We start from the raw sequence: 1,092,500 nt of genomic DNA, 5'->3' as shown, positions 1-1,092,500 counted from the left end.
GTTGTCATGGACAGAACATTTTATGCCATGGCTTCCCAACCAAATTAATGTATTTACCTCGTCAGTCACCAAGCTATAGCTACATAGGATTGTCTTCTGTTAGACATCTATTAGTCTGTATGTAACGCTACAACACTTGCTCCCGACTGCCTACCCATTCCCCACAAGTCATGTGTGTTTAAGGCAACCAAAACAACATACTCCTGGTGCCTCATGATTGTAAACACCTCTCCTGCAACTGCTACAGTGCAATGAGCGCCCCCAGTGGTCCACAAGTCATGTGTGTTTAAGGCAACCGAAACAACATACTCCTGGTGCCTCATGATTGTAAACACCTCTCCTGCAACTGCTACAGCGCAATGAGCGCCCCCAGTGGTGAAAGTTCACCAAATTTGGTATACATGTCAAGGGACCTATGAAGAGTTGTTTTGTAAAGTTTGATCAAGTTTGACCAATCAGAAGCCGAGATATAAATTGTTGCCTGAAAACAGCGCCCCCAGTGGCAAAAGTTCACAAAATTTGGCACATATGTCAGGTGACCTGTTAAGAGTGTGCGTATCAAGTTTGATCAAGATTGAGAAAATAGAAGAAGAGATATTGATTTTTGAAGAATAAATTTTTTGGTTTCTCCCATGTCAGTAGGTGGCGCTATGCTGCACATGAGCGATTATGAGTTGGAAAAATAAGTGTCTACAACAGCAACGTACTATCACAAGGTAGTGGTGTGAAGGAGAAGCATTATGGAATTATTTACCAAAAACCTGTTTTGGAGCAATTGCGTTGGCCAAAAACAGCGCCCCCCATGGACGAAAATTCCCAAAATGAGGTGTACATGACATGGGAGGTAGTAAGAGGGTGGCCGTGAAGTTTGACCAAATTTGAGGAAAGATTGGATTTTTTGCCCAAAAATAGCGCCCCCAGTGGCGAAATATAACAGAAATTGGGTAACATGTCAGATGCCCAATGAGTGATTTGCGTGTGAAGTATGAGCAGTTTTGAGCAATTTGAAGATATGTTATGAATTTTTAAGCATGTAAAATTTTGCATTGAAAATTGATTGACGTATAACTTCTGAACGGTTTATTCTACGTGAAACGTATTTAGGAACTTTTGTCAGCCATGTCTGTAGATGATGTGTATCAATTTTGGTGACATTCCTATGAACGGTCTAGGAGGAGTTGCGCCGTTTTCGTGGCCATGCATTTCGCACAAAAGTGAAATTACCTCACTTCCTGTTGGGCGTGGCTAATGCATTGGCATTACATTTTTGTCCGGCATAGTGAGATACATATGCGTACCAAATGGCATGCCACTACTACAAACTACATGGCAACCAGGCACCTTAAGGCGGGAGGCCAAAATCACAATGAGTTAGGGGGCGCTATAGAGGCCCTGAGGCCCGCCTGGATCTGGGCTTCTGGTTCTCAGTAGCGGTGGGAGTCTAAGAAAAAGGAGCCAAATTTCGTGCGATGTCGACCATGGCAAGCGCCCCAAAAAGGGTCTTGTAAAGAGTTTGCTTGCCAAGTTTGACAAATCAGAAGCTGCAATATCATTTCTGCCATAACCCGCACCCCCAGGGGCGAAAGTGCACAAAATTTGGCGTACATGTCAGGTGAGCTATGAAGAGTTTGCGTATGAAGTTTGATGACAATTGAGTAAACAGAAGATGAGATATAGATTTTTGAAGAATAAATTTTTTGGTTTTTCCCATGTCAGTAGGTGGCGCTATGCTGTACATGAGTGATTATGAGATGGAAAAATAAGTGTCCACAACAGCAACGCACTATCACAAGGTAGTGGTGTAAAGGAAAAGCATTATGGAATAATTTACCAAAAACCCGTTTTGGAGAAATTGCGTCAGCCAAAAACAGCGCCCCCCATGGACGAAAATTCCCAAAATGTGGTATACATGACATGGGAGGTAGTAAGAGGGTGGCCGTGAAGTTTGACCAAATTTGAGGAAAGATTGGATTTTTTGCCCAAAAATAGCGCCCCCAGTGGCGAAATATCACAGAAATTGGGTAACATGTCAGAAGCCCAATGAGTGATTAGCGTGTGAAGTATGAGCAGTGTTGAGCAATTAGAAGATTTGTTATGAATTTTTTAGCATGTAAAATTTTGAAGTGAAAATTGATAGACGTATAACTTCTGAACGGTTTATCCTACGTGAAACGTATTTAGTAACTTTTGTCAGCCATGTCTGTAGATGATGTGTATCAATTTTGGTGACATTCCTATGAACGGTCTAGGAGGAGTTGCGCCGTCTTCGTGGCCATGCATTTCACACAAAAGTGAAATTACCTCACTTCCTGTTGGGCGTGGCTAATGCATTGGCATTACATTTTTGTCCGGCTTAGTGAGATACATATGCATACCAAATGGCATGCCACTACTACAAACTATATGGCAACCAGGCACCTTAATGCGGGAGGCCAAAATTACAACGACTTAGGGGGCGCTATAGAGGCCCTGAGCCCCGGCCAAGTGTGGGCTTTTGGTTCTGAGTAGCGGTGGCAATTCTCGGAAGTGGCGCCAAATTTCGCGCGTTTTCGCCCATGGCAAGCGCCCCGAAAATGGCCCAACAGCGGAGAAAAATAAAGAATAAGAATAGAACTCTTACAAGAACAATAGGGCCTTCGCCCTATAGGGCTCGGGCCCTAATTAAAGCCGCAAGCGGCCTCGACGGGCCCTCGCGCCAGCGGCCAAGGGGGGCGGGGGCATGCGTCCCCGCGAAATACCTTCCACAGCTTCTTTGGCAAGAGACATTACTCCCACAATGGTGACAAAGCACAGAATTGGACACAGAGTACACGGTGCGCTGAGATGTTGTCATGGACAGAACATTGTGTGCCATGGCTTCCCAACCAAATTAATGTATTTACCTCATCAGTCACCAAGCTATAGCTACATAGGATTGTCTTCTGTTAGACATCTATTAGTCTGTATGTAACGCTACAACACTTGCTCCCGACTGCCTACCCATTCCCCACAAGTCATGTGTGTTTAAGGCAACCAAAACAACATACTCCTGGTGCCTCATGATTGTAAACACCTCTCCTGCAACTGCTACAGTGCAATGAGCGCCCCCAGTGGTCCACAAGTCATGTGTGTTTAAGGCAACCAAAACAACATACTCCTGGTGCCTCATGATTGTAAACACCTCTCCTGCAACTGCTACAGTGCAATGAGCGCCCCCAGTGGTCCACAAGTCATGTGTGTTTAAGGCAACCAAAACAACATACTCCTGGTGCCTCATGATTGTAAACACCTCTCCTGCAACTGCTACAGCGCAATGAGCGCCCCCAGTGGTGAAAGTTCACCAAATTTGGTATACATGTCAAGGGACCTATGAAGAGTTGTTTTGTAAAGGTTGATCAAGTTTGACCAATCAGAAGCCGAGATAAAAATTGTTGCCTGAAAACAGCGCCCCCAGTGGCAAAAGTTCACAAAATTTGGCACATATGTCAGGTGACCTGTTAAGAGTGTGCGTATCAAGTTTGATCAAGATTGAGAAAATAGAAGATGAGATATTGATTTTTGAAGAATAAATTTTTTGGTTTCTCCCATGTCAGTAGGTGGCGCTATGCTACAACACTTGCTCCCGACTGCCTACCCATTCCCCACAAGTCATGTGTGTTTAAGGCAACCAAAACAACATACTCCTGGTGCCTCATGATTGTAAACACCTGTCCTGCAACTGCTACAGCGCAATGAGCGCCCCCAGTGGTGAAAGTTCACCAAATTTGGTATCCATGTCAAGGGACCTATGAAGAGTTGTTTTGTAAAGTTTGATCAAGTTTGACCAATCAGAAGCCGAGATATAAATTGTTGCCTGAAAACAGCGCCCCCAGTGGCAAAAGTTCACAAAATTTGGCACATATGTCAGGTGACCTGTTAAGAGTGTGCGTATCAAGTTTGATCAAGATTGAGAAAATAGAAGATGAGATATTGATTTTTGAAGAATAAATTTTTTGGTTTCTCCCATGTCAGTAGGTGGCGCTATGCTGCACATGAGCGATTATGAGTTGGAAAAATAAGTGTCTACAACAGCAACGTACTATTACAAGGTAGTGGTGTGAAGGAGAAGCATTATGGAATTATTTACCAAAAACCTGTTTTGGAGCAATTGCGTTGGCCCAAAACAGCGCCCCCCATGGACGAAAATTCCCAAAATGAGGTGTACATGACATGGGAGGTAGTAAGAGGGTGGCCGTGAAGTTTGACCAAATTTGAGGAAAGATTGGATTTTTTGCCCCAAAATAGCGCCCCCAGTGGCGAAATATCACAGAAATTGGGTAACATGTCAGAAGCCCAATGAGTGATTTGCGTGTGAAGTATGAGCAGTTTTGAGCAATTTGAAGATATGTTATGAATTTTTAAGCATGTAAAATTTTGCATTGAAAATTGACTGACGTATAACTTCTGAACGGTTTATTCTACGTGAAACCTATTTAGGAACTTTTGTCAGCCATGTCTGTAGATGATGTATATCAATTTTGGTGACATTCCTATGAACGGTCTAGGAGGAGTTGCGCCGTCTTCGTGGCCATGCATTTCGCACAAAAGTGAAATTACCTTACTTCCTGTTGGGCGTGGCTAATGCATTGGCATTACATTTTTGTCCGGCTTAGTGAGATACATATGCGTACCAAATGGCATGCCACTACTACAAACTACATGGCAACCAGGCACCTTAATGCGGGAGGCCAAAATCACAATGAGTTAGGGGGCGCTATAGAGGCCCTGAGGCCCGCCTGGATCTGGGCTTCTGGTTCTCAGTAGCGGTGGGAGTCTAAGAAAAAGGAGCCAAATTTCGTGCGATGTCGACCATGGCAAGCGCCCCAAAAAGGGTCTTGTAAAGAGTTTGCTTGCCAAGTTTGACAAATCAGAAGCTGCAATATCATTTCTGCCATAACCCGCACCCCCAGGGGCGAAAGTGCACAAAATTTGGCGTACATGTCAGGTGAGCTATGAAGAGTTTGCGTATGAAGTTTGATGACAATTGAGTAAACAGAAGATGAGATATAGATTTTTGAAGAATAAATTTTTTGGTTTTTCCCATGTCAGTAGGTGGCGCTATGCTGTACATGAGTGATTATGAGATGGAAAAATAAGTGTCCACAACAGCAACGCACTATCACAAGGTAGTGGTGTAAAGGAAAAGCATTATGGAATAATTTACCAAAAACCCGTTTTGGAGAAATTGCGTCGGCCAAAAACAGCGCCCCCCATGGACGAAAATTCCGAAAATGTGGTATACATGACATGGGAGGTAGTAAGAGGGTGGCCGTGAAGTTTGACCAAATTTGAGGAAAGATTGGATTTTTTGCCCAAAAACAGCGCCCCCAGTGGCGAAATATCACAGAAATTGGGTAACATGTCAGAAGCCCAATGAGTGATTAGCTTGTGAAGTATGAGCAGTGTTGAGCAATTAGAAGATTTGTTATGAATTTTTTAGCATGTAAAATTTTGAAGTGAAAATTGATTGACGTATAACTTCTGAACGGTTTATCCTACATGAAACGTATTTAGTAACTTTTGTCAGCCATGTCTGTAGATGATGTGTATCAATTTTGGTGACATTCCTATGAACGGTCTAGGAGGAGTTGCGCCGTCTTCGTGGCCATGCATTTCACACAAAAGTGAAATTACCTCACTTCCTGTTGGGCGTGGCTAATGCATTGGCATTACATTTTTGTCCGGCTTAGTGAGATACATATGCATATCAAATGGCATGCCACTACTACAAACTATATGGCAACCAGCCACCTTAAAGCGGGATGCCAAAATCACAACGACTTAGGGGGCGCTATAGAGGCCCTGAGCCCCGGCCAAGTGTGGGCTTTTGGTTCTGAGTAGCGGTGGCAATTCTCGGAAGTGGCGCCAAATTTCGCGCGTTTTCGCCCATGGCAAGCGCCCCGAAAATGGCCCAACAGCGGAGAAAAATAAAGAAGAAGAATAATTAAAGCCGCAAGCGGCCTCGACGGGCCCTCGCGCCAGCGGCCAAGGGGGGCGGGGGCATGCGTCCCCGCGAAATACCTTCCACAGCTTCTTTGGCAAGAGACATTACTCCCACAATGGTGACAAAGCACAGAATTGGACACAGAGTACACGGTGCGCTGAGATGTTGTCATGGACAGAACATTTTATGCCATGGCTTCCCAACCAAATTAATGTATTTACCTCATCAGTCACCAAGCTATAGCTACATAGGATTGTCTTCTGTTAGACATCTATTAGTCTGTATGTAACGCTACAACACTTGCTCCCGACTGCCTACCCATTCCCCACAAGTCATGTGTGTTTAAGGCAACCAAAACAACATACTCCTGGTGCCTCATGATTGTAAACACCTGTCCTGCAACTGCTACAGCGCAATGAGCGCCCCCAGTGGTGAAAGTTCACCAAATTTGGTATCCATGTCAAGGGACCTATGAAGAGTTGTTTTGTAAAGTTTGATCAAGTTTGACCAATCAGAAGCCGAGATATAAATTGTTGCCTGAAAACAGCGCCCCCAGTGGCAAAAGTTCACAAAATTTGGCACATATGTCAGGTGACCTGTTAAGAGTGTGCGTATCAAGTTTGATCAAGATTGAGAAAATAGAAGATGAGATATTGATTTTTGAAGAATAAATTTTTTGGTTTCTCCCATGTCAGTAGGTGGCGCTATGCTGCACATGAGCGATTATGAGTTGGAAAAATAAGTGTCTACAACAGCAACGTACTATTACAAGGTAGTGGTGTGAAGGAGAAGCATTATGGAATTATTTACCAAAAACCTGTTTTGGAGCAATTGCGTTGGCCCAAAACAGCGCCCCCCATGGACGAAAATTCCCAAAATGAGGTGTACATGACATGGGAGGTAGTAAGAGGGTGGCCGTGAAGTTTGACCAAATTTGAGGAAAGATTGGATTTTTTGCCCCAAAATAGCGCCCCCAGTGGCGAAATATCACAGAAATTGGGTAACATGTCAGAAGCCCAATGAGTGATTTGCGTGTGAAGTATGAGCAGTTTTGAGCAATTTGAAGATATGTTATGAATTTTTAAGCATGTAAAATTTTGCATTGAAAATTGACTGACGTATAACTTCTGAACGGTTTATTCTACGTGAAACCTATTTAGGAACTTTTGTCAGCCATGTCTGTAGATGATGTATATCAATTTTGGTGACATTCCTATGAACGGTCTAGGAGGAGTTGCGCCGTTTTCGTGGCCATGCATTTCGCACAAAAGTGAAATTACCTTACTTCCTGTTGGGCGTGGCTAATGCATTGGCATTACATTTTTGTCCGGCTTAGTGAGATACATATGCGTACCAAATGGCATGCCACTACTACAAACTACATGGCAACCAGGCACCTTAATGCGGGAGGCCAAAATCACAATGAGTTAGGGGGCGCTATAGAGGCCCTGAGGCCCGCCTGGATCTGGGCTTCTGGTTCTCAGTAGCGGTGGGAGTCTAAGAAAAAGGAGCCAAATTTCGTGCGATGTCGACCATGGCAAGCGCCCCAAAAAGGGTCTTGTAAAGAGTTTGCTTGCCAAGTTTGACAAATCAGAAGCTGCAATATCATTTCTGCCATAACCCGCACCCCCAGGGGCGAAAGTGCACAAAATTTGGCGTACATGTCAGGTGAGCTATGAAGAGTTTGCGTATGAAGTTTGATGACAATTGAGTAAACAGAAGATGAGATATAGATTTTTGAAGAATAAATTTTTTGGTTTTTCCCATGTCAGTAGGTGGCGCTATGCTGTACATGAGTGATTATGAGATGGAAAAATAAGTGTCCACAACAGCAACGCACTATCACAAGGTAGTGGTGTAAAGGAAAAGCATTATGGAATAATTTACCAAAAACCCGTTTTGGAGAAATTGCGTCGGCCAAAAACAGCGCCCCCCATGGACGAAAATTCCGAAAATGTGGTATACATGACATGGGAGGTAGTAAGAGGGTGGCCGTGAAGTTTGACCAAATTTGAGGAAAGATTGGATTTTTTGCCCAAAAACAGCGCCCCCAGTGGCGAAATATCACAGAAATTGGGTAACATGTCAGAAGCCCAATGAGTGATTAGTTTGTGAAGTATGAGCAGTGTTGAGCAATTAGAAGATTTGTTATGAATTTTTTAGCATGTAAAATTTTGAAGTGAAAATTGATTGACGTATAACTTCTGAACGGTTTATCCTACGTGAAACGTATTTAGTAACTTTTGTCAGCCATGTCTGTAGATGATGTGTATCAATTTTGGTGACATTCCTATGAACGGTCTAGGAGGAGTTGCGCCGTCTTCGTGGCCATGCATTTCACACAAAAGTGAAATTACCTCACTTCCTGTTGGGCGTGGCTAATGCATTGGCATTACATTTTTGTCCGGCTTAGTGAGATACATATGCATATCAAATGGCATGCCACTACTACAAACTATATGGCAACCAGCCACCTTAAAGCGGGATGCCAAAATCACAACGACTTAGGGGGCGCTATAGAGGCCCTGAGCCCCGGCCAAGTGTGGGCTTTTGGTTCTGAGTAGCGGTGGCAATTCTCGGAAGTGGCGCCAAATTTCGCGCGTTTTCGCCCATGGCAAGCGCCCCGAAAATGGCCCAACAGCGGAGAAAAATAAAGAAGAAGAATAATTAAAGCCGCAAGCGGCCTCGACGGGCCCTCGCGCCAGCGGCCAAGGGGGGCGGGGGCATGCGTCCCCGCGAAATACCTTCCACAGCTTCTTTGGCAAGAGACATTACTCCCACAATGGTGACAAAGCACAGAATTGGACACAGAGTACACGGTGCGCTGAGATGTTGTCATGGACAGAACATTTTATGCCATGGCTTCCCAACCAAATTAATGTATTTACCTCATCAGTCACCAAGCTATAGCTACATAGGATTGTCTTCTGTTAGACATCTATTAGTCTGTATGTAACGCTACAACACTTGCTCCCGACTGCCTACCCATTCCCCACAAGTCATGTGTGTTTAAGGCAACCAAAACAACATACTCCTGGTGCCTCATGATTGTAAACACCTCTCCTGCAACTGCTACAGCGCAATGAGCGCCCCCAGTGGTCCACAAGTCATGTGTGTTTAAGGCAACCAAAACAACATACTCCTGGTGCCTCATGATTGTAAACACCTCTCCTGCAACTGCTACAGCGCAATGAGCGCCCCCAGTGGTCCACAAGTCATGTGTGTTTAAGGCAACCAAAACAACATACTCCTGGTGCCTCATGATTGTAAACACCTCTCCTGCAACTGCTACAGCGCAATGAGCGCCCCCAGTGGTGAAAGTTCACCAAATTTGGTATACATGTCAAGGGACCTATGAAGAGTTGTTTTGTAAAGTTTGATCAAGTTTGACCAATCAGAAGCCGAGATATAAATTGTTGCCTGAAAACAGCGCCCCCAGTGGCAAAAGATCACAAAATTTGGCACATATGTCAGGTGACCTGTTAAGAGTGTGCCTATCAAGTTTGATCAAGATTGAGAAAATAGAAGATGAGATATTGATTTTTGAAGAATAAATTTTTTGGTTTCACCCATGTCAGTAGGTGGCGCTATGCTGCACATGAGCGATTATGAGTTGGAAAAATAAGTGTCTACAACAGCAACGTACTATCACAAGGTAGTGGTGTGAAGGAGAAGCATTATGGAATTATTTACCAAAAACCTGTTTCGGAGCAATTGCGTTGGCCAAAAACAGCGCCCCCCATGGACGAAAATTCCCAAAATGTGGTGTACATGACATGGGAGGTAGTAAGAGGGTGGCTGTGAAGTTTGACCAAATTTGAGGAAAGATTGGAGTTTTTGCCCAAAAATAGCGCCCCCAGTGGCGAAATATCACAGAAATTGGGTAACATGTCAGATGCCCAATGAGTGATTTGTGTGTGAAGTATGAGCAGTTTTGAGCAATTTGAAGATATGTTATGAATTTTTAAGCATGTCAAATTTTGCATTGAAAATTGATTGACGTATAACTTCTGAACGGTTTATTCTACGTGAAACGTATTTAGGAACTTTTGTCAGCCGTTTCTGTAGATGATGTGTATCAATTTTGGTGACATTCCTATGAACGGTCTAGGAGGAGTTGCGCCGTCTTCGTGGCCATGCATTTCGCACAAAAGTGAAATTACCTCACTTCCTGTTGGGCGTGGCTAATGCATTGGCAATACATTTTTGTCCTGCTTAGTGAGATACATATGCGTACCAAATTGCATGCCACTAGTACAAACTATATGGCAACCAGGCACCTTAATGCGGGAGGCCAAAATCACAACCACTTAGGGGGCGCTATGGAGGCCCTGAGGCCCGGCCAAGTTTGGGCTTCTGGTTCTGAGTAGCGGTGGCAATTCTCGGAACTGGTGCCAAATTACGTGCGTTTTCGCCCATGGCAAGCGCCCCGAAAATGGCCCAACAGCGGAGAAAAATAAAGAAGAAGAAGAAGAAGAAGACGGAAGAAGAAGAAGAAGAAGAAGAAGACGGAAGAATAATAATAGTGAACTCTTACAAGAACAATAGGGCCTTCGCCCATAGGGCTCCGGCCCTAATAATAGTGAACTCTTACAAGAACAATAGGGCCTTCGCCCTATAGGGCTCGGGCCCTAATTAAAGCCGCAAGCGGCCTCGACGGGCCCTCGCGCCAGCGGCCAAGGGGGGCGGGGGCATGCGTCCCTGCGAAAAACCTTCCACAGCTTCTTCGGCAAGAGACATTACTCCCACAATGGCGACAAAGCACAGAAATGGACACAGAGTACACGGTGCGCTGAGATGTTGTCATGGACAGAACATTTTATGCCATGGCTTCCCAACCAAATTAATGTATTTACCTCATCAGTCACCAAGCTATAGCTACATAGGATTGTCTTCTGTTAGACATCTATTAGTCTGTATGTAACGCTACAACACTTGCTCCCGACTGCCTACCCATCCCCCACAAGTCATGTGTGTTAAAGGCAACCAAAACAACATACTCCTGGTGCCTCATGATTGTAAACACCTCTCCTGCAACTGCTACAGCGCAATGAGCGCCCCCAGTGGTGAAAGTTCACCAAATTTGGTAGACATGTCAAGGGACCTATGAAGAGTTGTTGTGTCAAGTTTGATCAAGTTTGACCTATCAGAAGCCGAGATATAAATTGTTGCCTGAAAACAGCGCCCCCAGTGGCAAAAGGTCACAAAATTTGGGAGATATGTCAGGTGACCTGTTAAGAGTGTGCGTATCAAGTTTGATCAAGATTGACTAAATAGAAGATGAGATATTGATTTTTGAAGAATAAATGTTTTGGTTTTTCCCATGTCAGTAGGTGGCGCTATGCTGTACATGAGCGATTATGAGTTGGAAAAATAAGTATCTACAACAGCAACGTACTATCACAAGGTAGTGGTGTGAAGGAAAAGCATTATGGAATTATTTACCAAAAACCCGTTTTGGAGCAATTGCGTCGGCCAAAAACAGCGCCCCCCATGGACGAAAATTCCCAAAATGTGGTATACATGACATGGGAGGTAGTAAGAGGGTAGCCGTGAAGTTTGACCAAATTTGAGGAAAGATTGGATTTTTTGCCCAAAAATAGCGCCCCCAGTGGCGAAATATCACAGAAATTGGGTAGCATGTCAGAAGCCCAATGAGTGATTTGTGTGTGAAGTATGAGCAGTTTTGAGCAATTAGAAGATTTGTTATGAATTTTTAAGCATGTAAAATTTTGCATTGAAAATTGATTGACGTATAACTTCTGAACGGCTTATCCTACGTGAAACGTATTTAGGAACTTTTGTCAGCCATGTCTGTAGATGATGTCTATCAATTTTGGTGACATTCCTATGAACGGCCTAGGAGGAGTTGCGCCGTCTTCGTGGCCATGCATTTCGCACAAAAGTAAAATTACCTCACTTCCTGTTGGGCGTGGCTAATGCATTGGCATTACATTTTTGTCCGGCTTAGTGAGACACATATGCGTACCAAATGGCATGCCACTACTACAAACTACATGGCAACCAGGCACCTTTATGCGGGAGGCCAAAATCACAACGACTTAGGGGGCGCTATAGAGGCCTTGAGGCCCGCCTGGATCTGGGCTTCTGGTTCTCAGTAGCGGTGGCAGTCTTAGAAAAAGGAGCCAAATTTCGTGCGTTGTCGACCATGGCAAGCGCCCCAATAAGGGTCTTGGAAAGAGTTTGCTTGCCAAGTTTGACAAATCAGAAGCTGCAATATCATTTGTGCCATAACCAGCACCCCCAGGGGCGAAAGTGCACAAAATTTGGCGTATATGTCAGGTGAGCTATGAAGAGTTTGCGTATGAAGTTTGATGACAATTGAGTAAATAGAAGAGGAGATATAGATTTTTGAAGAATAAATTTTTTGGTTTTTCCCATGTCAGTAGGTGGCGCTATGCTGTACATGAGCGATTATGAGTTGGAAAAATAAGTGTCTACAACAGCAACGTACTATCACAAGGTAGTGGTGTGAAGGGAAAGCATTATGGAATTATTGACCAAAAACCCGTTTTGGAGCAATTGCGTCGGCCAAAAACAGCGCCCCCCATGGACGAAAATTCCCAAAATGTGGTACACATGACATGGGGGGTAGTAAGAGGGTGGCCGTGAAGTTTGACCAAATTTGAGGAAAGATTGGATTTTTTGCCCAAAAATAGCGCCCCCAGTGGCGAAAAATCACAGAAATTGGGTAACATGTCAGAAGCCCAATGATTGATTTGCGTGTGAAGTATGAGCAGTTTTGAGCTATCAGAAGATTTGTTATGAATTTTTAAGCATGTAAAATTTTGCATCGAAAATTGATTGACGTATAACTTCTGAACAGTTTATCCTACGTGAAACGTATTTAGTAACTTTTGTCAGCCATGTCTGTAGATGATGTGTATCAATTTTGGTGACATTCCTATGAACGGTCTAGGAGGAGTTGCGCCGTCTTCGTGGCCATGCATTTCGCACAAAAGTGAAATTCCCTCACTTCCTGTTGGGCGTGGCTAATGCATTGGCATTACATTTTTGTCCGGATTAGTGAGATACATAAGCGTACCAAATGGCATGCCACTACTACAAACTACATGGCACCCAGGCACCTTAATGCGGGAGGCCAAAATCACAACGACTTAGGGGGCGCTATAGAGGCCCTGAGCCCCAGCCAAGTTTGGGCTTTTGGTTCTGAGTAGCGGTGGCAATTCTCGGAACTGGTGCCAAATTTCGTGCGTTTTCGCCCATGGCAAGTGCCCCGAAAATGGCCCAACAGCGGAGAAAAATAAAGAAGAAGACGGAAGAAGAATAATTAAAGCCGCAAGCGGCCTCGATGGGCCCTCGCGCCAGCGGCCAAGGGGGGCGGGGGCATGCGTCCCCGCGAAAGACCTTCCACAGCTTCTTCGGCAAGAGACATTACTCCCACAATGGCGACAAAGCACAGAAATGGACACAGAGTACACGGTGGGCTGAGATGTTCTCATGGACAGAACATTTTATGCCATGGCTTCCCAACCAAATTAATGTATTTACCTCATCAGTCACCAAGCTATAGGTACATAGGATTGTGTTCTGTTAGACATCTATTAGTCTGTATTTAACGCTACAACACTTGCTCCCGACTGCCTACCCATTCCCCACAAGTCATGAGTGTTTAAGGCAACCAAAACAACATACTCCTGGTGCCTCATGATTGTAAACACCTGTCCTGCAACTGCTACAGCGCAATGAGCGCCCCCAGTGGTGAAAGTTCACCAAATTTGGTTTACATGTCAAGGGGCCTATGAAGAGTTGTTGTGTCAAGTTTGATCAAGTTTGACCAATCAGAAGCCGAGATATAAATTGTTGCCTGAAAACAGCGCCCCCAGTGGCAAAAGTTCACAAAATTTGGCACATATGTCAGGTGACCTGTTAAGAGTGTGCGTATCAAGTTTGATCAAGATTGAGTAAATCGAAGATGAGATATTGATTTTTGAAGAATAAATTTTTTGGTTTTTCCCATGTCAGTAGGTGGCGCTATGCTGTACATGAGCAATTATGAGTTGGAAAAATAAGTGTGTACAACAGCAACGTACTATCACAAGGTAGTGGTGTGAAGGAAAAGCATTATGGAATTATTAACCCAAAACCCGTTTTGGAGCAATTGCGTCGGCCAAAAACAGCGCCCCCCATGGACGAAATTTCCCAAAATGTGGTATACATGACATGGGAGGTAGTAAGAGGGTGGCCGTGAAGTTTGACGAAATTTGAGGAAAGATTGGATTTTTTGCCGAAAAATAGCGCCCCCAGTGGCGAAATATCACAGAAATTGGGTAACATGTCAGAAGCCCAATGAGTGACTTGCCTGTGAAGTATGAGCAGTTTTGAGCAATTAGAAGATTTGTTATGAATTTTTAAGCATGTAAAATTTTGCAGTGAAAATTGATTGACGTATAACTTCTGAACGGTTTATGCTACGTGAAACGTATTTAGAAACTTTTGTCAGCCATGGGTGTAGATCATGTGTATCAATTTTGGTGCCATTCCTATGAACGGTCTAGGAGGAGTTGCGCCGTGTTCGTGGCCATGCATTTCGCACAAAAGTGAAATTACCTCACTTCCTGCTGGGCGTGGCTAATGCATTGGCATTACATTGTTGTCCGGCTTAGTGAGATACATATGCCTACCAAATGGCATGCCACTACTACAAACTACATGGCAACCAGGCACCTTATTGCGGGAGTCCAAAATCACAACGAGTTAGGGGGCGCTATAGAGGCCCTGAGGCCCGCCTGGATCTGGGCTTCTGGTTCTCAGTAGCGGTGGCAGTCTAAGAAAAAGGAGCCAAATTTCGTGCGTTGTCGACCATGGCACGCGCCCCAATAAGGGTCTTGTAAAGAGTTCGCTTGCCAAGTCTGACAAATCAGAAGCTGCAATATCATTTCTGCCATAACCAGCACTCCCAGGGGCGAAAGTGCACAAAATTTGGCATACATGTCAGGTGAGCTATGAAGAGTTTGTGTATGAAGTTTGATGACAATTGAGTAAATAGAAGATGAGATATAGATTTTTGAAGAATAAATTTTTTGGTTTTTCCCATGTCAGTAGGTGGCGCTATGCTGTACATGAGCGATTATGAGTTGGAAAAGAAAGTGTCTACAACAGCAACGCACTATCACAAGGTAGTGGTGTGAAGGAAAAGCATTATGGAATTATTTACCAAAAACCCGTTTTGGAGCAATTGCGTCGGCCAAAAACAGCGCCCCCCATGGACGAAAATTCCGAAAATGTGGTATACATGACATGGGAGGTAGTAAGAGGGTGGCCGTGAAGTTTGACCAAATTTGAGGAAAGATTGGATTTTTTGCCCAAAAACAGCGCCCCCAGTGGCGAAATATCACAGAAATTGGGTAACATGTCAGAAGCCCAATGAGTGATTAGCTTGTGAAGTATGAGCAGTGTTGAGCAATTAGAAGATTTGTTATGAATTTTTTAGCATGTAAAATTTTGAAGTGAAAATTGATTGACGTATAACTTCTGAACGGTTTATCCTACGTGAAACGTATTTAGTAACTTTTGTCAGCCATGTCTGTAGATGATGTGTATCAATTTTGGTGACATTCCTATGAACGGTCTAGGAGGAGTTGCGCCGTCTTCGTCGCCATGCATTTCACACAAAAGTGAAATTACCTCACTTCCTGTTGGGCGTGGCTAATGCATTGGCATTACATTTTTGTCCGGCGTAGTGAGATACATATGCATATCAAATGGCATGCCACTACTACAAACTATATGGCAACCAGGCACCTTAAAGCGGGATGCCAAAATCACAACGACTTAGGGGGCGCTATAGAGGCCCTGAGCCCCGGCCAAGTGTGGGCTTTTGGTTCTGAGTAGCGGTGGCAATTCTCGGAAGTGGCGCCAAATTTCGCGCGTTTTCGCCCATGGCAAGCGCCCCGAAAATGGCCCAACAGCGGAGAAAAATAAAGAAGAAGAATAATTAAAGCCGCAAGCGGCCTCGACGGGCCCTCGCGCCAGCGGCCAAGGGGGGCGGGGGCATGCGTCCCCGCGAAGTAACTTCCACAGCTTCTTCGGCAAGAGACATTACTCCCACAATGGCGACAAAGCACAGAATTGGACACATGGTAACAATAGGGTCTCGCACTGTACGGTGCTCGGGGGGCACTATAGAGGCCCTGAGGCCCGCCTGGATCTGGGCTTCTGGTTCTCAGTAGCGGTGGCAGTCTAAGAAAAAGGAGCCAAATTTCGTGCGTTGTCGACCATGGCAAGCGCCCCAATAAGGGTATTGTAAAGAGTTTGCTTGGCAAGTTTGACAAATAAGAAGCTGCAATATCATTTTTGCCATAACCAGCACCCCCAGGGGCGAAAGTGCACAAAATTTGGCGTAGACGTCAGGTGAGCTATGAAGAGTTTGCGTATGAAGTTTGATGACAATTGAGTAAATAGAAGATGAGATATAGATTTTTGAAGAATAAATTTTTTGGTTTTTCCCATGTCAGTCGGTGGCGCTATGCTGTACATGAGCGATTATGAGTTGGAAAAATAAGTGTCTACAACAGCAACGTACTATCACAAGGAAGTGGTGTGAAGGAAAAGCATTATGGAATTATTTACCAAAAACCCGTTTTGGAGCAATTGCGTCGGCCAAAAACAGCGCCCCCCATGGACGAAAATTTCCAAAACGTGGTATACATGACATGGGAGGCAGTAAGAGGGTGGCCATGAAGTTTGACCAAAATTGAGGAAAGATTGGAATTTTTGCCCAAAAATAGTGCCCCCAGTGGCGAAATATCACAGAAATTGGGTAACATGTCAGAAGCCCAATGAGTGATTTGCGTGTGAAGTATGAGCAGTTTTGAGCAATCAGAAGATTTGTTATGAATTTTTAGGCATGTAAAATTTTGCATCGAAAATTGACTGACGTATAACTTCTGAACGGTTAATCCTATGTGAAACGTATTTAGTAAGTTTTGTCAGCCATGTCTGTAGACGATGTGTATCACTTTTGGTGACATTCCTATGAACGGTCTAGGAGGAGTTGCGCCGTCTTCGTGGCCATGCATTTCGCACAAAAGTGAAATTACCTCACTTCCTGTTGGGCGTGGCTAATGCATTGGCAATACATTTTTGTCCGGCTTAGTGAGATACATATGCGTACCAAATTGCATGCCACTAGTACAAACTATATGGCAACCAGGCACCTTAATGCGGGAGGCCAAAATCACAACCACTTAGGGGGCGCTATGGAGGCCCTGAGGCCCGGCCAAGTTTGGGCTTCTGGTTCTGAGTAGCGGTGGCAATTCTCGGAACTGGTGCCAAATTACGTGCGTTTTCGCCCATGGCAAGCGCCCCGAAAATGGCCCAACAGCGGAGAAAAATAAAGAAGAAGAAGAAGAAGAAGACGGAAGAAGAAGAAGAAGAAGAAGACGGAAGAATAATAATAGTGAACTCTTACAAGAACAATAGGGCCTTCGCCCATAGGGCTCCGGCCCTAATAATAGTGAACTCTTACAAGAACAATAGGGCCTTCGCCCTATAGGGCTCGGGCCCTAATTAAAGCCGCAAGCGGCCTCGACGGGCCCTCGCGCCAGCGGCCAAGGGGGGCGGGGGCATGCGTCCCTGCGAAAAACCTTCCACAGCTTCTTCGGCAAGAGACATTACTCCCACAATGGCGACAAAGCACAGAAATGGACACAGAGTACACGGTGCGCTGAGATGTTGTCATGGACAGAACATTTTATGCCATGGCTTCCCAACCAAATTAATGTATTTACCTCATCAGTCACCAAGCTATAGCTACATAGGATTGTCTTCTGTTAGACATCTATTAGTCTGTATGTAACGCTACAACACTTGCTCCCGACTGCCTACCCATCCCCCACAAGTCATGTGTGTTAAAGGCAACCAAAACAACATACTCCTGGTGCCTCATGATTGTAAACACCTCTCCTGCAACTGCTACAGCGCAATGAGCGCCCCCAGTGGTGAAAGTTCACCAAATTTGGTAGACATGTCAAGGGACCTATGAAGAGTTGTTGTGTCAAGTTTGATCAAGTTTGACCTATCAGAAGCCGAGATATAAATTGTTGCCTGAAAACAGCGCCCCCAGTGGCAAAAGGTCACAAAATTTGGGAGATATGTCAGGTGACCTGTTAAGAGTGTGCGTATCAAGTTTGATCAAGATTGAGTAAATAGAAGATGAGATATTGATTTTTGAAGAATAAATGTTTTGGTTTTTCCCATGTCAGTAGGTGGCGCTATGCTGTACATGAGCGATTATGAGTTGGAAAAATAAGTATCTACAACAGCAACGTACTATCACAAGGTAGTGGTGTGAAGGAAAAGCATTATGGAATTATTTACCAAAAACCCGTTTTGGAGCAATTGCGTCGGCCAAAAACAGCGCCCCCCATGGACGAAAATTCCCAAAATGTGGTATACATGACATGGGAGGTAGTAAGAGGGTAGCCGTGAAGTTTGACCAAATTTGAGGAAAGATTGGATTTTTTGCCCAAAAATAGCGCCCCCAGTGGCGAAATATCACAGAAATTGGGTAGCATGTCAGAAGCCCAATGAGTGATTTGTGTGTGAAGTATGAGCAGTTTTGAGCAATTAGAAGATTTGTTATGAATTTTTAAGCATGTAAAATTTTGCATTGAAAATTGATTGACGTATAACTTCTGAACGGCTTATCCTACGTGAAACGTATTTAGGAACTTTTGTCAGCCATGTCTGTAGATGATGTCTATCAATTTTGGTGACATTCCTATGAACGGCCTAGGAGGAGTTGCGCCGTCTTCGTGGCCATGCATTTCGCACAAAAGTAAAATTACCTCACTTCCTGTTGGGCGTGGCTAATGCATTGGCATTACATTTTTGTCCGGCTTAGTGAGACACATATGCGTACCAAATGGCATGCCACTACTACAAACTACATGGCAACCAGGCACCTTTATGCGGGAGGCCAAAATCACAACGACTTAGGGGGCGCTATAGAGGCCTTGAGGCCCGCCTGGATCTGGGCTTCTGGTTCTCAGTAGCGGTGGCAGTCTTAGAAAAAGGAGCCAAATTTCGTGCGTTGTCGACCATGGCAAGCGCCCCAATAAGGGTCTTGGAAAGAGTTTGCTTGCCAAGTTTGACAAATCAGAAGCTGCAATATCATTTGTGCCATAACCAGCACCCCCAGGGGCGAAAGTGCACAAAATTTGGCGTATATGTCAGGTGAGCTATGAAGAGTTTGCGTATGAAGTTTGATGACAATTGAGTAAATAGAAGAGGAGATATAGATTTTTGAAGAATAAATTTTTTGGTTTTTCCCATGTCAGTAGGTGGCGCTATGCTGTACATGAGCGATTATGAGTTGGAAAAATAAGTGTCTACAACAGCAACGTACTATCACAAGGTAGTGGTGTGAAGGGAAAGCATTATGGAATTATTGACCAAAAACCCGTTTTGGAGCAATTGCGTCGGCCAAAAACAGCGCCCCCCATGGACGAAAATTCCCAAAATGTGGTACACATGACATGGGGGGTAGTAAGAGGGTGGCCGTGAAGTTTGACCAAATTTGAGGAAAGATTGGATTTTTTGCCCAAAAATAGCGCCCCCAGTGGCGAAAAATCACAGAAATTGGGTAACATGTCAGAAGCCCAATGATTGATTTGCGTGTGAAGTATGAGCAGTTTTGAGCTATCAGAAGATTTGTTATGAATTTTTAAGCATGTAAAATTTTGCATCGAAAATTGATTGACGTATAACTTCTGAACAGTTTATCCTACGTGAAACGTATTTAGTAACTTTTGTCAGCCATGTCTGTAGATGATGTGTATCAATTTTGGTGACATTCCTATGAACGGTCTAGGAGGAGTTGCGCCGTCTTCGTGGCCATGCATTTCGCACAAAAGTGAAATTCCCTCACTTCCTGTTGGGCGTGGCTAATGCATTGGCATTACATTTTTGTCCGGATTAGTGAGATACATAAGCGTACCAAATGGCATGCCACTACTACAAACTACATGGCACCCAGGCACCTTAATGCGGGAGGCCAAAATCACAACGACTTAGGGGGCGCTATAGAGGCCCTGAGCCCCAGCCAAGTTTGGGCTTTTGGTTCTGAGTAGCGGTGGCAATTCTCGGAACTGGTGCCAAATTTCGTGCGTTTTCGCCCATGGCAAGTGCCCCGAAAATGGCCCAACAGCGGAGAAAAATAAAGAAGAAGACGGAAGAAGAATAATTAAAGCCGCAAGCGGCCTCGATGGGCCCTCGCGCCAGCGGCCAAGGGGGGCGGGGGCATGCGTCCCCGCGAAAGACCTTCCACAGCTTCTTCGGCAAGAGACATTACTCCCACAATGGCGACAAAGCACAGAAATGGACACAGAGTACACGGTGGGCTGAGATGTTCTCATGGACAGAACATTTTATGCCATGGCTTCCCAACCAAATTAATGTATTTACCTCATCAGTCACCAAGCTATAGGTACATAGGATTGTGTTCTGTTAGACATCTATTAGTCTGTATGTAACGCTACAACACTTGCTCCCGACTGCCTACCCATTCCCCACAAGTCATGAGTGTTTAAGGCAACCAAAACAACATACTCCTGGTGCCTCATGATTGTAAACACCTGTCCTGCAACTGCTACAGCGCAATGAGCGCCCCCAGTGGTGAAAGTTCACCAAATTTGGTTTACATGTCAAGGGGCCTATGAAGAGTTGTTGTGTCAAGTTTGATCAAGTTTGACCTATCAGAAGCCGAGATATAAATTGTTGCCTGAAAACAGCGCCCCCAGTGGCAAAAGTTCACAAAATTTGGCACATATGTCAGGTGACCTGTTAAGAGTGTGCGTATCAAGTTTGATCAAGATTGAGTAAATCGAAGATGAGATATTGATTTTTGAAGAATAAATTTTTTGGTTTTTCCCATGTCAGTAGGTGGCGCTATGCTGTACATGAGCGATTATGAGTTGGAAAAATAAGTGTGTACAACAGCAACGTACTATCACAAGGTAGTGGTGTGAAGGAAAAGCATTATGGAATTATTAACCCAAAACCCGTTTTGGAGCAATTGCGTCGGCCAAAAACAGCGCCCCCCATGGACGAAAATTCCCAAAATGTGGTATACATGACATGGGAGGTAGTAAGAGGGTGGCCGTGAAGTTTGACGAAATTTGAGGAAAGATTGGATTTTTTGCCGAAAAATAGCGCCCCCAGTGGCGAAATATCACAGAAATTGGGTAACATGTCAGAAGCCCAATGAGTGATTTGCCTGTGAAGTATGAGCAGTTTTGAGCAATTAGAAGATTTGTTATGAATTTTTAAGCATGTAAAATTTTGCAGTGAAAATTGATTGACGTATAACTTCTGAACGGTTTATGCTACGTGAAACGTATTTAGAAACTTTTGTCAGCCATGGGTGTAGATCATGTGTATCAATTTTGGTGCCATTCCTATGAACGGTCTAGGAGGAGTTGCGCCGTGTTCGTGGCCATGCATTTCGCACAAAAGTGAAATTACCTCACTTCCTGCTAGGCGTGGCTAATGCATTGGCATTACATTGTTGTCCGGCTTAGTGAGATACATATGCGTACCAAATGGCATGCCACTACTACAAACTACATGGCAACCAGGCACCTTATTGCGGGAGTCCAAAATCACAACGAGTTAGGGGGCGCTATAGAGGCCCTGAGGCCCGCCTGGATCTGGGCTTCTGGTTCTCAGTAGCGGTGGCAGTCTAAGAAAAAGGAGCCAAATTTCGTGCGTTGTCGACCATGGCAAGCGCCCCAATAAGGGTCTTGTAAAGAGTTCGCTTGCCAAGTCTGACAAATCAGAAGCTGCAATATCATTTCTGCCATAACCAGCACCCCCAGGGGCGAAAGTGCACAAAATTTGGCATACATGTCAGGTGAGCTATGAAGAGTTTGTGTATGAAGTTTGATGACAATTGAGTAAATAGAAGATGAGATATAGATTTTTGAAGAATAAATTTTTTGGTTTTTCCCATGTCAGTAGGTGGCGCTATGCTGTACATGAGCGATTATGAGTTGGAAAAGAAAGTGTCTACAACAGCAACGCACTATCACAAGGTAGTGGTGTGAAGGAAAAGCATTATGGAATTATTTACCAAAAACCCGTTTTGGAGCAATTGCGTCGGCCAAAAACAGCGCCCCCCATGGACGAAAATTCCCAAAATGTGGTATACATGACATGGGAGGTAGTAAGAGGGTTGCCGTGAAGTTTGACCAAATTTGAGGAAAGATTGGATTTTTTGCCCAAAAATAGCGCCCCCAGTGGCGAAATATCACAGAAATTGGGTACCATGTCAGAAGCCCAATCAGTGATGTGTGTGTGAAGTATGAGCAGTTTTGAGCAATCAGAAGACTTGTTATGAATTTTTAAGCATGTAAAATTTTGCATCGAAAATTGATTGACGTATAACTTCTGAACGGTTAATCCTACGTGAAACGTATTTAGTAACTTTTGTCAGCCATGTCTGTAGATGATGTATATCAATTTTGGTGACATTCCTATGAACGGTCTAGGAGGAGTTGCGCCGTCTTCGTGGCCATGCATTTCGCACAAAAGTGAAATTACCTCACTTCCTGTTGGGCGTGGCTAATGCATTGGCATTAGATTTTTGTCCGGCTTAGTGAGATACATATGCGTACCAAATGGCATGCCACTACTACAAACTACATGGCAACCAGGCACCTTAATGCGGGAGGCCAAAATCACAACGACTTAGGGGGCGCTATAGAGGCCCTGAGCCCCGGCCAAGTTTGGGCTTTTGGGTCTGAGTAGCGGTGGCAATTCTCGGAACTGGTGCCAAATTTCGTGCGTTTTCGCCCATGGCAAGTGCCCCGAAAATGGCCCAACAGCGGAGAAAAATAAAGAAGACGGAAGAATAATAATAGTGAACTCTTACAAGAACAATAGGGCCTTCGCCCATAGGGCTCGGGCCCTAATAATAGTGAACTCTTACAAGAACAATAGGGCCTTCGCCCTATAGGGCTCGGGCCCTAATTAAAGCCACAAGCGGCCTCGACGGGCCCTCGCGCCAGCGGCCAAGGGGGGCGGGGGCATGCGTCCCCGCGAAAGACCTTCCACAGCTTCTTCGGCAAGAGACATTACTCCCACAATGGCGACAAAGCACAGAAATGGACACATGGCAACAATAGGGTCTCGCACTGTACGGTGCTCGGGGGGCGCTATAGAGGCCTTGAGGCCCGCCTGGATCTGGACTTCTGGTTCTCAGTAGCGGTGGCAGTCTAAGAAAAAGGAGCCAAATTTCGTGCGTTGTCGACCATGGCAAGCGCCCCAATAAGGGTCTTGTAAAGAGTTTGCTTGCCAAGTGTGACAAATCAGAAGCTGCAATATCATTTTAGCCATAACCAGCACCCCCAGGGGTGAAAGTGCACAAAATTTGGCGTATATGTCAGGTGAGCTATGAAGAGTTTGCGTATGAAGTTTGATGACAATTGAGTAAATAGAAGATGAGATATAGATTTTTGAAGAATAAATTTTTTGGTTTTTCCCATGTCAGTAGGTGGCGCTATGCTGTACATGAGCGATTATGAGGTGGAAAAATAAGTGTCTACAACAGCAACGTACTATCACAAGGTAGTGGTGTGAAGGAAAAGCATTATGGAATTATTTACCAAAAACCCGTTTTGGAGCAATTGCTTCGGCCAAAAACAGCGCCCCCCATGGACGAAAATTCCCAAAATGTGGTATACATGACATGGGAGGTCGTAAGAGGGTGGCCGTGAAGTTTGACCAAATTTGAGGAAAGATTGGATTTCTTGCCCAAAAATAGCGCCCCCAGTGGCGAAATATCACAGAAATTGGGTAAAATGTCAGAAGCCCAATGAGTGATTTGCGTGTGAAGTATGAGCAGTTTTGAGCAATCAGAAGATTTGTTATGAATTTTTAAGCATGTAAAATTTTGTAACGAAAATTGATTGACGTATAACTTCTGAACGGTTAATCCTACGTGAAACGTATTTAGTAGCTTTTGTCAGCCATGTCTGTAGATGATGTCTATCAATTTTGGTGACATTCCTATGAACGGTCTAGGAGGAGTTGCGCCGTCTTCGTGGCCATGCATTTCGAACAAAAGTGAAATTACCTCACTTCCTGTTGGGCGTGGCTAATGCATTGGCATTACATTTTTGTCCGGCTTAGTGAGATACATATGCGTACCAAATGGGATGCCACCACTACAAACTACACGGCACCCAGGCACCTTAAAGCGGGAGGCCAAAATCACAACGACTTAGGGGGCGCTATAGAGGCCCTGAGCCCCGGCCAAGTTTGGGCTTTTGGTTCTGAGTAGCGGTGGCAATTCTCGGAACTGGGGCCAAATTTGGTGCGTTTTCGCCCATGGCAAGCGCCCCGAAAATGGCCCAACAGCGGAGAAAAATAAAGAAGAAGAAGAAGAAGAAGACGGAAGAATAATAATAGTGAACTCTTACAAGAACAATAGGGCCTTCGCCCTATAGGGCTCGGGCCCTAATAATAATAGTGAACTCTTACAAGAACAATAGGGCCTTCGCCCTATAGGGCTCGGGCCCTAATTAAAGCCGGAAGCGGCCTCGACGGGCCCTCGCGCCAGCGGCCAAGGGGGGCGGGGGCATGCATCCCCGCGAAATTCCTTCCACAGCTTCCTCGGCAAGAGACATTACTCCCACAATGGCGACAAAGCACAGAATTGGACACATGGCAACAATAGGGTCTCGCACTGTACGGTGCTCGGGGCCTAATAATAATAGCGAAAGTGCACAAAATTTGGGGTATAAGTCAGGTGAGCTATGAAGAGTTTGCGAATGAAGTTCGATGACAATTGAGTAAATAGAAGATGAGATTTAGATTTTTGAAGAATAAATTTTTGGTTTTTCCCATGTCAGTAGGTGGCGCTATGCTGTACATGAGCGATTATGAGTTGGAGAAATAAGTGTCTACAACAGCAACGTACTATCACAAGGTAGTGGTGTGAAGGAAAAGCATTATGGAATTATTTCCCAAAAACCCGTTTTGGAGCAATTGCGTCGGCCAAAAACAGCGCCCCCCATGGACGAAAATTCCCAAAATGTGGTATACATGACATGGGAGGTAGTAAGAGGGTGGCCATGAAGTTTGACCAAATTTGAGGAAAGATTGGATTTTTTGCCCAAAAAAGCGCCCCCAGTGGCGAAAGTGCACAAAATTTGGCGTATATGTCAGGTGAGCTATGAAGAGTTTGCGTATGAAGTTTGATGACAATTGAGTAAATAGAAGATGAGATATAGATTTTTGAAGAATAAATTTTTTGGTTTTGCCCATGTCAGTAGGTGGCGCTATGCTGTACATGAGCGATGATGAGATGGAAAAATAAGTGTCTACAACAGCAACGTACTATCACAAGGTAGTGGTGTGAAGGAAAAGCATTATGCAATTATTAACCAAAAACCCGTTTTGGAGCAAATGCGTCGGCCAAAAACAGCGCCCCCCATGGACGAAATTTTCCAAAATGTGGTATACATGACATGGGAGGTAGAAAGAGGGTGGCCATGAAGTTTGACCAAATTTGAGGAAAGATTGGAATTTTTGCCCAAAAATAGCGCCCCCAGTGGCGAAATAGCACAGAAATTGGGTCACATGTCAGAAGCCCAATGAGTGATTTGCGTGTGAAGTATGAGCAGTTTTGAGCAATCAGAAGATTTGTTATGAATTTTTAAGCATGTAAAATTTTGCATCGAAAATTGATTGACGTATAACTTCTGAACGGCTTATCCTACGTGAAACGTATTTAGTAACTTTTGTCAGCCATGTCTGTAGATGATGTGTATCAATTTTGGTGACATTCCTTTGAACGGTCCAGGAGGAGTTGCGCCGTCTTCGTGGCCATGCATTTCGCACAAAAGTGAAATTACCTCACTTCCTGTTGGGCGTGGCTAATGCATTGGCATTACATTTTTGTCCGGCTTAGTGAGAGACATAAGCGTACCAAATGGCATGCCACCACTACAAACTACAAGGCACCCAGGCACCTTAATGCGGGAGGCCAAAATCACAACGACTTAGGGGGCGCTATAGAGGCCCTGAGCCCCGGCCAAGTTTGGGCTTCTGGTTCTGAGTAGCGGTGGCAATTCTCGGAACTGGCGCCAAATTTTGTGCGTTTTCGCCCATGGCAAGTGCCCCGAAAATGGCCCAACAGCGGTGAAAAATAAAGAAGAAGAAGAAGACGGAAGAAGAAGAAGAAGGAGACGGAAGAATAATCATAGTGAACTCTTACAAGAACAATAGGGCCTTCGCCCATAGGGCTCGGGCCCTAATAATAGTGAACTCTTACAAGAACAATAGGGAAAAAAATAATAATAATAATAGTGAACTCTTACAAGAACAATAGGGCCTTCGCCCTATAGGGCTCGGGCCCTAATTAAAGCCGCAAGCGGCCTCGACGGGCCCTCGCGCCAGCGGCCAAGGGGGGCGGGGGCATGCGTCCCCGCGAAATACCTTCCACAGCTTCTTCGGCAAGAGACATTACTCCCACAATGGCGACAAAGCACAGAATTGGACACATGGCAACAATAGGGTCTCGCACTTCGTGCGTTGTCGACCATGGCAAGCGTCTCAATAAGGGTCTTGAAAAGAGTTTGCTTGCCAAATTTGACAAATCAGAAGCTGCAATATTATTTTTGCCATAATCAGCACCCCCAGGGGCGAAAGTGCACAAAATTTGGCCTATATGTCAGGTGAGCTATGAAGAGTTTGCGTATGAAGTTTGATGACAATTGAGTAAATAGAAGATGAGATATAGATTTTTGAAGAATAAATTTTTTGGTTTTTCCCATGTCAGTAGGTGGCGCTATGCTGTACATGAGCGATTATGAGTTGGAAAAATAAGTGTCTACAACAGCAACGTACTATCACAATGTAGTGGTGTGAAGGAAAAGCATTATGGAATTATTTACCAAAAACCCGTTTTGCAGCAATTGCGTCGGCCAAAAACAGCGCCCCCCATGGACGAAAATTCCCAAAATGTGGTATACATGACATGGGAGGTAGTAAGAGGGTGGCCGTGAAGTTTGACCAAATTTGAGGAAAGATTGGATTTTTTGCCCAAAAATAGCGCCCCCAGTGGCGAAATATCACAGAAATTGGGTAACATGTCAGAAGCCCAATGAGTGATTTGCATGTGAAGTAAGAGCAGTTTTGAGCAATTAGAAGATTTGTTATGAATTTTTAAGCATGTAAAATTTTGAAGTGAAAATTGATTGACGTATAACTTCTGAACGGTTTATGCTACGTGAAACGTATTTAGTAACTTTTGTCAGCCCTGTCTGTAGATGATGTGTATCAATTTTGGTGACATTCCTATGAACGGTCTAGGAGGAGTTGCGCCGTCTTCGTGGCCATGCATTTCGCACAAAAGTGAAATTACCTCACTTCCTGTTGGGCGTGGCTAATGCATTGGCATTACACTTTTGTCCGGCTAAGTGAGATACATATGCGTACCAAATGGCATGCCACTACTACAAACTACATGGCAACCAGGCACCTTAATGCGGGAGGCCAAAATCACAACGAGTTAGGGGGCGCTATAGAGGCCCTGAGGCCCGCCTGGATCTGGGCTTCTGGTTCTGAGTAGCGGTGGCAGTCTAAGAAGAAGGAGCCAAATTTCGTGCATTGTCGACCATGGCAAGCGCCCCAATAAGGGTCTTGTAAAGAGTTTGCTTGCCAAGTTTGACAAATCAGAAGCTGCAATATCATTTCTGCCATAACCAGCACCCCCAGGGGCGAAAGTGCACAAAATTTGGCGTACATGTCTGGTGAGCTATGAAGAGTTTGCCTATGAAGTTTGATGACAATTGAGTAAATAGAAGATGAGATATAGATTTTTGAAGAATAAACTTTTTGGTTTTTCCCATGTCAGTAGGTGGCGCTATGCTGTACATGAGCGATTATGAGTTGGAAAAATAAGTGTCTACAACAGCAACACACTATCAGAAGGTAGTGGTGTGAAGGAAAAGCATTATGGAATTATTTACCAAAAACCCGTTTTGGAGCAATTGCGTCGTCCAAAAACAGCGCCCCCCATGGACGAAAATTCCCAAAATGTGGTATACATGGCATGGGAGGTAGTAAGAGGGTGGCCGTGAAGTTTGACCAAATTTGAGGAAAGATTGGATTTTTTGCCCAAAAATAGCGCCCCCAGTGGCGAAATATCACAGATATTGGGTAACATGTCAGAAGCCCAATGAGTGATTTGCCTGTGAAGTATGAGCAGTTTTGAGCAATTAGAAGATTTGTTATGAATTTTTAAGCATGTAAAATTTTGCATTGTAAATTTATTGACGTATAACTTCTGAACGGTTTATGCTACGTGAAACGTATTTAGTAACTTTTGTCAGCCATGTATGTAGATGAAGTGTATCAATTTTGGCGACATTCCTATGAACGGTCTAGGAGGAGTTGCGCCGTCTTCGTGGCCATGCATTTCGCACAAAAGTGAAATTACCTCACTTCCTGTTGGGCGTGGCTAATGCATTGGCATTACATTTTTGTCCGGCTTAGTGAGATACATATGCGTACCAAGTGGCATGCCACTACTACAAACTACATGGCAACCAGGCACCTTAATGCGGGAGACCAAAATCACAACGACTTAGGGGGCGCTATAGAGGGCCTGAGCCCCGGCCAAGTTTGGGCTTTTGGGTCTGAGTAGCGGTGGCAATTCTCGGAACTGGTGCCAAATTTCGTGCGTTTTCGCCCATGGCAAGCGCCCCGAAAATGGCCCAACAGCGGAGAAAAATAAAGAAGAAGAAGAAGACGGAAGAATAATAATAGTGAACTCTTACAAGAACAATAGGGCCTTCGGCCATAGGGCTCGGGCCCTAATTAAAGCCGCAAGCGGCCTCGACGGGCCCTCGCGCCAGCGGCCAAGGGGGGCGGGGGCATGCGTCCCTGCGAAAAACCTTCCACAGCATCTGCGGCAAGAGACATTACTCCCACAATGGCGACAAAGCACAGAATTGGACACATGGCAACAATAGGGTCTCGCACTTCGTGCGTTGTCGACCATGGCAAGCGCCTCAATAAGGGTCTTGAAAAGAGTTTGCTTGCCAAGTTTGACAAATCAGAAGCTGCAATATCATTTTTGCCATAATCAGCACCCCCAGGGGCGAAAGTGCACAAAATTTGGCGTATATGTCAGGTGAGCTATGAAGAGTTTGCGTATGAAGTTTGATGACAATTGAGTAAATAGAAGATGAGATATAGATTTTTGAAGAATAAATTTTTTGGTTTTTCCCATGTCAGTAGGTGGCGCTATGCTGTACATGAGCGATTATGAGTTGGAAAAATAAGTGTCTACAACAGCAACGTACAATCACAAGGTAGTGGTGTGAAGGAAAAGCATTATGGAATTATTTACCAAAAACACGTTTTGGAGCAATTGCGTGGGCCAAAAATAGCACCCCCCATGGACGAAAATTCCCAAAATGTGGTATACATGACATGGTAGGTAGTAAGAGGGTGGCCGTGAAGTTTGACCAAATTTGAGGAAAGATTGGATTTTTTGCCCAAAAATAGCGCCCCCAGTGGCGAAACATCACAGAAATTGGGTCACATGTTAGAAGCCCAATGAGAGATTTGCTTGTGAAGTATGAGCAGTGTTGAGCAATTAGAAGATTTGTTATGAATTTTTAAGCATGTAAAATTCTGCATTGAAAACTGATTGACGTATAACTTCTGAAGGGTTTACCCTACGTGAAACCTATTTAGTAACTTTTGTCAGCCATGTCTGTAGATGATGAGTATCAATTTTGGTGACGTTCCTATGAACGGTCTAGGAGGAGTTGCGCCGTCTTCGTGGCCATGCATTTCGCACAAAAGTGAAATTACCTCACTTCCTGTAGGGCGTGGCTAATGCATTGGCAATACATTTTTGTCCGGCTTGGTGAGATACATATGCGTACCAAAGGGCATGCCACTACTATAAACTACATGGCAACCAGGCACCTTAATGCGAGAGGCAAAAATCACAACACGTTAGGGGGCGCTATAGAGGCCCTGAGGCCCGCCTGGATCTGGGCTTCTGGTTCTCAGTAGCGGTGGCAGTCTAAGAAAAAGGAGCCAAATTTCGAGCGTTGTCGACCATGGCAAGCGCCCCAATAAGGGTCTTGTAAAGAGTTTGCTTGCCAAGGTTGACAAATCAGAAGCTGCAATATCATTTCTGCCATAACCAGCACCCCCAGTGGCGAAAGTGCACAAAATTTGGCGTATATGTCAGGAGAGCTATGAAGAGTTTGCGTATGAAGTTTGATGACAATTGAGTAAATAGAAGATGAGATATAGATTTTTGAAGAATAAATTTTTTGGTTTTTCCCATGTCAGTAGGTGGCGCTATGCTGTACATGAGCGATTATGAGTTGGAAAAATAAGTGTCTACAACAGCAACGTACTATCACAAGGTAGTGGTGTGAAGGAAAAGCATTATGGAATTATTCACCAAAAACCCATTTTGGAGAAATTGCGTCGGCCAAAAACAGCGCCCCCCATGGACGAAAATTCCCAAAATGTGGTATACATGACATGGGAGGTAGTAAGAGGGTGGCCGTGAAGTTTGACCAAATTTGAGGAAAGATTGGATTTTTTGCCCAAAAATAGCGACCCCAGTGGCGAAATATCACAGAAATTGGGTAACATGTCAGAAGCCCAATGATTGATTAGCGTGTGAAGTATGAGCAGTTTTGAGCAATTAGAAGATTTGTTATGAATTTTTTAGCATGTAAAATTTTGAAGTGAAAATTGATTGACGTATAACTTCTGAACGGTTTATCCCACGTGAAATGTATTTAGTAACTTTGGTCAGCCATGTCTGTAGATGATGTGTATCAATTTTGGTGACATTCCTATGAACGGTCTAGGAGGAGTTGCGCCGTCTTCGTGGCCATGCATTTCGCACAAAAGTGAAATTACCTCACTTCCTGTTTGGCGTGGCTAATGCATTGGCATTACATTTTTGTCCGGCTTAGTGAGATACATATGCGTACCAAATGGCATGCCACTACTACAAACTATATGGCAACCAGGCACCTTAATGCGGGAGGCCAAAATCACAACGACTTAGGGGGCGCTATAGAGGCCCTGAGCCCCGGCCAAGTTTGGGCTTTTGGTTCTGAGTAGCGGTGGCAATTCTCGGAAGTGGTGCCAAATTTCGTGCGTTTTCGCCATGGCAAGCGCCCCGAAAATGGCCCAACAGCGGAGAAAAATAAAGAAGAAGAAGAAGAAGAGAAGAAGAAGACGGATTAATAATAATAGTGAACTCTTACAAGAACAATAGGGCCTTCGCCCATAGGGCTCGGGCCCTAATTAAAGCCGCAAGCGGCCTCGACGGGCCCTCGCGCCAGCGGCCAAGGGGGGCGGGGGCATGCGTCCCCGCGAAATAACTTCCACAGCTTCTTCGGCAAGAGACATTACTCCCACAATGGCGACAAAGCACAGAATTGGACACATGGTAACAAAAGGGTCTCGCACTGTACGGTGCTCGGGGGGCGCTATAGAGGCCCTGAGGCCCGCCTGGATCTGGGCTTCTGGTTCTCAGTAGCCGTGGCAGTCTAAGAAAAAGGAGCCAAATTTCGTGCGTTGTCGACCATGGCAAGCACCCCAATAAGGGTCTTGAAAAGACTTTGCTTGCCAAGTATGACAAATCAGAAGCTGCAATATCATTTTTGCCATAACCAGCACCCCCAGGGGCGAAAGTGCACAAAATTTGGCATATATGTCAGGTGAGCTATGAAGAGTTTGCGTATGAAGTTTGATGACAATTGAGTAAATAGAAGATGAGATATAGATTTTTGCAGAATAAATTTTTTGGTTTTTCCCATGTCAGTAGGTGGCGCTATGCTGTACATGAGCGATTATGAGATGGAAAAATGAGTGTCTACAACAGCAACGTACCATCACAAGGTAGTGGTGTGAAGGAAAAGCATAATGGAATTATTTACCAAAAACCCGTTTTGGAGCAATTGCGTCGGCCAAAAACAGCGCCCCCCATGGACGAAAATTCCCAAAATGTGGTATACATGACATGGGAGGTAGTAAGAGGGTGGCCGTGAAGTTTGACCAAATTTGAGGAAAGATTGGATTTTTTGCCCAAAAATAGCGCCCCCAGTGGCGAAAGTGCACAAAATTTGGCGTATATGTCAGGTGAGCTATGAAGAGTTTGCGTATGAAGTTTGATGACAATTGACTAAATAGAAGATGAGATATAGATTTTTGAAGAATAAATTTTTTGGTTTTTCCCATGTCAGTAGGTGGCGCTATGCTGTACATGAGCGATTATGAGTTGGAAAAATAAGTGTCTACAACAGCAACGTACTATCACAAGGTAGTGGTGTGAAGGAAAAAGCATTATGGAATAATTTAACAAAAACCCGTTTTGGAGCAATTGCGTCGGCCAAAAACAGCGCCCCCCATGGACTAAAATTTCCAAAATGTGGTATACATGACATCGGAGGTAGTAAGAGGGTGGCCGTGAAGGTTAACCAAATTTGAGGAAAGATTGGAATTTTTGCCCAAAAATAGCGCCCCCAGTGGCGAAATATCACAGAAATTGGGTAACATGTCAGAAACCCAATGAGAGATTTGCCTGTGAAGTATGAGCAGATTTGACCCATCAGAAGATTTGTTATGAATTTTTAAGCATGTTAAATTTTGCATCGAAAATTGATTGACGTATAACTTCTGAAGGGTTTATCCTACGTGAAACCTATTTAGTAACTTTTGTCAGCCATGTCTGTAGATGATGTGTATCAAATTTGGTGACATTCCTAAGAACGGTCTAGGAGGAGTTGCGCCGTCTTCGTGGCCATGCATTTCGCACATAAGTGAAATTACCTCACTTCCTGTTGGGCGTGGCTAATGCATTGGCATTACATTTTTGTCCGGCTTAGTGAGATACATATGGGTACCAAATGGCATGCCACTACTACAAACCACATGGCACCCAGGCACCTTAATGCGGGAGGCCAAAATCACAACGACTTAGGGGGCGCTATAGAGGCCCTGAGCCCCGGCCAAGTTTGGGCTTCTGGTTCTCAGTAGCGGTGGCAATTCTCGGAAGTGGTGCCAAATTTCGTGCGTTTTCGCCCATGGCAAGCGCCCCGAAAATGGCCCAACAGCGGAGAAAAATAAAGAAGAAGAAGAAGAAGAAGAAGAAGAAGAAGACGGAAGAATAATAATAGTGAACTCTTACAAGAACAATAGGGCCTTCGCCCATAGGGCTCGGGCCCTAATTAAAGCCTCAAGCGGCCTCGACGGGCCCTCGCGCCAGCGGCCAAGTGGGGCGGGGGCATGCGTCCCTGCGAAATACCTTCCACAGCTTCTTCGGCAAGAGACATTACCACAAGGTAGTGGTGTGAAGGAAAAGCATTACGGAATTATTTACCAAAAACCCGTGTTGGAGCAACTGCGTCGGCCAAAAACAGCGCCCCCCATGGACGAAAATTCCCAAAATGTGGTATACATGACATGGGAGGTAGTAAGAGGGTGGCCGTGAAGTTTGACCAAATTTGAGGAAAGATTGGATTTTTTGCCCAAAAATAGCGCCCCCAGTGGCGAAATATCACAGAAATCGGGTAACATGTCAGAAGCCCAAGGCGAGATTTGCGTGTGAAGTATGAGCAGTTTTGAGCAATTAGAAGATTTGTTATGAATTTTTAAGCATGTAAAATTATGCACTGAAAATTGATTGACGTATAACTTCTGAACGGTTTATGCTACGTGAAACGTATTTAGAAACTTTTGTCCGCCATGTCTGTAGATCATGGGTATCAATTTTGGTGACATTCCTATGAACGGTCAAGGAGGAGTTGCGCCGTGTTCGTGGCCATGCATTTCGCACAAAAGTGAAATTACCTCACTTCCTGTTGGGCGTGGCTAATGCATTGGCATTACATTTTTGTCCGGCTTAGTGAGATACATATGCGTACCCAATGGCATGCCACTACTACAAACTCCATGGCAACCAGGCACCTTAATGCGGGAGGCCAAAATCACAACGAGTTAGGGGGCGCTAAAGAGGCCCTGAGGCCTGCCTGGATCTGGCCTTCTGGTTCTCAGTAGCGGTGGCAGTCTAAGAAAAAGGAGCCAAATTTCGTGCGTTGTCGACCATGGCAAGCGCCCCAATAAGGGTCTTGTAAAGAGTTTGCTTGCCAAGTTTGAGAGATCAGAAGCTGCAATATCATTTTTGCCATAACCAGCACCCCCAGTGGCGAAAGTGCACAAAGTTTGGTGGAGATGTCAGGTGAGCTATGAAGAGTTTGAGTATGAAGTTTGATGACAATTGAGTAAATAGAAGATGAGATATAGATTTTTGAAGAATAAATTTTTTGGTTTTTCCCATGTCAGTATGTGGCGCTATGCTGTACATGAGCGATTATGAGTTGGAAAAATAAGTGTCCACAACAGCAACGTATTATCACAAGGAAGTGGTGTGAAGGAAAAGCATTATGGAATTATTTACCAAAAACCCGTTTTGGAGCAATTGCGTGGGCCAAAAACAGCGCCCCCCATGGACGAAAATTCCCAAAATGTGGTATACATGACATGGGAGGTAGTAAGAGGGTGGCCGTGAAGTTTGACCAAATTTGAGGAAAGATTGGATTTTTTGCCCAAAAATAGCGCCCCCAGTGGCGAAACATCACAGAAATTGGGTCACATGTCAGAAGCCCAAGGAGTGATTTGCGTGTGAAGTATGAGCAGTGTTGAGCAATTAGAAGATTTGTTATGAATTTTTAAGCATGTAAAATTCTGCATTGAAAAATGATTGATGTATAACTTCTGAACGGTTTACGCTACGTGAAACGTATTGAGCAACTTTTGTCAGCCATGGCCGTAGATGATGTGTATCAATTTTGGTGACGTTCCTATGAACGGTCTAGGAGGAGTTGCGCCGTCTTCGTGGCCATGCATTTCGCACAAAAGTGAAATTACCTCACTTCCTGTAGGGAGTGGCTGATGCATTGGCATTACATTTTTGTCCGGCTTGGTGAGATACATATGCGTACCAAAGGGCATGCCACTACTACAAACTACATGGCAACCAGGCACCTTAATGCGAGAGGGAAAAATCACAACACGTTAGGGGGCGCTATAGAGGCCCGCCTGGATCTGAGCTTCTGGTTCTCAGTAGCGGTGGCAGTCTAAGAAAAAGGAGCCAAATTTCGAGCGTTGTCGACCATGGCAAGCGCCCCAATAAGGGTCTTGAAAAGAGTTTGCTTGCCAAGGTTGACAAATCAGAAGCTGCAATATCATTTCTGCCATAACCAGCACCCCCAGGGGCGAAAGTGCACAAAATTTGGCGTATATGTCAGGTGAGCTATGAAGAGTTTGCGTATGAAGTGTGATATAAATTGAGTAAATAGAAGATGAGATATAGATTTTTGAAGAATAAATTTTTTGGTTTTTCCAATGTCAGTAGGTGGCGCTATGCTGTACATGAGCGATTATGAGTTGGAAAAATAAGTGTCTACAACAGCAATGTACTATCACAAGGTAGTGGTGTGAAGGAAAAGCATTATGGAATTATTAACCAAAAACCCATTTTGGAGAAATTGCGTCGGCCAAAAACAGCGCCCCCCCATGGACGAAAATTCCCAAAATGTGGTATACATGACATGGGAGGTAGTTAGAGGGTGGCCGTGAAGTTTGACCAAATTTGAGGAAAGATTGGATTTTTTGCCCAGAAATAGCGCCCCCAGTGGCGAAATATCACAGAAATTGGGTAACTTGTCAGAAGCCCAACGAGTGATTAGGGTGTGAAGAATGAGCAGTTTTGAGCAATTAGAAGATTTGTTATGAATATTTTTGCATGTAAAATTTTGAAGTGAAAATTGTTTGACGTATAACTTCTGAACGGTTTATCCTACGTGAAACGTATTTAGGAACTTTTGTCAGCCATGTCTGTAGATGATGTGTATCAATTTTGGTGACATTCCTATGAACGGTCTAGGAGGAGTTGCGCCGTCTTCGTGGCCATGCATTTCGCACAAAAGTGAAATTACCTCACTTCCTGTTGGGCGTGGCTAATGCAATGGCATTACATTTTTGTCCGGCTTAGTGAGATACATATGCGTACCAAATGGCATGCGACTATTACAAACTACATGGCACCCAGGCACCTAAATGCGGGAGGCCAAAATCACAACGACTTAGGGGGCGCTATAGAGGCCCGGAGCCCCGGCCAAGTTTGGGCTTCTGGTTCTGAGTAGCGGTGGCAATTCTCGGAACTGGTGCCAAATTTCGTGCGTTTTCGCCCATGGCAAGCGCCCCGAAAATGGCCCAACAGCGGAGAAAAATAAAGAAGAAGAAGAAGACGGAAGAAGAAGAAGAAGACGGAAGAAGAATAATTAAAGCCGCAAGTGGCCTCGACGGGCCCTCGCGCCAGCGGCCAAGGGGGGCGGGGGCATGCGTCCCCGCGAAATACCTTCCACAGCTTCTTCGGCAAGAGACATTACTCCCACAATGGCGACAAAGCACAGAATCGGACACAGAGTACACGGTGCGCTGAGATGTTGTCATGGACAGAAAATTTTATGCCATGGCTTCCCAACCAAATTAATGTATTTACCTCATCAGTCACCAAGCTATAGCTACATAGGATTGTCTTCTGTTAGACATCTATTAGTCTGTATGTAACGCTACAACACTTGCTCCCGACTGCCTACCCATTCCCCACAAGTCATGTGTGTTTAAGGCAACCAAAACAACATACTCCTGGTGCCTCATGATTGTAAACACCTCTCCTGCAACTGATACAGCGCAATGAGCGCCCCCAGTGGTGAAAGTTCACCAAATTTGGTATACATGTCAAGGGACCTATGAAGAGTTGTTGTGTCAAGTTTGATCAAGTTTGACCAATCAGAAGCCGAGATATAAAATGTTGCCTGAAAACAGCGCCCCCAGTGGCAAAAGTTTACAAAATTTGGGAGATATGTCAGGTGACCTGTTAAGAGTGTGCGTATCAAGTTTGATCAAGATTGAGTAAATAGAAGATGAGATATTGATTTTTGAAGAAAAAATGTTTTGGTTTTTCCCATGTCAGTACGTGGCGCTATGCTGTACATGAGCGATTATGAGTTGGAAAAATAAGTGTTTACAACAGCAACGTACTTTCACAAGGTAGTGGTGTGAAGGAAAAGCATTAAGGAATTATTTACCAAAAACCCGTTTTGGAGCAATTGAGTCGGCCAAAAACAGCGCCCCCCATGGACGAAAATTCCCAAAATGGGGTATACATGACATGGGAGGTAGTAAGAGGGTGGCCGTGAAGTTTGACCAAATTTGAGGAAAGATTGGATTTTTTGCACAAAAATAGCGCCCCCAGTGGCGAAATATCACAGAATTTGGGTAGCATGTCAGAAGCCCAATGAGTGATTAGCGTGTGAAGTATGAGCAGTTTTGAGCAATTAGAAGATTTGTTATGAATTTTTAAGCATGTAAAATTTTGCATTGAAAATTGATTGACGTATAACTTCTGAACGGCTTATCCTACGTGAAACGTATTTAGGAACATTTGTCAGCCATGTCTGTAGATGATGTCTATCAATTTTGGTGACATTCCTATGAACGGCCTAGGAGGAGTTGTGCCGTCTTCGTGGCCATGCATTTCGCACAAAAGTGAAATTACCTCACTTCCTGTTGGGCGTGGCTAATGCATTGGCATTACATTTTTGTCCGGCTTAGAGAGATACATATGCGTACCAAATGGCATGCCACTACTACAAACTACATGGCAACCAGGCACCTTTATGCGGGAGGCCAAAATCACAACGACTTAGGGGGCGCTAAAGAGGCCCTGAGGCCCGCCTGGATCTGGGCTTCTGGTTCTCAGTAGCGGTGGCAGTCTAAGAAAAAGGAGCCAAATTTCGTGCGTTGTCGACCATGGCAAGCGCCCCAAAAAGGGTCTTGTAAAGAGTTTGCTTGCCAAGTTTGACAAATCAGAAGTTGCAATATCATTTTTGCCATAACCAGCACCCCCAGGGGCAAAAGTGCACAAAATTTGGCGTATATGCCAGGTGAGCTATGAAGAGTTTGCGTATGAAGTTTGATGACAATTGAGTAAATAGAAGATGAGATATAGATTTTTGAAGAATAAATTTTTTTGGTTTTTCCCATGTCAGTAGGTGGCGCTATGCTGTACATGGGCGATTATGAGTTGGAAAAATAAGTGACTACAACAGCAACGCACTATCACAAGGTAGTGGTGTGAAGGAAAAGCGTTATGGAATTATTTACCAAAAACCCGTTTTGGAGCAATTGCGTCGGCCAAAAACAGCGCCCCCCATGGACGAAAATTCCCAAAATGTGGTATACATGACATGGGAGGTAGTAAGAGGGTGGCCGTGAAGTTTGACCAAATTTGAGGAAAGATTGGATTTTTTGCCCAAAAATAGCGCCCCCAGTGGCGAAATATCACAGAAATTGGGTAACATGTCCGAAGCCCAATGAGTGATTTGCCTGTGAAGTATGAGCAGTTTTGAGCAATTAGAAGATTTGTTATGAATTTTTAAGCATGTAAAATTTTGCATCGAAAATTGATTGACGTATAACTTCTGAACGGTTTATGCTACGTGAAACGTATTTAGTAACTTTTGTCAGCCATGTCTGTAGATGATGTGTATCAATTTTGGAGACATTCCCATGAACGGTCTAGGAGGAGTTGCGCCGTCTTCGTGGCCATGCATTTCGCACAAAAGTGAAATTACCTCACTTCCTGTTGGGCGTGGCTAATGCATTGGCATTACATTTTTGTCCGGCTTAGTGAGATACATATGCGTACCAAATCGAATGCCACTACTACAAACTACATGGCAACCAGGCACCTTAATGCGGGAGACCAAAATCACAACGACTTAGGGGGCGCTATAGAGGCCCTGAGCCCCGGCCAAGTTTGGGCTTTTGGTTCTGAGTAGCGGTGGCAATTCTCGGAACTGGCGCCAAATTTCGTGCGTTTTCGCCCATGGCAAGTGCCCCGAAAATGGCCCAACAGCGGAGAAAAATAAAGAAGAAGAAGAAGAAGAAGAAGAGGAAGAAGACGGAAGAATAATAATAGTGAACTCTTACAAGAACAATAGGGCCTTCGCCCTATAGGGCTCGGGCCCTAATAATAGTGAACTCTTACAAGAACAATAGGGCCTTCGCCCATAGGGCTCGGGCCCTAATAATAGTGAACTCTTACAAGAACAATAGGGCCTTCGCCCATAGGGCTCGGGCCCTAATAAAAACGGAATGCAATAATGTGGAAGTTTCAAAATTCCATATTTTATTCAGAATAGAACATAGATGACATATCAAATGTTTAAACTGAGAAAATGTATCATTTAAAGAGAGAAATTAGGTGATTTTAAATTTCATGACAACAACACATCTCAAAAAAGTTGGGACAAGGCCATGTTTACCACTGTGAGACATCCCCTTTTCTCTTTACAACAGTCTGTAAATGTCTGGGGACTGAGGAGACAAGTTGCTCAAGTTTAGGGATAGGAATGTTAACCCATTCTTGTCTAATGTAGGATTCTAGTTGCTCAATTGTCTTAGGTCTTTTTTGTCGTATCTTCTGTTTTATGATGCACCAAATGTTTTCTATGGGTGAAAGATCTGGACTGCAGGCTGGCCAGTTCAGTACCCGGTCCCTTCTTCTACGCAGCCATGATGCTGTAATTGATGCAGTATGTGGTTTGGCATTGTCATGTTGGAAAATGCAAGGTCTTCCCTGAAAGAGACGTCGTCTGGATGGGAGCATATGTTGCTCTAGAACCTGGATATACCTTTCAGCATTGATGGTGTCTTTCCAGATGTGTAAGCTGCCCATGCCACACGCACTAATGCAACCCCATACCATCAGAGATGCAGGCTTCTGAACTGAGCGCTGATAACAACTTGGGTCATCCTTCTCCTCTTTAGTCCGAATGACACGGCGTCCCTGATTTCCATAAAGAACTTCAAATTTTGATTCGTCTGACCACAGAACAGTTTTCCACTTTGCCACAGTCCATTTTAAATGAGCCTTGGCCCAGAGAAGACGTCTGCGCTTCTGGATCATGTTTAGATACGGCTTCTTCTTTGAACTATAGAGTTTTAGCTGGCAACGGCGGATGGCACGGTGAATTGTGTTCACAGATAATGTTCTCTGGAAATATTCCTGAGCCCATTTTGTGATTTCCAATACAGAAGCATGCCTGTATGTGATGCAGTGCTGTCTAAGGGCCCGAAGATCACGGGCACCCAGTATGGTTTTCCGGCCTTGACCCTTATGCACAGAGATTCTTCCAGATTCTCTGAATCTTTTGATGATATTATGCACTGTAGATGATGATCTGTTCAAACTCTTTGCAATTTTACACTGTCAAACTCCTTTCTGATATTGCTCCACTATTTGTCGGCGCAGAATTAGGGGGATTGGTGATCCTCTTCCCATCTTTACTTCTGAGAGCCGCTGCCACTCCAAGATGCTCTTTTTATACCCAGTCATGTTAATGACCTATTGCCAGATGACCTAATGAGTTGCAATTTGGTCCTCCAGCTGTTCCTTTTTTGTACCTTTAACTTTTCCAGCCTCTTATTGCCCCGTCCCAACTTTTTTGAGACGTGTTGCTGTCAGGAAATTTCAAACGAGGCAATATTTGGCATAAAATTTCAAAATGTCTCACTTTCGACATTTGATATGTTGTCTATGTTCTATTGTGAATACAATATCAATTTTTGAGATGTGTAAATTATTGCATTCCGTTTTTATTTACAATTTGTACTTTGTCCCAACTTTTTTGGAATCGGGGTTGTATATTGGACAGTAGGCTAATGGGCCAAAAGAACCTGTTATTTCACAGTTTGTGATGCTGCCAACAATCAGCCAGATCAGAGGCAAGAGTATGGGCAAAATTGATGTTTTTTCTTTTAAAATCTGGAAATATCGTAACCAAACAGCCTCCCCTGTTTGAAAGACTACCAGCCGCCACTGCTGTACAGTTACCTCAAATATCATTTTCTTAACCGGAAAAATAACAATAACTCGCTGGCTTGATGACAGCAGCGTTCTCCCTCACTCGCTCCCCAGCCCAAAAAAAAACATTTCCGCTATATCCGCCTTTTGCTCGCTCCTTGACCTCTCACTCTGTACAGTCACTGGTTCCACTGTATTTTTTTTCAGAATTACAAATAATTAAACATGCAATAATAATAACATAGGTACACATGAGAACACTTAATATTACACCAGGCAAACACATAAAATGGTAAATAAAATCAAATAACAGAAACATGCATTTCCTCCTATACCCTATATCTCCATCTACATGGATAATAAAGGAAACTTATCTGTATTTTCTGAAAGGGTTACACAGTGGATATAAAAAGTGTACACACCCTGTTAAAATGATGTAAAAAAAAAATGAGACCCCAATAAATAATTTCAAAACTTTTCCCATCTTTAATGTGACCTATAACCTGTACAATTCAATTGAAAAACAAACAAATCTGTTTGAGGGGAAAAACATTTTTTTAAAAAAGTGTACAATAAGCTGGTTGCATAAGTGTGCACACCCTTAAACTAATACTTTGTTGAAGCACCTTTCGATTTAATTACAGCATTCAGTCTTTTTGGATCAGAGTCTATCAGCCTGCCACATCTAGACTTGGCAATATTTGCCCACTCTTCCTTGCAAAAGCGCTCCAAATCTGTCAGATTGTGAGGGCATGTCTTGTGCACAGCCGTCTTCAGGTCATCTCACAGATTTTCAATTGGATTTAGGTCTGGGCTCTGGCTGGGCCGTTCCAAAACTTTAATTTTCTTCTGGTATAGCCATTCTTTTGTTGATTGTGATGTGTGCTTGGGGTCATTGTCGTGCTGAAAGGTGAAATTCCTCTTCATCTTCAGCTTTCTAGCAGACACCTGAAGGTTTTGGGCCAAAATTGACTGATCTTTAAAACTGTTCATAATTCCCTCCACCTTGACTAAAGCCCCTGTTCCAGCTGATGAAAAACAACCCCAAAACATGATGCTGCCACCACCATGCTTCACCATGGGTATGGTGTTCTTTCAGTGATGGGCAGTGTTGTTTTTGCAGCAAACATCTCATCTCATTATCTCTAGCCGCTTTATCCTTCTACAGGGTCGCAGGCAAGCTGGAGCCTATCCCAGCTGACTACAGGCGAAAGGCGGGGTACACCCTGGACAAGTTGCCAGGTCATCACAGGTCTGACACATAGACACAGACAACCATTCACACTCACATTCACACCTATGGTCAATTTAGAGTCACCAGTTAACCTAACCTGCATGTCTTTGGACTGTGGGGGAAACCAGAGCACCCACGCGGACACGGGGAGAACATGCAAACTCCACACAGAAAGGCCCTCGCCGGCCCCGGGGCTCGAACCCAGGACCTTCTTGATGTGAGGCGACAGCGCTAACCACTACACCACCGTGCCGCCCTGCAGCAAACATACCTTTTGGAATTGTCGCCAAAAAGTTCAACCTTGGTTTGATCAGACCATAACACATTGTGACAGTTTGTATGGGTGGGTGGAGCACAGAAGGACGGCAGGCCAGAACTGAGTTCACAAAACTCTTTTTATTTTCACTTTTCAGTAGTAACTTTGACTCTCCCAGCCATACACGCACGCGCGCACACACACACACAAGTTGTCTGGTTGGGGAGAGAGCTCCCTCTGCTCTTGCTCTCTCTCCTTAAATAGGGCGCGGTCACTGGGGAAGACACACAGACACATAGATTAACATCAGGTGCAGTGATTCTGCCACTTACCTTCCCTGACTCCGCCCTCCGGTCACAGACCAATGCTTGACCACGCCCCCACTGCCATACACATTTTCCCATATGCTTTTGGGAGAGTTGATGTATTTTTTTATTTTTATTTATTTATTTATTTATTTATTTTGCAAAATTTAGCCAGGCCTGGATGTTTTTCTTTGTAAGAAAAGGCTTATGTCTTGCAACCCTGCCCCATAATCCAGACCTATGGAGAATACGGGAGATTGTTGTCACATGTAGTACACAACCACTACTTGCCAGAAATTCCTGCAGCTCCTTCAGTGTTGCTGTAGGCCTCTCGGCAGCCTCCCTGACCAATTTCGTTTTGTCTTTTCCTCAATTTTGGAGGGATGTCCAGTTCTCGGTAATGTCACTCTTGTCCCATATTTGCTCCACTTCTTGATGACAGTCTTCACTGTGCTCCATGGTATATCTAATGCTGTGGAAATGTTTTTGTCCCCTTCTCCTGACTGATACCTTTCAACGAGATCCCTTTGATGCTTTGTAAGCTCTCTGCGAACCCTGGCTTTTGCTGGAGGATGCAACTGAGGAAATGTCAGAACTTTATTTGGGGTTAATCAGAGTCATTTTAATTGATGGCAGGTGTGAACCCAAAATGACTGAATGCTGTAATTAAATCAAAAGGTGCTTCAACAAAGTATTAGTTTAAGGGTGTGCACACTTATGCAACCAGCTTATTGTACATTTTTTATTTTTTATGTTTTTCCCCCCGAACAGATTTGTTTGTTTTTCAGTTGACTTGTACAGGTTATAGGTCACATTAAAGGTGGGAAAAGTTTTGAAATTATTTATTGTGGTCTCATTTTTTTACATCAGAAAAACCGATCGTTTTAACAGGGTGTGTACACTTTTTATATCCACTGTATTCATGAGTGGGAGAGGCTGTGTGTAGCTGTGTAGAAAGGCATGTAACTAAACAATTAGACAATAAAGATGTTAACACTGTTGACCAGAGGTGTGACAGCTTTCACAAATTATTTTTCTAGGGAAAAATGGGTGGGGAACGCAAAGACCAAAGTAATGCTACATGCATTTCCTTGTCCTGACAATGTGTTTGTCTGTGTGTGTCTGTGTGTGTGTGTGTGTGTGTTAACAGGGACCACAATACTGTTCAGATTACGCCATCAGCTTTCACCACATCCCACCTCATAGGATATACGAGCTGGAGCACTACACTCATCACCTGCAACCTTTCGGGTATCAGTACTGGTTTGATCCGGCTGTCTCAGCAAACGTCACGGTGAAACCCTGAGATAAAAAAAAAAAAGATCCATTGATTGAAAATTGGAGCACATTCACAACTTATTTATTACTAACCAGAGTTTATTAATGAGTTCATTGTGATTATTTACGAGCAAGAAACATTTGTAAATCTGCAAAATAAAAGGATGTTTATATTTATTAAAGTTCTTTAAAGTAGCTGTGAAACTTGCCTGTTTTTTGTCTATCAGAACTGAAAAGGTTTGATGTCAGTGAGTGTATAAAGATTTGCGTGATAATAGTCTTGTTGTTTACGCTGTTACCAGAAAACACCCTGATTCTTGTATCAATGCTGGAGCTTATATTAATGTGCATAATCTGAAAGTATCAACAGTTTTATGTTGTTTAAACCCCAAAACAAATAATTTACACAATTTTTTTTATCCATGATCAGAACCATTTCTAGTTTGTGTCTTATTATTTTGCCATGGCCTTAATATCAGTATCCAGTCTGACAGCTTTAAAGCTGCAGTAAGTAACATTTAGCTGTAGGCATTCTATGTCCTGTGGGTGGGGTTGAAACTCCTGAGCCTTCTAGCCCACAAATGTTTGACCAAACTGTATAAATGCATGTTCTAGGAATTTTGGAAAACTGCTAGAATGACTAGTCAGTTATAGTATATTTGACAAGGTTACTGGAGCTGATATTTTATGTAAGCAGGGAATTTGCATACTAGGCCTGTCATGCACCTTTGTTTGTCTAACTTGGTTTAAAACACAGCAAAAGTAAAGATTTTTATCTTGCATTTCTTAATATCAGATCATTATCCAGCAATACTTTTTCTAGACATTTTTACTAATTTCATGCTACTAATTGTCATTCTTTAGGCAGACCATTTTGTTTATTTCTAAAAACAGATACTTAACATATAGCTAAATTAAATGGCAATTGAAGATCCTATTAAACATGAAATTAGTAATGCATAGAAATAGCCCCAAAAACTTATTTCTTGTTTTACAGTAATCTCCGAGTAAATAGACAATGTCAGATAAATTTGACATATGAGATATCTTCAATTCCTAAGATTTTTTTTTTTTTGGTAGTGTAATATCTTGAATAGTTCTTTAGTAGTAAAGGTGTAACCTTGCCATTATCTGTATCTGTTTAGGACTTCAAATATTTATACCTGTATCTGTCCCTAAAAACAACCGTGACTCTGACCAGGCAATTCCTCAGGAAATAAATAAATAAAAGTTATGGGGGAAATAAATAAATAAATAAATAAAAGAATTTCCATTTATTTCCAGCTTGATAATGAGTCCCTTTGTTTTTATACTGTACACGTGCTACTTGACATCATAAATGCTAAATTAAATGGCAATTGAAGATCTTATTAAACTTGAAATTAGTAATGCATAGAAATAGCCCCAAAAAGTGGTTTTTTTTAAAATAAATTCTCGACTCCATATGTGCAACTCCTCGCTCATTTACGCAAGTCTTACTGTTAAAGTTACACAATTTTTTTTTTCAACAGAGAATGCGATATTGCTGAAGGAAACAAGTGTTGTTGGTTTTTGTTGTTGATGTTGTTGTTGTTTTCACTGCAGTTGCAAGGAACAGAAGGCTCAAAATGACAAACTACTGTCTATAAAGGAATAAGAAAGAAAACAAAGTGCATTTCAAAGTAATATATAAACCCATATATGGTTGAATTGATTTAGGGCATTGAACAAAAAAAAGGTAGAAAAAAAATCCTTCACATTGCAAAAAAATTCTTATGGGAGTTGTAAATTTTCATGTGAGAAATTATGGGAAAGAAACTGCTAAAGGGGCAATGACAATTTTGACAAAAAAAAAATCTCAAACCATAAAATCTGTAAAACAAAATTACAGTTCAGAGATTTTTTTTTAATCACTATTTTGTATATTAGCCCAAGTGTACTGAGTTGCTTCTTATGTCTATTGCGAATGGCCTGATTCAGCCCTTACGCTAAAAACACATACAGTGAGGGAAAATAAGCCATTCAGCCACTTTTGTTTTTGGTATTTAATATATGTCTAGTACATTAATCTACTTGAAATTTTCACACATAATGTCTTTTGATTTTGCAATTATAAAATATGAATAGCGACCTGGCGGCACGGTGGTGTAGTGGTTAGCGCTGTCGCCTCACAGCAAGAAGGTCCGGGTTCGAGTCCCGTGGCCGGCGAGGCCCTTTCTGTGTGGAGTTTGCATGTTCTCCCCGTGTCCGCGTGGGTTTCCTCCGGGTGCTCCGGTTTCCCCCACAGTCCAAAGACATGCAGGTTAGGTTAACTGGTGACTCTAAATTGAGCGTAGGTGTGAATGTGAGTGTGAATGGTTGTCTGTGTCTATGTGTCAGCCCTGTGATGACCTGGCGACTTGTCCAGGGTGTACCCCGCCTTTCGCCCATAGTCAACTGGGATAGGCTCCAGCTTGCCTGCGACCCTGTAGAAGGATAAAGCGGCTAGAGATAATGAGATGAGATGAGATGAGATGAGATGAGATGAGATGAGATGAGTACTTTGTTTGCAAAATTTGTGATCATGCATTTCATTATGTTGTGTTGTGAATTCAGGTAAATATATGATCCCAGGCAAAAAATATATATATATATTCCTGAAAGAAAATCACATATGAAAAATAAAACCACATTCCCTGCATGTGATCAGTTACCATCCATCCATCATCTGTAGCCACTCATACTGTGCAGGGTCACAGGTAAGCTGGAGCCTATCCCAGCTGACTATGGGCGAAAGGCGGGGTACACCCTGGACAAGTCGCCAGGTCATCACAGGGCTGACACATAGACACAGACAACCATTCACACCTACGGTGCAAACTCCATACAGAAAGGTCCTCGCCGGCCACGGGGCTCAAACCCAGAACCTTCTTGCTGTGAGGTGTCAGTGCTAACCCACCGTGGAACCCATGATCAGCTACCATGTGAAAATTAATTAATTATGGCAAAACCATGTATTAAAATTTTAAAAAAGTAATTTGATTCTGAAACACATTCAATAAAATTTGCCTATGTATATTTGAGATACAGCCCTGTGATGACCAGGCGACTTGCCCAGGGTGTACCCCGCCCTTCACCCGTAGTCAGCTGGGATAGGCTCCAGCTTGCCTGCGACCCTGTAGAACAGGATAAAGCGGCTAGAGATAATGAGATGAGATGAGATGAGATGAGATGAGATGAGATGAGATATTTGAGATATCAACTATGATAGAAATCATTATTAAATTATCTTGTTTTGTTGCCATATAATTTATCCAATTTTAAGCATTTATATTTTCCAAAGACAATCCAGACAAGTCGTCAGTTTATTTTTGTATAGCACTTTTAACAACAGACATTGCTGCAAAGCAGCTTTACAGAAAAATAAACTAATTTTATCCCTAATAAATTTATTTATCCCTGATGAGCAAGCCTGTGGTGATGGTGGGAAGGAAAAACTCCCTCAGATGACATGAGGAAGAAACCCTGAGAGGAACCAGACTCAAAAGTGAACCCATCCTCATCTGGGTGATAACAGGGTTAGGTTGTCTAACCTGAGTGAACGTGTGTGTGTATGTATGGGGGGGGAGAACAGCAGCCATACATCCCAGTTTACTAAAACACTCTATGCCTGAGGACTCTCCAGATCTACTCCCTTACCTAATAAAAATCTATTAACAAAAGGCTTGACTAAACAGTAATGTTTTCAGCCTAGACTTAAACACCGAGACTGTGTTTGAGTTCCATAACTGTGGGGCTTTGTAAGGAAAGACTCTGCCCCCTGATATAGCCTTCACTATACGAGTACCAACAGATAGCCTGCACCTTTTGATCCAAGTAGGCATGGTGGGTCATGAATGATCAGAAGTTCACTCAAGTACTGTGGCGTGAGACCATTCAGTGCTTTAAGGGTCAATAGTAGTATTTTATAATCGATATGAAATTTGATTGGGAGCCAGTTCAATGTGGATTCACAGATGGTACATCCAGACAGTAAGGCATTACAATAATCCAACCTAGAGATTAAAAAAAAAGCATGCACTAATTTTTCTGCAGCCCTGCGATAACCTGGCGACTTGTCCGGGGTGTACCCCGCCTCTTGCCCATAGTCAGCTGGGATAGGCTCCAGCTTGCCCGCGAGCCTGTAGAACAGGATAAGCAGCTACAGATAATGGATGGATGGATGGATGGATGGATAGTTTTTCTGCATCATGTAATGACATATTTCTTATCTTAGCAATATTTCTGAGATGAAAGAAAGCTATCCTCATAATGTTCTTGATATGAGTTTCAAATGAAAGACTGGAGTCAGTGATGACCCTGAGGTCTTTTACTGCTGCACATGAAGAAACAGAAAGGCCATCCAGAGTTACTACATAATCTGAAAACCACTTCCAGCTGCATGTGCTCCTCGTACAAGTACTTCTGTCTTGTCAGAGTTAAGCAGGAGGATGTTAATAAGCATCCAGTGTCTAATGTCCATTACACATTTGTCAGTTTTATTAAGCTGGTGTCTCTCATCTGGCTTTGGTGTGTCATCAGCATAACAGTGGAAACTCATACCATGCTTATGAATAATATCACCCAGATGTAGCATATATAAAGAAAAAAGCAGTGGACCTAAGACAGAAGCTTGTGGAACACCAAACTTTACCTCAGCGTGTCTAGAAAAATCACCATTTACATCAACAAACTGATAGTGATCAGTTAAATAAGACCTGAGCCAAGAGAGAGTCATTCCCTTAACTCCCACAACATTTTCTAGTCTATCCAGGAGAATGGTATGATTTATGGTGTCAAAGACTGGTCAAGCAGTACAAGCAAGGAAGCACAGCCCTGATCAGAGGTCAATAGTAGGTCATTTACTACTTTAACCAGTGCTGTCTCTGTGCGATGATGAGATCTAAATCCTGACAGGGGTCGAGGTCAGGTTTTTTTTAATCAGGGGTTTGATAACTGCAAGTTTAAAGGATTTAGGTACATAGCCAATTCTAAGGGTGTTAGGGTTCCCCCAGCTGGAACGGTCAACTTCTCGAGACCAATGCCCTCGTGCCACCTGCAGAATTCTGGGACGGAACACCGCAAAAAAACAGAGAACGAGATCGGTTTCACTGCTGTTTATTCACAGTTTTCTCGCCAAAGATGAAATATTACAAACACCTTTTATAACAAATTATAATCTCTCTAAACGGCTATTGTGTCTGTCGAATGTGTGTGTGTGTTTGTGTGTGACCTCAGAGAGGGGTGTGTGTGTGTGTGTGTGTGTGTGTGTGTGTGTGTGTGTGTGTGTGGATATCTTGTGCTAAGTCAGCAAATCACATCTTAATTCCAATTCCTTAATATGTATGTGTGTAAGTGAAAATATATCCTGTATACATTTCAGATGTTCTAACAGATCAACATTTACCTCATGTTCTGATAGAATGTTCCAAAACACGTCTCGAGCAATGTGTCTAGCTTAGACAGAAGGTCACACAGTAACTTACAAGTTACACAGAATTCAATGCCTTCTAGCTGGCATGCTAACTACAATATTAAGAATAAGTATTAAGAATTACTGCCTTCTTGGTCAAGAATAAACATTTACAATTATTTATCCTTACAATATGTGTGTGTGAATGAAACCTTCAATCATAAGCAAAATAATATTCATATCAGCGATTCAGCAATTTCAGCATTTATGCACGTGCGAGATATTTTTACGACAATTCTACTATGTTTAGTCTTAGCAAAGAAGTGTGTGTCTTCTCCACTGGAGGAAGGTCAGGTTACACAGGGATAGTTTAAAATCACTGTTATAATAAAGGATCTTAAAAAGCTCTAAAATATTAAATCATAAAGTCTTAACAATCCTAAATCACGTGTAGCTATAAAACTAACTTAAATCATGGCTTTAAATCTAACAAAGGGAAGACTTGATTATTTTTTAGAAGTGGTTTAATTGCTTCTGATGTTATTTGTTTGAAGAGTCATGTAGGTAGGGGATCTAGTACACAAGTAGAAGATTTTGATGAGGAAAGTAGTGAAGTTAGTTCAGTTTCTCTAAGTAAAACATTCTAATTGCTGATCTAATTCAGGTGTATTGTTAACTAAAGGGTTACTTAAATTGTCTGGCCTTAAATTAGTAGTTAGGATTTTTTTTTGTCTGATGTTTTCAAAAATTAGTCTATTTACTGGGATTAGTGTTGGAAACTTAAAGAAGACAGTAAACTGAACACAATTAATATGAGAGATCATTTGTGGTTTAATAAACTTTTGTTGATTTTATTTTATCTTTCAAATTTCTTTCAAATATCATACAGCCCAACAGACATATAGGCATGGAACATTTAAGAAAAAAGGTCAATATTTGTGCATCGGCTTTAATTTTGTATCTAGTCCAAGAAACCCAACCCTTTCCAAATCCAAATACATAATATTGCTCTTGAGGGATGAACCCAAATTGAACCTCGAGCAGCATGTGTTTGTTTTATTGAGGACACTGATAATACTTTTATGATGAGCAACTACATACACAAATATGATTGTAGATTTGCACAAAAACATATAAAAATTAGATCCTGTTCCTGACAAACACTTAGATAAATATTTGAGAATGATCTCATCTGCAATGCTATTTAAACCTCCTATGATAGGTGTCACTTATTGTAGGTTGCAGGTATGTATGTCTTTACTCTGCCTATGAATATAGCACTAAAGGTCTGAATTAATTTTGGATCAATTCTTGAAAATAATGCTATTTAACATAATTTTTTTACAGACATGGGGATTAAATTTTTCCTGCTCTGCATTGGCATTCTAAATGCAAATGGTAAGCTAAGAAATCAGGATGTTCATCAGTATGTACATGGTTTCTGTGTTAAAAAAAAAAAATTAAAACATTGAGCTAAGTATTGACGGTATATATGAACATTATTTAAACTCATTCTGTTTGAGGGAAGATGATTAAAGATAAATATTACTTATATTGCCAATAACTGTGCTGAATAGCCTATAACATATGCTCTTTATTTTAATATAAGCTTTATTTTATTGTTATAAAATCAGAGATATAGCTAAATAACTCCTAAAATCATATTAGAGTATTGATTGCTGCTGCGAATATATTCACTTAGGACTAAATCTCATGAATAAATTAAAAATTATTCAAAAGGAATATTAATGAACAGACATTCTTTGAGTGCATCGAAACTACATCATAAAAGATTTCAATATAGTCAGCTTGTATATGGTGAGCAGTGACCAGTTGTCCTTAGGATCCCTGGACAACGTTTGGTAGGTACTAACAACTGCATACCGGGAACACCCCACAAGATGTGCCATTTTGGAGATGCTCAGAGCCGGTCATATAACCATCACAATTTGGCCCTTCTCAAAGTCGCTCAGATGTTTACGCTCGCCCATTTTTCCTGATTCCAACACATCAACTTCAAGAACTGATTGTTCTCTTGATGCTTAATATATCCCACCCCTTGACAGGTGACACTGTAATGAGATAATTCAAGGTTATTATATCCACATTCACTGGATATGAGCAATCGCACGCTCTGATTGGCTACTCTATTACTAGGCTATCAGCTCATATACCGTGAGTAGAGAAAAACAAAATGGCAGAGCGTTTTGCTAAACCAACTGAGGATGAAATAAAAACTCTACTCGAAAAAAAACCCTCAATAAAATAAAAAAGCAACAAAATATGGAATGAAAGTATTTGATGGTAAGAACATATCTTTTTTACTTTTCAAGAATTACTATTATTATAGCATTTTTCACAAATTGCTCCTGTCATTTCGCTGGTTTGTTTGTTTACATTCTTCATCTTTAAGCATTAAAATTTGTTGAATTTTTTAGATTGGTTTAAAAGCGGAAAGAAGTTTGAAAATTACATCACTGAAATGTCCAAGGAAGAATTAAATAAATGTCTAAAGCTATTGTATACCTTGGCGTGACAGCAAGACGGCATTTTCTACGAAAAACAAACAAACACGAAAGACAATTCGTGCAGCCATTGATAGGTTTTTAAGAAGTCCGCCAAAGCAGAAATGATTTTGTCGGACGTTTTTTATAAAGTTTTTATTTATCGAATTTGCAAAAAATAAAAATGCTCAGTTTCTCAAAATCCAGTGAATGTGGATAGAATAAAGATGGGTTAAATGCAGAGAGGAATTTCACAAGTGTGTGATGAATAAAGTTGTGCTTTCTTTCTTTCTTTCTAAAACAGTTATTCCACTCAATCTCGTCATACATGGCTTATAGCCAATTTGGCGCTATGCGTCGGCTTTCAGCTCATGTATGACTCAATTCCGTGGAATAATTGTTAATTATTCACTTCACCTGTCAATGGTTTTAATGTTATGCTGATTGGTGTATGTGCTTACCACTCTATCTGACTGTGAAATTCAGCCTGTGAAGATATCACTATAAGTCTGAATGAATTATGGATTATACTATACTTAAAAACTACATAATTTAATATATTTTTTTCCTTGGCATGGGGATTCAGTTTTTCCTACTCTCTGAATTCTGACTCAGAAGTAAAATATGGTTACTTACAATGATGTTACCTTTTTCTTTAGCAGAAACAAAATCTTGGTCTTGCCCTTTGTGTATAACCACAATTAATCTACAATACCAGTAAAAAGTTTGTACATCCCTACTCTACTCATTCATAGGTTTTTCTGTATTTTGATTATGTTCTACATTGTAGAACAATACTGAAGAGGCCAAAATTATGAAATAACACCTGGAACATATATGGAATTATGCGGGAGGCAAAAAAGTGTTTAAAAAAACAAAATGTTTCATATTTTAGATTTTTCAAAGTATCTATCCTTTACCTTGATGATGCTTTGCACACTATTGGTATTATCTTAACCAGGGTGTACCCTGCCTTTCACCCGTAGTCAGCTGGGATAGGCTCCAGCTTGCCTGCGACCCTGTAGAACAGGATAAAGCAGCTACAGATAATGAGATGAGATGAGATGAGATGAGATGAGCTTCATAAGAATGCTTTTCAATTAACAGCTGTGCCTCATCAAAAGTTAATTAGTGGACAAGTTTCTTGCCTCCTTAATGCGTCTGAGATCAAACAGTAAACAGTAAATAATAAAAACACAGTTAACAGCCCTATTCCATCCATAACTGGAGTAATCCATTTTCTGTCAAGAACCGCTCGACTAAGTAAAGAGAAACGACATCCATCATTACTTTAAGACGTGAAGTGACTTCATCTCATCTCATTATCTGTAGCCGCTTTATCCTGTTCTACAGGGTCGCAGGCAAGCTGGAGCCTATCCCAGCTGACTACGGGCGAAAGGCGGGGTACACCCTGGACAAGTCGCCAGGTCATCACAAGGCTGACACATAGACACAGACAACCATTCACACTCACATTCACACCTATGGCCAATTTAGAGTCACCAGTTAACCTAACCTGCATGTCTTTGGACTGTGGGGGAAACCGGAGCACCCGGAGGAAACCCACGCGGACACGGGAAGAACATGCAAACTCCACATAGAAAGGCCCTCGCCGGCCACGGGGCTCGAACCCAGAACCTTCTTGCTGTGAGGCAACAGCGCTAACCACTACACCACCGTGCCACCGTGAAGTGACTTAATTCATAAAAATAAGCAAAGACATTGAATCAGAAGGTATACCCAAACTTTTCACTGGTACTGTATTATATGCACATAACAGTACAAAGTAGCTAACAGTACTTTTTTTACCTCTCTCTCTCTCTCTCTCTCTCTCTCTCTGCAGCAGTCAGTGGTTGCCCATTAGGCCGGGAGTTCATCACTACCTTCATGCCTAATTTTAAGGGTAATGACGGCTCAGCCAGACCCAGGCTTACCATCACAGCCTACGAGGCCTCAGCTCTTGTTACAGTCGAAATCAAGGGGCTCAATTATAGAGAAACACTAAGTATAAACAGAGGTTCTACCAGCTACATCACCCTCCCAGCCAGAGCTGAGATTGGTCAAGCTGGAGTCTCAGCCAAAACAGTGCTGATTACCTCTAATACAGACATCTCAGTGGTGTCCTCTCACATCAAATCATATACTGGAGACAGCAGTGTGATCTTTCCCAATCACCAACTTGGCAAGAGCTATGTTGCCTTCACTCCAGAAGGGCCTTCCTTCAATAAAATTGTGGCTATCGTCAATGGCAAGGACGCCAACACAATTAATATTCTACCATATTCCAACCTCCAGCTTCAAAACAATGTACACTTGCAGCGAGGAATGATGAAGTCTATTAAATTAGGTCCTTATGAAGTTTATCTGCTTCAGAGTATGAAGACCTTAACAGGAACTAAGATTGAGTCTCAGTTCCCTGTAGCCGTCCTGGGAGGACACGAGTGCCTCATAATCACTGGTGCCTGCGAGCATGTCTATGAACAGCTGGTGCCAATAGAGTTGCTCTCTGATGAGTACTTAGTCCCTCCCATGCATGGCTTATATTATGGCCAGGATACAGTACATGTTATTGCAACTGAGGATAATACTGATGTGACAATTTTTCACGGCCCATTACCCCAGAAAAAGTCACTTTCTTCTGGAGAACTTCTTGATGCTTCAGTTACTTTGCCAACTGTAATCCGAAGCAATAAAAAGATAATGGTTATGTTTTCTAGTTCCAACTTCCCCAATGATGAGTTCTTGACTAACATAATTCCTGTATCACAAATGTCCAAAACATGGACTGTTTATGGACAAGATACGTATGACAATTATGCTGTTGTTGTCTCAGAGGAGGACCCCAGTCAATCTATTTTGGGTGTCTTGAAACTGAATCTTTTTCCTGCCAACATGAAGTATAGTTGGGCAATTAAACCAATGGGTAAAACAAAAGGCCCTTTAACCATAACCAGTGAGAAACCACAAGCTGTCTACATTTATGGTGGGAAAAACAGGCATGGTTATGCCACAACAGGAGTGTGCAACGGTAGGTCATAATCTGTATAAGGACAATTTATATTCAAACAAATTAAATTACCTTTGAATGAAAAACACTCAAATTCTAAGCTTTGTCTTTCAGAGCCTTCTCCACCACCACCTCCGCCAAATCCCTGCGAGTCTGTTAAATGCCGTTGGAGACAGAGGTGCGAGAACGGTGTCTGTGTCAATGTTGACACATCAACATGTTGGGCTACCGGGGATCCACACTACAGAACTTTTGATGGGAAACAATACGATTTCCAGGGCACGTGCACCTACACCATGGCTACTACTGTAAAAACTGAGAAAGGCCTTGTCCCCTTCACAGTTTTGGCAAAGAATAATCGCAGGGGGAGTAATTTGGTGTCCTATGTGAGGACAGTATCACTAAATGTGTACAATCATAAAATAGTTGTCAGTAAGACAAGGGGTGTTGTTGAGGTAAGTTGAGCAAATATACAAATGTTAATTGGCTGTTAATTTTTTTTTGAGAAAACATTCATTTTGCTTCTGTACCCTTTTCAGGTGGATGGTGAAATCACTTACTTGCCTGTACATCTTGCTGAAGGAAAGATACAAGTGGTGCAAAGTGGTTGGAATGCCCTCATAACGACAGACTTTGGCTTAGAGGTGAAATATGACTGGAACATGATGCTATACATAACAGTGCCCAGCACTTACTTTGGGTCACTTGGTGGACTTTGTGGAAACTACAATGGAGACTTGGGAGATGAGCTGTTAGACCCCAAGGGAAGGAAACTTGCCACTATCCTGATGTTTGCCAAGAGCTGGAAAGTTTCAGACAATGACTTGTTCTGCCATGATGACTGTCAGGGCAAGTGCCTCCTCTGCTCACCTGAGCTTAAAGAAACATATAGTGCAAACAATTACTGTGGTCTCATGGCAGAACAAAAAGGGCCATTTGCCAAGTGCCACAAGACTGTTGACCCAAGTGCATACTTAGACAATTGTGTGTACGACGTGTGCATCAACAGAGGCATTAGACGTTTACTCTGTGAAAACATGCAGAGCTATGCTGAGGCTTGTATGGCAGCTGGAGTGAAGATCGAAGCCAACTGGAGGATTCTGTCTGAGTGTCGTAAGTGAAGACAGTTCAATTAATTGTGATATTAGATATCTTTAACATATTTGGAAATGCATGCATAGTTTATTAGCTCATCTGGCTGACAGGCGATGAGCTTATGCCATCATGTGTTGTCCATCATCCGTCCGGCATCATGCACATTTCACAAAAATCGCTTCTTCTCTCTCAATTCTTCACCGATTTTTTTTGGACAGGATGATAGGTCTGCCTGGGGTGCATATAGCCATCCATCCATCCATCCATCCATTATCCATAACCGCTTATCCTGTGCAGGGTCGCAGGCAAGTTGGAGTATATCCAACTTTTATCCATATATTTTTTTAAATTATCATATTTATACATATTGTACTACTGTACAGTTATTTATCCACGTACTGCTACCTTGCACACTGTCATAATTTTTGTGTTTAATGTTTGTTTGTTTGTTTTTTATTATGTGCTTAACTGTGCTTCTCTGCATGCCTTTAAATTGCCCCTAGAGGACAAATAAAGTTTTTTGAATTTGAATCCCAGCTGACTATGGGTGAGAGGCGGGGTACACCCTGGACAGGTCAGCAGGTCATCGCAGGGCCGACACATAGAGACAAACAACCATTCACACCTACAGTCAATTTAGAGCCACCAATTAGCCACACCTACAGTCAATTTAGAGCCACCAATTAGCCGAACCTGCATGTCTTTGGACTGTGAAGGAAACCCATGCAGACGTGGGGAGACACATGCAAACTCCACACAGAAAGGCCCCCGTTAGCTACTGGGCTCGAACCCAGAACCTTCTTGTTGTGAGGCGACAGTGCTAACCACTACACCACCGTGCCGCCCAGTGCACATAGCTTCTACCCCAATTTGTATAATTGCAATTAATAATGTTTATATGGAGTAATTAAGCCCTAATGAGCAGTTTCCACACAAATCGCTTCTTCTCCCTCAATTCTTCACCGATTTTGATTCTTTCTGTAATGAAGGTAGAGGTATCTAGGATGCATATAACTTCTACCCAGATTTGTTTCATTACAATTATTAATGAAGATATGGACTAATTAAGTCTTAATGAGCAGTTCAACAAAAATCGTTTCTTCTCGGTCAATTCCTCGCCGTTTAGGATTCTTTCTGGCAAATAGGTCAGTATTCTTAGGGTGGATATCGCTTCTATATATAGCTTATATACAGTGTATATAGGTTGCAACATTTATTGCATAAGGTGGCCCACTTTAGATCGTTCTTTCTGGACTAGATAGGGCCAGAGTGAGCTACGCCGTCACTGACGATCTTGTTTGGTAATTGTTGTAATTTTGAATTTACATCACTGAATTAAATCTCCAAGTCTAATGTTTCCTGACTCTTAAAGGAAGTTAATTTAATCTTGTAAATGTTTCTTTTTCATACATTAACAGCATTGCAATGCCCAGTAAACAGCCACTATGAGCCTTGTGGAACAGCATGCCCTGCCTCCTGTGCAGATCAAGATGCACCAAGCAAATGTGAAAAGCCTTGTTTGGAGGGCTGCCAGTGCAATAAAGGTTTTGTCCTCAGTGGAGACCAGTGTGTGGCATTGGCGCAATGTGGCTGTACCTATAAAAACCGTTATTATATTCCTGGTGTGACATTCTGGGGTGACCAGACCTGCAATCAGAAATGCTCCTGCATATCAGGACAGGTCAAGTGTGTATCCACAAAGTGCAAGAAATCCGAAGAGTGTAAAGTCCAGAATGGTGTGAAAGGTTGCTATCCACTATCCTACGGGCATTGTGTGGGCAGTGGAGATCCACACTATTCAACCTTTGACAGGAGGCGCTTTGATTTCCAAGGTACTTGCACATATTACCTTTCTAAACTGGTCGACACATCTGACAAGGCACTGGTGCCCTTCGAAGTTCTTGTCAAGAATGAAAACAGAGGACTGAATAAGGCTGTTTCCTTCACCAAAACTGTGGAGATCAAAATTTTTGGCTACACTATTATCATGACTAAAGACTATTTTGGTAAAGTGTTGGTAAGTGTTGGTAATCCTGCCTTAGAGCTTTGACCTTGTACACATATAAATGGCTAATTATGTAGTAACTATTTGACAAATAATTTTTTATTCGCGATGACAGTTAAAGTGCATGTACTTGTAGCTCTAATTTAACTGACTAATAGTGTACAGTGGAAAAAAGTAATGCATAATAATCTTTCCATCTTTTTCATAGGTCAACAACCTCTTTGTAAATTTGCCATTTGAGACAGAGGATGGTCAGCTATCCATATTCCACAATGGTTATTTTGGAGTTGTTCAAACAAATTTTGGCATGAAGGTCAAATTTAACTGGCATAGTTACGTTGACATCACTCTCCCCAGCACATACAGTAACCTGGTAGGAGGTCTTTGTGGTAATTGGAATGGAAACACAAATGACGACCTGGCCTTCCCAAACAAAGTCATTACAACAAACCCAACTGCATTTGGAAACAGCTGGAAAGCCAGAAATGATTCTGATTGCTCAGAAGAGTGCAAAGGCCAAAAGTGTCCCAAATGTGATGCTGCTGAAAGGAATAAGGATGTTTTCACAAAACCTTGTAGCCTGATTACAGACACAAATGGCCCATTTAAAGCATGCCATAGCCAAATCAATCCCACCAAGTTCTATGAAGACTGCGTGTATGATCTGTGTATGTACGGTGGTCATTCTACAGCCCTCTGCGGCGCACTTACAGCCTACACGGCTGCATGCCAGGAAGCACTCATCATCGTGGGGAAATGGAGAACTGATCATTTCTGTCGTAAGTTCTTATGAAGTATTATGAGAACATTTTACCTTAATTATGTATTCCAGTTCCTAGCCCTATCCCTTGTTATTTAAATATGGCATTCATTTCAGGTCATCTTGATATCCATTACCCATTCTACTTGGAGGTGACTGTGTGTGTGTGTGTGTGTGTGTGTGTGTGTGTGTGTGTGTGTGTGTGTGATTAACTAGTCTCTGATACTCTTTTCACAGCTGCATCCTGCAAAGCAAATAGCCACTATGATGTGTGTGGTGCTGGATGTCCCCAGACCTGCAACGGCTTCACAGAGCCCATGGCTTGCCAGCGTGCACCCTGCACTGAAGGCTGTGTGTGTGATGATGGATTTGTCCTGAGCAACAGCGAGTGTGTGCCAATGGAGCGATGTGGATGTGCGTATGAAGGCCAGTACTATAACCTGGGCCAAGCCTTTTACCCCAAAGGCAAGTGCAGTGAGAGGTGTGTCTGTGAGGAGCAAGGAAAAGTCACATGCAAAAACGATTTCTCCTGCGGCCCTAATGAGCAATGTGAAATCCGTGACGGGATTCAAGCCTGCTATCCTGATGGAAAAGGATCTTGCTCAATCTCTGGATCTGGGATCTACAACTCATATGATGGAAACCAGATCAGTGTGCAAGGGAACTGTTTGTACAGATTGGTGGAAACAGTCCAGACTGCAGATGTGAAGATAATACCTTTCAGTGTCACAGTGCAGGAAGTATCATCTGACATAGTGGTCACAAGAAGAATCAACATAAATTTAGATGATTATATGATTGCCCTGATTCCTGGACATCCATGGGAAATAAGGGTAATTTGTTTAGCTGTATTTTTATCCATAAGGGGTGATATTATGAAGATGTCCAGATGCCAGCTACATAGATAATATTACGTGAAAATTGCATTACCTTGCATTAAATGATCTGTAAAGTAACAGAGTTGACAGATTGTGGGAACCTGTAATAAATATAATTAACTAATCTTAAATAGATACTTATCGAAAGTCAAACATACATTTGTAGATTTTTGATGAACTCAAACCATTCTCCATTAAGCTTGATGCAAAACAACAACAACCTTCAAGTGGGAAAAATCAAGGCTTCCAGGTGGTGTTGGTTAATATCAGAGAGTTCAAAACATCAACCCAACTCTCAAATATTCCAGATTCACACTGCAAAAAAAAAAAAACATCTTAGAAAGTGGAAACATCTTGAATATAGTCAAATTTCATTGTTAGCTCATGTGATGAGTTTATCCCATCATGTGTTGTCCATCTGTCGTCGTTGTTGACATTTCACGAAAATCGCTTCTTCTCTCTCAATTCTTCATCAATTTTTATTCTTTTTGGCAGAAAGGTAGGTCTGCCTGGGTTGCATATAGCTTCTACCCAGATTTGCATAATTGCAATTAATAATGAAGATATGGAGTAATTAAGCCCTAACGGGCAGTTTCCACCAATTCTCTTCTTCTCCCTCAATTCTTCACCGATTTTTATTCTTTCTATCATGAAGGTGGGGTACTTAGGGTGCATAGAACTTCTACCTAGATTTGCCTTATGACAATTGTTAATGAAGTTATGGACTAATTAAGCCTTAATGAGCAGTTCAACAAAAATCGCTTCTTCTCGGTCAATTCCTCGCCGTTTTGGATTCTTTCTGGCAAATAGGTCGGCATTCCTAGGGTGGATATCGCTTTTATATATAGCTTGTATATAGCTTGTATAGTATGTAGTTTATATAGCTAGCAACATTTATTGCGCAATTTAGATTGTTCCTTCTGGACTAGACGAGGTCGGAATGAGTTATGCCATCACTGACGGTCTCATTTAGTATGTTCTTTTATAAACTTGCAGTAAACATAATGAAAGATTATTATCCCTATTTTGTTTTCATTAAGTTTGAGCTTGATATCTCATTCTATTGGCAGATTATTTTTTTCTTTCTAAAACCCCAATTCCAAACAAAGTTAGGATGCTGTGTAAAATGTAAATCAACACAGAATGCAATGATTTGTAAATGGTTTTCGACCTATATTCAATTGAATACTATACAAAGACAATAAATTTAATGTTCAAACTGATAAACTTTATTGTAGTTTTTTTTTTCATAAATATACACTCATTCTGAATGTGACGCCTGCTACACTTTCCAAAAAATGTTGGGACAATATTCAATCTTCAATATTCAATACTGAAATTAGTGAAAAAAATGTCTATAGTTTAATAATCTTATATTTGGTTTTTATAATCTTATACTAGGAAATAAAAGATAAATATAACTATATTCAAGATACTTCCACTCACGGGTGGCACGATGGTGTTGTGGTTAGCGCTGTCGCCTCACAGCAAGAAGGTCTGGGTTCGAGCCCCGTGGCCGGTGGGGGCCTTTCTGTGCGGAGTTTGCATGTTCTCCACGTGTCTGCGTGGGTTTCCTCCGGGTGCTCCGGTTTCCCCCACAGTCCAAAGACATGCAGGTTAGGTTAACTGGTGACTCTAAATTGACCGTAGGTGTGAATGAGAGTGTGAATGGGTGTCTATGTGTCAGTCCTGTGATGACCTGGCGACTTGTCCAGGGTGTACCCCGCCTTTCGCCCGTAGTCAGCTGGGATAGGCTCCAGCTTGCCTGCGACCCTGTAGAAGGATAAAGCGGCTAGAGATGATGAGATGAGACTTCCACTCACTAAAATGCCATTTTTGCAGTATATGTGTCAGTTGGCTCATCTGCCATTTAATTTGGGGGTAAAAAGAAGACTCTTGGTATATTTTTGAGTTCTAAATACAATTCCGCATCCTCCAAGATTAAACCACAGAGCTGATCAGATATGTATACTGATAGCAAAAGGCCTTTTTGGTGGGTTTAACAGTATAACATCTGAACAACCAGGATTTCTGCATGCCAGGGCACTACCACCTGAACGTTATTTGTCTTTTTACGTGGTAAGAATGGTAAGAATCCCCCTTGGAAATTGTCACTGTATTTTTTTTTTTTTTTTGGCAGGTGGATGATGTTAAAGCTTTTCTCCCAGTAACACTCGAAGAAGGACTGGTGAAGGTCTATCAGGGTGGTGCATTCATTATCTTGGAAACTTCTTTTGGACTGAAGGTGACCTATGACACCGTGTCAATGGCCACAGTTGAACTCCCTTCCACTTACAAAAATGCTGTTCAAGGTCTGTGTGGTAATTATAACGACAAGAAGGCAGATGATTTACTAACACCAGATAGTAAGCAGGCTTCCTCCGCTGAGAAATTTGTGGAAGCATGGCAGATAATTCAGGAAGGAGTGAACTGTCACACAGGGTGTCCACCAGGCTCGACATGCCCAGAGGGTGGAACAGATAAAGACAGTGACTGCAAGATCCTAACTTCGAAGAAAGGCCCATTCTCTAATTGTCATTCCAAAATTCCACCTTTACCATTCTATGATGCATGTGTAAAGGATGTCATATCACAACCAAAGGACAAGACACTTGTTTGCAGACATCTCCAAAACTATGTGGTTCACTGTCAGCAAGCTGGTATCTCCATCAGCAGCTGGAGGAATGCAACCTTCTGCCGTAAGTAGTTGTATGACCCAGAGTAAGACCTTGCAGCTATTTTATTTTGATAGTGACATCACTGGGAGTTTGCCTGTGGCTTAGATAGTAATAGTTTTGCTTGTTAATGGTGGCATGGTGGCACAATGGGTCACCCTACACATTACATTACATTACATTACATTACATTACATACATGGCATTTAGCAGATGCTCTTGTTCAGAGTGACATACAACCTACCCAGAGCAGCCTGGGGAGCAGTTGGGGGTTAGGCGCCTTGCTTAAGGACACTTCAGCCATTCTTGCTGGTCCAGGGACTCAAACCAGCAACCACAAAGCTGCTTCTCTAACCATTAGGCCATGGCTTCCTGTCAGCATTGCTGCTTAACAGCTCCAGTGTCCCCTTTTTGCTCCTGAGTTTGGGTGTTCTCCTCATGTCTCCTGAACATGCAGGTGGCAGGTGGACTACTGACTTTAAACTGCCCCTAGGCATGAATGAGCATGTAAATTTGTGTGTGCATGGTGCCCTGCGATTGGGACTGGTGTCCCAGCTAGGGTGTATTTATTCGCAGTTCATGCCCAGTGGAACACAGGAACTGGAATAGGCTCCCAATCTGCAGTGATCCTGACCAGTATAAATCGCTTACTGAAGATTCAAAAATTGATTCAAAAGAGCCACTGATTCAAAAATTGATTCTCTGAATGAAAGAGAAGCGAATCTTGGTCACGACTGAAAAGAAGATTCACTGATTCAAACGCTGATACATTGAACACAAGAGGAGCAAATCTCAGTCATTACTGAAAAGATTCATTGATGCCACCATTGACCAGTGACCACTGATTCATTGATCTAGTGTTGTTAGCTCATATGGCCAACAGGCGATGAGCTTATGCCATCATGTGTTGTCCGTCATCCACATTTCATGAAAATTAGTTCTTCTCTCTCAGTCCTTCATTGATTTCGATTCTTTCTAGTATGAAGGTAGGGGTACCTGGGGTGCATATAACTTCTACCCAGATTTGATTTCTCACAGGGCCGGAGTGAGTTACACTGTCATTGACGGTCTTGTTAACCCCTTAGCTGCCACCCATAATTAATTGTAACGTGCCCGGCGTATCGGACAAAAATAGGTCAAAATTCGGATACTTTGATAATCTTTCTTTAACTTGTTCAGAACTTTATATTTTTAATATTTGTATAGAAAAATCACAAAAAACACTGCTGTAGAGTAAAAATAACTTTAGTAATCAAAAACAACTTCAAAAACATCCAAAAAAACACCAAGAAAGCAGGTCTTGTCAATGAGAACCTGTCCATAAACATGAATTACTAGTACTTGAAAACACAATGTATGCCAAGGGTCCATGTATTCCAAGTAACTGGGTACCATTTTTATGATGATCTTTGGTATGACCCAACCGTAAATAGAACTTGCGATCGAGGGGCGAATACGCTAACCACTAGGCCAACTCGCAGTAATGTGCCACTGTGAAGTAAAAGTAATGTGCCATGTAAGGTACATAAAAGGAAGTGTTTGTGACGAGTAGCGTACATCATAAGGCACAGCAGTAAAAGATTTCATGACGTACATGACTCGTCCAAGGGTATTGAAGGGGTTAATATTTAATCCAGTTACGTTAATGTTAAGATGAAATGCTTTTCATGGCATGTGCCTAACTTACATGTAAATTCCCTCTCATTCAGTGAATCAGTGTTCACTCATTGATTCTTTTTGGTCAATAAAGAGATTTGCTCCTACTGAATTCGACAAATCAGTGTTGGAGTCAGTGAATTTTCGAAATCGTGCATGATCAAAATTCAGTTGTCTCTTATTCAGTATTTGAATCATTATTTGAGACAGTGAATCCTTTCTGCCATGACTGAGAGTCACTTCTCTCTCATTCAAAGCACCAGTGTTTGAGTCACTGAATCTTCTCGGTCATGACCGACATTCACTTCTATTGCGTTCAGCAAATCAGTGTCTGAGTCACTGAATCTTCTCGGTCATGACCGGCATTCACTTCTATTGTGTTCAACAAATCAGTGTTTGAGTCAGTGAATCTTCTTGGTCATGACCAAATGTTGCTTTTAATGAATACATTTTTCCTTTTCTTCTTTTTCCAGCAATGACCTGTCCTGAAAAAAGTCACTACGAGCTATGTGCGGACACTTGCACATCAACTTGTGCCAGCCTTACCGTGTCACCTAGTTGTTCAGAGTGTCTTGAAGGCTGCCAGTGTGATGAAGGCTTCGTCTTTGATGGAGGAGATTGTAAGCTTCTAGAAGATTGTGGTTGTTTGGTGGAAGGAAGATATTACAAGGTGAATTGCTTTTCAGTTTCTAATCGATTTGTTGGCTTACCTGGCAAATAAATCAGTCAAATATTTAAAATATATGTTCCTGCAGTCTGGGGAATCAGTAGTCCGAAGACAGTGTAAAGAGACATGCACCTGTAAGTCTGGTCAATTCTTATGTCAGTCCACGGACTGTAAGGAAGCGGAGGTCTGTCGCAACCAGGACGGTGTTCCAACATGTGTGTGGGGTAAGTCAGTGTAATCTCATTATTATGCAAAGACTGTCCCTGTGTCCAAAATAACTCACTCGTTCACTACTCCCTACTCACTATCTAGGGAATGAATATATAGAGGACTATATAGTGAGCTCATTGGTAAAATGAAAAAACACTTTCGGACACTACTCCGCCATGCCATTATTTACATCATTACTGTCGCACAATTAAAAGGTGCCAGATCAGGCGGCTGGTGGGTTTTCATTCAAAATAATAAATACATGCGTGTGCTTTTGTGATAAATCCATATTATACTGAGCGTATTTCCCACTTTAATCAATACAAAGTACTTTGTGTCTGTTGCATCTTTCAGTTCTTTTGAATCAAGGCAGAATACTTTCTTTCTTCCTTGCCGCTGCGTTTTATTAAATCAAATTTGAGGCTTTAGATCAATTCTTCGCTCTGGACTCTAACTTTTTTTCTTGTATTTTATCTGTCTTATTCTATTTTAGCTTTTTCTATTCTCTTACTATTTTAATTGCACTTGAATGTCCATTCATAATGTGTTTCTTCCGCTGTCCGTTCACCCCAACACACCTTTTTTTTCAGTGTGACCACAATGCATGATGGGATATATCGCTTGGCTAGTGACCATTGGTTGTACACTACTTTTCACGGTGCATTGTGGGATACTTTGAGTGTACTATATAGGGTGTAATAATTCTCACTACACATTCGGACAGCACTACAAAATGGTGAACTCACTATATAGTCCAGTATATAGTGAGTAGTGAGTGATTTCGGACACAGTGTGTATACAGGGGTGCTTGAAAGTTTGTGAACCCTTTAGAATTTTCTATATTTCTGCATAAATGAGACCTAAAACATCATCAGATTTTCACACAAGTCCTAAAAGTAGATAAAGAGAACCCAGTTAAACAAATGAGACAAAAATATTATACTTGGTCATTTATTTATTGAGGAAAATGATCCAATATTACATATCTGTGAGTGGCAAAAGTATGTGAACCTTTGCTTTCAGTATCTGGTGTGACCCTCCCGTGCAGCAATAACTGCAACTAAACGTTTCCGGTAACTGTTGGTCAGTCCTGCACATCAGCTTGGAGGAATTTTAGCCCATTCCTCCATACAGAACAGCTTCAACTCTGATATATTGGTGGGTTTCCTCACATGAACTGCTCGCTTCAGGTCCTTCCACAACATTTCGATTGGATTAGGGTCAGGACTTTGACTTGGCCATATCAAAACATTAACTTTATTCTTCTTTAACCATTCTTTGCTAGAACAACTTGTGTGCTTAGGGTTGTTGTCTTGCTGCATGACCCACCTTCTCTTGAGATTCAGTTCATGGACAGACGTCCTGATATTTTCCTTTAGAATTTGCTGGTATAATTCAGAATTCATTGTTCCATCAATGATGGCAAGCCATCCTGGCCCAGATGCAGAAAAACAGGCCCAAACCATGATACTACCACCACCATGTTTCACAGATGGGATAAGGTTCTTATGCTGGAATGCAGTGTTTTCCTTTCTCCAAACATAACGCTTCTCATTTAAACCAAAAAGTTCTATTTTGGGCTCATCTGTCCACAAAACATTTTTCCAATAGCCGTCTGGCTTGTCCACATGATCTTTAGCAAACTGCAGATGAGCAGCAATGTTCTTTTTGGAGAGCAGTGGCTTTCTCTTTGCAACCCTGCCATGCACACCATTGTTGTTCAGTGTTCTCCTGATCGTAGACTCATGAACATTAACATTAGCCAATGTGAGAGAGGCCTTCAGTTGCTTAGAAGTTACCCTGAGGTCCTTTGTGACTTCGCTGACTATTACACGCCTTGCTCTTGGAGTGATCTTTGTTGGTCGACCACTCCTGGGGAGGGTAACAGTGGTCTTGAATTTCCTCCATTTGTACACAATCTGTCTGACTGTGGATCGGTGGAGTCCAAACTCTTTAAAGATGGTTTTGTAACATTTCCAGCCTGATGAGCATCAACAACGCTTTTTCTGAGGTCCTCAGAAATCTCCTTTATTCGTGCCATGATACACTTCCACAAACATGTGTTGTGAAGATCAGACTTTGATAGATCCCTGTTCTTTAAATAAAACAGGCTGCCCACTCACACCTGATTGTCATCCCATTGATTGAAAACACCTGACTCTAATTTCACCTTCTAATTAACTGCTAATCCTAGAGGTTCACATACTTTTGCCACCCACAGATATGTAATATTGGATCATTTTCCTCAATAAATAAATGACCAAGTATAATATTTTTGTCTCATTTGTTTAACTGGGCTCTCTATCTACTTTTAGTACTTGTGTGGAAAATCTGATGACGTTTTAGGTCATATTTATGCAGAAATATAGAAAATTCTAAAGGGTTCACAAACTCTCAAACACTACTGTATCAAAGATGTGATTTAAAATAACAACATTGCTTTAATCTATTCAAGATCCCTGCAGCAAGACAACATGCCGTCAAAAAGAAAAATGTGTGGAGAAGAACAAGAAGGCAGTGTGTGTGCCCACTTCAAAGGCCTCATGCCTAGTTACTGGAGATCCTAATTATCAAACTTTCGATGGAAACAAATTCACTTTTCAGGGTACCTGTTCTTATGTGATGGTTAAGACAGCAGGTGCAGACAAAACCCTCACAGAGTTCACCATCATTAACAAGAACAAACTCGGCCACACTAGAATGGGTGCTTACATAAACACAGTCACCATAAAGTTCCACCAGCATGAAATCACCATTGTTCAGCATGACCACAACAAAGTGATAGTGAGTAAAACCCATCATTTTTTCTTATACATTATTATTATTATTTTTATAATTATACATGAATATTATTAACATAGGGGATCAGTCATAATAATAATAATAATAATAATAATAATAATAATAGGCGGCACGGTGGTGTAGTGGTTAGCGCTGTCGCCTCACAGCAAGAAGGTCCTGGGTTCGAGCCCTGGGGCCGGCGAGGGCCTTTCTGTGTGGAGTTTGCATGTTCTCCCCGTGTCCGCGTGGGTTTCCTCCGGGTGCTCCGGTTTCCCCCACAGTCCAAAGACATGCAGGTTAGGTTAACTGGTGACTCTAAATTGACCATAGGTGTGAATGTGAGTGTGAATGGTTGTCTGTATCCATGTGTCAGCCCTGTGATGACCTGGCGACTTGTCCAGGGTGTACCCCGCCTTTCGCCCGTAGTCAGCTGGGATAGGCTCCAGCTTGCCTGCGACCCTGTAGAAGGATAAAGCGGCTAGAGATAATGAGATGAGATGAGATGAGATGAGATAATAATAATAATAATAAGTGTACATATAGAAACTTTCATATCCTTACAATGCAGCTCAAAGTACTGTACTTTACAGTGTAAAGTCAAAACAAAAATAAATCATGGTACACAAAAATCAAATAGTAAAATAGGTAAAAAATAATAGTCATGCTATAAATAAAGCAGTGACAGAAAGAAGGAAAAATGACCATATAAATATAAGAAAATATAATAAAAGTGTGTCAAAATAGAATATAGAAGAAAATTAATGTAAAAACAATATAAAACTCAGACAGTTCATAAAAAATCATTAAGAGGTAAAGTGAAAATATTTTTAGCTGTTCAAAACAAAAATCACTTCACCTCTTTTTAAGTTGAATACATGGAAGACTGGTACTAGATGATAGTAAAAACAATTTGGTGTGTACCCTGGTGAAAAATAAATATGCTAAGTATATTTAACAGTTATTCCATGAAATCGAGTTGTACGAGTTGATAGCCGACGAGGCGCGTAACACCGAGTTGTCTATAAGCCGTGTATGATGAGCTTAAGTGGAATAACTATTTTATTCTATCCACATTCACTCGATTTTGAGAAACAGAGCATTTTTTTTTTTTGCAAATTTGATAAATAAGAACTTTCTACAAAACATCTGACAAAATCATTTCTGCTTCGAATGTAAACAAACCGGCGAAATGACCGGAGCAATTTGTGAAAAATGTGATAATAATTCTTGAAAAATAAAAAAAGGTATGTTCTTCCCATCAAATACTTTTATTCCACAGTTTGTTGCTTTTTTTTTTTGGGGGGGGGGGTTCTGCTTCTTCTTCTTCTTCTTTAGGGTATTTTTTGGTGGTCGGCACCCACTTAAAGGTGCATTACTGCCACCGACTGGGCTGAACTGGTGGGGATGGGGGACTATATTCTTTTAGCTATTTCTGTTTCTTTTAAATTCTTGATAACAATTTTTGGGGGGGGGTTTCGAGTAAAGTTTTTATTTCATCCTCGGTTGATTCAGCAACACACTCTGCCATTTTGTTTTTCTCTTCTTATGGTATATGAGCTGATATCCTAGTAGTAGAGTAGCCAATCAGAGCACATGATTGCTCATATCCAGTGAATTTGGATAGAATAATAAAAATTTACTGAGAGAGTCCTACTAATATGCAAGAAATATGCCATTAATATTTTTATTGCAGTAATAGTATGCTCAGTTATACTTTTGGCTTACTCCAATTAATAAAAAAGTGCATTTTGTAGTGAATTACCATTATACTTTGTTGTTACTTTACTGTACTACTTTGTACATTACATACTCTTACACACTAAAAAATTTATTAGCAGTATACTAAAGGCTGAATTATTTATGGGTTATTTCCAAATGCGGACTGCATGTGTTTTCAAGGCCATGAAAATAAACAACATAAACACCATCACTAATGAAGAGAAAAAATATATATTTTATTCACATAGTTCAGTATTAGAAAAACAAAACAAGAACACGTGTCTTTTTAAAACGAAGTACAAATAAGTTTTATATTCTGTTGATTTTGGAGGCCACTACAACCACAAAATATAAAGGCAAAAATAAAATTGTCTTTCATCTTTAAAAAATTTAGACAATTTTAGTTTCGCCCTTATATTTTATGCTTGTAGTGGCCTCCAAAATCAACAGAATATAAAAGTTATTTGTACTTAGTTTAAAAAAAAATACCTAAAAAAAAAGATTAAATAAAATTGTATCATAAATAAAATAAAATAAAATTATAATTAATTTTGTAAAATTATTATTATTATTATTATTATTATTATTATTATTATTGAATAAAATAAAATTTAAATTATCTAAAGAAAAATCCCTCCCTCTTTTTAACTGGCTAACACACTATTCGTTTATCAGGTATTCAGATATACTGTGTGTATGGATGAAAGTGCTGTGGCATGAAGAGATTAAATAAATCATGTGTAATATGTTTTAATATTCAGTTCTAGTATACCATATCTACTAAAATGCACCAATCATGAATGCAATATGAATATCTAATAATGAAATTCCCTCCTTTGTGGTGCCTAGGTTGATGGGAAAAAATCAGCCTTGCCTGTGGATCTGGACTCTAAGAGTGTCACGATAATTCAATCAGGAAATAAGGGAATCCTGAAGACAGACTTTGGTTTGGAGGTCACATTTGACTGGGCCGCGTTCTTCAACGTGACTGTATCCAGTAGCTACTTTGATAACATCGTGGGCATGTGTGGAACCTACAATGGCAACCGTGAGGATGACTTTGTCACACCAGATGGCGTTGCTGTCAAAGACAACACAGAGTGGGGGCAGTCATGGAGCGTTCCCAGTAATGACCCTGATTGCTGGCACTTCCCGTCATGCTCTGAAGAGGAGAAGCGCCGGTATAGTGGCCCAGAGTTCTGTGGCTTGCTAGGAGACGAAACCGGGCCTTTCGCTAACTGTAACAGTACGATTCAATTAAACCAGCTAAAATACAGGTGTCTCTTTTATGTATGTCTCACTCACGGAAAGCATGCTGACTACTGCAAAGCCTTGACCTCTTATTCAAACATTTGCAAATGGGCAAATACGGCTGTGTCACCAAACTGGAGGAAGATGACTAACTGCTGTAAGTAACTATTTGCGCATGTAGTTAATATGCATACAAATTCACTTGGCTAAGATTTCAGCATGCATCTGAACACTCACTGGAGTCATGACAAATGATATGAATAACAACAAGTATGTTGAACGTGATCGCTCATGAATATTCGTGATGTGATTGCTGTGTTACAGAGCTGGGCAAATAATCAAGAGGAGGACGTCGTGGACTTATGATGGTCATCTGTGATTAAAGAAAAGCAATCGGTGGCATGAAGATATAACTACTGCAAATTTTTTTTATCTAATGTGATCAATCAATCAATCAATCAATCAATCAATCAATCAATCAATCAATCAATCAGTGTTTTTCTTGATATTGCATGCTTGCAAGATTTCAGAAAATAAATCTTACTGCATAACAATGTGAAGCGCTCCCCTCAGCAGTCATATTGATGAGAGCAGGGCTTTGGGGTTCTTTTAAGGTATTTACCAAATGTTTTTTAACCCTGATTACCTCAGTTTTAAATATTATCTTGGATTTCTTTTTAAATCACACACATGAAATGTTTAACCTTCCTATGAAATCACCTTTCTTCAGTTATAGTTTTAATAAAGATTTTTAACCAAATGTGTCTGTATATGTCTCTCTCAGAATGAAATCATTCCCTCTTTCCAGATAAGTAATAAAGTAACACAACACAGGGTTTTAGAAAAATACATCTCAATTATTTACTTAATAAAGAAATGATTATTTCTAATCAAAATAAGAAAATGAAATAAAAATACGAATGTTCTTTTAAACCTTCAAAATAAAAAATCCCTCTTTTTAAGGAAAATACTGTAAAGGCTGTACCATATATAAATGCATAAACAACAATATAAACACTTTTAACCCTCCAAATGATTAACTCAGAAAAGTTCAATTTACCAACTTCAAGGTCGCTTAAACAAACAATTTGTGGGCCGACACACACCTTAATGCACTGTCTACTAAAGCCAGCAACTAAAATTATTATAAAACTAAAATGTACAGTAGCTGGCCTGATGCGGTGCTCGTGTCTGTTGTGGCCCAAAACTTAATGGCCGCTTCACTCATCAGCGAGCAAAACAAAATGGCTGACACCTGAGTTAATGTTCCAGTCCCGTCCTTCCTCCCACAGTCACAGGTGCAGCTCAGCATCAGATCAGCATCTCACCACAGACTCCGTCTGTTTCTCTGTTCCCCTCCCACATTGCCAGAAGAACTCACGAGTAAAGTCCTGGTTGCTCTAAGCTCTGTCTGGGTCTCTTCTCTGTCTTGAGGTGGAAAGCAGCAGATAAACCCCTCAAACAGTTCAACTGATGGAGTCAAATTTTAACACTCTCAGGTCACCGACCCCCACAGGGGACTTTTAGGACTGTTAGTAAACACACATCTAAAGCTCCACGGGTTTTTGTGCTAGAAACATTCAAGTAACACCACTAGAAACCTTGAATCTTCTAGTTTTCAAATATATATATCTTTAAAACAAACTTTATCTTTAGCACTTTTAAAGAGAATAAAAACAAATCTTATGAATTTCAGTACTTCAGCCAGCAGCAGCCTCTTAACAACACACCCATCAGCTATTCACGTTAAGCGCATGGAACATCAGTGTCATCATTCGCTCATTGTGTAGCAAGGGGAGGTGAGAACACGCCCCATTTCACCGGTATAAACAGGTGCACATGTTCACTTGTTTCCATACCAACTGAGAAACTTTGAGGAATGGCCAATGCAAGGAAAATGTCTCACTAGCAGTTGTTGTCATGCTTTTTCAGTTAGCGTATAGGGAGAACTACATTACATTACATTTAGCAGACGCTTTTATCCAAAACGACTTACAATTAGAAAAACAATCAAGCTACAGTAAAACATAGGAAATCAGAGTAAGAAGAAAAGAGTGCATGTTAGATGGTTAGTGGGTTGTTAGGATAGGAGGTGCTCTTTGAAGAGAAAGAATTAGTTGATCAAAATGCGCTGTGTTATTTTTGTCAAGTTTTGAAAACATTTTTCTGTTGCCAAACTATGTTTCACTGATTTACTGATTTACAGTAATTAGTTACCTAAGTCAACATGCCCTGCATAGTCATAGCTTATCTTCATTGCTAACTTTAGATTTATTATAGTCCGTGCATAAGTCTATGCATAAGATTATGAAATGTAGCTTTGGCTTTTAGGGCTTCTTTTCATTGCAGTAACTTTCCAAGCAGAGAGGTGTGGAGGCAGGGAGGTACAGGGGCCAGGGCCAGGGTCTTTGTCTTTGACAAATGGACTAGTGACGGGGGGGGATTACAGGTGAATTACACCTACCTCATCAATATTCATTGGAAAGGGTAACTGGCTTTGGAGAAAACATAGATAGTCTGAAGTTTCTACAATTAGTATTGAAACTACAGAACATTTCTGAATGCTGTTCTTACTTTTATGCAGCCAACACCTATGTTTACAAGGTTCAGACTTCAAAAGTCTTGTGCAGATATATTTATAGTGTGTTTTTTTACAAGGTTTGAAGACTCTGAAAATAGTTTTTTGTAAGGTTGTGTTTGTCTCATCTCGTTATCTCTAGCCACTTTATCCTGTTCTACAGGATCGCAGGCAAGCTGAAGCCTATCCCAGCTGACCACGGGCGAAAGGTAGGGTACACCCTGGACAAGTTCCCAGGTCATCACAGGGCTGACACATAGACCCAGACAACCATTCACACTCACATTCACACCTACGGTCAATTTAGAGTCACCAGTTAACCTAACCTGCATGTCTTTGGACTGTGGGGGAAACCGGAGCACCCAGAAGAAACCCACGTGGACATGGGGAGAACATGCAAACTCCGCACAGAAAGGCCCTCGCCGGCCACGGGGCTCGAACCCAGACCTTCTTGCTGTGAGGCGACAGCGCTAACCACTACACCACCATGCCGCCCCATAATAATAATAATAATAATAATAATAATAATCATCTCGTCTCGTCTTGTCTCGTCTTCTTCCGCTTATCCGGGACGGGGTCGCGGAGGCAGCAGTCTAAGCATGGATGCTCAAACTTCCCTTTCCCCAGACACCTCAGCCAGCTCCTCGGGAAGAACACCGAGGCATTCCCAGGCCAGCCGAGAGACATAGTCCCTCCAGCGTGTCCTGGGTCTTCCCCGGGGCCTCTTCCCGGGGGGACATGCCTGGAACACCTCCCCAGGGAGGCGTCCAGGAGGCATCCGAAAAAGATGCTCTAACCACCTCAGCTGATTCCTCTCGATGTGGAGGAGCAGCGGCTCTACTCAGAGCTCCTCCCGAGTGACTGTGCTTCTCACCCTATCTCTAAGGGAGCGCCCAGCCACCATGCGAAGGAAACTCATTTCTGCCACTTGTATCCGCGATCTTGTTCTTTCGGTCATTACCCAAAGCTAATGACCATAGGTGAGAGTCGGAACGTAGATCGACCGGTAAATTGACAGCTTCGCCTTTTGGCTCGGCTCCTTCTTCACCACGACGGACCGGTAAAGCGACCGCATCACTGCGGAGGCTGCACCGATCCGCCTGTCGATCTCACGCTCCATCCTTCCCTCACTCGTGAACAAGATCCCGAGATACTTAAACTCCTCCACTTGAGGCAGGACTTCTCCACCAACCTGGAGAGGACAAGCCACCCTTTTCCGGTCGAGAACCATGGCCTCTGACTTGGAGGTGCTGATTCTCATCCCAGCTGCTTCACACACGACTGCAAACCGCCCCAGTGCATGCTGAAGGTCCTGGTTTGAAGAAGCCAACAGGACAACATCATCCGCAAAAAGCAGAGATGAAATCCTGTGGTTCCCAAACAGGATTCCTTCCGGCCCCTGGCTGCGCCTAGAAATTCTGTCCAGAAAAATTATGAACAGAACCGGTGACAAAGGGCAGCCCTGCCAGAGTCCAACATGCACTGGGAACAGGTCTGACTTACTGCCGGCAATGCAAACCAGACTCCTGCTCCGTTCGTACAGGGACCGGACAGCCCTTAGCAAAGAGCCCCGAACCCCATACTCCCGAAGCACCCCCCACAGAATACCACGGGGGCCACAGTCGAATGCCTTCTCGAGATCCACAAAGCACATGTGGACTGGTTGGGCAAACTCCCATGAACCCTCGAGCACCCTATGAAGGGTATAGAGCTGTTCCAGTGTTCCGCGACCAGGACAAAAACCGCATTGTTCCTCCTGGATCCGAGGTTCGACTATTGGTCGAATTCTCCTCTCCAGCACCCTGGAGTAAACCTTCCCTGGGAGGCTGAGAAGTGTGATTCCCCTATAATTGGAGCACACTCTCCAGTCCCCTTTCTTAAAAAGAGGGACCACCACCCCAGTCTGCCACTCCAGAGGCACTGTCCCCGACCGGCACGCGATGTTGCAGAGGTGTGTCAACCAAGACAGCCCCACAACATCCAGAGACTTGAGATACTCAGGGCGGATCTTATCCACCCCCGGTGCCTTGCCACCGAGGAGCTTGCAAACCACCTCAGTGACTTCGGCTTGGGTAATGGACGAATCCACCTCTGAGTCATCAGCCTCAGTCTCCTCAGTGGAAGACATGACAGTGGGATTGAGGAGATCCTCAAAGTATTCCTTCCACTGCCCGACAATGTCCCCAGTCGAGGTCAATAGCTCCCCACCCACACTGTAAACAGTGTTGGCAGAGTACTGCTTCCCCCTCCTGAGGCGCCGGACGGTTTGCCAGAATTTCTTCGAGGCCGACCAATAGTCCTTCTCCATGGCCTCCCCGAACTCCTCCCAGTTCTGAGTTTTTGCCTCCACAACTACCCGAGCTGCAGCACGCCTGGCCTGCCGATACCCGTCAGCTGCCTCAGGAGTCCTGGAGGTCAACATGGCCCGATAGGACTCCTTCTTCAGCTTGATGGCATCCCTTATTTCCGGTGTCCACCACCAGGTTCGGGGATTGCCGCCACGACAGGCACCGGAGACCTTGCGGCCACAGCTCCGAACAGCTGCGTCCACAATGGAGGTAGAGAACATGGTCCACTCAGACTCAATGTCCCCCGCCTCCCTCGGAAGCTGGGAAAAGCTCTCCCGGAGGTGGGAGTTAAAGACCTCCCCAACAGAGTGCTCGGCCAGACGTTCCCAGCAGACCCTCACCATACGTTTGGGCCTGCCAGGTCTGTCCAGCTTCCTCCTCCGCCAGTGGATCCAACTCACCACCAGGTGGTGATCAGTTGACAGCTCAGCCCCTCTCTTCACCCGAGTGTCCAAGACATAGGGCCGGAGATCAGATGAAACAACTACAAAGTCGATCATCGACCTCCGACCTAAGGTGTCCTGGTGCCACGTCCACTTATGGACACCTCTATGCTCGAACATGGTGTTCGTTATGGACAAACCGTGATGAGCACAGAAGTCCAATAACAAAACACCACTTGGTTTCAGATCGGGGAGGCCGTTCCTCCCAACCATGCCCCTCCAGGTGTCACTGTCGTCGCCCACATCAGCATTGAAGTCCCCCAGTAGCACAATGGAGTCCCCAGTCTGAGCACCCCTCAGTACCTCTCCCAGGGGACTCCAAGAAGGCCGGATACTCTATCCTGCTATTTGGCCCGTAGGCACAAACAACAGCAAGAGCCCTCTCCCCAATCCGAAGGCACAGAGAGGCGACCCTCTCGTTCACTGGGGTAAACTCCAACACATGGCGGCTGAGCTGGGGAGCTATAAGCAAGCCCACACCAGCCTGCCACCGCTCACCACGGGCGACTCCAGAGAAGTGGAAAGTCCAGCCCCTCTCGAGGAGCTGGGTTCCAGAGCCCAAGCTGTGCGTGGAGGTGAGCCCGACTATCTCTAGCCGGTACCTCTCAACCTCCCGCACAAGCTCAGGCTCTTCCCCCCCCCAGTGAAGTGACATTCTATGTCCCAACAGCCAGCCGCTGTGTCCAGGGATCAGGTCGTCGAGGCCCCTGCCTTTGACTGCCACCCAATCCACACTGCACCAATCCCCTACTGCTACCTCTGTGGGTGGTGAACCCACAGGAGGTCGGGCCCACATCACCTCTTCGGGCTGAGCCTGGCCGGGCCCCATGGGCAAAGGCCCGGCCACCAAGCGCTCGCATACGAGCCCCAACCCCGGGCCTGGCTCCAGGGTGGGGCCCAGGCTGCGTCATACCGGGCGACGTCACGGTCCTTGATTTTTTCTCCATAGGGGTTTTTGGTGAACTGCTCTTGGTCTGGCCTGTCACCTAGGACCTGTCTGCCTTGGGAAACCCTCACAGGGGCATAATGCCCCCGACAACATAGCTCCTAGGATCATTCAAGCACACAATCCCCTCCACCACAATAAGGTGGCAGTTCTAGGAGGGGATAATAATAATAATAATAATAATAATAATAATAATTCATATCTTAAATATCTGTGCATCATGTGGTGTTGCAGCTTCACACCTCGACTGTTTGATCCTCTGCTCAAGTTACTGATCTTTTTTGTTACACCACGTGTCCACATAGTTTTCCTTTTGGTTCTCCAGTTTCCAAAGACAACACACACCGCCTACGCTTAATTGACCCAGGGCGTGAACGAGTGTGTGATTGTGTGTGTGATTGCATTTGTGTACACATAGTGGCCTGTGATGGACAGGAGTTCCATCCAAGCTGCATTCCTGCGTTACACCCAGTGTTCCAGATTCAGCAGTTAATCAAGATGAAAAAGTCAGTTAAGACAACAATCCTGAATGTGGCAGCGGGGGTCAAGCGTCAGTCTGTGACCGGAGGGCGGAGACAGGGAAGGTAAGTGGCAGAATCACTGCACCTGAGGTTGATTAATGTGTGTTTGTGTGTCTTCCCCAGTGACCGCGCCCTATTTAAGGAGAAAGCGAGAGCAGAGGAGAGCTCTCTCCCGAACCAGACACCTGATGTGTGTGTGCGAGTATCTGTCTATGTGTTTCTGAGAGACCACTGAAAAGTGTGTAAAATAAAAGGATTACAAAACTTAGTTCTGTCCTGCCATCTTCTGTGCTCCTCCCACTCTTATGAACTGCCACAGTGGTGCTGAAACCCAGGACATGGAGCGCAGAAGAACAGCCCCATGGAGTCCTCCCCTTTCGCTGACCTGGTCCACGCCCTCGCCACGGCCCAGCAGAGCCAGCACCAGGCGCTAGTCGCCCTCCGGAAGGAGCGAGGCCCTGGTGTTGGCTCAGCAGGAAGATCGACAGGCGTTCCGGCACCTCCTCGCGTCGGTGGAGTCCACCACCTCCACCGCCACGGGCCCTTCCCACCTCACCCTAACAAAGATGGGCCCGCAGGACGACCCCGAGGCCTTCCTCACGCTCTTTGAGCAGGTAGCAGAGACCTCAGGATGGCCGGTGGAACAGCGCATGGCGCGCCTCCTCCCCTTGCTAACGGGTGAGGTGCAGCTGGCCGCACTACAGCTCCCCGCCAACCGCCGGCTGGCCTACGTGGACCTTCGCCGGGCCATCCTCCAGCATGTGGGGTGCACCCCTGAGCAACAGCAACAGCACTTCTGCGCTTTGCGCTTGGAGGAAGTCGGCCGGCCGTTCGCGTTTGGCCAGCAACTCCGGGACACCTGCTGGCGGTGGTTGAGGGCCGACAACTGCGACGCTGAGGGAATCATCGATCAGGTGGTACTTGAGCAGTTCATCGCTTGCCTACCAGCCGGAACCACAGAGTGGGTCCAGTGCCACCACCCGGTGTCGCTGGATCAGGCAATCGAGCTGGCAGAGGACCATTTGGCGGCTGTCCTGACGGCAGGACAGCAGACAACCTCTTCTTCTCTCTCCTCTCTCTCTCTCTCACTCTCCCTCTCCTCCTGTGTCTCATCCTCGCCCCGTTCCACCACCATGGAGGCGGGGGCCGGAGCCACCCCAGCTGGCCTGCCACACCCGCGGTGCCCTCCCATTTCTCCCTTCTGTGTCTGTCTCTCCCCCCCTCAGGTGAGTGAGCCCCAGAGCACCAGTGCAGAGAGGAAGCCCAGGCTGGTATGCTGGCGCTGCAGGGAGCCGGGCCACCTCCAACAGCAGTGCTCGGTAATGGAGGTGGGCACAGTGGTTCAGATCCCCGATGCGCCAGGAGCCGCCCTCGATCGGGCTGGAGCATATCGCATACCGGTGCGTGTCCAAGGGGATACATATCAGGCGTTGGTTTACTCTGGCTGTAATCAGACCTCAATCCACCAAAGCCTGGTGCAAGACGAGGCATTGGGGGGAGCACAATTGGTGAAGGTGTTGTGTGTGCACGGGGATGTTCACAACTACCCTTTAGGGTCCACATTCTTTTTTGAGGAGAAAAATTTAGAGTAAAGGCGGAGGTTAATCCTCATCTTACCCACTTCATAATTTTGGAGACTGATTGGCCGGGATTTGGGGAATTAATGAGTCATTTAGTGAAGAGTGGGTCCTGCTGTAGTTTAGCAGAGGGAGGTCCCGGTGTCGCATTGGCAGGAGCAGCTGTCACAGAGCCATCTACGTCATCTCCGCATCAGAGTGAGGATCCGCCAGCTCCTCCTCTTTCTATTGGGGAATCCCTTGTGGATTTTCCATTAGACCAGTCACGAGACGAAACTCTGCGGCATGCGTTTGACCAAGTGAGAGTAATTGATGGTCAAACGCTCCAGCCAAAAGCCACCCCGTCCTTCCCCTACTTCGCAATTATGAAGGATAGATTATACCAAGTGACACAGGACACTCAGACTAAAGAGCAAGTCACACAGCTTTTGATTCCGAAGAGCCGCCGGGAATTGGTATTCCAGGCGGCTCACTTTAATCCCATGGCTGGACACTTAGGGCAGGATAAGACACTACCCCGAATAATGGCCCAGTTCTATTGGCCAGGGATTCGCGGCGATGTCCGTAGGTGGTGTACGGCGTGCCGTGAATGCCAGTTAGTAAATCCAGCGGCCATTCCAAAAGCGCCTTTGCGCCTTCTCCCATTAATCGAGACCCCGTTCGAAAGAATTGGGATGGATCTCGTTGGGCCATTAGATCGGTCAACACAAGGGTACCGCTTTATTTTAGTTCTGGTGAACTATGCAACGCGATACCCGGAAGCAGTGCCTCTTCGCAATATCTCAGCACGCAGTATTGCGGAAGTGCTCTTCCACATCATCTCCCGAGTTGGAATCCCGAAAGAGATTCTGACTGACCAAGACACCTTGTTTATGTCACGTACACTGAACAAACTGTATGGGTTGTTGGGTATTAAGCCGATCCGCACCAGCGTGTATCACCCACAAACGGAAGGTTTAGTTGAACGGTTCAATCGCACCCTCAAGAATATAATTAAAAAATTCGTAAGTGAGGACGCACATAATTGGGATAAATGGCTCGAACCCTTGTTATTTGCAGTGCGAGGGGTCCCCCAAGCCTCCACTGGGTTCTCCCCATTTGAATTGTTATATGGGCGTAAGCCGCGCGGCATTCTAGATGTGCTGCGAGAAAATTGAGAGGAGGGACCTTCACCAAGTAAAAATGAAATTCAATACATTATTGACCTGCGCGAAAAACTCCACACACTCACGCACCTAACTCAGGAGAATTTGCAGCAGGCCCAAGAACGGCAAACCCGCCTGTATGACAGGGGTACGCGCCTTAGGGAGTTCGCACTGGGAGATAAAGTACTCATACTGTTGCCCACATCAAGCTCCAAATTGACCGCCAAGTGGCAAGGACCCTTTGAGGTCACACAGAGAGTCGGGGACGTTGACTATGAGGTGAGGCGAATGGACAGGGGTGGGGCGCTACAGATTTACCACCTCAATCTGCTCAAACTCTGGAACGAGGAGGTCCCCGTGGCGTTGGTGTCAGTGGTTCCAGAGAAGGCGGAGCTGGGGCCGGAGGTTCAAAAGGGAGCATTGGCATCACGTACCTCTCCGGTCCCCTGTGGAGACCACCTCTCCCCGACCCAACTTGCGGAGGTTGCCCAGTTGCAGACCGAGTTTTCGGACGTGTTCTCACCCCTGCCCGGCCGCACCGACCTCATAGAGCACCACATTGAGACACCCCCGGGGGTGGTAGTGCGTAGCCGCCCTTACAGGCTACCCGAACACAAGAAAAAAGTGGTTCGGGAAGAACTCGAGGCCATGCTCGAAATGGGCATCATCGAGGAGTCCCACAGTGACTGGAGCAGTCCGGTGGTCTTGGTACCCAAGGCTGACGGGTCATGTTGGGGTTCAACCCAGTCTGAAATGGTCAATCGGTCAACTTATTTCTCGGGACCCCCGCCCTCGTACCACCCAGACATCTGGGACGGAACACCGCAAAAAAACAGAGAACCAGAGATCGGTTTAACTGCTGTTTATTCACAGTATTCTCGCCAAAGATGAAAGATTACAAACACCTTTTATAACAAATCATAATCTCTCCAAACGGCTATCGTGTCTGTCAAATGTGTGTGTGTGTGTTTGTATGTGACCTCAGAGAGGGGTGTGTGTGTGTGTCTATGGGAGGGTGTGAGTTAGTGACATCATTTTGATATCTGTGTCTATGTGTGAGCAGGTCACATCTTAATTACATCACTGTTCTGATGGAGTGTTCAGATGTATGCGTGTGTGGTTGACTTGCGAGCAAGTGAGCAGCTTGATCTTGGGGCAGGTCAAATAATCATAACAAGGTCATTGCTTACGTACATACGGAATCTTTCAACAAAGATATGTTATAAGTAAATAAGAACAAACCTAAAGACAGTCATATGAAAAATAAGAATATGTCTGGCAAAGCAAAGAAATGCTACTTCACCAGAGAAAGGTCAAACAGGATTCAGGATTAAACTCATGAAGTCTTAACATTAGAATCATAAGGTCTTAACAACCCTAAATTATATTCTGTAATTATAAAACTAACTTAAAACTATAAAACTAACTTAAATCATTGAATGCATCTTAGATCTAACAATTAAATTTAAATCACTGCCATAGTATATGCAATAATCCAAAAATATAGTCTTAACTCTTTGTTCGGCAATAAGGCTACCATTACATCCAACATTAAAGTGTGTGTGGGTCGATCTGACATCAAAACAGACCTTGGCGTCGTTCAGACACATCTCTGATCAAAAATACACATTTCATATCAAAATAAACAAAATGTTCCCAAACAATGTCCAGCCGAGACAGAAGGTCATTTTAACTGAACCGAAGTTAATCCTTAATTTTGTCACCATTTTAATAAATTACTGCCTTCTTGGTCAAGAATAATACTTATATAAACCTAACAGGTCAGTCCTGTTCTGTGTAGACTACAGAAAAGTCAACGCGGTGTCTAAATTCGACGCGTACCCAATGCCTCATATTGATGAGTTGCTCAATCGACTAGGCACGGCTCACTTTTACTCAACACTGGATTTGACAAAGGGTTATTGGCAGATCCCCTTGACTCCTTTATCCTGAGAAAAAAATGGCCTTTTCCACACCGTTCGGCTTACACCAGTTTGTCACACTTCCTTTTGGGCTGTTTGGGGCGCCCGCTACGTTTCAGCGGCTAATGGATATGGTCCTCCGCCCCCACGCCACCTATGCGGCCGCATACCTCGACGACATCATTATCTATAGTAATGACTGGCCGAGGCACCTACAACACCTGAGGGCCGTCCTTAGGTCGCTGAGGTGAGCGGGTCTCACAGCCAACCCGAAGAAGTGTGCGATTGGGCGGGTGGAAGTACGGTATCTGGGCTTCCACTTGGGCAATGGGCAGGTGCGTCCCCAAATTAACAAGACAGCAGCAATTGCGGCCTGCCTGAGACCCAAGACCAAAAAGGGGGTGAGACAGTTCCTGGGGCTGGCTGGCTACTATTGTAGGTTTATACGTAATTATTCAGACGTCACCAGCCTGCTGACTGATCTGACTAAAAAGGGGGCACCAGATCCAGTCCAGTGGACGGAGCAATGCCAGCGGGCTTTTTCTGAGGTGAAGGCTGCACTGTTTGGGGGGGCCACTGTTACACTCCCCGGACTTTTCTCTCCCCTTTATGTTACAGACGGATGCGTCGGACAGAGGGCTGGGGGCTGTTTTGTCCCAGGAGGTGGAGGGGGAGGACCGCCCTGTGCTGTATATCAGTAGGAAGCTGTCGGTCCGTGAGGGGCGCTACAGCACTATTGAGAAGGAGTGCCTGGCAATCAAGTGGGTGGTCCTCGCCCTCCGTTACTACCTGCTGGGACGCCCTTTCACCCTCTGTTCGGACCATGTGCCCCTCCAGTGGCTCCACCGCATGAAGGATGCCAACATGCGGATCACCCGTTGGTATCTGGCACTCCAACCCTTTAACTTCAAGGTAGAGCCCTGCACTCCCGCGGGAGTCCCGCGGGACTCGCGGGACCCGCCGCAAAGCAGTGCGGCGCGGGACAAATTTTGAAAGCTCATTGCGGGCGCGGGCGGGACCAGAAGTGCACATATGCGCGCACGGGCGGGAGCGCACATATGTGGCGCGGGCAGGAGTGGTGATAAGCTGCAGTCCCGCTAACTAAAAATGTGTTTGAAATAAAATGTATAAATTATTAATTTATGTCTATCATATATAATTTGTGCTGGATATTTTATTTGGCATTAATAAAAACATTTTAAGATGCCTAAATTTGCAGAGAGAGTTAGATTGGCAGAGGAATAGCATCTTAAATTTGCCACTGATCACCCTAATGGGAAATCCTTTGATCACTCTAATGACTCGCAGTTCACACCCAGCTAGCAAGAGAACCATGAGTGAAGTGATTTACAGCTTGCGTTAGTCTACAACTTTAGTCAGAGAAACATGTTACACAGTGACAGTAGGCTTGACTCAATGCTATCCCAGAAATCCTTCCTGTAATATGCAAATTTGGCTGTCCAATCAGAGGTGGCCAAATTTGCATATTACAGGAAGGATTTCTGGGATAGCATTGAGTCAAGTCTACCGTCACTGTGTAACATGTCTCTCTGACTAAAGTTGTAGACTAACTCAAGCAGTAAATCAATTCACTTCTCTTACTAGCTCTGCTTTGCGATTAAAAAAAAAAAAAACACCACACCATTGGTACAAAGCAAGCCCATTCACTTTTTTATGCTAATCAGAGAATTACAATGGCTTCTCATATGATAAAAATGTGATTCGTGATTAAATATTTTAATTGTTTGACAGCACTAAATATTATTATTAGAGACAGTACATGCTGAATTCCGAAACAAGGTAAATAATAACAATGTGAGCTGTAGATATTTATGCTGAAATCCACTCAAAGTAGGGGGCGGGGCACCATCACGCTGTGTCAAGACAAGAACTTTCCTGAGAAATAATGCATCATGCGGGATTTGCGGGCGGGAGCGGGACAAAATATGGCAGGCGCGGGCGGGAGCAGGACTGAAAATCATAATTTTTTTTGTGGGTGCGGGCGGGAGCGGGACTGAAAATCATAATTCTTTGCGGGCGCGGGCAGGAGTGGGACTGCACAATGCGGGTGCGGGCGGGAGCGGGACTGAAAAATCCGACCCGCGCAGACCTCTACTTCAAGGTGATCCACAGGCCGGGGGCACAGATGGTCATGGCGGACTTCGTCTCCCATCGGGGGGGGGTCGGCTGCAGGCCGGACGGCCTGAGTCGGGCGGTGGGGGTATGTGGCAGCGGGGGCGTGGTCAAGCGTCGGTCTGTGACCGGAGGGCGGAGTCAGGGAAGGTAAGTGGCAGAATCACTGCACCTGAGGTTGATTCATGTGTGTTTGTGTATCTTCCCCAGTGACCGCGCCCTATTTAAGGAGAGAGCGAGAGCAGAGGAGAGCTCTCTCCCGAACCAGACACCTGATGTGTGTGTGCGAGTGTCTGTCTATGTGTTTCTGAGAGACCACTGAAAAGTGTGTAAAATAAAAGGATTATGAAACTTAGTTCTGTCCTGCCATCTTCTGTGCTCCTCCCACTCTTACGAACTGCCACACTGAAATTTTCAAATTGAAACTATGGATAGATAGGGGTTTTTTTTCCCTGAATCACACAACATCTTTCCATCTTTGACAAACCCACAGTGACACTGTTTGAACAGGATTGAATTGGTAAGTAATATGTACTGTAAGTACCATCATAGTGCATTTCCCTGCAAAGGAAATCAAATGATTCTGGAGAATTCCTGAAAGATGAAATCACTCGTTAAAGCATACAGTGTGTCTTTTTCATTCATGAATCTTGAATGTTCTAATTCAGCATAAGTTGTAATTTTAATTCAGTTGATTGTCTGGAGCAAATGATGAAGATCTTCAAGAAGGGTCATGTAAAGTAATGCTGCAGATCAGAAATGGCTGAAAAAATAATGAAATGAAATGTTTCAACATAAAAAAATACTATCAACAGTAATCAGTCAGCCATAATAAATGAAACAAAGTCGATATTTGGTGTGAGACGACCCGTTGCTTTAAAAAAATAGTAGTCTGAGGTCCAGTGAGTGCAGTTTTTTAAGGAAATGAGCTGTAGGTTTTACTGAGCATCTTCCAGAACCAGCCACAGTTCTTCTGGACACTTTGTCACACTCGCTTCTTCATTTTGCACCAAACATTTTCTAGTAGCCTTCATGATGTTTTCTTTTTTAATCCAAAAAGTGCGCTCTTATGGAATATGCTGCTCAAATATTTGCAAAAAATTTTTTTCTGTAACATTTAATTTTGTGCCGGAAAAAAATAACAACGAACATTTGGAACTCTAAAATGTTTTCGTAATGTTTTGACTGGATAATGTAGAAGTTATAAAATAGAAATCTATAACAAAATTTGTATGAAAAAAGGGGGACTAAGACTTTTGCACAGGACTGGATAGATAGATAGATAGATAGATAGATAGATAGATAGATAGATAGATAGATAGATAGATAGATTCTTGATGATAAAGGATTATCAAAAAAAAACGTCAAATATAAAAACCAGAAGAACAGGAAGAGTTCAAAGTCCACGATGCTTCCTGTGAAGAGGTCTTGGTGTCTGAGTGGAGACTGCAATCAGCAGTTTTTCAACACCCTCTACTTCTATAGCTAACCATTTTTATTTAAATAACATCAAAATAAATTTTAAAAAATGTGATTTTTCTAAAATGTTAGAAATGAATAATGGAACTATACAGAAAGAGGGTAAAATCTTTATCAGTATTATTATTTATCACTATAATTTGCAGATATTATTATTATTATTATTATTATTATAAAGTGAATGGTTTCTAACAGCTAGTCAGTTAAGTCTGAGTCCTTAAAGAAAATTTCAAGTCGAATACGAGAACAAGACTCCAACCATCTCTGCTACTTTGTTGGACTAACGTTCCTGCTCAACTGCCCCATTTTAGTTAACAGGCTACAGATAAAAAGCTTGGTCATCGCTGTGAAAGAAATTTAGTGAATGAGCATTCCTATTCTCTGGGTTTCTGTGTGTTGAGCTCAAGTGGCCTAGTGTACTGAGAAAAGTTGTTTTCCTCACATGCTGTAATCGCCTTTCTGTGCCCTTGGCTGGTGATAAGCAGGGTGTCTGAGTTCTCCCTAACCACGCATACGCCTGCACATCCCAGAGCACGCCAGGTACAAGCTTTAACAAAGCTTCATAGAAAGTCTCGAGCCAATCACATACAGACGCAAGCAGTAAGCGAATGTCTTTAGAGTATAATAGATAACAGCCACTAAGACACAACTCAGAGTGCGTACTCTCAGCATCACTGAAGTGGTGTCTTCTTCTTCTTCTTCTTCTTTTTCCTTTCCTGTTTTATATCTCTGTTTTATATGATCTACTATAATAAATAACTGAAAAGACAACTGCTAAGCATTCTGAAGTGTTTATTAGAAGTTTCCATTACAATTTGGCGTCCCTGGGTGGGCCCTACATGTCTGATCCTCAGACGACGGGGCACTCTCAAGGCCACGGTGCGGAGCTGAGAACTTGGACGAGAGACCAGACCGTCAGGGCTCACCGAACCAGGAAGTGATAACTTTGCATTCTTGTGTAAAGAAATTAGTGGAAACAGTATTTAAAGTTGTCCTAGCCAAGGAGGACTGGTAAGCTGTGGTACCATCAATATATTTGCAGAAATGGATAAAACACAATTTTGAGGCAATAAACTGCGAGTAGTTTATTGGGTTGTGTAAGAGAATTATCCGCCTAAGTGACAACTGGGTAACGGCTCACCTACTTGAGAGAGTGAAGTAAGGGGGCGTGTTTCGATGGATTCACGTTCAGTGATTCGTAACTGGGAAAGAATTGAATCTTGCTCCCTTTGTTCAGTGTGAACAACCGGCCCATCGTAGGAACGGGATAGTGAGGTTCGATCACGAAGTCGCCAAGACACACCGGTGTGCATGCAAAATATTGATGAATTAACAGAGTACTTTCCTCCTCCAAATTCTGAAATAGAGAAATAGATCTTGTACATATGCATGAGTTGTCTTTGAGGTTGTTGTGCTAAATGATACCTACTTTTAACTTAAGGTAAATGTCAGATAAATTGTTTACTAATAAGACCATACCTAAAGGATTTGTTAGGGTTTTGCTGGGATTCAAACCTGGGTCACTGGTGTGATAATCCAGCAAACCCCCACTAAGCCACCAGGGGAATGACTCAAGTGCAGAGGTGTGAGGCAGAAGTAGAAAAGTATCAAAAGGTTTATTTACAATATTTACAGTCCAAAAGAAATAATCCAAAACGCTCAGAAGAGGAAGGGAAAAATAAAAAATATCCAAAAGTCCAAAGTAAATACAAAAGCCAAAAAACCAGAAAAGAAAAGGCAAAAATACCAACGCTCAGAAGATCCAAAAAACAGTAAATACTAAGTCCAAAAGTCCAAAAAGAAAAGCAAAGTGCAAAACCAAAAAGACAAAGGCAAGGAACACGGTACAAAGGTAACTGGAGCTAAACATAACAGCACAAAGACTCCATGACAAGAGGACTGAACTCAGGGGTATAAATACACAAACTAAAATAGGACACAGGTGACACTAATGAGGACTAGGCGGGGCACAAGACACATGGAAAACAACAAAACATAAAACACAGAAACAGTGGCGGCCTCTAGAGGCCAAAACAAACATGACAAGAAAAGGAAATAACAGCGGCCTCTAGAGGCCAAAACAGTCCCAGTCCTAACAGGACCCCCCCCCCAGAAGTGTCTCCTGACGTTCCCAGGGCGATCCGGATGGGCCGAATGGAAGTCCCGACACAGTTCTTTATCTAAGACGTCCCGAGCGGGAACCCAGCAGCGCTCCTCAGGACCATAGCCCTCCCAGTCCACTAGATATTGAAGCCCGCCGCGGACCCGGCGGGAGTCAAGCAGGCGATGCACAGTGAACACAGTCTGACCCTGGAAGATGCAGGGGGGTTCCTAGGGGCAGGGGCATACGTGGACGTCAGTACGGGCCGCAACAGGGAAACATGGAATGTGGGGTTGATCCTCAGAGTCCGGGGCAACTGGAGCGGGTAGGTGACAGGGTTCACCCTGTGCACCACCTTGAAGGGGCCAATGTAGTGAGGAGCAAGCTTGCGGTTCTCCACCCTCAGCGGAAGGTCCTTAGTGGACAGCCAAACCCGCTGCCCAGGGCGGAAAGCGTGGGCAGGTCTTCTATGGTGGTTGGCCTGAGTCTGGTTGGTTCTGGAGGTCTGGATGAGGGTCTTCCTGACCTTGCTCCAGGTCTTGCGACACCGTCTCACATATTGGTTGACAGAGGGCACCCCCGCATCCTCCTCCTGGTCCGGGAACAGAGGTGGCTGGAACCCAAATTGGCACTGGAATGGCGACGGCTTGGTGGCCGATGACTGCAGGGTGTTGTGGGCGTACTCTGCCCATGGCAGCCAGGTGCTCCACGATGTCGGGTTATCCATAGCCAGGCCTCGCAGGGTGGTTTCCAGGCCCTGGTTGAGCCTCTCCGTCTGGCCATTGGACTGTGGGTGAAACCCAGAGAAGAGGCTGGCAGTGGCTCCGATGACCTTGCAGAACCTGTGCCACACTCGGGAGGAGAACTGGGGCCCTCGGTCTGAGACGATGTCCTGTGGGAGACCAAAGACTCGGAAGACATGATTAAAAATAAGTTTGGCTGTTTCAAGAGCAGAAGGGAATTTGCACAGTGGTATGAAGCGGCAGGCCTTCGAGAATCTGTCGACTATAACCAAAATGACAGTGTTACCTTGAGACTCAGGGAGACCCATGATGAAGTCGACTGCCACGTGGGACCAGGGACACCGGGGAATGGTCAGAGGATGCAGGAGACCCTGGGGATGCTGTCACGGGTTCTTGGTTCTGGTGCAGACCTCACAGGACAGGACAAATGACCTTACTTCCTTCTCCATGTTAGGCCACCAGAAGCATCTTTTCAGGAAGTCCAGGGTCCTCCGAGCTCCCGGGTGGGCGGTGAGAGGGGAAGAGTGACCCCACTGGAGAACCTTGGCCCGGGCTTGATGTGAGACGTACAAGAGGCCCGGTGGCCCCGTCCCAGGACCGGGGTCCTGGCGTTGGGCTCGTCGGACGGCCTCCTCAATACCCCAGCGGACAGGGGCCACAATCCGGGACACAGGGATAATAGGCCCAACTTCACTCTCCCTGTTAGTGGCAGAGAACAGCCTGGACAGTGCGTCAGGTTTGGTGTTCTTGGAGCCGGGGCGGTACGAGAGGGTGAAGTCAAACCGACTGAAAAACAGGGCCCACCTAGCCTGTCGTGGGTTCAGTCTCTTGGCTTGCTGGAGGTACTCCAGGTTCTTGTGGTCAGTCCAAACCAGGAATGGATGTTGCACTCCCTCCAGCCAGTGCCTCCACTCCTCAAGGGCCAGTTTGACCGCTAGCAGTTCTCGATCCCCCACATCGTACCGGGACTCCGCAGGATTCAGGCGGTGGGAGAAGTAAGCGCAGGGGTGCAGCTTTCCTTCCGAACGTTGAGAGAGCACCGCACCAACACCACTATCCGAGGCATCCACCTCCACGATGAATGGTTGGGAGGTGTCCGGGAGGACCAGAATGGGTGCCGTGCAGAAGCGGTCCTTGAGGTCTTTGAACGCCTTTTCCGCCTGAGGAGACCAGACATAAGATCCACCTGTCCCTTTGGTGAGGTCCGACATGGGTGCTGCTACAGAACTAAAGTTCCTGATAAACTTGCGGTAGAAGTTAGCAAATCCTAAGAACCGCTGAACCTCTTTGACGGACTTGGGAGTGGGCCAGTCCCAGATGGCCAGGGTCTTGGCTGGGTCCATTTGGAGTTGGCCTGTCCGTACGATAAAACCCAGAAAGGAGACCTCAGGAACATGAAATTCGTATTTCTGGGCCTTGGCGAACAGATTGTTCTGTAGCAGCCTCTGGAGAACCTGGCGGACATGGTGGCGGTGCTCCTGCACGGTCTTGGAAAAGATAACGATGTCGTCGAGGTAGACAAAAACGTACAGGTTAATCATGTCCCTCAAGACGTTGTTGATTAGGGCCTGAAAAACAGCTGGTGCGTTGGTGAGTCCGAAGGGCATCACCTGGTATTCGTAGTGCCCAGACGGGGTGTTAAAGGCAGTCTTCCACTCGTCTCCCTGTCGGATACGGATGAGGTGGTATGCGTTCCATAGGTCCAACTTGGTGAAGATGGTGGCACCTTGGAGCAGGTCGAATGCTGTGGACATCAGCGGAAGGGGATATCGGTTGCGCACAGTGATCTTGTTCAGGCCCCTGTAGTCAATACATGGTCGGAGCCCCCCATCCTTCTTGCCGACAAAGAAGAAGCCGGCACCAGCAGGTGAGGTGGAGGGTCGAATGAACCCAGAGACCAGGGCGTCTTTGAGGTATTCCTCCATGGCCTTGCATTCTGGCTGAGAGAGGGAAAACAGTCTGCCACGAGGAGGGGTAGTCCCAGGGAGCAAGTCGATGGCACAGTCGTAGGCCCGGTGCGGAGGAAGAATGGCGGCCCTGCTCTTGCTGAAGACCTCCTTGAGATCCCAGTACTCTGTGGGAACTTGAGATAACTCGGTGAGATCAGGGGGCTCGGCAGGAGACACAGGAGAGCTAGAGAGCAGACAAGAGGCATGGCATGCAGGGCCCCATTCCACAACCTGGCTTGTTACCCAGTCTATGCGAGGGTTGTGGCGAGTAAGCCAAGGAAGGCCTAGAATAACTGGGAACTCAGGTGAAGGAATCAGGTGCAGGGATATTTCTTCCTTGTGACCTTGAGACTGGAGGAAGACTGGAGAAGTAACTTGGGTGACTCTTCCATCACCTAACGCTTGGCCATCGAGGGCAGACACAGACAGTGGGACTTCAAGAGGTGCAGTCGGGACATTGATACTTTGGGCGAAGTGAATATCCATAAAGTTCCCAGCCGCCCCTGAGTCTAACAAAGCTTGACAAGAGTGGACAGACTCACCCCAGGAGATGGAGACCGGGATGTAGATTCCTTGGCCAGGGAGTCCGGGAGAGAGGGTAGGCCCCGTCACAACCCTCCCTCAGCTGGATGGGGTGGTCCTTTTCCCGAGAGTTCAGGACATGATGCTCGGAAGTGACCAGGCTTGCCACAGTAGATGCAGCACTTGTCCCTCCTTCTGCGCTCCCTCTCAGATGCGGAGAGGCGAGTACGACCCACTTGCATAGGTTCTGTACAGTCACTGGAGGAGGTAGACGGGCTCCAGGTAGAGGCAGGGAGGCTGAGGACTTGGCAGCGTTCTCTCATCCTGTTGTCCAGACAAGTAGAATGTGAGATGAGAGTTTCAAGGTCACTTGGGCATCCAATAGAGGCCAGGCCATCCTTGATGGGGTCAGACAGACCATGGTGGAAGGCTGACACCAGGGCAGTCTCGTTCCATCCACTTACTGCTGCAAGCATCCGGAACGAGATGGCGTAATCTGTGACGCTTCCTCCTTGCCGGATGGACATGAGCTTTCTGGCTGCGTCTTTACTGATGTCTGCTTGATCGAAGACCCGAAGCATCTCTTCAGTAAACAGTTCAAAATCAGAGCACTTGGGTCCCCGTCTCTGCCAGATAGCTGTTGCCCAAGCTCGTGCCTTACCAGCTAACAAGGTTATCACAAAGGCGATCTTGCGGCGATCCGTAGTGTAGGTGGTAGGCTGGAGCTCAAAGGTGAGTTGGCACTGGGTAAGGAACTCCCGGCACTCACCATGCTTGCCGTCATACCTCTGTGGTGCAGGAAGGCTGGGTTCGTGAGGTGAAGGAGACAGTGTGGCGGGAGGCACTGGAGCAGGAACAGGAGCTGCAGGCAGAGGTGTCAGCTGTGCCAGGGTTTTCCCAATTTGCTGAAGCAGTACCTCGTGGCGAGCAAGGGTCTCACGTTGGCTTGTGAGCGTACGTCCATGAGTGTCCATGGTCGCTCCGAAGCGTGTCAAAGCTGCCATAATTCCCTGAAGGTTGGCCGGGTAGACAGTTGAAGCAGCCTCTGCTGAGTCGGTCATGACAGAGTCTTTCTGTTAGGGTTTTGCTGGGATTCGAACCTGGGTCGCTGGTGTGATAATCCAGCAAACCCCCACTAAGCCACCAGGGGAATGACTCAAGTGCAGAGGCATGAGGCAGAAGTAGAAAAGTATCAAAAGGTTTATTTACAATATTTACAGTCCAAAAGAAATAACCTAAAACGCTCAGAAGAGGAAGGGAAAAATAAAAAATATCCAAAAGTCCAAAGTAAATACAAAAGCCAAAAAACCAGAAAAGAAAAGGCAAAAATACCAATGCTCAGAAGATCCAAAAAACAGTAAATACTAAGTCCAAAAGTCCAAAAAGAAAAGCAAAGTGCAAAACCAAAAAGACAAAGGCAAGGAACACAGTACAAAGGTAACTGGAGCTAAACATAACAGCACAAAGACTCTGTGACAAGAGGACTGAACTCAGGGGTATAAATACACAAACTAAAATAGGACACAGGTGACACTAATGAGGACTAAGCGGGGCACAAGACACATGGAAAACAACAAACATAAAACTCAGAAACAGTGGTGGCCTCTAGAGGCCAAAACAAACATGACAAGAAAAGGAAATAACAGCGGCCTCTAGAGGCCAAAACAGTCCCAGTCCTAACAGGATTATTGTGTCGCATTTTTGGACATAGTCCAACCTATTCTTCTTGTGATCGTAGTAAAAAAAAAAAAACTCAGCCATTGTTGTCATAACCTATTGATATAACAGGGTACAATGGGGAATAGAAACGGTAAGTTAGGGAAAAGAAAAGAAAAAAGCAAGTAAGCCTGAGGCTACATGTGCTATAATAAGAACTGGGTGTTCCTATGACAGCCCAAACATCCAGTTTATGAAAACTTCGTATGGCGAGGATTGTTTGGCACAGTTTGACATATTGGTAAAGGACTTAGGATTCCCTGAGAAGGGCAGTTTTAGTCCCAGGCAGATAGAACAGTTAGAACAAAAGTTGAAACAGAAGGAAAAAGAAGAGTCTGCAGATAATGTTAAGTTCTTAGGGGACTGGAGGGCGTTTTCTGCATGGAAAGAAGAAACACTTAAGAGAGAGTACAAAAGAGAGAAACAACAGGCATGGCTCTCACCCTCTTCTCAGTGTTTGAAATTTCAGATGGACCCTGACCTGGAGTCTGCCCCACCACCCCGACACACACTGCCTCCTCAGCAAGGCGGAGCTTCACTCCCACAAGCGCCTCACCAACAGAAAGGGGGAGAAGTCGAGACAAAGCAAAAAAAAAAAACCTGAGCCTCTGGAATCTCTCCCAGCCTACCAGCCACCTCCAGCATCAGCACCTCCCCTTGCTTCTCCGTCACATACAAGATCCGGTCTTGCATATGGCGATGGAAGAGACACCCTCCTGGACCTGACCACATGCTCACCAGTGGGTCCACAAGGCCGTAACCTGAAGTCTGAAGTCCTTCATCTTCCAGTGGTGGAAGTGGCTGGAGCTGACAGCATACTTCTAGTTCACAGACCCTGGACGGCAGCTGATATCAAGGAAAGCATGGCTTCCTTTCCCAATGTGAGAGAGGTACAGTAGGAGGAAAGAGGTTTGGTAATGATCCTTTGATATTTTGCAAAGAATTCCGGCCGACCACCCATGAACTTCGCCACCTACTCATGGCCAAGATGGGTATAGATTGGAACAAGGTTTCCAGAGAGTGGCCAGAAGCCGACCAGTGGATGGCAATACTGAATATAGAGATACCCTCACTGCTCTCTGTGCTCGTCTGATCAAAGCCCTTCCCTTGAACATAGACATGACTAAGATCAGTATGTGTAAGCAAGAAGATGGTGAAGTGGTGTCAGCATTTCTTGCTCATTTCACTGCCGCGCATGAGAAACACAGTGGCCTGGCCAGGCCCGTGACCCTGGCTGCAGTGGAGGGCACTCCTGAGCCTCACCAAGATCGAGCAGTACGCTGTGCACACAGAAAGGCTGCTGAAAGAGAAGGAGAAGACAAAGTCAACAAAAAGAGACCAAGACCTACACTCCACCATTCTCACTATTCTCCAGACTGCTCAGCCTGGACCTAGAGGAAGAGGTCGCGGTAGGGGCCAAGGCAGGATGGCCTGGGGTGACCCATCCTGGAAAAAAAGCGCAACCTGCTACAACTGCAATCAGAAGGGACACATTGCTCAAGATTGTCTCCACAGTAGCAGCCAGAGGCCCCGTGAGGAGTACAGCAAAGCAGACTGACGGGCGGACTCCAGGAACGGGCCCCGCACAGAGAACAGGAGAGGTAACACACACACACCTGATGATACACATACACATAGACAGGAACATTCACATAAAGTTAAACACATTAGTAGCAGCACCTGCATGCAACAGCAAGACTACACAGAAACGCCCAATACACCAGTCCAGGTAGATACACCTGAAGTTGCATTAAGTTTGTTAAAATACACAACTACTCCCTTCTCTAAACTCCTGTGTATGTCCCTCACTGTCAGTGGTTGAGTTGTAAAATCAATGCAGGGGGGATAGTGAAATTTTTAGTCGCGTGTCAACCCATCGGTCGGTCCATCGGTGGGAAACTGGTTTGCTTTTAGGAGGGTTTGCACACAATGTAGGTCTGTGGACCTTGTTCATTTACCAAACATACAGTATTTTGTGCTGATAAAGTGTGTAGTACACATTGTGTACCCTTTTTGTTGTTGTAAAAAACATAATACACTGGTATTTTACTGTAAAACATGCACAGTGTGGATGTCGTGTCATATTTAGTCAGTCTCCTGGCTGACATACCTACCACATTCTCCATATTAGGGTGAAATGCAGATAACAAATTTGAAGTGTAACTTCATAGTCATGGTAGGCTCCTTTTAAATCATTTGGTAAATAATTTATTAAAACCTCAGCAGGCAATGTAAATGAACAACTGAATCTTTTCATATCAAGTCAATAGAATTTTTATTCAAAGCTGAACATTGGGAACATTGAGTTAAATACAGAGGTAGGTAGGTAACCAATAAGCTAAAACAAGCAACAGTAAATTGTAAATCAGACTAAACTTCCTAAAAGATGTTTGAGGCATTATGCATTTTTTTGTTTTTTCCTTTTTGTTATTATTGTGTTTATTCTTATAACGTTGTAACATTGATTCCCGCTGTTATCTAGGTCACGTGACACCTTAATATTGACGGTTACCAAGGAGCTGCCTTGGATACTTTGATACTTTGCTTTGATACATACCAGCACTTTGATACATACTGGATACAAGCTAGCAAAATGAGTTAAAAGCAGGCATCTTTGGAAAGTTTCTTTGGAAAGGGGAAAAGGCCCATTGAGGAGACAGAAGAAGAGCCTATGACGAAGAAAAAGAAAGCTGCACTTTAGCAGACACTTTGTTGAGTCCTACACCAATCCTGCTCTGCCTTACATGTTGTGACCGGCTCTCTAATGAGGCAATGAAGCCTTCAAAACTGCTAGTGTCATTTATTTTAGCCTTCCTGTCTTGAATAACGCTTTTTATTGCCTGAAGAATAACAAACGAATGTCCAGGCTGATTAAATTAATGGCCTTATACAAGAAATCAAAGCTAACATGAACCTGAGTAAGCTATCGATAGCTGGCTAGACTCTAAACTAACATTTATTATGATAGCTGTGTTGTTATCCGCTGCCCACAAATTAGGCTACATATCGGTAACTTTACAGCATGATAGTGGGCTCACAGAAAGTGTGACTGATATTCGTAACTCTTGACTTACCTCCTGAAATGTTTTTTCTTGCAATCTTAAATCTGAACTTGCTTAGGTCTTGCTGTCCACTCCGCTTGGCCATGATGCTGCAATCCGCTGCTGTCACTGACGCCGAATGAAATAAAAAATAATGGAACCCCAACTGAAAGTCACCTCCTTAAACGCTTCACTTGAGCATGCCCTCTCTCGCGGTAGCTTATTGTATGCTCAGTTTCAGCAAAGCTACGTGGAATGGCACTTCTAATTCCAATGTTAAATAGAAGTAATGTCCACATTTATTGATAAAATTGCTCAAGGGAAGGGAAGGGAAGGGGGATGCCCGTTTTAGAGGGGGGATGATTTTGACCATTTTTTATTCCAGGGGGGATGGCATCCCCCCCATCCCCCCTCAACTCGAGTACAGCTCACTGTATGTGGGCATGTGTTGACTTTTTAGTAGATTCTGGAGCGGGACACTCAGTCATACAACATGGGGTACTTCCAGTAGGCCCACCCCTCTGCTCAAATTCGATTCAGACGATGGGCATCTCAGGACAACCTGTAACCAAAACTTTCTCAGTCAACCTCCTGTCTAAAAGCGAGGGAGGAATAATTACGTCCCACTCATTACTCATCTCACATACTGTACATGTCCAGTAAATTTGTTAGCACGCGATTTAATGTGCAAATTAGGAGTAAATCTCACGTCCACTTCAGATGGACTAACTATTGAAGTAAGTGAAATGTGCGGTGTACAGTATGGTCTTGGAAACCCCCTGTATGTGTATGTCTGGCGGCTCTGCTCAGATCAACTCACACAAACTCCCAAACACCTTGTACGTACAGCTCACACACTTGAACACCTCATCAGTTGGCACAGACTATATGAAAGAGGAAGATTTGCATTGCACAGCACATGTTCACCAAGGGCAAGATGTAGAGTTTGAAAAGACTTGCTTTGCAGACCCCCAAGCACGTGAAAGATTGACCCTCAAAACTACATATTGGTCTAAACATTATTGCGCTGCACAGGTTCATCTTACTCGTTGTCCGAACAGCTGCATCAATGTTCATTGCAGTGTTCTCAAACATGTAATGCATGGCCTCATGTCGGAGGACTCTGAGGTCGGCTGCTGCCAGCATGATTTCTTTGACATCGTTAATTACATACCCCATGTCTCATTAGCAAAGCCACGAGCCGCCCATTGGAAAGATGTGGGGAAATGGGTCAAGAATTGCGCAGCCAATGGCAATGAATGGTCCCAAACAGAGGACCCTAGTGTGTTGTTTTGCCAAAAGCTTGGGTCTACAAACAAAGTCATGCTATGTGTGTGCATGTTGAGTGCAGCGTAATATTAGCCACTGATGACCAGGGTCCTGGGGACCCCAGCCATAGTGGCCTGTTTGTCTCTGTTTCCACAGGCATAACTCCAGCAGAGGTGCACCCCAAATTAGCGGGAGTTCCAAATTCCGTTTGGGCGAAGGGTAAACACGATGTAGGCTTAATAAAGAATGCTGAACCAGTGGTGATCACCCCCAAATCAGATTTCAAGCCTAAACAGACCCAGTACCCACTCAAACCAAAAGCAATCGCAGGTATAAGACCAGTCTTTGATTCGTTGCTGAAGGCAGGTGTAATTGCCCCTTGCCAGGACTCTCCAGTGCGCACTCCTATTTTCCCAGTTAAGAAGGCAAGAAAAACATCCCAGCCTGATGAGTGGAGTTTTGTCCAAGATCTGCAAGCAGTCAATGCTGTGGTTGTTCCATGCGCGCCTGACGTCCCTAATCCATACAACATTTTGGGCCAGGTGCCCGCTGACAGTATGTGTTCCTATTGCAAAGTATTCATTCCGAATTATTCCATCCTGGAAAGCCCAGTGAGAGAGCTCGTGCACGGTTCGTCCCTCACCGCTTCGTCACTTGTCCTATGGACACCAGAGGCTTAAGAAGCATTCCTGGCCCTAAAGAGCGCTCTGCAGACCACACCCACTCTGGGATTACCTGACCCCAATAAACCATTTGTTCAAACTGGAGATGAAAAGAAGGGTTTCATGACCTCTGTTCTTTTGCAGAAGCACGGGGATAGATTAAGACCTGTAGCTTACTTCTCCAGCAAATTGGACCCAGTGGCGGCTGGACTTCCTGTTTGCCTGCGTGCAGTTCCTGCGGCTGAAAAGGCGGTAACTGCTTCCAGAAATATTGTGGGGTATTCTAACCTCACCCTTTTGGTCTCACATACTGTCTCCCTGCTTCTGTTGGAGGAAAAGACGTCACATTTGTCAGCACAGAGATGGTTAATGTATAACACTGTCATACTTGATATGCCTAACATCATTGTGAAACATTGTGCTGTTCTGAATCCTGCCTCTCTTCTCCCTACAGAGGACGATGGAGAGCCACATGACTGTGTCGCTCTCACTAACAATTTTTGTTCCCCCAGGGCAGACTTAAAGAGCGACCCTTTGGAAAATCCAGACATGGTCCTCTATGTGGATGGTTCAGCCTCCAGAGACCCAGAGACAGGAAAGAACAAAGTAGGTTTTGCCATAGTCTCAGATCACGAGGTCCTCAAGGCGTCGTGTCCGCCCTCAAACCTGTCGGCGCAGGCAGCAGAGCTCTGTGCCCTTATCGAGGCATGCAAATTGGCTGCAGGGCAATCTGTCAATATTTTTACGGACAGCAGGTACGCATTTGGCATTGTGCATGATTTTGGCACCATTTGGAAACTCAGAAATTTTCTCACTAGCACAGGATCTCCCATTGCACTTCATAAACTGGTCTCTGAGTTGTTGGATGCTATTCTACTCCCTAGAGCCATTGCTGTTTGTAAGTGTGCTGCCCATACTAACAATACTGATCTTGTGTCTCAAGGAAATGCCAGGGTGGATGCGGCAGCTAAGTGTTCAGCCTCAGCTTCCAGTTCACCCTCTAACCTTGCTTTTCCTCAGGTTTCTACCCCCTGTTTATAGCTAGCAGACCTTCAGAGCACTGCCACCCAGGACGAGAGACGAGTCTGGAAACAGGCCGGCTGTATCTTTGCAAACTTGGTCTGGGTTTGTCCCTCGGGCCATCCCTGTCTACCAAAACACATGTTCCCTTTCAGTGCAAAATTGGCCCATGGTCTCACCCATGTGTCAAACAAAGAGATGGTTCACAAAGGGGTTTTCAAATTATGCTGTGAAATTTTGCAAGCAATGCTTGATATGCGCACAACATAATGCAGGTCAAGGTATCAAACTAACTCAAGCAGCACACCCAATACCAAACAAACTGTTTGATCATCTCCAAATGGACTTCATTGAACTGACACCTAGTGAGGGAAAAGGTACTGCCTGGTAATAGTTGACATGTTTTCAAAATGGGTTGAAGTATTCCCCACAGCTAAACAAGACTCAGAGGCAGTAGTCAAAGCACTCCTGAGAGACATAATTCCTAGGTGGGGGTATACCTAGCAAAATCTCAAGTGACAATGGAACACCCTTTGTTAATGCAGCCCTAAAGAAAATACAGTAGGAGCATTCCTAGGGGTAGACCTGAAACAACATTGTGCCTACCATCCTGCCAGTGTGGGAGCAGTGGAGAGGGAAAATGGGTCCCTTAAAAATAAACTAAGCAAAGCTTGCGCAGAAACAGGGCTAGGATGGACAAACATCCTCCCTGTAGTACTCACACAAATGAGGATGCAAACTAGGCCTAAACATGGGTTAAGCCCATTTGAAATTCTGTTTGGATGAGTACCCAACATGGGGATAGGGCCAGCCCAAGGAACACTGCCGGACATCACACTGTGTGATGATGCAATGTTGAATTACTGTGCAACGTTGTCCTCTGCTTTGAAATCTATCCACAAACAGGTAAAAGAAACGCTTCCTAAGCCCGCTGAGGGACCTCTGCACAATCTACAACCAGGGGATTGGATAGTGCTGAAGGACTTCCGATGAACCAAGTGGAACAAGCCACAGTGGAATGGCCCATTCCAGGTCCTGCTCACGACCCCAACGGTAGTGAAGGTCACAGGCAGAGTGATGTGGATCCACGCTAGCCACTGCAGGAGGGTTCCTGAACTGGCTGAGTAGGAGGAAAAGGGAGGCCTAAGTGACCCGGACGCTGGTAAAGTAAAGGAGGAAGAAAGGCATCACTGCATGGAACAGTGCAAGTATCGCATCAATCATGCACACACCCTCAATAGGGAAGAGTATTTCAGTGTCTAGCCGATAGATAAGTTTTAGGGTTTCGAGTTTCCTCCAAGTCCCGGTGAGGTGGGACGAGGGCTGATAGGGCGTGCCTGCCCTCTGAACACCAATACACATCAAGAAGGGCAAGGGTTAACTCGGAGACATAGTTAACATAAACTGAAGGGGGTAAATCATTATAAGCTAGGTCCAGTCATGGGCCTGAGCATCCTGATCCTGCTGGGGCTCATGGGACGATTCGTGTGGTGGTCGATACAGGGAACCCAGGCTGACACAGAGTCAAAGACAGTTGTTTCAGTGGATGGAAGACTCTGATTCCATCCACCATACCGGTCCTATGCTTAGTGATTGTGATGCTATGATTTCTCCCTGTTTTCTGTCAATGTTGTATGTCTGTGTTTCAGAGGCAGCTGACAAATATTGGTTATCAGATGGTGAAAATAGACCCAGACAACTTGCGTGACTGGCCTCCAAACCCACACGAAGACTATAACCCACCATTTGATGACGTCAGCACAGCTGATATGAAATTAGCCCTAGCTCAAAACACTCTCATTTGTGGTTGTTTTCTGTTCTATTGTTTCCTGATCTATGTATATAGCTTGCTAGCATTAACTTAAGATGTATATGTCTTACAAAACAGCCTTAGCATTATCCCTGTACACTCAATGACGTGTTAAGTCGAATCTCTCTGGGAACTCTTACCACTGAAATTGTGTACATTTCTTTCTTTTAGCAATTATTATCCTGTAGGATAAAAAGGGGGGGAAATGTGAAGGAAATTTAGTGAATGAGCATTCCAATTCTCTGTGTTTCTGTGTGTTGAGCTCAAGTGGCCTAGTGTACTGAGAAAAGTTGTTTTTCCCACATGCTGTAATCGCCTTTCTGTGCCCTTGGCTGGTGATAAGCAGGGTGTCTGAGTTCTTCCTAACCACGCATACGCCTGCACATCCCAGAGCACGCCAGGTGCACGCTTTAACAAAGCTTCATAGAAAGTCTCGAGCCAATCACGTACAGACACGAGCAGTAAGCGAATGCCTTTAGAGTATAATAGATAACAGCCACTAAGACACAACTCAGAGTGCATACTCTCAGGATCACTGAAGTGGTGTCTTCTCTTCTTCTTCTTCTTCTTCTTCTTTTCCCTTTCCAGTTTTATATCTCTGTTTTATGTGATCTACTATAATAAATAACTGAAAAGACAACTGCTAAGCATTCTGAAGTGTTTATTAGAAGTTTCCATTACATCACTCAGCAAGCCTCGCCCACTATCAACAGGGCAAATAACATGAGAGAGGGTTAGCACTAGCTAGTTCATCACTCAGCAAGCAAGCCCCACCCACTATCAACAGAGCAATGAACATAGCGTATCACTTCCTTCTCTGGGTGGAGTCTTACCAAATGGCGATTGAAGTTTGAGGTTGTCCCTGTCATCTCCTCGATAGTTTTTCTACATATGGAACACATAGCAGTGCATTTTTTCCCACTGCACGAGAAGTCTGTATAAGCAAAGCGGACAATCCTAGGGGCGTTCTCTCCAGGCATTTTAGCGCCATTAACATTAGTTTATTCCTGAACATGGTGTATGAACAGGTCAATGTGCATTCTCTTGTACAAAATTAGTATAAAAATTAATGTAGATCTAAATATCTTATGCCAAATTATTATGGCATGTTACAAAAAATAAAGAAAAAAATCCAAGTCCTCATCTCCAATTTACGAATCCAAATGCAGTTAATGCTTAAGTCCAAGTCCGAGTCATCAGTGCTCAAGTCCAAGTCAAGTCACGAGTCCTTAAAGCAGATACGCAGAACCTTTATTTTTAAATAAATTTCTGAGTGGATAGTATCTCCATCCTTGACTCTTGTATGCTGCATAAATGGGAATAAAAAATATGTTTTTTTGAGAGTTAAAATTGACTGCAAAGTTGGCATTCGAGCTGCCCCGCTGAGCCAGCCAGCCCTGAGTGCGTGACGTCACAGCAGGAACTGGTTTTAAGGCAGAGGCCTTTGACAGCTATAGACCAAAGTCAGAATAGAACAGCTTCAACTCTGGGATGTTGGTGGGTTTCCTCACATGAACTGCTCGCTTCAGGTCCTTCCACAACATTTCCATTGGCTTAAGGTCAGGACTTTGACTTGGCCATTCCAAAACATTAACTTTATTCTTCTTTAACCATTCTTTGGTAGAACGACTTGTGTGCTTAGGGTCGTTGTCTTGCTGCATGACCCACCTTCTCTTGAGATTCAGTTCATGGACAGATGTCCTGACATTTTCCTTTAGAATTCGCTAGTATAATTCAGAATTCATTGTTCCATCAATGATGGCAAGCTGTCCTGGCCCAGATGTGGCAAAACAGGCCCAAACCATGATACTACCACCACCATGTTTCACAGATGGGTTAAGGTACTTATGCTGGAATGCCATGTTTTCCTTTCACCCCTTCAGGTCAGACTTGATATACTGGCAGACTGGGCAGTTTCTCCACAATCACATAAGGCTCTGGGCTCCAGTGGCTCTGGAGCTTATGCTTTCCTTTCAGTCCTAGATTCTTGAATAACACCCGGTTCCCGACATTCAGCACCTGGGAGCATACTCTTTTATCATGGGACCTCTTGTTCCGACCCTGTGTCTTATCAGCAGCCTCTGTAGCTAAGTGGTATGCTCTTTTCAGATCCTCTTGTAATCTTGCTACATACTGTGAGTGCAGAACCTCATCATCCGATGACACACCAAAACAGATGTCAACTGGGAGCCTGGCTTCTCTCCCGAACATAAGAAAATAAGGAGAATAGCCCGTGGCATCACATTTGGTGTTATTGTAGGCGTGAACAAGGTGCCCTACATGCTGACTCCACTGATGCATCTTCTCATTACTCAGTGTCCCAAGCATTGACAGAAGTGTTTGGTTAAATCGTTCAGGCTGAGGGTCACCTTGTGGATGATAGGGTGTGGTCCTTGATTTCCGCACACCCATGATTGTCAGTGTCTCCTTAATAAGTTGGCTTTCAAAGTCGCATCCCTGATCTGAGTGGATTCGTGCCGGTAGCCCATAGTGGAGGAAAAACTTATCCACAAGGATCTTAGTGACCGTGAAAGCCTTCTGATTCTTCATTGGGTAGGCTTGTGCATATCTAGTGAAATGGTCTGTTATCACTAGTATGCTATTCATGCCTCTGCTATCTGGCTCTAAACTCAAAAAATCAATACACACCAAGTCCATCGGCCCACTGCTTGTTATCTGGTGTAAAGGGGCTCTCTGAACTGGACTCTTTCGTGTTACACAGGCACCACAATTCTGAATGTATTTCTCTATTTCACCGAACATCTTGGGCCAGTAAAATCGGTTTCTCAGTAACTCTGTTGTCCTCTCTACTCCTAAATGCCCCATATCATCATGCATAGACCTCAGAACAATGGGCACATATTTAGAAGGCAGGATGAGCTGAAGGACCTCTGTTCCTGACGATCTCTTGCTCAATCAGTGTAGCATTCCATTTTGAACATCAGTTTGTTCTGTTCTCATCTCATCAGTTCCACTTCTGGCGGTAAATCCTCATGCTTGGTCCACTTGCCCTGCTTAAGAGCTTTTATGACTGGTCCTATCCAAGTATCCTCACTCCGAGCACATATTAGGTTATCTTGGGTCAACATCTCTAGGACTCCACTATTCAAATGAACCGGAGAGGCATAAGCCTCGGGAAAGCAATCTGGGGAGGCGCCTAGCGAGATGGCATATAGTGGCGACACATCAATATGCTCTGCCCCAGCTTGCTGACAGATGGCTTTCATACCAGGTAAGGGGATGTCCTCCCATTGTTGGGAGTAGTCACTTTCTGGCGGGTTACGGGATAGCAGATCTGCATCAATGTTATGTCTGCCCTGATGGTACTGAATGCTAAAGTCATAGGTCGCTAGGGAAGTGAGCCACCTATGTCTGGTAGCATTCAGCTTTGCAGACAATAACACATATGTCAGGGGGTTATTGTCGGTCCGTACTGTAAATTTGGCTCCATATAAGTAGTTGTGAAACTTGTTTACTACAGACCATTTTAAAGCCAAAAACTCCAGCTGGTGGATTGGATAGTTCAGCTTAGCGGGGGAAAGTTTCCTACTGGCAAAAGCCACTGGTCTAAGGCCTTCAGGATAGGCCTGATACAAGACTGCGCTAAGCCCTCTGAAGCTGGCATCCACATGCAAAATGTATGACTTATTAGGATCCACAAACGCCAACACTGGAGCATTAGTGAGACAGCGGATGATCTTCTGGAATGCCTCTGTGCAAGACTCGTCCCACCACTCCCCAAACGACTCGGACACTTTAAAGTAGTTCTTGTCATTGGTCTTGACTTGCTTATGCTTCTTTTGGGAGGGAGCATATCCCTTGGTCAGCTCTGTCAGTGGTCTTACAATTGCAGAGTAATTCATGATGAATTTTCTGTAATACCCACAGAAACCTAGGAAGGATCACAAACTTTTTAGGTCAGTGGGTTGGGGCCAGGTCTTCACAGCTTCTACCTTTGATGGGTCAGTAGCCACCCCTTCAGCTGAGACAATGTGTCCGAGATACAACACTTGTGGCTGGCAGAACTGGCACTTGTCTAAGGAGACCTTCAGCCCTGCCTCTGAGAGTCTGTCGAGGATGCGGAGGAGACGTTCTTCATGTTCCTCTAATGTTTTCCCGAACACGATTAAATCATCCAAGTAAACCAACACTTGAAGCAAATTCATGTCACCAACTGTCTTTTCCATTAGGCATTGGAAAGTGGCTGGTGCCCCGGTAATCCCTTGTGGCATCTTTTCAAATTGGTAAAAGCCTAATGGAGAAATGAAAGCGGTTTTCTCTTTATCTTCTTCAGCCATTCCAAATTGATAGTAGCCACTCCTTAGATCCAATACCGAGAACCATTTACTGCCTGACAGGCAGTCCAGAGCATCGTCAATACACGGGGTGGTGTACTGGTCGGGCACTGTCCTGCGGTTTAGCGTTCGGTAATCTATACACATCCTAACACTCCCATTCTTTTTCCATGCTATCACGATTGTTGATGCATATGGACTTCTAGATTCCTTGATAATACCTGCTGCTAACAGGTCTTAGATATGTTGCCTTACATCATCTAAATCTGCTGGGGCCAACCGGCGGGACCGTTCACGAAAAGGCCTAGTATCTGTAAGTCGGATATGATGTTCAACGCCATGGGCCAATCCAACATCCCACTCATGCAAAGAAAAAACATTAGCCCTCTCAGCCATTTTTTTGCATAATCTTCTCTTCCAGTGTTCTGGAACTGGTGAATTACCAAAGTTCAACAGTCTGACATCAAACTTCTTTTTAGCTTTTAAACCCTCAGAAACTGAAACAACAGGGTCTATGGGGTGCAGACAGCCCATAACAGTACCCACGGGAATGACAACTTCTCTTTGAGACTCATTCTGTATCTGTACTGAAACACATTTTTCTTGCATTGCAGATTTCGACACTACCATGGGCTGTAGGAGTACTCCAGCAGGCAACGGATCGGTGTTAGACACTTCAACCATAAACACATCATCTGACAGTGGATGTTGCCACTCAACCTGACATTCTGCATGACTGCTGCTACCTGGAGGTATGGTCAATGGACTGGGGCCTAGCCACTGTACACAGCCAACACCCTCTTCAGCCAGGGAGGACAGATCCAGTCGCTCTGGAACACCAATTGCCTTTAGGCCTAATGTCTGATATGGATCAACACCCGTGGTGTCCTGACACAATGCTGCCAATCGTTTAAACAGACTAGCATTTGTCCCCAAAATGACTTGAATCTGGTCTGGGCTTTTTGGGCCAGGACAGATTAACGCTAGTACCGAGATTACCTCAGGAGCACCAGTCACCTCTGCTGGGAATTCCATATTCACCACCACATAGCCCTTATATTGGTAACTGGTATCGCTTAAACCCCATATGGCCAGCCCAGATACTGGCTGGATAGGCACATTATTCAAATGCTTGTTATACCAATCTTCAAAGATTATAGTCACCTGTGAACCGCTGTCCAACAGCGCATCACACAACTGTCCATTTATCTTTATGGACACGAGGGAGGAAGGACCCACCAACCCATTAGGTAGCCCACTTAGAGTCAGCGTTTTGACCGCACTTCGTTTTGAAGTACACACACCGTTGTTTCCCTCTTTATCTCTAGCCATTGGTGCTATCTGACCCCTCCCCTTTAGAGAAGTAATAAGCCACTGAATTACCTTGGCCTGGTTCTCCGCATTCGTACAACTGGCTTTAAAGTGACCATTTTCACCACTCTGATAACAAAGGTTCACTCGATTTTCATCATTACTTTTCTTTGGGACACCCCGGGTGGTGTCTACCGGTAAGGCAGCAGCTGAAACATCTGGAGAGCTACTCTTTTTGAGATCCAATTTCTGCTCAAGTCTCATAACCTGCCTCTTCAACGACGCTAACTCTGGGTCACTTAGGCAGCTGGGCCATAGAAGGTTCACGCTGCATGCTGCACGCTACACGCTACACGTTCACGTGAAGAACCGGACCCTGGGCCATTAAACTTCATGCTTGGATGTTCACGTGTTGCGTCTGTTCTACTTTGACCGAGTAACCAACAATATGGACTCTTCGGATGACGACGATTGCCTCATTCTGCTTTTACTGAGACAGAGGAAGAGAAAAAGGAACAGAATTTGGAGCCGAGAACACTTCCTTCTGAGAGAAACCCGTGGTGAATTTCACCGAACATTCTATAATCTGCTTGACAATCCCGATGAAGAACTATTTTTCAATTATACCATTCAATTATATTTTTTCTGAAGTTTTCCCCTGAAAGCATAGAGTTATCTCCCTAGACCCGTTCTGATTGGCTGGCGCGGCGGTGACCGCATGCATTGACTGGAATTTCCATCTTCACGCCTAGAAAAAAGTGTGCATGTTCATTTCTCGCTTCACGCGTGAAGTGTGCAGCGTGCAGCGTGCAACGTGAACGCCGTTCTATGGCCCAGAGCAAGTCATGCTACGTTTGTCCACTTTTCTTTACACGCGTGTAGCGTGTAGCATGCAGCATGCAGCGTGCAGCGTGAACCTTCTATGGCCCAGCTGCCTTACAGGCTCTGGTGTTGGCACTTTAGTCTTACTCACAGCATTCTCTGTTGTAACTTTGGATGTGGCTACAGCCATAGCGGCAACCATTGACTTAAGTTCTTTGATTTCATTTTTAAGGACCTGGATGTCTTTTGATCCTATATCAAATTCCTTGTCTCTACTGACAGTATGCACTGATGCCTTCAATTTTGACCATGAAGCCTCAATCTCCTCCTCAACACGAATCTCAGACAGCAAGTCTAAAAAGCTAGGTGGATTACTTCTCCTCTCTCTCAGCCTAAGTTGTACCAACATCAGGTCAGAGGCCACAGCCCCCCTAATAAGTTGCTCTAACCTAGCTTTGTTTGCCTCAACTGCCCTAATACCACTCCTTTTAATAACCTTGGTCAGCACCTGCTCTAGCCTTTGAAGAAAGTCGGACAACTTCTCCCCTTGCTTCTGTTGCATAAGACGAAAAGAAAAATAGAGGTCCTCCCCAGTTTCCGCCATTCCAAACGCACTCTGTAGAGCATTTAAACATTCTGCTGGACCCACATTTTCATCAGCCATGCACACTGCTTTAACCACTTCCAAAGCAGGGCCTTTCAAACTTTATATAATCCAATGTCGTTTCTCCTTAGTAGACAAGTCACCCTCCTCCACCACTAATCTAGCCTGCTCAATCCAGTATTCAAATTGCTCTTCACTGGCTGGTGTAGGCAAAACGCCAGAAAACACACGCAGACATCTGTATCCGCTGTTATCCATGGATGGCTTTGCAATCTTTTCCACCATGTCACCTAAAGCATGAATGATTGACTCTGCAGAGGATCCTGTGGTACCTACTACTGCACGTAGATCTTCCATTGACTTCTTTTCAGCATTCAAGAAACTCTGCAGCTTACTACTGAAATCACTGGGCTCTGATGTGCTGCCAAAAAGTGAAATAAGTAACCAAGGATGCTCATGACCAGGAGGTAAGATATCTGGAGGAACATTCGGTGAGTTGACAGACTCTTTGCACTCACAGAGCACCATCCATTTGTTTTGTTCTGCATGATGCTTCCTACCTCTGACCCACACACGACCCAAGCACTTGATGGAGTGTGCCACCTCCTCAATTTCAGCAACATCCAAATCATCATCAATAACAAACATAAAGGCATGGGAATTCTGTAATTCCTCACTTTCACACCATCTCTTAAGTTCTCCAACAAATAAAGAATGATTAGCCATTATAATGAGCATTAACTAATCCAATGATTACTAATCACTAAATTGCTTAACTAACTAAAATCCCAGCGGTGCCTCCATTTATGTAGCGCCCCCAGCCCGCTATAAGGTACTGCAGTGACGCCCTTGGTTCTATGAACTTATAACTCAATGTAGACTCAATGTACAGTGGTGCTTGAAAGTTTGTGAACCCGTTAGAATTTTCTATATTTCTGCATAAATATGACCTAAAACATCATCAGATTTTCACACAAGTCCTAAAAGTAGATAAAGAGAACCTAGTTAAACAAATGAGACAAAAATATTATACGTGGTCTTTTGTTTATTGAGGAAAATGATCCAATATTACAGATCTGTGAGTGGCAAAAGTATGTGAACCTTTGCTTTCAGTATCTGGTGTGACCCCCTTGTGCAGCAATAACTGCAATTAAACATTTCCGGCAAGTGTTGATCAGTCCTGCACACCGGCTTGGAGGAATTTTAGCCCATTCCTCCGTACAGAACAGCTTCAACTCTGGGATGTTGGTGGGTTTCCTCACATGAACTGCTTGCTTCAGGTCCTTCCACAACATTTTGATTGGATTAAGGTCAGGACTTTGACTTGGCCATTCCAAAACATTAACTTTATTCTTCTTTAACCATTCTTTGGTAGAATGACTTGTGTGCTTAGGGTCGTTGTCTTGCTGCATGACCCACCTTCTCTTGAGATTCAGTTCATGGACAGATGTCATGACATTTTCCTTTAGAATTCACTGGTATAATTCAGAATTCATTGTTCCATCAATGATGGCAAGCCGTCCTGGCCCAGATGCAGCAAAACAGGCCCAATCCATGATACTACCACCACCATGTTTCACAGATGGGATAAGGTTCTTATGCTGGAATGCAGTTTTCCTTTCTCCAACCATAACGCTTCTCATTTAAACCAAAAAGTTCTATTTTGGTCTCATCCATCCACAAAACATTTTTCCAATCGCCTTCTGGCTTGTCCACGTGATCTTTAGCAAACTGCAGACGAGCAGCAATGTTCTTTTTGGAGAGCAGTGGCTTTCTCCTTGCAACCCTGCCATGCACACCATTGTTGTTCAGTGTTCTCCTGATGGTGGACTCATGAACATTAACATTAGCCAATGTGAGAGAGGCCTTCAGTTGCTTAGAAGTTACCCTGGGGTCCTTTGTGACCTCACCGACTATTACACGCCTTGCTCTTGGAGTGATCTATGTTGGTCGACCACTCCTGGGGAGGGTAACAATGGTCTTGAATTTCCTCCATTTGTACACAATCTGTCTGACTGTGGATTGGTGGAGTCCAAACTCTTTAGAGATGGTTTTGTAACCTTTTCCAGCCTGATGAGCATCAACAACACTTTTTCTGAGGTCCTCAGAAATCTCCTTTGTTCATGCCATGATACACTTCCACAAACATGTGTTGTGAAGATCAGACTTTGATAGATCCCTGTTCTTTAAATAAAACAGGGTGCTCACTCACACCTGATTGTCATCCCATTGATTGAAAACACCTGACTCTAATTTCACCTTCAAATTAACTGCTAATCCTAGAGGTTCACATACTTTTGCCATTCACAGATCTGTAATATTGGATCATTTTCCTCAATAAATAAATGACCAAGTATAATATTTTTGTCTCATTTGTTTAACTGGGTTCTCTTTATCTACTTTTAGGACTTGTGTGAAAATCTGATGATGTTTTAGGTCATATTTATGCAGAAATATAGAAAATTCTAAAGGGTTCACAAACTTTCAAGCACCACTGTATATAACTCCTAGATTGTATCTCTCTCTATGATGTACTGGATGCAAATACACTATGTTTGACTTAGATGTTCTTGTAGTCTTGTATATAAGCTTTTAACTTATTTATTCAAAAAATGAATTGTCCACACAGTGAATAAAACGTTTAGTGCCTATATTGTAAATGTAATAAGTAAAATTAAAAAACATGAAAATAAACAGAAAAAACACAAATGTAGCCTAAATGAAAATGTATCAATACAGTGGGGCAAAAAAGTATTTAGTCAGCAGTGTTGGGCACGTTACTTTCAAAAAGTAATTAGTTATAGTTACTAGTTACTTTTCCCAAAAAGTAACTGAGTTAGTAACGGAGTTACTTTGTCATAAAAGTAACTAATTACCAGGGAAAGTAATTATTCCGTTACATTTTGTTCCCCCCCCCCCCCCAAAAAAAAACAAAAATCAAATTCAATTAGTGTAATCATAATAAAAGTGAATGTTAAATGTGTTTAATGACTGAAATGGACACTTAACAGAACCAGTTAGTAACATTATCTACACTATATTAATATTTTTGTGGGACAATGTGAGATAAGACATCTATCAAATATAATATATTTTTGCAGTTATTAAAATTATGTTACTAATTACTGGCCACTGACGAGGACAAACGCTTTGTTCCTCGACATAATGTGCATTGCACGTAAACACTCTTGCCTTTTATTTCAAGTAGTGAAAAGTCCTGGCTGTATTTCCAGTGTGAAAGCGCAGTGCTGGGCTGACCGCTCGCCATCGCTGGCTCTTCCGATTGAAAGCGTGCGCAGTAGTGCAGTAGGCGTGGCCTACCTACATATGTTGTCCAAATCTACTCTGATTGGCTGACTATGCCGTTGTCTCGTGTCTCCCCGCCCCACACTAAAGCAGAGTAAAGAAAGGCTGAACGAGCAGCGTGCCAGATGAAAACAGCTTTAATAAAGTAACGCATAGTATTTTATTGTAAGTAACGGGAACGGCGTTATAACGATGTAAAAAGTAATTAGTTAGATTACTCGTTACTAAAAAAAGTAACGCCGTTAGTAACGCCGTTTATTCTAACGCCGTTATTCCCATCACTGTTAGTCAGTCACCAATTGTGCAAGTTCTCCCACTTAAAAAGATGAGAGAGGCCTGTAATTTTCATCATAGGTATACCTCAACTATGAGAGACAGAATTGGGGGAAAGAATCCAGGAAATCACATTGTAGGATTTTTAATGAATTAATTGGTAAATTCCTCTGTAAAATAAGTATTTGGTCACCTACAAACAAGCAAGATTTCTGGCTCTCACAGACCTGTAACTTCTTCTTTAAGAGGCTCCTCTGTCTTCCACTCGTTACCTGTATTAATGGCACCTGTTTGAACTCATTATCAGTATAAAGGACACCTGTCCACAACCTCAAACAGTCACACTCCAAACTCCACTATGGCCAAGACCAAAGAGCTGTCAAAGGACACCAGAAACAAAATTGTAGACCTGCACCAGGCTGGGAAGACTGTTCAGTTCAGTCCCATGCAGATTCGCAAGTGCTGTGGTGTATTGTAAGAGATCAGCTTACATTTCGATTTCATTCATTACATACAGTTTCTACCAGCTTTTTTAGTTTGTATATATTTTCATTGTAAATAAAGTGTAAATATAGTGTTGTCAAGTTTGCTATCTTAGTTCCAGAAATTTCGTTTATTTGAGTGACTGAACTTGAACTTGAGGGGGCTAGTCAGCTAGCAAGAAAGCTGCGCACGGATGCCAAGCATTGTTGATTTAATTTTGGCGAAGCCATTTGCCAGTCTTCCTTTCGAGGAAAAATTAAAATTAAAGAGCAGGGTAGACCAACGCCTCAAATTGACTTGGTGAAAAAGGTAGGGAATAATACTCGTTCCTTTCAGCTCTCCTGGTACGAGAAAGTGAATTGGCTAACAGCAAGTGACCCACATCAACAACAGTAAATAGGCTACTTTAGTAATATGTCATGGATGGGCCAAAAATATAGAATCTATTTAAAATGTTTATGCTGAGTATATTATATTGGAATATATATTTTTCTGGATATGAATTAAACACCGCTACAATTTGGAAAACATTTTTAAACAAAAACACAGCCGAGAACATTTCACACTACAGACCTGGATTAAAAGTGAAGGGTTATCAAAATTGTCAATAAAACATTTCTCAGTCAAAATAAGTAAAATATAGGGAAAGTGTCATTGAATGAAATGTGTGGCACCCAGCTCTACTGCTGAGGTTCCTGACAAAGAGCTGCTTTCAATAATGATCAATTTTTAAACAACATGCCACAATTTTAAAATATAAAATGTTAAAATATACCCCTCTCCCCCAACACCACCATCATGTATATTGGACAGTAGGCTAATGGGCCAAAAGAACCTGTTATTTCACAGTTTGTGATGCTGCCAACAATCAGCCAGATCAGAGGCAAGAGTATGGGCAAAATTGATGTTTTTTCTTTTAAAATCTGGAAATATCATAACCAAACAGCCTCCCCTGTTTGAAAGACTACCAGCCGCCACTGCTGTACAGTTACCTCAAATATCATTTTCTTAACCAGAAAAATAACAATAGCTCACTGGCTTGATGACAGCAGCGTTCTCCCTCACTCGCTCCCCAGCCCAAAAAAAAACATTTCCGCTATATTCGCCTTTTGCTCGCTCCTTGACCTCTCACTCTGTGCAGTCATTGGTTCCACTGTATTTTTTTTCAGAATTACAAATAATTAAACATGCAATAATAATAACATAGGTACACATGAGAACACAATATTACACCAGGCAAACACATAAAATGGTAAATAAAATCAAATAACAGAAACATGCATTTCCTCCTATACCCTATATCTCCACCTACATGGATAATAAAGGAAACTTATCTGTATTTTCTGAAAGGGTTACACAGTGGATATAAAAAGTGTACATGCCCCATTAAAATGATGTAAAAAAAATGAGACCACAATAAATAATTTCAAAACTTTTCCCATCTTTAATGTGACCTATAACCTGTACAATTCAATTGAAAAACAAACAAATCTGTTTGGGGGGAAAAACATTTTTTTTAAAAAGTGTACAATAAGCTGGTTGCATAAGTGTGCACACCCTTAAACTAATACTTTGTTGAAGCACCTTTCGATTTAATTACAGCATTCAGTCTTTTTGGATCAGAGTCTATCAGCCTGCCACATCTAGACTTGGCAATATTTGCCCACTCTTCCTTGCAAAAGCGCTCCAAATCTGTCAGATTGTGAGGGCCTGTCTTGTGCACAGCCGTCTTCAGGTCATCTCACAGATTTTCAATTGGATTTAGGTCTGGGCTCTGGCTGGGCCGTTCCAAAACTTTAATTTTCTTCTGGTGTAGCCATTCTTTTGTTGATTGTGATGTGTGCTTGGGGTCATTGTCGTGCTGAAAGGTGAAATTCCTCTTCATCTTCAGCTTTCTAGCAGACACCTGAAGGTTTTGGGCCAAAATTGACTGATCTTTAAAACTGTTCATAATTCCCTCCACCTTGACTAAAGCCCCTGTTCCAGCTGATGAAAAACAACCCCAAAACATGATGCTGCCACCACCATGCTTCACCATGGGTATGGTGTTCTTTCGGTGATGGGCAGTGTTGTTTTTGCAACAAACATACCTTTTGGAATTGTGGCCAAAAAGTTCAACCTTGGTTTGATCAGACCATAACACATTGTGACAGTTTGTATGGGTGGGTGGAGCACAGAAGGACGGCAGGCCAGAACTGAGGCCCACTTTACATGGGGACGGTCTGAAACAAAAACGCAAAAGTCCATTTTCGTTCTCACTTTTTTCCGCGTCTATACAACCGTTTTCAAGGAGGAAATCTGCGTCTATACGGTGACGCATAAATGTGTGGAATCCAATTGGATGTTGTAATAGAGTGTGCCGAGCGGATGGAGTAGTCAGTCAGAATGATGAGCAAAACAAGGAAAATTCTTGTACAAAAATAGTTTTCTTTTTATTCTTAAGCCGGCAGTTAACACAAACAGGACAAACAAAAAAAAAAAAAACCCACTGATGACAAAACCAAACCAAAAAAAAATTCTAGGACAAAATGCCCACGCAAGCTAGGCTACTCTGGCATTACTCACATAGAGCTCAAGTCACGCGTCCTCTCCCTGCCGAGGCCATCTCCCCAATGAACAGTGCAGCGCATATTTAAAAGACTACGGCACAGTCTTAACACAATTAAAATCAATCAACACATCTAGACAGATTTTAACAGTTCTAAACATTTTCACTGCATGCATTACACTCCTACAACAATGTGCAGACCTTAAATATTACAACAAACACTTACGTAAGATTTTTAGACCATTTCTCTCCGCTCTAATGAGCTGCTTTCCCGCGCATCGCGGAAGAAACCTTGAAAAGCGCTTTCAGACCTGCGTTCTGGTTTGGTCCCGCACCCGGAAGACTACAGCAGGTAAATGGCTACAAACATTTCTGGCTGATGTTAGATAAACTCTAGCAGAAAAGGATTCAGATGTTAAACGTGCGCACTTAATGAATCTTTACACGCTATTGTTTATAGTGAAAACTAATAAATGCTTGCGCTGTTTAAACCTGTGTCGCGTCTTTTACTATGAACACATGGACCAAACATTTCAGGTTTACATATCTAAAAGTTGTAACAAATGTACCCGTAACAAAACATACTTGTAAAGCCCCCATTACCAAACCCACAACAAACATACAACACAGATTGTATTTGGAATGTCTTTGCAACTGTGGTTTAGTCCATTGCACTTGACCATTGAAACATGACCAGCGGGAGGAACCGCTGTTTAGTGACAGACGCATTGCGCTCTGTCACAGATATGCATGCCAGGCGGTGCTGTGAAAGACCTCCGCTATGTCTGCACGCATGCGCAACGTCTTCCGTCTTGTCTGATCTGCACATCTGCGCCGCGAAAACTTTGACTACTCTGGCTATGGTAAGTAAGAAAGTAAGTAAAAAAGTAAGAGCATGCTATACCCGCCTCTGTTCATTAACGGTATATGTGCAGATTCGGTATAGATGTTCGAAGGACTCCTGGACGTTTATTAAAGCTGCCAGAGCAGCTTGAAGGTCCGTTGGATCGATGTAATCAGACATGCTCTTACTTTTTTACTTACTTTCTTACTTCCCGGGCTGGTGTGTACAGTATATGACATATGTATGACGTAAACGCGTACCCGACGTGAGCAGATCCGAGCAGAGTTTGGCGTATTGGGTAGTTTAGACGGATATGCAACGGGGGCCGTTTTTAAACTTATCCACTTTGGAAGGCGTTTTCAATTTTTTCCGTTTTTCAGCCTCGGAAACGCCGTCCCCGTGTAGACGAAAGGCACTTCCGATAAAATATTTAGTCGTTTTTACCCGACAGCGTCCTCGTGTAAACGGGCCCTGAGTTCACAAAACTCTTTTTATTTTCACTTTTCAGTAGTAACTTTGACTCTCCCAGCCATACACGCGCGCGCGCGCGCACACACACACACACACACACACACACACACACAAGTTGTCTGGTTGGGGAGAGAGCTCCCTCTGCTCTCGCTCTCTCTCCTTAAATAGGGCGCGGTCACTGGGGAAGACACACAAACACATTAATTAACATCAGGTGCAGTGATTCTCCCACTTGCCTTCCCTGACTCCGCCCTCCAGTCACAAACTGATGCTTGACCACGCCCCCGCCGCCATACACATTTTCCCATATGCTTTTGGGAGAGTTGATGTATTTTTTTTTTTTTTTTTTTTTTGCAAAATTTAGCCAGGCCTGGATGTTTTTCTTTGTAAGAAAAGGCTTCTGTCTTGTGACCCTGCCCCATAATCCAGACCTATGGAGAATATGGGAGATTGTTGTCACATGTAGTACACAACCAGTACTTGCCAGAAATTCCTGCAGCTCCTTCAGTGTTGCTGTAGGCCTCTTGGCAGCCTCCCTGACCAATTTCGTCTCGTCTTTTCCTCAATTTTGGAGGGATGTCCAGTTCTCGGTAATGTCACTCTTGTCCCATATTTGCTCCACTTCTTGATGACGGTCTACACTGTGCTCCATGGTATATCTAATGCTGTGGAAATGTTTTTGCACCCTTCTCCTGACTGATACCTTTCAACAATGAGATCCCTTTGATGCTTTGTAAGCTCTCTGTGAACCCTGGCTTTTGCTGGAGGATGCAACTGAGGAAATGTCTGAACTTTATTTGGGGTTAATCAGAGTCATTTTAATTGATGGCAGGTGTGAACCCAAAAAGACTGAATGCTGTAATTAAATCAAAAGGTGCTTCAACAAAGTATTAGTTTGAGGGTGTGCACACTTATGCAACCAGCTTATTGTACATTTTTTATTTTTTATGTTTTTCCCCCTGAACAGATTTGTTTGTTTTTCAGTTGACTTGTACAGGTTATAGGTCACATTAAAGGTGGGAAAAGTTTTGAAATTATTTATTGTGGTCTCATTTTTTTACATTAGATAAACCTATCATTTTAACAGGGTGTGTACACTTTTTATATCCACTGTATTCATGAGTGGGAGAGGCTGTGTGTAGCTGTGTAGAAAGGCATGTAAGTAAACAATTAGACAATAAAGATGTTAACACTGTTGACCAGAGGTGTGACAGCTTTCACAAATTATTTTTCTAGGGAAAAATGGGTGGGGAACGCAAAGACCAAAGTCATGCTACATGCATTTCCTTGTCCTGACAATGTGTGTGTCTGTGTTTGTCTGTGTGTGTCTGTGTGTGTGTGTTAACAGGGACCACAATACTGTTCAGATTACGCCATCAGCTTTCACCACATCCCACCTCATAGGATGTACGAGCTGGAGTACTACACTCATCACCTGCGACCTTTCGGGTATCAGTACTGGTTTGATCCGGCTATCTCGGCAAACGTCACGGTGAAACCCTGAGATAAAAAAAAAAAAGATCCATTGATTGAAAATTGGAGCACATTCACAACTTGTTTATTACTAACCAGAGTTTATTAATGAGTTCATTGTGATTATTTACGAGCAATAAACATTTGTAAATCTGCAAAATAAAAGGACGTTTATATTTATTAAAGTTCCTTAAAGTAGCTGTGAAACTTGCCTGTTTTTTGTCTATCAGAACTGAAAAGATTTGATGTCAGTGAGTGTATAAAGATTTGCATGATAATAGTCTTGTTGTTTACGCTGTTACCAGAAAACACCCTGATTCTTATATTAATGCTGGAGCTTATATTAATGTGCATAATCTGAAAGTATCAACAGTTTTAAGTTGTTTAAACCCCAAAACAAATAATTTACACAATTTTTTTATCCATGATCAGAACCATTTCTAGTTTGTGTATTATTATTTTGCCATGGCCTTAATATCAGTATCCAGTCTGACAGCTTTAAAGCTGCAGTAAGTAACATTTAGCTGTAGGCATTCTATGTCCTGTGGGTGGGGTTGAAACTCCTGAGCCTTCTAGCCCACAAATGTTTGACCAAACTGTATAAATGCATGTTCTAGGAATTTTGGAAAACTGCTAGAATGACTAGTCAGTTATAGTATATTTGACAAGGTTACTGGAGCTGATATTTTATGTAAGCAGGGAATTTGCATACTAGGCCTGTCATGCACCTTTGTTTGTCTAACTTGGTTTAAAACACAGCAAAAGTAAAGATTTTTATCTTGCATTTCTTAATATCAGATCATTATCCAGCAATACTTTTTCTAGACATTTTTACTAATTTCATGCTACTAATTGTCATTCTTTAGGCAGACCATTTTGTTTATTTCTAAAAACAGATACTTAACATATAGCTAAATTAAATGGCAATTGAAGATCCTATTAAACATGAAATTAGTAATGCATAGAAATAGCCCCAAAAACTTATTCCTTGTTTTACAGTAATCTCCGAGTAAATAGACAATGTCAGATAAATTTGACATATGAGATATCTTCAATTCCTAAGATTTTTTTTTTTTTTGGTAGTGTAATATCTTGAATAGTTCTTTAGTAGTAAAGGTGTAACCTTGCCATTATCTGTATCTGTTTAGGACTTCAAATATTTATACCTGTATCTGTCCCTAAAAACAACCGTGACTCTGACCAGGCAATTCCTCAGGAAATAAATAAATAAAAGTTATGGGGGAAATAATTAAATAAATAAATAAATAAATAAATAAAAGAATTTCCATTTATTTCCAGCTTGATAATGAGTCCCTTTGTTTTTATACTGTACACGTGCTACTTGACATCATAAATGCTAAATTAAATGGCAATTGAAGATCCTATTAAACATGAAATTAGTAATGCATAGAAATAGCCCCAAAAAGTGGGGTTTTTTAAAAATAAATTCTCGACTCCATATGTGCAACTCCTCGCTCATTTATGCAAGTCTTACTGTTAAAGTTACACAATTTTTTTTTTTCAACAGAGAATGCGATATTGCTGAAGGAAACAAGTGTTGTTGGTTTTTGTTGTTGATGTTGTTGTTGTTTTCACTGCAGTTGCAAGGAACAGAAGGCTCAAAATGACAAACTACTGTCTATAAAGGTATAAGAAAGAAAACAAAGTGCATTTCAAAGTAATATATAAACCCATATATGGTTGAATTGATTTAGGGCATTGAACAAAAAAAAGGTAGAAAAAAAATCCTTCACATTGCAAAAAAATTCTTATGGGAGTTGTAAATTTTCATGTGAGAAATTATGGGAAAGAAACTGCTAGAGGGGCAATGACAATTTTGACAAAATAAAATCTCAAACCATAAAATCTGTAAAACAAAATTACAGTTCAGAGATTTTTTTTTTAATCACTATTTTGTATATTAGCCCAAGTGTACTGAGTTGCTTCTTATGTCTATTGCGAATGGCCTGATTCAGCCCTTACGCTAAAAACACATACAGTGAGGGAAAATAAGCCATTCAGCCACTTTTGTTTTTGGTACTTAATATATGTCTAGTACATTAATCTACTTGAAATTTTCACACATAATGTCTTTTGATTTTGCAATTATAAAATATGAATAGCAACCTGTCCAGGGTGTATCCCGCCTCTCACCCAGTACCAGCTGGGATTGGCTCACAACAGATAAGCAATATACAAAATGAATGAATTAAATATGAATAAAACTGCTTGCATTGCGATGACCTGGAGACTTGTCCAGGGTGTACCCCACCTCTCGCCCATAGTCAGGTGGGATAGGCTCCAGCTTGCCTGTGGCCCTGTACAACGGCTACAGATAATGGATGGATGAATGGATAAAACTGCTTGCATTCCTAAGCATAAAAAGGTATGAAAAAAGTATTTGCACACCACTAATTACCAACATGAGTACTCTGTTTGCGGGGGCGGCACTGTGGTGTAGGGGTTAGCGCTGTTGCCTCACAGCAAGAAGGTCCGGGTTCGAGTCCCGTGGCCGGCGAGGGCCTTTCTGTGTGGAGTTTGCATGTTCTCCCCGTGTCCGCGTGGGTTTCCTCCGGGTGCTCCGGTTTCCCCCACAGTCCAAAGACATGCAGGTTAGGTTAACTGGTGACTCTAAATTGACCGTAGGTGTGAATGTGAGTGTGAATGGTTGTCTGTGTCTATGTGTCAGCCCTGTGATGACCTGGCGACTTGTCCAGGGTGTACCCCGCCTTTCGCCCATAGTCAGCTGGGATAGGCTCCTGCTTGCCTGCAACCCTGTAGAAGGATAAAGCGGCTAGAGATAATGAGATGAGATGAGTACTTTGTTTGCAAAATTTGTGATCATGCATTTCATCATGTTGTGTTGTGAATTCAGGTAAATATATGATCCCAGGCAAAAAAAAAAATATATATATATATATATATATTCCTGAAAGAAAATCGCATATGAAAAATAAAACCACATTCCCTGCATGTGATCAGTTACCATCCATCCATCATCTGTAGCCACTCATACTGTGCAGGGTCACAGGTAAGCTGGAGCCTATCCCAGCTGACTATGGGCGAAAGGCGGGGTACACCCTGGACAAGTCGCCAGGTCATCACAGGGCTGACACATAGACACAGACAACCATTCACACCTACGGTGCAAACTCCATACAGAAAGGTCCTCGCCGGCCACGGGGCTCAAACCCAGAACCTTCTTGCTGTGAGGTGTCAGTGCTAACCCACCGTGCCACCCATGATCAGCTACCATGTGAAAATTAATTAATTATGGCAAAATCACGTATTAAAATTTAAAAAAAGTAATTTGATTCTGAAACACATTCAATAAAATTTGCCTATGTATATTTGAGATACAGCCCTGTGATGACCTGGCGACTTGTCCAGGGTGTACCCCGCCTTTCGCTCGTAGTCAGCTGGGATAGGCTCCAGCTTGCCTGCAACCCTGTAGAACAGGATAAAGCAGCTAGAGATAATGAGATGAGATGAGATATTTGAGATATCAACTATGATAGAAATCATTATTAAATTATCTTGTTTTGTTGCCATATAATTTATCCAATTTTAAGCATTTATATTTTCCAAAGAAAATCCAGACAAGTCAAGTCAGTTTATTTTTGTATAGCACTTTTAACAACAGACATTGCTGCAAAGCAGCTTTACAGAAAAATAAACTAATTTTATCCCTAATAAATTTATTTATCCCTGATGAGCAAGCCTGTGGTGATGGTGGGAAGGAAAAACTCCCTCAGACGACATGAGGAAGAAACCCTGAGAGGAACCAGACTCAAAAGTGAACCCATCCTCATCTGGGTGATAACAGATAGCATGATTATAAATAACTTGCTTCTATAACTATGCCCTATAGAGTCACAAAGTATAACTGTGTAACCAGGAAATTCATTATACACAGTTTTAGCATGAAGTATATTTTGTTGACGTTATCAACTGATCATTGATGGAGACTTGAGTGCAAAACTGTTCATGACAACTGCAGTCCTAAAGTTACCATGGCAACTGTAGTCCTCAGCCATCATAGCAAAACTGTAAGTGTCCAGAGCCATTTTCTAAGTGTGTCTGTCGACTGTCTATATGGGGCCGTCCTCTACAGGAGTGATGAGATGAGACTCCAGCCAGACGTAGGGCATCAGGATGTATCAGGCAAGTCCGAAGAGCAGCATCACTGATGACTCGGGATCAACATGTAACTCGACAGAGAGAGACAAACAGAGGGAAAGATAGAGAGGAGATCACAGGTTGCTAGGTATGCCCAGTGTCACCTAATGGTTAAGAACAGGATACATTTTGCACTGAGTGCAAGCAGGGACTCTGGCAAGACTAACTATGACAGCAGAACTAAAAGGGGAGAGCCAGAAGATAACACGGACATGAGGGAACCCTGGGACATAAAGCAGCAGCCACTACACTATCAACTAACCTGAGTGAACGTGTGTGTGTATGTATGGGGGGGGAGAACATGCCATACATCCCAGTTTACCAAAACACTCTATGCCTGAGGACCCTCCAGATCTACTCCCTTACCTAATAAAAATCTATTAACAAAAGGCTTGACTAAACAGTAATGTTTTCAGCCTAGACTTAAACACCGAGACTGTGTTTGAGTTCCATAACTGTGGGGCTTTGTAAGGAAAGACTCTGGCCCCTGATATAGCCTTCACTATACGAGTACCAACAGATAGCCTGCACCTTTTGATCCAAGTAGGCGTGGTGGGTCATGAATGATCAGAAGTTCACTCAAGTACTGTGGCGTGAGACCATTCAGTGCTTTAAGGGTCAATAGTAGTATTTTATAATCGATATGAAATTTGATTGGGAGCCAGTTCAATGTGGATTCACAGACGGTACATCCAGACAGTAAGGCATTACAATAATCCAACCTAGAGATTAAAAAAAAAGCATGCACTAATTTTTCTGCAGCCCTGCGATAACCTGGCGACTTGTCCGGGGTGTACCCCGCCTCTTGCCCATAGTCAGCTGGGATAGGCTCCAGCTTGCCCGCGAGCCTGTAGAACAGGATAAGCAGCTACAGATAATGGATGGATGGATGGATGGATGGATGGATGGATAGTTTTTCTGCATCATGTAATGACATATTTCTTATCTTAGCAATATTTCTGAGATGAAAGAAAGCTGGCGGCACAGTGGTGTAGTGGTTAGCGCTGTCACCTCACAGCAAGAAGGTCCTGGGTTTGAGCCCCGGGGCCGGCGAGGGCCTTTCTGTGTGGAGTTTGCATGTTCTCCCTGTGTCCGCGTGGGTTTCCTCCGGGTGCTCCGGTTTCCCCCACAGTCCAAAGACATGCAGGTTAGGTTAACTGGTGACTCTAAATTGACCGTAGGTGTGAATGTGAGTGTGAATGGTTGTCTGTTTCTATGTGTCAGCCCTGTGATGACCTGGCGACTTGTCCAGGGTGTACCCCGCCTTTCGCCCGTAGTCAGCTGGGATAGGCTCCGGCTTGCCTGCGACCCTGTAGAAGGATAAAGCGGCTAGAGATAATGAGATGAGATGAGATGAAAGAAAGCTATCCTCATAATGTTCTTGATATGAGCTTCAAATGAAAGACTGGAGTCAGTGATGACCCTGAGGTCTTTTACTGCTGCACATGAAGAAACAGAAAGGCCATCCAGAGTTACTACATAATCTGAAAACCACTTCCAGCTGCATGTGGTCCTTGTACAAGTACTTCTGTCTTGTCAGAGTTAAGCAGGAGGATGTTAATAAGCATCCAGTGTCTAATGTCCATTACATATTTGTCAGTTTTATTAAGCTGGTGTCTCTCATCTGGCTTTGGTGTGTCATCAGCATAACAGTGGAAGCTCATACCATGCTTATGAATAATATCACCCAGAGGTAGCATATATAAAGAAAAAAGCAGTGGACCTAAGACAGAAGCTTGTGGAACACCAAACTTTACCTCAGCGTGTCTAGAAAAATCACCATTTACATCAACAAACTGATAGTGATCAGTTAAATAAGACCTGAGCCAAGAGAGAGTCATTCCCTTGACTCCCACAACATTTTCTAGTCTATCCAGGAGAATGGTATGATTTATGGTGTCAAAGACTGGTCAAGCAGTACAAGCAGGGAAGCACAGGCCTGATCAGAGGTCAATAGTAGGTCATTTACTACTTTAACCAGTGCTGTCTCTGTGCGATGATGAGATCTAAATCCTGACAGGGGTCGAGGTCAGTTTTTTTTTAATCAGGGGTTTGATAACTGCAAGTTTAAAGGATTTAGGTACATAGCCAATTCTAAGGGTGTTAGGGTTCCCCCAGCTGGAATGGTCAACTTCTCGAGACCAATGCCCTCGTGCCACCTGCAGAATTCTGGGACGGAACACCGCAAAAAAACAGAGAACGAGATCGGTTTCACTGCTGTTTATTCACAGTTTTCTCGCCAAAGATGAAATATTACAAACACCTTTTATAACAAATTATAATCTCTCTAAACGGCTATTGTGTCTGTCGAATGTGTGTGTGTGTTTGTGTGTGACCTCAGAGAGGGGTGTGTGTGTGTGTGTGTGTGTGTGTGTGTGTGTGTGTGTGTGTGTGTGGATATCTTGTGCTAAGTCAGCAAATCACATCTTAATTCCAATTCCTTAATATGTATGTGTGTAAGTGAAAATATATCCTGTATACATTTCAGATGTTCTAACAGATCAACATTTACCTCATGTTCTGATAGAATGTTCCAAAACACGTCTCGAGCAATGTGTCTAGCTTAGACAGAAGGTCACACAGTAACTTACAAGTTACACAGAATTCAATGCCTTCTAGCTGGCATTCTAACTACAATATTAAGAATAAGTATTAAGTATTAAGAATTACTGCCTTCTTGGTCAAGAATAAACATTTACAATTATTTATCCTTACAATATGTGTGTGTGAATGAAACCTTCAATCATAAGCAAAATAATATTCATATCAGCGATTCAGCAATTTCAGCATTTATGCACGTGCGAGATATTTTTACGACAATTCTACTATGTTTAGTCTTAGCAAAGAAGTGTGTGTCTTCTCCACTGGAGGAAGGTCAGGTTACACAGGGATAGTTTAAAATCACTGTTATAATAAAGGATCTTAAAAAGCTCTAAAATATTAAATCATAAAGTCTTAACAATCCTAAATCACGTGTAGCTATAAAACTAACTTAAATCATGGCTTTAAATCTAACAAAGGGAAGACTTGATTATTTTTTAGAAGTGGTTTAATTGCTTCTGATGTTATTTGTTTGAAGAGTCGTGTAGGTAGGGGATCTAGTACACAAGTAGAAGATTTTGATGAGGAAAGTAGTGAAGTTAGTTCAGTTTCTCTAAGTAAAACATTCTAATTGCTGATCTAATTCAGGTGTATTGTTAACTAAAGGGTTACTTAAATTGTCTGGCCTTAAATTAGTAGTTAGGATTTTTTTTGTCTGATGTTTTCAAAAATTAGTCTATTTACTGGGATTAGTGTTGGAAACTTAAAGAAGACAGTAAACTGAACACAATTAATATGAGAGATCATTTGTGGTTTAATAAACTTTTGTTGATTTTATTTTATCTTTCAAATTTCTTTCAAATATCATACAGCCCAACAGACATATAGGCATGGAACATTTAAGAAAAAAGGTCAATATTTGTGCATCGGCTTTAATTTTGTATCTAGTCCAAGAAACCCAACCCTTTCCAAATCCAAATACATAAATATTGCTCTTGAGGGATGAACCCAAATTGAACCTCGAGCAGCATGTGTTTGTTTTATTGAGGACACTGATAATACTTTTATGATGAGCAACTACATACACAAATATGATTGTAGATTTGCACAAAAACATATAAAAATTAGATCCTGTTCCTGACAAACACTTAGATAAATATTTGAGAATGATCTCATCTGCAATGCTATTTAAACCTCCTATGATAGGTGTCACTTATTGTAGGTTGCAGGTATGTATGTCTTTACTCTGCCTATGAATATAGCACTAAAGGTCTGAATTAATTTTGGATCAATTCTTGAAAATAATGCTATTTAACATAATTTTTTTACAGACATGGGGATTAAATTTTTCCTGCTCTGCATTGGCATTCTAAATGCAAATGGTAAGCTAAGAAATCAGGATGTTCATCAGTATGTACATGGTTTCTGTGTTAAAAAAAAAAAATTAAAACATTGAGCTAAGTATTGACGGTATATATGAACATTATTTAAACTCATTCTGTTTGAGGGAAGATGATTAAAGATAAATATTACTTATATTGCCAATAACTGTGCTGAATAGCCTATAACATATGCTCTTTATTTTAATATAAGCTTTATTTTATTGTTATAAAATCAGAGATAGAGCTAAATAACTCCTAAAATCATATTAGAGTATTGATTGCTGCTGCGAATATATTCACTTAGGACTAAATCTCATGAATAAATTAAAAATTATTCAAAAGGAATATTAATGAACAGACATTCTTTGAGTGCATCGAAACTACATCATAAAAGATTTCAATATAGTCAGCTTGTATATGGTGAGCAGTGACCAGTTGTCCTTAGGATCCCTGGACAACGTTTGGTAGGTACTAACAACTGCATACCGGGAACACCCCACAAGATGTGCCATTTTGGAGATGCTCAGAGCCGGTCATATAACCATCACAATTTGGCCCTTGTCAAAGTCGCTCAGATGTTTACGCTCGCCCATTTTTCCTGATTCCAACACATCAACTTCAAGAACTGATTATTCTCTTGATGCTTAATATATCCCACCCCTTGACAGGTGACACTGTAATGAGATAATTCAAGGTTATTATATCCACATTCACTGGATATGAGCAATCGCACGCTCTGATTGGCTACTCTATTACTAGGCTATCAGCTCATATACCGTGAGTAGAGAAAAACAAAATGGCAGAGCGTTTTGCTAAACCAACTGAGGATGAAATAAAAACTCTACTCGAAAAAAACCCCTCAATAAAATAAAAAAGCAACAAAATATGGAATGAAAGTATTTGATGGTAAGAACATATCTTTTTTACTTTTCAAGAATTACTATTATTATAGCATTTTTCACAAATTGCTCCTGTCATTTCGCTGGTTTGTTTGTTTACATTCTTCATCTTTAAGCATTAAAATTTGTTGAATTTTTTAGATTGGTTTAAAAGCGGAAAGAAGTTTGAAAATTACATCACTGAAATGTCCAAGGAAGAATTAAATAAATGTCTAAAGCTATTGTATACCTCGGTGTGACATCAAGACGGCATTTTCTATGAAAAACAAACAAACAAACATGAAAGACAATTCGTGCAGCCATTGATAGGTTTTTAAGAAGTCCGCTAAAGCAGAAATGATTTTGTCGGATGTTTTTTATAAAGTTTTTATTTATCGAATTTGCAAAAAATAAAAATGCTCAGTTTCTCAAAATCCAGTGAATGTGGATAGAATAAAGATGGGTTAAATGCAGAGAGGAATTTCACAAGTGTGTGATGAATAAAGTTGTGCTTTCTTTCTTTCTTTCTTTCTTTCTTTCTTTCTAAAACAGTTATTCCACTCAATCTCGTCATACATGGCTTATAGCCAATTTGGCGCTATGCGTCAGCTTTCAGCTCATGTGTGACTCAATTCCGTGGAATAATTGTTAATTATTCACTTCACCTGTCAATGGTTTTAATGTTATGCTGATTGGCGTATGTGCTTACCACTCTATCTGACTGTGAAATTCAGCCTGTGAAGATATCACTATAAGTCTGAATGAATTATGGATTATACTATACTTAAAAACTACATAATTTAATATATTTTTTCCTTGACATGGGGATTCAGTTTTTCCTACTCTCTGAATTCTGATTCAGAAGTAAAATATGGTTACTTACAATGATGTTACCTTTTTCTTTAGCAGAAACAAAATCTTGGTCTTGCCCTTTGTGTATAACCACAATTAATCTACAATACCAGTAAAAAGTTTGTACATCCCTACTCTACTCATTCACAGGTTTTTCTGTATTTTGATTATGTTCTACATTGTGGAACAATACTGAAGAGGCCAAAATTATGAAATAACACCTGGAACATATATGGAATTATGCGGGAGGCAAAAAAGTGTTTAAAAAAAACAAAATGTTTCATATTTTAGATTTTTCAAAGTATCTATCCTTTACCTTGATGATGCTTTGCACACTATTGGTATTATCTTAACCAGGGTGTACCCCGCCTTTCACCCGTAGTCAGCTGGGATAGGCTCCAGCTTGCCTGCGACCCTGTAGAACAGGATAAAGCAGCTACAGATAATGAGATGAGATGAGATGAGATGAGATGAGATGAGATGAGCTTCATAAGAATGCTTTTCAATTAACAGCTGTGCCTCATCAAAAGTTAATTAGTGGACAAGTTTCTTGCCTCCTTAATGCGTCTGAGATCAAACAGTAAACAGTAAATAATAAAAACACAGTTAACAGCCCTATTCCACCCATAACTGGAGTAATCCATTTTCTGTCAAGAACCGCTCGACTAAGTAAAGAGAAACGACATCCATCATTACTTTAAGACGTGAAGTGACTTCATCTCATTATCTCTAGCCGCTTTATCCTGTTCTACAGGGTCGCAGGCAAGCTGGAGCCTATCCCAGCTGACTACGGGCGAAAGGCGGGGTATACCCTGGACAAGTCGCCAGGTCATCACAAGGCTGACACATAGACACAGACAACCATTCACACTCACATTCACACCTACGGCCAATTTAGAGTCACCAGTTAACCTAACCTGCATGTCTTTGGACTGTGGGGAAAACCGGAGCACCCGGAGGAAACCCACGCAGACACGGGGAGAACATGCAAACTCCACATAGAAAGGCCCTCGCCGGCCACGGGGCTCGAACCCAGAACCTTCTTGCTGTGAGGCAACAGCGCTAACCACTACACCACCGTGCCACCGTGAAGTGACTTAATTCATAAAAATAAGCAAAGACATTGAATCAGAAGGTACACCCAAACTTTTCACTGGTACTGTATTATATGCATATAACAGTACAAAGTAGCTAACAGTACTTTTTTTACCTCTCTCTCTCTCTCTCTCTCTCTCTGCAGCAGTCAGTGGTTGCCCATTAGGCCGGGAGTTCATCACTACCTTCATGCCTAATTTTAAGGGTAATGACGGCTCAGCCAGACCCAGGCTTACCATCACAGCCTACGAGGCCTCAGCTCTTGTTACAGTCGAAATCAAGGGGCTCAATTATAGAGAAACACTAAGTATAAACAGAGGTTCTACCAGCTACATCACCCTCCCAGCCAGAGCTGAGATTGGTCAAGCTGGAGTCTCAGCCAAAACAGTGCTGATTACCTCTAATACAGACATCTCAGTGGTGTCCTCTCACATCAAATCATATACTGGAGACAGCAGTGTGATCTTTCCCAATCACCAACTTGGCAAGAGCTATGTTGCCTTCACTCCAGAAGGGCCTTCCTTCAATAAAATTGTGGCTATCGTCAATGGCAAGGACGCCAACACAATTAATATTCTACCATATTCCAACCTCCAGCTTCAAAACAATGTACACTTGCAGCGAGGAATGATGAAGTCTATTAAATTAGGTCCTTATGAAGTTTATCTGCTTCAGAGTATGAAGACCTTAACAGGAACTAAGATTGAGTCTCAGTTCCCTGTAGCCGTCCTGGGAGGACACGAGTGCCTCATAATCACTGGTGCCTGCGAGCATGTCTATGAACAGCTGGTGCCAATAGAGTTGCTCTCTGATGAGTACTTAGTCCCTCCCATGCATGGCTTATATTATGGCCAGGATACAGTACATGTTATTGCAACTGAGGATAATACTGATGTGACAATTTTTCACGGCCCATTACCCCAGAAAAGGTCACTTTCTTCTGGAGAACTTCTTGATGCTTCAGTTACTTTGCCAACTGTAATCCGAAGCAATAAAAAGATAATGGTTATGTTTTCTAGTTCCAACTTCCCCAATGATGAGTTCTTGACTAACATAATTCCTGTATCACAAATGTCCAAAACATGGACTGTTTATGGACAAGATACGTATGACAATTATGCTGTTGTTGTCTCAGAGGAGGACCCCAGTCAATCTATTTTGGGTGTCTTGAAACTGAATCTTTTTCCTGCCAACATGAAATATAGATGGGCAATTAAACCAATGGGTAAAACAAAAGGCCCTTTAACCATAACCAGTGACAAACCACAAGCTGTCTACATTTATGGTGGGAAAAACAGGCATGGTTATGCCACAACAGGAGTGTGCAACGGTAGGTCATAATCTGTATAAGGACAATTTATATTCAAACAAATTAAATTACCTTTGAATGAAAAACACTCAAATTCTAAGCTTTGTCTTTCAGAGCCTTCTCCACCACCACCTCCGCCAAATCCCTGCGAGTCTGTTAAATGCCGTTGGAGACAGAGGTGCGAGAATGGTGTCTGTGTCAATGTTGACACATCAACATGTTGGGCTACCGGGGATCCACACTACAGAACTTTTGATGGGAAACAATACGATTTCCAGGGCACGTGCACCTACACCATGGCTACTACTGTAAAAACTGAGAAAGGCCTTGTCCCCTTCACAGTTTTGGCAAAGAATAATCGCAGGGGGAGTAATTTGGTGTCCTATGTGAGGACAGTATCACTAAATGTGTACAATCATAAAATAGTTGTCAGTAAGACAAGGGGTGTTGTTGAGGTAAGTTGAGCAAATATACAAATGTTAATTGGCTGTTAATTTTTTTTTGAGAAAACATTCATTTTGCTTCTGTACCCTTTTCAGGTGGATGGTGAAATCACTTACTTGCCTATACATCTTGCTGAAGGAAAGATACAAGTGGTGCAAAGTGGTTGGAATGCCCTCATAACGACAGACTTTGGCTTAGAGGTGAAATATGACTGGAACATGATGCTATACATAACAGTGCCCAGCACTTACTTTGGGTCACTTGGTGGACTTTGTGGAAACTACAATGGAGACTTGGGAGATGAGCTGTTAGACCCCAAGGGAAGGAAACTTGCCACTATCCTGATGTTTGCCAAGAGCTGGAAAGTTTCAGACAATGACTTGTTCTGCCATGATGACTGTCAGGGCAAGTGCCTCCTCTGCTCACCTGAGCTTAAAGAAACATATAGTGCAAACAATTACTGTGGTCTCATGGCAGAACAAAAAGGGCCATTTGCCAAGTGCCACAAGACTGTTGACCCAAGTGCATACTTAGACAATTGTGTGTACGACGTGTGCATCAACAAAGGCATTAGACGTTTACTCTGTGAAAACATGCAGAGCTATGCTGAGGCTTGTATGGCAGCTGGAGTGAAGATCAACGCCAACTGGAGGATTCTGTCTGAGTGTCGTAAGTGAAGACAGTTCAATTAATTGTGATATTAGATATCTTTAACATATTTGGAAATGCATGCATAGTTTATTAGCTCATCTGGCTGACAGGTGATGAGCTTATGCCATCATGTGTTGTCCATCATTTGCCCGGTATCATGCACATTTCACGAAAATCACTTCTCCTCTCTCAGTTCTTCACCGATATTTTTTTGGACAGGAAGATAGGTCTGCCTGGGGTGCATATATCCATCCATCCATCCATCCATCCATTATCCATAACCGATAGGATATGGATATCCTTTCTGAAGGAAACCCATGCAGACATGGGGAGACACATGCAAACTCCACACAGAAAGGCCCCCGTTAGCTACTAGGCTCGAACCCAGAACCTTCTTGTTGTGAGGCGACAGTGCTAACCACTACACCACCGTGCCACCCAGTGTATATAGCTTCTAACCCAATTTGTATAATTGCAATTAATAATGTTTATATGGAGTAATTAAGCCCTAATGAGCAGTTTCCACACAAATCGCTTCTTCTCCCTCAATTCTTCACCGATTTTGATTCTTTCTGTAATGAAGGTAGAGGTACCTAGGATGCATATAACTTCTACTGAGATTTGCTTCATTACAATTATTAATGAAGATATGGGCTAATTAAGCCTTAATGAGCAGTTCAACAAAAATTGTTTCTTCTCGGTCAATTCCTCGCCGTTTTGGATTCTTTCTGGCAAATAGGTCAGTATTCTTAGGGTGGATATCGCTTCTATATATAGCTTACAGTGTATATAGATTGCAACATTTATTGCGTAAGGTGGCCCACTTTAGATCGTTCTTTCTGGACTAGATAGGGCCAGAGTGAGCTACGCCGTCACTGACAACCTTGTTTGGTAATTGTTGTAATTTTGGATTTACATCACTGAATTAAATCTCCAAATCTAAATCTGGCAGATAATGTTTCCTGACTCTTAAAGGAAGTTAATTTAATCTTGTAAATGTTTCTTTTTCATACATTAACAGCATTGCAATGCCCAGTAAACAGCCACTATGAGCCTTGTGGAACAGCATGCCCTGCCTCCTGTGCAGATCAAGATGCACCAAGCAAATGTGAAAAGCCTTGTTTGGAGGGCTGCCAGTGCAATAAAGGTTTTGTCCTCAGTGGAGACCAGTGTGTGGCATTGGCGCAATGTGGCTGTACCTATAAAAACCGTTATTATATTCCTGGTGTGACATTCTGGGGTGACCAGACCTGCAATCAGAAATGCTCCTGCATATCAGGACAGGTCAAGTGTGTATCCACAAAGTGCAAGAAATCCGAAGAGTGTAAAGTCCAGAATGGTGTGAAGGGTTGCTATCCACTATCCTATGGGCATTGTGTGGGCAGTGGAGATCCACACTATTTAACCTTTGACAGGAGGCCCTTTGATTTCCAAGGTACTTGCACATATTACCTTTCTAAACTGGTCGACACATCTGACAAGGCACTGGTGCCCTTCGAAGTTCTTGTCAAGAATGAAAACAGAGGACTGAATAAGGCTGTTTCCTTCACCAAAACTGTGGAGATCAAAATTTTTGGCTACACTATTATCATGACTAAAGACTATTTTGGTAAAGTGTTGGTAAGTGTTGGTAATCCTGCCTTAGAGCTTTGACCTTGTACACATATAAATGGCTAATTATGTAGTAACTATTTGACAATTTTTTATTCGCGATGACAGTTAAAGTGCATGTACTTGTAGCTCTAATTTAACTGACTAATAGTGTACAGTGGAAAAAGTAATGCATAATAATCTTTCCATCTTTTTCATAGGTCAACAACCTCTTTGTAAATTTGCCATTTGAGACAGAGGATGGTCAGCTATCCATATTCCACAGTGGTTACTTTGGAGTTGTTCAAACAAATTTTGGCATGAAGGTCAAATTTAACTGGGGTAGTTATGTTGGCATCACTCTCCCCAGCACATACAGTAACCTGGTAGGAGGTCTCTGTGGTAATTGGAATGGAAACACAAATGACGACCTGGCCTTCCCAAACAAAGTCATTACAACAAACCCAACAGCATTTGGAAACAGCTGGAAAGCCAGAAATGATCCTGATTGCTCGGAAGAGTGCAAAGGCCAAAAGTGTCCCAAATGTGATGCTGCTGAAAGGAATAAGGATGTTTTCACAAAACCTTGTAGCCTGATTACAGACACAAATGGCCCATTTAAAGCATGCCATAGCCAAATCAATCCCACCAAGTTCTATGAAGACTGCGTGTATGATCTGTGTATGTACGGTGGTCATTCTACAGCCCTCTGCGGTGCACTTACAGCCTACACGGCTGCATGCCAGGAAGCACTCATCATCGTGGGGAAATGGAGAACTGATCATTTCTGTCGTAAGTTCTAATGAAGTATTATGAGAACATTTTACCTTAATTATGTATTCCAGTTCCCAGCCCTGTCCCTTGTTATTTAAATATGGCATTCATTTCAGGTCATCTTGATATCCATTACCCATTCTACTTGGAGGTGACTGTTTGTGTGTGTGTGTGTGTGTGTGTGTGTGTGTGTGTGTGTGTGTGTGTGTGTGTGTGAGATTAACTAGTCTCTGATACTCTCTTCACAGCTGCATCCTGCAAAGCGAATAGCCACTATGATGTGTGTGGTGCTGGATGTCCCCAGACCTGCAACGGCTTCACAGAGCCCACGGCTTGCCAGCGTGCACCCTGCACTGAAGGCTGTGTGTGTGATGATGGATTTGTCCTGAGCAACAGCGAGTGTGTGCCAATGGAGCGATGTGGATGTGCGTATGAAGGCCAGTACTATAACCTGGGCCAAGCCTTTTACCCCAAAGGCAAGTGCAGTGAGAGGTGTGTCTGTGAGGAGCAAGGAAAAGTCACATGCAAAAACGATTTCTCCTGCGGCCCTAATGAGCAATGTGAAATCCGTGACGGGGTTCAAGGCTGCTATCCTGATGGAAAAGGATCTTGCTCAATCTCTGGATCTGGGATCTACAACTCATATGATGGAAACCAGATCAGTGTGCAAGGGAACTGTTTGTACAGATTGGTGGAAACAGTCCAGACTGCAGATGTGAAGATAATACCTTTCAGTGTCACAGTGCAGGAAGTATCATCTGACATAGTGGTCACAAGAAGAATCAACATAAATTTATATGATTATATGATTGCCCTGATTCCTGGACATCCATGGGAAATAAGGGTAATTTGTTTAGCTGTATTTTTATCCATAAGGGGTGATATTATGAAGATGTCCAGATGCCAGCTACATAGATAATATTACGTGAAAATTGCATTACCTTGCATTAAATGATCTGTAAAGTAACAGAGTTGACAGATTGTGGGAACCTGTAATAAATATAATTAACTAATCTTAAATAGATACTTATCGAAAGTCAAACATACATTTGTAGATTTTTGATGAACTCAAACCATTCTCCATTAAGCTTGATGCAAAACAACAACAACCTTCAAGTGGGAAAAATCAAGGCTTCCAGGTGGTGTTGGTTAATATCAGAGAGTTCAAAACATCAACCCAACTCTCAAATATTCCAGATTCACACTGCAAAAAAAAAAACATCTTAGAAAGTGGAAACATCTTGAATATAGTCAAATTTCATTGTTAGCTCATGTGATGAGTTTATCCCATCATGTGTTGTCCATCGTCCGTCCATCGTTGTCATTCACATTTCACGAAAATCGCTTCTTCTCTCTCAATTCTTCATCGATTTTTATTCTCTTTGGCAGGAAGGTAGGTCTGCCTGGGTTGCACATAGCTTCTACCCAGATTTGCATAATTGCAATTATGGAGTAATTAAGCCCTAACGAGCAGTTTCCACCCAAATCACTTCTTCTCCCTCAATTCTTCACCGATTTTTATTCTTTCTATCATGAAGGTGGGGTACCTAGGGTGCATAGAACTTCTGCCTAGATTTGCCTCATTACAATTATTAATAAAGTTATGGACTATTTAAGCCTTAATGAGCAGTTCAACAAAAATCGCTTCTTCTCGGTCAATTCCTCGCCATTTTGGATTCTTTCTGGCAAATAGGTCGGCATTCCTAGGGTGGATATCGCTTTTATATATAGCTTGTATATAGCTCATACAGTATGTAGTTTATATAGCTAGCAACATTTATTGCACACTTTAGATCATTCTTTCTGGACTAGACGAGGCCGGAATGAGTTACGCCATCACTGACAGTCTCATTTAGTATGTTCTTTTATAAACTTGCAGTAAACAAAATGAAAGATTATTATCCCTATTTTGTTTTATTACGTTTGAGCTTGATATCTCATTCTATTGGCAGATTATTTTTGTTTCTTTCTACAATCCCAATTCCAAACAAAGTTAGGATGCTGTGTAAAATGTAAATCAACACAGAATGCAATGATTTGTAAATGGTTTTCAACCTATATTCAATTGAATACTATACAAAGACAATATATTTAATGTTCAAACTGATAAACTTTATTGTAGGGTTTTTTTTTTTCGTAAATATACACTCATTCTGAATTTGATGCCTGCTACACTTTCCAAAAAATGTTGGGACAATATTCAATCTTCAATATTCAATACTGAAATTAGTGAAAAAATGTCTATAGGTTTAATAATCTTATATTTGGTTTATTATAATCTTATACTAGGAAATAAAAGATAAATTTGACTATATTCAAGATACTTCCACTCACTAAAATGCCATTTTTGCAGTATACGTATGTGTCAGTTGACTCATCTGCCATTTAATTTGGGAAAAGAAGACTCTTGGTGTATTTTTGAGCTATAAATACAACTCCGCATTCTCCAAGATTAAAACACAGAGCTGACCAGATATGTATACTGATAGCAAAAGGCCTTTTTGGTGGGTTTGACAGTATAACTTCTGAATAATCAGTATCTCTGCATGCCAGGGCACTACCACCTGAACGTTATTTGTCTTTTTACGTGGTAAGAATGATAAGAATCCCCCTTGGAAATTGTCGCTGTATTTTTTTTGTTGGCAGGTGGATGATGTTAAAGCTTTTCTCCCAGTAACACTCGAAGAAGGACTGGTGAAGGTCTATCAGGGTGGTGCATTCATTATCTTGGAAACCTCTTTTGGACTGAAGGTGACCTATGACACCGTGTCAATGGCCACAGTTGAACTCCCTTCCACTTACAAAAATGCTGTTCAAGGTCTGTGTGGTAATTATAACGACAAGAAGGCAGATGATTTACTAACACCAGATAGTAAGCAGGCTTCCTCCGCTGAGAAATTTGTGGAAGCATGGCAGATAATTCAGGAAGGAGTGAACTGTCACACAGGGTGTCCACCAGGCTCGACATGCCCAGAGGGTGGAAAAGGAGGCCAAACAGATAAAAACAGTGACTGCAAGATCCTAACTTCGAAGAAAGGCCCATTCTCTAATTGTCATTCCAAAATTCCACCTTTACCATTCTATGATGCGTGTGTAAAGGATGTCATATCACAACCAAAGGACAAGACACTTGTTTGCAGACATCTCCAAAACTATGTGGTTCGCTGTCAGCAAGCTGGTATCTCCATCAGCAGCTGGAGGAATGCAAACTTCTGCCGTAAGTAGTTGTATGACACAGAGTAAGACCTTGCAGCTATTTTATTTTTATAGTGACATCACTGGGAGTTTGCCTGTGGCTTAGATAGTAATAGTTTTGCTTGTTAATGGTGGCGTGGTGGCACAATGGGTCACCCTACATATTATATTACATTACATTACATACATGGCATTTAGCAGATGCTCTTGTCCAGAGCGACATACAACATACCCAGAGCAGCCTGGGGAGCAGTTGGGGGTTAGGTGCCTTGCTTAAGGACACTTCAGCCATTCTTGCTGGTCCAGGGACTCAAACCAGCAACCACAAAGCTGCTTCTCTAACCATTAGGCTATGGCTTCCTGTCAGCATTGCTGCTTAACAGCTCCAGTGTCCACTTTTTGCTCCTGAGTTTGGGTGTTCTCCTCATGTCTCCTGAATATGCAGGTGGAAGGTGGACTGCTGACTCTAAACTGCCCCTAGGCATGAATGAGTGTGTAAATTTGTGTGTGCATGGTGCCCTGCGATTGGCACTGGTGTCCCAGCTAGGGTGTATTTATTCCCAGTTCATGCCCAGTGGAACACAGGAACTGGAATAGGCTCCTGATCTGCAGTGATCCTGACCAGTATAAATCGCTTACTGAAGATTCAAAAATTGATTCAAAAGAGCCACTGATTCAAAAATTGATTCTCTGAATGAAAGAGAAGCGAATCTTGGTCACGACTGAAAAGAAGATTCACTGATTCAAACGCTGATCCTCTGAACACAAGAGGAGCAAATCTCAGTCATTACTGAAAAGATTCATTGATGCCACCATTGACCATTGACCACTGACTCATTGATCTAGTGTTGTTAGTTCATATGGCCAACAGGCGATGAGCTTATGCCATCATGTGTTGTCTGTCATCCACATTTTATGAAAATTAGTTCTTCTCTCTCAGTCCTTCACTGATTTTGATTCTTTCTGGCATGAAGGTAGGGGTACCTAGGGTGCATATAACTTCTACCCAGATTTGATTTCTCACAGGGCCGGAGTGAGTTACACTGTCGTTGACGGTCTCATTAACCCCTTAGCTGCCACCCATAATTAATTGTAATGTGCCCGGCGTATAGGACAAAAATAGGTCAAAATTGGGATATTTTGATAATCTTTCTTTAACTTGTTCAGAACTTTATATTTTTAATATTTGTATAGAAAAATCACAAAAAACACTGCTGTAGAGTAAAAATAACTTTAGTAAGCAAAAACAACTTCAAAAACATCAAAAAAAAAAAAAAACAAGACAGCGGGTCTTGTCAATGAGAACTTGTCCATAAACATGAATTACTAGTACTTGAAAACACAATGTACGCCAAGGGTCCATGTATTCCAAGTAACTGGGTACCATTTTTATGATGGTCTTTGGTATGACCCAACCGTAAATATCGCAATCGAGAGGCGAACACGCTAACTACTAGGCCAACTCGCAGTAATGTGCCACTGTGAAGTAAAAGTAATGTGCCATGTAAGGTACATAAAAGGAAGTATTTGTGACGAGTAGCGTACATCATAAGGCACAGCGGTAAAAGATTTCATGGCGTACATGACTCGTCCAAGGGCATTGAAGGGGTTAATATTTAATCCAGTTACGTTAATGTTAAGATGAAATGCTTTTCATGGCATGTGCCTAACTTGCATGTAAATTCCCTCTCATTCAGTGAATCAGTATTCACTCATTGATTCTTTTTGATCAATAAAGAGATTCGCTCCTACTGAATTCGACAAATCAGTGTTGGAGTCAGTGAATCTTTGAAATCATGCATGATCAAAATTCAGTTGTCTCTTATTTAATATTTGAATCAGTATTCGAGACAGTGAATCCTTTCTGCCATGACTGAGAGTCACTTCTTTCTCATTCAAAGCACCAGTGTTTGAGTCACTGAAGCTTCTTGGTCATGACCGACATTCAATTCTATTGTGTTCAGCAAATCAGTGTCTGAGTCAGTGAATCTTCTTGGTCATGACCAAATGTTGCTTTTAATGAATACATTTTTCCTTTTCTTCTTTTTCCAGCAATGACCTGTCCTGAAAAAAGTCACTACGAGCTATGTGCGGACACTTGCACATCAACTTGTGCCAGCCTTACCGTGTCACCTAGTTGTTCAGAGTGTCTTGAAGGCTGCCAGTGTGATGAAGGCTTCGTCTTTGATGGAGGAGATTGTAAGCTTCTAGAAGATTGTGGTTGTTTGGTGGAAGGAAGATATTACAAGGTGAATTGCTTTTCAGTTTCTAATCGATTTGTTGGCTTACCTGGGAAATAAATCAGTCAAATATTTAAAATATATGTTCCTGCAGTCTGGGGAATCAGTAGTCCGAAGAAAGTGTAAAGAGACATGCACCTGTAAGGCTGGTCAATTCTCATGTCAGTCCACGGACTGTAAGGAAGAGGAGGTCTGTCGCAACCAGGACGGTGTTCCAGCATGTGTGTGGGGTAAGTCAGTGTAATCTCATTATTATGCAAAGACTGTCCCTGTGTCCAAAATAACTCACTCGTTCACTACTCCCTACTCACTATCTAGGGAATGAATATATAGAGGACTATATAGTGAGCTCATTGGTAAAATGAAAAAACACTTTTGGACACTACTCCGCCGTGCCATTATTTACATCATTACTGTCGCACAATTAAAAGGTGCCAGATCAGGCGGCTGGTGGGTTTTCATTCAAAATAATAAATACATGCGTGTGCTTTTGTGATAAATCCATATTATACTGAGCGTATTTCCCACATTAATCAATACAAAGTACTTTGTGTCTGCTGCATCTTTCAGTTCTTTTGAATCAAGGCTGAATACTTTCTTTCTTCCTTGCCGCTGCGTTTTATTAATTCAAATTTGAGGCTTTAGATCAATTCTTCGCTCTGCACTCTAACTTTTATTCTTGTATTTTATCTGTCTTATTCTATTTTAGCTTTTTCTGTTCTCTTACTATTTTAATTGCACTTGAATGTCCATTCATAATGTGTTTCTTCCGCTGTCCGTTCACCCCAACACACCTTTTTTTTCAGTGTGACCGCAATGCATGATGGGATATATCGCTTGGCTAGTGACCATTGGTTGTCCACTACTTTTCACGGTGCACTGTGGGATACTTTGAGTGCACTATATAGGGTGTAATAATTCTCACTATACATTCGGACAGCACTACAAAATGGTGAACTCACTATATAGTCCAGTATATAGTGAGTAGTGAGTGATTTTGGACACAGTCTGTATACAGAGGTGCTTGAAAGTTTGTGAACCCTTTAGAATTTTCTATATTTCTGCATAAATATGACCTAAAACATCATCAGATTTTCACACAAGTCCTAAAAGTAGATAAAGAGAACCCAGTTAAACAAATGAGACAGAAATATTATACTTGGTCATTTATTTATTGAGGAAAATGATCCAATATTACATATCTGTGAGTGGCAAAAGTATGTGAACCTTTCAAAATAATTAGTTTTTCTTTTGTTTCAGGAACGTAATATATTTATGTGAACCTTTGCTTTCAGTATCTGGTGTGACCCCCTTGTGCAGCAATAACTGCAACTAAACGTTTGCGGTAACTGTTGATCAGTCCTGCACACCGGCTTGGAGGAATTTTAGCCCGTTCCTCCGTACAGAACAGCTTCAACTCTGGGATGTTGCTGGGTTTCCTCACATGAATGGCTCGCTTCAGGTCCTTCCACAACATTTCCATTGGATTAAGGTCAGGACTTTGACTTGGCCATTCCAAAACATTAACTTTATTCTTCTTTAACCATTCTTTGGTGGAACGACTTGTGTGCTTAGGGTTGTTGTCTTGCTGCATGACCCACCTTCTCTTGAGATTCAGTTAATGGACTACACTCCCTAACATTTTCCTTTAGAATTCGCTGGTATAATTCAGAATTCATTGTTCCATCAATGATGGCAAGCCATCCTGGCCCAGATTCAGCAAAACAGGCCCAAACCATGATACTACCACCACCATGTTTCACAGATGGGATAAGGTTCTTATGGTGGAATGCAGTGTTTTCCTTTCTCCAAACATAACGCTTCTCATTTAAACCAAAAAGTTCTATTTTGGGCTCATCCATCCACAAAACATTTTTCCAATAGCCTTCTGGCTTGTCCACATGATGTTTAGCAAACTGCAGATGAGCAGCAATGTTCTTTTTGGAGAACAGTGGCTTTCTCCTTGCAACCCTGCCATGCACACCATTGTTGTTCAGTGTTCTCCTGATGGTGGACTCATGAACATTAACATTAGCCAATGTGAGAGAGGCCTTCAGTTGCTTAGAAGTTACCCTGGGGTCCTTTGTGACTTCGCTGACTATTACACGCATTGCTCTTGGAGTGATCTTTGTTGGTCGACCACTCCTGGGGAGGGTAACAATGGTCTTGAATTTCCTCCATTTGTACACAATCTGTCTGACTGTGAATCAGTGGAGTCCAAACTCTTTAGAGATGGTTTTGGAACCTTTTCCAGCCTGATGAGCATCAACAACGCTTTTTCTGAGGTCCTCAGAAATCTCCTTTATTCGTGCCATGATACACTTCCACAAACATGTGTTGTGAAGATCAGGCTTTGATAGATCCCTGTTCTTTAAATAAAACAGGGTGCCCACTCACACCTGATTGTCATCCCATTGATTGAAAACACCTGACTCTAATTTCACCTTCAAATTAACTGTTAATCCTAGAGGTTCACATACTTTTGCCACTCACAGATATGTAATATTGGATTATTTTCCTCAATAAATAAATGACCAAGTATAATATTTTTGTCTCATTTGTTTAACTGGGTTCTCTTTATCCACTTTTAGGACTTGTGTGAAAATCTGATGTTGTTTTAGGTCATGTTTATGTAGAAATATAGAAAATTCTAAAGGGTTCACAAACGTTCAATCACCACTGTGTCAAAGATGTGATTTAAAATAACAACATTGCCTTAATGTATTCAAGATCCCTGCATCAAGACAACATGTCGTCAGAAAGAAAACTGTGTGAAGAAGAACAAGAAGGCAGTGTGTGTGCCCACCTCAAAGGCCTCATGCCTAGTTACTGGAGGTCCTAATTATCAAACTTTCGATGGAAACAAATTTACTTTTAAGGGTACCTGTTCTTACGTGATGGTTAAGACGGCAGGTGCAGACAAAACCCTCACAGAGTTCACCATCATTAACAAGAACAAAATCGACCACACTGGATTGGGTGCTTACATAAACACAGTCACCATAAAGTTCCACCAGCATGAAATCACCATTGTTCAGCATGACTACAACAAAGTGATAGTGAGTAAAACCCATCATTTTTTCTTATACATGATTATTATTATTTTTATTATTATACATGTATATTATTAACATATGGGATCAGTCATAATAATAATAATAATAATAATAATAATAATAATAATAATAAGTGTACATATAGAAACTTTCACATCCTTACAATGCGGCTGAAAGTACTGTACTTTACAGTGTAAAGTCAAGACAAAAATAAATCATGGTACACAAAAATCAAATCGTAAAATAGGTAAAAATAATAGTCATGCTATAAATAAAGCAGTGACAGAAAGAAGGAAAAGTCACCATTTAAATATAAGAAAATATAATAAAAGTGTGTCAAAATAGAATATAGAAGAAAATTAATGTAAAAACAATATAAAAGTCAGACATTTCATAAAAAATTGTTAAGAGGTAAAGTGAAAATATTTTTAGCTGTTCAAAACAAAAATCACTTCACCTCTTTTTAAGTTGAATACATGGAAGACTGGTACTAGATGATTGTAAAAACAATTTGGTGTGTACCCTGGTGAAAAATAAATATGCTAAGTATATTTAACAGTTATTCCACGAAATCGTGTTGTACATGAGTTGATAGCCAATGAGGCGCGTAGCACCGAGTTGTCTATAAGCCGTGTACGATGAGCTTAAGTGGAATAACTATTTTATTCTATCCACATTCACTCGATTTTGAGAAACAGAGCATTTTTATTTTTATTTTTTGCAAATTTGATAAATAAAAACTTTCTACAAAACATCTGACAAAATCATTTCTGCTTCGAATGTAAACAAACCGGTGAAATGACGTGGAACAGGAGCTGTTGGTCGGGGTGGGGGACTATATTCTTTTAGCTATTTCTGTTTCTTTTAAATTCTTGATAACAATTTTGGGGGTTTTGTTTTCGAGTAAAGTTTTTATTTCATCCTCGGTTGATTCAGCAACACACTCCGCCATTTTGTTTTTCTCTTCTCATGGTATATGAGCTGATATCCTAGTAGTAGAGTAGCCAATCAGAGCACACAATTGCTCATATCCAGTGAATTTGGATAGAATAATAAAAACTTACTGAGAGAGTCCTACTAATATACAAGAAATATGCCATTAATATTTTTATTGCAGTAATAGTATGCTCAGTTATACTTTTGGCTTACTCCAATTAATAAAAATGTGCATTTTGTAGTGAATTACCATTATACTTTGTTGTTACTTTACTGTACTACTTTGTACATTACATACTCTTACACACTAAAAAATGTATTAGCAGTATACTAAAGGCTGAATTATTTATGGGGTTATTTCCCAATGCGGACTGCATGTGTTTTCAAGGCCATGAAAATAAACGACATAACACCATCACTAATGAAGAGAAAAAATATATATATTTTATTCACATAGTTCAGTATTAGAAAAACAAAACAAGAACATGTGTCTTTTTAAAACGAAGTACAAATAAGTTTTATATTCTGTTGATTTTGGAGGCCACTACAACCACAAAATATAAAGGCAAAAATAAAATTGTCTTTCATCTTTAAAAAATTTAGACAATTTTAGTTTCGCCCTTATATTTTGTGCTTGTAGTGGCCTCCAAAATCAACAGAATATAAAAGTTATTTGTACTTAGTTTAAAAGAAAATTATCTCAAAAAAGATTAAATAAAATTGTATCATAAATACAATAAAATTAAATTATAATTAATTGTATAAAATTATTATTATTATTATTATTATTATTATATAAATAACATAAAAAATAAAATTAAAAAATAACTTTATCGAAAGAAAAAACCCTGCCTCCTTTTATCTGGGTAACACACTACTCGTAGTAAACTCATCTCATCTCATTATCTCTAGCCGCTTTATCCTTCTACAGGGTCGCAGGCAAGCTGGAGCCTATCCCAGCTGACTACGGGCGAAAGGCGGGGTACACCCTGGACAAGTCGCCAGGTCATCACAGGGCTGACACATAGACACAGACAACCATTCACACTCACATTCACACCTACGGTCAATTTAGAGTCACCAGTTAACCTAACCTGCATGTCTTTGGACTGTGGGGGAAACCGGAGCACCCGGAGGAAACCCACGCGGACATGGGGAGAACATGCAAACTCCACACAGAAAGGCCCTCGCCGGCCCCGGGGCTCGAACCCAGGACCTTCTTGCTGTGAGGCGACAGCGCTAACCACTACACCACCGTGCCGCCCCTCGTAGTAAACTTATTATTATTATTATTATTATTATTGAATAAAATAACATTTAAATTATCTAAAGAAAAATCCCTCCCTTTTTTAACTGGCTAACACACTACTCGTTTATCAGGTATTCAGATATACTGTGTGTATGGATGAAAGTGCTGTGGCATGAAGAGATTAAATAAATCATGTGTAATATGTTTTAATATTCAGTTCTAGTATACCATATCTACTAAAATGCACCAATCATGAATGCAATATGAATATCTAATAATGAAATTCCCTCCTTTGTGGTGCCTAGGTTGATGGGAAAAAATCAGCCTTGCCTGTGGATCTGGACTCTAAGAGTGTCACGATAATTCAATCAGGAAATAAGGGAATCCTGAAGACAGACTTTGGTTTGGAGGTCACATTTGACTGGGCCGCGTTCTTCAACGTGACCGTATCCAGTAGCTACTTTGATAACATCGTGGGCATGTGTGGAACCTACAGTGACAACCGTGAGGATGACTTTGTCACACCAGATGGTGTTGCTGTCAAAGACAACACAGAATGGGGGCAGTCATGGAGCGTTCCCAGTAATGACCCTGATTGCTGGTACTTTCTGTCATGCTCTGAAGAGGAGAAGCGCCGGTATAGTGGCCCGGAGTTCTGTGGCTTGCTAGAAGACGAAACCGGGCCTTTCGCTAACTGTAAGAGTACGATTCAATTAAACCAGCTAAAATACAGGTGTCTCCTTAATGTATGTCTCAATCACGGAAAGCATGCTGACTACTGCAAAGCCTTGACCTCTTATTCAAACATTTGCAAATGGGCAAATACGGCTGTGTCACCAAACTGGAGGAAGATGACTAACTGCTGTAAGTAACTATTTGTGCATGTAGTTAATATGCATACAAATTCACTTGGCTAAGATTTCAGCATGCATCTGAACACTCACTGGAGTCATGACAAATGATATGAATAACAACAAGTATGTTGAACGTGATCGCTCATGAATATTCATGATGTGATTGCTGTGTTACAGAGCTGGGCAAATAATCAAGAGGAGGACGTCGTGGACTTATGATGGTCATCTGTGATTAAAGAAAAGCAATCGGTGGCGTGAAGATATAACTACTGGGAATTTTTTTTATCTAATGTGATCAATCAATCAATCAATTAACGTTTTTCTTGATATTGCATGCTTGCAAGCTTTCAGAAAATAAATCTTACTGCATAACAATGTGAAGCGCTCCCCTCAGCAGTCATATTGATGAGAGCAGGGCTTTGGGGTTCTTTTAAGGTATTTACCAAATGTTTTTTAACCCTGATTAACTCAGTTTTAAATATTATCTTGGATTTCTTTTTAAATCACACACATGAAATGTTTAACCTTCCTATGAAATCACCTTTCTTCAGTTATAGTTTTAATAAAGATTTTTAACCAAATGTGTCTGTATATGTCTCTCTCAGAATGAAATCATTCCCTCTTTCCAGATAAAGTAACACAACACAGGGTTTTAGAAAAATACATCTCAATTATTTACTTAATAAAGAAGTGATTATTTCTAATGAAATAAAAATATGAATGTTCTTTTAACCCTTCAAAATAAAAAATCCCTCTTTTTAAGGAAAATACTGTAAAGGCTGTACCATATATAAATACATAAACAACAATATAAACACTTTTAACCCTCCAAATGATCAACTCAGAAAAGTTCAATTTACCAACTTCAAGGTCGCTTAAACAAACAATTTGTGGGCCAACACACACCTTAATGCACTGTCTACTAAAGCCAGCAACTAAAATTATTATAAAACTAAAATGTACAGTAGCGGGCCTGATGCGGTGCTCGTGTCCGTTGTGGCCCAAAACTTAATGGCCGCTTCACTCATCAGCGAGCAAAACAAAATGGCTGACACCTGAGTTAATGTTCCAGTCCCGTCCTTCCTCCCACAGTCACAGGTGCAGCTCAGCATCAGATCAGCATCTCACCACATACTCCGTCTGTTTCTCTGTTCCCCTCCCACATTGCCAGAAGAACTCACGAGTGAAGTCCTGGTTGCTCTAAGCTCTGTCTGGGTCTCCTCTATGTCTTCAGGTCGAAAGTAGCAGATAAACCCCTCAAACAGTTCAACTGATGGAGTCAAATTTTAACACTCTCAGGTCGCCAACCCCCACAGGGGACTTTTAGGACTGTTAGTAAACACACATCTAAAGCTCCACGAGTTTTTGCGCTAGAAACATTCAAGCAACACCACTAGAAACCTTGAATCTTCTAGTTTACATATATATATATATATATATATATATATATATATATATATATATATATATATACTAAGTAACTTTAAAAACGCACAATGGAATTCAACACGATATCACTTTAGATCCATGCATATATTTGAAATTTATGATATTGTATGTAATGCACACACATCTTGAAACATCGATAAAGGACATTTATTGTCAAACTCAAGAATTAATTCAAAATAAAAAAAATTCAAAGTGACAGTTGGTCCATGTTCGGACCGTCATGCTGGAGATTCTGGGTCTGTGTCGTCCAGGGGTCTCAGCAGCAGTGACTGAGGGGGTCAGGAATCTGTCACGGAGGTGAGCTAGCCTGATGTGCTGATCCTGAACTGGCGTCGTGACTCGAGGCTGACCAGGGCGTGGACGATCCTTGGTGCTCCCTGTCTGTCTGTAACGCTGACTCAAACGGGAAATGGTCGAATGATGAACACCGAAGTGCCGGGCGACCTCTGTCTGTGTATTTCCAGCACGCAACATCCCGATGGCCTGTTCACGTTGATTTTGGCTTAGGCATGGCATCTTCAATAATGACAATTTTCCCATCATTTCCCCCGGGTATTTATAGGCAAGATTGTGTGTGTACAGTGTATGCAAAATTTGTTTGAAAATTAAAGCCTGTCCATGTCATTGACTACCCGAGTCATATTGTACGTTATTGAGTACAACTCCCTTAAATTCTGATTTGAGCACAGATTTGGAACTTATTCAGGCGGAATGAAGTTATTTTTCCATTGTGATGTATTTCTTTTCTTCTTGAGATAAACTCAGCACGAATTCAGCAAGTTTTATCAATGTGCATTTTTAAAGTTACTTAGTGTATATATATATATATATATATATATATATATATATATATATATATATATATATATCTTTAAAACAAACTTTAGCACTTTCTAAAGAGAATAAAAACAAATCTTACGAATTTCAGTACTTCAGCCAGCAGCAGCCTCTTAACGACATACCCATCAGCTATTCACATGTTAAGCGCATGAAACATCAGTGTCGTCATTCGCTCATGGTGTAGCAAGGGGAGGTGAGAACACGCCCCATTTCACCGGTATAAACAGGTGCACATGTTCACTTGTTTCCATACCAACTGAGAAACTTTGAGGAATGGCCAATGCAAGGAAGATGTCTCACTAGCGGTTGTTGTCATGCTTTTTCAGTTAGCGTATAGGGAGAACTACATTACATTACATTTAGCAGACGCTTTTATAAAAAGCGACTTACAATTAGAAAAACAATCAAGCTACAGTAAAACATAGGAAATCAGAGTAAGAAGAAGAGAGTGCATGTTAGATGGTTAGTGGGTTGTTAGGATAGGAGGTGCTCTTTGAATAGAATAGAATAGAATAGAATAGAATAGAATAGAATAGAATAGAATAAACTTTGTCATGAAGAGAAAGAATTAGTTCGAAATGCGCTGTCTTATTTTCGTCAAGTTTTGAAAACATTTTTCAGTTGCCAAACTATGTTTCACTGATTTACTGATTACTGATTTACAGTAATTAGTAACCTAAGTCAACATGCCCTGCATAGTCATAGTTTATCTTCATTGTTAACTTTAGATTTATTATAGTCCGTGCATAGGTCTATGCATAAGATTATGAAATGTAGCTTTGGCTTTTAGGGCTTCTTTTCATTGCAATAACTTTCCAAGCAGAGAGGTGTGGAGGCGGGGAGGTACAGGGGCCAGGGCCAGGGTCTTTGTCTTTGACAAATGGACTAGTGACGGGGGGGATTACAGGTGAATTACACCTACCTCATCAATATTCATTTGAAAGGGCAACTGGCTTTGGAGAAAACATAGATAGTCTGAAGTTTCTACAATTAGTCTTGAAACTACAGAACAAAACTTCAGAAATCTGAATGCTGTTCTTACTTTTATGCAGCCAACACCTATGTTTACAAGGTTCAGACTTCAAAAGTCTTGTGCAAATATATTTATAGTGTGTTTTTTTACAAGGTTTGAAGACTCTGAAAATAGTTTTTTGTAAGGTTGTGTTTGTCTCATCTCGTTATCTCTAGCCACTTTATCCTGTTCTACAGGGTCGCAGGCAAGCTGGAGCCTATCCCAGCTGACTACGGGCGAAAGGCGGGGTACACCCTGGACAAGTCGCCAGGTCATCACAGGGCTGACACATAGACACAGACAACCATTCACACTCACATTCACACCTACGGTCAATTTAGAGTCACCAGTTAACCTAACCTGCATGTCTTTGGACTGTGGGGGAAACCGGAGTACCCGGAAGAAACCCACGCGGACACGGGGAGAACATGCAAACTCCACACAGAAAGGCCCTTGCTGGCCACAGGGCTCGAACCCAGACCTTCTTGCTGTGAGGCCACAGCGCTAACCACTACACCACCGTGCAGCCCCATAATAATAATAATAATAATAATAATAAATCATTCATATCTTAAATATATGTGCATCATGTGGTGTTGCAGCTTCACACCTCTACTGTTTGATCCTCGGCTCAAGTTACTGTTCGTTTTTTGTTCCACCACGTGTCCACAAAGTTTTCCTTTTGGTTCTCCAGTTTCCAAAAGACAACACACACCGGCTACGCTTAATTGACCCAGGGCGTGAACGAGTGTGTGATTGTGTGTGTGATTGCGTATGTGTACACATCGTGGCCTGTGATGGACAGGAGTTCCATCCAAGCTGCATTCCTGTGTTACACCCAGTGTTCCAGATTCAGCAGTTAATCAAGATGAAAAAGTCAGCTAACACGACAATCCTGAAATTTTCAAATTGAAAATATGGATAGATCGGGTTTTTTTTCCTGAATCACACATCTTTCCATCTTTGACAAACCCACAGTGACACTGTTTGAACAGGATTGAATTGGTAAGTAAATATGTACTGTAAGTACCATCATAGTGCATTTCCCTGCAAAGGAAATCAAATGATTCTGGAGAATTCCTGAAAAATGAAATCGCTCATTAAAGCATACAGTGTGTCTTTTTCATTCATGAATCTTGAATGTTCTAATTCAGCATAAGTTGTAATTTTAATTCGGTTGATTGTCTGGAGCAAATGATGAAGATCTTCAAGAAGGGTCATGTAAAGTAATGCTACAGATCAGAAATGGCTGAAAAAACAATGAAATGAAATCTTTCAACATAAAAAAATACTATCAACAGTAATCAGTCAGCCATAATAAATGAAACAAAGTCGATATTTGGTGTGAGACGAACCTTTGCTTTAAAAAAAAAAGTAGTCTGCGGTCCAGTGAGTGCAGTTTTATAAGGAAATGAGCTGTAGGTTTTACTGAGCATCTTCCAGAACCAGCCACAGTTCTTCTGGACACTTTGTCACACTCGCTTCTTCATTTTGCACCAAACATTTTCTAGTAGTCTTCATGATGTTTTCTTTTTTAATCCAAAAAGTGCGCTCTTATGGAATATGCTGCTCAGATATTTGCAAACATTTTTTTTTTCTGTAACATTTAATTTTGTGCTGGAAAAACAACAACAACAACAAACATTTGGAACTCTAAAATGTTTTCGTAATGGTTTGACTGGATAATGTAGAAGTCATAAAATAGAAATCTATAACAAAGTTTGTATGAAAAAAGGGGGACTAAGACTTTTGCACAGGACTGGATAGATAGATAGATAGATAGATAGATAGATAGATAGATAGATAGATAGATAGATAGATAGATAGATTCTCAATGATGATAAAGGATTATCAAAAAAAAACGTCAAGTATAAAAACCAGAAGAACAGGAAGAGTTCAAAGTCCACGATGCTTCCTGTGAAGAGGTCTTGATGTCTGAGTGGAGACTGCAATCAGCAGTTTTTCAACACCCTCTACTTCTATAGCTAACCATTTTTATTTAAATAACATCAAAATAAATTTTAAAAAATGTGATTTTTTAAAAATGTTAGAAATGAATATTTCATGGAACTATACAGAAAGAGGGTAAAATCTTTATCAGTATCAGTAGGAAGATGTATTTATCACTATAATTTGCAGATATTATTATTATTATACAGTGAATGGTTTCTAACAGCTGGTCAGTCAAGTCCGAGTCCTTAAAGAAAATTTCAAGTTGAGTCCGAGAACAAGACTCCACCCATCTCTGCTACTGTGTTGGACTAGCGTTCCTGCTTGACTGCCCCATTTTAGTTAACAGGCTATGGATAAAAAGCTTGTTCATCGCTCTGCAAGCCCCGCCCACTATCACCAGGGCAAATAACATGAGAGAGGGTTAACACTAGCTAGTTCATCACTCAGCAAGTATGCCCCGCCCACTATCAACAGAGCAATGAACATAGCATATCACTTCCTTCTCTGGGTGGAGTCTTACCAAATGACGATTGAAGTTCGAGGTCGTCCCCGTCGTCTCCTCGATACTTCTTCTACATATGAAACACACAGCAGTGCATTTTTTCCCACTGCACGAGAAGTCTGTATAAGCAAAGTGGACAGTCCTAGGGGCGTCTCTCCAGGCATTTTAGCACCATTAACGTTAGTTTATTCCTGATCATGATGTATGAACAGGTGAATGTGCATTCTCTTGTACAAAATTAGTATAAAAATTAATGTAGATCTAAATATCTTATGCCAAATTATTATGGCATGTTACAAAAAATAAAGAAAAAAATCCAAGTCCTCATCTCCAATTTACGAATCCAAATGCAGTTAATGCACGAGTCCGAGTTTGAGTCGTCAGTGCTCAAGTCCAAGTCAAGAGTCCTTAAAGCAGATACGCAGAACCTTTATTTTTAAATAAATTTCCAAGTGGATAGTATCTCCATCCTTGACTCTCATCTCATCTCATCTCATCTCATCTCATCTCATTATCTCTAGCCGCTTTATCCTGTTCTACAGGGTCGAAGGCAAGCTGGAGCCTATCCCAGCTGACTACGGGCAAAATGCGGGGTACACCCTGGACAAGTCACCAGGTCATCACAGGGCCTTAACTCTTGTATGCTCCATAAATGGGAATAAAAAATATATATATTTTTGAGAGTTAAAATCGACCACAAAGTTGGCATTGGAGCCGCCCCGCTGAGCCAGCCAGCCCTGAGTGCGTGACGTCACAGCGGTAACCGCTTTTAAGGCCGAGGCCTTTTACAGCTATAGACCAAAGTCATATAAATAAAAATTTATGGTGAAAGTAAGAAATACCGTTACCGACTTGCTCAACTAAGACTGATTTGACTTCATTGATTGTGGGTTGACTCTCATTACAACAGGATAGGTGTAAGAATATAATCCTGAATACTCCTAAACCTACTCTTGTAAATGCGCGGCCCAAGGGTGACTGTCGTGTAGTGTAGCAGTTTAGGGTTAACTTTAGGCCAGAGATAATACGCGCTGCTCTGTACATTTTGTACTTTTCATATGTTCTGTTCCCGTTTCATATTCTGATTTTGTCTATGTTTTTGTGTGAAACATCTTGTTGAACTGTGCATAACTCCTGTGTGACCTTGATACTGAGTGTGCAAAGCACATTCCATAACTTTCCACTGCTGATACTCCCTACGCAGCGTGTATATAAACGCCCGACGCAGCTGTGCATTAAGGGCACGACTGAGAATAAACCAGATTGATTTAACTCATGTGGTTCGCTCTCTTCTTGTCCTCGGAGATCTCCTGGTAACGCATCTGAACAGCACGCAGCGCAATTTTAACAATTTGGTGACCCCGACGTGATACTCTCAATCAGGTAAGACATGTTTGATTGACTACCTGGTTGGAAGTAGTTCCGTAGTGCCCTAAGGAGGGCTTTGTTTTCCCTGGTTCGAGTCCAGGAAGAGCGCGCTATAGAAATTTAGATAAATATCTGCTGTTTGTTTCTGTTCAGATCTGTTTGCTTTACTGTACGATGGGGGGCTCGTATCCTAAACCTGAGGTCACAGACACCCCGGCGGAATGGATGAATAAGTGTGGTTTAGGCTATTACGTTACGCCGTGGCTGGACAATTTGGCTGGGTGAACGGAGGCAAATCCTCAGATTCCATCGTATCCCCGTGATGGGACGTTTAATCCAGGCTTCCTTGCTTCAGCGCACCGTATGATTTATGAAAGCTTAGGCGATCCGGATTGGGACCGCCCTTATATGCGCGCAGGGTATGATAAATGGTTTGACATGAAGAAGGTATGGGATAAATCAAAGGGTGTTTACACCCCGAGACCTGTTTTAAAGGCTATTCCAAAACCAAGACCAACGCCTGTTACTAAAGAGGCGGCCGTCTCTTTACCCTCGTCGTCCGCCGATTTAGAAGCACAAACTAAAGTTCCACCCGCCCCTGCCGTTTCCAAGAAAGGCAAGGGTCCCAAGGGGAATAATGGGGAAGATCACGACGAGGAAGAGGGGGGCGACGATGACTGGAATGATCCTGATGACGTGGGCCCAGACGCGGGCTCCAGACCATTTCCCCCAGGCAACGTAGCATGTGTCTGGAAAGTGAAGCGCAGTGGGATTGATGTGGAGCCCCCGTCGCCATCAGCCCTTAAAGATATAATTTCCCTGCTCCCTTCGCCCGACAAACCGCTTCTTTTTGTCGACATGTTAATTAAGGCATCCCGTAACTGTCAGTTAACTGGTGCTGACTATAGGTTTATATTACAGAATCAATTAGGGGACTCATATGATGAGGAGCGTTTGCTCGAAATAGTCGATGTGTTGCAACCTAGAAATGACGTCGCTATGAATATAAAGGAAGAAATAGCTCCGGCTCAGGAAGGTGGCCGTCCGCGTCAGCGCACCGTGTCGACATTTTTTTGGAGGGACACACCGAATGCTTTGCAGCTCCTGCGTGAGCAGTTAACTAGGTATTTACTGGCTATGAAACAAGCGAACCGTGATCTGTCGCAGGTTACTAACTGTAAACAGGAAAAGTCAGAAGTGACGTCGGCCTTTTGGAAACGTTTTGGTGAAGTTTGGCAGCACCTGGGTGGGTTAGAATTGGACATGACTCAACCCAATCCAATGTTCCTGTCCACCTTTTTATCTAACTGCCGCCCTGAGGTTCAGAACGTTTTGAAACATCACTTGAGCGATAGGACTCATTTGGTCCTTCGCCAAGCGGGTGAACGGTTGAGGACAATGGAAAGTGATGGGTTGTTAGATTGTAAGACTAATAAAGCATGTTTATCTGTGGCCCCACAGGGCCCCGGGTCGTATCGTCATAATAATGACAAAACACGCACCGGGCCTCGCACATGGTCGGGTGGGAACCGGAAGAAAACAGGCAGGTGCCACTATTGTGGAAAGGAGGGCCACTGGATGAGGGAATGCTATGCGCGGCGGAGGGATGAGCAGAGTAGGACGGGAGAATTAGGGGATGTGTTGCAAGGCCAGAATCCCGGACCTAAGGGCTATCGGCAGAATAACGGACAGGACCAGCGCTATCACGCCCCGCTATAGGGCTGCCCCCAGGGTACGGAATCCACAGCCGTTGCCATGTTAAATCTCTCTTTTAGCTCTCCTCGTAACGCGGAGCTCCCTCTTGTGCCTCTGTGTTTGGCAGGAAGGGAGTATCCGTTTATACTTGATACTGGGGCCACTATGTCCTCAGTAGGGAGGGATTATGAGGGTCCTTTATCTACACGGTTTGTTAGCTCTGTGGGGATAGAAGGGGTTCCTTTTGACTCTAGTTGTACACCACCCTTACCTGTCATCTGCACTCTGGACCCTTCATTGCGTTTTTCACACTCTTTCATTTTTATGCCAGAGTGCCCTTTTAATCTTTTAGGTCGCGACCTCATGAGTCTTCTCGGACTCTCGATCTCCTTTAGCGGCTCACACATGATTGTTGATACTCCGGACGGTGCTCCGCCTGATGTTTTTGCTCTATCCAGTTCTGTGCTGCCACATAACATTCTGAACGCTGCTTGTACGTCCCAAGCTCTTTCCCCTGTTCTCTCTGCTCTTCCTAACACCCTGTGGGCGGATCATAAGGACGATGTGGGCTCTGTGAGCTGCTCTCCGTATGAAGCTGTTATTAAACACTCTACACCTGTTTATGTTAAACAATACCCTCTGTCTCCTAGTAAGCTCGATGGTATTGACAATATTCTACAATCTCTTTTGCAGCAAGGTGTCGTGGTTCCTTGTGTCAGCCCGTATAACACCCCAGTGAACCCGGTCCCAAAACCGGATGGCACATGGCGCCTCACTCAAGATCTACGTAAAATAAATGAACTCATCGTTCCCGTGGCTCCAGTGGTCCCTGACGTTCCTTCTCTTATGTCTTCTATTCCGTGTGACCATGCTTATTTCTCTGTGATTGATTTGTGCTCTGCCTTTTTCAGTGTTCCTGTGGGCCATGAGACTCAGCCCCTGTTTGCTTTCACACACAGGGGAAGACAATACACGTGGACGCGGTTGCCACAGGGTTTCATTGACTCACCGGCGGTCTTCACTGCCGTATTGCGGGACGCGCTGGCTGATCTCTGTCTTCCCCGGGGCTCCACGGTGCTCCAGTACGCGGATGATCTTCTGGTAACGGCGGAGGATCAAGACGCTTGTGCTGCCGCCACATTGTCTCTCCTCACACTCCTGGCGCAGAAGGGTTTCAAGGTCTCCCGCACGAAGTTGCAGTTTTGCCTCACAACTGTTCGCTACTTGGGACATGACCTCTCCCAGGGTTCCAGGAGGCTTAGCCCGGAACGCGTTCAAGTCATTATGGACACTCAGGTACCTGCAACCAAGCACGCTCTCATGGCATTTCTGGGCCTCATCAATTACTGTCGTCAATGGATCCCTGACTGTTCAATCTATGACAAGTGTTTGCGTTCAGCTATAAGTCACTCAGATCCTTTGACTCAGCCCCTGGTCTGGACTGAGGACATGCTAACGGCCTTCAAGGCTCTGAAGCAAGCTTTGTGCTCCGCCCCTGCTCTCGGGCTGCCGAACTATCGTTTGCCGTTTCACCTGTATGTGTGCAATCAGAAGGGGACCGCCTCTGGGGTGCTGGCTCAGGAGCACGGGGGGGGCATGCGACCTTGCGCGTTTCTGTCTAAAACTCTTGACGCTGTGGCACAAGGGCTTCCTGGCTGTCTTAGGGCTGTTGCTGCGTGTGCTCTCATGGTCACGGACGCTGAAAAACTTGTTTTGTCGCATCCGCTCATTTTACACACTTCACATGACGTCGTGTACATTCTGCGGAATCTTAGCACTCAGCATTTGTCTGCTCAGCGTCGCTCTGGCTATGAGTTTATTCTTTTGGCCACAGAGCATCTCACTGTTAAGCCCTCCTCGTCGTTTGATTCTGTCGCCCACGCTCTTCAGCGTCTTCTTAACTCACAGGATGACGATGTTGCGTTTGACTCACATGACTGTCTTTCTAATATCGTTTTTGAGACTAGCATCCGCCCAGACTTACACTCCACCCCTCTTTCCACAGGCGATTCTCTTTTTGTAGATGGTTCCTGTTCCCGCCCTGCGGATGGTGTGTTCCTGTGTGGTTACTCTGTTTGTCGCCTCCCTGATGAAATTGTTGAAGCTCATTCTTTGCCTTTTTCTTCTGCTCAGGCTGCGGAGCTCTATGCTTTGACTCGCGCATGTATTTTGGCTCAAGACACAGACGTTACTATTTACACCGACTCACGCTACGCTTTCGGCGTGGCGCACGACTTCGGCCGCATTTGGGCGTCTCGGGGGTTTACGACAGCCGACGGTAAGCCCATTTCTCATTCTTCACTTGTTACTGATTTAATCACCGCCTGTCTCCTTCCGTGCACGTTGGCCATTGTTAAGACACGCGCGCACACAAGAGGGGACTCATTTGAAGTAAAGGGCAATTCATTCGCTGATCGAGTCGCTAAAGCTGCAGCCGCATCCGGTGTCCTGCCTCCAGGCTTTAATTGTGCTTTAGTTTCTACTGATCGCATGGTTAGCGCTGTCTTACCTGACATAGATCTCATTTCTATCCAGGCCTCGGCCTCTGTGGCAGATACACAGTTCTGGGACGCCCAGGGCGCGACAGAGAAGAGTGGCGTTTTGCTTGACGCACAGGGCCGTCTTTGTTTACCTCGTCACTGTACTCCCTTTCTCGTCCGCGAGTTCCATGGTCCCACTCATCGCGGCCGAAGAGGGGTAGTGGAGGATATGAACAGAACATTCTGCATCAATAATTTGCACACAGACGCACACAACATTCTGGACAAGTGTTTAACGTGCGCCCAGAATAATCTATCTAAACCAGGCGCGGTACATCAGCACCTTCCCATACCCGACACGCCTTTCCAAGAATGGCAGATCGACTTCACTCACATGCCAAAGCAGGGCCCGTTCAAATACCTTTTGGTCATGATTGACAAATTTTCACGGTGGATTGAGGCTTTCCCGTGTAGCAAAGAGAACGCCCGAACAGCAGTGAACAAACTTACACAGGAAATTATCCCACGTTATGGTCTTCCGGTAGGAATTGACTCTGATAAGGGAACGCCGTTCACCTCTAAGGTAACGCAGGAGCTATGTAAAGACCTCAAGATCAATTGGCGTTTTCATATCCCATACCATCCACAGTCCTCTGGCATTGTGGAGCGCGCGAATAGAACAATTAAGGGTAAGTTGCGTAAGGCTATGCAAGACGCAGGCACGAAAAATTGGGTCCAAGTTTTACCGTTGGTCCTCGCTGATATGCGCATGACTGCTCAGGTCGCTCTCGACAATTTATCTCCGTACGAGCTCGTCATGGGACGCCCCTTTCCTGTCCCTTGGCGTAGAGGCATGCAGGTTATAGGAACGGGTGATCTTGAAGTACATCTCAGCGAGTACGCGGTGGGTCTCATGCGGGTGCTGGATGAGTATTGGGCGAGAGTAAATTCCAAAAAGCCTCCCATTCCAGAGGCACACACTCACCCCTTTGAGGTAGGGGACAGAGTTTTAGTAAAGAGATTCGCTAAACTAAACGCTCCCATGGAGGAGTCACCCTACAGTGGGCCCACCGATGTACTCGCTGTAACTCGCACGGCTGTGCTAACGGACCTTTTTCCACAGTGGATCCATGCCAGCAGAATAAAGAAGGCTCCAATGTAATAGAAATCTGTATTGTTGATGCTTAACAGACTTTTGTGTTTCAGAAAGTTGCTGTGACAATAGCTGACGGCCTTTTCAGGGATCCCCTTCCAGCATCTGGAGCAATCCAGTTTCGGCTGATCTACAAAGAGGGGATGGTTGGTGAGTCTTGCAAAGTTCTGGGCTGAAGAGTCTGAAAAGCACGGGAGCCTGTGATATTTTTCGCCGTCTGCACCCTGTGAGCATTAGAGAACAAAGTCAGTGACCAGTATGACTTTCTTCATCATCGTGCTGATCTCAACGCTTGGGGCAGGGTTACCCGCACAAGCAATACACCGGGACCCAAGGGATAACGAGTTTTGGAAATATATAAACTTCACTGTAAAAACATCAATGAATATGAGTATACCTTGTTATGTGTGTTCTTTGTTACCCCATGACAGCAGCGATCCTTTTCCGGTCCGAATAGCCCCATCTAACTACTCTAAGGTTAATATGACATGGCTCAGCCTGTGGCCCTCGTATACTCAAACTAAGGTTTTCCTGACAGACAATACAGACCCAGAGGTAAGGTTGTCAATACACTGGGATACCTCTATGAATTATTCAGTATGCTTTCATCGATATGAAGGTGACGGTACGGAAGTAGACCGAGAGGCGTTCAATCACTGTAGTCTTTCGAACCCAACCGTATGTATCCGGAGAAATTTTTCTTCCCCCTGGCAGAAAGGTCTACCTGGCTGCCGTTGTCAACATATCTTTAACCTGAAACGGGACACGGCGGGACGTACCATGTTTAATTCTGACTACCCGATCTGGCTACCAGATTGGTATTGGGATTGCAACCGGGGTAAGTTGTGGTCTTACCTTCCCTCTCTTCAACGCGGCCTGTGTGCCCTGGTTCAGGTCCAGCATGCATTTACTGTTGTGCCCGTCCCTGAGGTTCTCAATACGGGCCGAAGGCGGCGATCCGTAGACGACGATTTTTTCCCGCCTTCTGAACATCAATTAGAAAGCAAATGGAATAAATTTTGGCAATCGTTGGTCCCACAATACGGTCTAACACAGGTATGGAACCAACTAGAAGTAACTCACTATCGTCTTGCTACCTTTGTTAATGCTACTAACGCCGCTATGGAAGGCATCCGCGTCGAACTAACGGCGTTGCGCTTAATGACAACCCAGAATCGAATGGCTTTAGACATACTTCTCGCTAAAGAGGGCGGTGTTTGTGCAATGATAGGCGACTCTTGCTGTACCTTCGTTCCTAATAAGGACGACGAAAGCTTCGGGGAGATTGCAAAACAATTAAGAAAGATGCGACAGGTAGCTCACGATTTACATATGGACGAGCAAGCTAGCTCGCCCTGGGGATGGGGGTGGTTGCACGTTTTGTTCGGAAATCTGGCTCCTTATATCTCTATGATCATTCCCGTTGTGTTTATTGGCCTTCTGGTGTGCCTGTGTGGCCCGTTTCTTTTCCGTTGTTGCATGGATCGTATATATAATATGATGATCTCGCACACAGGTTATATCCCTGTGTCGGCCAAGACTGGGGTGTGAATAATACTCTGGGCTTGCGTCAGAGTATTAAAGAGGGGATTGTAAGAATATAATCCTGAATACTCCTAAACCTACTCTTGTAAATGCGTGGCCCAAGGGTGACTGTCGTGTAGTGTAGCAGTTTAGGGTTAACTTTAGGCCAGAGATAATACGCGCTGCTCTGTACATTTTGTACTTTTCATATGTTCTGTTCCCGTTTCATATTCTGATTTTGTCTATGTTTTTGTGTGAAACATCTTGTTGAACTGTGCATAACTCCTGTGTGACCTTGATACTGAGTGTGCAAAGCACATTCCATAACTTTCCACTGCTGATACTCCCTACGCAGCGTGTATATAAACGCCCGACGCAGCTGTGCGTTAAGGGCACGACTGAGAATAAACCAGATTGATTTAACTCATGTGGTTCGCTCTCTTCTTGTCCTCGGAGATCTCCTGGTAACGCATCTGAACAGCACGCAGCGCAATTTTAACAATAGGTGTTATAACTTCTGCAACATCCATGTACATGCATGCATTTTCACTGATAAAACGTAAAAGGCTAATTAAATAATCAGATGAACTGAGACAATCACATTCTCATCTCATTATCTCTAGCCACTTTATCCTGTTCTACAGGGTTGCAGGCAAGCTGGAGCCTATCCCAGCTGACTACGGGCGAAAGGCGGGGTACACCCTGGACAAGTCGCCAGGTCATCACAGGGCTGACACATAGACACAGACAACCATTCACACTCACATTCACACCTACGGTCAATTTAGAGTCACCAGTTAACCTAACCTGCATGTCTTTGGACTGTGGGGGAAACCGGAGCACCCAGAGGAAACCCACGCGGACACGGGGAGAACATGCAAACTCCACACAGAAAGGCCCTCGCTGGCCACAGGGCTCGAACCCAGACCTTCTTGCTGTGAGGCCACAGCGCTAACCACTACACCACCGTGCCGCCCCATAATAATAATAATAATAATAAATCATTCATATCTTAAATATCTGTGCATCATGTGGTGTTGCAGCTTCACACCTCTACTGTTTGATCCTCGGCTCAAGTTACTGTTCGTTTTTTGTTCCACCACGTGTCCACAAAGTTTTCCTTTTGGTTCTCCAGTTTCCAAAAGACAACACACACTGGCTACGCTTAATTGACCCAGGGCGTGAACGAGTGTGTGATTGTGTGTGTGATTGCGTGATTGTGTGTGTACACATCGTGGCCTGTGATGGACAGGAGTTCCATCCAAGCTGCATTCCTGTGTTACATCCAGTGTTCCAGATTCAGCAGTTAATCAAGATGAAAAAGTCAGCTAACACGACAATCCTGAAATTTTCAAATTGAAAATATGGATAGATCGGGTTTTTTTCCCTGAATCACACATCTTTCCATCTTTGACAAACCCACAGTGACACTGTTTGAACAGGATTGAATTGGTAAGTAAATATGTACTGTAAGTACCATCATAGTGCATTTCCCTGCAAAGGAAATCAAATGATTCTGGAGAATTCCTGAAAAATGAAATCGCTCATTAAAGCATACAGTGTGTCTTTTTCATTCATGAATCTTGAATGTTCTAATTCAGCATAAGTTGTAATTTTAATTCGGTTGATTGTCTGGAGCAAATGATGAAGATCTTCAAGAAGGGTCATGTAAAGTAATGCTGCAGATCAGAAATGGCTGAAAAAATAATTAAATGAAATGTTTCAACATAAAAAAAATACTATCAACAGTAATCAGTCAGCCATAATAAATGAAACAAAGTCGATATTTGGTGTGAGACGACCCTTTGCTTTAAAAAAAAAAGTAGTCTGCGGTCCAGTGAGTGCAGTTTTATAAGGAAATGAGCTGTAGGTTTTACTGAGCATCTTCCAGAACCAGCCACAGTTCTTCTGGACACTTTGTCACACTCGCGTCTTCATTTTGCACCAAACATTTTCTAGTAGTCTTCATGATGTTTTCTTTTTTAATCCAAAATGTGCGCTCTTATGGAATATGCTGCTCAGATATTTGCAAACATTTGCAAACATTTTTATCTACACCACCGTGCCACCCAAGTTACATGTATTAATCTAAATGCAAGTAAACAACGAGTGTTGTTTTTGTAGTTTTGTATCCAAATGAGAGTCACATCTTACTCATGTTCTCTCTTCTTGAAGGCCTATCTTGTGGCCGATTGTTTTGAAACAATCTGACTTTCAGTTGTTCGTTCAGTTCTCTGTTCATTTGCTTCTTCCACGTCAGGGCAAGATATTGCTGCTGAGGCGAGCATATCCAATGGAGAAATCAGATGACTGGTCCACTCATTCTCCATTTTCTCCATACTGAGTACTCCGCCATTACTGCTCGGCTCAGGCAATTACTAAAACCCGGGACGGAACGTCACCGGTTTTAGCAACAACTGCGGGGAGGTCACTGCCTGAGCAATAATATGTCACATCCCATTCTGTCCCAGGTTTTACCAACAATCCTCAGCTCACACTCCAGGAAGACTGGTGCAACTGAACTTACTTTCCTTTTTTAAAATAATAATAATAAAATAAATACTGGGCAGCACAGTGGTGTAGTGGTTAGCACTGTCGCCTCACAGCAAGAAGGTCCGAATTCAAGCCCCGTGGCCGGCGAGGGCCTTTCTGTGCGGAGTTTGCATGTTCTCCCAGTGTCAACGTGGGTTTCCTCCGGGTGCTCCGGTTTCCCCCACAGTCCAAAGACATGCAGATTAGGTTAACTGGTGACTCTAAATTGACCGTAGGTGTGAATGTGAGTGTGAATGGTTGTCTGTGTCTGTGTGTCAGCCCTGTGATGACCTGGCGACTTGTCCAGGGTGTACCCCGCCTTTCGCCCGTAGTCAGCTGGGATAGGCTCCAGCTTGCCTGCGACCCTGTAGAACAGGATAAAGTGGCTCAAGATAATGAGATGAGATAATAAAATAAATGATGGGCGGCACGGCGGTGTAGTGGTTAGCACTGTCGCCTCACAGCAAAAAGGTCCGGGTTCGAGCCCCGTGGCCGGCGAGGGCCTTTCTGTGTGGAGTTTGCATGTTCTCCCCATGTCCGCGTGGGTTTCCTCCGGGTGCTCCGGTTTCCCCCACAGTCCAAAGACATGCAGGTTAGGTTAACTGGTGACTCTAAATTGACCGTAGGTGTGAATGGTTGTCTGTGTCTATGTGTCAGCCCTGTGATGACCTGGCGACTTGTCCAGGGTGTACCCCGCCTTTCGCCCGTAGTCAGCTGGGATAGGCTCCAGCTTGCCTGCAACCCTGTAGAACAGGATAAAGCGGCTCAAGATAATGAGATGAAAATAAATACTTTCCTTTTCTTGCAGTTTTATTTCATTGCTGGTACTGCACCCTCTTTCAATATGGGCTTATAGCCAACGCTCCTCAACAGATCAGAGGTTTTGTACAAGTCTTCAGTAAAATGTACAGAACAGAGGAGAGACCACTTCATAGGCGCCCAATGTGCCCGTGAACTTCTTGCAAAGCACGTCCAAATCTTTGCAGTTTGAACATTCTTGGGCCATGAATGCAACGTAAATCCACCTTCTGTCGTGTTGCTGCACCCGCCAGAAACACATCTATGTGGCATGGCGATAAATTAACTCAAAATGGAGGATCGGAGTTGCGGTCAGCTCTGTGTTTTAGTATAGTGGAAATGGCGAGGAGTCCAATAGCCTTCCTGCTGTGACGTTACAGACGTCAAGGTCATTCACTCAGACCGCTACCTACAACCCTGATTCCAAAAAAGTTGGGACAAAGTACAAATTGTAAATAAAAACGGAATGCAATAATTTACAAATCTCAAAAACTGATATTGTATTCACAATAGAACATAGACAACGTATCAAATGTCGAAAGTGAGACATTTTGAAATTTCATGCCAAATATTGGCTCATTTGAAATTTCATGACAGCAACGCATCTCAAAAAAGTTGGGACAGGGGCAATAAGAGGCTGGAAAAGTTAAAGGTGCAAAAAAGCAACAGCTGGAGGACCAAATTGCAACTCATTAGGTCAATTGGCAATAGGTCATTAACATGACTGGGTATAAAAAGAGCATCTTGGAGTGGCAGCGGCTCTCAGAAGTAAAGATGGGAAGAGGATCACCAATCCCCCTAATTCTGCGCCGACAAATAGTGGCGCAATATCAAAAAGGAGTTTGACAGTGTAACATTGCAAAGAGTTTGAACATATCATCATCTACAGTGCATAATATCATCAAAAGATCCAGAGAATTTGGAAGGATCTCTGTGCGTAAGGGTCAAGACCGGAAAAACATACTGGGTGCCCGTGATCTTCAGGCCCTTAGACGGCACTGCATCACATACAGGCATGCTTCTGTATTGTAAATCACAAAATGGGCTCAGGAATATTTCCAGAGAACATTATCTGTGAACACAATTCACCGTGCCATCCGCCGTTGCCAGCTAAAACTCAATGGTTCAAAGAAGAAGCCGTATCTAAACACGATCCAGAAACGCAGACGTCTTCTCTGGGTCAAGGCTCATTTAAAATGGACTGTGGCAAAGTGGAAAACTGTTCTGTGGTCAGACGAATCAAAATTTGAAGTTCTTTATGGAAATCAGGGACGCCTTGTCATTCGGACTAAAGAGGAGAAGGACGACCCAAGTTGTTATCAGCGCTCAGTTCAGAAACCTGCATCTCTGATGGTATGGGGTTGCATTAGTGCGTGTGGCATGGGCAGCTTACACATCTGGAAAGACACCATCAATGCTGAAAGGTATATCCAGGTTCTAGAGCAACATATGCTCCCATCCAGACGACGTCTCTTTCAGGGAAGACCTTGCATTTTCCAACATGACAATGCCAAACCACATACTGCATCAATTACAGCATCATGGCTGCGTAGAAGAAGGGTCCAGGTACTGAACTGGCCAGCCTGCAGTCCAGATCTTTCACCCATAGAAAATATTTGGCGCATCTTAAAACGGAAGATACAACAAAAAAGACCTAAGACAGTTGAGCAACTAGAATCCTACATTAGACAAGAATGGGTTAACATTCCTATCCCTGAACTTGAGCAACTTGTCTCCTCAGTCCCCAGACATTTACAGACTGTTGTAAAGAGAAAAGGGGATGTCTCACAGTGGTAAACATGGCCTTGTCCCAACTTTTTTGAGATGTGTTGTTGTCATGAAATTTAAAATCACCTAATTTTTCTCTTTAAATTATACATTTTCTCAGTTTAAACATTTGATATGTCATCTATGTTCTATTCTGAATAAAATATGGAATTTTGAAACTTCCACATCATTGCATTCCATATTTATTTACAATTTGTACTTTGTCCCAACTTTTTTGGAATCGGGGTTGTATATGAATCCCTTTAATTGTAAAAATCACGATATTAGATTTATTGTTAATGCTTAAAACTATTCCTGTGCCATTCTTGAGGTCTCAAGACATTTATAAACAAAAAGTGAGGCCATGGTTCTGCATATATGCTTTAAAATTAGGGCACGAGTTGGACTTGAGTACTACAAGCCTCTGGCTGGTAGAACTATACAGCTTTACAAAATGTCTAAACTTTGTTTTAAATTTGTTATATTTGTCTGACATTCTCCAAATAAATAAATAAATGGCTGGATAATTCGACTTGTGATTAAGAGTTTGTAATGTCCATTATCCGTACTTTCACTGAAGTATAATTTCCCAGTATGTTTTCTACCCCTGTGTCGAGCAGGACACGCCTACTTTATTTTATTACATGATTCCCCCCCCAATCTTAACAATAACCAGCAGCTTGTTCAATGAACAAGGCAAAAAAATAAAAATAAATAAAAAATGGAGCCAAAAATAAGGATTAAATTTAGTTTTTTAAATAAATTTTTAATCATGACATTAAAATGTACAGCGAATCTTTCCACACTGAATGCATGTTTGATAATCACTTATAAAAAACGAGATAAGAGGACATGATGATGTAGCCCGGGTTTCTGGTTGGATTGGGGTTCCGTCCATCGTAGAGTCCAAAGTAGAGGATGGTGTTGGAACTGCTCAGGTCAAGCTGCAATCAAGAATAAAATCAAATTACATTCAATAATAATAATAATAATAAAGTCCAGCCAGATCACAACTTGTTGTGACTCCAAAAGTTGGTATTATTATTATTATTGAGAGTTTTAAAGTCTCAGGTCCAAGTAAATCAAATAGAAATTGTCATTATTTAGCTGTGAGCACCATTAGCCATCAACTCCACCTGTGGTGTGAGATTGATCCTCCAGGGGTCCACCTGCAGTCCGTCACACCAGCCGGCGCGACCGTACAGCCATGTGCCATGTTCGTTAGGCACCGCCCCCTCTCTCACACGTATGGCGCAGCCCAGCGGCAAATCTACAGATAACATTTTAAATGATACTTTTAAATCAGGATCAGGTGATGATACGGTGCAGCCAAAGCATTTCAAACATTCGGTACAACATATATACCACATGGGAATCCAACTGTTTTCAAAAACCACTGCTTACCTTTATCTTTTGCTGAAATTGTTCGTTAAAGTTTTACTCAACCTTCTGTTTAAAAAAAATAACGTTACAATGGTGCTTGAAAGTTTGTGAACCCTTTAGAATTTTCTATATTTCTGCATAAATATGACCTAAAACATCATCAGATTTTCACACAAGTCCTAAAAGTAGATAAAGAGAACCCAGTTAAACAAATGAGACAAAAATATACTTGGTCATTTATTTATTGAGGAAAATGATCCAATATTATATCTGTGAGTGGCAAAAGTATGTGAACCTTTGCTTTCAGTATCTGGTGTGACCCCCTTGTGCAGCAATAACTGCAACTAAACGTTTGCGGTAACTGTTGATCAGTCCTGCACACCGGCTTGGAGGAATTTTAGCCCATTCCTCCGTACAGAACAGCTTCAACTCTGGGATGTTGGTGGGTTTCCTCATATGAACTGCTCGCTTCAGGTCCTTCCACAACAATTCCATTGGATTAAGGTCAGGACTTTGACTTGGCCATTCCAAAACATTCACTTTATTCTTCTTTAACCATTCTTTGGTAGAACGACTTGTGTGCTTAGGGTTGTTGTCTTGCTACATGACCCACCTTCTTTGAGATTCAGTTCATGGACAGACATCCTGACATTTTCCTTTAGAATTCGCTGGTATAATTCAGAATTCATTGTTCCATCAATGATGGCAAGCCGTCCTGGCCCAGATGCAGCAAAACAGGCCCAAACCACGATACTACCACCACCATGTTTCACAGATGGGATAAGGTTCTTATGCTGGAATGCCGTGTTTTCCTTTCTCCAAACATAACGCTTCTCATTTAAACCAAAAAGTTCTATTTTGGTCTCATCTGTCCACAAAACATTTTTCCAATAGCCTTCTGCCTTGTCCACATGATCTTTAGCAAACTGCAGACGAGCAGCAATGTTCTTTTTGGAGAACAGTGGCTTTCTCCTTGCAACCCTGCCATGCACACCATTGTTGTTCAGTGTTCTCCTGATGGTGGACTCATGAACATTAACATCAGCCAATGTGAGAGAGGCCTTCAGTTGCTTAGAAGTTACCCTGGGGTCCTTTGTGACCTCGCCAACTATTACACGCCTTGCTCTTGGAGTGATCTTTGTTGGTCGACCACTCCTGAGGACAGTAACAATGGTCTTGAATTTCCTCCATTTCTACACAATCTGTCTGTGGATTGGTGGAGTCCAAACTCTTTAGAGATGGTTTTGGAACCGTTTCCAGCTTGATGAGCATCAACAACGCTTTTTCTGAGGTCCTCAGAAATCTCCTTTGTTCGTGCCATGATACACTTCCACAAACATGTGTTGTGAAGATCAGACTTTGATAAATCCCTGTTCTTTAAATAAAACAGGGTGCCCACTCACACCTGATTGTCATTCCATTGATTGAAAATACCTGAGTCGAATTTCACCTTCAAATTACCTGCTAATCCTCGAGGTTCACATACTTTTGCCACTCACAGATATGTAATATTGGATAATTTTCCTCAATAAATAAAAGACCAAGTATAATATTTTTGTCTCATTTGTTTAACTGGGTTCTCTTTATCTACTTTTAGGACTTGTGTGAAAATCTGATGATGTTTTAGGTCATATGCAGAAATATAGAAAATTCTAAAGGGTTCACAAACTTTCAAGCACCACTGTATACAAGGGACACACTTCAGCATGGCTGTTCTCCCAGGCGCCCCAATACTAAATAAGAAATGCAAAATTATAATAAATAGAATAATTACAATTATCTACAGTATGAGATACGATATCAAATGATTATAATATACAATAGTGAGTCTTAAAATATACACACTAGTAAGTACAGATATAGGTGACTATTAAAATACACACACACACACACACACTAGTAGGTATAAGGCACTAATTTTTTAAATTTAAAAATCTTGAATGTTTTAATCGAGTCTGAGTTCTGTATGTCTCGGGGGATCAAGTTCCACAGCTCTATACTTGTGTATTTAAATGTGCACTTTAAATAATTTGTTCATTGATTCGGCGGAACGAAATCATCTTTCTGTCTTGTGTCGTAACTGTGGAAATCAGAATGTCACTGTGGCAGCGGGGGCGTGGCCAAGCGTCGGTCTGTGAATGAAGGGCGGAGTCAGGGAAGGTAAGTGGCAGCATCACTGCATCTGACGTGAATTAACCTGTGTTTGTGCGTCTCCCCCAGTGACCACGCCTTTTAAAAGGAGAGAGAGAGCAGAGAAAGGGAGCTCTCCCCCAACCTGGATGCTTGTGTGTGTGTGTGTGTGTGTGTGTGTGTGTGTGTGTGAATAGAAAAGCTGAAAAGCTAAATAAAAAAGAGTTTTGAGAACTCAGTTCTGGCCTGCGGTGCTTCTGTGCTCCACCCACTTAGAACTCTTGCTACAGTGGTGCCGAAACCCAGGACTCTGAGTACGGAAGAGAACAGCCCCATGGAGTCCTCCCCCTTCAAGGACCTGGTCCATGCCCTCGCCACGGCCCAACAGAGCCAGCACCAGGCGCTGGTCGCCCTCTGGAAGGAGCAAGAACAACGGTTCAAAGCCCTGGTGCTGGCGCAGCAGGAAGATCACCAGGCATTCCAGCACCTGGTCGCGTCGGCGGGGTCCGCCCTCACCACCGGCGTGGACCCTCCTCCCCACCTCACCCTAACGAAGATGGGTCCGCAGGATGACCCCGAAGCCTTCCTCGCTCTTTTTGAGCAGGCAGCAGAGGCATTGGGTTGGCCGGTGGAGCAGCGCGCGGCGCGCCTCCTTCCCCCTGCTAATGGGCGAGGCGCAGCTGGCCACGCTACAGCTCCCTGCCGACCTCCGCAGGGCCGTCCTCCAACGTGTGGGGTGCACACTGGAACAGCAGCGGCAGCGGTTCCGTGCACTGCACTTGGAGAAGGTCGGCCGACCGTTCGGGTTTGGCCAGCAGCTCCGGGACGCCTGCCGGCCGACAACCGCAACAAAAAGGGAATCAATCATCGACCTGGTGGCGCTGGAACAATTCATCGCCCGACTTCTGGGAGGAACCACGGGGTGGGTCCAGTGCCATCGCCCGGCGTTGCTGGATCAGGCCATCGAGCTGCCGGAGGACCATATGGCAGCTGTTCCGGCAGCAGGACAGTGTGTCTCCTCTTCTCCCCTCTCTTCTCTCTTTCCCTCTTCCCCTGTTCCTCGTCCTCACCCCATTCCCCCACCGCGGAGGCGGGGGCCGGCTCCACCACAGCTGGCCCACCGCACCGGCGGTGCCCTACTGTTTCCTACTTCCGTGTCTGTGTCTGCCCCCTCCTCAGGTGAGTGAGCGCTGAAACACCGGTGCAGAGGGAGAGCCTGGGCCGGTATGCTGGCGCTGCAGGGAGCTGGGGCACCTCCAGCATCAGTGCTCGGCCATGGAGGTGGGCGCAGTGGTCCGGATCCCCGACACGCCAGGGACCGCCCTCGATCAGGCCGGAGCATATCGCATACTGATGAGTATCCAAGGGGATACGCATCAGGCTTTGGTGGACTCCGGCTGTAATCAGACCTCAATCCACCAAAGCCTGGTGCAAGACGAGGCATTGGGGAGAGCACAATTGGTGAAAGTGTGTGTGCACGGGGATGTTCACAACTACCTTTTAGTGTCAGTCCACATTCTATTTCAAGGGGAGAAATTTAGAGTAAAAGGCGGAGGTTAATCCTCGCCTTACCCACTCGATAATTTTGGGGACTGATTGGCCGGGATTTCAGGAATTAATGACTCATTTAGTGAAGAGTGGGGCCTGCCATAGTTTAGCAGGGGGAGGTCCCGGTGTGGCATTGGCGGGAGCAGCTGTCACAGAGCCGTCTACGTCATCTCCGCATCAGAGTGAGGAGCAGCAGGCTCCTCCTCCTTCTCTCGGGGAACCCCTCGCGGATTTCCCGTTAGAGCAGTCGCGAGACGAGACTCTGTGGCATGCGTTTGACCAAGTGAGAGTAATCGATGGTCAAACGCTCCAGCCAAACGCCACACCATCCTTCCCCTATTTCTCCATTATGAAGGATAGATTATACCGAGTGACACAGGACACTCAGACTAAAGAACTGATAACTCAGCTTTTGATCCCAAAGAGCCGCTGGGAACTTGCATTCCAGGTGGCTCACTTTAATCCCATGGCCGGACACTTGGGGCAGGATAAGACACTAGCCCGGATAATGGCCCGGTTCTATTGGCCAGGGATTTGCGGCGATGTCCGTAGGTGGTGTACGGTGTGCCGCGAATGCCAGTTAGTAAATCCAGCGGCCATTCCAAAAGTGCCTTTGCGCCCTCTGCCATTAATCGAGACCCCATTCGAAAGAATTGGGATGGATCTCATCGGGCCATTAGATCGGTCAACATGAGGATATCGCTTTTAGTTCTGGTGGACTATGCAATGCGATATCCGGAAGCAGTGCCTCTTCGCAATATCTCAGCATGCAGTATTGCGGAAGTGCTCTTCCGTGTCATCTCCCGGGTCGGAATCCCCAAAGAGATTCTGACTGATCAAGACACTACGTTTATGTCACGCACACTGCGCGAACTGTAGGGGTTACTGGGAATTAAGCCTATCCGCACGAGTGTTTATCACCCACAAACAGATAGCTTAGTCAAACGGTTCAATCGCACCCTCAAAAACATAATTAAAAAATTTGTAAGCGAGGACGCATGCAACTGGGATAAATGGCTCAAGCCCCTGTTATTCACAGTGTGAGAGGTCCCACAAGCCTCCACGGGGTTCTCCCCATTCTAATTATTATACGGACGTAAGCTGCATGGCATTCTAGATGTGCTGCGTGAAAATTGGGAGGAGGGACCTTCAACAAGTAAAAATGAAATTCAGTACATTATCGACCTGCGTGCCAAACTCCACACACTCATGCACTTAACTCAGGAGAATTTGTGGCAGGCTCAAGAACGTCAAGTCTGTCTGTACGACAGGAGCACACAACTTGGGGAATTCACACCGGGAGATAAAGTACTTGTGTTGTTGCCCACGTCGAGCTCCAAATTGATCGCCAGGTGGCAAGGACCCTTTGAGGTCACATGGCGAGTCGGGGACATCGACTATGAGGTGAGGCGAACGGACAGGGGTGGGGCATTACAGATTTACCACCTCGATCTGTTAAAACTTTGGAACGAGGAGGTCCCCATGGCATTGGTGTCTGTGGTTCCAGAGAAGGCGGAGCTGGGGCTGGAGGTTCAAGAGGGAAAATTGACATCGCCCCCTGCTCTGGTCCCCTGTGGAGACCACCTCTCTCCGACCCAACTCATGGAGGTCGCCAAGTTGCAGACAATTTTCTGACGCATTCTCACCCCTGCCCGACTGCACCCACCTCATAGAACAACACATTGAGACGCCCCCAGGGGTAGTAGTGCGCAGCCGCCCTTACAGACTGCCTGAACACACACACACAAAAAAAAAAGTGGTTCGGGAAGAACTCGAGGCCATGCTTGAAATGGGCATCATCAAGGAGTCCCACAGTGACTGGAGCAGCCCGGTGGTCTTGGTTCCCAAGGCTGACGGGTCAGTCTGGTTCTGTGTGGACTATAGAAAAGTCAATGCAGTGTCTAAATTCAACGCGTACCCAATGCCTCGTCTTGAGTTGCTCGATCGATCGACTAGGCATGGCTTGTTTTTATTCGACACTGGATTTGACAAAGGGATATTGGCAGATCCCCTTGACTCTGCTATCCTGAGAGAAAACGGCCTTTTCCACACCGTTTGGCTTACACCAGTTCGTCACACTTCCTTTCGGGCTGTTTGGGGCACCCGCTACGTTCCAGCGGCTGATGGATAGGGTCCTCCACCCCCACGCCACCTACGCGGCTGCATACTTGGACGATATAATTATTTATAGTAATGACTGGCCGCAGCACTTAGACCACCTAAGGGCCATCCTTAGGTCGCTGAGGCGAGCGGATCTCACAGCCAACCCAAAGAAGAGTGCGATTGGGCGGGTGGAAGTACGGTGTCTGGGCTTCCACTTGGTCAATGGGCAGGTGCGTCCCCAAATCAATAAGACAGCAGCGATTGTGGCCTGCCCGAGGCCCAAGACCAAAAAGGGGGTGAGACAGTTCCTGGGGCTGGCTGGCTACTATCGTAGGTTTATACCTAATTATTCGGACGTCACCAGCCTGCTGACTGATCTCACTAAAAAGGGGGCTCCAGATCCAGTCCAGTGGACGGAGCAATACCAGCAGGCTTTCCCTGAGGTAAAGGCTGCACTGTGTGGGGGGCCACTGTTACACTCCCCTGACTTTTCTCTCCCCTCTGTTTTGCAGACAGACGTGTCGGACAGAGGGCTGGGGGCTGTATTATCCCAGGAGGTGGAGGGGGAGGACCGTCCAGTGCTGTACATCAGCCGGAAGCTGTCGGTGCACAAGGGCAGGTATAGCACAATAGAAAAGAAATGCCTCGCCATCAAGTGGGCAGTCCTCGCCCTCCACTACTACCTGCTGGGGCGCCCTTTCACCCTCTGTTCGGACCACACGCTCCTGCAGTGGCTCCACCGCATGAAGGATGCCAACACGCGGATCACCCGTTGGTATCTGGCACTCCAGCCATTTAAGTTCGAGGTGGTCCACAGGCCGGGGGCGCAGATGGTTGTGGCGGATTTCCTCTCCCATCAAAGAGGGAGGGGAGTCAGCTGCAGGCCGGACGGCTCCCCGGCCTGAGTCGGGCGGTGGGGGTATGTGGCAGCGGGGGAATGGCCAAGCGTCGGTCTGTGAATGGAGGGCAGAGTCAGGGAAGCTAAGTGGCAGCATCACTGCACCTGACGTGAATTAACCTTTGTTTGTGTGTCTCCCCCAGTGACCGTGCCCTTTAAAAGGAGAGGGCAGAGAAAGGGAGCTCTCCCCCAACCTGGACACTTGTGTGTGTGTGTGTGTGTGTGTGTGTGTGTGTGTGTGTGTGTGTGTGTGTGTGTGTGTGAGAGAGAGAGTGAATAGAAAAGCTGAAAAGCTAAATAAAAGAGTTTTGAGAACTCAGTTCTGGCCTGCCGTGCTTCTGTGCTCCACCCACTTAGAACTCTTGCTACAGTCACATATAGTTTGCATCAATACCCTCGAGATTTCAGAAAACTTAAAGTTACAGCTTTATCTCTGACACTGGAGACTTTTTCCATAAATATTCAATAAATGTAGCTGTCTTCTTACGGAAAAGTCACCATTTTTAACAGTTATTCCACGAAATCGAGTCGTACATAAGCTGATAGCCGATGAGGTGCGTAGCACCGACTCAACTATAATCCATGGACGATGAGATTGAATGGAATAACTGTTTTATTCTATCCACATTCACTGAATTTTGAGAAACAGAGCATTTTTTTTTTGCAAATTCGATAAATAAAAACTTCATACAAAACATCAGACAAAATCATTTCCGCTTAGAATGTAAATAAACCGGCGAAATGACAGGAGCAAATTGTGAAAAATGCTATAATAATAATAATAATTCTTGAAAAATTTTAATTAAAAAAAAAAGATATGTTCTTACCATCAAATACTTTCATTCCATATTTTGTTGCTTTTTTGTATTTTTGGGGGGTTTGTTTTCAAGTAGAGTTCTCGGTTGGTTTACCAACACGCGCCACCATTTTGTTTTTTTGGTGGTTGGCAAACCAACTTAAAAGGTGCATTACCACCAGCGACTGGGCTGGAGTGTGGAACAGGAAATATTGGGTGAAAAATATATTCTTTTAGCTATTTCTGTTTCTTTTAAATACTTGATAAAGCCACCATTTTGTTTTTCTCTACGCACGGTATATGAGCTGATATCCTAGTAGTAGAGTAGCCAATCAGAGCGTGCATTTGCTCATATCCAGTGAATGTGGATAGAATAATAACAATTTTACACTTTTTATACGAAGCGTCTGCTGTACCACTCCCTGTGTTACTAAGTTGTTACCATAGAAACGATAATGTGTTAGAACAAGCGTGTGAATATGAACATGTGATTTGGTAAAATGTTTTAAAAACAAGCTGAATAAATCTGTCTTCAAATTACTGTATATACAGTGCAGTGCAAAAGTCTTAGGCACATGTAAAGAAATGTTGTTGAGCAAAAATGGATTAAAAAAATAATGAAATGAAATGTTTCAACATTAAAAAGAATACTATAAACAGTAATCAGTAAGCCATAATAAATGAAACGGTCAATATTTGGCATGAGACAAACCTTTGCATTAAAAAATAAATAAATAAATAAATAAATAGTAGTCTGCGGTCCAGTGAGTGCAGTTTTATGCGGAAATGAGCTGTAGGTTTTACTGAGCATCTTACAGAACCAGCCACAGTTCTTCAGGACACTTTGTTACACTTGCTTCTTCATTTTGCACCAAATATTTTCCAGTAGCCTTCATTACAGTATGTTTTCTTTTTTAATCTGAAAAGTGCTCTCTTATGGAATATGCTGCTCAGATATTTGCAAACATTTTTTTTTTCCTGTAACATTTAATTTTGTGCTGGAAAAAAACAACGACGAACGTTTGGAACTCTAAAATGTTTTGTAAAGTTTTGACTCGATAATGTAGAAGTCATAAAATAGAAATCTATAACAAAGCTTGGATGAAAAAAATAGGGGGGGCTAAGACTTTTGTACGGTATGTATAGAGTTGTGTGATGGTTTAAAGCACAAAGCTAAACTGGTAGCTATAAGATTGAGTCCAAACATGTCTTTGCTGATCGACTGCACTTGTGGAATAACATTTAGTTTAGTTTTTCTCGGAAGTGTTTGTTTTAAATGAAACTTGCCAGCAGAGTCGAATGTCAGCGAATTGTTGTGGATGCCATTGATGAGGAAGAAGTGCGACGTTACGCAGAATTCGCCGCAATTGTTATCATCGCTACCATGGCCTGTGATCACAGCATACAGCTCCACCTGAAAAATATTACACAAACACACACAAACATAATTACTCACAATTCATATTACCTCCTGACAAGAGGTGTGTGATACGACAATACGATACAGATACTGCAATAAATTATGTTGTTACGATACACAACTCCTGACACAAGAGTGCTGTGTAAATGAAACAAGCACACGTGGCTGTGGTCAGGGCTCAGCAAACTCTTGGATATTTAGTGTATATTCAGTATAACCTTTTTATTATCAGAGCTAATACATTGCAAAGGAATAAAATGTAATTTTTTGTAAGATTTAAAAAAAAAAAAAGCTTAAAGTCAGCTCTGCCACCTTTTTTGTTGAAGGTGGAATGGTGAAGGTGATCTCCTGAAATCTGGAGTTGTAATCCTTGTCGAAGGTTCCACCCTTGTACAGAAACATCAGATTAAAGGGGTAAAGCATCTCAGAGGAGTTTCCTGCAAAACACAAACAAACAAACAAAGTAGCATAACTTTTAAAAGCTAATTTTAATAGTATGAAGTTAGCATTGCAGCATTAGCTATAGTGGTGCTTGAAAGTTTGTGAACCCTTTAGAATTTACTACATTTCTGCATAAATATGACCTAAAACATCATCAGATTTTCACACAAGTCCTAAAAGTAGATAAAGAGAACCCAGTTAAACAAATGAGACAAAAATATTATACTTGGTCATTTATTTATTGAGGAAAATGATCCAATATTACATATCTGTGAGTGGCAAAAGTATGTGAACCTTTGCTTTCAGTATCTGGTGTGACCCCCTTGTGTAGCAATAACTGCAACTAAACGTTTGCGGTAACTGTTGATCAGTCCTGCACACCGGCTTGGAGGAATTTTAGCCCAGAACAGCTTCAACTCTGGGATGTTGGTGAGTTTCCTCACATGAACTGCTCGCTTCAGGTCCTTCCACAACATTTCCATTGGATTAAGGTCAGGACTTTGACTTGGCCATTCCAAAACATTAACTTTATTCGTCTTTAACCATTCTTTGGTAGAACGACTTGCGTGCTTAGGGTCGTAGTCTTGCTGCATGACCCACCTTCTCTTGAGATTCAGTTCATGGACAGATGTCCTGACATTTTCCTTTAGAATTTGCTGGTATAATTCAGAATTCATTGTTCCATCAATGATGGCAAGCCGTCCTGGCCCAGATGCAGCAAAACAGGCCCAAACCATGATGCTACCATCACCATGTCTCACAGATGGGATAAGGTTCTCATGCTGGAATGCAGTGTTTTCCTTTCTCCAAACATAACACTTCTCATTTAAACCAAAAAGTTCTATTTTGGTCTCATCCGTCCACAAAAAAATTTTTCCAATAGCCTTCTGGCTTGTCCACATGATCTTTAGCAAACTGCAGATGAGCAGCAATGTTCTTTTTGGAGAGCAGTGGCTTTCTCCTTGCAACCCTGCCATGCACACCATTGTTGTTCAGTGTTCTCCTGATGATGGACTCATGAACATTAACATTAGCCAATGTGAGAGAGGCCTTCAGTTGCTTAGAAATTACCCTGGGGTCCTTTGTGACCTTGCCGACTATTACATGCCTTGCTCTTGGAGTGACCTTTGTTGGTCGACCACTCCTGGGGAGGGTAATAATGGTCTTGAATTTCCTCCATTTGTACACAATCTGTCTGACTGTGGATTGGTGGAGTCCAAACTCTTTAGAGATGGTTTTGTAACCTTTTCCAGCTTGATGAGCATCAACAACGCTTTTTCTGAGGTCCTCAGAAATCTCCTTTGTTCGTGCCATGATACACTTCCACAAACGTGTTGTGAAGATCAGACTTTGATAGATCCCTGTTCTTTAAATAAAACAGGGTGCCCACTCACACCTGATTGTCATCCCATTGATTGAAAACACCTGACTCTAATTTCACCTTCAAATTACCTGCTAATCCTCGAGGTTCACATACTTTTGCCACTCACAGATATGTAATATTGGATCATTTTCCTCAATAAATAAATGACCAAGTATAATTTTTGTCTCATTTGTTTAACTGGGTTCACTTTATCTACTTTTAGGACTTGTGTGAAAATCTGATGACATTTTAGGTCAAATTTATGCAGAAATATAGAAAATTCTAAAGGGTTCACAAACTTTCAAGCACCACTGTATTATTTTTGATTGTGAGGTCATCCCGAGCTGACCAGAATGGTTGCTGTGGCTGAAGCGCAGGTTGAGGGATGTGATCCAGGGCATGGCCCAGGGCGGCGTCTTCATGACCAGAGAACAGCGCTCGCTGTTCAGCAGAGGGAGGAGCGGAGACACATCCGTCAGCCAGTGGCCCGTTCCTCTGAACACACACATTCATCCAGGACAATTTTACTCACACCTGTGACCCGAGCTGGGATTAAAACTCACAACCTTCTGGTGTCTAACACTGCCTTAGGCAGTTGGTGTGTATGAGTTCAGAGCCGGTGGTTACGAAGAGATCTGTTCAGCTGATTTTAAAAGGAAAAACAGACGGCTTATGAAAACTTTTGTTTTTACTGATTTTTTACATCATTACAAACAACAAGTCGACGTTTATTTATTTTTTTTGACTGCAAGAAAAGAACTGAAGAGTTAACATGGAAAATGATCATGTAAATATGACTGTCTGCTGTCGACGTCATAGTCATATGGCTTATTGTTATCGACTCATACACCACCAGGAGGGAAAGTTGAGGCTTGTAGAAAAAATACAAGTTCCCGAGTTGTAATTCTGACAAAGTCGGAATTATTCACCTCGTCATTACAACATTTCTGAACAGGACCCAAAGGCAGCATTAACCACTGGGTGATGAAGTGATGATTTTTTTTTTTAATGCCATGTCAGCACTGAAGGCTCTCATATGGCAAGAGCATTTCTAAAAAAGGTAATAATTTCTTCATAAAATCAATAATTAAAACAAAGTTACATCAATAAATAAATCAGTAACTAAATGAGACGCTTCAGATGGTCATGTGATAAAAATTCTAAATCTTTTAGTGGTGGCACCTTGTTAAAAACATCATCCTTTGAGAATACTTTGAAAATAAAATCATTCCCTTGTGGCGTTGAGACTGGGACACGAAGTAAAATATGCTTCATTGTCAGAGATCCGACAGCAACGGCATCACGATGGTGGCTCTTTACGCTTTGCATTAACCACTAAGACACGATTTTATTTATATGGATTTTTTATTCATGCCAAAAAAGAATTGAAAATGCATTATGAAATAAATAAGCACAAAAAATGCATAACTAAACCAATCTATTTATTATGAAATTAAATATATATGTTATTTACCAGCTAGGAGGTCCGTACGGTGAAATACCGTGGCCGAGGTCTTGAAAGTACTGAGCGAGGCCCTCTGGGCCGAGGTCAGTATTCAAGGCCGAGGTCACGGTATTTCACCATACGGACCGACCTTAAGCTGGTAAATGATTAATTTTTTTCTTTACCAAATTCTAACAGAAAACGAGAGCGCCCGAAAGGGAAAACCAAGCCGAGCCGCCATTTTGAATCCTCATTCACGGCTGTAATGCAAATGGCTTCCTCCTCGGTATACAAGTGCACTTCCATGGCAGGAAAAAACAAAACATTTTGCCACCTATGTAGTCCCCTATTTATACAAAATTGAGTCATTCAGGATTCAGCCATGTTTTTGCTCGGCGTTAGCAAGTTAGAGGTTTTTAGCTTTCTCCTGAAATGTTTTCTTTTATTTCTTCTTCCTCAGGGTAGTAAAACTCACTTTCGCTGTGAACACTGTCATTATTGCTATCCATGCTGTAAAATTAATGCTATTCTCCTGAGAAATGCTGGCAAAAATTTATAAGATTTTTCATGATCTTCTAAATAAATCTTATTTAAAAAAAAAAAAGATAAATGTTGGCAAAAAATGCTACTATGTTTGTTGTTGTGAATGAGTGAGTCGCCAGAGGTCCGTAACCGGGGTCCGTATCATAGGATACGGGCTCGCTCGCCAGCCAATCAGAGCGCAGGATTTGATGGAAACCGCACCGCGAAAAAAATAATAAATTATTTAATAATATTTATTGATATTTTATATATTTATTTCTTATTTATTAAAAAAAAAAAAATATATATATATATATATATTTATTTTTTTTTTTTTTTTACAATATTATTCTAGGTCTTTTTTTTAAAATAAGAACAGGTTTTACAAAATGAAAAGGATTATAAAAAAAACCTAGAAAAATAAAATTGTAAAAAACAAAAAAATTAAATATATTTTATTATATAATGGGACGGTTCCGCTATGTTACATTTTAGCTGTATTCAGCTGGTGGCGCTGTGATCAGTCCTCCACTTCCGGGTCGTTCCCAGCCAAAACAATACTCACTGTGACATTGGTTTGTATAACGTTTTGCTGAAATAAGATAGAATTAATACATTTTATTGATGTTTAACTGGAATAGACGCTTATAAGATGTTGTCAAACGTACAAATACGTGAATTCTCGCCCATGTCACATCCATTATAGTGCTTAAGTTAGGGCTTGTGGTCTGGGTAACCGCGTCTACTTCACGCGGCCTGTAAGATACATTTGTGCTTATCATGCTTATTGATGGGCCAGTTATCATGAAATCATAATGATGTTTGATTTTTTTTATATTAATCACATACTTGAATAATCAAACATATTTACTCAAAAGAATGCATACAGAGCAAAAGAATGCATACAGAGCAAAAGAATGCATATATTTAAATTTTGATGAGTGCTGATTCTATATTGGTGTCAAAAAGTCCTTCCCACGCCTTACAGTACCTGGTATTCCTAGGCAGTCTCCCACTCAAGTACTAACCAGGCCCAACCTGTATATGGCACATCGGGCGGCGCCGATCTCCGTTTCCATAGCCCTCGGCCTCTCGCCTATTACATAGCTAGGGTTACAGTGGGGGGCTAGTCCTCTGGTAACCACGAGAGTTTAACTCCCCATGCACATCTGAATTGCAGCGTGCCTTGCCAGATGGCGGTAGGTACCATTTTTATGATGGTCTTTGGTATGACCCGAACTCACGATCTCCCAATCGAGAGGCGGACACGCTACCACTAAGCCACTAGTCGGTCTATATTGGTGTATAGTTCATATATTTGGGGATAAGAATTCTGCTAACAGAAATTAACACACATGGCTAAATTGGCTGTTGAACTCATTAATATAACAATAATATGGTTTTTGTGGGCGTTATAGTTATTTGAGGCTCGGCCTGAATGATTTGAAGCCCGACATGGTTCATCTGAAGCCCAAGCGGTAGCAATAATTTATTTATAGATTAGATTCACTTTATTCATCCAACATCGGGGAAATTCACATGTAACAGTAGCAAGAAAATGTCAAACAGATAACAAATAAAACTGAAATAAAAATTAGACAAATTAAGGATTAAATACAGAGGGCTATTTGCATTATCTACCGTGAAAAAGTATAGAAAAAATTGCCTTATTGAGAGGCTCGGAAAAATTGCACATTACAGGTAGACTCTGTATATATACACACATATATACATAAATAATATATAAGTATGCATAAAATGTTTTATTAGGTGTGATTAATGTTTGTGTGTTTTAATATTAATCTGGTTTATAAAAGCCAGCACCTTGTCAGAGGGTAGCGTGTTACACAACTTAACTCTGTATGCTTCAACTGGTACCCATGAACATGTTAATATCCATTCATAGTTTAAATGCCTCCATTGGTGTACACGTGCATACATATGCCTTCAACATTGTACAAGATTCAGCAACTTAAGGCTTTCTGACGGTCACAGATCATATGGAACTAACTGGCAGATGCACAGTCATAAAATGCATTGTGTTTTTCAGGCTCCTCTTCGTAGAGTGCAAGCTGCTGTCTATGATGAACCGCCAAGCAAATTTAAACAATCCTCTCTCTATTTATGGCTACATATCTTTAAAAGTTACAAGATGTTATTAAACTTAAAACAAACCACAGTAAACCCTGAATAAACACTTTACTTTTGTTGGTTTGGGCTGTGCGGCGTCCACCGTTGTTGACATTGTTGAACGACCCAGTGACGCGCGCGCCACCTGTTGACTACTCCGCACAAATCATAGCGGACCCTTCCCATTAACAGATTTTTTTTTTTACGATTTTATTATTCTAGGCCTGGGGTGCCATGGTAATGGCCCGATTGGTCATCACATCCGGCCCGTTGGTTCATGAGACTTTTTTTTTTTTAAATAATAAATTAATAAAAATCGAATGTTGTTTTTTTTTCGTAATGATTTTAAATCTAATGTTTCAATTTGATTCCATTTTCGTGTAATCCATCGGTTCGTTTTTAGCTGCTCTCTGCTTGCTGCAGCACGCGCAGGTGCAATGACCCGGATTTAATGTAGAGTAGGCTAGTTGTTGCTCGTTCACAAGCAACAACAGTCTAAAAAGAGAAAAGTTGATTCTGAGGGTCGCATCTTTCAGGAAAAATGGAGAGAGAAATACTTTTTTATGGGAAGTAGGGGGAAAACCTGTTTGTCTGATTTGTTCGCAACAAGTGGCTGTACCGAAGGAATACAATGTCAAAAGACATTACGAGACCCACGCCGACAAATACAGCCAGTTCACCGGGCAACGCAGGACTGAAAAGCTAAATGAGCTTGCCTCAAACCTTCAAAAACAGCAAGCAGCTTTCTCAAAGTCTCGAGAGACACATGAAGGTTCGTTTTAATATCATACATCAGCTTCAGTTCTCCTTTAAACCCTGGAGAACCCAAGCACCCTTTTCTTCTTTGGAAAATTATGAACTATGCATTAAATGACTCCTATGATTTCACTGAACACAAAAATATCCACTTTTTCAATTTTAACCCTTTATTTCCTAATTTAGGATTTGGGTCAAATTTTACCCATTGGGCTTTTGGGGTGTCATTTAAAAGAATCACAATAACAAACACTGTCAATGCAAACTATTTTAAATTTAGGAAAATAATCAGTCAAACACAGAGCTACATTTAACAGTGTTTTTTGCTTTATTTGTTGCATGTCAGAACTGGATTTCTAATGTACAAACATGCTTTGGCCAACCGAAACAAGAACACAAGGCCAAAATCAAAACTAAGACCATAGGTCTTCGCTTATCCAAAAATCTGTTCTTCTAGAGAGAGGACATCACACTAGACATTGTGGTAGTCTTTGAAACAATTTCTTTTTTTGTTGATGCAGAGAGGGACTGCACATTTTTCACAGTGCATTTCAGTTTTGAGGTCCTTGCACACAGCACATCGGCGTCGATGTTCCTCCTTGACAGGCCAATGGGCAATTTGGTCGAAACGAATATCTGCACTCTGATGAACTCGAACAAATCTTGGTGGTGGCGGGCAGGAGGGGCCAGGAGTTGATGGTCTACCTCGCTGTCTTGCTGCTCCAACTTCAACTAAGCCTTGAGCAACCAAACCCTGAAACTTGCGAAGTTTGAGTACTTTGGATCCAGTGATTCCCTGTGCCTCACAGTCACGCTGGTGAAGAAGCCATGCATTGATCACTGCAACACACAAGAAATGCCAGAAAAGTATCATGTACCAGCGACGGGTCCTGATGGGAAATTTGCAGCGTGCAAGATGCGCATCTAGCATGTCAACTCCTCCCATGGAAGCATTGTACTCCTTGATGATGTTTGGCTGATCAATGTCGGTGTACTCTTTTTTGGACTTGTCCCAGCGCCGAGCTTTTCCCAAAGGCTCTGGTCCAGCATATGTTGACATCAAACTGACTGCTTTCGTGTCTTGCCATTTCAAACAAACAGTGTTGGTGTTGGACTCAATTCGATAATCATAGGATCCACGGCCTTTCTTGGACAGGTCTTTGTCCGTCATCAGGTTGCACATAGACATTCGGTTTTTTCGCACCGTTCCTGTGTAGTAGATTCCCTTTGCCAATAATTTCTCAATGAGGGGCATCGAAGTGAAGAAATTGTCAGCGAAAATCAGGAAATGTACTTTCTCTGGAAGCGATTCGCAAAGCTTCACCACAATGTCTCCACCAATTCCCAACTGACTCTTCCCTTTTTGTTCATTGGCACCACCTTTCCCCTGAAATATGTCAAAGTCGTGCAGGAGGCCAGTGGCACAACAGCGTGCCCACACTTTGAATCCCCACGGATGTGGCTTCCCTTTGATGTATTGCCTTATGCCACCAAATTTCCCCTTGTACGGCACCATCATCTCATCAATGGACTGTTTTTGGCGAGGAGATATAGTCAGACATTGTCTCCGAAAAGAATCCAAAAATGGTCTCAGCTTCCAAAGTCGATCCTTTTTTACTTCTTCACTGGCCATTTCGTTGTCTACAAAGTGGATGACAGAGAGTAGCAGGTTGAATCGGTTGCGACTCATTACGTCTGCCACAGGCCCATAACGAACTTCACTTTCCCAGTACTGACGTACTCCAGACATTTGAACTAATCCCATCCTTAGATACATTCCTAGAACTTGTTCTATTTCCTTTACTGAAGTGTCTACACATTTCCCATGCTTCTGAACACTGTATTGATTGGTATGCTTGACAATATTTTCCAACATATCAAGGGAAATGAACCGTCGAAAGTAAACCAGTGGCGTGTCTATCGTGGCATCCTGGTACGACTCAACCTCTTCACCTTGAAAGCTCACGTCAGGCAACTTAAAGCCTTTCTTCCGCCACCTGTAAGTTTTTGCAACACTCTTTGGCTCCATCTGTGGGCTAGCAGTCTCGGCAAATGGCACATCTTCATCACTGGATGAGTCATTGTCTTGGGCAAAAGATTCACCATCATGGCTTTCATGGGGTTCAAACGATTCATCAGAATTGCCATCACTGTCCAGGTCAGGGCCAAAGTCACTATCATCAGCTTCGAGTTGCTCTAATACTTGTTTTAGAGTGAACTTTCTCTGGTCCTTTCCCTGTGCTGAAAAGGGAGTGGCCATACTCCCTGAAAAGATAATGGGTATTTACTTTATTAGTCTCTGGCCCTGTACTACCTAGGTAACTTAGTAAAATATATCCAAAGACACTTGGTATTGAATGAAATAAATCAATAAAATACAGATCCCTTTATATAGTAATGTATTTACATGCATGGCTACAGGCCTCTATATTTACAGTAGCAAATACACTATACTATATATATATATATATATATATATATATATATATATATATATATATACTATGACACTATTTACCATATATACTCTCTCTCTCTCATATATATATATATATATATATATATATATATATATATATATATTATCATACATTTTTTCAATTTGTCACATTATATTCTACAAATGAATTTATTTCAAGGCTTTAGCCAAATACAGGACTGTCACCATTCTCCATCTACAAAGTGACTCAAAGACCCAAAGGGTCATTTTTGGCCCGTTGTTTTTTGAACTAGCTCAGAGTCTTTAATTTATCCAAAAACAATATAAAAAGTACTTCTAGGCGTTCTCCAGGCTAATACTAAGTAGATTAACAAAAAATACGCAATTTTCCCTACTGATGGTTTGATGTGAAGACGATTTTGTTTGGGTAGGTTTCCAGCTCAACAAAACACCATGTGGCCAGCCATCTTGTCACTACCACTCTGGCTCGTGTCAGTTCAATTTTCATCCAATAGGTGTCTCTATGCAGAGGCCAGAAGTGGCACTCTGGGCTTTTGAGGATAAATTTGACTTTTTTTTTTTTATTTGGTCATTTTGGGTAGCTGCAATTAACAGGGGTCAAATTTGACCCCGTGGGTTCTCCTAATGTTAAATGCGGCTGTTTTCAAAGAGGGGTGTCTCAATATCTTTGTTGTACATTTTATTTAATGTTAGGGGCAGTGAAGGCGAGCTACATCATCGCGTGGGAGATCGCAAAAGTGTCCAAGCCATTTTGGGAGGGTGCATTCGTCAAGGATAAATACGCATCTGTTGGAATCCAATCTTTCTATCAGTCATTGCCACCAGAGTACCCAATTATCACGGCCTTTGCCGGTAAAATACTCTGTATGTTCGGGACAACATATTTATGTGAACAGGCATTTTCAGTAATGAATATTAATAAATCGAAACTGCGTAGTCGTCTGACCCATGGACATCTCAACGATGTCATGAAAATAGCAACTGCCCAGAGTCTGTCCCCCAGTGTCGACAAGCTGGTAAAAAGTAAAAGACTTCTGGCTTCCACATGTAAAATGTAGCTGGTATTTCTCCCCCATGTAACCTTGTGCTGTGTGCTTGAGGGGGAATAAACAGGATGGGTGTGTGGAAATATATGTGGGACTTGACCAGCAAAGTTAATGTGCCATCTGTAGTTTGGTTTTATTGGTATGTTCAGTCATATTTGGCTCTTTTAAACTAATGCTACTGGATATTTAGTCACTTGACCTATTGGTGGAATTATTTACCCTGGCACTTCTTTCTTTTGACTCGTTTAGGCCTACTTGCCAATCGTTTTAATTGGCCTAATTAGGCCTATGCATTGACATGTTTTTGATGTGCAAGATCAATAAATCTGATCTAAGTCATTTACAATTTACACTTGTGTTATTTGTGTCTTAGTCCATTTCTGTAGCATTTTTTTTTATAAATGTAGGCTACTTGCATGCTTAGACTGTCACATTTTCAGAGGGTAAATTGCTTTTGTCTGCCATGTTATTGTGCGCCTCATTTTGAGGCTATAGCTTTACAATTCCTTTTGGGCGTATAGGCCTTCAAAAATCATATAAAATAATGTTCTTTTGTTGAGTTAGTGTCTGGTCTTTTCAGGCCAAAAGTGTAATTCGGCCCCCAAGGTCCCACTTGAAAAAAAATCTGGCCCCATTACCAATTTCACCCTGGCACCCCTGTTCTAGGCCTTGTGTTTTTTTTTTTTTTTAAATAACCTTTTCAGTTTGTAAAACCTGTTCTTATTATAGTATATACACACACATACATTGAGGTTTTTCCCCCAGACAGGACAATCCTCCAATTCTAAAATAATGAAGTGTGTTAAATAAAACCTCCTCGTGTTTGTAAGCGAGCTGAACAAGTGTGTGTGTGTGTGTGTGTGTGTGTGTGTGTGTGTGTGTGTGTGTACCTGCGGAAGGCGGTGATCCAGCGGCCGAGCTCCATGTTACAGTAAGGACTCGAGTGATCACAGCAGATGAACAGCTGGACTGTGTGATCCCAGTGAGCACACGTCTCGTCCCTGCGACCAGGACACGACAATGCCGCGTCCAGCTGCAGCACGTCAAACTGCAACAAGTCTGACAAATGACAGCAAACATCAGCCGGGACCAACACGGTCATAACAGCACATCTGTACAGGGTTTAGATCATGGGGTGCGTCACGTTTTCAGTGGAGGGAGGGTGATGATAAACAGTGTTTCGTTTAGCAATTCCGTCAATATAATTTATAAAAAAAAAAAATTTTTCTAAATTACAAAATTTACAAATCCTGTTTAGAAGGAATAGTTTGGACAAAAATGTAGGAAATTTAAATGTATATTTTTTTTAATTAAATTGGCAAAGTATAGCTAATTAATTAATCAATCAGTACATTAATGACTTTGGTTTTTAGATATATAATCAAGTTACTCAGTATAATCAATACAATTAATGAAAAATACAATTTATGTATAATCATCATCATAAACTTATTTAATAGTCAAGTTGATGAATTTACTTTTTAATTTGATTCATTTTTTCTGGCACAAACAGAACAAACTTGTGACATGCTTTTCTGCTCACCGCAGCTGTAAAAAGTGATTATTTGAGTTCCGGCAGACTTCCTATCACCTGATCTCCGTAACATTTCTGCCTGGACAACTCCTGCTTGATTGATTGATAGCTTTTTGTTTGTTTGTTTGTTTTTCCCCTCATTCTGATGTTTGATATGAAGATGATGTTTTGTTTTTATTTTAAATGCACTGCACTGCTGCCAACTGACCGGCTGATTGACATTGGTGCATACCTAACAACCTGTGTTTTCTCTCTCCTCCCCATCTTCTGCTCCTCAGACCTGCCTGATCCATCCTGATGCCCTACTTCTGGCTGGAGTCTCATTACATCATATCGCTCCTGTGGAGGACGGCCCCATATGGACAGTTGAAAGTCACACTTGGAAGACGCTCTGGACTCTTACAGTAATGCTTTTATGGCTGAGGACTACAGTTGACTTGCTAACTTTAGGACTGCAGTTGTCATGAACAGTTTTGCACTCAAGTTTCCATCAATGAAGAGTTACATCATCAACGAAACTGACTTCATGTTAAAACTGTTAAAAATGTTATAATCACGTGGTCTGTTATCACCCAAATGAGGATGGGTTCCCTTTTGAGTCTGGTTCCTCTCAAGGTTTCTTCCTCATGTCGTCTGAGGGAGTTTTTCCTTGCCACCGTCGCCACAGGCTTGCTCATTGGGGATAGATTAGGAATAAAATTAGCTCGTGTTTAAAGTCATTCAAATTCTGTAAAGCTGCTTTGCAACAATGTCTATTGTTAAAATAATAAACTTGACTTCATAACTGGAACATGGTGTTCCACAAGGATCCATGTTGGGACTTGTGCTTTACTCTTTATAGACCTCTCCTCTCAGACATTGCACGTGACCACCAGAGGAACCATTACATGTACACTGATGACACACAGTTATACATCACTTTTAGAATATCATCTGTTGATGATATGGAATCTTCTAAACAACAAAGTGCATGATATTGATCGCTGGATGTCCTAGAACAAGCTGAAGTTGAACAGAGACAAGACGGAGGTACTTGTAATACCATCTTCACACCGTGCAAGATGAAACGGTATTCTCCTCTGAGCAGACATTTGATGACTGTCTTTCCACAAAGACCCACGTAACATCTTCAAAACATTGCAAAGATCAGAAAGTATCTTACACCTGATGCTACCAAGATCGTCATCCATGCACTAGTTACCTCAAAGCTTGTATGGCCTTCCTTCACGTCGAATTAAGAAGCTGCTGCACGTCTTGTCTCGTTGTCTTCCAAGTTTGATCATGTAACGCCAATCCTTAAGGAGCTTCACTGGCTCCCTGTGGACTATCATGTAAAAGTTTAAAATTCTCATCCTGACCTACTTAATGACACGGCTCCTGACAACCCCAAGAATCTAATTACTTCTTACGAGCTATCACATCCCCTCCGTTCCTCCGGTAGGAATCTCCGAAAGAAACCTTCCTTCAATCTCAAGACCTGTGGAAGTCATGCTTTTTGTATCGCTGCTCCTGAACTGTGGAACAACTTACCAGAAGACATCAAGGACTGGACTGACAACTCAAGACGCATTTGCTTAATCAGGTCTTTGGATTGTAACTTTTTGTCTCCAGCACTATTGAACTCATGGAAATGGCGCTTTATACTGTAGGTCCATCATCATCATCATAACTACATGAATGATCAGGTGTAACATGGAAGGTATGAAACTGCTGTGGATGAAACACTGCTCTGTTATGTTCGGATTCACCGTGAGCTTAAACACACCTTTAGGAAGCTTCACAATGGTCTGAGCTCCTTGCTTTCCTTGCATCAGTGTGTTATTAAAGACTGGAACAACAGCAGCAGGATGTTTCACACGCTCCAGCAAGTCAGTGTTGAAGTTGAACCTGTTGAAGGAAACGGAGAAAAAGTCTCCATAAAGGCGTCGGTCAAGTTTCAGGCTTACAGTATATGTACCTCATCTGGTGCTGTGTGTCAGCCTGCTGGGAGGTGTGGGGATTTTGTTTCATATTTTTGCTTGCAGTGATATGGCTTGCTGTGTTTTATCTAGTGTTTGCTGTGTTTACATTCTGGTTGCTGTGCTCATTTATACTGGTTGCTGTGCTGTGGAAACTATGGGATTGTTGTGTTCACTTATTGGATTGCTGTGAGTATTGAAGTGCTGTGTTTTAATTGACTGCCACCCACACACTGATTCCTCATTGGCGGCTTACTAATGACTCCAAATTGCTTTGTATTAGACCCGCACCTGGACAATTACTACTCATCCTATCCTGACTACGGGAAATTGAAGGGGTTGGGTATAAATAGGTATGCTTGCAGACTTACGGGGGAGTCGGCGGGGATCGGACGCAGCAGCAGACGAGCCGGCACTGGTGGGAACCCGGGAGGCAGGACGAGAGCGGACGAACCGAAGCATCGCGGCCCGGACGAGCTCTATACAACGCCTGCACTATTTTCCCAAAGGAACGTGAGCAATTCCCGTGCGCGCGCGCACTATTACACTTCCTCTGTTTGCATTCGTGTCGTCTCTGATCCCTGCTTTTTGCTCGAGGTGCGACACGGCGGCTGGCTCCCAGACTCGAGACCGGACCACAAGGACCTGACACCGGCATACCTTAAATTCAACGCTCGCTAGCAACAACAAAAAGGGAAGTAAGACTCCTCCTTCCCTACTGTTGTTTCTTGGTGTTGTTGCTGTCGCTGTGCGCTGGTTTCCCGCTGACGTTCCTCTTTGCTGTCCGAGGTTGTGCCGGTTCCGGACGAGCCACTGACGTCATCGGGGATCCCCCTGCCACCTGAGCGTCGGAGTACTGACGTCACGAGGCTGGCTTCCCCACGCACCTGGGATTCCCCCACGACCGGCACCTCGGATCGCGGATTGGACTTCTAAGGCGTGCCACGCGTGCCACAATTGAACTGACGACATTTATTTTTTTGTTTTGTTTACTTACTAGCTTAGGCTATTTTAAAGGACAATTTATATTTATATTTCCATTAATAAAATTGTTGTATTTTTTAAATCTGTTTGTGTTTCTTCTGTGTCCTGGGCATTTGTCTAAATTCAAAAGGGTTTTTCTTAATTAAAAAGGTATTTTGAGGCCGACACTGTGCACTAAGTATTAGCCCCCATTTACTCAATCCATCAATGGATGAGACCATCAAAAGATGATGAATGATGTATGGAGATCCCACCCATGGCTACAGTGTGTGTGTGTGTGTGTGTGTGTTGTGTGTGTGTGTGTGTGTGTGTGTGTGTTGATATGAGTGTATCAGGTACAGCAGTGCTACTGCTGGGTTGAGAAATAATCCACCAACCAACAGCAGATGTGTTAACATAACTAACAAGAACCTCGTAGCTCCAAGATCATAAACTGGGATGAAAAACAGAACTTTACTCAAAAAAACCCCACAGGACTTCCTGTCTGTCTTTCCTCCAATGCGTCAATTTTATTCGTGTTATGAAAAAGCATCGTTTTCACGTGTCCTCTGCATCGCCATTAAAAGGGGTATTGTAAATGTTACAGCTGGACCGTAAATGTTGGCACCTTTGGAACAAGGACCAAATGGATTTTGGATGAAATAAAATAAGTTCATTTTTCAATTTAAAAATTGTTTTGGTTTAGAAAAAAAAAAAACATGAACAACATTCAAGTTATTATCGTACAAATTCTAAGATTCCAGTGTATACAAGTGATCGGACGTTTGAATTGGACAGTTTTACATATACAAACGTATGATGAAAACCTAGTACAAGTAGCAATTTTGAATCAAATCATCACACACAAAAAAAGTGACGCTAATATCATGCAGTGTAACTGGTTTACGTTTCTGTATTTGGAAAGTACAAGAAAAAAAAGATTTTAGGCAAAATGGACATTTAAGTTATTCCATGAAATCGAGTCGTACGTGAGCCAACAGCCGACGAGGTGCGTAGCACTGAGAGATTGAGTGGAATAACTGTTTTATTCTATCCACATTCACTGGATTTTGAGAAGCAGGGCATTTTTATTTTTTGCAAACGCGATAAATAAAAACTTTACACAAAACGTCCGACAAAATCATTTCCGTTTCAAATGTAAACAAACCGGCAAAATGACGAGCAATTTGTGAAAAATGCAAAATACTTTCATTCCATATTTTGGTGCTTTTTTTTTGTATTTTTGGGGGTTTTCTTCTTCAGGGATTTTTTGGTGGTTGGCAAATCAATTTAAAGCTAGAGGACCTTTCGATTTCAAAATCAGTGAAATTTAGTTCCCTCTGAAATGTGGTCATTGTGATACATATTTATTTCTGTAATATCTCACAAAATATCAGGCCATTCTGTGGATAGGAAGTTATTTAATTTGAGGGGATTAAAGCAAATAATGTGCATGAAATCGCTCGCTTCGCGCAGTCGAGCAGACAGAGGAAGTCCGTGTGTGTGTGCGCACGCATGCGCAGATTTACCTTTGAGCGTGCACTGACAGTTCCATCATTCTGTCGCTAAACGAACAGCTGATCACACCGAGGTGCTCGCTGAGCGCCGATATTTATTAGCTTGGTCCTGCGTTTCCTTTCCTTCGTATAGAACATAACATATTTTCTTCTCGCTTCCTTTCCGTTACTGTAGTCGCTCTTTCATGTTTCATTCGCACACTCACGTCCTCCATTTTTCTCTCCTGTTTCAAATTTGTATCCCACAATGCCTTGCGTGAACGGGGAAAGCCCACCACGTGATATGATGCATGATGTAGTATCTTGTATTGGGTCATGGTGAAGCAGGAAAAAATAGTGAAGAATTTAGGGCCACGTGGAGATAAATTCATTAATTGTTCTATTTAAAAAAAAAAAAAACTAATAAAATTGGAAGTCTGTGATTCAAATTCAGTAGCTTTCGGTCCACTAAACAAAAATAATTGGGTGTCGGGAAAATTCTTTTTATGACCTATTGGGGGTGAAAAAAACTCCAAAAAAACTATATTCTTTTAGCTATTTCTATTTCTTTTAAATACTTGATAGCAATTTTGGGGGGTTTTGTTTTCGAGTAGTTTTTATTTCGTCCTCGGTTGGTTCAGCAACACGCTCTGCCATTGTTTTTCTCTACTCACAGTATATGAGCTAATAGCCTAGTAGTAGAGTAGCCAATCAGAGCGCGCGATTGCTCATATCCAGTGAATGTGGATAGAATAAATTAAATTATCTTGACCTCCCAACATTTTGTATTCCAGGTTTATAATTTAGTAATTTTTTTCTAAACCCACATTCGATAAATATCTCGGGCACATTTTCATGTTTGTGTTCGTGACTTCTGTCCTGCTGTTCTGTTGTCCACAGTCACCTGATGTTGTGGAAGGAATTAAAGGCGGTCGCGAGATTGAAAAAACGTGTCCGTTTGTATTGCTGAACTCCTGCGCGTGTGTAGCGTCTCAGAATAATGAATAAAACAGCACAAACTCTCTCACTCTTCCTTAAAACATGGCTTGTTCCGAGTTTCAAAATATCTTCAGAGTCGGAGCGCTTTTGTAATACCGACTAATAAAATAAAGGAAGAGACTGAAAAAGGAGATTGTAAATTGTAAGTTTCTTCTCGCGTTTGTAACTCAAGTGACTCTTATCCTAAAAGGTCCAGGTAATAAATACTGCATAATGTGACACGTTTGCCGATTGCGCTTTATATTTTGTTAAAAATCAGGTGTTTAAAATCAGACAGCTCTAAATTACAAACCTATTCGTGTTCCTTGTGCGTACAGTTGTGCTCATAAGTTTACATACCCTGGCAGAATCTATGATTCTTTGACCATTTTTCAGAGAATATGAATGATAACACAAAAACATCTTTTCCACTCATGCTTAGTGGTTGGGTGAAACCATTTATTGTCAAACGACTGTGTTTTCTCTTTTTAAAATCATAATGACAGCAGAAACTACCCAAATGACCCTGATCAAAAGTTCACATACCCTGGTGATTTTGGCCTGATAACATGCGCAGAAGTTGACACAAATGGATTTGAATGGCTACTAAAGGTAACGTCCTCACCTGTGATCTGTTTGCTTGTAATCAGTGTGTGCGCATAAAAGCTGAGTGAGTTTCTGGGATCCAGACAGACTCTTGCATCTTTCATCCAGCCACTGATGGTTCTGGATTCTGAGTCATGGGGAAAGCAAAAGAATTGTCAATGGATCTACGGGAAAAGGTAGTTGAACTGTATAAAACAGGAAAGGGATACAAAAAGATATCCATGGAACTGATAATGCCAGTCAGCAGTGTTCAAACTGTGATTAACAAATGGAAAATCAGGGGCTCTGTTGAAACCAAACCACGGTCAGGTAGACCAACAAAAATTTACGCCAAACAGCACAGAGACAAGCCTCAAAACTTCTGGAACAAGGTAATTTGGAGTGATGAGACCAAAATTGAACTTTTTGGCCACAACCATAAACGTTACATTTGGAGAGGTGTCAACAAGGCCTATGATGAAAGGAACACCATTCCGACTGTAAAGCACTGAGGTGGATCGCTGATGTTTTGGGGATGTGTGAGCTACAAAGGCACAGGAAACTTGGTCAAAGTTGAAGGAAAGATGAATGCAGCACGTTATCAGCAAATACTGGAGGCAAATTTGCACTCATCAGCCCCGAAGCTGCGCATGAGACGTACTTGGACATTCCAACATGACAACGATCCAAAACACAAGGCCAAGTCGACCGGTCATTGGCTACATTATGTTGATCCTGGGATTGAGATGCTGGCCTCTTCTGCCCCTTGGACCTGCTTGATCCATCCTGGTGCCCTGTGTCTGGTCGGAGTTTTATCGCACCACTCCTGTGAAGGACGGCCCCATGAGGACAGTTGAGGGCTATACCTGTTAAAACTGTTAATATTATAGTCAGGCTGTCTGTTGTTGCCCAAATGAGGATGGGTTCCCTTTTGAGTCTGGTTCCTCTCGAGGTTTCTTCCTCATGTCGTCTGAGGGAGTTTTTCCTTGCCACCGTCACCACAGGCTTGCTCATTGGGGATAGATTAGGGATAAAATTAGCTCATGTTTTAAGTCGTTCAAATTCTGTAAAGCTGCTTTGCGACAATGTTTATTGTTAAAAGCGCTATACAAATAAACTTGATACAGCAGAACAAGGTGAAGGTTCTGGAGTGGCCATCTCAGTCTCCTGACCTCAATATCACTGAGCCACTCTGGGGAGATCTCAAGCGCGCAGTTCATGCAAGACAGCCCAGGAATTTACAGGAACTGGAGGATTTTTGCCAAGAAGAGTGGGCAGCTTTACCATCTGAGAAAATAAAGAGCCTCATCCACAACTACCACAAAAGACTTCAAGCTGTCATTGATGTTAGAGGGGGCAATACACGGTATTAAGAACTGGGGTATGTAAACTTTTGATCAGGGTCATTTGAATGTGTTTTGTTGTCAGTATGATTTAAAAATAGAAAATACAGTTGTTTATCAATAAATGGTTTCACCCAACCACTAATCATGAGTGGGGAAAAAAGGTTTTGTGTTATTCATATTCTCTGAAAAAAGGCAAAAATTCTGCCAGGGTATGTAAACTTATGAGCACAACTGTATATGGAATGTTACTGTGATGGATTTCCAGCCACGGATGAGTTCCAGGACGTTACGTCCTGTAGTGTGTGGACGTACCACTCTGCCTGCCAGGCTATGAACCGGAAAGTGGGATACAGGAACCAGCCCATTTCCGCCAGCATCCCCTGCTGGTCAATCGCAATAAACAGTTTGGGTGCTGGAGTGACCTGGAACGTCACATTCACTGGCTTCCCTGATCTGTTAACACACACACACACACACAGAGATAAGTAATACACGCGTCCAAAACCTCAACACTTTTTTTTTTTTCTCCGAGCACTCGATATCCTCTGACAGGGTCTTACGATAGCGCCTGAGCTACAGCAGGCTCCCAGTGCAGCATCGCAGCAGGAATGTTCAGGGTGGTGTTACACTCATCTCCAGCGCAGTTCATATCCTGGATTGGGTTGCCAGGTAATGCATAAACCAGCACACCGACTGCTTTGGAATCTTCCATGGCTTTAATCTGGGGAGGAAAATCGAGAAATATATTTAACAGTTATTCCACGAAATCGACTCGTACATGAGCCGATAGCCGACGTAGCACCGAGTTTATAAGCCATGTACAACAAGATTGAGCGGAATAACTGTTTTATTCTATCCACATTCACTGGATTTTGAGAAAATGGAGCATTATTTTCATTTTTTGCAAAGTCGATAAATAAAAACTTTACACAAAACGTACGACAAAATAATTTCTGCTTAGAATGTAAACAAACCGGCGAAATGACGGGAGCAATTTGTGAAAAATGCGATAATAATAATAATACTTGAATTTTTAAAATAAAAAAAAGATATGTTCTTACCAGGAGCGGCACGGTGGTGTAGTGGTTAGCGCTGTCGCCTCACAGCAAGAAGGTCCAGGTTCGAGCCCCGTGGCCGGCGAGGGCCTTTCTGTGTGGAGTTTGCATGTTGTCCGCGTGGGTTTCCTCCGGGTGCTCCGGTTTCCCCCACAGTCCAAAGACATGCAGGTTAGGTTAACTGGTGACTCTAAATTGACCGTAGGTGTGAATGTGAATGGTTGTCTGTGTCTATGTGTCAGCCCTGTGATGACCTGGCGACTTGTCCAGGGTGTACCCCGCCTTTTGCCCGTAGTCAGCTGGGATAGGATCCAGCTTGCCTGCGACCCTGTAGAACAGGATAAAGCGGCTACAGATAATGAGATGAGATGTTCTTACCATCAAATACTTTCATTACATAAAATTTTTGTTGCTTTTTTTGGGGGGGGGGGTTTGTTTTCGAATGGAGTTTTTATTTCGTCCTCGGTTGGTTCAGCAACACGCTCTGCCATTCTGTTTTTCTCTACTCACCGTATATGAGCTGATATCCTAGTAGTACAGTAGCCAATTAGAGTGCACGATTGCTCATATCCAGTGAATGTGGATAGAATACATACATACATACATACACACACACACACACACACACAATATATACAAGTCCATGAAATATTGAGACATGTTTTCTAGAATCTTCTGATTGCTCAGAAGGTGCTGATTTATTTTCCAGAACAGCAGCTCAGGCAGTCAGAGTTCGCTGATTGTCCACAACAATAAACGGATTAAAAAAAAATAAATAAAATATGATAAATGGACTCCTTAGCAAACAGGAATGAAACACTTCATAATGGGCGGTTTTGAGAAAATAATTAGCTCCAGTGAAGTAACCGGATGTATCCGTCATCACGCCACCCTGTCACTGATTATCTTCCTATAACAGCATGACACAGAGTGATTTATTCCTTAATCGTTGCCTGTTATAGTAACTGAGAGTGGACAGAGTGATCTGTTTAATGAACAACACAAACAGTAAAACTAATTCTCAAGACATTAAAGCGTAGGGAAAAGCAGTGTATATGTTCTAGGTCAAAAAAAAAAAAATCAACCTAGGTAATTTTTTTTTTGACCTGGGTTAAAATTGAGCCTAGTTCATAATTTCTAACCGAGGTAAAAATTTTGATTATCTAAGACTCTTACTTCTTTTATCTCTCTTTCTTCCATCCACTTCGTCTCTGTGTATACCTACCGAGTAATTCCTCTTGTCTATCCATCTACCTAATCCTATCTGCCTAATTAGCCTTTTTTTTAAACATAGAACAGAACAGAAAAGACTTTTATTGTCATCACACTGTAGGGTACAACAAATTTGTGGAAGCTCGACCCAAAACAGTGCACAGAAACAAATAATAGAATAACTCATCTCATCTCATTATCTCTAGCCACTTTATCCTGTTCTACAGGGTCGCAGGCAAGCTGGAGCCTATCCCAGCTGACTACGGGTGAAAGGCGGGGTACACCCTGGACAAGTCGCCAGGTCATCACAGGGCTGACACATAGACACAGACAACCATTCACACTCACATTCACACCTACGCTCAATTTAGAGTCACCAGTTAACCTAACCTGCATGTCTTTGGACTGTGGGGGAAACCGGAGCACCCGGAGGAAACCCACGCGGACACGGGGAGAACATGCAAACTCCATACAGAAAGGCCCTCGCCGGCCACGGGGCTCGAACCCAGACCTTCTTGCTGTGAGGCGACAGCGCTAACCACTACACCACCGTGCCGCCCCTAATAGAATAACTAAAACCAATAATAAAATAAATAAAAAGAAAAGAACACAACATATAAAAATAGGTGGCATTTTCAAATGTGCAATCTTTTTCCATAATTGACTGGGATTTGAACTCGGAACCTTCTGATTCTTCACCCAACACCTTAACCACAAGACCAGCAACGATTGAAATGGAAAGAGGGATATATATTTTGAGTTTATTAATGAGTCCATTCTTACAGTTTTTCACGATTGCTAAGACACATCTCTTGAAAGCTGCTCTCCTTTTCTCTAAACTGTGAGCACAAAACCCAATTTTCAAGCTACATTCACAAAACCTCAGACTCTTCTTGCAAAACCAAACTTTCACCTCAAAACAGTTCAATCTGTGCTCAAAACTGAACTATGTTGTCAAATCGTGCCCCGAGTCAATCAAAATTAAAAACACTACTGAGCAGTCACTAAACACTGCATAGAAAAATAGAAAACACAATGCTCAGGACATGAAGCTGGAGAAATAAATGTTTATTGTTCACTGTAGGCTAAATGCATGTTGCAAAACAAAAAAACTGTGCATTTAGCACTTGTACAAAAAGACAAAAAACAGAAATCTTGTTTTTACAAGTGCTACATGTAAATGCACAAGCAGAAATCTTGTGCATTTGCCACTTATGTACAGTAAGCCCATGTAAAAATAAAGTACAAAAATATACAAATAAGTGCATTACTCAGCCACAGCGTCATGTCTCTGTACTGGGTCAAGCCACAGGACTTCATCCACATCACAGGCCAGATTTTGTCTGGCCAGGCAACGGGGGGCAAAACCCCTGGCATGCCGTATCCAGGCTTGGCATGCCTCCACACCTATGTCACCACAGGCAAGTTCCATGGCTTGCAGGAGATTTACCCTGGTGTAAGGTTGGCGTTCATATACCTTCCACCGCCATGAGGAGAAGAATTCCTCAATGGGGTTTAGGAAAGGGGAGTACGGTGGAAGGCAAAGATTGATAAAACTTTGGTTCATACTGAACCACTCTCTAACCTGGAGGGCTCTGTGAAAACTCACATTGTCCCAAACAACAACATAGATGGGATGCTCATCCTGCTGCCCTAACAGAGCATCTCGCATGTGATTGAGGAAAATGAGGAGCTGGTGAGTGTTGTAGGGCCCCAGGTTGGCATGATGGTAGACAACCTCATGATTGCTGATGGCAGCACATAATGTCACACTGCCACCACGCTGCCCAGGGACACCAACAATGGCCCGATGGCCAATCACATTACGGCCTCTCCTTCTCCTTTTGGTGAGATTAAACCCAGCTTCATCCATGTAGATGTATTCATGGGGTCTTTCCATTGCATCCAGTTGAAAAACCCTCTGTAGAAATAGATATAGTTTTGTAAGTGATACAGAAAAAGTGATTTAGGCCACTACAGTAAATCACTACTTAGAGTAATCAACATTGGATGTGTCTGGATATATACCAACCTGTACATACTGGAATCTTTGCTCTTTGACTGTCTGAGTTGCGATCAAAGGGCACTCTGTACAGCTGTTTCATGCGCAGTCTGTTGCGCTTGAGGACACGATCAACAGTAGAGAGGCTGACACTGTTGATACCCTCAAAATTTACATGGTCCCACCCCCATGTGGCAGTCTTTCAATTCTACAAAAAGAGAACATGCAGTTACCCAAATAAATAAACTGGAATCACGTATTACTCAAGAGGAACTGTATTCAGCTCTGGCACGCATACCTAACAATAAAGCACCAGGACCGGATGGCTTCCCTGCTGAGTTCTACAAACAATTCTGGTCCATTTTGGCTCCACTATTCATCAGGATGATCAATGAATCAAAAGAAAATTCAAAACTAACAGCTAGCACTACCTCAGCAACAATTTCACTCCTCCTCAAGCCCAATAAGGACCCAACAATTCCATCTAGCTATCGACCAATTTCTCTTCTCAACGTTGACAATAAAATAAATCGCCAAAGCTTTAGCACGTAGGTTAGAAGAGGTCACCCCATCCATTATCCATCCGGACCAAACTGGTTTTATCAAGGGTAGAATCTCAACCTCCAATGCTCGCAGATTATTTAACATTATACATTACTCCTCAACCATACAAGAAAATACCATCATAGCAACTCTAGACGCAGAAAAAGCATTTGACAGGGTCAACTGGAATTTCCTGTTTTCCACATTGGGAAGGTTTGGTTTTGGGGAATCCTTCATTAGTTGGATCAAAATTCTATACACGTCACCTTCAGCCACAGTAATCACCAATGGCCTAACATCATGTAGTTTCACTTTGCACCGGGGGACTAGACAAGGATGCCCACTCTCTCCTTCACTATTTACCAGAGGTGGAAAGTAACGAATTACATTACTCACGTTACTGTACTTGAGTAGCTTTTTTGTATACTTATACTTTTTCAAGTAATTTTTAAAGAGTGTACTTTTACTTAAGTATGTTTTCTTTTAAGTAGTGTACTTTGGTACATTTTACATCACAACCGTTACTGAGTAAAAAAATAAAATAAATAAAAAATAAAAAAAGTCTAAAACGGAGAAGGGGAAATGCGTTCTGGAAATGAATCACAGGAAGGACAGTTGTCGCGCGCGCGATTCTCACACAGACGATGGCGGACATGCACCGGCGCTTTAAGGGGGGGGCTCAAGTCCCTGGGCCACAGCCAATCAGGGGCCTTGTAATATTAATAAAATAATAAACTGTCAGAATCGTGGGCCTACATTAATGTACGGATAGAAATAAGGTTAGAAATAAATGAGCGCACAGTAGCCTGCTGTAAGAGACATGGTGGATGTGGTTCGCGAAACGAACACCCACAACTGTACCAGAATAAAATGGAATGTCACGCACGAAAGCGCGCCAAAGACTGCAGACTACTGAGACACAAATTTAGAGGCTTTGAAAGATGAAGCGTTCACATGTTAGCGGGGCGCATAAAAGGAAAAAAAAGAGAGATGCAGGTAATGATAGAATTGTTGCCTAAAGTCACAGACTTTTTTAAGGTAAGGATCACCAATCTGTTCAGAATATCAGCTACTTATCAGTTATCAGCCTACCAGCAGCTAGGCTATGTGCAGCTAGGCTAGATATGCTATGATCTGTCCAACAGTAAAATAAGTCAGTTGTGATTTGAATACGTGTCGTGTGATTTGAGTTATAATCCTGTTAGTGTAATAGCATATTTCGATGGGGATAATAAAATGTCTAAAACGGCATCTACTGAAGAAATTGATGAAAAGATTGTAGCCTATAATGTTCACAGTTCGGGCAGCAGACAGAGTAAGCATACTGAGGGGAATAGCAATACAAAGCTAGCGCAGATCCACATTTCTCGCTAGCTGTGTTGGGTGTGTTGTTAACCCGTGTGGATTTAAGTGAAATACTTGAGAAGTTCTGTGGTCAAGACAACGTTTTAAGGTAAGGACACTTGAGTATTAATGTTTGCCCGCCGTGGCTTGTTGTTGACGAAAGGCCCACATGATTTTGCCTTATGCAGCTACTGCTAGCGTCATGCTTTGAACTAGGTTAAGCTCATTTGCGCTAAAGGATGGGTTTATTGAAGGACTTTGATGTAGCTAGTTTCTTTTTAAAAAATCGTATGCTCAAAACATTATGCCCGTGTTCATCATGTTTAACTTTTTTCTTGATGGAGTGCGTGAAATATTGTTGCAAGTGGTATTTCATGTCAAAAAGGCAGTTGAATGCACGGTCTTATTCAAGGAGAAGGAAGACTTGCATGATGCTTGAACATAGATCGGTAAAATAGACCCTAGTAGGACTTGGTTTCGTGTATTTCGGTCTGTAGACTTAGGAGTTTGGCCGCTGTCCATGGTGTTTACGTTTCATGTGGCCGCCGAGCCAAGTACCTTGACTTGCAGTGAATGTTTGTCTTCATGCCGCCGAGCTATTTTTATGTATTTTATTTTTTAAAAGGACTTGTCTGTAGGTGTGTGTGTTTTATGTTTACAGCACATAGGTCTACATTATAGCGCACGCGCGCTTGTGTGGTTATCTCTGGCCATGCCCCTGTGTGAAAGTTACACAGTATCACTGTCCTGTCCGTGGTAATAATCACAATTGGCTCTGTAATGATAATGCGCGCGTTCTTCTCTTCCTCTGTGGTCAGATGTGTTGAGCGATGTGAGCGTGAGCTTTGCGCAGCTACGCTGAGCCAAACGTAACCTATCGTAGGCTTCTAGGCTAATTACGCGCTTACACTGTAAATGCTTGACATGTATTGCAAATAAAATAAGGGTGTTTTCCTGGCCAACGGTAAGGGTAGGGTTGACAGGTAGCCTATGAGGGGCCTAGCCCCTGGGCTACAGGTGTTGATAAAGCACCCCTGCGGACATGGAGGAGACCGAGGAACCTGTGGTGGATGACCCTGCAGAAAACGCAATTGCTTCCAGTAATGAAGTGCACCCCTGGCCCTACATACGTGATCACTTCAGCTTCGTAGAGAAAAGGGGTGACAGTTTCATTATGCAATGCAGATTATGTGTGCCCAAGAAGACAACCATTGCGGCATACAAAAATTCGACGTCTAATCTGCGCAAGCATGTTGAGGTAAGTATTGTCATTGGCATCATAATCACGGGCGCAGATAGAGGGTGGGACGGGTGGGATTCGTCCCACCCAGATTTAAATTCACCTCGTTCGGTCCCCCCCACTTATAGGGAGGAAAAAACGTCTATGCTGTCTTTCTTTGCATAAGGCAAACCTCACGGAAAAATCAAAAGACTAATTACCATTCGGTTTATTGAGGTGCACAGCATAGTTGCAACAACTCACATAAAACAAAACAAAGACTGATATTCGGTTGGTTGAGCTGCGCAGACTGCACAGGTTGCGAGCTCGAGCTTGGTTGCTATGGTTACCCACAACAGGTTTGACAGGCATATCGGGGTTGGGGTTGGTTTGCTGGCAGCTTTGTCCCCCCCGGTTTTTTGTCCCCCCCAGTTCAAAAAACGTATCTGCGCCCCTGATCATAATGTTTCCTTTCCATAGTAAAACCGACAATAGGCTGGTTATATTCCAAAAATAGTGGATGGCATTGCTAATGTTGAAGTAGCAACCTGTTGGTACTGTAACATAACGGTAACTAGTCTGTTATTCGGTTGGTTAATCATGCAAGCAAGTTAGCTCGCCAACCTGACATGATCAGTCCTCCTACCATTCTACATCCAACAGGCCAGAAAGGAATACTAAGCAAAACAAATAATGTTTGAATTGAATTGTTCAATAACACACAGTGCACACAGGCAAGCTACGAGATTTCGGTGCAACATTTCACTTTCATATTTCGTGTACAATGCTTTGTGTGTGGTCAGGGCGATGTAAATGACATGACTGTGTGTATTGACCTTTTTTGTTTGTCTCAGTTTTAATGCAGCATTATCCTAAGCATTCAATTTGATACACTTCCTTTAAATAAAACATCTGGGTTGAGATGTACATATATCCTTGTTTCCTCTTCTTTTTCATTTTTGCACAACACAATGGAGGCAGAAAACACCCATTGTTAAAAGTAATGTTTTACTTTTACTCAAAGTACATTTTAAATGATCTACTTTTTACTTTTACTTGAGTAGATTTTTTGTCTGGTAACTTTACTTGTACTTAAGTAAAATTTCATCAGAGTAACAGTACTTGTACTTGAGTATAATATTTTAGTACTCTTTCCACCTCTGCTATTTACCATCTTCATTGAACCTTTAGCTGCCGCCATCCGACAGAACTCCCTCATCAAGGGAGTTCAAACTCCAAATTTACATCACAAAATTAGTCTCTATGCTGATGATATCTTACTTTTCTTACAAAATCTCCCAACATCTGTACACAAAACTATTGAACTGATCAACACATTCTCCAACATTTCTGAATATTCTATCAACTGGAACAAATCTGCAATCCTCCCATTACATTCCAACAGCTGGGATGTGTTGGCCTACTCATCACCTATTCCCCTATGCATCAATCATATCACATACCTGGGGATAAGGGTTTCCCCCAAGCTCTCAGACTTGTTTGGTCTAAATTTCACCCCCCTACTCAATTCAATAACTGATGACCTCCAGCGCTGGATGGACTATCTATCATGGGCAGGATATCAGTTATCAAAATGACAGTTTTGCCCAAAGTTAACTATTTACTTTTAATGATTCCTATTCAGCCTACCCAATCCTGGTTTAAATCACTAGACTCTACAATCATTAAATTCTACTGGAAAAACAAGACACCAAGAATCAAGCTGACCACACTTCAAAAACCTAAAATACTAGGTGGTCTAGAGGCGCCACACTTCTACCACTATGCACTGGCCAACCAGCTTCAATACATTTACAAATGGATACATCCCACCTCACCTGAATTCACCTGGTTAGACCTAGAACAAACCATTTGCAAGGATATTCAGATCTCAGACTTACCTTTCTGCAGCCAGTCAGTCAAAAAGCATCCATCTTTCAAAGCTCCAACCATAGCATCAAGTCTGACAGCCTGGTGGAAGTTTTATGACCTCACTAATTCACCTCTGACACTATCAAATCACACCCCAATCTGGAACAATCCTGATTTCACCATCAATAAAAAAACCACTCAACTTTCTCACACGGATAGGCAAGGGTATCACTCATCTTCATCATATCATCCAAGACAACAGACTGGTCTCTTTTGCCTATTTGGTCCAGAAGCATGGCATTGAGGGTAAACAATTCTTACAGTATCTTCAAATTAAATCAACTATTCAAGCAAAATGGAATATTCAGATACCTAATTTAGACATCCCCCCACAAATCTTGGAACTGATTAACATACCCTCCCCTCAAAAAATCCTTTCCAAAATATACAAAATTATATCACAATCCGAAAAAACTTTAAGCCTTCCATACCACAATTGGGAATCAGACCTGTCCATTACTCCTGATGCCGGCTTCTGGACCCAAATCTGCAAAAACCTCTATCTTCAACTAATACAGTACAAGGTACTCCATAGATTTCACTACACTGCACAGAAACTGGCAAGAATGGGTTTTGGCTCCGACACGTGTTCCCACTGCATGCTAAACACCCCGGACACATACATCCACGCTGTCTGCCATTGCACCCCGATCCATAGGTTCTGGATAAAAGTCACAGATTCACTCACCTCTATCCTTGGCCATCACATCCCAGCAATCCCTTCCCTCTGCATACTAGGAGATACATCTTCAACCAACCTTAACACCACAGACAATACATTTCTTCTAGTAGCACTAACTGTCACCAAGAAAACAATCCTCATGAACTGGAATTCAAAGAACTCAATCCACATTACCCACTGGAAAAACCTGCTAGCAGATTATATATTATTGGACAATCATACCTCTCCCAACTTACTCCACACTCAGAATACACACTCCCCTTGGTCATCTTACCTCATCTTTTTACAGACTTGACCTGGCCCTCTGTGCCTGAGATCCAGTCCCAACGCCACACCCAAATATTCCTCCATAATCGTTAATACTTAGCCATACATATTAGGAAAGGGAGGATGGAAGCTGGAATCTCTTATCTCTGTTTGTTTATGTACTTCATTTATTAATTTTCCCACCACTCCCTCCTCTTCCCACCACTCCCACCCTCCCTCTGCTACCGTCTTCCCTCCCCCACTTCATCTACTCCTGTTATACCTGGGCATCTGGGATGGCGTGGACAGCCCTACCCTGTCTGGCTGTCAGGTGGGACTGGCGTTGGTTGGTGCCATTGGGAGGGTTGATGGGTCAGGGTTCCCCTTCGGGTCAGGGTCCCGAGGTCCTCTCAGCGCCCCGCCCACCCCACGCATGCACTCTGATACCCGCCTATTCTTGGTATTGCGCAGCGCGCCTTATCCTCTTTTAAATGCTCTACACATTAGGAAGCACACACCATTTGCCCACCTTCAACAAGAACAACATGATAGACTAGGGCAGGGGAGGAGTGCATGTGGGAAACCTCTGCAGGTGCTTCGCTGCACTCCTCGCTTCATTTAATGCAAATACATTTTAGAGGAGGCTTATATCTTTGATTATATAGGGTGCGGGGGGCGTGTAGGTGGAGATCTGGGCAGGTTTTCACCCTGCACGCCCTCTTCTTTTAACGCAGTACACTTTAGAGAAGGCACACATTCTTGTCATATACAGTCATATATAGGATAGGTAGGGCGTGTTGTGCGGAGGTTATGGGGGGCTGGTGTCGGTGTGTGGGGGCCCGGAGCCCTGCCTCATGCAGTACCTCCCCCTCCCCTCTGTCGTCCCATCATGACTTAGCTTGGGCAGGGGCGCCTGGCACCATAGCCATGAACAGGTGCTCAGGTAGTCATCGTAATTAACTATTAAATAACTATTATTTTTAGAATCACTATCTATAAAAAAATTTACTAACACAAATGATTAGCAAATAAAATAATACTCCCCCCCCCACCCCACCCTCCTTCATTATGATCCAGCTTCTTTCTCCCTGGCCCGACACTAGACCAGCACTGCTTAATACACTCACACACACACACACACACACACACACACGTACTCACTATCACAAACTCCGCTCCCCCCCCAACATACACACACTGTCCCTCCACCCATAACTCAAGGCCCAAAACCCCTCCAAATCCCCCCCCTACCCTCCTCCATCTCACATGCACATTCATTACCCCTAACCAACCCCACCCAGCCTCCTCTATACAGCAATATAGCTCATTTATCTCTGTCGAATTTGTCTCCATGTGTCCTGTTACATCTCTCTATCAACATATTAGTAGTACTGTCCAGCCTTTGAAACTGTTGTTAATGGTCCGTCAGTGTTTCTGTTATATGTCATGTGTATGTATTAATTTGTTTCATTCTGTCCTTGTTACTTTTGTATTTGTTTGTATTTGTTAGCAAATAAAAAAAATGAAGAAAAAAAAATTAACTGCTAATCCTAGAGGTTCACATACTTTTGAAAAAAAAAAAAAACAGTAGAGAGGCTGACGCTGTTGATACCCTCAAAATTTACATGGTCCCACCCCCATGTGGCAGTCTTTCAATTCTACAAAAAGAGAACATGCAGTTACAAAAAATATACATGGAATACTAGGCCTACAAACAAACAGTTAGACCAACCCTCCATTACAATACTACAGTACATTGGTACAGTGATGTACTGAAACATTTACTTAAAGTATACTGTGGTACAGTATATAGTATGTCATACAGTAATTGCTGTCAACATTTACATACTGTACTATATCAAAAAAGGTAATTACCTGTTCTCGTCTCTAAATCTTCGGATTATGGTGGACACAGTGAATCTACTGATGTTTGGTTGTACCCTTTCTCCAGCCTCCCTCATGCTCATACCATGGACAAGAACATGGTCAATCACAGTAGCTCTGATTTCATCAGATATTACTGTTCTTGGGCAGCACGGTGGTGTAGTGGTTAGCGCTGTTGCCTCACAGCAAGAAGGTCCGGGTTCGAGCCCCGTGGCCGGCGAGGGCCTTTCTGTGTGGAGTTTGCATGTTCTCCCCGTGTCCGCGTGGGTTTCCTCCGGGTGCTCCGGTTTCCCCCACAGTCCAAAGACATGCAGGTTAGGTTAACTGGTGACTCTAAATTGACCATAGGTGTGAGTGTGAATGGTTGTCTGTGTCTATGTGTCAGCCCTGTGATGACCTGGCGACTTGTCCAGGGTGTACCCCGCCTTTCGCCCGTAGTCAGCTGGGATAGGCTCCAGCTTGCCTGCGACCCTGTAGAACAGGATAAAGCGGCAATGAGATGAGATGACTGTTCTTTGTCTTCGCTGACCACCTCGACCGCCTCTCACACGAACTCTTCCTCTCAGATTTCTATCCATTGTAGGGCCTCACGAACCAGTGCTCTCTGAACTGGCTTATATGTTCCCTCACATCATTAGCCAAATGTGTGATCAATTTTGAGTTGTTGTGCTCAAGTGGTGACACCTGTGCTTTAATTGTGTTTGACTTGTCACCTGTGCTCACCATTATGCAGCACGGGTGCATCACAATGAAAACGTGTTGGCAAGTTGTGTCTAAACAGGTGAAAAGTGCTTATGGTTTTGCCAAAAGAGTGACTGATTCAATCAGTGGGTTCAGGCAACTGAGCATTTGGTTCAGACAATAGGGTTTAGTGTTTTAGCAATTGAGAAAAACTGTATTACATCAAGTAATTTAAAATACAATCCGTCCATCCATTTTCTTCCGCTTATCCAAAGTCGGGTCACGGTGGCAACAGGGTATTTCAGGCGTCCCTCTCACCAGCAACGCTTTCCAGTTCCTCCTGGGGGATCCCAAGGTGCTCCCAGACCAGATGAGATCTATAATCTCTCCAGCGTGTTCTGGGTCTACCCCGAGGTCCCCTCCCAGTTGGGCATGCCCAGAAAACCTCCAAAGGAAGGCGCCTGGGAGGCATCGTAATCAGATGCCCAAACCACCTCAGCTGACTCCTTTCAACATGAAGGAGCAGCGGCTCGACTCCGAGATCCTTCTGGATGTCTGAGTTCCTCACCCTGTCTCCAAGGCTGAGCCCAGCCACCCTCTACAGAGAAAGCTCATTTCAGCTGCCTGTATCCGCGATCTCATCCTTTCGGTCACTACCCAAAGCTCATGACCATCGGTGAGGGCTGGAATGTAGATTGACCGGTAAATCGAGAGCTTTGCCTTCCGGCTCAGCTCCCTCTTCACCATGACGGACCAGTACAACACCCACATTACTGCTGACGCCGCTCCAATCCGCCTGTCCATCTCACGCTACAAAATACAATTTACACGCAAATCCTGACCTTAAATATTGTAAGTCTCTCTAATACAAGTAGCAAATTATGAACTGGGTTAAAATTCTAACCTTGGGTTGAAAAACTCCACCTGACCTCCAATTCTGACCTGTAACATATCTAACTGTGTAATAAATACACATCATCATACTGCATAATACTGAGCAACATTACAGAAAATTAAACTCTACAAGGTTAAATAAAAGTGTTTCTTTGCTGCAGTTTGTGCAAAATGATCTCATGACTCATCACGTCTCACCTTCGTGAAAAATGAGCAGCCGCTTTCAGAGACCCAGGCCACGGCTCCAGCAGCTGCAGGAAAGGGCTCACAGCCGTCGCCCGCCCCGACCAGAATGTATGGCACTTTCTCCCAGCTCCCATTCAGCCAGTCGTACCTGGCGTTCAGGCGCTTTGTGATCACTGGAACTTTCCACTCTGAGATATAAGAGGAGATGAGAGGAAAGGAGATGAGATGAGAGGAGATGAGATGAGATAAAAAGAGATGAGAGGAAAGGAGATAAGAAGAGAGGAGATGAGGTAAGAGGAAATGAGATGAGAGGAGAGGAGATAAGAGGAGATCAGAGAAGATGAGATGAGATAAAAAGAGATAAGAAGAGAGGAGATGAGGTAAGAGGAAATGAGATAAGAGGAAATGAGATGAGAGGAGAGGAGATGAGATGAGATAAGAGATCAGAGAAGAGGAGATAAGAAGAGAGGAGATGAGGTAAGAGGAAATGAGATAAGAGGAAATGAGATGAGAGGAGATGAGATGAGATGAGAGAAGATAAGAGAAGATGAGATGAGAGGAAAGGAGATAAGAAGAGAGGAGATGAGGTAAGAGGAAATTAGATAAGAGGAAATGAGATGAGAGGAGATAAGAGGAGATCAGAGAAGATGAGATGAGATAAAAAGAGAGGAGATGAGGTAAGAGGAAATGAGATAAGAGGAAATGAGATGAGAGGAGAGGAGATGAGATGAGAGGAGATCAGAGAAGATGAGATGAGATAAAAAGAGATGAGAGGAAAGGAGATAAGAAGAGAGGAGATGAGGTAAGAGGAAATGAGATAAGAGGAAATGAGATGAGAGGAGATCAGAGAAGATGAGATGAGATAAAAAGAGATAAGAAGAGAGGAGATGAGATAAGAGGAAATGAGATAAGAGGAAATGAGATGAGAGGAGATCAGAGAAGATGAGATGAGATAAAAAGAGATAAGAAGAGAGGAGATGAGGTAAGAGGAAATGAGATAAGAGGAAATGAGATGAGAGGAGATGAGATGAGATGAGATGAGATAAAAAGAGATGAGAGGAAAGGAGATAAGAAGAGAGGAGATGAGGTAAGAGGAAATGAGATAAGAGGAAATGAGAGGAGAGGAGATGAGATGAGATAAAAAGAGATGAGAGGAAAGGAGATAAGAAGAGAGGAGATGAGGTAAGAGGAAATGAGATAAGAGGAAATGAGATGAGATAAGAGGAAAGGAGATGAGATAAGAGGAGAGGAGATTAGAGGAACATACAGCATTACACACAGCTTTCTCCTGAACTGAAATTAATGTCAGTTGGTTAATGATTGTAATTATGCTTGTGTTTGGTTGTGAACGGAGCGTACGCACCTGGGCTAGTGAACACCACTTGCGCCAAACCGCAGTTGTGTCCACCACATCCCCACGAGTAGAGTACTCTGGGTATCCAGTTCCCCAAGGCATAGACAGGAATGGGGGAGAAGTGAAGCCTGGATAAAATTTCCTTTCCCCTGATGACATGAGAAAGGATGTTACAGAACATGAATCATGTCGTCTGGAGGAGTTGAAGACGACAACGACGACTCCATCATGAAACACATTAAATATGTTTCTATTAATCTAAATATTCATCCAGTGCTAATTTGTTAAAATACTTAGCGTCATATTTTCATTCCTCCTGTGAGAAGTTAGTGGGAGTGTCCCACTCTGATGTCACACACGGATGTTGGTATCATTATTATTGCTTCACAGTTATAATGTTGTTTAATAATAAAATCAAAATCCTCAAAAGGATCATAAGGTTTCACCGTTTGCTCCAACAAACAAAACTAGCAAGAGTTTCTCAGCTCATTTGCCATTTTCCAAAGACGTTCAAAACGTCATAGAAACAACACGTCCAGTGTAGACGTAGCGGAGATGCTCGTACAAACGTAGGATTTGGACCATTTCATAGCAGACGACGTGTCTGGTTCTTTTACTGTGTGATAATTAGATATCTTCTTATCCCATGGTGATTTCCTAAAGAGAACAATTTCTACTTATTAATGACCGATATGTACTTTTTGTCCATCTATAGTTACATTTACTGCTCTGGAATGAGGTAGGTTCCTTTTTATCATTTACTTTCCAGCCTTTCTTTTTCCACCTCTCTTGAGACAAAACAAGATCAACTGTGAGCTCCTGCATACTTGCGTATCCCCCCCGCTCTCGCTTATATCAGAATGCAGGCAATCGAAGGAACAGGACACTGATTATTAATATTGACTTCAACAAATAATTAACCCTGAAACAAGTAAGTAAAGAGCAGTGTCTCTACCCAGGGATTTCAAATAGCATCCTGGTAAACTGTCATTTTGAAATCGCATTCTGCTTCTTGAAATCGCGTCAAAATCCACCCTATATACATTCATTCAGTTGGTAAACAGGAAGTCGATGTGCGACAGGCCTGAAAACGGTAAAGACAGTATAGAACCCCAAGCTGAAGTTTGGTACCAAGTGACTATGATTTGTAGTTGCTGAGAAAAATATTATGAAGATTTTGTAAATCCACGCTCTATACATCCAGTTTCGTAAATACATCGTCAATAAACAGGAAGTCGATGTGCGACAGACCTAAAAACAATATACATGGTATAGAACCCCAAGCTGAAGTTTGGTACCAGGTGGCTATGATTTGCGGTTGCTGAGAAAAATTGTGTTTCGGACAGACAGAGGTAAAAAAACCAGATAATCCCCGCCCCGGAGTGGGGGCATAAAAAAAGACATCAGAAATCGTAAACTTACAGCAAAGCACTGAAGACTCCTTCCATCATTACATTAACAGCATTTAGCAGACTCTCTTACCCAGAGCAACATACAACATACCCAGAGCATCCTGGGGACCAGATGTCTTACTCAAGGGCACTTCAGCCATTATTGTTGGTCCAGAGAATTGAACCAGCAACCTTTTGGTCCCAAAGCTACTTCTCTAACCATTAAAATCAACCTCTGCTGACAAACATCTTCACCATTTCAATTAAATCACACACATTTTTCATGTTTACGTGGCGCGTCCACTGTAGAACCCTCCACGTTGGTACAAGAGCAACGATAACTATACAGCCAAAAGTTTGTGCCATTACTCATACATGTCGTTCGTCCTCAAACAAACAAAGTTGGAAACACACACTCGTACAGAACGTCTTTGTATGCTGTCGTGTTACAATGGAATTAAAGGGTGCGAATCTGATCCAGCACAACAATCAATGACGATGATGACGACGCACCTGGGCACAAAGCGAGCTCCATGGTGCACGGGAAATTTGCCTGAGTAAAATTTACTCAAATTGAAGAAAATTGTACTCTACGCCAGATAACATTTGGTCTCTCTCTAAAAAGAGTTTCCGTTTTACTAGCCATCTGTTGAGGGCTGTTGATGAGAAAAAGGTGACTGGTGTTTTGATGCTAGACCTGAGTAAGCCATTTGACAGCATTCAACATAACATCCTGTTGACCCAGTTCAATGCCCTTGATGTTTCTGCAGAGGCCCTGTCTTGGTTTGGAAGCTACCTCACAGACAGAAAGCAGTTTGTGCGCATAAATAGTTCCAGGTCTAACCTACTAACTGTGCACCATTGTGTCCCCCAGGGTTCAATATTGGGACCCCTTTTATTCAATCTGTACATCAATGATTTGCATTCTGTTTGTAATATCTGTAATGTAGAATCCTCCATGGATGACTCCAAACTGTATCTTTGCTTTCCAGGTAAAGACGCCGCAGATGGAGTTGCAGACCTCAAGTCAGATCTTTAGCGGGTTGCTTCCTGGTGCTGCACAAATGGGTTACTTATAAACCCCAGTAAAACCAAGTTTTGCTTCATTGGTTCTAGAAGGATGCTTGCTCAGACTCCGATCCCTACTCTAACATTTCTAGAGAAAGATCTCACAGTTGAAGATTCTGTAAAGGATCTAGGTGTCATATTGGACAAGGGTCTGACCTTTGGCCAACCTATTGACTCATTAGCATCTGACCTAATGGCTAAACTTTGTATGATAAATAGGATAAGGCACCTTTTGGGCAAATCAACTTTATTCATTATCAACTCTAGTTTTCAGCAAAATGTTTTACTGTTCTACAGGATGGTCAGGGACAAGGAAACATAACACTGAAAAATTACAACTAGCGCAAAACTTTGCCGGCCATCTCTTATCTGGCAAAAGGAAGTTTGACCATATCACTCCAATTATGAAACAGCTTAAGCTACTTCCCGTATCTGACCTTCTTTACATCAGAGAGGCTACAATGTTCTAGTGCACATGCCTTTAAGGACAATTTAAAGAAATTATTGTTTAGATTTTTAAGTAACCCGTTTATTATTTTTTAAATTATTATTGTACCTACAGGGCAGCATGGTTATTCTGCCTTTTGAAAAGGATATTGGGTTATATGTAGTTTGGTCAGTTGGTCTGGTGGATGCTGCCACCTAGTGGACTTAATGTGCAATAGCACTATCAGATGCATGGGTTCCACTTCCTGTTAAATTGTTGAGTCTGACTCCACGACTTCATAACGCCATGCTGTCAAGCATTGTTGTTTGTTTTACACACTTGAGCTCTGGACGATTTATGTCTTTTTATAGTAAATGAAGAATGAATGAAAATAAAAAGATAAATACAAGAAATGTGAAAATCTCTTCAGTGTTAGCTAGCTGCCTACTGCTACAGGAGTTGGAAACGTGGTGGGAGGGCAGCATAGTAAAAAGACATCAGCGCAGCGGGCTCCAGTAAAAAGAAAACAACACAGCAGGCTCAAGTAAGAAGACTAGCGAGGACATGAGTCTACAATCAAGCAGATAAGAGCAAGAGGCAGTTGAACAAGATGCAGCTGTTCCAGAGCCATCTAGAATAGGAGACTCATTTGAAACACAGGATGCCTGGTCACAAAAATCCTATCAACCATCAAAGTGTTCCAGCAGCGGGTCAACGTCGACAGCCGCCGCCAGAGCACGCACAGAATCGAAAGCTGTGCAGGCCAAGCTACGTTTTGCCGAACTCGAAGCTAATGTGATGAGGCAGAAAACTGAACTCGAAGCCAGCCTCCACATCCTCAGCTGCAAAAAGTATGCGGCTGCCGCCGAAGCTGAAGCAGCTGCCTACGAGGAGGAGATTGAAAGCGGGGAGAAGCGCTACAGACCGTATGTTCCAGAAAACTCTCTCAGTGCAGCCGATTGAGTCGGTAACTATGTCCAGCAACATGTAACGCTGTTTGGTGGAGAACCACAACCAGTACAACATAGCACGGTGAACCCCCAACCTCCACCCACCAACTCATACAGAGATACCACACATGAGCCGCAGCAAGCACAAGACCTCGCCAGGTATCTTATGCGTCGAGAGCTAGTGAGCTCGGGCCTCCTCAAGTTTGATGACCGCCCTGAACATTACTGGTCGTGGAAAGCATCTTTTGTGACGGTCATTCAAGATTTAAATGTGTCACCTAGAGAAGAGTTAGACTTGTTAGTCAAATGGCTTGGAGCCGATTCGGCAGAACAGGCGAAGAGAATTTGCTCAGTGCATACTCTTAATCCTGCCGCTGGCCTCAGCATGGTGTGGCAACGCCTGGAAGACTGCTACGGCACACCAGAGGTCATCGAACACGCACTGCTTAAAAGGGTAGAAGATTTCCCTAAGCTAACAAATAAAGACAGCGCCAAGCTCCGAGAACTGGGTGACATCCTGCTCGAACTGGAATGCGCCAAGGCAGATGGCTTTCTACCCGGCCTCGCCTTCTTGGATACAGCCCGCGGGGTAAACCCCATAGTGGAAAAGTTGCCCTATAGCCTTCAAGAGAAATGGATAACCAAGGGGTCCAGATTCAAAGAACAACACGGTGTAGCTTTCCCTCCTTTCCCCGTCTTCTCAGAGTTTGTCCGCCAACAGGCCAAAGTGAGAAACGACCCCAGCTTTGCCTTCGCTGCCTCCAGCGGTCACACACCGTTCAGATCTGACAAGGCCATAAAGCCCAGCCAGAAAGCTGCAGTGAGCGTGCATAAAACGGATGTTGCATCCACATCCAATGATGGTCACAACAGCTTTACTGAGAAGAAAATGAGTCAACCAGACCGTGAGTGTCCAATACATAGGAAGCCTCACCCACTCAAAAAGTGCAGGGCCTTTAGACAAAAGACTATTGAAGAACGTAGGGCCTATCTGAGAGACAACTGCATATGCTTCAAGTGTTGCGGGTCAACGCAGCACATTGCAAAAGACTGTAAAGGGCTCGTTAAATGTATTGAGTGCAGTAGTGAAAAACATATAGCAGCCCTCCATCCTGGTCCTCCTACGCCCCCAGAGAGTGTCAAACTGGATAAGGAGGAAAGTGGGGAGCTGAACGAAGACACACCAACAGCCGTGTCCAACTACTGCATCGAGGTTTGTGGTAATACAAACACCCCAAGCCCATGCACTAAGATTTGCCTGATCAAAGCCTTTCCTGCAGGGAAAAAAGAGAAAGCAATCAAGATGTATGCAGTACTCGACGAACAGAGTAACAAGTCACTCGCAAAGGCAGAGTTTTTTTAACCTCTTTGGTGTCAATGCTAGCCCAGCACCGTACACACTGAAAACCTGCTTGGGGATAATAGAAACCTCTGGCAGGCAAGCCAACAACTTCATGCTTGAATCCATGGATGGGAAACTACAGCTCCCTCTTCCCACACTGATTGAATGTGACTCGGTGCCTGATGATAGATCAGAAATTCTGTCGCCAGATGTTGCGTACAACAACCCTCACCTCCAGCCAGTTGCACACAAGATTCCTGCTGTGGACCCTGATGCACCCACCCTTCTACTCTTAGGAAGGGACATCCTGAGAGTTCATAAGGTGCGGGAGCAAATCAATGGGCCACACAATGCTCCTTATGCACAACGGCTCGACCTGGGCTGGGTCATCATGGGTGAGGTCTGCCTGGAGGCTGTCCACAAACCAGACAAAGTCAACGTGTACAAGGCAAACGTGCTACCAAATGGCCGTACGTCCTTTCTCCATCCCTGTCCAAACAACATCCGGGTGAAGGAGGACTACAGTGGCAAGTCATACCATCATAAATGCCTCTCCTCCACCCATGGGGATGATGTTGACTGGTCTGCAAACACAGATAGGCTGGGACACTCCGTCTTTGAAAGCTCAAGAGACGACAACAAATCAGCGCTCTCAATGGATGATAAAGCGTTCCTGATCATCATGGACAACAACGTCTATCAGGATGATGACCACAGCTGGGTAGCACCTCTGCTGTTCCGGTCACCACGACGACTCCTTCCCAGCAACCGGGAACAAGCAGTGGATCGTCTTGCCTCACTCTGGAAAACACTGGAGAGAAAGCCAGAAGTGAAAAGTCATTACATCAAGTTCATGCAGAGAATGGTGGACAACGACCAAGCTGAGCGTGCACCACCTCTGGAGCCAGGTAAAGAACACTGGTACCTGCCCACATTCGGTGTGTATCACCCAAAGAAACCGGGTCAGATAAGAGTAGTGTTTGACTCGAGTGCTGAATATCAAGGCACCAGCCTAAACGATGTGCTCCTCAGTGGGCCTGATCTGAATAACACACTGCTAGGAGTGCTGCTTAGATTCAGAAAAGAGCCAGTTGCTGTTACAGCAGATGTGCAGCAAATGTTTTACTGCTTTGTGGTCAGAAGTGATCATAGAGACTACCTCCGTTACCTCTGGTACGAGGACAATGACTTAAACAAGAAAGTGGTGGAGTACAGGATGAAAGTCCATGTATTTGGAAATACACCGTCCCCAGCCATTGCCATATACTGCATGAGGCGAGCCGCTGAGGGAGGTGAAGCTGAATACGGCTCCGATGCAAGACAGTTCGTAGAGCGTCAATTCTATGTCAATGATGGGCTGACCTCTGTCGCCACCCTTGAGCAAGCAATAGACCTCATTATGAGAACCAAACAAATGCTCGCAGAGTCTAATTTAAGGCTACATAAGGTGGCATCAAATAGCACACAGGTGATGGAAGCCTTACCTGAAGAAGACCGGGCCAAAGACCTGAAAGACTTGGAACTCGGAGTGGATCCTTTCCCTCTCCAGAGAAGCCTGGGCCTCTCCTGGAACCTAGAAACAGACAGCTTTACCTTCCTAGTGTCTCAGGAAGAGAAGCCATACACAGGAAGAGGTATCTTGTCCACAGTTAATAGTCTGTATGACCCTTTGGGGTTTGTCGCTCCTGTAATAATGCAAGGAAAAGCATTAGTGAGAGAACTGTCAGCAGAGCAAGGGTGGGACACCCACTCGACCCAGACAAAGAGTCACAGTGGAACACATGGAGAGACTCACTAAAAGCCCTGGAAGACCTGTACATACAGAGGTGTTACATCCCTGTATCATTGGCCTCAACACAGGGGAGAGAGCTTTGCATTTTCTCTGATGCCTCTACAGTAGCCATTGGGGCAGTGGCCTACTTAAGAGCCATCAGCGCTGACAACAAACCACATGTGGGCTTCGTCATGGGAAAGTCCAAGCTGGCCCCTCGGCCTGCCCATACCGTCCCCCGTCTCGAACTCTGTGCGGCTGTACTAGCTGTCCAGCTGTATGAGCTGATCAGAGATGAGATGGACATCGATGTGAATGTTGTCAGGTTCTTCACAGACAGTAGAATTGTGCTTGGCTACATCCATAATTCATCAAGAAGATTCTATGTGTATGTATCCAACAGGGTGACTCATATCAGACAGTCTACCCATCCAGACCAGTGGTCCTACATCCCCACGGATCTGAATCCTGCAGACCATGCTACAAGGTTTATGCCTGCAGTAGAACTACAGCAAAGCAGTTGGCTATCTGGTCCCAGTTTTCTCACATGTGAGCATATAGAGCAGACCCTGTAACCCGACGTCTTCACCCTGGTGGAGCCTGACGTAGATGCCGAGATTCAGCCTGAGGTTGTGGTCCTGGCTACCAGAGCCCTGGATGCTCGTTTGGGCTGACAACGGTTTGAAAGATTCTCTAATTGAAGAAGCCTCTGCAAAGCTACAGCCAGGCTAATCCATGTTGCAGCATCCTTCAAAGGAAGTTCAGCCAGCTTGGAGCACAAGAGGTGGGGCTCCTTCCGAGATACACTCACCACAACCGAGTTGTCATACGCAAAGAGTGTTATCATCCGTGCTGTTCAGCATGATGCCTTTGAAAATGAACTGAAATGCCTTGGAGAAGGCAAAGCACTACCCAAACAGAGTCCACTCAATAAACTCAATTCAGTGACCGATGAAAACGGCCTGCTGCGGGTCGGAGGTCGCATCTCATCCACCTCGGACCTGTCGAGGGAAGAGAAACATCCTTCGATTATCCCATGCACTCACCACATCGCTACACTTCTGGTGAGGCATTACCATGAGCAAGTAGTTCATCAGAGTCGTCATATAACAGAGGGTGCCGTCAGAGCAGCAGGATACTGGATTATCGGAGGAAAACGCCTGGTGTCTGTCATTCACAAGTGTGTGACCTGCCGCAAGCTTCGTGGGCGTCTGCAAGAGCAGAAGATGGCAGACCTGCCTGTTGACAGGCTCACTCCAGAACCTCCTTTCACTCACGTAGGCCTTGATGTCTTTGGGCCATGGGTCATTGTGACACGCAGAACAAGAGGAGGAAGTGCAAACAGTAAGCGCTGGGCAGTGATTTTCACATGCATGTCAACCCGGGCTGTCCACTTTGTAGTGTTGTGACGTTCGCGAACGAACCGATTCTTTTGAACGCTCCTAGGCATGAAAGATGAGAACCGAGTCTCGATCTGGGGGAGCCGTTCTTTCTGTCGTTCTTTTTTGCCCAAGGACAAGAAGTAGGCTAAACAGCATTTGCCTTTTATTTATTCAAGTTTTATCTGTTTGCCTAATAGTTCAAATTGTTTTGTATATAGTTTATAATGTTGTTGTGTGATATTAATGATAATATTGTGGGAAAACTACTTTGCATGGACGTTCATTTAATTTATTCTATCGTCATTTTGTTTGTTCTATTTTTATGTATTTTATTTATTTATCTGTTTGTCTAGTTGTATCTATTTTTCTAATAATAATATATTTTTTGCATTAATAGTTTGTTTTTTCCTATTGAAATAATCTTGTGTTCTTGTTATAACTTTTATCTATTTATCTGACTGTTTAGTTGTATCTATTTTGTTACAATTTCAATATTTTTAATATAGAAAGTTTGTTTTTTTTCTATTAAAATGTTCTTGTGTGATAACTAGTTCTTGTGTTACATTTATTGTAGTTGTATCTATTTTTGTATCTCAGACTTAAATATTTTTGTAAAACAAGTGTTTTTCTATAAAATATTCTTGCGGTCTTGATAACTATGTTCTTGAGTGGGTTCTTTTTTTTTTTTTACAGAAAAGCCGTTCTGCATGGACATTCATTGAAGCCCTCATTCTTTTTTAATGGTTATTTATGAGCGTTTAGGGGTTACAATAATGTAAGTCTAGGTTGCTTTATATAAAAGGTATGTCCAGAAATATTGATGTCACTGTCTAAGCAGAGGGATCTGGCTTCTTTAGACGCTGTCTTCTTAAAACTGAATAAATATTTAAAAAGAGCCAAATGAGCCAGTCTTTTGAACGGCTCTTTTCAAAGAACGGATCACAAAGATGCGGATCCCATCAAAGAGCCATAAATCCCATCTCTACCACTTTGAGCTCGTTGAGTCCATGACTTCAGACAGCTTCATCAACGCCCTGAGAAGATTTTTCGCCATCCGTGGTCCAGCCAGGCTTCTCCGCTCTGACAGAGGGATTAATTTTGTTGGAGCCTGTAAAGAGCTGGGCATTGACATGGAAGGCCCAACAGTAACAGCTTACCTCCAAAGCAGGGGGTACTCATGGCTTTTCAACCCGCCACATTCTTCACATATGGGGGGGGGCTTGGGAAAGGCTCATTGGTGTCGCCAGGCACATCCTGGATGCCATGCTGCTCCAGACAGGACACACTCGCCTGACACACGAGGTGTTGAGCACTCTTTTGGCCAAAGTCATGGCTATAATGAATGCGAGGCCCCTTGTGCCCGTGTCCTCTGACCCAGACGCACCCACAGTTCTTACTCCAGTGATGCTTCTGACTCAGAAGATAAGCGCAGTCTCCGCGCCTTCTGGCAACTTCCAGCTGGCAGAATTACATGGAAAGCAGTGGAAGCATGTCCAGTGTCTCGCGAACACCTTCTGGAAGAGATGGAGGAGAGACTACTTGTCCACGCTTCAGGGCCGACGCAAGTGGACCGACGAAAGGCCAAGTGTCAAGACCAGCGATGTTGTCCTGCTCAAGGACAGTCAAGCCCACAGGAACGAATGGCCTGTGGGAGTGATTGTCAACACTCTTCCCAGCGGGGACAAGAGGATCCGGAAGGTGGAAGTGAAGATTGTGAAAGATGGAACTGTGAAAGTACTTTTGAGACCTCTCAGAGATCATCGTTCTCCTTTCAGAAGAAAGCTAGAAGACCGTATCCTTTTGAAGTTTTGAGTGAAATTTGTGTTAAGGTTAAAGTTTATAGTGGCATAATAGTAATATGCCAAGCGGGGAGTATTCTGCCTTTTGAAAAGGATATTGGGTTTTATGTAGTTTGGTGGCGGCACGGTGGTGTAGTGGTTAGCGCTGTCGCCTCACAGCAAGAAGGTCCAGGTTCGAGCCCCGTGGCCGGCGAGGGCCTTTCTGTGTGGAGTTTGCATGTTCTCCCCGTTTCCGCGTGGGTTTCCTCCGGGTGCTCCAGTTTCCCCCACAGTCCAAAGACATGCAGGTTAGGTTAACTGGTGACTCTAAATTGACCGTAGGTGTGAATGTGAGTGTGAATGGTTGTCTGTGTCTATGTGTCAGCCCTGTGATGACCTGGCGACTTGTCCAGGGTGTACCCCGCCTTTCGCCCGTAGTCAGCTGGGATGGGCTCCAGCTTGCCTGCGACCCTGTAGAAGGATAAAGCGGCTACAGATAATGAGATGAGATGAGATGTAGTTTGGTCAGTTGGTCTGGTGGATGCTGCCACCTAGTGGACTTAATGTGCAATAGCACTATCGGATGCATGGGTTCCACTTCCTGTTAAATTGTTGAGTCTGACTCCACGACTTCATAACGCCACGCTATCATGCATTGTTGTTTGTCTTACACACTTGAGCTCTGGACAATTTATGTCTTTTTATAGTAAATGAAGAATGAATAAAAATAAAAAGATAAATACAAGAAATGTGAAAATCTCTTCAGTGTTAGCTAGCTGCCTACTGCTACAGGAGTTGGAAACGTGGTGGGAGGGCAGCATAATGGTGGTGTAGTGGTTAGCACTGTCACCTCACAGCAAGAAGGTCCTGGGCTCGAGCCCAGTGGCCGGCGGGGGCCTTTCTGTGTGGAGTTTGACTGGCAGCCTGAGTACATACCCGCAGGTTTGTAAATGAAAAAATACATTGAACACATTTGAGAAAATAACGCAATCTTTGCATCATTCTTTCATCTCATGTCGTGAGCTGTTGAGATGTCAAACAATGATTAGGCCAAATCAGCTTTATCCGGCAGTGCATGGATAGCAGCTCCCCAGGACACACCCCCAGCTACGCCCCTGAATGCCTCTAATGTAATATGGATGTGACCCAATAGCAAACCTTTGGTCATATGGTGTCTACACCATGTGATTTGGAACTAATACAGAAAATTAATCAACACCCACTGATTCTGACCAATCAGAATCCAGAAGTCTGCATGGTCTAATATACAGTGGTGCTTGAAAGTTTGTGAGTCCTTTTGAATTTTCTATATTTCTGCATAAATATGACCTAAAACATCATCAGATTTTCACACAAGTCCTAAAAGTAGATAAAGAGAACCCTGTTAAACAAATGAGACAAAAATATTATACTTGGTCATTTATTTATTGAGGAAAATGATGCAATATTACATATCTGTGAGTGGCAAAAGTATGTGAACCTTTGCTTTCAGTATCTGGTGTGACCCCCTTGTGCAGCAATAACTGCAACTAAACGTTTCCGGTAACTGTTGATCAGTCCTGCACACCGGCTTGGAGGAATTTTAGCCCGTTCCTCCGTACAGAACAGCTTCAACTCTGGGATGTTGGTGGGTTTCCTAACCTGAACTGCTCGCTTCAGGTCCTTCCACAACATTTCCATTGGATTAAGGTCAGGACTTTGACTTCGCCATTCCAAAACATTAACTTTATTCTTCTTTAACCATTCTTTGGTAGAACGACTTGTGTGCTTAGGGTCGTTGTCTTGCTGCATGACCCACCTTCTCTTGAGATTCAGCTCATGGACAGATGTCCTGACATTTTCCTTTAGAATTCGCTGGTAAAATTCAGAATTCATTGTTCCATCAATGATGGCAAGCAGTCCTGGCCCAGATGCAGCAAAACAGGCCCAAACCATGATACTACCACCACCATGTTTCACAGATGGGATAAGGTTCTTATGCTGGAATGCAGTGTTTTCCTTTCTCCAAAAATAACGCTTCTCATTTAAACCGAAAAGTTCTATTTTGAACTCATCCGTCCACAAAACATTTTTCCAATAGCCTTCTGGGTTGTCCACATGATCTTTAGCAAACTGCAGATGAGCACCAATGTTCTTTTTGGAGAGCAGTAGCTTTCTCCTTGCAACCCTGCCATGCACACCATTATTGTTCAGTGTTCTCCTGATGGTGGACTCATGAACATCAACATTAGCCAATGTGAGAGAGGCCTTCAGTTGCTTAGAAGTTACCCTGGGGTCCTTTGTGACCTCGCCGACTATTACACGTCTTGCTCTTGGAGTGATCTTTGTTGGTCGACCACTCCTGGGGAGGGTAACAATGGTCTTGAATTTCCTCCATTTCTACACAATCTGTCTGACTGTGGATTGGTGGAGTCCAAACTCTTTAGAGATGGTTTTGTAACCTTTTCCAGCCTGATGAGCATCAACAACGCTTTTTCTGAGACTTTGATAGATCCCTGTTCTTTAAATAAAACAGGCTGCCCACTCACACCTGATTGCCATCCCATTGATTGACTCGAATTCATCTCATCTCATTATCTCTAGCTGCTTTATCCTGTTCTACAGGGTCGCAGGCAAGCTGGAGCCTATCCCAGCTGACTATGGGCAAAAGGCGGGGTACACCCTGGACGAGTCGCCAGGTCATCACAGGGCTGACACATACAACCATTCACACTCACATTCACACCTACGGTCAATTTAGAGTCACCGGTTAACCTAACCTGCATGTCTTTGGACTGTGGGGGAAACCGGAGCACCCGGAGGAAACCCACGTGGACACGGGGAGAACATGCAAACTCTGCACAGAAGGGCCCTCACCGGCCACGGGGCTCGAACCCAGACCTTCCTGCTGTGAGGTGACAGCGCTAACCACTACGCCACTCATTTGTGTAACTGGGTTCTCTTTATCTACTTTTAGGACTTGTGTGAAAATCTGATGATGTTTTAGGTCATATTTATGCAGAAATATAGAAAATTCTAAAGAGTTCACAAACTTTCAAGCACTATATAATCTCACACCTACCATACCTGTGCCCTCCAGCAGCAGCCACCCTGTAGATCTGCTCTCTCATCCACACTACATCCTGAGCCGCAGAATCATCCAGAGACAGGAAGAGGAGCTCAGCACTGTCCGGAAGGAACTCTAGGAGATCAGACACGGAGGAGTTGGACGACCAGAGACACTCTAGAAAACCGGATTTATTCGTGAACGCATGGATGATCACGGAGGACCTGGAGGTCTCTGTGGGCGGATAAACAAACTCCCCGTTGAGAGTCTGAACCCGGAAAGGTGCAGCAGGATCTCCCGGGTCAAACCCGGGTAACCCTGAGCGCTCGCGCAGCTGGACTGTGGTGCGTGGGTTCAGGGTTTCCTCCACAGAGCTGAAGGAGGAGCTGAAGATCACAGCACAGCAGGAGATAATCAAATACACAAGTGTGTGTGCTGAGAAACAGAGCTTCATGCTGGATGTGTGTGTGTGTTGTCTCTTCTTCACAAAGTGATAGTGAAACCAAAATGAGCCCGACTGCACTGACGATGACAACTGCTTTGCCTTTATACAGTCTCAGTGCAGTCACGTGTTCAACATCCTCATATTTTTATTTTTACATAAAGAGGCGTGGCTTAAGGAAACCCGGAAGTTCCATCTGTACGTTTGTTTATTTGTTTCAAACCTGAGCTGAGAGAAACAAAATGGGAAATTATTTCTAAATACGCTATAATGTATCGTTTTCTTGTCTGAAGTACAAAAAAAAAGATTAACGCGAATGTATTTTATTGCAATTTAGCTAAACGCAAAGTTTTTTTATTATTATTATTATTATTATTATTATTATTATTATTATAGCATTTTTCTTGGAAATTTACATTTTTATTTTTTTAACGAAGCACCTCATACACTGTAAAAAAAAAAAAAAAAAAGAATAGTTGAGAATACTTGAAATTTCAAGGCAACCGTCTGGGTCCGTGTATCATCCGATCATTCAAGTATTCCATTCAATCTGGAAAACGAAAAACAAAAAAAAAAACACTCAATATTTCGTTTTCCTGTTTTTCTGTATGACCAAAAAATGAGGGATTGGTGTTTGTTTTCCTTTTTCCAACTCAAAACAGAACAAATAATAAACAGGGAAATCAAACCGAAATAATAACTCTAATTTACGATTATTGATTTTCTCTATTCCCCACGCTACATTAGCCTTCCCATGATCCTCAGCGACAGTCCATCATCATCTCTGCGTCTATGAAACAGAAAAATTGCATGTGCATGTATATATCAAGTAATTTATTCATACATCCTATTCATTTAATATATTAAGCTGATGATCTCTTAATTATTATTATCTCAATATAATAGTAATCTGTACTCGAGTTGAGGGGGGATGGGGGGGATGCCATCCCCCCGGAATAAAAAATGGTCAAAATCATCCCCCCACTAAAACGGGCATCCCCCCTCCCTTCCCTTGAGCAATTTTATCAATAAATGTGGACATTACTTCTATTTAACATTGGAATTAGAAAGGCCATTCCACGTAGCTCTGCTGAAACTGAGCATACAGTAAGCTCCCGCGAGAGAGGGCGCGCGCAAGCGACGCGTTTGAGGAGGTGACATTCAGTTGGGGTTCCGTTATTTTTGATTTCATTCGGCGTCAGTGACAGCAGCGGATTGCAGCATCATGGCCAAGCGGAGTGGACAGCAAGACCTAAGCAAGCTCGGATTTAAGATCGCACGAAAAAACATTTCAGGAGGTAAGTCAAGCGTTACGAATATCAGTCCCACTTTCTGTGAGCCCGCTATCATGCTGTAAAGTTACCGATATGGAGCCTAATTTGTGGGCGGCGGGTAACAACACAGCTATCATAATGAATGTTAGTTTGGAGTCTAGCCAGCTATCGATAGCTTACTCAGGTTCATGTTAGCTTTGATTTCTTGTATAAGGCCATTAATTTAATCAGCCTGGACGTTCGTTTGTTATTCTTCAGGCAACAAAAAGTGTTATTCAAGACAGGAAGGCTAAAATTAACGACACTAGCAGTTTTGAAGGCTTCATTGCCTCATTAGAGAGCCGGTCACAACATGTAAGGCAGAGCAGGATTGGTGTGGGACTCGACAAAGTGTCTGCTAAAATGCAGCTTTCTTTTTCTTCGTCATAGGCTCTTCTTCTGTCTCCTCAATGGGCCTTTTCCCCTTTCCAAAGAAACTTTCCAAAGATGCCTGCTTTTAACTCATTTTGCTAGCTTGTATCCAGTATGTATCAAAGTGCTGCTATGTATCGAAGCAAAGTATCAAAGTATCCAAGGCAGCTCCTTGGTAACCGTCAACGTTAAGGTGTCACGTGACCTAGATAACAGCGGGAATCAACGTTACAGAAAGAATCCGGTCATTTTTCAAAGCTCAAATCCTCGTTCAGATAATAAATAAATCACAAATTACATTATAATTATATTTAATTAAATTATCTTATCCACTGCTCTTTATTCCAGATGACAGTCAGCAGCAACTGCAGCACAGTGCGACAGTTTCAGCAGAGCTACGTGGAATGGCATTTCTAATTCCAATGTTAAATAGAAGTAATGTCCACATTTATTGATAAAATTGCTCAAGGGAAGGGAGGGGGGATGCCCGTTTTAGAGGGGGGATGATTTTGACCATTTTTTATTCCGGGGGGATGGCATCCCCCCATCCCCCCTCAACTCGAGTACAGATTACTATTATATTGAGATAATAATAATTAAGAGATCATCAGCTTAATATATTAAATGAATAGGATGTATGAATGAATTACTTGATATTAGGGGCGTGTTTAGCCTATTTTTGGGGGTGCTCAAGCACCCCCAAAAACGAGCTCAGCACCCCCTAGCTCAGCAACCTCAAAAACACTGCTTTTGGACGTAATTTTCAGAAATAAGTGCCCTTGCGCACTGCGCAATGAATGTGTGCGCGGGCGTGTGTGTGTTCTTGAATTCACCTGTTACGTGATAGTTCTATGAGCAGTAAAATCCCTCTCCTCCTTGCGTCCCCTCTGATTGGGTTGCCTGTCCGCGCGAGTGCTTGCTACGACATGGTGTTTTTTTTAACTGGATTCCACGCCGATGAGGAACTCGAAGTAGCACCTGAGTATTACTGGCATAGTGAGATGTGAAGGTACGGACTGGAGTTACAATTGTTAAACACAACACAATAATATGCATAATGCAATATTGATGTTCCCTGGTCTATGAACAGAATGATAAAAACGACATTTACCATCCATATCGAGATACTTTTGTACAGAGCTGTACAAGTGCTACGGTGCTAGACCACCGTGTGTTAGTCAATTTTATTTAATGTAACATAGCGTTTACGTTTGCTTATCATTCTTATCATGCTTATCAACAAAAAATATAAACTAATGTAAACTAATGTAAAATCATAATAATATTACACAATACACAATAACACATTAATTAACAATTACCACTGTTCAAAATGAATAGCTCCAACATTACAAATGCAGTAGTAGGTCTTTAGTTAAAAATATAACGTAAATATTTGTGTCAGTGATTGTAAATGTGTAGATATCATAGTTTATTGGGTCAGCTTCTGTTAAAACATTGCATAAGTCTAGTCTTGTCTAGTCTAGTCTTCTTGTCTAGTTAAGTCTAGTCTAAATGCGGAATAAACGTGGAAACACTGTCGTTCAAGCCAGGTGCCTCTGTCAGCTCTGGGGGCTAAGCACCCCCAAAGATCAGATGCTAGAATCGCCCCTGCTTGATATATACATGCACATGCAATTTTTCTGTTTCATAGACGCAGAGATGATCATGGACTGTCGCTGAGGATCATGGGAAGGCTAATGTAGCGTGGGGAATAGAGAAAATCAATAATCGTAAATTAGAGTTATTATTTCGTTTTGGTTTCCCTGTTTATTATTTGTTCTGTTTTGAGTTGGAAAAAGGAAAACAAACACCAATCCCTCATTTTTTGGTCATACAGAAAAACAGGAAAACGAAATATTGAGCGGTTTTTTTGCTTTTCGTTTTCCAGATTGAATGGAATACTTGAATGATCGGATGATACACGGACCCGTCTGCATTAAGAATTTTATGTTTTGCCAACGATGGGCCCATGATAATCCAAACTATGATAACACTGTTACCTTTATTAAGAATTCTTAATTAAGTCAATTTTCAATTCCTCATTCTGCCAACATAGATTTCTCTTTTTGCTGAACAGTGGCATTCACAGTAGTACAAAAAGGCAATTGAGGTTATCACAATTTATCATTAAACTATACATGCCTTTTTTCATTGTTCTACACAATTACAAAACTTCAATAATGTACAATAAACTTCACACTTTTTTAAAAACTTTATTTCAATAATAGACTGGTACCAAAATCCAGAATTGTGACACCCAAAGGCATTTTTGAGACAAAGTCGGCAAACGGTCTTATTTTGTCAATTTGGGTGTGCCGAATTCAAATCTGCAATATGCCGAGCTCTATCTGACCTCTGTTGACCTCTAGAGGTCATTGAACTTTGGGCCTGTAAACGTCTCAGCTGAACCCAGTTTCTCAGCTTTCTAAAGGCCCGGTCCCACTGCACTTACGGATGCAAAGAGGATGTAAAACGTAAAAAAATCTTTGCCATCCGTTGGAAAACGCTACGCATCCGTTGTGTACTCATTGCATACATGCTTCATACGCTCTATCCATCGAGCATCCGTCCACTGTGATTTCATCCGCGCAAAAAGTTTTGAGCTGCACAAAACTTTTAGAACGGATGAACTTTCCGCCGTGTACGATGTAAATCCGCGACATATACGAGCAACGAATGTTCTATGTCCGTTATCATCCGTTAAACGTCTGCTGTATCCTCTCTGCATCCTCTGGGCATCCTCGCAACTCACATCCGCTGCAGCTGAAAACGGAAAGAGGGAGGAAAGATAAGGTACATGAAACGTCTATTCATCGTTAGTAGCACGGAAATAGAAAGGATGTAAGCGTATGCATCTCGTATATAAAGTATTCAAAACGGACAAAGCGTTTATATCTGGGATGTATCTCGTATATTTAGGATGTCTGGAGTATGTCTAGAGTATGTAGAAGGACACCTAGCGGACAATCGATATTTTGTATAAAAAGGGGGAGAAAATCATCTAGTAGTAGAGATGTATCGATGTAGCCGCCAGCACGTCTTTCCGCTTTATGCTGACGGCGTGCGTGCTGCATCCCTTTATATCCGCGGAGCAGACGCAATTCATACCCCCCGCATGCGCAGTGAACGGTCTGCATCTGATATACATCCGCGCAACATCCCCTTTGTTTCCGTTAGGCGTACGTGATGCATCCCCTTCATCCGCTATGCATCCGCTCTTTCTGCTATGCGTCCGCTTCTCAGTTATCACCGGTAACCCCTTCGGAGCTGTCATCCACTTCCATCCACTTCCATCCGCTAGGCTTCCTATGAACATGCGTTTAACATCCCCGCTATATACTACCCACGTCCGTTCTTTTCCGTTCTGTTTTCGCAAATTTTCGCCAATTTTGTCCATTTCTGGAGCGGATGAAAACGGATAGCGCCACCCCCGAAATTTTGTTCATCCGCTGTGTCCTTTTTGCATACGTTTTGTGTCCATCGGCCAGTGGGACCGGGCCTTAAGGAATGAAATGTACTAAAATGATTAATGAAGTTAGCAAATGGCCTTGTTTGTTAAATGTTTGGGTGCTGAATTCATTTTTCATTTGTAAAACGACATATGACCTCTGATAACCTCAAGGTCATTAAACTTGGCCTATGCATTTAACGGCATTTTTAAACTGACTTTACTCCCCCAAAAAGAATATGAACAGACAAAAAACAAATAGAAAGCAACAAATACAACATTAAATGCCGGTCCATGTACATGTGGCTTACTTTTCACAATGAGAATGCCTAGGCGATCACCTTACATAACATTGCATTACATTTAGCGGTTATTGTTTATACAAAGCTACTGAAAAAAGGACAGATTCAGCAGCATACAAAATGTGGGGGTATACAAGGTATACAGGTTAATCAGGGTTAGTATATATGAGAGTTTTTTTCTTTGTTGTTTGTTTTTTGTTTTGTTTTAAACGGGGTAAAGCCTTTACAAAAAACAAACAACAAAGAAAAAAACTCTCATATATCCTAACCCTGATTAACCTGTATACCCTGTATGCCCCCACATTTTGTATGCTGCTGAATCTGTCCTTTTTTCAGTAGCTTTGTATAAACAATAACCGCTAAATGTAATGCAATGTTATGTAAGGTGATCGCCGAGGCATTCTCATTGTGAAAAGTAAGTCACGTACATGGACTGGCATTTAATGTTGTATTTGTTGCTTTCTATTTGTTTTTTGTCTGTTCATATTCTTTTGGGGGGAGTAAAGTCAGTTTAAAAATGCCGTTAAATGCATAGACCTATAGGCCAAGTTTAATGACCTTGAGGTTATCAGCATTCTGCAGCTTGAGCCAGCTTACAGGCAGTTACTTCACAACACATACTGACACCACGAGATCTCTGTGTGTGGGCAGAAAAAAAAACATAAAAAACATCCATTTCATTTGGATTGAAAAGGGGGAAGTAACAAGCAATGGAAAAGTTCTTCAGAAGAGACTTTCAAAGTCCTCAGCAATACCAGGAACAAGGGACAACCACTCATTTGTTCCTATCTCAGAGAGCGAGTTGCAGATCAGCAGAGTGTCTGGTGGACCAAGCTTCATTGTGGACATGAGTGGCACTCATCCCCAGGTTGGAGATGATGCTGTGAAAGAAGGTTACACCCTGTCAGACACGATCCCAGGAAAATATGTTGCATGTTTGTATGACCAGCAATGGTGGATTGGTAATATCTGTGCAATATCGGAGGAGGAACAGGATGTGCAAGTACAATTTATGCACCCTCATGGTCCTGCAAAGTCTTACAGTTGGCCCAGAAGAAAAGATATCTGTTGGGTTCCACTGATACACATCATAAAGATCATAGATGCACCAATCACATCAACTGGTAGACAATATGTAGTTCCGTCTGGCGTGGTGAAAGAAATTGACCAGTTATTCAAATGCTTCAAATAGACATGCTAAGTCTACTAAATAGAATTAAATTTGTGTAATTGACTTTTGTGAAATTTGTAAATCATTTATCATATTTACAAATATACTACATATATGTATAGTCAAGAGAATTTGAATTAATAATGATGTAGCATGTGATGTAACCTTGTGAATGGCATTTTCGCATATCATAAAACCTATATTCAAGAGCTTGTAAAAAATAGTTTTCTTCACAGCACCAACTTCATATTTGGTGCATATATCAATTAGACATTGCTCTTTTCACTGATCTAATTTGTTTTCTGGTCGACCTTGTCAGTTTTTTGCTATAAGCATTCAAAATACAGACGTGACAAGCTTTTTTCCATTTTTAGGGGTCTATATATGAGACAAGTATAATTTTTGTCATACATATAACATGTTTTCCTGATAGTACTATAACATGTCTCATATATTAAAAAGAATCAGTCATTTGGTGTCATTAAATGTGGAGATATAGAGAGCCAAAAGTGCTACCATGGACAAATGTGCATTCCAGGAAGCCATATTTGGTACGCCATAAATCTGCAAATATGTCACATACAAAGCTCTCCTTCTGTATACAGAGCTTTATTATATCACAGAATCATGTGTGTAAATTTGAACCATTGAGTGTGAACAGTTCAAAAGATATTAGCCATCAAACTATGGATGTTTGATTGTAACACTGGTTTTTATGCTAAATATGGGGCCACGCCCCCTTTTTGAAAGCTTACTATCTCCGAAACTAGTGGAGATATTGGCCTAAAATTTTGCACAGTAATTATTAGTTACAAGGACATTAAAATATAAAAATCTGAACAAAATCTGGCCTCACAGCAAGAAGGTCCTGGGTTCGAGCCCCGTGGCCGGCGAGGGCCTTTCTGTGTGGAGTTTGCATGTTCTCCCCGTGTCCGCGTGGGTTTCCTCCGGGTGCTCCGGTTTCCCCCACAGTCCAAAGACATGCAGGTTAGGTTAACTGGTGACTCTAAATTGAGCGTAGGTGTGAATGTGAGTGTGAATGGTTGTCTGTGTCTATGTGTCAGCCCTGTGATGACCTGGCGACTTGTCCAGGGTGTACCCCACCTTTCACCCGTAGTCAGCTGGGATAGGCTCCAGCTTGCCTGCGACCCTGTAGAACAGGATAAAGCGGCTAGAGATAATGAGATGAGATAAAATCTGAGATGGTCAGTCGGGAACTTTCTCTAAAATCTGGTGATTTGGCACGGAATTACTCTAGTGTGGCTGCCCACTGCTCTGGGTGTGCGCCCATGTATGTTCACTGCTTCAGATGGGTTAAATGCAGAGGATGAATTTCACTGTGCTTGAAGTGTGTATGTGACGAATAAAGGTTTCTTCTTCTTCAAGAAAGTTGGTGAATTCAAGTACCTGGGGTCAACTGTGCAGGAAAATAGGGGCTGTGATAGTGAGGTGAGAAAGAGAGTGCAGGCAGGGTGGAGCAGGATTTCAGGAGTTATTTTGTGATTGGAAAGTCCCAGCAAAAGTGAAAGGTAAGATGTATAAGACAGTAGTGAGACCAGCTGTGATGTATGGATTGGAGACCATTGGAGGCAGAAGATTCTCGCCGAAACTGTCAACAAGGTAACATCTTAAAAAATCCTTGTCTTAAGAAATGAACTTAAAATAGCTAGGAGAGGTACTCTCGACTCTGGTGATGAAATAAGAGAAGAAAGCTCAGATGGCGGCGAGGATAAGACTGATGCTGACCATGGGCATGGCGTCTGCGTGCAGGTGACACGGCGTGGTGCTCGTGCGGAAAATGTAACATGGAGTTGCTCACGAGTCCAGCAGAATTTATTTGCTGCAATGAGATAGGCGCCACCCGTGGACTTGCGAAATCGTCGCAAGAGGCAGAAACAGGTATTTCACACGTGCTATTCCCAACCTCAATGAGCCAACACAACTGGGCACATACATACGTCATGAGCGTTACGCAGAGAAAATGAACGTGCATTCTGATTGGATAAAATGAACATCATGGCGGGCTGTTCAAACTGCGGAAATAGTTTGCTCGAGCTACTTTCAAAACACTATAACTTTCCAACCTTAGAACAAAAAACTTTTGTAAGTCTTGAATAAGGTTCGTTAATGTGTGTTTTATTGTTATATTTACTCTATATATTGCCCTCTGTTCCCCTTTAAATATAAATCAAGTGAGTTTTCCTGTCCCCAAAGAGGAAAAAAAAAATTCTGTTCCAAATCCAATCATTGCTATGTGTTATAGGATCTGATACCAGCGCCCTCGTTTTGTTTTTTTGTTTGTTTTTTCCTCTCTCTCTGGTATCGGATACATTTTACAGCAATATACTTCTACACACACACACACACACACCACTGTGCAGAAGGCTTAGGCACCAAGATTATTTAAGTAGTACAACTTCTGTTAGAGATATTTTATTTATGGACTTCTGCATTATTCTAACATTTTATTTTATTCCCCAAACAATACTTTAAAAAATATTACAAATAATAAAGTTTGTATGCCAGTAAAGAAGCGTATTACATAACAGACCACTTTTCAAACCAAAAAAACCTAAAGCCAGCGACTGGGTTTTGCAAGAGAGAGAAAGAAAGAAAGAAAGAAAGAAAGAAAGAACCAGCAGCAAGGGGAACAGTCAAAGTCCACAATTCCAGAAGAATTGTGGGACGTTCTGAAAGATAGAGAAAAATCAAAGGGATGTCACAGTAAATACAGATTACGTTTAAGCAGTAAAATAAACAATGTGCGTATATACACAGTACCAGTTAAAAGTTTGCACATCCTTCCTTTACTCCTCCACAGGCCTTTTTTTGTATTTTCTATATTGGAGAACAATACTGAAGACATCAAAACTATGAAAACGCATGGAATTATAAACAAAAAAAGGTTAAAAAATATATCTCATCTCATTATCTGTAGCCGCTTTATCCTGTTCTACAGGGTCGCAGGCAAGCTGGAGCCTATCCCAGCTGACTACGGGCGAAAGGCGGGGTACACCCTGGACAAGTCGCCAGGTCATCACAGGGCTGACACATAGACACAGACAACCATTCACACTCACATTCACACCTACGGTCAATTTAGAGTCACCAGTTAACCTAACCTGCATGTCTTTGGACTGTGGGGGAAACCGGAGCACCCGGAGGAAACCCACGCGGACACGAGGAGAACATGCAAACTCCACACAGAAAGGCCCTCGCCGGCCACGGGGCTCGAACCCGGACCTTCTTGCTGTGAGGCGACAGCGCTAACCACTACACCACCGTGCCGCCCCCTTTATGATGTTTTGCACACTATTGGTATTATCTTAACCAGCTTCATGAGGGAGTCACCTGGAACGCTTTTCAGTTAACAGGTGCCTAATTAGCGGACGAGTTTCTTGCCTTCTTAATACATTTGAAATCACTAAACTAAAACAGTAAATACAAATAATAAAACAGCCCTATTCCACACCACAACTGTAGTAATCCGTATTACGTCAAGAATCACTCGACTAAGTAAAAAGAAAAACAAACATTATTTGAAGACATGAAGTGACAATTTGTAAAGAAAACTTTTGACTGGCACTGTGTGTAATTTTTGACATTCATAAGGAAGGACAGGGTCTCATCCAAAGGGCTGGTACGGTTAAAGGCTTTTATTCGAACTGAACAGGAGTCGGACCTGAATTCACTTGTTTAGCGGTCCTTTGTCTTCAAATGACTATTAGATACATCTGCTATTTAGCTTGGGTGAAAATCTACAGCTTCACCTGCTCTTTATATACAGGGTGTCTCAAAAAAAAATATGTACTCACACTTTAACTGTCCCTAACATGCTGCCTTTTTTGTGTTGCAGGTGTAATTAATTAATCACAGCATGGCAGGAAATTATCGCACCAAACCAAGAACAATTGATGCATTGAAATTGGAAATTGAAAGACAATGTCGCGATATTCCTAATGACCTGTTTCGTGACGTTTGCGAATCCCTTGGTGCGCGGTATCAGCGTTGTCTGGACAATAACGGTCATCAATTTGAACATTTGCGAACATGATTCTTCGATTACATTTGTCTTCTGTATTCGAAGCTATTCCATTTCATTATCTTCATAAATAAAGGTTCTCTCGTCATTCAAAGTGTGAGTAAATTTTTTTTTTGAGACACCCTGTATATTAAAAAAAACAAAAAAACAAAAAACCCTTAATCAGACAAAAGATGAATCCTTTCACATGTGGCTGGAAAATCTGAATCATTGTGCACAAAGTCAACCTCAAAATTATTCTCATCCATTCTCTGGGGATACCATTAACTTCTGAATCAACACTATGGAACGTCGACCTCTTTATAATCCGAGGTCGGTCTGGGAAAGGTAATGAAATGCATGAAGAACTGTATGGTATTTTGTCCAGATGTGTTTTTACTGAAGGATAAATCGAGTTCCACCATAAATCAATTAAACATTACGATAAAAAGTGGGGAAGAAAAAAAAAAAACACTGCTTAGACTGTGGAAACATCAGCGTGTAACATTACCTCACTCTGCATCACACATTTATTAAGTGACTGTACAATAACAAATGAAAAAATAAAAATACAGAAAAAGGAATACGTAACCAAAAGGTGAAAATATGCCTTACTTTTTTTTCTTTTCCAAAAGAACACATCAGGTGTAACTTTACACAGCTTTAAACAAACACTGGAAATCACTGCTGTTTAATCACAGCGATCACATGAACATCAGGTCAAATCTTTTACAAAACCGTCCGAGTCATCAAACATTGAGCGAGGGAAAAACAAAACACCCCAAGAGCATTTAAGACTTTAACTGGCTCCGGATACACATTCATACATAGATAATATTTTATATATATATATATAAAAATAAACTAGCTGAAATATTAATGAAGCTATAATTAAGTGGTCTGAGGAGAGAGACAACGGTTTAATGAACGGCTCCGGAGTGGTCTAGTTTCCATTTCACTCTGCATAACTCAATGTTTTTAATTTATATCGGGACACACACACACCTTGTGAACATTTTTTGTTTTTGACACCATGGTAGGCAACAACAATCAAAGAAAACTGTATCAGAGGTCAGGTGGTAAAAACGATAAGAGTACAGATTTTGGCATGTGTACACACACACACACACACACTTAATAGTTTGGCTTTAGTCCACACCCAGCTGTGTATGCACATCCAGCTGTGAGCCGAATGCGGTTTTTATGGCAGACATTAGGAGCTCGGGGAAGCGGCGATGAACAACACTGTCTTCTTGCAAGCGGTTTTTAAAATATCTTCCCTTTTTTCTGTTTCTTTTCCAAAGTCCTGTTGAAAAAAAGGAAGCATGTGTGTTAATCAGGAACTAAAACGTGTGATAAACATTTAAACACATCATGACACTGGTGTGTGTTTTCCCATTTATTCTTTGATGCGACAAGTAAAATTAGGCAAGTGACCGAGAGCCACACCGAGGGCCCGGTCCCACAACTCGATCATCGGTTGGTCCTGCCACTCAGGGAAAGAAAGATAGGCTTGACAGCACGCCGCTGCTCTGATCAACCTCCTGTACGTCTGTATGGGAGAACGGCATGTTTTCGTTCGGCCTTTAAAGTGTTTAATCTACATAAAACAAGTGTCCATTTGAGAATAAATAACATTTACGGAATATATTGTTAATTTCGTGCAGCGCTGTGATGAATTTTTCACTTTAAGCATTTAACATCATGTAATGCAACACACCAAAAACTCACAAGCACCACAATCTTGTTTTTTTTTTTTTAGTGATATTCGTCACCGGTCCGTGCGTTTTGCTTCCAGTTTGCTCACTGTTGGTTCAATCAGCTTGAAACTCCTGATTCACACCTTGTGGTCGAATCTCTCGTGTTGACTTGTTCCAGCCATGCGTTATCTGTAGCCGGTTTACCCTGCTCTACAGAGTCGCAGGCAAGCTGGAGCTTATCCCAGCTGACTATGGGTGAGCGGCGAGGTACACCCTCGACAAGTCGCCAGGTCACATGTTGACTTGTTTTTTCCAATAAAAAAAAAAATCAACTGAACGCTTTGCTGTCGAGTTCCCACGAAAGATCGGATCACTGAGGAAAATTTTGTATCCTTTCTAAAAATCAATGATTTTCTGAATATTTTTTCATGGACCGGGGGGACGGACACGAGGTGGTGTATAAACCAGCGATGCTGTTTTGAAGAGAATGAACAGAAAAAAAGTTTGACCGTCATTAGTCTGCTCGGTGTCCACAATTTGAAGTGCATATTCTGGACCAATTTTGTGGGGTTTTTTTTGTTTTTTTTATATGAAACTATGTCCCTTTACACACTCATCCAGAAGGGTAATTTTGCACAAGGCCATCTGTCTACAGCAGAAAAAAATAAAATAACAAAACGCGTCTGGAAAAATCCCAAGGGAGTCTGGAGCCAGATTCGTGACGTTACCTGCGGAAGCGCCAGCAGGCTGCGCGAGCTTTGCACGGTTTCAGTGCACAGCCTGTGTAGACCAAGCGCTCACATTTCTCTCTCATTGTCCGGTCTTTTGGGAAATGATGAGTACTAATCCCATCAAGATTGGTGTTGCTACACCCTCCTACGATACATCTGTTAACCATTTTAAAGGAACAGTCCACCGTACTTCCATAATGAAACATGCTCTTATCTGGATTGAGACGAGCTGCTCCGTACCTGTCCGAGCTTTGCGCGACCTCCCAGTCAGTCAGACGCGCTGTCACTCCTGTTAGCAATGTAGCTAGGCTCAGCATGGCCAATGGTATTTTTTGGGGCTGTAGTTAGATGCGACCAAACTCTTCCGCGTTTTTCCTGTTTACATAGGTTTATATGACCAGTGATGTGAAACAAGTTCAGTTACACAAATTGAAACGTGGCGATTTTCTATGCTATGGAAAGTCGGCACTATAATGACAGGCGTACTAACACCTTCTGCGCGCTTCGACAGCGCATTGATACGGAGCTCAGATATCAATGCGCTGCCGAAGCGCGCAGAAGGTGTTAGTACGCCTGTCATAGTGCGGACTTTCCATAGCATAGAAAATCGCTACGTTTCAATTTGTGTAACTGAACTTGTTTCATATCACTGGTCATATAAACCTATGTAAACAGGAAAAACGCGGAAGAGTTTGGTCGCATCTAACTACAGCCCCAAAAAATACCATTGGCCATGCTGAGCCTAGCTACATTGCTAACAGGAGTGACAGCGCGTCTGACTGACTGGGAGGTCGCGCAAAGCTCGGAGAGGTACGGAGCAGCTCGTCTCAATTCAGATAAGAGCATATTTCATTATGGAAGTACGGTGGACTGTTCCTTTAATAATTACGCAATAACATTGAAGAAATTTGCTGAAAACCACCAGGTCGTTTTCTCATAAACAAACCAGCGCTGACGTAGGATTCAGAAGGAGGCGTCCTGCACGCGACGTCACGAAAATCAACGTTTGCCGGGAAATCCAAATGCCAAGTTTTTTCAGAGGCGTCCGATCTTGATGGGATTAGTACTCATCGTTTCCCAAAAGACCGCACAATGAGAGAGAAATGGGAGCGCTTGGTCTACACAGGCAATTCGCCTCAAATGGCTTGATTTCAACTGAATTTTTCTGGTATTGCGCAAGGTAAAAAAAATTCCACAAAATGCAAAGCATGTGACAGATATTTGACCAAAGTTTAATATAAAATAGGAGAATTACATTGATCTTGCTCCTGAATTTACCCGTGATATGCACTTTAACCTGAACATACCCAATAAAGTCTGGCTTTTACGTTTAAACACAAAGGATGGACCAATTTCACTGACGTGTTACTTCTAAGCCTTCGCGGTGCAGAATTGTGATCTACAAGAAGCTGCCTTCATCTCGAACACCTACCCTGAAACTCAATTCTAAATCTCTATTTTTGGCTTTTTGATCTATTAATTTCTGATTGAAGTTTTTTTTCTCACGAATGGAAAATTAAACCAATGGAAAATGGTTGCTGGTTTGTGATCAGGGCAACGGACAGAAATGGACATTTTATAAAAACACCGGATCTTCAAAATGTTCATAACTTTTTTTTTAAAGATATATTTACAAAATTAAACGAGTTTTCAATTCAGATCTTCACGCTCTAATTTGATACGTTACACTATATGACAACTAATTTTATTTAAAAAAAAAATTAATTAAAAAAAAAAATAAAAAGCCTGTCGTTGCTGGTTTCAGTCCTCGTTTGCGATTTTGATCCCTGAAGCCATCTTAAAACCTGTTTCTTTACATAACTGAAGTTTGTTAGATGACAAAACTAGTCGACACAGATGTAGACTTGAAGAGCATGGCCTGGCTGGAATACATAACTCAATTTCATTTCTTTAAATTTTTTTTTATTTTAAGTGTAGCAAATGTTTTATCCATCTATGTTCATTTGTAACCCGTCTTAAAGAGAGCTGAAAATACAAACAGGAAAATCGTGCAAATCAGATTTCTAACCGTTGACGACAGATTTGAGTTCTCGCCTCAAATGACCACACCCACCCACCGGAAGAAGCGATACACTGCAAATGACCGACAGGAAACTGTTGTTTCACCGTGTGCGCGATCCCATTTACTTTACAATATTTTTATTAAAGTACCTCTAAACTCAACGTGATTTTGTAAAATCTGTTGATTATATAACAGTTGAGTCAAACATCCTAAATTCACATTTTTCCATTTCTGAGCTTGATCTCATCTCATGTCAGTATGCAAAATATTACAGGATGCCATGATATCCAGAAATGTTTAGTTGCTTTTCTCTATATGGTCCCTTTAGCTTGTACAAAATAGTATTTTTCAATGACACACAAAACTGGATAAACAGCGCCCTCTAATGGACAAGGAGGCGACTTGTTACACACACACACAGCTGTGATGTTGGTGCTGACCTGTCGAGTCTCTGCTGCTCGAGGATGCGCTGCTGGGTCTCCCAGTTCACCCTCTCGTCCTCGAACTGACGTCTCCTTTCCTCGAGCTCCCTGTGCTGAGCCTCCAGGTTCTTCTTCATCTGCTCGTGACGCCGCTGCAGCTGCACGGCGGGGAAAATCAGAGCTCAGATCAAGGGTGCCTAAACTTTTGCACACAGCTGTAAAATCCAAGTGCTTTGCTCGGAAAACCTTTAAATGGCAGTGCTCGTGGAAGAGCTGTGCGAAAGCCGTACCTCTGCCTCGGAGTCTTTCAGCTTCTGGACCTTCTCTTTGACTTTCATCTCGAACACCTGCTCCATTTCCATCTCCATCTTCTTCATCTTAGTCACATGCTCTCGCCTTTCCTCCTCCATCTGCGCCAGAGGGCTCCTGGGGGACACACCGGCATACACACGCGTGCACAAGAGTCACAAACCAGAGGACACACTGCAGGAATTATTACATTACAGTGGTACTGCGATAGAGATGGTCAGGGGAAGAGAGAAAGAGAGAGAGAAACTGAGAGATGGGGTGGGTGAGGGACAGATACAGAGAGAGAGGGGAGAGATTGAAAGATAGGGTGGGTGGGAGACAGATATACAGAGAGGCGGGGGGGGAAGAGAGCTTGAGAGATGGGGTGGGTGAGGGACAGAGATATACAGAGAGGCGGGGGGGAGACGGATATACAGAGAGGCGCACACAGAGGGAGAGAAAGACAGATAGGGTGGGTGGGAGACAGATACAGAAAGGGACAGAGAGGAGAGATAGGTGGGTGGGAGACAGATAGAGGGACACATGGGTGGGAGACAAATACAGAGAGAGGGACACAGAGAGAGAGAGACAGATACAGAGAGAGGGTGGGTGGGAGACAGATACAGAGAGAGGGACACAGAGAGAGAGAGAGAGAGAGAGAGAGAGAGAGAGAGAGAGAGAGACATCCAGAAAGGGGGGGGGGGGGAGAGAGAGAGAGAGAGAGAGAGAGAGAGACAGACACAGGGGGGTGGACACAAAGGGAGGGAGGGAGAGAGGGATAGGGTGGGTGGGAGACAGATACACAGAGAGAGAGAGAGAGAGACACACACACACACAGAGAGGATGGGTGGGAGACAGATAGAGAGACACACACAGAGAGAGGGTGGGTGGGAGACAGATACAGAGAGAGGGACACAGAGAGACATCCAGAAAGAGAGAGAGGGTGGGTGGGTGGGAGACAGATACACAGAGAGAGAGAGAGAGAGAGAGAGAGAGAGACACACACAGAGGATGGGTGGGAGACAGATACAGAGAGAGAGAGAGAGAGAGAGAGAGAGAGACACAGAGAGAGGGTGGGTGGGAGACAGATACAGAGAGAGAGACACAGAGAGAGACTGGGTGGGAGACAGATACAGAGAGAGAGAGAGAGAGAGGGTGGGTGGGAGACAGATACAGAGAGAGACACAGAGAGAGGGTGGGTGGGAGACAGATACAGAGAGAGGGACACAGAGAGAGAGAGAGACAGAGGATGGGTGGGAGACATCCAGAGAGGGGGAGGGAGAGAGACAGAGACAGGGGGTGGACACAGAGGGGGAGAGAGAGAGAGAGAGAGGGTGGGAGACAGATACAGAGAGGCACATAGAGGGGGGAGACAGATACACACAGAGAGAGAGGCACACAGATACAGAGAGGCACATGGGGGGGGGATACAGAGAGGCACACAGATACAGAGAGATAGGGTGGGTGGGAGACAGAGAGAGACAGGGGGTGGACACAGAGGGAGAGGGATAGGGTGGGTGGGAGACAGATATACACACAAACACAGAGGGGGGGGGAGACACAGAGAGGCACACAGATATGGAGAGATAGGGTGGGTGGGAGACAGATATATAGAGAGAGAGAGACACATGGGGGGGTGGGACACAGATACAGAGAGGCGAGGCGAGGCGGGGCGAGGCACACACACAGAGGTGTTTGAGAGAAACGGACATCTGCAGAACTTCATGGACAGACAGCTGACAGACCAAAGCTAGAGTTCTCATGAATAGCAGTGAGGAAACCAGGAAGAGAAATATCCATCCAACATTCCAGGTTTTCCCACATTTTCCACTGACACAGGCTCGACGGATAATTGCAGGTTAAAAAGCAAAGAAAAAAAAAAACTCGCATGCTGATTGGAGATTAGCAAGTTAAGCAGACAGATGGAGTGTCAACAAATAGGCAAAACAGCAGGCGGAGACATCGCCTCAACCTAAACCTATAGAGCTGCATCGAGGAATCAATTTAAAAGGCAACAATGGAATGAAAAAAATGATCATAAAATCAATTATCTGAAAAATGACAGACAACTAATGAGCTCATCATCAGCAACAGCGAATTAAAGATTCCCAGGCCTACTCTGGAGTCTGATTTGACGAAGCTGGTTGGCCATCACTCAGAGGCAACCAAACAACCGTGTCGTACTGTATACAAAATCATGCCAATAATTAAATCAATTTAAATTCTGTTTTAGATTTAGGACCTAATCGTGGCTCTCTCGTGTCTGACTTCACTGCATGAGCATTTTTTTTTCAAGCTGTCAGAAAAGGAAGTGGGGAGGAGAGAGGAAAAAAAAAAAAACCCGACAGACACTACAGGACGCCATCACCAGTGCAGGAGAGAGAAACGGTTTTGCTTGGGGAAGGAAAGAAAAAAAAAACCAGACAAAAACACACTTACATGCCTTCGACCGAGTCAGCTCTACAAAACAGAAACACACAAACTTAGCATGCTGAAATCAGTGTGAGATAAGGAGCAACACAATGTAAAAACAATAAATGTGTTACAATAAGATTAGAAAACATGAGGGTTAGAAACAAACAAAACAAAACGTGGCTCGGATCAGACAAGCAAATAACGGAGCTCCCACTGTGGTTTCCTGTCAGTTAGTGGTGAATCGAGCGACGCAGCTTATTGGCTGCTGCACAGTGTGTTAGTGCGACTGTGTGTGTGTGAGCAAGCACGTACGTGACTGTTCGCGCATGCGCGTGATCACAGGCCAGGTTAACCGCTTTGAAATAGGTCTGATTTGGCGGAGACAAAACCGAACGACAGGAAATCGTGATGCTGCAGTCATTCTGAACAGGAAAGAAACTGCTGACTGGTTGGTTGGTACAACTACAGTGTCGTGTTCGACAACCTGATGGGTATAAACCTCAATCCCTGTCGGTCGAAAAGTGTTCATTCGGTTTCTAGAACAACAAATCGCAGGTTAATATTAATGCGTTCTTTCTAATCGAACATGGTGGTGTTTCTATAGCAACAACTTGGACAGGAATTTCTGTGAGGACACATTGATGGAAGGAGTCTCCAGTGTCAGATTTATAACAAGCTGGAATTGTCTTCAGGTTTGTTTGTTAACATGACAAGTTTCGATCTTGTCTAATCCACATTAAGTTTACATTTAAAAAAAAAAAAAAAAGGGAGGGTGGGGGAAGAAACAACCAGTTACAGCAGCTGTGCCGTAAACTAACACACAAACTAACATTAAACACGACTATTACCCTGCCCACACTAGGGATTTTGTACCGATACGATACTACTTTCCTACCGCAACACCTGTCCACACTTAGTCTGGCTAACGCAACTTCAAAGCTCTGCGAGCATTTGGTCTGGCAAAGATATTAAGCCCAACCGTTTCCCAAAGCGCGTGGTTGACCCGCCTCCCTGAAATGCCTCAGTTTGCTACTGGTCAAAGCCAGAAAAGGCTGTGACGAAGCTTAAACCAATCACATCACTCTTTCCTCTGACGTATGTGACGCGACGGAAACTGCTTGAGTAAGAGGAAGAAGATAAATACCTCCAGGGCTGCTCTTTGCTCCGTTTTCAATGAGAACTTCCCGTTGAATGCTTTCAATACAGCATCTACCGCTGTGTCAAAGGCTTGCCGCTGCTCCATGTTCGTAATGTTTCTAGTGAATGAAGTGCTTCCGGCATAGATTCTGTAAATCTATGGCTTCCGGTCGCAGTTCTACTACGTCACTGCCTTGAACACGCCTCTACCCAGGGCCGTTGGAGATGCTCAAAGTTGATTGGCTCCCGATTTTTCGGGAGCTTGGAAGAGCTGGAGATAGCTTGCCTTGCCAGACTAGACTAAGTTCGCAACAGCCCCCCGTGTTGCGTCACACTTAGGATGGGCGGGCCCAGGCTAGTCCACACTAGCAACTATACCGGTATAACTGTATCGGTACGAAACCCACAAATGTATGGGTTTCGTGCCGGTACAGTATCGGTACTGTAGCGCTTTGCTGTAGTGTGGACAGATGAAGCGGTTCTGTATCGATACAAATATAATGCGCATGCGTAAAGTCACACACCTCAATCGATGTGTGTGACGGAGATTAGTTTGTTTCTTTCTCAACTGCCTCGCGCGTTTTATACGATTCGACTGAATAAATGACCACCAGAAATACAGACTGTACACTGACAACAAAAAGCACACACACGTTGTTTCATCCGCCATATTCTTGGAAGGAAGTTACTCGGTAACCACGGAAACATTTCACGCACGCACATTTCAACTACCGTGAAAGAAAACCACAAACATTTCTCGCTAGTGTGGACAGATGCACTAAACTGTACCGGTATACTTTGTATCGATACAGTTATACCACTTTCGTACCGGTATACATGTGAACACAGCATTTAAATGGATAAAAAAAAAAAATATTTAAGTCTTTGATAAAGTAAAATTGTAACTGTCGGCAACTCGCTGTGGTACAACAGCAACAAAACACCATGTGTGCTGCGAGGAGAAAACGATCCACTTTGCCCGTACGGTCTCTGATTATTTTCCTAAACAGCACAACAGTGAGGATTTTATTTCTTCCTTGAATAATACTGAGTCAGCAGTTTATTTAAGTTATTTCAGGAAATCGATTTGTACACGAGCTGATGGCCAATAATCCAGGTACGACGAGATTGAGTGGAATAACTGCTGTATTCTGTCCACATTTCACTGGATTTTGAGAAAGAGCATTTTTATCTTTATTTTTAGCAAATCCAATAAATTAAAACTTTATACAAAACGTCCGACAAAATCATTTCCACTTACGCGGACTTCTTAAAAACCTATCGACGGTGGCACGAATTGTCTTTAGTGTTGCTTTTTTGGCAGAAAGCGCCGTCTTGCTGTCGTCCCGAGGTTTAGGACAGCTTTAGACATTTATTTAATTCTTCCTTGGACATTTCAGTTCTGGAATTTTTCATATTACTTTGAGCTTTTGAACCAGTCAACCAAAAAAAAAAAAAAAAAAAAATTTATATATAAAATTTTAAACGCTTAAAAGATGAAGAATGTAAACAAACCGGAACAGTTTTGGAAAAATAAATAAAATACATAAATTGGGGTTTTGTTTTCGAGTCGAGTTTTTATTTTGTGCTCGTGCCATTTTGTTTCTCTCTACTCACGGTATATGAGCTAATATCCTTGTAGTCAGGGGCGGTCCGACCGGGCAGCCGCCCGGAACGGCAGCACAAGCGCGGGCGCGAAAAAAAAAAAAGTCCCCCAAAACCCCCCCCCCGAAAAAAAAAACCAAGACGGGTGGGGGGGTGAACATTTTGGATGGAGGTGAACATTTTGGATGGGGAAGCCCAATACCAAAGTTGCGCAAGTGACGTCATCAGTGTGTGTGTGTGCCTAACTTGTCGTAGCCCCATAATATGCACAATCCCGCCAGCGGAACGTTGTACTAGTCATCAGAAATACTTCACTACCATGACATTACACAGAGTCTTAAGTAATACATTACGACATGATCATTGCCATTCTGGTAACAGCAAATTTATAACGGGCCGTGTCCGCGACGTATAACACACGACGAGAAATGTTTAAACGACCATGTAAAGCTGTTAACATTCTGTTGGCTAATACAGAGCCCAACGGGGGGGGGGGGGGGGCACGAGTGCGGGCGCAAAAAAAAAAAAAATGGTCCCCCCAAAAAAAAAAAGGTCCCCCTCCCCCCCCCCCAAAAAAAACCCCCGAAAAAAAAAAAACAAGGGGGGGTTCGCCCGGGGAGTAAATCACTCTAGGATCGCCACTGCTTGTAGTTGAGTAGCCAATCAGAGCGCGCGATTACTCATCCAGTGAATGTGGATAGAATAATTCTTTCTACCACTCTGGTGCCTAACCGTAGGAACCTTTAGATGCAGATTAACATTCAGCTACTCAACAACCTTTATGTCCAAATTTCACTCCGAATAAATTCATTAACAGCAATTGCAATTAAAAAAAAAAAAAAAAAAACACTGCATATCACGATAATATTTCACAGTAAAATTACATGGAACGCAATCAGAACAATAACGAGGAGTAATTTCGCTTGTTGAACGTTCGCCACCTGCTACTTCCTAACAGGACGCTTTGTTGCTCTAACGTTAAGATTAAACGCTTTTCCTGGCATGTGCCTAACTTTGGATTACACAGAGATTTGAGAGGACGTGGATACGCACTTTGTGAGCTGCCCTTTGGTCTTGTTGTTGTCCATCCCGTTGCAGGTGACGGCAGCCAGCTTCCTGCTCCTGTAGTTCTCATAGTGGACGTTGTTGGTGACGTTCTTCAGGTCCTGCATGTGAGTCCTGGGAGGGGGATCACAGACATTAGACGTGCAGACAGACAATCACGTTACAGTAATAACACCGAAATAATATTCGGAAGATTAGACATACAGTACTGTACACACACACACGACAGGATAGTAGTCCTGAGACATATGGGCCATGTTAGACAATAAACATTTCAGAATACGGTAAATAAATAAACGTTTACAGGTCGTGTACCTGATCAGCATGTTCCGCAGAATGGTGAAATCACAGTGGTCTCCATTTTCAACTGGAAGGGGGAAACAAGAGGAGGAAAAAAAAAAGGGGGGAAAAAAATTCTCACTTTTGTTATAAACTTCAGGTATGACAGTAGAAATATTTCGAAAGCCTGTGATGTAACGACATTACATAACTGTCAGAATCACTCACACTGAAGACTATTTGGAGGGACCCCCCCCCCAAAAAAAAAAAAAAACTAAAACAAAAACCCCAGACTACTGCATCTTTCCATAATTGCATGTGTACTTAATCAGCATGACTATACACATTCATTTGAATAACAGTGTGTGTAGCTTCAGGCCTGTAGTGAAGAGCATGCGTCAGTGCCAGTTTGCTAGTCAGCGTACCTTCTGCCACACCCCATGGGTACTGCCTCCCTCTAACCTTCTTCCCGCTCACTTCGATGATGGTGTTGCTGCCAACTACAGCCAGAGGAAGTCGGTCCTACACACACACACACACACAAAATCAGACTGCTCCACAAACTTTTTCCACACACCGTAAAACCTCTTTATACTGCAACACACTTCAAAAAACAAACAAGGCAGAAAAGGCTTAAAAATCTCACCTTGATCTTTTTCACAAGCTTGTTCTCCTCTTCATCGTTGGTCTCTGAAAACTCATAGATTTTGATTTTGTGCTCTTGGATTTCTCTCATGATCTGAGAAAGGAAAACAAAGCGAATGAATATTTCGCACGAGCGCAAAGACGACCTCGAAGCACGACGTGTTTGTTCCATTTCAGAGGATTGAAGGTGCAAGTTATGAGAATAAATCCTTAAAATAGCTTAAATATTTTGATTACTGGAGCAGAGATGCACGATAAATGTTGCACCTCGGCTCATTGCATGTTTTACCCCAAGGAGAACGATTTTTAACGACTACCTTGGGATGATGAACTGATAAAAGCCGCCATGCTAAAATAAAATGAACCACTGAGGTACGTAAACTAGCGAGACTGATAATATTGCTTCAGCGCTTGGCTGTGTTTTTATTTGCGTTTCCTTGAATAAATATTTACATTCCGACTGGTTTTCAAGATGGATTTTAGAAAGCTATTCCAAACAGCACTGCAGACGTTCCATAGTGCCTTCCAGGAACACGTTTTCTTTCATAACATCTCAATAAATAATAATTGGGCGACGTCCGGATCTCTGTATCTTTCTGGCTTTAAAAAAAAAAAAAAAAAAAAAAAAAAAAAGGCTGCTCTATTTCTGTTGTTTCTCTCGGCGTCTCTCCTCCTGCTGGGATAATACTCGAACAGATGGCAGAGCACACACGGATCAGAGCTGCTTATCACTCCCGAGTCATATCCGCATTAGATTAGCTGAGCTCAAACCCAGGTGAGAAGAGCGAAGCAGAATTGAGTGCTGGGAAACATTTTCCTTCTGCTCCAAGATGGACACGGGGACGGACGGACACGCGGACGGACACGGGGACGGACGGACACGCGGACGGACACGGGGACGGACGGACACGCGGACGGACACGGGGACGGACACGGGGACGGACGACACGGGTGGACGGACGACACGGGCGGACGGACGCGGGGACGGGCGGACGGACGCGGGGACGGGCGGACGGACGCGGGGACGGACGGACGGACGCGGGGACGGACGGACGGACGGACGGACACGGGGATGGACGGATGGATCATGCTCGAAAATGCTCGACAAGGAAGCACTGATTAATTTATGAGTTAACAAATCACAAGTCGACACTAATGAAAGGTGTTATGATTTCTATACCGACAACTTCACTGGGACTTTCACTGCGAACACCTAGCTACCACTCAAACAGATGCGTGTAATCATGGATATGGTGCAGCTGCGTTTTTTGGTATGCAGGGACGTTCATTTAGCATTTATGGAAGGAGTCTCCGTTAGGGTGCATCAGTTGCCCCCTAAAAATGAAAAGTTCCTCCGATCATGATGCATTTTTGTTTTTATGTTCCTTTTGGTAAGAAAACACACTGGGTGAAATATTTTGACAAAATTCAAAAAAGTTTAATGGTGGCACCAGGAGCTCAAAGTTATGGAAAAAGCTGCTATTTTATGACTTTTATGACAAAATTTCGATCACTTTTCATGAAACATTATGGCACCTTATAGAGTATACCAAATATCTTAGACACGCATTTTTAGTACATATTCTAAATATATTATCAAGCACAGTTTGAGTTTTAGCTGTTCATTGAATCATTGTTCAACTACTTTTAAACAATACAAATGTATTATGAATCACATTAATCAGGGTTCTTGCAGGATTCAGTAAGTTAAATTTTAGACCTTTTTTAGACTTAAGACCATTATGAAAAATTTTTTAGACCAACACGAAGCATTACAACCTGCCCTACCCCCGCCCTTCCCAAAAAAAGGCAATAGAGTTCAATTCTCAAAACAAAGTCATTTGTATTGGTAAACTGATTATCAGGGATACAAACTCTGTGCTTATTTATGTCATATGGCAACATTAGTACATTATGTCACATAGCAACAAAAGTACAAGACAATAGAGTGATAAAGGGCATTTGTGCAGTAAATGCAGTCTGTAGGGGTTGTTTTTTTTTCCCCTAACTGCAACAGAACTCATTTAAACTTTTGTTTAGTGGTGTTCTGGTAATAAAACAGCGTTATTATATAATGCACTGTTGTCAGATGATGACTTTCTTGATTGCTCATGTGAACCCCATGATGCAAACCACAGCATCGCAGACCTCCACTTGCTGTAGCAACCATTTCAACCATATTAACAGTAAAAATGCATACACATCTTTTAAAACTAATAGTTAAAACATGCGTAGTAGCCCCGTAGCACACTTGCTTCCAGTTAAACAGCAAACTCACGCAAGGCGGCAGCGATTTACCAATGAAATCAAGTCATACCTTGCGAGAGGTATACAAGGGAGACAGTAGGTTTTTAAGCAGTAGCGGAGCAAACAGGGGCCATTTGAGACAGAGGTGTAAAATCATTGCAAAATATGAATGCAAAATTAATAAATACTAAATAATAAAGCCAGGAGAGACACACCATTGGGGAGAGAATAATATATTTAAAAAAAAAAAAAACTGTTAGAAAGCTGAATACGCTGACTGGACTCATGCGCTCCATGTTGTCATGGTAAGGTTGACGACATGTAATGTGCACGCTAAGATTGTCTACAGCAAGGGTGCCCAAATTCTTCTCTACAATGGGCCAAAAATTAATTCTATGGGTGGGCCGCGGGCCAAAAAACGAACGTCCACATTGTGTTACCTTACATTTTATTGAAACGTGTCATTTTTATATAGGCTAAGATCATTAAACTCAAATGTAAATGTTTAAAGCAATTAAACATTTTGTATATTTATAGTAGGCCTACCTTTATTAATTTCAGAAGATGACAGAACATCCACATGGCTTATTTTAAGAGGTAGAAACATATTTGAAAGGAAAGCAACATTTCAGACTATATTACAAAAAGTGCTTTGGTAGCTTGAACAAGCTGAAAACAGTTGGATAAGGTCCAGGACAACCAAATATACAATTCTATTTAAAAATTAACTAAAATGTGAATTGAGCAATAACACATGCCCTTGTAACACTGTGCCTTTTAAGCCATTTGAAACCAGCTGGATTGCCCAACTTATGAAACCAGAGAGAATTTACTTTAGACTGAATGTGAAATTAGATTGAGTATTAGGTATGGAATTGGACAATGTGAACTGAGCAATATAGAACACAACACAACATTTCCCTCGTGTTGTACCTGAAAGTGTCTCAAGGCCAGCCAGCTCCTGTGACTTCAAAATCCTCACTGACTCCGCGCAAAAATGCCATCAATTGTGCATAGTCACATATGTCGGTGCTCTCATCGCAAGCAATAGAAAAGGCCGTAAATCTGGATGCTTTACCAAAGATTTGTTTTCCGAGATCCTCAGCCATGTCCTCGATGCAGCGGGTAACTGTGTTCCATGATAAACTAATTTGCGAAAAGGCCCGTGTCTGGCTCGGGGACACATTCTCTGCAGCCACAGTCAGGCAACTTTTAACAAACTCTCCACATGACAAAGATCTCCCAGATTTCGCTATCATTGCACTGATCTTATAGCTGGCCTTAGTTGCATTTTCTTGAGCAGATGACGGCTGCAGTAACGTGCGTTGTTGGGCACTGAGCCTGGCTAACAGTTCGCTAGCCTTCTGCTTTCTTATTTCACCACTGTATTTCGCAAACGGAGGTAAATGTTTTGTTTCATAATGTCTACGGATGTTGTATTCTTTCAAAACTGACACTCTGTCTACAGATAAGGCACACTGCCGAGGAATCGATTTCCGTGAAAAAAAATAATCTTGCCAACTATTTTTGAATTTTCTTTTATCCGTGTGCCACTGCCTAACACCGCGCTCCATTGTAACCTCTGCTCCTCACTCGTGTCATGAGCCTGCTGACAGGCAGAAGAGCCAGCAACTCAACAGCGCCCCCCTTGTCCCCCCTTATAAAACTGTGGTCAGAAAGTGAACTGCAGGCAACTCTTCAGAGCCGTTGGGACAGAAATTCCCAGCGGCTGGCACAGACCTGGCACTGATGGGCGGGCACAGATGGGAAAAATGAGGCGGGCCAAAAAAAAAAAAGGAACATCGGCCAAACTTGGCCCGCGGGTCCCAAATTGGGCACCCTTGGTCTACAGTGTGAAAGCTCTCCGCGCTAATGTGAGCAGCTATTTAACCAACCGTTCCAGCCCAACACAGCTCCTTTTAGCGATAGTGTGCTTCAGCCTATTGCTCGCAGAACATTCTCGTTTTTCATACTTACGGCGGTGCTTGAAAGTTTGTGAACCCTTTAGAATTTTCTATATTTCTGCATAAATATGACCTAAAACATCAGATTTTCACATAAGTCCGAAAAGTAGATCAAGAGAACCCAGTTAAACAAATGAGACAAAAATATTATACTTGATCATTTATTTATTGAGGAAAATGATCCAATATTACATATCTGTGAGTGGCAAAAGTATGTGAACCTCTTTACTCACTATTATTCGACGCGCTAGTATCCACACTCTTCATCGCACTGCCAACACAACCGCTAACCTTCTCTGACTGCCACAGACTGCATAAACTCGGCGGGAACTTAGAAGGTAGAACTACGGTGGGCGTAGTGGACAAACTGGACCGTTGCATACTTGCCGCGATCACCGGTGATTGAAGTTTTTTAGCAGGCAGACAACAACGCAACCGGCACATTTTTTATTAATGTTTTGCAGGCACTTCTAGGAACGGATTGAGCAGATGTAAGAATTTTAGACTTGGGATGAAAAATGTGTGTTTTTTAGACATTTTAAGGCCTAAAATTTAACTTTCTGAATTTTAGACTTTTTTAGACCCCGCGGGAACCCTGATTAATGCTTCTCAATCCCTTGCAAAGGTTCTTAACATGATCTCTGGCTCACAAGAAATCAATTAATGGAGTCCAACATTGTGATTCAAACCTTATGCGAAAACATAAAATAAGCGTCTTTTGGCAAAAAATGAACCTCATGGTGCCACCATTAGACTTTTGAATATGGTCAAAAAATTTTACAGGATGTCTTTATTGGTTTAAAGGAACACCCAAACAAAAATGCATCAGATTTTATGAAAGTGAGGGCAACTGATGCACACTAGTCCCCAGTGTCAGCGCTTTGTCACAGTCAGAGGCAAAGCTGTAAGCAAGTTTCCACCCACCATGGGAAAACCATCATTTAAATCCCCACAAGAGTGCTCAGAGAGCAAAATATCCACCGCTGGCAACAATGCCATAACTCTTGTAAAATGTGACTGAATTGAACGAAATTGCAATATGCGTATTACCATCCTGTCAAGTTTCATGAAATTCCTCCAAAAATTGCGAGAGGAGTTGATTTCAGAAGGTGAGTACCCTTCCCAGGACGGACATCACCACGACACAATCCCCCTTCGGGACTTTCGGCCAGCGGGGGATAATAAAAATTGTGAGGGAAGTTGATTTCAGAAAGCAAGCACACCTTGATATGAAATTGCCAAAGTACAAGTTTGTTAATAATCGAGGGCAAAACTCTGGGAAAATTTGCCCAAATTAAACGAAAATTTCAATCCGAGTATAACTGTCATATAACAAAGCCTTTTGCCAAGTTTGGTGAAATTCCTCCACGAATTGTAAGAGGAGTTGATTTCAGAAGCACGTACACCCTCATGAAATGGTCAGAGTACAAAGTTATTTAATCAAAGGTCAAAACTCTGGGAAAATTTTCACAAACGAAATTAAATCGCAATCTGCGTATAACCATCATATAACAAGGCCTTCTGCCAAGCTTCGAGAAATTCGTCCAAAAATTGTGACAGGAGTTGATGTCACTCATGAAATTACGTATAAATTTTGTTAATCAAGGGCTGTAACTTTGGTAAAATGTGACCCAATTTAACGAAATTACAATATGCCTACATAACAGAATCCTGCCAAGTTTCGTGAAATTCCTCTAAAAATTCTGAGAGGAGCTGATTTCAGAAGGTGAGTGCCCTTCCCGGGATGGACAGACGGACATCGCCACGACAATCCTCCTTCGGGGCTTTAAAACAAAGTGTGGTGAAGCAGCTTTTAGCTACTATGCAGTACAGCTATGGAACCAACTGCCAGAGGACATCAAAAATGCTCCTGCTGTTGGCAGCTTCAAATCTAGACTAAAGACCAAGCTGTTCTCAGATGCTTTCTGCTAGCTGATAAATATCGTCATCTTGACATGTTTTAAACTTTACTTAACTTTTACAGTCTCTGCATGTTTTAAACTTTACTTAAATTTTATTCTATTTTATTCTGCTGTATTTTATTTCTCATCTCATTCTCATCTCATTATCTCTAGCCGCTTTATCCTTCTACAGGGTCGCAGGCAAGCTGGAGCCTATCCCAGCTGACTACGGGCGAAAGGCGGGGTACACCCTGGACAAGTCGCCAGGTCATCACAAGGCTGACACATAGACACAGACAACCATTCACACTCACATTCACACCTACGCTCAATTTAGAGTCACCAGTTAACCTAACCTGCATGTCTTTGGACTGTGGGGGAAACCGGAGCACCCGGAGGAAACCCACGCGGACACGGGGAGAACATGCAAACTCCACACAGAAAGGCCCTCGCCGGCCACGGGGCTCGAACCCAGGACCTTCTTGCTGTGAGGCGACAGCGCTTATTTTATTTCTACTATTGTTTAATTTTTTTTCTCTCTTCTTCCCCATTTATTTTATGTAATTTTATTTTCTATTGTTTACTGTTACCTCTGTAAAGCACACTGAACTGCCACTGTGTATGAAATGCGCTATATAAATAAACTTGCCTTGCCTTTCAGCCAGCGAGGGATTTTAAAAAAGGGCTATACCAGATAGAGAGTGTTCATCTCCTCTAATGGTTTGGTTGCTGGACATGTAACTCACAAGGCTGAAAAATTGGTAACCAAGCTAATTCAAGCTATACAACAAGCTAATTAACTAATGAAATCAATTGCTGTTTTTAGTTCAATAGCTTTTTTTTTCTACTTCACTGTTCAGACCTCAAATAAAAACCTTAACATCAGGGTTGGACAATATGGCCATCTCTCATCGATACTGCGATAAATTAGGACAATCTATTTTTACTGGTATTGTGATTATACTAGTGCTGTCAAAAATGTCGCGTTATTAACGCGTTAACTTGACTCAATTTTAATTTAATTTTTTTATCGCGAGATTAACGCTCTGTGACATGATGCCACGCCCCGCACAGCCAGAGTCCTCTGCCCTCCCCCGAAGAGCCACGGTGCTCGGCTTAGGTTTCGTTTTCCCATCGGCAGCTCCAGCCCCACTTTGCAGTGGCTGTGACAAGACGTGTTATGCTCTGCAATTTAAAAAAAAAAAAAAACCTTGGTACAACCAGTGTTTGAACTATGCTGATATTTTCGGGGGGTCCCTTTTTTTTCCCTTGGGGGGGGGTGCTTGCGCTTGTCTCAGAGCGCAGATCTCCATCGCACGCTCACTTCGGATATGCAAATGCTTCCCGTTACACACAATTGCTATGTCAATAAACATCATTTTGCCAATATTTTAGAGACCCCCCAACATTTCCCAAATCATGTTTTCAAGGGATCTCATGTCTGTTTCAGGGGATCTCGGATCCCCCGTGTACCCCCGTAATTCGAACGGTGAGCAAGCCCGTTCACTTTTTTATGCTGATAAGAGAATTTACAATGGTTTTTCATGTGACAAAAATGTGCGATTAAATTGCGATTAATCGCGAGTTAACTATGACAGTCGCGACATTAATCGCGATTAAATATTTTAATCGCTTGACAGCACTAGATTATACGTTATATTGGATTGTACGCTGCTGACTGTTTAAATTTACTCATAAATAAAAGTAGTGGGAATTCATTTTTGTACATATTAAAAATAAGAAAATCAAGCTCTTCACGCATCACGATGATATCTTGGTCATATTGTCCACGCCTATTCAAAACCAGAGTGTAAATGAGTGAGACTTTAAGAAATGAGAGAACCTGTTTCTTAAACTGTTGGCACTCTTCAGGAGTGAGGGTATCCGCCTTGGCGATCAGAGGGATGATGTTCACCTTCTCGTGCAACCGTTTCATGAACTCGATGTCCAGCGGCTTCAGTCTGGGCGAGAAAATGAGACAAATCCAACATGCAGCAGCAGCAGCAACAAACACCAGTCACTCACTTATGAACATATCGTGACGTGATCGTTCTTCCATATTCAGCACGTTCTCGGCTATTTTGCCCCGAGGCTGAAATGAAAGTCACCCTTCCTCCTGGCCTGATCATGGACGTGCTGTGGATTTCCTGCCAGATTTCTGCTTGTGATAACGGTCAGCTGAGTATCCGTTATTATCCACTTTAACCTGTTTGGACAGCCGAGAGGGCACGGAGTACACGGCAGGAAAGTTGGCTGTGTTCGAATGATTCAGGAAGAACATTTTATTCTCACAAAAAACACACTATTCCCCAATTCTCCTTCGCTCGGGCTGTGATACAGGAGTCTATCATATCATCAAGAACTGATCAGAGTTCATTATTTTGGGTTAATTAATTTTTATTTCTTTAACGGGGTTACATTACGACAGGAAAAAAAGTTTGTCTTTGTAAGTTAGGATTGGGAAGAAACTTACAGGATCGTGTAAGAAAAAGATCCATTTCATCTTTAAATCAGGATTTACAGCTTTTTAAAAAAAAAAAAAAAAAAAAACCCACACACATTGAGACCAATCAGGATTTTGTAAATGAGCTTTTTAACTGGTACACCACGATCTGATCCGTGCGACTGACGACGAAGTGGCTAACAGAACCTGCATACGCGCACATGGCCATAAACAGCAGGCCTCGTTATCTCGTCGTTATCCATCAAAGCACTGTAAACAGTTGGAAATGGGCGCGTCGTTGTGGGAATTCAAGACTTCGCGCGTGCCCTCGACACTTTGCGCTCAGACACGACACACACAGAGCAAACACAGCTTTGATAAACCTCCGATTATATTTTTCAACGCTTGTCAATACCTGATACTGAAATCACCAACCCAGGCCTTTCAATTACATGAAACCTGTGATGGATAACGTCGTAGGCGCCTAAATTAAGGTCAAGCACCCAAAATACGTTACCAAAAGAGTGTGTGTGTGTGGGGGGGGGGGGGGGGGGGGGGGGACACACAAAATGAAATGTTGATTAAACAAACTTGGCTGCACAAAACCCAAGTCTTGACTTTCTTCTTTAAAACCACCAAAATTAGCATGTATTTCTCACAAATGATGTGAAATCCGCACCATTCCCACGTTGTTCCGGGTTCATCGAGCCATGATTTCGTGGAGGAGCGAGACTTGTGTACCAATGACCAGAGCGGCATTTCCACATTAGGTAAATCTTTCTTCTTCTTTTATATTGTTTTACGGTGGTTGGCAAACAGCTTTTAGGTGCATTATTGCCACCTTCTGGACTGGAGTGTGAACCAGAAACTGGAGTGTGAACCAGAACGTTTCACACCCTGTTGTACTAAATTCTCCTAATAATTCCTGTATCGTTTAAAAACAGCCCTATATCCCACATTATCAGCCCTCAACTGCAATATCTCTCTGATACCTAGCGTCATATGATTTAAAATCAGGTAAAAGACTGAATAAAAGAGAGCTATTCAGGACAACTGTGTGTATTTAAGATACAGCTTGCATCTTAAATCCAAACAGTTGTGCAAGTGTGGGTGGAATCAGTGACTTGGAGCTTGGTCCTCTTGTTGATGATAGTCTGAGACACTGGCCTTTCGTTTAAACGAAGATCTCCGACCCGACTACATGCTGTGAATTCCGCTGCCGATTCTTGCGACGTAACTGAAAAACCTTTTGTGTGGCAGGCTCGTCTCTTTGATGGCAACAGTGCAGAACTTGCTTTTTCATTCACAGGCTCCTTTCGTCCAGGCTCTCCTCAGGCCCCGACACATCTTTTAAAAACTAACGAACTGTATTCTAATTATTTTTGTCATGTACATCAAGAGGGATTAATGCTGTAGACATTTTGCAATAAAGGTAAAAATAACGTTCATAGATTTCTTTATTTATTCATAACTTTGTAGCTAAAAAACCAGCAGCAGCAGGTTTAAAAACACAGAGCGCTGGTAAAGCAGCACTTTGCGCGGCGGCAGGAAAAAAAGCGCCCAAATCACCCTGCGCGGCGGCGGGAAAAAAAGCGCCCAAAAGACCCTGCGCGGCGGCGGAAGAAAAAGCGCCCAAAAGACCCTGCGCGGCGGCGGAAGAAAAAGCGCCCAAATCACCCTGCGCGGCGGCGGAAGAAAAAGCGCCCAAAAGACCCTGCGCGGCGGCGGAAGAAAAAGCGCCCAAAAGACCCTGCGCGGCGGCGGAAGAAAAAGCGCCCAAAAGACCCTGCGCGGCGGCGGAAGAAAAAGCGCCCAAAAGACCCTGCGCGGCGGCGGAAGAAAAAGCGCCCAAAAGACCCTGCGCGGCGGCGGAAAAAAAAGCGCCCAAAAGACCCTGCGCGGCGGCGGAAAAAAAAGCGCCCAAAAGACCCTGCGCGGCGGCGGAAAAAAAAAGCGCCCAAAAGACCCTGCGCGGCGGCGGAAAAAAAAGCGCCCAAAAGACCCTGCGCGGCGTCGGAAAAAAAAGCGCCCAAAAGACCCTGCGCGGCGTCGGAAAAAAAAGCGCCCAAATCACCCTGCGCGGCGTCGGAAAAAAAAGCGCCCAAATCACCCTGCGCGGCGTCGGAAAAAAAAGCGCCCAAATCACCCTGCGCGGCGTCGGAAAAAAAAGCGCCCAAATCACCCTGCGCGGCGGCGGAAAAAAAAGCGCCCAAATCACCCTGCGCGGCGGCGGAAAAAAAGCGCCCAAATCACCCTGCGCGGCGGCTGAAAAAAAGCGCCCAAATCACCGTGCGCGGCGGCGGAAAAAAAGCGCCCAAATCACCGTGCGCGGCGGCGGAAAAAAAGCGCCCAAATCACCGTGCGCGGCGGCGGAAAAAAAGCGCCCAAATCACCCTGCGCGGCGGCGGAAAAAAAGCGCCCAAATCACCCTGCGCGGCGGCGGAAAAAAAGCGCCCAAATCACCCTGCGCGGCGGCGGAAAAAAAGCGCCCAAATCACCCTGCGCGGCGGCGGAAAAAAGCGCCCAAATCACCCTGCGCGGCGGCGGAAAAAAGCGCCAAATCACCCTGCGCGGCGGCGGAAAAAAAGCGCCCAAATCACCCTGCGCGGCGGCGGAAAAAAAGCGCCCAAATCACCCTGCGCGGCGGCGGAAAAAAAGCGCCCAAATCACCCTGCGCGGCGGCGGAAAAAAAGCGCCCAAATCACCCTGCGCGGCGGCGGAAAAAAGCGCCCAAATCACCCTGCGCGGCGGCGGAAAAAAGCGCCCAAATCACCCTGCGCGGCGGCAGAAAAAGCCCAAATTATGTAATTGAAAGGCCGGTAACCTACTTTAGTATTAATCAATCAGGAGCGGTAGCAATGAACTCCTCGTTTTGAGTTTTATGTTCAAGATGTTATAGCGTGTAATACAGAGAATGTAGCGCTAAAGCACGAGTCTCAGTGCTCGCAGAAGTGAACTGCTCTTCATTCTCTCTCATGAACATTCACAGGTTTTCTAAGGAAGACATTTTACGTCCTCCTCTTGATATTTCCGCAGAGCGCAGTAATGCAGCTTGCTTTGCTTCGATTGCTAGTCATGAAATCAATCTGTTAATGCTAAAAGGTTTATGACAAGATTCAGATGCTGGTACTGAAACACTGGACTGATTAGTATCGATGCATCCCTAACAAGATCGCAGAATATTCTTCGTATTGTTTTAGGTCATCGTTATATATTAAGCTTTATTTAAGCGTATACGGCCATTCTTTCACTTGTACTCCTGTTCACAGCAGACCCCGAGAACTGCGCGGAGACAAAATAAAAGCTAAATATACAAAGATAGAACGTTTAAAAGGTGTTTAAGCCGAACACAGACGAAACATTCCTGACTCACCCGTGTCCTGAAGGAGCGATGAAGTACAGGCAGCAGTGAACTCTGTTGTCGGGCATCTGCCTCCTGTTCACGCGCGACTCTGCGTTCAGGTAATCCTCAAACTTGCTGTCGATGTGATCGATGACGGGCTGCCAGCTACAGCGAGCAGGACACGCAGGCTTTATATTCATTCATGACAGTGTAACACACACTCCGTATACTCTAGAGACAGAATGACTCTGCTAATCCTGTGAGAGAAACAAGCTAGCTATTCTTGGGTTTCAGTCACATGACTTTTCTTAGCGATTTCACTTCTGGTAAAACATCTGGTGGTCTCGCAAACCAAAACGGCCGCCGTAGTGCAAACAACTAGCGATAACTTATCAGAGCACGCTTGTAATCTAGAAGCCACTGCTCGCTTTAGATATATTCAGAAGATCGCTATGTGCAACGGAACCGACCCCAAACCCTTCACCAAGTGATCACTGCAAACTCGAGCGTGCTTCAACTCGGCTCCCTTCGATTTCACTGAGCAGTTCGAAAGCCACCTTTCTCCACATCTTTGTGAAATCCTGTGTTCGGTCACCCCCTTTTTTAATTTATTTATTTTTATTAGTTCACGGGGAACCCTGAAGAAACTTATCAGTTTCACGGTTTGATTGATTCGAACAACCTCAAACAAACAATGCAAGCGTAAGGCGTTTTTCATGCGAGCAATGCACCTTCTCTGTACAAACGCTTTGTCAACTGAGCTTTAGTAGACCACCAGATAAAAAGTTTCGAATAACTAATGAGGCGGATGTGACGTCACATGAAACCCAGCAATAGCGGTGTTGCTAATTTGCATATCATGCATATTCGTAGATCTTGGCATTCTTTACAAGCATGAATGTGTAGCGATGCTCCGAGGCCATTTTATGACTAATATTAATATAGATTACAATATTAATACTTTACAGCTTTATTTTTTTTTACACAACACTCAAGCTGCAGTGACAAACGACAAAGATTTTTTTTTTATGATGCACGATATGATTCATGATATTTAGGTTACCGAACAAACTGCAAGAAAAGTGGTAGTGCTGCTTATTTAAATAAATAAATAAATAAAAATATTATTTACCAGCTGGGAGGTCCGCATCGTGAAATACCATGACCGAGGTCTTGATAGGACTGACCGAGGTCACGGTATTTGACCATACGGACCGACCTTAAGCTGGTAAATAATACATTTATATTTTTCTTTACCAAATTCTAACAGAAAACGAGAGCGCCCGAAAGGGAAAACCGAGCCGAGCCGCCATTTTGAATCCTCATTCACGGCTGTAATGCAAATGGCTTCCTCCTCGGTATACAAGTGCACTTCCATGGCGGCCGGGGGGGACGGACGGACACGACCACCACACACTACATTTTGCTGCCTGTGTCGTCCCCTATTTATACAAAATTGAGTCATTCAGGATTCAGCCATGTTTTTGCTCGGCGTTAGCAACAGAGATTTTTAGCTTTCTCCTGAAATGTTTTCTTTTTCTTCTTCCTCAGGGTAGTAAAACTCGCTTTCGCTGTGAAGACTGTCATCGCTATCCATGCTGTAAAATTAATGCTATTCTCCTGGGAAACGCAAAAATAAATGCTGACAAAAAATGCTACTATGTTTGTTGTTGTGAACGAACGAGTCATCAGAGGTCTGTAACTGGGGTCCGTATCGTAGGATACAGACCCCGGTTACGGACCTCTTGCGACTCGTTCATTCACAACAAACATAGTAGCATTTTTTTGTCAACATTTCTCTTTTATTTATAAGAATTATTTAAAAGATTATCAAAAATCTTATAAATTTGTCCCAGCATTTCTCAGGAGAATAGCATTAATTTTACAGCATGGATAGCGATAACGACAGTGTTCACAGCAAAAGCGAGTTTCACTACACTGAGGAAGAAGAAATAAAAGAAAACATTTCAGGAGAAAGCTAAAAACCTCTAACTGTTGCTAACGCCGAGCAAAAACATGGCTGAATCCTGAATGACTCAATTTTGTATAAATAGGGGACTACATAGGCAGCAAAATGTAGTTTTTTTCCTGCCATGGAAGTGCACTTGTATACCGAGGAGGAAGCCATTTGCAGGACAGCTGTGAATGAGGATTCAAAATGGCGGCTCGGCTTTCCCTTTCGAGTGCTCTCGTTTTCTGTTAGAATTTGGTAAATAAATTATTATTTACCAGCTTAAGGTCGGTCCGTATGGTAAAATACTGTGACCTCGGCCTTGAATACTGACCTCGGCCCAGAGGGCCTCGCTCAGTACTTTCAAGACCTCGGTCACGGTATTTCACCATACGGACCTCCCAGCTGGTAAATAACACATACATATACACACACAAATATATATATATATATATATATATATATATATATATATATATATATATATATATATATATATGATTTAATTTCTTCAAAAATAAAACGACCATAAAACTGAAAAAAAAAGCAAACAAAATCTATAATTTGAATAAATAACATTAAAATTTTTTTATGATTTTAGAGATTCACTACAAAACATGAAGTCCATATAGAGTTTGTGATTATTATTAATAAAACATTTTTTTAAAATAAAAAAAGAGCTATTACAATATCAACTTATCGAGTATGAAACTAACAAAGCTAAGATTTACGAAGAAAGAAAACAAGTGTAAATTTGCATCTAGCGGATCCTCAGCGCTCGCTGAAAGCACTCACCAGTTACTGTTGTCTACAGCATCTCCAAACCCCGGCGTGTCCACCATCGTGAGCAGCAGCTGAACGCCGCCCTCCTTCATCAACACTTTTGACTGCTCGACCTGCAGCACAAAAAAAAACCCTCACAATGCTTTCGTAACACGACTCTGACCGAGTCACGTCGCACAGCGCCGCTGAACTCGAATTCTCCGCTCTGATTGGTCAGGTGTTCATTCGAACTGGAAATGTGCAGCGTGCTCATTTCTACAGAAAGTGCTCAAACCACATGAACGTTTCTGTAAAAAGGCGTTAATTTAACCTTTACGGAAGGAGTCTCCAGTATCAGTGCTTTGTAACAGCTAAACCTTGTGGTTTCCTCGTAACATGACCAGATTGGGGGCGGGACTGCTGTGCTTCATAAACATTAAACGGTAACTTGCAAAGGATAAAAAGTACAACACATCATTCTTCAATCAATCAATCAATCAAATCAATAACTGCAATTATTGGCACGTTTATGAGATGCAAGAGGAATTAAACTCCATTAAATCAACTTCATCATGGGAAATGTAACCGTCCTGGAGTTGACCATGACACAGCGTTTTATTCCTTACGTAAAAACAGGGTTTCCCCAGGTTTGACCACCATAAATTTAAGACCTTTTTAAGACCACTTAAATGAGAATTAAGACCTACATCGCACCCATTATGCGGTCGTAGAACACCAGATCAAATTCCAAATAATGACAAATGTTTCAAGTAAAAATACTCTTATTATAAAGGTTATATACTTAAAAGTCATTATGTGCATTGCTTGTCGAATCTTCACATTCAAGACAAGCAAGACCGAATTTTATGTAAGACGTTTTGTTTTTTCCACAGGAGAATGTTGTAGCGACTTCCAAGTCTGGGAACACAGCCTTAAAGAGTTCGCTTATGCCCTCATTCGAGCTGTACGAGTGGTGTCCCGTAATTGTTTTTAAAATCCAGAGCACCTCTGCCTGAAGTGTCGGGGTTCCACCGACACCCATCATGCCACTGCTCGGCCCTTGTGTCGTTGCTAGCCTTGCCGATGATGTCTGGCTTGGCTGATGCTGCTGACGTTCGACAGTGGTGCTAGTGCCAACTCCAGGTGCATTCGGAGATTGAACCGTGCAGAACTGAGCGATGGAGGGCAGATGCAATGTGCTTTGAGCTCTTCATGTGAGACTCTAAAGCGAAATGACCGATAGACCCTTTTCACTCACGTGACCGCCATTTTGGACATGAAGAAATAACGGTTTATGGCACAGACCCTTTTGGTTCTCGCTCATCTAGATGCTACAATGACTGCTTAGACTGCAACAATAATACCCAACACACATTTAAGTATCCGTCGTAAAGACGTGAAACTCGTCGAGTGACGAGTGTGTTCATTGATAAGCTAACACAATCTAAAAGTAGACATACCATTACGCTGGCCTGGCGCTGTGTACAGTTTACCTTCTATGGTTTGTGCGCTCACTATTTGCCATTACTTTCTCCAACCCAGTGTTCGAACTATGCCGATATTTTCAGGGGGTCCCCTTTTTTTCCCTTGGGGGGGGAGGGGGGTGCTTGCGCTTGCCTTAGAGCGTGGATCTCCAAACACATGAGAAACCTCTCTTACGCACATATCACGCGGACTCCACACCTCCACACACGCATCGCGTCTGAAGTCATAACTCATCAGGGGAAATCGTGTCCGCATTGGCATGTTCAAAAAACAACCTCGCGTCAACAATGATACCACACGCAAGAAAAAAAAAAAAAGTCAGGCTACTCAACACATCTGATCCACAGCAGCACCAAAGCATCACTGGAAATCATGTCAACAACCAATCTTCCATTTCAACAAACGGCACCACAAACATGAACGAATCGGTCAGGCTACCGATTCCAAACCCACAGCAGACGAATAATTAAATGCATCTTACCTTAAAGCAGAATCGACCACAAAGGAAGTGTGTTGGCACTGTTGGCGCACTTCCTTTCTACTAGTTTGTGTCCCCAACCTGGCAGCAGCAGTCGTTGTCATATCGGTTTATTTTATCTTTGATGCAAACACAACACTTCGGATATGCAAATGCTTCCCGTTACACACGATTGCTATGTCAATAAACATCATTTTGCCAATATTTTAGAGACCATCCATCTTCTCCGTCGGTCAGCATCTGTCGGGATCCGATAAAATGATAAATCTTGCCTTGTGTGTTGATGGTTACTACATCCAGGTGCACAACAATATAATGGCATGATGGAATCTTGCTGAAAGTAAAAACTTTCTTTGATGGCTATATTCCTTTCGATGCTTCGCCGTCGTTCCTCGTTGTTGGCTGTGGTAGACTACTGGTAGTTCATGTCCAAAATGGCGGCCGCGTTTGTCGTGACGTCACGTGAAAAGGGTCTATAGTGGACAACTTGAAGGTCTTTCGACAAACACAGCATCTTGCTTCAACGTCGCTTCCAGGAACCTCCCTCACCCAATCACGATATCTTTCATCTGAAAGCCACTGCTGATTAAAACGACACTTCCCCGTGCTGCGATTCGCAGAGTCTCCTCTCCACCACGGACTCCGACGATTGCGCCGGCGAGAAAACGTATCAATACTTATTGTTTCTTTCTTTGCGCATACTCCAAGGAATTCACTGATGCTACGCAAAACCCACGTTTTCACAACGTAGAATAGTATGAGTAAATTTAAGACCTTTGTTTAAAATATTAAGACTTGAGCAAAGCAATTTAAGACTTAAGGCCTTAATTTTGGAATATTAAATTTAAGACTTTTAAGACCCCGCGGCTACCATGAAAAAGATTCGCAACACCACCCATTACAGCTTTAACTAAAAACACTTGACGGAAGCAGGAAATGGTTACAAATTTGTCTCTCCCCCTCCAAAAATACCGTTCACAAACACATCTGATGCGTTATGTTTGAAATCCCCTGCAAATTCACACATGAGCTGAACGATGAAACGTCTCCAAAACCTCAGGTGTGAAACTATGAAACTGCTGCGTGTACAAACACGCGGTGCACGGCAGCATAGCATTACTGTGGAATGCTGGGAAACCAAAGCCAGAGAAGATGCCTTTAAAAATAATAATAATAATAATAATAATTTAAAAACCACCCGAACAGACTGGATCGTACAGCTTGTACCTGGACAGTCTTCTTGACTCGATGTGACGGGCCCGGGTGTTCTGAGGAGTACAGGTCGGTGAGGAAGAGAGAGTTAATCATTGTAGACTTCCCCAAGCCTGATTCGCCTGAAATTAAGAAAGAACAGAACAAAGCAAGTTTTATTTCTGGTGAAAAGCGACTGCGGTTTTAAAATCATAGTTATGAGAAGGGGAAAGAAAGGGGAGAGGATCTCAGGTCTCAGGCCACTGTTCAGTTTCTTATAGACACACAGATGGTATTTGTCGCTGCTTTTGTCTCTGGAGGATCGTTAATCGATTGAATGACTGAGGAGAGATGTTCGGCCCGTGCTGAAACGAAGATCTGTCTTTTTGTGCTTTGTCTTTGTGAGGCCTCTGGTCCCGTGCCTTCTGGCAGTGAATGAGAATAACGAGATCCATGTGAGAACTGCGTCTCCGAAGAAGCAGCTGTGAAACAGCCGGTGTAACGTTCTGGCTGACGTTAGTGCCTTGCGTTTTATCGTCGCTGATCAATTCATTCATAAACTCAATCGCTGTACACAGACGGAAACTACAATTTTTTATTTATCCGGCAAGTTTAGTTTATTTCCCTTTTAACTCTCATTTAGAAATCACTTACACACAATGAAATAGTTTCAAAAGCCTTTCAGGTATAAAACATGACTTTATATTGACGTACACAGGATCATTCATTTTTAGTTGACTATAAATGAAGACTAGTATGACCGTTAATTTAACAGCTAAATGTTTAACGTGATAAATTACAGTTGTACCTCCTGTGGTCATTTTAAAGTGCATATCACAGGTAAATTCAGAAGCAAGAGCAATGTAATTCTCCTATTTTATATTAAACTTTGGTCAAATATCTGTAACATTCTGCATTCTCTGCAAATTTTTTTTACCTTGCGCAATACAGGCTTTCGTCTAAACCGGGGAACAGGGGCGCTGCGCCCTCTTACCGAAATGCCGATTGAACCCCAAGTCACACTTAGGCCATGCACTTATGCTACTGCACAGCATGCAATCTTTCTCAAAACGATCTTTTCTCCGTGAAAACATCCCAGCAACACCACGTGACAATGTGTCTGATCATCAAATACGTTATAATTACTCCAAAAATATTCCAATCATAGTAGATACACCGCCAGACGGTGCAAAAACAATCCGAATTGGCGTTTTCCAGACTGAGGCGCCATGTTGTTTAGTTGTTTACTTGTCGCAGTTGCTCTCGCGAGATTTGACATGGGTTACATACAAGGTCAGCTGACTTGTAGCGCGAGATTTCTCGAGACTGAATGACCTTTCACCCACCGGCGCGGGAGCTTTTGACAGAAGTAGTTCGCGAGTTGTTTTTGTTGACACTTGGGCATTTAAAGATGTCATCCCGCGGCACGAAACGGAAGAAAGCCAAAGACTGTCCGGGGCAGAAGATGATTACTTCTTTCTTTTTCAATGTTGACAATTTGTTACAATTTCCCTCTCAGATAGCCTCAGAATGTCCCATTGTAGCCTCAATTTTTCAAAGGCTTCGCATGGCGGGGGGGGGGGGGGGGGGGGGACAACCGGCACCATCCCCCCGCCCCCCATCGCTTCGCTCCCTCGCCATGGTGAGCGCCCTCATACTAAATTTTTCTAGAAAAAAAAAAACCCTGCAATACCAGAAAAATTCAGTTGAAACCAAGCCATATGAGGCGAAGTGGTCCGCCTCTGAAAAAAACTTGGCATTTGGATTTCCCGGGAAACACTGATTTTCGCGACGTCGCGTGCGGGACGCCTCCTCCTGAATCCTACGTCAGCGCTGGTTTGTTTATGAGAAAACGACCTGGCGGTTTTCTGCAAATTTCTTCAACGTTATCGCGTAATTATTAAAATGGTTAACAGATGTATCGTAGAAGGGTGGAGCAACACCAATCTCAGTGGCGTGCACAGATAAGACACGAGGTGGTGCTCAAGCACCTGCCCCTCTGCCCAAAAAAGTGCCCTTTTGAATTTTTTTTTTTCAGTTTACTGAGGCCAATGTCGACATGATCTTTTAGAAAAGCCGCGGCATTAAAAGCGCGTGTGAAAATAATGTCCCGATGTGTGCCCCCTCCGCACACACACCGGACCTCTGTCTCTCTTGCTCTGTCACGTGAACAAGCATGCAGTGCATTCAATGCGACGTTGCAGCAGCATAGCGTCCTGGAAGCCACGGCCTTGTCGTAGCGCAGACAACACATCGGGCAGTCAGCTCTTCCCCTGCCCCACCAGCCAGGTAACACATGAATCGAGTGAAAATGTATTGTTTGCCCTCTAAGCCCAAGCTGTAATTATTTTGTCGTGAAGTAGCCCGTCGCATACAGAAACAACTGCACATAAGTATCATATTTTTTGCTAGACCATTTTCAGATTTAGGAAAACAAAAATTTCTTTTTCTATTTTGTACAACTAGAGATTCCTGGCAAAGTCAAAAAGCCTTGATGTAATAAATTAAGTGGTTGTTTTACACCTTTAAAAACTAAAACGGGTCAGTGGTGACCCGAACACAAGAGGAGGGTTAAAATCTCAGACTTTTATAATAAGGTGTTCCACATGCGCAAAAAAGTGCCCTTTTTCCCCCCCAGAGCACTTGCCCCCCAAAATGTCTGTGCACACCACTGACCAATGTTGATGGGATTAGTACTCATCGTTTCCCAAAAGACCGGACAATGAGAGAGAAATGGGAGCGCTTGGTCTACACAGGCTGTGCACTGAAACCGTGCAAAGCTCGCGCAGCCAACGTCACGAATCTGGCTCCAGACTCCCTTGGGATTTTTCCAGACGCGTTTTATTTATTTATTTATTTTTTCTGCTGTAGACAGATGGCCTTGTGCAAAATTACCCTTCTGGATGAGTGTGTAAAGGGACATACTTTCAGATTTTAAAAAAATTGGTCCAAAATATGCACTTTAATGCTGTCCGGATGCAAGAGCATCACCACCGAGGACTTAATTACTGACTTCCCTTTTACAAACTAATCCAATCCGATTAGGACTTTAACTCTGACTTGATTCTCGATGCTGATGCACTTCTTTCTGAAACAGGAAGTGGTCATGTTGAAATGCTTGATGGACTTCTAAAAAACAGTCAATAGTGTTCAAGATGCCTCTCACAACCCTGCTGAATCTAAACTAATCCGACACCATCTTAGCAAGACAGCTGAACAGACGACCTCAGCTCCACTGGAATGCTGCGGTCACGAGGTTTGAAATGGGTAAACAAACGCCGACATGCCTTGTGCGTTTATATGGATTATCTGGATTCATGAACTACAAAGCCGGAGATAGAGCTCAAAATGATACATTACTACACAGCTTATAGCCGCAATAACAATTCAACTGATAGCCCATCATCATTTCATTCTTTTCCGAGCGATAAGACTTCAGGAAGTAACAAATTTACACTGTTACAGTTGTGTGCGCTGTAGCACTGAAACCTTCGTTCAGCACACTTTCAAAGATGATTTGCGATGATTAATTATCGTTAACACTTGTCATTTTGTCGAGTTTTTCTGTCCAAATTACATCACTGGCCGCACTAGTAGAGCTATTCGCGACCACCGTTTTGGATTTGTGCTTACCCATTTCAGATCACGTGATCTTGAGTCCGAGGAGGTCTACATGGAGAACAGTGCACAGATTTACGAGAACCTTACTGACCTGACGCTGTATAAAGACAGAAACATGATCTTGTTTGGTCTGAGAAAGACCTCTTATTCTTGAACAAGTGACTGCTAGAAAATGGAAGAAGTGTTTGAGAAGACAAAGCCAAAAATGCACCAACGATCCATGTTTGTTACGAAGGAGCTGCTACTGCAGTGAAGGACGACACGCCTCCAGGGGCGGGACAAGAGCTTTTTAATTGACACTGAAGCTGACGTGTGCCATCATAAATGTGGAAAACTGGCATGTAACGACTTATCGAATTTAATTCATGATGGCTATTCTTTTTCCAACTTAAAAATATTCCTTTTATTAAATAAACACTTTGTGGCTACTGCCTCGTAGAGGCGGAGCCACTCGGTCATTGTGTAGTAAGAATGAGCGCAACAATTGCGCACAAGCGTTACAATCACCAGAACAGCAAATCATGATCTCGCGTTATGAACAGTCGATCTCGCGTTATCAAAAGAACGAGCGGTGAAGCCGCGATGTCATCGTGTTGTATGAATGAGTGGAACAATAGCGAAACTTCGTAACCAAATCAGCACTTATCCTGATCGAGTTCGATTACCTGTTCGACTTCTAGATAAACTTTGGAACCGATCAGAACCAGAAACGAAATAAGAGAAACCTCGTTATAACTTCATACTATCGGAAGATGAACGAAATTCACCTTGTGGTTCGCCAAGGCTCCTGATCCAAGTAAGTAGTGGTTATTTTAAGAAAATTTACCTTTTGATCATCACAGCTTTTGTTTGGTCCTTCTGAAAGATCAAATGAAAGGTTTTTTGGCAGATATTTACGCCAAGAATTCCAGCCGTTCAACAAAAACTCAAGAAGGCAGAGAAGACAACGATCCGCTCGGTTTGCAATTACAAAAGTCCCATGTGGGAATAAATCAGCTCATCCGTGAAAACTAAAAAAAAGTTTAATTGGTCAAACTTCTGTTATTCACTTTAATTTTTTTATTTTAGACACTTGTGAAACAAAATGGGCTCATTAGTACTAAATAATGCTTCGGAGACAATTCATGAACAAGTGCTTTCTTACGATTTTGAAAATAGATCGAGTTCACAATACTGTATTCTGAACAAAACACAGTAAACAAGATTGGTGACCAAAATACTCCGAGCCCTGATGCTTGCAAGAGATGAGGCGAGTGTAACTGATATGCATATATGCTGTATTTACTGTATGGACATGGGATCAGAAAACTATATTTACAAGCAGTCGCCACATGGACCCATAGGGTACCTTTTTTTATTTTATTTTACTTTCCATTTTCTTAATAACCAACAATTTTAACCATAATTGTAAAGGTTGGAGTAAAATACCCCATCTACTAATTTGTTTTTTATTTTTAATAAAATGTTAACAAATCTGTCTTTTCTTTATAAACTTAAAAACATTTGTACTGCCTCCATTTGCTTCTCGACAAACTACCTTCCGCCTTACTTCCAGTGTTGCCAGATTGGTCGGTTTCCCGCCCAGTTTGGGGGGGGGGGGGGGGGGGGGGGGGTCCTCAAGTGCATTTTGGCGGGTTTTGAACATATTTTGGGCTGGAAAACGTCAGCAGTATCTGGCAACACTGCTTACTTCCGTCTTTCCGTTTAAGAGAAGCAGCACGTGCGAGTCAGTGTTTATGTAGGCTTAAGCTCTGTTACTGAAAGTGTGTTGTGTTTACAGTGAAGGACTGTGCGCACTTTACATTATTTTTTACTTAATACAAGAAATTAATGGATGCCAACATTTTTGCCAAAATGGTATTTTATTTTCCATTGTTTAGGCAGCTTCAGCATCATACTGTGAGATTCTGTTCAAATTGTTTGTTTTTTTTCCCTTCTATGAAGCCTGAGCCATTTATTTTATTAGTTTATAATTATTGTTTAATTTAGTCTTCAGGAGAGACTGCCTGCACACAGTACTAGTATTAAGTGTTTTTTTCCTTACATGAAAGCTGAGGTATTTATATTCTATTTTAAGGTAACTTCATGTTGTGCTGTGAGGTTCTATGCACTTTAACTTTTGAACCAACAGGTGCATTTGGATAAGTAAAGCCTATTTTTCTGCATTTTTGTAGTCCTGGTAATCTTTTATATTGGTAAAGTTGTTTATAGGACCATTTCTCAGTGTCTTTTTTTAATCAATAGTTTTTCAGTAATAACTTAACATTTAACATATCACTCAATTTTAATCACAAAAAGAGAAAATCGCAACAATTTCTCGCAACTTTCACTTCCTCCCGCAATGTAATCGCAACAAAAACCTAAAAACACCGCAACTTTCATCACAATTTTTTGGAAAACCCCCCGCAACATCAGACATTTTAGCCTGCAACAATCACAAAAAAGGCCTGCGAAATCCTGGGGGGACTGGTATTACTTGACTTCATGGTCTCAATATCGAAAATCTTGCACAAATATGCAACTTCCAACAATTATCTGGATATTCAACAGATTTCAGCATCGGATGAATTTGTTTTGACCGCCGCCATATTGAATATACGTCGGACCCGTTCGTGTATTTACGCCGCCCCGTTTGTAGCGTCCCAAGCAAGTACAACCTGATCCAAGTCTTTCACTAGGTGGCGTCTTACGGTCTATGTACGAATATTCGAAAGAGACAAGAAAACATGGATAAGAAAAAAAGAAAAATACATCTATTTTGTCATTCTTCGGCAGAAAGAGAGTACATTCACCTGAAAAAACTGATACCCCTGATACCCAAGGTAATTAGTCATACTAGATTTACAACAACTACTGCAACATCAACTACTACAACAGCAACCACTACTACCACCACTGCCACTGGTGACAACTACTACTACTATAGACCTACACCAAACTGAAAAGTTTAATAAAATAAATTATAATTTACAAGGAGGAGATGATATAGATGTGATGTATAGTGGCCTGTGGTTGAATTCCAAAATACTGCCACTGATTAAACAATATCTCAATATATTTGGTTGAAGCATTGATTTTTGTCATCTACATTGCTTCATATGGCTTCTAATACAAAAAAAAAAAAAAAAAACAGAATTGAGAAGAAAAAAAAAAAAAACAGCCCCTGGGCTGCCCCAGCTGTTCATTGGGCTCACTTCGCTCACTAGGTTCGCTTCAACTGAAGGATAATCACTGGGCCCCCCATTGTAGAAATGGGCCCCTGTTTTTTCCCCAGGAGGGGCCCTGTGGGCCCCTTGACCCGCAAAACAATCTGAGTCTCTGCTAATTCGCATATTTTATCGTAATTGTTGGGTCTCCAACTATTCGCAGCCCAGTATCGAGGTCTACCAGAAACCCACACACACAGACCAGTACCTACTGTTTGATTCTCACAACCCACTGGAACACAAACTGGGGGTCATTGGGGCTCAGAACATTCCTACAACGGTAGAGGGAAAAGGGAAAGAGCAAAAACACATCAAGGAAGCACTTCAGAAGCACGGGTATCCCAACTGGGCTTTCGTCAAGACCAGAAAAAGAAACATAACGGACAGGGAAGAAAACCGCAACAAATGCAAGAACATTGTCATTCCCTAAATTCCTGGACTACCTGAGAAACTCAGGAGGATCTTCGACAAAACACAACATCCCTGTACACTTCAGACCCAGAAACTGGTCCACCCTAAGGACAGAAGACCCAAACAGGACAAGGTAGCATACACAATTCGGTGCAGTGAGGAATGCACGGACCTGTACATTAGGGAAACGAAACAACCGCTTTACAAGCGCATGGCTCATCACAGGAGAGCCAGTTCCTCAGGCCAGGACTCTGCAGTTCATCTTCAACCTAATAACAAAAGGACACTCGTTTCAAGACTAAAATGTACGCCAGAGAAAACCGGTGGCTTGAAAGAGGAGTAAAAGAAGCCATCTTTGTCAACCTGGAACGACCATCACTGAACAGACGCGGTGGTCTGAGACACCACTTATCAGCCACCTGCAATGCAGTCCTTGGCACACTTCCCAGAAAACACGTCCGCACCAGGACTCGGCTGACTCCGATGACTCGCGTGATGGCAGAGAGCGCCAGTGACCCACAGATCACCCTAACGACCCTCGAGGCTGCCAACACCGTTCACACCCGGCCCCCAGTGACCTCAACAACCTACAGGATGACTCAATGACCCTCCTTACGGTTGCTTAGAGCAGTGTTTCGCAAAGTGTGGTCCGCAGACCACTGGTGGTCCGCGAGAGACCTCAAGTGGTCCGCGAGGTGATCTACAAATGTAGTCAGCGTTTTCAAGATAAGCTAGCGTATGCTTTGTAACATTATTAGAAAGTTAAATTTATCCAATCTTGTTTTTAACGGCAATCAAACGGGCCTGTAATTTCATCATTATTATTATTTAAAAAGCGTTCTGCATCTGAATTTGCACCACATAAAACTTGTAGTGTGCACGTGCTCTTATTCCGCCTCCCGTCTCTAGGCAACAGTCACCTCACAAATCTCTGCCTTACAGGCAAACAGACCTGAAAACAAGCAAACGAAAATTCTGAACATACAATAGGCTAATCCTAACTAGCTCGTGGCGATTTTTTTAATTTACAGCCGATGAGGTCCTGGACACAGACACAATCACTGCTTTCAAAGAACACCTGCGTGGCCTTCACTCGCAATTGGAACGATACTTTCCGGAATTAGACACGGACTTGGAGTGGATCAGAAATCCATTTGGAGACAAAACCCACATCGAACGTGTCAGTTCTGCATTATCTGCAAGAGAGGTTGACAGCCTAGTGGACATTGCAGCGGATGGCTCCCTAAAGATGGCATTTAGGGAAAAATCACTAACAGATTTCTGGGTTCATGTGCAGCCAGAACACCCCAAACTTGCTGAGTCTGCATTAAAAACACTCCTGCCATTTTCATCCACATACAGATGCGAGGTTCGGTTCTCAGCACTGGTTGGGTCGAAAACTAAAAAGCGAAACCAAGTCAATGTGGCCCCCAATCTCAGATTAAAGCTGTCCAGCTTGGAACCAGATATTAAATCACTGATGCTTAGTATGCATCAGCACCACTCCTCCCATTAAGAAAAAAAAAAAAAAAAAAAAAAAAAAAGAGTCAGTTTCGAGCAGAAGACAAGCAAGTGTAATCTGTTAAATCTAACGCTACGTTCACACTGCAAGGCTTAATGCTCAAATCCGATTTTTTTGTGAGGTCGTTCACATTAACAAATATATGCGACTTGTATGTGATCCTCAGTATGAACGAAAAGCGACCTAAAAGTGTTCCACATACGCATTGCGGGATACGACGACGTCACACGCAGTGAGCATGGCCAGTGTTTACGGAAGTAACCTAAAGTTTCCTGTGTATGACAGTAGCCAGCATGGAGTACCTGGCGATGATGCAGTTGTTGTTGCGACGGAGCCAGAACATGCACAATAGCCTGATGTTAAGGAGGAGGTTGAGAAGGAAGAGGGAAAGGGTTTTGGCTCAGGCGTTCTGCGGGGTAGTGACTGCAACCTCCGTTCAAAGGAACGCGTCATGCGCCATGTTTTTGTAACTTTTTTTGAGAGACCCGCCGCCTACTTCAGCGCAGAATAGTGACGTTTGTGGCTTGTTGATGACGTGTAAGTCAGATGAATGCGACCTGGCGGTTCAGACTGAAGTCGCATATGAAAAGATCGGATAGGAATCGGAATTAGGACCACATATCCAAACGGCCTGGGTCGGATTTGAAAAAATCGGATCTGTGTCGTTCATATTGTCAAAAGATCGGATACAGGTCACATATGGGCGAAAAAATCGGATTTGAGTCACTTCAGCCTGCAGTGTGAACGTAGTGTAAAACTTTTGTTCATTTCAGTTCATTCATGTTCCTCCTAATTTTGAACTATTGATATGAAATGTTCTGATTAACTGTTTGCTGAGTTTTAAACCTCCATACTTTTGCCACAGAGGATATGGAATGGATAGGCCTTTAATGTATTTAGTTAACCATAATTTTTTCAATTAAAAACACCTAACAGTGCACATCTCTCAGAGCCTAATCTAGGAATTTGAAAACAGGGGACCGATCCCTCACTAGTTGTAGAAACAGGGGACAGAAAATATTAACATGGGTAAAAATATCCCTCATTTGTTCCAGTTAGTGGGGACAGAAAAATAAGTAATACATTGGTAGATATTTTCAAGAGTATATCTATAAACAGAGCAGTTTTATTAATCTTTACTTTTAGAATATCATTAACATAATACTAAGTTGAACTTTCAACAAGAAAAATTAAACAAATTACTAAAAAAAAAAAAAAAACTAGCAATCATGTAGAAAGTGTAAGATTACCAGGACTACAAAAATGCAGAAAAATAGGCTTTACTTATCCAAATGCACCTGTTGGTTCAAAAGTTAAAGTGCAGAGAACCTCACAGCACAACATGAAGTTACCTTAAAATATAATATAAATGCCTCAGCTTTCATGTAAGAAAAAAAACTAATACTAGTACTGTGTGCAGGCAGTCTCTCCTGAAGACTAAATTAAACAATAATTATAAACTAATAAAATAAATGGCTCAGAATCTCACAGTATGATGCTGAAGCTGCCTAAACAATGGAAAATAAAATACCATTTTGGCAAAAATGTTGGCATCCATTAATTTCTTGTATTAAGTAAAAAAAATAATAAAGTGCGCACAGTCCTTCACTGTAAACATAACACACTTTCAGTAACAGAATTTAAGCCTACATAAACACTGACTCGCACATCATGCAATGTTGCCAGATACTGCTGACGTTTTCCAGCCTAAATATGTTCAAAACCCGCCAAAATGCACTTAAAACCGCCCAATCTGGCAACACTGTGCACATGCTGCTTCTCTTGAACGTCTACACGGAAGTAAGGCGGAAGGTAGTTTGTCGACGTCGCCAACGATTGGATATAATAGTTCAGAAAACTGTTTTACCCGCTAAATAAACCATCCGGAATACTTCGGTCCTTTCCGATTGGTGTGTAAACAACGCTATATTTACCGCAGTGCTTGCTAGCAGGTGCTGACAAATTGATACGCACAAGATTCAGTAAAACGCGACTACACGCTCTCTACTTATAAATGCGCGACAAAATGAATAGATACGCGATATCACTCTTGCGCCCAAAAAGTGGATGTGCGACAGACAGATAAAAAACGCGCATTATCACGTATCACGCGCCCTAGATTAGGCTCTGTCTCTGTATGGTCTGTGTTGTGTGGGGCGGGGGTGTTGACAGGTGGTCCCTGACATTTTTTTTTTTTGGGACAAAGTGGTCCTTGGTCTGAAAAAGTTTGAGAAACACTGCACTAGAGCATAAACACCTGGAACTCCCCACTAGTCACAGAACTGAAGCAGCCTTTCGGATGAGAGGTGAAACGTCTAAGAATTTCAAGCAAGTCCAGTTGCCTTTTTAACCAACCCTGGTTTACGATGACCTGGATGACTGAGAACCTTCACCGACACGATCTTCTGATACTCCCCATGTTAGCAGGGCCATGCTTTAGATTTTACACTCCTTTTTTACTGCAACAGAGTCTGAAATTCCATTCAATTGAATGAAATCTAATTTAAACCTAACTTCATTTTCTCAGTATATGATTTAATTAAACTTCAATCGAAAATTTCAAAGGTTTTATTTTTTAACGCTTTGTACACGTCCTTACTCAACCCTTTACCTGCTTGTCTATGTAGTGTAATCTGTGCCTGGTGATTCCCCCCCACCCGTTTTGCAACACGTGTCTTTTGAAAAAAGAAAAAAAAATCTGTATAAAACAAACAAACAAGCACTAATCGTAACAGCTGTAACATCAGGAACATTTTAACACTGATATTTAACAGGCTGTTTTATTTAGTGTTAACAATTAAAGTTGCCCGTTGTTGTTTAATGCGTTTTAAATCCCAGATGTTTCGTTCTCCGGACTCGAGCTCGGGATGATGACAGTACGAGGAAGGAATGAAGGAAATGTGCTGAACACAAACTTTTCATCAAGCAGCTCTGTGTACGCTGCCCAAGAAAAGAAAAGAAAAAAATGTCTTTTTGCAAATAAGAGAGGTGGGACGATTTGCTGCAGGAAGGGGGGGTGGGGGGGGAGACTGCCTTCATTCAGCTTGAATAAAAAGCTGGTTAGAGCATCAAAGAAATTCAGAACGGTGCAAAAAACAAACAAAAAGCATCTACTGAGCATCAGGCCTGCACTGTAGGAGCTCGGAGGAGAAAGACTAGAGTGGTTTGATCGAACAGGATAACTCAAATAACCACTCTGTACAAACATGATGAGCAGAAAAGCAAGCCCGGATGCAGAAGAATCATTCAGGCTGTGTTTCTTTGAGCCAACAACAGGAATCTGATGCTATAACGGGCAGAGGTGCAACAAAACTGGGCATATTGAGGGGAGAAAAGGGGGGGGCGGATATTTTTGGTTTGCTGCGTCATTCTGTGTAAACTCAGCCGTTTCTGAGGTGTCTTACGATTCTACTCTGGGTGGAAAGAAGAGGGGAAAAAAGTCTCCATTTTGAACAAGCATTTTTTTTTCTTTTTTTAAAAACAGACAGGATGTGAAATCACTGCCTTTCAACCCTGGCTTCCTGTGTGGTTTTACCCTGACACTGTTTGCAACGAAATGTCAAGAAGACAGTCACCCAGCTGGCCATCATTCAACGCCAGACAGGAAATTCAAACTGCTCGCACATACACTTAACAAGCACATCACTGAAATATGCCCGAGTACGGCGAGAGACCAGCGCAGGAGCCCTGAGGTTAGAATCCACACGCAGAAAGTGACTCTTCTCTTACCTACAACCATTAATGTGAACTCGAAGCCCCGTTTCACAGACTTCCTGTAGACTTGGTTGGGGAGGCTGGCGAAGCCAACATATCCCTCGTGATTCTTCTGCTGCTGTGGGGGGGAAAAAAAAAAAAAAGCCACATACTTTTCATTTCCTGCTTCTGAAACACAATTCTGTTCAATTCGGAGTAAAACAAACCCCGTCCTGAATATACATCCTGCATCAGCATCAAGTATTTAAGACCGAGTGTTCTGTCGTAAACTTGATATTCACTCCAAAATATTTACTCAAGAGTTAACGCTGATAATCGTTCCAAAACGCTGAACACCGATTTAAGATAAAACCTTTCATGTTAGTTGATGATACTCACTGCTGTTTGTTTACATCCGAGCCACGTCCGGATGAAGCCGAGGAAATAAATCCAGCGATAATGTCCACCCACGTGTCCAGGATTAGTTTTCCCACAGGAAGGAGACAGAAATAAAGATGTTTTAGTGTCCAGAAATTAAGTGCATCACTACAAATTCGAGAATAAAATACAACGAGTGTAAGAAAGTCTATGCACCAAAAAAAAAAAAGGACAATCATCTGACTATCACAACGCATGTAGCTCTCTGTGCTGGTGGGTGAATTGATGGCGTTACTGCACCACTCCGTGTGTAAAATACAGGTGCTGGTCATCTTTGAAAACAGTAGTTTTCTCAAAAAAAAAAAACTTTTTGGTACCTTTCTGATTTAATACTTAAGACATGAAACGTCTCTTGCACGTGAATCCGGGAGCGTGGACCAGATTTTCACAGCAGTATCCGATTTCCTTTTCAATTCCAATATAAATCAATCAATCAATCAATCAATCAGAGACTGTCAGAACAAATTTTGGATTCAAATCGATTTTCGACCAAAATGACTTCATGAACCTCAGAGCTCTGGTGCAAAGCTTAAAAAAGCCCAAGTGTTGCAGCATGTAGAAAAGAGGAGACGGGAGGAGACAGCACATGAAACATGATCAGACAGACACAAATCAGTCAGACACAAATCACTCATGGTTCATGTGGTGAGATCTGCTGCATCGCTTCACACCTCAGCCACACAACTAGGCATTACTGAGAAGATAAACCTATTCGTCGCCCCTCGGGGCAGGAACGAGCCGCATTCGGATTTTCATCTGATCGAGCATGAAAAGTGACGTCGGAACCCCTGTGGGCAGCGATCCTGAAGCATGTCGGAAAGCACTTATGGAAGTTCAACTGTTTTTTTTTTTGGTCCCAGTCGGCATCCTAGCGAGCAGTGGATTCTTCTCCAGGGCCAGAGATGGAAACCCGAATCCGAGAACAGTTTTTTTTTTTGTTCACTCTTAATCGTGATTTTAACTGTGTACAATTTATTTCTTATTTAGCTACATATTTCTTATCATACTGCACATGAATTTTATTGGTTTTATATCCTCTTGCAATTTCATGATCAATTTTGTTTGATTTTTATGATTCCATTTGGTTTCATGTCTTCAGTCTTGCCTCATTATTTCTCTTTCCCTTTCTATTCATGCCTTTTACATACCGAACTGCATTTGCCTCAACTGTAGAGTGCTTTGGATCAACTCCTGTTGTTTTTAGATGTGCTGTTGAAATAGTGACTTGACTCAACTCCGAGAGCGCACAATCGTTCAAGTATTTGGGACTCGATCAGATGTTAGTGTGTATTAGCCCCGCCCCGTGTACAAACTGGGCAGGGAAAATTGTTCTGTATTTAACTTCGGCTTATAAACGTGTAACTCGTAACCCTCCATCTCGGGACAACCCAAAGAACTAGTAACGTCAGGAGGGTCTCCTTAACCTTGCCGATGTTTCAAAATGGTTGCTCGCAAACATCAGCATGAACGTGCAAAGCGTTCACGACAACCTGGCATTTTCCAACTCTGAACCACCGGCTTGAAACATTCAGCTGAACAACTCTCCAACTCGGAACATCAGAGTTTTTTCCCCGTGGAGTTGCGATTCCATAACATGGCAGCACTCAGAGTGAAAATTAAGAACAAGAAATAAAAGCATAGATTAAGGTTTCTGAGCCAGCTTTTGACTTTACGTTTCAAATCTAAACACTGGGTAATTAATGCCTTGATTCCTGAAATGTTAATTCACTTCCTGCAAAATTTGCGCCGCCAAACGGCTTTTATTAGTATAGGTAATCGTATGGGGCGGAGTAAAATTAAGGATCAATTAAGGATTAATTTCACGAGTGATAATATATAGGGCCAAATTCATACTTCGGAAGCCATTCAAGTTCACAACATTTGTCATTCACGTTTTCTGAACCAATCAGGGCGCAAGACTATCTATCTATCTATCTATCTAGCACGTTTGAATCAGTTTCTAAAACGTCTTTCATCATGACACGGCGACGCAACACAAGGATTTTGAAAGTGGTTTACAAAATTTTATTAGAACCTCTTTACAAAAGCCATTTTGTTGACAAAATTTGGTCGTTTTTGTAACCAAGCAACGAACTAGCCAATAGCATTTCAGAAATACGGCCCCGTGTTAAGGAAAAAAAAAAGCCCTCCTTGATTGACCAATCAGAATTGAGTAATTTGGCCCTATGTATTATAAACAGTTTAACAGTGAATTATCACATCAGCTTTAAAAATAAACGACACATGAACCAAACAAGTCTCTCGTTCAAGGTTTTACATGCAGCTTGCACGGACATTTTATTTCTGACGGAGTTGGGGGCGTCGTGGCTCAGGTGGATAAGGCGCCATACCATAAATTCGGGGACCCGGGTTCGATTCCGACCCGAGGTCATTTCCCGATCCCTCCCCGTCTCTCTCTCCCACTCATTTCCTGTCTCTACACTGTCCTATCCAAATGAAGGTGAAAAAAGCCCAAAAAATTAAAAAAAAAAAAAAATTTCTGACGGAGTTTGTGTGGTTTTGGTCATCGTTTTAGTCGTGAACACCGCGTACGCTCGTGTGAACATTTTGAAACGACGCCGAAGTGAAGAAACCTTCCTGAATTTTTGTATTTTTTCTCGTCCAAGTTGGATGTGTAGGAGTTAGGGCCTCTGCATGCTCTTGCGACAAGGCTTTCGCAGATAGCTTTTCGCAGACAGTTGTAATTTATCGTTGAGCGGGGACTAATGGGCGTGTGCGATGTTATTCACCGCCACAACGCAAGGGGGCACGAAGTCGCGAGGAGTAGTTGGTGGGTGTGGTTAGTGGAGTGTTTATTCTCCGGTTACTTATAATGACTAGAACTGGAGTCGTATAGATGTACGTACTTCCTCGATCAACCGCTCTTCATGCTGCTCCATCTTCGCTTGTGTTTTTAAAAATGGCAGTCGTGAAAACAAACCAAACCGGGAAAGTAGGGAAGCGGAAGTGCATGTACAGCGGATGTAGAGTGGACCAATCAGAGCCCTCGTCTGCGGCAGTCACAATTTTTGGGAGGTGCGCGCAGACGCCATGTGCGAGGACTGGGTTGTCAGCATAAATTGGCCTTTAGGCGTTGTAGAATGATTGACCCTACTCTGTTTGAGGGCGGGGCTAATGCGCTTTAGAGAGCGTCTGATTGGATGCAGGTTGTACAAGTACAGGATGAGTCATCAAATGTTTCAGTTTACATTTACAAATAGATGCAGTTGTGTTTTGTGTACAGAGACTCGTATAAAAATCTACATTTCGATTCTACTGAGACTTTAAATGCAATAAATGTCTTCATGCAGGTTAATAATTCACCTTTTAACTCTTTTTATAGCGTTTGGAAGCGCGTGCACTGCCTAAAGGTTGTGTGACTAACCAAGCTAACCAGATTAGCAGCATTTTTACTCGATGAGCTCATTTCCATGACTTCATACCAAACTCATTACGCCTTTTCCACCGCCGACTGTCAATATTACAAACATTCAGTTTGCTCTAAATGTACTTAAAGTTAAAACAACAACAAAACCGCTTTCTTGGTAGCTTAGCTTAAACAGACCTCCAGCTAGCTCGCTAATAAACGCTAAGCTTCACCCCTCCGTTTGTTTGTTTGTTTAACCAAACTGATAACTAAAATACTCCTTTTTTAAAATATTTAAACTCGGTTTTAGTGGCTGTGAGGTTTCTTGACGGTTTATTTGTCCTTTGTTTGATTAGTCATTCCCCTCAGAAATGACACACAAAGCGGAAAAAAAATGTTCACAGGAAATACCCAAACTCGCGGTCTGCTGAAGCTAATTTAAATGTTTGTGGGTTGTTTTTTTTACATATATTTAAAAACCGTAACTACTTCAAACCATCACCTCTTCGACTTTGTTTTAAGTTGTTTTGTAGTAATTAAATAGAGCGAAGTGAAGTGAGGGTTCTTACCCATAATATTGCTGTTCAGAGCTGCCTGAGAAACCGAGCCGACATTCCCCTGCAAACACTTCCGCAAAAAAACTCTACGCGCCTTACGTCATGTAGCCGCAGCACAGCGGCTCTGAGTTACGCAAAGTGCGCAGCGGCGCTTGGAGAATCGCCACGGGAGGAAACTGAATCGCGCCAAACACGCAGATTTAAAAAAAAAAACTTAAAAATAAATTACAGAAATAGTTTAAATATCTGTGGGAAAACGATAGATAGATGAAAATATAATATAAATATATTCTGACTAGATATAAAATCTATTTATTTATTTATTTATAAATATGATATTTTATTATGACTATTTATTTATTTATTTATTTATCTAGCCATTTGTTTGTTTGTTTTTGTTTGTTTGATAATTTTATGATGACGCTCATAACCACAATTAAATTGTTAGTCATTACTTAGCCATAATAGATAGATAGATAGATAGATAGATAGATAGATAGATAGATAGAGAGATAAAAAATTACAGAACTATATTATGACTAGATATAAAATCTATTTATTTATTTATAATTATATTTTAATATATGACTATTTATTTATCCATCCGTTTGTTTGTTTGTTTGTTTGATGATTTTATTGTGACGCTCATAATCAACCACAATTAAATTGTTAGTCATTACTTAGCCACGATAGATTTTAAAAAATTATAAATAAATATAATAACTGACAGATAGATAGATAGATAGATAGATAGATAGATAGATTAAAAAAATTACAGAAATATATTCTGACTAGATATAAAATTTATTTATTTATCAATTTGTTTATTTTTTGTTTGTTTGTTTGCTGATTTTATTGTCACACTCATCATCAACCATGATTCAATTGTTAGTCGTTACTTACTCAGGATGATAGATAAAAATAAATAAATGATAAATCAATAGAATAATGACTGACTGATAGATTAAAATATTATATAAATATATTCTGACTAGATATAAATTCAATTTATTTATTTCTCATCTCATTATCTGTAGCCGCTTTATCCTGTTCTACAGGGTCGCAGGCAAGCTGGAGCCTATCCCAGCTGACTACGGGCGAAAGGCGGGGTACACCCTGGACAAGTCGCCAGGTCATCACAGGGCTGACACATAGATACAGACAACCATTCACACTCACATTCACACCTACGCTCAATTTAGAGTCACCAGTTAACCTAACCTGCATGTCTTTGGACTGTGGGGGAAACCGGAGCACCCGGAGGAAACCCACGCGGACACGGGGAGAACATGCAAACTCCACACAGAAAGGCCCTCGCCGGCCACGGGGCTCGAACCCGGACCTTCTTGCTGTGAGGCGACAGTGCTAACCACTACACCACCGTGCCACCCTCTGTAGAATGTATTTCGGTAAAATATCCTGGTATGATATATGATCCATATGATTATCGCATTTCAAGACAGCAGCCTTGGCACTGTGCTCTTGAGCATTTTGTTTGTTTTTGTTTATTCTTTGTCTATCCAGCTGTTCAAACCCAATCATTAACACCAGAGAAAGGGGCAGCTGTGGCCTGAAAGTTACACAGCAAAATCCCCAGTGTTGAATTAACACCCAGAGTGTTGATTTAACACCCTACTGCGTTTATATAGGTCCAATTGGACACAAATTAACTCTGAAAGTGTTAATTCAACACTGAGGAATTTGCTGTGTAGAGAAGTAGCTTCATCCCAACCTCAAACCTCTGGCCGACTCAAACAGGTTTTCCTCCAGAATTACCCTGTATTTAGTGCCATCTATCTTTCCTTCAGTCCTGACCAGCTTTCCTGTCCCTGCAGATGAAAAACATCCCCACAGCATGATGCTGCCACCACCGTGCTTCACTGTAGGAATGGTGTTCTCAGGGTGTTGGGTTTGCACCACATGTGGCATTTCCCATGATGGCCAAAAAAATACATTTTAGTCTCATTTGACCAGAGAATCTTCTTCCATGTGTTTGGGGAGTCTGCCACATGCTGTTGGGCAAACTCCAAACGTGTTTTCTTAAGCAATGGCTTTTTTTTTTTTTTCTGGCCACTCTTCATTGTTTGGAGGCTCCTTGGTTTTCATGTTGCTTGCTTAGTAGTGCTGCAGAGTCAGGGTCCTTCCAGAACAGGTTGATTTATACAAACATCATGTGACAGATCATGTGACACTTTGATTGCACACAGGTGGATCTTAATCAACTAATTATGTGACTTATGAAGTGAATTGGGGTGGCACGGTGGTGTAGTGGTTAGCGCTGTCGCCTCACAGCAAGAAGGTCCTGGGTTCGAGCCCCGGGGCCGGCGAGGGCCTTTCTGTGTGGAGTTTGCATGTTCTCCCCGTGTCCGCGTGGGTTTCCTCCGGGTGCTCTGGTTTCCCCCACAGTCCAAAGACATGCAGGTTAGGTTAACTGGTGACTCTAAAGTGAGCGTAGGTGTGAATGTGAGTGTGAATGGTTGTCTGTGTCTATGTGTCAGCCCTGTGATGACCTGGCGACTTGTCCAGGGTGTACCCCGCCTTTCGCCCGTAGTCAGCTGGGATAGACTCCAGCTTGCCTGCGACCCTGTAGAACAGGATAAAGCAGCTAGAGATAATGAGATGAGATGAAGTGAATTGGTTGGAGCAGCTCTTATTTAGGGGTTTCATACGAAAGGGGGTGAATACTTATGCACACTCCAGATTTCTGGGTTTTTTTCCCATCTTAATTATTGTTTGTGTCACAATAAAAACAACAACAACAACAATGTGCACCTTTAAAGTGGTCGGCATGTTGTGTAAATCAAATGGTGCTAACCCTCCAAAAATCCATTTTAATTCCATCTTGTAATGCAACAAAACAGGACAAACACCAAGGGGGATGAATACTTTTGCAAGGCACTGTATACATTTTTCTTATATTACATACAGTATATATAACTTACACAATACTGTGCAAAAGTCTTAGACACTATTTTTTTGTCTTATAAACTTTGTTATAGATTTCTATTTTATGACTTCTACATTGTCGGGTCATAACATTACAAAAAAAAAAATTAAAGTCCAAACGTTTGTTTTCCAGCACAAAGTTAAATGTTACTGGAAAAAAAAAGTTTGTATCTGAGCAACATGTTCCGTAACAGAGCACTTTTCAGATTAAAAAAGAAAACCTAATGAAGGCTGCTGGGTTTTGGTGCAAAATGAAGAAGCGAGTGTGACAGTCAAAGTGTCCAGAAGAACTGGGGCTGGTTCTGGAAGACGCTCAGTAAAACCTACAGATCATTTCCGCATAAAACTGCACTCGCTGGACCGCAGACTACTATTTTTTTTTTTAAAGCAAAGGGTCGTCTCACACCGAATACTGAGTTTGTGTTTATTCATTTATTACGGCTTAGTGATTACAGTTTATAGTATTTTTTAATGTTGAAACATTTAATTTCATTATTATTTTTAAGTGATTTTTGCTCTACAGCATTTCTTTACATGTGCGTAGGACACATGTATATTACATTACAGGCATTTCGCAGACGCTCTTAAAACATAATTCTGGTTCTGATTCTGATCTCCTAGAGCATGTTTTCTTAGACATGTGGTTTGGTTAATATGGGACGGCCTTGGGCTGAGGTGCCCTTGAGCGATGCACCTCACTCCTAACTGCTCCCTGCCTGGGCGCTGTTAGCATGGCTGCCCACTGCTCTGGGTATGTGTGTGTGCTCATTGCTCACGTATGTGCGCACTCACTGCTTCAGATGGGTTAAATGCAGAGAGGAATTAAGAAGAAGAAGCCTTTATTTGTCACATGCACACTTCAAGCACAGTGAAATTCATCCTCTGCATTTAACCCATCTGAAGCAGTGAACACACACACACTCAGAGCAGTGGGCAGCCACACTAGAGCGCCCAGGGAGCAGTCAGGGGTTCAGTACCTTGCTCAAGGCCACCCCACGTTAACCTAACTTTGGGGGAAACCAGAGCACCTGGAGGAAACCCACGCAGACACAAGGAGAACATGCAAACTCCACACAGAAAGGCCCTCGCCAGCTGCTGGGTTCGAACCCAGAACCTTCTTGCTGTGAGGCAACCGTGCTAACCACTACACCACCATGCCAAGCATGTGATGAATAAAGTTGTTCTTCTTCTTAATATACATCTCATTTGTAATTTTTAGATACTTCTGCTTATTTATTTATTTATTTATTTAATTAATTAACTCTATCTACCGTAATTTTATTTAATTTATTTTGATGTTATATACCAGGCGGCACGGTGGTGTAGTGGTTAGCACTGTCGCCTCACAGCAGGAAGGTCTGGGTTCGAGCCCCATGGCCGGCGAGGGCCTTTCTGTGTGGAGTTTGCATGTTCTCCCCGTGTCCGCATGGGTTTCCTCCGGGTGCTCCGGTTTCCCCCACAGTCCAAAGACATGCAGGTTAGGTTAACTGGTGACTCTAAATTGAGCGTAGGTGTGAATGTGAGTGTGAATGGTTGTCTGTGTCTATGTGTCAGCCCTGTGATGACCTGGCGACTTGTCCAGGGTGTACCCCGCCTTTCGCCCGTAGTCAGCTGGGATAGGCTCCAGCTTGCCTGCGACCCTGTAGAACAGGATAAAGCAGCTACAGATAATGAGATGAGATGAATTAAAATTCCAAAAAACGATAGTTACACTAATGCAGATCATCGCCACCTCATGCATTATCAAAATTTGTCTCACGGCTCCCTTTCCCATGTCACAACGTCACTGCCGGGGTCAGCGTATGGTCAGCATATGATCAGCCTACATTTTATATGGGGGTGCCTTGAGAATTTGCATACTTCTGAAGGGTGCTGTGACTGAAAAAAGGTTGAGAAACGCTGTTATATACAGTACCAGTCAACAGTTTGGAAACACCTTCAAATTCGATGACACTTCATGTCTTAAAGTAATGACTGACTGTTATTTCTCTTTACTTAGTTGAGTGGTTCTTGACATAATATGGATTACTACAGTTGTCGATCAGGGCTATTTACTGTATTTTTATTATTTACTCTTTACTGGTTGATGGTGTCGAATGCATTAAGAAGGCAAGAAATTCCATTTTTGACAAGACACGCCTGTTAATTGAGAAGCATTCCAGGTGACGACCTCATGAAGCTGGTTCAGATAATGGTTTTCGACCCACGTGACCGTTGCCATGTCAACAAGTAGACAGCGCCATTTTGACGGTCACAAATATGGCGACTACCGGTAGCGATACACTGTTGATCATGACGAAGTCTCATTGTCGAGTATTTTATCCAGCCTAGATGACGCGAGTAAGAAGCGATATCACCAGAAAATCAATGATGCTGGTGTACGTGATCTGTACACGTTACCAGACTATCTTTTTCTGGCTTTGCAGCGCTGCAGCACGGGTGATCTTCCTGACCTGCAGTCAGGCGTGTGGGAAATACCAGGGAAAAAACATAAAAGAAAAAGGAGCGAGATGCAGAAAACACCTTCACTATCCAGCGACGTAGGGCATTTACAGGGCGAGCAGAGGGAGAGGTATTTGCAAAAATTGAGGTTAGCAGGCTTAGAGAACGACGTTTACCTGCTTCCACCAGGATTGTTCACTGACGTACGGAAGTACACGAAGCCCTCGTCTTTACCTGACTTCGGCCCACATGATCTGTATACCTATGTCGTTAAAAACCAGGCTGGGTAACATGCCTACATCAGCGGGTCGTCCCTGGAGCCGGTGGTCGCCATCTTATTACAGCTAAGGTTTGTTCACATTTTCATTTACTTTCGGTCCTCAGGATAAACAAAATGTTATTAAATGTCATTGAAATAACTTCTTAGTCTGTTGAGACATGGCCTGTTATAAATTTGCTGTTACCAGGCAATGACCAAGAACTGTATTATTAGGGTCGGTGTCTGTGTTGTAGCAGTGTACTAGCAGCTAGCTGTTCGCACTAGCTAATGTCAACAACAGTAGCTGGTATGTTACTGTAGCAATGTTTACGTTCAGTCATTTGGATGACTGTTAAAACCTTTCAGTCTCAAGTTTTTCCTTTACTGTATTTACTAGTTTACTGAGCTAGCACGCTCGGGCAGGCTCAAGTTTTTCCTTTACTGTATTTACTAGTTTACTGAGCTAGCACGCTCGGGCAGGCTCATTTCAACGGCTCATGCCGTTGAAAGCTTCAGGTTTCTGGGTTCCACAATCTCTCAGGACTTGAAGTGGGAGACAAACACAGTCACTATCATCAAAAAGTCTCAGCAGAGGTTGTACTTTCTGCGCCAGCTCAGGAAGCTCAACCTGCCTAAGGAGCTGCTGACACAATTCTACTCTGCCATCATTCAGTCTGTTCTTTGCTCTTCCATCACTGTTTGGTTTGGATCGGTCACCCAACAGGAGAAGAACAAACTGCAATGGACAATAAGGTCTGCAGAGAAAATTATTGGTGTCAACCTGCCCTCCATCCAAGACTTATACTTGTCCAGAGTCAGGAAACGGGCAGGTATCATCTCTGCGGACCCATCACACCCTAGTCACAATCTGTTTAATCTTCTCCCCTCAGGGAGGCGATATAGATCACTGTATGCAAAAACAACCAGACACAAGAACAGTTTCTTCCCTCAGGCTGTCTCTGTGATGAACAGCTAAAATACAGATTCATATATCAGTAATATCACTTGCAAAATATCTGCACACTCATACTGTCATTCTGTGCTCACTGTTACTTATATTTATACTTATTTAAATTTACTATTTCATCATTGCATTATGCACCATATTGCACCAAAAGGGAAATCCTTTCTGTGATGAACAGCTAAAATCCAGATTCATATATCAGTAATATCACTTGTAAAATATCTAAACACTTATACCGTCATTCTGTGCACACTGTATACTTTATATTTATTTAACTATTCCATACTTGACTTACCTGGATTACTTTGCACTATGCACCTATTTTGTTGTTGTTGTTGTTTGTTTGTTTTGTGCATACGCTTTTTTTTTTAAATCTGTTTTGTACTATGAGAGCTAATGCCGCTTTTCCACTACCAACGCGGCTGAGTTGGGCTGAGCCGTGCTGTGCTGAGTTGGGCTGAGTCGAGCTGAGTGGGGCTGTTGGGGTTGCATTTCGACTACAACCGTGCTGAACTGTGCTGGCTGGAAGTGGGTGGACACATTGGGTGGAGTTAGCGAAAGTGGGTGGACGTCACGTGATGTCGTTAGGCGGCGCAAACAGTGACATCAGTGACCTTTTAAGCGGTAGTCTCACGACCCGGATAGTAAACAATAAACATGGAGGACATGGAGTCGTTAGTGTTGCTGGTCTTGGTGCTGTGGCTTGTTGTCACCGACAACGCCAACAGATACTGGCAAGAGCGTATAGATGAGGCGAGGCGCATAAGGCTTCAGAAATTCTCATAATTCGTAATTCTTCTTCTTCCGGGTTTACGGTGTTTACAGATCCCAGCGTGCTCGCGGGGCGTGTGTGGGCATGTGAGGACACTCCTCCTCACCAATCAGTGCACAGGGGAGTGTCTCCTCACGCCCCTCGCCCCACTCGGCTCGGTTTGGCTCGCTTCAGCCCCACTCCAAAACCGTGCGAGTTTTGGGAGCTGAGTAGGGCTGAAGCGAGCTGAGTCGTGCTGTTCTGAGGTAGTCGAAACGCAAGCCGTGTTGGGCTGAAGTGAGCTGAAAAAGGGTAATGGAAAAGGGCCATAAGTGAACCGGAGTCAAATTCCTCGTGTGTCCACATACCTGGCAATTAAAGTGTTTCTAGTTTCTAGTTCTAATTCCATAGGTTCCATATGTTATTTCATAGTTTTGATGAGTTCAGTATTGTTCTACAATGTAGTAAAAAAAATAAAAACATCGAATTTGAAGGTGTTTCCAAGCTTTTGACTGGTACTGTACTTGAAAAGAAAAGAAAAGAAAAAGTACTCTTAATATTAATTAACTACAGATGCGACTTTTAATTTGAAAAATTTCCCCTTGTCATTGATAACACTTCCGTGTTTGCTAACCTGAGTCGAGTTCCAAAATGGCGTCACATAGATACGAAGTGCACTACGTCGAGTGCAGAAGCCTATAAAATAAAAATTATTTTAAAAAGCTCATATATATATATATATATGGTTAGAACAGACGGATTTGGAGTAGTTTTTGAGGCTTTATGGCGCGACAGTAGATGGCTATATTATGCTGATTAAGCGTGCACTAGCCGTGAAACCCTTTATATGTAGGGCACCTAAGGAGGACATAGTGAGCTGTTTGGGATGCTGTCGAGCTAACTGAGACCATCGTGCTCGTGTTTCCAAAAGGTGGCTTTTTATAGCAGGTGATAAACAAACAAACAAAACAAATAGGATGAATATGGGTTAGATTAATAAACCCTTAAGGGTTTAAGTCGAGGTTTGTTTTTAATTAGACAGCAAGCTAATTAGCTAGGCTAGCAGGCTAGCTGTTACAGTGGCATGCAAAAGTTTGGGCACCCTTGCTGAAAATGTCTGTTAGTGTGAATAACTGAGCAGAAGATGAACTGATCACTAAAAGGCATAAAGGTAAAGACTAGACATTTCTTTTCAGTGTTTTTATGCAGGATCTGTGTATTATTTTTGTTTTGTACAATTGGAGAGTGGAAAAACAGAAAAGGCACACCATGCAAAAGTTTGGGCACCCCAATACTCAGGTTCTCAGGTAGCTTTTACCCAGGATCCAGACCTTCATTAGCTTCTAGAATAGAATAGAAGAATAGAATGCCTTTATTGTCACTATACACGTGTACAATGAGATTAAAGCATCTCCAATAACAGTGCAAACAGCGTAGAGAGAGGGAGAGAGGAAGGGGGGAAAAGATAATTATAGATAGAGCTGTGGCTTCAGTGTTTTCTCTTCTCTAGAAAAAAATTAAACCCCTTAATTCCAGGGAGTGAAAGTAGATGCTCTCAGGTGCATTTTCAGGGTCTCAGAGGTTTTCGATCCATGATTATAGGATAGATTTTCCCAGTGTTTCAATGATTTCTGACCTAAATAGTATTAATGTATACGCACTTGAAATTTCACCTTAAAAAGTTCAACATGCAAGTTAAAGTGTTTTGTTCTCGATTCCTGAGGTCTATGATCGACTGAAAATCTACAGGGATTCCTTAATTATCTCTGATCAAGTCGTGTTGTAACAAAAACGTGCATGAAAATAGGAACAGTGGTTTGCTCCGTCTTATGCAATCCAGTGAAGAGAATCGATCATCATGACCTCCTGTTGATCACAAAGGGATCCGAACCTAAGACCTCATCTCATCTCTAGCCGCTTTATCCTTCTACAGGGTCGCAGGCAAGCTGGAGCCTATCCCAGCTGACTACGGGCGAAAGGCGGGGTACACCCTGGACAAGTCGCCAGGTCATCACAGGGCTGACACATAGACACAGACAACCATTCACACTCACATTCACACCTACGCTCAATTTAGAGTCACCAGTTAACCTAACCTGCATGTCTTTGGACTGTGGGGGAAACCGGAACACCTGGAGGAAACCCACACGGACACGGGGAGAACATGCAAACTCCGCACAGAAAGGCCCTCGCCGGCCACAGGGCTCGAACCCGGACCTTCTTGCTGTGAGGCGACAGCGCTAACCACTACACCACTGTGCTGCCCCATGCTTATGATGATTATTTGAAATGATGCTGTATTTAACACATTTGGACAACTTCACTTCGTGAGTGTGTTTATACTGTAAGTACATAATCTTTCTGCAAACCCAAACTAATGAATTAAGTTTTCTGCTCCTTTAAAGCAGGTTAATTCTCCTCGGCTTTTGCTTGGCCCAGTGTTGGGCGACCCTCTCATCGTCCATCTCGCTGTCATCCATGCTGATGTGGATCAAATTGTCCAGCGAGTGCTTTTCGAGCCAGTCGCTGTGATCAAAATTGACGATGTTTTCGTTGTCGTGACAGTTGTCCGGTTTTGTCCGCCATCACTCACGTAGGTTTGTTGACATTTAGTGAACCAATCTTTGATCGAAGCCATAATGATAATAGACGAGGTCAAACTTCCGTGATTAAAATCAGTCGGCTTTGTCCGTCTGGTGGGGGACGACATCGGCAGCCAATGAGATCGCTTATAATGAATCGGAAAATTCCGGGATGTCTGACGTTTTCTTTCGATATTTTTATTGGACGGTTTATACACGTGATCTTGACACAGCCAACAGATTACAGTTTGTTTATATCATACCACGCGGACATATTACTTTGGCAGAATCAACATGAACGTTGGAAAAAAAGAGCGCTTGTTTAACACCAATCAATCAATCAATATGTAAATGGATCCGTTATTTGCTCTCCTATGTATCGAGTTACTTGTGGGTAGGAAATTTAACGTATCGGTATAAACCTAAGCGTATCGGATTTTAACCAAAGCAACTAAGTGTATCGGCAGGCAGAGCAAGCGTATCGGGCCCGATACGCTAAAACGCTTTGGGGAAAACCATGGGCTTGTTCAAATTCTTCGTCAGATGATGCAGATTTCAAAGCTGTATAAATTCTCGGACTCCTCAAACTTGTCCCTAAAATCAACAGCCATGGGCTCCTCTAAGCAACTCCCTCGCATTCTGAATAATCAAGTAATTGATGCTCACAAAGCAGGAGAAGGCTACAAGAACGTAGCAAAGTGTTTTCAGGTAGCCGTTTCCTCAGATTGTCATGTTATTAAGAAATGGCAGTTCACAGAAACAGTGGAGATCAAGGTGAGTTCTGGAAGATGAAGAAAACTTTCTGAAAGAACTGCTCGTTGGATTGCTAGAAAGGCAAATAAAACCCCCTGTTTGACTGCAAAAGACCTTCAGAAAGATTTAGCAGACCCTGGAGTGGTGGTGCACTGTTATACTATGCAGCGCCACCTGAACAAATATGACCTTCATGGAAGTCATCAGAAGAAAACCTTTCCTGCGTCCTCGCCACAAAATTCAGCGTCTGAAGTTTGCAAATGAACATCTAAGCAAGCCTGATGCATTTTGGAAACAAGTCCTGTGGACTGATGAAATCAAAATAGAACTTTTTGGCCATAATGTGCAAAGGTATGTTTTGGAGAAAAAAGGGTGCCAAATTCCAGGAAAAGAACACCTCTCCAACTCTGAAGCATGGGTGTGGATCGATCATGCTTTGGGGTTGTGTTGCAGCCAGTGGCACAGGGCACATTTCATTGGTCGAGGGAAGCATGGATTCGAATAAATACCAGCAAATTCTGGAAGCAAACATCACACCATCTGTAAAAAAGTTGAAGTTAAAAGGAGGACGGGTCCTACAATAAGACGATGATCCAAAACACACCTCAAAATCTACAATGGAATACCTCAAGAGGCACAAGCTGAAGGTTTTGCCCGGGCCCTCACAGTCCCCTGACCTAAACATCATTGAAAATCTGTGGATAGATCTCAAAAGAGCAGAGCAGTGCATGCAAGACAGCCCAGGAAACTTGTAGAACTGGAAGCGTTTTGCAAGGACTAATGTGCGAAAATCCCCCAGGTAAGAACTGAAAGATTAGCTGGCTACAAAAAGTGTTTACAAGCTGTGATACTTGCCAAACTGGGTGTTACTAAGTCCTGACCATGTCAGGTGCCCAAACTTTTGCTTCAGATCCTTTTCATTTTTTTGGTATTTTACACCTGTAAATGATGGAAATAAAAATGTAATCTTGCGGAAAATATTAAAGAAATGTCTCGTCTTTACCTTTATGCCTTTTGGTGATCAGTTCATCTTCCGCTCACTTAACTATTCACAGTAACAGACATTTTCAGCAAGGGTGCCCAAACTTTTGCATGCCACTGTAGGTGTGTAGTGTATGTGACTGCTGTGTGTCTCGTGCTGCTGCAGGTGACAGCATGAGCTCGAGCTCCGGACAGGGACAGGAAGCCGCCGGGGCGCTCGCGGTCACCGCTGAGTCTCGGGTTCGAGGCGTCTCGGTGACGAGGAACATCCGGGGACTCTTCAGCCACGTGCGGGTTGAAAACCTGGTGGCTGGGCTGAGTGGAGGTGTGGCGTCCACTCTGGTGCTGCACCCACTGGACCTGGTGAAAGTCAGGTTTGCAGGTAAAGAGAGTCAGTCTGTCCCTCTTCCCCCTCCCCCCACACACACCTGGGTGCAGATGTGCACCACAGATATAGTTCCAGAAAGTCTAGTAGCTAACACGTGCTCAAAAAATTCACCCCAAGATGACTTTTTTTTTTCCTCTGCTCTCCTCTCCCTTATTTTCCCTGCTTGTGCTCCTTTGTCTCGTCTGTCTGTACTTTTGAGAGACTCTCTCCGCACTGCTCTCTAAACTAAAAATCATGGAATTGATAAACTGGTCTCCTCACGAAATTGACACAGTTTTCTCGATGAGAAGCCTGGGTTTGGGGGAACCTGCCGGAACGTTCGCGGCTGGCTACACGATGGATGCGTGGGAGAGGTGGTGGGTCATGTGCCTGGCGGTTCTTTCTGTGGAGGACATTGAAGACATCTACCTATTCGGAACCATGATTACAGGTCTTTTGCTGATTGGATTAGGCATTGCCCTGGTTTATCGAGGAAATCAGGAAACGGTGACCGCTGTTCAAAGCCCCATAAAGCTGCCCGACATGATTGAAGTGGTGGGCAGAGCTGTCGGCACTCAGACTGTGGCTATTCAGAACTTGAACCGCAACATGGATGACATCATGGAGAAGCTTTCTGCTTTGCAAAGGAAATGGATTGATTCGGAGACCAGAATGGACAGAGTGGTCGTGTAAAAGAATGCGTCTACTTGCCCCAAGACCAAACAATCCCAATCTTATCTGCTTTCGGCTCCCTCAGACAGCACTGGCCTCGGCCAAGGCCGTTGCTGGGACAACATCTCCCCCTGAAGGTGACTGCTGTGAGACGCTCTCGTATTCCTCTTCCCGCGGTCGCCGCTACCCCCAGTGTGACAAGCGGGTGCGTGACCAGCGCCATCATGGCTGCAGGAGCAGACGGCTGCTTGCTTGCGCTGGGTTACCTCTACCTCCACCCCCTCAAGTCCCGAGTCTTCATGTTGTAAAGTGTACTTGTGTTATTTTGTGCTTATGTGCTGAGGTGTGTGTTTTTTTTTTTTTTTTTTTTTTTTTAAATATATAAATGTTCCCACACTGTACTCCTCACAGGAGCATAGTGTTGTTTTTTTTTTTTTTTCTTCTCCTCCCCTTTCCTCATGTACTGGCTTTTTTTTTTTTTTTTTTCTTTTCATCCCTGTCTTCCTGTCCTGTCTACTCCCCCTCTGTCAAGTGTGTGTGTGTAAGGACAGGTTGATGGTCAATTTTGCTGGTACTTGTGACTAGTGATGATAAAGGATTTCAATCATTCACATACCTCATGAATATGCAAATGACGCTCACGATGGCATTTGCATATTCATGAGACCATCATGTATGTTGTATGAAGATAGAAGGAAGATCTAGAAATGAACCACTGTGTGTCAGAAAACTAATGTGACTTCCTGTTCTTTTCTCACTCCAGAGTTGATGAGTTCCCTAGAACAGCGTGAGCAAAAATGTTTTATTCCTCTTAGTGTATATCCAGTGCTGTAGTCGAGTCACAAAACCTCGAGTCGGAGTTCAGTCTCTAGTCCCGAGTGTTCAAGTCATTAAAAAAAAAAATTAGAGTCCGAGAACAAACCTCCAACCGCGCCGCGTGACGGTGGCTGTTTTAGCGCCATTAACGTTAGTTTGCTCTTGAAAGAAAGAACTTTATTCATCACACGCTTGTGAAATTCCTCTCTGCATTTAACCTATCTGAAGCAGTGCGCGCGCACACATACCCAGAGCAGCCATGCTAACAGCGCCCGGGCAGGGAGCAGTTAGGAGTTTGGTGCCTCGTTCAACAGCACCTCAGCCCAAGGCCGTCCCATATTAACCTAACCTGCATGTCTTTGGACTGTGGGGGAAACCGGAGCACCCGGAGGAAACCCACGCGGACACAGGGAGACTCCATACAGAAAGGCCCCCGCCGGCCACTCCTTCAGCGCCGTTAACGTTATTTTGTTCCTGAACATGACGTATGAACAGGTGAACGTGCTTCTCTTTGTCAGGGAGTGTGAAGTATTCGGTCAGAGATGGTTAGGAGACGTGCAGAAGGTGTGTTTTTATTTATACAAGTGAAGACGGTAAACAATCCAGAACGACAGGCAAAATTGTAAAACGGTGAAACAGGCAGTAAGTCAAGCAAGGCACAAACAGGCTGTCATAGACTCGGCAGGATCAAAGATGAGAAACAGGAAATCAGGAAACCAAACAAAGAAATAAGGCTCAGTAATGTATCAGCAACACAACAATACTTCGCAAAGTAAGTGTTTTTTCACAGTTTTTATATTGGCACGCTGATTGCGCCTTGATTCTGTGCGGGTACGAGTCATTTATGGCGTGCGCGAGAGTCCGCTTGGCGTGTGCGCTGTCCAGAGCACGCCCAAGAGTCTATCTGATGCCTGCATCAAGGCGCACAGGTGTGACACTCTTGCATGAAACCAGTACAAAAATTAATGTAGATATAAATATCTTATATTATTATGGCATGCTACAAAAAATAAAGAAAAAATCCGAGTCTCCAATTTACAAGTCTGAATGCAGTTAATGCACGAGTCCAAGTCAAATCACAAGTCCTTAAAATTAGGGCACGAGTCGGACTCAAGTCTGAGTCCTGGACTCGAGTACTACAAGGCTACAAGCAATTTCCTTGCGAGCAATTGCACATTTTTGTTTATTAATAAACATTCTGTTCTTTTAATCTGGTTAATTTATGCAAAAATATCACTGGCCAATCACAGACTGTGATTCCAGTAAGTAATTTTCTGAAGCCCTGGTGTGGATCACTTCCTGTTTTTTCCGTCTTTTATCCTCCCCGTACAGTGAGCGACGGCTTGGAGCTGAGGCCAAAGTACTACAGCGTCTGGCACTGCATGAGGAGCATCTGGAAACAGGAAGGACTTCGCGGCTTGTACCAGGGGGTCACCCCGAACGTCTGGGGCGCCGGAGCTTCATGGGGTCTTTATTTCTTCTTGTAAGTACTTGTATTTTTATTTATCTATTTTTTAAATTACAACTTTACTGTATGTGCTGGTTTTAATAACCCTTTTTATTTAATTTTTAAAAAATAAGTTATAGTGCCATCAAGGCGTATGTCCAGGAGGGCCGTCAGACGGAGCTGAGTCCCAAGGAGCACTTGGTGTCTGCAGCACAAGCAGGTCTGTTCTGCTCGTATCTGATACACGCACACAGCTTTATCCTGACAGGGAAGCACGGTGGTGGTAGCGTCTCACAGAGCTGCTTTTCATTAGCAGGGACGGGGGAACTGGTCAAGGATGAAGGCAAGATGGATGAAGCCAAATACTGGGTACAATCCTCATAGAAGTGAAAGTTTTTCTAAATTGCTGTTCGTTGGTGTTCTCCTGACGACGCTTGAGCAGTTTTATATCTGTTAAATAACGTATCGTTAGTATCAAAGGTTTTTTTTTTTTTTTTTTTTAATACAGTTGACGCGGAAATTGCTAGAGGCTTTAAATAAGGTTATGAGATTGCTTCACTCCGGCTCATCCAACATAAGGAGCGACCCCACGGGATGCCACGACTTACAAATCTCCTCTCATCTCATTATCTCTAGCCGCTTTATCCTGTTCTACAGGGTCGCAGGCAAGCTGGAGCCTATCCCAGCTGACTACGGGTGAAAGGCGGGGTACACCCTGGACAAGTCGCCAGGTCATCACAGGGCTGACACATAGACACAGACAACCGTTCACGGTCAGTTTAGAGTCACCAATTTAGAGCACCCGGAGGAAACCCACACGGACATGGGGAGAACATGCAAACTCCGCACAGAAAGGCCCCCGCCGGCCACGGGGCTCGAACCCGGACCTTCTTGCTGTGAGGCGACAGCGCTAACCACTACACCACCGTGCCGCCCGACTTACAAATCATGTGACATTAAATAAAGCTTAATGGTTATTGATTTGGCCTGCAGAGATGCTGAGTCTTTCTTTTATTTATTTATTTATTTTTTTAAAATTAATGTTTAGAGTTGTTGCTGTTTTACAGGAGCCATGACTCTCTGCATCACGAACCCGATCTGGGTGACAAAAACACGCCTGGTTCTGCAGTACAGCACCGATCCAAGCCAGAAGCTCTACAGGGGCATGGTGGACGCGCTGGTGAAGATATACCGTCAGGAAGGAGTAGCCGGTCTCTATCGGGTAGGACGTGGTGGATATCGGGGTGGACATTTTTCACCGTATGAGCAACGTGACACACTTTTTCAAAGAGAACCATGTTAAATGCAGCAGCAGGGAAAGGGTTAAGTTATTTGGTTTCGGGTTTCCGAGTCGTGAAGCTTCACCCAACCCTCAGAAGAAATCTTGGAGGAAACGCATGCATATGTTCGCTCTCAAATTACCCTCTTGGCAGCTGTCATGAGAGAACTTCAAAACGGGGGGAAAAATTATTTGCTTCAGGACATTCCAGATTAATGAAATTGGGGAAAAAAATATAGATGCTCTTTAAAGAAGTCGAAAATGTATCTTCCGTAGGGCTGGGCGATATGATGCGGTACACTTTTCAAAAGACCATGAACTGTCAGTGGTTTGACAACTCCATTGTTACTGACTGAAGGTTAACACCCCCCCCCCCCCCCCCCCCCTTATTTATTGATTTTTTTTTTTTTTTATTTTATTTTATTATTATTTTTGTGTGTGTGATGACAGTTGGCTCACAATGGTCAGCTCAAAGAGTTGACTCCTCCATGAATGACTCCTTACCATGTATTTTTAGATGTTGGTCATGCAAAAGTAACAGCATTGCTTACATCTTTGTGTGTTAAAATAATTAAAAAAAAAAAAAAACCCTGAAATGGCTTTTTTTTTTTTTTAAATAGTTGACTGTGTTCACCTAAAAGAATCGACTCAGTGAATCAACTCATTGTCACAAATGACACATCACCAATTTTTGGTAGATCTAGGTAATGCAAAAGTAAGAGCATTGCTTACATCTTAATAAAAAAACCCAAACAAACACACATAAACACCCCGAATTGCTCTTATGAAAGTTGGCTCAGTGTTCACCTAAAAGAATCGACTCGATGAATCAATTCATTGTCACAAAAGATGCATCGCTAATTTTTGGTAGATGGTGGTAATGCAAAGGTAACAGCATTGTTTGTTTGCTTTTTAGATGGAAGCAAACGAAACACAAGTGTTGCCAGGCAAAACAAACCTCCCCCGGTAGCACTTATGATGACTATGAAGGAGGATATATCACAAAAAAAATAGGTGCCCTATGGGTACATGTGGCTACCGCTTATAAATAGTTTTCTGACCCCATGTCCATACAGTAAATATAGTGTGTGTGTGTATATATATATTTGACGCAGTAGCCACAAAAATGAAGCGTAATCCAAAAATGAACAATTAAAAAAATCACAGAAGTAAAATATACCAAGTGTCTGTACTTTTATATTATTCTACTCTTACAGTTTTCAAAACTGAAACCTCCAAACCGAGGCTGATATATGCATGCGTGCGCTGTCGCCACGACCGAAACTCTTATTTCCCGGAAATGGCCCGGCGCTAGAGCTCAGTGGAACACGCGTTCCCTCTGTAATGAGCATAAACATGTCTGAAAGCGATTTCTTTAGTCCATTTATTTTGAATGGTGAACCAAATTGTATACACTCACCAGCCATTTTAATAGGAACACGTGGATGTGCAGTCTTACATCCTTATGTAGTGGTTAGCGTCTCTCTATGAGGCAGTAGACACAACAAAAACAGCTTTGACCTTTTTGGTGACCTTGACCAGATGACCCTCAAAATGTTGGAGGTTCTATATGATGCCATGTACACACGTAGCCGGGTATTTTTAAAACCGAACATTTTCCCCCCCTCCGTTTATAAAAATGTTTTATCCACACCACCTCGTCTTCGAAAAAAATCCCTTCCACACATAACCGAACATCTGCGTTTTCAATCACATTCATAAGCATTCCAAACCTGTAGATGGCATTATTTTCCCAAATCCTCCCCCCTAATCACATCGCCTGTGCTCTTGGAGCAGTAGTTGGGCTTCTAAAATTAAACATGTAAATAGCACCTGCACAATAATTAACGCTTTCAAGGCACTACTCCGATCCATTACTCTTTAGCTAGCCGCACACTACGCCGATTTTCAGCGTACCGAGCCAACTGAAGTCGCGAGTCAGGCGTAAAGACTAGTTTTCGATGGTGCCGACTCATCTCACAGCCGATTCGAAAAACTAATCAGGAGCCAGACTGATCGGCGAGAGTCGCTAGCAATAGCCAATCATATCTTTCGCATATAACACGTGACATCATTAAACACAATTTCTAGCGCGAGAAATACGTGTTGGTAGCACCTAATGCAGGTATATACTGTAATTCCATAGACTGAAGCTTTATCCATAGACACAGTGGGCTGGAAAGCCACTCTGCTCAAGTTGTGTGGCTGAATTCCAAATTGCTTTAACTCCCCTATATAAGTGCACTATTTAAGGTTGGGAATAATAGCTCATGCAGCCTAGATAGTGCGCTACATATTCCGTGTTGTGTCATTTGTAATTCAGCCTGTAGCATCTTCAAGTGTTGGATTTAACAGTAACGATATCCAATAGCCAATCACAAAGCTATTAAGTTGTCACGTGTCGCTTCAATCGCGACTGCACTCGTCAACAGTCAGGGGATATGTGCGTGCCCTGTCGGGAGTCGGCTCTGAAATGGGTCGGTTCGGTACCGCGTGGATCGCCGTGGTGTGCGGCTAGCTTAAGTCCATGCTTAATCTGGCTTCTGCAGTAAACAAAGGTTGCACGTTTGACGTCAGGGCAGATTTGTTGTCATTTTTTTTGGCGCAGATTGTGACGTTCTAAAACGCAAAACTCCGGTTATCTCTGTCTACACAAAAAGGCATACACGGAGTTTTCAAAAATCTTCACTTTGCCCGGAGTTTTTTTTAAATATTCGTTTTTGATGTGTTTTCATGTGGATGACAGGCCAAAACGTAGAAAAATATCTTCGATTTAGCAGATACCCGGCTACGTATGGACGGGGTCTCAGACCAGTGCCCATCTATCCTGGAAGTTTCATGAAGATTGATCCAGCCGTTTTCCTGTAATATCGTTAACAAAAAAACAAAGAAACCTGACTGAAAACAATACCTCGCCCAACTTACTCCATAGCAGGCGAGGTGGTAAAAAAAACAAAAAACACCCACCCAAAATGGCCTTTATATGAATGTCGATTCTGTGTTCACCTAAGAGTCGACTCAGTGAATCAACTCATTGTCACAAATGACACATTGCGAATTTTTGTTAGATGATGGTAATGTAAAAGTAACAGCATTGCTTCCATCTAAAAAAAAAACCCACCGGAAAAGACTTTTATAGGAGAGTCGATTCAGTGCTCACCTAAAAGAGTCGACTCAATGAATCAAGTCATTTGTCAGAAACGACACATCACTCATTTTTTGGTAGATGGTGGTAATGTAAAAGCAACAGCATTGCTTCCAACTAGAGGTCTGCGCAGGACAGAATTTTCAGTCCCGCTCCCGCATTGTGCAGTCCTGCTCCCGCAAAGAATTATGATTTTCAGTCCCGCTCCCGCCCGCGCCTGCCATATTTTGTCCCTCTCCCGCCCGCAAATCACGCATGATGCAGATGTTCGAGTTATTTCTCATGAAAGTTCTTGTCATTGGCTTGGGGAATTAAACATGCTGAGCTTAGCTGAGCTCTCCACTGACCGATCCTTCACCTAGCGCACGTAGCGAGGGTGCGCGTTGCCAGGCGGCATGCGCAGCTGAGGCTTTACAGAGATACCCAACACACCTACCAAAATCTACAGTGGATATTAAGAATATTGTACATTGCACATAGCTTATATGTCACTCCTCACATTTACATTCTAGGAAATACAAGTAGGCCTATAAGAAATTAATATAATTTAAAGACACAGCATGATGGTGCCCCGCCCCCTACTTTGAGTGGATTTGAGCATAAATATCTACAGCTCACGTTTAGGGGTGCGTTTCCCAAACAACCAACCAAGTTAGCATTAAACCAATATGGTACGATGCAAGCTTGAACTAACTAACATCCAAAAAACGACTGTTTCCCAAAGCTGTAGTACCAACTTGGTCTGAACCAAGTTGATTTGAACCAACACAGTTCAAACCACGATGTTTTCAGATGTGTCCGGATGGTCTCGTTTATTGTCGGAATTCAGAGAAACAACCCGAAGTTGGCTGACAGTGCGAACGGCATTTCACCATTAAATGACCGTTAAGCCAAATTTGGTGCATCCATAATCTTCCCCTGATGCTTGCAACTTGGTGTAGATGTTCATTTAGACTAATATAAAATTGCAGTACCCCTCATTTGGAAATCACGTGTAAGCAAAAGGCATCTCCATAAATTAAAGCATCATATACTAGTTTTGGCTATAAGGCTATTTGCGCTGATTAAAAATAGCTAAGCAAACTGCTGTGAGATGGTACAGATAACGTTATGTAGATCTACGTGTTGTGTATTTATAGGTGGCATTGTTAGGTTTATTGTAAGTTTATTGTTTAGACTCTGACATTCTGCTGACACATTCCAAGTTGAGTGCTGCATGCGCTCATGATTGACAGCTCTCGATTTGATTGACAGCTCTCGCTTTGCGCACTCGCACTCCCACTTCCGAGTCTGTGGCGTTATGATTCCAACCGCGATTTCATTCTCCTCTCATGTGAAGTGTTGCGCAACCACAACCAGCTCCTCAGATTATACACTGATTATATATGATGGACATAAATTAATAATTTATAAATTTTATTTTAAACACGTTTTTAGTTAGCGGGACTGCAGCTTATCACCTCTCCCGCCCACTCCCGCATTGTGCACTCCCCCTCCTGCCCGCGCCCACAATGAGCTTTCAAAATTTGTCCCGCGTCGCACTGCTTTGCATCGGGTCCCGCGGGAGTGCAGGGCTCTACTTCCAACTTTAAAAAAAAAAAAAAAAAACACCCAAAATGGCTCTTATACGAGAGTTGACTCAGTATTCACCTAAAAGAGTCGACTCAATGAATCAACTCATTGGTCACAAACAACACATCGCCAATTTTTGGTAGATCTTGGTAATCCAAAGGTAACAACATTGCTTATATCTTAATAAAAAAAAAAAACCACCCCAAATGGCTCTTATGAGAGTTGACTCGCTGTTCAGCTAAAAGAATCGACTAAGTGAATCAACTCTGTCAAAAACAACGCATCACTCATTTTTTGGTAGATGATGGTAATGTAAAAGTAACAGCATTGCTTCCATCTTTAAAAAAAAAAAAAAAAACTTGAAAAGCCACCCAGCCAGCCAGAGCAGGACGGCCCCATGAGGACAGTTGAGGGTTATACCTGTTAAAACTGTTAATATTATAGTCAGGCTGTCTGTTGTTGCCCAAATGAGGATGGGTTCCCTTTTGAGTCTGGTTCCTCTCGAGGTTTCTTCCTCATGTCGTCTGAGGGAGTTTTTCCTTGCCACCGTCGCCACAGGCTTGCTCATTGGGGATAGATTAGGGATAAAATTAGCTCATGTTTTAAGTCGTTCAAATTCTGTAAAGCTGCTTTGCGACAATGTTTATTGTTAAAAGCGCTATACAAATAAACTTGATTTGATCTGAAAATACTTTTTTTATAGGAGAGTCGATTCAGTGCTCACCTAAGAGTCGACTCAATGAATCAAGTCATTGTCAAAAACGACACGTCACTCTTTCTTTTTTTTTTTTGGTAGATGGTGGTAATGTAAAAGTAACAGCATCGCTTACAGCTGAAAACATCACGCATGTGAGTCGGCGGTCAGTGTTTACTGAGAAGAGTCAAGTCAAAGAATTGACTTATCCATGAGTCATACATCACCATTTTTGCAGAGCAGGCAATGCAAAAATAACAGTATTGCTTGCATAAAAAAAACCCCAAACACCCCCAAAAAGGCTCATATACACAAGTCGACTCTCAAAGTTCACTGAAAAGTGTTGATACAAAGAACTGACTCATTTCATGAACAGCATCTCTTTCTTTTCAGTTACAGCATTTGTTTACGTCTTATAAAACCACCCTGAAATGGTTTATATATGAGTTCGCTCTCAAAATTCATCTAAAAGAGTCGATTCGGGATCGATTTGTTCCTGAACGACGCATTGCTTTACAGATGTAGGCAATGCAAAAAATATAACCACCCCCAAACGGTTTATACTGTACACACAAGTCAGCTCAGAACGTTCACGTAGAGGAGTCGACTCAAAGATTCAAGTCCTTCATGAACAACTTATCACAAACAACGAAGCGCAGTTCATTCAATTTGAGTCCGTTCAAAAATATATTTTGCTTCCGTCAATAAATATGGTCCTTGAGACACAGATATGATTTGATTCATTTCACTGACCGCAACATGCTGTTTGTTTTGTCCGAATGTGACTCCTTATGTGATTCTTTTAGCAAGTGTCTCTACGTTAAGTCATTTCAGGTAGATCATAGAATTTCCTTGAGTCAGCTTTGATGCTTGGAAGAAGATTGCTGTGATCTAAGCAGCTCCTTAGTTGAACTTCTGTCACTGACCACTGGGTGGTGCTCAAGCTCCAGAGAAAAACAAAAAAAGAAAAGAAGAGGAAAAAAAAAAACCTTGGCCTGACGCAGTACAATAGTTTTTCCAGCTCACTCAGTGTGTTAAATATCAGTAAGTCAGAGTTACCCTGTGGCTGAATTGGCTTTTTTTTTCCTCCTGTGCACAGGGCTTTGTTCCCGGCCTGTTCGGGACGTCTCATGGAGCTCTGCAGTTCATGGCGTATGAGGAACTGAAGAGAGACTACAACAAATACAGAAACAAGCATTCACATGCTAAACTGGCAAGTGCAAAAGAAACTGTGTTCAAGCAGTTTTCCAGCTGTCTGAAGAAATCCACCGTAACCACAGCTGTGATGTGATGTCGTCTCTTTCCTCTGCAGAATTCATTAGAGTACATTTCAATGGCAGCTGTGTCCAAGATCTTCGCCGTGGCCACCACGTACCCGTACCAGGTGATCCGAGCTCGCTTGCAGGATCAGCACACGCGCTACAACGGGGTGATAGACGTCATCCGGCGGACGTGGAGGTGAGACGACCGTAAAGTAAACCTGTTTGATTGGAATGAGAAGTTTTGGATTCTAGGAAGAGTCAACTCAAAGAATCGATTCGTTCATAAATGACACATCAAATTTTTTTTTTAGATGTAGGCAATGCAAAAGTAACGCAATTGTCTACAACCCTGATTCCAAAAAAGTTGGGACAAAGTACAAATTGTAAATAAAAACGGAATGCAATAATTTACAAATCTCAAAAACTGATATTGTATTCACAATAGAACATAGACAACATATCAAATGTCGAAAGTGAGACATTTTGAAATTTCATGCCAAATATTGGCTCATTTGAAATTTCATGACAGCAACACATCTCAAAAAAGTTGGGACAGGGGCAATAAGAGGCTGGAAAAGTTAAAGGAACAGCTGGAGGACCAAATTGCATCTCATTAGGTCAATTGGCAATAGGTCATTAACATGACTGGGTATAAAAAGAGCATCTTGGAGTGGCAGCGGCTCTCAGAAGTAAAGATGGGAAGAGGATCACCAATCCCCCTAATTCTGCGCCGACAAATAGTGGAGCAATATCAGAAAGGAGTTCGACAGTGTAAAATTGCAAAGAGTTTGAACATATCATCTACAGTGCATAATATCATCAAAAGATTCAGAGAATCTGGAAGAATCTCTGTGCGTAAGGGTCAAGGCCGGAAAACCATACTGGGTGCCCGTGATCTTCGGGCCCTTAGACGGCACTGCATCACATACAGGCATGCTTCTGTATTGGAAATCACAAAATGGGCTCAGGAATATTTCCAGAGAACATTATCTGTGAACACAATTCACCGTGCCATCCGCCGTTGCCAGCTAAAACTCTATAGTTCAAAGAAGAAGCCGTATCTAAACATGATCCAGAAGCGCAGACGTCTTCTCTGGGCCAAGGCTCATTTAAAATGGACTGTGGCAAAGTGGAAAACTGTTCTGTGGTCAGATTAATCAAAATTTGAAGTTCTTTATGGAAATCAGGGACGCCGTGTCATTCGGACTAAAGAGGAGAAGGGCGACCCGAGTTGTTATCAGCGTTCAGTTCAGAAGCCTGCATCTCTGATGGTATGGGGTTGCATTAGTGCGTGTGGCATGGGCAGCTTACACATCTGGAAAGACACCATCAATGCTGAAAGGTATATCCAGGTTCTAGAGCAACATATGCTCCCATCCAGACGACATCTCTTTCAGGGAAGACCTTGCATTTTCCAACATGACAATGCCAAACCACGTACTGCATCAATTACAGCATCATGGCTGCGTAGAAGAAGGGTCCGGGTACTGAACTGGCCAGCCTGCAGTCCAGATCTTTCACCCATAGAAAACATTTGGTGCATCATAAAACGGAAGATACGACAAAAAAGACGTAAGACAGTTGAGCAACTCGAATCCTACATTAGACAAGAATGGGTTAACATTCCTATCCCTAAACTTGAGCAACTTGTCTCCTCAGTCCCCAGACGTTTACAGACTGTTGTAAAGAGAAAAGGGGATGTCTCACAGTGGGAAACATGGCCTTGTCCCAACTTTTTTGAGATGTGTTGTTGTCATGAAATTTAAAATCACCTAATTTTTCTCTTTAAATGATACATTTTCTCAGTTTAAACATTTGATATGTCATCTATGTTCTATTCTGAATAAAATATGGAATTTTGAAACTTCCACATCATTGCATTCCGTTTTTATTGACAATTTGTACTTTGTCCCAACTTTTTTGGAATCGGGGTTGTATTTAAAAACAAAACCTTCTCTCAAACGGCTCATATGCACGAGGCCGCTCACAAAGTACACCTAAAAGAGTCGATTCAGAGTCTACTCATTTATAAACAGCACATCACAGTAGGGTCTTGGACGTCTCGGGACACCATGGAGGTGTTTCTCTGGAGACTTTGTGTTCTTTGCTTCATTTTTTTTTTCCACCACTGTGCAGTTCTTCAATTCCTCCTCATATATCGATGATGTTCAATACAGTATTTGGTCAATATTTTGCTTTCACAACCTCAGCGCCACCTCCAATATACATATTATTTTGAAAATGTAGGTAGTGCAAAAAATATATATCATGGTTTTCCCCAAAGCGTTTTAGCGTATCGGGCCCAATACACTTGCTCTGCCTGCCGATACGCTTAGTCACTTTAGTAAAAATCTGATACGCTTAGATTTATACCGATGCGTTAAATTTCCTACCCACAAGTAACTCGATACATAGGAGAGCAAAAACAGATCCATTTACATACTGATTGATTTGTGTTAAACAAGCGGTCTTTTTTTTTTTTTTTTTTTCCCCAATGTTCATGTTGATTCTGTCAAAGTAATATGTGACCCCTCACCGAATCCAGGGACACATGTCGGCCGAAACGAATCCGAGATAATCGCAAAAGAAGCATTTTTTTTTCGAAATTTGTGATTTTTGTTTTTTTCCATCATGTGCAAGTTGAGATCTTGAAGAATGCAATCAGTATTTCAGATAATAGATTGTTTTGTTGGAAAAGCATACATTTTTTGTTGCAAATTGTCTCGTTTTTGTCAGGACTGTAGCCTGCTGGGGGGTGTGGGTAAATTACCATATGGGCCATTCACATGATGATTTAAGTCTTTTTTTTTTTTTTTCCCGCGAATCAGCTGTATGATACGAGTTGAGCTCATGGCTACTTAACTGCATACAGGCGTGTGATTTCACTATAGAATGAGTTACTAAACAGAGCGCAGAGGAGCTGAAACACCGCGAAGCAAACAGACACACGGTATTTACATCGGAGATCACCATTTCTAGCAAAAAAAAACCCGCAACCTCGTTTTCCAGATTGAATGGAATACTTGAATGATCGGATGATACACGGACCGTTCTAGGATTACATTCCATCGGAGGCATTGGTGTGTGCAAGGCGCCGTTTCTCTTTCTGATGGGGTAAGTTTATTAATCTAAGGCTGTGTGGTTATTTTTGCATGTAACGGAGAGTGTTGTGGTTTGGTTAAGCCTAGGTCACAACCGGACGTACGATTTTTTTGGCCGTGCGATTTTTGGCGTTTCCCAAATCGCTGCTTTTTTTTTTTTTTTCCAATGGAGAAAGACGCGCGTTGGCCGTAAGTTTGTCTTGCAACCTGAAAAAAACGTAAGCGCCCGTAGAGTTTGTTTGACATGACAAAGAGCCTCTGCGGCTCGAAAATCAGCACATCACACGCGCGCTTGTGCGTTTTCATGCGCGCCCTCTGTGTTTCTTGCGTTTTTTTGCGTGTAGACCGGCTGTAGGAGCACATACAGCCGGTTGTGACGGAGGCTTTACATGAAACTAGTGTTGTGTTAGTTGTGTCATCATCGTGCTATCTTTCTTTCTTACGGTGTGAGTAATTTTTCAACCACAAAACATTAAAGTATACTTATTTTTGTACTTCATAATTGTGTTGGGCATACTTTGCATGGAAGGAAAATTGACGTGATCTTTGTTTACATGAAAGTAGTATCGTGCTAGCTCGTAGGGGGTAGGGCTTTCCTTAATGTCATGCAGATGAGCAGCATTATGTGCCCGCCCTGCACCGAGAGTAGCTGAGATGGAAAACTTTGAGGGCGATTTTCTCCCTTTCCTGTTTTAAGAGGTATACACTTTCAAAAGGCCACACATTCTTCAAATATTGTCAGATCTCCACATGGAAGGCATCATTGGAAAGCTTAGAAACTGCACTTTCTGAATCTGTCAATAACTCAAAATGCCCCCAGGCCGACGTGTGTCCCTGGATTCTGTGATTTGCCACATATGTCCACGTGGTATGATGTAAACAAACTGTAATCTGTTGGCTGTGTCAAGATCATGTGTTCAAACCGTCCAATAAAAATATCGAAAGAAAACGTCAGACATCCCGGAATTTTCCGATTCATTATAAGCGATCTCATTGGCTGCCGATGTCGTCCCCCACCAGACGGACAAAGCCGACTGATTTTAATCACAAAAGTTTGACCTCGTCTATTATCATTATGGCTTCGATCAAAGATTGGTTCACTAAATGTCAACAAACCCACGTGAGTGATGGCAGACAAAACCAGACAACTGTCACGACAACAAAACGTCGTCAATTTTGATCACAGCGACTGGCTCGAAAAGCACTCGCTGGACAATTTGATCCACATCAGCATGGATGACAGCGAGATGGACGATGAGAGGGTCGCCCAACACTGGGCCAAGCAAAAGCCGAGGAGAATTAATCTGCTTTAAAGGAGCAGAAAACTTAATTAATTAGTTTCAGTTTGCAGAAAGATTATGTACTTATAAACACTCTCACGAAGTGAAGTTGTCCAAATGTGTTAAATACAGCATCATTTCAAATAATAATCTTAAGCATTTTTGGCAGTGTGATGTCACTGGGATCCGTTTAACAAAAGACGGCTCCGGATTATTCTTTTGTTAAAGAACTGCCAAATACGCTTATCGTTATTATTCGAAATTATGCTATATTTGACACTAATTAACAAATTCTCTTCATGAATGTTTATAAGTACATAATCTTTCCGCAAACTTAAATGCATGAGTTAAGTTTTCCTTTAAATATGTTTTAATCTTAATCTAGTCCATTTAATAAAGTGCCAAACTTTATAATATGCAGTTGCCTTACTTTTCTTTTCAGTGTATCTTAGTTATACATACACTACCGTTCAAAAGTTTGGGGTCACCCAGACAATTTTGTGTTTTCCATGAAAAGTCACACTTTTATTTACCACCATAAGTTGTAAAATGAATAGAAAATATAGTCAAGACATTTTTCTGGCCATTTTGAGCATTTAATCGACCCCACAAATGTGATGCTCCAGAAACTCAATCTGCTCAAAGGAAGGTCAGTTTTATAGCTTCTCTAAAGAGCTCAACTGTTTTCAGCTGTGCTAACATGATTGTACAAGGGTTTTCTAATCATCCATTAGCCTTCTGAGGCAATGAGCAAACACATTGTACCATTAGAACACTGGAGTGAGAGTTGCTGGAAATGGGCCTCTATACACCTATGGAGATATTGCACCAAAAACCACACATTTGCAGCTAGAATGGTCATTTACCACATTAGCAATGTATAGAGTGGATTTCTGATTAGTTTAAAGTGATCTTCATTGAAAAGAACAGTGCTTTTCTTTCAGAAATAAGGACATTTCAAAGTGACCCCAAACTTTTGAACGGTAGTGTATATTACGGTAATTGTATCAGAAACATTCTAAATCAGGGGTATTCAATTAAGTCACTGAGGTCCAGTTATTAAATTTTGTCCAAGTAGAAGGTCCGACCTGAAGTCCAGCTTGTGTCTTATAGCCTTCCCCATGTCCACATTTTCATATGGGTTCAACAGTATTTATTGTTAATTTCCAATGCGGGAAATGAACTGAGTGCACAACTATCTCTTTTACCATAAATAAAAGTCGTCCCAGGAAAATAAATTCAAGGCCTTTATTTCAGATTAAAGAAAACCAAAACCTCAGAATAAAATAAAGTGCAAACAGAGTGGAATAACTCCCTTTTTCTCTTAAATTAAAGAGGTCCCAACCTGAAGAATTGAAGGCCTACACTTCAAGTAAAAAAGTCAACTCAGAAAACATTCACTAAAAAGTGCAAACAGAGCGTTGACTTAACATTTTCTCTTCTTTGTTCTTAAAATAAGGAGGTCCCAGCCTAAAAAATGAGGCCCTACTTTTCAAGAAAAAAAAGTCCACATCTTCAGAAAACAAGTGGCTTTTTGGAGGGGAAATGCAAACAGAACATTTTTCTTTGAACTTTTCTCTTTTAATTCTTCTTTTATTCTTCTTAATGAGAAAAATGGGCATGTGGCTGACCTGCCAGTAATTTAAGGCTACATCCACATGACAACGGCAACGAGATTAAAAAAAAATATATATTGCGTCCACATGGGCAACGGATCAGTAAAATATCAGGTACATATGGCAACGCAACGCTTGCTGAAAACGCTGCAATACACATGCCAGACCTCTGGGGCGCTGTAAGACGGTCCCATCGGAGACACCAGAATAATAGAAGAAGTAAGGATGCATGCGCATAAACTATTATGCGCGAGACTTCATATTAGCCACAAAGTCAGGAAAATCTGTTCGTAAAATTACATTATAATGACCAAATACAATGAAAAGTATTTTTCCAGTCTCACCTGTGAAAGGTAATCCCATGTGATCTCGTTTGGACGGCAAACCTGTTGGTACAGTTAAACGCAGCACATGAATGAGGCATCTTTATTCTCTGCTTTGCCCCATCCAATATGGCGGCGAGGATGACGTATGATTCTACCCAGAAGGCAGCGTCTTTAATGGTCCGGAATACAACCCCGATTCCAAAAAAGTTGGGACAAAGTACAAATTGTAAATAAAAACGGAATCCAATGATGTGGACGTTTCAAAATTCCACATTTTATTCAGAATAGAACATAGATGACATATCAAATGTTTAAACTGAGAAAATGTATCATTTAAAGAGAAAAATTAGGTGATTTTAAATTTCATGACAACAACACGTCTCAAAAAAGTTGGGACAAGGCCATGTTTCCCACTGTGAGACATCCCCTTTTCTCTTTACAACAGTCTGTAAACGTCTGGGGACTGAGGAGACAAGTTGCTCAAGTTTAGGGATAGGAATGTTAACCCATTCTTGTCTAATGTAGGATTCTAGTTGCTCAACTGTCTTGGGTCTTTTTTGTCGTATCTTCAGTTTTATGATGCGCCAAATGTTTTCTATGGGTGAAAGATCTGGACTGCAGGCTGGCGAGTTCAGTACCCGGACCCTTCTTCTACGCAGCCATGATGCTGTAATTGATGCAGTATGTGGTTTGGCATTGTCATGTTGGAAAATGCAAGGTCTTCCCTGAAAGAGACATCGTATGGATGGGAGCATATGTTGCTCTAGAACCTGCATATACCTTTCAGCACTGATGGTGTCTTTCCAGATGTGTAAGCTGCCCATGCCACACGCACTAATGCAACCCCATACCATCAGAGATGCAGGCTTCTGAACTGAGCGCTGATAACAACTTGGGTCGTCCTTCTCCTCTTTAGTCCGAATGACACGGCGTCCCTGATTTCCATAAAGAACTTCAAATTTTGATTCGTTTGACCACAGAACAGTTTTCCACTTTGCCACAGTCCATTTTAAATGAGCCTTGGCCCAGAGAAGACGTCTGCGCTTCTGGATTATGTTTAGATACGGCTTCTTCTTTGAACTATAGAGTTTTAGCTGGCAACGGCGGATGGCACGGTGAATTGTGTTCACAGATAATGTTCTCTGGAAATATTCCTGAGCCCATTTTGTGATTTCCAATACAGAAGCATGCCTGTATGTGATGCAGTGCCATCTAAGGGCCCAAAGATCACGGGCACCCAGTATGGTTTTCCGGCCTTGACCCTTACGCACAGAGATTCTTCCAGATTCTCTGAATCTTTTGATGATATTATGCACTGTAGATGATGATATGTTCAAACTCTTTGCACTTTTACACTGTCGAACTCCTTTCTGATATTGCTCCACTATTTGTCGGCACAGAATTAAGGGGATTGGTGATCCTCTTCCCATCTTTACTTCTGAGAGCCGCTGCCACTCCAAGATGCTCTTTTTATACCCAGTCATGTTAATGACCTATTGCCAATTGACCTAATGAGTTGCAATTTGGTCCTCCAGCTGTTTCTTTTTTGTACCTTTAACTTTTCCAGCCTCTTATTGCCCCTGTCCCAACTTTTTTGAGATGTGTTGCTGTCATGAAATTTCAAATGAGCCAATATTTGGCATGAAATTTCAAAATGTCTCACTTTCGACATTTGATATGTTGTCTATGTTCTATTGTGAATACAATATCAGTTTTTGAGATTTTGTAAATTATTGCATTCCGTTTTTATTTACAATTTGTACTTTGTCCCAACTTTTTTGGAATCGGGGTTGTAAGTTGAATGCTACACATTGATGGATTAATTTGTTCTTCTACGCCCTTTTTGAGGAATGTATTGTAGGACTTAAACCAACATCTGAAGAGGTGAGATTGCTCCTTTTTTTTTCCCCTATTTTTGCTGGCAGGATTGACTCTGCCCTAAGGGCTATTTTCTCTCTCTCTCTCTCTCTCTCTCTCTCTCTCTCTCTCTCTCACACTTTGCACCATTACACAATAAATATTCACAGTGAAAATATTTTGTAAGCGCGTTTCGTGAACCAAGTTATAGGATTTGTTGACAACTCGCATCGAGTTCGTTACACTTCTACCCGGCGTGAAGCACATGTGGTTGTGACATCATAAACAAATCCGTTCTACTCATCCAGACGACTTCGCAACGGCGCCGTTGCCAGATCTTTCCACTCTGGAACCCGTTCTCAAAAGATTTCGTTTTGGGGCACCCAAAACACCGGTGCCGTGTGGACGCCAGGCCGAAACGATGAACAATTTTATCAGATTCACCTGAATCCATTGCCGTGTGGACAGGGCCTAAATCTTGGTTGGAGTGCCATTCTCATGCAGATATGTAGGTGTTCATTGTTGAGCCTAGAACGGTACTTGGTTTTGAAAATGTTCATAGTGGAAAAAGCCGACTCACAGCTGTAAGTTGATCCAAACATAGTCAAGGTGTGCAGTGCTCCTTTGATTAGACCAGGGAACACACTCCAATGTGTTTGTTGCCCCAAAATCTATGCTACTTTTAAGGAACATTCGTTTGCACGTTGCTGGGCTGTAAATGTATGTATGATGAGTCGGGTAGAACTGTCATACTGTGCTTGCAGTTGGGTTATTTTGCATGCCCTCAGCTCGGACTTCAGGGGATAACTTCGCTCAAAAGAGCTGTGCTTTGTTTCGTAGTGGCGCTTCACGTTGCCGCTTTTAATTAATGCCACGTTTTCGGAGCATATGAGGCACACTGGTTTTGAACTGCTCGCCGGAAGAATGAACATGTATGTGACACCTCACCGAATCCAGGGACGCATGTCGGCCGAAACGAATCTGAGATAATCGCAAAAGAAGCATTTTTTTTCGAAATTTGATTTTTGTTTTTTTTCCATCATGTGCAAGTTGAGATCTTGAAGAATGCAATCAGTATTTAAGATAATAGATTGTTTTGTTGGAAAAGCATACATTTTTTTGTTGCAAATTGTCTCGTTTTTGTCAGGACTGTAGCCTGCTGGGGGGTGTGGGTAAATTACCATATGGGCCATTCACATGATGATTTAAGTCTTTTGTTTTTGTTTTTTTTCGCGAATCAGCTGTATGATATGAGCTGAGCTCGTGGCTACTTAACTGCATACAGGCATGTAATTTCACTATGGAATGAGTTACTAAACAGAGCGCAGAGGAGCTGAAACACCACGAAGCAAACAGACACACGGTATTTACATCGGAGATGACCATTTCTAGCAAAAAAAAAACGCAACCAAAAAGTGTTCTAGGATTACATTCCATCGGAGGCATTGGTGTGTGCAAGGCGCCGTTTCTCTTTCTGATGGGGTGAGTTTATTAATCTAAGGCTGTGTGGTTATTTTTGCATGTAACGGAGTGTGTTGTGGTTTGGTTAAGCCTAGGTCACAACCGGACGTACGATTTTTTTGGCCGTGCGATTTTTGGCGTTTCCCAAATCGCTGCTTTTTTTTTTTTTTTTTGTTCATGGAGAAAGATGCGCGTTGGCCGTAAGTTTGTCTTGCAACCTGAAAAAACGTAAGCGCCCGTAGAGTTTGTTTGATATGACAAAGAACCTCTGCGGCTCGAAAATCAGCACGTCACACGCGCGCTCTCGTGCGTTTCACGTGCACTCTACGTGTGTTTCTTGCGTTTTTTGCATGTAGACCGGCCGTAGGAGCGCGTACTGTACGGCCGGTTGTGACCGAGGCTTTACATGAAACTAGTGTTGTGTTAGTTGTGTCATCATCGTGCTATCTTTCTTTCTTACGGTGTGAGTAATTTTTCAACCACAAAACGTTAAAGTATACTTTAGGACTTATTTTTGTACTTCATAATTGTGTTGGGCATACTTTGCATGGAAGGAAAATTGACGTGGTGATCTTTGTTTACATGAAAGTAGCATCGTGCTAGCTCGTAGGGGGTAGGGCTTTCCTTAATGTTATGCAAATGAGCAGCATTATGTGCCCGCCCTGCACCCAGAGTAGCTGAGATGGAAAACTTTGAGGGCGATTTTCTCCCTTTCCTGTTTTAAGAGGTATGCACTTTCAAAAGGCCACACATTCTTCAAATATTGTCAGATCTCCACATGGAAGGCATCATTGGAAAGCTTAGAAACTGTACTTTCTGAATCTGTCAATAACTCAAAATGCCCCCGGGCTGACATGTGTCCCTGGATTCTGGATTTGGGCACATATTTCTCCATCCATTCATCTTTAAAACAACGATTTTCCTTGTCTACTTTCCGCCGCCTATTGGAGCAAGCCATGTTGTCTCAGTCGATTGTCTCTTAACTCTCTTCCTCTCTGCTTGTTGCTCTGCTGTGGCGTGCTGGGTAAACTAACGATTTTATTGGCTCAATTGAGTGAAGCTATTGTCGTATTAACTGGAGTAGCAGCGCCCGCTGTCAATAGCCACGACCGTCCAAAATAATGCTTCATGAAAATTACTTAATCTCGTGAATTTACCATTGGTCACGGGTCCGGACAGAACCATCACTGGGTCCGGATCCGGACCGAGGTCCGCCATTTAGTGATGCCTGTTCTAAATCATTAGTTATAGTAATACAGCGACTTATTTTAAGGTGGCAGGTCTTAGGTTCGGATCCCTTTGTGATCAACAGGAGGTCATGATGATTGATTCTCTTCACTGGATTGCATAAGACGGAGCAAACCACTGTTCATATTTTCATGCACGTTTTTGTTACAACACGACTTGATCAGAGATAATTAAGGAATCCCTGTAGATTTTCAGTCGATCATAGACCTCAGGAATCGAGAACAAAACACTTTAACTTGCATGTTGAACTTTAAGGTGAAGTTTCAAGTGTGTATACATTAATACTATTTAGGTCAGAAATCATTGAAACACTGGGAAAATCTGTCCTATAATCATGGATCAAAAACCTCTGAGAGCATCTATTTTCAAAAAATTTTCCGGGGGGCCATGCCCCCGGACCCCCCAGTTTCGCTTCGCGCCTTTGGCACTCGCTTTTGCACCGTTGGCGCTCAATTGTCTGTGTATTATCATGCCAGAATTTAAGGCTTAAATTTTTTTCTGGGGAAAACATATATATATATATATATATATAGGGGCGGCACGGTGGTGTAGTGGTTAGCGCTGTCGCCTCACAGCAAGAAGGTCCTGGGTTCGAGCCCCGTGGCCAGCGAGGGCCTTTCTGTGTAGAGTTTGCATGTTCTCCCCGTGTCCGCGTGGGTTTCCTCCGGGTGCTCCGGTTTCCCCCACAGTCCAAAGACATGCAGGTTAGGTTAACTGGTGACTCTAAATTGACCGTAGGTGTGAATGTGAGTGTGAATGGTTGTCTGTGTCTATGTGTCAGCCCTGTGATGACCTGGCGACTTGTCCAGGGTGTACCCCGCCTTTCGCCCGTAGTCAGCTGGGATAGGCTCCAGCTTGCCTGCGACCCTGTAGAAGGATAAAGCGGCTAGAGATAATGAGATGAGATATATATATATATATATATATATATATATATATATATACCTACCCACCCCCAAATGGTTTATATATGAGAGTCAGCTCAGAATGTTCAGCTAGATGAGTCGATTCAAAGATTCAACTCCTTCATGAACGACTCGCCACAAACAACGAAGCATAGCTCATTCAGTCTGAGTCCGTTCAAAAATATATCTAAGTTCCGTCAGTAAATTTGGTTCATGAGACACAAATGTATCCGATTTTTTTATATTTCATTTCATTTATTCTGTAGGATGCTGTGTGTCTTGTCCGAACGTGACCCCTAATATGATTCTTTAAGCAAGTGCCTCGACGTTAAGTCATTTCAGGTAGATCACAGATAAGCTCATTCCATCTCCTCTGATATAATTTCAGGGATTCAAGTATCGTGATGTTTTTTTACCATATCGCCCACCCCGAATAAATCGGTTTCATTCATCCGTCTTGAGTCAGCACTTTATCCTGCTCCGGGTGGCGGTGGATCCAGAGTCTGTCCCAGGAGCTCTGGCCACGAGTCAGGAATACACTTGGATCTATTTCCCTCTCCTTCCCACCTACAGCTATTTCAACATCGCCTGTCCCGACTCCCGATTCACAAATTCATGTGGCTGGGTGGAAAAGAGGAATAAATAAAATCTTTTTGTGCTGGCGTTTGTATTTTCATAATGATTGATTGATGCATTTTTTTTTTTTTGCATATTGTCTGCACAGCACTTTTCTCCCAACTGTGGGTGTTTTTCAGACTTGAGTTATTTTACTAGAATGTCTGATTATTTCTCTTGTCTTCTCTGGGTAGGAACGAGGGTCCTCGGGGATTCTACAAAGGTATCGTGCCCAACCTGATCCGAGTGACGCCGGCCAGCTGCATCACCTTCGTGGTGTACGAGACGGTGTCCAGCTTCCTCCTGGACCAGCGCAAATGAGACAAAGCCGAGGGTTCGACCGCAGCAAGTTGGTGACGTGAGAGAGATGGTAGTATAACATGGAGCATGAGCTGTTGCTGGGCCACGTTGTAGACCAGCGCGCTAGACAAGAAGTGGAACGAAGGTTCTCATGATGCAGACCATGATGTGGCTAATTGGGAACTGGTGCTGCTTTGAGTTTACATGTTCAACACTGTGTGTGTGTGTGTGTGTTTATACAGTCAAGACACTAAACAGAACTGAAGCAATGACTCGATGCTTTCAAATAAACCCAAAGGGACGGTTTGGCAGGAAAAATCAAATGTACACAATTTTTTCCTTTTTATCTCCGAGTGTATGGTTCTTCAAGTTTACAACTTTAGTTTTGCACTGAAGTGAGCTAAGGAGTAACGGATGCTGAAAATCTTTGTAAATATCAGACTCAAATTAGACAGAGCATCAGGACTTGGATCCTTCAAAACCCAACAAAAAACATCTGGGAGACAAAGAAAGTATTCATTCATGAATGTGATGGTCCACATGACTTTGCATGATACATTTACTGCCTCATCAGTGGTTTAAATAATTCATTAGTTTAAATTTTGAGAAAGAGCCATTGGGACTTGCCAGGAAATGTTGCAAGCAGGGGAAAATAAGTGGTGGAGTGGGTGGGATCAATAATAACGAGATTGTCGATGACGGCGTAGCTCATTCTGGCCCCATCTACAGTGGTGCTTGAAAGTTTGTGAGCCTTTTAGAATTTTCTATATTTCTGCATAAATATGACCTAAAACAACATCAGATTTTCACACAAGTCCTAAAAGTAGATAAAGAGAACCCAGTTAAACAATTCAGACAAAAATATTATACTTGGTCATTTATTTATTGAGGAAAATGATCCAATATTACATATCTGTGAGTGGCAAAAGTATGTGAACCTTTTGTGCAGCAATAACTGCAACTAAACGTTTGCGGTAACTGTTGATCAGTCCTGCACACCGGCTTGGAGGAATTTTAGCCCGTTCCTCTGTACAGAACAGCTTCAACTCTGGGATGTTGGTGGGTTTCCTCACATGAACTGCTCGCTTCAGGTCCTTCCACAACATTTCGATTGGATTAAGGTCAGGACTTTGACTTGGCCATTCCAAAACATTAACTTTATTCTTCTTTAACCATTCTTTGGTAGAACGACTTGTGTGCTTAGGGTCGTTGTCTTGCTGCATGACCCACCTTCTCTTGAGATTCAGTTCATGGACAGATGTCCTGACATTTTTCTTTAGAATTTGCTGGTATAATTCAGAATTCATTGTTCCATCAATGATGGCAAGCCGTCCTGGCCCAGATGCAGCAAAACAGGCCCAAACCATGATACTACCACCACCATGTTTCACAGATGGGATAAGGTTCTTATGCTGGAATGCAGTGTTTTCCTTTCTCCAAACATAACGCTTCTCATTTAAACCAAAAAGTTCTATTTTGGTCTCATCCGTCCACAAAACATTTTTCCAATAGCCTTCTGGCTTGTCCACGTGATCTTTAGCAAACTGCAGACAAGCAGCAACGTTCTTTTTGGAGAGCAGTGGCTTTCTCCTTGCAGCCCTGCCATGCACACCATTGTTGTTCAGTGTTCTCCTGATGGTGGACTCATGAACATTAACATTAGCCAATGTGAGAGAGGCCTTCAGTTGCTTAGAAGTTACCCTGGGGTCCTTTGTGACCTCACCGACTATTACACACCTTGCTCTTGGAGTGATCTTTGTTGGTCGACCACTCCTGGGGAAGGTAACAATGGTCTTGAATTTCCTCCATTTGTACACAATCTGTCTGACTGCGGATTGGTGGAGTCCAAACTCTTTAGAGATGGTTTTGTAACCTTTTCCAGCCTGATGAGCATCAACAACGCTTTTTCTGAGGTCCTCAGAAATCTCCTTTATTCGTGCCATGACACACTTCCACAAACGTGTTGTGAAGATCAGACTTTGATAGATCCCTGTTCTTTAAATAAAACAGGGTGCCCACTCACACCTGATTGTCATCCCATTGATTGAAAACACCTGACTTGAATTTCACCTTCAAATTAACTGCTAATCCTAGAGGTTTACATACTTTTTCCACTCACAAATATGTAATATTGGATCATTTTCCTCAATAAATAAATGACCAAGTATAATATTTTTGTCTGATTTGTTTAACTGGGTTCTCTTTATCTAGTTTTTAGGATTTGTGTGAAAATCTGATGTTTTAGGTCATATTTATGCAGAAATATAGGAAATTCTAAAGGGTTCACAAACTTTCAAGCACCACTGTAGTCCAGAAGGAACAATCTAAAGTGGGCCCCTTTGTGCAATTCTACTCTCAACCAGTCCAGCTCAAATGTTTGAGAATAGAACTGCGCAAGGGGGCCCACTTCAGATCGTTCCTTCTGGACTAGGTGGAGCCAGAGTGGGTAGAAGGTATATGCACCCACTTCATGCCAGAAGAATCAAAATCAGTGAAGCATTGAGGGAGAAGAAGTGATTTGTGTGGAAACTGCTTGTTAGGGATTGATTAATTACTCCATATCTTCATTATTAATTGTAATTATACAAATTTGGGTAGAAACTATATGCACCCCAGGTACACCTACCTTTCTGCCAAAAAGAAACAAATCGGTGAGGAATTGAGGGAGAAGAAGCGATTTTCGTGAAATGTGGACGACAGACGGACGGCACCTGATGGAATAAACTTCTCGCCTGTCAGCCGGATGAGTTGCTGCTAATAATAATAATAATAATACAGTTGACTTGTATTGTGCCTTTCTCACACCCAAGGTTGCTTTACAGTTACCAAAAAAAAAAAGTCCACCAAAAGAGATCAGGATGCAACTCCAGTGGCATAGCTGCCTACAGTCCCGTCAACAGACATGAGGGTAAATCCCACACCATCTGCATGTCAGCACTCGGAACACCACGCCAGGGATCCAGAAAGCGAGTACAGAAGCACCGCCACACAGAGCGCTGAGCAATGCTGATGTTAAAGAGAACAGCGAGCAGAACATCAGCCTGGGCGGAGCAAGGCCTGAGGAAACCAACACCCAAAATTGGGTCTGGAGCTCCATCACAACCGCTGGATAAAAGATTCGAACAAACATCAATCCATACAAACACAGAAAGAAAGAGAAAAAGCTCCAGCGAGAAGCAGCATCCAAAACATGCACAGTGTACTCTCGACCGGAAACAGAAGTCATTCTCTGAGGATAAATTAAACGACTTGCTGGAATGGGCGGGATCAATTAAACGGCTTGTTGGAGTGGGTGACATCAAACAAACGATTTGCTGGAGTGGGCGGGATTGATAATTCTCTGTTGGGGTGGGTGGGACTGATCAAACTTTTCTGTGAAGTTACCAGGTTCCTGATTGGTCAGGATTCCTTGAGCGATGGGCGGGGTTATTCCACAAACATACATCGCGACCTCAAACCACATCACTGTTTTCCCACAGATATGGTTTAGGACACAGTGGGTCTTACTTTCATGTATGAACTAATCAGGCAGCTGTTTTTTTTTTTGCATACAGTCTGTGTAACCACGCCCCCTTGCCCCGCCTCCCAGAGTTTGAATGTGGACTTGTTAGAGAAAAGCTGGACATGAGGGGGTGGTCTGGAAAATTGGCTTAAATTTGGGCAAAAACAAAAATGTTATGTCTCTAGATATACGTTGGGACATTACCTTCACAAACTCGTACACCAAATGTTTTTATTTTCTAACCTTGCCTTGGTGATCATGATGTGTAAGCTGCCGTGTAGTTCCTCTGTGGACTCGTGAATAAAAAAAAAAAAAAAAAACTGAAAAGTGACTTGACTGATTAACAGTGCCACTGGAAGCACGTATAAAGGCTGAAGCAGATATTTTCATAACCAATCTTGAGCTACCTCAATTAGCATCACAGCTCCTGTGCAGAACCAAAGAAAAACAGTGAGACGCTCCGAATGGCTTCACTTTTGGCAGAATGACTTTTGAAGGTATCAAGAAACTTCTTGACATTTGATTTTTCCAAACCGTTCCTTCCCTGCTTCATGTTCTGAAAAAAGTGGAGATAATTGGTAATTTTCAGGAAGATAAGTAGTAATTAGAGAGAAAGACGCAGTGGTGTGAAATCCGTCTGTTTCATGTTCATTATTTATTGAAAGTCTGAAAAATTCTGGATTCTCAACATCTTTATTTTCTCCATAACTGATAGTGATAATGATAAAGCAGAGAGGTACTGGTATACTTTGAGATGGGAGGTTCTTTGACAAGAATTTGAAAAAAAAAAAAAAATTAAAACGCACAAACTGTATAAAATATAAAAATATGTAAAAGATGTGATTAAAAAACATGATGTTTCTACAGTACTTGAGGGTTTTTTTTTCCCTATAATACAGTAACACTAATGAAAGGAACGTTGGTCTCCATTTCAGTCATGGACTCCATCCGAGGAGATGCCAAATGTGTTTTTGAGGTCAGAGGTCATTTCGGTAGCTCCTCGATGATCACCCTGGAGACGGAGTTCCAACCTGTGGAGGCGTCGCCGTGTGGGTAATCACCGCACGTGCCCACCCAGATGGCCACATCCACGAGGCCGGCTCGGACGCCCTCGCACAGACCTTCCACTGAGCACAAAAAAAAAAACCACACAGAAATGCATGGATCTGTAAGAACTGTCAAGTGCAAAAGTTAGCATCCCCTTATCACATAATAAAGAATAGATTTCATGGATGTAACACAAATTGACAAATCAAGGGGGCGGAGTTACTGTTACCTATATACAAACACAAAATTTTCCAATACATCAAAAAGTTTTTTTTCCCCCTCTTTTATATTCCATTTTTTTTTATAAATTAAAAGTTAGACTGTCTTTCAGATTTTTCAAGTGTAGGTCATAAAAAGAATTTTCCCCGACACCCAGTTATTTTTGTTGAGTGGACCGAAAGCTAAAGAATTCGAATCACAGACTTTACTTTTATTAGTTTTTTTTTTAAAAATAGGACAATTAATGAGTTTAAGGCCACATGGTCCTAAATAAATTCTCTGCTATTTTTTCCTGCTTCACCATGACCCAATTCAAGATAAGTCATGCATCACGTGGTGGGCTTTCCCCGTTCACGCAAGGCATTGTGGGATACAAATTTGAAACAGGAGAGAAAAATGGAGGACGTGAGTGTGCGAATGAAACGTGAAAGGTCGACTACAGTAACGGAAAGAAAGCGAGAAGAAAAGACGTTATGTTCTATACGAAGGAAAGGAAACGCAGGACCAAACTAATAAATATGGGCGCTCAGCGAGCACCTCGGTGTGATCAGCTGTTCGTTTAGCGACAGAATGATGGAACTGTCAGTGCACGCTCAAAGGGAAACCTGTAGATGGCAGTAACGCAACACTGTGGATGCCAGCTGCCGTAAAACCCAAAAGAAGAAGAAGAAGGTAAACCTGCGCATGCGCACACACACGGACTTCCTCTGTCTGCTTGACTGCGCCAAGCGAGCGATTTCATGCACATTATTTGCTTTAATCCCCTCAAATTAAATAACTTCCCAGCCACAGAATGGCCTGATATTTTGTGAGATATTACAGAAATAAACATATATCACAATGACCACATTTCAGAGGGAAATAAATTTCACCGATTTTATGAAATTGAAAGGCTGTTTCACTTTAAAGAATGACACACAGTACTTTTATAGTTACATGTAATGTTGCGGAATGTATGCAAGACATGTTAGCTTTTGTTATGACTTGCGTCATTTCCTCACCAACCTTTTTTTTTTTTGAAAGTTTAAAAAAAAAAAAAGTCGCGTTTCATGTTACCAAGAAATCATAAACTCTTTCCCATGTCAGAACATGGAATATTAGGAAACGCTGAAACTGGAGACTCCTTCCATTTCTTATTAGTCTTATATTATGTCAAGTGTCTGACATCCACTCACCGGCCACTTTAATAGGAACTTGTTCTTGATTCTAAGATCCCTGTTTTTGGCTGCAGGAGCGGAACCCAATGTGTTCTTCTGTTCTGCTGTTGCATGCTGAGATGCTTTTCTGCTCACCACGGTTGTAAAGAGTGATTATATGAGTTACTATATCCTTCCTGGCAAAAAAAGCTCAAACCAATCTGTCCATTTTCCTCTGACCCTCTTATCAACAAGGCGTTTGTTTCCACCCACAGAACTGTCACTAAACTCTCGAGACTGCTGTGTGTGAGAACCCCAGGAGGAGATCAGCAGTTTCTGAAATACTCAAACCAAAAATACTCATCTGGCGCAAACCAACACCCATACCACAGTGAAAGTCAGTCATGCTTCACTCTGAGATCACGACTTTTCCCATTCGGATGTTTGAACATCGTGAACATTAAGTGAAGCTCTTGATTTGTATCTGCGTGATCTGATGCATCGTGCTGCTGTCGAGGGATCGGCTGATTAGAGAACTGCTGAAAACAGAACAGCAGGCGGATGGATGGGTGTACATGTCCCTGTGAAACTTGAGTCAATTTTAATTAAAATGTTTTCTGTTGACGGAAAATTTTAAGCTCCACAGCTCCAGAATAAACTTGTGCCGAGGGAGTTTGTCAGTGTTACCGTCCACTTCCTGTGTTAATTTAGTTAAGGTTCGACTTCATTTCCATAAAAGGTTGTTTCAAAATAATAACTGGGAGACAGATTTACTTCAGCTTTAATTTACTCCATCAGATTTCCAGTGGGTCAAAAACTTGCATACACTTTGAATATTTGATGGAATTGCCTTTTAATCCCTTGAACTTGAAATCAAACGCTTGCTGTCTTGTCACTTTGTCGTCTTTAAATCATTTTGTTACAACTTTGGAGGCGTGTTTAGACTCGAGTTTTAACTGGCTTGAGGTTTTGCTTCAGTATTTCTACAAGATCCTTTTTCCTCATGATGTGATTATTTTCTGAAATCGTACACCCAATAATATGATCATGCTACCACTCTCATGCTTCACAGTTCAGATGGTGTTGTTCAGATTCAAAGCCTCACCATTTTCCCCCTATACATGGGTCATTCTAGAATTTGGGGTACATTTTGTGTCTCCGAGATAAACCTTTTGTTGTTTTCCACAAAAGAAATCTTTATTGAATGAGTTTTGAACAATAAATATATGTTATTTACCAGCTGGGAGGTCCGTATCGTGAAATACCGTGACCGAGGTCTTGAAAGTTCTGGGCCGAGGTCAGTATTCAAGGCCGAGGTCACGGTATTTCACCATACGGACCGACCTTAAGCTGGTAAATAATATATTTATTTTTTTTCTTTACCAAACTCTAACAGAAAACGAGAGCGGCCGAAAGGGAAAACCGAGCCGAGCCGCCATTTTAAATCCTCATTCATGGCTGTCATGCAAATGGCTTCCTCCTCGGTATACAAGTGCACTTCCATGGCAGGAAAAAAACTACATTTTGCCGCCTATGTAGTCCCCTATTGAAACAAAATTGAGTCATTCAGGATTCAGCCATGTTTTTGCTCGGCGTTAGCAACAGTTAGAGGTTTTTAGCTTTCTCCTGAAATGTTTTCTTTTATTTCTTCTTCCTCAGGGTAGTAAAACTCGCTTTCGCTGTGAACACTGTTGTTATCGCTATCCATGCTGTAAAATTAATGCTATTCTCCTGAGAAATGCTGGCAAAAATTTATAAGATTTTTGATAATCTGATAAATAAATCTTATAAAACAAGATAAATGTTGACAAAAAATGCTACGTTTGTTGTTGTTGTGAACGAGTGAGTTGCCAGAGGTCCGTAACTGGGGTCCGTACTGTAGATACGGACCCGCTCGCCAGCCAATCAGAGCGCAGGATTTGATGGAAACCGCACCGCGAAAAAAATAATGCAAATTATGACAAACTTTCACCAATAGCGATGCTTGATGTCCATTTTAGACCCAATTTATCCATAAAACATTAACTAAATGATTCCCCTCCCCCACACACACATTATTGGCTGGATTCATCCATTCAACTCGAATAAACAGGAAGTGATTCAGTCTAACAATCTGGTTTTTTGGGTTTTATCCATCTCAATGTTCTTGTCAACTCTGTTATAAAACCACATAAAATCCACAAAAGACTTAATAATAATAATAATAATAATAATAATAATAATACACATCACACCTGCACCAAGTGATGTCACTTCCTCTGGCGGGAAACTTCAAGAAAGGCAGCGAGTTAGTCATGTTATGTTTCTTTTCTCATTAATTTGAACAAAATGTTGAGGATTTTACACCAACAGTAGATTAATTATTCGTCAACTCTTGCTGCGATCTTGGAGTGAATCTCTCATTCATTTAATAAAAAAACAAAAACAATAATATGATTAAAATCTATAAAATTCTGTTTTTGTACACGCCGTGTGGTCGCTAGTTTGAGGTTCGCATGTGGAGTCAAGCCACAAAATGGTGAGAAATGTCAACTCTGTTATCGTCCATTCTATTCATGGATTGCCCGGTTTGGTGATAAGAGTTGACGATGACTTAACAGAGTCGACGCTTGGAATGTACCTGCGATTACAGAATGGGCCACGTACTTGCTTGGAGTTTCCCATGGTATCAAGGGGAAAAAAATAAAATAAAATAAAAACACTGGTGGCACTAAAGCTAGGCCTTTTACAGCCAAAGGCAGACTCCTAATTAAGACAATTAGCTGATCAGACGCTCCTGAAAGTCCAGCCTGTTTGAAGCCCAGCGGAATTAAATCTGAAATCAATCTGATTCTCATTGATTGTTTGAAAACGAGCTCTGGCGTGAACAAAGTCGATGCTCTAGTTTGACTTGCCGAAAGAAATACTGTACAATAACGTGAAAAGTGTGGAGTTGTGAAAAGCTGAGATTGAGTACCTTTATTTTAATTAATTAATTAATTAGATGGCGGCACGGTGGTGTAGTGGTTAGCGCTGTCGCCTCACAGCAAGAAGGTCCTGGGTTCGAGCCCCGGGGCCGGCGAGGGCCTTTCTGTGCGGAGTTTGCATGTTCTCCCCGTGTCCGCGTGGGTTTCCTCCGGGTGCTCCGGTTTCCCCCACAGTCCAAAGACATGCAGGTTAGGTTAACTGGTGACTCTAAATTGACCGTAGGTGTGAATGTGAGTGTGAATGGTTGTCTGTGTCTATGTGTCAGCCCTGTGATGACCTGGCGACTTGTCCAGGGTGTACCCCGCCTTTCGCCCGTAGTCAGCTGGGATAGGCTCCAGCTTGCCTGCGACCCTGTAGAACAGGATAAAGCGGCTAGAGATAATGAGATGAGAGATTAATTAGATGCTTTTATTCAGCACTTTGAACTCATAACATTCTGGTCACGAACACAGCCCTGTCAATAAAACGTATGAATAAAAGAATCTGCTGCTGATATGAAATGATTAGAATCCTGCACAACACAAGCACTCGCTCCTCGATGACCCGTGACACCGACCCGTTCTCGGCGAGTGCTTTTCCTGATAACGAGCCCCGTCCTAAGAACACACACTCATCCATTCTCCGCCTTGTTTAATGTGTAATGATGTTGTCTGAAGGGCTCTTCTACCAGACACCAGTCCTCATCCTGCATCTCTTAGTGTGGAATGATTACATTTGATTAGTCTTGTGATCGTAGAACACGGTTACGGACGCGAGCTGAATTGCGGTCGCGAGTGAAGATGAAGCTGGCGTTCATCACGGGAAAGACACGAGCGCGTGGCGTCAGGAACGAGTTAGCTTAAAAACATGCACGTGAGGTCACGCAAAGCAAGTCGTGATGCCGCTTTTCAGTTCTTGCTTCATTAGAGTGATACCACTTCAAAAGTTTGCACCCCCTTCCTTTCTGAAAGCAAATAATTTCTGAACGTATAACCGATACATCCTAGCCTGGGAAATCCCATGCTGCTTTGCACAATCGTTCCGATCTGAAAAGACAGCATGGAAACTATGGTCTAAAGGCTCGCCTGAGTTAGGGAGCCAATCAGAGAGTGGGGAGGGGTGGAAAGACGGTGACGCGTACTACTCGACAAACGGAAGCTTGTAGTTTATTTGGGACTGTTTACGGATCACATTTAACATGGCGGCGAGCGATACGAACCAAACCTTCGATCAAGCTTTGTCTTGCACAAACGGCAGTAATCGTTCGGTGCCATTGTTTTCCTATTTTTGTTTTGCCTTCTCTTTCCTTCTCTTCTTCGCCTCTTCGTTGCTCTAACTACGTCACCGTGTACAACTGCCATGATTGGCCATGGGCTACGTATACGCCAAATGATAGACATTCGCAACGTCCAATAAACGGCCGTTGACAATCGTAAACCACACCTCCCCTACGAGAAATTCAATAGGCGGATTCCAGACCATATTTCACTTGTGATATGGTCTGGTGTTAACCAGACTAGATACATCCATCATCCAACCCTCTTCATATCCTCCGAACAGATCCGCTTTTGTGAAATTTAACAATATAGTAGATCTGTAAGGAGTTCTGTGGATTTTCAGCCAGAATTCACACTGAATAAACTTGAATTTGTCACTGGAAGAACACAAAACATCATCCTGCAAATTTTTCATACATTTCATACTTTACAACCTTGGGAAACTAGTTTTCGAACCAGTCTTCGGATTTTACATGGTCGTCTTGATGCAGGATGCAGCTCCATTTAATCCGATACGGAATTTCACGGATCGTTTTGGCGGTAAATTATAAAATAGAGGTGCGCTGGAAAATTTAGCATTATCATATAACAATATCACATATAGAGGATATTACACGGTTATGCAAAGATATGAAGTTTATCTCTGAGTGGTGAACAGATTCACGAGTGCGTGAAGCAAACGAGTGAAAATATTTTCAACACTAGAAGATAAACTTCATATCTTCGCACCACCGTGTAATGTTATATCTTTATATTATATGGACACAGCCACAAAAAATATGCAAGTTAATCAAAAGTATTTTAATTTTGAACCGTTTCGCCATTTTGACAACGCACGTCCAGGTCAGCGGGAAAACACTGGGAGTGACGTCATCGGAGTGAAATATCAGGAATTATTATCCATACAGAACGCTTTTTCGATGGAATAAAAACATGTTCTATTCCCTTCCAGTGAGTTTCATTCATTTGGTTTGACAGCATGTGATATTGTTAGCATATCGCTTAGCCTACGTGTATTATGTCACTCTACCCAATGGAGAATGAGCATTGAATATGGTTTATGATATTGCATGGTTGTCAAGACAACATGACGCCACACGTCGGAGATGTAAAACTTGGGAGCGAGTGGGACAATTTGTAAACAAACATGGCTGCCAGGTTTGCTTTGTTAAAATAAAGAAATAAAAATAGTACAAAGATTGAGAGAATTTTGAAAGAGAAAGATGCGTTGAACACCTGAAAGGAGTGTGTATGTATTATAATAATCTCATCTCATCTCATTATCTCTAGCCGCTTTATCCTTCTACAGGGTCGCAGGCAAGCTGGAGCCTATCCCAGCTGACTACGGGCGAAGGGCGGGGTACACCCTGGACAAGTCGCCAGGTCATCACAGGGCTGACACATAGACACAGACAACCATTCACACTCACATTCACACCTACGGTCAATTTAGAGTCACCAGTTAACCTAACCTGCATGTCTTTGGACTGTGGGGGAAACCGGAGCACCCGGAGGAAACCCACGCGGACACAGGGAGAACATGCAAACTCCACACAGTGTAGTGGTTAGGGCTGTCGCCTCACAATAAGAAGGTCCTGGGTTCAAGCCCCATGGCCGGCGAGGGCCTTTCTGTGTGGAGTTTGCATGTTCTTCCCGTGTCCGCGTGGGTTTCCTCCGGGTGCTCCGGTTTCCCCCACAGTCCAAAGACATGCAGGTTAGGTTAACTGGTGACTCTAAATTGACCGTAGGTGTGAATGTGAGTGTGAATGGTTGTCTGTGTCTATGTGTCAGCCCTGTGATGACCTGGCGACTTGTCCAGGGTGTACCCCGCCTTTCGCCCGTAGTCAGCTGCAAGGGAGTAACTTGATTTTGACATTGGTGGGGACACAAAAGTGATCCAATGCAGAGCTTCCGAAAGGTGTTTTTTTTTTCCATTAGCAATCATAATTTCATGTCATACAGATCTTATAGGTTAACGAGGGCAGCCGTGGCCTAATGGTTAGGGAGTTGGTCTTTGGGTTGCAGGTTCAAATCCCACCCTTACCTCTCCCTACATCTCCATCCATGGCTGAAGTGCCCTTGAGCAAGGCACATAACCCAACATTGCTAGAATCTGATGATTTATTACTTTTACACCACACAATTCCTAATTTGTGTTTAAGCAGTCGTTCTGTCTCTTCCACAGAAATACATAATAAGAATTAAAAACTTTAAGCATTTTTAGCATTATTGTTTTTTTTTTTAATTCAATATCTGTATTGTTTGACATGGGGGGGGGGGTGTCTCAAAATTCACTGACTGCCTTATTGAGACACTCATAAATAGGTGCTACTGGTGGCATTTTCTATTCTGTAATTAAACTCAAGTTTAGTTAAAATGATATTTGGATATATAATTTAGTGATTGCCTATTATAGCATGATTATGATTACATTAGTATTGCATTTGTAGTATACCCCCCATTTTTTTGTCTTTTTGTTGCCCCTCCATTTTCCATATTATGTCTTTTTGTTGCCTGTTTCTGTGTTCGTAACATGTGTTATGATTTTCACTGCAGATGTGCTTGTGACTTCTTATGTTCATGCTGCAGTTACCTAGTCTGGTTAACACCAGACCATATCACAAGTGAAATATGGTCTGGAATCCGCCTATTGAATTTCTCGTAGGGGAGGTGTGGTTTACGATTGTCAACGGCCGTTTATTGGACGTTGCGAATGTCTATCATTTGGCGTATACGTAGCCCATGGCCAATCATGGCAGTTGTACCCGGTGACGTAGTTAGAGCGACGAAGAGGCGAAGAAGAGAAGGAAAGAGAAAGAGAAGGCAAAACAAAAATAGGAAAACAATGGCACCGAAATTATTTCACTTGTGATATGGTCTGGTGTTAACCAGACTAATTCAGAACAGTGTCTAAAGCTTGATCGAAAGTTTGGTTCGTATCGCTCGCCGCAATGTTAAATGTGATCCGTAAACAGTCCCAAATAAACTACAAGCTTCCGTTTGTCGAGTAGTACGCGTGACCGTCTTTCCACCCCTCCCCACTCTCTGATTGGCTCCCTAACTCAGGCGAGCCTTTAGACCATAGTTTCCATGCTGTCTTTTCAGATCGGAACGATTGTGCAAAGCAGCATGGGATTTCCCAGGCTAGCAGTTACCAATATTCGTCTGTAGATGGCAGTAAAGGACCATGGATTTGTTGTATCTAGCCTAGCCTAGTAGTAGTAGAAAGAGGTCTCTGTAAAACGGTGAATGCAGCAGACTCAGCAGCAGACTCAGCGGCTGTCACGCTGTTGATTCTGAAATGCAAGTCGCACATCTGCATGGCCATGCAGTAGCCTACATCTGACTACTCACATTCTGTAAAACCATTAGGTCTATAAATTTAACATTCATTCATCAAGGATATTATCTAACACCAAGTTACATTGCTCCAGCATTCCTTTTCTCTGCAGCTATGCAGTAGCCTAGCTCTGATGCGTCCTGTCACGTTGCTAAACCTGCCTAAAGAGCCGCAGCAATACTTTTATGAAGGGTTTCCATACATCAAAAGGATTTTGTTGGGTTTTTAAAGCTCGACGGAAACCCTGCACTTACATTCTTGACTTTGAAGAAGAATGAACGAATGTCTCGTTTCTTGGGAGGGGGGCCGTCGTCCATGATACTCGAGTCAGCATGCGAGTCGTAGGGCAAGCATGCATGGACATCGAAGTCCAGCTCAATTTGTAGGCTGACAGAGAGTGGGGGGTGCGTGGGGTAGGTCAGGTGTGTACGTGTGAGATATGGAGGGTTGATGGGCGGGTAGTCACGGCTGCTGTGGGAAGTGTGCTGCTTTTACAGCAGATGGAGTGACAGCTGGGATAGCCAACCATGTAAGTTAGCGAGAAACAGGTAGCTAATCAGAGAATGATATCTACGTTAGAGGGGGGATTATTAGCAGTGTCATACATTTAACCCTTTGCGTGCCATATAATCATTGCTCAGGTTAGGACATCGGTTTTATTGATCGTGATTACACAGTAGCGGCTGAATATTGGTAGGGACACGTCCCTAGTGTCCCTACCCAAAATTACGCCCTAGGTCAGCTGGGATAGGCTCCAGCTTGCCTGCGACCCTGTAGAACAGGATAAAGCGGCTACAGATAATGAGATGAGAAATCTTTTATCACTGGTAATAAATATAAAACATTTGTGACAATTTTTCAGCATTTGGTATTTACCCTTCAATTGATTTCGATTCATGTTTTGGTCTGGATGCTATCCCGTTTAATTTATGAAATTTCATGATTTTTGGAGGGATTTTCAGTTTTTACCCCCAGAGTTCACACTGAATCGACTTTTGCACTCAACTGTAAATTGGGAAATTAAATTTAGTTGATGATTTTGTTCTGGTTTGGATTGCCGTGTTGGTGCAGGATGGAAATTTTCCCTCGGTAAATTATAAATAGAGCTTTATTTGAATTTTTTTCCATCTGGAAACCAAATAAAGGTTTAAATAAGAAACTGAAAGCAATTCAATCCCTTATTAATGGGGAGGAAAAAAAAAATCCAACCCCCCCCCCCCCCCCCACACACACACACACAAAGCGGTCAAACTACAAGTTCTGAATAACTAATATGTTTTCGGCAGAACTGGTGTTTTATGTTGTTCTGACTGGAGTGTTTTATTTGTCATTGGTTTTATTATAATGACGCTTATAACCAATTTCCTCACTGTTAGTTTATTTCAGTCTCTTAATTAAACCTGGATTGTGTTATTTATTTTAATTTCCACTAAATGTTCTGCTGTCAAATTTTAATTCCTTGTTAGTTTTTATGACTTATTTATTTTGGTCATAAATTTGTAATAACTAACTGAAGTAAAAACAGAGTTGACTGTCGGCGTCTCACCTGACGTGGTGCGTGGATGTTGATGGTGGAGTTGAACTCGGGGCTGGCCCTTGGTCCAGGTAAACGATGGACTCGATGGGTAGCGGACCGGAACATTCGGCTCCGTTAAAGGTGAAGTACCAGCGCTGGCAGCAGGCCGTCTTACACTTGAGCCGGAGCGAGCCGCTGAAGAGGACACGCAGGGAGCTGTCTGAGCGCCGTTTGGTGAACGTACACTCCTGCACATGAGCGAACATGAATTGTGAACTTTGTGCTCGATAGCAAAATCGATTTTGGAATAGCTTAGTAAAAGGTCACTCACTGCGATTTTGCCAGGTCGATGCCGTAGTTGAGCGAGTTCCAGGCGCACTGCTTGTAGTTAGGTATCCACGCTCCTCGAACCTCTCGCTCACACACTCTCCCTTTTCTCCCTTGGCACCGTCTCGCCCTGGGACTCCAGGCGTTCCCGGAATTCCGTTCACTCCCGGGTTTCCTTCTCGACCGGCATGCCCGGTGGACCCTGCATGCAGGTGCTGTACTACAATGAGAAATCTGACGTTATACAAGACTGTTTCTATACCAGGCTTGTAGCCCTCGAGTCCGACTTGTGCCCTAATTTTAAGGACTCGTGACTTGACTTGGACTTGAGCACTTGATGACTCGGACTTATGTATTAACTGCATTCGGACTCGTAAACTGGAGACCAGGACTCGCATTTTTTTTTTTTTGTAACATGCCATAATAATTTGGCATATTTATCCATTTCTACATTCATTTTTATACTAATTTTGTACAAGAGAATTCACATTCACCTGTTCATATGTCATGTTCAGGAACAAACTAACATTAAATGGCGCTAAAATGCCTGGAAAGACGCCCCTAGGATTGTCCGCTTTGCTCATACAGACTACTCGTGCAGTGGGGAAAATATGCACTGCTGTGTGTTCCATATGTAGAAGAACTATTGAGGAGACGACGGGGACGACCTCGAACTTCAATCGTCATTTGGCGAGACTCCACCCAGAGAAGGAAGCAACACGCTATGTCCATTGCCCTGCTGATAGTGGGCGGGGCTTGCTTGCTGAGCGATGAACTAGCTAGCGTTAACCCTCTCTCATGTTATTTGCCCTGTTGATAGTGGGCGGGGCTTGCTGAGCGATGAACAAGCTTTTTATCTGTAGCCTGTTAACTAAAACGGGGCAGTCGAGCAGGAACGTTAGTCCAACACAGTAGCAGAGCTGCTTTCACATAAAGGCAGCAACAGCCACCGTCAAACGGTGCCGTTGGAGTCTTGTTCTCGGACTCGAGGTTTAGGCTACATCCACACGACAACGGCAACGAGATTTTATTAAAAAAAAATATCGCGTCCACATGAGCAACGGATCAGTAAAATATCAGGTACATATGGCAACGCAACGCTTGCTGAAAACGATGCAATACACATGCCACACCTCTAGGGGCGCTGTAAGACGGTCCCATCGGAGACACCAGAACAATAGAAGAAGTAGACGCATGCGCATAAACCCCTTCTTCTACCCGGCGTGAAGCACTCACAGGAACAAGCACACAACAACAAGAAGAAGATGGCTGCGACTACGCGAGGAAATCGTGCCTTCTGTGTGTACAAATTAGTTTTATTAGTGTGCATAGTTTTATATAACTTAATTTTCTTATTGTGTGTGAACATTTTGAAAAGCATTTTTATGTAATTTAGATAACTTTTTATAGTGTGTGTGAACATTTTGAAAAGCAGTCTTAGCCAATAAAAAAAAGAAATTCAAGAAATGGTTCAGTTACTTGTTTATTTAAAAGAAAAGCTGTATACAAAAGTGAATGCAATGCAGTGGCTCATACAAAACAGCGAGAGTGCTGCTTGTTCTAGTCATGTGGTTGTGACGTCATCGTAAACAAATCCGTTCTACTCATCCAGACGACTTCGCAACGGCGCCGTTGCCAGATTTTTCCACTCTGGAACCCGTTCTCAAAAAATATCGTTGTGGGGCACCCAAAACGCCGGTGCCGTGTGGACGCCAAGCCGAAACGATAAACAATTTTATCAGATTCACCTGAATCCGTTGCCGTGTGGACAGGGCCTTAGTGACTCGACTACAGCACTGTCTCGAGGTAACACAAGAAACGACTGTTTACAGCTGCTATAACATCAACGTAACTATAAACGGATAAAAAAAGTATAACACGTTCATACGCAGCTGCTGTTGTACGAGAGGAATTAAGCACCTCAGGACGTCCTGTTATTGGAAAATTACTGGAGCGACACGGTTGCTATGGTAACAGTAACTTCGTCTTGCTTCATCACACCGACGCGTTGTTGATTATTTTTCCTAGAACAGCATGATAAAGTGTGTTTCCTTAGACAAACCAAACCAGTGCAACACTACAGACTGACTTCTCGCCAAACGGTTTCACCTTGCTTGACTCTCCTCCTTACAAAGAACCCGAGAACATGTTTCCTCCGTCACGTTGAGCCCAATTACGTTGGCTAATATTAGCTTGATTAAAGTGCAGGTCCACTAATCGCTTTGTTTGCTCTACATGTGTAATCTCATCCTTCATAAACCTCATGCCTCACGATGTGCTTAGAAAGTTGCTCGAAGGGATCAAGACTTCTCAAGTTCTCTTGCTGTCATGAAAAAGAAAAAGAACGCAGCATTAGAATCACAGCGTGGCTTTAAATCTGGTGGGAGATGACTAAACCTGTGGCGACGACACTGACACTTTAATTCGCACTGATTCCTCGGTTTAATTATGGATTAAAATGTGAAAAAGGGACCTAAAGGGGATACGTTTGTTTGTACGGCTGGTTATTACACCCTAGAAAACGGTTCTTCATGCTTCATGGTTATATTCGGAATTCTGACTGGCCAGAAGGTGAAGCAGTAAATGCAATTCAATAAACTAAGAAAAACTTGTTTATAAAACATGTAGACCCACCTGGCTTGCTTTCGACGCCTACAGATGTTTTACACAGATGCTCACGTCTCAGGCCGATTCCAACCTTACCCTCAGTATACAAGACCGAGTTACTGTGATGAACACATTGGAATTGACTCGCATTATTGTGCTCGGTGTATCTCTGGGATCATTATTCAGCGTGTACAGGAGTTTGTCAGGCTGCTTATGAATCCAGTGTGGGTCTGTAATTCGTTAATGCTGGAGGAGATACGGCTCTGACTCATCGTAGCGCAATCAATATTCCAAACCTGTCCAGCGCTCCATACACAATGTTATGCCAATAAGATGCTAATTCTTTGTCTATTACACCAACAGAAGATGAATTTGCTGAAATATGAGGGGAAAAAAAAGGTGTAGAGGATACACTGTTAGAAACAGGACTACAGTAGGAGTCCATTTCTGTCCTCCAAGGTACAATATACACTAATGTACCCCCAAGGCTCATTATTGGACCTCAAGGTAACTATGTGGACCTTTTTAGGGTCAAAAAGGTTCACATTATGTTCCCAAGCAGTATATAAAGGATACAAATAAATACCTTAGAGCAGGGCTTTTCAAAGTGTGGGGCGCGCCCCCCCGGGGGGCGCCAGAGTTCTTCGGGGGGGGGTGCAACGTGAGAGACAAAATGGATCGGTTTTTAGCTGTCTATGGTTTTTAGTACCTAAAGCTACAGTGAGTGAGGAGACAAAGTCTGGGCCAAGCAAAAAAAACAGAGCCTCCAGGATGTTGCGATTTGCAACTTCAGCGCAAATTCAACCAATCCCCGCGAATTCAGGGCGGTGTTGCAATTATATCCAATCACCGCAACTTTCCCGCAAATTTGACCAATCGTTGGCGTCGTCTTGAGGTGACGTCGACAAACTACCTTCCGCCTTACTTCCGTGTGTTCAAGAGAAGCAGCATGCGCGTCGTGTTGCCAGATTGGATGATTTCAAGTGCATTTTGGCAGGTTTTGAACATATTTTGGACTGGAAAACGTCAGCAGTATCTGGCAACACTGAAAGTGTGTTATGTTTACAGTGAAGGACTGTGTGCACTTTTTTTTTTTTACTTAATACAAGAAGTTAATGGATGCCAACATTTTTGCCAAAATGGTATTTTATTTTCCATTGTTTAGGCAGCTTCAGCATCATACTGTGAGATTCTGTTCAAATTGTTTTTTTCTTCTATGAAGCCTGAGCCATTTATTTTATTAGTTTATCTCATCTCATCTCATTATCTCTAGCCGCTTTATCCTTCTACAGGGTCGCAGGCAAGCTGGAGCCTATCCCAGCTGACTACGGGCGAAAGGCGGGGGTACACCCTGGACAAGTCGCCAGGTCATCACAGGGCTGACACATAGACACAGACAACCATTCACACTCACATTCACACCTACGCTCAATTTAGAGTCACCAGTTAACCTAACCTGCATGTCTTTGGACTGTGGGGGAAACCGGAGCACCCGGAGGAAACCCACGCGGACACGGGGAGAACATGCAAACTCCGCACAGAAAGGCCCTCGCCGGCCCCGGGGCTCGAACCCAGGACCTTCTTGCTGTGAGGCGACAGCGCTAACCACTACACCACCGTGCCGCCCTTATTAGTTTATAATTATTGTTTAATTTAGTCTTCAGGAGAGACTGCCTGCACACAGTACTAGTATTAATAGGTTTTTTTTTTCTTACATGAAAGCTGAGGCATTTATATTATATTTTAAGGTAACTTCATATTGTGCTGTGAGGTTCTATGCACTTTAACTTTTGAACCAACAGGTGCATTTGGATAAGTAAAGCCTATTTTTCTGCATTTTTGTAGTCCTGGTAATCTTTTATATTGGTAAAGTTGTTTATAGGACCATTTCTCTTTGTTTTTTTAATCAATAGTTTTTCAGTAATAACTTAATATTTAACATATCACTCAATTTTAATCACAAAAAGAGAAAATCGCAACAATTTCTCGCAACTTTCACTTCCTCCCGCAATGTAATCGCAACAAAAACCTAAAAAACACCGCAACTTTCATCGCAATTTTTTGGAAAACCCTCCGCAACATCAGACATTTTAGCCCACAACAATCACAAAAAAGGCCCGCGGAATCCTGGGGGACTGGAAAAAGAAGGAAGTATGGCCACGATTATTTAAAGTTTGGATTTTCATGGACTGGATCTGAAGATGCTCCACTGCCACAGTGTGTTGTCTGCCAAGAGATGCTCGCTAACGATGCTATGGGATGTTTAAAATGTGTAAAACAAGATGTTTTAAAAAGCACAGATGTTTAAAATGTGAAAAAGAAAAAAATAATGTGTACAACAACCATTTTTTTTTAAATACGAATGGAACATTAAGGATAGCAACAACAAAAATTGTAAGGGGGGGCGCTGTTGTTTATTTGCTCTCTGAGGGGGGGCTTACTCTCCCACACTTTGAAAACCCCTGCCTTAGAGGGTCCTGCCCCAGTGACAAGTCATTGTACGCCTAAAGGTACAAGAATATACTTTGTTTTCTGAGACTGTAGGGTAGATGGTCACTGTCCAGTGCCATAAATAAATTTATTGCTTACAAATTGACTAACATGACCAAAAAAAAAAAAATTGTCTGCTTGCTAATCTGAACAAAAAGGATAAATAAAATTAAAGGTCCGTAAATACCATCTGTGAAAACTTTTCCCTTTCTGATGTAATGTCTGTCGCCCCTCTACCAGGATTGCCTGGTGTCCGAAAAATATCCATCCCAACAAAATCTAAAACAAGTGTCATCAGACGACGACGATGTATCTCCCCCTCTCGGCCCTCACATGAAACCTCATGTCAAATTTTCCCAAGTTGAATTGGTTGCCATGGAAATACAGAAATCCCAAAATGCACAACTCCTCTAGTCACTTAACACAACTGTGAGGTTTCGTGAAAAAATTCCGAATAGTTTTTGAGTTACAATCCGGAAACTAAAATATTTACAGACGGACAGACAGACAGTCGGCAGAGCGACAACAATATAACACACACACCCCATTATATGCCAGGGGGATAAAAAGGCACAAACAGACCTGAAAAAGTTTAGACACATTTTTCCTCATTTTCTTGCACATTTTTTTATTTGCGTTTTTTATTTAATATACAGTGGTGCCTGAAAGTTTGTGAACCGTTTAGAATTTTCTATATTTCTGCATAAATAGGACCTAAAACATCATCAGATTTTCACACAAGTCCTAAAAGTAGACAAAGAGATCCCAGTTAAACAAATGAGACAAAAATATTATACTTGGTCATTTATTTATTGAGGAAAATGATCCAATATTACATATCTGTGAGTGGCAAAAGTATGTGAACCTCTAGGATTAGCAGTTAATTTGAAGATGAAATTAGAGTCAGGTGTTTTCAATCAATGGGATGACGATCAAGTTTGTGGAAGTGTATCATGGCACAAACAAAGGAGTTTTCTGAGGACCTCAGAAAAAGCGTTGTTGATGCTCATCAGGCTGGAAAAGGTTCCAAAACCATCTCTAAAGAGTTTGGACTCCACCGATCCACAGTCAGACAGATTGTGTACAAATGGAGGAAATTCAAGACCATTGTTACCCTCCCCAGGAGTGGTAGACCAACAAAGATCACTTCAAGAGCAAGGCGTGTAATAGTCGGTGAGGTCACAAAGGACCCCAGGGTAACTTCTAAGCAACTGAAGGCCTCTCTCACATTGGCTAATGTTAATGAGTCCACCATCAGGAGAACACTGAACAACAATGGTGTGCATGGCGGGGTTGCAAGGAGAAAGCCACTGTTCTCCAAAAAGAACATTGCTGCTCGTCTGCAGTTTGTTAAAGATTGCGTGGACAAGCCAGAAGGCTATTGGAAAAATGTTTTGTGGATGGATGAGACTAAAATAGAACTTTTTGGTTTAAATGAGAAGCGTTATGGGCAGCACGGTGGTGTAATGGTTAGCGCTGTTGCCTCACAGCAAGAAGGTCCGGGTTCGAGCCCCGTGGCTGGCGAGAGCCTTTCTGTGTGGAGTTTGCATGTTCTCCCCGTGTCCGCGTGGGTTTCCTCTGGGTGCTCCGGTTTCCCCCACAGTCCAAAGACATGCAGGTTAGGTTAACTGGTGACTCTAAATTGAGCGTAGGTGTGAATGTGAGTGTGAATGGTTGTCTGTGTCTATGTGTCAGCCCTGTGATGACCTGGCGACTTGTCCAGGGTGTACCCCACCTTTTGCCCGTAGTCAGCTGGGATAGGCTCCAGCTTGCCTGCGACCCTGTAGAACAGGATAAAGCGGCTACAGATAATGAGATGAGAAGCATTATGTTTGGAGAAAGGAAAACACTGCATTCCAGCATAAGAACCTTATCGCATCTCTGAAACATGGTGGTGGTAGTATCATGGTTTGGGCCTGTTTTGCTGCATCTGGGCCAGGACGGCTTGCCATCATTGATGGAACAATGAATTCTGAATTATACAAGCGAATTCTAAAGGAAAATGTCAGGACATCTGTCCATGAACTGAATCTCAAGAGAAGGTGGGTCATGCAGCAAGACAACGACCCTAAGCACACAAGTCGTTCTACCAAAGAATGGTTAAAGAAGAATAAAGTTAATGTTTTGGAATGGCCAAGTCAAAGTCCTGACCTTAATCTAATGGAAATGTTGTGGAAGGACCTGAAGCGAGCAGTTCATGTGAGGAAACCCAGCAACATCCCAGAGTTGAAGCTGTTCTGTACGGAGGAATGGGCTAAAATTCCTCCAAGCCGGTGTGCAGGACTGATCAACAGTTACCGCAAACGTTTAGTTGCAGTTATTGCTGCACAAGGGGGTCACACCAGATACTGAAAGCAAAGGTTCACATACTTTTGCCACTCACAGATATGTAATATTGGATCATTTTCCTCAATAAATAAATGACCAAGTATAATATTTCTGTCTTATTTGTTTAACTGGGTTCTCTTTATCTACTTTTAGGACTTGTGTGAAAATCTGATGATGTTTTAGGTCATATTTATGCAGAAATATAGAAAATTCTAAAGGGTTCACAAATTTTCAAGCACCACTGTAGTTATTTTTTTATTTTTTACATATTTTGTCATTTTATTCTTATGTTTTATTTGCATTTTTAAAATTATAGGGTGTTTCAAAAATTTTGATATTATTTGAGATGTAAATATCCCAGAAACTACATAGTCTCAGCAAATGAAGCTGAACAGGCTTAATGTTGAGCAATATAAAGATTTATTCCTCAAACCTTTTGAATTTTTGAACCTCATTCAAATAATGTGGATTCCATGAACGATTTCACAAATTTTCAATCTGCGTGTTGCCTGACACACACGCACACACGCACACACACGCACACAACCTTCCTCTTTGAACTTTTTGTGCCGTGTCCAAATCTGCACTGCAGAATTACAGAATTTTCTCAGAAATGCGTGCTGCAGTCTTGTTCGACTGTGCTCGAGTGTACTCTAACACACACAACGCCTTTTCTTTTCCAGTGAATGGCATTTCTAGACCTAAAAAAGATAAAAACAAAAAACATTAAACATAAAATTTGGACCTGTTTCCAATGCTGTTAACATTTGAGGTCAATTGAACGAGAATTGGCAAAATTATTAGACTGAGAAATGATATCAAATTTTTTGAAACACCCTGTATTTTGTTTTTATTTTTTACATTATTTATTTCCCACAGATTTTTCATTTTTTAACTTGTCCATTTATTATTTTTATTTATATCCACAGCACGGGCGATTGCTCTAAGACAACGAGGGAGGCTCAGCCTCCTCTAAAAATGACGAACATCGTGTAGGATGAATTGCGCTAGGTTTATGTTATAGCCGACCTTATAACATTGCTATTTCAGATCCAGAATCATAGAAATATATGTGCTCAACCCAACTACAGTGCGAAATCATTCCGTTATAACTTTAATGTGTGCGTGAGTTTTTCCCCCTCGTGACAGCGCGATGCAGCCCAGCCTCAGTGGACTTCAATGGCATTTGGGAGCTCTGCGCTTTCAATCTCAAAATGCAAGACGGTTATTGGACAAATACTGCGAAAACGCCTGCCCACGGACTCCCAGCCTCACAGTGGGAGGGACATGGCAGTTTCCGCGAGGAGACTGGTAATTGGTGAAAGCGGCCGGATATTTTCTTTGACTGACAGCTCGTTTCAAATATAGACAGGCAGCGGTGAATTTCAGTTCAGTCCCATGCGGATTCGCAAGTGCTGTGGTGTATTGTAAGAGATCGGCTTACATTTCGATTTCATTCATTACATACGGTTTCTACCAGCTTTTTTAGTTTGTATATATTTTCATTGTAAATAAAGTGTAAATATAGTATTGTCAAGTTTGCTATCTTAGTTCCAGAAATTTCATTTATTTGAGTGACTGAACTTGAACTTGAGGGTCTAGTCAGCTAGCAAGAAAGCTGCGCACGGATGCCAAGCATTGCTGATTTAATTTTGGCGAAGCCATTTGCCAGTCTTCCTTTCGAGGAAAAAATTAAAATTAAAGAGCAGGGTAGAGCAACGCCTCAAATTGACTTGGTGAAAAAGGTAGGGAATAATACTCGTTCCTTTCAGCTCTCCTGGTACGAGAAAGTGAATTGGCTAACAGCAAGTGACCCACATCAACAACAGTAAATAGGCTACTTTAGTAATATGTCATGGATGGACCAAAAATATAGAATCTATTTAAAATGTTTATGCTGAGTACATTATATTGGAATATATATTTCTCTGGATATGAATTAAACACAGCTACAATTTGGAAAACATTTTTAAACAAAAACACAGCCGAGAACATTTCACACTACAGACCTGGATTAAAAGTGAAGGGTTATCAAAATTGTCAATAAAACATTTCTCAGTCAAAATAAGTAAAATATAGGGAAAGCGTCATTGAATGAAATGTGTGGCACCCAGCTCTATGTTTGGCTCCCCAAGGTCAGTGCTTGTGCCTATTCCAGAACACTCTGCTGTTACTGCTGAGGTTCCTGACAAACAGCTGCTTTCAATAATGATCAATTTTTAAACAACATGCCACAAATTTAAAATATAAAATGTTAAAATATACCCCCCCCAACGCCACCATCATGTATATTGGACAGTAGGCTAATGGGCCAAAAGAACCTGTTATTTCACAGTTTGTGACGCTGCCAACAATCAGCCAGATCAGAGGCAAGAGTATGGGCAAAATTGATGTGTTTTTTCTTTTAAAATCTGGAAATATCGTAACCGACCAGCCTCCCGTTTGAAAGACTACCAGCCGCCACTGACCAACAGTATGCCTTTTCATCACCACCTAATACGGACATTGTCCACTCCATAATCAGGCTACGTCACTGACACACTTCAGTCTGCACTTCTAGTTTTCCTTTTTTTCCCCCAGAAACTGATTACATTTAATTCTGATTTTTTTTTTGCTTTTATTTTTAAGCTAGCCACCAAAAAAAAAAAAAAAGACAGCACAGATGGACTTGTTTTTCCACCTCAACCATGTTCCAAAACTAGCACAAAAATATATATATTTTATATATGATCCTGGCAACCCTAATCTAATGAGCTGCCTTCAGCTCAACAATTTACAACAATTATTTATACACTCACCAGCCACTTTATTAATCCCGGTACACACGGGCGATTTTCCATCACTTGCAACTTTTTGATGCAAGCGAAAAAATGCTTCGTATGCGGATATTTGCGATGGTGATTTTTGTTGCCTGCGACAGATCGCAGGTATCAAACATGCTTGATATTCTGCGACCAAAAAAAAAAAAAAACACCAGTCACTGACTTGTTGCACAGGTATTGCTGCGTGCATGTCTTTGCAATAACGCGATCATCTCCAAAGGCTAAGCCAATCCCCGCCTGCGAAGTAGTCACGTGATTTCTGTGTGACTTGCATCCCCCTCCCCAAATTGCCCACTGGTCGCAGATAACGTGCACACGCAGCTACCCGAGAGGGGAAACTTGCATCCAAAAACTGCAATACGCTTGTGACAAGAAGTAGTCGTCTGTGTGCGCCGGGCTTTCGGAACACCCCTACATCCACCTGCTGTTTTCAGCAGTTCTCTAATCAGTCGGCCCCTCGAGCAGCACAACGCATCAAATCACACAGATACAAATCAAGAGCTTCAGTTAATGTTCATAATGTTCAAACGTCAGAATCGGAAAAATTGCGATCTCACAGTGAAGTGTGACTTTCTTTCACGGTGGCGTGGGTGTTGGTTTGAGCCAGATGAGTATTTTTGGTTTGAGTGTTTCAGAAACTGCTGATCTCCTGGGGTTTTCACACACAACAGTCTCTCGAGTTTACACAGAATGGTGCGAAAAACAAAAAAAATCATCATCGAGTGAGTGAGTGAGTGAGTGAGTGAGTGAGTGAGGTAAGACAGGGAGGTCAGAGGAAAATGGCCAGATTGGCTTGAGCTATGATGAAGCAACTCATAGCAACTGTTTACAACCATGGTGAGCAGAAAAGTATCTCACCGTGCAACAGCAGAACACCACATTGGGTTCTGCAGCCAAGAACAGGGATCTTAGACTACGTTCAGACTGCACCCTGAAACGACCCATATCCGATTTTTTTGCCCATATGCGACCTGTATCCGATTTGTTATTGACAATCTGAACGACACAGATCCGATTTTTTCACATGCGACCGAGGCCGCTTGGATATGTGGTCCTAATTCCGATGCATATCCGTTATTTTCACATGCGACTGCAGTCTGACCGGACAGGTCGCATTCATGCGACCTACACGTCATCAACAAGAGACAAACGTCACTATTCTGCGTTGGCTAATCCCGCCTCTTTGGTGGAAAACAACAACATTTGTACAGTTTTCAGAATTTAAATAGACTTTTATAGAATTGATCAAGCTAATGGTGGATTTGGTAGGGACCTGGATGTTGATCTGTTAGCCTGATTAAATAAAACAGTTTCTATAACTGATTTATAACTTAAATCATCCTGTATTACAAAGATTATAAGATTATTCTGGAAATTTCCAGTAATTTGACACCTTCGGTCTCATTAGTCTGCTGCCCACATTAATCAGATTATTGTGTGAGTTCCGCCGCCGCCACAAAAACCACATCGCCAGGTCTCGCCTCATCTCCATCGCAAACTGCACTGGTGTTTCTGCACCTTGAGCCAGCGCTGAGAGAAGCTGCAGAATTCAGCTGGCTATAAAGAATCTAAATAAATATTTATAAAAATGTAGAAAAAGTTTATTAATATGACGAAATAAATATGTGCAAATTATTAAGCCTGAATTAAGAGTTTGGTAACACAGCGGCCGTATCCCAAATGACTGCCTACTGAAGCTCGAGTGCACTATATAGAGTTTAAAAATCCATTACTTCCTAGTAACATGTAGTGCACTTATATAGAAATTAGAGAGACATTTAGGAGTCAACCCTCGTTACCAGGCTACACGTTTTCATTTCAGTTCAGAAACAAAAACACACACGAGACCTCACACTTTAACACTAACCAGATAATTAAACAAACAAAAAAAAATCATTAAACTTGAAGAGTGCACTTTTTTTTTGTTTACGTATTACGTAGATGTGCTTATTACGTGTCAATTTGCGCATGCGGGACACTTTTGGGTCGTTTTCCGTTCATATTGGAGATCGCATACAAGTCTCATATAATTGGTAATGTGAACGGCCTAACAAAAAAATCGGATTTCACAACAAATCGGATATGGGTCGTTTCAGGTTGCAGTCTGAACGTAGTGTTAGACTCAAGAATAAGTTCCTATTAAAGTGGCCAGAGTGTGTATATGACGTGCAGTATTAAAGAAGCTGTGCTAGTTGTTAAAACTACAGTTGCTGAACTACAATCAGTTTTTTCCCCCGAATGCTGCTTCCAGTGAGACACTTTGCTAGTCCATGACCCCCGACTCAGGATTTGACCCGGCGCCATTAAACATCTCGATTGTAACCCGACCTCAGCTTTCAGAGCAGCCGTGAAATGACATGAACTTAACAGGTCTGCTTTCGCCATCGCATTTGTGCACAGTCACCTGAGTTGCCTCCTGCCAGAGTAATTTAGGGTCTCATTGGCATGCCTGCGGGCACAGAGCCGTGGAAATAAGGGTCTTTAACTGAACCATAAATCTCAGCGCTATCGGCTGGAGGCAGAACAGAGAGCGCGATGGATTCATATTTATTATGGGCCCCTAGTGCGCACTTCAGAGCTGCTGGCTTGTGCGTATTGACAGAGCAAGCTCAAGCATCCCTGCAAAACAAAGCGGCGGATACACACTCAAATAAACAAGCATCTTCGATCAGGTGGAGCGGCTCCGTCAGCAGAGAGCCACCTACTGAGGCTCATGGGAAGCCAGGATGAAAAACGTATTCAGGTGTACTGGGTTGCTCCGGCCAACAAGCAAGAGAATACTGAATCAATTCAAACAGATGAGTGTTCCCTTTAGCTTCAAGACTTTTCATTACGATGATAAATCAGCTACGATATTTAAGTAATAGAACCATTTACAATCTCACGCCGAGGGCATTCTTTTTCCATGATGATGAACTATTGATGAATCAGCGAGCTCCATTTCCACCCTTTCCATCCCTATTCGTTCGATTTCTTTCATTTCAAGCCAAATATTTTTTGCCATAAGTCCAATTCATGTGATTCCGACAACCAGGTTAGCTGGTGGAAAGAAAAAAGTGAACACACACACACACAGAGATAACTTCCAGAGCTGGTCAGATGCTCTTTTAAAAACTGGCCATCAATTCAGTCCATTTATGGCTTTTCTATTTCCACTCGGTGTCAAAACGCCTTAGAGCGAGGCGAAGCTTTTTAGGATAACTTATAGCAGTCGCTTGAGTATTTACCATCAACTGATGATCAAGTATGTTGGCTCGCTGAACAGAATAGAGTCATAAAAAAGTACAATGGGCATTTGATTGGATGGGTTAAATGAAGTGTGTAACACTGGCCATGTTGTGAACACTTTTGAACCGAACGAAAATATATAGCAAGTTGATCACGGATGAAGACGCAGCAGTGAGAGTAAAAGGGGGCCAACAATGAAACCAAGAACTGATACGAAATACAGCAAGATGACATTACGGAGAAAATTCCAGCATCATAAAATTCCTGGAGACTCCTTCCTTTAATGATAAATAGACAGGCGGATTAATACAAACCTGCGATTTGCAGCTGCACTACTGTCAGAGCTGCGGTTATAGAAAAGCAAATGACACCTTCTGACCAATCAGAATCCAACAGCATTGATTTGAGTTTTCTCACATTTTTGAACAGTGAAGAAACTCCAAGTCCTTCGTCTGTAGTCCTGAGATGTAGTATACTGTTTACTGTTTTGTGATAAACTGTATTTAAGCATCGAAAGTAGATTTTATATGCAGAAGCTATAATACTGTTACCAGATACAGCAATTTGAGGCTGCATTTAGATGGGGTAATTACATGTGCATGTGCACTTCGAAGCCGGATAATTACACTGTATGGAGTAGAATACAATTGAGCTTTATTTTTGCAGTACTTGAGCACTCCCTCAGATGGAGCTCAGGAGGGAGAAACCTTGAGCTTGAATCTGATGAATCATTTCATAGCGCATGGTCAAGAAATTCTAGCTTATATGAAGTTAGCAGCTGTTCTAGTTATGATTGGAATCAGTTTACTGTACTCCTCAGATGGTCTGACACTTATGACCAAGCTAGTTCGTCAAACTTGGGTACATTTCCAAACTATTGTAAGCAGGAAATTAAATACTGTGTTATGCTGATATAGCTAAACGAGACCATCAATGACGGCATAGTTCATTCCGGCCCCATCTAGTCCAGAAGGAATGATCTAAAGTGCAGTAAATGCTGCAAGCTACAGTGGGGAAAACAAGTATTTGATCCCTTGCTGATTTTGTTGGTTTGGCCACTAATAAAGACTCAATCAGTCTGTAATATTAATGGTAGGTGTAGTCTAACATGCTGAGACAGAATATCACAAAGAAAATCAAGAAATCGACTTTAAAGAATTTGTATTAATTTATTTGCATTTTATTGAGGAAAATAAGTATTTGAACCCTCTTGCCAAAAGGACTTAGTACTTTGTGGCAAACCCCTTATTAGCAAGCACAGAGGTCAGACGTTTTTTGTAGTTGATGACCAGGTTTCTGCACGTATTAGGAGGAATTTTGGTCCACTCTTCTTTGCAAATGACCTCTAAATCATCAAGATTCCGTGGTTGTCGCTTGGCAACTCTGAGCTTCAGCTCTCTCCATAGATTTTCTATAGGATTCAGGTCCGGAGACTGGCTGGGCCACTCTATGACCTTGATATGTTTCTTCTTCAGCCATTCCTTGGTTGCCTTGGCTGTATGCTTTGGGTCATTATCCTGCTGGAAGACCCATCCACGACCCATTTTAAGCTTCCTGGCAGAGGGAAGGAGGTTTTCACTTAGGATTTTACGGTACATGGCTCCGTCCATCCTCCCATTGATACGGTGAAGTAGCCCTGTGCCCTGTGCAGAAAAACACCCCCAAAGCATAATGTTACCACCTCCATGCTTGACAGTGGGGATGGTGTTCTTGGGGTCATAAGCAGCATGTCTCTCCCTCCAGACACGACGGGTTGAATTGATGCCAAAGAGCTCAATTTTGGTCTTATCTGACCATAACACCTTTTCCCAGTCACTCTCCAAGTCATTCAGATGTTCATTGGCAAAGTTCAGGTGGGCCTGCGCATGTGCTTTCTTAAGCAGGGGTACTTTGCGAGCACTGCAAGATGTTAGACCATTGCGGTGTAAAGTGTTACCAACTGTTTGCTTGGTGACTGTGATCCCAGCTGCTTTAAGATCATCCACTAACTCTGCCCGTGTTGTATTAGGTCTATTTCTCACCGTTCTCATGATCCTGGAAACCCCACGAGGTGAGATCTTGTTTGGAGCCCCAGACCTAGGTCGATTGATGATCATGTTGTGAGTCTTGTACTTGCGCACAATTGCACCAACAGTTGTCACCTTAACGCCCAGCTTCTTGCTAATGGTTTTGTAGCCCATACCGGTCTTGTGCAGGTCTACAATCTTCTCCCTTAAATCCACAGAAAACTCTTTAGTCTTTCCCATGTTGGAGAGTTTGGAGTCTGACAAACTGATTGATTCTGTGGCCAGGTGGCTTTTATACAAGTCATTAGTGATATCAGGTGTCTTCAATTTAGGTGACAAGGTAATTTGGAGAGTCTAACTTGTCTGTATTAACAAAAACTCTTGATGGTTACTAGGGGATCAAATACTTCTTTTTCTCAATAAAATACAAATAAATTAATATAGATATTTAAAAGTTATTTTCTGGATTTTCTTTTTGATATTCTGTCTCCACATGTTAGAATACACCTACCATTAAAATTACAGACTGATCAAGTCTTTCTTAGTGGGTAAACCAACAAAATCAGCAAGGGATCAAATACTTGTTTTCCCCACTGTATATACAAGCGATATCCACCCTAGGAATACCGACCTATTTGCCAGAAAGAATCCAAAACGGCGAGGAATTGACCGAGAAGAAGCGATTTTTGTTGAACTGCTCATTAAGGCTTAATTAGTCCATAACTTCATTAATAATTGTAATTAAGCAAACCTGGGTAGAAGTTATACTGTATGCACCCTAGGTACCCCTACCTTCATGCCAGAAAGAATCAAAATTGGTGAAGAATTGAGGGAGAAGTGATGTGTGGTAACTCCTCATTAGAGCTTAATTACGCCATATCTTCATCATTAATTGCAATTATGCAAATTTGGGTAGAAACTATATGCATCCCAGGCAGAACTACCTTCTTGCTAAAAAGAATACAAAATCAGTGAAGAACTGAGAGAGAAGAAGTGATTTTCCTGAAATGTGGACGACGACGGACAACACATGAAGGCATAAGCTCATCGCCTGTCGGCCAGATGAGCTAATCAACCATCAACACTTTATTGCTAACAGGTTACTGCTACCAAATCAACCACAAAGCTGATTATTAGCCGGGATAAAGTGACTGCACTACGCATTAAGCATAAGGTACTAAAGACTTTGTACTACAAGATCCTGTACATACAGAGACTGCTGATGAGGCAGATAAATAATTCCATGATGGGAAATGATTGTGCAATGACCCGACGTGCATCGTAAGCAGGGCCAGTATAGCTGGTGAAATGGAGCAAAAACAGAGAACAGAGCATCAAGCTGAGTCCTCAACTTCCCCCTGCCCTTGTTGGGATGAGTTGAAGAGCCCAATGGCTCTGGGGTTAAAGGATCTCTGAAGTCTGGCTGTTGAGCAGCTCAAAGGCAGCAACCTGCCACTGAACTTCATTATCCTCTGCTTCATTATAATGGTGTGCAGTGGGTGACTGTCATTGCCCATGATAGCCAGCAGTTTACACAGGGTCCTTCTTTTTGCCTCCATCATCAGAGTGTCCATCTCCAGGTCAACCATAGTGGCAGCTCGCTTGATCAGCTTGTCCAGCCACATAGCATCTCTCTTAATACTGCCTCTCCAGCACACCACAGCATAGAAAAAATACTGGCAACCACAGACTGGTAAAACATCTGCAGGAGGTTCCTAAAAATGTTAAAGGACCTCACCTTCTCAGGAAATAGAGCCAACTTTGCCCCTTCCTGTATAGGTTTAGGTTTATTTATTTAGCACTCATAAAAACAATGGTGCAAGGAGGGAACGAAGCCCAAAGGGCTTGTACAAGAGTTCCACCCCTATTATAGAGTGTCCATGTTGTCTGATCAGCTCAGTTTGTCTTCCAGCTGCAGCCCAAGCTACTTATAGGTCCTGACCACCTCCACATCAAAACCCTCAATGGAGACCAGCCCAGACCTACAATGGTCGGTAAGTAATCTAAGTAACTTAAGTAACCTACCAGCCCAACACCATCTCCTTGGTGTTGCATGTATTCAACTGCAGTTGGTTTGACCGGCACCAGACAATGAAATTTTCTACCAGGCCCCTGTATTCCACCTCCTGTCCACCCCACAACGGCAGTGTTGTCCAAGAACTTCTGCATGTGGCACGTCCCCGAGTTGTATTTAAAGTCCAATGTGGAGAGCATGAAGAGGACAGGGGAAAGTACAGTCTCTTGAGGTACTCCTGTGCTGCTAACTACAGTCTCTGATGTGCAGTTCCTCAGCCTGATACACTGTGGTCTGCCAGTGAGGTAATCTGTGATCCAGGTCACAAGGTGTTGGTCTTCTTGCATCTTGGCCAGCTTTTCTCTCAGTAAGAGGGGCTATATGGTGTTGAAGGCACTGGAGAAATAAAAAGAAAACATGATTCTCACAGTGCCACTTCCCTTGTCCAGGTGAGAGTAAGTCAGGTGGAAGAAGTCAAGGATGGCATCTTCTACCCCCACCTTCTTCTGGTAGGCAAACTGCAAGGGGTCCAGTGCATGCATAACCTGCAATCTGAGGAAAGGGAGGAGCAGCTGCTCCAGGATCTTCATCATATGTGATATTAATGCAACCGGCCTGGGGTCACTGAGCACAACTCTTAGGCACAGGGATGAGGCATGATGTCTTCCACAGTGTGGGAACCCTCCCCAGTTGCAGGCTCAGTCTTGGCTTCGTCGGTGCTGCAGTCTGGGGAAGGGGTGCATGAGCAGCTATTGGGGGAAGTGAGGGGATGATGGCTGGACAAGCCATGGTTGTAGCAGCACAAGCCAGGCAGGAAGGAGGTGCCTTACTATATGTTGTCCTGCCATTCCTCTGCTTGCAGCCTGTGATGGTCTTCATACCATCCCAAGCCTCCCTTATGTTATTCTTCTGCATTCTATATACTTCTGCTCCACCTTCCTGACTCCTTTGCCTCTTGCAAGGGAAGCTTGAGTTCCCTCAGCTCCACCTGGTTCTTGTTTTGAAAGCCCTCTTCTTGTTGTTGAGGAGGTCCTTGACATCATTAGTTATCCAGTGCTTGTTGTTAACAAAGCAGCACAGTTTTCCCCAGGCACCTCAATGTCCATGCAAAAGTTCAGGTAATCCATCATGCAGCGTGTAAATCACCTCAATGTCCTCTCCATGTGGTTCCTGCAGCACACTCCAGTCAGTGGACTCAAAGCAGTCTCTTCAGTTTCAGGAGACCACTTCCTGAAGGAGTGTGGCATTGTGGGCTGCTTTTGAACCCGAGGCTTGCATTGAGGTTGTAAGTAGACCAGGTTGGACTCAGATTTTCCCAGTGGGGGCCTTGGGGCTAGTGCTGTATGCATCCCTCACACTAGATGATCAGTTGTCCTGTTTTTTTTTTCTGGTGGGGCAGTCTACATATGGATAAAACACAGTGAGCGTCAAATCCAGGGTAATATGATCAAAATCACCAGATATGGCAATGAAGGCTTCAAGGTGTTGCATTTGCATCCTCGCAATGATTGCAGGTATGATGCCACAAGCAGTCCCTGCATCCACCCATGGAGGAACGTACACACAAAGAGCAATGGTGCTGGAGAAATCCCTGGGTAGGTAGTACAGTCAGAGACTCACCACCAGTCTTGAAACATCGATGATTCTACAGTTATCTTTGTTAAATAACACCTGGTTATTATTTGTTTATTCTTAGCCTTAGATTATGAGCAGCATCAGACTTAGAAGTCCCTGAGAAAGTTGTTACTATAGAAACAAATCATATTAGAAGGAGTGCATCAATATAAATCTGTACTGATGTCTGAGCTGCTGTTATAGAAAATTTGTCAACACCTTCTGACCAATCAGACTCGAGAATTCAACAATGTTGTAGTACAAAAGCTCACTCAAATATATAAATAAAACATAATGAGATGAGATAATGTAAACAACACCATCCTTTATTCACTCATGACAACTGGGTGCAAGTTGGAAGCTGTAAACTCAGGTATGAAATTATGGGATGCTGATGTGCAACTTTGAGGTTGGGAACTTGTATTTCTGATAAATTCTCATTTTCTAATAGTTTCATTCATCTTCAGTTAAACTTAAAATTTCTACTTACAGTGTTGCTTGAAAGTTTGTGAACCCTTTCAAATTTTCTATATTTCTGCATAAATATGATGTAAAACATCATCAGATTTTCACCCAAGTCCTAAAAGTAGATAAAGAGAACTCAGTTAAACAAATGAGACAAAAATATTATACTTGGTCATTTATTTATTGAGGAAAATGATCCAATATTACATATCTGTGAGTGGCAAAAGTATGTGAACCTCTAGGATTAGCAGTTAATTTGAATGTGAAATTAGAGTCAAGTGTTTTCAATCAATGGGATGACAGTCAGGTGTGAGTGGGCACCCTGTTTTATTTAAAGAACAGGGACCTATCAAAGTCTGATCTTCACAACACATGTTTGTGGAAGTGTATCATGGCACGAACAAAGGAGATTTCTGAGGACCTCAGAAAAAGTGTTGATGCTCATCAGGCTGGAAAAGGTTACAAAACCATCTCTAAAGAGTTTGGACTCCACCAATCCACAGTCAGACAGATTGTGTACAAACGGAGGAAAATTAAGACCATTGTTACCCTCCCCAGAAGTGGTCGACCAACAAAGATCACTCCAAGAGCAAGGCGTGTAATAGTCAGCGAGGTCACAAAGGGCCTCAGGGTAACTTCTAAGCAACTGAAGGCCTCTCTCACATTGGCTAATGTTAATGTTCATCAGTCCACCATCAGGAGAACACTGAACAACAATGGTGTGCATGGCAGGGTTGCAAGGAGAAAGCCATTGCTCTCCAAAAAGAACGTTGCTGCTCGTCTGCAGTTTGCTAAAGATTATGCGCACAAGCCAGAAGGCTATTGGAAAAATGTTTTGCGGACGGATGAGACCAAACTAGAAGTTTTTGGTTTAAATGAGAAGCATTATGTTTGGAGAAAGGAAAACACTGCATTCCAGCATAAGAACCTTATCCCATCTGTGAAACATGGTGGTGTTAGCATCATGGTTTGGGCCTGTTTTGCTGCATCTGGGCCAGGACTGCTTCCCATCATTTATGGAACAATGAATTCTGAATTATACCAGCAAATTCTAAAGGAAAATGTCATGACATCTGTCCATGAACTGAATCTCAAGAGAATGTGGGTCATGCAACAAGACAACGATCCTAAGCACACAAGTCGTTCTACCAAAGAATGGTTAAAGAAGAATAAAGTTAATGTTTTGGAATGGCCAAGTCAAAGTCCTGACCTTAATCCAATGGAAATGTTGTGGAAGGACCTGAAGTGAGCAGTTCACGTGAGGAAACCCACCAACATCCCAGAGTTGAAGCTGTTCTGTACGGAGGAACGGGCTAAAATTCCTCCAAGCCGGTGTGCAGGACTGATCAACAGTTACCCGAAACGTTTAGTTGCAGTTATTGCTGCACAAGGGGGTCACACCAGATACTGAAAGCAAAGGTTCACATACTTTTGCCACTCAAAGATTTTTAATTTTGGATCATTTTCCTTGATAAATAAATGACCAAGTATAATATTTTTGTCTCATTTGTTTAACTGGGTTCTCTTTATCTACTTTTAGGACTTGTGTGAAGATCTGATGACGTTTTAGGTCATATTTATGCAGAAATATAGAAAATTCTAAAGGGCTCACAAACTTTCAAGCACCACTGTAATAACTTGTAAAATATAAACCCTTTTTTGTTTAAGATACATTCTCAGAAAAAGCATACTAAACAGATTTATGGTCTAAGAAAAAGATGCAATTGAACTGTAATGACCTTTTACGAGTAAAGCTTTAAATGTACACTAAGATACATCCTAAAGGTACTAAAGGTGTCCCCAAGGGTCGTTGTCATCACTGCCAAACCCGATCCGGGTTTGAGGCGAACCATGTTTGGTTGACTTGGCCAAAATTGCAGCAGTAAGGTGGTCAGTTCCTTTCTGTGCACTCACACACACACACACACACACACACACACACACACACCTATGGGCAATTTAGAGTAGCCAGTTCACCTAACCGCATGTCTTTGAACTCTGAGAGAAACCGGCGCACCCGGAGGAAACCCACACAGACACGGAGAGAACATGCAAACTCCACACAGAAAAGCCCCCGTCAGCCACTGGGCTCGAACCCAGAACCTTCTTGCTGTGAGGCGACAGTGATAACCACTACACCCAAGGGTACCACTCCAAAAAGGTACTGTTTAGTACCCCTATTTTCTGACAGTCAATGAATCAGTATAGTTGAGTGCAACAGTTTTCACAGTTGAAACAATGACGACCTATTTTACAAGTTATCAAAAAATAGTTTGAAATGAACCGTGAGTGTATCCTGCGACAGACAAAGATCCAAACATTAGAAAAAGAAAAAAAAACAACTGCAGATGGCCGATGACATCTGGCAAAGTTATTTCAAAAAGAATGGTTAAAGACTGGCCAAGCAATCTGGCAGATCCAGAACAGACTGAAAAAGCTGTGCATGGAGGCTGCTGGTTAGAAAGGCAGAAAGGTTCATAAATTCTATCCAGAGTATTTATTACATAATCAGAAAGGGTGTGCAAACTTCTGGACTGATCTTGAGGCTGTTAATATATCAATATACACTACCGTTCAAAAGTTTGGGGTCACCCAGACAATATTTTGTGTTTTCCATGAAAAGTCACACTTTTATTTACCACCATAAGTTGTAAAATGAATAGAAAATATAGTCAAGACATTTTTCTGGCCATTTTGAGCATTTAATCGACCCCACAAATGTGATGCTCCAGAAACGCAATCTGCTCAAAGGAAGGTCAGTTTTATAGCTTCTCTAAAGAGCTCAACTGTTTTCAGCTGTGCTAACATGATTGTACAAGGGTTTTCTAATCATCCATTAGCCTTCTGAGGCAATGAGCAAACACATTGTACCATTAGAACACTGGAGTGAGAGTTGCTGGAAATGGGCCTCTATACACCTATGGAGATATTGCACCAAAAACCAGACATTTGCAGCTAGAATAGTCATTTACCACATTAGCAATGTATAGAGTGGATTTCTGATTAGTTTAAAGTGATCTTCATTGAAAAGAACAGTGCTTTTCTTTCAAAAATAAGGACATTTCAAAGTGACCCCAAACTTTTGAACGGTCGTGTGCACTGCATGAACATTAGTGATGATTAACAGTCTCGGTATGAATTAGTCCTAAGGGTGTGTAAACTTTTGCACTCTACACTAGAAACAGTATTAAATAGTGGAAGGTTATTTATCTCAGTGCAGATCTGTGCATTCATAAAAGAGCGCAATTTTTTTTGGGCAAGAGTTGAAGGAAAGTTTCTGATGCTAGAGAAGTTTGAGAGGAAATAAAAGCAGCCCCAGTCCTCTTACTTTGTCGAAGTAATCCGTCTCTTTCTGTCGAATCCCTCTGTTCTTCATGCTTTCGGCTCCATGGCATGGAAAAGCCAAGCAGAGGAAGAGCAGCGCGCGCCGCGACAGATGCGCCATGATCCCTGGGCAGAGAGCGGAGCAACGGGAGCGCGCACCGCTTCCACACGCACTGAACAACGGGAGCGCGCACCGCTTCCACACGCACTGAACAACGGGAGCGCGCACCGCTTCCACACGCACTGAACAACGGGAGCGCGCGCCGCTTCCACACGCACTGAACAACGGGAGCGCGCGCCTCCGTGATGATGTTGAATTGGAAGCGCGCTCCCGTTGTCCACTGAACAGAAGAGTCATTAAACAGAAGAGCACGCGCGCGATATTCAACTGAACATCTATAACTAGATACCGGAAGTGGAGTCACAATTAATAATAATAATAATAATAATAATAATAATAATAATAATAATAATAATAATAATCCCTTACGAAAATCTACCATGGTTTACTATGGTTTTTATGTAGTAACCATGATTCTACTATGGTATCTCATGGTTATTCTAAGTACTATGAACCAACCATAGTATTACTATGGTTCATCCATGGTAGTAACCATGGTTCTACTAAGGTATTTCTTGGTGATTCTAAGTACTATGAACCAACCATAGTATTACTATGGTTCATCCATGGTAGTAACCATGGTTCTACTAAGGTATTTCTTGGTGATTCTAAGTACTATGAACCAACCATAGTATTACTATGGTTCATCCATGGTAGTAACCATGGTTCTACTAAGGTATCTCATGGTTATTCTAAGTACTATGAACCAACCATAGTATTACTATGGTTCATCCATGGTAGTAACCATGGTTCTACTAAGGTATTTCTTGGTGATTCTAAGTACTATGAACCAACCATAGTATTACTATGGTTCATCCATGGTAGTAACCATGGTTCTACTAAGGTATCTCATGGTTATTCTAAGTACTATGAACCAACCATAGTATTACTATGGTTCATCCATGGTAGTAACCATGGTTCTACTATGGTATTTCATGGTGATTCTAAGTACTATGAACCAACCATAGTATTACTATGGTTAATCCATGGTAGTAACCATGGTTGTACTATGGTATCTCATGGTTATTCTTACTATGAACCAACCATAGTATTACTATGGTTCATCCATGGTAGTAACCATGGCTCTACTATGGTATTTCATGGTGATTCTAAGTACTATGAACCAACCATAGTATTACTATGGTTCATCCATGGTAGTAACCATGGTTCTACTAAGGTATCTCATGGTTATTCTAAGTACTATGAACCAACCATAGTATTACTATGGTTCATCCATGGTAGTAACCATGGTTCTACTATGGTATCTCATGGTTATTCTAAGTACTATGAACCAACCATAGTATTAGTATGGTTCATCCATGGTAGTAACCATGGTTCTACTAAGGTATCTCATGGTTATTCTAAGTACTATGAACCAACCATAGTATTACTATGGTTCATCCATGGCAGTAACCATGGTTCTACTATGGTATCTCATGGTTATTCTAAGTACTATGAACCAACCATAGTATTACTATGGTTCATCCATGGTAGTAACCATGGCTCTACTATGGTATTTCATGGTGATTCTAAGTACTATGAACCAACCATAGTATTACTATGGTTCATCCATGGTAGTAACCATGGTTCTACTATGGTATTTCATGGTGATTCTAAGTACTATGAACCAACCATAGTATTACTATGGTTCATCCATGGTAGTAACCATGGATCTACTATGGTATCTCATGGTTATTCTAAGTACTATGAACCAACCATAGTATTACTATGGTTCATCCATGGTAGTAACCATGGATCTACTATGGTATCTCATGGTTATTCTAAGTACTATGAACCAACCATAGTATTACTATGGTTCATCCATGGTAGTAACCATGGTTCTACTATGGTATCTCATGGTTATTCTAAGTACTATGAACCAACCATAGTATTACTATGGTTCATCCATGGTAGTAACTATGGTTCTACTAAGGTATCTCATGGTTATTCTAAGTACTATGAACCAACCATAGTATTACTATGGTTCATCCATGGTAGTAACCATGGTTCTACTATGGTATCTCATGGTTATTCTAAGTACTATGAACCAACCATAGTATTACTATGGTTCATCCATGGTAGTAACCATGGCTCTACTATGGTATTTCATGGTGATTCTAAGTACTATGAACCAACCATAGTATTACTATGGTTCATCCATGATAGTAACCATGGCTCTACTATGGTATTTCATGGTGATTCTAAGTACTATGAACCAACCATGTAATACTATGGTTCATCCATGGTAGTAACCATGGTTCTACTATGGTATCTCATGGTGATTCTAAGTACTATGAACCAACCATAGTATTACTATGGTTCATCCATGGTAGTAACCATGGTTCTACTATGGTATTTCATGGTGATTCTAAGTACTATGAACCAACCATAGCATTCCCGTGGTTTATCCATAGTACTGCAGTAGCTGTGGTAGCATCATAGTTGTATGTGTAATAGGTCATAGTAACTAAGAAATTAGTTTAAAAAGGGATAGTATGGTTTTTAAAAGGATGCACTAACTGTAGTATTACCATGCTTTCGTCCAACAGTCAATGCTGTAGAGAAGGATCTCGATTAACAGCCCAGATCCATTAACATTTACTTAGAACCTAAAAATTTAAGTGAACATTGAGGTAAAATGCACCATGGTTTTCATGGTTACCCAAAAAACCATGAAAACCATGAATAACTATAAACCATGGTAAGTTTTCATAGTAAAACCATGGTTAATTTTCGTAAGGGATAATAATAATAATAATAATAATAATAATAATAATAATAATAATAATAATAATAATAAAACGAGAGCGCGCTTTGAAATAACCAGAAAAACAAGAGCGTGCTTTTATAGGAACTGAAGTCAGAGGTCCCACAGAGAAATAAGGTTTAATGAAGCAAAACAACAAAAGCACACTTTTAATTAATCTGAATAACGAGTTCGGGCTCTTAACAAAGAACAACTGAATAACATGAGCGCGCTTGAAGTGGAACTGAATAACATGAGCCTGCTTGAAGAGGAACTGAATAACATGAGCGCGCTTGTAGAGGAACTGAATAACATGAGCGCGCTTGAAGAGGACCTGAATAACATGAGCGCGCTTGAAGAGGAACTGAATAACATGAGCACGCTTGAAGAGGAACTGAATAACATGAGCCTGCTTGAAGAGGAACTGAATAACATGAGCGCGCTTGTAGAGGAACTGAATAACATGAGCGTGCTTGTAGAGGAACTGAATAACATGAGCGCGCTTGAAGAGGAACTGAATAACATGAGCGCGCTTGAAGTGGAACTGAATAACATGAGCCTGCTTGAAGAGGAACTGAATAACATGAGCGCGCTTGTAGAGGAACTGAATAACATGAGCGTGCTTGTAGAGGAACTGAATAACATGAGCGCGCTTGAAGAGGAACTGAATAACATGAGCACGCTTGAAGAGGAACTGAATAACATGAGCGCGCCTGAAGAGGAACTGAATAACATGAGCGCGCTTGAAGAGGAACTGAATAACATGAGCCTGCTTGAAGAGGAACTGAATAACATGAGCCTGCTTGAAGAGGAACTGAATAACATGAGCGCGCTTGTAGAGGAACTGAATAACAAGAGCGCGCTTGAAGAGGAACTGAATAACATGAGCGCGCTTGTAGAGGAACTGAATAACATGAGCGCGCTTGAAGAGGAACTGAATAACATGAGCGTGCTTGAAGAGGAACTGAATAACATGAGCGCGCTTGTAGAGGAACTGAATAACATGAGCGCGCTTGAAGAGGAACTGAATAACATGAGCGCGCTTGTAGAGGAACTGAATAACATGAGCGCGCTTGAAGAGGAACTGAATAACAAGAGCGCGCTTGAAGAGGAACTGAATAACATGAGCGTGCTTGTAGAGGAACTGAATAACATGAGCGCGCTTGAAGAGGAACTGAATAACATGAGCACGCTTGAAGAGGAACTGAATAACATGAGCGCGCCTGAAGAGGAACTGAATAACATGAGCGCGCTTGAAGAGGAACTGAATAACATGAGCGCGCTTGTAGAGGAACTGAATAACATGAGCGCGCTTGAAGAGGAACTGAATAACATGAGCGAGCTTGAAGAGGAACTGAATAACATGAGCGCGCTTGAAGAGGAACTGAATAACATGAGCGTGCTTGAAGAGGAACTGAATAACATGAGCACGCCTGAAGAGGAACTGAATAACATGAGCGCGCTTGAAGAGGAACTGAATAACATGAGCGTGCTTGAAGAGGAACTGAATAACATGAGCGCGCCTGAAGAGGAACTGAATAACAAGAGCGCGCCTGAAGCAGAACGGAATAACATGAGCGCGCTTGTAGAGGAACTGAATAACATGAGCGCGCTTGAAGAGGAACTGAATAACAAGAGCGCGCTTGAAGAGGAACTGAATAACATGAGCGTGCTTGTAGAGGAACTGAATAACATGAGCGCGCTTGAAGAGGAACTGAATAACATGAGCACGCTTGAAGAGGAACTGAATAACATGAGCGCGCCTGAAGAGGAACTGAATAACATGAGCGCGCTTGAAGAGGAACTGAATAACATGAGCACGCTTGTAGAGGAACTGAATAACATGAGCGCGCTTGAAGAGGAACTGAATAACATGAGCGAGCTTGAAGAGGAACTGAATAACATGAGCGCGCTTGAAGAGGAACTGAATAACATGAGCGTGCTTGAAGAGGAACTGAATAACATGAGCGCGCCTGAAGAGGAACTGAATAACAAGAGCGCGCCTGAAGAGGAACGGAATAACATGAGCGCGCCTGAAGAGGAACTGAATAACATGAGCGCGCCTGAAGAGGAACTGAATAACAAGAGCGCGCCTGAAGAGGAACGGAATAACATGAGCGCGCTTGAAGAGGAACTGAATAACATGAGCGTGCTTGAAGAGGAACTGAATAACATGAGCGTGCTTGAAGAGGAACTGAATAACATGAGCGCGCTTGAAGAGGAACTGAATAACATGAGCGTGCTTGAAGAGGAACTGAATAACATGAGCGCGCCTGAAGAGGAACTGAATAACAAGAGCGCGCCTGAAGCAGAACGGAATAACATGAGCGCGCTTGAAGAGGAACTGAATAACAAGAGCGCGCCTGAAGAGGAACTGAATAACATGAGCGCGCTTGAAGAGGAACTGAATAACAAGAGTGCGCCTGAAGAGGAACGGAATAACATGAACGCGCTTGAAGAGGAACTGAATAACATGAGCCTGCTTGAAGAGGAACTGAATAACATGAGCGCGCTTGAAGAGGAACTGAATAACATGAGCGCGCTTGAAGAGGAACTGAATAACATGAGAGTGCTTGAAGAGGAACTGAATAACATGAGCGCGCTTGAAGAGGAACTGAATAACATGAGCGCGCTTGAAGAGGAACTGAATAACATGAGGGCGCTTGAAGAGGAACTGAATAATAAGACCGCGGTTGAAGAGGAACTGAATAACATGGGAGTGCTTGAAGAGGAACTGAATAACATGAGGGCGCTTGAAGAGGAACTGAATAATAAGACCGCGGTTGAAGAGGAACTGAATAACAAGAGCGCGCTTGAAGAGGAACTGAATAACATGAGCGCGTTTGAAGAGGAACTGAATAACATGAGGACGCTGGAAGAGGAACTGAATAACAAGAGCCCGCTTGAAGAGGAACTGAATAACATAAGCACGCTTGAAGAGGAACTGAATTACATGAGCGCGCTTGAAGAGGAACTGAATAACATGAGGGCGCTTGAAGAGGAACTGAATAACAAGAGCGTGCATGAAGAGGAACTGAATAACAAGAGCGCGCTTGAAGAGGAACTGAATAACAAGAGTGCGCTTGAAGAGGAACTGAATAACAAGAGCGTGCATGAAGAGGAACTGAATAACAAGAGCGCACTTGAAGAGGAACTGAATAACAAGAGCGCGCTTGAAGAGGAACTGAATAACATGAGCGCGCTTGAAGAGGAACTGAATAACATGAGCGCGCTTGAAGAGGAACTGAATAACATGAGTGCGCTTGAAGAGTAACTGAATAACATGAGGACGCTGGAAGAGGAACTGAATAACATGAGCGCGCTTGAAGAGGAACTGAATAACATGAGCGCGCTTGTAGAGTAACTGAATAACAAGAGCGCGCTTGTAGAGGAACTGAATAACAAGAGTGCGCATGAAGTGGAACTGAATAACAAGAGCGCGCTTGAAGAGGAACTGAATAACATGAGTGCGCTTGAAGAGTAACTGAATAACATGAGGACGCTGGAAGAGGAACTGAATAACATGAGCGCGCTTGTAGAGGAACTGAATAACATGAGCGCGCTTGAAGAGGAACTGAATAACAAGAGCGCGCTTGTAGAGGAACTGAATAACATGAGCGCGCTTGTAGAGGAACTGAATAACATGAGCGCGCTTGTAGAGGAACTGAATAACATGAGCGCGCTTGAAGAGGAACTGAATAACATGAGCGCGCTTGAAGAGGAACTGAATAACATGAGCGCGCTTGAAGAGGAACTGAATAACATGAGCGCGCTTGTAGAGGAACTGAATAACATGAGCGCGCTTGAAGAGGAACTGAATAACATGAGCGCGCTTGAACAGGAACTGAATAACATGAGGGCGCTTGAAGAGGAACTGAATAACATGAGCGCGCTTGAAGAGGAACTGAATAACATGAGCGCGCTTGAACAGGAACTGAATAACATGAGCGCGCTTGAAGAGGAACTGAATAACAAGAGCGCGCTTGTAGAGGAACTGAATAACATGAGCGCGCTTGTAGAGGAACTGAATAACATGAGCGCGCTTGTAGAGGAACTGAATAACATGAGCGCGCTTGAAGAGGAACTGAATAACATGAGCGCGCTTGAAGAGGAACTGAATAACATGAGCGCGCTTGAAGAGGAACTGAATAACATGAGCGCGCTTGTAGAGGAACTGAATAACATGAGCGCGCTTGAAGAGGAACTGAATAACATGAGCGCGCTTGAACAGGAACTGAATAACATGAGGGCGCTTGAAGAGGAACTGAATAACATGAGCGCGCTTGAAGAGGAACTGAATAACATGAGCGCGCTTGAACAGGAACTGAATAACATGAGGGTGCTTGAAGAGGAACTGAATAACATGAGCGCGCTTGAAGAGGAACTGAATAACATGAGCGCGCTTGAAGAGGAACTGAATAACATGAGCGCGCTTGAAGAGGAACTGAATAACATGAGCGCGCTTGAAGAGGAACTGAATAACATGAGCGCGCTTGAAGAGGAACTGAATAACATGAGCGCGCTTGAAGAGGAACTGAATAACAAGAGTGCGCACTTCCAGTGGAAAGGGAGAACAAGAACACGCTTTTTCGAGAAAAAAACCCCCCGAGCGCGCTTTTAATTGTACAGAATAATGAAAGCGCATTTAAATAAACAGAGTAACAAGGAAGTGTTTTAACGGGAAGCGAAGAAGGAGAAGACGCTTTTACAGGAAGCGAAGAAGGGGAACACGCTTTAACAGGAAACAAAGAAGGAGAAGACGCTTTTACAGGAAGCGAAGAAGGAGAAGATACTTTTACAGGAAGTGAAGAAGGGGAACATGCTTTAACAGGAAACAAAGAAGGAGAAGACGCTTTTACAGGAAGCGAAGAAGGAGAAGATACTTTTACAGGAAGTGAAGAAGGGGAACATGCTTTAACAGGAAACAAAGAAGGAGAAGACGCTTTTACAGGAAGCGAAGAAGGAGAAGATACTTTTACAGGAAGTGAAGAAGGGGAACATGCTTTAACAGGAAACAAAGAAGGAGAAGACGCTTTTACAGGAAGCAAAGGAGGAGAACACGCTTTTACAGGGAGTGAAGAACACTTTAACAGGAAGTGAAGAACAAACTTTAACAGGAAGCGAAGAAGGAGAAGACGCTTTAACAGGAAGCGAAGGAGGAGAAGACGCTTTAACAGGAAGCAAAGAAGGAGAAGAAGCTTTAACAGGAAGCGAAGAAGGCGAAGACGCTTTAATGGGAAGCGAAGAAGGAGAAGAAGCTTTAACAGGAAGCGAAGAAGGAGAAGAAGCTTTAACAGGAAGTGAAGAAGGAGAAGAAGCTTTAACAGGGAGTGAAGAAGGAGAAGAAGCTTTAACAGGGAGTGAAGAAGGAGAAGAAGCTTTAACAGGGAGTGAAGAAGGGGAACACGCTTTAACAGGAAACAAAGAAGGAGAAGACATTTTACAGGAAGCAAAGAAGGAGAAGACACTTTTACAGGAAGCGAAGAAGGAGAAGATACTTTTACAGGAAGTGAAGAAGGGGAACATGCTTTAACAGGAAACAAAGAAGGAGAAGACGCTTTTACAGGAAGCGAAGGAGGAGAACACGCTTTTACAGGAAGCGAAGAAGGAGAAGACGCTTTAACGGGAAGCGAAGGAGGAGAAGACGCTTTAACAGGAAGCAAAGAAGGAGAAGAAGCTTTAACAGGAAGCGAAGAAGGAGAAGACGCTTTAATGGGAAGCGAAGAAGGAGAAGAAGCTTTAACAGGAAGCAAAGAAGGAGAAGACGCTTTAATGGGAAGCAAAGAAGGAGAAGACGCTTTAATGGGAAGCGAAGAAGGAGAAGACGCTTTAACAGGAAGCAAAGAAGGAGAAGACGCTTTAATGGGAAGCGAAGAAGGAGAAGACGCTTTAACAGGAAGCGAAGAAGGAGAAGACGCTTTAAAGGGAAGCGAAGAAGGAGAAGACGCTTTAATGGGAAGCGAAGAAGGAGAAGACGCTTTAACAGGAAGCAAAGAAGGAGAAGACGCTTTAATGGGAAGCGAAGAAGGAGAAGACGCTTTAACAGGAAGCGAAGAAGGAGAAGACGCTTTAAAGGGAAGCGAAGAAGGAGAAGACGCTTTAAAGGGAAGCGAAGAAGGAGAAGACGCTTTAACAGGAAGCGAAGAAGGAGAAGACGCTTTAACGGGAAGCAAAGAAGGAGAAGACGCTTTAACGGGAAGCAAAGAAGGAGAACACGCTTTCATGGGAAGTGAAGGAGAACACGCTTTAACAGGAAGTGAAGAAAGAACACTTTTACAGGAAGTGAAGGAGAATATGCTTTAATGGGAAGTGAAGAAGGAGAACACACTTTAACAGGAAGTGAAGAAGGAGAACACATTTTTACAGGAAGTGAAGAAAAAGAATCTGCTTTTAATTCAAAAGTATAATGAAATCGTGCTTTTAATAGACCTGAGCAACAATAACCTGCTTCAGTGAAAAATAAACGATCAGAGATCTTCCAGAAACAGATCTGCTGGACCTCCTCACTGTAAAGGTCAAGCATTTGGATCGGTACGGTTCTTAGAGTACGTCACACATGCACTCACCCACTTATGGTGATGATGAGTGACTCATCTGATAATTACTTTATTTTTCCACATCTCATCGTGTAGACCAGTGGAGTTATTATCACTAATTATCGCACTGATCCACCAGCGTCACAGTCACTGAAGACAGACTGTTCATTTCGAATCCTTGTATTTATCATTCATATGTGTTTCCTCGGGGCGGCACGGTGGTGTAGTGGTTAGCGCTGTCGCCTCACAGCAAGAAGGTCCTGGGTTCGAGCCCCGGGGCCGGCGAGGGCCTTTCTGTGTGGAGTTTGCATGTTCTCCCCGTGTCCGCATGGGTTTCCTCCGGGTGCTCCGGTTTCCCCCACAGTCCAAAGACATGCAGGTTAGGTTAACTGGTGACTCTAAATTGAGCGTAGGTGTGAATGTGAGTGTGAATGGTTGTCTGTGTCTATGTGTCAGCCCTGTGATGACCTGGCGACTTGTCCAGGGTGTACCCCGCCTTTCGCCTGTAGTCAGCTGGGATAGGCTCCAGCTTGCCTGCGACCCTGTAGAAGGATAAAGCGGCTAGAGATAATGAGATGAGATGTGTTTCCTCCTGAAAGGACATCGCTACTAGCCGTTACCAGTGGCTGCTGATGCCAGTTTGGGTCTTTGGATCAAGGCTCCTTCTTCTCATGGACTTTGTGACATCACTATTTGATGTGTTTGTGCTTCATAAATGGTTCCTCATGAAGTTTTCCATGAATCAGGTTTTGGATGTAAATATCATGCTATTAAAACCTGTTGAAAGAGAATAAACGACAGGCTAATTGGACAGGTTCATCATGAAATCCTGAACGTGCACAAATTTAGGGAAAAAAAATTAGCATCATAAATGGTGCTGACTGTATTTTTTTTAGGACATAAAATCGCAGCACTGTGTCAGATCCTGGAGGGGAAATTTTGACATGTTGGTTTTGGATCAGTTTTGGGGCATGAGGGTTTCTTGGGAGGTTAATCCAACACTTATGAAACACGACCTACAGTGGTGCTTAAAAGTTTGTGAACCCTTTAGAATTTTCTATATTTCTGCAAAAATATGACCCAAAACATCATCAGATTTTCACACAAGTCCTAAAAGTAGATAAAGAGAACCCAGTTAAACAAATGAGACAAAAATATTATACTTGGTCATTTATTTATTGAGGAAAATGATCCAATATTACATATCTGTGAGTGGCAAAAGTATGTGAACCTTTGCGTTCAGTATCTGGTGTGACCCCCTTGTGCAGCAATAACTGCAATTAAATGTTTCCGGTAACTGTTGATCAGTCCTGCACACCGGCTTGGAGGAATTTTAGCCCATTCCTCCATACAGAACAGCTTCAACTCTGGTATTGTTGTTGGGTTTCCTCACATGAACTGCTCGCTTCAGGTCCTTCCACAACATTTCCATTGGATTAAGGTCAGGACTTTGACTTGGCCATTCCAAAACATTAACTTTATTCTTCTTTAACCATTCTTTGGTAGAACGACTTGTGTGCTTAGGGTCGTTGTCTTGCAGCATGACCCACCTTCTCTTGAAATTCAGTTCGTGGACAGGTGTCCTGACATTTTCCTTTAGAATTCGCTGGTATAATTCAGAATTCATTGTTCCATCAATGATGGCAAGCCGTCCTGGCCCAGATTCAGCAAAACAGGCCCAAAACACGATACTACCACCACCATGTTTCACAGATGGGATAAGGTTGTTATGCTGGAATGCAGTGTTTTCCTTTCTCCAAACTTAACGCTTCTCATTTCAACCAAATTGTTCTATTTTGGGCTCAGCCGTCCACAAAACATTTTTTCCAATAGCCTTCTGGCTTGTCCATGTGATCTTTAGCAAACTGCAGACAAGCAGCAAGTTTTTTGGAGAGCAGTGGCTTTCTCCTTGCAACCATATCATGCACACCATTGTTGTTCAGTGTTCTCCTGATGGTGGACTCATGAACATTAACATTAGCCAATGTGAGAGAGGCCTTCAGTTGCTTAGAAGTTACCCTGGGGTCCTTTGTGACCTCGCCAACTATTACACGCCTTGCTCTTGAAGTGATCTTTGTTGGTCGACCACTCCTGGGGAGGGTAACAATGGTCTTGAATTTCCTCCATTTGTACACAATCTGTCTGACTGTGGATTGGTGGAGTCCAAACTCTTTAGAGATGGTTTTGTAACCTTTTCCAGCCTGATGAACATCAACAACGCTTTTTCTGAGGTCCTCAGAAATCTCCTTTGTTCGTGCCATGATACACTTGCACAAACATGTGTTGTGAAGATCAGACTTTGATAGATCCCTGTTCTTTAAATAAAACAGGGTGCCCACTCACACCTGATTTGTCATCCAATTGATTGAAAACACCGGACTCTAATTTCACCTTCAAATTAACTGCTAATCCTATAGGTTCACATACTTTTGCCACTCACAGATATGTAACATTGGATCATTTTCCTCAATAAATAAATGACCAAGTATAATATTTTTGTCTCATTTGTTTAACTGGGTTCTCTTTATCTACTTTTAGGACTTGTGTGAAAATCTGATGATGTTTTGGGTCATATTTATGCAGATATATAGAAAATTCTAAAGGGTTCACAAACTTTCAAGCACCACTGTACTGCTCAGCTACGTACGTTCTATGTTCTACAGTCTCATCATGGAAGTAGTATTGATTGATTGATTGATTGATTGATTGATTGAACATTTCACTATTCATTCAAAGCAACCGATTCAGCTAATGTCTATTGTAAACAAATTTAGGACCACCAAAACAGTCCCCCACACACTAAACCTAGCTTCAGCGTGCAAAACAAGGCCACTATTGAATCCATCTCCTCTGATTTTTTTTCTTCCAGGCCCTGATCTCCAGCTTCAGTCTCCAGAGACATGAGACACTGTAAGCACTGTAAGAAGCACTGTTGCTCCTGTGTGCACGTCTTCTCTGGGCTGAATGAACTCTTTTTCCTGACGCCGGTTCCCCACAGACCCGACCGCAGCACTGTACACACACCTCCGTGTCTTTGTATTAATCCTGTCTCGGATTTGGGCCACACACTCGTCGTGTCAGACACGTCCGCAACATCAAGAGCTAAATTATTCTGCTGTTCTCCTCGATTGACTTTTCACTTCATTCACGCTGCTTGGTTCTATGTGGGTTTCTGTGCTGCTGGTTCTGCAATGTTCTGCACCAAAAGCATTTGCATTCTGTTCTCGTGGAATTAAAAAGCTGTTTATTATTCACCGGGAACGTTTTGCTGTTGTGGCGTAATTTTTCTCCTCAGGGATCCAAACAGCACTTTCTGTATTTCGGTGCTTTTAATAAAAGTGTTCCTTCTTTGGATGATTAATGGCTCAAGCGTTCTAAAAGGGGTTCTGCTTGGAACTGTTAGTAGAAGACCAGGTGAGACAAACCTCTATGTCTGGATGGATGGACAGGAAATTTATGATAGAGTTCCCCCAGAAGGACAAACTGAAAATGCTTTCACATGCTACACTGAGGAAAAATTGTTACTCAAGGGCTTTAGCAATATCCATCCATTCATCCATCCATTTATAGGGTTCCACATTTAATCTGTTCTGGATTTCTATCAAGTTAATCATTCTGATCAGTTCAAAAACCTTTTAGTCTGAGAGTGTTGCACTGTAAATCAGGCTTGTAGTACTCGAGTTTGACTCGTGCCCTAATTTTAAGGACTCGTGACTCGACTTGGACTTGAGCACTGGTGACTTGGACTCGGACTCGTGCATTAACTGCATTTGGACTCGGAAATTGGAGGTGAGGACTCGGATTTTTTCTTTATTTTTTGTAACATGCCATAATAATTTGCCATATTTACATCTACATTGATTTCTGTACTAATTTTGTGCAAGAGTGTCACACCTGCGTGCATCAGATAGACTCTCGGGCGTGCTCACCAAACGGACTCTCGCGTGCACGCCGTGAACGACTCACACCTGCACAGGATTAAGGTGCAATCAGTGCACCTATATAAAAACTGAAAACGCATTTACTTTACGAAGTATTGAGTTGCGTTGCTGACATGTTACCGAGCCTTATTTCCTTGTTTGGTTTCCTGATCCCTGATTTCCTGTTTCTTGTCTCTGATCCTGCCGAGTCTACAATAGCCTGTTTGTGCCTCGCTCGACCTATTGCAGGGGCGCAGATAGGATTTTTGAACTGGGGGGGACTGAGCTGTCAGCGAATGATTCCATTTTGTGTATGCATGTATGTGTGCATATATATATATTACTGTTCAAAAGTTTGGGGTCACTTTGAAATGTCCTTATTTTTGAAAGAAAAGCACTGTTCTTTTCAATGAAGATCACTTTAAACTAATCAGAAATCCACTCTATACATTGCTAATGTGGTAAATGACTATTCTAGCTGCAAATGTCTGGTTTTTGGTGCAATATCTCCATAGGTGTATAGAAGCCCATTTCCAGCAACTCTCACTCCAGTGTTCTAATGGTACAATGTGTTTGCTCATTGCCTCAGAAGGCTAATGGATGATTAGAAAACCCTTGTACAATCATGTTAGCACAGCTGAAAACAGTTGAGCTCTTTAGAGAAGCTATAAAACTGACCTTCCTTTGAGCAGATTGAGTTTCTGGAGCATCACATTTGTGGGGTCGATTAAATGCTCAAAATGGCCAGAAAAATGTCTCGACTATATTTTCTATTCATTTTACAACTTATGGTGGTAAATAAAAGTGTGACTTTTCATGGAAAACACAAAATTGTCTGGGTGACCCCAAACTTTTGAACGGTAGTGTGTATACATGTTATTTCACCTCCCTCACTGCCATCACCAGGAACTACCTGCAGGCCAGGACAATGATAACATTTTAACAAAGCCTATGGAAATCCAAAGTTTACACATTATCATCACGCACAGAAATTGCAAAACTGCAAAACTAGTTTTAAAACCGATACAGTGGTGCTTGAAAGTTTGTGAATCCTTTAGAATTTTCTATATTTCTGCATAAATATGACCCAAAACATCATCAGATTTTCACACAAGTCCTAAAAGTAGATAAAGAGAACCCAGTTAAACAAATCAGACAAAAAACATTATACTTGGTCATTTATTTATTGAGGAAAATGATCCAATATTACATGTCTGTGAGTGGCAAAAGTATGTGAACCTTTGCGTTCAGTATCTGGTGTGACCCCCTTGTGCAGCAATCACTGCAATTAAATGTTTCCGGTATCTGTTGATCAGTCCTGCACACCGGCTTGGAGGAATTTTAGCCCATTCCTCCGTACAGAACAGCTTCAACTCTGGGATGTTGGTGGGTTTCCTCACATGAACTGCTCGCTTCAGGTCCTTCCACAACATTTTGATTGGATTAAGGTCAGGACTTTGACTTGGCCATTCCAAAACATGAACTTTATTCTTCTTTAACCATTCTTTGGTAGAATGACTTGTGTGCTTAGGGTCGTTGTCTTGCAGCATGACCCACCTTCTCTTGAAATTCAGTTCGTGGACAGATGTCCTGACATTTTCCTTTAGAATTCGCTGGTATAATTCAGAATTCATTGTTCCATCAATGATGGCAAGCTGTCCTGGCTCAGATTCAGCAAAACAGGCCCAAAACACGATACTACCACCACCATGTTTCACAGATGGGATAAGGTTGTTATGCTGGAATGCAGTGTTTTCCTTTCTCCAAACTTAACGCTTCTCATTTCAACCAAATTGTTCTATTTTGGGCTCAGCCGTCCACAAAACATTTTTCCAATAGCCTTCTGGCTTGTCCATGTGATCTTTAGCAAACTGCAGACAAGCAGCAAGTTTTTTGGAGAGCAGTGGCTTTCTCCTTGCAACCATATCATGCACACCATTGTTGTTCAGTGTTCTCCTGATGGTGGACTCATGAACATTAACATTAGCCAATGTGAGAGAGGCCTTCAGTTGCTTAGAAGTTACCCTGGGGTCCTTTGTGACCTCGCCAACTATTACATGCCTTGCTCTTGGAGTGATCTTTGTTGGTCGACCACTCCTGGGGAGGGTAACAATGGTCTTGAATTTCCTCCATTTGTACACAATCTGTCTGACTGTGGATTGGTGGAGTCCAAACTCTTTAGAGATGGTTTTGTAACCTTTTCCAGCCTGAGGAGCATCAGCAACGCTTTTTCTGAGGTCCTCAGAAATCTCCTTTGTTCGTGCCATGATACACTTCCACAAACATGTGTTGTGAAGATCAGACTTTGATAAATCCCTGTTCTTTAAATAAAACAGGGTGCCCACTCACACCTGATTTGTCATCCAATTGATTGAAAACACCGGACTCTAATTTCACCTTCAAATTAACTGCTAATCCTAGAGGTTCACATACTTTTGCCACTCACAGATATGTAATATTGGATTATTTTCCTCAATAAATAAATGACCAAGTATAATATTTTTGTCTCATTTGTTTAACTGGGTTCTCTTTATCTACTTTTAGGACTTGTGTGAAAATCTGATGATGTTTTGGGTCATATTTATGCAGAAATATAGAAAATTCTAAAGGGTTCACAAACTTTCAAGCACCACTGTAAGTTCCAACTGTTAAACATAGCGAGAGGCTGGGCTACGTGTGTGTGTGTAAAGTGTAAACCAGTGCATCCTGACTTTCTAACTATGCCTGTGTGTTGCGTGAGCGGCAGTCAGTCAACAACTCTTCGCAAAGTTTCCTTATGAAACAATATGCTCGCTGAAATTATGGCAGGGAACGCCAGATTAAACATTAAAACTGCCTTCTGAGCACTGTATCTACAGGCTACCACCGAAAGAAGGAGGCTACCAGAAAGGCATCTCTACTCCGTACGATTTTACTTTCACTACGACATTACTTTGAACAGACTATCAAAAAATTGCAAGGTGCTATGATAAAGTAAGGCACAGTTTACTTACAGTCGTTTTTTTTTTTTTTAAAACAATGCAATCGTTTTCTGCCTTTTGGCACCCTTCATCATGCCGTGTTGGGGTCCTGAACTAGGAGGCGCTGTCCCCGATATGCCTGTCAAACTTGTTGTGGGTAACCATAGCAACCAAGCTCGAGCTCGCAACCTGTGCAGTCTGCGCAGTTGCAACTATGTATATACTGCTGTGCACCTCAATAAACCGAATGGTAATTAGTCTTTTGATTTTTCCGTGAGGTTTGCCTTATGCAAAGAAAGACAGCATAGACGTTTTTTCCTCCCTATAAGTGGGGGGGACCGAACAAGGTGAATTTAAATCTGGGTGGGACGAATCCCCCCCGTCCCCCCCCCTCTATCTGCGCCCGTGACCTATTGCCTGTTTCACCGTTTTACGATTTTGCCTGCCATTCTGGATTGTTTACCGTCTTCACTTGTATTAATAAACACATCTTCTGCACTTACATCCGTCTCCCAACCATCTCTGACAAAATACTTCACACTCCCTGATAAAGAGAAGCACATTCACCTGTTCATACGTCATGTTCAGGAACAAACTAATGTTAACAGCGCTGAAGGAGCCACCGTCAAATGGTGCGGTTGGAGTCTTGTTCTTGGACTCAACTTGAAATTTTTTTTAATGACTTGGCCTTGACTCAGACTTGAACACTGGGGACTCGAGACTGGACTCAAACTCGAGGCTTAGTGACTCGACTACAACACTGCCGTAAAGTGTTCTTTAGTTTTGTCCATCTGAGGAAACCCTTAACCCTTTGGTGACTGACCCCTTGAAAATGGTTCCTCCAGGAATGATGACGTTTCAGTTGTCAAGACAACGGAAAAACTAAAATACAAAAACAGAAAGATACGTCACAATGCTCTTGTGCACCAAACAAAATGCTCTTGTATTTGTATTTGTATTTTAGTTTTTCCATTGTCTTGACAACTGAAATGTCATGGTTCCTGGAGGAACCATTTTCAAGGGGTCAGTCACCAAAGGGTTAAAGGTTCTTGGTAAAGCCCTACAACAGTGTTTCTTGATAACAAAAGGGTTCCCAAAGGTGAAATTGCATAAGGTATTTCCAGAGATATTACCCCTATGTGAGAAGTGTGACTCCACAGAAGCTACCTTACTCCATAGCTATGCTCTATGTCCCAAATTACAAGAATACTGGATTGAAATATTTGTTGTTCTCTCCAAGATTTTAAATGTCTGGCTTGAACCTGAGCACCTGTCCACATGGCAACGGATTCAGGTGAATCCAATAAAATTTTTTATCGTTTTGGCCTGGCGTCCACACAGCACCGGCGTTTTGGGTGCCCCAAAACGATATTTTTTGAGAACGGCTTCCAGAGTGGAAAAATCTGGCAACGGTGCCGTTGCGAAGTCGTCTGGATGAGTAGAACGGGTTTGTTTACAATGACGTCATAACCACATGACTAGAACAAGCAGCACTCTCGCGCGCATCATTCGTAACAACAACAGAAGAAGGAGTTTATGCGCATGCGTCCTACTTCTTCTATTGTTCTGGTGTCTCCGATGGGACCGTCTTACAGCACACGTAGTGGTGTGGCATGTGTATTGCATCGTTTTCAGCAAGCGTTGCGTTGCCATATGTACCTGATATTTTACTGATCCGTTGCCCATGTGGACGCGATATTTTTTTTACCCGCTAAAAAAAACCTCGTTGCCGTTGTCGTGTGGATGTAGCCTTAGATTTATGTTGAAATACATGCTTGGGAGTTTGAAAAAGTCTGGCAACCTTTGGGTGGGGTTTACATTAGACCGTATCAGCGGATCATCAGATTAACGTTTTTAAAACGATTAGTGTGCACACAGCAACGCCAATACACGATTCGCGTGCACACAGCAACGCCAATACACGGATACGCTCGGCTCCGCAGGCATCCTGCGCTCCAAATCACTCCGCCCTGAACAGCGAGTGCCCTCTGGAGGGTGCGCACTCCGGCCCTGCGCAGCTCACAGAGCGCGCGAGTGGAGCGCACGAGCTGTGATTCGGGACTGAGCCGCTGTGTGTGCGATCTCAGTGCATGTCGGGCATGCGCGTCACTTACCACTTGCAAGTGGAAGGATGGCAAGCCTAAAGACAATCATAACTACACAATGGGCAGTATTTGCATCAGTATTTGCAGTATTTTCATACTTTTATACTCTTTAATGAAAGGTGATACAAGGCGGAAGTCCACGTCGTTTTTCAGCAGTCACGTCACATGACCAACGCCAGCGAATCAGGAAGGTGGATGTCACAGTGACGTTGTCCAATGACGACGCCAGCTAGAACTCAGCACAGAGTATCCGCGTATCCGCGTATTCTCAATGTTTACACAGCACCGGACCAGACACGATCTGGATTGAATACGTGGACCCTGGCGAATTCCCGTTTCCTGGCGTTTCCAGGCGTTTTAATGTAAACGGGCAGTGCATCCGCGAAGAAAATGAGACAGATACGGTCTAATGTAAACTTGGCCTTGGTCTCTCAACTTGAAGGAGAAACCAATTGAGATGCAATCAAGAATGCACTCCTGGGGGAAGGATGGGGGATAGGGGGATGGGGGTTTGGCTAAGGGTTCTGTAAATTGTCCTTTGTATGTCAATGTGTGCTGGCTTGTATGATCCTTGTATGTTTATACTTAAAGAAACGTGAATGTCATGCAAAATCACCTGACGAATGAGATGTTTCTCAATAAATATATTTGAAACAACAAAAGGGTTCCAAGTAGAATCACTTTAGGAAGCTTAAACATCTTAGCTATCCAGAGAACCCTTGGGGAACTTTTTTCTTTGTTCTACTGAGCACCCTAAAGTGTTTGGTTTATCTATTTGGTTTACCTTGAAGGCAGGAACTTTTAAAAGGTTCTATGTTGAGAATACAACATAGTGTTTCCATATCACAACAGGGCTCCAAGTAGAGCCATTCTAGAAAGCTTACTACACTTAAGAACAACTATTCAACAAACTTTTTAGGAACCCTAAAGCTAAAAGTTATTTCTCCATACTTCCATCCATACTGTACTTAGAATAGAAGGTTACATCTTGGACCTTATGTAGAACCCTACAACAAGGGGGTTTCTTTTAGGACAGGTAGAAATCATTTAGGAAGAGAAATCCCTCTGACTATCCAAAGAACCACTGGAGAACTTTAGGTGCTAAAGAAGGCAAATGGACTTGCTTGAACTCCTTGAAGACGTTTCACCTCTCATCCAAGGACTGCATTGTAGGTGGCTGATAAGTGCAGTCCTTGGCACACTTCCCAGAAAACTGACTACACATCCACACCAAGACTAAGGCCCTGTCCACACGGCAACGGATTCAGGTGACTCCGATACAATTGCTTATCGTTTAGGCCTGGCGTCCACAAGGCACCGGCGTTTTGGGTGCCCAAAACGCAATCTTTTTGAGAACGGGTTCCAGAGTGGAAAGATCTGGCAACGTTGCCGTTGTGAAGTCGTCTGGATGAGTAGAACGGATTTGTTTACGATGACGTCACAACCACATGACTGTGAGTGCTTCACGTGGGTTAGAAGTGTAACGAACTCGATGCGAGTTGTCAACAAATCCTATAACTTGGTTCATGAAACGCGCTTACAAAATATTTTCACTGTGAATATTTATTGTGTAATGGTGCAAAGTGGGCGGCACGGTGGTGTAGTGGTTAGCGCTGTCGCCTCACAGCAAGAAGGTCCTGGGTTCGAGCCCCGGGGCCGGTGAGGGCCTTTCTGTGTGGAGTTTGCATGCTCTCCCCGTGTCCGCGTGGGTTTCCTCCAGGTGCTCCGGTTTCCCCCACAGTCCAAAGACATGCAGGTTAGGTTAACTGGTGGCTCTAAATTGACCGTAGGTGTGAATGGTTGTCTGTGTCTATGTGTCAGCCCTGTGATGACTGGGCGACTTGTCCAGGGTGTACCCCGCCTTTCTTTGGATAGTCAGAGGGATTTCTCTTCCTAAATGATTTCTACCTGTCCTAAAAGAAACCCCCTTGTTGTAGGGTTCTACATAAGGTCCAAGATGTAACCTTCTATTCTAAGTACAGTATGGATGGAAGTATGGAGAAATAACTTTTAGCTTTAGGGTTCCTAAAAAGTTTGTTGAATAGTTGTTCTTAAGTGTAGTAAGCTTTCTAGAATGGCTCTACTTGGAGCCCTGTTGTGATATGGAAACACTATGTTGTATTCTCAACATAGAACCTTTTTTGGATAGGTCAAAGCGGAGAATAAAGATTAGCTGCATTTAACTGTACCAACAGGTTTGCCGTCCAAACGAGATCACATGGGATTACCTTTCACAGGTGAGACTGGAAAAATACTTTTCATTGTATTTGGTCATTATAATGTAATTTTACGAACAGATTTTTCTGACTTTGTGGCTAATATGAAGTCTCGCACATAATAGTTTATGCGCATGCGTCCTTACTTCTTCTATTGTTCTGGTGTCTCCGAAGGGACCGTCTTACAGCGCCCCTAGAGGTGTGGCATGTGTATTGCATCATTTTCAGCAAGCGTTGCGTTGCCATATGGACCTGATATTTTACTGATCATTGCCCATTTGGACGCGATATATTTTTAAATAACATCTCGTTGCCGTTGTCGTGTGGATGTAGCCTTAGCTGACTTTAATGACTGACATGATGGCAGAGAGAGTCAATGACCTACAGATCACCCTAATGACCCTCTAGGCTGCTAACATCATTCACACCCAGCCTCCAGGGACCTTAACACCTACAGGATGACTGAGAGGGTCAACGACACATGTGACCTCAATGACTCTCCTTAGGGTTGCTTTTGGTCCAAGGATACATACCTGGAACTCCCCACTAGTCAGTCAGAACTGAAGAAGCCTTTCGGATGAGAGGTGAAATGTCTTCAAGAATTTCAAGCAAGTCCAGGTGCTTTCTTTAGCACCGATGGTTTATGATGACTTGGATGACTGAGAACCTTCACAGACACTGGGGAACATTTTTCCTTGTTCTACTGAGCACCCTAAAGTGTTTGGTTTATCTATTTGGTTTACCTTGAAGGCAGGAACTTTTAAAAGGTTCTATGTCGAGAATACAACATAGTGTTTCCATATCACAACAGGGCTCCAAGTAGAGCCATTCTAGAAAGCTTACTACACTTAAGAACAACTATTCAACAAACTTTTTAGGAACCCTAAAGCTAAAAGTTATTTCTCCATACTTCCATCCATACTGTACTTAGAATAGAAGGTTACATCTTGGACCTTATGTAGAACCCTACAACAAGAGGGTTTCTTTTAGGACAGGTAGAAATCATTTAGGAAGAGAAATCCCTCTGACTATCCAAAGAACCACTGGAGAACTTTAGGTGCTAAAAAAGGCAACTGGACTTGCTTGAACTCCTTGAAGACATTTCACCTCTCATCCAAGGACTGCATTGTAGGTGGCTGATAAGTGCAGTCCTTGGCACACTTCCCAGAAAACTGACTACACATCCACACCAAGACTAAGGCCCTGTCCACACAGCAACGGATTCAGGTGACTCCGATACAATTGCTTATCGTTTAGGCCTGGCGTCCACAAGGCACCGGCGTTTTGGGTGCCCAAAACGCAATCTTTTTGAGAACGGGTTCCAGAGTGGAAAGATCTGGCAACATTGCTGTTGTGAAGTCGTCTGGATGAGTAGAACGGATTTGTTTACGATGACGTCACAACCACATGACTGTGAGTGCTTCACGCCGGGTAGAAGTGTAACGAACTCGATGCGAGTTGTCAACAAATCCTATAACTTGGTTCATGAAATGCATTTACAAAATATTTTCACTGTGAATATTTATTGTGTAATGGTGCAAAGTGAGAGAGAGAGAGAGAGAGAGAGACTCTGCCCTTAGGGCAGAGTCAATCCCGCCAGCAAAAATAGGGAAAAAAAGGAGCGATCTCACCTCTTCAGATGTTGGTTTAAGTCCTACAATACATTGCTCAAAAAGGGCGTAGAAGAGTAAATTAATCCATCAACGTGTAGCATTCAATTTATTCCGGACCATTAAAGACGCCGCCTTCCACGTAGAATCATACGTCATCCTCGCCGCCATATTGGATAGGTCAAAGCGGAGAATAAAGATTCATGTGCTGCGTTTAACTGTACCAACAGGTTTACCGTCCAAATGAGATCACATGGGATTACCTTTCACAGGTGAGAAACAACAAATTAATCCATCAACGTGTAGCATTCAATTTATTCCGGACCATTAAAGACGCCGCCTTCCGTGTAGAATCATACGTCATCCTCGCTGCCATATTGGATAGGTCAAAGCGGAGAATAAAGATTCATGTGCTGCGTTTAACTGTACCAACAGGTTTACCGTCCAAATGAGATCACATGGGATTACCTTTCACAGGTGAGAAACAACAAATTAATCCATCAACGTGTAGCATTCAATTTATTCCGGACCATTAAAGACGCCGCCTTCCGTGTAGAATCATACGTCATCCTCGCTGCCATATTGGATAGGTCAAAGCGGAGAATAAAGATTAGCTGCGTTTAACTGTACCAACAGGTTTGCCGTCCAAACGAGATCACATGGGATTACCTTTCACAGGTGAGACTGGAAGAATACTTTTCATTGTATTTGGTCATTATAATGTAATTTTACGAACAGATTTTCCTGACTTTGTGGCTAATATGAAGTCTCGCGCATAATAGTTTATGCGCATGCGTCCTTACTTCTTCTATTGTTCTGGTGTATCTGAAGGGACCGTCTTACAGCGCCCCTAGAGGTGTGGCATGTGTATTGCATCGTTTTCAGCAAGCGTTGCGTTGCCATATGGACCTGATATTTTACTGATCGTTGCCCATTTGGACGCGATATATTTTTAAATAACATCTCGTTGCCGTTGTCGTGTGGATGTAGCCTTAGCTGACTTTAATGACTGACATGATGGCAGAGAGAGTCAATGACCCACAGATCACCCTAACGACCCTCTAGGCTGCTAACATCATTCACACCCAGCCTCCAGGGACCCTAACACCTACAGGATGACTGAGAGGGTCAACGACACATGTGACCTCAATGACTCTCCTTAGGGTTGCTTTTGGTCCAAGGATACATACCTGGAACTCCCCACTAGTCAGTCAGAACTGAAGAAGCCTTTCGGATGAGAGGTGAAATGTCTTCAAGAATTTCAAGCAAGTCCAGGTGCTTTCTTTAGCACCTATGGTTTATGATGACTTGGATGACTGAGAACCTTCACAGACACTGGGGAACATTTTTCCTTGTTCTAGTGAGCACCTTAAAGTGTTTGGTTTATCTATTTGGTCTAACTTGAAGGTGGGAACTATTAAAGGTACAATGTCGAGAATACAACAGTGTTTCCATTTCACAACAGGGTTCTGAATAGAACCACTCTAGGACCACTTAATACACTTAAGAACAATTATTCAACAAACTTTTTAGGAACCCTAAAACTTAACTTCTCCATGCTTCCACCCATACCTAGGATGGAAGGTTACATCTCGGACCCTTTGTAGAACCTTACAACAATGAGGTTTCCTTTTAGTACAGGCAGAACCCATTTAGGAAGCGAAAGCCCTTTGACTGTCCCAAGAACCCTTGAAGAACTGTTTTTTTTTCTAAAAATCTTAAATCCTCAAGCCTTCTTCGGTTCATCAACCTGAAAGAACCCTTCAAGATTCAAGGTCAAAATGCTACAACATAATGCTTCTGTATCAGAACAGTACCAGATAGAGCCTAAACAAACAATGTAAAGGCCCGGTCCCACTGCACTTACGGATGCAAAGAGGATGTAAAACGTAAAAAAATCTTTGCCATCCGTTGGAAAACGCTACGCATCCATCGTGTACTCATTGCATACGTGCTTCATACGCTCTATCCATCGAGCATCCGTCCACTGTGATTTCATCCGCGCAAAAAGTTTTGAGCTGCACAAAACTTTTAGAACGGATGAACTTTCCGCCGTGTACGATGTAAATCCGCGACATATACGAGCAACAAACGTTCTATGTCCGTCATCATCCGTTAAACGTCTGCTGTATCCTCTCTGCATCCTCTGGGCATCCTCGCAACTCACATCCGCTGCAGCTGAAAACGGAAAGAGGGAGGAAAGATAAGGTACATGAAACGTCTATTCATCGTTAGTAGCACGGAAATAGAAAGGATGTAAGCATATGCATCTCGTATATAAAGTATTCAAAACGGACAAAGCGTTTATATCTGGGATGTATCTCGTATATTTAGGATGTCTGGAGTATGTCTAGAGTATGTAGAAGGACACCTAGCGGACAATCGATATTTTGTATAAAAAGGGGGAGAAAATTATCTAGTAGTAGAGATGTATCGATGTAGCCGCCAGCACGTCTTTCCGCTTTATGCTGACGGCGTGCGTGCTGCATCCCTTTATATCCGCGGAGCAGACGCAATTCATACCCCCCGCATGCGCAGTGAATGGTCTGCATCCGATATACATCCGCGCAACATCCCCTTTGTTTCCGTTAGGCGTACGTGATGCATCCCCTTCATCCGCTATGCATCCGCTCTTTCTGCTATGCGTCCGCTTCTCAGTTATCACCGGTAACCCCTTCGGAGCTGTCATCCACTTCCATCCGCTTTCATCCGCTAGGCTTCCTATGAACATGCGTTTAACATCCCCGCTATATACTACCCACGTCCATTCTTTTCCGTTCTGTTTTCGCCAATTTTCGCCAATTTTGTCCATTTCTGGAGCGGATGAAAACAGATAGAGCCACCCCCGAAATTTTGCTCGTCCACTGTGTCCTTTTTGCATATGTTTTGTGTCCATCGGAAAGTGGGACCAGGCCTTAAAGCACATAACTCTTCCAAGAACCCTTGAGGAACACTTTAAAAAAGTGTAGCTTCCTAAGGGATTCTTTGGTCTGTCCAGTTGGGGAAAGACTTCAAAGTAAAACTGTGTATCAGAATGGTGCCAAATAAAACCAAATGAGAACTAAAAACTAAGGAACTAAAAAGATTAAAGCACCTAACTAGAGGGGAACCCCCCCCCCCCAAAAAAAAAAAAAAAAAAAAACCAGTACACTGTAGAAGCATAAAGAGTTCTTATGTTCTTCCTTTCTGGTAGAACCTCAGAACTCTTTGTAGAACCCTGGATGGTTAGCAGGGTTCCTCCAGTGGGACAAAATGAAAAAAAAAAGGTTTTAGAGTCCTAGAATGCAAGGAACCCTTGTCTTTCCAAAGAACCCTGAAGAACCATTTTTTTCCCCAAACCCATAAGACTTGATTTCTATATGTCTATAAAACCTTCAGTGGGTCATTGTGGATTTTAGAAATTCCATCTCAGACATTACGTCTCTCTTGCCCTTGAGTTTTCCAGTCTGAACATTCCGGTGTCATTATCCAAGAAAGTGGCTGTAACATTTTCCACATTTTGTATGAGAGTCGAGAGCTTCATGCTCCCCAGAGGAACCGCTCAGTGAGGACATCATTACAAGCTCTGAAAACATCACCTGAGGTACAAAAATGCGGTTCTCTGTACTTCAGAGCTCCAAATTTGAATTACAAAACGCTACACATGAGCAATCAAGCATTTTATTCATCCTGAGGCAATAAATAAAGTAACACCTGTGAACAGAAGATACGGATGTATTGCCTCAGGGAACATGGCTGCCTTTGTCTCTAAAACGCTCCTCTACTGTACACACTGGAACCATTTAGCTCTCAGCTGTTCAGCGCAGTTTTCTTTCCAGCAGCTGACAGTTTGCGTTTTTGAAGTTCTCATTGGCTCTCTTGATGAGAAAAACACACCCAAGCTGAGAGGAACAGGAACAAAGCCGTCTCACAAGAGCCCGTAAACTTTTCCAGAGCTCTCAGGTCCTAAATGCAGTTATGACGTCTTTGTTGAACAATGCGTTTTGTCGATCCTGCTTGCCAGATGGCAGCTCTGTCAGAAATCTAATCATGAAGCGAATGATGCTCAGGGTTGGTGGAGGACTGGGGAACGTGGCGGAGAAAATTGAGTTTGTTTGAGAAGATTTTTTTTGTGTTAGTGAGCACGCAATTTCACCACCACTATTTGTTATGAATTCTTTCCGTGTTTAAAAAATTAGCATAAAATTCAAATATTTCGACCACCTAACTTTGTTCGATGAAGATCTTCGAATTCATACCTCATTCTCCTCACATACTACTTGGGTCTTGGTTAATTCCCACCCACTGCTTAAATCTCCCTGAGCATACAACTGCAACCAGCTGGAGAGGGTGAAGTGTAACACGTTTCCTCTGAGATGTGTGAAGATAGCGGACCACATCTTAACACACTCACAAGCAAGCTCTGTCTGCCCTCTTCCACATACATGCGATAATTTTGATGCGATTTACATTGGAGACGGATTATGCCCCTCCTACCCAGAGAACACAGCAGATTTTTCCTCTCTTGGACTCCCAGCTCCAGGATTCGAACTTGTGTTCTCCGTTGAACAATCTCTCAGGATCACAGGAGCCCATAATGAACAAATTTAATAATATGATGTTATTTAACAAGGAAAAGAATCTAATTATTGACATGTGAAGTTTACTGTAACACTTTTGGAAAAAAAATCTCCAGCATCAGCACTTTTAAAGCGAGACGGCCTTTCGATTTCATAAAATCGGTGAAATTTAGTTCGCTCTGAAATGTGGTCATTGCGATATATGTTTATTTCTGTAATATCTCACAAAATATCAGGCCGTTCTGTTCTGTGGCTGGGAAGTTATTTAATTTGAAGGGATTAAAGTAAATGATGTGCATGAAATCGCTCGCTTCGCGCAGTCAGGCAGACAGAGGAAGTCCGTGTGTGTGTGTGTGTGCGCATGCGCAGGTTTCCCTTTGAGCGTGCACTGACAGTTCCATCATTCTGTCGCTAAACGAACAGCTGATCACACCGAGGTGCTCGCTGAGCGCCGATATTTATGTTTGGTTCTGCGTTTCCTTTCCTTCATATATAACATAGCGTCTTTTCTTCTCGCTTTCTTTCCGTTACTGTAGTCGGTCTTTCACGTTTAATTTGCACACTCACGTCCTCCATTTTTCTCTCCTGTTTCAAATTTGTATCCCACAATGCCTTGCATGAACGGGGAAAGCCCACCATGTGATGCATGACATCGTATCTTGTATTGCGTCATGGTGAAGCAGGAAAAAATAGCAGAGAATTTAGGGCCATGTGGAGATAAATTCATTAATTGTTCTATTAAAAAAAACTAATAAAATTGGAAGTCTGTGATTCGAATTCAGTAGCTTTCAGTCCACTAAACAAAAATAATTAGGTGTCGGGAAAATTCTCTGTGACCTCCACTTTAAAAATCTGAAAGGCAGTCTACCTTTAACAGTCAAGAAAGCCTTTGCTTTGCCGTTGATAAGCTGCATTCCTTCCTCCCTTTCTTATTATTTTCAAGAAAGAGAAAAAAGAGAGGCTGGTGAGGCTGTTTACAGCTGCTAGAACTTAAGTGAAAACAGGAACTAGTCTCGCAGATGTTCAATCTAAATATAAACAGATAAAACGTACACTCACCGCCGGCCACTTTAATAGGAACTTGTTCTTCATTCTAAGATCCCTGTTCTTGGCTGCAGGAGTGGAACCCAGTGTGTTCTTCTGTTCTGCTGTTGCATGCTGAGATGCTTTTCTGCTCACCACGGTTGTAAAGAGTGATTATATGAGTTACTATAACCTTCCTGGCAAAAAAGCTCGAACCAATCTGTCCCTTTTCCTCTGACCTCCCTCTCTTATCAACAAGGCGTTTGTTTCCATCCACAGAACTGTCACTCACTCATTCACTCACTCGATGTTTGTTTTTTGTTTTTCGCACCATCTTATCTGTGTAAACTCGAGAGACTGTTGTGTGTGAAAACTCCAGGAGATTCTGAAATACTCACACCGAAAATACTCATCTGGCTCAAACCAACACCCATGCCACAGTGAAAGTCACAGAGATCAGTAGGGGTATGGGTGCACCTAATAAAATGGCCAGTGAGTGTTTGTAAGTGTTGCGTGAATATACAGCATGACACGAGCGATCAGATAACATTAACTGTTTAACCTCCTAGCAAACCAGTGGGCTGCTAACTAGTTAACTTGGCTGGCCACAGCTCACTTGTTGCTACTTCATTTATGACATCTCATCTCATCTCATTATCTCTAGCCGCTTTATCCTGTTCTACAGGGCCGCAGGCAAGCTGGAGCCTATCCCAGCTGACTACGGGCGAAAGGCGGGGTACACCCTGGACAAGTCGCCAGGTCATCACAGGGCTGACACATAGACACAGACAACCATTCACACTCACATTCACACCTATGCTCAATTTAGAGTCACCAGTTAACCTAACCTGCATGTCTTTGGACTGTGGGGGAAACCGGAGCACCCGGAGGAAACCCACGCGGGCACGGGGAGAACATGCAAACTCTGCACAGAAAGGCCCTCGCCAGCCACGGGGCTCGAACCCGGACCTTCTTGCTGTGAGGCGACAGTGCTAACCGCTACACCACCGTGTCGCCCTCATTTATGACATCTTTTATTAATTGATTAAAAGAAAACCCCACTGTGAAAGGTCAGGTCATGCTTTAATAAATAAAAAAAAATTGTTGATAAATTGCTGTAGCGTAAGAAGAATGAAACACTTCAGAATGAGCTGGAAAAGGAAAACTCGGGCATGGTAACACTGATTATGCTTCATCACAGAACCCCACTGTTGATTATTTTCCTATCAACACACCTTTACAAATGAAACCCGTTTCATCCCAAATCTATATCCATGGACCTGAAATCATCATAATCATCCAGAAAATAATCAAACCCTGACCATAACTGTTGCATTTAACCTTTCTCTTTACTTCCACACTGGTCCTGAAGATGGCAGTGGTGCATCAGAGATCTTCTTCTTGTCCTTTAAATGTACAAGTCTCTTCTTGTGTAACACTCAGAGAATTTCGAAGGCGAATATTTGCGAGGGCATGATGCAGAACAGGATGCTAAGTGTGTCATCCACAACAAACCTGGCACTACTGGAGCTATGCCTACAGTATATCCATGATCATCTTTCACAGAAGCTGGGAAGCCAAAATACAGGTGGAATTTCTTTTCTGAGACCCAAATACAGGTGGAAATCCCATGCTGTCCGTATGGTTACTGGCATTGCTTCAAGAGACAGGGTTAATGAGACGTGAAAATATTTCTGTCTATGTTTTAGTGGATGTGGTCAAGCATTTCGATTAATAAAATAATGAAGGGGAAAAAAGTGAAATTAAAAAAGAAGCTAAAAACTGGATGGGTTACTGTAGACCTCCCATCCATCCATCCATCCATCCATCCATCCATCACCTATCACGCTTATTTTACTGAGGGTTGTGGGAGAAATCTGAAACAAACCCAGCTGACAGGGTACACCCTGGGCAGGCCACTGATCTATCGCTAACACAGAAACAAACAAACAGCCATTCACACTTTAGAGAAGCCAGTTGACCCAGTCCGCATGTCTTTGGACTGTAGGAGGAAACCGGAGCACCCAGAGGAAACCCTTTCAGGCACAAAGATTACACATAAACTCCACATACGTTGTAGAAAGACCCTGGTCAACCACGAAGTTAGATATAAGCTATAATGCTTGGCTATAATTTTTCTAGCTAATTAGCTTGCTAGCTTAGTTTTATAATTAAATGCAACCTAATTACCTGCGATATTAATTTATTTACCTCACAAATATGTATAGAAATGAATAACCTCCAAACAAACAAATTTTTCTTCACTGCATAACTAACATATAAAGATACACTCACCTCATGGCCACTTTAATCGGAACTTGTTCTTGATTCTAAGATCCCTGTTCTTGGCTGCAGGACTGGAACCCAGTGTGTTCTTCTGTTCTGCTGTTGCATGCTGAGATGCTTTTCTGCTCACCACGGTTGTAAAGAGTGATGATATGAGTTACTATATCCTTCCTGGCAAAAAAGCTCAAATTAATCTGTCCATTTTCCTCTGACCCTCTCGTATCAACAAGGGGTTTGTTTCCATCCACAGAACTGTCGCTCACTCACTCAACTCAATGTTTTTTGTTTATCACACCATTCTATCTGTGTTGGCCTAGTGGTTAGTGTGTCCGTCTCTCGCTCGGGAGCTTGCAAGTTCTACTCATGGTTGGGTCATACCAAAGAACATCACAAAAATGGTGCCTACTGCTATTTGGCAAGGCATGCTGCAATACAGATGTGACTGGGGATTCAAACTCTTGTGGTTACCAGAGGACTAGCCCCCCACTGTAACCCTAGCTATGTAATAGGTGAGAGGCCGAGGGCTAGAGAAGCGGAGATCGGCGCTGCCATATGGTGCAGGAAGGGCTTTAGACTTTTTTCCTATCTGTGTAAACTCTAGAGACTGTTGTGTGTGAAAACCCCCAGGAGATCAGCAGTTCCTGAAATACTCAAACCAAACATACTCATGGCGGCACGGTGGTGTAGTGGTTAGCGCTGTCACCTCACAGCAAGAAGGTCCGGGTTCGAGCCCCGTGGCCGGCGAGGGCCTTTCTGTGTGGAGTTTGCATGTTCTCCCCGTGTCCGCGTGGGTTTCCTCCGGGTGCTCCGGTTTCCCCCACAGTCCAAAGACATGCAGGTTAGGTTAACTGGTGACTCTAAATTGACCGTAGGTGTGAATGTGAGTGTGAATGGTTGTCTGTGTCTATGTGTCAGCCCTGTGATGACCTGGCGACTTGTCCAGGGTGTACCCCGCCTTTCGCCCGTAGTCAGCTGGGATAGGCTCCAGCTTGCCTGCGACCCTGTAGAAGGATAAAGCGGCTAGAGACAATGAGATGAGATGAAACATACTCATCTGGCTCCAACCAAACACTCATGCTGCCACAGTGAAAAAAGGTCACACTTCACTGTGAGATCACAATTTTTCCCATTCTGATGTTTGAACATTGTGAAGATTAACTGAAGCTCTTGACTTGCATCTGAATGATTTTATGCATCGTGCTGCTGTCAAGCAAGGGATTGGCTGATCAGAGAACTGCATTAAAAAAAAAAAAGCAGGTGGATGTGGCAGCACGGTGGTGTAGTGGTTAGCGCTGTTGCCTCACAGCAAGAAGGTCCTGGGTTCGAGCCCCGTGGCTGGCGAGGGCCTTTCTGTGTGGAGTTTGCATGTTCTCCCCGTGTCCGCGTGGGTTTCCTCCGGGTGCTCCGGTTTCCCCCACAGTCCAAAGACATGCAGGTTAGGTTAACTGGTGACTCTAAATTGAGCGTAGGTGTGAATGTGAGTGTGAATGGTTGTCTGTGTCTATGTGTCAGCCCTGCGATGACCTGGTGACTTGTCCAGGGTGAACCCCGCCTTTCGCCCGTAGTCAGCTGGGATAGGCTCCAGCTTGCCTGCGACCCTGTAGAACAGGATAAAGCGGCTAGAGATGATGAGATGAGATGAAGCAGGTGGATGTATGGGTGTTCCTAATAAAGTGGCCTTTGAGTGTACTTCATTTGTAATATGTTATAATAACATTTTAGCCCGTTACAGAATCAGACTGAATTTGTTCTTCGTTTCCTCACCAATAATCGATTCGCTTTCTCCTGGGATTTGAACCCATAAACACCTGATCACTATCAGAGAATCTTAGCTGCTGTTTTATCACTGCCCTGGAATAAAAACGTCAGTAGTTCAGCACATACTGTTGCCTTATACATCAGACAGTACATAAATAATAGAAAATCTGTTTTTAAACACATTGTGGTTTCCACTTTACCAAGATTCAGTTCCCAGCTGCCGGATCTCGATCTCAGAAGTGTTGCAAAGCGATTCGTGCTTCAATAAAAGCGGTAGGTAATCAGCTTTCAGGCAGCTTCCTCCGAGTGATGCTTTGCATATTTGCCCTGTCATCCCGGAGCATACAAATATTTGTGCGTCATTGCCAAACATGTGCAGATGCTATGCAGATGTGATGCAGAGCAACACGAACGGGGTTCTGTGTCTGGAATAAGAATAAGACAGACAGAGGATGTGCCATGGAATGGGTCAGATCGACACTCAGGCTGAGGCACAGAAGAAGCCATTTCATGTGTGATGCAGCAATGAGTGGAAAATGATGATGACTCTTTTTCCACTGTGCTCACATGGGAGAAAAAAAGAGAGCTGCAGGAATCTGGAGCAGGACTCAACCTAGGTGATTGCAGTTCAGAGGGTCCTGATCGCATCCCATCTCTGCGCTGACTCATCCTGCACGCCTCGGGGGCGTTTCAACACCAGCTGCTGCTCGATCGACACTCGAGACACTAGACACTCGTCCCTACTGTGGAGAAACCAGTACCGGGACACATCATGATGCACGCTTACTAAATCGTGGCCAACCCTGGCACTGGAGAGCCTAATCCTCGAGCAAATCTGTGCAGTGAGTCTTATTTACATCTGTGTTCTACATAAACCTCTGAGCGATGGCACCTGACGGTGAGAAATCCCACAAACTGGGACAGCGAGGAGACTTATTTAAGAACCCACACTGTTCCGTGCCTTATGTTGCCATCATATCTGCTTTTTTTTTTTTTTTGCTGCTGCCGTCAGCTTCTTATTTAAGTGGATCAGACTACAGGCCCCCAAAAATGTCAAGCATAAGATTAAGTAGTGGGTGCTGTCTATCATCGTGTAACATTTCCCATCGGAAATGAAATGGCTGCTAAATGTCAAACAATTACACGTCTTCGTTCTGTTGTAAATCCCAAGACGAAGGTTGTGTACAAACCAAAGCTTATAACGTAAGCTTCATTTCAAGCTGATGAGTTGGCAGGATAACAACTTCAAGTTTCTTTAATGAATTAGCAAGGTGTTCAGAGTTGAGGTGGATCCTGAACATCGCACACCTTCATTCATACCACACCTGTGTGAATGTACAACCCCAATTCCAAAAAAGTTGGGACGCTGTGTAAAACATAAATAAAAACAGAATGTGAAGATTTGCAAATCATGGAAACCTTATACTTCAGTGAAAACAGTACAAAGACAACATATCAAATGTTGAAACTGAAAAAAAATTCATTGTTTTTTGAAAAATACATAAACAACCTCCAGAAACACCGCCACCTTCTCTGGGCCTGAGCTCTTTTACGATGGACTGAGGCGAAGTGGAAAACTGTCCCGAGGTCTGTCTGATGAATCAAAAGTAGAAATTCTTTTTAGAAATCATGGATACGTCCTCCAGGCTAAAGAGGAGCGGGACCATCCGGCTTGTTATGAGTGCACAGTTCAAAACCCGGCATCTTTGATCACGCCCGGATCACCGCACAGGCTTCATATGGCTTCAGCCTAGGGGCCCCCACGCCCCCCGCCTCTCAGGGGGCCCCCCAATTGGTCAAAAGAAAAAAAACCTTCATATTCATTGGCTCAAAATGAATATTTAAATAAACGGACGCTGATTGGGTGAGGCAAATCCGCCTTCCATATATAAACGTTAGACGTCACGCACGACGTCACTCCACAGTTGAACAGTGAACATGTGTGACAGAAAATACGAGAGCGGTGCTCAAAAGCGCAAGGCGCAATGGCAAAAAGCCCAACGTGACAAAGCTCTATTGAGCAATATACCAAAACTTACAGGGTTTTTTAAACCTAATGAAACCCAACTGGCAAGTGCAAGTCATCATGACACTAGCGTAGCAAACGTTATGTTAGCTGCAGCTGCAGCCAGTAGTACTACTAGCTCTGGTGAGGGTGAAGGACCATCCCTGCGTTCAGTGGATTTTTCAAGTCTAATTGATGACTTTTCTCCAAGAAAAGCTAGGAGGACAAACTTTTAAGAATGATACTGGTTGTTGATCATTAGTTTGTTTATCTTTATTGCCTTTCATTATAGCCTCTTCATCGTGTACTTGAGAGGTTCAGTTGCCTAAAAGGCCTACAGGCACATTCAATTGACAGTTGCATAAGTTGTGATAAGTTGTTGTCAATCTAAACCTTATAGTTTTTGGTGTTCTGTTTTTGCTGGCCCAGCTGTACAAAGTTTAATAATGAAAAAACAAACAAACAAACAAACAAAAAACTTTAAAATGTAGAAAATAGACAGTTCTTTACAGGTAGATGGGATAAGATGGTGGTGGCCGGGGGGGGGGCCCTACAGCAACTTGTAGCCTAGGGGCCCCTGGCCATGTTAATCCGGCCCTGTCTGTGATGGTATGAGGGTGCATTAGTGCACATGACATGGGTAGCTTGTACATCTGGGAAGGCATTATTAATGCTGAATGATATATACATGTTTCAGAGCAATACGCTGCCATCCAGACAAAATCTTTTTCAGGGAAGACCTTCCTTCTTTCAGCAAGACAAAACCGCTTTCTGCACATATTAAAACTGCATGGCTCCATAGTAAAAGAGTCTAGGTGCTAAACTGGCCTGCCTGCAGTCCAGATCTGTCTCCCATTTAAAACATTTGGCGCATTATGAAGCACAAAATACAACAAAGGAGACCCCGAACTGCTGAGCAACTGAAATCAGGCAAGAATGGGACAATATTTCTCTTTCAAAACTACAGCAGTCGGTCTCCTCAGTTCCCAAACGTTTACAGAGTGTTGTTAAAAGTCAAGGTCATGCAACACAGTGGTAAATGTGCTCCTGTCCCAACTTTTTTGAAATGTTTTGCTGACATCAAATTCAAAATGAGCATATATTTTTCATAAAACAATAACATTTCTCATTTTCAACATTTGATATGTTGTCTTTCTGCTATTTTCAATGAAACATAGGTTTTCCATGATTTGCAAATGATCACATTCTGTTTTTATTTACAGTTTACGCAGCGCCCCAACTTTTTTGGAATTGGAGTTGTAGTATTAAGTCAAAATAATGAGATGCTAATTCAAAAAAAAAATTATGATCTTTATCTTGAAGTAAAAAATGAAATCTAAACAATGAGAAGTTCAGATAAAATAATGTAATGTTATCTTCAAATAATGAGATATTAACTCAAAATAATGGCCACTCATTCACAGGCAGGTGGATTCAAGTGTGAGTAAAATATTAACAGTCCCAATCAACAGGCAGAATGAAGGTAAAAATGGCAAAAGTCAAATGATTGGGCAGATAGCGCGACAAAGCGAACCTAACTTAAAAACATAGCTAAAATCAAGAAGACAAACAAAAGAAATTAAAGCTCAAAATTGCAACATGGAATAAACAGCAAATCCTTCCAAAGAACTGGAGATCTTTAAATACACTGAGCTGATTTCATAAAAACAGGAAACAGGGTGTGTTAAAGCTTAGGTGAGTGTGAGAATGTGAGAGTTATAAAGTCCGGTCAGGATCAGTGATGGGGCCAGGTGTGAGAAAAATGAGAAGTTTAAAATAATGATGTACTATCTTGAAATAATGAGACATTAAGTTAAAATAACAAGCTATTATGTTAAAATTATGATATACTATCTTGAAATAAGATGCTAAATTGAAAAAAAATCCTGAGATATCAAGTTAAATTAAGAATACGCTATCTTGAAATAATGAGTTGTTACAGTGGTACTTGAAAGTTTGTGAGCCCTTTAGAATTTTCTATATTTCTGCATAAATGTTACCTAAAATATCATCAGATTTTCACACAAGTCCTAAAAGTAGATAAAGAGAACCCAGTTAAACAAATGAGACAAAAAACATTATACTTGGTCATTTATTTATTGAGGAAAATGATCCAATATTACATATCTGTGAGTGGCAAAAGTATGTGAACCTTTGCGTTCAGTATCTGGTGTGACCCCCTTGTGCAGCAATAACTGCAACTAAATGTTTCCGGTATCTGTTGATCAGTCCTGCACACCGGCTTGGAGGAATTTTAGCCCATTCCTCTGTACAGAACAGCTTCAACTCTGGGATGTTGGTGGGTTTCCTCACATGAACTGCTCGCTTCAGGTCCTTTCACAACATTTCCATTGGATTAAGGTCAGGACTTTGACTTGGCCATTCCAAAACATTAACTTTATTCTTCTTTAACCATTCTTTGGTAGAACGACTTGTGTGCTTAGGGTCGTTGTCTTGCTACATGACCCACCTTCTCTTGAGATTCAGTTCATGGACAAATGTCCTGACATTTTCCTTTAGAATTCACTGGTATAATTCAGAATTCATTGTTCCATCAATGATGGCAAGCCGTCCTGGCCCAGATGCAGCAAAACTTGTCCACGTGATCTTTAGCAAACTGCAGATGAGCAGCAATGTTTTTTTGGAGAGCAGTGGCTTTCTCCTTGCAACCCTGCCATGCACACTATTGTTGTTGTTCAGTGTTCTCCTAATGGTGGACTAATGAACATTAACATTAGCCAATGTGAGAGAGGCCTTCAGTTGCTTAGACGTTACCCTGGGGTCCTTTGTGACCTTGCTGACTATTACACGCCTTGCTCTTGGAGTGATCTTTGTTGGTCGACCACTCCTGGGGAGGGTAACAATGGTCTTGAATTTCTTCCATTTGTACACAATCTGTCTAACTGTGGATTGGTGGAGTCCAAACTTTTTAGAGATGGTTTTGTAACCTTTTCCAGCCTGATGAGCATCAGCAACGCTTTTTCTGAGGTCCTCAGAAATCTCCTTTGTTCGTGCCATGATACACTTCCACAAACATGTGTTGTGAAGATCAGACTTTGATAGATCCCTGTTCTTTAAATAAAACAGGGTGCCCACTCACACGTGATTGTCATCCCACTGATTGAAAACATCTGACTCTAATTTCACCTTCAAATTAACTGCTAATCCTAGAGGTTCACATACTTTTGCCACTCACAGATACGTAATATTGGATCACTTTCCTCAATAAATAAATGACCGAGTATAATATTTTTGTCTCATTTGTTTAACTGAGTTCTCTTTATCTACTTTTAGGACTTGTGTTAAAATCTGATCATGTTTTAGGTCATATTTATGCAGAAATATAGAAAATTCTAAAGGGTTCACAAACTTTCAAGCACCACTGTAGGTCAAAGTATATGCATACAGAGAGGAGACTCAGAACCTGGTAATGTGGTGTGACACCAAGAACTTGGTCTTGAACACCAAGAAGACCAAATAAATCATTGTGGACTTCAGAACCTCCAAAAAGACAGCACACAGCCCAGTAACCATCAGAGCAGAGGCTGTGGAGAGAGTCTCCAGCTTCAAGTTTCTGGGAATGACCATCACGGAGGACCTCTCCTGGACTGATAACACCTCAGTGGTAGTAAGGCAAAGCACCACAATGACTCTACTTTCTGAGGAGTTTAAGGGGAATCAACCTCCCCCAGAAGCTGCTGGTCAATTTCTATAGGTGCACCATCGAAAGCATATGAACAAACTGTATGACCACCTGGTATAGCAGCTGCACCAAAGCTGCCAGAAAAGCCCTACAGCGTGTTGTGAAAACAGCACAGGACATCGTTGGCACTGAGTTGCCATCTCTGGATCTGCTACACAACACTCGCTGTGTCAGAAGGGCCAAAAACATTATAAAGGATGTCACTCACCCTGCACATCACTTGTTTAAGCTCCTCCCATCAGGCAGGTGCTGCAGAGCTATACGCACATGTACCAACATAAAATCGCGCTGTCCTAGTGGCAGCCTGTCATAGCAGCTCCGGGTATTTATGTTAGTTTTTTGTATTTTTATTGAGTATTTTTTGTTTCTTAGTGCTATTTTTGCTATTCTTGCACTGTGCATTGATCACAACATATGGCGAGATGCTTTTCAAGTGGATAGGACACTTTTTAATCATTTTATTTGCATTCGGGTCTCTTCGGATCACTGGGAGCCATGCCTGCAATACCGCCGGCATTGTTTACACCCGCGACCAGCTGATGGCTCTGAGGTACCCAACCCTCTTGGCCGGAGAGAAACCCACTGTACCCAAGGAGCTAAAGCAGAGACAGCGAGGCTGCAGAGCGGGGCTCAAACAGAGGAGGAAGAAGAGAAAGTTTAAGCCCTACATTCCCGCAGTTATCACTGGAAATGTGAAATCATTGGCAAACAAAGTGGATGAACTGGAAGCGCTTGTAAGGACACAGAGGGAGTACAGGGAATCCAGTATCATGTGCTTTACGGAAACGTGGCTGCATGAACAGATACCAGACCCTAACGTCACCATTCCCGGCTTCCAGACGGTTCGAGCAGATAGAGACACCACCACGACCGGCAAGAAGAAAGGAGGGGGCCTCGCTGTGCTCGTGAACAACAGGTGATGTCACCCCGGGCACATCTCTGTTAAAGAGCGGGTCTGTAGCCCGGACATCGAGCTCGTCGCCGTCGGATTTCGTCCATATTATTTGCCGAGGGAGTTTACCAGTGTCATCACCATTACTGTTTACATTCCACCACCGGGAAACGCAGAGGCAGCGTGTGACGTCATCCACACTGTGACTGCCGAACTACAAACAAAACGTCCCGGGGCAGTCATCATCATCACAGGGGACTTTAACCATGCTTCCCTATCATCCACACTCCCGACTTTCTCCCAGTTTGTTACATGCACCACCCGTGAAAATAAGACTTTGGACCCGCTGTATGCAAATGTTAAGGATGCATACAGCTCCACTGCCCTGCAACCATTGGGCAGGTCAGACCACAACCTAGTCCTGCTCTCTCCATTATACAAGCCTGTGGTTCAGCAGCACCCGGTCACGATGAGGACAGTGAGGAAATGGTCTCTTAAGGCCATGGAAACACTGCAGGGAGCACTGGAGGCCACAGACTGGGAGGCTCTGTATGAGCCACACGGTGAGGACATTGATGGCCTTACTGATTGTGTCTCGGAGTACATTGGGTTCTGCATTGACAACACCATCCCCACTAAAGAGGTCCGCTGCTACCCAAACAACAAACCATGGGTAACCAGCGACCTGAAGGCCCTACTCAACGAGAAGAAGAGGGCCTTCAGATCAGGGGACCGAGCAGAACTCCAACGGGTACAAAGAGAGCTTAAACACAGCATCAGGGAGAGGAAGGACAACTACAGGAAGAAACTGGAACACAAACTGGAGGAAAATAACACCAAGGACGTCTGGAGTGGGATGAGAGAGATCACGGCTTCCAGAGGAGAGGTGGGGGTGCAGCCGAGGGGAACGAACAACGTGCAAACGAGCTGAACATGTTTTTCAATAGGTTCAACTCCAACCCCCCTCCCCCAGCCACCCCCCTACTGATCCTCCAAGCAACAACCCCCCACTTCCTCCCACCACCTCTTGCCATACACCACCCCAGCCACCTCCACCTCCTTCCCCCCCAAAGCCCCCCCAAATATCCCCAAAGCCCCCCCAGTCCCCCACCACCTCCTGCAGCAGACACCTCTCTGCATCACCCTAGTCACCTCCAACCTCCAACCCTCTGCTGACTCTCACCTCAGACTCTACAATATCCCCGACCCCCCAGTCTGGACTATACATCACATCCAGTCAGGTGAGGAGAGAGAGCTGGAGAGGCTCAAACAGAGGAAAGCTGTGGGACCAGACCGCATTAGCCCTCATGTGTTGAAGGCATGTTCCAGCCAGCTCTGTGGAGTTCTCCAGCACCTCTTCAACCTGAGCCTACACCTTCAGAGAGTGCCAGTACTATGGAAAACATCCTGCCTGGTCCCAGTGCCCAAAAAAGGACGTCCTGCTGCATTGGAGGATTACAGGCCAGTGGCACTGACTTCTCACATCATGAAGGTAATGGAGAGACTGGTCCTGGCACACCTCAGACTGTTGGTGTGCCCATCACAAGACCCCCTGCAGTTTGCATATCAGCCCCATGTTGGGGTTGATGACACAATCATCTACCTGCTGCAGAAGGCCTATTCTTCCTTGGACAAACCTGACACCACAGTCCGCATCATGTTCTTTGACTTTTCCAGTGCCTTCAATACCATCCAGCCCAGACTACTGAAGGCTAAATTGGAGGACATGCGGGTGGGTGCTCCCCTCATCACTTGGATTGATGACTATCTGACGGGCAGACAACAGTTTGTGAGACTAAAGAGCTGTGTGTCTGGTCATCTGATAAGTAACACTGGGGCCCCTCAGGGAACTGTGCTGTCCCCCTTCCTCTTCACCACATACACTTCAGATTTCAAGTACTGCACTGAGTCGTGTCATCTGCAGAAATTCTCTGATGACATGGTGATTGTGGGGTGTATTGAGGGTGGGGGGGAGGCTGAGTACAGGGACCTGGTCGACCGCTTTGTGAAGTGGTGTGGGAAGAACCACCTGCAGCTGAACGTGAAGAAGACGAGGGAGATGGTGGTGGACTTCGGGGGAACAAGCCCCTGCCGTCTTCAGTCAGCATCAGTGGGATGGATGTGGATATGGTGGGCTCATACAAATATCTGGATGTTACACTGGACAACAAATTGGACTGGTCCACTAACACAGAGGCCATCTATAAGAAGGGCCTGAGCCGGCTTTATTTCCTGAGGAGGCTCAGGTCCTTTCATGTCTGCAACAAGTTGCTGCAGATGTTTTATCAGTCTGTTGTGGCGAGCACCATCTTCAAATCAAATCAAATCAAGTTTATTTGTACAGCGCTTTTAACAATAAACATTGTCGCAAAGCAGCTTTACAGAATTTGAACGACTTAAAACATGAGCTAATTTTATCCCTAATCTATCCCCAATGAGCAAGCCTGTGGCGACGGTGGCAAGGAAAAACTCCCTCAGACGACATGAGGAAGAAACCTCGAGAGGAACCAGACTCAAAAGGGAACCCATCCTCATTTGGGCAACAACAGACAGCCTGACTCACGGGCGCAGATAGAGGGGGGGACGGGGGGGGATTCGTCCCACCCAGATTTAAATTCACCTCGTTCGGTCCCCCCCGCTTATAGGGAGGAAAAAAAGTCTATGCTGTCTTTCTTTGCATAAGGCAAACCTCACGGAAAAATCAAAAGACTAATTACCATTCGGTTTATTGAGGTGCACAGCAGTGTATACATAGTTGCAACTGCGCAGACTGCACAGGTTGCGAGCTCGAGCTTGGTTGCTATGGTTACCCACAAGTTTGCCAGGCATATCGGGGACAGCGCCTCCTAGTTCAGGACCCCAACACGGCATGATGAAGGGTGCCAAAAGGCAGAAAACAATTGCATCGTTTTTTCAAAAAAAAAAAAAACAACGACTGTAAGTAAACTGTGCCTTACTTTATCATATCACCTTGCAATTTTTTGATAGTCTGTTCAAAGTAATGTCGTAGTGAAAGTAAAATCGTACGGAGTAGAGATGCCTTTCTGGTAGCCTCCTTCTCTCGGTGGTAGCCTGTAGATACAGTGCTCAGAAGGCAGTTTTAATGTTTAATCTGGCGTTCCCTGCCATAATTTCAGTGAGCATATTGTTTCATAAGGAAACTTTGCGAAGAGTTGTTGACTGACTGCCGCTCACGCAACACACAGGCATAGTTAGAAAGTCAGGATGCACTGGTTTACACTTTACACACACACACGTAGCCCAGCCTCTCGCTATGTTTAACAGTTGGAACTGAGCGGTTTTAAAACTAGTTTTGCAATTTCTGTGCATGATGATAATGTGTAAACTTTGGATTTCCATAGGCTATGTTAAAATGTTATCATTGTCCTGGCCTGCAGGTAGTTCCTGATGATGGCAGTGAGGGAGGTGAAAATAACATGTATACACACTACCGTTCAAAAGTTTGGGGTCACCCAGACAATTTTGTGTTTTCCATGAAAAGTCACACTTTTATTTACCACCATAAGTTGTAAAATGAATAGAAAATATAGTCAAGACATTTTTCTGGCCATTTTGAGCATTTAATCGACCCCACAAATGTGATGCTCCAGAAACTCAATCTGCTTAAAGGAAGGTCAGTTTTATAGCTTCTCTAAAGAGCTAAACTGTTTTCAGCTGTGCTAACATGATTGTACAAGGGTTTTCTAATCATCCATTAGCCTTCTGAGGCAATGAGCAAACACATTGTACCATTAGAACACTGGAGTGATAGTTGCTGGAAATGGGCCTCTATACACCTATGGAGATATTGCACCAAAAACCAGACATTTGCAGCTAGAATAGTCATTTACCACATTAGCAATGTATAGAGTGGATTTCTGATTAGTTTAAAGTGATCTTCATTGAAAAGAACAGTGCTTTTCTTTCAAAAATAAGGACATTTCAAAGTGACCCCAAACTTTTGAACGGTAGTGTGTGTGTGTATATATATATATGTATATATATATATATATATATATATATATATATATATATATATATACACACACACACACACACACACATATATATATATATATATATATATATATATATATATATATATATATATATATATATACACACACACACACACACATATATATATATATATATATATATATATATATATATATATATATATATATATACACACAAAATGGAATCATTTGCTGACAGCTCAGTCCCCCCCAGTTCAAAAATCCTATCTGCGCCCCTGGCCTGACTATAATATTAACAGTTTTAACAGGTATAACCCTCAACTGTCCTCATGGGGCCGTCCTTCACAGGAGTGGGGTGATAAAACTCCGACCAGACACAGGGCACCAGGATGGATCAAGCAGGTCCGAGGGGCAGAAGAGGCCAGCATCTCAATCCCAGGATCAACATGTAACTCAGAGGGACAGATGGGGGGGGGGGGGGGGGAAAGAAAACACGTTGTTAGGTATGCCCTAAAAATGACAAGTATTAAATCTGTGTGGTAGGCTCGCAGAGACGAGAGTCTTTACATCAGGCATGACGCACAATGGCATGTTAATATGGTAAAAAATATATCATGACCTGCTCTGGCTGGATGCTTGATTGGGTGATGGGAGCACACTCCTCAGCAATGATGAGATGCAGATGGGACTCTTAGGCCTGGCAAAGACAATTCAGTTACATTTCACCGGGTCTGGGACATGCGACAGAATGTCTGACGGCCGATTCCCTGCAGGCTACGATAGCCAGTCGAGGTCCCCACCGTCTCCACCAAAAGATTTCCTGTTGACTCCATGTAACTCAGAGGGACAGATTTGGGGGGGGGGGGGGGGGGAGAGAAAGAAAACACAGGTGGTTAGGTATGCCCAATGTCACCTGAATAAGTAGGAACAGTATACATATTGCACCGAGTACAAGCAGGGACTCCGGCAACTAACTATGACAGCATAACTAAAAGGAGAGAGCCAGAAGGTAACACAGGCATGAGGGAGCCCCGGGACATAAAGCAGCCAGCCACTGCACCGTCAACAAACTCGAGTGAGCAAGCGAGTGGGGACTGACAGCATCCATACATCCCAGTTTACCAAAACACTCTATGTCTGAGGACCCTCCAGATCTACTCCTTTACCTCATAAACACCATTAACAAAAGGCTTGACTAAACAGATATGTTTTCAGTCTAGACTTAAATGCTGAGACTGTGTCTGATTCCCGAACATTACTTGGAAGGCTGTTCCATAACAGTGGGGCTTTGTAAGAAAAGCCATCTTCTTTGCTGTGGTGTCCTGGGGTGCGGGCATCAAGACAAAGGACGCCAACAGACTGAACAAACTGATCAGGAAGGCAGAGTCTGTTGTTGGCTCTAAACTGGTCACCCTGGAGGAGGTGGTGGAGGGCAGGATTCTGACAAAACTGCTGGCAATCATGAACAATCCCTCTCACCCCCTCCACAAAACACTGGACAAGCTAAAGAGCAGTTTCAGCAACAGACTCATTCAACCCCGCTGCTCCAAGGAACGATACAGGAAATCATTCCTACCCACGGCAATCAGACTTTACAACTCATCTACCTCTGTTAGAGCCATGATCACACATCTGGACTAATTCTACCTGTCACCCTCTGCACTACATATAACATAGTATAACGTATACTTAGTGTTTACTATGGGGCATGTGATGTGGGAATATTATCCGTATTGATATTATATATCATATTTTTGCAATATTCGCATCCTATTGCACATTCTATGTACATATTCATGCCGGCAGTATATTATTTAAGGTATGTGTATATCTTGTTTATATCTTGTTTTTTATTCTCTTGACCTCAGTACTTTATTTTTAATTTTATTTTGACCTCAGTACTTTTATTTTATTCCATTGTATTTTTTTTAAATTGTATTCAAATTTACTGGACTGCTATGACAATCTAATTTCCCTTCGGGGATGAATAAAGTCATCCATCCATCCATCCATCTATCTATCTATCTATCTATCTATCTATCTATCTATCTATCTATCTATCTATCATCAACAGACTTAAAAACAGTTTCCTTCCAACTGCAATAAACTTATTGAACTCTGATATCTCCACAGTCTGAGATATGACGTGCAATACATTGTTTTTCTTTTCAATCCACAACCTGTACATACTACTTGTTTTCTATATCGTTTCTGTTAAGTGTATTTATGCTCATTTTGCACATATATTTATTTACTTATCACTTTTCTTAGCTCTCAGGTACTTGCTAGGTAAAGGTTTGTCTTAATATTTTTGCACCTTAACTTTTTGCACCTTTGGGATCAGCACAAAAGAAATTTTGTTGTGCCTTAACAATGACAATAAAGTACTTGAATCTTGAAAGTAAGAAGATATTAATTTAATGTAACGATGTCGTATCTTGAAACACTGGGTCATGTCAAAATAATGAAATATTAATTCCAAATAATGAGACATTATTTTGAAATAACGAAACATGGGTGGCACGGTGGTGTAGTGGTTAGTGCTGTCGCCTCACAGCAAGAAGGTCTGGGTTCGAGCCCCGTGACTGGCGAGGGCCTTTCTGTGCAGAGTTTGCATGTTCTCCCCGTGTCCGTGTGGGTTTCCTCCGGGTGCTCCGGTTTCCCCCACAGTCCAAAGACATGCAGGTTAGGTTAACTGGTGACTCTAAATTGACCGTAGGTGTGAATGTGAGTGTGAATGGTTGTCTGTGTCTATGTGTCAGCCCTGTGATGACCTGGCGACTTATCCAGGGTGTACCCCGCCTTTCGCCCGTAGTCAGCTGGGATAGGATCCAGCTTGCCTGTGACCCTGTAGGACAGGATAAAGTGGCTAGAGGAGATGAGATAATGAAACATCTTGAAATAATGAGATAAAAAAAATACGATATCAAATTGAAATAATGAGATAAGTATATATATGTTATTTACTAGCTGGGAGGTCCGTATGGTGAAATACCGTGACCGAGGTCTTGAAAGTACTGAGCGAGGCCCTCTGGGTCGAGGTCAGTATTCAAGGCCGAGGTCACGGTATTTCACCATACAGACCGACCTTAAGCTGGTAAATAATATATTTATTTTTTTCTTTACCAAATTCTAACAGAAAACGAGAGCGACCGAAAGGGAAAACCGAGCCAAGGTGAGCTGCCATTTTGAATCCTCATTCACAGCTGTAATGCAAATGGCTTCCTCCTCGGTATACAAGTGCACTTCCATGGCAGGAAACAACTACATTTTGCCGCCTATGTCGTCCCCTATTTATACAAAATTGAGTCATTCAGGATTCAGCCATGTTTTTGCTCGGCGTTAGCAAGTTACAGGTTTTAGCTTTCTCCTGAAATGTTTCCTTTTATTTCTTCTTCCTCAGGGTAGTAAAACTCGCTTTCGCTGTGAACACTGTCGTTATCACTATCCATGCTGCAAAATTAATGCTATTCTCCTGAGAAATGCGAAAATAAATGTTGACAAAAATTGCTACTATGTTTGTTGTTGTTGTGAACGAGCGAGTCACCAGAGGTCCATAACCGGGGTCCGTAACTGGGGTCCATAACTGGGGTCCGTACCGTAGGACACGGACCCGCTCGCCAGCCAATCAGAGCGCAGGATTTGATGGAAACCGGACCATGAAAAAAATAATATACATTATTATACGTACAGGCCACTTTTTCCATGGAATAAAAATGTGTTCTATTCCCTTCTAGTGGGTTTATTGATAGCATGCAATATTGTTAGCATATCCTCCATGTATTATGTCACTCTCCCCAATGAGTGTGAATGAGCATGCAATATTGTTATAATATTGCACATTGTCAAGACAACACAACATCAAGGCTACCAAAACTTCATTATATATTCTTCACGCATATTTACAAGAGAAAAACATACCAACAGACATGGAAAAACTGGAAAAGAGATACGTCAGAGATGTAAAACTTCCGCGCTAGCGAGTGAATGTGACAATTTGTAAACAAACATGGCTGCCAGGTTTGCGTCATTAAAAGTGGAAGATTTCGAGAGAATTTTGGCTGCCAGGTCACTCCGTTGTGTGTAGCTGTCGATGTTGATTTTAAAAGTAACTCAGTAAATTACACAGGGAAAATAATAATAATATTAATATTTGGCTTGACTGCACTAGCATTGGCCTTCGCTAACGCTACACCAGCTGGAAGGTAACTGGACTGCTGCACTGACAGCACTGACTCGTGGGCTAGTCCGTGTTGGCCTTCAAGAATGCTGATATGAAGAGAGTGTGTATGTATTATTATAATAATATTGGATGGGTTTTTTTGTGGTCTATCAGATATATTCCATTCAGCTACTCATCTTCGACTTGTTCAATATCATGCTAGCTGAATGGAATATATCTGCTATGCTACAAAAAAAAGCAAGCCAATATGATATAATTTCTTAAAATAAAGAACAAACCTCGCCCGGCAGCACTTATTTTATACCTATATGTTGATAATGATAATATTTCTCAATCATCAGCTGTCACGTTATAGTCCTATGAAAACCCATGATCTTGAGTTTGACATTTCAAAGTCATTCAAATGAAAGCCTATATGGCACTTCCTATAAGTTGATAATGGTAAATATCTGTCTACCATCAACCATTTTCAAGTTACAGCCCTCTGAAAATCCGTGACTTTGAGTTTGACTTTTCAAGGCCACTCGAGGTCAAAGATCATGGTGCCAAATGAAAGTCCATATGGGAGTTCCTGTATGCTCATAATAGTAAATATTTGTCTATTGGCAACTGTTTTTGAGTTATAATGGAAAATATGTTATATTGACCAAAAGGTTGACCTTTCCGGTGACCTTGACTTTAACCTTGACCCAATTACTCCCAAAATTTAATCAGGCAATCTACAGCCCATTGCCTAGCTACCCTGAAAATTTGAAGTCAATCTGTGCAACCGTCTAGACACTAGATTGTTAACAGGCAAACAAACAAACAAACAAACAAACAAACCACACTGATTACAACACCTCACCCTGCTTACTCCATCGCAGGCGAGGTATTAAATGATATTAAGTTGAAAAGATGAGATACTTTGTCAAAATAATGAGAAACTGTATTAAGTTCAAGTAATGCCACATATCTTGAAATAATGAGATATTAAAAGAAAATAAGATATTAATTTGAAAGAATGTCATATTTACTTGAAATAGAGACATTTCAAAACTCTCCCAGTCTGTGGCTTTGGGATTCTGCACAACGTAGAATTGTCAATCCACCGACCCTCATATATCTTTTTTCTTTGAGGTAGGAGGAAAGTGGAGAACCTGGCGATAACCTATAAGACTCCTCACAGCTCCAGATGGACCCGTGGACCCTGGCGCTGTGAGATAGCTGCTGCATCACTCCATCATAGTGTCTGTTCTGTTCATATGCCCGCGAAACACCATTAACGTAACAATTACAGATGCAAAGCCGTGTAAGCGCAGGACGAAATGAAGTGTGGAAAAGATAACGTGGAGAACCGCACAATGGTGTGCCCGACAGTCAACTGGAGGGAGATTGGAAGCAAGCTCAGCACTTGCAGGATAAATGACGATTTTTGATATTACTTTCCTCCGACACAGGGATCAGTCACAGAAAGAGGATTAGCATCAAATGACTTAAAATGGCACTGTGGAAGTGCATGGCACTGACTAAAACCTCCACACACCCCTTAGGTTTGCCTCTTTGTTGTTGTGTTCGTTTCTGGAGATATTGTGGAAGAATCGAATTACTGTACACCGTTCGTCAGAACTATCTGATTAAACATGTACTGCTGGTCCATGCAGACTCATTACTTTGTTGGAAGTTAACTGCACGGCTGAGTCGCACATACTTTGCTTACAGGTTACTGTTTGTTCTGGTTTTTATCGGTTTGCATGACAGAACATTCTACAAAAACAGTTTGAGGTTATGAACTGACTAGTTAAGAGAGAGCTATGCGGCGGTGCTTTAGTGTTTCCAGGTCGATTGAACACATCAGCTTCTCAACTTCAACTGTCATGCTAATATCATCATCATCATCATCATCACAATTGTGTTGTAGCAGATCGCTAACTACAGTGGTGCTTGAAAGTTTGTGAACCCTTTAGAATTTTCTATATTTCTGCATAAATATGACCTAAAACATCATCAGATTTTCACACAAGTCCTAAAAGTAGATAAAGAGAACCCAGTTAAACAAATGAGACAAAAATATTATACTTGGCCATTTATTTATTCAGGGAAATGATCCAATATTACATATCTGTGAGTGGCAAAAGTATGTGAACCTTTATTTTCAGTATCTGGTGTGACCCCCTTGTGCAGCAATAACTGCAATTAAACGTTTGCAGTAACTGTTGATCAGTCCTGCACACCGGCTTGGAGGAATTTTAGCCCGTTCCTCCGTACAGAACAGCTTCAACTCTGGGATGTTGGTGGATTTCCTCACATGAACTGCTCGCTTCAGGTCCTTCCACAACATTTCGATTGAATGAAGGTCAGGGCTTTGACTTGGCCATTCCAAAACATTAACTTTATTCTTCTTTAACCATTCTTTGGTAGAACGACTTGTGTGCTTAGGGTCGTTGACTTGCTGCATGACCTACCTTCTCTTGGAATTCAGTTCATGGACAGATGTCCTGATATTTTCCTTTAGAATTCACTGGTATGGGGGCGTCGTGGCTCAGGTGGTTAAGGCGCCATACCATGAATGCGGGCGACCCGGGTTCGATTCCGGCCCGAGGTCATTTCCCGATCCCTTCCCGTCTCTCCCGCTCATTTCCTGTCTCTACACTGTCCTATCCAATAAAGGTGCAAAAAGCCCAAAAAAATATCTTTAAAAAAAAAAAAAAGAATTCACTGGTATAATTCAGAATTCATTGTTCCATTAATGATAGCAAGCTGTTGTGGCCCAGATGCAGCAAAACAGGCCCAAACCATGATACTACCACCACCATGTTTCACAGATGGGATAAGGTTCTTTTGCCGGAATGCAGTGCTTTCCTTTCTCCAAACATAACGCTTCTCATTTCAACCAAAAAGTTCTATTTTGGTCTCATCCGTCCACAAAACATTTTTCCAATAGCCTTCTGGCTTGTCCACGTGATCTTTAGCAAACTGCAGATGAGCAGGAATGTTCTTTTTGGAGAACAGTGGCTTTCTCCTTGCAACCCTGTCATGCACACCATTGTTGTTCAGTGTTCTCCTGATGGTGGACTCATGAACATTAACATTAGCCAATGTGAGAGAGGCCTTCAGTTGCTTAGAAGTTACCCTGGGGTCCTTTGTGACCTCACTGACTATTGCACGCATTGCTCTTGGAGTGATCTTTGTTGGTCGACCACTCCTGGAGAGGGTAACAATGGTCTTGAATTTCCTCCATTTGTTCACAATCTGTCTGACTGTGGATTGGTGGAGTCCAAACTCTAGAGATGGTTTTGTAACCTTTTCCAGCCTGAGGAGCATCAACAACGCTTTTTCTGAGGTCCTTGGAAATCTCCTTTGTTCCATGCCATGATACACTTCCACAAACATGTGTTGTGAAGCTCAGACTTTGATAGATCCCTGTTCTTTAAATAAAACAGGGTGCCCACTCACACCTGATTGTCATCCCATTGATTGAAAACACCTGACTCTAATTTCACCTTCACATTAACTGCTAATCCTAGATGTTCACATACTTTTGCCACTCACAGATATGTAATATTGGATCATTTTCCTCAATAAATAAATGACCAAGTATAATATTTTTGTCTCATTTGTTTAACTGGGTTCTCTTTATCTACTTTTCGGACTTGTGTGAAAATCTGATGATGTTTTAGGTCATATTTATGCAGAAATACAGAAAATTCTAAAGGGTTCACAAACTTTCAAGCACCACTGTAGCTAAGCTCATAGTGCGTTCCAGTTGTACTCAGGATTTCCGAGTTCTCAGTTCCCCTTGAAGTTGGATTTCCACCTCACCAACCCCAACTTCAAAATCCAACATGGCTGCTCCTTGCAACAACCAACAGCAGAGAAAGCAGTTGTAATGTACTATTTATTAGCGCTTCTGTTTTATTTGTGTCTCATCAAATCATCAAGTCGTACACACTGTATTATCCAACTTCTATCTGTGGACATGTTGCTGTGGTGCTTTCATGTGCAAAATACCCCTTAATGCCTTGCTATCAAGTGGTATGGCTGACAATTGCTAACGAGACCGTCAATGACGGCGTAGCTCACTCCGGTCCCGTCTAGTCCAGAAGGAACGATCTAAAGTGGGCCACCTTGCACAATAAATGTCGCAAGCTATAAACATTATATACAAGCTATATATAGAAGAGATATCCACCCTAGGAATGCTGACCTATTTGCCAGAAAGAATCCAAAACAGCGAGGAATTGACCGAGAAGAAGCGATTGACTATGGACTAATTGAGCTGCTCATTAAGGCTCAGTTAGTTCATAACTTCATTAATAATTGTAATGAAGCAAATCTGGGTAGAAGTTATATGCACCCTAGGTACCCTTACCTTCATGATAGAAAGAATCAAAATTCGTGAAGAATTGAGGGAGAAGAAGTGATTTGTGTAGAAACTGCTCGTTAAGGATCAATTAATTACTCAATATCTTCATTATTAATTGCAATTATGCAAATTTGCATAGAAGCTATATGCACCCCAGGCAGACCTACCTTCCTGCCAAAAATAATAAAAATTGATGAAGAATTGAAACAGAAGAAGTGATTTTTGTGAAATGTGGACGACGCTGGACAGATGACGGACAACACACAATGGCGTGAACTAATCACCTATCGGCCAGATGAGCTAATAATGGCTTACCTGACTAGAACTGGTCTTGGTTTTCTGACTTCTTGTACAGGAACATGGTGAACTCAGGTGCGATGTCATTCCCAGCTCCAATTTTTGACTTCCAAGGTAAATGGAACATAGCATAAATGTTGTAGTTGCGTGCATCCTGGGAATCTGAGTCCAACATTCGCACCAATGTGTCCATGCTAGATTTGCATTAATATGATGTTGAACATTGCTGGAAAATGGTGAATGAGAAAAGAACCTCTTGTTGTTTCGGATCTAACAGCATCCGTTATGCATTTTTTCTGAGATCAGTGCATCACACAGCCACTAGCTGCTCCCAGAAATAATGGAAATAGAGCACCAAGCAACAAACGAACAAATATTATATTAACAAAGCGAGCCTAATGCTTCTTCAGCTTCTTCAGATGTAGAACTTTCTCCACTTTCATCACACAGAAGAAGAAGAGCTCTTGCAGTCTCTTGCGCGATCCATCCGAGGAATGCAAATGGCTCACAAACACTTCAGGTCCAATCTTGAGCTCACTGATACATTCGTGAATGCTTTTCATCTTCTGCGTGTCTGATTTCTGAAGGACCCTGATGTCGTTTTTGCAGGAAGCATGAATAACAATGATACAATTCCTGATTATCTATCTATCTATCTATCTATCTATCTATCTATCTATCTATCTATCTATCTATCTATCTATCTATCTATTATTCAAGAGACTGATTCAGAACTTGCTGCTTTCATCAATCATCCTACGTTCAGTTTAATCAGCTTTCATCGCGGAGCTATCGGGGGATTTGTAACGGAGTTTCCTCGCTTCGCTCTGCACCGTCCTTCATCAATAATGGATTGCATCTTGATGCTCCTCTGAAGGAACAATTTCCTCTTTCGAAGAGCTTGATCCTTATCTTTTATGTCATCAAAGGTAGGGATATAATAATACACAAAATTCAAATTCGATACACTCATGTCTTGATATGGCAATTACAATCTGTGCCTGAACACGTCTTCAGTTTCCAGTCTCACTTGATTAAAACATTCGACCTGATAACACTAATTGAAACTTACGTAATAATAATTTATGTATCGTGTTTGCGTGATCTGTCTAAAAGCAAAATTAAACAAGTGTTCATTGTTGTGACTCAAAAGTGGGCGTCTGCTTTTCTCCAACTGTGCGATCAGAGTCACATAGCGCTCTGTAGCCCGAGGTGTGTGTGTGTGTTTACAATGGATATAAAAAGTGTACACACCCTGTTAAAATGATCGGTTTTTCTGATGTAAAAAAATGAGACCACAATAAATAATTTCAAAACTTTTCCCACCTTTAATGTGTCCTATAACCTGTACGATTCAACTGAAAAACAAACAAATCTGTTCGGGGGGAAAAACATAAAAAATAAAAAACGTACAATAAGCTGGTTGTATAGGTGTGCACACCCTTAAACTAATACTTTGTTGAAACACCTTTTGATTTAATTACAGCATTCAGTCTTTTTGGGTTCACACCTGCCATCAATTAAAATGACTCTGATTAACCCCAAATAAAGTTCAGACATTTACTCAGTTGCATCCTCCAGCAAAAGCCAGGGTTCACAGAGAGCTTACAAAGCATCAAAGGGATCTCATTGTTGAAAGGTATCAGTCAGGAGAAGGGTGCAAAAACATTTCCATGGCATTAGATATACCATGGAGCACAGTGAAGACAGTCATCAAGAAGTGGAGCAAATATGGGACAAGAGTGACATTACTGAGAACTGGACATCCCTCCAAAATTGATGAAAAGACGAGATGAAAACTGGTCAGGGAGGCTGCCGAGAGGCCTACAGTAACACTGAAGGAGCTGCAGGAATTTCTGGTTGTGTACTACATGTGACAACAATCTCCCGTATTCTCCATATGTCTGGACTATGAGGTAGGGTCAAAGAAAAACATCCAGGCCCTGATAAATTTTGCAAAAAAAAAAAAAAAATGCATTAACTCTCCCAAAAGCGTTATGGTGTTATGGTCTGATGAAACCAAGGTTGAACTTTTTGGCCACAAAAGGTATATTTGGCACAAAAACAACACTGCGCATCACCAAAAGAACACCATACCCACGGTGAAGCATGGTGGTGGCAGCATCATGTTTTGGGGTTGTTTTTCTTCAGCTGAAACAGGGGCTTTAGTCAAGGTGGAGGGAATTATGAACAGTTCTACAGTGGTGCTTGAAAGTTTGTGAACCCTTTAGAATTTTCTATATTTCTGCATAAATATGACCTAAAACATCATCAGGTTTTCACACAAGTCCTAAAAGTAGATAAAGAGAACCCAGGTAAACAAAAGAGACAAAAATATTATACTTGGTCATTTATTTATTGAGGAAAATGATCCAATATTGCATATCTGTGAGTGGCAAAAGTATGTGACCCTTTGCTTTCAGTATCTGGTGTGACCCCCTTGTGCAGCAACAACTGCAACTAAACGCTTCCGGTAACTGTTGATCAGTCCTGCACACTGGCTTGGAGGAATTTTAGCCCGTTCCTCTGTACAGAACAGCTTCAACTCTGGGATGTTGGTGGGTTTCCTCACATGAACTGCTCGCTTCAGGTCCTTCCACAACATTTCCATTGGATTAAGGTCAGGACTTTGACTTGGCCATTCCAAAACATTAACTTTATTCTTCTTTAACCATTCTTTGGTAGAACAACCTGTGTGCTTAGGTTTGTTGTCTTGCTGCATGACCCACCTTCTCTTGAGATTCAGTTCATGGACAGATGTCCTGACATTTTCCTTTAGAATTCGCTGGTATAATTCAGAATTCATTGTTCCATCAATGATGGCAAGCCGTCCTGGCCAAGAAGCAGCAAAACAGGCCCAAACCATGATACTACCACTACCATGTTTCACAGATGGGATAAGGTTCTTATGCTGGAATGCAGTGTTGTCCTTTCTCCAAACATAACGCTTCGCATTTAAACCAAAAAGTTTTATTTTGGTCTCATCCATCCACAAAACATTTTTCCAATAGCCTTTTGGCTTGTCCACGTGATCTTTAGCAAACTGCAGATGAGCAGCAATGTTCTTTTTGGAGAACAGTGGCTTTCTCCTTGCAACCCTGTCATGCACAACATTCTCACAATATCAGGCCGTTCTGTTCTGTGGCTGGGAAGTTATTTAATTTGAAGGGATTAAAGCAAATAATGTGCATGAAATCACTCGCTTCGTGCAGTCAAGCAGACAGAGGAAGTCCGTGTGCGCATGTGCAGGTTTACCACCTTCTTCTTCGTTTGGGTTTTACAGCAGCTGGCATCCACAGTGTTGCATTACTGCCATCTACAGGTTTACCTTTGAGCGTGCACTGACAGTTCCATCATTCTGTCGCTAAACGAACAGCTGATCACACCGAGGTGCTCGCTGAGCGCCGATATTTATTAGTTTGGTCCTGCGTTTCCTTTCCTTTGTATAGAACATAACGTCTTTTCTTCTCGCTTTCCGTTACTGTAGTCGGTCTTTCACGTTTCATTCGCACACTCACGTCCTCCATTTTTCTCTCCTGTTTCAAATTTGTATCCCATGTGATGCATGATGTAGTATCTTGTATTGGGTCATGGTGAAGCAGGAAAAAATAGTGGAGAATTTAGGGCCACATGGAGATAAATTCATTAATTGTTCTATTTAAAAAAATAAAATAAAATTGGAAGTCTGTGATTCGAATTCAGTTGCTCTCAGTCCACTAAACAAAAATAATTGGGTGTCAGGGAAAATTCTTTTTATGACCTACACTTGACCAGTCTACCTTGGTGGCACGGTGGTGTAGTGGTTAGCACGGTCGCCTCACAGCAAGAAGGTTCTGGGTTTGAACCCAGCGGCTGGCGAGGGCCTTTCTGTGTGGAGTTTGCATGTCCACGTCTGCGTGGGTTTCCTCCGGGTGCTCTGGTTTCCCCCACAGTCCAAAGGCATGCAGTTAGGTTAATGTGGGGCGGCCTTGGGCTGAGGTACCCTTGAGCAAGGTACCTAACCCCGACTGCTCCCTGGGCACTCTGGTGTGGCTGGGTGCGCACGTGTGTTCACTGCTTCAGATGGGTTAAATGGAGAGGATGAATTTCAGTGTGCATGTGACAAATAAAGGTTTCTTTCTTAACTGACAGCCAGTGTCATCTATCTTTCTAGCTATTGTTTTGGATCCACCACTGACTCGCCAATAGCAGCATAACTTACTGTTAAATGCTTCCATACACAAGATTTTCTGGAATCTTCCACTTCCTGCTTGCGGATGATTGTATAAATGTCGGGTGAATACGCCTTATGAAAAACGGCTTGCTTCAGAAAACCCCTGACTTGAGAAAAAGCCTAAGCTCTCTTTTTTTTTTTAAGATTCAAGAGTTTGGGTTTGATTCATTACAAGAGGTGACACAAAAGATATTTACTGACCAATAGCCTACTTTATTACGAATGTATAGTTGAATACACAGATGTGGAGCATCGTATCGATACGAACGATATGATTCAATACACTGTATTGTTATACCAGTAATAAGCAGCTTTCAAGAGCTCCTACAGTACCCTCCAAATAAGACACATCTCATTATCTCTAGCCGCTTTATCCTGTTCTACAGGGTCGCAGGCAAGCTGGAGCCTATCCCAGCTGACTACGGGCGAAAGGCGGGGTACACCCTGGACAAGTCGCCAGGTCATCACAGGGCTGACACATAGACACAGACAACCATTCGCACTCACATTCACACCTACGCTCAATTTAGAGTCACCAGTTAACCTAACCTGCATGTCTTTGGACTGTGGGGGAAACCGGAGCACCCGGAGGAAACCCACGCGGACACGGGGAGAACATGCAAACTCCGCACAGAAAGGCCCTCGCCGGCCACGGGGCTCGAACCCAGGACCTTCTTGCTGTGAGGCGACCGCGCTAACCACTTCACCACCATGCCGCCCACATATTTTTTTTTTGGTGTTATTCAGTCAAGAAGAAGCTTGTTTAACAAAAAGGAGGTACTCTTTATTTGTACGTAAATGGCATTTACAAATGAATATTTACATTACATAATCTTGTATTATTCTTTTTTTTCCTTACAAAGTGGCTTTTCCTCACAAAAATAGATCTCTTTTTCAAAAAACTTTAAATATCTGTACATTTGTTATGAATATTATTTACAAACCATGTGGACCCGCCCAAAGGAGCCAATAGTTGAACGGAAACTGAAATCTTCTCCAACAGCCACATTTACAGCGACTAATAAAACAAACAACAAACAAACAAACAAACAAAAAAACGAAGTAAATAACGCAAAAGCATAGTGTGGGTCATGGCACTGAGAAGCTGAATGTAGTAGTGATGCTACATTGGATATTTGGCAGCAGTTTGGTGACACACACACACCTTTTTCTAAAGATACACTCGATACATGATGTCGATAAATAAATATCTCATCTTATTTATTTCCAGAAAATAAATCCTTTTTCATTCATAGCTGGAGTATTTTACAAGATGCTATTCATGGGACATGAATCGCTGAAATTGGTGATTATTAAAAAAAAAAGAATAAAATATAAAAAAACAATAAAAATGTTCAAAATCATTCAGTTTTACACAAATTACAATCTCAAGCCATGGATTAGTATCATTATGCAAAATGAAAAGACAAAAAAAAAAAAAGGTAATGCATGCTTCCGTTAAGGCTTCCTTAACTGACATTATATCACAGTGCGGCGAAATTCTCCATTCTGATTGGTCAGAATTATTGATTCATTTTCTCTAACAGGAGGTCGGATCGAAGTCCAGCTGCCAATCACAAGTTTATTCGATGAATGCACTTGTTCTAATTACATTATCGTTTCTGTGGAAACAATTTATACAAAGACAGGGTTTCCCCTCAAACAGCTGGGAAGAGTAGTGGCCTCCCTGAATGCAGTGAGGAGCAAAGAGCATGGCACTGTAGGCGGTGCGTAAGCTAAAGAGGTCAGGGGGCATTTTGAAATTTTTGAAATATAAAAAGTTCATTTTGTGTTGGGGTGTTGTGGCTCAGGTGGATAAGGCGCCATACCATAAATCCGGGGACCTGGGTTTGAGTCCGGCCCGAGGTCATTTCCCGATCCCTCCCTGTCTCTCTCTCCCGCTCATTTCCTGTCTCTACACTGTCCTATCCAATAAAGGTGCAAAAAGCCCCAAAAAAATCTTTAAAAAAAAAGGTTCATTTTGTGACTTTGGATGACATCTAGAGCTGATTTTTTTTTTTTACCATTTCAAAATGTTGGGTGGGAAAAGGCTATAATTTTACCGAATAACCCGAACCCATGACGACCCCGTGTCCGAAATCGCTCCCTACTCACTATATAGGGCACTATATAATGAGGACGCCATTTTGTAGTGCTGTCCGAAACCTTCGTGAGGATTATTTACACCCTATATAGTGCACTCAAAGTGTTCCACAATGCATCACAAAAAGTAGTGTACAACTGATGGTCACTAACCAAGCAATATATCCCATCATGCATTGCAGTCATGCTGAAAGAAATCAAATTAAGTCTCAAATTTGATTTAATAAAAGGCAGCGGCAAAGAAGGAAGCATTCAGCCTTCATTTAAAAGAACTGAAAGATGCAGCAGACACAAAGTAATGTGGGAAATACGCTCAGTATAATATGGATTTATCGCAAAAATACAGGCATGTGTTTATTATTTTGAATGAAAACCCACCGGCCGACTGATCTGGCACGTTTTAACTGTGCGACAGTAACGACGTAAATACCAGCACGACGGATTAGTGTCCGAAAGTGTTTTTAAATTTTATCAATGAGCTCACTATATAGTCTTTTATATATACCTGTATGTAGTGAGTAGAGCGTAGTGAACGAGTGAGTGATTTCAGACACAGGGTATGCCATGACTTGTTTACCACAATGCATTATGGGCGATCCCCGGGGTCAGCTCTGCCGTATTGTTTACTTTCTCCTTTATTAAACGCTGCATTGTTGTGTCTAGCCGGTTTTAACCATGCTGCCTAAAGTGAACTGCTGTGTGCCTTTCTGTGTCTCCAGAACAAAGAGAACAACTCATTCGAGCTTTTATCAGCTGCTAGTCGAAAAGAAGAGAAGAAAGAAATGGATAAGTTTAATCCGCAACGAAACCTTCAAACTGAATCAAAATGGACGAGTGTTTGTAGCTTATGTTTCTCTGGTGGGAAAAAGACGTACTTAAACTGTGACCCAGCAATATTTCCATGGTCTGCGGAACGGCCTTCGGTTAGAGAAGACAATAACATTCGACACTGTTCATCGTCTGAAACTAGCGATATTCCAAAGCCTCGGAAACAAAGAAGCATTCTTCAGCCTTTGCCTCTCAACGTCCCGAAGCACTCGGCAGCCGAAGAGCCTGTCGGACCGATAAAACTCCCAAACCACCAAGGGTTCTCTTTCGGGTCTGTATAATGTTCAGCGTACCTCACTAGCGGCATTTATTGAAGTAAACGCATTTATACTGAACATGATGTGGCAGATCAGCGGGTTTCCAAAGATTTTTTTTAATGTTTCCTGATATCAATTTTTCTTTAACTAATCACTCATTTATAAATGTTTTGATAAGACATTCTGAGATTTGATGATGTCGTCGTTGTACAGTGTGGTAAACTCGGTCTAGACTCTTACCTTCTCACCGAGCTTGATTTGGATTCCGATTTTCCTGCTGTAAACTCTCGACATGTTCTCCACCTCTTTAAATCATCATCTTCTACGACAGAGCATGGCAAAATCGCTCCTCTCACAAAACTCTCACGTGAAATTAATCTAACATCCACTATATTGCACAGCGACCGACCCCCCATAATGCATTGCGATAAACAAGTGATGTAGTGATTGTAGTTAAGGTATTGCCACCTTAAAAACAGAAGAAAAAAACCAGTCAATATGATACCCAGTTGCATCTCACAAGCTGTGTCCAATCAGCACGGAATACCCTTCTCTGACATCAGCTTGCCATGGGCTTGCATGGACCGGACTGATTACCTGCTCAAAGGCTATAAAACACACACATGCTGATTCTAGATTTATACTCTAAGCCTAAATTGTAAGCAGCGGTTTAATGAATCGCGGCATGTCACTAAGTGTATCGGTAAATCAATAAATTAAGCGTAGCGGGGCTGCTACGCTATGATACTTTAGGGGAAACCCTGAAACACAAAGACTATGACAGACAGACGATGTAATCTATGAATGGATCAAAAACGTCGTGATGTCATTTAACAAAGAAAGGCTGATGCATGAATGACTCTTTATAGCTCATAAAAGAGAAGAAGAATGAACATCAACTGGAACTATAAACTGATAAAAAGTACTGTATGACATTCTGGAATAAAAAAAAAATCTCATTGTTGAAAATTTGCTGTCGTGTAAGGGGAATAAAACACTTCAGTATGTGCTGTTAGAGGAAAATAATCAACTTAACGGTGGGGACAGTGTTGTGGATTATTTTCCGATAACAGCACAACATGGCGTGGTTTATGCCTTATTTAACAAAGGCTAAATATTAAACCAGAAATAACGAACAGTTATTCCACGAAATCGAGTCGTACATGAGCTGATAGCCGATGAGGTGCGTAGCACCGAGAGATTGAGTGGAATAACTGTTTTATTCTATTCACATTCACTGGATTTTGAGAAATGGAACATTTTTATTTGTATTTTTTGCAAATTCGACAAATAAAATCTTTATCTGAAACATCTCATCTCATCTCATTATCTGTAGCCGCTTTATCCTGTTCTACAGGGTCGCAGGCAAGCTGGAGCCTATCCCAGCTGACTACGGGCGAAAGGCGGGGTACACCCTGGACAAGTCGCCAGGTCATCACAGGGCTGACACATAGACACAGACAACCATTCACACTCACATTCACACCTACGCTCAATTTAGAGTCACCAGTTAACCTAACCTGCATGTCTTTGGACTGTGGGGGAAACCGGAGCACCCGGAGGAAACCCACGCGGACACGGGGAGAACATGCAAACTCCGCACAGAAAAGCCCTCGCCGGCCACGGGGCTCGAACCCGGACCTTCTTGCTGTGAGGCGACAGCGCTAACCACTACACCACCGTGCCGCCCAGCAATTTGTGAAAAATGTGATAATAATAATAATAATAATTCTTGAAAAAAAAAAGATACGTTCTTACCATCAAATACTTTCATTCCATAAAATTTTTGTTGCTTTTTTTGTATTTTTTGGGGTTTTTGTTTTCGATTCGAGTTTTTATTTCGTCCTCGGTTGGTTCAGCAACACGCCGCCATTTTGTTTTTCTCTACTCATGATATATGAGCTGATATCCTAGTAGTAGAGTAGCCAATCAGAGTGCCCGATTGCTCATATCCAGTGAATGTGCATAGAATGACGTTTACTCAATCCATGACCAAAATGCCACACAAATTAGCAAAAATTTAATTATAGCATGTCCGTAAATGTTAATAAATTCCTGAACTCTGGTCTCGAGGTGAAAATATTAGAGTCTGCTTCAGTCTCAGATCTGAATTTTGCCAGCTAACAACCAGAAACACATTCATTAAATGTCATTTACATGAATAATTTGACTCAATAACGGTATAAACCTCGGTTAATTTGATTATTTGGATTAAAATGAAATAATTAAATTAATACCAAGTGTTACGTATGTTGTTAACGCTGTAACTAATGCATTACATAACATCAGTTAAAGGAGCCTTTAATGGAAACTGTTATTAGGACAAGACAAGAAAATGTAGCAGAATGTTCCAGAAGCAGGAAGCACCCAAAAACAAAAAGAAAAAAAAAAAGAAATGAGAGAACAGAAGGGATCCTCCATCATCTCCATCATTTTATAACCATTTCCTCTCAACCTGTTCTGCCGTGATCTGCAGGAGGGTGATGTGAGCGCATGAAAGCGAAGAAGCGAAGCCGTGTTGAGAAATCAATATACACACGATGATGCAAACTCGCACTGTGCAGCATTCTGGGAAAGGCTTATGAAAACCCGGCATGTTCAAGATTTCACATGAAGCCTCCTCAGATCTGTTTTTCTTGAATACAAAAATCAAGGACACTCTTAGAGTGAGTTACACAACCTGAAAACACTCCACCCGAAACGTGAAGCAGTCCGAGCCACCCTTGCGGATCCACGCCGAGGTTAAAGCATGTGGTTTGTAGTGTATAGGAGTATTGGGAGTATTGGCTCCTCAGACTGTGCTTGAGTCTTTCTCTGTAAATCTGTGCAACCTCCGTAAAAGTCAGGAAATAAAACGCGACACGATGCTAATCCGTCTGATGGGTCCGTTCATGTCAAACCATGGTGCAGACGGTGTTGAGGCTGGGGTCGAAACGCACCACTTTGCCCTCGATGCTTTTGGTGTTGGTGTTGTACATGGGGTTCTCAAACGTGGCCTGGCCGTTGCTGTTTTCGTGGGCGGAGCAGCCTGAGAACTCGGCTTTGTCCGTCCTCCTGAAAGCACAGAGCGAGCCACAACTAAAATGGAGAAGAGCAAATTGTCCATCAAGACCAGCCTCCAGACATTATGACAATTAAAGTGCCATTCCACCATTGGATGTATTCTTTGGCATAAAATACAATATATTTTATGACAACATATATAAATGGTATCGCTAGATAGAGAAATCTTTTAGCTTCAAAATGATATATCAAACATAATTTTTTGACAACGACAAGTATATTAATTTCGCGACCAAAGTCACCTACCCTTTTAATTTCCGCGCGTGATGTCATCGGCAGGTTCCCCTTCTTGTGTACCACGTGACGTGTGACGTGGCACATGTTATCAGCAATGGCGGATAGAACGCGATAAAAATACCAATAAATCTAGCTAATACCAATAAATCTAGCTAACTGAAAGATTAACTCAAAATTTTTCGCAATTTTTTTGGCCCCCATATACGAGGAGAAATGACTCTCTCACTTTGGGGGTTTCCTGGTCTAAAAATAGACCGACACGTGGTACACAAGAAGGGGAACCTGCCGATGACATCACGTTTCACTACCGCGCGGAAATTAAAAGGGTAGGTGACTTTGGTCGCAAAATTAATATACTTGTCGTTGTCAAAAAATTGTTTGATATATCATTTTGAAGCTAAAAGATTTCTCTGTCTAGTCATGTTGTCATAAAATATATTGTATTTTATGCCAAAGAATACATCCAATGGTGGAATGGCACTTTAACTACACTGTACACTCACAGCCACTTTATTAGGAACACCCATCCACCTGCAGTTCTCTAACCAGCCAATCCCGTGCTTGACAGCAGCACGATGCATAAATCACACAGATAGAGATCAAACGCTTCAGTTAATCAATGTTCACAATGTTCAAACATCAGAATGGGAAAAATTGTGATCTCACAGTGAAGTGCGACTTTCTTTCACTGTGGCAACACGGCTGTTGGTTTGGGCCAGATGAGTATTTTTGGTTTGAGTATTTCAGAATCTCCAGGGGTTCTCACACACAACAGTCTCGACACGGAATGGTGCGAAAAACAAAAAACATCATCGAGTGAGTGAGCGAGCAACAGTTCTGTGGGTGGAAACAAACGCCTTGTTGATAAGACAGGGAGGTCAGAGGAAAATGGCCAGGCTAGTTCGAGCTTTTATGCCTGGAAGGTTTATAATAACTCATATAATCACTCTTTACAACCGTGGTGAGCAGAAAAGCATCTCAGCATGCAACAGCAGGACAGAAGAACACATTAGGTTCCAGTGCTGCAGTCAAGAACAGGGATCTTAGAATCAGGAACAAGTTCCTATTAACCCTTTGATGCGAAACATATGCACACCCCTTCTAATGCACAACACGGGTCAAAAATGACCCGCATTCATTTTCCAGGTTATTTCATGCTGACTGAGTTTTTCTTTGCTCTATCTTTTGAAATCAATTTATTTTATGATTGAATATTCCAAGTATTCTTTAAATATCTTGTTTTTAATTACCACAAATCATTAATTTAATTTTTTCTTTCCTACTTTATGAACAAAAATACTTTTTATATTACTACACATGGGTCATCCAAGTGTGATTTAAAATTAAATGTCTTAATACTATAATAATAATTTGTTTCAAGTAATTACTTTAGCAGTGAATGGGGCCAGTTATTTATTTATTAACTATGTTGTTAGCGAAGCCAACTACAATAAAATTAGCTAAATAAAGTAGAATATGTCGACAGCTCGGTAGCTAATAGTAATTACTTGTAACTTTCTGACAAGTAATCTACTCACTCTCAAGGGAACCTAAACATAATCCATTTTTTTCTAAGGTAATGTTAGAACAATTGAAAAACATTACTTGCATGTATGAGATGGGCAAAGGGCGCTGTGCTGAGCTGTGAAATGTCGGACACAAGCACAATTCACAGTTCCCACCAAACGCTGGAGTAAATGCATGCGGGTCGGTTCTGACCCATGTGTGTAAACTTGATGTAGAATTACAAAAGCTGTGCTTGTTCATAACTTAAGAAAGGAAAAATAAAAATGATGATTTGTGCTAAACAAAAACAAGATATTTACTGCATATTTGGAAAAGTAAATGACAAAATGAATTTATTTCAAAAGTACCGTAAAATACCAAATAATAGCCGAGTTCCAATTAACCGCCGAGTTCCCTTTAACGGCCGGGTGTACGCGTGTGTTGTGACAAATAAAGGCCGGTTCCGAATACTCGCCGGGGTCTAAAAAAAAAAAAAGCGTCCGAACGTTCTATCTAGAATCTTGAGGCCCAGCACTTTTCTGGTTTTCTGGTGTTTAAACGATTTTGCATTGCATAGTTTTCTACCGAAACAATATGAATGAATGAATGAATGAATGAATGAATGAATGAATGAATGAATGAAATTATTTCTATAATACTGTTTACAACATTTTGTTACGTGATAATAAACATGCCATTTCAATGTTATAATCTTGGTCTACCATAATATTTCTTGAGGAATGCAACTCCGTAACTTTTGACAGATGTCTTAGCCACCCCTTTGGGTATACCCAACGAAAGCCAGCGTGTGTGGTGACATTGAGGACTGCGGGTTTCCAAGGTTGGACTGCTGCTTCTGTTAAACGACCTAAATTGCCGAATGCATGCGTCAAAGCACACACTGAGTTTTATTAAAGACCTTATACCATTTCACTTGCCCTTACCCATTCGGATCTGGAAGATGCTTTACAAAAAAGGTGAGAGCGTTCTAACATGCATTTCAGTCTGCTCGCGGCCAATCTAATCCGAGGGGCCTTTTCAACAAGTAATCTGTCGTGCAAGTTGGGCAGAAGCACGCGTCAGGCAGGCAACATGTAGGCCTACAAGTCAGTAACCTATTCAACTAACTTTCATCCGAACTTTAAGTTTTCTACGGGGTCGAGCCACCGTACCAACTCACTCGGGGAATAGGCTCATATCGGCCAAATAGGGAGACGTCTTGGAGAGAAACGTGAGAATGCAAGATGACAGTATGTAGCCACTGCAGGTCACTTATTTTTCAGCATAAGAAAAAACCCTTTGGTTTGACACTTCGCACCCTAATTATGTTGCTTCAACGTCGCGCCCTCCATGCAATTTCAGATTGACAGACATCGCGAAGCGCAAAGGGTGGAGGCTGCATGGGTGAGGGTGATAGCAAGTGACCATAACTTTGCAGAGTAATTAAATCACAGTGCTGCGCACAGACAATGGTGTGGTTTCTTGATTATTTTGTAAAGCATGCACTTAACTAGTCATTAACAGGAAAAGGTGTGTGATTTATCCTTTATCCACCCCGACTGTGCCATGCGAAGATGCATTCTGCGTCTTCAAAATTCCCCGAAGTCGGCACCGTGCTATCTGTAATCTAACTCTAAACAAACTGTAAGTTATACTGGTTAAAAGTAGGCCTATCTGAGAATGATTTTTTCCCCGTTTTGAGGTAGATTTTGGGGAAGGTGTTTGTGAAGAAGGAATTAATCGCCTGTTCCAAATAGCCGCCTAGTCTCTAATACGCGCCGGGTCTCTTACGTGATTGAGACAAATAATCACCCGGGCTATTATTTGGTATTTTACGGTAGATCATAGAAACACTCAGCCGTACATGAAATAACCTGGAAAATGAACGCGGGTCGTTTTTGACCCATGTTGTGCATTCGAAGGGTAGTGATACAAAAAGGGTTTTTATTCAAAAAGTAAGAAAGGAAAAAATAAAATAAGGATGTATGACGATCAAAAACAAGTTAATTGAAGAATACCTTGAATACTGAATGATGGAATTAATTTATTGCAAAGATATAGAAGATAAAAACTCAGCCGGGTCACTTTTGACCCATGTTTTGCATCAAAGGGTTAAAGTGGCCATCTGTGAGTGTATATGTGTACATGTTTTTTTTTTTTTTTGAACTTGCTATGGATATGATTTTTGCATTTAAAACCAAATTACAGGTTACAGTTCTGAGAATGAAAATAAATTATATATGAACCATAAATATGAATCTCAAACACTTTCAAAGTGGTCAAACAAATAAAAAAAATGTTTTTAGGTTTAACTCAAATAGCTCTTTTTCGACAGTCATGTTAAACATTCAGTGTTTACGCTAAACTCAGCGTGACTACTGAGATAACTTTCCTGCTAATTCGGTTATGCTAATGCTAACTTGTTGGCAGCCATTTGTAACAACATTTAACAGGTTCGATGTTTGCTAACTTGGAAATGTAGCTATTTCATTCGAACGTAAAAACTTTACATGAACTGACGGTTCATATCTTCTCGAAGACTCTACGTAACGCTACTCCTTGAACTTTTTTTTTGCCAGGAAGGATATAGTAACTCATATAATCACTCTTTACAACTGTGGTGAGCAGAAAAGCATCTCAGCGTTCAACAGCAGAACAGAAGAACACATCGGGTTCCAGTGCTGCAGTGAAGAACAGGGATCTTAGAATCAAGAACAAGTTCTTATTAAAGTGGCCATCGGTCAGTGTATATGCTCACTACACGGCGCAAAACATAATGTTAGTTTCAGAACTGTTTCACTTTGAACCACTTCCTGTACAATCTGCCCGATAATGTGTATTATTTTGCGTGTAACTTCAAGAAAGTGAAAGAAAACCTGGTGAAGATACGACTCTCGTGATTTTCCACAACGTAACTAGAAATGGATAAGAAGTATGATGGGTAATTCTTAAATAAATAAAAATGTCTTATGATTTGCAAACTGCTGTGGTGTAAGAGGAATAAAACATCACTTCAGGATATGCTGTTGGAGAAAAATAATCAATTTCAGAGTGGTACTAGTAAAGGCCCCGATTCCACAACACCGATAACTATAACTACACCTCTAACTCCAACTCTGACGATCCCTCTGCCTGAATTTAGTTCCAGTCTGGAGCAGAAACACCACAACTATCATCCCGACTATAATATCGCTGAGTCCTGACACTCAGGGAAATAAACACATGCAATTTAGGAATAGTCATGGAAGTTTTTTCCAAGTAGTAGCGCATTATTCCGGGTCGTACTGTACAGCTTGGACTTCAAAACAACCCATGCACACACTCCAGTGGTTGATATAATACGGATAGGTCACGGATTACGGAAATATAATAAAAAAGGATACAAAATACGGAGTGGTTACGGATTTTAATCCGGATGCATCACAGATGCTAATAATTCACGGATTGGTCACGGACGTTTCGGTATATTACAGATTGGTTACTGATTTCATACGGATAAAAAAAATCAACAAGTCAAAAACAATTAAATATGTTTGGACTGCCAAAGTTCATAATTAAAATATCTCAGCTGCTTACTTTATATACGTATGTTTACTTTATTAATTTACTTCATGGAAAATAATCACATACACCACCGTTCAAAAGTTTGGGGTCACTTTGAAATGTCCTTATTTTTGAAAGAAAAGCACTGTTCTTTTCAATGCAGATCACTTTAAACTAATCAGAAATCCACTCTATACATTGCTAATGTGGTAAATGACTATTCTAGCTGCAAATGTCTGGTTTTTGGTGCAATATCTCCATAGGTGTATAGAGGCCCATTTCCAGCAACTCTCACTCCAGTGTTCTAATGGTACAATGTGTTTGCTCATTGCCTCAGAAGGCTAATGGATGATTAGAAAACCCTTGTACAATCATGTTAGCACAGCTGAAAACAGTTGAGCTCTTTAGAGAAGCTATAAAACTGACCTTCCTTTGAGCAGATTGAGTTTCTGGAGCATCACATTTGTGGGGTCGATTAAATGCTCAAAATGGCCAGAAAAATGTCTTGAGTATATTTTCTATTCATTTTACAACTTATGGTGGGAAATAAAAGTGTGACTTTTCATGGAAAACACAAAATTGTCTGGGTGACCCCAAACTTTTGAACGGTAGTGTATCCGTGAATAAAAGATCCGTGCCTTGTATTATATTTTTTATTTGGCGTGAATCTGTATTCCGTGACTTCATGATGCAACAAGGATGTACAACGATGCCTGGGGAAAAACAGCACGTGCTCAGACAACGTCACGTGTGAACAATGACCTGATTGGCTAGATGTTTTATCGGATCACGTCCAGGCCTGGAAAAATGGCTCCAGAAGCAATCTCAGTGATACGGATAAACCCAGGCCTGGGCTATTGAGGTTTTTCACCCACGTGACCAAGTCATGTGATGCATCGTTAGGCTGCCATTTTGGATGTCACGGCTCGAATCAGTTTGAATGCGAGGAAGGCGACAAACGAAAAACATAAAAGAAAAAGGAGCGAGATGCAGAAAACACCTTCACTATCCAGCGACGTAGGGCATTTACAGGGCGAGCAGAGGGAGAGGTATTTGCAAAAATTGAGGTTAGCAGGCTTAGAGAACGACGTTTACCTGCTTCCACCAGGATTGTTCACTGACGTACGGAAGTACACGAAGCCCTCGTCTTTACCTGACTTCGGCCCACATGATCTGTATACCTATGTCGTTAAAAACCCATCGCCATACACAGGTATTGATCTGAAAGCGTATAAGAGTTTGGATGCCTACAAATATTTTGTGTCAGGCTGGGTAACATGCCTACATCAGCGGGTCGTCCCTGGAGCCGGTGGTCGCCATCTTATTACAGCTAAGGTTTGTTCACATTTTCATTTACTTTCGGTCCTCAGGATAAACAAAATGTTATTAAATGGCATTGAAATAACTTCTTAGTCTGTTGAGACATGGCCCGTTATAAATTTGCTGTTATCAGGCAATGAACAAGAACTGTATTATTAGGGTCAGTGTCTGTGTTGTAGCAGTGTACTAGCAGCTAGCTGTTAGCACTAGCTAATGTCAACAACATAGTAGCTAGTATGTTACTGTAGTAATGTTTACGTTCAGTCATTTGGATGACTGTTAAAACCTTTCAGTCTCAAGTTTTTCCTTTACTGTATTTACTAGTTTACTGTAATTATGATCCGGCAGCTATTTACACCGGATCCAGTGTAAATAGCTGCCGGAGCGCGCTCTGGCTTGCTCCCCCTCAAATTAAGCAGCGCGCTCCGGCTTGCTCCCGGAGTACTCCGGCCGAGGTTCCGGGAGCAAGCTGGAGTGTGCTGCTTAATTTGAGGGGGAGCAAGCCGGAGCGCGCTCCGGCAGCTATTTACACTGGATCCGGTGTAAATAGCTGCCGGATCATAATTACAGTAAACTAGTAAATACAGTAAAGGAAAAACTTGAGACTGAAAGGTTTTAACAGTCATCCAAATGACTGAACGTGAACATTGCTACAGTAACATACCAGCTACTATGTTGTTGACATTAGCTAGCTTGACCTTCAAAATGGCGGACACCGGGGCGTCACGTGACCCTGTGACGTCAGGTGAAAAACCTCAATAGGGATCGTTATCGTTCTGGTGTGAGCATCGACCACATAAACTGCAGGAGACTGATTTATTTATAGTTAACGTTATAGTTGTAGTTATAGTTATCAGTATTATGGGACCGGACCTTACCTCTGCTTCATCGTCATTTATTATGTTACTCCATTCTTAGTGTAGTCTAATTTCCTTGGCCATTATATTTCGTCACATATTTTGAGTACGACATTTAAACCCGATTGAGTAAATATTTAAACCCCTCCGAACCCGTGCGTCCCGTCCCTCTTGTAACGTTGTACCATACATGTCGCCTGCGTTTGAACCGCTGATCCGGAGAAGTGTACATACCGCTGTTTGTAGAGATAAAATCCAAACCCTGCAAATATCAGAGCAAAAAAAGGCACGAGAATTGCCACAGCCACAGAACTGCTGTTGGTCCCAGGCGACGTCTCGGAGCTTCTCGTCGTCTCGGTGATGTTCTGACCTGTACAGCAACAGGAAACGTTATTGCCTTTTGGTGCAGGATTAAAAAAAAAAAAAAAAAAGACATGGAAGGATATACAGCCACATTTGGAAAAAAAATCCTCTGGTGAAATCACAGTAATGACATTATGCTGGTTGTGGACGTTATGTGTCGGCTGTAGAAGCAGAATGTACACTTTATTAGGATTTAATGTAATAAAATGTCAAAACATCTGATGTCAAATGTCAAAACAGGATGTCAAAAGCAGATGCTTCCTTCCTTTATGTCTGTACTGCATCGTATTATAATAACACTCGTGCCTGCTGTTAAGCGTTTTTATTATAAATTGCATTGTGGAATTGAATACGTTACGTTCGATATTAGATTATTGCATTATGCTGCATTATACACACACGCATTATACTGCACATTTCTGCACTTAGGAAATTCCTGATCTCTCAGTGATGTCAATTGTGTTAACATTGTAATAGTGGGTCGTTTATTTATTTATTTATTTATTTATTTATTTATTTTTACTCACAAGGTCATGACAAGGACAAATGAAAAACCCAATACAATTCAACAAGAACAAGTACTCCACATTATAATCAGACCTTGTCTCTGTAACCCGAACTGTCCATAATCGCGGCCCTGGATGTAGCCCTGGAACACGTACGGACCTCCTTCCTGCTCGGCTGAAACCTAGCATTAAAAAAAAAAAAAAAAAAAAAAAAGATTATGCAATTCATCAAAAGAGGCATTTGAGTTGAAGTTTGGTGCTGATAATGAGTGCATTCGTGTTTCTCTAAGAAAAAAAAAAAAAAAAACATCGTAAAAACTAACGTCAGTCAGAGTGTGACAATTTTAGCCGGAAAAGAAATTTAGCATGCACGCTCTGAAAGGGTTGAATGGCCGACTTTACATAAGGAATCAATATGTTTTTCTTTTTTTTTTTTACCCTGACACGTTAAAAAGAGCTCTTGACCATTCTCAGTGTTGTGTTTATATGATTAAAACTTGGCTTTCAAGCAGGTGAATAGCGTATCTGTCACCTAGCGATGTTTACATGCTAATACCGGAGCTGAGAGCTCTTAAAAGCTTATATAAAAAAAAAACAAAACAAAAAAAAAACAGTCCACCACGAACATCCTTTTAAATCATAATGAGCTGACTTTTGCATGGTTTTTTAGTGATAAAACTTGGCTTTCAAGCACAGCAGTCTTTGCTAATGCCAACTTTCGTGAGTATGCTAATTCTTGGTGAACCACCATGGGTTCTGGGGGCGGAGCTTTGCGTAAATGGGTGGAAATGCTGGCGGTTGTTTCAAGGGGATTAAAAAAACATTGAAATCGTGTTTAACGCCAAGTATTTAACTGTCAGAGACCTGATCTTGATGCATTTTTAAAATCTTGTCGGATGCACCTTCAACATACAGTAACGACTGCCAGATTTTAGATTTTTATTTCTCATCTCATTATCTCTAGCCGCTTTATCCTGTCCTACAGGGTCACAGGAGCCTATCCCAGCTGACTACGGGCGAAAGGCGGGGTACACCCTGGACAAGTCGCCAGGTCATCACAGGGCTGACACATAGACACAGACAACCATTCACACTCACATTCACACCTACGCTCAATTTAGAGTCACCAGTTAACCTAACCTGCATGTCTTTGGACTGTGGGGGAAACCGGAGCACCCGGAGGAAACCCACGTGGACACGGGGAGAACATGCAAACTCCGCACAGAAAGGCCCTCGCCGGCCACGGGGCTCGAACCCGGACCTTCTTGCTGTGAGGCGATTTTTATTTCGATTAACAAAATGTGATTACAATGATTTACCCAAATTAATATGATAACAAAAAAAAAAATCAATTCACCGTTAAGGCTGGAAAAATATCTTGGATGCATGCACAAATGCACAAAATGTTAATTTTGTTTTCCAATTCGAACCAAACATCTCTGCTAAAACTGAAAGAAGAAGAAAACAATTCCTTGAAAAAATTTTATTTCTTGAAACATTTAAAAGGATGAATAATTATGCCACAGATGGAACAAACATGATTTGTGTTCACTACGATGAAAACGTTCCACACTGAAAACCGAAACCTTCAATGTTCTGACAGCATGTATTTATATATTTATTTAACCTCTTTTTTTTTGCATAACACTGAAATACAATCACTGTCCAATCACAGCCCTAAGTTATAATCAGGGGGCGTGGCTGTAATCAGAGAAAGGGACATTCTCCAGGAGGCATTATTACTAACATAGAGTTTATAACAGACTGATCAAGAAATAAGGGATATAAAAAAAGTAGAATAACAGAGATAATAGAAATAAAAGAGCAATGTCATTCCTGTAGCCTGTGTGTGTTGGGGGTAGGAAAGAGGAGAAGGAGGGGGAAAAAGAAAAAGGAAAGAAAAGGGAAGAGGGAAAAAAGGGAGAAAAGAAGAGAAGGGAAAGTAAAGAAAAAAGGGGGGGCTATTTTGAAGAATCTGAAATATGAATTTTTTTAAACCACTTTTTGTTTATGACATACTGTAATTACATAAATATGTGTTCCAGATGTTTGAGAGTTTTGGTGTGTTCAGTCTTATTCTGCAGTGGAGAAAATGGTCAAAATACAAAAACAAAAAAACAATGAATGACATTAGGGGTAGGGATGTAAAAACTTTTGACTGGTACGGTGGACATACTACAAATCACTGATACTGTATAAAACACTTAAGGATTTAATTTGCACTTTAAAAATCAACCTCTTCATGACACATCTTATATTCACTGTCTTAAAAAATTTATATATATATATATATATATATATATATATATATATATATATATATATATATATATATATACATACACACACACACACACACACACACACAGTGGTGCTTGAAAGTTTGTGTACCCTTTAGAATTTTCTATATTTCTGCATAAATACGACCTAAAACAACGTCAGATTTTCACACAAGTCCTAAAAGTAGATAAAGAGAACCCAGTTAAACAAATGAGACAAAAATATTATACTTGGTCATTTATTTATTGAGGAAAATGATCCAATATTACATATCTGTGAGTGGCAAAAGTATGTGAACCTCTAGGATTAGCCGTTAATTTGAAGGTGAAATTAGAGTCAGGTGTTTTCAATCAATGGGATGACAATCAGGTGTGAGTGGGCACCCTGTTTTATTTAAAGAACAGGGATCTATCAAAGCCTGATCTTCACAACACATGTTTGTGGAAGTGTATCATGGCACGAACAAAAGAGATTTCTGAGGACCTCAGAAAAAGCGTTGTTGATGCTCATCAGGCTGGAAAAGGTTACAAAACCATCTCTAAAGAGTTTGGACTCCACCAATCCACAGTCAGACAGATTGTGTACAAATGGAGGAAATTCAAGACCATTGTTACCCTCCCCAGGAGTGATCAACCAACAAAGATCACTCCAAGAGCAAGGCGTGTAATAGATGGCGAGGTCACAAAGGACCCCAGGGTAACTTCTAAGCAACTGAAGGCCTCTCTCACATTGGCTAATGTTAATGTTCATGAGTCCACCATCAGGAGAACACTGAACAACAATGGTGTGCATGGCAGGGTTGCAAGGAGAAAGCCACTGCTCTCCAAAAAGAACATTGCTGCTCATCTGCAGTTTGCTAAAGATCACGTGGACAAGCCAGAAGGCTATTGGAAAAATGTTTTGTGGACAGAGGAGACCAAAATAGAACTTTTTGGTTTAAATGAGAAGCGTTATGTTTGGAAAAGGGAAAACACTGCATTCCAGCATAAGAACCTTATCCCATCTGTGAAACATGGTGGTGGTAGTATCATGGTTTGGGCCTGTTTTGCTGCATCTGGGCCAGGACGGCTTGCCATCATTGATGGAACAATGAATTCTGAATTATACCAGCGAATTCTAAAGGAAAATGTCAGGACATCTGTCCATGAACTGAATCTCAAGAGAAGGTGGGTCATGCAGCAAGACAACGACCCTCAGCACACAAGTCGTTCTACCAAAGAATGGTTAAAGAAGAATAAAGTTAATGTTTTGGAATGGCCAAGTCAAAGTCCTGACCTTAATCCAATGGAAATGTTGTGGAAGGACCTGAAGCGAGCAGTTCATGTGAGGAAACCCACCAACATCCCAGAGTTAAAGCTGTTCTGTATGGAGGAATGGGCTAAAATTCCTCCAAGCCGGTGTGCAGGACTGATCAACAGTTACCAGAAATGTTTAGTTGCAGTTATTGCTGCACAAGGGGGTCACACCAGATACTGAAAGCAAAGGTTCACATACTTTTGCCACTCACAGATATGTAATATTGGATCATTTTCTTCAATAAATAAATGACCAAGTATAATATTTTTGTCTCCTTTGTTTAACTGGGTTCTCTTTATCTACTTTTAGGACTTGTGTGAAAATCTGATGATGTTTTGGGTCATATTTATGCAGAAATATAGAACTTTCAAGCACCACTATATATATATATATATGTATGTGGCACGGTGGTGTAGTGGTTAGCGCTGTCGCCTCACAGCAAGAAGGTCCGGGTTCGAGCCCCGTGGCCGGCGAGGGCCTTTCTGTGCGGAGTTTGCATGTTCTCCCCGTGTCCGCGTGGGTTTCCTCCGGGTGCTCCGGTTTCCCCCACAGTCCAAAGACATGCAGGTTAGGTTAACTGGTGACTCTAAATTGAGCGTAGGTGTGAATGTGAGTGTGAATGGTTGTCTGTGTCTATGTGTCAGCCCTGTGATGACCTGGCGACTTGTCCAGGGTGTACCCCGCCTTTCGCCCGTAGTCAGCTGGGATAGGCTAGAGATACTGAGATGAGATGACATACACACACAACACATGTGTGTCTGTGTGTTTCTTTTTCTTCAGCTATACCACATTTTATACAAGTCTGTGAGCAGCCATTTAACCAGCAGCCTCCCACCAGCTTCTCTCACACACACACACCAGTCCACACACTGAACTGACACACTCTATTAGACTTGGCTTCCCCACAGCAAGCCATCAAACACTTGCCCAGATGAGGTTGTGTGTTCCGTCCCACCACCCTCCATGTCTGCAGTCATCTTTATGAGTAACACAGTGTTTCAGAAGGTAAAGCCATGCTGGGGTCACGTCCACGACACTCACTAACAGCTTCATTCCTGCGAGCTATCGGCCTCCTCAGTGCTCTGTTCACACACCACCTTCACCACACGGCAATCTTTTTTCCACATTTACCACTCAGGAGTACTTCCTGCTCGTACCGTTATGTTCATGTTATTACTCTGGGTTAGTGTTATGGTTATTGCAGACGATTTGCTCGTAGTGGTGCGGTTTTACATCTTTATATGTAATTCGGAGTCAATTTGCATTGATCTGGAGAATAACATGGCTTTCGTTAGAGGTCCATATGTGTGTGTGTGTGTGTGTGTGTGTGTGTGTGAAAGACAAGAGTTTAAAGAAGAGCACAAAAAGGTTTTTACTTCTTGAAATTATTCAAAACTGGCAAATCGCAGATGTATAACCAACCTTAAATGTAAAAAAAACAAAACAAAAAACAATTTTCGTTATTTTTTTGCTATCACCAAATAAAAATTAATTCAGATATTCGTATAAAGATCCCTGATTCTTTATCTCAGCGATTTATAGCATTAGAACAAAAGGAATCAGTCAAATTTTTGTGTTTATTGATCGACAGTTCGTTTTCTTGGAAAAAATCATATTGATTATATTTGCATCAAAGTTACTAAATCAGTTCGTCTTATTTCTAAATTTTATACCTCAAACAAACTTGAATTACCTTGTACTGGTCACTAATCCATCCTTATTTAAATTATGGAATAAGTGCTCTGGGGACAAGCATCCAAATCCGTTTTAAACAAGTTATTAGTTTTACAAAAGTGAGCCCTCAGAATTATATTTTTTAAGAGCATTAGGGAAAGTGCTATTCCATTATTTATGCAAACTTATATTCCTCTTGTATTAAATATAATGTTTTGCCAGTCAATTGGAAATTTGCTGCATGATGTAGTAAATAAGAACGCTCCTTTTATGTAATTTATGTAAACTTTCTGTAGCAATTTCTGATTTTCATTCTTAGAACAATCGCTCTTCTGCAGCCCATAAATTACAGACTCGAGAGTCAAGAATTAACATTTAACTGAACTCTTTCACTTTTCGGTGTATGTTTCCATTTAGGAACGCTATTCCACTGTCCATAAGAAATCTGTCGAAAAAAGGCATTTAAAGCTAGACTGCCTTTCAGATTTTTCAAGTGAAGGTCATAAAAAGAATTTTCCCCGACACCCAATTATTTTTGTTTAGTGGACCGAAAGCTACTGAATTCAAATCACAGACTTCCAATTTTATTCGTTTTTTTTTAACAGAACAATTAATGAATTTAGGGCCATGCGTCCCTAAATTTTCTGCTATTTTTTCCTGCTTCACCATGACCCAATTCAATATACTACGTCATGAATCACATGGTGGGCTTTCCCTGTTCACACAAGGCATTGTGGGATGCAAGTTTGAAACAGGAGAGAAAAATGGAGGACGTGAGTGTGCGAATGAAACGTGAAAGACCGACTACAGTAACGGAAAGAAAGCGAGAAGAAAAGACGTTATGTTATATATGAAGGAAAGGAAACGCAGGACCAAACTAATGAATATCGGCGGTCAGCGAGCACCTCGGTGTGATCAGCTGTTCGTTTAGCAACAGAATGATGGAACTGTCAGTGCACGCGCAAAGGTAAACCTGTAGATGGTAGTAATGCAACACTGTGGATGCCAGCTGCTGTAAAACCCAAAAGAAGAAGAAAAAGGTAAACCTGCGCATGCGCATGGACTTCCTCTGTCTGCTTGACTGCACAAAGCGAGCGATTTCATGCACATTATTTGCTTTAGTCCATCCATCCATCCATCCATTATCTGTAGCCGCTTTATCCTGTTCTACAGGGTCGCAGGCGAGCTGGAGCCTATCCCAGCTGACTACGGGTGAAAGGCGGGGTACACCCTGGACAAGTCGCCAGGTCATCACAGGGCCGACACATAGACACAGACAACCATTCACACTCACATTCACACCTACGGTCAATTTTGTTAGGACTAGGACTGTTTTGGCCTCTAGAGGCCGCTGTTATTTCCTTTTCGTGTCATGTTTGTTTTGGCCTCTAGAGGCCGCCACTGTTCCTGTGTTTTGTGTTGTGTTAATTGCCTGTTTAGTCCTGATTATTTTCACCTGTGTCCTTAATTAGTTTGTGTATTTATACCCCTTAGGCAGCTGGGCCATAGAAGGTTCACGCTGCACGCTGCATGCTGCACGCTACACGCGTGTAAAGAAAAGTGGACAAACGTAGCATGACTTGCTCTGGGCCATAGAACGGTGTTCACGTTGCACGCTGCACACTTCACGTGTGAAGCGAGAAATGAACATGCACACTTTTTTCTAGGCGTGAAGATGGAAATTCCAGTCAATGCATGCGGTCACCGCCGCGCCAGCCAATCAGAACGGGTCTAGGGAGATAACTCTATGCTTTCAGGGGAAAACTTCAGAAAAAATATAATTGAATGGTATAATTGAAAAATAGTTCTTCATCGGGATTGTCAAGCAGATTATAGAATGTTCGGTGAAATTCACCACGGGTTTCTCTCAGAAGGAAGTGTTCTCGGCTCCAAATTCTGTTCCTTTTTCTCTTCCTCTGTCTCAGTAAAAGCAGAATGAGGCAATCGTCGTCATCCGAAGAGTCCATATTGTTGGTTACTCGGTCAAAGTAGAACAGACGCAACACGTGAACATCCAAGCATGAAGTTTAATGGCCCAGGGTCCGGTTCTTCACGTGAACGTGTAGCGTGCAGCATGCAGCGTGCAGCGTGAACCTTCTATGGCCTAGCTGCCTTAGTTCAGTCCTCTTGTCACGGAGTCTTTGTGCTGTTATGTTTATCTCCAGTTTCCTCTGTACCGTGTTCTTTGTTTTGCACTTTGCTTTTCTGGTTTTTTGGCTTTTGTTTTGGACCTTTGGATATTTTTATTTTTGTGATCTTCTGAGCTTTTGCATTTTTGCCTTTTCCTTTTTGGACTTTGAACTTTTGATATTTTATTTTTCCCTTTGTCTTCCCAGTGTTGTATTATACTCTGTTTTTGTTTTTTGTTTTGCCCTGTATATAGTGTATATAGTATAAATAAACCTTTTGATACTTTTTCTACTTCCGCCTCACGCCTCTGCATTTGAGTCATCCCCCTGGTGGCCTAGTGGGGGTTTGCTGGATTATCACACCAAAGAACCAGGTTCGAATCCCAGCAAAACCCTAACAAATTTAGAGTCACCAGTTAACCTAACCTGCATGTCTTTGGACTGTGGGGGAAACCGGAGCACCCGGAGGAAACCCACGGGGAGAACATACAAACTCCACACAGAAAGGCCCTCGCCGGCCACGGGGCTCGAACCCGGACCTTCTTGCTGTGAGGTGACAGTGCTAACCACCATGCCACCCTTTATTGCTTTAATCCCCTCAAATTAAATAACTTACCAGCCACAGAACGGCCTGATATTTTGTGAGATATTACAGAAATAAACATGTAGCACAATGACTACATTTCAGAGTGAACTAAATTTTCATTGATTTTATGAAATCGAAAGGCCGTCTCGCTTTAAAAAGGAACTCAACAGGCTCCTTTTTAATGTACTTCAAAATGACGGAAACTGTGTCGAAATTGTTAGGATTATACACATTCTCAATAAAAATATAGCTTAACTAATCGCCTCATTTATCAGTCTCGGCTTTTGGAATCATTATTCTTGTTTTTTTCAGTTGTCGCTAACATTCATTTTCTTGTTACTCATTATTACTTTTGTCTCATTCTATTCAAGTATTCATATCCTTATTTGCATTTAAAATTTGTATTTCAATAATATGTCTCTAAAGTAAATAGAAATTATATATATTTTCCTTAGATAGATAGATAGATAGATAGATAGATAGATAGATAGATAGATAGACACACACACGCACAGGTTTATCACTGGTGAAGATAGCAGGAGGTCAAGCTAACAGGTAACAAGAGCACACACAGTACTGTGCAAAAGTCTTAGTCCCCCTGTTTTTTTCATACAAACCTTGTTATAGATTTCTATTTTATGACTTCTACATTATAGAGTCAAAACATTACAAAAACATTTTAGAGTTCCAGACATTCATTTTTTTTTTCCAGCACAAGATTAAATGTGGGCGGCACGGTGGTGTAGTGGTTAGCGCTGTCGCCTCACAGCAAGAAGGTCCTGGGTTCGAGCCCCGGGGCCGGCGAGGGCCTTTCTGTGTGGAGTTTGCATGTTCTCCCCGTGTCCGCGTGGGTTTCCTCTGGGTGCTCCGGTTTCCCCCACAGTCCAAAGACATGCAGGTTAGGTTAACTGGTGACTCTAAATTGAGCGTAGGTGTGAATGTGAGTGTGAATGGTTGTCTGTGTCTATGTGTCAGCCCTGTGATGACCTGGCGACTTGTCCAGGGTGTACCCCGCCTTTCGCCCGTAGTCAGCTGGGATAGGCTCCAGCTTGCCTGCGACCCTGTAGAAGGATAAAGCGGCTACAGATAATGAGATGAGATGAGAAGATTAAATGTTACAGAAGAAATTGTTTGTATCTGAGCAGTAGGGTGCATCAGTTGCCCCCTAAAAATGAAAAGTTCCTCCGATCATGATGCATTTTTGTTTTTATGTTCCTTTTGGTAAGAAAACACACTGGGTGAAATATTTGGACAAAATTCAAAAGTTTAATGGTGGTACCAGGAGCTCAAAGTTATGGAAAAAGCTGCTATTTTATGACTTTTATGACAAAATTTCGATCACTTTTCATGAAACATTATGGCACCTTATAGAGTATACCAAATACACTATATTGCCAAAAGTATTTGCTCACCTGCCTTGACTGGGACTCCCTAAAGTGAATGACGCATGAAATGGAATGACGAATGACAGCTAGTGATTTGAACAATAAATGGTCCCTTGTCATTCAGATTCTTATAAATGGAATAACGATTGAAATGTAGGTGGAATGACATGCTTTCAGCTCATGAAATGGAATGACATTGTTTCTAAGTGGAATGACATACTTTTAGGTTATGTTATCAGTGATATCACCTTTTACAAATGGAATGACAGCGTTTCCAGGTGGAATGACATACTTTGAGGCAATGTTATCAGTGATATCACCTATAACCTAACCCTAACCCTAATCCTAGCCCTAGAAACAATGTCATTCCATTTGTTAATTTGATATCACTGATAACATTGCCTCAAAGTATGTCATTCCACCTAGAAACCTTATCATTCCATTTGTAAAAGGTGATATCACTGACAACATTAGCTCAAAGTAAGTCAATACATATAGAAACCCTGTCATTCCATTTGTAAAAGCTGATATCCCACCAAGCACCCACTTATCTTATCCTAGGGAGGTCTAAAACTAAAGATTTCAATCGTTATTCCATTTGTAAGAATCTGAATGACAAGGGACCATTTATTGTTCAAATTTACTACCTGTCATTCGTCATTCCATTTCATGCGTCATTCACTTTAGGGAGTCCTCCTTGACTCACATATGAGCTTAAGTGACATCCCATTCCTAATCCATAGTGTTCAATATGACGTCGGTCCACCCTTTGCAGCTAGAACAGCTTCAACTCTTCTGGGAAGGCTGTCCACAAGGTTTAGGAGTGTGCTTATGGGAATTTTTGACCATTCTTCCAGAAGCGCCTTTGTGAGGTCACGCACTGATGTTGGACGAGAAGGCCTGGCTCTCAGTCTCCGCTCTAATTCATCCCAAAGGTGTTCTATCGGGTTGAGGTCAGGACTCTGTGCAGGCCAGTCAAGTTCATCCACACCAGACTCTGTCATCCATGTCTTTATGGAGCTTGCTTTGTGCACTGGTGCACAGTCATGTTGGAAGAGGAAGGGGCCAGCTCCAAACTGTAAAAACAGTCTGCATGCCTAGGTGCTTGATTTTATACACCTGTGGCCATGGAAGTGATTGGAACACCTGATTCCGATAATTTGGATGGGTGAGCAAATACTTTTGGCAATATAGTGTATCTTAGATACACATTTTTAGTACATATTCTAAATATATTATCAAGCACAGTTTGAGTTTTAGCTGTTCATTGAATCATTGTTCAACTACTTTTAAACAATACAAATGTATTATGAGTCTATGTGTCAGCCCTGTGATGACCTGGTGACTTGTCCAGGGTGTACCCCGCCTTTCGCCCGTAGTCAGCTGGGATAGGCTCCAGCTTGCCTGCGACCCTGTAGAAGGATGAAGCGGCTAGAGATAATGAGATGAGATGAGAAATGTATTATGAATCACATTAATGCTTCTCAATCCCTTGCAAAGGTTCTTAACATGATCTCTGGCTCACAAGAAATTAATAAATGGAGTCCAACGTTGTGATTCAAACCTTACGCGAAAACATAAAATAAGCATCTTTTGGCAAAAAGTGAACCTCATGGTGCCACCATTAGACTTTTGAATATGGTCAAAACATTTTACAGGATGTCTTTATTGGTGAAAAGGAACACCCAAACAAAAATGCATCCGATTTTATGAAAATGAGGGCAACTGATGCACACTACTGAGCAGCATATTCCATATTATTCTATCCAAATGGTTAAAAATCTTGGTGTTTTCATTGACAGCGAGCTAAACTTTGACAGTCACATGAAAGCAATCACTAAAACGGCATTCTATCACCTAAAAAACATTTCCAAACTAAGAGGACTTATGTCAAAAAATGATCTGGAAAAACTAATACATGCCTTCATCTCTAGTAGGGTTGATTACTGCAATGGCCTTTTCACAGGCCTGCCAAAAAAGACCATCAAACGACTTCAGCTGGTTCAAAATGCAGCGGCGAGGGTTCTCACACGAACAAAAAGAACAGAGCACATTACTCCAATTCTAAGGTCCCTTCACTGGCTTCCAGTAAGCTACAGAATTGACTTTAAAGCATTGCTGCTGGTATACAAATCTCTAAATGGTACAGGGCCCAATTACCTCTCTGATATGTTGCAGCGGCCTAACCCAATCAGATCTACCAGATCGCAACAGAAAAATTTACTATTAAAACCAGTTGTTAAAACAAAGTGTGGTGAAGCAGCTTTTAGCTACTATGCAGTGCAGCTATGGAACCAACTGCCAGAGGACATTAAAAATGCTCCTGCTGTTGGCAGCTTCAAATCTAGATTAAAGACCAAGCTGTTTTCAGATGCTTTCTGTTAAATAATTAATATTGTCTTCTTTACATTTTTTATAATCTTTACTTTCTCTGCATGTTTTAAATTTACTTTAATTTTAACTTTATTCTATTTTATTCTTTATTCTATTCTGCTGGTTTCTTTTTTTTCTCCTCCTATTTGAACTTCTACTTCATTTTATTATTTTCTTTTAATTCTTTTAATTCTTTTAATTAATTGTTTTAGAATAAAAATAAAATTATTTTATGTAATTTTATTTCTCTATTGTTTACTGTTTTTGTTTTTACTTCTGTAAAGCACATTGAACTGCCATTGTGTATGAAATGTGCTATATAAATAAACTTGCCTTGCCTTGCCTTGCCACATTCACTGGATATGAGCAATCGTGCGCTCTGATTGGCTACTCTACTCCTAGGATATCAACTTGTATACTGTGAGTAGAGAAAAAACAAAATGGCGGAGCGTGTTGCTGAACCAACACTGCAAAAAGTAAAATCTAACCAAGATTAAATATCTTAAATCAAGACAAAATATGCTTGTTATTTGTCTGCCAAGATAATTCTCATTTCCAGGCAGGTTTTGTGTAAGAGTATTTCACTTACTTTAAGCATTTTTTCCCTCAATTATCTTAATAAGGTATTATAACTTGTTATTGAGACTTTATTACTGGTTATGAGTAAGTTCTGTCTTAAAATGAGAATTACCATAATTTCATCGGTGTTATATTAACCATGACAAGTTTATCAAAGTCAGAATTTCTTATTTCAAGCATCTTATCCTTTCTTTTAATCTCTTAACACAAAACAGATAACTAAATGAAATGAATTGTTGTATTGTCAATCTGGCAACAAAAATAGGCTACAAAATGGATTGGTTTGTTGTTTTGATTGTGATTTATTTGGCGGTCTCAGTTGGTATAAACACTTCCTTAAACAGAGCACACCAATACGCCCAGATGAAATAGTCAAACTGTTGGCTGGGGGACAAAGTATCTAGCATGTTAAAGTGAGTAGTACAACTTTACTTGTTTTTAGTATAAATACACTAGTTTTAAGACATCTGTGGGGTTTCTAAAGCTAGATATATTTACTTGTTTTTAAAAATCTTGCCAAGTCAAATTTTCTTGTTCTGTTGGCAGATAATTTTGCTTATTTTAAGTAAAACATTCCTAATTTTATTACTTTTTTTTCTTGTTTTTGTAAGCCGGGTTTTTGCAGTGAACCGAGGACGAAATAAAAACTCTACTCATCTCATCTCATTATCTGTAGCCGCTTTATCCTGTTCTACAGGGTCGCAGGCAAGCTGGAGCCTATCCCAGCTGACTACGGGTGAAAGGCGGGGTACACCCTGGACAAGTCGCCAGGTCATCACAGGGCTGACACATAGACACAGACAACCATTCACACTCACATTCACACCTACGCTCAATTTAGAGTCACCAGTTAACCTAACCTGCATGTCTTTGGACTGTGGGGGAAACTGGAGCACCCGGAGGAAACCCATGCGGACACGAGGAGAACATGCAAACTCCACACAGAAAGGCCCTCGCCGGCCCCGGGGCTCGAACCCAGGACCTTCTTGCTGTGAGGCGACAGCGCTAACCACTACACCACCGTGCCGCCCCTAAAAACTCTACTCAAAAACAAAACACTAAAATTGTTATCATGTATTTAAAAAAAAACCCAAAACAAAACAGAAATAGCTAAAAGAATGTAATGTTTTGTTTTGTTGTTTTTCCCCCAATATCTCCTGTTCTACACTCCAGCCCAGTTGGTGGTGGTAACGATGAGTAATGATTTAATGAATTAAACTGGTTTGCCAACCACCAAAAAACCCTAAAGAAAAATAAGAAGAAGAGGAAGAAAAAACCCAAAATACAAAAAAAAAAACAAAAAACAACAAATTATGGAATAAAAGTATTTGATGGTAAGAATGTAACTTTTTTTAACTTTTGAAGAATTATTATTATTCTCAAATTTTTCATAAATTGCTCCGGTCATTTCGCCGGTTTGTTTACATTCTAAGCGGAAATGATTTTGTCGGATGTTTTGTATAAAATTTTTATTTATCGAATTTGCAAAAAATAAAAATGTTCCATTTCTCATAATCCAGTGAATAGAATAGAACAGTTATTCCACTCAATCTCATCGTACATGGATTATAGACAACTCGGTGCTACGTTGGCTATCAGCTCATGCACGACTCGATTTCGTGGAATAACCGTTAAAGAGAGCACTTTTCAGATGAAAAAAGAAAACATAATGAAGGCTGCTGGAAAACTTTTGGTGCAAAATAAATGAAGAAGCGAATGTGACAGTCAAAGTGTCCAGAAGAACTGTGGCTGGTTCTGGAAGATGCTCAGTAAAACCTACAGCTCATTTCCGCATAAAACTGCACTCACTGGACCTCAGACTACTATACTCAACAAAAATAAAAACTTTACACTCGTTTCAAAATCAATAATTTGAACATTTTGGAAAATAGGTTTGAAATAACGATTGTATTCAATTATCTTGTCATTAAAGATGCTATAGCATACAGATCATGTTTGTCATGGAATCGGTTCCACCGGAAATGCGACGACAATGTCCATGATCGAAAACTGTGAGTCACAACTTAATGAAATCATGTCAATATCGGGTGTGTCCTCCATGGGCGTTCACAACTGCGATACGACGTCTCCTCATGGATTGGATGATGCGTCTGAACACAGCTTGGGGAATGCGCCGCCATATTTGTACCAACATGGCACCAAGCTCCTGCAAGTTCTGTGGAGGGTTCCTTACGGTCGGCTGTGGTGCCAGTTTGATGGAGACGTGTCTGGAGATTATGGATGGTCTGTCGACTGCATCCCATAACCCTCGCAACGTCAGTGACGGATGTTCCCGTATTCAGCATGCCAATGGCACGTTCACGCTGAATGTTTGACAGTCGTGGCATTGCAAATTAACGAATAATTAACCATAAAACCTTGTTTTTCTGAGATGACACTCTACTCTGCTACCGTGAGATCAATTGCACGTGTATCAATAGGTCACGTCACTTGTGTCACGTGAAAACGTGATTTTAGCGTGCAGTGCTCTCGCACGTGCTACGTAGGCCCGATCAGTAGAATGAATGTGTGATGTAATGCCCTTGACAATGCATTTAACCATAATCACAACAAGAACTCTTTCAAGAAAAGTTTCTAAACACTATTTGAAAAATAATGAGTGTCAAGTTTTTATTTTTGCTGAGTATATATTTTTTAAAATCAAAGGGTCGTCTCACACTAAATATTGACTTTGTTTCCTTTATTATGGCTCACTGATTACTGTTTATAGTATTTTTTAATGTTGAAACATTTAATTTCATTATTTTTAAGCCATTTTTGGTCGACAGTATTTCTTTACATGTGCCTAACGCTACGTTCACACTGCAAGGCTTAATGCTCAATTCCGATTTTTTTGTGAAATCCGATTTTTTTGTGAGGTCGTTCACATTAACAAATATATGCGACTTGTATGTGATCCTCAGTATGAACGAAAAGCGACCTAAAAGTGTTCCGCATGCGCATTGCAGGATACGACGACGTCACACGCAGTGAGCATGGCCAGTGTTTACGGAAGTAAAACCGCCCGGTTGCGGTATGACCCATCCAATCTAGCTTGAATAGCTGCATCCCCCCAAATGGAAATCAGCTCCCTAACCTCTGCGTCCTTCCATTGAGAAGATTCAGAACCTTCACAGCCCGAAGCGTCCCTCGCATTGATGTCATGCGCAGGGGCGCAGATACGTTTTTTGAACTGGGGGGGACAAAAAACTGGGGGGGACAAAGCTGCCAGCAAACCAACCCCAACCCCGATATGCCTGTCAAACTTGTTGTGGGTTACCATAGCAACCAAGCTCGAGGCTGTGCGGTCTGCGCAGCTCAACCAACCGAATATCAGTCTTTGTTTTGTTTTATGTGAGTTGTTGGAACTATGTATGTACTGCCGTGCACCTCAATAAACCGAATGGTAATTAGTCTTTTGATTTTTCCGTGAGGTTTGCCTTATGCAAAGAAAGACAACATAGACGTTTTTTCCTCCCTATAAGTGGGGGGGACCAAACGAAGTGAATTTAAATCTGGGTGGGACGAATCCCACCCGTCCCCCCCTCTATCTGCACCCGTGATTATGCGCCATGTTGTTGAACTTTTTTTGAGAGACCCGCCGCCTACTTCATCGCAGAATAGTGATGTTTGTGGCTTGTTGATGACGTGTAAGTCGGATGAATGCGACCTGGCGGTGCAGACTGAAGTCGCATATGAAAAGATCGGATAGGAATCGGAATTAGGACCACATATCCAAACGGCCTGGGTCGGATTTGAAAAAATCGGATCTGTGTCGTTCATATTGTCAATAAAAGATCGGATACAGGTCACATATGGGCGAAAAGATCGGATTTGAGTCACTTCAGCCTGCAGTGTGAACGTAGCCTAAGACTTTTGCATCGGACTGTATATCATTGTACACAACCCGATCAGATCACTGTGTGTGTGAGTGTACACTAACGTAATCGTGTATAATGATGAGTCTGTGTGTATGTGCATGAAGCAGTGATTCATGTCGTAGCTATTATAGTCATCATCAGCAGTATCATGGCTCGTTCCTGTTAAATATGCTCTGTAGAATGTTACAGCTCATGCCTGGTTGTTATCTGTCTCCAGCTACAAATTATGACCTCTACTATTTTTTTTCTCCAGACCAGAACAAACAAACAGACTTCGCAATTTCTGTCTAACGCCTCGAACTCTGCGCCGTTCCGAGCTGCCAGTCAGCAGAGCCTCGGGCCATGAAAGCGTTCACGATGCTGCAGAATTCACTGTTAAAAACTGCTCATCCTCTTTATTTCATAGCTTTGCTCAGCGCTGTCGAGTCCTCGATCCTGATTGGTCAGAAGGTGTTGATTAATTTTCTCTCGCAGTAGCTCTGATAGTCGTGCAGCTACAAAGCACTGGTTTATATTCATGTGCTCGTCTGGAGTCGTTATGGTTTCTATAGTAACAGCTCATTCACAGGGAATCAAAGCCTGTGAACTGAATGAATGGAGGAATAAATGACTGAATGAATGAATGAATGAATGAATGAATGAATAGAACGTATGATTCATTTTTAATTAAGAGAAAACTGCAATCATTAGCAAATTGTTGTGGTATAAGAGGAATAAAGCACTTCAGTTATCAGAGATTATATACAGAACTATATTTATAGAAACAGTCTCTCTCTCTCACACACACGCAATAAAAGAACACATCTTGTACGTAAAACCAGTGATGATGATGATGATCACGACGATGATTATTATTAGCATACATGTCAACCTATACGGAATGTCCGTATTTTATACGGATTTGAGTCAATAAACGTAGTATACGGGCGTATAAATAAAGTTATACGGATTCTTTAAAAAAACTTCAATATTTATTTAGAGCTATAATCAATTCCCACGATGATAAAAGAACGCATAACATTTACAAACGTACTGTACACCACAGACAGCCAGTAAAGAGTCTTATGAAATCGCGCGTTATGTTGTGGTAGCGAGACTTCGTTCCACTTTTGATCATGCGCACACCGCATTGCGAGAATCCCGCCAACCGGGAAGTCATAGACATATAAACATAGACGCCGCCTTCTGCGTAGAATCATACGTCATCCTCGCCGCCATATTGGATGTGGCAAAGTGGAGATTCTTCAGCCGTCTCTGGTATAGCGTCTAGACAGTAGCCGAGAATAAAGATGCCTCATTCATGTGCTGCGTTTAACTGTACCAACAGGTTTATCGTCCAAACGAGATCACATGGGATTACCTTTCACAGGTGAGACTGGAAAAAGACTTTTCATTGTATGTGGTCATTATAACGTAATTTTACGAACAGATTTTCCCGACTTTGTGGCTAATATGAAGTCTCGCGCATAATAGCCGCTCGGTGAAACCTGTCTCCAAACAACGAAGTATTTCCTTCGTAACTACGCTGATAACACTTTGTGTTTTTGTCAAACATTGGAGCTTTGTATTCATTCTGAAGGTTTATTGTTATTAATATTGAATAAAAAGTAACTGGGATACATCATTGTTAATTATCATTCAAATTTTAGGTAAATTATTTTAATTTGCATCTTATACGGATTTTATAAGGGAAATACGGATTTTGGAGGTTGGTTATACAGGGTTGATTGACCAAAGGTTGACATGTATGTATTAGTCAAATTAACCAATGAATGTAATGTAATGAAAGCACAGGAAAAAATAAGAGGAATGAGATAATTAATTATAGAAATAAAAATAATAAATAAATACATATATACTAAGAAATTGATTCAAATAATTTTTAAATAATGAAATAAAACTACTAACTGCAATTAAATACCAAATCATGCACAAAAGCTGAGCTAAGAACAAGGAAGTAAGTATTAATGTAAAACTAATTGTATACGGTTACACAAGCCCCGCCTCCAAACCCCTCCCCAATCTCCTCTCCCAAGTCCCTCCTCCTCAGCAACACCAAAAATAAAATGAAATAACCGATAATAATGAATAACAGATATACAACTAAAGGGATGCTTACAAATCCATCCATGGTCCAGGTTTCTTCGGTGATCTTCGCCGCGTGGGTTCCGTGCACCAGAGCCCGCGTGTGGTACAGCCGCAGCGTGAGACGAGCTTCACTGCTCTTATACACACCTGCAGCGACAAGAACAAACAACTGTGAGACTCGACAACACAACTTCACTGTTTTATATCATGCGATACTCTTATTAAATGTTCGGCAATTATGTGTTCTTATTTTTAATTTAAAAAATACATTTTATTTGTTTGTTCTTTTAAATAAGCTTGTATAGTGACATTGAGTCTTGGAAATGTGAAAAGTAAAACATAATAATAATAATAATAATAATAATCTCATCTCATTATCTCAGCCGCTTTATCCTGTTCTACAGGGTCGCAGGCAAGCTGGAGCCTATCCCAGCTGACTACGGGTGAAAGGCGGGGTACACCCTGGACAAGCCGCCAGGTCATCACAGGGCTGACACATAGACACAGACAACCATTCACACTCACATTCACACCTACGCTCAATTTAGAGTCACCAGTTAACCTAACCTGCATGTCTTTGGACTGTGGGGGAAACCGGAGCACCCGGAGGAAACCCATGCGGACACGGGGAGAACATGCAAACTCCACACAGAAAGGCCCTCGCTGGCCACGGGGCTCGAACCCAGGACCTTCTTGCTGTGAGGTGACAGCGCTAACCACTACACCACCGTGCCGCCAATAATAATAATAATTATTATTATTATATGCAAATGAAGTAACAATACAAATTATTAATTTCTGGGGCCAGAAGCAAGAAATTAATTTCTAATTGTCTGTAATGTTCCTTCATTTGCATAACACAACACCACCACCAATAATAATAATAATAATAATAATAATAATAATAATAACAACAGCAACTCTTTTTCTTCTTAATCTTATTATTATTGTTATATGCAAATGAAGTAACAACACAAACAATTATTAATTTCTGGGTCAATTCTGTGGGTTATGTTGTTTGTTTTCAACAAAAGACAAACAAACAAACAAGTAAATACATGAAATAATAAATAAATAGAAACACTAATAAAAACTACAGCAATAATAATAATAATAATAATAATAATAATAATAATAATAATAGTTGCTGCAATTATTATTATTATATGCAAATGAAGTAACAATGAAAACAGTTATTAATTTCTTCGACAATCCTGTGGGTTATGTTGTTTGTTTTTTCCAAAACATAAACAAACAAACAAACAAAAACAAACAAGTAAATGAATAAAATAAAATAATAAATAAATAGAAACACTAATAAAAAACTACAGCACAACAACAACAACAACAACAACAACAACAACAACAATAATAATAATAATAACAACAGCAACTCTTTTTCTTCTTAATCTTATTATTATTGTTATATGCAAATGAAGTAACAACACAAACAATTATTAATTTCTGGGTCAATTCTGTGGGTTATGTTGTTTGTTTTCAACAAAAGACAAACAAACAAACAAGTAAATACATGAAATAATAAATAAATAGAAACACTAATAAAAACTACAGCAATAATAATAATAATAATAATAATAATAATAATAATAATAATAATAATAATAATAATAATAGTTGCTGCAATTATTATTATTATTATTATTATTATTATATGCAAATGAAGTAACAATGAAAACAGTTATTAATTTCTTCGACAATCCTGTGGGTTATGTTGTTTGTTTTTTCCAAAACATAAACAAACAAAAACAAACAAGTAAATGAATAAAATAAAATAATAAATAAATAGAAACACTAATAAAAAACTACAGCACAACAACAACAACAATAATAATAATAATAATAATAATAATAATAATTATTATTATTATTATTATTGGCATAATGTTTCTTTCTTTCTTTCTATGAATAACAATGATACAATTCCTGACTATCTATCTATCTATCTATCTATCTATCTATCTATCTATCTATCTATCTATCTATCTATCTATCTATCTATCTATCTAATTAATTACTCGTTTGTTTGTTTGTCTGTCTGTCTACTTATTTATTAATTGATTGTGTGATTGATTGATTCAACTGCAATCTCTCTCTCTCTCGGCGGAATCAGGATCCGTGTCTCTCTTTCCCGTTCCTCTTTACCTCTTGCTTGTGTGACTTTACCAGTTTTCCCTAAACACAGCACAGGAACTTGTATAACTCATGAATCTGGAACGTTTGCTGTTGCTGTATAATTACAGCCTGAACACACATCACTTACTCAACCCCTAAAGATACATTACACTCGGAAAGTTTCTCTAAACTCACTCCGACTCCGACGCTTATCGTTGCACTGTAGCTGTAGCTAACAATGTGTTATTAGTTTCTTACCTGACAGTAAGAGCTCCGTGTTCCTGTTGGTGAGCGTGACGTTCACTCTGCCTGAGCTTGCGTTAAAGTTAGTGATTGTCAGAGTCACAGGCTGTTTTGCTGCCTTGTACTCGAGCGAGCCTTTCCAGACATACGCCAGGGTGAACACGTCATCGGGCACTGCAACGGAGAACATTTAAGCTGTCAGATTCTGACGGCGAGAAACACAGTTTGCAGTAATTAGCCCCTCTCTGTGAGATGCCCCGACTTTGAGAAGGTGAAAGCTGCTTCTTCAAGTTAAAGCAATCCAGAGTGAAGATTCAACATTAAAAATAAGTGTGTGTTCTTTAAATACAGGCACTCGTTAATGTAAATGCGCGTTACAGAGTTACTAAGACGTCTCACCGCTTGCTTTTGGACTCGGTGTCCCTTGAACAGGCACCGGTGCTTTCTCTGCTGGTTTGGAGCCAACTGAAAAACAAGGCAGAGAAGATGATGGTGTGTATCGCAGGTAGATGTGGAAAAATGACACGTCTGACTTCCTCAAGCTGAAACAGATCATACTAACACTTTATATTCAACACACACACACATTAAACATAGTGACAGTAGTGTGTAAATGTAAATTTATTAGTTTTACTTCGGCACACAGGCACTTTCCCGCTCCAGGATCCGTCGGGTCTGCACACACGATGCTCAGAGCCTCCAGTGAGCAGGAAACCCGGCTGGCACGAATACATGAGCATGTAGCCGAGCGAAGTCACGTCCATCCCCACCACGGTGGCATGCAGCGGGCTCCGAGGCTGCTTGCACGAATGGGCTGCAGAAACACACACTGCTGTTATTGGAAAAACTTAACTTCACTATTAAACCAAGCTGTTGTTAATTATTTTCCTGTAACAGCACAACATGGAGTCTTTTTTATTCTTTACGAACCAATCTTCTACGTAAAACATGCTGGATGCATGACTGTGCATGACGGAAAGATGAATGAAGAGGAACTCTTAGGGAAGATAGACGACGTGAAGAAAGAAACGCTGTCCTGTCTCATATGTGTGTGTGTCTGTGAGAGAGAGAGAGAGAGAGAGAGAGAGGGAGGGACTTACGGATGCACTCGGGTTGAGTCCCGCTCCAGGTGAGGTCGCTCTGGCACGTCCGCGTGGTGGAGCCCAATAACAGGTGACCGCTCTGGCAGTGAAAGCGCACAGTGCTGCCCACCTGAGATATCAGACACACCTTTAAAAACTGCCAGTGCAGATAGAAACAGCCACTTTTTATACGCAAACACACCCACGTACACCAAAGGTGGACAAAGTAACCAACTTCATTACTTAACCCTTTGATGCAAAACATGGGTCAAAAGTGACCCGGCTGAGATTTATCTTCTATATCTTTGCAATAAATTAATTCCATCATTCAGTATTCAAGGTATTCCTCAATGAACTTGTTTTTGATCATCATACATCCTTATTTTATTTTTTCCTTTCTTACTTTTTGAATAAAAACCCTTTTTGTATCACTACCCTTCGAATGCACAACATGGGTCAAAAACGACCTGCATTCATTTTCCAGGTTATTTCATGTATGGCTGAGCGTTTCTATGATCTACTTTTGAAATAAATTCATTTTGTCATTTACTTTTCCAAATATGCAGTAAACATCTTGTTTTTGTTTAGCGCAAATCATCATTTTTATTTTTCCTTTCTTAAGTTATGAACAAGCACAGCTTTTGTAATTCTACATCAAGTTTACACACATGGGTCAGAACCGACCCGCATGCATTTACTCCAGCGTTTGGTGGGAACTGTGAATTGTGCTTGTGTCCGACATTTCACAGCTCAGCACAGCGCCCTTTGCCCATCTCATACATGCAAGTAATGTTTTTCAATTGCTCTAACATTACCTTAGAAAAAAATGGATTATGTTTAGGTTCCCTTGAGAGTGAGTAGATTACTTGTCAGAAAGTTACAAGTAATTACTATTAGCTACCGAGCTGTCGATATATTCTACTTTAGTTAGCTAATTTTATTGTAGTTGGCTTCGCTAACTACATAGTTAATAAATAAATAAATAACTGGCCCCATTCACTGCTAAAGTAATTACTTGAAACAAATTATTATTATAGTATTAAGACATTTAATTTTAAATCAGGGGCGGCACGGTGGTGTAGTGGTTAGCGCTGTTGCCTCACAGCAAGAAGGTCCTGGGTTCGAGCCCCGGGGCCGGCGAGGGCCTTTCTGTGTGGAGTTTGCATGTTCTCCCCGTGTCCGCGTGGGTTTCCTCCGGGTGCTCCGGCTTCCCCCACAGTCCAAAGACATGCAGGTTAGGTTAACTGGTGACTCTAAATTGACCGTAGGTGTGAATGTGAGTGTGAATGGTTGTCTGTGTCTATGTGTCAGCCCTGTGATGACCTGGCGACTTGTCCAGGGTGTACCCCGCCTTTCGCCCGTAGTCAGCTGGGATAGGCTCCAGCTTGCCTGCGACCCTGTAGAACAGGATAAAGCGGCTACAGATAATGAGATGAGATGAATTTTAAATCACACTTGGATGACCCATGTGTAGTAATATAAAAAGTATTTTTGTTCATAAAGTAGGAAAGAAAAAATTTAATTAATGATTTGTGGTCATTAAAAACAAGATATTTAAAGAATACTTGGAATATTCAATCATAAAATAAATTGATTTCAAAAGATAGAGCAAAGAAAAACTCAGTCAGCATGAAATAACCTGGAAAATGAATGTGGGTCATTTTTGACCCATGTTGTGCATTAGAAGGGGTGTGCATATGTTTCGCATCAAAGGGTTAAGTCAAAGTACAGACCCCACTGGTCAAATGTGACTCCGATACAAGTGAAAGTTGTTCAGTCATATTTTTACTTAAGTTAAAAGTACTGAAGTACTTGCTTTTAAAAATACTTAAGTATTAAAAGTACATTTTCTATCAACGCATCGTTGTATTATTGCCACTACGCTTACAAAACCTAACGCCTCTGAAGCAACCGACTGGATTTACAAAATGAACGCATGCTGTGCCATTATGGCGGTTTAACGTTAAGCTAGCTAGTCAGCCAGACATGCTAGCAAACTCTCTTCGAAATCATATTGGGTAGCTAACGTTACTAGAAAAGAAAGATTTTTACATTTTGTTTATTTGGCAAGATTATGCTAAAACATTTCTGAAACGACTTCAGATAAGTTAACGTTATTCATGTTAGCGTAACTCCGTTTTTACATGCTAACTAACAGTTTCCAAGTTAACTAGCTATGTGTTATCGTTAGCCGTGGATAAGGCGATGGCAACTTGGCGGGCAAATCCATAGGAAGTCATTTGACTAACCAGACTGCATAGCTATTGCAACGTTATCGCTAGCTCTAAAAGCACAGACAACTTCATTGCAAGCTTTCTCTTGGAATTAAACGTTTATATCTCTCAATATGCTTCCGCAGGTTGGCCGGCAAGTTTTTGAAGGCTGTGATGTGGTTCGTTTTCAGCAAACAAAGCAAACATTTAAAACAAAATGAATCTTTAATCCATTCAGAAAACTGAAACATGGGTTCATGGGCCATGAGTGCGTGCGTTCCACAGAAGAACCGCCTCCTTCCGTTCTGCCATCAACTGATTTTGTTCAAATAACACTGCTGAGAAATCATCTCATCTCATTATCTGTAGCCGCTTTATCCTGTTCTACAGGGTCGCAGGCAAGCTGGAGCCTATCCCAGCTGACTACGGGCGAAAGGCGGGGTACACCCTGGACAAGTCGCCAGGTCATCACAGGGCTGACACATAGACACAGACAACCATTCACACTCACATTCACACCTACGGTCAATTTAGAGTCACCAGTTAACCTAACCTGCATGTCTTTGGACTGTGGGTGAAACCGGAGCACCCGGAGGAAACCCACGCGGACACGGGGAGAACATGCAAACTCCGCACAGAAAGGCCCTCGCCGGCCCCGGGGCTCGAACCCAGGACCTTCTTGCTGTGAGGCGACAGCGCTAACCACTACACCACCGTGCCGCCCTGATAAATCATTGAACTTGATTTTATCCAGTCTATGGACGTTACGTGACCCTAGTGATTACTGATCGGCTCTCAGCGTCGCCTGCGGAAAAACCAACCACGTTTTAGAAAAGAAAACAAAAAACATCCACTTTCAAAACCGCTTCATAGTAACGAGGACCTTGATAGAAATGCAGTGGAGTGAAAAGTACGATATTTGTCTTTCAAATGCAGTGAAGTTAAAGTCATAAGTTTCCAAAAGTAATACTCAAGTAAAGAACAGATACTCAAAGTGTACTTAAGTACAGTACTCAAGTAAACGTACTTCGTTACTGTCCACCCCCGACACACACACAGGGACTGGATACAAAATACACATTCCATTCAAAACCTATAGAATTTTAATCAACTTTCTTTCAAACCAGCACACAGGAAATGATCATCAGTGCTGGAAATCGCTCCAGTTAATCTCTCCTGCCTTGTTCTCATACGCTCCGATTTCGTCTCGTTTTTTTCCTCTCACAAAGAAGCTATTAGCATCCATGAAGCGTTTATTCCTGCGACTAGAGATCTTAAAGAGATTAACTGCAGATTAACTGCAATCTTTTCTCACTGCATAAATTAAATACTTTATTTTAATGAACTTGTATTGTACAAGGCGTTAATTAATATTTTGTTGAGCTCAAATTAGACAGCTGTAAAAAGTTCACTGAAAAAAAAAAAACCGCTCAAAACCCGAGAAACTAGAGATGTGCGTTGCACCATGGGAATTTTGCACCAGATTCTCTGTTTACAGAATGTGTAGAAACAGCATTTATTTTTCTTTGTTAAGAAAAGAAGGGAAGAGGAGGAGAGTTTGTCTTCTTGTAAAGAAAAAAAAGGGAAAAATCTGTTTTGTATAAAATTTCCTATCAAAGCTTTGTTTTAGATATTATATTTAGATATTTGTATTGACAAACCCGCCTAGACTAGCTACTTAGCTACACGTGCGTGTGTAATTTATTGTAAATTTTTAGCTAAAATTTCAATAAACTTCAACTTGAACAGCATTGAAAAGTGCACGAAAACAGTGCAAAATATTGTGCACTTTTCAACGCTGTTTCTACAACCCCGATTCCAAAAAAGTTGGGACAAAGTACAAATTGTAAATAAAAACGGAATGCAATAATTTACAAATCTCAAAAACTGATATTGTATTCACAGTAGAACATAGACAACATATCAAATGTCGAAAGTGAGACATTTTGAAATTTCATGCCAAATATTGGCTCACTTGAAATTTCATGACAGCAACACATCTCAAAAAAGTTGGGACAGGGGCAATAAGAGGCTGGAAAAGTTAAAGTTACAAAAAAGGAAGAGCTGGAGGACCAAATTGCAACTCATTAGGTCAATTGGCAATAGGTCATTAACATGACTGGGTATAAAAAGAGCATCTTGGAGTGGCAGCGGCTCTCAGAAGTAAAGATGGGAAGAGGATCACCAATCCCCCTAATTCTGCGCCGACAAATAGTGGAGCAATATCAGAAAGGAGTTCGACAGTGTAAAATTGCAAAGAGTTTGAACATATCATCATCTACAGTGCATAATATCATCAAAAGATTCAGAGAATCTGGAAGAATCTCTGTGCGTAAGGGTCAAGGCCGGAAAACCATACTGGGTGCCCGTGATCTTTGGGCCCTTAGACGGCACTGCATCACATACAGGCATGCTTCTGTATTGGAAATCACAAAATGGGCTCAGGAATATTTCCAGAGAACATTATCTGTGAACACAATTCACCGTGCCATCCGCCGTTGCCAGCTAAAACCCTATAGTTCAAAGAAGAAGCCGTATCTAAACATGATCCAGAAGCGCAGACGTCTTCTCTGGGCCAAGGCTCATTTAAAATGGACTGTGGCAAAGTGGAAAACTGTTCTGTGGTCAGACGAATCAAAATTTGCAGTTCTTTATGGAAATCAGGGACACCGTGTCATTCGGACTAAAGAGGAGAAGGACGACCCAAGTTGTTATCAGCGCTCAGTTCAGAAGCCTGCATCTCTGATGGTATGGGGTTGCATTAGTGCGTGTGGCATGGGCAGCTTACACATCTGGAAAGACACCATCAATGCTGAAAGGTAGATCCAGGTTCTAGAGCAACGTATGCTCCCATCCAGACGACGTCTCTTTCAGGGAAGACCTTGCATTTTCCAACATGACAATGCCAAACCACATACTGCATCAATTACAGCATCATGGCTGCGTAGAAGAAGGGTCCGGGTACTGAACTGGCCAGCCTGCAGTCCAGATCTTTCACCCAGAGAAAACATTCGGCGCATCATAAAACGGAAGATACGACAAAAAAGACCTAAGATAGTTGAGCAACTAGAATCCTACATTAGACAAGAATGGGTTAACATTCCTATCCCTAAATTTGAGCAACTTGTCTCCTCAGTCCCCAGACGTTTACAGACTGTTGTAAAGAGAAAAGGGGATGTCTCACAGTGGTAAACATGGCCTTGTCCCAACTTTTTTGAGATGTGTTGTTGTCATGAAATTTAAAATCACCTAATTTTTCTCTTTAAATGATACATTTTCTCAGTTTAAACATTTGATATGTCATCTATGTTCTATTCTGAATAAAATATGGAATTTTGAAACTTCCACATCATTGCATTCCGTTTTTATCTACAATTTGTACTTTGTCCCAACTTTTTTGGAATCGGGGTTGTACACATTCTGTCAACAGTACAAAAATTAATGTAGATATAAATATCTTATGCCAAATTATTATGGCATGTTACAAAAAATAAAGAAAAAAAATCAGAGTCCTCGTCTCCAATTTACAAGTCCGAATGCGGTTATTGCACAAGTCATGAGTCTGAGTCCGAGTCATCAGTGCTCAAGTCCAAGTCAAGTCACGAGTCCTTAAAATTAGGGCACGAGCCGGACTCGAGTACTACAAGCCTGGCACATATGCATAAGCGTTACAATCAGCAGAACGGCGAATCGTGATCTCGTGATACGAATAGTTGATCTCGCGTTATCAAGGGTACACAAGAACGAGCGGTGAAGCCGCGATGTCATCATGTTGTAAGAATGAGTGTAACAATAGCGAAACTTCATAACCAATCAGCACTTATCCTGTTCAAGTTCGATTCCCCGTTCTACTTCTTGATAAACTTCGGAACCAATCAGAACCAGAAACGAAATAAGAGAAACCTCGTTATAACTTCGTAGTATCGGAAGATAATCAGCAGATAAAAAGATAAACGAAATTCACCTCGTGGTTCGCCAAGGCTACTGATTCGATATTGAGTAAGTGGTGTTTATTTGAAGAAAATGTACCTTTTGATTATCACAGCTTTTGTTTGGTCCTTCTGAAAGGTTTTGTAAGTTTTTTGGCAGATATTTACGCCAAGAATTCCAGCCATTCAACAAAAACCCAAGAAGGCAGCGAAGACAACGTTGGGATCTTTTGAGCGATCTGCTCGGTTTGCAGTTACAAAAGTTCCATGTAGGAATAAATCAGCTCATCCGTGAAAACTAAGGGCCTCTGCATGCTCTTGCGACAAGGCTTTCGCGGATAGCTTTTCGCAGACAGTTGTAATTTATCGTTGAGCGGGGAGTAATAGGCGTGCGCGATGTTATTCACCGCCACAACGCAAGGGGGCGCGAAGTCGCGAAATCGCTAGGAGTAGTTGGTGGGTGTGGTTAGTGGAGTGTTTATCCTCCGGTTACTTATAATGACTAGAACTGGAGTCGTATAGATGTACGTACTTCCTCACTTCCTCAATCAACCGCTCTTCGTGCTGCTCCATCTTCGCTCGTGTTTTTAAAAATGGCGGTCGTGAAAACAAACCAAACTGGTAAAGTAGGGAAGCGGAAGTGCGTGTACAGCGGATGTAGAGTGGACCAATCAGAGCCCTCTTGTCTGCGACGCTGTCTGCGAGGCTTCTGCGGTGGTCACAATTTTTGGGAGGTGCACGCAGAGCGTCTGCGAAAGGGGGGGGGGCTACGCAGACGCCATCTGCAAGGACTGGGTTGTCAGCATAAATTGGCCTTAAGAGTAAAAGTATAATTTGTCAAACTTCTGCTATTCACTTTAATTTTTTAATTTTAGAGTCTTTACGCTACACTTGTGAAACAAAATGTGCTCGTTCGTACTAAATAATGCTTCAGAGACAATTCATGAACAAGTGCTTTCTTTCTTACTATTTTGAAAATAGATCGAGTTCACAGTGCTGCATTCTGAACAAAACACAGTAAACAGAATTGGGAACCAAAATACTCCGAGCCCTGATGCTGCTCACAGCTTGGTGATGCTTGTAAGAGATGAGGCGAGTGTAACTGATAACATGTACATGGGTCCGTCTCAGAAACTGCTCTCTCATTTGGGACATTATGGTCAAAAAATAAATTTTCTAATTTTACTATTTTTTTTGCATTTACCTAACACTCAATGTTTCTTTTGTCATGTTTAATAGACCCCTTCGCAGTAAACGTCATTCATACGTAAGCGGAAATTGCGCGCGCAGCCTGGACCCAAAAAAAGACTCAGAGATGCCTAGTTGTTGTGTTGTCGGGTGTCAGAATCGTAGCAGTGATGGGGTAAAAATGTTCAGAATTCCAGCAGGATCTCACCCATTCCAAAAAAATCGCCGACGTCTATGGCTACAAGCCATCAAACGTGTAGACTGGGATGAAAGCACCATCAAAAATGCGCGGGTTTGCAGCGCCCACTTCATCACAGGCTATTTATTAAATCTCTCTTTTTTATTCTTTCTAGTCTTCGTTTATTGATGTAGCAAAATACTTTGGTAACGTTTGTCTGATTAGCTGGGTCTTATAGCCCTTTTCCACTACCCTTTTTCAGCTCACTTCAGCCCGACACGGCTCGCGTTTCGACTATCTAAGAACAGCACGACTCGGCTCGCTTCAGCCCTGCTTAGCACCCAAAACTCGCACGGTTTTGGAGTGGGGCTGAAGCGAGCCAAACCGAGCTGAGTGAAGCTAGGGGCGTGAGCAGACACTCCCCTGTGCACTGATTGGTGAGGAGGAGTGTCCTCACACGCCCCGCGAGCGCGCTGGGATCTGTAAACACCGTAAACCCGGAAGAAGGAGAATTACGAGAATTCTGAAGCCTTATGCGCCTCGCCTCATCTATACGCTCTTGCCAGTATCTGTTGGCGTTGTCGGCGACAACAAGCCACAGCACCAAGACCAGCAACACTAACGACTCCATGTCCTCCATGTTTATTGTTTACTATCCGGGTTGTGAGACTACCGCTTAAAAGGTCACTGATGTCACTGTTTGCGCTGCCTAACGACATCACCTGACGTCCACCCACTTTCGCTAACTCCACCCAATGTGTCCACCCACTTCCAGCCAGCACGGTTCAGCGCGGTTGTAGTCGAAATGCAACTCCAACAGCCCCGCTCAGCTCGACTCAGCCCAACTCAGCACCGCACGGCTCAGCCCAACTCAGCCGCGTTGGTAGTGGAAAAGCGGCAATAGTTACACAATGTAATGAATATTGTTAGCATGTTAACTTAGCTTTGCATGCAATTGTGTTTGTAGGAGAGGTCTCGCTTGACTCAAGCAGTCCAGATTTTGTGCCATCATTATTTGTGTACGCCGAAAATCACAATTTTAAAGCAAGGATGGAAAGGTAAAATTGTGTGCCCTCACTCTAAATGCCAACTTACGTTGACTGCTCTAACCTAGCTCCCGCCCCGTTCAGTTTCATTTCTGCTCTCTGCCTCTCGCTTTTTACGCAGCTCTGATTTCTCTTAGCTGCACTCTTTACACTATCATTCCTTTCATGCCATCACCTCCTGCAAATTGCTGTTTAGTGTTGGCAGGGGCGCCGCTAGAAATCTTGGGCCCTATGAAAGATTACAATTTAGGGCCCCCCCGGTAAAATTTTCAAGCTCAAGCAACTAAATTTGAAGTCTGTTTTTGGCTGGCACTTTTACTTTACTACGCGTGTGATCAGCTACCTAGCAAGTTTAGGTGATACAATTATTTGGTATATGAACATTTTAAATGCAGAACTGTCAGAATTAGACTGAATAGACTGTTGCCTTAAAATGAAAATTCCATGATATAGATTATGGAAGATATATATATATATATATATATATATATATATATATTCTTTTATGAGCAACTATTATTAGGCCACTCAGTAGCCTATGGCGTTCATTCAATCCAAATGTTTGTGTTGAGAGAAATTGCATGCATCACTGTATCAGTATGGATTTATAACATTCTGTATGCACATTATGGATACTCCAGAGCCCTCCAGCAAACATCATCAATAATCAGGATTACAAAATGTATTCCTTTGTTTCCTCCATTTGACTTATTGTATGTGATCAAATGTATGCCTTGATGAATAACTACACTAGTTTTTTGATACAATCACATAGTGCACTGCAAGAAATCCACTAAGTGCTTTTGGTTTCTTTTAGGCATCACACATTTATTAGAAAACACAGCAAATGTTCAAATATTCAAGTTAAATACTTCGCAACAGTATCAATAAATCCACACATGAACAATAGCAATGATATCTATGACCACAGCTAATGTGCAAAATATTAAAGTTAAATACTTAACAAGATCAACAAATCCACACATGAACAATGGCAAAACACCTAGACTTAATTATACAATAAAGATACCTATGAAAAAAGGTGATTTTTTTTCACACACAGTGTGATATCCGGGCGGCACGGTGGTGTAGTGGTTAGCGCTGTCGCCTCACAGCAAGAAGGTCCTGGGTTCGAGCCCTGTGGCCGGCGAGGGCCTTTCTGTGCGGAGTTTGCATGTTCTCCCCGTGTCCGTGTGGGTTTCCTCCGGGTGCTCCGGTTTCCCCCACAGTCCAAAGACATGCAGGTTAGGTTAACTGGTGACTCTAAATTGAGCGTAGGTGTGAATGTGAGTGTGAATGGTTGTCTGTGTCTATGTGTCAGCCCTGTGATGACCTGGCGACTTGTCCAGGGTGTACCCCGCCTTTCGCCCGTAGTCAGCTGGGATAGGCTCCAGCTTGCCTGCGACCCTGTAGAACAGGATAAAGCGACTAGAGATAATGAGATGAGATGAGTGTGATATCCGGACTTCATAATTTATCGCTCCTGCTTCGGAACTTCTAGAATGTTCACCTCTGTTGCGCGCAGAGAGAAACTGACAGCTGCTCTAAACTGCGCTAATCCCGCGCCCAGAATCAGACTGTACCATTAGTAAAAAGGGTGGAGGGGTGAAATGACAATGTCATAAATAATTCAAGAAAAATGTTATAGCAAATCATAACCATGTATAATTTGCATATTTTAACAGATGAAATGAAATATTTTATTTCAAAAACTTACACAAGGCAATACTATTAAAATAATATTAATATCCCTCACAGGGCCCCCTGTCAGTGCCAGGCCCTTAGAATCGTCCTAACTTCCCCCCCTAGCGGCGCCCCTGAGTGTTGGTATTTGCTGTTGTAGCTAAAGCCACATTGCCATCACAGCACTGGCATAATTTGATTAAAACAAAATGAATATGAATGTCCCATTGTTAATCAAGTTGTAGTCTCGCTGTAACCAGAATGTTGATGGCAGGCTACTTTTGTAAATAGTTTTTTTTTTTTTGAGTTTGACATTTTTTGTAAATAGTATGCCTTCAGGTATCAGAGGAAAACTTACTAACATCGTCCGTCCACTCATCTCATCTCATCTCATTATCTCTAGCCGCTTTATCCTTCTACAGGGTCGCAGGCAAGCTGGAGCCTATCCCAGCTGACTACGGGCGAAAGGCGGGGTACACCCTGGACAAGTCGCCAGGTCATCACAGGGCTGACACATAGACACAGACAACCATTCACACTCACATTCACACCTACGCTCAATTTAGAGTCACCAGTTAACCTAACCTGCATGTCTTTGGACTGTGGGGGAAACCGGAGCACCCGGAGGAAACCCACGCGGACACGGGGAGAACATGCAAACTCCACACAGAAAGGCCCTCGCCGGCCACGGGGCTCGAACCCGGACCTTCTTGCTGTGAGGCGACAGCGCTAACCACTACACCACCGTACTGCCGTCCGTCCACTCTTTAATTAAATGCGGATCCGGTAGGTGATGTCCGCTTGTTAGAGTTAACTTATTTATGTAGCGTTCTCGATCTTGTAACGACAATTGTTTTGCATAATCTGACAGCTCATAATGCCGGTCTATGGGCAGCGCCATTGTTTCTGGGTCCAGGCTGCGCACGCAAACATGCGAAGGGGTCTATAAGAATAAAGATAGTATCTTGCTTTATCTGGCCTCCACTGTGGAATTTTTTTTTTATTTCATGAAGAATTAAAGCCGCTCCTTCACAGATGAGTGAAAATATTGAATAAATTTCCTCTTTTTGATTGCTTGGGTTAAAAATGCCAAGTTATGATGACCGAATTGATTATTCACTTAAATATGAATAATATGATACATTTTGGGGATTTGATACGGTGAAACAGGACACAACGGAAAAATCAAGAACACACCGGAAAGATGAGAATAACGGCGGTGGTAAAAGAACAGCGACTGTACCGGCTGAAGGTCGCGCAGGTCTCTGCTGCGGCGTGCGAGCAACGGGACATCACTACCGCACCGGACGGAACGCGAGGCGGGGGCGGGGCAAAATGACTGGCCGTAGAGTCTATCAAAAGTTCGATCTAAATTGACCATGGTTGCAAAATATTGGCCAAAAATACGCAAACACGACGAAATATGAAAGTAAGATGAAAAAGAAACATTCTATTGCCTTATAGTGCAAGACTAAAACAAAATAAAACCGTCAAAACTCACCTTTTCAGCGATAACGCCCGAACAGATCACCCGCGTAACAGAAAGACCGCAAATGCAAGCGTGATCAACTTCTAACTGTTGGAGTGGAAAATTCCATTCTACACATGCAAATTGTTAATGTGTGTCCTTCCCCGCACACAAATAACACGCTACGGTAAAAAACAGACCACAACTCATTTTATAGCTCAGAAATTCATACAAGACCAGCTACCATCGTAACATATTCTGTAAGAAACATATTCTATACCTAACTTTCAGCTTTCATTTTAAAAAACAAAATCGCAGATTTATAACTAAATGTTTATATGGCGTAGTGATTTTAAGTGAATACTTTTGGTGAGGTCGTGACCTTGACCTTGAGGCTTTCCGTTTAGATCAAAACACACGATCGTATTGGTTTTGGGTTTGCGGAAAATGGAGTTACAACGGTGATCAAATATTTTGCATGATGTTTTATTACGGTTATGATTATTCTGTGAGCGCACCAATCCTTAGGTGTGTAAAGTTACGACTTAAAATACAATTAATGATAACTGTAGACTTTTCAGTGGACTACAACCTTTTTAAGGGAACGCGATGTAGTCGACCATTTATCATGTCCCAGATCAAGCCGCCATTTTTCCACAAATTTGCAGAATTTTTGCCAAATTCTGAATATTCACATCAAAGGTTTAGTTTTATCTGTATTATTTCTTTCATCATTTTATTTCAAATTAAAACCAACATCACCATTCAAAACCATATAGTTTATTGACTGTGAGTATATTTAGTGGGGGACCCCCACAGTACCCAGTTTCTGAGACAGACCCATATATGCGATATTTACTGTATGGACATGGGATCAGAAAAGTCTTTTATTTATAAGCAGTAGCCACATGGACCCATAGGGTACCGATTTATTATGATTGAGAACAATCCTAATCCTCCTTTTACATAATGTTAGTGACAAAACAAAACGCTTAGCTAGCCACCAAATAAGGAGGGCTAGCTTTCTATTCCGCCCTTCAAAGCTTATTCTGAAACAGATCTTCCCACCTCGTTCGTCTCCATTAAAAGGGCTCAGTGGACGACGCTTGTCCCTGCCCCTTAACCACATGATAATCCGGATGCCTGCTCCGATCACGGAGACCTGCCAGCTAAAGATACAGGAAATAATGACTTTCCGTTCAGCGGTAATAGAGACACCTGATGTAGCGTTTCTTTGAAACTTCAGCTTCAAAGAAATCAGAAGACGACGATGAGTCAAGGTGTTTAAGAACGACACGTCTCCATGGACAATGAAAGCAGACGGAGACGTCCAGACATGTCTTTAAAGTGGCAGAAGAGCTTCAGGCGCTGTTTTACTGAATGATCCTGACAATAAGTCAATTATGCTTTGAAAGAAAGGGCAGTTGGGGAAGACACACATGCACACACGCGTGCACACACACATGCACACACACGTGCGCACACACACATGCTCACACACGCACGCACACATGCTCACACACGCACGCACACGCACCCTCTTAAATGGACTCACTACTGGAAACACTTCTGCTGCCTCAAGTGGCATTAATCATTTTGCAAAATCATTGAACTTTGGAAAGCAGCTGATGAGCGTGTTGTAGGTGAATTATTAGCGTGTGTATTAGGAGAGTAATTAAGCTAATTAGTTTCAGGATTTACTGTGGGACATTTCAGGATTAAAAAAAAAAACCCAGCAAAGAGCAAATTCTCCGATCTGAAGTGCAGTTCGACATTCGGCTGTCTTCAGAGAGCATCATGTGACTGTGTGTTAGACGAGTGTGTGTGAGTCGAGTGTGTGTTAGAACATTGTGTGTCAGGGGAGTGTGTGATGGAGAACTGTGTGGTTGAGCAGTGTGTGTTGGAGGAGGGTGTGATGGAGGACTGTGTGTCAGGGGAGTGTGTTAGAGGAGTGTGTGATGGATGTGTATATAACGGAGGACTGTGTGTTAGAAGAGTGTTAATGGAGGAGTGTGTGGTTGAGCAGTGTGTGTCGGAAGTGTGTGTTAGAAGAGTTTGTGTTGGAGGAGTGTGTGCTAGAACAGTATGTGTTAAAGGAGTGTGTGATGGAGGAATGTGTGTTAGAACAGTGTGTGTCAGACGAGTGTGTGTCAGACGAGTGTGTGGCGGAGGGGTGTATGATGGAGGAGTGTGTAATGGAGGTGTGTGTAATGGAGGAGTGTGTGCCAGAGAAGGGTGTGTGTCGGAGGAGTGTGTGATGGAGGAGTGTGTGATGGAGGAGTGTGTGATGGAGGAGTGTGTGTCGGAGAAGGGTGTGTCAGAGGAGTGTGTAATGGAGGAGTGTGTAATGGAGGAGTGTGTGATGGAGGAGTGTGTGATGGAGGAGTGTGTGTCGGAGAAGGGTGTGTCAGAGGAGTGTGTAATGGAGGAGTGTGTGTCGGCGGAGTGTGTGATGGAGGAGTGTGTGTCGGAGGAGTGTGAGTGTCGGAGGAGTGTGAGTGTCGGAGGAGTGTGTGTGTCGGAGGAGTGTGTGTCGGAGGAGTGTGTGTGTCGGAGGAGTGTGTGTGTCGGAGGAGGGTGTGTGTCGGAGGAGTGTGTGTGTCGGAGGAGTGTGTGTGTCGGAGGAGGGTGTGTGTCGGAGGAGGGTGTGTGTCGGAGGAGTGTGTGTGTCGGAGGAGTGTGTGTCGGAGGAGTGTGTGTCGGAGGAGTGTGTGTCGGAGGAGTGTGTGTGTCGGAGGAGTGTGTGTGTCGGAGGAGTGTGTGTGTCGGAGGAGTGTGTGTCGGAGGAGTGTGTGTCGGAGGAGTGTGTGATTGAGGAGTGTGTGTCGGAGGAGTGTGTGTCGGAGGAGTGTGTGTCGGAGGAGTGTGTGTCGGAGGAGTGTGTGTGTCGGAGGAGTGTGTGATTGAGGAGTGTGTGTCGGAGGAGTGTGTGTCGGAGGAGTGTGTCGGAGGAGTGTGTCGGAGGAGTGTGTGATTGAGGAGTGTGTGTCGGAGGAGTGTGTGTGTCGGAGGAGTGTGTGTCGGAGGAGTGTGTGTCGGAGGAGTGTGTGATTGAGGAGTGTGTGTCGGAGGAGTGTGTGTGTCGGAGGAGTGTGTGATTGAGGAGTGTGTGTCGGAGGAGTGTGTGTCGGAGGAGTGTGTGTCGGAGGAGTGTGTGATTGAGGAGTGTGTGTCGGAGGAGTGTGTGTGTCGGAGGAGTGTGTGTCGGAGGAGTGTGTGTCGGAGGAGTGTGTGTTGGAAGAGTCTGTGATGGAGGACTGTGTGTCGGAATTTGTGCCAGTTCAGTTCTCGTACCTTGAATCCCAGGCTTGCGTTCATAGAACCATATTCAGGAGTTCCGGGGTTCTCACATGTTGTTCTGGTTGGTTCTATGGGGAGAGAAACATCATCACCATCATCACCATCATCATCATCATCATCATCATCACCATCATCATCATCATCATCACCACCACATCCATCACTGTAAATTGAAAAATGTGAAACGGGGGGGGGGGGCTTCCAGAGAGTGACAGTTAATACTGGAGAGTTTGTCCATGTAGAACTGTCCCTCATTCAAGATTTACATGTTGATCGGATCATTTGTCGTTTTATTGGAGAGAAAAAGAACTTCTGGAGTGATAACTCGAAAATCATCATCATCATCATCATCATCATCATCATCATCAATTAAATCAAGCAGTTTCCTCTGAAGGAACCCTTAATGGATACATGATGCTCTCTGCAGAGCATCTACCACCGCAGAGTCCACAGAAGAGCTGCCTCCATCCTCAAAGACCCCCCCAGCACGGACTGTTCACACTCCTACCCTCAGGCCGGAGGGACACAAGTCTGAAATGTCATGCTGTCAGACTAAAGAACTCTTTCTTTCACTCCGCCATCAGACTCCGGAACAGCTGACAGGAGTCTATAACCATGGACCACCTCCCTGTAAACCGTCCTTGACTGTTTACGTCTGTTTACATTTGTTTGCACATTACTGCCCTTCTGCTGCTACGTCTGATCATTGCCTTATTTTTGTATTATGCCACCTATTTTGCACTACATTTAACCTTTATTTTGTTCTACACTGGGTGTTTTTGTTGCTTTTGCTTTTCTTTTTGCGCTATATTGCCGTACTTTGTATTACTTCTACCGCCGATTTATTTATTTATTTGCGATTGGCATTCATGGTGGACAGCAAACTAAGAATTTCCTTGTGCAAGTGGACATGTCCTTACTGTGCATATGACAATAAACACTTTGAACTAACGACTGTTGTTTTATACGTAATTTCATGCACCGTTAATTATAATCCTATATACACTCACTGGCCACTTTATTAGGAACACCCATACGTCCACCTGCACAATGCATCAAATCACGCAGATACAAATCAAGAGCTTCGGTTAATGTTCACGACGTTCAAACATCAGAATGGGAAAAGTTGTGATCTTACAGTGAAGTGTGACTTTCTTCTTTCCCTGTGGCGTGGGTGTTGGTTTGAGCCAGATGAGTGTTTTTGGTTTGAGCATTTCAGAAACTGATGATCTCCTGGGGTTTTCACACACAACAGTTTCTACACAGCTTGATGCGGAGCTTGATCAACGCATCGGCAAAGCTGCAACATCCACGGTTCGCCTGGCGAAGAGAGTAAGGGATAACAGCCTACTAAACTCCAATACCAAGCTGGCAGTCTATCAGGTGTGTGTGTGCTAAGCACGCTTCTCTATGGCAGTGAAAGCTGGACACTGTACTCACCGCCAGGAGCGCAGACTAAACTCCTTCCATCTAAGAAACATCAGGCGCATTTTGGACATCTCTTGGAAAGATCGTGTCCCTGTTAGGACTGGGACTGTTTTGGCCTCTAGAGGCCGCTGTTATTTCCTGTTTTTTGTCTATGTTTGTTTTGGCCTCTAGAGGTCGCCACTGTGTCCTGTGTTTTGGGTTGGTGTTGATTGCCTGTTTTCATTAGTGTCACCTGTTTCCAATTTATTTTGTGTATTTATACCCCCTGAGTTCAGTCCTCTTGTCACGGAGTCTTTGTGCTGTTATGTTTAAGCTCCAGTTACCTCTGTTCCGATTTCCTCGTCCATGTCCTTGTGTTCTTTGTATTTTTGCTTTCTTTTGGACTTTGTAGATTTTGTTTTTTGACTTTGTGAATCTTCTGAGCGTTTGGTATTTTTGCCTTTTCTTCTCTAGTTTTTTGGCTTTTGTATTGACTTTGAACTTTTGGATTTTTTATTTTTTCCCTTAAGATCTTCTGAGCGTTTTGGATTATACTTTTTGGATTTTTTGTAAATATTGTAAATAAACCTTTTGATACTTTTTCTACTTCCGCCTCACGCCTCTGCATTTGAGTCATCCCCCTGGTGGCCTAGTGGGGGTTTGCTGGATTATCACACCAGCGAACCCCTAACAGTCCCAAAAAAAGATTGTGCTTGCTCGTGCAGGCATCCCAAGCATGTTTGCCCTTCTTTCTCATTTCAGTGACGTTTGAGATGGCTCAGACACGTCAGGTGTATGGACAATGGTCATATCCCAAAGGATCACAGGCGATTGCTCTAAGACAACGAGCATGCTCTAAGACATGACGAACATCGTGTAGGATGAATTGCGCTAGGCTTATGTTATAGCCGACCTTATAACATTGCTATTTCAGATCCAGAATCATAGAAATATATGTGCTCAACCCAACTACAGTGCGAAATCATTCCGTTATAACTTTCCCCAGTTCGCCTAATGTGTGCGTGAGTTTTTCCCCCTCGTGACAGCGCGATGCAGCCCAGCCTCAGTGGACTTCAATGGCATTTGGGAGCTATGCGCTTTTCAATCTCAAAATGCAAGACGGTTATTGGACAAATACTGCGAAAACACCCGCCCACCAGACTCCCAGCCTCACAGTGGGAGGGACATGGCAGTTTCCGTGAGGAGACTGGTGATTGGTGAAAGCGGCCAGATATTTTCTTTGATTGACAGCTCGTTTCAAATATAGACAGGCAGCGGTGAATTTCAGTTCAGTCCCATGCGGATTCGCAAGTGCTGTGGTGTATTGTAAGAGATCAGCTTACATTTCGATTTCATTCATTACATACAGTTTCTACCAGCTTTTTTAGTTTCTATATATTTTCATTGTAAATAAAGTGTAAATATAGTGTTGTCAAATTTGCTATCTTAGTTCCAGAAATTTCGTTTATTTGAGTGACTGAACTTGAACTTGAGGGGGCTAGTCAGCTAGCAAGAAAGCTGCGCACGGATGCCAAGCATTGCTGATTTAATTTTGGCGAAGCCATTTGCCAGTCTTCCTTTCGAGGAAAAAATTAAAATTAAAGAGCAGGGTAGACCAACGCCTCAAATTGACTTGGTGAAAAAGGTAGGGAATAATACTCGTTCCTTTCAGCTCTCCTGGTACGAGAAAGTGAATTGGCTAACAGCAAGTGACCCACATCAACAACAGTAAATAGGCTACTTTAGTAATATGTCATGGATGGACCAAAAATATAGAATCTATTTAAAATGTTTATGCTGAGTATATTATATTGGAATATATATTTCTCTGGATATGAATTAAACACAGCTACAATTTGGAAAACATTTTTAAACAAAAACACAGCCGAGAACATTTCACACTACAGACCTGGATTAAAAGTGAAGGGTTATCAAAATTGTCAATAAAACATTTCTCAGTCAAAATAAGTAAAATATAGGGAAAGTGTCATTGAATGAAATGTGTGGCACCCAGCTCTATGTTTGGCTCCCCAAGGTCAGTGCTTGTGCCTATTCCAGAACACTCTGCTGTTACTGCTGAGGTTCCTGACAAAGAGCTGCTTTCAGTAATGATCAATTTTTAAACAACATGCCACAATTTTCTCATCTCATCTCATTATCTCAAGCCGCTTTATCCTTCTACAGGGTCGCAGGCAAGCTGGAGCCTATCCCAGCTGACTACGGGCGAAAGGCGGGGTACACCCTGGACAAGTCGCCAGGTCATCACAGGGCTGACACATAGACACAGACAACCATTCACACTCACATTCACACCTACTGTCAATTTAGAGTCACCAGTTAACCTAACCTGCATGTCTTTGGACTGTGGGGGAAACCGGAGCACCCGGAGGAAACCCACGCGGACACGGGGAGAACATGCAAACTCCGCACAGAAAGGCCCTCGCCGGCCCCGGGGCTCGAACCCAGGACCTTCTTGCTGTGAGGCGACAGCGCTAACCACTACACCACCGTGCCGCCACATGCCACAATTTTAAAATATAAAATGTTAAAATATACCCCCCCAACACCACCATCATGTATATTGGACAGTAGGCTAATGGGCCAAAAGAACCTGTTATTTCACAGTTTGTGACCCTGCCAACAATCAGCCAGATCAGAGGCAAGAGTATGGGCAAAATTGATGTGTTTTTTCTTTTTTCTTTTAAAATCTGGAAATATCGTAACCGACCAGCCTCCCCTGTTTGAAAGACTATCAGCCGCCACTGCAAAGGATATTCTTTATGGAGAACTCGCGTCTGGCTCTCGCCCTACAGGCAGACCCATCTTAAGATACAAAAATGTTTGCAAGTGTGACATGCTGTCTTGCAACATCGACTCAAAGACCTGGGAGATGGTTGTGGCAGAGCGTGGGAATTGGAGCGTAGCTGTAAAGGCTGGTGTCTTGAGAGGCAAGGAGAAGCGTTTCCAACGATCAGGTGAAAGAAGAGAGCTCAGAAGGCAGGGGCGTATTCTGGCCCCTCTTGGTCAAGAATCTGCGTTTGTTTGCGATAACTGTCGCAAGGCCTGCCGATCTAAGATCGGTCTGCACAGCCATCGTAGAAGCTGTATCAAAAGTTGACTTAAAGTGCAGTTTCCATTGTCTCTCGAGACAGACGGATGCCAAGATTTCAGAAACTGATGATCTCCTGGGGTTTTCACACACAACAGTCTCTACACAGAATGGTGCCAAAAACAAAAAAACACCGAGTGAGTGAATGAGTGAGCGACAGTTCTGTGGGTGGAAACAAACACCTTGTTGATAAGAGAGGGAGGTCAGAGGAAAATGGACAGATTGGTTCGAGCTTTTTTTTTTTTTTGCCAGGAAGGATATCGCTACAGCTCTGCACACAGCACTTAGCCACCTCGAGCAGTCAGGGAGCTACGTCAGGATGCTGTTCATAGACTTCAGCTCAGCATTTAACACCATTATTCCTGACATCTTGATGGAAAAGCTGACCGACATCGTTCTTTCCCCCTCCACCTGTGCCTGGATCAAGGATTTCCTGACTGACCGCCCTCAAATGGTTAAGGTAGGCACCACCTGCTCCTCCACCCTGACCCTCAGCACAGGCTCACCTCAGGGCTGTGTGCTGAGCCCTCTCCTGCATTCCCTGTATACGCATGACTGCACACCCATCCACCCCTCCAATACCATCATTAAATTTGCGGACGACACCACGGTCATCGGTCTCATCAGCGGAGGGGACGAGACTGCGTACAGGGACAAGGTCAACATGCTGGCAGGTTGGTGTTCTGCACACAACCTGCTGCTCAACACCAGCAAAACTAAGGAGATGGTGATTGACTTCAGGAAACACGGGGGGGGTCCAGCCCCACTGAGCATCAACGGGGACTGTGTTCAGCGGGTGTCCTCCTTCAGGTTCCTTGGGACACACATAGCCGAGGACCTCTCCTGGACTGCTAACACATCCGCGGTAGTAAAAAAGGCCCGACAGCGACTCCACTTCCTAAGGATACTCAGAAGGAACCGTCTGGAGGAGAAATTATTAGTGGCCTTTTACCGCAGCACCATCGAGAGCGTCCTGACGTACTGCATTACAGCTTGGTACGCCAACTGCTCTGTGGCAGAAAGAAAGAACCTGCAGAGGGTCATTAAAACTGCACAACACATTATTGGCAGTCCCCTACCCTCGTTAGAAGACATCGCCAGCACACGGTGTCTCAGGAGAGCGAGGGTAATCATTGCTGACCCCTCACACCTGGGACAGCACCTGTTCACCCTCATGCCCTCTGGCAGGAGATACAGGTGCCTCAAAAGCAGGACAAACAGACTTAAAAACAGTTTCTTTCCCTGGGCCATCAGGTCCCTGAACTCATAAAGAGAGTGTATGCTAGTGTATCGTGTAAATGATGTAAATATGCATTCCTTTCTTATTATTAAGAATATCTTTCTTATTCCTATTTTACTGTTTTACTGTTCTTTTAAAATTTTACTGTTTTCTTTTTATTATGCACCTTGTATACCTGATATGCAATGACAATAATCTATCTATCTATCTATCTATCTATCTATCTATCTATCTATCTATCTATCTATCTATCTATCTATCTATCTATCTAGTCACTTATATAATCACTCTTTACAACCATGGTGAGCAGAAAAGCATCTCAGCATGCAACAGCAGAACAGAAGAACACATTGGGTTCCACTCCTGCAGCCAAGAACAGGGATCTTAGAATCAAGAACAAGTTCCTATTAAAGTGTCCGGTGAGTGCATACTGTACAAGTGTAAATAAATATAAAAGTCTGTCCTAGCTGTACTTATGAGGAAAAAAAAAATCCCTTAAAGATTTTCCGCCTCTCAGCTTGCTGGAATGTGATCTGTAAAACCAAGGCAAAAGGTTATCAAATTACGCCTTGCTAGTTATTTAATACAAAGAGAACAGCATGTTCTGAAAACAGCCTGTATTACTTCGCTGACCTTTACAGATGGAGGATTTATTTCTGCTCTCTATAGACTCTGGGTAATATTGTATAACATGATACATTACCTATACATCGAGGCTGGGAGCCGCTCCACGTGCCGTCGGCCTGGCACACACGCGTAGACGAGCCCACGAGCACGTAGGGAGCGCTGCAGCTGTACAACACCTCCGACTTGAAGATAAAACTCTGGCCTTCTCTCTTGGCTTGAGCAGGGATGCCTGGATCTCCGCAGAACTTGGCTGTAAAACACGAAAGAAGTCGGTGTTGAATTCTGGATTCTGATTGGTTAAAAAAAATGTCAGTAGCTGCAAATTTATCTTACTTTTCCTTTACATGTTATCGTTTCAAAATTGTAATACAACCCCGATTCCAAAAAAGTTGGGACAAAGTACAAATTGTAAATAAAAACGGAATGCAATAATTTACAAATCTCAAAAACTGATATTGTATTCACAATAGAACATAGACAACATATCAAATGTCGAAAGTGAGACATTTTGAAATTTCATGCCAAATATTGGCTCATTTGAAATTTCATGACAGCAACACATCTCAAAAAAGTTGGGACAGGGGCAATAAGAGGCTGGAAAAGTTAAAGGTACAAAAAAGGAACAGCTGGAGGACCAAATTGCAACTCATTAGGTCAATTGGCAATAGGCCATTAACATGACTGGGTATAAAAAGAGCATCTTGGAGTGGCAGCGGCTCTCAGAAGTAAAGATGGGAAGAGGATCACCAATCCCCCTAATTCTGCGCTGACAAATAGTGGAGCAATATCAGAAAGGAGTTCGACAGTGTAAAATTGCAAAGAGTTTGAACATATCATCATCTACAGTGCATAATATCATCAAAAGATTCAGAGAATCTGGAAGAATCTCTGTGCGTAAGGGTCAAGGCCGGAAAACCATACTGGGTGCCCGTGATCTTCGGGCCCTTAGACGGCACTGCATCACATACAGGCATGCTTCTGTATTGGAAATCACAAAATGGGCTCAGGAATATTTCCAGAGAACATTATCTGTGAACACAATTCACCGTGCCATCCGCCGTTGCCGGCTAAAACTCTATAGTTCAAAGAAGAAGCCGTATCTAAACATGATCCAGAAGCGCAGACGTCTTCTCTGGGCCAAGGCTCATTTAAAATGGACTGTGGCAAAGTGGAAAACTGTTCTGTGGTCAGACGAATCAAAATTTGAAGTTCTTTATGGAAATCAGGGACGCCGTGCCATTCGGACTAAAGAGGAGAAGGACGACCCAAGTTGTTATCGGCGCTCAGTTCAGAAGCCTGCATCTCTGATGGTATGGGGTTGCATTAGTGCGTGTGGCATGGGCAGCTTACACATCTGGAAAGACACCATCAATGCTGAAAGGTATATCCAGGTTCTAGAGCAACATATGCTCCCATCCAGACGACGTCTCTTTCAGGGAAGACCTTGCATTTTCCAACATGACAATGCCAAACCACATACTGCATCAATTACAGCATCATGGCTGCGTAGAAGAAGGGTCCGGGTACTGAACTGGCCAGCCTGCAGTCCAGATCTTTCACCCATAGAAAACATTTGGCGCATCATAAAACGGAAGATACGACAAAAAAGTCCTAAGACAGTTGAGCAACTAGAATCCTACATTACACAAGAATGGGTTAACATTCCTATCCCTAAACTTGAGCAACTTGTCTCCTCAGTCCCCAGACGTTTACAGACTGTTGTAAAGAGAAAAGGGGATGTCTCACAGTGGTAAACATGGCCTTGTCCCAACTTTTTTGAGATGTGTTGTTGTCATGAAATTTAAAATCACCTAATTTTTCTCTTTAAATGATACATTTTCTCAGTTTAAACATTTGATATGTCATCTATGTTCTATTCTGAATAAAATATGGAATTTTGAAACTTCCACATCATTGCATTCCGTTTTCATTTACAATTTGTACTTTGTCCCAACTTTTTTGGAATCGGGGTTGTACCTTACACAGGGAATTGTACAGGAACACAAACAAATGTGTTGTTCTTCAGAGACACTTATTTAACAGTTTCCAGTGTCGGTGTTTCGTGACGGTCTGTACGTTTACCACCTCAAGAAATTTTGCTGGACAGAAGAGTTTATGTTTTGTGGTTACTCAGTATCGTGTTGTTCTTTAATAAATAAAAAAATTGGAATTGTTGTCAAACTGCTATGGTGTAAGAGGAACAAAACACCTCAGGGCACACTGTTCTAGAAAAATAATCAACTTTGAGGTGCTAACAATAAGTCCACTTCAACACACCACCATGTCATTGATTAATCGCTCATCCAGCCGACAGGTGATGAGTTTATGCCATCATGTGTTGTCTGGGGTCGTCCACATTTCACGAAAATCGCTTTTTTTCTCTCTCAATTCTTCACTGATTTTTATTCTTTTTGGCAGGAAGGTAGGTCTGCCTGGGGTGCATATGGCTTCTACCCAAATTTGCATAATTGCAATTAATAATGAAGATATAGAGTAATTAATCAATCCCTAATGAGCAGTTTCCACACAAATCGATTCTTCTCCCTCAATTCTTCACCAATTTTGATTCTTTCTATCATGAAGGTAGGAGTACCTAGGGTGCATATAACTTCTACCCAGATTTGCTTAATTACAATTATTAATGAAGTTATGGACTAATTAAGCCTTAATGAGCAGTTCAACAAAAATCGCTTCTTCTCGGTCAATTCCTCGCCGTTTTGGATTCTTTCTGGTAAATAGGTAGGTATTCCTAGGGTGGATATCGCTTCTATATATAGCTTGTATATAGTGTTTATAGCTTGCAACATTTATTGTGCAAGTTGGCCCACTTTAGATCGTTCCTTTTGGACTACACGGGGCCAGAGTGAGCTGTGTAGTCCAATTGACGGTCTCGTTTTACTTTAACAGCACAACACGAGTCTATATACCATTGTGGTCAGTTTACTTACACGGACATGACTGTCATGGCAGTATTGGGTTTTCAATGATTTCTCTGTTAAAATTATTTTTTCTGTGGCAGAATGACTGTCCAACATACATCTATAATAGAAAAAAAAAGAATTTGGTGCACAAGTTTGAATTTATTTTGGGTTTTCTGAAGTTAACACAGGGTCAAAAGTGTACATACACCCATTTAGTGGTGCTTAAAATTCCAAAATGTCTTAATTTTCCAAGGCCAAGGACTATAATGTCTTGTTATCGATCATGATTGATTGATTACAGCTGGTAGCTTCTCTATGCACAACATCAAAAGTGCTCATCTGACACTCACTCTTTGGCTTGACCAACACTCAGTACAATGAGAAAGTCCAAGGAGCTCAGTGCAGAGCTGAGAAAGAGGACCATCGATTTGCACACTCAGGAAAGTCTCTTGGAGACGTTTCTAAACACCTGCAGGTTTCAAGATCATCAGTCCAAACAATTCTATGGAAAATACGTTATTTGGAGGTGAAACCACGTTGTCAAGCCACACTGCTTGAAGAAGACCCAAACAGTCCCCCTTAGCTGAGAGGAAATTTGTTCAGATGGTCAGGAACAACCGAGGAATCATCAAGGCACAGGCCTGCCATGAACTGGAAGCTGCTGAAGCACTGTCTACAGTCAAGAGTTTTACATTACCATGGACTGAGAGGCTACTGTCCAAGAAAGAATCCCCTGGTCCAAAATCAACACCTTCAAGCTGAACTAAAGATGCAGCTGATCACATGAACGAACGAACGAATGAACAAACAAAAAAGCCTTCTGAGGGAAAGTTTTATAGTCAGATGGGACAAAGATTGAGTTGTTTGGCCACAATAACCAAAGATACAGAGGAACACTGTATCAACTGTGAAGCATGATGGTGGTAGCATCATGTTCTGGGGCTGTTTTGCGGCCGGTGGAACTAATGTAATGCACAAAGTGGATGGAACAATAAAGAACCTCAGACATCCTCAGCATAACTTCAAACTATCAGAAACCTGGACACAATTTGGTGTTCCAACAGGACAATGACCTCAAACACACATCAAGGCTGGTTGTAGAGGATAAAGTAGACTAACATTAAAGCATTTACGCAGAGCCATGGCCTCACTTTTTGTTTATAAATGCCCTGAAACCTCAAGAATGGCACAGGAATAGTTTTAAGTGTTAACAATAAATCTAATATAGTAATTTTTACAATTAAAGTGATTCATATAGGTAGCGGTCTGAGTGAATGACCTTGACATCTGTGACATCGCCACAGGAAGGCTATTGGTCTCATCGCCATTTCTGCTATACTAAAACACAGAGCTGACTGCAACTCCGATCCTCCATTTTGAGCTAATTTATCTCCATGCCATGTAGATGTGTTTCTGGCGGGTGCAGCAACACCACAGAAGGTGGAATTACGTTGCAGTCATGGCCCAAGAATGTTCAAACTGCAAAGATTTGGACGCGTTTTGTGAGAAATTCACGGATTGGGTGCCTACAAAGTGGTCTCTCCTCTGCTCTACACATTTCATTGAGGACTTGTATGAAACCTCTGATCTGTTGAGGAGCGTTGGCTATAAGCCCGTATTGAAAGAGGGTGCAGTATCAACAATTAAAGGAAAAGAAAACTACAAGAAAAGGAAAGTAAGTTCAATTGCACCAGTTCTCCCGGAGTGTGAGCCGAGCAGTAATGGCGGAGTACTCAGTATGGAGAAAATGGAGAATGAGTGGACCAGTTGTCAGATTTCTCCGCTGGATATGCTCGCCTCAGCAGCAATCTCTCACCCTTACGTGGAAGAAGCGAATGAACGAAGAACTGAAAGTCAGATTGTTTCAAAACAACTGGCCACAAGCTCGGCCTTCAAGAAGCGAGAACACAGATGGGTAAGATGCGACTCTCATTTGGTTACATAACAACAACAACACTTGTTGTTTACCTGCATTTAGATTAATACATGTAACTTGTATTGTGTGTTTAAGTTACCGGAATAAGATTATTTAATTTGCTTCAGAATGTGATTGTCTCAGTTCATCTGATTATTTAATTAGCCTTTTACGTTTTATCAGTGAAAATGCATGCATGTACATGTATGTTGCATAAGTTATAACACCTATCCTGTTTTAATGAGAGTCACATAAGACTGTCAGTTCAGTTCCATCCAATTCACTAGACAACTTTATTTCGTAAGGTGGGGGCCTCCATGGCCGACGTGTTACTATCAGATTCACTTTCCGATGGTCCGAACTGATACGGTTCTATGTGTATAGCAGTAGCATGTACACACACTCCAATTTCAGGACTATCACAGTCAGATGTATTACTATCTGAGGAATCCGAAGACTCTCTAATAAATCCGAATGAAGAGGCCATTGCAACCGCTCTCGCCTGCCGAGTCTGGCTTTGGTCTATAGCACCGGTTCCCGCTGTGACGTCACCCACTCAGGGCTGGCTGGCTCAGCGGGGCAGCTCGAATGCCAACTTTGTGGTTGATTTTAACTCTCAAAAATATATATTTTTTATTCCCAATTATGCAGCATACAAGAGTCAAGGATGGAGATACCATCCACTCAGAAATGTACAGTTAGGTCCATAAATATTTGGACAGAGGCAACATTTTTCTAATTTTGGTTCTGTACATTACCACAATGAATTTTGAACAAAACAATTCAGATGCAGTTGAAGTTCAGACTTTCAGCTTTAATTCAGTGGGTTGAACAAAATGATTGCATAAAAATGTGAGGAACTAAAGCATTTTTTAAACACAATCCCTTCATTTCAGGGGCTCAAAAGTAATTGGACAAATTAAATAATTGTAAATAAAATGTTCATTTCTAATACTTGGTTGAAAACCCTTTGTTGGCAATGACTGCCTGAAGTCTTGAGCTCATGGACATCACCAGACGCTGTGTTTCCTCCTTTTTAATGCTCTGCCAGGCCTTTACTGCAGCGGTTTTCAGTTGCTGTTTGTTTGTGGGCCTTTCTGTCTGAAGTTTAGTCTTTAACAAGTGAAATGCATGCTCAATTGGGTTGAGATCAGGTGACTGACTTGGTCATTCAAGAATATTCCACTTCTTTGCTTTAATAAACTCCTGGGTTGCTTTGGCTTTATGTTTTGGGTCATTGTCCATCTGTATTATGAAACGCCGACCAATCAGTTTGGCTGGATTTGAGCACACAGTATGTCTCTGAATACCTCAGAATTCATCCGGCTGCTTCTGTCCTGTGTCACATCATCAATAAACACTAGTGACCCAGTGCCACTGGCAGCCATGCATGCCCAAGCCATCACACTGCCTCCGCCGTGTTTTACAGATGATGTGGTATGCTTTGGATCATGAGCTGTACCACGCCTTCACCATACTTTTTTCTTTCCACCATTCTGGTAGAGGTTGATCTTGGTTTCATCTGTCCAAAGAATGTTCTTCCAGAACTGTGCTGGCTTTTTTAGATGCTTTTTTAGCAAAGTCCAATCTAGTCTTTTTATTCTTGAGGCTTATGAGTGGCTTGCACCGTGCAGTGAACCCTCTGTATTTACTTTCATGCAGTCTTCTCTTTATGGTAGATTTGGATATTGATACGCCTACCTCCTGGAGAGTGTTGCTCACTTGGTTGGCTGTTGTGAAGGGGTTTCTCTTCACCATGGAAATTATTCTGCGATCATCCACCACTGTTGTCTTCTGTGGGCATCCAGGTCTTTTTGCATCGATGAGTTCACCAGTGCTTTCTTTCTTTCTCAGGATGTACCAAACTGTAGATTTTGCCACTCCTAATATTGTAGCAATTTCTCGGATGGGTTTTTTCTGTTTTCGCAGCTTAAGGATGGCTTGTTTCACCTGCATGGAGAGCTCCTTTGACCGCATGTTTTCTTCACAGCAAAATCTTCCAAATGCAAGCACCACACCTCAAATCAACTCCAGGCCTTTTATCTGCTTAATTGAGAATGACATAACGAAGGAATTGCCCACACCTGCCCATGAAATAGCCTTTGAGTCAATTGTCCAATTACTTTTGGTCCCTTTAAAAACAGGGTGGCACATGTTAAGTAGCTGAAACTCCTAAACCCTTCATCCAATTATAACGTGGATACCCTCAAATGAAAGCCGAAAGTCTGGACTTTATGTCCATGTCCATTATATAACTACAACTTGAATATGTTTCAGTAAACAGGTAAAAAAACAAAATTTGTGTCAGTGTCCAAATATATATGGACCTAACTGTATTTAAAAATAAAAGTTCTGCGTATCTCCTTTAAGCTTAAAACAAGTCCAGACTTAAACCCGATCGAAAATATGTGGATAGTGTTTAAAAATCAGGTCTGTGCCAGGAAACACATACATTTAATTGAACTCGACTAATTCTGCCAAGAAGAGTGGGCAAATATCCAACCAGAATTCCGACAGAAGCTTGATGAAGCCTGGTGAAACTTGCTCAGGAACATTTAATCAAAATTAGGTGTGCTGTATGTATAATTTTGACCCTGTGTTGATTTCAGAAGCCCAAAGTAAATTCAAACATGTGCACCAAATTGTTAGGTCATTTTTTTTTTCTCGAGTGAAGATCTTTTCTGTGCAACCACTCTGCCACTGAAAAGGAACAGATCAAAGAAAATCACTGAAAGCCCAACGCTGGCATGATATTGATATTCATGAAGACATTTATGAATCGACATGAACATACAGAATTTGTATCCTCAGTCAGGTTTTTTCAAGGCTGAGAGAACGAAGGGAAATGAGCAAATGAAGGCGAGTTAATTATCAAACTTCAGAAAGGTTTCACACTGCTCAGTTCTCAAGGATATAAAGAATAAAAAAAAAAAAAAAGATCGGCAAGCTCAGACTCAGTGTCCTCATCTGGTGCATCTCATTATTCGTGCAATTCGGTGACCTTATCATTCCTTTTCAAAGCATTGACAAAAAAATTTAATTACAAGTCTGAGTTCACTGAAAGGTTAGATATATCCATCGTTGCTGCTCTTATACACCCAAACGGTGCTGAGAACATTGAGAAAAATCACAAAAGAAACCTGATGGACAGCTCACTGAAAGAATGAGATATGTAAAATGATCAAAGGGCAAAAGAACTTGGCAAATAGAAATGCAGTTAATGGGTCAGAGATGCGATATTTAACCGTCAGGGTGGACATCAGATCGGTCGAATATAAATCAGCCATAATGAACCTGCCGTAAACGAGCACAGAGGGCAAAGGCCTGTGGCAGCTTTCTCAGTCTCTGATCTATATTTCACAAGGCGGAATAAAGGAAGATGAAGCTCTGAGCCTCAGAAGATTGAGTGTTGAGTTGCAGACTTCAGTGCTGGCACTGAGTCGTTAAATACTAACTGTCTCTAAAGCTGAGCTCAGTCTGAGCCATCTGCATAGTGACGGGATTAAAGAGCCGCTGCATTACTTCAAACCAGCTTCCAAATGCTTAATTTTTGGCTTCTGAATACATGTCTTTATTAATAATCAAGTACAAGACATGGGGATATTAAATAAAACAAACAAAAAAAAAACACTTGACAATGTGAGATAAGATAGGATAAAACAAAATGAGGTGAGATGAAATGAGATGAAATGAGATAAGATGAGATGAAATAAGATAAGATGAGGTAAGATAAGATGAAATTAGATAAGATAAAATGAGACAAGATGAGATAAGATGAGACAAGATGAGAAAAGAAAAAACGAGATAAGATGAAATAAGATAAAATGAGAAGATAAGATGAAGTAAGATGAGATGAGATAAGGTAAGGCAAGATATGATGAAATAAGATAAGACAAGACATGATGAGGTAAGATAAGATTAGATAAGATAAAATGAGATGAGATAAAACAAGATGAGAAGAAAATGAGAGAAGATGAGATAAGATGAGGAAAGATGAGATGAGATAAGGTGAGGCAAGATATGATGAAATAAGATAAGATGAGATTAGATAAGATAAAATGAGATGAGATAAAATAAGATAAGGTGAGGAAAGATGAGATGAGCTAAGGTGAGGCAAGATATAATGAAATAAGATGAGCTAAAATGAAATAAGATGAGATATGATTAGATATGATGAGGTAAGATAAGATGAAATAAGATAGGATAAGAGAAGATAGGAAAAGGTGAGGTACGATAAGATGATATAACAAGGTGAGACAAGATGAGATAAAATAAAATGAAACAACGTAAGTTAGGATGAAATAAATAACACAAGATGAAATCAGATAAGACAAGATAGTATGAAATAAATTAAGAGAACAAGATGAAACAGGATAACACAAGATAAAATATGGTAAGACAAGATGAAAATAAAATAACACAAGAGGAAACAGGATAAGACAAGGTAATATGAAATATGGGAGGAGAACATGAGATGACATAAAAAAAATTAGATCTTATAAGAAATACAAGTAGAATGTAGAGTGACTAAAAATAATCATAAAGAGCAGAAAAAGTAGCTCCTTCAACCAGGACTGAAAAAGATATGAAATTTCTACCCTTAGACAATTGTCCTTCTTTAATAAACACACACACACACACACACACACACACACACACGAGTATCACGAGGATCACGAGGATCCTCAAGTGTGAGTTTTAATAAACATGGTTTACAGTGCTAATAACTGAGATAGAAATCTGATGTGTGGTCATTCTTTAAAACACACAGAGAGAGAGAGAGAGAGAGAGAGAGAGAGAGAGAGTGTGAATATGTAATATGCACTGCAAAATTCAGTGTAACTGAAATACCACAAGGCGGCACGGTGGTGTAATAGTTAGCGCTGTCACCTCACAGCAAGAAGGTCCGGGTTCGAGCCCCGTGGCCGGCGAGGGCCTTTCTGTGTGGAGTTTGCATGTTCTCCCCGTGTCCGCGTGGGTTTCCTCCGGGTGCTCCGGTTTCCCCCACAGTCCAAAGACATGCAGGTTAGGTTAACTGGTGACTCTAAATTGGCCGTAGGTGTGAATGTGAGTGTGAATGGTTGTCTGTGTCTATGTGTCAGCCCTGTGATGACCTGGCGACTTGTCCAGGGTGTACCCCGCCTTTCGCCCGTAGTCAGCTGGGATAGGCTCCAGCTTGCCTGCGACCCTGTAGAACAGGATAAAGCGGCTAGAGATAATGAGATGAGATGAAATACCACAAGTAGTGCTCGCTGATACAGTGCCTTCTCTGGGAGCCATTTATTTGTGGCAGGAGGGTGAAAGAATGATAGACAAATATGCAAATGTGAGGTGGAAGAGAGGCATTTCCAGTCATAACACGCAAATGAGAACCATCATTGTTCATTCCGCACATGTTTCGAATGTGTCGGAGGCCAAATCCGCCTACGCCACAAAAAAAATCAAAGATGTGCTTACTGTACACTGCTTCAATTCTGACCTCGCCTTTATTTTGTGTGTGTGTGTGTGTGTGTGTGTGTGTGCGTGCGTCTGTGTAAGTGAGGTGTGAGGAGGAAAACATTGTAAACAGCTCCAGGCCAAGCTAGGTTGTGCATAATAAACAGATCTTGAGAGAGCCCTAATGACAGCGAAGCTCCTTGATGAATAATACAGCACTTTTGAGATGCCTGAAAAGCCACACAACAAAGGTGGAATATTAATTTTAATACGATTGTTTCATGGCTCGGCGAAAACGAGTTGCACGGCGTGTGGCTTTCCGCAGCGGTGCCACTGGCTCGCTGTGAGTCGTGTTTGTATAATTAAAAGAAAAACCCACACCAATCAAACAGCATATTAATCTTTATAATTAACACATGATCTTCAGCCACATCCAAGATTTATCTCATCTCATCTCATTATCTGTAGCCGCTTTATCCTGTTCTACAGGGTCGCAGGCAAGCTGGAGCCTATCCCAGCTGACTACGGGCGAAAGGCGGGGTACACCCTGGACAAGTCGCCAGGTCATCACAGGGCTGACACATAGACACAGACAACCATTCACACTCACATTCACACCTACGCTCAATTTAGAGTCACCAGTTAACCTAACCTGCATGTCTTTGGACTGTGGGGGAAACCGGAGCACCCGGAGGAAACCCACGCGGACACGGGGAGAACATGCAAACTCCGCACAGAAAGGCCCTCGCTAGCCACGGGGCTCGAACCCGGACCTTCTTGCTGTGAGGCGACAGCGCTAACCACTACACCACCGTGCCGCCTCTAAGATTTATTTTGTAATAAAAAAAAATCTTTCCTGGGCTAAAAATGTTACTCTAGTTTTACTCAAGTTAAGGTTTTCCTACATTACCCACAATGATCTTCAACTACCTGCTGATAATGGTATGCTGAAATTTATCCCTCATTTCATGTCTAGCTTAAGAGACCGATGCGGCGGCGCTTTAGTCTTTTGTCTGTACACTCTTCAAGAAACAAATACATCAACATCCAAAGATTTTATGTTTAATATCACCATCAACACCAACTCGCAGATCGCTAATATGGACGGAACCAAATATGAATATGAATATATTACTCGGAATGAAGCTATATTCAGGGCAGCACAGTGGCGTAGTGGTTAGCACCGTCGCCTCACAGCAAGAAGGTCCAGGTTCGAGCCCCGTGGCCGGCGAGGGCCTTTCTGTGCGGAGTTTGCATGTTCTCCCCGTGTCCACGTGGGTTTCCTCCGGGTGCTCCGGTTTCCCCCACAGTCCAAAGACATGCAGGTTAGGTTAACTGGTGACTCTAAATTGACCGTAGGTGTGAATGTGAGTGTGAATGGTTGTCTGTGTCTATGTGTCAGCCCTGTGATGACCTGGCGACTTGTCCAGGGTGTACCCCGCCTTTCGCCCGTAGTCAGCTGGGATAGGCTCCAGCTTGCCTGCGACCCTGTAGAACAGGATAAAGCGGCTACAGATAATGAGATGAGATGAGAAATAGCCACCTGAGCTAAAGGTTTAACCATGATGGCTGAGAACGTGTCACAATGGGAACCAAAGTCCTTGGTGGCCATGTTTGTAGGATTTGTTGTTCTCTGAGGAATGTTGTTTGATGCTGATTGTGGCATTGGTATGAAACAAATAAAACTAATAATTGCGTGAATGGGATAAAAAAAATAAAAAAAACAACCCAGAGATAAACAGTGCCATTGGGTTACAACCCTTATTGCTAACTAGTCATGTCTTAGACTTTGAATCCAACATTTGCACCCATGTCTTCAGTCCTTCTATGCTGGATTTGTCATTAATATGACAACATTGCTGGAGAACAGTGAGTAATCCTTGACTTGCACGTGATGTCAAAGCAAAATAGAAACCCGGATGTCGGCCATGTTGGTGGAGATACAAATGCGGGGTCAAGCAACATTCCATACAAAACAGTCACGCATGCGCAACTCTCCTTGTTTTTCCACTGCTTTAAGCGTTCTTTTAGCTCTGCCATATCTCTGTGCTGTATATGGTTGCGGTCACAACAGTACTCGTAACCGTGGAACGTTCCGATTTTTTAGAATTCCGTATGTGATTCGGAAAGAGGGCGAGGAAACTCTGAGGCTTAGTACGGAGAGGAGACGAGCACGGCTGAACAACATCAGCAGGGCTGATCTAACAGAGACTAAAACCAAAACAGCTCATGTTTGCAGTAATCATTTTATCTCAGAAAAGCTTTCTCGATAATATCATGGAAGAATTTTATTTCATGTTGCTAGAATTTTGCTATAAAATGAGCGTTCTCTTTTGTCGTGGTTCACTCGGTCATTGTTATAATTTTAACATGTGTATTACCATTTCGCTTCTAGGAGCGCCAGCAAAATTATACGATAGAAACAATCCAGACTGGGCGCCCACTCAGAACATGGGCTATGTTTCATCCAAGGTCGGACTTGATTCTTCGGCAGCCAAACCACGATAGAACGCGATATCTGGGTACTTGATGGTCGGTAGAAGCGTCTTATCTTCAGAAAAAAGTCAGACTGTTTTAAATAATATGGAACAAAACCACACATATCTATCTTCTCTTTGTATCAAATCTTCGCTTGATCGTTCAAATAAAGGTAATACTGAGAAAATTCAGCACTGTTTAGAGACACGCTTTGAGCGGCTGCCATCCTAGTTGCTTTGTTTATCCACCATCATAGTGGACGCTCATGATGTAGCACATTTTAATTACATAGTGGCAAGTCATCTATAGTGAGTAAGAATTGTACCTGAAATGTTTTTGTGGCGGGGCGGAACGGTGGTGTAGTCGTTAGCGCTGTCGCCTCACAGCAAGAAGGTCCGGGTTCGAGCCCCGTGGCCGGCGAGGGCCTTTCTGTGTGGAGTTTGCATGTTCTCCCCGTGTCCGCGTGGGTTTCCTCCGGGTGCTCCGGTTTCCCCCACAGTCCAAAGACATGCAGGTTAGGTTAACTGGTGACTCTAAATTGACCGTAGGTGTGAATGTGAGTGTGAATGGTTGTCTGTGTCTATGTGTCAGCCCTGTGATGACCTGGCGACTTGTCCAGGGTGTACCCTGCCTTTCGCCCGTAGTCAGCTGGGATAGGCTCCAGCTTGCCTGCGACCCTGTAGAAGGATAAAGCGGCTAGAGATAACGAGATGAGATGAGATGTTTTTGTGGCAGCGGGGGTGTGGCCAAGTGTCGGTCTGTGAATGGAGGGCGGAGTCAGCTGATGGGAATTAACCTGTGTTTGTATGTCTTCCCCAGTGACCGCGCCCTTTAAAAGGAGAGAGAGAGCAGAGAAAGGGAGCTCTCTCCCCAACCAGAAGACTTGTGTGTGTGCGCGTGTGGCTGGGAGATTGTGAAAAGCTGAAAAGCTTAAAATAAAAAGAGTTTTGAGAACTCAGTTCTGGCCTGCCGTGCGTCTGTGCTCCACCCACCTGGTCAGTTACTACAGTTTTTTTTTTCCTTTCTTGTAATAAACATCGTTGAAAATGCGCTAGCAATAACAACATGACGTCACTTTTTTTTTGGACCCAACCGCTAACTTCTGACCGGAATATCAAAATGCAGCATTGACCAACAAATTAGCACCAGAATTACTCAATATGTCATAAAAAATTACAATATAAACATATTTCCTGGGTTTCAGAGTGACGTATTTCCTTAAACACGTCCATTAGAGCCACTTTAACATTCACCCTTTGAACAGCACTTCTTTTTAATACCTGAGCTGTGCCTCTAATGTCTCTAAAACTAATCCAAGATCTCAGATCAATTTCCAGGAATGAATTATATTTAGAGCCTCATCAGCACTAAATGTCTGAATAACTTTAAAGCGATTTAAAAAAAAAAAATCCCTCGTTTTATGCTTTCAGCCTTTGGCACCATAGAACTCTGTATCCCGGATTATTTTCTCAAAGAATTGCAAATTGATGTTTGCACAGTCGGGGCACGTCGGCGAGGAAAGAGATCACGCTCAGGGTCATACAGGGCACTGAGAGAGAGAGAGAGAGAGAGAGAGCTCGAGAGCTCTTCGGGCACCATAGATCCGCTGAGTAAGATTTGATAGATTTAAATCGGTGCTGAAGGACATCTTGAGCGAAAGAACATGCTGAGTGCGGAGCAATCACGTACACGACATTTTAAGCAATAAGAACTAATTAAGATCAGAGGAAATAAATTAGAACAACCTTAACCTCCAACTCATTACTGCAAAAGAGAGGATTTCTATAGGCTGTGTACCTTTGTTTTTTAAATACACAATTCATTGCTCCACTGAAGAAATTCACTTCATGAGATGAAGAGGAAAAATATGCAGAGTGAACAAAATGTCAACAATTAGCCACCATCACCTACAGAGCAAGAATGAGCTACTGTAGCTACTAGAGAAGAATTAGCTTAACAAAAAAAGATTAAGGCGAGATAATGTAGAGAGGGGAAGAGTAGCGAATGGGCTAATAGTAGAGATTTAACTGATGATGATCGAAAATTAACTGGCTAACAATACAGAATGAACTAGCTACTAATGGTAAACAAATTAGCTAACAAAGGTAAACGAGCTAGCTATTAATGGGAAACAAATTAGGTAACAGTGGAGAATGAACTAGCTAATAAAGGTAAACAAATTAACTAAGAAAGGTAAACAAGCTAGCTACTAATGGTAAACAAATTAGCTAACAAAGGTAAATGAGCTAGCTACTAATGCTGAACAAATTAGCTAACAGTGGAGAATGAACTAGCTAATAAAGGTAAACAAATTAACTAAGAAAGGTAAACAAGCTGGCTACTAATGGTAAACAAATTAGCTAACAGTGGAGCATGAACTACCTACTACTGATAAACGAATTAGCTAACAAAGGTAAACAAGCTAGCTACTACTGGTAAACAAATTAGCTAACAAAGGTAAACAAGCTAGCTACTAACGGTAAATGAATTAGCTAATAGTGGAGAATGAACTAGCCACTAATGGTAAACAAATTAGCTAACAAAGGTAAACAAGCTAGCTACTAATGGTAAATGAATTAGCTAATAGTGGAGAATGAACTAGCCACTAATGGTAAACAAATTAGCTAACAAAGGTAAATGCGCTAGCTACTAATGGTAAACAAATTAGTTAATAGTGGAGAATGAACTAGCTACTAATGGTAAACACATTAGCTAACAAATGTAAACAAGCTAGCTATTAATGGTGAACAAATTAGCTAACAGTGGAGAATGAACTAGCTAATAAAGGTAAACAAGCTAGCTACTAATGGTAAACAAATTAGCTAACAGTGGAGCATGAACTACCTACCAATGGTCAACGAATTAGCTAACAAAGGTAAACAAGCTAGCCACTAATGGTAAACGAATTAGCTAATAGTGGAGAATGAACTAGTTACTAATGGTAAATGCATTAGCTAATAGTGGAGTATGAACTACCTACTAATGGTAAACAAATTAGCTAACAAATGTAAATGCGCTAGCTACTAATGGTAAACCAATTAGCTAGCAGTGGAGAATGAACCAGGTAATAATGGTAAATGAATTAGCTAACAAAGGTAAATGCGCTAGCTACTAATGGTAAACCAATTAGCTAGCAGTGGAGAATGAACCAGGTAATAATGGTAAATGAATTAGCTAACAAAGGTAAATGCGCTAGCTACTAATGGTAAACAAATTAGTTAACAGTGGAGAATGAACCAGCTAATAATGGTAAATGAATTTGCTAAGAAAGGAGAATGAGCTAGGCATAATGTTAAACAAATTATCTAACAATGGAGAATGAACTAGCTACTAATGGTCAATGAATTAGCTAATAGTGTAGAATGAACCTGCTAATAATGCTAAATTAATTAGCTAACAATGGAGAATAAGCTAACTAATAATGGTACAAGAATTAGCTAATAATGGAGAATGAACTAGCTAACAGTGGAGAATTAAGTAGCTAAATTTTGAGAATAACTGAACGGCTGATGGAGCGTGAACTAGCTAACAGCAGTGAAGGAGCTACTGAACAACAGAGAATTAACTCGCTAATAATCTCATCTCATCTCATCTCATCTCATTATCTCTAGCCGCTTTATCCTGTTCTACAGGGTCGCAGGCAAGCTGGAGCCTATCCCAGCTGACTACGGGCGAAAGGCGGGGTACACCCTGGACAAGTCGCCAGGTCATCACAGGGCTGACACATAGACACAGACAACCATTCACACTCACATTCACACCTACGCTCAATTTAGAGTCACCAGTTAACCTAACCTGCATGTCTTTGGACTGTGGGGGAAACCGGAGCACCCGGAGGAAACCCACGCGGACACGGGGAGAACATGCAAACTCCGCACAGAAAGGCCCTCGCCGGCCACGGGGCTCGAACCCGGACCTTCTTGCTGTGAGGCGACAGCGCTAACCACTACACCACCGTGCCGCCCTAACTCGCTAATAATGGAGAATGAATTAGCTAATAATGGACAATGATTTATCTAACAATAGAGAATAAACTAGCAGTGGATAATGAGATTAATAATGATTTAATAGCGAATAATGAGCTAATGGTGGTAAATAGGATAGTTAGCAGTAGAGAATGAATGAGATAACTGTAGAATTAGCTAAGGGTAGAAAATACAAAGAGAACAGTGGAGAATGTGTTTGCTGATAATGTTGGGGAAGAAGTTAGTAGTGGTCGTGAATTAGCGTAGCGTGGAGAATGAGCTAGAGGTAATTTAGTGAGGTTATACCCAGAGGCTGGAGAATGTCCTGTGGTGGTGTGTGAGCTAGCAGTGATGTAACAAGGAAACATTAAGATAGAGAATAGATCTACTCACGCATGCATAACGGTACATCACCACTCCAGGACCCTTGGCCCACACAGGTAAGGACAGCAGGAAAGGAGAGCTCATAGCCACTCAGGCAGCGGTAGCTAACACTGGTGCCCCACTGGAAGACCGAGCCCTCCACCTCACCGTTGGAGATTTGGAGTGGAGGAGGACACGTTACCGCTGTGGGTAGAAGAAAAGGAATTTGAGTGGACAAGCACTGAAAATAAAGAGGTCTTGCACAAATAGACTTGCAGTGTTTGGATGTACAGTCGTGTTCAAAATAATAGCAGTGTGTTTAAAAACGTGAGTAAAGCTCAAAATCCTTATAATAGTTTTTATTTCCATGCATTGGGAACACTGCACATTATATTCTACATCAAAACATGAAGAAAAATGTATGAATATTTTAATTACTTTACAGAAAATGAAGAAAAATGAACATTGGGCTGTTCAGAAAAATAGCAGTGTCTGCATTTTTCATTACAAACTCCAAATATTTACTGTATAAACTGAAAAAATCTTAAGGATTTAGTATTCCTGTGAATCACTAAACTAATATTTAGTTGTATAACCACGGTTTCTGAGAACTTCTGGCACCTGTGAACAGGTATTCCAGCCCAGGATGATTTGCCAACATTCCACAATTCCTCTGCATTTCTTGGTTTTGCCTCAGAAACAGCATTTTTGATGTCACCCCACAAGTTTTCTATCGGATTAAGGTCCGGGGATTGGGCTGGCCACTCCATAACTTTCATTTTGTTGGTCTGGAACCCTGATGCTGCTCGCTTACTGGTGTGTTTGGGGTCGTTGTCTTGTTGAAACACCCATTTCAAGGGCATTTCCTCTTCAGCATAAGGCGACATGACCTCCTCAAGTATTTTGATATATGCAAACTGATCCATGATCCCTGGTACGTGATAAATGGGCCCGACACCACAGTAAGAGAAGCATCCCCATATCATGATGCTTGCACCACCATGCTTCACTGTCTTCAGAGTGTACTGTGGCTTGAATTCAGTGTCTGGGGGTCGTCTGAAAAACTGTCTGCGGCTCTTGGACCCAAAAAGAACAATTTTATTTTCATCAGTCCACAAAATGTTTTTCCATTTCTCTTTAGGCCAGTCGATGTGTTCTTTGGCAAACTGTATCCTCTTCAGCACGTCTTTTTTTTAACAGTGGAACTTTGCGGGGGCTTCTTGCCGATAGATTAGCTTCACACAGGCGTCTTCTAATTGTCACAGGTAACTTCAGACCGTCTTTGATCACCCTGGAGCTGATCATTGGCTGAGTCTTTGCCATTCTGGCTATTCTTCGATCCATTCGAATGGTAGTCTTCTGTTTTCTTCCACGTCTCTCTGGCTTTGCTGTCCATTTTAAAGCACTGGAGATCATTTTAGCTGAGCAGCCCATCATTTTCTGCACTTCTTTACAGTATATGTTTTACCTCTCCAATCAACGTTTTAATCAAAGCACGCTGTTCTTCTGAACAATGTCTGGAACGACCCATGTTTCTCAGGTTTTCAGAGAGAAATGGATGTACAACATGTGCTGGCTTCATCCTTAAATTAGGGCCACCTGACTGACATCTGTTTTTTCACAGAATGAATGACCTCACTAATTAAACTCCACACTGCTATTATTTTGAACACGTCCCTTGCACTTAATTATTCGATTACACAGACTCAGGAGCATGCATATCATGAATGTTGGGTCTGTTGGTTTTCTATGACTCTGCTACACCTACTGGTAAATTATTTGCCATGTAGTAATATAATTTCCACCAAAAACAGTGATTGATCTGGTTAGTCGTGTTGGACTGCTATTATTTTGAACACAAGTGTATGTCGTGTTTATATCCTGAAAGTTTCATCTGATCTGTATTTTGAAACTGTTCTAGTCCTCCAGTGACACTCAGAAGTACACAGGACAGACCATGATGAAGGTGCTGGAAAGTTTGCCTTTCAGAGCTTCCTCTGACATTTCGTCAACTACTGAAGCGTCTAATGTACACAGCGGACTGACATTCATTCACATTCTCTGCTTTCCCTTTTTGTCTTTTTCTCCTATCACCTGAATTTCAGGTTGGTGTTGTAAAGTAGCTCATGGTCGCTTGGCCAAATAAAGCATGAAGGCCAAACACTGGTCACTAGAGAATTGAAGATCAGAGAAGGTTTGTCTGAGACCTGGTGATTTCGAAGCCTGTTATAAAGTCTTGAAAAAGTCTTTGAAAATGATTTTTTCTTTGTAGTGATGAACCATTGTTTCCTTTATTGATTTTTTTTTGGTTCGATAAGTTCCACATTATGCCAACCAGAGTTCATACTGATTATTTAAATGACATTCCTGGACTTTCAAGGATATTTGAAGCATGATAAGACTATAGAGATGCCCTTGAGCAAAACTGTTTTTCATTCCAAAGACTTATGAAGCCATATTAGAATTATTTAATAAAGGGGAAAAAAGCTTCATCATTTTTTAAAAATATAGGCGAAGTGACGTACATTTGTGAAGCAGGTTTTAAAACAGCAATTAGTACTATTATATATAACGACTAATGAATAATGAGTGGATTTCCAGAATCAAAAATACGTATTGGCTTATTTTACAACTTATACCTCGGTGGTGTTGAAATCTCGATTCTGAATGCTCAGAAGAGAGAAAACAAAACAAAAACACATTCTAGCCATGAGTAGGTGCATCAGTGCTCTTTGATCTGTTCTGGTAACTCCATCATTCGAATACATAATGTCTAATAATTAATAGACTAAGCCTAGCTTGAGAGCTAGCTACATACGCAAGTTGTTGCAGCTTTGAGGCAAGTTTATCTTGAATGTTTGAAGTTATATTTTAATGTTTTTTTATAATGGTGTATTATCTGAAGCGAAGCCTGTAATCCAAGGAGTACCACAGGGGTCAATTCTTGGACCAATTCTTTTTCTTTTGTACATAAATGACTTAACCCTTTGATGTAAAACATGGGTCAAAAGTGACCCAGCTGAGTTTTTATCTTCTATATCTTTGCAATAAATTAATTCGATCATTCAGTATTCAAGGTATTCCTCAATTACCATTAGTATTCACAGCTGGTGAGACTACACAGCTGTGTAGTCTCACCAGCTGTGTCACAGACTACATCAATTTTTGTGTTGACTCCACCATACCCACCAAGACAGTAAGACTGTTTTCAAACAACAAACCATGGATTACCCCTGATATAAAGGCCCTCCTTAAGGACAAAAGGAGAGCTTTTAAGACGGGGGACAGGGAGCAGATGAAGTGTGTTCAGAGAGAATTGAGGAGGAAAATCAGAGAGGGGAAAAACAGCTACAGGAGGAAGATGGAGGAACAACTACAGCAGTGTGATATCAGAGGGGTCTGGAGGAGTCTGAAAACAATCTCAGGCCACAGCAACTCCAGACCTGAGCTGGCAAGAGACCAGGAGTGGGTGAATAACCTAAATAGGTTTTTTAATAGATTTGACCAACCAGCCACCCCTCCCCCTGCCTCCCACTCCCCTCTCCCCTAGTGTGGTGCTCTCCACAGTGCAGGTGGAGAGGGAACTGGCCAAGCTCAGGGTCAAGAAGGCGACAGGTCCTGATGGCATCAGCTCCAGGCTCCTCAAATCCTGCGCTAGACAACTGAGTGGGATTGTTGAGCATCTTTTCAACATGAGCCTGAGACAGCAGAAGGTACCGCAGCTGTGGAAGACCTCTTGTGTGGTACCGGTGCCCAAAATATTTAGGCCCTGTGACTTTAACCACTACAGACCGGTGGCCCTGACAGCCCACCTGGCAAAGACCCTGGAGAGGCTTGTTCTTCACCACCTGCGCCCCCTGGTGAGCTCATCTGCAGACCCACTGCAGTTTGCCTACCAGCCCGGCATCGGGGTTGAGGATGCCGTCATCTTCCTCACACAGAAAGCCCTGTCTCATCTGGAGAGGCCTGGAAGCATTGTGAGAATCATGTTTTACGACTTCTCTAGTGCTTTTAATACCATCCATCCAGACCTATTGAGGGACAAGCTGGTACGAGCAGGAGTGCACCACAACCTGTCAGCATGGCTCCTGGACTTCCTGAGTGACAGGCCGCAGTATGTGAGGACAAAAGGCTGCGTGTCCGACACTGTGGTCTGTAACACGGGGGCACCGCAGGGGACCGTGTTGGCCCCTCTTCTCTTCACTATCTATACAGCTGACTTCACACACTACACTGCAAACTGTCACTTACAAAAATTCTCAGACGACTCAGCCGTGGTTGGTCTCGTTAACAACGGAGACGAGAGGGAGTATAGGGAATTAAACCAGAACTTTGTGTCATGGTGCCAACAGAACCACCTCCAGATTAATGCTGGAAAGACAAAAGAACTGGTGGTGGACTTTCGCCGGCGCAGAGCCCCTCCCCTTGTACCCGTGAATATTCAGGGCGTAGAAATTGAGATTGTGGACTCTTACAAATACCTGGGTTTCCACCTCAACAAGAAACTTGACTGGACTGCTAACACACAGGCACTTTACAAGAAGGGTCAGAGCAGACTCCACCTGCTACAGAGGCTGAGGTCTTTTGGGGTGCAGGACACCCTTCTGAGGACCTTCTATGACTCTGTTGTCGCATCTGTTGTCATGTATGGTGTGGTGTGTTGGTGCAGTAGCATCACAGTGGCAGAGGCAAAGAAATTAAACAAACTGGTCAAGAGAGCTGGCTCTGTCCTGGGCTGTGGCCTTGACCCTGTGGAAGTGGTGGGGGACAGGAGGATGATGACAAAACTGTCATCAATCCTGGGTAATGTCCACCACCCCTTGCGTGGAGCAATGGCAGCCCTGGAGAGCCCACTGAGCAGCAGCAGGCTTATCCACCCACATTGTAAGACTGAGAGGTACCGCAGGTCTTTTCTTCCCTCTGCGGTTAGACTGTTTAACAACTCTCTGCGGTAGCCATGGTGATGATGATGCTGTGGGAGGGGGGGTGGTTGGGTGGTAGGGGTGAGGGGGTTTGTGATGAGGGTGATGAAGATGATGATGATCTTGTGCTGCTAGGATTTTTTATCCCCTCTTATGCTGCTATATGACTGCACTGTCTGTGTACTTTTAACTTTTTATTTATGTATTTATTTATTTATTTATTTAATCGATTAGTAACAACACTTTTACTTTCATAACATCCCCCCTTTTATATCTATCTTGTATATATCCTTTTAGTTTTAACTTTGGTCCTGTGTTTGTACGTATGTTGTCTATCCTTGGATACATGTTGATTGTGTGATGTACTGCTGCGACACATGAATTTCCCCATTGTGGGATAATAAAGGGCATACTTACTTACTTACTTACTTACTTACTTAACTTGTTTTTGATCATCATACATCCTTATTTTATTTTTTCCTTTCTTACTTTTTGAATAAAAACCCTTTTTGTATCACTACCCTTCTAATGCACAACATGGGTCAAAAACGACCTGCGTTCATTTTCCAGGTTATTTCATGTATGGCTGAGTGTTTCTATGATATACTTTTGAAATAAATTCATTTTGTCATTTACTTTTCCAAATATGCAGTCAATATCTTGTTTTTGTTTAGCACAAATCATCATTTTTATTTTTCCTTTCTTAAGTTATGAACAAGCACAGCTTTTGTAATTCTACATCAAGTTTACACACATGGGTCAGAACCGACCCGCACGCATTTACTCCAGCGTTTGGTGGGAACTGTGAATTGTGCTTGTGCCAGACATTTCACAGCTCAGCACAGCGCCCTTTGCCCATCTAATACATGCAAGTAATGTTTTTCAATTGTTCTAACATTACCTTAGAAAAAAATGGATTATGTTTAGGTTACCTTGAGAGTGAGTAGATTACTTGTCAGAAAGTTACAAGTAATTACTATTAGCTACCGAGCTGTCGACATATTCTACTTTAGTTAGCTAATTTTATTGTAGTTGGCTTAGCTAACTACATAGTTAATAAATAAATAACTGGCCCCATTCACTGCTAAAGTAATTACTTGAAACAAATTATTATTATAGTATTAAGACATTTAATTTTAAATCACACTTGGATGACCCATGTGTAGTAATATAAAAAGTATTTTTGTTCATAAAGTAGGAAAGAAAAAAAATTAAATTAAAGATTTGTCGTCATTAAAAACAAGATATTTAAAGAATACTTGGAATATTCAATCATAAAATAAATTGATTTCAAAAGATAGAGCAAAGAAAAACTCAGTCAGCATGAAATAACCTGGAAAATGAATGCGGGTCATTTTTGACCCATGTTGTGCATTAGAAGGGGTGTGCATATGTTTCGCATCAAAGGGTTAACTGGCTAAGATTATTAGGAGGCCAAGCACCAAAGAGCGCAAGCAACCTATTGGAATTGTATATTTTCTTCCTCATTATTATTATTATTATTATTATTATACTTTGACTTAGAATGCTTTGTGGTCTTTTTATGAAATTTGGCAGAATGATTGAGGAAACCTACATACGATATTCTATCCACATTCACTGGATATGAGCAATTACACACTCTGATTGGCTGCTCTACTACTAGGATATCAACTCATATACCGTGAGTAGAGAAAAACAAAATGGCGGAGCATGTTGATGAACTAACCGAGGATGATATAAAAACTCTACTCGAAAACAAGACCCCAAAAAACACACACAAAAAAGCAACAAGGTCTGTGCTTGTTTTGTCGGATGTTTTGTATAAAGTTTTTATTTATCGAATTAGCCAAAAAAAAAAAAACTAAAAATGCTCTTTTTTTTAAAATCCAGTGAATGTGGATAGAATAAAACAGTTATTCCACTCAATCTCGTTGTAGATGGCTTATAGCCAACTCAGTGCTACGTGCCTCGTCGGCTATCAGCTCATGTATGACTTGATTTTGTAGAATAACTGTTAAATATATAGTTTGCTAAATATATAGTTTGCTATATATATAGTTTGGGAACAGACAAAAAAAAAAAACTTGGATCTGCATACATATCTGTATCTTAGATCTACATACAGCACATATCCGGATTTGAATCAAAATCTCCTCAATTGTTCCTTGACCCAAGTTCCACCTTTCCACCAAATTTCATAAAAATCCGTTCACTACTTTTTGAGTTACATTGGGAACAAACAAACAGATGTGAAAACATAACCTCCTCCAACAAAGTTGCTGGAGGTAATTACAAGAACAGTGATCAATTCAAGGTAGGAATGTTTGACAAAAATACTAACAGCTGCAGGATTACTAAAATAAATGTGCTGGGGTTTGGGATGACATTTTCTCAGTTGCAAATTTCTAGTTTGGACAGACAGACAGACAGACAGAGAGAAAGAGAGAGAGAACAAGGTGGTTATTCATCCAATATTTTGACACAGTTGGACAGAGAGCTGACGAACCGTGGGTAGCAGCTGAGTTTGAGCCACCCATGAATAAATCATGAGTTGTTTTGATGAGCAAGTGTCCCAATAAAGAGGAAAAAAAAAAAGTTAATCAAACCCCTGAATCATGACACTCCACCACTCGCTCTGCACTGTAAACAACCATGCCCTGTTTCACACGTCTGTGTTCTCAGTTTCACCACATCTGCCTCGCTTCAATATGTAATTACACATCTCTTCACACCAGCGCATTTCATATCACGTTCTTTTACAAACACGCTAGCTGCTAAATAAATCCGCACTTGGTGAAATGCTAGCGTTTGAAACTGTACTGTTGAATGTCTGATCCATGGCCTCTGAGCTGCACCGTTTGTGATCTCTGGCATTACGGGAAGACAGAAGATCCATGGTTCTCTTGCTGAGCTTGTGGGTTATGACAGTGATGCTCCAGTAAACATCAGAGAGCAGGACGGAGCCGATAACAGTCGGGTCGAAGAACTTCAGACTGACTGACACACAGTCAGATTTACAGGCTTGCGATCAATCGGTTCACCAAATGTGTTTGGAAGACAAAAGGAGATTCGTTTGAGATGGAAATATGAGATGTTCATACAGTAAATCGCAATCGATATCTAAAACTTCCTACAATTCCTGAAACTCCTTGTGCGAAAATTGTTTCAGGTTCTGTTTGGTAAAAAGAGGGACGCAGGATGTCAGGGCAGGTTTATTAAAAGATGTACAAATGGATCCAGATCAGCAAGCAGACATGTGTTCAGTAAACAAGTACAGGTCGGGCAAGCAAACAGCACAAACCGGGCGTGGCAGGAAGCAAACACCAGAAAACAAACAAACAAACAAAAAAAATTATGACAACATGGAACTATGGCTTCGTAACAACTGGCACAAAAGACACAGCGCCAAGGGAAACATGCGGGCTAAATACACACACTAATCAAGGGGTAAACAGAAGCAGCTGTGTGTGAACCAGTGACAGACACTGGAGGAGACAAGACAAAATCCTCAACAAAAGCACGTGGTAACGTAAACAAACAGCGATCAAGGAGGAAGTTGCATGTTGTGTGCGTTCCGAGAGTCGCGACATGCAGCGCCATGGAGAAATACGTGACACAAACAGGGGCGTCAGAAGCATTTTTAATGTGGGGGGGACACACTGGCGGGGGGTCCTCATCTCATTATCTCTAGCCGCTTTATCCTTCTACAGGGTCGCAGGCAAGCTGGAGCCTATCCCAGCTGACTACGGGCGAAAGGCGGGGTACACCCTGGACAAGTCGCCAGGTCATCACAGGGCTGACACATAGACACAGACAACCATTCACACTCACATTCACACCTACGCTCAATTTAGAGTCACCAGTTAACCTAACCTGCATGTCTTTGGACTGTGGGGGAAACCGGAGCACCCGGAGGAAACCCACGCGGACACGGGGAGAACATGCAAACTCCGCACAGAAAGGCCCTCGCCGGCTACGGGGCTCGAACCCAGGACCTTCTTGCTGTGAGGCGACAGCGCTAACCACTACACCACCGTGCCGCCCGGCGGGGGGTCCTCCGCCAGAAAATTTTTAATTAATTAGATGCCATTTCCTGCATTCTGGTGTATTTTTAACAGGTTGTTAAACACGTAATTTTACCTTCAAAAGTCACTTAATTCAATGACTATTTTAGGCTACGTTCACACTGCAGGCTGAAGTGACTCAAATCCGATCTTTTCGCCCATATGTGACCTGTATCCAATCTTTTATTGACAATATGAACGACACAGATCCGATTTTTTCAAATCCGACCCAGGCCGTTTGGATATGTGGTCCTAATTCTGATTCCTAGCCGCTCTTTTCATATGCGACTTCAGTCTGAACCGCCAGGTCGCATTCATCCGACTTACACGTCATCAACAAGCCACAAACGTCACTATTCTGCGCTGAAGTAGGCGGCGGGTCTCTCAAAAAAAGTTCAACAACATGGCGCATAATCACGGGCGCAGATAGAGGGGGGGACAGGCGGGATTCGTCCCACCTAGATTTAAATTCACTTCGTTCGGTCCCCCCCACTTATAGGGAGGAAAAAACGTCTATGCTGTCTTTCTTTGCATAAGGCAAACCTCACGGAAAAATCAAAAGACTTATTACCATTCGGTTTATTGAGGTGCACGGCAGTGTATACATAGTTGCAACAACTCACATAAAACAAAACAAAGACTGATATTCGGTTGGTTGAGCTGCGCAGACTGCACAGGTTGCGAGCTCGAGCTTGGTTGCTATGGTAACCCACAACAAGTTTGACAGGCATATCGGGGTTGGGGTTGGTTTGCTGGCAGCTTTGTCCCCCCCAGTTTTTTGTCCCCCCCAGTTCAAAAAACGTATCTGCGCCCCTGCGCATGACATCAATGCGAGGGACGCTTCGGGCTGTGAAGGTTCTGAATCTTCTCAATGGAAGGACGCAGAGGTTAGGGAGCTGATTTCCATTTGGGGGGATGCAGCTATTCAAGCTAGATTGGATGGGTCATACCGCAACCGGGCAGTTTTACTTCCGTAAACACTGGCCGTGCTCACTGCGTGTGACGTCGTCGTATCCTGCAATGCGCATGCGGAACACTTTTAGGTCGCTTTTCGTTCATACTGAGGATCACATACAAGTCGCATATATTTGCTAATGTGAACGACCTCACAAAAAAATCGGATTTCACAAAAAAATCGGAATTGAGCATTAAGCCTTGCAGTGTGAACGTAGCGTTAGAGACTCAGCAATAAGTCCTCATTCAACTCGTCCATATATTCATCAGCCTGTTTTTAAACCCACCGCTCTGCCTAAGATAATGAGATGAATGTGACACAATTTATCACCAACAATGACTTTATGGGTGCATTTTACTTTCTATTTTGTGTTTTCTATTTAGTTTTAGATGTAACACAACATGCCACTGGGCCAAGCAATAGTGACACTCAACTGTCTGTTTAAAAATAAGAATATTCATAATTTCACACAATGAACAGGCATGACATGGCATCATGCAAACTTCATAACACACAATCACACTGTGTCAAGCAACGACACATAAAAGAACTTCACACAATGAACAAGTGCAGTTTTGTCAACCTACATGCAATGGTGGTGCTACAGTAGCATTTACAGATTAGTATAACAAATAGATTTATAGATATAACTCCTTACATTGGTGCCACCACAATTTCTACCACTTCATAACTTTTATCCCCCTTTCCTTCACAATCCACCTGGAATAACATCCATCTCTCTCCATCGCTTTCCTTTCTGCTATTCCTTCCCCATACACTGATTTCCCATCTTACTTTCCAGAAAACTGGCAAAGACCAGACAAAACAAGGAATCCATAAATATCAGAGCAGACTTGACCTCATTCTTGGCATTACAGTAAGGCAGGCCTACTGGGTTTGAATGAAATGATAGCTAACGTTAAGCTAGCTGATACATCTCCTAACTGACTAGCCAGCTAACTGCACTAACATTTCCATTGGGACAGAAAAACCCTGTCCTGTGGGGAAATTCTGACTGACTTTCCGCTTCTTTGTAAAGAATGTCCTTATGTCCATTGTGTCTGGGGAGGAGCAAATACTGCAAACAATTCATCATCAACCAAGAATACCCCATTAGGCTAAGCTTATTTCACTGTTTAGTTGAACATTAATTTAACGTGGCCGAGGGTTAATTTTGAGAGCAGATAACAAAAGAATAAGGTTTTAGCAAAAGCTAGACATTGTGAGGTTGCAATGGGGATGACGTCACCTCCTCCACTTTCCAGCAGCTGCACCAACATTTCTCTGCTCTCGCTGAGGCCAAGTTTACATTAGACCGTATCTGTCTCGTTTTCTTCGCGGATGCACTGTCCGTTTACATTAAACCGCCTGGAAACGCCGGGAAACGGGAATCCGCCAGGGTCCACGTATTCAATCCAGATCGTGTCTGGTCCGGTGCTGTGTAAACATTGAGAATACGCGGATACGCTGTGCTGAGCTCTAGCTGGTGTCGTCATTGGACAACGTCACTGTGACATCCACCTTCCTGATTCGCTGGCGTTGGTCATGTGACGCGACTGCTGAAAAACGGCGTGGACTTCCGCCTTGTATCACCTTTCATTAAAGAGTATAAAAGTATGAAAATACTGCAAATACTGATGCAAATACTGCCCATTGTGTAGTTATGATTGTCTTTAGGCTTGCCATCCTTCCACTTGCAAGTGGTAAGTGATGTGCGCTGGGATCACACACACAGCGGCTCAGTCCCGAATCACTGCTCGTGCACTATACTCGCGCGCTCTGTGAGCTGCGCAGGGCCGGAGTGCGCACCCTCCAGAGGGCACTCGCTGTTCAGGGTGGAGTGATTTGGAGCGCAGGATGCCTGCGGAGCCGAGCGTATCCGTGTATTGGTGTTGCTGTGTGCACGCGAATCGTGTATTGGTGTTGCTGTGTGCACGCTAATCGTTTTAAAAACGTTAATCTGATGATCCGCTGATACGGTCTAATGTAAACCCCACCTGAGAGTCACTTCACTCGTGCGCGGTGAGTTGTTGTAGGGACTGCCCGGAAAACCCGGAGTGGATTTTCAGTGGTCTGTGTATTCTCTTATCGATCAAGTGGAATGGATTCTTTCACAAAGCAATAGAAACGGCGCTGAGTGAACTCATATTTTATGTTAAATGTGGGCGGGTCCAAACGAAGAATTATGAAATGTGAGGGGGACACGCCCCCTTCACATTCAATGGTGGCGACGCCCATGGAATCATGACCGTTCCTCAGAATCTGAATCCTGGATGCTGAATGGTCGGAAGGTGTTGATTCGATTTCTCTAACAGCAGCTCTGACTGTAGTGCTGCAGCTACAAATCAAAGGTTTATATTAATGCACTCGTTCTAATATGTTATAGTTTGTCACAGATAAAAAGAATAAAATGTGCGCCATCGTATGAAAATCAATCACGTGACAACATTTTCAAAGAGAAGACGTTTGTTTATCAAGTAAGGACGGAGTTTCCAGTGTCAGAGGTAAAGCTATAACAAAGTTTTCTGAGAGAAAAAAAAAACAGTCTGGAGAGGAAATGATTGTTTATCACTGAAATAATGTAATGTACAATCCCAATTCCAAAAAAAGTTGGGATGCTGTGTAAACTGTAAATAATAACACAATACGATAATTTGCAAATCATGGAAACTCGATATTTCACTGAAAATCGTACAAAGACAACTTATCAAATGTTGAAACTGAGAAATGTTGTTTTTTGAAAAATATATGCTCATTTTGAATTTGATGTCAGCAACATGTTTCAGAAAAGTTGGGACAGGGGCGTGTTTCCCACTGTGTTGCGTCATCTCTACTTTTAACAACATTCTGTAAATGTTTGGGAACTAAGGAGACCAGTTGCTGTAGTTTTGAAAGAGAAATGTTGTCCCATTCTTACCTGATATACAGTTTCAGTTGCTCAACAGTTCGGGGTCTCCTTTGTCATATTTTGCACTTCATGATGCGCCAAATGTTTTAAATGGGAGACAGGTCTGGACTGCAGGCAGGTCAGTTTAGCACCCAGACTCTTTTACTACAGAGCCATGCAGTTGTGATATGTGCAGAAAGCGGTTTGGCATTATCTTGCTGAAAGATGGAAGTCAAGTCAAAGTCCTTCTCACGCCAGAATCTGGTCTTCACAGGCAGTCTCCTGTCCCAGTACTAACCAACTCTTTTAAGGCATATGGGTGGGGCGTCAATCTCCGTTTCGATAGCCCTCAACCTCTTGCCTATACAGCTAGGGTTACAGTGGGGGACAAGTCCTCTGGTAACCGTGAGAGTTTGACTTCCCTACTTGCATCTGTATTTTGGCGTGCCTTGCCAGACAGGAGTAGGTACCATTTTTATAATGGTCTTTGGTATGACCCGACTGCGAGTAGAACTCGCGATCTCCTGGTCAAGAGGCAGACCACTAGGCCAAAGAAGGAAGGCCTTCCCTGAAAAAGATTTTGTCTGGACGGCAGCATATTGCTCTGAAACATGTATATATCTAACCTAAAATTTAGAGAAGCAGCTTAGGGACCAAAAGGTTTCTGGTTTGATTCCTTGGACCAGCAAGAATGGCTGAAGTGCCCTTGAGCAAGGCACCTAACCCCCAACTGCTCCCCAGGCTGCTCTGGGTATGCTGTACATCGTTCTGGATAAGAGTGTCTGCTAAATGCCATTAAAGGGGAACTGAAGGCAAATTTTTGATTATCAAAATTCTATTTATCTCATTTTATTAAATATCAGAATACATTTTTGATCGCCATTTTGTCGCTGCTATAGCAAGTTATGAGTGTTTGAAATATGCTCTGTAGTATATCAGTCCATATGTCAAAGCAATGGCCATAAACGAGATTCGTTGAGACCTGTGCGAGACGTTGTAGGACGGAAGTAAAACGTACAGCGGAAATCAAAGTGACCAACATCTGCCAACGTTGTCAAAAGACGCGCGCGCCCTCTTTCGAATGCTGATGTAATCAAGCCGGAAGTTTTGTTTGTTTTGATAGCAATCAGGAAAGTTTGAAAAAAGTAGGCAGTAATCGTCATTTAAACTCGTTTTTGTGCAATATTTCATTTGGAAAACAGTTTTCAAAATGGCGGCACTGACACCTGGCTGACACTTCATGTTTCGAAGTCTCGCACAAGTCTCGTGAAGATCACGCGGATAAGCGACGCCTGCCGTGGACCAAACGAACTAAATTCAACACGGCTAAAAACCGAATAGGCCGATAAGTATAATATTTAATTGCAATTAGTTGCCAATACGAGTCACGATATAAGGTTACTAAAACCGAAAACGTAATTGAATAACACGCTAATTAAGAAATAAAGCAAGTTTAAAAATGACTTCAGTTCTCCTTTAAGGTGATGTAATGTAATGATGTGATCCCCAAATTCTTTGCAATTTTACATTGAGAATGTTACGTTATTCTTAAATTGTTGCACTGTTTGTCCATGCAGTCTTTCACAGAGATGTGAACCCCGCCCCATCTTTACTTCTGAGCGACTCCGCCTCTCTGGGATGCTCTTTTTATACCCAATCATCTTACTGACCTGTTGCCAATTAACCTAATTAGTTCGGTTTTTTAGCATTACACAACTTTTTCAGTCTTTTGTTGCCCCGTCCCAACTTTTCTGAAACATGTTGCTGGCATCAAATTAAAAATGAGCAAATATTTTTCAAAAAACAATACAGTTTTTTCAGTTTCAACATTTGATATGTTGTCACTGTACTATTTTCAATGAAATGTAGCGTTTCCATGATTTGCAAATCTTCATATTGTGTTTTTATTTATGTTTTACACAGCGTCCCAACTTTTTTGGAATTGGGGTTGTAAGTAATAAGAGGAAATTGGGTGTTTCACAACATTGTCACAAAATATTGATAAAAATGGTCAATAACGTATTGATCTGTAATAAACAAAAAATTGTAATAATTAGCAAAATGCTTTGGAAGAAGAAGAAGAGGATTCAAGAACATGTGGAAACTGTAAACAAATCAACTTTGTCGTAGTAACAGTGATTCTGCTTCAGGACACCCATCAGTCGTTGATTATTTTCCTACAAAAGCATGACACTAAGGCTACATCCACACGACAACGGCAACGAGATGTTATTTAAAAATATATCGCGTCCAAATGGGCAACGATCAGTAAAATATCAGGTCCATATGGCAACGCAACGCTTGCTGAAAACGATGCAATACACATGCCACACCTCTAGGGGCGCTGTAAGACGGTCCCTTCGGAGACACCAGAACAATAGAAGAAGTAAGGACGCATGCGCATAAACTATTATGCGCGAGACTTCATATTAGCCACAAAGTCAGGAAAATCTGTTCGTAAAATTACATTATAATGACCAAATACAATGAAAAGTATTTTTCCAGTCTCACCTGTGAAAGGTAATCCCATGTGATCTCGTTTGGACGGCAAACCTGTTGGTACAGTTAAACGCAGCTAATCTTTATTCTCCGCTTTGACCTATCCAATATGGCGGCGAGGATGACGTATGATTCTACGCGGAAGGCGGCGTCTTTAATGGTCCGGAATAAATTGAATGCTACATGTTGATGGATTAATTTGTTGTTTCTCACCTGTGAAAGGTAATCCCATGTGATCTCGTTTGGACGGTAAACCTGTTGGTACAGTTAAACGCAGCACATGAATCTTTATTCTCCGCTTTGACCTATCCAATATGGCGGCGAGGATGACGTATGATTCTACGCGGAAGGTGGCGTCTTTAATGGTCCGAAATAAATTGAATGCTACATGTTGATGGATTAATTTGCTCTTCTACGCCCTTTTTGAGGAATGTATTGTAGGACTTAAACCATCATCTGAAGAGGTGAGATCGCTCCTTTTTTTCCCTATTTTTGCTGGCGGGATTGACTCTGCCCTAAGGGCAGAGTCTCTCTCTCTCTCTCTCTCTCTCTCTCTCTCACTTTGCACCATTACACAATAAATATTCACAGTGAAAATATTTTGTAAATGCATTTCATGAACCAAGTTATAGGATTTGTTGACAACTCGCATCGAGTTCGTTACACTTCTACCCGGCGTGAAGCACTGACAGTCATGTGGTTGTGACGTCATCGTAAACAAATCCGTTCTACTCATCCAGACGACTTCACAACGGCAACGTTGCCAGATCTTTCCACTCTGGAACCCGTTCTCAAAAAGATTGCGTTTTGGGCACCCAAAACGCCGGTGCCGTGTGGACGCCAGGCCGAAACGATAAGCAATTGTATCGGAGTCACCTGAATCCGTTGCCGTGTGGACAGGGCCTAAGTGCTTAATTCTATTGTTAACACATGGACTAACATGGACATCAGCATTAATACAGCATGACTAGGATTAAGAAAGCAACTAAAATTTGTATGACTGCTTTTTTCTGTAATTAATAACCCACATAAGCCAAATAACGAACAATAATTACCATTAATTAACATTCCATTTGCTGAAATTCAGAACCGAGGCTGAATTTCGTTACCCCGAGACTACACACTGTACATCATCATTAAGTTCAGTGAGGCTTGGGATAAAAAGTGCAGAGGCTCAGCAGGTTGTAATCATCTTAATTAAAATTTAAAAAATCAAAACCAAACATTAAAAAACATAAAAAGACATTAAAATAATAATTAGAGCAACAAAACTTAAAATAAATATAAAAGTAACACAATTACATGCTAAAATAATCATAATAATAGTAAAAAAAGAGATGTTTTTAAGACTCGGAAGCTGAATATCATGGCATGGTCGTTAGGTGCAGGATAATGAGGCTACTAACTGTGACCCAATATCCTGCTGGTGCAATATTAAGACTTATTAAACTTAAAATTCTCCTAATGTGCTGGAATTAAACAACATACACTTGAAAACGAGGAAATCAGTATATTCTCAGGAAGCTGTGGTGTTTTTCGAGTAAAACCTGATACTTACCCATGAAGTAATCCATTAATGAGCAGAAATAAGACTGACCTTTCAATTAACACATAAATAATGGCACCCTATAAAAGGAAAAACAGTTCATTGGTGTCTACAGTAACTGATGCGCTGCAATGGCCGAGCTGCATTATTGGAAAAGCAGCGTTTTAGCATTTAGGAGGCGCTCTTTCACTGTTTAACTTTTATTTTGTCACTTTTAATGACTTCATGTGTATCTTTTCTTGAGCTTGAGCGTACAAGGCTATGGAATACAGTATAATCACTTTTTATAGCCGTGGTGAGAAGAAAAGCATCTCAGAACACACAACCTTGAGGTGACTCGGGGACAACAGCAGATGCTAATAAAGACAGAGTGCGATGAAAAATGATTGTAATTTGTAAATATGGCCAAAAAACATAGAAAGAGCATGTCACATCTTCAGCTTCATCTCGTACTTCTTGTATATTTAAGATTAAAGGTAGGCTGCCTTTCAGATTTTTCAAGTGTAGGTCATAAAAAGAATTTTCTCCGACACCCAATTGCTTTTGTTGAGTGGACTGAAAGCTACTCAATTCGGATCACAGACTTCCAATTTTATTAGGGTTTTTTTAATGGAACAATTAATGAATTTAAGGCCACGTGGCCCTAAATCCTCCGCTATTTTTTTCCTGCTTCACCATGACGCAATTCAAAATACTATGTCATGCATCACGTGGTGGGCTTTCCCCGTTCGCGCAAGGCATTGTGGGATACAAATTTGAAACAGGAGAGAAAAATGGAGGACGTGAGTGTGCGAATGAAACGTGAAAGAACGACTACAGTAACGGAAAGAAAGCGAGAAGAAAAGACGTTTATGTTATATACGAAGGAAAGGAAACGCAGGACCAAACTAATAAATATCGGCGGTCAGCGAGCACCTCGGTGTGATCAGCTGTTCGTTTAGCGACAGAATGATGGAACTCCCAGTGCACGCTCAAAAGGAAATCTGCGCATGCGCACACACACGGACTTCCTCTGTCTGCTTGACTGCGCGAAGCGAGCAATTTCATGCACATTATTTGCTCAGGAATCCCCTCAAATTAAATAACTTCCCAGCCACAGAACAGAATGGCCTGATATTTTGTGCGATATTACAGAAATAAACAGATATCACAATGACCACATTTCAGAGGGAACTAAATTTCACCGATTTTATGAAATCGAAAGGGAGTCTAGCTTAAAGGTAAAATACTTTTGGGTGTGGGCGGCACGGTGGTGTAGTGGTTAGCGCTGTCGCCTCACAGCAAGAAGGTCCGGGTTCGAGCCCCGTGGCCGGCGAGGGCCTTTCTGTGCGGAGTTTGCATGTTCTCCCCGTGTCCGCGTGGGTTTCCTCCGGGTGCTCCGGTTTCCCCCACAGTCCAAAGACATGCAGGTTAGGTTAACTGGTGACTCTAAATTGACCGTAGGTGTGAATGTGAGTGTGAATGGTTGTCTGTGTCTATGTGTCAGCCCTGTGATGACCTGGCGACTTGTCCAGGGTGTACCCCGCCTTTCGCCCGTAGTCAGCTGGGATAGGCTCCAGCTTGCCTGCGACCCTGTGGAACAGGATAAAGTGGCTAGAGATAATGAGATGAGATGAGACTTTTGGGTGTTATTATAACAATAATATAACTGTAGGGCTGCAAAATGTAAAAGAAAAAGCCTGGGTCATACAGAGTTAATGAGGAAACACTGCAGCCAAATTTTATGCAAAATAATGTAAAAAGAAAAGGAAAGGAAAAAGTAAAGTCAGGGCACAGGTGGATAATTTAATTTGAAGAAGTGAGAGAAAGTGCAATATGGCTGCATCAGGCTGCACACTTGGGAGCTATGAGAGTGTGGCCTATTCTTTCTTTGCTAAATAAATGTGTGTGTGTGTGTGTGTGTTTAAAACATGGCAGCTGTTTGGCATGTGTCACACGTAGCATGTCTCTTAACGCTCAATCCCAGAGGCTACGTGTTAAATAGGAGCCACACAGGAATGAAAGCTCCTCTGTTCCTCGTCTCACATTTCGTGATACAAACGATCAGATTTCTTATCTCACACAGTTCAAATGATTTTTAAGATTTTTACCAATTCTCTGACGGTGAGCTGTTTGTGAGACCAGGTTTAAGGGGAAGCTGTGAAGAAAGAGGGAATATAAACAGCAGGGATGCACTATATTGGATTTCTGGACCGAAACTGATATCACTGACATACAATATGAGTCATGTTCAGATCTGCTGAGCATCACTGATACATACAAGTCAATACAATGTAGATGGCTTTATATAGCTTTATGGATATTTAATTATTTGAATAACATTTTTTTCAACAGTTTGAAAGAGTTCTTAAACAGCAGCGTGTCCATGACATCAGTAACACCTTAAAATTAAATAATAATGATGATAATAATAATCCATCCAGCAATCCATTATCTCTAGCCGCTTTATCCTGTTCTACAGGGTCGCAGGCAAGCTGGAGCCTATCCCAGCTGACTACGGGCGAAAGGTGGGGTACACCCTGGACAAGTCGCCAGGTCATCACAGGGCTGACACGTAGACACAGACAACCATTCACACTCACACCTACGGTCAATTTAGAGTCACCAGTTAACCTAACCTGCATGTCTTTGGAATGTGGGGGAAACCAGAGCACCCGGAGGAAACCCACGCGGACAACATGCAAACTCCACATACTCGTAGAAAGTCCCCTGTCGGCCGCTGGGCTTGAACCCAGGACCTTCTTGCTGTGAGGCGACAGCGCTAACCACTACACCACCTTGCAGCTCTGATGATATTAATAATAATAATACATGAAAATGGTGGCACGGTGGTGTAGTGGTTAGCGCTGTCGCCTCACAGCAAGAAGGTCCGGGTTCGAGCCCCGTGGCCGGCGAGGGCCTTTCTGTGCGGAGTTTGCATGTTCTCCCCGTGTCCGTGTGGGTTTCCTCCGGGTGCTCCGGTTTCCCCCACAGTCCAAAGACATGCAGGTTAGGTTAACTGGTGACTCTAAATTGAGCGTAGGTGTGAATGTGAATGGTTGTCTGTGTCTATGTGTCAGCCCTGTGATGACCTGGCGACTTGTCCAGGGTGTACCCCGCCTTTCGCCCGTAGTCAGCTGGGATAGGATCCAGCTTGCCTGCGACCCTGTAGAACAGGATAAAGCGGCTAGAGATGATGAGATGAGATGAGACGAGATTTTAGTATAATCGTTCGATTTAATTTGAATTTCGTGACAATTTGAAATTATTATCAGTATAATAAGCTTTCTAGTGTTGTGTTTTATTTAAAAACCATCAATAGATAAACTAAATCGCACAAAATATAAAACAGTTACAGGATCAGATTATTGATTGGGTTGTGACATTTTCAGGTGGTGAGAAAGTGAATATTAAAAAAATAAATGAATGAATGAATGAATGAGGATCCTTAATTATAATCGCTATCTGTAACTGTTGTGTGTTTTCTTTTCTCTGAGACTAAAGTCTATATATTTTTACTTACTCGCAGCTGCTGATCCGTGAATCAGCTTCTTTTTTTCCCACCCTTGTTTTCTTCGAATTTTTATCTGGTGTTCCCTGAAGACACATTTTGTAAACATTGCTCTAGTGTTCATTGTGAAACTTTGCTCTCTTGCATTGCTCTCTCTAAAGGAAAGATTAAAAAAAAACAGAGGCCATTACTCAGAACAACTAAAAGGATGACGGCTCTATAAACAGTCTGTCTTGAAAGGAAGTAAAGCTGAGAGCCTCATCTCATCTCATTATCTGTAGCCGCTTTATCCTGTTCTACAGGGTCGCAGGCAAGCTGGAGCCTATCCCAGCTGACTACGGGTGAAAGGCGGGGTACACCCTGGACAAGTCGCCAGGTCATCACAGGGCTGACACATAGACACAGACAACCATTCACACTCACATTCACACCTACGCTCAATTTAGAGTCACCAGTTAACCTAACCTGCATGTCTTTGGACTGTGGGGGAAACCGGAGCACCCGGAAGAAACCCACGCGGACAACATGCAAACTCCGCACAGAAAGGCCCTCGCCGGCCACGGGGCTCGAACCCGGACCTTCTTGCTGTGAGGCGACAGCGCTAACCACTACACCACCGTGCTGCCAAGCTGAGAGCCTATTAAAAAAAAAAACAACAAATACTGAGACAAAGCGAGACAAGAAGGAAAAAAAAAAAAGGTTTCCAAGCGTTATCAATTAATCCATACCTTTTAACCAATCAGAATAAAGAATTCCTCAATTCCTAGCAGTAAATAAGAGAAATCGAAAGAGGGCTTGGCCTTCATTCCCTAAAGGAAGTGCAGGACTGTCAGTTAACATCACTGAACTCTGTTTCTCATGATGATCCAATCCAATATACAAACAGCCTCGCTATTTATTACAGTTAATTCAATTGTCTTATATAATTAAATGATTTTCATCAACATCAATGAAGCACTGCTTGAACTTGAACCCGGGATCACTCTACAGCTTGAGGTTAAAGCGAGTGGGAGACGAAAGCTGTTCACTTCACAACACAATCCTGTGAAGCTTGCGAATATTACACACCATCACAAGTCCACGCTACGGCAGTTTGCTTTGCGCTATCATTCCGGGAAATTGGACCAGCTGTACTGCGATGAGCTGGATGCCAAATGTTGTCTTTCGGTTTGATTTCCATCAAGGCCACATTTGTGGATCTGTATATCTGTGGATAATTGTCTCGAAACAAACAGATGAACTGTGCATGCAAAAGATCAAAGGGACAGGAACCTATTGCACCGTATTGTGGGATTGTACGATACAGTGCACTGAAAATTTCTTCACTATGATGTTGAACAAACTCGGAAAACTGTGAACTACTTTAATAGGAACTTGTTCTTGATTCTCAGATCCCTGTTCTTGGCTGCAGTCGCGGAACCCGATGTGTTCTTCTGTTCTGCTGTTGCATGCTGAGATGCTTTTCTGCTCACCACGGTTGTAAAGAGTTGCTATGAATCGCTATATCCTTCCTGGCAAAAACACTCAAACCAATCGGTCCATTTTCCTCCGACCTTTCTTAGCAACAAGGCGTTTATTTCCCCCCGCAGAACTGTCACTGCTCACTCAATTCAATGTTTTTTGGTTTGCGCACCATTCTGTGTAAACTCTACAGACTGTTGTGTGTGAAAAGCCCAGGAGGAGATCAGCAGTTTCTGAAATACTCAAACCAAAAATACTCATCTGGCTCAAACCAACAGTGAAAGAAAGTCACACTTCACTCTGAGCTCACAATTTTTCCCATTCTGATGTTTGAACATCGTGAACAGTAACTGAAACTCTTGATTTGTATCTGCGTGATTTGATGCATCGTGCTGCCGTCAAGGGACCGGCTGATTACAGAACCGCATACAACTGCAGGTGGATGGATGGGCGTACCTAATAAAGTGGCTGGTGAGAGTTCTTTACTTGTAGCTGTTAGGACTGGGACTGTTTTGGCCTCTAGAGGCCGCTGTTATTTCCTTTTCTGGTCATGTTTGTTTTGGCCTCTAGAGGTCACCACTGTGTTCTGTGTTTTGTTTTTGTCTTATTGCCTGTTTCCTGCCCCGCCCTGTCCTTAATTAGTTTGTGTATTTATACCCCTGAGTTCAAGCCTCTTGTCACAGAGTCTTTGTGCTGTTATGTTTAGCTCCAGTTTCCTCTGTACCGTGTTCCTTGCCTTTGTCTTTTTGGTTTTGCGCTTTGCTTTTCTTTGTTTGGACTTTTTGGACCTAGTATTTACTGGTTTTTTGGATCTTCTGAGCGTTGGTATTTTTGCCTTTTCTTTTCTGTTTTTTTGGCTTTTGTTTTGACTTTTGTACTTTTGGATATTTATTTTTCCCTTCATCTTCTGAGCGTTTTTGGATTATTTCTTTTGGACTGTATATATATTGTAAATAAACCTTTTGATACTTTTTCTACTTCCGCCTCACGCCTCTGCATTTGAGTCATCCCCCTGGTGGCCTAGTGGGGGTTTGCTGGATTATCACACCAGCGAACCAGGTTCGAGTCCCAGCAAAACCCTAACAGTAGCATATTATCACAACACTTTAGCCTGTTGCAGAATCTGTCCTTTGTTTCCTTGCCAATAATTGAGTCACTTTCTCCTGGGATTTGAACCCATAAACATCCGGTCACTGTTAGAGAATTTTTGCTGCTGCAGCAGGTGTCTGGGTGTTCCTAATAAAGTGACCAGTGAGTGTACATCCTGAGCAAGGTGTGGTTTTGGACACAACACGGTGTTGTCATAGAAACAGCAAAGCAAGGGAGATGAAATTGCGACACTGTTAGAGAAATATACAGTTTTTCACTGGAAGAAGATATTTCAGTGTAATTCTGGATGCAATTTTGATCTGGACCCTTTTGTCCTCTTTAACTCCAGGTCAATTTCCACGCCGCCTTTTCTGTTTAAGGTTTTGGAGAAAGTAGTTCTTATTCCATTGCACACATTTTTAGATCATTTATGAAAAGATTCAGTCTGGCTTTAAACCATGTCACAGCATTAAAAGCAGCTCTTTTTGTCATGCTCCGCTCCGGACGTCCACTCCGGAGGTTACGGATCTCTCACGCCAGTGCCAATCCGAATCCGGAACGGGAATTCCTTCATGCCTGCATTCACTTCCTGGTTTTCTCTGCTGTTATAAAAACGCCGTTCTCAGACAGGAACTTTGCCAGAACTTCTCGCTTTGCTTCTAGCCGTTTCTGTGCCGCTGTTATGTTTCATGGTTGTTTGCTCAAGCTCATTTTTCTATTTCGTGGTTTTTGCACTCGGGGTTTTTCTCTTGTTTTTGTTTTTTTGCCCTAGCATTTTTGTCCTTGCCTGTTTTGTGTTTTTGTCTAGTTTTCTGTCTCTTATCTGGATTATTTTTGCCATTTGTTTTTGTCCCGTTTGTTTACCCTTGTGCCATGCCCTTTTCCCTGGATTAAATCTTTCTATTTATTTGATTATTGTCTGTGTTCTGCTTGTGGATCCTTATCTCACCACACCTCCACGACCCCTAACGCTTTTGGGAGATTTAATGATCTTGATTCAGGAAACTTGACTATTCTGTCCTCAAATGGTTTGAGTCATATCTATCAGATTGAAGTTTCCCAGCTCACTTTGGTGAGTTTTCCTCAACTGTAGTTCTGTTTACTTACGGGGTTCCTCAGGGCTCCATTTTGGGCCTGGTTTTCTTTGCATTGTATGTTATTGCTTGTTTTTAAGGTGCTAAATAGGCTGGTGGCACCTTATCTAGCTGAACTCCTGCATCTTCATACCCCAGTTAGAGCACTGAGGTCAACTAATCAGATGGACGTTCTGAGATCCAGACACAAAAATAGACATGATTGAGCCTTTGCAGTGGCTACAGCTAATCTCTGGAGCAGCTATCTTTTCAAATAAGAAATGCTCAGGCTTTAGAACCTTTTAAGATGCTCCTGAAGACACACCTCTTCTCTTTGGTATTAGAAATAAATTTGACCGTCACCTTGAACATGACATTAGGTTATAAACTCGTATAACACCTTATTAAGCTACTTATAAAGCTCCAGAGAAGTGCAAAAATTGATTTCTTGATGTCTTTTTGGTACTGTTCGTCAAATTAGAAACAAATGTCTTCAGTGGAATTGACTGTCACTGCATGTCCACGAAGGCACCTGGTCAATTCCATAAATATTGGCACACTACTTGAAAATATGTGTATAGCAACACTGTACAGATATACTGTTTTAAAGTCAAACTCCCTCTCATGCCAGAATCTGGTCTTCCCAGGCAGTCTCCTGTCCCAGTACTAACCAGCTCTTTAAGGTGTATGGGTGTGGCGCCGATCTCTGTTTCGATAGCCCTCAGCCTCTCGCCTATACAACTAGGGTTACAGTGGGGGCTAGGCCTTTGGTAACCGCGAGAGTTTGACTTCCCTACTCACATCTGTATTGCAGCATGCCTTGCCAGACAGTAGTAGGTACCATTTTTATGGTGGTCTTTGGTATGACCCGACCGCAAGTAGAACCCGCAATCTCCCGGTCGAAAGGCGGACACGCTAACCACTAGGCCAACTCACGGTACACTGTTTTAAAACAATATTTAAAATAGTGTATTTTTTTCTGGTTTCAGAATTATTGGCACCCCTACAATTAATCTCTGATATTAAAATGACCCTCTAGGAAAATATGAGAAACAAGCATCTTCCTATAATATACGAGGATCATGAACACTCATTAATACAAAACATTTTAAGCTGCTTTATATTTTTAGATTCTTGCATGTTAGCCCCCACTTTACATTAGCTCACAGGTGATCTCTGGAGTTCAAAGATGGAGAAAGCCCTTGAATGACATGGTTACAACGAATTTTGAATATATTTCTGGCTGGGGTGCCAATAATTTTGTCGTTCTGACACTTTATTTTAAACGCAGGTTTCTGAGAGATTGTTAGATTTTATAAAAATGCATCCCAGGCATTGTTACCAAACTACAAGCCTTACAAGCAATTAGAACAATTTATGAATGCAACCTTTGTGCGACTTTCACTTTGAACAGACTCTGAAAGAAAACATTACAATACGCCATTTTGAAACAAATCAGCAGTCTTTATGCCTGTGCAGGTCATTTTAGTGTCTAATATGATTACCAGGGCTGATAAATGGCTAAACAAATACTCCTGCATTCAAATATGCAGCCGAGTTTATTCACAACGTGCCTTTATTCGCATATTAATAAGACGATACAATCTTACAAGCAGCAAACAGAGCTCTCGCTGCCGCCGAGTCTGATGTCAATTACATTCCCCTGGAAATTCTTGCCCTTTTCTTAGCCGACAAATTTATTAGCCATTACAGTCTTCTCAATATTTGAGGCAGGGAAACGACAGAGGGAGTTGAGTCATGCGTAACATACCAATTCTGTTTATTTCAGTATCACACCTCTCAAAAGACCACTTTTCAGATCGAGGCATGAAACAATGTTGGTTTGTGGGTTCATGGACAATCAAGCCTCATGTCAGAGACAAGTGGAGACTGTTTGGAATGAAGTACTCTAAATTTTTTCAAACACGATCCTAAAAAATGCATCTCTTTTTGCTGCACGGTTTCTGAAGTTTCTGAAGAAGCAGTCACTTCTGCTAGACCCACTTTGGAGCATGGAATAAAGCACTGTAAATTCCACTGACTCGTTCTTCAGATCTTGAAATGTATAATGATGTTTTTCCAACATACTTCAGTCATATTTATACATCATTTTAAAGGCATGGCAGGTAATTTTGGAGAAACCAACAAGAGTAAGGTAGATTTTGAAAGTATCCAACAGAAAAGTACCACCTTGTCCCATCAGCCCTCCCTCCAAAACCACTCCTACAAAACACATGAACATGCACTGCCTGACTACTGCTGGAGGATGAGTACATGAGGGAGAGCATTCAGGGAGGGAGTGTAACGTGTCGTTATATCTAACTACTTCGGGTCTCATTCACATCACCCAACATTATCATAATGAATGTAAACAACAAACATGGCTATTGTTAATACTCACAGGTGTCAATTAGCTTGAAAGCTTTAGCAATGTCTGCAATATATCAGCCTGGCCTTGTGGAAGACTCCAGTCATGCACATGATTTATGATTATGATCTAGAATTAGTCTAATTTTAACAAACACATCAAGAAAAATCCAGAAAGTAAACTTTTGATTTTTCAATTTTGAAATAATGGCCTGACAAAAGGAGAACATGTTCAAATGTGGGGGGGTGGATAGATGAATGGATGATAAATGGATGCATAAATGGATGGATGTGTTGGTTACACCAACCAACAGAAAAACAAAGCCCAATTTCTGAGTCAGAGAGCAGGGAATAGATGGATGGATGGATGGATGGATGGATGGATGGATGGATGGATGGATGGAAGAAAACTTGAATAGATGGATTGATGGATAGCATACACATGATTGGATGAGTGAATGAGTGGATTACACTATCTAATAGAGAAAAAAGCTGTCCTTTTCAATAGAGAGTAGGGAATGGATGGATGGATTGATGGATAGCTGTGTGGGTTACACCAACCAACAGGAGAACAAAGTCCAATTTCCTAGTCAGAGAGCAGGGAATATATGGATGGATGGATGGATGGATGGATGGGTGGGTGGGTGGGTGGAAGGATGCTTGAACGGATGGGTTGCTGGATGGAGTAGACATGATTGGATGGATGAATGAGTGGGTTACACTATCTAATAGAGAAATAAGGTACTCCTTTTGAATCAGAGAGTAGGAACTGGATGGATGGATGGGTAAATTGGTAGATAGATGGATGGATGGATGGAAGGATGCTTGAATGGATGGGTTGCTGGATGGAGTACACATGATTGGATGGATGAATGAGTGGGATACACTATCTAATAGAGAAACAAAACACTCTTTTTGAATCAGAGAGTAGGAACTGGAGGGATAGATGGATGGGTAAACTGGTAGATGGATGGATGGGTGGAAGAATACTTGAACAAATAGATTGATGGATGATGTACACATAATTGCATGGCTGAATGAGTGGACTGCACTATCTAATAGAGAAAAAAGCTGTCCTCTTCAGTAGAGAGTAGGGGATGGATGGATGGATGGATGGATGAATGGATGGATGGATGGATGGACGTGTGGATTACACCGACCAACAGAAAAACAAAGTCCAATTTCCTACTCAGACAGCATGGAATATATACACTACCATTCAAAAGTTTGGGGTCACCCAGACAATTTTGTGTTTTCCATGAAAAGTCACACTTTTATTTACCACCATAAGTTGTAAAATGAATAGAAAATATAGTCAAGACATTTTTCTGGCCATTTTGAGCATTTAATCGACCCCACAAATGTGATGCTCCAGAAACTCAATCTGCTCAAAGGAAGGTCAGTTTTATAGCTTCTCTAAAGAGCTCAACTGTTTTCAGCTGTGCTAACATGATTGTACAAGGGTTTTCTAATCATCCATTAGCCTTCTGAGGCAATGAGCAAACACATTGTACCATTAGAACACTGGAGTGAGAGTTGCTGGAAATGGGCCTCTATACACCTATGGAGATATTGCACCAAAAACCAGACATTTGCAGCTAGAATAGTCATTTACCACATTAGCAATGTATAGAGTGGATTTCTGATTAGTTTAAAGTGAGCTTCATTGAAAAGAACAGTGCTTTTCTTTCAAAAATAAGGACATTTCAAAGTGACCCCAAACTTTTGAACGGTAGTGTAGATGGATGAATGGATGGGTTGATGGATGGAGTAGACATGATTGGATGGATGAATGAGTGGGACACACTATCTAACAGAGAAACAAAGCACTCCTTTTGAATCAGAGAGTAGGGACTGGATGGATGGGTGGAAGAATACTTGAATAGATAGACTGATGGATGGTGTACACATGATTGGATGGATGAATGAGTGGGTTACACTATCTAATAGAGAAAAAAGCTGCCATTTTCAGTAGAGAGGAGGAAATGGATGGATGGATGGATGGATGGATGGATGGATGGATGGATGTGTGGGTTACACCAACCAACAGAAAAACAAAGTCCAATTTCCTAGTCAGAGAGCATGAAATATATGGATGGAAGGATGCTTGAATGAATGGGTTGATGGATGGAGTACACATGATTGGATGGATGAATGAGTGGGATGCATGATCTAAGAGAAACGAAGCACTCATTTTGAATCAGAGAGTAGGGACTGGTTGGATGGATGGATCGAAGGAAGGATGCTTAAATAGACAGATAGATGAAATTGCTTGGATATGTGGATCCCAGAATGGACAGGTGGATACTAGGATGTTTCATGGATGAATAGAGGGATAAATAGATGCATGGTTGGATGAATGGATGGGTGTGGGATTGGGTGGCTTACGCTAACTAACAGAGAAACAAAGGCCTTCTTTCTACTCAGAGAGCAGGGACTAGATGGCTGGATGGATAGATTCTGTGTCTGTGGGATGCGAGCTTTTGTTGGATAGCAGGAACATTCATGTGCTTGCAAGTGGACAAGCTTCTTGATTGCTTGATGTGATTTTGACTCACTGTTGGTGCTGAGAATTATTTGGACTCCTGAACATGGGTAAGAGTTAGCCTGGGCCCGCCCATCCTAAGCGTGATGCAACACGAGGGCCTGTTCCGAGCTTAGTCTGGCCAGGCAGGCTATCTACAGCATTTCCAAGCTCCCGAAAAATCAGGAACCAATCAACTTTGAGCATCTCCAACAGCCCTGGGTAGAGGCGTGTTCAAGGCAGTGACGTAGTAGAACTGCGACCGGAAGCCATAGATTGTTTACAGAATCTATGCCGGAAGCGCTTCATTCACGCTTCCGCATCTATTACGCATAGATGCTGTATTGAAAGCATTCAATGGGAAGTTCTCATTGAAAACGGAGCAAAGAGCAGCCCTGGAGGTATTTATTGAAAGGAAGGACGTTTTCGCCTTGCTCCCGACCGGCTTCGGTAAGAGTTTAATCTACCAGTTAGCCCCGTCGCGTCACATACGTCAGAGGAAAGAGTGATGTGATTGGTTTAAGCTTCGTCACAGCCTTTTCTGGCTTCGACCAGTAGCAAACTGAGGCATTTCAGGGAGGCGGGTCAACCACGGGCTCTGGGAAACGGTTTGGCTTAATAGCTTGGCCAGACGAAATGCTCGGAGAGCTTTGAAGTCACGTTAGCCAGGCTAGGTAAGAGTAGAAATAAGTCTTTAGCAGCTGCACCACTCAAGAACTTTAATATACGTTTGGTCTTGATCTCAGTTGATCTAGTCAAACAATATTTACAGTCATAAAGCCCCAAAACACACTCCAGTGCTTGGGGCTGCTTCTGTTGGCAGGTGTGTGTGCACAGATGGAAGTGTAAATAAAAGATGGAGGGAATGTGATGGGGAATAAAATTAAATTTTTTTTGTTTCCTGTTTACAGAGACTGGCCATTTATAACACTTATTTCCTCCATATGATGGAGAAAATTACCTTTCAAATCACAAAATGCTGAGACGAGGATTTCAATTTGAAGGGACAAACATCCCACAATCCAAAACAGAGACAAAATGCTAAAAAAGACGAGGACAAAAATAAGAAATTTAATGATGAATGAAATGCAGAAGAGTATGTTTCATAGCCTGACCTGAGAAAATACGGGTTAAGTTGCTTGTCAGAGTTTTTTGTATGAAGGACTAGTGTGGAGGAGTGAAGAAGCAAATTTTTGATGCATCCCAGAGATGTAGTGAGTGAAAGGTGAATGGCTCAGATGATTCCGAGGGCTGATGTGTTTGGATATGTGCCGTTACTGAAGGCCACGGGAAATCAGTGGTCACTTCGCTATGCAAGGGTTTGGAGAAGACAGACAGTGGAGCTTCTTTTATTTATTCATGAAGCTTCCTCTGTCTGAAAAAGAAGCCGCGAATAAGTCTTGCTGTTTGATGATTTTCTGAGCTTCTCTCCTCTGAAACAATGACCTGCTTTTCAATCCCAGCTGTCTTGGCAGCTCTACAGAGTGGCAAGCGTCCGGGTTTCAGGTCGCGCAGCGTTACTGAAATCCCTCAGAATCACAATTCCGAGCAGGCAAAGAGCAGAAGCACAACTCTGGAAAACCCAGTGCACCACAGCCATGCAAACAAGACACTGTAGAGTTGAGTATTATTCAGTGAAGACAACTTTTCACTGCTTCTCCGAAGGTAAAACATCGCAGGAAGCCTCTCAGATCAGATTTTAACAAAGGTCCAATCACTTTGACTGACTACTTCGAACTAGCCTGGGCCCGCCCATCCTAAGCGTGACGCAACACGAGGGCCTGTTGCGAGCTTAGTCTGGCCAGGCAAGCTATCTCCAGCTCTTCCAAGCTCTGGAAAAATCGGGAGCCAATCAACTTTGAGCATCTCCAACGGTCCTGGGTAGAGGCGTGTTCAAGGCAGTGACGTAGTAGAACTGCAACTGGAAGATATAGATTGTTTACAGAATCATGCTGTATTGAAAGCATTCAACGGGAAGTTCTCATTGAAAACGGAGCAAAGAGCAGCCCTGGAGGTATTTATTGAAAGGAAGGACGTTTTCGCCTTGCTCCCGACCGGCTTCGGTAAGAGTTTACTCTACCAGTTAGCCCCGCTAGTAGCCAAATCAATGGGGCTCAGCGAGAATCCTATCGTCGCGTCACATACGTCAGCGGAAAGAGTGACGTGATTGGTTTAAGCTTCGTCACAGCCTTTTCTGGCCTCGACCAGTAGCAAACTGAGGCATTTCAGGGAGGCGGGTCAACCACGGGCTCTGGGAAACGGTTGGGCTGAATATCTTGGCCAGACCAATAGCTCGTAGAGCTTTGAAGTCGCGTTAGCCAGACTAACTTCGAACATCAGTAAGGATGATTTCCAGTAACAGCAATGTGCTGAAGGGTTTTATGACTCGGATACCAAAACAATTTGCCAATGCTAACTTTTATGAATTAAATAATGACAGTATTATTTATCCATTTCTAATTACATTGACAACTACTGTGAAACCAAAAACACACATGGAAAGAGACCAAATTCTGGAATCTGTGCTATGCACCAGAAGGCATGAGGCATGCTGAGGGGAATTAAAGAACACCAGCAGACTTTCCTACATATGAAAACAAAGCTGCAGGTTTATTTTTGACTTATAAACCTCTGACACTGGAGACTCCTTCCACATATTCTAAATTAACCATAGAGACAAACTACAAAGTTGAATTCTGGGCAAAATGTTCTATTTCTATTGCTGCTAGAGTTTCGAGATGTTTCCTGTTGCACACACACACTGTGTATCCTGTGTGTAAATGTTTTGCCGAGATAAAAAGCATCCCGCGTTTTATGATTCCGGAGATCGCCAAAGAAAGCGAGCAACAATATCACGTGACCACCATGGGGCGTGTCTGACCTATTTTTAACCAAAACAAGTCAGCATGGGCAAACGTAGCAGACTCGGCTCTCCTGCCAACAGGAAAGAAAAGGAAAGCCTGCCTAGTGAGCGGAACTGCAAGATAGAGCAAGGTTCGATGACGTGTCATTTTTCTGGATAGATAACTAAATCATTCTAGCTAGCGCTTAGCTATCTTAGCCTTCGAAAGCACGGGCTTGACTCCATGGTAGCGAGTTGATGATGGAGTTAAACACCTAATGTTTTGATCTTACAGAGAAAGAAACGAGAACACAAAAACAGGAACAGAGAAGAGATATACTCGGCTTTGGTTTCACGGATCTGTTCGCAAATGTCAACCAGAAATGACTGAAAACTCTCAGAGGTCGATGCAGAGTCACACGCGTCGCCATCTTGGTGTGACGCAGTTCCATAATTATGCTAATTAGTTAAAGCTCCTCACGTTCAGCTGTTTCCTGTTTCCATAGGGCCGTACTGTTTACCTCAAGAGGGAGGAAAACGGTTCCAAAACGGAGAAAAGCGACCCTCAGGACATCAAAATGATCACATCTTGTTCGTCCACATGATATTGTTCTTGCGAGACAGAGGAAAATGGCATGCACAATAAAAAAAAAAAATTCAGATGACTTTGCAGTCGGCACCTTTAAATGAATACAGGAATATGAAGAAGAAACCTTTATTTGTCACATGCACACTTCAAGCACAGTGAAATTCATCCTCTGCATTTAACCCATCTGAAGCAGTGAACACACGCACCCAGAGCACCCGGGGAGCAGTCAGGGGTTCGGTACCTTGCTCAAGGGCACTTCAGCCCAAGGTCGCCCCACGTTAACCTAACCTGCATGTCTTTGGACTGTGGGGGAAACCGGAGCACCCGGAGGAAACCCACACAGACACGGGGAGAACATGCAAACTCCACACAGAAAGGCCCTCGCCAGCTGCTGGGTTCGAACCCGGAACCTTCTTGCTGTGAGGCGACCGTGCTAACCACTACACCACCGTGCTGCCACAAATATACATGTGTCAGATTATACGTACTATATATAGGTATTATACGTACACTTTATTTCAGATGTAGCGATGCGAAAGTCCTTGGGCATCAAATTAACATATTTTCCTGTCTTTTTTTCGATAAATGAAAGTCATTTAATTTCAAAGTGCTTGTCCATTAACTGTATTTGCGGTTAGAATACAGATTTATAATCCACTAAATGAATTATGGCACTATTTGTGATTAGGAAGTCTTTATTTATTTATACATTTCCAAAAATATATATATAAAATTAGATCTAAAATGGAACCAGTTTAAAGAGCCTACCTTGGCAGGTGGGTAAGGTGCCACTCCAGGTTCCATTATGGGTGCAGGTTTGGATGCTGATGCTGGAGTTCTCCATCAGGAACCCTGGCTGGCATGCGTAGGTGACGTTCTGGCCAACGGTGAAGGCCTCGCCGAAGCGCAGCCCATTGGCCGGGATGCCTGGATCACCACAGCTTATCACTGTTGAACAGGGAAAACCGTTAGCATAGCTGGATTCCTCCTGGTGGATTAGTGTTTAACAAGAACATATATTTAATTGTGCCTGCCATAAAAATGTAAGCAGACGGATTTTTCCAGAATGATATACTTATTAGTTATATGTTAGAAGTGTGAAAAGTACCTGTTTTGGCTTTTTAGCTTTTTTGTAGCTTGGGTTGTTGTGGCTAGTAGGTGAATAGTTTGTTTATGTTTTTGAAAAAGCCTGGGACAAATGAAACATTGGGCAAAATCTTGAAATAAAATAAAGTTGAGCTCAATTATAAACTCAAGCGATGTAGCTGAGGTTGAGGAACTGAAAGCCAGAGACAGAATTCATACACCATGCTGACATTTCTTCATCTGGGCTTTATTTATTTATTTATTTATTTATTGCTCGTGTTGTTTCTGAGGCCCACTTAAACCTCTTCTAGTTGACACCATGCCCACTTTGTATTCAAATCAGAACAGAGATACAGATATATGGCCTTTTCCACTACCCTTTTTCAGCTCACTTCAGCCCGACACGGCTCGCGTTTCGACTACCTCAGAGCAGCACGACTCAGCTCGCTTCAGCCCTACTCAGCACCCAAAACTCGCACGGTTTTGGAGTGGGGCTGAAGCGAGCCAAACCGAGCCGAGTGGGGCTAGGGGCGTGAGCAGACACTCCCCTGTGCACTGATTGGTGAGGAGGAGTGTCCTCACATGCCAACACACACCCCGCGAGCACGCTGGGATCTGTAAACACCGTAAACCCGGAAGAAGAAGAATTACGAATTACGAGAATTTCTGAAGCCTTATGCGCCTCTCCTCATCTATACGCTCTTGCCAGTATCTGTTGGCGTTGTCGGCGACAACAAGCCACAGCACCAAGACCAGCAACACTAACGACTCCATGTCCTCCATGTTTATTGTTTACTATCCGGGTCGTGAGACTACCGCTTAAAAGGTCACTGATGTCACTGTTTGCGCCGCCTAACGACATCACGTGACGTCCACCCACTTTCACTAACTCCACCCAATGTGTCCACCCACTTCCAGCCAGCACGGTTCAGTGCGGTTGTAGTCGAAATGCAACTCCAACAGCCCCACTCAGCTCGACTCAGCCCAACTCAGCACGGCACGGCTCAGCCCGACTCAGCCGCGTTGGTAGTGGAAAAGCGGCAATAGATACTTGGAACACGATAAAGATTTAAAGGTAGACTGCCTTTCAGATTTTTCAAGTGTAGGTCATAAAAAGAATTTTCCCCGACACCCGATTATTTTTGTTTAGTGGACCGTAAGCTACTGAATTCAAATCAGAGACTTCCAATTTTATTATTATTAAAAAAAAAAAGAACAGTTAATGAATTTAGGGCCACGTGGCCCTAAATTCTCCGCTATTTTTTCCTGCTTCACCATGACCCAATACAAGATACTACGTCATGCTTCATGTGATGCGCTTTCCCTGTTCACGCAAGGCATTGTGGGATACAACTTTGAAACAGGAGAGACCGACTACAGTAACGGAAAGCAAGATATGATTTTTGAGATATGATATGATTTATGAGTCCAATATTTCTCGATACCTTATTGCAGATGTAATGAATATGCATTTTCCACATTATTTGCTTTAATCCCTTCAAATTAAATAACTTCCCAGCCACAGAATGGCCTGATATTTTGTGAGATATTACAGAAATAAACATATATCACAATGACCACATTTCAGAGGGAACTAAATTTCACCGATTTTATGAACTGGAAAGGCCGTCTAGCTTTAAATTTTGCAAGAAATCAGCAAAAATATAATTTCTATCTGTATTATCATGAGATTATTATGAGATTTATGGATGTGGCGAAGAAGGACATGAGGACGGTTGGTGCGACAAAAAAAAGATACAGAGGACAGGAGGAGATGGAGGGACATTATCTGCTGTCGTGACCCCTAACAAGAACAGCTGAAAGAAGAAGAAGAAGAAGAAGAGTATCTTGCTTTATTGCCATTCGACATCACCTTCTACATTCTAAAACTTCAGCTACAGAAACCTCATAATATTCTTTTCATCCTATTTCACTGTTACTGGCTTCGTGTGCTCATGAAGGTCAGATAAGTTCATGAGAATTCAACTACACAGACATATCTGACGCTGTCTTGGCCCTTGTGTCTTCCTCTTTCTGTCTCTCTCTCTCTCTCCTTCTCTTTTTCTTTCCTGTCTGTCTGTCACTCCTCTCCTCTCCTCTCCTCTCCTCTCCTCTCCTCACCTCCCTCCCTCCCTCCCTCTAATGACCTGATTGTATTCTCCTTGCTCGTTTATTAATCATGTCCTGTGTGCCGGCTCATCACATTATTCACATATTTGTAAGATGAAACTTTCATTAGCATGCCATTAACGAACCCATCTGTTCACTGAACCCACTCACAGCCTGACTTCACAAGCAACTCCGCTTGTGTACACGGAGCTAAACGGCCGCATGCTGATCGATAATTAATACCCGAAAATACAGCTTCATTTGGGTGGAAGTTCTCAGTCCCTGATAGTCGAATGATGCCTACACTAATTACTACTGGGGACGTCCAAAGCTTCCGCTTTCTATCTAGAATTCATGTAAACTCTCAGATCTCCACCTTTACGGTTCTTTCAAGCCCTTTTTCCTTCAAACTGCTTTTTGCTTCTTCTTTTCTTGATAAATAATTAGTATCGTTGACCTCCTGGGCACAAGAGGGCACCCTGTCCCTTTCTACGACTCCGTAATGGAGCGTTTTGTAGCCAAACTGCATCCATTAGCAAACACGTGCGCGTACTTTATCGCTCCCCAGCTCACGTCCCACATTAATCTCTCCACTTCATCTACTAACAAAGTGCATTGCATCATGGGAGGTGTCCTAATGCCAGTGAAGTGGCCTATTGAAATTCACCATGGCCAAGCTCTTCATTATTTTGTCTCTACGCCAACATCAATCTTACATTATGCATCGGTCAAAGATTGAGCGCGCATGTCAGGCCATCCAGCTATTATTCAGGGCAAAGCAAGCAATAAATTGCTTTTCATTAAAGAGAGCTCATGCAAAATAAGCAGCACACAATTACCCGAGTTCTGCATAGAGTCGTTAGTTCTGATCAAACCAGTTGTAAGTGGTTTAACCGTTTAACCTTTATATTGTGTTCAAATTTAGAAAAAAATATCAACAAAAAAGACAACTGATTTTTTTCTGAGTGTGTGACTTGTGCTTTAATGGTGTGTTTTCTCACATTAGCATGAAAACAACCATTATTAATTGTATTTACTTTCATTTTTGACCTGATAGTAGACTGTTAAAAATAGGTTTACAGGAGGAGTCCATTTCTACACCCTATGGTACAAGCTACACTACTGTACCCCTTAGGGCTTATTACTGGTCCTCAAGGTAAGTATGTGTACCTTTTTAGGGCCAAAAAGGTACATATATATTCCTACGCCATATATAAAGGGTACAAATAAGTACCTTAGAAGGTACTGACCCAATGACAAGCCATTGTAGCCTTAAAGGTACACAGCAAATTCCCCAGTGTTGAATTAACACTTTCAGAGTTTATTTGTGTCCAATTGGACACATATAAACACAGTAGGGTGTTAAATCAACACTCTGGGTGTTAATTCAACACTGGAGATTTTGCTGTGTACAATAATATACTTAATTTTTTTCGTGGTCCGGTTTCTATCAAATCCTGCGCTCTGATTGGCTCGCGAGCGGTCCAGAATCCTACGATCTGGACTCTGGTTACGGACCTTTGGCGACTCACTCGTTCACAACAACAACAAACATAGTAGCAATTTTTTGTCAACATTTATTTTCGCATTTCTCAGTATAATAGCATTAATTTTACAGCATGGATAGCGATAACGACAGTGTTCACAGTGAAAGCGAGTTTTACTACCCTGAGGAAGACGAAATAAAAGAAAACATTTCAGGAGAAAGTTGAAAACAAGCTTGTAGCAGGTTTGTTCTAAATATGGTTTCCCTTTCAGGCACTCTCGTTTTCTGTTAGAATTTGGTAAAGAAAAAAATAAATATATTATTTACCAGCTTAAGGCGGGTCCATATCGTGAAATACCGTGACCTCGGCCTTAAATACTGACCTCGGCACAGAGGGCCTTGGTCAGTATTTTCAAGACCTCAGTCACAGTATTTCACGATATGGACCTCCCAGCTGGTAAATTATATATATGTTATTTACCAGCTGGGAGGCCGAGGTCACGGTATTTCACCATACGGACCGACCTTAAGCTGGTAAATAATATCTCATCTCATCTCATTATCTCTAGCCGCTTTATCCTTCTACAGGGTCGCAGGCAAGCTGGAGCCTATCCCAGCTGACTACGGGCGAAAGGCGGGGTACACCCTGGACAAGTCGCCAGGTCATCACAGGGCTGACACATAGACACAGACAACCATTCACACTCACATTCACACCTACGCTCAATTTAGAGTCACCAGTTAACCTAACCTGCATGTCTTTGGACTGTGGGGGAAACCGGAGCACCCGGAGGAAACCCACGCGGACACGGGGAGAACATGCAAACTCCGCACAGAAAGGCCCTCGCCGGCCACGGGGCTCGAACCCGGACCTTCTTGCTGTGAGGCGATAGCGCTAACCACTACACCACCGTGCCGCCGGGGTGATTTCAGTCTGGTTTAAAGTCACCCAAAGTGCACTGATAGCCCCTCATTTTAAAGCAGTTTTTTAAACTGCACACACTGCAGTGCCATCTGTATGGGTTCCAGGAGAGCTTGCACTTACGTGCTTGTGTTATGCGCAATCTGGTGTATCTGAGGCTGCGATTGGACAATTCCTGATGACGCTATCTTTCAGGTTCACATCCGTCATTACTGTACAGATGTGAGTTGATTTTATTTAATTTATTGATTTCCAGGCTGGGCGGCACGGTGGTGTAGTGGTTAGCACTGTCGCCTCACAGCAAGAAGGTCCTGGGTTCGAGCCCCGTGGCCGGCGAGGGCCTTTCTGTGTGGAGTTTGCATGTTCTCCCCGTGTCCGTGTGGGTTTCCTCCGGGTGCTCCGGTTTCCCCCACAGTCCAAAGACATGCAGGTTAGGTTAACTGGTGACTCTAAATTGACCGTAGGTGTGAATGTGAGTGTGAATGGTTGTCTGTGTCTATGTGTCAGCCCTGTGATGACCTGGCGACTTGTCCAGGGTGTACCCCGCCTTTCGCCCGTAGTCAGCTGGGATAGGCTCCAGCTTGCCTGCGACCCTGTAGAAGGATAAAGCGGCTAGAGATAATGAGATGAGATGAGATTTCCAGGCTAGGGCGGCATCGTGGTGTAGTGGTTAGCGCTGTCGCCTCACAGCAAGAAGGTCCGGGTTCAAGCCCCGTGGCCAGCGAGGGCCTTTCTGTGTGGAGTTTGCATGTTCTCCCCGTGTCCGCATGGGTTTCCTCCGGGTGCTCCGGAGCACCCGGAGGAAACCCACGTGGACACCATGCAAACTCCGCACAGAAAGGCCCTCGCCGGCCACGGGGCTTGAACCCGGACCTTCTTGCTGTGAGGCGACAGCGCTAACCACTACACCACCGTGCCGCCGGTAAATAATATATTTATTTTTTTCTTTACCAAATTCTAACAGAAAACGAGAGCGCCCGAAAGGGAAAACCGAGCCGAGCCGCCATTTTGAATCCTCATTCACGGCTGTAATGCAAATTGCTTCCTCCTCGGTATACAAGTGCACTTCCATGGCAGGAAAAAAAACCTACATTTTGCCGCCCATAGACATCCTAATACATAGACGGAGAGTTGGCTGTTCTGACGCGAGAAATACGGTCGCCATCTTGGAGTGGTGAGAAAGCGCGAGATATCAAGGTACCGTCTATTAGTCTAGGGGGATTCAGTTTGCCCCTTTATCCATTAAAGAAATTAAATTTGGAGTGTTTTTAAATAATAACAAAATTGAATATGGTATTAATAATTTACTACTTTTAGGTAAACACTTTATTCACAAATGTTGTTTTTTTAAAACTAAACCTTATGTTACACACTGGAAGAATGACCTCAAGCTTTTTGCCAAATCTCTAAAGTTAGTTGAAAATAAGGATGTTGGTTATTTTATATCTTTTTTGGATGACTTTGATTTACTCGATTAACATATGTAAAGATAGTTAAGTAACCCCTTTCTTGTTCATATTTTTTACTTTATTGCTATGTGTGTGTTTTACTCTTTTTATGTTTTTGGATCTGTATATATATGGTGCTCTATTTGTTTGTATTTTGAATGTTTTGGGAAATAATAAAAAAAAAGTACCGTCTATTACTGCACGACTGAAGAAGAAGACAAGAGACAAGATGCCAGGCTGGTGCTCAGCGTACTCCTGCTCAAATGAGCGAACCGTTTCAAACAGAAGCAGGGGGATTACTTTTCACAAGTAAGATTTAACATTACTGTACTATTTGTTGTTTTTTTAAAATAGTATATTACCAGAGCTGAGAAGGAGCTAAGAGAAGGAGCTAAGAGACTTAAATTGTCATCAGGTAGCACTAGTCTGATACATAAGAGTATGACAATAATAGACATGAATGAAATTAAATATGATAAAGTCGAAATAAATGATGAAGAAATTATGATGATTGTGAACGCCAAAGTGTATAAATGTACAGTCTAGATTGTGTCAGGGGTAGGGCTGTTAACCTACGTTAACCTGTCAAATTTTTCACGGTTTCAAAAAAAAAAAGTTTGTCGGTTAAAGTAACCTGTAAATAACAGTAGAGGAAATGCTACAAGATTACACTTCGCCATCTCTTATAAATTCACTGACATCATTAATTTCCCCTTTGATATGTTCTTAACAATCTATTTAAAGAAAACATACACACATTTGAATCATTATAATGGATTTAGATTGTTAAAACCGCATTTTATTTGCAACAGATTGGTGGTTGTAGCCGATAGAAAAACGTTAAGCTGTTTATATCTAATGTATTTAGAATTACACTGAGTGCAGCGGATCACCGCTCCAAGATGGCGGCCCCGCGTCTCGTCAGCGCTTTTAGAATTTACATTGGATGCTCCGTCTATGTATTTGGATGTCTATGTTGCCGCCTATGTAGTCCCCTATTTATACAAAATTGAGTCATTCAGGATTCAGTCATGTTTTTGCTCAGTGTTAGCAACAGTTACAGGTTTTTAGCTTTCTCCTGAAATGTTTTCTTTTATTTCTTCTTCCTCAGGGTAGTAAAACCTGCTTTCACTGTGAAGACTGTCGTTATCGCTATCCATGCTGTAAAATTAATGCTATTCTCCTGAGAAATGCTGGCAAAAATTTACAAGATTTTTGATAATCTTATAAAAAAAAAGATAAATGTTGACAAAAAAATGCTACTATGTTTGTTGTTGTTGTGAATGAGAGAGTCTCCAGAGGTACGTAACTGGGGTCCGTACCGTAGGATACGGACCCGCTCGCCAGCCAATCAGAGCGCAAGCTTTGATGGAAACCGGACCGCGAAAAAAATAAAAATATTTATTTTCTGAGAGTGTTACAAGATAAGAGTCTTAAAATGACTGATCAAACATTCGCTGTGTCCAAAATCACTCACTACTCACTATATAGTGGACTATATAGCCTAGTGAGGTCGCCGTTTTGTAGTGCTGTCCGGATGTATAGTGAGAATTATTACACCCTATACAGAGTGAAATTATAGTATTCCACAATACATTGTGAAAAGTAGTGGACAACTGATGGTCACGAACCAAGCAATATCATCATGCATTGCAGTCACGCTGAAAGAAAAATGGCAGAGAACAGAATAAACGTTAGAGTGCAGAGTGAGGAATTAATCAAAAGCCACAAATTTGATTGAATAAAAGGCAAGGAAGAAAGAAAGTATTCAGCTTTATTTAAAAGAACTGAAAGTTGCAGCAGACACAAAGTACTTTGTATTCATTAATGTAGGAATTACGCTCAGTATAATATGGATTTATCACAAAAACACACGCGTGCATTTAACATTTTGAAAACCCATCAGCCGACTGATCTGGCACGTTTTAACTGTGCGACAGTAATGACGTAAATAACGGCATGGTGGAGTCGTATCCGAAAGTTTTTTTTTTTGTCCATTTTACCAATGAGCTCACTATATTGTCCTCTATATAGAATTCCCGAGATAGTGAGTAGGGAGTAGTGAATGAGCGAGTGATTTCAGACACAGGGATTGTCTTACAGTATTTACACTCCCAATATGGACACGTTGTCCATCAGCAAGGCCTCCAAGCATAAGGAGAACATTTATATACTTAAGTATTTCCATAAATACTGTTTATAGTTCAAAGAATCAGTGATAGACAGCATAAAAAATGAAATTTTATGATATGAATATTTGAGAAAGTTATTTCGCATGCCAATATTTTGCAGTGCATTGTCATTAGCTAGCTGGTGAACTTGCATGGATGGACAGATGCTGCGGTGCAGGAAATTATGTATGGGTGTGAATGGAAAATTCTATCTCACACACACACACACACACACTTACATGTGCAGTTGGGTTCGGAGCCGGACCAGGTGGCGTTGGGCAGGCAGACCCTTGAGGCCATACCGGAGAGACGATAACCATCAGAGCAGGAATAAACAACAGAATGAGAGAAAGACATGGAGTTCGCATGGGAGACACGGCCATTAGCTGGACTGCCTGGGTTACCACACTGAACCGCTAAAGAGAGAGGGAGAGATAAATGGCCTTATGTTATATTTTATATTGTTATATTTTTCTATTTTTCCTTTTCTACTTGTATACAAGTAAATTCTGGCCTACGTACATTCTACAGTCATAGAAAGCATTTCACTGCATGTATGGTTGTGTGTGAATTTGGAATTAGAGAGAGAGAGAGAGAGAGAGAGAGACGGAGAAAGGAACACATAGAGAGATAGAAAACAAGACAGATGGAAAGATTGGTAGAGAGTGTTAGGAAAGCAGGGCGAGAGAGAGAGGGAGGGGCAGAGAACGAGAGCAAGACTCGGAGAGAGAAATGAATATAAATGGAGATAGAAAACAGATTTATATAGAAATAAATGAGAGCGCATGTATGTATGTGAGAGAGATGGAGAGATATAGAAGGAAAACAGATGGATTGAGGAAACCACTGAGAGTTTTATACAGAAACACAGCAATGAGTCAGGGAGAGAGTGAAACTTTCATAGAATGACAGCAAAAGGGAGAGAAAGAAAAAAGAGAGAGAGAGAATAATATTAGCAGTGTGTTTGTAGAACAGCTTCATCAGGTTGCAATTACAGCATAATTATCAAAAGCATCTGCTTCCATTTAAACCAAATAACAATTTCAGGATAAATATCAATCAAGTAATTTCGAATTTCAGGAATCTTTTGGGAGAAACACACCATTTCAGGTTAACCAGTCTTATTAAATTCACTTTTTCATCAAAATTTAATCCAGTCGCTTATTATGAGGTTGAGTGACTCAAACCTTAACTCTCATCCATTTTATTTTTATTAAAAGTGGATCTTATACCTTTTACCTTTTCGTATTTAAATTCAAACTCAAATTCCAGAGTTAATTATCAGGTCATTTTACGCAAAGAGCAGCAAGCAGTATAGATGTATGATATAGGGTATTAAAAAAACCACTATGAAATTGTAAAAGACTTTATACTTTATTATCCTGAGAGATTTATTGCTACATAGTGAACAGAGCATGAGTGTTAAATTGTAGGGTTTAAATGTGTCAGGAAATCTCCCAGGGTATGATAGGATTTAATGCGTGACACACTGCTGGATCAAAGTCATGTAGCAAAAATGTGTAGGCTCCAGAGAGTTCATAACCCTCAGGTTAACAATGTGTAAATCTGCGTCAGAACCAGAAAAAGACTTTATGGACAGCAAAGGCAAAAAAAAAAAAAAATCCACTACCTTTATAATACAATTTGAGAAAATCAGCTTCACAGCGTAATGCCCCATCACGCTTCCGTACAAGCATTAAAATGATAATACATAGTACTGTGTACTGTTTGAATAAATCAGTATCAGATGTTAGTCATTAGGTGTTAGTATGTCTAAAAGCCACACTCCATCCACAATACAGTGTCTGAGTTAATAAGTCCTGCCATTTTATAATCATATCTGGAAGTATAAGGTAGAATCTCTGGTGCACTCCTGAGATCTGACAATGTACCACAATGTAGTATTTTGTCCAAATGATGTACTTGAGTCACGTCACAACACAGTGCATGTTGCACTTTGTAGGGAATAGAGATTAGGGCACTGTTTCAGACAGAGATACCTTGCTTCTTTGCTTTTTCCCATCATTAAGATTCCCTTGACAACTTGCTGGTGTAATCAAGACCACCTAAACCAAGACCAAGCCATGACCAAGACCAGAGTGCATCGAGACCAAGACAAGATCAAGACTTTGAGGGGTTGAGACCAAGTCAAGACCAAGACCAAGTCAGGGTGAGACTGAGTCAAGACCAGGACCAGATCAGTGGGTATGAAGGAGCGGGGAGGGGTAATGGCCGTTAACAGTAACGAACATTTCGAATTAGCAATGAGTGATGCTATTGGTTGCATTTGAAGCAGGAAGTTTCACATCCAATCACAATAATGATGTAAACAAATAAATCAGACAATGCATAGGCAATTTAATGAGATCCCTGCAGTTGTCGTCTTGATTGTTCTTGAAATAAAATCCTGAGTCCTCCTTGTCCCAGACTGAGATAAGACCGAGTAAAAATGTGGTTGATTCCGAGACCTTCATGAAGTGGTTTTGAGACCGGTCTCAAGTACTACAATACTACAACTTGCCTTTACCAACTTGCACAAGTGGCCACTTGCTGAACAAAGGAAGTAAGGAACGGCAATGAACAGGTTTTACAATAGGAGTACATTTGCCTTTGATAACAAGCACTTTTTCCACATCCTAAAATGAAATAGCTTCAGATCCTGATTATTTTTGAGCAAGTTCTACTCCTATGTTGACTCAATCCCTTGGCTCTTCAAGGGGTCATCAAGCAAACTTGACTTGCACTAAAACATTAATGGAGCAAACCTGAAGATGGTGTTTGGGGTTCCTCTCAGGGCAAGTAATGAGAGCAAGACTACAAGGTTGTGCTAAAAACAGAACTGAAACAGGGTAAGTTGGGAGAGTAACAATTTGATGGGACCCTCTTCAGCCCATTTCACTCATTCCTACACTGGTCACACCCACTGATCATCATCCTCATAGTGTGTTTGGTTTAGGAATCTGTCTCTTGTTCTAAAGTTACAGGCTGCATGTTTCATTTTTCCCACTTCCCTTTGTGTTCTATCCTGCATCCAACATGCTGTCCTACTCCCTACTCCCTTTGTAGGGTCTGCATCCACAGACTGCATCCTATGTTGCTTTCATCCACTCAATTGAGAAGTTCTTTCATTTATTCATTTGTCCAAACACCAATATTTGAATGTTCTCTGTGGCCATGAGTATGTTCAGACTATCTCATTATATTTCAGCCATTTAGCAGACGCGCTTATCCAGAGGGATGCACAACAAAACACTGACATATCTACAGCAGTGGGCAGCCTGGGGAGCAGTTGAGGGTTAAGTGCTGGTCCAGGGAATTGGACTGGCAACCTTTTGGTCCCAAAGCTGCTTCTCTAACCATTAGGTTATGGCTTCCCCATCTCACTGCATCCCCTAGTAGGAGTTGTATTTGTTTTTTTCTCACACCTCCAAATTTGTTTGCAATCCAATCAATTCAACTTTGGCCAGTTTGGTGGATCATCCTGTACTCCCCAGGTACTGCCATGACTGGACAGTGCAACACTAGGTGGTCTGTGTCTTGTGGGGAAATACCACATGCTGGGCATGTGGGGGAGTCACGGTAGCTCCAGTGGTGCAGGGTGGCTGCTCTTCTGCCATGCCGTAACCGTAGCCTGTTGGCTTGTGTCCACTGCTTTCTGGTAAAATGGTTAAAACCAGGCAGTGGTTCAGTGGGGTCAGTGACTAGGTCACCGCCTGTAGGGGGGTGTTCCCTCCATTCTTCTTTCCAGGCCTCTTTGATGTTAAAATTGTCTTTTTGGGAGCTATAGAAAGGTTTTCTTGATTTCAGTCGTAAGGGTATTACATCCCCTAAGTTAGCTTTTGCTTTTTCATCTCTCATCATTCTCAGTAGTCTAATGTTTTCACCTTAGACTTTTGTCTACTTGAGCCCAGTGGTAGCTTGATTTTTAAGGCTTCAGATCAGAAGGTCATGAATTCAAATCCAAGCACCACCAAGCAGCCTCTGTTGGGTCCTTGAGCATGACCCTTGACCCTCAACTACTGACCTACTCTGGTTCAAAGCCTCAGCCAAATTAAGTAAGATGTAGTTTTTTGGTGATATTTAGGTCTAAGTTTTGGACTTCTCCATTCAGGTTTTTATTTGCTTTTTCAACTTCACATAATGGATCTGGATAGATAACCACAAACTTGTGTACCAATATTTTTTTCAGTGCAAGAAAAAAAAAGAACTAGTACGAGTCCTTTTCTCTCTGCTGTACCACCTCTCACACTAACCCCTCTCTGACAGGGTTTCAAATTTTTTGTGCCATTCCTAAACCATACCCTATTTATGCTAGAACTGGCATCTGTACCATAAGCACATTCAAAAAGGCACTTTTCTAGTTGCTCTGGAAAAGCTTATCTACAAAATGCTGTAAATTTACACCAAAAATCATTAAAATGATTCCCTCTAACTGGATATTAGCATGTGGGAATTTCCACACATGCTAATATCCAAAATACCTCAGATCCTCCATTTTTTTTTTGCTGACAGGAACATGGGTAGATTAATTAGGCACAGTAGGATGGTGTGCTCCCATTAGATCACTTTCAAAATTGACAACCAAAGCAGTTCAAATGGTCACTAAAATAGCTGTAATTAGTGCTTCTCTTAATTAGTTAATCTGCCCTGCCACCAAAAGATGCATTGCCAGCTCAGTTAAATACCTGGTGCCACAACGATTTTCAATTAATCATAATTTTAAATATATGAGGTCCTGTCATATATACGAGCAGGGGATGATGGGAGTTCTTGTGTGGTACCATACAATCTGTCTCTCAGACTAATTACTGATGTTCTGTTGCACACGGACTTTAATTTATGGATGAAAAAAATGTTGGAGGAATATTCTAAGCAGGGTACGCTAATTTGCAATTCATATATGTAAATCTGTGATTTACATGCGTCTCGTTTTTGAAATCAAACAGCTTCATTTCTGTTTTTCTTTTTCAAATTTGTGGACCACTGAAATATATTTCAACGTATTTGTGGACCATCGTGTCATGTGATATAAGAAGAATATTCTTTAAAACCGAGAGAGAGAGAGAGAGAGAGAGAGAGGGAGAGAGAGAGAGAGAGAGAGAGAGAGAGAGAGGAGATGGTCTTACGTTTGCAGATGGGCTGTTTTCCTGACCAGGTGCCATTGGGAAAGCAGATGCGCTCGGCTGAGCCATACAGCATGTGGCCCGTGGCGCAGGTGAAGCGGAATTTAACACGCTGATGAAAGGTTCCTTCTTCCCGTGTGGCGTGAGCTGGTGTTCCTGGGTCACCGCACTCACCTGCGACCTCACCTACACACCCAAACACACACACACATCCACATGTTACCCTGCCCATTCATCATATACACATGTGCACGCTTCATAGGTGTCCTATTTTATAGAATATACTGTATGTTGTTCCACAAAGATTCTTCACGCACTCATCTCTCTTTAAAGTCATATTTATATTAAAAGGAGAATGTTTAGCTCAATTTTGACCTGCACACACACCTGCACACACCTGGAGAATCCCCAAGAGAGGCTTTTGGAGATAATATACTGTATCATATTATATTATTCAGACAGCTGATAAATCTGGTACTGGAACTAATTTATACTAGAATAATTGGCACTTAATAATAAAATGAGAAAAAAAAATAATTCACACAGCAAGTCCTTAGTTCATTATTATTATTACCTCACCCGGGATGGAGTCCACCAGGAGGCAAGGTATTATTTTCAGTCGGGTTTCTTTGTTTTTTTGTTAACAATATTATGGGAAAACAGCTGAATCAATCTTCATGAAACTTTCAGGATAGATGAGCATTGGTCTCAAACAGAACCTCTATTATTTTGAGGGTCATCCGGTCAAGGTCACCAAAAAGGTCAAAATTGTTTTTGTTGTGGCTACTGCCTCATATAGAGGCGCTAGCCACTACGTCATCATGCTGTAAGACTCTAAGAGTGTAACGATTGTGTACTGCGCATGCATATACACGCGTTCGGATTAAAATGGCCGGTGAGTGTATACAACTCAGTTCACCATTCAAAATAAATCGACAAGACTAAAGAAATCGCTTTCAGACATGTTTATACTTATTACAGAGGGAAAGTGTGTTCCACTGAGCTCTAGCGCCAGGCCATTTCCGGGAAATAAGAGTTTGGGTCATGGCGGCAGCGTGTGTGTGTCAGCCTCGGTTCGGAGGTTTCTTTCGAAAACTGTAAGAGGTAAGAGTAGAATAATATAAAGTACAGACACTTGGTATATTTTACTTCTGTGATTTTTAAATTGTTCGTTTTCACGCTTCATTTTTGTGGCTACTGCCTCATAGAGTAAATATATATGCTATATTTACTCAATCTTCAAAAAAAAATCTCCCAGCCTGACTTACCCAATGGGCAAGCAGCACCCAAAACATACTCGCCCAAAAAACAATTCAACTTGCCCAGAGCTTTATTTTATTTTGGAGAGAACAGAATGCAGTTGATTTTTTTTCTTCGTTTCTTCCTGACTAAGACCGTCCAAGTCATCCAGTAGTAGAGATTTTTCAGCTGGAGTTTTCTTCGGACAACAGCAACAGATGCCGGACATCTCCGCTTGGCTTCAGTATGTGAACAGCCAATCAGCGGGTCCCGTATGTGTTTATGATTTTTATGTCATGATTTACAACTAATGGGAGACGCCCTTTGTCGGCTGTCCACCAATCACAGGCTCCCGTGCCACAATGGCAGTATGTTGATAAATGTTTAGAAAATAAAAATATCATGACGAAATATATGAAACCATCAAAAATAATAAATAAATAAATACATTTTATATATATATATATATATATATATATATATATATATATAATCTCATCTCATCTCATTATCTCTAGCCGCTTTATCCTGTTCAGGGTCGCAGGCAAGCTGGAGCCTATCCCAGCTGACTACGGGCGAAAGGCGGGGTACACCCTGGACAAGTCGCCAGGTCATCACAGGGCTGACACATAGACACAGACAACCATTCACACTCACATTCACACCTACGCTCAATTTAGAGTCACCAGTTAACCTAACCTGCATGTCTTTGGACTGTGGGGGAAACCGGAGCACCCGGAGGAAACCCACGCGGACACGGGGAGAACATGCAAACTCCGATATATATATATATATATATATATATATATATATATATATATATATATATATGGTTAGAGGTAAGAAACATCATTCAGTGATATTGTTTATTATTAACTCCAATCGTGATATAAAAGTTCTGAGTTTGACACCTGCCCTCTTCAACCGCGCTGCTGGCACACGATGTCCTTGACCCTCGTCGCCCTTAGCCAATTGGTATAAGCACGTCATTACGTGGGCCCCTCTGAGCCGAGCTTTTCCAGTACACTCGAACACACTTGTACTTCGACAAATTATAACCAAAAACAAGGAAATTTGAATGATTTCCTCACAATATTTTGTACTTTTATATATTGTTGTGTTGATGAATAAAACTTTTTAATGCATTTCCCGTGAAACAAGACGAGCTACTTTAGACTGGTTCCCTGCTCTCTTAGCGCAGAGTGAGCATACAGTCAATGTCTCTGACCTTTGGTAGGATTAATTTTATACAGGAACCAGTCCAGGAAAACAAGATTTTCGATAGACACAGGTGAACTTTGTTTTGAGGAGGAGTCAGATGTCATGATGCGTGATTCACTTTACATAATAATAATAATAATAATATGCAACTGCCGGACTGACAGTTCAAACGTGCACCACGGAATGGTTGCCTGTGTTGTTTAGGTTGCCAGCACTTACTTTTGTCGTCCGATCGGACGAGTACCATTAACGTTTTACTCGTCCTTGCACAGACTTTAGTCATCTGGGACGATCGGGCATGCAGTTTTACAAGCAATGTTACTGTATGGACATGGGATCAGAAAATGATTTTATTTATAAGCAGTAGCCACATGTACCCATAAGGTACCTTTTTTTTTTTTTTTTGCGATATCTTCCTTCATATTCATCATAAATGCAACCGGGCGAGGTTTGTTTTGCCTGGCAACACTTATTATTATTATTATTATTATTATTATGTTCCATTTGAACAAATTTTCCCATTTTTTAAGTATTTATATTCAACCCTATGTGGCAAAAGTACTGGAACAGATACATATTATTGATTAAAAAAAATGAAAATAATTTCTAGTACAGGTGGCATGTTGGTGTAGTGGTTAGCACTGTCGCCTCACAGCAAGAAGGTTCTGGGTTCAAGCCTAGTGGCCGACGGGGGCCTTTCTGTGTGGAGTTTGCATGTTCTCCCCGTGTCCGCGTGGGTTTCCTCCGGGTGCTCCAGTTTCCCCCACAATCCAAAGACATGCAGGTTAGGATAACTGGTGACTCTAAATTGAGCGTAGGTGTGAATGTGAGTGTGAATGGTTGTCTGTGTCTATGTGTCAGCCCTGTGATGACCTGGCGACTTGTCCAGGGTGTACCCTGCCTTTCGCCCGTAGTCAGCTGGGATAGGCTCCAGCTTACCTGTGACCCTGCACAGGATAAGCGGTTACGGATAATGAATGGATGGATTTCTATTATCTACAGCGCCCTCCACAATTATTGGCACCCCTTGTTAAAATATGTTCTTAGGCTTCTAATAAATTCATTTAAAAAAAATAATATAGGACAACAATGCAAAAAAAGAGAAAAATCCAACCTTTAATTCAAGTGCATTTATTCAGTGGGAAAAAAATCCCACATTAAGAAATCATTCTTTTACATGAAATCATGTGTGCCACAATTATTGGCACCCCTGATGTTAATACTTTGTACAACTCCCTTTTGCCAACAAGACAGCACTTAATATTCTCCTATAACATTTCACAAGATGAGAGAATACAGAGAGAGGGATATTCGACCATTCCTCTTTGCACAATCTCTCTAAATCATCCAGAGTCCTGGTTCCTCTCCTATGCACTCTCCTCTTCAGCTCACCCCACAGGTTTTCAACTGGGTTGAGGTCTGGGGTCTGAGATGGCCATGGGAGGAGCTTGATTTTGTGTCTGGTGAACCATTTTTGTGTAGATTTGGCCACATGTTTAGGGTCATTATCTTACTGAAAGATCCAGTGACGACCCATCTTCAGCTTTCGGGCAGAGGCCACCAGATTTTGATTTAAAATGTCCTGGTATTTCAAAAAGAGTTCATGATGCCATGCACCCTAACAAGGTTCCTGGGGCCTTTGGAAGAGAAACAGGCCCACAGCATCACCGATCCTCCCCCATACTTCACAGTGGGCATGAGGTGCTTTTCCGCATACTCATCTTTCATGATGTATTAGTGTTTGTTGCCAAAAAGCTCTATCTTGGTCTCATCTGACCAAAGCACACAGTCGCAGTTGAAGTCCCAGTACTGCTTAGCGAACTCCAGACATTTACATTTATGCTTGTAAGTGAGAAAAGGCTTTTTCCATGCATGTCTCCCAAACAGCTTGTTGGCATGTAGATAGCGCCTGATGGTTGTTACGGAGACTTTGTGACCCCAAGATGCTACTCTTTGATGCAATTCTCTAACAGTGAGCTTTGGAGAACTTTTTACTTCTCTTACCATCCTCCTCACTGTGCGTGGTGGCAAGATAAACTTGCATCCTCGTCCAGGCTTGTTTGCCACTGTTCCAGTTGTTTTAAACTTCTTGATGATTCCTCTGACTGTAGATATGGGCCGGTGTAGGCGAGTGGCTATTTTCTTGTAGCCATTGCCTGACTTATGAAGGTCGACACACATCTGCCTTACTTGAATGGTGTGTTCTCTTGTCTTTCCCATGTTGAAGAGTGGATAAGAGAAATAGACCTCTGTGTCACATCATATTTATACCCCAGGGAAACAGGATGTGATGAATTACTAATGAAAGGTTCCTAGATACTCTGATCAACTTTATAAGCTACAGTAAAAATGACAGAAATGCTTCAATTACATTTATTTTCTAGGACTTGTTATAATTGTGGAACAGGTGATTTTATGAAAAATAATGATTTCTTAGTCAAGGATTTTTTTTTTAATTCACTTGAGTTAAGGGTTACATTTTTCTACAATTTTCAGTGTGAGATTATACTTCTGCAATAAAAATCGAATTTATTTTAAGGCTTTTAACACATCTTAACCAGGGGTGCCAATAATTGTGGAGGGCGCTGTATTTATACAATATTATTATTTTAAAATGTTTTATTCTGTGGTACAATTGTAATTATAGTAAAATGATAGCATAATCTCTGTCGTCAACAGCATCACTGGATAATAATAATAATAATAATAATAATAATAATGGGCGGCACGGTGGTGTAGTGATTAGCGCTGTTGCCTCACAGCAAGAAGGTCCTGGGTTCGAGCCCCGGGGCTGGCGAGGGCCTTTCTGTGTGGAGTTTGCATGTTCTCCCCGTGTCCGCGTGGGTTTCCTCCGGGTGCTCCGGTTTCCCCCACAGTCCAAAGACATGCAGGTTAGGTTAACTGGTGACTCTAAATTGACCGTAGGTGTGAATGGTTGTCTGTGTCTATGTGTCAGCCCTGTGATGACCTGGCGACTTGTCCAGGGTGTACCCCGCCTTTCGCCCATAGTCAGCTGGGATAGGCTCCAGCTTGCCTGCGACCCTGTAGAAGGATAAAGCGGCTAGAGATGATGAGATGAGATAATAATAATAATAATAAAAAAATTTATTTAAAGGCGCCTTTCTAGCACCCAAGGACACCGTACAAAAATGAAAGACAAACCATAAAATACACATTAAAATTACAAAAAGAAAAAAAAACATTAAAACAAGTTACAATTCAAAATTAAAAATTTGACAGTGCAGTGATTAAAGTTGAAAAGCAAGTTTGAACAGGTGTGTTTTGAGTGAGGATTTGAAATGTGGAAGGGAGTTGATATTTCTAAGTTCGGGAGGTAATGAGTTCCGAAGCCAGGGAGCAGAGCGGCTGAAAGCTCTGCTCCCCATGGTGGTGAGACAGGCGGAGGGGACAGTCAAGTGGATGGAAGAAGAAGATCTGAGGGAACGAGAGGGAGTGGCAACATGGAGGAGATCGGACAGATATGGGGGAGCGAGGTTGTGGATGGCCTTGAAAGTTAACAGAAGGGTTTTGAATTCAATTTGAAACTTGACTGGGAGCCAGTGGAGCTGCTGCAGGATGGGCATGATGTGGTGGATGGAGGGGGTTCTGGTGATGATGCGGGCAGCTGAATTCTGGACCAGTTGGATCTTATGGACAGATTTGTGAGGGAGACCAGAGAGGAGGGAGTTGCAGTAATCCAGACGAGAAGTGACGAGGCTGTGGACAAGAATAGCAGTGGCATGGGGAGTAAGGGAGGGGCGGAGATGGTTGATATTGCGTAATGTTATTAATGTGGGATTGGAAGGAAAGTGTGCTGTCGAGGATGACACCCAGACTCTTAACCTGTGGGGAGGGGGAGACAGAGCAATTGTCAATATAAAGAGAAAAACTGTCAATTTTGGATAGTGACGATTTGGTGCCAATGAGGAGAACCTCAGTTTTGTCACTATTTAGTTTGAGGAAGTTGGAGGAGAACCAGGTTTTTATTTCTGCTAGGCAGTCAGTAAGGGAGGAGGGTGGGAGGTTGGAAGTGGGTTTACTGGAGAGGTAGAGCTGGGTGTCATCCGCATAGCAGTGGAAACTGATATTATATTTACAGAAGATGTTGCCAAGGGGAAGGAGATAAATGATGAAAAGGAGGGGCCCCAGGACAGAGCCCTGGGGCACACCTGAAGTGACAGGGGAAGGGTGGAATGTGAAAGATTTAAGCTGAATGAACTGAGTGTGGCAGGAAAGATAAGATTTAAACCAGTCAAGGGGGATGTGAGTGATACCAATGGATGCTAATCTATTGAAGAGGGTGAAGTGATAAATGGTATTGAAGGCTGCACTCAGGTCAAGGAGGATGAGGATAGTGAGTAAACCAGAATCAGCTGCCATGAGGAGATCATTGGTGATTTTGATTAGAGCCGTTTCTGTGCTATGGAGGGGACAGAAACCAGACTGAAACTGTTCATACAGGTTGTTGTGAGACAGATGGAAGTGGAGTTGATTAGCTACTCTTTTTTCAAGAATTTTGGAAATGAAGGGTAGATTAGAGATAGGGCGTAGGTTATTGAAGTTGGTAGGATCTGCACCGGGTTTTTTCAATATTGGTGTTATTGCAGCAGTCTTAAAGGACGTAGGAACAGTTCCAGTGGAAAGAGAGGAAAGGATGATGGCAGAGATGAGATGAACCAGAGAAGGAAGGCAATCTTTAACAAGAACAGTAGGGAGGGGGTCCAGCTGATATGTGGATGACTTAGACTTATGGATAAGATCTGAGATTTCTGAGGCGGTGGGAAGCTGGAAGGAGGAGAAGGAGTGAGAGGGTGAGGAAGTTCAGGTAAACTGATGGGGGTGGATTGTGAACCGAGATGCTGGTGAATTGTTTGGATTTTTTCAGCAAAGAATAACATGAGGGAGTTACAGAAAGCAGGTGAATACAGGTGAGGTGGTAGGGAGTCTGGGGTTGGCTGAAGTTCTTGAGCAGTGAAAACAGTGATTTGGTGTTACCTCCATTAGAACAGATTATACCAGAGAAATAGTTGGATTTGGCTTGAGCAATACAGTCCTTGTAATGAAGTACATGATTGTTGTACATGTCTTTATGAACAGATAGTCCAGTTTTCTTGTAAAGTCGCTCAAGTTGTCGGCCTTTGGCTTTCATGAGCCGAAGTTCAGGTGTAAACCAGGGAACAGAATGGGAGAAGGAGACAGACCTGGTTTTTAGTGGAGCAAGGGAATTAAGGATGGTGTGAAGGCCAGTGTTGTACTGTGAGACCAGCTCTTCTGGGGTGGTTAAATTGTGAATGTCCAAGAGGGAGTCAATGCTAGAGGAGAGAGAATTCAAGTTGATATCCTTTATATTATGAAATATTTGGCAAAAAGGAGGAAAGGCTTAGGATTGCCACTGTTCTTGAAACTAAGGGGCTTAAAGCAAAGGATACTGTCAAAAACCTTGGTGTACTTATTGACAGCGAACTTAACTTCAACAGTCATATGAAAGTGGTAAAAAAAGTCTGCATTCTATCACCTAAAAAACATTTCTAAACTCAGGGGTCTCATGTCAAAACATGATCTAGAAAAACTTATTCATGCTTTCATCTCCAGTAGGGTTACTGCAATAGCCTTTTCACAGGTCTTCCAAAAAAGACCATCAAAGAGCTTCAACTAATCCAAAATGCAGCAGCAAGGGTTCTTACAAGAACAAAAAGGGTAGTCCATATCACTCCAATCCTAAGGTCTCTGCACTGGCTCCCAGTGAGCTATAGAATTGACTTTAAAGCACTACTTCTTCTATTTAAAACATTAAATGGGATGGGACCCAGCTACCTACTGGATATGTTTCAATTATATGCACCAACTAGGTCTCTAAGATCACAGGAGAAAAACTTGCTAGTAATACCAGCTGTCAAAACGAAGTGTGGTGAAGCAGCCTTTAGTTGCTATGCTGCTAAGCTTTGGAACCAACTTCCAGATGATCTCAAAAATGCTCCTACTGTTGTTAGTTTTAAATCCAGGCTCAAGACAAAGCTGTTTTCAGATGCTTTCACTTGATTAATTTTTACCTAAGTAATTAATTTCCTGGGGTGGCACGGTGGTGTAGTGGTTAGCGCTGTCGCCTCACAGCAAGAAGGTCCGGGTTCGAGCCCCGGGGCCGGCAAGGGCCTTTCTGTGCGGAGTTTGTATGTTCTCCCCGTGTCCGCGTGGGTTTCCTCCGGGTGCTCCGGTTTCCCCCACAGTCCAAAGACATGCAGGTTAGGTTAACTGGTGACTCTAAATTGACCGTAGGTGTGAATGTGAGTGTGAATGGTTGTCTGTGTCTATGTGTCAGCCCTGTAATGACCTGGCGACTTGTCCAGGGTGTACCCCGCCTTTCGCCCGTAGTCAGCTGGGATAGGCTCCAGCTTGCCTGCGACCCTGTAGAAGGATAAAGCGGCTAGAGATAATGAGATGAGATTAATTAATTTCCTTTAACATAATTTCTTTTAATTTTGATTTTAATGATTTTACTTTCTTTATTTTAATTTCTTTTTAATCTTGGATTTTAATGATTTTACTTTTACTTTAATTCTTTGTTAACTTTATTTCATTTTATTATTTTATTTCTACTATTGTTTAATTCTTATTATTTTTCTTCCCCAATTATTTTATGTAATTTTATTTTCTATTGTTTACTGTTCTGCTTTTACTTCTGTAAAGCACATTGAACTGCCACTGTGTATGAAATGTGCTATATAAATAAACTTGCCTTGCCTTGCCTACGAAAAGAAATAAGACGAGGGAGCTTAGTAGTGGAGAGAGAGAGTTTGGTATTAAATGAGAGGAGGAAGTGGTCAGTTATAGGGAGTTCATCTGCTGTACAGTCAAGGGGGGAGATACCAGAGCAACAAATTAAGTCCAAGATGTGACCTTTGGAGTGAGTGGGAACATTGGTGTGCTGCTGAAAACCGAAACTCTCAAGGCAGGATGAAAAGTCTCTGGTAAGAATGTTGTTGATATTGTCCATGTGGATGTTGAAATCTCCCAACAGAATAATGTTTGGTGAGAGAGTGGAGAGGTATGTCAGCAGAGCAGCAAAATCATTTGAAAAGTTTTTGTTTGGTTTGGGGGGGCGGTAGACAATTGCAATGATGGTGGGAGTAGATCCAGACAGCTGACATAAAGTAAATTCAAAGGAGCTGAGGCAGGTAGAGACACTGGTGAGACTTTCCATTTATCGCGGTAAATTATCGCGAGACCTCCTCCCCGGCCAGAGCCACGAGGTTGACAGATGTAAACAAACCCCGGAGGAGTTGATTCATTGAGTTGGGAAAAGTCATTAGGTTGTTGCCATGTCTCAGTTAAACAGAGAAAGTCAGACTTACGGTCAATGAGGAGATCCTGGATAAGAGACCCTTTGCTCGTAAGGGAGCGGATGTTGAGTAGACCGAAGTTGACAGTAGTGTTGTCGCCTATGACAGCAGTGTTAGCCAACCGAGCCGGGCTGGCTAGCACACTGTGGTCAACAACTCGACCGGTGTTTCGTGGAGGGCGACGAGAGATGGACCAGATGGATTTTATTGTTGTCGAGGTGTCTTGATGAAGGCTCTGGCGGGATCCACGGTGAATGTATCTCCGGCGAGGCTGGGAGGCGATGTCTGGATGAAGGTGAAGTAAAGCCAGTGGAGGCGCAGACAGGTGGAAACGTAGTCGGAAAAGCTCTGCAGCTGAGTACTGGAGCAAACCAGTTGCGGGTTGGTGGACCAGCAACAGGAGAGGCCAGATAATCATGGACCAGATATATATTATACCGGACCACATTGTGCACAGGGACCCAGTCCCTTGGACGCCAGGGCAAGCAGAGCCAGGTGAGGCTGGATATGACAGGACAGGTAAGCTAACAAGTCGCACGCAGCACAGATCCACATGGGAGAGTCAGCTCAACTGTCGATCCGGCTATGTGGGATGAAACTCCCGTATGAGAACCTTACATAATTCATCGGTCCAAATAACGTTAAAACCCTTAAAATCACTTTAAAAGTGGTTAGAAGTTGCCGGTGAGCAGCGGCAGCCAGTTGCGCCAGCGTTCACTCAGCCGGAACCGGAAGTTTAGCAGTACCTTTCTCACACTGGATATTACAGTGTGAAGGACGGCGAGAAATTCTTCACTAATTATTAATTGTGGAATTGCAAAAAATTTTAAAAACAAAATATGGTGTTTAACTTAAATATAAATAGTGTGTTAACTTAAACCTATTCCTCTTCTAGAAATGTTTATGAAGGGTGTCAATAAATCTGGATGTGAATAAGTATTGGGTGATTAAAACTTTTTTTGATTAAATGGCTACTCAAACAAAAATGATCATAGATTTCTCTTTTCTTTTTAACATCTTTCTTGTTAAATAGTCAGGGATCCAGAAGGCTCAAACTCCAGAGCTCTTTGTTGCTTGTGAAATTCCGCAGGGCCTGGGCTTTGCTTGTTAGGGTTTTAGTCTCGGATGGATTGCCTGCATGGATAGACAGCGGGCGCAAATCTTGGAAGATTTCTGTGCTGGACATTCCTCTGTTCCTGCATGGCTGCCTGCTGGGAATCTGAGCAAAGAAGCAAGTTCGAGCAGTTTGGTTTAAAAACGGGTTTCTGTGAAAAGATGTATGATGTAGCAGCATTATCACTCACCAGCCACTTTATTAGGAACACCTAACACATACATCCACCTGCTGTTTCCAGCAGTTGTTTAATCAGCCGATCCCTCGACAGCAGCACGATGCATCAAATCACGCAGATACAAATCAAGAGCTTCGGTTAATGTTCAAACATCAGAATGGGGAAAATTGTGATCTCACAGTGAAGTGTGACTTTCTTTCACTGTAGTATGGGTGTTGGTTTGAGCCAGATGAGTATTTTTGGTTTGAGTGTTTCAGAAACTGCTGATCTCCTCCTGGGGGTTTTCACACACAACAGTCTCTACACAGAATGGTGCGAAAAACAAAAAACAAGCATCGAGTGAGTGAGTGACAGTTCTGTGGGTGGAAACAAACCCCTTGTTGATAAGACAGGGAGGTCAGAGGAAAATGGACAGATTGGTTCAAGCTTTTTTTGCCAGGAAGGATATAGTAACTCAAATCATCACTCTTTACAACTGTGGTGAGCAGAAAAGCATCTCAGCATGCAACAGCAGAACAGAAGAACACATTGGGTTCCAGTGCTGCAGTCAAGAACAGGGATCTTAGAATCAAGAACAAGTTCCTATTAAAGTGGCCATTGGTGAGTGAGTGAGTGAGTGAGTGAGTGAGTGAGTGAGTGAGTGAGTGAGTGAGTCCAGAACCAAAAACTGTTATTTCCTGTAAATAAACACTTTATAACGTGTCATGAGCTGTAACGATCACTTTATGTGATGTATAATGGTGTCAGGTAATGACACTTACTATCTGCCATAACTTCCAGTAGCACAGCAGTCTGTCACATGCTAATACTGCATTTAGAACATTTACAGTTTGATATATTTCATAAAACATCTCCATATAATATAATGCAGACAATATTGCACATAGTTACTATTCATATCAAGCTGTTTGAGATTGTTGAATGCCACACCCACTGGATATACAAAAGTAGCTTGACAAGAACGTCAAAAACATTCGTTTACACCGACAGCAATCACGAATTTCCACATTGTCAAAGTTCTCATCTCATCTCATTATCTCTAGCCGCTTTATCCTTCTACAGGGTCGCAGGCAAGCTGGAGCCTATCCCAGCTGACTACGGGCGAAAGGCGGGGTACACCCTGGACAAGTCGCCAGGTCATCACAGGGCTGACACATAGACACAGACAACCATTCACACTCACATTCACACGTACGCTCAATTTAGAGTCACCAGTTAACCTAACCTGCATGTCTTTGGACTGTGGGGGAAACCGGAGCATCCGGAGGAAACCCATGCGGACACGAGGAGAACATGCAAACTCCACACAGAAAGGCCCTCGCCGGCCACGGGACTCGAACCCGGACCTTCTTGCTGTGAGGCGACAGCGCTAACCACTACACCACCGTGCTGCCCATTGTCAAAGTTAATACAACAAAATATCCAACACACAATCCATTTCTCAAATCCTCAATATGTCAAGGAAATATTTTCCATATTCTCTAGAAACATGTTGTATGCTCCGAGTCTCATCCGAGATGCTTTTCTGCTTGCCACATCCGTAAAGAGTGATTATTTTCGTTGCCATAGCCTTCCTATCAGCTCGACTCTAAAGATTTTTGGGGTTAACTTCCTCCTTGATGTGGCCACACCCCCTTACATGATGTGTATGTACAGTATACGTGAATTCACACAGTGCTGTTATTGCTTTAGTTAACATCATCATTATCACAAGTAAATAACTGTCATCAGAATTGAATATAAATTCACTGGATTGGGAGAAAAAGAATAAAACCTTTGAGAAATGACACTGCAAGAAATGCCAGGCTACAAATTATCCTAATCATCCTCATGCTAAACAGTATAAACGATACCCACCAATCATCTCTGTAAAGCGGTAATCGGGTGCAGTGACCGGAAATAAGTCGTCATTCGCTCATAGGACCTGCATGAAGTTCTGCTTCATCACACACTCAGGTTCTCTGAATGCATGAGGCTCGTTCACACACAGGGCAGGAATTTATCCTGTAATTAATTTGTAAGCGCTGCAGGACCATGAACAGCATGACTGCATCATAGTTTGTCCTCATGATCGTACTCTGGCTAATTCAGCTTCTCTTTATAAATCGACGGAAATCCACTCGTCAGTGTTCAGAGATTGGAAAGAACATCCATCCATCCATCATCTGTAGCCGCTTTATCCTGTTCTACAAGGTCGGAGGCAAGCTGGAGCCTATCCCAGCTGACTATGGGCGAAAGGCGGGGTACACCCTGGACAAGTCGCCAGGTCATCACAGGGCTGACACAGACACAGACAACCATTCACACTCACATTCACACCTACGGTCAATTTAGAGTCACCAGTTAATCTAACCTGCATGTCTTTGGACTGTGGGGGAAACCGGAGCACCCGGAGGAAACCCACGCGGACACGGGGAGAACATGCAAACTCCGCACGGAAAGGCCCTCGCCGGCCACGGGGCTCGAACCCGGACCTTCTTGCTGTGAGGCGACAGTGCTAACCACAATACCACCACGCCACCTGGAAAGACCATGTGAATTTCAATGACTATAGCTTATCTATGGAATGATTCTTGAGGCTAATATTAAATATATAAACATGACGCAGTTTTAAAAAATGGATCAAGATATTTAAAAACTATTATAATTGTGCTGGGGGCGGCACAGTGGTGTAGTGGTTAGCGCTGTCGCCTCACAGCAAGAAGGTCCGGGTTCGAGCCCCATGGCCGGCGAGGGCCTTTCTGTGCGGAGTTTGCATGTTCTCCCCGTGTCCGCGTGGGTTTCCTCCGGGTGCTCCGGTTTCCCCCACAGTCCAAAGACATGCAGGTTAGGTTAACTGGTGACTCTAAATTGACCGTAGGTGTGAATGTGAGTGTGAATGGTTGTCTGTGTCTATGTGTCAGCCCTGTGATGACCTGGCGACTTGTCCAGGGTGTACCCCGCCTTTCGCCCGTAGTCAGCTGGGATAGGCTCCAGCTTGCCTGCGACCCTGTAGAACAGGATAAAGCGGCTAGAGATAATGAGATGAGATTTTAACTGAATAACGAGCATGGAAACTAAACCCAAGTACTGAAAGCAATTTGTGGTGATTAATTTGATAATTAGAACTAGATATATACACTCACCAGCCACTTGAATAGAAATTTGTGTTTATTCTAATGTGCAACCCAATGTGTTCTTCTGTCGTTCGGTTGCATGCTGAGACGCTTTTCTGCTCACCACGGTTGTAAAGAGTGATTATATGAGTCACTATATCCTTCCTGGCAAAAAAATCTCGAACCAAAAATTTGTCCATTTTCCTCTGACCTCCCTCTCTTATCGACAAGATGTTTGTTTCCACCCACAGAACTGTCACTCACTCACTCACTCACTCACTCACTCACTCACTCAGTGATGTTTTTTGTGTTTTGCGCCATGCTATCTGTGTAAACTCTCGAGACTGTTGTGTGGGAAATTAAAACCCCAGGAGGAGATCAGCAGGTTCTGAAATACTCAAACCAAAAATACTCATCTGGCTCAAACCAACACCCATGCCACAATGAAAGAAAGTCACACTTCACTTTGAGATCACAACTTTTCCCGTTCTGATGTTTGAACATAGTGAACATTAACTGAAGCTCTTGATTTGTATCTGCGTGATTTGATGCATCGTGCTGCTGTTAAGCAAGCAATTGGCTGATTAGAGAACGCCATCAAACCGTACAGCAGGTGGATCAGTATTCCTAATAAAGTGGCCAGTGAGTTTATCTGGTAAACTTTTATTTTTCATCTTTAAATAATCTCTTGCGTTTATGGTACGTCATATAATATTTTTACAGCTAAGAGAAAAAAAAAGCCAAATCAATGCTATTTCTTAATTTCTCCGGTCCGTATTTTCTATCCCTGAGTTTTTCAGGTTTTACAGCTAATGCTTGTGTTTAAAAGTGGTGTTTTAGATATTTTTAGAAAACCCTACCTCAGATGCATTTACTCAAGAAATAACAAACAGATCACTGACATTTTCTAAATAGAGAGCCTGGAAAATCTGCTTCAGCATGTGCATAACCTGATTCTGAACGTAACTTTCTCGAAATAACTATTGACGTATCTTTTGGACCTGGTTTGCCAAACTCTGAATATAAACTTCATCAGAGTTTCAAATAATGCATTGGTTATGTGTGGACAAAAATATTTTATTCTTAAATTTATAAAAAATGATTGACATGACCACAAATATTGTTTCTACCTCTATCTCTTCTCTAGACTTCATTTTTCAGTCTAGTAGAAATCTGGGACATTCTCCTCGGAAGCTGAGGAGCTCGCGCGCACACACACACACACACACACACACACACACACACACACACACACACACACACACACACACACCTGCTCTACATGGATGCTGCCTCCTCAACAAACCCAATGCCGCCCAATCAGAACAGAACTGTCAGGAAAAAGGGAAGAAAAAAAACCAGCAGAGACTTTTTTCAACTCATTAGGCTCTTTCACTCCAGCCCGTTCACTGTTCCTCAGCTCTCTCTGGCGCTTCATCTCCCTCGTTCAAAGCCTTACTAATAACATACTTTTTCTGTCAACTATCTCTCCTCATATTCCTCCTAGTTTCCTTACCTTTCTCTGAAAAATTGGAAAGCGACCTTGATTATGAGAACAGCAGTATGGGCTGCGTTCAGAGTTGAGCTAAGGACAAGTAGTGAGAGGTTCAGCATTCAGAACTCAGAATTAAACTATAGACTGCTTGGAGCATAGGATGAAGTTTTCTGGGGGGGAACCTCCAGACTGTTCAGGTTATGAATCTTATTTTGCATTTCTTCTACTTCAGCTAAAAACTGTATTATACTAGGCGTATCAGACGCTCGCTGGCGGTGCCGTGAAAATTGTCCATGCAGATGCTCATCTAAGTTTCCAAATCTGCCATTGCTTAACTCTTGAATATTTTCTATCATGAATACTATCATTAAAAAGCTTATAATCTCTGCTTTCCAAAGAAATGTATCTGGTTAAGATCTGTTCAGTACTTTGGGAGTAACGGCAGGTTGAAGTCGGTACAACAGAGTAAAAACTCTGCTCACGGGATATCGGGAAACCAATCAGGCTCTCTCTCTCTCTCTCTCTCTCTCCTGATCGGTTTCCCACTGGATTACTCGTCAATATCAATCAGATAACTTTCATTTATAGGGATGTTCTCTCGCTTTCACTGTTTCTGATGAAGGATTCAGAAAATTTTTCCGTCTGCTAGTTTTGATGCTATAATTCACGGGAGACTTTGAAGTGAGTTTTCATAGCTTTACTTACTTATTTTTTTCAAATCAAACCAATTCATGTAAATAAAATAACTATTTTAGAATATAACTGTAGTTGTTTTGATGAAAAATATTGAGATCTTAGTGGTTGGAGTGATATTTTAAAACCCTGGAAGTCAGAAACGCGAGTGTCAATTTCAGTTCAGTTAATATGAATTGTTTATTGGATGTGGCTCACACAGTTTTTTCGAGGTTTGACTTGAAATCTGTGAATATTAATCAAAATAATCATTTATATCCTTTCATATAAACACTAGTAGGCCCTACTTTTGAGAAATACAAAGGCCTACAGAGCACAAAGAAGGGATTAGAAATAATCTCATTAATTTTTATTGACTGTACCGATTTAACTGTTTTACCTAATTAGCATAATTAATACCAATTAAATACAAATTTGCATAATTGCTTTTTACTAATCTTTCAAACTTTGTATTCAGTATACAACCATCTATGTGACTCCCAATTTCCATGTAAATATCTTGAAAAATAGAAAAGTTATTAAGAGAAAAATTTTGACCTCATTGGTTAATGAAGCCCATTTTGGACCATGTGATCCTCATACAGAATATTACAGCAGTTTTCTAAAAATTATGCCATTTTTTTCAATCTTTGATTTGTAATATCTCAAGAACGGATAAACATTTTAATTCTGTAAAAAGTATGTTGTTCTGCATTCGATTTTGAATTCAGTGAGAGCAATTTCAAGCAATTTGGACTGGATTTGAATTTTCACCTGATATGCTGAATTATATCTAGATTTTGAGATTTATTAGATTTTGAAAATGGGCTGTTATGGGGCCCCCAGGGGTCTGTAAAGCATCGCCATGGAGTCCATATCTTTCCCCCCATTTTGTTACACTGCTGGTAATCACAGTGTAATATCAAAGTGATTATATTTAGGGGTCCAAGCACCAAAGTCCCCTCAGCCCTAATGTGTTCTATCAGAGCAAATTTCAGGAATAGGAAGTTCTTTGCCTAAATAAATAAATAAATAAATAAATAAACATTAAAAAAAAAATCATGAAATAAAGCTGTACTATGTGGGTCCATGGAATTTATTTTACAGTTTAAGTGGACCCTGGCTATAAAAAGATTAAGAACCACTGGTTTAGATGCTGTTTAAAAACTCCGTCTATGATGTTTCTCTTCAAGGAATATCTGGCGACCTTGGAGCCAAAAGCTACACTCGGGTGATTTGCAGAATCTGAATGACACACCCAGATAATCCACTTAAGCAGCTGCATAACCCAACTATGAACATGTGCAATGTTCATGTAAATAGTAATCTAACTTTTGAACTTCCTTGTCAACTCTGAATACAGCCCTTTATATTTAAGTACAGTACTGCGCAAAAGTCTTAGGCACTTTAACTTATGTTCATTTTGTTCTCCTGTTAAGAAAACATTCCACATGGTATAAAGGACAATCTGATCCTGAAAATGAAAACTAAGCCTGTTGCTCTATCCGAGGTCTGAATACAGCCCTATGGATGGAGGGTGGAGGGAGAGGGGGGGAAAACTTTTGCATTCTATAGAACATCACATACAGTCCTTTGCAAAAGTCATCGGCACATGTAAAGAAATGCTGTAGACCAAAAAATGGCTTAAAAAATAATGAAATGAAATGTTTCAGCATTAAAAAAATATATAAACAGTAATCAGTAAGCCATAATAAATGAAACAAACTCAATATTCGGTGTGAGACGACTCTTTGGCTTTAAAAAAAATCGTAGTCTCAGGTCCAGTGAGTGCAGTTTTATGCGGAAATGAGCTGTAGGTTTTACTGAGCGTCTTACAGAACCAGCCACAGTTCCTCTGGATGCTTTGACTGTCACACTCGCTTCTTCATTTTACACCTAAATTTTCCAGTAGCCTTCATTATGTTTTCTTTTTTCATCTGAAAAGTGCCCTCTTATGGAATATGCTGCTCAGGAAAAAAATTAACGTTTGGAACTCTAAAATGTTTTTGTGATGTTTTGACTCGATAATGTAGAAGTCATAAAATAGAAATCTATTACAAAGTTTGGATGAAAAAAGTCTTCTGCACAGTACTGTAGGTCATGTTTTTTATTTTCATTTGCATATTCCTATTACTATGAAGGTTATTTAAAAAAGAAAAAAATAATCATCTCTTGCTTCTACGTAAACAGTCAGGGTGGAACAAACCCTCACTGATCCATTCAGAGTGAAGAAAGGGGTATGGCAAGGGTGCCTTCTGTCACTGCTTTGCTTCAGTCTTTCCATCGATGAGATAATGAGGAAATCTGCTGACGAGCTAGCCTGGGTGGGTGACCGGGTCAATGGCCACGCAATCAACAACCTTCATTATGTAGATGACATTGTTCTGATTGCTACATCACCAGAACAGCTGCAGCAACTGGTAGACAAGGTTGATACAGTCTCAAGAGAATATTCCCTCGAGATCAATGCCACCAAAATGAAGACCATGACAGCGACTCAAGAGGTAGAAGTGAGCAACATCTACTCCAATGGTGTGCTACTTGAGCAAGGCAGCTTGTTCAAGTACCTTGGGGCATATATCTACCAGGAAGCTAACTGTAGCAAGGAAATCCATCATCAACTTGGCATAGCTAGAACAACCATCAAAGCTTTAGCCAAACTCTGGAAAGACCACACCCTCAATAAATCTCTAAAGGTCAAATTTCTCGAAATACTCGTTTGGCCCATTACAACCTACGGTGCTGAAAGCTGGACCTTCAGGAAAGAGGATATGAAGCGCATCGAGGCATTCGAGTTGTTTGGGTACCGCAGGATTTTATGGGTTAGCTGGGTAGAACATAGAACTAATTAGTCCATTCTGCAGGAACTGAACACTCAAAGGAAACTCCTGCCTGCTATTGCTAAACATAAGCTAGCCTATTTTGGCCACATAACAAGAGCTGGAGGTCTAACATGCAATATCCTGGAGAGCCGAGTGGAGAGGACTAGATCAAGAGGTCGGCCTAGGAGGAGATGGATGGATGACATTCAAGACTGGATGGGCATGACCGGTGCCGCATGCTCTGCCTTGGCACAGGACAGGCAGGGTTGGAGGAGTGTGTGTGTGCGTCTCCTAGGATCACCAACCTTCAAACATGAGGATGGCTAGAGAGAGGGGGAGGGAGAGAGAGAGCTTCTATTTTACATTATATCCAACAGACAGCGTGTTTCCTGCTCCTGATTTTTTTCCAGGCTTTAAGATACATTCTTGTTTTAGTCATGAACTTTGAATCCAGAGAAGCATCCAATCTGAATTTATCACTATCAAACCGAATTAAACATCTCGTGCATCAAGTCCATCAAGCAGCCTTTGTGTTTCTGCTACAAACAGAGAACATGATGAAAACATTCTAACCTGATGTCCATCTGCGGCTGATGTTTTTTGTGTGAGACTTGCCTTCCTACACTGGTCCTGCTGACCCCAGAGCACCGGCTGTCCAACATCAGCACCATGACAAACACCAGCGCCATTGGCCAAAACACAAACGAAAACACACACTCAGCTGCATGGCTGCAGGATACGAAGCAGAATCAAGCTTCTCCAGCGAGCAGGATCCTCATGGCAGAGAAAAATGGTTAAAAAAGGTAGTACATCCTCAAATCTGTCTCCTTTTAGCCCCAAGGAAGGCACTAACACCAAGCTGCTGACTATCTGAACCTGTCACATCCTGTGTGTCGCTATTCATCCCCTGAGACGACCCTGTCTGGAGTTTTTTTTACTCTCCTTTTCAGTTAAAACCTCCTCTGAGTCTCAATTGTCACTCGTTAATGATATGTTATTGTTGTTTTTTGTTTTTTTTTGCAAAAGCTCTTAGGCATTAATCTTATTACACTTGTTGTCAATTATTATCTCTAAAAGTGGCAATAAATGTTAAAAATGACTTTCCTTTGTAAATCAGGAGACTCCCAAAGCATAGAAATGAGCTTTGTGCATCTAGTTACATTAATTAAAGATCGAAACACATCTCTCATGCTGCTACAGGAAAATAAAATCACAACACATCTATTGCTAACTTTAAACTTTGAAAAGTTTCAGCGTGCGCGATCAAGGTTTGAGTCTTGCTTTGTGACAAAACAAGAGGTTAAGAGATGCGGGCTTAACTCCGACACACCTGCGTGCAAGCCCTGTATTGATCTCGTTTCCTCTTTGCACTAGATGTATGTTCTTCAATCCATGAAGAGATTCATGTCAGCAAATCATGTGATTTAGAAGTGAAACATGGTAGAAGTCTAACAAAGCCCTAAGGGTCACAAAGATCCAGCAGAGAGAAGAGGATCAAACCTCCACTGATGGGCTGGAAAATGTGTATATGGAACACACACAGAGAAACAGACAGAGAGAGACATAGAGAGAGAGAGAGAGACAGAGCGAGAGAGAGAGACATAGAGGGACAGAGAGACAGAAAGAGACAGACAGAGAGAGAAAGAGAGAGAGAAAGAGAGGGACAGAGACAGAGAGAGAGACAGAGAGAAACAGACAGAGATAGACAGAGAGACAAAGAGAGAGAGGGACAGAGACAGACAGAGAGAGAGACAGACAGAGAGAGAGACAGACAGAAACAGAGAGAGAGAGACAAACAGAGAAAGAGCGAGGGAGGGACAGAGACGGAGAGACAGAGAGAGAGAGACAGACAGACAAAGAGAGAGAAGAAAGAAAGAAAGACAGCGTTTTCACACTCAGCCTGAATATGTGCATTGCATTTGATTCTGGGGTCAGTTAGGGGAGGGGCTAATTATTGCAATATTTGCTGATAATTCATTACAAATCATGGCTCGATTGCACAATTTCAATTCCACTTGTTGCTCTTGTGCATGCAGGTTTGCAAAATGGTAGGCACTTGTTTTTATTATTAGTGTTTTTAAAAATAATTTTCCTTGGTAGCTATTAACATTCAAATACTTGCTGTTTGATGGAGGTTTTGTTGTGCAGGGTTCTCCAGAAAATCTGAAGCAGCCGGCTAAAAAAAAGTACTTGGCGGCTCTGGAATTTACGGCGGCAAAGTCAAAGGCACGCTAATTCTAGGGCATTACCCCCCAGGAAATTTTGAAATGTACAAGCCTTCTGGTACATTCTCAGCTAATAAATTACTAACCATTTTCCTGTAAAATACTTTCAAAATATGTATGAAATTTCCCTACAGATGTGTTTGTGTGCTTGGCTTTCTCAGTTACCCTCTGTAGTACGCTGCCTGGCTCTGTAACATAACTACATACACTACGGCGTGGTCATGTGGTCCGGCTCAGCCAATCCGAGCATGAGACTTGATCAACAAATATGATGGCACTTCTGGCAATTGAAGACAATTTCATAATGAAATAATTGGATTTGCAGCAAATTATTGGCAGTGGAGATGATATAAATCACTTGAAAATTGAAAGGTAAATTTTTTGGGGAGGATTGAGTAGCCGGCACAGACTGTGTAGGTGGAGAAAACCGCCGGTCGCCGGCGCTTGTGGACATCTCTGGTTTTGACCTTAGCTTGACACTGACCAGTGGTTCGAGTGAAGCCTTTACATTGAATTCTAAATTACCGTATGGTTAGTGCCATTTGCCACAATTTAATGCATTCTTCGCTCTGTATATCCATAAGATGTTGCGTTTTCTCCTCTGACCAACTCTTTTGACACCATCACCAAACTTGAACCAGGAAGTACCATGACAAGTTAAACCAGTCACAACCAGAAACCAAAACCCATGAATAATTGGGATCATGCCGAGGTGTTGTTGAAGGAGGCCCCAGACCGGGGATCGGTTTCCTCAAAAACAGCTTTGACTCTCCACTAAACAGACAAGAAAAAGCCTCAAGTCTGTAAATGAAACAATTGTCAGGAAGTAAAGGAAAAATCAACAGATAGAATAAAAGTTCAGGCTCAGGAAAACGGTTCCCTCCGCTCGAGATCATCCACGTTTGATGAATGAGGCAGAGAGAGAAAAGATGAAATGCTTCTGGTTTCTAACGAGGTCAGAAACGGCAGATGTGTTAATCGAGGAAAACAGCTGGGTGTGTGGAGATGGATGGAAGGAGAGATGAATGGCAGAAGAGGAAGTGTGTGTGTGGGGGGGAGGAGGGCGATGAAGCGATGTCAGGTTGTGAACGCAAATTGGTTTTTACAGCATCGGCGGTTAAATTGAGAACAGATCAAGGCGAAACTGCGGCTGGAATTAGAAACGGTCAATCAATTAGACAAATGGACTCTGAAGTGTGAGCTACGTAAACACAGACAGGAGCCATTACTCAAAAGCGTTTAATTACTGCACAAAGAGCAAACAGCAGGAAATAATGCTCAGTATGCTCAACTAGACACAGCTATGAGCTTATAGGCTTCTCGTATTTCCTGTATCACAGTCACACACTGCATCTCGAAGAAGGATAAAGGATGCCAACAGCGTCAATGGGGATGCCTCCGCCCGGTAGACTACATGCCTTATTAAATTGTGATTTGGGGATGGACATTTGACCTCACAGTAATCTTGACCTGGTGAAAATACTTGTATTAGCCTTGGAGATATTGTGTTCACAAGGTTTGCAGACAGACATTTGACCTCACAGTGACCTTGACCTGAGACCTTTTGATCTCAAAATGTAATCAGTTTATCTTTGTCCCCAAATGCACAAATGGTGAAAGTTTGGTGAAATTCCTTTCATTTGCCTTGGAGATATTGTGTTCACAAGGTTTTCGGACAGACATTTGACCTCACAGTGACCTTGACCTTAGACCTTTTGATCTCAAAATCTAATCAGTTCATGTTTGTCCCAAAGTGCACAAATGGTGAAAGTTTGGTGAAATTCCTTTCATTAGCCTTTGAGATATCGTGTTCACAAGGTTTTGGGAGGGACACACGCACGGACGCACACACGCATGGACGGACAGACGGACAACCCGAAAACATAATGCCTCCTGCACCTTACGGTGGCGGAGGCATAAAAACAACCTGAAAGGACTAAAAAAAGCAACTGGACTTGCTTGAAATTCTTGAAGACGTTTCACCTCTCATCCGAAAGGCTTCTTCAATTCTGCCTGACTAGTGCGGAGTTCCAGGTATTTATCCTCTAGTGGACCAAAAGCAACCCTAAGGAGAGTTGCTGAGGTCACATGGATTGTTGAGCCTCTCAGTCATCCTGTTGCTTTTAGGGTCACTGGGGGCCGGGTGTGAACGATGTTAGCAGCCTAGAGGGTCATTAGAGTGATCTGTGGGTCGCTGGCTCTCTCTGCCATCATGTGAGTCAGTGAACTCAGCTGAGTCTTGGTATGGATGTGTATTCAGTTTTCTGGGAAGTGTGCCAAGGACTGCATTGTAGGTGGCTGATAAGTGGTGTCTCAGACCACCTCCTCTGTTCAGTGATGGTCTTCCAGGTTGACAAAGATGGTTTCGTTGTTAACAGCCCTAATGACTCACTAGGCTGCTAACATTGTTTACACCTGGCCCCCAGTGACCTACACCTACAGGATGACTCAACGACCCAGGTGACCTCAACGACGCTTCTTAGGGTTGCTTTTGGTCCACTAGAAGATAAATATCTGGACCTCCCCACTAGTCAGACAGAACTGAAGAAGCCTTTTGGATGAAAGGTGAAACATCTTCAAGAATTTCAAGCAAGTCCAGTTGCCTTCTGACTGAGAACCTTTACAGGCAACCTGAAAGGACCTGAGCACATGAAGATATGGCTTGTCAAGGTTGATAGACAAGAAGTCGAGTGTCCTGGAGCACCTTTGGGATGGATGAACAGCTTATGGGTGTGATTTTTAGGTGTCCACAAATATTTTATCGATATAGTGTAGCATGCTGCAGGAAGGAAGTCTGACCTGAGCAGTGAGGCAGGGAGCCGCTCCAGTGGCCGGTGAGCTGGCAGGTCTGTGTGGCATCTCCAATCAGCCGCTGTCCTCCCATGCATGTGTAGCGGACGGTGGAACCAAATGTAAACTTTTCTCCAATTAGAAGTGCGTGAGGCGGCACACTAGGGTGACCACAGTCCACCTCTGAAACAGAATACTTCATGAAAGCCAAATTTTTTAAAAAATTCAACTGAAAGACTAATTACCTCTTGCTATTTGACAGATTTTTACAAATATATGCTGAATTTCCTGTTCATTTTTCCTTTCTTGATCCATAGAGTTATTATTGCCCCTAGTGGTCAGACATGGTAACTGCAACAAGTGCAAATTGGGCAGGAATCAAGCTGCCCCATGTTTAGAGATGAAGCACCAGGAAAAAACAAACAAACAAACAAACGAACAAACGAACAAAAAAACATGTAAACAATTCCACGGTTGTGTTTGGGCTCGATTAATCCTCCATGGCTGCCAAGATCTTGTTTTTATTTCAATATAAATAACTGGAATGAATAAATTTCCAGAAACAAAGGCACAGTGTCAGAGTGTCAGGGCAGACAGTATGTCTCTGATGGACAGAACCATTACTCTGGATAAGATACACTGCTAGATACACTTTTTCACAGTTATTCCATGAAATTGAGTCGTACATGAGCTGATAGCCAACGAGGCGCGTAGCACCGAGTTGTCTATAATCCATGTACGGCGAGATTGAGTGGAATAACTGTTTTATTCAATATACATTCACTGGAGGGCGGCACGGTGGTGTAGTGGTTAGCGCTGTCGCCTCACAGCAAGAAGGTCCTGGGTTCGAGCCCCGGGGCCGGCGAGGGCCTTTCTGTGTGGAGTTTGCATGTTCTCCCTGTGTCCACGTGGGTTTCCTCCAGGTGCTCCGGTTTCCCCCACAGTCCAAAGACATGCAGGTTAGGTTAACTGGTGACTCTGAATTGACCGTAGGTGTGAATGGTTGTCTGTGTCTATGTGTCAGCCCTGTGATGACCTGGCGACTTGTCCAGGGTGTACCCCGCCTTTCGCCCGTAGTCAGCTGGGATAGGCTCCAGCTTGCCTGCGACCCTGTAGAAGGATAAAGCGGCTAGAGATAATGAGATGAGATTCACTGGATTTTGAGAAATGGAGCATTTTTATTTTAATTTTTTGCAAATTTGATACATAAAAACTTTTGTTTTTCTCTACTCATGGTATATGAGCTGATAGCCTAGTAGTAGAGTAGCCAATCAGAGCGCGTGATTGCTCATATCCAGTGAATGTGGATAGAATAATGTAAATGATACTGCTATATACTTTTTCTGTTTGTATCCATCGAGGCAACCTTCAACTCCTTTTCCACACTTTCACACTTAAGTTACGTCTTCGCTTTGACAAAGTAGTGAGAAAGTTGTTGATTAGCTGCCGAACACGTAACACAGAAAAACTCTCGACCTAAAAATGCAACTTGAGATGCATAATGAAGTTATGAACCGAGTTCCCACACTCACATTTACGAACAATAGCTCCAAGTGTGACACTTTCATGAGCTTCTTCTTTCACTACTTCGCTAATAAAATGCGGAACATTCCAGAGCACGATCGCTCACAAGGAGCAGGAGCTTCCTCATTAAAATTGTACTTCCCGTTATTTTCATAATTGTTTGCAGCAATTATGATAATGCAGGTGAGGGAAAGAGGATGCAGTTACTGCCTCGAGAGCAAGCGAGAACATTTTCCTTAACTAAACCCCAGACTGAATTAAAGACATCTGCAGCACGCTGATCTCAAAATGACTGCAGGTTTTGTTTTCGAGCGCAGGAGGTGTTATGGTTTAAAATGGAAGAATTTTCAAAGATGGTGGTGGTTTATGTTATACAACTATCATCACAGCAGCAAGCTGTTATTTTAAAAGCTGTTATTTTAAGAAGCAGGATGATCCACAGGAAGGAGATGGGTGTGTATCTGCTCAGCGACTTTTATAAACATAAATGTATCCAAAAATGTACAGTATGGTTTTGGACTGCTGATGTCAAATAATAATAATAATAATAATAATAATAATAAATGCAAAAAAGGTCTTATTGTGCTTGATTACATTGAATATGTCATTTTCTTTTCTTTTTTTTTTTTTAATTTACATTACAGGCATTTAGAGGATGCTCTTATTCAGAGTGATGCACAACATACCCAGAACAGACTAGGGAGCATTTGAAGGTTAGATGCCTTACTTAAAGTGCATATCACGGGTAAATTCAGGAGCAAGATCAATGTAATTCTCCTATTTTATACTCAACTTTGGTCAAATATCTGTCACATTTTGCGAAATTTTTTTATCTTGCGCAATACCAGAAAAATTCAGTTGAAATCAAGCCATTTGAGGCGGATTGGTCCGCCTCTGAAAAAACTTGGCATTTGGATTTCCCAGCAAACATTGATTTTCGTGACGTCACGTGCGGGACGCCTCCCTCTGAATCCTACATCAGCGCTGGCTTGTTTATGAGAAAACGACCTGGTAGTTTTCTGCAAATTTCTTCAACGTTATCACGTAATTATTAAAATGGTTAACAGATGTATCGTAGGAGGGTGTAGCAACACCAATCTTGATGGGATTAGTACTCATCGTTTCCCACATTGCGCTCAGGTGACAATTCCATATTTCAATGCAAAATCGCTAGCTGCTAAACTTGGTCTACACAGGCTGTGCACTGAAACCGTGCAAGCTCTCGCAGCCTGCTGGCGCTTCCGCTGGTGACGTCACGAATCTGGCTCCAGACTCCCTTGGGATTTTTCCAGACGCGTTTAGTTATTTTATTTTTTTTCTGCTGTAGACAGATGGCCTTGTGCAAAATTACCCTTCTGGATGAGTGTGTAAAGGGACATACTTTCATATATATATAAAAAAAAAATTGGTCCAGGATATGCACTTTAAGGGCACTTCAGCCATTGGTTTACAGTTATTTAACACAAAAGGCTTTTAGCACAACCCTATATTCTTTAGCACAAGATCCAAGAACACTTACTCTTTATTATGAATACTTACTGATCATGTTTAAAGATGTTTGATGGATTTTTTAATGAAAGTTGCAGAGATTCCGATCGAAAATGAGCGATTTAATTTCCCCACTCCGCCATCTTGAAACCGCCATGTTTGATGTAGCCTGCATATTAGTCACCAATCCTCCCTCCAAATTATTTAACACAGCACATCCCCTGACCCAGTACACCGCTACAGCCAACCTCCAGGTTTGTTTTGTCTTTATTAAAGTGCTAAGCTTAAAGGAACAGTCCACCGTACTTCCATAATGAAATATGCTCTTATCTGAATTGAGACGAGCTGCTCCGTACCTCTCCGAGCTTTGCGCGACCTCCCAGTCAGTCAGACGCGCTGTCACTCCTGTTAGCAATGTAGCTAGGCTCAGCATGGCTAATGGTATTTTTTGGGGCTGTAGTTAGATGCGACCAAACTCTTCCGCGTTTTTCCTGTTTACATAGGTTTATATGACCAGTGATATGAAACAAGTTCAGTTACACAAATTGAAATGCAGCGATTTTCTATGCTATGGAAAGTCCGCACTATAATGACAGGCATACTAACACTTTCTGCGCGCTTCGGCAGTGCATTGATATCTGAGCTCCGTATCAATGCGCTGTCGAAGCGCGCAGAAGGTGTTAGTACGCCTGTCATTATAGTGCGGACTTTCCATAGCATAGAAAATCGCTACGTTTCAATTTTTTTAACTGAACTTGTTTCATGTCACTGGTCATATAAACCTATGTAAACAGGAAAAACGCGGAAGAGTTTGGTCGCATCTAACTACAGCCCCAAAAAATACCATTGGCCATACTGAGCCTAGCTACATTGCTAACAGGAGTGACAGCACGTCTGACTGACTGGGAGGTCGCGCAAAGCTCGGAGAGGTACGGAGCAGCTCGTCTCAATTCAGATAAGAGCATATTTCATTATGGAAATACGGTGGACTGTTCCTTCAAATCATATATCATATTTATTATTTACAATTTGCTAATTTGATAAAGAATGAAAAGTCAAGTGAAATTCACAAGAGTTGAAAGAAAGCTTTTTGTTTGTTCTTTAATTTTATTTTTTACAAAATAAAAAAGGTCGAAAAAAAGGAAAGCTATGTACAGCTATTTCAATTATTTTATTACGCTTTTTACATTTTAGATAATTGCTGTGACTTCTAAATGCAAGAAAGCGAAATAATTTAACTGATCAGAAGTGACGTAAGTTATCTATGAAGGTGTCCACAATTCAAGGTTTGTTATGGCTTAACTACAAACATCTAAAGACACCAAAGAATCAGATTTTCAGTCCACATTTCAGGGATCAACAACTGATCCTTAACATGCACAGCAGCAGAAATTCCGGCTTCCAGTCCCTCAGCAATCATAATAAACCCCTTCCTATGTCAAGATGAGTATTTTTTTTTTCAGTTATTGTGACCATAATCCAGAGTTGTGCTAAAAGACTTGAGATTTGTGCTGAATAACCAGAAACCCAGCCATTCCTGCTAGTCCAGAGACTCAAACCAGCAACCCTTTGGTCCCAAAGCTGCTTCTCTAACTATTAGGCCATGAGCATACCTGTCAACCCTCCCATTTTTCCCGGGAAATCCCTTATTTTGACTTATTTCCCGCTGTCTTCCCGTTTTTTTATTTTCCCGAAAATATCCCGTATTTTCACATTATATAAAAGTCCTGTATTTTCACAATATAAAAAAGTTGGTAGGTCCAGAATTCATGATGCGCCTCTGACAGGAGTTTACAGCAGGAAGTCGGGCCATGAATTCACGTCCCCGCCCTCTCAGGCATCAGTAATTACATAACTACGTCCGGAGGCGAGGCTGAACGGTCCAGTGTTGCCAGATTGGGCGGTTTCCCGCCCAAGTTGGGCGGTTTCAAGTGCATTTTGGCGGGTTTTGAACATATTTTGGGCTGGAAAACGTCAGCAGTATTTGGCAACACTGATTAGGTCTGAGGTGAAGATGGCGATGCTAAGAGCTAAGAAAAACATTAGCCTCTCTTTCTTTGATGATTTCAACAAGTGCGTGGCTGGAATGTTCCCAGACTCTTCCATCGCAAAGAAATTTTCCATGGGGAAAACGAAAGCCTCCCAAATAATCAAAGGTAAGCTACACATGTTTACATTAAGTATGTCCTGGCTAAGACCTCATAAATAGCCTAGTGTAAACTAATTGGTGTATTAACTGTTTTATCCACTCATTGTCTATTTTATTTTCTGAAACTTACCCATTTTAAATCACTCTTGGTTTAGTATCTTATATTACTCTTTATCTCTTTATTACTCTATCTATCTATCTATCTATCTATCTATCTATCTATCTATCTATCTATCTATCTATCTATCTATCTATCTATCTATCTATCTATCTATCTATCTATCTATCTATCTATCTATCTATCTAGCGTTCCGAGGCCATGACTATGGTACAACCATAATAAATTGCAATGGAATTGAATTTATTGACTGGTTATATAATGACCTTTCTTATTTTAACATAAGATACATATTTTAGCCCTTAATTTGGGAAATAACTGGTACCACTGAAAGCAAATAAAAATAAATGTATAGTTTATTCACAAATGCACTCTATAAACCATAAGCATATTGAGTTTGGGTCTTGGCTATCACCAACATGCACCAGAGTACAGGAAATCACAAATACTAGATAGAAAATTGCCCCCCATTCAACTACACACCCACTTTTGGTGAAGGGTATGACTTTCCGAAATTTTCCCTTATTTTGAGTTAAAAATCTGGGAAATATCCCTTTTTTCAAACCTCAAAGTTGACAGGTATGCATGAGACCTTCATTGCAAGACATATAAAAACAAACTAACAGCTTTTCTGGACCACAAACTGTTTAGTAACCATGACGATAACCATTTGGAGCAGTTCGTAGTGCCCTTGTCTAGGAGCACGGTGCAATTTGGAACTCAGTCGGTGAGTTACACGCACACAGAGGGGAGAGTAAGAGAAAACTAATTTCACATGGTGAGCTCTACCAAAGAGAAATGTTTTTAATTAAAAGTTTAATGAAAAGTCTGTCCATTCTTTTAATCAAGAATGGACAGACTTTTACATCTTCATTCTTCCCACTGTCACATATGTTCTGAGAGCGTGTGGCTATTATTATTATTATTATTATTAATAAAATTGGTTAAGACTGTTAAGGCAGACATGCCATATACGTTTCAATTATTTCATATTATATATTTTATATTTAAATATGCAAATAGATTCACTCTGACTGGCTGACATCCAACTCTGTCATTCACACCCAGGGATTCTGTTAGCCAATCAGATTGAAATTACAGTGGTGCTTGAAAGTTTGTGAACCCTTTAGAATTTTCTATATTTCTGCATAAATATAACCTAAAACATCATCAGATTTTCACACAAGTCCTAAAAGTAGATAAAGAGAACCCAGTTAAACAAATGAGACAAAAATATTATACTTGGTCATTTATTTATTGAGGAAAATGATCCAATATTACATATCTGTGAGTGGCAAAAGTATGTGACCCTCGAGGATTAGCAGGTAATTTGAAGGTGAAATTCGAGTCAGGTGTTTTCAATCAATGGGATGACAATCAGGTGTGAGTGGGCACCCTGTTTTATTTAAAGAACAGGGATCTATCAAAGTCTGAGCTTCACAACACATGTTTGTGGAAGTGTATCATGGCACGAACAAAGGAGATTTCTGAGGACCTCAGAAAAAGCGTTGTTGATGCTCATCAGGCTGGAAAAGGTTACAAAACCATCTCTAAAGAGTTTGGACTCTACCAATCCACAGTCAAACAGATTGTGAACAAATGGAGGAAATTCAAGACCATTGTTACCCTCCCCAGGAGTGGTAGACCAACAAAGATCACTCCAAGAGCAAGGTGTGCAATAGTCGGCAAGGTCACAAAGGACCCCAGGGTAACTTCTAAGCAACTGAAGGCCTCTCTCACATTGGCTAATGTTAATGTTCATGAGTCCACCATCAGGAGAACACTGAAAAACAATGGTGTGCATGGCAGGGTTGCAAGGAGAAAGCCACTGCTCTCCAAAAAGAACATTGCTGCTCGTCTGCAGTTTGCTCAAGATCATGTGGACAAGCCAGAAGGCTATTGGAAAAATGTTTTGTGGATGGATGAGACCCAAATAGAACTTTTTGGTTGAAATGAGAAGTGTTGTGTTTGGAGAAAGGAAAACACTGCATTCCAGCATAAGAACCTTATCCCATCTGTGAAACATGGCGGTGGTAGTATCATGGTTTGGGCCTGTTTTGCTGCATCTGGGCCAGGACGGCTTGCCATCATTGATGGAACAATGAATTCTGAATTATACCAGTGAATTCTAAAGGAAAATGTCAGGACATCTGTCCATAAACTGAATCTCAAGAGAAGGTGGGTCATGCAGCAAGACAACAACCCTAAGCACACAAGTCGTTCTACCAAAGAATGGTTAAAGAAGAATAAAGTTAATGTTTTGGAATGGCCAAGTCAAAGTCCTGACCTTAATCCAATGGAAATGTTGTGGAAGGACCTGAAGCGAGCAGTTCATGTGAGGAAACCCACCAACATCCCAGAGTTGAAGCTGTTCTGTACGGAGGAACGGGCTAAAATTCCTCCAAGCCGGTGTGCAGGACTGATCAACAGTTACCGGAAACGTTTAGTTGCAGTTATTGCTGCACAAGGGGGTCACACCAGATACTGAAAGCAAAGGTTCGCATACTTTTGCCACTCATAGATATGTAATATTGGATCATTTTCCTCAATAAATAAATGACCAAGTATAATATTTTTGTCTCATTTGTTTAACTGGGTTCTCTTTATCTACTTTTAGGACTTGTGTGAAAATCTGATGATGTTTTAGGTCATATTTATGCAGAAATATAGAAAATTCTAAAGGGTTCACAAACTTTCAAGCACCACTGTATGTGTACATGTTAACCACTAGGCCAACTTGCGGTTCGAATTTCCATAAACAGGATATAAAAAAACAGCCCTGATGTACAGAACAATTTCTACTATCAGATCCACTGCAAAAAAAAAAAGGATCATTACGGACGTCATACAAGGATAGAACAAATGGAGTACAAAAGATGAAGAAATGTGCGCACACCATGATGACAGACAAAGATGAAGGAAAAAAAAGAAAAGAAAACTTAGTTTCAGGTCATTTTGTGCAGCTGTAGCTGCTTGGGAATTATGTTTAGATCTGGCAACCCAGTCTTGTAGACGTACTATATTATTCAGTTCAGCTCAGTTTCATTCATAGCTCTAAACGTACAATGTCATGCCTTTTTATCTCATAAGAAAGAAATCAAAATAAAAACACAGGAACATACCGATACACTCTGGTAACGGTCGATCCCAGTAAGCCACTGGCTGGCAGGTCAGGACAGACGCCCCGAAGAGGTAATACCCGGGATTGCAGTCGTACGACACGACAGTGCCAAAGGTGAAATTCCCAAACTCGATTTTACTCTTCCGGATGGAATTGGGTGGTATCCCAGGATCGGTGCAGTTAACCACTGAAGAAACAAAGCAAAAAACAAGCAAACAAACAAACAAACAAACACAGTTTGACACAGTGCGTCAGTAGCAGCAAACACAATAAAGAAATTAGTCAAGGTGCATTAATGCATTCTGAAATACAGGAATTAGTAACAATTGTCCTTGACTGTGTTTTTACTACTTTTATCACACCATGTAAAGCGATGATGACAGTCGTGAATGCTATTTCAAAATTGCGTTACTGAGAAATGACTCCAAAAAGCAACGGAATACGGAATTTTCTTTGAAAAGGCTTTGAAAAGAGTTCACCTCTGCAGCTGGGAGGTTGATGGCTCCACTGGCGGTCAGGAAGGCACTGGGCCTGAGACGGTCCCTCCAGCATGTAGCCATCATTGCAGAGGAAGTTGACCACATCGTCCAGGTTGAAACCGTCTCCCACCGTACGCCCGTATATCGGACTTCCTGGGTGCCCGCAGCTGATTGCTGTCATGGAGGAAATATTTGCAATCGTGTTCAAAACTAATGAACACTTTTTTTCCCTGTCAAAATTGGAATGAAATTTTTTCGCACACAAAATTGGATGTGAATTTTTGAACAGTAGGGTATTTAAGGCCCGGTCCCACAATACTGCTAACTATAACTACAACTATAACTATCAATAAATGGGTCCCTTGCAGTTTATGTGGTCGGTGCTCACACCAGACCGATAACGATCCCTATAGCCCAGGCCTGGGTTTATCCGTATCGCTGAGATTGCTTCTGGAGCCATTTTTCCAGACTTAGCCCAGATCCGATAAAACATCTGACCAATCAGGTAATTGTTTACATGTGACGTCGTCTGAGCACGTGCTATTTTTCCCCGGCCATCTTTGTACATCCTTGTTGCATCATGAAGTCATGGAATACAGATTCACGGAAAATAAAAGATATAATATAAAGCTTGGATCTTTTATTCACAGATGTGATTATTTTCCATGAAGTAAATTAATAAAGTAAACAGATAGCAGGTAAGATATTTTAATTATGAACTTCGGCAGTCCAAACATTTAATTGTTTTAGACTTTTTAATTTTTTATCCGTGATGCATCATTCGTATGAAATCAGTAACCAAATCTGTAATATACTGAAACGTCCGTGACCAATCCGTAAATTATTAGCATCCGTGATGCATCCGGATTAAAATCTGTAACCGCTTTGTATTTTGTATCCTTTTTTATTATATTTCCGTAATCCGTGACCTATCCATATTATATCAACCACTGGAGTGTGTACATGGGTTGTTTTGAAGTCCAAGCTGTACAGTACGACCCGGAATAATGTGCTACTACTTGGAAAAAACTTCCATGACTATTCCTAAATTGCATGTGTTCATTTCCCTGAGTGTCAGGACCCAGCGATATTATAGTGGGGATTATAGTTGTGGTGTTTCTGCTCCAGACTGGAACTAAATTCAGGCAGAGGGAGAGTCAGAGTTGGAGTTATGGGTGTAGTTATAGTTATCGGTGTTGTGGGACCGGGCCCTTACTCTTATATAAAATTAAAGAAACTCACACTTTAGATTTACTATATTAAAAGTACAGACCCCACAATAGAACAGAAACTCAACACAAATCTTTTACTTTTTCAAACCTTTGCATGTCCACCTTTGTTTTCGATGAGACTCAGTCATCCACAGTGCGGACGATACCAGTGTTACATGAATTCCTGGAGCGGTTTTTCCATTCCTCAAAGACCATTTTTTCAGCTGCTCTTTCCTACAGGGGTCATGTTTCTCTACCTTTCTCTTAAAAATACCCCAAAGGTGTTCTTTTGGATTCAAGTCAGGTGACATACTTGACCAGGCCATACTTTTCACGATTGTCTTCTTTCGAAGCCCTTGCGTGATTTTGATGGTGTGCTTTGGATCGTTATCATGTTGGAACATTCCTCTTCTGCCAAGCTTCTGGAGAATGGGCATCATCTTATCAGGCAGTGTTTTAGTAAACCTACAGGCTTTCATGGTTTCATCTCCCCAATACCTTTTGTACTCATGCAGCCCCGTATCATGACACACCCACCTCCGTGCTTCACTGTCAGGACGATGCGTTCACTATGGTAGTCCTGGTCTGGTTCACGCCAAACAAACTGGGCCCCAGCTGAGCCCAACAAATTTATCTTGGTGTCATCTGACCACAGAATGTGCTCCCAATATTCATCAGGTTTCTTTTCATCTTGTGGTTTTGTGTCAAAGCGCAAGCAAAGGTTTTTTCGGGCTTCCGACCGTTCGCCTTATAATCCGGAGATCATGAGTTTGAATCCTGGTGAGAATAGGAGAGCAAAACTGTCCTGTGCTCTCAGGGAGGGAGATAGAGGTGGCATAGAACTTATACACACAGTGGGGACCCCCCTATGTCCACAATCTCAAGGTTTACCATGGATAGTAGTGAACACCATGTATAAAGCTTGGTTTTCATACACATACATACCTATGATAAAGTTTAAAGTGCTGATGACACGTTTTTGACATCTTTGGCGATGTTTTATAACATAAAAAGTAATTCCCGATGATCCATATATTAATTCACGAAGGCACCTATTTTACAAGTTATGATAAAAAACGTGGCTATTTGGGCAAATTTGACGGGGCTGCAGCACCCAGGAGACGAAAGAGAAGGAGGAGCTATATGACGTCAGCGAAAGAACCTTCCTCCTAACTTACCAGTTTGTTGTTGATGCGACAGGTGTTCAGTTTGTCATTATTAGTATTATTATTATACATTATATATATATATATATATATATATATATATATATATATATTAGTTATTATGCCTTCGCGTTGTGTTGCCGGCTTTTGCTCCAAAACCCACAAGGATGGGGTAAGTTTATTCAAGTTTCCCAGAGATCCCGAGCTGCATGCGAAGTGGGTGAAGCAAGTCAGGCGCACTCGTGACAAGTGGGAGCCCTCACCAACATCCGTCCTGTGCTCTGAACACTTCGATTTGGATTGTTTTGACACCCTTCCCAGCTTAAAAGAATCTCTTGGGTGTTCAGTTCAGCACAAACATGTGTTACTACCATCAGCAGTGCCTACACAGTGTTGCCAGATTGGGAGGTTTCCCACCCAGTTGGGCGGTTCCAAGTGCATTTTGGTGGGTTTTGAACATATTTTGGGCTGGAAAACGTCAGCAGTATCTGTTGCCAGATACTGCTGAAGTTTTCCAGCCCAAAATATGTTCAAAACCCACCAAAATGCACTTGAAACCGCCCAACTGGGCGGGAAACCTCCCAATCTGGCAACACTGCCAGTATTCCGGAGGGGGTCTACTAGTAGCTATGCCGGATCCAAAGACAGTCCTCCTGTCAGAACATGTGTTGTGAAACGACATAAGATAAAGGTACGTAGAGCTATAGATTCTACATGATAATCATAAATGTAACCATAAAGTCGGCGTGATATCAGTCATGTATTTGCTTGTGAAAGCTTGCGGCTTTCATGTAACTGCCGCCTAGCAATGAGAGGCAAAGGGTAAAGAGGGTAGGCTATCATAGATTCTATTCGGAAGAGATCAACACAATTCTAGACTCCCAGAAGAGGAAGAGCTAGCACTAGAGAGTTCACCGGTGTTTTCGTGCACCATTTCCATTGAGTAGAACAGCCAGTGAACCGTAGCGTGTTCTTCCGCCGACGTCACAACATGGCCGCGAGCCACGGACCCAGTTTTCTTGCGCTGTGCAATTAAAAGTTGGATATTCGCGTAACAACAGCTTCTTTTCACGTAATTATAACAGAAATCTAACATGTTTGCCATGTTGTATAGTTTATTTAAGAAATTGCATAGAGTCATGTTCGTGTCATCAGCCCTTTAACTAATACATTGCACACAATAAGACGTCAACAACAATAATTTATAATAAATAAAACAATTATAACAATATACTGTCAAAGGTTATGTGAAGTTGGTGTCTCTGTCTCTCTCTCTCATGAACAGGATTCAGGGTACCATAAACCGGGGATAACTGAAACCACGGTTACAGGGTCAGCGGATACAGGGTGTATATAAAACAGAGGTGTATATACAGTACATAAAAAGAGGCAAACACCAGACCCAACAAACTGATGCCATCTTGTAAAGAAATAAATACTTTTACACACAAATACAGTGGGTTTTGTTGCAGGACAATGTGGTGTTGGGATTTTTTTGGGCAGGGGTGGTAAATATTTTCTTACATTTCTATATTTAGACCCTACACTATTATCTCAACTCAACACACCTGTATTTACTGTGTGTATGAAACACTGTAATGAACCTGTCTCTCACTTTTCATCTGGATTTGATCCCAAAGACTTGCTTTCTGTTTCTCTGCATTTGTCAGTCTAATCCTCCGGATCAGACGTTCTGAAGCCTGTCCTCGAGGACATGAAGGGCTTACAGTTCTACTCCAGCAGCCTAAGCACATGATCTGAGTAATGACATTTCTACAGGTGTGGTACGAGCTGGAGAGAAACTAACATGAGGGGAGAAGCTGAGGGATCCCCCAGTGATTCCAGTGCTGAAGGACCACCATAGTGTACAGTTTAACATTTGTTTCTGCCTGATCACTGATCAGCGAATTGCATCCTTAAAGACTTGAATCAGGTGTATTAATCCCCTAACACACCTATTACCCCCAGTAGACTCATTAATCCCCTAATACACATACTAATCCTGTAATATACATATTAACCCCATAATATATCTATTACCCCTTTAATACACCCACTAACCCCAATACACATAATAAACATGCAATATACACATTAACCCCCAAATACACGCATTACCCCTTTAACACACATACTAACCCCCTAGTACACATACTAATCCCATAATGCACCATTAACCCCTAATACACATATTATCCCCTTTAATGCACATATTAATCCCAAACATCTATTACCCTCAATGCATGAATTAACCCTCAACACAGAAACTAATCCCTAATACATATATAAATCCCCTAACACATATATTACCCCAACACATGCATTAACCCCACAACACACTCACTAATCCCCTAATACATCTATTATTCCAACACATCTACGAATCCATCATACACCTATTGACTCTATTCCTTAATACATGCATTAATCCCCCAACATACATACTAATACATACCCCCAATATACATACTGATCCCTAATACACCAATTAAACCCCAATACACCTATTAAACCCTTAATATGCCTATTAAACCCCCAATACACAGATTACCCCAATACATACATTAAGCCCCGAATACACATACTAATCCCTAATACACCTATTACCCCAATACATGCATTAACCCCCCAATATACATACTAATCCCATTCATCCATCTTCTATCGCTCATCCGGATCCAGTTCATGGGGGTAGCAGCCTAAGCAGAGCAGCCCAGACTTCCCTCTTCCCGGCCACCTCCACCAGCTCTTCTGGGGGAATACTGAGGCATTCCCAGACCAACCAAGAGACGTAATCTCTCCAGCGTGTCCTGGGTCTGCCCTGGGGTCTCCTCCCGGTGGGGCATGCCCAGAAAACCTCCCTTGGGAGGCATCCAGGGGGCATCCTAACAAGGTGCCCAAACCACCTCAACTGACTCCTTTTGATGTGGAGGAGCAGTGGTTCTACTTTGAGTCTTTCCCGAATGACCAAGCTTCTCACCCTGTCTCTAAGGAAGAGCCCAGCCACCCTGCAGAGGAAACTCATTTCAACCACTTGTATCCGTGATCTCATTCTTTCGGTCGCTACCCACAGCTCATGACCATAGGTGAGAGTGGGAATGTAGATGGACCAGTAAATTGAGAGCTTTGCCTTTTGGCTCAGTTCTCTCTTTACCACAACAGACTGGTTTAGCGCTGCCCCGATCCGTCTGTCCAACTCCTGCTCCCCCTTACCCTCACTCATGAACAAAACCCCGAGATACTTAAACTCCTTCACTTTAGGTAGCAACTCCCCCCTGACCCAAAGTAGGCACTCCACCCATTTCCGGCTGAGTGCCATGGCCACGGACTTGGAGGTGCTGATCCTTGTCCCAGCCACTTCGCACTCGGCTGCAAACCGTCCCAGTGCATGCTGTGAGTCACAGATTGATGAAGCCAACAGGACCACATCATCCACAAAAAGCAGAGACGTGATCCTGCTGCCACCAAACTGGACACCCTCTGCCCCTTGGCTGCACCTAGAAATTCTGTCCATAAAAGTTATGAACAGAACCGGTGACAAAGGGTATACAAAGATATACTAATCCCTAATACACCTATGAAACCCCTAATATACCCATTAAGCCCTTAAAACACACATTAACCCCTTGATACACAAACTAATCCCTAATACACATATTAACCCCAATACATGCATTAACCCCCAATATACATACTAATACATATTGTCAGGTCAGGGAATAGTTCCCTTGCTACTGCTATCGTTAATACACAGTACAACCTGCCGCAATGGACGAGTGGTTGGCATCTAAACCGGCTCCCCCACCAGCCTAGTGCTGGTGAGGAGGGTGGCATGTCACCCTGCAGGACGAAAAGTAAGATCTGTCAAAGGGCAGATGAGCTACTCGTGAGCCAACGGCCAACATGCACCAAGCGCCTGTGGAGCGCTCAGGGCACAGATGGACAAACGCATTCTGTTGGCCATCCACTGCATCCTGTCTTATCTCTGGCCATCTCAACTACTTCTTGCTGCTGGGTTCAGATACTTCAGGACGAGAGAGCGAGGCTGACGCTGCGCAACTCTCCCTCACTTTAATCAAAGTCATGTGCATGTCATGACTTCATCCCTTATCACATTACCTCTTCATTTCCATCTACTCTTCTCAAGTCCTGTGGCGATGGATTCGTGGCGAAGCGACAGGTGTGGACTTACTGGCAGTCGTAGTCACAACTCTACACGTAGGCGGACCAGGCCATATGGTCGTTTTGCAGTGAATGAGACAGCGCTGGAATTCGGCAGCCCCCTGGTCGACGAAGCAGCCCTCTTCAGGATAGCACTGCTTCCCCCCGTAGTCTGGGGAAGGGACTAGAAAAGGTGTCCTAAACATTGCCTGTCTCACTCTCTCCTGGCCAACATGCCACAGCTGGCGGGTGTCTCATGTCAGTGGCAAGAAGAGAACAAATAAGTCTAAATCACCTAAAGTGACCTCGGTCACTCTTGGCGCATGGAATGTGCATACCCTCTTGGACCATGCTGGCTCTAATCAACCTGAGAGGAGGACAGCCCTCATTGCCTGCGAACTAGCCCGTTACAACGTGGAGATTGCAGCACTTAGCGAGACTCATCTAGCAGAGGAAGGACAACTGACTGAGAAGTCTGCCAGCTATAAGTTCTTCTGGATCGGGCGCGGATCAAACGATCGACGCGAGGCAGGCATTGGCTTTGCTATTAAGTCCAATTTGGCCAATAAGCTGGCAGTTCCCCCTAAGGGGATAAATGATCGCCTGATGACCGCCTGCATGCCGCTTCCCATGAATAGATTTGTCACACTGATTAGTGCCTACGCCCCCATCATGACAAACCCTGACAATGTGAAGGAAATATTCTACGAGGATCTCAAGAACGCCATTGCTGCTGTACCTAGATCAGATAAGCTCATCATTCTCAGCGATTTTAACGCCCGTGTTGGCAGAGACCACGAGTCATGGGAAGGTGTGCTGGGGAAGCATGGCGTTGGCAAGTGTAACAGCAATGGACTCCTCCTACTTGAGACCTGTGCCACCTTTGATCTTCTCATCACCAAGTCAGTCTTCCGTCTTCCGACCCATAACAAGATGTTATGGATGCACCCCCATTCCAAGCATTGGCATCTCTTGGACTATGTCATCACCAGGCAGAGGGACAGACAAGATGTTAGGGTCACCTGTTAGGGTCACCAAGACCTTCTGTGGAGCTGAATGCTGGACTGACCATCGTCTATTGATCTCCAAGATGAATCTTCGCATCACTCCACCAAGAAGGCCCCAAGGTGTCAGAGTCCCCAAGCGGTTGAATGTCTCTAAACTTAAGAACGATCTCATCAAGCATGAACTAGCTGAGGAGCTTGATAAGAATTTATTAACTCCCAACACAAATGCAGAGGCTGATGTGGAAACTCAGTGGGCGCGTTTTCATGATACTGTTTACGCTACTGCCTCCGTTGTTGTCGGTCCTACTACCCAAAAACACCAGGATTGGTTTGATGACAATAATAGTCACATTATGTCCATACTGGAGCAAAAACGCCGTCTCCACAGATCACTTCTCAATGATCCCTCCTCTTCCTCTAAGAAAGCTGCGCTCAGAGAGGCCAAGCGAGCTGCCCAATACGAGTTATGTCATATGCGTGACGAATGGTTCTGTATGAAGGCCAGTGCCATTCAGGCCTATGCAGATAGTAATGATATGAAAAACTTCTCCAGCACCTTAAAGACCGTGTACGGTCCCACTTCGTCTGGAATGTCCTCTATCCTCAGTGCCGATGGTAACACAATCATCTCGGAGAGGGAGAAGATCCTCGAGCGCTGGGCGGAGCACTTCAACAGCGTCCTCAACTGCCCATCCACCATAAATGAAGAAGCCATAGCAAGATTGCCACAAGTCCCAGTGAACGAGACTCTCGCTGGTCCTCCTACTGAAGCGGAAGTATCAAAAGCCATCAAGTCCATGTTGTTAGGGTTTTGCTGGGATTCGAACCTGGTTCGTTGGTGTGATAATCCAGCAAACCCCCACTAGGCCACCAGGGGGATGACTCAAATGCAGAGGCGTGAGGCGCAAGTAGAAAAAGAATCAAATGGTTTATTTAAACTATATACACTATATACAGGGCAAAACAAAAGACAAAAAAAACCAAAGAGTAAATCCAAAAGAAAAGCAAAGTGCAAAAATTCAAAAGCTAAGAAGATCAAAAACACAGTACAAAGGAAACTGGAGATAAACATAACAGCACAAAGACTCCGTGACAAGAGGACTGAACTCAGGGGTATAAATAGACAAACTAATTAAGGACACAGGTGAAGATAATTAGGCAATTAACACAAACACAAAACACAGGAACAGTGGCGGCCTCTAGAGGCCAAAATAAACACGACATGAAAAGGAAATAACAGCGGCCTCTAGAGGCCAAAACAGTCCTAGTCCTAACAGGACCCCCCCCTCTAGGAGCGTCTCCTGACGTTCCCAGGGCGATCCGGATGGGCCGAATGGAAGTCCCGACATAGTTCTTTATCAAGGACATCCCGAGCAGGAACCCAGCAGCGCTCCTCAGGACCATAGCCCTCCCAGTCCACCAGATATTGCAACCCGCCGCGGACCCGGCGGGAGTCAAGCAGGCGATTCACAGTGAACACAGTCTGCCCCTGGAAGATGCGGGGGGGTGGGGGGTTCCTAGGGGCAGGGGCATACGTAGACGTCAGTACGGGCCGTAACAGGGAAACATGGAAAGTGGGGTTGATCCTCAGAGTCCGGGGCAACTGGAGCCGGTAGGAGACAGGGTTCACCCTGCGCACCACCTTGAAGGGGCCAATGTAGCGAGGAGCAAGCTTGCGGTTCTCCACCCGCAGTGGAAGGTCCTTAGTGGACAGCCAAACACGCTGCCCAGGGCGGAAAGCGTGTGCAGGTCTCCTATGGCGGTTGGCCTGAGTCTGGTTGGTTCTGGAGGTCTGTATGAGGGTCTTCCTGACCATGCTCCAGGTCTTGCGACACCGTCTCACATATTGGTTGACCGAGGGCACCCCCGCGTCCTCCTCCTGGTCCGGGAACAGAGGTGGCTGGAACCCGAATTGGCACTGGAATGGCGACAGCTTGGTGGCCGATGACTGCAGGGTGTTGTGGGCGTACTCCGCCCATGGCAGCCAGGTGCTCCACGATGTCGGGTTATCCATAGCCAGGCCTCGCAGGGTGGTTTCCAGGTCCTGGTTGAGCCTCTCTGTCTGACCATTGGACTGTGGGTGAAACCCAGAGGAGAGGCTGGCAGTGGCTCCGATGACCTTGCAGAACCCGTGCCACACTCGGGAGGAGAACTGGGGCCCTCGGTCTGAGACGATGTCCTGTGGAAGACCAAAGACTCGGAAGACATGATTAAACAAAAGTTTCGCAGTTTCAAGAGCAGAGGGGAGTTTGCACAGTGGTATGAAGCGGCAGGCCTTGGAGAATCTGTCAACTAAGACCAAAATGACCGTGTTACCTTGTGACTCAGGGAGACCCGTGATAAAGTCGACTGCCACGTGGGACCAGGGACGCCGGGGAATGGTCAGAGGATGCAGGAGACCCTGGGGACGCTGTCGTGGGTTCTTGGTTCTGGTGCAAACCTCACAGGACAGGACAAATGACCTTACTTCCTTCTCCATGTTAGGCCACCAGAAGCGTCTTTTCAGGAAGTCCAGGGTCCTCCGAGCTCCCGGGTGGGCGGTGAGAGGGGAAGAGTGACCCCACTGGAGAACCTTGGCCCGGGCTTGATGTGGGACGTACAAGAGGCCTGGTGGCCCCGTCCCAGGACCGGGGTCCTGGCGTTGGGCTCGTCGGACAGCCTCCTCAATACCCCAGCGGACAGGGGCCACAATCCGGGACACAGGGATAATAGGCCCGACTTCATTCTCCCTGTTAGTGGCAGAGAACAGTCTGGACAGTGCGTCAGGTTTGGTGTTCTTGGAGCCGGGGCGGTATGAGAGGGTGAAGTCAAACCGACTGAAAAACAGGGCCCACCTAGCCTGTCGAGGGTTCAGTCTCTTGGCTTGCTGGAGGTACTCCAGGTTCTTGTGGTCAGTCCAAACCAGGAATGGATGTTGTGCTCCCTCCAGCCAGTGCCTCCACTCCTCAAGGGCCAGTTTGACCGCTAGCAGTTCTCGATCCCCCACATCGTACCGGGACTCCGCAGGACTCAGGCGGTGGGAGAAGTAAGCGCAGGGGTGCAGCTTTCCTTCCGAACGTTGAGAGAGCACCGCGCCGACACCACTGTCCGAGGCGTCCACCTCCACGATGAATGGTTGGGAGGTGTCCGGGAGAACCAGAATGGGTGCCGTGCAGAAGCGGTCCTTGAGGTCTTTGAACGCCTTTTCTGCCTGAGGAGACCAGCCATAAGATCCACCTGTCCCTTTGGTGAGGTCTGACATGGGTGCTGCCACAGAACTGAAGTTCCTGATGAACTTGCGGTAGAAGTTAGCGAATCCTAAGAACCGCTGAACCTCCTTAACGGACTTGGGAGTAGGCCAATCCTGGACGGCCAGGGTCTTGGCAGGGTCCATTTGGAGTTGGCCTGTCCGTACAATAAATCCCAGAAAGGAGACCTCGGGAACATGAAATTCGCATTTCTGGGCCTTGGCGAACAGATTGTTCTGTAGCAGCCTCTGGAGAACCTGGCGGACATGGTGGCGGTGCTCCTGCACGGTCTTGGAGAAGATAAGGATGTCGTCGAGGTAGACAAAAACGTATAGGTTAATCATGTCCCTTAAGACGTCATTGATTAGGGCCTGAAAAACAGCTGGTGCGTTGGTGAGTCCGAAGGGCATCACCTGGTATTCGTAGTGCCCAGACGGGGTGTTAAAGGCAGTCTTCCACTCGTCTCCCTGTCGGATACGGATGAGGTGGTATGCGTTCCGTAGGTCCAACTTGGTGAAGACGGTGGCGCCTTGGAGCAGGTCGAAAGCTGTGGACATCAGCGGAAGGGGATATCGGTTGCGCACAGTGATCTTATTCAGGCCCCTGTAATCAATACATGGTCGGAGCCCCCCATCCTTCTTGCCGACAAAGAAGAAGCCGGCTCCAGCAGGTGAAGTGGAGGGTCGAATAAACCCAGAGACCAGGGCATCTTTGAGGTATTCCTCCATGGCCTTGCGTTCTGGCTGAGAGAGTGAAAACAGTCTGCCACGAGGAGGGGTAGTCCCAGGGAGCAAGTCGATGGCACAGTCGTAGGCCCGGTGCGGAGGAAGAACGGCGGCCCTGCTCTTGCTGAATACCTCCTTGAGATCCCAGTACTCTGTGGGAACTTGAGATAACTCGGTGAGATCAGGGGGCTCGGCAGGAGACACAGGAGAGCTAGAGAGCAGACAAGAGGCATGGCATGCAGGGCCCCATTCCACAACCTGGCTTGTTACCCAGTCTATGCGAGGGTTGTGGCGAGTAAGCCAAGGAAGGCCTAGAATAACTGGGAACTCAGGTGAAGGAATCAGGTGCAGGGATATTTCTTCCTTGTGACCTTGAGACTGGAGGAAAACTGGAGAAGTAACTTGGGTGACTCTTCCATCACCTAACGCTTGGCCATCGAGGGCAGACACAGACAGTGGGACTTCAAGAGGTGCAGTCGGAATATTGATGCTTTGGGCGAAGTGAATATCCATAAAGTTCCCAGCCGCCCCTGAGTCTATCAAAGCTTGACAAGAGTGGACAGACTCACCCCAGGAGATGGAGACCGGGATGTAGATTCCTTGGCCAGGGAGTCCGGGAGAGAGGGTAGGCCCCGTCACAACCCTCCCTCGGCTGGACGGGGCGGTCCTTTTCCCAAGAGTTCGGGACATGATGCTCGGAAGTGACCAGGATTGCCACAGTAGATGCAGCACTTGTCTCTCCTTCTGCGCTCCCTCTCAGATGCGGAGAGGCGAGTACGACCCACTTGCATGGGTTCTGGACAGTCACTGAAGGAGGTAGACGGTCTCCAGGTAGAGGTAGGGAGGCTGGGGGGGCTCAAGGCTTGGTGGCGTTCTCTCATCCTGTTGTCCAGACGAATAGCATGTGAGATGAGGGTTTCGAGGTCACTTGGGCATCCAATAGAGGCCAGACCGTCCTTGATGGGGTCAGACAGACCATGGTGGAAGGCTGACACCAGGGCAGTCTCGTTCCATCCACTTACTGCTGCGAGTGTTCGGAACGAGATGGCGTAATCTGCGACGCTTCCTCCTTGCCGGATGGACATGAGCTTTCGGGCTGCGTCGGTACTGATGTCTGCCTGATCGAAGACCCGAAGCATCTCTTCAGAAAACAGCTGGAAATCAAAGCACTCAGGTCCCTGTCTTTGCCAGATAGCAGTAGCCCAGGCTCGCGCCTTACCAGCTAATAAGGTGATCACAAAGGCAATCTTGCGGCGATCCGTAGTGTAGGTGGTAGGCTGAAGCTCAAAGGTGAGTTGACACTGGGTAAGGAACTCTCGGCACTCACTGTGCTTGCCGTCATACCTCTGTGGTGCAGGAAGGCTGGGTTCGCGAGGTGAAGAAGGCAGCATTGCAGGAGGCACTGGAGCAGGAGTGGGAGCTGGATCAGGAGCAGGAACTGGATCAGGAGCAGGAGATGCAGGCAGAGATGTCAGCTGTGCCAGGGTTTTCCCAATTTGCTGAAGCAGTTCCTCGTGGCGAGCGAGGGCCTCACGTTGGCTGGTGAGCGTACGTCCATGAGCGTCCATGGTCGCTCCGAAGCGTGTCAAAGCTGCCATAATTCCCTGAAGGTTGGCCGGGTAGACAGTTGAAGCAGCCTCTGCTGAGTCGGTCATGACGGAGTCTTTCTGTTAGGGTTTTGCTGGGATTCGAACCTGGTTCGTTGGTGTGATAATCCAGCAAACCCCCACTAGGCCACCAGGGGGATGACTCAAATGCAGAGGCGTGAGGCGGAAGTAGAAAAAGAATCAAATGGTTTATTTAAACTATATACACTATATACAGGGCAAAACAAAAGACAAAAAAAACCAAAGAGTAAATCCAAAAGAAAAGCAAAGTGCAAAAATTCAAAAGCTAAGAAGATCAAAAACACAGTACAAAGGAAACTGGAGATAAACATAACAGCACAAAGACTCCGTGACAAGAGGACTGAACTCAGGGGTATAAATAGACAAACTAATTAAGGACACAGGTGAAGATAATTAGGCAATTAACACAAACACAAAACACAGGAACAGTGGCGGCCTCTAGAGGCCAAAATAAACACGACATGAAAAGGAAATAACAGCGGCCTCTAGAGGCCAAAACAGTCCTAGTCCTAACACATGTCCAGTGGGAAGGCACCTGGTGCTGACTCCATTCCAGCCGAAATTTATGCTTCTGGAGGATCTAAACTGATCGAGACCCTCACAAGCCTGTTCAATCTGATGTGGTCTCAAGAAAGGCTCCCACAGGGCTTTAAAGACACTTCCATAGCCCACCTTTACAAGCGCAAAGGGAACAGATTTGTATGTGATAACCATCGCGGCATTTCCTTGCTCTCCATCACCGGAAAGATCCTGGGCCACATTCTGCTTAATCACCTCATCGAACACCTGGAACATGGCCTGCTACCTGAAAGCCAGTGTGGATTCCGTACGGGATGAAGTACCATCGACATGATCTTTGCAGCTTGGCAACTCCAAGAAAAGTGCAAGGAGCAGAACATTGGTCTGTACCCTGCATTCGTGGACCTAACCAAAGCATTTGATTCTGTTTGCCGTGAGGGGTTATGGAAGATCATGTCCAAGTTTGGTTGCCCTCGCAAGTTCATTGCAATGGTCCAGCAGTTTCATGATGGCATGAATGCGAGAGTACAGGACAATGGGGAGTTCTTCCAGTCGTTTCTCATCACCAATGGAGTTAAGCAGGGCTGCGTGCTGGCCCCCACTCTAATCAACATGGTGTTCTCAGCCATGCTGTCAGACGCCTACTGCGATGGCGACATCGGTGTCGGTTTTCGTTATCGTATGGACGGAAAACTCTTCAATCCTCGGAAGCTGCAAGCAAGGACAAAAGTTCACAAAGAGACAGCTTGTGACTTCCTCTTTGCTGACGACTGTGCACTGAACGCTAGTTCAGAGTTAGAAATGCAGCGTAGCTTGGACCGGTTGGCTAAAGCTTGTGATGACTTCGATCTCACAATTTCAACCAAAAAAACTGAGGTCCTCCATCAACCAGCCCCTGCAGCTCCATATATAGAGCCCCACATCACCATCAGTGGTCAGAGTCTAACAGTGGTAGATAAGTTTGTATACCTTGGCAGCACTCTCTTGTGCTCCACTAATATTGATGAGGAAGTGGCCTACAGAATTGCGAGAGCTAGCACTGCCTTTGGCAGGCTTAAAGACAAGGTATAGGGGTGCAGAGGACTGAGACACCAAGCTCAAAGTCTACAGAGCAGTAGTTCTGCCATCTATGCTATATGCCTGCGAGACTTGGACCGTATACAGTCATCATGCCAAGCAGCTCAATGCCTTCCAAATGAGATGTCTCAGGACCCTACTGAAGTGCTCCAGCGGGCTAAGATGGAGAGCATCCATGCCATCCTTATACGCTGTCAGCTTTGATGGGCTGGCCATATCTACCGCATGGATGACTGTCGTCTCCCTAAAAAACTTCTCTATGGCGAGCTGTCCACAGGCAAGCGCCATCTTGGTAGACCGAAGCTACGCTACAAAGACACTTTGAAGGCATCCCTCAAGCTTTGCAGCATTCCGTATACATCCTGGGAAAAGTCCGCTGAGGACTGTCCTGTCTGGCGCTCCCTCATAATATCTGGCGTGACTGCCTTTGAGGAGAGGTGCACCAGGGAGAAAGAGCTACGTCGGCAGAAAAGGAAAAACACCGATAGTTCCACCTCCGCCCTTGGCTCAGCCCCACACATCCCATGTCCCCACTGCAACAGACTTTTCAAGGCGAAGATTGGCCTAATCAGCCATCTTCGCATTCACCCCACCCCCCAGTGATTCATAGAAGTTGCGGTCATCTTTGCACATGAAGGACGAACATCACATACTAATACATACCCCCAATATACATACTAATCCCTAATACATCTATTAAACCCCTAATACACTTATTCACCCCTTAACACACCTATTAACCCCAATACACCTAGTAACCCTCTAATATACCTATTAATCTGCAATACATACAGTGGGGCAAAAAAGTATTTAGTCAGTCACCAATTGTGCAAGTTCTCCCACTTAAAAAGATGAGAGAGGCCTGTAATTTTCATCATAGGTACACTTCAACTATGAGAGACAGAATGAGAAAAAAAAATCCAGAAAATCACATTGTCTGATTTTTAAAGAATTTATTTGCAAATTATGGTGGAAAATAAGTATTTGGTCAATAACAAAAGTTCATCTCAATACTTTGTTATATACCCTTTGTTGGCAATGACAGAGGTCAAACGTTTTCTGTAAGTCTTCACAAGGTTTTCACACACTGTTGCTGGTATTTTTGCCCATTCCTCCATGCAGATCTCCTCTAGAGCAGTGATGTTTTGGGGCTGTCGCTGGGCAACACGGACTTTCAACTCCCTCCAAAGATTTTCTATGGGGTTGAGATCTGGAGACTGGCTAGGCCACTCCAGGACCTTGAAATGCTTCTTACGAAGCCACTCCTTCGTTGCCCGGGCGGTGTGTTTGGGATCATTGTCATGCTGAAAGACCCAGCCACGTTTCATCTTCAATGCCCTTGCTGATGGAAGGAGGTTTTCACTCAAAATCTCACGATACATGGCCCCATTCATTCTTTCCTTTACATGGATCAGTCGTCCTGGTCCCTTTGCAGAAAAACAGCCCCAAAGCATGATGTTTCCACTCCCATGCTTCACAGTAGGTATGGTGTTCTTTGGATGCAACTCAGCATTCTTTCTCCTCCAAACACGAAAGTTGAGTTTTTACCAAAAAGTTCTATTTTGGTTTCATCTGACCATATGACATTCTCCCAATCCTCTTCTGGATCATCCAAATGCTCTCTAGCAAACTTCAGACAGGCCTGGACATGTACTGGCTTAAGCAGGGGGACACATCTGGCACTGCAGGATTTGAGTCCCTGGCGGCGTAGTGTGTTACTGATGGTAGCCTTTGTTACTTTGGTCCTAGCTCTCTGCAGGTCATTCACTAGGTCCCCCTGTGTGGTTCTGGGATTTTTGCTCACCGTTCTTGTGATCATTTTGACCCCACGGGGTGAGATCTTGCGTGGAGCCCCAGATCGAGGGAGATTATCAGTGGTCTTGTATGTCTTCCATTTTCTAATAATTGCTGCCACAGTTGATTTCTTCACACCAAGCTGCTTACCTATTGCAGATTTAGTCTTCCCAGCCTGGTGCAGGTCTACAATTTTGTTTCTGGTCTCCTTTGACAGCTCTTTGGTCTTGGCCATAGTGGAGTTTGGAGTGTGACTGTTTGAGGTTGTGGACAGGTGTCTTTTATACTGATAACGAGTTCAAACAGGTGCCATTAATACAGGTAATGAGTGGAGGACAGAGGAGCCTCTAAAAGAAGAAGTTCCAGGTCTGTGAGAGCCAGAAATCTTGCTTGTTTGTAGGTGACCAAATACTTATTTTATCGAGGAATTTACCAATTAATTCATTAAAAATCCTACAACGTGATTTCCTGGATTCTTTCCCCCCATTCTGTCTCTCATAGTTGAAGTGTACCTATGATGAAAATTACAGGCCTCTCTCATCTTTTTAAGTGGGAGAACTTGCACAATTGGTGGCTGACTAAATATTTTTTTGCCCCACTGTATATTAACCCCTTAAAACATCTTTTACCCCTTTAATACATATTAAATCATTTATAAATCCAGTAACCCCTTCATACACCTATTAACCCCTTCATACACCAAGTAACCCTCTAATGTATTAATCCCCTATTAATCCCCAATACACCTATTAACCCCTTTAAACATCTATTAAACCTTTAATCTTTATATTAAATCCTTTATACATCTAGTAACCCCTTCATACACATATTAATCCCCTAACACACCTATTAATCCCCTAATACACCTATTAATTCCCTAATACACCTATTAACCCCACAAAAAGTTTATACTAATTTCTTTATCAATAATAAATGAGATTGAAAAGAAGTAATGTTTTAATTGTTCATTAGAGAATCCGAGTCATGTCACTGCCAACATCATTCCATGGACCAAAATCTGGTCATGCCAGTGGACACCCAAAGGAAGTTGAACACTCACACACACAGGATGGCAGTTGTCCTGACCAGCTGTGGTCCTGCTGGCAGATTCGTACAGAAGAACCGATGAGTCTGAAGCCTGGGTTGCACTGATATACCACCGTGTCTCTGTAGCCAAAGTTCTCCCCGATCACCTGACCGTTCACGATCCGTTCTGGTTCTCCACAGTGGCCCACTGCGGAATGAGAAACACAACCTTGATTACATTGAAATTTTGGCGCAAATTTATAGCAAGGAATAAAAAAAATGTCCTTCTTAACAAACAGAAAAGAGAATTCAACAGGGATGTGTTATAATTATTATATAGGTATTAGAACCTCAGAAGAGCAGATAAGAGCAAAAGACGCTGCATGCTTTGACAAAACACAAGCTCAGGGCGACAACAGCGATACTGACACCTCCTGATGTGAACCACCATGTGGAAGTGCTTGATGGCTTTGACATGCGAGGAAATGAACGATTGCTAGGGTTGTGTCGAGGTGCGGCACACAAAATTGTGCAAGATGGTGTTGCTGCATGAAGGCACTGTGGCATCTGTTTTGTAGAAGGCAGGTGTTTGGGGAGAGCCGGGACGCTGCCTTGATGGATCTCGTGATGGAAAGCATAATGTAAAATTATGGCTCAGCTCAGAGATTGGGAGCGCGTATGTGCATTGGATCCGGAGCAGCTTGTGGGACCTAGTGACTGATGATACAGTCTCTCGCCTCACCAGGAGAGCTCAAACACTCTGCTGAGCCACAGTCATCTCACATATACACACATATTTCCTCACAAATTTACCGGGTTCTGTTTCACAAAGTGTAGACAAGGTAGTAGCCTGATTTTAAGCATAATCCTGACCAGGCAGCTACTAAAGAGGATGATGTCAGTGCAGCTGGATGAAAGCTAATATTAGAGAAAAACCCTCAATGAAAATGCAAACATTTCAACCAAAAAAAACACTGAACAAAAGCTAATCAGACAAAAGAAATCTAAAAAAAAAAAAGTGTATGGTATGGTGTTGTTACCCAGGCAGTGAGTCTCAGAGCCACTCCACAGCCCAGACGCCAGACACTCGCGCACTGTCGAGCCAACCAGAATGTAGCCCATGTCACATGTGAAAATAGCCGTCGCGCCGAAGGTTGTCTGAGTTCCAATTTTCTTCCCATTAGGAGGTGTGGGCAGCATCCCACAAGAAATAACTGCAGTAAGAGGCAATCCAGAAGCAGAGGAATGAGTTGGCAAGTATCACAATGTCAAAGGTACAGCTGTAATTTACACTCAATTTAATGGTCTGGATTTATTTTTTATTCTTCTCGTCTCTTTTCCCCTTTAAAAACACAAGACACCGAGAAAGAGAGAGAGAGAGAGAGAATGCAAGAGCTGACTAATCTTGATAACATCTCAGGTTATTGCTTGGGGTAAAAGCAAGCAAGTCCTGCTCAACCACACTGTATCTCATCACATCTCATCTCATCACAGATAGAAACACTTTCCGAAATGATTCGAGATAAACACCGACATGCAGCCCCGACGTCAACATATGAGCCTCGTTAATCTTACAGTCAGAGCCAGAGCTCGACAGCCAAGCAACTTTCTCTTGGGAGAGAAAAGGACACGCGTTTTCTCGCCCTTGGAGCCAGACGAGTGATAAGAAGCCTGGAAAATGTGGACTTTCTCTTGGGAACATCTCACCTACATCTGCCAGTATGCCGTCCTCATGTTCATTCTGCCTTTACATATGGTAGATGATTGATTTTTCACACAACGCTGGGCTGACAACGCTGATAAATGTCTTTGACTTTCAAGCGCAAATGCGAGCAAAGAGCTGTGACTTTATCAAAGGAGGTAAAAGCCGTCACTAACTGCTTCCCTGCTAACGATAAGGACGTGGATGATGGTATCACATCATGGCGAGTTCAGTGCAGAAACTTCTGGAACATGTGCTCTAAGTGGCTTAAACTAAGGCTGGATAATACAGTTTATTCTATCCACATTCACTGGATATGAACAATCGCACACTCTGATTGGCTACTCTACTACTAGGATATCAGTTCATATCCCGTGACTAGAGAAAAACAAAACGGCAGAGTGTGTTGCTGAACCAAACGAGGATGAAATAAAAGCTACTCGAAAACAAAACCCCAAAAATTATCAATTATTTAAAAGAAACAGAAATAGCTAAAAGAATATAGTTGTTTTCCCCCCCAATAGCTCCTGTTCCACACTCCAGCCCAGTAGGTGGCGGTAATGCAACTTTAAGTTGGTTTGCCAACCGGGAAAAAAAAAAACCCTAAAGAAGAAAAAGACCCCAAAAATACAAAAAAATAAAAATAAAATAAGCAACAAAATATGCAATACATTCCAGGTAGTCACCTGAAATGTTTTTCAATTAACAGGTACCTCATCAAAAAGTAATTAGTGGACGAGTTTCTTGCCTTCTTAATGCGTTTGACAACATTAAAAACAGTAAACAGTAAATAATAAAAAAATACAAAGAATAAAACAGCCCTATTCCATCCACAACTGGAGTAATCTATGTTATATCAAGACCCTCTCAATGAAGTAAAGAGAAACGACATCCATCATTACTTTGAGACACGAAGAGCCTTTTATTTCAGAAAAATAAAGAAAAAAACATCGTGTGTCCAAACTTTTGACTGGTACTCTATGTACACTGATCAGCCATAAAATAAAAAAACACTGACAGGTGACGTGAATAACACTGATTATTCTATCCACATTCACTGGATATGAGCAATCGTGCGCTCTGATTGGCTACTCTACTACTAGAATATCAGCTCATATACTGTGAGTAGAGAAAAACAAAGTGGCAGCGCGTGTTACTGAACCAACCGAGGACGAAATAAAAACTCTACTCGAAAACAAAAACCCCCAAAAATATAAAAAAGTAACAAAATATGGAATTAAAGTATTTGATGGTAAGAATGTATCTTTTTTATTTTTTAAGAATTATTATCGCATTTTTCACAAATTGCTCTCGTCATTTCGCCGGTTTGTTGACATTCTAAGCAGAAATGATTTTGTCGGACGTTTTGTATGAAGTTTTTATTTATCGAATTTGCAAAAGATAAAACTAAAAATACTCTATTTCTCAAAGTCCAGTGAATGTGGATAGAATAAAAGAGTTATTCTACTCAACCTCGTCGTACATGGCTTATAGACAACTCGGTGCTACGTGCCTCGTCGGCTATCAGCTCGTGTATGACTCGATTTCGTGGAATAACTGTTAAATGTAAAATAATAATTCTTGTTTGATCATTTTTGTTCCAAAAAGGATGCCGTCACAGTAACTTATTCCTCGCTGACTACACATTTTGAATGTTACGCATGAATAAAAAATGATTCATAATCTTTAGTCCAGACATTGGCTGAAGAGTTAGTTAGATCATGTCATTGCCTGGCATTGGGCGCCATGATGGTTAATGATTGGTAGAAACATCTAGTCTGAGCACCGAGAAGACATGAAGGAGCTGATGAAGTGTTCAACCAAAAAAAGTTTCTTTTTTTTTCTTGTATTTTTGTTATCAACAAGATCCAGTTTGAAGTATTGGGATAAAATATGTTTCAAACTATAAAACTATGAAACGCCACTTCTCCGTTTCCAAGATCAAAGTTCACCACTGATTAAATGACATTGCCAATATCGTCCTACACACCCCATTGTGTAGGTTTAGCATTCGAGCCGCCTAGTCATGCTCTCCGCTTTGCCAGACCATAAAAACAATGTTGACAGACAACCTGCAATAAACAGTTAAAGGCTGTTAAATGTGAATATATGGCGTATGTTAACCACAGTCATGGCACATTGAATTATGAGATCAGTTCTAAACTCACTCTTGCAGCGTGGCCTTTCGTTCCTCCAGCTCCATGTCCCGTTAGACGTGCAGTGGATGTGAGAGGGGCCAAGGCGGTAGTAACCAGGGTTACAGCTGAAGGCGATCTTGGTTCTGTATTCATAACGAGATCCGTTAACGATCTTCCACTTACCGTGGTCCAGCGTGAAGGAGCCAATACTTGGGCACACCATGACTATGGGGGAAAATAAAACGGTTCTTTAGATCATATATTAAATAACCAACACAAACCAGACTCATCACAACCAAGGAATTTCTTTTTTTCTATAAAAGGCCATGTCTGTAATGAACTACAGTGGTGCTTGAAAGTTTGTGAACCCTTTAGAATTTTCTATATTTCTGCATAAATATGACCTAAAACATCATCAGATTTTCACACAAGTCCTAAAAGTAGATAAAGAGAACCCAGTTAAACAAATGAGACAAAAATATTATACTTGGTCATTTATTTATTGAGGAAAATGATCCAATATTACATATCTGTGAGTGGCAAAAGTATGTGAACCTTTGCTTTCAGTATCTGGTGTGACCCCCTTGTGCAGCAATAACTGCAACTAAACATTTGCGGTAACTGTTGATCAGTCCTGCACACCGGCTTGGAGGAATTTTAGCCCATTCCTCTGTACAGAACAGCTTCAACTCTGGGATGTTGCTGGGTTTCCTCACATGAACTGCTCACTTCAGGTCCTTCCACAACATTTCCATTGGATTAAGGTCAGGACTTTGACTTGGCCATTCCAAAACATTAACTTTATTCTTCTTTAACCATTCTTTGATAGAGCAACTTGTGTGCTTAGGGTCGTTGTCTTGCTGCATGACCCACATTCTCTTGAGATTCAGTTCATGGACAGATGTCCTGACATTTTCCTTTAGAATTCACTGGTATAATTCAGAATTCATTGTTCCATCAATGATGGCAAGCTGTCCTGGTGCAGATGCAGCAAAACAGGCCCAAACCATGATACTACCACCACCATGTTTCACAGATGGGATAAGGTTCTTATGCTGGAATGCAGTGTTTTCCTTTCTCCAAACATAATGCTTCTCATTTAAATCAAAAAGTTCTATTTTGGTCTCATCCGTCCACAAAACATTTTTCCAACAGCCTTCTGGCTTGTCCACGTGATCTTTAGCAAACTGCAGACGAGCAGCAATGTTCTTTTTGGAGAGCAGTGGCTTTCTCCTTGCAACCCTGCCATGCACACCATTGTTGCTCAGTGTTCTCCTGATGGTGGACTCATGAACATTAACATTAGCCAATGTGAGAGAGGCCTTCAGTTGCTTAGAAGTTACCCTGGGGTCCTTTGTGACCTCGCCGACTATTACACGCCTTGCTCTTGAAGTGATCTTTGTTGGTCTACCACTCCTGGGGAGGGTAACAATGGTCTTGACTTTCCTCCATTTGTACACAATCTGTCTGACTGTGGATTGTTGGAGTCCAAACTCTTTAGAGATGGTTTTGTAACCTTTTCCAGCCTGATGAGCATCAACAACGCTTTTTCTGAGGTCCTCAGAAATCTCCTTTGTTCGTGCAATGACTCACTTCCACAAACACGTGTTGTGAAGATCAGACTTTGATAGATCCCTGTTCTTTAAATAAAACAGGGTGCCCACTCACACCTGATTGTCATCCCATTGATTGAAAACACCTGACTCTAATTTCACCTTCAAATTAACTGCTAATCCTAGAAGTTCACATACTTTTGCCACTCACAGATATGTAATATTGGATCATTTTCCTCAATAAATAAATGACCAAGTATAATAATTTTTGTCTCATTTGTTTAACTGGGTTCTCTTTATCTACTTTTAGGACTTGTGTTAAAATCTGATGATGTTTTCGGTCATATTTATGCAGAAATATAGAAAATTCTAAAGGGTTCACAAACTTTCAAGCACCACTGTATAAACATTCATAATATGTTATAATTTCTAACAGATGGAAAAACACAACACTTTGTCGCAATATTTATTAAGCTTTCTGAATTCATAACATCTAGCACTGTATCACAAATACCAAACAAATTCCACCCTGATTTTCAGATAATATGAAATCATAATAATATGATCTGATCATGCTACCACCCCTCATGCGTCACGGTTCAGACGGTGCTGTTCAGATTAAAAGCCTCACCATTTTTCCTCTATACATTGGAAGCACATTTTGCGTCTCCAAGATAAATCTTTTGTTATTTTCCACAAAAAAAACTTTATTGAATGAGTTTTGAACAATAATGCAAATTATGACAAACTTTCACCAATAGCGATGCTTGATGTCCATTTTAGACCCGATTTATCCATAAAACATTAACTAAATGACTCCCACCCCTCGCCCCACATTACTGGCCGTCGCTTATTCTATTAACTGTTATTAAATCAACTGCAGTTAGTAATAGAAAGGCTATTTTCTGTATTATGTGAAATTCCAGGAATAAAAAAATGCATTTTTTTTATCTGTCCAGACTTTTAATAATACGCATGACACCTTCACCGAGTGATGTCACTTCCTCTGGCGGGAAACTTCAGAAAGGCAGTGAGTTAGTGATGTTATGTTTCTTCTCTCATTAATTTGAACAAAATGCTGAGGATTTTACACCAACAGTAGATTAATTATTCATCAAATCTGTTATTGTGATATCGGAGTGAATCTCTCATTCATTTTTTAAAAACAATAATATGATTAAAATCCATAAAATTCTGTTTTTATACATGCCGTGTGGTAGCTAGTTTGAAGTTAGCATGTGGAGTTAAAAGTAGACAGCCTTTCGATTTCATAAAATCGGTGAAATTTAGTTCCTTCTGAAATGTGGTCATTGTGATATACGTTTATTTCTGTAACATCTCACAAAATATCAGGCCGTTCTGTGACTGGGAAGTTATTTAATTTGAAGGGATTAAAGCAAATAATGTGCATGAAATCGCTCGCTTCGTGCAGTCAAGCAGACAGAGGAAGTCCGTGTGTGTGCGCATGCGCAGGTTTACCTTCTTCTTCTTTTGGGTTTTACGGCAGCTGACATCCACAGTGTTGCATTACTGCTATCTACAGGTTTCCCTTTGAGCGTGCACTGACAGTTCCATCATTCTGTTGCTAAACGAACAGCTGATCACACCGAGGTGCTCGCTGAGCGCTGATATTTATTAGTTTGGTCTTGCGTTTCCTTTCCTTTGTATATAACATAACGTCTTTTCTTCTCGCTTTCTTTCTGTTACTGTAGTCGCTCTTTCACGTTTCATTCGCACACTCACGTCCTCCATTTTTCTCTCCTGTTTCAAATTTGTATCCCACAATGCCTTGCGTGAACGGGGAAAGCCCACCACAGGATGTGATGCATGACGTAGTATCTTGTATTGGGTCATGGTGAAGCAGGAAAAAATAGCAGAGAATTTAGGGCCATGTGGAGATAAATTCATTAATTGTTTTATTAAAAAAACCAAATAAAATTAGAAGTCTGTGATTCGAATTCAGTAGCTTTCAGTCCACTAAACAAAAATAATCGGGTGTCGGGGAAAATTCTTTTTATGACCTACACTTGAAAAAAACTGAAAGGCAGTCTACCTTTAAGATGCAAAACGGTGGGGAAATGTCAACTCTGTTACCACCGGTTCTGTTAATGGATTGCCCAGTTTCACGACAATAGAGTTGATGATGGCTAACAGAGGAAACGCTTGAAATGCACCCGCAATTATAGAATGGGCCACATATCCTGTACAGCTGTTTAGAAACACCGAACCTAATTAGATACGTTCCTGTTTGTAAAGAACGCAAAAGAATGAGAGTGCAAGGACGGCGATGGTGATGAACAAGAGCTTCCATGCTGTGCCTTCTCAGTTTCAGAATCAATTATTTCATTTCTTTATTTTCCGTATTAACAGCTTGAAGCTGGAACTGTAATCTCAGCGTGTGCAGGTGTTAAATACAGAGCGGTTTGATATGTTCTTTACTGCTGTTGATCAGTATTTCACTGAACTAATGCAATGATAATGTCCTGAATCAGTTTCACTGGAAAAGACAACTGGTTGACTTGTCTTATCATGAACACAGTGGATTGATTTTCTATCCGAGGACAGGATGCCGATACATTGCAGGTCGGAGAAAAGTAATTCCATGCTGGCTATCGCAACAAATTCCAGAAATTTGTCTTTACACTTCCAGTGAACCATAAACGGACACTAATCAACTCAAAAAAATGTGCCGTCAAAACACATGCAAGTCAGGACAATACAGTTACAGGTGTCTCTCGTCTCGACAGGACTAATTACTGCTTAAACCACGAATGCCATCTGTACTGATGAAGCCATGGACATGAGGAGACGTGCGGCTTCTTCGTGTCTCACCGGTGCAGCGTGGGATCTTGTTGTGGCTACTCCAGGTTCCATCAGCCTGGCATACCGTACTCGTCACCTCTTTAGACGAGAGCCTGAAACCTTCGTTGCAGAAATACGTCGCCCGTGTGCCTGCTGAGTAATCAGGTGCCAGCACGCCTCCATTGGCGGGAGCTCTTGGCATACCGCAAGACACAGCTGGGGGAAATAAGAGGATGTAATTAATTCTTATCTCAATAACACAAGACTCTAATCACACAAGACTGTTTTGGCAAAGAGGGGACCACTGGGTACTTGTGTCTCTAATTAGGGTCCAGTTGGTGCTGGAGTAAAAATACAGCAAACCAGGAGATCTTAAATCGTAAATATGACACAAGTATATCAAGCACGGAAAAACAAAAGGCCATGATGAAGTGGTGTGATTAATTTTCCAATAACACCACTGGGTTTTTACTTTAAATATGCACATAATAGAGTTCGAATTTTTTTTATGCATAACAAAGAGTCTTGCATGGGTATCCGAAAAACGACACTAATGCCTGGCAGATCATGTAGCATCAAATACACTACCGTTCAAAAGTTTGGGGTCACCCAGACAATTTTGTGTTTTCCATGAAAAGTCACACTTTTATTTCCCACCATAAGTTGTAAAATGAATAGAAAATATAGTCGAGACATATTTTTCTGGCCATTTTGAGCATTTAATCGACCCCACAAATGTGATGCTCCAGAAACTCAATCTGCTCAAAGGAAGGTCAGTTTTATAGCTTCTCTAAAGAGCTCAACTGTTTTCAGCTGTGCTAACATGATTGTACAAGGGTTTTCTAATCATCCATTAGCCTTCTGAGGCAATGAGCAAACACATTGTACCATTAGAACACTGGAGTGAGAGTTGCTGGAAATGGGCCTCTATACACCTATGGAGATATTGCACCAAAAACCAGACATTTGCAGCTAGAATAGTCATTTACCACATTAGCAATGTATAGAGTGCATTTCTGATTAGTTTAAAGTGATCTTCATTGAAAAGAACAGTGCTTTTCTTTCAAAAATAAGGACATTTCAAAGTGACCCCAAACTTTTGAACGGTAGTGTACATGTGACCAATCATCCACGACCGAGTCAAAGAAATGCCACTTCTTCCGCCAGTAGGTCAATGTCATTGATTCAGTTGCGCCCCGGTGAAACATTTCCGAGCAACTACTTACTTGCTTGAATCTGAAAGGAAAACCTGATACTGAACCTTTGACTGTTTAAAGCACTAAGTTATTAATTACGGTTCACCCCGCCCCTACACCACTTCACTTTTGAATGAAGGTGAAATAAAAACTTGATCGGAACAAGGTTCTGATTAGCCAGCACAGCAGATATAGCTTAATTAAGCCTTGGAAAGCCAAACTGGAGCTGGAGCTTGTTCAAAGCGGACATCAATAAGCCGATGGGACATAATGAGATGTGCAATTATTGAGCACTAAAATCTAATGAAATAAATCAAAGAAACAATGGATCTTACGTAGCATGCTAATAATGGCGCATACAGACTGAGGAGCCCTTTGTTGTTTAACGGTATTAATTAGAAAGAACAAAGGCTAAATTGATGCCTGCTGTTGCCACTTGACATCACCTGTTCCTGTGCCAAGAAATGGTGTCCGGTTCAAAAGGAACACACTTTGTTATAGATTTCTATTTTATGACTTCTACATTATCGAGTCAAAACATTATAAAAACATTCTAGAGTTCCAAACGTTCTGTTTTTTTTTTCCAGCATAAAATTAAACATTACAGAAAAAAAAAATGTTTGCAAATATCTGAGCAGCATATTCCATAAGAGAGCATAATGAAGGCTGCCGGAAAATATTTGGTGCAAAATAAAGATACGAGTGTGACAAAGTGTCCAGAAGAACTGTGGCTGGTTCTGTAAGATGTTCTGTAAAACCTACAGCTCATTTCCGCATAAAACTGCACTCACTGGACCTCCGACTACTATATATATATATATATATATATATTTTTTTTTAAAGCAAAGAGTCATCTCACACCAAATATTGACTTTGTTTCATTTATTATGGCTTACTGATTACTGTTTATCAGGCTCGAGTCTGACTCATGCCATAATTTTAAGGACTTGTGACTTGACTTGGACTTGAGCACTGATGACTCAAACTCGGACTCGTGCATTAACTGCATTCGGATTCGTAAATTGGAGACGAGGACTTGGATTTTTTCTTTATTTTTTGTAACATGCCCTAATAATTTGGCATAAGATATTTATCTCATCTCATTATCTCTAGCCGCTTTATCCTGTTCTACAGGGTCGCAGGCAAGCTGGAGCCTATCCCAGCTGACTACGGGTGAAAGGCGGGGTACACCCTGGACAAGTCGCCAGGTCATCACAGGGCTGACACATAGACACAGACAACCATTCACACTCACATTCACACCTACGGTCAATTTAGAGTCACCAGTTAACCTAACCTGCATGTCTTTGGACTGTGGGGGAAACCGGAGCACCCGGAGGAAACCCACGCGGAAACGGAGAGAACAGATAAAGTCACCTTGAAAGGACAAGTGGAGCGCGTCCAGTGGCGTGCCACTAGGTGGATTCTCCAAGTTAAGATAGGTGAGATGTCATACAAGGACAGGCTGGTGGCTTTAAACATCTTGCCACAAGCACTAGATCGTGAACTTAAAGCTCTTGTATTTTTCTTTAAATGTTTGTACAAAGAGATTGATCTAGACGTAAGCAACTTTGTCACCTTTGTATCGCACGGGAGGACACGAGCCAGTAATTCCTTCAATCTAAAGCCGCCGCTATGTAAGACAAGTACCTACCAGGCATCTTTTTTTTAACCGTATTGTTAAACTATGGAACCGTGTCTGTAGCGCAGTGGATACTTCCATTGCCTTTTCTAGCTCTGCCTCTTTCACTTTAAGTGTCAAGAAATTAATGTTTAAGCACCTGGATACTTTCTTTGACCCGGATTGGCCATGTACATGGACGCTTGCGCCAACTTGTTCCTGCCACAGGTTGTAACTAGTTTCAGACATATTTAATTGAATTTTTATATAATTTTATTGCTTTTGTAAGGCTAAGGGTTGCACCCAGCATGGGACTTGTTCCCGTTCGTGCTCACCCTTTTGGGCTAACCTTAATTTTAGTTCTTGTTTTTTTTTCTTTATTATTGCTTATATTTTTGTAAATGTTAATTTCTCATTGATGTAATTTTTTGTAAGTAGCCCAATAAAGTTGTTAAAAAAAAAAAACCATGCAAACTCCGCACAGAAAAGCCCTCGCCGGCCACGGGGCTCGAACTCGGACCTTCTTGCTGTGAGGCGACAGCGTTAACCACTACACCACTGTGCCGCCTAAGATATTTATATCTACATTAATTTTTATACTAATTTTGTACAAGAGAATGCACATTCATCTGTTCATACGTCATGTTCAGGAACAAACTAACATTAATGGCGCTAAAATGCCTGGAGAGACGCCACTAGGACTGTCCGCTTTGCTTATACAGACTTCTCGTGCAGTGGGGAAGAAATGCACTGCTGTGTGTTCCATATGTAGAAGAACTATCGAGGAGACGATGGGGACGACCTCAAACTTCAATCGTCATTTGGTAAGACTCCACCCAGAGAAGGAAGTGACACGCTATGTTCATTGCTCTGTTGATAGTGGGCGGGGCTTGCTTGCTGAGTGATGAACTAGCTAGTGTTAACCCTCTCTCATGTTATTTGCCCTGGTGATAGCGGGCGGGACTTGCTGAGTGATGAACAAGCTTTTTATCTGTAGCCTGTTAACTAAAACGGGGCAGTCGAGCAGGAACGTTAGTCCAACACAGTAGCAGAGACGCTTTCACATAAAGGCAGCAACAGCCACCGTCACATGGTGCCATTGGAGTCTTGTTCTTGGACTTGACTTGGATCAATAGTGGACTCGGACTCGACTTGGAATTTTCTTTAATGACTTGGACTTGAATACTGGTGACTCGAGACTGGACTCGGACTCGAGGTTTAGTGACTCGACTACAACACTGCTGCTGATGGTATTTTTAAATGTTGAAACGTTTCATTACTTTTAAAGCCATTTTTGTTCGACAGCATTTCTTTACATGTGCCGAAGAATTCTGCACAGAACTGTACGCGATATTACATACAGTGCAAAAGTTTTCACCCCCTCTGCCCTCCCATCTCCATCCATAGGGCTGTATCCAGACCTCGGATAGAACTACAAGTTCAGTTTTCATTTTCAGGATCAGATTGTCCTTTATACCATATGGCGTGAAAATAGCAAATTAAATGCATGATCAAACGACCAGGTGAAGCCAGGTTACTATTTCATGACCTTGAGTGAGAAACCTCATTTATGATGCTTCTGTTCAAGAAAAATGTGGAAGCGTGGTCTCTACACAAGGGATTTTAATAATCTGACCAGGGAGGCCAGAAAAATCAAACTTAAGAAGGTGTGTAAGCCAACTCTGAATATACAAATATTGACATAACTTGCTGCTGACTTTTGGGTGAAAAAAAAAAAGTTTGAAGGAGTTTAAAGAAACACAAAGGAACAAGAAACAATCCAAAGATACATGACAAGCTTAAAAAAAGTTTCCTGATAACCATTTTGATCTTGGTTTACTCTTAAGTACCAAAATGGTTGGCGATGAATTTACTGAAATTTTTAAAAAAGATATTATTATGATCTCAAAACGGGGCGGCACGGTGGTGGAGTGGTTAGCGCTGTCGCCTCACAGCAAGAAGGTCCGGGTTCGAGCCCCGTGGCCGGCGAGGGCCTTTCTGTGCGGAGTTTGCATGTTCTCCCCGTGTCCGCGTGGGTTTCCTCCGGGTGCTCCGGTTTCCCCCACAGTCCAAAGACATGCAGGTTAGGTTAACTGGTGACTCTAAATTGACCGTAGGTGTGAATGTGAGTGTGAATGGTTGTCTGTGTCTATGTGTCAGCCCTGTGATGACCTGGCGACTTGTCCGGGGTGTACCCCGCCTTTCGCCCGTAGTCAGCTGGGATAGGCTCCAGCTTGCCTGCGACCCTGTAGAACAGGATAAAGCGGCTAGAGATAAAGAGATGAGATGATCTCAAAACACCCTGTTTGAGCATTTTTGCTACTTCTGTTAAACCCAACAGATTCAATGTCACATTGCTGTGAATGAAATTTGCTCCTGATATTCCAGTTCTAAGGCTCGCTGAGATATTAGCTGAGAATAGTGATGTCATACCTTGGCACGCTGGCACTGAAGAGTCCCAGGTTAGATAGCCGAATTCGGTCTTCTTGCACATGGCCATGCTTTTCCCAATCAGCCTGTATCCGCGGTCACAGGCCCAGCGCACGACACTGTTAACATGGCCGCCGGTTTGGCTAACAACGAAGCCGTGCTGCGGAGAGTCTGGGGTGCTGCAGTACATCGCTATAGATAAATGTACGGACATGAGAAACATACTGGAAGTGGTCCGGCGTGGCGTAGAAATGAACCAAAAGCGGAGCAAACATGCTGTTTTCATTTCAATTAAAACAAGTGTGAAAATTTGTATAGCTGATATTATTCAAAGAAACAACATAAACAAACAAATAAATAAATAAAAAGCACCAAAAATGTTTTTAGCCAAACAGAAAATTCATAATAATTCAAATTAATTCATACACTCCTTTGTCAACTGTTTTTTAAAAAAATAGTAATTCATTATGTCATCTTTCATAAATGTAATGAAGACAAAATGCATTTGTCATAATGAATGAAATAAAAACACACTCGACTATCCATACTGTATGTATGCATATATACAAAAACACACACACACACACTCTTTAAATAATATTAAGCATTGCACTCTTTATATTTATAGTCTGATATTAACTGTGTGAAAGTGTCATCTTATGCATTACATCATCCCTGATCTCAGTATGTTACCATCTGCAACATACACAAGCACAAAGCACTTAACAAATGGAAAGACATCATGGGCTTACACACAGGACGGATGGGGGACACGTGGCCAAGACAGACATATGCAGACGCGTGACGTGAGACACGCATGCGACTGAGAAAGAATTACCAATCGGGGGGGATACATACTTTGATACTCACCCACGTACGTAATGCGGAAGCCCTTGCGGTTGGTGCCGTGGTCTGAGGACCAGCGCAAGAGGAGCTGGTGGCCCGTGGTGCTCAGGGTGAAGGGCACAGCCAGCTCGCCGCTCAACACCGCCACACTCGGGCTGTAAATGTTGGGTCCTGGGTGAATAAACACACAGAAGAATGTGTAAAACATAGATTTAAAAAAATACATTTATTTACGGGGCGGCACGGTGGTGTAGTGGTTAGCACTGTCGGCTCACAGCAAGAAGGTCCTGGGTTTGAGCCCCGTGGCTGACGAGGACATTTCTGTGCGGAGTTTGCATGTTCTCCCCGTGTCCGCGTGGGTTTCCTCCGGGTGCTCCGGTTTCCCCCACAGTCCAAAGACATGCAGGTTAGGTTAACTGGGGACTCTAAATTGACCGTAGGTGTGAATGTGTGTGTGGATGGTTGTCTGTGTCTATTGCCGCTTTTCCACTACCAACGCGGCTGAGTCGGGCTGAGCCGTGCGGTGCTGAGTTGGGCTGAGTCGAGCTGAGTGGGGCTGTTGGAGTTGCATTTTGACTACAACTGCGCTGAACCGTGCTGGCTGGAAGTGGGTGGACACGTTGGGTGGAGTTAGCAAAAGTGGGTGGACGTCACCTGATGTCGTTAGGCGGCGCAAACAGTGACATCAGTGAGCTTTTAAGCGGTAGTCTCACGACCCGGATAGTAAACAATAAACATGGAGGACATGGAGTCGTTAGTGTTGCTGGTCTTGGTGCTGTGGCTTGTTGTCACCGACAACGCCAACAGATACTGGCAAGAGCGTATAGATGAGGCGCGGCGCATAAGGCTTCAGAAATTCTCGTAATTAGTCATTCTTCTTCTTCCGGGTTTACGGTGTTTACAGATCCCAGCGTGCTCGCGGGGCGTGTGTGGGCATGTGAGGACACTCCTCCTCACCAATCAGTGCACAGGGGAGTGTCTGCTCACGCCCCTAGCCCCACTTGGCTCGGTTTGGCTCGCTTCAGCCCCACTCCAAAACCGTGCGAGTTTTGGGTGCTGAGCAGGGCTGAAGCGAGCTGAGTCGTGCTGCTCTAAGGTAGTCGAAACGCGAGCCGTGTCGGGCTGAAGTGAGCTGAAAAAGGGTAGTGGAAAAGGGCCATAAGTGTCAGCCCTGTGATGACCTGGCGACTTGTCCAGGGTGTACCCCGCCTTTCGCCCGTACTCAGCTGGGACAGGCTCCAGCTTGCCCGCGACCCTGCATAGGATAAGCGGCTATGGATCATGGATGGATGGATGGATGGACGGATGGATAGATATTTATTTACACTACCAGTCAAAAGTTGGGACACAGCTTCTGATGCAAAGCTTTTTTCTTTATTTTTATTAATTAAAAATAATAAACTAAAACATTGACTGCGAGCTGGCCTAGTGGTTAGCATGTCCATCTCTCAACCAGGAGATAATGAGTTCTTCTCATGGTCAGGACATACCAAAGACCATCATAAAAATGGAACCTACTGCCATCTGGCAAGGCACACTGCAATACAGATGCAAGTGGGGAGTCAAACTCTCGTAGTTACCAGAGGACAAGGCCCTCCACTGTAACCCTAGCGATATAATAGTCAAAAGGCAGAGGGATATAGAAATGGAGATCAGTGCTGCCCAGTGTACCTCAAGAGCTGGTTAGTACTAGGACAGAAGACTGCCTGGGAAGACCAGATCGTGGCACAGGAGGGACTTTAACTTTTTTTTTTCAATAAACCGAAACCTGATTTCTATTCATATCATTTTGAAACAATGACCGGCGCCCAATCATCATCAAGTATAATCAAGTACACATGAAGCTAATCTCGCTGTGTTATTATCATCGTAGTCCTTTAAAGTGACTCGAGTACGAGCAGACCTACGAGCGTAAATAATCAGCAGTGATTCAAGACAGTGTCAGGAAGACGGTTTGTCTGTTATAAAGTGTCTGTCGTAACATCCTGATGCAACACTCCTCTATTCAAAAGTAACTGAGACGCAGGTGTGACTGAGCGAGAGTGCCGATGTCCATGACAAACAACTGCGAAACATAACACTAAAAGCTGACAAGGATGAATGTGTCAAAGCGAAGAAGTGTGTGTTTAAATACGGAAGTGTTCGAACGACTAAAACAGACAAGGCGTCTCACTTGCTGGTCCACTGGGGCTATGTGAATGCCATGGGCATTTAATGACCTACTAATCAATGATGAGTAATAGGGTAATTTGCTAATAGTGCACACTTAAGTAATTACCATCTAATGACATTTTAAATGTGGTTCAGAATAATAAATATCGTGATGATAAATTCCAATCAGCAATCCAGCAATTACTATTCGAAGCATGGGATATGCCTGCAAATGAGTGAGGGATGCTTCTTTTATTATTTTATTTATTACAAATTATTAATCATGCATCAGTGAAAATGATTGCAATCAATAGTTAATGAGACAGGATGATGAAAGGAACGATTCATTTAAGGACATGCATATGCACTGGATATTATGCATCAAATTATACTCCTTTACATAACCATGTTGGATTCTGGATTCTTTATTCTGATTGGTCAGAAGGTGTTGATTAATTTTCTAGAACTGCACGATTCTCAAAGTAGTGCAAGCTACAAGGCAAATCACAGGGTTCTGGCCTTCCAGCTTCTGCCATCAGACCCCTCCAGCTCATCCAGAACGCTGCAGCTCACCTGGTCTACAACCTTCCTCGTTCTTCCCATGTCACCCCTCTGCTTGCTGACCTGCACTGGCTACCTATTGCAGCTCGTATCAAATTTGAGACATTGGTGCTAGCTTACCAGGCTGTCAAGGGGTTATGGCCAGCACACCTCCAGAGTCTGATCTGACCCTACATGCCAGCCAGATCCCTAAAATCTGCTACTACTGGTCGCCTGGCCCCTCCTTCTCTCTGCTCCTGCCCAACCCACTCAAGACTGCTGTCTGTCCTGGTTCTGTGTTGGTGGAATGACCTTCCCATTGAGGTCAGAACTGCTGACTCCCTGACCACCTTCAAGCGCAGACCAAAGACCCTCCCCCCTGCTTCCCTGCCCACTGCATTTTGGTCTAAACCAACCCAGGCTGTATACTGTCTAGCCTAGGGTTAGCCATTTGAGTTCTCTATTTAGTTATACTTCATATGGTTGGTTTGTTTCCTTGGCTGTTTCCATCCATCCATTATCTGTAATCGCTTATCCCGTACAGGGTTGTGGGCAAGCTGGAGCCTATCCCAACTGACTATGGACGAGAGGCAGGGTACACCCTGGACAAGTCACCAGGTCATCGCAGGGCTGACACAAAGACAAACAACAGTTCACACTCGCACCTACGGTCAATTTAGAGCCACCAATTAGCCTAACCTGTATGTCTTTGGACTGTGGGGGAAACCAGAGCACCCAAAGGAAACCCACATGGACACGGGGAGAACATGCAAACTCCACACAGAAAGGCCCTCGCCGGCCACGGGGCTCGAACCCAGGACCTTCTTGCTGTGATGCGACAGTGCTAACCACTACACCACCGTACCTCCCCCTTGGCTTCAGCAAGAAGGTTCTGGGTTTGAGCCCAGCGGTTGACAGGGGCTTTTCTGTGTGGACTTTGCATGTTCTCCCTGTGTCTGCATGGGTTTCCTCTGGGTGCTCCGGTTTCTGCCACAGTTCAAAGACATGCAGGTTAGGCTAATTGGTGGCTCTAAATTGACCATAGGTGTGAGTGTGAATGGTTGTTTGTCTCTGTGTGTCAGCCCTGCGATGATTTGGTGACTTGTCCAGGATGTACCCCGCCTCTCACACATAGTCATCTGTGATAGGCTCCAGTTTGAAATCCGATCAATCCTGTGGGAGGAGTCGTGATTTTTGTGAAACTGCATATGATCCCTGTGTAGCCGCATCCATGGCAGGTGGTGCCACCTAGTGAACAATTCTTGTTGGAATACGTCTTTAGAGTCTTCTGGGTGAGTTTAGTGAAAATGTCTCAGCCGCTTACGAACAGTCGTGTTTGGTCTGACGAGTCAGCCAAAATTTTCAAACACCCATAAAATGTTAAATATGACAGCTGGCGCCAGCATCTTGACAATGTTTATGCACACCCACCTGCGGAACATTGTGTGTGAGTTTGATCGAAATCCGATCAATCCTGTAGGAGGAGTAGCGATTTTTATAAATTGTGGACGGACGACGATGATGGACGGACGATGCATGATCGCATAAGCTCATCTGGCTTGGCCTACAGACGGATGAGCTAACAAGTACAGTAAGAGTAACTCCTTCATTGATTATTTTCCAATAACATCACTACCCCAAGGGTTTTATTTCGTAGTTAACCAATGTGTTTATGTGTCTATGTGACCTTGTGTCTATGTTTACCATCAAAGATCTCCAGGATGTCGAACTCCTTCTCGGTTTGGAAGAGCTCAAAGTGCAGGGTGATGTTGTAGCCCTTCTCCACACTGATCATCCAGGAGCACATCTGCTGGTTGGGGTAGTTTTCTGGGAAACCTGGACTCAGGATCACGCCCGTGGAGTCGAAAAGCACCTCGTTGTCGGGGCATCGCACTGGAAAAGAAGCAAATTTTAATCCTTCAGGTCAAAAAGGACCATGATCAGATGTATAGCACTTTTCCACTGGAGGATTGGGCAGAGTTTGGCTTTTCAAATTACCAACAATCCTCCATGTTGTTGCGATTTCCACTGGCAAGTATGCCAATTTCAATACCATGCCAGCTAAGCCTGGATGTGGGGGCGCAGCAAAGAAAAAAAAAGTGATTTAAACAGTCAAGCAGTCATACTGATTCATTTTAATCAACAATTTGATCCAAATTAAACCTGCCATTTTCTAATTAGGGCAAATCCCAAATGCTTTTCGAGTCACTTTGTTTGCTCCCTACATGGAGTTTAATGTAATGGAGATCATGAATACTGTAGAAAGACATTTGCGATTAAGCCTCAGAACATGCATTTGGTTTTATTATTTTTTTCCATCCAATGGTTAGGTTTGAATTCTTTGGAAATCCAATGTATTTTCATGAAAGACTAAAATATTGGCACCCCGGGTGTATTTGGGAGCATGGGCAGCCATTAAGTGAAGCTTTGCTTACAAAAGATTCTGAAATTTTGAGCTAAGAGTTAAAAAAAAAAGTTTCTATTTATTTGTTTGTTTCTTTGTTTGTTTTTAAATAACGAAAACATTCTGAAACACCTGAATGTGAGGTCTCATCAGGTCCCCTCAGCCAGATGGCAATGGTGGCTCACCGGTAAAGGCTCTTGGTTCCTGATTTGAAGGTCATGTGTTCAAGCCTCCGCATGGATAAGTTGCCACTGTTGGGCCCCTGAGTGAGACCCTTAACCCTCTCAGCTCCAGGAGCACTGTCATGTTCCTCCTTGTTGTATGTTGCTCTGGATAAGAGCATCTGCTAAATGCCTGTAATGTAATTTCCTTCATCTCTGGATGATCTCCAGATAAGGAAAGAGTTGTTCTGTGTCTCTCTTTTATGATTCTTAATAACTGATGTGATCTGATATTTTCACTATTTTACAACAAAACTGACCTGGATTGATGGGAAATCCATTGCATAGACATAGGAGTTAAAAAAACCAAACCATGTCGGTTCCAGAATAAGCTTTTTTTTTTAAATTACAGATCAAACTTCTAATTAAAACCCACTGGCAGTTGCAAGGATCATAAACCCATCACGTGTGGAACTAAAGAGGTTGAAGAATGCTGACTGAGCACGCAGGATAGGACGTTAATGAGAAAATGACGTGAGAAACAAATGAGGCATCACTGCCAAGAGCTCACCTTGGCAAACTGGAGGAGTGTCATCCATCTGCAACCTCTCACCCAGACGGCAAGTCAAAATCTCACTGCCCACCAACGTGAAGCCTGGAAGGCACCGGTACCTGATGATATCTCCTGTTGAGTACACACACACACACACACACACACACACACACACACACACACACACAAGAATATTAGCAAGATTTGTCTGCATAGAAGGACGACAGTAATGATGACAAATCAAGTGGACAAAGAAAACATTTGCAGTGAGGGTTTATGCACACATGAATAATGGAAGTAAACACTAGAGCCAGTAGCTACGTGTGCTCGCAGTTTAATCATCTGTTAATCATCCGACTGAGAGCTCAAAAGGAAATAAAAATGATTCACGTATACACCTCATCGGAATAAACCAAAACCAGTCTGAAATAAATTCCTATTCGGTCAGATGAGGTGTGTAATCCTTTTAATAATCTGTTAAAGTGAAGTAAAAAATAGTGTGTAAATTTTTACTTTCACTATTGGAAACAGTGTGTGTGTGTGTGTGTGTGTGTGTGTGTGTGTGTGTGTGTGTGAAAATGAATGTCTTAATGAGAGAAATAGAGCTATAACATAGAACATAGGTCTTATAACAGCTGACAACAGGAACTAACTTATTTGTTATTCCTTGATTATTTTCCTATAACAGCATAGCATGTTGTGCTTTATAACCCCGATTCCAAAAAAGTTGGGACAAAGTACAAATTATAAATAAAAACGGAATGCAATAATTTACAAATCTCAAAAACTGAAATTGTATTCACAATAGAACATAGACAACATATCAAATGTCGAAAGTGAGACATTTTGAAATTTCATGCCAAATATTGGCTCATTTGAAATTTCATGACAGCAACACATCTCAAAAAAGTTGGGACAGGGGCAATAAGAGGCTGGAAAAGTTAAAGGTACAAAAAAGGAACAGCTGGAGGACCAAATTGCAACTCATTAGGTCAATTGGCAATAGGTCATTAACATGACTGGGTATAAAAAGAGCATCTTGGAGTGGCAGCGGCTCTCAGAAGTAAAGATGGGAAGAGGATCACCAATCCCCCTAATTCTGCGCCTACAAATAGTGGAGCAATATCAGAAAGGAGTTCGACAGTGTAAAACTGCAAAGAGTTTGAACATATCATCATCTACAGTGCATAATATCATCAAAAGATTCAGAGAATCTGGAAGAATCTCTGTGCGTAAGGGTCAAGGCCGGAAAACCAGACTGGGTGCCCGTGATCTTCGGGCCCTTAGACGGCACTGCATCACATACAGGCATGCTTCTGTATTGGAAATCACAAAATGGGCTCAGGAATATTTCCAGAGAACATCATCTGTGAACACAATTCACCGTGCCATCCGCCGTTGCCAGCTAAAACTCTATAGTTCAAAGAAGAAGCCGTATCTAAACATGATCCAGAAGTGCAGACGTCTTCTCTGGGCCAAGGCTCATTTAAAATGGACTGTGGCAAAGTGGAAAACTGTTCTGTGGTCAGACGAATCAAAATTTGAAGTTCTTTATGGAAATCAGGGACGCCGTGTCATTCGGACTAAAGAGAAGAAGGACGACCCAAGTTGTTATCAGCGCTCAGTTCAGAAGCCTGCATCTCTGATGGTATGGGGTTGCATTAGTGCGTGTGGCATGGGCAGCTTACACATCTGGAAAGACACCATCAATGCTGAAAGGTATATCCAGGTTCTAGAGCAACATATGCTCCCATCCAGACGACGTCTCTTTCAGGGAAGACCTTGCATTTTCCAACATGACAATGCCAAACCACATATTGCATCAATTACAGCATCATGGCTGCGTAGAAGAAGGGTCCGGGTACTGAACTGGCCAGCCTGCAGTCCAGATCTTTCACCCATAGAAAACATTTGGCGCATCATAAAACGGAAGATACGACAAAAAAGACCTAAGACAGTTGAGCAACTAGAATCCTACATTAGGCAAGAATGGGTTAACATTCCTATCCCTAAACTTGAGCAACTTGTCTCCTCAGTCCCCAGATGTTTACAGACTGTTGTAAAGAGAAAAGGGGATGTCTCACAGTGGTAAACATGGCCTTGTCCCAACTTTTTTGAGATGTGTTGTTGTCATGAAATTTAAAATCACCTAATTTTTCTCTTTAAATGATACATTTTCTCAGTTTAAACATTTGATATGTCATCTATGTTCTATTCTGAATAAAATATGGAATTTTGAAACTTCAACATCACTGCATTCCGTTTTTATTTACAATTTGTACTTTGTACCAACTTTTTTGGACTCGGGGTTGTATTCCTTAGTGAGGCGTATAGTGCAACCAAAACACTCAGCTCCGTTACAGTGATCCAAATTGTCCATGTGTCACTCCAGCAACTGAATTCACCTGAAACTCCACTTCCCAGAATACACCACAGCCTACAAACATGGCTGCCACTTTATTTATTTATAACAATGTTTATACAGGATGCTCTCATCACCATGGTGTTTTTCAGAGAGGTCCTGCACATATATAATCATATCTATCTAATAAACAAATAGTATGAATGAGAATGGCCAACATCATGCTGAATGGCCAGAAACTAGAAGAGGTGGTTCACTTCAAATACCTTGGATCCATCATTACTAAAGATGGCATCTCCACCAAAGAAGTCCTCACCAGACTCGGACTGGCCACCTCTGCCATGATCAAGCTGAATGCAATCTGGAAGAGCAGTGACATCAGCCTTCACATCAAGATTAAGCTGTACAAGTCCCTGGTGGTCTCCATCCTCCTGTATGGTTGTGAAAGCTGGACACTAACTGCAGATACCGAGAGGAGAATCCAAGCTTTTGAATACAAGTTCTTCAGAAGACTCCTTCACATCCACTACTCAGCGCACAAGATGAATGAGTGTGTCCTACAGCAGATCACCGCACATGCAGGCAAGCAGGAGCCACTCTTAGCCACAGTTCGTCGTCACATGCTTGCTTGGTACGGCCATGTGACCCGCCATGACTCACTAGCCAAGACCATCCTCCAGGGAACAGTGGAAGGAAAACGCTGCTAGCATAAATCCTGGCTTAACAACATAAAGGAGTGGTCCGGACAAGCCCCCAACATACTGCTGTGTTTGGTGGAAGACCGAGAACACTGGAGGTCACTGATTGCGCTCTCCAGCATGGCACCCCTACGATGTCAGTCAAGGGATTAAGTCAAGTAAGTCATGAATAAGAATTATACAAATAAAAACTAAGCGTGAAATATGTTTAAAATAATATAAAATATATGTAATCTATAAATATATATGAAAAAATTAAGTTCATCTTAGAAATGATTTAAAATCATGAAGGCGAGATGCCTGTCTTACAGTAATATCTAAATTATTCCAGTCAGTGGCCGTAAGAAATATAAAACGCTGTTTGCCCCAGTTAGTATGTGCGTGCAGCAAGTGTAAATCCTAACGGCGGCGTGGATCATAATTATGTACACTATAGTTCCTAGTAAAATTAAAATGAAAATCTATGATATTGTTAAGGCATTTATATACAGCTATACAGCGGTGGCGGTGGATAGTTAGAGTTTCCCATTTTAACTGATTACGAGCTTGAGTGGCAGAGAAGTACTGAGGTTGGTCTAAAATAGATCTTCCAGCATTATTTTGTAATATTTGAAGATGTTGCTTGAGTACTTCATTCTTTTTATCACCACATACTAAATCAGCATCATCAAAAAGCGGTAATATTGTAAAGTGTCAAGCACGTGCTAAGCAGTAGTAGATGCTTAACGTGGTGCAATACGCCAAGCCTCTGACAGACTTTTGTGCTGAAGGCATCTATATGATCAGACCAGGTCATATTTTCATTTAGTGCAACACCTAAATATTTAAAAGATTCTTTGCATGCAAGTGGCTGACCATTAACTTCCAGTCAAATGTTACTAAAAGAGCTAAGCTTACATGTATTACTGAATATTAAATATTTACATTTGTCTATATTTAAAGTCAAAAGACTGTCATTAAATCACTTGCATAATAATCTGAGATCAGTATTCAGATTATCTTGGAGTTCCTTAATATTTGACGAAGAACAGTAGATAACTGTATCATCTGCATATAAGGACACTTCACAGGACTTGACACAGGAGGGCATATCATTCACATAAATCAGGAAAAGCAGTGGCCCTAACATGCTCCCTTGTGGCACACCAATGGACACAGACTTTGCAGTAGAGCAAGTATTTCCTATAACCGTGACTTGAGTTCTTTGTGACAAATATGACCTGAACCAGTCCACAACAGCATCACTGAATCCAGACTTAGAGAGTTTAGTGAAGAGGATCGAGTGATCGATGGCGTCAAAGGCTTTCGACAAGTCCAGAAAAACAACATCAGTAATGAGGCTTTTATCCATGTTCTGAAGAACTAAGTCAGTGAAATTTAGAATCGCAACTTCTGTAGAAAGCTTTGGTCTGAAGTCAAACTGCCGAGGCGTTAGGAGTTTCTTTTCAAGAAGATAGTTGTATACTTGAAAGTGCATAACCTTTTCTCAGATCTTACTCATTGTAGAAAGTATAGTTATCGCCTTGCAGCTGTTGGGATTACATCTATCACCAGACTTGAATAAATCAGAGACTTTGCCAAATTTCCAGACAGAAGGTCATGGACTACAACCCCTAGCACCACGCTACACCAACACGTTTGCAGTCACCTGCTTACTAATCATGCACACCAGTTCACAATCACACCTCATGCTATATAACCAGACTTTGGACAATGCCTCAATTGTGAAATAACACTCCATGTATAACTCATTTGCCTGAATTACCAAGCCTTACATCCTTGTTTAGATATTCTTGTTTTTTATATTGTCTTCCTGATTAACATTTTTGGATTTTTTGTCTTTGTCTACGTTGGTCTGCTGATTGCATGATTTCATGATGTAGAGAAGTACCATTTAAATGGTTGACTCTACATCAGCATTGGCCTTCAAGGTTCAGGATGATTGTAACCATTAAATGGCATTTTGAGTCATTTTCAACACACAAAATGCAGCTTTTCATAAAAAATGGCACTGTTGTTTAGGACAGTGGGCATGTGCCATCCTTGAGTGCCATGCAATGGAATAGTAAGGTGTCTCCTTCTCTCCACTAGTCTGGGGTGGTGTCTTGAATAAGCACTAGCAACCACTCACTTCCCCTGGTCAAGGTTATGACCGAAGACTGGACTCGGCAGACAGCGCGGAGGAGACCATCAACTGGTGGTTCAATGGGCAAGAAGGCAGACCCAGCAAAGCATTTGTGGAGCACGATCAGGGCAGAATTGTCAGGAATGGTAAGCTGAGGTGAAATGAGGACCCAAGAGCAGACTCAAAACAGGCAGTGTTAAAAAAGTTAAAGTCCTTCCCACGCCTTACAGTACCTGGTATTCCTAGGCAGTCTCCCACTCAAGTACTAACCAGGCCCAACTCTGTATGTGGCGCATCGGGCGGTGCCGATCTCCGTTTCCATAGCCCTCGGCCTCTCGCCTATTACATAGCTAGGGTTACAGTGGGGGGCTAGTCCTCTGGTAACCATGAGAGTTTAACTCCCCATGCACATCTGTATTGCAGCGTGCCTTGCCAGATGGCAGTAGGTACCATTTTTATGATGGTCTTTGGTATGACCCGACCGTGAATAGAACTCACGATCTCACGATCGAGAGGCGGACACGCTACCACTAGGCCACTAGTCGGTAAAACAGGCAGTGTACAGAGAAAAACTTCTTTAATGAAGTAGAGGGCAGAGGTACAGTAGGGCTCAGGCAAAAATCAGTAGTCAAAGAATAGGCCAGGAGGTCAAAAACACAGAGGAGCTGGTAAGCACAGTCAGGGACAAAAACAGGACAGAAAAATCTTCACAAAAACCAAACACCACAGGAACAAGGGAAATCCAGGCAGAGGAAGCAAAAACATAATCCAAAGGAACAGGCAGGTAAAACAGGGGCAAAAAACTGGAGAGAAAACTAGACAAAAAACAAGGAACAATTCAGGCAGGGAGAATCAAGAAGACACAATACCAAAGGATTGTAGCGAGGCGAGGAAAGTCTACAAGAGACAGTCTGGCAACTGGAGTAGCTCCAAACAGTTCTTAAGAAGGCCCTGGCTGATGGGAAAGGAGTGGTAGCAGGTGTGGGAGTGCCGCTTCCAGGAAAATGGCCTTCAGCAGGGCAAGACTGAATTCCTGTCCCGGATCCGGCCTGGAGCCAGCATGGAAGTCCCACAAACTCAGGCATGGATGGACTGGACCGGACTGTGACAACAATGCAATATGGAGAACACTTTTGGCCATCCACTGCATCCCGACCTAACTCTAGCCACCTTGATTCTGTCTGGACCCAGTTAGGTCAGGATGAGAGACTGAGACTGACGGCTGTGCAACTCACCCTCTCTAATCCAAGTCATGCGCAAGTCATGACTTCAAATTCAAGTCCTGTGGTGATGGGCAAGTGGCAAAGCAGCAGGTGCAGAAACACTGGAAGCTGTAGCCTTGAACCTGCACACAGGTGGCCCAGGGCATAGGGTCGCTCTCTGCTGGAATGAAGCAGTAGTGAATTTCGGCAGCCCCCTGGGTGTCTGTGCAGTCCTGTTTAGGATTCGCTCTGCTCACCTCCATGGAGAAAGGGGCTAGAAAAAGTGCCCTAAACATAGCCTGCTTCACCTCACCCTGGCCAGCACACCACAGCTGGCGATTCCATTCAGTGGTCGAAATACAACAAAAAAAGACAGTGAAGGTGAACCTTGGCATGTGGAACGTTGATATGTGGGCGTACCTTCAAAGCCTGGCTTGGCCTCATTAGTCACCTCTGGACCCACAACCACTACCTACCAAATTGAAGCCATGGTCATCTTTGACCCCGAAGGATGAATATCATTGTTGTCAACATTAACACCAGCACTGATGGGTTTGATTACAGTACAGTCATATAATTTAGTTCACAGCTCAGAAAACACATTTAGGTGAGCTTTACCTGATTCTTGATTCTGCTTCATGTTTTGGATCTGTGTATGTGTGTGTGTTTTTTTTTTTTTAATAAAACACCCAAACCTGCATTTGCATCTGTCTCCAATTCAGTCATCTGACAGATTACTTTGCCATCACCATGAAAGCAGCAGGAGAAGCTCATCTCATCTCTAGCCACTTTATCCTTCTACAGGGTCGCAGGCAAGCTGGAGCCTATCCCAACTGACTACGGGCGAAAGGCGGGGTACACCCTGGTCGCCAGGTCATCACAGGGCTGACACATAGACACAGACAACCATTCACACTCACATTCACACCTACGGTCAATTTAGAGTCACCAGTTAACCTAACCTGCATGTCTTTGGACTGTGGGGGAAACCGGAGCACCCGGAGGAAACCCACGCGGACACGGGGAGAACATGCAAACTCCACACAGAAAGGCCCTCGCCGGCCCCGGGGCTCAAACCCAGGACCTTCTTGCTGTGAGGCGACAGCGCTAACCACTACACCACCGTGCCGCCCGCAGGAGAAGCTGACAAGTGCAAAATGGCATTTAGTACCACCTCTGGCCACTTTGAGTACTGCATCATGCCATATGGGCTCTCTTGCACCCCCTCAGTGTTCTAGCATCTCATTAATGATGTTCTAAGGGAGATGCTGTGGAAATTTGACATCGCATATATTGATGACATCCTAATCTACTCCACCTCTCTAGAACCCCATGTATAGCATGTTAAGCATGTGTTGCCCTGCTTCCTCACCAATCAGCTCGACATAAAAGGAGAGAAGTGCGAGTTCCATATTTCCACCATCTCTTTCTTGGAGTACATCATATATCCCAAAGTTGTGGCCATAAGATGGATAAGGCAAAGGTAGCAGCAGTTACAGAATATTCACAGATCACAAAAACCTTGAGTATCTGAAAACAGACAAGTTCCTGAACCCATGCCAAGCCCTGTGGGCCCTTTTCTTTATGAGATTCAATTCAAGCTCAAATAGTGGCCCACTTCAAAGAATATTAAAGCTGACTCTCTGTCAACACTCTTTGTCTATCCAGCTGAGGACATACTGCCCCCCTCCTGCTTTGTAAGGGAGATAACCTGGGACAGTGACCAGTAGATGATGATAGACTTATAAAGTGCCATTTCCGTGAGTTCAATAGTGCTGGAGACAAAACATTACAATTCAAAGGCCTGATTAAAGCTTATTAAGCTTTTGTTTAAAGCAGGTGATGTCAGTCCAGTCCTTGATGTCTTCTGGTAAGTTGTTCCACAGTTCAGGAGCAGCAATACAAAAAGCATGACTTCCACAGGTCTTGAGATTGAAAGAAGGTTTCTTTAGGAGATTCCTACTGGAGGAATGGAGGAGACGTGATGGATTGTAAGGAGTAATTAGATTCTTGAGGTAGTCAAGGTAATCTTGAGGTAGTCTTGAGGTAGATCGCCAACATACCAACACACCAAGTTTGCTCTGCAAGTCCACCAAATCCAAACTTCATGCCACCCCACTTAAGAGGTAGACTCATCACATGGGCACACATGACCCCAGCCACATGCTGTTGAAAACAAAGTATTGATGGCCAAACTTGATCATGATCAGGGACGTCCACAGATATGTTTCCTCTTGTATTGCAATTGCCCAGACTAAAGCACCCTGCCCTCTCCCAGCTGGTGAACTCATCCCTCTCTGACTCCACAGCATCCCTGCTCCTACATCACCATCAATTTCATCGCAGACCTCCCAGAATCCTGAAGTAACACCATAATCATGGTGATCATCAACCAGTTCTCAAATTCCCTGCATCTTGTCTCTCTGCCTGGCATGCCCACCTTCTTTGAAACCATTATTCTATCCATAACCGCTTATCCTGTGCAGGGTTGTCGGCAAGCTGGAGCCTATCATAGCTGACTATGGGCGAGAGGTGGGGTACACCCTGGACAAGTCACCAGGTCATCGCAGGGCTGACACATAGAGACAAGCAACCATTCACACTCACATTCACACCTATGGTCAATGCAGAGCCACCAATTAGCTGAACCTGCATGTCTTTGGACTGTGGAGGAAACCGGAGCACCCGGAGGAAACCTACGCAGACACGGGGAGAACATGCAAACTCCACACAGAAAGGCCCCCATTGGCCACCGGGCTCGAACCCAGAACCTTCTTGCTGTGAGGTGACAGTGCTAACCACTACACCACCATGCCACCCCTTTGAAACCACTGAACTTATTTTTAAACATCTTTTAAAAATCAGCATGGTGGTGTAGTGGTTAGCAATGTCGCCTCACAGCAAGAAGGTTCCAAGTTCGAACCTTGTGGCTGACAGGGGCCTTTCTGTGTGGGGTTTGCATGTTCTCCCTGTGTCTGCATGGGTGTGCTCCGGTTTCCCCCACAGTTCAAAGACATGCAGATTGTACAATGGGGCCACTGTAATTGGCGCAAGCTGTAGTGGTTTCCAAGCCATAATATATGTACATATAAAGATCTTGCTAATAAATTAAATGAAAATTTTGGAATCCCTGAAGACATTATGATTGAGCAAGACACACAGTTCTCCTCAAGAGTCTGGTCAAGTTTTAGAGAAAAACTGGGGGTCTCAGTATGCCTTACATGTGGGTACCACCTGCAACCTAATGGACAAGTGGAATGGGTTAACCAGGAGACCAGTTGCTTTCTGAGAACTTTCTGTTCAGAGAATAAGGATGATTGGGCACAGCTGACTGATGGCTTTGGGACCAAAAGGTCCCCGATTCAATTCCCTGTACCAGCAGGAATGGCTAAAGTGTCCTTGAGCAAGGCACTTAACTTCCAACTGCTCCCCAGGTTGCTCTGGATATGTTGTACGTCGCTCTGGACAAGAGTGCCTGCTAAATGCCAGTAATGTAATGTAATGTCACAACCATGCGCATCAGGTACTGATGCTTATACTATACTGATGCTGTTACACCACTAACAGCCAGTGTGTTTTTGACGTACCGATTTCAAGCTCGTCTCCATCGGTGAGGATCTCCGCGTTTGCGACAGGTGCAGGAAGCTGACACACACGGAGCTGGTACGCTAAAAAAGACAGAAAATGACAGACAGGAAGTGAGAGACTGAAACGTGAGGCAAGTCTGAGACTACTGCACAAAGCCACAGCTCCAACAAAAATAACAAATGCACTACAATACACTCGATACACACGACAGATCATGAAGCAATGGGCAGCAGCATATGGGGGTGTAGGAGCACATTACGACACGCTCCAAAATCTTCTGCCAGATGGGATGAAGGTGGAAATCTGCAAGAGGCCTGGTGGGGGTCACCACCACTGCTGGTGGCTTTGCGAAAACTATAATTATGAGTCTAATGTGCAGAATGCATTTTAATCAGCTGTAAAGACACAGGATTTATATCTATACAGTACAAATCATATACATGTCACAGAGAATTTCATATATCAAGACAAACCAAAAGTAAATGGACAGTTGGTTCTGTTGTGGTTGTTTTTTTAATGGCCTCCAGAAAATGGCAAAAAAAAAACAAAACACCTTTTTAGTCTGGATGGAAGAAACCATTATGGGAAAAAAATACATAATTTCACATGGGACTTTGCAGGACCTCTCTGAAAAACACCATGGTGATGAGAGCCTCCTGTATATAGATAGATAGATAGATAGATAGATAGATAGATAGATAGATAGATAGATAGATCTATCTAAAAAAACACCCTGACCTAAAAATGTGAAAAAAATAAATTACATGGAACATAATTTAATCATGTGGAAAATAACATGAAAAATAAATGAAAACTAAGTAAAAATCACGTGAAAAGAAATTAATTATATGAAAAAAATGTGGAAAAAAGAATCAAGTCTAAAAATCACATCTACAAACAAATAACTCATGTATAAAGTCACAAAGACAATAAATTAATCATATGTAAAAAAAAATGTGAAAAAAATGTGTAAAAACCTTGTGGAAAAAATGTGTAAAATAAATCAAAAGGAAAATAAATTACTTGCATGTAAAAATAAATGATCAGATGGAAAATATGACATGGAATATAAATGAATCATGTGCAAAAAAAGACAAATAAACGATTAATGTGTAAATCACATATGAAAATTGATTCATAATTCAAAAAATAAGCAAATTCTGCAGGAAAAAAAAGTCAGGCTAACAAATTATTCATGTGTAAAAAAATATCACATGAAAAATTAATCTCAGGAAAATTTACATTAAAACAAGAAATTAATAATTTGTAAAAAAAAATCAGGAATCATCTAGGAAAAAAGCAGAAATAAATGATTCATGTGCAAAAAGAAATCACATGGGAAGTAAACGAATCATGGATAAAATGACTTGAATGAGGTATTTTGAAAAAAATGAATCTATGAAAAAATGAATCGTAAAAATGATATGAATCAAAAGAAATTAATCATGTTTTGGAGATGTGTATTTAACATACTGTATATGGAAGGAGTCTCCAGTGTCAGTGCTTTGTAAAGCATCAATTTTAAAAAGTACACTTTCTGGTTATATAACATATGTGAGAATAGGAACTTGCTTTATGGACATTCCACAACATTAAATGGAACGAGAAATGGATAAAAGTACAAAAGTAGGATGTGTCGTGATTTAATTAAAAAAAATTGCAGTAGTTGGCCAATTAACAGTTATTCCATGAAATCGAGTCATTTTGTGGAATAACTGTTTTATTCTATCCACATTCACTGGATTTTGAGAAACAGAGCATTTTTATTTTTATTTTTTGCAAATTTGATAAATAAAAATCTTTATACAAAACGACCGACAAAAATATTTCTGCTTAGAATGTAAACAAACCGGTGAAATGACAGTAGCAATTTGTGAAAAATGTGAAAATAATAATTCTTGAAAAAAAAAAGATATGTTCTTACTATCAAATACGTTTATTCCATATTTTGGTGCTTTCTTTTTAAATAAAAAAAAAAAAAAATCGGGGGTTTTGTTTTCAAGTAGAGTTTTTATTTTATCCTCGGTTGGTTCAGCAACACGCGCTGCCATTTTGTTGGTATATGAGCTAATATTCTAGTAGTAGAGTAGCCAATCAGGGCACGCAATTGCTCATATCCAGTGAATGTGAATGTTGTATAAGGGGAATAAACCACTTCAGGACATGCTGTAATTGGAAAATAATTAACTTTAGCATGGTAATAGTAACTCGACTTGTTATTAGCGGTGATAAAAATGCTCTATTGTTTACTTCATTAAAAGTATTTGAAGAATATAAGCTTTGCTGGAAGCTCTATTCGATACGTGTTTTTTTTTTATTTCACTGCAACTCCAGGAAAGTTCGAAAAGAAAAAAAAGAAACGTGACTTTCTTTATTCCTCCAGTTGAACCTGGCTCGTGTTTTCCCACAGGGAGAAAAGAAAGAGGATGATATCGTTGACATTAGTGCTGATTGTGCTGATGTGCTCGAATTTTCCACATAAAACATTACAGCACGGAGGGAATTGCAACAACGAGCTCGTAATGCAATGCTCATTATGAATTTAAAAGATAATAAAATGAAACAGTGGCAGTCCCAGAGCTTCGTCTCTATTTATTCGCTCCTAAACTTTACTTTCCTCTGCTTGACATGGACTCTCGTAACGCTGCTCTCCTCCATCCTCTCACGGATGAAATCTGCCATTCAAGTGTTTCTTTGATGAGAATATTGGCATGTGAGCGAGTAATTGCCTCTTTCTGCGCGTTCTCCGAACCTGTCTGTGCGATCTCAAGAGGGTTAGAAGGTGCTTTTGGCCCTGCGTGTTTTACGAGCTGCTTTCCGTCTCCTCATGAAAATGAGATGAAGAGAACAAATCACTGTTATATGTTTTCAGATTCCTGTACAAGCTCATAAAAGAAAATAATTTGTATACTACATTAGTGCTGAGTTCCCAAATGTTCTCCGATTTTTCACTACTGTGCAACTTCGCTAAGCCCAGGAGTGCTTTTCTGCTTTAAAAAAAAAGGTGCCAGTTTGTTTTGACACATGTAAAGCTTTAGCTCTGGTTTATTAGGATTTTATCTGCAGGATTTAAGTTTCACGAGGAATAAAACACCCGCTGTTTTGCTGTTCTAGGAAGAAAAGTCAACAATGTGGAATTCGCGTGACCATCCTGTTTATTTTTCCCAAACACAGCACTTCCTGAAGCACTTTATTCTTCTTATAGCTCAGCGATTTTCTAACAATTACAATCTCTAATTTATTAATCAAAATCTTTATCCGTTTACAGTTACATTTAATGATGTTATGAATCCAACAGTGCTGTGGCACACTGGACAACTGATTATAAATCACCTTTAACATTTATTAGATAGATAGATAGATAGATAGATAGATAGATAGATAGATAGATAGATAGATAGATAGATGCAAAATACACTACATGTCCAAAAATATGTGGACACCTGACCATCACACCCATATGTACATCTTCCACCAAACTGTCACCAATAACAAGTTATTGTGAGCAAATTTGTTCTAAAAATGTATAAGTAACAGTTATTCCACAAAATCGAGTTGTACATGAGCTGATAGCTGATGAGGCGCGTAGCACCAAGTCAACTATAAGCCATGCATGATGAGATTGAGTGGAATTGAGGTATTTCACCTGACGTCACAGGGTCACGTGACGCCCCGGTGTCCGCCATTTTGAAGGTCAAGCTAGCTAATGTCAACAACATAGTAGCTAGTATGTTACTGTAGCAATGTTTACTTTCAGTCATTTGGATGACTGTTAAAACCTTTCAGTCTCAAGTTTTTCCTTTACTGTATTTACTAGTTTACTGTAATTATGATCCGGCAGCTATTTACACTGGATCCGGTGTAAATAGCTGCCGGAGCGCGCTCCGGCTTGCTCCCCCTCAAATTAAGCAGCGCACTCTGGCTTGCTCCCGGAGTGCTCCGGCCGAGGTTCCGGAGCGCGCTCCGGCTTGCTCCCTCTCAAATTAAGCAGCATGCTCCGGCTTGCTCCCGGAGTGCTCCGGCAGCTATTTACACTGGATCTGGTGTAAATAGCTGCCGGATCATAATTACAGTAAACTAGTAAATACAGTAAAGGAAAAACTTGAGACTGAAAGGTTTTAACAGTCATCCAAATGACTGAACGTAAACATTGCTACAGTAACATACCAGCTACTATGTTGTTGACATTAGCTAGTGCTAACAGCTAGCTGCTAGTACACTGTTACAACACAGACACCGACCCTAATAATACAGTTCTTGGTCATTGCCTGGTAACAGCAAATTTATAACGGGCCATGTCTCAACAGACTAAGAAGTTATTTCAATGACATTTAATAACATTTTGTTTATCCTGAGGACCGAAAGTAAATGAAAATGTGAACAAACCTTAGCTGTAATAAGATGGCGACCACCGGCTCCAGGGACGACCCGCTGATGTAGGCATGTTACCCAGCCTGACACAAAATATTTGTAGGCATCCAAACTCTTATACGCTTTCAGATCAATACCTGTGTATGGCGATGGGTTTTTAACGACATAGGTATACAGATCATGTGGGCCGAAGTCAGGTAAAGACGAGGGCTTCGTGTACTTCCGTACGTCAGTGAACAATCCTGGTGGAAGCAGGTAAACGTCGTTCTCTAAGCCTGCTAACCTCAATTTTTGCAAATACCTCTCCCTCTGCTCGCCCTGTAAATGCCCTACGTCGCTGGATAGTGAAGGTGTTTTCTGCATCTTGCTCCTTTTTCTTTTATGTTTTTCATTTGTCGCCTTCCTCGCATTCAAACTGATTCGAGCCGTGATGTCCAAAATGGCAGCCTAACGATGCATCACATGACTTGGTCACGTGGGTGAAAAACCTCAATAACTGGTTTATTACACCAGAGTTGTCAGGAGGGTCCTTAACATTATCAAGGACACCACCCACCCACAACGCAAACTGTTGTAACCCTCTGAGTTACATGTTGATCCTGAGATCGAGATCCTGACCTCTTCTGCTCCTCGGACCTGCCTGATCCATCCTGATGTCCTACATCTAGCTGGAGTCTCATCACATCATTTCGCTCCTGAAGAGGACGGCCCCATATGGACAGTCAAAAGTCGCACTTAGAAGATGCTCTGGACTCTTACAGTAATGCTTTTATGGCTGAGGACTACAGTTGACTTGCTAACTTTAGGACTGCAGTTGTCATGAACAGTTTTGCACTCAAGTTTCCATCAATGAACAGTTTATAACATCAACAAAACAGACTTCATGTTAAAACTCTAATGAATTTCCTGGTTACACAGTTATACTTTGTGACTATATTATAAAGGACACTGTTATAGAAGCGAGTTATTTATAATCATGCTATCTGTTATCACCCAGATGAGGATGGGTTCCCTTTTGAGTCTGGTTCCTCTCGAGGTTTCTTCCTCGTGTCGTCTGAGGGAGTTTTTCTTTGCCACCGTTGCCACAGGCTTGCTCATTGGGGATAGATTAGGGATAAAATTAGCCTTGAAATTTCTGTAAAGCTGCTTTGCGACAATGTCTGTTGTTAAAAACACTATACAAATAAACTTGACTTGACTTCATGCTGCTGCCATCAGGGAGATGCTGCAGGACTATTGCAGCCAAAACCACTAGGCTGAAAGACAGTCAACCCCCCCCCCCCCCCCCCCATGCCATCAGGCTCGTGAACAAAGCCCAGAGTTTGCACTAAACTACCTATTTATATGCACTGGCACTTTACTGTATCTTTTGATACTATTTTATGTCTTGTTTCTAATTGCTTGATTTCTTTAATTTCTTTATTTTAATTACTCATCTCATCTCATTATCTCTAGCTGCTTTATCCTGTTCTACAGGGTCGCAGGCAAGCTGGAGCCTATCCCAGCTGACTACGGGTGAAAGGCGGGGTACACCCTGGACAAGTCGCCAGGTCATCACAGGGCTGACACATAGACACAGACAACCATTCACACTCACATTCACACCTACGGTCAATTTAGAGTCACCAGTTAACCTAACCTGCATGTCTTTGGACTGTGGGGGAAACCGGAGCACCCGGAGGAAACCCACGCGGACACGGGGAGAACATGCAAACTCCGCACAGAAAGGCCCTCGCCGGCCACGGGGCTCGAACCCGGACCTTCTTGCTGTGAGGCGACAGCACTAACCATTACACCACCATGCTGCCATAGTAATAATAATTATAATATTTCTTGAAGAATTAAAAAAAGATACGTTCTTACCGGGGGCGGCACGGTGGTGTAGTGGTTAGCGCTGTCGCCTCACAGCAAGAAGGTCCTGGGTTCGAGCCCCGGGGCCGGCGAGGGCCTTTCTGTGTGGAGTTTGCATGTTCTCCCCGTGTCCGCGTGGGTTTCCTCCGGGTGCTCCGGTTTCCCCCACAGTCCAAAGACATGCAGGTTAGGTTAACTGGTGACTCTAAATTGACCGTAGGTGTGAATGTGAGTGTGAATGGTTGTCTGTGTCTATGTGTCAGCCCTGTGATGACCCGGCGACTTGTCCAGGGTGTACCCCGCCTTTCGCCCGTAGTCAGCTGGGATAGGCTCCAGCTTGCCTGCGACCCTGTAGAAGGATAAAGCGGCTAGAGATAATGAGATGAGATGAGACGTTCTTACCGTCAAATACTTTCCTTCCATATTTTGTTGCTTTTTATTTTTTGTATTTTTTGGGGTTTTGTTTTATTTTATTAATTTTTTTATTTATTTTATTTCAAACGTATAAAAAAATGTAACTATTTGTACATACAAAAGAAAGAAAACGAGAAAGTGACAAAAAATTAATAAATAAAATACATAAAGAGCTAAGACATTACAATACACCGCATATTGTTCGAAAAAGGAGTGGGAAGAAGTACAATACTTTTTTTCAAGTAGAGGTTTTATTTCATCCTTGGCTGATTCAGCAACACGCTCCGCCATTTTGTTTTTTTCTACTGACGGTATATGAGCTGATATCCTAGTAGTAGAGTAGCCAGTCAGAGTGCGCGATTGCTCATTTCGAGTGAATGTGGATAGAATAAAGCTTCATACTACATGACCAAAAATATGTGGACACCTGCCCATCATAGCCATATGTGCTACATCCCAATCCAGAATGAATCCTTCCTTTGCACTTTTCTGGGAAGGCTTTCAACTAGATTTTGGGGCGTGACTGTAGGGACTTGTGTTCATTCAGTTCAGCCACAAGAGAATTACTGAGATTGGGTGCTGATGTTGAGGAGGCTCCAGTTCCAGTTCATCCCAAAGGTGTTCAGTAGGGTTGAGTTCAGTAAGGGGTCTGTGCAGGACACTTGCGCACAGGGGCATCATCGGCGGTATTGTCATTGTCATGCTGGAACAGTTTTGGGCCTCTTAGTTCCAGTGAAGGGAAATTATAAAGCTACAGCATGCAAAGACATTCTAGACAATTGTATGCTTCCAATTTTGTGGTCCCAGTTTGCGGGAAGACGTTCATATGGGTGTGATCATCAGGTGTCCACATACTTTTGGCTATGCAGTGTATTTTTTGCACGTCCATCCTCCTGTGAAATATTTGCGTCAGACAGTATGTTTATCATCTGATTGTTGGACGCAGCGGCTGTGTCCATCATCATGATGACCGCCTTAACGATAGCAATTTTCCACATGTCCGCAAACGGTGTAAACACCAACCGCAAAACCACAAAATTATCATTATCAAGTGCAAGAAGCATTAAAACAGACCAATAATTTATGAGAACAGCTGCAACCTGTAACACATGTAGGTGTCAGGTCAGGAGAAGATGACAACACTGAAACTACGAGACCAGAAGAAGGAAACGGTGCTTACCATGATAATGCAGAACGAAGAATCCGCTGGTGCTGAAGTCACTGTGGAACTTCAGGAGGACGTGGTTGGAGGTGCTGGAGACGGTTTCTTGTACCGAGCTGCCGCTGAACTGACCGAGCTGAGGTGAGGTCTGGTCCAGGCCGTCCCTATGGCATGAAAAATTCATGGTATTACAATGTATCCAGCGAACACGTGCTTATAAATATCACGATAAGTTTCTAGGATGGAGATAATAAATGCCTATATCACTGCAGAGGTTGGGCATGGACTAAATTATTGACAAGCCAAACTACAATATTCTCTAATAATATTCTTTATTCTGTTGTGATTCGCTCCACCTATAAATAAACAACATTTTATGTGCAACCATTTCTTATACATCATCCCTAAGGCTGCGCTTTATACCTCCGGCATAAGATATTCATGACAACATATATATTTATTTTCAATAGAAAATATGAGAAAGCTGTGAAGTGAAGAAAGAGACATCGATTCTTATTAACCTAAATAAGTTACGATACATTTTTGACCTCACTTGCGTCAAAAAATTTCATGAAAACAAACTTGGTTACATCACACTGTAAAGTAGAAGTACTGCTAGTATTACGCTGTCTCTCTGTTGGCTTTTTTGCCATTTATTAGAAATGTAACGAAAGACTGCTTAATAAGAAACAATAAGTAGAAACGTATAAAACCAAACAGCAATGGATGTCACTTTCTTTCTGAATTTTTTTTACGTTTCAGTCCATTTGTACTTCATGAATCCACAGGAGTTGTGTCCAAAATGTCTCTGGTGTATCGAGAAGATGTTTTGCATAAATCAGACATCTGTGTTTGTGATGATGCCATGGCTTAAAGCTTAGCGAAGCAGTTTTAGGATCAAAAGGTTGCTGGTTCAATTCCCTGGACCAGCAGGAATACTGTAGCTGAAGTGTCCTTGAGCAAGGCACCTAACCCCCAGGGTGCTCTGGGTATGTTGTATGTTGCTCTGGATAAGAGCATCTGCTAAATGCCTGTAATGTAGTGATGAGATTGTAGGTAAGGTTTACTTCTGATGACTCTTCCATGCAGAGATCTGAGTAATGAGTGTCATTTAAGGTCTAACACATTAATTAAGTTCCGAAACTATAAAACTAGAAGAGTTAAAGGAGAACTGAAGGCAAATTTTTTACCATCAAAATTCTATTTCTCATTTTATTAAATATCGGAATGCATTTTTGATCGCTATTTTGTCACTGCTATAGCAAGTTATGCGTGCTTGAAATTATGCTCTGTAATATATCAGTCCATATGTCAAAGCAATGGCCATAAACGAGAGTCATTGAGACCTGTGCGAGACATCGCAGGACGGAAGTAAAACGCACAGCGGAAATCAAAGTGACCGACATCTGCTAATGTTGTCAAAAGCCGCGCGCCCTCTTTCGAATGCTGACGTAATCAAGCCGGAAGTTTTGTTTGTTTTGATAGCAATCAGGAAAGTTTGAAAAAAGGAGGCAGTAATCATCATTTAAACTCGTTTTTGTGCAATATTTTGTTTGGAAAACAGTTTTCAAAATGGCGGCACTGACACCTGGCTGACACTTCACATTTCAAAGTCTCGCACAAGTCTCGTGAAGATCGCGTGGATAAGCGACGCCTGCCGTGGACCAAACGAACTAAATTCAACATGGCTAAAAACCGAATAGACCAATAAGTATAATATTCAATTGCAATTAGTTGCCAATACAAGCAGAGGTGGACAGTAACAAAGTGCATTTACTTGAATACTGTACTTAAGCACACTTTTTGAATATCTGTACTTTACTTCATCTCATCTCATTATCTCTAGTCGCTTTATCCTGTTCTACAGGGTCGCAGGCAAGCTGGAGCCTATCCCAGCTGACTACAGGCGAAAGGCGGGGTACACCCTGGACAAGTCGCCAGGTCATCACAGGGCTGACACATAGACACAGACAACCATTCACACTCACATTCACACCTACGCTCAATTTAGAGTCACCAGTTAACCTAACCTGCATGTCTTTGGACTGTGGGGGAAACCGGAGCACCTGGAGGAAACCCACGCGGACACGGGGAGAACATGCAAACTCCGCACAGAAAGGCTCTCGCCGGCCACGGGGCTCGAACCCGGACCTTCTTGCTGTGAGGCGACAGCGCTAACCACTACACCACCGTGCCGCCCCTACTTTACTTGAGAATTAATTTTTTTGCCAACTTATGACTTTAATGTCACTATATTTGAAAGACAAGTATCGTACTTTTTATTCCACTACATTTCTATAAATGTAGTGGAGTAAAAAGTACAATACTTGTCTTTCAAATATAGTGACATTAAAGTCATAAGTTGGCAAAAAAACTAATACTCAAGTAAAGTACAGATATTCAAAAAGTGTACTTAAGTACAGTATTCAAGTAAATGAATCTATCACCCCTCCTAGAACTGCCACCTTATTGTGGTGGAGGGGTTTGTGTGCTTGAATGATCCTAGGAGCTATGTTGTCGGGGGCATTACGCCCCTGTTAGGGTCTCCCAAGGCAGACAGGTCCTAGGTGACAGGCCAGACCAAGAGCAGTTCACCAAAACCCTTATGGAGAATAATCGATCAAGGACCGTGACGTTGCCCGGTATGGCACAGCCGGGGCCCCACCCTGGAGCCAGGCCCGGGGTTGGGGCTCGTATGCGAGTGCTTGGTGGCCGGGCCTTTGCCCACGGGGCCCGGCCGGGCTCAGCCTGAAGCGGTGACGTGGGCCCGACCTCCTGTGGGTTCACCACCTACAGAGGTAGCCGTAGGGGGCCGGTGCAGTGCGGATTGGGCGGCAGTCGAAGGCAGGGGCCTCGATGACCTGATCCCCGAACACAGCGGCTAGCTGTTGGGACATGGAATGTCACATCGCTGGGGGGGAAAGAGCCTGAGCTTGTGCGGGAGGTTGAGAGGTACCGGCTAGAGATAGTCGGGCTCACCTCCATGCACAGCTTGGGCTCTGGAACCCAGCTCCTCGAGTGGGGCTGGACTCTCCACTTCTCTGGAGTCGCCCATGGTGAGTGGCGGCGGGCTGGTGTGGGCTTGCTTCTAGCTCCCCAGCTCAGCCGCCATGTGTTGGAGTTTACCCCAGTGAATGAGAGGGTCGCCTCTCTGCGCCTTCGGATTGGGGAGAGGGCTCTTGCTGTTGTTTGTGCCTACGGGCCGAATAGCAGTATAGAGTATCCGGCCTTCTTGGAGTTCCTGGGAGAGGTACTGAGAAGTGCTCAGACTGGGGACTCCATTGTTCTACTGGGGGACTTCAATGCTCATGTGGGCGACGACAGTGACACTTGGAGGGGCATGGTTGGGAGGAATGGCCTCCCCGATCTGAACCCGAGTGGTGTTTTGTTATTGGACATCTGTGCTAGTCATGGTTTGTCCATAACGAACACCATGTTTAAGCATAGGGGTGCCCATAAGTGCACGTGGCATCAGGACACCTTAGGTCGGAGGTTGATGATCGACTTTGTTGTCGTTTCAACTGATTTCCGGCCCTATGTCTTGGACACTCGGGCAAAGAGAGAGGCTGAGCTGTCAACTGATCACCACCTGGTGGTGAGTTGGATCTGCTGGCAGAGGAGGAAGCCGGACAGACCTGGCAGGCCCAAACGTATGGTGAGGGTCTGCTGGGAATGTCTGGCCAAACACTCTGTCGGGGAGGTCTTTAACTCCCACCTTCGGGAGAGCTTCTCCCAGCTTCCGAGGGAGGCGGGGGACATTGAGTCTGAGTGGACCATGTTCTGTACCTCCATTGTAGATGCAGCTGTTTGGAGCTATGGCTACAAGGTCTCCGGTGCCTGTCGTGGCGGCAATCCCCGAACCCGGTGGTGGACACCGGAAGTAAGGGATGCCGTCAAGCTGAAGAAGGAGTCCTATCGAGCCATGTTGACCTCCGGGACTCCTGAGGCAGCTGACGGGTATCGGCAGGCCAGACGTGCCGCAGCTCGGGCAGTTGCGGAGGCACAAACTCGGAACTGGGAGGAGTTTGGGGAGGCCATGGAGAAGGACCATTGGTTGGCCTCGAAGAAATTCCGGCAAACCATCCGGCGCCTCAGGAGGGGGAAGCAGTACTCTGCTAACACTGTTTACAGTGTGGGTGGGGAGCTGTTGACCTCGACTGGGGACATTGTCGGGCGGTGGAAGGAATACTTTGAGGATCTCCTCAATCTCACCATCATGTCTTCCATTGAGGAGGCGGAGGCTGATGACTCAGAGGTGGACTCATCCATTACCCAAGCCGAAGTCACTGAGGTGGTTTCTAAGCTCCTCGGTGGCAAGGCACCGGGGGTGGATGAGAGCCGCCCTGAGTATCTCAAGTCTCTGGATGTTGTGGGGCTGTCTTGGCTGACACGCCTCTGCAACATCGCATGGCGGTCGGGGACAGTGCCTCTGGAGTGGCAGACTGGGGTGGTGGTCCCTCTTTTTAAGAAAGGGGACCGGAGAGTGTGCTCCAATTATAGGGGAATTACACTTCTCAGCCTCCCAGGGAAGGTTTATTCCAGGGTACTGGAGAGGAGAATTCGGCCAATAGTCGAACCTCGGATCCAGGAGGAACAATGCGGTTTTTGTCCTGGTCGCGGAACACTGGACCGGCTCTGTACCCTTCATAGGGTGCTCGAGGGTTCATGGGAGTTTGCCCAACCAGTCCACATGTGCTTTGTGGATCTGGAGAAGGCATTTGACCATGTCCCTCATGGTATTCTGTGGGGGGTGCTTTGGGAGTATGGGGTTCGGGGCTCTTTGCTAAGGGCTGTCCGGTCCCTGTACGAATGGAGCAGGAGTCTAGTCCGCATTGCCGGCAGTAGGTCAGACATGTTCCCAGTGCATGTTGGACTCTGGCAGGGCTGCCCTTTGTCACTGGTTCTGTTCATAATTTTTATGGACAGAATTTCTAGGCGCAGCCAGGGGCCAGAAGGAATCCTTGTTTGGGAACCACAAGATTTCATCTCTGCTTTTTGCGGATGATGTTGTCCTGTTGGTTTCTTCAAACCAGGACCTCCAGCATGCACTGGGGTGGTTTGCAGCCGAGTGTGAAGTGGCTGGGATGAGAATCAGCACCTCCAAGTCCGAGGCCATGGTTCTCGACCGGAAAAGGGTGGCTTGCCCTCTCCAGGTTGATGGAGAAGTCCTGCCTCAAGTGGAGGAGTTTAAGTATCTTGGGATCTTGTTCACGAGTGAGGGAAGGATAGAGCGTGAGGTTGACAGGCGGATAGGTGCAGCCTCCGCAGTGATGAGGTCGCTTTACCGGTCCGTTGTGGTGAAGGAGCTGAGCCAAAAGGTGAAACTCTCGATTTACTGGTCGACCTACGTTCCAACTCTCACCTATGGTCATGAGCTTTGGGTAATGACCGAAAAAACAAGATCACGGATACAAGCGGCCGAAATGAGTTTCCTTCGCAGGGTGGCTGGGCGCTCCCTTAGAGATAGGGTGAGAAGCACAGTCACTCGGGAGGAGCTCTGAGTAGAGCCGCTGCTCCTCCACATCGAGAGGAATCAGCTGAGGTGGCTCCGGCATCTCTTTTGGATGCCTCCTGGACACCTCCCTGGGGAGGTGTTCCAGGCATGTCCCCCCGGGAGGAGGCCCCGGGGAAGACCCAGGACATGCTGGAGGGACTATGCCTCTCGGCTGGCCTGGGAATGCCTCGGTGTTCTTCCCGAGGAGTTGGCCGAGGTGTCTGGGGAAAGGGAAGTTTGGGCTTCCATGCTCAGACTGCTGCCTCCACGACCTGGCCCCGGATAAGTGGAAGAAGACGAGACATTTCTATCAAGGTGCCCGTTACTTGTTACTATGAAGCAGCTTTGAAAGTGGATGTTTTTTTTTCTTTTCTAAAACATGATTGATTGATTTTTTTTGCAGATGACAATGAGACAACTGATCAGTAATCACTAGGGTCATGTCACATCTATAGACTGTATACAATCAAGCTCAGTGATTTCTCAGCAGCATTATTTGAACACAATCAGTTGATGGCAGAATGGAAGGAGGTGGTACTTCTGGGGAATGCATGCACCTATGGCTTAACCTCGAACCCATGTTTCAGTTTTCTGAAAGGAATAGAGAGTCGTTTCGTTTTAAATGTTTGCTTTGTTTGCCTAATACGAACTGCATCACAGCCTACAAAAACTGGCCGTCCAACCTGCGGAAGCATATTAGGGGATGTAAATGTTTTATTCCAAGAGAAAGCTTGCAATAAAGTTGTCTGTGCTTTTAGAGCTAGCGATAACGTTGCAATAGCTATGCAGTCTGGTTAGTCAAATGACTTTCTATGGATTTGCCTGCCAAGTTGCCATTGCCTTGTCCATGGCTAATGTTAACACATAGCTATTTAAATTGGACACTGTTAGTTAGCATGTAAAAACGGAGTTACGCAAACATGAATAAGGTTAACTTATCTGAAGTCCTTTCAGAAATATTTTAGCATGATCTTGCCAAATAAACAAAATGTAGAAATATTTCTTTTCTAGTAATGTTAGCTACCCAATATGATTTTGAGTTTGAAAAGATTTTGCTAGTATGTCAGGTGGAGCTTCACTGACTAACTAGCTTAACATTAAACCACCATGATTCCACAGGCAGATTCATATGTGCATGAATACATACACTTGCACACGTGAGACCTGTGAGATGGACAGTATTGTACTAGTCAGTCACAACAAATTGTTGGAATTTTTTGTTTTGATGTCAGATGATGGTCTTGCACTTTTTTTGTCTTGCTTAAAGCAGTGTTGCTGTTGGGCAGTTATTAAGCTCGAGGTGTGGACCTGGGTTTTAATCAGGTTGGATTGTCCTTTTTATTTTCTAAGCAAGCTGCATTTACAGCTATTCCACTGTCTTCCTGATTAACATGCACATACGGTACATGTGTGCACACACTGCCAGAGCCGGGTCAGAACACGACCATGCTGTTTTGTCGGGGTGGGGAAGAGTGTTACAATAAAAAAAAAGAAAGACAATGGTTCTTTTTCAGTTTGTGTTTCATTCTGTAACATTCTACCAGATGTTTATTCTACAGTTTCTACAAGTTAGTCAGTAAATCCAGTTGGTTGCTTCAGAAGCGTTAGGTTTTGTAAGCGTTGTGGCAATAATACAACGATGCCTTGACAGAAAATGTACTTTTAATACTTAAGTATTTTTAAAACAACTTTCACTTGTATCGGAGTCACATTTGACCAGTGGGATCTGCACTTTGACTTCAGTTATGAAGTTGGGTTCTTTGTCCACCTCTGCATACGAGTCACAATATAAGGTTACTAAAACCGAAAACGTAATTGAATAACACGTTAATCAAGAAATAAAACAAGTTTAAAAATGACTTCAGTTCTCCTTTAATAAATATGCATTCACATTTTCAGAAGCACATTGACCTCCTTCTTCTTACTTGAAGACTGGACATAAAAAACATGCTCATATTCCCGTCTTTCCAAATAAGAGCTCAAAGACGTGCTGTGTCATGATCTTCTTCAGCACTGCTGCCCAGTCAGGAACCATGTGGACCCTATTGATCCACATGTCATATTAACTGGAGCATAGTTTTATGCCAGATACCCTCCTGTCCAGGAAGCAACCATTCACACCTATGGACAATTTAGAGTAGCCAGTAAACCTAACCATGTCTTTGGACTGTGGGGGAAACTGGAGCACCTGGAGCAAACCCATACAGACACAGGGAGAACATGCAAGCTCCACACAGAAAGGTCCCCATTGGCTACTGGGCTCGAACCCAGAACCTTCTTGCTGTGAGGCAACAATGCTAACCACTACACCACCGTGCCACCTCTCGAAGACATGGTGTGTGTTGTCTCTTTTTCCCACCTGTTGCTTGGATTTTCATCCCTTCCTGCCAAAGCTGAAGTGGTCAAAAAATTAAGGGTTTGAAATGTTGCCATGTGAACGCAGTGTGTACCGCATAAGAACCCATTTAATTCAATTTGCAGGTGCACTAATGTGCAACACTGTGAACATCTGCCTTGCATTAGGCGCTTTGGCACTAATGAAAATGCAACATTGAGAAAAATTCACTCCTCAGCACTGTTCGGAATTTGTGTGTATGTACAATCATTATTCTGTTTGACAGGAAATTAAAAAACAAAACACTGTCATTATAAGCTCTGAAACTTCCAGAAAAAAAAAAACAACAGCATAAACTGCTAGCGATGGAAAAACAGAAAGAACATAACCTGTAAACACCGTTGAATTCGTCTCAATCTTGAAATGTCAGTTCCGTTCTTTAAAATTATTCAAAAATAACTGAATAAAAATTTAAAAAAGCATGTGGTGCCTAAAGCACTAGACCTTACAGGGGTCCACTTTTAATCTGTCTCCAATTTATCTGTGAGCATTTATTAAAAATTGCACAAAAAAAACAACACGCTTTTATGGAAAGAAATGCAAAATAATCAGTTTTCTGAAGAGCTCTCTCTTTCTCTCTAGACGAAGACTATCGGGAAAACAACAGGAAGTAGAATGTTGCCATGACACTGACTGATTTCATTTAAAACATATCAAACTGCTGCTCAAATTATATAGCTTTAAAGTAAATGATTATTTAAAAAAATTATTTAAAGCCAATTATTGTAAAGTTCATAATGTTTTCATGCTCTTAGCCTGGCTGCTAGTTAACGACAATTCATGCATTTGCGAATTCTGTGCAAACAAAAACCTAACCGTGTTACTTTCAACCAGTTTAACAGTGAAATTGAGAAGAAAATAGACTTTTGCCAAAAATGTTTAAATAGTTTTTTGCATTTTTGCAACTATTACAAGGCTTTAAAATTCTGGGGATAGACTCTAAATTAGGCGGCACGGTAGTGTCGCCTCACAGCAAGAAGGTCCGGGTTCGAGCCCCGTGGCCGGCGAGGGCCTTTCTGTGCGGAGTTTGCATGTTCTCCCCGTGTCCGCGTGGGTTTCCTCCGGGTGCTCCGGTTTCCCCCATAGTCCAAAGACATGCAGGTTAGGTTAACTGGTGACTCTAAATTGACCGTAGGTGTGAATGTGAGTGTGAATGGTTGTCTGTGTCTATGTTAGTGTTGCCACACGTCCAGGTTTTTCCGGGATTGTCCTGTTTTTTTTGTGGAAAATGGAAAATGTCCAGGAAAATGGAATAACCTTCCCGGGACACGTTTTGTCCCGGTTTTTTACTTCCTCACATTATCCCCCATTGAAATAAACACAAATCATTAATGTTTCTCGCAGCCACTTAACATATTAATAGTTTTCACGTAAGCGGGCATATTGTAGGCAGCTACTTGTGCGGCCTCACCGAATGTTTGCGCACGCAGCCAGTCGCCGTTGCTAGGTGATCGTGGTCAATACAACGGCGGCCGCGCGAAATCAAAGATACTGGAATACCGTAATACCAAACAATCGGTGAGAGTTCCCTTGGTCGGTGCGCGAGTAGGCTGGCTGTCTACTTCCTATGTTCTGATTCTGATAAAGGCTGGTTCTAAAGCCTGGGCCAATTTCATCAATAAATGAATCATTAAATAAATCATTAAATATATCAAAAAAGAATGCCTGAACACTGGCATGAGAAATGAATAAATCAGTTGTCCCAATAACATAGCACCTCTCTCTTGTGATTAAAACAAAGGATTAGGGCTATTTGGTATGATACGGTAGTCTAACTTTTAAAGTTCAGTTCTCCAGAGAAAAGGCTAAAACAACAACGAAGCAGACTGAGAGAAATTATATTGATTATATTTGTATTATTTTGATTTGGAAACGGAATGGGAGGAGAGACAGACGATGAGGGAGTCGGACAGAATGAAGTAGAAGATCCGGTACCTGTCCAAAAGAAAAAAATATATATTGTTAAAAAAAATTATTGGCGTCCAAATAAGATCATTCCTATATGAAATTATTTTTTGTAATAATATTTGTGGTAGTGCCCATTTAAGGGTTAAGAAGACAAAATGAATTTTAACTAAACGCCTAACTGCACCAGTTGAACTGTTTTATTTTTAAACGTGAACATTCACATAAGGCATAAGGCATCGTAGATGTGCGTGTCCGCAGCCCTCAACCCCCGTGCTCGTACGTGCGCGCAGGCGCGGCCGCCGACCGATGTGTCCCGGTTTTTTACAACTCAGATGTGGCAACCCTAGTCTATGTGTCAGCCCTGTGATGACCTGGCGACTTGTCCCCTGCCTTTTGCCCGTAGTCAGCTGGGATAGGCTCCAGCTTGCCTGCGACCCTGTAGAACAGGATAAAGCGGCTAGAGATAATGAGATGAGATGAGAGATGAGGCTCTAATTTAGCCTTCTTTTAGCATAAATGTGTTCTGCACAAACAAGCAAAAAGCTTCTCCTAATTAGTAGATGTTTAAAGCATAACATGTATTCTGTGGGTTTTTAAGCTCAGAGAGTATACATGAGCTCTTACAGGTTAAGTTTCTGCACTTTACTGCTGCCATGGCAACACCTAGCAGAGATGTCATTAGCGTGATATCCATTGCTCTTGAAGTGTCTTGCTATAGGAAAGAAAAAAAAAATCTTCATTCTGACAGTACACAGGCACTGGATGAAATTTCTCCTGGTTTCCCCAAAGTACAGTTGATTTCATCTCTTATGGGTCAGACAATAAACTCCTGCACTGATACATGACTGGTCTTTTCGGACCTCTGATTTTAATGGCTGCATTCATCAATTTGCACGTACGGTACCGCATTGTAAGAACTGTAATTATATTGTCAGATCATTTATTTTACTCACAACATGCATGTTTTAAATGTTTGGCAGAGATTTATCAAGTTTACTTAAAAAAAGAAGCTCTGTAATGATCATTCCATAAGATGTAAGGACTTAAACACTCCGTGTTGTGCTGTCATAGGAAAATAATCAACAACCGGGTGGTGTGCTGAAGTGGAGTTATTGTTATTATTGTTACTAAGTCATTGCCTCAGTTTCTCACCAGCCATTCTTTTTTATTTCTCTTAGAAGTAGATCAAGAAAAAAAAACAAATAGAAGAAGTTGATGCCAATGCTGTCAGTCAGGATACCTCTGCTGCCAACAATTGTAGTCCCTCTTGCTACTAATTTATATTCCTGAAATACCCTGAAAATATAATTAAAATATAATGCCTCCACCACCTAATGGCAGAGGCATAAAAATAATGTAGCTTTTCAAAGAACAGGGAAACCAAAAAACTTTGCCAGAAAACATGAATCTCGGTTTCTACTGATAATTGGGATGGCCTTTGGCATCAACAACATGAAGCCATGGACCCAACTTGCTTTGTATCCACAGTTCAGGCTGGTGGTGGGGGTATAATGGTGTGGATAATGGCGTGAGGAATATTTTAGAGAATCCCTGGTCCTAACCTAACTTGTGTCAACAGTTCAGGCAGGTAGTGGAGGTGTAATGGTGTGGGGAATGTTTTCAGGAAATCCACAGACCCAATCTGCCTTGTGTCAACAGTTAAGGTTGATGGTGGGGGTATAATGGTGTGGGGAATGTTTTCAGGAAATCCACGGACCTAACCTGCCTTGTATCAACAGTTAAGGCTGGCAGTGGGAGTATAATAGAGTGAGGAATGTTTTCAGGAAATCTATGGACACGACCTGCCTTGTCTCAACAGTTCTGGCAGGTGGTAGAGGAATGATGGTGTGGGGATGTTTTCAGGAAATCCATGGACCCAACCTGTCTTGTGTCAACACTTCAGGCTGGTGGTGGGGGTATAATGGTGTGGGGAATGTTTTCAGGAAATCCAAGGACCCAACCTGCCTTGTGTCAACAGTTCAGGCTGGTGGTGGGGGTATAATGGTGTGGGGAATGTTTTTAGGAAATGCAAGGACCCAACCTGCCTTGTGTCAACAGTCAAGGCTGGTGGTGGGGGTGTAATGGTCCGGATAATGGTGTGGGGAATGTTTTCAGGAAATCCATGGACCCAACGTAACTTGTGTCAACGTTCAGGCAGGTGTTGGGGGTATAATGGTGTGGGGAATATTTCAGGAAATCCATGGACCCAACCTTCCTTGAGTCAAAAGTTTAGGTTGGTGGTGAAGGTATGATGGTGTGGGGGAATATTTCAGGAAATCCACAGACCCAACCTGCCTTGTGTCAATAGTTCAGGCAGGTGTTGGGGGTATAATGGTGTGGGGAATATTTCAGGAAATCCATGGAACCAACATGCTTTGTGTCAACAGTTTAGACAGGTGATGGGGGGTATAATGGTGTGGTGATGTTTTTAGGAAATCCATGGACCCAACCTGCCTTGTGTCAGCAGTTCAGGCTGGAGTTTTTGTGGGACACACTGAGCCCCTTAATACCAATCAAGTATAATTTGAATGCCACAGTGTGGTACCTCTGAGAATTGTTGCTAATCATATCCATCCCCTTTATGGCCATCTTATAACAGCTACATAATAATAACAACATGATAATTCACCATGTCACAAAGCACAAGTCATCTCAAACCGTATCCGAGCCATTCCACCGAATCGGTGCCATTTCCATCCCTAGAAAATTATATGTATAAATGCACATAAAAATGTACTGTAAAATACATTTCCTTATTACGCAGAATGTCCTGCACATTGATCTGATTTCAAATTTAAGATATATAATTGTAAGGATTAATAAAAACTACCTAAAACACCGAAAAATAGCATGTGTTTCCTGTCCCTGCACTCTAACTTTATACTTAACTATGAAATATTATGATTAAAATCCTTCAGAAACAGTATTTCTTTTGCACTGTTGTGTGACTCCATATCCTATCCATGGTTTAAATATATTTTTTTCATAAGAAATCCACAATATCTTAGTTAAAATACACATTTTAGTTGTGTCCCTGGGTTTTCACTCAGTCCTATTACCCCATCTGACAAATTTGGAACATTCCATAAATCACATGCTCAACAGGAAGTTACATCAGTTGTGTCTTCTGAAGGCCATGGGAAGACCAAAAGTTAGTTCTCTCATTTACTTTTCTGTATATTTGATGATTTTTTAACTTTGACTGATAAGGTCAATGTCAACATACTGTCCTGTTACTTAAATTATTTCTTAGATGATATTTGTTTATTTTAAAAATACAGATTTTTGGTAAATCACTAGAATGTGCTAAGTGTGGTCATGCTATTAGCGATGACACCATGTGGCTTAATTCCATGTATTAGCTAATCCTAGGCTAAAAACTCAGTCCTGTTACTTTCAGAGTTTTGGTAACAGGACTGAAAAAAATGCAGCCATCTTTATTTATTTATTTATTTATTTAACATTTATTTGTTATAGAGGGACATTGTACATTAATTAACATTTTACAGAGAAAATGTAAATGCACCCAATTATAGCCAAAAGGCTAATTTCCATTGGTAGTCCCCCTGCCAGAAGGAACATGGCAGTTACCTATCAATTAAAAGAATAAATTACCAAAGGAGCAAGCAAAAAAAATAAAACAATTACAACAAACAGCACCCCCCCCCCCCCCCACACACACACACTCACACACCAGAGATACACAACACACACACTCACGCAATAGAGGAGCCTGAGGTACTCACATACACACACACACACACACACACACACACACACACACACACACACACACACATCTCCACAACACAACTATATGCACCAGAGGCTCACACACACACTCACTCACACACACACACACACACACACACACACACACACACACACACACACACACACACACACACACATCAAAAATACACACCCTCCCCCCTTCCTCCCCAGCCCCCTACACACACCCACACAACACCCACACACACACACACACACACACTCACTCATACTGATACAACATCTCATAAACTAATGCTGACAGACTTGGTTGTCTATCAGCCATTTCTTTAATCTAAATTTAAATGAACTATAAGAACTGGACTCTCTTATACTTTGTGGGATTATATTCCATTCGCTAGCTGCTTTATAAGTGAAAACTGCCTGACCAAAAGTTGATTTCTTGAAAGGCACTACACAATCACCTCTAGCAGCCCCTCTAGTAACACTGGTTACAGATGATCTAAATTGCAAGAGGCTGCAAAGTGGTGGTGGGGCTAAGCTTTGTCTAATTTTATATACAAGACAACAATTTTTAAATAGAACAAGATTATTCCAACTCAGAAGCCTATATTTATTAAGTATTATACAGTGATGAAAGGATCTTGGTTTTTTATCTAGAATTTTGACAGCTTGTTTATATAAAGATATTATCGGCTTTAATGTTATGGAGTTTGCAGTACCCCATGTTGGCAGACAATAGTTAATGTGTGATATTATAAGAGAAAACATATACATCTTTGCAGCCTCTGTTGACATACAATTTCTAAGGTGCCTAAAATTTGCAAGTGTGAAATTTATGATCCTTTTCACCTTTTTAACATGATGCTTGAAGGTCAGGTTACTATCCAAGATGATACCTAAATATTTATATTCATTAACTATTTGAATTCTTTGCCCTGAGATAAAAACGTCAGGCTCATTGTAAGATTTTTTTGTTTTAGCAAAGAACATGGCAACAGTTTTTGAAGTATTAAGTTGTAGATGACAATTATTCAACCAATTTGAAACATTAATCATAACTTTTGTAAGCTGAGCTGCAACCTCAGAATGATTCTTACCTTTAACAAAAATTACAGTATCGTCTGCATACATAAGGATCTCACAACCTTGGCACACAGATGGGAGATCATTTATATACAGACTAAAAAGAATTGGACCCAGAATAGAACCTTGGGGTACCCCTGTTATAAGATCCTTAATGGAGGATTTTGTATTTTGTATTTTAACACATTGTGAACGATTAACAAGGTATGATTTAAACCAATTGGATGTACGCTGAGAAAAATTAAACTGAACAAATTTTGACTGAAAAATATTATGGTCAACCGTATCGAACGCTTTCCGTAAATCCAGAAATATTGTCCCAACCACCCCGCCACTGTCTATTAGAGACTTAACTCTTTCAATGAAATAGACAGTTGCTGTTTCCGTTGAGTGGTGTGCCCTAAACCCATGCTGCATCGGATGTAAGCATTGGCTAGAATTTAGATAACGCACTAGTTGGTCTGCCACTAACTTTTCTATAACTTTAGACATAACAGGGAGAATACTTATTGGTCTATAATTTGAAACTAACTGCGGGTCATCATTCTTAAAAATGGGAACAACAACTGCAGGCTTCCAATATTGGGGGAAGCTCCCTTGAGTCAGAGAGATATTTACGATATGAGTGATTGGTTTTATCAATGGGCCTGCACACTCCCTGATCATTGCAGAGTCCATTTCATAGATATCTTTTGAGGATTTAGGTTTAAGTGAATCAATCACTTTAAGTACTTGTTCTTCAGAGACTCTTTCAAAATTGAAACTGCGTCCTGTCTTTTGACTTCCAAACCTTGTAACGTAGCCTGAGGTTGACCAATACACATTTTGAATAGTTAAATATGTGTGTTATTATAATCAGTGTTGAAAAGATATAACAAATTAAGTTTAATTTGGGAGTGGTACAACAAGCAAATGGCACCCATTCGGTGGAATGTCCCATCCACGAACACAACAATAAGGTCCAAACTATTATTCTCATTTGCAGCAAAGATCTTGTTTTTAATATGAGCTATCGACTGAAAGATGTCAGTCTTAAAGTGATCCATGGTGAATGAAAAAGTAGATCTTGCTTCTCCTCCTGCATTGAAAGAAAGAGTCTGGAAAGGATCTGAAGTAGTGGTGGTCATTTTCATTGAGTCATTATCCGTTAATGATTTTGGTTCCTTTTGGAATAAAGATGATATGGCTGCTAAGTCTGATTTTACTGGAAGTGCATTTGGCTAATTTGATGACAGGACTGGAGATGGAGGATTGCAGTCAGCTGGAAAATTGCACAATCGTACTCAGGCACCAAGACGTTAATTGCCTGACGGTAAGTGTTCAGTCGATAAATATGAATATGAAGATGAGTTTGGGGAATAACTGTAGTCTCTAAATGAAGATGCAAAAGTATCTTTGATTTTAAGAAGTTTGCGGTTATATAAAATATTGTTCCTGCATATCAATCACGTTCACGAGAACAGGAACTACTGTATCATGTTTGGTGGATATTCAAATTTGCTAATTTCCTACCACACAGTGATGTAGTCGTAGATAGGTTCAGTGTTCAGTACGGTAAAGTTGATGTAGATGCCATTGCCTGGTGGGACCCTGATAGTCCATGTGCAGTCCTTCAGGTTGGGGTAATCATCCGGGTGACCTGGAGAGTAGATGGTGCCCTCCAGGGCAGTGAGATTTCCACCACAAAGTGCTGAGAAAGCAGCAGAGAACAAAAGCGCACACTTACAACAAGGACTTTTTCCATTCCCATCGCCTTGTAAACAGCACTCTTGTCTTTTATCTTCATGCCCATGGCCCTGCTGTGTGTTAAAGAAAGTGCACTCTGGAGTTTCAGCCTTCCTTTTTTTTTTTAAAAAGGTCAGAGCTCACAGTAAATACTGTACTGTGGGACGCACAAACACAAAGCATGCAGAGAGGAAACTGCAACTCTCAAGAGCCTTTGTTTAGCCATGAAGTGCCTACGCAGAAAAATAACCACTGTTCAAATCCTAAATGTCAGCTAGCGGGATCCGAGCATCAGCATGACCAAGCTAACTGCTGGGTTTCACACCTTCCTAACAAGCACATGGCAAGAAATAAGATCAGGCATGTACTGTACGCTAGAGAATACTGTAGGTATGCGTATAGATGGTTTTTTTTTCCTTCCCACCGCTGCAACATAATGAGAAACAAACCAGCGCCTGTCACAGAAAAGTCCAGTTAGCAAACTTCCATGCTGTCAATCAGATGCACCTGTTCCGAGTTAGCGATCTTATTCCTCATGACTCATTACGCTGTGTTTACATGCTCTCGATTTTTTGTCTTTAACCTATTCAAAGCTTTGCATTGTTCGAGTTTAATGCTAATGCTCACATTTTCCTTGTGAAAATCAATATTTTACTCAGCAAGCAGCTTCGAGTCAGCACAATTTTAGCATTTCTTATCAAGTGAATGTTTATCAATATTGCCAGCGAGTACTGTACATTTTTACTGAAACCAAAACGAGTCTCGTGTTATAGCTTTAGCATGAATTAGCGTGCCCGGACTCCGATAGCGATGCTAACAGTTATGTAGCGTAGAGATAACTGCACAGATTTCAGTTTTTGGATATATAAGGAATATTTATATCAGGAAAAAAAAGAATAAAAGTTAATTATTTATTCATTTTTAATATCTCCAGGAAGAATAGACACATATTGCTGTTTTTTTTTTTTTTTTAAATGGCCAAGGAGAAGTGACACACTTGTACGTGCACGTAATTAAGTCACAGTTGCATGGAGACATTTAGGGAAAACAAATGAAGAGTTTTGAATAAAGTTAATAAATACACATCTATCTATCTATCTATCTATCTATCTATCTATCTATCTATCTATCTATCTATCTATCTATCTATCTATCTATCTATCTATCTATCTATTCATTGAATAGCTACAGTAAATAAATAAATAAATGTTAAAACATTCATTTATTAAATATTTATGATTAAAAAATTAATAAACACTTATTTAGGCATTTATTTATAAATAAACCATTTAAAATAAATAAATAAATGTTTATATAAACATTTATGGGTGGCACGGTGGTGTAGTGGTTAGCGCTGTCGCCTCACAGCAAGGTCCGGGTTCGAGCCGCGTGGCCGGCGAGGGCCTTTCTGTGCGGAGTTTGCATGTTCTCCCCGTGTCCGCGTGGGTTTCCTCCGGGTGCTCCGGTTTCCCCCACAGTCCAAAGACATGCAGGTTAGGTTAACTGGTGACTCTAAATTGACCGTAGGTGTGAATGTGAGTGTGAATGGTTGTCTGTGTCTATGTGTCAGCCCTGTGATGACCTGGCGACTTGTCCAGGGTGTACCCCGCCTTTCGCCCGTAGTCAGCTGGGATAGGCTCCAGCTTGCCTGCGACCCTGTAGAACAGGATAAAGCGGCTAGAGATAGTGAGATGAGATAAGTAAATAAATAAATAAATCACATCTCATCTCATTATCTCGATAATTGTTTGGCATAATCTGACAGCTCATAATGCCGGTCTATGGGCAGCGCCATTGTTTCTGGGTCCAGGCTGCGCGCGCATCCTGGCAACGGTCGGTTTGTTTACAAACATGCGAAGGGGTCTATATGGATGGGTTGTACCGCAAGTTGGCCTAGTGGTTAGCGTGTCCGCCTCTCGATCGGGAAATTGTGAGTTCTATTCACGTTTGGGTCATACCAAAGTCCATCATAAAAATAGTACCTACTGGCAATACAGATGTGAGTCAAACTCTTGTGGTTACCCGAGGACTAACCCCCCACTGTAACCCTAGCTATGTAATAGGCTGAGGGAAACAAAGATCGGCGCCACATGGTGTAGGAAGGGACTTTTGATAGGATGGATTAGATTTTGTTTTTCCGTCCAACCTGCGATCCAGTCACCTGATCATGACTATCATAGAAGTTTTCCATGTTTTAATGCATTACTTGGCGAAAAAAATGCCAATTTAACGAACAAACTGAGAAAATCATGAAAAAAATCATGAAGGATGCTGATTAGTTGGCATGTGCGTAAAACAAGATGTCAGCTTCTGAAACAAAACTGTGAATGGAGATGTCTGGCTTTGCAAAAAAAACAAAAACAAAAGTTGCATGGCACCACCATCGATCTGACAATGGTATTAGTTCAATTTTTTTTTTCCAGGTTGGCGCTTATTGGCTTTTGTGCTTGAACTCTTCAAACGTATCGCGTTACAGTCATGCCGGCTCTCCTCTACTCAGACATATGCCATGGAGAAAGATGAAGATTCTCAGACATACTTTAGAACTGCTTGTATCTCCTGCTATGATCATGTCAGCTAGAAAGCTGGATGATGTTTTAAATATTCTTCGAATATGTCAAAGCCACCCTTTAGTGACATTCATATTCCTGACTCTGTTAAATTATAGATTGACCTTTGGCTTAATCATACACGATTCAAACCGCCTAGTCTCAATCAGATCTTCTTTTTGTACTCTGAGACTGACATCATCCTTCACTGATGAGGCTCTAAATCAGCGCCGGACAAATAAGAAGTCAGGATGAGCAGATTATATTTATAGATATGGCCTTTATCGAAAGTGTTACCAAATTAGTTTCGCACTTTTTTAGCTGAGTTAATTAGGTTTCCAGGCAAAAGGGCTCAAAAAGACTTCTGCGTCGCTAGCTGCAATTGCATCAAATAAAAAAAAAAAAAAAAGAAAAATAAATAAATGCAAGAAAGCAGAAAGACTTCTAGAACCTCCTCTAAAGCAGGCAGGTGTCGACAGAGGGCTTTGGTTACCTTCACAGCGAGGGACAGGGTGATTCCAGTTCCTGCTGACTCCGTGCAGGCAGGTGAGTGAGGCCTGGCCGAGAAGCGTATAGCCCGGCTGACACTGGAACCAGATGGTCATGCCCACGCCAAAATCCGTGCCCATCACCTGGCCGTTTCTGAAGGGCCTCGGATCCGGGCAGCGCTGAAGCTCGTAGGCTGGAGAGCGAATGGAAACGCTAGAATCAGTGCTGAATTTTTACCCAGACAATTAATTTTACCCGAGTCTCAACTTCTACTGATACTGAATCCTAAATGAGTAACCTTCTCCGTACATTATATCACAAACACTTTACTGAACTCTGTTTATGTTTCCCTCGTTATACATGTGTGTGTTTATGCACTTCAGTGACTCGACTACATGAGCTAGATGATTTTAAATCACACACATTAGCGAGCTACATTAGTTAGCTTGGATCGAGTACGACTGCAGTGGAGTAGCATGAGTGGTTTGTTGTCATTAAACGACAGTGACTCACTGTCAAGAACAGCATACTGGGGAAGAGCGGGTGTTTTCACTTAACTAGCTGAAAGAAAGAAAGAAAGAAAGAAAGAAAGAAAGAAAGAAAGAAAGAAAGAAAGAAAGTTGGAGATAGAGAAAAACGGGTACATACAGCAGCCATAGACAAAGATGAGAAGACAAAAAAGAAAGAACAAATGATAGATAGATACATGGATGGATGGATGGATGGATGGATGGATGGATGGATGGATGGATGGATAAAAACAGGTACATACAGTAGCCAGAGCCAAAAATGAAGACAAAAAGAAAGAATGAGATAGATAGATAGATAGATAGATAGATAGATAGATAGATAGATAGATAGATAGATAGATAGATAGATAGATAGATGAGAAAAAAAACAGGTACATATAGTAGCCAGAGGCAAAGATGAAAAGACAAAAAAGAAAGGCAGAAAGAAAGAGAGAGAGAGAGAGAGAGAGAGAGAGAGAGAGAGAGAGAGAAGAGGGACATACAGTAGCCAGAGACAAAGATGAAAAGACAAAAAGAAAGAACAATAGATAGATGAAGAGAAAAAAGGTATCTATAGTAGTGAGAGACAAAGATGAGAAGACAAAAAGCACAAATGATAGATAGATAGATAGATAGATAGATAGATAGATAGATAGATAGATAGATAGATAGATAGATAGATAGATAGATAGATAGATAGATGAAGAAAAAAACAAGTACATACAGTAGCCAGAGACAAAGATGAAAAGGCAAAGAAAGAAAGACTGGTCGAAAGAAAGAAAGAAAATTTGGAGGAAGGATAAAACCGTCTCATTAGTTGAACTTTTATATAAAACTACACTCCAAATTGGCACAATGCAGATTCTTTTTTTTTTAATTTTTTAATTCTTCCTTTAAAAAGTATCATATCTTAGAAACCCACTGACAGGAAAAGAGGAGAAATTGAAAAGGCAGGATGTTTCCTGCTGAGCCAAAGGTTGAGGACGGGTTTCCTGCTGAGACGGGATTTTATTCAATTTAAATCTGAAATATGACATCAAGCGCCTCTGAAAACAGGAAGACGATCCGTTTAGAGACGCACACTGCACTTCACTTCCCTTCTCACTCAGATGTTTCAGAGCGTGATCTCCATGGCGATGTGTACAGAACATCTCCTAAACGGAGGTGTTCACCAAAACCTTCGAGGGGCTTCGGGATTATGAATCAGGATAGAAACCTGACTGAAGCACACATTCGCTGGGAAAATTCAGAAGGTTGGAAGTGTGACTGTGAGCTTCAGAAGAGACGGGGGCTTACTGTCGTAGACGATGTGGAAGCCGGCTTTGTTCTGCGAGTAATCGCTGTGGAAGATGAAGCTCGTCTCGTGGGTGGTGCTGAAAAATGATTCAGGAACGACAGAGCCGCTGAACCTGTCGATCACCGTGCCTGAGTCTGAACTCCCACTCCGGACCTCCAGATAGTCGTGTACGGCCTCGGTGGAGAAATTCAGGAACTGCAGGTGAATCCCTGAAAGAAAGAAAGAAAGAAAGAAAGAAAGAAAGAAAGAAAGAAAGAAAGAAAGAAAGAAAGAAGTTGTAGGAAGAGATTAGACAGTCTACGGTAAATCTGTTAGAAAGAAAAGCAAGCAGAATTAATAAGAAAAGGAGGGGGAAGAGAAAGAGAAATAAGAGAAAGAAAGAGGAGAGAAGGAAAAAAAGATGAGAAATGAGAGAAGGATAGAGGAGAAATAATAAATGTGTCGGAGAGACAGACACACAGTTCTGAGTGGATGTGAAGCTGTGAGACACGAACCAAAGCCGACGGGGAGCCGAACTGTCCAGGTGCAGTCGAGGCCGCTGGGGTAATTTCCTGGGAAGCCGGGACTCAGGATGACGCCGGTCATGTCGGACAGAGAGCTGCCGCACTCGGCTACGGAGGAAACACACGTTAGTGAAGCTCATCTGAGAGCGAAAAGTGAAGAGTACAGCGTTACAGAGCAGGAGAAAGTCCAAGTCTGAACAGAGATCAGACCTCAGTGACTGAGAGCAAAATCACTGATCACACGGCCTGTCTGCTGGAAACACAGACCCTCTCCGCCGGAAAAGATCAGATCACACCCAATGATCTCCATTAGCCACGTTTATTCACTGGGTAAAAACAGAAAGGAAAGGAAACAATCTTCCCAAGAAAGAATGATAGATAGATAGATAGATAGATAGATAGATAGATAGATAGATAGATAGATAGATAGATAGATAGATAGATAGATAGATAGATAGATAGATAAAACCCTGATTCCAAAAAAGTTGGGACAAAGTACAAATTGTAAATAAAAACGGAATGCAATGATGTGGAAGTTTCAAAATTCCATATTTTATTCAGAATAGAACATAGATGGCATATCAAATGTTTAAACTGAGAAAATGTATTATTTAAAGAGAAAAATTAGGCGATTTTAAATTTCATGACAACAACACATCTCAAAAAAGTTGGGACAAGGCCATGTTTACCACTGTGAGACATCCCCTTTTCTCTTTACAACAGTCTGTAAACGTCTGGGGACTGAGGAGACAAGTTGCTCAAGTTTAGGGATAGGAATGTTAACCCATTCTTGTCTAATGTAGGATTCTAGTTGCTCAACTGTCTTAGGTCTTTTTTGTCGTATCTTCCGTTTTATGATGCGCCAAATGTTTTCTATGGGTGAAAGATCTGGACTGCAGGCTGGCCAGTTCAGTACCCGGACCCTTCTTCTACGCAGCCATGATGCTGTAATTGATGCAGTATGTGGTTTGGCATTGTCATGTTGGAAAATGCAAGGTCTTCCCTGAAAGAGACGTCGTCTGGATGGGAGCATATGTTGCTCTAGAACCTGGATATACCTTTCAGCATTGATGGTGTCTTTCCAGATGTGTAAGCTGCCCATGCCACACGCACTAATCAGAAACACTTTTATTGCCAGGTATGTGGACACACACGAGGAATTTGACTCTGGTTCACTTAGCTCTCATAGTACAAAACAGATAAAAAAGTGTATACACAAAACAAACAAACAAGCAAACAACAACAAAAATAGGTGCATAGTGCAAAGTAATCCAGGTAAGTCAAGTATGGAATAGTTAAATAAATATAAAGTATACAGTGTGCACAGAATGACGGTATAAGTGTTCAGATATTTTACAAGTGATATTACTGATATATGAATCTGGATTTTAGCTGTTCATCACAGAAAGGATTTCCCTTTTGGTGCAATATGGTGCATAGTGCAAAGATGAAATAGTAAATTTAAATAAGTATAAATATAATATAAGTAACAGTGAGCACAGAATGACAGTATGAGTGTGCAGATATTTTGCAAGTGATATTACTGATATATGAATCTGGATTTTAGCTGTTCATCACAGAGACAGCCTGAGGGAAGAAACTGTTCTTGTGTCTGGTTGTTTTTGCATACAGTGATCTATATCGCCTCCCTGAGGGGAGAAGATTAAACAGATTGTGAACAGGGTGTGATGGGTCTGCAGAGATGATACCTGCCCGTTTCCTGACTCTTGACAAGTATAAGTCTTGGATGGAGGGCGGGTTGACACCAATAATTTCCTCTGCAGACCTTATTGTCCATTGCAGTCTGTTCTTCTCCTGTTGGGTGACCGATCCAAACCAAACAGTGATGGAAGAGCAAAGAATAGACTGAATGATGGCAGAGTAGAATTGTGTCAGCAGCTCTTTAGGCAGGTTGAGCTTCCGGACCTCTGCTGAGACTTTTTGATGATAGTGACTGTGTTTGTCTCCCACTTCAAGTCCTGAGAGATTGTGGAACCCAGAAACCTGAAGTTTCAACAGCATAGTGCTGTTGGTGATGGTGATGGGCAGCAGAGTGGGGGGGCTCCTCCTAAAGTCCACGAACAGAATTCTGGCGTACGTCCCTGCAGAGTCAAGGTGTTGCAGGATGTAGTGCAGTCCCATATTGATTGCATCATCTGCTGACCTGTTTGCCCGGTAGGCAAACTGCAGGGGGTCCAGCAGGGGGTCTGTGATGTCCTTCAGGTATGACAACACCAGTCTCTCGAAGGACTTCATGACTACAGATGTGAGAGCTACAGGCCTGTAGTCATTCAGTCCTGTGCAACCCCATACCATCAGAGATGCAGGCTTCTGAACTGAGCGCTGATAACAACTTGGGTCGTCCTTCTCCTCTTTAGTCCGAATGACACTGCGTCCCTGATTTCCATAAAGAACTTCAAATTTTGATTAATCTGACCACAGAACAGTTTTCCACTTTGCCACAGTCCATTTTAAATGAGCCTTGGCCCAGAGAAGACGTCTGCGCTTCTGGATCATGTTTAGATACGGCTTCTTCTTTGAGCTATAGAGTTTTAGCTGGCAACGGCGGATGGCACGGTGAATTGTGTTCACAGATAATGTTCTCTGGAAATATTCCTGAGCCCATTTTGTGATTTCCAATACAGAAGCATGCCTGTATGTGATGCAGTGCCGTCTAAGGGCCCGAAGATCACGGGCACCCAGTATGGTTTTCCGGCCTTGACCCTTACACACAGAGATTCTTCCGGATTCTCTGAATCTTTTGATGATATTATGCACTGTAGATGATGATATGTTCAAACTCTTTGCAATTTTACACTGTCGAACTCCTTTCTGATATTGCTCCACTATTTGTCAGCGCAGAATTAGGGGGATTGGTGATCCTCTTCCCATCTTTACTTCTGAGAGCCGCTGCCACTCCAAGATGCTCTTTTTATACCCAGTCATGTTAATGACCTATTGCCAATTGACCTAATGAGTTGCAATTGGTCCTCCAGCTGTTCCTTTTTTGTACCTTTAACTTTTCCAGCCTCTTATTGCCCCTGTCCCAACTTTTTTGAGATGTGTTGCTGTCATGAAGTTTCAAATGAGCCAATATTTGGCATGAAATTTCAAAATGTCTCACTTTCGACATTTGATATGTTGTCTATGTTCTATTGTGAATACAATATCAGTTTTTGAGATTTGTAAATTATTGCATTCCGTTCTTATTTACAATTTGTACTTTGTCCCAACTTTTTTGGAATCGGGGTTGTAGATAGATAGATAGATAGATAGATAGATAGATAGATAGATAGATAGATAGATAGATAGATAAAGTAGCAAGGGACAAAAATGAAAAGACAAAATGAATGAATGAAAACTTTTTTTTCCCTGATCTGCAGTGAATTTATTTGCACATATTAAAAGTAAACCCTGTCACTGCCCTCCGACAGTAAACATCTGTTTAACGATGTTTAATAAAACACATTTCATAAGTTTGAAAAAAATAATAAAACCCATCATTTGGGGGTCAGAGAAATAATCAGCGTGACGTTACATAACGCTTTCCTTAATGACTTTTCGAACGAGTGCTGCTGCAGAAGCCGGTTATCTTTCACATGCTCTTTCCAGATGGAGTGAATATCCGAGTGTGTGTGTGTGTGTGTGTGTGTGTGTCTGTTTCAGACAGATCTCTGTGTGCTTACCAGGGTGTTTTAGTAACAAGTGTCGAGATAAAGAAACTCTGGCTGTGGCCATTTTGTGGTGCAGCTCAGTCGATTCATCGAACACTGACCTGTGTATTCACACAATCAGCTCGAAAACCGCTCTCATGTAGGTGTAAAAAATGTGATGGACCTGTTTATACCTCGCCCTGTTGATTCATTTCCTGTAACGACTGGACGACTCTGACAAGGACATTACAAATATGTTCATGTAACTATAAAAGGATAAAAATCACAACACGTTTTTCGTTAACAACAGAAGGGGGAAAGGAAATCTTTTGCATGTTGCTGCGATGATGGGATTAAACAGATTTAATCCTCACTTTATAGCAAGAAAAAATTAAACCTGCATTATGTAAGGAATTCATCCCCCAGTGTTGTGCGAGAACAGGAAAATAATCAGCAACAAAGTGGTACCACATAATGAGGCAGAGAGAATGTCACCTCCTCAAAACACCACATTGTGAAGGGTTTTATTCCTCTTACACTCCAACAGTTACCCCAATGATTACAAAAATTATGTTTTTTTCTATTAATTAAAGGATACCTTTTTTATCCATTTACGGTTACATTTAGTCTTGTGGAACATCTGATGATATCGGACAACTGCTCTCATTCTCGTTATCCGTTTTTGCAGACCACAGCAACTATTTGTCGTTGCTATTTATTAAAGAACAAGACCGTACATTTTATCCATTTATAGTTACATTTGATGGTTGTAAAACAAGTTAGTTCCTGTTCGCACGTACAATCACAGTTACATCACCAGCCTGTATTTTTTTTCTCTCTTTCCCAGTTTATAATACTGTTTATTCTATCCACATTCACTGGATGTGAGCAATCGGGTGCTCTGATTGGCTACTCTACTACTAGGATATCAGCTCATATACCGTGAGTAGAGAAAAACAAAATGGCAGAGCGTGTTGCTGAACCGAGGATAAAATAAAAACTCTACTCAAAAACAAAACCCCAAAAATACAAAAAAAAGCGCAACAAAATATGGAATGAAAGTATTTGATGGTAAGAACGTATCGGGTTTTTTTTTTCCCAAGAATTATTATATTATTATTGCATTTTTCAAAAATTGCTCCTGTCATTTCGCAGGTTTGTTTACATTCTAAGCAGAAATTATTTTGTTGAACGTTTTGTATGAAGTTTTTATCGATCGAATTTGCAAAAAATAAAAATAAAAATGCTCCGTTTCTCAAAACCCAGTGAATGTGGATAAAATAAAACAGTTATTCCACTCAATCTCAATCTCATCGTACATGGCTTATAGCCAACTCGGTGCTAAGTGCCTCGTCAAGTATTAGCTCATGTACAACTCGATTTCGTGGGTAATTGTTAAATATCTCGCCATCACCAAGAACTTTACCTCTGACTGTTACAAAGCACTGACACTGGAGACTCCTTCTGTAGAGATGAAATAAACATCTCTGTTGCAGTGCCACAGCTACCATAGTAAAACTGTTGGGGGTTCAGTGCCTTACTCAAGGGCACTTCAGCAATTCCCTGGACCTGCAGGAATGGCTGAATTGCCCTTGAGCAAGGCACTGAACCCTCAACTGCTTCCCAGGCTGCTCTGGGTGTGTTGTACATTGCTCTGGATGACAGCGTTTGCTAAATACCTGTGATGGAATGGAATAGGGTGCCATTACTTTTGATCAGTTTGAATGGCGAAAGAAAAGTTGACCATCTGGAACAATTCCAGTGGTTTTTATGTAGCATATAGATGTAGTGCTACTGTCAAGAGCTGCTGATGTTGGAGAAAAATCAACCAACACCTTCCAACCAATCAGAATTGAGAATTCATCAGCGCCGAGCTGTAGACAGTATACTATCTTAAATAAAAAACAAAAAAACAGCAACATAAATAGCAATCATAAAATATAAATATGGCAGATTGGCTGTCTTTTTTCTGCAGATCAATGATCATCATCTTTCAGTCTTTAACATCGGAGGCACTGACTCATCACCGAACAATGGCAAGCGACTCAAAGACTGAGGTACGATTCTGACATCGCGACTGTGATGCTAATTGATTTGAGCATAAAAGACAGCATTAATGTTGCTAATCCCCATTTTTCAAATTAACAAGCACTGACTGAAGAGGATGTAAAAGACTGCGATGCCACCTGTAAAAAGCCGGATTGATTAAAGAAAAGAGATAAAAGAAATGAGACGCAACGTTCTTGAGCTCAGACAGCAATAATAAAAACTTTACAAAATCAGGACACTGAAAACAAATGAGACAGAAACAGCCGGGACGTCTACTGCTGGGTTTAAAAGCACCGTGACGTATCAGAGTGCGATGGTGCGAGAAGCCAGACAGGAAGTGTTCTTGAAAAGAAGGAGAAGTAAAAATGAAACGTACCGAGACAGAGAGGTGGCGGATAGTTCCATCTTCTGACGGGTCCTGGCATGCACGTTATAAATGCACTTCCCTGCGTACAAATCGGACAGAAAGCAGAAAGAAGCACAAGTTTCACAAAGACGCACAGGACCAGTGTGTGAAATTAAAGTAAAATAAATAAATAAATAAAAAAGTTCAAGCTCACTTTCAACTATGAGAAAAAAAAACAGATATATGAAGTCATTGTTTTTTTTTTTTAAATTCAGGAATAACTCAATCATTCTTCCAATGTTTCAGTAATGATGAGAATTTTAATATGCATTCAACACAGTTTTACACATGACTAGAATTTAATGATCCCCCCCGCCCATTTTTTTCTTTTTTTTCCATTTTAATTTAGATTCTTTGAAAATATAAGATTATGGTAATAGTAAAGAGATGCAAAGTGACTGAAAGTGAAAGCAATATTTAAATCATGCTGCTGTGACAATGGATTTATTTATTTATTTATTTATTATAATCAATAAAAAATAAATGCTATTAATATAATAAGTTAAATGGTACAAATATAAACTATGTATTTGTTTTAAATACATAAATAAATGAATAAACACAAACAATAATATAAATATAAACACATTCAATTCATTGATTAATTATTTAATTAATTAATTAAATTTAAGGTGGAATAAAAGTGAAATATTCAGTAAAATTCCCATTCATGTAAAAAAAATAATTTAGATTTTTTTAAAATATAAGATTCTGGTCATGTGATTAGATAAAAAGTGACTGTGACCAAATATTAAAAAAAAAAAAAACACACAAAAAAATTACAAAGTAAAATAAGCATTATTGAAATCCTGCTGCTGGGACAACATTTCTTTATTTATTTAAAATAATATATAAATAACAATATAAATAGTATAAATATGAACTATTTATTTGTTTGAAATAAACTAACAAATAAATAAATAAATAAATATCAACAATAATATAAACATTGTTATTTATTTATTTATTTATTTATTTATTTACATTTAAGGTCAGATAAAAGTGTAAAATATTCAGTAAAATTCCCTTTTTGATGAGTTAAAATATTTAATTTAGGTTTTTTAAAATATAAGATTATGAGAATAGGATTAGATAAAAAGTGACTGACTAAATATTTAAAAAATCATGATAAGAAAATTAGAAAGTAAAATTAGCAATAATCAAATCATGCTGTTCGGACAAAATTCAACTTATTTATTTATTTATTTACTTATTTATTTAAATAATATACAAATCAATATAAATACAAAAGATAAAAGATAGGACCCCCTTGAAAATGAGATGCCACATCTCAAGGGGTTATCCTCAAAATAAATAAATAAAATAAATAAAGATAATATAAATATCTCTGCATTTATATATTTTTATTTGTTTGTTTGTATAAATAAATAATATCAATATTAATAATATAAAATAAACATTTATTTATTTACTCATTTATCTATTTATTTATATTTAAGGTGAAATAAAAGTGTAATTTATTCAGCAAAATTCCCATTCATGCCATAAATATTCCTAATAATTGAGCTTGAGATTGATAAATTGCAAGTAACAAATGAAACACAAACTGACGAGACACTGGTTACAGTATTTTAAAATGAATTTACTGTTTATTAGTATTTAATTTATCTTTAGTCTCCATAGCCCGATAAACACAAGACCATTTTTTGACGTTCTGCAGACTTTATTCTGCTCCACATGAACATAACCGTGTTTGTGACTTTTATTTCAATAAATATTGTAAATATTGACAGTACATGAGAGAACTTGATGTGTTGATGTGTATTTAAAAATAAATTCATTTTTTAAGGGCATGGATACAAAAATGGACGTCTGTTAGGTCGTCATGAAAAAACAGAAGCCTGTGGATTGCAGGAGTTCGTGCCCACCTTCAGCGTGTATCCCTGATCACACTGGAAGGAAACGACATCTCCAACGATGTAGCGCTCGCCGATTTTCATCCCGTTGTTGGGGGTCTGTGGCTCCGGGCAGGAGTCCAAACCTATCGCTTAGGACACAGGAAACTCTCTTCACTCATCAGTAAGACAGAGCGATGAGTCAAATATCACACCATTTTTTTTTTCAAAAGGATTTCCAGGAATTTGTATCCCGTGACATCATTCTTGACATCATTTGTTGAAGTCTTTGTGTAAGCCATACCTGCGTACTCCAGGTGAAATCCTGCCCCTGAGACACTCATGTCCGTCTGAAACGTGAGGTACAGGTTGTTGGACGTGGTGTTCAGAAGCGGTGGGATGGTGATTCCTGAAAGAGGATTTGCCACAAAACAACACAAATAAACCATTAACTTGCAGCACATGAGCCTTCGAGCTCTTCGTAGGATATCTGCAGGACACAAGTCACTTAAGATGTCACCATTCTGTCAAAGCTGTTATCAGTAATACATTTTTGAAAACTATAAAGTTTGATTTGATGATTTTTTTCAGCTAAACTGAAAAAAAAAATTCCCCAGGTTTTACAAAACTCTCACTGATTTTCTTCATACTTATGTTGATAAATTGGATGTAAACTAACCATGCACATTCACGGCACAGCTGATGTACATTTAGCTACGCCCTCAAAATTCAACAGATGAACAAAAAAAAAAAGACAAAAATAACAAATAAACAGTAAAAGAGCACCTCTTGAGTGTGATGTGAAGCTAAATCTTCCACTAATGCAGCTCAGCCACTGCAGCGCATCAGCTAGCATAGTCGCACTTTTACAAGGTGCCATTACCTTTGTCCTGTTTGAATGGCTAGAATGATTTGTCTTAATGCATGGATTTGTTTTGGATTGATCTCTTTCCATTCAAAATGTCCATTAAACTGGTGTTTGGTTGGAATATAAAAAAATCTCGTAACTTGTCGATAATTATGCGAGTTGAAGCCGATTAATCGAGGTTCATATCAGTGAGTCTCCATTCACGCAAATTTACGCAAACTCCAGAGTGGAACGTAGGATATGGGCAATCTTTCAACTAACTGGACTTTCACGAATACCAGATTTCTTGGGTAAGTGCTCCTGCAAAACAATTTACGAATAAAATTCATACGTACCCAGCGTGATGATAAATGAGATTCAGTGTGTATAAAGTTATGATACAATCTTTTTGCTAACTCATTTAAACCATGTCAGTAATTCTGGAGCTGAAATAGTTTCAATATTCGAATATAAACCTGAAATGGGTGTGGCCTAAATCTTAAAGCTTCAACACTGCTTCTGGAAACATGGGAAAGTTCGTAAAATTCTAAGTAACTTGAGATGTTTTGGATCCAGTTCATAGTTATTAATTACCTTCGCCGGCTGTGTTGGAGGAGGTTATGTTTTCGGCTCCGTTTGTTTGTTCCCAACGTAACTCAAAAAGTAGTGAATGGATTTTGATGGGCCAAGAAAGAATGGCTTAGATTTTGATGCATGTCTGGATATGTATGCACATCCAGGATTTTTTTTAAAAAACTTTTCCCAACTTAACTCAAAAAGTAGTGAACAGATTTGGATGAAATTTGGTGGACAGCTTTAGTATTATCCTAGGCTTCAGTGATTTGATTTTGATGTTGATACAGTAATATGTGGCTTGGTGAAGGTATGCAATCTACCGAGTGCCCTTTGAGTTTTATTTGTACCAACTTGGTTTTTTTTTAATTAATTTTTGCTAGCTCTTTTTCCCAAAATATAAACAAACTACTGTTGTTGACGTCACTCAAACCTGATCCGGACTTGAGGCGAACCATGTTTGCCCTGTTTGACTTGGCCAGAATTGCAGCAGTAGGGTGGCCAGTTACTTTCTGCATACTCACATTCACACCTATGGGCAACTTAGAGTAGCCAGTTGACCTAATAGCATGTCTTTGGACTGTGGGGGAAACCGGAGCACCCGGAGGAAACCCACGCAGACACAGGGAGAACATGCAAACTCCACACAGAAAGGTCCTCATCAGCCACTGGGCTCAAACCCAAAACCTTCTTGCTGTGAGGCAACAGTGCTAACCACTACATCACTGTCGTCAAGTTTATTTTTATAGCGTTTTTAACAATAGACATTGTCACAAACCAGCTTTACAGAAATGTAGTGACTTTAAACATGAGCTAATTTTATCCCTAATCTATCCCCAATGAGCAAGCCTTTGGCGACGGTGGCGAGAAAAAACTCCCTCAGATGACATGAGGAAGAAACCTCGAGAGGAACCAGACTCAAAAGGGAACCCATCCTCATTTGGGTGATAACAGATAGCATGATTATAACAGTTTTAACATGAAGTCTGTTTTGTTGATGTTATAAACTCTTCATTGATGGAAACTTGAGTGCAAAACTGTTCATGACAACTGCAGCCCTAAAGTTAGCAAGTCAACTGTAGTCCTCAGACATAAAAGCATTACTGTAAGGCCAAGTTTACATTAGACCGTATCTGTCTCGTTTTCTTCACGGATGCACTGTCCGTTTACATTAAAACGCCTGGAAACGCCGGGAAACGGGAATCCGCCGGGGTTCACGTATTCAATCCAGATCGTGTCTGGTCCGGTGCTGTGTAAACATTGAGAATACGCGGATACGCTGTGCTGAGCTCTAGCTGGCGTCGTCATTGGACAACGTCACTGTGACATCCACCTTCCTGATTCGCTGGCGTTGGTCATGTGACGCAACTGCTGAAAACCGGCGCGGACTTCCGCCTTGTATCACCTTTCATTAAAGAGTATAAAAGTATGAAAATACTGCAAATACTGATGCAAATACTGCCCATTGTGTAGTTATGATTGTCTTTAGGCTTGCCATCCTTCCACTTGCAAGTGGTAAGTGACGCGCATGCCCGACATGCACTGAGATCACGCACACAGCGGCTCAGTCCCAAATCACTGCTCATGCGCTCCACTCGCGTGCTCTGTGAGCTGTGCAGGGCCGGAGTGCGCACCCTCCAGAGGGCACTCGCTGTTCAGGGTGGAGTGATTTGGAGCGCAGGATGCCTGTGGAGCCGAGCGTATCCGTGTATTGGCGTTGCTGTGTGCACGCGAATCGTGTATTGGCGTTGCTGTGTGCACACTAATCGTTTTAAAAATGTTAATCTGATGATCCGCTGATACGGTCTAATGTAAACCCCACCTAAGTGTCCAGAGCTTCTTCCAAGCGTGACTTTCAACTGTCCATATGGGGCCGTCCTCTACAGGAGCGATGTGATGAGACTCCAGACAGACATAGGGCATCAGGATGGATCAGGCAGGTCCGAGGAGCAGAAGAGGTCAGGATCTTGATCAGCACTGTGCCACCTCAAACTACTGTTGTAGCCTAATTTAACGCAACGCTACATGTGTTGTATCTGACCACTTGCTAGCTTCGTATCATGAAAATACAAATGTACGGTATAACTGTGGCATCCTTGGTCCCTTGTTGCACACTTCAAATCTCAACAAGATACCATGTGAACCAAGAAAGAAGGAAAGAAGAAGGAAGAGAGAAAAAAAAACAACAACTCTGGTCGTCTGTAGACCTTTTTTCATCTAACCAGTGTATAATGCTAGCAATAATCTGCTGGTGTGGAGTTTTACACTTAAGAAACTAAATAAAGAAAACAGTGCGTCCGCTCTTTAATTTTTTCATCCAAATGTGTTAATTATGTTAATTAACCCAGACTCTGATTATCCATAATCATGATGTGTTTTCCACAGGGAAATGCTGACTCATCCTCGACTTTTGCACCACTGCGAAAGTCATTACCACCAGACATAAAGGGAAAACCCTAACATCAGCGTCACCTGTGACCAGATTTCAAAAGCAAGTATAATTCACAGTCTATAATCACCGGAAGGTCATGAACAGTTCCAGAAACCATCCTGAATCGGTATAAAGCCTGTCTCCTGAGAATAAAAGGAGACGTAAATTAGAGGAAACAGGAGCTGAAAACCCTGAAGGTTCAAAGCGAGGCCTTGCTGACCGTCGGAGAGAAAAAGAGATTATATGCATCAAGTTACTGTCATATTACTGTTCTTTTATTTTCCTTTTAGCTCTCAATTTAATCTGTTTTGCGCACGATATCAAAAGCGCTCGTGCCAGACGACTTTATTAAATAAAGCTATAAAGCTGACAAGGACAATATTAGCATTGTGGATTTCTTTGGGATTTCTCAGGAATTCCCATGCTGCCTTGCTGTCGGGAGAAAATGCGTTCGCAAGGTAAGTTTATGACTTCTGGCAATTTATAAAGACAAACATGATATTTAATGAAAACAATAAAGAAAGTATTAGATACCCAACAGGCAGGCGAGGACATTTGTAAACATGTTCCTGTTTACTTGGAGAGAACGTACTGGTCATGACAATAAAATATTTAATTTCAGCTGCATGTCAGATATTAGCGATGAGATACAGTACAACAGACTTACACGCCAACAAGAAGCCCTGTAACGTGAAAAAGCTTTGTAAACACAATCAAACGAAAAACTAATGAATTTGGTTTTCGTTTGCTTCTCTCTCTGAATGTACAGTGGTGCTTGAAAGTTTGTGAACCCTTTAGAATTTTCTATATTTCTGCATAAATATGACCTAAAACATCATCAGATTTTCACACAAGTCCGAAAAGTAGATAAAGAGAACCCAGTTAAACAAATGAGATGAAAATATTATACTTGGTCATTTATTTATTGAGGAAAATGATCCAATATTACATATCTGTGAGTGGCAAAAGTATGTGAACCTCTAGGATTAGCAGTTAATTTGAAGGTGAAATTAGAGTCAGGTGTTTTCAATCAATGGGATGACAATCAGGTGTGAGTGGGCACCCTGTTTTATTTAAAGAACAGGGATCTATAAAAGTCTGATCTTCACAACACATGTTTGTGGAAGTGTATCATGGCACAAACAAAGAACATTTCTGAGGACCTCAGAAAAAGCGTTGTTGATGCTCATCAGGCTGGAAAAGGTTACAAAACCATTTGTAAAGAGTTTGGACTCCACCAATCCACAGTCAGACAGATTGTGTACAAATGGAGGAAATTCAAGATCATTGTTACCATCCCCAGGAGTGGTCGACCAACAAAGATCACTCCAAGAGCAAGGCGTATAATAGTCAGCGAGGTCACAAAGGACTACAGGGTAACTTCTAAGCAACTGAAGGCCTCTCTCACATTGGCTAATGTTAATGTTCATGAGTCCATCATCAGGAGAACACTGAACAACAATGGTGTGCATGGCAGGGTTGTAAGGAGAAAGCCACTGCTCTCCAAAAAGAACATTGCTGCTTGTCTGCAGTTTGCTAAAGATCACGCGCACAAGCCAGAAGGCTATTGGAAAAATGTTTTGTGGACGGATGAGCCAAAATAGAACTTTTTGGTTTAAATGACAAGCGTTATGTTTGGAGAAAGGAAAACACATGGTGGTGGTAGTATCACGGTTTGGGCCTGTTTTGCTGCATCTGGGCCAGGACGGCTTGCCATCATTAATGGAACAATGAATTCTGAATTATACCAGCGAATTCTAAAGGAAGATGTCAGGACATCTGTGCATGAACTGAATCTCAAGAGAAGGTGGGTCATGCAGCAAGACAACACATATCTGAGCTCCGTATCAATGCGCTGCCGAAGCGCGCAGAAGGTGTTAGTACGCCTGTCATTATAGTGCGGACTTTCCATAGCATAGAAAATCGCTACGTTTCAATTTGCGTAACTGAACTTGTTTCATGTCACTGGTCATATAAACCTATGTAAACAGGAAAAACGCGGAAGAGTTTGGTCGCATCTAACTACAGCCCCAAAAAATACCATTGGCCATACTGAGCCTAGCTACATTGCTAACAGGAGTGACAGCGCGTCTGACTGACTGGGAGGTCACGCAAAGCTCGGACAGGTACGGAACAGCTCGTCTCAATTCAGATAAGAGCATATTTCATTATGGAAGTACGGTGGACTGTTCCTTTAAAACCAGAAGATTTTGAAAAGATTTTGGTTGCCAGGTTGCTCCGTTGTTGATTTTAAAAGAAACTAAGTAAATTACACATGGAAAACAATAATAATAATAATAATAATAATAATAATCGTCTTGACTGTGCTAGCATTGGCCTGCGCTAACACTACACTGACTGGAGGGTAACCGGACTGCCGCACTAACAGCACTGAGCCATTGGGAAGCTAGCATTGGTCTTCGAGAATGCTGATATGAAGAGAGTGTGTATGGAAAATAATAATAATAATAATAATAATAATAATAATAATAATAATAATAACGTGTTGCCAGGCAAAACAAACTTCACCCGGCAGCACTTATTTTATACCTGTATGTTGGTAATGGTAATATTTCTCAATCATCACCTGTCAGGTTATAATCCTATGAAAATCCATGACCTTGAATTTGACATTTCAAAGTCATTCAAGGTCAAAGATCATGGTGCGAAATGAAAGCCCATATGGCACTTCTTATAAGTTGATAAGGGTAAATATCTGTCTACCATCAACTGTTTTTAAGTTACAGCCCTCTGAAAATCCATGACCTTGAGTTTGACCTTTCAAGGTCACTCAAGGTCAAAGATCATGGTGCCAAATGAAAGGCCATATGGGAGTTCCTATATGCTCATAATAGTAAACATTTGTCTATCGGCAACCGTTTTTGAGTTATAATGGAAAATACATTATTTTGACCAAAAGGTTGACCTTGACCTTCACCTGACCCAATTACTACCAAAATTTAATCAGGTAATCTACAGGCTATTGCCCACCTACCCTGAAAATTTGAAGTCAATCGCTGCAACCGTCTAGACACTAGATTGCTAATAGACAGACACACAAACAAACTGCACTGATTACAATACCTCGCCCTGCTTACGCCGTCACAGGTGAGGTAATAATAATAATAATAATAATAATAATAATAATAATAATGGCTTTTTTTGTGATATATCAGATAAATTCCATCCAGCTACTCGTCTTTGACTCGTTCAGTATCATGCTAGCTGAATGGAATATATCTGATACTCAACGCCACCCAGTATTATATAAATACACCACAGTGCTGCTTAGTTCTCAATTCTGATTAACACACTCATTGTAGTATGTTATTGTTTCTATAGTAACAACTTACCCATGGACTTGAAGGGTATGACGGCCGCTGCAAATAAGCAGATCAGCAAACATTTAACTGTTAACCGTTGATGCAGTAAAGTTGCAAGGAGATATTTACACTACCGTTCAAAAGTTTGGGGTCACTTTGAAATGTCCTTATTTTTGAAAGAAAAGCACTGTTCTTTTCAATGAAGATCACTTGAAACTAATCAGAAATCCACTCTATACATTGCTAATGTGGTAAATGACTATTCTAGCTGCAAATGTCTGGTTTTTGGTGCAATATCTCCATAGGTGTATAGAGGCCCATTTCCAGCAACTCTCACTCCAGTGTTCTAATGGTACAATGTGTTTGCTCATTGCCTCAGAAGGCTAATGGATGATTAGAAAACCCTTGTACAATCATGTTAGCACAGCTGAAAACAGTTGAGCTCTTTAGAGAAGCTATAAAACTGACCTTCCTTTGAGCAGATTGAGTTTCTGGAGCATCACATTTGTGGGGTCGATTAAATGCTCAAAATGGCCAGAAAAATGTCTTGACTATATTTTAGGGTGACCAGATTTCCCTAGTCTGAAACCGGGACACTTTTGCGGGCGACCATGCTCGTGCACGCACACCTTTTTTTTACATAAACGTGACACTCAGAGAGATGCTCTTATCATTTTGTTGAAGCTCACATTTATCAACATCTCACATGAAATAAAACAAACAGGCATTTTGTTATCTAGTAGCATAGTGGTATACAGATCAGTTAAATTATGGTCAGACAACAGATTTTGTAATGGCTGAGAATAGGCCAGGCTATGTCCATAGGCCAAATTTACACTGATTTATTTCACCTGTTTGTGAGAACACCAAGAAGAATGCATATGCACATGTAGGCTATATCTCTAAAATTGTATGCACTATAGCATGAACTTAAAAAGTAGATATGTGACCTCAACATAGCCTCGGTCAGAATCAACCTTACTAACCATTCCCCACAACTGAATGAATAAAGCAAGAAGATGTGGACAAAAGTGAACACTTTAATGGAAGCTGCAACAAGCTGTTCAACACAGCAATATGGCCAAACTGTCAGAATGGTATGTTAAACAGAAACAAAAAAGAGACAAGTGATTTGAGAATATATACTACGGAAGCCGAGAGAGGCTCTTCATATAATCCTTTTATTTTATTCACCTTGTTATCCCGAGATAACGACATAATTAATTCAGGATCTCGAGAAAACAACACAACTAATTCGAGATCTCAAGAAAACAAAACCGTTATTCCGAGATCTTGAGAAAACAAAACAATTATTCTGTGATCTCGAGAAAACAAAATTATTTCATGATCTCGAGTAAACAGCTGAGAAATGGTTCATTCAGGAAAACCAAGAGACTTGTGATATGCTGACTTTGGGGCTATTTCTCATTCTGTATTAGGGTTGCCAACTTTCTCATATCCAAATGAGGGACACTTTGTTCCGGGTGTGGACAAGTACCGGTACAGGCCTTGTACATGCACCCCAGCGCCCCAAAATAGTTACCGAATCGCCTTTAGGTGAGGGTTTCAAATGTAGGCCACTACAAATTCATTTCTAAAATAGAGCTTTTAAAAATTAACAGACCAATTAATGGATATTTTTAAGTAACTTAATGCAAAATAACAAACAATTCTAATATTATTGTCTCATTTTCTCTTTTAAACTTCATCTCATCTCATTATCTGTAGCCGCTTTATCCTTCTACAGGGTCGCAGGCAAGCTGGAGCCTATCCCAGCTGACTATGGGCGAAAGGCGGGGTACACCCTGGACAAGTCGCCAGGTCATCACAGGGCTGACACATAGACACAGACAACCATTCACACTCACATTCACACCTACGCTCAATTTAGAGTCACCAGTTAACCTAACCTGCATGTCTTTGGACTGTGGGGGAAACCGGAGCACCCGGAGGAAACCCACGCGGACACGGGGAGAACATGCAAACTCCACACAGAAAGGCCCTCGCCGGCCCCGGGGCTCGAACCCAGGACCTTCTTGCTGTGAGGCGACAGCGCTAACCACTACACCACCGTGCCGCTCTTTTAAACTTTGGCCAAATATTTATGAAGGCCATATTTATGAAGGCCATATTTATGAAGGCAATGTCATAACCCGAAAAAGTATTTGCTGTAGCTGTAAAACCCTGATATTTGCTTAATTGTCCATTTGAAAACCCTAAGAACCTTCTGCAATGCTTCATAGCAGAAGAAGAAGAAAGACATCACAAAGGCAGGAGTGAGGCAGAAAAGCTCCCCTACTATAGGCTGAGGTCTATCCTGTTTCGGAAGGGTTTTTAAGCTATCTGCTATCCTTATCGAACAGTTAGGCTGTATCCACTGGCTGCACCATCTGCTCTAGTTTAATTTGATGCCTATTTTGTCAGTATAACTTAAAAATTCAGGATATGGCAGCCTTTGACAGTGAATGATTTTAAATCGCAGATGACCGCGACTCGCGGTAATAGCGCTTCTCACGGCAATAACGTGATTTACACCACAGCATTGGAGTGAGGGGCAGGATCTGTCCCTGACGGGACAAATTAAAATTACCCAAAAAACGGGATGTCCCGCCCAATACGGGACGGTTGGCAACCCTATGAGACGCAACTTTGGTCATTAGAATGTCTGGAATAATCGATCACCTAATAAGGCAATATTTTGATCAGGGGTTGACACAGGGAGAGATTGCATTAAGTCTTTTAATAAGGGATAATTTCAAAATTAGTCCGCGGCACCTCCGCAGAAGACTGGCCCGGCTTCGTCTCTACCGACGGAGATCCAGTGATCCAGCTGAGATCATGAAATAATTGTTTTGTTTTCTCGAGATCTCGAATTAGTTGTGTTGTTTTCTCGAGATCCTGAATTAATTATGTCGTTATCTCGGGATAACAAGGTGAATAAAAAAAGATCATATGAAGGGCCTCTCGCGGCTTCCCTAAATACACACTCAAACAAAACAGCAGTAAAGGAGGAGAGGGGCGACAGCCCGAGGAAAGCCCCCACAGGAGCGCACAGCATTTGCAGCATAGGCTACGCAACTCAGTACAGGAACAAAACACTTACAGTGTGTGCAGTCGGCTTCATGCGCATTGTTCTGCACCTCTCGGAGGAAGGGGTAGGTGCCCTGTAAATCTTTGGAAAAGGTACATTTTCTTTTCGGCATAATTGCTGCAGCATTACTGCTGCTAGCTGCTAGACAAAGAACATTCGCGCCAGTTAATGTTTATTTTATTGTTGCATGGCAACACGTTCTGTTGTCTGGAATAATGTGGCTAAATAAACACCCATGCCACAGGGCCAGGGGGCAGTAACCAGGAAAGTTTGCGATTCCTGTCAATTCATCAAAATAGTAAATGCAGACATTTCTCCGCTAATGATTCCCACGCTGCTCGCAAATGTTGCGAATGGCGAAAACCAGGACATATCCGTGTCCCGACAGACTTTTGTCGGGACTCGGGACACACAACCCCAAATCGGGACTGTCCCGGTAAAACCGGGACGTCTGGTCACCCTACTATATTTTCTATTCATTTTACAACTTATGGTGGTAAATAAAAGTGTGACTTTTCATGGAAAACACAAAATTGTCTGGGTGACCCCAGACTTTTGAACGGTAGTGTATTATGGAATCAATTTTGTGGTACAAAATTGATTCCATAGTGTATGTAATATTTTGCCACTTTGTGGTTTCTCAGTAACAAAGACAAACTGTGATTTTTTTCTGATTAACTTCAAGAAAGAAAAAAAGAGAGACTGGTGTAAAGCCATCTGACTCTTTGCCGTGGATTTTAGCAAAGCGTTTGATAGCGTTAATCATGAACTACTGTCTGTTAAGCTCAAACAATTATCTTTAAATCCTATTATTGTTAACTGGTACTTAAGTTTTAATGAAAACAGGCAACAACGTGTTTTTCATAATAGCTTTGTGTGGCAATGGAAGGCCGTTAATAAGGAAACAACACAAGGAAGTGTCAGTGGTCCTTACTGTAGGTGCTAAAGAAGGCAACTGGACTTGCTTGAAATCCTTGAAGATGTTTCATCTCTCATCCGAAAGGCTTCTTCAGTTCTGTTTGACTACAGTAGTGTGGAGTTCCAGGTATTTATCCTCTAGTGGACCAAAAGCAACCCTAAGGAGAGTCATTGAGGTCACATGAGTCACTGACCCTCTCAGTCATCCTGTTGCTTCACAAACGCATGGCTCATCACAGGAGAGCCAATTCCTCAGGCCAGGGCTCTGCAGTCTATCTTCATCTCAATAACAAAGGACACTCATTTCAGGACTGCAATGTATGTATTTTAGCCAGAGAAGACCGGCGGTTTGAGAGAGGAGTAAAAGGTTGAGTAAGAGGTTGACATCTTTGTCAACCTGGAACAACCATCACTAAACAGAGCAGGTAGTCTGACACCAATTATCAGCCACCTACAATGCAGTCCTTGGCACACTTCCCAGAAAACTGAATACACATCCACACCAGGACTCAACTGACTTCAGTGACTCACGTGATGGCAGAGAGAGCAAGCCAATGACCCTAACAACCCTCTAGGCTGCTAACACCATTCACACCCGGCCTCCAGTGACCCTGACAGGATGACTGAGAGGGTCAACGACCCATGTGACCTCAATGACTCTCCTTAGGTTTGTTTTTGGTCCACTAGTGGACAAATACCTGGAACTCCACACGAGTCAGGCAGAACTGAAGAAGCCTTTCCGATGAGCGGTGAAACATCTCATCTCATCTCATTATCTCTAGCCGCTTTATCCTTCTACAGGGTCGCAGGCAAGCTGGAGCCTATCCCAGCTGACTACGGGCGAAAGGCGGGGTACACCCTGGACAAGTCGCCAGGTCATCACAGGGCTGCGGTGAAACATCTTCAAGAATTTCAAGTAAAGCCTTCTTTAGCACTGATGGTTTACGATGACCTAGATGACTGAGAACCTTCACAGACATGGTAGTCCTTACCTATTTAATATATTTATCAATGCCCTAGAATTTAGCTTAGATAACAACCACGTCCTTTTAAAATATGCTGACGATTCCAGCGATCATTGTTCCCGTTTGGGATAATGGACAATGCCACTTGGACTTGGTTGACCAGTTTCTTGTTTGGTCAAAGGATGATAATATGAACTGCAATCCATCAGGAAGATGGATTTTAAAGAGCTTATTTTCTGCAAGAAAGACTACAGCCAAGATCGATCTCCTGTTCATAACCATCCACGATGTGTAGAATGGCTGATACTTGGCGTAATGTTTCAAGAAAACTGTAAATACACTAAGCATGTACAGGCGAAGTTAACCAAGGCAAATAAATGTTTCGATGTCATTAGGTCACTCAAAAAGGAAGGTTTTTCTCAGCTAGAGATAGATGAACTTTTTAATACTTTAGTTTTACCAAATTTTTTGTATGGACTCTCTGTTCATGGTGCTTCCGACTCAGATCTGATACAAATTCAGAATTTTTTCGACAGATGATATAAAAGGTATTATTCAATCCTCATTCACTGGATATGAGCAATTGTGCATTCTGATTGGCTACTCTAGTACAAGGATACAGGGCTTTCCCCAGAAAAAAATATCAGACCGGTGCTACTGATAGTGGTAGCAAGAACGCTTTTTATATCGTACGCAAAACCGATATAAATTGAGAGCTAAAAGTAGCATCGCTCTGATAATGGTGCAATGAGGGTGATAGTGGTCTGACAGTGGTCAAAATTTTGAAATTAGAGACTTCAAATGGTGTATTCTGGTGGAATCTAGGGCTGACTTAGGCACAGTTCAACATTATTAAATTTGCTGTTTTTCACCTTGCCAAATTTGCAAGGGGCAAAACTCATCCATCCATCCATCCATTATCTGTAGCCGCTTATCCTGTTCTACAGGGTCGCAGGCAAGCTGGAGCCTATCCCAGCTGACTACGGGCGAAAGGCGGGGTACACCCTGGACAAGTCACCAGGTCATCACAGGGCTGACACATAGACACACACAACCATTCACACTCACACCTACGGTAAATTTAGAGTCACCAGTTAACCTAACCTGCATGTCTTTGGACTGTGGGGGAAACCGGAGCACCCGGAGGAAACCCGCGCGGACACGGGGAGAACATGCAAACTCCGCACAGAAAGGCCCTCGCCGGCCACGGGACTCGAACCCAGGACCATCTTGTTGTGAGGCGACAGCGCTAACCACTACACCACCGTGCCGAGGGGCAAAATTTAAAGGGCAAAATTAGATTTCAAATGAAAACACTGGAAACAGTCAATTCAGAGAAATATTTAATTTTATTGCACAATAAAAAAAAATGCATCGTATTGAACAATATAGCACGCCTCTTCATTTTCCAGTTCCAGGATGCCAGGAACAGAATTGAGGTCAAATAATGCAACAGCGCCATCTAGTGACGAGCACCTAGAACATGTTTTTATGTCTGGTTGCAAATGACAGTCAGTGCACGCAGCGAAATCCTTTATTTTCACTTTTAGGTTGAGTTCCAGGATAGCTGAGGCTTATATATTACCTTATCTTCCTATTTCTATAGTTACTCCTCATTTTCAGAGGGGAACAGGAGATATTTAGGTGTGGAAAGTACTCTGCATTGTTCAGTTTATGGTACTGATTTTTTTTTTTTTGTGTGTGTGCAAGTGACAGCGTTCCACTGACATCACACAGCACGGCAGAGTGCCACATATCTGTGCTTTGGGGAAAGCCCTAGGATATCAGCTCATATACTGTGAGTAGAGAAAAACAAAGCGGCGGCACGTGTTGCTGAACCAACCGAGGACGAAATAAAAACTCTACTCGAAAACACAACCCAAAAAAATACCCCCCTCCCCCCCAGCAAAACATGGAATGAAAGTATTTGATGGTAAGGACGTATCTTTTTTTTTAATTTTTCAAGAATTATTATATTATCATCACATTTTCACAAATTGTTCCTGTCATTTCGCCGGTTTGTTTACATTCTAAGCAGAAATGATTTTGTCGGACGTTTTGTATCAAGTTTTTATTTAATCGAATTTGCGAAAAATAAAAATGCTCGTCAAAATCCATTGAATGTGGATAGAATAAAACAGTTATTCCACTCAATCTCATCGTACATGGCTTAAAGACAACTCGGTGCTACGCGACTCATTGGCTATCAGCTCATGTACGACTTGATTTCGTGGAATAACTTAATTTTTTTTTCACTGTCCGGTTTCCATCAAATCCTGTGGTCTGATTGGCTGGCAAGCGGGTCCGTATCCTATGATACGGACCCCAGTTACAGACCCCAGTTATGGACCTCTGCCGACTCGCTCGTTCACAACAACAAACATAGTCGCGTTTTTTGTCAACATTTATCTTTTTTTTAATAAGATTTATAAGATTATCAAAAATCTTATCAATTTTTGCCAGCATTTCTCAGGAGAACAGCATTAATTTTACAGCATGGATAGCGATAACGACAGTCTTCACAGCGAAAGCGAGTTTTACTACCCTGAGGAAGAAGAAATAAAAGAAAACGTTTCAGGAGAAAGCTAAAAACCTCTAACTGTTGCTAACACGGAGCAAAAACATGGCTGAATCCTGAATGACTCAATTTTGTATACAACCCCGATTCCAAAAAAGTTGGGACAAAGTACAAATTGTAAATAAAAATGGAATGCAATAATTTACAAATCTCAAAAACTGAAATTGTATTCACAATAGAACATAGACAACATATCAAATGTCGAAAGTGAGACATTTTGAAATTTCATGCCAAATATTGGCTCATTTGAAATTTCATGACAGCAACACATCTCAAAAAAGTTGGGACAGGGGCAATAAGAGGCTGGAAAAGTTAAAGGTACAAAAAAGGAACAGCTGGAGGACCAAATTGCAACTCATTAGGTCAATTGGCAATAGGTCATTAACATGACTGGGTATAAAAAGAGCATCTTGGAGTGGCAGCGGCTCTCAGAAGTAAAGATGGGAAGAGGATCACCAATCCCCCTAATTCTGCACCGACAAATAGTAGAGCAATATCAGAAAGGAGTTCGACAGTGTAAAATTGCAAAGAGTTTGAACATATCATCATCTACAGTGCATAATATCATCAAAAGATTCAGAGAATCTGGAAGAATCTCTGTGCGTAAGGGTCAAGGCCGGAAAACCATACTGGGTGCCCGTGATCTTCGGGCCCTTAGATGGCACTGCATCACATACAGGCATGCTTCTGTATTGGAAATCACAAAATGGCCTCAGGAATATTTCCAGAGAACATTATCCGTGAACACAATTCACCGTGCCATCCGCCGTTGCCAGCTAAAACTCTATCGTTCAAAGAAGAAGCCGTATCTAAACACGATCCAGAAGCGCAGACGTCTTCTCTGGGCCAAGGCTCATTTAAAATGGACTGTGGCAAAGTGGAAAACTGTTCTGTGGTCAGACGAATCAAAATTTGAAGTTCTTTATGGAAATCAGGGACGCCGTGTCATTCGGACTAAAGAGGAGAAGGACGACCCAAGTTGTTATCAGCGCTCAGTTCAGAAGCCTGCATCTCTGATGGTATGGGGTTGCATTAGTGCGTGTGGCATGGGCAGCTTACACATCTGGAAAGACACCATCAATGCTGAAAGGTATATCCAGGTTCTAGAGCAACATATGCTCCCATCCAGACGACGTCTCTTTCAGGGAAGACCTTGCATTTTCCAACATGACAATGCCAAACCACATACTGCATCAATTACAGCATCATGGCTGCGTAGAAGAAGGGTCCAGGTACTGAACTGGCCAGCCTGCAGTCCAGATCTTTCACCCATAGAAAACATTTGGCGCATCATAAAACGGAAGATACGACAAAAAAGACCTAAGACAGTTGAGCAACTAGAATCCTACATTAGACAAGAATGGGTTAACATTCCTATCCCTAAACTTGAGCAACTTGTCTCCTCAGTCCCCAGACATTTACAGACTGTTGTAAAGAGAAAAGGGGATGTCTCACAGTGGTAAACATGGCCTTGTCCCAACTTTTTTGAGATGCGTTGTTGTCATGAAATTTAAAATCACTTAATTTTTCTCTTTAAATGATACATTTTCTCAGTTTAAACATTTGATATGTCATCTATGTTCTATTCTGAATAAAATATGGAATTTTGAAACTTCCACATCATTGCATTCCATTTTTATTTACAATTTGTACTTTGTCCCAACTTTTTTGGAATCGGGGTTGTAAATAGGGGACTACATAAGGGGCAAAATGTTTTTTTTTTTCCTGCCATGGAAGTGCACTTGTATACCGAGGAGGAAGCCATTTGCATTACAGCCGTGAATGAGGATTCAAAATGGCGGCTCGCCTCGGCTCAGTTTTCCCTTTCGGGCGCTCTTGTTTGCTGTTAGAACTTCGTAAAGAAAAAATAAATATATTATTTACCAGTTTAAGGTCGGTCCGTATGGTGAAGTACCGTGACCTCGGCCTTGAATACTGACCGGTCACTACTTTCAAGACCTCGGTCACGGTATTTCACAATATGGACCTCACAGCTGGTAAATAATGTTCCAGATGTTATTTTGGCCTATGAATGAAGTTGGTGTGTCCATACTTTTGACTGGTCCTGTAGCTTGTAAGTGGACCAAGACCAACTTGCTTTGGTTGTTTAGTTTTGCACTGAGAAGGAAATCATTTTCATTTCAGATATTTTTTGATGCCAGAAAACCACAAAAGTGTTTCATTTGACTAAAAAATGGGAAAATCCATCATTCTGACCCGAACACAACATAAGGGTTCAGTCATTCTCCATCAGAGAACCGTTTCATCATCCACGCCTTCACATCCATCTCTCGCCAAATGTTCCTTTAATCTCGCATTTGCTACCCAAGCAGATTAAATGTCAACCTGTCAACAATCCTCTCCATGTCCTCACAGTGCTACCCCTGCTGCTTATGAGCCTATTGATGCATCGTGCACGGTGACGTCTCGAGTATTGATGTGCTTCGGATGCCAAACAAATCTCCTGAAATCTAAGTGCCATGTGGTGCGAGAGAAATCCTTTGGATAAACCCCTCTCGAGTTGGAAAGCAGTTGAGACAAAGGAACTGTTGCACTTACAGACGACTGGGTGACTAAAGTCTCGAGATGCTTTATATCGTATAGTTCTGCGTCCTGTGGATATGGAATGAGTTTTAACCACATATTTACAGCAGGCTGAGATAAATTTTATGTTATTTTTTCATGCATATCATCGCCTGTCGAATTTGTGCCAGCTTGCAGTATCTTGGCGGTAGGCCTACCTGAGTAGCTGCCAAGTCTCGGTGCGTTACTGTCAACACCATCGTAGAAATCCAGCGAGTCCCAGTTGTGCTCCGTGGAAAATGTTACGACTGTAATCTAGACATGAAACATTCCAATTACATGAAAAGATCTCAATAATTTCTTGATCTAGTATCATATCCATAAGTCATTAAGAATGATAAACCTGCTCTGTAAACATTGTGTGGATTATGTCTTACATCAGAGCACTTTTCAATTCTCCATTCTGATTGGACCTAATTGGAAATGATGATTTATTTCCTGTAACTGCAGCCCTGACAGTAGCGCAGCTGCAAATCACACGCTTGTATCAATACACTCGTTTTCATTCTAATATCATATCTAATGATGTAACTTTAAATTTACTGATATCTTTATTGTTTCTTGGTGACGTCAAAAAAGAAACACTGGTGACGGAACGAATGAATTGCTATAAAGTTTCTGATAACAGGTGTGAACTCATTTTGCAATGCAACTATAAAGGGATAAATAGTACGTCGTGGCATTATTTAATAAACAAATATCATAATCATTGGAAAAACACTTGTTTTGTGTGGCTATAGGAAAAGAATCAAACTACAAGATTTATCGCATTGCACCATCTCATTGTTGATTATTTTCCTCCAACATCATGACACACACCGAGTGTTTTATTCCATACTTACTTGAATTCCAGCTCCTTCTGGTACAAAGACCTTCCAGACACAGTTGAGGTGATTATCATAAGGTTCGGGGTAACCAGGAGATAGGATGGTTCCTCGGCGTGCTGTTAGGATGCCACCACAGGGAACTTAAACAAACACACACACACACACACACACACACACACAGTTAAAGACTTGATAAAAACAACAATAAGGAAGGCAAGGCAAGAAAACAAGATTCAAGTGAAATACACAATTTGATTCATGAGTCAATTCTGAGTCAAATCACTTGCTATTACACTAGACTTAGCTTGCAATTAAACCGAAACCGATTTGATTCTTTTGTTTTACACTGTAGAGGAAAAAAAAATCATTTCAACAATAATAAACAAGGCAAGACAACAAGATTCAAGTGAAATATACATGAATTGATTCATGAGTCGATTCAGAGTCGAGCCACTATGCTAGATTTCGCTTGGAAGTTGAACGAGACCAACTTGCTTGTTATGTTTCACACAGAGGAGGAAAGCGTTTTCATATCAATGATAATAAACAAGGCAAGACAACAAGATTCATGTTAAATATACAGTTAGGTCCATAAATATTTGGACAGAGGCAACATTTTTCTAATTTTGGTTCTGTACATTACCACAATGAATTTTGAACAAAACAATTCAGATGCAGTTGAAGTTCAGACTTTCAGCTTTAATTCAGTGGGTTGAACAAAATGATTGCATAAAAATGTGAGGAACTAAAGCATTTTTTAAACACAATCCCTTCATTTCAGGGGCTCAAAAGTAATTGGACAAATTAAATAATTGTAAATAAAATGTTCATTTCTAATACTTGGTTGAAAACCCTTTGTTGGCAATGACTGCCTGAAGTCTTGAACTCATGGACATCACCAGACGCTGTGTTTCCTCCTTTTTAATGCTCTGCCAGGCCTTTACTGCAACGGTTTTCAGTTGCTCTTTGTTTGTGGGCCTTTCTGTCTGAAGTTTAGTCTTTAACAAGTGAAATGCTGCTCAATTGGATTGAGATCAGGTGACTGACTTGGCCATTCAAGAATATTCATCTTCTTTGCTTTAATAAACTCCTGGGTTGCTTTGGCTTTATGTTTTGGGTCATTGTCCATCTGTATTATGAAACGCCGACCAATCAGTTTGGCTGCATTTGAGCACACAGTATGTCTCTGAATACCTCAGAATTCATCCGGCTGCTTCTGTCCTGTGTCACATCATCAATAAACACTAGTGACCCAGTGCCACTGGCAGCCATGCATGCCCAAGCCATCACACTGCCTCCGCCGTGTTTTACAGATGATGTGGTATGCTTTGGATCATGAGCTGTACCACGCCTTCACCATACTTTTTTCTTTCCATCATTCTGGTAGAGGTTGATCTTGGTTTCATCTGTCCAAAGAATGTTCTTCCAGAACTGTGCTGGCTTTTTTAGATGTTTTTTTAGCAAAGTCCAATCTAGCCTTTTTATTCTTGAGGCTTGCACCGTGCAGTGAACCCTCTGTATTTACTTTCATGCAGTCTTCTCTTTATGGTAGATTTGGATATTGATACGCCTACCTCCTGGAGAGTGTTGTTCACTTGGTTGGCTGTTGTGAAGGGGTTTCTCTTCACCGTGGAAATTATTCTGCGATCATCCACTACTGTTGTCTTCTGTGATTGTCCAGGTCTTTTTGCATTGATGAGTTCACCAGTGCTTTCTTTCTTTCTCAGGATGTACCAAACTGTAGATTTTGCCACTCCTAATATCGTACCAATTTCTCGGATGTTTTTTTTCTGTTTTCGCAGCTTAAGGATGGCTTGTTTCACCTGCATGGAGAGCTCCTTTGACTGCACGTTTTCTTCACAGCAAAATCTTCCAAATGCAAGCACCACACCTCAAATCAACTCCAGGCCTTTTATCTGCTTAATTGAGAATAACATAACGAAGGAATTGCCCACACCTGCCCATGAAATAGCCTTTGAGTCAATTGTCCAATTACTTTTGGTCTCTTTAAAAACAGGGTGGCACATGTTAAGGAGCTGAAACTCCTAAACCCTTCATCCAATTTTAATGTGGATACCCTCAAATGAAAGCTGAAAGTCTGGACTTTATGTCCATGTCCATTATATAACTGTAACTTGAATATGTTTCAGTAAACGGGTAAAAAAACAAAATTTGTGTCAGTGTCCAAATATATATGGACCTAACTGTACATGAGTTGATTCAGAGTTGAAACACTGGCTACTATGCTAGACTTTAATTAGAAGTTGAACAAAATGAACTTTTGTTTTGTTTGTTTCGCACCAAGGAGGAAAGCACTTTTATTTCAATGATAATAAGTAAGGTAAAACAACAAGACTGAGTGAACTATATATGAGTTGATTCATGAGTCAGATCAGAGTCAAATCACTTGCTACTATGCTAGATTTCACTTGGAAGTTGAACGAGACTAACTTGCTTGTTATATTTCACATAGAGAAGGAAAGCATTTTCATATCAATGATAATAAACAAGGCAAGACAACAAGATTCAAGTGAAATATGCAGGAGTTGATTCATGAGTCGATTCAGAGTTGAATCACTGGCTACTAAGCTTGGAAGTAAACCGAGGCCAACTTGATTGTTTTGTTTCACACTGTAGAGGAAAGCATTTTCATTTCAATGATAATAAACAAGGCAAGACAACAAGATTGAGTGAAATATACACGAGTTGATTCATGAGTCGATTCAGAATCGAGCTACATGACTTATCTTGGAAGTAGACCGATTCGAAAAAGATTTAAGGGAACTTTGTGGCATAAAGAGAAAAATCGAGGTACATATAATATCAATGTCTTTGATTGAGGAACAGTTGGACTTCTTTCACAAAACACTGGAACTTGAGTTTAAGCGCAGTGATCGAATCATGTTCAGGAGGAAAATGTACTTCACTGTTACACCACTGTAATCTTTTGGGCATTTTCCTTCTCAAAACATTCAAAAGACTACGGGGTCATCCTGTATTTAGTCACTGAGCTGAACACAAAAGGATCATCTATCAACCAACCCAGCTACGCTTCACTTCTCCTCAACAGCACGGCCGTGGAGATGGTCAATAGCACCAAGTTCCTGGGGGTGCACGTCACAGACAACTTCACCTGGTCTGTGAACACCACGTTACTGGTCAAGAAGGCACAGCAACGTCTGCACTTCCTGTGTAGGATGAGAAGAGCCCACCTGCCCCTGCCCATCCTCACTACATTCTACAGAAGCACCATAGAGAGCGTTCTAACCAGCTGCATCTCTGTGTGGTCTGGAGGCTGCAGTGCCTCTGACTGGAAGAATGCGAGGAGAGTGGTGAGGACAGCAGAGAAAATCATTGGGACTTCTCTTCCCTCCATTCAGGACATTGCACCAAGGCGTTGCATGTCTCGAGCCAGCAACATCATCAGTGACCCCTCACACCCTCATTATGGACTGTTCTCCCCTCTGGCCTCTGGAAAGAGTTTCCACAGCATTCGGTGCAGGACCACCAGGTTCTGTAACAGCTTTTTCCCCCAGGTCACCAGACTGCTGAACTCCAAACTCAAACTCTAAAGTTCTATTTATAACTTGAACATTTCCTCATTCCACAGGTCACTTTATACTATTGCACTTTATAATATTTCTGCTGCTGCATAATTTAATGTAATACACTTCATATTCAATTCTGTGCTGAGCCAATTTGCAACAAAGTTTCGTTTGGTGTTCGCTTGTTGCGTACTGAATGACAATAAAGGTTGTCTAAGTCTATCAGATTATTATGTATTTGCTGGACCAAGGTTTTTTAACACTCTCCCTGAGTACTCTCTCTCATGCTGTAAAACAAACAAACAAACAAACAAACAAACAAACAAACAGACAAACAAACAAACAAAACCCTCAGCTGAAGGCTCGGCGTATCCAAGGGCTATAAAAAGTAACCTGAAAAAGCATTAATGTCACTTTGGCCCTGCTATTATTCAAAAGCTACTTTTTCATCCTTCAGTTCCACCGTCCTGGAGTATATGAGTAAATTCATGGCTCTGAATCCTTGGGTTTATTTATTTATTTTTTCAAAGTCTGGGTCTGAATTCATCATTTTCTATTGTTTAGTCGTGCCCTAGAATGGATTCCACCTCTTGTTTGCTTTTGTATGCTGTATTTAAAAAAAATAATAAATAAAAATAATCCTCTTAATAATAATAATAATAATAATAATAGGCGGCACGGTGGTGTAGTGGTTAGCACTGTTGCCTCACAGCAAGAAGGTCCGGGTTCGAGCCCTGTGGCCGGCGAGGGCCTTTCTGTGTGGAGTTTGCATGTTCTCCCCGTGTCTGCGTGGGTTTCCTCCGGGTGCTCCGGTTTCCCCCACAGTCCAAAGACATGCAGGTTAGGTTAACTGGTGACTCTAAATTGACCGTAGGTGTGAATGTGAGTGTGAATGGTTGTCTGTGTCTATGTGTCAGCCCTGTGATGACCTGGCGACTTGTCCAGGGTGTACCCCGCCTTTCGCCCGTAGTCAGCTGGGATAGGATCCAGCTTGCCTGCGACCCTGTAGGACAGGATAAAGCGACTAGAGATAATGAGATGAGATATAGGCGGCACGGTGGTGTAGTGGTTAGTGCTGTTGCCTCAGAGCAAGAAGGTCCGGGTTCGTGGCCGGCGAGGGCCTTTCTGTGTGGAGTTTGCATGTTGTCCGTGTGGGTTTCCTCCGGGTGCTCTGGTTTCCCCCACAGTCCAAAGACATGCAGGTTAGGTTAACTGGTGACTCTAAAGTGAGTGTGAATGGTTGTCTATGTGTCAGCCCTGTGATGACCTGGCGACTTGTCCAGGGTGTACCCCGCCTTTCGCCCATAGTCAGCTGGGATAGGCTCCAGCTTGCCTGCGACCCTGTAGAACAGGACAAAGCGGCTAGAGATAATGAGATGAGATAATAATAATAATAATAGCTTAAACTCAAAGTTGCATCGAGTGACTTTTGGGACTTGGAGACGTTTTGTCATGAACAGGACACCCAGAACTGTTCTATTCTTCTTATACCACAATGATTATAATTTCAGTATTTATTAAAGAACAGTATATCATGTTTTTTTTCCCCATTCATAGATTTCTATAAAATTCATGTTGTGATAAAACCTCTAGGTATAAAACGGCATAATAAATGCCATTATCATTGCTAATTACACTGGGAGCTAATTTACACATCTGAGACACCTTTTGTCTCGAAGAGCTAGTGAAAATAATTCTGAATAACATCAAGTTGTTATAGTACAAGCATAAATGTGAAGATAAATATCGTTTATCATGAATAATTCATTTCAGCAGGAAAAAAAAACAGCAGAACTGATATATTGTATTGTAAAGAGCAAATTCATTACCTTTAAAATCCAGTATAACTGCAAACAATGAGCGTGTACAGCTCTGCAAATTATGGATTTACTGTCAACTTATACAACACATAATACACACATTGACTTAAAAAAAAAAGAGATACTTTTTATCCCCCCAGCATATAATGCGGGGGGGATATACAGCTGTGGTCAGAAGTATACATACAGTGACATGAATGTCATCGCAATATTTGGGCGTTCAGTAATTTCTTTGAACTGTTCTTTTTCTGTGGCAGAATGATTGTACAGCATACATCTTCAATTAAAAAAAAAAACACACACAAGAATTTGGTGCGCAAGTTTTAATTTTCTTTGGGTTTTCTGAAATCAACACAGGGTCAAAAATTTACAGTACATACACTCACTTAGATTATTAAGTCAAAGGTGCTGAAACTTCCAAAATGTCTCTTATCTTGCCAAGGCTGAGGTCTCTTAACTTCCTGTTAGTAATCATGATTGACTACAGCTGGTAGCTTCTCTATGCCTTCGTCAAAAGGGTTTGTTTACAGGACTCATTGGATTGACACAGTAAAATGTGAAAGTCCAAGGAGCTCAGTGCAGATCTGAGAAAGAGGATTACAGATACAGTATACACAACTCCAGAATGTCTCTTGGAACCATTTCTAAACAACTGCAAATTCCAAGATCAGTTCAAACAATTGTATCCAAGCTATTATGAGGTGTAGTCACTTTGACAAGCCACTTTGCTTCAAGAAAACCCAAACTGTCACCCTCAGCTGAAAGGAAATTGTTTTGGATGGTCAGGAACAACCTGGGAACCACCATGGCACAGCCCTGCCATGAACTGGATCATGGTCTACAGTTCAGATCACCATGGACTAAGAGGCTGCTGTCCAAGAAATAACCCCCTGCCCTGCTCCAAAACTGACACCTTCAAGCTTAACTAAAGTTTGAAGCTGACCACACCGACAAAGAAAAAGCCTTCTGGAGGAAAGCTGTATGGTCAGATGAGACAAAGATTGAGTTGTTTGGCCACAATGACCACCATGTACAGAGGGACACTGTACCAGCTGGTGGTGGTGGTGGTAGGATCATCATGCTCTGGGGCTGTTTTGCTGCCAGTGGAACTGGTTCATTGCACAGAGTGGATGGAATAATGAAGAAGGAGGACTACCTCAGAATTCTTCAGCATAAACCATCAGAAACTTGAACATCTCATCTCATCTCATTATCTCTAGCCGCTTTATCCTTCTACAGGGTCGCAGGCAAGCTGGAGCCTATCCCAGCTGACTATGGGCGAAAGGCGGGGTACACCCTGGACAAGTCGCCAGGTCATCACAGGGCTGACACATAGACACAGACAACCATTCACACTCACATTCACACCTACGGTCAATTTAGAGTCACCAGTTAACCTAACCTGCATGTCTTTGGACTGTGGGGGAAACCGGAGCACCCGGAGGAAACCCACGCGGACACGGGGAGAACATGCAAACTCCACACAGAAAGGCCCTCGCCGGCCCCAGGGCTCGAACCCAGGACCTTCTTGCTGTGAGGCGACAGCGCTAACCACTACACCACCGTGCCGCCCCCAAACTTGAACATAAATAAATAAATAAATAAATAAAGCATGCTAATAGAATGAAACACAGAATATAAAATATGTTTTTAGTATTTGTTCCAGTATCTTCTGTTTTGTATTTACTTATTTACCTGGGTACGTATACACCATCAGGAGGATCTGACTGTTTTATGCAAATTTATGTTACCAAAAAAAAAAAATAAAAATAAAAAGCTTTTCCACTTGACAAATTGTCAAAAATTCTGATCTAACCAGTTGAATGAAACAGACAATTAAAAAAATAAATCTGCTTTAGATTTGTAAGCCAGAAATAGATAAGAAAGTCTTGTGAGCTGAAAAAAACAAACCCAAAAACCCAGCATCAAAAGCAATCCCCTTTGCAGCAGGTCATTATTTAATTCCCTTTTTTCCCCATTGCCGTTTTTAGATAGCCAAATCAATGCTATTATTCAGCGCACTGCGGTTTCCAGTGCATCTATATTCCGCCGGTGAAGTGTGTGCTCCAGCGTGTTCCTCTGATAATCAGAAAGGCTTCCAGCCACCTTAATGTCATCATTAGCCGCTGGCACTATGAGAGAAACACTGACGTGTCAACCAGAACACTGCATCGCTTCACAGAGACGGCTTTCGTTTCCACTCTGCTCTCTCAAAACATGTAAATTCGCCTGTTTGTTAACATTGAGAGAGCAAGACATAATAATGATCTAACAGGATATCACACACGCTGGTGATGACACGCTCTTATTATTAGTTAAACCCAGCACACATAATTATTTATTATGCATCATTAGTAGATCCATGGTAACTGCACTGTTCAGGTGAAAATTCTGTCCAACAATGATTTACTACCAGATATCTATCATCTGAATAAAACACAGGGCTGTGCTGTTATTGGAAAATAATCAGTGGATGGCCTGATGACACAGAGTCACTGCCCCCCCCCAAAAGGTGATTATTTTCCTAAAATATAAAGCATGTGTGGGCGGCACAGTGGTGTAGTGGTTAGCGCTGTCGCCTCACAGCAAGAAGGTCCGGGTTCGAGCCCCGTGGCTGGCGAGGGCCTTTCTGTGTGGAGTTTGCATGTTCTCCCCGTGTCTGCGTGGGTTTCCTCCGGGTGCTCCGGTTTCCCCCACAGACATGCAGGTTAGGTTAACTGGTGACTCTAAATTGACCGTAGGTGTGAATGTGAGTGTGAATGGTTGTCTGTGTCTATGTGTCAGCCCTGTGATGACCTGGCGACTTGTCCAGGGTGTACCCTGACTTTCGCCCGTAGTCAGCTGGGATAGGCTCCAGCTTGCCTGCGACCCTGTAGAACAGGATAAAGTGGCTAGAGATAATGAGATGATTCATGAGTCAATTCAGAATCAAATCACTTGCTATTATACCAGTCGCTTGGAAGTAGAACGAAACCAACTTACTTGTTTTGTTTCGCACTGAGGAGGAAAGCATTTTCATTTCAACAGCAACAAACAAGGCAAGAAAACAAGATCAATTTAACCATACATGTGTTGATTCATGAGCCGATTCAGAGTCGAATCACTGGCTACTATGCTAGACTTTGCTTGGAAATAAACTGGGACTAACTTGCTTGTTTTGTTTTGCGCCCAAGAGGAAAGCATTTTCATTTCAACAGCTATAAGCAAGGCAAGACAACATGATTCAAGTGAAATATACATAAGTTGATTCATGAGTCGATTCAGAGTCGAATCAATTGCTACTATGCTAGAGTTGGCTTGGAAGTTAACTGAGACTACCTTGCTTATTTTGTTTCAAGCCCAAGAGGAAAGCATTTTCATTTCAGCAACAATAAACAAGCCAAGCAAACAAGATTAAGTGAAATACACATGATTTGATTCATGAGTCGATTCAGAATCAAATCCCTGGCTACTCTGTTAGACTTCGTTTGGACGTAGAACGAGACCAACTTCCTTTTTTTTTGTTTTGCACAAAGTAGGAAAGCATTTTCATATCAACAACAATAAGCAAGGCCACACAACAAGATCAAGTGAAATATACACGAGTTGATTCAGAGTCGAATCACTTGCTATGATGCTAGACTTTGCTTGGAACTAAACTGAGACTAAGGGTGTATTCAGACCAGGATAGTTCGATAGTTCACTTGCTTTGGTCCGAACCAAATGTTTTTTTTTTATTTTTTCATTTTGGTGCGGTTCGCTTTCACACTGTACATTTTAGTAAGCGGACCAAAATCTGTCAACAAAGCCACGTGCCCTGAGGCCGTTCAGCTATTGGTCAGAGACGACACGCGCACAAAGCGTTAAGTTCAAAAGTAGTCATGGAGGCTTTCCGTGCTGTTATTCTTTTTAATGTCATCAAAGCTATATGTTTTTTCCAGTTTTTACTGTTTTCACAATTGTGCGATTACTATGCTGTTGTACAAGTAATTTATCAACGACGATGACAAAGGGCAAGGCGGCTACGGAGGATAGCGCTGATGAGCGCACATCATGTTGTAACAGTTCTGGCTCTTCACGCAATAGATGAATTTCTTTTTTGCGTCGCTAGTACTGCCACTTTTTGAAAGAATGTCCCTGATTTTAATGTAGGTCTGACGGAGTTTCTTCACTTTTAGCCGACATTGTTCTGGGGAGCGCGTGAACCCCTTCTCCTTCATTTTCTCACTGAATACAGCAAACACGTCGCCATTTTTGTGTGTTCTCTCCAAAAGCTCAGATATGTGGACATCTGCCCATATATCCACAAGGGTACGCGTTTTTTCCTCGGCCCACGTTTGCCCCGTACTCATTTTTTGTACTCTGTAGTCTAGCCTACCACTGGTCTGAATGACTGAACGACTGTTGTAAGGTTCCCTTGACAACCGAAACAGTGTTTGCACTTTGCGGTGGAGTGTCAAGACTCTGTTTCCCATAATGCTTGACAAACGACGGAAGCTCCCGAGGTACAAAAAAGCAAAACTGTCGGATTAGGTCCGGTCTGCTTTCACACCTCCAAAAGATCCGCACCAGGGTTCCTTTGGTCTGGACCGAGTCTGACCTTGCAGCTCGGTCTCAGTCCGCTTGTTTGGTATGGATCAGAGTTCGGTGGTTTGTATTCAGACCAACCCAAAAGGTCCGGACCAAGGGAAATTTGGTTCGTTTGGTCCGGACCAAACAACGTAGGTGTGAATATGCCATAAGTTGCTTGTTTTGTTTCAAGACCAAAAGGAAAGCAGTTTCATTTCAACAACAATAATCAAGGCAAGACAACAAGATTAAGTGAACTATACATGAATTGATTCATGAGTCTATTCAGAGTACAAAACAAAAAGCAAAAAAAAAAAAAACCCCACAGCTTTCTGACTGCAGCAAAGTACTGACCGTGTCGACTCAAAAATAATCTTCTTTGCTAAAACAAACATCTTAATGCATTTAATATTAGTCTTTATGTGACGCATCGGCTATACGAATCCCTGTGAAAGGTCTGTTACTATAGAAACGATAACATATTAGAATGAGTGCATTGTTATTCATGTTACATTCGGCACGACGGTATCAGAGGTGCTGTTCTGAAAAATGATTCACCTTCGAAAAGGAGGGAAAAAAAACCATGCAGGTTGGTTTCCAATAGCAGCCCCCTTACCCCCCCCCCCCCCCCCCCACACACACACACATGTATGAATGTGCCACATGTACACACTGCACCTGACAACCCAATAATTCACTGAGAGTTAGCCTTTTAGAAAGAGCAGGAGCAGGAGCAGTCTCCCGGTGCCAGAGAAAAGAGAACAAAGAGCCGTATTCATTCAGTATTCAGACCTCAGACGTAACTACAGCTTTAAACACAACTCAGAATTTACACGCGAGTCAAAAAGCCGTTTGAGACCAGACACACAAATATAACAATATTAATCAATCATTAGTATCAACCCGATACAAATATCAGATAATAGTGCGCTGGATCAAGTGCTATTCTCTGCTATAAGCTGCTGAACAATAAGAATAACAGATGCCATGTTGTTAAACTGAACTGAATTTGGAGGGATTGCAAGGAAACGTGGAATCGTTGATCCTGAAGGAAATTTGTTCAAAATGATGTGACAGTGAAACAATTTGGTGGAAAAATCTAGATTGTAAACCAATAATAGAGAATAAAAATAGAAATATACATTTTGTACCTGTATGTGTGCAAGAAAGACAGACAGACAGAAAGGAAGGAAGAAAGAAAGAAAGAAAGAAAGAAAGAAAGAAAGAAAGAAAAGAACAAAAAAGGAAGGAAAGGAAGGAAGAAAGAAAGACCAAAAGAAAGAAAGAAGGAAGGAAAGAAAGAAAGAAAGAAAGAAAGAAAGAAAGAAAGAAAGAAAGACCAAAAGAAAGAAAGGAAGGAAGGAAGGAAAGAAAGAAAGAAAGAAAGAAAGAAAGAAAGAAAGAAAGAAAGAAAAAAGGAAAAAAGAAGAAAGAAAGAAAGAAAGAAAGAAAGAAAGAAAGAAAGAGAAAAAAGAACAAAAGAAGGAAAGAAAGAAAATAACTAAAGAAGGAAGGAAAGCAAGAAAGAAAGAAGGAAAGAAAGAAGGAAGGAACAAAAGAAAGAAAGAAAGAAAGAAAGAAAGAAAGGAGGAAAGAAAGAAAGAAAGAAAGAAAGAAAGAAAGGGAAGGAAGGAAGGAAGGAAGGAAAGAAAGAAAGAAAGAAAGAAAGAAAGAAAGAAGGAAGGAAGGAAGGAAGGAAAGAAAGAAACACCAAAAGAAAGAAAGAAAGAAAGAAAGAAAGAAAGAAAGAAAGAAAAAAGAAAGACCAAAAGAAAGAAAGAAAGAAAGAAAGAAAGAAGGAAAAAAGAAAGAAAGAAAGAAAGAAAGAAAGAAAGAAAGAGAAAAAAGAACAAAAGAAGGAAAGAAAGACAATAACTAAAGAAGGAAGGAAAGCAAGAAAGAAAGAAGGAAAGAAAGAAGGAAGGAACAAAAGAAAGAAAGAAAGATAGAAAGAAGGAATGAAAGAAGAAAGAAAGAACAAAGGAAGGAAAGAAAAAGAAAGAAGGAAGGAAGAAAGAAAGAAAGAAAGAAAGAAAGAAAGAAAGAAAGAAAGAAAGAACGAAAGAAAGATGCAGACTCGGCAGTAATGCAGCAGTTCAGGTCTACACCAGGATCAGACATAGACAAAAATTCTCGCATGTCTGAGTTTTTTTTTTTCTATTTTCTCGCCTAGTTTGACAAACTCCTACGACGTGTTGTAGCCATGATTTCTTTCATTTCTTGCCCCTCCTCCTCCCTGACGACGCGCATGGACGTGTTCCCGGTCTCCTCACCAAGACATGGCAAGGATTTACAGCACCAGGATCGCCGAATCTAACATGGTGACCATCGTAAAAGACACAAAAATTGTACAAGTAGGTCAAAGGAAATTGAATCAAATTGAATTGGATTTTACAGAGAACGGCAGGAGAGACGCATCTAAATAAGGAGTGACATTTTTTATGGATGAAATTCTTAATAATAATAATATTTAATAATAATAATAATAAGTGAGCTGCAGGCATTGCACAATAGTGCATGGTCAGCTAATCCTTGAAACGTACGGTACACTTTTATCCTTGCAAATACTGGTGCAACTTGTCAACTTAATTAATTTGTGCTAGCAGCATTGATGCAAATCGTTACTCTCACTCAGGATCTTTCTACTTTATTCTTATTATTATTCTCCTATTGTTGTTTAGGATGCTATTTCTCCCTCAGTTTTCAACCAATCATCACCAAATCTGACATGACGAATACCTCTGGGCTGAATTACGTTGCCATGACTTTTGGTGCTGATCTGAATCACTGATCCATGAATTTGGTGATTTTTTTTTCAATCTCTTATAACTCTATCAATTTTCATGATTTTTTCAGTCAGTTTTTTTTTTTTGCTCAGGGCGGCAGGGCACAACTTTTCCTCACTAAGCGTCATTCTTTATCTCTTACCTTTCCGGATCTAGAGGGTACGTTGACTATCACACCTGCACTCGTAGGCTGACTCTTGCGTGTGCTCTGGACGGCACGTACTGCAAACTAATTCACGTGCATGTTGCTCATGACCCACACCAGCACTGGATTAAGGCACAATTAGCACGCATATATAAGGACTCTGAACGTGCATCATGCTGTGAAGTACTGAGTTGTTTAGACACATTACCGAGCTGTGCGTTGTTTTGATTTCCTGGTTTCCTACTTCCCTGTTCCTAGTCCTTTGATTTTGCTTTTGTCTGAGCCTATGATATTCTGTTTGTGCCTCACTCGACCTACTGCTTGTTCTCGTTTCTGATTTATGCCTGCCGATTTGGACTGTTTGCCTGATCTTATTCTTAATAAATATCTTCTGGGGGGCGTCGTGGCTCAGGTGGATAAGGCGCCATACCATAAATCAAGGGACCCGGGTTCGATTCCGACCTGAGGTCATTTCCCGATCCCTCCCCATCTCTCTCCCACTCATTTCCTGTCTCTACACTGTCCTATCCAATAAAGGTGAAAAAAAGCCCAAAAAATATCTTTAAAAAAAAAAAATCTTCTGCACTTACATCCATCCCCAACCATCGCTGACAGTGACCAGACGTCCCAGTTTGTAACATCTAGTGCAAATTACTGTGACTTTAATCACAGTCTCTATCTAGTTCTCTGATTCTGAATGTGACTCAAATGGCACATCAGTGATGAGGTTTTGTCTGATTTATGCATTAAAATGGGATTAAAGTAAGAAAACGTCAAGGAAAGTGTAAAAATACATTCTTATAAAACTGCTATTTCTTTCTTCTGCTGAGTTGTTACCTCCGCAAACTTTGTTAAAGAAGGTTATGTTGTCACCTCCATTTGTTTGTTAGCTTTTCTTTTCCCAATGCAACTCAAAAAGTAGTGAATGGATTTTGATGAAATTTGGAGGAAATGTGAGCCATGGACCAAGGAACAAGTGATTCGATTTTGATGCAAATCTGCGTACGAATGTAGATCCAGGATATTGCGTCTGTTCCCAATGTAAGTCAAAAAGTAGTGAACGGATTTGGATGAAATTTGGTGGACAGCTTTAGTATTATCCTAGATTCAAGTGATTTGAATTTGATGATAGTGGGGGAAATAAGGCTGGACCGGTGGACATTGACTGGTAATTTTCGCATTTGTCCGTCTGTATTTCAAAAGCATCAAACCGGATGGCCCTTGAAAAATTGTAAAGATATGGCTCTAATCTACTTCTAATTTTCTTCCAAATGTTACACTGGGTGAATATTTTATGTCATAACATGGCCTGTGATTGGCTGATCGCGGACGCTCTTGATGAATAACAAGTTGCCTCTCATCAGTGAGTAGGACCGCATTCTGGCATGACAGCACACGATGCTGTTATCAGTTGAATAGGTTTACCACTAACGTTAAAAGAAAACAGACTACTATGGATTTTGGACCCTGACAAAGTGTTTTTTCCTTTCCATCGTATTTCTCCAGAGAAGCTCGGCAGGTTTAGAATGAGTAGGCCATGTATTTAGATAAATATATTCGTGAGGTTTTTTATAATCATGCAAGCATGATAAACATATTAACAGAAACTTTATTCTTTACACTTTCCTATGTCCCCACTGCCAAATAATATTACATTGTTTAAATCACCTACTGTAAATTAAATGAAACACAAAACTTGTCCTCTTACTCAGTCACACCGGAGTCGGAGTGTTGAGCGCCCACTTACGCATTCATACAAGACTGTTCCCATGGTAACGGCATGACAATCACTTTCACTCTTTTGGTTTCGATTGGTTTCTCTTTCACGGTGTTTTCTTCTATTTTCTAAGTTCTAGTCCTGCAGGTTTTGGTCTGAATGCCAACACCAGGTCTAGTTTAGAGTCATTTTAAAAGTCATTTTATTACAAAGTTACTTGGAATCTCGTCCTGAAAATTTTAACTCTATTATGTAAGAATAGTTGTATTGTTAATTACTAAATATCTAAACTTATTATAAACACAGTATAAAAATGGTCATTGTTGACAGAATGTTTCATGACTGTTATTATAATACCTATATACTGTATGAGCACCAGTAAGTTGTAACCAACTGGACCATCCTTACCCTCTATACTTTTTTCTAGACATGGAACTGACCTGTGTGTGCTACTGTTTTCTTGGGTAGAACTTTAAGCATGTCTTTCTTGAATCTTCTGACATTTTCTTGTAAATTACATTAATTTGGAGTGCAATTAGCAACTAATGTCTCGTGTAATTTGGCCTTCGAAGATCACAAAAATGTGCCTGGAAATAGCTGAGAAGCCATCTAAAGCAGTGGCGGCTGGTAGTCTTTCAAACAGGGGAGGCTGGTCGGTTACGATATTTCCAGATTTTAAAAGAAAAAAGAAAAAAAACATCAATTTTGCCCATACTCTTGCCTCTGATCTGGCTGATTGTTGGCAGGGTCACAAACTGTGAAATAACAGGTTCTTTTGGCCCATTAGCCTACTGTCCAATATACATGACGGTGGTGTTGGGGGAGAGGGGTATATTTTAACATTTTATATTTTAAAATTGTGGCATGTTGTTTAAAAATTGATCATTATTGAAAGCAGCTCTTTGTCAGGAACCTCAGCAGTAACAGCAGAGTGTTCTGGAATAGGCACAAGCACTGACCTTGGGGAGCCAAACATAGAGCTGGGTGCCACACATTTCATTCAATGACACTTTCCCTATATTTTACTTATTTTGACTGAGAAATGTTTTATTGACAATTTTGATAACCCTTCACTTTTAATCCAGGTCTGTAGTGTGAAATGTTCTCGGCTGTGTTTTTGTTTAAAAATGTTTTCCAAATTGTAGCGGTGTTTAATTCATATCCAGAAAAATATATATTCCAATATAATATACTCAGCATAAACATTTTAAATAGATTCTATATTTTTGGTCCATCCATGACATATTACTAAAGTAGCCTATTTACTGTTGTTGATGTGGGTCACTTGCTGTTAGCCAATTCACTTTCTCGTACCAGGAGAGCTGAAAGGAACGAGTATTATTCCCGACCTTTTTCACCAAGTCAGTTTGAGGCGTTGGTCTACCCTGCTCTTTAATTTTAATTTTTTCCTTGAAAGGAAGACTGGCAAATGGCTTCGCCAAAATTAAATCAGCAATGCTTGGCATCCGTGCGCAGCTTTCTTGCTAGCTGACTAGCCCCCTCAAGTTCAAGTTCAGTCACTCAAATAAACGAAATTTCTGGAACTAAGATAGCAAACTTGACAACACTATATTTACACTTTATTTACAATGAAAATATATACAAACTAAAAAAGCTGGTAGAAACCGTATGTAATGAATGAAATCGAAATGTAAGCCGATCTCTTACAATACACCACAGCACTTGCGAATCCGCATGGGACTGAACTGAGATTCACTGCTGCCTGTCTATATTTGAAACGAACTGTCAATCAAAGAAAATTTCCGGCCGCTTTCACCAATCACCAGTCTCCTCGCGGAAAGCTTTGCCATGTCCCTCCCACTGTGAGGCTCGGAGTCCGTGGGTGGGCGTTTTCGCAGTATTTGTCCAATAACCGTCTTGCATTTTGATATTGAAAGCGCATAGCTCCCAAATGCCATTGAAGTGCACTGAGGCTGCGCTGCATCGCGCTGTCACGAGGGGGAAAAACTCACGCACACATTAGGTGAACTGGGGAAAGTTATAACAGAATGATTTCGCACTGTAGTTGGGTTGAGCACATATATTTCTATGATTCTGGATCTGAAATAGCAATGTTATAAGGTCGGCTATAACATAAGCCTAGCGCAATTCATCCTACACGATGTTCGTCATTTTTAGAGGAGGCTGAGCCTCCCTTGCTGTCTTAGAACAATCGCCCGTGATCTAAAGCCCTTCAGCTTGCCCCGGACCCCTGGTCACATTTTCCGGGCCTGTGACCCGTCATTGGGACAGGCTGAAATTTGGACAGACAGACAACATTTCAGACCTGTCTGTTGTCTGGAATTCCTTATTTCCCACACTGCGATGATGATAAACATGTAGCTTGGTGGAGGTGTGCACTCTACTCTACCGAGTGCCCTAAGCATCTACTGAGTTTTTTGAAATGAAGCATTCACAGATTGAATTAAAGTGTTGAAACTAAAGAAATAAACAAATCTCTAAGCACTTTCTTGTAGAACATAAATTTTATACTTCCTGTATGTAAGTCTAAGAGGTGATCATTATTTTAATTACTAGAGATTTACCTGAACAGGGTCGGAAAATGAAGCCAAGAAAATTCGCCAAAATGATGCATTCGACTTATTTTCAACAACAACAACTTTTGTTCATATCTGGAAAGTGACACCATTTTGATTTGCTGGTGAAAGCTGTACTCAGCTCTATGTGACAATCAGAGGTGGACACAGAACCCAACTTCATTACTGAAGTCAAAGTACAGACCCCACTGGTCAAATGTGACTCCGATACAAGTGAAAGTTGTCCAGTCAAATTTTTACTTAAGTTAAAGTACTGAAGTATTTGCTTTTAAAAATACTTAAATATTAAAAGTACGTTTTCTGTCAACACATCGTTGTATTATTGCCACAATGCTTACAAAACCTAATGCCGTTACCAAAGACAGAAATGTGAATTCACAAAATAAACGCATGCTGTGCCATCATGGTACAGCATGCATTCATGGTACAGCATGAAACTCCACCTGACATGCTAGCAAACTCTTTTCAAACTCGAAATCATATCGGGTAGCTAACGCTACTAGAAAAGAAAAATTTCTACATTCTGTTTATTTGGCAAGATTATTCTAAAACATATTTCTGAAAGCACATCAGATAAGTTAACGTTATTCATGTTAGCGTAACTCCGTTTTTAAATGCTAACTAACAGTGCCCAAGTTAACTAGCTATGTGTTATCGATAGCCGTGGACAAGCCGTGGATTTTGGCAGGAAAATCCAGAGAAAGTCATTTGACTAACCAGACTGCACAGGTATTGCAACGTTATTGCTAGCTCTAAAAGCACAGACAACTTTATTGCAAGCTTTCTCTTGGAATAAAATGCTTATATACCTCAATATGCTTCTGCAGGTTGGACGGCGAGTTTTTGTAGGCTGTGATGAGGTTCGTTTTAGGCAAACAAACCAAACATTTAAAACAAAATGAATCTTTAATTCTTTCAGAAAACTGAAACATGGGTTCATGGGCCATGAGTGCATGCATTCCACAGAAGAACCGCCTCCTTCCGTTCTGCCGTCAACTAATCGTGTTAAATAACGCTGCTGAGAAATCATTGATCTTGATTTTATCCAGTCTATGGACGTGACGTGACCCTAGTGATTACTGATCGGCTGTCTCAGTGTCACCTGCGAAAAATCCAACCACGTTTTAGAAAAGAAAAGAAAAAAACATCCACTTTCAAAGCTGCTTCATAGTAATGAGTAATGAGGACCTTGACAGAAATGTAGTGGAGTGAAAAGTACGATATTTGTCTTTCAGATGTAGTGCAGTTAAAGTTATAAGTTTCCAAAAAAAATACTCAAGTAAAGTACAGATACTCAAAAAGTGTACTTAAGTACAGAACTCAAGTAAATGTTCTTCGTTACTGTCCACCTCTGGTGACAGTCGATGTCTCTATAGAAGCGTTTCTATGGAATATAATATAATTCTGTCAGCTTGCATGGGGACATCTTCAACAAAATAATTCCATCCAGGAATAAAATCAATACTCGCACCTTTACAAAGGCTTCGCACTTTTCTTTCAGATCACAACATGATGGTGTCGTGATCTATTTCGTTTTACATTAAACCTCTCCAGTATCTTTCGCTCCATACCCCTCAGCAGTAAAAATAACGATAAAGAATTGAACACATACCTGTGCATAATGGCACCGTTCCATTCCACTGGGCCAGGCTGTTGGGCACAGATTCACACCGGATGGTGCTGGCTCCGTGGAGGAGGTATCCAGGGTTACACGCAAACAGCACAACAGCACCGAGTCCAAAATCACTTCCAATCCGCTTCCCATAGCGAGGCTCAGGGACCGAACTGCACTGGGAGGCGCTGGTCCTCGGTACAGCTGGAAAATCATCACAGTTAAATTCTCAGTATATAATCTTTCTATGTAATTTAAAGGTCCCATGGCATGGTGGTTTGTTGATGCTTTAAACGGGCTCGTGGAGGCTTCCGGATGTTATATCCGCAGCCTTTCTCGAAATGAACCCTCGGCACGTAAATATAGCCTCCTGGGAGAAAGCCCCATTTCAGCGCTTTTCCCAGTGCGTCGTTTTGCTAATGAGAAGCAGGAGGCGGGGAAGGGTAGAGGGTGGGGGCGGGCCATGGGGGGAGGGGGAGGGGCTTGACCAAGCTGCGCACACACATACTCGCTGCTATCAGCACCTGTAGCCACGCTGCTAAGACAAAACCCCGTTCTCCCTCGGACTCCTTTCGTAAACTCAACGTGACACAGAGAACAGAGAGTGAGAGCGTTCGGAGTGGTAGTTTACGAACGTATAATACCCTAGGCTTGAACACGCACTCCATAACCAAAGAGGATAGAAGCAGCAACTACAGCAACATATCGCTTATCCAACAGAAGACATGCATTGCGGAGCAATAGTCAAACATAAGCTCATAAGTTACAGTCAATTTCCAGACTAAACTCAGTTTAACAGAGCATGCTGCATGCTCTTTAGTTTTGTAGCGCAGATTACCTGGCTAACTGCAGGAAGCGGTTAGCTGCACAGCTAATGTAGCCATTGCTAGGCTAACGCACCGATTTTAAAACACGGCAAAATGACCAGTTATACACTTACTTGTTCGGTGTTTGTTGCTGATGCGGCAGGGATGCTTGGTACGGACCCAGGCTTCAGTGACAGTTGATGTGCAAAACTTGCCCTGTACTGTCCCAAGTTGTGGAAACATTCCTCAGGAAAATGCTTCCGACAAACATACACCGTCTTAGGTAGACTCGACGGCATATTATTGAAGTAAATAAAATTAAGCCACTGCATCTTCAGGGGCTCTCCCGTCGGCAGTAAAAACAGACTCTTTTCTGTGTTGTCACATCCATGTATAGCGCAATTTCCATGTTTCGCTCGCTTAGGTGATGCCATGTTGTTGTGTCCTCTATGGTCTCCTCACTACAACTGGGTGGGGCAATCCATACAGTGGGTGGGAATCCAGAGGGGTGGCGTGGGGATCATCTCCCTTGCTGACGTAGTAAAGGGAAGAGTTTATCAACGCGCCGTTTTGACGCGCCATTCTCAAATGTTGGGCATAGTTTGGTTTACACATTATGAAATTTCTAGCCACTGGGGTGACTTAAGAAGGTCAGAGGAACTCATTTTAACGTTAAAAAACCTCAGGAAGTGAAAATTTCATGCCATGGGACCTTTAAATATATCTTCAAGCAGCGATTGGCGGGTCCAAGCAGGTTATGAGTCAGTACTGGCATGTGTACATGCAGTATATGTGAACCTCAAGCAACCCTGAATGATTTACACCAGAATTGCCATACTTTCTGTTTGAGTGTTATGACACTCATATTTATAGACTCTTAAGTTTTAGCCAGCTGTTGGTTCATAAATTTGATACAGACACACATTTGTCTTGAATGTGAATTGTAAAATGTAGTCTAGTCAATTTTGTGACATCATCCATAAGGTAATATTAATGATTTCTTCACCATGGTACATTGTTATAATGGTGTATCCTTGTGTACTAAGTTTTCAAATGGTCAGTAGGTTAAAGGGATCCTCCAGCGAATTTATTCTCAAACTTATTTTAAATAAAAGTAGTTGCAGATTTTTTTTTTTAAATCAAACTTTCATTTTCAGAGACCAAATAGTGTTCGAGAAAAATGAATTTTCTTTAAAATGCTGGATGGGCTTCCTGTGTTGGTGACGTATGCGATGACGTCAGGTAGTGGTCGATTGGAGCAACTCAGCCGTTTATATTCTCTGTTTACATCATAGTTTTGCTAGAAAGCACAAGCTGGAACTAAACTGCATCTACACAGAGAAAATGCAAAGTGTACTTGATCAGCTGTGGCAAAGTGTCACCGACAAAAACTGGATCCGGCATGAAACCTCGCGCTGCAAAATCTTTCTTTAAATGATCTAAGAAAGTGTGTGACAAAGTGTGTGGAGTGTGTGTGATAGTGCGTGTTCCTGTGCACTCTAAAATCTTGGTTTAAAATGATTTAGATTAACAGACAGTGTGGCAGGGTTTAAAACAGAGATTTTCAAGCGTGAGGCGCGCAGAGTGACATGACAGTCAGTTTTTCTCCGTAAACTTAATTCATTTGAAAGGGGCCGGCTACACACTCTCTGTTAATCTCTCCAGAACCAGCTGTAGATGATGTAAAAAAAAAAAGAAAAAAAAAGTAGATCATGAGGTGTCATTTCGCGCTGTGAGTTGAGCCATTTTAAACCGAGATTTTAGAGCATGCAGGCACACACACTCCACACACACTTTCTTAGATCATGTAAAAAAAAAAAAGATTTTGGAGCGTGAGGTCTCATCCAGTTTCCGTCGGTGACCCCCCTGTTCCAGCTGATCAAGCACACTTTGCATTTTCTCTGTGGAAATGCAATTCCCTCCTAGAACTGCCACCTTATTGTGGTGGAGGGGTTTGTGTGCTTGAATGATCCTAGGAGCTATGTTGTCGGGGGCATTACGCCCCTGTTAGGGTCTCCCAAGGCAGACAGGTCCTAGGTGACAGGCCAGACTAAGAGCAGTTCACCAAAACCCCTTATGGATAACAATCTATCAAGGACCGTGACGTCGCCCGGTATGGTGCAGCCTTTGCCTACAGGGCCCGGCCGGGCTCAGCCCGAAGCGGTGACGTGGGCCCGACCTCCTGTGGGTTCACCACCCACAGAGGGAGCCGTTAGGGGCTGGTGCAATGTGGATTGGGCAGCAGTCGAAGGCAGGGGCCTCGACGACCTGATCCCAGAACACAGCGGCTAGCTGTTGGCTTGTGCAGGAGGTTGAGAGGTACCGGCTAGAGATAATCGGGCTCACCTCCATGCACAGCTTGGGCTCCGGAACCCAGCTCGTCGAGAGGGGCTGGACTCTCCACTTCTCTGGAGTTGCCCATGGTGAACGGCGGCGGGCTGGTGTGGGCTTGCTTATAGCTCCCCAGCTCAGCCGCCATGTGTTGAAGTTTACCCCAGTGAACAAGAGGGTCGCCTCTCTGCGCCTTAGGATTGGGGAGAGGGCTCTTGCTGTTGTTTGTGCCTATGGGCCGAATAGCAGTATAGAGTATCCGGCCTTCTTGGAGTCCCTGGGAGAGGTACTGAGAGGTGCTCAGACTGGGGACTCCATTGTTCTACTGGGGGACTTCAACGCTCACGTGGGTGATGACAGTGACACCATGAGGGGCGTGATTGGGAGGAACGGCCTCCCCGATCTGAACCCGAGTGGTGTTTTGTTATTGGACTTCTGTGCTAGTCACGGTTTGTCCATAATGAACACCACGTTTGAGCATGGGGTGTCCATAAGCGTACGTGGCACCAGGACACCTTAGGTCGGAGGTCGATGATCGACTTTGTTGTCGTTTCATCAGATCTCCGGCCCCATGTCTTGGACACTCGGGTGAAGAGAGGGGCTGAGCTGTCAATTGATCACCACCTGGTGGTGAGTTGGATCCGCTGGCGGAGGAGGAAACCGGACAGACCTGGCAGGCCCAAACGTATGGTGAGGGTCTGCTGAGAACGTCTGGTTGAGCACTTTGTCGGGGAGGTCTTTAACTCCCACCTCTGGGAGAGCTTCTCCCAGCTTCCGAGGGAAGCGGGGGACATTGAGTCTGAGTGGACCATGTTTTCTGCCTCCATTGTCGACGCGGCTGCTCGGAGTTGTGGCCGCAAGGTCTCCGGTGCCTGTTGTGGCAGCAATCCCCAAACCCGGTGGTGGACACCGGAAGTAAGGGATGTCGTCAAGCTGAAGGAGTCCTATCGGGCCATGTTGGCCTCCGGGACTCCTGAGGCAGCTGATGGGTATCAGCAGGCCAGGTGTGCCACAGCTCGGGCAGTTGCGGAGGCAAAAACTCGGAACTGGGAGGAGTTCGGTGAGGCCATGGAGAAGGACTATCGGTCGGCCTCAAAGAAATTCTGGGAAGCCATCCAGTGCCTCAGGAGAGGGAAGCAGTACTCTACCAACACTGTTTACAGTGCGGGTGGGGAGCTGTTGACCTCAACTGGGGATATTGTTGGGTGGTGGAAGGAATACTTTGAGGATCTCCTCAATCCCACCATCACGTCTTCCATTGAGGAAGCAGAGGCTGATGACTCAGAGGTGGACTCATCCATTACACAAGCTGAAGTCACTGAGGTGGTTTGCAAGCTCCTCAGTGGCAAGGCACCAGGGGTGGATGAGATCCGCCCTGAGTATCTCAAGTCTCTGGATGTTGTCGGGCTATCTTGGCTGACACGCTTCTGCAACATTGTGTGGTGGTCGGGGACAGTGCCTCTGGAGTGGCAGACTGGGGTGGTGGTCCCTCTTTTTAAGAAAGGGGACCGGAGAGTATGCTCCAATTACAGGGGAATCACACTTCTCAGCCTCCCAGGGAAGGTTTACTCCAGGGTACTGGAGAGGAGAATTCGGCCAAAAGTCGAACCTCGGATCCAGGAGGAACAATGCGGTTTTCATCCTGGTCACAGAACACTGGACCAGCTCTGTACCCTTCATAGGGTGCTCAAGGGTTCATGGGAGTTTGCCCAACCAGTCCACATGTGCTTTGTGGATTTGGAGAAGGCATTCGACCGTGTCCCTTGTGGTATTCTGTGGGGGGTGCTTCGGGAGTATGGGGTTCGGGGCTCTTTGCTAAGGGCTGTCCGGTCCCTGTACGAACGGAGTCTGGTTCGCATTGCCGGCAGTAAGTCAGACCTGTTCCCAGTGCATGTTGGACTCTGGCAGGGCTGCCCTTTGTCACTGGTTCTGTTCATAATCTTTATGGACAGAATTTCTAGGCGAAGCCAGGGGCCGGAAGGAATCCTGTTTGGGAACCACAGGATTTCATCTCTGCTTTTTGCGGATGATGTTGTCCTGTTGGCTTCTTCAAACCAGGACCTTCAGCATGCACTGGGGCGGTTTGCAGCTGAGTGTGAAGCGGCTGGGATGAGAATCAGCACCTCCAAGTCCAAGGCCATGGTTCTCGACCGGAAAAGGGTGGCTTGCCCTCTCCAGGTTGGTGAAGTCCTGCCTCAAGTGGAGGAGTTTCAGTATCTCGGGATCTTGTTCATGAGTGAGGGAAGAATAGAGCGTGAGATTGACAGGCGGATCGGTGCAGCCTCCGCAGTGATGCAGTCGCTTTACCGGTCTGTTGTCGTGAAGGAGCTGAGCCAAAAGGTGAAGCTCTCGATTTACCGGTCGATCTATGTTCCGACTCTCACCTATGGTCATGAGCTTTGGGTAATGACCGAAAGAACAAGATCGCAGATACAAGCGGCCGAAATGAGTTTCCTTCACAGGGTGGCTGGGCACTCCCTTGGAGATAGGGTGAGAAGCACAGCCACTCGGGAGGAGCTCTGAGTAGAGCCGCTGCTCCTCCACATCGAGAGGAATCAGCTGAGGTGGCTCGGGCATCTCTTTCGGATGCCTCCTGGACACCTCCCTGGGAGGTGTTCCAGGCATGTCCCCCCAGGAGGAGGCCCCAGGGAAGACCCAGGACTCGCTGGAGGGACTATGTCTCTCGGCTGGCCTGGGAATGCCTCGGTGTTCTTCCCGAGGAGCTGGCCGAGGTGTCTGGGGAAAGGGAAGTTTGGGCTTCCATGCTCAGACTGCTGCCTCCGCGACCCGGCCCTGGATAAGCGGAAGAAGACGAGACGAGACGAGCAACGCAATCTAGTTCCAGCTTGTGTTTTCTTTTTAGCATCACTGTGGCATTTATATGGTACACAACGAAGCATACTTATTTAAAAACTGATTAATTCGGTAAAATACTTGTAAAACTAGCAAAACTGCGATGTAAACAGAGAATATAAACAGCTGAGTTGCTCCAAGTGACCACTACCTGACGTCATCGCATACGTCAAGCCCATGTGGCATTTTAAAGAAAATGAATTTTTCTCAAATACTATTCGGTCTCTGAAAATGAAAGTTTGATTTGTTAAATCTGTAACTACCAGTACTTTTTCTTAAAATAAGTTTGAGAATAAATCCACTGGAGGATCACTTTAACATCTGGGACTAGAACACAGTTTTAGCAATTTACCTTGGTAGACAAAATGGAAGCCTTTGGCCGTGTTCGGACCCTCTGCTGTAAACTTTATGGTGATTTCATTGCCAGCACTCAGAGGCAGCGGCTCTCCTTATGAAGGAAATAATAATAATAAAGACACAGGAAGTGCTGTTAGAAAGTGTGAACGAACAAGCCGATCATACGAGCATGCTAACAAACCAACAGAGTAGAGTATAAGACATTAACGCATCCTCGATATTGTTGATTAACAATTAATGCTCAAGCTAAAGGAAGTGCTTTTACCTGAATGGGAGCCATAGATGGACGTTAGAAGAGGAGAATCAGAAGAAGGTCCATCGTAGATGTCCACCACATCATTGGTGGTGGTTTGAAAGAACATGAACTGGCCAAAAAGCACTACGAAGAAGAAACAGATGTCCTAAGCATGGCTAAATGGCTAATATTGAGGAACTGTAGTCTTCAAACAGTGTACCATAATACTGGTGGACTAAATGTCTCTGAAAGTCTTAACAAGGTGTCCAGAAGGAAATAATCAACGATAAGGGTATGACCTGCCTCTCATCTATACCACATATCTTAGTGAGATGCTCCCCAGATAATCATAGCTTATCAAATCTGTCCTAGACAGCATGACCACGTCCAAGCCAAACTCTCCACACAGCCCTAACGAGAAATTTGAGTCCTGGAGAGGGAAAGAAATCCAATAAATTCTTATTGTGAGTGTGAAAGGACCCGTAAAGAGAGAGGAATCGATAGTTAATGCAGTGCTGGACTGTTTTGCTCAGACATGGAGTAAGCGCATTGTGCCTCGGGGCAAACCGGCGTAAATTAGACAGGCGACAAAGCAACAACACGTCGTTACACAGCAGATGAGAAAAATTACAGCATGGGTTTTATCATCGAGTTCATGGAGTTATTATTGAGAGTTTCTTCACGTTTAGGTGATGCAAATAAACTAGCCAAGTACTGTTAAATATCACCTCAGGATATAGCTTTAGCAATTGGACTTCATTATTATAGTCAATTATTATGTTAAGAGATTTGTATTGGATCTAAGTGTAAGCAAAATTTGAACTCTGTTTCCTAATTAAATTAATAAAACATCCAATCAATTCTGTATCTGTTACTACATAGATACCATAATCATCTCTGTGCAGGAAAAGAGCTATTCACTCATATATATATATATATATATATATATATATATATATATATATATATATATATATATATATATATATATATCACATTAAAAAATAAAAATAAAAAAACCTAGAAAAATTAATATATACACTGCCCAGCCAAAAAATAAATAAAATCACATGCTTTAATATTTCATTGGATACCTTTAGCCTTGAAGGTAGACTGCCTTCCAGATTTTTCAAGTGTAGTTCATAAAAATAATTTTCCCCGACACCCAATTATTTTTATTAAGTGGACTGAAAGCTACTGAATTTGAATCACAGACTTCCAATTTTATGAGGCTTTTTTTTTAAATAGAACAATTAATGAATTTATCTCCACGTGGCCCTAAATTCTCCGCTATTTTTTCCTGCTTCACCATGACGCAATACAAGATACTACGTCATGCATCACGTGGTGGGCTTTCCCCATTCACGCAAGGCATTGTGGGATACAAATTTGAAACAGGAGAGAAAAATGGAGGACGTGAGTGTGCGAATGAAATGTGAAAGAGCGACTACAGTAACGGAAAGAAAGCGAGAAGAAAAGACGTTATGTTATATATGAAGGAAAGGAAACGCAGGACCAAACTAATAAATATCGGCGCTCAGCGAGCACCTCGGTGTGATCAGCTGTTCGTTTAGCAACAGAATGATGGAACTGTCAGTGCACGCTCAAAGGGAAACCTGCGCATGCGCACACACACACACACACACACGGACTTCCTCTGTCTGCTTGACTGCACGTAGCGAGCGATTTCATGCACATTATTTGCTTTAATCCCCTCAAATTAAATAACTTCCCAGCCACAGAATGGCCTGATATTTTGTGAGATATTACAGAAATAAACATATATTACAATGACCGCATTTCTGACGGAACTAAATTTCACTGATTTTATGAAATCGAAAGGGAGTCTAGCTTTAAATACGGCTTGTATTTGATATGGCATTGTTTTAAAACCCTTATGCAACATCACAACGTTTGGCTGACGATTGGTTATTTACAAAACTAAAAATGTTCTCGATAAACTCTAAATTGTTGAACATACTCAAACTTCGAAATTATTGTAATTCATTATAATTTTCACAATATTTCATAACGTTTCCATTGTCAGTACAAATCGCCATAAGTTTTATTTTGATCCACATTATTATATTTTTATTTATTCTATTCGTTATTATATATTTCCCATTAATTTATATTTGTTATGCACAACTTTCATGTAAATAAGAGTCAGCTTTTGAAACCTTGTGCTTAATAAAGTTTATTATTATTATTATTATTATTATTATTAATTTTGATCCAGAGTTGCATTAATTTTTCGCAGAGATCTTGTCTCGATGATGGGAGAGTTGATCCACTCTATAAAATCTTCTCCAGCATCCCAAAGACTTTGAATGGGGTTAAGGTCAGGACTCTGTGGTGTGTGAAAGTGATTCCTCATGCTCCCTGAACCACTCGCAATTTCAGCCCTAATTTTATCTCCTGTGTCATCAGGGGGAAAAAAAAATCATTGATGTGATAATAACCTGGTCATTCAGTACATTCAGGTCATTAGCTGACTTCATTTTATTGCCCCATAACTTTCAGACTCAACCTGACCAACTGAATCAACCCCAGATCATAACACTGTCCTCCAGAGGCTTGTACAATGGACACTATGCATGATGGATGATGGATGCATGGCTTCATGAGCTTCCCTTCTTACCCTGACACGCCCATCACTCAGGACTAGGGTCATTCTGGACTCATCAGACCACGTGACCTTTCTCCATTGCTCCAGAGTCCAATCCTTAAACTCCCTCGCAAACTGAAACCTTTTCTCCTGATTAGTCTCACGAACACGTGGTTTCCTTTTAGACACACAGCTCTTTAGTCCCAATCCTGTGAGTTCTTGCCACATTATACATGTGGGAATGTTCTTACTTTGACTATTAAACATAGCCGTGAGTTCAACTGTCGGTCTTTTATGATTTGACTTCACCAAGTGTTTAAGTGATCTCTGATCATGGTCAGTCAAGATTTTTTCCAACTACATTTCTTCCATTAAAGGGGAACTGAAGTCATTTTTAAACTCGCTTTATTTCTTAATTAACGTGTTATTCAATTACGTTTTCGGTTTTAGTAACCTTATATCGTGACTCGTATTGGCAACTAATTGTAATTAAATATTATACTTATCGGCCTATTCGGTTTTTAGCCATGTCAAATTTAGTTCGTTTGGTCCACGGCAGGCGTCGCTTATCCGCACGATCTTCACGAGACTTGTGCGAGACTTCGAAACGTGAAGTGTCAGCCAGGTGTCAGTGCCGCCATTTTGAAAACTGTTTTCCAAATGAAATATTGCACAAAAAACGAGTTTAAATGACGATTACTGCCTACTTTTTTCAAACTTTCCTGATTGCTATCAAAACAAACACAACTTCCGGCTTGATCACGTCAGCCTTCGAAAGAGGGCGCACGTGTCTTTTGACAACGTTGGCAGATGTCGGTCACTTTGATTTCCGCTGTACGGTTTACTTCCGTCCTACGATGTCTCGCACAGGTCTCAACGAATCTCGTTTACAGCCATCGCTTTGACATATGGACTGATATATTACAGAGCATACTTCAAACACTCAACTTGCTATAGCAGCGACAAAATAGCAATCAAAAATTCGTTCTTATATTTAATAAAATGAGATAAATAGAATTTTGATGATAAAAAATTTGCCTTCAGTTCTCCTTTAAGTTGACGATTCATCTCTGTCCTTCCAGGTTTTAATAATGCGTTGGACAGTTCTTCAACCAATTCTACTCAATTCAGCGATCTCCTTAGTTGTTTTCTTTGCTTGATCCAGGCCAATAATTTGACCTTCTGAAACTCAGTATCATCTCTTCCATGACCACATTTCAGAATATGTCTTCTGACAATTTTGGTTGTTAAAGAAATGAGAAGCTACTCACTGCATCAGTTAGGCTTAAAAGAAATATATTCATCATTGCAGTAATTATCCAATCAAAGGCGTTTAAATGTTTGCTTATTTAAATCCAAATGGTGACTTTATTTTTGCTTGCCAGCGTAAATAAACCTAGGGTTCGAACTCGGCCTTTTCAGCATATCGGGCTGATACGCAGGGTTTCCTTACCGCTATGCCCACAGTATTGCCGCCATGCCTGTAAAAGTTGCCGCTACACTAATAAAAAGACTTGTCAATCTTGAAAATGTGGTCTTTTGTTGAATTTTCTCTTGCTATCCCGACGCAGTGGTGATGGCGCGCTGTCATGCGAATGTTCTATATTCGGACATACTCCACTCCCTGTCCACGTAAGCGCCCAGTGCATGGCTGCCTGAGTAGTTCCGAGTGGAGATTGTCACTGATCATGCTGGTCTGGTTTACCTCCTTCCTTATGCTGTGCTCACGGTAAAGTGCCATCTGTGTTAAGAAGCACTTACGTGCCAGTCCATGGCAATTAATGACCCAACAAGGTGCATTGACCTGGCGACTTGTCCAGGGTGTACCCCGCCTTTCGCCTGTAGTCAGCTGGGATAGGCTCCAGCTTGCCTGCGACCCTGTAGAAGGATAAAGCGGCTACAGATAATGAGATGAGATGAGATGAACACGGTGCATTGAAACCGTCGGAGTAACGGTCAGTAGGTGAAGGTATGATACGAGTTAGATTTGGATAGTCATGTATTGTAATTGAATGGCTGAAGGTGAAACTAATCCTGACACTTGGTGAACATCAACTGGTTGTTTTTATTCTTATTCCATAAAAATGTCACAAATATACTTGAATATTAATTATAATAAGTCTTCAATCACAAACAAATCACAGCAACTTTTGGCAACAACAACAACAAAATCTCATTAATATTACAAAAAAAGAGTGACTTTCAGGGAGGCCTGCAAGTGCCAAGAAATGCACTAGAGTGCCTGTCCGAGCCGAGCATGTAGAACCCGTGAGCTTTCGGGAGCCTAAGGCGGCCCCTGAACCCCTGGCTGGTATGACTGGTGCTAGTACACTGATATTTTGGTCTAGTTTTTATCCTGAAATAAATTAGTTGTCTCATCTCATCTCATTATCTCTAGCCGCTTTATCCTGTCCTACAGGGTCGCAGGCAAGCTGGAGCCTATCCCAGCTGACTATGGGTGAAAGGCGGGGTACACCCTGGACAAGTCGCCAGGTCATCACAGGGCTGACACATAGACACAGACAACCATTCACACCTATGGTCAATTTAGAGTCACCAGTTAACCTAACCTGCATGTCTTTGGACTGTGGGAGAAACCGGAGCACCCGGAGGAAACCCACGCGGACACGGGGAGAACATGCAAACTCCACACAGAAAGGCCCTCGCCGGCCACGGGGCTCAAACCCGGACCTTCTTGCTGTGAGGCGACAGCGCTAACCACTACACCACTGTGCCGCCATAAATTAGTTGTATAAATTATAAAAGTAAATGAATCAGAAATAGTAGTAATACAGTACTAACCGTGTATACCCATGATCTTAAACTTTTCACAAGGAGTCAGCTCATGGTTAAAAATAGGTACCCTATGGGTCCATGTGGCTTCTGCTAATAAATAAAATAGTTTTCTGATCCCATGTCCATACAGTAAATATTGCATATATGTTATCAATTCTACTCGCCTCATCTCTTATAGGCATCACGCATCAGGGCTCGGAGCATTTTGTTTACTGTGTTTTGTTCAGAATGCAGCGCTGTGAACTCGATCTATTTTCAAAATAGTAAGCACTTGTTCATGAATTGTCTCAGAAGCATTATTTAGTACTCATGAGCACATTTTGTTTCACAAGTGTAGTGTAAAGACTCTAAAATAAAAATAAAATAAAAAAATTAAAGCAGAAGTTTGATATCAGCTTTTCAATATACTGTAGCTGCCAAAAAGCTTGAAAAAACTTACAAAACCTTTCATTTGACCTTTCAGAAGGACCAAACAAAAGCTGTGATAATCAAAAGGTACATTTTCTTCAAATAAACACCGCTTACTCAATATCGAATCAGTAGCCTTGGCGAACCATGAGGTGAATTTCGTTTATCTTTTTATCTGCCGATTATCTTCCGATACTACGAAGTTATAACGAGGTTTCTCTTATTTCGTTTCTGGTTCTGATTAGTTCCGAAGTTTATCAAGAAGTAGAACGGGAACTCGGGGCGGCACGGTGGTGTAGTGGTTAGCGCTGTCGCCTCACAGCAAGAAGGTCCGGGTTCGAGCCCCGTGGCCGGCAAGGGCCTTTCTGTGCGGAGTTTGCATGTTCTCCCCGTGTCCGCGTGGGTTTCCTCCGGGTGCTCCGGTTTCCCCCACAGTCCAAAGACATGCAGGTTAGGTTAACTGGTGACTCTAAATTGAGCGTAGGTGTGAATGTGAGTGTGAATGGTTGTCTGTGTCTATGTGTCAGCCCTGTGATGACCTGGCGACTTGTCCAGGGTGTACCCCGCCTTTCGCCCGTAGTCAGCTGGGATAGGCTCCAGCTTGCCTGCGACCCTGTAGAAGGATAAAGCGGCTAGAGATGATGAGATGAGATGAGAACGGGAACTCGAACTTGAACAGGATAAGTGCTGATTGGTTATGAAGTTTTGCTATTGTTACACTCATTCTTACAATACGATGACATCGTGGCTTCACCATTCGTTCTTGTGTACCTTTGATACAGTAACGCGAGATCAACTGTTCGTATCGCAAGATCACGATTCGCCGTTCTGCTGATTGCAACGCTTATGCGTATGCACTATTGTTACACTCATTCTTACAACATGATGACATAGCGGCTACTGCCTCGCTTCGCCTCTATGACGCAGTAGCCACAAAAAGTATGTGTCCAAATTGTGTATAATCCATTCACATGCTAGTTCAACGCATACACTACCGTTCAAAAGTTTGGGGTCACTTTGAAATGTCCTTATTTTTGAAAGAAAAGCACTGTTCTTTTCAATGAAGATCACTTTAAACTAATCAGAAATCCACTCTATACATTGCTAATGGGGCGGCACGATGGTGTAGTGGTTAGCGCTGTCGCCTCACAGCAAGAAGGTCCTGGGTTCGAGCCCCGTGGCTGGCGAGGGCCTTTCTGTGCGGAGTTTGCATGTTCTCCCCGTGTCCGTGTGGGTTTCTTCCGGGTGCTCCGGTTTCCCCCACAGTCCAAAGACATGCAGGTTAGGTTGACTGGTGACTCTAAATTGAGCGTAGGTGTGAATGTGAGTGTGAATGGTTGTCTGTGTCTATGTGTCAGCCCTGTGATGACCTGGCGACTTGTCCAGGGTGTACCCCGCCTTTCGCCCGTAGTCAGCTGGGATAGGCTCCAGCTTGCCTGCGACCCTGTAGAACAGGATAAAGCGGCTAGAGATAATGAGATGAGATGAGACATTGCTAATGTGGTAAATGACTATTCTAGCTGCAAATGTCTGGTTTTTGGTGCAATATCTCCATAGGTGTATAGAGGCCCATTTCCAGCAACTCTCACTCCAGTGTTCTAATGGTACAATGTGTTTGCTCATTGCCTCAGAAGGCTAATGGATGATTAGAAAACCCTTGTACAATCATGTTAGCACAGCTGAAAACAGTTGAGCTCTTTAGAGAAGCTATAAAACTGACCTTCCTTTGAGCAGATTGAGTTTCTGGAGCATCACATTTGTGGGGTCGATTAAATGCTCAAAATGGCCAGAAAAATGTCTCGACTATATTTTCTATTCATTTTACAACTTACGGTGGTAAATAAAAGTGTGACTTTTCATGGAAAACACAAAATTGCCTGGGTGACCCCAAACTTTTGAACGGTAGTGTACACTCACAAAAACGTTTCGCCAAACGTACTAAAGTAACAGAGGATGCAAGTTCTGCTCCAGTACGTCACAACAACTCCTTAAAACCCGTCTGTCACAAAGCCTCACGCAGTTCCACTGTAATATCATCTTTTCCCTTTTTGCTCCATGAGTCTCATAACCTAGCGTGTCCTCTAAAATAACGAATGCCTACACACAACATACTGCATAACATTAATATCTTCCATAATAAAAACGCTCGCACTCTTTTAGACCACACATCGCCCTCAGATCTTCTTTATTCCAACCAATCAAATACCTCCCTCTACCTGCTTGTCTTCCATAATCGCTTCAGTTCCCTGAGTCAATAGCAAAGCAAGCACAGGAACATATGACCTCTAGGATTAATATGTATTCTGGACACGACGGATCCTCTTCCCCTGGGCCGTGTGTCCACGAAAGTGTATGCGGAGAAAATAATACAGCCGTCCTGTCAGTAAATAAGTCAGCATCAAGAATTCCGGGCTTGATGAAGGCTGACACGGTGTGGCCGCGTTCCTTCAAAGAGCAAGGAGACAATGTGGACGCAGTGGAAATGAAATAAAGCTGCCGCCTGTGACAATTCAATTGTGCACATCGTACCGGTAGCAGCAGGAGGATACAGGACGGAGTATAATTATGAGCAAAAACACTTCTTTCTATAATCTATCAAATAGAGAGGTTCCTGAATGCCTTATGGGGTTGAGTGGATTCCCATTTTCCACTCCGTTAACGCTAATGATTTAATTCTAAAGTTTTCTAAAACACTTCCGATCAATCCGGTGTTATAGATGCATTTCAAACACACGTGCCATACCGTACATAATACCGTATCATTCGTACCTCACAGTCAGTTCCATGAATAACGGACGTGTACATGATATACAAGCGTACAAGGATATAAAGCACAATTAATCCGTTATATCATGTGGCATAATGCATTATATGTTCATAACATTATGATATACACTACCGTTCAAAAGTATGGGGTCACTTTGAAATGTGCTTATTTTTGAAAGAAAAGCACTGTTCTTTTCAATGACGATCACTTTAAACTAATCAGAAATCCACTCTATACATTGCTAATGTGGTAAATGACTATTCTAGCTGCAAATGTCTGGTTTTTGGTGCAATATCTCCATAGGTGTATAGAGGCCCATTTCCAGCAACTACACTGTAAAAAATAGAATTACGCTTTGTTCAAGTAATTCCATATTCACAATTGAATGGACAAGAAAATATGAATAATTATTAACGAACAGAAAAATCCACATCAAACTGATAGGGTGCACCTCAATGATGTGTAAATATGCAATAGTGAATAATCTGAATTGAAAATACATAATTGCCACAGGTGTTTATTCAGCGCACGCTCTTTATGACCAAGACACGGGGTTTCCTCTCCCAAATGCAAGGACTGGGCAATGTGGTTCTCTCTCCGGTTGAAGTTCATGTTGTCTTGGCTCAGGTGGATAAGGCGCCATACCATAAATCCGGGGACCCGGGTTTGATTCCGACCTAAGGTCATTTCCCGATCCCTCCCTGTCTCTCTCTCCTGCTCATTTCCTGTCTCTACACTGTCCTATCCAAATAAAGGTAAAAAAAAAATTGTGATAACCTCAATTGCCTTTTTGTACTACTGTGAATGCCACTGTTCAGCAAAAAGAGAAATCTATGTTGGCAGAATGAGGAATTGAAAATTGACTTAATTAAGAATTCTTAATAAAGATAACAGTGTTATCATAGTTTGGATTATCATGGGCACATCGTTGGCAAAACATAAAATTCTTAATGCAGACGGTTGCCTTGAAATTTCAAGTATTCTCAACTATTCTTTTTTTTACAGTGTATCACTCCAGTGTTCTAATGGTACAATGTGTTTGCTCATTGCCTCAGAAGGCTAATGGATGATTAGAAAACCCTTGTACAATCATGTTAGCACAGCTGAAAACAGTTGAGCTCTTTAGAGAAGCTATAAAACTGACCTTCCTTTGAGCAGATTGAGTTTCTGGAGCATCACATTTGTGGGGTCGATTAAATGCTCAAAATGGCCAGAAAAATGTCTCGACTATATTTTCTATTCATTTTACAACTTATGGTGGTAAATAAAAGTGTGACTTTTCATGGAAAACACAAAATTGTCTGGGTGACCCAAAACTTTTGAACGGTAGTGTACACTCACTGGCCACTTTATTAGGAACACCCACGCGCCTGCTACGGTTTGATGGCGTTCTCTGATCAGCCGATCCCCTGCTCGACAGCAGCACGATGCATCAAATCACACAGATACAAATCAAGAGCTTCAGTTAATCTTCGCAATCTTCAGACATCGGAATGGGAAAAATTGTGATCTCAGAGCGAAGTGTGACTTTCTTTCACTGTGGCGTGGGTGTTGGTTCGAGCCAGATGAATATTTTTGGTTTGAGTATTTCAGAAACTGCTGATCTCCTCCTGGGGTTTTAATTTCACACACAAAAAGCAGTCTCTCATACATGTCAACCTATACGGAATGTCCGTATTTTATACGGATTTGATTCAATAAACGTAGTATACGGGCGTATAAATAAAGTTATACGGATTCTTTAAAAAAACTTCAATATTTATTTAGAGCTATAATCAATTCCCACAGACAGCCAGTAAAGAGTCTTATGAAATCGCGCGTTATCTTGTGGTAGCGAGACTTCGTTCCACTTTTGATCTTGCACACACCACATTGCGAGAATCCCGCCAACCTGGAAGTCATAGACATATAAACATAGACGCCGCTTTCTGCGTAGAATCATACGTCATCCTCGCCGCCATATTGGATGTGGCAAAGTGGCGATTCTGAGAATAAAGATGCCTCATTCATGTGCTGCGTTTAACTGTACCAACAGGTTTACCGTCCAAACGAGATCACATGGGATTACCTTTCACACTGTAAAAAAAGAATAGTCGAGAATACTTGAAATTTCAAGGCAACCGTCTGCATTAAGAATTTTATGTTTTGCCAATGATGTGCCCATGATAATCCAAACTATGATAACACTGTTATCTTTATTAAGAATTCTTAATTGTCAATTTTCAGTTCCTCATTCTGCCAACATAAATTTCTCTTTTTGCTGAACAGTGGCATTCACAGTAGTACAAAAAGGCAATTGAGGTTATCACAATTTTTGGGGGGGCTTTTTTTACCTTTATTTGGATAGGACAGCGTAGAGACAGGAAATGAGCAGGAGAGAGAGACGGGGAGGGATCGGGAAATGACCTCAGGTCAGCCTCGAACCTGGGTCGCCGGATTTATGGTATGGCGCCTTATCCACCTGAGCCACGACAACATGAGCTTCACCCGGAGAGAGAACCACATTGCCCAGCCCTTGCATTTGGGAGAGGAAACCCCGTGTCTTGGTCATTAAGAGCATGCGCTGAATAAACACCTGTGGCAATTATGTATTTTCAATTCAGATTATTCACTATTGCATATTTACACATCATTGAGGTGCACCCTATCAGTTTGATGTGGATTTTTCTGTTCGTTAATAATTATTCATATTTTCTTGTCCATTCAATTGTGAATATGGAATTACTTGAACAAAGCATAATTCTATTTTTTACAGTGCACAGGTGAGACTGGAAAAATACTTTTCATTGTATTTGGTCATTATAACGTAATTTTACAAACAGATTTTCCTGACTTTGTGGCTAATATGAAGTCTCGTGCATAATAGCCGCTCGGTGAAACCTGTCTCCAAACAATGAAGTATTTCCTTCGTAACTACGCTGATAACACTTTGTGTTTTTGTCAAACATTGGAGCTTTGTATTCATTCTGAAGGTTTATTGTTATTAATATTGAATAAAAAGTAACTGGGATATATCATTGTTAATTATCATTCAAATTTTAGGTAAATTATTTTGATTTGCATCTTATACGGATTTTATAAGGGAAATACGGATTTTGGAGGTTGGTTATACAGGGTTGATTGACCAAAGGTTGACATGTATGAGTCTCTAGAGTTTACTCTCTAGAATGGTGCGAAAAACAAAAAAAACATCGAGCGAGTGAGTGAGCGCTGGTTCTGTGGGTCGAAACAAATGCCTTGTTGATAAGAGAGGGAGGTCAGAGGAAAACGGACAGATTGGTTCAAGCTTTTTGGCCAGGAAGGATGTAGTAACTCATATAATCACTCTTTACAACCTTGTAGCGTGACCAGACGCTACAAGGTTGTAAAGTTCCTATTAAAATGGCCAGTGAGTGTATATGTTACATTACAGGTGTTTAGCAGACGCTGTTATCCAGAGCGATGTACAACGCACCCAGAGCAGCCTGGGGGGCAAGTGCCTTGCTCAAGGGTACTTCAGCCATTCCTGCTGGTCCAGGGAATTAAACTGGCAACCTTTTGGTCCCAAAGCTGCTTCTCTAACCATTAGGCCATGGCTTCCCTTAGATATCTAGTTCTAATTATCACATTAATCACTCATATAATCACTCTTTACAACCGTGGTGAGGAGAAAAGCATCTCAGCATGCAACAGCAGGACAGAAGACCACAGTGGGCTCCAGTCCTGCAGCCAAGACCAGGGATCTTAGAATCAAGAACAAGTTCCTATTAAAGTGGCCATCAGTGAGTGCAGTCACAAACTTTCTGTTCCTATCTAGAAAAAATAATAAACACGACATGTTCATATCATGTTATAATGCATTACATGCATTGTTATAATTATTCCTGAAAATGCAATCCAGGTTATAGCAAGCTTTATAATGCATTATGAACTGTTAACCTGATGGATTATAAATAATTAGTGTTCATAACACATTATATCACCAAGCCTCACTTTGGATAGTGCATAATTATGAGGTGATATAATGTGTTATAAGCACTATTCTTTTCACACTTCATAAATGCTTTATAAATTATACACCTGTAATGCGTATGCGACGCTTATTGCTTATAACGATGTGTGGAATGCCAAAGAACATTATGAACAGCATAATAGTGCAAAGATGACGTCATAGTGCATTATAACATAACATCAGTGTCTATAATGGGTTTATGAACAATTATTACGAAACGTTATGAAGTCGTGTACTTTTGCTTTATAAAGTGCTATACTGTATCTGTAACCTCAACCTAAAGTAATTACACAGGCTTATTATACGGCATGAGCTACTTCTGGTAAAATCGTGCGCTCTGATTGGTTCCTGGGGAGGAAGTATTTTCCTGTAATGCCTGTGGGCGATTACGGACTTTCTTTCCAAGGCACCGGCTTTTAATGTTGCAAAAAAACAAAAAAAACAAAATAATAACAAGTGTTGCCAGGCAACACAGGCCTCGCCTGGTAGCACTTATGATGAATATGAAGAAAGATATCGCGATAAAACAATTTTGACCTTTTTGGTGACCTTGACCTTGATCTTGACGTTGTGTGTGAACATACTTGGCCAATAAACATGGTTCTAATTCTGAGTCTCTGCTGCGCTCAGCCAATCAGAACACACCGTACTGCATGACTGTTACACTCTTAGGCCCTGTCCACACGGCAACGGATTCAGGTGAATCTGATAAAATTGTTTATCGTTTCGGCCTGGCGTCCACACGGCACCGGCGTTTTGGGTGCCCCAAAACGAAATTTTTTGAGAACGGGTTCCAGAGTGGAAAAATCTGGCAACGGCGCCGTTGCGAAGTCGTCTGGATGAGTAGAACGGATTTGTTTACGATGACGTCACAACCACATGACTAGAACAAGCAGCACTCTCGCTGTTTTGTATGAACCACTGCATTGCATTCACTTTTGTATACAGCTTTTCTTTTAAATAAACAAGTAACTGAACCATTTCTTGAATTTCTTTTTTTTATTGGATAAGACTGCTTTTCAAAATGTTCACACACAATATAAAAAGTTATATACAGTGGGGCAAAAAAGTATTTAGTCAGCCACCAATTGTGCAAGTTCTCCTACTTAAAAAATGAGAAAGGCCTGTAATTTTCATCATAGGTACACTTCAACTATGAGAGACAGAATGGGGTGAAAGAATTCAGGAAATCACATTGTAGGATTTTTAATGAATTAATTGGCAAATTCCTTGGTAAAATAAGTATTTGGTCACCTACAAACAAGCAAGATTTCTGGCTCTCACAGACCTGTAACTTCTTCTTTAAGAGGCTCCTCTGTCCTCCACTCGTTACCTGTATTAATGGCACCTGTTTGAACTCGTTATCAGTATAAAAGACACCTGTCCACAACCTCAAACAGTCACACTCCAAACTCCACTATGGCCAAGACCAAAGAGCTGTCAAAGGACACCAGAAACAAAATTGTAGACCTGCACCAGGCTGGGAAGACTGAATCTGCAATAGGTAAGCAGCTTGGTGTGAAGAAATCAACTGTGGGAGCAATTATTAGAAAATGGAAGACATACAAGACCACTGATAATCTCCCTTGATCTGGAGCTCCACGCAAGATCTCACCCCGTGGGGTCAAAATGATCACAAGAACAGTGAGCAAAAATCCCAGAACCACACAGGGGGACCTAGTGAATGACCTGCAGAGAGCTGGGACCAAAGTAACAAAGGCTCCCATCAATAACACACTACGCCGCCAGGGACTCAAATCCTGCAGTGCCAGACGTGTCCCCCTGCTTAAGCCAGTACATGTCCAGGCCCGTCTGAAGTTTGCTAGAGAGCATTTGGATGATCCAGAAGAGGATTGGGAGAATGTCATATGGTCAGATGAAACCAAAATAGAACTTTTTGGTAAAAACTCAGCTTGTCGTGTTTGGAGGAAAAAGAATGCTGAGTTGCATCCAAAGAACACCATACCTACTGTGAAGCATGGGGGTGGAAACATCATGCTTTGGGGCTGTTTTTCTGCAAAGGGACCAGGACGACTGATCTGTGTAAAGGAAAGAATGAATGGGGCCATGTATAGTGAGATTTTGAGTGAAAACCTCCTTCCATCAGCAAGGGCATTGAAGATGAAACGTGGCTGGGTCTTTCAGCATGACAATGATCCCAAACACACCGCCTGGGCAACGAAGGAGTGGCTTCGTAAGAAGCATTTCAAGGTCCTGGAGTGGCCTAGCCAGTCTCCAGATCTCAACTCCAAAGAAAATCTTTGGAGGGAGTTGAAAGTCCGTGTTGCCCAGCGACAGCCCCAAAACATCACTGCTCTAGAGGAGATCTGCATGGAGGAATGGGCCAAAATACCAGCAACAGTGTGTGAAAACCTTGTGAAGACTTACAGAAAACGTTTGACCTCTGTCATTGCCAACAAAGGGTATATAACAAAGTATTGAGATGAACTTTTGTTATTGACCAAATACTTATTTTCCACCAGAATTTGCAAATAAATTCTTTAAAAATCAGACAATGTGATTTTCTGGATTTTTTTTTCTCATTTTGTCTCTCATAGTTGAAGTGTACCTATGATGACAATTACAGGCCTCTCTCATCTTTTTAAGTGGGAGAACTTGCACAATTGGTAACTGACTAAATACTTTTTTGCCCCACTGTAAATTATATAAAAATGCTTTTCAAAATGTTCACACACAATAAGAAAATTAAGTTATATAAAACTATGCACACTAATAAAACTAATTTGTACACACAGAAGGCACGATTTCCTCGCGTAGTCGCAGCCATCTTCTTCTTGTTGTTGTGTGCTTGTTCCAGTGAGTGCTTCACGCCGGGTAGAAGAAGGGGTTTATGCACATGCGTCCTACTTCTTCTATTGTTCTGGTGTCTCCGATGGGACCGTCTTACAGCGCACGTAGAGGTGTGGCATGTGTATTGCATCGTTTTCAGCAAGCGTTGCGTTGCCATATGTACCTGATATTTTACTGATCCGTTGCCCATGTGGACGCGATATTTTTTTAAATAAAATCTCGTTGCCGTTGTCGTGTGGATGTAGCCTTAAATTCTTACAGCATGATAACATACTGGCTACCACCTCTATATGAAGCAGTAGCCACAAAAACCTTGGCCGGATGACCCCCAAAATTTTGGAGGTTCTATTTGAGACTAAAGGCCTCTGCATGCTCTTGCGACAAGGCTTTCGCAGATAGCTTTTCGCAGACAGTTGTAATTTATCATTGAGCGGGGAGTAATAGGCGTGCGCGATGTTATTCACCGCCACAACGCAAGGGGGCGCGAAGTCGCGAAATCGCTAGGAGTAGTTGGTGGGTGTGGTTAGTGGAGTGTTTATCCTCCGGTTACTTATAATGACTAGAACTGGAGTCGTATAGATGTACGTACTTCCTCACTTCTTCGATCAACCGCTCTTCGTGCTGCTCCATCTTCACTCGTGTTTTTAAAAATGGCGGTCGTGAAAACAAACCAAACTGGGAAAGTAGGGAAGCAGAAGTGCGTGTACAGCGGATGTAGGGTGGACCAATCAGAGCCCTCTTGTCTGCGACGCTGTCTGCGAGGCTTCTGCGGTGGTCACAATTTTTGGGAGGTGCGCGCAGAGCGTCTGCGAAGGTGGGGGGGCAACGCAGACACTGTCTGCGACGCCATCTGCGAGGACTGGGTTGTCAGCATAAATTGGCCTTAATGCCCATCTATCCTGAACGTTTCATGAAGAATAGTCCAGACGTTTTCCCATAACATTAACAAAAAAAACAAAGAAAGAAAGAAACAAACAAACTCCACCGAAAACAATACCTCGCCCCCTGGTGGACTCCGTCCTAGGCGAGGTAAATATATGTTTACCAGCTGAGAGGTCTGTATCGTGAAATACCGTGACCGAGGTCTTGAAAGTACTGACCGAGGCCCTCTGGGCGTCTGCACTTCCATGGCAGACAAGTGTCTTTTGTGTTTCAGTCGGGTTTGTTTGCTTCTTTGCTTGTTTGTTTGTTTCTTAGTTTTATTGTAAACAATGTTACGGGAAAACGGCTGGACCAAACTTCATGAAACTTTCAGGATAGATGGGCATTGGTCTCAAATAGAACCTCCAACATTTTGGGGGTCATCTGGCCAAAGTCAAGGTCACAGTGAAAAAAAAAAGCCCTGAGCTCAGACTGCAGGAGCGCTGCCTTGGAAAGACTCCACCCACAAACACACTGATTGGATCACTACCTAATAATAATAATAATAATAATAATAATAATAATAAGTTCAACTTATATAGCTCCTTTCAAGAATCCCAAGGACGCTTTACAATTATAGACAAAGAAAAAAATAATAACAAAAATAATAAATAAATAATTGAATAAATAATAAAAAATAAAAGTAAAAAGTCCACCGAGTAGGAGTCAGGATGTAATTCCAGTGGTGTAGCAGCCACAGTCCCACCAAAAGGCGCATGAAAATGAGTCCCATATCTCCAGCACAGCCGCCGTGACGCCATCAGCCACATTGCTCGAACACCACGCCGTGGATCCACAAAGCAAGCAGAGGAGCTCCGCCACGCAGAGCGCTGGTGTGTCCCAAACCGCCTGCACAGCCGCTGTGATGCCACCGAGCAACATCGCTCGGAACATCACGCCAAGTGTTAAAGCGCAGAGCACTGGACAACCACGAATGTTAAATGAGCAGCGAGCTCGCTGCAGTCCACAGCTGGGAGCGCAGGCATCACCCACAGCGAACCAAGGCCTGGAGGGAACCGACGCCCAAAACTGGGTCCGGAGCTACACCACAACCGGTGGACAAAACACTCAAACAAACATCAAACTACACAAACACACAGAAAAAATAAATAAATAAAATGAAAATTGAAAAAGAAAGAAAAAAATAAAATAATAAAAAAAAAGCTCTGGTGAGAAGCGGCAGCCAGAATGCGCACGACGTACTCTCAACCGGAAACGGAAACGAAAATGAACACACACTGATCCACCTGGAACATTTGCATACACTGCTGTTATTGGATGGTTTCTTGGTTCATTTACATACACAAAGGAATTGGTTTTGGCCACACCCACTTTTAAAACCCCATTGATAAAAACCTCCCCGCTCTGTTGATTTATTACTATAAATATAAATTATAAATGATAAATAAATGGACTCGACTAAAGAAATCGCTTTCAGACATGTTTATGCTTATTACAGAGGGAAAGTGCGTTCCACTGAGCTTCCACTGTCTGTACTTTAGATTATTCTACTCGAACCTCTTACACTTTTCGAACCTGAAACCTCCGAACCGAGGCTGACATACACACACTGCCGCAGGGGGCGACAGAACCAGAACCAGAACCATGTTTATTGGCCATGTATGTTCACACACAAGGTCAAAATCAAGGTCAAGGTCACCAAAAAGGTCAAAATCATTTTTTCGCGATATCTTCCTTCATATTCAACATAAGTGCTACCGGGCGAGGTTTGTTTTGCCTGGCAACACTTGTTATGTTTGGCATTGTAAGGTTTCATGTATGCTATAGAACAGAGATTCTCAAACTGTGGTACCATTCTAGTGGTACGCCAAAGAATCACTTAATTAAATATAAATTAAAAAAAAAAGTGAAATACTATCCATAATATCCGAATGGATGAAAATATCTTATCAACCGATGACAAGAAAATGATAGGAAATACAAATTAAGTTAATAATTTTAAAAAGTTTGCAAGTGCTTCTGGGTAGCCATACGTAGCGTACGTACGCATTCCCGCCAGTTCCGCTGACAGACGGTCATCCGCCATTGGTAGACTAGGCTGTGATGGGAAAAGGTGGAGGTGGCTTTGCTAATTATGACGAGTACGACAAAATTACTGTCGTGGCTTAAATCCGCGAATGGGAGCATGGATCAGGAGAGAGGGAGAACTGAAGAGGACGTGTGTGAGCTGAGCGCAGACGCTAACGACAGTGGCAAAACCAGCCCCAGAACTGCTAGCAAACAGCAGAAACCAGTGAGGAGGAAGTATGACGAAAAATACATAAAACTGGGATTCATTTGGAGCGGGACAGAGGAGCTGCCCAGGCCGCAGTGTGTTGTATGCGGCGACGTTCTGAGCAATGAGTCCATGAAACCGTCGCATCTCAAACGGCATCTTACAACCAAACACACAGCACTAAAGGACGAACCAATGGATTTTTTTTTTACGAAAACGTGATGAACTGAAGCAGTCCAAGTCCACCATTCTGTCCTATGGTACACCCGTAGCCAAAGCACAGGAAGCTTCATATCGTGCCAGCCTCCTGATCGCCAGAGCCGGTAAACCGCACACAATCGGGGAACTGCTGTGTTTGCCATTCGCCAAAGAGATGACACGTATCATGTGTGGAGAGAAAGCTGCCAGAGAGTTAAACTTAGTGCCGCTTTCAAATGACACCGTGTCAAGGAGAATAAACGACATGGCTGATGATGTTAAAAAGACACTGATTGAGCGCATTAAGAACAGTAGATATTTTGCCATACAGCTTGATGAGAATACAGATGTTGCAGATTTGGCCAATTTATTGGTTTATGTGAGATATGAATATTTAAGTACAGTACAGTTATTTAACTTTTAAGTACATTTTCATTTAATCTTTAAGAACTGTCTTTTAATATTTATTTTAGTACAATGTTTATTTCACTTTTATGTGCAATTAATTTTATCTCATCTCATTATCTCAAGCCACTTTATCCTTCTACAGGGTCGCAGGCAAGCTGGAGCCTATCCCAGCTGGCTACGGGCGAAAGGCAGGGTACACCCTGGACAAGTCGCCAGGTCATCACAGGGCTGACACATAGACACAGACAACCATTCACACTCACATTCACACCTACGCTCAATTTAGAGTCACCAGTTAACCTAACCTGCATGTCTTTGGACTGTGGGGGAAACCGGAGCACCCGGAGGAAACCCACGCGGACACGGGGAGAACATGCAAACTCCACACAGAAGGGCCCTCGCCGGCCCCGGGGCTCGAACCCAGGACCTTCTTGCTGTGAGGCGACAGCGCTAACCACTACACCACTGTGCTGCCCAATTAATTTTATTTGATTCATTATTTAAGGACAGTGTTTTATTTTCCTATATTTAAACACAGTGTTACTGTTCAAAGTACTGTGTGTAATGTTACAGTGGCCAACAATATTAAATATACTTGTGAAATAAAACCTCCGCCTTGTTTTTAATGAATACTTAGACCTACTATGCTACTGTATTTTAATGTTGGTCATTATGGTGGTACTTGGAGAGCCAAGTATTTTCTGAGGTGGTACTTGGTGAAAAAAGTTTGAGAACCACTGCTATAGACCCTTTTCACGTGACGTCACGACAAATGCGGCCGCCATTTTGGACATGTACTACCAGTAGTTTACCACAGCCAACATTGAGGAACGGCAGCAAAGAAAGTGTTTATTTTCAGCAAGACTTCCATCATGCCACTATATTGTTGTGCACCTCTATGTAGTAACCATCAACAAACAAGGCAAGGGTTATCATTTTGTCGGATCCCGACGGAGAAGATGGATAGCGGCCATTAACAGGAAAGACTGGCAGCCCTCGGCATACCAACGCTTGTGCAGTGACCACTTTGTTGGAGGTAAGACGAATAAAATTAGCCAGAAAAGGCATTACATTGCCGTTAACATTCTGTGGCGGCGAGTGTGTAACCAAATAGGTTAAAATAACCCATTGTAACCTCTTTGTTCTTCTGTAGTAGCTATTGTTGACTAGCTAATGTCAACAACATCATAGCTAGTATGTTACTGTAGCAATGTTTACGTTCAGTCATTTGGATGACTGTTAAAACCTTTCAGTCTCAAGTTTTTCCTTTACTGTATTTACTAGTTTACTGTAATTATGATCCGGCAGCTATTTACACCGGATCCAGTGTAAATAGCTGCCGGAGCCAACGTCCGAGAATTAAGCAGCGCGCTCTGGCTTGCTCGCCCTCAAATTAAGCAGCGCGCTCCGGCTTGCTCCTGGTGTGTTCCGGCCAAGGTTCCGGAGCGCGCTCCGGCTTGCTCCCCCTCAAATTAAGCAGCGCACTCCGGCTTGCTCCGGAGCAAGCCGGAGCGCACTGCTTAATTTGAGGGCGAGCAAGCCAGAGCGCGCTGCTTAATTTGAAGGGGAGCAAGCCAGAGCGTGCTCCGGAACCTCGGCCGGAGCACTCCTGGAGCAAGCCGGAGCGCGCTCCAGAACCTTGGACGTTGGCGTGTATGTGTATGGCGATGGGTTTTTAACGACATAGGTATACAGATCATGTGGGCCGAAGTCAGGTAAAGACAAGGGCTTCGTGTACTTCCGTACGTCAGTGAACAATCCTGGTGGAAGCAGGTAAACGTCGTTCTCTAAGCCTGCTAACCTCAATTTTTGCAAATACCTCTCCCTCTGCTCGCCCTGTAAATGCCCTACGTCACTGGATAGTGAAGGTGTTTTCTGCATCTCGCTCCTTTTTCTTTTATGTTTTTCGTTTGTCGCCTTCCTCGCATTCAAACTGATTCGAGCCGAAGTCCACTACATGTCCAAAATGGCGGTCGCGTTTACGAAGGTCACGTGACTGAAAAGGGTCTATAGAACATGTTATAACACACTTATGATGCTTTCTGTCTAGAGGAAATATAAAAAGCGCTGCCAAAATCGCTAACAAAATTTGATTCTGAATACCTTTGTGTTTCTTGGCTCAGTTTTTGTAATGAAGTGAAATCTTTCCAATATTACGAACATTACAGAGACCCAAAAGTACCAACAGGACGTCAAATCCAGTCAAATCAAACAAAACAAAATGGAGATTTTACGCTTTGACCTTCGTCTCGTATTCTGCATGGATATTTAAAAAGACGCTGCTGAGTAATTGAGGAGGATATATTGGGTGTTTCAAATATTTTTACAGCTACATTGGTGTGAAATAAAACCAGATGGGTTAATAGGACCTCCTTTCGCAAGAGAACAGGACGCTTGTAAAACAGAGGATGGGCTACATTAAGTCTCAATGTTGCGAGGAAATAGTGTCAGATGATGGAAGGGTGACCTCTCCTTCTTTCTTTCTTAACAAGAAGGTCACGGCTCATTAAGCCGCAGAGATGATCTAACGCTGAGGTCAGGGTTATCATCACCTGTGAAAAGATGGCTGGCAGTACCTACTTTTTTTTTTTTTAATTTTAAACCTCCAAACAACGGAGCTGTACATGTAGATAGGAAAAGTCCAGAGACAACCAGTACGTTCAATCAAAAGTTTGTACACCCTTACTCTACTCATTCATCAGTTTTTCTGTATTCTTTTCCTCTACTTTCTACATTGTAGAACAAAACTGAAGACATCAAAACTATGAAATCACATCTGGAACACATATGGAATTGTGTGGTAGAGTGTTAAAAACAAAATATTTTATATTTTAGATTCTTCAGCGTATCCAGCGTTTCCGTTGATGCCGCTCTGCACGCTATTGGAATTATCTTAACCAGCTTCACGAGGTAGTCACCTGGAACGCTTTTCAATTAACAGGTGCCTCATCAAAAATTAATTAGTGGACGAGTTTCTTGCCTTCTTCATGCGTTTGACATCATCAAACATACAAATAAAATAAATAACATACAAATAATAAAAACAGCCTTATTCCATCCCCAACTGTAGTAATCCGTACTGTATTATATCAAGAACCGAACAACTCAGTAAAGAGAAACGACGTCCATCATTACTTGATATAAAGAGTCTTTTAATTCATAAAAATAAAAAAATAAATAAAACACAATTGAATTAGAAGGTGTGTCCAGACTTTTGACTGGTACTGCATGTACACTGAGCAGCCATAAAACTGAAAACACTGACAGGTGACATGAATAACACTGATTATTTTTTTCCACATTCACTGGATATGAGCAATCGCGCACTCTGATTGGCTACTCTACTACTAGGATATCAGCTCATATACTGTGAGTAGAGAAAAACAAAATGGCGGCGCGTGTTGCCGAACCAACCGAGGACGAAATAAAAACTCTACTCGAAAACAAAACCCCCCAAAATACAAAGGAAAACAACAAAATATGGAATGAAAGTATTTGATGGTAAGAACGTATCTTTTTTGTTTTTCAAGAATTATTATTATTATTATTATTATTATTAATCACATTTTTCACAAATTACTCCTGTCATTTCACTCGTTTGTTTACATTCTAAGCGGAAATGATTTTGTCGGATGTTTTGTATAAAGTTTTTATTTATCGAATTTGCAAAAAATAAAAATAATAAAAATGCTCTGCTTCTCAAAATCCAGTAAATGTGGATAGAATAAAACAGTTATTCCACTCAACCTCATTGTACATGGCTTGTAGACAACTCGGTGCAACGCGCCTCATCGGCTATCAGCTCATGTACGACTCGATTTCGTGGAATAACTGTTAATTATCTCATCTCATTACAGTGGCACCTGTCAAGGGGTATTCGGCAGAAAGAAAACAGTCAGTTCTGGAAGTTAATGTGTTGGAAGCAGGAAAAATGGGCAAGTGTAAGGAGTGACTTTAACAAGGGCCAAATTGTGATGGCTAGATGACTGGGTCTGAGCATCTCCAAAATGGCACATCTTGTGGGGTGTTCCTGGTATGCAGTGGTTAATACCTACCAAAAGTGCTCCAAGGATCTGAAGGACAACCGATGAACCAGCGACAGGATCATGGGTGTCGAAGGGTCATGGATTTGCATGTGGCACGAAGGCTAGCCCAAATGGTCCAATCCCACAGAAGAGCTCCTGTAGCACAAACTATTGAAAAAGTTACTGCTGGCGAAAACATAAAGGTGTCAGTGTTAACTTTTTCAGCAGTTTGTGCTCCAGAAGCTCTTCTATGGGATTGGATGATATGTTCTAGCCTTCATGCCCCATGCAAACCAATGAGCCTTTGACACCCATGATCCCGTTGCTAGTTCATTGGTTGTCCTTCAGATCCTTGGAGCACTTTTGGTAGGTACTAACCATTGCATACCAGGAACACCCTACAAGATGTGCCATTTTGGAGATGCTCAGACCCAGTCATCTAGCCATCTCAATTTGGCCCTTGTTAAAGTCACTCAGATCCTTACGCTTGCCCGTTTTTCCTGCTTCCAACACATCAACTTCAAGAACTGACTGTTGTCTCTCTTGTTTGACAGGATAAGCTGACAGGATAAGTTGAGTTTAATGAGATCATCGATGCTATTCACTTCACCTATTAGTGGTTTTAATTTAACGTACGGTGTATTTGAGCCATCATCTGAAAATTTTTGACAATCTTCATCACGTATTATTTCCAAATACCGCATGTACTAGTATAAAAACAACACAGTGAAAGCGAAAGTTCACATCAAACAGAATGGGGGAAAATTGTGCTCTCTGTGACTTTAACCCTGGCAGTGGATGATGGTACCAGATGGGCTGGTTTGAGTATCTCATAAACTGCTGCTCTCCAGGGATTTTCCCACATGACAGTTTCTAGAGTTTACACCGAACACTGCATTCACCTGAAAGTTAGTGGATGTTGAGATCCAGCATGTACGTAGAAGGTATTGCGAGTGAGTTGCATACAAATGTTCTTTTCTTTCTGTGAGAACGAGTTGACTTTATCACCTCTGCTCAATTCAGTCAATAAAAACCAAACGTTTTGACTTCTACTTTACCCCACAATCATGGATACTCGCTGAGAAATATGATCTTATTAACTTCTCATAATTCCTGGAACACAAGCAGTTCTTCATGACCCAGTGTCTTGTGTTGAAAGCAAGCCTTTATGTAAGAGATAACAGGTTCCAATGTCAGGATATAACAGACAAGAACACCACAATGCCAAGTGGCGTGCATCATTTTCTAATAACAGCTGCCATTATCTCACTTATACCACGTCGATTTGCCAGAGGGTTTAAGATGATAATCTCATCTCATTATCTCTAGCCGCTTTATCCTGTTCTACAGGGTCGCAGGCAAGCTGGAGCCTATCCCAGCTGACTACGGGCGAAAGGCGGGGTACACCCTGGACAAGTCTCCAGGTCATCACAGGGCTGACACATAGACACAGACAACCATTCACACTCACATTCACACCTACGGTCAATTTAGAGTCACCAGTTAACCTAACCTGCATGTCTTTGGACTGTGGGGGAAACCGGAGCACCCGGAGGAAACCCACGCGGACACGGGGAGAACATGCAAACTCCGCACAGAAAGGCCCTCGCCGGCCACGGGGCTCGAACCCAGGACCTTCTTGCTGTGAGGCGACAGCACTAACCACTACACCACCGTGCCGCCCTATGATAATCTCAAAATAGTAAATACATTGTGTTATTTAGCTAACTTTCTATTCACCTGCTTCATTTTCATTCATTGGATATACATCTGTATATAAATAATTTTCCAGTAAATGTGTCATTCATTTCCTTATTTTTTTCTCATTAGCTTATCCGGCTGACAGGTGATGCCATCATGTGTTGTCTGTCGTCTGTCATCTGTCATCCACATTTCACGAAAATCGCTTCTTCTCTCTCAGTTATTCACTGATTTTTATTCTTTTTGGCAGGAAGGTAGGTCTGCCTGGGGTGCATATAATGTCTACCCAAATTTGCATAATTGCAATTACTAATGAAGATATGGAGTAATTAAAGGTAGACTGCCTTTCAGATTTTTCAAGTGTAGGTCATAAAAAGAATTTTCCCCGACACCCAGTTGGTTTAATGGACTGAAAGCTACTGAATTCGAATCACAGACTTCCAATTATATTAGTTTTCTTTAAAATAGAACAATTATGGAATTTAAGGCCACATGGCTCAAAATTCTCTGCTACTTTTTCCTGCTTCACCATGACCCAATTCAAGATACTACATCATGCATCACATGTTGGGCTTTCCCCGTTTGTGCAAGGCATTGCGGGATACAAATTTGAAACAGGAGAGAAAAATGGAGGACGTGAGTGTGCGAATGAAACGTGAAAGACCGACTACAGTAATGGAAAGAAAGCGAGAAGAAAAGACGTTATGTTATATACGAAGGAAAGGAAACACAGGACCAAACTAATAAATATGGGCGCTCAGCGAGCACCTCGGTGTGATCAGCTGTTCGCTTAGCGACAGAATGATGGAACTGTCAGTGCACGCTCAAAGGGAAACCTGTAGATGGCAGTAATGCAACACTGTGGATACCAGCTGCTGTAAAACCCAAAAGAAGAAGATAAACCTGCGCATGCGCACACGGACTTCCTCTGTCTGCTTGACTGCGCGAAGCGAGCGACAATGATGAAATTTCAGAGGGAACTAAATTTCACTGATTTTATGAAATCGAAAGGCTGTCTAGCTCATTATTGGGCCACAAAGTACCATCTAGTGGGCTCATCTCATCTCATCTCATTATCTGTAGCCGCTTTATCCTTCTACAGGGTAGCAGGCAAGCTGGAGCCTATCCCAGCTGACTACGGGCGAAAGGCGGGGTACACCCTGGACAAGTCGCCAGGTCATCACAGGGCTGACACATAGACACAGACAACCATTCACACTCTCATTCACACCTACGGTCAATTTAGAGTCACCAGTTAACCTAACCTGCATGTCTTTGGACTGTGGGGGAAACCGGAGCACCCGGAGGAAACCCACGTGGACACGGGGAGAACATGCAAACTCTGCACAGAAAGGCCCTCGCCGGCCCCGGGGCTCGAACCCAGGACCTTCTTGCTGTGAGGCGACAGCGCTAACCACTACACCACCATGCCGCCCATCTAGTGGGCTGTAATTTTTTTTTTTCCAAGTTGAAGCTAATTTTTCGTCAGGTACAATTGTTGGGTTGCATCCAGCGTCACAGCCGCCTCATTAGATATGCAAGAAATGCAGTTGTGTTCAGCTAAGCTCACTGTTCATCGCTGGAGTACCTTGCTAGTTGTTAAAATGCCCTATGCTTGCTTTGTTTTGGGCTGTTTGAATCGATCAAACTGTGAAACTGATCAAAGTTTCTTCCGGATTTCCTGTGAAGTGATAATAAAGGGTGAAAGAACAAAGGATTTTACCAAAAGACGCCGAGAAAGGTGGCTCTTGAACCTTTTGCTGCGATGGAAGGGGGCCGAGTCGAAGAACCCTCGAGTTTGCAGTGATCACTTCGTGAAGGGTTTGTAAATTCTCCTGATTTATTTCATCTGGATTTGCAAATCACTTTTCGCACCGTTTTCCATCATTTCGTGATGTTTTTAAGTTCAAGAGACTCTCAAGTCCTCAGATGTGTTTTTGTTTACTGTTTGATCATGGTTGCCAAATTGTAAACTAACGTGTATATAATATGTGCAATACTTTAAAGGGGTTTCTGTGGATCTTTGTGAATGATTTACTCGGAAGAGAAGAGCAGGGAGGATTGGGATTCGAGCAGCTGTGATTTGTTTACACCAAATACTAAAACTTGTAGCATCCTAGCAACCATCGCAAAGACCCGTACAAATCCCAGAAATGCCTCCTTATCTGGGCAAAAACAATACAGGATTTATCTCATAGTGTCCTGATTTGCAGATCTTTAACCCAGCCACATAAAAAGTTGTTCTCCTCTGTTTTCTTCCAGGTTTTCATCTGTGTGTCTGTGTAGAACGATGCCTGCAGCATCAGGTAGTTTGAAATCTCATCTCATCTCATTATCTGTAGCTGCTTTATCCTTCTACAGGGTCGCAGGCAAGCTGGAGCCTATCCCAGCTGACTACGGGCGAAAGGCGGGGTACACCCTGGACAAGTTGCCAGGTCATCACAGGGCTGACACATAGACACAGACAACCATTCACACTCACATTCACACCTACGGTCAATTTAGAGTCACCAGTTAACCTAACCTGCATGTCTTTGGACTGTGGGGGAAACCGGAGCACCCGGAGGAAACCCACGCAGACACGGGGAGAACATGCAAACTCCGCACAGAAAGGCCCTCGCCGGCCATGGGGCTCAAACCCGGACCTTCTTGCTGTGAGGCGACAGCGCTAACCACTACACCACCGTGCCGCCCGTAGATTGAAATGTCAGGGAAATCAACGGATGAATAATTTTCCAACTTGTAGGAAAAATCCTTCTTTGTTTGCGTGTAAGGATCTAATCCCATTGAGTGTGTTCTATATTCACTTCTTAGTTTTAATAACTTGCTTGTTTGCTGAACACAAACATAGCAATAAGTTCTTGTGTTAATGGACCAGACTCCACTTTTAGATCATTAATCCCTTTTGACTGAGAATGACCTGCATGCATGGTTCAGCTTCTGGTACTCACTCACTCACTATCACTCACTATCCATTTTATGTCACTGGACCACTGAACTGCGGGTATGACGTTGCATGGTTTTGCTCCTCCACAACCCTCTATCATATGCATCGCCCGGGGTCAGTCCCAACGCCTTCAGGTCTCCCTTCAGCACCTCACTCCAGCTCTTTCTAGGTCGCCCAGGTGGCCTACATCCATCGACTTCCAGGGTGTATATATGACTCAACCAGGTGTTGTTCCTCTGGACATGGCCAAACCATCTGAGGCGCTTCCGTCGAATGGTATCAGCAAGATCTTCTAAGTACAACCACTGGCGGAGGTCCTGGGTTCAGATGTCATCCGTTGGTTTGATGCCGCACATCCAACGAAGCATGGTTCTTTCATTCCTCTGGAGCCTGGCCAAGTCTGCCTGTTTCAGGGGCCAGCATTTGTATGCATAAAGCAATGCCCCCCCTAACACAGCTGTTGTAGATTTTGCCACGTGTATTGAGAGACAGACTCCTGGAACAGAGGAGTGGTAGAAGCTCTCTAAATTTACCCCATGCAGCCCTGACCCTAGTTACAGTGGCAGCCTCACAGCCACCTTCTGCAGATATGCTGTCCCCCAGATAACAAAAGGAATCCACGACAGCAAGATCTTGGTCATCGACTCTTACTGAAGTGCATGGTCTACCATCAATGGGACGAGCTGTTCCTAGGCACCGGCTGCATCTAAAGGATGGATCAGGGTTCAGTCTACCATGGATACCACTACATTTCTTGTGAATCCAGTGGGAGCAACCGGTGCAGAGGATAGAGTTCACCCCAACTCCCTTCCTACATACTCCACAAGGGTATCCACCAGAATCTTTAAGTGTACCCAGGTTTATGCCTGAGATCATGACTTTGGTTTTCTTCATATTAACATGGAGGCCTTTCGACTCCATGCCTGCCTTCCAGCTCTCTGTTGCAAACCCTCTAGGGAGTCTGAGGCAAGTACCAGGTCGTCAGCATACAGCAGCTCCCAAGGGCATCCAGTGCGGAACTCCTGTGACAAGGCCTCAAGGACAATGATAAACAGGAGGGGGCTCAGCACTGATCCTTGGTGGACACCAACTTGGACTTTAAAGCTCTCACTGTATAAATTGTCAATTCTGACACTGCTTGTAGCAAATGAGTACATTGCTTTGACAGTGCTGACGAGCCATTCTGGTACATCCATACAATTTTAAATACAACACCTACAATAAAAACAGTTTGTTTTTATTGCACTTATTTAATTCCTGGGCTCCCATCTGTAACAGGGAGTGATGTCGCATCCCATTAATACACTTTATTATAGATTATTAGATTCTAATAGAATAGATGAGCCAAAATAATCAGTCTGAATAGGTGGGCCTTAAATTAGAAAAGGTTGAGAAACCCTGCACGATAGAATGACTGAATGTTTATCGTGACATCATCAGCTTGGTCTTGCTCGTTTACTCACTGATGCCATCTGATTCATATGTACTTCAGCGACCTAGCAGCAAAATAATATCAAAATCCTTTTAACGGAAGAAAAATAAACAAGCTAACCCCCAAAAAAGTTGCCTCCCTGTAAGACTTCCTTGGTATTTGCAGTTCGTATGAGTTTCCTATATTGAGAAACAACATCCCGGAGTAAAACGAGAGAATAAAGAGAAGCCACTCAGCATAAAACGGACAAGTTGCTGAACAGACTCATCTGTGAGAGGATTAAAGTCTTAAACCACTAAGAAGGGATATCACGAGAACAGGATGAGGTGCAGGCAGTTTCCTCCGAAAGAGGGATCAGGTTGAAGTTTAGCTGGAAAACCCCCCATAAAACTGCAGAAAGGACTTTTAAATGTTGCTCTTACAGAAACAGGATGTCAATCCAGAAATGACAAGCAGTCCAAAAAGAATCACATGATGATTATTCGGGACTGTGAGACATGACTGTGTATGAATGCCAGAGCTGTAAATGCAGAGGTGAAGAATAGAGGAAGTGACTCGTCTCTGGAGGATCACATGTTCCTCATGTCAAGCTTGCTGCAGGCGAGATCTGTGAGCCCGGAGGCTTTTTAGCTCCAGAAACATTGATGTAAAACAAAAAAAAAAAAAGAAAGAAAAACACAAGTAAAGTATACATGTAGGAAATAAAGTTAAGTACTCATAGTAAGGAGTTCAGAACAGTAGCCAATACACTGCAATATTCAGAGCTCAGACGTAACCAGGGATAAAATTATGCATACAATTAAAAATTAGCTTAAAGTGAGCTGTAAGTGTAGCACATGAGTGCTAGGTCAGCTTATCCTTCAAAATCTTTTTTTGGGGGGAATGTTTTCTTCACAGGATAGCACTTTGAATTAAAAAAAAAAACTTTAACAAAAAACAATGCACTAAAGGCATGATAAAACAGCCTACGTACTGGTTTAGCATACTGTGGCTAAAGTCTGCCATTAAAATCAAAGTCCCTCCCATGCCAGGACCTAGTCTTCCCAAGCAGTCTCCTATCCCAGTACTAACCGGGCCCTTAAGGCACATTGGGCGGCACCGATCTCCACTCCTATAGCCCTCGGCCTCTCACTTATATACAGCTCAGGTTACAGCAGGGACAGATCCAGCCCAAGAATCTGACAGATGCACATTTGCAGAAATATTTTCACTAATTTTACCAGATCGCTATGGATTTTCACAGCACGCCGAGCCCTTTCCGAAGAGGGCAGCCACAGCCCGCTACAACCATGGCTTGGCCTGTTATTTGCCCCGAATCCCCTGCGTGAGCACGGCTGGCCGAAAACTTCAATATAAACTGAAAGTCCTAGCCCTGACAAACTTTACAGACACCTCCTTCTCCCCAAGGCCTTTCGAAACAGCCCAGGCATGGCCCACTATGATCACGGCTCGAGCGAATTTCAAGTTTCAACCTCTTTCTGGAGCATTTTATTGGTTTGACCTACATTCTTTGTCTCAGGACATGCTATACAAAACATCGTGAGAATACAAGTAATTAGGTCAGCTTCTGCTTACCACTGCTTATCACAGGTGGTCGGATCCTGACCCATTTGTCTGTTGGTTGACCATGGCCATAGCCCATGTAGCCAGCTAGCGGTAAAGTAAACAAATGCCTCGTGACCAATGCCAAGTTCTGACCAATGCACTAGTCTGGATCTGTCCCTGGTTACAGTTGGGGGGGGGGGGGGGGGGGGGCTGGTCCTCTGGTTACCGCGAGAGTTTGACTCCCCACTCACATCTGTATTTTGGCATCCCTTGCCATACAGAAGTACGTAGGTACCATTTTTATAATGGTCTTTGGTATGACCCAAACGTGAGTAGAACTCACGATCTCCCAGTCGATAGGTGGACATGCTAACCACTAAGCCAACTCGCAGTATAAACTCTGGCATAAAAGCAAAAAACTAAATAAATACACAAATAACGCAGTGGCTTGTGCTGGATCAAGTGCTATTTTATAAGCACTTGATCCAGCACTATATTTAAGGAGAATAACTGAGTAATAAAGATGGAAGCCATGTTGTAAAAATAAACCAATGATAAAATCACCACTGATTTATATGATCGGTTGAGAGAAAAAGGAGAAAAAAACAGTCTTTCTGTCTTCAGTCCACACACCTCAGATGCATCTACTCAAGAAAAATCTCCAAATCTTGGAAGCAAAAGCTACACACGGGTGATTTTAATGCTCTGAATGGGAATTGCTCAACAACAAAAGCAACTTAAACAGGTACGTAACCCGAGTCTGAATATGAGGATATTTCCCTGCATCAAATATTTACAAAGTTTTGGACTGAATTTGCTGATTGTGATCACGTCCCTGCGTGTTTAAACACCATTTATCTGATGGTGTGCTACAGCATGTTAGTATGCAGGAGAACTTTTTTTTTTTTTGAGCTTGGCTGTGAAAAGAGTGTGGATTTCTTTCTTATTAATTACATCCATTTACAATCTGGTATAAGCCATTGGGACGGGCAGGGTGTGTGTGTGTGTGTATGGGAGGTTGACTGTCCATGGTCTGATGTGAGGTGATGAGGATTTTTTAGGTCGTTCTCAAAGAGATAGCCATCGATCTGGGAAGAGAGATAAAAAGATGGAGAGAGAGAGATGGAGCAAGAGTGAGTCAGAGCGAGCGTGAGAGAGGAAGAGCAGAATAAAGCACGGGGGAGGATAAAAATTGGTTTCAAGGCTGCTGCGTGCCCACAGGCACTTTCATGACACTGCCAACATGCCACCATGAGCAGCGATGGCATCTCCCTCGTCACACTCGCTGGACCGCCGGAGGGAAAGCCACTGCCAAGTTTCAAGGGTGTTAATTTAACACCAGAAATTTCGACACAAAGCCAGTGGAGGTTAAAGTGGTTCCTCGGCTAGCTGTCATATTAATGCTATCATTAGCACAGCAGCCTTCAAGAACACACTCTTTGTATCAGAGCGGAATCAGAAGAAACTCCCTAGTTCACTGAGAAAACACAATATATGCTGACTTTCAGGCACATGCAGACGTGATGACGTTGCCAAGAAGAAAATCTGAGCAGCAAGGGAGAAAAAAACAAACCAAAAACTGAATTTTACCACAAAACCCAGTGGACGAACTGGCAAATTTATTTATTTTTACATACTATATAGGCAAAAGTCTAGTGTGCTAAAAATGGCTCCTACATTTTTCTTGACCAAAGCCCCCACAGTCCCGCCCACACATCTTCTATTGGCTCACAAGATGGAGATTTGTGAATTCACATGAAGTCATAGTTCACCTCGTGCTGATAAATTCAGCGCAAACCAAAAGTAACCGCTAAAGAAATACAAAATCTATATTTCACATTCCATGTCCTTTCCCCTTCAGTGAATTTTATTAGTGTTGAGTTTGACCGCTGCTTTAACTGAAGAAGTAGAAAAGTGTGGGCTCAGTTTTCACAAAAATGCTCTGGCGAAAAAATATAAATGTTGGCACCTTTTTTGGAAACCGGATGGTTTTAATACAAATTATTGTTTGGTCAGAATAATGATCGTGTACTAGTCTAGAGCTGGCTGATATCCAGATATAAGATTGATATCGTGATGAATTAAGATACGATAAACATTTCTGAGATATCGCAGGTATCATGATATCTTTTGTGATTTTTTAACAGAAATGACATTATTATTATTATTATTATTATTATTATTATTTACATTTATTTATTTTATTATATTTATTCTTTAATTTTGTGTATTTTATTTCATTGGTATTTATTATAATATATATTACTTATATATTTTTATTATTATTACTATTATTATATTTATATATACTTATTATTATACTTATCATTATTTATACATAAATCGAAGTCAAATCAAAGTCCCTTCCATGCCAGGATCTGGTCTTCCCAGGCAGTCTCCTGTCCCAGTACTAACCAGCACTTTGAGGCACATGGGTGCGGCGCCGATCTCCGTTTCCTTATACATAAATAACCTGGAAAAAAATTAATGCTAAAATTAAATTTGTACATTACTGGCATTTAGCAAACACTCTTATCCAGAACAACATACCCAGAGCAGCAGATGAGGGTTCAGTGCCTTGCTTAAAGGAACAGTCCACCGTACTTCCATAATGAAATATGCTCTTATCTGAATTGAGACGAGCTGCTCCATACCTCTCCGAGCTTTGCGCGACCTCCCAGTCAGTCAGACGCAGTCAGACGCGCTGTCACTCCTGTTAGCAATGTAGCTAGGCTCAGTATGGCCAATGGTATTTTTTGGGGCTGTATTTAGATGCGACCAAACTCTTCCACGTTTTTCCTGTTTACATAGGTTTATATGACCAGTGATATGAAACAAGTTCAGTTACACAAATTGAAACGTGGCGATTTTCTATGCTATGGAAAGTGCGCACTATAATGACAGGCGTACTAACACCTTCTGTGCGCTTCGGCAGCGCATTGATACAGAGCTCAGATATCAATGCGCTGCCGAAGCGCGCAGAAGGTGTTAGTACGCCTGTCATTATAGTGCGCACTTTCCATAGCATAGAAAATCGCTACGTTTCAATTTGTGTAACTGAACTTGTTTCATATCACTGGTCATATAAACCTATGTAAACAGGAAAAACGCGGAAGAGTTTGGTCACATCTAACTACAGCCCCAAAAAATACCATTGGCCATGCTGAGCCTAGCTACATTGCTAACAGGAGTGACAGCACGTCTGACTGACTGGGAGGTCGCGCAAAGCTCGGAGAGGTACGGAGCAGCTCGTCTCAATCCAGATAAGAGCATATTTCATTTTGGAAGTACGGTGGACTGTTCCTTTAAGGGCACTTCAGCCATTCCTGCTGGTCCAAGGAATCAAACCAGCAACACTTTGGTCTCAAAGCCCCTTCTCTAACCATTAGGCCATGGCTTCCCTACTTTTTTTTCCCCTCCATTTTCCCACATTTTTTAATTCATGTAGCTCATTCACTACATATTTTGTATGATTTAATAATAAATAATAATAAATTCATAATTATGTCAAATATCAATTGATTATTAAAATTATCCAAATAAAAGCATCACAAAATCACACATTTTTATATAACACTGTTTTTCAAACCTTTATATTTTTATTTGCTTATTTACTGATATTTATTTAACTTTTATTTAAGCAGGAAGTCTCTTGAGATCAGCAATATGTCTTTAGATTATCTTATATACTGTATGCTATATTGTAGAAATCTCTTTTATAAATAAACCGTGATACGATATTTTTGTCATATCGTACACTCCTCCCTCGAATTTAAGACGCAAAGATCATTTAATCCTGATGTAAGAAGTCAGAAGCTCTGGATGGATCAGACGGCTTTCTGCCCCGAAAACAAGACGGCAGACAGATGCTGATGGACTACCCTCGCTATTCTGCATTTATCTGCAGAGTATCGTTAAATGTATTTCTCTTTAAGCAAGAAAATCCTTCTGAACGTAAAGCAAGCTCTGCTTAGAGCCGGGAGAAACTGACGACAGAGAAAATGAGCTTTACTTGTGACTTCTCTCTTTTTTGCTTGCTGAAAAGTATGAGAAAGTGATAAAAATGTGTGCTGGTGCCAGGGGGAGTATGGGCGGAGGATCAAGAGACAAGAGAGATAGGCAGATGGAAGAGTGATATGAGGAGAGAGAAGGTCGTGAGGGGATGAGAGCAGGATTTAAAATTCCCCGCACAGTCCATTTACAGGAAGCTTCAAACTTAACCCCTGAATGGGATCAAAATGACCTTTATACATATATGTGAAACAACTGAAGAGTCAATTCATCTCCATATCAGACAATAACAACCCTTTTCCCATCATAATGAAACTTGAAACAGGAAGTAATGTTCTAGTCAAGACCACCTAAAACAAGACCAGAGTGTATTAAGAGCAATACAAGATCAAGACGTTGAGGGGTTGAGATCAAGTCAAGACCAAGAGCAAGCCAGGGCCAGACCAAGTCAAGACCAAGAGTAAGCCAGGGCCAGACCAAGTCAAGACCAAGAGCAAGCCAGGGCCAGACCAAGTCAAGACCAAGAGTAAGCCAGGGCCAGACCAAGTCAAGACCAAGAGCAAGCCAGGGCCAGACCAAGTCAAGACCAAGAGCAAGCCAGGGCCAGACCAAGTCAAGACCAAGAGCAAGCCAGGGCCAGACCAAGTCAAGACCAAGAGCAAGCCAGGGCCAGTCCAAGTCAAGACCAACAGCAAGCCAGGGCCAGACCAAGTCAAGACCAGAACCAGACCAGTGTGTGTGAAGGGGGTGGGTGGGATGGGTGACAGCTGTTAACAGGAAGAAAAAAAAAAAAAAAAACATTTCATGTTATTAGTCGCATTTGAATCAGGAAGTTTTACATCCGCAGTAATGATGTTAACAAATAAACCAGAATGTCAAGGACGTAGTCGTTCATCCGGCCTGCCATCAAAACAACCGTGATGACTAAAACATCAAACAGAACTGAAATGTGACAATGTGAGAGTGGACCAACCTCCACAACAAACTGTTTACAACAGGAACATCGACAAAGGGCTACATTTTGTTCCCCGAGAGAAGATCGACCCAAAACATCCATCAGAACTGAATTTGCATGATAAATGGAGAGAGGAGATACAATTCTAGTCAGAAGAAAAGGTGTTAAGTTGGCCTAATTATTAATTTATTAGCAAAAAATTGACAATACAATGACCAAATTTTGTGCAGAAGGTTGAGTTCTTTCAAAATAAACAATCCAAAATCCACTGAGAACTGAGGGAGGAGAAATGATTTAACTGAAAATAAACAAACTTGTAAACAAATTGTTTACAGCAGGAAAATCAACAAACAAACACCGAAGTTATGGTCCTCCTGGGAAGATCGGCCCAAAACATCAATCAGAACTGAAATCGGTTGAGAAATGAGAGAGGAGATACAATTCTAGAGACAGGCCTAGAAAATTCGTTAATTTGGCCTAATTAGTAACTCATCTCATCTCATTATCTCTAGCCGCTTTATCCTTCTACAGGGTTGCAGGCAAGCTGGAGCCCATCCCAGCTGACTACGGGCGAAAGGCGGGGTTCACCCTGGACAAGTCGCCAGGTCATCACAGGGCTGACACATAGACACAGACAACCATTCACACTCACATTCACACCTACGGTCAATTTAGAGTCACCAGTTAACCTAACCTGCATGTCTTTGGACTGTGGGGGAAACCGGAGCACCCGGAGGAAACCCACGCGGACACGGGGAGAACATGCAAACTCCGCACAGAAAGGCCCTCGCCGGCCACAGGGCTCGAACCCGGACCTTCTTGCTGTGAGGCGACAGCGCTAACCACTACACCACCGTGCCGCCCCTAATTAGTAACTCATTAGCAAAAAAAAAAAATGTCAAAATAATGACCAAGTTTTGTGCTGTGTGATGAGTTCTTTCAAACAAAACAATCGGAACGGAAATCCATGGAGAACTGATGGAGGAGATATGCTTTAACTGAATTGTGGATGACGGACGGATGATGGACGCCATGCCATGGCAACAGCTCATCGGCCTTATGGTCAGATGAGCTAATTTAGTGAAATCCCTGCAGTTGTGGTCTTGAAATAAAATCCTGAGTCCTCTATGTCCGAGACCGAGACAAGATGGAGTAAAAACGCAGTTGATTCCGAGACGTTCAAAAAGTGGTCTTGAGACCTTTCTCGAGCACTACAACACTAACAGGAAGTGATATGACACTAGAGTTTGGTGGAACCAAAGCCCAGACCATCTTTTCCTAAAAGGATCAGAAACTGGCTCTCTGGATTGCTCTTGGACCTTAAAGTGCATATCACGGGTAAATTCAGGAGCAAGATCAATGTAATTCTCCTATTTTATATTAAAATTTGGTCAAATATCGGTCACATTTTGCATTTTGTGCAATTTTTTTACCTTGCGCAATACCAGAAAAATTCAGTTGAAATCAAGCCATTTGAGGCGAATTGGTCCGCCTCTGAAAAAACTTTCCCGGGATTTCCCGGGAAACATTGATTTTCGTGACATCATCTGTGGGACGCCTCCCTCTGAATCCTACGTCAGCGCTGGTTTGTTTATGAGAAAACGACCTAGTGGTTTTCTGCAAATTTCTTCAACGTTATCACGTAATTATTAAAATGGTTAACAGATGTATCGTAGGAGGGTGTAGCAACACCAATCTTGATGGGATTAGCGCTCATCGTTTCCCAAAAGACCGGACAATGAGAGAGAAATGGGAGCGCTTGGTCTACACAGGCTGTGCACTGAAACCGTGCAAAGCTCGCGCAGCCTGCTGGCGCTTCCGCAGGTGACGTCACGAATCTGGCTCCAGACTCCCTTGGGATTTTTCCAGATGCGTTTTGTTATTTTATTTTTTCTGCTGTAGACAGATGGCCTTGTGCAAAATTACCCTTCTGGATGAGTGTGTAAAGGGACAGACTTTCATATAAAAAAAAAAAAAAAAAGCGAAATTGGTCCAGGATATGCACTTTAAATCAGCTGTCATTCTACCAAAATCTTGGAGTCTGGCAAAAAAAAAAAAAAGAAAGTTTCTTAAACAACCATAGAGAATATAATGGCATAATGCCCTTTTAGGATTAGACACCTTTTTCTATTAATAATAATAATTTTTTTACAGCATGTAAATCTTATTTATGTTTAAAGAAAAATTTGTGTTTAAAAAAAAAAATCACTAATGGAAAGTTGTACTGCGTTTATTTCGAAGGGAAATGTTTTTGAAAGCAATCAATCGCCTTAACAGCTATTAATACCGAGGAAATCACTTGGGCTATGAGCGATTAGGTGCGTAATTAAATGATAAACTCGGCCGAAGTGACTCTGTGATGGGTTTTAAGAGAAGAACGAACATCCAGCGCTGCTCTAATAAACACCTTGAACATGCTAGTCATTTGGGTCACGTTCGTCCGTGGACTGTATTTATTTGCTTTTTATGCCAGGTTTTATGGGTGACATTGGTTACATGAAGCACACACACACACACACACACACACACACACACACACACACACACACACCATATGTAATGTCTAATTGATCTGTTCTGTTGTGCTTGTGAGTTATGAAGCTTTCAGTTCCCATGCGTTCACTGGAACGTTCCTGAGGCTGGAGTGTATGATTAGTGAGGAGGTCTAAGTGTGGGATGGATTACAGCAGCTTCCAGCTGTGTTTGCAGGAGCACACCTACACTATGTACATGTATAAATTATAAGAACTCCACATGTCTTTGAGACTACTGTATGGATATGAAGAATTTCTTCACAATAGTTTTCTTTTCCTACTGTAGGTACAAAGCCAACGCAGCCAGCTTCCCTGAATATTAAACAAACTGACATACGGTCCTGTGCAAAAGTCTTTAGCACCCTATTCTTTTTGTTTATGCAAGCTTTGTTATAGATTTCTATTTTATGACTTCTACATTATCAAGTCAAAACATTACAAAAACATTTTAGAGTTCCAAACGTTCGTCGTCGTTGTTTTTTTTTCCCAGCACCAAATTAAACAGTACAGAAGAAAAAAAAAAGTTTGTATCTGAGCAGCATATTCCATAAGAGAGCACTTTTCAGATTAAAAAAGAAAACATAATGAAGGCTGCTGGAAAATTTTTGGTGCAAAATGAAGACGCGAGTGTGACAAAGTGTCCAGAAGAACTGGGGCTGGTTCTGTAAGATGCTCAGTAAAACCTACAGCTCATTTCCGCATAAAACTGCACTCACTGGACCTCAGACTACTATTTAATTTTTTTTTAAAGCAAAGGGTCATCTCACACCGAATATCGACTTTGTTTCATTTATTATGGCTCACTGATTATAGTATTTTTTAATGTTGAAACATTTCATTTCATTATTTTAAAGACATTTTTGGTCTCCAGCATTTCTTTACACGTGCCCCAGACTTTTGCACAGGACTGTATTTTTGATAGCATGACTTTTGTATGGACGAAGTAAACTTTTGTACTTTTTGACTTCCTGGAAAAATGTTTCCTTAACACTTATACAATGCTGGGAATTTTTTTTTTCCTTTTGTTCTAATTTTGTTAGTGGGCAAAAAATGAAACATTCATTTAAGCAATGCAAGTTCAAGCGTTTGCTTGATTTTGCTTTACATTCTGGATTATTATTATTCTTAAAATAAAACCTTGGCTCTTCACTTTTCAGCCGAGTATGATTGTTCAAAAGACTCTTCTAAAACCAGCGCAACATCTCATTCTCATCTCATCTCATTATCTCTAGCCGCTTTATCCTTCTACAGGGTCGCAGGCAAGCTGGAGCCTATCCCAGCTGACTACGGGCGAAAGGCGGGGTACACCCTGGACAAGTCGCCAGGTCATCACAGGGCTGACACATAGACACAGACAACCATTCACACTCACATTCACACCTACGGTCAATTTAGAGTCACCAGTTAACCTAACCTGCATGTGGAGGAAACCGGAGCACCCGGAGGAAACCCACGCGGACAACATGCAAACTCCGCACAGAAGGGCCCTCGCCGGCCACGGGGCTCGAACCCAGGACCTTCTTGCTGTGAGGCGACAGCGCTAACCACTACACCACCGTGCCACCCCCCCAGCACAACATGAGCAGCGTCATTTTGTCATTTTGTCTCAAAAACCAGCTAAGCTGTGGGCTGAAGAAGGAAGTGACAGGTAGCTAACTCGCCTTACAAACAACAATTTCAGAAATGATTACAAACAATTCAACAGAACGTTATATGGCTTACATATTTACATGACACCAGACTCCGAGTGATTTTACCTGGCACAGATATGATTTAAGATGTTAGTCACGTTCATCCCTGTTTCTGTAATTGTCAGTTAGTTATGCCCCTTCGACAGGCATATGGATCATCATAAGGAGAAATCGTACATCCGGAAGGGGGACATATACAGTAAAGATCAGAATAAACTTTGAGATGTGTGGGTTTTTTTCTGTGCAAAACAAAGCTGTTTGGATTAAGTTTTTAACTTCAGAACTTGTCATTTTGTTAATTTATCTACTGTCATGACATCATGACTTACTATCTCATTATTTCAACATTCTATCTTGTTATTTCAACAGTATAGCTTTAACTATAAATTTTGACGTATTATCTTATTTCTTAACAACAACAACAACAACAACAAGAAAGTCAACTTGTTTGTTGAATTAAATAATATATGTTGGTGTAATTTATCTCATATTTTGACTTGCTATCTTGTTATTTCAACTTTATAAATTTAAGTATAAATTTTGATCCATCATCTTATTTCTCAGCAACAACAACAATAATATTTTTAACATATTAATTCTTTTTTTCAACTTAACTTGTTATTTGGGTAGCTTATCTCATATTTTCACTTACTATCTCATTATTGTGACATTCTATCTTGCCATTTCAACAGCATAACTTTAACTATAAATTTTAATGTTATTTCACAACAACAGCAACAATTTTAACTTATTAACTCATTGTTTCAACTTCTTATTTGTAGAATTTATCTCATATTTTAACTTACTATCTCATTATTTCATGATTCTATCTTGTTATTTCAACAGTATCACTTAAACTATACATTTTGATACAGTACATCATCTTATTTCTCAACAACAACAACAACAACAACAACAACAACAACAACAATTTTAACTTATGAACTCATTTTTTCACCTAAACTTATTATTTGTGGAATTTATCTCATATTTTGACTTACTATCTCATTATTTCATGATTCTATCTTGCTATTTCAACAGTATCACTTTACTATAAATTATGACACATTATCTTACTTCTCAACAATGATGACAACTATAACAATAATTTTAATTTATGAACTCATTTTTTCACCTTAACTTATTGTTTGCATAATTTATCTCGTATTTTGACTTACTATCTCATTATTTCATGATTCTATCTTATTTCAACAGTATCACTTTAACTATAAATTTTGATCTATTATCTTATTTCTCAACAACAACAACAACAACAACAACAACAACAACAAACAATAATTGTAATTTATTAACACTTTTTTCAACATAACTTGTTATTTGGGTAACATCTCATATTTTGACTTACTATCATTATTTTAACATTCTATCTTGTGATTTCAATAGCATAACTTTAACTATAAATTTTGATGTGTCATCTTATTTCTCAACAACAACAACAATTTTACTGTAACTTATTAACTCATTGTTTCAACTAATTTGTGTAATGTATTTCATATTTTGACTTACTATTTCATTATTTCATGATTCTATTGTATTATTTCAACAGTATCACTTTAACTATAAATTTTGATGCATCATCTTATTTCTCAAAAACAACAACAACAACAACAACAATTATAACTTAATTTTTTCAACTTATTTGTGTAATTTATCTCATATTTTGACTTACTATCTCATTATTTCATGATTCTATCTTGTTATTTCAACAGTATCACTTTAACTATAAATTTTAATGTATTATCTTATTTCTCAATGACAACAACAACAACAATTTTAACTTATTAACTAATTTTTCATATGAATAACTTATTTGTGTAATTTATTTCATATTCTGACAATTTCATTCTTTCAACATACTATCATTATTTAAACTTTATAAATTTAACTATAAATTGTGATGTAATTTTATTTCTCCTTATTTTGACAGATCCCGTCATTTCTACTTGATAACTCATCATTTCTAATGACTAACTCACTATTTATACATTTTATATAATAATTTTAGCTTTATAACTCTGTATAACATTGTATATCGCAATTATGATTTAATAACTCAGTATTGTGACACACTATCTCATTATTTTAACTTTATCATGATTATTTCGGCATCTTATCTTGTTATTTTGATTTAATTACTTAATTTGATATATTATCTTATAACTTATCTTTTAATTTAAACTTTTTTACTTATTATACTGACATAATAACTTGTGATTTGGGTCTTTTAATTCATAAATTTTATTTAACAACATTTTAAAAAAATTCTCAAGTTCAACATAAAAAACTCATTTTTATTTTGACATAACCTATTTGACGGGCAGCACGGTGGTGTAGTGGTTAGCACTGTCGCCTTACAGCAAGAAGGTCCTGGGTTTGAGCCCAGTGGCTGATGAGGCCCTTTCTGTGTGGAGTTTGCATGTTCTCCCCGTGTCCACGTGGGTTTCCTCCGGGTGCTCCGGTTTCCCCCACAGTCCAAAGACATGCAGGTTAGGTTAACTGGTGACTCTAAATTGACCGTAGGTGTGAATGTGAGTGTGAATGGTTGTCTGTTGCCCCTTTTCCACCAAAGCAGTTCCAGGGCTGGTTCGGGGCCAGTGCTTAGTTTGGAACCGGGTTTTCTGTTTCCACTGCCAAAGAACTGGCTCTGGGGCCAGAAACACCGGTTCCAGGCTAGCACCAACTCTCTGCTGGGCCAGAGGAAAGAACCACTTACGTTAGCAGGGGGGCGGAGTTGTTAAGACCAACAACAATAACAAGACAGCGAAAGATCGCCATTTTTAAGCGACGAGAAGCAGCAGCTGTACAAACGCGAAGTCATCCATTATTATTGTTGTTGTTGCTGCTGCTGCTTCTTCCGCGTTGTTTTTGCTTCGATATTCGTGCCAAGGTTTATGCAAACGTAGCGACGTAACTGACATATACAGTGACGTAACTGACTTATACAGCGACGTAATGACATGGCTCCCCTTAGCACTGCGAGCTATGGAAAAGCAAACTGGTTCTCAGCTGGCTCGCAAGTTGAACAAGTTGTGAACCAGCACCAGCACTGGCCCCGAACCAGCCCTGGAACTGATTTGGTGGAAAAGGGGTACATGTCTATGTGTCAGCCCTGTGATGACCTGGCGACTTGTCCAGGGTGTACCCCGCCTCTCGCCCGTAGTCAGCTGGGATAGGCTCCAGCTTGCCTGCGACCCTGTAGAACGGGATAAAGCGGCTAGAGATAATGAGATGAGATGAGCTGAGATGAGAACCTGTTTGACAGATGGCACGGTGGTGTAGTGGTTAGCGCTGTCGCCTCACAGCAAGAAGGTCTGGGTTTGAGCCCAGTGGCTGATGAGGGCCTTTCTGTGCAGAGTTTGCATGTTCTCCCCGTGTCTGCGTGGGTTTCCTCCGGGTGCTCCGGTTTCCCCCACAATCCAAAGACATGCAGGTTAGGATAACTGGTGGCTCTCAATTGACCGTAGGTGTGAATGTGAGTGTGAATGGTTGTGTGTCTCTCTGTGTCAGTCCTGCGATGATCTGGAGACTTGTCCAGGGTGTACCCCACCTCTCTCCCATAGTCAGCTGGGATAGGCTCCTGCGACCCTGTACAGGATAAGTGGCTACAGATAATGGATGGATGGATGGATGGAGCCTGGTTGACATTGATATGATATTTAGACCCCACAATCTAATGACATAACACTTCATTATTTTCTTTCGTAATTTGCACAACCGGGGGCGGCACGGTGGTGTAGTGGTTAGCGCTGTTGCCTCACAGCAAGAAGGTTCTGGGTTCGAGCCCTGTGGCCGGCGAGGGCCTTTCTGTGTGGAGTTTGCATGTTCTCCCCGTGTCCGCATGGGTTTCCTCCGGGTGCTCTGGTTTCCCCCACAGTCCAAAGACATGCAGGTTAGGTTAACTGGTGACTCTAAATTGAGCGTAGGTGTGAATGTTAGTGTGAATGGTTGTCAGTGTCTACGTGTCAGCCCTGTGATGACCTGGCGACTTGTCCAGGGTGTACCCCGCCTTTCGCCCGTAGTCAGCTGGGATAGGCTCCAGCTTGCCTGCGACCCTGTAGAACAGGATAAAGCGGCTAGAGATAATGAGATGAGATGAGATGAATTTGCACAACCAGGGCTTCAGTAGTAAACATGAGCACCTTAGAAACTCATACCAATATAAAGCATTCATGTCTAATAGCTATTGTATTCTTTCTCAAAGGACAAAAGCATGAATTGAACAAAAAATGCAGCAGAGACGCAGCATGAGGAGGATTATTACATCTAAAGATGGATCCATTCCACACTTCTTAATCTAAAGAAGCCACTGAGTCTGACACACTGTCTCTCTCGCTCTCTTTTTTTTTTCTGTTTTACTTTGGCCTCATCAAACACATGGCTGCCAAGCTTAAATAGCTTGAAGTTTTTCAATTATGTGTTTGCTCTTACTTTTTATTTAACTTCACAAAGACGCTTCACTTGATCCCAGTAAATGTGAGTTCTTTAGAGTGTGAAATAAAAAGAGTATTACGCTGTCTGCTCGTGTGAGTGATGGAGATCTCTTCGACGAGGCCACGGGATTGAGCTTTTGCCACGTTTTGCTTATTTGATGACATGTAGAAGAAACAGTAATACAGTGAAGACTCTTACCGAACTCGCCTGGCACAGAGATTTCGTAGAGGCACGTCTGGCCTTTGGTGTAGTTCCGGGGGTAGTTGGGTGACAGCACGGTGCCCTCTGACCCCGTCGACCTGCTCCCACAAGGTGCTGTTGGGGTAAATATAAAAAAAAAAAAAGAATATTTAATTTTACGCATGGTATCAAATGTAATCTGAATTATGCAAATATGGAACAATGAGACCGTCAATGGAGGTGTAGCTCACTCTGGCCCTGTCTAGTCCAGAAGGAATGATCTAAAGTGAGCCACATTGTGCGATAAATGTTGCAAGCTATATACACTATATACAAGCTATACCGTATATTAGGGTGCGGGCAGCACAGTGGTGTAGTGGTTAGCGCTGTCGCCTCACAGCAAGAAGGTTCTGGGTTCGAGCCCTGTGGCCGGCGAGGGCCTTTCTGTGTGGAGTTTGCATGTTCTCCCCGTGTCCGCGTGGGTTTCCTCCGGGTGCTCCGGTTTCCCCCACAGTCCAAAGACATGCAGGTTAGGTTAACTGGTGACTCTAAATTGACCGTAGGTGTGAATGTGAGTGTGAATGGTTGTCTGTGTCTATGTGTCGACCCTGTGATGACCTGGCGACTTGTCCAGGGTGTACCCCGCCTTTCGCCCGTAGTCAGCTGGGATAGGCTCCAGCTTGCCTGCGACCCTGTAGAACAGGATAAAGCAGCTAGAGATAATGAGATGAGCTGAGATATTAGGGTGCATCAGTTGCCCCGTAAAAATGAAAAGTTCCTCCGATCATGATGCATTTTTGTTTTTATGTTCCTTTTGGTAAGAAAACACACTGGGTGAAATATTTTAACAAAATTAAAAAGTTTAATGGTGGCACCAGGAGCTCAAAGTTATGGAAAAAGCTGCTATTTTATGACTTTTATGACAAAATTTCAATCACTTTTCATGAAAGATTATGGCACCTTATAGAGTATACCAAATATCTTAGATACACATTTCTCATCTCATCTCATCTCATTATCTCTAGCCACTTTATCCTGTTCTACAGGGTCACAGGCAAGCTGGAGCCTATCCCAGCTGGCTACGGGTGAAAGGCGGGGTACACCCTGGACAAGTCGCCAGGTCATCACAGGGCTGACACATAGACACAGACAACCATTCACACTCACATTCACACCTACGGTCAATTTAGAGTCACCAGTTAACCTAACCTGCATGTCTTTGGACTGTGGGGGAAACCGGAGCACCCGGAGGAAACCCACGTGGACACGGGGAGAACATGCAAACTCCGCACAGAAAGGCCCTCGCCGGCCACGGGGCTCGAACCCGGACCTTCTTGCTGTGAGGCGACAGCGCTAACCACTAACCACCATGCCGCCCCAGATACACATTTTTAGTCCATATTCTAAATATATTATGAAGCACAGTTTGAATTTTAGCTGTTCATTGAATCATTGTTCAACTACTTTTAAACAATACAAATGTATTATGAATCACATTAATGCTTCTCAATCCTTTGCAAAGGTTCTTAACATGATCTCTGGCTCACAAGAAATCAATAAATGGAGTCCAACATTGTGATTCAAACCTTACGCGAAAACATAAAATAAGCATTTTTTGGCAAAAAATGAACCTCATGGTGCCACCATTAGACTTTTGAATATGGTCAAAAAATTTTACAGGATGTCTTTATTGGTGAAAAGGAACACCCAAACAAAAATGCATCTGATTTTATGAAAGTGAGGGCAACTGATGCACACTACTATATATAGAAGCTATATGCACCTCAGGAATACCGACCTATTTGCCAGAATGAATCCAAAATGGCGAAGAATTGACCAAGAAGAAGCAATTTTTGTTGAACTGATCATTAAGGCTTAATTAGTCCATAACTTCATTAATAATTGTAATGAAGCAAATCTGGGTAGAAGTTATATGCACCCTAGGTACCCCTACCTTCATGCCAGAAAGAATCAAAATCAGCGAAGGATTGAGGGAGAAGAAGCGATTTGTGTGGAAACTGCTCATTAGGGCTTAATTAGTCCATATCTTCATTATTAATTGCAATTATGCAAATTTGTGTCGAACATATATGCACCTTAGGCAGACCTACCTTCCTGCCAAAAAGAAAAAAGAATCGGTGAAGAATTGAGAGAGAAGAAGCGATTTTCATGAAATGTGGATGACATGGGATGGACGATGGATGACACATGATGGCAAAAACTCATCGCCTGTCAGCCGGATGAGATAATAATAATAATAATAATAATAATAATATGAAACCAATGCACAAGCAGTGGTTTTTAAAACACCAGTTGTCCTGGGCGGCATGGTGGTGTAGTGGTTAGCATGGTCACCTTGCAGCAAGAAGGTTCTGGGTTTGAACCCAGAGGCTGGCGAGGGCCTTTCTGTGTGGAGTTTGCATGTTGTCTGTGTGGGTTTCCTCCGGGTGCTCCGGTTTCCCCCACAGTCCAATAACATGCGGTTAGGTTAATAGGGGACGGCCTTGGGCTGAGGTGCCCTTGAGTGAGGCATCAAACTCCCAACTGCTCCCCGGGCGCTGTTAGCATGGCTGCCCACCGCTCTGGGTATGTGTGTGTGCTCATTGTGCATGTGTGTGTTCACTGCTTCAGATGGGTTAAATGCAGAGAGGAAATTTCACAAGTGTGTGATGAATAAAGTTGTGCTTTCTTTTCTTTCTTTCTGTACAACTCATCTATCGGTATGAAATAAAACACTTTGGAGTGTGCAGTTATTGGAAAATAATCAGTGATGGGATGGTGATGAAGATGAGTCCCTGTAACCACTGCTAATAGCACATCTTGAAGTGTTTTATTTCTCTTATGCCACCATTTTGGTTGATTACAGAATGACTCATCCTCCTTCCAACCAATCAGATTTGAGAATTCAGTAGCGCTTTGGTATAAATTTGTATTATTAATTGTTTGATGACTCAAACTTACTACAAATTACTACAGATGTTAGACCTTAAGATTAACGATGTCCTGCTCTCCCAGAGACTTGAAAATGAAACTTGCATGCCGATAAATGCACATGAACAACCAACGACTAACACAATTAACACTCACTAACATCGCCTGAAGTATAAGAACGCAACAAATATACAGTACACAACAATAAAAGAGAAGTAAATAATACAAGGTAAATACATCACTTAAATGAATCTTAAACCAATGTAAACTGTTAGTTCTTGACAGACGTCTAGAGGAACTTCGCACTTGAACTGTGTTTTACAAAGGCGACATAAGGCATGAATAAATGACACATGGCTCTCTGACAGCTCCTAAAAGCCGGCATGGTCATTAATCAGTCAAGGCCACACGGTCTGACTCGACTTGTTTGTGAGAGGAGCTGAATTATGGCAGACCTTTTTAACAGTGTACAGTCATATATCAACTGCGACTACAGACACACTGGTGTGATTATATCAGACAGACGGCTCGAAAATAATCACTAAAATGCAACTAACAGTCCATTGCAGACATTGCATATTTGGTCACATCAGAAAAAAAATTGTTGAATTTGTTTCAGTTGATTGGTAACAAAGGGTAATACAGGGCAAGCGTCAGGACAGGGCACAACATTACTGGGAAAACAAACATCTCATCTCATTATCTGTAGCCGCTTTATCCTTCTACAGGGTCGCAGGCAAGCTGGAGCCTATCCCAGCTGACTACGGGCGAAAGGCGGGGTACACCCTGGACAAGTCGCCAGGTCATCACAGGGCTGACACATAGACACAGACAACCATTCACACCTACGGTCAATTTAGAGTCACCAGTTAACCTAACCTGCATGTCTTTGGACTGTGGGGGAAACCGGAGCACCCGGAGGAAACCCACGCGGACAACATGCAAACTCCACACAGAAAGGCCCTCGCCGGCCCCGGGGCTCGAACCCAGGACCTTCTTGCTGTGAGGCGACAGCGCTAACCACTACACCACCGTGCCGCCCGAAAACAAACATTAAAGCCGATATTATAATAGGTTGACAAAAGGCTTTCAAATCATACCATTTGACAGCACAAATCATTCTGTAAGGTAACAATTATAATCATAAGCTCAAATCCAGCTTCAGGAATAACACACTGTAGGGTTGCTAAATTCAATGAACACAGCGTACTCAGCGTACAAAAGTCAGAGTGTATGCAGTAACATTGCATAACGCTAATTAAAAGAAGCAAAAGTCTTAAGATATTATACTTGATACTGTTGAATTATTGTATCTGAATGGTCAGAAAGTACAAACACGATATCGTTTTTAGAGTCACATTTCATTCATTATGACTTGCATGGTGAATAACCCATACAATCTAAGCGCCCGGTCCCACAAAACCTATACCGATAACTCCAGCTATGACTATACTTCTGCCTGAATTTAATTCCAGTCTGGAGCAGTCACACCACAGCTATAATATCGCTGGGTCCTGCCACTCAGGGAAATAAACGCATGCAACTTAGGAATAGTCATGGAAGTTTTTTCCGAGTAGTTGCACATTATTCCGGGTCTTACTGTACAGCCTGGACTTCAAAACAACCCATGCACACACTCCGGGAGTTGATATAATACAGATAGGTCACGGATTATGGAAATATAATAAAAAAGGATACAAAATCCATAATGGTTACGGATTTTAATCCGGATGCATCACGGATGCTAATAATTTACAGATTGGTCACGGACGTTTCAGTATATTACAGATTGGTTACAGATTTCATATGGATAATGCATCAGAGATTAAAAAAAAAAATCAAAAACAATTAAATGTTTTGGAGTTCATAATTAAAATATCTTACCTGCATGTATGTTTATTAATTAACATTATTAATTTACTCTTGATATTTCACAGAAAATATCACATATCCGTGAATAAAAGCTCCGTGCTTTGTATTATATTTTTTTTATTTGCCATGAATCTGTATTCCGTGACTTCATGATGCAACAAGGATGTACAAAGATACCTGGGGAAAAAAAAATAGCACGTGCTCAGACAACATCACGTGTAAACGATTACCTGATTGGTCAGATGTTTTATTGGATCAGGTCCAGGCCTGGAAAAATGGCTCCAGAAGCAATCTCAGCGATACGAATAAACCCAGACCTGGGTTGTTGGTATCGCTATCGGTCTGGTGTGAGCACCGACCACATAAACTCCAGGGGACCGATTTATTTATAGTTATTGTTATAGTTGTAGTTATAGTTATTGGTATTGTGGGACCAGGCCTTAATACTAGGTTTAAAAATGTGTTCTTATTTAACAAAGAAAAATGTATAGTATAATCAAACATGTTTTCTGTTAAGAAAGTGTTTACTGAACGTTTATGGAAGGAGTCTGTTTTGGTCAGGAGTTTACACTCTGAGGTAAAATGAGTTGTCAAGTCAAGTTTATTTGTATAGCACTTTTAACAATAAACATTGTCACAAAGCAGCTTTACAGAATTTGAACAACTTAAAATATGAGCTAATTTTATCCCTAATCTATCCCCAATGAGCAAGCTTGTGGTGACAGTGGCAAGGAAAAACTCCCTCAGATGACATGAGGAAGAAACCTCGAGAGGAACCAGACTCAAAAGGGAACCCATCCTCATTTGGGCAACAACAGACAACATGACTACAGCATTAACAGTCCTAACAAAGTCAGCTTCGTTGATGCTACTGTATAAACCCCTCACCGACGGAAACCCAAGCACAAAACCGTTCACAACAACCGCAGTCCCAAAGTCAGCAAGTCAACTGCAGTCCTAAAGTCATCAAGTCAACTGCAGTCCCCAGCCACAAAAGCACCACTGCAAGAGTCCAGAGCTTCCTCCAGGTGCAACCCCCAACTGTCCACATGGGGCCGCCCTCCACAGGAGCAATGCGATGAGACTCCAACCAGACACAGGGCACCAGGATGGATCAGGCAGGTCCGAAGAGCAGAAGAGGTCAGTAACTCAATCCCAGGACCGACAAGCTTCATTTTTTTTTACTTATTAATGATCCTGAGGCCGTTCCTCCCAATCACACCTCTCCAGGTTTCACTGTCATCATCCACATGAGCGTTGAAGTCCCCCAGTAGAACAATGGAGTCCCCAGTCTGAGCACCTCTCAGTACCTCTCCCAGGGACTCCAAGAAGGCCGGATACTCTATACTGCTATTCGGCCCATAGGCACAAACAACAGCAAGAGCCCTCTCCCCGGCCCTGATCTGAAGCCGAGTGGTGCTTTGTTATTGGACTTCTGTGCTAGTCACAGTTTGTCCATAACGAACACCATGTTCGAGCATAGGGGTGTCCATAAGTGCATGTGGCACCAGGACACCTTAGGTCGGAGGTCGATGATCGACTTTGTTGTCGTTTCATCTGATTTCCGGCCCTATGTCTTGGACACTTGGGTGAAGAGAGGGGCTGAGCTGTCAACTGATTACCACCTGGTGGTGAGTTGGATCCGCTGGCGGAGGAGGAAGCCGGACAGACCTGGCAGGCCCAAACATATGGTGAGGGTCTGCTGGGAACGTCTGGCCGAGCACTCTGTCGGGGAGGTCTTTAACTCCCACCTCTGGGAGAGCTTCTCCCAGCTTCCGAGGGAGGCGGGGGACATTGAGTCTGAGTGGACCATGTTCTCTGCCTCCATTGTCGACACAGCTGTTCGGAGCTGTGGATTCAAGGTCTCCGGTGCCTGTCGTGGCGGCAATCCCTGAACCAGATGGTGGACACCAGAAGTAAGGGATGCCGTCAAGCTGAAGAAGGAGTCCTATCGGGCCATGTTGGCCTCCGGGACTCCTGAGGCAGCTGACGGGTATCGGTAGGTCAGGCATGCCACAGCTCGGGCAGTTGCAGAGGCAAAAACTTGGAACTGGGAGGAGTTCGGTGAGGCCATGGAGGAGAACTATCGGTCGGTCTCAAAGAAATTCTGGGAAACCGTCCAGTGCCTCAGGAGGGGGAAGCAGTACTCTACCAACACTGTTTACAGTGCGGGTGGGGAGCTGTTGACCTCAACTGGGGATATTGTTGGGTGGTGGAAGGAATACTTCGAGGATCTCCTCAATCCCACTGTCACATCTTCCATTGAGGAAGCAGAGGCTGATGACTCAGAGGTGGACTCGTCCATTACAGAAGCTGAAGTCACTGAGGTGGTTTGCAAGCTCCTCAGTGGCAAGGCACCGGGGGTGGATGAGATCCGCCCTGAGTATCTCAAGTCTCTGGATGTTGTGGGGCTGTCTTGGCTGACACGCCTCTGCAACATCACATGGCGGTTGGGGACAGTGCCTCTGGAGTGGCAGACTGGGGTGGTGGTCCCTCTTTTTAAGAAAGGGGACTGGAGAGTGTGCTCCAATTATAGGGGAATCACACTTCTCAGCCTCCCCGGGAAGGTTTACTCCAGGGTACTGGAGAGGAGAATTCGGCCAATAATTGAACCTCGGATCCAGGAGGAACAATGCGGTTTTTGTCCTGGTAGTGGAACACTGGACCAGCTCTATACCCTTCATAGGGTGATTGAGGGTTCATGGGAGTTTGCCCAACCAGTCCACATGTGCTTTGTGGATCTGGAGAAGGCATTCGACCATGTCCCTCATGGTATGTTGTGGGGGGTGCTTTGGGAGTATGGGGTTCAGGGCTCTTTCCTAAGGGCTGTCCAGTCCCTGTACGAACAGAGCAAGAGTCTGGTTCGCATTGCTGGCAGTAAGTCAAACCTGTTCCCAGAGCATGTTGGACTCCGGCAGGGCTGCCCTTTGTCACCGGTTCTGTTCATAATTTTTATGGACAGAATTTCTAGGTGCAGCCAGGGGCTGGAGGGAATCCTGTTTGGGAACCACAGGATTTCATCTCTGCTTTTTGTGGATGATGTTGTCCTGTTGGCTTCTTCAAACCAGGACCTTCAGCTTGCACTGGGGTGGTTTGCAGTCGAGTATGAAGTGGCTGGGATGACAATCAGCACCTCCAAGTCTGAGGCCATGGTTCTCGACCAGAAAAGGGTGGCTTGTCCTCTCCAGGTTGGTGGAGAAGTTCTGCCTCAAGTGGAGGAGTTTAAGTATCTCGGGATCTTGTTCACGAGTGAGGGAAGGATGGAGTGTGAGATCAACAGGTGGATCAGTGCAGCCTCCACAGTGATGTGGTCGCTTTACTGGTCCGTCGTGGTGAAGAAGGAGCTGAGCCAAAAGGCGAAGCTCTCAATTTACTGGTCAATCTACGTTCCGACTCTCACCTATGGTCATGAGCTTTGGGTAATGACCGAAAGAACAAGATCACGGATACAAGTGGCCGAAATGAGTTTCCTTTGCAGAGTGACTGGGCGCTCCCTTAGAGATAGGGTGAGAAGCACAGTCACTCGGGAGGAGCTCGGAGTAGAGCCGCTGCTCCTCCACATCGAGAGGAATCAGCTGAGGTGGCTCAGGCATCTCTTTCGGATGCCTCCTGAACGCCTCCCTGGGGAGGTGTTCCAGGCATGTCCCCCCGGGATAAGGCCCCGGGGAAGACCCAGGACATGCTGGAGGGACTATGTCTCTCGGCTGGCCTGGGAGTGCCTCAGTGTTCTTCCCGAGGAGCTGGCCGAGGTGTCTAGGGAGAGGGAAGTTTGGGCTTTCATGCTCAGACTGCTGCCTCTTCGACCCGGCCCCGGATAAGCGGATGAAAATGAGATGAGATGAGATGATCCTGAGTGGCTAATTATTCTTATTATTCTTATTATAACTTATCCTGAGTGGCAGATTAGAAATGTGTTCTTCCTATCTTCCAGTGATTGTGAGTTTGAATCCCAATGTTCCTACAGTCAAAGAGAGCAAAATTAACCTGTGCTTTCTCTGCTGTCAATTACAGCAATGTTCACCAGACTGTGGGCAGATAGTGCTTTCAACTTTTTACATGTTGCATAAGCAACAGTTTGAAAATTCATGGTCGGCTGGCATCACATGCCTCGGAGGAAGCAGTGTTTGGTTATATTGATGTTGAAAGAAGCACCTTTTCCCATCCTGGTTGATATCGGTCATGTGATTGGGGAGATCTATCTGGTGGGTGCCTGTTGGCCATGGGGGGTATTATTGTATTATTATCTCATCTGGCCAACAGGTGATGAGTTTATGCCATCATGTGTTGTCCATCGTCCAGCTGTCATCATCCACATTTCATGAAAATCGCTTCTTCTCTCTCAATTCTTCACTGATTTTTAATCTGTTTGGCAGGAAAGTAGGTCTGCCTGGGGTGCATATAGCTTCTACCCAAATGTACAAAATTGCAATTAATGATGAAAATATGGAGTAATTAAGCCCTAATGAGCAGTTTCCACACAAATCGCTTCTTCTCTCTCGATTCTTCATCCATTTTGATTATTTCTGGCATGAAGGTAGGGCTACCTAGGGTGCATATAACTTCTATATTGCTTCTACCCAAATTTGGGCTGGACACCATCATTGATGGTCTCTTTCATTAATACATTCAAAATTGCAATGATTGGCAAATTGCTGTAGTCTAAGAAGATTAAACACTTTGGACATCTTGGTATAGGAAAACAATCAACATTAGGGTTGTATCAGTAACTCTGCTTCACATCAGAACACTGCATAGTTGCTTAATTTGCTTTAACAGCACTCCCCATGATGTTTCATTCTTTACTAAGTACACTCAAATCTTTTCGCAAAGCTATTCTTAGGCTTAATTTGGCCTACTGTGCATGTAACTGGCCACAAGGTCCTGAAGGTTTAAGATTGAAATCTGATTGGCTCTCCACATTTCCATAAAAATTTGAACAACGTGACAATTTATTGTTCACAGAAACATGGATTGAAACAGTGCTGAGTAATGGTGGGGAAGCAGGATGGCACAATGTCATTGTGCATCAACTAAGTCACATGCAGCTTGTTTGGTAATCTTAAAAAAGTTCTTATTATACACAACTGAAGAAATTTTCACTTACTTATGATGTTTCAATGTCTTTCTTAGCTGACATCTTGATCACATCTAACGCTTGGCGTTTCTGGCCGCTGCCGTATGGTGCACGTGACCTAGAAACCAGCTGATCCCATGTATGGCTGAGTTGGTATGTCCCCACATCCCGATTCATACAGCAGTCTGTCTTCTGGATCCATAAGGCCTTTTTTATCCATCTGGTCTGCCTGTGTGCCTCCCTATCGATCACTTTAGACTCCCTATTGATCACCTTAGACAGACTGCTGTATGAATCGGGATGTGGGGACATACCAACTCAGCCATACATGGGATCAGCTGATTTCTAGGTCACGTGCACCATCCGGTGGTGGCCAGAGACGCCAAGCGTTAGATGTGATCAAGATGTCAGCTAAGAAAGACATCGAAACGTCATAAGTAAGTGAAAATTTCTTCAGTTGTGTATAATTAGAACTTTTTTAAGATTAGTAATCAACCAAGTGGATGAAACTTTTCGAGATTATATGAGCTTGTTTGATAATTCAGAAGACATCAGTGTGAGATTACATTACATTAATGGCATTTAGCAGATGCCATTGAGGCTACTCTTCATTCGTTTCTGTGAAGTGTATTTATGCTTATTTTGTATATCTCATCTCATTATCTCATCTCTAGCCGCTTTATCCTGTTCTACAGGGTCGCAGGCAAATTGGAGCCTATCCCAGCTGACTACAGGTGAAAGGCAGGCTACACCCTGGACAAGTTGCCAGGTCATCACAGGGCTGACACATAGACACAGACAACCATTCACACTCACATTCGCACCTATGGTCAATTTAGAGTCACCAGTTAACCTAACCTGCATGTCTGTGGGGGAAACCGGAGCACCCAGAGGAAACCCATGCGGACACGGGGAGAACATGCAAACTCCACACAGAAAGGCCCTTGCCGGCCACGGGGCTCAAACCCGGACCTTCTTGCTGTGAGGCGACAGCGCTAACCACTACACCACCATGCCACCCTATTTTGTATATATTATATTTATTTACTTATCACCTTTTTAAGCTCTCAGGGACTTGTTAGGTAAGAGGGGTTTGTTTGTTTTTTGTCTTATTATTTTTGCACCTTAACGTTTTGCACCTTTGGGACCAGCACAAAAGAAATTTCATTGTACCTTAACAATGACAATAAAGTACTTCAACTTCAACTTCACAAAGATCCTTATTTTGTAGCCTTTGAGGAGGAGGTTCATGACTCACTGACAGTAAAAAAAAATAGTGCTCGCAGAGATTCTTCCAGGTTCAAAAAATGATCGGGATTTATTTACATAGACACAAAAATTCTCCATCGTTGACTACAAGTAAATAGAAAACAAAATTAACTTAAAATTAAATAATTTAGTGGTCAATAATCTGTTTCACTCCTCACTCCTTCCACACAAAGGCAACACAGCCCCCCAGCTGACATCTATCACCACATGATGCAGACCGGATGGCCTAATTAGGAGAAGGACGAAAGACCGATTCAACATCTCATCTCACTATCTCTAGCCGCTTTATCCTTCTACAGGGTCGCAGGCAAGCTGGAGCCTATCCCAGCTGACTACGGGCGAAAGGCGGGGTACACCCTGGACAAGTCGCCAGGTCATCACAGGGCTGACACATAGACACAGACAACCATTCACACTCACATTCACACCTACGCTCAATTTAGAGTCACCAGTTAACCTAACCTGCATGTCTTTGGACTGTGGGGGAAACCGGAGCACCCGGAGGAAACCCACGCGGACACGGGGAGAACATGCAAACTCCACACAGAAAGGCCCTCGCCAGCCCCGGGGCTCGAACCCAGGACCTTCTTGCTGTGAGGCGACAGCGCTAACCACTACACCACTGTGCCACCCCCGATTCAACATATTTATATTATTTACTTGTATTTCAGAGCATAAGATTTAATTACAAATTACTTTTCTATCATTTCAAAAAAGAAACAAATATATGCTTAGTCCAATAATAATAATAATATACTGTCAATCAGCTCCCACAGACACTCTTATCCAGGGCACCATGCAGCATACCCAGAGCAGCCCGGGATTAAGTACCTTGCTCAAGGGCATGTCAGCCATTCCTGCTGGTCCAGGGAATCAAACCAGCAACCTTTTGGTCCCAAAACTACTTCTCTATTAGACCATGACTTCCCGTTGCTTTGGCATTCTGTTAATGTGTGTTCTTAACATTCCATTCCCCCACAGCTTTAATCCTGTTGGAATATTTAGTCCGCTGCTTGTTCCTGGCTAAATGATGCCCCAGAACTGGTCGGTTATGTTGATTAATCACTAGAGGAAAGCTGTGTGAAAGGAGCTGAATCTGTTTAGCACAGAACACATGTGTGAAAATGTAATAAATCATCACTAATAGGAGATGCTCTCTACAACCCTGATGAGTTTAAATCATATTCAAGGAACCTGGAAATAGCAGATGATTAAAAAAAAATAATGTCATGCAAATGTCATTTTAATTAGGAAGGGACGGTGTTGTGGTGTAAACTGCACCTGTTGTTCCAAAGCATTTGTGCTATCTAGGAAAAAACTCTTGCATATATTCCACTGGGTTGTGTGAAATGTCTGTCATTGGCCAGTCAAATGCTGTAATAGTGAATGGATCATCGGAGTGTGTTAAAAAAAAAAGCCTCACTGAGGCTGTAGCTCATACCGACCACTGTTGTTGGGTGTGAGTTTGAAATCCGATCCATCCTGTTGGAGGAGTAGCGATTTTTGTGAAATTGCATATGAGCCCTGTGTAACCACATCCATAGTAGGTGGTGCCACCTGGTGAACAACTCTTGTTGGAATATGTCTTTAGAGTCTTCTGGGTGAGTTTCAGTGAAAACATCCAAGCAGTTTATGAATAGTAGTGTTTGGTGTGACGAGTCACCCAAAATTTTCAAACGCCCATAAAGTGTTAAATATGAGAGGTGGTGCCACCGTCTTGACAACTTTTATACATACCAGCCTGGGGAACATTCCTTATGAGTTTGATCAAAATCTGATCACTCCTGTAGGAGGAGTAGTGATTTTTGTGAAATTGCACGTGACCCTTCTGTAGCCTCATCCATAGTAGGTGGCGCCACCTGGTGAATAACTCTTGTTGGAATATGTCTTTAGAGTCTTCTGGGTGAGTTTCAGTGAAAACGTCCCAGCAGTTTATAAAGAGTAACGTTTAATGTGACGAGCCACCCCAAAATTTCAGACACCCATAAAGTCATAAATATGACAGGTGGCACCACCGTCTTGACAACTTTTGTGCACACCCATTTGGGGAATATTGTGTGTGAGTTTGATCAAAATCTGATCAATCCTGTAGGAGGAGGAGCGACTTTTGTAAATTATGGACGGATGATGATGGACAGACAACGGACAGACAGACGATGCGTGATCGCATAAGCACATCCGGCTTGGCCGGAGGCCGGATGAGCTAGTTATACAAGCTCACATTAGCTAATAATTAACCGTTTGTCTACAAAGCTACAAATTCTTTTCAGGTTTTTAAAAGAACAACCAGTTTTTAAAAAATTTTTGAGATACCTCCATGGAGACACTCACAATACGATTGGGTTGTTTCATCATTTATTCCATATTCATTCCATCCTACAAACCAGTCTTTCTATCTCAGCCACGAGTAAACACTTTTTTTCCCCAATAGCTATTCTTTAAATTTCTGTCATTTCCCTTCTGTAGTTCTCATGCACAAATGTGAAATTAGCATAAGCACAGATGGATGGGTTCCTCACTGCATTTGTTCCAGTTGTGAATTGTTCTTCCCCAGTGCTGCAGTGCTCCAGGCCAGTAACTAAAAAACAGCTGTCTGAGAAATAAGACATAGGGCCAAATCTGGAGGCACTTCACACCCACTGGGTTCATTCAACAAGAGGTGGGAGAATGTAAACAGAGCATGTTTGTCCTTCGTGGTTCTACAGAACACTGCGCAGATGTTACAGGCTCTCACCTGGGACCTCCACATACACATGGCTACATTCATTATTAATCAGGGCTCCGGTGTTGAGAGGATTGGCTACGTAATGAAATATGTGCAGTGACTGCAAGGGGGCCTGTTCCTCGCTCGCTGTATGAAGAAAAGACGTTCAGATAATAATCGATGTGAGGGGAATGGCTGCAGAGGCGAATTTCTAGGCTCTGTTTGCCAGTTCAAGTGGAATCAGCTGTTTGGGGGGAAGTTGATAAGGATTGTGGTTGTTTTATCAGCTTCTTTGCAGTAACGTTTATTCTCTTCCATATTAAAGCGAGTAATTTTAGCCATCTGAAATGCTAGTATCAATAAACTTGATTAAGGTCGAGGATTAATTTAATGTTGATCAAAGGCTTTTCAATTCTGTTAATTAATGTGTACGATTTACACTTGTTCTTTTACTGATATGTATATTTACTGTACTTATATATATTTATATTGCATCATATTTAAAAGTTATTCCACAAAATCGAGTTGTATACTGTATGTAGGCGCGTAGCATCGAGTTGTCTATAAACCATGTATGATGAGATTGAGTGGAATAACTGTTTTATTCTATCCACGTTCACTGGATTTCAAGAACCAGAGCATTTGTATTTTTATTTTTTGCAAATTCGATGACTAAAAACTTTACGCAAAACGTCCAACAAAATCATTTCCATTTAGAATGTAAACAAACCAGAAAAATGACAGGAGCAATTTGTGAAAAAATGCTAGCATAATAGTAATTCTTGAAAAAAAAAACTTTCTGACCATCAAAGACTTTCGTGTAAGCCATGGTCAAATAGTTAGAGAAACAACTTTGAGACTAAAAGGTTGCTGGTTTGATTCCCTGAACCAGCAGGACTGGTTCAAGTGCCCTTGAGCAAGGTACCTAACCCCCAACTGCTCCAGCAAGTGTGGTGGTGTACCTTGGGTCCGATTAGCCAAAGAAAAACTGATGATGTGATAAGTTCAGGCAGGAACCCAGCTATTACATAACAACTTTTATTCCATATTTTGTTGTTCTTTTGTATTTTGTTTTTGAGTAGAGTTTCTATTTCATCCTCGGCTGGTTAAGCAACACAGTCCGCCATTTTGTTTTTCTTTACTCACAGTATATGAGCTGATATCTGAGTAGTAGAGTAGCCAATCAGAGCATGCAATTGCTCATATCTAGTGAATATGGATAGAATAAATATTTATATTGCATCATCCATCCATTATCTGTAGTCGCTTATCTTGTCCGACAGGGTCGCAGGCAAGCTGGAGCCTATCCCAGCTGACTACGGGCGAAAGGCAGAGTACACCCTGGACAAGTCACCAGGTCATCACAGGGCTGACACATAGACAACCATTCACACCTACGGTCAATTTAGAGCCACCGATTAGCCGAACCTAACCAAAGACATGCGTCTTTGGACTGTGGGGGAAACCGGAGCACCCGGAGGAAACCCATGCAGACAAATGCAAACTCCACATAGAAAGGCCCTCTACACCACCCTGCCGCCCTATATCACATATTCTCTGATATTTATTTCAACTGATATTTAATAGGGTCAGCTAATTGTCTCTGAAATGTTGAAAATATCTTAATTCATGCAGGTTTCTGTCAAGAAATAATGTGTATTACTTGTTGATTCCTGAATAATAATAATAATAATAATAATAATAATAATAATAATAATAATAAAAACCCACTCATGGTCATGGATTCAGTCTTTTGAAGTCTTGCATTAATGCTCCACACTGTTTTTCAGATTTTGTGGATTCATTATTTATGTCAGTCAGAGAGGTCAATTCCCACAATGCACCACGGCAGATCCTTTCCATATTAAACTGGCATGTTAAGGATGTGAGATATTACAGAAATAAACACATATCACAATGACTACATTTCAGACGGAACTAAATCTCACCGATTTTATGAAGTCGAAAGGATGTCTAGCTTTATTGTTATTTTTTGTCATTATCATGTTGTTTTTCAGATTATTTATTAGAATGTCTTGTTAACTGTTTACTTAAGTGTAGTTTTTAATGATGTGTATTTTATTATTTATATATATATGAGGCGTCACGGTGGTGTAGTGGTTAGCACTGTCGCCTTACAGCAAGAAGGTCCGGGTTCGAGCCCCGTGGCCGGCGAGGGCTTTTCTGTGCGGAGTTTGCATGTTCTCCCCGTGTCTGCGTGGGTTTCCTCCGGGTGCTCCGGTTTCCCCCACAGTCCAAAGACATGCAGGTTAGGTTAACTGGTGGCTCTAAATTGAGCGTAGGTGTGAATGTGAGTGTGAATGGTTGTCTGTGTCTATGTGTCAGCCCTGTGATGACCTGGCGACTTGTCCAGAGTGTACCCCGCCTTTCACCCGTAGTCAGCTGGGATAGGCTACAGCTTGCCTGCGACCCTGTAGAACAGGATAAAGCGGCTACAGATAATGAGATTATTTATATATATATATATATATATATATATATATATATATATACTGGGGGGGATGGTGGGGATCATCCCCCCCTCTGGTTTTTATCTCTGCTGAAAAAAAATCCTCAGGGACAACCCCGTCAATAAAACAAACAAACCAAAAAAAAAAAAGTTGACATGACAGGCATGTTGTGACACAGTTTTCTATGGTCTACATTGCACTCACTTTCAAAATGACCCGAAGTGGCAGCTTTGATGTTCACGAACATCCCCAGCAAATAGATACATTGTAGACAATAACAATATCTTTGCGTTCTATGCAGGGATGCAAACAGCGCGCCTTTTGGCGGATGCCGCCTTTTTCACGGCCGATTTTTTTTTTTTTTAGGGGGGACGTTGGAGTGTCTGATTATAGTTTCAAAATAAATTCTGTATTAAAATTACTAAATAAGCAAATCCGTTACAGTCCATGAAACAGGAAGTATAAGGATGAGAAAAAAAACAGTTTAAATCGGAAAGCTGTGCACAATGTGAACTGCGCCATCAGAGCAAACTGTTCATTTAGTATTCATGTATTTTAGTGATTTTCGAATCACTGTCCATTTAATCCGGAGGGAGAGAAACATCACAGCAACGCGACAAGCAATGCGAACTTTGTTGTGTTAGTGTTCGTGTATTTAGTCAGAGAGATAGGAAGATGAATTTACTATCTCTGGTTTAGTGTTCGTTTTCATTTAGTGTTATTCATTTGATATCATCGGATGTTATTGAGCTGTTAGCCTATTGTTACCTTAATTTTGTGACGTTTCATGATAAATAAAAAAAAAACCATCCCCCCTTCTGGTGTTTTGACACATCGCACCCTGTATATATATATATATATATATATATGAGTGATTCCACGCTTATGGGTACTGAAATGGGGACATGAACTTATTTTTAAAAATTCACCTAAAACCATTTCTTTTTTTACCATCAGGTCACAAAACATGTAATCTTTAATGAATGATATGTTAAATATATATATCTCATCTCATCTCATTATCTCTAGCCGCTTTATCCTTCTACAGGGTCGCAGGCAAGCTGGAGCCTATCCCAGCTGACTACGGGCGAAAGGCGGGGTACACCCTGGACAAGTCGCCAGGTCATCACAGGGCTGACACATAGACACAGACAACCATTCACACTCACATTCACACCTACGGTCAATTTAGAGTCACCAGTTAACCTAACCTGCATGTCTTTGGACTGTGGGGGAAACCGGAGCACCCGGAGGAAACCCACGCGGACACGGGGAGAACATGCAAACTCCACACAGAAAGGCCCTTGCCGGCCCCGGGGCTCGAACCCAATATATATATATATATATATATATATATATATATATATATATATTTATTTATTTTTATTTTTATTTTTTGTCTTTTCCAGAGCCCTACTGACAATCATATTGTCTGACGTAGGTCCTCTGAATAAAGTTCTGTTCCTCCTATTTAATTTAATATACTATGATGTTAAAGAGCAGTCTTTTTTAGGTACAGTTTCATATATATTAGTTACTGTGTAATTCACTGTGATTTTATTGAGTCGACCCTCATTTAGTCAGAACAAGTAGAACTTGGCATCCGTAGCATCGATGCCAATGCCTCTGCTGCCAACGAGTCTCGTCCTTCGTGTTACAAATTTGTATCTGAAACACCTGTAAAAGGTACTCCAAACAGGAAAGAAACTACAGAAGAAAAGCACTTCCAGACATCTGACCTTGTTGTGACCTTGCCCCTTTTTGGACTGATGGACGAACAGGTTGATGGCAAAAAATATTAGACGGCCTAAAAAGTGTGCCTTGAGTTCCTGAACATGAATGTGTAAGTAGCGTATCTGTATGGCAAACAGGAACGAAGCGAAACAATTTCAGACATTTAACCTTGTTGTGACCTTGATCCTGTTTGCACTGATTCCAAAATTTGATGGCTTGCATTAATGCTCCACATTGTTTTTTCAGATTTTGTGGATTCATTATTTATGTCTGTCAGAGAGCTCAATATCCACAATGCACCATGGCAGATCCTTTCCATATTAAACTGGCATGTTAAGGATGTGAAATATTTTGGTGCGGATCGAGCAAATGAACCTGAGTATTCCATAAGAGACTGATGAAAATAGTGAATCGTGAAGAGACGCTTGTGCCCTGCTGAGTTTAATATTTTTTCTCAAACTCTAAAAAGTCCATTTAAAGCCCTGATGGGCTTGTTAGTGAGCCGACGAGTTGAATCAGGTGTGTTGGAGCAGGAAAAATACTAATGGGCACAAGGCGGGGGGTCCGCATGGCTGAAATTGCAAACCATTACAGTGAGCTATGATGAATTTTACTGTACAAATACCTTCATCAGTATCACTCAGAGATTTTGATCCTAAAGCAGGAATTATAGTTCTGCTTCCATTCTGATGGGATTTTGAAAATATTAAGGACCAACAAATCTCTTGGAAAAACACCTGTGTGAAAAATATTCGACCTTGGCGGATATCCTGTAACATATGGTACTTGGAAATGAAGGTTATGCTCTTGTGGTTGCCAACTGCATGTCATTAGCAGATAAAGTTTAATACGCGCTTCACGGATATACATGCTGGATTTAGGGAAACCATCTAGAAGAGAAGAGGATGAAGAATGGAGCGGAGCAGATATCAAGATAAATTAGATCAAGTATGAGCCACCCAAAACCATGATCAAAATGATCTAAAACATTGCGTAGCATAAAGCACTTTGAGATTCAGGTCGGTTTGTGTTTTATTAATAATAATAATAATAATAATAATAATAATAATAATAAAAAGAACAAAGCCTAATTATTTACTATGTGTCAGTCCTGCGCGCTGTGGCGCTTCCACCTGAAGGCACTCCTCGGGCTGTGCACGCGCCGACTGAGCTCCAGCATGTGCGCCGTGAACAAGGTGCACCTGAACTCAATTATGCCGCTTTTCCACTACCGACGCGGCCGAGTCGGGCTGAGCCGTGCCGTGCTGAGTTGGGCTGAGTCGAGCTGAGTGGGGCTGTTGGAATTGCATTTCGACTACAACCGCGCTGAACCGTGCTGGCTGGAAGTGGGTGGACACATTGGGTGGAGTTAGCGAAAGTGGGTGGACGTCACGTGATGTTGTTAGGCGGCGCAAACAGTGACATCAGTGAGCTTTTAAGCGGTAGTCTCACGACCCGGATAGTAAACAATAAACAGGGAATCGTTAGTGTTGCTGGTCTTGGTGCTGTGGCTTGTTGTCACCGACAACGCCAACAGATACTGGCAAGAGCGTATAGATGAGGCGAGGCGCATAAGGCTTCAGAAATTCTCGTACTTCGTCATTCTTCTTCTTCCAGGTTTACGGTGTTTACAGATCCCAGCGTGCTCGTGGGGCATGTGTGGGCATGTGAGGACACTCCTCCTCACCAATCAGTGCACAGGGGAGTGTCTGCTCACGCCCCTAGCCCCACTCGGCTCAGTTTGGCTCGCTTCAGCCCCACTCCAAAACCGTGCGAGTTTTGGGTGCTAAGCAGGGCTGAAGCGAGCTGAGTCGTGCTGCTCTAAGGTAGTCGAAACGCGAGCTGTGTCGGGCTGAAGTGAGCTGAAAAAGGGTAGTGGAAAAGGGCCAATAGAGAACTAAGTGTTGGGCTATTTATGAACTGTGCTGATGCAAATACAATACAAAGTATTGCGCCACGTTTAGTGCGCATTACCGAGCCTTGTTTCTCGTGTTTATGGTTTTCCTGGTTTCTCGACTCCTGTTCCTGGTTCTAATTCTTGTTCTCGTTTTACCTCTGACATCCTGATTGTGCCTCGACTGACCTTTTGCCCGTTTTCTTGTTTATGACCTTGCCTGCCGATTTGGACTGTTTGCTTTAGTGTGTGTTTGATGCACTTCATGTATATAATTGCACTGTATTATAATAAACACTTCTGCACATACATCCGCCTCGCTCGCGTATTTGACACTATGAAGGAATTTTGCATCGCTCTTTTAAATTACTGTCAACTATTAAGAAATTTAAAAGATCGGTGAAAAGTTCCCTCATAGTAAATAATTAGGCTTTGTGCTTCTTCTTTTTCTTCTTCTTCTTCTTATATATATTTTTTCAACATTAAAAGGTAGACTGCCTTTCAGATTTTTCAAGTGTAGGTCATAATAAATGAATTTTCCCCGACACCCAATTATTTTTGTTTAGTGGACTGAAAGTTACTGAATTCGAATCACAGACTTCCAAATTTATTCTTTTTTTTTTAAATAGAACAATTAATGAATTTAAGGCCACATGGTCCTAAATTCTCAGCTATTTTTTCCTGCTTCACCATGACCCAATTCAAGATACTACTATGTCATGCATCCCGTGGTGGGCTTTCCCTGTTCACGCAAGGCATTGTGGGATACAAATTTGAAACCGGAGAGAAAAATGGAGGACGTGAGTGTGCGAATGAAACATGAAAGAACGACTACAGTAACGGAAAGAAAGCGAGAAGAAAAGACGTTATGTTATATACGAAGGAAAGGAAACGCAGGACCAAACTAATAAATATCGGCGCTCAGCGAGCACCTCGGTGTGATCAGCTGTTCGTTTAGCGACAGAATGATGGAACTGTCAGTGCACGCTCAAAGGTAAACCTGTAGATGGCAGTAATGCAACACTGTGGATGCCAGCTGCTGTAAAACCCAAATGAAGAAGAAGGTAAACCTGCGCATGCGCACACGGACTTCCTCTGTCTGCTTGACTGCTCAAAGCGAGCGATTTCATGCACATTATTTGCTTTAATCCCCTCAAATTAAATAACTTCCCAGCCACAGAACAGAATGGCCTGATATTTTGTGAGATATTACAGAAATAAACATGTATCACACTGACCATGTTTCAGACGGAACTAAATCTCACCGATTTTATGAAGTCAAAAGGGAGTCTAGCTTTATTGTTATTTTTTGTCGTTATCATGTTCGTTTTGGGGGCGGCACGGTGGTGTAGTGGTTAGCGCTGTCGCCTCACAGCAAGAAGGTCCGGGTTCGAGCCCCGTGGCCGGCGAGGGCCTTTCTGTGCGGAGTTTGCATGTTCTCCCCGTGTCCGCGTGGGTTTCCTCCGGGTGCTCCGGTTTCCCCCACAGTCCAAAGACATGCAGGTTAGGTTAACTGGTGACTCTAAATTGACCGTAGGTGTGAATGTGAGTGTGAATGGTTGTCTGTGTCTATGTGTCAGCCCTGTGATGACCTGGCGACTTGTCCAGGGTGTACCCCGCCTTTCGCCCGTAGTCAGCTGGGATAGGCTCCAGCTCGCCTGCGACCCTGTAGAACAGGATAAAGCGGCTACAGATAATGAGATGAGATGAGATGTTCGTTTTCACATTATTTATTAGAATGTCTTGCTAACTGTTTACTTAAGTGTAGTTTTAAATGATATGTATTTTATTATTATTATTATGTGTATATTTTTTTGTCTTTTCCAGAGCCCTACAGAAAATCATATTGTCTGACGTAGGTCTTCTGAATAAAGTTCTGTTCCTCCTATTTAATTTAATATACTATGATGTTAAAGAGCAGTCTTTTTTAGGATAGGTACAGTTTCATATATATTAGTTACTGTGTAATTCACTGTGATTTTATTGAGTCGACCCTCATTTAGTCAGAACAAGTAGAACTTGGCATCCGTAGCATCGATGCCAATGCCTCTGCTGCCAACGAGTCTCGTCCTTCGTGTTACAAATTTGTATCTGAAACACCTGTAAAAGGTACTCCAAACAGGAAAGAAACTACAGAAGAAAAGCACTTCCAGACATCTGACCTTGTTGTGACCTTGCCCCTTTTTGGACTGATGGATGAACGGGTTGATGGCAAAAAATATTAGACGGCCTAAAAAGTGTGCCTTGAGTTCCTGAACATGAATGTGTAAGTAGCGTATCTGTATGGCAAACAGGAACGAAGCGAAACAATTTCAGACATTTGACCTTGTTGTGACCTTGATCCTGTTTGCACTGATTCCAAAATTTGATGGCTTGCATTAATGCTCCACACTGTTTTTTTTTTTTTCAAATTTTATGGATTCATTATTTATGTCCGTCAGAGAGCTCAATACCCACAATGCACCACGGCAGATCCTTTCCATATTTAGGGAAACCATGGTCAAATGGTTAGAGAAGCAGCTTTGGGACCAAAAGGTCGCTGGTTCAATTCTCTGGACCAGCAGGAATGGCAGACGTCCCCTTGAGCAAGGCACCCGACTCCCAACTGCTCCCCAGGCTGCTCTGGGTATGTTGTATGCCGGTCTGGATAAGAGTGTCTGCTAAATGTAAAAAATAATTCCGTCTAAATCCAACAACCATTCAACCACTTGCTGTTGAGATATCGCGCTTGTCAGTGAGAGTATTGAGAACAACAACCCTGAGAAAACTACAAACATGGCCGCTCAAAACCACAATGCCCATGAGCCACAGTGCCCCCTGTCACCGGAGTACTGAACTCAGCTGAGGATCATTAACAATCAGCAACCACGCTATTTAAACCTCTCTCTCACAAACACTCAGTGCGAAGTATTGTTCTGTGTTCTCCAGTGCATACCGAGCCTTTATCTATCTGCCTGCCTATTGTTGTTTTGATTCTCACTATCCTTCCTTGTTCACGCTTCTTGGTGTGGTGGTTAGCACGGTCGCCTCACAGCAAGAAGGTTCTGGGTTCAAATCCAGTGGCCGGCGAGGGCCTTTCTGTGTGGAGTTTGCATGTTCTCCCCATGTCTGCACGGGTTTCCTCCGGGTGCTCCGGTTTCCCCCACGATCCAAAGACATGCAGTTAGGTTGACGTGGGACGGCCTTGGGCTGAGGTGCCCTTGAGCAAGGTACTGAACCCCTGACTGCTCCCCCAGCGTTCTGGTGTGGCTGCCCACTACTCTGGGTGTGTGTGTGTGTGCTTGTGTTCACTGTTTCAGATGGGTTAAATGCAGGGGATGAATTTCACTGTGCTTGAAGTGTGCATGTGACAAATAAAGGTTTCTTCTTCTTCTATGTTGTCCTGTTCGCCGATCGACCGACCCGCGCCTGCCTTTGACCACAACTCTAGTCTCACAATTTGGCTTGGTTACTGTTTGCTCTCCGCTCTCCTCTGCAATTACATCTGTAAGTGCCTGCATCCTGACAGTGCTAATGAGAATATTGGATGGATGGATGGATGGATGGACAACCCAAAAAAATAGCAGTGGAGGCATAAAAATTACACTCAATAACCCAAACAAAAATTGAGGACTAATTACCTCCACCAACTGTGTTGGAGGAGGGGATGTTTTCACCTCCGTTTGTTTATTTGTTTGTTCCCAATGTACAGTGCTGAGCGTAAATGAGTGCACCCCCTTTGAAAAGTAACATTTTAAACAATATCTCAATGAACACAAACAATTTCCAAAACGTTGACAAGACAAAGTTAAGTTTAACATCTGTTTAACTTATAACGTGAAAGTAAGATTAACAATATAAACTTAGATTACACATTTTTTCAGTTTTACTCAAATTAGGGTGGTGCAAAAATGAGTACACCCCACAACAAAAACTACTAGTTTTTGTTCTAGTTTTTTGTAATAGTTCTCTTTTATTCCAATGTCTGTGAACTTATTGAATTCATGTCGTTAACAAACTACCAGTCTTGTAATGCTATGTATGCATGTATGGGGCCGCACTAGGTATGCACTTTAAGTACGCACTTTATGCATCTCTACGATAGCACTTTATGTCTGTTTTTTTTTTCTTCTTTGTGGCGTCATGTGTTGTGTGTTATGCGGCAGCTATGTGCATGTCCAAGACAAATTTCCCTCGGGATGAATAAAAAGAATCTTGAATCTTACTACATCTAGTACTTTGTTTGGCCTCCATGATTTTTAATGACGGCACCAAGTCTTCTAGGCATGGAATGAACAAGTTGGCGACGTTTTGCAACATCAATCTTTTTCCATTCTTCAAAAATGACCTCTTTTAGTGACTGGATGCTGGATGGAGAGTGATGCTCAACTTGTCTCTTCAGAATTCCCCATAGGTGTTCGATTGGGTTCAGATCAGGAGACATACGGTACTTGGCCACTGAATCAGTTTCACCCTGTTCTTTTTCAGAAATCCAACAGTGGCCTTAGATGTGTGTTTAGGATCATTATCATGTTGGAAAAGTGCATGATGACCAAGGGCACGGAGTGATGGTAGCATATTCTCTTTCAGTATAGAGCAATACGTCTGTGAATTCATGATACCATCAATGAAATGCAGCTCCCCGACACCAGCAGCACTCATGCAGCCCCACAGAAGGACACTGCCACCACCATGTTTCATTGGAGGCACCAGGCATTTTTCTTTGTATTCCTCACCTTTGCGACGCCATACAGTTTTGAAGCCATCAGTTCCAAAAACATGTATCTTGGTCTCATCGCTCCAGAGTATAGAGTCCCAGTAGTCTTCATCTTTGTCAGCATGGGCCCTGGCAAACTCTAGGCGGGCTTTTTTGTGCCTGGGCTTTAGGAGAGGCTTCTTTTGTGGACGGCATCCATGCATGCCATTCCTCTGCAGTGTACGCTGTATTGTGTCACGGGAAATAGTCACCCCAGTTTGGCTTTCTACTTCTTTAGATAACTGCAGTGAACTTGCATGCCAATTTTCTTCAGCCCTTCTCATCAGAAGATGCTCCTGTCGAGGTGTTAACTTCCGTGGATGACCTGGACGTCTCTGTGAGATGGTTGCAGTTCCATCTTTCTTAAATTTTTGTACCACTTTTGCTACAGTATTCTGACTGATAAGTAAAGCTTTGTTGATCTTCTTGTAGCCTTCACCTTTGTGGTGTAAAGAAATTATTTTCTTTGGGGAATTCTGAAGAGACAAGTTGAGCATCACTCTCCATCCAGCATCCAGTCACTAAAAGAGGTCGTTGTTGAAGAATGGAAAAAGATTGATGTTGCAAAATGTCGCCAACATGTTCATTCCATGCCTAGAAGACTTGGTGCTGTCATTAAAAATCATGGAGGCCATACAAAGTACGAGATGTAGTAGTTTTTGTTGTGGGGTGTACTCATTTTTGCACCACCCTAATTTGAGTAAAACTGAAAAAATGTGGAATCTAAGTTATATTATTAACCTTACTTTCCCGTTATAAGTTAAACAGATGTTATATTAAACTTTGTCTTGTCGACATTTTGGAAATTGTTTGTGTTCATTGAGAGATTGCTTAAAATGTTACTTTTCAAAGGGGGTGTACTCATTTATGCTGAGCACTGTAACTTAAAAAGTAGTGAATTGATTTTGATGAAATTTGGAGGAAATGTGAGCCATGAGCCAAGGAACAATTGATTTGATTTTGATGCAAATCCGGATATGAATGTAGATCCAGGATATTGTGTCTTTTCCCAATGTAACTCAAAAAGTACTGAACGGATTTGAACAAAATTTGGCGTACAGCTTTAATATTATCCTCGGTTCAAGTGATTTGATTTTGATGTTGATAACGTGGCTTGGCAGAGGCATACACTCTAACAAGTGTTCTTCTAGTTTGTGTAAGCAAGGGTATCAATTCTGTGCACAGTTGTTGGGATTAAAAAAAAAAGTCCTTGAAACTTACAATAAGTATAAAGCATATTGAAGTTTATATACTGTAGGGTCATTTTATTTCATCTGTAAAGAGGAAAATACAGTTTGCAGTTATGTATAGGTGGGTGTATGAGGGAATCATCATCACCTTGACAGCTGGGCAATGCTCTGTTCCACTCAGGTCGGTTGGTGTTGCCCATCACACAGGTGAGAGTGGAGTAGCCCTGCAGTTGGTAGCCTGGCTCACAGTGGAAGGTCAAACTGGAGCCCAGTTTATAGTCGCTGCCCAGTCGAGTACCGTTCATCACACTCCCTGGGTCAAAACACGCCTCTCTCAGCTTAGCTAATGGGTTAAAAGAAGAAATGCTCTGTCATGGACAGCAGAGTAAAGCATAGATAAATTATCTATCTATCTATATAACATCCACTATTTTTCACCATTTACATGTTTTTTAAGTTCTAAATATCTCTTTGGTTTAAAAAGATCCTGGATTTCTCCGAACCAATAACTGCAAATTGTAAACTCTTCTGTCCTGAAAACTTTCCTGTGTTGCAAAACTCATAGCTTGACTCAAAGGTTCCAAAGTTAAATAACCACCCATTTTTTAACCCATTTCTTATTCGCGACTGAGCATCTACTAACAGTACCAGAGCTGCAACGCCAACAAAAAAGGATGAACAACATAAACATCACATTATTGAGTACATCAAGAGGAGTCCAAACTCCCAGAAACAAAATACATATGGCTTAGGGGTGGAGCCAGGACCAAGCGCCTGTGGCTGGAGGATAATGAGCGCTGCAATTCATCCCAGCCGGAGGCTTGTTAGAGGAAGAATAAAGGAGCTGCTCGCCAGAAGAGAGGTGAAAGAAGACACTAGAGAATCAGTGTTTACATGCAACAGTGCAGTAATTGCCTTTTCTCTCCGCCTCCCAAAAGATTCACTCGATGAAATTCACACTCCGACTCACTGACACAAGCCACCAGAACCATCGGATTCACACAGGAGTTAAGCCTGGTTCGATACAAAATACAAAGATACAGAATGTTGGGACAGGCAAAAGGGGGATCATGTGGCAGAGGTGTGTAGCAAATGGAGCGATATACAGTGGTGCTTGAAAGTTTGTGAACCCTTTAGAATTTTCTATATTTCTGCATAAATATGACCTAAAACATCATCAGATTTTCACACAAGTCCTAAAAGTAGATAAAGAGAACCCAGTTAAACAAATGAGACAAAAATATTATACTTGGTCATTTATTTATTGAGGAAAATGATCCGATATTACATATCTGTGAGTGGCAAAAGTATGTGAACCTCTAGGATTAGCAGTTAACTTGAAGGTGAAATTAGAGTCAGGTGTTTTCAGTCAATGGGATGACAATCAGGTGTGAGTGGGCACCCTGTTTTATTTAAAGAACAGGGATCTATCAAAGTCTGATCCTCACAACACATGTTTGTGGAAGTGTATCATGGCACGAACAAAGGAGATTTCTGAGGACCTCAGAAAAAGCGTTGTTGATGCTCATCAGGCTGGAAAAGGTTACAAAACCATCTCTAAAGAGTTTGGACTCCACCAATCCACAGTCAGACAGATTGTGTACAAATGGAGGAAATTCAAAACCATTGTTACCTTCCTCCGGAGTGGTCGACCAACAAAGATCACTCCAAGAGCAAGGCGTGTAATAGTCGGCGAGGTCACAAAGGACCCCAGGGTAACTTCTAAGCAACTGAAGACCTCTAGCCAATGTGAGAATGTTAATGTTCATGAGTCCACCATCAGGAGAACACTGAACAACAATGGTGTGCATAGCAGGGTTGCAAGGAGAAAGCCACTGCTCTCCAAAAAGAACATTGCTGCTCATCTGCAGTTTGCTAAAGATCACGTGGACAAGCCAGAAGGCTGTTGGAAAAATGTTTTGTGGACGGATGAGACCAAAATAAAACTTTTTGGTTTAAATGCGAAGCGTTATGTTTGGAGAAAGGACAACACTGCATTCCAGCATAAGAACCTTATCCCATCTGTGAAACACGGTGGTGGTAGTATCATGGTTTGGGCCTGTTTTGCTGCTTCTGGGCCAGGACAGCTTGCCATCATTGATGGAACAATGAATTCTGAATTATACCAGCGAATTCTAAAGGAAAATGTCAGGACATCTGTCCATGAACTGAATCTCAAGAGAAGGTGGGTCATGCAGCAAGACAACAAACCTAAGCACACAGGTTGTTCTACCAAAGAATGGTTAAAGAAGAATAAAGTTAATGTTTTGGAATGGCCAAGTCAAACTTCTGACCTTAATCCAATGGAAATGTTGTGGAAGGACCTGACGCGAGCAGTTTATGTGAGGAAACCCACCAGCATCCCAGAGTTGAAGCTGTTCTGTACGGAGGAATGGGCTAAAATTCCTCCAAGCCGGTGTGCAGGACTGATCAACAGTTAACGGAAGCGTTTAGTTGCAGTTGTTGCTGCACAAGGGGGTCACACCAGATACTGAAAGCAAAGGTTCGCATACTTTTGCCACTCACAGATATGTAATATTGGATCATTTTCCTCAATAAATAAATGACCAAGTATAATATTTCTGTCTCTTTTGTTTACCTGGGTTCTCTTTATCTACTTTTAGGACTTGTGTGAAAATCTGATGTTGTTTTAGGTCATATTTATGCAGAAATATAGAAAATTCTAAAGGGTTCACAAACTTTCAAGCACCACTGTACTATATTAGGGATATCAAGTGAAAATTCAAATTCAATCCAAATTGCTTGAAATGACTCTCATTGAATTCTGAATTGAATGCAGAACAACATACTTTTTACAGAATTAAAATATGTTTACCCGGTATAATATGTTTGAGGTATTACAAATCAAAGATTGAAAAAAATGGCATAATTAAAAAAACAAACAAACAGAAACAAACAAACAAAAAACTGCTGTAATATTCTATACGAGGATCCCATGGCCCAAATTGGGCCTCATTAACCAATGAGATCAAATGCTTTTTTTCTGAATAACTTTTCTATTTTTCAAGATATTTACATGGAAATTGGCAGGCACATAGATGGTTGTATACTGAATACAAAGTTTGAAAAATTACTAAAACAAATTATGCAAGTTCGTATTTAGTTAGTATTAACTATGCTAAGTCGGTAAAAATGTTAAATTGGTACACTCAATAAAAAAAAGTGATAGATTATTTTTAATATCCTCTTTGTGCTCTGTAGGCCTTTGTATTTCTCAAAAGTAGGGCCTACTAGTGTTTATATGAAAGAATATAAATGATAATTTCGATTAATATTCATAGCTTTCAAGGCTAACCTTGAAAAAACTTTGTGAGCCACATCCAATAAACACATTTTTTTATTATTATTTATTTATTTATAAACTTCGCTGTTAAAAATGGCAGGGAATCCTCAACAGAGCAATAAGCTTCAATACCTGAGGCCCCACAAAATTACAAAACTAAGTGGTACAATAAATAGATCAACAATAAATAATACAATATACAAGTTGGACAAAAAGGTATAATCGGCCCGGGAATATATACAAACTGGTAGCAGCACAAGCTGGTGCCTAGGGTGGAGATTGGCCGATGTGTCTGACATTTCACACACACAGATTTAAAAGTCTGTGGTCTGTCGATGTCAAAATAAAGCCTAGTTAAATTACTGTAATATGAAAAAATTCACATTAACTGAACTGAAATTGACACTCACGTTTCTGACTTCCGGTTTTATAAAATATCATTCCAACCATTAAGATCTCAATATTTTTCATCAAAACAACTACAGTTATATTCTAAAATAGTTATTTATTTATGTGAATCAGTTTGATTTGAAAAAATAAGTAGGTAAAGCTATGAAAACTTGCTTCAAAGTCTCCCGTGAATCATAACATCAAAACTAGCAGACGGAAAATTTTGCTGAATCCTTCATCAGAAACAGTGAGAGTGAGAGAACATCCCTATAAATAAAAGTTAGCTGATTGATATTCATGAGTAATCCAGTCAGAAACCGATCAGGAGAGAGAAAAGAGAGAGAGAGAGCCTGAGCGCTTTCTCGTGACTCAAAAAGAAAAGCACAGGCAGTTTCCCGACGTCCCGCGAGCAGAGTTTTTACTCTGTTGTACCGACTTCAACCTGCCGTTACTCCCAAAGTACTGAACAGATCTTAACCAGATACATTTCTTTGGAAAGCAGAGAGATTATAAGCTTTTTAATGATCATATTCACAATAGAAAATATTCAAGAGTTAAGCAATGACAGATTTGGAAACTTAGATGAGCGTCTGCTTGGACAATTTTCACAGCACGACCAGCGAGCGTCTGATATGCCTAGTATTAAAACAATCTGAGAATAAAGAATACAACTTGTTTGGAAGCTCAGGAAAAACAACAACGCCATAACTTGTGCAAGTGAGATTTTTTGAGCTGATAGTTAACTCATCTCATCTCATTATCTCTAGCCACTTTATCCTGTTCTACAGGGTCGCAGGCAAGCTGGAGCCTATCCCAGCTGACTACGGGCAAAAGGTGGGGTACACCCTGGACAAGTCGCCAGGTCATCACAGGGCTGACATATAGACACAGACAACCATTCACACTCACACCTACGCTCAATTTAGAGTCACCAGTTAACCTAACCTGCATGTCTTTGGGGGAAACCGGAGCACCCGGAGGAAACCCACGCGGACACGGGGAGAACATGCAAACTCCACACAGAAAGGCCCTCGCCGGCCACGGGGCTCGAACCCAGGACCTTCTTGCTGTGAGGCAACAGCGCTAACCACTACACCACTGTGCCGCCCCTGATAGTTAACTATGTAGATAAAAGTAAAAGCACTTTCAATCTGCAATTTTTGAGACATACTGGCTGGAAAGCCGGTTAGTCCGTGGACTGAATATTGAAAACCCCATTGTAGTCCTCAGTATTGTGAAAAGAATGGAAATTATAATAATGACTATTTAAAATGCAACAGGCACTGAAACATAAGGAAAGCAAGAGACGCAAGACACAGTTCACGTTTTGTCAGCAGTGAAGTGAAAGAAATGAAGAACTAATGCATTTGGCCGCATAGTGGCACAATCTGGGATCCCATCATATATCGAGTTTTTATATTCTATGCAACGCTTATATCAGGGAAAAGTTCATGAAAGTTGACCTGAGCAACTCCTCACAACTTCAGACCCTGACTAGAAATGTAGCTGAATGAAAACCTCTGCAAAATTTAAGTGAAGCACTCAACAGACTGTCAAAGGCTGAAATGTGTCTCACATAATAAAAGTATATCTTGCAAACATGTGAGGCCGTCTGCGACAGGCCTTCACTCTGTGGAAGAAAAGGAAAAGGTTGTGAAGTGCTGCAGCCAAAAATATGGCAGAAGTGAAGTCCTTTTTGCAGCTCCTGAATTATTATCGACATTTCATGCCAAACTGAGTCCTGGCTCCATGCCCTGGTAAAGAAAAATTCAGTGGAGCCAGAAACACTGGAATGCCTCATCTTGAGGAAGAACGCAAATTCAATCACAGGTCCAATCACTTGTCTACTGTGATGGTGTAATTGTGTGATGTTAGCTCTTATGGTGTTGGCAGATGAAGTGCCAGTTGGTGGAATGGCCAGTCAGCTGTGTCTCTTGTTCTCTAAAAAATACTTGCATCTTTGAAAATGAGAAATGTGTAATTGGAAGAAATTTTAAGATTTGCTTATTTGCACCTCCAATGCCTGGTTAACAAGAATAAACCAGTGCCTTCAATGGCCTTCGTACAAAATAAAAAGTGTTCACCTTTGAACAAAATCAAACCATCTGGACACGACAATGACCTTGTTTTATTATAGCATATAAACCTAAACCAGGGCGGCACAGTGGTGTAGTGGTTAGCGCTGTCGCCTCACAGCAAGAAGGTCTGGGTTCGAGCCCCATGGCCGGCGAGGGCCTTCCTGTGAGGAGTTTGCATGTTCTCCCCGTGTCCGCGTGGGTTTCCTCCGGGTGCTCCGGTTTTCCCACAGTCCAAAGACATGCAGGTTAGGGTAACTGGTGACTCTAAATTGACCGTAGGTGTGAATGTGAGTGTGAATGGTTGTCTGTGTCTATGTGTCAGCCCTGTGATGACCTGGCGATTTGTCCAGGGTGTACCCCACCTTTCGCCCGTAGTCAGCTGGGATAGGCTCCAGCTTGCCTGCAACCCTGTAGAAGGATAAAGCAGCTAGAGATAATGAGATGAGATAAACCTAAACTAGGGCGGCACAGTGGTGTAGTGGTTAGCGCTGTCGCCTCACAGCAAGAAGGTCCGGGTTCGAGCCCCATGGCCGGCGAGGGCCTTTCTGTGAGGAGTTTGCATGTTCTCCCTGTGTCCGCGTGGGTTTCCTCCGGGTGCTCCGGTTTCCCCCACAGTCCAAAGACATGCAGGTTAGGTTAACTGGTGACTCTAAATTGACCGTAAGTGTGAATGGGTGTCTATGTGTCAGCCCTGTGATGACCTGGCGACTTGTCCAGGGTGTACCCCGCCTTTCGCCCATAGTCAGCTGGGATAGGCTCCAGCTTGCCTGCGACCCTGTAGAACAGGATAAAGCGGCTACAGATAATGAGATGAGATAAACTTAAACCAACCTGAAGATGTGTCTCTGAAGATTCTCAGTCATCTAGGTCATCGTAAACCGTAGGCCCTAAAGAAGGGAACTGGACTTGCTTGAAATCCTTGAAGGATTCAACTTCAAGGATTTCAAACAAGTCCAGTTCCCTTCTTTAGCACCTACGGTCAACCTAAAGATCAATCACCTGCTGGTCATGAAGAGTTTTTTGTTGACCTTGATCTCCATTGTGGCAAAGTAGGTCCAGATTTATTTGCACTTTGCAACCGTCTTGAAGCTGGCGTTGTCACGTGGTGTGTCACTCTGTATTTGAAAAGAAATCATTGTAGCTTGGACTCTATATTGCTTCTTGTTTTAATCTAAGCTCTCTTTGTTTTTCAGTCTTGCTGCGATGAGGTTTCGCAGAAGCTTGACACAAAGATCAGTCCTCAGAAACTGAGATTAATAGAGTGATTGTCTTCATCTCCAGTGCATGTGAGACAAAAAAACAAAGCAAAACAGGGCAACCCAAAGGGATGGTTGGTATTGCAAGAGATTTAAGATACTGACTGAGGACTCCCTGAGAAACACAGCCCTACTTTTTAAGATTTTCTGAAGAGAATATGGTTAGAGGCACTAAAATGTATGCAATGCTGTCAGTCAAAGATCTGGAGAAAAGGGGTTCCTGAATGTACTGACTGCCAATAGAGGTTTACATCCAAGGTATATGTTTGTGGGAGGTTTTTCAAAGAAAATCCACATAGACACTTGAAGAACATGAGAAACTCTATACAGACAGTCACTCAGGCTCAGGATCAAACCAGAAACCCTGGTGCTATGGGGACTTTGTGACCTTGGCTTTACAACTGAGGGTTTTAAATAAACCAGAGTGTCAGCGACACAGTAGCTCACACGGCCGTACCATGAGAAACCAGACCCGTTCATAATTAGCTAAGTTGGTCTTCATGAGAACAATTAGAATTTGATCTTCCAAACAAAACAATCAGATTCAAAATCCATTGAAAACTCAGGGAGGGGTAGCATGAATTGTGCATACGAATTGTGGATGGACGGACGGACGGACAGACGGACGGATGCCTCGTGATGGCAATAGCTCACCGACCTATGGCTGTGTGAGCTCATAAAAAGGCATTTCTATTTGTATACCTTCCAATACCCTGACAGAAAGGGCAATAGAAACAAAGTGGGCATGCACCTTTTGAACTTTTGACAAGAAAGTATATAAAATCCAGACTACAAAGTCTGGACCTACGTCACCCAGAGCAGAGATTAAAACCACAAAAAACCACCATGACCAGCATGCCACTGATCTGTAGGATGGTGGACAGTCCATAATGGTACAAACAAGGTCATCTTCACATACAGAAAGCAGAATCCATTACCTTGGGGCAGCCTCTAAAACCAGACATAGGTTTTCATCCTGATCCTCATACTCTCATCAGGGTACCATAAGGTACCAACCTTAGCGTGCTCACTCAGCACCACCGACAGTGACAATTTAAGCACCACTGAGACCTTAACAAATGGCAAACTTTTCTCAAGCAGCAAAGCCTCAGAAAGCTCCAGAGGCACCATTACAGCAGGTAGCACAGGACCAGAGCAACAGCAAGTCAGCAATTAGTTGGTAGGGACTTGAACATTCCCTCTTGTTTAAGAACCAAGCTGGAATATTATCTCTTATTAGGTTCTACTGTGTTAGTAGTCATAGTCACCAATTAAATGTTTCACTAGTGACCTAGAGAAGGCAATGAGTCAAATATTGGCAGGGAAGACAGGTAGGTGTGACTGTGAAGGAAAGCTAAACTCAATACCGTTCTTAACATTTTTGCTGTGACATTGTTTCAGTTCAGATGGAGCTTTTGAGCAGTTATTTCACCGACCAGCAGGTTTTTGAGAGGTGAGAAGAAAGCAGAGAACTGGGATATGTGGACTCAGGGGAACATGCTAAACTCCACATAGTAACCCAAGCTCAGGATCAAACTTAACACGCAGGAGGTGTGAGACAGCATTGCTACCTGCTGCACCACCATTTTATTCTAGTTTATACAATTTGTTTTGTTAGGATGCATTTTTATGCATGTTTTCTTCCACCTCTGGAACATTGCCCACCTTTGCCCCTTCCTTTCCACTAGTGATGCTCAAACTTTGGTCCACTCCTTCATCCACACCTAGATTATCACAACTCCCTTCTCATTGGCCAAATCCCAAATACTAAATCCCTTCAAAGACTACAATAGATTCAGAACTCTGCAGCGAGACATCACCCATACCAAACCATCTGCTCATATCACTCCCATTCTTTCTCAGCTTCACTGGCTACCTGTTCTGTCCCGGATTAAGTAGCCTATAAAATCCTACTACTCATCTTCAAAGCCCGCCATCACCTTGCTCCTCCTTATGTTCGTGACCTTCTGACCCTTTACACTCCATCCTACTCTTTCAGGTCCTCTAGCCTTAATCTCCTTGCTGACCCCCACACCAGACTCTCTACCCTGGTGGCAGGTCCTTCAGCACCATGGAATTCCCTCAAGCTCTGGAAGACCCTCCCTGAACCCCTCCATGACTGTTATTCCCTTCCTTTCTTCAAATCACATGCCAAAACCTTTCTGTTTCATGAACACTTCTCCTCCTCTACCACTGAATAAACTTACCACTCTTTACCAACCTTTTTTTTGTGTGTGTTCTGTTTTCTTTGTTTTGTTTGCTTGACTTTTGTAACGTGACCTTGAGTTTGAGAAAGGTGCTATATAAATGTAACTTATTATTATTATTATTATTATTATTATTTTGTATGTATGTTAAGTACTATTGCATTTACCCTTGTACTCCAGATGAAAGCCGGTGTAGCTCACGGAGCCGTCACTGCGGAAGGCGATGTGCATGATATTCGAGCTGCTCTCTATCTTCTCTGGAAGCTTACTGTCTTGAAACGTCCCAATCAGATGGCTGTTAGTGTGCGGTCCATCATAAATGTACAGGAAGTCGTAATTGGGCTCAATGCTGAAGCTGAAATGAAAAGCAAAGATTCATGAATATTGTGAACCACATTTATCATGGGTTCTATGAGTTAAGCCTAAAATTATTGCTACATTATAGCACAGGTTTGATAAACTACTGACTAAGGGCAGTCTTTTTAACAAATAGGTTTCCATCCCATCCATCCATCCATTTATCCATTATTAGCTCATCCGGCTGACAGGCAATGAGTTTATGCCATCATGTGATGTCCATCGTCCATCCGGCGTCGTCCATATTTCACGAAAATCACTTCTTCTCTCTCAATTCTTCACTGATTTTTATTCTTTTTGGCAGGAACGTAGGTCTGCCTGGGGTGCATATAGCTTCTGCCCAAATTTGCATAATTGCAATTAATAATGAAGATCTGGAGTAATTAAGCCCTAATGAGCAGTTTCCACACAAATCGCTTCTTCTCCCTCAGTTCTTCACTGATTTTGATTCCTTCTGGCATGAAGGTAGGGGTACCTAGGGTGCATATAGCTTCTACCCAGATTTGTTTAATTACAATTATTAATTAAGTTATGGACTAATTAAGCCTTAATGAGCAGTTCAACAAAAATTGCTTCTTCTCGGTCAATTCCTCACCGTTTTGGATTCTTTCTGGCAAATAGATAGGTATTCCTAGGGTGGATACAGCTTATATATATAGCTTGTTTATAGTGTTTATATAGCTTGCAACATTTGTCACACAAGGTGGCCCACTTTAGCTCATTCCTTCTGGACTAGACAGGGCCGGAGTGAGCTACGCCATCATTGACGGTCTCGTCAGAGTCATGGGTGAGCTGGAACCAATCCCAGCTGACACTGGGTGAGAGGCAGGGTACACCCTGGGCAGTTTGCCAATCTATCGCAGGGCTAGTACAGAGACAAACAACCATTCACACTCACATTCGCACCTATGGGCAATTTGGTGTAGCCAGTGGACCTAATTCACATGTCATTAGACTGTGGGAGGAAACCAGAACACCCAGAGGAAACCTACAAAGGCATGGAGAGAATATCCAAACTCCATACAGAAAGGCCTCAGTCAACCATGTGGTTTGAACCCAGAACCTTTTCTCTGTGAGGTGACAGTGCTAACCACTGCATTGCCATGTCACCAACAAATAGGTTTCTGTAATTAATAATTGCCAAGCCACTGGTGTGCTATTTGTCATTTAAAACCAATATAAAGTGCGTCACCATGAGCCACCAGAACAGCTTCAATATTCAAGTCTTTGGAACTGATATATCCATCAAATATTGCCTCAAGTAGTGTTTTGATGATGCTGATGGAGAGCCTTGTCTGACATGTCACTCTAAAATCTCTCATCAGTTTTCAGAAGGCCATAGCATATGATTTATATTATTTTCATCCTCATTAAACCATCAGACTTAGCCTGTGGATAGGAGTCCTGGAAGGGACCACGCCTGTTAGGATCAACGATCAATCAGTGGAATTTTGTATGGATTTGCAGTGATGCTTCTTTCTAAACCGAGACAAGTGAAACCAAACCATGGCAGGAAAGAAATGGCTCCCACAGCCTAACAGATCCACTCGTTTGGCCTTTAATTTGTCATTTTGTCTGAATCTAATTATAGATTCTGCATCACCTGTACTACAAAACCAAATAAACCAGAGAAAAGAGGAGAGCTCCATGAATGTAAGTTGTAATCCACATGAGCAGACACGAGCTGAATAATTTCAGATCACAGAGGCGTTTGAAGAAGCAGCTCTTTTGGTGTGCTTCATGGATGGAAAAACAGCATTAGTGAAAATTGAGAATGAAACAGTCCCCAATGGCAAAAACGATAATCTCTGTAACGCTCCACTTTATCCTTGCTTTTAAAACGCAGGTGGAAACAGACTTTCCTGGAGAAACGATTCTGACTGAAGCAGAGCCTTTTATTAATGTAGGATATACAAAAAAATTTCTCTCTTATTATTGATAGAATATATTTTCTCATGCTGAATTAATTGAGTTTTGTTCATTTCTCGGATGTTAATGCGTGACAAAACGGCGATGTTTACTATCCCAAGAGTCTCCTTTCTATTTTTTGTTTGACTAACAACATGCTTCCAATAAACACATGCTAAACCACAGGAAAGGTTTACCTGATGAAGGCTAATGAGATGACATAATCAGGGTGCACAGTGATGAACCAATCGCAGTCCTTGCTGTGTGGGTAGGGGTGAGGAAAGTTTGGAGACAGGATGAATCCAGATGAGCCTGTGATATTTCCTCCACAAGGAGCTGAAAGACAAGGGACATGCCGTAATGTTATTCACTGTTATTAAATGGGGAAAACCTGCATATATAAAATATATTCACTGGAAGTGGAATCCAGGCAACCAAGAATGCATTGACTCCGTGTGAAATTGTCAAAAACAAAGGCTTTGCATCTTAAAATTCAGCAAATTAAGCTATGTTAGGTCATCGGCTGTCCATTGCTGACAATGATGACTGCTTCATTAGGATGCATGGAAACGCAGATGGGCCACGAGGCCCACACCAGAGCGACAGAGTCGCCCACAGAGGCGGCACGAACGGCCCAGCCGAGCCACCACGGAATGTCTGGCCTTGTGAGCTCTCGCATACTATTCTCCTCTCCTAACAAAGCACCTTGCACAGTAAGGTAAGACAAACAGTGTCATGCCCCCATCGTGTTGTCTCTCTGGACCTCCAGACCTGATGCCAAGTGGTGCACAAAAGTGCCACAGACCTGATGGGTATGGAAGTTGCCCCGCAGTGACATCTGACTTGCCGAGTGATGCTATTCGTTGGCCATTTAAGTGGCTCTTCCACATGCCATCTGGTGGTGCGCCATTGACCCTGTTGGGTTCATCTGCCACATTGCACTGAAAAGCGCCCTGCTGCCAGCGCCTTATTGGTGATGGACTATTTAACCCATAGCTGGAACCCAGGCAGGTGTTACCACTCTGGGTCAGTATGTTCAATACAGGTAGAGTGAAGTTCAGAAAGCTGGTTTGCTTTTTGGTCAGCAGATTTCTTCAACAGTCTCCAAAAAAGGAAATGCCACACCCACTTTATCAACATCAGACCAATCAAATCATTTGCTGGAGTATGTCAAATGCTGTACCTTCACTAGCCACTTTATCCAAGACCCTAGTGCTTCACACCACATTGTCATTGATTATTATTAGTTCATCTAGCCAACAGGTGATGAGTTTACGCCATCGTGTGTTGTCCGTCGTCTGTCCGGCATCGTCCACATTTCACGAAAATCGCTTCTTCTCTTTCAATTCTTCACTGATTTTTATTCTTTTTGGCAGGAAGGTAAGTCTGCCTGGGGTGCATATGGCTTCTACAGTACATATGGCAGTTTCCACACTAATTACTTCTTCTCCCTCAATTCTTCACCGATTTTGATTCTTTCTGGCATGAAGATAGGGGTACCTAGGGTGCATATAACTTCTACCCAGATTTGCTTAATTAAAATTATTAACGAAGTTATGAACTAATCAAGCCTTCATGAGCAGTTCAAAAAAAATCGCTTCTTCTCGGTCAATTCCTCGCCGTTTTGGATTCTTTCTGCCAAATAGGTCGGTATTCCTAGGGTGGATATCGCTTCTATATATAGCTTGTATATAGCGTTTATAGCTTGCAACATTTATTGCTCAAGGTCGCCCATTTTAGATCATTCCTTCTAGACTAGACGGGGCCAGAGTGAGCTACGCCATCATTGACGGTCTCGTTTTCCTATAACTGTTGTGTTTCTTCCCTTTTGCTTTGTGTTCAAGTGTTATACACCATGCTGTCATGTATCATATCTTGTTCCTATTAGCCCAATCTTAGACTAAACCAAAGTGTGAATTAATTGAAGGCTGGGTGTTGGTGATGTCACCCCCCCAAAAAAAAAAAAAAAATTAAAAATTAAAAAAGTCAACTGAGAGCAAACTTGGGACCTGCAAATAAAGCTTTTATTAATAAATGAGGTGTTTGAATTGCATTGCAATCGATTGAATTTCAAAGTGTCCTCTAAAGCCAGCAGGGGTTCATTTATTACCCTCATTTCAATTATGACTTCATAGTTTATTTATGACTGTAGAATCCATTTTAACATCTCGGACCAGCATGCAAGAAAGCACATGTCAAATCAAATCAACATAGTGCCTTACTTTATCAGGACTCAAAGGGAAAACAACAACAAGAAAAAAAAAAAAAGCCAACACATCCATCACTCTGAATTTGGAAAAATAAAATAACTTCAAGCAATTTTGACCACTAGTTTTACAAACTGCAGTTGATTGCAAAACACCAGCAATTTCCCAGTCAGAGGACATGCCTCTAGCATCTGAATGCTGACTGAGCACTCGATCAGATATTTCTGTCAACAAGATTTATTTTTAATGACGTTTTTCAGGTTCTGAAAGGGTGAGATTCATTTCTGGTTGGAGTTTATGGTGTTCTGCTGTGCCCTGAGTGGTGTGAAATGCTTGAAATGAGGTGCACCCAAAGTTCTCAAAGGGGTTTTAGGTGCAAGCAGTGCAAATTGAAAAAAAAAAAAAAAAAAAGAAAATCTCACCAATGCAAGTAGGAGGGCTTGGTTGCCAGTAGTATCGGTTTTCCACTTGAATGCAGGTGATTCGAGACTCGCCCTGTAGTTCGTAGCCTGGGTCACACACGAATGTCATGGTGTCACCTGGTTCCTTGCCCTCGCCGCTCCGTGTGCCATTCATTGGTGTTCCTGGATCCCTGCAGGCGGTCGCTACTGAACCTGACAAGTACAAACAGCAGAACTGATGTTTTATTCATCAGTATAATGCATCAGAATTTTCCTAGCCAAGTCTGTGTATCAGGGGTTGAGTATTTCAGCAGGTGTTTTCACATTACAAAAATGTTCTTCAAAATAAATCCGTCCACCCTTGTTCAGGTCAAGTGTTTCAGAAGGTGTTTTCATGCCACTGACTCTACTTCTTCAAAACGTTTGTTGTACAGTTGTGTTCTTATCTTCCTGATGAAAATGTTCTAGTGTTTTAATACTTTCTGATACAGAATCTTTCTTACATTTATCGCTTGGAGTAAATGCCACTTCTTGGTTGCTATGGCAATCAGTGATAGCGAAGAGATAGAGACGGACTGCAATATATCAGATATTTATTTAATTTCCTGCAGCCTTGTATCAGATGCACAGAAGGAGGTAAGACATTCAGAGCTTTTTCCTGAGGTCTGTCCTGATGCAAGTCTTTGAAAAATAAACGTGGACCATTTTTATTTACGTATTGATTTCTCAGCATTTATCCTCTGTGTGATTATCCTGTGGCTTACTGGCCCAGTGAAAATTAATTTGACATCTAAATGTATTATATTTAATCCTGCAGGAATAACTGAGCTTGACGTACTGACATCCATGCCAGGCCTGAAACCAAATCTATTTCTTTTGAATTCATGAACATGGATTTATTTTAAATTAAAAAGTAGCTTACTGGAAAAGTCGATAGCGAAGCCAGACTTGCTGATGTAGAAATCGGTCTCGAACTGAATGGTAACGATGTTGAGGGTGCTGTGGATCCCATCAGGCAACAGGGAACCGCTTACTTCCTTCAGAAGCATCTCGTTCTCGGGACGGCCGTCCCACACCTTCAGGATGTCATGAGATGCTTCCGTGTCAAAGGCGAGAAACTGGAGGCTGGAGAAGGAGAAAGAAGACGTAACATCTTTTTAATTCCAATGGAACTTATTAAGTTCTTCTTCTGTCTTATCATGGGAAATCAATGAGCTCCAAGCTTTGCCACTTGTGTCAAGATTCATAAATCTGGCTGACATCCTCTTATCTTATCTTGGATTTGGCCTGCAATAACCATCTCATCTCATCTCATTATCTCTAGCCACTTTATCCTGTTCTACAGGGTCGCAGGCGAGCTGGAGCCTATCCCAGCTGACTACGGGTGAAAGGCGGGGTACACCCTGGACAAGTCGCCAGGTCATCACAGGGCTGACACATAGACACAGACAACCATTCACACTCACATTCACACCTACGGTCAATTTAGAGTCACCAGTTAACCTAACCTGCATGTCTTTGGACTGTGGGGGAAACCGGAGCACCCGGAGGAAACCCACGCGGACACGGGGAGAACATGCAAACTCCGCACAGAAAGGCCCTCGCTGGCCACGGGGCTCGAACCCGGACTTTCTTGCTGTGAGGCGACAGCGCTAACCACTACACCACCGTGCCGCCCTCTACAATAACCAAACAAACAACAAGGACTTTTTTGGTACCAAGACCCAATCAAAGCAGAGTAGCCTACTTGGTGGCACGGTGGTGTAGTGGTTAGCGCTGTTGCCTCACAGCAAGAAGGTTCCGGGTTCAAACTGCCTTTCTGTGTGGAGTTTGCATGTTCTCCTCTTGTCTGCGTGGGTTTCCTCCAGGTACTCTGGTTTCCCCCACTGTCTAAAGATATGCAGTTAGATTAACGTGGGGCAGCCTTGGGCTGAGGTGCCCTTGAGCAAGGTACCGAACCCCTGACTGCTCCCCAGGCGCTGTAGTGTGGCTGCCCACTGCTCTGGGTGTGTGTGCTTGTGTTCACTGCTTCAGATGGGTTAAATGCAGAGGATGAATTTCACTGTGCTTGAAGTGTGCATGTGACAAATAAAAGTTTCTTCTTCTTCTTCTTCTTTCTTCTTCTAATGGACGTCCATCATGTTTCTGGTCAGCTGTTTCACGCTGGGCATCCGGAGACCATTCAACACAGTCTTGATCTTTGTCTTGTCATCCATTACTGTGATGCTCTGAAGCTTTATCACAGAATATATTTAGCAGACATATTTTAACATTTAATTCCCTGTTCCTCCTCTGGGTCACTGCTGATCCTGACTGCGAAACTATAATTAATTTCACATTCTCCTTTGTAATTCCCTTTAATCAGTGACCTACATACTGTATATTGTTTTAGCAGTACCCCAATTTCTGAAGCTCTAAACCTTGGTCAAATATTGGCAGTAGAATTTTAGCTGAAAAAAAAAAAAAAAGAATTTTACTTTCCTGAGGTCTTAATGAAATTTATTTTGGAAAGAGAAGCTGAGGTACCTGACAGTATTGCCTGAGTCCACCTCAATGGCCCATGTACAGCGGAGATTGTTGTCATAAGGAAACGGGTATCCAGGAGATAATATTCGCCCCGATGATTCACCTTTGAAACTTCCGCCACATTCCGCTACAATGCATCAGAATAAACAGGTTATTACGCTGTGACCTACTGCTCATATCTCTGATGTATAAAATGGCCTGTTCACAAATTCCCAAAAGACAAAGTGGCAGCTACTGCACTGATTTTTTTTTTTCTTCAAACGACAATGTTACAAATTACTTCCAGGTACAGGAAACTTGAAGAATCAGATGTGTCGGATCATGAAAAACATGCATGGTGAAGCACGGTGGTGGTAACACTGTAATAGCTGAACAGGTCAATTCAATGGCAGCACGTTATAATTAAAAATAATGCAGCTTCTTCAAAATTTTTTTCATCAATAAATACAGTAAAAATATTTTTTGTCATTATACTTTTTCCATTTCAACATCTTTCATGAATCCTTAATGAATTGCATTTGTGATTCAATTAAATAAATAAAACAATAATTACTTATAATGAAACGTTAATAATTGAGTGAAAAATTGCACTAATATATTATAGATAAACTGTTACAAACTGCATACTTTTTGAATAAAAATGAAATCTGATTTTAATTTACTTATTGCACAAAATGGATGACTGAAAATCAGACAGAACACAAAAGGTCCTGTTGGCAAACAATTAGTTCATTTTTTAAAGCTAGACGGCCTTTCGATGTCATACAATCTGTGAAATTTAGTTCCGGTTGAAATGTAGTCATTGTGATATATGTTTATTTCTGTAATATCTCACAAAATATCAGGCCATTCTGTGGTGGGGAAGTTATTTAATTTGAGCGGAGCAAATAATCGTACGTTTCGTGCAGTCAAGCAGACAGGGGAAGTCCGTGTGCGCATGCGCAGGTTTACTTTCTTCTTGTTCTTCATTTGGGTTTTACAGCAGCTGGCATCCACAGTGTTGCGTTACTGCCACCTACAGGTTTACCTTTGAGCGTGCACTGACAGTTCCATCATTCTGTCGCTAAACGAACAGCTGATCACACCGAGGTGCTCGCTGAGCGCCGGTATTTATTAGTTTGGTCCTGCGTTTCCTTTCCTTCGTATAGAACATAATGTCTTTTCTTCTCGCTTTCTTTCCGTTACTGTAGTCGGTCTTTCACATTTCATTGGCACACTCACGTCCTCCATTTTTCTCTCAGGTTTCAAATTTGTATCCCACAATGCCTTGCGTGAACAGGGAAAGCCCACCATGTGATGCATGACGTAGTATCTTGTATTGGGTCATGGTGAAGCAGGAAAAAATAGCAGAGAATTTAGGGCCACGTGGAGATAAATTCATTAATTGTTCTATTTAAAAAAAAAACTCATAAAATTGGAAGTCTGTGATTTGAATTCAGTAGCTTTCAGTCCACTAAACAAAAATAATTGGGTGTCGGGGAAAATTCTTTTTATGACCTACACTTGAGAAATCTGAAAGGCAGTCTAGCTTTAAGTTTTTTTCATCAATAAATATGACATTTTTTGTCACTGTATTTTTCCATTTCAACATCGTTTATTAACCCTTGACAAATTGCCTTTGTGACTGAATTAAATAAAGAAAAAACTAATTATTTATAATGAAACCTTAATAATTGTGTAACAAAATGCAGCAATACATTTATACGAGTTAAACTGTGACAAATTGCATACTTTTTGCATGAAAAATAAAATCTGACTTTCATTTACTTATTGCAGATAATAGATGACTGAAAATAAGACAGAACACAAAAGGTCCTGTTGGCAAACGATTACTGAATTATTTATTTATTTATTTTTCTGAAAGCAACTTTACATTATAACATGCAATAAAAATATTATGGAAATAAAACATATATTAACAAATAGAAGACTTTTACTTTATTACCTTTACTTCATTTATGACTACGTTATTTTAAAATTTTGTTCAATTAACTAATTAATCAATCAATTATCGTTTTTTTTTCCAATTTACTGACTAATTCTTGTACTTATTGCTGTGATTTTAAATGTGATAAACTCCATATATTTTAATTCATGGTTTATTAATAATACTTAATTAAATGTTATTAATGCTTTTAGAGTTTTGGACCCTGCTCTTCATTTGTGAAAGTTTTTTTTTTTTTTATCTTAATGATGACCTGATGAAATATGGTCTTTTTAACATTTATTTATTTGTTTATTTATTTATTTTATTTTTTAGTACTGCCACATTTATGATCACACACCAGCCTCTTCCACAAGTATGCTAATGTGGGCGAACACTCAAAGCATTTATGCATGGGCAAAGCGTCATGCTTTAAGTGCACTTCTTTGCTCCCATGTTTAATTAATGCTATCTGGGTTATATATGAGCCCAGACCCACTCTGGAAACAGGAGACCAGTGCATTCATCACTGAGGGGGGAAAAAGTGCCATCATCATACTTCTCATAGTGCTTGTCATAAACACAGATTTCAAAGGCACATATGGACAATCAGTGATAACAGCAGCGAGGGCATAATTGAATAACATGTAAGCTTCTTTACAGATGACAGGAAGACAAATTAGCTGAGTGAAAATGGGTAGAAATGCGTTAACCAGCTGTGCTGTCACTTTGACAGCGATGTAGCCTTACAAAATGGATGAGATTAAGAAAAAAAAAAAGATTCTGTATCGACCACCGAACATATTATTTATTAAGTCTCATTACTGCTCTGGTTGCAAATTTGGATAATTACAGTGAGCATTGATCTTCAACAGGAAGAGGCCGATGTGCAAGATACGAGTGAAGTATTGAATGAGTTCCCAGCTCAAGAAGCATATCATGTAGATCTATACATCTACTTTGCTTTGCAGTGTTTGTCATTTTTCTGAATCTAGTAAGACTAATTGTTACAGAATGCAGTCAACTGTAACAGCCAGACTGTAGATAACTGTATTGACTGTTTGGGCTGATAGTATATACCAGGGAAAGATGACTGACCGGTCATGTTCCCGAGGGCTCTAGCTACTAAAGGACGCCTCTACGATGAATTATAAGGCCATTCCACCAGGAATGGCTCATGACCATAGATTTTGGTAAGGCAGGAAAACTTTAATAATGCCACTGCCTCAAATAAAATTAATTCAAGATGCTATCACACTTGACTTATACTATCAGCTATTACAGTGAGTATATAGTGACTAACCTCTGAAATAAGAAGTTAGGATCTGAAAAATAACTGCAGACACCAATTTTCATCAAGTGTGCAGTATACATGCAGGTCAGGCAGCAGGTACAATGCAATATATAGTAATATATAGATTTAGGCACTGCCTAAAAGCGGAGCTTCCATCTGTTTCTGGGTTGTAGAATTTTCTTATATCATAGCCAGCCTATTGTTTTATTTCTTTACTGGCTAACACAGGCTATGAGGCGGTGTGTATGACTGGCAATTACTAACACTGGCCACGAGGCGGTGTGTATGACTGGCAATTACTAACACTGGCCACTAGGCGGTGTGTATGACTGGCAATTACTAACACTGGCCACTAGGCGGTGTGTATGACTGGTAATTACTAACACTGGCCACTAGGCGGTGTATATGACTGGCAATTACTAACACTGGCCACTAGGTGGTGTATATGACTGGCAATTACTAACACTGGCCACTAGGCGGTGTGTATGACTGGTAGTTACTAACATTGACCACTAGGCGGTGTGTGTGACTGGTAATTACTAACACTGGCCACTAGGCGGTGTGTATGACTGGTAATTACTAACACTGGCCACTAGGCGGTGTGTATGACTGGTAATTACTAACACTGGCCACTAGGTGGTGTATATGACTGGTAATTACTAACACTGGCCACTAGGCAGTGTGTATGACTGGTAATTACTAACACTGGCCACTAGGCATGTGTATGACTGGTAATTACTAACACTGGCCACTAGGCGGTGTGTATGACTGGTAATTACTAACACTGGCCACTAGGCGGTGTATATGACTGGTAATTACTAACACTGGCCACTAGGCAGTGTGTATGACTGGTAATTACTAACACTGGCCACTAGGCGGCATGTCTCATCTCATCTCATTATCTCTAGCCGCTTTATCCTGTTCTACAGGGTCGCAGGCAAGCTGGAGCCTATCCCAGCTGACTACGGGCGAGAGGCGGGGTACACCCTGGACAAGTCACCAGGTCATCACAGGGCTTAGGCGGCGTGTATGACTGGTAATTACTCACACTGGTCTGGTGGCAGGCACGCACAGGACCGAAACCATCAGAAAACAACCCGATGGGTTTCTTTATGTATCCACACTCTATGCCTGTGGGGTCTGGCCACACTCTATACCTATTCAAGTCAACTGTGCAGGAAAATGGGGGCTGCGATAGTGAGGTGAGAAAGAGAGTGCAGGCAGGGTGGAGCAGTTGGAGAAGGATTTCGGGAGTCATTTGTGATTGGAAAGTCCCAGAAAAAGTGAAAGGTAAGATGTATAAGACAATAGTGAGACCAGCTGTGATGTATGGATTGGAGACCATACCCTTCACGAAGAGACAGGAGGCAAAGTTGGAGGTGGCGGAGTTGAGGATGTTAAGGTTTGCGATGGGAGGTTGGACAGGATAAGGAACGAGCACATCAGAGGGACAGCACATGTGGAGAGCTTGGGAATTAAGCTAAGAGAGATGAGACTGAGATGGTACGGGCACATCCTGAGAAGAGATGCAGAGCATGTTGGAAGGAGAATGTTGAGGATGGAGCTGCCAGGCACACGAAAACGAGGAAGGTCAAAGAGGAGATACATGGATGTGGTGAGAGAGGACATGAAAGTGGCAGGTGTGGTAGAGAAGGATGCGGAAGACAGGGAGCAATGGAGACGAAAAATCCGCTGTGGCGACCCCTAATCGGGAGCAGCCGAAAGAAGAAGAAGACTCTATGCCTATGGGGCTCTGCTCGCATGGGCCAAAGGCCCGCGCAGGAGCTCCACTATTATTATACACACAGGACACCTTTTTTTGATGGAATAAAAACGTGTTCTATTCCCTTCTAGCGGGTTTTACTCATTTGGTTTGATAGCATGCAATATCGGTAGCATATTGCTTATCCTACATGTATTATGTCACTCTACCCAGTGGAGAATGAGCACTGAATATGGTTTATGATATTGCACAGTTGTCAAGATAACATGATGTCACATGTCGAACACGTAAAACTTCCATGCTAGCAAGCGACTGTGACAATTTGTAAACAAACTGGGCTGCCAATTTTTTTTCATTAAAAAAGGAAGATTTTGAGAGAATTTTGGCTGCAAGGTAGCTTCGTTGTGTGTAGCTGTTGATGTTGATGTTAACAGTAGCTAAGTAAGTTACACAGGCATAATAATAATAATAATAATAATAATAATAATAATAATAATAATCGACTTGACTGTGCTAGCGTTGGCCTTTGCTAACACTACAACACTACCTTGCTAACACTACACTGGCTGGAAGGTAACTGGACTGCTGTGCTAACAGCACCGAGTCGTGGTTAAGCTAGTGTTGGCCTTCAAGAATGCTGATATGAAGAGAGTGTATTATAATAATAATAATAATAATAATAATAATAATAATAATAACTCATCTTTGACTCGTTCAATATCATGCTATCTGAATGGAATACATCTGATAGACCGCTCAAAGCCAGCCAATATTACAACCCCGATTCCAAAAAAGTTGGGACAAAGTACAAATTGTAAATAAAAACGGAATGCAATAATTTACAAATCTCAAAAACTGATATTGTATTCACAGTAGAATATAGACAACATATCAAATGTCGAAAGTGAGACATTTTGAAATTTCATGCCAAATATTGGCTCATTTGAAATTTCATGACAGCAACACATCTCAAAAAAGTTGGGACAGGGGCAATAAGAGGCTGGAAAAGTTAAAGGTACAAAAAAGGAACAGCTGGAGGACCAAATTGCAACTCATTAGGTCAATTGGCAATAGGTCATTAACATGACTGGGTATAAAAAGAGCATCTTGGAGTGGCAGCGGCTCTCAGAAGTAAAGATGGGAAGAGGATCACCAATCCCCCTAATTCTGCGCCGACAAATAGTGGAGCAATATCAGAAGGGAGTTCGACAGTGTAAAATTGCAAAGAGTTTGAACATATCATCATCTACAGTGCATAATATCATCAAAAGATTCAGAGAATCTGGAAGAATCTCTGTGCATAAGGGTCAAGGCCGAAAAACCATGCTGGGTGCCCGTGATCTTCGGGCCCTTAGACGGCACTGCATCACATACAGGCATGCTTCTGTATTGGAAATCACAAAATGGGCTCAGGAATATTTCCAGAGAACATTATCTGTGAACACAATTCACCGTGCCATCCGCCGTTGCCAGCTAAAACTCTATAGTTCAAAGAAGAAGCCGCATCTAAACATGATCCAGAAGAGCAGACGTCTTCTCTGGGCCAAGGCTCATTTAAAATGGACTGTGGCAAAGTGGAAAACTGTTCTGTGGTCAGACGAATCAAAATTTGAAGTTCTTTATGGAAATCAGGGACACCGTGTCATTCGGACTAAAGAGGAGAAGGACGACCCAAGTTGTTATCAGCGCTCGGTTCAGAAGCCTGCATCTCTGATGGTATGGGGTTGCATTAGTGCGTGTGGCATGGGCAGCTTACACATCTGGAAAGACACCATCAATGCTGAAAAGTATATCCAGGTTCTAGAGCAACATATGCTCCCATCCAGACGACGTCTCTTTCAGGGAAGACCTTGCATTTTCCAACATGACAATGCCAAACCACATACTGCATCAATTACAGCATCATGGCTGCGTAGAAGAAGGGTCCGGGTACTGAACTGGCCAGCCTGCAGTCCAGATCTTTCACCCATAGAAAACATTTGGCGCATCATAAAACGGAAGATACGACAAAAAAGACCCAAGACAGTTGAGCAACTCAAATCCTACATTAGACAAGAATGGGTTAACATTCCTATCCCTAAACTTGAGCAACTTGTCTCCTCAGTCCCCAGACGTTTACAGACTGTTGTAAAGAGAAAAGGGGATGTCTCACAGTGGTAAACATGGCCTTGTCCCAACTTTTTTGAGATGTGTTGTTGTCATGAAATTTAAAATCACCTAATTTTTCTCTTTAAATGATACATTTTCTCAGTTTAAACATTTGCTATGTCATCTATGTTCTATTCTGAATAAAATATGGAATTTTGAAACTTTCACATCATTGCATTCCGTTTTTATTTACATACTTTGTCCCAACTTTTTTGGAATCGGGTTGTATTTAAATATTTGATATATATAATATTGATGTTATAGTAATAAAACCATTAGTCGTTATTCATTCAACAAGGACAATTTTTGGCACTTTAATACACTGGTATATTCTTCTACCAGAAAACATTTGACATTACACCGCATTATTACCTATAATGATATGTATAAAGATTGCTATTTACAATAGAAGCCAATTAGAGACATGCCACACAAAATAAAACACCTCCACCCATTAATAATTAGCCAGAATTTAACTTTGCTTGACGGAAAATTGAATTCCTTTGAACAGGAAAAGACGACGAACCAAGCAAAAGGAATTCGGTTTTAGGTTTATCATAATCATATCGACAAATCACAGTGGGGCTCGACTGTAATCTTTCTTTCTAAAAAAATTTAATAAATGAGGAAGTAATAATTATTCAACAGCATTCACACTTTTTTTAAAACATTTTAAAAACATTTAAATGCACTTTCTGTAAGGTTACTTGTTAAAAACACAAAAAGGCAGTGAAAATATCATACCCTAGCTATCATGTGTTAGCTGTTATGTCAGCACTATGTTCCCCTTATAATTATTTAACTGCTTCAACAGTGGGATGAAAATAATGAGGCAGAGAATCTGATCAGACGTAGCCACTTGTTTTAGATGAAGATGTGCAGGGAATTAAACTAATAAATCATTTAATATGTAAGTTTGTCCTCTAAAGTAACATAACGATAATCAAAGAAAATTATGTGCTCCATGTATAATCACACAGCATGACATATAAATCCTTTTAAACAGATGCATGCTAAAATCTCACACTGTCCCTATCTATCAAAACACTATCTTTATCCACTTCAGCTTTTGGGCATCTTTCAAGTTGAGCATAACAGGATTAAATCATAATGTTAATTATTCAGAAAAAAAAATCGAAGTCAAAGTAGAAAAAGTAGAACTGCATTTAAACAAAGCAGAATTTACATATGGGTAAAAAAAAAAAAGCGATAAAATTGTAGTCATTGTCACATTGCCAGACCAAGCAAGATTTACAAGAGTGTTGTTAGTAAAATGTTAGACAGATACCTATGCAGGAAGGAAGCTGATGGTCCCATGCTCGCCTCTCACCCGTCATACACCTCAGCAAACTGCTGCCATGGAGTGTGTAGCCTGGGTCACATTGGTATGTGACAGCACTTCCTGCGAAGTGGCCTTGGTCATTCACTTTAGAGCCGAACTGTGGCACACCTGGCTCGTCACAGTGAGAGAGTTCAAAACCTGAGAAAAGAACACAGAGAGCAGGGATTAGTGTGGGGAAACAGATGCATTTGTTTGTTCTGTAATCTCGTGTAAGCGCTTTATCCTGGTCAGGGTAGCACTGGAGCCAGAGTCTATCAAGGAAACATTGGGTATAAGGGGCTATAATACACCTTGGATGGGATGCCAGTCCAGTGCAGGACACCATGTGTACACACACACACACACACACACACACACACACACACACACACACACACACACACTCAGAAACAGGAAGGACAAGAAAAACTGCATACAGACAGTAAGTCAAGCTCAGGCTTGAACTGGTGACCCTGGAGCTGAGACGCAGCAATGCTACTCAACATAATAATACTGGTTAAAGATGTAAATTCCCATTTTATGTATATATATATATATATATATATATATATATATATATATATATATATATACACACATACAGTATGGGTCTGTCTCAGAAACTGGGTACTGTGGGGGTCCCCCACTAAACATACTCACAGTCAATAAACTATACAGTTTTGATTGGTGATGTTGTTTTTAATTTGAAATAAAATGATGAAAGAAATAATACAGATAAAACTAAATCTTTGATGCGAATACTCTATTCAGAATTTGGCAAAAATTCTGCAAATTTGTGGAAAAATGGCGGCTTGATCTGGGACATGATAAACGGTCGACTACATTGCATTCCCTTAAAAAGGTTGTAGTCCACTGAAAAGTCTACAGTTATCACTAATTGTATTTTAAGTTGTAACTTTACACACCTAAGGATTGGTGCGCTCACAGAATAATCATAACCGTAATAAAACATCATGCAAAATATTTGATCACCGTTGTAACTCCATTTTCCGCCGACCCAAAACCGATCGTGTGTTTTGATCTAAACGGAAAGCCTCAGGGTCAAGGTCACGACCTCACCAAAAGTATTCACTTAAACTCACTACGCCATATAAACATTTGGTTATAAATCTGCAATTTTGTTTTTTAAAACGAAAGCTGAAAGTTAGGTATAGAATATGTTTCTTACAGAATATTACGATGGTAGCTGGTCTTGTATGAATTTCTGAGCTATAAAATGAGTTGTGGTCTGTTTTTTACTGTAGCGTGTTGTTTGTGTGCGGGGAAGGACACACATTAACAATTTGCATGTGTAGAATGGAATTTTCCACTCCAACAGTTAGAAGTTGATCGTGCTTCCATTTGCGGTCTTTCTGTTACGCGGGTGATCTGTTCGGACGTTATCGCTGAAAAGGTGAGTTTTGACAGTTTTATTTTGTTTTAGTCTTGCAGTATAAGGCAATAGAATGTTTCTTTTTCATCTTACTTCCATATTTCATAGTGTTTGCATATTTTTGGCCAATATTTTGCAACCATGGTCAATTTAGATCGAACTTTTGATAGACTCTACGGCCAGTCATTTTGCCCCACCCCTGCCTCGCACTCCATCCGGTGCGGTAGTGATGTCCCGTTGCTCGCGCGCCGCAGCAGAGACCCGCGCGACCTTCAGCCGGTACAGTCGCTGTTCTTTTACCACCGCCGTTATTCTCATCTTTCCGGTGTGTTCTTGATTTTTCCATTGTGTCCTATTTCGCCATATCAAATACCCAAAATGTATCATATTATTCATATTTAAGTGAATAATCAATTCAGTCATCATAACTTGGCATTTTTAACCCAAGCAATCAAAAAGAGGAAATTTATTCAATATTTTCACTCACCTGTGAAGGAGGGGCTTTAATTCTTCATGATGTAGTTATTTTATATGTAAATCAATTTTACAAAAACATTTGAATTGTAATAAAAAAAAATTCCACAGTGGCGGCCAGATAAAGCAAGATATTATCTTTATTCTTATTAAACATGACAAAAGATACATTGAGTGTTAGGTAAATGCAAAAAAATTAGCAAATTTATTTTTTGACCATAATGTCTCAAATGAGAGACCAGTTTTATATATATGAGTGATTCCACGCTTATGGGTACTGAAATGGGGACATGAACTTATTTTTAAAAATTCACCTAAAACCATTTCTTTTTTTACCATCAGGTCACAAAACATGTAATCTTTAATGAATGATATGTTAAAAGATAACTTTAATTTTCTGAGATGTAATAAAAACATATTTATATGCCAAAGTCAGAACGTAACAGAAGTGTTGTGGACATATATATTCTCAATTTTAACAATGTAGAATTACTTTTTGAAACATAGGAAGGTGATGTTTTAGCAAATATAATTAATAAACATGTGTAGTAGAATAAACATACACATTCTTTCAATAAGATTAACATGGTATAGAGCTAGACTGTAATTAATTTGTAACAGACGCGAGATGGACAATCGTAACAGAAGTAATGTAACAGACATCATTTTGGAACTCATAGGCTTGACTTTGGCATATAAATATGTTTTTATTACATCTCAGAAAATTAAAGTTATCTTTTAACGTATCATTCATTAAAGATTACATGTTTTGTGACCTGATGGTAAAAAAAGAAATGGTTTTAGGTGAATTTTTAAAAATAAGTTCATGTCCCCATTTCAGTACCCATAAGCGTGGAATCACTCATATATATATATATATATATATATATATATATATATATATATATATATATATATATATATATATATATAAACTAATAGCCTAGTCTCATTCTGGGCTGGATCTTTCATCCACCTTGCTGGATAACCAAAATTGATCAGGGGTGTTATGACATTGTCAAGGTATGAGTTCTTCAGTTGTTCCTCTGGGGGAGTATTTCCATGTACGGTTCTCCTTAGAGCCCTTTTAGAGCTCCAAGAACCCTTCTTTATCCCATAAACCTTAAATTACCCTTGAAGAACCCTTTTCTATGAATGTAGCCATGACTAACGTGTTCATGTTCTAATTAAGGTTGTGGTAAAGAAAAAATTAAATTCACTAATATTCGGTAATATGAAGTAAAATTCAAAGATTTTATAACAGGACCCAGATCTACACCTCACAAAATACTTTCTGTTCAGATGATTAACATCACACATTATTATCACAGTCAGTACGTGCATAATGCCAGCTTCTCTGGAAGGCATTTGTCAAGTAGCTCGGCTCCAATTTGACTCCGGATTGGCCATCAGTGTCTTCTTCCGCTTTTCTATCCAACTCTAATTTTGGTACCACGATATTAAGTTTATTTCTAACTCAAACCAGTGCTACGTTTTTCTTTTCAGAGCTGCAACATCTTTTTTTGTTTGCTTCAGTATTCAATCAGAGATCAAGAGATGTTTATCAGGATTAGGCTCAATTCTTCAAAGAAAATGTCAAGATGAGGAGTAATTATATATCACTATTGATTCACAAATCCCTAACACTCAGAACTGCATGTAAATATAAAGTATTAGTCACCTTGCAAGCTCTGGATGGCTTCATTCTTTATGTGTGTAACAGATATTCAGGAGCCAACAACGAGGATGGCAGTGCCAGTGTTGAATCAGAGCACATCGTATAACAAGATACACAAGAAGCAGGGATTGGAGTCCAAACAAGATTACTAAAATGAGTACAATTCTTACAGAGTAGGACTATGGATCAGAATAAAATCTTCGCAATGAATTAGATGCTAATGCATTGTTTTCATCCATTGGTGGCTTAAATGACAAATTCATAACTTCATGGTGTAGGTCTCAGTGCTGTGAACAGCACATTTGTTTTCAAGACCAATGTATTAACAAGTCGCACAGCACTTTTGCATAACTGGCTATCTGTGATGCCAATTCCTGGGGATCAAAACTTGTCGCACTGTTCATTCAAGTGCTATAAAAGATGCCCCTTCTTTTGGCTGCTCCCATTAAGGGGCACCACAGCGGCTCTGTTCCACATATTTGATTTGGCATAGGTTTTACACTGGATGCCCTTCCTGATGCAACCCTCCCCAATCTATCTGGGTTTGGGACCAGCACTAAGTATGCACTGGCTTGTGCAACCCCAATGGCTGGGTTTTTTTTGCCTAATCTGCATGTCTTTGAACAGTCAGAGGAAACCCCTGCAGACACGGGAAGAGCATGCAAACTCCGCACAGAAAGGTCCCATTGACTGTGAGGTTCGAACCCAGAATCTTCTTGCTGTGAGGCGACAGTGATAACCACTGTATAACCGTGCCCCCAAAAGATGCTCCTGAATTGCAGGCTACAAAAAAAAAAAATGTATGTTGCATTTGCTAAAAAATACTGACAGAAATCTGCTATTTATCAATCCATAATGAAACCGTTAGGGTTGAAACATGCTCCATCGATCGTTCCCCTTTCTCACAAAGCAAAAACAATAAACTTAGAGTTTTCCCTTTGGGTAACTGTACTTTGATTGGACAATTTGTGCTTAGTCTATCTATTTTTCCTAAAAATGCATTTCATGGAACAAAGAATGATTGGATAAAAAAAAAAAATCCCACTTGTTTGCATTTATTATACTGAGGTTGCATGAATCTACTGTCTGGACAAGAAAGAAATCAGACCCAGCCTTGCTTCTTGCTTCACCACACTATTGTATGTATTTTTCTTACCACCACTGGTGGTGCTATTGCGCTTAGTTCCACAAAATTAAAGCGAGACGGCCTTTCGATTTCATAAAATCGGTGAAATTTAGTTCCATCTGAAATTTGGTTATTGTGATATATGTTTATTTCTGTAATATCTCACAACATATCAGGTCATTCTGTGGCGAGGAAGTTATTTAATTTGAGCGGATTCCCGAGCAAATAATGTGCATGAAATTGCTCGTTTCGTGCAGTCAAGCAGACAGAGGAAGTCCAAGTGCGCAGGCACAGGTTTACGTATCTTTGACCGTGTACTGATTGTTACATCATTCTGTCGCTAAACAAACAGCTGATCACACCGAGGCGCTCGCTCACCTCCGATATTTATTAGTTTGGTCCTGCGTTTCCTTTCCTTCACAACATAACGTCTTTTCTTCTCACTTTCCGTTACTGTAGTCGGTCTTTCACATTTCATTCGCACACTCACGTCCTCCATTTTTCTCTCCTGTTTCAAATTTGTATTCCCCGCGAATGGGGAAAGCCCACCACGTGATGCATGATGTACAGGTAGTATCTTGAATTGGGTCATGGTGAAGCAGGAAAAAATAGCCGAGAACTTAGGGCCATGTGGCTCTAAATTCATTAATTGTTCTATTAGAAAAGAAAAAAACTAATAAAATTGGAAGTCTGTGATTCGAATTCAGTAGCTTTCGATCCACTAAACAAAAATAATTGGGTGTCGGGAAAATTTCTTTTTACGACCTACACTTGAAAAATCTGAAAGGCAGTCTACCTTTAAAAAGTAATGCACTGTAAGACATTTGTTTACAGCAAATAATCTGATGTGGATGTCAAAACAGTGTAATCTTTTTATCTTTGAAAGACAATGGCACATAGTCCTGCTAACATCTTTAAAATACATAATAATAATAATAATAATAATAATTTGTGAAGTAACAATCCATACAGCTTTTGGGATCACTTGCCAAACAAGAGATCAAGGACATACAGTGCTGAGCGTAAATGAGTACACCCCCTTTGAAAAGTAACATTTTAAACAATATCTCAAAGAACACAAACAATTTCCAAAATGTTGACAAGACAAAGTTTAATATAACATCTGTTTAACTTATAACGGGAAAAGTAAGGTTAATAATATAACTTAGATTACACATTTTTCAGTTTTACTCAAATTAGGGTGGTGCAAAAATGAGTACACCCCACAACAAAAACTACTACATCTAGTACTTTGTATGGCCTCCATGATTTTTAATGACAGCACCAAGTCTTCTAGGCATGGAATGAACAAGTTGGCGACATTTTGCAACATCAATCTTTTTCCATTCTTCAACAATGACCTCTTTTAGTGACTGGATGCTGGATGGAGAGTGATGCTCAACTTGTCTCTTCAGAATTCCCCATAGGTGTTCGATTGGGTTCAGATCAGGAGACATACTCGGCCACTGAATCACTTTCACCCTGTTCTTCTTCAGAAATCCAACAGTGGCCTTAGATGTGTGTTTAGTCATGATGGAAAAGTGCACGACGACCAAGGACACGGAGTGATGGTAGCATCTTCTCTTTCAGTATAGAGCAATACATCTGTGAATTCATGATGCCATCAATGAAATGCAGCTCCCCGACACCAGCAGCACTCATGCAGCCCCACATAAGGACACTGCCACCACCATGTTTCACTGTAAGCACCAGGCATTTTTCGTTGTATTCCTCACCTTTGCGACGCCATACAGTTTTGAAGCCATCAGTTCCAAAAACATTTATCTTGGTCTCATCACTCCAGAGTATAGAGTCCCAGTAGTCTTCATCTTTGTCAGCATGGGCCCTGGCAAACTCTAGGCGGGCTTTTTTGTGCCTGGGCTTTTGGAGAGGCTTCTTTTGTGGACGGCATCCATGCATGCCATTCCTCTGCAGTGTACGCCGTATTGTGTCACGGGAAATAGTCACCCCAGTTTGGCTTTCTACTTCTTTAGATAACTGCAGTGAACTTGCATGCCGATTTTCTTCAACCCTTCTCATCAGAAGACGCTCCTGTCGAGGTGTTAACTTCCATGGACGACCTGGACGTCTCTGTGAGATGGTTGCAGTTCCATCTTTCTTAAATTTTTGTACCACTTTTGCTACAGTATTCTGACTGATAAGTAAAGCTTTGCTGATCTTCTTGTAACCTTCACCTTTGTGGTGTAAATAAATTATTTTCTTTGGGGAATTCTGAAGAGACAAGTTGAGCATCACTCTCCATCCAGCATCCAGTCACTAAAAGAGGTCGTTGTTGAAGAATGGAAAAAGATTGATGTTGCAAAATGTCACCAACTTGTTCATTCCATGCCTAGAAGACTTGGTGCCGTCATTAAAAATCATGGAGGCCATACAAAGTACTAGATGTAGTAGTTTTTGTTGTGGGGTGTACTCATTTTTGCACCACCCTAATTTGAGTAAAACTGAAAAAAATGTGTAATCTAAGTTATATTATTAACCGTACTTTCCCGTTATAAGTTAAACAGATGTTATATTAAACTTTGTCTTGTCAACATTTTGGAAATTGTTTGTGTTCATTGAGATATTGTTTAAAATGTTACTTTTCAAAGGGGGTGCACTCATTTACGCTGAGCACTGTATGTCCTGTATGGGATGTTTTCACTTGAGAGAAAACCAACAAGAACTCATTAAGGCAACAGTAAAAGTCATCAGTCCAACAAGTCATGCCAGAAATGAAACTTGACCAACCAATTTTGAAAGATAGTTCTAAAAAGGATGATCTCTACCAACAGTATACTCATAACACAAACATTTTCTCTCAAACTGAAGTCTTGAATTGATACAGAAGTAGTTCTTGATAATACTGGTGATGTTAAATGATCTGGAAGGCCAAACTGGACAACAAAGGACCAAAGGTGTATAATGTGCCAATAGAAATCCAGCAGCACAATTCTACTGCCTCTGCTAAGGTGACAGAGGGTCAATGGCATTTACCACAGACATCGCAAGTGTGATACTTGTTATGACCCAGGGAGCAGAAAGCCAAAGAAGTCTTTTGAACTCCTGTGGTGAAGTAGTTAAAGAAAAGACATTGGGAAAAAAAAAAAACCAAGGATACATAGATTTCCTTGACTCTTCTATTGACAGTAATGGGAGAGAAATAAAAGGTACAGAGAACTGAAAGGATTATATGCTCGGGTTATAAATTTCAAATTGCTTCTCCAGGAGAATCCATTGTTGGATATAATTTGACTGAATTTATATTAAAATGTGTAGTATATCATTTTCCACCTAGAGTTGCAGCAGGGGCTACTGTAGTGTTTTGTAATGCAAGGAAATCGAGATATTATTTGAGGCAATTCAAAGCACAGTGCTGAATAAAGTTAAGATATACAGTGGTGCTTGAAAGTTTGTGAACCCTTTAGAATTTTCTATATTTCTGCATAAATATGACCTAAAACATCATCAGATTTTCACACAAGTCCTAAAAGTAGATAAAGAGAACCCAGGTAAACAAAGGAGACAAAAATATTATACTTGGTCATTTATTTATTGAGGAAAATGATCCAATATTACATATCTGTGAGTGGCAAAAGTATGTGAACCTTTGCTTTCAGTATCTGGTGTGACCCCCTTGTGCAGCAATGACTGCAAGTAAACATTTCCGGTAACTGTTGATCAGTCCTGCACACCGGCTTGGAGGAATTTTAGCCCGTTCCTCCATACAGAACAGCTTCAACTCTGGGATGCTGATGGGTTTCCTCACATGAACTGCTCGCTTCAGGTCCTTCCACAACATTTCCATTGGATTAAGGTCAGGACTTTAACTTGGCCATTCCAAAACATTAACTTTATTCTTCTTTAACCATTCTTTGGTAGAATGACTTGTGTGCTTAGGGTCGTTGTTTTGCTGCATGACCCACCTTCTCTTGAGATTCAGTTCATGGACAGATGTCCTGACATTTTCCTTTAGAATTGGCTGGTATAATTCAGAATTCATTGTTCCATCAATGATGGCAAGCCGTCCTGGCCCAGATGCAGCAAAACAGGCCCAAACCATGATACTACCACCACCATGTTTCACAGTTGAGATAAGGTTCTTATGCTGGAATGCAGTCTTTTCCTTCTCCAAACATAACGCTTCTCATTTAAACCAAAAAGTTCTATTTTGGTCTCATCTGTCCACAAAACATTTTTTCCAATAGCCTTCTGGCTTGTCCACGTGATCTTTAGCAAACTGCAGATGAGCAGCAGTGTTCTTTTTGGAGAGCAGTGGCTTTCTCCTTGCAACCCTGCCATGCACACCATTGTTGTTCAGTGTTCTCCTGATGGTAGACTCATGAACATTAACATTAGCCAATGTGAGAGAGGCCTTCAGTTGCTTAGAAGTTACCCTGGGGTCCTTAGTGACCTTGCCGACTATTACACGCCTTGCTCTTAGAGTGATCTTTGTTGGTCGACCACTCCTGGGGAGGGTAACAATGGTGTTGAATTTCCTCCATTTGTATACAATCTGTCTGACTGTGGATTGGTGGAGTCCAAACTCTTTAGAGATGGTTCTGTAACCTTTTCCAGCCTGATGAGCAACAGCAATGCCTTTTCTGAGGTCCTCAGAAATCTCCTTTGTTCGTGCCATGATACACTTCCACAAACGTGTTGTGAAGATCAGACTTTGATAGATCCCTGTTCTTTAAATAAAACAGGGTGCCCACTCACACCTGATTGTCATCCCATTGATTGGAAACACCTGACTCTAATTTCACCTTCAAATTAACTGCTAATCCTAGAGGTTCACATACTTTTGCCACTCACAGATATGTAATACTGGATCATTTTCCTCAATAAATAAATGACCAAGTATAATATTTTTGTCTCATTTGTTTATCTGGGTTCTCTTTATCTACTTTTAGGACTTGTGTGAAAATCTGATGATGTTTTAGGTCATATTTATGCAGAAATATAGAAAATTCTAAAGGGTTCACAAACTTTCAAGCACCACTGTAGTGAAAGATACTGCTTTCATGGTCTGTACTCATACTGAAACTCAAGATCAAGCGAGCTTTTGCCCTTCTGCTCCATGGAAGGTTTCTGTCCTCCCTGAGCTTGCCTTAGGACACCTGCGTTACGCTTTGACAGATGTACCACCCCAGTTAATCTCCCCACCTGCTACTGTCCCCAGAGTAGGTCGCTGTCCCAAACAAAAGTGCCCCCAGTGTTTAACCAGGGAGCACCAGGGAGGGCTTGGAAGCCATAAGCGAGAGCCCACTCAGGAGCTCACACCCCTGCTTCACTGTCAGAAGATTGAGCTTTATTAACTCATTGGACAGCAAACCAAACACAAATGACTTATCAAAACAAAAAGAAGAAACCTTTATTTGTCACATGCATACTTCAAGCACAGTGAAATTCATCCTCTGTATTTAACCCATCTGAAGCAGTGAACACACACCCAGAACAATGGGCAGCCACACACAGGGAGTAGTCAGGGGTTCAGTACCTTGCTCAAGGGTATCTCAGCCCAAGGCCTCCCCACATCAACCTAACTGCATGTCTTTGGGGGAAACCGGAACACCCAGAGGAAACCCACACAGACATGGGGAGAACATACAAACTTCATACAGAAAGGCCCTCGCCAGCCGCTAAGTTTGAACCCGGAATCTTCTTCCTATGAGGCAACTGTGCTAACCACTACACCACCGTGCCATCCATGGACATGATTGACTCTGATGAATACTACGCAGAATTATTCTGCAGAATCTTTTAAACCTTGTCAAATGTTGTTATCCTAATGACACACAGTATTAAACCACATACTTAGAGTAAATGTATCCATATATCCAGCTGATGCAGTTTGGGTAGAAATAAATCAGGCAGCCTTGGCAGCCCTAAAATGGCTTTTGGAGCTAAGGACAAAAATAAAGCACCCTCAGAAGATTAAAAACAAACAAACAAACAAACAAACAAATAAACACTATGGAAGTGAGACAGAGCTATAGGACTCTGCTGTTGTAATTTATGCAGTTGTATCTGACAGAGTACATCCATAGAAGTCGTAACAGTTACTCAGGGAGTTGGGGTGTGTATATGATCAGATTGAAAAAAGGACTTCGAAGGACTATATGTGAGTGAGATAAATGTATATACAGTACCAGTCAAAAGTTTGGACACGTCTTCTAATTCAATGTTTTTTCTTTATTTTTATGAATTAAAAGTCACTTCATGTCTTAAAGTAATGATGTCGTTTCTCTTTACTTAGTTGAGCGGTTCTCGATATAATATGGATTACTACAGCTGTGGATGGAATAGGGCTATTTTATTATTTGTATTTTTATTATTTACTGTGGGCGGCACGGTGGTGTAGTGGTTAGCGCTGTCGCCTCACAGCAAGAAGGTCCTGGGTTCGAGCCCCGTGGCCGGCGAGGGCCTTTCTGTGTGGAGTTTGCATGTTCTCCCCGTGTCCGCGTGGGTTTCCTCCGGGTGCTCCGGTTTCCCCCACAGTCCCAAATTTTGGTAGACATTATATGCACCCCAGGCAGACCTACCTTCCTGCCAAAAAGAATAAAAATCAGTGAATAACTGAGAGAGAAGAAGCGATTTTCGTGAAATGTGGATGACAGATGACAGACAACACATGATGGCATCACCTGTCAGCCGGATAAGCTAATGAGAAAAAAATAAGGAAATGAATGACACATTTACTGGAAAATTATTTATATACAGATGTATATCCAGTGAATGAAAATGAAGCAGGCGAATAGAAAGTTAGCTAAATAACACAATGTATTTACTATTTTGAGATTATCATAGGGTGGCACGGTGGTGTAGTGGTTAGCGCTGTCGCCTCACAGCAAGAAGGTCCGGGTTCGAGCCCCGTGGCCGGCGAGGGCCTTTCTGTGTGGAGTTTGCATGTTCTCCCCGTGTCCGCGTGGGTTTCCTCCGGGTGCTCCGGTTTCCCCCACAGTCCAAAGACATGCAGGTTAGGTTAACTGGTGGCTCTAAATTGAACGTAGGTGTGAATGTGAGTGTGAATGGTTGTCTATGTGTCAGCCCTGTGATGACCTGGCGACTTGTCCAGGGTGTACCCCGCCTTTCGCCCGTAGTCAGCTGGGATAGGTTCCAGCTTGCCTGCGACCCTGTAGAAGGATAAAGTGGCTAGAGATAATGAGATGAGATTATTTACTGTTTACTGATGTCCAACGCATTAAGAAGGCAAGAAATGCATCCACTAATGAACTTTTGACGAGGCACCTGTTAATTGAAAAGCATTCCAGGTGACGACCTCATGAAGCTGGTTAAGATAATGCCAGTAGCGTGCAAAGCATCATCAAGGTAAACACTGGATACGCTGAAGAATCTAAAATATGGAACATATTTTGTTTTTTGAACAAAATCCCATATATGTTCCAGATGTTATTTCATAGTTTTGATCCCTAGTCAAAAAGTCCTTTCGGATTTTCACATTTCCAATACAATCCTTTAGGATTCCCACCCAAAAAAATAAATAAATAAATAAATAAATAAATAAAATCCTATAAGATAATCTATCCATTTTATTGGAAATATGTTTGGTTCTATAAGAATTTTTACAATCCTATTGAAAAATATATATTTTCTATTTGAATTTTCACAGTCCTATTGGAAATGTATATTTTCTATTAGATCTTACATTATACTTAACATTCTTAAAAGATTATCTTTCATTTCAATAAGAATTACCAGTAGGACTCTCTTAATTCTTACCCTATTCAAAAAGTCCCTTAGGATTCCGAAAGAAAATTAGAATTAGAAAATCTATTTGGTTTTGGAATCAGTCCGATAGGATTGTATGGATATTATTCTATAGGATTTTATCCTATAGGATTATAGTATAAATATATAGTCCTGTAAGAGCATATGGGATAAAATCTCATCTCCCATCTCATTATCTCTAGCCGCTTTATCCTTCTACAGGGTTGCAGGCAAGCTGGAGCCTATCCCAGCTGACTACGGGCGAAAGGCGGGGTACACCCTGGACAAGTCGCCAGGTCATCACAGGGCTGACACATAGACACAGACAACCATTCACACTCACATTCACACCTACGGTCAATTTAGAGTCACCAGTTAACCTAACCTGCATGTCTTTGGACTGTGGGGGAAACCGGAGCACCCGGAGGAAACCCACGCGGACACGGGGAGAACATGCAAACTCCACACAGAAAGGCCCTCGCCGGCCCCGGGGCTCGAACCCAGGACCTTCTTGCTGTGAGGCGACAGCGCTAACCACTACACCACCGTGCCGCCTGGGATAAAATCCAGTAGGATATTTAAAATTAAATCTAAAATTATATTTAAAATTAAACTTACATTAAAATTAAATCTACTTTTACATTAAAATTAAACCTACTTTTCGACCGCCGTTTCTCTGCCAAAAAGACCAAAAAAAAAAAACTGGTTCACCCAAGGACTTGATACGAGTTTAAAGGGAGGGAACCTTCATTTGCCATGTATACATTACTGAAAAATTATTTTATTCCATTGGGATGAGAGTCTAGGGAAACCCTGGAGCAGAAATGGATAAGGTCCTTGCTCAAGGGTCCAACAGTGAAGCTTGGTAGTGCAGGGGCTTGAACCCCCAACTTTCTGATCAGTAACCCAAAGCCTAAACCATTGAGATACCACTTCCTACTCTTTAAGTCACTGACTGAATACAATGCACCTTGTGACAATATGTACAATCCAAATAATAGTCTTAAATTTCATGTTTGTTTAATTGTCTGCCTGGTTTGTGGTGTAACATCCCTGGAATGATGAATAATACAGCATACTATTTACTGCTAATTTTATGACTGCATATCAATTTCTGAAAGCCAAATAGTGATAAAATAATTGTGACAGTTTATGCAAAGGCACAGCAAGCTATTCCCCCCCCCCCCCCCATTGCACTGTAGTTTGTTTTGAATTTCCAGTTCAGTACATAATACCCTGGCATCTGTATGAATGAGTTTGATAGCAGCAAAAAGTTAAGGTTCAAATGGGGATAAAGGAATGCTCGGTGGAGCTTTGTCATAAATTGTGCTTTGAATGAGTGTGTGTGTACTGTATGTGTGAGAATGTCTGCATGCATGGTCCAGTGATGCCCTGGATATGCTGTATTTACACCTCAGGATCCAGGATAAGGCGACCCAAACTAGGATAAATTGCTTACTGAAGATGAAAGAAGGAAAATAGGATCTATTCATGGATGGATATTACTGCCATTACAGTATATGTATAGCCCTTAAAGGCCAAAGGGCTTGTAACTCTTAGTAAATAATAATGTTGTACAAACCCCGATTCCAAAAAAGTTGGGACAAAGTACAAACTGTAAATAAAAACGGAATGCAATAATTTACAAATCTCAAAAACTGATATTGTATTCACAATAGAACATAGACAACATATCAAATGTTGAAAGTGAGACATTTTGAAATTTCATGCCAAATATTGGCTCATTTGAAATTTCATGACAGCAACACATCTCAAAAAAGTTGGGACAGGGGCAATAAGAGGCTGGAAAAGTTAAAGGTACAAAAAAGGAACAGCTGGAGGACCAAATTGCAACTCATTAGGTCAATTGGCAATAGGTCATTAACATGACTGGGTATAAAAAGAGCATCTTGGAGTGGCAGCGGCTCTCAGAAGTAAAGATGGGAAGAGGATCACCAATCCCCCTAATTCTGCACTGACAAATAGTGGAGCAATATCAGAAAGGAGTTCGACAGTGTAAAATTGCAAAGAGTTTGAACATATCATCATCTACAGTGCATAATATCATCAAAAGATTCAGAGAATCTGGAAGAATCTCTGTGCGTAAGGGTCAAGGCCGGAAAACCATACTGGGTGCCCGTGATCTTCGGGCCCTTAGACGGCACTGCATCACATACAGGCATGCTTCTGTATTGGAAATCACAAAATGGGCTCAGGAATATTTCCAGAGAACATCATCTGTGAACACAATTCACCGTGCCATCCGCCGTTGCCAGCTAAAACTCTATGGTTCAAAGAAGAAGCTGTATCTAAACATGATCCAGAAGCGCAGACGTCTTCTCTGGGCCAAGGCTCATTTAAAATGGACTGTGGCAAAGTGGAAAACTGTTCTGTGGTCAGACGAATCAAAATTTGAAGTTCTTTATGGAAATCAGGGACGCCGTGTCATTCGGACTAAAGAGGAGAAGGACGACCCAAGTTGTTATCAGCGCTCAGTTCAGAAGCCTGCATCTCTGATGGTATGGGGTTGCATTAGTGCATGTGGCATGGGCAGCTTACACATCTGGAAAGACACCATCAATGCTGAAAGGTTTATCCAGGTTCTAGAGCAACATATGCTGCCATCCAGATGATGTCCCTTTCAGGGAAGACCTTGCATTTTCCAACATGACAATGCCAAACCACATACCGGTACTGCATCAATTACAGCATCATGGCTGCATAGAAGAAGGGTCCGGGTACTGAACTGGCCAGCCTGCAGTCCAGATCTTTCACCCATAGAAAACATTTGGCGCATCATAAAATGGAAGATACGACAAAAAAGACCTAAGACAGTTGAGCAACTAGAATCCTACATTAGACAAGAATGGGTTAACATTCCTATCCCTAAACTTGAGCAACTTGTCTCCTCAGTCCCCAGACGTTTACAGACTGTTGTAAAGAGAAAAGGGGATGTCTCACAGTGGTAAACATGGCCTTGTCACAACTTTTTTGAGATGTGTTGTTGTCATGAAATTTAAAATCACATAATTTTTCTCTTTAAATGATACATTTTCTCACTTTAAACATTTGATATGTCATCTATGTTCTATTCTGACTAAAATATGGAATTCTGAAACTTCCACATCATTGCATTCCGTTTTTATTTACAATTTGTACTTTGTCCCAACTTTTTTTGAAATCGGGGTTGTAATTCAGTGGTATTATTGGCAGTATACCAAAAATTTTCCCCCATAGCAAAGCCTCTTCATGCCTTCCTGAAGATTAAAACAGGAAAAAAAGAAGACTAGGAACAAAAAAGAATTAAGACCACCTTCTCCAGTTCAGGTAACTGGATGACCATTTATCAGAAAGCCAATGTTAGATTATCCTGATGTTTAAGAAGGAAAATAGGATATATTCATGGATGGATATTACTGCCATTACAGTACATGTATAGCTCTTAAAGGGCAGAGGGCTGGTAACTCTTGGTAAATAAAAATGTTGGAATTCACTGGTATTCTTGGCAGTATACCAAAAATGTAGACAACCATCTGCTGAAGCTCAACCCAGGCAAGACAGAAGTAATCTACATTCCTGCTCCATCCTCTCCACCCCTGGACATTGTTATCTCCCTGGGGAACATCTCTAGGTCTCCTTCACCCAGAGCAAATAACCTAGGGGTCATGTTTGGTGACAAACTCTCCTCCTCAGTAAACATCGCTGCAGTGACCTGGAGGTGTAGCTTCCTCCTCTACAACATCTGAAGGATCCTACCTTTTCTTACTACCTACTCCACTCAGCTCCTGGCCCAAGTGCTGATCCTCTCCCGCTTGGACTACTGCAACTCTCTCCTTGCTGGCCTTCCAGCTTCTGCCATCAGACACCAGGCAAGGGGTGGGAATGCTCATTGGATGAGCGTTCTGCAGCTCATCCAGAACACTACAGTTCGCCTGGTCTGGAACCTCCCTCGTTCTTCCCATTTCACCCCTCTGCTTGCTGCCCTTCACTGGCTATCTATCGCAGTTTGCATCAAATTTAAGATATTGGTGCTAGCTTACCAGGCTCTCAAGGGGTTAGGGCCAGCATACCTCCAGAGTCTGATCATGCCAGCTAGATCTCTACGTGCCGTTACTACTGGTCACCTGGCCCCTCCTCCTCCCCTCCGCTCCTGCCCAACCCACTCAAGACTACTGTCTGTCCTGGTTCCCCGCTGGTGGAATAACCTTCCCATTGAGGTCAGAACTGCCGACTCCCTGACCACCTTCAAGCGCAGACTGAAGACTCACCTCTTCAGGCTGCACCTCTCCCCTTCTTCCTTATCCACTGTGTTTTGGTCTAACCCAACCTCATCAACCCTAGCTGTTTTGAGTTCTCTATTTAGTTGTACTTTATATGGTTGATTTGTTTCCTTGGCTGTTTGAGTACTGGTATTTCAACAGTATATTACACTAGGTATTGCTGTCACTTGTTCAGTTGGCACTAGAACTTTCTTGTCTAGAAGTTCAACACTTCATGTACCTGGCTTTTGCACTCATGATATGTCGCTCTGGATAAGAGCATCTTCTATATGCCATGTAATGTAATGTAACCCTTTTATTGTGTTTTGTGAAGTTTAGGGGCAATATTTTATCAGATGCTGCAAGAATGATTGAGCTCCTGAGAAGTACCACTCCATGGAGTTGATGTTTTGTTTTTAGCCATATGTAAAAGGCTTCATGTTTCTAAATTCAATAATTCCCTCACATATACACTCTATACACACAAATACCGACAACCTGAATGTAATTGCACACAGATGAGTACTAGAAAACCTTTGGTTCACCATACAGTTCTGGGAATTCTAATGGAGGTGCTTACAGCCTCTCGTGGATGCCTTTGGAGATGGAAAATGATATGCAGACATATGCAGGAGAGGTGTGCACTGAAATTTGGAACAGTGATACCCAGGTGGCTGCTCTACGGTTAGAAGAAAAGTGTGCCATGGATGTGCCCCCTTTGAGTTTTAACAAACAGCTTTGAAGGATTTGAGTTTATTCTTCAAGCAAACTTTTACAGCAAGAACTGTTGTCAAAGGCACCGGGGGACCATTATATCATCTCGAGTGTGCTGAAATGCATGACTTCAGAGCCATGGTCAAATGTCGAAGACAGCAAATAACTGTTAGGCTGCTGTGGAAAAAAAGGGTATCCTTTTATCAGAAATAATTGACATAGTTCCAACAAAATTGCACAGTCTCAATAGCATCTTGTAGAAAGATATTGGATGAAAAGAGATGTGACGCATCATATCAAACAGATATGGATTTGACTTCTAAATTAATCTAAAGCAAAATAAAAAAAAGAAAGAAAGCCAGCAAGCTTGGTGATAAGTGTTGGTAAGAATAGATACCTGCATTGTGGTGATTTTATATCCTAACTGTAACTATGAACACATGCCTTGATGTCATCATATAAACAATAATTTGGTTTATGATGATTGTATTTTGATTTATATGTAATCACACACATACACTGATTTCATCTTATGCTGATTATATATTGATTCAAAGCCAGTCATGTTGATCCAACCATCTATCCATCCATCCATTATCTGTAGCCGCTTATCCTGTGCAGGGCCACGGGCAAGCTGGAGCCTATCCCAGCTGACCATGGGCGAGAGGTGGGGTACACCCTGGACTAGTCACCAGGTCATCGTACCGGTAGGGCTGACACATAACCATTCACACTCACACCTACAGTCAATTTAGAGCCACCAATGAGCCTAACTTGTATGTCCTCCAGAGCACCTGGAGAAAACCCACGCAGACACGGGGAGAACATGCAAACTCCGCACAGAAAGGCCCCTGTTGGCCGCTGGGCTCAAACCCAGGACCTTCTTGCTGTGAGGTGACAGAGCTAACCACTACACCACCGTGCCGCCATCCAGTCATGTTGATTTTCAGTAAAAAGTAAATGAAGTTGATTTGATTAAAAGTAATAACAAGTGTTGCCAGGCAAAACAAGCCTCGCCCAGTAGCACTTATGATGAATATGAAGAAAGATATCGCGAAAAAAATGATTCTGACCTTTTTGGTGACCTTGACCTTGATTTTGACCTTGTGTGTGTTAGGACTGGGACTGTTTTGGCCTCTAGAGGCCGCTGTTATTTCCTTTGTTTGGTCATGTTTGTTTTGGCCTCTAGAGGTCGCCACTGTGTTCTGTGTTTTGTGTTTGTCTTATTGCCTGTTTCCTGCCCCGCCCTGTCCTTAATTAGTGTGTGTATAAATACCCCTCTGTTTGTTCCCTTGTCACGGAGTCTTTTTCCTATGTTATGCTGTTAGTGCTAGTTTCCTCTGTCCCATGTACCCTGCCTGTGTCTTTGTATTCTTGGTTTTTCCTTCTTTCTTTTGGACTTTGTGGATTTTGTTTTTGACCTTTCTGATCTTCTGAGCATTTGAGTTTTTGCCTTTTTTCTTATTTGGATTGTGGACTTTGAACCTTGGGATATTTTATTTTTGTTTATCTTCTGAGCTTTGGATTATTCTTTTTGTTTTTTCCCTTGGATTGTACATAGTGTAAATAAACTGTTTTTGATACTTTTCTACTTCCGCCTCACGCCTCTGCACTTGAGTCATCCCCCTGGTGGCCTAGTGGGGGTTTGCTGGATTATCACACCAGTGAACCAGGTTCGAATCCCAGCAAAACCCTAACAGTGTGTGAACATACTTGGTCAATAAACATGGTTCTGATTCTCTGCTGTTCTCAGCCAATTAGAACACACTGTAATGCTCTCAGCCAATCGGAACACACCGTACTGCGTGATTGTTACATTCTTACAGCATAGTGGCTACCACCTCTATACGAAGCAGTAGCCACAAAAACCTTGACTGGATGACCCCCAAAATGTTGGAGATTCTATTTGAGACCAATGCCCATCTATCCTGACAGTTTCATGAAGATTGGTCCAGCTGTTTTCCTGTAATATCTCTCTCTCTCTCATTATCTCTAGCCGCTTTATCCTTCTACAGGGTCGCAGGCAAGCTGGAGCCTATCCCAGCTGACTACGGGCGAAAGGCGGGGTACACCCTGGACAAGTCGCCAGGTCATCACAGGGCTGACACACAGACAACCATTCACACTCACATTCACACCTACGCTCAATTTAGAGTCACCAGTTAACCTAACCTGCATGTCTTTGGACTGTGGGGGAAACCGGAGCACCCGGAGGAAACCCATGCAGACACGGGGAGAACATGCAAACTCCGCACAGAAAGGCCCTCGCCGGCCACGGGGCTTGAACCCGGACCTTCTTGCTGTGAGGCGACAGCGCTAACCACTACACCACCGTGCCGCCCCTCCCATAATATCATTAACAAAAAAAAGAAAGAAACAAACAAACAAAGAAAGCCCCCTGAAAATAATACCTTGCCCCCTGGTGGACTCCGTCCCAGGCGAGGTAATAAATTAATTTATGAATGATCATAATTACAGTAAAATACAGTAAAGACCTTGAGATTGGGTTTACTGAAAGGCTGTTTACTGCTAAATAACAAGTCTATTCAAAAAGTGTATTATTCTAATTCCAGTGCCTGCAGCGTTATCATATGTTGTAATGAGTGCGCCAAGACCATGTTGAATTAAGCAATTGTTCATTCTGGAGTGTTTTGCATGCTAATGTAATACATTTTATCAAGTTATTCTGAATCAGGTATTGTTACAACACAAATTCTACAGCTGCAATATGTGTCATTTTTTTTAATCCTGTGTTGTGGTAGACTGGCCAAGGCCACGATCATACCCGATCAAGTGTTGCGCTCATTTGCACCTGCAGCCTGTATCAATCTTTAAGCTGATTTGTCTTTAGTCATTTTGAATCATGTAATCATGTACACTCTGAATGCTGTATCACTTATCATATGTTTTGATTCTTCCTGAATTGACCGTTCATACTGGAAAATGTGGCTCGGTTGATACAAATTATGAGAAGCGTGAGATATTCTGCCCAGTAGAGAATATATTGAAGTGGTATGACCTGACATGTTCTCATCTCATCTCATTATCTGTAGCTGCTTTATCCTGTTCTACAGGGTCGCAGGCAAGCTGGAGCCTATCCCAGCTGACTATGGGGGAAAGGCGGGGTACACCCTGGACAAGTCTCCAGGTCATCACAGGGCTGACACATAGACACAGACAACCATTCACACTCACACCTACGGTCAATTTAGAGTCACCAGTTAGCCTAACCTGCATGTCTTTGGACTGTGGGGGAAACCGGAGCACCCGGAGGAAACCCACGCGGACAACATGCAAAATCTGCACAGAAAGGCCCTCGCTGGCCACGGGAATCGAACCCGGACCTTCTTGCTGTGAGGCGACAGCGCTAACCACTACACCACCGTGCCGCCCACCTGACATGTTAACCAATGAAATTATTTGTATACACTGTGGGTTTTTTGAGACAGTATAAAATGAGATATAAAATACCGTGAGTTGGCCTAGTGGTTAGCATGTCCGCCTCTCAATTGGCAGATCGCAAGTTCTACTTGCGGTCAGGTCAGACGAAAGACCATCAGAAAAATGGTACCTACTGCAACCTGGCAAGGCATGCTGCAATACAGATGTGAGTGGAGAGTCACACTCTTGCGGTTACCAGAGGACCCGCCCCCCCACTGTAACCCTAGCTGTGTAATAGACGAGAGGCCAAGGGCTACAGAAACAGAGATCGGTGGTGCCATATGGTGCGGGAAGGACTTTAGACTTTTTTTTTTAGATAAATAGAAGAAACCTTTATTCGTCACATGCACACTTCAAGCACAGTGAAATTCATCCTCTGCATTTAACCCATCTGAAGCAGTGAACACACGCACACACTCAGAGCAGTGGGCAGCCACAGCCAAGGAGCAGTCAGGGGTTCGGTACCTTGCTCAAGGGCACCTCAGCCCAAGGCCACCCCACATCAACCTAACCGCATGTCTTTGGATTGTGGGGGAAACCAGAGCACCTGGAGGAAACCCACGCAGAACATGCAAACTTGACACAGAAAGGCCCTTGCCGGCTGCTGCGTTCGAACCCAGAACCTTCTTGCTGCGAGGCAGCCGTGCTAACCACTACACCACTGTGCTGCCCATAAAATGAGAACTTTGTGATTTTGACATGGTTCACTCTGCAGACCGAACTCAGCCTTTATTAATTGATTTAATAAAAGTCTCAACTTTTCTGCAACCTCTTTGACTTTGAATCATTTTTGCTTGGGAGAATTTAAGTTTTGAGACTTCCCAAGACAGCATTACGACAACTGGAGCAGACAAACTGTTTGAAGCTTCACATAGCTCATGCGCCAATGAAGATGTGATGAAGAAGCAGCAAGTAACTCAATAGGGGGAAGAAAAAAAAATCTATGCAGAGCTAATTGTGAAAATGTCCAATGTGGATGTCTTTATGGTGAAAATAAAGAGCCCGTGTCTTCATTTGTACTTGAAAGAAAAAAAGAAAGAAAAGCTAGATGACCATGGCTGTCTATCACCTTAGACCTTGCTTGCTTTTATTCTTCAGGCTCACAACCATGGCTAATTCTAGCAACAGAATTAATAGCAATATGTACAGCAATGACATGATGGGGATGGGGACAGCTATCTAGCTATAGTCTCAGCGTCAGATACTTCAACCAAGGGATACAATACATCTGATGGATTTTGTACGCTTTTCTGGCAACAAGCTTCAGAATCTTAAAGCGAGACGGCCGTTTGATTTCATAAAATCGGTGAAATTTAGTTCGCTCTGAAATGTGGTCATTGTGATATGTTTATTTCTGTAATATCTCACAAAATATCAGGCCATTCTGTGGTTGGGAAGTTACTTAATTTGAGGGGATTAAAGCAAATAATGTGCATGAAATCGCTCGCTTCGCGCAGTCAAGCAGACAGAGGAAGCCCGTGTGTGTGCGCATGCGCAGGTTTACCTTTGCGCGTGCACTGACAGTTCCAACATTCTGTCGCTAAACGAACAGCTGATCACACCGAGGTGCTCGCTGAGTGCCGATATTTATTAGTTTGGTCCTGCGTTTCCTTTCCTTCGTATATAACATAACGTCTTTTCTTCTCGCTTTCTTTCCGTTACTGTAGTCGTTCTTTCACGTTTCATTCACACACTCACATCCTCCATTTTTCTCTCCTGTTTCAAATTTGTATCCCACAATGCTTTGCGTGAACGGGGAAAGCCCACCACGTCATGCATGACGTAGTATCTTGTATTGCGTCATGGTGAAGCAGGAAAAAATAACAGAGTTGAGGGCCACGTGGAGATAAATTCATTCATAGTTCTGTTAAAAAAATAATAAAATTGGAAGTCTGTGATTTGAATTCAGTAGCTTTCGGTCCACTAAACAAAAATAATTGGGTGTCGGGGAAATTTCCTTTTACGACCTACACTTGAAAAATCTGAAAGGCAGTCTGATATTTTGTGAGATATTGCAGAGATAAACATATATCACAACAACCAAATTTCAGATGGAACTAAATTTCACTGATTTTATGAAATCGAAAGGCCGTCTCGCTTTAAAGGGTGCAATCTGGGATCTGAATTATGAAACAGGTTTTTGGAGCAGCATAGTCACTGGATTGGGAAAAAAAAAATCACAGACTGCCACGATTAAATGCTATTCAATAGTTGTTTTTTTTATTTTTATTTTGTGAAGCGCTTGGTGAGTAACAAGATGGTGTGCTCGCAGGAAAAAGTCTGTTGTTGATCGCCTGCTATTGAATGTCAGTCAGATTCTGTGAATATAAGAGTTTCTTGTCCACAATTTATTTACAAAATGTACATTGAGGTCTAACCTGAGAGGAAAGCTGAGCTCTAATTAAACGCGGTTCATGTAAAATTGTGACAACATGAGAATGAATAAACAGCATATGCATAATTTTCTGGCTACCCATGAGCACCATTATAGTAAAACAATTTGCTATGCAACTTCATGCTGCGTAAAAATGACACGGTCGCAGATTATGGCTGCAAATATACTTCACAGCATATGAAAAGTGGATGTGTGTGAGTTTTCATTGTGGTTTACTTATACATGCACTTACAAGTGGAAAAAAACTAAATGTTGCAGAACGCTGTGTGGTCTGGCATTTTACATGTCACTGTGGATTAAAACACTGCTTAAAAGGCAGCCAGGCAGCCTGGTTGTTCTAAATGCATCAATTATGTGCCTAAAAATGCTTCAGAAACATGTCCGCTGTGAATTGGCCCTAATTGTTCATGACAGTTCCTGCTTGTGTTGAATTAAGTCTGTGCCTGACTTGTATCCAAGGCGTAAATGGAAATGTTGTAGGAAATTTGAGTGAGAAAGTCAAGGTTATTCCAATGGTTAAAGGAATAAAGGCTTAGTAAGGATGAAAAGGGTTTTTTTTTTTTGTAAGTTTATTCCTTTCACCATGGAGATCTCATCTCATTCATTATCTCTAGCCGCTTTATCCTGTCCTACAGGGTCGCAGGCAAGCTGGAGCCTATCCCAGCTGACTACGGGCGAAAGGCGGGGTACACCCTGGACAAGTCGCCAGGTCATCACAGGGCTGACACATAGACACAGACAACCATTCACACTCACATTCACACCTACGGTCAATTTAGAGTCACCAGTTAACCTAACCTGCATGTCTTTGGACTGTGGGGGAAACCGGAGCACCCGGAGGAAACCCACGCGGACACGGGGAGAACATGCAAACTCCACACAGAAAGGCCCTCGCCGGCCACGGGGCTCGAACCCGGACCTTCTTGCTGTGAGGCGACAGCGCTAACCACTACACCACCGTGCTGCCCCTGATTACATCATAGTTTTGCTAATTCATCAGTTTTTAGACAGGTATGCCTCATTGTGTAGCATATAAATGCTACAGTGATGTGAAAAAGAAGACGAGAAGATATCTTTTCACCATTTACCTGGCCAGAATCGCCCAATTATTTGCAAGAAATGGATTCACGCCATCAGAAGACCTCAACCTGCCTGTGGTGCCCGATTTATGCTCTGAACATTTTGAATCATCCTGTTTCGATGAATCGACGGAATTAAAAGCAAGATTAATGTGGACTTCTAGAATTAAAAGAAAGCTAAAATTTGGTGCCGTGCCTACCATATCTGCCCATCATTCAACTTGAAAAGTCCGCTGATGCAGCTTTGAACATCCAGAGAGACAACAACACCGAGAGGTTAGTTTCGTCTTTGTTCTACCGTGATTCTTTGTAGTATATTATCGGTGTCTGACCTGGTGAACTGTAATTGGTATTCCGATGTGTCGTAGGTGGAGCGCAGGTGGCCAAGTGGTTAGAGCGCTTGACCGCTAAGCGAACGGTCCCTGGTTCGAGCCTCGGCTCGACGGGGATCTGGGGCTCGCTCCCTGTCCACCCAGCAGTGAATGGGGACCTGGTGGAAACACTGGGGAAGTAAAGGCGGCGAGGAAAGGAACTGGCCACCCTACCTCACTATGCCGATGGCCCAGGACAAGTGCGCTCTCTAACAGGCACTCCCCCAATGTACGAAAACGTATATGGGACTCTCTTTGCTTGCTTTTGTGGCGTAGGTTCTTCAGCATATACTGAAAGAAATTACAGGTGACAAAGAAAACAATGACGTTGAAGAACAATCACTGACAGATCAAGAGATGGAGCATTCGCTTGATCTTCAGGTACGTTCTACGATCCTCTAGATAAGAGAATTACTCAGAACATTTGCTGGCCCCAACAACACCATGATGAAACTTCTTTGGACACTCTACCTTTGGAGCTGAGCGCTGTTTCGGCATTATTTTCTCTGCTGGAATCACTCGTAATTGACTATTTCATCTTCATGATATTCTGGTTTGAATTGGAGTGGTAAAGCCAGACTAAAACGCAAACGTAGTAGAGATTTTGTACAACAAACACACTGAAGCAACTGAAGCTGTTGCAAGCTGTTGCACTGCTACCTGACGTCATCGCAGACGTCACTACCTGTCAGGGTGCAGGCACTTATGGATGCAGGCGCAGGGGAGAAGCAAACTGCAGACTGAGCCAAAACGAAGAGCAGGAATCGTAATCAGAGTAACAGGCAAGGGTCGGTCGATCGGCAAACAGGATAACGCAGAGAAAACAATAGAGCGAGGTCAGGGGCTGAACATAGATAACGGTCTAAACACGGGAAGTCAGGCGGAAAGTAAACAGCTCGGTAAAGTTAGGCACGGAAACACTCAACGATACTTCGCGACGTGAGTGTGTGAGACCTGGGCTTAAAGTGCATATCACGGGTAAATTCAGGAGCGAGATCAATGTAATTCTCCTATTTTATATTAAACTTTGGTCTGTCACATTCTGCATTCTCTGCAATTTTTTTACCTTGTGCAATACCAGAAAAATTCAATTGAAATCAAGTCATTTGAGGCGAATTGTTCCGCCTCTGAAAAAACTTGGCATTTGGATTTCCTGGCGAACATTGATTTTCGTGACATCGCGTGCGGGACGCCTCCTTCTGAATCCTACGTCAGCGCTGGTTTGTTTATGAGAAAACGACCTGGTGGTTTTCTGCAAATTTCTTCAACGTTATCGCGTAATTATTAAAATGGTTAACAGATGTATCGTAGGAGGGTGTAGCAACACCAATCTTGATGGGATTAGTACTCATCGTTTCCCAAAAGACCGGACAATGAGAGAGAAATGGGAGCGCTTGGTCTACACAGGCTGTGCACTGAAACCGTGCAAAGCTCACACAGCCTGCTGGCGCTTCCGCAGGTAACGTCACGAATCTGGCTCCAGACTCCCTTGGGATTTTTCCAGACGCGTTTTGTTATTTTATTTTTTTCTGCTGTAGACAGACGGCCTTGTGCAAAATTACCCTTCTGGATGAGTGTGTAAAGGGACAGACTTTCATATAAAAAACACGAAATTGGTCCAGAATATGCCCTTTAAGTAGGCGAGGTGATTGCTGAAGAACGAGAGACAGGTACCATTAGTAATCAGGTGACAGAGGGTGCTGTGACTCTTGGGTGTTGTAGTCTGGAGCAGCCATGTTTGGAAGCTGTTCTGAGCTTGTGTTTTCAACACCGTCACTGACACTACCACAGGAAGCCCATCCGGTATTCTAAAAAAAATGCATTTTTTCTCAAAACCTATTTGGTCTCCGAAAATTAAAGTTTGATTTTTTTTAAATCTATGACTAATTTAACATAAAATAAGTTTGAAAACCAATCCGCTGGAGGATCCCTTTAAAAATTACAATCAAACAGGATGTCCTTTGTACAAGTCGCTGTAATAAATCGGGACACAAATAATATCAGTCAAACCATTATGAGTTAATCAGAGCTTAACGAGTGAACAACATGCCTAATTAACTCATTAGGAACGGTGAGAGTGAGTGAGTGAGTGAGATGAGCTCCACCAGGCCCATCAGGAGCTGAGGTCCCAGAGGAAAACTATTGCAGAGACACGCTGTAATGGAGCTCACACATTCTACCACATGGTAATAGAATTAAACAGAGAAATTCAGCACTCAAAGTATTTCAACAGCCGTTGTCGAAATGGGAATGGGAATGGTGTGCTGTTATGACTGCTCATTATGGTGTTATATCTGGAGAGAAATCGAGGGAATCGTGCAGCATGTTTGGTTTATAGATATAAATCTACTTCTGCATCATTTCTATTTTCTATCTTCTATCTTAATATATACTAATTTGTTATAGTCTATTCTATTCTCTCCTAAGTTATCTTACTCTATCCTATTCTAGTCTATATTTCTATCCATAAAGAATTATATTGTCATTCTTAGTCTTGGGTATGACTTTAAACTGCAACTGGTGGTGAGTCTCAAGTCTGGGAGGACTTGAGTATTGGGGAAAGTGGAGTTACCCTTTAATCACCATTGCTCCCAGGTCTGCTCTGACCCAGAGTGGTAACACTTGCCTGGGTTCCAGCTATGGGTTAAATAGTACATCTCCAATAAGGCGCTGGCAACAGGGCATGTTTTGGTGCAATGTAGCAGATGAACCCAACAGGGTCAATGGCACACCACCAGATGGCATGTGGAAGAGCCACTCAAATGGCCAATGGATGGCATCACTCAGCAAGTCAGTTGTCACTGCAGGGTAACTTCCATGCCCGTCAGGTCTGTGGCACTTCTGTGCATCACTTGGCATCAGGTCTGGAGGTCCAGAGAGACAACACGATGGGGGCATGACATCGTTTGTTTTACCTTAAGGCCTCTGCATGCTCTTGCGACAAGGCTTTCGCAGACAGCTTTTCGCAGACAGTTGTAATTTATCGTTGAGCGGGGAGTAATAGGCGTGTGCGATGTTATTCACCGCTACAACGCAAGGGGGTGCGAAGTCGCGAAATCGCTAGGAGTAGTTGGTGGGTGTGGTTAGTGGAGTGTTTATCCTCCGGTTACTTATAATGACTAGAACTGGAGTCGTATAGATGTACGTACTTCCTCACTTCCTCGATCAACTGCTTTTCGTGCTGCTCCATCTTAGCTCGTGTTTTTAAAAATGGCGGTCGTGAAAACAAACCAAACCGGGAAAGTAGGGAAGCGGAAGTGCGTGTACAGCAGATGTAGAGTGGACCAATCAGAGCCCTCTTGTCTGCGACGCTGTCTGCGAGGCTTCTGCGGTGGTCACAATTTTTGGGAGGTGCGCACAGAGCGTCTGCGAAGGTGGGGGGGCTACGCAGACGCTATCTGCGACACCGTCTGCGAGGACTGCGTTGTCAGCATAAATTGGCCTTTACTGTGCAAGGCGCTTCAAAAGGAAAGGAGCTCTGGTGCGGGCCTCGTGGCCCATCTCCGTTTCTGCGCATCCTAATGAAGCAGTCATCATCGCTAGCGATGGACAGCCGATGATGAGGACGATTTCTGCATTGTGGAGAAACGCTTCGGGAAATGTTTTATAAGATTAGAACACACAAGCTGTGTTGAGGATATTGGTATAGATAATATGCCCTTTGATTCCCTGACTAAAAGTGGACAGAATGAGCTGCAAGTATAAAAAATTTGGCTTCTGTAACATTTAAGAAGCAAGACATGCCAAAAACATTGTGTTTTATTGGTTGTATTTTGGCTCGTTGTAATGCAATGTAATGTATGTGTGATGATCAGGGTTGCCAGATCTGCATGACAAAAGCAAACCAATGGATACACCAATGGAAGTGCGAGAACATGCGGTTTGCCTCACACCAAGGTTCCGAAATGGTTTCAAAGAAAGCGCGTTGATCAGAATCAACCCGAGTCATTTAATGCAGTACTACAGAATAGCCAGTGTGTATGCTACGTCTCCCATGCATATGTTACGTCGAGGGGTTTGATTCTCACTTGGAGCGCGAGCAGTCCTGGGTTCAAATCCCAGACGAGCCCACAAACATGTTACGTCTCCCAAAATCAAAGGTTTAGGAGTTGTAGAGAACATAATACAGTTTAAACTACAGAATAAAATGAATTGCAAACAAGTAAGTAGATCTATAAACTGAAAGGTTTATTTTATGCATCAAAAGAAAAGTTGCCAGAACACCAGCCGAAAACTAAAAAGAACCGAAACTAAAGAAAACCTGCCAGACAAACAAATAAACACTCTCTCAACTGGGAGCAATGCCGACCCCAGCACACACTGTAAACGCTCCACACACACACACTACACAGCCAGAATAACACACAGCAAAAATACTGCCAGCGCACTGTACACAGTCAACAATATACAAGACCACCAACACAATACACCACACAGATAAACTGTAAGCTCTTGTTCGGTTTGGGCCGGTCTTTTAACCCCATGCAGTCCTTACAGGCAAATTAAAAAAAAAAAAACAGTGCGTTCAATCACCTGCTTTTGTGGTAACGAAAGAGGACGGTGGTACCTGGGTAGAAACACAAGTAGAGAAACGCGTGCACACCACAGCTGTAACAGTGTGCTATTCCATTAACCCTTTGATGCAAAACATGGGTCAAAAGTGACCCGGCTGAGTTTTTATCTTCTATATCTTTGCAATAAATTAATTCCATCATTCAGTATTCAAGGTATTCCTCAATGAACTTGTTTTTGATCATCACACATCCTTATTTTATTTTTTCCTTTCTTACTTTTTGAATAAAAACCCTTTTTGTATCAGTACCCTTCTAATGCACAACATGGGTCAAAAACGACCTGCGTTCATTTTCCAGGTTATTTCATGTACGGCTGAGTGTTTCTATGATATACTTTTGAAATAAATTCATTTTGTCATTTACTTTTCCAAATATGCAGTAAAGGGCAGCACGGTGGTGTAGTGGTTAGCACTGTCGCCTCACAGCAAGAAGGTCCGGGTTCGAGCCCCGGGGCCGGCGAGGGCCTTTCTGTGTGGAGTTTGCATGTTCTCCCCGTGTCCGCGTGGGTTTCCTCCGGGTGCTCCGGTTTCCCCCACAGTCCAAAGACATGCAGGTTAGGTTAACTGGTGACTCTAAATTGACCGTAGGTGTGAATGTGAGTGTGAATGGTTGTCTGTGTCTATGTGTCAGCCCTGTGATGACCTGGCGACTTGTCCAGGGTGTACCCCGCCTTTCGCCCGTAGTCAGCTGGGATAGGCTCCAGCTTGCCTGCGACCCTGTAGAAGGATAAAGCGGCTAGAGATAATGAATGAATGAATGAATGAATGAGTTATGAACAAGCACAGCTTTTGTAATTCTACATCAAGTTTACACACATGGGTCAGAACCGACCCGCATGCATTTACTCCAGCGTTTGGTGGGAACTGTGAATTGTGCTTGTGTCAGACGTTTCACAGCTCAGCACAGCGCCCTTTGCCCATCTCATACATGCAAGTAATGTTTTTCAATTGTTCTAACATTACCTTAGAAAAAAATGGATTATGTTTAGGTTCCCTTGAGAGTGAGTAGATTACTTGTCAGAAAGTTACAAGTAATTACTATTAGCTACCGAGCTGTTGACATATTCTACTTTAGTTAGCTAATTTTATTGTAGTTGGCTTAGCTAACGACATAGTTAATAAATAAATAACTGGCCCCATTCACTGCTAAAGTAATTACTTGAAACAAATTATTATTATAGTATTAAGACATTTAATTTTAAATCACACTTGGATGACCCATGTGTAGTAATATAAAAAGTATTTTTGTTCATAAAGTAGGAAAGAAAAAAATTAAATGAATGATTTGCGGTCATTAAAAACAAGATGTTTAAAGAATACTTGGAATATTCAATCATAAAATAAATTGATTTCAAAAGATAGAGCAAAGAAAAACTCAGTCAGCATGAAATAACCTGGAAAATGAATGCGGGTCATTTTTGACCCGTGTTGTGCATTAGAAGGGGTGTGCATATGTTTTGCATCAAAGGGTTAAAAACACACACAGTGCAAATTACGCCTGGTTTTCAAAGGTGGATAAAATCATCGACAAAACCTGGCTGATGCTAATTACACACATTTTAGCAAATGGAGCTGTACATCAGAATCAGAATTACTTTATTAATCCCCGGAGGGAATTTTATCTTCTAAAAATAGAAGATAAAATCTTCTGAAAAAAGAATAAATAAAAATAAAATAAATTTAAATAAGTTCAATAACTTAAAGTGCCATTCCACCATTGGATGTATTCTTTGGCATAAAATACAATATATTTTATGACAACATGACTAGACGGAGAAATCTTTTAGCTTCAAAATGATATATCAAACACAATTTTTTAACAACGACAAGTATATTAATTTTGCGACCAAAGTCACCTACCCTTTTAATTTCTGCACGGTAGTGAAGCATGATGTCATCGGCAGGTTCCCCTTCTTGCGTACCACGTGTCGGTCTATTTTTAGACCAGGAAACCCCCAAAGTGAGAGAGTCATTTCTCCTCGTATATGGGGGCCAAAAAAATTGCGAAAAATTTTGAGTTAATCTTTCAGTTAGCTAGATTTATTGGTATTAGCTAGATTTATTGGTATTTTTATCGCGTTCTATCCGCCATTGCTGATAATATGTGCCACGTCACACGTCACGTGGTACACAAGAAGGGAACCTGCCGATGACATCACATGCGGAAATTAAAAGGGTAGGTGACTTTGGTCGCAAAATTAATATACTTGTCGTTGTCAAAAAATTATGTTTGATATATCATTTTGAAGCTAAAAGATTTCTCTATCTAGCGATACCATTTATATATGTTGTCAAAATATATTGTATTTTATGCCAAAGAATACATCCAATGGTGGAATGGCACTTTAAGCAAAAGCAAAATGAAGTGATTTTATATACGGTGATTTCTATATACATATATTGCACCTGAGTTAAGGATACACTACCGTTCAAAAGTTTGGGGTCACCCAGACAATTTTGTGTTTTCCATGAAAAGTCACACTTTTATTTACCACCATAAGTTGTAAAATGAATAGAAAATATAGTCGAGACATTTTTCTGGCCATTTTGAGCATTTAATCGACCCCACAAATGTGATGCTCCAGAAACTCAATCTGCTCAAAGGAAGGTCAGTTTTATAGCTTCTCTAAAGAGCTCAACTGTTTTCAGCTGTGCTAACATGATTGTACAAGGGTTTTCTAATCATCCATTAGCCTTCTGAGGCAATGAGCAAACACATTGTACCATTAGAACACTGGAGTGAGAGTTGCTGGAAATGGGCCTCTATACACCTATGGAGATATTGCACCAAAAACCAGACATTTGCAGCTAGAATAGTCATTTACCACATTAGCAATGTATAGAGTGGATTTCTGATTAGTTTAAAGTGATCTTCATTGAAAAGAACAGTGCTTTTCTTTCAAAAATAAGCACATTTCAAAGTGACCCCAAACTTTTGAACGGTACTGTACATGGTAAGACAGTGTACCGCAGTTATACAGCGGTATTGTACAGCGTGACTGCAGCAGGTACGGTAGGAATGATTTCCTGGGTCTCTCAGTTGTGCAGCGTGGAAGAATCAGCCGTTTACTGAACGCGCTCCTGTGACTCATCAGCTCCTCATGTAGAGGGTGGGAAGGACAGTCTAAGATTGTTTTATTTTGGACAGTGTCCTCTTCTCCAACACCACTGTCAGAGAGTCCAGTTCCACGCCTACAACATGGCCGGCCTTCCTAATGATCTTACCGAGTCTGTTAGTGTCGTTCATCTTCAAGCCACTGCCCCAGCAGACAACAGCGTACAGGATGGCACTGGCCACCACAGACTCATAGAACATCCGTAGCATCGTTCGGCAGATGTTGAAGGACCTCAGCCGTCTCAGAAAATAGAGACGGCTCTGGCCCTTTTTGTATACAGTGTCCACGCTTTTGGACCAGTCCAGTTTATTATCCAGGTACACCCCCAGGTACTTATATTCCTCCACCACGTCCACACTGACCCCTTGGATGTTAACAGGGTTCACCGGAGCCCTGATTCTCTTCAGATCGACCACCAGTTCTTTATTATACTGCAATCAATCATCAGAGTTCTTATTTCTGCTTTCTGGTGTTTCGTTTTGTAAATGTGCAAGCAACGTTGATTCGACTGTCTTTGATCGAGGCCTCGGCTGATTTTGTCCAAGAACAAACTATAGATTCATGCAGGCTATTGATGATCAGGTGATGATCAGATTTGATCTCCAGTTGGGCTAATCTTATTCCTTACCATGTAACTTCCCTTCTTGTACCAACACTTGAGAGTTTTGAATCAAGGTTCTTTCATCTAATCAATTTCACATACAGCTACTATAATAACTGTGACAAGCTCAAACTTTTCAAGTGTTTCAAACTTTCAGGTGTACCTGGCTCTGTTTCAATATCCTTGCTTACTTTGTCACATTTCCTCAGTCGAATCAGTATTTTGATCAAAAGGGCCGTTCCAAAAAACTAATCAGCTCGAGACAGAATGAACCATGAGGGTCTGCCTGATTTAAAAGCCACGGAGGAAATAAAGATATTTTGCAGAGACATGTGACACCTGAGACAGTATCGAAAACAAGCGAGAGTGGAATGTGATTTAATACTGACTATAGTGCGTGGTTGATGAAGGTCGAATTCAAGTGCATGAAATCAAAATGGGCGGCACGGTGGTGTAGTGGTTAGCGCTGTCGCCTCACAGCAAGAAGGTCCGGGTTCGAGCCCCGTGGCTGGCGAGGGCCTTTCTGTGCGGAGTTTGCATGTTCTCCCCGTGTCCGCGTGGGTTTCCTCCGGGTGCTCCGGTTTCCCCCACAGTCCAAAGACATGCAGGTTAGGTGAACTGGTGACTCTAAATTGAGCGTAGGTGTGAATGTGAGTGTGAATGGTTGTCTGTGTCTATGTGTCAGCCCTGTGATGACCTGGCGACTTGTCCAGGGTGTACCCCGCCTTTCGCCCGTAGTCAGCTGGGATAGGCTCCAGCTTGCCTGCGACCCTGTAGAACAGGATAAAGCGGCTAGAGATAATGAGATGAGAGGAGATGAAATGTGGTCATTGTGATATATGTTTATTTCTGTAATATCTCACAAAATATCAGGCCGTTCTGTTCTGTGGCTGGGAAGTTATTTGATTTGAGGCGATTAAAGCAAATAATGTGCATGAAATCGCTCACTTCGTGCAGTCGAGCAGACAGAGGAAGTCCGTGTGTGTGTGTGTGCGCATGCGCAGGTTTACCTTTGAGCGTGCACTGACAGTTCCATCATTCTGTCGCTAAACGAACAGCTGATCACACCGAGGTGCTCGCTGAGCGCCGATATTTATTAGTTTGGTCCTTCATTTCCTTTCCTTCGTATATAACATAACGTCTTTTCTTCTCGCTTTCTTTCCGTTATTGTAGTCGCTCTTTCACGTTTCATTCACACACTCACCTCCTCCATTTTCCTCTCATCTCATCTCATTATCTCTAGCCGCTTTATCCTGTTCTACAGGGTCGCAGGCAAGCTGGAGCCTATCCCAGCTGACTACGGGCGAAAGGCGGGGTACACCCTGGACAAGTCGCCAGGTCATCACAGGGCTGACACATAGACACAGACAACCATTCACACTCACATTCACACCTACGCTCAATTTAGAGTCACCAGTTAACCTAACCTGCATGTCTTTGGACTGTGGGGGAAACCAGAGCACCCGGAGGAAACCCACGCGGACACGGGGAGAACATGCAAACTCCGCACAGAAAGGCCCTCGCCGGCCCCGGGGCTCGAACCCGGACCTTCTTGCTGTGAGGTAACAGCGCTAACCACTACACCACCGTGCCACCCACGTGGAGATAAATTCATTAATTGTTCTATTAAAAAATGAATAAAATTGGAAGTCTGTGATTTGAATTCAGCAGCTTTTGGTCCACTAAACAAAAATAATTGGGTGTCGGGAAAATTATTTTTATGACCTACACTTGAAAAATCTGAAAGGCAGTCTATCTTTTATATAGCATCATCCATACTACAGCTAGAAGGGCACTTGTTAGAGTGTATACCTCCACCAAGCCACATATTTTCCACATGAAAATCAAATCACTTGAACTTACGATAATACTAAATCTGGACACCAAATTTCATCCAAATCCGTTTGAGTTACTTTGGGAAAAGACAATAACATCCTGGATCCGCATATATATCCGGATTTTATCAAAATCTAATCAATTGTTCCTTGGCCTTTCCTCGAAATTTCATCAAAATCCGTTCACTACTTTTTGAGTTATGTTGGGAACAAACGAACAAACAAACAAAGGCAATAACATAACCTCCTCCAACACTGTTGGTGGAGGTAAAGGAAAACAAGAGCAGGATCAAAACCAAGAAACAGAAAAAAAAATAAGAAGAAGGCTTGGTTTTATCAGACAAAAGGCATAGCAAGACTTTGAAAAGAGACAAAAGCCCTATTCGCACGGGATAAGTATTACCTGTGGACCTCTGGTAATTCGGAATAATTACAGAGAATGTCTGAGTTCTTCGTCCCGTGCGAATGCGCCATGTCTGTAATTTGCCAAGTAATAATTCCGCCGCGAATTACCTACTGTGTTTCGGCAAAACACAGACGTCCAGTGGTAATGCAAGTCCCGTGTGAATGCGCATGTCTGTGTTTGTAATTATTAAACGCGCGTCTCTTGTACTTTTCTGGAGTGAATAATGGAGGAGACGGGCGAAATTTTGATAAACAGCATTTCAGGGGCAAGTGGTAGTAGGCCTATCCCGTATTTGAACCAGATAAGCATTTTGAACTCCTGTCTACTAGTGTTGTGACGTTCGCGAACGAACCGATTCTTTTGAACGGCTCCTAGGCATGAACGATGAGAACCGAGTCTCGAGCTGGGGGAGCCGTTCTTTCTGTCGTTCTTTTTCTGTACTGTGTTTCAGATGAAAAAGCTTTTGCCCAAGAACAAGAAGTAGGCTAAACAGCATTTGCCTTTTATTTATTCAAGTTTTATCTGTTTGCCTAATAGTTCAAATTGTTTTGTATATAGTTTATAATGTTGTTGTGTGATATTAATGATAATATTGTGGGAAAACTACTTTGCACGGACGTTCATTTAATTTATTCTATCGTCATTTTGTTTGTTCTATTTTTGTGTATTTTATTTATTTATCTGTTTGTCTAGTTGTATCTATTTTTCTAATAAAAATATATTTTTTTGCATTAATAGTTTGTTTTTTCCAATTAAAATAATCTTGTGTTCTTGTTATAACTTTATCTATTTATCTGACTGTTTAGTTGTATCTATTTTTGTTACAATTTCAATATTTTTAATATAGAAAGTTTGTTTTTTTCTATTAAAATGTTCTTGTGTGATAACTAGTTCTTGTGTTATATTTATTGTAGTTTTATCTATTTTGTATCTCAGACTTAAATATTTTTGTAAAACAAGTGTTTTTCTATAAAATATTCTTGCGTTCTTGGTAACTATGTTCTTGAGTGGGTTCTTTTTTTTTTTTTTTTTACAGAAAAGCCGTTCTGCATGGACATTCATTGAAGCCCTCATTGTTTTTTAATGGTTATTTATGAGCGTTTAGGGGTTACAATAATGTAAGTCTAGGTTGCTTTATATAAAAGATATGTCCAGAAATATTGATGTCACTGTCTAAGCAGAGGGATCTGGCTTCTTTAGACGCTGTCTTCTTAAAACTGAATAAATATTTAAAAAGAGTCAAATGAGCCAGTCTTTTGAACGGCTCTTTTCAAAGAACGGATCACAAAGATGCGGATCCCATCAAAGAGCCATAAATCCCATCTCTACTGTCTACAAGACGAAACAGGATGCTGTGAACTTACGACACATCCGGTCACAATGTCTGTAAATTCAGTGAATTACAGGCTTTTGCTTATCCCGTCCGAATGCGCCACACAATAACACAGAGGTGCGGGGGTGATTGCGAATTACCAGAGGTCCATAGGTAATACTTATGTACCTATGTACCACAGGGTACCAACAACAACAACAACAACCGAATTAATGAGCTAACACAGAACAGGTGAACACAATCAGGTAACACACCAATGACAGCACAAGACTGGAAGAGAAGCAAAGGCACCTGGAAACACAGGAACATTACAAGACGCGCCCCAAACAAACAAACAAACAAACAAACAAACAAACAAACAAACAAACCCTCTAACTGGGGGAGTGACCAGAATCAAATAATATGGTAAAAGCTGCAGCCGATGCTGTGGGTGGCCCTATAATTCCAGGCAAAGCAAATTAGGTGCAAGACAGAAGAGTCATATTACAATGTCCAAGTTGATAATGAAATGAATAACTTAATTTCGAAATGGAAATTAACTGAGGTTATAGTTTCCATTATGCAAAACTGAGGTGAAGGACTGAGGGAGTGTTGGAGAGACTAATAAGTGAGAGAGAAACAGACCAAGAATCATCAAGAGACTCGTGTCTCTGACCTCACTGAACCCCATTACCCCTCTTCATACAGAGAAAATGTTTGGTTTTAGTCAAAAGGGTGAAGTCATGTCCAGTGCTTTTGAATTCCTGATCCTGGTTAGTCAGAAAGATTTAATTGAATTTCTATAAGCACAGCTCTGAGAACAGCACAGCGGCAAATCACAGGCTTGGAAAAATGTTCTATCACTGATTCTCAAACTGTGGTACGCGGGCTCCATTCTAGTGGTACGCCAAAGAATCACTTAATTAAATCTCATCTCATTATCTGTAGCCGCTTTATCCTGTTCTACAGGGTCGCAGGCAAGCTGGAGCCTATCCCAGCTGACTACGGGCGAAAGGCGGGGTACACCCTGGACAAGTCGCCAGGTCATCACAGGGCTGACACATAGACACAGACAACCATTCACACTCACATTCACACCTACGCTCAATTTAGAGTCACCAGTTAACCTAACCTGCATGTCTTTGGACTGTGGGGGAAACCGGAGCACCCGGAGGAAACCCACGCGGACACGGGGAGAACATGCAAACTCCGCACAGAAAGGCCCTCGCCGGCCATGGGGCTCGAACCCAGGACCTTCTTGCTGTGAGGCGACAGCGCTAACCACTACACCATTGTGCCGCCCACATAATAGACTATATCAGCAAAATAGAAACCCTGATGTCGGCCATGTTGGTGGAGATACAAATGCGGGGTCAAGCGACATTCAGTACAAAACATAATCACGCGTGCGCAACTCTCTGTTTTTCCACTGCTTTAAGCGATCTTTGTGCTGTATATGGTTGTGGTCACAACAGTACTCGTGACCGTGGCATGTTCCAATTGTTTAGAATTTCATCCGTGATTCGGAAAGAGAGCGAGGAAACTCTGAGGCTTAGTCCGGAGAGGAGACGAGCACGGCTGAACAACATCGGCAGGGCTGATCTAACTGAGACTAAAGGTGTATTCAGACCAGGATAGTTCGATAGTTCACTTGCTTTGGTCCGAACCAAATGTTTTTTTTATTTTTTCATTTTGGTGCGGTTCGCTTTCACACTGTACATTTTAGTAAGCGGACCAAAATCTGTCAACAAAGCCACGCGCCCTGAGGCCGTTCAGCTATTGGTCAGAGACGACACGCGCACAAAGCGTTAAGTTCAAAAGTAGTCATGGAGGCTTTCCGTGCTGTTATTCTTTTTAATGTCATCAAAGCTATATGTTTTTTCCAGTTTTTACTGTTTTCACAATTGTGCGATTACTATGCTGTTGTACAAGTAATTTATCAACGACGACGACAAAGGGCATGGCGGCTACGGAGGATAGCGCTGATGAGCGCACATCATGTTGTGACAGTTCTGGCTCTTCACGCAATAGATGAATTTCTTTTTTGCGTCGCTAGTACCGCCACTTTTTGAAAGAATGTCCCTGATTTTAATGTAGGTCTGACGGAGTTTCTTCACTTTTAGCCGACATTGTTCTGGGGAGCGCGTGAACCCCTTCTCCTTCATTTTCTCACTGAATACAGCAAACACGTCGGCATTTTTGTGTGTTCTCTCCAAAAGCTCAGATATGTGGACATCTGCCCATATATCCACAAGGGTACGCATTTCTTCCTCGGCCCACGTTTGCCCCCTACTCATTTTTTGTACTCTGTAGTCTAGCCTACCACTGGTCTGAATGACTGAACGACTGTTGTAAGGTTCCCTTGACAACCGAAACAGTGCTTGCACTTTGCGGTGGAGTGTCAAGACTCTGTTTCCCATAATGTTCGACAAACGACGGAAGCTCCCGAGGTACAAAAAAGCAAAACTGTCGGATTAGGTCCGGTCTGCTTTCACACCTCCAAAAGATCTGCACCAGGGTTCCTTTGGTCCGGACCGAGTCTGACCTTGCAGCTCGGTCTCGGTCCGCTTGTTTGGTCCGGACCAGAGTTCGGTGGTTTGTATTCAGACCAACCCAAAAGGTCCGGACCAAGGGAAATTTGGTTCGTTTGGTCGTTTGGTCCGGACCAAACAACGTAGGTGTGAATACACCATAAAACCAAAACAGCTCGTGTTTGCAGTCATCGTTTTATCTCAGGTGAGATTTAAAAGCTTTCTCGATAATATCATGGAAGAATTTTATTTAATGTTGCTAAAATTTTGATATAAAATGAGCGTTCTTTCTTGTCGTGGTTCACTCAGTCATTGTTATAATTTTAACACGTGTATTACCATTTCGCTTCTAGGAGCGCCAGCAAAATTATATAATAGAAACAATCCAGACTGGGGACCCACTCAGAACATGGGCTACGTTTCATCCAAGGTCGGACTTGATTCTTCAGCAGCCAAACCAGATAGAACGCGATATCTGGGTACTTGATGGTCGGTAGAAGCGCCTTATCTTCAGAAAAGTTGGACTTTTTAAAATAATATGGGTCAAAACCACACATATCTATCTTCTCTTTCTATCGAATCTTCGCTCGACTGTTCAAATCGTGGTAATACTGAGAAAATTCAGCACTGTTTAGAGACACGCTTTCAGCGGCTGCCATCCTACTTGCTTTGTATATTCACCATCATGGCAGACGCTCATGATGTAGCACATTTTGATCATGTGGTTGCAAGTCATATATACAGTGTATATATATATATATATATATATATATATTTGAGCCACCTTCTTTTGGTGGCTCTCATATGTTCGGGGTCGCCACAGCAGATCTGCTCTGCATGTTTGACTTGGCATAAGTTTTACACCAGACACCCTTCCTGACACAACCCTCTCCAATTTTTCTGGGTTTGGGACCGACACTAAGTATGCACTGGCTTGTGCAACCCCAGTGGCTGGGTGCTTGACCTACTTTCCATGTCTTTGGCCTGTGGTGAAGGAACCCCCTGCAGACACGGGGAGAACATGCAAACTTCACACAGAAAGGCCTTTGTCAGCCATGAGGTTTGAGCCCGGAACCTTCTTGCCATGAGGGTCGAAGTGCTAACCACTGCACCACCGTGCCGCCCTATACACTATATATTTGAGTGTTTGACTGATTTCTGGAGGAACTCAAGCACTAAATGCAAATAAGGAAGTAAGAGTGAGTGTCTTCTCCAGTGAAAAAATGACTTAAATGAAAAGTATACAAAGTTATAGACCCCTTCGCAGTAAACGTCATTCATACATAAGCGGAAATTGCGCGCGCAGCCTGGACCCAAAAAAAGACTCAGAAATGCCTAGTTGTTGTGTTGTCGGGTGTCAGAATCGTAGCAGTGATGGGGTTAAAATGTTCAGAATTCCAGCAGGATCTCACCCATTCCAAAAAAATCGCCGACGTCTATGGCTACAAGCCATCAAACGTGTAGACTGGGATGAAAGCACCATCAAAAATGCGCGGGTTTGCAGCGCCCACTTCATCACAGGTAAGATCAGGCTATTTATTAAATCTTTCTTTTTTATTCTTTCTAGTCTTTGTTTATTGATGTAGCAAAATACTTTGGTAACGTTTGTCTGATTAGCTGGGTCATAGTTACACAATGTAATGAATATTGTTAGCATGTTAACTTAGCTTTGCATGCAGTTTTGTTTGTAGGAGAGGTCTCGCTTGACTCAAGCAGTCCAGATTTTGTGCCATCATTATTTGTGTATGCCGAAAATCACAATTTTAAAGCAAGGATGGAAAGGTAAAATTGTGTGCCCTCGCTCTAAATGCCAACTTACGTTGACTACTCTAACCTAGCTCCCGCCCCGTTCAGTTTCATTTCTGCTCTCTGCCTCTCGCTTTTTACGCAGCTCTGATTTCTCTTAGCTGCACTCTTTACACTATCATTCCTTTCATGCCATCACCTCCTGCAAATTGCTGTTTAGTGTTGGTATTTGCTGTTGTAGCTAAAGCCACATTGCCATCACATCACTGGCATAATTTGATTAAAACAAAATGAATATGAATGTCCCATTGTTAATCAAGTTGTACATGCCCGCACATAACATAATCATATGCGTCTAAAGACTTGTAGGCACGAAGTTTTTCGTGGGTGTACACTGAAGTCTTGTCAATAAGGTACGAGTATATATCTGGCCATTGTATACCAGGGAACTTACTAACATCGTCCGTCCACTCTTTAATTAAATGTGGATCCGGTAGGCGATGTCCACTTGTTAGAGTTAACTTATTTATGTAGCATTCTCGATCTTGTAACGACAATTGTTTGGCATAATCTGACAGCTCATAATGCCGGTCTATGGGCAGCGCCATTGTTTCTGGGTCCAGGCTGCGCGCGCATCCTGGCAACGGTCGGTTTGTTTCCAAACATGCAAAGGGGTCTATACCAGCATGTGGAATTTGCTAGAAACAAAACTCTGCACCAAGGGATATAGATACATCTCAACAAACTACCATGTAAGATTCAAGCATGTAGTATAAAGACCTGAGAAAAACCAAGAAGAACAGAAGTGAAAGCCCCTCACAGACATTACCACTGTATCTCATGTTCACTTAAATCTGTTTATTTTCAGTGATGCTTTGTTCAGTTCAGTCCAGTTCTTACTGCTGTAGTTGAGTTTGAAGCCCTCTGCGGTGTCGTCCTGATCCGAGAAGAACTCCAGCCAAAGGTGGTTGGAGGTGCTGCTGAGCGTGACTCCCAACATGGAGGAACTGGAGAACGCTCCGATAACGTCTGCGGTGTTATCTGGTCCGTCATAGACCTGAGAAACCCGAGAAATAAACAGTTAAGTTGATTGAATAGAACTGCTTATTACTTCGCAATGGATTTCCTGTTATGACTTACAGCAAGCTGTTTTATTTTATAAAATTCTTCACATTGTAACCATAGAAACAATATCAGTAACACTTTAAAGGAAGGTTCATTAATAAACTAATTACAATCAGCTAAAATATAGTTTTCATTTTAAGGTTGCTAACTGAAGGTTGTGCAACTTCATCGATATCGTGGTAACACTTTAAAGCGAGACGGCCTTTCGATTTCATAAAATCGGTGAAATTTAGTTCGCGCTGAAATGTGGTCATTGTGATATATGTTTATTTCTGTAATATCTCACAAAATATCAGGCCGTTCTGTGGCTGGGAAGTTATTTAATTTGAGGGGATTAAAGCAAATAATGTGCATGAAATCGCTCGCTTCGCGCAGTCAAGCAGACAAAGGAAGTCCGTGTGTGTGCGCATGCGCAGGTTTACGTTCTTCTTCTTCTTCTTTTGGGTTTTACAGCAGCTGGCATCCACAGTGTTGCATTACTGCCATCTACAGGTTTACCTTTGAGTGTGCACTGACAGTTCCATCATTCTGTCGCTAAACGAACAGCTGATCACACCGAGGTGCTCGCTGAGCGCCGATATTTATTAGTTTGGTCCTGCTTTGCCTTTCCTTCGTATATAACATAACGTCTTTTCTTCTCGCTTTCTTTCTGTTACTGTAGTCGGTCTTTCACGTTTCATTCGCACGCTCACGTCCTCCATTTTTCTCTCCTGTTTCAAATTTGTATCCCACAATTCCTTGTGTGAACAGGGAAAGCCCACCATGTGATTCATGACGTAGTATCTTGAATTGGGTCATGGTGAAGCAGGAAAAAATAGTGGGCCACATGGCCCTAAATTCATTAAATGTTCTATTAAAAAAAAAAACAATAATACAATTAGAAGCCTGTGATTCAAATTCAGTAGCTTTCGGTCCACTAAACAAAAATAATTGGGTCTCGGGGACATTTTTATGACCTACACTTGAAAAATCTGAAAGGCAGTCTAGCTTTAATATTTGCAGTATAATAATAAAAAAGTTAAATTACGAATAAGTAGTTTAATAATTAATGATTACTGATTAATTTGTGCTTGTGTAATTTTTAAATACGGTATAACATTTAAAATTTGTATAACATTTGTATTAATGTAATGTATTAAGATGTAAAATATTTAGAATAAATTATATATTTGACCAAATAATTATATTCCGTATAAAACATTAAAAATTAAAGCGTTACCACAAATAAATATAAATAAATAAACATAACAGTCGCAACAAACATTTGTCTTTTGTTGCGAAGTCTTACCGTATATTTCATCTCATTAAGTGCGAACTGTACATTAGCCTCATATTAAATGTCCCCCTAACTGGACACTTCTGACCCAAACAGAATAAAAGTGTGAAACTATAAAACACTTCAGATTCATGCACTTGGCACACTCTCGGCTGAGGTGACACTGTGATGAGTAACGTCCAATAATGGATGGATTTTATGCATCAAAATCACTCAGTAAAATGCTTCTACCTACTTTTAACATGCATTATTCTACCCTGTGTGTCAACTGCTTAAGTATTAGTAATAGCTATGCTCCGCTCTGATAGCTCCGAGTCCTGAATAAAGGAACGAAAAGCAAAATAAGCACTTAGCATATGCATAGTGTCATAAAAAAGCAGTCGCTAATCATCCCTCATCCTTCATGAGAGATCTTCTTGCTTGCTGCTTTGCATACCTTTAAGACGTCACCTTGAGCCAGACGGAAGCTGCTTGCCGTAATGTTGATGCCTTTCCCTTTCTGCACTTGAATGTTATAAATGCACTCATGGTTGTTCTCGTAATTCAGAGGGTAGTTCGGGGACAGGAGGACTCCAGCGTTCTGGGAAACAGTCGATCCACATTCAGCTGAGAAAGACAGACAAAGATCGATACAAAGTCAGAGGAATGTATAGCGTAAAGTCATGCTATACAGAATATAATAATAAGCGTCTATGATTGACATGAATAACAGATGTACTGGAGTCACAAATCCCCTGTACAAAAATCCAGGACACGACCTTGTCACTCATGAGTTGCATTTCAGGCACTGGACACTTTGACAGCAAGTTTTCAACTCTGCTTCGTAGCTCACTCCCTGGAGCTCTTAGTGGATATACAGTAAAGACATCCGAATATGTCATGCCAACACTAAATCAACAGCAGAAGGCCTACAGAGTTCTGGAAAAGTACCCAAAGGTCTAAACTTCGCCGTGCCTCAATGCAACCCTGAGGAAGCGGTTTCAGCTTGAGACATCTAAGCGAATGAAAGCGGCTCACCACGTACCCACACACCTTGGCAGAGGGGCGCTCCATGTGCGCCGTCCGCCACCCAGGCACGTGATGCCCTGTGGGCCCTGCAGCCGATAACCGGGCAAGCACGAAAACGTCACCAAATCGCCCACGCCAAAGCTGCTGCTGCTGTGGCCACCGAATCGCGGTGCTCCTGGGTCCTTGCATGGCTCCAGATCATACTCTGAGGTAAAATACACACAGAAATACACAATTAATGTCACAAAAGAGCTTTAATCCATAGGTTCTGGTAGTATTCATCTTACAAGTATATTACCGTGACAGGAAGTAAAGAAGATGGATGGATGGATGGATGGATGGATGGATGGTGGGATGAACCTATAATCACTTGCAATTAAAAGAAGAAAAGAAAAAGAAGAAACCTTTATTTGTCACATGCACACTTCAAGCACAGTGAAATTCATCCTCTGCATTTAACCCATCTGAAGCAGTGAACACACGCAGATACCTCTAGAGTCTACCCAGAGCAGTGGGCAGCCACACTACAGCACCCGGGGAGCAGTCAGGGGTTCAGCACCTTGCTCAAGGGCACTTCAGCCCAAGGCCACCCCACGTTAACCTAACTGCATGTCTTTGGACTGTGGGGGAAACCAGAGCACCCGGAGGAAACCCACGCAGACATGGGGAGAACATGCAAACTCCACACAGAAAGGCCCTCGCCAGCTGCTAGGCTCAAACCCAGAACCTTTTTGCTGTGAGGCAACAGTGCTAACCACCACACCACCGGCACAGTGGTGTAGTTAGCTAAGGGTAGAGCATTAGCTAGTCGAAAAAAAAAAACCCTTAGAATTAACTGACCATTTAAAAAATGCACACATGATGGTGGTAGTGGTTATGATGGTGATGATCATTATGGTGATAATTATGGGGGAAGTCATGGCCTAATGGTTAGAGAAGCAGCTTTGGGACCAAAAGGTCGCCAGTTTGATTCCCTGAACCAGCAGGAATAGCTGAAGTGCTCTTGCTACCCAGGCTCCACTGGGTATGCTGTATGTTGCCCTGGATAAGAGCATCTGGTAAATGCCATTAATGTAATGTACAGCCGGTGTAGTCAAGCCAGTAATCAAACATTAAAGGAAACATTTATTACTAAAACTTGAAACATCATGCTGGCCTTCCAGCTTCTGCCATCAGACCCCTGCAGCTCACCTGGTCTACAACCTCCCTTGTTCTTTCCATGCCACCCCTCTGTTTGCCGACCTGCACTGGCTACCTATTGCAGCTCACATCAAATTTAAGACATTGGTGCTAGCTTACCAGGATCTCAAGGGGTTAGGGCCAGGATACCTCCAGAGTCTGATCCGCCTCGACATGCCAGCCAGATCCCTACACTCCACTACTACTGGTCGTCTGGCCCCTCCTTCTCTCTGATCCTCCCCAGCTTGCTCAGACTGCTCTCTGTCCTGGTTTCCCATTAGTGTAATGACCTTCCCATTGAAATCAGAACTGCCGACTCAAGCACAGACTGAAGACTCACCTCTTCAGGCTGCACCTCTCCCCTTCTTCCCTGCCTACTGTGTAACTGCGTTTCGGTCTAGACCAGGGGTGTCAAACCTGATCCATAAAGGGCCGTGTGGCTGCAGGTTTTCATTCCAGCCATGCAGCAGCACACCTGACTTGGCTCATTCAATCAACTGAACTTTCTTCACACAGTCAAATACTTGCAGCCACACCCACCCTTGATTAAAGGGTGGGTGTGTCAGTTGATTGAATAAGCCAAATCAGGGTGCTGCTGCATGGCTGGAATGAAAACCTGCAGCCACACGGCCCTTTATGGATCAGGTTTGACACCCCTGGTCTAGACCAACCCAGGCTATGTACAGTCTAGCCTGGGGTTAGCTGTTTTGAGTTCTCTATTTAGTTATATTTTATATGGTTGGTTTGTTTCCTTGGCTGTTTGAGTATTGGTGTTTCAACAGCATATTACACTCAGTATTGTCACTTGTTCAGTTGGCACAAGAATTTCCTTGTCTAGAAGTTCAGCACTTTGGCTACCTGACTTTTGCACTTGTTGTACGGTATGTTGCTCTGGATTAGAAGGTCTGCTAAATGCCATGTAATCATCTAGTTGCACATCACAATCAAAGTGAAGACCTGGAAAAGGAATCCTGAGTCTGAATCCTGGCAATGCTACAGTCCATCCATTATCTGTAGCTGCTTATCCTGCTCTACAGGGTCGCAGGCAAGCTGGAGCCTATCCCAGCTAACTATGGGTGGGAGGCAGGGTACACCCTGGACACGGCACCAGGTCATTGCAGGGTTGACACATAGGGACAAACAACCATTCATACTCACATTCACACCTACGGTCAATTTAGAGCCACCAATTAGCCTAACCTGCATGTCTTTGGACTGTAGGGGAAACCCACACAGACATGGGGAGAACATCCAAATTCCCTCACTAGCCGCTGGGCTAGAACCCAGGACCCTCTTGCTGTGAGGCAACAGTGCTAACCACCATGCCATCGCCAATGCTACATTCATGCAGATCAGAAACAGCCATGCTGTCTGGATGGGCGTGGCATACGTTCTCTCCCCGTCAATCACAGTGATGTTAGCCAATCATAAGCATCTGTGACCTCATATAAGCAGAAAAGGGTGAATAGAGTTTTCCTCCAGTGTGTTATGCTGCCCTGTGACCCAACAGTTCAAAAAAGATGCAGTTGGTTGGCTTGACATGCCTTGGAGGAAACATGTTGTAATTAGCCCACACACTCGCATTTGGAAGATGTTGAGCTGGCTGGTGGGTGGAACTTGGCAGATGACCAAATTTGGGAGAAAGATTGGAAATGGGGAAAAAAAAAAAAAACTAAAAAAAAAGTTAAAACTGTACCAACTCTCCTCTCCTGTGCTACAGTACCTTCCATGATGAAGTCTTGAGGAAAAAGTGAGTGCAGCATTTCCAGCCATGAGTCATAAAGTAACATGGGCACAAATGAAACACCAGGATAACAACGCCAACACTCCATGGTACCGAGCGGTGTGTGCTAACCTGCACCAATTTGCACCATTTGGATGCCTGTGTGCTGAGTGTTAACACTGTCACTGTGAGACCACAGGAGTGTTCATTCTTCACACATTTGAAAATCTTTGCAGTTCGCCTGAGGGTTTTTTTTTTTGTGGAAAAAAAAATCATCATCACGATGATCATAAAAACAAGCCAAGCCTGGCCTTTCCCTGACCACTGCATCAGTTTCCTTCAGCTCCCAATGCAAAGCATAGCGTAGCCCTGCATGCTAAATGTTAGCATGACAAACACAATCTACAAAGATCAATTTGCTTTTTGGTTGTCGTTGGTGCAGAAAAAAAAAAAATCTTGCTTTATGCGTCAAAGTGTCCAATCTGCAGGAAAAGGTCAACATCCTTTTTATCCTTATATTAAATTTATATTATCCACAGTCCCAGGAACAGCGAAGATACTAAGCAGGAACCTCAAACTCCCAGGCCTCTGGTAGAGGAACCGAGCTTGAGGGAAAAAAATACTGTCTGAAAGAGGGGCGACTGGGGAATATATATATATATATATATATATATATATATATATATATATATATATATACACACTACTGTTCAAAAGTTTGGGGTCACCCAGACAATTTTGTGTTTTCCATGAAAAGTCACACTTTTATTTACCACCATAAGTTGTAAAATGAATAGAAAATATAGTCAAGACATTTTTCTGGCCATTTTGAGCATTTAATCGACCCCACAAATGTGATGCTCCAGAAACTCAATCTGCTCAAAGGAAGGTCAGTTTTATAGCTTCTTTAAAGAGCTCAATTGTTTTCAGCTGTGCTAACATGATTGTACAAGGGTTTTCTAATCATCCATTAGCCTTCTGAGGCAATGAGCAAACACATTGTACCATTAGAACACTGGAGTGAGAGTTGCTGGAAATGGGCCTCTATACACCTATGGAGATATTGCACCAAAAACCAGACATTTGCAGCTAGAATAGTCATTTAGCACATTAGCAATGTATAGAGTGGATTTCTGATTAGTTTAAAGTGATCTTCATTGAAAAGAACAGTGCTTTTCTTTCAGAAATAAGGACATTTCAAAGTGACCCCAAACTTTTGAACGGTAGTGTGTATATATATATATATATATATATATATATATATATATATATATATATATATGCCAATTCTATAATTGCGGGTACATTTCAAGTGTTGACTCCGTTAGTCACTGTCAACTCTGTTATTGTTAAAATGGGCAATTCATTAACAGAATTGATGATCACAGAGTTGACATTTCCCCACCATTTTGTGTCTTAACTCCACATATTAACCTCAAACTAGCAACCACACGGCATGTATGAAAACAGAATTTTATGTTTAACCATATTATTGTTTATAAAAAAACGAGAGATTCACTCTGATATCACAATAACAGAGTTGACGAATAATTAATCTACTGTTAGTGTCAAATCCTCAACATTTTGTTCAAATTAATGAGAGAAGAAACATAACATCACTAACTCGCTGCCTTTCTGAAGTTTCCTGCCAGAGGAAGTGACATCACTCGGTGCAGGTGTCATGCGTATTATTCAAAGTCTTTGTGGATTTTACGTGGTTTTATTAACAGAGTTGACAAGAGCATTGGGACGGATAAAAAAATACATATTTTTTATGACTGAAATTTCACATCATACAGAAAATAGACTTTCTGTGCAACTGATTTAATAACAGTTAATAGAATAAGCCCCCCAAAACAGATTGTTAGACTGAATCACTTCCTGTTTATTCGAGTTGAATGGATGAATCAGGAGTCGAAGACGGCCAGTAATGTTGGGCGAGGGGTGGGAGTCATTTAGTTCATGTTTTATGGATAAATTGGGTCTAAAATGTACATCAAGCATCGCTGTTGGTGAAAGTTTGTCATAATTTGCATTATTGCTCAAAACTGATTCAATAACGATTTATTTTGTGGAAAATAACAAAAGGTTTATCTCGGAGACGCGGAATGTACCCTGAATTCTAGAATGACCCATGTATATGTGCTAATACACTAATGATTATTCATTAATGCAAATGTGTAATTAGTGTATATTAGTTGACTACAAACTACTATATCAGTTACACCTTCTTGGCTGCCTGCTGACATGTGCGAATCCTTTAAAAGTACACAGTCAAAGTACCTTAAAGCATCTCATTCAAGCAAAGAGCTCTTTTGTCAGCGAGTGATGTTTAACCGTAGGCGCACGGGTTAAGGATTTAAAGTGCTCATGAATTTCTGAGGCTTTTTTTTTTTTTTAATCCCTACAGGGAAGTAGCTCTTGGTGAGTTTTGTCTTTTTCCCCCATTAAAAGTCTATTAGCCAGTGCATGTTTAACCCGTAGTGTGATCAAGCAGTGATCTGACATCATATATGTCCACGGTTACGTCTCAGATTTATTACCCCAGGGCCAGGATGTTAAATCCAGTCGGTGTCACTGATAAGTCCTGATGGTCCCGATCAGCATCCGAGACGTGACGGACCTCAAGCTGCTGCTGACCGATTGCATTTTATTAATGCGTTCAGGAGTGCGGTGTGGTGGTGCCTTATCGCCAGAGATACCAGGGTGCAGAGTGCAAAGAAATCCAGTTTAACCCCGCAGTGACTGAAACTCGGAATAACGCAGATAAACCTTTTCATGCCAGGGAGCAGTGGAGTCACTCCATTCAGAGACTGAAAATGTCAACGCTTGGGCCTTAAAAGAATATTCCAGACTTTTTCCAATGCGATATACAGTATATATTTATTCTATCCACATTCACTGGATATGAGCAATCACATGCTCTGACTGGCTACTCTACTACTAGGATATCAGCTCATATACTGAGTAGAGAAAAAACAAAATGGCAGCATGTGTTGCTGAACCAACCAACCGAGGACGAAAGAAAAACTCTACTTGAAAACAAAACCCCAAAAAATACAAATTAAAAGTAACAAAATATGGAATAAAAGTATTTGACGGTAAGGACGTATCCTTTTTATTTTTCAAGAATTATTATTATCGCATTTTTCACAAATTGCTCCTGTCATTTCGCTGGTTTGTTTACATTCTAAGCAGAAATTATTTTGTCAGGCGTTTTGGATGAAGTTTTTATTTATCAAATTTGCAAAAAAAAAAAATAATAAAAAATTTTCCGGCTCTCAAAATCCAGTGAATGTGGATAGAATAAAACACTCAATCATGTTGTACATGAGTTATAACCGTGAAATATCGATGACATCTCTACTGCAAGGGTCATGGATGAAAATCTGTGCGTTTATGGAAAAAAATAATGGAAAATGTTGGAAAGAGGTGAATTGGCCAATAAAATTAAATATAAATTACTACTACTACTATGACTAATAATAATAATAATAATAATAATAATAATAACTATTTTTGCATGCATTTTGATTTCAGATGTTGTCCATTTAAAATAAAAAAAACCCAAAATGATGTACTTTTTATGATGTTAAAATTAAAGCAGCTATTTCAGAGAAATATTTTACAGAACACTTTTCCAACAATTACTCTTTTAAATGAAAGAACGGGTACTTTTTGCTCATTTAGACTTACCCTTAAGGTTATGGAACGTCCATGAAACAACTTAGTTTATAACTTATCATGTTATACCAGCGACCTCCAAATGTTCCCTCACCATCAACCTGTCTTTATTCTGACACTGGAGACTCCTTCCATAAATTCGAAACCAATATCTCCTGACAGAAAGTTTTACCATATCAATTATCTTATTTATTAAATATCAACACAGTTTAAAAATCTATTTATTATTATTATAATACTTCGATTATGTATGTCTCTTTCTCACCAGTGAAGGAAATGTTGAAGCCGTGGAAGGAGATGGAGAAGTCAGAGATGAAGCGTAGCTGGGCTCGGAAGTTGCCATAGAGACCGGCATTGAGGGTCGGGGGCCTCTGTGAGCCCGTGAGACGTGCCAGGGGCTGAGCGAAGCTGCCGTTCTCTGTCACCAGCAGGTAATCGTGGTGATCCTCCAGATGAAAAGTATGGAAGGTGAACTGAACGCCTGAGCAGGAGAGAATGCCAAATCATCAGTTAATTCAAGAAAGAAAGAAAGAAAGAAAGAAAGGAAAAAAAAGCTCACATGGCTGCAGGGACGAGAAAATCAGTTCCAAGGCATTCTTGGGGCACATTTATTTAAAGAGTGTTTAAAAAAGTTCTTAAGAGAAAAAAGAAGCATTAAAGTAAAACTTATAATTGGATGCAGCTCCATATATATATATATATATATATATATATATATATATATATATATATATATATATATATATATATATATATATATATATATACACACACACAACCCCGATTCCAAAAAAGTTGGGACAAAGTACAAATTGTCAATAAAAACGGAATGCAATGATGTGGAAGTTTCAAAATTCCATATTTTATTCAGAATAGAACATGGATGACATATCAAATGTTTAAACTGAGAAAATGTATCATTTAAAGAGAAAAATTAGGTGATTTTAAATTTCATGACAATAACACATCTCAAAAAAGTTGGGACAAGGCCATGTTTACCACTGTGAGACATCCCCTTTTCTCTTTACAACAGTCTGTAAACGTCTGGGGACTGAGGAGACAAGTTGCTCAAGTTTAGGGATAGGAATGTTAACCCATTCTTGTCTAATGTAGGATTCTAGTTGCTCAACTGTCTTAGGTCTTTTTTGTCGTACCTTCCGTTTTATGATGCGCCAAATGTTTTCTATGGGTGAAAGATCTGGACTGCAGGCTGGCCAGTTCAGTACCCGGACCCTTCTTCTACGCAGCCATGATGCTGTAATTGATGCAGTATGTGGTTTGGCATTGTCATGTTGGAAAATACAAGGTCTTCCCTGAAAGAGACGTCATCTGGATGGGAGCATATGTTGCTCTAGAACCTGGATATACCTTTCAGCATTGATGGTGTCTTTCCAGATGTGTAAGCTGCCCATGCCACATGCACTAATGCAACCCCATACCATCAGAGATGCAGGCTTCTGAACTGAGCGCTGATAACAACTTGGGTCGTCCTTCTCCTCTTTAGTCCGAATGACACGGCGTCCCTGATTTCCATAAAGAACTTCAAATTTTGATTCGTCTGACCACAGAACAGTTTTCCACTTTGCCACAGTCCATTTTAAATGAGCCTTGGCCCAGAGAAGACATCTGTGCTTCTGGATCATGTTTAGATGCGGCTTCTTCTTTGAACTATAGAGTTTTAGCTGGCAACGGTGGATGGCACGGTGAATTGTGTTCACAGATAATGTTCTCTGGAAATATTCCTGAGCCCATTTTGTGATTTCCAATACAGAAGCATGCCTGTATGTGATGCAGTGCCGTCTAAGGGCCCAAAGATCACGGGCACCCAGTATGGTTTTCCGGCCTTGACCCTTACGCACAGAGATTCTTCCAGATTCTCTGAATCTTTTGATGATATTATGCACTGTAGATGATGATATGTTCAAACTCTTTGCAATTTTACACTGTCAAACTCCTTTCTGATATTGCTCCACTATTTGTCGGTGCAGAATTAGGGGGATTGGTGATCCTCTTCCCATCTTTACTTCTGAGAGCCGCTGCCACTCCAGGATGCTCTTTTTATACCCAGTCATGTTAATGACCTATTGCCAATTGACCTAATGAGTTGCAATTTGGTCCTCCAGCTGTTCCTTTTTTTTACCTTTAACTTTTCCAGCCTCTTATTGCCCCTGTCCCAACTTTTTTGAGATGTGTTGCTGTCATGAAATTTCAAATGAGCCAATATTTGGCATGAAATTTCAAAATGTCTCACTTTCGACATTTGATATGTTGTCTATGTTCTATTGTGAATACAATATCAGTTTTTGAGATTTGTAAATTATTGCATTCCATTTTTATTTATAATTTGTACACACATACAGTACCAGTCAAAAGATGGACACACCTTCGAATTCATTGTTTTATGAATTAAAAAAGTCACTTCATGTCTGAAAGTAATGATGGACGTGGTTTCTCTTTACTTAGTTATTTGGTTCTTGATGTAATACAGTATGGGTTACTACAGTTGTGGATGGAATAGGGCTGTTTTATTATTTGTATTTTTATTATTTTTACTATTTACTGTTTGATGATCTCAAACGCATTAAGAAGGCAAGAAACTCGTCCACTAATTACCTTTTGACGAGGCACCTGTTAATTGAAAAGTGTTCCAGGTGACGACCTCATGAAGCTGGTTAAGATAATGCCAATAGTGTGCAAAGTGTCATCAAAGGAAACGATAGATATGCTGAAGAATCTAAAATATCAAACTTTTTTAAAACACTTTTTTTTAAACTCTTAACCACATAATAGCAAATATGTTCTCTATGTTAGTTCATAGTTTTGATGTCTATAATGTATTGTTCTATAATGTAAAAATACAAAATACCTATGAAAGAGTAGGGGTATAGAAATTGACTGGTACAGTGTCTGTGTGTATATCAAGAAGTAATTCCTGTTTGGCTTGCCATAGTGTGTGTGTGTGTGTGTGTGTGTGTGTGTGTGTGTGTAACTGGAATAACCACTCTTTACAACCGTGGTGAGCAGAAAAGCATCTCAGAATGCATTAAACATGTCACACCATGAGGCAGATGGACTCTAACAACAGAAAACCATATTGGTCCTGTATTATTATTATTATTATTATTATTATTATTATTATCTCATCTGTCCTACAGGTGATGAGTTTATGCCATCTTGTGCTGTCCATCATTAGTCCGGCGTCGTCCACATTTCACAAAAATTGCTTCTCCTCTCTCAAATCTTCACCGATTTTTATTCTTTTTGGCAGGAAGGTAGGTCTGCCTGGGGTGCATATGGCTTCTACCCAAATTTGCATAATTGCAATTAATAATGAAGATATGGAGGAATTCATCAATCCCTAACGAGCAGTTTCCACACAAATCACTTCTTCTCCCTCAATTCTTCACTGATTTCGATTCTTTCTATCATGAAGGTAGGGGTACCTAGGGTACATAGAACTTCTGCCCAGATTTGCTTCATTACAATTATTAATGAAGTTATGGACTAATTAATCCTTAATGAGCAGTTCAATAAAAATTGCTTCTTCTTGGTCAATTCCTCGCTGTTTTGGATTCTTTCTGGCAAATAGGTTGGTAGTCCTAGGGTGGATATATGGTAGCTTCTATATATATAGCTTGTATATAGTGTTTATAGCTTGCAACATTTATTGTGCAAGATGGCCCACTTTAGATCGTTCCTTCTGGACTAGACGGGGCCGGAGTGAGCTACGCCGTCATTGATGGTCTAATTATTATTATTATTATTAGTTAGCGCTGTCGCCTCACAGCAAGAAGGTCCTGGGTTCGAGCCCCGGGGCCGGCGAGGGCCTTTCTGTGTGGAGTTTGCATGTTCTCCCCGTGTCCGCGTGGGTTTCCTCCGGGTGCTCCGGTTTCCCCCACAGTCCAAAGACATGCAGGTTAGGTTAACTGGTGACTCTAAATTGACCGTAGGTGTGAATGTGAGTGTGAATGGTTGTCTGTGTCTATGTGTCAGCCCTGTGATGACCTGGCGACTTGTCCAGGGTGTACCCCGCCTTTCGCCCATAGTCAGCTGGGATAGGCTCCAGCTTGCCTGCGACCCTGTAGAAGGATAAAAGCGGCTAGAGATAATGAGATGAGATGAGATCATTATTATTATTATTATTATTATTATTATTAGTAGTAGTAGTAGTAGTAGTAGTAATTTGCCAGTGAATGACAGCAAATAACTTATCTAGGGATTATTTATTTCTCTTCACGAATGAAATAAGGAGAATAAAGTATAAAATACAAATACAATAAAATTCAGTCAACTCTCTTTATATGAAAGCTTTTCCAGTTAAAAAAAATATATATTTTCCAAAGAAATCTTCGTAACAAGACGTTATATTTGATCTGTAGTCTCTGATATCTGAGCCACCATTTTGTGCTGGAATCAGTCTCTCTAAAATACACGTTAACGTTCCCAGTGGAACATTAATCCTGGTTTGTTAACGAACGCAGTACACTGTTGAAGTGTTTCACGTCCATTTCATTCTCTGTCTTTAATAAAACTCACATTGTAATCCCCATAATGGAAATAGTAATAGTTATTAAAAACAGAATACATGATTCAAAAATAATGAGAATTCAATTAGAAGCTTTAAAAAAGAAGCTGTCAATTAATCATGTTCGGAATATTATTCAGTCATTACGGCGAATCGTTCAGTATGCAACAGGAAACTCATGGGGGATGGATGAGAGTTAGAGGATGAGATTAATGCCATTTCCAGCAAAGCAATGTGATTTATTTGTTTGTGTTAAGGTGCTAAATTAAATCCTAATTATTTTAAGTGACCAACAGGAGAGAGAGAGAGAGAGAGAGAGAGAGAGAGAGAGAGCGTCTACCTTTGCCGTGGCTGACCTCCACTGTCCACGTGCAGTTTAATGAGTTGGGATAAAGCTCCGGGAACCCAGGAGACAAAATGATGCCATCGGGTCCTTTAACATCACCACCACACAGAGCTGTACCACACACACACACACACACACACACACACGTTTGTCACTATCCTCATGAGGACCTTCCACTGACATAATTATTATTGCAGTTAATTAATGCTATACCTGCACCTAAACCTAACCCTTACCCTGAACTTAGTAATGAAAAGGAAACTTTTTGGCTCGCTTATTTTTATTTAAAAAACCCACAACAACAGCAATTTCCTTGTAGGGACCATCTGAATGCCCCCACAAGGCCAAAATTGTCAGATTTTACTGTCCTTGTGGGGACATTTGGTCCTCAGTAGTATATAAACACACACACACACACACACACACACACACACACACACACACACACGCATACATACATATTCTGAATACGAATACACAGTCAAACAGCACTAGAATTACAATGAAGCCTTTCTTCTCCAGGCTGGAATATTGATCACGTTTTAAATCACACACTTTTAATGAAACGTCAAGTTTATGAAAAAAGTTAGAGTTAAGAAAACAATTTTGAACATTAACCACAAATCATTACTGGGAAAAAAAAAAAACAAAGCAAAAAAACAACCTCTCTCTCTGATGCCTGCTCTGAAGCTCGAATTTAATAAATAAATAAATAACCGACCTTGTTATGTAATGATAATTGAGCTGAACTGAAATCCCTTCAGCTATGTTTCACATGAAGCTGCTTCATAAAACACAATGTTCAAATACAGAAATTCAAACCTGTAGCCCAGGTGCCTGGGTGCCAAGCAGATTTGTTTATTATGCACAGTTGCCCCGCGGACAGGTACATTCAACAATTAGAGAACGAAAAAAACTCCTGACTGACTCCATTTGGGATTTAAAATTTTATGCTTAAACTTCATGTGCTTCATGGTAACTATAGCAACAGCTATGGTTCGTTCCTGATCCCACCGCCTGCCGCACTACACACATCAGCCAACGGTTTCCAGAACACTTTCTATGAAAGCCATATGTGACCGCTCACCAAATCCAGGGATACGTGTCGGCCGAAACGAATCCGAGATAATCGCAAAAGAAGCATTTTTTTTCGAAATTTGTGATTTTTGTTTTTTTTTTCCATCATGTGCAAGTTGAGATCTTGAAGAATGCAATCAGTATTTCAGATAATAGATTGTTTTGTTGGAAAAGCATACATTTTTTGTTGCAAATTGTCTCGTTTTTGTCAGGACTGTAGCCTGCTGGGGGGTGTGGCTAAATTACCATATGGGCCATTCACATGATGATTTAAAGTCATTTGTTTTTTTTTTCCGCGAATCAGCTGTATGATATGAGCTGAGCTCGTGGCTACTTAACCTGCATACAGGCGTGTGATTTCACTATGGAATGAGTGACTAAACAGAGCGCAGAGGAGCAAACACCGTGAAGCAAACAGACACACAGTATTTACATCGGAGATAATCATTTCTAGAAAAAAACGCAACCTCGTTTTCCAGATTGAATGGAATACTTGAATGATCGGATGATACACGGACCGTTCTAGGATTACATTCCATCGGAGGCATTGATGTGTGCAAGGCACCGTTTCTCTTTCTGATGGGGTAAGTTTATTAATCTAAAGGCCCAGTCACACAGCCGATCATGCATAAATCACATATAAATCACGTATAAAGTTGGCTTGTGCGTGATTGTCAGTGGAGAAATTGACCATTTTTTGGGGGTGTGCGTGGTCGAAAATCACCGATTAATTGCGCATGAACTACGTACAAATCACTTACAATCACTTACAAATCACGCACATCAGCGCATAGGGTCAAAAGAGGGACAATTTCTGGTTTTTATTGACGAACACTCCACGCATAAACTGCGTATGAACCACGTATAAGCACGCATGAACCACACACTAGCACTGATGAACGACACATAGAGCGCGCATGGATCAAGTGTTTTACGCGTTAATACTTTTTTGTCAGTGATTGTCAGTGGATATCAGTGAAATGTACGTGTTACTACAGCGAGACATGTGTGATATGTGCGTTATTCGTCAGTGAAAAGTCATCGACGTGCGCGGTAGCGGTAAATTTCTTGCGATCAACCACTAACGGTCCACGCATATGTCGCGCATTGTCCACATCAGAACTACGGCAAAGGACGCACGAATTACGTTAAACGGCGCACAATCGCGCATACTTGTGCGTGATCAATATTTTTGAGCAGCTCAAAACCTGGAATCGCGCACAAACCCGATTCGTCAAACATCCACTGACAACTACTGATGCTCCACGTCAAAAAAACTTATGAATTACGCACAGCACTGATGAATCGCGCACGACTCGAAATTTATGCGCAATTCATGCGTAAATCATAAGTTTTGGCTGTGTGACTGGGCCTTAAGGCTGTGTGGTTATTTTTGCATGTAACGGAGAGTGTTGTGGTTTGGTTAAGCCTAGGTCACAACTGGACGTACGATTTGTTGGCCGTGTGATTTTTGGCGTTTCCCAAATTGCTGCGTTTTTTTTTTTTTGTTCACGGAGAAAGACGCGCGTTGGCCGTAAGTTTGTCTTGCAACCTGAAAAAAACGTAAGCGCCCGTGGAGTTTGTTTGACATGACAAAGAACCTCTGCGGCCGGTCTGCGGCTCGAAAATCAGCACATCACATGCGCGCTCTCGTGCTTTTCACACGCGCCCTCTCCATGTGTTTCTTGCGTTTTTTGCATGTAGACCGGCCGTAGGAGCGCGTACTGTACGGCCGGTTGTGACCGAGGCTTTACAGTACATGAAACTAGCGTTGTGTTAGTTGTGTCATCATCGTGCTATCTTTCTTTCTTGCGGTGTGAGTAATTTTTCAACCACAAAACGTTAAAGTATACTTTAGGACTTATTTTTGTACTTCATAATTGTGTTGGGCATACTTTGCATGGAAGGAAAATTGACGTGGTGATCTTTGTTTACATGAAAGTAGCATCGTGCTAGCTAGTAGGGGGTAGGGCTTTCCTTAATGTCATGCAAATGAGCACCATTATGTGCCAACCCTGCACCCAGAGTAACTGAGAAGGAAAACTTTGAGGGCGGTTTTCTCCCTTTTCTGTTTTAAGAAGTATACACTTTCAAAAGGCCACACATTCTTCAAATATTGTCAGATCTCCACATGGAAGGCATCATTGGAAAGCTTAGAAACTGTACTTTCTGAATCTGTCAATAACTCAGAATGCCCCCGGGCGGACACGTGTCCCTGGATTCTGTGATCTGCCACATAGGTTTGTATATTGGCCTCTGAATGCATTTACAGCACATTATAACATGACTATAAGTCATTTTAGACTTTGTTATAATTACTTATGAAAATGTCAATACTTTATAGTGATGGTTATAATCAGGCTTGTCGTACTTGAATCCAGGACTCGGACTCGAGTCCGAGTCGTGCCCTAATTTTAAGAACTCGTGACTTGACTTGGACTTGAGCACTGATGACTCGGACTCGTGCGTTAACTGCATTGGGACTCGTACATTGAAGACGAGGGCTCGGATTTTTTCTTTATTTTTTGTAACGTGTAATAATAATCTGGCATAAGATATTTATAGCTACATTAATTTTTATACTAATTTCGTGCAAGAGAATGGCATGACCATGGCAATAGCTCATCAGCCTTAAGGCCACATGAGCTAAAAAGTTGTAGCATCACTAATTCCAAACTCCTTGTTGTACAAATAAAGTCTATCACAACTCTTCTCTTAATTCCAGATTATTTCAGAACCTTGTCTAGTTCTCTGCTAGAAAGTTCTGAACTTGAGAGAAGTTTGGTGCCTTCTATCTTGCATTACACCTCCTAACATATCGCATTTTGGTTTCTCCTACCAAGCAAATGCTCCAAATCTGTTTCTGGCTGTTGATTCTCATCCCTTAATTGTATCTTCTTGAATGTACATTATATTCCATCCTGGCCTGAAGTTAAATAAACAACACAGACACACACACACACAAAACCATGCACGAATAACAATAAAACAGCAACAGCATAATCCTCCACTCAGTGATCCAGCAGCAGCGTCCTGCCCTCTGGTGCCATTTCAGCCTCTCCAAAATATTACTGCTGATTTTTTATTCATACATAATTATATAAAGTCATTAAATCTGAATAAGCCTGACATCTCAGACCTGTGTAACAGGCTGCTTCAGGAATAAGCGAGAGTTGTTAGTCTTCATGTGTGTACGGACATGCAAAGCTGATTCACTTTTAATGAGCTTGGATATTCGGCTAATTAACCCTTTGATGCGAAACATATGCACACCCCTTCTAATGCACAACACGGGTCAAAAATGACCCGCATTCATTTTCCAGGTTATTTCATGCTGACTGAGTTTTTCTTTGCTCTATATTTTGAAATCAATTTATTTTATGATTGAATATTCCAAGTATTCTTTAAATATCTTGTTTTTAATTACCACAAATCATTCATTAATTTTTTTCTTTCCTACTTTATGAACAAAAATACTTTTTTATATTACTACACATGGGTCATCCAAGTGTGATTTAAAATTAAATGTCTTAATACTATAATAATAATTTGTTTCAAGTAATTACTTTAGCAGTGAATGGGGCCAGTTATTTATTTATTTATTTATTTATTAACTATGTCGTTAGCTAAGCCAACTACAATAAAATTAGCTAACTAAAGTAGAATATGTCGACAGCTCGGTAGCTAATAGTAATTACTTGTAACTTTCTGACAAGTAATCTACTCACTCTCAAGGGAACCTAAACATAATCCATTTTTTTGGTACTGTTAGAACCAGGGCTCTGAACCAGAATTTTTTTCCTATTGGTTCGTTCCGAACAGAAACGGAATTTTAACGTTTCCGGTTTTGGGTTCCACCATTAAATAGATGTTCCCGAACCGGTTAGAACAAAAAAATTTCGTTCCCGGAACGGTTAATTACGTTCCCTGCCAGCTGTTTAACAAATGGCTATAAAATTATGTCTCTGTCTCATCCAGCTTAAGCCAAATGTAGGCTAATTCTATTACAACCTTCATTAAATAAGACAAGAAATAATTCAAAACAATTATTATTTCAAATGTTGGCGATTTGGATTCTCAGTATGTCTTCCCATCTACACAAACAGAAAAAGTGCCAAAAATTAATGATAATTCGTTTAGTGTGTTACCAAAGGCTAGTCAGGCCCCATGCATTGATAGGCTAACAGAGGTTAACGTCATTTAATGTTCGCGAGCCTCTCATTAACGTGGACAAATATATTGATATCGTGTTTGAAATTGACGTTTTTGAATAACGACAGACTGCAATATTTACCTCTTATTTAAGATGTGGAGACGTGGTAGTAGTCCACCCTCCCGCTCTCTCCATTCAGTCAGCGAACGTCACACAGGAAGTGAACCCCAGCGGGTCATAGAAACTTGCGCAGGAGAAGAATGACTTTTTTATTTGTAGGCTACAGAAACTTTGAGGAACGAAATAAAAACCGGTATTAACCGGTTACCATTATTTTTAATAAGCGTTTCTGTTCCGGAACATAAAAAATAATAAAGTTTCTGGTTTCGTTTCTGTTCCATGTGAAATAGAAAAAGTTCCCGGTTTTCGTTTTCGTTCCTTGAACCGGTTCTACGCCCTGGTTATAACAATTGAAAAACATTCCTTGCATGTATGAGATGGGCAAAGGGCGCTGTGCTGAGCTGTGAAATGTCGGACACAAGCACAATTCACAGTTCCCACCAAACGCTGGAGTAAATGCATGCGGGTCGGTTCTGACCCATGTGTGTAAACTTGATGTAGAATTACAAAAGCTGTGCTTGTTCATAACTTAAGAAAGGAAAAATAAAAATGATGATTTGTGCTAAACAAAAACAAGATATTTACTGCATATTTGGAAAAGTAAATGACAAAATGAATTTATTTCAAAAGTAGATCATAGAAACACTCAGCCATACATGAAATAACCTGGAAAATGAACGCAGGTCGTTTTTGACCCATGTTGTGCATTAGAAGGGTAGTGATACAAAAAGGGTTTTTATTCAAAAAGTAAGAAAGGAAAAAATAAAATAAGGATGTATGATGATCAAAAACAAGTGAATTGAGGAATACCTTGAATACTGAATGATGGAATTAATTTATTGCAAAGATATAGAAGATAAAAACTCAGCCGGGTCACTTTTGACCCATGTTTTGCATCAAAGGGTAAAAAAAAAAAAAACATTTTGGTAGAATCCGGGTCAGTAAAAATAGCCAAGAACTGAGGATTGGTGCAATTTACTGTAATTAACATTGGTAATTAGTGTGGTCAGGGGTAATTATAGGGTCGTACCATCGCAGCTTGGGAGGGGGTGGCTCCACCAGTGGCTCCTCTCGCACACCAGTGGCTCGTCGTGACTCAGCTGGTAGCCTGGCTCACATGAGAACTTAAGCACAGAGCCGATGGACAAATCGTGACCGTAGCGTACTCCGTTCACCGGCACACCAGGGTCCAGACAGGAGTGCGTGTCCAGAGTGACGCCTGGAGCAACGGCAATGGAGAAACAGAAGAGATCAGGGACTGATTAATGGACTGATGTCTGACATGGACAATACTGTAACTTAATATAGCTGTGCCAATAAAGCAAGTCTGAATTCAATCAAGAGACAGATAACATACAAGTTCAGGAGATGGAGGGATTTCAGAAAAAAAAGAGAGCAAAAATAAAGAAAGAAAAGATTTGGAAAAGGGCGATGAGCGGACAGAGGAAGGAAAGGAGACAGAAATGCAGTAAAGAGGTTTAGGAAAGAAAGGAGAGAAAGAAAGAAAAACGAGAGGCACTGGACTTTATATTAGGACTGATACAGTCATTCCACCAAAGCAGCTCAATGTTGTAGTTTGTTGGCTTGAAAATAAAGAAAGGAAAGGTTTAAAACTGATGACACAAGCTTCCATGCTGTGTGCACTCACGACCAGAATTTCAGTTTAAAGGCCCGGTCCCACAACACCGACAACTATAACTGTAACTACACCCATAACTCCAACTCTGACTCTCCCTCTGCCTGAATTTAGTTCCAGTCTCGAGCAGAAACACCACAATTATAATCCCGACTATAATATCGCTGGGTCCTGACACTCAGGGAAATAAACACATGCAACTCAGGAATAGTAATGGAAGTTTTTTCCAAGTAGTAGCGCATTATTCCGGGTCGTACTGTACAGCTTGGACTTCAAAACAACCCATGCACACACTCCAGTGGTTGATATAATATGGATAGGTCACGGATTACGGAAATATAATAAAGTATACAAAATATGGAGTGGTTACGGATATTAAAGCTAGACTGCCTTTCAGATTTTTCAAGTGTAGGTCATAAAAAGAATTTTCCCCGACACCCAGTTATGTTTGTTTAGTGGACCGGAAGCTACTGAATTCGAATCACAGGCTTCGAATTTTATTGTTATTTTTAAAAATAGAACAATTAATGAATTTATCTCCACATGGGGGCGGCACGGTGGTGTGGTGGTTAGCGCTGTCGCCTCACAGCAAGAAGGTCCTGGGTTCGAGCCCCAGGGCCGGCGAGGGCCTTTCTGTGCGGAGTTTGCATGTTCTCCCCGTGTCCGTGTGGGTTTCCTCCGGGTGCTCCGGTTTCCCCCACAGTCCAAAGACATGCAGGTTAGGTTAACTGGTGACTCTAAATTGACCGTAGGTGTGAATGTGAGTATGAATGGTTGTCTGTCTGTGTCTATGTGTCAGCCCTGTGATGACCTGGCGACTTGTCCAGGGTGTACCCCGCCTTTCGCCCGTAGTCAGCTGGGATAGGCTCCAGCTTGCCTGCGACCCTGTAGAAGGATAAAGCGGCTACAGATAATGAGATGAGATGAGATCTCCACATGGCCCAAAATTCTCTGCTATTTTTTCCTGCTTCACCATGACCCAATACAAGATACTACGTCACGCATCACGTGGTGGGCTTTCCCTGTTCACGCAAGGCATTGTGGGATACAAATTTGAAACAGGAGAGAAAAATGGAGGACGTGAGTGTGCAAATGAAACATGAAAGACCGACTACAGTAACGGAAAGAAAGCGAGAAGAAAAGATGTTATGTTATATACGAAGGAAAGGAAACGCAGGACCAAACTAATAAATATCAGCGCTCAGCGAGCACCTCGGTGTGATCAGCTGTTCGTTTAGCGACAGAATGATGGAACTGTCAGTGCACGCTCAAAGGGAAACCTGTAGATGGCAGTAACGCAACACTGTGGATGCCAGCTGCCGTAAAACCCAAAAGAAGAAGAAGAAGAAGAAGGTAAACCTGCGCATGCGCACACACACGGACTTCCTCTGTCTGCTTGACTGCGTGAAGCGAGCGATTTCATGCACATTATTTGCTTTAATCCCCTCAAATTAAATAACTTCCCAGCCACAGAATGGCCTGATATATTTCTTTGAGATATTACAGAAATAAACATATATCACAATGACCACATTTCAGAGGGAAATAAATTTCACCGATTTTATGAAATCGAAAGGCCGTCTCGCTTTAATCCGGAGCATCATGGATGCTAATCGTTTATGGATTGGTCACGGATGTTTCAGTATATTACAGATCGGGTGCAGATTTCATACAGATGATGCGTCACGGATAAAAAATGAAGAAGTCGAAAACAATTAAAGGTTTGGACCGCCGAAGTTCAGAATTAAAATATCTTACCTGCATTTATATATTTACTTTATAAATTTATTCTTGATATTTCACAGAAAATCACATATCCGTGAACAAAAGATCCATGCTTTGTATTATATTTTTTTAATTTTCCGTGAATTTGCATTCTATGACTTCATGAAGCAACAAGGATGTACAAAGATGGCCGGGGAAAAACAGCACGTGCTCAGAAAACATCAGGTGTAAACAATGACCTGATTGGTCAGATGTTTTATCGGATCAGGTCCAGGCCTGGAAAAATGGCTCCAGAAGCAATTTCAGCGATACGGATAAACCCAGGCCTGGGCTATAGGGATCGTTATCAGTCTGGTGTGAGCACCGACCACAAACGGCAGGGGACTGATTTATTTACAGTTATAGTTATATAGTTATAATTATCGTTATTTTGGGACCGGGCCTTAACTTGTACACATGAGCACATTTAAAGATCTGGGACGTCCTTAAGTCATGTAATATGATACACGTATTGATTATTTTGCACGTGTATTGCACTGATGTACTGTATGTAATTTTATCATAAACAGCAAAGCTTACAAAGCATTCAAGCTGGAAATTTAATTAGTAGCTTGTTTGTCTGTTAGCTGAAGTGCGCTTTGACGCATTCTTTGCTTTGTTTATCAGTTTTCATGAACTGTGCGAATAAATAATTGCAGCATAAAATAGTAATGTCCTCAAACGGCTTTTTGGAAAAAGAGGAGTCGTTGAATACATTTTTGAAATTTCATTTAATCACTGTCGAACGCTGAGAATTGTAACAGTAAACACATTTAGCTAGCTAACACAGAAGTGGAATAGTTACATTGACCACAAACAAGCAAACAAACAAACAAAAACAATGAAGTGAGCAAAGATGCAAAACATTCATTTTGTTTGTTTGTTTATTTTTTCAGCCATAATGTTGTACTTCAGTTTTTTTTTTTGTTTGTTTGTTTGTTTGTTTTTAGCTACTGGTAGCCAACAAATTTTGCTTCACGATGTGCCATTTATGTATGATGAGGTCACTAAATTATGTCATTTTCTATTAATTTGTATAGATTAGTATCATTCCCCGCCTTAGACTGCTATGCCAATCCCGTAACACGTCACTGGGCCTACCCTGGCCACTCCATCGCTAAAGATCTGGTGACACCCTTTCCTTAAAGTGCTGATGACACGATTTTGACATCTTTGGCGATGTTTTATAACATAAAAAGTAATTCCCGATGATCCATATATTAATTCACGAAGGCGCCTATTTTACAAGTTATGATAAAAAACGCGGCTATTTGGGCAAATTTGACGGGGCTGCAGCACCCAGGAGACGAAAGAGGAGGAGCTATATGACGTCAGCGAAAGAACCTTCCTCCTAACTTACCAGTTTGTTGTTGATGCGACAGGTGTTCAGTTTGTCATTATTAGTATTATTATTATACATTATTATATATATATAGTTATTATGCCTTCGTGTTGTGTTGCCGGCTTTTGCTCCAAAACCCACAAGGATGGGGCAAGTTTATTCAAGTTTCCCAGAGATCCCGAGCTGCATGCGAAGTGGGTGAAGCAAGTCAGGCGCACTCGTGACAAGTGGGAGCCCTCACCAACATCCGTCCTGTGCTCTGAACACTTCGATTTGGATTGTTTTGACACCCTTCCCAGCTTAAAAGAATCTCTTGGGTGTTCAGTTCAGCACAAACGTGTGTTACTACCATCAGCAGTGCCTACACAGTGTTGCCAGATTGGGAGGTTTCCCGCCCAGTTGAGCGGTTTCAAGTGCATTTTGGTGGGTTTTGAACATATTTTGGGCTGGAAAACATCAGCAGTATCTGTTGCCAGATACTGCTGACGTTTTCCAGCCCAAAATATGTTCAAAACCCACCAAAATGCACTTGAAACTGCCCATTCTGGGCGGGAAACCTCCCAATCTGGCAACACTGCCAGTATTCCGGAGGGGGTCTACTAGTAGCTATGCCGGATCCAAAGACAGTCCTCCTGTCAGAACATGTGTTGTGAAACGACATAAGATAAAGGTACGTAGAGCTATAGATTCTACATGATAATCATAAATGTAACCATAAAGTCGGCGTGATATCAGTCATGTATTTGCTTGTGAAAGCTTGCGGCTTTCATGTAACTGCCGCCTAGCAATGAGAGGCAAAGGGTAAAGAGGGTAGGCTATCATAGATTCTATTCGGAAGAGATCAACACAATTCTAGACTCCCAGAAGAGGAAGAGCTAGCACTAGAGAGTTCACCGGCATTTTCATGCGCCATTTCCATTGAGTAGAACCAGAGTAGAACAGCCAGTGAACCGCAGCGTGTTCTTCCGCTGACGTCACAGCATGGCCGCGAGCCACGGACCCAGTTTTCTTGCGATGTGCAATTAAAAGTTGGATATTCGCGTAACAACAGCTTCTTTTCACGTAATTATAACAGAAATCTAACATGTTTGCCATGTTGTATAGTTTATTTAAGAAACTGCAGAGTCATGTTCGTGTCATCAGCCCTTTAAAGGAACTCAAGGAATATACACAGGAAATCATATTAAAAAAAAAAAAGATTGTCTAAAAAACTAATTTGATCCCATTCTCACCAAATTTATCAACAAAAACTTAGTTAAAAAAAAAAAACGGAAGTGAGATTAGACTCTGATTCATGCTCGAACCAAAGCAGACATCAGACATGAATCAACATATCTGATTGGACGTCAATCACTCAGACTCACTCTCGTAAAAGAGCTTGAATCCGCTGTTGGAGCGACTGCTGTCTGTAGTGAAAAGCAGATACAGGAAGCTGCCACTGCTGAACAGGAAGTGAGGAACCTGAGTGCCGTTCAGAGAGGTGATGAGTGGCGAGAGCAGGTTGGGGCCATCGTGGATCTCCAGGAAATCATAATTAAGCTCGGTCTGGAACCTGAAAGGAACGATAAGAAAGAAAATTCTAGAACAAGTATTATTTATAAGTATACACCCCCTGTTTATCTCCAAGGATAAACCAATATCTCCTACACTGCCTTCCAGACACTGAAAGATTAAAATCATGACATCACTCATGTCAAAAACACCTCCTAAACCCTCCCACTAAACAATCAGATGCTTGGTATGACTCGAAGCTATATACAGGCCTCCAGAGTTTTACAGATCTTAAGCGATTCTTCGTCTTCCTCCACATCAAAGGCCGCCATGTTAATGCTAACGCTAATGCGAATGCAATTAAGCCAACTGAACCGTAACAGAATTTGGATTAAAACTCCGACACACACAAACACAACAGCACATTTATAATATTAGCAAAACACATCCTGCTAACTGTGACACTTTTTTTTTGTCTCATGATTCTTGGCTCTTTTAACAAATAATATTTAGACAAAGAACATTGTATTTGACTCACACCGCCCTGCCGAGTGCTTGATTCTGACTGGTCAGAAAGCAGAAAGCATTGATTAATTTTATATAACAGCAGCCATTCCGACATTATTTCAACTTAAAAATGGAATCATTGCCAAACTGTTGTGGTATAAAAGGAATAAAACACCTCAGGACATGTGGTTATAGAAAAATAATCAACTTTATGGTGGGAACGGTAACTCCACTTCATTACACTGCCTCCTCATTGATTATTTTCCTGTAACAGCATGACGCAGAGTGTTTTATTCCTCACAATGTTTTATTTATATATATATATATATATATATATATATACACACATACACACACACTACCGTTCAAAAGTTTGGAGTCACCCAGACAATTTTGTGTTTTCCATGAAAAGTCACACTTTTATTTCCCACCATAAGTTGTAAAATGAATAGAAAATATAGTCAAGACATTTTTCTGGCCATTTTGAGCATTTAATCGACCCCACAAATGTGATGCTCCAGAAACTCAATCTGCTCAAAGGAAGGTCAGTTTTATAGCTTCTCTAAAGAGCTCAACTGTTTTCAGCTGTGCTAACATGATTGTACAAGGGTTTTCTAATCATCCATTAGCCTTCTGAGGCAATGAGCAAACACATTGTACCATTAGAACACTGGAGTGAGAGTTGCTGGAAATGGGCCTCTATACACCTATGGAGATATTGCACCAAAAACCAGACATTTGCAGCTAGAATAGTCATTTACCACATTAGCAATGTATAGAGTGGATTTCTGATTAGTTTAAAGTGATCTGCATTGAAAAGAACAGTGCTTTTCTTTCAAAAATAAGGACATTTCAAAGTGACCCCAAACTTTTGAACAGTAGTATATATATATATATATATATATATATATATATATATATATATATATATATATGGGCGGCGTAGTGGTTAGCACTGTCACCTCACAGCAAGAAGGTCCGGGTTCGAGCCCCGTGGCCGGCGAGGGCCTTTCTGTGTGGAGTTTGCATGTTCTCCCCGTGTCCGCGTGGGTTTCCTCCGGGTGCTCCGGTTTCCCCGACAGTCCAAAGACATGCAGGTTAGGTTAACTGGTGACTCTAAATTGAGCGTAGGTGTGAATGTGAGTGTGAATGGTTGTCTGTGTCTATGTGTCAGCCCTGTGATGACCTGGCGACTTGTCCAGGGTGTACCCCGCCTTTCGCCCGTAGTCAGCTGGGATAGGCTCCAGCTTGCCTGCGACCCTGTAGAACAGGATAAAGCAGCTAGAGATAATGAGATGAGATATATATATATATATATATATATATATATATATATAAAACAGAAGAACACATCAATTTTAGTCAATTCTGAAATCTCTGTATGATATTTTTTGTACAACTTGATTTGATCCTTATGCCTTTTAGACGTACAATTTTTTTTTATATTTCATATCCACAAATTGCTTGAAGGCCACAAAATATTAAAAAAGATCATATGCAAAATTATTGGCACCTTTGCATTTTCAAATGAGTATATATATATATATATATATATATATATATATATATATATATATATATATATATAACAATTAAAGCATACATATTAGAATGTTGGATTGATTGATTGATTGATTGATTGATTGATTGGAAGAGGCTGTGTTTTTGCCTGTTTGTTTGTTTGTTCCCAACATAGCTCAAAAAGTAGTGAACCGATTTTGATCACATTTGGTGGAAAGGTAGGCCATGGGCCAAGGAACAATTTATTAGATTTTGATGCAAAACTGGATAAGTATGCAGATCCAGGATTTTTTTTTTGTCTCTTCCCAATGTAACTCAAAAAGGAGTGAAAGGCTTTTGATGAAATTTGGTGGACAGCTTTAGTATTATCCTAGGGTCACGTGATTTGATTTGGATGTTGATACAGTAATGTGCGGCTTGGCAGCAAGCTTGTAGTACTTGAGTCTGACTCGTGCCCTAATTTTAAGGACTCGTGACTTGACTTGGACTTGAGCACTGATGACTCGAACTTGGATTCGTGCATTAACTGCATTTGGACTCGTAAACTGGAGGCGAGGATTTGCATTTTATTTTTATTTTTTGTAACATGCCCTAATAATTTGGCACAAAATATTTATATCTACATTAATTTTTATACTAATTTTGTGCAAGAGAATGCACATTCACCTGTTCATACGTCATGTTCAGGAACAAACTAACATTAATGGTGCTAAAATGCCTGGAGAGACGCCACTAGGATTGTCCGCTTTGCTGATACAGACTTCTCGTGTAGTGGGAAAATATACACTGCTATGTGTTCCATATGTAGAAGAACTATCGAGGAGACGACGGGGACGACCTCGAACTTCAATCGTCATTTGGCAAGACTCCACCCAGAGAAGGAAGCGACCCGCTATGTCCGTTGCTCTGTTGATAGTGGGCGGGGCTTGCTTGCTGAGTGATGAACTAGCTAGTGTTAACCCTCTCTCATGTTATTTGCCCTGGTGATAGTGGGCGGGGCTTGCTGAGCGATGAACAAGCTTTTTATCTGTAGCCTGTTAACTAAAACGGGGCAGTCGAGCAGGAACGTTAGTCCAACACAATAGCAGAGCTGCTTTCACATAAAGGCAGCAACAGCCACCGTCAAATGGTGCAGTTGGAGTCTTGTTCTCGGACTTTACTCAATAATGGACTCGACTCAAAATTTTCTTTAATGACTTGGACTTGAACACTGGGGATTTGAGACTGGACTCAGACTCGAGGTTTAGTGACTCAACTACAACACTGCTTGGTGGAGGTATACACTCTACCGAGTGCCCTTCTAGTTATTTTATACAACCAGTTTGTGGTTTCTTGTACACAGATGCCAACACTTATGTCGACCATATTCTAAGACAGACGATGTTAAGTAATAATTAAATAAGTGTATTTTCTGTGAATTATGTCAAAGTTGCTACACTATAAAACACATCACATCCTCTAAAATATAGATATTTGGAAGTAAATGTGAGTCAAATATGATGGAAATGTGTTGTAAAGATAGAGAGCCTTCATCTGTGTATTTCAGAGAGAGAGAGAGAGAGAGAGAGAAATCCAGAGAGAGACACACAGAGAGAGAGAGACAGAGAGAGAGGGAGAGAGAGAGAGAGAGAGAAATCCAGAGAGAGACAGACACGCACACAGATAGAGAGAGAGAGAGAGAGAGAGAGAGAGAGAGAGAGAGAGAGAGAAATCCAGAGAGAGACACACACACAGAGAGAGAGAGAGAAATCCAGAGAGAGAGAGAGAGAGAGAGAGAGAGAGAAATCCAGAGAGAGATCCAGAGAGAGAGACAGAGAGAGAGAGAGAGAGAGAGAGAGAGAAATCCAGAGAGAGACAGAGAGAGAGAGAGAAATCCAGAGAGAGACACAGAGAGAGAGCGATCCAGAGAGAGATAGACACAGAGAGAGAGAGAGAGAGAGAGAGAGAGAGAGAGAAATCCAGAGAGAGAGAGAGAGAAAGAGAAATCCAGAGACAGAGAGAGAGAGAGAGAGAGAGAAAGAGAGAGAAATCCAGAGAAAGACAGACACACACACACACACACAGAGAGAGAAAGAAAGAGAGACAGAGAGAGAGAGAGAGGGGGAGAGAGAGAGACACAGAGAGAGAGAGAGAGAGAGAGAGATCCAGAGAGAGACAGACACACACACACACACACACACACACACACACACACACACACACACACACAGAGATAGAGAGAGAGAGAGAGAAATCCAGAGAGAGACAGAGAGAGAGAGAAATTGAGAAAGAGAGAGAGGTGCTGAAGTGTCTCAGCTCAGATGTTGAAGCCAATATGTGGAGCTGTAAATACTGATCCCGGCTTTAATACGGCTTCAATTTACTCTTATTCCTGTGTCTGATTTACAGCCAGTGTCTGAGTGTCTGAGCGAATGTATGGCTGTGCGAGTGAGCTTTGAGACGCACCCTGTCCTCTGTGGACTCACCTGTCAAAGCTGAGCTTGATGGAGTGTCCCGGCTCGGCCTCGATCACCCACTCGCAGCTCAGAGAGTCTTTATAATAACCAGGCCACCCTGGAGAGAGGATCACCCCCACCGGGGCTGTGAAGTGACCACCACATGGAGCTGGACACGAGAGAGAGAGAGAGAGAGAGAGAAAGAGAATGAATCACGTCTCTTGTCTGGAAGCTCTGGACAGGGTGTGTCATTAAAAATGCATTAAAGCCATTGCGATACAGTATGTAGCTTAGAACAAAGACAAAGTGAGTGTGTGTGTGTGTGTATCTATGAGACTTCATCTCCTTCATAGAACCTTCCGTTTGCAGGTTTGGCATTTTTCTCCTTCACCAATTACTGCTGCGTCAGCTACACTCGAGAACATTCTGACAATTTACTGAGAATCTGAAGCTTCTAATGAGCAACGGATTTACATGCCTTCTCTGCGGCTTACTCCACCATGACTGATTGGAACAGAACTAGTCACAGCTCCATTTTGAAATGTGTGCCAAATTTGTTCACCTTTTTACATTTTTTTTTTACCTTCACACTTGGGAATCAAACCGCTCCACATGACTCCGCCTTCCTCCAGCTCACACACAATCGTGTCTGAGCCTTGGGTCTTTATGAAGCCTTCTTCACACACCACTGATATGGAGCTGCCCAACTGGAAATTATTCCCAAAGCGCTTTGCGTTCATGGGCACACCAGGGTCGGGACATTCGTTGTGTCCGAACGCTAAAAGACAAAAGAGTATGATGGTTGTGTTGTAATTTATTAAATTCAGCAAATTTAATAAATCAGTCGTCATGTAGCATACACCGAAAGCACACATTATGATTTGTCAACTTAGATTTCGTATCTTGTTGCTGTGTTAACCATGAAATTAAATGCAAAATGACAGCTTGTGCTGGATCAAGTGCTATTTTATAATAAGACTAGAAACCATATTATTAAATGAAACCCAATTTGCAGTGAACAATGTGATTATAACAGCTAGACTAGATTCCTTATACAGTAGATATTTATCTCATTATCTGTAGCCACTTTATCCTGTTCTACAGGGTCGCAGGCAAGCTGGAGCCTATCCCAGCTGACTACAGGCGAAAGGCGGGGTACACCCTGGACAAGTCGCCAGGTCATCACAGGGCTGACACATAGACACAGACAACCATTCACACCTACGCTCAATTTAGAGTCACCAGTTAACCTAACCTGCATGTCTTTGGACTGTGGGGGAAACCGGAGCACCCGGAGGAAACCCACGCGGACACGGGGAGAACATGCAAACTCCGCACAGAAAGGCCCTCGCCGGCCCCGGGGCTCGAACCCAGGACCTTCTTGGTGTGAGGCGACAGTGCTAACCACTACACCACCGTGCCGCCGTTTTGTTTTCAAGTAGAGATTTTATTCCGTCCTCGGTTGGTTCAGCAACATGCTCCGCCATTTTGTTTTTCTCTACTCACGGTATATGAGCTGATAGCCTAGTAGTAGAGTAGCCAATCAGAGCACACGATTGCTCATATCCAGTGAATGTGGATAGAATAATTTTGCTTATAAATTTTAAACCTTTTAGCCGAGGGTTGTGATCTTTGGGTCATCTCAATTTGAACACACCCATTGCCATTAAAGTCCACCATATTGGATTTTCCACCATTTCAAATTTTTTGAAAAACCTAAATTTACTTTTGTTGACTATTCCTAGATCATCGATCCTATTCCCACCAAATTTGGCAGGCTTCATCTACAGAGGGTTCTGACCAAAAGTTATTCAAAGAATTTTGCAAGACAAACAATTTGGCTGCTGGCATTCAATCAAATATGATAACGATGCCACTGAACAGGAAGTGAAACAATATCTCAGCAACACTTTTATGTATATGCACCAAATTTGGTGGACTGACTCAAGATCCTACCTAAAGGGATTGTGGAAAAATTTGCTCCATTAGACCACTCAGGGGAACTATTATAAGAAAAAAAAATAAACTTGGCTTTTTGTCATTATACTCTTTTTTTTTTATAATATTTGGTCTAAAACCATGATTGTTTTAGTCATGCCATTTTAGATCCTAAATCTGCTTGGGCCCCTCATTGCAGCTATATTTTATGATCATGTTTGCTCTTTTTTCTAATTTTTGAATTGTCTCCTGCCTTTGTGTTATATTGCATTTGACAACAAAGAAAAATAGCTATTTCATTCTTAAGTCTGCGTTTTCTATCCCTGATATTTTGTTTAATTGATTGTATGGCAAGTCAAGTTTTGTGTTTAAAGGCAGTGGTGTAGATGTTTTGAGAAAAAAAAAAGTGCCAAAGAGGATTAATAAAATATCTGGCAACCTCAGAAGCATACACTTAAAAAATACACACACACACACACACACACACACACACACACACACACACACACACACACTTATATACAATATATATATACATTTTTGTTTTTTATACCTCAATGTCAGTATGTACATAACCTCATTCTGAATACAAGGAACTTCACAAGCATAAATATCGACATAAATATTGGACTTAAGCCCATAATTAGTTTGTTATACTTTTGAGCTAAATTACATTAGTTGCTGCTTTTTTAGCCTTGTAGATATTACATTAGAATTTTTACTTTCGCATTTATGATCTGTCCAAGGACCACTAGAACGGGAATGAGCCAGAGAAGAAATGGGGAAAAGACGTAAAAAAAAAAGGTTTTGAAAAATGATTGTTTTAGAAGTCATAATTCCTGCGTTTTACATTTTATGAATATATTTTTTACAATATGCTGACAATTCAACTTTGCACTTTTTTTCTTTTTTTCATCCCCATTATAGTGCTCTATTTAAATCCATATGTTTGAGGAAGACTCATCTGTGTTAAATAAAATGACACACACAGTATAGGATTAAGTTGATTATGCCTGACAAAAAAATGGCACATGTCCCAGTAAGCACTTGAGAATATCTCAAGAGAGATTTAAAAAAAAAAGCTAATACCCTGCAAAAATGCTGAAAAAAAGAACTTTATTTGAAACTGTACTTTCTCTGAATAGTTGTTTTAAGGATAATGCTGTGATTTAGAGCTGCAGAATGAAGTGATTGTCCAGCTTTACTCACTGCTGTAGGAGATGTTGAAGCCCCGGCCAGACATGGAATGGTCAGCCTGGAACTCCAGCTGCAGGACGTTGGAGTTGCTGGTGAGGTGTGACGGCACCTCAGTGCCCGTGAAGCGGCCCAGCAACTCGCCATCCCGCACTGTCAGGAAGTCATAGGGTGGCTCCAGGTCGAAGTCGTTGAAGGCCAGCTGGATGCGGCTTCCTGGCTCGGCGATGATCAGCCACACGCAGTTCAAATTGTTGCCATAGCCTTCTGGGTAATCTGGTGACAGGACTGTCCCTGAGGTGGCCGTGAAGTTGGACAGACATGGGACTGAAGAAAACAGAAAATTCCAGGTAGGCTTTGGAATTTTGATAGAAGGGATGTCTTACAGGCTTTAGAGGAGTCAATACTTGAAGTCAATAATCAATATTTGGTGATACCACTGAATCTGCCTTGATATGATATGAAATGATAGTATATGAATATACTATCGCAACATCAATCAGGCTTTCGACCTGGCTACTCAACTACTACTGCTCTCTTAAAATTATCGAATGATATAATGTCAGCAGCAGACAGCAACATGACTACTGGGGCCATATTTATTGACCTTTCTAAGGCGTTTGACATGGTTGACCACTACCTTTTATTAGATAAGTTATATGCTATTGGCCTCTCCAACAAGTCTTTATTATTTTTTAACTCATTTCTTCATAATAGAACTCAGTGTGTCTCCTTGCAGGGTAGTGAATCCAAATTTAAATTAATTGACAAGGGTGTTCCTCAAGGTTCATCGCTGGGCCCGCTTTTGTTTTCAATTTTTATTAATGATTTGCCTCAAATATGCTCTGATAGTCAAATTCATTTATATGCCGATGATACTGTATTGTACTCTTCCGGTGCCAGTATTTCTCAAATTCAGTATTCTCTTCAATCAGACTTCAACAAAGTGCAACAGTAGTTTCTTTCAAATAAGCTTCTCCTGAATAAGGAAAAATCGTACAGTATGCTTTTTTGTACTCGACCTGGCTCTCTGTCATTAACTAATTGGTCAATTACTCTTCTTGACGGAACATTACTTGAAAGAGTGGAGGAGTTTAAATACTTAGGTGTCTGGCTTGACTCTTAGCTATGCTTCAAACCCCATATTAATGCAATCTCCAAAAAAATAACTAGTTGTTTAAAATCTCTTTATCGTTCAGTAGACTGCTTTTCACAAGAAGTCAGGAAAAGAATTGTAACCCAGTTACTTCTTCCAATATTTGATTATGCGGATGTTGTCTATGGCAACACCTCTGAAACACATCTTCGCCCTCTCAATGGCGAAATATAACAGTCAAATATAACAGTCTCTGTAGATTTGTACTTAGATGTCCGTATAGGACACATCACTGTGTGATGTATGAAACTTTGGACTGGCCAGCTCCCAAGACCAGAAGGCAGCTCCATTGGTCAACCCTAATTTTCAAATGTATTCACTTAAAGGCTCCTCCTTACTTGAAACAGTTATTAACTCCTCTAAGCTCTCATTACAGTTTACGGCACATTGACCATTTGTTTCTAGTTACACCCAGAATTCGTAAAGAAATTGGTCATCGTGCATTTAAGTTTAAAGCTCCATCAGACTGGAACAGCCTTCCTTCAACACTAAGGTCCATTTCTTCCCTTCACATTTTTAGATCATCTCTAATCACTCATTTTCAAACATCCTGCTCCTGTTTCTGAATGTTTTTTGTTTGTTTGTTTGTTTTTTCTCTTTTTCTTGGATTAGTTGTACTGATACCGTATGATATCGTATATAAATGACATTACTGTAGTATGCTGGGTGAGGGTAGTGGGGTAGTTTGGAGAGCAACGTTGGTAAGTGTGTGAGTGTGTTTATGTGTATATGTCTATATGTCTATTGTGTATATGTGTATATGTTTAGTGTGTGTATTTAAGTCCTGTTTTTCTTTTTTTTTTTTGTATTGTTATTAAGACCCCCTTGAAAATGAGATGCCACATCTCAAGGGGTTATCCTCAAAATAAATAAATAAATAGAATTTCAATTATTCAGGCAATGATTCACAAGATAGAGTCTGTGACTAAAGTCACAGTGATTTGCACTAGCTGTTACAAACTGAGACGGCTGGTCACCATACCCTAACAATCCGGAACGATAAGAGATAGAGAATGAGACTTAGTGAGAAAAAGTTGCGCCCTGCCACCCTGAACAAAATAAATAATAATTTAAAAAACTGATTGAAAAATAAATCATGAAAATTGACAGAGTTATAAGTAATTGAAAAAAATCCTGTTTTTCTTGGATCATTCCAGATCAGTGATCCAGATCAGCATCAAAAGTCATAGCAATGTACTTCAGCCCAGAGATATTCTTCATGTGAAATTTGGTGATGATTGGTTGAAAACTGAGGGAGAAATAGCATAAAAAATTAGGATAATAATAATAACAATAATAATAATAATAGAAGAAGAATGAGATAGATACTGTGACTAAAGTCACAGTGATTTACGCTAGCTCTTATAAACTAGGACGTCTGGTCACTGTACCCTATAGATCTGGAACAGTAAGAGACAGAGAATGATGCTTAGTGAGGAAAAAAATTAGTTTTTCATGGATCATTCTGGTTCTGTGATCCAGATCAGCACCAAAAGTCATAGCAACATAATTCAGCCCAGAGGTATTCTTCATGTGAAATTTGGTGATGATTGGTTGAAAACTGAGGAAGAAACAGCCTCCTAAAAATTTTATGATAATAATCAGCCAGTTGGTCAGGTTCAATGCCCAAACTGATAATTGCATCATCAGTTTCTCATTGGCTAATCAGACACAAGGTATGCCACCACTCTTGCTGTAATGATTGGAGGTTAGGCACCTTGCTCAAGGGCACTGAAGCCAGTCCTGCTGGTCTAGGGAATCAAACCAGCAACCTTTTGGTCCTAAAGCTGTTTCTCTAACCATTAGGCCATGGCTTCCCCCAATACTACTACTACTAAGAATAAAGTCAAAAGCTCCTGAGTGAGAGTAACACTTTCCGCCATCGCTGCTAGCGCAAATTGAATATTTGACGATGCCACTGCACCTCCGACACTACAGTATGACATGATGATCTCGTTATCTCTGATCAACATAGCTAACAACATCACAGACAAATCACCTTGTTAGCCTTTTTACACAGTTTAAAAACTTTAATTTAAAGATACAGATCTCTTTTTTTCTTCCATGGTACTTGACTTTCCTTTTTCAATAATAATTAATCCATGACTGTTGCCACAGTTTCAGTTGTTTGCATTGATTTCATTTCAATTCTTGCCTTTTAAACTGACGCATCGATCCAAACCCTGGCTGTTTGTGAATCAATGATGAAATGTGATCAATTTATTCTCTGCAAACCTATTCCAACCTGAAATGTAATGAATAGACCTAAAAAGCACGACTCATTGTGAAATCTTGCCAGACTCTACTGTACCTGGATAAGCACAGTATGTACTCAGAGCACCTCACATTCCATTGCACTGCTACTGCTCACTTTGGAATAACATACTGCTGTTTACAAAAGCATGTGGTACATTTCTGAACGCTGCTCAGATCAGTTATGTTTTATGAAAGAAATAACAGAGGTCCGAAAAGGAGCGACGCTCTTATCTCATTAGTCTGATGCAATCCTGAGTCTGATAGCCAGATTTATATGAGCAGTGAAGGGCATATCCATATGTTTATCCAGAAAACTATGGGTGTCTCATATCCGTTAGGGGTTGTATAGAGTAGTGAAGTAATACACTCACTTAGGGAAAGAGGTACAAGGACGTTCTGAAGTCTAATCTTAAAGTGCATGACATTTCAATCGACAGCTGGGAACAGCAAGCGCTTAATCGAGCCAAATGGCGAGCAACATGCTTTGCTGGCACGAAGCACTTTGAGGATCGACGGATCACCAAGCTTCAAGAATGACGTACAGCTCACAAGGTGCGGCTACTAGCCCAACTACCAGGAGACACCTTTGCTTGTCCATACTGCCAACGACACTGTCGGTCACGAATTGGACTGCTAAGTCACCAAAGATCTAAGCACAAAGCCCCATATTTCCGTAGTGGAGAGAAAGAGGTCCATAGAACATGATGGCTCAGTCCACCAATACACTCACTAGTTGATGAGTCATACCAAAAGCCAAAGCCCTTCCCACGCCAAGTGGTGCATAGGGCAGCACCAATCTCCATAGCCCTTGGCCTCTTGCCTATTACATATCTAGGGTTACAGTGGGGGGCTGGTCCTCTGGCAACCGCAAGAGTTTGACTCCCCACTCACATCTATATTGCAGTGTGCTTTGCCAGATGGCAGTAGGTACCAGTTTTATGATGGCCTTTGGTATGGCCCAACCGTGAGTTGAACTCACAATCTCCCGATTAAGAGGCAGACACACTAACCACTAGGCCACTCGCCAGTTGATGAGTTGCACACCACTTTCATATCACTTCAAAGAGTACACTGTAAAAAATGAAACTTGGGGAAATAGTGGCCTTAACTTGAAGAAATAATTAAGAAAGATAAGTCTTTCAGAGTGGGCGGCACAGTGGTGTAGTGGTTAGCGCTGTCGCCTCACAGCAAGAAGGTGACACAGGTTCGAGCCCCGTGGCCGGCGAGGGCCTTTCTGTGTGGAGTTTGCATGTTCTCCCCGTGTCCGCGTGGGTTTCCTCCGGGTGCTCCGGTTTCCCCCACAGTCCAAAGACATGCAGGTTAGGTTAACTGGTAACTCTAAATTGACCGTGACTGTGAGTGTGAATGGTTGTCTGCATCTATGTGTCAGCCCTGTGATGACCTGGCGACTTGTCCAGGGTGTACCCCGCCTTTCGGCCGTAGTCAGCTGGGATAGGCTCCAGCTTGCCTGCGACCCTGTAGAAGGATAAAGCGGCTAGAGATAATGAGATGAGAAGTCTTTCAGATGAAAGTTGTCGTAACTTGCAATCTTGTTTTATTGGGAAAACATTGGGAAAACTTGTGCTGGAAAGTTTGGAGAAGTACAATGTATAAGTTACTGTAGTACTAATTAATTGCGGGGCAAAGTTCTGGCAACTTCTTTGAAAGAAGATGACGCATGCGCCGTTGGATTCCACTTCTGGAGGCGAGTGTTCGGTAAGTTCACAGTCGATGCTCAAGGTAGAGAACCCTTAAACCCGAGTTCTGTCAAATGAAACCTCTGTAATAACTTTTAGTATCTCTGTATTAAAACCTAGACCGCTGTATTTAAAAAGAACAACATGAGACTGACCCAAAAACACCATGTTCCGTTATTAGGTGGGGTTTTTACTAGCTAGCCAGCTAACGTTTGCCGCGTTTAACCGCTAACATAGCTAACATTTCCTCAAGGGGAAGGAAATCAATATACTGTAGGTGCAGGTGAAATTTTGCAGTCGACACTAGTAGTCGACATAGCTTGCAAATGATATAATAATATTGCTAAGGTCACATTAGTTAAAGTGTGTGTTGTTATTGCGTATAACTTTTGTGGTGTGTTTTAGCTGACACGCTTGAGTTTACAGAATCAGGTAAACTTAAAAGCACTGTCTGTTAGTGATAATATTACATGCTAATGATCTAACAGGTGGTTAGCAAGCAAGTGTGTGTGTGCTAGTCTGTAGGGTTAAGTCAGCTTGACTGCAAGCTAAAAATTGGTCCTGTCAATTCAAATAACAAACGCGGACATACACATGCTAAACACCATCACACCACACCTCGCCTTACCAAGCAAACTTCTTATGTAACTGACGTTGTTTAGTGGATAAAATCTGCCGTTGGCTGCCGTGGTTTGAACATGCCGTGGTTCGAAAGTACGAACTTGTAGCAGTGTAGATGTGAGACTAGCTTACGCATGAGGTGAAAATCAAAAATCTAAAGCGCTGTGTAGTAGTTTAATATTCATCTCATCATCTCTAGCCGCTTTATCCTTCTACAGGGTCGCAGGCAAGCTGGAGCCTATCCCAGCTGACTACGGGCGAAAGGCAGGGTACACCCTGGACAAGTCGCCAGGTCATCACAGGGCTGACACATAGACACAGACAACCATTCACACTCACACCTACGGTCAATTTAGACTCACCAGTTAACCTAATCTGCATGTCTTTGGACTGTGGGGGAAACCGGAGCACCCGGAGGAAACCCACGCGGACACGGGGAGAACATGCAAACTCCACACAGAAAGGCCCTCGCCGGCCCCGGGGCTCGAACCCAGGACCTTCTTGCTGTGAGGCGACAGCGCTAACCACTACACCACCGTGCCGGCCTAGTTTAATATTTTAAGGATAAAACAATTCCTTCAGAAATTGTGTTAAAAATAGTGATTTGGATGCATCTGGCCAAGTGACTTGACTTGACTTGAAAGCTTTAATGTCCTTAAAAAAGGCAATTTGTCTTACAGCACAGCAAAGTGACAAAAAACACATACAATAAAAAACCCATCACAACACAATAAATAGCAAAACGTGTAAATAAATACAGACCACTGGTCAGAGGCATCAATCAATGCTAGAAATGTTAAAAAAAAATCATTTGTACATTAACACAAGTATGAGTGTAGTTTTAAGTATGTATCTCCCATATCTTGTTCAATTGATTAATTGCCATGGGGATGAAGGAGTTCTTTGCTCTATTTGTTCTGATGTTAGGGTATCTGTATCTACGACCTGAGGGAAGTGTTTGGAATTTAACTGAGAGAGGGTGGGTAATGTCAGTGCAGACTTTGCCTGCCTTCTTGGCTAATCTATCCAGGTAAAAGTTATTAAGCTCTTTTTGCTGACACCCCATTATTTTCCCACTTGTTTTAACGATTTTACCCAGTTTACTTTTGTGCGTCACTTTGGAGTGACCATACCAGCATACAATACCATAGCAAAGAATACTTTCAATAAAAGACTTGTAAAATAACGTCATAATTGTATTGTCAACATTAAAAAAGTTAAGTTTCCTTAGGAAATACAAATGCTGTTGACCCTTTTTATAAATTGCATCTGCACAACTGTCCCATGATAATTTGTGGTCTATAATTAGACCAAGATATTTATAGTCCATTATAAATTAGTGGCACTGGTACGCTCATTGAAAGCCATTTGGCTTGCCGATCAAACGTAAAAACCCAGCTACCGACGTAATTTTCTTTTCAATGAAAGTTTGACTCTTGCACATGCTGAAAGAGACCCTTAGTTGCTTCAGCGCCGGTGTCACACTTTAAGTAATTCTACCACTCTAAATGACTTTAATTCTGTTATTTTTGATTGCCTAAGTTAGGCTATTTATTGACATGAAATAGAATTACTTCTGTCGGTTTTGTTTTGTGCTTTTTTTCAGACATCGGACATTTCCATGCACAGAAAGACTGTGGCGCTCCGAGGCCTCCCTTTGTTTCTGACGGACTATGGAGCAGAGAAGATTCTGAAGACATGCTTGGTAAGTACGTACACTACCATTCAAAAGTTTGGGGTCACCCAGACAATTTTGTGTTTTAAACACTGTAACACAGAGACTTTTACTGCACAATTATTGTCCTGATACAGAAGCCAAGAATGGCCGTGCTTGCAATAAATATTTTTCATGCTGGTTTCAGGTGCTAACCAGAAAATTATTGCGCTACCTCAAGAAAACAAAGCTCTTTTGCTTGTGATAATGAGTTCATTATTTTTTCATAACTGGTTCACTCTTAATATTTATTCATTTTTATGCACCCTTGTTATTACCTCATGTGGCCAACAGGTGATGAGTTTATGCCATCATGTGTTGTCCGTCCTCCGTCTGTCCGGCGTTGTCCTCATTTCATGAAAATCGCTTCTTCTCTCTCAATTCTTCACTGATTTTTATTCTTTTTGGCAGGAAGGTAGGTCTGCCTAGGGTGCATATAGCTTCTACCCAAATTTTCTAAATTACAATTATAAATGAAGTTATGGACTAATTAAGCCTTAATGAGCAGTTCAACACAAATCGCTTCTTCTCGGTCAATTCCTCGCCGTTTTGGATTCTTTCTGGCAAATAGGTCGGTATTCCTAGGGTGGATATCGCTTCTATATATAGCTTGTATATAGTGTATATTGCTTGCAACATTTATTGCTCAAGGTCGCCCACTTTAGATTGTTCCTTCTGGACTAGATGGGGCTGGAGTGAGCTACGTCGTCATTGATGGTCACGTTTATGTATTTTTATTTATTAGTAGCGACAGGTGATGTGTAGGCCTTCAAAGGGCAGGGACTTAATCAATCAACACGAGATTATGACCTGCGCTTACTGGGAATTCCTCGTTTATGGGGATTAAGTGCAATCCCCAGTCCCGATCATGAACGAGGTTCAGCGGATTACCCATGCCTCTCGGCATGGTGTACGCATACGCTGATCTGACCATTGTGGCACGTGTGCAGCCCTGGACGTCTAAAGGCGTCCCACGTGATTTCACATTAATTTGGTCTGTGAATGAATGAATAAATAAAAATAAAAATAATAAATATTAAATAAATAATAAAATCATTTGATCAATTAAAACAATAATTAAAATAGATAATTAATAACAATTAATCAATAATTATTTATATTTACTAATTAAAATTGATAAACAGTTATTTCTTATTCAAATGTATATATTTAAATTATTATTTCTCATTTAACAATTAATATAAAATTTTAATATTTTACTTCAGTTAAAATATTTATTTATTTATTTATTTATTTATTCAAACACAGAAGTCATCAAAAGAGCTGGACTTCCCTCCATCAAGACGGTGATCGAACACCACCAACTTGGTCACTTGGCCATGTCCAAAGGATGCCAAATGAATGACTCCCCAAGCGAGTCCTCGACTCTGAACTGACTGAAGGCCACAGAAAGAGAGGCGCCGCCCAAAAAGTGCTTCGAAGACAGCATCAAAAGATCTCTGATAGCATTTAACATCGACCCGAGGAACTGGGAAGCGGTCGCAGAAAACCTTTATAGAATGTCCTGTCTTTCTGGCTCCATCAAGGCTGAAAATGATAAGAGACATCCTGCTGATGAAAAACACCGCCGCCGAAAGGTCTGAGAACAACAAAGGGCAGCCGGCATTGGACCGCTTCCTACTACCCCCTGCTCTCATTGTCCTCAACTGTTTCACTCGCATGTTTGACTCTCAAGTCATCTCCGTTTCAAGCACCCTGTGCCTAGCCTAGTAAACTAGACCCACCCGCCTAGCGGCCAAAAATATTTTTGCCTACGAGTGGGTCTAGCCTCGGACCATATCAACAACACACCCCGGGCATCAAATCGTGCCCGCCAATCACAACGCAAGGTTTTTGTTTGGATTCTTTGGGCGGGCTTTTGCAGGAGTGACAACAAGGCTGCGCGACGCTGGAGAAAGCACAACAGGAAAGATGGCTACGGCTATTGAACAGCGCTCATTTGACTCCGCTTTGGAATCAGTTTTAGAAGAATTAGACTTGGAGTTTTCGTTGAAACATGATTTTAGAGTGACACTGAGTGATACTCTCATGTCTTTTTGGCACAAACGACAAAAACAGTCAAACTCCATGATCGCTGAATCTTCACCAAAACACTCGACGCTCCAATGGTGTCCCTCTCCACATGCTGTTTGTTTACCCTCCCCCACTGCTTTCTGTCGCTCTGACAGTCACTGTTGCGCTGATTGGTCAGAGCGTTGGCCTATACGCAGAGAGACAGTTTGAAAGACAACGGGTTGTTCCTCCCACACCCTTCGGAAATGTCTACGACCGAGACCAGACTAAATATTCACATTTAGTCTGGCTTGCCAGGCTACCCTGTGCCTTGACCTTGGAAAGCATACTCGACCTTGAGGTATGCTGACAATGACAATAAATAATTAACTATCACATGAAAACAAGCTTTGTCATATATATATATATATATATATATATATATATATATATTTTTTGTTATTGTGAGAAAACATCATCAAGTAAACGATCACAAGGATGGCACAGTGCACACCGCACACTTCCGTACACTGACGCTGCAGTGTCACCTGCATCGGGGAATTCTGGTGTTGTTTTTCAGCATTTAACTACGAATAAATGAATAAAACAGAACAGTCCTGAATACAGTGGTGCTTGAAAGTTTGTGAACCCTTTAGAATTTTCTATATTTCTGCATAAATATGACCTAAAACATCATCAGATTTTCACACAAGTCCTAAAAGTAGATAAAGAGAACCCAGTTAAACAAATGAGACAAAAATATTATACTTGGTCATTTATTTATTGAGGAAAATGATCCAATATTACATCTTTGTGAGTGGCAAAAGTATGTGAACCTCTAGGATTAGCAGTTAATTTGAAGGTGAAATTAGAGTCAGGTGTTTTCAATCAATGGGATGACAATCAGGTGTGAGTGGGCACCCTGTTTTATTTAAAGAACAGGGATCTATCAAAGTCTGATCTTCATAACACATGTTTGTGGAAGTGTATCATGGCACGAACAAAGGAGATTTCTGAGGACCTCAGAAAAAGTGTTGTTGATGCTCATCAGGCTGGAAAAGGTTACAAAACCATCTCTAAAGAGTTTGGACTCCACCAATCCACAGTCAGACAGATTGTGTACAAATGGAGAAAATTCAAGCCCATTGTTACCCTCCCTAGGACCGGTCGACCAACAAAGATCACTCCAAGAGCAAGGTGTGTAATAGACAGCGAGGTCACAAAGGACCCCAGGGTAACTTCGATGCAACTGAAGGCCTCTCTCACATTGGCTAATGTTAATGTTCATGAGTCCACCATCAGGAGAACACTGAACAACAATGGTGTGCATGTAAGGGCTGCAAGGAGAAAGCCACTGCTCTCCAAACAGAACATTGCTGCACGTTTGCAGTTTGCTAAAGATCACGTGGACAAGCCAGAAGGCTATTGGAAAATGTTTTGTGGACGGATGAGACCAAAATAGAATTTTTGGTTTAAATGAGAAGCGTTATGTTTGGAGAAAGGACAACACTGCATTCCAGCATAAGAACCTTATCCCATTTGTGAAACATGGTGGTGGTAGTATCATGGTTTGGGCCTGTTTTGCTGCATCTGGGCCAGGACGGCTTGCCATCATTGATGGAACAATGAATTCTGAATTATACCAGCGAATTCTAAAGGAAAATGTCAGGACATCTGTCCATGAACTGAATCTCAAGATAAGCCGGGTCATGCAGCAAGACAACAATTCTAAGCACACAGGTCGTTCTACCAAAGAATGGTTAAAGAAGAATAAAGTAAATGTTTTGGAATGGCCAAGTCAAAGCCCTGACCTTAATCCAATCGAAATGCTGTGGAAGGACCTGAAGTGAGCAGTTCATGTGAGGAAACCCACCAACATCCCAGAGTTGAAGCTGTTCTGTACGGAGGAACGGGCTAAAATTCCTCCAAGCCGGTGTGCAGGACTGATCAACAGTTACCGCAAACGTTTAGTTGCAGTTATTGCTGCACAAGGGGGTCACACCAGATACTGAAAGCAAAGGTTCACATACTTTTGCCACTCACAGATATGTAATATTGGATCATTTTCCTCAATAAATAAATGACCAAGTATAATATTTTTGTGTCATTTGTTTAACTGGGTTCTCTTTATCTACTTTTAGGACTTGTGTGAAAATCTGATGATGTTTTAGGTCATATTTATGCAGAAATATAGAAAATTCTAAAGGGTTCACAAACTTTCAAGCACCACTGTATATCATTTCCTCTAAAATGATTCTCCAATCAATGCATATCCATTACGTCCATGAAGTAGAGGCTGGTACTTACAAATACAGATGGGGATGTTGGCGGACCACTGATTGTTATTCTGGCAGGAAATGGTTCTTTCACCGATGAGCTCAAATCCGAACTGACATTCGAAGCGTAGTACATCGCCATTGGAGAAACCCGCTCCCTCTCGGAAGCCGTACAAAGGGATACCAGGGTCACCGCAGCTCTCCTTGTCAATTTCTGTTTTTTTTTTTAAACAACAATGCATCAATGTGTGAGTCAATGGTGAGTGTTTCTTTCAATGAGGCTGATGATGAGGACAAACCTTTGTAGTTGATTTTGAAGCCAATGGAGCCGACGCTCTCATCCGACTGCAAATGGAGCCACATCTGATGGGTCATGCTGACAATCAGGTCAGGCACGAAGCTGCCAGTCAAACTGCAGAAAGAAACAGAAAGAGTTCGACTTTTTTTGTTCTGTTTTTTTTTTTCTAAAGATGTTCACAAGGAGCCTGATGCAAATGGAATACAATACAAAACAAAATAAGATATAAACAAAGTCTTTCGCTGGAGGGGGAAATATCTCTTCATTTCATTCTATCAGTATTGACAGTAGTTATTTTATCGCTGGCATTAAGCGCATGGTTATACATAGCCAATTATTTGAAGTGTGCTTTATGCGCATGGGGTTTGGCAGGACATGAGATTTTGTCCTTGTGGGACAAAAGAAAATTGGTGCAAACATGATTCTGGTTTGGAGACACGCCAGTAATCAAAAAGTTTAAGAAAAAAGTGCTGAGATACACAGATGCATTATGGGATACTTGCATCTTATACCACATTTCTGTTGAATTCTCGATTCTGATTGGCCAGAAGGTGTGGATTACATTTCTATAAAAGCAGCTCTGACAGAAATGGAGCTACAGTGGGGCAAAAAAGTATTTAGTCAGTCACCAATTGTGCAAGTTCTCCCACTTAAAAAGATGAGAGAGGCCTGTAATTTTCATCATCGGTACACTTCAACTATGAGAGACAAAATGAGAAAAAAAAATCCAGAAAATCACATTGTCTGATTTTTTAAAAATTTATTTGCAAATTATGGTGGAAAATAAGCATTTGGTCAATAACAAAAGTTCATCTCAATACTTTGTTATATACCCTTTATTGGCAATGACAGAGGTCAAACGTTTGCTGTAAGTCTTCACAAGGTTTTCACACACTGTTGCTGGTATTTTGGCCCATTCCTCCATGCAGATCTCCTCTAGAGCAGTGATGTTTTGGGGCTGTCGCTGGGCAACACGGACTTTCAACTCCCTCCAAAGATTTTCTATAGGGTTGAGATCTGGAGACTGGCTAGGCCACTCCAGGACTTTGAAATGCTTCTTACGAAGCCACTCCTTTGTTGCCCGGGTGGTGTGTTTGGGATCATTGTCATGCTGAAAGACCCAGCTACGTTTCATCTTCAATGCCCTTGCTGATGGAAGGAGGTTTTCACTCAAAATCTCACGATACATGGCCCCATTCATTCTTTCCTTTACACGGATCAGTCGTCCTGGTCCCTTTGCAGAAAAACAGCCCCAAAGCATGATGTTTCCACCCCCATGCTTCACAGTAGGGATGGTGTTCTTTGGATGCAACTCAGCATTCTTTCTCCTCCAAACATGACAAGTTGAGTTTTTACCAAAAAGTTCTATTTTGGTTTCATCTGACCATATGACATTCTCCCAATCCTCTTCTGGATCATCCAAAAGCTCTCTAGCAAACTTCAGATGGGCCTGGACATGTACTGGCTTAAGCAGGGGGACACGTCTGGCACTGCAGGATTTGAGTCCCTGGCGGCGTAGTGTGTTACTGATGGTAGCCTTTGTCACTTTGGTCCCGGCTCTCTGCAGGTCATTCACTAGGTCCCCCCATGTGGTTCTGGGATTTTTGCTCACTGTTCTTGTGATCATTTTGACCGCACAGGGTGAGATCTTGCGTGGAGCCCCAGATCGAGGGAGATTATCAGTGGTCTTGTATGTCTTCCATTTTCTAATAATTGCTCCCACAGTTGATTTCTTCACACCAAGCTGCTTACCTATTGCAGATTCAGTCTTCCCAGCCTGGTGCAGGTCTACAATTTTGTTTCTGGTGTCCTTTGACAGCTCTTTGGTCTTGGCCATAGTGGAGTTTGGAGTGTGACTGTTTGAGATTGTGGACAGGTGTCTTTTATACTGATAACGAGTTCAAACAGGTGCCATTAATACAGGTAACGAGTGGAGGACAGAGGAGCCTCTTAAAGAAGTTGTTACAGGTCTGTGAGAGCCAGAAATCTTGCTTGTTTGTAGGTGACCAAATACTTATTTTACCGAGGAATTTACCAATTAATTCATTAAAAATCCTACAATGTGATTTCCTGCATTCTTTCCCCCCATTCTGTCTCTCACAGTTGAAGTGTGCCTATGATGAAAATTACAGGCCTCTCTCATCTTTTTAAGTGGGACAACTTGCACGATTGGTGGCTGACTAAATACTTTTTTGCCCCACTGTACAAATCATAGGTTTATATGAATGCCTTGTCATTTCTATAGTAACAACTTACACGACATAGTCATGCTACATAAACAGTTTAAAACTTGTGTGTATTTTTTCACTAACTGTTTTTTTTTCATGTTCATGGAAGGAGTCTCACAGTGTCCAGTGTCATTGCTTTGTCATAGTCTCATTAACTTCCATAAAGACAGAAAGAAAAAAGAAAAGCTTGGAAGGAAATGGCTTTTAAACGATGGTAGGAACTTGTTTCTTGGTGTTTCACAACGTTAAGTAACTATAAATGGACAAAAAGTCTAGAAGGGCACTTGGTTGAGTAGAGTGCATACCTCCACCAAGCCACGTACCTAGGATAATATTAAAGCTGTCCACCAAATTTCATCCAAATCTGTTCACTAGTTTTTGAGTTATGTTGGAAAAAACAAACAAAAAACCCCCCCCACCCCTGGATCTGCATATATATTTGGAGCCTGCATCTGCATACATATCCAGATTTGCATCAAAATCTAATCAATTGTTCCTTGACCCGTGGCCCACCTCCCCACCAAATCTCATCCAAATCTATTCACTACTTTTTGAGTTACATTGGGGAAAACAAACAAACATAGGCGAAAATATAACCTCCTCCAACAAAGTTGGTGAAGGTAACTAATATAAAAATGTAATCATTGGCAAATTGCTGTGGAATACAGGCTTGTAGTACTTGAGTCCAACTCGTGCCCTAATTTTATGGACTTGTGACTTGACTTGGACTTGAGCACTGATGACTTGGACTCAGACTCATGTATTAACTGCATTCGGACTTGTAAATTGGAGATGAGGACTTGGATTTTTTCTTAATTTTTTGTAACATGCCATGATAATTCGGTCTAAAATATTTATATTTATATCTACATTAATTTTTACACTAATTTTGTACAAGAGAACGCGCAGTCACCTGTTCATACGTCGTGTTCAGGAACAAACTAACATTAATGGTGCTAAAATGCCTGGAGAGACGCCCCTAGGACTGTCCGCTTTGCTTATACAGACTTCTCGTGCAGTGGGAAAAAATGCACTGCTGTGTGTTCCATATGTAGAAGAACTATCGAGGAGACGACGGGGACGACCTCGAACTTCAATCATCATTTGGTAAGACTCCACCCAGAGAAGGAAGTGACACGCTATGTTCATTGCCCTGTTGATGGCGGTGCTTGCTTGCTGAATGATGAACTAGCTAGTGTTAACCCTCTCTCATTTTATTTGCCCTGTTGATAGTGGGCAGGGCTTGCTGAGTGATGAACAAGCTTTTTATCTGTAGCCTGTTAACTAAAACGGGGCAGTCGAGCAGGAACGTTAGTCCAACACAGTATCAGAGACGCTTTCACATAAAGGCAGCAACAGCCACCGTCAGATGGTGCCATTGGAGTCTTGTTCTCGGACTCGACTCGGAGTTGATTCTAAATTTTCTTTAATGACTTGGACTTGAACAGTGGGGACTCGAGACTGGACTCAGACTCGAGGTTTAGAGGCTGTCCACACGGCAACGGATTCAGGTGAATCTGATAAAATTGTTTATCGTTTCGGCCTGCCGTCCACACGGCACCGGCGTTTTGGGTGCCCCAAAACGAGAACGGGTTCCAGAGTGGAAAAATCTGGCAACGGCGCCATTGTGAAGTCGTCTGGATGAGTAGAACGGATTTGTTTATGATGACGTCACAACCACATGACTAGAACAAGCAGCACTCTCGCTGTTTTGTATGAACCACTGCATTGCATTCACTTTTGTATACAGCTTTTCTTTTAAATAAACAAGTAACTGAACCATTTCTTGAATTTCTTTTTTTTATTGGATAAGACTGCTTTTCAAAATGTTCACACACAATATAAAAAGTTATATAAATTATATAAAAATGCTTTTCAAAATGTTCACACACAATAAGAAAATTAAGTTATATAAAACTATGCACACTAATAAAACTAATTTGTACACACAGAAGGCACGATTTCCTCACGTAGTCGCAGCCATCTTCTTCTTGTTGTTGTGTGCTTGTTCCAGTGAGTGCTTCACGCTGGGTAGAAGAAGGGGTTTATGCGCATGCGTCCTACTACTTCTATTGTTCTGGTGTCTCCGATAGGACCGTCTTACAGCGCACGTAGAGGTGTGGCATGTGTATTGCATCGTTTTCAGCAAGCATTGCGTTGCCATATGTACCTGATATTTTACTGATCCGTTGCCCATGTGGACGCGATATTTTTTTAAATAAAATCTCGTTGCCGTTGTCGTGTGGATGTCGTGTTAGTGACTCGACTACAACACTGGGTGGAATAACGAATAAAGCACTGGGCGGACGGGCGGTTAGGGGAAAATAGTCCACTTTGGCACAGTAACAGGAACTTCTATTCACATTGTTAATTATTTTCCTATAAACTATGCACAACCACCAAGTGTTAAAAAGGTTAAAATAAATGCTTAACATTTTTAAAAATATTGCCACTAGTAATATTTTCTAAAGCTGATTGACAGCTCCAGAGACTCATGTAGTAAACGAATTTAGAAAATTTTGCAATAATCCCAGAAAGCTAACAATCAGAACTCACACTTGGATGATGGTTCTGGAGTCTCCGACCTCTCCTCCATCTCCTATCGTAAGCGTATCGTATCCGAGCTCCAAGTCAAACTCTTCAAAGTTGATCTGGATCACCTGGAAAGGCAGAGAACATGTCTCAGAACACGTTCCTGTCAAAATGACCTCTCGTTTCAATTCCATAACCCTAACAGCCTTCGCATAGGAGCCATAATCGGCAAATAAGAATGATTTAAACATATAATAAGTGTGATAATAAGAGCTGGCACTTTGGTGGAACATATGTTATCGATAAATTACCCTTCATTACAAACCCTTGCCTGACGTTAAAGCTATCATCAGGTACAAATTAGTAGCTTCTCTTGTGGATAATTGCAAACAAGAGTGTGTTGCGAATACAAACCAGTGCAATCAAACGAGACAAGAACGTCCATGCTAATCCAGCGCTAAGATCTGTATACATGTGTACATTATACACTATGCGTGCTTAAAATCATTTCATAGTGCTAATGATGTCATAACACACTCATGATGCCTGCGGCTTTCGTATTATGAGCGCCAGAGAACCGCAATAAAACTTAAACTCAGCAATTCCATCTGTCGAAGATAAATGAGGCAATATCGCCTCACTGTGTCATTTAGGACCCATTTGCATCACAGCACCACAGGGACGCAGATTTAGCAGCAATTGAATCTATAACTCAGCTATTTGGAAATAGTTAATGACGTGAGGAGAGAGAGTCATGGGAAAATGTATCAAATATGTGCACACAGGTACACAGCGAGTCTGGGCTTCAAATATGCCTTAGGGATAAATGTTCAAGAGAAAGTGTTGATCATAAAAATAAAAAAAAAGTGGACTAATGAATTGTGAATGAACATTTATCTGTGAAAGGTACGACAAACAATTTCGATTAGATGGAGAGCAGAAGAATAAAACGACATCAAAGTTGGATTTAAACTGCCTGCACTCTGCAGGCGGGTTCTGCATTCTGATTGGTCAGAAGGTGTTGATTAATTTTCAGGACACGCAGTCTGGATAATAATGTGGTTGTAGAGCACGTATTTATTTATGTTAACCAGCTTCTATCGTAACAGCTCATTCATAAGGATTTGTATGATAGTTGATCCACACTGACTGATTTAAAAAAATAGAAAGAAAAAAAACCTGTTGTTAATTGTTGATATGTGAGAAGTTGTTTATTTCACTTTAATGCAAGGAGTCTCCAGTGTCAACATTTTGTCATTTTTTTCCTCAATCGAAAACACAATAAAGAAACGCTGATGAGGGAATTAATGTTTATCTCTGCTATAATGTACACTACCGTTCAAAAGTTTGGGGTCGCTTTGAAATGTCATTATTTTTGAAAGAAAAGCGCTGTTCTTTTCAATGACGATCACTTTAAACTAATCAGAAATGCACTCTATACATTGCTAATGTGGTAAATGACTATTCTAGCTGCAAATGTCTGGTTTTTGGTGCAATATCTCCATAGGTGTATAGAGGCCCATTTCCAGCAACTCTCACTCCAGTGTTCTAATGGTACAATGTGTTTGCTCATTGCCTCAGAAGGCTAATGGATGATTAGAAAACCCTTGTACAATCATGTTAGCACAGCTGAAAACAGTTGAGCTCTTTAGAGAAGCTATAAAACTGACCTTCCTTTGAGCAGATTGAGTTTCTGGAGCATCACATTTGTGGGGTCGATTAAATGCTCAAAATGGCCAGAAAAATGTCTCGACTATATTTTCTATTCATTTTACAACTTATGGTGGGAAATAAAAGTGTGACTTTTCATGGAAAACACAAAATTGTCTGGGTGACCCCAAACTTTTGAACGGTAGTGCAAGTGAGAACGGGAATTAACTTTTTTTTGTCAACATTCCATAATATACACAGAACAAAAACATATGATGTCATTGTTTAATAATTAACCATTATTCGCTGAAGGTGAAGTGAATATTGGTGAATAATAAGCGAGGCGAAGTCAAAGTTGAGGCTATTATTCACCCAATATTCACCGAGTCTGAGGCAGATAATTGTTTTTGGATGAATACACAGGTGGTTATGTAAAAAAATATATATCGTATAAAAAAAATAATTTATTTCAATCTTCAAAAGCAGCATGAAAATGTAATAATGGCACAGCTCAGACTTGTGTCGCTTATCTACACTGACTCACTTAAAATACTTTGTTTTGAAATCGATAAAATAAATCCCAATTCCATCTTACCTTTGAATAGCTTTAGACCAAACTTCATAACATCTTTAGTGCTTTTAGGAAAAGCATTTTCTTTCATCATTTGTAATTCTTCCTCACTTACGGTGACAAAGCGACTGGTTGCCATTTTGCCGAGTCGCTCGAGGTGATTATCGAGGAATAGTTTGAATTTCTCGACCAATCAGTGTGTACAATTTCCTATAATCACCTTGATATTTATGCTAAATAATAATAATGGTAATAATAATAATAACACATTTGTAATTGTAAGCAAATTGCTGTGGTTAAAAGAGGAATAATTTTTCAGGGTGTGCTGTTATGGCAAAATGATCAACCTTGTGCTTGGTAACGTTAACTCTAGTAACTATCATTAGCCGTGTTTTCTTCAATCTGCTTAATGCACAATTTGAAATTGCGAACTAAAATAGAAAGACTCTCGGTAGAATGGATACCTCCACCAGGCCACTATTTGGATCAAAATCTAATAAGTTGTTCCTTGGTCCACGGCCCACCTTTCCTCCAAATTTCATCAAAATCTGTTCACTACTTTTTGAGCTACATTGGGAACAGACAAAAAAAAATCCTGGATCTGTATACATATTTAGATCCTGGGTCTGCATACATATCCAGATTTGCATCAAAATCTAAGGAATTGTTCATTGGCCCATGGCTCACCTTTCCACCAAATTTCATCCAAATCTATTCAATACTTTTTGAGTTACGTTGGTGAAGTGTTATTGTTGTGAATAAAGTCATTCAATGATGAGGAGACTCGGAGATGCGTTTGACGTTACTTTACCGAGGTACTAACTGACTGACATATTACAGATACAGTGTTACTACACAGCCCTGTTCTAGTGTAGATCACTCCGCGTAAGGGTAATATAGTCCCATAACAACATACCACAACATCCCCCCTGTTTAGCTTAAAAGACAATCCTAGAATAAGAGGAGATGCATAGCTGTGTAGCAAACATAACCATGAACTACATTAAATTAACTTCATAAGTTTAAGCTTTGGTTACCATTAAATATTTCATTTAAACTCACATCAACACTATCATTCAGTTATAGTTACTTGTTCTTCTGTAGGCTGAACATTTCAGTTCACATGTCATTCATTCACATGTTAGAATTACTTATTTTTTACTGTAGGCAAAAGGCAAATTATATAGGCATTTTTTTTTTAATCACCTAGTCATTTAAGGACTATCATATCTCTCACAGTACTGATTCAGAAAGATAGTAGAATATTAATAGTGAGTAAACATATTACTGCAAAGTTGTAAACAGATTAATTCAAAGTTGTAAACATCTGTCAATCCCTGTCAAATGACAAGAGGAAAAGAATATAGAAAACACATTTCAACAGTCACATTCAGTCTCTGAAAGTGAGCAAGAGTGAATTATACTTGCTACTGGACATAGTCCCTGAAGTGTGCTGGCTTGACCACAGCCCTTCCGAAGCGTGTACGGACTGGCTGAGGGTTGTTGGGGTCGGGTGGTTGGCCTACAGGTTCACAGGATGGTGTAGACAACCTCTGTCTGTTCACTGTTACCCTCTCGGTGTTCACCCAGCATTTGTGGCACTGCCAGGTGTGTTCTGCTCACAGTAGGTTGTTGTGTCTGTGTGGTGTGTGTGTGTGGGTTGTAAGGTCCACGCAGGTGGCTCCTGCAGTGCCTCAACATGTGTCCATTGGGTGTCTGGATGATGTAGCTCCTTGGCTCCTTACACTTCTGCTGGATGACTGCTGGGTGCCATGTCCTTCTCTCCTTGCTCCACACTGTCACGTGTTGTCCAGGCTGGAGTGGAGGTAGTTCTCTGCGGCAGCTGCGGTCGTGGTGTTCTTTCATCACAGCTGCTCTGTGGGCCAGGTGCTGATGGTGTTGCTCTTTACCTGGTTCTGCTCGGCTTGGCAGTAGGGTGGTGACAGGCCTACCAAAGAGCAGTTCTGCAGGTGAAGGCAGCTTGCTGTTGATGAGTGTTGCTCTGACTTGCAGCAAGGCAATGTGGAGGTCACTTTTGTTTTGCTGTGTCTTCTTGATGATGCCTTTGATGTGTCTGATGTGCCTTTCAATGAACTCGTTGCTTTTGGGGTAGTGGGGGGAGCTGGTGATGTGTGTGATTCCCCACCTTTTCACGAATGCTTGGAAAGTCTGTCCCATGTACTGTGGTCTGTTGTCTGTAAGGATTTCGTCTGGTCTTCCAAATAAAGACATGTAAGACTGCATCTTTTGTGTGACTGCATGGCTGGATACTAGGGTGGGCATTTCGTCAACAAGTGGGTATTTTGAGTATCTGTCTACAGTCAATAGATAGTGGCATCCATTGATTTCAAACAGGTCAGAGGCTATAGACTGCCATGGTCTGGATGGTATCTCGTTTGGCTTGAGAGGTTGTTTTGGGTTGGCATCTTGGTGTTCAGCACACACGCTGCATGATCTGCAAACTCTTTCGACGTCGTCATTCATTTTAATCCAATAGACACTTTCTCTGGCCAGTCGGCGTGTTTTTTCTATGCCTTGGTGTGCTATGTGTAATTGTGTGAGAATGTCTGCAGTCATGGTGTCGGGGAGGAGTACCTGTCTGCCCTTGAAGATGACTCCTGACTCCGTGGCAAGTTCATCTCTGAAGGACCAGTATGGACGTAGATCTTTAGGTAAGTCCTTGATGTTTTCAGGCCATCCCTGCTGAATGAGTTCTGTCAGTGCACGGAGCTTTGGATCGTCAGCAGTTTGGTTGCACAGAGTGTCTTGTTTTTCAGGTGAAAAGTTTACAATGGTGATGGTGTGCCTCTCTGGATCTTCAAACTCTGTGTCGATGCCGTCTATCCTCTCATCCAGCTCGATGTCACCGTCGTTCTCGGGGTTTGGGAGTCGACTGAGGGTGTCTGCCAGGGCCATTTCTGTGCCAGGTCGGTACTTCACCTCGTAGTTGTAGCCTTGAGTCTTGATCAGCATACGTTGGAGTCGGGGTGGTGCAGCATGCAGTGGTTTCGAGCAGATGGTGATGAGTGGCTTATGGTCTGTAATCATGGTGAATGACTTTCCATACAGGTAAGTATGGTATCTCTGCATTCCATAAACAATTGGAAGCATTTCACGCTCAATGTTGCTGTACCTGGATTGGCAGTCGGTCAGGGTCTTTGATCCGAATGCGATGGGTCTGTTGTTCTGCACCAGTGCTATGCCAAGGCCTTTCTGTGATGCGTCTACTTCCAGTGTCAGGGGTGTGCTGGTGTCGTAGTATTTCAGGCATGCGTCCTCTGTGATGGCAGATTTCAAGTCGTCGAAGCATTCTTGGTGGTCGGCTTCCCATATCCACATGGTGTCATTTTTCAGCAGTCCTCTGAGTGTGTGCGCTTTCTCTGCAAACTTTGGTATGTATGTGGCAAGGTAGGTTAACATTCCCAAGAATCTGTGCAGTTCGTCTTTGTTCCGTGGTGTTGGCATTTTCTGAATGTCTCTGATTTTTTCAGGGTCTGGTTTTATGCCACTGTCTGTGTACAGGTTGCCAAAGAATGAAATGTGGTTTTGTTTGATGACACACTTGTCGCTGTTGAACACCATACCTGCCTCTGCAGCTCGCTCCATCGGCGCAGTCAGGTTCCCGTCATGCTCCTCTTCGTCCTTCCCGTAGATGACGATGTCATCGGCGATGCTGGCCACGCCTTGAAGTCCCTCCAGGATTTGGTCCATCTTGGCCTGGAAGAGATCCTGAGACACACTCAGTCCGAATGGCAGATGTTTCCAGCAGTACCTGCCGAAGGGAGTGCGGAACGTTGTCAGGATTTGTGACTCTTCATCCAGATGTATGGACCAGTATCCTGCTTTCGCGTCCAGCTTGCTGAAGATCTTTGCATTTGTGAATCTGGGATTCAGTTCCTCCACGGTAGGTATTTTGTGTGGGCATCTCTTCAGGCTGGCGTTTAGTTTTTGTGGGTCAAGGCATATGCATAGGGATCCGTCTTTCTTTGTGCTGTATGCAAGGCTGGAGCACCAATCGGTGTGGTGTTCTACTTTCCTCAGGACATCTTGTGCAACAAGCTTATTCAGCTCACGTTGGAGCTTGTCTTTGATGTGAATGCTGCATTTGCGTGGTGGGTCGATGAATGGTTCAGCGTCGGGCTTCAGGATGAGTTTTGCAGTTCCTTTGAAGTTTCCTATTTGGTCGAATTGGTTAGGGTACGCTCTCATGAGATCACTGCAGGTGGTTACTTTCAGGTGTTTTGTCTGTTGTCTGTCTTTCTTGCTGTTGTCAGTCTTTTGCTTTACAGTGTCCACATGCAGGGTGACAAGGTTCAGCAGTTCACTTGTGGGTAGTCCAACTACAGCTGGCCCTGGTACATCCACAACGTAGAACTTGGCGCTTACCCATCTGGAGTCCTTGTACTGGCACGGGATGTTGATGGTTCCGTAGCAAGGTATCTCATGTCTGCTGTATGCTGAGAGCTTCATGTTGTTTTTCTTCAGCTGCTTGTATGCACTTGTGTTGCTTCCATACATCTGCCTGAATGTGCGCAGTGGAAGAGTGTTTCCTGATGCCCCTGTGTCGATCTTTAGACGAAGTGTGTGTCCATGGCCTGGTACGTCGGGTGGTCTCATGTTGAGTGTTGTGCAGGCGTCATCTCTAGGCAGGTTGCTGTTGATGCTGTGCATGCATTTTTCACTGATGGTGATGGGGTGGAATTGTTGCTGGTACATGCATTCGTCCTCTTGGTCCTCAAAGTCAACTACATCGACTCTGGCTCTGTGGTGTGGCTTGTATCTTCCCCTGGTTGCCTGGTGTTGTTTGTAGTGTTTGTTTGGTGTTGGACGGGACTTACTTCTTCTCCGTGGAGTGGAGTCTGGCTTCTGTTGACGTCTGTTGTTTTTCCTGCAGTATCTCGCCCAGTGTCCCTTGGCGCTGCACGCAGAGCACTCGTCGTTGTAGGCAGGGCACTGACGCGGTTGATGGCTTCTGCCGCAGTTCTGACATGTCCGTCCTCGGTGTATGGCGTGAACTTTTTCTGCAGTAGTCAGACCCAGCTGGTTCAACTGTTCATTGCCTGCCGATAGCGCTTCATATTTCCTCCCTTCTGTTAGCACTTCAGCCAAGGAGTAGCCTTGAGGTTTACTGTACAGGTCATTCCTCAGTGCATCGTGTGGCGTACTGGCTATTATGAGCTCAATCAGACGTTTGTTCAGCTCAGCGTCAGTGAATTGGCATTTCAGCGCTAACGTTCTGGCTCTAGTCACAAAGTCATCAATGTTTTCGTCGGGTCTCTGTCTGTACTGCATTAAATGAAGTCTGTGTATTCTAAAGTTCACATTCAATTTCAATTGACCTTCGAAAAACCTCCACAACTCATCGGGTTTCTTCTTATTCTCCTCACTGAGTCCACTAGCATTCAGTCTCTTTAGTCCTTCATCTCTGATCCCTCGGCATATTTTCCTTGCTTTTTTAGCTTCATCCACTATTTCCTCATCCTCTAGATACAGATACATTTTCTGTTTGAAAAGAGAAATAGCCTCACTCAGATCCGGGTCGGACCAGTTCATCGTTGGTAGATGCGATGCCATTCTTGTCCTCTTTCTGGTCTCAAGCTTGAATCGTTACCACTGTTAGCCATCTAGCTTGATCCTGCTAGCCGCCGAAGTCTTTTCACCCGTCAGGCGAAAAAAATTATCCCTGGACAATTTTACTGTAAACTTCCGTCGGCACAAAGCAGTTCTGTGTGGCGTTGTAGGCGATTGTTTTCCGCTGCCACCATGAAGTGTTATTGTTGTGAATAAAGTCATTCAATGATGAGGAGACTCGGAGATGCGTTTGACGTTACTTTACTGAGGTACTAACTGACTGACATATTACAGATACAGTGTTACTACGCGGCCCTGTTCTAGTGTACGGTAGATCACTCTGCGTAAGGGTAATATAGTCCCATAACAACATACCACAACAGTTGGGAACAGATTAAAAAAAAAATCCTGGATCAGCACATACCGGTATATCTGGATCTTGGATCCGCATACATATCCGGATTTATATCCAAATTAAAGGAATTGTTCCTTGGCCCATGGCTTACCTTTCCACCAAATTTAATCAAAATCTGTTCCCTACTTTTTGAGTTATGCTGTGAACAAACAAGCAAACAAACAAACAGATGGAAGGCGAAAACATAACCTCCTCCAACAAAGTTGGTGGAGATAAAAATACATATGACTTTCAAAAAAAAACCCTCTGAAAGAAATTTATACGCTTACATGAGGTTTTTTTTTGTTCCAGATGAATCAACAAAGCAACACTTTTTTTTCCACATTCGATTCAGCACTACCACAGCTATTCACGGCTATTGTGATGGATGCGATCGGAATCCTGTGCCAGATATCATGTCTCTGAGATCCAGAGTGAGTATCACAAGAAAAAAAAACAGGGTTTAATCGTATAACGTTACTCAATGGAAATATAGACCATTCACAATTGTGTTTTGTCAACTTTTTGAAAAACAAAACAAAACACCCCCCTCCAAAAAACAGCTTCTATTTTGTGCAACATGACAATGGAAATGGAGTATTGATTGTTTTCCTATCACAGCACACCCCCAAATGTTGAATTCCTTCTTTAATAATAACAAAAGGCCATACATGTCAACCTATACGGAATGTCCGTATTTTATACGGATTTGATTCAATAAACATAGTATATGGGCGTATAAATAAAGTTATACGGATTCTTTTAAAAAAACTTCAATATTTATTTAGAGCTATAATCAATTCCCACGATGATAAAAGAACGCATAACATTTACAAACGTACTGTACACCACAGACAGCCAGTAAAGAGTCTTTTGAAATCGCGCGTTATCTTGTGGTAGCGAGACTTTGTTCCACTTCTGATCATGCGCACACCGCACTGCGAGAATCCCGCCAACCGTGAAGTCATAGACACCGGCTTCTGCATAGAATCATATGTCATCCTCGCCCGAGAATAAAGATGCCTCATTCATGTGCTGCGTTTAACTGTACCAACAGGTTTACCGTCCAAACGAGATCACATGGGATTACCTTTCACAGGTGAGACTGGAAAAATACTTTTCATTGTATTTGGTCATTATAACGTAATTTTACGAACAGATTTTCCTGACTTTGTGGCTAATATGAAGTCTCGCGCATAATAGCCGCTCGGTGAAACCTGTCTCCAAACAACGAAGTATTTCCTTCGTAACTCTCGCTGATAACACTTTGTGTTTTTGTCAAACATTGGAGCTTTGTATTCATTCTGAAGGTTTATTGTTATTAATATTGAATAAAAAGTAACTGGGTGGCACGGTGGTGTAGTGGTTAGCGCTGTCGCCTCACAGCAAGAAGGTCTGGGTTCAAGCCCCGTGGCCGGCGAGGGCCTTTCTGTGTGGAGTTTGCATGTTCTCCCCGTGTCCGCGTGGGTTTCCTCCGGGTGCTCCGGTTTCCCCCACAGTCCAAAGACATGCAGGTTAGGTTAACTGGTGACTCTAAATTGACCGTAGGTGTGAATGGTTGTCTGTGTCTATGTGTCAGCCCTGTGATGACCTGGCGACTTGTCCAGGGTGTACCCCGCCTTTCGCCCGTAGTCAGCTGGGATAGGCTCCAGCTTGCCTGCGACCCTGTAGAACAGGATAAAGTGGCTAGAGATAATGAGATGAGATGAAAAAGTAACTGGGATATATCATTGTTAATTATCATTCAAATTTTAGGTAAGTTATTTTAATTTGCATCTTATACGGATTTTATAAGGGAAATACGGATTTTGGAGGTTGGTTATACAGGTTTGATTGACCAAAGGTTGACATGTATGAAAGGCCACATGATGAGCACTTCTCCACCTACGTTTGGACAAAACCATGCTGCAGCTAATTCCTTCAGTTAACCCATAACCTGATGAGCATTCCAATTCTTTTGTGACTGACTTCCTGCCTGAAATACATATGTATTAAGATGTGAGTCTCATTAGACTCTGTGTGTCAGTGTGTGTACAGCACATAAACCTTTGGTTCCGACAAAGCAGAAACAGCTTAATTCTGATTACAGGATCTCATTTTTATCTAATTCTTCCTGTTTAAGTTTATTGACTGCTCAGGAATCTTTTAACGAATGCTTCTGTGCCATCATCCATCTCTGTAAGTTGGATGAAATGACCCTTGACCTTTCAGTACAGTACAAAAAACACTCAAGTGCTCAATGTGGAAGAATCAAGCCATTAAAGGGTAAAGCCACCAAAACAATTACCCACAAAGCTCAAATATCATATATCAACTCAGTCAGTGCGTTTACATGCACATCCAAATCGAGCTACTGTCGGTAATCGAGCTAAGGGTCCCAGCAGGGGTGCCAGAGAAATCCAATCCTACATGCACACAAGGAAATCGAGCTATTGTGTGAGGTACATTGTGCACCCGAGCCACAGGTGGCGCTACACGTCCCATCATGTTGGTACACTTCCGGTTGTTGTCATGAAGAAGAGCTATTCAAGAGTATAAACAAAGTTATCAGTTCCGTGTTCGTTCGTTCTCCTTGTTCCTCCTGACCTCTTCTGCTGCTCGCTACTACTACTGTTGTCATGCCGACCAAGGCTGTCGTGTTTCCCGCTTGTGGTCTCGTCACTCGTCACTTCTGGAAGGGGCAGTGCTGAAGTAAGTAGCTCGACTACGTAGCTCGATAGGGTTTACATGCACTAAGTAGCTCGGTTACAATCGCATAATCTAGGTCGCGTAGCTCGATTACGAGAAATCCAGTTCAGTTCGATTTCAGCCGAGCTAAGGTGTTTCCATGGCATTTAGAACTTCGATTTCAGTCGAGCTACGGCAGAAATTCGATTTTCTCTATGTGCATGTAAACGCACTGAGTGTCAGAGTCAGTGCCCTTATGGGTGTGTGTGTGTGTGTGGTCGGGGTGAGGTGATCACAGGTGAAGTGTATTACCTTATTTGGGTTACTGGCGGTAATTATCCAAACACACTGCGAGTTGCTCTCATACTGGATGGGGAAATTGGGAGAAGTAAAAGTCCCAGATGGACCGTAGAGGTTTGACCCACACGTTTTCACTGACGAAAAAAAAAAACAAACAAACAGTTAACACATAAGGATGCAGGAGATTTTTTAAATTTTTTATTTTGGCAGGAATGAATATGTGTATTAAGGGCTTGTGATTCGAAGAGGTTATGGCCCTAGCGAGTATCACATATGGCACAGTTTTGATCAAAAACAATGAAGGGAAAATGCTTCGAGAAAGATAACAAGGCCTGACTCGCAGCTGAGCATGTCATTATGAAGAGCACTAGATAAAAATATTTCATGCGTATACAGTATGAAGCTATAATACTGTATTATGTGTCGAAAATAGATTATCCTCCCATTCTGCCCACATGTTGGTGTGTAACACACTAACACAACACACCACTTTTTCAATATACTGCAGCACTGGTGAGGTTCACTGACTGAGATTTTAAGACATCGTTCTGTCCCTGAGATTAAAAAAAAAAAAATGACAAACACCATGAAACATGTGGCTGGTAATATGGAGTCAGATTCAACTATGTCAAGTCATGTAGCATGAATAACACCTTATAACATTATAAACACAGACAGGTGAAGACGTGAATAACATTGATTATCTCATTACAGTGGCACCTGTCAAGGGGTGGGATATATTAGGCAGCAAGAGAGAGAACAGTCAGTTCTTGAAGTTGATGTGTTGGAGGCGGGAAAAAAATGGGCAAGTGTAAGGAATGAGGTTCATAAGGGCCAAATTGTGATGGCTAGATGACTGGGTCTGAGCATCTCCAAAATGACACATCTTGTAGGGTGTTCCTGGTATGCAGTGGTTAGTACCTACCAAAAGTGGACCAAGGATCCAAAGGACAACCGGTGAACCGGCGACAGGATCATGAGTGTCAAAAGCTCATTGATTCACATGGGCCATGAAGGCTAGCCCATAAGGTTCAATCCAGAAGAGCTACTGGAGCACAAACTGCTGATAAAGTTAATGTTGACATCTTTCTGTTTTAGCCAGCATTAACTTTTTCAGCAGTTTGTGCCACGGTAGCTCTTCTGTGGGATTGGACCACACGGGCTAGCCTTCATGCCCCATGTGAATCAATGAGCCTTTGACACCCATGACCCTGTCGCCGGTTCACCGGTTGTCCTTTGGATCCTTGGTCCACTTTTGGTAGGTACTAACCACTGCACCCCACAAGATGTGCCATTTGCGAGATGCTCAGACCCAGTCATCTAGCTATCACAATTTGGCCCTTGTCAAAGTGTCAAAGTCGCTCAGGTCCTTACATTACACTTGCCCATTTTTCCTGCTTACAAAACATCAACTTCAAGAAGTGACTGTTCTCTTGCTCCCTAATATAGTCCACCCCTTGACAAGTGCCATTGGAATGAGATAATTAACAGTTATTCCACGAAATTGAGTCGTACATGAGCTGATAGCCGATGAGGCGCGTAGCACCGAATTGTCTGCAAGCCATGTATGACTCGATTTCATAGAATAACTGTTTTATTCTATCCACATTCACTGGATTTTGAGAAATGGAGCATTTTTATTTTATTTTTTGCAAATTCGATAAATAAAAACTTTATACAAAATCTCCGACAAAATAATTTCCACTTAGAATATAAACAAACTGGCAAAATGACAGGAGCAATTTGTGAAAAATGTGATAATAATAATAATAATTCTTGAAAAATCAAAAAGATATGTTCTTAACATCAAATACTTTCATTCCATATTTTGTTGCTTATTTTTTTGTATTTTTCAGGGTTTTGTTTTCGAGTAGAGTTTTTATTTCGTCCTCGGTTGCTTCAGCAACACGCGCCGCCATTTTGTTTTTCTCTACTCACGGTATATGAGCTGATATCCTAGTAGTAGAGTAGCCAATCAGAGCGCACGATTGCTCATATCCAGTGAACATGGATAGAAAAATTAATTCACTTCACCTGTCAGTGTTTTTAACGTTATAGCTGATCAGTGTATACAGTCTCAGTATCCGTCACACTGTAATAACTGTTCATAAGAACACTGTAGACTGATGTAATGCGCTATAGCAAAGTCACTGTACCTCAGTGTTATAGTGCATTATAACATCAGTGAACAGAATAAATGTAGACATGAATTCATGCTTTATAAAGCTTTATGTAACGAATCGTTTAAGAGACATACGTATATACAGTAGATGCTTAGCATTGTAGTCACATTCATAATGCTTTATAAAGCACACTATGACATTAATTATCGAGTAATAACCGTTCATAAGAATGTCGAGGGTACCAATGCTGTAATGTAAATCTAATGTAACATTTTCCGATATCACTGCAGGAACATGGTTTTGCTTAGAGCCTGAATAGAGCGTTTATAATGCGTCATAATGTATTCAAAATGAAAAGCAGTTTCCACTGAATACCTGGGGATATTCAGGCATTCGAAGAATACAGTATGTGTATATACAGTATGTACACTGTAAAAAATGTCCGTAGAATTAACAGTGAATTTATGTAAAATCATGACATAAAAAAAACTGTAAATACAAAAACAATGAAGCAGTGTGTAATTTACATCAATATACTGTAAAACTCATAACTCTTCGACAAGCTAGCTGAAGAAAGCGAGCGTTTTGGGCTCTCGATCAATGCCAAAAAGACAAAAACCATGGTCATCTCAAAGTCAACACCAGAACCGGTCTGCTCGCTCAAACTTGGCACTGTCCCGATTGAACAAGTCTCCCAATTCATTAACCTTGGTGCTCTAGTCACCTCGGATGGTCGAAGCAAGAAGGAAATCCGTCGGCGTATCACTCTAGCGAAGGATTCGTTCGATCGCCTACGGCCAATCCTCGCAGATCGCTCACTTTCAGTGCCAACCAGAGTTCGTCTTCTTAAATGCTACGTTTGGTCAGTACTTTTGTATGGCTGCGAGGCATGGACTTTCACTGCCGAAACCCGGCGCAACATTGAGGCTACAGAAATGTGGCTCTACAGACGCATGTTGAGAATCTCCTATATCGATCGAGTCACCAACGACGAGGTACTCAACAGGATCCAGCAAGAACGGCAGCTTCTACGTACGATCGAACGCCGACAGACCAGTTTCGTCGGCCACGTGATTCGAAAGCAACAATTGGAGGACCTTGCCCTTTCGGGGAAAATCACGGGAAAACGCGCAAGGGGCAGACAACGTAAAACTTTCCTGGACAATTTTCCAAAAGCAACACCGAGAACAGTCTGGGACACTTCTCGCATACGAGGAAAAATTATAGATTGGACGTTTGGGTTCGTCTAGGCCCTTTGGGGCATGGCACAAACAGAGAGAGACTGTAAAACTCCTAACCATCGTTAATTTAACAGTAAGAATATGTTGAATTGGTCATATTTTTTTGTATAATTTACAAATTGTTGTAGTTTAAACACAGACAAACTGTAATACTAAAACAGAATGTGATAGTTTAAATTACATCATTGCCCTGTTAAAAAATTTAAAAAATGCCCACTGTCGTGGCTCAGTCGACTAAGGCACCATGCTATGAATTCGGGGACCCGGGTTCGATTCCGACCCAAGGTCATTTCCTGATCCCTTCCTGTCTCTCTCTCTCTAGCTCATTTCCTGTCTCTACACTGTCCTATCCAATAAAGGTGAAAAAAGCCCCCCAAAAAAATCTGTCTAGTAGATCATTGCTTATAACCATCATTGTACAATGAATATCCGTAAAATTAACAGTTATGTATTGATTATTGTACATTGAATACCTGTAAAATTTACATTTAATTATCATTAATTGTACATGGAATCCCAGTGAAATGTACAAGTTATTCTGTAATGTTGTTTACAATTCACTGTATTTTTAACAGGATTATTCTGGCAACCACAGCTGCCAGTATTTTTCCGTAAAAACAACGGATTTTTTTTTACAGTGTACTTGATAACATATGTGTTTTCATAAGACAGGAACAATCGGATGCTATAACGTCATATTTCAAAATCCAGGACTATCCCTTATCTCTCACCTTTGCAGACGGGTGGATGGTCGCTCCATGCGGCAAGGACTTCCGCCACCCTCTGGCAGGTGATGCTTTTGGAGCCCTGCAGCACGTGATCGCCGTCACATGTGAACCCAACCATCGCGCCGATACTTTGAGATATTTCCATTTAAGAGCAAAAACAAACAAACAAGAAACCCAGAGAATGAATGAGGAGAACTGTGCATTCTTCAGGGTGCTGTATTTTCAGGAACTCAACAACTCCTTGTCTGTAAACAACTAGGTTTACCTGAAATCGTTGCCAATGCGCCTGCCGTTCTCCGGCTCCCCAGGGTCTGAGCAGTCATTTGACACTTGCTTCACACCTCCTTCATTCACTGTGGGAGAAGAAACGAAGCTGTAAGGCAGGCTTTACTGCAAACCATTTAAGGTCCACTATTTCACTCTTCTCTCTTTTTTTTTCCTCCTGATGTTTATAAAAGACTATCAGATTCTCAAGGATCATGGATCACGAACATTTCCTTCCAGAAAACTTTACCATATCAACAATTACCCTGATTAACTTGTTTGTACACAAACGGAACAAGAGCATTAATACTAACTTGAGTTTCCGATTAGAGTCAGCACTACGGTCCGAGTCTGGCCAATCAGAATCGAGTATTCCAAAGTCTGATGCAGTAGCTCTGTTTTAAGTCGCCATAAACTCACAAACTCTTTTGAAGTCACCATAAATTCAAGCCGTTTTTCACCACACTGACAACACTTTGCACAAGAAGTGACAGTAAACACACCTTAATTGCTGTCAAAGCAGCAGTTGATATCGAAGTGGTAAATTAAGGAGCCTAGTGATTAACACCGGGGTGTTTCCTGGTGTACTGGGACACTGAATGATCCAGTTTTGAGGCAAATAATTCCCTCATAATTCATCATTCAGCATGTACGAGGCAGCCACTGTGAAATACAGGGCAATAAAAACCTCTATCCTGTTGTAATTAAGCATCTGAAGTGGTACAATGCTGGCTTGAGATAAATCCATGTGCTCGATACTTTATTGTAAGACATGACACGCCCGCTCAGAGTGTCAAAATTGAGAACGTGCAGGTGGAAAAGAGGTAAATTTGCTTCCCTGGTTTATTAAATGACTTGGATTTGGATTAAGACAGAATTATTTAGTTTTATAATCGACGTCGGGAGTTTTCGAATACTGGAAACAAACACAGGAAGTTAGAATTGTAGATAACCTCAAAGTAAGTGTTTGTAAATGCTTCCTATTTCCTTTGTATCAGTGGATGCATCAGGAAGCTGACAAAACTATTGTATTATCCATCCATCCATCCATCCATCGTCGCAGGCAAGCTGGAGCCTATCCCAGCTGACTACGGGCGAAAGGCGGGGTACACCCTGGACAAGTCGCCAGGTCATCACAGGGTTGACACATAGACACAGACAACCATTCACACTCACATTCACACCTACGCTCAATTTAGAGTCACCAGTTAACCTAACCTGCATGTCTTTGGACTGTGAGGGAAACCGGAGCACCCGGAGGAAACCCATGCGGACAACATGCAAACTCCACACAGAAAGGCCCTCGCCGGCCGCTGGGCTCGAACCCAGGACCTTCTTGCCGTGAGGCACCAGTGCTAGCCACTACACCACCGTACCACCCCAGTATGGGCATTATCCACTAAATAATCTCTGTTCTCCTCTTTGCAATTTATTTTAGAACAGTAATCATTGTGTACATTGTAGATACTTATTGGACCACATTGGGTTCCACTCCTGCAGCCAAGAACAGGAATCTTAGAATCAAGAACAAGTTCCTATTAAAGCGGCCATCGGTCAGTGTATATGTCACATTAAATAAAATTCTTTTTTGTCTGTGGTGTTTATAATAAAGGTATGTTTTTGCTCATTTTTTCATTGTTTTGAACTTGCTATGGATATGATTTTTGCATTTAAAAGCAAATTACAGGTTACGGTTCTGAGCTTGAAAATAAATTATACATGGATCCTAAATATGACTCTCAATCATTTTCAAAGTGGTCAAACAAATAAAAAAATTTTTTTAGGTTTTACTTAAATAGCTCTTTTTCTACAGTGATGTTAAACATTCGATGTTTACTATAAACTCAGCGTGACTACTAAGGTAATTTTCCTGATAATTAGGCTACGCAAATGCTAACTTGCTGGCAGTGATTAGCAAAAACAATTAGCAAGGTAGCTATTTCAGTCAAACATGACCCCATCGGACACATTATGTCCGAAGGGGATAAAAGCTTTACATGAACTTATGGTTCATATCTTCTAGAAGACTCCACGTAACTCTACTCCTCGCCTCTTCTCTTGGAGTAATTTAGAGCTGATGGGAGACAATGGCAGGAGATAATGTTTTTTAATTATTATTATTATTTTTTTAATAGTGTTTGGTTTGGAATAAGGAAACATACTCACGTCCATGCTAATTCAAAAGCAGCAAATTTATTTCTCAATTCTTTTTTTTATTTCAAAATGACTAATTTGATTTATGTTCTGACCCTCGTTTCCAGGGTGGCACGGTGGTGTAGTGGTTAGCGCTGTCGCCTCACAGCAAGAAGGTCTGGGTTCGAGCCCCGTGGCCGGCGAGGGCCTTTCTGTGTGGAGTTTGCATGTTCTCCCCGTGTCCATGTGGGTTTCCTCCGGGTGCTCCGGTTTCCTCCACAGTCCAAAGACATGCAGGTTAGGTTAACTGGTGACTCTAAATTGACCGTAAGCGTGAATGGGTGTCTATGTGTCAGCCCTGTGATGACCTGGCGACTTGTCCAGGGTGTACCCCGCCTTTCGCCCGTAGTCAGCTGGGATAGGCTCCAGCTTGCCTGCGACCCTGTAGAACAGGATAAAGCGGCTAGTGATAATGAGATGAGACCCTCGTTTCCCTCCAGCACAACAAGCTTGATGTTTTAAAGGCAGAGTAGGCCATTTTGGAGAAAGAACGAGTTATATTTTAATGTATTTAACCTAAAAACCCCACCTCCTCCCTCCAAAGCCACTCCTCAAAAACACATGAACGCGCACCGCCTGATTACTGCAAGCAGATGAGTCCACGAGAGAGAGAATGTAAGAAAACACCTAATGTTATCATAATGAATGTAAGCAATGAATTTGGCTATTATTCTTACTCGTAGCTGTTGACTAGCTCACTAGCTTTGGCAACATGTCTGCCTAGCCTTGCACAATGAGTGAGCACAGATAGGTAGGCCATCAGATCATTTTAATCAGACCAAATTAAATGACTAGACAGGCTTTTTTCAACCCTGCGACTGCCACAGATGACGGGATTTTTTTTTCTTCGATTTATGCATTGCTCTCAGGATCTAAAGAGACTTTCAAGAAATATATATTAAAAAAATGCTCCTAAAATAAATTACCTCCCCTGACTTGAACTTCTTTAAAGCATTTTTAAAGTGTCAAAACAAACACATACGTTAAATTATCCTAAAATAACAAAGTGATGAACAATGGCAATTTCTCGGCTTCAGATTTATGAACAAGGACAAGCTCATTGTAATAATCCACAGGTATACGCTGGCATAAACAAGATCAGAAGCTTTACTTGCTTTGTTTATGATGTTATTTGCCATCACCAGTGCAGAAATCATCATATCTTGGTCTTTAGAGGGGTAAGAAAGTTGCTTCGACCAACAAAATTGCCTTCCAAAGGTCTTAAAGTGCTGCTTGTAAAATGCAGTGTGCATGAGTCATTGTTAAAGGCTTCAGTCTGAGACAGACAATATCATTCGTGATTGTCAAAGCATCATTAGCAAATCAAAAGTCAGCGACGAGGCACGACTCTGAATCCATTTCACTTCTGATGATGGCTCCGGTTTCCAACAAAGCGTTTTCAAAATACTGAGTGAAGTAATGATTCAGCAATGGCACTTTCACAGAGTCGAAACGCAACTCCCAAAGAGGTATTAGCTAAGGAGTGAGCCAAATAATGAGGATCATGGATTGTACTTTGTGAAATTATCACCATAAAATTGCCATAAAGGAACAATAGCAAGCTTCAAAGTGCTGTTGGTTTGTTGGAGCTTTCGTCCACGTCAAATATTCACATCCGAGCTGGACTGTTTATGAACAATACGAAATAGCTAATAGCTTAATAAAAGCACGATTACATTTAAAATATTTCCAATGCACATATTATAATTTCATTACTTTAATTTAGTATCTTTAAGATACTAAAGATACTGATCTATTGATTTAGTGTCATTACATTGTGTGGACAATTAAGCACTGGAGTGTGATATATAGAGTATATTACACGTTAACTTGAAGATATGAAGTTTATCTTCAAGTGGTGAATGTATATTTTTCAACATGAGACAATAAACTTCATATCTTTGTGCCACTGTGTAATGTTCTTTATATTATATGGAAACATCTACAAAAAAAATAAAAGCAAGTTAAAGGGGAACAGAGGGCAATATATAGAGTAAATATAACAATAAAACACACATTAATGAACCTTATTCAAGACTTACAAAAGTTTTTTGTTCTAAGGTTGGAAAGTTATAGTGTTTTGAAAGTAGCTCGAGCAAACTATTTCCGCAGTTTGAGCAGCCCGCCATGATATTAATTTTATCCAATCAGAATGCACGTTCATTTTCTCTGCGTAACACTCATGACGTATGTATGTGCCCAGTTGTGTTGGCTCATTGAGGTTGGGAATAGCACGTGTGAATCGGAAAGTAGGATGAATTGTAAGTGATCGGCTACACGATGCCACAGTGTGTTGCTTTCGGGTGTAATAACAGGACCGATGGAAAGCATAACGATCCTCCAGACGTGTCTTTTGCGGGATCTCTTCATATGATTCGACAGAGCTGTCGCTTTCACTTGATGCGCCCGACGCCATGATTACACGCTTCTCTCCTAGTGCAGTGGGTAGGGCTGACGTCACGGTCTTTTAAAAATGGCGACTCTTGTGCCGTTTAGCGTACCAACTATTATATTTACAGTTACCAAGATATTTCGTTGTTTTCTAGTATATAAATTTGATAGAATACTTAAGAATACGTTACTTTGTCACATCAGCAACTGTATATATTATATTTGGTACCCCTTTAATCAAAAGAATTTTAATTGGTTCGCCATTTTGACAGTGTGTGTCTAGTCTGTGAGAAAACACTGGGAGTGACATCATCAGAGTGAAATATTGGGAATTATTATACATACAGGACACTTTTACGATGGAATAAGAACGTGTTCTATTCCCTTCGAGCTGCTTTCATTCATTTGGTTTGATAGCATGCGATATTGTTAGCATATCACTTAGCCTACATGTATTACGTCACTCTACCCAATGGAGAATGAGCATTGAATATGGTTTACGATATTGCATGGATGTCAAGACAACATGACGTCAAACATCAGAGATGTAAAACTTCCAGGCTCGTGAGCGACTGGGACAATTTGGAAACAAACATGGCTGCCAGGTTTGCTTTGTGTAATACGGAAGATTTTGAGAGAATTTTGAAAAAGAAAGACACACTGAACACCCGAAAGGAATGTGTGTGTATAATAATAATAATAATAATAATAATAATAATAATACTGGCTGGCTTTTTTTCATGGTCTATCAGATATATTCCATTCAGCTATTCGTCTTCGATTCGTTCAGTATCATGCTAGCTGAATGGAATATATCTGATAGACCACGAAAAAAAGCCAGCCAATATTATTTAAATATGTCACTCAGATCCGTGATGTTTTTCAACACGAGAAGATAAACTTCATATCTTCAAGCCAACATGTGATTTTCTTTTTATTATATCGATGCATTCACAAACAAATAGTACCCAAATTTATCAAAACAAATTTATCATCGATTTCCTCATGAGTGACAGAGATTTACATCACGGTTTTGGTTCTCTGTGTCCCGGATGGAGCTTGTATGAAAAATATGAGTGGTGTATTTCCCAGTAAAACACTTGTGTCTGTATAATATATACAACCCCGATTCCAAAAAAGTTGGGACAAAGTACAAATTGTAAATAAAAAAGGAATGCAATAATTTACAAATCTCAAAAACTGATATTTTATTCACAATAGAACATAGACAACATATCAAATGATGAAAGTGAGACATTTTGAAATTTCATGCCAAATATTGGCTCATTTGAAATTTCATGACAGCAACACATCTCAAAAAAGTTGGGACGGGGCAATAAGAGGCTGGAAAAGTTAAAGATACAAAAAAGGAACAGCTGGAGGACCAAATTGCAACTCATTAGGTCAATTGGCAATAGGTCATTAACATGACTGGGTATAAAAAGAGCATCTTGGAGTGGCAGCGGCTCTCAGAAGTAAAGATGGGAAGAGGATCACCAATCCCCCTAATTCTGCTCCGACAACTAGTGGGGCAATATCAGAAAGGAGTTTGACAGTGTAAAATTGTAGAGTTTGAACATATCATCATCTACAGTGCATAATATCATCAAAAGATTCAGAGAATCCGGAAGAATCTCTGTGCGTAAGGGTCAAGGCCGGAAAACCATACTGGGTGCCCGTGATCTTCGGGCCCTTAGACGGCACTGCATCACATACAGGCATGCTTCTGTATTGGAAATCACAAAATGGGCTCAGGAATATTTCCAGAGAACATTATCTGTGAACACAATTCACCGTGCCATCCGCCGTTGCCAGCTAAAACTCTATAGTTCAAAGAAGAAGCCGCATCTAAACATGATCCAGAAGCGCAGACGTCTTCTCTGGGCCAAGGCTCATTTAAAATGGACTGTGGCAAAGTGGAAAACTGTTCTGTGGTCAGACGAATCAAAATTTGAAGTTCTTTATGGAAATCAGGGACGCCGTGCCATTCGGACTAAAGAGGAGAAGGACGACCCAAGTTGTTATCAGCGCTCAGTTCAGAAGCCTGCATCTCTGATGGTATGGGGTTGCATTAGTGCGTGTGGCATGGGCAGCTTACACATCTGGAAAGACACCATCAATGCTGAAAGGTATATCCAGGTTCTAGAGCAACATATGCTCCCATCCAGATGACGTCTCTTTCAGGGAAGACCTTGCATTTTCCAACATGACAATGCCAAACCACATACTGCATCAATTACAGCATCCTGGCTGCGTAGAAGAAGGGTCCGGGTACTGAACTGGCCAGCCTGCAGTCCAGATCTTTCACCCATAGAAAACATTTGGCGCATCATAAAATGGAAGATACGACAAAAAAGACCTAAGACAGTTGAGCAACTAGAATCCTACATTAGACAAGAATGGCTTAACATTCCTATCCCTAAACTTGAGCAACTTGTCTCCTCAGTCCCCAGACGTTTACAGACTGTTGTAAAGAGAAAAGGGGATGTCTCACAGTGGGAAACATGGCCTTGTCCCAACTTTTTTGAGATGTGTTGTTGTCATGAAATTTAAAATCACCTAATTTTTCTCTTTAAATGATACATTTTCTCAGTTTAAACATTTGATATGTCATCTATGTTCTATTCTGAATAAAATATGGAATTTTGAAACTTCCACATCATTGCATTCCGTTTTTATTTACAATTTGTACTTTGTCCCAACTTTTTTGGAATCGGCGTTGTAAATATATCTCCATAAGATATATAATAATAATAATAATAATAATAATAATAAGTGCTGGATCAAGGAGGCCATTTTGTTAAATGGAATTTAATTTGCACTGATTGATGTTCTAATTGTAAAATGGAAAATTAATTCAGGAATATATTGGCGGTATACTGGCCTCTGAGTGTGGAGTCATTATATAAGTCTCATTGCATTTGACAGCAGTGAAAATCTGACCTGACTTCTTTCTGCAGTCCATATTTTCTAACCCCTTTTTTTGTGAGGTGGGGTAAAGGCAAGTTGTCGTGTTTAAAGTGTTGGCACATTTGCATTTGAAAACCCCTGTTTAGGATATTCTTCCTCAAATAAATAAATAAATAAATAAAAATCTGGCAACCTTGAAGACAATGAACTACAAATAGGTAATTGTAATAATCTAAATGAGGGCCCAGAAAAATGACTTAAGCAGGCATGTAACTCAATTTACATGCTAAATTAATCCAATTTACAGACAACATTGCTGCCTTTTGAAACCATGTAGACGATACAAGCAAGACAGTTCATTTGTTTCGGCTACGTCTGCTGCAAAGTCCACAACTGCGTAAAATTTTATCCTCGAAAATGTGAGAGTCACAAATGACTTTCTGTCATAAAGATGAGAGAACGCAAGCTCTCGAAGTGACACTATCATCAGGGACAAAATGTCATGGTTAAAGGTCTTCGTTAAAATGTTAAAATGTTCCTGAATGGAAACAATAGACGTGGCTGATCGTGTTTTGTTATATTGCATCGCATGGTTTCCTTGTCCCGGTGATCTTGTACTGTCCTGTATATTGTACTTTACATGCAGCCTGTGGGCCACCACTGATCCATCTCTCATCTCATCTTATCTTATTATCTGTAGCCGCTTTATCCTGTTCTACAGGGTCGCAGGCAAGCTGGAGCCTATCCCAGCTGACTACGGGTGAAAGGCGGGGTACACCCTGGACAAGTCGCCAGGTCATCACAGGGCTGACACATAGACACAGACAACCATTCACACTCACATTCACACCTACGCTCAATTTAGAGTCACCAGTTAACCTAACCTGCATGTCTTTGGACTGTGGGGGAAACCGGAGCACCCGGAGGAAACCCACGCGGACACGGGGAGAACATGCAAACTCCGCACAGAAAGGCCCTCGCCGGCCACGGGGCTCGAACCCGGACCTTCTTGCTGTGAGGCGACAGCGCTAACCACTACACCACCGTGCCGCCCCTCCACTGATCCACAGTATTAATATTTTGTAGAAATGTTAGCCGTAAATTTGAGATCACTCTGCTTTAGAAGGCCGATCTGGCATTGCTGTATCGAATAAACAATTCCACGAGCTTGCAAAATCAGCACAGGTCATGAGCAAGTCTTTTGAAACCAGTCAAGAAACATCTGACTTACTTATAGCAAATTTGCTTGTGTTGTCTTTCCCAGGCAACAGCTTCACGCCTCTTGATTTGAAGTCTCCAGACCGTTTCACTGTTCAGAAAGAGAAAGGGGGAAGAAAATTGGACAAGGCAGGTCTCTCGGAAAATAGCTACAATACCAAGATCAGTCTTCTCCAGCTCCATTTGGCACAGGGTTGAGAAAATATGAGTGAAAGGAAATGGTTGTACCGGGACAGAGACATCCTCCTTTTGAGACACTGAGAGCAGCATGTTACAGGGCTAACGATCTTTCTTTCAGGAGCCGGGGGATTTTGCCGTCTCAATTTCAGTCTGAACTGAATGTGATGCAATATCACTGAGGAATCAAGTGGAAGCAAATAGAGATGTATGATACATATCACTGAGTGACGTGACTCTCCTTACTGAGTTCAGACCTAAAACATTCCCATATAATAATAATAATAATAATAATAATAATAATAATCTCTTTTTTAAAATGCATTCCTTGTATTGTATTATTACCACATTTTTATTATGCCGTATGAAAGACTGAAGATGGAAAAGTTTCAAAACAGCTGTCAGAAACCAAAATGACTGCGATTAACTCATTTCAATAAGATCCACACATTACAAGTAATTACGCCAATAATTCCTGCATAATGGTGGTTGTTTTACAAGTATTATTGTATCCGGTAATGATTTTTACACTAAAAACCACCATCTGCTGAATGTTCAGTTCAGTGTTAATCACTTTTTCAACACACTATTATGTTCTGAATTTCATTTCGTAATGTGAAAGACACAATTTAAGGAACAGAACACAATGGTGTAGGGAGATTATTTTCCAATTTCAGACCATACATGTGTTTTGAAGCTATGGCCTAATGGTTAGAGAAGCAGCCTTGGGACCAAAAGGTCGCTGGTTTGATTCCCTGGACTAGCAGGAACGGCTGAAGTGCCCTTAAGCAAGGCACCTACAGTGGTGGTTGAAAGTTTGTGAACCCTTTAGAATTTTCTATATTTCTGCATAAATACGACCTAAAACAACATCAGATTTTCACACAAGTCCTAAAAGTAGATAAAGAGAACCCAGTTAAACAAATGAGACAAAAATATTATACTTGGTAATTTATTTATTGAGGAAAATGATCCAATATTACATATCTGTGACTGGCAAAAGTATGTGAACCTTAAGTATTAACAGTTAATTTGAAGGTGAAATTAGAGTCAGGTGTTTCCAATCAATGGGATGACAATCAGGTGTGAGTGGGCACCCTGTTTTATTTAAAGAACAGGGATCTATCAAAGTCTGATCTTCACAACACATGTTTGTGGAAGTGTATCATGGCACAAACAAAGGAGATTTCTGAGGACCTCAGAAAAAGTGTTGATGATGCTCATCAGGCTGGAAAACGTTACAAAACCATCTCTAAAAGAGTTTGGACTCCACCAATGCACAGTCAGACAGATTGTGTACAAATGGAGGAAATTCAAGACCAATATTACCCTCCCCAGGAGTGGTCGACCAACAAAGATCACTCCAAGAGCAAGGCGTGTAATAGTCGGCGAGGTCACAAAGGACCCCAGGTTAACTTCTAAGCAACTGAAGGCCTCTCTCACATTGGCTAATGTTAATGTTCATGAGTCCACCATCAGAAAAACACTGAACAACAATGGTGTGCATGGCAGGGTTTCAAGGAGAAAGCCACTGCTCTCAAAAAGAACATTGCTGCTTGTCTGCAGTTTGCTAAAGATCACGTGGACAAGCCAGAAGGCTATTGGAAAAATGTTTTGTGGATGGATGAGACCAAAATAGAACTTTTTGGTTTAAATGAGAAGCATTATGTTTGGAGAAAGGAAAACACTGCATTCCAGCATAAGAACCTTATCCATTCTGTGAAACATGGTGGTGGTAGTATCATGTTTTGGGCCTGTTTTGCTGCACCTGGGCCAGGACGGCTTGCCATCATTGATGGAACAATGAATTCTGAATTATACCAGCGAATTCTAAAGGAAAATGTCAGGACATCTGTCCATGAACTGAATCTCAAGAGAAGGTGGGTCATGCAGCAAGACAACGACCTTAAGCACACAAGTCGTTCTACCAAAGAATGGTTAAAGAAGAAGAAAGTTAATGTTTTGGAATGGCCAAGTCAAAGTCCTGACCTTAATTCAATTGAAATGTTGTGGAAGGACCTGAAGCGAGCAGTTCATGTGAGGAAACCCACCAACATCCCAGAGTTGAAGCTGTTCTGTACGGAGGAACGGGCTAAAATTCCTCCAAGCCGGTGTGCAGGACTGATCAACAGTTACCGGAAATGTTTAGTTGCAGTTATTGCTGCACAAGGGGGTCACACCGGATACTGAAAGCAAAGGTTCACATACTTTTGCCACTCACAGATATGTAATTTTGGATCATTTTCCTCAATAAATAAATGACCAAATCTAATATTTTTGTCTCATTGGTTTAACTGGGTTCTCTTCATCTACTTTTAGGACTTGTGTGAAAATCTGATTATGTTTTAGGTCATATTTATGCAGAAATATAGAAAATGTTAAAGGGTTCACAAACTTTCAGGCACCACTGTAACTCCCAGGCTGCTTGGGGTATGTTGTATGTCACTCTGGATAAGAGCTTCCACTAAATGCCTGTAATGTAACGTTTTATTCCTCTCACACAAAATAAATTTTCTGATTTTTTTTAATAAAAAAAATGCATTACTTCTAAAGAACACCATACACTAAAAAAAAAAAAAACCTTTTACTCATACGTGCTTGTTGAACTTCCCGTGTTCCAGATGTATTCCTGTTTTGCTCTTATAATAAGCTCTACTCTTCTGGGAAGGTTTTCCACTAGATTTTGGGGTGTGGCTGTGGGGATTTGTAATCATTTACCCACTTGAGCATTATTGATGTTGGGCAAGTTAGCGTTCCCATTCATCCTGAAGGTGTTCAGTTGGGTTGAGTTTAAGTCAGGGCTCTGTGCGGGATACTCAAGTTCTTCCACTCCAACCTTGTCAAACCATGTCTTCATGGAGCTCACTTTGTGCATCACCATTGTCATGCTGGAACATTTTTTTGGGGACTCTTGGTTCCAGTGAAGGAAAATTGTACTGCTACAGTACGCAGAGACATTCTGGATAAATGTGTGGTTCCAACTTTGTGGCAACAGTTTGTGGAAGAACCACATATGGGTATATTGCCCATTCTATAATTGCGGGTACATTTCAAGTGCTGACTCTGTTAGTCACCGTCAACTCTGTTATTGTTAAACTGGCCAATCCATTAACAGAACTGATGATCACAGAGTTGACATTTTCCAGCATTTTGTGTCTTAATTCCACATGCTAACCTCAAACTAGTGACCGCATGGCACGTATAAAAACTGAATTTTATGGATTTTAATCATATTATTGTTTTTTTTAAAAATGAGTGAGAGATTCACTCCAATATCACAATAACATATTTGACGGATAATTAATCTACTGTTGGTGTAAAATCCTCAACATTTTGTTCAAATTAATGAGAGAAGAAACATAACATACCTCACCGCCTTTCTGAAGTTTCCCGGCAGAGGAAGTGACATCACTTGGCGCAGGTGTCATGCGTATTATTCAAAGTCTTTATGGATTTTATGTGGTTTTATAACATAGTTAACAAGGACATCGGGACGGATTTTTAAAATAATAATAATAAAATACACACACATTTTTTTTTAAATTGAAATTTCACATCATACAGAAAATAGACTTTCTATGCAACAGATTGTTAGACTGAATCACTTCCTGTTCATTAAAGTTCATTAAAGATGAATCAGGAATCGAAGACAAACAATAATGTGTGTGTGTGTGTGTGTATGGTGGGAGGAGTCATTTAGTTAATGTTTTCTGGATAAATTGGGTCTAAAATGGACATCAAGCATTGCTGTTGGTGAAAGTTTGTCGTAATTTGCATTATTTTTCAAAACTGATTCAATAAAGATTTCTTTTGTGGAAAATAACAAAAGGTTTATTACGGAGACGTGAAATGTACCCCGAATTCTAGAATGACCCAGATGATGGTTAGATGTCCACATACTTTTGGCCATCCAATATCCAGTTTGTCTATCTATAATTTCTGTTAATGGTATGAGCAGCCACAAAACATGTACTAGTTATATTCTTGCGATCAGATCAACAAAGTGTTCCCTGGTGAAAAATAAATGTGCTACGTGTACTAAAATTTAGCATATTTTTGTGTACTTGAAGCCACACTAATCATCAATATACTTCAAGTGTGTTTATGATTAGTTAACTTGAGGCATGCTATTTTGGAACAACTAATTTTGTACTAAATATATTTTAATTGTAATTAAATTGTAGAAAAGTGCAACTTGAAGTGTATTTAGTGTACTTTTATGTGCTAAAGTGGAACAACTTAAAGTATATTTTGTATACTTTAAGTATATGACTTTATATGTACTAATATATGCTTAATTACCAGTAGTACTTTGTTTGTATTATAAGTACCTTTAAAAATTAGTACACTTTAGAAATTACACATAGCTTTCACTTAAAGTATATTTTAGTATATTTCTATAAAGTGTAATGTAGTATAATTATTTTAAAGTGTGTTAAAATTGTTAGTGTGAAAGCGTGATGTTAGTATACTTTTTATATATTTACAAAAAGTACAATTTGTGTAAGTACATTTTCAATACTATTGAAAATATGAATATACTTTGAATACAATAAAGTGATTTTTTTTTTCGCCAGGGTTGATGTCCCTGTGTATGTTTTAACTACAGAAACAGTAATGCATTAGAATACAACAGAATCAGCATGAACAAATAATAAAGATTTTTGACCTATAATAGCTATACTGTCAAGGTACAATGCCAAAGAAAATATAATTTACCTTGATACTGAGCAGTAAAGCCTTTGTGTCTGTGACTATTATCAGTGACGAAATGGAGCCGGAGCCAGTTCTTGTTGCTGACGATTGGTACCGGAATATTTGTCCCAGATAACCTGCGGGGAAGAAACAAGTAGTCTACATTAGCATACTACTATACCGCTTAAGAGAGTATGTGTAGGTAGAAGACATTGAGTCATAAAAAAAGAGTTGCAACCACAAAGTAAGGAAATGATACATGCTTGCAGTGCATTAAGAGAATTCAAACAGAATCCTGGAACGTTAACTTGAAAATAGTGACTATGAAGAATCTTTTAGGGCCTGCAATTTTTATTAAGTGCATTAACTAGAAACATCTCTCACCATATACCAGTGTGTGTAATCCGTGACCAGAATGCATTAAGATACAGCTCAAGCTTTACACACCCAGCTCTGACTCTCATGCCTTCAGCTGGAGATGGACATTTTATTGCCTTGCTGCAATTAAAGGCAATCTCGCCCTGGACTCACATTATCCACTTCGACAGTGGGACGTTTACCAAAGAAAAGATGCTGTCTGAAGAGTGCAGCAGGGGTTTGGGCCTTTTTTCAGAAAGCCAGTGTGGTGTTCTTCACTCAAGATATCATTTTTTTCTTTTGCTTTGGGGATAAATGAACCCTTAAAGGTGACATATTATACCACTTTTTCCACAAGTTGACACAGTTCCCTGAGGTGTGTGACATGCTTTGGTTAAAATACCACAAGGACCACATACCATCAGGCACCACAGCTTCCTTCTCACTCTGTCTAAACAGCTCTGATCAAAACGGCCGATTTAAGAAATGGCCAGTTCCTTTAAATGATAATGAGCCACTGCTCACTCCATCCCTCTTTTCCCCCCAGCCAATCAGGTAGCCCTTTTCTCATGAATATTAATTCACAAAAGGGCGGCACGGTGGTGTAGTGGTTAGCGCTGTCGCCTCACAGCAAGAAGGTCCGGGTTCGAGCCCTGTGGCTGGCGAAGGCCTTTCTGTGCGGAGTTTGCATGTTCTCCCAGTGTCCGCGTGGGTTTCCTCCGGGTGCTCCGGTTTCCCCCACAGTCCAAAGACATGCAGGTTAGGTTAACTGGTGACTCTAAATTGACCGTAGGTGTGAATGTGAGTGTGAATGGTTGTCTGTGTCTATGTGTCAGCCCTGTGATGACCTGGCGACTTGTCCAGAGTGTACCCCGCCTTTCGCCCGTAGTCAGCTGGGATAGGCTCCAGCTTGCCTGCGACCCTGTAGAACAGGATAAAGCGGCTAAAGATAATGAGATGAGATGAGATTAATTCACAAAAACAGTTCTCAAGCCATGAGTGGAGATACTTAGATGAGAGGGCGGTATAATTCTAATGAGCTCCACTTGTGACATAGAAAGGAGAGCCAGATCTGAATGGCTTGAGGAAGCTCATGTTTTCTAAAATAGGCAGGGCAAAGGAAGCTGACTGGGTTGTCATATTTCAGCGTTTGTGGATTGGCTGATACTCCGGATCCCCAAACGTATGTGCAGAAGCACTGAAAAGTGAGTTTTTCATACGGCAATATGTCCCCTTTAGTATAGTATTACAAGGTTCCACCTGGTTTAAGAATGAATTGGCAATACCCTAGAATCCTACATTAGAAGAAGTCTTTTATGGTCACATATACAAGGGCCAGAACCTGGTCTTCCCAGGCAGTCTCCCATCCCAGTACTAACCAGGATCTTAAGATTCATTGGGCAGTGCCAATCTCTGCTTCTATAGCCCTCAGCTACTCATTTATTATACAGCTAGGATTACAGTGGGGGGCTGGTCCTCTGGTAACCATGAGAGTTTGACTTTCCACTCACATCTGTATTGTAGCATGCCTTACCAGATGGCAGTAGGTACCATTTTTATGATCCAACCATGAGTAGAACTCGAGATTTCCTGGTCGAGAGGCGGACATGCTAACCACTAGGCCAGCTTGCAGGGTCACATAAGTAAAATGAAATTCTTTTCTTTGCATATGACAACATTTAAGGAAGCTGAGGTGGGCAGAAATGGGTAAAATGCCTTGCTCATGGGTCCAAAATTGGTAACCAGTACAGGGGCTTGATTTCATGACCTTCTGATCAGCAGTCCAAAGCTATAGGCATGGGTCATCCCAAGCAATCAAGGAAGCAAGCATGTCAAGTAATGACATAAATCCTTCAGAAATGGTTGTGCAGGGGTTAATATTTTAGGCTACTGATCAGAAGGCCTTGATACAGTACCCCTGGATCAGAGATGGATAGGTGTCTTGTTCAAGTGCCCAACATTGGTAGCTTGGATGTACAAGGGCTTAATTCATGACTTTCTGTTTAGTAGCCCAAAGCCTTAACCACTGAGCCTCCACTACCCTAAAGGTTTGTGCTGACTTGCTTGCTTGGGATGGACCATGCTTATAGTTTTTTGGGGGTGAGCATCACTTCATACTATCTAGGCAAGGTCACTAAGGTCACAAATATTAAAGTCACAACAGGTCAAAATGCAAGAAATTTTAAGACAATATTGATGCAAGGACTAGTCAGCTCATCCGGCCGACAAGCGATGAGTTTATGCCATATGTTGTCCATTGTCCGTCCATCGTCTGTCTGTCCGCCGTCCATCAGTCATTGTCCACATTTCACGAAAATCACTTCTCTCTCAATTCTTCACCAATTTTTATTATTTTTGGCAGGAAGGTAGGTCTGCCTGGGGTGCATATAGCTTCTACCCAAATTTGCATAATTGCAGTTAATAATGAAGATATTGAGTAATTAAGCCCTAACAAGCAGTTTCCACACAAATCACTTCTTTTCCCTCAACTCTTCACCAATTTTGATTCTTTCTGGAATGAACGTAGGGGTACCTAGGGTGCATAGAACTTCTACCCAGATTTGATTTATCATAGGGCTTGAGTGAGCTACAGTAAGGTAAGGTAAGGTTATTTCTAGACGTACCGAGGTAAAGTTTGGTGTTCCACAAGGTTCTGTCTTGGGTCCACTGCTTTTTTCTCTATATATGTTACCTCTGGGCGATATTATTCGTAAACATTGTATTAGTTTCCACTGTTATGCTGATGACACACAGTTGTATGTCTCTGCAAAACCTGATGAGAGACACCAGCTTAATAGAATTGAGGAATGTGTGAAGGACATTAGACACTGGATGCTTATAAATTTCCTTCTGCTTAACTCTGACAAGACTGAAGTACTTGTGCTAGGACCACATACAGCTAGAAGTAAGTTTTCTGATTACACAGTAACTCTGGATGGCCTTTCTGTTTCTTCACGTGCAGCAGTAAAAGACCTCGGAGTGATTATTGACCCCAGTCTTTCATTCGAAACTCACATTGATAACATCACCCGGATAGCTTTCTTTCATCTCAGAAATATTGCAAAGATAAGAAATTTAATGTCATTGCATGATGCAGAAAAACTAGTCCATGCTTTCGTTACCTCCAGGTTGGATTATTGTAATGCCTTACTGTCTGGATGTTCCAATAAGTGCATAAACAAGCTCCAGTTAGTTCAAAATGCCGCAGCAAGAGTCCTTACTAGAACAAGAAAATATGACCACATCACGCCTGTCTTATCCACACTGCATTGGCTCCCAATCAAATTTCGTATTGATTATAAAATACTACTATTGACCTTTAAAGCACTAAATGGTCTCGCACCACAGTACCTGAGTGAACTTCTGCTCCTCTATGACCCGCCACGCCTACTTAGATCAAAAGGTGCAGGCTATCTGCTGGTACCTCGTATAGTGAAGGCTACATCAGGGGGCAGAGCCTTTTCTTACAAAGCCCCACTGTTATGGAACAGCCTTCCAAGTAATGTTCGGGAATCAGACACAGTCTCAGCATTTAAGTCTAGGCTGAAAACATATCTGTTTAGTCAAGCCTTTTATTAATGATGTTTATGAGGTAAAGGAGTAGATCTGGAGGGTCCTCAGACATAGAGTGTTTTGGTAAACTGGGATGTATGGATGCTGTCAGTCCCCACTCGCTTGCTCACTCGAGTTTGTTGACGGTGCAGTGGCTGGCTGCTTTATGTCCCGGGGCTCCCTCATGCCTGTGTTACCTTCTGGCTCTCTCCTTTTAGTTATGCTGTCATAGTTAGTTGCCGGAGTCCCTGCTTGTACTCGGTGCAATATGTATACTGTTCCTACTTATTCAGGTGACATCGGGCATACCTAACCACCTGTGTTTTCTTTCTCTCCCCCCCCACTCCAAATCTGTCCCTCTGAGTTACATGGAGTCAACAGGAAATCTTTTGGTGGAGACGGTGTGGACCTCGACTGGCTATCGTAGCCTGCAGGGAATCGGCCGTCAGACATTCTGTCGCATGTCCCAGACCCGGTGAAATGTAACTGAATTGTCTTGGCCAGCCCTAAGGGTCCCATCTGCATCTCATCATTGGTGAGGAGTGTGCTCCCATCACCCAATCAAGCATCCAGCCAGAGCAGTCATGATATATTTTTTTTTACCATATTAACATGCCATTGTGTGTCATGCCTGATGTAAAGACTCTCGTCTCTGCGAGCCTACCACACAGATTTAATACTTGTCATTTTTAGGGCATACCTAACAACATGTTTTCTTTCTCTCTCTCTCTCTCCCCCCCCCCCCCCCCCCCCCCCCCCCCTCTGTCCCTCTGAGTTACATGTTGATCCTGGGATTGAGATGCTGGCCTCTTCTGCCCCTCGGACCTGCTTGATCCATCCTGGTGCCCTGTGTCTGGTCGGAGTTTTATCGCCCCACTCCTGTGAAGGACGGCCCCATGAGGACAGTTGAGGGTTATACCTGTTAAAACTGTTAATATTATAGTCAGGCTGTCTGTTGTTGCCCAAATGAGGATGGGTTCCCTTTTGAGTCTGGTTCCTCTCGAGGTTTCTTCCTCATGTCGTCTGAGGGAGTTTTTCCTTGCCACCGTCGCCACAGGCTTGCTCATTGGGGATAGATTAGGGATAAAATTAGCTCATGTTTTAAGTCGTTCAAATTCTGTAAAGCTGCTTTGCGACAATGTTTATTGTTAAAAGCGCTGTACAAATAAACTTGATTTGATTTGATTTGATCATTGACGATCTCGTAACTAGCAGACTGATGAACCTAAACTAAGATACTACTTCAGATACTTTATCCATTTCATGATTTATACCATTAGATTTCAAGAACAACCATGAGACATCTTCGACCTCAATAAAGTCCACTTTCCAAGATGGCATTTTAGAACTTTGTCAACATGCAAGATTTATTCACTTTTAAAAGTTCTACATTCTTTCAAATTGGCCTGATCTCAGGGTATTTTCTTGATTTAACTAATCTTCTTTTCCCACTCACTTCCTCCTGCATAATCTCTGCAACTCTGAATCCCTTATCTTAGGTGGTACCATGCCCACCAGATCAAGGGGGTTTTCACTTAATGCTTCCTCACATTTAAATTTCATCCAAAACGTCTTCACAAAGACCAGTCAAAGACAAGCACAAATTGCTCTACTTATTGGAAAGGCACTCCCACAGACCACTGCCAACTGGGTCTGTCTCTACATCTCTCTGCTTATCAGTTCTTCACAGATAAAATGTGAATGGTTTTTGACCATGCAATCAGGACCTGTGAATCAACAAATCAATTCCCAGACTTCTCCAGGGCAGTCTTAGCGCTGCTGACTCTGCCACCTCCATTTGTACAAACACTACAGAGTCTACAGAGTGTAAAAAATAGGTTAGAAGCACACATCACCACTTACTGAGCACATCCAAGCAAAGCTACCTGCTGACTTATTGATATGGACTTCCTAATGCCAACCTGAAACCCTCAGTTATCTGTGAAGAATTCATGGCTCGGCAGTGGAAGGGCTATTTGCCTTATCTTGTTATTGTGGTGAAGAAGGCATACGGTACATCAAGAAAGCCCAAATTCTGGAATCATCTACCTGATGTAGTCAACGTTTCCTTTTTGGAAGGACATGTCAAAATGGAATGAACCTTTAAACCCATATTGTTGAAAGAATTACCTGGTGCCTTCAAAGTTTCTTTTTTTTCTAGCTAGATCGGAATAGGAATATCTAGATGGATTCTATGAAGACTCAAGGAGTGAAAGATTGACTGAGCTTATCTCCATTAAGGGCGTAAAATGATTTGTTGGTTTTGCCAATTTGTTGGTTAGTTCAGCACCAGATCTGTCAGATCTCATTGAAAATGAAAAGACTATCCCTGTTTTGACCTCGAAAAATCCCAACAGGTTCAAATAGACCACTAAGGAAGAGAAGGTGCTCAAGTGCTACTTCACTCCTGCCCTGAACTCAGTCCTTCTCGATTCTACACCTTATTTTTTGCTTATATCAATTATTCATATCTTTAGCAAGGAGCCAGATCCCTAAGCTTTATCATAATGACCCATGCTGAGCTACAGGACGTAATGCACACCTGAGTTGATTCTTTCTTTGTGAATTCCAGCCCAATGATGCATCTCAGAGAAATCGAGGAAGAATTTGGTAGACGTGTGGTGTTGATCTTAAAAAAGGATCTGGTACGATGCTGTGAAACCTGACCTTTATAAATCGCCGTGCTATTTACTGAGATGTAAATGGCAGAGGAGCCTGGGGCAGGACAAAATCTCAGGCTCATCTGAAAAGCTGCAAACAATAGATTTTCCATTTCATCTTGGGTGCAAACATTTTAAAGATTTGGACAGGGATTTGACAGTGAAATGGCAGGAAAATGCACCTTTTCACCATAATGCTTCAAGGGTTGCTGGCCTGCTCTTAAAATTGTCAAAATATAATCACCATTGACGAACCACAGAGTTAAAATAATAATAATAATAATAATAATAATAACTTGAATAGATGCTTCAAAGCAAATGAAATCATGCCCTTTAAGTATTTAGCCATACAAGCATATACTGTAAGGCGGAACTAACTCTATAATATGTTAGTTGCGTCAAAAGAAGCCTAATGAGATACAGAGTCATATATCGGAAAATTCTCAGCGCACAGGCCTGGGTCAGAAACACAATACAGGCCAGCTGGGCCTGAGCCTCATTATCAGTTTATACAAAGCTGTGTAATGTGCTCAGTGACAAGCCGTATTAATAGACTGTGGGTGAGCTTTTACAGAGCCGGTGACTCGCGGTAATTTTATACAGACTCTCTAATATTGTAACGCTGACCAGGAGAGCTGAGAAAATGAAAAGCTGTTTCAAAATTCACTACCGAGTTACGTGTTTGACATACAAAGTGAATGCACGTTGTCACAAAAGCAAGACCAAATTGCAGCAAGCTTCGTAAACAAACCAATCAAAATGTTCTGATGTGAAATCGTAGAAGAACATCTGGCGAGTACCTTTTGTTCCAAAGCTGCCTATTTTGTTAAACACAACAATGCAGGACCAGTTTTCCTGCCTCACAGAAGTGGAACGATTATATGCAAAGTAATCTTGTCATAAGTGTTATGTACGCAGCCGTTTGTTTTTTTTAACCGTCATCTGCGAGACGACATACAGTAATGGGGCTGCATACCGAATATCTCTGTTTCCAGGCTTGTGGATTGCCAGAAACATTCTGAGACAGCATTATTGTCGAAGACGGAATAAAAGCGAATGGAAAATCAAGTAGTTATGAACAGTTATGGATTGGCCTGGTTGGAATAGAGACAGTGTAACTCTGTCTGAGATACAGGACACTCAGTTTCATGAGACGAGGACTCTTTCATTGTCAAAGTGCAGAGAACAGAGAAAACTTGACTTACTTGCATCACAACTTGCCTCAAAATGAGTCGGCGGATCTGAAATCAGGTGACCACAGGCCTCGAAAATGACCCAGAAACAAAGGAAAAGGATGGCGTCAAGTGTCCTCTTTAAGTCTCATATTGTGTTTGGGTCAATTTTTCAAACACATATATGTCACACTGTGCAAAAACTCTTTTCAGGGGTGCTGTGATGCAACTGATGCAAAGCGGACTTCCTGTTTCCACCCTGAAGTTGATTATTTTCCTACGACAGCATGGCCTGAGGTCTTTTATTCCTCTTATACCATAGCAATTTGCCAAGGCTAAGAATTTCTAATTTATTTAATTAATTTCTTATTTATTTGGGGTCTGTTAAGACCTCAAATACCGACTAGTGGCCTAGTGGTTGCGTGTCCGCCTCTCGATCGGAAGATCGTGAGTTCTATTCACGGTCGGGTCATACCAAAGACCATCATAAAAATGGTACCCACTACCATCTGGCAAGGCACGCTGCAATACAGATGTGCATGGGGAGTTGAACTCTCGTGGTTACCAGAGGACTAGCCCCCCACTGTAACCCTAGCTATGTAATAGGCGAGAGGCCGAGGGCTACGGAAATGGAGATCGGTGCCGCCCGATGCGCCACCATCAGAGTTGGGCCTGGTTAGTACTTGAGTGGGAGACTGCCAAGGAATACCAGGTACTGGGCGTGGGAAGGACTTTAACTTTTTTTTAAGACCTCAAATCTTGTGTCTACACAGCTGGAACTCTTCACCGGATCGCTGTCAACTCATCTCATCTCATCTCATCTCATTATCTGTAGCCGCTTTATCCTGTTCTACAGGGTCGCAGGCAAGCTGGAGCCTATCCCAGCTGACTACGGGCGAAAGGCGGGGTACACCCTGGACAAGTTGCCAGGTCATCACAGGGCTGACACATAGACACAGACAACCATTCACACTCACATTCACACCTACGGTCAATTTAGAGTCACCAGTTAACCTAACCTGCATGTCTTTGGACTGTGGGGGAAACCGGAGCACCCGGAGGAAACCCACGCGGACACGGGGAGAACATGCAAACTCCGTACAGAAAGGCCCTCGCCGGCCACGGGGCTCAAACCCGGACCTTCTTGCTGTGAGGCAACAGCGCTAACCACTACACCAGCGTGCCACCCTCGCTATCAACTATTAAGGAATTTAAAAGTGCGGTGAAAAGTTCATTCAGAGTAAATAATTAGGCTTTGTTCTTTTTATTGTTATTGTTATTTTATTTATTTATCTATTTAATAAAATCCTATTGTATGACATAGGTCTTCTGCATAAAGATCTGTTCCTCCTATTAAAGAACAACATACTTTAAGAAAAAAAAATAGCTAAATTTAATGTTGCACAGCATCTGTTAAACAAGTTGCTTCCTGTTATGGCATACATTATAGCAGCTATAAATAGTCATTCCCTCCCCATTCTCTCTTTTCTTTTGAAGAAGAAGACAAACGCAGATTATCATGTTACCAACAATCCGCGAATCTCAAAATGTCAGAAGTTACAAGTCTGGGATGTATGGATGCTGTCAGTCCCCCACTCGCTTGCTCACTCGAGTTTGTTGACGGTGTAGTGGCTGCTGCTTTATGTCCCGGGGCTCCCTCATGCCTGTGTTACCTTCTGGCTCTCCCCTTTTAGTTATGCTGTCATAGTTAGTTGCCGGAGTCCCTGCTTGTACTCAGTGCAATATGTATACTGTTCCTACTTATTCAGGTGACATTGGGCATACCTAGCAACCTGTGTTTTCTCCCCCCCCCCCCCCCCCCCAATCTGTCCCTCTGAGTTACATGTTGGTCCTGGGATCGAGATGCCGACCTCTTCTGCTCCTCGGACCTGCCTGATCCATCCTGGTGCCCTGTGTCTGGTTGGAGTCTCATTACATTGCTCCTGTGGAGGGCGGCCCCATGTGAACAGTTGGGGGTCGTGCCTGGAGGACGCTCTGGACTCTTGCAGTGGTGCTTTTGTGGCTGGGGACTGCAGTTGACTTGCTGACTTTAGGACTGCAGTTGACTTGCTGACTTTGGGGCTGCGGTTGTCGTGAACGGTTTTGCCCTCGGGTTTCCTTCAGTGGGGGGCTTATTGCATCAACGAAGCTGACTTTATGTTAGGACTGTTAATGTTATAGTCATGTTGTCTGTTGTTGCCCAAATGAGGATGGGTTCCCTTTTGAGTCTGGTTCCTCTCGAGGTTTCTTCCTCGTGTCATCTGAGGGAGTTTTTCCTTGCCACCGTCGCCACAGGCTTGCTCATTGGGGATAGATTAGGGATAAAATTAGCTCATGTTTTAAGTCATTCAAATTCTGTAAAGCTGCTTTGCGACAATGTTTATTGTTAAAAGCGCTATACAAATAAACTTGACTTGACTTGACAAGTCCCTGACACTGGAGACTCCTTACTCCATAAATGTTAATGCTAAATAAACACCTCCTCACTGCAAATCTCAACATATCAACGATCATATGCATTTTTAAATCCATTTACATGGCACATCTAAGGCCCTGGTCACACGACAGCTTGCGATGGGTTTGCGAATATTTGGCGATGAGAAATTAGTTGCATCGCCACCAATTGTGCGATGCATGGAAAATGTTCGAGCTTTGCAAGTTTTTTTGGTGTGTCTCCACCTTGTGAGTGGCCAAAAATGTCATGAAAATATTCAATGAGTGCATTGAAATTTGATGGTGATGTTTTCACTGGCAAATGAAGTGACAAATACTCGCAGATGGGTTTGGGAATATTTCCCAAAGCTCGGGGAACCTTCGCCAAGCCTCTTGAAATGTATTTGTCTCGAATCCATATCCTTGATGCTCGTGGGGGTGTTTGGGACACAGCGGTGAGGTGTAGCCTGACCTTTGCCAAGACTTGAAAAGTATATTTACATTCGGCAATCCTTCACTGAGGTTCGTAACTGGTTGGGCGAAGGGTTTGTAAATAATCAGCAAATGTTTAGCAACAGTTAGACGACGCATTTGTGATCATCACTGATTGGTTGGTGCTGATGTCATGCATTGTTGAAATCTATTGAGCAAGGCATCAGCGATCATCCTCCTGCCAGACACTGATATGTACAAAACCATCAAGCATGACTACTTGGAAAAATGCCAGGTCTCCTCAAAAGAGTGTTCACCTGTCATGTGACCACAACTTTTAGCTCGCCTGTATGAAGTACACATCGCCATTCATTGCCACCAAAACACCTCATTTTCATCAATAACCCATCACAAAGCATCGCGAGCTATGGTGTGACCATAATCTAACACAAGTCCATGTATGAGTTAACCTATTCAAACGAGCGCCTGTGATCTGTCTTGCTACTACTGCTATAGAAAATTAAGCAACACCTTCTGGCCAATCAGAACATTCAACAGCACTCTGGTCATAAATCTGGTTCAATCATACCAAATTGAGGAATTGCTTCATTTTTTTCCCCACTCTTTCCTTGTCCCTGAAACTCTGAGTCACCTGAACCTTACAATCTGATTCTATTGCCCCTTTGGCAGTAACAAGTTTGGTGGAATTGCAGAAAGGTCACGCCAATAAAACTAATGGATTTGGTGCAAGAGTAGGACAGGTAACTTGTTCTGGCTTCACAAAAACTCATCTACTTCATCGTGTAACTTTCAGGAACAGTTCAGCTGAATCAATGAAGGCACTGGTGGGGGAAATTGTACAGAATATTGCTGTGACAAACAAGACTGGGACAGTTATTAACCACATGCAGACTTATGCATTGGTGTACAAAAAACAAACAAACAAAAAACCACAGGAACATTGGCATCTACGCATATGTTAACTATGTGCAAGAGTGAAAATCGTTCCCTCGACTAGCCTGAGATGGAAAACATACAGTATTTCAGATCTATATAATGCAGAATTCAATCAACACGACACCATTTTCAATTTTTGGACCATCTTTTAAGCTTGTAAACTTATCACTAAGGGATAACAGGAATGTGTTTGGTGAACTTTCCAACATAAATTGAACTATTTAACTAGCCTGGCAAGCCAGACTAAATGTGAATATTTAGTCTGGCCTCGATCCGTAGACATTTCCGAAGCGGGTGGGAGGAACAAACCGCTGTCTTTCAAACTGTCTCTGTGCGTATAGGCCAACGCTCTGACCAATCAGCGCAACAGTGACTGTGACGTAGTCAGAGCGACAGAAAGCAGTGGGGGAGGCCTTGAAATAAATAATTTTTCAAAATGCGTATTAATTAATAAACAGGTTCTAGATATTAAGAAGTTTGGAGTCTGTACCACATACACATTTTTTTTTCCAAGTGTTTTTCAAGTGTTTGCTTAAACTGTTTTTGAGAGTTTTTATTTAGTGGTGTTTGGTGAAATAATTTCCCTTAAATTTAAAATAATGGGAAAATAAGAAAACAATCAAAAAGTAATGTTTCAAAGCTGTTTATTAATTCTTCGTACTGCACAAACTAGCCCCATCCTTTTGGCTACGAGCGGAGCCAGCTGGTAGATCAGACTTTTGCCATAGCCGGTCGGCAAAACAGCGAAAACGTCCTTCTTGAAAAGGAATGAGCGGAGAGCCTCTTCCTGCTCATGTTTCAACGAAAACTCCAAGTCTAATTCTTCTAAAACTGATTCCAAAGCGGAGTCAAACTAGCGCTGTTCACTAGCCGTAGCCATCTTTCCTGTTGCGCTTTCTCCAGCATCGCGCAGCTTTGTCGTCACTCCTGCAAAAGCCCGCCCAAAGAATCCAAACAAAAACCTTGCGTTGTGATTGGCGGGCACGATTTGATGCCCGGGGTGTTTTTGTTTATATGGTGCGAGGCTAGACCCATTCGCTAGGCAAAAAATATTTTTGGCCGCTAGGCGGGTGGGTCTAGTTTACTAGGCTACTATTTAACAGTTTTTCTACAAAATCGAGTTGTACATGAGTTGATAAGCCATGTACAGTATGACGAGATTGAGTGGAATAACTGTTTTATTCTATCCACATTCACTTGATTTTGAGAAACAGAGCATTTTAATTTTAATTTTTTGCAAATTTGAGAAATAAAAACTTTATACAAAACATCCGACAAAGTAATTTCCGCTGAAAATGTAAACAAACTGGCGAAATGACAGGAGAAATTTGTGAAAAATGTGATAATAATAATAATAATAATAATAATAATCTCATCTCATTATCTCTAGCCGCTTTATCCTGTTCTACAGGGTCGCAGGCAAGCTGGAGCCTATCCCAGTTGACTACAGGCGAAAGGCAGGGTACACCCTGGACAAGTCGCCAGGTCATCACAGGGCTGACACATAGACACAGACAACCATTCACACTCACATTCACACCTACGGTCAATTTAGAGTCACCAGTTAACCTAACCTGCATGTCTTTGGACTGTGGGGGAAACTGGAGCACCCGGAGGAAACCCACGCGGACAACATGCAAACTCCACACAGAAAGGCCCTCGCCGGCCATGGGGCTTGAACCCAGGACCTTTTTGCTGTGAGGCGACAGCGCTAACCACTACACCACCGTGCCGCCCCTTAGCTAATTCTGTTTCTTTTAAATACTTGGTAACAAAGCTGGCATTTTGTTTTTCTCTACTCACAGTACATGAGCTGATATCCTAGTTGAAGAGTAGCCAATCAGAGCACGCACTTCCTCATATCCAGTGAATGTGGATAGAATCATAATGGATAGAAAGAAATGTAGGATATATCTTTCTTTAAGTAATAAAATGTAAATGCAGGTAAATTACTGTGGTGTGAAAAGGAATAAAACACTTCAGGATGTGATGATATTGGAAATTGATCAACTTCAAGGTGTTAACGGGAACTCCACGTCATCACGCCACCTTGTTGTTGATTCATTTCTCTACATGTTTCATTCCTCACTTATCCTTAAGAACCCTGAAGATATCAAGCAACACAGTTGAGACTTTCTTTTTTGTTTTTGTGTTCTTTTTTAAAAATAATGCCAATTTAACGAAACTATTCACAAAATCTCCATTTACATCTGATTACCATGTTGAAGTGGAATAACAGTAGAATCTGAGGACATTATCACAGCAGCACACCGACTGAAACACAGCAAGTTCCATCCGCTCCATAAAAGTGAAATATACCAGCAAAGGAAGAGATCTGATCATACTGTGAAAACCAGAGAAAAACAGTAATCATTTAAAAACAAAGAACCAAGAGTTCTCACCATATTGACGGTGGCTCTGATCCCTCCACCTCCAAGTAGTCGAACTTGTTGTCCATCTGGAAATCAGTGAAGACGAGTGAAATGGTGTCTCCAGGGTCAGCCACAATGGTCCATGTACACTCTCCATTGTTCTTATAGTCATTCTTGAAGTCCGAGCTGGAAATCACGCCACTGGAACTCCGGAAGGTTCCTCCGCACGTGTCCTCCGCTGAAGAACCAACACAGAAAGATCAACATCAAAGGATTAAACCCTGATTATAAAATACTATAATTAAAGCTAGACCGCCTTTCAGATTTTTCAAGTGTAGGTCATAAAAAGAATTTTCCCCGACACCCAATTATTTTTGTTTAGTGGACCGAAAGCTACTGAATTCGAATCACAGACTTCCAATTTTATTTTATTTTATTTTTAAAGAACAATTAATGACTTTAAGGCCACGTGGCCCAAAATTCTCCACTATTTTTTCCTGCTTCACCATGACCCAATTCAAGATACTACATCATGCATCACGTGGTGGGCTTTCCCCGTTCATGCAAGGCATTGTGGGATACAAATTTGAAACAGGAGAGAAAAATGGAGGACGTGAGTGCGCGAATGAAACGTGAAAGACCGACTACAGTAACGGAAAGCGAGAAGAAAAGACGCTATGTTATATACAGGAAAAGGAAAGGAGACGCAGGACCGAACTAATAAATATTGGCGCTCAGCGAGCACCTCGGTGTGACCAGCTGTTCATTTAGTGACAGAATGATGGAACTGTCAGTGCACGCTCAAAGGTAAACCTATGCATGCACACACACACACACGGACTTCCTCTGTCTGCTTGACTGCGTGAAACGAGCGATTTCATGCACATTATTTGCTTTAATCCCTTCAAATTAAATAACTTCCCAGCCACAGAATGGCCTGATATTTTGTGAGATATTGCAGAAATAAACATATATCACAATGATCAAATTTCAGAGGGAACTAATTTTCACCAATTTGATGACATCGAAAGGACGTCTCGCTTTAAGTTACTCCTCAGACAGCATTTTTTTTTCCAGTATGATAAAAGCCATTTAAGCCATTTGATGTATTTCAAAGCTATTTTTCAAAGCCAAAGCTACTGCCGCGGAGTCACTGAAACCAAACCCGAGCACTGCAAATAATGAACAGGGCGGCACGGTGGTGTAGTGGTTAGCACTGTCGCCTCACAGCAAGAAGGTTCCAGGTTCGAACCTCACGGCCGACAGGGGCCTTTCTGTGTGGAGTTTGCATGTTGTCCGCGTGGGTTTCCTCCGGGTGCTCTGGTTTCCCCCACAGTTTAAAGACATGCAAAATTCGGTACAATGGGGCCACTGTAATTGACGCAAGCTGTTGTGGTTTCCCATGCCATGATGTATGTATGTATATATATATATATATATAGAGAGAGAGAGAGAGAGATCTTCCTATGGCAAAAGCTAAATAAATTAAATTAAATAGATACACCGAGAAGTGGGGCGGCACGGTGGTTTAGTGGTTAGTGCTGTCACCTCACAGCAAGAAGGTCCTGGGTTCGAGCCCCGGGGCCGGCGAGGGCCTTTCCGTGCGGAGTTTGCATGTTCTCCCCGTGTCCGCGTGGGTTTCCTCCGGGTGCTCCGGTTTCCCCCACAGTCCAAAGACATGCAGGTTAGGTTAACTGGTGACTCTAAATTGAGCGTAGGTGTGAATGTGAGTGTGAATGGTTGTCTGTGTCTATGTGTCAGCCCTGTGATGACCTGGCGACTTGTCCAGGGTGTACCCCGCCTTTCGCCCATAGTCAGCTGGGATAGGCTCCAGCTTGCCTGCGACCCTGTAGAAGGATAAAGCGGCTAGAGGAGATGAGATGAGGCCGAGAAGTGAAAAACTGCCCTACAGTGCCACTAGCTTTAGGGGTTATAGATCATCTCCACTGCAAAGCCATCAGAGTTCATACTTACAAGAGTGGAAGAAGATCACCAAGTAACTAACGAGCAACTTTATTTAGCCACCATTTTCTTTTCTTTTTTTCACCCATTTTCTTTCCAATTTGGTCATTTTGTTACAATTTGGTGCAAATAGTTACTCTCACTCATGATCTTTCTACTTTATTAGTAGAAATCCCCTTTTTTTTCTCTCCATGCTCTCACGGAAGGCGGTCGCATTTCTCTCCCTCTCCTCTCCCTTATCTTCCCTGCTTTGCTCCTCTCGTGTTGTCTGTCTACCGTCTATACTTTTGAGAGACTCTCTCCATACTGCTCTCCAAACTAAAACATCATGGAATTGATAAATTGGTCTCTCAACGCAATTGACACAATTTTCTCAACGAGAAGCCTGGGTTCAGGGGAACCGGCCTGTCCTGCCAGAACATTCGCAGCTGGCTACACGATGGATGCGTGGGAGAAGCGGCAGGTTGTGTGCCTGGTGGTTCTTTCTGTGGAGGACACTCAGTACGTTTACATGCACATCCAAATTGAGCTGCTGTCGGTAATCGAGCAAAGGGTCCCAGCAGGGGTGCCAGAGAAATCCAATCCTGCATGCACACAAGGAAATCGAGCTATTGTGTGAGGTACATTGTGCACCCGAGCCACAGGTGGCGCTACACGCCCCATCGTGTTGGTACACTTCCGGTTGTCGTCATGAAGAAGAGCTATTCAAGAGTGTAAACAAAGTTATCAGTTCCGTGTTCTCCATTGTGCGTTTTTCTCCCGTCCATGAATTTTAATATATTCAACTCCTTAAGCTGAATGAGCATGAACTCTGTCTCCTCATTGCTCCAGAAGTGCACGTTTCTACTCGCCATTTTCTCTTCTTCGTTTGTTCCTTCTGACCTCTTCTGCTGCTCGCTACTACTGTTTTCATGCCGACCGAGGCTGTCGTGTTTCCCGCTTGTGGTCTCGTCACTCGTCACTTCCGGAAGGGGCAGTGCTGAAGTAAGTAGCTCGACTACGTAGCTCGATAGGGTATACATGCACTAAGTAGCTCGGCAAAAATTGCATAATCTAAGTCGTGTAGCTCGATTACGAGAAATCAAGTTCGGTTCAATTTCAGCCTAGCTAAGGTGTTTCCATGGCATTTAGAACTTCGATTTCAGTCGAGCTACGGCAGAAATTCGATTTTCTCTATGTGCATGTAAACGCACTGATTGAAGACATCTACCTATTCGGAACCATGATTACAGGTCTTTTGCTGATTGGATTAGGCATTGCCCTGGTTTATCAAGGAAATCAGGAAACGGTGACAGCTGTCCAAAGCCCCATAAAGCTGCCCGACATGATTGAAGTGGTGGGCAGAGCTGTCAGCACTCAGACTGTGGCTATTCAGAACTTGAACCACAACATGGATAACACCATGGAGAAGGTTTTTGCTTTGCAAAGGAAAATGGATCGATTCAGAGACCAGAATGGACAAACAGAGTAGTCGTGTAAAAGAATGCGTCTACTCGCCCCAAGACCCCCAATCTTATCTGCTTTTGGCTCCCTCAGACAGCACTGGCCTCGGTCAAGGCCGTTGCTGGAACAACAACTCCCCCTGAAGATCACTGCAGTGAGACACTCTTGCGTTCCTTCTCCCACTTCCCACGGTCACCGCTTTTACCCCCAGTGTGACAAGCGGGTGCGCGACCAGCACTGTCATGGCTGCAGGAACGGACGGCTGCTTGCTTGCTCTGGGTTACGTCCACCCCTCCCCCCCACCCGCCTCCCCTGATCGCCCCCCCAAGTCCCGAGTTTTCATGTTGTAAAGTGTACTTATTTTGTGCTTAGGTGCTGAGGTGTTTTTTTTTTTTATGTCCCCACACTGTACTCCCCACAGGAGCAAAGTGTGGGGGTTGCTTTTTCTCCTCCCCTCTCCTCATGTTACTCTGTATTTTTTCTTTCCATCCCTGTCTTCCTGTCCTGCCTACTCCCCCTTTGTCAATTGTATGTATGTGTATATGTACGGACAGGTTGATGGCCAATTTTGCTGGTATTTGTGGCTAGTGACAATAAAGGGTTCATTCATTCATTCATTCATTCATTCATTATTCTTATTATTATCATAATGTTTTCAGGAGGCTATTTCTCCCTCAATTTTCAAACAATCATCACTAAATTTCACATGAAGAATACCACTGGCCTGAATTAAGTTGCTATGACTTTTGGTGCAAACCAGAATGATCCAGGAAAAAGGGGCTTTATTCCTCACTAAGCATCTATCTCTTACCGTTCCGGATCTATAGGGTACAGTGACCAGATGTCCCAGTTTGTAACAGCTAGCACAAATCACTGTGACTTTAGCCACAGTCTCTATCTAGTCTCGTTTGCATTTCTGCCCAACAGCCAGATCTCCCCTACCATACAACATGGTGTCATATCTGTCATATCCCTATCATACACCTTAGAAAAGGGTGAAACTGAAGGTTAAAGCCAATAAGCCTTTATTTGTCAGATATAAACTCAAGCACAGACTTAAGCACACAGTGAAATTCCTCCTCTGCATTTAATCCATCTCAAGCAGTGAACACACACATGAGCAATGAGCACACACACATACCCAGAGCAGTGGGCAGCTATGCTACAGCACCCAGGGAGTAGTTGTCGGTTAGATGCCTTGCTCAAGGGCACTTCGGCCCAACCTCCAGGCCATGGCTGCTCCATCCATCCATCCATCCATCCATCCGTCCATCCATCCATCCATCCATCCATCCATCCATCCATTATCTGTAGCCGCTTATCCTGTGCAGGGTCACAGGCAAGCTGGAGCCTATCCCAGCTGACTATGGGTGAGAGGCGGGATACACTCTGGACAAGTCGCCAGGTCATCACGGGGTGATACATAGACACACAACCATTCACACTCACATTCACACCTACGCTCAATTTAGAGTCGCCAGTTAACCTAACCTGCATGTCTTTGGACTGTGGGGGAAACCGGAGCACCCGGAGGAAACCCACGTGGACACGGGGAGAACATGCAAACTCCGCACAGAAAGGCCCCCATCGGCGACTGGGCTCAAACCCAAAACCTACTTGCTGTGAGGTGACAGAACCACTACGCCACTGTGCCACCCATATGTACAGTGCCTTGCAAAAGTATTCATCCCCCTTGGTGTTTGTCCTGTTTTGTTGCATTACAAGCTGGAATTAAAATGAATTTTTGTAGGGTTAGCACCATTTGATTTACACAACATGCCAACCACTTTAAAGGTGCACATTGTTTTTTTTATTGTGACACAAACAATAATTAAGATGAAAAAACAGAAATCTGGAGTGTGCATAGGTATTCATATGAAACCCCTAAATAAGAGCTGGTCCAACCAATTCACTTCATAAGTCGCATAATTAGTTGATTAAGAGCCACCTGTGTGCAAGCAAAGTGTCACATGATCTGTCGCATGATGTCTGTACAAATCAACCTGTTCTGGAAGGACCCTGACTCTGCAACACTACTAAGCAAGCAACATGAGAACCAAGGAGCCTCCAAACAGGTCAGAGACAAAGTTGTGGAGAAGTATAGATCAGGGTTGGGTTATAAAAAAATATCCTAAACTTTGAATATCCCACAGAGTACCATTAAATCCATTATAGTAAAAAGGAAAGAATATGGCACCACTACAAACCTGACAAGAGAAGGCCCCGCCCACCAAACTCATAGACCAGGCAAGGAAGGCATTAATCAGAGATGCAACAAAGACACCAAAGATAAAACTGAAGGAGCTGCAAAGATCCACAGTGGAGATGGGAGTATCTGTCCATAGGACCACTTTAAACCATACACTCCACAGAGTGGGCGGGGCTTTATGGAAGAGTGGCAAGAAAAAAGTCATTGCTTAAAAAAATAACGTTTAGAGTTTGCCCAACAGCATGTGGCAGCCTCCCCAAACACATAGAAGAAGATTCTCTGGTCAAATGAGACAAAAATTGAACTTTTTGGCCATCATGGGAAATGCCATGTGTGGCGCAAGCCCAACACCCTGAGAACACCATTCCTACAGTGAAGCATGGTGGTGGCAGCATCATGCTGTGGGGATGTTTTTCATCTGCAGGGACAGGAAAGCTGGTCAGGACTGAAGGAAGGATGGATGGCACTAAATACAGGGCAATTCTGGAGGAAAACCTGTTTGAGTCGGCCAGAGGTTTGAGATTGGGACGAAGGATCACAGTCTAGCAGGAGAATGACCCTAAACATACTGCTAAAGCTACACTGGAGTGGTTTAAAGGGAAACATTTAAATGTCTTGGAATGGCCTCGTCAAAGCCCAGACCTCAATCCAATTGAGAATCTGTGGCATAACTTGAAGATTGCTGTACACCAATGCAACCAAACTAACTTGAAGGGGTTGGAACAGTTTTGCCTTGAGGAATGGGCAAAAATCCCAGTGGCTAGATGTGCTAAGCTAATAGAGACATACCCCAAGAGACTTGCAGCTGTAATTGTAGCAAAAGGTGGCTCTATAAAGTATTGACTTTGGTGGGGGATGAATACCTATGCATACTCCAGATTTCTGTTTTTTCATCTTAATTATTGTTTGTGTCACAATAAAAAAAACAACAACAATGTGCACCTTTAAAGTGGTTGGCATGGTGTGTAAATCAAATGGTGCTAACCCTCCAAAAATCAATTTTAATTCCAGCTTGTAATGCAACAAAACAGGACAAACACCAAGGGGCATGAATACTTTTGCAAGGCACTGTATTTATATCCAGTGCAATTATGGAAACATTAGGATCCATAAATATCAATTTGTGCCCCTTATCTATCATTATCTTTCTGAGTGATGCCAAAGCCTTCAGAAAGATAACGATAAGGAGAGAATACTGAACAGTTTAAATGACTGTGTGTGATTTAGTTTTCTTCCTGCTGCATAGAATTTATTCATAACATAATGAATATTAATGTGATTTGTATTGTATTGACTTTGACTTGCAATTATACTGTAGATAAACTAAAATTTGCATAACTGGGTCCAGCCATAGTTTTAAGAATGCAAAGAATCTCAGGGCCAATGTGTCTATCGGTTATCAGTCCATCGCCGTGGTCTGTTAGGGATGTAGAAGCTCTGAGAAGAACAGGAAAAGGCTTAACAAGCTGGTGAAAAGGACCAGCTCTGTCCTGGACTGCCCTCTGAAATCCATTGAGGAGGTGTGTGAGAGGGGGACGTTAGCTAAGCTAATGCCAATCATGGATAACACCTCTCACCTCCTACACGAGATGGTTGGTGCTCTGAGCAGGTCCTTCAGCATGAGACTGCTGCACCCACAGTGCAAGAAGGAACAGCTACCAGACTTTTCTATGGTGGGGTTTACATTAGACCGTATCAGCGGATCATCAGATTAACGTTTTTAAAACGATTAGCGTGCACACAGCAACGCCAATACACGATTCGCGTGCACACAGCAACGCCAATACACGGATACGCTCGGCTCCGCAGGCATCCTGCGCTCCAAATCACTCCGCCCTGAACAGCGAGTGCCCTCTGGAGGGTGCGCACTCCGGCCCTGCGCAGCTCACAGAGCACGCGAGTGAAGCGCACGAGCAGTGATTCAGGACTGAGCCGCTGTGTGTGTGATCCCAGTGCATGTCGGGCATGCGCGTCACTTACCACTTGCAAGTGGAAGGATGGCAAGCCTAAAGACAATCATAACTACACAATGGGCAGTATTTGCATCAGTATTTGCAGTATTTTCATACTTTTATACTCTTTAATGAAAGGTGATACAAGGCGGAAGTCCGCGCCGTTTTTCAGCAGTCGCGCCACATGACCAACGCCAGCGAATCAGGAAGGTGGATGTCACAGTGACGTTGTCCAATGACGACGCCAGCTAGAGCTCAGCACAGCGTATCCGCGTATTCTCAATGTTTACACAGCACCGGACCAGACACGATCTGGATTGAATACGTGGACCCTGGCGGATTCCCGTTTCCCGGCGTTTCCAGGCGTTTTAATGTAAACGGACAGTGCATCCACGAAGAAAACGAGACAGATACAGTCTAATGTAAACTTGGCCTATGACAGCCTGGTGTAATGTAGCACTGTTTCTCAATGTTACTATCACCTTTATGTCACTTTATTCAGATCTCATCACCATCATCTACTTATGTTGTGCAACAATATCACTATTTGGTACAATATCGTTTTCATTGCGAGTATTTTCTCGTTTATGTCTCACTTTCATAATTGTTATGGACAATTATGTCCATAGCCTGTGTTTTTTGGTCATTTATTGATTACTTTTCACCCACATTCCATCCTCATTAGTTATGTTATGCTGTGCAATAACATTCACTACCTGGTGCAATATTTCTATTCCTACAGTATTTCAGTTGCCAGTATTTCATGACTGCAATATTTCTACTTCAGATGAAGTACCACTCTTACTTAAAGTTAGACTGCCTTTCAGATTTTTCAAGTGTAGGTCATCAAAAGAATTTTCCCCGACACCCAATTATTTTTGTTCAGTGGACCGAAAGCTACTGAATTCGAATCATAGACTTCCAATTTTATTAGGTTTTTTAAAAATAGAACAATTAATGAATTTCAGGCCATATGGCCCTAAATTCTCCGTTATTTTTTCCTGCTTCACCATGACGCAATTCAAGATACTACGTCATGCATCAAGTGGTGGGCTTTCCCTGTTCTCACAAGGGATTGTGGGATACAAATTTGAAACAGGAGGGATAGAAAAATGGAGGACGTGAGTGTGCGAATGAAATGTGAAAGACTGACTACAGTAACGGAAAGAAAGCGAGAAGAAAAGATGTTGTGTTGCAAAGAAGAACTTTATTTAACACACATACACTTGTGAAATTCCTCTCTGCATTTAACCCATTTGAAGCAGTAAACACACACATGCACAATGAGCAGACACACATACCCAGATCAGTGGGCGGCCCCGCTAAAGTGCCCAGGGAGCAGTTAGGGGTTAGGTGTGTCACTCAAGGGTGCTTCAGCTTAAGGCCACCCCATGTTAACCTAACCACAAGTCTTTGGACTGTGGGGGAAGCCGGAGCACCCGGAGGAAACCCATGCAGACACGGGCAGAACATGCAAACTCCACACGGAAAGGCCCCCATTGGCCACTGGGCTAGAACCCAGAACCTTCTTGCTGTGAGGCGACCGTACTAACCACTACACCACCGTTCCAACCCAAGGAAGGAAAGGAAACGCAGGACCAAACTAATAAATATCGGCGCTCAGTGAGCACCTCGGTGCGATCAGCTGTTCGTTTAGTGACAGAATGATGGAACTGTCAGTGCACGCTCAAAGGTAAACCTGCGCATGCGCACACACACAGACTTCCTCTGTCTGCTTGACTGCGCGAAGCGAGCGATTTCATGCACATCATTTGCTTTAATCCCCTCAAATTAAATAACTTACCAGCCACAGAATGGCCTGATATTCTGTGAGATGTTACAGAAATAAACATATATCACAATCACCACATTTCAGAGGGAACTAAATTTCACTGATTTTATGAAATCGAAAGGCCGTCTCGGTTTAAGTTTCATTATTATTTCGTTGTGTATATTACATACATGGCCCATGTTTTTCCTTTTTTTTAAAAAAAAACTTTATTTATTTTATTAATACTTTTATTGCCCTCTAATTTTTGTTGTTGTCTATTCCTGACTCTTTCTATGTGTAAGCTGCTGGAACATGTCAATTTCCCCACCGAGGGATGAATAAAGTTTATCTTACCTTATTTTATCTTTCATCTCATCTCATTATCTTTAGCCGCTTTATCCTGTTCTACAGGGTCGCAGGCAAGCTGGATCCTATCCCAGCTGACTACGGGCAAAAGGCGGGGTACACCCTGGACAAGTCGCCAGGTCATCACAGGGCTGACACATAGACACAGACAACCATTCACACTCACATTCACACCTACGCTCAATTTAGAGTCACCAGTTAACCTAACCTGCATGTCTTTGGACTGTGGGGGAAACCGGAGCACCCGGAGGAAACCCACGCGGACACGGGGAGAACATGCAAACTCCGCACAGAAAGGCCCTCGCTGGCCACGGGGCTCGAACCCGGACCTTCTTGCTGTGAGGTGACAGCGCTAACCACTACACTACCGTACTGCCTTATTTTATCTTTATTAAAATAAAATAAAATAAAATAATAAACAAAACTAACTAAAGTTTTCTGAACTGGTTTTTAGCACTTCAGTTTGGAAAAACAAAAAAACAAGTTCATTTAGTACATGAACTCTAAACATTGTGTTTTTTTCTCTTTTTTTTCCTCAGACAAAAAATTTAATCGGTGACAGATTCACTGTTATAACATGAAAAGTTTGTTATTAAAAAAATCTTTTTTTTTACTTTTAACAAAGTATTTTCATGTTACTATGACATACAAACTTCTCACATGAATTCAACATACTTTTCTTGTTATAACAAAATATAATTTATCTTGTGTTAGTATAAATACGCAGGTGATTATAGGAAATCATGCGTGCTGATTGGTCGAGAAATTGAAACTATTTCTCGATACTCACCTCGCGTGACTCGGCAAAATGGCGGCCGATTGCTTTGCCACCGGAAGTGAGGAAGAATTACAAATGATGAAGGAAAATGCTGTTCCTAAAAGCACTAAAGATGCTACAAAGTTTGGTCTAAAACTATTCAAAGGGAAGGTGGAATTGGGATTTATTTTATCTGTTTCAAAACAGGGCGGCACGGTGGTGTAGTGGTTAGCGCTGTCGCCTCACAGCAAGAAGGTCCGGGTTCGAGCTGCGTGGCCGGCGAGGGCCTTTCTGTGCGGAGTTTGCATGTTCTCCCCGTGTCCGCGTGGGTTTCCTCCGGGTGCTCCGGTTTCCCCCACAGTCCAAAGACATGCAGGTTAGGTTAACTGGTGACTCTAAATTGAGCGTAGGTGTGAATGTGAGTGTGAATGGTTGTCTGTGTCTATGTGTCAGCCCTGTGATGACCTGGCGACTTGTCCAGGGTGTACCCTGCCTTTCGCCCGTAGTCAGCTGGGATAGGCTCCAGCTTGCCTGCGACCCTGTAGCACAGGATAAAGCAGCTACAGATAATGAGATGAGATGAGATGAGAATGTTTCAAAACAAAGTATTTTATGAGTCGGTGTAGATGTGACAAGTCTGCACCGTGACTTTATTACATTTACATGTTGCTTTTGAAGTTTGAAATAAATGCTTTAAAAAAATAATCACCTGGGTATTTATAGTAAAACAATTATCCACTTCAGGCTCAGTGCATATTGGTGAATAATAGCCGTGACCTTGACTTTGTCTCGTTTATTATTCACCGATATTCACTTCACCTTCAGTGAATAATCATTAAATAACACGATGATTTATTGTTCTAAGATAAAACATTGCATGTTCTAATAAGCTAGATTAATATTGTTATGACTTGATATGTTTGTATGTCGTAATAACATGATAAAAACATCCTATTAGCTCATCTGGCCGACAGGTGATGAGTTTCCGCCATCATGTGTTGTCCGTCCAACGTCGTCCACACTTCATGTAAGTCGCTTCTTTTCTCTCAACTCTTCATTGATTTTTATTCTTTTTGGCAGGAAGGTAGGTCTGCCTGGGGTGCATATGGCTTCTACCCAAATTTGCATAATTGCAATTAATAATGAAGATATGGAGTAATTAATCAATCCCTAATGAGCAGTTTCCACACAAATCACTTCTTCTCCCTCAATTCTTCACCGATTTCGATTCTTTCTATCATGAAGGTAGGGGTACCTAGGGTGCATAGAACTTCTACCCAGATTTGCTTCATTACAATTATTAATGAAGTTATGGACTAATTAAGCCTTAATGAGCAGTTCAACACAAATCGCTTCTTCTTGATCAATTCCTCGCCGTTTTGGATTCTTTCTGGCAAATCGGTCGGTATTCCTAGGGTGGATATCGCTTCTATATATACAGTGGTGCTTGAAAGTTTGTGAACCCTTGAGAATTTTCTATATTTCTGCATAAATATGACCTAAAACATCATCAGATTTTCACACAAATCCTAAAAGTAGATAAAGAGAACCCAGTTAAACAAATGAGACAAAAACATTATACTTGGTCATTTATTTATTGAGGAAAATGATCCAATATTACATATCTGTGAGTGGCAAAAGTATGTGAACCTCTAGGATTAGCAGTTAATTTGAAGGTGAAATTAGAGTCAGGTGTTTTCAATCAATGGGACGACAATCAGGTGTGAGTGGGCACCCTGTTTTATTTAAAGAACAGGGATCTATCAATGTCTGATCTTCACAACACATGTTTGTGGAAGTGCATCATGGCATGAACAAAGGAGATTTCTGAGGACCTCAGAAAAAGCGTTGTTGATGCTCATCAGGCTGGAAAAGGTTACAAAACCATCTCTAAAGAGTTTGGACTCCACCAATCCACAGTCAGGCAGATTGTGTACAAATGGAGGAAATTCAAGACCATTGTTACCCTCCCCAGGAGTGGTCGACCAACAAAGATCACTCCAAGAGCAAAGCGTGTAATAGTCGGTGAGGTCACAAAGGACCCCAGGGTAACTTCTAAGCAACTGAAGGCCTTTCTCACATTGGCTAATGTTAATGTTCATGAGTCCACCATCAGGAGAACACTGAACAACAATGGTGTGCATGGCAGGGTTGCAAGGAGAAAGCCACTGCTCTCCAAAAAGAACATTGCTGCTCATCTGCAGTTTGCTAAAGATCACGTGGACAAGCCAGAAGGCTACTGGAAAAATGTTTTGTGGACGGATGAGACCAAAATAGAACTTTTTGGTTTAAATGAGAAGTGTTATGTTTGGAGAAAGGAAAACACTGCATTCCAGCATAAGAACCTTATCCCATCTGTGAAACATGGTGGTGGTAGTATCATGGTTTGGGCCTGTTGTGCTGCATCTGGGTCAGGACGGCTTGCCATCATTGATGGAACAATGAATTCTGAATTATACCAGCAAATTCTAAAGGAAAATGTCAGGACATCTGTCCATGAACTGAATCTCAAGAGAAGGTGGGTCATGCAGCAAGACAACGACCCTAAGCACACAAGTCGTTCTACCAAAGAATGGTTAAAGAAGAATAAAGTTAATGTTTTGGAATGGCCAAGTCAAAGTCCTGACCTTAATCCAATGGAAATGTTGTGGAAGGACCTGAAGCGAGCAGTTCATGTGAGGAAACCCACCAACATCCCAGAGTTGAAGCTGTTCTGTACGGAGGAACAGGCTAAAATTCCTCCAAGCCAGTGTGCAGGACTGATCAACAGTTACCGCAAACGTTTAGTTGCAGTTATTGCTGCACAAGGGGGTCACACCAGATACTGAAAGCAAAGGTTCACGTACTTTTGCCACTCACAGGTATTTAATATTGGATCATTTTCCTCAATAAATAAATGACCAAGTATAATATTTTTGTCTCATTTGTTTAACTGGGTTCTCTTTATCTACTTTTAGGACTTGTGTGAAAATCTGATGATGTTTTAGGTCATATTTATGCAGAAATATAGAAAATTCTAAAGGGTTCACAAACTTTCAAGTACCACTGTAGCTTGTATATAGTGTTTATAGCTTACAACATTTATTGCGCAAGGTGGCCCACTTTAGATCGTTCCTTCTGGACTAGACAGGGCCGGAGTGAGCTACGCCGTCATTGATGGTCTCGTTATCACAAACATTTCACGTTGTCACATGATACTGATGTTTTTCTTTTTCTGGCATGGCACCAATACGCTTCCGTACTTACTAACAGGATTTAAACTCCATCAATTATGTTTTCCAAAGTCGCCTTTTATTCTCATCTGAAAAACTAATTAGTGTGTCAGTACTTGTTTGTGGATGCCCTGTATATGAACCCAGTCTTGCTCCCTGAAGCCTTGTAAATGCCCTTTCATAAACAGAGTGGTGTGTTGTGCCATGAATGTGTGTTTTCATGCTAATTAACACATTACAAAGAGATTAAAATAACTTATTAGTCTCTGGGCTTATAAAAAGAAGAAAATTTGTGGTTCATATGGTTTGATCTAAATGTGTTGGCGAAACAGTTGCTGGTTAAAAAAAATGTAGAGATAATTAGTGTCTTCATCTGCATGGAAACAGTCACACAACATTTAATAAAGAAAGGCACAAATTCCTGTCTGTCACTGATTCATTTCAGTTTATAGCACGGAAATGTTGAAAACGTGATTCGGACTACTGAAGGTGTCGATTTGTTTATTTTGCAGCTCTGATAATCGCTCCAGCTGTAAGGTGAGGAGATGTTTATTCAACATTTATGGAAGGAGTCTCCAGTGTCAGCTGCTGTTCAGGACATTCTGCATCATTAAATATCACTATAACACGTTCTGTCATACCGTAATAACATTGTAATCATTGACAAATCATACACTGTGATCGGGAAAAGAAGAGCTTCATGATTGTAGCAGGAACACTGCAGTGTAACTCCGCCCACAGAATGTCTCATTATCATCTCATTATCTGTAGCCGCTTTATCCTGTTCTACAGGGTCGCAGGCAAGCTGGAGCCTATCCCAGCTGACTACGGGCGAAAGGCGGGGTACACCCTGGACAAGTCGCCAGGTCATCACAGGGCTGACACATAGACACAGACAACCATTCACACTCACATTCACACCTACGCTCAATTTAGAGTCACCAGTTAACCTAACCTGCATGTCTTTGGACTGTGGGGGAAACCGGAGCACCCGGAGGAAACCCACGCGGACACGGGGAGAACATGCAAACTCTGCACAGAAAGGCCCTCACCGGCCCCGGGGCTCGAACCCGGACCTTCTTGCTGTGAGGCGACAGCGCTAACCACTACACCACCGTGCCGCCCCCCACAGAATGTACAGCACAAAATCATCTTCACTAAGTGTAAATCTTCATCTGTAAGGCAGTTTGATGTGGCTAAATTAGCAAAGATTAGCATTCGGAGTATATCACACAAGCATCAGGTCTGAGATCTGCACAGAAAATTGATTAAAATTATTCTTTCTTCACACACTGGATCATAAACTAAAATCATATTAATGGAAAAAGCCAAATGCAAATACATTACTGAAGGCAAGGACATAAATCTGAGTAAAGTCTCCCCTTTCAGAAACTCCACTCGGTCAATTATGCAAAACAGATGCAGTTTGAATGGAATGTGGACTGAGTGATGTCTGAACAAGATGCACTCGGGACTTCCAGCCATTCAATAACCGACAATATTGCAAAAGCAATGGGCTTCGGATTGTGGAGATACGACGGAGGTAAAAATCACAATCTACCACTGAGCTGCTTTGTAATTTCACAGAATCATGAAAAGCGTGTTCAGGGAAATCAGTGAGTGTGATATGAGAGAGTTCAGCATCACTGGGTGCAAGTTATCATCTTTAATCTGTTCATAAACAAATCAAACACTAAGTAGAAAAGATATACTCATGACATGTTTGTGATCAGAGAACGCATTTATAAACTCTGGGGTCCAGCAATTTTATTTTATCACTTATTAAGAAAGAAAACAAACTTGAACTCAGATAACACTTCTGACACAAGATTTATTTATTTAAAATGGTGACACACCATTATTATTATTATTATTATTATTATTATTATTATTATTATTATTATTATACATTATTTGCAAATGAAGCATGTCTGAATGTTACGTTTATACAGCATTAGCTTCATTTATTGTATTTTTTTTTCATTTGCAGTGATGCCATTTATTTTGTACTTTAGTAGTCAGTGTAGATTAATAATAATAATAATAATAATAATAATAATAATAATAATAATAATAATAATAATAGCACACCATATAGAAAACTGTGAAGCAAAAGTTGGGAAAAATATGTAAAAAAAAAAAAAGTTCATCCAAAAGAAAATTATCAATAGTAAAAAGTCAAATAGTTAAAGTGCAATAAATAACATTTACATCAAGTCACATTTATGAATGTATGAATGACTATTTGTCTGATTTAAAAAAATAGTCTCAGTACTTAAAGAGAAAAAAATCCATGTAGAATTTAAAAAAATAGAAATAAATCTAAATAGATAAAAAAAACATTAATAGAAATGGGTATACAGTTAATTTACAACTTTTAAAGTGAATTAATAAAATACTTCATTATTTACCAATTCAACAATAATAATAATAATAATAATAATAATAATAATAATAATAATAATAATCATCATCATCATCATCATCACAGTACTCTATATAGAAACCCTGAACTCCAAGTTGGGGAAAAAATGTAGAAAAAGGAAGAAAAAAGAAAAAAAAATTAAAAAGGTAATCAAAAAGAAAATCACTAATAGTAAAAAGTCATATCGATAAATTTCAATAAATAATATTTATGTCAAGTTACGTTTATGAAAGTATGACTGATTTGTGTCTGATTTTTTAAAATTTAGTCTCAGTAGTTAAATAGGAAAATTCAGTGTAGAATTTAAATGGAATAGAAATAAATCTAAGTAGAAAAAATCAGTAATATAAATGTGCATAAAAAGAGTTAATTAACAACATTTAAAGTGAATTAATTACATATTTAACTATTTATTATTATTATTATTATTATTATTATTATTATTATTATTATTATTATTATTATTATTCAAGACTTGAGAGTGTGTTTATCAGGAATCTTTTACTCCTCATCCAGTAATTTTCACTCAGCTCCCAAATTTAGGCCAAACCGAACTGCCAGGGCTTTGAAAGCAGCTCCGCCTCTTCCTCCATCACATTACAGTTATAAAGAGCGGGAATGAAAAACGGTGATCCCTGATTAGCCCTGTTGGTTTAAGACACTTTTTCAATGCAAGCTTATCTCCTGATTAAAATATGAAACAAGCAACGAGCCTCGCTTGCAAAATACTTGAATTTTCGCTTCTATTAAGCAAGAGTGCTTTTGAAGTTTTACGTACAATACACAGAGCATTTTAAACATTATTCGTCTGAAACACAAGCCTTGCTGGTGACATACGCAGAACCGGAGCCCGCCTGCAGGTCCTGAATTTAACAACCATAAAAACAAGCCTTTGAAATGATAATGTCCTTGCCATTCTGAATAACGTTTTCATGCTGGATTTTTTTTTTTTTTTAATATTCATGTTCGCCTCAACGTTACTCGGAGACAAACAGCTCCTAAGCGATCCTCTGTTTGATCTCAGTGCTTTTAGTCTCGGACGTGAGATGAGCAAGGAGGCGAGTACAGATAATGTTACTCGGCTGCAAGAGAAGTGAAACTTGTCATGTCCAAGCATAAATGCTTTGCTGACACTCACAGCTGAGCTGAGATCATGCAAAGCCTTAATATTTCATACGGAGAAGTTTTGCTCAATATTCATAGGCTTCGGATTGCAGTGACGCGTGACACAGTCTCTCCGAGCACGTGTCTGAAGCAGCCTCTTTTTCAAGGCCCAGATTTTTCTGTTCGTGACAGGTTCTGCACATCTGCAGTGCTTTACGTTAAGGCTCCCTGATCTGATATTACATAATGCATTAATATATTAATACAGTGAGAAACATTAACATAGTAACTGCAACATATATTAACAGTTGCCATTTTAATCATCTCATCTTATCTCATTATCTCTAGCCGCTTTATCCTGTTCTACAGGGTCGCAGGCGAGCTGGAGCCTATCCCAGCTGACTACGGGTGAAAGGCGGGGTACACCCTGGACAAGTCGCCAGGTCATCACAGGGCTGACACATAGACACAGACAACCATTCACACTCACATTCACACCTACGGTCAATTTAGAGTCACCAGTTAACCTAACCTGCATGTCTTTGGACTGTGGGGGAAACCGGAGCACCCGGAGGAAACCCACGCGGACACGGGGAGAACATGCAAACTCCGCACAGAAAGGCCCTCGCTGGCCACGGGGCTCGAACCCGGACCTTCTTGCTGTGAGGTGACAGCGTTAACCACTACACCACCATGCCGCCCCCATTTTAATCATAAATCAAATAAACCCAATAATCACATGTGATAGTCAATATTTATATGATCAGTGAGTAAAACTACGCTCACAATTATCACTTGTGAACACATCTGTGGTTGTTAACTCACAAAATTCAGACTTGAACTTGATGTGCATTCCAATATTAACCCCTGGAGACTAGAGTTCAAGAAATGATCAACAGTTCATTTTTGCTGATTTGTGTGGATTTTAGTGATGGATCGAATATTTTGTGAACAGTATTTGGAAAAAAAAAAAGTGTGATAGTGCCTGGAAAATCATAGCAACCACCAGAATAGCATAGCAACCATGTAATAACACCTTAGCAACCACCAACCTTGCAGCCACAAAGAATATCAAAGTAACCATCTAGGAACACTTCATAAACCACTTGGGATATCATAGCAACCACTTGGCAATACCCAAGTGACCATGTATTAACACCCTAGCAAGCAATCACCTACCAATACCTGAGAAACCACCTGAAATAGCAACCAGCTGTGATAGCATAGCATAGCATAGCAACCACCTAGGAACAAACTTGGCAAGCATGCCAAACACCAACCTTGCAGCCACCAAGAATATAATAGCAATCAGCTAGGAACACCCCATGAGCCACTTGGGATATCATAGCAACCACTTAGCAATACCCTAGCAACCATGTATTGATGATGTTTGTCCTTCAGGGTGGAAGATGACCATGACTTCAATTTGGTGTCCGGAGGTGACTGATGAGGCCAATCCAGACTTTGAAGGTATGCCCACATGTTGAGCACACCTGGGTTGGTGCTGTAGTGGGGGTGGTGATAGTTCAAGTGTTCTGTGCAGCTCATTTCTTCTGGGCCTTGGAGATGCGTTTCATCTCTGCTGCACATGCACCAATGCTGAGTTTTGCCCACCATGCTGGATGATCCTGAGCAAGTGACTCCCAGGAGTTGAGATCGATTTCTAATTTGAAGTCATGACATGCGCGTGACTTGGATTAGAGTGAAGAATAATTGTTGCTCAGCCATCAGCCTCATTCTCCCGTCCCGACCTAACTGGGTCCAGGGGCAAGACAGAATCAAGATGGCTGGAGCTAGGTCAGGATGCAGTGGATGGCCAACAGTGTTCTACGTCTTGCACTGTGCCCTGATCATGCTCCACAAACACTTTGCTGGGTCCGCCTTCCTGCCCGTTGAACCACCAGGTGGTGGTCTCCTCCACGCAGTCTGCCGAGTCCAGGCTTTGGTCATAACCCTGACCAAGGGGAGTGAGGGGTTGCTAGCAACCATGTATTAACACTCTAGCAAGCAACCACCTACCAATACCTGAGAAACCACCTGGAATAGCAACCACCAAGCAATACCCTAGCAGTTATGTGGAATACCATAGCAACTGCCAAACAAGACCCTAGCAATGACATCAGATATTGTTTAACAAGCTCTGTCAAGCCAACATCAAAGTTCTAGGATAAACTCGCAATGTAAATCACAGCTTAACTACTTTCAGAGCTGCTGTTTAAAAAAAAAAATAATAATCAATGCTTTCTAACTGATCAAAATCCTGAATTTAACAGTGCTGTGTTTTGTAATGTTAATTAACATAATAAATAATGTTAGTTCAGGGAACGTGTTATGAACGCTCCTTCAGTGCTACAATTTAGCCAGTGTGCAGAAGTTTGACAGGAAAAATGTGAACACATACAGGAAAGGCATCAAGGCATCAAGTGAAGCCTGAAAGAACTCCAGCAAGAAGAACATCTGTGACATATGTGTATTTTTGTATTTCACAGTACAGCAATTTTCATAGATCAACTCAACATTCGAGAGATATTCCTCTTGGTCTGCTAGCTTTTGGACTTTTAGTAAGGCGAGGGCAGAGGGGTGAGTTTACACAGCGGATATTGCTGGGTTTCAGTCATGTGACTTTTCTTAGCGGTTTTACCGGAAGTGAAATAGCTGGTGATCTAAACGGCTGCCATAGTGCAAACAACGAGCAATAACTTATCAAAGTTTGCTCGTGATCTAGAAGCCACTGCTCGCTTTAGATATCTCATCTCATCTCATTATCTCTAGCTGCTTTATCCTGTTCTACAGGGTCGCAGGCAAGCTGGAGCCTATCCCAGTTGACTACGGGCGAAAGGCGGGGTACACCCTGGACAAGTCGCCAGGTCATCACAGGGCTGACACATAGACACAGACAACCATTCACACTCACATTCACACCTACGCTCAATTTAGAGTCACCAGTTAACCTAACCTGCATGTCTTTGGACTGTGGGGGAAACCGGAGCACCCAGAGGAAACCCACGCGGACATGGGTAGAACATGCAAACTCCGCACAGAAAGGCCCTCGCTGGCCACGGGGCTCGAACCCGGACCTTCTTGCTATGAGGCGACAGCGCTAACCACTACACCACCGTGCCGCCCCCGCTTTAGATATATTCAGAAGATCGCTATGTGCAACGGAATCGACCCGTACAGTCTGGGAAAGAAGGATTTGTCATACGATCTCGAAAACTACCCTTCAGTCGAGTTCCCCGACATCTCGAACTATCTGGTGTTGCAGACGTCCTTCTACACCGCAAAACACATGAAAGCATGGAAGAGTATGGAGGCTTATAACTTTTTTTTTTTAATGTGGCTGGGTAAAGGACCTCGCTATCACGTCGCTGCCGAATGAATCCTGTATTGTTTTTTCCCCGTGTAAGTATGTTTTTTAAGGTTTTCATTCACGTCTTTACAATGAAGTGCTGCAAGTTGAATTGTAAACAAACAACAGTTGGCTTGATTCTCACTTGTGTTGGCTCTTATCTCTCAGCTAAATCATTCACAAAGATCATCAGAAACCCCTTTAACCTCCTAAGGCCCAAGCTGTTTTTTTTACATGCATTTTTTATTTCTCTTTGCTATTTGGGCTCATTAGAACCTGATTAGAATAAAAACTAAGCATCATCTTTTGATAAGATGTACTTTTAGAGAAAAAGTATGTCCACATATGTGGATTCTTGTTCCGAATTTCCATAAAGTGCTGTCCACGCATGTGACCGCTAAGCCCTAGGAGGTTAAAGACCTGGATCTTAGTTAAACAAGATGGAGAAGTGATCACGGCGCATTGTAACTGTACAGCTGGGGAAGAATTTTGTCAAGACCTTCATGCATATGGACTTTGTGAGGAGGAAACAAAGAAACAGCCGGGGACTTTAGTGCTTCGTGACTAAAAAAAGTACCGTAAAATAATGACACATAGCAAGAAAACACTAAGGGCAGAGCTGAGAAGGAAATACAAACCTTTCACCAAGTGATCACTGCAAACTCGAGCATGCTTCGACTCGACTCCCTTTGATTTCAGTGAGAGGTTCAAAAGCCACCTTTCTCGACGTCTTTTTGTGAAATCCTGTGTTCGTTCACCCTTTTTTATTAATTCATGGAGAACCCTCAGTTTCACGGTTTGATCGATTTGAACAGCCTAAAACAATGCAAGCGTAAGGCATTTTTCATGCGAGCAATGCACCTTCTCTGTACAAACACTCTGTCAACTGAGCTTTGGTAGATCTAAAGTTCTGAATAACTAATGAGGTGGATGTGATGTCATGTGAAACCCAGCAAAACTCAGATATCAAGAGAATGTTCTGGTTCTGTGTGGAAACTGACATCAAAAAACGTCTACCTGTTATGAGAGCTTTGAACCACTTACAAAATGGTTTAAGACCAGGATGAGAGGAAAAGATGGACCACACATGATGGGCAGCCTGGAACACAAACCTATCATTCTTTTATTTATTTTCCTTACAGACAGATATAGAGTGCTTTTTTACTCCATACAGAGCTGGATCTATTGGTACATCCATTAACAGCTGGGTAAGAAATATCTCTAATCTATTTATAATCTCTGCTGTTGTGTTCCGTCTCCAGGTATTCCAGGGGCAACCTGTCTTTCTTTTCCCCCGGGGGTTCCACTATAATGCCTGTCTTGTGATGTTGTTTCTAGGTTTCAGTAGGGTATGGCCAGTCCACCCCAATCCATTTTCTTTCTTTGTTTCTTTTGTTCTTCTCACCAACTCTTCACTGGCAATCTTTCCTGGCCACCATATCCTTCGGATCCTTCATTGGCATCTGTTGAAAAAAGCCTGGATCTTCTTTTGGAGTGTTTTTGTTGTCTGCCAAGTTTATGTCCCATACAACAAAACTGATTTTGCGTTTGAGTTGAAGATCTGCAGTTTTGTGGAGGTCGAGATGTTGCATGCCTTCGAGATGTTTCCCATCATTACAAAGGCTGTCCTAGCTTTTCCAATTCTGGCTCTTTTCTCTTCCTCCTGTGCTGTCTATGATGCTGCCAAGGTGGGTGAAATCCTTGACTTCCTCTATGATGTTTCCTTTTATCTTCACCGGCTCTCTGTTTTTAGTCTTCGCTATCAGCATCTTGGTTTTGCTGATGCTGATACGTAGTCCAGTTGATGTGGCCTTTTTTTTAAAGTACAGCTAATTTACAGATCAGATGATTGTTCTAGACTTTTCCCACAGGTCTTCATCTCCTCAGTTGACGCCTACATTATTCATTTTGTTATATTGCTTGCAAGGTCACAGTGTCTTGCTACAGTAGCCATAGCAGAACTCCAGATCAAATACTGTCCACAACAGAGAGTCAGTTTGATGGTTTTTTTTTTTCATGAATTGAAAACCTTGAGCATATGGTTTTAGAATCCTGACTCATTGTTAAGCTGTACCTTTCTTCATAAGTTGTCAGGTTTGCAGTCGAGTCTTTCCCTGGAACACTGGGCGTCAGGTGGAAATATAGAGGACATTACATGGTTTCATGAAGATATGAAATTTATCTTCGAGTGGTGGAAATATTCATGAGTGACCAAAGCAAACAAGTGAAAATATTTTCATCACGAGAAAAAAAGCTTCATATCTTCGCACAACCGTGTAACGTTCTTTATATTATATGGACACATCCACAAAAAAAATACGCACGCTCATCAACAGTATTTTAATCTTGAACGGGTTCACCATTTTGACAACACTCCCAGTGTTTTCAGAAGGAAAACACTAGGAGTGACATCATCGAAGTTAAATATTGGGCAATACTGTATTATACATACAGGGCACTTTTTCAATGCAATAAAAGCAGGTGTTCTATTCCCTTCTAGCGGGTTTTATTCATTTGATTCGATAGCGTGCAATATTATTAGCGTATCGCTTATCCTACGTGTATTACGTCACTCTGCCCAATGGAGAATGAGTGTTGAATATGGTATACGATATTGCACGGTTGTCAAGACAACATGACGTCACACGTCGGAGATGTAAAACTTCTGCGCTAGCGAGTGAGCAACTGTGACAATTTGTAAACAAACATGGCCACCAGGTTTCGTTAAATACTGAAGATTTTGAGAGAATTTTGAAAGAGAAAGATGCGTTGAACACCCACAACGAATGTGTTTCTATAATAATAATAATAATAATAATATTGGCTGGCTTTTTTTCATGGTCTATCAGATATATTCCATTCAGCTACTCGTCTTCGACTAATTCAGTATCATGCTAGCTGAATGGAATATATCTGATAGACCATGAAGAAAAGCCAGCCAATATTATTTAAATATGTGTCACTCAGATACGTGATGCATTTCAACACGAGAAGATAAACTTCATATCTTCAAGCCAGCGTGTGATTTTCTTTTTACTATATAGACGCAATTCACAAACAAAAAGTACCCAAAATTCATCTCATCTCATTATCTCTAGCCGCTTTATCCTTCTACAGGGTCGCAGGCAAGCTGGAGCCTATCCCAGCTGACTACGGGCGAAAGGCGGGGTACACCCTGGACAAGTCGCCAGGTCATCACAGGGCTGACACATAGACACAGACAACCATTCACACTCACGCTCAATTTAGAGTCACCAGTTAACCTAACCTGCATGTCTTTGGACTGGGGGAAACCGGAGCACCCGGAGGAAACCCACGCGGACACAGGGAGAACATGCAAACTCCGCACAGAAAGGCTCTCGCCAGCCACGGGGCTCGGACCCGGACCTTCTTGCTCTGAGGCGACAGCGCTAACCACTACACCACCGTGCTGCCCCGTACCCAAAATTATCAAAACAAATTTATCATCGATTTCCTCACGAGTGACAGATAGAGATTTACGTCAAGGTTTTGGCTCTCCATGTCCTGTATGAAAATTATGAGTGGTGTATTTCCCAGTAAAACACTCATGTCCATATGATATAGAAATGGATATGATCCATTGTATAATATCCAGAACTCAGGGTTGATCCAGTTTGGGAGTCCAGTGCTACCCGAATATTCAATCTTCAAGATTCTGGACTATTTCTATTGACCATATTGACAATTTTGGACAAAAGGTTGGATGTTCCTCAAGGCTAATGGCTAACAATATGTGTGCTGATTTGAAGAGGTAAATGTAAATCATGGTTAGCTGGCTAACTTGTTACAAACAAGAGACAAAACATGGACAGATGTGTGTGTGTTTTCCTCCCTAATTCGTAGCTCAAATCCATGAAGTCTCAGACTTCCCACTTCTGAATTAAGTCAAATGCAGTATAATGAGTGTTGGGCTAATTAGCATGTTTGAGATAATAAAAGGTCAAGGCTACAAATGGGCTTCATGCAAAAAACAAACAAAAAAAGTGTACACTAGACACCATGTTGGCATTATAACAAACATTACAGACATTTAGCAGACACTCTTATCCAGAGTGACGTACAACACACCCAGAGCAGCTTGGGATTAGATGCCTTGTTCAAAGACACTTCAGCCATTCTTGTTGGTCTAGGGAATTGAACCAGCAACTTTTTGGTCCTAAAGTTGTGTTTCCAACTATTAGGCCATGGCTTCCCCCAAAGAGCAAGGCTAACTAAGTCTAGGCGACTTCCTGTGTACTTTATCTCAAATCATGCCCCCAAGGCTAGGGCTTGGAGTTAAGGTAAAAGTCAGTGTGCAGAAATTTAGCTTACATCTTTTGGAAACACCTCAGGCTAGCTCCTTCACTTGAATACCCTGATCAGCTCATCAGCAAACATCAAGAAGAATTTGTTCATAATTTCTGTTTTGCTTTATTTTTTCTTTCAAACTTTGTTTTGTGGAATTGGGAATAAAACTTAGAATCAATAAATCCTCTAGTTCAGAAGATTTTCTTTTTTTGAAGTCAATGTTACCTTTTCCCTCATGCTCAGTGAGCTCAGAACTCCAGAAATGACTCCAGAAATGAAAAACGTTTGGTAGCTTTTCAGTGTGTCAGTGAATCTTCTAAGCAATTTTCTAAATCCCCATGAATCAGAGATGCTCTAAAGTCCTCCAAGTACTGTATGAATTAAATAAGTAGGTACAACATCCTAAAGTATGTAGGTCTCCTCAACTACATCCACCATCAAGTACCTTCAAGAACATTGGGTTTCATAGAAATGTGTTGTATAACCAGGTCACATGGCTGAAAGAGCAAGGGTTTGTTGAAAAACTTTCAGAAAAGTCAGAAGTGTATAATTTCTAGACTAATATTACACAGAGATTGAACATTTTCTGAAATCCAGGGCACTGGCTCCTGAGACAAAATAGACTTAACCTTTTCAAATATTTTCTGACAAGCCTTAGAGAGCACACACATGTCACAGTTTTCCTCAGAAGACTGCTTAGTGCTATCGCTCAACAGGAAAAATTCTGGAAGTTTTTAATAAAACATACAGACACACTTTTCAACAGCTACCTTGATTCTTTATCCCTTGAGGCATCACTTCAAGTTTCTCCACAGCATGCCTGAAGTCTGGATCTCATCACTGACCAAATAACAGCTCTCCAAAAAATAAATCCAGAATGGTCTTATGCTCTCGTTCCCATCACTTTATAACCCTCCTTCCTTATGATGCCATCTATTTACTGGAGTGGGTACACCAGTCTGTTTTCCAGTACAACATGATGCTACCACCTACATGCTTCAGACTGAAAGCCTCTCCTTTGAAAATCTTTCGCCTTGGGTATATGTATATACAGAGGTGGACAGTAATGAAGTACATTTACTTGAATACTGTACTTCAAGGTAGACTGCCTTTCAGATTTTTCAAGTGTAGTTCATAAAAAAAGAATTTTCCCCGACAACCAATTATTTTTGTTCAGTGGACTGAAAGCTACTGAATTCGATTCACAGACTTCCAATTTTATGAGGTTTTTTTTCTTTAAATAGAACAATTAATGAATTTATCTCCAAGTGGCTCTAAATTCTCCGCTATTTTTTCCTGCTTCACCATGACCCAATACAAGATACTACGTCATGCATCACGTGGTGGGCTTTCCCTGTTCACGCAAGGCATTGTGGGATACAAATTTGAAACAGGAGAGAAAAATGGGGGATGTGAGTGTGCGAATGAAACGTGAAACACCGACTACAGTAACGGAAAGAAAGCAAGAAGAAAAGACGTTATGTTCTATACGAAGGAAAGGAAACGCAGGACCAAACTAATAAATATCGGCGCTCAGCGAGCACCTCGGTGTGATCAGCTGTTCGCTTAGCGACAGAATGATGGAACTGTCAGTGCACGCTCAAAGGTAAACCTGCGCATGCGCACACACACACGGACTTCCTCTGTCTGCTTGACTGCACGAAGCGAGCGATTTCATGCACATTATTTGCTTTAATCCCTTCAAATTAAATAACTTCCCAACCACAGAACGGCCTGATATTTTGTGAGATGTTACAGAAATAAACATATATCACAATGACCACATTTCAGAGGGAACTAAATTTCACCGATTTTATGAACTCGAAAGGCCGCCTCGCTTCAAGTAGCCTTTTTGAGTATCTGTACTTTACTTGAGTATTTAAAAAAAAATTGGACACTTATAACTACATCTGAAAGACAAATATCGTACTTTTCACTCCACTACATTTCGATCAAGGTCCTCGTTACTTGTTACTATGAAGCAGCTTTAAACGTGGATGTTTTTTTTTCTTTTCTTTTCTTTTCTAAAATGTAATTTTTTTTCCATAGGTGACACTGAAACAGCCTTTCAGTAATCACTCGGGTCAAGTCACATCCACAGACTGTATAAAATCAAGATCAGTGATTTCTCCACAGCATTATTTGAACATGATCAGTTGATGGCAGAACGGAAGGAGGCAGTTCTTCTGGGGAACACATGCACCCAGGGCCCATGAACCCATGTTTCAGTTTTCTGAACGGATTAAAGATTCGGTTCGTTTTAAATGTTTGCTTTGTTTGCTGATAACAAACCACATCACAGCCTACAAAAACTTACCATCCAACCTGCGGAAGCATATTGAGGAATGTAAACGTTTTATTCCAAGAGAAAGCTTGCAATAAAGTTTTATATGCTTTTAGAGCTAGCGATAGCATTGCAATAGCTATGCAGTCTGGTTAGTCAAATGACTTTCTATGGATTTGCCCGCCAATTTGCCATCGCCTTGTCCATGGCTAACGTTAAAGGCCAATTTATGCTGACAACCCAGTCCTCGCAGACAGCGCCGCAGATAGCATCTGCGTAGCCCCCCCCACCTTTGCAGACGCTCTGCGCGCACCTCCCAAAAATTGTGACCCCCGCAGAAGCCTCGCAGACAGCGTCGCAGACAAGAGGGCTCTGATTGGTCCACTCTACATCCGCTGTACACGCACTTCCGCTTCCCTACTTTCCCGGTTTGGTTTGTTTTCATGACCGCCATTTTTAAAAACACGAGCGAAGATGGAGCAGCACGAAGAGCAGTTGATCGAGGAAGTGAGGAAGTACGTACATCTATATGACTCCAGTTCTAGTCATTATAAGTAACCGGAGGATAAACACTCCACTAACCACACCCACCAACTACTCCTAGCGATTTCGCGACTTCGTGCCCCCTTGCGTTGTGGCGGTGAATAACATCGCGCACGCCTATTACTCCCCGCTCAACGATAAATTACAACTGTCTGCGAAAAGCTATCTGCGAGTCCTTAACACATAGCTAGTTAACTTGGACACTGTTAGCTAGCATGTAAAAACAGATTTATGCTAATATGAATAACGTTAACTTATCTGAAGTCATTTCAGAAATACGTAGGTTTTAGCATAATCTTGTCAAATTAACAGAATGTAGAAATATTTATTTTCTAGTAACGTTAGCTACCCAATATGATTTCGAGTTTAAAAAAAGAGTTTGTTAGTGTCAGGTGGAGTTTCACTGACTAGCTAGCTTAGTGTTAAACCACCATGATGGCACAGCATGCGTTCATTTTGTGAATTCACATTTCTGTCTTTGGTAATGCTAACACTGTAGCTTTTGTGATCTTGCATTATTACTATAGCTACCAGTAGCCAAAGAGGAAAAACTAGCTAGCATCTTATTGATGATTCTGCTTGGTTGTAAGTTGTGTTTCATTTTGTCATATTCTACAAGGTGTTTATTCTACAGGTTCTACAAGTTAGTCAGTAAATCCAGTTGGTTGCTTCAGAGGCATTAGGTTTTGTAAGCGTTGTGGCAATAATGCAACGATGCATTGACAGAAAATGTACTTTTAATACTTAAGTATTTTTAAAAGCAAGCACTTCAGTACTTCAACTTAATTACAAATTTGACTGAACAACTTTCACTTGTATCAGAGTAACATTTGACCAGTGGGGTCTGTACTTTGACTTTAGTAATGAAGTTGGGTTCTTTGTCCACCTCTGTGTACGTATATGTAACCTTTTGACCTCAACTCTATCTATTAAGTATGTAGTATTAGGTGTCGCATAATATACAATACATTTGATGGAAAACGTATTGTGATTAACATGATTTGACATAAATCTGACGGCTACGAAGCCTCAAAGCCTCACCTCTGCAGATGGGCACTGGAAAGTCCCATGCAGCTACGTTGGATGTGCTGGTGACACAAGTTAGCTGAGCATGACCATCCAGTGTGTACCCAGGCACACAGCGGTATTGGATCCTGTCACCCACATTAAACCGTGTGCCGTTCAGAATCCCTTTGGCAGGAACGCCTGGGTTTCCACAGGAAGTGCTCTGTAGCTCTGGAAAGAAAAAGGAAGGTTGGTGTTTGAGATCTTGCCTTCAAGATTTTCCTCCCGGAAATCTCCTCATTACGAGGTCAATGCACCTTAAGCATCATTACAATGTCATAATTATAACTCGAACAGCCCTGATTTTCCAGTTAATAGCATGTCAATAACTAAAAGTCACAACGTCTGGTAATATGAATGTGATGCCTGTCACAGCAGATGTTAAGTTTTAAGTGGTAATTTTGCATCTTAATTGTTTGTTTTTCCTCATTTTCTTTCTAAAGTTAAATAAACCTTGTCATTAATCATACAAAAAAAAACCCTCACATCATTCATGCATTAAAGAGTTCATAAATCCTTTACTTTCCCCAGAGATGGATTAGAAATACTCTGGGTTTGCACTGGATGCTTTTTCAGCCTGATTTTGCTGTCGTAGTCATTATAAAAGAATGGTTCAATCACGACTAGAGATCAGCAGTTTTAGAACACATAACATGATGTGGGCATATTATCATAGTCAGTTTCATCATCATCATCATCATCATGGCATGGCTTTGATGAACGAAGATCAGTGGGAGGGTTGTCCACGGCTGCTGCAGCTCCTCTGATGGCTCAACAGCCCAAAGTAAGAATGACAAGTCTGGCTGCAGAAGTTACAGGAAAAGGTCTGGGCTGTAGGGTTTGTTTCTTTGGTTTTGTGTTACGGTCCTTCCTTCGTCTTCGTTTATCTGCTGCTTCAGACCTTCGCCTCTCTTCAAAGGAGGAGGTAGCCTGGTAAATTATATGTCTCCAGGCTACTCGGTCAGTAGCCAAGGTTGACCACTGACGGTGATCGATACAACAGTCCTTCAGTGTTCTTTTCAGGTTGTCTTTGTATCACTTCTTTGGAGCCCCTATGCCTTGGTGACCGGAGGACAGCTCACCATACAGCACAATCTTGGGTAGGCGATGATCCTCCATTCTAGAAACATGCCCAGCATAGCTGTGTCCTCAGCAGCATGGCCTCGATGCTAGTTACCTCTGCCTCTTCAAGGACTTTGATGTTGGTGACAAAGTTTATCCAGTGGATGTTGAGGATGGAGCGGAGGCAGCATTGGTGGAAGCATTCCAGAAGTCGTAGGTGGCAACAGTGGATGACCCATGTCTCGGCACCATAGAGGAGTGTTGTCAGTACCACTGTCATGGTCACTTTAATGCCGTTGTAACCAACGAGAGCTGATGACAAAATTCTGGCAGTGTCCAAGATTTTTGATTGAATCTCAGAATGACGCTTGACCCTACAATTCTTGTCGAAAATCCTCCAATGGGACGATGGCACAGTATTACATGAAGCTCATAGGACAGGGATGAATATGGTAGTGATGATGGCAAAATGTAAACGAAATATAAAACTAATTGACAAAAGTATCCTTATTATCTCAACCTTCCTTTGTGTGTTTGTGAGACTCTTTCTTTCTTTCTTTCTTTCTTTCTTTCTTTCTTTCTTTCTTTCTTTCTTTCTGTTTTTGCATGAGCACATTCATGTTGATTACAATGTAAGCACAACATAGTAATTTTCTTTCAATGCAGGTCTACCATTAGAAGAGCTTCAACATATCATTTAATATTGAAAAGACCAGTTGTAGCTCAGTCTCATAAAATTCGCTCAGGGGTTTCAGAAGTCTTCGGATTCTTCAGAAATATTTTCAGTTTACTGACCACAACACAAGGCTCCAGTAAAATTATACGAATCTTTTCAGAGCACAAATGGACCAGCAGTCCAACAACACAACAGGACAACTACCACCCACCCACCCACCCACCCACCCCCTCCAAAAAAAAAAGCCAAGAAAAACCCAACATGAAAATTACAGGGTTAAGAAACCATAACTCTGATTTTCTTATTAAAACAGAAGGAGGAAGTGGTAAAGCATCCGTTACAATCAATTGTGTGTGTATACCATGAATGTAATGGTGTCCAAATGTCATCTGGGGGTTTAATCAGTCCCCAGCACCCTCATTCATTCATTGGATGAGGTTAATTCAGTGCATAGTTTTCTAGGAAGCCAAGAAGCCTTTATTTGTCATACGTACACTCAAGCACAGTGAAATTTAACCTCTGCATTTAACCCATCTGAAGCAGTGAACACACACATGCACACACAAGTGAGCAATGAGGACACTCACACATACCCAGAGCAGTGGGCAGCTATGCTACAGTGCCTGGGGAGCAGTTGTGGATTAGGTGTCTTGCTCAAGGGCACGTCAACCCAACCTTCAGCCTAAGGCCACCCCATGTTAACCTAACCTTTGAACTGTGGGGGAAACCAGAGCAAACCCACACAGACACGGGGAGAACATGCAAACTCCACACAGAAAGACCCCTGTCGGCCACTGGGCTTGAACCCAGAACCTTCTTGCTGTGAGGCAACAGTGCTAACCACTACACCACTGTGCCATTCAGCCCAGTCTTTGGTTTTCACACAATGACTATATGGGGTTTTATTCTACCCACGTTCACTGGATATGAGCAATGGCATATTCTACTACGAGGCTATCAGCTCATATACCGTGAGTAGAGAAAAACAAAATGGTGGAGCATGTTGCTGAGCCAATCAAGGACATAATAAAAACTCTACTTGAAAACAAAACCCCAAAAATACAAAAAAAAAAATACAGAACGAAAGTACAACCCCAATTCCAAAAAAGTTGGGACAAAGTACAAATTGTAAATAAAAACAGAATGCAATAATTTACAAATCTCAAAAACTGATATTGTATTCACAATAGAACATAGACAACATATCAAATGTCGAAAGTGAGACATTTTGAAATTTCATGCCAAATATTGGCTCATTTGAAATTTCATGACAGCAACACATCTCAAAAAAGTTGGGACAGGGGCAATAAGAGGCTGGAAAAGTTAAAGGTACAAAAAAGGAACAGCTGGAGGACCAAATTGCAACTCATTAGGTCAATTGGCAATAGGTCATTAACATGACTGGGTATAAAAAGAGCATCTTGGAGTGGCAGTGGCTCTCAGAAGTAAAGATGGGAAGAGGATCACCAATCCCCCTAATTCTGCACCGACAAATAGTGGAGCAATATCAGAAAGGAGTTCGACAGTGTAAAATTGCAAAGAGTTTGAACATATCATCATCTACAGTGCATAATATCATCAAAAAACCAATCTGTCGATTTTCCTCTGACCTCCCTCTATTATCAACAAGGTATTTGTTTCCAACCACAGAACTGTCACTCACTCGATGATGTTTTTCGTTTTTGGCACCATTCTGTGTAAACTCTAGAGACTGTTGTGTGTGAAACCCCAGGAGGAGATCAGCAGTTTCTGAAATACTGACACCAAAAATACTCATCTGGCTCAAACCAACACCCATACCACAGTGAAAGAAAGTCACACTTCACTGTGAGATCGCAAGTTTTCCGATTCTGATGTTTGAACAATGTGAACATTAACTGAAGCTCTTGATTTCTATCTGCATGATTTGAAGCATCATGCTGCTATTGAGGGATTGGCTGATTAGAGAACTGCATAAAACAGCAGGTGTATTACCTTTAGTAAATTATAACGTTAACTTGACTCAAACTCTTGAAATTGCAGTCATATTTCTTTGTTTCACACCTTCCCTTGTGAAGTCTTGCCAATACGTATTTCTGAATCCTTATCCCATTGTTTCAACACCTTCATCACCCTTGCTGTAGATTTGTGTGTGTGTGTGCACAAAAGCTTCCAAAGAATACTCTCCAAACCCTTGGGTCAAACTGACACCAGAATTGGAAGCTTGGAGCCACTCAGTGACCATTTTGTAATTTTGACAAATAACAAGGCATCTCGATTGAAAGCCCATTTCCTAACACTTCTTTCCTCAGGAAATGATGACATTGTACCATAATGGTGTCATGAAATTGATCTTAAAATGCCCTCATTTATTTCTAAAATGACAGCAAAAACTTTGTTTTCATTACAGTAGGCTATATCCTGCATACATTTGAATAACCGAGGCTCAGAAAACCCATTACCATTTGTTCAGTTTGCAAAAGCTGCGGGGCAATGCCACTGGATTTCAATTAATGTTCTATAATGTAAATTAAATTATTAAAGAAGCAAATTGCAAGCTTCGTGTTCTACATGGCAGAAATAAATTATAAAAAAAAAAAACAAGAAAATGATTCATCTCTTTTCAGAGCAGAGCTGTTTGCTGCTAAGTGTTTATTTCACTTCCTAATAAGGCTCTTCATTCATTTGATTTCTTTTATGCAATCCATCGATGTGAATGCAGCATGAGAAAAGAACTCATCTTTAAATCAGTGCACAATGGGTAGAGATGAAAATGAATAAAAATAGACGGATGTGTGTTTGTATACATAAGTAAAGAGTGTAAATTTTATGCCTACATGAGTGTGGGTTTAAACTCACAACCTGATAGAGCTCTGTGAATTTGATTCAGGAAATTAACTACCGGTACAACCCCGATTCCCAAAAAGTTGGGACAAAGTACAAATTGTAAATAAAAATGGAATGCAATGATGTGGAAGTTTCACAATTCCATATTTTATTCAGAATAGAACATAGATGACATATCAAATGTTTAAACTGAGAAAATGTATCATTTAAAGAGAAAAATTAGGTGATTTTAAATTTCATGACAACAACACATCTCAAAAAAGTTGGGACAAGGCCATGTTTACCACTGTGAGACATCCCCTTTTCTCTTTACAACAGTCTGTAAACGTCTGGGGACTGAGGAGACAAGTTGCTCAAGTTTAGGGATAGGAATGTTAACCCATTCTTGTCTAATGTAGGATTCTAGTTGCTCAACTGTCTTAGGTCTTTTTTGTTGTATCTTCCGTTTTATGATGCGCCAAATGTTTTCTATGGGTGAAAGATCTGGACTGCAGGCTGGCCAGTTCAGTACCCGGACCCTTCTTCTACGCAGCCATGATGCTGTAATTGATGCAGTATGTGGTTTGGCATTGTCATGTTGGAAAATGTAAGGTCTTCCCTGAAAGAGACGTCGTCTGGATGGGAGCATATGTTGCTCTAGAACCTGGATATACCTTTCAGCATTGATGGTGTCTTTCCAGATGTGTAAGCTGCCCATGCCACACGCACTAATGCAACCCCATACCATCAGAGATGCAGGCTTCTGAACTGAGCGCTGATAACAACTTGGGTCGTCCTTCTCCTCTTTAGTCCGAATGACACGGCGTCCCTGATTTCCATAAAGAACTTCAAATTTTGATTCGTCTGACCACAGAACAGTTTTCCACTTTGCCACAGTCCATTTTAAATGAGCCTTGGCCCAGAGAAGACGTCTGCACTTCTGGATCATGTTTAGATACGGCTTCTTCTTTGAACTATAGAGTTTTAGCTGGCAACGGCGGATGGCACGGTGAATTGTGTTCACAGATAATGTTCTCTGGAAATATTCCTGAGCCCATTTTGTGATTTCCAATACAGAAGCATGCCTGTATGTGATGCAGTGCCGTCTAAGGGCCCGAAGATCACGGGCACCCAGCATGGTTTTCCGGCCTTGACCCTTACGCACAGAGATTCTTCCAGATTCTCTGAATCTTTTGATGATATTATGCACTGTAGATGATGATATGTTCAAACTCTTTGCAATTTTACACTGTCAAACTCCTTTCTGATATTGCTCCACTATTTGTCGGCGCAGAATTAGGGGGATTGGTGATCCTCTTCCCATCTTTACTTCTGAGAGCTGCTGCCACTCCAAGATGCTCTTTTTATCCCCAGTCATGTGAATGACCTATTGCCAATTGACCTAATGAGTTGCAATTTGGTCCTCCAGCTGTTTCTTTTTTGTACCTTTAACTTTTCCAGCCTCTTATTGCCCCTGTCCCAACTTTTTTGAGGTGTGTTGCTGTCATGAAATTTCAAATGAGCCAATATTTGGCATGAAATTTCAAAATGTCTCACTTTCGACATTTGATATGTTGTCTATGTTCTATTGTGAATACAATATCAGTGTTTGAGATTTGTAAATTATTGCATTCCGTTTTTATTTACAATTTGTACTTTGTCCCAACTTTTTTGGAATCGGGGTTGTAAAGTGCCAGTTTAACTCACTTCTGAATACAAGGAACTTCCCCACAATAAATAAACTAATGTTGGCAACAGAATGCTGAGTGGAAATGAAAAAAGGCAAGCAAACCTTAACCAAAGTTTAACCACTATACAGGATGTGTGGGGACAATAATGAAAGATGAGCACTAAACCAATATTTGCTGCTGCAATAGAGATGAATTTAGGGATAGTTTTATATCCCTATAATTCTATAATTGCGGGTACGTTTCAAGTGTTGACTCTGTTAGTCGTTGTCAACTCTGTTGTCGCTAAACCGGGCAATCCATTAACAGAATTGATGATAACAGAGTTGACATTTTCTCACCATTTTGTGTCTTAACTCCACATATTAACCTCAAACTAGCTCCCACGTGGCACATATAAAAATGGAATTTTATGGATTTTAATCATATTAGTGCTTTTTTTATGAGTGAGAGATTCACTCCGATATCACAATAACAGAGTTGACATATAACTAATCTCATGTTGGTGTAAAATCCCCAACAGTTTGTTCACATTAATGACCAAAGAAATGTAATATAACTAACTCGCTGCCTTTCTGAAGTTTCCCACCAGAGGAAGTGACGTCACTCGGTGCATGCTTATTATTAAAAGTCTTTGTGGATTTTATGTGGTTTCATATCAGAGTTAACAGAGTTGACAAGAATGTTGGGACGGACAAAAAAAATTATGACTGAAATTTCACATAATACAGAAACTAGACTTTCTATGCAATTGATTTTATAACAGTTAATAGAATAAGCCCCCCCCCCAAAAAAAAAAAAAATAGATTGTTAGACTGAATCACTTCCTGTTTATTCGAGCTGAATGGATGAATCAGGAGTCGAAGACAGCCAATAATGTGGGGGGGAGGGGTGGGGGTCATTTAGTTAATGTTTTATGGATAAATTGAGTCTAAAATGTACATCAAGCATCGCTATTAGTGAAAGTTTGTCATAATTTGCATTATTGTTCAAAACTGATTCAATAAAGATTTCTTTTGTGGAAAATAACAAAAGATTTATTTCAGAGATGCGAAATGTACCGGTACCCCCAAATTCTAGAATGACCCACGTATATGTACTTCAACATAATACAGATGATTGCAATTATTTCTGAAAAATATACACCAGTCTATTGTGACGCCAAATTAATCCATCTGACTTTGATGAATGACAATTTCCCTGCAGCTGTGGCTCTGGTTCACAGGAGTCCATTGAGTGGCTGAAATTTCCCATTATCTCGACTTCTTTCATAAATATCACCAATCAAACAATCACTTTCGACACTGGCGCTTTGCTTTACTCAAACAAACCCATCACAAGTACCCTACAGCTAAAGTGATAGTGAGCGCTGAAGTGTGATCAAACACTGTCCTCAAGTATGAATGCAACAATCTCTGTTTATCTCTGGTCTGATTCCTGACTTTGGATTGCTGTGCTCTGTATATTCGCTGGGAGTGAATGTTAGCAAAGAAAAGCTGAAATCCATGTTCTTGGACTGCAGATCAGGAATGAAAGGCTAAGGCAAAAAAAAAAACAAACCACAACTCTCAAGGCATTCCATTGGACAGAAGGATAAGTTTTCTTCTGATAACAAAAAGACAATCCTTGTGCAGGCCATAAAGAATAAAATGTTAACAAAAGCATGGGAAAGAATCAGACATCTGGAGCCAAAACATTACTTTCAAGTGATTCCAGTTCCCAATATTTGCCACTCAGGTGCTTGGGAATTAAAAAAAAAAAAACATGAAACACTTTTCTGGATTAAAGTCCTGTTTTTCAGCAGATTTACATTACATAAATGGCATTTAGCAGACACTCTTATCCAGAGCAACATATAACATACCCAGTGCAGCTGGAGGTTAGGTGCTTATATAGCCAGAGCAGGTCATGATATATTTTTTACCATATTAACATGCCATTGTGCGTCATGCCTCATGTAAAGACTCTCGTCTCTGCGAGCCTACCACACAGATTTAATACTTGTCATTTTTAGGGCATACCTAACAACGTGTTTTCTCTCTCTCTCTCTCTCTCTCCCCCCCCCCCCCCCCCATCTGTCCCTCTGAGTTACATGTTTATCCTGGGATTGAGATGCTGGCCTCTTCTGCCCCTCGGACCTGCTTGATCCATCCTGGTGCCCTGTGTCTGGTCGGAGTTTTATCGCCCCACTCCTGTGAAGGACGGCCCCATGAGGACAGTTGAGGGTTATACCTGTTAAAACTGTTAATATTATAGTCAGGCTGTCTGTTGTTGCCCAAATGAGGATGGGTTCCCTTTTGAGTCTGGTTCCTCTCGAGGTTTCTTCCTCATGTCGTCTGAGGGAGTTTTTCCTTGCCACCGTCGCCACAGGCTTGCTCATTGGGGATAGATTAGGGATAAAATTAGCTCATGTTTTAAGTCGTTCAAATTCTGTAAAGCTGCTTTGCGACAATGTTTATTGTTAAAAGCGCTGTACAAATAAACTTGATTTGATTTGATTTGATTTATTCAAGGGCATTTCAGCCATGCTTGCTGGTCTAGGGAATCAAACCAGCAATATTGTGGTCCCAAAGCTGTTTCTCTAACCATTAAGCCATGGCTTCTACCAAATTTGGGACCAATGAAGAACTTATGTCCAGAGATACTGGACATAAATGATACGTTTGGTGCAAAAACAAGACAGCTTGCCACTTGTAGAGCATCATATCCATAGTAAAGCACACTGGTGGCAACATTATACTATAGGGCTGCTTCTCTTCAGCTCTGGACAAGTAAAAAACATGACTCTCACAGTGCCACATCCTCATCAAGATGAGAATAGGCTTGGTGAAGCAGGTATATGATGGCATCCTGTTATGGGATCTCAATGTCAAAAGGTATCATTGTACAGAATCTCAATGTCGAAACATATCAGTCAAGAGAGGGTTACAAAAGCATTTCCAAAGCATTCAATGGAGCACTGAAGTACAGGTGGGTGATTTGTCAATTTTGTATCGTGATCCATCTTGAAGACATCCATGATCTACTTTTAGTAGACCAAGAACTAATGTTTCCAAACTTCACAACAAACTTCAATGGCCAATAATACAACCCCGATTCCAAAAAAGTTGGGACAAAGTACAAATTGTAAATAAAAACAGAATGCAATAATTTACAAATCTCAAAAACTGAAATTGTATTCACAATAGAACATAGATAACATATCAAATGTCGAAAGTGAGACATTTTGAAATTTCATGCCAAATATTGGCTCATTTGAAATTTCATGACAGCGACACATCTCAAAAAAGTTGGGACAGGGGCAATAAGAGGCTGGAAAAGTTAAAGGTACAAAAAAGGAACAGCTGAAGGACCAAATTGCAACTCATTAGGTCAATTGGCAATAGGTCATTAACATGACTGGGTATAAAAAGAGCATCTTGGAGTGGCAGCGGCTCTCAGAAGTAAAGATGGGAAGAGGATCACCAATCCCCCTAATTCTGCGCCGACAAATAGTGGAGCAATATCAGAAAGGAGTTCGACAGTGTAAAATTGCAAAGAGTTTGAACATATCATCATCTACAGTGCATAATATCATCAAAAGATTCAGAGAATCTGGAAGAATCTCTGTGCGTAAGGGTCAAGGCCGGAAAACCATACTGGGTGCCCGTGATCTTCGGGCCCTTAGATGGCACTGCATCACATACAGGCATGCTTCTGTATTGGAAATCACAAAATGGGCTCAGGAATATTTCCAGAGAACATTATCTGTGAACACAATTCACCGTGCCATCCGCCGTTGCCAGCTAAAACTCTATAGTTCAAAGAAGAAGCCATATCTAAACATGATCCAGAAGCGCAGATGTCTTCTCTGGGCCAAGGCTCATTTAAATTGGACTGTGGCAAAGTGGAAAACTGTTCTGTGGTCAGACGAATCAAATTTTGAAGTTCTTTATGGAAATCAGGGACACTGTGTCATTCGGACTAAAGAGGAGAAGGACGACCCAAGTTGTTATCAGCGCTCAGTTCAGAAGCCTGCATCTCTGATGGTATGGGTTGCATTAGTGCGTGTGGCATGGGCAGCTTACACATCTGGAAAGACCCCATCAATGCTGAAAGGTATATCCAGGTTCTAGAGCAACATATGCTCCCATCCAGACGACGTCTCTTTCAGGGAAGACCTTGCATTTTCCAACATGACAATGCCAAACCACATACTGCATCAATTACAGCATCATGGCTGCGTAGAAGAAGGGTCCGGGTACTGAACTGGCCAGCCTGCAGTCCAGATCTTTCACCCATAGAAAACATTTGGCGCATCATAAAATGGAAGATACGACAAAAAAGACCTAAGACAGTTGAGCAACTAGAATCCTACATTAGACAAGAATGGGTTAACATTCCTATCCCTAAACTTGAGCAACTTGTCTCCTCAGTCCCCAGACGTTTACAGACTGTTGTAAAGAGAAAAGGGGATGTCTCACAGTAGTAAACATGGCCTTGTCCCAACTTTTTTGAGATGTGTTGTTGTCATGAAATTTAAAATCACCTAATTTTTCTCTTTAAATGATACACTTTCTCACTTTAAACTTTTGATGTCATCTATGTTCTATTCTGAATAAAATATGGAATTTTGAAACTTCCACATCATTGCATTCCGTTTTCATTTACAATTTGTACTTTGTCCCAACTTTTTTGGAATCGGGGTTGTAATTGCAGATTCACACTACATTCACAACCCAACAGAATGATCACCAACTCGATGGCTGTGTGGTGGATGTATTTGAAAAACAATTTAATGTGAACTAGCAGCGTTGTGGAAGAGGAACTGATGCCAAAAATAGGACTCAATGTCAGTAGTGTGGCAGTGAAAGGAGGAATCCGAAGAAACATGCCAAGAGTTTTTCACTCAACTCGGTACAACCTCACTCACATGAGGTATTTCATGAGGTCCTTGAAACAAACAGTTATCACTGACTGACACATTCTGTGATATAAAAAAAGCAGCAAATGATGGAAAGAGGTGGTTACATTTTATCAAGATAAGGATATGGTGGTGTTCAAAGTTGGGGACAATGTGGGATTTAAGACAGCGATGCACACTTTAGAAGCATGGTATGATCTGCCAAACTGCAAATATTTTTTTAACACTCTAATACCATTCCCCAGATGTATAGCAAATGCCAATGGAAGATTGATGCACAAATAAAGCACAGACAATTTTTTTGCAATGACAAGTGACTTATGGTCCTGTGAAACTGTCAAAGACATGCAGATTAGGTAAAAATACCCAGCCACTGGGGTTGCACAAGCCAGTGCATACTTAGTGCTGGTCCCAAGCCCAGATAGATTGGGGAGAGTTGCATCAGGAAGGGCATCCGGTGTAAAACCTATGCCAAATCAAATATGTGGAACAGCTCCACCGTGACAATCCTTAATGTACGGGAGCAGCCAAAATAATAATAATAAGAAGAAACTGACTAACACACCCCTATACCAACACAGATGCTGGCTTTTGAACTTTGTGCTGGTAACAATCTGGACGGTCCTTTTCCTCTTCAGCTTAGAGGACACAACGTCCATGATTTCCAAAAATAATTTGAAATATGGACTCTTCAGACCATAGCACACTTTTCCACTTTGCATCAGTCCATCCCAGATGAGCGCAGGCCCAGAGAATTCACTGGCATTTCTGGATGTTGCTCATATTTGGCTTTCACTTTTCATAGGAGCCGCAGTGATGAACTGCATTTACCGACAATGGTTTTCTGAAGTGTTCCCAAGCCCATTGTCCTTTATACATTCGTCTGAGGAATCAAAGGTCATGGATGTTCAATGTTGGTTTTCAGACTTTCCGCTTACATGCAGAGATTTCTCTGGGTTCTCTGAATCTTTTGATGATATTATAGATATTAATGTGAAATCTCTAACTGTTTTCAGCCCTACAAGCACAGTTTTTCAGTTTGTTTATTGTTGTTTACGTGAAACCCAACAACAAAACTAAATAGAAAATGAAGGAAAGAATACAAAAAAGAAAACCATACAACAGTGTTGTAGTTGAGTCACTAAACCTCGAGTCTGAGTCCAGTCTCGAATCCCCAGTGTTCAAGTCCAAGTCATTTAAAAAAATTTGAGTTGAGTCCACTATTGATCCGAGTCGAGTCCGAGAACAAGACTCCAACCACACCATTTGACGATGGCTGTTTTAGCGCCATTAACATTAGTTTGTTCCTGAACATGACGTATGAACAAGTGAATGTGCTTCTCTTTATCAGGGAGTGTGAAGTATTCTGTCAGAGATGGTTGGGAGACGGATGTAAGTGCAGAAGATGTGTTAATTAATACAAGTGAAGACGGTAAACAATCCAGAGCTGCAGGCAAAATCGTAAAACGGTGAAACAGGCAATAGGTCGAGCGAGGCACAAACAGGCTATCGTAGACTCGGCAGGATCAAAGACGAGAAACAGGAAATCAGGGATCAGGAACCCAAACAAAGAAATAAGGCTCGGTAATGTGTCAGCAACGCAACTCAATACTTTGCAAAGTAAGTGTGTTTTTATATAGGCATGCTGTTTGCACCTTAATCCTGTGCAGATGTGAGTCATTTATGGCGCGTGCACAAGAGTCTACTTGGCGTTGCACGCTGTCCAGAGCGCGCCCGAGAGTCTATCTGATGCATGCACCAAGGCGTGCAGGTGTGACACTCTTACAGGAAATTAGTACAAAATTAATGTAGATATAGCTTATGCCAAATTATTATGGCATGTTACAAAAAATAAAGAAAAAATCCAAGTCCTCATCTCCATTTTCTGAGTCCTAATGCAGTTAATGCACGAGTCCGAGTCCAAGTCCGAGTCATCAGTGCTCAAGTCTGAGTCAAGTCACGAGTCCTTAAAATTAGGACATGAGTTGGACTCGATTCTGAGTCCTGGACTTGAGTACTACAAGCCTGCCATATAGAGACTGTGACTAAAGTCAGAGTGATTTGCGCTAGCTGTTACAAACTGGGACGTCTGGTCACCGTACCCTATACTGTATATCCGGAACAGTAAGAGATAGAGAATGATGCTTAGTGAGGAAAAGTTGCGCCCCACCACCCTGAACAAAATGAATGAAGAAATCATGAAAATTGACAGAATTTTAAGTGATTGAAAAAAATCCCATTTTTCATGGATCATTCTGGATCAATGATCCAGATCAGCACCAAAAGTCAGAGCAACATAATTCAGCCAAGAGGTATTCTTCATGTGAAATTTGGTGATGATTGGTTGAAAACTGAGGGAGAAATCGCATTCTAAAAAATGTTAGGAGAATAATGATAATAAGAGGAAGAATAAAGTAGAAAGATCCCGAGTGAGAGTAACAATTTGCGCCAGCACTGCTAGCACAAATAAAAAAAAAAGTCAGAATGTGTATTTTTCTTTGAACGTTCAAGTGTGAAAGTGTCAGAATTTGAAAAGTGCGCTTCTGTGTTGCTTACATTTTACTACATACTTTTTAGTTTACATTTGACGATTACAATTTATTTTTTTCTCCTTGAGTTCTGAGTGCTTGAAAAATCTGTTATTTAAAGGTTGTGTTATTGATTGACTGCTGAGATCACAGCTTTGTTTAATACATAAAGTCAAGTTTAACTCAACTTTTAATGACCATTTTGAAAACAGTGTCTTTAATGCAATATTGTGTTTTAAATGATGCGAATAAATACGTCTGTAAACTTGTCCGTATCTGGATGTTCTTGACAGTACATTTCAAACTCGGAAAGAAGGATTACAAATCGTGGACTGTGATTCTGTGCTAAAAAGATTGTATTAAAGTGCTCGCCTTATGAACGTGACATTCTAAAATCCCGGGTTTTGTGTGTGACATGCTCAAGTAGGTTGTAAAGTTCACCGATAAATAAAAAGTTGGTTCAAAAAATAATTTTTTCCATCTGAATTCTGTTCCAAAAATCACTAAAAGCTAGTCCGCCATTGTTAGATCGCAGAGATTTATTGGTCAGCGGTGCTGCATGTGCGATGTCATATGCGCCACTGCCTTCTTTTGTAAAGCTCTCGAGACAACTTTATGATAACAAGGACGAAGAAGTGACTCAGAGTGAATAAGCATGTTTTGGTTTCCTATTAGATCAGTAATTAGCTGTCGTCTATCTAAGTATTATATTTGGCCACATAGAAACTACCTTAGGCGGCACGGTGGTGTAGTGGTTAGCGCTGTCGCCTCACAATAAGAAGGTCCGGGTTCGAGCCCCGTGGCTGGCGAGGGCCTTTCTGTGTGGAGTTTGCATGTTCTCCCAGTGTCCGCGTGGGTTTCCTCCGGGTGCTCCGGTTTCCCCCACAGTCCAAAGACATGCAGGTTAGGTTAACTGGTGACTCTAAATTGACCGTGAATGGTTGTCTGTGTCTATGTGTCAGCCCTGTGATGACCTGGCGACTTGTCCAGGGTGTACCCTGCCTTTTGCCTGTAGTCAGCTGGGATAGGCTCCAGCTTGCCTGCGACCCTGTAGAACAGGATAAAGCAGCTAGAGATGATGAGAAACTACCTTAGAACGTTAATCAATTCAAGCAACAGGCTAAACATGAGCTGGACACTTCCTGTGTGGCGGTGAGCTCTTTGGGACGGCGCTTCTGACTTCTGTTTCCAGATCATAGGAACAACTCCACGTACCAGATGTCGCTCAAATCCAGGGACACATGTCAGCTAAAACGAATCCGAGAAAATCGCAAAAGAAGCATTTTTTTTTTCGAAATTTGTGATTTTCGTTTTTTTCCATCATGTGCAAGTTGAGATCTTGAAGAATGCAATCAATATTTCAGATAATAGATTGTTTTGTTGGAAAAGCATACTTTTTTGTCGCAAATTGTCTCGTTTTTGTCAGGACTGTAGCCTGCTGGGGGGTGTGAGTAAATTACCATATGGGCCATTCACGTGACGATTTAAGTCTTTTTTTTTTTTTTTTTCGCCAATCAGCTGTATGATACGAGCTGAGCTCATGGCTACTTAAGCTGCATACAGTAGCGTAATTTCACTATTGAATGAATATGGAGCAAGCTAAACAGATCACAGAGGAGCTGAAACACCACGAAGCAAACAGACGCACGGTAGTTACATCGGAGATAACCATTTCTAGCAAAAAAAACGCAACCAAAAGGAAGTGTTCTAGGACTACATATTCCATCGGAGGCATTGATGTGTGCAAGGCGACATTGATCTTTCTGATGGGGTAAGTTTATTAATCTAAGGTTGTGGGGTTATTTTTGCATGTAACGGAGAGTGTTGTGGTTTGGTTACATGAAACTAGCATTGTGTTAGTTGTGTTATCATTGTGCTATCTTTATTTCTTATGGTGTGAGTAATTTTTCAACCACAAAACATTAAAGTATACTTTAGGACTTATTTTTGTACTTCATAATTGTGTTGGGCATACTTTGCATGGAAGGAAAATTGATGCGGTGATCTTTGTTTACATGAAAGTAGCATCGTGCTAGCTAGTAGGGGGTAGGGCTTTCCTTAATGTCATGCAAATGAGCACCATTATGTGCCCGCCCTACACCCAGAGTAACTGAGAAGGAAAACTTTGAGGGCGATTTTCTCCCTTTCCTGTTTTAAGAGGTATACACTTTCAAAAGGCCACACATTCTTCAAATATTGTCAGATCTCCACATGGAAGGCATCATTGGAAAGCTTAGAAACTGTACTTTCTGAATTTGTCAATAACTCAAAATGCCCCCAGGCCGACATGTGTCCCTGGATTCCGTTATCTGACACCTATGTGAATTTGCTTCACTTTGTTCCAAGTGTTATTCTCCTCCTGAACTCTAAGAAGTCTAAGACAGTTACAATAACTTAAGTCTTCTGTACAATACTCTAGTGCAATATCACATGTCCTGATATGCAATATTACAATATCACCATGTCACTTTAACTACAATGTCACTCTAATCAAATTGTCACTTTAATTTTATCCATGCTTCATTTTATTTATTTGCCATATTTTATCTCATCTCATTATCTCTAGCCGCTTTATCCTGTTCTACAGGGTCGCAGGCAAGCTGGAGCCTATCCCAGCTGACTACGGGCGAAAGGCGGGGTACACCCTGGACAAGTTGCCAGGTCATCACAGGGCTGACACATAGACACAGACAACCATTCACACTCACATTCACACCTACGGTCAATTTAGAGTCACCAGTTAACCTAACCTGCATGTCTTGCATGTTTTTGCATGTTCTCCCCGTGTCCGCGTGGGTTTCCTCCGGGTGCTCCAGTTTCCCCCACAGTCCAAAGACATGCAGGTTAGGTTAACTGGTGACTCTAAATTGACCGTAGATGTGAATGTGAGTGTGACTGGTTGTCTGTGTCTATGTGTCAGCCCTGTGATGACCTGGCAACTTGTCCAGGGTGTACCCCGCCTTTCGCCCGTAGTCAGCTGGGATAGGCTCCAGCTTGCCTGCGACCCTGTAGAAGGATAAAGCGGCTAGAGATAATGAGATGAGACTATTTAACATGTCTAGTTTTATACAGTATAATTTCCAGGGGGATTTCATTTTCATAAGACTAACACTAAGATTTTCTGGAAAGATCACCCACCCCTACTGTGAAGGCCATCATTAGCAAGTGGAGAAAATGGAGCACCAGAGAGATATTACCAAGAACAAAATGACCCCAAACTGATGAAAGGACAAAAAGAAAAGAAAGGCTGCCAAAAGGCAGCAATATTCTGCAGGAATATCTGGCAAGTACTTGTCCATCCCTGCACGTGGTAACAATCTTTTGTATCCTTTCCATGCTATGGGGGGTAGGGTGGCGAGATGGAAGCTCTCGTTTTGGTCACATGTGGCAAAATGTGCCTGAGGAAGAAGTTTTTGGAGATATTTTGGTGCAAATGCAAGACATGTCACCTGCATAGCACCATATCAATGGCGAAGCATGGTGGTGGCAGCATCATGCTGTGAGGCTTCTTCTATTCAGCTGGGAATGAGGCTTGCTTCGTTTTGCAAGGAAGAATACCACAGATACCACGGCTGAGCCTGTGAGTTATAGGAAATGCAGTTTTCCCTCCATGATCGTGTAATATAAAAGAATAAACTGCTAAGAGATTTTCAACTACATTTCTCAGAATGCACTGCAGCCGGGAAGTATGTAATGGTATGTTCAGACCAAATGTGGGAAGAGCATCAAAGCAACTGGAAGCCGTTCATTTTCTATATGAGCCAGCGTCTCTGGGTGGCAAGCAGCAACAGTTCCTAAGTACAATGGATGAGAAGTTAAAAATTGCGGTGGCGAGTTTCATGATTATTTATGATGTGTCCTTGTTTGTAACACTATTTATATGCAACATTCGAGAACATTTGTTTTTAAATGGGAATGCAATTCATGCGCTCAAAACAACATCGAGTTGATTAATCACGGTAATTAGCCACTAAACTTCAACCAGGACCAGGACCCCAGTTACTTTAATGTCAACACAAAGTAACATTAATGTGAATGAAAGACCAAGGCAAATAAATTTGTCTTATACACGACATATTGATCTCAGCACTCAGAATCAACACAAATTTCACAACACACAAATGGCTTTGAATGAGTTTATGCCATTAATTTATTTCCTTACCAAACATTTATCAAAAATGTTCATTATGTTTCTTCATCGATCAATTTCTTACCTTCAAATTTAAAAGATTTGATAAGGTTAACTGGTCAGTCAGAACAAAAATACCGGCTGACGTGTTTGCTTTGCAGCCACTTTACATCCAGTTTGCTAGATGAAGCTTTCCAAATGAACTTGAAGCCGCCTATTTCATCTCCGCCACACAGCATCCGAGAACTTCGACAGCGTCATTCATAGTGTTGAGCAAATTTTGACATTCATGTCGCAGTTGGTCTGAAAATACTGTAATTGTTGTGCTTCCTGGATGCAATGGGAGATGCATGGATAAAACGCACAGCTTTGTTTATCTGTGCCTTTTTTTTTCTTCAATGTTCTGTCCAAATCGCTGTTACTTTGTAGTCGAAGTGGCTCCTTATAAACAAACAAATGAACAAACAAAAATAAAAAGTCATGCAGAGTGCAAATCATACTTGCGAAAATCATAAAGAAACGGAAGTGATGGCCGATTAGGTGTTTTTACAAGATTTGACCTTGGTGACCTTGACCTTTAATGTTGGCCCACCAAAAACTAATGATGTCTTTGAGTGATCCTAGTGAGTTGTCCTGTGCATTTTGGTGAAGATTGGTCAAGAAACGACGAAGCTAGAGCACCAACAAACAAACAAACAAACAAACAAACAAACAGACAAACAGACAGATCAATATACACTACCGTTCAAAAGTTTGGGGTCACTTTGAAAGTTCCTTATTTCTGAAAGAAAAGCACTGTTCTTTTCAATGAAGATCACTTTAAACTAATCAGAAATCCACTCTATACATTGCTAATGTGGTAAATGACTATTCTAGCTGCAAATGTCTGGTTTTTGGTGCAATATCTCCATAGGTGTATAGAGGCCCATTTCCAGCAACTCTCACTCCAGTGTTCTAATGGTACAATGTGTTTGCTCATTGCCTCAGAAGGCTAATGGATGATTAGAAAACCCTTGTACAATCATGTTAGCACAGCTGAAAACAGTTGAGCTCTTTAGAGAAGCTATAAAACTGACCTTCCTTTGAGCAGATTGAGTTTCTGGAGCATCACATTTGTGGGCTCGATTAAATGCTCAAAACGGCCAGAAAAATGTCTTGACTATATTTTCTATTCATTTTACAACTTATGGTGGTAAATAAAAGTGTGACTTTTCATGGAAAACACAAAATTGTCTGGGTGACCCCAAACTTTTGAACGGTAGTGTACTTGCAAATAATGTCCGATTTTTGCAAGTAACAAAATTTTTTAAAAATCCAAGTTTTCATCTCATCTCATCTCATTATCTCTAGCCGCTTTATCCTGTTCTACAGGGTCGCAGGCAAGCTGGAGCCTATCCCAGCTGACTACGGGCGAAAGGCGGGGTACACCCTGGACAAGTCGCCAGGTCATCACAGGGCTGACACATAGACACAGACAACCATTCACACTTACATTCACACCTACGGTCAATTTAGAGTCACCAGTTAACCTAACCTGCATGTCTTTGGACTGTGGGGGAAACCGGAGCACCCGGAGGAAACCCACGCGGACACGGGGAGAACATGCAAACTCCACACAGAAAGGCCCTCGCCGGCCACGGGGCTCGAAGCCAGACCTTCTTGCTGTGAGGTGACAGCGCTAACCACTACACCACCGTGCCACCCAAATCCAAGTTTTATTTCTCATAATTTATTTTTTTCACATTCTGTGACTCTTTTCTTGCAAATTGTTGACTTTTTTTCCTCATAAGTTTGTGACTTTGTTCTGAGAAAGTTTCCGCATTTTTCTTTCTCACAAATTTATTACTTTATTCTCAGAAATTCGAAGGGTTTTTTTCCCTCTGAATTTTAACCTCCCCCCACTTTCCTTGGCCCATTTATTTATTCATTTATTTATTAGCCTACAATAGTCCTAATACACCATCATAGTGCATGCTTATGCAACCGGGTTCTTGTAAGTTTCTTCTTCTTTTTTTTTTCCTTTTCCACTAAAATGTTCTAATTTATTATTCGTTTGAATTTTGTTGGTTGTTAAATCACATTAAAGGCGATATGCAGAACCATGGCCTCACTTTTTGTTTATAAATGCCTTGAGACCTCAAGAATGGCACAGGAATAGTTTTAAGCATTAACAATAAATCTAATATAGTAATTTTTATGATTAAAGTGATTTATATAGGTAGCGGTCTGAGTGAATGACCTTGACGTCCGTAACGTCACAGCAGGAAGTCTATCGGTCTCATCGCCATTTTCACGATACTAAAACACAGAGCTGACTGCAACTCCGATCCTCCGTTTTGAGCGAATTTATCGCCATGCCACGTAGATGTGTTTCTGGCGGGTGCAGCAACATGACAGAAGGTGGATTTATGTTGCAGTCATGGCCCAAGAATATTCAAACTGCAAAGATTTGGATGCGTTTTGCGAGAAATTCACAGATTGGGCACCTACAAAGTGGTCTCTCCTCTGCTCTGCACATTTCACTGAAGACTCATTCAAAACCTCTGATCTGTTGAGGAGCGTTGGCTATAAGCCTGTATTGAAAGAGGGTGCAGTATCAACAATTAAAGAAAAAGAAAACTACAAGAAAAATAAAGTAAGTTCAGTTGCACCAGTTCTCCCGGAGTGTGAGCTGAGCAGTAATGGCGGAGTACTCAGTATGGAGAAAATGGAGAGCGAGAGGACCAGTCGTCAGATTTCTCCGCTGGATATGCTCACCTCAGCAGCAATATCTCGCCCTTACGTGGAAGAAGCAAATAAACAAAGAACTGAAAGTCAGATTGCTCCAAAACAATCGGCCAAAAGATTGGCCTTCAAGAAGCGAGAACACAGATGGGTAAGATGCGACTCTCATTTGGTTACATCACAACAACAACAACACTGCATTTAGATTAATACATGTAACTTGTATTGTGTGTTTAAGTTACCGGTATAAGATTATTTAATTTGCTTCAGAATGTGATTGTCTCAGTTCATCTGATTATTTAATTAGCCTTTTACGTTTTATCAGTGAAAATGCATGCATGTACATGTCTGTTGCATAACTTACCGTATAACACCCATCCTGTTTTAATGAGAGTCACATGAGACTGTCAGTTCAATTTCATCCAATTCTTTAGACAGCTTTGTTCTATGGCTTTATTTCGTAAGGTGGAGGCCTCCATGGCCAACGTGTTACTATCGGATTCACTTTCTGATGGTTTGAACTGATACGGTTCTACGTGTATAGCAGTAGCATGTACGGTACACACACTCCAATTTCAGGACTATCACAGTCAGATGTATTACTATCTGAGGAATCCAAAGGATCTCCAATAAATCTGAACGAAGAGGCCATTGCAACCATTCTTGCCTGCCGAGTCTGGCTTTGGTCTATAGCACCGGTTCCCGGTTTGACGTCACCCATTCAGGGCTGACTGGGTCAGCGGGGCAGCTCGAATGCTAACTTTGCGGTCGATTTTAACTCTTAAAAATATATATTTTTAAATTCCCATTTATACAACATACAAGAGTCAGTGATGGAGATACTATCCACTCAGAAACGTATTTAAAAATAAAGGTTCTGCGTACGGTGGCAAGGTGGTGTGGTGGTTAGCGCTGTCGCCTCACAGCAAGAAGGTCCGGGTTTGAGCCCCGTGGCCAGCGAGGGCCTTTCTGTGCAGAGTTTGCATGTTGTTCACGTGGGTTTCCTCCGGGTGCTCCGGTTTCCCCCACAGTCCAAAGACATGCAGGTTAGGTTAACTGGTGACTCTAAATTGAGCGTAGGTGTGAATGTGAGTGTGAATGGTTGTCTGTGTCTATGTGTCAGCCCTGTGATGACCTGGCGACTTGTCCAGGGTGAACCCCGCCTTTCGCCCGTAGTCAGCTGGGATAGACTCCAGCTTGCCTGCGACCCTGTAGAACAGGATAAAGTGGCTAGAGATAATGAGATGAGATGAGACCTGACATCATAAAAACGTGTTGTTTTAACAAGGGTGTGTAGACTTTTGATCTCTACTGTACCATTGTTACCCACATCAATTTTGCTGATGCTATTAGAATTCTAGCACTTTAAGTGTTAATATATCTCCTAATTCTATATAAAAATATGTAATTACAATACAAATAACTAATAAATTAATTAATTTAATTAAATACGTCCTCTAAGATACATATTTGTGAATGGGGTACGAACTGAAAGCCTTTTGAGTTTTGTATTTTGAGACATGATCATTTATATTTTGTCTGGTTGTATATGAGTAGGGATGAACTTTTTGGCTCAGCTCTGTGTTTGTGCAGAGAGACGCGTGAAGAGATTAGAAACTTGGAGCTGAACAGCACATGGCATCAACCAAGTAGTTAGCTTGAAATCAAATTTGCCTGTTGTGCAATTAATAACAGGAACGGTTTGTAATGCCTGTGCATTCTGACAACACGTTTCCTTCGTTTTTGTTGTGCGTCGCTGGATGAGGTAGGGAACTTGTTGGCCCAGGGTTCTCTCCGAGGAATATCTATTTATTCTCTCACACGTCGACGAAATTTCGCTGCCTTTTAAAGATGATGGAAGTGTGCTGACATGGCCGTGTTTGTCGCGTTCCTGCGTCACCGTACTTCATCTCGACATCCTCCGTTATGCCACTCCGCTGCTCCAGTAAGGGATCAGTTGAGGAGAGAAAAGCAATTTCGTGTGGATTCTCCTGAAAGTAGATGGTGAAGTGTGCTTCAGAGCCATTAACAGTGGACAGGAGTGTAGCAAGCTCGTTTATCGATGCTCATCAAACTCCCCTCCAGTTTTCATACACCGTATTAGCATACCATAATTTTCTTGCTGTGGAACCATGAAAAAGATGTGGTACCAAGTTATAAATATCATTACAGGTGCAGGCAAATCATACGTTTATTAGTGAGCACAGATGGCAAGTAGAAGCTCCAAAACAAACAATCAGGAATCACAGAACACACGATTTAGCTTTGTTTCTGCAGAAAAGCGGCGATGAAAAGCAGACACTAGGCTACAAGTGTCCAGTCTCATTCTTCATAACGTTATACAGCTGATTTTAAATAAAATGTGTGACCTAGCTTCATTAATTTCCTTATTTTAAGGATATATTTTAAAGCATATACGCAGAACCATTGCCTCACTTTTTGTTTATAAATGCCTTGAGACCTCAAGAATGGCACAGGAATAGTTTTAAGTGTTAACAACAAATATAATACAGTAATTTTTATGATTAAAGTGATTCATATAGGTAGCGGTCTGAGTGAATGACCTTGACATCTGTGACGTCACAGCAGGAAGTCTATTGATCTCATCGCCATTTGCGCTATACTAAAACACAGAGCTGACTGCAACTTCATTCCGTCATTTTGAGCTAATTTATCACCGTGCCACGTAGATGTGTTTCTGACTGGTGCAGCAACACGGCAGAAGGTGGTTTTACGTTGCATTCATGGCCCAAGAATGTTCAAACTGCAAAGATTTGGACGTGTTTTATGAGAAATTCATGGGCACATTGGGCGCCTACGAAGTGGTCTCTCCTCTGCTCTGCACATTTTACTGAGGACTTGTACGAGACCTCTGATCTGTTGAGGAGCGTTGGCTATAAGCCTGTATTGAAAGAGGGTGCAGTATCAACAATTAAAGGAAAAGAAAAGTACAAGAAAAGGAAAGTAAGTTCAGTTGCACCAGTTCTCCCGGAGCGTGAGCCGAGCAGTAATGGCGGAGTACTCAGTATGGAGAAAATGGAGAATGAGTGGACCAGTCTTCAGATTTCTCCACTGGATATGCTTTTTTTTTGTCTTCCGCTGGATATGCTCGCCTCAGCAGCAATATCTCACCCTTATGTGGAAGAAGTGAATGAACGAAGACCTGAAAGTCAGATTGTTTCAAAACAATCGGCCACAAGCTTGGCCTTCAAGAAGCGAGAACGCAGACGAGTAAGATGCGACTCTCATTTGGTTACATAACAACAAAAACAACAACAACACTTGTTGTTTACCTGCATTTAGATTAATACATGCAACTTGTATTGTGTATTTAACTTACTGGTATAAGATTATTTAATTTGCTTCAGAATGTGATTGTCTCAGTTCATCTGATTATTTAATTAGCCTTTTACGTTTTCATCTCATCATCTCTAGCCGCTTTATCCTTCTACAGGGTCGCAGACAAGCTGGAGCCTATCCCAGCTGACTACGGGCGAAAGGCGGGGTACACCCTGGACAAGTCGCCAGGTCATCACAGGGCTGACACATAGACACAGACAACCATTCACACTCACATTCACACCTACGGTCAATTTAGAGTCACCAGTTAACCTAACCTGCATGTCTTTGGACTGTGGGGGAAACCAGAGCACCCGGAGGAAACCCACGCGGACACAGAGAGAACATGCAAACTCCGCACAGAAAGGTCCTCGCGGGCCACGGGGCTCAAACCCGAACCTTCTTGCTGTGAGGTGACAGCGCTAACCACTACATCACCGTGCTGCCTCTTTTACGTTTTATCAGTGAAAATGCATGCATGTACATGTACATGTATGTTGCACAAGTTATAACACCTATCCTGTTTTAATGAGAGTCACATGAGACTGTCAGTTCAATTCCATCCTATTCTTTCAACGGCTTTGTTCTATGGCTTTATTTCATAAGGTGGAGGCCTCCGTGGCCAACGTGTTACTATTGGATTCACTTTCCGATGGTTTGAACTGATACGGTTCTACGTGTATAGCAGTAGCATGTACACACACTCCAATTTCAGGACTATCACAGTCAGATGTATTAATATCTGAGGAATCCAAAGGATCTCCAATAAATCCGAACGAAGAGGCCGTTGCAACCGCTCTCGCCTGCCGAGTCTGGCTTTGGTTCATAGCACCGGTTCCCGCTGTGACATCATCAATCATCAGGAACAACATATTGGAAAAGAGTGTTGTTGTTGTTTTTTCCCCTCATTCACCTCGAGTTGCCTGCGAACATAATTTTTTTCGCACAACACAGATTGCACTCATCTTGAAATATGTCCAGATCGTCTGTTCATTAGTATCACAGTGTTCACTAGGCTTATGTCACATAGAATCATGCCACACTGGATTATATATATATATATATATATATATATATATATATATATATATATATATATACACAGTACAAGTCAAAAGTTTATACACCCCTACTCAACACATTCATAGATTTTTTCTTTTTTTTTCTATATTGTTGAACAATACTGAAGATGTCAAAATTATTAAATAACATATGGAACATATATAGAATTATGTGATAAAGTGTTAAAAAGTGTTAAAAACTTAAAAAATATATAGGTTTGATATTTTTGATTCTTCAAACTATCCAGCATTTCCCTTGATGACGTTTTGTACACTGTTGGCATTATCTTAACCAGATTCATGAGGTAGTCACCTGGAATGATTTTCAGTGAACAGATGTGCCTCATTAAAAGGTAATTAGTGGACGAGTTTCTTGCCTTCTTAATGCGTTTGAGATCATCAAATAGTAAATAATAAAAATACAAATAATAAAACAACCCTATTCCACACCACAGCTGTAGTAATCCATACTGTATTATATCAAGAACCGGCTAGTGGCCTAGTGGTAGCGTGTCCGCCTCTCGATCGTGAGTTCTATTCATGGTCAGGTCATACCAAAGACCATCATAAAAATGGTACCTACGACCATCTGGCAAGGCACATGCAATACAGATGCAAGTGGGGAGTTAAACTCTCGTGGTTACCAGAGGACCCGCCCCCCACTGTAACCCTAGCTATGTAATAGGTGAGAGGCCGAGGGCTGTGGAAACGGAGATCGGCGCTGCCCGATACGCCACACGGCGTGGGAAGGACTTTAACTTTTTAATTATATCAAGAACCAAATAACTAAGTAAAGAGAAATGACATCATCATTACTTTAAGATATGAAGTGACTTTTAATTCATAAAAATAAAGAAAAAAACCCACTGAATTACAAGATGTGTCCAAACTTTTGACTGATACTGTAATATGGGATCTGACTAACTCATTCGTGGTCAAAAGTCAAAGTCCCTCCCACACCAGATTCTGGTCTTCCCAGGCAGTTTCCTGTCCCAGTATTAAAGTGCCATTCCACCATTGGATGTATTTTTTTGGCATAAAATACAATATATTTTATGACAACATGACTAGACAGAGAAATCTTTTAGCTTCAAAATGATATATCAAAAATAATTTTTTGACAACGACAAGTATATTAATTTTGCGACCAAAGTCACCTACCCTTTTAATTTCCGCGCGGTAGTGAAATGTGATGTCATTGGCAGGTTCCCCTTCTTGTGTACCACGTCACGTGTGACGTGGCACAGATTATCAGCAATGGCGGATAGAACGCGATTTCCACTTGTCGATTGCTGTGCCGATATTCACCATCGACCGTCTCCTTTGGGCATCACTTGCTGTTTTCCTTCGCTTCTTTTCCGAAGCTGACAATCGCGTTCTATCCGCCATTGCTGATAATCTGTGCCACGTCACACATGACGTGGTACACAAGAAGGGAAACCTGCCGATGACATCACGTTTCACTACCGCGCGGAAATTAAAAGGGTAGGTGACTTTGGTCGCAAAATTAATATACTTGTTGTCAAAAAATTATGTTTGATATATCATTTTGAAGCTAAAAGATTTCTCTGTCTTGTCATGTTGTCATAAAATATATTGTATTTTATGCCAAAAAAATACATACAATGGTGGAATGGCACTTTAACCAACTCTTTAAGGCGTATGGATGTGGTGCCGATCTCTGCTTCTATGGCCCTCGGCCTCACCTATACAGCTAGGGTTACAATGGGGGGGGGCTAATTCTCTGGTAACCACAAGAGTTTGACTTCCCCACTCACATCTATATTGCAGCATGGCTTGCCAGACAGTAATAGGTACCATTTTTATGATGGCCTTTGGTATGACCTGACCGCAAGTAGAACTCACAACCTCCTGGTTGAGAAGCAGACACGCAAACCACTAGGCCAACTCATGGTCTCATTAGTAGTAGCTAACATAAAAAAGAAAATGTGGTAAGCTACTGATATAATAAAGTGTATTTAAACCAGACTAAGAGTAATAAATGTACAAATGAACAAGTAAAGTCACACTAGAAACTGACATCAATTAATTTTAGGCATGTAATCTTGTTTTGTATCTTTTTTGTTTTGTTTTGTATTTTTTTGTATTTGCATTTTTTTGGTAATTTTTTTCTATTTTTTGTAATCTTGTATATCATGCCATAAATAAGTCATGATACAATTTATGATTATTCAAATCAATGAAATAAAAAATTGATGAAATAAAAAAAATGAACCATGATTATTATCAGGCTGCGCAATCTCTTAGTTTTTCCTCAATGAAATTGTGGTGTTTAGACAGCAGAGGACACAATAATGTACAATAGCGGGAATGCATGCGACTTCACCATAGACGGAAGTAACGCAACTCTAATGCTATGAAAACACACCATAAAATAGGGTTTAAATGGTAAAAAGCCGACTGTACAAATAAATTCAACAAGAAATCCAAGTTCTCTTTTTACAGACTGCTGAAAGATAAATAAAAGAAAAGGAAATGGAGGAAGTACAATTGTTCATAAAGGTTTCTTAAGAAAAAGCTGATTTGTTGTTATTAACTTTTTTCACTTTTAGTAAAAGGAATATTTTAGTTAATAGGCTGTTATTATATTTTACTCCACCCTTTGAAATTTGTGAGTAAATAAATATTGTTGGTTATTAAGGAAATGAAACAAAAGTTGTTTTTTTTTTTTTCTAATTTAACAACAGCAGAGTTGTAGTCAAGTCAATAAATCTTGAGTCCAAGTCCAGTCTTGAGTCCCCAGTGTTCAAGTCCAAGTCATTCAAGAAAATTTCGAGTCGAGTCCGAGAACAAGACTCCAACGGCACCATTTGACGGTGGCTGGTGCTGCCTTTATATGAAAGCATCTCTGCTACTGTGTTGGACTAACGTTCCTGCTCGACTGCCCCATTTTAGTTAATAGGCTACAGATAAAAAGCTTTTTCATCACTCAACAAGCCCCGCCCACTATTAACAGGGCAAATAACATGAGAGAGGGTTAACACTAGCTAGTTCATCGCTCAGCAAGCAAGCCCCACCCACTATCAACAGAGCAATGAACATAGCATGTCACTTCCTTCTCTGGGTGGAGTCTTACCAAATGACGATTGAAGTTCGAGGTTGTCCCCGTCGTCTCCTTGATAGTTCTTCTACATATGGAACACACAGCAGTGCATTTTTTCCCTCTGCACAAGAAGTCTGTTTCAGCAAAGCGGACAATCCTAGGGGCGTCTCTCCAGGCATTTTAGCACCATTAATGTTAGTTTGTTCCTGAACATGACGTATGAACAGGTAAATGTGCATTCTCTTGCACAAAATTAGTTGAAAAATTGATTTAGATATAAATATCTTATGACAAATTATGATGGCATGTAACAAAAAATAAAGAAAAAATCCGAGTCCTCATCTCCAGTTTATGAGTCCGAATGCAGTTAATGTACGAGTCCAAGTCCGAGTCATCAGTGCTCAAGTCCAAGTCAAGTCACAAGTCCTTAAAATTAGGGCACAAGTAGGACTCGAGTACTACAAGCCTGAATAAAAAGAAAATTTATTTTGAAAAAAAAGGAAAATAAATGTTACATTTTTCTGGTAATCAAATTTTCTTCAAAAATATTGTGGGGAAATTGAATCGTGAACCCAATATTGTGAACTGAATCATGAATTGGGTGAATCGTTATGTGCTCAGTTAATTGAGCAAATTTTATTTGCAATGACTTCTCACTTTTTGGGCAATTTTCCTTCAAAATGAATGCATCTCTCCATGCTCTCACGGAAGCCGGTCGCATTTCTCTGCCTCTCCTCTCCCTTATCTTCCCTGCTTTGCTCCTCTTGTCTCATCTGTCTATTGTCTATACTTTTGAGATACTCTCTCCGCACTGCTCTCCAAACTAAAAATCATGGAATTGATAAATTGGTCTCTTAACGAAATTGACACAATTTTCTCAACGAGAAGCCTGGGTTCAGGGGAACCGGCCTGTCCTGCCAGAACGTTCACAGCTGGCTACACGATGGACATGTGGGAGAAGCGGCGGGTCGTGTGCCTGGTGGTTCTTTCTGTGGAGGACATTGAAGACATCTACCTATTCAGAACCATGATTAGGCATTGCCCTGGTTTATCGAGGAAATCAGGAAATGGTGACCGCTGTCCAAAGCCCCATTAAGCTACCCGACATGATTGAAGCGGTGGGCAGAGCTGTCGGCACTCAGACTGTGGCTATTCAGAACTTGAACCGCAACATGGATAGCATCATGGAGAAGCTTTTGGCTTTGCAAAGGAAATGGATCGATTCGGAGACCAGAATGGACAAACAGAGTAGTCGTTTAAAAGAATGCGTCTACTTGCCCCAAGACCAAACAATCCCAATCTTATCTGCTTTCGGCTCCCTCAGACAGCACTGGCCTCGGCCAAGGCCGTTGCTGGAACAACAACTCCCCCTGAAGATCACTGCAGTGAGATGCTCTTGCGTTCCTTCCCTCACTTCCCACAGTCGCTGCTTTTACTCCCAGTGTGACAAGCGGGTGCGCGACCAGCGCCGTCATGGCTGCAGGAACGGACGGCTGCTTGCTTGCGCTGGGTTACCTCTACCTCCACCCCCTCAAGTCCCGAGTTTTCATGTTGTAAAGTGCACTTGTGTTATTTTGTGCTTATGTGCTGAGGTGTTTTTTTAATGTTCCCACACTGTACTCCCCACAGGAGCATAGTGTGGGGGATGCTTTTTTCTCCTCCCCTCTCCTCATTCATCTCATCTCATTATCTCTAGCCGCTTTATCCTGTTCTACAGGGTCGCAGGCAAGCTGGAGCCTATCCCAGATGACTACGGGCGAAAGGCGGGGTACACCCTGGACAAGTCGCCAGGTCATCACAAGGCTGACACATAGACACAGACAACCATTCACACTCACATTCACACCTACGGTCAATTTAGAGTCACCAGTTAACCTAACCTGCATGTCTTTGGACTGTGGGGGAAACTGGAGCACCCAGAGGAAACCCACGCGGACATGGGAAGAACATGCAAACTCCGCACAGAAAGGCCCTCGCCGGCCATGGGGCTCGAACCCGGACCTTCTTGCTGTGAGGCGACAGCGCTAACCACTACACCACCGTGCCGCCCTCTCCTCATGTTATTCTGTATTTTTTCTTTTCATCCCTGTCTTCCTGTCCTGTCTACTCCCCCTCTGTCAATTGTATGTATGTAAGGACGGGTTGATGGTCAATTTCGCTGGTACTTGTGACTAGTGACAATAAAGGATTCATTCATTCATATCAGGGATATGCGTAGACTTTGCGTGTTGCCATGTTGAACTGTTTTTCGTGTCAAATGGGACAGTTTCAGATATGTCTCTCGATACCTTTTCAATTTTATTGCTCCCTCTCCGTCTTCTATCGATTTTCTTTTGTGCCCTGCGTTTTGTGGGGCTGCTGTAACAATGCAATTTCCCCTGTGGGATCAATAAAGCCTCTGTCTGTCTGTCTGTCTGTCTGTCTGTCTGTCTTTCTTTGATTAAATAAACCTGAAAAAAAGCACTCCTCTTTAGCCGCTGTATTTTCCTGCTCATGCAGTCAGAAATATGTTCAAATCGTAACTTCGGTTTTAATTTCATCACATCGTTTTTGTGATATCCAACAACTGATCTTTTCTGTCCTTTTCATGCAGAAATACTTAGTTGGGCAAACAGACATTTTCTGTCATCACCAGTGAACTTTAAAAAGCAACCCAGGAAAGTTCCTTGTATTCAGAGGAAGGTTACGCACATGCTGAAGTCGATGCTCATGAAAGCAATGCCCTGCAATGGATTATCCTGTATGAGGCATGTTATTAATAGAGCAGGAGATTTATGAAATTCCTGTTACCCTTTCTTATTGAGCAAGTCCACATGCCTGCGCGTGAAAAGGTCAGGTTTCTGTGTGTAACTCTTGACACACCCAGGCGGAGAAGGCTGATTTGTAGCGGATGGCGATAGACACATTAATCAACACAAATGCAGTGACTGTCAAGCATGGTTTGGCTTGTTTGCGTGATGAAGGACTGACAAGAGCTAAAATGAGTTTTCTTTCCCCCTGTGCTTGGCCTGCCTGCTTTGCCTTCTCCATCCTTCTCTCTCACACTCACATAATAGACCACAAAGACGCACTCACACACCCTCGACAGCACCTAGGATGGAATACCAAGAAACGACTGAACAAGCTTCAATATTTCAGATTATGAAAAAATCTGGAGGAGGTACTGAATTCATTAAGTCAAAGACGTTGGCTCATTAAAACCCGTTTTTTTTAGACTGAAGGAAAGAGCCTTAACATATTCTTTTAATATATTCCAGAAATCAGAAGGGATTCAAAGAGATGGAGGCTTTTCACCATATCTTCACTGAAGACCAACAGAATAGAGCACCGTTCGATCACAGCTGTCATTGCAGGCGGCACCTTTAAACGAGACCTTCTCCAAATCAGGCGTTAATAGATCCGCTTAATGGGGACGCTCCTTCATTTGAAGTCCTGCTCTATGGCAGTGATAGATAGCAAGGCATGAGCGCACTGACATCCGGTGCCCTCCAGTGAGTAATAACGTGCAGGATTAATATTCCAAAGCCTATAAAATTCCAAAGAACATTAAGCTAGAAAAGTGTGAGGAAAGGGATGGGTGAGGCTGAATTATTCAGCGTGTAAATGATGGAGCAGATGGGGGAGGCGTCCTGCGGTCGGGTCAGGAGGGTGGCAGGTGGTAAGAGAGAGAGAATGTGTGTGTGTGTGAGAGAGAGAGAGAGAGAGAGAGAGAGAGAGAGAGATATTTGGAATGCAGTAAGGGTTCTCCTCTCATGCATAAGCCCCTGCAGACATGACCAATCATAACCTTCATCTTAGCCAAAGTCTCTCACAGTGAAATATCCATTACACTTCACTTTAAATGAGAAAACATTGTTCTGTGAGTGTGTTCAGAAACCCAATGGGCTGACCCAAGGAAAAGATGAACCACTCAAGGTTCTTTTGAGTCCTTTAAAACAGCATTTATGGTAAGTTTTCTTGGGTTTTTAGATGATCAGAAAATATGAAATCGTCTACCTAGTGGGGTTGGGGTTTCTCAGTTCAGCTGAGATATAAAAGGAAAAAAAACCTTTATTTTCAATTTTTAAAAATATTTAATCAATATCATATGAGAGATTTATTTGAAAAAGCCCACTAGTGTCTATGGCAGCATACAGAACATCCAATGCATACACATGCTCAGAAATTAAGATCCATCCATCCATTATCCATAACCGCTTATCCTGTGCAGGGCTGCGGGGCAAGCTGGAGCCTATCCCAGCTGACTATGGGCGAGAGGCGGGGTACACCGGACAAATCGCCAGGTCATCGCAGGGCTGACACATAGAGACAGACAACCTTTCACACCTACGGTCAATTTAGAGCCACCAATTAGCCTAACCTGCATGTCTTTGTACTGTGGGGGAAACCGGAGCACCTGGAGGAAACCCATGCAGACAACATGCAAAATTCCACACAGAAAGGCTCCCGTCGGCCACTGGGCTTAAACACAGAACCTTCTTGCTGTGAGGTGACAGTGCTAACCACTACACCACCGTGCTAATTAAAATGCCAAACTTTATTTTGCCCTGTTGCTCAGGTGGAACCTTCAAACCTTCAAGGGTTCATCTGTGATCTGGAAAGGTGCAAGTGGTGTAACTTTACTTAGCTTTTAGAATAAAGCTTTAAAAGGTCCATAAGTAGTCCTTTAATTATTTTTAAGGATGTATACTCTTGATCGTACCAACTCAGTGACAAGGGAAAGTACCATACCATACTTGGACTGTAGTCAAGACTGTCACTGTCAAGTTCAAGCCCATGACTGACCAGGATCGAGCAAAGACCATGTCTGAACTAGGTTCAATAAAAGCAAGCCTGGGTCAAGATCGAGACTGAAAACTATCAAATCCTTTTCAAAGCTAAGCCTGTGTTTCAACTTGTTGGCTTCATTCATAGATTGCACCAATGGTTAGGCTGTTTTCTAGAAGAAGGAGTTACTTCTTGCCAAACTTTCCACAAGTGCCTTAGTTTTTACGAAGTCTCAATCAAAACCAAGACTATATTTATCAAGACCAATGTCCAAGAACAAGACAAGTCCAAGTCAATACAGGACAAATCCAGAGACCAGACATGAATCCTACAGCCCTAGGACTTGGTGCCATTATTTATCAGAATAAAGAGTGCATCCGAAACCACATACTATCAATCTCAGTAGAACCTTATCCACTGTAAACAGTTACACTAGTCCAACATCATCATCATCATCATCAATAGTCCACAGGCTTGAAAAAACCTGTTGGTGCTTAATTTTCTGATGTTTACCACTGCCCTCTACTGTTCTCGACTTGTGCAGTCTCTGCCATCTGGTCATGTCTATCCATTCTGTGATGTCATTAATCCACACCCATCTAGGCTGCCCCTTTCTGTTACTTCCATCAACCATAACAACACCAGTACAATGTAATGATTTACAAATCCCCCAATCAGGTATCACCCGAAAGAGGATGGGTTTCTTCTGGTTTCTTCATCTCAGGGAGTTTTTCTTTGATTATTGGGTGTATATCACCCATGTCCTTCAGAACCTGAACTGGTTACTGGTTACACTGTCAGAGATAGGGGTATAGTAGGAGTCCAGTTCTGTCCCCCAAGGTACAATCTACACTAATCTACCCCTAGGGCTCATTATTTCAACTTCAAGGTGGGTCTGTGGGTTGGGCCAAAAGGTAAATACATTTTCCCAAGCATATATAAAGGGTACAAATAAATACCTTAGAGGGTACTGCCCCAGTGACAAGCCGTTGTACCCCTAAAGGTACAATAATGTACTTTATTTTCTGAGAAATTACAACTCATGTTCAGATCAAAACCTTTCTTCTGGAGTGGAATGAACTACCTTATTGTTGAGAGATATTGTGAAATCAAATTTTAACCTTCCTATGGGTTAGGAATAGCTTAGGACCCTCTCATGGTCAGGAGTCCAACCCTCTCATGGTCAGGAGTCCCACCCTACCATGGTCATGAGTCCAACCTTTTCATGGTCAGGAATCCAACCCTACCATGGTCATGAGTCCAGCCATCCCATGGTCAGGAGTCCCGCCCAACCATGGTCAGGAGTCCAACCTTCTCATGGTCGGGAGTCCAACCCTACCATGGTCAGGAGTCCAACCTTCTCATGGTCAAGAGTCCAGCCCTACCATGGTCATGAGTCCAGCCCTGCCATGGTCAGGAGTCCAAACCTCCCATGGTCAGGAGTCCAACCCTACCATGGTCCAGAGTCCAAGAAAGCAAAACTAGATTTTATTATTGTTCCCCATCAATCAATAAACCAAGCTGATGTAATCAAGCTGAAAGCGGGCAGTTAGTTGGCATGCTCCAGTCTCCACCCTGTTGCATGCAGCTAATAAGTTGGAAATTGGTGAAATGTGAGAAAATGGAGCAAAAATACATAAATTAAATAAAAAAAAATCATGTGTTGGCCATAAAAATCGCTGAGAGCCGTTCTTGTAAATAGTTCTGACTGAAGTAAAGTTTGTTTTTGGCAAACCACCCATTTTTCTCTTCAACTCCTTGTGTTCAGCAAACAGCTTTGAGGACAGCATTAGAAACAAACACAGGTCAGGAAAACAGATTTATCTTGAGACTTCACGACATTAAATAATAAATCAGCATATGCCGGGCTTGGATGGAAAACAGAAACAATTTTCGAACAATTGATTTCAAACAAAATATCTGCTTGCACAAAAAAAAAGTTTCTCGCAGCATTTATTTATTTATTTATTGCTTGATGAATATTAATGAAGAGTAGGTGGTGTGAGCGGTAGAAAAAGGCACTCTATAGCAATTCATTACAAAACAATGATTAGGAATTATTTTTAGTTCAGAATTATTTACCACTTCAGATGTATTTCATCCACACAATTCCTTAAAATGATAAGAAATCGGATTACGGATGAACCGATCTATCTCCCTTTTTCAGGTGGAGCGATCAGGCTTCTGAAGATTTTCGACTCATCTCCGAGCAAATCAGGACACCTTAAAAAAAAACCCGAGTCCTTTTGATCTCAATTCATTTGCAAAGCTCTTCATTCAGTTCCTCAGAAAAAGTCTATAAACCTATAAACTCTGCAGAGCCTTGATGTGTTCCAGAACAGACTGATACTGATCATATAACTTGGCCTTGATGACGTCTGCCAATAATTCCCTTTTATAGAAGCACATGTGGTCTGATCCGAGAACATTCTGCATAGTTTAATTCACGACCCAAGAAATCAGGAGCTGGGAGAAAGTGGAGAAAAATTAAGGCGCCTCACCTTCATAATAGATTTTAAAGCCGTGGGCGCTCACAGCGAAGTCGCTGGTGAGACGCAAGGAGAAAACAGAGCCTGTGCTTGTGACTGGAGCAGGCACGTGGAATCCTGTTAACCTGAGAAAGGAAAGAGAGAGAGAGAGAGAGAGAGAGACATCTTATTCAGACATCCACACAAACTTGGCATCATGTTTTCTTGTTTATTCATCAGCCATGGCTGCAGTTTACACATCACCACGCACCAAATGCAAAGAATCAATTTACAGCTTCAAAAGCAGACTCGCTCTCACCCCTTATTTCTGAACGCTTGATTTGAGATCCAAAAAAACAAAACAAGATCAAACATCTTGTGTAATGTGATAATCCGTGACTTTATCGAATTTCAGACAACAACGCTTCGAGCTAAATACCAGCATGTCCAAATTCATGGAACAGAACGCTCAGCAACATGAACAGCAATCTGTAGTTTAACATATTTTGAATAATAATCATCACATCGTTAGTGTTTTACAGTGCAATAAGAGATTATAACAGCTCCATATGGCACAGTGATATTTCATGGGACCTCCTAAAGAGTTCATGAATATATTTTGCATTTCAATCCTGAATGTGATGAATTTTGAGGGCAGCCACGTTGCCAAAGGTTTCACTATTCACACGCAATACGTTTTCAAGTGTTTTATTCCCCTTACACCACAGCAATTCACAAAAAGGAGTAGAATTTTATTTTAAAATCAATAACAACAACAGTATGTCACTTTTTATCCATTTATAGCTACATGTAATGTTGTAGAACACTCATGAAACAAGTTAGCTTGTCTATTTTCACTTATAGCAAGTACAAACAGTCGTTCCCTCTCCAGTCAATCGTTTCTGTTTTGCATCTTTGTGTTTTATCCAGCATTAACTTTTTCAGCAGTTTGTGCTACAGGAGCTCTTCTGTGGGATTGGACCATATGGGCTAGCCTTCGACACCCATGACCCTGTTGCCGGTTCACCGGTTGTCCTTAGGATCCTTGGTCCACTTTTGGTAGGTACTAACCACTGCATATCAGGAACACCCCACAAGACCTGCCATTTTGGAGATGCTCAGACCCAGTCATCTAGCCATCACAATTTGGCCCTTGTCAAAATTGCTCAGATCCTTACACTTGCCCATTTTTCCTGCTTCCAAAACATCAACTTCGAGAACTGACTGTTCTCTTGCTGCCTAATATATCCCACCCCTTGACAGGTGCCATTGTAATGAGATAATCAATGTTATTCACTTCACCTGTCAGTGGTTTTAATTTTATAGCTGATCGGTGTTCATTCATTCATTCATTCATTCTATTCACATTCCCTGGATATGAGCAATCACGTACTCTGATTGGCTACGCTACTACTAGGATATCAGCTCATATACAGTTGTGTTCAAAATAATAGCAGTCCAACATGACTAACCAGATCAATCACTGTTTTTGGTAGAAATTATATTACTACATGGCAAATAATTTACCAGTAGGTGTAGTAGAGTCATAGAAAACCAACAGACCCAACATTCATGATATGGATGCTCCTGAGTCTGTGTATTTGAATAATTAAGTGAAAGGGACGTGTTCAAAATAATAGCAGTGTGGAGTTTAATTAGTGAGGTCATTCATTCTGTAAAAAAACAGATGTCAGTCAGGTGGCCCTAATTTAAGGATGAAGCCAGCACATGTTGTACATCCATTTCTCTCTGAAAACCTGAGAAACATGGGTCGTTCCAGACATTGTTCAGAAGAACAGCGTGCTTTGATTAAAACATTGATTGGAGAGGGGAAAACATATAAAGAAGTGCAGAAAATGATGGGCTGCTCGGCTAAAATGATCTCCAGTGCTTTAAAATGGACAACAAAGCCAGAGAGACGTGGAAGAAAACAGAAGACTACCATTCGAATGGATCAAAGAATAGCCAGAATGGCAAAGACTCAGCCAGTGATCAGCTCCATGTGATCAAAGACGGTCTGAAGCTACCTATGACAATTAGAAGATGCCTGTGTGAAGCTAATCTATCAGCAAGAAGCCCCCGCAAAGTTCCACTGTTAAAAAAAAAGACGTGCTGAAGAGGATACAGTTTGCCAAAGAACACATTGACTGGCCTAAAGAGAAATGGAGAAACATTTTGTGGACTGATGAAAGTAAGATTGTCCCTTTTGGGTCCAAGGGCCGCAGACAGTTTGTCAGACGACCCCTAGACACTGAATTCAAGCCACAGTACACTCTGAAGACAGTGAAGCATGGTGGTGCAAGCACCACCTTGAATAGGTCATGTCGCCTTATGCTGAAGAGGAAATGCCCTTGAAATGGGTGTTTCAACAAGACAATGACCCCAAACACACCAGTAAGCGAGCAGCATCAGGGTTCAAAACCAACAAAATGAAAGTCATGGAATGGCCAGCCCAATCCCTGGACCTTAATCCGATAGAAAACTTGTGGAGTGACATCAAAAATGCTGTTTCTGAGGCAAAACCAAGAAATGCAGAGGAATTGTGGAATGTTGTCAAATCATCCTGGGCTGGAATACCTGTTCACAGGTGCCAGAAGTTCTCAGAAACCGTGGTTAAACAACTAAATATTAGTTTAGTGATTCACAGGAATGCTAAATCCTAAAGATTTTTTTTTTCAGTTTATACAGTAAATATTTGAGTTTGTAATGAAAAATGTAGACACTGCTATTTTTTTGAACAGCCCAATATTCATTTTTCTTCATTTTCTGTAAAGTAATTAAAATATTCATACATTTTTCTTCATGTTTTGATGTAGAATATAATGTGCAGTGTTCCGAATGCATGGACATAAAAACTATTATAAGGATTTTGAGCTTTACTCACGTTTTAAAACACACTGCTATTATTTTGAACACGACTGTACTATGAGCAGAGAAAAACAAAATGGCAGTGCGTGTTGCTGAACCAACCGAGGATGAAATAAAAACCTCTACTCGGAAACAAAACCCCCAAAAATACAAAAAAAAAAACAAGCAACAAAATATGGAATAAAAGTATTTGATGGTAAGAACATATCTTTTTTATTTTTCAATAATTATTATTATTATTATGGCATTTTTCACAAATTACTCCTGTCATTTCGCTGGTTTGTTTACATTCTAAGCGGAAATGATTTTGTCGGACGTTTTGTATAAAGTTTTTATTTATTGAATTTGCAAAAAATGAAAATAAAAATGCTCTGTTTCTCAAAATCTGGTGAATGTGGATAGAATAAAACAGTTATTCCACTCAATCTCGTCGTACATGGCTTATAGACAACTCGGTGCTACGCGCCTCATCGGCTATCAGCTCATGTACGACTCGAGTTAATGGAATAACTGTTTTATATACATCTCACACTGAAAAATGAGAAAAATCCAATCTTTGATTGAAATAAATTTATTCAGAGAAAAACAAAGCCTTCATCAAGAAAAAAAATATTTTCCATTATGGTTAGCAATGTCACCTCGCAGGAAGAAGGTTCTGGGTTCGATCCCCGTGGCCAGCGAGGGCCTTTCTGTGTGGAGTTTGCATGTTCTCCCTGTGTCTGCATGGGTTTCCTCCGGGTGCTCCGGTTTCCCCCACAGTCCAAAGACATGCAGTTTAGGCTAATTGGTGGCTCTAAATTGAGCGTAGGTGTGAATGTGAGTGTGAATGGTTGTTTGTCTCTCTGTGTCAGCCCTGTGATGACCTGGCGACTTGTCCAGGGTGTACCCCGCCTTTCGCCCGTAGTCAGCTGGGATAGGCTCCAGCTTGCCTGCGACCCTGCACAGGATAAGTGGTTACAGATAATGGATGGATGGATTATGGTTACCAGACAACGCAGTTTAAAAAAATATATATATATGATTTATTTTAAGAAATACACAGCACCAGTCAAAAGTTTATACATCCCTACTGAGTCATAGGTTTTTGTTTTGTTTTTTCTGAAGTATCAAAAACAAAATATGTTTGATATTTTAAATTCTTCAGCGTATCCAGCATTTCCCTTGACGACACTTTGCACACAATTGGCATTATCTTAAACAGCTTCATGAGGTCGTCACCTGGAATGCTTTTCAATTAACAGGTGCCTCGTCAAAAGTTAATTAGTGGACAAGTTTCTTGCCTTCTTAATGCGTGTGACATCATCACACTGAAAATAGTAAATAATAAAAATACAAATAATACAACAGGGGGCAGCACGGTGGTGTAGTGGTTAGCGCTGTCGCCTCACAGCAAGAAGGTCCGGGTTCGAGCCCCGGGGCCGGCGAGGGCCTTTCTGTGTGGAGTTTGCATGTTCTCCCCGTGTCCGCGTGGGTTTCCTCCGGGTGCTCCGGTTTCCCCCACAGTCCAAAGACATGCAGGTTAGGTTAACTGGTGACTCTAAATTGAGCGTAGGTGTGAATGTGAGTGTGAATGGTTGTCTATGTCTATGTGTCAGCCCTGTGATGACCTGGTGACTTGTCCAGGGTGTCCCCCGCCTTTCGCCCGTAGTCAGCTGGGATAGGCTCCAGCTTGCCTGCGACCCTGTAGAACAGGATAAAGCGGCTAGAGATAATAAAACAGCCCTATTCCATCCACAGCTGTAGTGATCCATACTCTATTATATCAAGAACCAAACAACTAAGTAAGGAGAAATGACATCTGTCATTACTTTCAGACATGAGGTGACTTTTAATTCATAAAAATAAAGAAAAAATATTGAATTACAAGGTGTGTCCAACTTTTGACTGGCAGTGTGTGTTTTAATAACACTTATGCAGACTGAAGCTTAATCTCCTGTTGGATTCCTTTCAGTTTAAGTTTTCTGGGCTGAAATGATGCAACAGAGTCCGTTAATAGAACACATGCAGAGTTCTGACCCAGATTTGTTCTGTAATTAATGTGATATTGGTTTGACATGTTTGTAAATAAGAGTCACTCTGACCGTGGGTGGTAAAGAAGGCAACTGGACTTGCTTGAAATTCTTGAAGATGTCTTCAAGAATTTCAAGCAAGTCCAGTTGCCTTCTTTACCAACCATGATTTATTCTGACCTGGATGACTGAGAACCTTCACAGACATATTTCCACGAACTTTGGGATGAGAACCCTTCAACTGGTGCAGGAGTATGAGAGGACTTCCAGAAAACTTGCAGATAACAGAAACCACCTGCATTTCAACGTAAGATGCTGACAATCCAAGATTATCCTCATAAGCCTACACCTGGGTTCCACTGTCAAATACATCTTCAAGAATTTCAAGCAAGTCCAGTTGCCTTCTTTACCAACCACGGTTTACAATGACCTGGATGACTGAGAACCTTCACAGACATATTTCCACGCCCTTTGGGATGAGAACCCTTCGACTGGTGCAGAAGTATGAGAGGACTTCCAGAAAACTTGCAGATTACAGAAACCTCATAACCTAAGATGCCGACAAGCCAAGATTATCCTCACAAGCCTACGCCTGGGTTCTACCATCAAATATCTCATCTCATCTCATCTCATCTCATTATCTCTAGCCACTTTATCCTGTTCTACAGGGTCACAGGCAAGCTGGAGCCTATCCCAGCTGACTACGGGTGAAAGGTGGGGTACACCCTGGACAAGTCGCCAGGTCATCACAGGGCTGACACATAGACATAGACAACCATTCACACTCACATTCACACCTACGCTCAATTTAGAGTCACCAGTTAACCTAACCTGCATGTCTTTGGACTGTGGGGGAAACCGGAGCACCCGGAGGAAACCCATGCGGACACAGGGAGAACATGCAAACTCCGCACAGAAAGGCCCTCGCCGGCCACGGGGCTCGAACCCAGACCTTCTTGCTGTGAGGCGACAGCGCTAACCACTACACCACCGTGCTGCCACCATCATGTCTTCAAGAATTTCAAGCAAGTTCAGTTGCCTTCTTTACCAACCACAGTTTACGATGACCTGGATGTCTAAGAACCTTCACAGACATGAGTCTCTTTGACACAAAACTCTGACATGATTAAGTGATTCTACTCACTTTCTGTTTTTCATCCAGCTTCTATAAATGATCTGCACTCTAGCGATGAATATCACAAAGCTGTCACAACTTTCCAGTAAGGGTCCGAGTCTTTACCCAAAGTCATTCTGCAGATCAGGGGAAATTGCTAATGTTTTTTTTTTTTTTTTCCTACTCAGTGTTATTAGAGAAGGAGAGGGGAGATGGACTGAAATTGCTGGATATCATTATCATCACTGGCAGGGACGAGAAGATAAAATGAGATTTTTTTGCTCCTCACACTCCTCCTGCTCTGGAGTTCAAACAGCAGACGGGATGTGTGAGGAATTAGGGTTATACACACTGATATTTCAGTTGTTTCAGAGGAATGTGCTGGAATGGCTTTCAGTCAAATTAATATGACACTGGGATTGGTGAAGTGTGAAAATACTGTACCTCTTCCTCCACAAATGGCTAATGCACTCTAATTCTGGAGTCACTGCAAAAGTGGACTGATTCAATTCTTTTCCTCACATGAAAACATGACAAAGCTCTTTTTTTTCTCTTATGTGAGTGTGATCAAAAAAAATCACACTATAACTGAGAAAAATCTCTGGATGAATGCGTTTCTGTTTTGCCCAAACTATATTATTAACTAGAAAGGCACTCAGTAGAGTGTATACCTCTGCCAAGCCACGTATTCGGATCTGCATCAACATCTCATCAAATGTTTCTTGACCCATGGTTCACCTTTCCTCAAAATCTGTTCACTATTTTTTGAGTTAGGTTGGGAAAAACAACCAAATGGAGGTGAAAACATAACCTCCTCCAACAAAGGTGGTGGAGGTAATAATAATAATTAGACCATCAATGACGTCGTAGCTCACTCCTGCCCCGTCTAGTCCAGAAGGAACAATCTAAAGTGGGCCACCTTGCGCAATAAATGTTGCAAGCTATATATAGAAGAAGAAGAAACCTTTATTTGTCACATGCACACTTCAAGCACAGTGAAATTCATCCTCTGCATTTAACCCATCTGAAGCAGTGAACACGCAGCCACACCAGAGCGCCCAGGGAGCAGTCAGGGGTTCGGTACCTTGCTCAAGGGCACTTCAGGCCAAGGCCACCCCACGTCAACCTAACTGCATGTCTTTGGATTGTGGGGGAAACCAGAGCACCCAGAGGAAACCCACGCAGACATGGGGAAAACATGCAAACTCCACACAGAAAGGCCCTCACCGGCCGCTGGGTTCGAACCCGGAACCTTCTTGCTGTGAGGCGACCGTGCTAACCACCACACCACCGTGCTAATTAAAACGGCAAACTTTATTTTGCCCTGTTGCTCAGGTGGAACCTTCAAACCTTCAAGGGTTCATCTGTGATCTGGAAAGGTGCAAATGGTGCAGCTTTACTTAGAAGCAAAATCTGTTGCAGGTAAAATCCGTTCTCAGGTTAAAACTGCATTCAACCTAGGTTGAACTGGTGAAAAACATTTTACCGAGGTTAAATATGAGTGATTCCACGCTTATGGGTACTGAAATGGGGACATGAATTTATTTTTAAAAATTCACCTAAAACCATTTCTTTTTTTACCATCAGGTCACAAAACATGTAATCTTTAATGAATGATATGTTAAAAGATAACTTTAAGTTTCTGAGATGTAATAAAAACATATTTATATGCCAAAGTCAAGCCTATGAGTTCCAAAATGATGTCTGTTCCATTACCTCTGTTACGATTGTCCATCTCGCGTCTGTTACAAATTAATTACAATCTAGCTATATACCATGTTAATCTTATTGAAAGAATGTGTATGTTTATTCTACTACACATGTTTATTCATTATATTTGCTAAAACATCACCTTCCTATGTTTCAAAAAGTAATTCTACATTGTTAAAATTGAGAATATATATGTCCACAACACTTCTGTTACGTTCTGACTTTGGCATATAAATATGTTTTTATTACATCTCAGAAAATTAAAGTTATCTTTTAACATATCATTCATTAAAGATTACATGTTTTGTGACCTGATGGTAAAAAAAGAAATGGTTTTAGGTGAATTTTTAAAAATAAGTTCATGTCCCCATTTCAGTACCCATAAGCGTGGAATCACTCATATATAGACAGCATTCAATCTAGGTTAAATTTATGATTTTTCCATGTTTTGAGACAGTTAGCTTTTTGTTACGGTTTGGGTTAGTTTTAGTTTAGGGTTTGGATTAACTTTTTGTTAGTGTATGGGAGAATTTGCAATGTTAACCTGTGTAGCGTAGTGGTAAACACTATAGACCTGGATGGTGTGAGTTCAAATCCTGGTGAGTACAATAAAAAAATATCTTTATTTCACTGTGATTTGTAGAGAGGTAGTTGAGAAGGTATGACATCAAAGGAAGGGAGTCCAAGTGATGAGGACCAGAGAATGGGTAGAGAGAGAGAGAGCATGTGAGAGAAGATGACAATTTCCATTTTCTTCTTTTTTTATTATTATTTTTTAATTATCCCCCCCAAAAAAGGCCCTTTTTTATAACACCCCATATTAAAAAAAAAAAAAAAAACTTTTCAGACAGTTGAACCTAGGTTGAATATACAGTAGGTTGAACCTAAGACTGGATTTAACCTGCAACATATCCACCCTCTGAATACCGACCTATTTGCCAGAAAGAATCCAAAATGGTGAGGAATTGACCGAGAAGAAGCGATTTTTGTTGAACTGCTCATTAAGGCTTGATTAGTCCATAACTTCATTAATAATTATAATTCAGCAAATCTGGGTAGAAGTTCTATGCACCCTAGGTACCCCTACCTTCATGCCAGAAAGAATCAAAATCGTTGAAGAATTGAGGGAGAAGAAGCGATTTATGTGGAAACTGTTCGTTAGGGATTGATTAATTACTCCATATCTTCATTATTAATTGCAATTATGTAGAAGCTATATGCACCCCAGGCAGACCTACCTTCCTGCCAAAAAAGAAGAAAAATAGGTGAAGAAGTGATTTTCGTGAAATGAGGACGACACCAGATGGACAGATGAACGATGGATGACACATGATGGCATAAACTCATCACCTGTTGGCCGGACGAGCTAATAATTCCTCTTAGTATCCTGTTGTATTGTAATATTAAAACAAGCTGATGTTAATTTCATGAAAATGTTCAGTTTCACTTTGTTATCAGTGCTGTGGATGGTTTTGTGCATGTAGACCAGTTCAGGAGTGATTTTGGATATTGGTTCCATGAGCGTATTCAGAATTAGATGCTTAAGTACAAAATGTTTTGTTAATATCTATCCAGTCCTGTGCAAAAGTCTTAGGCCCCCATTGTTTTTCATACAAACTTTGTGATAGATTTCTATTTTATGACTTCTACATTAGGGCGGCACGGTGGTGTAGTGGTTAGCGCTGTCACCTCACAGCAAGAAAGTCCAGGTTTGAGCCCCATGGCCAGCGAGGGCCTTTCTGTGTGGAGTTTGCATGTTCTCCCCGTGTCCGCGTAGGTTTCCTCCGGGTGCTCCGGTTTCCCCCACAGTCCAAAGACATGCAGGTTAGGTTAACTGGTGACTCTAAATTGACCGTAGGTGTGAGTGTGAATGGTTGTCTGTGTCTATGTGTCAGCCCTGTGATGACCTGGCAACTTGTCCAGGGTGTACCCCGCCTTTCGCCCGTAGTCAGCTGGGATAGGCTCCAGCTTGCCTGCGACCCTGTAGAACAGGATAAAGCGGCTAGAGATAATGAGATGAGATGAGACTTCTACATTATCAAGTCAAAACATTACAAAAACATTTTAGATTTTTTCAGCACAAAATTAAATGCTACAGAAAAACATGCTTGGATTTGAGCAGGATGTTGCATAAGAGAGAACTTTTCAGATTATAAAAGAAAACATAATGAAGGCTGCTGGAAAATTTTGGTGCAAAATGAACAAGTGAGTGTGAAAAAGTGTCCAGAAGAACTGTGGCTGGTTCTGGAAGATGCTCAGCTCATTTCCTTATAAAACTGCACTCACTGAACCCAAGACTACTATTTTTTTTTTAAGCAAAGGGCTGTTTCCAGAGGTGTTGCTTGACATAAAGCTCTACTGGGGCACAGGCCCCCCAGTACCCATATCTTTTTTTTTTTTTGAAAGCTTGCTGTGTATGAAATGTGCTATTGTAGGCTATGTGCTTAACCAGCTTCCATTGCTTTGCTCATTATTATAAGCACTGCCATACTCATCCTGACAAAGCACTGGTAAAGGTAAAAATGCAAAGATACATTAATGAATGTATGAGAATATTTATTTTTTAAAAAAACTGCTTCCCTGCCTCTGTTTTGGATGAAGAATTTCCTGATGTCCATCTGCAGAGGTAATTCAGTAATGTTTAGTGCTATAGGACATACGGCTTCACTTAAAAATATATATTTTTGCTGCGTGGACTTGTGTATCCTCACTGTCCCTTCCTTCTCCAATTTCATGCACCTGGCTGCATGCACGTTCCCTACATTCACATGGACGTGCACAGATGCACAGAATGTGTGCCTTATATTTAGGGACAGAAAGTTGCCTATATTGATGCACCTTGAAGTTGAAAAAACATCCACTCTATTCCTGATATTATCTATCTAAATTAACCATAGGCTATTTTCAAGGTCTTTACTTTTAAGCTCATGGTCATTATAAGGGCCATCCATCTACAGCTATAATGATATAATCTATGTTTTCTTTTGTTTTTTCAGGGCAGTCTAGGTTATGGTAATATATTTGCAAATTTACAGCCGGCTTTTCTATCAAGGAAAAACATTTGGCATTTATGACTTTTCCCTGTTCTTGAATGTATGCCACTATAGGAAGCATGGCAACCGAAATATCTTTTCATACTTGTGTGGATTGTCTGGAATCTGGCAAAATAAATATCATGATAGTGGGATAGCCTATTGTATCCCTGTGTCTGAAATTGCTCACTCGTTCACTACTCCCTATATCGGGAATTACTACTGTATATAGAGGACTATATAGTGACCTCATTGGTAAAATGAAAAAACACTTTCGGACACTAGTCTGTCGCGCTGGTATTTATGTCATTACTGTCGCACAATTAAAACGTGCCAGATCAGTTGGCTGGTGGGTTTTCAAAATAATAAACACAGGCATGTGTTTTTTGTGATAAATTCATATTATACTGAGCGTATTTCCCACATTAATCAATACGAAGTACCTGCATCTTTCAGTGTTTTTAAATCAAGGCTGAATACTTTCTTCTTTGCCACTGCCTTTTATTAAATCAAATTTGAGACTTTTAATTTGATTTCTTTCAGCACGACCACAATGCATGATAGGATATATTGCTTTGGTTAGTGTCCATCGTTATGGGTAGTGGCTAGGCCCTGCTTGGAACTGGTCTAGAAAGGAGCTGTCAGGCACCTCCTTCCCTCCACTAGCCTGGGTGTACACCTTGGGCAAGTCTTAGCACACCTTAGCCCTCCTGACCTGGGTAACGGTTCCACTGCCTTGCTGGTGGCTAGGGATAGCCAAAGGCTAAGGGAGTAAACCCTAGCATAAAATCCGGAGTGGAGCCCCGTTAGGCAACCTGATGTAATTTTTCAGTGTCTGGCAACTCCTGCAGTCGACCTGGTACCGAACGTACTGGCTACGCCTCACCTTCGGACTCTATCAGGAAGACAGAGAGGGGGACTCTGAGACATGGGCAAATCAGTCTCTCCATATACATTGCCCAGACTAGCACATGGAGAGGTAACTTCAACGTGTTGTTTGGCTTTGCCTGGCACAGAAACCAACCAGGAAGTGGCAGTTTACCGGTTCTAAGTCATGGCTCAATTGGCGTAGAGCCAGACACCAGGGGTCACTTCCGACAGTGGGAGGGACTGTTTAGACCCATTGGATAGCTACCGCCCACTTAAACTGGGCAGCCCCCAGTCAATAAGATGCTTTCCTGCCACCGTCCGCCTGTCTTGCTAGGGTGAGCAGGACTTAAGCCTGGAAACAGACTGACAAGTGGACTGTGACATCTCACCTAAGAATCAAGTATCTACCCAAAGAAGGCTGGCTATCATTCTTGGGAGCTGGAATGTTAGAATGATGCTGACCAGCTTAACTAAGGATATACGCGATACGGATGGACCACATAAGACAGCTATCATCAGCAGGGAACTTGAAAGGCTCAATGTCGATATTGCTGCCCTACAAGAAATCCATCTAGCTGGATCTGGAAGTCTCAGGGAGAAGGAGTACACATTCTTTTGGCAAGGCAAATGTGAGGATGAACGTGAGGACGAACTGAGAGAGCACTGAGTTGGTTTTGCTGTAAGCAATAAGCTGATTCAGATGGTTGAGCCTGGCTTAATCAAATCGGAGCGCCTCATGCACATGAGACTCAACACTGACTTAGGCACCACCAACCTGCTCGCTGCCTATGCCCCAACCATGACCTCTAGCCCTGATTCTAAGGACATCTTCTACAGTCAGCTTGATAAAGCTATCAGTGACATCCCAAAGAATGAAGCTCTGATTCTTCTTGGCGATTTCAATGCTAGAGTGGGTAAAGACCATGACTCTTGGCCCACTTGCCTAAGTCATTTTGGAGTTGGCAAATGCAACGAAAATGGCCAAAGTCTGTTGGAGCTCTGTACTTCCTGTATCTTTGTATTACAAACACATTCTTTGCCACAAAGATGCGACATAGGGTCTCATGGATGCACCCAAGATCCAAAAGCTGGCACCAACTAGACCTCATTATCATACGTCATGAGCATCTTAACAACATTCACATTACAAGAACATACCACAGTGCTGATTGCAACACCGATCATTCCCTCATTTGCTCAAAAGTCCAAATGCATCCAAAGAAATTACATCGTACTAAGCATCCTGCCAAACCTTGCATTAATACTGCTGCCACTGCCATTGAGGAGAGACTCTCGCTCTTCAAGGCTATTCTGAGTGTTAAACTCGAACCTTGTCAGGAACTTGATACTCATGATCACTGGCAACATATCAGGGACGTGACTCATGCATCAGCACTTCAGGCTTTTGGCAAGAAGGAACCCAAAAGCCAAGATTGGTTCAACGCAAATATTGCCATCCTCCAACCAATAATTGAGGAAAAGAGGAATGCCATGCAGAACTACCAGCTCAACCCTTCACCAAGCTCCTTAGATGCTCTCCACCAGGCCAGAAAATGCACGAAAGCTGAGTGCAAGAACTGTGCCAACAGCTTCTGGATGGGTCTCTGCTCTGAGATCTGATCAGCTACTGATAATGGTAATATCAGAGGCATGTTCGAGGGCATCAAGAAAGCAATCGGACCTACACAGTCTAAGTGTGCCCCATTGAAGACATCAAGTGGGGAGATCGTCAGTGACCAGTCCAAAGTGATGGAGTGCTGGGTAGAGCACTATAATGAGCTCTATGGTGGTATAAGTTTTGTCTCTCCCTCTGCTCTCGATAAGATTGAAAGACTTCCCACAATGCTTGAGCTTGACAATGTTCCAACTAAAGATGAACTCTCCAAGGCAATCATGGAGTCCTCATCTGGCAAGGCTCCTGGACAGGACGGCATCCCAGCTGAAGTTTTCAAATGTGGTGGAAGCCAGCTGCTTGACACTCTCTACCAGCTGCTTTACAAGTGTTGGGAACAAGGTTCTGTTCCACAGGAGATGAAAGACTCAACCATCACCACTCTGTATAAGAATAAGGGTGACCGTAGCGACCATAATAACTATCAGGGTATCTCTCTACTATGCATTGCTGGAAAGTTGTTTGCCCGAGTAGCACTCCATCGCCTACAACAGCTTGCTGAGCGGGTGTACCCTGAATCCCAATGTGGTTTCCGCTCCAAACGTTCTACAGTGGATATGATCTTCTCACTGAGGCAACTCCAAGAAAAGTGCAGAGAACAACAACAGCCACTTTTCATTGCATTCATCGATCTAACAAAGGCCTTTGACCTGGTCAGTAGAGATGGCCTCTTTCAGATATTACCTTTGATCAGTTGCCCTCCAAAACTCCTGAGCTTCATTCAATCATTTCATGATGGTACATGGGGTATGGTACAATATAATGGCAACATGTCTATGGTATTTGATATCAACATGGTGTGAAGCAGGGCTGTGTACTGGCGCCAACAGTGTTCAACATCTTCCTTTCTGTCCTCCTAAAACATGCATTCAGGTCTTGTGATGAAGGAATCCTGCTGCGTACTCGAACTGATGGAAATCTCTTCAACGTTGCACATCTTTGAGCAAAAACAAAAGTTCGCAAAGTAACCCTTCATGACTTCCTCTTTGCTGGTGATGCTGCCCTTGTTGCACACAATGAGGTAGACCTTCAGCACCTTCTTGACCGGTTCTCCAATGCATGCAGTGATTTCAGCCTCAGCATCAGCTTGAAGAAGACAAAAGTTATGTGTCAAGGTTCCGAAGCTACGCCTGTCCTCACCATGACAGACTACACCTTGGATGCCATCCCACAGCTTACCTATCTTGGCTCTACTATCTCAGACAATGCCTCTCTTGATGTGGAGATTGGAAAAAGAATTGGGAAAGCTGCAAACAACATGGCCAAGCTTTAGTCTCGAGTGTGGGAGAACAAGAAACTCAGCACCCAGACCAAAATTGCTGTTTATCGTGCCAACAGCAATGTTCTTGAAAGAGTAGGCATTCCGTCCATATATACCCTCCTCAGGCATCACAGACTGAGGTGGCTGGGCCATGTTCGTCGTATGGAAGAAGGTCGAATCTCCAAGGACCTCTTGTACGGGGAGGTGGAACTGGGGTTGAGACCTGTCGGCCGACCTAAGTTACATTTCAAGGATGTCTGTAAGAGAGACATGCTCAAAATTGATTTACCGTCTGCAACTTGGGAATCTTTCGCTGTGAATCGAAGTGAATGGAGGACTGTGTGTAATCAGGCACTCGAAGCAGGAGAGCACAAGCTTAATGCTGAAGCAGATGCAAAGAGGGCAAGGAGAAAGGCTAATACCGGGGCGGCACCAACATCATCGGCATTTATTTGTGAGATCTGTGGCCGTATCTGCCTCTCAAGAATTGGCCTGGTCAGTCACCAAAGAAAGTGCTCGCAAATACTCTAAGTCATGGACCATGTCTGACGACTGTCTACTACTACTACTACTAGTGTCCATTGTTGTACACTGCTTTTCATGATGCATTGTGGGATACTTTGAGTGCACTATATAGGGTATACATAATCCTCACTAAGGTTTCGGACAGCAATACAAAATGGCATCCTCATTATATAGTGCCCCATATAGTGAGCAGGGAGCGATTTCAGACACAGGGTATGTCTTAGCAATCTTCTTCTTCTTCTTTTGGCTGCTCCCGATTAGGGGTCACCACAGCAGATCTTTCATCTCCATTACTCCCTGTCTTCTGCATCCTTCTCTACCACACCTGCCACTTTCATGTCCTCTCTCACCACATCCATGTACCTCCTCTTTGGCCTTCCTCATTTTCGTGTGCCTGGCAGCTCCATCCTCAACAGTCTCCTTCCAACATGCTCTGCATCTCTTCTCAGGATGTGCCCATACCATCTCAGTCTCATCTCTCTTAGCTTAATTCCCAAGCTCTCCACATGTGCTGTCTCTCTGATGTGCTCGTTCCTTATCCTGTCCAACCTCGTCACTTCCATCGCAAACCTTAACATACTCAACTCTGCCACCTCCAACTTTGCCTCCTGTCTCTTTGTTAAGGGTACGGTCTCCAATCCATACATCACAGCTGGTCTCACTACGGTCTTATACATCTTACCTCTCACTTTTGCTGGGACTTTCCTATCACAAATGACTCCCGAAATCCTTCTCCAACTGCTCCACCCTGCCTGCACTCTCTTTCTCACCTCACTATCGCAGCCCCCATTTTCCTGCACAGTTGACCCCAGGTACTTGAATTCACCAACTTTCTTTACGTCTACTCCTTGCATCTTCACTACACTCTCATCCCCATTCTCATTGATGCACATGTATTCTGTTTTGCTACGGCTCACCTTCATTCCTTTTCGTTCCAGTGCATACCTCCATCTCTCCAAACCCAACTCAACTTCCTTTCTACTTTCACCACATATCACAATATCATCCGCAAACATCATGTTCCATGGTGACTCTTGCCTCACTTCGTCTGTCAAGCTGTCCATCACTATGGCAAGCAAGAAAGGACTCAAAGCAGATCCTTGATGAAGTCCCACCTTCACCTTCAAGGTATGTCTTAGCAATAATTTGTAAAAATATATCATGTACTGACATAACTAAGTAATGTAAACTATATTGGTGAAGTTGGAGACAAATTGTTGCTGTAATTTGCTGTTGCTGTGATTTCAAAACTTGGGAAAGGCAAAAGGCCCAGATGAATACTTTATACCATTGGAAACGGTAGGGACTGCTGTGTATTTTGATGTATGGTTTGTCGCGTAAACTCAGGAGTTAGTGAAGTATTGTGACGACAAGAACAGGTGTAGAAATGGATGCACAGCTGTATGCAGAATATGATTAAATTTGATGTGAATTCATTGATGTTAATTTTATTGCAAACTGTTTATCACAGCAACTAGTGGGGAGCACCGTTGGGAAGCTCAAGTCGTGTGGTTTTATGTGATATATGTGTGTTAACTGTGTGATGAGTATTCCACCAGCAATTTAATAGAAATGAATGGGTGCGATTTGGACACATTGGTCGTATATGGTGATTCAACAGTGCCAAAGACATTACTGTTTCTGAAATGTGATCAGGAAATTTTACTGGGGCCCAGCAGATATATACTGGGGCATGTGCCCCAGTAAAATGGGTCTGATGACGCCGATGTCTGTCTCACACCAAATATTGACTTTATTTCATTTATTATGGCTTACTGCTTACTGTTTATAGTGTTTTTCTAATGTTGAAACATTTCATTTCATTATTTTTGAAGGCATCTTTGCATTTCAGCATTTCACTGCATGGGCCTCACGGGATTTTGCACGGGACTGTACATCATGTACAAGTTACTGTACAAGTTACGTGTACTCAGAATCGGGTCACGCACATGTTTGTAAGTGAAGTTTCTGGGCTCTTCATTGTGATCAAGCAAATCACCTGCATGGAGTCGAGGTCTTCAAGGTTGGCAGATTTTTCTAAAGTAGACGCAAACTCTGCCTTGCATGCATAACTCTTACAATACATGTGCAACTTATGTATTGAATCCTCACGTACAGTAGCTCAACTCTTAATGCGACCCTAAGTGCATTATAATAAAATAAACATGCTCTTGGCTTCTAAAATAACTATTAAGACGTAACATTGTAGACGTTTCTCGGACATGGTATAAATCTCTTGCCAGATGGTACTGCAATATATTCTGAGCAAGCCACTTTAACTTCTGAACCCGAATTCCAGATGCAGTGCACATCTGGGGAGATAGACTACATTTTCAGGAATGATGGAAATAAATAAAAATGAAATCTGTTATATAGTGAATGATTTGGAGCTTAGCTATGAAAGCATCATGAATATCCACAGAACATGTGCATACACACTCATAACACACTGCTTTCACTGGGCCTAATCTTACAGCTGCACATTTTCTCCAACGCTGATAAGACTCTTCACATGCTCACTTCTTCTGGCCATCATGAGCTTCCTCAGCACTCTAGCGCACGATGTGGTTGGGATTATGGACATTAAGCTCAGGCTATAATGACTGCAGCTTTACATGACACATACATGGGTTTTCAGAAATTAAATGCTTCTTTTTGTCCAATTTATACTCACACAGTTATGGGCGAGTCCATAACTGGGATGCATTTAAAAAAAAAAAATCAATGTTTTTTTTTACTTGTATTTAACCAACTTAGACAACAATCTCTCTCTCGATCTCTCTACTTTTTTTGTTGAGTAAAGAATGCTCAAATGCACAAAATGTGCTTTACTAGCATCCATGCTAACATCATAAGGACATGCAGGACTTTGTAATAATTTGATAATCTACATTCAAAGTGAGCTCGTCAAGTCAACATCACTGAAAATAAACGTTAAAGAATGATAATTATTTTTTGCTTCTTCCCATGATCTTGAGGAAATTAAAATGAACACGACTTGACGTTTCACAGGAATGTACAGCATGTGTTCAGGTGAAACTTGAAATGAAATGAAAATATAAATTTTTCATAACATAAAAAACAACTGATGGAAAAGTATGTTTCATGCACGAGATGTCAAAGTGAATTAATGGGATGCGACATCACTCCCTGTTACAGATGGGAGCCCAGGAATTAAATAAATGCAATCAAAAACAAACTGTTTTTAATTGTAGGTATTGTATTTAAAACTGCATGTGCCAGAAGCTGAACCATGCATGCAAGTCATTCTCAGTCAAAAAGGATTAATGATCCAAAAGTGGAGTCTGGTCCATTAACACAAGAGCTTACTGCCATGTTTGTGTTCAGCACAAACATGGCAGTATTAAAGCCAAAAAGTTCACTCAAAAGAAGAGGATATAGAAACCACTCAATGGGATTAGATCCTTACACTCTAACAAAGAAAGATTTTCCTACGAGTTGGAAAATTAGCCATCTGTTGAGTTCCCCGACATCTCAAACTACCTAGTGCTGCAGACATTGTTCTACACGGACACACAGATGAAAACCTGGAAGAGCGTGGAGGAGAACAACTTTTTATACACTACCGTTCAAAAGTTTGGGGTCACTTTGAAATGTCCTTATTTTTGAAAGAAAAGCACTGTTCTTTTCAATGCAGATCACTTTAAACTAATCAGAAATCCACTCTATACATTGCTAATGTGGTAAATGACTATTCTAGCTGCAAATGTCTGGTTTTTGGTGCAATATCTCCATAGGTGTATAGAGGCCCATTTCCAGCAACTCTCACTCCAGTGTTCTAATGGTACAATGTGTTTGCTCATTGCCTCAGAAGGCTAATGGATGATTAGAAAACCCTTGTACAATCATGTTAGCACAGCTGAAAACAGTTGAGCTCTTTAGAGAAGCTATAAAACTGACCTTCCTTTGAGCAGATTGAGTTTCTGGAGCATCACATTTGTGGGGTCGATTAAATGCTCAAAATGGCCAGAAAAATGTCTCGACTATATTTTCTATTCATTTTACAACTTATGGTGGTAAATAAAAGTGTGACTTTTCATGGAAAACACAAAATTGTCTGGGTGACCCCAAACTTTTGAACGGTAGTGTACATGGCTGGGTTAAAGACCTGGGAATCAGGACATGACAAGATAGACGGTGGTAGACGGATCTAAGTGCAGGAAGAGTACGGTATTTATTAGCAGGCGTGACAGAAACAGAAAGCAGAGTATTTAAACAACGTTATAAACATGGCTAGAAACAAATGTGACAATGATAATGATGATACTTCGCAAAGCCTCTGTGAAAACAGCATCCGTATCTGTGCGTGCTGATTGCACTCAAATCAGTATCAGGTGTTTCCCATAATGACTGGGTCCCAAACGCACACACAACACACTCCGTGAGTGAGCGCGGCCGCTCGAGCAGCTCCAGGCTGAAGTGCACAAAGGCGTGACATTCAAGTGTTCACCTGCTGTGTGACCACAACTTTTAGCTCACGCGTACAGTATATCATCACCAAGAACGCCTCATTTTCATCCATAACCCATTGTGAAGCATCGCAAGCTGTAGCGTGACCATAGCTTAATGAGGCAGATGTGACGTCGGATGCAATCCAGCACTGAAAAAAAATTACTTTTGGGTGTTGTAATATCTATTAATTCAAAAGTAGTCATTGTAATATTAAGATTCAGTGAGAACTACTTAAAACATCAATAAATACCCAGTTTAATCATGTAATTAATTAACTGAGTGGGACGAGTAAGTTTTATTAACAATTTACTCATACTGTTTAAAAGGTGTATTGTCACTGCACAGCACTTGAAAATACTAAGTAACTTTTAATCTGAAAATTCAGCGCATTTGAATTCGTGCGCTGTTAGACAAGACACAGGCTTCTTCTCTTGACACAATCAAGTCCAGGCTGTAACGGAGTCGGAATCGCCATTTTGCCGAGTCATGTTGAGAGTAAGTATTGCCTTTCCGTTTTATATTTGTGATAATATATGACTTTGTGTGCATTTTGATAGTTTGATTCTCATCTGCTTGGCACAATATACCTTACTGTTTGTAGTTCGCTACTGTAATATTAGTTTTTAATGCCATCGCCATTTTGGTCCAGGCAAGACTAGTCTAAACGTTAGCTTCGAACGTCTGAGGTGAGTGAACTGTGGTTTATCTGGATAAAAGCACGATAACGTTTAACTTTACAATTATCAACTCAAAATGATAACGAGTTGTTTTTATATGTACGGGTTTATAGTCTACGTCTAGTAGAAAAAAAATAACTTTCCAAAACTTTTGGCGGCAATGTTTGATGGTGACTCGCATGTTAACTTGTTATGAGTAGATAGCTAACGTTAGCTGTTTAAGTTATATTTTCGCTGTAATAAGTTCACATTTACACTACCGTTCAAAAGTTTGGGGTCACCCAGACAATTTTGTGTTTTCCATGAAAAGTCACACTTTTATTTACCACCATAAGTTGTAAAATGAATAGAAAATATAGTCAAGACATTTTTCTGGCCATTTTGAGCATTTAATCGACCCCACAAATGTGATGCTCCAGAAACTCAATCTGCTCAAAGGAAGGTCAGTTTTATAGCTTCTCTAAAGAGCTCAACTGTTTTCAGCTGTGCTAACATGATTGTACAAGGGTTTTCTAATCATCCATTAGCCTTCTGAGGCAATGAGCAAACACATTGTACCATTAGAACACTGGAGTGAGAGTTGCTGGAAATGGGCCTCTATACACCTATGGAGATATTGCACCAAAAACCAGACATTTGCAGCTAGAATAGTCATTTACCACATTAGCAATGTATAGAGTGGATTTCTGATTAGTTTAAAGTGATCTTCATTGAAAAGAACAGTGCTTTTCTTTCAGAAATAAGGACATTTCAAAGTGACCCCAAACTTTTGAACGGTAGTGTACCTGCAAAAAAGTGCCGAATTAAACAGTGGCTCCTAATGTTACATTGTCATAGGATGATATTCATTTTACTCGACCTACACTTACAAATATGCTGGTTTTAAATTGTGTATTTTTAAAAGGGAGTTCTGCATGAATGTTGTTAACTCAGAGAGTTAGCACTAAATTAGCTCAGAGGCTTCTGAGAGGTTGTTCACCTGGTGTGTGTGCTTTCAGCATCTCAGAGATGAGAACTATATGTTATTTACCAGCTGGGAGGTCCGTATGGTGAAATACCGTGACCAAGGTCTTGAAAGTACTCAGCGAGCCCCTCTTGGCCGAGGTCAGTATTCAAGGCCGAGGTCACGGTATTTCACCATACGGAACGACGTTAAGCTGGTAAATAATATATTTATTTATTTTCTTTATCAAATTCTAACAGAAAACGAGAGCGCCCAAAAGGGAAAACCGAGCCGAGCCGCCATTTTGAATCCTCATTCACGGCTGTAATGCAAATGGCTTCCTCCTCGGCATACAAGTGCACTTCCATGGCAGGAAAAAAAAACTACATTTTGCCGCCTATGTAGTCCCCTATTTATACAAAATTGAGTCATTCAGGATTCAGCCATGTTTTTGCTCGGTGTTATCAAGTTAGAGGTTTTTAGCTTTCTCCTGAAATGTTTTATTTTATTTCTTCTTCCTCAGGGTAGAAAAACTCGCTTTCGCTGTGAAGACTGTCATTATCGCTATCCATGCTGTAAAATTAATGCTATTCTCCTGAGAAATGCTGGCAAAGATTTACAAGATTTTTGATAATCTTATTAATAAATCTGGCGGCACGGTGGTGTAGTGGTTAGCGCTGTCACCTCACAGCAAGAAGGTCCTGGGTTCGAGCCCCATGGCCGGCAAGGGCCTTTCTGTGTGGAGTTTGCATGTTCTCCCCGTGTCCACGTGGGTTTCCTCCGGGTGCTCCGGTTTCCCCCACAGTCCAAAGACATGCAGGTTAGGTTAACTGGTGACTCTAAATTGACCGTAGGTGTGAATGTGAGTGTGAATGGTTGTCTGTGTTTATGTGTCAGCCCTGTGATGACCTGGCGACTTGTCCAGGGTGTACCCCGCCTTTCGCCCGTAGTCAGCTGGGATAGGCTCCAGCTTGCCTGCGACCCTGTAGAAGGATAAAGCGGCTACAGATAATGAGATGAGATGAGAAAAAATGCTACTATGTTTGTTGTTGTGAACGAGTCGCCAGAGGTCCGTAACCGGGGTCCGTAACTGGGGTCCGTATCATAGGATACGGACCCGCTCGCCAGCCAATCAGAGCGCAGGATTTGATGGAAACCGGATCGGGGAAAAAAAAAATGCTTATTTTCCACCTAATTTTACATACTTAAAGTATTTTTTTAATTATTTAATATTTAATGTAATTTAATATCACATATTGTCTGTTCATGCACAGGGTGACCTCGCTGTTAGGATGAGCCAGTGCAGTTGACAGTTGAAGTTGTTATGTTATGAGATGGTCATGCAAGAATTGCAACTTCAGGGCATCAAAACGTTTAGAGCTCTTAAAGCATTATAGACTGAAACATTTACGCCCTGGTCAAGGCCGATCATTACCCTGCTTGTACTCAGATTGTCCTTGTTTATTTAAAATTTGGGGGGCATTTCGTACACATTTGACTAGAGATCATACTCAAACTGAAGAGTCAAGGCAAATTGTTTCATTTTCATGTCCTCTATGTAATTCATATAGCTTTCACACTGAGAGGCAATATTTTAAACACCTAGGAGCTCATCTGAAAAAGTACGAAACTGTTCATTGTGTTTTTAAGGATTGAGACTACAGTACTAATATATATTCAACTTTTGCTTCACAAAAGATGGAGTGCAGCCATCTTGCGCTTGTTCTACAAATGTTTTACTAATGTGGGCTCATGATCTAAGCCATGTTTATTGATCATTTTTAGCCCATATTTGTTCATTCAGCTCTGGTAATTAAGTCACTACAAATGACTGAAGAACTCTGCCATCCCAAGCCCGGCTGAAAAAAGAGGAGGGTTGGGCGTGGGGCTAGCTACTCCACTCCGTTAAGCAAAGCTGGCTACAAAAACACCAAGAGGAAATCAAGACATCATAGTCCTGGGAAGAGGGGGATCGTCAAGAAGAGTTATGACGCTGTGTGGCGAAAGCCGGAAATCGGAAGCGACAAGGTCGACCACCCTGCTCTCCGCCAGGGCACCAATAAGAAAGGGGTACACCTGGAGCCAACTGGAGTGAAAAGCCCAAGACTGAGATGCCTGGAGATCTCTCGTTGGCGGCCTATGCCCCAGGAGGGGTAGTAAGCTTAAGTAAGTAAATGATTGAAGAAATTCTCTTTTGTTCTTTAATAGAATTTTTTTTTTCTTGTATATTGTATGCAGGAGGAATGCCGCAGTGATGCCTCTCAACACATCCTCAAGATCCTGGTTGTCCATGGTGCTGACGGAGAGGATCCAGTGGATGTATCCATCCTTCTTGAAGGCAAGGAGATGTTACAAGGATGCGGCAACACTGCTAAAGCTTGCACACTGCCTATGGGACTGATTTATACCCTCAACCTTACATAGCCTCCAGCACTGCGCTACACTTTTGAGGTGTTTCAGAAACTTTTCCTAGAACTGGATGGGATTAAGCTGTCCCCCAAAGTGCAAGCGTTAAAGTTGAAATTGCTGTCTTAAATGCTATCACCATGGCAACTACTGTACAGTGTCACCTGCTTTAACAGTTTTAAAGTTTAACTTTAACAGTTGAGTGCCTCCCAACATTCTTTTTGTTTTGTATTAGTTGTCTTTTTTTAAGTAACATTTACGTAATATCTTTACGAATGTTAAGGTTAATAGTAAGTACATTTTACTTGATACTGACAAGTGACTTGTACTTGATATTACAGCATTAAAATGTACTTAAAAAAATGTGAGTGCAAATTGTTAAGAGGATTTTTTTAAGTAAATTCTACAAGTCATTTTTTTTCAGTGTACTCTACTACGAGTAAAAAATTTACTTCAATTTGAAAAAAAAAATTAAAAATCGCAGCCCACTACGTAGATGGCGCATGGACCGCAGCCCAGTGGTTCAGAAACACTGAGCTACAAGATTCTTGGGAATTATTGCTGATGAAAGTTTTGCTGTGTCCAAAATCACTCACTTATTCACTACTTCCTACTCACTATCTAGGGAATTCGATATAGAGGACTATATCGTGAGCTCATTGGTAAAATGAAAAAAAAAAAACGCTTTCGGACACTACTCTGCCGTGCCGTTATTTACGCCATTACTGTCGCACAATTAAAACGTGCCAGATCAGTCAGCTGGTGGGTTTTCATTCGAAATAACGAATACATGCATGCATTTTTGTGATAAATCCATATTATACTGAGCGTATTTCCCACATTAATAAATACAAAGTACTCTGTCTCTGTTGCGTCTTTCAGTTCTTTGAAATCAAGGCTGAATACTTTCTTCTTTGCCGCTGCCTTTTATTAAAGCAAATTTGGGGCTTTTGATTAATTCCTCGCTCTACACTCTAACTTTTATTCTTGTATTTTATTTGTCTTATTCTATTTTAGCTTTTTTCTATTCTCTTACTAGAGCGGTGGCTACAATTATCGACAGTCCATAATTATCGACACCTTTTCAGATTTTCCAATAAAAAACAATTTTACAAAGTTGAGTTTCAGTTACACCAGTGATTATTGGTTAATTAATCAACCGGAAGACCCGCCTCGCCCTTTGATCTTGTCATCTGATGACACAGCTCGTTACCTGAGATGGAATTTTTTTAGCACGATCAGCAATTTGAGGAAAACCCGGACGTTATCAACGCAGGTGGAAAGATCATGGACGTGTTTTTACTTCTCAAATTCACCGATATTTTATGATCTCCTTGTCGAAACCTACTTTGTTTCTGAGTCTTTCATTTGACAGTCGCCATTTTGTATCTAAAAGCGCATTTGAGAAGTCACGTGAGGTGTCGATAATAGTGATCACTTTCACCGGTGTCCACCATTATCGACACGCTGTGGAATTAAGGGACATTTACAACTGTTATGGATCGAGCTTTGTGTAACATTGTTGAAGTAGATGAAGTACTTTAAAAAAATAAAAGTGCTGTGATTTAGAATAATTTTTTTTCTGATTCATAACAGAATGGAATGTTTATAGAGTATTTGGAATCCTATTGCAGTAAATAGAATTAGACCAGAATTAAATTCCTAGCATATAAGAAATTACACGCTTGAAATATTCAGATTTTTCTATTCCATTCAGGAAAAAAAATTATTTTTATATATATATATATATATATATATATATATATATATATATATATATATATATATATATATATATATATGTGAGTGATTCCACAGTTATGGGTACTGAAATGGGGACATGAACTTATTTTTAAAAATTCACCTAAAACCATTTCTTTTTTTTACCATCAGGTCACAAAACATGTAATCTTTAATGAATGATATGTTAAAAGATAACTTTAATTTTCTGAGATGTAATAAAAACATATTTATATGCCAAAGTCAGAACGTAACAGAAGTGTTGTGGACATATATATTCTCAATTTTAACAATGTAGAATTACTTTTTGAAACATAGGAAGGTGATGTTTTAGCAAATATAATTAATAAACATGTGTAGTAGAATAAACATACACATTCAATAAGATGAACATGGTATAGAGCTAGATTGTAATTAATTTGTAACAGACGCGAGATGGACAATCGTAACAGAAGTAATGTAACAGACATCATTTTGGAACTCATGGGCTTGACTTTGGCATATAAATATGTTTTTATTACATCTCAGAAAATTAAAGTTATCTTTTAACATATCATTCATTAAAGATTACATGTTTTGTGACCTTTTTTAAAAATAAGTTCATGTCCCCATTTCAGTACCCATAAGCGTGGAATCACTCATATATATATATTTTTCTTTTTTTTTTGCAGTTTGTTGTAAATATCTACCCCACATTACAATATCAGTAGACATTTTATATTTTGGCTCGAGGAATGACATGCAACCTTTGACCTGGATGTTCATGTGGTTACGATATCAATTGCCTGCTGACATTTATTGGTAAACTACAAAACTAGAAATTAATACAAACAACAACGAATGAGTAACAAAATGTGATCTACGAAAATACTTAGAAAGTGGAACAAAAAGATTTTCTGACGCAGGTTAAACATTATCAGTTCATTTGTTTACAAACATTAGAATTACTTCCTCATTTACATGAGCCCCGACATCCATATATTTATATAAAATATATTTTGTGCTAAATATAAGTCTATGCAAAACAGATTTTAAATAAAAACTATGTTTTGTTAACTTAATACCACATACCGATTATTTTTTTTTTTATAAATAATCATCTGGGTGTCGATAATTGTGGAACTGTGTCGATAACTGGACAAATGTGTCGATAATAGTGGAACGGCGTCATGTGATCTGATACGCTAAGTAACCAGGAATCAACTCTTTTTTTTTTTCCAGTGGAAGTTTGAGTAATTATTCATGTACAATTTACATACTGAAAGTCTTTTCTACTTTTGCAACGGCCACAAGATCGTCAAGATGTCGATAACTGTAGCTACTGCTCTATTTTTAATTGTACTCGAATGTCCGTTTATAATATGTTTCTTCCTCCATCCGTTCACCCCAACACACTACAATATTATTACCATTTTCACGCCACAACTTATAAATTTGTCTTGTGCCAGTTGTTGTAAAGGAAAACAACTTACTGCAATACTCAATCTAAAATACGTAATAGTCCTTATGAAACAGTTTTAGAGCTTTTCTTTCAGTGCAACTGCAATGCATGATGGTATATATTGCTTGGTTAGTGACCATTGGGGCGGCACGGTGGTGTAGTGGTTAGCGCTGTCGCCTCACAGCAAGAAGGTCCTGGGTTCGAGCCCCGTGGCCGGCGAGGGCCTTTCTGTGTGGAGTTTGCATGTTCTCCCCGTGTCCGCGTGGGTTTCCTCCGGGTGCTCCGGTTTCCCCCACAGTCCAAAGACATGCAGGTTAGGTTAACTGGTGACTCTAAATTGAGCGTAGGTGTGAATGTGAGTGTGAATGGTTGTCTGTGTCTATGTGTCAGCCCTGTGATGACCTGGCGACTTGTCCAGGGTGTACCCCGCCTTTCGCCTGTAGTCAGCTGGGATAGGCTCCAGCTTGCCTGCGACCCTGTAGAAGGATAAAGCAGCTGCAGATAATGAGATGAGATGAGATGAGTGACCATTGGTTGTACACTACTTTTCATGGTGCATGGTGGGATACTATGAATCCACTATATAGGGTGTAATAATTTTCACTATACATTCAGACAGCACTACAAAATGGCGAACTCATTATATAGTCCACTATACAGTGAGTAGTGGGTGATTTCGGACACAGCACTTACAGTAAGTTGGAGAGAACAAACAGACTGGATGAGTAAAAAAAAGTGAATAAATCTCATCTCATTATCTCTAGCCGCTTTATCCTGTTCTACAGGGTCGCAGGCAAGCTGGAGCCTATCCCAGCTGACTACGGGCGAAAGGCGGGGTACACCCTGGACAAGTCGCCAGGTCATCACAGGGCTGACACATAGACACAGACAACCATTCACACTCACACCTACGCTCAATTTAGAGTCACCAGTTAACCTAACCTGCATGTCTTTGGACTGTGGGGGAAACCGGAGCACCCGGAGGAAACCCACGTGGACACGGGGAGAACATGCAAACTCCACACAGAAAGGCCCTCGCCGGCCACGGGGCTCGAACCCGGACCTTCTTGCTGTGAAGCGACAGCGCTAACCACTACACCACCATGCCGCAACACGACAGTTTCATTTAGCCTTATATTTCTTATTGTAATAAAGTCTGGGCAAGTCCTTTCCCTATGACACTTTGGTCCTCCAGAAATGTTTTGTTCGATTCGCAACCCGATCAGAATCATATGTTGCATCTAATCCCTTATTTAAAAAAAAAAAAACTCTGCAGGTTCTTACGGCTTATGAGATCAATCTTTTCCAAATATGTGCTTTTATTTATGAGATTCATTCAAGCAAAGGAAACATTTCTGAGCAGTTTAAGAGCTACTTCAAAGCTAATTCACAGGTTCATTTTTATTTAACTCGGCGGCACGGTGGTGTAGTGGTTAGCGCTGTCACCTCACAGCAAGAAGGTCCTGGGTTCGAGCCCCGTGGCTGGCGAGGGCCTTTCTGTGCGGAGTTTGCATGTTCTCCCCGTGTCCGCGTGGGTTTCCTCCGGGTGCTCCGGTTTCCCCCACAGTCCAAAGACATGCAGGTTAGGTTAACTGGTGACTCTAAATTGAGCGTAGGTGTGAATGTGAGTGTGAATGGTTGTCTGTGTCTATGTGTCAGCCCTGTGATGACCTGGCGACTTGTCCAGGGTGTACCCCGCCTTTCGCCCATAGTCAGCTGGGATAGGCTCCAGCTCGCCTGCGACCCTGTAGAACAGGATAAAGCGGCTACAGATAATGAGATGAGATTTTTATTTAACTCGGCAGTCTACAGAGCTTTATCCTCTGAAATTCCTAACCAGCAAAGGACGATTTTCTATTAGATTTAGGGGTATCGAGTGATGGAACAGCATTTGCCATCTGGCACAAAAAAAAAGAAAAAAGAAACTGTTTCTCTATTTAAAAAAAAACAAAAAAACAAGAAGACATGGCAATCACTATCCTCTGCCAGGAGCATTTTATGATGTCTTAACACTTATGCACTTATAAGCCCATTGCTTTAATATGAAGAGTTTGGTTGCAAAATGCTATATATCCAATTCCATTGTTTCAAGAAAAATCACTTTTTCTAATTACAGGAAGTGATAAAAGGAAAACCACGGTATCCTGTTTTAAAATGTATTGACTAACTCCTTAATGATAATCAACTTCGAAAATGAAATCCAGAACTAATAACTGCTTTTAACCGAACCAAGTAATTTTTTTTTGTACATATCCACACCACGACATTTTCCCCCAAAATGCTACATATCCCTTTCGATTTAAAGTGCATTTAACCATGTTCTGTCCTGACAGATTATTTTCTTAGATAGTTTTATGGAATTTATTCATAATTCTGTGTGAAATTGTCCAGTAAATGTGATAATTGACGAAGTGATTTCCTACTTCATGGGCGCAGCCATCTTAGAAGACTTCACGCCAATGGTGAGAAAAATCAGTGATGGCACTTGTTGCGTTTTGGAATGAAAGCCCGTAATGCATTGTGTAAGTCAATGGCAGATATTGTGTTTTGGCGAAAACTGAATATGGTACAAGTAAGATATGATCATTGCTGATGGTTTGGTGGCGGGAGATTCAATTTTTCAAATTTGGCGTTTATCGCATTTTGGAACCAAACTCTTCATATTGACTTATGATGTCGTAAGTGCTAGGACACCTTCGTGAAATGCTACGCAGCTCTTTTCAGTAGTACGGTATAAGCATGCAAAGTTTCATTGATGTAGCTTGTGTAGTGTCTGAGAAAACTTGTCCAGATTGAGTCCACATCTACAGAGTCCAATAACATAAATCAAGGGCCATAACTCTGAAAGGAGTAATTTCTCATAAATGATTTTCGAACTCAACTTAGATCATGAATAGTAATATGAGCACACAAAGTTTCAGTGATGCAGCTTATGTAGTTTCTGAGAAAACTTGTCCAGATTGAAACGGACTGACGGAAGGACGGACGCCGTTCCTACCGTATATCCGTCTGCACACTTCGTGGTGGGGAATAAAAACCCTTCATAAGATGTTTCAAAGATCCTTTAACTGCTGTTTTGTGAGTGATTTTCTGATATATTATTTGTTTATGTACGTATATCCATGCATTTTTTTCTGATTATTTTTTGTGATTAATGGTTTGCCGTCTCTATTATGAAATTTATCTTTATTCTTTTCAATATGTTAAAGGAAAATTGTGTAAAATGTTATGAGATTTTGTTATAGGTGTAGGCTTCAGATAAGCCTGTTGGGCTTTCTGTCTCTCCCTGCACTAGCGTATATTGCTTACGTTTATCATTGTCTAATGTGTGTGTTTTTTTTAATTGTGCTAAATAAAAAATAAAATAAAATAAAATAAAAGAGATATTAAACAGATTCACACAATGCAAAAAAAAAGAAGCAAGATGATATTCAAAGTGTTTTAATAATAATAATAATAATAATAAATGAACTTGTGACTGAATTATTTCACCTACAGTGTCCTGCATAATTATTAGCACCCTTTGTAAAGATTAAGAAAAAAAAAGGGGTTAGAAAAAAATATACATCCACCTTTTGGTGAATTTGCTTCATTTTATCTCACACTGAAAAAAATAAGAACAATCCAACTTTTAATTGAAATAAATTTATTCAGAGAAAAACAAATCCCTCATCAAGAACATTTTTTTTCAATTAAAAAAAAAAAACACATGTGCCACTATTATTGGCACCCCCCTTGCCAGTAGAACAGCACTGAGTCTCTCCTGTAACGTTTTATAAGGTTGAAGATACAGAGCAGGATATCTGAGCCCATTCCTCTTTACACAATCTTTCCAGATCATCCAGGGTCCTCGACCCTCTCTTGTGCTGTCTCCTCTACAGGTTTTCAGTGGGGTTCAGCTCAAGGGACTGAGATGGCCGGGGCAGAAGCTTGACTCTATGCTCAGTGAACCATTTTTGTGTTGATTTGGACATCTGCTTCAGATCAATGTCCTGCTGGAAGATCCAATGATGACCCAGTTTTAGTTTCCTAAAATGCAGAGGAGCCAAATTCTGATTAAAAATGTCCTGATATTTCATGGAGTCCATGATACCATATTAGGGTCCATGGCTTCCAGGCCTTTGGAGGAAAAACAGCCTCAAAACATCACAGAACCTAGGGTGACCAGATGTCCCGGTTTTACCGGGACAGTCCCGATTTGGGGTTGTGTGTCCCGAGTCCCGACAAAAGTCTGTCGGGACATGGATATGTCCCGGTTTTCGCCACTCGCGACGTTTGCGACTGAGCAGCGTGGGAATCATTAGCGGAGAAATGTCTGCATTTACTATTTTGATGAATTGACCGGAATCGCAAACTTTCCTGGTTACTGCCCCCTGGCCCTGTGGCATGGGTGTTTATTTAGCCACATTATTCCAGACAACAGAACGTGTTGCCATGCAACAATAAAATAAACATTAACTGGTGCGAATGTTCTTTGTCTAGCAGCTAGCAGCAGTAATGCCGCAGCAATTATGCCGAAAAGAAAATGTACCTTTTCCAAAGATTTACAGGGCACCTACCCCTTCCTCCGAGAGGTGCAGAACAATGCGCATGAAGCCGACTGCACACACTGTAAGTGTTCCTTCTCTGTAGCCCACGGTGGTAACGCCGATATACAGGATCACATTAAAACGGCTAAACACAAGCGGTGGGTTGAGGCAGGGCTAATGCATTTTGTTTCGGGTGGGTGGATTGACAGTCGCCTTAGCTTTGTTCCTGTGCTTTGTTCCTGCACTGAGTTGGGTAGCCTATGCTGCAAATGCTGTGCACTCCTGTGGGGGCTTTCCTCGGGCTGTCGCCCCTTTCCTCCTTTATTGCTGTTTTATTTGAGTGTATATTTTCAAATCACTTGTCTCTTTTTTGTTTCTGTTTAACACACCATTCTGACAGTTTGGCCATATTGCTGTGTTGAACAGCTTGTTGCACCTTCCATTAAAGTGTTCACTTTTGTCCACATCTTCTTGCTTTATTCATTCAGTTGTGGGGAATGGTTAGTAAGGTTGAGTCTGACCTAGGCTATGTTGAGGTCACATATCTACTTTTTAAGTTCATGCTATAGTGCATACAATTTTAGAGATATAGCCTACATGTGCATATGCATTCTTCTTGGTGTTCTCACAAACAGGTGAAATAAATCAGTGTAAATTTGGCCTATGGACATAGCCTGGCCTATTCTCAGCCATTACAACATCTGTTGTCTGACCATAATTTAACTGATCTGTATACCACTATGCTACTAGATAACAAAATGCCTGTTTGCTTTATTTCATGTGAGATGTTGATAAATGTGAGCTTCAACAAAATGATAAGAGCACCTCTCTGAGTGTCACGTTTACGTAAAAAAAAGGTGTGCGTGCACGAGCATGGTCGCCCGCAAAAGTGTCCCGGTTTCAGACTAGGGAAATCTGGTCACCCGAACAGAACCTCCACCATATTTTACAGTTGGGATTGGGTTCTTTTCATTATAGCTGTCCTTCTTTTTACGCCTAACCCACTTCAAGTGTTTATTGCCAAGAATATCCATTTTTCTTCCATCAGACCAGAGAACACGCTTCTCGTCAAAGTTGTAGGAGTGATTCAGAAACTTCGGTTTGTGGTTAACTGATAGAAAAGGCTTTTTTCTGGAACTTTCTAAATAATCTGTTGGCATGGAGGTGGAGTCTGATGGTGGTTTTGGAGACTCGGAAACCCCAAGATTTTAATTTTTCTTGTAATTCACTAACAGTGATCCTTGGGGAATTTTTATTTTATTTATTTTTGCCTCTCTTACCCTCCTCCTCACTGTACATGGGGGCAAAATAAACGTGGCTCCTCTTCCAGGCGAGTTTGTAACAGTTCCAGTTGGTGTCCACTTTTTTATTATTGCCCTAACAGTAGAAATGGATGTTTTCAGGCGAGGAGCTTTTTTTTTTTTTTAAATAACCATTCCCTGATTTACGAACGTCAACACACTTCTTCTCCTTCATTTGGTTTGTGTCACTTCTCTTTCCCATGTTGATGTTGAGGGAATTTGGCCTTTGTGTGACATCATATTTGTATGTTAATCATTTCCCAGTTTATCCAATATGTGCCAGTGATAGTGGCACACGTGTTTTTGTTGAAAATAATTACTTGTTGATGAGAGATTTGTTTTTCTCTGAATAAATTTATTTCATTTAAAGGTAGACTGTTTTTCAGATTTTTCAAGTGTAGGTCATAAACAGAATTTTCCCCGACAACCAGTTATTTTTGTTTAGTGGACCGGAAGCTACTGAATTCGAATCACAGACTTCCAATTTTATTCGTTTTTTTAAACAGAACAATTAATGAATTTAGGGCCATGTGGCCCTAAATTCTCCGCTATTTTTTCCTTCTTCACCATGACCCAATTTAAGATACTACGTCATGCATCAAATGGTGGTAAGCTTTCCCCGTTCACACAAGGCATTGTGGGATACAAATTTGAAACAGGGGAGAAAAATGGAGGACGTGAGTGTGCGAATGAAACGTGAAAGACCGACTACAGTAACGGAAAGAAAGCGAGAAGAAAAGACGTGATGTTATATACGAAGGAAAGGAAACGCAGGACCAAACTAATAAATATCGGTGGTCAGCGAGCACCTCGGTGTGATCAGCTGTTTGTTCAGCGACAGGATGATGGAACTGTCAGTGCACGCTCAAAGGTAAACCTGCGCATACGCACACACACACACACACGGACTTCCTCTGTCTGCTTGACTGCACGAAGCGAGCGATTTCATGCACATTATTTGCTTTAATCCCCTCAAATTAAATAACTTCCCAGCCACAGAATGGCCTGATATTTTGAGATATTACAGATATAAACATGCATCACAATGGCCACATTTCAGAGGGAAATAAATTTCACCGATTTTATGAAATCGAAAGGCCGTCTAGCTTTAAATGTTGATTTTTCTCATTTTTTTCAGTGTGAGATGAAGTGATTTCACCAAAAAAGTGGATTTTTTTCTCACCCTTTTTATTAATCTTTACAAGGGGTCCAATAATTGTTGAGGGTGCTATGTATACTACTGAATTTTTTTGCAGCTCACCTGCTTCATGTTTCAACGTGTTGGTCGTTCTCCTCCGACCTTTCTCAACAACAACAACAACAGCACAGAACTGCTGCTCGATGGATGTTTTTTGTTTTGCACACCATTCTGTGATAGTTGTGTGAAAATCCCATGAGATTTTCTGAAATGCCCAAAGCAGCCAGGGGTGAGTTTTCCAAAAGCATCGTAGCACAAAGATCATCGTTAAATGGTAGCACGAGCATCACAAAGAACACTCTCTCCTACCGTAGTTAAGACGCTCTTAGCATTAAGAGGCTTTTGGGAAACCCACCCCAGTCTGATGGCAACGACCCCACCCCAGTCAGAGATCGGTTGTGTTTAATGTTTGGTGTGAAAATTGATGGGAATATATCTTTACTGTCATTGCACGGTGTACAGCAAAATTGGATGCAATATTACCAGAGCAGCCTTTCTGTGCGGAGTTTGCATGTTCTCCCCGTGTCCGCGTGGGTTTCCTCCGGGTGCTCCGGTTTCCCCCACAGTCCAAAGACATGCAGGTTAGGTTAACTGGTGACTCTAAATTGAGCGTAGGTGTGAATGTGAGTGTGAATGGTTGTCTGTGTCTATGTGTCAGCCCTGTGATGACCTGGCGACTTGTCCAGGGTGTACCCCGCCTTTCGCCCGTAGTCAGCTGGGATAGGCTCCAGCTTGCCTGCGACCCTGTAGAACAGGATAATTATCGCCGGCCACGCGGCTCGAACCCGGACCTTCTTGCTGTGAGGCGACAGCGCTAACCACTACACCACCGTGCCACCCCGAGAACCGAAGTTATGAAGTTTTAATTAGGAATCTTGAAAATATAATTTTGAGGATTTATTATTTATTTTTTTTTATATCACAGCATGGTTTGATTTGGCCTGAATGTTAATTTACCTGAATCAGAAAAACATAGATTTGTATGTTCTCGCCATCGAGAGTCTCATAAAGGACTCATAAATTGTAAATTCTCCAGTTAAACTATAAACATTGGCACCACATAAAGCGCTTTAAACTAATTTAATGATAATCGAAGAGCGTCGTTCTGCTCGCTCTATAAAGATATGTCTTGTCATTGTCATTTCACAGCTCAGCAGTTCAAGAATTAAAATTTCACTGCAAGCATTATCCACTTGAACATGAATTACTGCAGCGACTACTGTCCATACAGTACATGAGCTCTTTTGTCTTTTTACATTTCTGACCCACTGGCAACCTGCAATTTTGCAAATGATAGAGATGCGTACACAATACAATACAACCCATGCATACATTTCAAATAAAACCCAAGAGTAGCACTGGACCATATAATTAACTCGCACAAGTCTGAAAGTCGCCCTTTCGCCCAACAAAACAACAGGAAGTGATTAATTTGCTTGATTCGCTTTGACATATTGTGAGATATTGTTTGCTCGAGTCTGGCATTTAAATTTAATAGGCATTGTGGATCAACAGGAACCATCAATTAATCAAATGTTCACATAAATTCTTGCAGTGAGTGGAAAAAAATTAAACACAATTAACAACTTTGCAACACTGTTAGCAGCATGGGTGGCTTCGGATATTTATTTATTTATTTATTTATGACAGTGTTTGTACAGGACGCTCTCATCACCATGGTGTTCTTCAGAGAGGTCCTGCACATACATAATCATATCTATCTAATACACAAATAGTAGGAATAAAAATTATACAAATAAAAACTAAGAGCAAAATATTTCTAAAATAATAGAAAATATATGTAATATACAGTGGTGCTTGAAAGTTTGTGAACCCTTTAGAATTTTCTATATTTCTGCATAAATATGACCTAAAACATCATCAGATTTTCACACAAGTCCTAAAAGTAGATAAAGAGAACCCAGTTAAACAAATGAGACAAAAATATTATACTTGGTCATTTATTTATTGAGGAAAATGATCCAATATTACATATCTGTGAGTGGCAAAAGTATGTGAACCTTTGCTTTCAGTATCTGGTGTGACCCCCTTGTGCAGCAATGACTGCAACTAAACGTTTGCGGTAACTGTTGATCAGTCCTGCACACCGGCTTGGAGGAATTTTAACCCTTTCCTCCGTACAGAACAGCTTCAACTCTGGGATGTTGGTGGGTTTCCTCACATGAACTGCTCGCGTCAGGTCCTTCCACAACATTTCGATTGGATTAAGGTCAGGACTTTGACTTGGCCATTCCAAAACATTAACTTTATTCTTCTTTAACCATTCTTTGGTAGAATGACTTGTGTGCTTAGGGTCGTTGTCTTGCTGCATGACCCACCTTCTCTTGAGATTCAGTTCATGGACAGATGTCCTGACATTTTCCTTTAGAATTCGCTGGTATAATTCAGAATTCATTGTTCCATCAATGATGGCAAGCCGTCCTGGCCCAGATGCAGCTAAACAGGCCCAAACCATGATACTACCACCACCATGTTTCACAGATGGGATAAGGTTCTTATGCTGGAATGCGGTGTTTTCCTTTCTCCAAACATAACACTTCTCATTTAAACCAAAAAGTTCTATTTTGGTCTCATCCGTCCACAAAACATTTTTCCAATAGTCTTCCGGCTTGTCCATGTGATCTTTCGCAAACTGCAGATGAGCAGCAATGTTCTTTTTGGAGAGCAGTGGCTTTCTCCTTGCAACCCTGCCATGCACACCATTGTTGCTCAGTGTTCTCCTGATGGTGAACTCATGAACATTAACATTAGCCAATGTGAGAGAGGCCTTCAGTTGCTTAGAAGTTACTCTGGGGTCCTTTGTGACCTCACCGACTATTACACACCTTGCTCTTGGAGTGATCTTTGTTGGTCGACCACTCCTGGGGAGGGTAACAATGGTCTTGAATTTCCTCCATTTGTACACAATCTGTCTGACTGTGGATTGGTGGAGTCCAAACTCTTTAGAGATGGTTTTGTAACCTTTTCCAGCCTGATGAGCATCAACAACACTTTTTCTGAGATCCTCAGAAATCTCCTTTGTTCGTGCCATGATACACTTCCACAAACATGTGTTGTGAAGATCAGACTTTGATAGATCCCTGTTCTTTAAAACAGGGTGCCCACTCACACTTGATTGTCATCCCATTGATTGAAAACACCTGACTCTAATTTCACCTTCAAATTAACTGCTAATCCTAGAGGTTCACATACTTTTGCCACTCACAGATATGTATTATTGGATCATTTTTCTCAATAAATAAATGACCAAGTATAATATTTTTGTCTCATGTGTTTAACTGGGTTCTCTTTATCTACTTTTAAGACTTGTGTGAAAATCTGATGATGTTTTAGATCATATTTATGCAGAAATATAGAAAATTCAAAAGGGTTCACAAACTTTCAAGCACCACTGTATACAGGCATATGAAAAAAATGTATGTATTGTATGTGTGTATATATGCATAACATTATCTGTATATATAATTTGATCGATATTATACCATGTTGGTATATTTTCTTTTTGCTTTTGTTTGGCAGAAAGTGACATTTGATTAACGGTGGTATAGAGGGTTAGGATTTGATAAGTTATTTACTTCTTCCTAATCTCATCTCATTATCTGTAGCCGCTTTATCCTGTTCTACAGGGTGGCAGGCAAGCTGGGCCTATCCCAGCTGACTACGGGCGAAAGGCGGGGTACACCCTGGACAAGTCGCCAGGTCATCACAGGGCTGACACATAGACACAGACAACCATTCACACTCACATTCACACCTACGGTCAATTTAGAGTCACCAGTTAACCTAACCTGCATGTCTTTGGACTGTGGGGGAAACCGGAGCACCCGGAGGAAACCCACGCGGACACGGGGAGAACATGCAAACTCCGCACAGAAAGGCCCTCGCCGGCCACGGGGCTCGAACCCGGACCTTCTTGCTGTGAGGCGACAGCGCTAACCAATACATCACCGTGCCACCCTTCTTCTTAACCCTTTCTGAACATTATTATGTTACTGCCTTGTGGCTACGCTATTCTGTTTGTTTATGATGATGTTTTGATTATTGCATTTTTTAAATTTTTATTTTTGTTTTTATATCTTCTTTACTGTTTGGAATCAATCAATCAATCAATCAATCAATCAAAAATTAAGTTCATCTTAGAAATGATTTGAAATCATGAAGGCTAGATGCCTGTCTTACAGTAATATCTAAACTGTTCCATTCAGCGACCGCATGAAATATAAAATGCTGTTTGCCTCTGTTAGTACACTCACGCGGCAAGTGTAAATCCTGATTGCAGCTTGGATCATAATTATGTATACTATAGTTCCAGGTAAAATTAAAATCAAAATCTATGATATTGTTAAGGCATTTACAGTATATACAGTTATACTAAAAGTGAAAAAAAACCCAGCAACAAATCGGCCTTTTCTTAATAAACCTTTATGAACATTTGTACTTCCTCCATTTGCTTCTCTTTTCTTTATCTTTCAGCAGTCTGTAACAAGAGAGCTCGGATTTCTGGTTGAATCTATTTGTACAGTCAGCTTTTTCCCGTTTAAGCCTGTTTTATAGTGTGTTTTCATGGCATTAGAGCTGTGTTACTTCAGCCTATGGTGAAGTCGCATACATTCCCATTATTTAACAGTTACTCCATGAAATTGAGTCGTACATGAGCTGATAATATGACCGTAAGCCATGTACGACGAGATTGAGTGGAATAACTGTCTTATTCTATCCACATTTGAGAAACAGAGCATTTTTATGTTTATTTTCTGCAAATTCAATCCATAAAACCTTCATATAAAATGTCCGACAAAATCATTTCTGCCTAGAATGTAAACAAACCAGCGAAATGACAGGAGTAATTTGTGAAAAATGTGATAATAATAATTCTTGAAAAAGAAAAAAAAAGTTGTTCTTTCCATCAAATACTTTTATTCCATATTTTGTTGCTTTTTTGTATTTTTTGAGATTTTGTTTTCGAGTAGCGTTTTTATTTCGTCCTCGATTGGTTCAGCAACACGCTCTGCCATTTTGTTTTTCTCTACTCACGGTATATGTGCTGATAGCCTAGTAGTAGACTAGTGCAGATTTAATTGGGGGGGGGGCACACACTCAGCGGTCCCCCAACAGAAAAAAAAATAGTTTTAATATTGCAGATACCTAGATATGCCCGCCATTTTTTATTGAATTAATAAGGTTTTAAAAAATAAACAAAATAAATCATTATGTGGGATTGAGCTGAAGAGTTTATGGGATAAATTTATATTTAATAGTAGGTCCTAGCTTAGGTTTTTTTCCCTCATGACACAAATGCAGTGAAAAAGCAAGCTGGGCGAGTCCTGTTGGATTTTAACAGGGCGTGGGAACTTCGTGTGGAAAATAAGGCCGGACCAGTGGACAGTGACCAGTAATTTTCACATTTGTCCATCTGTATTTCAAAAGCATCAAACTGGATGGTCCATGAAAAATTTGTAAAGATACAGGTCTAATCTACTTCTAATTTTCGTCTAAATGTTACACTGAATGAATACGTCGTATCGCACCTGTGAAATAGGGGCCCCCGCAGGCTCAACTTTAAAAATCCGTAACTCGGCTACCAATGGTCCTAGCCCCGCCAAAATTTACAAGCACCTCCCTCTCCCCGAGCCCTTTCGAACCAGCACAGGCACAATAGTGCCACAGACCAGATGGGTATGGAAGTTGCCCTGCAGTGACAACTGACTTGCCAAGTGATGCCATCCGTTGGCCATGTGAGTGGCTCTTCAGCATGCCATCTGGTGGTGTGCCATTGACCCTGTTGGGTTCATCTACCACATTGCACCGAAAAGCGCCCTGCTGCCAGCGCCTTATTTGTGATGTACTATTTAACCCATAGCTGGAACCCAGGCAAGTGCTACCACTCCGGGTCAGAGCGGACCTGGGAGCAATGGTGATTAAGGAGTAATTCCTCTTTCCCTAATACTCAAGTTCTCCCAGATCTGAGACTCACCAGTGGTTACAGTGTAAAGTCATACCCAGGACTATATTATATAGTACCTATATATGAGTTGTATAGGTTATTATCAAAGGCAAGTCAGAGTCCCTCTCGTGCCAGAATCTGGTCTTCCCAGGCAGTCTCCTGTCCCAGTAGTAACCAGCTCTTTAAGGTGTATGGGTGTGGCACCAATCTCTGTTTCGATAGCCCTCGGCCTCTTGCCTATACAGCTAGGGTTACAGTGGGGGGCTAGTCCTCTGGTAACCATGAGAGTTTGACTTAATTGAGAGTTTGATCTGTATTGCAGCGTACCTTGCCAGACGGTAGTGGGTACCATTTTTATGATGGTCTTTGGTATGACCCGACCATGAGTAGAACTCATGATCTCCCAATTGAGAGGTGGACATGATAACCGCTAGGCCAACTTGCAGTCAGAGGTTATTATAGTACCTATATATGAGTACCAGTAAGTTATAACCAACTGGAACACCCTTGTCCCCCCATGCTTTTTTCTAGACATGGAACTGACCTGTGTGTGCTACTGTTTTCTTGGGAGGAACTTTAAGCATGTTTTTCTTGAATCTTCTGACATTTTCTTGTAAATTATACTCAATTTGTTTTGTAATAAGCAACTAATGTCTAGCGTAATTTGGCCTTTGAAGATCACAAAAATGTGCCTGGAAAGAGCTGAGAAGCCATCTCCAGGCATCTAATAATAATAATAATAATAATAATAAGAAGAAGAAGAAGAAGAAGAAGAAGAAGAAACATTTATATTGTGCCTTTCTCAAACTCAAGGGCACTTTACATAGGTCAGAGAAAACACACACAGACAAAAAAAGAGTTGCTAAAGAGTGGTGAGTTATGCACTGGTGGAGAAATGTTCATGAAACAGAAAGAGAAGAGCAGTCACGGAGGGGTTGAGGAAGGAAATTCCAGAGCTTGGGGGCCATGGCACTGAAGGACCTGCCACCCAGGGTAGAGAGTCTAGTGAGATGAGCAGCAAGGAGATTATAGCTAGAGGATCTGAGAGAGCGGGATGGAGTATAAGGGGTCAGGAGATCACAGTTGTAAGAAGGAACAAGGTTATAGAGAGCTTTGAAGGTGAGTAGTATGATTTTATATTTAATTCTGGACAGAACAGGTAGCCAGTGAAGCTGAGAAGGAATGGGGGTGATATGAGCAGATGGTTTGGTACGGGTGATGAGTCTCGCTGCAGAGTTCTGAATGTATTGCAATCTTTGAAGGGATTTAGTAGGGAGGCCAATGAGAAGGGAGATACAATAATCTCAGCAGGATATAATGAAGGAGTGGACCAATGTTTGAACATCACTAGTGGAAAGAAAGGAGTGAAGGTGGGCAATGTTCCAGAGGTGGAAGAAAGCTAGCCTGGGCCCGCCCATCCTAAGTGTGACGCAACACGAGGGCCTGTTGCGAGCTTAGTCTGGCAAGGCAGGCTATCTACAGCTCTTCCAAGCTCCCGAAAAATCGGGAGTCAATCAACTTTGAGCATCTCCAACGGCCCTGGGTAGAGGCGTGTTCAAGGCACTGACGTAGTAGAACTGCGACCGGAAGCCACAGATTGTTTACAGAATCTATGCCGGAAGCGCTTCATTCACTAGAAACATTACGAACATGGAGCAAGTTCCCATTGAAAACGGAGCAAAGAGCAGCCCTGGAGGTATTTATTGAAAGGAAGGACGTTTTCGCCTTGCTCCCGACCGGCTCCGGTAAGAGTTTAATCTACCAGTTAGCCCCGTCGCGTTACATACGTCAGAGGAAAGAGTGATGTGATTGGTTTAAGCTTCGTCACAGCTTTTTCTGGCTTCGACCAGTAGCAAACTGAGGCATTTCAGGGAGGCGGGTCAACCACACACTTTGGGAAACGGTTGGGCTGAATATCTTTGCCAGACCAAATGCTCGCAGAGCTTTGAAGTCGTGTTAGCCAGACTAGAAGAAAGCAGTCTTGGTGAGGGATTTAAAAGGGATCTAAAGCCCTTCAGCTTCCGGGGCCCGCCTTCCCCTGGGCTCATTGTTCTGGCCCTTTGGCCCATCATTCGGACAGGCTGAAATCTGGACAGACAGACAACATTTCAGACTTGTCTGTCCTGTGGCAGTCTGCTGAACATTCCTTATTTCCCACAATGGCGCCGATGGGGGCAGCGGATAGCTAGAGGTTCCAATTTTAACTGATTAAGAGCTTGAGTGGCAGAAAAGTACTTGATTTGGTCTAAAACAGATCTTGCAGCATTATTTTGTCATATTTGAAGATGTTGCATGAGTACTTCATTATTTTTATCAACCACCCAAAAAGCGGTAATATAAATAATGCTATTGTAAAGTGCTATTGTAATATACAGGTGCGATTCAGCCAAGCGTAAACATTTCTGAAATCAATTTAGCAAACATTTCTAGAAAAAAAGGAAAACATTAGTGGAAGCTTGACGCCAGTTTGTGGTTGGTTGGACTCCTGTGTGTGTGATGTGCGATGCTGATGGATGGAACGCCGTTTTGGATGGAAAAAGGAAATGATGACAAATTGCAATGTCAGAGAGTTATTGGATAAGCAATGTGTCAGGAGCATCTGTCTGAATTGCTTTGATGGATAGATTTCTTCTGGAATGCTGGGTCATGAAATGGAGAAAAAATATTTTTTGCCTCCTTCCAGGATGTTAGCAAATGTGTTTTCCAGACAGAAAAAAAACGAGAACGCAGAAGAACTCAGAGCTAATTCCTAATATCCTGTTGTTGATTATTTTCCTCCCGCAGTAAGCCCTTTAAGTGTTTTATTTCTTACTCATGACTATGATTAAGACGTTCACTTTCCAGCTGCTCACCAGAACGTCTTAGTAAAGCAGTTTGAGGCCTCGATGTGCCTTGAAATAATCCAAGTTGTTAGTAATGATTGTGTGCAGCCATTACAGGCTCAGAACAAATCCATTAGCCGGAGTGGATGAGAATGAGTCGTTCCAGCAATATTTTTCTTTTCTTGACACTTATTGTTTCTTTTCATCTTTTACTGGCGAAATGGTGACCAGATTGAAGTTGCAATAAAGTGAGTGAAGTAGAAAGGTAGCAGCATGGATGAAGGTCATCCTTTCTTCTAGATTCTTCCAAAACAGTTTAGCCTATTCGTGAATTATTTCAGCCTGTTAGTGAACAATCACCATTCGTCATTAAAGTAAATCAGTTCAGCACCAGAAATCAGACCCAGCATCCCTTCTGCATTGCAAAAAGTAGGACTAATTAAGGGAAGCGCTGATCTGCAAGCTTTAAAAGAACAAGGTCTGGTTTCTCTGGAGGGAAAACTTCAAGACGAGTCAGCTCCAGAAAAGTGTCACTTGGATTTGATTTGTCAGAATGAGAACTTTTACCAAGAACGTAGCACACTGGGGATGAAGGTAATGTACTATAAGAGAAGAAAAAAAATGAATACACTTTCTATATAATCATTGCTTATAACTGCTTATAATTCTATTCACACACACACACACACACACACACACACACACACACACACACACACAAAGTGTGACTTTCACTGTGGTATGGGTGTTGGTTTGAGCCAGATGAGTATTTTTGGTTTGAGTATTTCAGAAACTGATGATCTCCTGGCGTTTTCACACACAACAGTCTCTAGAGTTTACACAGATAGAATGGTGCGAAAAACAAATTTTTTTTTTTTTTTCTGAGTGAGTAACAGTTCTGTGGGTGGAAACACATGCCTTGTTGATAAGAGAGGCCAGAGGAAAATGGACAGATTGGTTTGACCTTTTTTGTCAGGAAGGAATTCATATAGCAACTCATATAATCACTCTTTACAACCGTGGTGAGCAGAAAAGCATCTCAGCATGTAACAGCAGAACAGAAGACCACATTGGGTTCCAGTCCTGCAGCCAAGAACAGGAATCTTAGAATCAAGAACAAGTTCCTATTAAAGTGGCCAGTGAGTGTGTATTATTTCTAATACCCTCTGTACTCTGTAGGTCTTTGTATTTCTCAAAAATAGGGCTTACTAGTGTTCAGGGGTCTCATGTCAAAACATGATCTAGAAAAACTTATCCATGCTTTCATCTCCAGTAGGGTTGATTATTGCAATAGCCTTTTCACAGGTCTTCCAAAAAAGACCATCAAAGAGCTTCAACTAATCCAAAATGCAGCAGCAAGGGTTCTTACAAGAACAAAAAGGGTAGTCCATATCACTCCAATCCTAAGGTCTCTGCACTGGCTCCCAGTGAGCTACAGAACTGACTTTAAAGCACTACTTCTTCTATTTAAAACATTAAATGGGATGGGACCCAGCTACCTACTGGATATGTTTCAATTATATGCACCAACTAGGTCTCGAAGATCACAGGAGAAAAACTTGCTAGTAATACCAGCTGTCAAAACGAAGTGTGGTGAAGCAGCGTTTAGTTGCTATGCTGCTAAGCTTTGGAACCAACTTCCAGATGATCTCAAAAATGCTGTTAGTTTTAAATCCAGGCTCAAGACAAAGCTGTTTTCAGATGCTTTCACTTGATTAATTTTTACCTAAGTAATTAATTTCCTTTAACATAATTTCTTTTAATTTTGATTTTAATGATTTTTACTTTCTTTATTTTAATTTCTTTTTAATCTTGGATTTTAATGATTTTACTTTTACTTTAATTCTTTGTTACTGTGATCCTCGTAGATTTTGTCTGCGGGACAATTTTATTTGGTGATCCTCGTGGAAGAGCCACGGGAAGAGCGCGCTTTATGAGTTAAACCCATAATAATAATTAATCTCGAGGCTGATTAACTTTATTTCATTTTATTAATTTAATTTCTACTATTGTTTAATTCTTATTATTTTTCTTCCCCAATTATTTTATGTAATTTTATTTTCTATTGTTTACTGTTCTGCTTTTACTTCTGTAAAGCACATTGAACTGCCACTGTGTATGAAATGTGCTATATAAATAAACTTGCCTTGCCTTGCCTATATGAAAGAATATAAATTATTATTTTGATTAATATTCACAGCTTTCAAGGTGAACCTCTAAAAATCTGTCTGATCCACATCCAATAAACAATTCACATTAACTAAAATGAAATTGACACTCGCGTTTCTGACTTACAATTTTTTAAAATCTAATTCCGACCACTAAGATCTCAATATTTTTCATCAAAACAATTACAGTTACATTCTAAAATAGTTTTTTTTTTTATTTACATGAATGAGTTTGATTTGAAAAAAAAAATAAGTAGGTAAAGCTATGAAAACTCACTTCAAAGTCTCCCGTGAATCATAACATCAAAACCAGCAGATGGAAAATTTTGCTGAATCCTTCATCAGAAACAGTGAGAGTGAGAGAACATCCCTATAAATGAAAGTTATCTGACTGATATCCACGAGTAATCTAGTGGGAAACTGATCAGAAGAGAGAGAGAGAGACTGACCGCTTTCCCGTGACTCAGAAAGAAAAGCACCGGCAGTTTCCCGACGTCCCGCGAGCAGAGTTTTTACTCTGTTGTACCGAATTCAACCTGCCGTTACTCCCAAAGTACTGAACAGATCTTAACCAGATACATTTCTTTGGAAAGCAGAGATTATAAGCTTTTTAATGATAGTATTTGCGATAGAAAATATTCAAGAGTTAAGTAATGACAGAGTTGGAAACTTAGATGAGCGTCTGCATGGACAATTTTCACAGCACCGTCAGCGAGCGTCTCATACGCCTACGCCTGCCAGCATTGCTGTTGTGATTCTGATCAATCAGAATCGATAATTCAACATTGCCAGTATATAAATACACTACCGTTCAAAAGTTTGGGGTCACTTTGAAATGTCCTTATTTTTGAAAGAAAAGCACTGTTCTTTTCAATGAAGATCACTTTAAACTAATCAGAAATCCACTCTATACATTGCTAATGTGGTAAATGACTATTCTAGCTGCAAATGTCTGGTTTTTGGTGCAATATCTCCATAGGTGTATAGAGGCCCATTTCCAGCAACTCTCACTCCAGTGTTCTAATGGTACAATGTATTTGCTCATTGCCTCAGAAGGCTAATGGATGATTAGAAAACCCTTGTACAATCATATTAGCACAGCTGAAAACAGTTGAGCTCTTTAGAGAAGCTATAAAACTGACCTTCCTTTGAGCAGATTGAGTTTCTGGAGCATCACATTTGTGGGGTCGATTAAATGCTCAAAATGGCCAGAAAAATGTCTCGACTATATTTTCTATTCATTTTACAACTTATGGTGGTAAATAAAAGTGTGACTTTTCATGGAAAACATAAAATTGTCTGGGTGACCCCAAACTTTTGAACGGTAGTGTAGGTAAAGCTATGAAAACTCACTTTATAGTCTCCCGTGAATCATAACATCAAAACCAGCAGATGGAAAATTTTGCTGAATCCTTCATCAGAAACAGTGAGAGCGAGAGAACATCCCTATAAATGAAAGTTATCTGACTGATATCCACGAGTAATCTAGTGGGAAACTAATCAGAAGAGAGAGAGAGACTGACCGCTTTCCCGTGACTCAGAAAGAACAGCGCCGGCAGTTTCCCGACGTCCCGCGAGCAGAGTTTTTACTCTGTTGTACCGACTTCAACCTGCCGTTACTCCCAAAGTACTGAACAGATCTTAACCAGATACATTTCTTTGGAAAGCAGAGATTATAAGCTTTTTAATGATAGTATTTGCGATAGAAAATATTCAAGAGTTAAGTAATGACAGAGTTGGAAACTTAGATGAGCGTCTGCATGGACAATTTTCACAGCACCGTCAGCGAGCGTCTGATACGCCTACGCCTGCCAGAATTGCTGTTGTGATTCTGATCAATCAGAATCGATAATTCAACATTGCTGGTATATAAATATATGCTTAAAAAATAAATATAAGTAATTATGAGCAGTGACAGGCACAGTACACCATCTATCAACCATCAAGCAATTTACCTGACTTTGCTGTAGCTTTATAAAGCATTATTAGAGCTTAGAATCTTTACAAAGCGTTCCATTTAAATAAAAGGCTTCTCAAGCCAAGAAGCATCTCGATATCGGACCTCGGTGAGATCAGAAGCACAGCAGCTGGCGTTCTCTCCTGCGCTTGAAGAGACAAATGCAATAATTGAATATCTAATAATGAACTGCACTGCACTTCTTTGAAATATGGACAAAATATTGATTTTATGCAAAGCCTGGCTCATAAAGCACGTTTAAATCTATGACGTACATTTGGAAAAATGTCCTGTGTACGTTTTAAAGTTGGCTACAATTTCATCATCACCAAACCAGTCAAGGTCAATTGCATTACTACACTAATCTGAGGGACTGGGAAAAGCACTTTTCTTTCCTTTCCTTTCCTTTTCGTTTCTTTTTTTTTTTTTTACTGCTCTGTACTTCTATATTTTTCCATTAATATCTGGCATGTTGTGATGAATCGTGCGTCCTACCAAGCTGGGACTTTAAGTAACAGATTAGCCATGCTCGCTCTTTCATTTTAAAGTTATTTAACTCTCAGACACTAAAAAGGAGCTCTGGTGCTATTTCTGTCTCCATTAGACGAGCGAGGAACCTACACGCAAGTTCCTGTCATCTGTAAAATACAGTCTGCTCTTTAGACACACACCTCCGGTTTCTAAAGCAGCACAACGTGACATTTAAAGAACAAAATCCTTCCTTCCTTATTCCTTCAGGCATCAGCTGTCAGATCGCTGCTTTGGCAAATGTTCAGGTCACGATGACAAAACACCTGAATCAGCTGACATACGGTTGTCATGACACTTTCCGGGCTCGGGTATCAGCTTCTGCTTCTGCTGCAAGTGTTGATGTCAAGTTCACATAACACAAGAACAAAATGACATAAGGCTGTTATGACACGTTTCTGAGCTGACTTACAAACATAACCTACATAAAGATTTTGCCTTTTTGCCAATGTTCATGTCAAGTTGACATAACACCCAAATCAACTGATGTAAAGTTGTGTTCTGGCACATTCTGATCTAACTTGCATTCATCATATGTAACGACATATCATGCGATGATAAATCGCGAGACAAATGTATGATGATTTGAATTGATAAGATCTTAGTTTTTCATTGCCATAACTGCCTTTTTAGACAGCAGGAGGCACAATAACATACAATAGCAAGAATGCACATGTCTTCACCATAGGTGGAAGTAACACAGCTCTAATACTGAGAAAACACACACAAAAAAAACAAAAAAAAGCAGGGATAGGTTTCCTGAAAGCCTCTTAAGGTGAAGAGTGTCTTTAACTACCTCCTAAGATCCATCATCAAGCTAACATGGTTTTCCTGAACAACATCGTAGCCAAAGCAGTCCTTTAGTTTGCTCAGAATTGACAAGAGACCTGGACCACTTGTTCAAAACAAAGAGCGACTCGCTCACAGCCGAATACGCAGACTGCGCTGCGCCGCCAAGAGACTCTCACAGTCAACGGGGGGAACTGGTGTTGAATCTGCTGATGGTGTTCAATTATTTTTCTTGTACACTGCAAGTACATCGAGCTAATCATTAAATAAATATACGCAAAACATTATGAATATATTTTAATATGTTATGGAATTACGTATGGATATCGGAATGTCGCACTGATGTCGCTACATTTTAATCAAATTTAACTCCATTAGGTGAGTGATTAAAACATATTAATATATTGTATTGTCATTAACCATTGCATATATAATATGGTAATTAATAATTGAAACTATTTTACATTTTTGGGCAATGTTTTTTATTCCAAGAGTGTTTTTTTTTTTTTTATTCAGTGAATAAATCTCATCTCATCTCATCTTATCTCATTATCTCTGAAATATTCTTGCAATTAGCAGTTGGAAATGTAAAATTTCGTGAAATATCTAGAACCGAAGTTCCATCTCATCTCATTATCTCTAGCCGCTTTATCCTTCTACAGGGTCGCAGGCAAGCTGGAGCCTATCCCAGCTGACTACGGGTGAAAGGCGGGGTACACCCTGGACAAGTCGCCAGGTCATCACAGGGCTGACACAGAGACACAGACAACCATTCACACTCACATTCACACCTACGGTCAATTTAGAGTCACCAGTTAACCTAACCTGCATGTCTTTGGACTGTGGGGGAAACCGGAGCACCCGGAGGAAACCCACGCGGACACGGGGAGAACATGCAAACTCCGCACAGAAAGGCCCTCGCCGGCCACGGGGCTCGAACCCAGGACCTTCTTGCTGTGAGGCGACAGCGCTAACCACTACACCACCGTGCCGCCCTCAGTGAATAAATGTTCACACGAAAGAATGAGTAAATAATAAACGAAATAATTAAGTAATTGTGTTCCCCGTGCTCGCTCATTTCACTATTACTCAAATATACAGTCAGGATTATTTCAGCTCTTATCCACAATGCCAAGTTAGCAATGCTCTTCCTTATCTGTGTGTGAGAGAGAGAGTTGGGTTTTGATCTGTCTCTACCTAAAGAGGTTGAATTGACCTCATATATACTTCCTTAGGTAGAAACAGATCAAAACCTCTCTCTCTCTCACACACACACACACACACACACACGTTACACTAAATTAGTTAAACACTTTATATTTAATTGTTTTTTGGTTTAAAAAAAAAAGAATGCTATGTGACCTCATAGACTGGACTTAGCAACTACTAATGTCTATATCGTGGACACGCGCTGCAAAGATGCTCTTTGTCCTGTTGCTCTTTAGACTCCTTCTCACGAGTGAGTTCAGGAAAACCACATACAGAGACAATGTTCGTTGCTTAAGAGAGTCTCTCAACTCACTGTTTAGCCCTGAAGGACAACATTACCAGGAAACCTACGCCAGATCTGAAACAGTGAAGAGCTGCTGTGATTGTGTACAAATAGATTTAACAAGAAATCAGAGCGGCGACACGGTGGTGTAGTGGTTAGCGCTGTCACCTCACAGCAAGAAGGTCCGGGTTCGAGCCCTGTGGCCGGCGAGGGCCTTTCTGTGCGGAGTTTGCATGTTCTCCCCGTGTCCGCGTGGGTTTCCTCCGGGTGCTCCGGTTTCCCCCACAGTCCAAAGACATGCAGGTTAGGTTAACTGGTGACTCTAAATTGACCGTAGGTGTGAATGTGAGTGTGAATGGTTGTCTGTGTCTATGTGTCAGCCCTGTGATGACCTGGCGACTTGTCCAGGGTGTACCCCGCCTTTCGCCCGTAGTCAGCTGGGATAGGCTCCAGCTTGCCTGCGACCCTGTAGAAGGATAAAGCGGCTACAGATAATGAGATGAGATGAGAAATCAGAGCTTTCTTTTTACAGACTAAAGAAAGACAAAGAAAAGAGAAGCAAAAGGAGGGAGTAGAAATGTTCATAAATGTTTATTCAGAAAAAAAGGCCTATTTGTTGTTATCGTTTTCATTTTTAATAAAGGGAATATTCTCATTAAGAGGCTATTATATTTTATACCAAACTTTACAAATGTGAGTAAATAATTATTTTTGGTTATTAAGAAATTACCCTTTTTTATTTCATAAAATGAGTATTTAAGTTGATAAATAATAAAGGAAAACAAAATGCTGCACTTTTTTTCGTAGTACATTTTTAGAAATAAAAATTATTGGAAAATCCAATCATGAACGCAGTGTCACAAACTGAATTGAATCATGAATCGGATGAATCATTACATGACTACACATAAGTACAGGTCTAATAAAAATAGATCTATTTAAATAATATTGGCTGACTTTCTTTCCATGGTACATCAGATATATTCCATTCGACTAGTATGATATTGAACAAGTCAAAGACGAGTAGCTGAATGGAATATATCTGATAGACCATGAAAAAAAGCCAGTCGATATTATTATGATCTCATCTCATCTCATTATCTCTAGCCGCTTTATCCTGTCAGCATGGTGGCGTAGTGGTTAGTGCTGTCGCCTCACAGCAAGAAGGTCCGGGTTCGAGCCCCGTGGCCGGCGAGGGCCTTTCTGTGCGGAGTTTGCATGTTCTCCCCGTGTCCGCGTGGGTTTCCTCCGGGTGCTCCGGTTTCCCCCACAGTCCAAAGACATGCAGGTTAGGTTAACTGGTGACTCTAAATTGACTGTAGGTGTGAATGGTTGTCTGTGTCTATGTGTCAGCCCTGTGATGACCTGGCGACTTGTCCAGGGTGTACCCCACCTTTCGCCCGTAGTCAGCTGGGATAGGCTCCAGCTTGCCTGCGACCCTGTAGAACAGGATAAAGCGGCTAGCGGTAATGAGATGAGATGAGATAATTTTGTTACTCGAGGGCTGGTAAAATGCAACCGAATTTAACGAAATTAAAATATGTGTATTACCGACATATAACAAAGAAGCCTGCCAAGTTCCATGAAATTCCCCCAGAAATTGTGAGAGGAATTGATTTCAGAAGGTGAGTACCCTTCCTGAGATGGACGGCTGGACGGACGGAAATCACCACAACATAATCCCCCTTCCAGCCTTTCAGACAGCAGGGGATAAAAACTCACCAGGGCCATTTTGGACAAACTAACTTTCAAATTTGATGAAATCGCTAATAATTTTGTGACCATAATGATTGATGACATCCTTGGATTTTACCAAAATGGACTACTTTTTGCGAACAAACATGCACCAAAAGAAACTCGATTACTTTCTGACAGCCCCAACATGTGGACAGAGTGATCTGATCAGGCTGATTTACTGCCAGGACCTTCTCTCCCTTCAGGACTTCCTTCCTCATTAGTGGACTGTTAATGCTTGTGATACAGGACATCCAGGACCTCTTTCAGCTCACACTTGGTGTAAAGTCCTGTTGCCGTAAAAGGCTTAACCGTAATTACATTGGTCCCTAATTAGAAGGAAATTTGCTTCTGCCGCAATGCTGCTGTTTTCAGGAATGGATTGATTTTTTTTTTTTTTCAGTTTCCAAATGATTTCATTCTTGGAGAGGAATCTTATTTGCTCTATATTTCCCCCAAGTGTTTTGTACTGCAGCGCTGCTAAAAGATATTGTTAAGAAGTATTAGCAAAACAACTAGCATAAATCTTTCAAAGGATACTGCACTTTATACATTATGCAGGTTCAACTGCTGATTTTACACCTCAGTAAACATTGAATATTCATCCGCAGAGGTCTGGCTCATAATTAGCGCTTCTACACGTTAAATATAGTCTGAAAACGGCTACGTTTGAATGATGTTCGAAGCGAGAGGGAAAGGTGTTATTGATGTGATTAGAGGGTATGGGTAAGGATTAGAATGTTGGTGGTACCGTACTTCCTGCCGTTGCATCACAGACTCTGAAAACCGCCTCGGTCCAACTCAAAAATTAACCCAGCATGAAACCAATTAGTGCGCGGGAATGGTTTATCGTTTCAAACATCACCCACATTAGTGTGTGTTCACCTGGTGACCTTTCCTTGCACAGAGAAATGTGGGAAACTTTCCAAATTGGAAGCTGGGTGACATTGTTAGAGAAAATACACAGGAGAACAAATGAGCTCGGTGAAGAACTCGCAGTAATAAGATCGTCGGTGTAACACGACGCTTCCATGACTCATATTCATGTTATAGTGGTGCAGAGCACAGCACAGCAGAGGTGTAAGAAGTGATAGACTAGTACAGTAGGATGAGCTTTCTTTTTTTTAATCTGACTACTTACTACTTTTTACTTACTACTTACTGTTTAATGCATTTTTTAAATATAACAAGTATTATAAGCAGTGCTACAAATTGTAATGCTTTTTGATAAATAATTATAATGGCATTAATAATGCATTATGAATACATTATAGCATGTTAAGTCATAAAAAATTATAGATACATACATACAGCCTTCATAGAAAGTGTATTAATAAGATAGAGAAGTTATAGAAGTTTCTCTAACTCTATTTGACTATTAATAACTAGTATTTGTGCTGCTGCTGCTGCTGCTATATTGGAATGTATCATGGAACATCACCCTTGAAGAAAAGGTGCCGTTATAAGCTGGAATGGTGTCATCATAGTCATCATAGAGTGACCATAGAGTCATCAGAGTCACCTTAGAGTGATCATCAAGTGATCATAGCGTGATCATATATGTATATCACTCTACGGTCATCATGTAGTCATTATAGAGTGATCATAAAGCCATCATAGAGTAATCACGGCGTGATCATAGAGTCATCACAGAGTGATCATAGAGTCATCATAGAGTGATCATAGTCATCAGAGTCATCATAGAGTGATCATAGAGTCATTATAGAGCAATCATAGCATGATCATAGACTCATCATAAAGTGATCAGAGAGTGATCATACGGTCATCATAGTCATTATAGATTGATCATAGACTCATCATAGAGTGATCATAGAGTCATCATATAGTGATCATATAGTCATCATATAGTCACTATAGAGTGATCATAGAGTCATCATAGAGTCATCATCATATAGTCATCAGAGAGTCATTATAGAGTAATCATGATCACAGAGTGATCATAGAGTGATCACAGAGTGATCATAGAGTCATCATAGAGTGATCATAGTCATCATAGAGTGATCATAGTCATTATAGAGTGATCATAGTCCTCAGAGTCATCATAGAGTGATCATTGAGGCATCATAGAGTGATCATCATATAGCCATAATAAAGTCATCATATATTCATCATGGAGTGATCATAGAGTGATCATAGAGTCATCAGTCATCATAGAGTCATCATAGAGTGATCATAGTCCTCAGAGTCATCATAGAGTGATCATCATATAGCCATAATAGAGTCATCATAGATTCATCATGGAGTGATCATAGAGTCATCATAGATTCATCACAGAATGATCATAGAGTCATCATAGAGCAATCATAGAGTGATCATAGAGTGATCATAGAGTCATCATAGAGTGACCATAGAGTCATCATAGAGTGATCACAGAGTCATCATAGAGCGATCATAGAGTGATCATAGAGTGATCATAGAGTGACCATAAAGTCATCATAAAGTGATCATAGAGTGATCACAGAGTCATCATAGAGTAATCACGGAGTCATCATAGAGTCATCATAGAGTCATTATAGAGTGATCATAGTCATCATGGAGTGATCATCGAGTGATCACAGAGTCATCATAGAGTGATCATAGATCCATTATAGAGTGATCATAGTTATCTTAGATTCATTATAGAGTGATCATAGTCATCACAGTGTGATCATAGAGTGATCACAGCGTCATCATAGAGTGATCATAGAGTCATCTTAGATTCATTATAGAGTGATCATAGTCATCACAGTGTGATCATAGAGTGATCACAGCATCATCATTGAGTGATCATAGTCATCACAGAGTGATCATAGAGTGATCACAGCGTCATCATTGAGTGATCATAGAGTCATCTTAGATTCATTATAGAGTGATCATAGTCATCACAGTGTGATCATAGAGTGATCACAGCATCATCATTGAGTGATCATAGAGTCATCTTAGATTCATTATAGAGTGATCATAGTCATCACAGAGTGATCATAGAGTGATCACAGCGTCATCATTGAGTGATCATAGAGTCATCTTAGATTCATTATAGAGTGATCATAGTCATCACAGTGTGATCATAGAGTGATCACAGCGTCATCATTGAGCGATCATAGAGTCATCATAGAGTGATCATAGAGTCATCTTAGATTCATTATAGAGTGATCGTAGTCATCACAGTGTGATCATAGAGTGATCACAGCATCATCATTGAGTGATCATAGAGTCATCTTAGATTCATTATAGAGTGATCATAGTCATCACAGAGTGATCATAGAGTGATCACAGCGTCATCATTGAGCGATCATAGAGTCATCATAGAGTGATCATAGAGTCATCTTAGATTCATTATAGAGTGATCATAGTCATCACAGTGTGATCATAGAGTGATCACAGCATCATCATTGAGTGATCATAGAGTCATCTTAGATTCATTATAGAGTGATCATAGTCATCACAGAGTGATCATAGAGTGATCACAGCATCATCATTGAGTGATCATAGAGTCATCATAGAGTGATCATACAGTCATCTTAGATTCATTATAGAGTGATCATAGTTATCACAGTGTGATCATAGAGTGAGCACAGCGTCATCATTGAGTCATCATAGAGTCATCTTAGATTCATTATAGAGTGATCATAGTCATCAGAGTCATCGTAGAGTGATCATAGAGTGATCATAGAATGATCATAGAGTGATCATAGAGTCATGATAGCATCACTTTTGTATAATTTTTATAGCTTGAAGCAGACTGTATCTGAAATTGTCTGCATGACATAAAAGAAGAGCAAATTAAAGAAAAAAACATGTACCTTGTTCGAAAGTTGGCGGGGTGAGGATGCCCATCATATAAAGATAAAAAGTCATATTCCTCCTCCACGGCAAAGGATTGAAAAACTATGTGAATTCTGTTCCTTTCCTCAGCTACAATAACCCAAGTGCAGTTCGCTCCGTTTGGGTACCCGTGTGGATATCCAGGGCTTTCGATGGTTCCGTTTTTTCCTTTTAACGTCCCACCACATGTGTAAATGAAACCTGAAAGATAAAGAAAGAGAAAAAAGAGCATGAGATCATTAAGAGTCATTTTATCATCTTCCTGTTTTCCATAGTCAGCATCATCCATGTTTAAGATGTTTAAGAGACGAAGAAAACATATGAGTCTTGGTGATGCTAAGGGCTTCATTTCATGGTTTGTGATCTGAATGGAAATGAAAAGTTTTTTCTCCTTCACAGTTCAGCAAAAGGACAGTGGAGGGAACTCCAGCTCGCAGCCTGCAAGAGGTGAACGAGAGAGAGAGAGAGAGAGAGAGAGAGAGAGAGAGAGAGAGAGGCTTTTATCAGTGACAGTAAAGTAAATCGCCCAGCAACAGCAAGCAGCATCAATCCAGATCCTCTGTTTATCCTTCAGCACTTCCCTTAAGAAGTAATTAGCTTTTACTGCAGGAAGACAAGAGATTCTTTCTCCTCGCTCTCTCTGTCTGTCTGTCTGTCTGCCTGTCTGTCTGTCTCACTCTCATTCTGTGCATTTCTGTCATTCTCCCTCTCTCTATTCCTCTTTATGTCACTCTCACCATCTCTCTCTCTGTTTATCTTTCTCTCACTCTGTCTCACGCACTTTGTCTCTTTGTGTATTTTTATCTCACTTTGTCTTTCTCTTTGTCTTCCTCCCCATCTGTCTTTGCCTCATTCTCTTTCTGTCTATCTCTCTGTATCCCTCTCTGTCAATCGCTCACAATCTGTCTCACTCTCTGTTCAACATTCTCTCTCTGTCTCCATCTTTCTTTCTTCCTGTCCATCTGTCTGTCTGTCTGTCTCTCTCTCTCTCTCTCTGTTTATCTTTGTCTCACTCTGTCTCCCACACTCTGTCTCTTTCTCTGTCTGTCTCTGTGTATATTTTTCTCTCCCTTTGTAAGTGTCTTTCTCTTTGTCTCCTTCTGCCCATCTGTCTTTGTCTCACTCTCTTTCCATCTATCTTTCTGTATCCCTTTCTCTCGATCACTCATGATCTCTGTCTCTCTCTTCAACATTCTCTCTCTCTGTCTTTCTCTCTCTCTCTCGGTCACTCTCTGTCTTACTCTTTCACTTTCACTCTCTTTCTATCCCTCACTCACTTTTTCTATCTTTCTCAGCCCCTCTCTGTGCTTTTCTCTCTCTCTGTTTTGCTCTCTCTCTCTCTCTCTCTCTCTCTCTCATTCTCTGAGAGTAAAGACAGGATGATTTCAGGGTAAAAGGTCCATGCTGACTCACAGCCACCCACAGAGAACCTTTTCTCTCTCTCTCTCCCTCTCTCTCTCTCTCTCTCTCTCTCTCACACACACACACACACACACACACACACGGTACGCATGCACGCATGCACAGAGCAAATGTTCTGACATGTTTCTACATCGACAATCAGTCTTTACACTGCACAAGCCAACAAAATGAGCATTTAAAGAATTCAGTCATTTTGAATTTCAAATAATTTGCTCTTTATTACTCGAACTGGCATGAGCATTCGCAAAACCTTCACTGCCAAAACATCTCAATCCCAAAAGGGTTTTAAAAGCTAAGCTTCAGAATTTTTCTGCTGCTGCTGCTTTACAAACGGACCGACCTTTCTGACCATAAAAACCACCCCGCAATCAAGAAGCAATGAGTTTCATCTTCAGTTTCGCTCAGTTGTACCAGTGTGAAAATCTGACGGTGTTTAAAGCCGAGTCTTTACAGTGCTAGTCAATGACATTTGCATTTATCCTTGATTAGCAGTCCTGAACATCAGTATGGAGAGTGTGAGACAGGAACAATTACTCTGACGTTTAAATACTTGTGAGGAAAGAATGTTAGGTGAATCCTCTAGAGCAGTACAGCGAATAGGTTAAGTGTTCTTCGTAGTTTCTTGTTGTTAATTGCAGCAATGCTTGTTTGATCAATTCTTTCGACAAGTACATCACAAGACTTGACAGGTACCTATGCTCTATCACTTATGCTATGCATTTTAGATGCAGAAGACGTCTTTGCCTAACCATCACATCCAAAATCAGGTTCAAATTCTAATCAAATCTAATAAAATCTAATAAAAAAGTTGGGACAAAGTACAAATTGTAAATAAAAATGGAATGCAATAATTTACAAATCTCAAAAACTGATATTGTATTCACAGTAGAATATAGACAACATATCAAATGTCGAAAGTGAGACATTTTGAAATTTCATGCCAAATATTGGCTCATTTAAAATTTCATGACAGCAACACATCTAAAAAAAAGTTGGGACAGGGGCAATAAGAGGCTGGAAAAGTTAAAGGTACAAAAAAGGAACAGCTGGAGGACCAAATTGCAACTCATTAGGTCAATTGGCAATAGGTCATTAACATGACTGGGTATAAAAAGAGCATCTTGGAGTGGCAGCGGCTCTCAGAAGTAAAGATGGGAAGAGGATCACCAATCCCCCCAATTCTGCGCCGACAAATAGTGGAGCAATATCAGAAAGGAGTTCGACAGTGTAAAATTGCAAAGAGTTTGAACATATCATCATCTACAGTGCATAATATCATCAAAAGATTCAGAGAATCTGGAAGAATCTCTGTGCGTAAGGGTCAAGGCCGGAAAACCATACTGGGTGCCCGTGATCTTCGGGCCCTTAGACGGCACTGCATCACATACAGGCATGCTTCTGTATTGGAAATCACAAAATGGGCTCAGGAATATCTCCAGAGAACATTATCTGTGAACACAATTCACCGTGCCATCCGCCATTGCCAGCTAAAACTCTATAGTTCAAAGAAGAAGCCGTATCTAAACATGATCCAGAAGCGCAGATGTCTTCTCTGGGCCAAGGCTCATTTAAAATGAACTGTGGCAAAGTGGAAAACTGTTCTGTGGTCAGACGAATCAAAATTTGCAGTTCTTTATGGAAATCAGGGACACCGTGTCATTCAGACTAAAGAGGAGAAGGATGACCCAAGTTGTTATCAGCGCTCAGTTCAGAAGCCTGCATCTCTGATGGTATGGGGTTGCATTAGTGCGTGTGGCATGGGCAGCTTACACATCTGGAAAGACACCATCAATGCTGAAAGGTATATCCAGGTTCTAGAGCAACATATGCTCCCATCCAGACGACGTCTCTTTCAGGGAAGACCTTGCATTTTCCAACATGACAATGCCAAACCACATACTGCATCAATTACAGCATCATGGCTGTGTAGAAGAAGGGTCCGGGTACTGAACTGGCCAGCCTGCAGTCCAGATCTTTCACCCATAGAAAACATTTGGCGCATCATAAAACGGAAGATACGACAAAAAAGACCTAAGACAGTTGAGCAACTCGAATCCTACATTAGACAAGAATGGGTTAACATTCCTATCCCTAAACTTGAGCAACTTGTCTCCTCAGTCCCCAGACGTTTACAGACTGTTGTAAAGAGAAAAGGGGATGTCTCACAGTGGGAAACATGGCCTTGTCCCAACTTTTTTGAGATGTGTTGTTGTCATGAAATTTAAAATCACCTAATTTTTCTCTTTAAATGATACATTTTCTCAGTTTAAACATTTGATATGTCATCTATGTTCTATTCTGAATAAAATATGGAATTTTGAAACTTCCACATCATTGCATTCCGTTTTTATTTACAATTTGTACTTTGTCCCAACTTTTTTGGAATCGGGGTTGTATTTGCATCGGACGTGAATTTCATCGGGGTTGTTTGTGTTGTATCAAATCTAACATTGTAAGTTGTGTACTTACGGAAATGACAATTGCAACATTTACTGTAACTGTGATTATTGCATCACCTGCAAAAAATATATGCCTTTTTTTTTTTTGTCGCCATCAGCGTCGACGACATGCCCTCCTCCAACAGCCTGAAAAGTGAAATCAGTGATCCTGACCCTTCCTTTACGTCACCAAGATGGTGACTATTCAGGGTGAGAAGTGATCTGAATAGTCAGATTCTGATCGTTTTCAGGACGCCATCCTGGTACTCTCATACCCATTTACGACCAACAGGGAACGGGTTCTGATTTATTCGCACACCAAATTTTGAACCTTTTGGAGCATTTAGATCTAAAATAAATTGGACCAGAACCTGAAAAGTTGGCTCCCAGCTGGAACTAAAATATAGCTGGCTTTTCCAGCATGGACTGTAATGGCATCAGTGGGCATGTCATTAATTTAGAGAGGAAGTGGAGAGCAGTGATGGAGGATGCAACAGAAAAGGATACAGCTTCAGAAAAAAAAAATGGACCAAAAACAAATATCTGCAATAACAGAACAAAACTCAGAGGCAATCAGTACCGTCCACCATCTTGCGACTACTGTGTACTCCTGTTGTGAATTGTGCCACGTGCTTCATTCATGATGCATCCTTGATTACAATGGTTCCACTCAAAACTGGTGAAAACGTGGGCTGGTTCGCTTTGCACAGAGGTCCAAAGAATCCTGAACGGAACCGGTTCAAGAACCCGTCCCCTGTTGGTTGAAAAGGGGGAACAGTAGAGTGCGTGTTGCCATACTTGTCAGTGTAAACGTACTTTTACAGCAAGTGTAAGTACCAAAGTATGGAAATTGAAACACACCGTAGCTTCATAGCTTGCTAATTCAGGTTTACAGGAGATTAGTGCTCTCATACTAATACGTATTTTTTTTCATAGTCCTGGGTATGACTTTAAACTGCAACTGGTGGTGAGTCTCAAGTCTGGGAAGACTTGAGTATTGGGGAAAGTGGAGATATCCCTTAATCACCATTGCTCCCAGGTCTGCTCTGACCCAGAGTAGTAGCACCTGCCTGGGTTCCAGCTATGGGTTAAATAGTACATCACAAATAATGTGCTGGCAGCAGGGCGCTTTTTGGTGCAATGTGGCAGATGAACCCAACAGGGTCAATGACACACCACCAGATGGCATGCGGAAGAGCCACTCAAATAGCCAATGGATAGCATCACTCAGCAAGTCAGTTGTCACTGTGAGGCAACTTCCATACCCGTCAGGTCTGTGGCACTTTTGTGCACCACTTGGCATCAGGTCTAGAGGTCCACAGAGACAATACGATGGGGGCATGACATCATTTGTCTTACCTTATTGTGCAAGGCACTTCATTAGGAGAGGAGAATCATATGTGAGAGCTCACGAGGCCAGACATTCTGTGGCAGCTCGGCCAGGCCATTCGTGCTACCACTGTGGGCGACTCTGTCAGTCTGGTGCAGGCCTCGTGGCCCATCTACATTTCTGTGTATCCTAATGAAGCAGTCATCATCGCTGGTGATGGACAACCGACGATGACAAAGATGATGTCATTTTTCTATGTAATGCTCGAGTCCAGTCTCAAGACATTTTCTATGTTGACTTGTCTCAGTCTTGGCCATTGGTTCTTGCCAAATATGGGTTTGATCTTGACGGAGAGTAGAAATGATGTTTGTGTTATTATTGTGCATTAACCCAATTGATTGTCCAGAATGATTCGGAAGGACTCTTGGTAATTCTCAAGAGAATTTCAGACATTTGGTCTTGATGGTCATTGATGAAATTGTAGTAAAGGCTTGGACTTGAAAAGGATTCAATGGATTTCAGACTCTTGCTATCTCATTACATTAATGGCATTTAGCAGATGCTCTTATTTAAAGAAAATTAAAACATACCCAGAGGAGAAGTTGGGGGGGGTTAGGTGCCTTGCTGAAGGTCACTTCAGCCATTCCTGCAGGTCCAAGGAATCAAACCAGTGACCTTTTGGTCCAAAAGCTGCTCCTTTAACCATTAGGCCATGGCTCCTCCAGCTCAAATTGGCTTAACCCCATTAAAGGTAGACTGCTTTTCAGATTTTTCAAATGTAGGTCATAAAAAGAATTTTCCCCGACACCCAATTATTTTTGTTCAGTGGACCGAAAGCTATTGAATTTGAATAACAGACTTCCAATTTTATTAGTTTTTTTCCCCTAATAGAACAAATATTGAATTTAGGGCCACATGACCCTAAATTCTCTGCTATTTTTGCCTGCTTCACCGCAACCCAATTCAAGATACTATGTCATGCATCACGTGGTGGGCTTTCCCGTTCGTGCAAGGCATTGTGGGATACAAATTTGAAACAGGAGAGAAAAATAGAGGATGTGAGTGTGCGAATGAAACGTGAAAGACCGACTACAGTAACGGAAAGCAAGAAGAAAAGACGTTATGTTATATATGATGGAAAGGAAATGTAAAACCAAACTAATAAATATTGGCGCTCAGCGAGCACCTCGGTGTAATCAGCTGTTTGTTTAGTGACAAAATTATGTAACTGGCAGCGCACGGTCAAAGGTAAACCTGCTCATGCGCACACACACACACACGGACTTCCTCTGTCTGCTTGACTGCGCGACGCGAGCGATTTCATGCACATTATTTGCTTTAATCCCCTCAGATTAAATAACTTCCCAGCCACAGAACGGCCTGATATTTTGTGAGATATTACAGAAATAAACATATATCACAATCACCACATTTCAGATGGAACTAAATTTCACCGATTTTATGAAATTGAAAGGCCGTCTCACTTTAAGGCTACCTCCACACAAACATTTCTGTGTACACACTATTATTTTCATACCATTTTCCAGATGTTCTACATCCACACCAAAATGCTGAAACACCTTTATGTTTGTTGTGATGTCATTTCCAGTCAACTCTGGACAGCAAATATAAAGCTCGTCTTCTGTGCTGGAACAGTGCATGTACACTACCGTTCAAAAGTTTGGGGTCACCCAGACAGTTTTGTGTTTTCCATGAAAAGTCACACTTTTATTTACTACCATAAGTTGTAAAATGAATAGAAAATGTAGTCAAGACATTTTTCTGGCCATTTTGAGCATTTAATCGACCCCACAAATGTGATGCTCCAGAAACTCAATCTGCTCAAAGGAAGGTCAGTTTTATAGCTTCTCTAAAGAGCTCAACTGTTTTCAGCTGTGCTAACATGATTGTACAAGGGTTTTCTAATCATCCATTAGCCTTCTGAGGCAATGAGCAAACACATTGTACCATTAGAACACTGGAGTGAGAGTTGCTGGAAATGGGCCTCTATACACCTATGGAGATATTGCACCAAAAACCACACATTTGCAGCTAGAATAGTCATTTACCACATTAGCAATGTATAGAGTGGATTTCTGATTAGTTTAAAGTAGTGCTGTCAAGCGATTAAAATATTTAATCGCGATTAATGTCGCGACAGTCATAGTTAACTCGCGATTAATCGCAATTTAATCGCACATTTTTGTCACATAAAAAACTATTGTAATTCTCTTATCAGCATAAAAAAGTGAATGGGCTTGCTTTGTACCAATGTTTTTTTTTTTTTTTATTGCAAAGCATAGCACGTCTTGACACAGCCACTGCAAAGTGAAACCTAAGCCGAGCACCGGCGCGGGGCTATCAAGAGAACCATGAGTGAAATGATCTACTGTTTGAGTTAGTCTCTAATCAGAGAGATAGGTTACACAGTGACGGTAGGCTTGACATGCTTGATTATAATATCAAGTACACTATTATATTAAGTTTAAGTTGTTCGTTGATAAATATTGCATTGAATCTGATCTTTACTGTTTCAGCTCACTTAACACATTTTGTACTTTTACACTTTCTGCCTGTTGATGCGTTGCGCTGTCCAATCAGAGGCGGCCAAATTTGCATATTACAGGAAGGATTTCTGGGATAGCATTGAGTTTACAGTTCAGAGGAATCTGGCTTCTTTAGACGCTGTCTTCTTAAAACTGAATGAATATTTAAAAAGAGCCAAATGAGCCAGTCTTTTGAACGGCTCTTTTCAAAGAACGGATCACAAAGATGCGGATCCCATCAAAGAGCCATAAATCCCATCTCTACTAGCGCGCCCTGCCCGCGCTGGTTCTTTGGGGGGGGGCAGAGGACTCTGGCTGTGCGGGGCGTGGCATTACGGTCTAGCTGCTATCGTTTTTTTTTGCAAAGTCTTTGTTCCAAGTTCCTGGCAGTTTCAAAAGCTTATGAAAAACCTACATCATGTCACAGAGCGTTAATCTCGCGATAAAAAAATTATCGCCGTTAAAATTGAGTCAAGTTAACGCGTTAATAACGCGACATTTTTGACAGCACTAGTTTAAAGTGATCTTCATTGAAAAGAACAGTGCTTTTCTTTCAAAAATAATTTCAAAGTGACCCCAAACTTTTGAACGGTAGTGTATATTGTACAGTAAATTTGATAGACAGAGCAGCACTGACTGCATTCCGTCCATCATGTTTGTTTTGGTGTCTCGAGCAAAACAGTATCATGGCTGTATATGATACATCATAGTTTCTGAAACCCTTCATTTTCCTTGGCGTTTTCAAATTTATGCACCTCAGGGAGTGTTTTTGAAAAAGTATCGTTTTCAAGTGGACAGAAGCGTTAGGAGCCAGTCTTGAGTTGATCTCAGCTAGTCCTGGTCTTACTGCGAGCTGATCTAGTGGTTAGCGTGTCCGCCTCTGGACCGAGAGATCACGAGTTCTACTTGCGGTTGGGTCATACCAAAGACCATCATAAAAAATGGTACCTACCAATGGTACCTAAGGCATGCTGCAATACAGATGCGAGTGGGGAGTCAAACTCTCGTGGTTACCAGAGGACCAGCCCCCCACTGCGAGAGGCAGAGGGCTATAGAAGCGGAGATTGGCACCACCCAATGTGCCTAAGGGCCTGGTTAGTAATAGGATGGGAGACTGCCTGGGAAGACCAGGTTCTGGCATGGGAGGGACTTTGACTTTTGATTTTGAGTCTTGGTCTTGGACTTTGCAGTTGCAGTCTTGGCTATCGTCCTTCCATAGTAAGTAACTAACAAACGGATAAAACCTATGATGTTTCACACTTTAATGAATAAAAATTAGTAAATTGCTTTGAGTACATCTGGTTCATCACACCACCCCTTTGCTGATTATTTTCCAATAACGCCATGTGGCCTTTCAGCCACAAGAACAACTCAAACCACCATCAAACAAGAGACAAGCATCAACCTGCACATACAATAAAGTCTTGATTTGCTTTTTTTTTTCTCCATAACAGGGTTTTAGCTTGATGGAATCCCTCACTCAAAATCTACTTGCACTACCATGACAATTTGTTTGTTTCCTTTTTTTTTTTCCACAGAGAATACGAAGCACTTCTATAACTCGTTCTGGATAGGGCCATCTGCTAAATGCTGTAAATGCAAATCTAATCTGCAGGAAAATGTCATAAAAATGAAAGATACACTTTTCAAAGGCAATTGGAAACTGGAAGGGCATTAAATCATGGCAAAGCAGTGGAAGTTGTTAAATATTACAAATACCTGGACATAATCTTGGGTAATAAACTCAAATTTGATGATACAGGAATGACGACAGCATCAGTATTCCTTCAAGGACAGCTTTAATATGTTCTATATTTTTAATAAACTTACACTTGTGGTCAGAAGTTTACCTACAAGGACATGAATGTCATGGCAATATTGGGCTTTCGATGATTTAAAACTTAGGCACCACATTATTGTGTTTTTTTTTTCCATGATGATGTATGCTGTACAATCATTCTGCCATAGAAAAATAACAGTTCAAAGGAATCACTGAAAGCCCAGTATTGCCATCACTTGCAGAATAATAAATGTGTATTGAGATGTATGGAGCTCCGCTGAGGTTTCTCATTCGGAAGATCCAGGGTGTTCTGTCTCATTTTTCTCACGAATAGCTGCCATCAGATTGCAGGGATTTTTCCAAGAAAAATAATCGCAGGATGCCCATCTTTGTCCAACAGTTTAGGAACAATGTAATGTGAATCTACAAATCAGACATTAATGATAGATTGTTTTCTCTCATCTGAATGAGACCAGAACATGAGCCTCTTATGAGTATTTGTCTGTTCATGTGTGGATAAAAGCACTGTTAGTGCTTTCTTTCATCATCCTTCCATCCAACCAACCATCAATCAGTGCAATTATCAGTCCATCCAACCACCAGTCCATTCATTTTTCAGTTCATTCATCTATCAGTCCATCCATCAATCCACAAGTCCATTTATCTATCAGTCCTACCATCCACCAGTCCATCCATCCATCCATCCATCCATCCATCCACCAGTCCATTCATCTATCAGCCCATTTATCCACCCATACATTCATCCCTGTCCATCCATCTATCAGTTAATTCTTCCATCCATCCATCCATCCATCCATCCATCCATCCATCCATCCATCCACCAGTCCTACCATCCACCAGTCCATCCATCCACTCCATCCAACCACCAGTCCATTCATCTATCAGTCCTACCATTCACCAGTCCACCAGTTCTACCATCCACCAGTCCATCCATTCAATCAGTCCTACCATCCACCAGTCCATCCATCCATCCTTCCATCCACCAGTCCATTCATCTATTCCATTCATCTACCCACCACTCCATTCATTTATTAGTCCTATCATCCATCCATCCATCCACCAGTCCATTCATCTATCAGTCCTACCATCCATCCATCCATCCATCCATCCATCCATCCACCAGTCCATTCATCTATTCCATCCATCCATCCACCACTCCATCCATCCATCCATCCATCCATCCATCCACCAGTCCATTTATCTATCAGTCCTACCACCCATCAGTCTATCCATTAATCCATCAGTCCATCCATCCTTCCACCAGTCCATCCAGGTATCAGTCCATCCTTCCACCAATCAATCCATCCATCCTTACATCCACCAGTCCATTCATCTATTCCATCCATCCACCACTCCATTCATCTATCAGCCCTACCATCCAACAGTCCATCCATCCACCAGTCCACTCATCTGTCCACCACTCCATTCATCTATCAGTCCTACTATTCATCCATCCATCCACCAGTCCTACCATCCATCCATTCATTCAACCATCCATCCATCAGCCCATCCATTAATCCATCAGTCCATCCATCCTTCCACCAGTCCATCCAGCTATCAGTCCATCCTTCCACCAGTCAATCCATCCATCCATCCTTCCATCCACCAGTCCATTCATCTATTCCATCCATCCATCCACCACTCCATTCATCTATCAGCTCTACCATCTATCCATCCATCCATCTATCAGTCCTACCATCCATCCATTAATCCATCCACCATCCCTCAATCCATCCATATATTCATCCACCCACCAGTCCATTCATCTATCAGTCCATACATGCAAACATACATCCCTCAATCCATCCAGCCATGCATCTATCCATCAGTCCATTCATCTATTAGTCCACCCACCCATCCACTGGTCCATTCATTTATCATCCATCCATCCATCCATCCATCCATCCATCCATCTATCAGTCCATCCCTCAATCCATCCATCATGCCTCAATCCATCCATCCATCCATCCATCCATCCATCCATCCATCCATCCTTCCAAGTACCCACCAGTCCATTCATCTATCAATCCATCTATCCACCCATCCACCAGTCCATTCATCTATCAGTCCTACCATCCAACAGTCCATCCATCCATCCATCCATCCATCCATCCATCCATCCATCCATCCACCAGTTCACTCATCTATCCACCACTCCATTCATCTATCAGTCCTACCATCCATCCATCCACCAGTCCATTCATCTATCACTCCTACCACCCATCAGTCTATCCATTAATCCATCATTCCATCCATCCTTCCACCAGTCCATCCAGCTATCAGTCCAACCTTCCACCAGTCAATCCATCCATCCTTACATCCACCAGTCCATCCATCCATCCATCCATCCATCCATCCATCCATCCATCCATCCATCCATCACTCCATTCATCTATCAGCCCTACCATCCAACAGTCCAGCCATCCACCAGTCCACTCATCTATCCACCACTCCATTCATCTATCAGTCCTACCATTCATCCATCCATCCACCAGTCCATTCATCTATCAGTCCTACCATCCATCCATTCATTCAACCATCCATTCATCAGCCCATCCATTAATCCATCCATCCATCCATCCATCCATCCATCCATCCTTCCATCCACCAGTCCATTCATCTATTCCATCCATCCATCCATCCATCCATCCATCCATCCACCACTCCATTCATCTATCAGCTCTACCATCCATCCATCCATCCATCCATCCATCCATCCATCAGTCCTACCATCCATCCATTCAACCATCCATTAATCCATCCACCAATCCATCCATATATTCATCCACCCACCCACCAGTCCATTCGTCTATCAGTCCACACATACAAACACATCCCTCAATCCATCCAGCCATGCATCCATCCATCAGTCCATTCATCTATTAGTCCATCCACCCATCCACTGGTCCATTCATTTATCAGTCATACCATCCATCCATCCATTCAATCAATCCATCTATCCATCTATCAGTCCATACCTCAATCCATCCATCCTTCCAAGTACCCACCAGTCCATTCATCCCTATCTTAAAGGATCCCCATCCATCTATCTATCTAAATGCAAATATTATTCTGTTGGTGGTCATATGCATTGATGCTATAGTGAGCATTCATTCATTCATCTGCAGTAACTCATTTATCTTGCTCAGTCTTGTGTTTGCTCCGAAGCCAATCCCAGGAACACCAGGCATACACCCTGAATGGGACCCTGATGGGACCCTGAAGCTGTCCATCTAAATAGTGAGGACTTAATCATTTTTTTTAAATCATATAATATTTCACTGGAGAGAATCAGATACAAGTGCAATAAAATAGTTGGTATCATGATAAAGGGGATGATGTGATAATGGTGCTGAAACCTTTATCTTTTGGCCCATCAAATTTTTGTTTTGTTTTTATGAATTGATACTTTTATTGATACCTCAGCTTGAGTTACATGATTCTCCTGTTCATCCACTTGTTAGAGAAGCATAAAAGCTTTGGTGTAGTGTGTGTGTGTGTGTGTGTGTGTGTGTGTGTTTTAATCGGACCCTCTTACTGCTCCTCTTCAGAATATTTAACATCACCCTTGTTAGTGGAATCACACTGTCATTTATAATGTTATTTGCAAATATTTGGGTAATTTTGCTTGACTTGTGTGGAATGGTGGTAAAATTCACGGCAGCGACAGTGACAATGACAGTGACAGTGTGTTTTATAAAGTGGTTTGGCCCGACAGCCCTGTAGTATTTTTACAGCTACATAAAGCCCAGTGACAGGACTCTGAGGTGCAGAAACACAGACATTGATAAAAGTCTCAACATCAAATGACAGTGAACAGGCCAACAAATTCGAATGTGATGGAGAGTGTGTGTGTGTGTGTGTGTGTGTGTGTGTGTGTGTGTGTGTGTGTGTGTGTGTGTGTGTGTGCACGTGTGCGCATGCTCTTTCCTCTGCAATCAGCACCCAGTCAGGGGAGTGATTTTTGGCCCTGTCCTCCTTATTGATTTTTTCTCCTTATTTTCTCCATTTCTGGCCTTTTTGGTTTTATTCGTCAAAAAATCTGATCTTTTCAAAGATTTATAATCGCCTGAGCACAGCTGACATGCGTACAGAATGAATCTTGATTCATAAACTGAATTCATTTGACACCAATGTTATGTTTTTCTTCACTCTGTATTGTCCATTTTATTAATTTATGGCATCAAATAAAGATCATTATTCTATCCACATTCACTGCATATGAGCAATCACACGCTCTGATTGGCTACTAGGATATCAGCTCATATACCATGAGTAGAGAAAAACAAAATGGCAGAGTGTGTTGCTCAATCAACCGAGGATGAAATAAAAACTTTACTCGAAAACAAAACCCCAAAAATACAAAAAAAAAAACCTCCAACAAAATATGGAATAAAAGTATTTGATAGTAAGAATGCATCTTTTATTTTTTTCAAGAATTATTATTATTACAGTATTTTTCACAAATTGCTCCTGTCATTTCGCTGGTTTGTCTACATTTTAAGTCAAAAAGACTTTGTTGGACGTTTTGTATAAAGTTTTTATTTATCAAATTTGCAAAAATTAAAAATAAAAGTGCTCTGTTTCTCAAAATCCAGTGAATGTGGATAGAATAAAACAGTTATTCCACTCAATCTCGTCGTACATGGCTTAGAGACAACTCAGTGCTACATGGCTCGTTGGTGAAATGACAGGAGCAGTTTGTGAAAAATGCTATAATAACAATAACGGGCGGCACGGTGGTGTAGTGGTTAGCGCTGTCGCCTCACAGCAAGAAGGTCCGGGTTCGAGCTCCGTGGCCGGCGAGGGCCTTTCTGTGTGGAGTTTGCATGTTCTCCCCGTGTCCGCGTGGGTTTCCTCCGGGTGCTCCGGTTTCCCCCACAGTCCAAAGACATGCAGGTTAGGTTAACTGGTGACTCTAAATTGACCGTAGGTGTGAATGTGAGTGTGAATGGTTGTCTGTGTCTATGTGTCAGCCCTGTGATGACCTGGCGACTTGTCCAGGGTGTACCCCGCCTTTCGCCCGTAGTCAGCTGGGATAGGCTCCAGCTTGCCTGCGACCCTGTAGAACAGGATAAAGCGGCTAGAGATAATGAGATGAGATGAGTTTTTATTTTGTCCTTAGTTGGCTCAACAACACGCTCCGCCATTCCTCCTTCTTCTCCTTCTTTCAGGATTTTTTTTGGGCGGTTGGAGTGTGAAACAGGAGATATTGGAGGGTAAAAAAACCCTATATTCTTTTAGCTATTTCTGTCTCTTTTAAATACTTGATAACAAAGTGATATATCTGACTTGATGTACTCCGCTATTTTTTTTCTACTCACAATATATGAGCTGATATCCTAGTAGTAGAGTAGCCAATCAGAGCATGTGATTGCTCATATCCAGTGAATGCGGATAGAAAAAAAATCAGATGTTCCCTCAGCAGCCTTACCTTTTTTCTCTTTTGAAGTGAATAAGTCAAATATGAAAATAAAAGATGAATTAAAAGCAAAAAAAAAATGCAGATTGCAAACACATCTGGAGCTCGAAATGATTTGAATTTGCTCAATCCAAAATAAGGTTCTACATCAGCAAACAGACCTTTTACGGCTTTTGTTCCTCTTTATGTTTCGCAGCCAGTCTGTTACTTAAGAGCTCCTGAGTGTGCACTTTTCTGCACTCGAACATATAACGTCATTTTATTTAATCCAGCACTCGGTGAAAATGGTGTAGGGATTAAAAGGAAAAAAAAAAGAAAAAGAAAAGCTCTGCATATGGACCATAATGGAACAGTTCAGAATTCAAAGACCTTCTTCAACACAAAGAACTAAAAGCATGAACATGTCTCAGCTTTATTTATTTACTATTATTATTATTTTTTTAAATTAATTTATTTTTTTTAATCAATGAGACCCATTTCTATTTCTCTTCTCTCTCATGATGCATTGTGCCGTCTTATCCACCCGTCAGCATGATTACACGCCGCCGTTCCCAGGTCTGACAACACGCTGGCTGATAGTGGGCCGCCATAAATCGTGAAGAGAAACAGTATTGAATGCACGTTGGGCACAGTGGACGAGAGAACGCAGGTTGGTCAGGATATGAATCAGTGTCTAAACACATCAATCTCGTTCAGGGAAGAGAGAACGCTCGCGAGAGACGGAGCCCAGCTGCTGCATTCGCTAAAACAGATACACTCCATTCTGAAATCCTGGCGCTCGCCGTACCCGGTGTATGGAGAGCCATCAGGACTGATTTGTTTGTAGTAGTAGTAGTATGAGAGCAGCAGGGGCAAAGATGGCAGCAGAGCTCCATCTTATTACACCGCACACATGCAGCTGACACGTTTCACACGCTCAGGGGATCAGACGTCGAAAAGGGGATGTCATGAGATTTGTTCGAACAACATCGAGTCAACTCCAAGGCAATACCTATGTAATGTTGTGGAAGGAATGAAACTCGAGACGGCATGATAGCGCTTTTTCAGATGATATCGATATCCATCTGATTATTTATTTCTTTTAAAAGTACTAATGAATTCTATAAAACTGTAGCTTACACACAAATTCACTTATTGATTATTCTCTCCACATTCACTGGATATGAGCAATCGCATGCTCTGATTGGCTGCTCTACTACTAGGTTATCAGCTCATATACCGTGAGTAGAGAAAAACGAAATGGCGGCGCGTGTTGCTAAACCAACCGGGGACGAAATAAAAATTCTACTCAAAAACACCCCCCCCCCCCCCCCCTCAAAAAAAAAGCAGCAAAATATGGAATAAAAGTATTTGATGGTAAGAACGCATCTTTTTAAAATAAATTTTCAAGAATTATTATTATTATATTTTTCACAAATTGCTCCTGTCATTTTGTCCATTTCTTTACATTCTAAGCGGAAATGATTTTGTTGGACGTTTTGTATAGACCCCTTCGCAGTAAACGTCATTCATACGTAAAAGGAAATTGCGCGCGCAGCCTGGACTCAAAAAAGACTCAGCGATGCCTAGTTGTTGTGTTGTCGGGTGTCAGAATCGTAGCAGTGATGGGGTTAAAATGTTCAGAATTCCAGCAGGATCTCACCCATTCCAAAAAAAATCGCCGACGTCTATGGCTACAAGCCATCAAACGTGTAGACTGGGATGAAAGCACCATCAAAAATGCGTGGGTTTGCAGCGCCCACTTCATCACAGGTAAGATCAGGCTATTTATTAAATCTTTCTTTTTTATTCTTTCTAGTCTTCGTTTATTGATGTAGCAAAATACTTTGGTAACGTTTGTCTGATTAGCTGGGTCATAGTTACACAATGTAATGAATATTGTTAGCATGTTAAAGGTCCCATGGCATGGTGGTTTGTTGATGCTTTAAACGGGCTCGTGGAGGTTTCCGGATGTTATATCCGCAGCCTTTCTTGAAATGAACCCTCGGCACGTAAATATAGCCTCCTGGGAGAAAGCCCCATTTCAGCGCTTTTCCCAGTGCGTCGTTTTGCTAATGAGAAGCAGGAGGCGGGGAAGGGTAGAGGGTGGGGGTGGGCCATGGGGGGAGGGGGAGGGGCTTGACCAAGCTGCGCACACACGTACTCGCTGCTATCAGCGCCTGTAGCCACGCTGCTAAGACAAAACCCCGTTCTCCCTCGGACTCCTTTCGTAAACTCAACGTGACGCAGAGAACAGAGAGTGAGAGTGTTCGGAGTGGTAGTTTACGAACGTATAATACCCTAGGCTTGAACACGCACTCCATAACCAAAGAGGATAGAAGCAGCAACTACAGCAACATAGCGCTTATCCAACAGAAGACATGCATTGCGGAGCAATAGTCAAACATAAGCTCATAAGTTACAGTCAATTTCCAGACTAAACTCAGTTTAACAGAGCATGCTGCATGCTCTTTAGTTTTGTAGCGCAGAGTACCTGGCTAACTGCAGGAAGCGGTTAGCTGCACAGCTAATGTAGCCATTGCTAGGCTAACGCACCGATTTTAAAACACGGCAAAACGACCAGTTATACACTTACTTGTTCGGTGTTTGTTGCTGATGCGGCAGGGATGCTTGGTACGGACCCAGGCTTCAGTGACAGTTGATGTGCAAAACCTGCCCTGTACTGTCCCAAGTTGTGGAAACATTCCTCAGGAAAATGCTTCTGACAAACATACACCGTCTTAGGTAGACTCGACGGCGTATTATTGAAGTAAATAAAATTAAGCCACTGCGTCTTCAGGGGCTCTCCCATCGGCAGTAAAAACAGACTCTTTTCTGTGTTGTCACATCCATGTACAGCGCAATTTCCATGTTTCGCTCGCTTAGGTGATGCCATGTTGTTGTGTCCTCTATGGTCTCCTCACTACAACTTGGCGGGGCAATCCATACAGTGGGTGGGAGTCCAGAGGGGGGGCGTGGGGATCATCTCCCTTGCTGATGTAGTAAAGGGAAGAGCTTATCAACGCGCCGTTTTGACGCGCCATTCTCAAATGTTGGGCATAGTTTGGTTTACACATTATGAAATTTCTAGCCACTGGGGTGACTTAAGAAGGTCAGAGGAACTCATTTTAACGTTAAAAAAACCTCAGAAAGTGAAAATTTCATGCCATGGGACCTTTCACTTAGCTTTGCATGCAGTTTTGTTTGTAGGAGAGGTCTCGCTTGACTCAAGCAGTCCAGATTTTGTGCCATCATTATTTGTGTACGCCGAAAATCACAATTTTAAAGCAAGGATGGAAAGGTAAAATTGTGTGCCCTCACTCTAAATACCAACTTACGTTGACTGCTCTAACCTGGCTCCCGCCCCGTTCAGTTTCATTTCTGCTCTCTGCCTCTCGCTTTTTACGCAGCTCTGATTTCTCTTAGCTGCACTCTTTACACTATCATTCCTTTCATGCCATTCCCTCCTGCAAATTGCTGTTTAGTGTTGGTATTTGCTGTTGTATCTAAAGCCACATTGCCATCACATCACTGGCATAATTTGATTAAAACAAAATAATACGAATGTCCCATTGTTAATCAAGTTGTAGTCTCGCTGTAACCAGAATGTTGATGGCAGGCTACTTTTGTAAATAGTTTTTTTTTTTTAGTTTGACATTTTTTGTAAATAGTACGACTGCCTTCAGGTATCAGAGGAAAACTTACTAACATCGTCCGTCCACTCTTTAATTAAATACGGATCCGGTAGGCGATGTCCACTTGTTAGAGTTAACTTATTTATGTAGCATTCTCGATCTTGTAACGACAATTGTTTTGCATAATCTGACAGCTCATAATGCCGGTCTATGGGCAGCGCCATTGTTTCTGAGTCCAGGCTGCGCGCGCATCCTGGCAACGGTCGGTTTGTTCACAAACATGCGAAGGGGTCTATAAAGTTTTCATTGATTGAATTTGAAAAAAAAAATACAAATAAAAATGCTCTGTTTCTCAAAATCCAGTGAATGTGGATAGAATAAAACAGTTATTCCACTCAATCTTCTTGTACACTACCATTCAAAAGTTTGGGGTCACCCAGACAATTTTGTGTTTTCCATGAAAAGTCACACTTTTATTTCCCACCATAAGTTGTAAAATGAATAGAAAATATAGTCAAGACATTTTTCTGGCCATTTTGAGCATTTAATCGACCCCACAAATGTGATGCTCCAGAAACTCAATCTGCTCAAAGGAAGGTCAGTTTTATAGCTTCTCTAAAGAGCTCAACTGTTTTCAGCTGTGCTAACATGATTGTACAAGGGTTTTCTAATCATCCATTAGCCTTCTGAGGCAATGAGCAAACACATTGTACCATTAGAACACTGGAGTGATAGTTGCTGGAAATGGGCCTCTATACACCTATGGAGATATTGCACCAAAAACCAGACATTTGCAGCTAGAATAGTCATTTACCACATTAGCAATGTATAGAGTGGATTTCTGATTAGTTTAAAGTGATCTTCATTGAAATGAACAGTGCTTTTCTTTCAAAAATAAGGACATTTCAAAGTGACCCCAAACTTTTGAACGGTAGTGTACATGGATTATAGACAACTCAGTGCTACGCACCTTGTCAGCTATCAGCTCATGTACGACTCGATTTCATGGAATAACTGATAAATGTAATATCAAGTATAAAGTAAAATAGATCATAAAAATCAGTCCGAACAAAAAATAATCAACTCTTCCAGTTTGAAAGAAAATGTTCCCAAATCCAATTCCAACCTTTTCCATTTCTTACAGGATCTGATCAATTTTCTCGGATAGCCACCATTTTTCTTCGAATATCAACCTGATAGACATCCTGGATATAAGTTCTGTGCCATCGATATACACTCACCCATCGGCCACTTTAATTGGAACTTGTTCTTGATTCTAAAATTTCTGTTCTTGGCTGCACGAGTGGAGCCCAATGTTTTCTTCTGTCATGCTGTTGCATGCTGAGATGCTTTTCTGCTCACCACGGTTGTAAAGAGTGATTATATCTATACTACTAAAGGAAGGCTGTCTGTCTCTCTGTTGGTCTGTCTGTCTCTTCACCTTTGTACAGGACCTTGCAATCAGCACTCCTCACCAGAGACTTCTGCTAGAGCCAAGTCTACGTCGCTGAGGAGACGCGGGGAGTGATTTAGGTCATTTTGACAGAACACATATAAGTGAAAACATATAAGCTTACAGGATGCTACGTGTAAATTGCTACATGATATTAAGATATGTCATCCAGTTGAAAGCAGTCTATTGCTGGGTTTCACGTAACATCAGATTCGACTCATTAGTTATTCAAAACTTTAGCTGGTGGTCAGCCAAAGCTCAGTTGACAAAGTGTTTGTACGGAGAAGGTACATTGCTCGCGTGAAAAATGCCTTACGCTTGCATTGTTTTAGGTTGTTTGAATCGATCAAACCGTGAAACTGATAAAAGTTTCTTCAGGGTTCCCTGTGAACTCATAAAAAAGGGTGAACGAACACAGGATTTCACAAAAAGACGTTGAGAAAGGTGGCTTTTGAACATCTCAGTGAAATTGAAGGGAGCCGAGTCGAAGCACGCTGGAGTTTGCAGTGATCACATGGTGAAAGGTTTGTATTTCCCTCTCAGCTATGTCCTTAGTGTTTTCTTGCTATGTGTCACTATTTTATGGTACTTTTTTTTTTTTAGACACGAAGCACTAAAGTCCCCGGCTGTTTCTTTGTTTCCTCCTCACTCAGTCCATATGCATGAAGGTCTTGACAAAATTCTTCCCCAGCTGTACAGTTACAGTACAATGTGCCGTGATCACTTCTCCATCTTGTTTAACTAAGATCCAGGTCTTTAAAGGGGTTTCTGATGATCTTTGTGAATGATTTAGCTGAGAGATAAGAGCCAACACAAGTGAGAATCAAGCCAACTGTTTGTTTACACTTCAACTTGCAGCGCTTCGTTGTAAAGACACGAACGAAAAGCTTAAAAAAAATACTTACATGGGGAAAAACAATACAGGATTCATTCGGCAGCGACTTGATAGCAAGGTCCTTTAATAATAATAATAATAATAATAATAATTTAATATTTATAATGTGCATATTTCATGTGGATATGCTCACATGCGCACATGCAACTAAGATTAACAAATAAATAATAAGAATTAAATTTCACTATAACAAATACATATATATAAAAATGGATAAAAACTAAATAAAAACTTGTAAAATACATATCCATATAAAAAAAAAATTCTAATCACGTTTATAAGCTACTTCAAAAAGATTAGTCTTAACCTCCTAAGGCCCAAGCTGTTTTTTTAACATGCATTTTTTATTTCTCTTTGCTATTTGGGCTTATTAGAACCTGATTAGAATAAAAACTAAGCATCATCTTTTGATAAGATGTACTTTTAGAGAAAAAGTATGTCCACATAATGTGGATTCTTGTTCTGAATTTCCATAAAGTGCTGTCCACGCATGTGACCGCTAAGCCCTAGGAAGTTAATATACAATTTAAACTTAGCTAAAGATTGTTCATTTCTAATTTCTATAGGAAGTGCATTCCAAAGCTTAGGGGCGGCAGACTGAAAAGCCCGATCACCCAATGTTACTTTCCACTTTCCACTGGCTGGAACTAACAAAGTACCCTTGTGATTACATAGATTATATCCAGAAGCCTTAGAAACAGAAACTAATTCAGATAGATATTGTGGTGCCAGACCATGTAAACATTTAAAAGTTAACAATAAGATGTTAAAATGAATAAGGTACCTAATTGGCAGCCAGAGTAAATCATATAATACAGGTGTAATATGGCAAAAATGAGGAAGTCCAATGACAAGCCTGACCGCAGCACTTTGTACTCTCTGCAGTTTAGTAATATGTACATCAGGAAGGCCAGATAATAAGCTATTGCAATACTCTAATTTACTTGTAATAAAAGCATGAACTAACGATTCCGTTGTATTACGACATAAATACTTTCTGATTCTACGAATATTGTAGAGGTGGTAAAACGATGAACAACATGTTTTTTTTATTTTTATATGTTCGTGCATGTTCAAGTGGGAGTCAAACCAAACTCCCAAGTTCTTTACAGCAGAAGATGATTGGTCAATTATAGATTCTCCAATACACAGATTTGTGACAGTAACTTTCTCCAACTGAGGTTGAGTACCGATCAGCAAGAATTCTGTTTTTTCAGTATTCAATTTGAGTTTATCAGACAACATCCATTTATGTCATCTCTCATCTCATTATCTGTAGCCGCTTTATCCTGTTCTACAGGGTCGCAGGCAAGCTGGAGCCTATCCCAGCTGACTACGGGCGAAAGGCGGGGTACACCCTGGACAAGTCGCCAGGTCATCACAGGGCTGACACAGACACAGACAACTGAGCTCCGTATCAATGAGCTGTCGAAGCGCGCAGAACGTGTTAGTACGCCTGTCATTATAGTGCAGACTTTCCATAGCATAGAAAATCGCCACGTCTCAATTTGTGTAACTGAACTTGTTTCATATCACTGGTCATATAAACCTATGTAAACAGGAAAAACGTGGAAGAGTTTGGTCACATCTAACTACAGCCCCAAAAAATACCATTGGCCATGCTGAGCCTAGCTACATTGCTAACAGGAGTGACAGCGCGTCTGACTGACTGGGAGGTCGCGCAAAGCTCGGAGAGGTACGGAGCAGCTTGTCTCAATTCAGATAAGAGCATATTTCATTATGGAAGTACGGTGGACTGTTCCTTTAAGCCAGTACATGTCCAGGCCCATCTGAAGTTTGCTAAAGAGCATTTGGATGATCCAGAAGAGGATTGGGAGAATGTCATATGGTCAGATGAAACCAAAATAGAACTTTTTTGGTAAAAACTCAACTTGTCGTGTTTGGAGGAGAAAGAATGCTGAGTTGTATCCAAAGAACACCATACCTACTGTGAAGCATGGGGGTGGAAACATCATGCTTTGGGGCTGTTTTTCTGCAAAGGGACCAGGACGACTGATCCGTATAAAGGAAAGAATGAATGAGGCCATGTATCGTGAGATTTTGAGTGAAAACCTCCTTCCATCAGCAAGGGCATTGAAGATGAAACGTGGCTGGGTCTTTCAGCATGACAATGATCCCAAACACACCAGCCCGGGCAATGAAGGAGTGGCTTTGTAAGAAGCATTTCAAGGTCCTGGAGTGGTCTAGCCAGTCTCCAGATCTCAACCCCATAGAAAATCTTTGGAGGGAGTTGAAAGTCCGTGTTGCCCAGCGACAGCCCCAAAACATCACTGCTCTAGAGGAGATCTGCATGGAGGAATGGGTCAAAATACCAGCAACAGTGTGTGAAAACCTTGTGAAGACTTACAGAAAACGTTTGACCTCTGTCATTGCCAACAAAGGGTAGTATTGAGATGAACTTTTGTTATTGACCAAATACTTATTTTCCACCATAATTTGCAAATAAATTCTTTAAAAATCAGACAATGTGATTTTCTGGATTTTTTTTCCTCATTTTGTCTCATAGTTGACGTATACCTATGATGAAAATTACAGGCCTCTCTCATCTTTTTAAGTGGGAAAACTTGCACAATTGGTGACTGACTAAATACTTTTTTGCCCCACTGTATGTTTGACCTCTGATTCCTTGGATACACTGCCCAATTCCGAGCTCCTGTGAAGTGCACCATTCAGAGGAAAGCAAGTTCACGGGCAATAACTACTAATGCATTCTTGCTATATCCTTCCTGGCAAATAAGCTCAAACCAATCTGTCCATTTTCCTCTGATCTCTCTTATCAACAAGGCATTTGTTTCCACCCACAGAACTGTCACTCTCTCACTCGATGTTTGTTTTTTGTTTTCCACACCATTCAAGAGAGTAAACTCTAGAGACTGTTGTGTGTGAAAACCCCAGGAGATCAGCAGTTTCTGAAATACCCAAACCAAAGATACTCATCTGGCTCAAACCAACACCTATGCCACGGTGAAAGAAAGTCACACTTTGAGATCGCATTTTTTTTCCTATTCTGATGTTTGAACATTGTGAACATTAATTAGCTGAAGGTCTTGATTTGTATTGGCGTGATTTGATGCATCATGCTGCTGTCGAGCAAGCGATTGGCTGATTAGAGAACTGCATACAACAGGTGCGGGTAGATGGGTGTTCCTAATAAAGTGGCCGGTGAGCGTATATGAAACATTTGGTGGCGTACTATTATAGGCGAATAATCAACAAGATTTTTGTGGTACGATGAAGCAGCGTTACTGTTAGCACCTTGATTTATTTCTCTTACGCCACAGCAAAACGTCAACAATTACATTATAGCCACGATAACCTGCTGTTCCTTCACCAGCCTCTGTTTTTTTTTTCCTCTATTGAACCAAAATTCCAGCTTGGTATACGAGGTGTGTCAGAAAAGTAACAGGACTTAGTGTGCTTCTTCGATGTGAGAGGCATCGTCCACATAGAGTTCTTGCCACAGGGCCAGACGATCAACTAGCGTGTCTACAAAAAGATCCTGCGGCATTTGCTTTGTTCAGTGCACGAGAAAAAGCAAGAGTTGTGGCAGGACAACTCGTGGCTGCTTCACCATGATGACGCGCCGGCTCACAATGCCTTGGGCATCTGGCAGTTCCTTGCCAAGAAGAACATCGCTGTGCTGGAGCAACCTCCCTACTCACCCGACCTGGCTCCATGTGATTTTTTCCTTTTCCCCAAGCTCAAGGAGGTCATCAAGGGGACCCGTTTTCCAGACGTGGAAGCCATCAAGAGGGCCGTGATGACACAGCTGCAGAGAATCCCAGGAGAATCCTTCCAGGAGTGCATGGAGGCGTGGCGGAGAAGGATGGGAAAGTGCGTTAGACTCGAGGGGGATTATTTCGAAGGGGAAAACTTGTAGTTTGGATTTGACATAAATTTTTTGTGACCCCAGGCCTGTTTCTTTTCTGACACACCTTGTATAATCAAGAAACCTTGTGATGTTATGGTTGGGTTCTTGCCTGTACTGATAATTGCATCAACAATTTTTCTTTGGCTAATCAGACCCAAGGTACGGCACCACACTTGCCAGAGCAGTTTGGGGTTAGGTGCCTTGTTCAAGGACACTTGAGCCCATCCTGGTACAGTAGTTCAGAGAATCAAACCAGTGACCGTTTGGTCCCAAAGCTGTTTTTCTAGCCATTTGGCCATGACTTCCCCACTAAGAAACCTTAAAAGTACAAAATCCTCCATTTTGAAGACTTTCCTATGGCGGAAAACCTAAACATAAAGCTTTATCTTTGGAACATTACAAACCAATCAGATTTGAGACATCTGATCAACACTGCTGTTCTCTAATGTCTCAGTACAAGTGAAACAACTTTGCCAAACGCACACTGATTCTTCAGATTTGTCTACCATACGTCATTCCTCAAGGATATCCCGGAATACTGTGGAATCTCCAAAATAAAACCTGAAAATATCAAGTCATTGTATTCCTTCCAAAACAAAGCAAGACTACTGACAATATCCCGTTCCCTTCCTATTCACAGCATTTCATAATGTTCAGCTAAACATTTCCGTACACCATGCTGAGTCCCAGCTGTTTTAATTCAAAGCTCACAGTCAATTGTCTCCGATTGTAGCATGGGAGTTAACCAGCAGGGGCTTCCTGGCATGAAACAGCACGGATCAAAGCAGAACCATTCGCCTTTTGAAGCCAGTCAGGCAGAGAAAAAGGTCACGCCATGATCTTATCACGTCCGTAGGGTGGCTGATTAACACGGTGTGTACAGTACTGTATATTGTTTGTTACTTTTCATTAACCTCATTTTACCTCGTTCTGGACTGAACAGGTTTCGTTGAGATGTTTATCACTCTCTTTCAGTCACTGCTAAAAGGACAAGGGTCGTTGAAGCAACTCAAAAGAAAGATCTGTCAGGTCAAATATGTTTGAGATAACTAGGATACAAGGTGCTTCTGGTCAAGTGGGATGGATCATGTGACAGGTTCTGGGTACGATGGCGGACTATAATGAGGAAATAAATATGAAATGATTATAGTGGTACTCTTATGTTACATCAGTCAACATACAGTAGTATTTTATCTTGAATGGGTTTATTTATGTTTTGATTTCCATCATCTATCTCAATATATTATATGGACCTGAGTGTTTTACTGGGAAATAGGCCACTGGTATTTTTCATACGAGCTCCATTCGGGATATCTCATCTCATCTCATTATCTCTAGCCACTTTATCCTGTTCTACAGGGTCGCAGGCAAGCTGGAACCTATCCCAGCTGACTACGGGCGAAAGGTGGGGTACACCCTGGACAAGTCGCCAGGTCATCACAGGGCTGACACAGACACAGATAACCATTCACACCTACGGTCAATTTAGAGTCACCAGTTAACCTAACCTGCATGTCTTTGGATTGTGGGGGAAACCGGAGCACCCGGAGGAAACCCACGCGGACACGGGGAGAACATGCAAACTCCACACAGAAAGGCCCTCGCCAGCCACGGGGCTTGAACCCGGACCTTCTTGCTATGAGTCGACAGCGCTAACCACTACACCACTGTGCTGCCCTCCATCCGGGATATGGAGAACCAAAACCATGACATAAATCTCGATATCTGTCACTCATGAGGAAATCGATGATAAATTTTGTTTTGATAAATTTGGGTACTTTTTGTTTGTGGATGTGTTGATATAATTAAAAGAAAATCACATGTTGGCTTGAAGATATGAGGTTTATCTTCTCGTGTTGAAAAACTCACAAATGAAAAACATCTCGTATCTGAGTGACATAATTAAATAATATTGACTGGCGTTGAGTGGTATATCAGATATATTCCATTCAGCTAGCAAGATACTGAACAAGTCAAAGACGAGTAGCTGAATGGAATATACAGTGGGGCAAAAAAGTATTTAGTCAGCCACCAATCATGCAAGTTGTCCCACTTAAAAAGATGAGAGAGGCCTGTAATTTTCATCATAGGTACACTTCAACTATGAGAGACAGAATGGGGGGAAAGAATCCAGGAAATCACATTGTAGGATTTTTAATGAATTAATTGGTAAATTCCTCGGTAAAATAAGTATTTGGTCACCTACAAACAAGCAAGATTTCTGGCTCTCACAGACCTGTAACTTCTTTAAGAGGCTCCTCTGTCCTCCACTCGTTACCTGTATTAATGGCACCTGTTTGAACTCGTTATCAGTATAAAAGACACCTGTCCACAACCTCAAACAGTCACACTCCAAACTCCACTATGGCCAAGACCAAAGAGCTGTCAAAGGACACCAGAAACAAAATTGTAGCCCTGCACCAGGCTGGGAAGACTGAATCTGCAATAGGTAAGCAGCTTGGTGTGAAGAAATCAACTGTGGGAGCAATTATTAGAAAATGGAAGACATACAAGACCACTGATAATCTCCCTCGATCTGGGGCTCCACGCAAGATCTCACCCTGTGGGGTCAAAATGATCACAAGAACGGTGAGCAAAAATCCCAGAACCACACGGGGGGACCTAGTGAATGACCTGCAGAGAGCTGGGACCAAAGTAACAAAGGCTACCATCAGTAACACACTACGCCGCCAGGGACTCAAATCCTGCAGTGCCAGACGTGTCCCCCTGCTTAAGCCAGTACATGTCCAGGCCCGTCTGAAGTTTGCTAGAGAGCATTTGGATGATCCAGAAGAGGATTGGGAGAATGTCATATGGTCAGATGAAACCAAAATAGAACTTTTTGGTAAAAACTCAACTTGTCGTGTTTGGAGGAGAAAGAATGCTGAGTTGCATCCAAAGAACACCATACCTACTGTGAAGCATGGGGGTGGAAACATCATGCTTTGGGGCTGTTTTTCTGCAAAGGGGCCAGGACGACTGATCCGCGAAAAGGAAAGAATGAATGGGGCCATGTATCGTGAGATTTTGAGTGAAAACCTCCTTCCATCAGCAAGGGCATTGAAGATGAAACATGGCTGGGTCTTTCAGCATGACAATGATCCCAAACACACCGCCCGGGCAACGAAGGAGTGGCTTCGTAAGAAGCATTTCAAGGTCCTGGAGTGGCCTAGCCAGTCTCCAGATCTCAACCCCATAGAAAATCTTTGGAGGGAGTTGAAAGTCCGTGTTGCCCAGCGACAGCCCCAAAACATCACTGCTCTAGAGGAGATCTGCATGGAGGAATGGGCCAAAATACCAGCAACAGTGTGTGAAAACCTTGTGAAGACTTACAGAAAACGTTTGACCTCTGTCATTGCCAACAAAGGGTATATAACAAAGTATTGAGATGAACTTTTGTTATTGACCAAATACTTATTTTCCACCATAATTTGCAAATAAATTCTTTAAAAATCAGACAATGTGATTTTCTGGATTTTTTTTCCTCATTTTGTCTCTCATAGTTGAAGTGTACCTATGATGAAAATTACAGGCCTCTCTCATCTTTTTAAGTGGGAGAACTTGCACAATTGGTGACTGACTTAATACTTTTTTGCCCCACTGTATCTGATATACCACAAATAAAAGCCAGCCAATATTATTATTATTATTATTATTATTATTAAACATACACACTCTTCATATCAGCATACTCAAAGGCCAATGCGAGCTTAACCATGAGTCACCGCCGTCAGCGCAGCAATGAAGTCACCTTCCAGCCGGTGTAGCATTCATCAGTCATGTTAGAGGATGCTAATATGCTAATAAAGCAGTCAAGCCAGTGCTATCTATCAAGAGCAAGTAGCACAGGCTAACGACCAAGAAACTAAGATTTCTGTCTCCAGACTCTTCTTCCACGCTGCACGCTCGCTACAGTATTTTTCACTCAGACTTAAGTATTCATTTCCCTGTGCAATTTACTGAGTTACTTTTAAAATCAACATCGACAGCTACACGCAACAGAGCGACCTGGCAGCCAAAATTTTCTCAAACTCTTCCGTGCTTAACAAAGCAAACCTGGTGGCCATGTTTATTTACAAATTGTCCCAGTCACTCATTAGCGCGGAAGTTTTACATCTCTGGCATGTCTCTTTTCCAGTTTTTTGATGTCCGTTGGTATGTTTTTCTCTTGCAAATATGCCTGAAGAATATATAATGAAGTTTTGGTAGCCTTTCAAGTGTTCAGCGCATCTTTAGTTTCAGTTTTCAGTTTATTCATTTAGTGCTTTATTATAGCATAGCTAATCCTAGCAGTAGCACTGGATTAGCCTCGTCTTCTCTCTTTCCCTGCCGACAAATAAATGATTCTGCGCAGACGCAGCAGAAAACTTTTGTCATTGGATATTTGCATGGGCGCCAATGTGTGAGATCATGTTGTCTTGACAACGTGCAATGCTGTTACAATATTGCACACTCATTCTCCATTGGGGAAAGTGGCGTAATATGTGTAGGATAAGCGATATGCTAACAATATTGCATGCTATCAAACCAAATGAATGAAACCCGCTAGAAGGGTTTTTATTCCATCAAAAAAGTGTCCTGTGTGTATAATAATTGCTGATATTTCACTCTGATGATGTCTCTTCTAGTGTTTTCCTACTGACTAGACGTGCATTGTCAAAATGGTGTACCAGTTAAAAATTAAAATTATTTTGATTAACTTGCGTATTATTATTTTATTTTTGGTGGATGTGTCTATATAATATAAAGAACATTACACAGTGGCACAAAGATATGAAGTTTATCATCTCGTGTTGAAAAATATATCCATTTACCACTCGAATATAAACTTCATATCTTTGCACAACTGTGTAGTATCCTGTATACAGATATTTCAAAAACATCAACTAGCGTAACGTGATGGGACTCAGAGCATTTCTGTATATAAGATATAAATTCCAATGATTTCTTCTTCCTACTGGATGACTAATGTACACTGGCTTCAAAAACTCAAAGCTGCCGTTGTTTCCATATATGGATTCAGAAACACACCCACATTTCCAACTATTCTGACAAAATGTGCACACTATACTGAGGTAAAGTCCAAAGGTTCACTATCATGTGACTCCATCCAGGACAAATCCCTAAATCACACCCACGAGAGAAAGAGTAATAATGCAATTGGTGCTTCCGAAAACACAAACTGATCCACCTTGATTCCTCAATCCCTCCCTCCAGGCCATGACCTGGAAATCCATTTCAGTCCGCCATTTTTGAGGAAGAACTACTGAGGAATCAAAAGCTTCTGGACTGGATTGAGGATAACGACAAATACAGAAGTGGTCAGTACAAACAGGATAGTTAGGACAGTGTGTGCTTTCCTCTGACTGAGCATTCGACTGCCCTGTGATGTCACAAGGACAAAAAGATTAAAATAATGGTTGGATTTATGTTTCTTGGAGGAAACACCTCCATGCGAAGTTCACCCTTAAGCCAGTATCTCACTGGGCTGCGACAGCTTGTGAACGTCATTCGCGAGAGTTTCAAAAGTGTCTTGAAACATTCGCGGGGCTTCTCAGTTTCCTCGCATGAGTTGCAAAGTGTCGCTCCTTCGTCGCTGAAATTTTGAACATGTTCAAAAAATTCGTGCGACAAAATTTCTCTCAAAATAGCCGCAAAGGCATCGCTGGTGTCGCAAAGCCGTCGCAAACCCTTCTCAAGTCAGTTTCCGTGAGGCTTCCTCTACTTCCCTGCCTGCCGAGGGAAAGCCGGGCTGTGACAGCCTGCGACTAGTTGGAGACACAACAATTACGGTAAAATATGCGAATATCAATTCAGTGTGATTCCAAGTGAAAATTGTCGCTAATACGCATATTTTATCGCAATTGTTGTGTCTCCAACTAGTCGCGGGCTGTTGCAGCCCAGTGAGATACTACCCTTACACCAATTGCTGCCTGTTGTGTGATCATAGAGAATGAGCTAGGGTGGGAATGTACAAAAATGACCAAATTAACATGAAAATGATGTTTAAAATGATGTTAAGGACAGGAGGCAGGGTTTTGGAAAGCAAAGTAATTCAGAATTGCGCAAAAGAAAAAAAAATGAACCAAACAAAGATGGCTGCCCAGGTAACATCCCAGTGTTTCATGACATTTGAGTTCTATTTTGTTCATGTAACTCATGAAAGTCTATTCTATTCATAATCTGCCTTGCTGTAGAATCGTGTTTGGGCAAAATGTCAACATTTAACTGTGTGATATCTCTCTCTCTCTCTCGGCAATCCCTCAGTATAGAGTAAAGGCCAATTTATGCTGACAACCCAGTCCTCGCAGATAGCGTCGCAGACAGTGTCTGCGTAGCCCCCCCCACCTTCGCAGACGCTCTGCGCGCACCTCCCAAAAATTGTGACCACCGCAGAAGCCTCGCAGACAGCGTCGCAGACAAGAGGGCTCTGATTGGTCCACTCTACATCCGCTGTACACGCACTTCCGCTTCCCTACTTTCCCGGTTTGGTTTGTTTTCACGACCGCCATTTTTAAAAACACGAGCGAAGATGGAGCAGCACGAAGAGCGGTTGATCGAGGAAGTGAGGAAGTACGTACATCTATACGACTCCAGTTCTAGTCATTATAAATAACCGGAGGATAAACACTCCACTAACCACACCCACCAACTACTCCTAGCGATTTTGCGACTTCGCGCCCCCTTGCGTTGTGGCAGTGAATAACATCGCACATGCCTATTACTCCCCGCTCAACAATAAATTACAACTGTCTGCGAAAAGCTGTCTGCGAAAGCCTCGTCGCAAGAGGCCTTAAGACCTCTGCTTGCTATGTTCGTGTATCAAGGTTGATGTGATCTTGCGTGGCTCTACAGTCCAATGCATGACTTGCATCTCTTTAGGCACACAGATCAGGCAAAATCATCATGTAGATGGCTGACGTTGCTTTCTAGCTGCTCATAGCTGCTCCCAATGGTCTTTCCTTTCTTGTTCAAAGTTCTGATGACCTTCACAAACCATGGATCTCCAGAAAGATCTGTTGATAGTCTTCAGATTGTCTTTGAAGCACTTTTGTCATCCTCCTTGAGATCGTTTGCCATCTTTGAGCTCTGAGAACAAGATCTGCTTTGGTAGACAATCGTTGCTCAGACGCTTATACTCATGACCTGCCCAACGCAATTTACTTTTGATGATCATAGCTTCTATGCTGGTTGTTTTAGTATCATCTAAGACACTGTCGTTAGTGCATCTGTCCATCCATTTGATGTTGAAGATCTTTCGCAGGCATCCTTGATGATATTGCTCAAGGCTCTTTAGATGATGACTGTAGGTTACCCAGGTCTCAGATCCATATAAGATAGACTGGGTATTATTATTGCTTTGTAGACCTTAATCTTGGTTCTCATGAAAAGGTCTTTATTATCAAAAACTTGTTCTGAGACGAACAAATGCTGCACTTTCTGCGTTGAGTCTGCACTGGATTTCGTTATCGACATCTGCTTTTTTGGAGGTGTGTGATATACAGTACATGTACAACAACCCAGATGTTTTCCAGCTGTAACCAGTGAAGCCACAATGGTCACTTTAAAGAGACACTTCAGTGAATGATGTGATGGCTTTTTAGGTTGAAATCATTCATTCCTCCTGTCTTTCTTTCAGTTATTTACATCCTTTCTCAGTTTTCTCAGTAGGAGGAGCTAAGAAGCGAAAAAAATAGGAGAAGTTATGGATACGATAACAGGGCGGGGCTTGAGATTTTTTCCAGTTCAAATTCTCAAAAATAATTTATTTATTTGTTACGAAGCTTGTTATGAGAACAGCTTTTCAGTTTAACCAGCAAATCTTAAGAAAAAGTCAATGATGTGGAGAAAAAAACAACGTCAAGGACGTATTCGCTCATCTGGCCCGCCATCAAAACAACCATGACGACCAAAATATCAAACAGAACTGAAATGTGACAATGTGAGAGAGGACCAACGTCCACGACAAATTGTTTACAACAGGAAAATCAACAAAGGACTACATTTTGTTCCCCGAGAGAAGATCGACCCGAAACATCCATCAGAACTGAATTCGCATGATAAATGAGAGAGGAGATACAATTCTAGTCAGAAGAAAATGTGTTAAGTTGACCGAATGACCAGTTTGTTAGTAAAATTTGACAATACATTGACCAAGTTTTGTGCAGAAGGTCGAGTTCTTTCAAATAAAACAATCCGGACTGAAATCCATTGAAAACTGAGGGAGGGAGGAGACACGATTTAACTGAAAATAAACAAAGTTGTAAACAAATTGTTTACAATAAGAAAATCAACCAACCAACGACCGAGTTTTGTTTCTCGAGGGAATATCTCCCCAAAACATTGATCAGGGCTGGGTTTCCCAAAAGCCTCTTAACGCTAGAGCATCTTAACTCGGAGAGAGAGTGTTCATTGTGATGCTTGCTCTACCATTTAACGATGATCATTGTGCTATGATGCTTTTGGGAAACCCACCCCAGAACTGAAATCAGGTGAGCACTGCGAGAGGAGATACAATTCTAATGAGAAGTTCCAAAACTCATTAAGGTGACTTAATTAGCAGTTCGTTAGCAAACATTTTACAATACAATGACCAAGTGTTTTGCAGAAGGTCTTTCAAACGAAACAATCAGAACTGAAATCCATTGAGGGCGACACGGTGGTGTAGTGGTTAGCGCTGTCGCCTCACAGCAAGAAGGTCCGGGTTCGAGCCCCGGGGCCGGCGAGGGCCTTTCTGTGCGGAGTTTGCATGTTCTCCCCGTGTCCACGTGGGTTTCCTCCAGGTGCTCCGGTTTCCCCCACAGTCCAAAGACATGCAGGTTAGGTTAACTGGTGACTCTAAATTGAGCGTAGGTGTGAATGTGAGTGTGAATGGTTGTCTGTGTCTATGTGTCAGCCCTGTGATGACCTGGCGGCTTGTCCAGGGTGTACCCCGCCTTTCGCCCGTAGTCAGCTGGGATGGGCTCCAGCTTGCCTGCGACCCTGTAGAACAGGATAAAGCGGCTAGCGATAATGAGATGAGATGAATTCCATTGAGAACTGAAGGAGGGAGGAGATACGATTTAACCGGAAATGAAAAGTTGGAAACAAACAAACAACGACGTTTTGTTCCTCATGGGAAGATCGACCCAAAACATCGATCAGAACCAAAATCGAATGAGAAATCAGAGAGGAGATAAAATTCTAGTAAGACGCCTGGATAATTTGTTAATTTGCCCTAATTAGTAACTTGTTAGCTAAAAGATTTTGACAAACAATGACCAAGTTTTGTATGGAGTGATGAGTTCTTTCAAACAAAACAATCAGAACAGAAATCCATGGAGAACTGACAGAGGAGATATGATTTAACTGAATTGTGGATGACGGACAGATGATGGACGCCACACCATGGCAACGGCTCATCATCCTTTTGGACAGATTAGCCTGAGTAAAAGATCAGCGAGATCGTTGGAAAATCTCCCGGTCCATCTTCAGGAACATTAAATCCGACACCGTTAGACGACTGATAATATGCAATCACAGCCGATTAAGAACATTTCCCGTCTTGCTCAGACATCCTGTGATTTTACTGTCATGAATAAACCTTTTGCTGCTTTGATAAACGATGAGCGTCTCAGATTAAATTTGGGCCTGAGGCGCTCCATCGGTCCACAGAGGTGTGTAATGAGATCAAACAGTGCGTCCGTCAACATGATCTCAGATCTCTGGACAGACGGATGCCAAACACAGACATTTTGGGTTACGATCACACCCTGCAAATATACTGCTTAAAGTATAAACATGACAAACTGGAAGAAAAATGCTGCAGCACACTACATATGCATTACAGCTTGTTAAAACCGAACACACACTTTCCTTTCCCAGTGCATTTATCTTCTTTGCAGGGCTGGACACTTCAGGCTGGAACACGGTCTGTTATTTACTCGAGCCGTCTTCCATTTTTCACTTACTTACATACGTGTTTCCATTCCGCATTCAGCGTTTATTATTTAATATTTAAAACGCAACAACTCAATTAGGCTATGTGTGAATAATTGAACAGGGTGAAGACGCACGCTCCTCCAGGCCCACCGCTTCCAATTATTTCTGCCCTGAAGAGCCAACTCGGGGGTTTGGACTCAAACTCATTCAAATACTCTTCAATAATGGAGGATGACTGGAACAAGTAAATGTCACGTCCACCCTAGTGTTGGCTCCTCAGCCCTCACACACACTGCATACTTGTTTTTGACACCCATGGCTTCCTACATACACTCAATCACACAGTTAAACTTTTAGACTGTTTATTATTATGTATTATTATTATTATTATTACAACCCCGATTCCAAAAAAGTTGGGACATGGTACAAATTGTAAATAAAAACGGAATGCAATAATTTACAAATCTCAAAAACTGATATTGTATTCACAATAGAGCATAGACAACATATCAAATGTCGAAAGTGAGACATTTTGAAATTTCATGCCAAATATTGGCTCATTTGAAATTTCATGGCACCAACACATCTCAAAAAAGTTGGGACAGGGGCAATAAGAGGCTGGAAAAGTTAAAGGTACAAAAAAGGAACAGCTGGAGGACCAAATTGCAACTCATTAGGTCAATTGGCAATAGGTCATTAACATGACTGGGTATAAAAAGAGCATCTTGGAGTGGCAGCGGCTCTCAGAAGTAAAGATGGGAAGAGGATCACCAATCCCCCTAATTCTGCACTGACAAATAGTGGAGCAATATCAGAAAGGAGTTCGACAGTGTAAAATTGCAAAGAGTTTGAACATATCATCATCTAAAGTGCATAATATCATCAAAAGATTCAGAGAATCTGGAAGAATCTCTGTGCGTAAGAGTCAAGGCCGGAAAACCATACTGGGTGCCCGTGATCTTCGGGCCCTTAGACGGCACTGCATCACATACAGGCATGCTTCTGTATTGGAAATCACAAAATGGGCTCAGGAATATTTCCAGAGAACATTATCTGTGAACACAATTCACCGTGCCATCCGCCGTTGCCAGCTAAAACTCTATAGTTCAAAGAAGAAGCCGTATCTAAACATGATCCAGAAGCGCAGACGTCTTCTCTGGGCCAAGGCTCATTTAAAATGGACTGTGGCAAAGTGGAAAACTGTTCTGTGGTCAGACGAATCAAAAATTAAAGTTCTTTATGGAAATCAGGGACGCCGTGTCATTCAGACTAAAGAGGAGAAGGACGACCCAAGTTGTTATCAGCGCTCAGTTCAGAAGTCTGCATCTCTGATGGTATGGGGTTGCATTAGTGCGTGTGGCATGGGCAGCTTACACATCTGGAAAGACACCATCAATGCTGAAAGGTATATCCAGGTTCTAGAGCAACATATGCTCCCGTCCAGACGACGTCTCTTTCAGGGAAGACCTTGCATTTTCCAACATGACAATGCCAAACCACATACTGCATCAATTACAGCATTATGGCTGCGTAGAAGAAGGGTCCGGGTACTGAACTGGCCAGCCTGCAGTCCAGATCTTTCACCCATAGAAAACATTTGGCGCATCATAAAACGGAAGATACGACAAAAAAGACCTAAGACAGTTGAGCAACTCGAATCCTACATTAGACAAGAATGGGTTAACATTCCTATCCCTAAACTTGAGCAACTTGTCTCCTCAGTCCCCAGACGTTTACAGACTGTTGTAAAGAGAAAAGGGGATGTCTCACAGTGGTAAACATGGCCTTGTCCCAACTTTTTTTAGATGTGTTGTTGTCATGAAATTTAAAATCACCTAATTTTTCTCTTTAAATGATACATTTTCTCAGTTTAAACACTTGATATGTCATCTATGTTCTATTCTGAATAAAATATGGAATTTTGAAACTTCCACATCATTGCATAACGTTTTTATTTACAAGTTGTACTTTGTCCCAACTTTTTTGGAATCGGGGTTGTATTATTATTATTATTATTATTATTATTATTATTATCTCATCAGTAGCCTTGCTTATCAATAAGCAATACTGGACAATGTGCAATATAAAGTGCAATATCTCTCCTTCTGCCCACCTTCCCCATATTTTATTCTTTTTATATTTGTATATGTAAATCATTTAATTTATCTAGAAGTTTTTTTCTCTATGTTCTATTCTCTGTTTATCCTGTAATGATGCTGCTGGAATGTTAATTTCCCTGAGGGAACCCTCCCAAAGGGATCAATAAAGTTCTATCTAATCTAATCTAATCTAATCTAATCTAATCTAATCTAATCTAATCTAATCTAATTTAATCTAATCTGTCTGGCGTTATCCACATTTCACAAAAATTGCTTCTTCTCTCTCAGTTCTTCACCGATTTTTATTCTTTTTGGCAGGAAGGTTGGTCTGCCTGTGGTGCATATGGCTTCTACCCAAATTTGCATAATCCAATTAATAATGAAGATATGGAGTAATTCATCAATCCCTAACGAGCAGTTTCCACACAAATCGCTTCTTCTCCCTCAATAATTCACCAATTTTGATTCTTTCTGGCATGAAGGTAAGGGTACCTAGGGTGCATATAATTTTGACCCAGATTTGCTTCATTACAATTATTAATGACGTTATGGACTAATTAAGCCTTAACAAGCAGTTCAATAAAAAATCACATTTTCTCAGTTCCTCAGTCAATTCCTCGCCGTTTTGGAGGCAGAGGGCCTCGACTAACAACTATAAATCGACTAGACGGGGCCGGAGTGAGCTACGCCACCATTGATGGTCTTGTTATTATTCATACCGCAGCTTTTCAATGATTAAATTATTACTATTTTTTGTGATAATTTTTAAGACAATAGTGACATCATCACAGGCAGGAGGGCTGTGTAAACTTTTGCACTCAGCTTTTTTTTCGAGAATTAAGAAATGTCACTGCTCTTCTATGTGACGTCTGATTAGTCAGAAGGCGGTGATTAGTTCTCAGAAAATAGTGCAGCCACGAATTATAGAAAATGCCATTTCTATGGCAACAGCTACAATATAGCATTTATTTCTTGTTCCTTTATAACCATACCTTGTGTGTGTATTGTACGCAGTTAAGTTTTACACATGGGAAAGTCTTCACAACTGAGGAGTTTATGCATACTAATTTGTAGCTAATGAGTTTGTTTGTTTGTTTATTTGTTTGTTTTTGTCTTATTAATTTCCAAAGAGGGGGCGGCACGGTGGTGTAGTGGTTAGCGCTGTCGCCTCACAGCAAGAAGGTCCTGGGTTCGAGCCCCGGGGCCGGCAAGGGCCTTTCTGTGTGGAGTTTGCATGTTCTCCCCGTGTCCGCGTGGGTTTCCTCCGGGTGCTCCGGTTTCCCCCACAGTCCAAAGACATGCAGGTTAGGTTAACTGGTGACTCTAAATTGACCGTAGGTGTGAATGTGAGTGTGAATGGTTGTCTGTGTCTATGTGTCAGCCCTGTGATGACCTGGCGACTTGTCCAGGGTGTACCCCGCCTTTCGCCCGTAGTCAGCTGGGATAGGCTCCAGCTTGCCTGCAACCCTGTAGAAGGATAAAGCGGCTAGAGATAATGAGATGAGATGAGATTTCCAAAGAGAGAAATACAACAAGTGAAACGAGTGAGGGAACGAATATTTATACAACCCCAATTCCAAAAAAGTTGGGACAAAGTACAAACTGTAAATAAAAACGGAATGCAATGATGTGGAAGTTTCAAAATTCCATATTTATTCAGAATAGAACATAGATGACATATCAAATGTTTAAACTGAGAAAATGTATCATTTAAAGAGAAAAATTAGGTGATTTTAAATTTCATGACAACAACACATCTCAAAAAAGTTGGGACAAGACCATGTTTACCACTGTGAGACATCCCCTTTTCTCTTTACAACAGTCTGTAAACGTCTGGGGACTGAGGAGACAAGTTGCTCAAGTTTAGGGATAGGAATGTTAACCCATTCTTGTCTAATGTAGGATTCTAGTTGCTCAACTGTCTTAGGTCTTTTTTGTCATATCTTCCGTTTTATGATGCGCCCAGTTCAGTACCCGGACCCTTCTTCTACGCAGCCATGATGCTGTAATTGATGCAGTATGTGGTTTGGCATTGTCATGTTGGAAAATGCAAGGTCTTCCCTGAAAGAGACGTCGTCTGGATGGGAGCATATGTTGCTCTAGAACCTGGATATACCTTTCAGCATTGATGGTGTCTTTCCAGATGTGTAAGCTGCCCATGCCACACGCACTAATGCAACCCCATACCATCAGAGATGCAGGCTTCTGAACTGAGCGCTGATAACAACTTGGGTCGTCCTTCTCCTCTTTAGTCCGAATGACATGGCGTCCCTGATTTCCATAAAGAACTTCAAATTTTGATTCGTCTGACCACAGAACAGTTTTCCACTTTGCCACAGTCCATTTTAAATGAGCCTTGGCCCAGAGAAGACGTCTGCGCTTCTGGATCGTGTTTAGATACGGCTTCTTCTTTGAACTATAGAGTTTTAGCTGGCAACGACGGATGGCACGGTGAATTGTGTTCACAGATAATGTTCTCTGGAAATATTCCTGAGCCCATTTTGTGATTTCCAATACAGAAGCATGCCTGTATGTGATGCAGTGCCGTCTAAGGGCCCGAAGATCACGGGCACCCAGTATGGTTTTCCGGCCTTGACCCTTACGCACAGAGATTCTTCCAGATTCTCTGAATCTTTTGATGATATTATGCACTGTAGATGATATGTTCAAACTCTTTGCAATTTTACACTGTCGAACTCCTTTCTGATATTGCTCCACTATTTGTCGGCGCAGAATTAGGGGGATTGGTGATCCTCTTCCCATCTTTACTTCTGAGAGCCGCTGCCACTCCAAGATGCTCTTTTTATACCCAGCCATGTTAATGACCTATTGCCAATTGACCTAATGAGTTGCAATTTGATCCTCCAGCTGTTCCTTTTTTGTACCTTTAACTTTTCCAGCCTCTTATTGCCCCTGTCCCAACTTTTTTGAGATGTGTTGCTGTCATGAAATTTCAAATGAGCCAATATTTGGCATGAAATTTCAAAATGTCTCACTTTCGACATTTGATATGTTGTCGATGTTCTATTGTGAATACAATATCAGTTTTTGAGATTTGTAAATTATTGCATTCCGTTTTTATTTACAACTTGTACTTTGTCCCAACTTTTTTGGAATCGGGGTTGTAGCTGCTGTAATGTAAATAAGAACAGGAGCTCACTTGTTTCATGGACATTTCAGAACATGAACTGAAATGTACCTATAAATGGATAAAAAGTAAATATAATAATTAGGCACTTGAATAATAATAATTACAACAATTATTATTATTATTATTATTATTATTATTATTATTATTATTATTATTATTATTGGCAAATTGCTGTGGTATAAGTGGAATAAAACATGCTGTTATTGGAAACCTGGGGGTGATAACACTACCTCCACTTCATAACACCATGCCATTGTTGCTTATTTCCTGATAACAGCACAACCCCATGTGTTTTTCATCATCTTACTTCTTTACACCCATGGGTAGAAATCAGAGGGGAACCATCCGGGCCTTCTAGGTGTTCAGAGAAGCCCAAACATATCAGCATTTCAAATGTTATATTTAATTTCTTTCATTCTTTCATAATTTCATTCTAATTATTCTCCTCTAATTCTAATTTGGCTTCATTTTCTGTCAAAGTTGCTTCAGAAATGAAAGCGTTACTGTCCTGAAAACATTAAAATCAAGTTATCCAATGAGATTATTTTGTTTGTCGTCTCTAGGCTGAGAAGAGTTTAGAGCTGCTCACTCATTGGTTAGGTAGGACTTCATTGCCGGGACAGAAGGCCATGGCGGTGTATGTTTATGTAGGAAGTGACGGATTAATTAACCAATCAGATTTTGATTTATAGCAGGAGGGACCAAAACTTATCACCCTAGACCTCTCGAAGGCCAACATGAGCTTAACCACAAGTTGGCACCGTCAGCGCAGCAGTGAAGTCACCTTCCAGCTGGTGTAGCATTTATCAGTAGTGTTAGCGAATGCTAATATGCTAATAGAGCAATCAAGCCAGTGCTATTGAGACCAAGTAGCACAGGCAAGTAACTGAGAAACTAAGATTTCTGTCTCCAGACTCTTCTTCCACGCTGCACGCTCGCTACAGTATTTTTCACTCAGACTTAAGTATTCATTTCCCTGTGTAATTTACTGAGTTACTTTTAAAATCAACATCGACAGCTACACACAACGGAGCGACCTGGCAGCCTGCCGCTAATCCCTTACAAAATGCTTTGCCCTGTTGCTGTTTTGGTGTCTGGCAAAGTTTTGGCTGAGCTCAAGTCCCAGCTCTAATAGTAACGGTTCATCCCTGGTAGAAATCTTCAAGTACTGGTACCCAAAATAAAGCCTTCTTGCTGTAAAAATTCCACCTGCAATTACATAAGCGATAAAGCAATGATCACCTCATTGGCATTATGGCTGTAATAATCTCACCGTCACACTCTTTCGCTCTCAATAACATGTTTATTCTGAAAGGTCAAGCCCCCCATTGTGTGCACTTGCTCTCATGGATGAATGAAGCTCAGCACAGTGTTGTCACCTCACACTTGTTGGGTTCATAATCAAGAGCCAGAGGAGCCCACAATCAACTCATGGACATCATTCGATTCAGGGAAGAGATAAAAAAACGGAAGTCAGAAACGCCATCACTGATTATTTTCCAGTAACTGCATTCCCCCAACATGTTGCAAGTGTGTTAAAAAAAAAGTTTCAATATAATTGATTTTGTCTTCAAAAAGTTACCCACACACACACATAGTGCTGCGAACTAGGAAATGAGCAACCATTTCACACACTTCATTTACGCTCAATGAGTCGCTGATTATCACGACACAGCAACACACACTGACACAGCAGCTGCATCAGAACCATCAAAGCTAAAGAAGGAAAAAAGACAAAAATAAACAGCACACATTTACCTCGAAATGTCTGGGACACTGCTCATTTCACACCATGTTTGAGAGAAGATACAATGTAAAAAACAAATAAAGAAAAGAAAAGAATAAACAGCCATGAGTGTTCAGGGATGTTAGTGCAAATTGGGAAATAAGCATCTGCTAATGGAAATAATAAACACAGTTATTCAGACAGAGAAGAAGCGAGGGTGAGGGCCGATCATCAGACAGAGAAGAATCCGAGACGGCGAAACGGAAGCGAGGGTGAGGGCGGATCGTCAGACCGAGAAGAATCCGAGATGGTGAAACAGAAGTGAGGTTGAGGGCCAATCGTCAGACTGAGAAGAATCAGAGACGGCGAAAAGGAAGCGAGGGTGAGGGCCGATTGTCAGACTGAGAAGAATCCGAGATGGTGAAACGGAAGCGAGGGTGAGGGCCGATCATCAGACAGAAGAATCAGAGACGGTGAAACAGAAGCAAGGGTGAGGGCCGATCATCAAACCAAGAAGAACCTGAGATGGCGAAACAGAAGTGAGGGTGAGGGCCGATCATCAGAGAGAGAAGAATCTGAGACGGCGAAATGGAAGCGAGGGTGAGGGACGATCATCAGACAGAGAAGAATCCGAGACGGCGAAATGGAAGCGAGGGTGAGGGACGATCATCAGACAGAGAAGAATCTGAGACGGTGAAAGAGAAGCGAGGGTGAGGGCCGATCATCAAACCAAGAAGAATCCGAGATGGCAAAACAGAAGCAAGGGTGAGGGCAGATCATCAGACAGAGAAGAATCCGAGATGGTGAAAGAGAAGTGAGGGTGAGGGCCGATCGTCAGACAGAGAAGAATCCGAGATGGTGAAAGAGAAGTGAGGGTGAGGGCTGATCGTCAGACAGAGAAGAATCCGAGACGGCGAAAGAGAAGCGAGAGTGAGGGCTGATCGTCAGACCGAGAAGAATCAGATATGGTGAAAGAGAAGCGAGGGTGAGGGCCGGTTGTTAGACCGAGAAGAATCTGAGAAGGTGAAACAGAAGCGAGGGTGAGGGCCGATTGTCAGACAGGGAAGAATCCAAGACGGCGAAATGGAAGTGAGGGTGAGGGCCGATCGTCAGACCGAGAAGAATCCGAGATGGCAAAAGAGAAGCGAGGGTGAGGGCCAATCATCAAACCAAGAAGAATCCGAGATGGCAAAACAGAAGCGAGGGTGAGGGCAGATCATCAGACAGAGAAGAATCAGAGATGGCGAAAGAGAAGCGAGGGTGAGGGCTGATCGTCAGACCGAGAAGAATCAGATATGGTGAAAGAGAAGCGAGGGTGAGGGCCGGTCGTTAGACTGAGAAGAATCTGAGAAGGTGAAACAGAAGCGAGGGTGAGGGCCAATTGTCAGACGGAGAAGAATCCAAGACGGCGAAATGGAAGCGAGGGTGAGGGCAGATCATCAGACAGAGAAGAATCCGAGATGGTGAAAGAGAAGTGAGGGTGAGGGCCGATCGTTAGACAGAGAAGAATCCAAGACGGCGAAACGGAAGCGAGGGTGAGGGCCGATCGTTAGACCGAGCCCGCAGCACAGGCAACACTGGAGCTGACAATCAATCAAATCAAATCAAATCTCAGAAAAAAAGTTTTCTTCGCTCTCCTCAGGTTACACACGGCCCAATTTTCTATCTAGGAGCTCCGCTTATTGAGAACATTTGAGGAGGACTGCTTTCCCAGAGCTGATCTCTAAGATGAGGAGGAGCTTTCAGTACTGGAAATTATTCTAAAGTCAACATTTTACTGCACTTTAACCCACGTCTTAACATCACAGGGTGCGGTTCACTGAGAGAGGTGGCAAGCTGCAGTCCTGATCAATCAATAAATAAATACATAAATAAATACAACAAACTTAAAACAAACATGTTCATGAATAAAAAGAAAAAGAAAGAAAGACAATACACCAACAAACAAAAAGACAAAGCAAAAAAAATACAAATATAAAACATAAAAGGAGAAAACATTTCAGCATTGTTAGATTTTTGTTAAAATACACATAAATATACAAGAAAGACAACAAAAACAAAGGAATAAGGAAAGAAATATACAAGAACGACAACAAACTAAGAGGAAAGAGGATAGATAGATAGATAGATAGATAGATAGATAGATAGATAGATAGATAGATAGATAGATAGATAGATAGATAGATAGATAACAATCCTAAAACAAACAGACTAAAAAATGAAGATACAAAAAATAAATAAATTGATCAAAAAATAAATGCATAGACAAGAAAGACAATACACCAACCAACAAAACAAACAAAAAACAATACAAACATAAAAGGAGAAAACATTGTGAGCACTGTTAGATTTTTGATAAATAACATACATATATACACAAGACAAAAAAAACAAACAAATAAGGAAAGAAATATACAAGAAAGACAACAAACAAACAACTAAATTAAGACAAAAAAAACAAGCAAACAAACAAACAAATGCACAAATTGTCGGAGATTTATTTCGGAGAATTAAAGGAGAAATAATGTTTGTTAAGCATTGTTAGAGTTTGTTATTAAATCGACAAGCAAGACAACAAATGGACAAACAAGCAAAGAGGAAAAAACAAAACAAAAGACGGTCGGCGAAGGGGTTAGTAATGTTTTACAGTTGAGATGTAATGATCTCTAAATCTCTGATACAACTGAAATCATATGTTTTGTTTTCCTCGAAGATCACAATATGGCAAAGATCATGCTAATTCTTTCTAACACGTGATATACAGGGTGATATTTCATTTCCTTAAACTGTGAAGCCATTTTATATAAAATAATAATAATAATAATAATAATAATAATAATAATAATAATAATAATATGCTCTGAGTTATTTATATTATTGAAGATTGAGAAAAGAAGACGTGTAATGATAGAAAAGATAGAAACTGTCCAATCACTCAACTAACAGAGAAAAGCAGTGACGCGTAAGAATACTCATGATAGTCCACGGAACAACCGTATCCTGATATAATATCACACATGTAGTATCACAATATCAGCAGATCACTCAGCTTGGCCTCTACATCCACCTTCATCCAAACCGCATTCAGACTCTGACATGAGGCTTCACCTGAACGTTGGACCTGAAGCTGAATTCTAACATGGTGGAATTGATCTGTCTACAAAACACTGTCTGATGCTCAAACCTTCCATCGATATCCACATCGCTGCTGTCGAGAAAATTACACATCCCACTCCATCCTGCAGCTTCCTTCTGTGTTCGAAAATGTTTTTACATCATCTCTTCATGCGAGAGAAGTTACATCTCATCCCTACTGCTCCTACATCACACGGTGGGAACGAAGTTAACGTCCTCCTGGATGATTTCCTTTCCTCCTGAAAGCCCTCCAACACAGCAAACACAAAGCTCCAGAGGTGCAACAAAAATATTTCAACACAAATAACCTTAAATATCATATCATTCGATTCATGAGATGAGGCTTCTGGTTTTCTATTGGATCACAGCTTTGTGAACTCACAGGTCAAAGTTCATTCATCTAGAAATGCGTCTTGCACATCCTCGGAGGAATGCTTAGCCCTTCAGTCAACGAGTGGAGGAATGAATGAAGGGACAAGAAGGACAATAAACAAATAACGAACCAAATAAAGAAAGAAAAGGCAACAAAACCTCCAAAAAATAAACAGAGATGAAATAAAGATATAAAAATCAGCAGCACAGAAATCAGTGAATCCACCTCCGCTTGTATGTATTGCATCAATCTGAGTGAATCATGTCTCATTTGAACTCCGTAGTAACCTCAGTAAACAACCCGAGTAAACAGAATGGCGGAGAAAGGACTTCAACACATCAAGCTCAAATACAGTGTCTTTACAGCTTAATTAACGGGCAACGCGAACGCTGATGAAGCTGGAATGATGTGAAACTGTAACTGGGGTCAGTGATAGCAAACGCTGAATATGACAATTTATTTATGTTCAATATCATGAGTTATTATGCATACATACACTTTTCGATGGAATAAAAACGTGTTCTATTCCCTTCTCACGGGTTTCATTCATTTGTTTCAATAGCATGCGATATTGTTAGCATATCACTTATCCTACATGTATTACTGGTACGTCACTCTACCCAGTGGAGAATGAGCGTTGAATACGGGTAACGATATTGCATGGTCGTCAAGACAACATGACGTCACACATCGGAGATGTAAAACTTCCACGCTAGCAAACGAGCGACTGGGACGATTTGTAAACAAACATGGCCACCAGGTTTGCTTCGTTAAATATGGAAGATTTTGAGAGAATTGAGAAAGAGAAAGACGCGTTAAACACCTGAAAGGAATGTCTTTGTATAAAAATAAGAATAATAATAATAATATTGGCTGGCTCTTTTTCGTGGTCTATCAGATATATTCCATTCAGCTACTCATCCTCGACTTGTTCAATATCATGCTAGCTGAATGCAATATATCTGATATACCATGAAAAAAGTCAGCCAATATTATTTAAATATCTCATTATCTCTAGCCGCTTTATCCTGTTCTACAGGGTCGCAGGCAAGCTGGAGCCTATCCCAGCTGACTACGGGCGAAAGGCGGGGTACACCCTGGACAAGTCGCCAGGTCATCACAGGGCTGACACATAGACACAGACAACCATTCACACTCACATTCACACCTACGGTCAATTTAGAGTCACCAGTTAACCTAACCTGCATGTCTTTGGACTGTGGGGGAAACCGGAGCACCCGGAGGAAACCCACGCGGACACGGGGAGAACATGCAAACTCCACACAGAAAGGCCCTCGCCAGCCACGGGGCTCGAACCCGGACCTTCTTGCTGTGAGGCGACAGCGCTAACTGCTACACCACCGTGCCACCCCTTATTTAAATATATGTATCGATAAATTATACAAAAGTGCAATATGTCATTCCTTAATAAATAACAAATGAAAGTGCTGCCAAATTGTGTTGGTATAAGAAGAATAAAACACTTCAGAATGTGCCATCATGGGAAAATCATCAACGACTCGCCAACAATGACTGAGTTACTGGTCCCACTCCAAAGTGAATCATTTAAACCATTTTAGTAAATCAAAATGGCCTAAAGGTTAGAGAAGGAGGTTTGGGACCAAAAGGTCACTGGGTTGAGTTGCTGGACCAACAGAAATGGCTGAAGTGCCTTTGAGCAAGGCACCTAACCCCAGTGTTGTAGTTGAGTCACTAAACCTCGAGTCCGAGTCCAGTCTCGAGTCCCCAGTGTTCAAGCCCAAGTCATTAAAGACAATTTCGAGTCGAGTCTGAGAACAAGACTCCAATGGCACCATTCGTCTGTTGCTGCCTTTATGTAAAAGCGTCTCTGCTACTGTGTCGGACTAGCGTTCCTGCTCAACCGCCCCATATTAGTTAAAAGGCTACAGATAAAAAGCCTGTTCATCGCTCAGCAAGCCCCGCCCACTATCAACAGGGCAAATAACATGAGAGAGGGTTAACACTAGCTAGTTCATCGCTCAGCAAGCAAGCCCCGCCCACTATCAACAGGGCAATGAACACAGCGTGTCACTTCCTTCTCTGGGATGGAGTCTTGCCAAATGATAATTGAAGTTCGAGGTCGTCCCCGTCGTCTCCTCGATAGTTCTTCTATATATGGAACACACAGCAGTGCATTTTTTCCCACTGCATGAGAAGTCTGTATAAGCAAAGCAGACAATCCTAGGGGCGTCTCTCCAGGCATTTAAGAGCCATTAACGTTAGTTATTTCCTGAACATGACGTATGAACAGCTGAATGTGCATTCTCTTGTACAAAATTAGTATAAAAATTAATGTAGATATAAATATCTTATGCCAAATTATGATGGCATGTTACAAAAAATAAAGAAAAAATCCGAGTCCTTGTCTCCAATTTATGAGTCCGAATGCAATTAATGCATGAGTCTGAGTCCACGTCTGAGTCAAGTCAGGAGTCCTTAAAATTACGGCAAGAGTTGGACTCAAGTACTACAAGCCTGCCTGACCCCCAACTGCTTGTTGTACATCGCTCTGGATAAAAGCTTCTACTACACACTTGTCATGTAATATATACAGTCCTGTGCAAAAGTCTTAGGCACATTTAAAGAAATGCTGTCGACAAAAAATAGCTTAAAAAATCTCATTATCTCTAGCCACTTTATCCTGTTCTACAGGGTCGCAGGCAAGCTGGAGCCTATCCCAGCTGACTACGGGCGAAAGGCGGGGTACACCCTGGACAAGTCGCCAGGTCATCACAGGGCTGACACATAGACACAGACAACCATTCACACTCACATTCACACCTACGGTCAATTTAGAGTCACCAGTTAACCTAACCTGCATGTCTTTGGACTGTGGGGGAAACCGGAGCACCCGGAGGAAACCCACGCGGACACGGGGAGAACATGCAAACTCCACACAGAAAGGCCCTCGCCGGCCACGGGGCTCGAACCCAGACCTTCTTGCTGTGAGGCGACAGCGCTAACCACTACACCACCGTGCCGCCCGGCTTAAAAAATAATAAAATGAAATGTTTCAACATTGAAAAAAAAACCTGCTATAAACAGGAATCAGTGAGCCATAATAAACGAAACAAAGTCGATATTTGGTGTGAGACGACCCTTTGCTTTAAAAAAAATGAAAAAAATAGTAGTCTCAGGTCCAGTGAGTGCAGTTTTATGTGGAAATGAGCTGTAGGTTTTACTGAGCATCTTCCAGAACCAGCCACAGTTCTTCTGGACACTTTGACTGTCACACTCGCATCTTCATTTTGCACCAAAAAATTTTCCAGCAGCCTTCATTATGTTTTCTTTTTTTAATCTGAAAAGTGCTCTCTTATAGAATATGCTGCTCAGATATATTACAAACCTTTTTTTTTTTTCTGTAACATTTCATTTTGTGCTGGAAAAAAACGAACGTTTGGTACTCTAAAATGTTTTTGCAATGTTTTGACTCGATAATAAAGTCATAAAATAGAAACCTATAACAAAGTTTGTATGAAAAAAAATAGAATGCCTAAGACTTTTAAACAGTACTGTATACTGTATGTTATACTTTACACACCCTGTACAAACCCGTGGTAGAAAATCTACACCTTTTGACCGGAATGGAGAATTCAAACAGTATTGTTGTTGCTATTTATGAATCAAACTTATCTCAGGTTTATCTTGTCAAATGTAGATAAATAATCTTTTGTCTCTCTGTGAAAACGCTGTCCTCGCTTTCATTCTTCACACTTCAGCTTCAGATTCATTTTTTTCCACATCAGCACGTCTCATCCATCTGTTTATAAAAGTATTCATATGTTCCATCCAACATTTCGAGGTCAGAATTCTGTCGCGTCTAAATTGAAAGTTGGCACGAGAATTTACAAAGTCACTCGACGAAGTACAGTGACAGATGCCGTTTTGCTCTGAATTAATGCTTGGTTTATTAGAACTTCAAATGAATTTCAATGTGAAAGCTAATGAAAGGCGTGATGTACTTCAGCGAAGGAGAAACCCAGAGAAACCCGGCACAGTCTACGGTTTGTCTTTCAAGTCATTGTGAAATGACTAGGATGAAGTGACCGTACTTTTATGAGCATCAATTACAATTTCATTTACTTTGATTTTACACTTTAGATCATGCCGTACAGGCAGCCTGCTCAGACAAGAATGTTAATTATAGTTTTTACGTTATAACTGACACTCGAAAATGGATTCTGCAAGGTGTTATGGTCTTTACTGGATGGACTGTTCAATAGTGGAACAATATCTTCATCAAGACCCGCAGAACTGCAGCGTTAAACCACAGAGCTGTAGAATTCTCAGTTCTGATTGGTCAGAAGTCGGGGTGTAATGATACAACACTGATACACTCAGGTTATGAGTTTATTCCATAATATTTTGGATGCCTGTTTTATTTCTGAATTGTAAACAATGCAAAACAGTGTGCATTTTTTGTTGTCTGTATCAAATAAGATAAATCAAAAAATAGCTCTGAACAAAGGTTAATATTGTAAACTAAATGTACTACAGCTTCACCAAACATTTGATAGAATAATCCAAGCCAAAATGACCGAATATGGAAACATAATGAGCTCTGTAGCAGCGTCTGAGTCATTTTGACCAGAAATAGAGCTCCAAAGTCGGCTAAAATGACCGTCTTCTGCTACCCCTCCTTCAACCACTGTTCGCAGCAGTGTGAGACTAGTCTCATTTGAAAGCTGCTTCCATCACCAGAAAGTGTTCATGATAGAAGGATTTATGCTTTGATAAGCGTTATTATACACATTTTTGTTTTGATCATAATAGGACTTGTATGTCAGACAAATTACATCATCTAAGAATAATCTCATCTCATTATCTCTAGCCGCTTTATCCTGTTCTACAGGGTCGCAGGCAAGCTGGAGCCTATCCCAGCTGACTATGGGCGAGAGGCGGGGTACACCCTGGACAAGTCGCCAGGTCATCACAGGGCTGACACATAGACACAGACAACCATTCACACTCACATTCACACCTACGGTCAATTTAGAGTCACCAGTTAACCTAACCTGCATGTCTTTGGACTGTGGGGGAAACCGGAGCACCCGGAAGAAACCCACGCGGACACGGGGAGAACATGCAAACTCTGCACAGAAAGGCCCTCGCCGGCCACGGGGCTCGAACCCGGACCTTCTTGCTGTGAGGCGACAGCGCTAACCACTACACCACCGTGCCGCCCCATCTAAGAATAATAAATATGCAAAATTATTCTGTTCATATTCCTTGAATATGAGCAACCGTGCACTCTGATTGGTTACTCTATTACTAGGATATCAGCTCATATACTGTGAGTAGAGAAAAACAAAATAGCGGAATGTGTTGCTGAACCAACCGAGGACGAAATAAAAACTCTACTCGAAAACATATATAACTTGTATAAAGTTTTTATTTATTGAATTTGCAAAAAAAATTAAAAAGTAAAAATGCACTGTTTCTCAAAATCCAGTGAATGTGGATAGAATAAAACAGTTATTCCATCAATCTCATCGTACACAGCTTATAGACAACTCGGCTATCAGCTCATGTACGACTCGATTTTGTAGAATAACTGTTAAATATATAATCATTGATATGGTGACATTTTCTGTCTGGAGATGTTTATTTAACAGTTCTGAAAGGAGTCTCCAGTGTCAGCACTTTGGAACAGTCAGTACATTTTTCCACTATGGCAAAGTCTTCAGGTCAAAGGAGTTTACATATTACATGCCATTTCTCGATAATATAACAAGCTGGGGGGGGGGGGGGGGGGGGGGTAAGGGTCCTTTTAATTTCAAGCGAAAGAGAGACAGAAAAGAGAGGTTAATGATGTAGCTACTTATCAATGCTTTAATGTAATAAGAACAGGACCAAACACTCATGAAGCATAGACAGGGGTCCATGAGTTTATAACGTTTTCTTACAGTATTAGAAATTAAACCATTATATTTATAATTAAGTTCTAAGAATTATTAGCCGATTTGACTTCTCATTTGATATGAACCCTATTAATGATCTGAATGTGACCCTTTTGTGTTCTCTTGGTGGAAATTTCAGGAATAAATAAAGCTCTCGGGCTACGAAAAACAGGCAAGATTGTATGTACAGTATGTGTTTGACGAGGGGAAGCCATGGCCTAATGGTTACAGAAGCAGTTCTGGGGTGAAAAGGTTGCCAATTTGATTCCCTGGATCAGCAGGAATGGCTTAAGTGCCCTTCAGCTAAGCAGCTCTATAGTATAATGCTGCCACCACCGTGCTTCCACCATGGACATGATGCTCTACAAGTGGCAGGCTGGCTTGTTTTTGCACCAAACGTATCTTTTATATCCAGTATCTCCAAAAAGTTCTTCATCGGTCCCAAATCTGGGCAAAGCAATGGCCTAATGGTTAGAGAAACAGCTTTGGGACCAAAAGGTTGCTGGTTTGATCCCCTGGATGAACAAGAATGGCTGAAGTGCCATTGAGTAAGGCACCTAACCCTCAGGCTGCTCTGGGTATGTTGCATGTCGCTCTGGATAAGAGTGTCTGTTAAATGCTGTCATGTAATGAAGAGTTGGATTATGTTCAGAGGTGGTGTGTGGAATTTATTTTACAGGTAAAGGTGGTCAGTATAAGTGTAAACTACTGCTGTCTCCTTTACTTTGGACATGTGGCACGAATGCCAGATGTCAGGGTCCCTAAATTCCTGCTAGACTGGGTTCCCGCCCATGGCTCCAGAGGTCTTGGATGTCCTGGAGACGCTGGGTAACAAGCTGTATCTTGGACAGGATTATGATATTGCGATGGGGAAACTTTGTGCATTGGATCGAGCTAAATGGCACCGAATCCTACGTTCCACCAAACAACGATTACAA

The 1,092,500-nt window shown here is 41.9% G+C and overlaps 8 protein-coding genes and 1 long non-coding RNA gene across 12 annotated transcripts; 4 read left to right on the top strand and 5 right to left on the bottom strand.

The window, feature by feature from the left end:
• Positions 1-50,772: 50,772 nt before the first annotated feature.
• LOC132867640 (IgGFc-binding protein-like) lies at positions 50,773-71,345 on the top strand. The gene is made up of 13 exons (XM_060900615.1): positions 50,773-50,821; positions 53,771-54,955; positions 55,049-55,389; positions 55,474-56,047; positions 57,448-58,046; positions 58,243-58,813; positions 59,032-59,627; positions 61,813-62,371; positions 64,477-64,673; positions 64,759-64,894; positions 67,336-67,664; positions 70,230-70,788; positions 70,956-71,345. Coding segments are annotated over exons 1-13 (5,697 nt in total). The 3' UTR covers positions 70,958-71,345.
• A 59,968-nt stretch (positions 71,346-131,313) lies between these two features.
• Positions 131,314-141,014, top strand: LOC132867639 (IgGFc-binding protein-like). The gene is made up of 8 exons (XM_060900614.1): positions 131,314-131,937; positions 132,129-132,699; positions 132,930-133,525; positions 135,328-135,898; positions 137,929-138,125; positions 138,211-138,346; positions 140,847-140,910; positions 140,996-141,014. Exons 1-8 carry the CDS (start codon positions 131,314-131,316, stop codon positions 141,012-141,014), a joined length of 2,778 nt encoding a protein of 925 aa, XP_060756597.1.
• Positions 140,915-144,501, top strand: LOC132868003 (IgGFc-binding protein-like). The gene is made up of 3 exons (XM_060900980.1): positions 140,915-141,175; positions 143,663-144,221; positions 144,389-144,501. Coding segments are annotated over exons 1-3 (723 nt in total). The 5' UTR covers positions 140,915-141,013; the 3' UTR covers positions 144,391-144,501.
• Positions 144,502-164,024: 19,523 nt separating this feature from the next.
• On the bottom strand, positions 164,025-221,523 carry si:dkey-256h2.1 (uncharacterized protein LOC337520 homolog). Its single transcript, XM_060900383.1, has 12 exons — positions 220,995-221,523; positions 207,829-207,968; positions 206,478-206,653; positions 193,146-193,306; positions 192,898-193,038; positions 187,025-187,146; positions 184,616-184,784; positions 175,716-175,861; positions 173,875-173,999; positions 173,430-173,556; positions 164,421-164,554; positions 164,025-164,228 (listed from the first exon to the last, which is right to left on the bottom strand). Exons 1-12 carry the CDS (start codon positions 221,426-221,428, stop codon positions 164,109-164,111), a joined length of 1,995 nt encoding a protein of 664 aa, XP_060756366.1. The 5' UTR covers positions 221,429-221,523; the 3' UTR covers positions 164,025-164,108.
• On the bottom strand, positions 195,905-203,016 carry LOC132867458 (uncharacterized). The gene is made up of 2 exons (XR_009650737.1): positions 196,885-203,016; positions 195,905-196,773 (listed from the first exon to the last, which is right to left on the bottom strand). It is a non-coding gene; the product is annotated as an uncharacterized LOC132867458 (long non-coding RNA).
• Positions 221,524-231,666: 10,143 nt separating the features above from the next.
• septin7b (septin 7b) lies at positions 231,667-274,819 on the bottom strand. Its single transcript, XM_060900613.1, has 14 exons — positions 274,802-274,819; positions 274,611-274,713; positions 262,158-262,264; positions 259,001-259,101; positions 256,285-256,419; positions 252,312-252,429; positions 244,358-244,450; positions 244,137-244,233; positions 243,748-243,799; positions 243,421-243,546; positions 239,650-239,670; positions 237,213-237,348; positions 236,941-237,080; positions 231,667-233,352 (listed from the first exon to the last, which is right to left on the bottom strand). The coding sequence occupies exons 1-14, from the start codon at positions 274,817-274,819 to the stop codon at positions 233,313-233,315; spliced, it is 1,287 nt and encodes a 428-aa protein (XP_060756596.1). The 3' UTR covers positions 231,667-233,312.
• A 12,315-nt stretch (positions 274,820-287,134) lies between these two features.
• On the top strand, positions 287,135-315,380 carry slc25a32b (solute carrier family 25 member 32b). Of its 4 annotated transcripts, none has more exons than XM_060900978.1 (8): positions 287,135-287,229; positions 290,781-290,996; positions 293,802-293,952; positions 294,051-294,136; positions 294,984-295,138; positions 301,706-301,819; positions 301,919-302,064; positions 314,472-315,380. In XM_060900978.1, exons 2-8 carry the CDS (start codon positions 290,789-290,791, stop codon positions 314,596-314,598), a joined length of 987 nt encoding a protein of 328 aa, XP_060756961.1. In that variant the 5' UTR covers positions 287,135-287,229; positions 290,781-290,788; the 3' UTR covers positions 314,599-315,380. The 4 variants fall into 4 exon arrangements, with proteins under 4 accessions (XP_060756961.1, XP_060756960.1, XP_060756959.1 ...); XM_060900977.1 differs by having other exon boundaries at positions 287,166-287,246; XM_060900976.1 differs by having other exon boundaries at positions 287,176-287,469.
• A 3,350-nt stretch (positions 315,381-318,730) lies between these two features.
• On the bottom strand, positions 318,731-352,906 carry cthrc1b (collagen triple helix repeat containing 1b). Its single transcript, XM_060900612.1, is given in 7 exon segments — positions 318,731-319,206; positions 329,596-329,635; positions 329,638-329,805; positions 329,888-329,961; positions 329,964-330,071; positions 330,074-330,107; positions 352,790-352,906. Coding segments are annotated over 7 exon segments (684 nt in total). The 3' UTR covers positions 318,731-319,063.
• Positions 352,907-413,756: 60,850 nt separating this feature from the next.
• On the bottom strand, positions 413,757-1,044,873 carry csmd3a (CUB and Sushi multiple domains 3a). Its single transcript, XM_060900611.1, has 70 exons — positions 1,044,864-1,044,873; positions 1,040,402-1,040,624; positions 985,408-985,520; positions 950,137-950,331; positions 921,441-921,648; positions 907,500-907,612; positions 902,617-902,694; positions 893,893-893,980; positions 893,631-893,755; positions 889,548-889,669; positions 878,407-878,510; positions 873,624-873,736; positions 873,356-873,538; positions 861,607-861,918; positions 859,043-859,237; positions 858,490-858,628; positions 853,870-854,057; positions 848,794-848,982; positions 842,408-842,524; positions 837,808-838,023; positions 830,973-831,161; positions 830,385-830,554; positions 828,448-828,604; positions 786,737-786,928; positions 778,360-778,486; positions 776,756-776,958; positions 775,855-776,046; positions 773,423-773,561; positions 771,128-771,315; positions 761,874-762,068; positions 735,870-735,986; positions 691,265-691,378; positions 690,995-691,090; positions 684,653-684,856; positions 665,937-666,061; positions 665,253-665,349; positions 648,090-648,194; positions 647,819-647,937; positions 645,900-645,969; positions 639,813-639,929; positions 639,318-639,527; positions 637,517-637,705; positions 634,262-634,439; positions 618,153-618,298; positions 610,336-610,416; positions 600,380-600,493; positions 598,948-599,136; positions 594,577-594,723; positions 593,710-593,898; positions 588,490-588,675; positions 584,135-584,329; positions 581,305-581,478; positions 580,299-580,472; positions 562,724-562,897; positions 562,246-562,431; positions 553,854-554,027; positions 529,660-529,842; positions 524,773-524,949; positions 516,080-516,259; positions 483,052-483,225; positions 466,020-466,193; positions 459,555-459,628; positions 444,574-444,685; positions 444,108-444,287; positions 443,873-443,938; positions 443,489-443,647; positions 441,129-441,244; positions 422,921-423,008; positions 422,192-422,327; positions 413,757-414,485 (listed from the first exon to the last, which is right to left on the bottom strand). The coding sequence occupies exons 1-70, from the start codon at positions 1,044,871-1,044,873 to the stop codon at positions 414,326-414,328; spliced, it is 10,632 nt and encodes a 3,543-aa protein (XP_060756594.1). The 3' UTR covers positions 413,757-414,325.
• Between the last annotated feature and the right edge of the window lie 47,627 nt (positions 1,044,874-1,092,500).

The sequence above is a fragment of the Neoarius graeffei genome, chromosome 19 (genome assembly GCF_027579695.1).
Source record: "Neoarius graeffei isolate fNeoGra1 chromosome 19, fNeoGra1.pri, whole genome shotgun sequence".
NCBI lineage: Eukaryota > Metazoa > Chordata > Actinopteri > Siluriformes > Ariidae > Neoarius > Neoarius graeffei.
The sequence above is the reverse complement of the archived record's forward strand: the minus strand, read 5'-3'. Positions and strand labels throughout refer to the sequence as shown.

Coding starts and splice junctions, on each gene's coding strand:
- septin7b (XM_060900613.1), bottom strand. Junction 256,420..259,000: donor GCTGTAGACAACAGTAACTG/GTGAGTGCTTTC, acceptor TGCTCGCTGTAG/CTGGCAGCCCGTCATCGATC. Junction 243,547..243,747: donor CTGCGGAACATGCTGATCAG/GTACACGACCTG, acceptor TCCCCCTCCCAG/GACTCACATGCAGGACCTGA.
- LOC132867639 (XM_060900614.1), top strand. CDS start 131,314: ATGTTTCTTTTTCATACATTAACAGCATTGCAATGCCCAGTAAACAGC. Junction 131,938..132,128: donor ACTATTTTGGTAAAGTGTTG/GTAAGTGTTGGT, acceptor TCTTTTTCATAG/GTCAACAACCTCTTTGTAAA. Junction 133,526..135,327: donor GACATCCATGGGAAATAAGG/GTAATTTGTTTA, acceptor TTTTGTTGGCAG/GTGGATGATGTTAAAGCTTT.
- csmd3a (XM_060900611.1), bottom strand. Junction 873,737..878,406: donor TCCAGAACCATCATCCAAGT/GTGAGTTCTGAT, acceptor TTCTTTCTGCAG/TTTGACTGGCAGCTTCGTGC. Junction 594,724..598,947: donor CATCCTGGAGATCTTTGATG/GTAAACATAGAC, acceptor TTATTCACCCAG/GACCCAACATTTACAGCCCG.
- LOC132868003 (XM_060900980.1), top strand. CDS start 141,014: ATGGTTAAGACGGCAGGTGCAGACAAAACCCTCACAGAGTTCACCATC. Junction 141,176..143,662: donor ATGACTACAACAAAGTGATA/GTGAGTAAAACC, acceptor TGTGGTGCCTAG/GTTGATGGGAAAAAATCAGC.
- slc25a32b (XM_060900978.1), top strand. CDS start 290,789: ATGAGCTCGAGCTCCGGACAGGGACAGGAAGCCGCCGGGGCGCTCGCG. Junction 301,820..301,918: donor AGCATTCACATGCTAAACTG/GCAAGTGCAAAA, acceptor TTTCCTCTGCAG/AATTCATTAGAGTACATTTC. Junction 302,065..314,471: donor GTCATCCGGCGGACGTGGAG/GTGAGACGACCG, acceptor TTCTCTGGGTAG/GAACGAGGGTCCTCGGGGAT.
- si:dkey-256h2.1 (XM_060900383.1), bottom strand. CDS start 221,428: ATGAAGCTCTGTTTCTCAGCACACACACTTGTGTATTTGATTATCTCC. Junction 206,654..207,828: donor AGTGGTGTTCACTAGCCCAG/GTGCGTACGCTC, acceptor CTTATATCTCAG/AGTGGAAAGTTCCAGTGATC. Junction 173,557..173,874: donor TTCCACCTTCAACAAAAAAG/GTGGCAGAGCTG, acceptor AATATTTTTCAG/GTGGAGCTGTATGCTGTGAT.
- LOC132867640 (XM_060900615.1), top strand. CDS start 50,773: ATGGGGATTAAATTTTTCCTGCTCTGCATTGGCATTCTAAATGCAAAT. Junction 58,047..58,242: donor ACTATTTTGGTAAAGTGTTG/GTAAGTGTTGGT, acceptor TCTTTTTCATAG/GTCAACAACCTCTTTGTAAA. Junction 64,674..64,758: donor TGGAAGGAAGATATTACAAG/GTGAATTGCTTT, acceptor ATGTTCCTGCAG/TCTGGGGAATCAGTAGTCCG.